At 42.4% G+C, this 1,153,433-nt stretch overlaps 2 protein-coding genes, 2 non-coding genes and 2 pseudogenes across 4 annotated transcripts; 4 read left to right on the forward strand and 2 right to left on the reverse strand.

The window, feature by feature from the left end:
- The first annotated feature begins 79,378 nt into the window (after positions 1-79,378).
- On the forward strand, positions 79,379-951,045 carry LOC126203813 (CB1 cannabinoid receptor-interacting protein 1-like). Its single transcript, XM_049938181.1, has 5 exons — positions 79,379-79,859; positions 107,399-107,672; positions 666,964-667,108; positions 869,977-870,170; positions 948,586-951,045. Exons 1-5 carry the CDS (start codon positions 79,784-79,786, stop codon positions 948,605-948,607), a joined length of 711 nt encoding a protein of 236 aa, XP_049794138.1. The 5' UTR covers positions 79,379-79,783; the 3' UTR covers positions 948,608-951,045.
- Trnap-cgg (transfer RNA proline (anticodon CGG)) lies at positions 293,589-293,662 on the forward strand. Its single transcript has one exon. It is a non-coding gene; the product is annotated as a tRNA-Pro (tRNA).
- On the reverse strand, positions 403,426-403,543 carry LOC126204807 (5S ribosomal RNA; annotated as a pseudogene).
- On the forward strand, positions 412,089-412,163 carry Trnat-ugu (transfer RNA threonine (anticodon UGU)). Its single transcript has one exon. It is a non-coding gene; the product is annotated as a tRNA-Thr (tRNA).
- On the forward strand, positions 595,406-595,523 carry LOC126204749 (5S ribosomal RNA; annotated as a pseudogene).
- A 21,069-nt stretch (positions 951,046-972,114) lies between the features above and the next one.
- LOC126203461 (protein suppressor of forked) lies at positions 972,115-1,122,087 on the reverse strand. The gene is made up of 15 exons (XM_049937778.1): positions 1,121,918-1,122,087; positions 1,121,485-1,121,676; positions 1,071,752-1,071,784; positions 1,038,259-1,038,356; positions 1,027,106-1,027,259; positions 1,013,486-1,013,719; positions 1,012,833-1,013,024; positions 1,011,779-1,011,970; positions 999,113-999,359; positions 998,946-999,015; positions 997,875-997,971; positions 997,699-997,787; positions 997,365-997,537; positions 990,557-990,691; positions 972,115-973,234 (listed from the first exon to the last, which is right to left on the reverse strand). The coding sequence occupies exons 1-15, from the start codon at positions 1,121,951-1,121,953 to the stop codon at positions 972,996-972,998; spliced, it is 2,181 nt and encodes a 726-aa protein (XP_049793735.1). The 5' UTR covers positions 1,121,954-1,122,087; the 3' UTR covers positions 972,115-972,995.
- Positions 1,122,088-1,153,433: the final 31,346 nt, after the last annotated feature.

Raw genomic sequence — 1,153,433 nt, forward strand, 5'->3', positions numbered from 1 at the left:
AACAAACCAGACCTTCCTTTCACTATGCTAGCAGACAACCTAGGCAAACAGCCCTCTATTATTACCCCAGACATGAACAAACAGGCAATTTCGAAATGAAAATCTGCAGTTTCTGTTGCATAGAGCTTTCTGGACTCAAAAACATGAATTTTCTTCCTTTATGTCACCGCTTATGTGACAATCATTCGGGATGTTTATCGAAATAACAAATTACTGTTATTAGAGAGTAAATTTTGTAGGATAATTCTGCACCACCCCAGGAAATAAACGGCTACATAGCTGCCAAACGTATTCTGCATTGTTTCGAATTCTCCACTAGACTCGCCACAGCCAGAAAACGTTCATTAGCAGAAGTGTTTCTTAAGCTAGCTAGCAATGAGAATGTTCGTACTTCTAAAACGCGGTGGCATTAATACTGGGATGTGAATTACCACGTGTATAGGCAAATACATTCTATTTGCATTCCTGTAAACGTGATTTGGATCGAAAACGTAGCTACGACTAATATGCTTATGTATCGACAGCAACTAGAACATTTCGAATAAAGAGTAGCGGGTGTTATTTATGCGGCCCTCATCTTCAGTGTTTTCGTTGTTAGGATTTCGTCACCTAAACCGGTAAAAACGGAACCCTACTAGTCTCACTTTCTTGACCGTCTATCGGTCTACCCAACCCTTAAAACCCGTTTACCTCCAGAACGGGTGGACATAATAAGCGGAAATGTATCGCACTTCTTGCTGTAACCGGTCCCATGCTGGTGTAAAAAAGTGAGCTTCTATGTCAACGCAATCAAAAGATACGACGGTTTATGTAAAGAAAATTTACGCGAAAGGTCAAAAAATGGCTTCAAGAACTATGCGACCTAACTGCTTAGGTCATCAGCCCCTAGACCTAGAACTACTTAAACCTAGCTAGCCTAAGGGCATCACAGACATCTATGCCCGAGGTAGAATTCCAACCTGCGACTGAAGCAGCCGTGCGGTTCGTCACTGAAGCGCCTGGAACCGCTCGGCCACCGCAACGCGGCGAAACCCTACTCACCTCATGTATAATGATAATATATACTGTCTAGTGAGGATAAACTGTATTCGCCAGCAACTCAGATCGTTTGCTCACGGAACTTTTACGAAGCTACATTCAAACTTTGTCGAAGTCGTCTGCAATATCCATTACAAATACCCTAGGAACTTCGTATGCGATATCCACTTCTGAAGACGCTGGCAGATACTGCAGTACTATAACAAGTAGGTGGGAATTTATTGTTATTGGTCCACGCATGACACTTTATTTCAATATCAATTTAACGCGCCTAGGTGTTTGTATATGCCTGAAACTATTGAACAAAAAGTAAATAAACAACAAACGAGCCGGCCGCGGTGGTCTCGCGGTTCTAGGCGCGCAGTCCGGAACCGTGCGACTGCTACGGTCGCTGGTTCGAATCCTGCCTGGGGCATGGATGTGTGTGATGTCCTTAGGTTAGTTAGGTTTAAGTAGTTCTAAGTTCTAGGGGACTTATGACCACAGCAGTTGAGTCCCATAGTGCTCAGAGGCATTTGAACCATTTTGAAACAGCAAACAACTTCGATGTTTAAATCAAATGAAAGTCACATGTCGTAATTAAAACATAATTTCGTCGTTACATCTACATGACTACATCAACAGGATTTCTTGGCAATCCGGACTTACGTGCCTGGCAGAAGGTTAGGGTTATTTCTCTACCGTCCCACTCATTAACAGTGTGCGGGAAAAAGGACCACTTAAATCTTTTCTTGCGAGCCTTGAATTACATTATTACTATGGTTTCTTCCTGTGTTCCCGAGGAAATACCCCGATCTTGCTGAAACTTCGCTCAGTGAAAGCGGGGACAAAATAAGCGAACACGTGTCTCGGCTTATCTGCTTACACTCTACCGCTTCTGAGAAAACGACGGTCAAAGTTTTCAATGCGCTGTTACTATAGTGTAGACACCTCTTAGCGGGTAAGCATTCAACTGGAGCGGTGGCTCTGCGGCTACCATAGCGATTTCTGAACTTTGCGCTGCGAGTTCGAAACCCGGTTTTTCCTTTTTTTTCCCCTCACTCTCTGAATTATCTACGAATGTTTATTCGAATTTATGTTGAAACACTGTTGTCGTTATTCGTCAGTTAATTTACTGTGTAAAGAAATAAGTTAAAAAGGGAACACACAGTGCGTAGTGGGGCGATCACTCTGTTGTAGAAATAATTCAGAAGCCAAGATCGCTTAAATATTGTTTACTGGATAACCGGTTTCAACACACTAAAGGTGCCATCATCGGATCTGAATGTAGATTAACATTTATAAAATATTTGGTTATAACGATACATGAGGCAGCCCAGATGATGTTAGATCAGCTTGTCTCATTCGTTTATTACTTTTTAATTCATTAATTACACATAAAGTTAATTGTCGAATAATGACAACATTATTTCAACATAACTTAGAAAAAAACATTCGTAGATAATTCTGATAGAGAGGCAGGAAAATAAAATAATTAAAAAACCCAATATGGTATCGAACACGGGAATCAGTGTTAAGAAGGAACGACGGTAGCCACCGCTTCAATTGCGTTCTCGGCTGCAGAAGGTATCTACACTAGAGCAACAGCGCGTTGATAACTTTGACCGTCGTTTTCTCGGAAACGGTCGAGTGTCTGCAGATAAGCCGAAACACATGTTCGCTTATTTTGTCCTCTCCTTCACTGAGCAAAGTTTCGGGACAATCAGCCTATGACATTTGGCGAGTTCCCCTCGCTCGTCGAGTCGCTTCTTACGCCCGGCGAGAATTATGTATGCCTCCGAGTAAACTGCGCCACCTGGAAACACGGCGAGCGGGGATAAACACGTTTTCCTTCTTATAAGGCAACCTTCTACAGATAATATTCACGAAGTGTTCTTCAGGTTGCCTCAGATATTTCAGAAATGTTTCTTGCCTCAGGCCTGCCGCATATGCAAAACGTAAACATTTCATTTCATGTAATATTTATCAGGATAAGACATGACAAGAGTGGACCAGTCACTTCTGAGAAAAATTAGAGATTCTAAGTTGCTCCACTATGTAATGACACGGGCACGGGCTTGCGATCTGTCTTTTATGCCATCGATTTCCGTGTTACACATACTTGGCCACTGCGTTGCGGCTGCCATCTTGGAGGAGGCAGTCTGTTTCCTGCCAGCGCTGTTTCCGCAGCCAATATTAACCGCGACGAATCATTCAGTCAACGCTAAATGGCCCCTCTGGCTGAGGCAGACAAGGGCGCTATAATACTCCATGCAGAGGGATCTTCAAATGCTGACATAGCAAGAACTATGGGTCTTCACAAGTCGACGGTAGCCAGGTGGATCAGACGAAAGGAAGAGAGTGGTAACTTGAATGGGAGGCCTCATGGCCGTCGCCGCAAAACAACAGCAGCTCAGGATCAACAGATACGCCGTTTCAGTGAGAACCACCCATTTGTCAACGCACGACAAATCAGCAAATTCATGAAGCTTGGAATGAGTTACTTGAATCTCCTAGTTCTGTGGCTCGAGTTGTGGGCTCAATGCCCAACAGACTTCCAGCTGTTGTGGAAGCCAAAGGAGGCTATACGCGATTTTTTTTTACAGACTTATGTTTTATATAATTTCAAGGAAACGCAATAAGTGGAATGGGGACAAACAAATTAATTCACAGCAAGATATGTAATATTTAATTTGATAAGAGAAGAAATACTCACCTTATATATTCATTCAGTCTCTATAAAATACGTGACACGCGTGTGTATGCAAGAAGGGTACAAAACAGTTCAGCACAAAATAAAAATGTTGAGGAGAAGCTCCCCGATGAAGACGTAATTGCAGAACAAAGGTTGGGCTAGAAGGAGAGGTAAGGAGGCCCGAAAAAGCAGAACAAAATCAAATACCCAATAGACTTTGAGTAGTTGTCGCAGCAAAGGGCGGTTGGTATATGCGATTCGGAGCAACTGTACAAGAATAGTTTTATTTACTGATTTTTGAGGCTTTATTTTGTGACGGCTAAACAGTGCTGCATCATGAGACCCGCTATTTTTCCACATGTGGCTAAACATCAGAGCTGAAAAAATTTTGAGAGGTACCGAAGTTCTCTGGAAGAGTAAAGTGTTTTAGACAAGAAGATGATTTTTAGTTCATTTCATTTTAACCATTCACACTATGCTTCGACATTCTAATCTTTGATTTCATTTTATTATTACGTATCTTTCCTTCAGTGAAAGTCAACGGTAGTAAGTTTCAAGATATGAAGAATAACTGGAAGTTTTTAATTTGTGGAATAGCGTATTTAACAGTTCATATTTTCAACAAATCTGTAGTTATAGGACATATTAAGAAGCAAGTAAAAATGGCACTGTGGAAAGATCAGGTTGGCCTCTAAAGGGTAACGACGGTAAAATAGCAAATACTAAACAATGGGTAACAAAAAAATGGCTCTGAGCACTATGGGACTCAACTGCTGAGGTTATTAGTCCCCTAGAACTTAGAACTAGTTAAACCTAACTAACCTAAGGACATCACAAACATCCATGCCCGAGGCAGGATTCGAACCTGCGACCGTAGCGGTCTTGCGGTTCCAGACTGCAGCGCCTTTAACCGCACGGCCACTTCGGCCGGCTAATGGGTAACAACTATTGTTGATGGTGAGTAGCCGTAATCGATATGTCACTTTTCCGTAATTGTATTTCTGAAGTTTATCGTCAATCCTAGGACTGACATCGATACTCTGTTTTACGTAAAGAATACAACCTTCAAAATTTATTTAGCAGCGCAGAATATTAAATCACAGTTTATAGATCAGGAACCTAATCCAACTGCCTTTAATTTTATTCTCACGGATGACTTTGGGACAGTAAATAACAAGAGAAATAACAAAACTCTCAGAATCAATATATAGAATTCAAGTGTCCAGTGGATTCAAAAGTTTGCTATAATAGCGATTAATTGCTTTTACAGACTCCTTCATGCCTACATTTTCTATCAGACAATGTTTGAAACTAGGACTAAGAAGGTAAACAATTTTTCCACAAATTGTCAAATTGGAAGTCGGAGAGACAGTTACACAAATTACGATGACAACAAACGTTTTTCAAGTAAACTGATCACAGGAGGAATCCAACGCATTTATTATGAGTTACATGCACAGTATGTAAACTGGCAACGCCACCAACACACAATACCACTAACAAGGGAACATCCCCATCGCACCGCCCTCAGATTTAGTTATAAGTTGATACAGGGGATAGGCCTTGAAAAACTGAACACAGATCAATCGAGAAAACAGGAAGAAGTTGTGTGGAAGTATGAAAAAAATAAGCAAAATATACAAACTGAGTAGTCCATGCGCAAGATAGGCAACATCAAGGATAGGGTGAGCTCAGGAGCGCCGTGATCCCGTGGTTAGCGCACGCAGCTGCGGAACGAGAGGTCCTTCCGTCAAATTTTCCCAGGAGTGAAAAGTTTAATTTTTATTTTCAGACAATTATTATCTGTCCGTCCGTCTGTCCGATGCGAGGTAACCGCGCCGTAGTATGATGACGCTACACCTAAAAAACATCGAAAGACATGACGTCAGTCGACTATAGCGCACGGAAGAGAGAGTATTCCTGCTAATGAGGCTCCCTGGCTGGCAGTTAACTGTTCGCTACTTTGGACGAGAGTGCATTAAATACGTGCGATGCATTGCGTGGGCAATATGAATCCAGCAAATATAGCTCGTGACTCCAATAACAATGTCAATGAATATTTTCCGAACTGTAAGGCATCGGAAAGTTCCTTAAGGGATCGAACGATTGTCGAACATTTGTATGATTATTTCCTACATTTGTTGAATAACAGTACGTGTGGTGATGATTGTCTGAAAATAAAAAAAAATCAAACAAGTAACCCGAGGGAAGACTTAAACCAACGACCTCTCGTTCTGCAGCTCCTCACGCTAACCACGCGACCACTGCGCTCCCGTGCTCAAGCTATCCTTGATGTTGCTTATCATGCACACGGACTACTCAGTTTGTTTGGTTTGAATATTTTTTTCATAGGTCCACACAACTTCTTCCTGTTTTTCGAATGATCTGTGTTCAGTTTTCAAGGCCTATCCACTGTGTCAACTTATAACTAAATCTGAGGAGGGTGCGATGGGAAGGTTACCTTGTTAGCTATGAAACAACTGTAGCAAAACGGAGCATCCTCGTTATCCATGTGATGGATAAGACGACTAATTCGCAACATAAATGTCAATGTAAGCATCAGTTTCTGTTGGAACGTGCTTCCCGAACCAAATAACATACATTTCCTACGTCTTCAATGCGAATCATGTAGCAAATGTAATTTAAAGGACATAAAAATATCGAGTGAATTTACTGAAATAATTATGAACCACTTGAATTTGCATTCAACAGGCAATGTTCAGAAGTCTGGTGTAGGAGTACTGCATGCTCTAATTCGAAACAACAAAAATCAACAGAGTAACTATTATTGAACGTCATCAGGTCACTCATCGAGCATTCCTATGCAGTACTGTTACTGGTGACGTGTTATGATGCCTTTATCGTTAACTTCCTAAGAAGAAATGAAAGGCTGAGCCCCACCAAAAGACGTAAACTCGAGGAAAGAGTTGCGTGAACATATTATTTTACATCTGATAAATCCAAAAGTGTGTTTTGGGCTACGAATTCTGCCCCCAGGGTGTGTGCAACACAGCTGGAATTTGTTGCCAACAACTGAGTCACCTTTCGGTCACAGTGTAAGAAAATCGAGCATCAAAACTACGTCACCTGTGCTACTGCATGATAACGCACTATGTTGATTTGAGAAACAAAACTATCCAGGAGATTGATAGGAAAGTCGTCTCTCAGGCACATTTGTATTGATAGGGAAGTCCTCTCTCAAGCACTTGTCCCTCTCGTCATATATTTGTAAAATTTTACCTTTCCCACTCTAGATCGATCAACCGTCAAGGCAATTCATTTCTAGACGAAAATACTTTTAAAACTACTCTGGTTTATTGACATCGTTAGAACAAGTAGGTTTCTACAGGCGTAGAATTTGTAAACAACTTTACCATTGTCATATCGTTTTAGATATCGTGAAAGAAAATTCTGCTGCTAATTAATTTCTCTTTGATAATTACTGTTGCGTTTAGTAAACTAATGGAAAATGCAATTAAAATATTCACTGTACTAATACAAACTAAAGTCAGCTTAATACAGAAACATCACGACGGCAGTCTATCTTAATAAAGCATTAAGTTTCTGTGAGACAATTGGGCTTATTTTAACACGAATTAGTAGGATATTACAGACTTTACACTTAGAAAAGATCTGTATTTATTTCATTTCCTGTACTATTCGTAAGTGTTATGAAAATGGGGCTTTTCATAGATAAAATTATGTATTCACAACAACAACAAAATGTCGGCAGAAAACAAAAGTGGCATTATGAATCTGGCAGTACCGTAAGGTTTTCACTCTGACACTAAGAGTTACTGAAAGTAGCAAGAAGAATTTTGCTCGAGCGTTGTCTTACGATTCCCTTATTAAGTTTTTATCTGCCTGCTTGTAGCTGTGCTACAAAAGAATTAAAAATCTGGCTTTCAGCAAGTCTCTAAAGGCGAACAAAAGCAGCTTGCACCTGGTTACTAAGCATGTTACCTGGGGACTGGTTTTTTCTTAAAGCGGGAAGACATCCTTTTGTGGTTCAATTGGCAAATGTCAGTCAGACGTGTGACGTTAGTCTAAGCGTTTCGGTGTGTTGAATTTGTACCAATGATTTTTCTACACGTTTTTTCTGTCCCAAATAGAGTTGAAGTCTCCCATTAGTATTTTCACGTCATCTTGGTGAATTTTGCTCATGGTATTTTCGAGTGTGTTCCAGAATTTTTCAACATTGTCGGTGTTTTTCCTATTTTCGATGTTGGTGGGTTCAAATGGTTCAAATGGCTCTGAGCACTATGGGACTTAACTGCTGTGGTCATCAGTCCCCTAGAACTTAGAACTAGTTAAACCTAACTAACCTAAGGACATCGCACACATCCATGCCCGAGGCAGGATGCGAACCTGCGACCGTAGCGGTCGCGCGGTTCCAGACTGTAGCGCCTAGAACCTCTCCAACACTCCGGCCGTCGATGTTGGTGGGGACACGTGCATTGATGAGTGTATATGTTTTACTGGGGCTCTGAATGACCATAGTCATAAGTCGCTTGTTGACGGGCCAGCCGCGGTGGCCGAGCGGTTCTTGGCTCTTCAGTCTGGAACCGCGCGACTGGTCGCAGGTTCGAATCCAGCCTTGGGCATGAATTTGTGTGATGTCCTTAGATTAGCTAGGTATAAGTAGTTCTAAGTTCTAGGAGACTGATGACCTCCACTGTTAAGTTCCATAGTGCTCAGAGCCATTGGAACCTTTTGATTGTCGATCGGTGTGAATTCTTTGGCAGAGTTGATAGATCGGTGTTCGAGAAATGCAATGCCGAAGATTGGTACGCCTTTCGTTACCTTTTGTTGTATTCTGCTCTTGAAGATGCAATGGTTTCCCTAATACACGGTTTCATTGTCAGTTAGTCGTGGTTCTTGAAGTGCAAGGATGAGAAATTTTTGTCGGTCCATTTCTTTTGTGAAATTATTTAGTTTTCGTGTTTGGATCAAGGTATCGATGTTTAATTTTAAATGCATGTTTTTTGCTTGTAGGGAAATTTACCAGAGATCTTCGATATTCTCTGTCGTGCTAACCTGGACTCCCCAGAATCCGAAAATCCAACTGCCGCCTGTCGACAGCCGGGTTGTGTACCACCTGGGATAAAGTTGACTTTGCTTGCATAGTTTACGTTTGCTTGTGTTTCATTGGTTGTGCTTGGGTGATACCAGGACCGGACAGGACCAGAGGGTGTTGAAGCCTTTGAAAGCAAATATTTTCAGCCAAGCTCATTGAGCTAACACGGTGACCAGAGTAACGGTGATTTTCACTCAGACGTGTCTGGATTTTGCGTTCAACGGATTGAGTAGCCGTTCAGGATTGTGTTAGTATTTGGTTCACCCCTAGTATTTGATTTCCTCGGTACCACCCATATGGGGGAGGGTTTCCACTATCCGCCACACGCGATTATTATTATTATTATTGTTATTATTATTGTCATTATGTCTCAGCAAATCCCATATGGTGTATCTTCCCACCACTGAAATAGATGTGTATTGTTCGATTCAGTATTTCCATCACATAAATGTGGTTTATAATTACGTTACATTGCTACTAGTAGACATATTTCTCACTTTTTCTTAGACAGTTGCTACCTGTTACTCCATCATAGGAATTTATGTGCGAAGCATTGTTGAAATACAGACGTTCAAATTATCCGATTTCTGTAATTTCATTTCGATACCAGATCGTTCTAATCGGATTCAGCCAGGTAGTCTTAATGTGGATATCCGACCACGACTGTCATCATATGATAGACTGTGTAAACCACATTCTTTATCGGACTGTTGAATATAGATCACTTACCTATGACAGGACCTGAATTCTTAAACAAAAAATGGTTCAAATGGCTCTGAGCACTATGGGACTCAACATCTTAGGTCATAAGTCCCCTAGAACTTAGAACTACTTAAACCTAACTAACCTAAGGACATCACACACACCCATGCCCGAGGCAGGATTCGAACCTGCGACCGTAGCAGTCCTGCGGTTCCGGACTGCAGCGCCAGAACCGCTAGACCACCGCGGCCGGCAATTCTTAAACACTGTGGAAAATAATAATCCGATGTGCTTATTACAAATACGTTATTCCAATATAAATATGTGAACTAACGAGATAACAGTTTATTTACAGGAGCAGAACTAATGTTCAAATGTGTGTGAAATCGTATGGGACTTAACTGCTAAGGTCATCAGTACCTAAGCTTACACACTACTTAACCTAAATCATCCTAAGGACAAACACACACACCCATGCCCGATGGAGGACTCGAACCTCCGCCGGGATCAGCCACGCAGCTCATGACTGCAGCGCCCCTGACCGCTCGGCTAATCCCACGCGGCTACTAAAAGTATACTCGTCCACAAAACCCATGTGGACAATTATCTGATAATCGGTCAAGCTTTGCTTTGTCGCAGCTCTTTAGGATGCAAGTCCATTTACTTTCAGGCTCTTACATACAATTCTTGCAATGCAAGGTAATTGAAAAAACTCATCCACTCGACGCCAGCTGAGGAACTGACTGGTGCATGTGTTGTTCAACACACAGTAGTTGTCACCCTCACTGGAATCAATGAGTGTGTGCGTGTGTGTGTGTGTGTGTGTGTGTGTGTGTGTGTGTGTGTGTGTGTGTGTTTGTGTGTGTGTGTGTGTGTGTGTGTGAGTGAGTGAGTTTTCGTGTTAATGCACAATCTGAATCAATACTATTAACATCAGACAGACAACCGGGCATCAAATATGACTGGAAAGTATGTTAATGCGATGGGAAGTTACAAACTGAATTTTCACCTAACCCACGTCCTGCATATTACGTTAAGTAAGATGTATTAACTCCATAGTATCGTTAGCAGAGAGTGCGCTCTTGTTGTCGAGGCCTGCGACAAGCGCAGCGATCAGCACTGCCCAATGCCGCCGCGATTTGTTTATGTTGGCTGAGCGTGGACACTGCAGCAGACGCTTCGCCATAAACAGAAAGAAATCACCTTGGCTCTGACTGCAGTGAGCGGATATCACTGCCTGCGTGTTCTTATAGTAACCAACGTGAGACTCTACCCACAGGTGCCATGGAGCAATTGCAACGGGTATCATGTCATTAGTCATGAGAATATTAACCAGTGATGAAATGTCCACTCTATTTGAATCCTAAGAAAATAGGAACCTTCTCACAAAGGAATGTGAGGTGATATCAAAATTTATCCAACATACAAAAATTAACTGCAGGGCTTTCATGTATGCAGTAGTAGCACACAAGGAAATAATATGTCTTGGAAGCGTATATTTCATTTCCTCTTCTCATATTAACGTCCTTGTTTTAGAATGAAGTGAGAAAATTAACGCGAAAAACTTAAGTTCCTGAGAAGCATATAAGTCATTTCCTCGTCTCATATCATAGCTTTTGTTTTAGTATGAGGTGAAAAAATAAACAGTTTACGGCTCTGAAACATAATATGACACCAGATTCTTATCGTAGGCGCTATCGGAAACGCAAAAAGCAGGGAGCTGTCCATTCTTTTGTCCTAAAGAGCTGCGACAAAGCAAAGCTTGACCGATTATCAGATAATTGTCCACATGGGTTTTGTGGACGAGTATACTTTTAGTAGCCGCGCGGGATTAGCCGAGCGGTCAGGGGCGCTGCAGTCATGAGCTGCGTGGCTGATCCCGGCGGAGGTTCGAGTCCTCCCTCGGGCATGGGTGTGTGTGTTTGTCCTTAGGATGATTTAGGTTAAGTAGTGTGTAAGCTTAGGTACTGATGACCTTAGCAGTTAAGTCCCATACGATTTCACACACATTTGAACATTTGAACATTAGTTCTGCTCCTGTAAATAAACTGTTATCTCGTTAGTTCACATATTTATATTGGAATAACGTATTTGTAATAAGCACATCGGATTATTATTTTCCACAGTGTTTAAGAATTCAGGTCCTGTCATAGGTAAGTGATCTATATTCAACAGTCCGATAAAGAATGTGGTTTACACAGTCTATCATATGATGACAGTCGTGGTCGGATATCCACATTAAGACTACCTGGCTGAATCCGATTAGAACGATCTGGTATCGAAATGAAATTACAGAAATCGGATAATTTGAACGTCTGTATTTCAACAATGCTTCGCACATAAATTCCTATGATGGAGTAACAGGTAGCAACTGTCTAAGAAAAAGTGAGAAATATGTCTACTAGTAGCAATGTAACGTAATTATAAACCACATTTATGTGATGGAAATACTGAATCGAACAATACACATCTATTTCAGTGGTGGGAAGATACACCATATGGGATTTGCTGAGACATAATGACAATAATAATAACAATAATAATAATAATAATCGCGTGTGGCGGATAGTGGAAACCCTCCCCCATATGGGTGGTACCGAGGAAATCAAATACTAGGGGTGAACCAAATACTAACACAATCCTGAACGGCTACTCAATCCGTTGAACGCAAAATCCAGACACGTCTGAGTGAAAATCACCGTTACTCTGGTCACCGTGTTAGCTCAATGAGCTTGGCTGAAAATATTTGCTTTCAAAGGCTTCAACACCCTCTGGTCCTGTCCGGTCCTGGTATCACCCAAGCACAACCAATGAAACACAAGCAAACGTAAACTATGCAAGCAAAGTCAACTTTATCCCAGGTGGTACACAACCCGGCTGTCGACAGGCGGCAGTTGGATTTTCGGATTCTGGGGAGTCCAGGTTAGCACGACAGAGAATATCGAAGATCTCTGGTAAATTTCCCTACAAGCAAAAAACATGCATTTAAAAGTAAACATCGATACCTTGATCCAAACACGAAAACTAAATAATCTCACAAAAGAAATGGACCGACAAAAAATTCTCATCCTTGCACTTCAAGAACCACGACTAACTGACAATGAAACCGTGCATTACGGAAACCATTGCATCTTCAAGAGCAGAATACAACAAAAGGTAACGAAAGGCGTACCAATCTTCGGCATTGCATTTCTCGAACACCGATCTATCAACTCTGTCAAAGAAATCACACCGATCGACAATCAAAAGGTTCCAATGGCTCTGAGCACTATGGAACTTAACAGTGGAGGTCATCAGTCTCCTAGAACTTAGAACTACTTATACCTAGCTAATCTAAGGACATCACACAAATTCATGCCCAAGGCTGGATTCGAACCTGCGACCAGTCGCGCGGTTCCAGACTGAAGAGCCAAGAACCGCTCGGCCACCGCGGCTGGCCCGTCAACAAGCGACTTATGACTATGGTCATTCAGAGCCCCAGTAAAACATATACACTCATCAATGCACGTGTCCCCACCAACATCGACGGCCGGAGTGTTGGAGAGGTTCTAGGCGCTACAGTCTGGAACCGCGCGACCGCTACGGTCGCAGGTTCGCATCCTGCCTCGGGCATGGATGTGTGCGATGTCCTTAGGTTAGTTAGGTTTAACTAGTTCTAAGTTCTAGGGGACTGATGACCACAGCAGTTAAGTCCCATAGTGCTCAGAGCCATTTGAACCATTTGAACCCACCAACATCGAAAATAGGAAAAACACCGACAATGTTGAAAAATTCTGGAACACACTCGAAAATACCATGAGCAAAATTCACCAAGATGACGTGAAAATACTAATGGGAGACTTCAACTCTATTTGGGACAGAAAAAACGTGTAGAAAAATCATTGGGACAAATTCAACACACCGAAACGCTTAGACTAACGTCACACGTCTGACTGACATTTGCCAATTGAACCACAAAAGGATGTCTTCCCGCTTTAAGAAAAAACCAGTCCCCAGGTAACATGCTTAGTAACCAGGTGCAAGCTGCTTTTGTTCGCCTTTAGAGACTTGCTGAAAGCCAGATTTTTAATTCTTTTGTAGCACAGCTACAAGCAGGCAGATAAAAACTTAATAAGGGAATCGTAAGACAACGCTCGAGCAAAATTCTTCTTGCTACTTTCAGTAACTCTTAGTGTCAGAGTGAAAACCTTACGGTACTGCCAGATTCATAATGCCACTTTTGTTTTCTGCCGACATTTTTTTGTTGTTGTGAATACATAATTTTATCTATGAAAAGCCCCATTTTCATAACACTTACGAATAGTACAGGAAATGAAATAAATACAGATCTTTTCTAAGTGTAAAGTCTGTAATATCCTACTAATTCGTGTTAAAATAAGCCCAATTGTCTCACAGAAACTTAATGCTTTATTAAGATAGACTGCCGTCGTGATGTTTCTGTATTAAGCTGACTTTAGTTTGTATTATTACAGTGAATATTTTAATTGCATTTTCCATTAGTTTACTAAACGCAACAGTAATTATCAAAGAGAAATTAATTAGCAGCAGAATTTTCTTTCACGATATCTAAAACGATATGACAATGGTAAAGTTGTTTACAAATTCTACGCCTGTAGAAACCTACTTGTTCTAACGATGTCAATAAACCAGAGTAGTTTTAAAAGTATTTTCGTCTAGAAATGAATTGCCTTGACGGTTGATCGATCTAGAGTGGGAAAGGTAAAATTTTACAAATATATGACGAGAGGGACAAGTGCTTGAGAGAGGACTTCCCTATCAATACAAATGTGCCTGAGAGACGACTTTCCTATCAATCTCCTGGATAGTTTTGTTTCTCAAATCAACATAGTGCGTTATCATGCAGTAGCACAGGTGATGTAGTTTTGTTGCTCGATTTTCTTACACTGTGACCGAAAGGTGTCTCAGTTGTTGGCAACAAATTCCAGCTGTGTTGCACACACCCTGGGGGCAGAATTCGTAGCCCAAAACACACTTTTGGATTTATCAGATGTAAAATAATATGTTCACGCAACTCTTTCCTCGAGTTTACGTCTTTTGGTGGGGCTCAGCCTTTCATTTCTTCTTAGGAAGTTAACGATAAAGGCATCATAACACGTCACCAGTAACAGTACTGCATAGGAATGCTCGATGAGTGACCTGATGACGTTCAATAATAGTTACTCTGTTGATTTTTGTTGTTTCGAATTAGAGCATGCAGTACTCCTACACCAGACTTCTGAACATTGCCTGTTGAATGCAAATTCAAGTGGTTCATAATTATTTTAGTAAATTCACTCGATATTTTTATGTCCTTTAAATTACATTTGCTACATGATTCGCATTGAAGACGTAGGAAATGTATGTTATTTGGTCCGGGAAGCACGTTCCAACAGAAACTGATGCTTACATTGACATTTATGTTGCGAATTAGTCGTCTTATCCATCACATGGATAACGAGGATGCTCCGTTTTGCTACAGTTGTTTCATAGCTAACAAGGGAACCTCCCCATCGCACCCTCCTCAGATTTAGTTATAAGTTGACACAGTGGATAGGCCTTGAAAACTGAACACAGATCATTCGAAAAACAGGAAGAAGTTGTGTGGACCTATGAAAAAAATATTCAAACCAAACAAACTGAGTAGTCCGTGTGCATGATAAGCAACATCAAGGATAGCTTGAGCACGGGAGCGCAGTGGTCGCGTGGTTAGCGTGAGGAGCTGCAGAACGAGAGGTCGTTGGTTTAAGGCTTCCCTCGGGTTAGTTGTTTGATTTTTTTTATTTTCAGACAATCATCACCACACGTACTGTTATTCAACAAATGTAGGAAATAATCATACAAATGTTCGACAATCGTTCGATCCCTTAAGGAACTTTCCGATGCCTTACAGTTCGGAAAATATTCATTGACATTGTTATTGGAGTCACGAGCTATATTTGCTGGATTCATATTGCCCACGCAATGCATCGCACGTATTTAATGCACTCTCGTCCAAAGTAGCGAACAGTTAACTGCCAGCCAGGGAGCCTCATTAGCAGGAATACTCTCTCTTCCGTGCGCTATAGTCGACTGACGTCATGTCTTTCGATGTTTTTTAGGTGTAGCGTCATCATACTACGGCGCGGTTACCTCGCATCGGACGGACGGACGGACAGATAATAATTGTCTGAAAATAAAAATTAAACTTTTCACTCCTGGGAAAATTTGACGGAAGGACCTCTCGTTCCGCAGCTGCGTGCGCTAACCACGGGATCACGGCGCTCCTGAGCTCACCCTATCCTTGATGTTGCCTATCTTGCGCATGGACTACTCAGTTTGTATATTTTGCTTATTTTTTTCATACTTCCACACAACTTCTTCCTGTTTTCACGATTGATCTGTGTTCAGTTTTTCAAGGCCTGTCCCCTGTATCAACTTATAACTAAATCTGAGGGCGGTGCGATGGGGATGTTCCCTTGTTAGTGGTATTGTGTGTTGGTGGCGTTGCCAGTTTACATACTGTGCATGTAACTCACAATAAATGCGTTGGATGCCTCCTGTGATCAGTTTACTTGAAAAACGTTTGTTGTCATCGTAATTTATGTAACTGGCTCTCCGACTTCCAATTTGACAATTTGTGGAAAAATTGTTTACCTCGTTAGTCCTAGTTTCAAACATTGTCTGTCTGACGGAAAACGTAGGCATGAAGGGGTCTGTAAAAAGCAATTAATCGCTATTATAGCAAACTTTTGAATTCACATGATACTTGAATTCTCTATATTGATTCTGAGAGTTTTCTTATTTCTCTTGTTATTTACTGTCTCAATGTCATCCGTGAAAATAAAATTAAAGGCAGTTGGATTAGGTTCCTGATCTATAAACTGTGATTTAATATTCTGCGCTGCTAAATAAATTTTGAAGGTTGTATTCTTTACGTAAAACATAGTATCGGTGTCAGTCCTAGGATTGACGATAAACTTCAGAAATACAATTACGGAAAAGTGACATATCGATTATGGCTCCTCACCATCAACAATAGTTGTTACCCATAGTTTCATATTTGCTATTTTATCGTCGTTACCCTTTAGAGACCAACCTGATCATTCCACAATGCCATTTTTGACTCGCTTCTTAATATGTCCTATAACTACAGATTTGTCGAAAATATTAACTGTTAAATACGCTTTCCACAAATTAGAAACTCCCAGTTATTCTTCATATCTTGAAACTTACTACCGTTGACTTTCACTGGAGAAAAGATACATAATAATAAAATGAAATCAAAGATTAGAATGTCAAATCATAGTGTGAATGGTTAAAATGAAATGAACTAAAAATCATCTCCTTGTCTAAAAGACGTTATTCTTCCAGAGAACTTCGGCACCTCAAAATTTTTTACACCTCTGATGTTCAGCCACATGTGGACAAATAGCGGGTCCCATGATGCAGCACTGTTTAGCCGTCACAAAATGAAGCCTCAAAAATCAGTCCACATTCCATTTACTGCGTTTCCTTGAAATTATATAAAATATAAGTCTGTAAGTAAAAAAAAAAAAAAAAAGACGAAGAAGAAAGAAACAAAGCTTGAAACAGCTGATTGGTGAAGCCTCCTTTGGCTTCCACAACAGCTCGAAGTCTGTTGGGCATTGAGCCCACAACTCGAGCCACATAACTAGGAGATTCAAGTAACTCATTCCAAGCGTCATGAATCACATCAGAAAGCTGTCGGCGAGTCGACGGTGACTGCCCTTTTCTCGTATTACTCTGACCATTTCTGCCCAGATATTCTCAATGGGATTCGTGTCAGCTCCTTTAGGTGGCCATTCCGTTACAGTAATATTACTATGGTCGTCGACCCGCCTCTTAACCACACGTGCCATATGAATAGACGAGCGATCTTGTTGGAACATGATCTGATCATCGCCAAATCTTGCTGCCACAGCAGGCAACATCACGTTCTCCAGAATTGATATGTAATTGCGCGCATCGAATCTTCCTTCCACTTCCCACAGGAGCCCACACCCTTCGGCCGATATCCACGCCCATGCCGTTACCGACTACAAATGGCTCTGAGCACTGTGGGACTTAACATCTGTGGTCATCAGTCCCCTAGAACGTAGAACTACTTAAACCTAACTAACCTAAGGACATCACACACATCCATGCGCGAGGCAGGATTCGAACCTGCGACCGTAGCGGTCACGCCGTTCCAGACTGAAGCGCCTCGAACCACACGGCCACACCGGCCGGCACCGACAACCTGCCACTCCTTCGGCAACTGTAAATATATTTTCGATTATACCTAGCACATTTAGGCCGGTAAACTAGTACTTTTCCGGATGATGCCGTAGAGAAAACTTTTTGGTGCGTGAAAATCACTCGCCTCCAAAACTGGCGAGGTTTGTCGCCATTTTCAGTAGCAAAAGCAAGGCAAGCTTCTCTTTGGGAAACAGTCAATGTCTCTTTCACAGCAGCGCTTCTTGCTCTCAGTCCACCTTCCCTTACACGAGGAGTGACGGTCTTACTGCTAACATTGAGACCCAAAGTTTGCTGAATTTGTCGTGCGTTGACAAATGGGTGGTTCTCACTGAAACGGCGTATCTGCTGATCCTGAGCTGCTGATGTTTTGCGGCGACGGCCATGAGGCCTCCCATTCAAGTTACCACTCTCTTCCTTTCGTCTGATCCACCTGGCTACCGTCGACTTGTGAAGACCCATAGTTCTTGCTATGTCGGCATTTGAAGATCCCTCTGCATGGAGTTCTATTATAGCGCCCTTGTCTGCCTCAGCCAGATGGGCCATTTAGCGTTGACTGAATGATTCGTCGCGGTTAATATTGGCTGCGGAAACAGCGCTGGCAGGAAACAGACTGCCTCCTCCACGATGGCAGCCACAACGCAGTGGCCAAGTATGTGTAACACGGAAATCGATGGCATAAAAGAGAGATCGCAAGCCCATACCCGTGTCATTACATAGTGGAGCAACTTAAAATCTCTAATTTTTCTCAGAAGGGACTGGTCCACTCTTGTCATGTCTTATCCTGATAAATATTACATGAAATGAAATGTTTACGTTTTGCATATGCGGCAGGCCTGACGCAAGAAACATTTCTGAAATATCTGAGGCAACCTGAAGAACACTTCATGAATTTTATCTGTAGAGGGTTGCCTTATAAGAAGGAAAACGTGTTTATCCCCGCTCGCCGTGTTTCCAGGTGGCGCAGTTTACTCGGAGGCATACATAATTCTCGCCGGGCGTAAGAAGCGACTCGACGAGCGAGGGGAACTCGCCAAGTGTCATAGGCTGATTGTCCCGAAACTTTGCTCACAAGGGGAGGCCGCCAAATGTGAAATTCAGATTCGATTCATACTGCGCATAATAAAAGCTCATGGCCAGAGGTGTAATGTGGCAAAGCACCAAGATGCACTTCTCAGTTGTTGTCGAGAAAATCGACAGTTAGAAGAAACCGTTGCGGTGAAATACTCTCTACGATTAATAATTTTCTACAGCGTCGTGGCGCAGCGGTAAGCGCTCGAGTTCGTAATCCGAAGGTCGTCGGATCGAATCTCACGCCATGCAACATTTTTTTATTATTATTATTTTTTTGTAATTCAAATATATATATATATATATATATATATATATATATATATATATATATATAAACTATTAATGAATTGCTTATGCATGTTGGTGAAGGCGGATCGCTCTCCAATTGTACCGCCTCCATTTTACCGTTTGTTTAACAGGGTGTACCAAAGCTCTCACGTCCGCACTGATTTTCGACGGTGTTATAAGTTGTGCTAGGGACCGCATCTACCTTCTTTCGAAGTTAGCAGGCAACTACGCTGTTATGCGGCGGCTCGTTTCGGCCCATTCAACATCTGTCCTTCAAGTGTAACGAGCGATTAACGGAGTTTATATTTCATACCTGCCACAGCAAATTTGTGTTCGTGGGGTTTCTATTCTAATTCGAACGTTTGACTTACGCTATACGTATTCGTTTCGGAATATCGTTTCTACGTCTTCCGCTAACTATACGTGGTTAACATTATGAAGACAATTAATAACATTTGTGAAATACAAATTTGTTTGCGGAAAACATAATGATGTTCGAAGTCGCCAGTTTTTCCACGACAAACGACTTTCAACAACTTATTATATGCATAATTGTTGCAACCTGTTGCCGGGAATTATATATATATATATATATATATATATATATATATATATATATATATATATATATATATATATATATATGTGTGTGTGTGTGTTTATACACACATTTGAATTACAAAAAACAAATACTAAAAAAAAAAAGTTGCATGGAGCGAGATTCGATCCGCCGACCTTCGGATTACGAACTCGAGCGCTTACCGCTGCGCCACGACGCTCTAGAAAATTATGAATCGTAGAGAGTATTTCACCGCAGCGGTTTCTTCTAACTGTCGATTTTCTCGACAACGGCTGAGAAGTGCATCTTGGTGCTTTGCCACATTACACCTCTGGCCATGAGCTTTTATTATGCGCAGTATGAATCGAATCTGAATTTCACAATTGGCGGCCTCCCCTTGTCAATGAAGGAGAGGACAAAATAAGGGAACTTGTGTTTCGGCTTATCTGCAGACACTCGACCGTTTCCGAGAAAACGACGGCCAAAGTTATCAACGCGCTGTTGCTCTAGTGTAGATACATTCTGCAGCCGAGAACGCAATTGAAGCGGTGGCTCAGTGGCTACCGTCGTTCCTTCTTAGCATTGATTCCCGTGTTCGAGAGCATATTGGGTTTTTTAATTATTTTATTTTCCTGCCTCTCTATCAGAATTATCTTCGAATGTTTTTTTTTCTAATTTATGTTGAAATAATGTTGTCATTACTCGACAATTAACTTTATGTGTAATTAATGAATTAAAAAAATAATAAACGAATGAGACAAGCTGATATAAAATCATCTCGTCTGCCTCATGTATCGTTATATCCAAATGGTTTATCAATGTTAATCTACATTTAGATCCGATAATGGCACCTTTAGTGTGTTGAAACCGGTTATCCAGTAGACAGTATTTAAGCGATCTTGGCTTCTGAATTATTTCTACAACAGAGTGATCGCCCCACTACGCACTGTGTGTTCCCTTTTTAACTTATTTCTTTACACAGTAAATTAACTGACGAATAACGACAACAGTGTTTCATCATAAATTGGAATAAACATTCGTAGATAATTCAGAGAGTGAGGGGGGAAAAAAGGAAAAACCGGGTTTCGAACTCGCAGCGCAAAGTTCCGAAGTCGCTATGGTAGCCGCAGAGCCACCGCTTCAGTTGAATCCTTAACCGCTAAGCGGTATCTACACTATAGCAACAACGCATTGAACACTTTGACCGTCGTTTTCTCAGAAGCGGTAGAGTTTAAGCTTATTTTGTCCCCTCTTTCAATGAGCGTAGTTAAAAGCAAGATCGGGGTCTGACACTTGGCGTGCCCCCTCGTAAATTGCGTGCGTTGGGATTCAGTAGACAGAATGCGTCCACTTTCCTCGACTACTCATTGACATGTTTGGAAACTTTCTTTGTTGTAGTTGCACTTTGCATTATGAGGGCTGGTTTTCCTGATGAGGATCTACTTATGGACTTTGCTCCTAATTTACGTTACTGTGTAGTAGACCTACTGCAACTACTTAAACCGGAAACGTTTGTTTGTTTGGATACTCCGCTTCTTAGTTGCTACATTTCGCTAAAATATTTTCCTTTTTTTCAAAACGGCAAGTTAAGATGACCACTGCAACATGGTAAGATCAGTAACAATTTAATACTTTGAAACAGTTATGTGTGGTGTACGAGGAGTCTACTGTTGTTGACTGAGGAATACATTAAACACGAAAGCTGCGTCCAATAACAATAATTAACTTTCGGTTACATGACAAAACACAAGTCGAAGCACTGTCAGTTCATCTCAGTACCCAGTAAAACTTAAACTGGAAAGATCGAAAACATACTTTTGTGGGGAAGGCAAACGAATGACTGCGTTTTATTGGCCGCACACTAAGAATACGCAACAGGCCAACTGAAAACACTGCCTACACTACGTTTGTCCGTCCACTGCTATAATATCCTTGACAGACGTGATTGACTGTGCACGCAAAAACGTCCAAGGAACGGTAGCACGCTTTGTAATGTCACGAAATAGGGGAGAGAGGATCCCAGATTTGATAATCAAGTTGGGGTAACATTCATGAAAACATATGCGTTTTTCGTTGCCACGAGATCTTTTCACGAAATTTCAATGACCACCATATGTTCTGAATGCCAAAACATTATTTCCTAGGGTACTTACACAAGAAGAAACCATAGTAATAATGTAATTCAAGGCTCGCAAGAAAAGATTTAAGTAGTCCCTTTTCCCGCACACTGTTAATGAGTGGGACGGTAGAGAAATAATCCGAACCTTCTGCCAGGCACGTAAGTCCGGATTGCAAAGAAATCCTGTTGATGTAGTCATGTAGATGTAACAACGAAATTATGTTGTAATTACGACATGTGACTTTCACTTGATCTGAACATCGAAGTTGTTTACTGTTTATTTACTTTTTGTTCATTAATTTTAGCCATATACGACCACCTAGGCGCGTTAAAGTGATATTGAAATAAAGTGTCATGCATGGACCAATAACAATAAATTCCCACCTACTTGTTATAGTACTGCAGTATCTGCCAGCGTATTCAGAAGTGGATATCGCATACGAAGTTCCTAGGGTGTTTGTAATGGATATTGCAGACGACTTCGACAAAGTTTGAATGTAGCTTCGTAAAAGTTCCGTGAGCAAACGATCTGAGTTGCTGGAGAATACAGTTTATCCTCACTAGACAGTATATATTATCATTATACATGAGGTGAGTAGGGTTTCGCCGCGTTGCGGTGGCCGAGCGGTTCCAGGCGCTTCAGTGACGAACCGCACGGCTGCTTCAGTCGCAGGTTGGAATTCTACCTCGGGCATAGATGTCTGTGATGCCCTTAGGCTAGCTAGGTTTAAGTAGTTCTAGGTCTAGGGGCTGATGACCTAAGCAGTTAGGTCGCATAGTTCTTGAAGCCATTTTTTGACCTTTCGCGTAAATTTTCTTTACATAAACCGTCGTATCTTTTGATTGCGTTGACATAGAAGCTCACTTTTTTACACCAGCAAGGGACCGGTTACAGCAAGAAGTGCGATACATTTCCGCTTATTATGTCCACCCGTTCTGGAGGTAAACGGGTTTTAAGGGTTGGGTAGACCGATAGACGGTCAAGAAAGTGAGACTAGTAGGGTTCCGTTTTTACCGGTTTAGGTGACGAAATCCTAACAACGAAAACACTGAAGATGAGGGCCGCATAAATAACACCCGCTACTCTTTATTCGAAATGTTCTAGTTGCTGTCGATACATAAGCATATTAGTCGTAGCTACGTTTTCGATCCAAATCACGTTTACAGGAATGCAAATAGAATGTATTTGCCTATACACGTGGTAATTCACATCCCAGTATTAATGCCACCGCGTTTTAGAAGTACGAACATTCTCATTGCTAGCTAGCTTAAGAAACACTTCTGCTAATGAACGTTTTCTGGCTGTGGCGAGTCTAGTGGAGAATTCGAAACAATGCAGAATACGTTTGGCAGCTATGTAGCCGTTTATTTCCTGGGGTGGTGCAGAATTATCCTACAAAATTTACTCTCTAATAACAGTAATTTGTTATTTCGATAATCATCCCGAATGATTGTCGCATAAGTGGTGACATAAAGGAAGAAAATTCATGTTTTTGAGTCCAGAAAGCTCTATGCAACAGAAACTGCAGATTTTTATTGCGAAATTGCCGGCTTGTTCATGTCTGGGGTAATAATAGAGGGCTGTTTGCCTAGGTTGTCTGCTAGCATAGTGAAAGGAAGGTCTGGTTTGTTTTCGGTTCTAATCTCTATGGAGGCAGGTAGAATATCAGTAAAGCAATTTTAAGAAATTCTCGCGCACCCAATACGATTTATCGCTACCTTTATTCTGTACTGGCGCTCTGTGGATGTCAATATGACACTCTTGTAGAATTTCATACATGATACTGCCTCCTTTTTCCGCTTCTGTCAATAATGGAATTGACTTAAGTGTGGCACTGAATGATGTTTAAGTGAATTTCGTTATGAATCTTCACGCATTGCTAAATTTGCACACTTTCATGGTAGGTCAGCAATGGTAATCCAGTATGACTGGTCTGAACGATGACACAGACCGTTTCGCGGGCGAATGCGGATAATATTTTGCTAATTCGTAATGGTCTGGGGTTCTTTGTCTGTTATCTGGATAAGCTGAAATTCATTTTTATTCGTCCGTTTCATACAAATTAGCGTTTCTTCTTTCAGTTCTGTCTTATGTTTACGTGTTGTATTTAACACACTAATCAGCATTAATATAGTCTTAGAAATTATGGAATACAGTCTAAAAAAGTTCAGATAGTTTGTCAATTTCACGCCTGCGCATAGTATGTTGGTAGCACTTCGTCGCCTTGCCTGTTATGCTGTGTAGCAGACTTTAAAGCCGTGCGGATCAGCATAACGAAAAGGCGAGGGGTCTCGCTCGTTTTGTCCACGACTGTACTGTTTTGCAGCGTTACTCCCAGATATTTAATCGACGTGACTGTAGCAAGCAACACACTACTGATGCTGTATTCGAATATTGTGGCTTTCGTTTTCCTAGTCATCTGTTTTAACTTATTTCTAAATTTACGTCTAGATTTCATTCATCACAGAAACTATAAATATTGTCTAATTCTTCTTGTATCCTACTACAGTCTCTCTCAGCATCATCAACAAACAATTTCATATTTTGTTCACCCTGTCGGCAAATTTATTTATCTATACAGAAAATAGTAACGGTCCTATCGCACTTCCCTGGGGCATTTTGAACGACACCCTTGGCTCTGATGAACACTCGCCACCGAGGACAACATACTGTTCTTTGTTTGTCTATACAGACTGTAACAGCCAGTGAAAAGTTTTAGCAAGGCTGGGAATTGAACCCGGGTCTTCTGTTTACTAGGCAGGTGCGTTAGCCACTAAGCCAGTCACAGTGGTTCACAAAACTGCACGAATTAACCTGGCACGCCTCCATCCTCGATCAAATTCTCACTGCCGCCCCGTCTACTTTAAATTCTCCCTTCCACACGAACAGGATTGGCTAGGCTCTCCATATTCTGGAATAGCTCCTCGGCATGTAATATAAATGGGTGATCTATCCTGAAACGCGATCTATCCTGAAACCCACGTGCAGGTACTTATGCCAGTGAAATGACACAATTTAAGAGACTTTATTGGTCTCATACAAATATGATTATATGTATGAGACAATGTCTTGAAAATAGTCGTTTGATTTGTACTGTGTCCTGTTACTAAGACGTTTGCGAGCGACTCGTATCTATTCAGTATGCTTCTATGTAGGATAGGCAGAGTGGCACCGTGTCATATGTTTTACGGAAATCTAGGACTATGGAATCCGCCAGTTGCCTTTTATCCATAGCTCGCAGGATATCATGCGAGGAAAGGGCAAACTGAGTTTCGCAAGAGCGATCCTTTCTAAAATCGTGCTGATTTGTGGCCAGAAACTTTTCCCTCGCAAGGAAATTTATTACATTCGAAATGAGAATTTGTTCAAGAATTCTGCAGATAAACGATGTTCAGGATACTGACCTGTAATTTTGTGATCCGTTCTTCTACTCTTCTTATACACTCCTGGAAATGGAAAAAAGAACACATTGACACCGGTGTGTCAGACCCACCATACTTCCTCCGGACACTGTGAGAGGGCTGTACAAGCAATGATCACACGCACGGCACAGCGGACACACCAGGAACCGCGGTGTTGGCCGTCGAATGGCGCTAGCTGCGCAGCATTTGTGCACCGCCGCCGTCAGTGTCAGCCAGTTTGCCGTGGCATACGGAGCTCCATCGCAGTCTTTAACACTGGTAGCATGCCGCGACAGCGTGGACGTGAACCGTATGTGCAGTTGACGGACTTTGAGCGAGGGCGTATAGTGGGCATGCGGGAGGCCGGGTGGACGTACCGCCGAATTGCTCAACACGTGGGGCGTGATGTCTCCACAGTACATCGATGTTGTCGCCAGTGGTCGGCGGAAGGTGCACGTGCCCGTCGACCTGGGACCGGACCGCAGCGACGTACGGATGCACGCCAAGACCGTAGGATCCTACGCAGTGCCGTAGGGGACCGCACCGCCACTTCCCAGCAAATTAGGGACACTGTTGCTCCTGGGGTATCGGCGAGGACCATTCGCAACCGTCTCCATGAAGCTGGGCTACGGTCCCGCACACCGTTAGGCCGTCTTCCGCTCACGCCCCAACATCGTGCAGCCCACCTCCAGTGGTGTCGCGACAGGCGTGAATGGAGGGACGAATGGAGACGTGTCGTCTTCAGCGATGAGAGTCGCTTCTGCCTTGGTGCCAATGATGGTCGTATGCGTGTTTGGCGCCGTGCAGTTGAGCGCCACAATCAGGACTGCATACGACCGAGGCACACAGGGCCAACACCCGGCATCATGGTGTGGGGAGCGATCTCCTACACTGGCCGTACACCACTGGTGATCGTCGAGAGGACACTGAATAGCGCACGGTACATCCAATCCGTCATCGAACCCATCGTTCTACCATTCCTAGACCGGCAAGGGAACTTGCTGTTCCAACAGGACAATGCACGTCCGCATGTATCCCGTGCCACCCAACGTGCTCTAGAAGGTGTAAGTCAACTAACCTGGCCAGCAAGATCTCCGGATCTGTCCCCCATTGAGCATGTTTGGGACTGGATGAAGCGTCGTCTCACGCGGTCTGCACGTCCAGCACTAACGCTGGTCCAACTGAGGCGCCAGGTGGAAATGGCATGGCAAGCCGTTCCACAGGACTACATCCAGCATCTCTACGATCGTCTCCATGGGAGAATAGCAGCCTGCATTGCTGCGAAAGGTGGATATACACTGTACTAGTGCCGACATTGTGCATGCTCTGTTGCCTGTGTCTATGTGCCTGTGGTTCTGTCAGTGTGATCATGTGATGTATCTGACCCCAGGAATGTGTCAATAAAGTTTCCCCTTCCTGGGACAATGAATTCACGGTGTTCTTATTTCAATTTCCAGGAGTGTATACAGGGTGTTACAAAAAGGTACGGCCAAACTTTCAGGAAACATTCCTCACACACAAATAAAGAAAAGATGTTATGTGGACATGTGTCCGGAAACGCTTAATTTCCATCTTAGAGCTCATTTTAGTTTCGTCAGTATGTAATGTACTTCCTCGATTCATCGCCATGATTTCATACGGGATACTCTACCTGTGCTGCTAGAACATGTGCCTTGACAAGTACGACACAACATGTGGTTCATGCACGATGGAGCTCCTGCACATTTTAGTCGAAGTGTTCGTACGCTTCTCAACAACAGATTCGGTGACCGATCGATTGGTAGAGGCGGACCAATTCCATGGCCTCCACGCTCTCCTGACCTCAACCCTCTTGACTTCCATTTATAGGGGCGTTTGAAAGCTCTTGTCTACGCAACCCCGGTACCAAATGTAGAGACTCTTCGTGCTCGTATTGTGGACGGCTGTGATACAATACGCCATTCTCCAGGGCTACATCAGCGCATCAGGGATTCCATGTGACGGAGGGTGGATGCATGTATCCTCTCAACGGAGGACATTTTGAACATTTCCTGTAACAAAGAGTTTGAAGTTACGCTGGTACGTTCTGTTGCTGTGTGTTTCCATTCCATGATTAATGTGATTTTAAGAGAAGTAATAAAATGAGCTCTAACATGGAACGTAAGCGTTTCCGGACACATGTACACACAACATATTTTCTTTCTTTGTGTGTGAGGAATGTTTCCTGAAAGTTTGGCCGTACTTTTTTGTAACACCCTGTATAAGAATCATCTGCGCTTATTTCATGTCGCTTGGTAATTTCCGTGGAGTTAGAGATTCGCGTGAACCGCCAGCGAAGTAAGAGGCCATTGTTGTAGAGTACTCCCCGTTAAACTGAATTTGGACTCCATCAGGACTTGATGGCTGACTCGCTTTCAGCTCTTTCAGTTGTTTTCTGCACCAGGGATGATTATTACTATATCCCCCATATGGAACTCTGTGAGGTGTTCAAACGACGGTATGTTTGTACTATTCTCATGCGTGAATGGTTTCTTAAATACTAAATTTAAAACTTCTACTTTATTATTGTTATCTTCTACTGTCACACCAGACTGTCAACGCATGAATGGATAGAAACCTTAGACCAACTTAACCATTTTAAGTGGGATCAGAATTTTCTTGGGTTCTCTGACAGGTATTTTGCTAATGTATGACAGTGGTGGTTGTAAGCTTCGCGCATCGATCTTTTTATTGAAGCACGAATTACTATTAATTTTTGCCTGTCGTCATCTGCGCGTTCTCTTTCCAACCGAAGGTGTAACAACTTTTGCTTCCTCAGCGTTTTTCGAATTTCGTTGTTGAACCACGGTGGATTTTTTCTATCCTTACTTCACTAACTCGGCACATCCTTCTCCAGGGTGTGATTTACAACCCGTTTAAACTTTTCCCATAATTCCTCTACGTCCATCGTACTGGTACTAAATGATGTCAATTTATCGTACAAGTGGGGTGCTAACAACTGCCTGCCTGCTCCTTCTAGCAGAAATACTCTCCTAGCCTTCTTGAGTGCTTTATTAACTTTACTAACCGGAGTTGTTATGAAGACATCATGGTCACTAATCCCTGTCTCCCTACTACGCCGTCGATTAGCTCTGGCCTGTTTGTACCTACAATGTTTAAAATATTTCCATTGCATGTGGGCCGTCGGACTAGCTGCTCAGGACAGTTTTCAGAACCATGTTCAGAAGAAAGTCTCGGATTGTTTGCCTGCACCCACTGCGATAAACCCACAGACGTCCCAGTCCACAAGACGCCTCCGACTAACATTGGGTGCTCTGTGTATTTCCATGCTGTTGAACGTAGACTTTCTTTGAATGACTTTAAAACCACCACGCCGGAATTGGATAGTCGGTAAAAAATCCAACAGTTAACCTGATTTCACCTAGATCTGTTATACGTGACCAGATATTTTCACTGTCACACTCAAATTCGACGTCAATAGAGACAATATGTTTGTCAAATGCAATAAACACACCACCTCTTATGGGGTCTAATCTGTCTTTTCTTTATATACGACCATTAATCTGTATATTTTAAAGTTTTTTTGTTCTGTAATAATTTTGAAAAATTAAGCAAATACTATAACGAGAGTAAGCTTTTATTAAGTGTAGTTTATCTGTTTAAAATAACCTCTTTGACGTAGGTGGAATAAATGTATTAAAACATATTTTGTAAATAATTATGTAATATTTCAAGTACAACTGTAATTAATTATGTCAATTTTGTATGTATATGCTGTCATGCAATTGTAGATGGTTCATGCTTAGGGTTTTTGTAAGTAGAAGTGTAAATTGAAAAGGTGTAGGGATCATAGGAAGAACGGAACTCCGTTCTGTGGTGGAATGGAAAAGGTGGTGGGGCGCGCGAATGTGAATTGGCGAGCAAGTGGCTCAAACAGTCGGTAGCTGCCCTGCAAGTGGTGAACACGCATTACGTTGGTCAAGCACTAGAGGCCCGGAATTTACCTGCAAGACTGGGTTTTGGCCTCGGACGTGTTCTACATGATTGGCGCAGTACGGCAATAAATTAATAGCTCAGAAAATTGCAATTTTATCGTCGCCACCAATAGGAAGACAGAGCTGTACCTGCGCAATGTTACTACGCAGCACCGCCTCACGCCACCTTCGACATCAGTAACAGGCAAAGTATTTTATTTAGAAGTGTACCACAGTATTAACCATCCATCTTCAATCAGTGGAATATGAGTGTTAAATGTACCTTTGTGTTAAACCGTAATTTTCCTATTTCATTTACCTCAGTTGGGTCCTTACCTAAACGAATTTATTCCGAGTATCCTGATGTTTATTGAAGCTTGAATAATAGTAAATTACTGGCAAGAGTACTGTGTTGGTAGTAAATTCTGAAAATAATTATTAAATACTAAAGTTTGCGCGTATCAGTTTAAGGGCCACCGCTTTGCGTGACCATGAGGATAAGTTTTCAATAGCATTTCTGAAAGTAAAGTAACATAATTGTTTAACTGCAACAATCTTAACAGTAATTGTTCGTGTTGCTTCTCCATGTCAAAGAAAGCCAGACAAATATTGGTGTTCGTAAAACGTTGACAAATAACAGTCCTAAAGAAATGAAATTTAGTCATGTTAAATAATAGTTTTGGTCATATGAATCATAGCTATAAGTTTAATATTTTTTTGTATCCTTGTTGAAACATGTGTGTCTTCTTTAAATAATTACTGAAGTATAGTGATAAATTCCACAAGTAATAGAAAATGGGATTAATAGTACTTACTGCCAATTGACCGTAGTAAATGGAAATTAAGTGGTTGTGTTTAAATTACGTAGTAAGCGAAAGTAGTTATTTATTCAGTGTCGAAAATTGACTTCATCTTTTTGTGTAGACACTGTTCCCGATTTGGGCTGACGACCGTTTTATTAAGCGAAACAGTTCATTGTTATAAACAGGCTTTGTCTGATAAAATGTTTCCAAAAGTAATTATTCTCACTGCTTTTCCCACAAACTTTATGATTCGGAGAAAAATAGTCCGATACTTTACCATTGGGTTGAACACGGTTAAAATCTCTCTCCGAGATTCGATGGTTTGGAGTGTTAGTGCAACGTAATTTTGTGGTGGTGATCCTGCCGCGACTTACAACACAGTTCTGACATTCCGAATCGCGGATCTTCCGTCTTTACATTGGTAGAAGTTAAACGTTCTGGTACCGTATTGACGATAACGCGAAAGTACCGTTGCACGTCCCATGAATCGCTAAACATCTCAGAGCTTTCCCTTTCGGATTTCAGCCAGCAGTCAAGAAAAATGCAGCCAAGACCATTACAGAGTTGACGGCCCTCCACTCCGATCCAAACCAAAGGACACCGATCGAGTGTGGAAACCATGCTGCAAATTGTGAGCTCTCTTTGCATCCTGCGTGCGAGGCCAGCGGCTATAAACGTCCCCGGCAACCGCCTGTATGAACTGAGGATGGCCTCAGAACCAAAGCGATAAGCGTCGGTGGTGCCAACGTTAGCCATAACTTGCAGACGACGGCTGCCAGCACGCTTGATAGCCACAGGCAAGGCCACCTCCACATCTCCGATGACGCCCCATGGGAGACATACCGAGTGCAGCTGGCATTGTTTCTGGCCTTGAATGCTATCTCGTTAAGGGGTCCACGCCTAGCGCTGGAGCCCACAGTAACTAGTAAGCCCTTCCACCTGTGTGCCTGCTCGTCGTATAGTTGTGGATTTGTGTCTTTCTCACGAGTCACTTAACAGAAGAAATTTATTCTCCTGCTCGTAGGGCTTCATCATATCAGTCAAGAAAAATCTGTTTTAAGCTGTGGTATGCTTCACAGATTTTGACGAAGTAATGACTACATTCCAATATTTTCCTGCACACTCATCAACCGTTTTTTTGAATCTATGGTCCTAAACAGCCATTACTCTGTTGTAGGCATTTTTCGATTGTTGGAAATAATTTTGCAGAAAGAATTATAACATTTTGCACTGTACACAAGTAGCCTTTTTCGTATTTCGGTTCATTTACAGTGCAAGTAAAGAAATAATTTACTAGTGAAATGTATGCACAGAATGTTTCCATTTTTCTCACAGACTCATAATCGGTTCAGCTAGGAGGCTGAAAATTGCACACACAATTATATAGATCGCTATTCCTTTTTAGGTTAGGATCAAGCCTTGAAAGAAGTCGCTATAACAGAAGAGCCCCACAAGAATGCACAGAAAAGTAAGGTTAGCTTATTCCACCAAAATATTAGAGTATTGAGTAATAAAGTAGAATAACTTCTTGTCTGCTTACAAAATTTAGAGGAAAAGATAGACATCCTGTGCCTGTCTGAGCACCACATAACAGGGTTAGATAAGTTACATACAAAAGGTTACAGTCTAGCAGCTTACTCATGCATACCTAATATGGGAAAAGGAGTTGGTTCATATATTAAGATAGAACACAAGCTCAAAAGCATTGACGCAAATAGATTTGTAGTGAACAGCACATAGAAGTGTGTGCTTGTGAAATAATGCTGAAACACAGTTCACTTTTAATTGTAACGATATATTGATCCTCACAGGGAAATTTTTAATTATTTATGAGGAACGTGGATTCCCTAGTGTGCTGTCTGTCAGACATGAGCAAACAGTTAATATTCTGTGATGACTTTAATGTAGATTTCCTAAAGGATTCTGCTAGCAAAAGTGATCTGGAAACCTTATTTGGATCCTACAATTTGCTCTCAGTAGTTAACTTTCATACACAGGTGGATAAAGACAGTGGGCTCCTAATTGATAATGTTTTCTTTGATGAGACACAAAGCAAGAAAATAACTGTTTACCCAGTAACAAATGCTCTCTCTGATCATGATGCACAGTTAGTCAGGATAAATGACATTGTGCCTTACAGTGTGGATACACCTCAGTGGAAGTCAAATCAAATGGCTCTGAGCACTATGGAACTTAACTTCTGAGGTTATCAGTCCCCTAGAACTTAGAACTACTTAAACCTAACTAACCTAAGGACTTCACACACATCCATGCCCGAGGCAGGATTCGAACCTGCGACCGTAGCGGTCGCGCGGTTCCAGACTGTAGCGCCTAGAACCGCTCGGCCACCCCAGCCGGCAGCGGAAGTCAGTTAGAATCATTAATGACTACAGGGCAAATGTTTTAAGAGTAGTTTACAAGAAACAATCTGGGATGAAATTTGTAAAGAACGAAATGCCAGGATAAAATTTAATCTATTCCATGATAAATTCATATCAGTTATTGGAAAATAGCTTTCCAAATAATCTGATCAGAAGGGATATTAAACAGGCACGAAAAAAACCTCGGATCACTAAGGGGATTAAAGTATCTCGTGAAAGGATAAAGGAAATGTATCTTTTGGCAAGAACAAGTACAGACCCAACAGTAGCTGCACACTACAAAAATTACTCAAAATTACTAATAAAGGTTATTAAAAAACAAGAAACATGCACATAATGTCAGAAATCAGTTCGTCTAACAACAGGGTTAAGGCAATATGGAATATAATCAAGCAAGAGACAACTACAGAAGGGGATAACGTTACTATTAAATTGAGTGGAAGGTTTATAAATGACAAGTTACAGGTAGCAAATGTATTTAATAATCATTTCTTAAAGATAGCCGAAAGCATAGAGACCAACAGTTCAAGAGAAAGATCACAGCAATATGTTGAAGAAGTAACTTTCATAAAATTACATGATACGAATGTACCACCAACTTCTACTTCTGAAATTGAGGGCCATACATTCTCTCGAGAATAAAGGGTCTTCTGGTTTTGATGGTGTTTCCAGTAGAGTACTAAAGATTCGTTCCCATGTAATAAGTCCGGTATTGTCCGAAACGAGTAATGCACCACTAACTCAAGGCATTTTTCCAGAGAGACTAAAATATGCTGTTGTTAAACCCCTCTTTAAGAAATGTGATAAGAGAGACATCAGTAACTTCCGACCTATTTCACTGCTCACATCATTTTCCAAAATTTTTGAGAAGGTGTTGTATTCTAGAATAGTATCTCACCTTGGCAACAATAATATCCTCAGCAAATCAGTTTGGGCTTCAGAAGGGTTGCTCTACTGAGAATGCCATTTACATGCTCACACACCAGATCTTACAAGCATTAAATAACAAAACAGCACTGGTAGGTATTTTCTGTGACCTATCCAAGGCATTTGACTGTGTGAATTATAGTATACGGTACTTCAGGGGATTTATGGTAAAGCCAACCAATGAATCGTGTCATATCCAGCCAAAAGAATGCAGAAAGTTGTACTTAGTCACAATTCAACCAACAGAATCCAGGGACATAATTCTGACTGGGGAGAAATCATGTATGGGGTTCCGCAAGGCTCAATCTTAGGTCCACTACTGTTTCTCATGATCTACCGTCTACCAGCACTGTAGTCACTCAAAGTATACATACAGAAACGAAATAAATGGTGAACAGAGTTCTCAAAAGTATCACTGACTGGTTTTCTGTGAATGGTCTCACCTTGAATTTCATGTATTCAGTTCGCATCTCTAGGGGTACTGCACCAGTGATAAGTGTAGCATATGGATATGAAATAATACATAGAGTGAAAACTTCAACATTATTTAGTGTCCATATTTATGAGAATTTAAATTGGAAGAGAAAGGGGTGCACAACGCTGTAACAAAAATTTTTGACCACTTGACCAATGACATAAAATGTCTGACAAACAGCAAGGTAAAGTTTGAAAATAAATTGGGAAGGTTTCTCCTTGACAACTCCTTAGTTTGCAATATGAATGTAAAATGACTCGTTCCATATCATGACGATTTATCGTGCAAAATGATCCATGGAATGTGAGAGTAACTAACTAACTAATTGACTGAATAATCTGATGTAAATGCTCCTTCTCTGGAGCGCAATTTCTGATTGCCTATCAGGCTCATACTTGATCCTGTGACTGTCATAGTGTCTGCTACATGTATGGAGGTGTGAGTAATCTGTAATATCGGACATACCAGACTTTTTACGAGGTCAAATCACCAGTATACAGCAGTCAATCATTGCAAGTATATTAGAGGCTTCTAGAGATACTGTCTCTAGTGTACTATTATATATGAAGAAACTCACCTGCTATTGGAAGAATAACTCAGTTTAGTTCTAGGCATAGTACGCCGTCAAAGACAATTGTGACGGATCTATCCAATGAAGGTAACGGCTTAATATGCGTCTAGAGCAGGCATGGGCAACATTTGATGACATGCAGGCCTGCTTGATCTATATACTACATCTCGTGGGCCACCTCGTCATGTGATGCTGCAGCAGGGTTCGTAGCGCACGAAGTCAACACTGTAGCGTCAGTGACGTTAATTTTTACTGCGTAACGCACCGGTATCAGTGGCACGACTTTCCCGATAGGTCGCAGCAACGATTTATGCCTCAAAACATGCGTTTTTTTTCAAGTACATTCCTTTTATGTCCTCCCCATCTTCAAAGGTTTACATTTATTTACGCATCGTGAACGTTGTCTCTTTACGTTCGATGTTTTACAAAAACCGTCTTAAAGATTTTCGTTGCAAAATACTGCAGCACGTTGCTCTCTCTCCCACGAATTTCTTCCACGGGCCTGTTCCGGCCTGCGGGCCATCGGTTGCCCACTCGCGGTGGAGAGAGAGATGTCAATGAAAATAGCGCGACGGAAACTGTAGGAAGCATACTTTCATGGTAGTGCTGATAGTGTTAGATCTTTTATAAATCAGATGAACGCAAAGAGAATGTTTCAGCTGCGGTAGAAGATTGAATCTTATCGTACCGACACATGAAAACAGTTACTGTTCTCCATCAACTGTTGCCTAGCACGGGCTAGCCGGCCGAAGTGGCCGTGCGGTTAAAGGCGCTGCAGCCTGGAACCGCGAGACCGCTACGGTCGCAGGTTCGAATCCTGCCTCGGGCATGGATGTTTGTGATGTCATTAGGTTAGTTAGGTTTAACTAGTTCTAAGTTCTAGGGGACTAATGACCTCAGCAGTTGAGTCCCATAGTGCTCAGAACCATTTGAACTAGCACGGGCTAGTATTACACTGGTATCCAAAATTAAAGCAACAAACCGCTATTTCCCCGTCCTGTGTCTAAATGACGATATAATCATACCAACTGCCAACAGATGTCCGTACGATTGTTTTCTGCGCGGAAGATGGCATTCCGGTCAACGGACAACCACGCCAGCGATGACGTCAGGGCACCCATCCGACGAGGTAGTACACTCCTGGAAATGGAAAAAAGAACACATTGACACCGGTGTGTCAGACCCACCATACTTGCTCCGGACACTGCGAGAGGGCTGTACAACCAATGATCACACGCACAGCACAGCGGACACACCAGGACCCGCGGTGTTGGCTGTCGAATGGCGCTAGCTGCGCAGCATTTGTGCACCGCCGCCGTCAGTGTCAGCCAGTTTGCCGTGGCATACGGAGCTCCATCGCAGTCTTTAACACTGGTAGCATGCCGCGACAGCGTGGACGTGAACCGTATGTGCAGTTGACGGACTTTGAGCGAGGGCGTATAGTGGGCATGCGGGAGGCCGGGTGGACGTACCGCCGAATTGCTCAACACGTGGGGCGTGAGGTCTCCACAGTACATCGATGTTGTCGCCAGTGGTCGGCGGAAGGTCCACGTGCCCGTCGACCTGGGACCGGACCGCAGCGACGCACGGATGCACGCCAAGACCGTAGGATCCTACGCAGTGCCGTAGGGGACCGCACCGCCACTTCCCAGCAAATTAGGGACACTGTTGCTCCTGGGGTATCGGCGAGGACCATTCGCAACCGTCTCCATGAAGCTGGGCTACGGTCCCGCACACCGTTAGGCCGTCTTCCGCTCATGCCCCAACATCGTGCAGCCCGCCTCCAGTGGTGTCGCGACAGGCGTGAATGGAGGGACGAATGGAGACGTGTCGTCTTCAGCCAATGATGGTCGTATGCGTGTTTGGCGCCGTGCAGGTGAGCGCCACAATCAGGACTGCATACGACCGAGGCACACAGGGCCAACACCCGGCATCATGGTGTGGGGAGCGATCTCCTACACTGGCCGTACACCACTGGTGATCGTCGAGGGGACACTGAATAGTGCACGGTACATCCAAACCGTCATCGAACCCATCGTTCTACCATTCCTAGACCGGCAAGGGAACTTGCTGTTCCAACAGGACAATGCACGTCCGCATGTATCCCGTGCCACCCAACGCGCTCTAGAAGGTGTAAGTCAACTACCCTGGCCAGCAAGATCTCCGGATCTGTCCCCCAGTGAGCATGTTTGGGACTGGATGAAGCGTCGTCTCACGCGGTCTGCACGTCCAGCACGAACGCTGGTCCAACTGAGGCGCCAGGTGGAAATGGCATGGCAAGCCGATTTGGGGAAGAGGATCGCGATAAATGCAAGCTAAGTATGGAGCCAGTGCAGTAGAGTACTCTCTGTAAAACCGAATTGGAATCCCATCAGGATGGTCCACTGCCAGCACTCGTCACCTTTTATCCTTGTGAGAAAGTGGAGAGCGAAGTCAACATGTCGTTGTGCGTCCTGTGGTGCAACCTGCCGTACGATATGGGTCTTGTACGGACACCATTTGAGAATGGTTCTAAGCACCTTCTGTACGGTGGCCCCCTGGCTTTTCATCTGTTGTGACACAGCACACGCACAGCCTGACGATAGGGAATTGCGGGCAGCGTTGTCTGCCATAGCAACAGCGATTTCATCAGTCACCTGTGGTGCAACCGGTCGTCGGTCTCTTACCGCAGCGACGCCCAGTTCTCCAGTTTGTTCGAACTTCTTTATCATGCTCCGCACAGTAGGTTAAGAAAGAGTACCCTTCCGTAATCCTTTCAGCCGACGATATTCTCGAAGTACAGCTGCAGCATTACTGTTGCTTTGATAATAGAGTTTCGCCAATAATGACCTGCTCCTTTTGTTCAAGCTCATGTTGACACGTCAACAAGTGCACTGCGACTGGTCAGGTGTGTGTGACTACGAATGATGAAGACTGAGCACGGCACCTGGTGGCCATAGTCTGAACTGGACGGTAGCGCTGTGGCTCTGTGGAGCATGGAAATCATTCACCCCCCAGTCTGGTACCAAGTTTGTTAATCGTGCAGTAATTAGTAAGTTTAATTTTAACTACCCGGTAGTAAATCACAAAAAATGTGTTGAAACTAAACTTTCAGAAGGGGATTGCTCGCCATTTTGACATAGTACAGGCGGCAGTTTTGAATTTACCGCTATCAGAAGAGAAATTTTGAATCTACCACAATTTTAAACTCGAAACTACAGGGTTGGTTCCGTTATCGTGGTTTTTTCTTTCTTTTTTTAAATTACCTACCTCAGCGCCAGTGGCGTATTTACGGCATTCTGTATTGCGACAATGTGACATCAATGGAGCAGGGGAGGGGAGGGGAGGGAGAAAAATCTTTCAACACTGCACGATGCCATAGGGGAAAGTATGTCATCAGAAATTTGGCAGCAATGCAGACTGTACCCGGAACTCCAGTTACATGCTGTTCAGGTACAAAGAATGTTAAGTCTGTGCCATGAGTTTAATGTCAAGATACACACTTACATTGGAATATTACATCACCGACAAACAGGAAATCCCGAAATAATGTGGTCATAAACACTTCCTTAGAATTCAAATTAAGTCATCAAGTGTCTTAAACGCCCACCGTCCACTGAAATTCGGGTTTGAATTGCTGGTGTAGTGACCTATGGACAGATAAAAGATTACGTTGACATAATTGCACATGCTCCATAATGACGTTTTAAATCATTTCTGGATGTCAGAACTTGTTCATAGACTTCGTCAGTCAGTTTACCCTAGAGGGAAAAGACTAGTGGCGTGAAATTAATTGAACGGACCGGTTCGATACCGCCTTTACGTCCTATCCAGCGATCAGAGAAGAGCCGGATAAACGTTTTTCTATCCACAAGCTAACAGTGAGCCAGAAACACGTCCTGCTCGTACCACATAGATGTCCGTATTTCGTTACTTCCTCTATGAGAGGTGGTCACACTGTGGTAGGAAATTGTGCTGATCTTTTACCTGTCACAGTTTCTTCAGTGAAGTAAGGAACCCCCACATAATCTCCAATAATCTCTTAACAAATGTTCATAAGACACTTCCACCTCCGATGTTCATCCTGCCTGAACCAGTACAGAGTCTCAGAAGCTCAATAATGGACAAACCTGACTTTCAGTTTCCCATGATTTGTCAAGTTAGCTTCATCGGTGAAGAAAATCTTATGAAGACAGAACTTAATATCATGATGCTGCATCAGAACTAATTGAAAGATTGCCCTGCGTCTTTTGCAGTCCCGCTGATTTATGTGGTGAAGTGACACTTTTTTCAGATGCCTTATTTCAGGGGCACTTGCAGTTTCTCTGGAGATAAACCGTGGATTTTGAGCAGCGGTTGCCAGAACATTTTTGCGGTCGCTCTAATAGTCAGAGGCTTGCTTTCTACCGTCTGTGTAGTATTCCAGTGCCTTTCGACTAATATTTTTTTGTACATTTGCTGAATTATGCTTGTTGGATATTACTATAGGGATACATTTGTCAGCACAACTCATCGTCGAGGGGACACTGAATAGTGCACTGTACATCCAAACCGTCATCGAACCCATCGTTCTACCATTCCTAGACCGGCAAGGGAACTTGCTGTTCCAACAGGACAATGCACGTCCGCATGTATCCCGTGCCACCCAACGTGCTCTAGAAGGTGTAAGTCAACTACCCTGGCCAGCAAGATCTCCGGATCTGTCCCCCATTGAGCATGTTTGGGACTGGATGAAGCGTCGTCTCACGCGGTCTGCACGTCCAGCACGAACGCTGGTCCAACTGAGGCGCCAGGTGGAAATGGCATGGCAAGCCGTTCCACAGGACTACATCCAGCATCTCTACGATCGTCTCCATGGGAGAATAGCAGCCTGCATTGCTGCGAAAGGTGGATATACACTGTACTAGTGCCGACATTGTGCATGCTCTGTTGCCTGTGTCTATGTGCCTGTGGTTCTGTCAGTGTGATCATGTGATGTATCTGACCCCAGGAATGTGTCAATAAAGTTTCCCCTTCCTGGGACAATGAATTCACGGTGTTCTTATTTCAATTTCCAGGAGTGTATTTGTCGGGTAGTCCCACATCCACCATCGCTGTGTACACCGTCACGGACGGTGCAGTACGGCACAAAGAAGACGCCTGCCAGACACTCTGCAGTGGAGAGGTGTGCGAAGAGTGGAAGCAGGACAGTCACAAACTGATGTGGTCCGATGGCTTAAAGTGAATCGTTGTTTCTTTTCTCAGATGTGGCGACAGTTTGAGACCGAAACTGTATCCCAATGAGCAGCGCAGGGCTAACCACATGTAACACCAGAAAGAGAAGTCCGTTATTTGGCTGTAAGGGCACAACGGTACCGCCTTAGTACTGCACGACATCTGGCATTTGACCTTGCAGCATCCACTTGTGTTGTATCGAGACAACCGGTGTATTGGAGGCCTCGGCAGCGTGGCCTTCGTTGTCTTCTGTCGAACACAGGGCCAATATTCTTCCCACAGATGAGTCCCGATGTGGCCTGGAGAGTGAGTCTAGGCAGATTCGCATCTTCAGGGTACGTGGAATACCATTTCGGGACCCAAACTTTGTGGAAAGAGACAGATATCGAGGAGGATCCCTAATGGTGTGCGCAGGGTTCGTGACCAATCTAACAGCTCTTCATGGATCGTGACGAGATCTTTGGTCCTCAAGTGCTGTGGCTTCCGACTTCGTATTGATGCCCAATAATGCTCGAGCTCATGGTGCATGCATGGTTGCTGTTTCCTTGGAAACGGAAGATACTGCACACATGGCGTGGCCTGCTCGCTCTTCCGATTTGAATCCCACATAGCATGTCTGGGATGCACTAGGGAGACGGGTTTCATCACTTCAGCGTCCACCAACTACTCCCCGAGACTTGGGAGCAGCTCTGCAGGAAGAATTGACGTTATTGCCTCAACATGAGATTGATTAAATCACTCACAGCATGCTTCGTCGTTGTTAGTCCTGTATTGCTCCAAAAGGTTGTCACACCCCATACTGAACACATTATTAGTTGTCGGAATGTGTGTGTGTAAATCCGTTGGAAAACAAAAAAAGTGAAGAACACTTTTGTCTATCGTTACGCATGTGCAACTGCTTACTTTATGTATTCTTTACATTGGTCTACCTTACTATCACCTGTTTCTGCTGTTTTGTGGCAAAATAAAGGCAACTTTGTAAAATTTCCGTTTGTTGCTTTAATTTTGGACACCAGTGTAGATGCCATTTTGAATGGCTGTTCATTTAGTGCCGCAAGATTTGCACTCCCTAGGCCATCAAATATTCCAAAATAATTCCCCACACACATGACCGAAAATATCTAGGATTGGTTTGACGATCGTGAGGTCGAAATAATACTCTTGAAGAATGATCACATTTAAATATTAACGAGTCGTTGTTGTGTAGTGTAATAGTAATGACTGGCCTAATAATTTTCCCATCCATCTCTAAGCAGCAATGGAAAAAAACGACATTGACATGCATCTAACATGTGCATGAAACGACCTCAGAACAATGCCTGCCAAAAAGGATTCTACAGAACATTTTGAGGCCGTTAATATTATGTTCCCCAAGACGAGGAAGATGAAGGACGGCGAAAGGACAGAAGGTGTCAATCAGCGAACAGCTGCGGTACATTGTGGAGGTGTCCTTCATTACAATAATGGTCCAGAGACATGTGGATGATTTTCACTTCGAGAAACTGGAAGAAGGATGAAGTGGCACGACACAGGTGCCAGAAAGAGAGGTGGCGGTCGACCGCGGTCAAATACACCAGCAAATAATCACTACGTTGTGCACACGTGAGACGGAACCCACGCCAAACAGAGATTACAGTTGCAACCACATTTAGAAGAAGTACAGGGCGCGCAGTACCTCATTCCATAGTGGCATGGCGACTGCGTGGAGGTGATCTCTTTGCCCGATGACTAGTACGTTGTGTTTCTTTCCTATCATCAGCATCGTTTACGGTGGTGTTCTGAGCGCAGTGACTGAACCAACGAGCACTGAGGTCGAGTGCTCTTCTCAAATGAGAGTAGAATTTTTACTCTGCACACATTCTGATAGGGTGAGAGGTGGGAACACAAAATGCACCAAATAGCAATGTCGAAAACGAACGATTTGGCTGTCCAGCTGTTATGGTGTGGGGAGGCATAATGTTGCATGGGTTTACAGGCCTCCAAATCTTTAAACACGGTGTACTCTTCCCCCATGTGCGTCTTCCCATGGGTGCATTAGGCTCTGTCATCATTTTTAGGACGACAATACGCGACCGCATCGAAGAAAGGAGGTGGAGCAGCTCTTGGAAGGAGAAGATATTTGGCGAATAGATTGACCTGCCCGTCCCCCTCAATGAAATACCATCGAACTCTTGTGGGATAGGCTGGGGATGAGTATTGCAGCGCGTCCACGCGCAACAATTCCGTCCAACACCGCCAGCTTTGCTGGAGGAGGAATCGACCGCCCTATCCACATTGTGCCCAGTACGGGAGCACGTTGCAAGACCTACATTGCTGTCCGTGATCACACACCCTGTTTAGAGCCATGTCCCTCCTTTTTTAATGTCCAGGGGAGCATCCTAAATCTCGGTGACTTCAGTGTAACTATTGTCTTTGAATAAGATAGTAATTTCTGTTCGTCTCATTGCCTCTTGCTCTCAACTGTATTCTGTACTATTGTGCTGCAATTATTTCTATATGTAGTAGAAGTTTCAGCGAGCTATGATACTTGGCAGTGACACCTAATGTGGAAGTTACTTTCTTCCTTAAGTTTTTCACGCCAGTGTAGTTAAAACTATAGGAAGATAGAACAACATTTACGAATTTTTTGCGGCCGGTGACGTTTACTTGTCATCTTTCGGACATTCTTATTTATCTACTAGCCAAATCATAAAAACGCTGTTAAATACAACGTAACAGCTGTGCTGAAAGTTTTCCTATGCTTTGTATCACATACGAGCGAATGGCACATTGTAAATACTGTCTTCCAGCATTTAATACAGTTACATAGTCTTCCAGAGCCAAACAGGCCATCCATTCTGTAGATGAATGTCATAGACTCAGTTCCGATGGTTCCATGTTATTTAGCGTAGGAAAGCATAATAATGTTCATCTGTACATATTATGCAGTCGATGAGGTGCTTACGAATACATTCGTTAACTCCTACGCTTGTAATATTTCGTTATTCTACGGTTTGGATGTTTACAATCACGTACTATTTTCATAATACCACGACACTGTCCGATTCTCAATATTTGTTTAGTCAGCTACGATTTCGGTCATTATGATCTATCTCTGTATCTACGGCTACATGATTGCACTGCAATTCACAATTAAGTGCGTGGCGGAGGGTTCACCCTCAAGCTATTTCTCTACCAGCCCACTTTCTAACAGGAGGTTGAAAAATGAACACTTTAATCTTTACAAGCGAGCTCTGATTTCTCTTGTTTTATTATGATAATCATTTTACCTTGTGTACGTTGGCGAAAAAAATTAACACTCCGAGGATGATGTCGATGATTGAAATTTCGTGAAAAGATCCTGCCGTAACGAAAAATGTCTGTTTTAATAACTATATCGCATATCCTAAACCTGGCACTCCCTCTCCTGTTCAGCGATAATACAAAGAGAGCTGCCCTTGCTCGAACTTTGCCGGTGTCCTCAGTCAATCCTACCTGATCCTGAACCCACATTGCATAGCGATACTCCATAAGAGGGCGGACAAGCGTAGAGTAACCAGTCCCTTTTGTAGAACTTTTGCATTTTATAAGTACTATACCAGTAAATCGCAGTCTTTGGCTTGCTTATCCCCAGCATTATCTAATTGATATTTCCAATTTAAGTTATTTTTAATCGTAATTCCTAAGTATTAGTTGAGTTTACATCCTTCAGATTTGCGTAGTATATCGCGTAACCGAAATTTAGCGGATTCCTTTTAGTATACATGTGGATGACGTCACATTTATCATCATTTAGAGTCAATGACCACTTTTCGCATTACACAGTTTTTTTTGTTTTTTTTTTTTTTTTTTTGGTCATCAGTCTACTGACTGGTTTGATGCGGCCCGCCACGAATTCCTTTCCTGTGCTAACCTCTTCATCTCAGAGTAGCACTTGCAACCTACGTCCTCAATTATTTGCTTGACGTATTCCAATCTCTGTCTTCCTCTACAGTTTTTGCCCTCTACAGCTCCCTCTAGTACCATGGAAGTCATTCCCTCATGTCTAAGCAGATGTCCTATCATCCTGTCCCTTCTCCTTATCAGTGTTTCCCACATATTCCTTTCCTCTCAGATTCTGCGTAGAACCTCCTCATTCCTTACCTTATCAGTCCACCTAATTTTCAACATTCGTCTATAGCACCACATCTCAAATGCTTCGATTCTCTTCTGTTCCGGTTTTCCCACAGTCCATGTTTCATTACCATACAATGCTGTACTCCAGACGTACATCCTCAGAAATTTCTTCCTCAAATTAAGGCCGGTATTTGATATTAGTAGACTTCTCTTGGCCAGAAATGCCTTTTTTACCATAGCGAGTCTGCTTTTGATGATGTCCTCCTTGCTCCGTCCGTCATTGGTTATTTTACTGCCTAGGTAGCAGAATTCCTTAACTTCATTGACTTCGTGACCATCAATCCTGATGTTAAGTTTCTTGCTGTTCTCATTTCTACTACTTCTCATTACCTTCGTCTTTCTCCGATTTACTCTCAAACCATACTGTGTACTCATTAGACTGTTCATTCCGTTAAGCAGATCATTTAATTCTTCTTCACTTTCACTCAGGATAGCAATGTCATCAGCGAATCGTATCATTGATATCCTTTCACCTTGTATTTTAATTCCACTCCTGAATCTTCCTTTTATTTCCATCATTGCTTCCTCGATGTACAGATTGAAGAGTAGGGGCGAAAGGCTACAGCTTTGTCTTACACCCTTCTTAATACGAGCACTTCGTTCTTGATCGTCCACTCTTATTATTCCCTCTTGGTTGTTGTACATATTGTATATGACCCGTCTCTCCCTATAGCTTACCCCTACTTTTTTCAGAATCTCGAACAGCTTGCACCATTTTATATTGTCGAACGCTTTTTCCAGGTCAACAAATCCTATGAAAGTGTCTTGATTTTTCTTTAGCCTTGCTTCCATTATTAGCCGTAACGTCAGAATTGCCTGTCTCGTCCCTTTACTTTTCCTAAATCCAAACTGATCGTCACCTAGCGCATTCTCAATTTCCTTTTCCATTCTTCTGTATATTATTCTTGTAAGCAGCTTCGATGCATGAGCTGTTAAGCTGATTGTGCGATAATTCTCGCACTTGTCAGCTCTTGCCGTCTTCGGAATTGTGTGGATGATGCTTTTCCGAAAGTCAGATGCTATGTCGCCAGACTCATATATTACACAGGTATCTCGTCTAAATCATTTTGCAATTGGTTTTGATCATCTGATGACTTTCGAGACGGTAAGTGACTGCATCATCTGCTAACAATCTAAGAGGACTGCTCAAGTTGTCTCCTTCATCGTTCATGCAGATCAGCAACAGCAGAGGGCCTGTAGCACTTATTTGAAGAACGCCAGATATTACTTTTGTTTTTTTCGACGCCTTTCCGCCAGTTACTACGAAGAAAATTGGGACTCTAGCAGCACAACTAGACGATACTCCACAGGGACTCAATTTCAATAGAAGTTGCTTGTGAGAAACGATATCTAAAGCTATGCGGGAAACTAGAAGCCACGCGGGATTAGCCGAGCGGTATGGGCGCTGCAGTCATGGACTGTGCGGCTGGTCCCGGCGGAGGTTCGCGTCCTCCCTCGGGCATGGGTGTGTGTAGCTTAAGGACTGATGACCTTAGCAGTTAAGTTCCATAAGATTTCACACACATTTGAACATTTTTGAAACTAGAAACATGGAATCCATTTGAGATTCCCTATCTACACTCATGCTCATAAATTAAGGATAATGCTGATACACGGTGAAACAATCTTCTGGTGGGCGGTTTGCGCGTTTAAATCACCTCGGGGTATGACCGTGCGGTGCATTTGACCTGCGGTCGTCGCACGGTGACGCTGTCAGCAGTCAACATACGCAGAGGTGAGTTGGTGCATGTCAGAGTACGGTGCAGCGAGTAAGTGTGCAGACGTTTTCAGACGTGCTAATGGTGACTGTGTGTTGAAAACGGCTCAAGGAGGACATATTGATGACGTTATGAGGGGTAGAATAAAAGGGCGACTGAAGGCTGGTCAAACACAGCAGGTCGTAGCACGGACGCTCCGTGTGCACAAAGTGTGATGTCAAGATTATGGCAACGATTCCAGCAGGCAGGAAACGTGCCAGGCGCTACAGTACGGGACGTCCACGGCGTTCAACACCACAATAAGACCGATATCTCACCATCAGTGCCCGCAGACGGCCACGGAGTTCTGCAGGTAGCCTTGCTTTGGACCTTACCGCAGCAACTGGAACAGTTGTCTCCAGACACACAGTCTACAGACGACTGAACAGACATGGTTTTTCGCCCGGAGATATGCAAGGGGCATTCCACTGAACCCTGGTCACAGGAGAGCCCGTGAAGCCTGGTGTCAAGAACACAGTACATGGTCATTGGAACGGTGGTCCCAGGTTATTTTCACGGACGAGTCCAGGTATAGTCTGAACTGTGATTCTCGCCGGGTTTTCATCTGGCGTGAACCAGGAACCAGATACCAACACCCTAATACCCTTGAAAGGGACCTGTATGGAGGTCGTGGTTTGATGGTGTGGGGTTGGGATAATGATTGGTGCACGTGCACCCCAGCATGTCTTTGACAGAGTAAATGTAATAGGTCAGGTGTATTGGGACGTCATTCTGCACCAGTATGTCTGCCTCTTCAGGGGTGCAGGGGGTCCCACCTTCCTCCTGATGGATGATAATCCACGGCCCCACCGAGCTGCCATCGTGGAGGAATACCTTGAAACAGAAGATATCAGGTGTATGGAGTGGCCTGCCTGTTCTACAGACCGAAACCCCATCGAGCACGTCTGGGATGCTCTCGGTCGACTTATCGCTGCACGCCTTCAAACCCCTACGACACTTCAGGGGCTCCGGCAGGCACTGGTGCAAGAATGGGAGGCTATACCCCAGCAGCTGCTCGACCACTTGATCCAGAGTATGCCAACCCTTTGTGCGGCCTGTGTATGTGTGCATGGTGATCATATCCCATATTGATGTTGGTTTACATGCGCAGGAAAAAGTGGCGTTTTGTAGCACGTGTGTTTCGGGACGGTTTTCTCAACTGATCACCAACACCGTGGACTTACAGATCTGTGCTCTGTGTGTTCCCGATGTGCCTATGCTATTAGCGCCAGTTTCGTGTATTGCCAAGTTGTGTGGCACCGCATTCTACAATTATCCTTAATTTATGAGCATGAGTGTATCTGAGATTCCCTTCATCCGAATAAAGAGCTAGTTGTTTGACAAGTGCGATGTTTCCTGACTCTGTGCTGACTGTGTGTTACCAGACCGTTATCCTGTAGGTCATTTATAATGTTCGAACACAATATATGTTCCAAAATTTTACAGCAAATCGACGTTAGAGATATGGGCCTGTAATTCAGCGGACTACTTCACTTTCTTTTCTTGGGTTATTGGTGTAACTTGTGAAACTTTTCAGTCTTTAGATACGGATCTTCAGACTACGGAGCAGTTTCATATGATTGCTAACTATGGAGCAACTGTGTCAGGGTACTGTAAATGCTACTGACTGGTATAGATTGTGGACCGGAGGTCCTGCCTTTAGAAAAGCCGTGAATGGTATCGTCAAATAGAGTAAAATCGTGATAAAATGGTAAAGAATCATGGCCCGTTATATCGGGTCGTCGCTAACGTATCTAGCCTACTACTACAGAGCAAACAGCTGAGGAGAAGTTAACGCTAGATGTAGCTGGCTGAAGGCAGTTTTCAGCTGCGTGACACAAAGAACTTTATTCTGCACAAAACAAATTCGGTTACATTAAAATGTACTTAAAGAAAGAGACAGAGTTTTAACACAGGTACAGAGAGAAACATTACTTAAATTATTAAAAGTAGCTGCAAATTAGTGTCTGTGGCATGTTGAAGGATAAAAAAAGTCGCAGGCACAGCTTTTTATTTGCTCATTAACTTCACTATTTTCATCTAGAAGGTTTAATAAGCGTTCAGTCCTGGAACTGATGTGCCCCACTATACTTAAAGTTCTGCGATTTTGTGGAGGAGAAGAGTTGAAATAGCGAATATATCATGAAGAGACGAGGTCGCGCTAAGACATTAAAATATGTGTAACTGAGACATACGATGTCTGTAGAAGGCTGTCCAATCTAGTGTCAAAGCTGTGTACAGGATATTACGACGTGGTTCAATGGGTAATGCGACCAGATACCCCGGATTGGTTCCAATGGCTCTGAGCACTATGGGACTTAACTGTTCAGGTCATCAGTCCCCTAGAACTTAGAATTACTTAAAGCTAACTAACATAAGGACATCACACACATCCATGCCCGAGGCAGGATTCGAACCTGCGACCGTAGCGGTTGCGCGGTTCCACACTGTAGCGCCTAGAACCGCTCGGCCACTCCAGTCGGCTACCCCGGATTACATGACCTAATCTATATCTATAAATAAAAGGCTTCTGTCTGTACGTACTGACAGACTTTCCTCCATGTCCACCCACTGCCACCTATACATGGTTGGGGTGGTAGATACCCTTACTCTCATGACGGTACTGACGGAGTCTGCTTCCGATGGCTAGCAGTCGACGAGTGTGGAGTGCAGAAATCCGCGAAATAGGAAGAACTGTATACTCTGTGACTTCACCGTACATGTGAACATACGTTTATTGTTTCATTCGTCCGACATAATACGGTGCTTGCGCGGTTTCGTCATTCGTACATTAATAACGACGTGTAATAGCAAATAGATCAGTTTTTGATCTCTCAGCGCGTTTTCGTACATCACATGTCACCGACGATCGACACAGACACTAAGGAAAAAATCGAGATGAACTCAAAGATAAAGATACTCCTAACTGACAATGTATAATCGAAAAGTATACTATAGTGATTTCGGACAAACATTTCACTTATTCTTCGTGAGTGTAATCCTTTCCAGCTTTATTTGAATACTATTATTAAACCAATATTACTAAACTAGCATTGGCCCCGTGGTTTTACCAACAGTCAAATATGTCTGGGTAATGCAATATCGAAACGTCATGCAGAATATGGGTTTCGAGTCTATTAACTTAATACTGTAACGTCATATAGAATGTGGCATATTTAAAGACAACTAAGTCTTCCACATCCCGCATTATATTGAGACATTCTGCGAACCAGTCACCCACTTCCACCCACGACAATATGGATGAAACACGTTCAGGGCTCTATCATCATTACATATCATCGTGAATGAAACAATAAAAACTTATTTACATATATGATATAGTTCGTACGTCATATATTATTTAGCTTTAGCTAGGAACATTTATTGCTCGATATTTCACAGGGCTTTGCTCACCCCACTCACCCACTGCCACGCAACGCTCCCACCTCCCTTACTCACTGGATAACTGCATTCATTATGTCCTCAATGAACTACACTTCTGCACTCATATCTAGAATGGTACTCATGCTTTCTCCCATGCTACGTATAAGTTCTGACCTGCGCAACGCTGGGTTTTCTTTTTCCTGTACAGTCAGAACCACACTAAAAGCAGCATTAAGTCATATATTTTACTTCCGAAAACTTGCGTGGGTGAACGGATCGCCTATCTCCATTGAAAAATGTGTGAGCTGTCACTGACGCCGGGATGTTGTACGTAATAAACTGCGTTCACCACCAAACACCTTTGTTGCCGTAACGATAGCAAAAACAGTTTCCTCGTTAGCTTTCCCTGTAGCGGAGTGGTGATAGTAAATAAACAGTTGAGTGTCGAGTTTTAACGCTGAATACCGTAAATTTCGGAGCGGAGTGTGACAACTCCCGTGGCAGATAATGCCAATCCTCTGCTACGCATTTTCGATAGCACAGAGCCGTCGTATCGCGATAGATTTATCTGCTGCAGCCTGTTGTTCAATCGCTCACCCTCCTCTTTTTTTCGGTTGCTAGGGATGCTCAGCGATGCAGTGTTCTGGGATGCGATGGAACGAACAGCGTAGCTCGTGGCGTGACGCCGCAGCTGTACCAGTAGTAATTTGTGTTCGTTGATCCGTCAGGAAGATATCCGTTCCACGAGGTCGTCCTGTCTAGTTAGCAGTACACCGTAGATTGTCCCTGCAGATATTTTAAACATTACATAAGTGGTTGCGGTGTTTAGTGTACTAAACTGTGTTCTTAGCGCGCATTGTTTCAATCTTAACCCACGTGAATGAGCAGGGTGATTGGATGAGAGTATAAATACACTACTGGCCATTAAAATTGCTACACCACGAAGATGACGTTCTACAGGCGCGAAATTTAACCGACAGGAAGAAGATGCTGTGATATGCAAATGATCAGCTTTTCAGAGCATTCACACAGGGTTGGCGCTGGTGGCGACACCTACAACGTGCTAACATGAGGAAAGTTTCCAACCGATTTCTCATGCACACACAGCAGTTGACCGGCGTTGCCTGGTGAAACGTTGTTGTGATGCCTCGTGTAACGGAGAGAAATGCGTACCATCACGTTTCCGACATTGATAAAGGTCGGATTGTAGCCTATCGCGATTGCGGTTTATCGTATCGCACGTTGCTGCTCGCGTTGGTCGAGATCCAATGACTGTTACCAGAATACGGCATCGGTGGGCTCAGGAAGAGAATACGGAACGCCGTGCTGGATCCCAACGGTCCCGTATCACTAGCAGTCGAAATGACAGGCATCTTGTCCGTACGGCTGCAACGGATCGTGCAGCCACGTGTCGATCCCTGAGTAAACAGATGGGGACGTTTGCAAGACAACAGCCATCTGCACGAACAGTTCGACGTCGTTTGCAGCGGCATGGACTATCAGCTCGGAGACCACGGCTGCGGTTACCCTTGACGATGCATCACAGACAGGAGCGCCTGCGATGGTGTACTCAACGACGAACCTGGGTGCACGAATGGCAAAACGTCATTCTTTCGGATGAATCCAAGTTCTGTTTACAGCATCACGATGGTCGCATCCGTGTTTGGCGACATCGCGGTGTACGCACATTGGAAGCTTGTATTCGTCATCGCCATACTGGCGTATCACCCGTCGGGACGGTATGGGGTGCCATTGGTTACACGTCTCAGTCAGCTCTTGTTCGCACTGACGGCACTTTGAACAGTGGACGTTACATTACAGATGTGTTATGACCCGTGGTCTACCCTTCATTCGATCCCTGCGAAACCCTACATTTCAGCAGTATAAGGCACGACCGCATGTTGCAGGTCCTGTACGGGCCTTTCTGGATACCGAAAATGTTCGACAGCTGCTCTGGCCAGCACATTCTCCAGATCTCTCACCATGTGAAAACATCTGGTCAATGGTGGCCGATCAGCTGGCTCGTCACAATACGCCAGTCACCCCTTTTGATGAACTGTGGAAGCGTGTTGAAGCTGCATGGGCAGCTGTACCTGTACACGCCATCAAAGCTCTGTTTGAATCAATGACCAGGCGTATCAAGGCCGTTATTACGGCCAGAGGTGGTTGTTCTGGGTACTGATTTCTCAGGATCTATGCACCGAAATTGCGTGAAAATGCAATCACATGTCAGTTCTAGTATAGTATCTTTGTTCAATTAATACCCGTTTATCATCTCCATTTCTTCTTGGTGTAGCAGTTTTAATGGCCAGTAGTGTACGTTAACGCTGCATAGTCAGAGACTACAAAATGAACTAAAACTCCTCTACTATGGACCAAAACGGGAAAAAGTCCAGAAAACATGTTCTCTAAGATGCGTACCTTAAGAGCTATGAGCAATTGTTTAGTAGAAGAGATGCATTTCACAGTAGCGAAGATGAACAGGTGCTCGATGTTCTTAAAGTACGCAGTTTATAGCCTATGTTTAACAGCCTTTTTTTTATTTTGGTCCATACTACCACCTCTGAAAATTTTTGTGTGGAGTTCTGTTTCACCCTGTACATGAAGCATGTTACGTGATGGGAAGTCACACTAGACATTACTATAGACACACCATTATTGTAGGTGCGCTAAACATGTGACTCACGCGGACACAAAAAATAAAATAAAAAATAATCATGACAATTATATGTAAGAAACTTTGCATTGGGACGCATCAGCACGAGTTACAGCTCTTAACAAACTTGTGGACTCTTCTAACCTCAGCACGAGATCCGGAATTAGGCCAAGCGTTCTTTCGCCCTGAAAATCAAATACCAACAAAAAGAGAACAGAAATGGAATGAATTGGAAGTATTACTTCGACACGAATCATACAACCAAAGTGTGAGCCCTGAAATCGTCGATGCGAATGGATTTCTCTCACTTTCACTCTGCGCGGGCCTCATCGTTCCCATTTATGTAACGCCTTACTGTTCGACCTGACAAACCTTATAAAAAAATTCCTTCTGAAGCAACATCAGTAGCTCTTACGACCAGTTAGAAATAAACAAAAAAGGGAACAAAGTAAATCTGGCTTCAGCGTGATAATTGCACCATCATAGCATTCTACAGCTCTAGATGTCGTGCGTTGTGAACTCAACCAGTACCCAAAACCCACAAGATTAATATCGATCACCACACGTACCTACTCAGCTGCAGCCGAAAACCCGCCGCCATAGGTAACTAGTGCAGCCCACAAGTCAAAGAAGTTAATATGACCAAGCGACCAACGATTTATCTGCCACATTACTTACGCACCAGTACATACATGATGTAAAGATGAGGAAGACGACGGAAGGAATGAAAATTCGGCAAACCACCTTTCACAGCTGCCTATTTGTATCTTATGCAAATGTATTGTATGGCCCATACAGTTAAATGCTTTCGTTAAATCGAAGAAAATACATACTGTCATCAACCTGTTGTTTAGTAAAGTTAGGTCTCACACCCAAAAGAATAAGAAGCATTGTCTATTCATACTCCTTTCCTGAAGACAATCTGAGAGTCTGGCATTAAATTATCTGTATTGAGATGCGCCGCTATTCTCCTACACATTACTTTGTCAAAAACGTTTGAAAACATTGGTAAAAATTGGTTGGTAATTTCCCAAGTTATCTCTTTCAGCCTTCTTATAAAGTGGTTTCACTAACCAGTATTTCAGTCTATCAGGTGATTGGCCACGCATGAAATACACATTGCACATTTGACCTGATGCTGAACAAATGTATTGTGCATGATTTTCACATTCCTACTTGAAATTTCATCATATCCATGAGAGTCTTTACTCTGTAAAGATATAATAATGAATTGAGTTATTTCATGTTTTCGGTAACTGCATGCGATGTAGTTGCCTGCGGACATCAGCTTACAAAACTTCTACAGATTTACCTGTTCCAATAAAATTTTGATTTAACTTGCCGCCTATTGACAAGAAGTGATTATTAAATATTTTGCATAACACTGATAGATCACTAACAGTTCCACCCGTATTCAAGAAAGGTGTAATGTGTTAAACACCTGCATTCTCTCCTGACGTCTGCTTAAAGATTGACCACATAGTTTTAATTTTATTCTGAGAGCTTTCTATTCTCTTTCCTGTACTGCGTTGTATTGACCTATCTAATGACACTGCTTATCATTTTGCAGTACTGCCCATACTAAACTGCTACTACCGAGCTCAGGCTGTCTATCACATTAGTATACAGCTCTCGTTTCCTACTACATCATATTCTAATGGCGTTATTTATCCAAATCTATTGCTTATTGCTACTGCATATCTAAAGTTTGGAAGGTAGGAGACGAGGTACTAGCAGAAGTAAAGCTGTGAGGACGGGGCGTGAGTCGTGCTTGGGTAGCTCAGTTGGTAGAGCACTTACCCGCGAAAGGCAAAGGTCCCGATTTCGAACACAGTTTCATATCAGCGCACACTCCGCTGCAGAGTGAAAATTTCATTCTACTGCATATCTGTCTGCAAGTGATAAGAGTTTGCCAAGTTAGCTCTTCAAAATCAACTTCAAGTCTTTCTTAAGAAACGATCCTAGTACAGCGTCAAGTCTGAAGAGGAAAGCCATGTACTTTGAACAGAAGGATCTGTAAAGCCTCCCCCCCCCCCCGTCCCTGAAGTAAAAAGAGCCGGCCGCGGTGGTCTAGCGGTTCTAGGCGCTCAGTCCGGGACTGCGTGACTGCTACGGTCGCAGGTTCGAATTCTGCCTCGGGCATGGATGTGTGTGATGTCCTTAGGTTAGTTAGGTTTAAGTAGTTCTAAGTTCTAGGGGAAAGATGACCACAGATGTTAAGTCCCATAGTGCTCAGAGCCATTTGAACCATTTTTGAAGTAAAAAAATTTTTCCTTTAAAATCAGGCTCTTCTCGACAACGTCCAAATAGATGGTCTTCACAATGTTTTCAATGTCAACTCTTTTGAATGAAACATTTCACTTAGAATAAGGGGCCACTCCTTCCCAATGCAACGAACTCCTCGAATAGAAACTGTGTAAGATAAACCACTCCAAAGAAAATGTTAGTGTTTCTTCACTAGGTAACTGATGCCCTGAAATACAAATAATGTGATAAGATCAATTAGCAATTCAACTGCTACAGCTTCATTCCCCTAATATTTTCATGAAATAAGTTTACTGCCTATTCAGATCTATATTCCCCATTTATTGGCCTAACATCCATCGTCGAAGGAACCTCCCTCAAGCAGGGGTACCCCATTCTTGAGTTCATCTTAAAAAAAGGTCTAGCCCTTCTACACGTCAGCCTCGAGTGAATCCAAATATATATACTAAAATCTCGCTTACAAGCTTCATCAACTATCCCTTCCCAGTCATATTTAGGTGTAGGCATTGCCTAATAAAGTCGAACCTACGGATACTCTCAACTGACACGCTGATGGCAACGCTGGTCTTCACAAACAGGCGCTGCAATTTGGCGAAAGTCGTCACCGGCGAAGGTATCACACATCCCATCTATTGCATTTCGCGATTCGGTGGAATCCTTTCAGCCATTTCGTCGAGCCCTGACTAGCGTCTCCGGAAAACATTCAGTGGTACCTGATGTGCAGCGAACTTACTCCTGTTTTGGAATCAACCAGTCTCCTGAACATATGGATCTTAGGAACAGAGAACTGCTTATATTTCGGTTACTGTCCATGTAGGCGGCGGCTTTTACGTTGCCTAAGAGGAGGCACGTTGATGTAGTGTCTTTTTTTAAGCACCCTTTGTCTCCACGAGACAGTGTTGGGTCGTAAGCACACTGAAGCTGAAATTCGAAAGCAGGGTTGTCAGTCAAATACATCACTTAGAACTGAAAGCACGCTTGCTACGAAAGTCAACATACAGCCAGAACTGAACCCTTGCATGAAGAGTGCAGCTCTTTATATCAACAACGAATATTCAATAATTGTAATATTAGTACAAACAGCGAATACTCCAGAATATACAAACATAACAAAAGTAAAATATTTGAACAATATGCCGTAAATGATAAGTACTACATAACAAATAACAACTGGCGGACAGATTTGAACTGGCGATCCACAGAACGCCATAGAGTGATGCTGACCATGAAGCAAAGTTGCATACACTACCGCTTGCATCAAAACAGCGTGCAATAAAACTAAGTGTAGAAAATATAGCTATTTAGAGGAGATAAAAAGAAGCCCGTTGTTATATGAGAAAAATGTCATAGGTTCACCGTTTCGCCGCTAAGAATCAAATGTGTGTGAAATATTATGGAACTTAACTGCTAAGGTCAACAGTCCCTAAGCTTACACACTACTTAACCTAAATTATCCTAAGGACAAACACACAGACCCATGCCCGAGGGAGGACTCGAACCTCCGCCGGGACCAGCCTCACAGTCCATGACTGCAGCGCCCTAGACCGCTCGGCTAATCACGCGCGGCAGCTAAGAATCAATGAAAGTTTTGATATTAGTGATGTTCAGAGAGACGGTATTTCAACCGCCGTGTAATGAATTTTGTTTTCAAGATGTTGCTGAAAATGCCAGTTGCGCATTAATGTAAACAGACATCTGCGTACTAATGGCTGTATTGGTCACCAGTATCTAATTGCGCCGTATCTTCTGCGTAACAAGCTCGATGGAGGGAATTACCGTATCTTTCTCCTTTACGTATTACTGGATGTGGAACACCGCCATCTAGCAGCCACACAACGACTATGTTTCCAGCATTACGGAACTGCTGTATAGTTTGCACAGTGTTCCGTCTTCTGCAGGTATTACATTTTTCTGTAAAATTGCAATAACATTTTAGGTCGTTCGAACATGCATGCTTTAGACAGGAACAAATTTATGTGGGTTGTTGTGTTGTTTACGCCTAAAAGCTATAGCATGGCCTTGTTTGGTACATTACATGGATTCGTAGCATGTTACCGCAAAATAGCGATGTTAAATCCTTGTGTTTCCAGGAAAATATAAACCTGTAGATTTGTAGGTATAGTAATAGCTATCATGATGTACTAATGTTTCACTGAAACTTCCTGGCAGATTAAAACTGTGTGCCAGACCGAGACTCGAACTCGAGACCTTTGCCTTTCGCGGGCAAGTGCTCTACCAACTGAGCTACCCAAGCACAACTCACACCCCGTCCTCACCGCTTTTCTTCGCAGGAGAGCTTCTGTAAAGTTTGGAAGGTAGGAGACGAGGTACTGGCAGAAGTAAAGCTGTGAGGACACGGCGTGAGTCGTGCTTGGGTATCTCAGTTGGTAGAGCACTTGCCCGCGAAAGGCAAAGGTCCCGAGTTCGAGCACACAGTTTTAATCTGCCAGGAAGTTTCATATCAGTGCACACTCCGCTGCAGAGTGAAAATCTCATTCTGGCAATGTTTCACTGTTCTTTGTAATGCATGCGGGCCGCATTGTTTTCGCATTTCTTCTGTTTGTCGTACCTTCATTTTACACTAAAAGACCAATAACGAAATACAGAGAACACAATGGAAGACAACTGTCAATGCTACTCTCTTTTTGTGGCATCTCCCTCCCCCTCTTATACGCACGGGTTCGCTAGTAAATGGTTCAAATGGCTCTGAGCACTATGGGACTTAACTTCTGAGGTCATCAGTCCCCTAGAACGTAGAACTACTTAAACCTAACTAACGTAAGGACATCACATGCATCCATGCCCGAGGCAGGATTCGAACCTGTGACCGTAGCGGTCGTGTGGTTTCAGACTGTAGCGCCTAGAACCGCTCGGCCACTCCGGCCGGCGGTTCGCTAGTACTCATTATTTCAGATCCCTAAAGTTTGTGCACACGAAAGTTCGGCCACGGCATGTATGTAATATTTGACGGTTATCTAAAAGTAATATCAAGTTCGGAACCCAAGGTTGTCATTGACTAAAGCTTCCTTTTGTAAACTGAACAGCGCCGTGGCAGCTCATTCGTTTAACTGGCATGGCCAGTCGTTTCAATTCACAAGTCCCGTGTCAGATTATTCCATAAATAATTCTGTAACGCCTCTCAGAGATACGTCGATCACAGTGAGTTCAGTTTGAATTTTTATGACTCTGCGTAATGTGAGCTGCGGCGCACGACTGCTGCTGTTGCAGTTTTAATGAACGCTCTGACGCTAGTGACACTCAATTCTCCGGCTCACAGCTTGCACAGAATGTAAGCCAGTCCAGCGTCAGCCGACACTCCATCAAACAAAGTCCTTCCAGACAGATGAGTTTATTTTGGATTCCATAATGCCCTGTATCCTTCGTTGACATCCCAGCATACAGGGTGTATCTCGTGACATGAACGCTCACAATGTGTCATTATAGAAGTATATAGAACAAAGGATAGCGTAGCCAGACTGTCGTCTGCCAACAAAATCTGAACGAAGCCAGCTTTAGCTTTAGAAGAGCCTTTCGTATAGTCTTCAACTAATTCGTAATTAAAATGCCAGCTGCCGTTCCAATGGAAGATCCTGGAACATTTGTTCTTATGTAACTCAATAAATGGATTAAAACCATTCATTCAGACCCTTATGGCATCGAAAGAGAGCATGATAGATGCCGAATTATTAAATTTCTTGATACAAACCGGAAATTTGTGGTAAGTTCCTATGGGTCCAAACTGCTGAGGTCATCGGTCCCTAGGCTTGCACACTACTTAATCTAACTTAAACTAACCTATGCTAACGAAAACACACACGCGTACCGTACAAGGCGCCCTCGACCGCGCGGCCACCCCGCGGCCTTAATCCATAACTGTATCACTGTGGAGGACAGTACTGTGGTTCCTCCTAACATCAAAACGACCGATACGAAGCAAAGGACCACGAGATACGGTATCAGCTGAAATCGCTTAATACAGAAAAGGCATCTGGGCTTGATGGAATACCAATGCAATTCTATCTCTTCTAGCAACCATATGCCGTAAGTCAAAAGAGGAACGAAGCGTTCCAAGTTATTGTAAAAGTACGCAGGTTGTAAGTAGGCTGTTTAGGTTTTTTTTATTGGTAACGCCACCTCTGTATGAAAATCACTGGCTGTGCTGTGTGCAGTCTGTGGCTGCTTTGCATTGTTGTAATACTCGCCATTGTAGTGCTAGGCAGCTGGCTGTGAACAGCGCGTAGCGTTGCGCAGTTGGAGGTGAGCCGCCAGCACTGGTGGATGTGGGGAGAAGATGGCGGAGTTTTGAAATTTGTCATGAACTGCTATATATATATATATATATATATATATATATATATATATATATATATGATGACTATTAAGGTAAATACAACGTTTGTTCTCTATTAATATCTTTCATTTGCTAACTATCCCTATTAGTAGTTAGTGCCTTCCATAGTTTGAATCTTTTATTTAGCTGGCAGTAGTGGCCCTAGCTGTATTGCAGTAGTGGGAGTAACCAAGATTTTTGTGAGGTAAGTGATTTGTGAAAAGTACAGGTTAATGTTAGTCAGGGCCATTCTCTTGTAGAGATTATTTAAAGTCAGATTGCGTTGCGCTAAAAAAAATATTGTGTGTCAGTTTAAGGACAGTCGTGTAAAATTGTTCAAAGGGGAAGTTTCAAGGTCATTCCCAGCTACCATGTGAAATGCAACACTTAGTCTAGGAGAGCCAGAAGGCAGCAGATAATGACATTCAGGATGTTTCCATGTTCCACGACTTCCGGAAGATGTTCAAAATATACGATCCAGCCACACCTGTCGGAATCCTGAATAACCACCTTTAGAACCGCAGACTATTGTGAAACTTGCAGAAAGAGTATCAGCGAGGTTCTGGAAGGTACCGACAGAGATGTGGAGACACGCCGATTCCACTGCCTTGGCTAACGGCGATAGGTTTCTCCGCTGAGGAACAGTGACACGTGCAGCCTGATCGAGGTGGTCCCACAGACTGTAGATTGAATTTAGATTCGGGGGGGGTGGGGGGGGGGTTGTTAGCCAGGGCAGTGCCCGTCCGCGTCCGATGGAGCATAAAACGTGATTCATCTGGAAAGGTCACCTGCCGTGCAAATTCCAGCCTTCATCGCTGATGAATAGCAGTCAACATGGGTGCATAATCAAGCGACTGCTACGGAGGCTCATACACGGCAAAATTCGCTGAATGGTGGTTGAGGAGACATTGTTCGTAATCCCTCGGTTCAACTAAGCGGTCAGTTGCTAAACAGTCGCACGTCTATTCGCTCGTACACATCTCCGCAGCCATCTATAGCCCGAGAGGCACCACAGTTGCTCGGTGCCGGTTTTGGGTACTGACGTTTTGCAATCCACTATATACTTTAACGACGGCGGTGCGCAAACTGTTCACAAACTTAGCCGTTTCGGAAATGCTTCCACCCTTGGCCCGAAAGAGAATGATAATGCCCTTATGGACATAAAATAAATCGCTCTGTTTCCGCATTATGACAAATATTGCAACGTTTTCCGCGTCCTCCAGTCACACTTTACACACTAAAGAGCCAAGAAAACTGCTAATACTGCCTAATATCGTGTAGGACCCCGTCGAGCACGCAGAAGTACCGCCACGCGATGTCGTACGGACTCGACTAATGTCTGAAGTAGTGCTGGAGGGAATTGCCACCACGAATCCTTCAGTTCTATCCACAAATCCGCCAGCGTGCGACGGGATGGAGATCTCTTCTGAACAGCACGTTGCAAGGCATCCCAGATGTGATCGATAATATTCATGTCTGGAGAGTTTGGTGGCCAGCGGAAGTGTTTAAACTCGAAACAGTGTTCCTGGAACCACTCTGTAGCTGTTCTGGACCTGTGGAGTGTCGCATCGCCCTGCTGGTATTGTTCAACTCTGTCGGAATGCACAATAGTCATGAATGGATGCAGATTATCAGACAGCAAGCTTACTTACGTATCACCTGTCAGAGTCTTATTTAGACGTATCAGAGGTCCCGTGTCACTCCAACTACACTCGCCCCACACCATTACAGAGCTTCCACCAGCTTGAACAGTCCCCTGCTGACATGCAGGGTCCATGGATTCATGATATCTCCACAACCGCACTCGTCCATCCACTCGAAACAATCTGAAACGAGACTCCTCAGACCAGACAACATGTTTCCAGTCGTCAACAGTCCAGTTTCGGTGTTGACGGGCCCAGGCGAGGCGTAAGGCTTTGTGTCGTGCAGTCACGAAGGGTACACGAGTGGGCTTTCGGCTCTGAAAGCCCATATCGATGATGATTCGTTGAATGGTTCGCACGCTGACCAGAGATTTGAAGGGTTGCACTTCTGTTACGGTGAACTATTCTCTTCAGTCGTGGTTGGTCCCGTTCTTGCAGGATCTTTTTCCGGTCGCTTGGATGTTGGAGATTTGATGTTTTACCGGATCCTTATATTCACGGTACACTCGTGAATTGGTCGCACAGGGAAATCCCCACTTCATCGCTACCTCGGAGATGCTGTGTCTCATCGCTCGTGCGCCGACTGTAACACCACATTCAAACTCACTTAAATCTCAATAACCGATTTAACAACTGCGCCAAACACCGGTTGTCTTACACAGGCACTACCTACCGCAGCGCCGTATTGTGCCTGTTTGCATACCTCTGTATTTGAATAAGCATGCCCATACCAGTTTCTTGGGTACTTTAGTGTATATCCTCCATTGCTAGTCCTGCCACCTGCCATCTGCGAGTGGTATTGGACTTTGACGTCGAACATATGCGGTGGTCACATTAATGTGACTGGACCGTGTAATTCCTCCCCGTCGCATTTTCTCTGCCCGGAACTTGGTGTTTGCGTTGTCCTCATCATTTCATCATCATTTGTGGCAGTGACTAGATTGGACTGTGGAAAAAAAAAGACGGACTGTGTAAAAATTTGGACACTGTACGGGCGCTGATGACCGCGCAGTTGAACGCCCCACAAACCAATCATCATCATCGTCCCGTAAATTTCAAAATACGTTCGAATGGAATATCAGCCCAGCATTTTGAATGCATTCAGAAGTTCCTTACAAATACAATACAGCATGTCACTGTCAATAAGGAGAAATCTTTAGATGTAAAAGTAGCTATGGGCGTACTCCTAGCAAGTCTTACACCACCATTAACGTTCACAACACATATAAAAATGACGCAGCAGATAACATTTGAAGCCCTATGAGACTGTTCACAAATGACTTTATTATACGTAGAGAAGTCGCAACTATAGAAAATGGTAGCGAAATGCAGGAAAACCTGCAGAGTATGGACACTACGTGCAGATACCCCGTTGAACCCCCACATAAACAAATGTAACGTATTCTGCATAAATAGGCGAAAAGACATGATACTGTATGATACATGATTGTCAAAGAATCACTGCAGGCAGTCACTAAATATCTGGGAAAATGCCTACAGACCGATTTCATGTCGAATGACAACGGATAACTAATCTTGGTAAAGGCAGATACCAGACTGAGTGTCATTTTAATCATTCCCAGGAAGCGTTACCCACTCACAGAGGTGGAGTTTTTTAAAACGCCACGTTCGATCAATAACTGAATACTGCTCCGTACCAGATAGGACTGAAAGAGAAAATAGAGAAAATTCCAAGAAGAGCAGCGTGTTTCGTCACAGGTACGCTTAGCAAGCACGCAATCGTCACGGAGATGATCGCCCCACTCCCGCGGCTACAAGAGAGCGGCGTTGTGCATCGCTGTGTGGTTTCACTGTTAAAATTCCGAGACCGAACATTCCTGAAAGAGTCAAACAAACATATCTTCCTTCTACGTATATTTCTCGAGAACTCTACGAAATCAGAGAGATTAGAATTCGCACGGAAGATCGTCAACAGTTCTCGAAAGGAACACGGAAGAGGGAGAGTTACAGTAATACAAAGCATAAGCTGGCTTGTAGAGTATGGGTATATCTTTTCCATGTCGAAAGAGGCTAGTTTCATGAAGAGCAATTACTCAGCTCAGATTTAAATCCAGAGATATAATTTACGCGCTTAAGTTGCCGTGCGTGGGACCGCTGTAGTCGTTCTTTTCCTCAGATCCCCGCATAGCATGGTACTCGGGAATGCTTCCACTGCACGTGGTGCTCAGTGCGTTTCCCATCGCGGGAACGTCGCTGCTCGTAAGTACTGGACTGAGATTGATACTTAACAGTCGTTTGCATTAAAATACTAATTCCAGATCTTCCATTAAATTCTACGTCCATCTCTCACTTCAGATTTTTACGTCTTTCTTTCCTAAGTACCTGGCTAAGTTTTCATATAGAGTTTTGGCTTGATCTCCTAGAATTGGATGTTGGAGATTATTGCACCGCGACAAAGATTCAACGGCTGCTTTAAAAACATCGGTCAACTTCTCTCTTAGTCTTTGCACTGACAAAAAGACGTGATTGACGTTACTTTTGATTGGTCATTACATCGGTGAAAAAATAGAAAAAAACGGAAAGACTCATAAAGCATTTTTGCCTGGGGAAACCCTGCAGGGTAGGTTCAACCGCCTAAATGGAACTTCCTTCTCTTTACTGTAGGTCACTGTAATAGATGTGTCATGCATCTGTTGTATACTGGTGAGAGGAATAGTAGCTGGTGCCAACACCGACTAGTTCCTCTCCAATACTACCAAGGTACCACACGGATCTCCATCAGTAGCGTCAAATGCCCTTGCTTCAAGAGAAACTGATAAGAGGTTTGAAATTTAATTCAGGACATCAGTGCAGTGTGTGTGTGTTCAAGAACTACACTCTTGCTAGACAAGTATTAGGAGCGAAAATTTCTTGCGCAACCATGATTCGAACCGGCTCTCTCCAAGTGGAGCGCTGCCGTACTGAACTGCATTAATGACATCGACTACGGAAGCGGGAACATAGTTGGAAATGTGTGTCAAATACTTAGATTTTATGCAACTACCCGTGAACGACCCGTCATGTAGGGTATTCGTACAGTGGGCGCAATTAGCTTCCTCTCATGCTTGAACTTCTGCAGTCCATGCAAAACTTCAGTTTCATTCCACACTCCATTTCATGACAGTTGGTCGTCGCTTGCTTTTAAGAACGTTGCTGCCCATTGGTTTGTAATTGTATACTTTTCCCGATCGTAATTCGGAGGGTTAATACAGTGTAACAAACTACAATTTTACTACCTATATTTCCACACAATTATTTTGATATGCAAGTGGAAAGTTTGATGCAGCTGGAGAACTTTGATTACAGGACATGTTACTAGGGAATGGTCCAGTCCGACATGTCGAAACGTCCCCTGAAATTTTTTATACAGGAATATACACCAAAAGAAAGACACTATCAAACTTTTAAGTGGTAAGACGCATTCAAGCTGTTTTTAATTGAAAACTGACAAATTCGCAGCTCGCCAAGCAGCTGGAGAAACAGACACCCTACCGGAGCCGTAGCAGACACTGTATGCGCAATATGGCAGGCATGTATCCTTCGTCGACGGCGCATCGATAAACATTATTATGACTAAATAAAACTGGTAATTACTGTGACGTGCCTGAGTGTATTAATTTTTCTTTCGTCAGGCGTGCCTGATGTAAGGAAAACGTCTGTTTTTGTTGTTCAAATGACACATCATTTATTGTGACGGCTATGGAGGAAAAAAAGGAAATACATCTTCTTAACACTTTTACAAAATTACCTAAAAATATGTTAATTCTTGCTATTTTTACGTAGATACACGACAAGCTTGTTTCGGCGTTTGTGCCATTTCTAAATGTTTCTGTTGACATTACATTTATAAAGCATTACTAGCAGTACTATGAGATCTAATATTGTACTTACGTCTATATAGAGTGAAGTCTATAAAACAACTTGGAACGTAAATTCTTTTATTTATTGGGTTGTTAATATTGGTCACATATTTACCTTCTATCGAAATTTCGTGTTAATTTTTGACAACTATCAAATGACAGATCACCGAGCGAGGTGGCGCAGTGCTAAAAAAAGTAAAATAATATTGTCATTTATGGCCGGGAGGACCCATCTGGGGAAGTTCGGCCGCGGAGTTGCAAGTCTTATTTCAGGTGACGTCACACTGGGCGACTTACATGTCGGTGATGGTGAAAAGTTGATGAGGACACCACGAGACCCAGCCCACGAGTGGAGAAAATCTCGAACACGGACGGGAATCGAACCCGGGGCCGCTGCATGGTAGGCAAATATGTTACGACTCAGCGCAGTGGTTAGCACACTGGACTCCCACTCGGAAGGACGAAGGTTGAAACCCGCGTCTGGCCATCCTGATTTAGATTTTCTGCTATTTGCCTAAATCGCTTCTGTCAAATGCTGGGATGGTTCCTTTGTAAGGGCACGGCCGACTTCCTTCCCTAATCCGTTGGGACCGATGACCTCGCTGTTTGATCTCTTCCCCCAACCAATCCAATCCAATCCGTGCTACGGTTGTGAAATAACTTCTAGGTTGTGTCATTAAAGAATCTATCGAGATTTTATTCACGAACTTAATGATACGTGATATTTTGGTGTATGGTTCAGGTGAGGAAAATTCGCGAGTGTCACCATGAGTGCCATGAGTGTTTGCGATAAGCGGCGCTACGCTTCCTTCTCATGGCCGATCGCGCCCTAAGCAGGGGAGGCCGAATAAACTGCAAACTTCTACAATTTCATAAAAATACTTGCAGTACATCTTAGCAGCTAAAATTGCGGCAGTGCAATCGTATCGTTGTATTCTTCCTGCCCAAAAAATTTCAGATTGCGTTACGACAAGCTTCATTGGACTATATCCTTGTTTGTTTTCCTACTTTTTATCTGCTTTTTATTCTCATCAAATGGTTCAAATGGCTCTGAGCACTATGGCACTCAACATCTTAGGTCATAAGTCCCCTAGAACTTAGAACTACTTAAACCTAACTAACCTAAGGAGATTACACACACCTATGCCCGAGGCAGGATTCGAACCTGCGACCGTAGCAGTCCCGCGGTTCCGGACCGCAGCGCCAGAACCGCACGGCCACCGCGGCCGGCTATTCTCATCAGTACATCGGAAAGTTGGATAGCTAATCATAATCCATTGTATACAGAACAAAGCATGTCGGATGTGGAGGAAGGTGTTGCTGGCATTGGTCCAAGAGTACTGTGACACAAATGATTCATGTAGCCTTGAAATGCGAAATCATAACCTCTTAAGCACCAAGTTGCATTTACTTGATTCTTTATTTCATCTTTCTGAGAAGCATGGCTATTGAAATAATCAACTGGGCTCAAATTGATGAAGACTTGCAGGATTTGTATATTAGAATTGTATAAAATGGATGGTTTATGATAAAAACTAATATGTTTTGCCTAACGAAAGTGGTGAAATGCAGACGAAGTTGCTGCTTGTAAAATTATGCGTTCGAGCAGACTCAGTTTGATTCCAAGTGTTTTGTGGACAACGTCTTTGGATAAGCAAATTCAGATATACGCATCAGCTAAAAAGTTATGACCACCTGCCTAATAGTGATTTCATCCATTTTCGGAACGTGAAACACCGGCGGTTCTGCACAGCATGAATTCTACGAGTTCTTTATAGTTTTCCAGAGTTTTGTAGCACTAGATGTCTACGCATAGTTGGCGCAATTCTCATAAAGTATGGGCCCGCTACTTGTCGCCTGAGAGCGTCCCATGTGCGTTCCACCTGGCTAGAGCCGCGCGAATATGATGACCGAGACTTCAACGCCAGTTTCCCATCACGCTCCTCAATCCATCGTTGCGCGATTCTGCTCTTGCTATAAGGACCTTTGTCCTGCTTTAAGATGTCACAGAAGACATCGAGCATGAAGGCATCTGAGAGGAATGCTCATGTCGGAGCTCAAAAAAGGTGATACCCACCTGTATCACAGACTCTGACGGAAACGTTGGCTACCAGCTGCCTCATTCTACCTTCTTCAGCAGCTTCAAAAATTTTCCTAAATATTTTGGCATGCGAACATATTTGCTCTCTGTGTAATATACAGTTCGCCTCATACCCATAAGCTCCCCTAAGTATAACTTGCTCCCACTCACTACTAGTCGATCGTCTCTCATACCCATACACTCCCACTTGACCAGTCTCCCTCACTCATTCCGCTCAACTCATTGTCATTATCTCTCTGTGTCTGTCCGTCGCTTTCTACTGTCTCACGCCACAGTCTCCTTTGTTCTGTCCTATTGTCGCTGTCTCCCACTTGCTCTCTCTCTTACTGCTACTACCTCATTCAGTCCTTCCTAGCGCTGCTGTCTCTTCTCACTGCCACTACCTTTATCTTTCTCGTTATCATTCTCTGTCAGTCATTATCACTGGCTCTCAAAAACTTCGACTTTCTTTTTCTCTTTATTCCTTTCCCACTGGCACTGTCTACTTCGCTCTTTGCCCAGCGCAGTTCTGACACTGTCAACTACACTCCTGGAAATGGAAAAAAGAACACATTGACACCGGTGTGTCAGACCCACCACACTTGCTCCGGACACTGCGAGAGGGCTGTACAAGCAATGATCACACGCACGGCACAGCGGACACACCAGGAACCGCTGTGTTGGCCGTCGAATGGCGCTAGCTGCGCAGCATTTGTGCACCGCCGCCGTCAGTGTCAGCCAGTTTGCCGTGGCATACGGAGCTCCATCGCAGTCTTCAACACAGGTAGCATGCCGCGACAGCGTGGACGTGAACCGTATGTGCAGTTGACGGACTTTGAGCGAGGGCGTATAGTGGGCATGCGGGAGGCCGGGTGGACGTACCGCCGAATTGCTCAACACGTGGGGCGTGAGGTCTCCACAGTACATCGATGTTGTCGCCAGTGGTCGGCGGAAGGTGCACGTGCCCGTCGACTTGGGACCGGACCGCAGCGACGCACGGATGCACGCCAAGACCGTAGGATCCTACGCAGTGCCGTAGGGGACCGCACCGCCACTTCCCAGCAAATTAGGGACACTGTTGCTCCTGGGGTATCGGCGAGGACCATTCGCAACCGTCTCCATGAAGCTGGGCTACGGTCCCGCACACCGTTAGGCCGTCTTCCGCTCACGCCCCAACATCGTGCAGCCCGCCTCCAGTGGTGTCGCGACAGGCGTGAATGGAGGGACGAATGGAGACGTGTCGTCTTCAGCGATGAGAGTCGCTTCTGCCTTGGTGCCAATGATGGTCGTATGCGTGTTTGGCGCCGTGCAGGTGAGCGCCACAATCAGGACTGCATACGACCGAGGCACACAGGGCCAACACCCGGCATCATGGTGTGGGGAGCGATCTCCTACACTGGCCGTACACCACTGGTGATCGTCGAGGGGACACTGAATAGTGCACGGTACATCCAAACCGTCATCGAACCCATCGTTCTACCATTCCTAGACCGGCAAGGGAACTTGCTGTTCCAACAGGACAATGCACGTCCGCATGTATCCCGTGCCACCCAACGTGCTCTAGAAGGTGTAAGTCAACTACCCTGGCCAGAAAGATCTCCGGATCTGTCCCCCATTGAGCATGTTTGGGACTGGATGAAGCATCGTCTCACGCGGTCTGCACGTCCAGCACGAACGCTGGTCCAACTGAGGCGCCAGGTGGAAATGGCATGGCAAGCCGTTCCACAGGACTACATCCAGCATCTCTACGATCGTCTCCATGGGAGAATAGCAGCCTGCATTGCTGCGAAAGGTGGATATACACTGTACTAGTGCCGACATTGTGCATGCTCTGTTGCCTGTGTCTATGTGCCTGTGGTTCTGTCAGTGTGATCATGTGATGTATCTGACCCCAGGAATGTGTCAATAAAGTTTCCCCTTCCTGGGACAATGAATTCACGGTGTTCTTATTTCAATTTCCAGGAGTGTATATTCCACTGCCACTGAGCCTCTCTCATTTTCTCGCACTGCTATCGTCTGCTTTGCTCTTTCTTTATCACAACCGCTGTCTTCTACCTTCCAGTATTTATTAGTTTACCAACTGTTTCCCAATGCCATTGCCCCATTCTCTCTCAGCATAAAAGCGCGAATATATTTTTGGAACTATTTTTAAAAGTGTTAAGAAAGGTAATTGAGGCAATAGGTATCCCACTTTTAAGGGTCTTTTAAACAGGAGTGTATCCGCCTTTTTGTGCTCCCAGAGCAGAATTTTTTCGCTGGTTCCTTTCTCTTCCCTGCCATACCAGAGCCTGTCGCTTGTATGAAAAGAACTTCGAGTCAGTAAAAATTGGATAGTTTGGTTAAGTGAAATTGAAATACAGCTAAATTAATTTTACACCTAAAACCTAATTTTACGTGCACAAAAATTTAGCATATTCTTCAGTACGTCAGCATGGGGTCCTCCGAATCCTTCTGATGATAATGGAGACACTTACAGTAACATTTCTCGGTGGTACGTCACTTTATAAACTGACTTTTCGCCTCACACCGGATAATACGTTACTATTTTACGTGTACATGTAGGGTAAATTTGAACCGCTGGATGTCGGATTTGGATAAAGATATCGAGAAAATTTTGAAGGTCGTTTGAGTTCAGTGTTTTAGAAAGAAACTGTAAATGTTACATCCATTTGCTGTGCATAGCCTTCTTGGAATCCGATGCTCTATTTCGGTCCGAAAAAATGGTAAAAAAGTGTTACGGATTTTCTAAAGAACCGTCAATGAACAAAGGTGCCTCCATAAGCCCCATAAAGACCACCGTACATCACACCAAATGCAGAAAGAACCAACCGACTTGTTACATTTTCCTAAGCAAGAGAACGTGAGTTGACGCTGTGTTGTAGGATAGTGACACTATCCTTCTGTTAGTTATACAAAAGGTCCCTATCCCAAGGGTTATTCAAAACCCGTGACCTTATCTTTCTATCTCCAGCAAAAGCCGATGTAAGAGTCCCGGTAGAATCTCGTTTTTAGGGGTGGCGTTTTGGAACATATGAGTTAGCACATGCGGATGCAATTTTCACTTAGGTAACAGCTGCCATGGTGCCTTCGATTACTACCAAATGTGTCATAGAGGCCTAAGTGAATGTCTCAATTGATCTGTGTCTGTGTCGCAATGAATGTTTCGAGTAGCCATTCACCTCAATGAATAAACGTGACTCATCTGATCAAGCGGCACTTTTCCTTTCAACCACCGTACTGTCTCCATGATCCCGTGTCCTCTGCAATTACAATTGACCACGTCGTTGCCTCAACATGGGAACACTGCTGCCGACTCCTTTGTTAGAGAATGAGCGCAGAACGGTGTTCTCTGAAGCACCTGTTCCTGCACCGTTCCTGTGCACGGTCGTCACATCTGTCACAGACCGCCGCCTATCGTGCCGTACTGAGTGCGCAGGTCCCCGACAATCACTTTCTGCGGTGAGGCGTGGACGTCCAACGTCTTGTTGCCCACTCGTGGTTACACAGTCAATCGACCCGTTTGTATAGATGCTTATGTCAGGAATGTGCCAGCGGCCGACAAGCTTAGCCGGTTTGCTTGTTCTCAGGTGCCGGTCCATAACAATCTGTCTCTTTCAAAGTAGTTTAAGTCAGTGTATTTCGCAGTTTCCGCCCATATCATTGCTAGAACGATTCACCGTTTGTCTCTGCTTATTAGTTTCAGTACAGCACCACAAACCTGCAGTACCACAAGGGACATGAAGACCACAGTTGGCAGCAGTCAGGGTTTCGGTCCATCAGTATGTATGTCAAGTCATAATTATCTGGTTTGAATACTTCGGAAACTACGTGTGTGGTATCGCATATCGATACCACCTCAAGGGCGCCGCGAACCAATAGTGAGACCGCAAAGAGCCACGCCTCCAGTTGCAAACCAGACTAAGAGCGCCCCCTGTCGCCGCATTGTAGGAAGGCCGGCGGCAGCTGCTCATCCCACTTGCATTTTAAGCTTCGTCACTATACCACCACCTTTCATCCTTAGTACGGCGAGCCCCATCGTAGTTGACATTGTGATACCTGCACTCTGATTCTTGCTGCTTCATTTGTGATCAATCTTCGTACGCTTGGAGAAATAAAAGTTAAGCAAATCTTCTGTTTGTTGCGTTAAGGGGCTCCGGAAAGGCTCAAAATCATGAAAAGTTCAATTTTTACTTTTTTGCGTTTTCTGAATCTGCAGGCTATTACCTTTTAATAGATATATAATTTATTCAATTCCGAAGACTACAACTATTCTTAAATTTCTTTTGAAATGTGTTCTACATGGGCGTGACCCACTGTGGCGCTGTTAAACTGCTGTAAAATAGTGTTATTATTAACGTCCGTCTTCATCAGGTACATTTTAGTGATGTGAGATAAAGTATGTGTTGTGGCTAACCTGTGATGGTTCAATATATATCGCTGGTGTGATTGTCGATTGCTTCATGTTTATTTACTCTGTCGTTATCTCGAAAATATTCGTAATTAATTCTGTTTCTAGAGTCTCTGTTTTGTTGAAGTATAATAATGAGTAAAATTAAAGTTATTAGAAATCCTCTGAAGGCTTTTAAGAAAAGGAGAAATGTTGGAAAGCCAAAGGTATGTGTTACTACTGTAAACAATAAAGACGATAACCAAGTGAGTGAACCTAACCTCTCAAGTACACCTGCCCATAGCAGTCAAAGTGGGAAAGAAAATACTTCACAGAAGAAGCTTGGTTCAATGAGTGAAAACTATGAATGTTTTATGGGCGAATCGGATGTGAATGAAATATTTGATATGTCGGTTCTCAAAGGAATTTTTTCAAACTGTGTAAGATGTATTCATTGTAGTGAATTTGGTCTGGAACTCTCCATAATAAAGCACGTAGGACTTGCTAGTGAAATACAACTGAAATGTGATAAGTGTTCATACATGACCACCTTTTGGAACAGTGTTGCAGTAACTGCAACTGAAGAAAATGGTAGCAAAATCTACGAACACAACAACGAGCGATGCTTGCTTTAGACAAGGAACGCCTTCGGGCTGCAGACAGGGCTGTAAAGAGTCTAGAAATACAAGCAAGAGTAAACAGGAGGAGGAACAAGAGGAAGCTGGAGGAGGAGTTTGCAGAGGATGAAGATAATCCATCCTATGGACCTGGAATGCACTAAAAAGTTAATCCAATCTTTGTCGCTCGATTCCCAAAACTTTTATTTTCTCATACTAATTACATGTTTTCTAAGGATCTTCCAAACATATTTGTTTCAAACTTTCAGTAAATGTTACACACTACCTTCTGCATAATTGAACACAGCCTTTTTCCAAAAAACTGTATATTTTTGAATATATAAATAAAAAATTGCAAAAAATGTTGTGAATTTTCATTACAATTGAAAAAAAAATCGTCTTTAATAACTGAACTAAAATTTTGTAAAATCCCTGTGTTAAGTTGTAGCCCATATTCCAATAAATAATCTGTAAAAAGTTCAACTTCCTACCTCAAATACTTTGTGAGGAAAGATGTAATTTATAAGCGGTATTTTAACATTGCAAGTATAGGGCGTTCCGGAGCCCCTTAACTGCCGGCCGGTGTGGCCGAGCGGTTCTAGGCGCTACAGTCTGTAACCGCGCGACCGCTACGGTCGCAGGTTCGAATCAAGCCTCGGGCATGGATGTGTGTGAGGTCCTTAGGTTAGTTAGGTTTAAGTACTTCTAAGTTATAGGGGACTGATGACCTCAGCAGTGAAATCCCATAGTGCTCAGAGCCATTTGAACCATTTGAACCATTTGTTGCGTTAACTAGTTCGCTAATCATTTCTACTCCTGTCCAGCTTTCCTACGACGTCAGTTGCCCCACCACTCCGTAACCCACCTTATCTTACCTCGTACACAGTCATACACAGCAAAGTGGTTCCTGACTTACTTGAAGAATGCACACATTGTCCATTTCCTGTTAAATAATATATTCCTATGGGATATTTAAACGTGTCCTAGGGCAATTGCTGACGAAATATTTCGCGGTTGAACGGCCGAATGTCAGTTTGCAATAGACACATTATCATCAGTTGCGCTGACAAACTGTCTAGGAGCTGATGCACACCTTACAATTCCTCCCCTTTCCTCTCAGCCGGTGCTCTGTATGCGGCCCGCGCCCAAGAGCGGCCGTGCGAACACTACCTCCTCCCCATCCTCCCTCCCTCTGCCTCCTCGCTCCCCCCCCCCCCCCCCCCCCAAGTTGCTCCATAGGAAGCCTGCGCACAGGGACGAGTGCTGGAGGCGTCTCTGCTATTCCTCTGCCGTCCCCGAAGTCAGTTCATTGTCGAATACCTCCCTCCTCTTTTTAATCAAATTCATTGCGGGTTCCCAGGCGTTATTAAGGATATAGCCATTATCACGATTGATCAGCACTTCCTCTAATTGAATCTCGATAGATTCTTTAATGACACAACTCTAGAAGTTAGATGTCTGCGCCAGAACCGTAACACGGCTATAATGCATACCGTGTTGTTCCGACAGGCGATGTCGATTGGTTGGTGATGTGGGACAGGAGACCAAACAGCGAGGTCATCAGTCCCAATAGATTAGGGACGGATTGGGAAGCAGGTCGACCGCGACCTTTCAAGGAACCATCCCAGCATTTGCCAGAAGCGATTTAGGGAAATGGCGCAAAAACGTAAATCAGGATGTCCGGACGCGAGTTTGAACCGTCGTCCTCCCGAATGAGAGTCCAGTGTGCTAACCACTACGCCTCGTTGCTTGGTCATGCGATGTTCCGCGACTGCAGCCTTGGTAGGCTTCTCCAGTCTAGTGCGCTATTAGTGTTCTCAGCAACGACACTACACACCGTTGCACCTATGTCAGTCATGACAAATTGGCAGGGGAGCTGATAGTCTCCGGATTTTCAAAACGTAAGGTCGTCCTTGACACTACCAGTGCCTGTGTTTTAGAAGGTAGGCAGAAGGCAGCTTTCGGTTGATGTTTACGAAGAATTCGTCCAGTCTTCCCGGATAATGCGTCACAAAATGGAATAAATGCAATAGCCGCATCTTTTGTATGTTCCTCTTCTGTTTCCGCCGGTTGTACAGTCGGTGTAGGGCGTAGAGATCTGCGAATCTGTCCCCCTGTATAGCCTTTTTTACGGAACCCGGCTTCAGATGTTGAAGTTCTTGGTTGAGGCTCCCATTGTCGGAGAAGGTGCGAACCGTATATGCCAAAGTTTCGAGTACGCCGTTACTCTCTGTCTGGTGGTAGTAGCTGTCCAGTTGCACGAGGGACATTCTGAAAGTAAGTTTGTTTTTCACACAAAAACTTCATTGTGCAAAAGAAATAAAACATGGCATTATGAACTACACAGCTGCACTATTTTCAACTTAGTCGCCACCGACATCGAGACATCTGTATTAGAATGCAGTTAGTTTGAAGAAACCACTCTGTTAAAACTCTGGGCCCTGCGATCCAAGGAATTGTCGCACATCCACTATCAATATTGTCCTCATTCGTGGATGTGGAGGGACACCCACTTCAGCCTTCGACCTCCACTCTGACTTCCTTCTCTGAACTTGCAACACCAGCGGCCAACCATTTTGGCGAGACGTGACCTCTTTACCATACACGGTCTATGGACGCTCGTGGATGACGGACACATTAGTCTCCTGTACTAATCCACACCTGATAATGGCACGAACTTTCACTGTCGATCATGTTGTCATTACCGGTTCGTCTGCTATTGTGATATGTACTCGAATAACCTCGGGAACGTCGGTGTGCTGTTATTCTCTCTTCTTCAGCACTCTGCACATCCGTCATTCCTCCTTCGCGTGCGCCCTTCCGCCGTTGAACCAGCAGCGTGTGCAGATTCATATTGCGTTCGTCTGTGTCACGTGGTGGGCTACCTTGTGTTTCAAAAACAATGACGAAACTTAATTTCGGAACGTTCTAAACGTCCATGTGCGTCATATTACAGTACACTCTGCGGCCTGATCATCTTCTTACCAGAACATGCAGAAAGGGGGGGATAACACTTTATTAATAATTGTAATACAAAGTAATATCACCAGTAACAGTTACATTTTCAGCAAGTACAACAAGTCCTTTCATCCATACATGTATTTTTTCATCATTAGAAACTTTCCTACATGCGCGTGTATACAAAGTAAAAGGCATATTACTATAAACAAAACTAGGTTTACTTTGCGTCTTCGGGTCAATTCCACAGTGCCGCGTCTTGTAGGCGATGACATCTCGATCGACAAACGATTCTAGTCCAGGTAGCGAAGCGTTCTGACAGCGCACAATTGCGAGTGTAAACCACCCATCAATTTAGACTTCCATGGTATTGAAATTGATGTTCTGCTTTATGGAATTCAGGTGTATGAGGACATCATTTAGCTTCTCTCTTCCATTGAGTTTAAACAGAACGTCAGGCCGGAGGAGGGGTTAGGAGATACGAGCCCTGCGCCAGTTTATACGCAGTCAGATCCTCGAAGCCCCTGATGATGGCAATGTGGACGCTTGCAGAGATATTATACCTGCTGGCCGATTACATACAGATGTTCATCCATGAAATTTTATTACAAATTTTTCCTAGTAAGCGACACGATTTGGTGCCGTTACAGGCCACTAAACCTTCGTCGTCTTCGAAGATGAACTAGCATACTTGCTAGGACTCACTTGCAGGTAACTAATACAAAAATGTATTGATATTTTGGGCTCAAAACCACAATTCAGTACCCTTTTCAGCATAACTGACTTACTCTGTGTCTCTGAATGTCTGCAAGGAGAATCCCAGCGTTTCAAAACGCATAGAATATCATTGAAAAAATATGTAATACTGTATTTTTCAGACTGTAACAAGGATCTAGTTATCATTTTACGTCATCGTTCAGGAGTTGCGTTAGTATGCTGCCTTAGTCAGTGAACCTACTATACCTGAAAACAATGCTGGATCCACATTGGAGCCAAGTGTCGTCTCATATCCATTAATATGGGAACTCGACCCTGTCTGTCACAAATATTGTCGATCTTTGACATGATTTTCGGAAGGCTACATAAAAAAAGAGGGAACGGATTACAACGCTGTGTCTAGCTGGAGCCGATATTCCTATTTATCGAACTCTTCTACAGTAGAGTTTTCTACCTAGAATTGTAAAACTACCGTAGGCTACCGTAAACTACCGTAGGTAAGCATAGACTACGGTAGTTTTCCTAGTAGCATTGGTCAGTTAAGATCGTAACGGCGTTACCTTACGTTAGGTGTGTTGCATACCTGTCGGGCGTTAACTCATTTCTATCGCTTTGGTTACGTGTGCGATCAATGTCTTACTAGAGTCCCTTAAAAACCGGAAGCGGTGTACCGTCTACAAATACATAGTTACCCTCCTGTCTATTACTTAAAAATAAAATGTATTTATAGCAAAATTGAAACTGTTAGTGTCTGATTGAGGTTTTATTCGACAATGGTTGATTTATAACGTAGTAAAAATAATAAAAAAGAATAATGATATAACGCTAGAAAACGCTGTCTTCTTAAAGAAATGGCAAAATTAAAAAATCACAGAACAAAAACATATCAAACGTCTCTTCAATACTTCCTCGAGCTTATATAAGATGTTTCTGTTAGAATAACTCACTCCCGCACCTACAAGTAATATCAGAAAACTATTTGCTTTGATCATGATGAAGAACGTTGTGTTCGATACGAAATAAAAAGAATAAATATATAGATTCTTTTATGTTTGTGGATGTAAACTTTACTTGTATCAGAAGTAATTATTTTGGTAACAGAAAAGCGCAGCAGTTACGTGATCATCTAATTATTATTACGCATAAATGCAATTTATATTTCGTAAGGATGTAAGACACACAATAGACTACCACTGAACGATGTGCGGCTTTAGTTACATGCAAAACAAACAAACCAAAACAGGAGAGAAGTCGTCGTTCTCAGTTTCTCCCACGCATTATTTCGGTTTCTTTCAATACCAATGCTACCAGCACTAACGAAAATCCTACAACTTGCTACGTTACTTACGTCCTGTGCCAAATCTAGTGAACCGTAGCTTTGATAGAGCGCAACTCTAATTTTAGTGAAAGTTTCAAAGTAGTTCGCAAAACAAACAAACCAAAACAGGAGAGAAGTCGTCGTTCTCAGTTTCTCCCACGCATTATTTCGGTTTCTTTCAATACCAATGCTACCAGCACTAACGAAAATCCTACAACGTGCTACGTTACTTACGTCCTGTGCCAAATCTAGTGAACCGTAGCTTTGATAGAGCGCAACTCTAATTTTAGTGAAAGTTTCAAAGTAGTTCGTATTTTCTCACTATAGTTCTATCTCCAGTTTGATTTACATAATTGCGACGGGTCTACTTAAACAGTTGTTATTGCTACTAGTATTATGATCTATAATTACGGAATTGTCTATCTCTACCATGATAAGGGAAACAATTCCAGTGGAGTCTACGTAAAACAATCATCACCATAAATATGAAGTCCAAAATCTAATAGCCTAATAAAAGGAAAAGAAAAATGTGTTCTTCCGATCTGCGGTATATAACATGTGCTACACTGCGTTCATAGGGGCAATGTATGAGTGTTCAACGCACGTCCCAAAAGATTTTAAAGACAGGGGCTAGATTATTATCAGAGGAGGCAGTGTGGTTTTTCGATTTCTTCCCCTTTCCGAAATATGTTATTTTTTGACTGATCTTTCTGAAGGAAATTCACACAAAATTGTCAGAATGTACAATCATGACCACAAAATATTCCGAGACTGAATTTATTCCCAGAATACAAGTACGTCTGATCAGTAACTACAGCCTAGCGGCAGCTTCAACTAAAAACTGTAAACTTCAGATGTGTTTGCGACAAAGCAGGCGGTATTAAGTAATGGACTTGAGACTGTAGTGTGTCAAAGTAGTCATGTCAATATCGCGAACAAAGACAACAAAGCATAGACCCCTGCCGCAACGTGATTGAAATGCAAAACGCGGATAAGTCTCTCCTGGAAAAAATGATCATGGGTGACGAGACTTGGTGTTATTAGTACGAACGTACTGCAAAAAGACGAAACCCAGAAAACCCAAAGGAAGGCTCAACGCTTCGACACCATAACCGGCAGTCAAGCCAGCCAGTGTGACGCTCGCGCTGAACAACATTTTAACACATACAATGAAGGCATTCACGACCGGATGTCTCAGCTGCCGAGAACTCTTCCGGCAAGACTCATCACAACCAGGAGCTCCTCCATGGATGTCCAACGTAGCTTTGGACGAAACGTCAGGGACAGAAGAGGTCCATGGACCACGGCCATACAACCTGGGAGAATTCTCGGCAGCATTCCCACACATCGTTCTACATGGTTGTATGTCATTCTGTGCTTTGTCCTCGAGAGAGAGAGAGAGAGAGAGAGAGAGAGAGAGAGAGAGAGAGAGAGGAGGGAGGGAGAGGAGAGAGAGGTGGAGGGGTGAGGGAAGAGATATCAGAAATATTTGCACAACACTTTTCGTCATTTTCAAGTTAACATAATGGGTAAAATAAATTGCAAGGAAAAGTACAGAAGAATTTGAACTAAAATAATTTTGTAACATGCCACGTTTTTGAATCAGACTAAAAAGTATAAAATACTTTCTACTAACTCGCGCTGATTCCTAACACCATACAAATACTCTGAAAATTTGCGATTGTGCACGTTTTATAGCTGTGCAAATAGTTGTAACATTTAAAACAGAAAAACATGGAGAACATGTAGTTGATAACATTAGGGAGATGGACTGTTCATACATCAATTATGTATTGCCTGAGTGCCATGTTTTTTGTTTTAAATCCTACGAGTATCTTCACAGCTATTAAAAACCAACAATCAGAAATTTTTAGACTGTCCCCGTGGAGTTAGGAAACTGCAGGGCTCACAGAAACTATTTTATACTTTTTACTCCTAGTTAGAATCATAGTATATTAAAAATTCTTTTTATTTTAATAATTATTTACTGATTTTCACTCCCGTTTATGGGACATTTTGCTATCGATTTCAAACATTTGGTAAAATTACAGCAGAGATACGTGCTAAATTTCAGGTTTATTTCATTTTCTCTTCACCTGACTCAACCAGTGTCTTGCTTTCTACGTATATCCCGCGAAAACATCTTGAAGATAAAAATTAGAGCGATTCCGGTTCACATGCACCCATACCAGGCAGTTGTTCCCACGAGTCATTCGCGACTGTAACAGGAAAAGGGAGAAATGGCAGTGGTACACAACCTACTTCTGCCACACACTGGGTAAGAGAGAGAGAGAGAGAGAGAGAGAGAGAGAGAGAGAGAGAGAGGTAGTTGATATAGCATTGTCATCTGGTTTTGAGCAATGTGAAAAACTTCAAATCTCTAGCTCATCAGGAAACTGGTCTAAAATCAATTGCAACATTGTAACGAAAAAACAGACACAGTTTTGGCTCCTATCTATGCTCAGCTGCGCCCATACGCTCGCGTACCACCTGGGATGTATTCTGATGCCGGCCGCTGTGGCCGAGCGGCTGTAGGCGCTTCAATCCGGAACCACGCTACTGCTACGGTTGCAGGTTCGAATCCTGCCTCGGGCATGGATGTGGGTGATGTTCTTAGTTTAATTAGGTTTACGTACTTCTAAGTTCTAGGGGACTGATGAACTAAGATGTTAAGTCCCATAGTGCTCAGAGCAATTTGAATCATTTTGCATTCTGATACTACCTGTACAACACGTCAGTACTGCAGGTCAGCCGAGATGTCAGGTGTTACCAACTCTTTTTCACTCCAACCCTCACTCCTACAGGAGCTAGGAGGAAAAAAGTGAATTAAAATTGCATGGTCATCCAATTCCGAGCTACGTCTAAGGTTTCAAACGTCTACCTCGACAGAAAGTTAGTTAAAAATCAATTGCAAGTATCTGTGCCGTACAGAGACGCAAACTAAAAAGCGAGCTAATGCAGCCATGGTTAAAAGGCATAGAATCTAAGTCGATAAACATGCATGTAGGTCAGTCAAACACAGCTCCAACTAGCAACGGCATGGAGCCTCAAGTGTGTGTTTGTCTTCCAACACATTGACTACTTTAATTCTTGGAATATCGGAAACAAGTCGTGATCGTTATATAAACTTTAACGTTTGTTTAGTTCCGGGTGGTCAGTTACAGGTATCCCGAAATCGTTCCTGCACTTGGCGTTCCGTTGCCGGTGTGGTCCGCGCGAGGTAGCTGAGAGGACGGCGATTAGCGACGATGGCGTGCTCGGCTATTATTGTCGTAAAACAGGAGAGCGTGCGCGCGTCGGGAAGGCGTCGGGGCGCAGCGTCCCTTGTTGCGCGCGGGCCGCGTTTAAAAATACGTCCTGCGCGCAGATAGCCCGCCTCGGCCAGGTGGCGGCTCCTCCCGTGGTCTCTAGTCTCTACTAGCCTCTGGTCTGTGCGGCTGCAATAAACCAGCGTCCTCGGGGCGGGTACTCGGGGTGTACCCCACGACGCGACTGTCGTAACCTGGCGTCCGCATCCACTCTAATATTATACCGCCTGTCGATGCATCGCTGTCCTGCTCCTCGTTCCTTACCTACTTTTTCAGCGTAATAATCGAATTCTTAGTGTGTGGACAGTGTCGGCATAGTAATCTGTTCTGCGCTTTGTTCCTGGACGCAGAGTGCGAGATGCAGAACTTTACCTTCAGTACTCAGGTGCCAGTTTTATAGGAAACAACTCGGCTGTCGTTCGATTACCTGTAAACAGCTGACGTGTGATTGGACTAGTTTCGTGAACAGATCTCCTGGCTGCACCGTGTGTTTCGTTGAGTGTGCTGTGACATAAGATATTGTGCACGATCTGTCTCCCAGCAACAGTGAAGTTCTGAGCTGCGTATTTAGTAGGTTTTGCTAGCATAAGTTAGCATAGGAAGATTTATGAGAGTGAGACACAGCAGGACTGTAGTGTTTCCAGAGGTTTATCAGCGTAGCATCTCGCACATTGGACATAGGTCGTTTCTTTAGGGGCTTTTAGTCACAATATGGAACTTATTTTAAGACAACTGCGTTTAGTTGGTCCTGTAACGTGCTGAGTGCAGTATTTCAACAGAAATGGCACGAGAGTGGATAGGTGTGAAACGTCACCTGTGGTAGTTTGTGGTTACGGAGAGCAAATAACATAGCAGCCAGTGGACCGGACATACTGAAATGGCGCCAGGCGATATCATCAGCATCGACTGCTGTCGCTTCTGGAGCAGCAAGCGCCACAGGAGAGACTTAGCCGGTAAGTCTACAAATAGATCTACAGCTGGGTTGAACCTACCGATACCGAAAATCGTGACGTAATAATGTCGTGGAGTGTGACCTCACACGAGAGAAAATGTTCAAAAATATTCAAATGTGTGTGAATTCCTAAGGGGCCAAACTGCTGACGTCATCGGTCCCTAGACTTACACACTCGTTAAACTATCTTCAACTTGAGAGGCACCCACATGCCTTGCTCATACTGTGGCATCAAGCAGTCAGGCCTGCAAGATGAGTGGTCTGCCAAGCGAGTGGATTCATTCTTATTTATCGAGTAACATGAACTCTAGTACTCACACTTAAGTTACAAGTTATCCTCCTATATGATTAATACGCAACGGAAACACGCATCTGACTATCAGTAATTTACAGAACTCTGACTGTACACTACGCACTGGCAATACCACATTTTCTTTCTTTTTTATTTAACGGCTTTTGTCAACACGTGGCCACCGCACTGAATATGAATGGCGCACAAATTATAAATTCGGGACATCATGACAACATACAATTCGAAGGAAAAGTCCACCAATCTCTTTCTTTTCACTATCTTACTTATTCCGATAAGTTCAATAACCTAAACACACAAATTCTATAACCTACAACAATAACACATGAGAAATTCCGCCCAGTGGGCATGGCTTTACATTGGTGAATCTCTATATTATGGTCTCGTAATTATTTAACGCTACAGTGCACTTTCTGGATAGGATGGTGGATCTTTTATTATTTCTCACACTTCGACTCTCACAATCATCATCACGAAACTTTCCTCCGGACCGAGCGGTACAGAAGGAACAGGCATAACCCACTAATCTTTTGAAACTACCTTGCTACTCTCCCATGCAAACCACACATACCCAAATTACATGACATACACCACACTACGACATGAAATACTACACAGAGAATAGTCACAACATTATCACTTTCAGCTTCCCCACTTCAATTAGTATTTATCCCAGTTTCACACGACACTGCCCCACTTTGTAATTCTACTTTCCTACTATGAACTCTGGAGATATTTGCACGTCTTCCTGTGCAATGCAAGCCAAGTGGCGTTGCTGGATAGACGGCCGACTCACCTTGCTTCTCTCTCAGAGTTTGAATCTAGCGTCACACGGAATCTTGTCACGCAAAGTAATATTAAGAACATATTCATCACACACGCGAGTACTCAACTGTTACCATGGACGAGTACTTCTCTTTATCCTTTGTCTCATACACAGATTGAGACTCACACAGTACTCACCACGTGGAAGTACTCGTCTCTAATTTCAAGTCCTGCACACGCCATTTCTTAAATATTTCAACTTATGGTACACACGCTATTTCTTAAATATTTCAACTTATTGTACACACACTAGTAATTCAGCTTAACTTAAGCACACGGAAGTATTTCAACTTATTGCTACACGTGGTTTCATTGTGACCGTTGGTCACTTCCGAAGATTACTACAATCCCATTAATATTACCTGCCTGACACTTAATTCTCCCCACAAAAGTTCCTGAAATAGAGAAATTATTATTTCAAACTACTCTTAAATATTCCACATGCATACCATGTCTTCACTCTTTTGTCATTACGGAGCACAACTAAAACAGGTCTTAACAGCACAAGATCCAGCGGCAGAATGCTGAAACATGGCCGTTCTTTAGGTCATCTCGCACCTCTGTCGAGGTGGGAGAAGACCATGCTACCGTATTGGTCAGCCACATTTCAGGCGCTCAAAGCTCAGGTAAATTTCAACTCTTTGGTCCCACCAAAGGTGGCCAAAGGATCGTCTCAAAGATGATCATATATTCACATTCACTATCTGCGGTTAGCAGACGACCATACATTCATTCATTTCACAGATCTCACCAAACTGGATGTAGGGATTTACTTTGTGGGAGTGCACATGTGATCAATTAAATAAATAAATTGTCATTCTTTCCCACACTGGTATCCAGCTTCGCTGTATTAATTGAAATTGAGTTATTTTACAAAAAAATGTGTTGTTCTGACAAAAATAATGAAGTATGTTGTACCTATTTTCAATGTCGGGCGGTACTGTACCCTTTCAAACTAACTTACCCTAAGGACAGTACACACACCCATGCCCGAGGGAGGACTCTAACCTCCGGCGGGAGGGGCCGTCATACGAGAGAAACATAGACAGAACGGAACACTAACAACATTTAGTTTCCTTCCAAATTATTTTTTTATGTGAGGAGAGACTGATCTGTAGCGTAGCCAGAAATCTACCTCAGTCTGGACGGTAGCAGTTCTGTTGTGAGTTGACGAGAACAATAAAATTCTCATTATGCTTATTACAGATTTATGTTTGTATCCACCATTTTGATGGTTTCATGGGTCGAAGCAGACAGCTGGTACCGGCTGCTTCGCCGCGCGTGGTAGCCGCGCGTTCTAGGGCTGCTTGCCACGGTTCGCGCGGCTCCCTCTGTCGGAGGTTCGAGCCTTCCCTCGGGCATGGATGTGTGTGTTGTCCTTAGCGTAAGTTACATTAAGTAGTGTGTAAGCCTAGGGACCGATGACCTCAGCAGTTTGGTCCCACAGGAACTTATCACAAATTTTTTCGGCTGCTTCAGCGTTTCCCAAAACTATTCCCAGCAACGCCAATGGTCCCTCTAGACCAGTTGTCAAACTTTTTTGCTCAAGATTATTCCCGACATTATTGGTCGATACCTCGAGCAGTACATGTGCCAATCTTGCTATTATTTGATAGTCTACATAAATTAGTACGTTATGAGCCCCCGATTGGCTACATGTAGTATCGACGCGATAAGCTGACAATCGACCGCTAAGGAGTGGTCGTTAAAAGTCGACTCCATTAGCATCGCTTCGTGCAGAGTGTTGTCTGTTTCAGATACCTGCCACCTTCAACGACCCCAAAGTTGTGACGTTATAATTGCCTGTCATCACTTAAATTGCTGACTCTGGTCAAAAGTTCAAAAACCTTTAATATCTGGGCCATATCGGATTATTTTCCCGGACAATGGCAGTCTGTCGACGAGAAGTCCGGCCATTGCCACTACTTACTTGCAATGGAAATGGTTTTAGAACAAATTCTACACAGGCCTTGCCAGTGATGGTGTTCAATATTTGACTCTATTTGTTTTACAAATCACTATTAAATATTTGGCATTCTGCATCTGGAAACAAGAATAGACTGTTATTGTTGAGGATTTAGGGGGGCTTAACAGCGTGGTTATTAGCATGAGGTCAGTTCAAAGAATAGGCACGGCATGCAAATGAAACCATGACTTTTATATGTGAGTGCAGGCTTTCTCGGAGAATTTCGTATATGAAGTCTTCACGGGTTGCCAGCCGAGTAGCGTCGTCGTCTCGCAGCAACGTTTCGATTAAATGCGTCTCCATCATCTTCAGCTGGATCTTCCACTTCGCCTGATGACGATGGAGACGCATTCCATCGAAACGTTGCTGCGAGACGACGACGCTACTCGACTGACAACCCGTGAAGACGTCATATAAAAAACTATGACTTGTTAAATATCGACGAATATTAATGGTACAAACTTACCTAAAGCAGCGTGCTTTTAGTATCGAGATAAAATACGATTGACGAAAAATATCGCAACACCAAGGAGGAGTTGTGCTACCTAAAGGAGAGTTGGGAGGCGTGTTTCTACTTCTGAGGGATTACGTCTACTCGCATTTCGCGCCAGTCTCGCAAGAGTGGCGCCAGTAGCACCCAATGAGGATGGAAATCAGGTTTGCTTTAAATTCACACTGTAACGGTCATGAGCTTTGAGACTGGACCTGCTGAGTCGATTTTAGTCAGGAGGGCCTTTAAAGCGACAAGTCACTGAGTTAGAACGAGGTCGTTTAATAGGGCTACGGGAAGCTGATCTTCCTTCTGCGATACTGCAGAGAGACTTGGTAGGGATGTAGTCACCGTACATGACTGCTGGTTGTAGTCGTCACGATAATGTACAGTCGCAAGAAGACCGGGGTCCGGACAGCCACGTGCATTAATGGGAGGGAAGAGCATCGCGTTCGGCGTTTGACTCCGGCACGTCGTACGGCACCTGAAGTGGCAATATGAGCAGTAGTTGGCACCACAGCGACACAAAGGACTGTTACTTCACGTACAGATCCCAGGCAGACGCCCTATAGCGTGCATTTCACTGACCCCAAAGCACTGGCATTTGCTACTTCACTATTGTCAAGCGAGAGCTCATTGGAGGGTAGGGTGGAGGTCTGTCGTGTTCCCTGATGAAAGTTGGTTCTGTCCTTGTGCCAGTGATGGCCGTGTGTTGGTTAGGAGGAGGCTAGTTGATGGTCTGCAACCAACCTGTGTGTGTTCTAGACACACTGGACCTCGAATTGTTGTCTGGAATGCGATTTCGTATGACAGTAGGAGCACTTTCGTGGTTACTCCATTCACCCTGGCTACAATTTGTGCGTCAATCTGATGATTCGACCTTAAGTGCTTTCATTCATGAACAGCATTCCAGTGGACATTTCCCAACGGTATAACGCTCGCCCACATACCACTATTGTAAGCCAACATAATCTACAGAGTCTTGACATGCTGCCTTGGCCTGCTCGATCACCAGATCTGTCTCAAACTGAACACATACTAGATATCATCGGACAACTCCAGCGTCACCAACAAACAGTATTAACCGACCCGTACTGACCGACCAAGTGCAACAGGCATGCTGCTCTATCACACGAACTGATATCCGGGAATTTCGCACGCTTTCATTCAACATTCTGGTGGTTACACCAGTCATTAACCTACCAGCATTTCACTTTTGCAGTGGCTTATCTCGTCCTTGCAGTGTTAATTGCTTAAATACGTTACATAGACAAATTTATTTCCGAAATTTCATTACTCTGCATTAATTATTATTTGATGTTGGATTTGTTCCGTCAGTGTATTTGCAGCACGGACGTGTGGAGTGATATGGAAAGTCCCACAGTTGGCTCGTTTGTGCAGAATTGGCTGGCGGGAGAGACAGCAGTGCGGTGCATGCGATCGCCGATTGTCGGCGCCTTCAAAGATGTATGGAAAATACTTGTACAGAAGAGCGTCTATGCGTGTTTGCTGCTTTTTTTAAATGTAAAACCAACGAAAGTACTTACGCGCTAGTCTTCGTTTAGTGCCGCGCGGGATTAGCCGAGCGGTCTAGGGCGCTGCAGTCATGGACTGTGCGGCTGGTCCCGGCGGAGGTTCGAGTCCTCCCTCGGGCATGGGTGTGTGTGTGTGTTTGTCCTTAGAGTAATTTAGGTTAAGTAGTGTGTAAGCTTAGAGACTGATGACCTTAGCAGTTAAGTCCATAAGATTTCACACACATTTGAACATTTGAACATTCTTCGTTTACTGAATTTTAACTAAGACTTATTAAAATTTATTTATTTCCAAACAATCGAAGTTCCCAACTCACAAGAATGGTCCAGGTCTGTCTCAGACCATTTGATAAAAATGCCAGAGGACGCACCCAGACAGCCCCAAAACTAGCATAAGTTCAGGGAATCCTGGACGTAGGGCAGCCATAGAATTTCCTCACTACGTGCTGTGTTGTCTGCGTGAATGGATAATTAACTGATTAATAACAGTAATTATATTTATATTTAAATGTATTCTGCAATATGGAAAGAAATACTAAATATTGTGGTGGTGGCGTGTTGGGGCTTATGGGCGCTCAACATCGAGGTCATCAGCGCCCTGACACACATTAAAAGGAACGAATGTGGACAGACCTAAGAAAACTAAAGCACACACTCAAAGAAAGCAGGAAAAGAAGGAAAAAGCTACATAAGAAAGTAAAACCTAAGGAAAGGGGAAACATAGCAACAAGAATGTCACAGGAAATTGTTATTGGCTGGCCACTTACATAAAATATGGGCGAGCTTGTCACACAGTGAGCAAATTAAAATCCTCTCCCTAAAATCTTTGTAAAAACATTTGACAGGGCACAGAACTTTAAAACTTTAGCCACATTCGTCCGAGTGTTGCCTAAAAGAGATGGCAGGTCCGCTGGCAAGTCAGCCGCGACCCGCTGGTCAGAAAATAAAACGCAATCCAATAAAACGTGGCGCACAGTGACCTGGACGCCGCAAGCACCACACATTGGAGGGTCCTCTCGCCGGAGAAGGAAGCCATGCGTCATAGGGCTGTGGCCTATTCGAAGCCGAGTGAGGAGAACCTCGTCCCGTCGATGGGGCTGAAAGGAAGTACACCACACACGCGTTGTGGGCTTGACTATACGGAGCTTATTGTCAGTCACTTCCAGCCACTCATATTGTGAACGTCATTTTGCCTTCTGCTCATTGCATTGTTTCACAACAGCCTTAATAATTTAATGTTCTTTGGTACAAATAAATACCGCGTTTGAGATGACTGTCTCTGTAATAATGCGCAATCACGAATTTATGTTACTTCCGTGTCAAAATTTAGAAACAATCTCCTCCCCCCCCCCCCACACCACACACACACACACACACACACACACACACACACACACACACATTCTCTAACCCTACAGTGATCACTCTGCTTACCCCGCCTGAACCTGTCGCAAGTGGCTAATTTTATGCGCGACATTTTAATCTATAGATGTGAGTAATCGGACAGGTTTCGACGGCCCAGAGTTGCGAAAGGCTAATAATCAAGATAAGTCCACAACAACTGTCTTCATCGATATGTGAGTGGTATGAGATATATATTCTTGATGTAACGGGTATAACTGCAGATATTTCTGTTGGTGACTGAGGTTGGTGTACTGAACACCATTAAATTAGTATTTACGTTGAAACTTCCTGGCAGATTAAAACTGTGTGCCGGACCGGGACTCGGACTCGGGACCTTGCCTTTCGCGGGCAACTGCTCTACCAACTGAGCTACCCAAGCATGACTCACGCCCCGTCCTCACAGCTTTATTTCTGCCAGTAAAGCTGTGAGGATGGGGCGTGAGTCGTGCTTGGGTAGCTCAGTTGGTAGATCAGTTCCCCGCGAAAGGCAAAGGTCCCGAGTTCGAGTCTCGGTCCGGCACACAGTTTTAATCTGCCAGCAAGTTTCATATCAGCGCACACTCCGCTGCAGAGTGAAAATGTCATTCTAGTATTTACGTTGTTGGGCAGCAGGTCAGGTGGTGAAGTGTGACACGTGGACGCAAGATGGTTAGTCTAGTCTATATAGAGAGGCGTAGTCCACTTAGAGGTGCAGTTACGATTGTGCCGAAAATATAGAAACAGGTAGTGAATTGTAGGCCACGTTTGTGAGAAGATGCAGAGAAGAAACAATTAACACACTGATATGTGTACATATTGAGGTACTGCATATATAAAAATATGTGTGTGTGTGTGTGTGTGTGTGTGTGTGTGTGTGTGTGTGTGTGTGTGTGTGTGTGTGTGTGTGGTAGTAGTAGTAGTATTTGGGTATAGATAGAAGATATTTTGAGCACTGGCACCTTAGAATATACCTACTTCTGTGTGTTGGGTGTCTCTTCTGTGTCTAATAGTCTTCCCCCCCCCCCCCCCCCCAACACGTCACGTAAATTAGTAGCTTATATTTTCTGCATGGTCGCAGCTGCAGTAAGAAGGGGACTAAACCTTTCAGCATAAACTTAACGTTTTGTGTCCACGCACCCACATTCAGTACCTGACCTGCTGCAAAGGGGAAAATAAACATTAATGGCTTGCTTATGCCTTGTGTACTTGGAGGCACTAACCAACCTAAAAATACACTACACCTAATGGCTGTGATTATTAGTCTTAAAATGATGTAATGTTTTTAGTACTCAGTCTTCAGTCATCAAAAAAATATTTGCACCTTCACACCTAAAACCGTGTATGTAGGTATGTATGTATGTATGTATGCACATATGAAACTGTTAGAGACCAAGGGGTAAAAGTGACGGATTTTCAATTTTGAAGGCAAGTGTAGATATCAGTAATTAAAGCAAATACCAACCTGTGTGGCCAGTGGGTACAAGTAACAAGCAGTCTGGTGCTGACATGTACTGGCTGAAAAGAAAATAACTAAGACAAACTCACATTTTTTTTGGAAGTCAAAGGGTATAAGAGCACTTGGATCTCTTGGCTACCAAGCGATTGCAAACAGCTGTTTGTTTTCCTAGCTGAGTCTTTAACAGAAGCTATTTAATTCAAAATTGTTATCTTGCTTCTTCGTCATTTATTTCTATTATTTATTTTCCTACACAGTTAGTTAATGTTACAGATATTTTTAAACTATAAAAAATAAGTGCACATTTGTGAAAAATGTCTGAACTCTTAAGAGTTTTCTGCAGAAAATAATTAACCACATGTTAAGGAAAATTGCTACAGATTAGTGTTCAATATGGCCGTCAGCCTGGGTTGCCTAACAGCTTGTATTGATCCTTGGGTGACTTGTGGCAGGTTGCAAAATTTGATAGTGCATGGACACCAAAAAATGTTCAGATACTGACTCATGAAAAGGAATTAAGTCTGCGTACGGCACAATCAGTTAGATAAGCAAAAGGCAGGCGAAAAGAATGTTCAAAATATGACAGTTCGCAAACAGAAATATGTTTTGACCTACAGAGGACACTCTCTAGACCTGTGCTTTATTGCAGCAAAGCGTACAATGTAAGACAGCTGTGGACCTACATTTTTGCATACACGATTTATCCTCTGCAGTAGCAAACTGACATTTGGCATGAAAGTAAAGCTGCCCTTGGATACCAAGAAATTACTTCTTGCCTTTTGCCTTACGGAAGTAGATTGTTCACACCATTTACACACCTCACAGCCTTTAGCGACGACGCTGAGTGTCAAAATAAATGTAAATACTTTGTAAAGTTCTGACATTATATTACCCAGAAATAAAACATTGAAGCTGCAGATTACAAATTCATGATTTCTGGTCATTCCTATAGGGAATGCGACCAATATATTGGAATTATTGAGAAGGTTTCCAGGAAGACTGTCAATGATTTCTTCACACTAAGTGCAATCTCACACTAAGTGCAATCGTTAGATTATCTCAAGGACTCCGTGAAAGGGTTGAGAAAAATAAAATGGTTGCATCTTCAAAAGAAATCTCTCTTCATCCTGTATTACAAAAAATCTCTCAATGAATAGATGGAATATTTTCAAGATGTTAATAACAAGAAAACGCATCGTTCCGGCAGGAATATCACTATTTTCCCTATTCTGCAAAATAGTGAAAAACGTAAAGTTCAAATACCTGAAGTACAGAAACCTATAGATCCTATTTTGCTTTGTTACACCAGTACATGATAAATTTTATCAGTAATGTCCTCGCCATAAAGCTGCAAAACAATGAAACCGATTATTCTAAATCGTGAAGAAGTTGATTGTTGCTCAGAGAATGAACATGAAAGGAGTTAGAAACAGACACTGAGTAGAATCAGTCATGTTCAACTCAAGTAACAAGTTCACACGTGCCATTACAGTGTTCAACTTAATGTCACTATGATCCATGGTCTTTAATTAGTAATAAAAATTACTGACAAATTTCAGTATTCATTGTTCTGAGTAAGGTAGGCAATAAAGACTCAAAACTGGGTAAATAATCATTGGCACCTTAAGTTATTCTTGGAATTTTCTGGAGTGTCTCAACTTTGAACATTATTTATACAATTAAATGTCCCTCTCAATACATCCTTCTGCACAACAGCGAACCAATATTTCCGTCGCCTTGTCAATATTAGCTATCTGTTTCTGTTTTCTTCCTTACATCTGATCTGCAAACAGCATCCACGTCTGCTCAACCACAAGAACTAATCAGATTTTTTCTTCAAATTTTGTCCCACCTGTTGTACTGGCATGAAGTTCTGTAGGTATCATTATGAACGTACGATAAGGCTATAATGAGCGATTAATTAACAGAATATCAATAAGTCTGACCTTCGTAACTATGTCTCGTGTGATATGAGAGAGCCTGAAGGCCCTAACTATGCCAGGTGATGTAAATGTGCATGTAAATTAGTACATACCCGCCTAGTTGGCCGTGCGGTCTAACGCACGGCTTTCCGGGCGGGAAGGAGCGCCGGTCCCCGGCACGAATCCGTCCGGCGGATTTGTGTCGAGGTCCGGTGAGCCGGCCAATCTGTGGATGGTTTTTAGGCGGTTTTCCATCTGCCTCGGCAAATGCGGGCTGTTTCCCCTTATTCCGCCTCAGCTACACTATGTCGGCAATTGCTGCGCGAACAAGTTCTCCACGTACGCGTACACCACCATTACTCTACCACGCATACATAGGGGTTACACTAGTCTGGTGTGAGACGTTCCCTGGGGGGGGGGGGGGGGGGGGCGGGTCCACTGGGGGCCGATCCGCACAATAGCTCGGGGTTCGGTGTGGGGCGGCGGAGGGGAGAAGTGGACTGCGGTAGTCGTCGTTGGGCTGCGGACCACTGCGGCTGCGGCGGGGACGGAGCCTCTCCGTCGTTTCTAGGTCCCTGGTTAACATAACGTAACATAACTTAGTACATAGCAGAAGCCGTTCATAACACAGGACGGCGAACACTGAACAGAAATAAGACTTTTTAAATAACACTGCCGCCAATTGTGTGTTGTTTGGTACATATTTCCACTACCGCGATTTCGGCTTCTGAAACATTATCAAGTACAGCTGGGAAACTCTATAGCTCATTTCGTTGCTTCTGGCGTCGCCTTGCTTTTCACACAAATTTTGTTTTCCGTACGTGTTTTTTTTAATACAATACTCACTCGTTTTTACCAGCTTCACCTTCACACGTTGGTATTGGAGAACATCCATATATGGGCGGCTCGACAAACAGTTGATTATCTTGTACTCAGATTTCCGATCTTTCCTTTGCAGGAAACCACAGCCGGATAACACTCACTTCAAAAGACTTCATACAGTATCGAATACAGCAGGAACTGTCGACTTTCCCTAGCGTTCGATGTGGGGCGCCTGCGACTCGACATATTAGATTTCGTACGAACACTATAGTGTTTCCGTGTCATTGAAGTATACTGTTTCAAGGCAATGTCACAGGAAAGATTTATAAAATCACGTCGTTCTTGGTACGATTTGTATAATTAAAATTGTTCAAATGGCTCTGAGCACTATGGGACTTAACAGCTGTGGTCATCAGTCCCCTAGAACTTAGAACTACTTAAACCTAACTAACCTAAGGACATCACACACATCCATGCCCGAGGCAGGATTCGAACCGGCGACCGTAGCGGTCACGAGGTTCCAGACTGAAGCGCCTAGAACCACACAGCCACACCGGCCGGCTATAATTAAAGTAAGTCCGATGTTCTCTTAGGCCATCGTGGTGTGATGGTTATATGCGTTGAGATGTGAAAGTAATATCGTATAAAGCAGCGATTTCGCATCCAGCAGTTTCCAATTTTTTTTTTTTTTCGTCTTCGCATTTCTGAAAGATTTTGTGACTTTCTTATTAATTTAATAGAAGTGTGTTCACCGTACTATTTGGTGTTATACACAAATGAGTGCTGTCTCAGGGGAGCTGTAATTGTCAATAATTTACAAATTAAGCATGAACACACAAATGTGAGTAAACATTCAAAACACGTTGCTCACCTGATAAAACAAACTACCACTCAGAATAACGAGCAGAGAAGACCGGCACATTTTCAGTAATTAAAAGGTAACTTAACCTAATCGAAAGCCCGACCGGCTAGCCGCGCGGTCTAACGCGCTGCTTCCCGAGCGGGAAGGTGTGCCGGTCCCCGGCACGAATCCGCCCGACGGATTAGTGTCGAGGTCCGCTGTGCCGGCCAGCCTGTGGATGGTTTTTAGGCTGTTTTCCATCTGCTTCGGTGAATGAGGGCTGGTTACCCTTATTCCGCCTCAGTTACACTATGTCCGTGATTGCTGCGCAAACACTTTCTCCACGTAAGTGTACACCATAATTACTTTACCACGCAAACATTGGAGGGGGGGGAGAGGGGGGAGAAGGGGCGGCGTTCCACTGGGGGCCGAAGACCGAACCGCACAATAACCCTGGGTTCGGTGTGGGCCGGCGTTGGGGTGGGTGGACTGCTGTGGCCTCTTGTGGGTTTGTGAATCACTGAGGGCTACGGCGGGAAGAAGAAGCCTCTCCGTCGTTTCTAGGTCCCCATTTCAATACTCAATACGCACACAATAGTTTCATCCATCTATAACCTACAAAAGAAAACGTACGAGCTAGTTCTTTTAGGACGCTTCTTTGCCAGACAAGAATGTCTTCAATTAGATAACATCTGTAGCCATCAATATTACATTTTCCGTCATTTTATTACAACAAATTGTACCGATACCGGTCACTTGTTATCGAGAGATCCTCAATGTGTTGATGTTCTGAAACAGCATTTATTCATAGAACTTAAGTTGCATCAGCTGCCGCTGTAATTCGTGTGCTAGAATAGCTGTCCACACTTTCCAGTTTCAGACCAACTCCTCAAATAAGTTTCCAGAGTTTCTAAAAGTAAACTTACGTTGTGTAGACACCTTAATCAACAGTGTTCAGTATGGATTCAGTTTCTTTTTGCTTGTAAATCAGCAAGTCGTCTCTCATTCATTGTTGGTTAAGATGTTTTAGGAAAAATTCTTAGCACAAGTTTTTTAGTAAATTGCAGAATTAATTCTTACAAACACTCCAATCTCTCCCATATCCAGAGCCCAGTCCACATGAGTGCAAAGCTTTGCACATTTATAAACATCAATTCGAGGTTAACGTACCCTGCAAGAAACAAAAATCGTAAACTCCACGTCCCTCAAACTGAGGCAAATGTTATTCTTTCGAACGTCATGTTCTCCTCACGTATTGTACGATCATGAATACCGATAGACAGCTCTTTGCTTTTTCGATACAGTTTGTGACGTCAAAATTACGTCACATTCTCACGAAGACTTGAAAGATGAGTGTTACGCCCTCCAAAGCTGCTGTCTCAAAATGTTCACTGCAGAAAGTAGTTCACATCAAAATTACAATAAACTGCAAATTACACGAATTCTGACATTCAAAGATATTCTTAAATGTAGAATTTAGCTGTTTTTAATTAACTACAATTATCGTATTCTACAAATAAGTGAAAATTCTCCAAATGTTGGCCCAAGGGTACATACACGTTCAATATGTCTAAGAGGTTGGAACTTCCGCCAGACACGACTGGTAGCCGCAGATAATATCTCCTACCTTAAAGTATTTAGGCGTGCCGTCTGCTACAACCGAAAAATAGTACTGTAACGTTTTAATATGCTTCTTAATGTCGGAAATTGAAATATTATATTAAGAATATTATTTCCGGTTTAAGATGTTTACACAAGTCCTAGCATCTATGATTCCAGGGTGCGTCTGTTTATTTCTCCGTTTTTCTTATTTCTCCATAAGTCTTCAGGAATATTCTTCCCGCTCATGAATGACTGAACCCTCTGAATCAAAGTATTACGTGCCCGCCCCTTTTTTCTCCTCCTTCTTCTTTTGGCATCTAGACCATCATATGCTTTCACTTTGTATTTTGCAAATCTTGCATGAGCCGTACAGCAATTACTATTTCTGCATCATTTTCGTTTCCTAAAACATCCGCCAATAGGCTTTTTGTCAGATGATTTATATTCGATGAACAGAAGCTGGCCAGTTACATCAGTAATCAACCTGTAAAATGATTTTTTCCATTCACCTTTGCTAGTTAAATATCGAAAGTAAGAGATGACGTGTGATACTTTTGGTCTCCTCTAGATAATTTATTTCCACAGTACTCTCCGTACCTGTTGGGTATTCCCCTATCTGCTACCTGAGAAGACACCCGATGGGAAACCAGCAACTATATTAGCTATAACAAATATGCTCGGTCCACTTCATGCACACGCCCGAAATCTTCGTTGTAATGAATTGTTTATCTAATGTAAGGAACCTCCAAATTACATTGTACAACGAAGCATACAAGAAACGCTGTAAACGCATCTGAAGACGAATCGAAACAATCGCTGCTAATTAATTCACATACCTGACAAAACTAGACGAAAAGGGTCTGAAACTGCTGCAAATTCAGCAACTAACACAACGCAAGCAAGAACACAAACATTCATTGAGCTACTGCACCTCCAGGAAAACACAGAGCGCACTTTGACCTGGAACCGTACAGTTTCGTTTAACGAACCGAACGGTAACGTCAACATGCGGGCGTGACCAGGTCTGCAGGTCAGGCGCGGAATCCCGCCACCCTCCACCCCCTCTGTGTTTGGAATTGCTGCCAGCTGTGTGCTGTGCGCAGCGAATAAAAAGCCTAATCGCATTTAAGCCGACGCGCCACGTAAAATCAGCTTATAACAGCGCGCATTTGTAATGTCCGCTAACGCAACAGCGTGGCGTTCCAGTGATTACTGATTGCCGTAATGGGGTCGTGGGATGCACTGGCTTTCACTGCGGGATTAAAATCATAATCTTTCATTCGCTGTTTTAGACAGAAACACTGTCTACCTGTCATTCATCCTGTTTTTCAGCCTCCACGAAATTCGAAACACAGGCGACTATATATGTGAGACGATAGAAAAGTTTCAATTATCATCCTGAAAAGAATTACGCAATTAACTTTCTGTTTCTTCGTAGGTACATGTCTGCAGTTGTGGTACACACGGTAGTCCCCTGGCCACGATACCGTGGCAAGCCGCAGCCCAACTTCGTCAATGGACTGCGGCATATTTTTTTTGGCTCCTCTAGTGACAGGCTCGGGTTATTCTAAGCTGACGTCAAAATGACGTGTGTGTGTCCAGCGGCAAATTCTGAGTATGTTGGGGATGACACCGACATCAGATTCTCCCCTGGGTGAGTGATCCCTCGGAAGTTGCAGAAACAACTCCTAAATACACGGTCAAGTCACATTAATGTGGCCACTTGTCAAAAGCATAGCCGGCCGGAATGGCCGTGCGGTTCTAGGCGCTACAGTCTGGAGCTGAGCGACCGCTACGGTCGCATGTTCGAATCCTGCCTCGGGCATGGATGTGTGTGATGTCCTTAGGTTAGTTAGGTTTAATTAGTTCTACGTTCTAGGCGTCTGATGACCACAGAAGTTAAGTCGCGTAGTGCTCAGAGCCATTTGAACCATTTTGTGAAAAGCATAAATAAGCACAGTTTGCTGTGATGCCGTCGATGAAGAGTGTCTACATCTACATTTTTACTCCGCAAGCCACCCAACGGTGTGTGGCGGAGGGCACATTACGTGCCACTGTTGCAGTTGCGTATCCTTCGCGGGAACAATGACTGCCGGAAAGCCTCCGTGTGCGCTCGAATCTCTCTAATTTTACATTAGTGATCTCCTCGAGAGGTCTAAGTAGGAGGAAACAATATATTCGATACCTCATCCAGAAACGCACCCTCTCTAAACCTGGCGAGCAAGCTACACCGCGATGCAGAGCGCCTCTCTTGCAGAGTCTGGCACTTGAGTTTGCTAAACATCTCCGTAACGCTATCACGCTTACCAAATAACCCTGTGACGAAACGCGCCGCTCTTCTTTGAATCTTCTCTATCTCCTCTGTCAACCCGACCTGGTACGGACCCCACACTGATGAGCAATACTCAAGTATAGGTCGAACGAGTGTTTTGTAAACCACCTCCTTTGTTGATGGACTACATTTTCTAAGGACTCTCCCAATGAATCTCAACCTTGCACCCGCCTTACCAACAATTAATTTTATATGATCAATTCACTTCAAATCATTCCGTACGCATACTCCCAGATATTTTACAGAAGTAACTGCTACCAGTGTTTGTTCCGCTATCATATAATCATACAATAAAGGATGCTTCTTTCTATGTATTCGCAATACGTTACATTTGTCTATGTTAAGGGTCAGTTGCCACTCCCTGCACCAAGTGCCTATCCGCTGCTGATCTTCCTGCATTCCGCTGCAATTTTCTAATGCTGCAACTTCTCTGTATACTACAGCATCATCCGCGAAAAGCCGCATGAAACTTCCGGCACTATCTACTAGGTCATTTATATATATTGTGAACAGTGAGGTTCTGGAAGGTACCCGCCGGTATGTGGAGACATGCCGACTCCAGCACCGTAGCCAGCTCGAGGACCCAGGATGCCAACAGATCGACGTGGTTCCAAAGAATGTCGACTGGCTTGTAATCCGGGAAGTTTGGTGGCCAGTAGAGTACGGTAAACTCTCCTGGTGCTCTTCGAAACACGCACGTACACTGCGAGCTGTTTAACACATTGCAGTGCCTTGCTGGTAGATGCCGTTCTGTCCAGGAAAACTGCACTGCGTGTGGAGGTGGGCATGGCCTCCAAGGATATATCCATACTTCGGTTGATGCAATGTGCCTTCCAGAATAAGGAGATCACACATGGAATGCCATGAAAACATTGCTCAGTCTATAACGTCCGCTCCTTCCGCCTGAACCCTTCCGGCGGTTGTTGCAGGGCTTACATGCCAACGGCCATCTGACCGATGGAACATAAAGTGTGATTCATCTGGCAAGACCACGTAGTGGAGATCCAGTTGCGGTGCTGACGTGCAAATTCCAGCCTTCACAGCCGGTGAACAGCACTCGGCATAAGTTCATGAACCAGGCACCTGTTGCAGAGCCGGCTCGTGTGGCCACGTGGTTCTAGGCGCTACAGTCTGGAACCGCGAGACCGCTACGGTCGCAGGTTCGAATCCTGCCTCGGGCGTGAGTGCGTGTGCTGTCCTTAGGTTAGTTAGGTTTAAGTAGTTCTAAGTTCTAGCGGACTGATGACCTCAGAAGTTAAGTCCCATAGTGCTGAGAGCCATTTTTGAACCTGTTGCAGAGGCCCATGCGCACCAGCGTTGGCTGAACGGTCGTTGAGCAAACGTCGTTGGCAGCCGCCTGGTTCACCTGGGCAGTCCGTTGCTAGACAGCGTACACGCCGTTATAGATCTGTGCAACCGTCGTTGATCCCTGTCATCTGTGCCCGCAGTACACCACAGTGTGCTTTGCGCTGCTTTCGGATAGCGGTATTTTAACCAAGGCAGCACGACAACAGTTTGGAAACTTAGCCATTACGGAACTGCTTCCAACCTTGGCCCTAAAGGCAATGATCCTGCCCTTTTAGACGTCAGATACATCGCTCCGTCTCCGTGTTACAACCACTGCACTGCCTTCCGCGTCCCCCGAAACTCTTTGTATATCCTCATTGCTAGTGCTGCCGCCGGTCACATGCCCTGTGAAAGGTTATATAAAAGAGCTATATGACACAAATAGCAAACCGGAAACTCTGGAACTTGAATCACACAACAGTGTAAGTGATGAAGAGAAAGGACCGACCATCATAATGGAAGAAGTAAAGTCTGCCATTGCTGCAATGAAAAATGGCAAAGCAGTAGGTACAGATACAATACCGGGAGAAATACTAAAATGCTTGAACCACGATGGAATAAGAGAAATATTGAGGTTATGTAATAAAATATATGACAGTGGTGAATGGCCTGAGGACTTTTTGACAACAGTAATGATTCCATTACCGAAAAACAAGGAACCAAGAAATGCAGCGAGCACAGGACAATCAGCCTCATTTCACATGCAGCCAAAGTGATGTTAAGAATAATTAATAAAAGACTTGAAAAAGTAATAGAGGAGAATCTCGGAGAGGAGCAGTTTGGCTTTAGACGGAATACGGGCACCAGAGATGCAATAGGGCTCCTACGAATATTGGGAGAAAGGTTTATTGAAAAAGGAAGAGACCTATATATGTGCTTCATTGATTTAGAAAAGGCATTTGACATTGTGGTTTGGGACAAGCTGGCGACTATTATGAGGGAAAAGAGAGTGGACTGGAAAACCAGAAGACTTATAAACTCATTGTACCTTAATCAAAAAGTTTCAGTTAAAGTGAGAGGAGAAAGCACAAACTGGATCAGACTAGGGAAAGGAGTAAGACAAGGATGCTGTTTATCACCTACTCTTTTCAACCTGTACTTGGAAAATATGATTGACCAATGCTCATTAGATGACAAAGGAGTAGAAATTGGAGGAAGAAGAGTAGGGTGCTTGAGATTTGCTGATGACATGGTCCTTCTAGCCACAGGGGAAAAAGAATTACAGAATTTGGTGGACACCATTGCAACTAACGGAAAAAAATATGGAATGAAAATTAACACAAACAAAACAAAAGTATTGGCAATAGGAGGAAATAAGGAAATAAAAATTGTGCTGAATGGAGAAACACTAGAACAGGTGCAAAATTTTAAGTATCTTGGAAGCAGGATAGACACCGACTGGAAGTGCACCACAGAAATTAAAACAAGGATAGCAATGGCAAAAGAGGCGTTTTATAAGAAAAGGAGAATCTTCTGCAGCGGTCTGGACAGAGAACTCAGAAAGAGACTCATAAAATGTATTGTATGGAGTGTTCTTCTATATGGCGCTGAAACATGGACTATGAGGAAAAAAGACAGAGAAAGGCTGGAGGCTTTTGAGATCTGGACATGGCGGAAGATGGAAAGAATAAGTTGGATGGACAGAGTAAAAAATGAAGACGTACTGAGAAGAGTGGGAGAGAAAAGGCAGTTACTAGAGGTAATAAAGAGAAGAAAAAGAAATTGGATTGGGCATATATTAAGAAAGAATGATGGACTGATAAAAACAGTTTTAGAAGGTTATGTAGAAGGGAAAAGGAAGCGAGGAAGGAAGAGATTCCAGATACTGGATGACATGATGGACGGTAAAACATACAGCAGCCTTAAGAAGGAAGCAATGGATCGCAGAAAATGGAGAGGCAAAGGACCTGCTAATATAGCAGATAACTGATGATGATGACTCCGACGTCGAACATAAGCGTTGGTCCCATTAATGTGACTGGACCAAGCATTTCACTCACCGCAATTTAGCTGTCCTAGGTTTGTCTCTAACCACACCCTCCGAAACTGCCACATATTCGGCAAGAAACAGCCAAATATTTGTGACAGGGAAAGAGAAGGGATATTACTGTTGTTGTTTTTCGTTTCACTCGCAGAAATTCAAGCTATCCTGTTAGTTTCCTGCCTAACCACACATTCGAAAATCGTGACATATTCCATAAAACAGTCAAATATTTTGTGACAAAGAAAGTAATATAAATTTCATTGTTGCTGATTTCAGTCGCAGCAGTTTCATCCTTGTTTTCTGATCAGCCATATGCCACTAAATCGTAGAAACTTATTCCTTAGAGAGCACGCTCTTACATATAAATAACATGGAACATTGCAGAAGATAATTGTATTTTATTCATAAGAAAGTCTCAGAATACGATAAAAACTCTAAGATGAAAAAAATTAGCGTTTAGCAAGATGCAAGCTTAATTTATTCGACTCCGTAATACGAATCCTCAGTCATCACGTTATGCCGATGACACGCAACTTTGTTCATATTAGTATTTCCTGAAGGCTTTTACCACCGGTGCGTAATAAGTGGCATTTAATTATAAGAAATCGTACTAACGATGAAGCTTTTGTGAAAATCTTCTATGCGCTGTCGGATTTACACTCCATACTGACACTAGGAGAGCGAAATAAGACGAAATCAACATGGTATCTGTCGCATCAAGTGACACGTCATTTTGACGTCTCTTCCTAGTACGCCGATTACGCGCCTAACTTCACCCCTCTAGTGACGTGCTACCATACTGCGGCGCAATAAATTCAGCGTGTCGCAGGACTGAAGACACACACCTACCAACAAATAAAACATTAAGTAAGTTTATTTCTTCAGGTGACAATCAGAAGTTAATGACTATCCCCGTAAACACGAATACAGTTCGAAACGCCACAGATAAACAACTTACTTCCATCGTTCACTGATGGAAGGCAGTAAGATAGAGATTCAAATTGCCGAGTATCGTTCTGTAAACACTGTAGTCAGGAGCACTGTATTGTGGACATGCGCGTAGCAGTATGATTATTTCGTAGACTTTTGCAAACCCGATGTCAGTTATATACGGACGTTGTTGCCGGCCTTTCAAGGAAGGTAGACGTGTTTGTCATTCACTGCTGGGACGCCGCGCCAGGCGATCAACCGTTGCCGATTTCACTGTGACAGTTGTGTCCATTAGGACCAAAGTCAATGTCGGCTGCAACAAAGAACCATTTACTTGAAGCTTGGTTATAAGCAATCGTGGTGATTGCCAGTCTTCCTCTCAGGTCTTATCACCGTGTCGCCCGCCTCTCATGGTGTACTGAGTGTATGGTCAAAAGGATGAATGCTGCAAAGCTTTGTTTAGTGATGGGAGCAGCTTCAGTCCTGGTTTCAGTAATGATCGCTGGATAATTTGGTGTCAGTAAGAATTGTACCACGCAGTGACACAAGACCAACTCTGAACTTCCTGGTGGGGGCAGCTACAGCGTACACTAACAGTACACCTCTTGTGTTGGTGACAGAGAAACTATTGACAGCGCAGTTGGCGTCCCGCACTTCATTCAGCCAGAGTTGCAGTTCCTGCAACGTGGTGAAGATTTGATCTTCCAGCATGATGTTCCCCGTGGCACTGAAAGAGTGCATCCCAATGAGATTAAATATTAAACCCCCCTGGTCGGCACGTTCAGCACATCACTTCCTAGGAATGGGGTGAACTATTAATTACAAGAATTAGATCACAGCTATTCACTTCCAAACAGGTAATAAGTCTTCTGTGCATTGCTTCCCAGACCACTCGTCATCACTTTGTTGAACCTGTTACATCCTCTCACTGTGGTGAGCCTACGATAGCTCGCCTCTTCACGGAGCTGCAGCAGTAACCACCTTCCCAGACCGATGGTATGCACTATGCTGAACCTGTGACATTCGCTGTTGTGTTGCTGCACTGAACCTGCGATACCTCTCCTCCTCACCAGTCCTCCTCGCAACGGTGATGGACTGACATGCTCCATGCTTGAATTCTCGTTGTTCACTATATTGAGCATGAGACTTCTCCCTTTGTCTAGCAGTCACTATGTGCTAAGTGCACCTATAACCTTCAACCTAGACTGCTCGCCATCCACACCACTGAGCCTGTGACATTTCCCAGTTGTGGTGAATTTTCAGTACGCCACTCTCCCTACTCTCCAATCTCCAGCAGCAGTGACCTGTTCCATGCTGCAACTCGCATTATCACTTAGCTCAATGTGAGACATCTCCTCTTACTATGGGCCATAATGTTCAGCCCTTACACCACATGCATAATCCATATGAGTATCGAATAGACATTCCGCTGAGTTTGTCACCTGCTTCCCAGACCCCTCATCATCTACTGTACTGAGCCTGTGTCCAGACTACCCATAAATCAACGTCCTATGGCGATGACTTCTTCTGTACTTTGACGCTCCACATTCCCCCATTCTGAGCCTAAGATCCTCCTCACCTACCAAACAACATTTCGGGAATTTGACCTCTTTTGCATTTTTATACTCTACTGCACACCGTGCTGACGCTGAGGCAAATGTCATCCACCGACAGATGTGTTGTAACCATGAGCTCTTCTATCCTTTAACCACTCACTGCACACTGTGCAGAACCTGAGACAACTTTCATCCACTATCTGAGATTACGAGGACGTATTCGCTTGACCTCCCCGTGACACTACCCACTGTGCAGAAACAGGCATTCCTCATCTACCAACCTGTCTGTGATTATGAACACCTATATCTTTCACCCTCCACTGCCCACTATGCTGAATCTGTGATTATCTGACCTACACCTTTCAGCTTCCACTGCACATTGAGCACTGTGCTGAACCTGAGACACTTCTCATCCACCATCCACTGCCTGTAAATACAAACACCTACACATTTAGCCTTCGTCACGAAACCTCCCTCTGTTCCCAATACAAATAATCGTTTGATTACGTGCACTTATTTTAGAAGTTATATCTCTAAGTGTGTGCACCCACTCTAAACGAGAAAGTAGTCTGAAACAAAAATTAAATGCAAAATGTGTCCATCTTCATTGAAAATACGGCTCGTTGAAAAATGTGGCTTGCTGAAATAATCATTGTCATGTGTAGGAATATCATTCTGTTCTTTTCGACAATTTGTACACTGCGTCATTAAGTGTCTTAATTTCTTTCATTTTCTTCATGTCAGCTTACAGTATAATTTCACAAATTGGATTCCATTCTTTAACATAAGAAGTCCATATCAACGTGACAAATGTCAATGCCCAAAACTCACGCCATTAACCACCCAGCAACCACTGTCTACTTACACAGATAAACAAGTACAGAGATACAAGAAGTCACAATTCGGTGATATTAAAAAATATCGATTTTACAGCTAAAGTGTATACTCACATTAAAAAAAGTTTTGCATCATCTCGGTTCCAAGAGTTCGGGAAGCTGTACAGAAAATTGAAATACATATTAACATAAACATCATTTCCGCCTTTTTTATTGCTCATGAAAATCACACATTACATGTTGTACCACCATACAGACTGCTGTACACACAGGTACCTCTAATACCAAGTAGCATGTCCTCTTACATTGATGCATGCCTGTATTCGTCGTGGCGTACTATCCACAGGTTCATCAAGACACTGTTGGTCCAGATTGACCCCCACTCCTCAACGGTGATTCGGTGTAGATCCCACAGAGTAGTTGGTGGTTCACGTCGTCCATAAACAGCCCTTTTCAATCTATGCCAGGCATTTTCGATGAAGTTCATGTCTGGAGAACATGCTGGCCACTCTAGTCGAGCGATGTCGTGATCCTGAAGGAAGTCATTCGCAAGATATGCACGATGGGGGCGTGAATTGTCGTCCATGAAGACGAATGCCCCGCCAGTACGCTGCCGATATGGTTGCACTATCGGTCGGAGGATGGCATTCACATATCGAACAGCCGTTAAGGCGCCTTCCATGACCACCAGCGGTGTACGTCGGCCCCACAGCAACAGTAGCGAACCTCCACCTTCCTGCACTCGCTGGACAGTGTGTCTGAGGCGTTCATTCTGAGCGGATTGCCTCCAAACACGTCTCCGACGATTATCTGGTTGAAGGCATTTGCGACACTCATCGGTGAAGAGAACGTGATTCCAAGTGTGATCGGTCCATTCGGCATGTTGTTGGACCCATCTGCACCGCGCTGCATGGTGTCGTGATTGTAAAGATGGACCTCGCCACGAACGTGGGAGAGAAGTTGCGCATCATGCAGCCTGTGGCTGCACGAAAATCATTATTTAACATGGTGACGTTGTACCTCCTTCCTGGTGGAATGACTGGAACTGATCGTCTGTCACATCCCCTCCGTGTAATAGGCGCTGCTCATGCATGGTTGTTTACATCTTTGGGCAGGTTTATTGACATCTCTGAACAGTCAACTGGAATGTGTCTGTGATACAATACCCACAGTCGACTTCTATCTTCAGGAGTTCTGGGAACTGGGGTGATGCAAAACTTTTTTCGATTTGTGTGTATATACAGGGTGATTACAATTAAAGTTAAATTTCCGAACCGCTGTAGAAATAACACAACTGGTCCGAATGACGTCAAATTGCTCCGGAATATTATCGGAGAAGGGGGAAAACGTATGGCAGAAGAGAAATAAATAGTTCGAAAATGTAGCAATAGATGGCCCTGCAAGCATCATAATTTAATAGTAGTCTACTACAAATGACAAATGAATCATTTAACAATGACTAAGGTGTACGACTGACGTTAAACAAACTGTACTACTCAGTGCGCTTGGGTGTACAGCTGTGATACTGTTAGTTACGTAAGCCCATCAATCACGGCAAGGTCTTATCGCATTGGATGGGAAAAATCGGTTTTTAATTGTCCTGAGGCCAAAAAGCGCATAAAAAGCATGAATCAAAATCAAATCGGATTATTAATTTCCGTGTCTGGAGCAAAACATGTTCAATATGCTGTCCACCGTTTTCTGCAACAAGTTGAAATCCAGAAATAACATGTTCCACAACTGATCGAAGTGTTTCCGGGGTTACGTTCAGAATGTGTTGCGCAATGCGTACCGTCAATGCAGCTACGAGTTAGCAATCGGAACACTGAAAAAAATATCTTTCAGATAGCCCCACAGCCAGAAGTCACACGGATTATGGTCAAGTGATCAGACCGGTCAGGCTGTAGGGAAATTGTAGCTGATAATTCTAGCATTTCCGAAATGTCGATTCAGAAGGTGCTTGACTGGATTTGCAATGTGCGGAGGTGCGCCGTCTTGCATAAAAATGATCTCATCCAGACATCCACGCTGTTAGAGAACTGGAATGACGTGGTTGCGCAAAAGACATTCACAACTCTTACCAGTGGTGGTACAGGTAACAGGGCCGGAAGTACCTGTCTCTTCGAAAAAGAAAAGAAAAAAAGAAAAATGGCCCTATGATAAATGACGCCGTAAACCCGCGCCGCACAGTGACCTTTTCAGGATGAAGTGGTACTGGTTGATTTTCGTGCAAATTTTCCGTTGCCCATATTCGACAATTCTGTGTATTGACATATCCTGGCAGATGGGAAGTGAGCTTCGTCTGTCCACAAAATCTTCCACGGCCAATCATTGTCCACTTCAATTCGAGCAAGAAATTCTAAAGCGAAGGTCTCTCTTGCTGGCAGGTAAACAGGAAGCAACTCTTGCACATGGGTAATTTTGAATGGATAGCAAAGAATGATGTTTCGTAGGATTTTACTCACCGTGCTCACAGGTGTATCCAATGTTCAGGCAATTCTCCGTGCACTACACGTTTGCAAACCACCGCTCGTCTCCTCCTGAATCGCTGTGGCCACTGCTTCCACTGACGCCGAATTAATTCCTTTCCTCCGTCTACTAGGTTGCATACCAAAAGAACCCGTCTTTTCTATTTACGAATCATTTTCTCCAGACCCACGGCAGTCATTGAACGAACGCCTTTTTTCACGCCTTTCAGTGTCCGGAACTTCTGCACAGCGACGTGTGCACAGTCATCATTCTTGTCATACAGCAGAGCGCGATCCTGCATTGAGCGAGTCATGGTGAACGTCGCAGACGCGAAAGGAGGAAAAGCCGTGTGCCTGGCGTGTTTATACCAACTTAAATGGGTCGTGCGCATGCAGGTGTTTTCATTTACTCATTCTGACACATACAGAGCCATCTATTGATTAATTTTCACACTATTTTCCTTATGCCATACCTTTTGCTCCTTCTCCGATAATATTCCGTTGCAATGTGACGGCATTCTGACCAATGGTGTTATTTCTACAGCGTTTTAATTATAATCATTCTGTGTGTATGAGTTTTATATATATATATATATATATATATATATATATATATATATATATAGTGTGTATTAATTCTATATATATTTTATTATTTTGTAACTTTTATATAAATTATATACATGAAAATATAAAATATATATGTAAAAAATATAAAATTAAATGTTATTCAAATATTTCCAGAGTAAATTCTACAACAGGAATAACGACAAAATTTCAAACTATAATTACAATTTCAAATTCAAATGCAATTTCAAATTGGAAATAAATTTTGCGTGAATTTTGTAAATAAGTTCTGTTTATGAAAAAGGTGTAAGAATGACTTAGAGTGTTAGATTTGAAATTTTGATTCCATTGAATTGTCAGGAATTTAATGTATGGTATTTGACGAGGTACGTTCAATAAGTAACGCAATTACTTTTTTCTGGGCCAGTTTCTGTTTAGAAAAATGCACAATTTTTGTGGGATATCATGGAATGTTCCCGCTTTAGTCCTTAGTTTTTTCAAGTTGTTATAGGTGGTGGCGCTATATGTAACCCTCAAAATAGACTCCTTAACTAAGGTGCGTTCCAAGCAGAGAGCTGTCAGAGTATCTCAGATATTCATAGGCGATTGAAAAATATCTACAGAGACCTCCTGGCAGTGGACAAAAGCACGATAAGCCGTTTGGCGAGGCGTCTGTCATCATCTCAACAAGACCGCGCAAACCTGTCTTATCTCTCTCGTGAGTCCTGCAATGTTGAAACGTGCGGAGACTCTCATCCTAGGTGATGCAATTGAACGTCTATTTTTCTATGATTACGCAAGGGCTCACACAAGTGTGCGTCCCCGAGAGGAGCTGACAGAACTTCATTGGACTACTGTTCTTCCTCATCAGCCGGCTGCTGTGGCCGAGCGGTTCTGGGCGCTTCAGTCTGGAACCGCGCTGCTGCTACGGTCGCAGGTTAGAATCCTGCCTCGGGCATGTATGTGTGTGTTGTCCTTAGGTTAGTTAGGTTTAAGTAATTCTAAGTCTAGGGGACTGATGACCTCACATGTAAGTCCCATAGTGCTTAGAGCCATTTGAACCATTTCTTCCTCATCCATGCTACAAAAAAATGGCTCTGAGCATTATGGGACGTAACATCTGTGGTCATCAGTCCCCTAGAACTTAGAACTACTTAAACCTAACTAACCTAAGGACATCACACACCTCCATGCCCGAGGCAGGATTCGAACTTGCGACCGTAGCGGTCACGCAGTTCCAAACTGAAGCGCCCAGAACCGCACAGCCACACCGGACGGTTTCCATGCTACAGCCCAGATCCCGCGCCTTTCGACGTCAAACTGTCTGGTCCAATGAAGAATGCACTCCACAGGAAGCCGTACTTGGATGACGGGGAGGTTACTGATGGGCAAGACGTTGGCTCCAATGTCGACCAGTAGAGTGGTACCATTCAGGCATACAGACAATTCCAGTAAGGTGGTGAAAGGCCGGAGCAGTGAATGAAGTTTATGTTGAAAATAGACTTTTGTAACCACAAAGATGAAGAATAATATGGTGAATTGTAATCTTGAAGGAAAACAGTCGGCTTTCAGGAAATGTGTGTCATAACTTACTGAACGCCCCTATTACTACATGGGATGGAGATGGGAGCACTCGCCAGTTCCACTACACCTTCCCTTGTACCCTGTGCTGAACCTGAGACGCTGCTCTTCAGTCATCCAGTTCCTGTGATCGTGAACACCTATGCTTCTGAACTTCCACTGGTCACTGCCCACTGAGCTGGACTTGAGACACTCCTTATTCATCATGCACTGCCTTCAATCATGAGCACCTGTGCCTCTGACCTTCCACGGCCCACTGTCCAGTGTTCTGAGCCTCTGAAACTCATCAATCACACGCTACCTCTGATCACGAACACCTACACCTCTGACCTTCCACTGCCCACTGTCCAGTGTGCTGAGCCTCTGAAGCTCATCAATCACACACTACCTCTGATCACAAACACCTACACCTCTGATCTTCCACTGCCCACTGTGCTGAGCCTCTTAAGCTCATCAATCACACACTACCTCTGATCACAAACACCTACACCTATGACCTTCCACTGCCCACTGTGCTGAGCCTCTTAAGCTCATCAATCACACACTACCTCTGATCACAAACACCTACACCTTTGACCTTCAGTCACACACTACCTCTGGCCACGAACACCTACACCTCTGACCTTCCACTGCCCACTGTCCCATGTGCTGAACCTCAGAAACTCCTCGTCAATCATGCACTACCTGTGATCACCTACACCTCTGACCATCCACCGCCCACTGCGCTGCGCCTGCGACGCACCCCGCCGTGCAGCCGCTGTGCTGAGCCCCGGACTCGCTCTGCCCGCAGGGCGTCAGCATGCGAGGGGCGGCGGCAGTGGCGCCCCCGCACAGCACATGCAGAGCCCGCCCACGCCCACGGCCGCGCAGGCCGCGCGGCAGCAGTCTCCCGGCGCCGGCGGCACCTTCCGCGTCACGCTCTCCATGAAGAAGGAGCCCGACGGCGGGCCCGTCTTCTGCAAGATGGAGCAGACGCAGCGCTTCAAGCAGCTCAAGACCGTCAAGCTGCACACCGACACCGTCTACCGCATCGACGTCAGCTTCAAGCCGCCGCGCGCCCTCCAGTGAGTACCCCTAGTACTGCGCTCTCATTCCAGCACACACGCCGCGAACAAAGCCTTGTGCTGTCTGACGGGTATTTTAATCTCTCTTCTCACTCCACAGCTATCACCAAAGGTGTTACTCGTGTACAATATATTTTTTTAATATTTTAAAGATGTTTTAGTAGCGCCCTTAGATCAATTTCATTGTCTTACTTTCGTAAAAGCAGATACATTTACACTCTGTGATTGCGCATCATGGACAACTGCAGTCAAACAATTTTGGCCACTTCTCGGTCACGATGATAGTAATTGTAGAAGTCTCAGTTATTGATTCAGACTCTTTTAAACACTGATGAGCCAAAGAAATTGTTCCACGTGCCTAATATTGTGTAAGGCCCCCGAGAGCACGCAGGAGTGCCGCAACGCGACGTGGCGAGAACTCGACTAGTGTCTGAAGTAGTTGACACCATCAATCCTGCAGGACTGTCCATAAATCCGTAAGAGTACGAGGGGTGGAGATCTGTTCTGAACAGCACGTTGCAAGGCATCCCAGATATGCTCAATAATGTTCATGTCTGGAGAGTTTGGTAGCCAGAGGAAGTGTTTAAACTCAGAGCAGTGTTTCTCGAACCACTCTATAGCAATTCTTGACATGTGGCGCGTCGCCCTACTGGATTTGCCCAAGTCCGCCGGAACCTACAATGGACACGAATGGATACGACTGATCAGACAGGATGATTACGTACGTGTCACCTGTCAGAGTCGTATCTGCAAGTATCAGGGATCCCATGTCACTCCAGCTGCACGCGCCCCACACATTACAGATCCTCCACCAGCCTGAACAGTCCCCTGCTGACATGAAGGGTCCATGGATTCACGAGGTTGTCTCCATGCCCCTACAAGTCCATCCACTCGATACAATTTGAAACGAGACTCATCCGACTAGGCAACATGTTTCGAGTCATCAACAGTCCAGTGTCTGTGCTGACAGGCTCAGGCGAGGCGTAAAGCTTTGTCTCGTGCAGTCATCAAGAGTATATGAGTGGGCCTTCGGCTCCGAACGCCCACATGGATGATGTTTCGTAGAATGGTTCGCACGCTGACACTCATTGATTACGCAGAACTGAAATCTGCAGCAATTTGCACAATTTGCAGAAGTCGTCATTAGTACCGTTCTTGCAGGATTTTTTTCCGGCCGCAGCGACGTCGGAGATTTGATGTTTTACTTGATTCCTGATATTCACGGTACATTCGTGAAGTGGTCGTACGGGAAAATCCCCAATTCATGGCAACCTCGGAGACGCTGTGTCCCATCCCTCGTGCACCGACTGTAACACCACGTTCAAACTCTCTTAAATCTTTGTAACATGGCATTGTAGCAACAGTAACTGATCTAAAAGCTGTGCCAGACCCTTGTCTTATGTAGGCGTTGCCGATCGCAGCGCCGTATTCTGAATGTTCATGTATCGCTGTATTTGCGTACGCGTGCCTATACCAGTTTCTTTGGCGCTCCAGTAAGTATTCTCTCGCAATTGCCAGTTACATGTACCACCGTAGGTATTAATATCACACACGTGTTGAGCTATCCTCTATTCCGACATTTTGTCCCTTGACAAAATACATATTTATACTTGAACTTGTAGGCTAATTAATGGGTTTAGTTTATGCTTAAGTGATTCAACAATGTGCTTTGTTGATAACCTAAAACAGTTAAAAAATCGCCTCAGTGAGCAGAAACTCCTGAAACAGATGTTGTTAGGAAAGTGACACGAAAGAACGGCCTGTGATAGTGAAATTTCACTGAAACGTGAATGGGCGAAAAAAAATAAGAAAGCAGTGTTTTTCCATCATCTTTAGGGAGCGCATCCGGCACAGTATTGTTTATTCTTCGGATATTTCGGCTAATAGTTTTACAGCCATTTTCAAGGTAAATCTCTGGCAGAATTGAATCCGCTTGACACCATGCTGCCGGCCGGGGTGGCCGAGCGGTTCTAGGCGCTACAGTCTGGAACCGCGCGACCGCTGCGGTCGCAGTGTAACGTCCCCTTTGAACATTTATACAGGACTGTGCTTATACTGACACACAATATTTTGTTAGCGCAACGCAATCTGACTTTCAAAATTCCCTACAAAAGAATGGCCCTGACTAACATTAAACTATACCTTTCACAAATCACTTACCTCACAAAAATCTTCGCTGCTCAAGCTACTGCAATACAGCGAGCGCCACTACTGCCAGCTAAATAAAAGATTCAAACTATGGAAGGCACTAACTACTGATAGGGATAGTTAGCAAATGAAAGATATTAATAGAGAACAAAGAATGTATTTACCTTGATATCATCATATATATAGCAGTTCATGACAAATTACAAAACTCCGCCATCTCTCTCCCCACATCCACCACTGCTGGCGGCTCACCTCCAACTGCCCAACGCTACGCGCTGTTCACAGCCAGCTGCCTAACACTACAATGGCGAGTATTACAACAATGCAAAGCAGCCACAGGCTGCACACAGCACAGCCAGTGATTTTCATACAGAGGTGGCGTTACCAATAAAAAAACCTAAACAGCCTACTTACAGCAGGTTCGAATCCTGCCTCGGGCATAGATGTGTGTGATATCCTTAGGTTAGTTAGGCTTAAGTAGGTCTAAGTTCTAGGGGACTGATGACCTCAGAAGTTAAGCCCCATAGTGCTTAGAGCCATTGTTTTGACACCATGCTGAGGAGTAAACGTGAGTGCGTCATAGATAAAATACCTGGCAGCAAGAGCGTAAGTCATAGATAAAACATTACGCATCTACGGGTAAATCAAAGCAAGCGGAGAGTCAGCAAATCCATAATCTTACGAATGAAGTCGTTAATTATTAAAATGGATGGCATTTTTTGGAATACTAGACAATGGAGACTCAGAACAATAATTCCTCTTGGAATGCAGAGGTGAATGACTCGTTTCCATGATTTATTGAGGTGGATAATCTCGTTTCGGTTGTGTACGTTGTCTGCTAATTGTATTTCAACTGCTTCCTTGGCGACTGAATGTGAGTGGGGAGAGTCAGAGGTCAGAATCTTTACTTTCTCATAATCCATGGAGTGGCCTGTGGAAATAAGATGATCAGCCACCGCTGATCCCTTGGCCTGTAGAAATAGGATGTGTCGGTGGTGTTGTACGCATCATCCTTGTGCGGAGTGTATTGTTTGTCCTGTGCACCTTTTACCACACTGACAAGTAACTTAATGTACACCCGCCTTTCGCAAAAGCAACTTATCTTCCAAACATACCATGAGAGGTGCCGTCATGGCTGGTGGGAGGAAGATCACATACACTTTATGCTTATTCATTATTATGCCAATTTTCCCTTAGTTTGGTTGATCTGCCATTTTTGCTGAACGCTACTTCAAAGCGTACCAGTTCTCCCTGTAGGCTGTAGTGTCATGGGCCCTATGTACTAAAGTTTTAAGAAGGCTAATAGTTTGTGTAGGGTGTTGGCAGCTAGACGTCTGCCAATATAAATAACTATGAGTGGGCTTACGGTACACGCAATGCCTACCGGGAAAATTTCAAGCAAGAGAATAGTGATTGCTGAAGCCGAAAAATCCCCTTCCAAAACATATTTAGCTATTCTGCTAACGAATTCGTAAAATTCGTCCACTTCTCGACGACTGTCTTGTTCAAGTTAAACATTTAGCTGTCCGTTATGTCCAACCAATGCGCATGCCATTAGCTTAGTTTCATTCGTATGAGCATGTTACAGTTGCAAGCTAGCACTCTCCCCACTTCATTAAATGCCTGATTCAGTTTCGGTTCACTTTCTTCTGTTACTGCATGTCCCTAGAGAATCGTATCATGATGATTTTCTTTCCGTGACAAACAACTCCGAGTCCCCGAAGAACACCTAAGACGTTTCTGGGGATACCCCGGACAGCAATGGGATTCCCACCTGTCACCCGCCATACAGCCTGACAACCATAAATGACGGTCTGGGGTTCCATTTTGTTTTACAGCAAAACCCCTTTGGTTGTCACTCACGGCACCCATAAACGCACAGCGGTACTTCGAGGACATTCTACGCCCTGTTTTATTGCCCTTTGTGGCAAACCATCGTGGGCTTACATTTTAGCAAGATACTGCCCGCAAGCACACGGCGAGAGTTCCTACTTCTTGTCTTCGCCCTTGCCAAACCATACCTTGGTCAGCAAGGTGGCTGGAACTCTCCCCAATTGAGAACGTTTAGAACATCATGAGCACGGCCTTCCAACCAGGTCGAGATTTTGACGATATAAGGCATTAGTTGGACAGAATTTCTCACGATATCCGTCAGGATCACACCCAACAACTCTGCCAACTGCCAGGCCGAATAGCTACTTGTAATAGGGTCACAGATGGACCAACGTGTTATTCCTTGCTCAATTTGTTAAAATCTTTCTCTGGAATCAGTCATCAATTTTTCTGAAATTGTAATCATTTGCTTGTCTGTACATGAACGCCACATTTAACTATTTTCATCCAATTTGGATAATTTCATCGTGGCAGGTCGTTTTTTCTTTTTTAGTTCAGACTTACAAAAAATTTTAATAATTCTGGGGATAATTTCTAAAAGGGAAACCAAATCTGAAAACTTGAGCTAAAACTAGAAAAGTGGCAAGTATGCATAAAACTATTGACATGCAAAAGTACCGAGCGAGGTGGCGCACTGGATTCGCATTCGGGAGGACGACGGTTCAATCCCGCATCCGACCATCCTGATTTAGGTATTCAGTGATTTCCCTAAATCACTTCAGGCAAATGGCGGGACGGTTCCTTTGAAACGGCACGGCCGACGTCCTTCCCCGTCCTCCTCTAATCCAATGACACCGATGACCTCGCTGTTTGGTCTCTCCCACCAAATCAGCCCCCAACATGTGAAAGTCGATAATTTTATGCGATTTTTAGTTGTAGCCAAAAAATTCTGTTGTTTTACATCAGGACACCAATATTTACGCTACGATGAACAAAGAGCCTTCCGTCTGAACCAATCAGTTAGATGTAGATAGAGTCCTTGCTATCTGTATTTTATGCATAAACGCAGCAAACAATTTGATATAATCCATCTTAACATGTAAAGTCAGGTGTAGAGAAATCATTTACGACGATTACAGTGCTTGCAAAAAGTGAAGTATCCAGGTGGGGAGGATGAAACGCAATGAACCTTCACGGGTCGAGAGGGCATGTGACGTCATTTCAGTCATTGCAATGTCGAGCCAAATTAACAAAGAATTTGTGCAGAATGTGCCCTCCTACCAGTGCGACGTTGCATCCTGTCGGTCTGGATGCATGAACAGATTTCGATTTAGAAGGGTTAACAACTGCCAACGATTTTATTATACTTCTTAATGTTGGTAATTGAATTTGTTTCTCTTAATGTAGGACGAGCCTTTGCCACATAACATGGATATGGTGGAGCCCATGTACTCCGTATATCGAGCAGGCAGTGACTCCCGTTGTCTGGTTCCTCTGACTGCCAAGTCGTCTAAAGACATACTAAGTTTTCATTTGAATGTAGCTCAGTATTTAATTGTGAAAATGCGCAACGGATAAATGACAAAACTTCAGAACGATCGATCAGGGAATAAAGTTCACTTAAACATTTATCTTAGAGGGTAGGCATGGTTATGAATACAGTACACTGAGTGGAGCGCTGGAATGCACATCGAGATGAAGAGTGACATTTATATACAAAAGTGGAGTGCACACCTCGACTTCAGCACACATTTAACATGAAATCATCTAAACACCTCGGTTTCTTAAGGGGGTGGCGATCTCTACAAAATCTTTACATATTACTTGATCAACAAGGAATAATGTCGTCAGAGGAGCGGAACGTGAATACCATTGTGCCTAACTAAAAGACTGAAACATTCAGTACAGATAGTACTGCGGATACTAGAAGGCAAGTTCACCATGTATAATTATATTGGAATCAGTTCTATAAACCCCCAAAAACCGTCGTCAGTCCTGGCTTGTGGTACATCTGTATGTTCACGAAATTTTCTTGGAACACGTTACATTACGTGAATCGTGTGTAGATCTAAAGACAAAGTCGGCTGTAACAGAAACTAAATAAACGATGGCAACATCGGCACATGCTAAAACCACATAATTCGGTTACGGTGGCAAATGAAGTTCATAACCACGGAGAGTTCCTACCCACGACACGAAAACTAAATGAACGCCCATCCACAATATTCTTTTCAAGTGGGCGTGGAGGCTGCATGTCTTAACCACGTCTGCCGAATCGACCAGAATCTCCAATTGCCCTTACTCCTTAGACCGATTGTAGAAAAAAGAAACTTCGTGGGGCGGGACGCCAATCGAGAAAACGCGCCACAGTGATTCAGGACTATTCTTCAGTCAGATGAAACTCAAAAACGCCTGTGCCCGCTTATCCAAATTTTCCACCGGTTTAAAGCCGAAAATATGAACGTGCGCTCACCTTATGCGTTGGTCTAAGGGACCAATCGCAGAGCGGGATAGACATAACTTACTGCCTCAAGCCAAGGTTCTAAAGCTTAAATTCAAGTACCATTCCCACGCCTTACTGCAAGAGCAAACCTTGAGAGCTATATCCATCTACTAACGTACATGCATTTCCAGCCATTCACACATTCGTAAATTATAGTGTTTATCGACGATTAGCAGTATGGATGTGTAACGTAGAATGAAGATGTCGAATATAACGAGAAATTGAATGAAACTAATCAACCTTTTTCCCAACGCGAGATTCCCCCTTCTTGATGAAAATGAGCGTTTGGAGTCATTGGCCAGGAGACCCCTTGCGGGGCAGGTCCGGTCGCCTTGGCGCAGGTCTTATTACATCCGACGCCGCATTGGACGACCCAGCCGGGAACCGAACCAGGGCCCGTAGGAGGCAATCCGTCACGCGGTCCACTCAGCTATCGGGGCGAACCCCCTTCTTGATTACATGAGCCGAATACCCGGAGAAAAGGCGCTCTGCTGAGCGCACTGAAATTGATGATCGTAATCGCATGAAATGTGAATGAACTGTCACCTTTCAAGGTGTCTTAAAGCTGTTCAAGTCTCTCTCTTGAGGCTTGCTGGCCCACAACTGTTCTAAGTGTTAGGTGGCCCATTCGTATCCTGGATAGTGGCGGAGCTGACGTCCGAGCTGACCCCACACGTTTCTCGGGGAAAGATGTGGGGATCTTGCTGACCACAGCAGTACCTCAACATCATACGCACGTTTCATAAAGACACGTCCCATGGGTGGACGAGCACTGACCAGTTGAGAAAAGGCCCCACGATATTGTCGTATGAGAGGCAGCACATGAGGGTGCAGGGTATCCGTGACGCATCGCTGTGATGCCATTAATCACTATAAGCCATCACTCGAAATTATACGGTCCGCAGCTCGTAGTCGCGTTCTCGCTTCCCGAGCACGAGGTCCGGGTTCGATTCCCAGCGGGGTCAAGGATTTTCACCTGCCTAGAGATGACTGGGTGTTTGTGTTGTCCTCATCATTTCATCATAATTCATGAAAGTGGCGAGACTGGACCGAGCAAAAGTTGGGAATTTGTATGGGCGCTGATAACCGCGCAGTTGAGCGCCCCACAAAGCAATCATCATCATCATCATCATTGACCGAGCGAGGTGGCGCAGTGGTTACTGGACTCGCATTCGGGAGGACGACGGTTCAATCCCGCGTCCGGCCATCCTGATTTAGGTTTTCCGTGATTTCCCTAAATCGCTCCAGGCAAATGCCGGGATGGTTCCTCAGAAAGGGCACGGCCGACTTCCTTCCCCATCCTTCCCTAATCTGATGAGACCGATGACCTCGCTGTCTGGTCTCCTTCCCCAAACAGCCCAGCCCATCATCATTGTCGAAGTTATACCCGTTGGCTCCCCACACCATGACGCCGAGAGTAACCTCTCCGTACACATTGGAAGACTGTGTGACCTCTCCCACGTCGACCCTCCTCGTCGACAATGGGCATACGGTGTAGTGCAGAGCCGCGATTCATCGCTGAACACAATGTGACAAACTTCTTCAGCATTCGATGCTTCCAGGACACGCCACCACTCCATTGGTCGTGGTGTTAACGGCAACCTACGCACAAGACGGTAATTCCCTAGTCCGGCTGTTGCTGTGCGAGATGACACAGAATGTCACATAGTCCATTACTTGTTCTCGGGTAGCAGGCATCGATGTGAAACGGTTATGATGTGGCTGATGCACAATGCGGCGATACTCCCTTGTGGTGGTCAAGCGTGGTCGATCGGAACTTGATTACAAGATACCAGCCCTCACGGTCCCCCGCAGTCCAACGTTGGGCGACTGCCACATCCGAATACCGCATAAATCTGATATTGCACGACTCGACCATCCGGCCAAATGGAGGCCCACAATGATGTCCCAGGCACTGTGGAGTAAGAGCATCTCCGTGTTCTTTACTGATCACCCTACATCTGACGCTGTTAACGTCCCTTATACTCTACCTGCCCTGGCAATAACACTATAGTAACGCGGTAGTCTTTGAAGTCATTTTGACTATTTTTCGTCCGTGATTGTCTCAAGAAATATGTAAAGGTTTTTTTTTAAATTACCGCTACCAGTCACAAACTTTAACTATTGTATTATTTATTTATTTTGCTACATATTTCGAGGGAATACCTCATCTTCACGCTAAATGGCATTACAAATACAACTTCACGATAAGATTATACTGATTTTACATTGTTTTTTCATAAATACTGTGGTTATCCTGCGGAAGAAGAGGAAAATTAGTAAGAGACGATATCACTTTGGAAGTTGGACTGATTTTTGCACTAAAATGTTTTGTAACAGTCACTCACTTGTTTTTCTGGCGTGGCAGTCTCGTTGTGATGAGCTGAGGTGCTTCCATTTCCGTGGCTCTCTTGGCTTTCTTGATCACTGTTCACAAATTTTCAGTAACGTAACAGTAACTTGGAAACACGATCACAAGAACAAATCTGTAGTGCAGAAATTCCCATTTAATACTGCCGATTATGAAACAGGAATGAACAATATCAAATACATTGCACATAATAATGGCTATCACGAACATCAAATAGACACTGCCACAACGCATAACTCAAAATAAAAACAGACAATGTGACACAGCTTCTCCACACAACATCCAAAAGCCCAAGTATGTAACACTACATTTAGGTGTCATATCAGACAAAATAGCCAAGCTGTTGAAAAAAAAAAAGACATCAGGATCACCTTTGCCACTACCAACAACTTAAAGAAGAAACTGTTACATGACATCTCACAGCCCACAGAGAAACTTAACAAATCAGAAATTTATAAAATTACATGCAGTCATTGCAACAAATATTACATTTTCCAAACGAGAAGAAATTTTAAAACCCGCTTTAAAGAACGCATTGACTGTTTCAGACTTGGCGAACCGAATAAATCAGCTATAGCGAAACATATAAATGAAACAGGACACAGTGTTAGAATAGACAACGATCTCAAAGTACTACATAATTTAGAAAAGAGCTGGCAAATGGACGTCTTGGAAGAAATGGAAATATTCATCCACGGGCACATTGGTATAACGAGATCCTGAATGAAACGACAGACTTCAAAAATTCACATTTCTTTTCAAAATTCACTACAGTACTCTTAGAATAAAAGATACATAACATGACAGTCGTTTGACTCTAGCCCCAGCAATAGCTTAGAAACATGTAAAATATTAGTTCATATCATAATTTGTACAATAATATTGTAACAGGTGCTCAATTTGTGATGAATTTTGTCAACTTACATCTGTAATACGATAACAAAACGTGCAGAAGACACACAAACGTCTGACATCACATAGATCGATAGTCAAATCGAAACCAGCTGTATTTTGGCCTCCATCTTGTGCACTGCACTACAGATTTGTTCTTGTGATCGTGTTTCCAAGTTACTGTTGTTGTTGTTGTTGTTGTTGTGGTCTTCAGTCCAGAGACTGGTTTGATGCAGCTCTCCATGCTACTCTATCCTGTGCAAGCTTCTTCATCTCCCAGTACCTACTGCAACCTACATCCTTCTGAATCTGCTTAGTGTATTCATCTCTTGGTCTCCCTCTACGATTTTTACCCTCCACGCTGCCCTACAATGCTAAATTTGTGATCCCTTGATGCCTCAAAACATGTCCTACCAACCGATCCCTCCTTCTGGTCAAGTTGTGCCACAAATTTCTCTTCTCCCCAATCTTACTCAATACCTCCTCATTAGTTACGTGATCTACCCACCTTACCTTCAGCATTCTTCTGTAACACCACATTTCGAAAGCTTCTATTCTCTTCTTGTCCAAACTAGTTATCGTCCATGTTTCACTTCCATACATGGATACACTCCATACAAATACTTTCAGAAACGACTTCCTGACACTTAAATCTATACTCGATGTTAACAAATTTCTCTTCTTCAGAAACGATTTCCTTGCCATTGCCAGTCTACATTTTATATCCTCTCTACTTCGACCATCATCAGTTATTTTACTCCCCAAATAGCAAAACTCCTTTACTACTTTAAGTGTCTCATTTCCTAATCTAATTCCCTCAGCATCACCCGATTTAATTTGACTACATTCCATTATCCTCGTTTTGCTTTTGTTGATGTTCATCTTATATCCTCCTTTCAAGACACTGTCCATTCCGTTCAACTGCTCTTCCAAGTCCTTTGCTGTCTCTGACAGAATTACAATGTCATCGGCGAACCTCAAAGTTTTTATTTCTTCTCCATGAATTTTAATACCTACTCCGAATTTTTCTTTTGTTTCCTTTACCGCTTGCTCAATATACAGATTGAATAACATTGGGGAGAGGCTACAAGAGTCGATGACTTGCGGGACACTGCCCATGGGTTACGCCACGTTGGGACCACACCCCCACGCCGCCGGCATCGACATCCGGTTCCCCCAACCATTCTAGAGGAATCGGATTCCGACCATGGCTAACGATAGGCCTGGCACGCCCACCACGGACGCATCCCTTGGCGTCACCAGCCCCCATTCTACTGTGACTGGTAGCGGTAATTTAAAAAAAAAATTGCATGTCCACCAATGATGTGAGAGTTGTCGGAGTTACATTGGCATTGACAGGTCTTCTGACATGTTCCACACCCAAGAGAATCATCTCATTTTTTGTACATTGAACGAAAACTGAATCTAATCTCTTCACGTTTCGGCAGGCAGCACAATTTTATTAATTAATCTGGATGGATTAATTAATCTTAATGCGCCAACCGTCGACAGTGACAATCAAAATATATAAACTCAGCCACCAGACCTACAAGAATCCTTGCACGGTGTCAGTTAACAAGCAGATAATTTAAAAATTAATGATAATTCACTTTGTATCCCACATCTGTTGCGAGTGTAAAATAATACGAAGGAGAATGAACTTAGCAGTGTACAAAGATAACAAGTTACATTTGTGAGTCCACTAACAGTGTGTGCACACTGGTAACATGTCGACCCGACGGAGATCGATGAAGCATTTCAAATATTGGAGGATGCACCGATATAGGTTTTAATGACGTAAATGACAGTATGGTTTCTAACGATTACATTATCGCTGTTTATTTGTCTGGAGACAATCACGATAGTGATGATGTATTAGAGAAAGAAGTTGGTGATCAATCTGAAGACATTACGATCGATGCAGAGTAAGCAAGATAATGCATTATTTCGAGCACCAGGTGAAAACTACTTTGGTTGCGTGATCAGGTTGCACATAAACGAAATACGAATCTGGCTCCAAAGGAACTTCTTAATTATTTTTCTGTATAAAACTGTATAATTCTTCCCACTCCATGGCATGTCTGTTACAGCGACTGTAGATGATATTTCGGAAGTAAAACAGACTTAATTGTAGGGGAAACAATACTTTTACTGACGCGTTTCACTCTTCTGAGGCACCATCAAAAAAATCTAAAAGAGAAAGGAAATAATGTTCATCAGGGTAGGGTCTTATCCTTAGAGCTATATTGGAAATTAAGATTTATCAGAGAATTTACTTTAATATACTGCAAAATTCGCATTCATCACCTCTTTGTGGGCCGTTGTGTATATATGTACAGGGCAAATAACGGTGCAGTTCAGCTACTGAGAGCTACGGTGCAACGAAAAAAAAATTACATGCGCTGTCAAACTTTAGCTTAAACACGCCGATTGAAACGAACTCGTAATTATTTAAAACACGTACCGAGATACGTGAAGCTGCATCTGTGACAATAAAGGAATTCTGATTGAGAACAAAAAAAATTAATTACTCTTCCTACGAATTCTAAAGAAATAATTCACAAGTGTCTGACTGCGAGTTTTAAAACATTCTCTAACAACTCCTAACAACTGTTCTGCAATGCTGCTGTCCGCAATCGACAACTTACCTCGTCTTGCCGTTGCAACTAAGTGATCAGCAACATGCTAAAGGTAATAGAAAAACAATACTGCGATCCATACAGAGCGCAACATATGGTCACGATATTTGCACTAACTGCTGCCATACTTGTTTAATATACACACTGAATGATAAAGAGTGGTTTTGTCAACAGCCTTAAGCGGTGTAAAAAAAAGAAAGAAAGACACCAATAAAGGCTTTAATTTACTATAATCGCAAAACAGATTATACTAACAAACTTTACACAGACCTTAATTATTCCACAAAGTCTGTACTCAATAAACACGTCGCTGGCCACGACAAAGATACGAATATTACTCTCAATGTATGCATACACAAGTCTGACAAAATCCCTTCAGTGAGCAAGCAAGCAGCAACTAAGTGCAACAAAAAGTCAAATTACCAAAAATCCTCAACTGATACGCAAGTCTCCACCGGCGCTACTAGCAGAAACAATGCAAGCTGCGACTTCTCGTGTCGCCCCGCTTCTCTCTGCCGCAGGCTGCGTCCGACCTCCTCAGAATCCTCTCGATTGTTCGCTCGCTACTACTAGCAATAATAATATCTCAGACACAGGGTTTGTGTATGCACTCAAGCAGAATCATTGGTCAACGTTGCAAAGAAGTATAACGTCCAACTTTCACGATATACTTCAGCACGGAATCCACACTGGTGCACTCGGCAGCCGCTTGACCAGCAAAGAACGGGAGCACTGCTTATCCCTAAATAGCAGATACTTACATAAAGTGCTATACACATATTAATTTTATTACTTAAATCTAGATCTAGGTTTCGTTTTTAAATGCAAAGCTTTTTGACGAGGTATCTGTAATCGTATTAATTTCTTACACTATATTTATAGCACTGTTAACTAAGCGCGCATCTGCTTCACCTAGGGGATGGCTATCTAGTAAACTGACAACGTGAACAGTACGTGTTTTACATGAGACCTTGTAAAGTGTGTACGTAACGAGATGTTGTATAGTGTAGAGATTACGCTACGTGCTCTGTAAACCTGTAAACATGATCCAGTGCCAGCTCTGACTTCGAGGAGTTTTAGCGCGCGTTAACCTTCTACTTGTGGTTTACCCCACGCCACGGCTCTGAATAGTCGAAATGGGCCGTTCTTTGCTCTGTAGGTACACACAACAGTAGTCAGAGATGTGAGGAATGCAAATTTTGCAGTATATTAAAGGACGTTCTGTAGTAAATATTTTAATTTCCAGTATAGTTGTGCAGGACAGGACCATACCCTTATAGATTTTCTGATGATACCCCAGAAGAGTGAAACGCGTCGCTGCAAGTACTGTGTCCCCTGCAACGACAACTGTTTTTGTTTCGAAGGGTATAAAACTGTGTTTCTACTTAAATATCCTGCCATAATATGTTAAAATAATGTACAGTTCGTGTGTTTATATGAAAATATGGCTTTCTATATAAATTTATCTACAAATGAAAACAGTGAATATCCTTTTTCAAAAACTTTCTCTTCGTCTAACGAGTCCTTTAGACTGCTGAGCAATATTGACTGTTGATTGGCCCTGTGTTGCGCATGTGAACAGTGTCGTGAAACAAAACCGTTAACTTAGTGAAATACTAAATTTGACATAATGAAAACTAATCTAGTTAAAATATATAAGTATTTGTGTACTCAGTTAAAATTATTGAACTGAAACTCAATATTGAAGTACGTTGTGGAAGCTACGTGACATGAACTGCAACTTCTGACACGAATTTAAAAAAATAAAATACTGCTCTATTCAGAAGAAAAATAAATTTTAAGACTTTCTATAGTGTTCACCGTAAATTAATCTGCTTGTAACACCTGCTGATCCTGACTACGAACTCTTTGCTGATAAGATTGCGCATTGGAACCTGCTTTGAAATAAAAGTAACTTCTCTCATGCTCAGCACGTTGTTTTGTGCGTGGTCTACTGACGTTCTCTAAAGCAAATAAAAATCAGCATTTGTAGCAGCCCGAAAAATTTCTCTCAAAAATGTTTCCCCATCAATAGAACTTTTCATCTCCTTAATAAAGTATTTCAGATTCACAAATAGCAAAGCTCCTCCTCTGAAAACTCAACTGCTTTCTGCTATGTCTCAGATAAACTTAAACACTGAATCGAATATCTTATCCACTACTCGTGCAGCGTGCACATTTTTATCCCAGTACAGTAAAGGTGAATTATTTTCAATGGCAGAAAACATGTGAAAAGCCTGCAACCAATGTAATTCCAACTTTTTTTCTTAATTTCCGAAATATCCGGATTCTCGTTAAACCGGATAATCTATACACGGTTCCATCAATACCAGATAAGCCAGGTTCCACTGTAGTACAAACAGCGCGATACGAGATTGCGGTCAGTGCATTGTAGGGAACCTGGGACTATCTAACGTTGTTCGACAGTAAACGGATAGGAGGACCCTGACAGGACGGCGGACTTTCCCCTGTGGAGGCGGGTTGCGCCTAGGAGCCGCGGGGCACCATCGGGCCAGCCGCGTGCGGTGCAGCCCGCGGCTGTGAATTATTCATTTCCAAGTAAGGCGGCCGGCTTCAGACATAAAGAAAATAACTGGAACCGCACTCCTCGCAGAACCCAAATGCGTGCGTATCGACGCTGAGGGGTGGGACGCCACTGTCCTAGTGGTCTCTCTGGCTGGCTTTAGATTTACAGTTTGCAACCACTGCAAGAACTTCTACGAGCTATGTTGTTAGTGGTCTCCAACATAAATGAACAACAGTAAAATCGAAATTAAAAAGGGAAAACAATGTCGAGAAAAGAAAATAGCATTAACGTTCCACAGGCTAGTTACGTATGAATTTCTTGTTAGTTTAAGAGCGAAAGTAAAGTAATGCATCATTAATTAAAACTTCCGGGCTGAATTGCCGTGGTCCATATATAAAACTTCTTCTCCCGCTTATATAGAGCGCTTAGATGGCGCCACCACTCCAGCGCCTAGTAGCCAGTCGCCGACTCACCTCGGAAGATGTTGACCGCAGTAAGCAACGAAACGTCAGGAAGGAGAAGAAGTTATATATATGGAACACGGCACTTCAGCCCGGAAGTTGTAATTAATGAAGACGCCGGCCATGAAAACTTACATGTTATGATTAATCTAATGCATGTCTCGTGGGAGTTACGGTGCAGTTCATAGTCCCAATATAAATTCTTATGAATACGTCCTTATTCAAGTATACGAGTTGATACAAAATTCCTATTACAGGCTTCTAGGAGATGTAGAGGGGACTTGGAAGATGAAGTTTTGGTAAGGAACCTATGTCTGGAAACGTACCGTTTGGATGTAAAATCAGTTTAAGTTTCAGAACACTTTCAAGTCTCCCGTTTCATAGTGCGCAAATTGGAAATTTGTGGTAAGTTCTATGGGACCAAACTACTGAAGTCATCGCTCCCTAAGCGTTCACACTACTTAATCTAACTTTAACTTACGCTAAGTTAACTTACGCTAAGGACAAAACACACACACACACACACACACACACACACACACACACACACGCACCACCACCACCACCATACCCATGCCCGAGGGGGGGCGGGCGGGACTCGAACTTCCGAGCTGGGGGGGGGGGGGGCGGCGGCGGAGCCCTACTAGACCGCACGGTCACGGTGCACACACAGCGGAGAAAATGAGCTCAGGCTTGTGTGCTGTAGAAGCACGTGGTGAAGGCAATGTTTCGTGTACTAGTCCTCTGGTTCTCTTCTAGCTGACGAAGGACGTTCTCCTCAAAGTCGAGAGTGCAGCGCGTCCGTCGAGCATCACAGGCAACCCTCTGGGTTTCGAACGTTACAAGTTTTTCGCAGCCGTTGTCGTAATCGAATTTAGGTGTTCTGTGATGTCATGATCACAACAGGGACCGACAATTCGCCCTCTTCTCAGCTTTTGTGCTTACCGAGAAGGGGGAGGTTTGAAAGTGATTGAATCTTATCCAAACCAAACATATCTGGACATGCGTTCCTTACCAGAACTACATCTACTAAGTTCCCCTCTATAACCACTAGAAGAATGTAACAGATTTTGAATCGCCGTGGCCTGCGCTGGCTCCTGGAACCCTGCAGCAACGTTGCTCAGTCGTTGATGAAGTACCGATTGTTCTTCATGTTTTACTGTCGCTGTTACTACATATCTGTAAAACGTGTATCGCACTAGATCAATTTTGACAGCTCTGTAGAATGAGCACGTAAATTTTCGCTTTAAAAATAAGTATGTTTGTAACGGGAAAGAAACCGGCGCTTTCCATCCACAATGGGCGTCGCACGGCAGACGTGACATCACTTTTTTGGGCTGATTCCAGCTACATATTGCAAAAACAAAATTGCTTATATCTGCCGAAACAACAGAGAAAATACGCCTGATGGCTCTTAGCAGAGACAGCCGATATATAAGGTGATCAGAAACGGCCTGAAAAGTTTGTAAGGATGTTGCACGGTAGGTTGTGCTGAGAAATAACTGTTACGAATAAGAAAAAAAGTGTTACGCCGTTTCCGAGTTCATTAGCATTGAAGTCAGCCAATCAGGCCGTTGCGCGTGCGTATTCAAGCGTTCCGCCAGATACAGTTAGCGTCAATTGTTATAGCGTAGATCATACGGCACGCAACTGCTTAGCTTATGGCTCGGCTTCAGCCTTGCTACCGTCCCATGTCCACTTTCTTATGTTGCTCTCTATTGTTCGATTTTATAAAACCAAACAAACAATACGTTTGGCGACACTTCCTCTGGCGGACCGATTGAACTTGCGCGCGCAACGTCCTGATTGACTAACTTCAATGCTAATTAACTCGAAAACGGCGCAAGGCATCGAAATGATTTCTTAATAATTTCTCGGCACGCCCTACCCTGCAGCTCCTTAATATGCTTTCCTGGCTGTTTCTGACCTCCCTAAATAAATAGGGTGAACCAGAAATCCCCGATAAACTTTAAATAGGTGACAATATGGACCAAAAGAAGAAGATTCAAATGGTTCAAATGGCTCTGAGCACTATGGGACTTAACATCTATGGTCATCAGCCCCTAGAACTTAGAACCACTTAAACCTAACTAACCTAAGGACATCACACACATCCATGCCCGAGGCAGGATTCGAACCTGCGACCGTAGCAGTCGCGCGGCTCCGGACTGAGCGCCTAGAACCGCTAGACCACCGCGGCCGGCAAAAGAAGAAGAAAGGTGTAGTAAACATTTGCTCTAAAACGTATACCTTAAGAGCTCTGAGCACTTTTTCAGTACAAGAAATGTGCTTCAGAGTATTGAAGATGAACATGTGTTCACATTTCTTAAGGTGTCTATTTTGGAGCCAATGTTGACTGGAAATTTTTTCTTGTTTTGGCGACCCTAGCACCCCTCAAAGTTTGTCGGAGCATCTTTAGTTGGCACAGTATATTTATGTGATGTCTTTCACAGTAACAGTGCAAGTATATCTACTAAAATTTTGTCCTATGCACATTTTCGGCAGGAAATGGACATCAAAGTAAGACAATTTGGCAATATTGTAAACACATGCATGACAAGTACCTTGTTCAATACTACATGCCTACGCTAGAAAGAAAACTGGCGTTCTACGGATCGGAGCGTGGAATGTCAGATCCCTTAATCGGGCAGGTTGGTTAGAAAATTTAAAAAAGGAAATGGATAGGTTAAAGTTAGATATAGTGGGAATTAGTGAAGTTCGGTGGCAGGAGGAACAAGACTTTTGGTCAGGTGATTACAGGGTTATAAATACAAAATCAAATAGGAGTAATGCAGGAGTAAGTTTAATAATGAATAAAAAAAATAGGAGTGCGGGTTAGCTACTACAAACAGCATAGTGAACGCATTATTGTGGCCAAGATAGACACAAAGCCCATGCCTACTATAGTAGTACAAGTTTATATGCCAACTAGCTCTGCAGATGATGAAGAAATAGATGAAATGTATGACGAGATAAAAGAAATTATTCAGGTAGTGAAGGGAGACGAAAATTTAATAGTCATGGGTGACTGGAATTCGTCAGTAGGAAAAGGGAGTGAAGGAAACATAGTACGTGAATATGGATTGGGGAGAAGAAATGAAAGAGGGAGCCGCCTTGTAGAATTTTGCACAGAGCATGACTTAATCATAGCTAACACTTGGTTCAAGAATCATAAAAGAAGATTATATACCTGGAAGAATCCTGGAGATACTAAAAGGTATCAGATAGATTATATAATGGTAAGACAGAGATTTAGGAACCAGGTTTTAAATTGTAAGTCATTTCCAGGGGCAGATGTGGATTCTGACCACAATCTATTGGTTATGAACTGCAGATTGAAACTGAAGAAATTGCAAAAAGGTGGGAATTTAAGGATATGGGACCTGGATAAACTGAAAGAACCAGAGGTTGTAGAGAGTTTCAGGGAGAGCATAAGGGAACAATTGATAGGAATGGGGGAAAGAAATACAGTAGAAGAAGAATGGGTAGCTCTGAGGGATGAAGTAGTGAAGGCAGCAGAGGATCAAGTAGGTAAAAAGACGAAGGCTAATAGAAATCCTTGGGTAACAGAAGAAATATTGAATTTAATTGATGAAAGGAGAAAATATAAAAATGCAGTAAATGAAGCAGGCAAAAAGGAATACAAACGTCTCAAAAATGAGATCGACAGGAAGTGTAAAATGGCTAAGCAGGGATGGCTAGAGGACAAATGTAAGGATGTAGAGGTTTGTCTCACTAGGGGTAAGATAGATACTGCCTACAGGAAAATTAAAGAGACCTTTGGAGAGAAGAAAACCACTTGTATGAATATCAAGGGATACCCAGTTCTAAGCAAAGAAGGGAAGGCAGAAAGGTGGAAGGAGTATATAGAGGGTTTATACAAGGGCGATGTGCTTGAGGACAATATTATGGAAATGAAAGAGGATGTAGATGAAGACGAAATGGGAGTTAAGATACTGCGTGAAGAGTTTGACAGAGCACTGAAAGACCTGAGTCGAAACAAGGCCCCCGGAGTAGACAACATTCCATTAACTCTTCAGGCTTTCCCGGCGATCTAATGACATCTTGGGTTGTCGGGTGTTCTGCCGGATATCAGCGTCGTACTTGCACGATATTTCGGTCACGTAGCTCGTAACCTTCATCAGGTGCGACCTGAGACTGCTCCTCGAGTGGACCTGGTCCAGTACTTATGCCTATGGCCTTCCCCCTCCACCAACGGCTGCAGGCGCTTCCTCTGTGGTCCGCGCCCATTCCCTGCGACCTGCTGGAGCGCGGCTGCTCCGTTTTCGGTCCGCTGCGGTTCTACGTGTTCCCTCTGCGGTCCGCGCCCACCGAACCCGCTCCTGGGGGTTTCATCTACGGTCTGGGGTACCAAGCGTTCCCCCTGCGGTCCGCGCCCGCTCACCACGACCTGTTGGAGCGTTGCCGCTCACTCGACTCCCGCCGTCGCGGGTCGACAACAGCCCACCGTCAGCGGAGAGGACGAGACAAATCCGAGGAATGTACCTCCAATAGTGGTGTACCAGTTAGAGGGGTACACCAAACTAAACAAAGATATAAAGAGCAAGATATCAGGCCCCTTAAAGGCCATCTTCCGGGGTGACTCGGTCAAGTACTACTTCGAGTCCCTAAGCGATTACTATGCCGCGGCAGCCTTTCTAAGAGAAAGGGAGGTACCGCACTTTAATCACCAACCGCCCGAGAAAAAGGATTTGCACGTGGTCTTCCACGGCCTACCAGCCCAAGTCCTAGAGGAGGAATTACGAGAGGCCCTTGTAGAGATAGGGTTCAGCCCTACATACGTGCACCAGTTCAAAAAACGAGCACGCAATTCACGAAGGCTCATCCGTGAGCCAACGTACAAAGTCTCCCTCCCCAGGGGCTCGGGCGGTGAGAGGATATACGAAGTGCGGTATATCCTCCACACAAAGGTGACGGTAGAAACCTACCGTCCCAAGGAAGGTCGCGCGCAGTGTCACCGCTGCCAGCGCCTAACGCACACGGCAAACTATTGCAACATGCCGGCGAGGTGCGTAAAGTGCGCGGGCCTCCACGCCACAAAGGACTGCCGGAAACCTGAGAGCGAGCCGCCAAAATGTGTATTGTGCTCCGGAGACCATCCAGCATCTTGGAAAGGCTGCCCGGAACACCAAAAGTACATACACCGTCCCAGACAGCCGACAGAGGGACAACACAAACAGCGTGCGCCCTCGAAAAACAAACAACCCCGACAAAACAAAAATAACGGCGAAAGACAGACGAGAACTGACCCCAACCAGGAGTTAGGAAACACACCACACACAAGACAAGGCCAAACAAACAGAAACGACCTCCCAGCAAGAGTCCCCACTCCAGGGGAAACAATGCACCAGGTGACAAATGACGAAACCGAAAGAACGACACGCAGAGCAGACAGACCAGATACAAACCCAACAGAGGGCGCACGCCCCCCACGCTCACGACAAACAAGACCACAGTTTCCACCTCTCCCTGCGCGACGACAGGTCCATCCGGACATTGCCGCACACGCGGAGGCGGCAGGCACAGACAAGAACACGCCAACACCTCGCCGCCGCTCCTTCAGAGAGGTACTGACACCACCAACGACCGACACAACACCAAAGCACAACCAAACAAACACGACAAAACAAACGCAGACACAAAATGAGACAACACGAAACAAACAGGAAACCACGGCCACACCACACACAAGTGAGAAAGGACTGCTCGTGGACGCCCTATGGGTGATCATAAACACGATCCGTTCCCTCGAGCAGGACTCAAACATAGTCACAACAATATTACACACGGCAAACGCGCTCCGTCAAGCATCGGACAAGACGGAAAAGACACAAATAATACTACAGGGTCTGCTTAGTGCGTTCATGTAAAGATGGCGCAACGAGGCAGACAAAACACTGACACAACACTTTGCATCTGGAATGCAAACGGCATTAAAAACAAAAAGACGGAGCTACAGACGTTCATATCGGACCATAATGTGGACGTCCTGTTAGTCTCCGAAACACACCTCCGGCCCTGCGATACCTTTAAACTGCGGAACATGACGGGTTACCGCACCGACAGACAAAATCAAAGAGGAGGCGGTACGGCCGTGTTCCTGAAACGGAAAATTCCGCACGATGTGGTGGACGCGCCTCCGGTGCAGGACATCGAGGTCACTCTGGTCACAATATACACGGACAGAGGGAAATTGACGGTGGGGGCAGCATACCTAGCCCCAAACCGCCAGTTACTGGAAGAGGACCTCAGAGTGATCTTCGACAGGCACCAAAGGGTGGCGTTGGGCGGGGACCTAAACGCTAAAAATCCAGCGTGGAATTCCCGCACAACGAACCCGAAAGGAACAAAACTCCTGCAATTGGAGGACGCGTACCACTACATCGTCCGCGGCCCAGACGACGCGACACACATCCCAGTCATAGCCGGTCACAGACCGGACGTCCTGGACGTACTGCTGACGAAAAATATTGGAGACGACGTCACGCTAGATGCGATCCAGGACCTAACGTCTGACCATAATCCGGTTCTAGTGAAGCTCCGCAGGATGAATTCAATCCCGGACATCCCAAGAAAAGTAATAAACATAAACTGGGAACAGTATCGCAGGGTCCTCACAGACACAATAGACCCAACACTGGACCTGTCGTCAGAGGAAAAGCTGGACGGTGCTGTCGACTACCTTACATCGGCAATACAAAAAGCCATCAAACAGACCAGAACAACCACAGTACTACCGGATAGACACGAGACAGAACTCCCTCCGCTACTGCGGGAGCTCCGATGCCAGAAAAACAGACACAGAAAACTGTGGCAAAGAAGCAGGGACCCGCGGGAGCGGAGAGAAATGAACAGGCTGTCTCGTGAACTCGAAAAGCGGCTAAAAGAATGGCGCGCGGAAACCTGGGAAGACAGGATGGAGACATTCTGCCTCCAAACCCAGGACGAGTGGCAACTGGTCAAAAACATCCGACAGCAGCGACCAGCAAAAAGGGCTATGCTAGGACCCCAGGGTACCGTGTTTGATGCCTTGTCGAAAGCCGAACTGTTTGCGGACACATACGAGGAGCAAAACACAACACCACAGATCGACCTCACAGCCGCAGAACAGCTTGAGGAAGACAATGTCACACAAACAGTTCAAAATCTCCGAGACACACCGACACAAACAGCACCAGAACTCACAACACCGACACAAATAAGGAAAATAATAGCCTGCAGAAAGGGCAGATCCGCACCAGGACTAGATAAAATTTCAAACATACATCTAAAGAACCTATCTAGGAAACCACTAGTCCTGCTAACACGCATAATAAATAGCTGCATGCTGCTACAAAAATTCCCTGCGGCCTGGAAGGCAGCAAAAGTTATTACAATCCCAAAGGCAGGGAAAGACCCAAAACTACCGGCGAACCACCGTCCTATCAGTTTACTCTCCACAATGGGGAAAACACTTGAAAGAGTAGTTTTGGACAGGATCAACAAATGTCTCATAGACGATGAAACCATAAGACCGGAACAATTTGGGTTCCAGAAAAAGGTCTCTGCAGAGCTACAAGTCCTTCGACTAACAGAGCACATCACACACAATTTCAACTACACAAACTCTACAGCAGCAGTATTCCTTGATTGGGAAAAGGCATACGACAAGGTATGGCATGATAACTTGATCTTTAAGATACACCACAATACGACGATCCCCGATGTGTACACACGATTAGTAGACAGCTTTCTGACAGACCGGACGTTTCTTGTTGAGGTAGACGGAAAACGCTCCTCAAGAAAGACCCTGAGGGCCGGCATCCCCCAGGGGTCGGTTCTATCACCCACACTTTTCAACATATACGCAAACGACATCCCCCTGTCACCGCATGCCAGGATAGCCCAATTCGCGGATGACACAGCCTTCTACACGAGTGGCAGGCAGCACCATTCAAACATAGCACGCCTCCAAAGGCAGCTAGACATGGTAGAAGACTGGAGTAGGGGAAACAAAATGACATTAAACGCAGACAAAACTACAGCTGTCTATTTCACAAGAAAGCGGCCGGTACTCAGAAACCAGCTGTCCCTAAACGCCCAGGAATTACCGTGGAGAGACTCCGTGAAATACCTGGGCGTAACACTAGACAAAAAAATGTTGTTCCACCTTCACATCGGGGAAAAGCGGAAGAGAGGTATAAACCTCGCAAAAGCCCTCCTGCCCTTCTTCCTCAGCAGGGAGATGTGGATAGAAACAAAACGAACATTATACAAAACAACAGTCCTCCCAGCATTAACGTACGGGTGTTCTGCGTGGGGAATCACGTGCCAGACCAACCACAACAAGTTGCAAAGGGTGCAAAATAAGGTACTAAGGTGGATTCTGGACGCCCCACCGTGGACACCCGTACGAGAGCTCCACGAAACGGTGGAAATCGAGAGGATACAGGACACAGTGAAAAGACTAGTGACAACAATATTTGACAAACTAGAAGTAATAAGAGACAACTGCAGACAACTCAGGGGCACAGGTACTGTGATACCCCGAACGTGGCACAGGCAGAGAGTGCCACGCCAAATCACACAAGACCCCATAGACTAGACTAGTAAGAAATTAGTAGACAATAGTAAATAAGCATAATAGTTAATAAAATTTCGATTTAGCTTAGTACACTTTGTAATTGTCCTTAAAAACCCATGCTCCCTTGTTGGGAACCACCAGGGAATACAAATATGTCTATTTATATTGTGCATTGATTGTTAGTTAAAAATTTTCTAGCTGATTAGTAGCGTAGGACCAGAACTAAGTCTAAGATGTAGTCACTAAGCCCCTCCCCCACTCTCTGTCGGCTGCACGACCACCCTTAGCCACATAGATTTAACCACACTTGACAAATGTTGTAAAAATAAATGTTAAAGTAAGACGCAGGTCTGCTGCAGACCATAAATGGTACGTCGCCCGTACCCAGCGGACAAGCGGCGGAAAACAACGGGCACAGCAGCCGCCACGGAACGACGACCTCATCTCGCCGAGCGGCCGACTGGCACAACTCCACAAAGGAAAGCAGTGGGAAGCAGCACCAGCTGCACCCACTGCACAGAACCCACGCCTCAAAAATCGAGGATGGTCGGGGGCCGCAAGGCCTTATTGTTACCGACCATGCCCTCCAAAGCCCACGATTTTGTTTTTGTAAATAAAAATTTAATCACAGAGAAAAACAAACGAAACCACACACAAATACACGTAGATTCGGCAAAGCCGAAGGCACTGTAAAACACCACGTTACACAAAAAAAAAAAAAAAAAAAAAAAAAAAAAATGCCGCTCCGTTTTTCGTCCGCTGCGGCTCTAGATGTCCCCTCTGCGGTCCGCGCCCACCAGTCCCACTTCTGGGCGTTCCATCTTAGGTCTGGTGCGCCTGGCAGTCCGTCAGGGGCTCGTTTTCCATCTCCATGTCTCTGGTTCTTCTGTTTGTGTAGTGTTGCAGCTGGCCCCGTTGCTCCTTTAACAATTCCAGAGCCGGATCCCATGCTCTGCTTAGTTGGTACCCTGTGACACGGTTCATAAGATCGTCAGCCATTTTAATTTCTATCGATTCTCTTACAATACTGTCCCAAAATCTGGGTGTTTGTGCTAGAATCTTGGTATCCTCATACTTCATGGCATGATCTAGTTCTAGACAGTGTTCAGCAATGGCTGACTTAGTCACCTGTCTTAATCTAGTGTGCCTCTGATGTTCTTTGCACCTGATCTCCACAGTTCTGGTCGTCTGGCCAATGTAGGACATGCCACATTGACAAGGTATATTGTAAATCCCTGGTTTTCGTAATCCCAGGTCGTCTTTGACACTCCCCAGCAGTCCCCCGATCTTGTTGGATGGACAGAAAACACACTTGATATTGTGTTTACGGAGGATCCTACTGATTCTGGCAGAAATAGAGCCAGCATAGGGCAGATATGCCACCTTCTTTGCTTCATCTTGGTCTTCTTCAGGAACCTGTGGTGTAGTGGCTGGTTGGAGTGCCCTCTCAATTTGTCTGTCCGTGTATCCAGAATATACAAAATACAATATACAATATACCTTGTCAATGTGGCATGTCCTACATTGGCCAGACGACCAGAACTGTGGAGATCAGGTGCAAAGAACATCAGAGGCACACTAGATTAAGACAGGTGACTAAGTCAGCCATTGCTGAACACTGTCTAGAACTAGATCATGCCATGAAGTATGAGGATACCAAGATTCTAGCACAAACACCCAGATTTTGGGACAGTATTATAAGAGAATCGATAGAAATTAAAATGGCTGACGATCTTATGAACCGTGACACAGGGTACCAACTAAGCAGAGCATGGGATCCGGCTCTGGAATTGTTAAAGGAGCAACGGGGCCAGCTGCAACACTACACAAACAGAAGAACCAGAGACATGGAGATGGAAAACGAGCCCCTGACGGACTGCCAGGCGCACCAGACCGAAGATGGAACGCCCAGAAGTGGGACTGGTGGGCGCGGACCGCATAGGGGACATCTAGAGCCGCAGCGGACGAAAAACGGAGCGGCAACGCTCCAACAGGTCGTGGTGAGCGGGCGCGGACCGCAGGGGGAACGCTTGGTACCCCAGACCGTAGATGAAACCCCCGGGAGCGGGTTTGGTGGGCGCGGACCGCAGAGGGAACACGTAGAACCGCAGCGGACCGAAAACGGAGCAGCCGCGCTCCAGCAGGTCGCAGGGAATGGGCGCGGACCACAGAGGAAGCGCCTGCAGCCGTTGGTGGAGGGGGAAGGCCATAGGCATAAATACTGGACCAGGTCCACTCGAGGAGCAGTCTCAGGTCGCACCTGATGAAGGTTACGAGCTACGTGACCGAAATATCGTGCAAGTACGACGCTGATATCCGGCAGAACACCCGACAACCCAAGATGTCAACATTCCATTAGAACTACTGATGGCCTTGGGAGAGTCAGTCATGGCAAAACTCTACCATCTGGTGAGCAAGATGTATGAGACAGGCGAAATACCCTCAGACTTCAAGAAGAATATAATAATTCCAATCCCAAAGAAAGCAGGTGTTGACAGATGTGACAATTACCGAACTATCAGTTTAATAAGTCACAGCTGCAAAATACTAACGCGAATTCTTTACAGACGAATGGAAAAACTGGTAGAAGGGGACCTCGGGGAAGATCAGTTTGGATTCCGTAGAAATGTTGGAACACGTGAGGCAATACTAACCTTACGACTTATCTTAGAAGAAAGATTAAGAAAAGGCAAAACTACGTTTCTAGCATTTGTAGACTTAGAGAAAGCTTTTGACAATGTTAACTGGAATACTCTCTTTCAAATTCTGATGGTGACGGGGGTAAAATACAGGGAGCGAAAGGCTATTTACAATTTGTACAGAAACCAGATGGCAGTTATAAGAGTCGAGGGACATGAAAGGGAAGCGGTGGTTGGGAAGGGAGTGAGACAGGTTTGTAGCCTCTCCCCGATGTTATTCAATCTGTATATTGAGCAAGCAGTGGGGGAAACAGAAGAAAAATTCGGAGATGTTAACAGAATCATGTTTTAAATGAACACGTTAATTTATTTAATTAAAACATAATCATGGAACAAATCTATAAGAGAACTTCAGTTAATGTTACAGAGCTGCACAGCATGGATTATACCACGCGAACCTGCTGGCCCGCCTATGTGACCGAGCAGTTGTAGGCGTCTCAGTCTGGAACCACGCGGATGCTACGGTCGCAGGTTCGAATTCTGCCTCTGGCATGGATGTGTGTGACGTCCTTAGGTTAGTTAGGTTTAAGTAGTTCTAAGTCTAGGGGACTGATGAAATGGTTCAAATGGCTCTGAGCACTATGGGACTCAGGCCATCAGTCCCCTAGACGTAGAACTACTTAAACCTAACTAACCTAAGGACATCACACACATCCATGCCCGAGGCAGGATTCGAACCTGCGACCGTAGCGGTCGCTCGGTTCCAGACTGTAGCGCCTAGAACCGCACGGCCACTCCGGCCGGCGGGGACTGATGACGACAGATGTTAAGTCCCATAGTGCTTAGAGCCATTTGAACCATTTTGAACCTGCTGGTTCTCAGAGTTACTTGAAAGGCTTGAGAACGCGACCTTTAGAGGCAACAAATGTTTTAAAAATGATCCACATGCTTCTAACTTATCGAACATAGCGACTGTTGGGCTGAGATCTGTACTGAGAAACGCATGCCTCTACCAAAGCCCTACTGGATTTGAGAGAGATGACTGAAGTAATGTGACTAAATTTTGACCAAGGGTGCTCTTAAGTGCTGCTAATGATACTCACCATAAATGACCTACATGAGGTGAACAGAGCAATGCCACCATGATTGTCTCTCTGAAGTAAAGGCGAGGCTCGCGCTTCCACCAATACAAACTCTGGACCCCCCTACCTGCAGATCAAGTGGAGACGGAAGCACACAGAGTTCTGTTCCGTGACAAGACCCATATCGAACTCAAAGATGCGCTCTCTACCGTGTGCCCATATGAACTCCAAATTTTCTAGCTAAATCGTACAGCCTGCTCTTCTCTTCCCGAGAGAAAAGACGCCGTATAAGAACTCTTAGCCTGCCAATGGCGTGACTGGTTCTTCCGCAAAATCTCGCCCAGAGAAACGTCACATTAAAACTCCAAATACTTTTTGATCAAACCCTCTTCCCCAAAAAATTTCTCCCTTATGTTCCATCTTCTTGACGTCACAAGCATTGTTATCAATCACGCGCCTTCGCACCCAGCAGCTAGCCTTGTGTCAGAGGTATTCAGGAAGCAAAACTCTGTGCTCGTGGCTGGGCACTTGTTTTGCAGCATGCCGTGTTCATTCAGAAGAGCGCTAGACTGCTATCTGCAGAAGGCACTCTTCTGAACAGCGAAGAGCGCCGGTCTCCCACTGATAAAAAGTTGCTCCCCTCCACACTGCTCAGACGCTAGGCTGGAGACGAGTCATAAACGAACAGTAACTCTGGTTGCTCTCCACCCCACCACGCCCCCGCCTTCGCCCTCCTCCCCCCCTCCCCCCCCCCCCCCCCCCCGGTGTTCACCCAGAGATGCAGAGGGCGACAACACCTAGCGCTACCTGCCCTATATGAGTACCAGAGTTCCTGCTAGCTGCTCAGTTCCGTCTTTTCGTTGCAACGGACACTGCCTTTTCTGTCAAAGATCCCGTGTGTGCCCTGTTCCCAAGCACACACAGAAAGCAGAAAAAAAGACGACCTGCACTTTATTATATCTACTTAAGATACGACGTTTGCTGTCAGCACATACAGTCACTGCAGTCCAGATCGCGTTTATGAGCAATTATTGACATATTCTGCCCCCTCATTATCCTCCTAGTAGAGTGTAATTCTTACATTAAATGGAAAGGGAAAAGCTTAATGACTTTCTGTTTTTCAATATTTCTGCGATGTCTGACAATAAATAATTCTTAAGTTCAATGTTAAATGTGTATCATTTAGGAAATAGTGTATGCTTCAGAACTTTTGAACAGGTGAAATCAGAAAATAATAAAAAAAAAAAATCCAGTCACAGTATCTAACTCTATTATTCTAAGGCAAACCTCTGTCCGCTCTAATTCGGCATCACAGCTATCCAGCACTGAATGATGGTACTTTTACAGCATGTGGTCACACTGCTGCCAGATTTTCCCATTCTGACTTCCAGTTCCTACCGAAAATGTGCACGGAACGAAATTACTTCAGGCATTTTCGTACTGTTAGTACGCTAGTACGCAAACAGTCGCACTGCGGAGTCCAAGTCGCGTATTTTGGTTCACCTCTTATATGTATATATTCACGCACCGAGTAGCTACTTCAGAGTCGTCAGGCACATTGTCTCTGGTGTTTCGGGCGATACTTCTAATTTCGTTTTTGCTATGAGTGGGTGGAGTATTTGTACACGACGCCCAGTATTGACGTGAAGCATTGGTTTGTTACAAACAAAATGATTTTCAGAGTATTACTTTACGTACCCATTCCGCAGACGAGAAGCAAGTTAGTCTAGTACAATGTAATAATAGTGGCAATGGGAATAAAACGAGCGTTTGGCGTCATTGGCCGGGAGGCCCCTTGCGGGGCAGGTCCGGCCGCCTTGGTGCAGGTGTTACTACATTCGACCCCACATTGGACGACCTGTGCGCCGGATGGGGATGAAGACAACACAACACTCAGTCCCTGAGCGGAGAAAATCCCCGACCCAGCCGGGAATCGAACCCGGACCCGTAGGACGGCAACCCGTCACGCTGGCCACTCAGCTATCGGGACGGACTCAGTGACAATCAAACACGAGAAGTACTCAGGGCTGTAGCAGCGACAACAGCGCCCTGGGCCCCATTCAACAGCGGTGATCAGTGGCTGCTGGAGAACTGGATGTTTATCATGTTTTACAGTCCCTGTCACAATATACTAATAAAGCGAATATCTCACTAGACTAATCTTGGAGCAGTCTGTCGAACTGACACGTAAAATTCCAATTTAAAAATCATTTTGTTTGTAACTTCTAGCAAAACGACGCTTCCTGTTGACGCTGGGTGTAGCTAGAAAGATGTGATGAGGCGCATTTGTTTGGACTGACTCCACCTACATATTGCAGAAACGAAATTGAAAGTATCTGACGAAACACAAGAGAAAATACACATGGCGACTTAGAGGAGAAATACGTGATAGCCTATATATATACGACGAATAGAAACAATGTCTGTGTCACTATTTTCGTAATGGTGACTGGTGGCGATCTGATTAATAGATTATCTTCCAGTTAGTGTTGTAAAAAGCAAAAAATAAGGTGTGATAATATAAAATATTAAAATATATAACCGGATTATAATACCGACAAAGGTATTCGAAATAACAGTACAACAAATGGTTCAAATGGCTCTAAGCACTATGGGACTTAACATCTGAGGTCATCAGTCCCCTAGACTTAGAACTACTTAAACCTAAGTAACCCAAGGACATTACACACATCCATTCCCGAGGCAGGATTCGAACCTGCGTCCGTAGCAGCAGCGCGGTTCCAGACTGAAGCGCCTAGAACCGCTCGGCCACAGTGGCCGGCAACAATACAACATCAAAACTTACTCCTACGCAGTTTGTCAGCAGTAGGACGAATATAACATAAAACTACGTAAAAAACAGAGGATGCGATGGGTAAGGTCGTATAGTCATTCAAACGACACTTGTACTTGTCAGTGTCCAATACAATGTTACAATGTAAAGACGATTATTACATCATTAAATAAAAATAATTATTAAAGCAAAATAACATGCAAAATACATTAACACAATATTTCTCATACGAGATTAACGAGTAGTTGCCTATATTTGACCATAAACTTTTCCCGCCTCTTGTTAAACTGCCATTTGTGTCGCTTATTTATCGTTAGATAATAAAGTGAAGCAGAAGCAAGACATTGACGTATTACGAGTAAAAATTTCAGTAACACAGAAACTCCATCACACACAACTCCTGACGAAACGTCAGTCAATAACGCCAGATGATGTATGTCGAAACCTTTAAGTCCCTTAAATGTAAGATGTCTTATTGTAACACGCGTGCGAGTTTTCACATCCGTAGTCCACTCCAATAAAACACCTCTTGAAGTGTTACTACCCCATGATATGTAATTTGATATGTCGGCTAGTGGTAAAGGTAAACAGGATGAGCACTATTTTAATTTCAATAGCATTAAGACTCCAGCCATTAACGTCATTACAGGAATAAAACAATCGTGAAACGTTTAACAAGGATTGCCTATAAATTGCTCAAGATGGCTCCAAGCAACCAATGAATTTTCTAAAATTCTGCAGTCCGTAACAAGACAAACTAAAGGGGGCAAATGGGCGAAACAAAACGGCAAATTGAATTTCGTTGTGTCATAAAGGGAAATGAGACGTCTCCGGTTCACCTTGCGAAATATTCATGACTCGCTCCGTCGGAAATGAATTGGACTCGCTTCGGCGGCGGTAAGGCGTGCTGCAGTTGCCAGATTGCTGTTTAAACATTGACAGCGAGGTCGAGCCCGGATTCCGGGAGCGGAGAACAATTTTTCGGGGAGAGACGGCTTTGTTCCCGCGGCGACTGTCACAGATGAAAGCTGGCGCGAAAAGTCGTTTGGAGACCGCTGGCTCCCGTCAGTTGGGGAGTGCGATACAACCCGAAAGGGATGAAAGTTCAAAGGGCGGTGTAGAGCCGCCCACGATGTCGGCAGCTGTCCGACGTCCCCACCTCTGCTGGCAGTCCGTGCGCAGCGTCACATGGCTCCACGTGTTTACTCCGCCAGCAAGGTGGCACCAAGGTTTCCCCGAAATTTCCTAGAACTGAGAGGTCCAGTATCTACATCTACATGGATACTCTGCAAATCACATTTAAGTGCCTGGCAGAGGGTTCATCGAACCACCTTCACAATTCTCTATTATTTCAATCTCGTATAGCGCGCGGAAAGAATGAACACCTATATCTTTCCGTACGAGCTCTGATTTCTCTTATTTTATCGTGGTGATCGTTCCGCCGTATGTAGGTCGGTGTCAGCAAAATATTTTCGCATTCGGAGGAGAAAGTTGGCGATTGGAATTTCGTGAGAAGATTCCGTCACAACGAAAAACGCCTTTCTTTTAATGATTTCCAGCCCAAATCCTGTATCATATCTGTGACACTCTCTCCCATATTTCGCGATAATACAAAACGTGCTGCCTTTCTTTGAACTTTTTCGATGTACTTCGTCAGTCCTACCTGGTAAGGATCCCACACCGCGCAGCAGTATTCTAAAAGAGGACGGATAAGCGTAGTGTAGGCAGTCACCTTAGTAGGTCTGTTACATTTTCTAAGTGTCCTGCCTATAAAACGCAGTATTTGGTTCACCTTCCCCACAACATTTTTTGTGTGTTCTTTCCAATTTAAGTTGTTCGTAGCTGTAATACCTAGGTATTTAGTTGAATTTACGACTTTTAGATTAGACTGATTTATCGTGTAACCGAAGTTTAACGAATCTCTTTTCGCACTCATGTGGATGACCTCACACTTTTCGTTATTTAGGGTCAACTGCCACTTTTCGCACCATTCAGATATTTTTTCTAAATCGTTTTGCAGTTCGTTTTGATCTTCTGGAGATAAACGACAGCGTCATCTGCAAACAACTGAAGACGGCTGCTCAGATTGTCTCCCAAATTGTTTATTTAGAAAAGGAACAGCAAAGGGCTATAACACTACCTTGGGGAACGCCTGAAATCACTTCTGTTTTACTCGATGACTTCCGTCCATTACTAAGAACTGTGACCTCTCTGACAGGAAATCGCAAATCCAGTCACATAACTGAGACGATATTCCATAAGCTCGCAATTTTGCTACGAGCCGCTGTTGTGGTACAGTGTCAAAAGCCTTCCTGAAATCCAGAAATACGGAATCGATCTGAAATCCCTTGTCAATAGCACTCAGCACTTCATGTGTATAAAGAGCTAGTTGTGTTTCACAGGAACGATGTTTTCTAAACCCATGTTGACTGTGTGTCAATAGACCGTTTCCTTCGAGGTAATTCATAATATTCGAACACAGTATATGTTCTAAAATCCTGCTGCATACCGTATGTTGGTCAGTCCGTTTCTCCGCTCTTAACCATTTAGATTTTTGGTTCTGGGAGCACTTGAAATCTTTAATGTATCATCATCATCATCACTAGGCTATCTGGTTTGCTGCACGTTTATACTTCATAGCCCTCTATGCTTCCGTCATCTGCTTTCGTCTTCGTTCTTTGGTCCTTGTAGGCTACTGGCGTCATCCAGCATCTCATATTATCTTCTTCTGCCTTTTCCTCTCTTTCTTTGGAATAAAACCCTCAAATACCTCTTCTAAAAGGAAACCTCGCCTCAAATTATACCTTACAGGGTTTAGCTTCACATTCTTCATTGTTAGCAACATTCTCCAATCTTATCCAATTCTTCTCAGTGGCTTAGCATTCCTGACTTCATCAATGTAGCTGAAGTCCTACATTCTGTACCACATCCACGTTTCTCGAGCTTCAATATTATTCCCCTTAGTGTCCATGTTTCTGCGCCTTACAACACCATACTCCTTATCAGACAATTCACCAGGTGTTTCCTTAATTCTGTGTTCAGATCTCTAAGAGTATTTTCTGCTTTTGAAATGCCTCTTTCACCAGCGCCGTTCTGACCGTTCGCAATTCAAATCTTTCCAAATCCAACCTCTCAAATACTTGAGTGATTTCTGGCTGTAACATACTTCAAGTGACGTGTCCGGATGCATGAAACAGGATTTTGGTAAGATTCATAATCCAGCGTGCTGTCCGCGTGTTGAGTGGGGAAGGCACGCGATCTATCTGGCAAGGGGAGGCTACGCCGTTATGGTCACAGATTTTCTTCAGACTTTGTACGCCTTCAGCAGGTCATTAAAACTACATAATGTGCAGATAGTATGGTGCACTGCTCTGTCAATTCGGAGAAAATCGCAAGAAAAGTATTACGCGCCTATTATGTAACTAATGTGTCTGTGCGAATGTACAGTCGCAAGAAGTCATTGGGGTCAAAGTCAAACGGTTGGCGTACGTTCTCAGCAAGCGAGTTTCAGACGAGACGACTATTCGAATCTTGGTACTACTTACTTTTAAATCTTTATTTTTATTTTTTCATCACTGGTCACATTGTTCAATTTATGACATTTGAGAGATAATATAATAAAAAAACCACGTGTATTTGCATGAAGTTTCAATTTATGTTTTCCTTGTCTGTATGAAAAATTCCACCCTACAACGTGTGATGTCGAGAGCACATCCGACGAGTAATGGTACATTACTCTTGCGATCTGGCACACTGTGGCCCTCGTCCTTAAAAATTTAGTTACAAATAGTAAATGGTCAAATAACGTATGAAATTCACTACAACTTCAAGAAAATTCACGTGTTTTTTCATTATATTACCTCTGAAATGTCATATGAATTAAATAAAAAAATGGCTCTTAGCACTATGCGACTTAACTTCTGAGGTCATCAGTCGCCTAGAACTTAGAACTAATTAAACCTAACTAACCTAAGGACATCACACACATCCATGCCCGAGGCAGGATTCGAACCTGCGACCGTAGCTGCCGCTCGGTTCCAGACTGTAGTGCCTAGAACCGCACGGCCACTCCGGCCGTCTTATGAATTAAATAATGTGACCACTGATGAAAATGTAAAGATTTGAAAGTAAGTAGTACGAGGATTCGAACCGTCGCCTCGTCTGCAACTCGCTTGCCAAATGCGTACGCCAATTGCTTTTTTTAATCTCATTTTGTTCGTTATGGCTCGTTGCATTTGTACGGGGTGGACATCCCATGACATCCATTTAAGTTCATCGTTGATCCGTTCACTAAGTTTACAGAGGGCAGCTAACCCTCTGACCAAACACGCTGAACTGCCCTGCCGACAAGTGAACTGCAGAACATTTTCCAGTGTAACGTGGTAGCATATGGCTTAAAATACCGATCATTAAGTGTTTCATAACACTCTTTAATAGCTCTCTCGCAGAGAAAGCACAAGGTACAGAGGTAGAAATACAAGCAGCTCCTATATCATTCTTCTCCCTTAAGGCCCATGTGCCTCTTTCTCAGTATTCCTTTCCTCCTCCCCCTCCTCGTATCGCTCCCCCCCCCCTCCCCCCCCCTCTCATCTCTAACCATCAACTGTTACACACACACAAACACACACATACATACATACACGGACAGGGTATTTCCCTTAATAGTCGTCGTCATATGCCTTTTCTCTAGTACTTTTGCAGATATATCCATTTTAAGGAACAGGAGAATTAGCAGCACACCATTCCCGAGCTGCACCTGGGTCCTCGGTTCCAGTGGTTGTCTGTCCACCGGATCAGGTATCCAGCAAAAGGTGTTCAAATTATTCAACAGCTAACCTGCTGCTACTGCACGCCTGTCACGGCGCAGACTGGGCTGCGGCGACTGGTCCGTCTTGAAGCTGAAACTGATTGAGCCCTAATGTGGCGTCGGCCAGACATTTTATGGGCTCAGAAGCGCCACACTCTGGTAGTCTCCCGACTTCAAAAGATACCTGGGTGAGCTAAAGGCTACAAACTGCCTCCAGAGACACTAACGCATCAAAAAAAGTTCAGCATCACCTCGATTCCGAGAGTTCCTGAACCTATACAGAATAGAGATCAACACAAACATCATTTCCGCCCCTTTTAATGCTCATGAAAACCACACATTGAATGTTTTACCACCATACACCGAGACCTTCAGACGTGGTGGTCCAGATTTCTGTACATACCGGTACCTCTAATACCCAGTAGCACGTGCTCTTGAATTGATGCATGCCTGTATTCGTTGTGGCATACTATCCACAGGTTCATGAAGACACTGTTGGCACAGATTGTCCCACTACTCAACGGCGATTTGGCGTAGATCCCTCAGAGTGGTTGGTGGGTCACGCCGTCCATAAATAGCCATTTCCAATCAATCGCAGACATGTTCGATAGGGTTCGTAGCTGGAGAACATGGTGGCCACTCTACTCGAGCGATGTCGTTATCCTGTAGGAAGTCATTCACAAGACGTGCACGATGGAGGCGCGAACTGTCGTCCATGAAGACGATTTCCTTTCCAATATGCTGCCGATATGGTTGCACTATCGGTCGGAGGATGGCATTCACGTATCGTACAGCCGTTACGGCGCCTTCCATGACCACCAGCGGCGTACGTCGGCCCCCACATAATGCTACCCCAAAACAGCAGGGAACCTCTACCTTGCTGCACTCCGTGGACAGTGTCAGCCTGACCCGCTTGCCTCCAAGCCCGTCTCCGACGAGTGTCTGGTTGAAGGCGTATGCGACACTCATCGGTGAAGAGAACGTGATGCCAATACTGAGCGGTCCATTCTTCATGTTGATGGGCCCACCTGTACCGCGCTGCATGACATCGTGGTTTCAAAGATGGACCTCACCATGGACGTCGAGAGTGAAGTTGCGCACCATGCAGCCTATTGCGCATAGTTTGTCGTAACGTCATGTGGCTGCATTATTCAACATGGTGGCGTTGCTGTCAGGGTTTCTCCGAGCCATAATCCGTAGGTAGCGGTCATCCACTGCAGTCGTAGCCCTTGGGCGACCTGAGCGAGGCATGTCATCGACAGTTCAAGTCTCTCTGTATCTCCTCAATGTCCGAACAACATCACTTTGGTTCACTCCGAGATGCCTGGACCTTCCCTTGTTGAGAGCCCTTCCTGGCATCAAGTAACAATGCGGACGCTATCGAACCGCGGTATTGACCGTCTAGGCATGGTTGAACTACAGAAGACACTAGCCGTGTACCTCCTTGCTGGTTTAATGACTGGAACTGGTCGGCTGTCTGACCCCCTCCGTCTAATAGGCGCTGCTCATGCGTGGTAGTTTATATCTTTGGCCGGGTTTAGTGACATCTCTGGACAGTTAAGGTGACTGTGTTTGTGATGCAATATCCACAGTCAACGTCTATCTTTAAGAGTTCTTGGAACCAGGGTGATGCAAAACTGTTTTTGATGTGTGTATTTACTGGCCAGGTCTTTTTTCCTCCACAGAGGTTTGCTATACTGATGCGGTTCCAATCATCGGAACCGCGGTTTTCACTGATTATCCACGCCTCACATGAGTAGTGACACGTCCGTTTAATACTTGAGAGGTTTTTAATTATTATTGCCATGTTGAGTAAATTATCAATTCCTCTCAAACTGACAGTAGCCGAAATCTGTTTCTAGATTTCGATTCCTCAGGAATTATTTCCTTTAATGGTGTAAATAGCGACTGACTTGTCAAGTACCTCGAAATAAAAGTGATAGTGAATTATGCACACATTGGAGAGTTGTTTGTTAATTACAAAATTTTCCTGAATTTTTCGGCTGATTGACTACTGATTAATTCCTACTTCACTCTTTGATTTCGGCCTTGTGTGGTCACCTACACCTTTGTCTACGTACGTGGCGGTTTTTTGATGGTTCGTAAGAAGTGTTGTTAGATAGGGAGATCCCTAGCCGCAAACACGTAAACCGTTAGCTTATCGCTAGCATCAATGTAAACTTTTAGTTTCCGTGTGTAAGTTAGAAACCACCCCAATCTTTCATTTTCATTCGTGTGGAAGATATAGGTTTATGAAATCGACCGACTCTCTTTGAATCATTCGGTATATTAGTGACATTGATAAGACTTGGAAACCGACAGGCAACTGCAATCGCCACGTCACAAGTGATCAATACGTAGAATACCAGTGGACTGCAAAGCTTCGATTTTTGCAGTTAGTAAGGATGCAATGTAGTCTCCAAAAAAAATAGGGACAAATTACACTGCATATTGTGAAATACGTCATGTAACAGTTTTGTGATATTTGAGGAAAAATGAGAAGTAAAAACGCACTGGTGATGACCAACCCTCTCATTCAGAGATTTCGAGTAATACAATAAAACGTTTTCAAAGAAAACTGAATAATAAACTCTGCAATATTTAATGCCGAAAATTAGTCGTAAAGAGAACAGAAGTATTCGGTGAACATCACAATGTCGTCTTGCATGCACCCTATCCGTGATGAATCGCGGTTGTATAACAGAAAATATCTTCGTACCCGAATTATGTCGGTGCTTCAGACGTTTCCATTATCCTTTACAGCCTTTGTAGTTTAGCTGTTAGCTTTCCTGAGTAGCATCCCAAAAAAGAGCTCTCGCCGCTATGCCCGAGTACCCCCAGGCTCTCACCATCCGCTACCCAGAGAACTTCAGCCACGCCACCTCTGACAGCGCAAGACATTAATCCCATCCGTATTTTCTGCATGGGCTTTTCCTAGATGCTGCACTTGGCTTTTACAGCTAGGGCTTAGCCCTTCTGTGCCTGCTTTTCCCAACAAGTCTGTGATTCTCACTTAAGTCGTTCACTTAATTTTCGAAATGACTGACGAATGATCGACAAGTCCGAATATTATTACCTGTCACTTTTTAAGATTTCTAGTCTGGCTAGAGACAGAAACAGGTTTCTAATTCGAAACATGGTAACACAGGTATATTGACGCACTCATTCACTATACAGTGGCTTGTAGAGAATGTATGTAGGGGTTGTTGTAGATAAGCACACTTTCTTTGTTCTTCTCTTCATGTTAGTTGGTTATAATGTTCTTTCTTTCACTTTTCGTTTGAGCCCATATTACAGTTTCACAACAAAATTCAGGGATAGTCATAATTTTACAAAATATAAGCACTACCCTTATTCTTCCTATGTTTTTGAAACTTTTACCGAGTATGTCATTATTGTAATTGGCTCTTCCAGTTTTATTGTCTATGTGCAATTATTCACACAAATAACGTTAAATAGGAAACACTAAACACTGCCCAAAAGATCTGTGAAATATTATTTATTTGGTAACGAACCAGATTTCGGCTTATTAGGCTACAGTCAGCTGAAAACTTACAAGGGATAAAACGTGGTTTAGTCTAAAACCGCAATGTTTTATTATTTTGCCTGCTGGCCACCGGTTTCGGTACACACTGTCATCCTCAGGCCATCCCCTAATACGGAAATTTTCCGCGCCCACTTGGGAAGCGAGTATGACGACTGCATGCTAGGGTGGATGGTACTGAGTACCGAAACCGCTAGCCAGTAGGCTAAATAATAAAACATTACGATTGTAGACTGGGATACAAAGTATTTCTAAAGTGCATTGGTCGCTGTTGCAAACGACAGTATGTCGATAATATGTGACTGCTAATTGTCACAAACACAGATATTACGTGGACTTAACACAGTTATTATTTATGCAGAATATACAAGAGATGCAATAATGACATATTGGGTGTTTACAAAGGAAGTGTTACATTTTATGTCAAGTAGAAATAGTTACAATTAACTAAAATTTAAAGTTTTTGTGAGTTCGTCGTTCCATTTATCAACAGACGAAAATTATATTGAATTTACAATATTTGTAATCTAATGTTTGTGTAACTGAAACATGATTTAGCCGAAAGGAAAAAGGAAATGGAGTTTGGTCATTTAAAATTAGGTAGGAATTGTGCCTTACGTTAAATGATTTCACGTATTCCCGATAGTCATCTTCCTACTTTTCGTAACAGTATGTTAAACCTTACAATCTACAGGACAACCCAAAAGTCGGTTAACATTTGAAAATTCGATACTTCACGAATAATGTAGGTACAGAGGTAAAATTTGACACACGTGCTGAAAATGACATGCGGTTTTACTGAAACCAAAACAAGGGCAAACAATAACCAATTGAAGGTGGTTTATATGAGACAAAAGCAATAATTAGCATGAAAATTGATTTCTAACAAAGACAATGTTCTTCATTACGGCCAGCCGAGGTGGCCAAGCGGTTCTAGCCGCTACAGTCTGGGACCGCGCGACCGCTACGGTCGCAGGTTCGAATCCTGCCTCGGGCATGAATGTGTGTGATGTCCTAAGGTTAGTTAGGTTTAATTAGTTCTAAGTTCTAGGGGACTGATGACCTCAGAAGTGAAGTCCCATAGTGCTCAGAGCCATTTGAACCATTTTTCTTCATTACGAACGCTCACAACATTGGCAGTCATTAACCAACAATATCTGTAGTCGAGGGATAATGTTGTAAAATGGTTCAAATGGCTCTGAGCACTAGGGGACTTAACATCTGAGGTCATCAGTCCTCTAGAACGTAGAACTACTTCAACCTAACTAACCTAAGGACATAACACACGTCCATGCCCGTGGCAGGATTCGAACCTGCGACCGTAGCGGTCGCGCGGATCCAGACTGAAGCGCCCAGAACCGCTCGGCCACTCCGGCCGGCGATAATGTTGTAAACAGAACTGTACAGCAGCACTGTAGGTATGACGAGAAATTGCCGTCGGTTGTTGTCCTGTAGCAAACCTACTGCGGTTCGACGACCATGGCAGACTTGCGACTTCAGGCAACCCCACAACCAATAATCACACAATTGAGGTGTGGGGACCTGGGACGTTAAGCATGACAGGCGTGGCGGCTCAGCACGCGGTCCTCACCAAACGATGTGCTCAAGAGATCTTTCACACGTGTAATAATATACGATGGAGTGCCAGCCTGCATAGAGGTTGGATCTTCGAGCAGGTGTTTATCATTCAGGCTAAGGATGACGCGATTCTGTAACATACACTATGTGATCAAAAGTATCCGGACACCTGGCTGAAGATGACTTACAATTTCGTGGCGCCCTCCATCGGTAATGCTGGAATTCAATATGGTGTTGGCCCACCCTTAGCCCTGCTGACAGTTTCCACTCTCCCATGCACACGTTCCATCAGGTTCTAGAAGGTTTCTTGGGGAATGGCAGCCCATTCTTCACAGAGTGCTGCACTGAAGAGAGGTATCTATGCCGGTCGGTGAGGCCTGGCACGAGGTCGGCATTCGAAAACATCCCAAAGATGTCATATGGGATTCAGGTCAGGACTCTGTGCAGGCCAGTCCATTACAGGGATTTTATTGTCGTGTAACCATTCCGCCACAGGCCGTGCATTATGAACAGGTGCTCGATCGTGTTAAAAGATACAGTCGCCATCCTCGAATTGCTCTTCAACAGTGGTAAGCAAGAAGGTGCTTAAAACATCACTGTAGGCCCGTGCTGTGATACTGCCAAGCAAGACAACAAGGGGAGCAAGCTCCCTCCATGAAAAACACGACCACACCATAACACCACCGCCTCCGAATTTTACTATTGGCACTACAAACGCTGGCAGATGACGTTTACCGGGCATTCGCCATACCCATACCTTGCCATTGGATCGCTACATTGTGTACCGTGATTCGTCACTCCTCACAACGTTTTTACACTGTTCAGACGTCGATTGTTTACGCTCCTTACACCAAGCGAGGCGTCGTTTTGCATTTACCGGCGTGATGTGTGGCTTATGAGCAGCCGCTCGACCATGAAACCAAAATTTTCTCACTTCCCGACTAACTGTCATAGTGCATGTAGTGGATCCTAATGCAGTTTGGAACTCCTGTGTGACAGTCTGGATAGATGTCTGCCTATTACACACTACGACCCTCTTCAACTGTCGGCGGTCTCTGTTATTCATCAGACGAGGTCGGCCTGTATGCTTTTGTCCTGTACGTGTCCCTTCACGTTTGCACTTCAGTATCATATCGGAAACAGTGGACCTAGGGATGTTTACGAGTGTGGAAATCTCGCGTACAGACGTGTGACACAAGTGACACCGAATCACCTGACCACGTTCGAAGTCCGTGAGATCCGCTGAGCGCCCCATTCTGCTCTCTCACGATGTCTAATGACTACTGAGGTCTCTGATAAGGAGTATCTGGCGGTAGGTGACAGCACAAAGCACCTAAACGTTGAAAAATGTAAGTTTTTGGTAGTGTCCGGATAATTGTGATCGCACAGTGTACTAGCGTACCTCGCCCACATCACGCTGACAGTCTGAGAAACGGCACTCTGCATTTCCTACGAAAAAAAAAATCCGATCACGACTGATGTGGTAAATCGACACCACACAGTGATTCCTCGGCATGCAATGATGTTTCTACGATGGTTTTAGGATTATGGGTAGTCGAAATTCTGCAGTTGTGGGTACTGTCAGACTCGAAGTGTGAAATGGGCTTCGTAGGTCTAGCGCCATCCGTTGGCCGGTTTTTGTGCTCGTTTTAGGTGTCAAAAAAATATCATGTCATTTCACGCACATGTGCCAAGTTTTGCCTTTCTGCCCACTTTATTCCGTGCGTTAGTGGATTTAAAAATGTTAAGAGTTATTGGTCACCCCGTATCATATATATGGTTTTCTATTAAAAGATGTTCCTCAGACGTTGAATCTGCCTTTCCTAGGCAACGGTTTCTCTCATGTTTCGATAACTTTATTACTTGGGGCTTATATCAGCTCTTCGTACAGATTCCGAAACTACTTTGAGTGTAGTTATAATTATCTTTAAAATCTGAATAAGGGAGCATACTAATGCCTTTCTGTACATCTAAATGTTCTTCATTTCTAGCAACAGCTAATACTAAATCTTGAAAATTCTTTTTATTAACACATGGGTCAGTAGTAACAGTGGGAGTCTGTAGTCCTATAGTTCCACTTTTTTTTATCCGATCAGTCAGAAATTCGTGACTGTACGTTCTTTTCTGCTGATAAATCTTAAACGTAAACTGATTGCTTTTGTTGCTCTTAAGTAATAAATGTAAATGGTGTATTATTTTTATACATAAATTGCTAGGATGTAAATGCGTAGGCTTCCACAGCTGTTGTCCACTGGATTACAATCCATGTGGGTGTGCTACCGCAACATCATAAAAATACTTGAAGGCTAAAATAGCATAGCATAACGAAATCTGTCTGAAGCACCACAGCAGCTGGGCACTAGTGGAACAGCATCGCGAATGTGGACAGCCTGGATGTTCAGCTGCTTGCGAGACAGATGTGGACGCAGGCACGTGAAGTGAGAGGGGCCACTGAATTTTTGAAGCAGCTTGACATCATAAGCACAGGTGACTGCTACTGGTCTCACAAGTGCTGGTTGCCAGCAGTTCCAGAATGACGGGCAGCATCTGGCCATAAGAATGCACACAGAAAGAGAGCAAGTTACCTGCGCAGGGGAACCAGCAGGAGGTGAGATGAAAAGTGCGGAAAATATTTCCTAGTTACGTAATCAGGCAGCAAACAATGGCGGCGTGGTGGCGGCGCCGACTGGCGCGGTCTCGCGCCTGCCAGAAAGCCAGAATGAACTAAACATTCTATGCCCTCTTTCAGCGCACAAGTTGGCGACGCGCTATGCTGACAGAATCGAGGAGCGCGCCTTGCAGTCTTTCCCAAACGGTTTCGCAGAAACAAATATGTAAAAATTGATTCTTACATTACTTATATCTTTGTGTTAGCTTCATGGTGGCGTGTCCGTCATCTCCCTAATGGTCATATTTATTGCGAAGGCAGCTGCCTGACAGGGTGTTGAACACTGCCCCAGCTCCCTAAACGAGCGACAAATGCAGAAGTGTCGAGGACGTTTACCAGCGCACCAGCTAGCCCAAGAATAATATCTCACATATTTCCTCACACTGTTCTTCAATCAACCAGTAGTATTCTGAGGCCAATGAAGCACAGTAATCTGATGTTGGTGGTTTGGGCCACTGGTAGAAATGCAATAATTTAAAACACCCATCTCCAGCAAAAACAGGCTACACCCTGAGGAGAGCTACAGCAATGCAGACGAAATGTCAGTTCAGTATTTTAAGTATATCAGTCAAAATAATTGTCTCCCTTGATCGCTACTTTTATTTATTTTTTTAAAATTATACATTTTAAGCATTTCAGCTACAGCCACCCTCAAAACATATTGGATAACAAATATAGCCAATGAGAAAAAGCATTTCTACGGGAGTTACAATTCTATACACACATGTTGTTGCTGTGGTCTTCAGTCCTGAGACTGGTTTGATGCAGCTCTCCATGCTACTCTATCCTGTGCACGCTTCTTCATCTCCCAGTACCTACTGCAACCTACGTCCTTCTGAATCTGTTTAGTGTAGTCATATCTTGGTCTCCCTCTACGATTTTTACCCCCACGCTGCCCTCCAATACTAAACTGGTCATCCCTTGATGCCTCAGAAAATGTCATCCCAACCGATCCAACCGATTCCTTCTTCTAGTCAAGTTGTGCCACAAATTTCTCTTCTCTCCAATTCTATTCAATACCTCCTCATTAGTTATGTGATCTACCCATCTAATTTTCAGCATTCTTCTGTAGCACCACATTCCGAAAGCTTCTATTCTCTTCTTGTCTAAACTATTTATCGTCTACGTTTCACTTCCATACATGGCTACACTCCATACAAATACTTTCAGAAACGACTTCCTGATACTAAAATCTATACTCGATGTTAACAAATTTCTCTTCTTCAGAAACGCTTTCCTTGACATTGCCAGTCTACATTCTATATCCTCTCTACTTCGACCATCATCAGTTATTTTGCTCCCAAATAGCAAAACTCATTTACTACTTTAAGTTTCTCATTTCCTAATCTAATTCCCTCAGCATCACCCGATTTAATTCGACTACATTCCATTATCCTCGTCTTGCTTTTGTTGATGTTCATCTTATATCCTCCTTTCACGACACTGTCCATTCCGTTCAGAAGCTCTTCCAGGTCCTTTGCTTTCTCTGACAGAATTACAATGTCATCGGCCAACCTCAACGTTTTTATCTCTTCTCCATGGATTTTAATACCTACTCCGAATTTTTCTTTCGTTTCCTCAATACACAGATTGAATAACATCGGGGAGAAGCCACAGCCCTGTCTCACTCCCTTCCCAAACACTGCTTCCCTTTCATGTCCCTCGACTTAATTGCTATCTGGTTTCTGTACAAATTGTAAATAGCCTTCCGCTCCCTGCATTTTACCCCTGCCACCCTCAGAATTTGAAAGAGAGTATTCCAGTCAACCTTGTCAAAATGTTTCTCTAAGTCTACACATCCTAGAAACGTAGGTCTGCCTTTCCTTAATCTATTTTCTAAGGTAAGTCGTAGGGTCAGTATTGCCTCACGTGTTCCAACATTTCTACGGAATCCAAACTGATCTGCCCCGAGGTCGGCTTCTACCAATTTTTCCATTCGTCTGTAAAGAATTCGTGTTAGTATTTTGCAGCCGTGGCTTATTAAAGTGATAGTTTGGCAATTTTCGCGTCTGTCAACACCTGCTTTCTTTGGGATTGGAATTATTACATTCTTTTGAAATCAGAGTGTATTTCACCTGTCTAATACATGTTGCTCAGTAGATGGTAGAGTTTTGTTAGGCCTGGCTCTCCCAAGGCTGTCAGTAGTTCTAATGGAATGTTGTCTACTCCCGGGGCCTTGTTTTGACTTAGGCCTTTCAGTGCTCTGTCAAACTCTTCACGCAGTATCATATCTCCTATTTTATCTTCATCTACATTCTCTTCCATTTCTATAATATTGTCCTCAAGAACATCGCCCTTGTATAGACCCTCTATATACACCTTCCACCTTTCTGTTTTCCCTTCTTTGCTTAGAACTGGGTTTCCATGTGAGCTCTTGATATTCATGCAGGTGGTTCTCTTTTCTCCAAAGGTATCTTTAATTTTCCAGTAGGCTGTATCTATCTTATCCCTAGTGATATGCGCCTCTACATTCTTAAATTTGTCCTCTTGTCATTCTTGCTTAGCCATTTTGCACTTCTTGTCCATCTCATTTTTGAGACGTTTGTATTCCTTTTTGCCTGCTTCATTTACTGCATTTTTATATATTCTCCTTTCATCAATTAAATTCAATATATCTTCTGTTACCCAAGGATTTCTACTAGCCCTCGTCTTTTTACCTACTTGATCTTCTTCTACCTTCACTATTTCATCTCTCAAAGCTACTCATTCTTCTTCTACTGTATTTCTTTCCCCCATTCTTGTCAGTCGTTCCTTAATCCTCTCCCTGAAGCTCTCTACAACTTCTGGTTCTTTCAGTTTATCCAGGTCCCATCTCCTCAAATTCCCACCTTTTTGCAGTTTCTTCAGTTTTAATCTACAGTTCATAACCAATAGATTGTGGTCAGAGTCCACATCTGCCCCTAGAAATGTTACAGTTTAAAACCTGGTTCCTGACTCTCTGCCTCACCATTATATAATCTACCTGATACCTTCCAGTATCGATATAGACATATCAAAAAGTTTTGCATCACCCCAATTACCAGAACTTATGTAGATAGACGTTGACTGTGGATATTTTATCAAAGACACAGTCCCTTTGATTGTTCTGAGTTGACACTAAATCCGCACAAAGATTTAAACAACCATGCATGAGCAGCACAGGTACACGGCTCTTGTTGTCTGTAGTTCAACCATGCCTAGACGGTCAATACCGCGGTGCGATCGCGTCCGCGTTGTTACTTTGTGCCAAGAAGGGCTCTCAGCAAGGAAAGTATCCGGGCGTCTCGGAGTGAACCAAACGTTGTTTTTCGAACATGGAGGAGATACAGAGAGACAGGAACTGTCGAGGACATGCCTCGCTCAAGCCGCCCAAGGTCTACTACTGCAGAGGATGACCGCTACTTACGGTTTATAGCTCGGAGGACCCTGACAGCAACGCCACCCTGTTGAGTAATGCTTTTCCTGCAGCCACGGGACGTCCTGTTAAGACTCAAACTGTGCGCAATACGCTGCATGATGCGCAACTTCACTCCCGACGTCTATGACGAGGTTCATCTTCGCAACCACGACACCATGCCGAATGGACCGCTCAGTATTGGCATTACGTTCTCTTCACCGATGAGTGTCGCATATGCCTTCAACCAGACAATCGTCGGAGACGTGTTTGGAGGCAGCCCGGTCAGGCTGAACGCCTTAGACGCACTGTCCAGAGAGTGCAGCAAAGTGGAGGTACTCAGCTGTTTTCGGGTGGCATTATGTGGCGCCGACGTACGCCGCTGGTGGTCATGGGAGGCGCCGTAACGGCTGTGCGATACGTGAATGCCATCCTCCGACTGATAGCGCAACCATATCGGCAGCATACTGGTGAGGTATTCGTCTTCATGCACCCATTGTGCACCGCTTGTGAATGGCTTCCTTCAGGATAACGACATCGCTCGACTAGAGTGGCCAATATTTTTCTGTCGAATATGCCTGGGATGGATTGAAAAGGGCTGTTTATGGACGACGTGACCCATCAACCACTCTGAGCGATCTACGCCGAATCGCCGTTGAGGAGCGGGACAATCTGGACCAACAGTGCCTTGATGAACCTGTGGATACTATGCCACAACGAATAGAGGCATGCATCGATGCAAGATGATGTGCTACTGTATATTAGATGTACCGGTGTGTAGAACAATCTGGACCACCACCTCTGAATGTGGTACAACATGCAATGTGTGGTTTTCATGAGCAATACGGTACATTCAAGTTCTAAGGCCTCCAATTTTTTTTTATCCGGACTGGAAAGAGATAGAAACATGCGCATTGTTTTAAAATGAGGCCGCGTTCATTGTCAATACGTCCCAGAGACGGCAACACCGTACGGCAGATGGAATTTTACCGCCAGCGGCGAGAATGAGAACTGTTTTAAATACTTAAAATGGCGACGTTTTCCTCACTTGAACAGCGTGCAATCATTCGTTTTCTGAATTTGCGTGGTGTGAAACCAATTAAAATTCATCGACAGTTGAAGGAGACATGTGGTGATGGAGTAATGGATGTGTCGAAAGTGCGTTCGTGGGTGCTACAGTTTAATGAAGGCAGAACATCGTGTGACAACAAACCGAAACAACCTCAGGCTCGCACAAGCCGGTCTGACGACATGATCGAGAAAGTGGAGAGAATTGTTTTGGGGGATCGCCGAATGACTGTTGAACAGGTCGCTTCCAGAGTTGGCATTTCTGTGGGTTCTGTGCACACAATCCTGCATGACGACCCGTAAATACGAAAAGTGTCATCCAGGTGGGTGCCACGAATGCAGACGGACGACCACATGGCTGCCCGTGTGCCATGTTGCCAAGCAATGTTGACGCGCAACAACAGCATGAATGGGACTTTCTTTTCGTCGGTTGTGACAATGGATGAGACGTGGATGCCATTTTTAAATCCAGAAACAAAGCGCGAGTCAGCTCAATGGAAGAACACAGATTCACCGTCACCAAAAAAATTTCGGGTAACCGCAAGTGCTGAAAAAATGATGGTGTCCATGTTCTGGGACAGCGAGGGCGTAATCCTTACCCATTGCGTTCCAAAGGGCACTACGGTAATAGGTGCATCCTACGAAAATGTTTTGAAGAACAAATTCCTTCCTGCACTGCAACAAAAACGTCCGGTAAGGGCTGCGCGTGTGCTGTTTCACTGAGACAACGCACCCGCACATCGAGCTAACGTTACGCAACAGTTTCTTCGTGATAACAACTTTGAAGTGATTCCTCATGCTCCATACTCACCTGACCTGGCTCCTAGTGACTTTTGGCTTTTTCCAACAATGAAAGACACTCTCCGTGGCCGCACATTCACCAGCCGTGCTGCTATTGCCTCAGCGATTTTCCAGTGGTCAAAACAGACTCCTAAAGAAGCCTTCGCCGCTGCCATGGAATCATGGCGTCAGCGTTGTGAAAAATGTGTACGTCTGCAGGGCGATTACGTCGAGGAGTAACGCCGGTTTCATCGATTTCGGGTGAGTAGTTAATTAGAAAAAAAATTGGAGGCCTTAGAACTTGAATGCACGAATGATGTTTATGTTGATCTCTGTTTCGGTTTTCTGTACAGGTTCCGGAACTCTCGGGACCGAGGTGATGCATAACATTTTTTGATGTGTGTTTATAAACAAAACGAAAACGTTACCACATTTAAAATTTCGTTACGCTTTATCATGTCGTTTCTTATGCATACTTGTACGTGATGTTTAGTGACGCAGCTTACCTTAAATAACAGTGTGTGGCCTTTAGGTGGCATTAAATGCAAGTGGAAAAGTCATGTTAAATTTCAAATGAAGGACTATAAGTTTTCTAATATTGAGCGTGTTGTCATTAGATAAAATTAATAATAATTACTATAATAATAAGAAAATTGACGATTGTGGCGATGAAAAAAATTTAACAGAGGGCTTAAAATTCTAAATAACTTCCCCTTTACTGTAAAGTATGAGAAAACTATATTGCAAACAGTTTCTTTTTATCTCGTGAGAAAATAAAACTTCATGACTTTATAAATAAAATACATAGTAAGGACACTGAAATATTAATATAAAAGATGGAACTGTAGGCTTTTGTATCGGCGCCATCTTGCGGATGTTGTGTTTACTTTTGGTGTTACACTAGTGGTAAGCATTTTATATAACATAGCAATATATCCAGAAGAAGTGTAATGATAAAAAATTTAAGGTCTATTACCCAGTGCTTAAAAATCGTCTTAAGTTTATAAATAGCGCTGATAAGAGTAATCTACTGAGGAACCAGAAATTTCAAGGTTCTTAGCTGTGTGAGTAAAATGGCGGAGAAACACGAAAGATGTTCTCATGATAAGGTGCTTGGATTGTAGCTGTCGGATATTAAGCGCAGGATTCAGATTTAAATGAAGATTTTCTCTGCCTCAGGCAGCGCTGTTGGTTCATTGTCTGCAGTGGTAAGCGACGCTTCTTGCGCCACCGTCCATTTCCCCTTTCTCCTCCTCCTCCTTCACATCCTCCTCTTCCAACCGCCCCGCTCTCCAAGAAAAAGGTGTCTTGATGAGTTTCAGCAGCTAGTGGACCAGCAGGGACGAGAGAGCGTGGAGGCCCCACCGACTAGCCAACGAATTCGTCTCCGCTGCCATACTGAGGCAGCACAGTGTAGACATTGGCATCTCCAGGCTGCATCCTCCTCTTGCTGCTGCTCCACAACACTGCTAATACATTCTCTGAAAGTTATTCGATTTGGAACAAATTACACAGCGTCGTGGGCATCTGTCGAACCCTCGGGCATAGGCCATTAAGGCCTATCTGCATTCAGTTGAGTAGTGGCTCTACCTTTGCGGAGTCCATAGGTTTTGTCTATTTTAAACAATTCCTTCTGGAAGTTTCCTTCTTCATAACTGCGTCTTTATAGAATCTTTTGGGAACCAAGGCGTTATCACTATTTTATCAATTTCAACACGTCGTCTTTCGGTAATAAGCAAAGTAAAAGATGATGGAGAGCTCTTTCCCACGTTACAAAAATTTACTTCTAAAGAACTATGCTAGATACAGCTACGCGATTTGTTGCAAACGATAGCGCAGTTCAAAGTTTTTGTGGACACAGTTTCGCATGAAAATCAGGTTTTCTGTATTTGATGAGGATACGCTGTGAGACAAAGCTGTATCCTGTCTCCACGATTGTTCAGTGGGCGTAGCAAGCACATTATGAGGGAGGGTCTTGAAGTTTGGTGTGGTTACATCGTTGTAGTTGGCAGGAAAATTAAGTCTCAGTTACGCAGATGACACTCCGCTAATGAAAACAAACGAACATCAACTGGAAACCTCCATGCGAAGGTATCCCGAACGAAACAGAGAGTCTGGTGTTGAAATCAACACCACGTAGACCAAAGTGATAATTCTAAGTCACCCTAATAACAGCAGACTTGACATGACAGGAATTGCAGCCTATGAGGTCGTCAGTAACTTTGAACACTAAGAGTCTAGTGGCACTGACAATGGAGATTCCGAGCCTGAGATCATTTCGATTACGAAAAAAACATGCATGCATCTGGAAGGACAGCTCCATTACTGCCAAGACGAAGCTCAGCCTTGTCCGAACTCTAATATTCGCTATCATACCATCTTCTGCTCTCATACACGGGCCATATCTACGTTCACTGTAGGGAGGCGAGTACAAATTCATTTATTTTCCATGAAGATTTCGTTTTGCCGATCTAAGTTTCACAGCCAGCTAACTGCACCCATTATGGACATAGGTGAGAGTACCGGCATTTCTTCATACTTTCCTAGGATTTTTTCTTTCACTCTTCAATGTATTCCGCAATCAATGGACACGTCCACGAACGCAGTTAGACGGTTCTTGTATTCTTGACTCAATGAATCAAATATTTTTATGTCACGTATTAATAAAACAGACTGTTACAGTAATCCCTAATTTCTTTTCTTAGTTTGGTGGATCCCGTTATCGATTTATCCTTGTGAAATTCAGTACTCTTATTTTTATGCTTCATTGGCCTGCCCTTGCTAATTCAGGTGGATAAACCATTATCCATTGTGCGACCTTGTTTTCATTTTATTTGTATTATCTTATGTGAGGTTATTCTTAACTGTAGGTCACCAGGGACATATTCTATAGCATCTCAGTTGTATGCTGAACTGCTCAACCAACACGTCACAGTTAGAATTGACTTTGCCAGTCTGGTACAAGAGGACTTCTTGTTTCAACGTGAACTCCGAACCTTATAGTATTTTTACGTTTTTCATGTATACAAAGTATCGCGATAGGCGAAGGAGAACCAAGGAACAGAACAAAAACCTAGGTCAAACTCAGGATTGAATTTCGAACCTTACGATTTTTAGTATGGCACTTAAACACTCAGCAGTAGAACTGCATAAGCTGGGAGCAATATTCGAATTATTAAGTTTTCAAGTTTCTGCTAATTAGGATCATTCTGTAGTCCAAGCTCCAGATTGGCTCCCAATCTACCTGTTCATCCCCAAACACAGCGTGAAACCAAACTCCACAGACAAATATTTGCTTGCATACCCATATTCTGCAGCAACCGTTATAAATCAGTCATTATTATTTTTTTTTTCGTCTTAATCTTACTGCGATTAAAGTGTGTATTTCGCCCGGCGCATTTCGCTTTATTTACAACACACCTTCAGTGGATGCTCTACAAATGTGGCATACGTAAAATTGTATTTACAAGGCTGGCAAAACTCATGACCAGCACGAGAAAAAGGAACAAGCAACAACCCTGCGCTGTGAGCGAAACATGTGAAAATACAGTGCTATTTTTTGTGAAATATACAAAAAATGGATTCAAATGGCTCTGAGCACTATGGGACTTAACATCTGAGGTCATCGGTCCCCTATAACTTAGAACTACTTAAACCTAACTAACCTAAGGACATCACACACATCCATACCCGAGGCAGGAAGCGTCTCGAGCCGCTCGGCCACACCGGCCAGCAAAATATACAAAAGTGATGCGAAAAAACCGGAAGTGCAGCAAACAAAATATGACTCACAAAAGCTGAAAAACTGCGACAAGTGAATGTGCGCCCAGGAATTTTACAACTCCAGGTTCCGCTAATAACTAGAAAAAAATAAATGGACTTCAGGACAAGTAAACAAGTGGAAAAGGCCCCTTCATTAAATTGTAGGCCAATTTTATAAAGAAAATCTGTTTTTTAATCTATAAATACCGAACTGTAGAAACATTTTGTATATCGTAGTTCCAGAACGACCATTGAAGCTGCTTTGCAAATACGAGTACTACAATCCACAGACGAAACTTCAGAGATGTACACTCCTGGAAATTGAAATTAGAACACCGTGAATTCATTGTCCCAGGAAGGGGAAACTTTATTGACACATTCCTGGGGTCAGATACATCACATGATCACACCGACAGAACCACAGGCACATAGACACAGGCAACAGAGCATGCACAATGTCGGCACTAGTACAGTGTATATCCACCTTTCGCAGCAATGCAGGCTGCTATTCTCCCATGAAGACGATCGTAGAGATGCTGGATGTAGTCCTGTGGAACGGCTTGCCATGCCATTTCCACCTGGCGCCTCAGTTGGACCAGCGTTCGTGCTGGACGTGCAGACCGCGTGAGACGACGCTTCATCCAGTCCCAAACATGCTCAATGGGGGACAGATCCGGAGATCTTGCTGGCCAGGGTAGTTGACTTACACCTTCTAGAGCACGTTGGGTGGCACGGGATACATGCGGACGTGCATTGACCTGTTGGAACAGCAAGTTCCCTTGCCGGTCTAGGAATGGTAGAACGATGGGTTCGATGACGGTTTGGATGTACCGTGCACTATTCAGTGTCCCCTCGACGATCACCAGTGGTGTACGGCCAGTGTAGGAGATCGCTCCCCACACCATGATGCCGGGTGTTGGCCCTGTGTGCCTCGGTCGTATGCAGTCCTGATTGTGGCGCTCACCTGCACGGCGCCAAACACGCATACGACCATCATTGGCACCAAGGCAGAAGCGACTCTCATCGCTGAAGACGACACGTCTCCATTCGTCCCTCCATTCACGCCTGTCGCGACACCACTGGAGGCGGGCTGCACGATGTTGGGGCGTGAGCGGAAGACGGCCTAACGGTGTGCGGGACCGTAGCCCAGCTTCATGGAGACGGTTGCGAATGGTCCTCGCCGATACCCCAGGAGCAACAGTGTCCCTAATTTGCTGGGAAGTGGCGGTGCGGTCCCCTACGGCACTGCGTAGGAACCTACGGTCTTGGCGTGCATCCGTGCGTCGCTGCGGTCCGGTCCCAGGTCGACGGGCACGTGCACCTTCCGCCGACCACTGGCGACAACATCGATGTACTGTGGAGACCTCACGCCCCACGTGTTGAGCAATTCGGCGGTACGTCCACCCGGCCTCCCGCATGCCCACTATACGCCCTCGCTCAAAGTCCGTCAACTGCACATACGGTTCACGTCCACGCTGTCGCGGCATGCTACCAGTGTTAAAGACTGCGATGGAGCTCCGTATGCCACGGCAAACTGGCTGACACTGACGGCGGCGGTGCACAAATGCTGCGCAGCTAGCGCCATTCGACGGCCAACACCGCGGTTCCTGGTGTGTCCGCTGTGCCGTGCGTGTGATCATTGCTTGTACAGCCCTCTCGCAGTGTCCGGAGCAAGTATGGTGGGTCTGACACACCGGTGTCAATGTGTTCTTTTTTCCATTTCCAGGAGTGTATAACCCATATTTTCTGAGTATTTTGGTAAAGGGGACGTATGGTCTTCGAAGGCTGTTTAGCAATGTAATTATAGTTTGTTTGGTATTTCACCTCAGTTATCCTTGTTTCTGTGGACATACCTTCACAACAGCTTAGAATATTCAGTCACGAAAAGGAACGACACTACACACATTGTGACGTATAGAGGCAACCGTGGGGCAGCCGTCGCTGAGTGAACACCTTAGCATAGCTTCAATGTACTGCTCTCCCGTTGCATTGAGTGAATCCATACACGAGATGCATACGGGCCATCTATTTATCGGTAATTCTATTGATGCTGCTGTGTATCACTGTTGCAGTTCAGCATGCCTATTCAGACTGCCGGACAAAGAATTCCGGCCTGTGTTTTCAGGATCGTTGGGAGTGTATGGGAAACAAGGACGGTGCTTGCTCTAATTCGATGACTTTGGCTTCCGCATTTCGGCGCTCATTTCTGTACTGTAACATAATGGAATTTAGGAAAACACCATTACTTGCAAATGCGCATTGGTATAATACTTCATTTTGCTGCGTCGGAAAGGTAGAGTTTTCAGCTTTGTAAATGTAATCTTCCTTGTGAACGAAGCTAAATCCACTTTTCAGAGCGAGAGGGTTTGCTCCATGTACTAGGGTTAATATTGGTATTTCATGTATTCATTTGTGAATGTAGGTCATGGCATCTATATTAGTAAACGCTAACCCGGAACACGGTACAAGTAGGTGCAACAAAAATTAGACGTTCACTATTCGCGTTATTATCGACCGAATTTAAAATTTCAAATGATGTGCTAATCTATTTATTAAGAGGTATGTTCTTACATTAAAAGATTCATACAATAAGCCAAGTATTACAGTCATAAACTGCGTTTTTCGCTTGAGGCAGCGTAATCGACAACGCACAAATACCAGGAATTTATTCAGCCACTGGTTGAGAATGAGAGCAGTTAGACTTCCAACACTTTACACATAATTTCAAACCTATACGAAACTTTTTCTCGCTGGCACCTCCAAAAAATTAATGGAAGGAAAAAACTTTATCGCCTACAGCACTTCTGCCGTTCACACAGTCAAACTTCGGGAACGAGCATGACGTTTTAATTTATTAGTACCTTACTACCTGTTCTATTCGAAACAAAGTTTGCAGACAGAGTCCATGTAAGCTACTGAATGGACATGCAAAATTACATCATTGTACGACATATAGTTCAGGATAAATGACGTCGTAAACATTTAGAATGTGAAAAACTAGCTTTTTCTTAAAACAAAACGTATATTACCCGGTTTACTCTCGTCCAGTATATCATAATGAGAGCACTTAGCGACGTTCAACAAATTTCAGTAATTTTAAACCTTTCCTAAAGTGTTTCTGGCTCACATGCTCAAAAGTGTATATATAACGTATTAACTCATTTATAATCAAGCGTTTAAGATTGTTTCTTGCTTGGTAGTTCGATTCTTTAGAGAATCGGGGGCTTACTGACATGTTAATATCTCGCTTATTAATATTACAATGGGAATTTATGATTGTGTGTGGTTTCTTTTTGTTCTGATTCAAGCGCTTTGTGAAACTGTTTTTTTTTAATTTTTTTTTTTAATTTTAAAAAGTGTTTGAATTAGTAAGGGATCAAACTGCTTCGGTCATCGGTCGCTAGACTTACTCACTACTTAATCTAACTTACGCTAAGAACAACACACACACCCATGCCCGAGGGAGGACTCGAACTTCTGGCAGGAGGGGCCGCACAACCCGTGACGGCACCTCAAACCGCGCGGCCACTATGGCCGGCCATATCCTCTCGATAAGAAAGGATGCAAATATACTTTCCATTGATATCAGAAAGTTAGAAAGTGTTGATCGTAATGTTGTATTCACTTAAAAACAGACTGCTACGGTCGCAGGTTCGAATCCTGCCTCGGGCATGGATGTGTGTGATGTCCTTAGGTTAGTTAGGTTTAAGTAGTTCTAAGTTCTAGGGGACTGATGACCTCAGAAGTTAAGTCCCATAGTGCTCAGAGCCATTTCAACTTAAAAACACGTTCAAACTCCCTTTACATTTATTGTTGCTCTATGAAGGTCCTTCCTACTTTTGAGTATATCAATCAAGTAACACTCAGAGTGCGTTAATTTTCATTCACGGTCAAAATTTTATATAAAAATGAAACTGATTACAGGGCATTTTCACCAGTTATATACTCAGTTTAAATTCAGAAAGAAGTAATATCTTGTCACCTTATAACACAAGAATGGAGCAAGTTTGTCGCCAAACAAGACACATAGTCCGTAGAGCCACTAGTTGCACTACTGTGTAGATATTTATCGTGTAATACGTATTCGAAGATACGTGTAGGTATAAAACCAAACGAAGTGGAATCACTCTGAGGCGAAGCATCTTAGATTACAGATTTTTCATATCAAAATACTCTGAAAATATCCCTGAACGGCCTCCGAAATGATTCAATAGTCGACAGGTGTACTGATAGCGCTGGTTGTACCGTTGGGCACCGCTACCGGCATCTGTGGACCGTTCTGTCATCAAATACGCCGGGAGAGTCTGAAGAATCAGACCTGAGAAATCTCGTCGGCAGAGTTCGAGGTCACGCTGAACATTCCACAACCCTCTGTGAAGTGTGTCGTGGAGGGTTTTTGGACCAGTATCGTAGATTTTCTGTCCTGCTCCATCTGAGCATGAAATGAAGGAAACATGTCTGTCTGTACCCCTCTCTACTCGCCCTAAACTCTCTTACCTGATTCCCATGATTCCTAAGCGAGATGTACGCTGGTGGCAGCATAATGATCGCCCAGCTCTCTTCGAATACACCATCTCTACATTCTGAGTCACGCTTATTCCAGTGACTCCCATTTAAGTGTGCTAAGCGTCTCTGTTACACTGTCACGTGGGCTTTACCGCCTCGTTAAGGTCATATCAGTGCGTTTCAGAATTCATTCGATGTCTGCTGTCGTGATGTGAAGTTAGGGGATCGCTAAGGCCACTGAGCTGAACCATCTCACCCAGTCCACTTATCCGGAAACTTATCATCTATAAATTGACAGACATTCAGGAACTAGTGGAGTGGTGCTCTATCCTATGACGTCAGGTTGCAGGTGTTCCAGTTGTAGCACATCAAACTCTTGTTACACGTCCGTTGACGGCAGACTCGATGAAGAAGAGTGGACCGATGCATCATTTGTGCATCAGTCCGCACCATAAACTGACGTTGCACGGTCTCTTTCCATTTCAAGTGTAACATTAGGATGCTGTGAACCCCGTAGTTCCAAACGAACTAATTTTTTACTCTCCGGCAGCCTCTGGTCGGACCAGTCTACCTTCTCCATCCCCAAGGGGCGTCCGCCTGTGGATACTGCGCCGTATTCGTAAGCTGCCCCTGGCTTTTCTGTGTCTTTCCGCCTCCACGCTCTTGCGAGTCGCCGTGCCGCCCTACCGCGCCCAACTCGGCTCTTACTGTAACCCTTCGGCACGCTACCTCCGCTCTGGCCGTCCGCCTGTCTGCTGTCCCGCTGCATTATAATCGGCGCTCGCTTAATTAGAAACGCTATAGCTTTAATTTCATTGCCTGTACAACAACGGGGTTTCTTTCTGAAGGCACCTCATATTCTTAACTATCGAATGAAGTTCTGAATACTATTGCTTATCTGAAGTGTGTTCATTCGTGCACAGCACATAGCCACGTTTCAGTGTGATAAGAACACTTTGCCGTCGCAAGTAAATGTGATTAATAATGAGAGCCGGCGAGGTATCACACTACGAACTGTGACCTCTCTGAGAGGAAATCACGAATCCAGTCACACAACTGAGACGATACTCCATATGGACGCAATTTGATTAATAGTCGCTTGCGAGGAAAGGTATCAAAAGCCTTCTGGAAATCTAGGAATATGGAATCGATCTGAGATCCCTTGTCGACAGCACTCATTACTTGATGGGAATAAAGGGCTTGCTGTGTTGCACAAGAACAATATTTTCTGAATCCGTGATGGTTATGTATTAATAAGTCATTTCCTTCAAGGTGATTCATAATGTTCGAGTACAGTATATGCTCCAAAATCCCACTGCAAATTGAGGTCAGTGATATGAGTCTGTAATTCAATGGGTTACTCCTATTTCCTTTTTTGAATATTGGTATGACCTGTGCTACTTTCCAGTCTTTAGGAACAGGCCTATCGTCAAGTGAGTGGTTGTGTATGATTGCTAAGAAAGGCAGTGTGCGATTGCTCTGTGTGGGGAGCCCTCATGTCTAAGGTACAATGTCGCAACGACCTTCGTAGTCTTCAAGCACTGAAGCAGAACGTTTCAAAGGAGACTGCAGCAATTCCAATAGTCCGGCTTCGATCCGCCTTCAGCAACTCGCTGACCACGGCCCAGAATTGCCAAAAGATGAATGGTCGTCACTTTCAACATCTTCTGTAGTCGGGTTAGTACTTTATTTCCCTTCCTCCGCTGTGTTTCTTTGTACCCTGGAAGTCTGTTCTCCGGGACGCTGTCGTCCTTACACATATAAAAAAGTTATTACACATTACAAGAAGACTTATACGAAGTGTCAAATGCAAAATACCCTTTTTTAACACATTCGACTCTAAGCATCATCACGGCTGTTGTACAGTTCACAATACATTTTCGAATATCCCACCGTAAACTTCATTGCATTTGCGCGCTTTCGGGAGAACATATTCTGTTTGCTTGTCTGAATGCCTCTGCTCGCTTCTAATGCGGGCAGAAACCTCATGATACGACCAAGGCGTTCGTCTAGCATATTCATCTTTCGTTTGTAACACCTCAGACTTCATCCAACCACTCAGCAAAATTATAATGGCGTAAGATCTGACGATCTTGGTGACAATTTAATGGTACTACTACAACCAATCAAGCGATTAGGGTAAGAGCGTTTGAGATGTTCCCACACACGTCTGGTAAAATGTGAAGGGGCTCCCTCACGCTGGGAGTACACTGAAGTCCGTGTGGACAAAGGAGCGTCCTCAAGGTGTACAACAAATAAATTTTTCAAAAAATGCAAATAATACCGCACCGTCATTCGCTCTTCTAAAATGACTGGACCTGTCGACACGTTACCGATCATGCTGCTCCAAACATTGTTCGAAAAACGAAATTGGAAATGTGTAGCACGTCGATTTTCCTGTGACCATCTAGTATCATTATGTGTGTGAGTAGCATGGAGAGCTGCATCAAACCAGTCTCTGGACTGAAGACCACAACAACAACAACAACATGATTTCATTTCATGTAAGAGTGGCTTAATCATTGAACAGTATTAACGGAAGCCGGTGTCGTCATTTAACCAGTGGCAAAATGAAAGTCGTGCGTCATTATCGCCAGTGTGAAGATTGTGAACACAGTTCATGTGAAATGGGCACTAGTTTTCCGCATGTAATGTTCGCCATACTCGTGTTCGTGAGACTCTGATACGTTCAGAGATTCGCAGTGTGGTGGTAGTAGAACTACGCCGCACGATTTCAACAATGTGTTGTTGTTCAGCCGGCCGCGGTGACCGAGGGGTTCTAGGTGCTTCAGTCCGGAACTGCGCGACTGCTACGGTCGCAGGTTCGAATCCTGCCTCGGGAATGGATATGTGCGATGTCCTTAGGTTAGTTAGGAGTACTGCCATCGTAGCAGCTGGAAACATACATCATGACTGCTCAGTCCTGACTGACGTAAATGTGTACCAGCACAGTTAACCGGTGCTTCTTTCAGTCACTCGCACTCGTTCTATTTCAATCGTAACACACCATAGGCTACTGCGTGTTCAACCGGCTACTTTAGTGGCAGAAAGACTTTGTAACACTATTATAGATATACTATGAAAATTCGACGCTAAGAAAGAGTTTCTTCAGAAGTTCTTACACAGGAAGAGCTACGGATACTTTTTCCGCCTTTTTTGAACTGCAAAGGAGATCGACGCTGCAAAACACCATCTCAAAAATGGTTCAAATGTCTCTGAGCACTATGGGACTTAACTGCTGAGGTCATCACACACCTAAGGACATCACACACGTCCATGACCGAGGCAGGATTCGAACCTGCGACCGTAGCGGTCGCGCGGTTCCAGACTGTAGCGCCTAGAACCGCTCGGCCACTCGGCCACTCAGGCCGGCCCTTTATCTCAAATTATCTACGTAGTTTTCATAAACGGACGGTTAAAATTTCATTGAAGTCCCGTTACTAACAGAAGATTTAAAGTATTCAGTTCCAAGATGATTCTTATTGAATTGATAGTGATTACAATTTCATGTATTATGTAGTTAACAGTGTTTCCCACATTGCGTGTCATATTGTAATGAAGCGATCAAGAATAAGCAACTGGCTACAAAAATTTAGACTATACGAGATCCAGGTATCACATGTCCCAATTGAGCTAAATAATATAGGGAAGTGAATGCTTCTTGTGGATGTTAATAATAATGCAAAAGATGCAATTACTTCATAATTATTTCAATAGTAGGATTTTCCTGTGATTAAAGTGACAAAAGGACATCTTGCTCAACTCAGTAGTGCTCCACCATTAATAATCATTTACCTATAATTATCATTATCTTCCTACTGTAATGTACAGATAGTGTTATTGAGAGTCAGTTGCTGCCTAAACGCATTAATACTCCTCCTGTCTCCTCAAGTCAAATCACTGGTACATTACTCGCTAGATTGTGCTACTGCCTTGTATGTTATCTGCAGCCGGCCGGTGTGGCCGTCCGGTTCTAGGAGCTTCAGTCTGGAACCGCGTGACCGCTACGGCCGCAGGTTCGAATCCTGCCTCGGGCATGGATGTGTGTGATGTCCTTAGGTTAGTTAGGTTTAAGTAGTTTTAAGTTCTAGGGGACTGATGGCCACAGATGTTAAGTCCCATAGTGCTCAGAGCCATTTGAACCATCTTTTGTTATCTGCAAACCAGAAGTTCATTATCAAGTAAAGCCAACACCAAGAGTTACTTTCTTTATGAACCATGCTAGTATTGGGTATAAGATAGCCTAATCAAGCTAGCGACCATTTCTTTTTACGTACTTACAGTTTACTTGATTACTAACAGAACCTTGGTTCGAGTCCCGTGTATGTTGCTACTGCCTCCTTACAATAGAAATATCTAGGAAAACAAAATTAGTCCGATATCTTTCTATTACGCACGATAGCGGTCAAAGAAACATCCGTTCACAGAACGAACATTATCAGAAAATCACTAATTTAATACTAGCCGGTTATGTTGTACGTGGCGGCCGTGACAGCACCAAGTTCAACTATCCAACTGTGTGTGTATTCCTAAGGGACCAAATTGCTGAGCTCATCGGTCCCTACACTAACACACTACTTCAACTGACTTACGCTAAGAACAACACACCCGTCCATGCCTGAGGGAGGACTCGAACCTCTGGCCGCTCAAACCTCACGGCCACTCCGCGCGGCCAGGACTAAGTGGTTCTGTTAGGGAAGAGTGTTATAACATCTCGAGAAAAAGAGGCTACAGTATGATGCGAAAGGTGTTGTGTGGGTAAGACTCGTAGGAGCACACCACTAGCTCAAGAACAAATGTACATCACATTTCGGAAACCATTCAAAATAGGGGATACGATATGTTCATATGAAGTTTTTTTGCTTCCAGCTAGCGTTCCTGCCATATCCCTGAATATTGACCATTCCTTCTGGTATACCCTATATAATGCAGATTTTCACAGCTTCCGTTTAGCTACTACGACATTCACTACTCGGAATTTAGGTCGTGCTTCGGCCATTCTCTTTATCCGCGCCAGTAAAATGATCGAAGTATTCAGATTGTTGAAGCGGTAAAGTCTGTTTATTTAAATGTCTGCATAACTTCTGGAGAGGACTCGCCAGCGCGTGACAAACGTTAGGCAGAATGATATGCTTTAGATGTTATCAAGCATCTATAAAATACATTCAGTCAAGATGGTGTATTCAGTAATGAAACAAAGCAGTAGGCTCTGCCAGAAATCACGACTCTTAGACAGTGTGTATAATAGTGTATTTTAATACGACAGTATGCCATCTTAGGCAGTTTATAGCTCTTAAAACATTTGATAATCGCACTTTGAAGCCGAAATCATGATTGTGTAAGTGTAAATATAACACTGTAAATAAACAAGTCTAATGGCGGTACTCACTTTAAAGAACTATATTATGACCGTGGCCCCAGTTATGAAAAAAATTATTAACCTATAAAAGCGTTTTTATCTGACAGATCTTGACCAGAACTGCACTGTATTCTCGTCAGAGAGTGGAAACAGTGAAGAGATACTAGCATACTTCTGCGCTCATTATTGCTTTCCATAATCGATGTGTTTTCTGGAACACCGACTGAACTGATATCCGAATCAGTCAATAATTCTTACATATTACACTCTCAAGTCATATAGCCTGAAACCTCAATATTCCGTTTACGTTTGACTGAAATTTTATTCATGTAGAGGAGTCTGAAATGAATAAAGAAGCTATTTAAAACGTCTGATGCTCTGTGCTCGATCTCAATATATTTCATTTAAGTCGTCGTTCCAGCGAACGCCTCAATGCGCATGGAGTTGTCTACATACAGAGGTATCGTCGTTGGACGGCAATAAGAAAATAAAGAAAGGCCTGGATATAATTTTCGCTTCGGTAATGAATGGCAGCTCTTTGTCAATGTAGATGTATGCAAGATAATGCCTCTAACAACAAGAAAGAAGCCACACTATTCAGTTAGATTAGTGGTGAAAATCTTGGTCGTGTCATATCGCACCAGTATTTAGGCTTATTACTAAGAAGCTATATAAAATGGGACGATCACGTCAAAATCAGTATAAAGGACGACTAACGGAAGACTTGGACTTCTCGGAAAGTGCTTTGCATCTCTAAAGTACAGGTTGTCCATACTATCTTTACAACTCAAGACTTTCATAACTTTAAAACTATACTAGTTATTAACGAATTGTTTTCAACAAGTGATAAGACAAGTCAAAGTTTTTTATCTTCCTGGTGGCGCAATTTTGATACAAATTGAACTTGAGAAGCTGATAAAATATGGACACGGAAGGAGGAAGTTCAGTTTGTGGCCTTGCACATACAGACGACATCCGATACACAAGTGCAACGAAGCTTTCGAACGCGACATGTAAGGCAATCACTGTCTCGACCAGCTATTAGGGCTTGGCATACGTCATCTATAAAAACAAGTAGTGTTATCCTTGAACAAGGGGACGGATCGGCCATCTGTTTCAGACGCCAAGTGGGCGAGCTACGGCATGCACTTGCAAGCAGCCTGACAAAATCGGTGCTTACGGCGGCCAGAGTTGAAAATGAGACGATCAACCGCGCACAGTGCCTTGCATAAGAGGTTACGGCAAGGTGCAGCTGCTTGAGGCATTAAAGCTTACAGACAAACCTCAGCGTGAATAGTCTGCAGTGGATTTGCTAAGTAAGACTGACTCGAACAATGACTTTTTGGAAAAGATTTGTTTCTCCTACGAGGTAACGTGTTAAGTATCCTGCAAACTGACTCAGAGCAGAGGGCCAGAGTAAAATTTGCAGAAGAGTGTAAATCAAAAGTGTATATGCGCATAAAGCAACAGGGAAAGTATAAGGTAAAATGCGTCTGTTCTAAGGGAAAATACACTGCTGGCCACCGTAAATGCAACACCGAGAAAGACAAGAGGTAGCACAACAAGATTTATTTTGTAGTTAACATATTGACCAAGTATCAAATGATTACGTTTACAGACGTCTGTGACATGTGGTTCCTGCCAGAATCAGTAGCCAGAGTAGCCGCCACTGTTGGAGATCACCGCTGCCACTCGTCTCGGCATTGAGTCAAAGAGACGTTGGATGTGTTCCTGGGGTACAGCAGCCCAAGCAGCTTCCACACGTTGCCAAAGATCATCTGGTGTGGCAGCTGGGGATGTAATCTGGGTCACTCGTTGAGCAACCATGGACCACATGTTTTCTATCGGCGAAAGATCCGGAGAGCGAGCCGGCCAGGGAAGCAATTCAATCTGGTTATTGACGAAGAACCTTTGGACAATGCGTGCCACGTGTGGTCGCGCATTATCCTGTTGAAATATGGCTGTGGCCGAGCCCTGAAGGTAAGGAAGGACAACTGGCTCCAGCACCTCGGATATGTAGCGCCGGCTATTTAAAGTACCGGCAATGCGTACTAGAGGCGTGCGAGAGTAATATCCAATGCCGCCCCATACCATAATAGCCGGTGCAAGACCAGTGTGGCGGTGCATAATGCAGCTGTCCAGCATCATCTCTCCACGGTGTCTCCACACTCGAATCCGACCATCGTGGTGCTGCAGACAGAAGCGTGCCTCGTCACTAAAGACAACGTCATTCCATTCTGCCGTCCACATCCGTCTGTCATCACACCATTGGCGACGGAGCGTTTGTGGTTCTGCGTCAATGGTAGACGAAGCAATGTACGTCTTGCGGACAGACCACTCTGCTGTAAACGGCGTCGAATGGTACGCGCAGACACTGGATGATGCGTTACAGACGCAATGTGCTGTGCTATGGTTCGGGATGTCACTGAGCGATCCGTCACTGCCATGCGCACAATTTACCTATCAGCACGTGCAGTGGTGCACCGAGGTGAATGCGATCGACCACGTCGGTCCGTCGTACCCTCCTGCATCCAACGGTCTCACATCCGCATTACAGTTGTTTGGTTTCGTCCAACACGACTAGCGATTTCTCTGTATAATAATCCACAATCTCGGTAAGCCACTATCCTTCCTCTGTCGAACTCGGATACTTGATCAAACGATGTTCGCTGTTGTCTACGAGGCATAACTGATCGTCTTGTGAAACAACCACAAGGTAAACACACGTGCCGAACGTACACTCGTCGAAATCGCCAAGCCTTAAATGGCGCTATGAGGTGGCGCCACAGGCGCGCGTGGTGTACGTCTGCGCTGAAATTCTAATCAGTTGCATATCTCATCGCTGCAAACCCATGGTGTAAATTTCACTTGATTCGGATGCTTCCTTCAGGGTGTTGCATTTACGGTGGCCAGCAGTGTATGTTGGCTATAAATAGAGATGGGGCCCCTCCACGCCCGCACCAACGTGCTGACCAAACCAAAAGTTCTACTGTCCCCTCCGTCAACATGTTAGTTATCTAATAGGTGGATCACAGGATGCTGGGCTCTGATGTTATCCGTGCGTCTGGGTAAGACTACGCATTAACACGGTCCATCAAGTGATAGTGGACGAAACGCGAATGAGGGCAGCAATTTGAAGAGCAGAGGGAAAAAAGTGCCAAGGCAGGCTCGTACCGTGGGAAAAAACCTCTGCGACAGTGGGTTGGGTAGTAAGAGCAGTAGTGGCTTTCTAGCTGCGATAGTTCATGCAAGGATGGGTTTTGTTAGTATGGGTATCATGCATCATTACCGTGGCAGGCGATGGCGATGTATCTGAGTTTGCTGCAGCCGCTGCATTCCTGGAACAATCAGGATCGTTATACATTAGTGGGAGATCGGCCATAGATCATCTCACTGTGTGTGTGGGGGGGGGGGGGGGGGGGGAGCTTGTCTGCATGTAGTGTACGGTACGGCTTCCCTGTGTGGTGCCAGTTATTCGACAGTGTATTTCAGCTGGATATCCAGTAATGGTGGCTGTTGTATTTGCGTGTACTTGGCCATAGATGGTAGTTCCTTACAAGTATATCTATTGTTGTGATCGTAGTTCCCCAGATTCAGAATAAACGGGTTCTGCGAATGTCTGGAGTTTCTGTAAAGTCTTGTGGTGAGTTTCTGGATTACCTCCGTGAGAGTCCAAAGTCTGTATTCCCGGTGAAGGTCCGCGATGCGTGTGTATCGTGGAGCATTGCTTACGATTTTCAGAACTTTCTTTTGTATGATCTGCAGACGGCGCAGGCGTGTGGGCGCAGCGTATCCCCAGACAGGGGCTGCGTACATCAGGGGTCGAATAAGTGTCAGGTACATGGACCTCGACACCCTTCTGTTCAGTGTGCTACGCCTGTTGAGCATAGGGTAGAGCTGTTTGAGCCTCGCGCTTGCTCGGCTGGTGGCTGATGTCACAAGCGGTTTAGTTGGGGAGAAGGGCACACGGCACACCATTGTTGAGGACTAGCTGTTCGACCGGGAAGCAGTACGAAAGGCCGGCGGTTGCGCTCCCGCAAGATTAGAAACTAAGCTTTGCTTTTTGGCTGGATCTGAATAAGACCCTGACAAAACAACGTTCACGTACGTGGTGAAATTATTTTGACTGTGAATGAATTTTTATCTTTATATGTGACTGTTACTGAGGCGTAGACGCAAATAGGCGGGTGAGTGGAGCTTATTGCGTCCAACAACACGACAGTTATTGTTGCTATTATGTTTTTTTTCTGCCAAGGCTCATTATGACCAAGTGGTTATGATCACGTTTATTTGTATGTGGGGTATCAAGCGTAAGTAAAGACTGATTCCGTGGAGTCCGGTAATACAAGATCCTGGCCTTGTGCATTAAAAGACCCGCGTGGCAGCGGAGTGAATTATATTAATACGATGACAATTGGGATTAGCCTAATTGACACAACAACTACATGCCATCAATATCCGACAGTGGTCTTGAACCCACTGAGAGGGGCATATCCGTCTAACCACTATCTGCCTGGATTCTGGCGTGTAAACTAAGATTTCGCAATTTTTTTTGTAATAAATTGTATCAAGGGATTTTGAGGGCAGCGTGTCTTAAGAATGTAATTGCTTTTATCAGAGCTGCATTGCATTATTTAGTATCATCGAAATTACTCTCCAAACCTTAGTTCTATGTACCGGGTGATCAAAAAGTCAGTATAAATTTGAAAACTCAATAAATCACGGAATAATGTAGATAGAGAGGTACAAATTGACACACACGCTTGGAATGATATGGGGTTTTATTAGAACCACAAAAATACAAACGTTCAAAAACTGTCCGACAGATGGCGCTTTGTCTGATCAGAATAGCAATAATTAGTATAACAAAGTAAGACAAAGCAAAGATGATGTTCTTTACAGTAAATGCTCAATATGTCCACCATCATTCCTTAACAATACCTGTAGTCGAGGAATAATGTTGTGAACAGCACTGTAAAGCATGTCCGGAGTTATGGTGAGGCATTGGCGTCGGATGTTGTGTTTCAGCATCCCTAGAGATGTCAGTCGATCACGATACACTTGCGACTTTCGGTAACCGCAAAGCCAATAATCGCACGGACTGAGGTCTGGGGACCTGGGAGGCCAAGCACGACGAAAGTGACGGCTGAGCACACAATCATCACCAAACGACGCGCGCAAGAGATTTTTCACGCGTCTAGCAATATGGGGTGGAGCGCCATCCCGCATAAACATCGTACGTTCCAACAGGTGTTTATCAGCCAGGCTGGGGATGATGCGATTCTGTAACATGTCGGCGTACCTCTCACCCGTCACGGTAGCAGCCACTGACGGTTTGCTGTCCAGCGCCATCTGTCGGACATTTTGTGAACTTGGTTTTTTTTGGGTTCTAATAAAACCCCATGTCATTCTAAGCATGTGTGTCACTTTTTACCTCTCTATCTACATTATTCCTTGGTTCATTAAGTTTTCAAATTTATAATGACTTTTTGATCACCCGGTATTTCCTAAGTCCAGAATCCACAGGCTGCCGAATAACGTACGAATGGCTGAGCTGGAGATACGGGCAATCGGGAAAGTGCGGAGGCTGACTACACTGCCACTGCGCAGGTGAGTCACAAAGAAGACCTGCCACGTACCCTTGTAAACCTACCACTTACCATAGCCGACAGTCCAAGGGGTCCAGTACGTTATAAGTTAGGGTTTGTCATTCTGCAGTGGGGATGTTACAAAGTGGTACATCGAACGAGGGAATGTTACAACATGACTCATATTCTGTAAGCAATGTGTAGTATGAGAACTGCCAAGACTAAATAAATAGAACAGACATTTCAGTGACCAGACAGAAAGTTCATAATGTTGTAAAAAAAATCAATGATAAAAGTGAGTTTTGAACACGGCCCGTCCGTTTGGCAGTCCAACAACGTGTCTACTTATCCGCACTGTTCTTTGCTACACTTCTGTTCTTGGACCCTTCACTGTTTCTATTCTAGTTCTTTTTTCACTGTTCAGTACACCTTTCTTCCTGTTTCGTGCTTGATCTATGTTCAGTTTTTGACGAGCTATCCACCGGGGTCTTGAACCGCGCGACCGCTACGGTTGTAGGTTCGAATCCTGCCTTGGGCATGGATGTGTGTGATGTCCATAGGTTAGTTAGGTTTAAGTAGTTCTATGTTCTAGGGGACTGATGAACTCAGATGTTAAGTCCCATAGTGCTCAGAGCCATTTGAACCACATCCACTGGGCCACGTTACCACTAAATCTGAGGGGGGGTGCAGGGAAATTTCCCTTGTGAGTATCATTTAAAAATTACAAATTTCTTCTTGCACCTCCTGTGCACTAAACTGATTATGCACACATACATCGTGTAGTGCAGATGTCCCGACATGTTTCCAATGAGCAAGCCTATCGTTGTTTACGGCCAGTGCGCTTCACTCGGAAGGCGTTCTGCCTTTTGCCTGTCAAGAACTCAGAGCTCTCTCCATTGTCAATTCTCTAGAGCGGTGCTTCCCAAACTTTTCCTCTGACGTAGCACTTCTACGGAACACTGTTTATTTTGAACATTAATAAAATTTAAAAAAATAAGAAACTTGTTTTATCCAGCGATTACTTCTATTTTAAATCATAACTAATAACACGGGAATCATAGTAAAATTTAAAAAGTAATTAGCATTGTCAGAATTTGTAACAAGATGACGCCATGTTATTAACAGTTCTTCGAGGCGCACTTATTTTCTTTTCCCCGCGGAACACAGTGTGGGAAACCCTGCTCTAGAGTCTGTGGTGTTTCCTTGGGAGTGGCACTCTGTCTGAAATAGAAATTGGCCGCTCGCTGTCGGACGGTGACGAGTTAATTAAGGCGGGCGAGCGGCGGTCGCGCCCGCAGCCGCTTCACGAGCACTGCGCGAACACAAAGCGGCCAGCGGGGCCTGGTACTTGTACTGCTCCTTGTACTTGTACTTACAGCCGCTCATTGGCGTCACCGGGGCAGCCGCGGCCTAACTGATTACCAACCGCCGGGCTCCCCAGGCACGCGAGCTAATTACGCCTTTTTGTCTCGTCAACTTCAGCGGCAGCCTGCAGCGGAAAGGTGTTCGGAATAACAGCCGAGTGAGCCAGTGGCTCGTTTGTCATACAGGCCAGCCAAGAAACGGCAGACGAAAAGTTCTATCCTGACCGACTAAAGCCGTGAAGTCTTTTGCTATTGTTCTTATTGTCTACTTTTTGACACCTAAACCTCCAGAGGTGGCCGGTGTGGCCGAGCGGTTCTAGGCACTTCGGTCGGGAACCGCACTGCTGCTACGGTCGCAGGTTCGAATCCTGCCTCGGGCATGACTGTGTGTCATGTCCTTAGGTTAGTTAGGTTTAAGTAGTTCTAAGTCTAGGGGACTGATGACCTCAGATGTTACGTCCCATAGTGCTTAGTGCCATTTGAACCATACACCTTCAGATTTCAGACAGCAGACGTTGTATAACGATAGAGTATCAGTATTTAGTTCGTACTGTGTTTGCTGTCGTCCAGCAGAACAGACGTAAACTTTAATTAAAAGTATTACCAGAACCACGGAACACAGGAAACAGTTACTGTGAGTAACCAATGTGTATAGCTTCCGTGGGGAAATTGGTAGAAGGTTAGATCGTCGTATTTAGAGCGAAAATGTTGTATGGGACTATTAAACGCGTCCCTGTGTAAAGCTTGATCTTTTGATCCACTATTGCGACTCCTCAACGTAACGGAGTCAGTGAACAAATTATGATATAAAGGGATCCTTAAAGAAAGCAGTTTATCGTTATCACCGGGTTTATTATGTCTTTAGTTCATAAAAGGTCCCTAAATCGATCTAAAGTCCACTCAGAATACATTAAGGCACATAGTATCAACATTTTCGCGGAATTTATACGTTGCCCTTTTTGGTTCTCCTTGAAGAAAATTACGCTGTTCCACACTACACAATAATAATTACAGATAAATCGCGCCATCGTTTCCACGCCTCGCGTCGTACTTGTTCATTAATTACCTACGCGCCTTCTGTCCAGACATGAGAACCTCAGCACACTTCCTAACTGTCGAGGCACCCCGTGCAGCTTCTGATCCTGGGGTGCAACTGAGATGGGTTAGGGTAAGATTCGACTGCATCGTAACGGTTTCGATACCTATGCATTTACAATCTGCAGAAAATCAGTATTTAGTAAAAAGACCCTGACTTAAAGAAAAGTAAGAAGTTCCTTTTAAAAAGCCGAAAGGACCCCTTATTGTTTGATTACGCAGCTGATGATCAGTCGCTGAATAACAGACTCGAACGTAAAAATATTTGGATTTTTGGAACGAATGATTCTAGGTAGAAGCCGGCCAGGGTGGAAGAGCGGTTCTAGGCGCTACAGTCAGGAACCGCGCGACCGCTACGGTCGCAGGTTAGAATCCTGCCTCGGGCATGGATGTGTGTGATGTCCTTAGGTTTAAGTAGTTCTAATTTCTAGGGGACTGATGACCTCAGAAGTTAAGTCCCATAGTGCTCAGAGCCATTTGAACCATTCTAGGTAGAATCATCACATAAAATAAGTTCCAGGACTGACAGATTCCGTACTGTGTTTCATTGAAACAATCATAAAGGAACGTGTCGTCGCTTATAAGGATCCTGTTAGAACAGCTCTTGAATATTGCTTGTCAGACTGGAACCGTAACGGCAGGCCTGGTCTCTGCTCTCGGAGCGTAGCTCTGGTTCCCCCCACCACTGCGCTAGTCTTGAGTAGGCATGTGAACGAGCGAGGCGGCTATATATGCCAAAGGCTATACACGAGGGAAGCTTCTGAAGACGTGTTTGGAAAACAGTGTGACTACTTCTAAGAGGCGAATATTTCACCACACTTCCGTAAACAGGATTTTACCATTAGCGCCATTAGCGTTTATTTTCAAATTTTTGTCTTTGTTCCAAAACAACATCTTCATTGTGTAATGAAATAAAGTACACTAGACACTGCTAGTACGGTGAACAGAACTACTAAAAGCTTTACATATGGGCAAATAACATTAAGTTGCCACATTTATAATTTATACACATTTCGATTTTGGAATATGAAATATACCTGGAACTGTGACTCGTAATAAAGTCAAGCTCACGGAGTTACGCAGATTAAAATCTGTTAAGCCCGAACGATGGCGGGGCTTCGTCAGTTTCATAACAGAAGAAACATTTGCACACACGTTGAACCAGACACAGAAATTACTTTAGCGGCTTGTCAGTACACACAAGGATTTTGCTCTTGGGATGACGTTTTATAAAGGCCTTGTAAATTCTTGGACTTGATAAACATGTCATTGAGCCGTGTGCTACACAGTACGTCCGTCAGCTCAAGTTGGAGTAATGAGCCACACAAGCAGCCAAAGCCGAGAATGGTCTGACAAATAAGTCGAAACCAGTTTTCGGTCGTGCAAAATCGTTGAATTGTTTCATTAGTGAAACATTGTCAGTCCTGTCTGTTCCTCCAATGACTACCTTGTGTCCCCTGTAATGGGCCTGACTCCCATTTTTCCACAGTATTAATTTTTGCTTGGAATCACCAGTCTTGTTCATTTCCCTTACAAAATGATTCTCTCGTTGTATCAACAGACTTACTGATTTCAAATAATTGGTGATGTCGGCCGTATGACTTTCTTACTATTCTACTTACGCTCACCTCAGCTTTTCGCTAAGGCCGCCTTCAATCCAGCCAGCATTCACTCTCGTTCGTCAGAAGACGAGTACATCATATGGCCTTTGAGACTTCTGTAGTAATGACGATCAAATTAGTGTTTCTTTCAGTTCATTACAGTGCGGTGGCATATTAAATACATTGTATGGCTTTCAAATAACACGAATATTTAAGCAATTCTCACTGCGCAGTGAATGACGTGGCTTCCCCACTTTCTTGGTCAGTTGCATAGATGCCAAATTATTCCAAATGTGGAACGTAAATCTAACGTAAAAGAAGTTTAGAGGGCCGATGCGGTCAATGTTAAACAAGCGAAGTTTATATGTTTCTCTCTGGAACCAATTAAGATAACAAAGCAAATGTTGTACAGAGAGCTCATCCATGTTACTTAACTGTACTTAACCAAAATCAAGAAATAAGATATAGAAGAAGTAGAGAAATTAAGCCCTACAAACACATTTTTGGGCATTCTTGTCCAGATAATATTATTGGTTCAAATGGCTCTGAGCACTATGGGACTTAACTTCTGAGGTCATCAGTCCCCTAGAACTCAGAAATACTTAAACGTAACTATCCTAAGGACATCACACACATCCATGCCCGAGGCAGGATTCGAACCTGCGATCGTAGCGGTCGCACGGTTCCAAACTGTAGCGCCTAGAACCGCTCGGCCACTCCAGCCGGCTCTATATTATTGAAAGACTCATTGGTATTATAAATCCATACATGTAGACACATTTAGAGGAGTTTAGATGAGCTAGGTGCCTCTAAATTGGCTTGAAGGCTTGCATAAGAGCTTCAGGGACAGAGTTCTCGTGTTCACAATACGCTCATGAAACTTCAGCCTTCCAGAATTCACACTGTGATTCAGGTCCACATGGGCAAAACGAATGTATCAGTTTTCTGTCAGTTGAAGCTTTGTGGTACACCGAGGCCCAGACTACTTTATTCATACTTTATAAATTATTTCCGTTATTCCTAATGATCATTCCTCAATACTGCTGAAGACGATCGATTGTCTTAGCAGTCTGTCAATCTCCTAGTAGTTTGCCTTCCGATAATGATGTGGCGTGAAGAGTTCGTTTTAATTTTCTGAGGCATGTGCCAATCCTCTTTGGTACATGCTGAAAATACGAGAACGAAGTCTTTCGCGACGGCACTGATACGTAAAACATTCTCGCTTTTCTTGCAGCGTCAGTTCTGGATTAAATCTCAAACTTTCGACGATAGCCTCCATCGTCATCGTCAGGAGCAACTGTCTGTCTTCAATGCTAGTGTAGTGGCCTCATAGAGCCAGGTGACGGCTTCTGATTGGTGGCGATTACGTATTGCTGACACATACGGTGACGTCGTTTGCGCTGGTGGCGTCACCGCTTCCGTGGGAACGGAACGCTGCAAGGAATGTGTCTGCTGTTTCCATGCACCGCTCGATAGTATCCGCTATCACAGTTAAAGTTCTCTTCGCTCATCCTTATTTCAACAGCCTCCTTATTGTTGTTGATGATGATGATGAGGGTGCTCAACTGCGCGGTTATCAGCGCCCGTACAACTTCCCAACCTTTGCTCAGTCCAATCTCGCCACTTTCATGAATGACGATGAAATGATGAGGGCAACACAAACACCCAGTCATCTCAGGGCAGGTGAAAATACCTGAGCCTGCCGGGAATCGAATCCGGGACCCTGTGCTCGGGAAGCGAGAACGCTACCGCGAGACTACGAGCTGTGGACAACAGCCTCCTTAGTAACAGAATCCCAGTATGTGGAGACATTTTTCTTTCATCGAACAGTATTTTATGTTTATTCGTGAGGCTGTGCTCCGCAATTGCCCATTTCTCCAGTTCTCTATTTTTAATATGCCAGTGGTGTTCTGCACAGCGGTCGGAAACGGTACGAATGGTCTGACTTATATAATTGCTTCCACACTCACAGGGGATGACATAAATTCCAGGGATCCAGAGGCCGAGACTGTCCTTAACAGGGCGCACCATCTTCTTAATTTTCTTAGGAGGAAGAAAAATCTGTCTCATACCTCGTCTAACAAGGACTCTTCCTATTTTGCTGGACATAGCGCCACAAAAAGGAAGAACCGCAATCGGTCCACGGGCGATATAAGGCTACCACAGCACCAGGCTATCGTCAAAAGCTTGAGATTTTATCCCGAACTAACGCGGCAAGAATACAGAGAATCTTTTACATACATGTTGGAAATGTTTAGTTTATTTGCAAATTTTCTGGTGGATTTTATTCAACTATATGCTTATGGGCTTTAGAATCGCCATTGCCAAGGCATCCACATGTAAAGAGGGGCACATCTGAAATTACATCGTTTCAAGAGATATGCAGGTAACTTTATAAAGCCTGTTCGGTTAGCCGTTCGGTCTATCGCACGGCTTTACGGGCGGGAAGGAGCGCCTGGTCCCCGGCACGAATCCGCCCGGCGGACTTGTGTCGACATCCGGTGAGCCAGCCAGTGTGTGGATGGTTGTTAGGCGGTTTTCCATCTGCCTCGGCGAATTCGGGCTGGTTCCCCTTATTCCGCCTCAGATACACTATGTCGGCGATTGCTGCGCAAACAAGTTCTCCACGTACGCGTACACCACCATTACTCTACCACGCAAACATAGGGGTTACAGCCGGCTGATGTGGCCGAACGGTTCTACGGGTTTCAGTCCGGAACCGCGCGACCGCTACAGTCGCAGGTTCGAATCCTGCCTCGGTCATGGATGTGTGTAATATCCTTAGGTTAGTTAGGTTTAAGTAGTTCTAAGTTCTAGGGAACTGATGACCTCAGAAGTTAAGTCCCATAGTACTCAGAGCCATTTTGAACCATAGGGGTTACACTTGTCTGGTGTGAGACGTTCCCTAGGGCGGATCCACCGGGGGTCGAACCGCACCAATAACCCTGAAAGAGCGGTTCGGTGTGGGGTGGCGGAGGGGAGAAGTGGACTGCGGTAGTCGTCGTGGGGTTGTGGACCACTGCGGCTACGGGGGGGACGGAGCGTCTCTGTCGTTTCTAGGCCCCGGCTAACATGCAATACAATACAATACAACATTATAAAATTAAAAATAAAATAATCCTAAACGTCACACAAATATAATTTATATACCACTTTGTGCAAGACAGAGTGAAGAAAATTGTAGAAATTGTATCAAAAATTGTCAAAAATGTATATTTTTGCCTATAAACTCTCCTTAACGCAAGCAGTGTTGTCAGCAAACTGCTTGGCGTGTGACAAGGCGACGGCGTAGCTGTGGCGGCGTCCGGCTGCAGCCTTCGCTTCCCTTCACCCCTGAGCACGCTCGCTGCGGAGCTCGGACCGCTAGGCTGGAGCGCGGCCAGAGCGCTGTAATGCCAGGCCTGCGTTACCGTACAAGCCTGATAGAGTACGCAGGGAGATCTCAAAGGAGCACTGCGCCTTACGTGATAGGTTTGTTTGATCAGTGCAAGGATTCCAGTGCGCCATCCACCTGTAAGTGAGGATAATAATCCACAATGGACGAGCCCGAGAAAAGGTGTATGATCCAACAAAACACTATGTTAGCTGACTCTGACACATAATTATTACCCACAAAAAATAAATTTGTGTAACATTCTTTTGTTTGTTTGCAACTACATGTGTATGGTCTTGATACACACTGAAGCCTCCAGGCCACAGTACTGTAGTTTACCGCTAGACCAGCCAAAACGAAATAGTGCGGCCCATTGAGAAAGTGACATAGCATGGGGTAATTCGTTTTCGGTAGCAGCGAAAAATCTTACATCTGTGTCTAGGTTAGCCTGACACATTCCACTGGCAGAGCCATTTTCTTTTGGCTCATCTAGCGGCGAACTACGGTACTGTGGTCCAGATATGTACCAAGACTATTATAGCCAGGTGTCCTAAAATTCGCGGATGTCCCGATCTTTAGGGGTGTCATGATCCATCCTGCATTAGCCTTTTCCGAGATACCAGATGTCCCGCCTTTTGGAAACTACAAAGAATTCGGAATATAGCGCGTATTCACTTCAAAAATGGTCAATCGCATGAAAGTTCAAAAACGAGTTTCTGAATGAGTCAATGACGGTAACGAAGAGTAACGTTAGCTAGGAGGTCCGATTCAGACATTGAACTAAAGGGACGCCTTAGCGCATATCCGAGCTGCACGTTTCGAAAACACTCAGCAGCATAGTTTCCATTGTTGCATTATTACGACTCTGGGACTGCTTTCTTAGGCCTTCTAACTACTCCCGCTTCTCGCCCAGTGACTGGCCACGTGTTCTCTTGTCGCACCAATTCGTTTTTTGTTAACTTGTGTTGCAGCACAGCGGAAATTCTTTTATTAAATGTCTATAGGTGGTACTTACGAAGAAAAGAACAGCGCTTTCGACTACCGCTGTATAATGTAGCAACTTTGTATTACAAGGAACTGCTAACATATTGACTGTAAATTTCGTCTCGTCTTTTAGGTCCTCGTGCCACCGATTTTTTAACACGAGACCCTGAGTCCCGATTTTCTGCAACACTAATCAGGACTTCAGACATGTACCTGGGAAAAAACAAATAAATTACGCAACCTTGTTTGTAGATGTGGTAATTAAAACTGTATGACCGTCTCTCACGAATAAATAAGTTGTTCGTTTGATTAAATTTTGGTCAATTGCACTCATTCTTCTTGTAGTTATGGTTCTAAACAGCAGCACCGCACTCAGGCTGTTTTTAATTAATTTTTTTTCTCGAAATATAAGGTTGCTAAATTCTTCGGGATCCAATGCAAGACAAATTCCACTACATGACAAAAGCATACACAAAATGATTTCCAAAGTTTCATTTCTTAGGCTCATGTGCTCTGAAAAAACGCTTCCTTGGCAACAATGTACGTGACTTATGGTATGTAAAACATTGCATTCTTGACAACATTAGAAGTATCAGCAATGTTCACTTCCCATCGATCGTTGGATGTCTTTGAACGTCAAATTAATGCATTTCAGTCCTGTCATTTGCAGCAACGACCATTTCGTGACACCGATGATCTTACAAACTGTGGCCCACTCACTTGACTTCCCACTGAATCATATAATAAGTCGAAATGTGTGAATTAAAATCCTAAGTGAAGATCATAAATATTCTTTATTGAAAACTGGTTTCACCTCATTGACGAACTATCTTCAGATCAAGAAAAATTATTACTTAATTCAGCCACCACACATTGCACATCGTCATAATCTGTTGAGCTTAATCGCTCTTGTTGCCATGTACATACTAAAGTAAAATGTCTTCATGGCTACATAATTTACATCGTTATTCATGTAATCATGACGACATTTTAATTTAGTATGCCCATAACAGTAACAGCGATTCAGCTCAAAAGATTATGACGATGTGTGCTACTTGGTGGCTGACACAGTTAATTACACTACACATACTTTTTATTTATTTGAAGATGACTCGTCATCGAGCTGACACTACTTGGCAATAAAGAATTTTTGCTATCTTGACTTAGGATTATCGTCCGCAAATATTAACATAACAGATCGCCTGTCTCCCTATTTGACAATGTCAAATAACAACATGTAGTAAGTCGGTCGCGTGCTTTTACCGTAGAAACACACTACATCGTAATCACATAAAAAATTCACAACATTCTGTCGGACATCCCTTTCTTCGTGAATTAGACATTTTCATTTTGTAGTTGATTAATGATTTTAATTTTCACGAAAGTATTAAAGTAACTGTAGTGCACAGAATTTACCACCTGTTCATACTGCCCTGGAATAGCTTTTGTCTTACTTTCTGCGTGGAAACGGGAAAGGTTAATAACTGCACTAATGCGGAGGTGAACATACGTTTTCTACCTTTGGTACAGCATCGTATTGCAAAACATCAAGAAGACTACGGCAAGAAAATAAAATTCAATGAAATCTGCATACTTCCCAATAGGCCGCATAGACAACTTCAGGCGCGAGTAACTGCCACCGTGCGACCCATGTGCCACATGAGGAGAACAAGAGTCCTGCCAGTCAGAACACATCCTGTAAGGGACAATAGACAACTGCAGATCTCCATTTTCTTCAGCACAGGAAACTAATTACAATAATTGTTCCGTTACAGGAGACCAATAATATCGAGGGTTCAAAATTGTGAAGTAATGTCATGCTTATGGAGGAGTCACGACGGGACACACTGCCACTGACAAGGAAAGTGAAGCAACCATGAAGGAAGTGGGAAACGAAATGTGACTTCGCAGGTTGTGTGGTATATTTCACTGATTTCAAATTCGTGTCAAATTTATAAAGAATTTGGCAGTACGAGCCCCTCTGGCATGGATTCATGCACTGAATTCTTTGCTGTTGTACCACCTCCTCGACAAGCTGTCCCACAGCTGTTGTAATTGGTCCTTGATATCTTAAATAATGGCACTGAGACAGAATTGATGTCGTAGATGTCCACACATATTCTGTAGGGTACAAATCTGGGGATCTTGCTTCTCCTGAGGCAATGTAGTCCATAACTGTTGTAATTGGTCCTTGCTGTGTTGAATTCTGGCACTGAGATGGAATGGACTTCCTAGATGTCCAGACATATTCCATAGGGGACAGATATGAGGAAACCGTTTCGCCTGAGGCAATCTGGCTCACAGCTGTTGTAATTGGTCCTTGATAATTTGAATACTGGCACTGAGACGGAATTCCTAGATGATCCACGTATATTCAGTCGGGGGAGATATGCGGATCTTGCTGACCACTGGAGTACATCAACATCACACAGAAAGTTCAGAGAGGCACATTCCATGTGTATACGAGCATTTTTATGTTGAAAAATGGCACTGCGGTACTGTCACACGAGAGGTAACACATGAGGCCACAAGACGTCCGTGACGTACCCTTGCTCGTCAGAGTTCATCCAGTCACTAGCAGACGTGACATGAAGTCATATCCCATGTCTCCCCGTGCAATGACGCCATGAGTAACCCTGCAGTCTTCTGCAAAACATTGGAAGTTTGACTGCTGTCCATGTCGCTGTCATACACGCCGTAGATGGTCACCCGAGGTAGTGCAGAACCGCTGTTCATCGCTCAGCATTCTTCAGCAGTCCGTGTTTCCCGGTCACGGCAGCACTCCAGACGCAGCAACTCTTGTAGTGGTGTTTCCAGCAGCCTACGCTCGGGACGGTAATATCCTAGACCGGCTCCTGCCACTTTCCCGACCAATGGCGTGGGAAGACTCAGAATGTTGAAAGGAGACCATCGATGATTCTCTGATTGCAGACACAGATATGAAGGGGTTACGATGTGCTTGATGCACAGTACGGTGATCCTCCCTTGTGGTGGTCAGACTGGTCGACCGGAACCATACTGACGAGTATGCCTGCCGCCCCATTCAGTTCAACATCGGGCCACTGTCAAATCCTAATGTCTGAGAAATCTGGGTATAGCACGCTTCCACCAGCCGGAAAAATGGAGACCCACAATTTGGCCATTTTGAAATTTTCAGTGCCTCACACGATTACGTGGCATATCCGTTTCCTTCACAGCGATCATCCAACACCTGACTCTCTTCACGCCTCTTATATATGCTACCATTTCTAGCAACAACATTAAATACAGGGTGACTATTATTGAACTATATGAAATAAAATCGTCATAAATTCTGAACGGTTTGCACTAGGACTTTCAAACTGCAGGGTTGCCCGCCGGTATGACGGGATTTAGTGTGCATTATGGGTTTGGTTTAGCAACGAAGCCCACTTTTATTTGGATGGGTTGGTCAATAAGCAAAATCGGCGCATTTGGGGGACTGAGAATCCGCATTTTGCTATCGAGAAGTCTCTTCACCCTCAGCTAGAGACTGTGTGGTGTGCAATGCCCAATCATGGAATAATCGTTGCGAGATCCCTTGATGACACGGTGACTACCGAACGGTGCGAGAAGGTTTTGCAAGATGATTTCATCCCCATTTTCCAAAGTAACCCTGACTTCGACAAGATGTGGTTAACCCAAGACGGAGATCGACCCCATCGAAGTAGAAGAGTGTTTGAAGTTCTGGAGCAGCACTTTAGGGACCGCATCCTGGCTCTGTGGTACCCAGAGGCCACTGACATGGACCTCGATTGGCCGCCATCCTCTCCGGATCTGAATACATGCGACTCCTTTTTGAGAGGCTATATTAAAGACAAGATGTTCAGCAATAACCACAAAAGCCGGCTGGAGTGGCCGAGCGGTTCTAGGCGCTTCAGTCTGGAACTGCGCGACCGATACGGTCGCAGGTTCGAATCCTGCCTCGGGCATGGATGTGTGTGATGTCCTTAGGTTAGTTAAGTTTAAGTAGTTCTAAGTTCTAGGGGACTGACAACCTCAGATGGCTCAGAGCCATTTGAACCATTTAACCCCAAAACCATTTGTGAGCTGAAAACAGACATTCAGGGGGTCACGACACCATCCATGTTCCGACACTTCAGCGGGTCATGCAGAATTTCGCTATTCGTCTGCACCACATCATCGCCAATGGCGGCAGACACATCGAACATGTCAGAACGTAAATCTGAATATCTGTAGTGACATTTACATGTTGACAAAATTGTGTGCATGCCGTAATTTGTAACTAATTCACGTTTGTTTTTTTCCATATAGTTCAATAACTATCACCGTGTACGAAGAGCACTAATGCTGTCTGATAGCCATTCTACTCGTCACAGAGAATTTCAGCAGTAACCGCTTACATAATCGCTGATGTAGTGTACGTACAGGAAGTGACATGAAGGATCAACCATGCCTTCTGGAAGCTCTGTCAGACATTGTACAAGGGACCTTAAACTTCAGCATACATCAGTAAATCCAGAAGGAGGTCATTGAAACCGTGATCGAAACGACGGTTTCACTGATAGTTACATTATAACATGACATGGCACATACGCTGGAATGTTTTATGTTAACTGACTCGCAGTGCAAGTCTACCGAATTATACCGTAGAGATTCTTCGTAATCTGAAATATTAAAAAGGGTCTGGAAATATGTTAGTAATTCTCACCGCATAACCCAACAAGTTGCGATTGTGTTACATCAATAACAGGTTTGTTTTTCTCATTAGCTTATCCGATGCCACGCTGTCAGGGTGGTTGTAGAGGTGGAGGTGCGCGTGGGGAATACGATCGTCCATCTCTGTTGATGAAATGTGACGGTCATTCACCTCGTCAATATAAAACAGATAAGACCTGGATGCGCAAATAGACTAACAGAAGTTTTACCTAAGAAAAGGCATTTTAATTCTTAATGACTGCCAGATGAAATATCAAGTTACTTCTCAAAAGGTATGTCACTTCATAGTCTAAACTCGTGTAGCAGTCCCAGTAAATGAAAATTCTAAACGTTGGTGCAGTAAGCTACTGTTTCTGCGCTGGCTCACTTCGTCGCTGTGTTTAAGAGTATCGCACAGAGCCAATTTGATACCAGGGTACAGGTGTGACTAAGCGTTAAGTGGGATTTGCACAACCGCCGCTCTATGAAACGCATTCGAGTAGCTCTGTGGCCTCCATTTACAGATTCCGCTGCATCATACACGGATTACGCCGCATATGCTCGCATACATCTGTACCATCGCAGTCAATGGAAATACGTAGTATATTATATACAGAGGAGTATGTAACCTGTAGGAGAATCCGACTAGCAAGCTGCACAATATGTATGCGGCGTTCCTCCGTTCCAGTATAATGTGAACTCGCAAAAAAAAAAAAAAGAAAAAAAGAAAAAAAAGATGGGAAAACAAACCAGTTTTAAAATTGCTGAAACATGGTACGCACTCTGTCAGGCAAGAGCAGCGCAATTTTTTTAGTCTGTAAAGCATTTCGTTTCTAAAATTGTAGTGAAATGCGGGAATACCTCAGAGGATTCATATTTGTTTGCAGAGTCTAGCAGTACTATGCAAACTTCTATATCAATTAAATATCTAGAAGTTTGCGTACAGAAGTATTTAAAGTAGAACGATCGTGTGAAACTAATCACATGCAAGGGAAATACCTATGTTATTCATCGGAAGAATCCTCAATAACTGCAGTCCATCCACGAAGAACATAATTTGACTCATACTTGAATGGTACTTGTCAGTCTGCGATCCGTGCCAGATAGGACTGGTAGAGAATATGAGAGCATCCAAATAGGAGCAGCACATGTCGTTAAAGGCTCGTTTACTAAACGCCAAAGCGTCACGAAGAGGCTCCTCCAACTCCATGGGCAGACGCTACAAGAGGAGGTATTGTGCGTCAGGCTGTGTTTTATTGTTAAAATTCAGAGCCTGTGTGTTTCTATAAGAGCAATCAGTATATTGCTTCTTTTGTGTTAGCAGAAGAGCCAACACCGTGTTACGAGTGGAGGCCGAAACGCACGCGTTTTAGCTCACGCAGGCTGGCGTGAGGAGGGAAGAACTATACTGACGTGAGGTCTGGAACATGACAAGGGATGAGAATTCAGAAGGCGGAAGTAATTAGTTTGATACTTAACTTTACTCCATTAATGATGAACGTCGCTCTTGACCGTACATGATTCACAATATTATCTTTTCAGAATACATTCTTGAAGATAGTACTTACAGTAACTGAATATGGCGCCTTGCTAGGTCGTAGCAAATGACGTAGCTGAAGGCTATGCTAAACTGTCGTCTCAGCAAATCAGAGCGTATGTAGTCAGGGAACCATCGCTAGCAAAGTCGGCTGTACAACTGGGGCGAGTGCCAGGGAGCCTCTCTAGACTAGGCCTGCCGTGTGGCGGCGCTCGGTCTGCAATCACTGATAGTGGCGACACGCGTGTCCGACGTATACTAACGGACCGCGGCCGATTTAAAGGCTACCACCTAGCAAGTGTGGTGTCTGGCGGTGACACCATAGCTTCCCCCTACGTATATCTGGCGAAAAGACCCAAAAATAATATTAGAGGAATTCGAGCACACACGGAGCCTTACCAACAATCGTTCTTCACATGGACCTTTCGTCGGTGGATTTTGGGGGAGGAGGGGGGGGGGGGAGTGAGAGTGGCAACCATAGTACCCACCACCACACGCCATAAGAGTGTAAATCTAGATGTATTACAGGGAAAAACTATACACTCAGGCAGTAAATGAAGTAAAATCGTCTTTTGTTAATCTTTATAACAGTTCCGTTATGGATTTCTATTGCTTGCTACGAGTATTACACTTCTATGCACGCTTTACCACACAGAGATGTATTCCTGAATCAGTCTCACATTTTTTTCTCTACCTCATGCGTCTATACGGCCAAGATGCCCTCGATCCTGGTCTTGAACTTTGGGAATTGTATTAAAATTTCTGCACATATTCATTGTCAACGATGTATGGCTTGCTGGAAACTTCAGTTGTAGACGTCTGCGTTCAGGACACATTGTACCTCGAACAACATCTCGTTGTCATTCTTGAAAATCCTGCTATGCAGTGGTGTCTTCATCCGAGGAAAGAGTAAACTGTCATTGAGTGACATGTCAAGAGATACGCGTGGTGGATTGGGGACGAGGTGGAGGTCCCGCACATACTCTATAGGGGATCTGGGGATCTTGCTGACACTGGAGTACCTCAACATCGTTTAGACATCTCACAGAGACACAAGCCTTGTCTGGAGGAGCAGTGTCCGGTTGGAAAATGGCACTACGGTACTGTCGTTTGAGAGATAAGACATGAGAACCTTCGATGTCCATGACGCGCGTTCCCTCAGTCAGTACCAGTTGTTCTCTTAAGTCGTACCCCCAGGGCAGGTTTAAGGCCCATGCGACACAAGATGAGAGAGGCGATAGATCCGCCGTAGTTGTGAGATTACTATGAAAACGGAGTATCACAATTAGTAATTGCCTCTTGAGGCACCAATCAAATGGTTCAAATGGCTCTGAGCACTATGGGACTCAACTGCTGAGGTCATAAGTCCCCTAGAACTTAGAACTACTTAAACCTAACTAACCTAAGGACAACACACACATCCATGCCCGAGGCAGGATTCGAACCTGCGACCGTAGCGGTCGCGCGGTTTCAGACTGGAGCGCCAGAACCGCTCGGCCACCAGCGGCCGGCGAGGCACCAATCGCAGAGGGCCCCTTTGGCCCCGAAATGAAACGTTTTTATACTGTGTGTATCACTGTTAGTAGCGACAACTGACACGGATGAAAGTGTCTGAATGAAAAGGAGGGTAGAATGGCCCCCAATGATAAATCGATTGTATCGAAGTATGACCTCGCGCCTGGTCGTACTCGATGACTCCACACACCATGACACCAGGTTTAACACCGCTATGCCTCGCTGAAACATTGGAAAAAAGGGACCTCTCACCATTACGCCTTCGTACTCGCCAATGATGCTCATCCTGAATACTGCAGGAAGGCGACTCGTCGCTGAGCACAATGCAGCAGCGGCAGCATATGTTTCCCGGTCACGGCATCAGTCCAAACACAAACCTATGCATTGGACGATAATACCCTAGTTCTGGCGCTCCTAGTCTCTGGTGCTCAGTCTCTCGAGGTGCGATTACGATGTTCTTCGTGCAAAATACAACGATCCTTTCTCGTTATGGTGAGACATGGTCGACCAGAACTTTGACGAGAATACTGCCTGGCCTCAAGTTTCCATGCAATCCAACATCGGGACACTCACATCCGAATGCCCCACAAGTCTGGATATCACACAATTCTACCAAGCCGGCCAAATGGTGTCGTACAAAAAGGTTCTTTCAAACTCTGTCAGATACTGATAACGCAGTCACAGACGAATACGCGGCATCTTCGTATCGTTCAGTGATCGCCCAACATCTGACGCCGTTGACTGCTCTAATGTATCCTACCAGCCCAGCCAGAAACGCTAAACAGGAACACCACTAACGCCCTCTGGTGTCAGTTCTACCTGCCACAGAAGACTGCAACTCTTAATAGTTTACATGCCCGCCGATGGTGTGTACTTCAACTAAGCTAAATTGACGTCCAGCCAGTTATTCTTCGTGCTTCACATTTTTTGGCAGGCGGTGTGTGTTAGAGGTTGTAACCTCCCCCCTCACTTATCGACCTTAATGACAGTGAAAAATTAAACCGCGTGTACCTAATGGAAATTTGGGAAAAGCAATCGTCACCGAAGTTAATCTGTCTGTAAAGAGGGAGGAAAAGGTTACATCTAAATGAAAGGAAAAATGCAAATAAAACTGGTGGAAATTAATTTTGAAAAAGGGTAAAGTTAATAAAGTAAATGTGCGGTCGTTACGTTAACAATTAACTAGCGGTAATTAGATATTTGAGATTTTTGGAAAATTACGGTCGCCAGTCCTATGCACAATTACTATAGTAACTGAAAAAGAAAGGTTATTGCACATATAATTAGCACTAAAAGCGTGGCAACTGAAGGTTGACACGTGTTGTGTGAAAACTGAATGTTTGTCAGAAGTAATAAATTTCGCTACACTCTGACTTAATTTAGCAAAAGAATTAATAAAACCGGAAAATTGAAAGTTCATTTAGTGACTGAAATTAATAGTGAGCTTTGTTTCTGAAGCACTACGAAATTCAGTAAAATAAGGTTAGTCTTGGGCTACCTCAGCAATCATTTCAAAAGCTACTTGAAACTACGCAATTTAGAAATAAGAGATTTAACTTTGAACTTGAATTAAATGATTCTGAACAAATAACAATAGTAAAATTTAGTACGTACCAAGCTGAGCTGCAGTCACAGGTAAGCTAAAATATGGTAACAAAACTCGCACTCTTAATTTATGCTTGTGTAATCTAAATATTGTAGCCAGCTATGAATACCTTAACTGAACTTTGAAATTAAAGCAGTGAAATGGAATGATATTACTTTAATGCTGGCGTTTGAATTTCAACGACACTCGCGTTCATTCCCGAAAAGGAAGTGACCCTGCTTGGTAATGCAATTGGGACAATGAGCAACAAATGTTCATGCTAAGTTGCTGTAATTATAGTTACGAAAATGGAACAGTTTGAAAAGCTGAGGTCTGCCATACAGTTCTAAAACTTTACGTGCATCCAGTCTTCCTTGTTGGTTGATTGAAGGTTTGAAGCCGTCGATCGAGGAGGTGCCGACAGTCACTCATTGTCGGCCGTCGCTGTTGCAGAAGCTGGATGTTGGCGCGCCTTCTTCTCGACACGGTCACCAGGCGAAACGGGCTCTTGATGTGCGCCAGCTAATACTTCCCGTCCGCGACACCGTGTCAGAAACTATTATAGCAAGTCGAGCGCAATTACATGCTGCTCAACCCCGAAAGCGCGGCAACTCGCGGGAGCGTCACACAACACACCTGCTCCACCGCCCTACCCCAGCCAGATTCTCTCTCTGTCCGCGCTCCACGCGACAGAGTTAACACTACCATAGATCCTAAACACTTTGGTTCTCCACACGACCTATCGATGTATTCGTTCGATAGCATAGTTTTCCCTAGGCCAGACCCAGCGTATAAATACAAATAATATTCACAAAACAAACCAATTATACATCGACATAAATGCATATATATACAAATAGTAAAACAATTACAATATACAAAGACACAGAAATGTTATATCTTCAGGTAACAAAATAAGGAAAAAAATTTGCAGTGCAATAGATGGAAATAGGAGGATATGCATTTCCGGCGTTACAAGGTAATACAACGAAACGTATCCTGCAGACATATGGCCCCACCAAAGTTAAAGAATCAAGGAAAAGGAATGTCCGTATCGGAGCACTAAATGAAGAGAGACGTGTTCGTCTTATTCATTACCTTCCGAATAGTAGAGCAAGAAGTAGCGAATTCTGTGCATCCACAGCGGAATCAGTGGATGAAAAATTAATCACGGAGGGACCTGAAATGCAAAAGAATCATTTTCCTGACAATATGGCTACATAGGGAATGTAACAGTGGAATAACAGAGGGTCTTAGGCTGTGAATTTATGGAAAATCCGCTCTTTTCACCAATTTCGGCACGTTGTGATTGCCATCTTGCCCTGCATCTAAAGTTGGAGCCTCATGATATTTTCTAATTTATTCATGGAAACAGATGTTATTCATTCACTGTACAACAAGACCACAATCTGACTTGTTACACGAGTGCATTCCTGCGAAATGCATTCTAGAAGTTGTTAAGAACTGCAACTAATATTTTAGTATTACAAAGCCTGTAATGCAGAATTCTTTTATTCATTTTACAGGAATGAAGGAAGGGGAAGAGGAGGGTATACCCAAATCGTCTAGGATATTAGAGACATAGCGAAAATCTGTTTTGCTAAGGTTATCAAAGCAAGTATTTCTCAAAAGACTTGGCGTGAAGTCTGCGTCAAGTAATTTAGGGAAACCGCAGTAAGAACAGTGTTGCATTAGAAACCTTGTATCGAGGCCTTGCACTCACACACATCTATTCTTCAAGCGAGGGTCAGCTACGCAGCAGTAACACCAACCCGTAGTTGTATGCGGTTTGTAAGTCTCAATCAAACTTTCAGCAAATCGGAATACATACAGTAAGAAAAACATTAGAAGACGATCGTAAGAAATTCGGAAATAAATAGATAAATACCTACAGTTAGCGCGTTCTCATGTAGTACTACTTTCGTCTCTTACACTAACGTTTTCTCTCAAGATTTATGCAGTAGGTTTTCCTTCCTTATTGCAATATGGCGCTACTACAAGCCGAAACCATCATTCTTAACTTCACAGTACGCATATCACTCTCGTAAAGTAAAAGAAATATTTTTATCTCCTCTTTCTCAGCTGATTAATGGTTTCTAATTTTGTCCTATAAGAATTATGAGTAAAAATTGACTAGAAGATTTTTCGTGTTTTAAAAGAGTTTATTTAGTTACGGCAGTTCCTTTAAAACGGTTCAGTTTTAATCAGATACTTTATCACAGTTTTCTTTTTCTTTTTTCTTTTGAAGTAATGTAAAAGGAAAAAAGAAAGCTATAGCCAACGCCTAATTTCAATTAAACTTTCACTTTAATAGAAATTGGGAAAAATCGATAAAGTATGTCTGTGGGTTCAAATGGCTCTGCGCACTATGGGACTTAACTACTGAGGTCATCAGTCCCCTAGAACTTAGAACTACTTAAACCTAACTAACCTAAGGACATCACACACATCCATGCCCGAGGCAGGATTCGAACCTGCGACCGTAGCGTATGTCTGTGGGGTACAGTAAGCTGAGATTACACATATCAATATTTAAAACTAAATTCTCCACATTTAAACACGTAAAACAATTCTCACTCTTCCAAATCAAGATTATTAATCAATGTACTACATAAAGGATTTTTTATTCCTACTTAACATTCAGTCTGGAACCGCGCAACCGCTACGGTCACAGGTTCGAATCCTGCCTCAGGCAAGGATGTGTGTGATGTCCTTAGGTTAGTTAGGTTTAAGTAGTTCTAAGTTCTAGGGGACTGATGACCTCAGATGTTAAGTACTATAGTCCTCAGATCCATTTGAACCTATTTAACAGCTCTTTGCTACTCAAAACCCTCTATACTTTCTTGCAGAGATAATTTTTAATGTAACCTCTGGCCAGTCTTCGAAGAATAAGTAAAAAGCGAGCTACATTTCATTGCGAAAACTTAAAAAAACAGTTATGATAGATACATTTCTGCTTATAGTTACAATATGTGATCAGGTCAATGTGACCACCTGACAAAAAGCAGGCGCGGACCACTGCGAACCGCGCAGGCAGTGTGTCAGTGAGTTTCTGTAAGGTAGCGACACGGATGAAGAGCTGTGACAACTCCAATGCCGTGGCCAGCTGCTAAGGCCGGATAGTCTGGAACCCAGAGGAGTACGGTAAACTGGTGTTCTGCGAACAACGCACGTACACTGTGAGTTGTTCTTGCTGATTGATGCCATCGTCCCGAGAAAAAAAAACTGCGTGTGGGGTTCGACATAGTCCCCGAGGATAGATTTACGCTTGTGTTGATCCCGTGTGCCTTCCAGAATCACGAGAGCATCCAGGGAATGCCACGAAAACATTCCCCAGACCATAACACTCACTCCTCCGGCCCGGAACCTCGAGTCATTGTTGCAGGGCTGTGCACGTCAACGGCTATTTGTCCGATGGAGCATAAGACGTGATCCATCTGGAAAGACCACGTGTCACCACTCAGCGGACGTTAAGCTCCGGTACTGGCGTGCAAAGTCCAGCCTTCGCCGCCGATGGGCAGCCGTCAGCATGGGTGCATATCAGGCGCTTGCTGCGGTGACCAATACGCAACAACATTCCGTTCGCTGGATGGTCGCGGAGGAGACTGTTGGTAGCTCTTTGGTTCATCTTGGCTGTCAGGTGCTCAACAGTTCCACGCCTATTCGCTCGTACACACATCCGCAGCTGTCGTTCACCACTGGCATCTATGGCCTGTGTTGCACCACGTTTTCCTCAGAGCCGGTTTTGTGTAGCGCCACTTTGCCATGCATGGTATACTTTAACCGCAGCGGCCCGTGAACAGTTTACAGAAATTAGCCGTTTGGGAAATGGTTCAAAAAATGGTTCAAATGGCTCTGAGCACAATGGGACTTAACATCTGAGGTCATCAATCCCCTAGAACATTGAACTACTTAAACCTAACTAACCTAAGGACATCACACACATCCATGCCCGAAGCAGGATTCAAAACTGCGACCGTAGCGGTCGCGCGGTTCCAGACTGTAGCGCCTAGAACCGCTCGGCCACACCGGCCGGCGTTTGGGAAATGCTTTCACCTTTGGTCCGGGAGTCAACCAATGATCATACCCTTTTAGACGTGAGATAAATCGCTCCGTTTCCGCATTAGACAGTAGCTGCATTGTTCTCCACATCCCCCCGCCGCGCTTTGTATACTCTCCACTGCTAGTGCTGCCACGCTCCGTCAATGAGTGGTTATTGGACGTCGACGTCGAACACAGGTGGCGGTCACATTAATGTGACTGCAACATGTAGTTTACACTCACTCTTTGTTTCGCAGTAAAACGGTTACATAGATTCTAATAAATTATGTACACGTTTATCGCCGTTTGAACGAGCGCGACTCCGTTAAAATTTTGGACAGGATTGAAGTATTGGCACCATCCACTGAATATACGCACGATTAACGTGGCTTCGCGGAGCGACCTGCAGTTTAGAGAGACAGCATCCCTCCCGTGTAGTGCTCCGCGTCACATGGAAAAACGAAAGAAACAGGATTTCAGTGCAGTGTCGTCTTAATACTGTTCTGTAATTAACAGAGATTGTAAATAAATTAAAAATATCGTAGAATAACTATCTCTAGTTGCACTGTTCGTCCTGTTATTCATCAGTTTACATCACTTCCTTCCACAACTTGTTCTCAAGCTGATAAAAAAGACGTGACTGACTCGCCTTTTTTTTCTTATAATTCTCACGTAAGGAAATGGGATTAAGTTCAGAAGCTCGAAAGAGTATTTTAAATCCGGTCCTACCAAATAATAAACCAGTTCTTAAACACCGCCACAAATTGTCCGGTATCTTCACATAAACCATTTCATTAAAATAGTTGAAAGCTACTTTAATTGTAACGCACCTTGAATCTCCCCTCCAATCAACATGAAATATTTAGAGAAAAATATTGCTGAAAATTAGTAAACACAGTTATATTACTGAGTAAAGCCGATACATACGTACTAAATAAGTATATAGCACACTAAAATAAAAATTTCGTAAAACTGTCTGATATTCTCGTCGTGGATCACATATGAACCTATAAAAGCAGTGTCACTGGTGTTCTCTTTCCTTACGTTGAGGAAAAAAAAATACTTCCCCCACGTATTAGAAACCCAAAAATCTGAAAAACAGCATGTACGTCGTCAATATATAAACGAGAAAAACTACGATTAATGAAAAATCGGAATAATAAATAAACATAGTGAAATAGACTTCGGTAGATCAGCATCTCCCATTCTTCATGTTTGTCGCAGTACCGAATGAAATAAAGGTTTTGCAGGTGCTCGTATATCGAATATAACATTGCTGAACTTTCCAAGGTACCCACACCAGTTATTTACGACATGTCAGTGTTTTGACATATTACGAGCACTCATTTGGAAAGAGAGCAAAATTTATTGAAGTACAGCTTTTTCGCCTTCGAATCCTAGTGTTGTTTGAACCAATAGTGTGTTATAAACTATACCTCTTCACCAGCATGGAATATATGCCGAAGTATTACGTATTGTTAAATATGGAGCAAGACACTGGCATTCCGTACCTACACATATGTAAAGACTCTAACGTAACGTTTCACGTAATGGTCATCTGTGATGTATGGGAGAGTGGAGAAATTTGGCACTGTGAATAAAATGGCGCACGTCAGTATTTAATTAACTGTGAGAGCTAGTCTTATGTGATCGATACTGCCATCTGGTGCTCAGTTATACAAATAATCACATAGATCGCGGGAACCGTTACTTGCCAGTTGTCTGCCCAAGAAGCTAGAGTGTGTTTTGTCTTTGTTTCTTCTAATATTTGATCTTTAGTTTATAAGAGGTAAACCATTTGCTGTTATGTTAAAACACAAGATTTTGTTGTTATGCCTATATCTGCACATCAACACCTATCATTATGTAAGTACTATTTGTCTTATGCAAAGCGCGAGTGTTGAACTATAGTTTTATATAAGACATGCATGTTGGGATAATTTGACGCATAGAGACCGAGTGTGTCATCTTAGTTTACTTCAGTTTGTCACTAATGAAAGTAAGTAGCTGAATAAGATACTTCCTGCATATGTAATAAAACTGAAAATAACATAATGCATCATTTTTATATGAATAGCTTCCTCTGTTCAGATCCGAAGACGTACATCCGAAAAGCAGAGATCTTTTGGACGGGGGTTGAATTAAGAAATGCCGTCAATGATTTTCATAATCTTCTATTAGACGTAGCGCCATTCTATATAACATACCAGAGACAAAGTTCTGTACATAGTATGTGGCGAATTCACAAGGGTGTCGAGAAATGGTATTGGTGTATTTCCTGTGCTTTTTGGTGTCACTGTGATTGCAGTGGGTGAGACAGTCCTCAAAACTGTAACTGTGACTCCTGTCTGAAGAACCGTTAGTTGTTTCACAGACATGCAAGAAACCAATTACTGAATGCGCTAATATTCGAGTCTCTTCTTCATTTCTGTCACTATTTTATAAGAAAACTGTTGTTATCGTTTTGTATCTATTCCACATTTAATTAAGCTGCTATTTTCCATATTTTCCTTTTTTAAACTGTGTTTTTCGATGTTTTGTTTAATAAATATAATATTCAATGCATATATTTTGTAATTCTTCATACTTTCCCGGAGAGGAGTTTTCATGTTGAGTAGTCAGGTTATTGCTGGTTATTCGCGTCTTTGCTCCACTATGTGGTTTTGGATTATAAGACGTGCGGAATTAAATATCTTATACCATTAACTACCTTATGCCATTAAACCATCATACCATTAAATACCTTAAACCATTACTTTCGCCAGTTTATTCCACTTACTTCATTTTACCCCGTGTGTCGGGTAAAATGATCCCGTTCAGTGATGTCGTGATTATCAGTTTTTTTCCTAGAACGTGCAGTTGTATATTTATGGTTTTAAGATATGTTACAGTAAACACATGCAGTTAATGCTACGCGAAAAGTGGAGCCTCTAGGTATTATAGAAAAAAGCTTATAGTCAAAATGCCTTAAGTGCGCTAAATTCCCCCATATTCTCCTATGTTTCGTCTTGAAAATTACGGTCGATATTGCATTCACGCTGACTGAAAGAAAACTGATAGCCAACGATGAAAAAGATCGCCCTGCAAAAGTATCCGCCCAGCTGCGATGCTCGCTCAAGAAAACTTAGTAGAATAAATAGTTCACTAACAGGTAAATAACGAAAGTAAAACGTGTTGTTACTTCATTAACAGGATATATAACGTCGTCATAAAAACATGAGCACCAAATACTTGAAAATCTCGAAAGTGACTTAATGTTTTTATTTATATTTTTGAACAAAATTCTCAACCTGAACAAGTTTAAAAGCATGATGTGCAAGGAATGTATCCTGCTAAGGAATTATGTTCTTCACGTTACTAAGAAAATTCTGTGTACTGACATCGTAATATCTATGATTTGTTGACTATTCGTAACTTCACATTTTTGTCTTTTTTTTACATTTCATTTCTTTAGCATATAAAAATCATCTGTCATAGTGATGTATTTTCTAGGTAAAGGAAACTCCAACGTCTGGAAGAACAATATAGGACAATAAACATCTGTAATGATAAATTTTTATGTGTTTACATTACAGCCAAGTTACCCATGGAATTGAAGTCCTGTTGCGCTTAAAAAGGCGCCTTTGACAGCAAAAGTTGTTCTTCGAAATGCGTCACGTACGAAATTAAGGTAACGGGAACAGGCATTGCAGTAGTAAATTCTTGCGGTATCAAAAATTAAATTTTCTTTGGAACCCAGGCTCTGAAGTGGAATTTTCACCCCAAGCAAAAAGGGTATGGAACATTGTTATTCCACTAATAGTAAATGACACTGCGACGAACCAACAGCTGGTTTGTAATTCTACAGCGAAGTGGCAAATGAATAAATAATTCGCGTGCTTCTCCTGTTGGCTTTGCATTGGTTTCTCTTTGGACATCTTCTGGCAGTCTGGGTGCACCGTTTTCCAGAAGCGCATATTTCTTGTCTGTGCTGAGAAGCCTGGAATGCAAACAAGCCGACGGCCCCTACCCCTCCGCTACCCTAGCCCCTCCCCCTCTGTTTCCTTCACCCACGGGCCTATTCTTGCCTCCATCCTTTGCTAACCTGCCACCTCCCCCCCCCCCCCACACCCACCCCCCACCAACTGTTTCCGACCATCCGCCGTTGGGCGATGCCAGTCCAGCAAAGACTCGCTTAGTCCGGGAGTTCCTCAAGGCGTACTAATTGGTCCTGAATTACCCATGGCCTTCTGGCTTCTTTGCACACGGCAAGCGCCGCTCAGGGCGAATTGCTGGAGACATTTAGAATCAAATAGTCTCGAAGCTCCTTCGTTTGCCATTCTAGTCGTTTCCCTGTGCAGAACTTGTAGCTCTGGCAACCTATTCGGAGAAAAAGCACACGCTTTAATGGAAAGAAACAGGCGTCTTTGATTGGAAACTATTCCATAAGCTGAAATATTGCTTTAGGCGCCGCAAGGCTTCCATTTTACGTAGTATAATTCAGTTTAATAAAAACTGTGAAGTAGATGTAAATTTCAGAAAGCGAATGTTGCTTTCATGGGACACAAAACACAGTGTTTGCAAAGTTTATCACTTCTGCCTTGATCAGATAAAATAAATAAAACATTCAGCTTGTCTTGCAGTTCCTTTATGTATAAATGATTAATTTCTTAAACATTTTAGGAAGAGCTAGAAATTTGTTCATACAAAACTTTATACCAGTAAAAGACAATGGTTTAATCTGTAAGGAATGATTTTTGGAAACAGTAACGAAATTAAATTAACTGGCTTTCTACATACCTCTACGGCTTCATCTATATTCGTCCACCACAAACCATCTTATGGTACGTGGTGGAAGGCATTTTCGCTACCACAACCATTTTCCCTCCCCCATTCCAATCGTGAATGGTGTGTGTAATAGGTGGCGTAGAATTAGCCTTTGAATAAGCTTTAATTAGTATATTACTAGCGCTTCCTGTAACGTGCGCGTTTGGAATTTAATGGCAAACCTCCCGATTGTGCATCACGCGTATCGTGTAGCGTTTGCCTTTGCAGTAGGAGCTTCTGTTTGATTATATCTGCCATTCTCACAACTAGTAATATGTAGTGGTTCTTCCTAAATCACTTGTGATGGAGAGCTCTACTTATTTTACTCTTTTGAATTATCTTCACATGATTTGTATGCTGTCCCGCAAATAAAATGTTTTGTGTATATGGACGATTTGAAAATGAGTTTAGGTACCCTAAACAAGCCATCAGTTAATTGAAAATAGAATTTTGCAACTTTGGCTATTTCTGTATAGAACTGAATGACACAAGTTGCTGTCCTGCAATTAATCCAGCATGCTGAAAATGCATAAAAAAGGTGCTTTGATGGGTTCCTCATGTACGAAGAATTTTACTCTGTTTCGACATATCTCCCTCCTGCATCGATGATTTCAGCCGTAAATAGAAATATTAAAAAAGGTAGGAAGATTTTTCTGTTTAGCAAAAGTGACAAAAGGTAGATTACAGAGTACCTGACGGCTCAACACAAAAGTTTTGTCTCAAGTACAGTTAGTGTTGAGCATCAGTGGACAAAGTTCAAAACCATCGTACAATATGCGTTAGATGAGTATGTGCCAAGCAAGATCGTAAGAGATGGAAAAGAGCCACCGTGGTACAACAACCGAGTTAGGAAACTGCTGCGGAACCAAAGGGAACTTCACAGCAAACATGAACATAGCCAAAGCCTTGCAGACAAACAAAAATTACGCGAAGCGAAATGTAGTGTGAGGAGGGCTATGCGAGAGGCGTTCAATGAATTCGAAAGTAAAGTTCTATGTACTGACTTGGCAGAAAATCCTAAGAAATTTTGGTCTTATGTCTAAGCGGTAGGTGGCTCAAAACAAAATGTCCAGACACTCTGTGACCAAAATGATACTGAAACAGAGGATGACAGACTAAAGGCCGAAATACTAAATGTCTTTTTCCAAAGCTGTTTCACAGAGGAAGACTGCACTGTAGTTCCTTCTCTAGATTGTCGCACAGATGACAAAATGGTAGATATCGAAATAGACGACAGAGGGATAGAGAAACAATTAAAATCGCTCAAAAGAGGAAAGACCGCTGGACCTGATGGGATACCAGTTCTATTTTACATAGAGTACGCGAAGGAACTTGCCCCTCTTCTTGCAGCGGTGTACCATAGGTCTCTAGAAGAGCGTAGCGTTCCAAAGGATTGGAAAAGGGCACAGGTCATCCCCGTTTTCAAGAAGGGACGTCGAACAGATGTGCAGAACTATAGACCTATATCTCTAACGTCCATCAGTTGTAGAATTTTGGAACACGTATTATGTTAGAGTATAATGACTTTTCTGGTGACTAGAAATCTACTCTCTAGGAATCAGCATGGGTTTCGAAAAAGACGGTCGTGTGAAACCCAGCTCGCGCTATTCGTCCACGAGACTCAGAGAGCCATAGACACGGGTTCACAAGTAGATGCCGTGTTTCTTGACTTCCGCAAGGCGTTCGATACAGTTCCCCACAGTCGTTTAATGAACAAAGTAAGAGCATATGGACTATCAGACCAATTGTGTGATTGGATTGAAGAGTTCCTAGAATGCAGCATGTCATTCTCAATGGAGAGAAGTCTTCCGAAGTAAGAGTGATTTCAGGTGTGCCGCAGGGGAGTGTCATAGGACCGTTGCTATTCACAATATACATAAATGACCTTGTGGATGACATCGGAAGTTCACTGAGGCTTTTTGCAGATGATGCTGTGGTGTATCGAGAGGTTGTAACAATGGAAGATTGTACTGAAATGCAGGAGGATCTACAGCGAATAGACGCATGGTGCAGGGAATGGCAATTGAATCTCAATGTAGACAAGTGTAATGTGCTGCGAATACATAGAAAGATAGTTCCCTTATCATTTAACTACAAAATAGCAGGTCAGCATCTGGAAGCAATTAAATAAATTATCTGGGAGTACGCATTAGGAGTGGTTTAAAATGGAATGATCATATAAAGTTGATCGTCGGTAAAGCAGATGCCAGACTGAGATTCATTGGAAGAATCCTAAGGAAATGCAATCCGAAAACAAAGCAAGTAGGTTACAGTACGCTTGTTCGCCCACTGGTTGAATACTGCTCAACAGTGTGGGATCCGTACCAGATAGGATTGATAGAAGAGATAGAGAAGATCCAACGGAGAGCAGCGCGCTTCGTTACAGGATCATTTAATAATCGCGAAAGCGTTACGGAGATGATAGATAAACTGCAGTGGAAGACTCTGCAGGAGAGACGCTCAGTAGCTCGGTACGGGCTTTTGTTAAAGTTTCGAGAACATACCTTCACCGAAGAGTCAAGTAGTATATTGCTCTCTCCTACGTATATCTCGCGAAGAGACCATGAGGACAAAATCAGAGAGATGAGAGCCCACACAGAAGCATACCGACAATCCTTCTTTCCACGAACGATACGAGACTGGAATAGAAGGGAGAACCGATAGAGGTACTCAGGGTACCCTTCGCCACACACCGTCAGGTGGCTTGCGGAGTATGGATGTAGATGTAGATATCCACAAACAATCATCAGAATTTGTATTTTCAGTGTATATTTCTTAATTAGAATATTGAACTTAGACATTTACACACTATGCATATTTCTGTGTAACAATCTTTCATAATTTCAAAGGTGTTTCTACGAATACATGTAAATTAATTTTTTTTATATTACACTACAAACACAGTTCTTTTGTTTTCGATTGTAGTAGAAAATTGGTAAATTAATGGAGACCCGGGAAATACCGGGTTTGTCAGCTAGTATTTCAATATTTCCTGGAGATAAGCAGGAAACTGTTTACATAGCTGACGACTTCTCCCCGTTTTTTGCGACGTAGTGACCAAAACTTAGCCACTAAGCTGATCCTGAGCAATGCCCATAATTAGTGTGCAAGCGTGTATCACCTCAACGCAAAATAAAGGCGACTACTTACTTTCCTAGTGGATTAATCGTTAAAAGCTTCACTTTACAAAACTTTTTCCAACTGTTTGCTAAAGCCACATCTACATCCACATAACCCTGAGGGTACTTCCCACCGTATCGTATATTAAGTTTTCCTCCAGCTCCATTAGTGTATGAAGTTTAGGAAGAATGACAGCTTAAATTTTTATCTGCACTACATAATTACTCAGATATTGTCTTCGCAGTCGCTACGCGGGAGATGCGTAATGAGTCTTTGTACATTCGTCGATTCTTCATTTAGTTCTTTTTCCTGCAACCTAGGAAATGCTTTATCTGCTTCGCAACTTCATTATAAGTACATAACTGCATCATTTGCAAATAAGTCTGGTGTTATTTTTGTTTGCCGTTTCAGTAAGATACAATATGAACAGAAAAGGTCCCAACACACACGTAGTAGCATGGGGCACACCGGAACTTCCATTTGTGGCTAAATCTTCATACAATAAAAAATGCTATATCTTTCCTATAAGTAAATTCTCAACCCAGTAATAAATTTCGTTTGGTACTCCACATGATTAGCCGGCCGCGGTGGTCTAACGGTTCTAGGCGCTCAGTCCTGAACCGCGCGACTGCTACGGTCGCAGGTTCGAATCCTGCCTCGGGCATGGATGTGTGTGATGTCCTTAGGTTAGTTAGGTTTAAGTAGTTCTAAGTTCTAGGTGACTGATGACCACAGATGTTAAGTCCCATAGTGCTCAGAGCCATCCACATGATTATACTTTGGTTACTAAACCTTTGTTTGTGAAAAGTTTAATAAATAATGACGATGGATGAGAATTCTATTACAGATAAGGTTGGAACAATTCTCGGTAGCCAGTTGGATATTTCGTACGATTTTAGTAAGGGTCTTTGTACTACACTGGAGTGAATTATGTACTTGGTTATAGTTTCCGGGACAGCCCACGTCGAAATGACGAAAAGTTCGTAAAACAGGTAAATATGCGTGTAATGGATAGTCAAATGACACGAAGCGAAAAATACGTTATTAAAAATTCCTACTGACACAATTTTCACTATGGAGCCAAACTAAGTAATTATTTCGGGCACTTTTGAGGTTGAGCAGAGTATAGATAAAAAACTTAAAGAAACAATAATAAAAAGAAATCGGTCCCCCTGAATGTTGGATACGAAAATGTATTTCTTGTACAAATGATTTGTGGCCTTCAAACTTGTTGACAGAAGAATTTCAAATGTTCAAATGTGGGTGAAATCTTATGGGACTTAACTGCTAACGTCATCAGTCCCTAAGCTTACACACTACTTATCCTAAATTATCCTGACAAACAGACACACACACACACACACACACACACACACACACACACACACACACATGCCCGAGGGAGGACTCGAACCTCCGCCGGGATCAGCCGCACAGCCCATGACTGCAGCGCCTTAAACCGCGAAGTATCATTAAGAAATCGTTTTCGAAAGAGTGAAACTAATTTCGAATTCATTTCGAACTGTATATTTTCCAGTTATAAAATTAATGTACACTTATGCGTGATGTCTTGCCAGGTCACATTACGTCACCTGGAGACGTTCTTACTATTACTGCAGCGTGCTTACATCATTCCCAAAAGCACAATTTCTAAGTGCTTGAGTGAATTTCTGCTACTGTTTACAACAGCCTGAATGTACATCTAACGACAATGGTATTACTTCAACTTTCCCTCTTAGGGTAAGCTGGAGTTGTGAGTGTTAAATTTTCTGATGGTTAAATTTGATGCCAAACTTTGTACCATTATGTGCGATTGAGCCAATAAGAAGACAATTATGTTTATACAATTTTATTTCAAATGAGCACTAGGTACAAATATCTGAAGGCACAAACAGATTTACCATTTCCATTTAATTGTGGTATTTACACTTAATGACGAAAGCAGAAGTTCATTATCATTATTCTGAAGTTAAAATACCTTTAAAATATCTACATTTATGCAGTAATGTGAGTCATAGCAATCTTATTTACTGCACTTTTCAAATATATTGCACTTCTGGAGACGATTCTGTGTTAATTAACTTGTAAAGAATGATTAAAAAGATTTGATGAATCATAGGGTGACACTCATATGACAAAGTATAAGAATATTTTCCCACGTTACTAGGTATTTGCGTAGCTGAAGAGACAGTTACTTTCTTCCATGGCGCTAACAGTGGTGGACGTGTATGTCTGCACCTATGGAAACAGCTTTACATTGTGGCCACAAACCTACACATCACGAATTAACGTTTTAAGTGGAAGGTATGTGTTTTGTAATTTACTAAGGTATTGATGGACGAAAACCATTTCTATTTTACTGTGGATCTTGTTAAGTATAAGAAATCAAGTCATTGTTGAGTCTGCACCCGTGAAAGGGATGGAAATAAATATCGATGGTCATGTTGTTGTTGTTGATGATGATGATGATGATGATGATGATGATGATGATTATGATGATGATGAGGATATCATCATCATCATCAAGACTGGTATATGAAGCTCTCCAAGCTAGTCTATGCTGTGCACGCCTGTACATAGCTACCGTAACGTACAGTACACCCATTTGAACTTGCTTACTTTCCTCAAGCCTTGGTATTCTGCTAAGAATTTTATCCCCCACGCTTTGCTCTGTTATCAAATTGGCGATCACTTTATGCCTTACAATGTCTCCGATCAACCTAATCATCCCTTTAGTTCAGTGAGACTCTTTTTTCCCCATTAGATTGAATGCCTTTTCATTAGTTACCCGATCTATCCATTAAATCTACAACATTCTGTTGCAGCAACTCTGTGTAAGAGCTTCTGATCTTTCCTTGTCTGCTTTGTGTACTGTCCAAGTTTCACTTCCACACAGGATTACACTACAGACAAATGCCTTCAGAAACAATCCATAATACTTTGATTTATTTTATATTCTCTTTATTTTGGCTTCGTTAGTTATTTTGCACCTTTAATAACAACATTTTTCCACTACTTTCAGTGTTTAATTACCTTATCTAATTCTCTCAGCTGATTTAATACGACAGCATTCCACTATACTTGTTTAAATTCTGTTGATGGTCATTTTGTATTATCTTTCGAAGACACTTTCCTCTCCATTCAAATGTATTTCCAAGTGCTTTGCTGTTTCTGACACAATTATAATATTTTTTGTTTTTCTCTGAATTTTAATTCCCTTCCCAAATTTCGATTTGGTGCTCCAAGTTCAGACTGAAGAACATCGGGGATCCTTTACAATCCTGGCTTAGTCTTTTCTCTGCTAATGCTTGCTTTTGATGTATTTAGACTCATCAAAGTAAAATCTTTCCATTCCATTGGCTAGCTGGTATAGTAACCTTTACCAAGTACTTCAAAAAGAAAACCCTCTTAGTTGTAAAAAAAAAACGCTTATTTAACAACGCTTTTCGCTCTTCTGGGGCATCTTCGGATTATCGATAAACAAAGGAAAAAGAGAAAAATATTAATACCAAAAGGGGTACGATCCCTTTGTACACCTCTACACTGAGAAAATAAGTAACTTAAAAATCGTCCTAAGGGAAAACGACATAGTATTCCTCATTAATTTTAATCCTCCTTACAATTCTTTTCCTATCAGACAAGTGTGCCTTAGCTCATCTGGAGATAAATGTTAGGGCAAACGCTTTACGCTGCTAATTTTACGGCAGCACTCTTTCCATACATCCAAACTGCACATAAGTATGTGCTGCATTTAATCGTCTTTTGTACTTTTACACTGGATTCACATTCGGGACGACTGTTCAAACTCGTGTCCGACCATCCTGACTTAGGTTTTCCATGATTTCCCTAAATCGCTTCAGGCAAATTCCAGGATGGTTCCTTTGAAAGGACACTGTCAACTGCCTTTCCCATCATTCCCTAATCCAATGGAACCAATGACCACGGTGTTTGGTCTCCTTCGCCCAGAATCAACCAAGCAAACAATTTTGAACTTTTATTTGTAATTTCTTTAAACATTTGTAGTTCTCATTGTTCCCGTGTAACTGTTCATTACATCTTAAATGCAGTAATTTCTACGTTACATCTTCCCGAGCCACGTAGGTGAACTTTTTCCATCCTAAACTTCGCGCGGCGTACTGTTTCCTTGCAGATATGGTTACATGTATGTTTTCAAGAAACTACTGCAGCACACACAGAAGATGCCACATTTCTAAGCGTGGCCCTGTTTCTGCGCTTCTGTGTCTACGGATGGTGGTATGTGTAACGTTAAGTTTGCGTTTTTGCTCTGGCTTCGTTGGGTTTGTTGTCCTTTTGCCAGTTTCTTGAAAACTTCTTACTGCGATATTTGCCTTATAGACCCACGTCCTATCTCGCACGTTTTCTGAGGAATGCCTATTTACAGAATACTACCTAAGTTTTCCCTTAAGATGATATTTAAATTACTCATTTACTCATTGCAGAGGTGCATGACAGAATCATTGATATTTTTATTTTTCCCCTTCTTTGTAGATAATCTGGTAATGCCCCAAAAGGATGAAACGCGTTGTGTAATAATCAGCATCAAACACTTTTCTTTTTGAAACCCTGTAACAGTAGTCTCGTTTCTATACAAATTATGAATAACATTTGCTACGTGTATTTTGTTCCTTCTACCTACAGAATTTGAAGGAGTGTATTCCGATCAAATTTTTCAAAATCTTTCTGTAAATTTGTAACTGGTATAAACGTATGTTTGCGTTTCTGTAGTCTATTTTGTAAGATAAGTCGTAGCGTCAGTGGTGCCTCAAGTGTTCCTTCATTTCTCCAGAACCGAAACTGATTGGCCCTGACGTCGTATTCTACGGGTCCCTCCTGTCTTCTCTAAATAATTCGTGTCAATATTTGTCAATCATGACTTACTAGTCTCAGTTTGGTTGTACTGATGCCTGCAGGCATTTGAAATCTTTGGAAGTGGGATTATTACATTGATCTTGAAGTCTGGGGTTGTTTCGCCACTCTCCTATACGTAGCATACCAGTAGGAGTAGCTTTGTCATTGTTGGTTGTCCCAAGGATCTCCATGATTTTGAGGGAATGTCATCCACTCCAGGTGGACTGCTTCTACTGGGTCTTCCAGCGATCTAGCTTGTTTAAGATTTGTAATCTCCATGTATTGTAATGTCAGTCACGTATTTTTTAGGTACATGCGGACACTTTCTACAGCACTGAAGCTGGACTCCGCTGAGACGATTTCGGAGATTGTGTAGTGATATTTTTGGGTATTTTGACACAGAGTCCCATGTTCTCCGATGGCTCATTAATAACGTAACCTGCAGCGGAAAAATCTTCGTGTAGAATAAAAAAAAACTAACAGAAACAGAGGCTCCAATTACCTGTGCTTTTCATTCACACTGTCTCCTCTCTCTTTTGCTCCCTGTGCTTCTGTCTCCACCCATCTCATTTTCTCTTTCACTGCCACTGTCTCTTCTCTCTTCCGCCATCACTGTCTCTCTGTTATTCTCTTTCAACACAACGAAGCGCGAATACGTTCGCATCCCAAATTTTTCGCTGAGAAAGTCGGAATGAGGATTGAGGTACTTCCCTCACTTTACTGTCAGGCTGTCAGTCTTTTTTTTTAAAAAAAAAAAAAGCTTGTTGCCTTTTTTGTGCTTCGACAGGACATTTCTCAGCTGGTTCCCTTCTTTTTCCTGTTACATCAAGGTGTGCTGCTTAAAAGAAGCGAATTCTGTAGGTCAGTAAAGTTCTGGCGGTCTATTTCCGTACTTCGACACATTTATGTACTTGGACCCATAAGAACATCAAATAAATACGCAAAATACAAGGTTCAGACAAAATCGTTTGCTTTACATGTTCACTGGACATTTTGCACATCGATCACAGGTGATCGAAAGTGTCCTGCTCGTTATTTGTGACTTAGAGGAGTAAAATTTTTTTTAGAAATATTTTACTGAATCTGCAGTCTTTCCAGTTTTATAAAATGTTTGGCAGTTCAGCCATGTTAAGAATCCTTTTAGCCCTTATTTGCCACTGAAGTAGCAGTCTGGGCATTTTGTATAGACAAGTGCCCATTATATAGAGACAGTGCGCCATAAAGATTTTTGGTGAAAAAATGCTGACTAAAACTAGATTTTTTTTTTTACCTCAGAACCCTTGCGATGACCGTAGGACTCTTGTTTTCACTGTGTTAGTTAAAGCTGCATTTACGATTCATACCAGAAATTACGAGCATATTTTGCTTGCATAAGTTTGCGAACTTCGAACTTCTCGATGTCGGTAAAGGATAACTATATCGAAAAATGTTTCGAAGTTTCCCGAAAATATCATACAGGGTAAAGGTTTGTCATGAACAGAAATAAGTGGCAATCCCCCATACATAATCCGGTTCAACCGATTTGCTCTTTTTGCCTGGGATAGAGGAGGTGTGTAGTGTTTAAATTTTGACTCTGTGCAGTAGGATAATACAGTATTCCCGTCATGCCGATAGGTGTACAAATAGTTGCTATGCCAAGAGCTATCCAAAACATTTGACTCCTTGTGTCTGTGATCAATACGACCCGAGATATGAGGCACTGAAAAATAGCATTCTCCCACGCGGCTCTTTGGAACATACTGGTACCGTGCACTACTGATTCAGTTTGCTACTTTTCTTAGGAGAAAATACCTTCACAGCCTATAATGTGCAGTCATCAGAAAGTACAACACGAGACACAGGATCCGGTTTCTCTATGTACAGACGGAAAAGTACTTTTATGTGGTTGCCGTGTCCGCAGGAACAGCTTAACATAGCGTCGTTTTGTCGCTGTTGCATTACATCCACTGATCCACACGGTAGGTGCGTATCGGCAAGCTCTTCATCAGTAAGCCTATCCAAATTACTGCGTACCACTGTTAACGTACGGATAGTACTTCCGGAAAAGCAAACGCTAGACATAACTGAGCGGTATTGAATGCATACTACAGACGAGAACCAAACGCGTTTCTTTCGAAAGAAGAGTCATAGAGCTTTTTATCGGTAGAGTTCCGGTTCGTGAGATATTAACGTTCTTAGTAGTTTTGTGACACTGGCTGGTAACACGATACAAACATTGTGAAAAAACAGCTCTAAGCACTATGGGACTTAACCTCTGAGGTCATCAGTCCCATAGACTTTGAACTACTTAAACCTAACTAACCTAAGGACATCACACACATCGATGCCCGAGGCAGGATTCGAACCTGCGACCGTAGCAGCAGCGCGGTTCCGGACTGAAGCGCCTAGAACCGCTCGGCCACAGCGGCCGGCCAACATTGTGAACTGAAGGTACAATGCTGCTGGAAGCTTTTAGTAGACACAGCGTGTTACGAGAACGAGAAAGCTCAGTGAGCTGACGTGGATATTGCGCTCACGCCCAAATACACTCTCCCGAGAGATAGAGAGAGAGAGAGAGAGAGAGAGAGAGAGGAGAGAGAGGAGAGAGAGGGGGGGGGGCGGTGTCAGTGCGAGTACAGGGGCGGGGGGTGGGGGGCTATGTTTGCCCGTCCGGAAGGAAGCGTCGCTCGGCAGCAGGGCTAACAAGTCTGGCTGCTCCAGAAAAGCCAGGCGCTCCCAACGCGCCGTGGGCGGCAGGCCTGGTGGTGGTCCGCCGTCAGCAGCGGCTGGAGTGCCGTCCGGGTGGCCGGCAGAGAGGCCGCTACCGTTGTGTCAGATCTTCTCATACAACGTGTCGAATGAAACTCGAAAAAAATTTCAACTTTCGACCATTTCTTTCGTTGTCCGTATCGGGATGGCCGCCGACTGTCCAAGAGACTACGGCTTTCCGCCGTTATGTCAAGCTCTACGTGGAGAGCGTCGGACAAGAGTGCCACTTACGGAGCCGGCATATTGCGATTAAAGAATAAAGAACGGTATAAAAATGCTAAAAGAAAAATTAATCGATTTCAGCGATAACAATAGCTTTGAACAATAACATGCATCTTCACATCTACTCCGAGCGAGGTGGCGCAGTGGCTAGCACACTGGACTCGCATTCGAGAGGACGACGGTACAATCCCGCGTCCGGCCATCCTGATTTAGGTTTTCCGTGATTTCCCTAAATCGCTCCAGGCAAATGCGAGGATGGTACCTCTGAAAGGGCACGGCCGACTTCCTTCCCCGTCCTTCCCTAATACGATGAGTTTGATGACCTCGCTGTCTGGTCTCCTCCCCCAAACAATCAACCAACCACCCAACCTTCATATCTACAAATAACTCGAACATCAAACATGAGGCTGTTGCAAAGACTGGTATAGGCGGACCAGCAGGAACTTCAGTTCGGGTTACAAAGAAACGTAATTGTTTTATTTATTCATTTATTTGATTTGATCTGATAAGGGCCATCAGTCCCTCTCTTACATTTGATCTGGATTTCAGACATACAGTACCGTTTCTTACACCGTAGTTCCATAAGCAATAACAATTTTAAATGACAATATTATTAAAATGATTTGAGTCTCTATGCAGAAAATGTGAGTAAATAATATTGATTATGAACTAATAAAGTTGATCCAACGTAGTGCTCGTACTACTCCTACTGCTGCTGCTGCTGCAACAAATAATAATAATAATAATAATAGTGGCAGACATATTAAGAATTCACAGGTGTAAAAAATACGTTTTCCGATAGCGAGTCTTGGGGAGGACGATCTGGTGTAAGAAAGATGTACGGGGATAACGAGTACATACAGAGACAATAGTAGAAATTATTGTTGTTTCAGTAGGTATCTTGTTAAGTGTCATCTGCAGCCAGAGATGTTATTCAGTTACCCCCCTGCGGGTTCGGGGGTTAGAATAGGCCCGCGGTATTCCTGCCTGTCGTAAGAGGCGACTAAAAGGAGTCTCAAATGTTTCGGCCTTATGTGATGGTCCCCTCTCGGGTTTGACCTCCATCTTTCTAAATTATTCCGAAGAGCGAGCCAATTGGGGAAGGGCGCCTTACATGGTGCACTGTATCCGTCGTGCATTGAGACCTTTAGCCGGCTTTTTCGTCGTTGCAATGGTGTCCCGCTCGTTTTTCATCTCTTGGGCGAGGATACGTCCCTGGGTGCGATTACCACGCTGCACTCTGCAGTGTTGCTTTTAACTGCGACGACGACCTAGGACATTTTTGCACCTAAGATCCAGCACGGTAGCCAGTCCGTTGTGGTGGGGCCGCCATGTACCCTGTTGGTTGTAGCCCCCTGACAACACAGGGATCGCTCTACTGATGCCTGCGCCGTTAACTCCCCACGTATGCCAAGGAGTAGATGCCCATCTCTCTGGGGCATCAGGACTCCCGGCAATGGCCATCCTGCCAGGTGGCTATTGCTGCGGCTGGGTGGCGCCCGTGGGGAGGGCCCTTGGTCGGAGTAGGTGGCATCAGGGCGGATGACCCGCAATGAAGCGTGGTACATCATCTCTCGCTGGCGGCCAGCCACCAGCAGTCTCTAAGCGTTCGAGGGCTCATTTTAAAGCTGACGTTTATGACCCCAAATCGTTCCCATCCCTGGCCACACCATGGGAGGAACGAAAGGCAATGAATGACAGTGACGTGTATTCGCCCAGGTATCTCGTCTGTACCAGAGCTGATGGTGACTCGTTTCTATCCGTGAAGCCTCAGTTCTTTGTAGAGCATTTAGAGGACAAGTTTGGGGAGGTGGAGGGCTTGTCCAAAATGCGCTCTGGGTCAGTTTTGATAAAAACGGCATCCTCTGCCCAGTCACGCAGGTTACTTGCTTGTGACAAGTTGGGGGATGTTCACGTTACCATCACCCCACATAAGAGTTTAAATATGGTCCAGGGTGTTATTTTACATAGGGACCTCCTTTTGCAGTCTGATGACGAGCTGCGCGCCAATTTAGAGCGCCGAGGTGTACATTTCGTCCGACGTGTTCATCGGGGTCCGAGGGACAATCAGGTAGCTACCGGTGCCTTCATCTTGGCCTTCGAAGGTGATACCTTACCAGAGAAGGTGAAGGTGATGGTCTACCGGTGTGACGTCAAACCCTATATCCCTCCCCTGATGCGGTGCTTTAAGTGCTGGAAGGTCGGTCACATGTCCTCTCGCTGTACTTCTAGCCTCACATGTCGAGATTGTGGACGCCCATCTCATCCCGATACTCCATGTGCTCCGCCTCCCGTCTGTGTCAACTGTGGAGAGCCTCATTCCCCTTGCTCGCCGGACTGCAGTATCTTACAGAAAGAACGCAAAATCATGGAATATAAGACCCTAGACCAACTGACTTACACTGAGGCTAAGCGGAAATTTGAACGGCTACATCCCGTGCGCATGATGTCATCTTATGCCTCCACTGTCACTCCTGCTCCTGCTCCTTCAGCTGCAAGATATACAGTCAGCTCTCAGAGTCAGAGGACCTCCACTGCCCCCTTGACGATGGGGGCCCCTTCTCTCGCTGTTGCTCCCACACCATCTACCTCGGGAGCAGCACCCACTAAACCATCGGGGACACCAGTAAGTCTTCTTCGGCTTCTCTCGCTCGGAAGGGATCCCTTGGGTCACTCCCTTCCCCGGTTCCTACCAGCGGCACAGCAGACACCACCCGTGGCTGAAGAAGCCACAGGTCGCTGGTCGACGGGCTTCGCGATCCTCTTCGGTCCCAGAGACTGACTCCAATAAGCCCTCTCAACAATGGCAACCTAAGGAACAGCGAGAGAAAACGACTTTGAAGACCCGTAAGTCCAAGACACCTGCGGTGGCACCTATTCCACCGCTACCTAAAAGCTCTGCGTCTGAGGATGAGGTGGAGATCCTTGCGTCCGCTGAGGACCTCGATCTCGCCGATCCCTCAGACGCAATGGATAGCACTTGCACGGGTGCTCCATCGGAGGCGGCAGGTGACCCAGCGGCGTAATCTGCCTTCCCAGTCCCGTCACGCCTTTCTCCGCAATGGACAATACCATCCTCCAGTGGAACTGCAGCGGTTTCTTCCACCATCTAGCTGAGCTCCGCCAACTTATCAGCCTTCACCCTTTCTTCTGCATTGCTCTTCAGGAAACTTGGTTTCCAGCAATGCGAACCCCCGCCCTCCGTGGCTATCGGGGTTATTATAAGAACCGGGCAGCATATGAAAAGAGGGTGTCTGGTGGCGTCTGCCTCTATGTCCTTCACACTCTGCACAGCGAGTCTGTCTCTCTCCAAACACCTTCTTTAGAGGCTGTCGCTGTTCGGGTGTGGACGCCACAGGCTGTTACCGTCTGCAGTCTTTACCTTCCGCCGGATGGTGATGTCTCGCAGCATGTCCTGGCTGCGCTGATAGCCCCATTGGCGCTACCTTTCTTGCTATTGGGCGACTTCAACGCCCATAACCCTCTGTGGGGTGGGTCAGTGACAACAGGTCGAGGCGCCACCGTTGAGCATTTATTGTCGCAGCTCGATCTCTCGATTTTAAATGATGGTGCCTTCACACACTTCAGTCAGGCGCATGGCACATACTCCGCCATTGACCTTTCAATCTGTAGCCCTAGCCTCTTACCGTCTGTCCAATGGTGTGCATGACGACCTTTGTGGTAGTGACCACTTTCCGATCTTTCTGTCACTACCACAGCGTCACTCTTCTGGGCGCCCTAGCAGATGGGCTATGAATAAGGCTGACTGGGACTTGTTCTCCTCCACTGCCGCTATTGAGCCTCTCTCTAATGATGACATTGATGCGGTGGTTCAATTGGTCACCACCAGCATCGTTACTGCCGCCGAGTCTGCCATTCCCCGTTCCTCTGGGTCCCCTCGGCGGCGGACTGTGCCTTGGTGGTCGCCTGAGATCGCTGCAGCGATTAAAGATCGCCGGCGGGCGCTACAGCGTCACCAGCGACATCCGTGCATTGAACACCTAATCACCTTCAAACGGCTGCGTGCGCGGGCCCGCCGCCTTATCCGCCAAAGCAAGCAGGAGTGCTGGGAGCGGTATGTGTCCACCATTGGCCTCCATGTCTCTCCATCGCAGGTCTGGGCCAAGATCCGACGCCTCTATGGCTATCGGACCCCTGTCAGCGTCCCTGCGCTCTCACTGAATGGAGCAGTTTGTACAGACTCTGGCGAAACTGCCAACAGCTTGGCATTTTGCTCTTAGTTCCGCTTCTTCCAATTACCCATTGGAATTCCGCTCCATTAAAGAGCGGATGGAACGTCGGAGCCTTTCGTTTCGCACCCACCATCCAGAATCTTACAATGCTCCATTCAGTGAGTGGGAATTTCGCAGTGCCCTAGCCGCTTGCCCTGATACCGCTCCTGGGCCACATGGCATCCACTGTCAGATGCTGAAACACCTTTCAGTGGACTGCCAGCGGCACCTCCTCGATCTTTACAACCGTCTTTGGGTCGAGGGGGAAGGCATTGTCATCCCCGTTTTGAAACCTGGAAAGAACCCTCTGGAGGTGGACAGCTACCGTCCCATTAGCCTCACCAACGTTCTTTGCAAGTTGCTTGAACGGATGGTGAGCCGGCGCTTGAATTGGGTACTGGAGTCTCGGGGCCTTCTGGCTCAATCTCAGGGTGGGTTCCGTAAAGGTCGCTCCGCCACCGACAATCTGGTGAGCCTGGAGTCGGCCATCCGTACTGCCTTTGCCCACCGTCAGCACCTGGTCGCTGTCTTTTTCGACATGCGGAAGGCGTACGATACGACATGGCGTCATCACATCCTTTCTACGCTTCATGGATGGGGTCTTCGGGGTCCTCTGCCGATTTTTATCCGCAATTTTCTGTCGTATCGTACCTTCCGCGTGCAAGTCGCGGCCTCGTATAGTTCCTCCTACGTCCAGGAGAACGGTGTGCCACAGGGTTCTGTTTTAAGTGTCTGCCTGTTTTTAATAGCCATTAACGGGCTCGCTGCGGCCGTGGGAAATTCTGTCTCCGCTTCCCTGTATGCTGACGACTTCTGCCTTTACTACAGCTCTACTGGCATTGCAGCTGTTGAACGTCAGCTACAGGGCGCTATCCGCAAGGCGCAGTCTTGGGCTGTAGCGCATGGTTTTCAGTTTTCGGCTGCCAAGACCCGCGTTATGCATTTCTGCCGGCGACGTACTGTCCACCCGGAACCGCGGCTTTATCTTGCCGGCGAACTTCTTTCAGTGGTGGAATCACACAGGTTTTTTGGGGGTGGTTTTCGATGCCCGGTTGACTTGGCTGCCTCATATCCGGCAGCTTAAACAGGTGTGTTGGCGGCATCTCAACGCTCTGAGATGCTTGAGCCACACCCGCTGGGGCGCCGACCGATCTACCCCGTTGCGGCTCTACCAGGCGTTAATCCAGTCCCGTCTGGATTATGGGAGCCTGGCTTATGGCTCAGCATCCCCATCTGCGTTGCGGGTGCTGGACCCAATTCTCCACAGTGGGATACGCCTCGCCACTGGTGCTTTCCGCACCAGCCCTGTGGACAGCATACTAGTGGAGGCAGGTGTCCCTCCACTGCGGTTAAGACGCCAACAATTACTGGCTGCTTATGCTGCCCATGTTTTTAGCTTGCCCGGGCATCCAAATTACTGTGTCCTGTTCCCGCAGTCAGTCGTCCATCTGCCAGAACGTCGGCCCCGGTCGGGTTGTCCGATCGCCGTGCGTGTCAAAGAGTTCCTCTCTGGGCTTGGGTTTTTCCCTGTTCCACCTCCTTTCCGGGCACCTCTGCACACGCCCCCATGGTGTGTGCCTCGCCCTTGCCTTCGGCTCGACTTGGCACAGGGCCCGAAGGACTCAGTCCCTCCAGAGGCCTTCCGCCGCCGCTTTTATTCCATCCTGGCCATGTATCAGGGCTCCGGCATTGTTTACACTGACGGTTCGATGGTTGCCGGTCGTGTCGGGTATGCGCTCACTCTAGGGGACCATTCTGAACAACGTTCCTTGCAGGATGGCTGCAGCGTTTACACTGCTGAGCTGGTCGCCATTTTTCATGCCCTAGTGTATATCCGCTCCTGCTCAGGTGAGTCCTTCGTTATCTGTAGCGATTCCCTGAGCGGTTTACGAGCTCTCGACCAGTGTTTCCCTCGTTCTCGTCTGGTGGTGGCTATCCAAGAGTCCCTGCATACTCTTGCCCGTTACGGCCGCTCTGTGGTCTTTGTGTGGACCCCCGGTCATGTCGGTATCCCAGGCAATGAACATGTTGACCACCTGGCGAAAGAGGCCACGAGTAAACCATCTCTGGATGTTGGCCTCCCAGAGACTGATTTGCGGGCAGTCCTCCGCCGAAAAGTTTTTGCGTTTTGGGACGCTGAATGGCGCGATCGGATCACGCCCAATAAACTCCGTGCCATTAAGGAGACGACGACTGTGTGGTGGTCATCCATGCGAGCCAACCGCAGGGACTCAGTCGTCCTTTGTCGGCTCCGCATTGGCCACTCCCGGCTGACACACGGCTATTTACTGCGCCGGGAGGACCCTCCTCTATGTCGCTGTGGGGCGGCTTTGACAGTGGCCCACATTTTGGTGGCCGGCCCCCTTTTAGCTGTGGTCAGGCAGACATTTGCGCTGCCTGATACGCTCCCTGCCCTTTTATCTGATGACCCTGTTATGGCTGGCTTAGTTTTACGTTTTATTCGGGCAGGGGGTTTTTATCGTTTACTATGAGTGTTTGTTCTGTTCTTTTGTGTTGATTCTGGCCATTGGCCTACGATTTTACGCTGAGTTTTTAATGTGTTCTCGGTGGTTGGCTTTTTCCTTTTTATCTCTATGGTCGGCCAACCACCGTCACTCTCTGTGTGTTTTAATTTGTTTTGTCTGATCTCTGTCGGAGTCTTTCTTGTCCCGTGTCGTCTGACGTCTTTCCTGCTGTTCGTTTATTTCTCTTTGGGCGGTTTTAATTTTTCTTGGAAAAAGGGACCGATATCCGTCGCAGTCTGGTCCCTTTAATCCCACAAACCAAGTGTTATTCAGTTATCTAATATAATAAGGGAGGTTATTTCAGAGTCGGGTTCCTGCTACTGACAAGTACAAGGTTGAACGATTGAGTGGGACAGAAGGGATATTGCTTTGATGGCAACGGGTGTTTCTTCCATGTTGTTCAGACAAGAGCGTTAAGGTTGAAGAGAGATATGAGAGACAGTGTGCGTTTTTGTTTGAGAGGTCTATGCGGCATGTTACCTGCTCTCACTATTCGTCACATCTACTTGCCACTGTAATACATGTTTACCGCATGATTCATATTCTATAACGAATGTACAATAGGACAACTGCGGTGGCTACAGCAGGAGAAAAGACACGTCAATGACCGGGAAGTTAATGATTTTGTGCAAAAGAAAAAAAGTTTCGAGGTAAATTTGAACACGGATCTCCCCCTTCATAGTCCAACACCGTGACCATATAACCACGAAAGCGTGGCTATTCAATTCCGCTCGATGTTGCTCATATTGAGCTTGGACCTGTCACATTTTCTATTTTGCTTCTTTTTTCACTGGTCAGTACATCTTCTTCCTGTTTTCATGCTTTACATGTGTTTGGTTGTTGACGGCCTATCCACTGGACGATCTTGCTAATAAGCCTGATAGTGGTGCAATGGGGAATCTCCCTTGTAAATTTTACAGTTTCAAAATTGTTTCTGGAAGGTGCCCAAGATAGGGCCATGCCGACTCCAATGCCGCGGCCAGATGCGCTAGGTTTCTCGGTTCTGGATACAAGGCGCGAAGAGCCCGATCGAGGTAGTTCCACACATTCTTCATTGCTTTTAAGTGCGGTGAGTGTGTTTGCCAGAGAAGTATGGTCAACTCGTCCTAGCATTCTTCTAACCACGCTCGCACATTGTGACCTTTGTGACACGTTGCGTTGTCCTACTGGTAGAAACCATCATGCTGGGGAAGAACCAATTGCATTAGGGGCGGACAGTGTTCTCAAAGATAGGTGCTTACTTGAGTTGATCGATTGTGCCTTCCAGAATGACGAGATCATCCAGCAAATGCTGTCCGGCCTGGACCCTTCTGACGATTGTTTGAGGGTGATTGCTTTCAGACGTTTCGCGACGTACACGCCAGCGACCATCTGTACCATAGAGATCAAAATGTGATCAGTCTGAAAAAGGACAATCGTCGCTACTCAATGCACGTCCAGTTGCGGTATTGGCATGCAAATTCCAGCATTCGTTAGCTATGAACAACATCCAGCATGGGTGCATGAACCAGGCGCCTGAGGAGACGTTGACGATAATCCCTTGCTTCATCGGGACGGTCAGATGCTCAACAGTTACACACCTGTCCGCCCGTACACATTTCTGCAGCCGTCGTTCACTGCTGTCATCTACGGACCGTGGTATACCACAGTTGTCTGAGCACCAGTTGTGGATAATGCCATATTGCCATCCAAGGTATAGTTTAACCACGGCTGCGCACGAAACGTTTAAAAACTTAACTGTTTCGGGATCTGCTTCCACCCTTATCCCGAAAGCCAGTGATAATACGCTTTTGGACATCACATAAATCGCTACGTTTCCGCATCACGACGACGACTATACTGTTTTCAGCGTCCCCCCGCCCCCCGCACGCTTTATACACCCTCCACTGCTAGTGCTGCCACCTGGTGTCTGTGAGTGGTTATTGCACGCCGACGACGAACGTAGACAGTGGTCCCATTAATGTGACTTAACCTTGTACGAGGGTCGTTCAGTGAGTAACGCCCCAAGTTTTTTTTTTAAAAAAAAGCCGTTAATATACACTGACAAACGTCCTTGTTGGTGCTTCACATTTGATGTTTGTTCTGTGCGCCGGTGAATTTTCGAACCGTCCTGGCAGATGGCAGAGCCGTAGTACAGCGTTACAATGGCGTCTACATGCGAATCACGATACAAGCGGCTTGCTGTTGTTCAATTCTTGTGTGCAGAAGAAGAAAGCGTGGTGAATATCCATACACGTTTGTGTGCAGTGTAGGGCGATGCTGCGGTTGATAGAAGTACAGTTAGTAGATGAGTAAAGAAAGCTACAGCCCCAGGAAATGAAGAAACAGAGCTCAATGATGAGGCACGCTCGGGACGTCCTGTCACAGCCACTGCTCCAGACATGCTGAATCGTCCGGATGCCATTATTCGTGCATCACAACTCGACAATTGGCTCTACAGTTGTCGGTCAGCATTGCAAGTGCTTCTGCATTGATCGAGACTCTCGGATATTCAAAGAGATGCTCACGATGGGTTCCACGGATGCTCTACGCCGTGACAGCGGATCACAAAATTTAAAGAAAGGCCATTTCATCTGAATTGTTGGAGCTTTTTGAGACCGGCGGAGAGGCCTCTCTATCACGGATCGTTACGGGGGCGAAGGCTGGGTGCATCACTTTGAGCCGGAAACAAAAAGGCAGTCCATGCAGTGGTATCATCCTCATTCACCACAAAAGAAGAAATTCAAGACAACTCCCCTCCCCCCTCCTCTGTCGGAAAAGTCATGGCGACAGTCTTCTGGGATTGTGATGGCGTCATTCTCGTGGATCTGATGCCAGGACGGTCAACCATCAATTCAGAGGCATACCTGAAGACTCTGAATAAACTCAAGAACTGTTTCCGACGTGTTCGATCGGACAAGAATCCAGCACGATAATACACGCCCACACACAATCCTGAGGATCCGGGAACACATCGCCAAATTGCGTTGGACATCGTTCTCTCTTCCACACTACAGTCCAGACTTGGCACGCTTAGGCATCAAATGTGTGTGTGAAATCTTATGGGACTTAACTGCTAAGGTCATCAGTCCCTAAGCTTACACACTACTTAACCTAAATTATCCTAAGGACAGACACACACACCCATGCCCGAGGGAGGACTAAGCTTGAAACTTCTCTACGGGGGACACACTTTGAAGATGCCGAGGGTGTCAGTCATGCAGGGAATACACGCTCTTCCACAACATTGGCGTACGGCCATAGACCGTGATGGAGACTACGTAGAAAAGTAGGACATGGACAAGACATGTTGATGTATATTGTCACCAACTTCTGACTCTTAACGCTAAATATGTTCTGAGAAAAAAAAAGTGGGGCGTTACATATTGGACGATCCTCGTATATTCACAGCAAGTTAATTATTCAGCTATCTCTTCATAAGCCTATAACCGTGCCCCAACAGAAACAGTAAAAACAAACTTGACACGTCTTTTTCTATTCTAGCTACGTGCCATAATAATAATAATAATTTTAAAAAGTCTGTTTCTCCGCGTTACTTATTGCCTAATCAATGTCTCTACGAAAACTGTTAGAGCACCTATTAGTGCCACGACTTGTCTGGTGTTTGGTTTCCAGTAATTTGAGATGTGTAATGTGGAACCAGTTACTTTAAAACTGTCTCGTTCATAGATCCTCCGTGCTGTACTGAATCGCATGACTTTTGTACGCAGACAGCTAGTCGGCGAGCGGCTGTGACGTGACACTGGCTTCCGTGACGTCACGCGACGCTAGAGCTAGTGCTGACAGCAGCGGCCTCTGCAGTGGCCGCCGACTATCTGCTGCACCAAAGTTTCCCGCGCTCAACTTAATTGCGTCGACTTTGCGCAGTCCTTCTGGCGAGTTTCCTCCCAGCTAATTCTCTGTGTACAGAAAGAAAAACAAGAGAACTCTCCAATCGCTCTTCTTCCGTTCTTAATACCACCCAAGTTTCGCAACAAAAATTTTCACTCTCTATCTTTTGGCATTTTTTTTGGGATAGCTACTTCTTTCTATGTGGGTAGTTTGCTAGTAAACTGCAAAGGCAAAGACTTCGAGCGAAATTACACTTATGGAATGTAAGATAAAGGTAAAGCAGTTGTCCACCGAAATGTTGATTTAATCACCACAGTTTTAATATACGTGGTCCTATTGAAGGTCGTAGTTCCTTGCTTTTTTTTTTCAAAAAATAAACTAATTTATCAACTACTTACAGAGGGGATGTACCACTGAACAACTAGGCACCTTCCAAACATTCAAATCGCTACTAGAAGTGGAAGAAGCGATAACAATTGTATTTCTAGTGTGTCACCTGACAAGCTGCCAACGTATTTGAAGATGAAACAGAAACCAGAGTTCCCTTTAGAGTGTTACTGAAAGCGACATTTACACATTTTGCTTGGCATTTATAATGTTATTAATGAAAATGTGCACTTTAGTGTAGCAAGTACAACTAAACAAACAAAAGGTGATTAAAAGCACCAATTTGAAGGCATAATCTCCTCTGCATTGTGATTACGTGAAAGCTTATGAATTAATGTTTGTTTAAACTGGCCGTATAATTACATCTTCTCTCTAGTTTTGAGAAGCATCTTCATTATCTACGCTTGTCTGTTGACCTGATTAACAAAGGTCGATGGGCTGCAGCTTGAAGCATTTCGCTCTTGAATTTACTACAAGCAAAAGCCTGAGTTATTTTAAATAAAAACTTTCCCAGTAAGTTACGGCGAGAATACAGTGTGATTATTAAAATACTGACAAATGTAATATCGTGACGAGAAAGGGAAACGTCGAAAGATGACAAAACTCAACTAATATTCTAGGTAAATGGAATTAATGATTGCTTTTAAAAGATGATTGTTACCCATTCACGTAATAATTCAGGTTGCTGCCCGTTGATTTTGGCGAGGCACGATATATCAAGCCAGTGAAGCGATTGCCAACGTTATTTTTCAAAAGCAATTGCCCGATCAACCTAACAAGATACTTACGTAAAAAATATACGCATGTAACCAAAAGAAATGATCGGAAAATCAGTCTCAAGGAAATTCTGCTTAGTGATACGATATAAATAACGAGAGAACACGTAATGTGTTCGGCCGGTATGCCCTCGAACAATTCGTCACTAATCCTTTCTTTACGGTCTCTTAAAAAATTCCCAAAACTCCAACAAAATTATGGTTACTAATGTTATCAGTTGTAACACATGAAACGATTTCTACGTACACAGATAAATCAAAATTAAGGCACACAGAAACATGAATATCTACATCCACATGGATACTCTGGAAATCACATTTAAGTGCCTGGCAGAGGCACGTTACAATTTCCAGGCGAGAAAAGCGCCTCTTACCTTTTTTTTACCTCCATGCTCTTAACATGGTGAGAATAATTGAAGTAAGCTTTTTCTCATGTGTTTACAAAAGGTTACAAAGATTTTAGTCATTTCACTAATCTTGACTCGATTTCAGTAATCTTGACTCGTTTATAAAGTCTATGACGAAATATATATATCTTCTTGTGATAAAGACATTAAATATTTCACACACAGGATGAAATTCACAATCATTATAGAATTAAAATATTCTTATAGGTATATAATTATTTTATGACTTAAAATTTCACTGGACTTAATGGAGAACGCATATATCTCATGTTTAACGTATATAATGTTATAAGCTGTCTCGTGATTGTTAGTTCGTTGCAGCAATCTATTTTCCTTTTTATGTCTGTGATGGTAGTTCAAAACAGTGTGTCTCCATCAGCAGAGCACGGAAAAGAATAACAGATAGCCTATAACAGATGCCTTCAAGCCCATCGTGCAGTAAGTCTTAACTGATATCATTTTCCCTTATTGTCAACAAAGTCCATTACATATCTTTCTGGTGTCTATTTCATTCTGACTGTCCAACTAGCATTTTAGTCGCGGCAGTCAAAATATCTGCTATAAAATGTTGTTGTCCCAAGACGTTTTGTGTTTCCAATAGCAAGGATGTATTTTATTGCACTTTCTATCTTACATCGGCATCCAATTTAAATGACCACTTTTTCCCACGTTCGATGTATACGTTCTCCTATTAAGTCCCATGTGGTCATAAACATCTACAGCCTCCAATTGCAGGAAGTTTGCCTGTCTGCTCTGCTAAATGTCAAAAACTCTTAATCAATATAGGTCTTGCTTCTTAAATAAGAAAGTGTTTCACAAAGCGTCTCAAATATTTCAGTGGTAAGTTTTTCTTCCTTCGTGAATCTCCTTGACGTATCCCACTCTGGAGTTGTCTGTTAAAAACAAGTTCGCACCGGGCATTAAATACCACTACAGTTGCCTACTGCAAATTCCCAATATGGTGCAATTCGAGTTGTTGTACTTTCGGGAGTCATATGGTAGAAGACAACTAAAACAGGACTAGTGATCAGAAAATAGTAATCTCCGACTGTGGGGATGCAGCAAGACAGTTGTGAAACTTCTGTTTGAAACTGTCTTTGTAATATACTAACTAACTAAACTCCACCCGAACAGGCCATGAAGGGCCAACGGTACCGACCGTCCGCCGTGTCATCCTCAGCCCACAGGCGCATATGAAGGGGCATGTGGTCAGCACACCACTCTCCCGACCGTATGTCAGTTTCCGAGACTGGAGTCACTACTTCTCAATCAAGTAGATCCTCAGTTTGCCACCCAAGGGCTGAGTGCACCCCGCTTGCCAACAGCGCTCGGCAGACCTGACGGTAAACAAAAAATGGTTCAAATGGCTCTGAGCACTATGGGACTTAACATATGTGGTCATCAGTCCTCTAGAACTTAGAACTACTTAAACCTAACTGATCTAAGGACACTGGGGTCCGAACCGCACAATAACCCTGGGTTCGGTGTGGGCGGCGGAGGGGTGAAGTGGACTGCAGTAGTCGTCGTGGGGTTGCGGACCACTGCGGCTGTGGCGGGGACGAAGCCTCTCCGTCGTTTCTAGGTCCCCGGTTAACATACAATACAGTACAATCACTCGATATGTGACGTTGTTCACAGCCCTTATGTCCCCTGACAGACCTGGTAACAACACTGAAAATGAACAAAACTAATGCACAATAGTTTGCATTATACCTGTAACGGCGAATTTTATCTGTCCCAATTTACATATCTGCTGCTCGTGTGTATGTGTATGAAGTGAGTCACATCCGACCATGTCTTCTGGGTGCTTCTAGTATATTTTTATTTTTATTTTTGTCAGACAGTTTATTTTATTGTAACTGAACTGGACAATAAGAGGCATGCAGTTACTAACACAGCCGCCGTTAGAGACTAGGTTCAACAAGGAATACCTTTGGAAGGAGGCAGTTTGGAGACATTAAATGACAGTAAACTTACCTTCTTCTTTGAACATTCTACAATTAGCTTGCTTGGTAGAAAATAATATAAAAATATCTTCAGTTTGGAGTGCAACGCTAGAGATCACTGTTAATTCAGACGACGAAGAGTTAGGTTTCCCAAATATTGTTTGTGGTTTCACTTTTGCGCAATCCGGTATGCAAGCACATATGTTCCAACTATTCAGTAAACTCTCCCCATGCACTGAATTACTGACACCGCTAACTAAGACGAGAATTTTGTTTTCTTTCCTTGAGTAATCATGTATGGTATTTCTCAAGTCTACATCCCTTTTTCTCTACACATACTAATCGTACAGGAATAAATGTGACATGGGTAGAAAGGATTTTTTACCGGCTTCTGACACCGCATAACTATTTTGGGGTAAAACTTATTATTTATGGAAAATTTTAACATAAAATAGACTTTTAACTATCATAGGCGAAAGGGCATTATAGATGCACAGCCTCATACTTGTATTATACGATGCTAACTTCCTAATCACAAATAAGAGACCTCCTTTTCATATTATCCTAATACAATTTTATTTGTGCGTATTAAGGAGGTAATCTGTATACGGCATAGTTGTAGATACCAACAGTGACCACGGTGGAAGTCCATTTTTTGTGCCCCTTCTAGAAACTGACTTTCCTAAACGAATATAATTACCGAAACGACAAACACATTTATCATTGTCGCATTTGTGGTGTCGTAGATAGATACTACCCCATCATCTCACAGTTGAAAATGGAAACGCATGTTTCTGACAGACGTCGGTAGCGGTCACACGGTACCCGGTGTATCCAACAATGTGCACCCGCTGAGCCACGCTGCCAGAGACTCCGACTGCGACCGCCCCTCTGCAGCCGCAACATAGGATGGCCGGCAGCAGCTACACGTCAGTCGCAGTCTTCGACAGTCTCCAGTCTTAATCAGGCTTCGTCAGTTCGCTCTGGCATTAGTAGCACATGCCTCACACTGCACGATGCTCTTCAGTTTGCTTCTAGCAATAGCTGGACTTTATTGCAATTGGCTGTTTTGTAATGCTTCTTCGCAAGGCTGGGAGAAAGCTATAAGTTAGTAAAACTTCTGTTTACTGTATTTACGTGTTAGCTAGTAATTTCCGCTCCGGTACAGCTGCCCTACGACGACAGCTGCTACACCACTCTGTAACCTATCGCTCCTTACCATTCTGTACGAAGGGGTACGCAACTGCCGGCCGGAGTGGTCGAGCGGTTGTAGGCGCTTCAGTCTGGAACCGCGCGACTGCTACGGTCGCAGGTTCGAATCCTGCCTCGGGCATGGATGTGTGTGATGTCCTTAGGTTAGTTAGGTTTAAGTAGTTCTAAGTCTAGGGGACTGATGACATCAGATGTTAAGTCCCATAGTGCTCACAGCCATTTGAATCATTTGAAGAACACAACACCCTTGAATTGTGATTTACCTGTTGCTGCTACAGCCAAAGCTGCTTACTGTGACTGAAGATGTCTGTAGAGTTAAAGGTTGCTTGGCCCTACTAGCTGTCCCCGGTCTCCGTCCATCTGCAAGACAGCACAAACATTGCGAATGAGAAACTTTTTTGGACACATGGAAATGTATATACATGGACGTATCATAAATTCATGATTATTATTTCACGTCGTTTTATTCATTCTTAAAAATGTTTTCTCTTCATTTCCACAACTATCCTTATCCCAACGACTTCACTTCCAAATACTCTCATTATTTAAAACTACACACATAAAAAAAAGTTTGCATCACCAGAACTCCTGAAGACTGACGTAGACTGTGGATATTGTATCACAGAAACATCTCCCTTTGACTGTTCAGAGACGTCACTAAAACCCGCCCAAAGGTGTAAACAACCATGCATGAGCAGCGCCTATTAGACGGAGGGGTCCGGCACCCTATCAGTTCCAGTCATTCCACCAGGAAGCAGGTACACGACTCGTGTTGTCTGTAGTTCAACCATGCCCAGACGGTCAACACCGCAGTTCAATCGCGTCCGCATTGTTACTTTGTGCTTGGAAGGGCTCTCAACAAGGGAAAAAAAATGGTTCAAATGGCTCTGAGCACTATGGGTCTTAACATCTGAGGTCATCAGCCGCCTAGAACTTACTACTTAAACCTAACTAACCTAAGGACATCACACACATCCATGCCCGAGGCAGGATTCGAACCTGCGACCGAAGCGCCTAGAACAGCTTGGTCACTCCGCCCGGCTCAACAAGGGAAGTGTCCAGGCCTCTCGGAGTGAAACAAAGCGATGTTGTTCGGACAGGGAGGGGATACAGAGAGACAGGAACTGTCGATGAAATGCCTCGTTCAGGCCGCCCAAGGGCTACAACTGCAGTGGATGACCGCTGCGTACGGATTATGGCTCGGAGGAACCCTGACAGCAACGCCACCATGTTGAATAATGCTTTTTGTGCCGCCACAAGACGTCGTGTTACGACTCAAACTGTGCGCAATAGGCTGCATGATGTGCACCTTTCCAACCACGACACCATGGAGCGCGGTACAGATGGGCCCAACAAGTGTTGAATGAACCGCTCATGAACTCCATCACGTTCTCTTCACTGATGAGTGTCGCACATGTCTTCCACCAGACAATCTTCGGAGACGTGTCTGGACGTATCCCGGTCAGGTTGATAGCCTTAGACACACTGCCCAGCGAATGCAGCAAGGTTCAGGTTCCCTGATGTTTTGGGATGGCATTCTGTGGGGCTGACGTACGCCAATGGTGGTCGTGGAAAGGGCCGTAACGGCTGTAAGATACGTGAGTGCCATCATGATGATGATGATGATGATGATGATGATGATGATGTCCCATACTCCTTGACAGAGTGTAGGGAACGATGCGGGAGACCCGCACTGCTGTACTAGGCAAGGCCCTAGCGGGGATGGTTTCCCATTGCTTTCGTTTGGGGATGAATGATGATGATGAAGTCGACAGAACAACACCCAGTCATCTCAAGGCAGGTGAAAATCCCTGACCCCGCCGGGAATCGAACCCGGGACCCCGTGCTCGCGAAGCCGCTGCCGAGAGACCACGAGCTGCAACCATATCGGTAGAATATTGGCGAGGTATTCGTCTTAATGGACGACAATTCGGACACCAATTGTGCACATCTTCTGAATGACTTCCTTCAGTACAACGACATCGCTCGACTAGAGTGACCAGCACGTTCTCCAGACATGAACCCTATCGAACATGCCTGGAATTGATTGAAAAGGGCTGTTTATGGACGACGTGACCCACCAACGACTCCGAGGGATCTACGCCTAATCGCCGTTCACGAGTGTGACAATATGGACCAACAGTGCCTTGATGAAGCTGTAGATACTATGACACAACGAACACAGGCATGCATCAATGCAAGAGGACGTACTACTGCGTATTAGAGGTACCTGTATGTACAGAAATCTGAAGGTCTCACTGTATGATGATACAACATGAAATGTGTGATTTTCATGAGCTATAAAAATGGCGGAAATGACGTTTATATTGATCTCTATTCCAATTTTCTGTACAGGTTCGGGAACACTCTGGACCGAGGTGATGCAAAAACTTTGATGTGTGTATATAAAAGTGCGAATGTTTCCCCACGAGTCCCCTGGCAAAAGAGCGATTCTTGTAGTGGTCCCTTCTGTTTTTCTAGGCGCACTTCAGTAGCTCGCTTTCCTCGAGGTTAAATATGCAGTGGAGACTGGCGTCTTAAACCTGTGTGGGATGGTAATAGCCTTACGACAAGCAGATTTACGACACGGGACCGGGAACCCATTACTCCGGCGAGAGTGACGAGTGTTCGTCGCTGAGTGGCGCGCTGCTCGGAGAGCGCCGGAACGCCGCGTCGCCAGTGGAGTGGTTGACGAGGCGTGGGAGGACGGCCCGCCAGCCGCCACCCGCCACCCGCCACCCGCCAGCAGCCAGGTCCCGCATAAATCGAGCATTTACGGGCGCGCCGCGCTCGTTACTCGCTCATCCCCCGTGCCATCAGCTCACGGGGGCGTAGTGCGCCAGACAGCTCCATCTGCACCGTCCAGAAATAGCACGCGGCCGATTCCTGCCGAGGCGAGCTGTGATCGAAAAGCTCTGCCCCTGTTGCCCCTGTTTTTTCAGCGGGTCCTCTTTATTGCCTACCAGCGGACAAACAGAATACCAGTACGGCAACATAACGAACTATACAGCGTCCGTATCTCTTAAGATTTCAAGCTGCACCATATTGCAGTTGCTGTGTTATTCAGAATCTCAATGTATACAAGTGTAATGTGCTGCGAACACATAGAAAGAAAGATCCCTTATCATTTAGCTACAATATAGCAGGTCAGCAACTGGAAGCAGTTAATTCCATAAATTATCTGGGAGTAGGCATTAGGAGTGATTTAAAATGGAATGATCATATAAAGTTGATCGTCGTAAAGCAGATGCCAGACTGAGATTCATTGGAAGAATCCTAAGGAAATGCAATCCGAAAACAAAGGAAGTAGGTTACAGTACACTTGTTCGCCCACTGCTTGAATACTGCTCAGCGGTGTGGGATCCGTATCAGATAGGGTTGATAGAAGAGATAGAGAAGATCCAACGGAGAGCAGCGCGCTTCGTTACAGGATCATTTAGTAATCGCGAAAGCGTTACGGAAATGATAGATAAACTCCAGTGGAAGACTCTGCAGGAGAGAAGCTCAGTAGCTCGGTACGGGCTTTTGTTGAAGCTTCGAGAACATATCTTTACCGAGGAGTCAAGCAGAATATTGCTCCCTCCTACGTATATCTCGAGAAGAGACCATGAGGATAAAATCAGAGAGATTAGAGCCCACACAGAGGCATACCGACAATCCTTCTTTCCACGAACAATACGAGACTGGAATAGAAGGGAGAACCGATAGAGGTACTCAAGGTACCCTCCGTCACACACCGTCAGGTGGCTTGCGGAGTATAGATGTAGATGTAGAAGTATGATGCAGTGTTCATTGCTTCTGGCATGCATGTATGTCCGAAGGAAAAGGCACTGCGGCGACTAGAGATATTATGAAATACGTGAAATATATTCAAAACTGCGAATACAGCAATTGTCAGCTGTATAATGGAATGGGCACAATGAAAATGTACGGATTGGGACTCTAACTCGGATTTCCCGCTTATCGCGAGCGTTCGCCTTACTGTTAGGCTATCCGATCACGCTTCACAGCCAGACCACCCCCCCCCCCCCCAACCACGTCTGCCGGCGAAGCGTGCTCCGATAGCCTAACAAAATGGTTCAAATGGCTCTGAGCACTATGGGACTTAACATCTGAGGTCATCAGTCCCCTAGAACTTAGAACTACTTAAACCCAACTAACCTAAGGACATCACACACACCCATGCCCGAGGCAGGATTCGAACCTGCGACCGTAGCAGCAGCGCGGTTCCGGAATGAAGCGCCTAGAACCGCTCGGCCACAGCGGCCGGCTTATTCCATTACACAGTTGATGGCTGGCTGTATCACCAAATGCGAATACATTTGATGTATTTCCAGTTGTATACAGAACAAATACCCTGATTTGAAGTTGAGCTCTTCTTTATGTACCACTATCCTTTATACCGGGTGCAAAGGATAACCATTTACAACGTACCACAATGGTGTAGAGAATGTCGAGATCAACGATTTGGTACAGGACACATGTGGTGTATCAAGTCGGGAAATGACCTCAAACTGGTCTACAAAAAACACCCAAGCTACACCACGTGCGTGACATGAGACTTTCGATATCCTGTCTCCTCTTCGTGTAAACTATTAGCGCTAGAGAAAAAATGAATAGAACCTTTTTATAGGAAATGTAATGTAGTTTAATTTTGTACGGATATAAGTTTCCACTAAAGTCCACCGTTTTAGGGTTACTCAAGAGTCTACGAATTTTTTCCCATATTCGACCAGTTTCGGGCTTCATTGACCACTGGAAAAGTGTAAAAGTGAGGTTTGTGTAAATTTCGACTCACAGTTTGGTAAATTTTAACACACAAAATTAACAGTTGAATCGTTTTCTTTGTATGGCCTTCTTACTATTCAGTTTGTAAGTGTAATTAGTTTTTGCATAACTTTTATAAAAGTCTTTCTTCTTTCATTTGCGTGGCTGGATAGTTTAAATTAATGATGTTAATGAAAAAGCCGATTAAGCAGGTGGCGTAACAGCCGAATCAATTAAGAACACAATGTCGAAAATCGGAAATAATTCAGTAGTGGAAAATCTTTTTACACTGCTAGCCGGCAGTGCTCTGAACAACACTCTAAAAATCCTGATTGGTGGGGGATGGCGGGGGGGAGATGTCAGTGTCGGAGTGGGGTACGTTTGAAAGTCACTTTTTCCGTTCTTCTTAAATAGCGCGAAAACTCCGACCTCCAAAGGAAACGTATTCCAGTACAAAAGATGTCGTATTCAGCTTTTCTCTAGGACTAAGAGTTTACGTGAAGAGGACATGAGGATACTGAAAACCTCACACAGCAAACATGCACTGCAGCGTAGGCGGCTTTTGTAGAGCAATCTGAAGTATTTTACCTACTTTATGACCACAGATCCCTTGTATCAAATTATTCGTCACGACTTCCTCTACATCCCTGTGGTACGTTGTCAGCAGTCACCACTTAAACCGTGTATTGAGCTGCTGGCCATTAAAATTGCAGCACCAAATGGTGGCATGCAGCAAGTGTCAAACTGGTATTAAGTGTACTACATGTTTGGATACGTAAATGGTTCATCTCGAAGTTGGAGGGACGTCAACTGTATTCTGAATAGTTATGAATACAAGAAACGATTACAGAGGTGGTTTCTCACTTTGAAATCGCATTTGAATGTAGGTTATTTGTGACAATACCGTGTTATACATGACCGAGTCACCTTTCTAAGAGTTGAAAACCACCTTTTGCAGCGTGGATCTGTTGAAAGCGTGTCACTGATGTTATGGATGGTACTGACAGGGATTTGGAGCCATGCTGACTCGAGTGCCTTACCAAGGTGCGCTAGGGTTCTCGGTTGAGGATCCATGACACGAACAACACGATCGAGGTGTTCCCACAGACTTTTTGGGTTTAAATCGAGGGTGTTCAATGGTCAGGGCAGTACGGTAAACTCATGCTGGTGCTCTTCAAACCACGCACATACTCTGTAAGTTGTGTGACACGCTGCCCTGTCCGGCTGGTAACTGCCGTTGTTCTGAGGATAAACAAATTGCATGCATGGGAGGACATGGTCCCCAAGGATAGATGCACATTCCAAAATGATGTGATCACCCACGGAATGCAATGATAACATTCCCCAGACCATAGCGCCCCCTCCTCTGACATGGACCCTTCCTACTATTGTTGCAGGGTGCTTGGTTTCAGACGTACCACGCTGATGGAGCACAAAACGTGATTCCTCTGAAAACGCCATCTGTTGCCACTCATTGAGCGTCCAGCTGCGGTGTTGGCGTGCAAATTCCAGCCTTCGTCACCGACGAACAGCAGTCAAATGGGTTCAAATGGCTCTGAGCACTATGAGACTCAACTTCTGAGGTCATTAGTCCCCTAGAACTTAGAACTAGTTAAACCTAACTAACCTACGGACATCACAAACATCCATGCCCGAGGCAGGATTCGAACCTGCGACCGTAGCGGTCTTGCGGTTCCAGACTGCAGCGCCTTTAACCGCACGGCCACTTCGGCCGGCAACAGCAGTCAGCATGGGTGCATGAACGAGGCGCCAGCTATAGAGGTCCATATACAACAATGTTCGCTGAACAGTAATTCAGGAGACACTGTTGGTAGCACCTTGGTCCATCTGAGCAATCATTTGCTCAACAGTTGTACATCTATTCCCCATACACGTCTCCGCACTCGTCATTCACCCCTGTCACCTATGGCCCATGGTTCACCACAGTTCCCTCTGTGCCGGTTTTGGATAACGATATGTTGCCATGCACAGTACATTTTAACCAGGGGGACATGTGAACTGCTTACAAACTTTGCCGTTTTGAGAATGATCCACCCTTGTCTCTAAAGTCAATGACCATTGTAACAACTTACTGTTTTCATGTCCCGCCGACATGCTTCGTATACCCTCTACTGCTAATGCTGCAACCCGACGCACTTTGTGTGGTTGTTGCACGTTGATGTCGAACGCACGCGATAGTCGTCAGGACTGTGTAGCTCCTGTAAGCAAGGAAACGTCCGTCAGCACATGTCACTACTGGATAGCGACAGGACAGTGGGATATTGAGACTGTGGTTTACTGTTCAGTATATTAATTACCCGCTTTGGTCGGAATCCAACGACTGTCTTGTCGATACTGAGTCGATTGGTTCACTATACTCTGTTCATCATAACAATAAACCCGATGTAAACAAACACGAACGTGATGATTGGTCGGGAGCCGTAGCACATGTACACTGGTGGTGTTACACTCTTGGAAGTAGATCCTACTTATGTATTAGATATATTATCACTAAGTTACGTCAAATGGATCTTTAATGTATTTTAATGTATTAACAGCCATCAACGTTTTTCTTAAACACGCGTTAGCTATGAAGTTTCTGTTTCAAAAATCGTGTACAGTCACAGTCCCTGTACTGTTGTGCTGTGGCCGGCGGCGGTGGTCTAGCGGTTCTAGGCGCTCAGTCCGGAACCGCGCGACTGCTACGGTCGCAGGTTCGAATCCTGCCTCGGGCATGGATGTGTGTGATGTCCTTAGGTTAGTTAGGTTTAATTAGTTCTAAGTTCTAGGGGACTAATGACCACAGATGTTAAGTCCCATAGTGCTCAGAGCCATTTGAACCATTTCATTTGTTGTGCTGTGATCGTCGCCCTTTCAGTACACAGCGTGAAAATGCCTGAGGCTGCTTCTTACCTTGTAATGAAAAACCCCTGTGAAGACAGTTAAAATGTGCCGAGAAAGAGATTGTTCTTAAGGTTTTTCATAAATTTTAGAAAGTTTTCTGATGGACTATATTTGATACAGTTGAGGTACAAATGCACGCTGGATGTATAACGGGATCGGCAGTATAGAAGAATTATTTTCTGGTGCTAATTTATGGAACGCTGGTTCAAGTCTCGCCTTAGTCATCCTTGTCTTTCGTTCAATTTGAAATACCTACATCTTGTAATTGTAAAATTCATCATTATTTTGTATGAATAATGCACGTCTTCATGTTTTTAATAACATATTGCATGTGAAATTTCTGTTTTCTTTACAAATATAAATTCTTAATTATGGATATTTTGTGAAAGATTGTTTATAAAGGTTGCTTAAGTTAAGGAAACGTAACAGTTTATTTTTTGGGACAAAAACCAAAATTCAGATACTAGTTTTTTGTACTATGTCCGTTGCTTTATACCACAGATGTAGTCTCGCATGAACCGGACTGATAAGTGTCGTAGAAACATGAAAAACAATTTTCACAGCAACGAGCATACCATACAAATGCTGCATTTTTACATTTGTCACTGTACCATTACAATATGAACCCAACAGAAGCGATCTGGAGCCAGAAATAATAAGACTGCTATGATTATTCAGTTTCTCCCGGCGTATTAGTTGCTCGAACAGTCCACGGGTATACTGGCGGTTCATAGTGTCCAACGGGCACAATATTTCGGCGATCAGACATGTCGCCATCGTCAGGTGCGCTGACGAACCGTGGACTGTTCGAGCAATAAGACTGCTAAGCTGCCAGACATACTGCAACTAACACATGCAGCTTTTTACATATCGCTGCCGAACGCTGGCGGTATATGGAACGGCACGCCATAAAAGAAGAGGAGAAGATGCTGCACCTGGGTGGCTTGTGGATTCTGTTGTTGATCGACACTTTATCAACATAGCAGATGGCAGCTCTGGAACTGCAACGTATTTCTCGAATTCGGGTAAGGAAGGAGCTAAGAGATTACCAGATGACGTAAATGGCTTCAATATTCAACAATATGGTGAAATCCCTGCAGCATGCTTTTCCTTCACACATAGCTCGCTCAGAAAAATTACCTTTGTTAAGTTAGGAATTTTCATCACTCTTGTTTGCAAACAGAATACTGTGTTACATGAGAACGAAAAATTTAATGCTTACTGTCTGGGCACCTAAGAAGCATGCGGTAGTGCTGAAGTTTTGCCGAATATTATTTCATTCTCTTTAAAAATTAATTAACATTCAGAGCTATATTGTTTCTCTGCTAGTCTCTTTTTATGTCTGAACTGCAACCGCTCGCATCATTGAAGGTTAGTTGCACCAGCCGGCTGGCCAGTGCTGTCAAAGTTAAATGTACCAGCAAAGCTGTTGTTCCACATTAACGCTCAGTCTGTGTACGTGTAATGGCGCATAAAATGTATCCTTATGATTGTACTTGGCTGTACTGGACCCAGCATGGCTTTCGCTCCACATGAAGTGAAATCTAATGAGATTCAAGCAAGTTTGGAAGAATACATGGTGTATTGTTTACATCAGGATTATTCGGATGATGAACAGAGTATAGAGGTTCAAATGGTTCAAATGGCTCTGAGCACTATGGGACTCAACATCTTAGGTCATAAGTCCCCTAGAACTTAGAACTACTTAAACCTAACTAACCTAAGGACATCACACACACCCATGCCCGAGGCAGGATTCGAACCTGCGACCGTAGCAGTCCCGCGGTTCCGGACTGCAGCGCCAGAACCGCTAGAGTATAGAGGCAGAGTGACTGACTGGCGACAACAATGGACACAGGAGCGGCTGTCTGGCGACAACAATGGACACAGGAGCGGCTGTCTGGCGACAACAGTGGACATGGGAGTGGCCATCTGGCGACAACAATGGACATGGGAGTGGCCGTCTGGCGACAACAATGGACACAGGAATGGCACCACATATTTAGACCACTCATTTGAACAGCATAATGATAGACATATGTGTCTGTAGGTTTTGGCAGCTGGGCTGCATTTATTATTGATGTATAGATCTAACATAAGGTGTGGTGATATAGGATGCTATTGGATATATAATACTATGACCTCTGGTTTGTATAGCTCATAATCTGGAAAGGAGGTATTACATTTATGACATGTTGATTGCAGTGGCTGTGCCATGTCTTCAAGGTCTGTGTGATGTTATCTTTAATGAGATGTCATAAGACTGCATATTGCACGTGCTGTGCTGAATATCTCAACACAGAGATTGTTCAGCAGTTGTTGTAACCAGCACTTTTTCCAGATCTCTTTTCTATTGAAAACAACTGATCATGTGTTGCCGATAAACTGCCACGCAGCCACTAGCTAGCAACTACGACTGATGGACTCTGATGTAGAGCTGAATCAGTATCGAATGACATACGTGTATCTGTTATCCCAGCTCAGCTTGGCATGATGCTTAGTGGGTCTGAGCCACTGTTACTGCCAGAGGAGGCATGTCTGTGTACTAAATTTTATACTCTGCATAATCATCTGCATATTAAATCATGTATTTCATGAACAGCACTGTATACATACAAAGTACAATTTTGTTATTTTCTGTGTATTAGACTATTGTAATATTTGTGGCTAACAGTGAATGTGCTATTTTGTCAGAAGATGAGAGTAAGCACTGCATGGTCTTATGGTAAAATACCTTTTATAACAGCTACTAGCTACTAAATTGACTACGTATTTTAAAACATTTTAATGACTTTTTTCAAAAGTAGTTTCGAATATGTTTTCACCAGGTGGCTTCATTGCATTTAAAGCGCCAGTTATTAATCAATTTTTAACATTGTCATTACCATGGTATCAGAAAAAAATGTTCGATTTATATCTGAAAACTTTCATTCTCCATTTAGTGCCAAATCTGACTTTGATACAGTTACCATAGCCAAGGGTGGCAGCACAGTCACCATACTAAGCTATTTAGTGTTCAAGTTGAAAGATCGAGAGCGTTGTGATTGTGCTGACAAAGGCACCCACGACTATAATAAGTGCATCGCCACCATGTTTGTTACACGAAAAAAAAGTTTTCGAAAATGCAAGGAACTTTTTTATTGGCACTATGTCACTTGAAAGAATCAACAGTTGGATAGTAATTCATCCTTTGAATGCAATGGAGGTATATTAATGAAATATTTTTAAAATATCTAATTAGTTCAGTAGTTGATAGCTGTTGTTAAACGTCCAAATTGGAAGGAACTCAGCAGTCAGTCACGTTTCAATGTACTTTACTGCAGATCTAGGTTTTAGGTACAGTGTAGCTACCATCAGTGTTAGAAAATTTAAGAAATAAAAAGTACTCAGACACTGAACGACATAATACGAGGTTCATATCACAAATATACGGGAACTGGGAATCCATAGTAAGCAACACACGTTACAAAGTCAGTCACGTAGAGGCATCAGGCATGAAAATGCACATGTTGTAACATGACCTTAGAATGTACATAGATTAATTGAAATTGAGACAAATAACAATTATATTAAAATAATAATAGTTTTACGTTGGTAGTCTGCCTTACACGTTCTTCTCGATCTAGCAACGCTTCATAGTTTATCAAATGAGGACAAAAACTGTGTTTGCAAATTTATGTAATTTTTCATGTAACTATAGGCATTATTTTCGATAATAGTGTTATCAATGTCTACATCTACATCTACATCCACATCCATACTCCGCAAGCCACTTGACGGTGAGTGGCGGAGGGTACCCTGAGTACCTCTATCGGTTCTCCCTTCTATTCCTGTCTCGTATTGTTCGTGGAAAGAAGGATTGTCGGTATGCTTCTGTGTGGGCTCTAATCTCTCTGATTTTATCCTCATGGTCTCTTCGCGAGATACACGTAGGAGGGAGCAATATACTGCTTGACTCTTCGGTGAAGGTATGTTCTCGAAACTTTAACAAAAGCCCGTACCGAGCTACTGAGCGTCGCTCCTGCAGTGTCTTCCACTGGAGTTTATCTATCATCTCCATAACGCTTTCATGATTACTAAATGATCCTGTAACGAAGCGCGCTGCTCTCCGTAGGATCTTCTCTATCTCTTCTATCAACCCTATCTGATACGGATCCCACACCGCTGAGCAGTGTTCAAGCAGTGGGCAAACAAGCGTACTGTAACCTACTTCCTTTGTTTTCGGATTGCATTTCCTTAGGATTCTTCCAATGAATCTCAGTCTGGCATCTGCTTTACCGACGATCAACTTTATATGATCATTCCATTTTAAACCACTCCTAATGCGTACTCCCAGATAATTTATGGAATTAACTGCTTCCAGTTGCTGACCTGCTATTTTGTAGCTAAATGATAAGGGAACTATCTTTCTATGTATTCGCAGCACATTACACTTGTCTACATTGTGATTCAATTGCCATTCCCTGCACCATGCGTCAATTCGCTGCAGATCCTCCTGCATTTCAGTACAATTTTCCATTGTTACAACCTCTCGATACACCACAGCATCATCTGCAAAAAGCCTCAGTGAACTTCCGATGTCATCCACAAGGTCTTTTATGTATATTGTGAATAGCAACGGTCCTATGACACTCCCCTGCGGCACACCTGAAATCACTCTTACTTCGGAAGACTTCTCTCCATTGAGAATGACATGCTGCGTTCTGTTATCTAGGAACTCTTCAATCCAATCACACAATTGGTCTGATAGTCCATATTCTCTTACTTTGTTCATTAAACGACTGTGGGGAACTGTATCGAACGCCTTGCGGAAGTCAAGAAACACGGCATCTACCTGTGAACCCGTGTCAATGGCCCTCTGAGTCTCGTGGACGAATAGCGCGAGCTGGGTTTCACACGACCGTCTTTTTCGAAACCCATGCTGATTCCTACAGAGTAGATTTCTAGTCTCCAGGAAAGTCATTATACTCGAACATAATACGTGTTCCAAAATTCTACAACTGATCGACGTTAGAGATATAGGTCTATAGTTCTGCACATCTGTTCGACGTCCCTTCTTGAAAACGGGGATGACCTGTGCCCTTTTCCAATCCTTTGGAACGCTACGCTCTTCTAGAGACCAACGGTACACCGCTGCAAGAAGGGGGGCAAGTTCCTTCGCGTACTCTGTGTAAAATAGAACTGGTATCCCATCAGGTCCAGCGGCCTTTCCTCTTTTGAGCGATTTTAATTGTTTCTCTATCCCTCTGTCGTCTATTTCGATATCTGCCATTTTGTCATCTGTGCGACAATCTAGAGAAGGAACTACAGTGCAGTCTTCCTCTGTGACACAGCTTTGGAAAAAGACATTTAGTATTTTGATCCACCTACCGCTTCGACATAAGACCAGAATTTCTTAGGATTTTCTGCCAAGTCAGTACATAGAACTTTACTTTCGAATTCATTGAACGCCTCTCGCATAGCCCTCCTCACACTACATTTCGCGTAATTTTTGTTTGTCTGCAAGGCTTTGGCTATGTTTATGTTTGCTGTGAAGTTCCCTTTGCTTCCGCAGCAGTTTTCTAACTCGGGTCATTGTGTATTTAACTGAATTTTCAATAAATCTTTCATTGGGAGCTTTGTTGTACATCACTTTCCTCAGCAGCCACGACACTGTAGTTCATATGACTGTATTACATAGGATGTTAGCTTGTCGCTTTTGATATTTTATACAAGACAAAATAAAACGGAAATAATAAATGTGATTTGCTTACACCAGGCTTTTACTAATGGATATAAGTTTTTTTTTTTTTAAAGTTTTAACATTAGTTTTAAGTCGCATGTTTTACATCAGCATCAGCGGGTTGTTCCGATAAGTCATTATATTGGTCTCACTTTGCCCAGCTGTCATCTGTTCAATGCAAAACTGTAACTCTTATGAGTCCACTTTTTTTTAATACAAAAGTTAGTTTGAACTGCTAGTCATTCACGTATGTCGTTGGTGGGCTACAGAGGGCATTGTTCATCCTCTTTGACGTGTAGTTTGAATGGATGTACAGGTCTATAAACATCTTACAATTAAGCTGTGTATGTGATAAGGTAGTGTAATAACATGTGCACTTACAAGACTGTTAAGTCTACATAACTCACCACATACGTTATGTTATGTACAAAGGACTGTCACTTAAGTATACATCTACATCTACGTGATTACTCTGCCATTCACAATAAAGTGCCTCGCAGAGGGTTCAATGAACCACCTTCAAGCTGTCTCTCTACCGTTCCACTCTCGAACGGCACGCGGGAAAAACGAGCACTTAATTTTTTCTGTGAGAGCCCTGATTTCTCTTATTTTATGGTGATGATCATTTCTCCCTACGTAGGTGGGTGGCAACAGAATGTTTTCGCAATCAAAGGAGAAAAACGCCTTTGTTTTGATGATTGCCACTCCCGTTCACGTATCATGTCTGCAACACTATCTCCCCTATTTCGCGATAATACAAAACGAGCTGCCCTTCTTTTTACTTGTTCGATGTCATCCGTCAGTCTCACCTGATGCGGATCCCACACCGCACAGCAATACTCCAGAATAGGGCGGACAAGCGTGGTGTAAGCAGTCTCTTTAGTAGACCTGTTGTGTACCTCCTAAGTGTTCTGCCAATGAATCGCAGTCTTTGGTTTGCTCTACCCACAACATTATCTATGTGATCGTTCCAATTTAGGTTATTTGTAATTGTAAGCCCTAAGTATTTAGCTGAATTTACAGCCTTCAGATTTGTGTGACTTACCGCTTAATCAAAATTTAGCTGATTTCTTTTAGTACTCATGTGAATAACTTCACACTTTTCCTCATTCAGGGTCAATTGCCACTTTTCGCACCATACAGATATCATAGAAATCATTTTGCAAGACTTTTGATCATCTGATGACTTTACAAGACGGTAAATGGCAGAATCATCTCCAAACAATCTAAGACGGCTACTCAGATTGTCTCCTATGTCGTTAATATACACTCCTGGAAATGGAAAAAAGAACACATTGACACCGGTGTGTCAGACCCACCATACTTGCTCCGGACACTGCGAGAGGGCTGTACAACCAATGATCACACGCACGGCACAGCGGACACACCAGGAACCGCGGTGTTGGCCGTCGAATGGCGCTAGCTGCGCAGCATTTGTGCACCGCCGCCGTCAGTGTCAGCCAGTTTGCCGTGGCATACGGAGCTCCATCGCAGTCTTTAACACTGGTAGCATGCCGCGACAGCGTGGACGTGAACCGTATGTGCAGTTGACGGACTTTGAGCGAGGGCGTATAGTGGGCATGCGGGAGGCCGGGTGGACGTACCGCCGAATTGCTCAACACGTGGGGCGTGAGGTCTCCACAGTACATCGATGTTGTCGCCAGTGGTCGGCGGAAGGTGCACGTGCCCGTCGACCTGGGACCGGACCGCAGCGACGCACGGATGCACGCCAAGACCGTAGGATCCTACGCAGTGCCGTAGGGGACCGCACCGCCACTTCCCAGCAAATTAGGGACACTTTTGCTCCTGGGGTATCGGCGAGGACCATTCGCAACCGTCTCCATGAAGCTGGGCTACGGTGCCGCACACCGTTAGGCCGTCTTCCGCTCACGCCCCAACATCGTGCAGCCCGCCTCCAGTGGTGTCGCGACAGGCGTGAATGGAGGGACGAATGGAGACGTGTCGTCTTCAGCGATGAGAGTCGCTTCTGCCTTGGTGCCAATGATGGTCGTATGCGTGTTTGGCGCCGTGCAGGTGAGCGCCACAATCAGGACTGCATACGACCGAGGCACACAGGGCCAACACCCGGCATCATGGTGTGGGGAGCGATCTCCTACACTGGCCGTACACCACTGGTGATCGTCGAGGGGACACTGAATAGTGCACGGTACATCCAAACCGTCATCGAACCCATCGTTCTACCATTCCTAGACCGGCAAGGGAACTTGCTGTTCCAACAGGACAATGCACGTCCGCATGTATCCCGTGCCACCCAACGTGCTCTAGAAGGTGTAAGTCAACTACCCTGGCCAGCAAGATCTCCGGATCTGTCCCCCATTGAGCATGTTTGGGACTGGATGAAGCGTCGTCTCACGCGGTCTGCACGTCCAGCACGAACGCTGGTCCAACTGAGGCGCCAGGTGGAAATGGCATGGCAAGCCGTTCCACAGGACTACATCCAGCATCTCTACGATCGTCTCCATGGGAGAATAGCAGCCTGCATTGCTGCGAAAAGTGGGTATACACTGTACTAGTGCCGACATTGTGCATGCTCTGTTGCCTGTGTCTATCTGCCTGTGGTTCTGTCAGTGTGATCATGTGATGTATCTGACCCCAGGAATGTGTCAATAAAGTTTCCCCTTCCTGGGACAATGAATTCACGGTGTTCTTATTTCAATTTCCAGGAGTGTAGATCAGGATAACTGTGATATAGATATTGTTTTATGCAATTCAGTGTCTAATTCCTTCGTTTTTCTTATATTTTCTAGCACTGATGATACCTAAACTGTAGTTGAAATTTGAGTTCTGCAACAACGTAGAGACTGAATCTTGAGTGATTGTTGACTTCTGACTTTCCTCCTGTTTGAATTACATCACAGTCGCTGTGCAAAACAATTCCAATAGCATTAAACTTGCTATTATTAAATGTGCAGCGAATATTTTTAAACACTCTCCTTCTTTCGACATCACTCTTCTTATGGATACAGTGTGAGTTCTAAATCGACTGACAAAATTTCAGAGGTTGTTTAGGGATTTCTTTTTTCGTGTTTTGATCTACAGTTCTAGTTCTAGACTAATGGCATTCGTATGATTTGCTACCCCTTATGACTTAGCTTGTTGGTACGCTCTCTACGTCTTGGTAGGAAATAAAACTTATTCATTTGACTCGCGGTACTTGCTGTTGACAATAGTTAAGCAAACTTCGCTCGTAGCCCTCAATCTTACATTCAGTACTGGTCGGTCCTGCCTCGGATTAGTTATTCCGGCAGTGTTAATTGTACTTCAACAGTGATGCAGAGCGATATTAATAGATTTCCTGATGACGAATTGGCCGATATACAGTTCGCGTATGGCTTCACATAACACAGTGGTAGAGCAACACAGTGACGCAATGTTGCGCTGTTCCCGCAGCGGCCGCCACCACATCACAGCACTGAGGGTTGTGGCGTTCCTCTGTGTTCTGCGTCGTACGTATTGGTGATTGCATACTACAGACATATTCACTCTTGTGAAAAAATACTTTCTATGAAGCAGAGGTAATTGGAGTAACAGATGTAATAAATCGTAATTAAATTGGAGATTGAGTCCACTATGCCAAAATACTCAGAAAATATCTCCGAATAAATTTTACTGTTGTAAATCTGTTTCATCCTGTATGTAGAGAGCCCTTCTTAGAATTAGCTATGTGCAATTTCTGTGTATGATCTGAGTTTCTCCCGGCGTACAGAAATCTTGAAAATTTCTCAGGTATTCAGCCGGGTAGCGTCGTCCAAAAGGCGCGACATTTCGGCAACCCGACTTCTTACCATCTTCAGGTGTTCTTAGTGTCTGATTGATCTCTGATGTATGCCGACTTTATATAATCTCCACCCCTCTCCCGCAGTCTCCGTCTGGGTGCTTCCAAGCGGTCCGCGGCCGGTAGTGGGGGAAGTGCAGCGCTGGGTGATGGAGGAAGCGCGGCGCCCCGCGACAGATCATGGGCCGCAGACCTTCCGCGGCTACGGCCTCTTGCGGAACTCTGCCGTCGTCGTGACAATGCTTCTCACCATCGAAAACATAACACGAATGCCTATCAATACCTTCACCTTCATAGGCCACAACGGCAGCTCCCTCCCCAATCATATCCTATACAGCCCCTCCCTCTCCGACACCATCACCCAGTACTCAGTAGGTGAGACCCTAACCAGCCCCCACCTACCCATCCTCTTCAGCACTACTGCCATCAGTCACCCTCTCTAGCTCCCACTTCCCGGACGATAAAGCTCTATGGCAAACCCGACTGGACAAAGTACAAGGAGACCATCAATAACAACCTGCTAGCCCCACTAACCATCACCGACATTGACGACCTCAATCACATCAATGACAAAATAATAGACACCATCAAGACAGCCATCGACTTAGCCATCCCCACCGAAACCATCCCCTTCTTAAAACCACACCTACCACCCGAAACCCGCCGGCCGCTGGTGGCCGAGCGGTTCTGGCGCTACAGTCTGGAACCGCGCGACCGCTACGGTTCGAATCCTGCAGGTTCGCAGGTTCGAATCCTGCCTCGGGCATGGATGTGTGTGTTGTCCTTAGGTTAGTTAGGTTTAAGTAGTTCTAAGTTCTAGGGGACTTATGACCTCAGCAGTTGAGTCCCATAGTGCTCAGAGCCATTTGAACCATTTGAACCCGAAACCCTCAGACTAATACGAGAAAAAAGAAAGCTCTGCCGCAAGATCAACAGAGACAGAAACCCCGATCTTAAAACAATTTGGAACAGACTGAACAACGAAATTAAACGCCTCACCTCGTAAGACAGACAAAAACAATGGGATCAAACCTACGCCAAACGTGATAACAAACAAGGACTAAAATTCTGGAACAAGTTCAAGACACTCACAGGACGAAATATCGACAGGACCTTCAAACTAAACATAGACAACTCCCCTACAACCGACCCAACCCAAATAGCAGAAGCTTTCAAAACAGAAGACACCCACAGATTTCCACAGGACCCCCTCTTCAACGAACCCTCCCACTACACAGTCGCTACAGAACTCCCCCTTCTACTCGTCTCCCCCACGGCCCCCTCGGAAGAAGATACGAAACTTCAGACTGTAACCACTGAGAAAGGAGTAAAAAATGCCATCTTCTCATGTACGAATTCAGCCCCTGGCGAGAATGGAATACAGCGTATTCACCCCCGCAACTGTCTCCTCAACACAATCATCCCCCTCCTCACTCTCCTCTTCAACTTCTGCCTCTCTCATAACACCATCCCCACAGCATGATCCCCAAACCAGGTGAACACTAATCAGATCCCAAATCCTACCGCCCCATATCACTCCTTGATGTCCTCCGCAAGACCTTTGAGAGAATAATTACAGGCAGACTTACACACTATACTGACAAACTCCAACTCATCCGTCACCTTCAGTCTGGCTTCCGCAAACTCCACTCCACCCGTGATCCCTTCTCTGACTTACTTCAGACATCACGAGACACAAAAACCTTGGACAGTGCACGCTCGCTGTCTTCTTGGACATCGAGCGGGCATTCGACAAAATTTGGCACGACGACTTTTATACAAACTGCTAAAGACAGGCTTTCCACCCCAGACAGTACGACTAATCAAAACCCTCCTACAAGACAGACGTTGCCAAATCCACATCAACAACACCACCTCGTCTTCCTTCTCCCCTGAAGCAGGTGTAGCTCAGGGTGGGATCATCTCACCTCTGCTCTACTCCCTTTACACCATCGACATCCCCACCCCGACAAGACCAACTGAACAACTTCAACTATACGTAGACAACACAGCCTACTGGAACTCTGGACCCTCGACAAACACTATCAACAACCAGGCAGCGATTTCCCTTACCAAACTAGAAGACTGGATGCGACAGTGGCGCATTAAACCCAACCCCTCCAAAACCCAGCTTATCCTCTTCAAGCACCGTAACATCCCCAACAAAACCAATCAAAACCCTGACCACACCTCCCTCACGCTGTGAGCATCCAACTCATCCCTTCCTCCCATGCCAAATACCAAGGCGTCCATCTGGATAAGTACCTAAACATTAGTAGCCATGTAAAGGAGACCCTGAACACAGTTCTACAACGCCAATCCCTCATAAGGCTAATACAAGGCAAATTTACAGGCTGTAATGACAAGACTGCCATGAACACACACAAAATGTTAGTCCACCGACTCTTCGAATATGCGGCAGTGCCCCTTGCCTGTATCTCCAAAAGACAAGCCGAAAGACTCTACTGTACCGAGAGACGAATCATGTGCAGCATCCTCCGACTCCACCCTTCCACCCCCAGACATGAGGTATTTGAGGAAGCCAGCCTAACACCTATACAATCCAGACTAGCTAATCTTAGAGCCCAATACAGAAAAACCACACTCACCTCCCGACCTGACACAGAATATATACCCACAGAACCCGACACAAAACAAACCCAAACACAAATACACCTGCCCACCCAGAACAATTATAAACAACACCCTCCACACATTCCCTGACACAATACATCAACACGAACATTCAAGACAACAGCACATACTGAACAATGACATTCTCACTCCTCCTCACCTCCAGGCACTGAACCCCGACCGCCCCCCCCCCCCACCATAAAACCGCGTCAATCAAATGCAAATAAGACAACAAGACAACTCCACTACCACTGTCACCCTAGCAACAATAAAACCTAACCAACTATACATCATGTCCAGTGGCATGAGCTCAACACTAAATTAAATTATTGTAAAGCCATAACAGACCATCCTGCACCCATGCAAAATTGTTAACCGTACTCCATCCCTATTCCCACTCATGCTACTGATACCAAATAATTTAATCATGTACCATCGAAACACCAAAAAAAGGTTACTACTTTATAAGTTAGCATTAAGTGCAGCAAAAACAAAACCATCCATCACTGGTTGGCTCTGAGCACTATGGGACTTAACATCTGAGGTCATCAGTCCCCTAGACCTTAGAACTAGTTAAACCTAACTAACCTAAGGACATCACACACATCCATGCCCGAGGCAGGATTCGAACCTGCGACCGTAGCAGTCGTGCGGTTCCGGACTGCGCGCCTAGAACCGCGAGACCACCGCGGCCGGCATCCATCACTGATAGTGTACAAGGAAACAATAATGTATTATTAAAAGTTAATTAAGAAAAATTGTAATTAGTTTATAAGTTAACAATAAGTTCAGCCTAAACAAAAAAATACCCTCATCTGTGGCCACATTAGAGCAATAAGCTCTCCAGTAGCCAATCCGCATCCCTTCAGGAGCGAAAATAAATAGGATTAAAAAAATCAATCAGACACCAAGAACGTCTGAAGATGATAAGAAGTCGACTTGCCGAAATATCGCGCCTTTTGGACGACGCTACCCAGCTGAATACCCTAGAAATTTTCAAAATTTTTGTGTAGTCTATAAGACCATTATGTCATCTGGCATTCAAGGCTGGATCAAATCTTCCTCTAGAATTTTCCGTGAATGGCGGTCTTCAGCTCCACACAGGAAATGTTCTCGCAACTGTGATTATGAACCACCATCGGCCGTATACTGGAATGATAATGAAAATTTGTGCTGCATCGGAACTCGAACCGCGATTTCCCACTTAACGCTAACGGTCGCCCAAACCACTTCGGTTATCGGTGCACGAATCAAGGCCAGACCCCCAAACTTCCTTACGTCGTCGTCTGTGTATCAACCTGCACTAGTCGAGAAAGAGCATATTTATTGAGAGTAGAATGCCTGGTATTGTCGAGTAAATACGAAATAGTACTGCCTGTGTTAGTAAGAAGTACGATGCGATGATCCTTTGGATATACATGTATGTCTGAGGGACACTGCATCCTACTTTTTTAGTAACACAGGCACCGCTGTCACATTGCTCAGTATGTTTTCTAAAGTCATCTACCTACATCGCATTACATCTTTGTCTCCTGGAATGCAGCAACGAACCTTCTGCCTCAGTCTATCATAGGAGAGAACTTCAGAGAGTAATATGCATATTATTCTGGCAGGCCATGTAACTTCTGTTAATTGCTACACTACACCACACTTCTAACTAGGGGAGGCCACGACGTTGGGATCACGGATTTACTTCAAACTTTGTATACCTTCAGTAGGCAATTAAAACAACATAATGTGCAAGTAGTAAGGTGCACTACTCTGGCAATTCAGAGAAAATCGTACGCAGCTCGTGGTCTCGCGGTCACGTTATCGCTTCCCCAGCACGGGGTCCCGGGTTCGATTCCCGGCGGGGTCAGGGATTTTTACCTACCTCGAGATGACTGGGTGTTTGTATGGTCCTCATCATTTCATCATCATTCATGTAAGTGGCAAGTTTGCACTGAACAAAGGTAGGGAATTTGTACGGGTGCTGATAACCGGGCAGTTGAGCGCCCCACAAACCAAACATCATCCAAGAAAATCGCTGGGGAAGTTTTACACGTCAGTTATGTAACGGAAGCGTCTGTGCGTAGGTGCCGGACGTTACACTTCATGGTGGTCAAGTGGAGCCGGTATGGTGGCTCAGCGTGTTCACTCAGAGGGTTAGCTGCTCTCTGTAATAAAAAATACAATTTTTAACGTTTTTATGCAGCGACAGAAACTGATATTGTTTATATGTACTAACAGAAGTGACAAAACCTTATGGTTATGCATCAAGTTTTATAAAGTTGACTTAGGACATGGCTTGTTTTAGGCAAACTTTTAAATAATATTTTATGTAAGTACTACACGTTGCATCCTGTAGGATGACCATATCTAATATAATTTACTAGCACATTATAATAGTAACTTTTTGCAGGTTCTGAAGAAGACGTTATTACTAACGTTGAAACCTAGGTAAACGATAAAGTTAACCTGCAACTGTAGGCTGTATATTCTTATATAATAAAAAATAAACAAAAAACTGAGTGAATCGATCAACGATGAACTTGGGCTGGTGTGATGGACGTCCGCGCCGAACAAATGCAACGAACAATAGCGAACAAAATGAGAAAAAGAAAGTCGTTAGAGTTCGAGCTACGTAAGACGAAAATATATGAGGTGACGTTTCAACTCCCACTTAAATTTAATTTTTAATGTACATTTTTTCGTCACTGGTCATATTTAATTTTAATGACATCTGAGAGGTAACATAATTTTGTTAATAAACACGTATATTTGCATGACGTTTTAGTGAATTTCATCTTATATCACTACTTACTACTTTTAATTAAATTTTATTATTAGAGCAAACATTTATAACGATCGACAAGTAAATGAAGTAACTTATTGAGTTTTCTTGAAAATGTACGCCTGTCGTGATTTGCGACATCCCTTATAAATGCAATCAGGTAAGGTACCCGGAACTACTTTGCACCTCGACGCAGACACAGAGGTAGGTGTCATGTGGCAGTTAACCTGCGTAGCAGTGAGACGTTACTAATATAGCAAGAACGAATAGCGTAGGTGCGAACTTTTTGAATATCACAGAATTTACACGTATACTACAAAAATGAAGTTTTGAGCGGGAGTCGAACCATCGCCTCATACGCGTACGCCATATGACGCTCGAACGCTAACCACTTGATCACCTCGAATTCTAACATACGGCACCTACGAACAGATACATTAGTTACATAACAGACGCGTAAAACTTCTCTTATGATTTTCCCGGAATTTGCAGAGTTGTTGCACCTTACTCCTTGCGTCTCGCGGTTCTAGGCGCTCAGTCCGGAGCCGCGTGACTGCTACGGTCGCAGGTTCGAATCCTGCCTCGGGCATGGATGTGTGTGATGCCCTTAGGTTAGTTAGGTTTAAGTAGTTCTAAGTTCTAGAGGACTGATGACCACAGATGTTAAGTCTCATAGTGCTCAGAGCCTTACTCCTTGCACATCGTGGTGTTTTAATGGTATACTAGAAGTATATGAAGTTTGAAGTAAATCCGTGATTCTATCATCGCGGTCTCTCCTTGTAAGTGACACAGATATAAAAAACTGTTGTTTAAACTAGTCACTGAGTGTTTGTAAACAACGAACAGAACGTTTATTATTTCCTTTGCAATGTTTTTGCTATATTTTATTCTAAGTATAGTTGATTTCCCGGCTTACCTTTAATTTGCTCTATAAAGTTTTTCCACATCCTGTTGAGTTTTGTCTGCTTTCATCTTGTGAATGTTGCAGTTCCTCTTAAGGCCGTGCTTGCTAAGAAAATTGGAGAAGAAATCCGGCTTTTCCATGACACCATTGTAGTTTTGTTTTCATCGAGACATGTTTTAGCACTTTTTGAGCTACCTTCAGTGGGCTTATTTGCTAGCTAAACGGTTTTTACGTATTAACATTTAAAGAAACTTTTGGTACAAAATACTTACATTTGTAAAATGAACGATTATTGCCAAATATTTTACATTTGTTTGCATAAAGCACAGAGATGATACGTTTATCATTAAACTGAGACATTCTATGTTGTTTACTTTCGATATGTCTAAAGGTTCTATCTTGTAGTAATTTGGAAATACAGTGGATATATGCATTTGTTTACATACTTCATGTGAAGTTATTGGATGTTTATGCTGGTAGCCTTAAGACTACTACACAATCTACAGCTTGTCATCTGCAAACAGCAATACGTTACTTTGTTGTTCCGTTTATTACACGTTTCTGACGGAGAATCACTATGTATTGTGTTATTTAGCGTGGTACTTAAAGCTTTTGATGTTGCAGTGTTTTTACTCTGTGTCAAGAGAGCGTAAGAGAGAGAGGGAGCGTGAGAGAGAGCGAGAGAGAGAGAGAGAGAGAGAGAGAGAGAGAGAGAGAGATCGGCATATAGAGGGAATGGTGTGCGGCATGGGGAGAATTTAATTGTAGAGGCTGATCATTTGCAGGTTTGGAGTGAGCTGTTCTATTGTGACAAAGAGGGTTTATTGCACAGCGATCTGTATTGTTTAGTACTTACTTCCCCTGGGCTATTGATTTTTGGATGTGATAGTTCTCTTCTGTTGTTATTTTTGATACAGGCTCTCACTAGTTTTAAAGATTTTTAAGTCGATTTCTATGTTTGTTGGGTGCTGTTTATGAGCTGTTAGGTGAACAACAACTGTTGAATGTAAGCTATTGTTTTAGGTGACCTTCCACACAATGCTGTGCATCAGACATACGTTCTGTATCAGTCACAAAGTGATTGACAGTTGAGCATGTAAAGTGAAGAGGAGGGAAGGGGAGGGAGTTTGTTCGCCATTATGCACAAGCGCAGTATGACTCTGGTACCAACAGGAGGTGAGCAGATCCAAAAAATGGTTCAAATGGCTCTGAGCACTATGGGACTTAACTTCTGAAGTCATCAGTCCCCTAGAACTTAGAACCACTTAAACCTAACTAACCTAAGGACACCACACACATCCATACCCGGGGCAGGATTCGAACCTGCGATCGTAGCGGTTGCGCGGTTCCAGACTGTAGCGCCTAGAACCGCTCGGCTACTACGGCCGGCGAGCAGATCCATACGGAGGACGTTCATGTGTTCCTCTTAACGTTCAATAGTGCGTTCACGTTGCACGTTCTCACCATTTTCCTAAGCAATATCACATTTAGGTTCAGAGATTCCGCAAAAGAAATGTACCACACCGAGAAACGAACCATGTAATAGCAAATCACAACAGCTGTGTTGCAACTGCATTTGCCCGCATTGTGTAGGTGACCAAACTCCTGCTCTGGTTGGTTGTTGCAGTGATATTAGTGCTAGAAACAACTAGCTGTCAGTCACTTTGTTGTTCTGATACAGTTATAGCACAATTCTTTGGGTGATGAGTGCTTTCTTTGTCTGTGTTAAATGCGTCTTACATCCTACCTGCTTCGTCCGGCATGCACTAGGTATATTGTGAATGTAAGGTAGCAGAATTCCTTCACTTTCATATACAATCACATAAAAATTTCTCAAATGCAAGTAACTCGTGTGGAATGTGCTGCTGCTGGGGTGTCTAAGGGACTTTTTTTTTTTCCTGTCTGGCTGTGTGTCTGTTTCGTGAACTAAGGTCTCTTCCATTATTTCGATACTGAAAGGCTGACTGTACACTTGTCCCGGAATAGTTTCAGAAACGTGAATCCACAAATTTCTGCCATCCTTTCTTATCCGCCTCACACGTGTTGAGCTTAAATATGTGATATCGCTGCCATGTGGTACAGCTTACGTTTTGTTTACAACTGTTGTTACAGCTCAACTTATGACCTATGCTGTGCTCTGCTCATTAGCTTAATGTTGTAGATGTTTTCTTTAAAAAAAAAGTAAGAAAGAAACACTCTCCTCTTCCTAGCAATTCCCAGTAAGCACAGAGTGATAAATCTTTTTTATGCTGTAGTGGACCATTCGCTGCAACAGGAACAGTAACTTCTTCAACCACGTAAATTAGTAGTTTCAAAAATGCGTAGTGCAGTGAATTCTAAAGGCTGTAAATTGATTAAATTCGATGTTGTTGATGAAGTTCACTGTTCGTTCGATGGTGATGTGGTGAAAAGTTGTTGTACGTTGTTACCACCACCACGTCTCCTCATTTTAACGAGTAGTAATGATAGAAAAAGAAAAAAATAACATCATTTACCTGGTAACGATTGGCAAGCTTAACACCAATAGAGAGAAAGGATGTAATGCATATAAATGGAACTGAAAGGAGGTTCTCACGCAGAATGCAAAGCCTTCGTAACGACTTTCCGGAGAATTAACGTGCTACCAATGCAGTGATTACTTCTGCATCTACAGCTACATGGATACTTTGCAAAACACATTTAAGTGCCTGGCAGAGGGTTCATCGAACGACCTTCACAATAGCATTCTATTATCCCAATCTCGTACAGCGCTCGAAAAGAACGAACACCTATATCTTTCGGTGCGAGCTCTGATTTCCCTTATTTAATTATTGTGATCGTTTCTCCCTAAGTAGGTCGGCGTCAACAAAATATTTTCGTATTCGGAGGAGAAAGTTGATGACTGAAATTTCTTGAGAAGATTCCGCTGCAACAAAAGACGCCTTTATTTTAATGATGTCCACCCCAAATCCTCTATCGTTTCAGTAACACCCTCTCTCCTATTTCGCGATAATACGAAGCGTGCTGCTATTCTTTTAACTTTCTTGATGTACTCCGTCAATCATGTCTGGTAAGGATCCCACATCGCGCAGGAGTATTCTACAAGAGAGTAGAGAAGCGTAGTGGAGGCAGTCTCTTCAGTAGATCTGTTGCATTTTCTAAGTGTCCTGCCAATAAGAGACAGTCTTTGGTTAGCCTTCCCCACGACACTTTCTACGTGTTCCTTCGAATTCAAGTTGTTCGTAATTGTAATTCCTAGGTATTTAGTTGAATTTACGGCCCTTAGGTTTAACTGCTATATCGTGTAACCGAAGTTTAACGGATTCCTTTTAGCACTCATCTGGATGACGTCACAATTTTCGTTATTCAGGTTCAATTACCAATTTTCACACCACACAGATATCTTTTCTAAATCGTTTTGCAATTCCTTTTGATCTTCTGATAATTTTGCTAGTCGATAAACGACACCGTTATCAGCAAACAACCTAAGACGGCTGCTCAGTTTGTCTCCCAAATCGTTTATATAGACAAGGAACAGCAAAGGGCCGTAACATTACCTTGGGGAACGCCAGGAAACACTTAGGAAGGGTATGCACTTTACCTGCTGTACACCACACATTAAACTAAGCACAAAGGCAGTTCGGAATTCCCCTTAAACTGTAGATGATATATTATGCAAACTACAATTTAAAAGTTTTGCATTGTACAGCACTAAAAGAAAAAAAAAACACTCCTCAAAGCGTTTTTACACGACCACGCGTCTGCAGCCGTAACTAATTCACGTTTCTGCGATCGCCTTCTACCACTTCACGGTTGTCCGCAATGTTTTCTGACATCAGGATCAAACATCTCGTCACTCCTAAAATATGGAAAGGGACTCGGAGAGTGCTGATATATTCTTTGTACGGCTCATAATTCTGGACCCAGCATTCGGAAGCCTAGAGGTCACAGGAAACGTATCGTGTATAAAGCGCTGTATTTGTTTCCCCACCACTTGCCACCGTCAGAAGTTTGTCATTGGCTTGCAGCAAGTCACGTGATATTTTCCGCCAATCTGAGCCTCTACGGTTCTTGAGCAACATAGGAAGTGTTGTGTAGTTCCGTAAGTTTCGTGCTGAGCAATGCCATTGTTTCCTTCGCTCTTTCTACAACACAGTTACTGTATACTATCTTGAGTATTAATCAGTTTTCGGTCTCTTTCCCACTGCCACTGTCTTCTTCTAGTTCAGCATAAAAAGCGCCGTGGGCTTCCACAGTAAAAAATGAGATGAGATGAGGTGCGGTGGCACTCACCTACGTACCCTCAGACTCAGATTTGAAATATTAAAATTTTCGGCTGGTTTCGAGGTCTAGGGGCTGGGGTACGTAGTTGCCGCATTACAAACCAAATACTGCTGAGTCTACCATACACTATATGAATATACACATGAATCGAATGGTCGTAGGCTCCTATCACTCGACAAATGCGAATTTTGAATGTTATATAGAAATTTATAAATGCAAGGTTGCAATTAAATAAATTCAGCAGGAACTATTTTAAAGATTTGAATGATGGGTACGATAGCTGAAGTACTTTTAAGAATGCCCTTTATTACTGTAAAAAACATACTGGTGCCGATGGACTAGCAATTAAATAAAATATAAGTTGAATAACAGGGAAACAATAGATTCCTACTTCGCATCATTAGTTATGAACAACAACATAGCTCACGAGATATTCACTTCTAAACGCATACTACGTCTTCACTGCAGAAGTCACGGAAATCACACAAGAGCACAAGTCGGCACTCCGAAATATTTCTATCTCTCATGACCACACGCAAACTGCTCCACTGTCCAAGTCTTTCCTCGCGACCGTGCATCCCTCGCGCCGTCGCGTTCAGCACCTCCCGTGTCCTGTTCCGTACTGTCTCTCACGCCGTACTCTTCAGAACTCCCCATCCATTCACTTTGGTTCAAAAATTGTTCAAGTGGCTCTGAGCAATATGGGACTTAACTTCTGAGGTCATCAGTCCCCTACAACTTAGAACTACTTAAACCTAACTAACCTAAGGACATCACACACATCCACGCCCGAGGCAGGATTCGAACCTGCGACCGTAGCGGTCGCGCGTCACTTTGGTAGTCGCCTCCCTTAGTAACGAGCGCTGTGATTGGCGATAGCGCTTCCGTCATGTCTCCAAGCCAAGGCACACTCACCAACATTTTGAAACACAATCGAAATACTGGATTTACATTTAAATAACTTGAAATTAAATAAATATTCCTACGGCTGGACCATATACACACTCTAACACACATTATTAAATTCATAAATAAATCAAATAAACATATATCAAAGGAATAGCAAGCAAAAGTGGGCCAGTAGCCTAATGTCCCTGCACTTTCTAAAACACAGTAAATATTTAACCTATTTCTTCATGAGTAGGATACATTGGATATAAACAAAGGCATAGATAAATAAATATACACTCCTGGAAATTGAAATAAGAACACCGTGAATTCATTGTCCCAGGAAGGGGAAACTTTATTGAAACATTCCTGGGGTCAGATACATCACATGATCACACTGACAGAACCACAGGCACTTAGACACAGGCAACAGAGCATGCACAATGTCGGCACTAGTACAGTGTATATCCACCTTTCGCAGCAATGCAGGCTGCTATTCTCCCATGGAGACGATCGTAGAGATGCTGGATGTAGTCCTGTGGAACGGCTTGCCATGCCATTTCCACCTGGCGCCTCAGTTGGACCAGCGTTCGTGCTGGACGTGCAGACCGCGTGAGACGACGCTTCATCCAGTCCCAAACATGCTCAATGGGGGACAGATCCGGAGATCTTGCTGGCCAGGGTAGTTGACTTACACCTTCTAGAGCACGTTGGGTGGCACGGGATACATGCGGACGTGCATTGTCCTGTTGGAACAGCAAGTTCCCTTGCCGGTCTAGGAATGGTAGAACGATGGGTTCGATGACGGTTTGGATGTACCGTGCACTATTCAGTGTCCCCTCGACGATCACCAGTGGTGTACGGCCAGTGTAGGAGATCGCTCCCCACACCATGATGCCGGGTGTTGGCCCTGTGTGCCTCGGTCGTATGCAGTCCTGATTGTGGCGCTCACCTGCACGGCGCCAAACACGCATACGACCATCATTGGCACCAAGGCAGAAGTGACTCTCATCGCTGAAGACGACACGTCTCCATTCGTCCCTCCATTCACGCCTGTTGCGACACCACTGGAGGCGGGCTGCACGATGTTGGGGCGTGAGCGGAAGACGGCCTAACGGTGTGCGGGACCGTAGCCCAGCTTCGTGGAGACGGTTGCGAATGGTCCTCGCCGATACCCCAGGAGCAAAAGTGTCCCTAATTTGCTGGTAAGTGGCGGTGCGGTCCCCTACGGTACTGCGTAGGATCCTACGGTCTTGGCGTGCATCCGTGCGTCGCTGCGGTCCGGTCCCAGGTCGACGGGCACGTGCACCTTCCGCCGACCACTGGCGACAACATCGATGTACTGTGGAGACCTCACGCCCCACGTGTTGAGCAATTCGGCGGTACGTCCACCCGGCCTCCCGCATGCCCACTATACGCCCTCGCTCAAAGTCCGTCAACTGCACATACGGTTCACGTCCACGCTGTCGCGGCATGCTACCAGTGTTAAAGACTGCGATGGAGCTCCGTATGCCACGGCAAACTGGCTGACACTGACGGCGGCGGTGCACAAATGCTGCGCAGCTAGCGCCATTCGACGGCCAACACCGCGGTTCCTGGTGTGTCCGTTGTGCCGTGCGTGTGATCATTGCTTGTACAGCCCTCTCGCAGTGTCCGGAGCAAGTATGGTGGGTCTGACACACCGGTGTCAATGTGTTCTTTTTCCCATTTCCAGGAGTGTATTTATAAGCATGCTGCTACCGTTTTTTCGTGTAACTGTGGGGAACTTATGGCCTGATGCAATTGATAGTAATTGGCCACTTTGACTTCCAATAACTCATGTACTGTTCAAGTTACATGCCTGTAATTTATACCAGTGCAGGTTTACACTAATAGCTTTCTAAAGACATGTCTATCGATGGAATCCTTTACATTTTGGAAATTCGTTGCTAGGTGTTACTTGTATAATTTACCGTCAGATACTAAAATTTAAACTAATAAAGATATTGAAAATCTGATTGCACTATCTGAATTGTCGTGCAAATAATGGTAATGTACATGTTTCTTTCTGAGGTATCATGATTCATCTGGTTACTATTAATTTCCATACAAACTGTGAAATGTCTGCTATTATGGTCCCACAAAGTCCGCCATCTTTGGCACTCCCAGCATAGACATCTCCTTGACCGACACAACATGGAATTCACAGCCACGCGCTTGGGCTGGACCCCACTTGCTTCGGCCAACGTCCGGCACCACGTGGTCGGCCTGCCGAGCGGCCCGTGCGCCACAATTCGCCCGTTACCTCACGGCATGAATATGTTTGAATACCATATTTTTTGCAAAAATTTGTAAAGGTGCTGAGGAATGTAAAATAATGCAGTTAGTACCCCAGTTTTCAGTCAATCCTGTAGATAAACCGGAACATATTCTCATTTTTATGCTAAGACAGGAGCATTTTTCTGCTGGTTCCCTTCTTTTCCTTGCTGGAGCAGGAATGTCACTAATATGAAAAAATGTATTGGTCAGAAAAATTTAGATAGTTTACTTACGTGAAATTGAAATAACGCAAAACTGTATAATTTTACAACTCAGACCGGATTTTTAGCTCAAAAATATTCTCATACCCTTCAGTACACGCACGAGGTTCTCAGATGATAACGGAAACACTTCACTGCACATTTGCCACTGCTACGTCAGTCTTTAAAGTATGTTTTCATCCCTGACCAGATTTTACGTGCGTATTTTACTTGTGAAAGTAGGGTACTTTGAACCTAGGTATCTCGGAAACGGGTAAAGAAAGCAAGAAAATTTTCAGTGTTGTTAGAGATCGAGATCTTAGGACTATACCGTAAAAATTACAGCCATTTGATGTTCATAGTTGTCTTGGAATCCGCGGCTGAGTATTGATATGCAAAAAATTAATTTTTGGTTGTTTCTCGATAACGGATAAAGATTTTATGAAAACGGAGAGATCGCTCTTCTAGATAAATGCCTAGAGAATGTACCGTTAAAATTTGAGCAATTTGCTGCGGTTATTTACCATTAAAATTCCGACATAGCTCGGATTTCACGTGTAGAAGTAGATTAATTTTGAACCTCTGTATCTAAGAAAACTATAAATATTTCAAGAAAACGTTTAAGATTGTTCAAGATCAGGATCTTAGAAACATATCGTAAAAAAAATTTCAGCCATTTGCTGTGAATAGCCTTCTTCGGCTGGATTTTGTCCGCTGATGACTGAAGATACAGTAAAAAAAACCCGTTTTCTGGGGTTTTCCGAGGAACTCATGGTGCCTCCATAAGTCCCATCGAGCCTACCGTAGACCACATCAAATGCAAAAAGAACCAACCGATTCGCTCCATTTTCCCAAGCTGGACGAAGTGTGGAATATTCGTACTTTGACCCCTTACTGTAGGGTAGTGACAGTAAGACGATCCTTCCGTTGTTATACAAATGGTTCCTAGCCCAAGGGCTATCCAAAACAGTTGGTGCTATCCTTTTATCACCAACAGAACCGAGGTATGAGCACCGGAAACTCCTGCGTTTTGGAACATACCGATTATACGATGTTAAGATTCACCGACAACTCTATCACGTAGGAAACGCCTACAGTGTTTCAACTTAAACAAATTTGAGATGAAAATTGCTCCATAACCTTACAGGAAAAATCGAGAATTACTGCAGTTGCTTCAGAATTCTGGGGTGCGTTCTGTAGCTTCAGTGTTTTGCAATCTAATGTTGGTTTATCTTCTTCTACATTTGCCGCCAGCAAGTGGGTGATACCTTCTCTATGCAGAGCCTTCAAATGGCTCTGAGCACTATGGGACTTTACTTCTGAGGTCATCAGTCCCCTAGAACTTAGAACTACTTAAACCTAACTAACCTAAGGACATCTCGCACATCCATGCCCGAGGAAGGATTTGAACCTGCGACTGTAGGAGTCGAGCGCTTCCAGACTGAAGCGCCTAGAACCGCTCGGCCACATCGGCCGGCTACAGAGCCTCAATCACGTGTTTCTATTCTTTAGCCTTCTATCGGAAATAAATACTCGGCACAGCTAAAGAACCAACCGATTCGCTCCATTTGCCCAAGCAGGAGGAAGTATGGAATATTCGTACTTTGACCCCGTACTTTCGTGGTTATTCCACGCAGAATGACTGGCGATTCGACCTGTTGTGTTGCCATTCATTAACAGCATTCCCGGGGGAGTTTTGCAAAAGGATAACGCTCTCTCACATACCGCTGTTGTAACCCAACATGCTCTACAGAGTGTCGACTTCTTGTCTTGTGCTGTTCGTATTTCTAATTATATTAAATTTCAGCCTCCAGTTGCATAATCAAAGAAACTTCATCTAGGTTTCGGCTGTAATAATGTAGCCTTCTTCAGAAATGTTACAATATAAAATTAAATTAAAACATGCCAAATATTGGCCTAGTCAAACTTAAAATGTTAGTACTACAGTACATAGTCATAAGACTGCGTCACTTCTGCTGATGTTTTGTCGTTAGGTCACATCAACAGTCCAGACAGGTGGGCCGCAGGCGCTGAGTCGTAACTGAGTTATGGGTTTTCTGCAATGAGTAAAACATACATTGAAGTTTCATTGGTATTTTTACTGAAAAATATTAATATTTTCACTGTCTGATTCGCTTTTCCCGAGGCAGCTCTCAAAGGAGGTAGATCGACGGTTGTCGCTGTAACACCGGTTGTGCACATCTGAAATATGAAATTAACACATCGCCCTGCTCCTTTCAGATGTAATTTTAGTCCATCGTAGGGATTTGCAAAAAAAAAAAAAAAAAAAAAAAAAAAGTGAAATTATAGATTTTCGAAAAAGTGTCCATTTTTGGACCCCTCTTTTTTGGCCGAAAAGACTATATATCAACATAAAAAATAGGTTTCGTTGAACTGAAGAGAATTCAGTTTGCTTCAAGGGAGACCGAAAATCATTAAAATCGGATGAAAATTGTATGGGTGGGCGACGACGACAACGACGCCTAAAACATGGTTTTGAGAAAAACGCGTTTAAAGTTTGACAGATATTCATCATATAAAAAAACTGGACAAAGCTTATAACATACGGCATATCATCGATGCCTGGTCCGTAACAACTATCTCCGCGGCTTGCGGATAGCCGCTTCCTGCTACTTTGACCTGATAGACCCTCATTTACGTCCTCAAAGCCCTTTTCGTCGCTAAGTACATCCGCACTGGCGCCTCTATCTTCACAGAATCGGGGAATTTCATTGTTAATTTTGATTTGAAGGGCATTTGCCACGTGCATGATGCAGTGTGGCCCACTTTGAACCGATATACGGCCAGATTTGAAGCAATGCTGACAGTTTCACTTCGACTACATGTTATTTTTGGAGCTTACCTCCAAATTCGACTATTGAAACTTTCGCTCACCTTTTCAGTAAAACCGCTGAAACAACGCTCCAGCAAATCAGCACAAACAGAGAGGGTGAGCGCGGAACCGGTTCTCTAATGCCGAGGCGTGCCGTCCACGCTCGGCTTCAAACGCTCACAGAATCGTTGCTTTTCGGAGTTCGCGCACAATAATTTGGGGAGTAATTCTTCAATCTATATACATTCGAATACCGTAATGCAAAAAAAAATTTCGAGTTTTTTGGACCGTCATCCTGTCGTTTCCATTTAATCGCAGTCTATTTAGGCTGCAGACTAAGGATTGCACCACAACAATTTGAAATAGAAAACGTATTTGTTTTAATGCTGTGATGCGGATCCCTTTCTCATCGTAAAAGACGTAGACATGAATATGTAATATAAACTAAATCGCCTGAATTTTTCACTGGACATCTCATACGAATTAAGTCAGGAGTCATCTTCAAAATCCTGCGCTCCCTTGCGTTAAATCTTCAGAGGCTGCCAATCAGACGCGCTGTACTGCAGTTGGCGAAACCGTTAAGGCTTTTAAAATAAGGGGAAACGGAATTCCGGTAGTTTGAAATCAGGAAGATTTCTTGGAAAGTTGTCCGCAGCTCGTGGTCTCGCGGTCACGTTCTCGCTTCCCGAGCACGGGGTCCCGGGTTCAGTTTCCGGCGGGGTCAGGGATTTTCACCCGCCTCGAGATGACTGGGTGTTTGTGTTGTCATCATCATTCATGAAAGTGGCGAGTTTGGACTGAACAAAGATTGGGAATTTGCACGGGCGCTGATAATCTCGGAGTTGAGCGCCCCACAAACCTATCATCATCATCATGGAAAGTTGATTTTATGCATAACAATGTTCATCAAAACTAGGATTTCTTTCGTACTGTCGAGGTTCCTCTAAGTATTTACCTGTCACTGTTGTCACAAAAAGACTACGCTTGCGCAAAGAACATAAACAACTAAAACATTTTCAAAGGATGGAACTTTCTATATTGATTTTATGAAAATCTTTTCAAAATAAATTTTTCTAACGAAAACAATAACTTTAAATTGTTTGTGTATTTCAGAACCATATATAATGAACACCTCAGAGCACTGAAAAGCAATAGCACACACTCAACATTTGCAGACCACCTGGTAGCAGACAACCACCACCCAACAAACATTGAAACTGACCTTCACATCCTAAAACCTAGCAGCAGCCTATACCAAAAATTAACTATAGAAGAAAACTACCACATCCAAAAATCAATAGCCCAAGGAAAGAAAGTACTCAATGAATACACATCACTGTGCAACAAAACTCTCTTCGCCACAATAGAAGAACTATACAAGTAACACACACACACACACACAAACACAAACAAATCCTCTCTCTCTCTCTCTCTCTCTCTCTCTCTCTCTCTCTCTCTCTTTTCTTTCTTTCTTTTAGTCTCTCTCTCTCTCTCTCTCTCTCTCTCTCTCTCTCTCTCCCCAGTACTCATCACACACACGCAAACACACATAAACCACACACCACTAACACCAAATACAATTCAAACTCGCGCGCCTCACCCAACAGAACACGCTACGAAACAAATGAACGCCACACAGCCACAACAACACGTAATGGCAGCGAAAAACCCCGCCTATGTTTTGAGTAATCGAAAAACTGCATTGCCACGCGAACACAGACAAAGAAGTAAGCCTATTTACTTCGCCAACAACACAGGAAAACGTACTACAACTTCAAAACTGTAAGTTACAGAAAGAAAACGTGATACAGTCTTATTTCCGTTCGTAAATGCATAACAAACAGAAAATAAATTACGTTTTGATGTTTGCAGATGACAAGTTGTATATTGTGTAGCATAACAGCTACCAAAACAAGAGGACAATAACATAATGTAAGGTATGTTACTTTTCGCCAATTAAGTTATAAATGCAACTTTTACATAATGTTGCAAATGACGCAAATGTTAATATGTTAACAACAAATTTACAGTTAAAAATAAAAATAGAACCCACTGACGATAGCACAAAAGTGCTGAAACATGTATGGGTGATACAAAAGAAAAAAGGTGTCTCGCATAAGGCGGAACTTCTCATCCCATTATCTTAGCAAGCACGGAGACAACAAGAAGAACTGCACCACAAGATGATTATCTGTATTTTTCGTTATTAGTGGTCAACGAAATCTTGAAAATAATGCCTCAGTCATTTATTTTTATTAAGTGGTATGGGGGATACGGAATAGCGACAGAAATACCGTTGAGAAATAATGTACATTATGTTAATAAATCATGTTGAATACCATAACGAACTCAGTTCTTTTCATTTTTTAACCTCTTAGATTAATTGAATCTGGACCGTCATGACCTATGCTTCGGTGACGCAAGTCAAACGCGTACAATGCCCGTTGCTTTGATAACATAAGAAGTCAGTTATCCCTGATGTAGGTCACTGTGCACAGGGGCAATGCCGACGTAGTGAAATGAACCAATTCGAAATACAATCGATTATATTTGTTTTTAATAGATCACCTAGACAAGCCAAGTTGTAGGGTAAGTTAAAGGATTTCGAAGTCTAAGTCAAGACTGAGATTCACAGTTATTTATGTACTCTAATGAGTGACATAATCGCAGTGATATTGACAGGCAGCTAAGTTCTGTGTACTTCAAATTAATTTACAAAATGACGCTAACACAGTGAGGGATACCAAAAATCTATGGAAGACTGTTTGGAACAAGAGCAACAAGATTCACTTATCTGGGCGGGCAGTTGGGGTAATGGAAGTCAGCAGTACTACAAGAAGCCACAAATAGGATGAAAGTAAGGAACACAAATTGCGTGGTAAAGTAAACAAATAACGGGCTGTACAGAATATGGATCGCGCCACCACTGTTGCGTTGCGTACATTCCCTTAAACGTATCGCGTGCTCCGACCAACACCAATCGGCGACCGGAGATGACGCTATCTCTATCGGTCCAGAGCAGAAAGCTCTCCCCAAGACGGCTCGGAACAGAATTCCTTCAACTCTCAGTACACAAAAAAACTACATGAAGGGGATATGACGACCAAGAATTTGGACTAATTTCATGAAGAAGCAGGGGAAGTGCGCGTAACTTCCCTCCTTTTCGCTCAAGATGCACGTTTTTGAACGCGAAGTTGGCATTCAGCAAAGCAGTGTCTTCATAACTAGTCAACTTTATTGACCAAGAATTCTGTGTAGACCGGTGCGATACTCCTGGCAGAACAAAAATTTTAGTGCGAACGCAACAGATTCTCCCACGCTAGCCAGACTGTGCTGTAGCAGCTAAACCTCTGAAGTCGCACAGAAAAGAAACAATGTCGCGCTCAGTTATTTTCTGGGAGCCGTTGATTGGCCGTGGCGTTCACCGGCCCCACGGTTGTATGTACCAGCCCGGCTTCGTTAGCTGCAGGCCGGGTCGTTACCGGAGTGCCTCGAACAGCCCAGTACGGTAGGTCCGCTCGACCTAACGAGATTTCGCGATCGTCTTTCCGCCCACACAGAAGGCTACAGAGTCGCTTCCAGCAGCGCACCACCTACCGTGGCGAGTGCGGGCAGGGCTATCTTCTCTCACACACTGCTCCACTGCATTCGTCACATGACTGCGAAATAATGTTGCATACTGCTATTTGACAGTAACGTCACATTGTGACAGTAACGCCACAAATATTGAGTTAAATAATAAGCCTGAAATAATGTGTTAGACGCTTCAAATTGGAAACCTGCTATAAAATGCTACTTTCTGGGATTATCTATCACAAAATTTCCTCTGCAGGACCCATCCCACAGGTCACAGCGTAACAGTGCACAGACCTAAATATGGCCCCGACCATAGTCACCGTAGTACAGTGCGCTGTGAATGCCGTGCCGCTAGATGGACAGACGGCAGGGCACACGTGAGCAGAGCGTTAGTGGTGAGGGTTACAGGCAGGCGCTGTAGGGGAAACGCCGAGCGCTGGAGGGGAAGTGCCGTTCTAAACTCTGAAGCCTACATTCACATTTTCTGTAAATATTAAGTTGTGGCCCTGCACGCCCACACTCGCATGGTGGCCGATCAAAAAGACCTACTGTCGCCGCTGATATGCCTAGTAGCTACAAAGAACTTAGCCGAAAAGGCGGCAGTTTATTTTAGCCTGGCTTTTTAACCATTTGTAACTTTCAGAGATGCATCGAGACTGGCGAATTTTGAGTGACACCTACACATTTCCCTGATTGTCATGGTAAAGTTATCGCCGGCCGTGGTGGCCGAGCGGTTCTGGGCGCTTCAGTCTGGAACCACGCGACCGCTTTGGTCGCAGGTTCGAATCCTGCCTCGGGCATGGATGTGTGTGATGTCCTTAGGTCAGTTAGGTTTAAGTAGTTCTAACTTCTAGGGGACTTATGACCCCTGATGTTTTAAGTTCCATAGTGCTCAGAGCCATTTGAACCATTTTTTCAAGTTATTTTTTTCCAAAACATAGCAGTTTACACAGTCTCACTTCATTTACTTGTTCTGCAGATGCAGTTGCAAAGGGATTCTGAAAAAGCGGTTTATTAAATTAATGAAATGAGGAACTGATGAAAAGTAAGGTCAGGAGCTTATGAGAAAACACAGTCTCGGTACAAAATAAACGTCTTCACTTATGTTGATCCAAAACCCATAGTATTTCTCGATTCACCAGCTATCGATGGCCCTTAAAAATTGCATTCTTTTATCTAAAAAGGCAGTAATTAGTGGAATTACGAGGTACATAACGAAGTTTTGCATAATAACCATATCGAAAAATACTCTCCTCTTTGCCAAAATGTCATTTCCATACCTCGGGAAACCGTTTACGAAATGTGAGAGATGTTGTGGAAATTTCACTATGGCTTTATCGCTGACGCAACGCGATCGCAAGTGAGTGTGTTACGTCAGATAAATTTTCTCGAGATTGATGATAGCCAAGTCTAAAAAAAAGTGAAATATGTTACCCAAATTTCATACACTGCAACATATCATGTAATACACACAATACACACCAAAGGCAAACTCATAGCGACCTGTATTTTTCATTACAAAGTTTTTCGAATTTCGCGCAGTGTCTTACTTCCATGTAAATATCACAATATCTATGACCATTAACAAAATAATGGACACGCCATCAGAAACCTAACATATAAAGCTAGAAGTAAGGCAAAAATTATTTTTTTACCGAATAGTTTCTGTAAAATCGTTCGAGAAAGATTGCAGGGCGAGCGCCTCGATTCTGTCACCATCGACCGGCCGAAAGGTTTCAAACACTGACAGCCTCCCCTTTCGAACAAACGAATGAACTCGCCCAGTGCACTGGACGAAAACTGCGCATCGGCCACCCCACCTTGTGCGGGCTGTACCTGTCTTGCACTCAGAACACCTATACGCTGGTGCAAATGCGTCTCATACGGACTGCCTCTCGTGTTCGTGTAACATAGGTACAGGATATTGTCCACACAGTTGAATCGTTTTTCGCCTTTTGATTCGGTTATACAAACAGAGCGAAATAAATTAAAAACTGGCCAGGCGAGAGGACGACCCGTGCTCTGAGGGTTGCATACAAACTTAATTACGTTGATCGATACCGGGAATCGAGAAGCTCGACGAATTTTGCCTGTTGTCGATATTGATCCTGGCGAAATATCGGTCCTGTGATTTCCAAACCTTTCGAGGATGTTTTACTCGTAAGTTTGAAATCGGATAACAAATGATAAAAGAAATATTTTTGGTGTGATATAATTACAAATTAAAAGTTTTCCAATTTTTCCTCTAGTTCTACTGTGAAACCTCGGTTCTTGCCAAATTTCTTGATTCCCATTCCCTTAAGTTTTTATCAGTCAATTTGCGAGTTACAAAATATTTGACATAAAGGGCCGTATCTTTTGATTGCATTACCTCAGAGGCTTCAATTTTCTACAGCTCCAAGGAACCGCAGATCTTAATAACTGGCATAAACTTTCATTTCGTACGTCCACCCATTTGTGAAAGAATCGGGTTTTAATCTACTGAAGACAGACAAACGAAGGCACAAAAAATTAATCCTGTAAATGTTCTGTTTTCACCGACTGAGGTATAGAAACCTAAACATGGAAAGAGGAGTTAAGCACTACGACGTCATTCTTTCAAAAACTTTTTATGCTACCTTGTAATATGTTTTCAAATAACAACAATGAAATAAAGGGATAAACTTAAGTGGATTGACGCTGAACGCCCTTCAATATGCTGATTACATTACTTTGTTTGTTAGAACTGGAGAACGAATCCGTCAGAGAACTCATAACCTGAACTGAGTAGATACAGTAATAGGACTGAAAATTTATTAGATAAACGTCAGTGTGTAAAATCATTAGTATGCTAAACCTAGGTAATAAAGTCTAATAATGGCGCTATTGGAGCAGTGAAGAATTGGTGTACTTAAATCACTTACAGGTGACGAGCCTGCCGAGAATATGCCACAGCGGTGAAGGTCCCTGATGGATTTTTACGAGGAGCGTGGTTAAAATTCTTGCGCGATTACCCAGATATAGGTCTTTGGTAGTTACGGTAATCCAGTGTAGGCGAATGACAGGACGTTTCATTTTGGGTAAACCACAGCTCACGTCCTGCACCGTCTTTGTCCAGCTGACCTAGTATAAATACAAAGAGGTGATAAAACTCGAAGGTGCGAGCTAACATCCCAAAGATGTTCGGGCTCACATGCGGTTCCTCTTCGTCGAAATGTCTTGGCTCAAACTCGCCTGGTTGTTGAACTGCACGTGTCGCATTACACGCCCTAAATCAGACACTTGTGACCCTTTCGTTAAATTGTCTGGCTGGTGGCAAGTTTGCGAAATACAAAGTTAACATAACATATAATAATAGTAATAATATCGGGAACTAAATTAACGACCCGTAAATGATGTAGGCCACACAGTTGCGATTTCATTAAATTTATGTTTATTCAGAAAGCAAACTAATAGTGATGGTGGTCGTATTTATAGTTACTGTTACACTCGAGCGCATATCCATTTGACACAGTTCGATCACTCTATCTCATCGCGAAATACAAGTTCGATACTCCACCTCGTTAAATACGCGGAAAGTTAAGAGTTCACACCACGAACGTCAGTGCTCACAACTCGGGACTAAGTCCCGCCATACCACGCACGTGAAATTTTCTAAGTCGTTTCACTTCCTAGCTGTCTAAAGACCCACTGGCCGCTTTCGCGTCTCCACCAGCACTATCCGTCTGCCCATCCCGGGCCTCGTTTCCCGCGCGCCAGATATCCTCGCTCAACTGACCAGGACAGTTCCTTGTCCTGAAGTCGTCCATCTGAATGGCTACAGCTTATTCTACATTATTTTATATTTTAACAAATTTAAATAATCAAAGCTTGACCACTTTCACGTGCTAAATAAAGTAACAATAATATCTATTACATAATAAACGTTAAATTCTTTGACATAAAACCAGTACAATTTCCTTCTTAGCTTTGAATGTCACAGCCAGTAGCATTTCACCAATGTGCTTTCTGATAAATAAATAAAGAACAAAAGTAACTATTTGCACTAAACGTTACAACAAATATTCTATTACCTAATGATTCAATAAGGTGTCATGCTGTCATCGTTCAATGTGTTTTGTGTGGAGGAAATCATGATCTGATGCTTAACTGAAAATACTACTAACTACTAACTAACTCCGTCTACAGGCCGCAAGCGACCCATCGGGACCATCCGACCGCCGTATCATCCTCAGGTGAGGATGCGGATAGGAGGGGCATGGGGTCAGCACACCGCTCTCCCGGTCGTTATGACGGTTTTCTTTGACCGGAGCCGCTACTAGTCGGTCGAGTAGCTCCTCAATTGGCATCACGAGGCTGAGTGCACCCCGAAAAATGGCAACAGCACGTGGCGGCGGGATGGTGACCCATCCAAGCGCCGGCCACGCCCGACAGCGCTTAACTTCGGTGATCTCACGGGAACCGGTGTATCCACTGTGGCAAGGCCGTTGCCTTAACTGAAAATACTGCTAATTTAAATTTACTATATTATTTAAACAAATGAAGTTAGAGTTGATATTTACAACGTTTGTCATTTTAATGATGCGCTTCTATATGAAATGTCGATCGTTAAGGTCGACTAAGGCGTTCAGATTTTACCATTCAGGTCTTTGTTACAAAACTTGTAAATTTCACTTTAACAGTAGATCCTAAACTATTATAGATATCATCGATATTCAAGTTTTATTGGGATCACCATGAAAATTTATGGAGCATGGCAGATTAAAATTACTGTGGCTTCATTTCCTGCATTACCACAGAATTAAATAGTTTCCATAAATGTTTCCCTTTATGGCCGATCTTAGGTCCGCCATATTTAACACTGCTACTATAGTGGACTGACAAGGCAGCCAGTCCACAGTGACGGGTAACCGAAAGGCACGCGTACACACACGCCGACTGGCGTTAAGTCTGAAACAGGATACGTGATGAAAGCTATAAAGAAAAGAACGGAGCTTCTCGTATACTTAACTTTAATTCATTGTGGTACATTTCTCTTGATAATACAAGTGAGACTCTCTCCAGATATGGTTAATGGCGCCTTGCTAGGTCGTAGCCATGGACTTAGCTGAAGGCTATTCTAACTGTCTCTCGGCAAATGAGAGAAAGGCTTCGTACGTGTAGTCGCTAGCAATGTCGTCCGTACAACTGGGCCGAGTGCTGGTCCGTCTCTCGAGACCTGCCGTGTGGTGGCGCTCGGTCTACGATCACACAGTGGCGACACGCGGGTCCGACATGTATTAATGGACCGCGGCCGATTTAAAGCTACCACCTAGCATGTGTGGTGTCTAGCGGTGACACCACAGCTACGTCTCATGGGCACAAAAGGCTTCTACTAGATTTCCCTATGACGTAGGTTCTCGTCTGTCTCACTCGCACACTGCAGCATGTAGACCTCAACAGACAATAGACGCCTGTGAGTTTCCCCATCTCAGGGTGAATCTGATCCCTTTGTGGCACGCGGACCTGGACGACAGGGTTCGTTTCACTATTCCCGTAGGGTGACTCTTTGGTTCATACATTTAAATGAGAGAGCAATGCTCGTTAACTCACAAAAGATAGCGATGTGCACATATACAGATGGTGGTAGTGTCACGTATACACGATATAAAAGGTCAGTGCATCGATGGGGTTGTCATTTGTACTGAAGTGTTTACTTGAAGAAAAGGTTTCCAACGTGATTATGGCCGTACGACGGGAGTTAACGGACTTTCAGCGTGGAATGGTAGTTCGAGCTAAACGCCTGGTACATTTAATTTCAGAAATCGTGAGGGAATTCAATATTCTCAGTTCCACAGTGTCAAGAGTGTGCCGAGAATACCACATTTCAGGAATTATCTCTCTCCACCGACAATACAGAGGCCGACGGCCTTCACTTAACTACCTAGAGCAGCGGCATTTACGTAAATTTGTCAGTGCTCAGGGAGAAGCAACACTGTGTGAAAGAACTGCAGAAATCAATGTGGGACGTACGACGAACGTATTCCGTTAGGACACTGCGGCGAAATTTCGCGTTAATGGGCCATGGCAGCAGACGACCGACGCGGGTGCCTTTGCTAACAGCACGACATCACCTGCAGAGCCTCTCCTGGGCTCGTGGCCGTATCGGTTCGGCTCTAGACGACTGGAAAATCGTGGTATATTCAGATGAGTCCGAAAAGTTTGTAAGAGCTGGTGATAGGCGTGGTGTGGCGGGGACCACAAGTTGTCAACAAGGCACTGTCGAAGCTGTTGGTGGCTCAATAATGGTGTGCGCTGTCTTTACACGGAATAGACTGGGCTCTCTTGTCCGACGGGATCGATTATTGACTGGAAATTGCTATGCTCGGCTACTTGGAGACCATTTGCAGCCAAATAACGATGGAATTTTTTCTGGATGACAGTACGTCATGTCACCGCTGACAACTGTTCGTATTTAGTTTGACGGTCATTCTGTATAATTCGAGCGAATGATTTGGCTCTGCAGATCGCCCTATATGTATCCCATCGAGCATTTACGGGATATAATCCGGAGATTAGTTCGTGCACAAAATACTCCAACGGCAACACTTTCACAATTATGGGTGTCTATAGGGGCAGCATGGCCCAATATTTCTTCAGGTGATTTCCAACGACTTGTTTAGCCATGCCACATCAAGATGCTACATTACGCCGCGAAAACGGAAGTCCCACACTATATTAGAATGCATCCCATGGCCGGCCGGTGTGGCCGTGCGGTTCTAGGCGCTTCAGTCTGGAACCGCGTGACCGCTACGGTCGCAGGTTCGAACCCTGCGTCGGGCATGGATGTGTGTGATGTCCTTAGGTTAGTTAGATTTAAGTAGTTCTAAGTTCTAGGAGACTGATGGCCACAGATGTTAAGTCCCATAGTGCTCAGAGCCATTTGAACAATTTGTATCCCATGACTTTTGTCACCTCAGTATAATGAACTGTGTGGTCGGAAATTTTGAAAGACACCAACTGAATTAACAAGACTTTTGGCTACTGTAATGATCTGCACCGACCGATACACAGATTTCTCTCCACGAATTCAGGTAAGTAAATGATTATGTGGAGCAAGGGATTTAGGGGTATGAATAGAATGGTCTTCGTAAATGAGTCCCACGTGTTAGCTCTCACAAACTTATTAACGGTTGAAAACTGGGTTTCTTCTAACTGCTGAATTATGACTCCTCACCTTATTTAACCCCAATTAATTAGAATCATTGTTTGCAAGCACATATGTAATCAAGAAACCAATAATTACATATTAACGAGAGCGATAAACTACAAAGTGACAGGAACTACCAATTACGAACATTGAAACGCACTTAAATAAGAGGTAGATTGGCTTGTCAGATTCGGCATGGAACTACACTCATGCTCATAAATTAAGGGTAATGCTGATACTTGGTGAAACAACGCTCTGGTGGGCGGTTTGCGGGTTTAAATCACCTCGAGGTATGACCATGCGGTGCATTTGACCTGCGGTCGTCGCAAGGTGGCGCTGGCGGCAGTCCAGATACGCAGAGGTGTGTTGGTGAATGTCAGAGTACGGTGTAGCGAGTAAGTGTGCAGACGTTTTCAGACTTGCTTATGGTGACTGTGTGTTGAAAATGGCTCAAAGAACACATATTGATAACGTTATGAGGGGTAGAATACTAGGGCTACTGGAGGCTGGTCAAACACAGCAGGTCGTAGCACGGGCCCTCTGTGTGCCACAAAGTGTGATCTCAAAATTATGGCAACGATTCCAGCAGACAGGAAACATGTCCAGACGCTACAGTACGGGACGTCCACAGTGTACAACACCACAATAAGACTGATATCTCATCATCAGTGCCCGCAAATGGCCACGGAGTACTGCAGGTAGCCTTGCTCGGGACCTTACTGCAGCCACTGGAACAGTTGTCTCCAGACACACAGTCTACAGACGACTGAACAGACATGGTTTATTCACCCAGAGACCTGCAAGGTGCATTCCAATGACCCCTGGTCACAGGAGAGCCCGTAAAGCCTGGTGTCAAGTATATAGTACATGGTCATTGAAACAGTGGTCCCAGGTTATGTTCAAGGACGAGTCCAGGTAAAGTCTGAACAGTGATTCTCGCCGGGTTTTCATCCATCGTGAACCAGGAACCAGATACCAACCCCTTAATGTCATTTAAAGGGACCTGTATGAAGGTCGTAGTTTGATGGTGTGGGGTGGGATTATGATTGGTGCACGTACACCCCTGCATGTGTGCACGGCCCCACCGAAACAGAAGGTATAAGGCGAATGGAGTGGCCTGCCTGTTCTCCAGACCTAAACCCCATCGAGTACGTCTGGGATGCTCTCGGTCGACGTATTTCTGCACGTCTTCAAACCCCTAGGACACTTCAGGAGCTCCGACAGGCACTGGTGCAAGAATGGGAGGCTATACCCCAGCAGCTGCTCGACCACCTGATCTAGAGTATGCCATCCCGTTGTGCGGCCTGTGTACGTGTGCATGGTGATCATATCCCATATTGATGTCGGGGTACATGCGCAGGAAACAGTGGCGTTTTGTAGCACATGTGTTTCGGGATGTTTTTCTCAACTTATCAGCAATACTGTGAACTTGGGGATCTGTGTCGTGTATGTTCCCTGTGTGCCTATGCTATTAGCGCCAGTTTTGTGTAGTGCCACGTTGTGTGGCACCACAATCTGCAGTTATTCTTAATTTAAGAGCATGAGTGCAGTACGACGACTGTAACTATCCTCTCAATGTCATTTTCTAAAATACATATTGACAGACGGATGTGCAATGATTAGCCCGATCGTACCAGAAAGACGCATGAGACCTGCATTCTAGTTACAAAGTCTGTTCGGTCATGGATAAGCCCACAAATCCCTCCCCAAGCGTTGAACCACATCCAATAAACTACACAGATAGAGAGAAATTACTTGTGTTAGCGACTCGACCTTTGCACTCACAGATCTCTCCCACATTATCAGCACCAGACATTCGTCGACTGGTAGAAACATGATACGGATTTCGATAAAATGGATCAAAAGCAAAGATATGTGAGACATGTTAGTCCACCACATGACTGACATGTTTCAATGTCTCATAAAGAAAGATACTATGTAGAAGTGATGCATGACTTTATGCCAGAGACTGGAGAGAAAAAAAAGAAGCAAATGACAACCAGAGAAACTATATGTGACAGGGAAGCATAAAAATGCTTTAAATTCATTTAGGAACTGGAATTTACTATTCTAAACTAAATTCGCTGTCTTTTACAGCCAGCTCCAAATTTAATGCGAAGAACGAGAACAGGCAGGAAAAAAACAACTGGTAAAAGACAAGAGGGGCATTTCCAACATCATAGTGACTTATGAAATAAAGCTGGTATCAGTGCTCTTTAAATGCAGGTGTTAGACGGAAGATGAAATGATGGTAGCTGTTTGCAGTATTTCTTGTGATTGAGAACGACCTAACGGAGGATGGATAAATCACTTCAGGAAGTACTGCATTCTTTAATGTATAAAGCTAATAATAGTAATGTGTTAGAAGTCTGGAAGAGCCCTTCATGCAAGAGTTGACAAATAATTATTGCTTGTGGTGCTGATTATCCGGAAACGGCTGCTGCTTATGGTGGTTGTGGTGGTGATAATAATAATTATTATTAATATTAATCGCTAAATGACATAGTTATTACGAATAGCGTACCATGAGGAATCCATCTATGAGAGTCCGCTTGCTTTTACTAGATTAATTTTCTTCTCAGGCACGACTAGAAGATGAGAGAGAAATCGCAAGGTAAATCCCAACAGATATTAAAACTTCCAATACAGAATTCGTAATCTACAGGCTTACTGACTTCTCTTCGATGGCAGCAACTAGAACTACAATGATGAAAAAGGGACAGTTTTTCTGTTACCCCTCTCCTGGTGTCTGAACCCGGAGACATAGCGTCTACCATGGTTTGTAGCAGTACGTCGCTTATTTCATCGAACATTTTCATTTGGCGTCACCCTACTGAACGGGTCCCACTACAGTCCTTCCTACTCTATGACTACACGCTGCAAGCCAACTTACACGCCATTATCTTTTTTCCCGCTTTTCCTTTTACACTCCTGAATGAAGGAGGATTGTCGCTAAAGCTGCGTAAGACATGTAATTTTCACGTCAGAATCATTTTGCAAGGAAGGAACAGTTGCCCCACTCCTCTTGGAACGCACACTCTAGAAATTTCAACTGTAAACTGCTCCTCTCCGTTGCACAACGCCTCTTATAGCGTCTGTCAGTGCGGTTTATTGCATCTCTGTAACCCTCTTGTGCCAACTAAACGATTCCATAACGGATCGCTCTGCTATTCGTTGCGTTTGCTTTCCCTCTTCTATTAATCCTACTGACAAGGGAACCTCCCCATCGCACCCCCCTCAGATTTAGTTATAAGTTGGCACAGTGGGAAAAACTGAAAGATCAATTGAGAAAACAGGAAGAAGTTGTGTGGAACTGTGAAAAAATAAGCAAAATATACAAACTGAGTAGTTCATGGCAACATAGGCAACATCAAGGACACTGGGAACGCAGGAGCGCCGTGGTCTCGTGGTAACGTGAGCAGCTGCGGAACGAAAGGTTCCTGGTTCAAATCTTCCATCGAGTGAAGAGTTTAATTTTTTATTTTCAGTTTATGTGACAAACTCTTATGTTTTCATCACTTTTTTGGGAGTGATTATCACATCCACAAGAAAACCTAAATCGGACATGGTAGAAGAATCTTTTTACCCATTCGCCAAGTGTACAAGTTAGGTGGGTCGACAACATATTCCTGTCATGTGACGCACATGCCGTCACCAGTGTTGTATAGAATATATCAGATGTGTTTTCCTGTGGAGGAATCGGTTGACCTATGACCTTGCGATCAAATGTTTTCGGTTCCGATTGGAGAGGCACGTCCTTTCGTCTACTAATCGCACGGTTTTGCGATGCGGTCGCAAAACACAGACACTAAACTTATTACAGTGAACAGAGACGTCAATGAACGAACGGACAGATAATAACTATGCAAAAATAAAGAAAGTAAAATTTTCACTCGAGGGAAGACTTGAACCAAGGACCTCTCCTTCTGCAGCTGCTCACGCTACCACGGGACCACGGCGCTCCTGAGCTCACATTCTCCTTGATGTTACCTATGTGGCCAATGGACTACTCAGTTTGTATATTTTGCTTATTTTTTCACAGTTCCATACAACTTCTTCCTGTTTCCTCAGTTGATCTGTGTTCAGTTTATCAAGGCCTATCCACTGTGCCAAGTTATAACTAAATCTGAGGGGGGTGCGATGGGGAGGTTCCCTTGTGAGTAAGGTTCCGAGACTCAAGAATAGCACCCAAGATTTCTTGCCGGCCGCGGTGGTCTAGCGGTTCTAGGCGCTCAGTCCGGAGCCGCGCGACCGCTACGGTCGCAGGTTCGAATCCTGCCTCGGGCATGGATGTGTGTGATGTCCTTAGGTTAGTTAGGTTTAAGTAGTTCTAAGTTCTAGGGGACTGATGACCTCAGATGTTAAGTCCCATAGTGCCCAGAGCCATTTGAACCATTTGAACCAAGATTTCTTCGAACTAGAGTTTTGTAACCCCAGTCTTTCGCGGATGATTTACATTTTCTTAAGATTCTCCCAATGATTCTCATTCGCCATCTGCTGTTCCCACCACGCGGTCCGGTCACAAGACGTCAGACTGCAGCAACTCTGTAAACTCTTCTCGTGCCGCCAGGTTTAAAATATACGGTGCATGGCAAAATGGCGCTATCCAAAACTGGTGCCGTGGCAGCCCATAGATGACAGGTATGAACACCGGCTGTGGGAATGTGAACAGGAGAATGACGTGCAACTGTTGAGCAACTGTCCGCCCAGATGAATCAAGGGGCTACCAACACTGCCTCCTCAACGATCGTTGAGCGATCGCTGTTGCGCATGTGCATCTACAGCAGGCGCCTCGTCCATGCAGCCGTCTGCTAACTGCTGTTCATCAGCGACGAAGGCTGGAATTTACACGACAAAGTGGCGGCCGGGGGCCTTTTCAGACGAACCACATATTATGCTCCATCGGACTGATGGCCTTTGATTTGTACGGCGTGAAACGTCTGGAAGGAAACAACCTGCATGCGTTTTGGTCTGGGGAATGTTTTCGTGGCATTCCTTACGTGATTTCGTAACTCTAGAAGGGACAACGGCTCAACACAAATATGCCTCTAACCTTGGGGATCATTTTAACCCCTAGATGAAGTTCTCCTCTGCACGATGGCGTCGACCAGCAGGACAATCCGACGTATCACACTGTAACCTCCCAACAGAAAAAAATATGTATAACATTCCGTAACCTCGCAATAATTCATTATTCCGTAACCTCGCAATAATAACGTGACTGACCTCTCATAAAATTGTGGCTCACTTATAACCTTTTAATAATTGACTGTGAATTTAAATTGGTAAATTTTGGACGTCAGCAGTGCTGCGTCATGGCCCTGAAAGATCATTCTGAATACATTCAAAATTCTTACCTCAATGAAGTCGCCGGATAACGCGTATATATTATCTGCTCCTATAAGAAATTTTTCTGGCACATTCCAGTGCAATACTGGCCACTAGATTTGTCATGTATAGAAAGAAACAACTGATTTTTCTTTCCGATAATCGGGATGACCTTGGATTGGATAAATTAGTAAATTCTTTAAATTCAGATGATTGTCAAAAAGTTAATTATATAAAAAAAGATTACTATTAAAAGATTACTATTAAAAGATTTTTTGAAACATTTGCATGGGACTTGATATAACAATAGTACAAATTTAGTTCAACAAACTACATATGCGCGCGGCTGTTTTTACCTTTATACTGCATCACTCATGCACCGCCATCGCTCCCCACAACCGGCCCAGCCAACTCCATACACACGACTGCTAGCTACTACTTACTCCTACTGACACTGCTCTTACTGCAGCGAACACTGCTCTCTGGTCTGAGATTCTCTTACAGCTTACATATCGCAGGCAGCGCGTGAGCAATTCATCGAAATGACATCTGCTCGAGTGCGCTAGCAACAAATGCCTTAGTCATGGACCTCTTACAACACATCTCACAGGGTACATGCGTGTTTAGAAGGGCACAAGGAAGAGTTTATTGTACTCCCCTGGCCACCAAATTCCCAAGATTAAAACCGAATCGAGAATCTGTGGGACATCCTTGATCGGGCTGTTAGCGCCATGGATCCTCAAACCGAGAAACCTAGCACAGCTGGCCACAGCTCTGGAGTCGATGTGGCTCTCAGTACCATCTGTTCCTACACATCTTGTAGCGGTCCGTGCTACAAAAGGTGGTAACTCAAGCTTTTGAAAGGTGCTCACATTAATATGACCCGACAAGATATTTGTTTCATGTGGCCATTTCAGTTTGTTTCTCCAGATAGTTACTTCGAGCCATTTATCAGTGGCTATTGTGTCCAGTGATTGTTCGACAATAAAGCAGTCTAACAGTAGTTGATCATTTCTCCTGTTTCTGCCTAATATTATGTTTGGGTTCAACTGCCAGTCTCTCCAACAACAGTCGGCCCTTTTCAGATCTCTCTGAATTCCGCTAGCTAATGGAATAGTCCGCCAATATCCTCACAGAGCAGCCAACATTGTCCACTAGATTATTAATATCAGTTGTAACGACCCTATAACGCGTGGTTACCAGACAGTCGGAGACGAGTTCCTCGTGTCAGTAGAGGACAATGCTCACTGCTGTAGATAACTCACCAGGCTTTTGGTAGTCACACACAAGAGAAAGAGAAGAAAGAGGCAACGCAGAGGGTATCCGCGTGGGGCTTTTAAACTGGCGACGTCAAAATCACATTAGGTTATCAGGGCGCGACTGACGCTGAGTCGTTACCACCCACTGTGGCGACAACACAATGGGAGTTGGGAGTGGTTTAGGGGATGGGGGTGTGAGAGGGTCTCCGCTCTGCCACTAATGCGACACGCCACGGGGGGGGCAGCGATGGTGCTGAAGCAGGAACCTCAGCCCTGTAACTGGGTTAGGTTATTGGTGTTTAACGTCCCATCAACAACGAGGTCATTAGAGTCGGAGCGCAAACTCGTGTTAGGGAAAGATGGGGAAGGAAATCGGCCGTGCCCTTTCAAAGGAAACATCCCAGCATTTGCCTGAAACGATTTAGGGAAATCACGGAAAACCTAAATCAGGATGGCTGGAGACGGGATTAAACCGTCGTCCTCCCGAACGCGAGTCCAGTATGCTAACCATTGCGCCACCTCGCTCGGTCAGCCATATAACTCTGCGGTACAATAATTACGTATCAATTTTGCAGGGATGCGACTAAGGCTTTACCGGGACAACGCCGCAGATTCCCGTTGATTGAGCTCGTATGGTCCACGACACAGCGCGATAGTTCAGCAAATGACGCCACTTGAGCTGCTCCCTTGCCACGAGTCAGAACTGATTCGTTCTGATGCCTGTAATTCATTTGTGTGCAGTGTAGCCCGAATCCACATTTCACGAGGTAGATGCTGACAGGCGTGCATACTACAAAATTATAAGTGCAATAAGTGAGGGTTGCAAAATACCGACACGAATTATTAAAATCAAATGGCTCTAAGCACTATGCAACTTAACATCTGAGGTCATCAGTCCACTAGACTTAGAACTACTTAAACGTAACTGAACTAAGGACATCACACACATCCATGCCCAAGGCAGGATTCGAACCTGAGACCGTAGCAGCAGCGCGGAACCGCTCGGCCACAGCGGCAAGCCACGAAGTATTAGTATAAGAATGGAAAAATAGGTAGAAACCGAGCACTCTGAAGATCACTTTGGCTACTACGTAAATGTTGGAACATGCGAGGCAATACTGATCCCAAAACCGTTTTAGAGGACAAGTTAAAGGACTAACCTAGCATTACAGCATTTGCGTATTTAGAGGAAGTTTTTGACAATGTGACTGGAATGAACTCTTAGAAATTTTGAATGTAGCAGGGATAAAATACAAGAAGTGTAAGGTTATTTGCAACTTGTACATAAACTAGATCGCATTTACAACAGCCTAAGGACATGAAAGTGAAGCAGCAGTTGAGAAGGCAGTGAAATGAGGTCGTAACATGTGCCATATGTTATTTAGTCTGCACACTAGGCAAGCATTAAAGGGAACCAAGGAGAAATTTGAAATGAGGAATTAAATTTCAGGGAAAAAAAATAAAAAGCTTGAGGTTTGCTGACGACGACGTAATACTGTCAGAGACAGTAACCAGCTTAGAAGAGCTGCTGAACAGAATGGATGGATTTTGAGATCAAACATACAGGGTGTACCGGGTATGAAATCAGATATTTTTATATATGGTGTCTTAATACTCACACGTGTCAGTGTGCTGCTTAGTGTTTTCTTTGTACCAAATAGTCTTCCCACAAACATATCACAAACTTTATGACATGATGTCTTCTGCATGGCCGTAACGGCGCCATTAAGTAGATACGCCTGTCAGTATACACTAACCATTTTGCATCCACAGGTCCACACTTCAACACCTGACCTGCTGCCCAAGTATGTATAAGCAGTAATTGCTTGCTCCTGTCACATGTACTTCTAGGTACTAATCAACCTAAAAACATACTACTTCTAATAGCTATAACACTAGGCTACTAATAGAGTAAACACTAATGTAATGTTGGTCAGTACACCGTCCACAGCCACCAATAGAGATATCTGAAGTTCCGCCTGTCTGTATAATCACACATGAGGCATGTGACAATTTTACAGATTTCGATATTTTTTACACACTGATGTTATGGTCGCTGCAGAAAAATTTTAGTCACCTAATGTTCAGCAACTCAACTTAATGGACGGATATAGAGTATAGTCATCTTCAGACTATGAAAGGAGATAGGGAGCTTCATACACAGTTCAGTATCATGTTATGAAATGAACATTATTGAAAGTAAAATAAGGCTACCACTAACTGAATGTAGACGAGTCAAATCACATGATGCTGAACGAATTAGATTGGAAAATGAGATACCAGAAATGATGGATGATTTTTGCTATTTGCGCAGTGAAAAAAAATGATTCAAATGGCTCTGAGCACGATGGGACTTAACTTCTGAGTCATCAGTCACCTAGTATCTAACTAACCTAAGGACATAACACACACCCATGCCCGAGGCAGGATTCGAACCTGCGACTGTAGCGGTCGCTCGGTTCCAGACTGTACCGCCTATAACAGCTTAGTCACACTGGCCGGCGCGCAGTAAAAAACTGATTATGGCCAAAGTAGGGAGGATATATTGTGCTTTTATAATTAAAGTGCACCTACTCGTGTAAGTTCAGTGTGTGCTTCAAGTACTGTATGGCAGCGAAATTTGGTAGATACGCTAATGTGTTAATGCGAAAAATATTAGTTCCTATTTTGGTCATCAGGTGCATTTCTGGCGTAGTAGTGCATCTCGTCTACGTCTCCAGTGCGCAGATAGAAAAAATTATGTACGTGGCAGTTAATAATAAAATTAACGTTTATGCCTTTCTCATTTGTTTAATCTTTCTACCCACGTACCGTTCCTAATCTACTACATATGGAAAGATTTCTATACGTCTTCCCCGCAATCCCAGCGCCAGGTATGCAACTGGTGGCCAATACTGGAACAAATTTTTTTCCAGTTTAAGTATGTTCCACATTAACACATCAAAATATCTACCATATTTCACTGCCATACGATAATTACAGCTCGACATTGGACTTCTGAGAGTGACTGACCTTTAATTGTAATCACCTGGTGTAATGGAGACTAGCTAAAGCAGAAGAAATATTTTTTCTGAAAAAGAGGAAGTTGTTAACATCGAGTGTAAATTTAAATGTTAGGAAGTTTTTCTGAAGGTAATTTGTCAGGTGTGTAACTTTGTATGGACGTGAAACGTGGACGATAAGTAATTCAAAAAAAGAACATAGTAGTAGATTTAGGTATGTGATTCTACAGAGAAATGGAGATTAGACCCATCTAATAAAGATCGAGTAACTAAAGTTGAAGTAGTGAAACGAACTGGGAGAAAAAAGGAATTTAAGGCACAGCTTGACTAAAGGAAAGGATCAGTTGATAGAACACATCCTAAAGCATAAAGAAATCATCAGTTCGTTTATTTAGAGAAGTTTGAGAGGAAAAATCGTAAAGGAAGACCGAGGTTTGAACACCGTACGAAGGCGCAAACGAATGTTTGTTGCAGTAGTTATTCCGAGAAGATGAGTCTTGCACAGGATAAGCTAGCTTGGAGAGCTGCATGAAAGCAGTGTTTGTCATGACCAAAATGTCGTGCAAGTCTTTGAAAACTCATCCACGAGAGGTTTTACTTTTTCTACTATCGCCTCGGTTGTGATACGCCGGTCCAGTACCAGGGTCACTACATGCTTTTCCCGATTCTTCTCAGATTCTTTTCCCAATTCTCATTCACACGTGTTTCACAACACTGGATGTGTCGTACGACCAGTCAAAGGCGTCACATGGAGGTGCGCCGGCCGGTGTGGCCGAGCGGTTCTAGGCGCTTCAGTCTGGAACCGCGCGACCGCTACGGTAGCAGGTTCGAATCCTGCCTCGGGCATGGATGTGTGTGATGTTCTTAGGTTAGTTAGGTTTAAGTAGTTCCAAGTCTAGGGGACTGATGACCTCAGATGTTAAGTCCCATAGTGCTCAGAGCCATTTTTGAACAGGGAGGTGCGTTGTTATTGTACACTTAACACCAAATCAACACTGACTGTTGGGAAGTTGTTCTTCAAATACAGGTCAGCAACGATACTCCACTTTGTAAATGAACTGCACCCTGTTGTTCGAGGGGGGTGATGCAACACATTCTTTTATCGACCTATTTCAATTGAAAACATGTTGAATTTGTTGTTTTTGGACATGGTGGAATATTCACATTTCAGCCCCTGTAGTTTCACGAAGTTCCGACAGGTGGTGCCGTTAAATGTAACATTCAAAATGGCGTCTGTGACGGAGGTACGTTCCAAGCGGAGAACTGTCATCGAGTTTCTTTTGGCGGTAAACCAGAGCATCGCAGACATTCACTGGCGCTTGTAGAATGTCCACGGAGACCTGACAATAAACAAAAGCAAGGTGAGTCGTTGGGTGAGGTGTCTGTCACCATCGCAACAATGTCGCGCAAACCTGTCCGCTCTCCGCGTGCCGGCCGGCCGGCAGTAAACAACTTCCTCTCCTGCAGTGCTGGAACATAAGGGCAATCTCGTTCGAGGTGATCGAGGGATCACCGTCAAACTCCTCGCTGCGCATCTGGACGTCTCTGCCGGTAGTGCTGACACACTCGTTCACCAGTTGGGGTACTCGAAGGACCAGAGGACTTCACAAAACTTCATTGGGCTGTTCTTCCTCATCCACCCTACACCCTGCATCTCGCACCTACCGCCTTCTGTGTATTTGGCCCAATGAAGTATCCATGGGAAGCAGTACGTGGATGGTGGGGAGGAACTTGATGCATTAAGAACTCGTCTCCGACGTCGACAAGTGAATTGGCACAGAACATACAGGCCCTCCCTGTAAGGTGGCGTAAGGCTGTCGCATTGAGCAGAGATGATGATGAAGAATAGGGTTCTGCGGCCAAAGGAGTGGGGCAATAATAGGGTGTATTACAGTCTTGGATAAATCCAACCTCCTTTCAGAAAAAAAGTGCTGCATTACTCATAGAACGCCCCTTGTAGCTACATTCCGCCTTTGCAAGTACATGAAAGGTAGATTGTTTTTTGCCACACACGTTTTGCTTCTTTTATTTATTAACCATCTTCAGTGGCCTTTTGTGAATATAATAAATCATTTGTATGGTATTCAGAAATATGTTACTAAATTGTCTCTTATTATTCTCTTATTTTTTAGTTCAAAATAACTATTACAGTGCAGGTTTCGCGAGGTTGAATTATCGTTGGGTGTTCCTTACGAATTCCGATGTTTGTAGTCCATGTGTGTCGTCTCGGAGATGCGTACTCGGTCTTCCATCCTCCAGATGGCCGATCTTCAGCGTTGTTTCCACCACACTTATGTCAGCACTTCACTTCCACTTTTCAGTATGTCTGAATGCGTTTACAGTATCTAGTGTTACCAACTGCTGGTGTGTGTGTTTATCGTTTGTTGTATATATGAGTGTGTATGTGTGTGTGTGTGTGTGTGTGTGTGTGTGTGTGTGTGTGTACGTTTTACATCTCTATTTGTGGTTCTTTTAGTGGGGCTGACATGATCAGTGACTTAGTGCTTGTCTTCAGTTGGTCAGCAACTACTTTCTTTTTTACTGCCAGGGCTATTTGAATATGAAAGCTTTCCTGTAGTGTTACGAGTTTTCACTCTAATAATTTACGTGTCCTGTTCCATGTCGTATGGTCCACGTCCATGTTTTATCAGATGTTAGGTCAAGGTAGAATGGCCATTTTCGTATTTACAGCTTATAAGGTTCTTTATATATAGTTTTGAAATCCCTGCCCATCATTCCCAGACACAGTCAAATGTTCGACATTCTAATTACGGTAATAAATGCCTGCTCCTCTATTGCTGTTTGTAAATGTTACTGGAGAGTGTTTGTTGTTCTTAAGCAAAACACACAGACACACTCTCATATATATACAGGGTGTTACAAAAAGGTACGGCCAAACTTTCAGGAAACATTCCTCACACACAAATAAAGAAAAGATGTTATGTGGACATGTGTCCGGAAACGCTTGATTTCCATGTTAGAGCTCATTTTAGTATCGTTCTTCCACCTACGCTCAATGGAGCACGTTATCACGATTTCATACGGGATACTCTACCTGTGCCGCTAGAACATGTGCCTTTGCAAGTACGACACAACATGTGGTTCATGCACGATGGAGCTCCTGCACATTTCAGTCGAAGTGTTCGTACGCTTCTCAACAACAGATTCGGTGACCGATGGATTGGTAGAGGCGGACCAATTCCATGGCCTCCACGCTCTCCTGACCTCAACCCTCTTGACTTTCATTTATGGGGGCATTTAAAAGCTCTTGTCTACGCAACCCCGGTACCAAATGTAGAGACTCTTTGTGCTCGTATTGTGGACGGCTATGATACAATACGCCATTCTCCAGGGCTGCATCAGCGCATCAGGGATTCCATGCGACGGAGGGTGGATGCATGTATCCTCGCTAACGGAGGACATTTTGAACATTTCCTGTAACTATGTGTTTGAAGTCACTCTGGTACGTTCTGTTGCTGTGTGTTTCCATTCCATGGTTAATGTGATTTGAAGAGAAGTAATAAAATGAGCTCTAACATGGAAAGTAAGCGTTTCCGGACACATGTCCACATAACATATTTTCTTTCTTTGTGTGTGAGGAATGTTTCCTGAAAGTTTGGCCGTACCTTTTTGTAACACCATCGCTTAAGCCTTGTCCCTCAGTTACGCAGGGTCAGCCATTGTTAGTCGGATTTGGCATGTTAATGTTTAAGGGGTGGCCGGATGCCCTTCCTGCCGCCACCCCGTACCCCCTGGGACGGAATCAGTGTACCCCAACTGTCTGCGCCGAGTATAATCCATGGAATAGTACGAAAGTGTTCAGATGACTGCGAGCCGTGTAACTGAGGCGGAACATGGGGACCAGCCCAGTATTCACCTAGCAGGATGTGGAAAACCGCCTAAAAACCACATCCAGGCTGGCTAGCACATCGGCCCTCGTTGTTAATCCGCCTGGCGGATTCGATCCAGGGCCCGCGCGCCTACCCGAGTCCAAGTAGCAGCGCGTTAGCGCTCTCGGCTATCCTAGCGGGTGTGTATATAATTAACAAATATCAAACCACACATACTCAGCACAACACAAACAGAAGACGAAGGGTAAACGAACAGCGATGTTTGGTAACACTAAACACTCAGTACACTGTAAAAAGTGAAATTGTATTTTGACATAAATGTTTTCGAAAGAAAGCCGAAAATCGGCCATCGGGAGGATACAGACCGAGTAAACACGTCTCCACGACAACAGACGTGGACTAAAATCACCGCAAATCGTTAAGTAGCACCAAACAACAAGTTAACCACACGAAACTTGTGCTGCAAAAGCTGATTCTAGCCTGAAAAACAAGAGAATATCAAGAGAAAACGTAAAAAGTAACAGATTTGTAAATACATGTAATTTATTTATTATATTCATAAAACAAACTTGTTACAGGCCACTGAAGATGTTTAACAAATAAATGAAGCAAAACGCGTAAGCTAAACAACACGCCGGCCGCGGTGGTCTCGCCGTTCTAGGCGCACAGTCCGGAACCGTGGGACTGCTACGGTCGCAGGTTCGAATCCTGCCTCGGGCATGGATGTGTGTGACGTCCTTAGCTTAGTTAGGTTTAAGTAGTTTTAAGTTCTAGGGGACTGATAACCACAGCAGTTGAGTCCCATAGTGCTCAGAGCCATTTGAATCAATTTTTTTTTTTAACAACAAACTGCCTCTCATTTAGTTTCAAAGGCGGAATATGTCTCCATGAATTTTAAAGCGACTAAAGAAGGACACAAAACGACAAAACTGACTAGAAAACAAAAATATTAATTACTTAACTTCATTTTTAGGAGATAGTTAAAACTTCTAGACTGCCCCTCACATACCGTATTATTGTGTCATCTCCAGGGGTACAAAACTTTTTGATCGGTCATCTTAGTTGCCTCTAGCTATCACAGGTAAATGCTATAATGTGGGAAGCTGACCCAGCAAACGAGAAAAGCTTGGGACAGAGACGATAAGGAAGACGTAACGAGATGTGCTCGATTGTTGCAGTTCCTGAATCTGCGAACCGACAAAAAGACTATGAGTGTGTCGTTTCCTCCATCGGCTCCGACTCTGTCAACAGAGCTAGGAAGGAGTTGCAAGCAAATCTATATCCACTGTCCCAGCTCAAGAAATTCCTGCGATCCTATTAAGAGAATCCAATCTCTGAATGCTGGCACACTGCCTTGAGACCCCGCCAGTTCACACAACAGCTTCCTATCACACGCCTTCGTTATGTAACAAGGCCTCTGCAGAACACTGAAATCTCTGTGTATCAAAATATGAACTCGTTCTAATCTTCTTAATGCGTCATCTACAAGACTTCCTTATTAACGCCATCTGAACATATCATCTCACATCACGATTAATCATTTTGGCACACGCCACAAATATTAGTGACAATTTTAACAGAGATTAGGATCTTCTGACGTAACCATGCGATTATACGTCGAAAAATAAAATTGTAAAATGGTTCAAATGACTCTGAGCACTATGGAACTTAACATCTGAGGTCATCAGTTCCCTAGAACTTTGAACTACTTAAACGTAACTAACCTAAGGACATCACACCCATCCATGCCCGAGGCAGGATTCGAACTTGCGACCGTAGCACTGGCCCGGATTCGGACTGAAGCGCCTAGAACCGCTCGGCCACAGAGGCCGGCAATGAAATTGTCCAAACAGCTAAAAGTTGTTGTGACAGATGGTTTGATCGGAACAAGCCGATGTACATCACCTTGAGTTAACAGCACCGGATGGTAACTTAGAATGGAAACATATTTTATGATAATTTTACTTATCTTTAGGGGTGGAGATAACTGTTGCTGGGACGATCGTTGACGATCAATGATCCAAAACCTGATTTCATTCCACTTTTTGTTTATCAGTCCAAATAAAATAAAATTTCTCATGAGAATTTTCAGTTACCTATTTCTCTGAGTTGCGTAATTAATTTTTACTTTCCTAGTTTAATACGTATTAGCACAAAATGTATGCTGAATTTGTATTAAGTTAATAGCACTATAAAATATTTCATACACAGCGTAGTATTAAAAAATTTAAACAATACTTCTGACCTAATTGCAAGACAGGGTACGCTATATTTTTGATATGAAATCTAATGAGATTTTTGTTTAAACGATTTCTTTACTTAATATTTTAATTAGATATTAATTAATATATAGCTTTTATTGCTAATATATTTTCGGTGTCTGTGTGTGTTATAGATTCTAGTACATACAAACTTTTTGAAATAAATGACAATACCGGAGTCTTGGAAGTCTTTCTAATATAATATATAAGGAACTATCAGCCTCGATTGCGATAACGAAACCGACGTTTACCTAGCTTTCAGCCCAAATAATTGAGCCTTCTTCAGAAGTTATACCTAAATCTATAATTTGTCTAAGAGGGCATGGTCTAGAAATAAAACTAAAACAGCATGAATAGACCCTCTTAGACAAATTATAGATTCAGGTATAACTTCTGAAGAAGGCTCAATTATTTGGGCTGAAAGCTAGGTAAACGTTGGTTTCATTACCGCAATCGAGGCTGATAGTTTCTTATATATTAGATTATCACGATTGCTGACTGTGCTGCAATGTTGGAAGTACACAAATCTTTCTAGTATATTGTAAAGAAAGTAAATCTGGATAAGAAAGAATGCATGAAAGGTAAGCAGACACGTCTGCATGACTCTAAAGCAGATATAAATCTCATTTTCACATGGAAATAGAAATGGGCAAATCAGTAGTCACTTAAAGCGTACGTGAGAAATTTACGATAGTAGGAGTTAGTCACTAGGTTTTAAACGGTAAGTTCGTTCGGTGTGGTGTTTCCCTTCAACCAAAGATGAAATTGTGAAGCTCCTTAGGCACGTCTAACATGTCTACCCGTAACAAGAAGAGACCACAATGTAACTGGCTTCTTTCAAAAAAATTTATGTGATTCTATTGAATATCACTTGACAGTTGTCTGCTGTTGAAAACTTGCATGCCATGTAATTCATATGCTTATTGATAAGTAATTTTATGTCTCAAAGACCCTTAGTGACATATCCGTCTACTATATTAACTTATTTTTGGACGAAATTGCAAGGCACATCTTAACAAAAGTCTGAGGTAAGCCAGCCAATGATATTACTTGGCCGAGAGACTAAGCAAGTTCCACTTGCCCAGTGAACAAAGGCACACACTCTGCCCTCCCGCCTGCTGTTGTGTGGACGTGCCGACCCGTTTGGTACAGATGCTTTGTTTCGCGATAAAAAAGACTGGGCCATTGAGGCGACATCGTTCTGGATTAGGATGATTTCGTTCCCTATCCTGATTATGAGTTACGTGGTTTTTCAGAGATTTTTATTAGAGATATTTTGTAGTTTTATTTCACCTGAGCAATGACAGGTTTTTTTAGATTTCACTTTTTCATTACAAGATACGGAAATCAATATTCAGTTTATATTCGGTCATCAGAGGCAAAAATTGCTTATCTCACTGCTACCCCATTCATTAAATAATATTTCGGTCGTTAATGTGAATACATTTATTTTTTGGTGTCTTTTATAAATTTATGTACAGTCACGTGGTCCGTTGAAAGTGACTTGTATGAATGAAGGGGACATGACACTTTTTAATTATTTTCTGCACAACATTGTAAGATGGCGTTATTTTACAACTTAAAAACCGCGTTTACATCCAATGCGACATAAGTAAGCCCCTTCAACGATAGAAAAGACAGGTTTGTGCTCGTTCAGTAACAACATGTATGTGACTAACATCGTCTAGTACACTTAATTTATTGTATAATGTCTGCGTGTTGGGTAACTGGGGAACAAGCAGATCTGTGAAACTCGTGGTAGAACGGAAGGACACAGGAAGCTCACACACTCCTTCGGACAATAGGACGGCACAGCCGCTTCCGGCGCTAATCCCGGGACCCGCCAGCGAGCTGGACCACCTGCAAAACGGGAACGCGTGTCCGGCGGGCAGGAGTGAGAATACGGCCTGGTCGGCCAAAAACACGTGGCAGCAGGTATTCGCGTACTTTCCTACGGACATACACAACTGGCCATTAAAATTGCTACACCAAGAAGAAATGCAGATCATAAACGGGTATTCATTGGACAAATATATTATACTGGAAATGACATGTGATTACATTTTCACGCAATTTCGGTGCAAAGATCCTGAGAAATCGGTACCCAGAACAACCACCTCTGACCGTAATAACGGCCTTGATACGCCTGGGCATTGAGTCAAACAGAGCTTGGATGGCGTGTACAGGTACAGCTGCCCATGCAGCTTCAACGTGATACTACTCTTTATGACCTGTGGTGACTGGCGTATTGTGACGAGCCAGTTGCTCGGCCACCATTGACCAGACGTTTTCCATTGGTGAGAGATCTGGAGAATGTGCTGGCCAGGGCAGCAGTCGAACATTTTCTGTATCCAGAAAGGCCCGTACAGGACATGCAAAATGCGGTCGTGCATTATCTTGCTGGAATGTAGGGTTTCGCAGAGATCGACTGAAGGGTAGAGCCACGGGTCGTAACACATCTGAAATGTAACGTCCACTGTTCAAAGTGCTGTCAGTGCGAACAAGAGGTGACCGAGACGTGTAACCAATGGGCACCCCATACCATCACGCCGGGTGATACCAGTATGACGATGACGAATACACGCTTCCGATGTGCGTTCGCCGCGATGTCGCCAGACACGGACGCGACCATCGTGATGCTGTAAACAGAACCTGGATTCATCCGAAAAAATGACGTTTTGCCATTCGTGCACCCAGATTCGTCGTTGAGTATACCATCGCAGGCGCTCCTGTCTGTGATGCAGCGTCAAGACTAACTGCAGCCATGGTCTCCGAGCTGATAGTCCATGCTGCTGCAAACGTCGTCGAACTGTTCGTGCAGGTGATTATTGTCTAGCAAACGTCCCCATCTGTTGACTCAGCGATCGAGACGTGGCTGCACGATCCGTTACAGCCATGCGGATAAGATGCCTGTCACCTCGACTGCTAGTGATACAAGGCCGTTGGGATCCAGCACGGCGTTCCGTATTACCCTCCTGAACCCACCGATTCCATATTCTGCTAGCACTCATCGGATCTCGACCAACGCGAGCAGCATACTCGCGATATGATAAACCGCAATCGCGATAGGTTACAATCCGACCTTTATCAAAGTCGGAAACCTGATGGTACGCATTTTTCCTACATACAAGAGGCATCACAACAACGTTTCACCAGGCAACGCCGGTCAAGTGCTATTTGTGTATGAGAAATCGGTTGGAAACTTTCCTCGTGTCAGCACGTTGTAGGTGTCACCAACGGCGCCAACTTTGTGTGAATGCTCTGAAAAGCTAATCATTTGCATATCACAGCATCATTTTCCTGTCGGTTAAATATCGCGTCTGTAGCACGTCATCTTCGTGGTGTAGCAATTTTAATGGCCAGTAGTGTAAAAGAACTTCCAGAAACTTCGATCTCGATTCTACACAGCGTTCAGAAACGAGCGCCTTCCGGAAAGATAATTCGCCACCCAAATTTAAGGGAGAGAAAATAGTTTGAGCAGGAAAATAGGAGAGAAAAATGAAGCGGAGTCATTGCAGGGTCGTGGAGCAGCAGAGTCGTCTTGGAGGTCCGCGGCAAACGACGGACGTCTTCAACTGTAATTTTGGTGAAGTACGGTTTTGCTATTATATCGCCGAGGCGAGAAGTCCTGCGGTTGTAGCTTCTGATCATTATGGTGATCTTGCTTACGCACCGGCGTGTGGGATGGTGAATTTACATTGGTGAATGACGTGTTCTACTCAGTTCTGCACTGAGGTTTCACACTGTTCATTGAGATAGTAGTTCCTTCTTGCTATTTAGTACACGGGAGATGTTAGTTACTCCGCGCCTAATCACAGATCGCGAGTTCATTATAGGGCAGAGCCACACAGTTTAAGGGCCAATATTAATACAGGGAGAACTTCAGATTTGTAATCCTTAGTTAATTTCTTTAATTTTTTTTATGATGAATAAATGTATTAACACTTTGCCGACCGGCGACACCACAGTGGTGTCGTGTGCATAGTATCGCTCAGTGGCCGGCGACACCAGAGTGGTGTCCTGACCATAGTATTGCGCAGTAGCCGGCGACAGCACTTTAGTATCTGTTTCATTCTGTTGGTGTTTTGTTTAGGTAACAATAAGTTACACACGTCATCAAGTTTTTTTTGTTTATATAAGTACTTGTGCACTTTCATCATGGCAGACGAAAGAGTCGATACGATTATTTACGATAAATCCGCGGACGTCTTGTCTGATGTTCCAGACCACTTGACTGATTGAGAAGAAGACATTGGATATCAAAAAAGTGAAAGTGAAGCAGAATCGTCGATACTGAAATACGTCCAAGAAGAATTCGGCGAACGCTACGGTTGCCAATTGATTCGGATGAATCAGACGAAGAAGACAGACTATGATTTACTGAGGACCAGTAATAAATTTGAAGGGTCTTCGGGTCCACACATATTTCCCAAAGATACACAGAACGTCGTGGATATTGTAAAATTATATATTGGGAACGATCTATTTGAATATATTAGCGCCGGCAGCGTGGCCGAGCGGTTCTAGGCGCTTCAGTCTGGAACCACGCGACCGCTACGATCGCAGGTTTGAATCCTGCCTCGGGCATGGACGTGTGTGATGTCCCTATGTTAGTTAGGTTTAAGTAGTTCTAAGTTCTAGGGGACTGACGACCTAAGATGTTAAAAGTCTCATTGTGCTCAGAGCCATTTGAATACATTAGCAACGAAACCAGCAAGTATTACAGTCAAAATTGCAATAGAAGGAAACCGGTTAAAAAAAAAGGCAAATTTGTCAACGTTACTGGACCCGAACTTAGAAAATGGTTTGGGCTTGCTATCCTTATGGGAACTGTAAAAAAAGCAAGGATCCATGATTACTGGTCACCGAATCCGTTGATAGACACATCGATATTTCGCAAAACGATCTGCCGCAACCTATTCAGACAAGTATTATCATTTTTTACATTTTTTCGACAACAACAGTAAACCGGAATGAGATTTTCACTCTGCAGCGGAGTGTGCGCTGATATGAAACTTCCTGGCAGATTAAAACTGTGTGCCCGACCGAGACTCGAACTCGGGACCTTTGCCTGGAAGGTAGGAGACGAGGTACTGGCAGAAGTAAAGCTGTGAGTACCGGTCGTGAGTCGTGCTTCGGTAGCTCAGTGGTAGAGCACTTGCCCGCGGAAGGCAAAGGTCCCGAGTTCGAGTCTCGGTCGGGCACACAGTTTTAATCTGCCAGGAAGTTTCAACAGTAAACCGGTTAATGCCGACGGGTTTTTCAAAGTGCAATTCGTAATTGATTATTTTTCCAAAAAGTTTAAAGAAACGTTTAATCTAAGTCAAAACATTTCAATTGATGAAGCAATGAGACCGTGCCGTGGACAGTTAAATTTTAAAGTTTACAATCCGTCGAAAATTACGAAATTCGGCGTACTCATTCGGATGCTGTGTGATTCGAGTACGGGATACATTTCCTCATTTAAGATATATTTCGGCGCTGGACAGCCTTTGGCAAAAACAGTGATGGAACTATTGACACCTCCTGATGGAAAGTGGCGTCACCTCTGCATGGAACCGAGCGAGGTGGCGCAGTGGTTAGACACTGGACTCGCATTCGGGAGGACGACGGTTCAATCCCGCGTCCGGCCATCCTGATTTAGGTTTTCCGTGATTTCCCTAAATCACTCCAGGCAAATGCCGGGATGGTTCCTCTGAAAGGGCACGGCCGACTTCCTTCCCCATCCTTTCCTAATCCGATGAGACCGATGACCACGTTGTCTGGTCTCCTTCCCCAAAACCAACCAACCAACTCTGCATGGATAATTATTATAACAGTGTAGAACTTGCACAGAAGTTACTTGAAAAGAAAATTCGAGTTTGCGGAACGATACAGCAAAATAGAGGATTTCCGGAAAATTAAAGCGCGCAAAAATCAAGTTGTTTGAAGTATATCATCAACGGAAAGGTGACAAGCGGCCGGCGACAAGCCAAGTAATCCGAATTAGCGCTGCCGGCGCCAAGCGGATAAATTTGTACGAGACGTGCGGACGGAAAAGTGTTAAAATCACGGCATTTATCCATTAGTACAAATTATTTTCCTGTACGACTTCATCTTGTCTCTTGTGTACATTTTATAACTTATTCGTTAAAAGGGGGACTGGATTTTGTCGGTTTATCCTGACATTCTATCGTTTCCACAGGATAAGATTAGGAACGGATAGGTTATCACATGTCAATTTACATAATTAATGAGAATAACGTTCTCCTACTGGGGGACGTCTAAGTGTCAATGCGACTTCAGTAGCGTTAAAATATCCACTGCGCAAGTTATCACTTGTACGCACTCATGGCAATGAAGTGTTGTAGAATTGGCTCTGAGCACTATGGGACTTAACATCTATGGTCATCAGTCCCCTAGAACTTACAACTACTTAAACCTAACTAACCTAAGGACATCACACACATCCATGCCCGAGGCAGGATTCGAACCTGCGACCGTAGCGGTCACGCGGTTCCAGACTGAAGCGCCTAGAACCGCACGGCCACACCGGCCGGCTCAGACTCATACAACTTGTTCTTAATACCTTAAGAAATGAAGGCATGTGACACGTTTGATGGTGATCCGCACGTCGGATGCGAACTTCAAGCTACAGGGTCCCCCTAAATGTATTCCTCAGGAGTAAACTACTGACTATAAATCTGCCGGCGTAATAACTCCGGTCGCGGCTTCTGCCAATAACGCACCTGTCGTAAAATTAATCCACCTTCAATTCTCTGAGTACCAATATGAAACTTGTTCGTATCGATTCAACTTCGTTTCTTAATCCCGAATTAGTATTTATCTTCGTCAGGTGGTCATTGGCGTAAATTAAAAGACTGAGATATGAATCTCTAGGTCTTTTAATACATTTAATTCCAATTACAGTATTTTATTTGATATTACAGTCGCTTATTATAGATCATAGCGAGACCCCTTTTCTGCGAAACATGTGAATTTTAACAAGGCGGGAAGAAAACTAAAGGGACGTCCATTAATTACGTGAGGGCCTTGTTTTTTTTTTTACCTCCGTCCAACCTTGGTGACATTGGTGGTTAGTAGTGGGACCCCTGCTCTCTCCATCTCACGTGAGTTTTATCCCACAGCCGAGTAAAAATACGTAAAAAAATACTTGTTTTAAACAACGATTGAAAGGCCTTAATGAAGACGTGTTTTACTTAGAAAGTCTACTAAATTGTGTTCTAAATAAGTGATTGAAGACTCTTTATTTTAAATACGCCGACCTGAGTAATTTTCTAACGGACGGACAGGCAGAAACAGAGAGGCAAACAAAAATCTGCATGAAAACAGTATCAATGGTTTTGACGGATCTCTAAAAAAATTGATATGTACATAAAATATCACTGAACCTTTACTTACTATGCCAACAGACGAGAACATTATGTCTTCCTGTGACCATATCATTACCTAGATTTTCAATCTCTTGATTTATATAGTCATTAACAGAATTTTTCTCGATGAACTAAAGCTTAGCTTCGTTCCACAAACAATTAACTTCTTGCTCGTTCGTGTGTTTCAGCTTGTAATGGCGCTTGGTACCGCATTGTAAAAGTTTTTATACAGATTCATGTTGAACACGATAACATCCCCTTTATATGCGTTACCGAATATCACGCTTGATTCACTGACTGGCAGGCAGTGATTTGAACCGGCGTGGTAGGGAACTCCCAGAATGAAATCTTTTGTACGACATCTGTTTCAAGCCGTGGAATGCAGTGCATGCACACATACAAAGCATTCCGGTTTGTTCGGAGAGGCCATAAAGCCTGGTGGGCCTTGTAATATTATATAAGTTCAGGATTAACTTCACAAAAGAAAATGTTGCCCGTTGTCGTGTTCCCTGAGTCAAGTAGTTGACGTGAGATTTTCATTGCCCTTTCCCTCTTTAAATGAGACTTGGTGATATTTTTCCGGAATTCACACCCCCCCCCCCCCCCCCGCCCCACACTAACACCACCACCACCACCACCACCACCATCACCTTTTGAGCTCACGAAATTAATTACCTTCCAAAGAATATTTTATACCACATTCCGTTCACATCTCATAAAAATTTCCTAATTGTTTTATTATCATTCATAGAAGTATATAAACAATAGCAAATATATTAACAGTTCTTCTCTTCATGGCTTAGCCACACGTTATTCTTACTATGTTATCAATGCGAGGAGTTGTGCAAACGTATGTTTGTCCTGCCTGTGTTCGTTATAAAGAAACTTGACTGTGATATACAATCGTAACATGGTTTGCATGTTATTACGTAATATACCATTTTGTCCGGTTGGATTATTTGAAATTGGGTTCATGTAACACGCAACTAGTCATCAGTTAAATAAAAAAATGAATCTTGCGCCTTCGCTGTTTGATACATCAAAACTGGTTAACATAAGTTCCTGTCCAGCTACTAACACAACATCCATAATTACTTTGTATGGGATCCTCGGTACTCCAGTCCTAATAGTACAGCCCGCATCTCGTGGTCGTGTGGTAGCGTTCTCGCTTCCCACGCCCGGGTTCCCGGGTTCGATTCCCGGCGGGGTCAGGGATTTTCTCTGCCCCGTGATGGCTGGGTGTTGTGTGCTGTCCTTAGGTTAGTTAGGTTTAAGTAGTTCTAAGTTCTAGGGGACTTATGACCACAGCAGTTGAGTCCCATAGTGCTCAGAGCCATTTTGAACCTAACAGTACACACATCAAAAAAAGTTTTGCATCACCCCGGTTCATGGCCTTCTAAAGATAGACGTTGACTGTGGATATTGTATCACAGACACAGTCCCTTTGACTGCTCAGAGATGTCACTGAACCCACCCAGAGATGTAAACAACCTTGCTTGAGCAACGCCTATTAGACGGAGGGGGTCCAACAGCCGATCAGTTCCAGTCATTCCACCAGGAAGGAGGTACACGGCTCGTGTTGTCTGTAGTTCAACCATGCCTAGACGGTCAATACCGCGGTTCGATCACGTCCGCATTGTTTTTTGTGCCAGGAAGGGCTGTCAACAAGGGAAGTGTCCAGGCGTCTCGGAGTGAACCAAAACGATGTTGTTCGGACATGGAGGAGATACAGAGAGACAGGAACTGTCTATGACTTGCCTCGCTCAGGCCACCCAAGGGCTACTACTGCAGTGGATGACTGCTACCTACGGATTATGGCTCGGAGGAACCCTGACAGCAACGCCACCTTCTTGAATAATGCTTTTCGTGCAGCCACACGACATCGTGTTACGACTCAAACGGTGCGCAATAGGCTGCATGATGAACAACTACACTCCATGGCGAGGTCCATCTTTGCAACCGCGACACCATGCAGCTCGGTACAGATGGACCCAATAACATGCCGTATGGACCACTCAGGATTGACATCACGTTCTCTTCACCGATGAGTGTCGCATATGCCTTCAACCAAAAAATCGTCGAGACGTGTTTCGAGATAAACCGGTCTTACTGAAAGCCTTAGACGCACTGTGAAATGGTTCAAATGGCTCTGAGCACTATGGGACTTAACATCTGAGGTCATCAGTCCCTTAGAACTTAGAAGTACTTAAACCTAACTAACCTAAGGACATTACACACATCTATGCCCGAGGCAGGATTCGAACCTGCGACCGTAGCGGTCACGCGGTTCCGGACTGAAGCGCCTAGAACCGCTCGGCCACACCGGCCGGCGGGCACACTGTCCAGTGAGTGCTGCAACGTGGAGGTTCCTTGCTGTTTGCGGGTGGCATTTATCAGCAACTGATAAAAAAAAAGGGGCCCCCCGGGTCCCAAGGTCGCGATGGCGGCGTCACTGTCCCGCCGAGATAATTTGTCCTTTTAGGACAATTATCTGAGCAAGCACCCACGCCAGCAAAAGGTTGGCGCGTGTAAAAGTTGTCTTTTTGGAGTGACAGACATGTAAGTATTGATAACTTAAATTGCTTAGCAACCAATCTAGTATATAAGGCGCATAAAATTGTTGTCTTCACAGTATGTCCTCTGACTACACGTCGAAAACGTCTATTGTCTGTGACGAGCTGCCAGAAACAGTAAGTACATTTCTGTATAATGGACAGTTTGTACAAACTTGCACGAATTGCTGTTTGTGGAAGACTTACAAATGCTTTAGATGTGTATGAATTAGAAGTACCAGAAACCATACGAGAAGATATTTTGCTGCAATTCAGATATTCAAAATTCAATTTCATGCTAAATTCATATAGACTGCCAGAATGCTATATTTTTGATAGAAGTGAAAATGTCCCGATGATTAACGAAATTGTAAATGATGCAATAGAAGCAGCTTCCAAAATAAGAGCTGGAATTCCAGTTCCATGGGACACACTCGCTTTAACCACAATGTCTTTCTTCGATACTACTACATTCTGGCAAAGTCGATTTAAAATTAAAATGTTTTTTTATGAAATTACTTATAAGCAATTCGTATTTACCATTTGTGAAAATTGCTTATATAAATTATCAGATTCCTGGCAAAATCCGTTACTACAACCACTTCTCATTGGTATGAAAATCAATATGGTTACCAAGCCACCATATTTTTCAAATGGTGTAATTTGTCCTCCACAAATTAAGCAATATAGCCATTGGTGCATGTTCTGTGCCAATAGTCCTTTATTCAGAAGTGTACGTTGTGGTGGCTCATTAAGCCAAGTATTTGATTCCGAAGACGACGATGATGATTTACCTGGTTTATTACTTGGAGAGTTCTAATGGAGACGCTGACGGAGATCTTTCAGTCCATCTTCACGCTGGTTCAAGCTCACCTGACGAACCCAACCCTGAAAATCTTCATTTGGATTGCTACGAGATTGCACTGCCAGTTGGGAGCAACCGGTGGACCCTTAGGGACATACATATTAACAATTTTGAATTGTTTGACGAAATTCGAAAATTCCTGTTCACAATTATCGTTTGGTTGCCAGAACTTTTGCGAATATCTGAAATCTCAGAACGATGGTATTACACTGATGTCATTGTCATCAGAGGACCGAACGATATTGACGAAATCAGTAGACGAATTGCTTCTATCGCATCAGTCTACCCTGGAGAAATTATCATATGGAAACATGATGACGACCACATCCACCTCGTCCACGATTGCACGTACTCCTCTAGACGATGTAGATGCCGATTTAGGATTGACCCATTTATTGCCACCAGAATTAAGAAATGTCCACGACGAAGGAGAGCAATCACAGCCATGTCCGACCTCGACTGGTTCAATATACTCATATATTTCTTCTTGCAAAAAAGGCCAAGTCGGGGACAAGTAAGGATTAGAGGAACCCATAAGAGAGTGCCTGGTGAATTTGAAATTGTACAATGGGTCAGTTTCATCGAGGGATCCCTCTCAATTTTGGAAAGGGAAAACCCTCGAATTAATGATCAGTTGCAACAAGAACTCACCAGAGATGGCTCACGTAAATGGCCTCACACAAAGCGCAAGCCAATCTCTGACTACCAAAGGTGCAACCCTGAAACGTACGCCGCTGGTGGTCATGGAAAGCGCCGTAACGGCTGTACAATACCATGCCATCCTGCTACCGTTAGCGCAACCATATCGGCAGCATATTGGCGAGGCATTCGTCCTCATGGACGACAATTCGGGCACCCATTGTGCACATCTTGTGAATGACTTCCTTCAGGATAACGACATCGCTCGACTAGAGTGGCCAGCACGTTCTCCAGTCATGAATCCTATCGAACATGCCGTGGATAGATTGCAAAGGGCTGTTTACAGATGACGTGACCCACCAACCACTCTGAGGGATCCACGCTGAAGAGAGTGGGACAATTAGGACCAACAGTGCCTTGATGAACTTGTGGATAGTATGCCACGACGAATACAGGCATGAATCAATCCGAGACGACGTGCTACTGGGTATTAGAAGTACCGGTGTGTACAGCAATCTGGACCACCACCTCTGAAGGTCTCGCTGTAAGGTGGTACAACATGCAATGTGTGATTTTCACGAGCAATAAAAATGGCGGAAATGTTTATGTTGACCTCTCTTTCAGTTTTCTGTACAGGTTCCAGAACTCCCGGGTCACAGGTGATGCAAAACGTTTTTCTTTTTTTTTTTTTTTTTTTTTTTTTTGTGTGTGTGTGTGTGTATTAATATGGATTTTTTCTGTAAATATCTCTCCCATGGCTACACTATGTCTATATTCGTTTGCTCAGGATCGCTTGATATATTACTTCGGCTTCGAAACTTGTCAAATAAATACACCGGTAGTTAAAATACGAAATAGTTAGTTCCAAACGTATTTTTGCTCTAAACCTAGAAACTGCGTAGATTATTGTATGATAGAAATCAATGCTGGAAATTGCTGGAACTGACACGCCTGTGCCGTAATCACGGTGATAAAGTGCGAGAATCTGCGATACCAGTCGTCATGGACGTAGTTGTGATGATGCTCCACAGAAGTGAGTTCCGCGTGTGGTCGAGACTTACGTAACAAGTTACGGCCCCTGTGTGGACCCCTGCGACAACGACAGCGTTGCTTATTTGTCCCGCGGTCTCTCGTGAGGGAGGAAAAGGAAGACGGACCTGTTACGATGAAGCCACTAACGCCGGCCGTTTGTAACTGTGAACAGTCGGAAGCCGGCAGAGGAAAAACTCTGTCCAGTGGCAGCAGCTGCCCTAGCAGAAGTGGGCACATCAAGGCTCCAGCCAGCATCCAGCGGGCTGGGCGACACGACAGTTTTTTCTCGTCCCTCCAGCACACGCCACCGCTGACTTACTCAGGAGGAAGAGAAAGTGGGTCCATTTTCTGAGAAAGTTGTAAGTTCCAGCTCGAAAATATGGGATAACATTTTGGACAAGGATGTACTCTAACACACATTTAATTTATATATTCTTGACGTAGTTACGAAGTGGAAAGATGAAATACAGTTAGGAATTAAAATAGGCTCTACCATAACATTAAATGACCTATTATATGCTAATGATCAGCTAATTACACAGAAAACAAGATAATTTACAAAGAGTGGTATATAGATTGAGCTAAAACGCAATGCACTAGAGTTTAATTATGTTTGCGAATAAGACAAAGATAATGGATTTCAAAGGGAAGAATCGAGTCAGATCAAAAATAGTAATAAATGAGAAAATCTTAGAACAATTTTCCCACGTCAATTATTTGGAATGTGATATCAGTTTTAAGTATGACAAAGACGTCGAGAAGAAAGTTACTAAATCTCGAGCTAATGCGCAGCAACGGAAGAACTTCGGAAAGAAAAACAAAGCGATAAACACAAATTCAGTTACATAAGCTTGGCTCACTCTTGGACTCCGCAAATGGTTCTGAATCATGAACAACGAAAAAAAAAAATTACGCATACAGTCAGCAGAGGTGAAGTTCGTAAGATATGTAGAGGGGTTATAATAAAATATATGAAATAACGAGTACAACAATAAGAGCAAATTTTAAAAATCTTTTCAGTTAATGACAAGGTAGAAGATGATAGGATAAAATGAAAAGATCATCTTGATAGAATGATGAAAAATAGATGACAGATGAACTATCGGCCGACCGGAAAGGTAGAACAAGAAAGACCTCATGAGAGATGAGTACGATACAGATCGGAACGTGTGACTTCAGCACCTAATCCTTGGAAAGAAGATGACACTTATGACGATGATAGTGATGACGATGATAGTGATGACGATGATAGTGATGACGATGATAGTGATGACGATGATAGTGATGACGATGATAGTGATGACGATGATAGTGATGACGATGATAGTGATGACGATGATAGTGATGACGACGTAGATGATGATCATAATGACGACATAGATGATGATGATGATGATCATGACGATGACGACAACATAGATGGTTATATTTTCTAACATACCCCATATAACACTTCTGGGTGATATGTGTCAGTCAAGACGCAGTCGATCAATCTAGTAAGCCTATTCTTTTCTTTTTATCACACTTTTCCGATAATCCAAAGTCAGTATGTAAGGCTGCAATAGTAACAGTTGTGATTAAAGATGTAGTTGCAATTGCAATTGTCATTGTCTGCTGTCCGAAGACAGGGTTGATGCAGCTGTCCCGCTACGCTATCCTGTACAAGCCTCTTCAACTCTGCATAACGACTGAAACCTATATCCTTTTGAACCTTCTTAGAGTTGTAAAACCTTAATCCTCAATTACAGGTTTCATACCCAGTAATGCCATCCATTGTCGTGTTAACAACTCCTTGTTGCCTCAGAATTTATTGTATCAACTGATGCCTTTTTTTCGGTGATGACACGAAGCATCTGATCTTCAGCATTCTTCTATAGCACCACATTTCTCTTCTTGTCTGAATTCCTTCTCGTCCACGTTTCATTTACATACAAGGCTACACTGCAGACAAATACCTTAGGAAACGGCTTCCTGATACTAAATACTCTGTGTCAACAAAATTATGTTTTTTTTTTTTTTTCTCTCCAGAAATACTTTTCTTGCTCTCGCCGGTCTGCATTTTATTTGCTCTCTTTTTCGATTGTAGCCAGTTATTTTGTTACTCAAAAATGTATCTAACATTTATTTATCTTATCCCCTGATACAATATCTTCAGCGGCGCCTGATCTGATTCGATCACAGTCCATAACGCATGTTTCATTGACAGTCCACCTACAAACTACTACTATTATTCAGTCCGTTGAACTGATCTTCCAAGTTCTTTGCTAACTTTGACAGAATTAGTGTGACCACCCATCCTCAATATTTTTATTTCTTCTACTTAATTATTAATGCCCTTTCGAAATTACACCTTGATTGCTTTTACTGTTTATTCAGTGTTCAGACTGAATAACATAGGGAGAGGCTACAACCCTGTCTCACCCCCTTGGCACGTATGACTTGGCTTTCATGTCCTCGTACTCTTATAGCGGCAGTCTGATTTCTGTACAGTTTGTACTAGATAGTCTTTTCTCTTCGTGTTTTTATCCCTGACAAATTCAGAACTTCAAAGAGTGTGTTCCAGTCAATATAACAATATCCCAGCTGCCAGTGGGTAAGGATTCTTCGGAGTAAAATAAACAAACGCAGTCGCAGTTAAACCATCTGGCAAAAGATGTACAGTTGACTGCAACTAAAGCAGACTTAAGAGTTCTAGGTTTCAGAAGTGGGATTGTTCCGACCAGACTGAAATTCGATACGATATTGCAGCGCATGTGTTATTCTGATTACGATGCAAAATTCCTTTGGACATGCATGCATGCAAAGGAACAGACAATGCGGCGACTACAGCTGTTATGAAATACATTAAATGAATTTGCAATTGCGAATAAGGACAACCATCGGCTGTGGAATGGAAAGACAACAATGAAAATCTGTGCCGGGCTGCTACTCGAACCCTGATTTCCTGCTTACCGCGAGGGCTCGCCTTAACATTTGGCTACCCGTGCACGACTCATGGGCAGACCAAAATTTATATAGGTCGTCAACCTCGCCTCTACAACGTACGTAAGTTCCGGGCTAGCCGTTAGTCGCACATGGATAGCCAAATGTTGGCGAGCCCTCGCGGTAAGCGGGAAATCCAGGTTCGAGTACCAGCCCGGCACAGATTTTCAGTGTCGTCTTTCCATTCCACAGCCAATGGTTGTACTTATTCGCAATTGTGTAAGATGGCAAGAACTATGTCCCTTACATGAAGTCATTAAAGATCACCTGACTCATGTTGAGCGAACAGTAGGGCTGAACAAAAATGACTGACAAGGCACAATGCATCTTGTAGAGGGTATAGTATGGACATATTGGAACAATTAATGTCACGTGATGATTTTAAAGTAATTCACACGACATGAAAACTTTGTGGAAAAGCGTCTATTTACTGGAGGCTAGTTTACCCCAGGGAATTGGCCGTGGCTGCCGGGGGAGTGGCTAAGGGAAGCGACAATAGGCAGCTTAGAGTTGCTCAAGCTCTGAGAAAGCGGTAACGGGGCGCGGCCCCCAGCTGCCTTAAGATGAGTGACAGTGAGTGGGTGGTTGACCCCGACTCCATGCTGGTGTACCGGGAAACAGACGGAGAACTTGTACACCTGTTGATAAATGTCCGTCGTCCCATTTTCAGGGAAACATGCGAGAAAGTCGCGCAAAGCTACGGTGGAGGGGTCAACAGAGGTCAAAATATGTGTGTTCAGGAGTATAGCAACTTCACGCTGAATTCACGGTCTGCAGAGTCTGAAGCAAATCAGGTGAAGCGCAACAGAATGAAATACGCTGGCCTCCGATGGGAACGTAGGACCAAGGAATTTGAAGTACTCTCCTGGGAGTCAGAATTCCGGAAAACTTGGTGTTGTGCAGACGCTAATCTTGATGGGTGGCCTGGGAGGAGCTAAATAACAGAAGTTGAGAGGAAGGGAAATTTTGTGAGAATTTGTTCACTTCACAGAGCAGGCATTGGTCGGCGCTGGGAAGCGACACATAATTAACGCGACTTGTGCTGCAATTGGCGTAAGTGATTTTGCTGGAGGGGAAACAGAGGCGAAGAGTGGACTGTGAGAAGTCTCCGTAGAGGTCTTCCGTTCCCAGCTTGCCTAGAGTGTGGAAGTTGCATTCGTTACTCAGCTTGCCTCCGAAAGAGTGAGCATCTCTGCAGTTTAGGACCTAGCAAATGGAATGATTGAGCTTGGAGATAGGAAGTTTTGGTTCAGCTATATACTGAGCAAGATAACTAGAAGTGAATAGAGGAGCGCAGCCATGCAGCACCACGTGGTCGGCCGACGTCTGCAGAACAACGCTGTATTCGGTGATATTGCGCCCTCTCCGGCCACTGATTAATTTGTTGGATCACGTTGGCAAAGTTTCCATGAGGGTTTCATGGGCTGTGTATTGTAGAATTCTTCTTGCACTTCGCATTACGCCTGGATCAGTCCATAGGAATTACTTTTGAGTTATCGCGCTTTACTCCATGTAAACGCAATTTGTTACCACTGCCTGATAGGAGAGTTTTGTAATGTGATGAATGAAGGTCGGGAGTTAAAATAAATTTGTGCTAATCGACTGCATCTGTTTTCAATCAAGTAGTTGAAATTCCAAGTCACTTTCTTCATTAATTTAATGTTCAACATTTGCATCTGGTGTTCAATAGCTGAATATAACATCAATGTGCACTCCTTTTTAATTAAAAGTGATCAATTCTGAATAAATTAATGTCAACACTGCCACCGCAGTTCAATCAGGAGTCACAGGGCCATATTACTATTTTGCGTTATCCGATATTCGGCAGTTTTGCACTCTCTGTTGATCTGTTAGTCAACTAGTTGGGGTGAACACACGCCAAAACCAGCTAAGTGGCGGGTGGGGTGTTACAATTGCGAATTCATTTAATGTATAGACCGAAATTCTGTGACGTCTGGTGGCAACCATAAGCAATTTCTTCCATTTTTGTCAGTTAAAAATTGATATCTTCTAGTAAAATGGGTGGGCTCAGTTCTGAACATTTACAAAATGGGCGAAACTATGAACAGGCTCAAAGATTAAATGTAAAAGGTGTAGTTCAGAATGATACTAAATGTTTTAACAGTTCCAACCGGATAAGCAGTCAATAAGGAGGAAATTTATGAAAATGTGTAGCAAGTATTAGTCACACATTTACGGTGGTCACAGTCGACACCACAGTTTGTGACTCACAGTTGGTTCATACGGAATTCAGTTTCTTCTTGTGTTTGTAGGGCAACCATACCGAGGCATGCCACTTCAATGGTTCAAATGGCTCTGAGCACTATGGGACTTAACATCTGAGGTCATCAGTCCCCTAGAACTTAGAACTACTTAAACCTAACTAACCTAAGGACATCACACACATCCATGCCCGAGGCAGGATTCGAACCTGCGATCGTAGTGGTCTGTCACTTCAATCAAAACCAGCAATCTGTCAGTTACATTCACGTGAAGCATACAAGTAATGAATCACTTGAACATTCTGAAGTGGCTCTCTCTGAGTTAGACGCAGAGAATGAGTAGCAGTTCTACTAGAACGAACATAAGACTTCAGACGGAGCGTAATTACACAACGTAAGGTATGGTTCACAATTAAGTCTCTGCCTCTGAAGTAAGTTAGGTGCACAAGTCTGGGGACTCTCAACCACGAAAAACAGTATCACAATTAGTAGAGTCAAAATGCTGGTCCACGAGTAACTGACTGTCTTTACTTGCACAGACATGGCGTCGGACCAAACTACGGAACTCCCAGAGGTCCGCGTAGCTCGAGAACAACTGCTGGCGACGCAACGTAGTATCAGAGCGAAGATCGCTGGCTGGTAGACAGGATGCGGGATGAGTCTAGGTGAGCTTCTGACTCGGGACGCTTGGAAGCTATCAGCGGAAAGCCCATACACCCTGCCTGTGGAGAACTTGACTAGATATAGCCACGTGCTGGCCTTAATATCGTTGATGTGCCAGGGCACGGTGAGGGCTATTTTCGAGCGCATGATCCTGTGGAAGTGAGAAGGTCAGCACTGACTCCACCCTCTTGTAGCGACCCAACTGCTGCCTGTCAGTGAGCCATCTACTCCTAACTGCTATGGGGGTATTTGTCATCGTAGCCTCTTCGACTTTTGGCATAGGCTAAACATGCAGTGCAGCGTTGTAATGCTGGATGGCTATGAGCCCTAACATAGCATATTCTAACGAAATTTTTTAGTTTAATAGATTGCCCATTAGCTTGCATTATATGGCCAGAGCACTCGACTTATGATATACGGGGGGGGGGGGGGGGGGTCCAGAAATATTGCGACAAACTTCGAAGGATGTACAGGGTGTCTTAAGGAACAAATCGATGATAGGAACCCCTGCCTGAAAACGTCATCCAATAACGCTGCAAAGTGTTGAAGTTATAGGCGCCAGCGCCTGGCACCAGCCCACCCCTTCAGCAGCAAACGTGACTATGTATGCTGATGGGCGTACGCGGAATGTCTCGAAATGTTGTTTGTTTTTCAGCGGTGACTGGTTGGCACGATCGTCAGTGAAGGAGATGGCGGTAGCTGCTGCGTACAAACGCCTCGTCTCCGAAGAAAGCGAAGCTCTGTTGTCTCAGTGGATGACAGATACTGACACAGGTTTCCATCTGCATTTTATTTTCCTCAAGTACACCGAAAGATATTGGAGATGTTACAGTGTCCTAAGAGAAAAATAAACTGTGGACGGAAACACTTGCCTGAAACCATCATCCACAAATGTAACAGGACTTTGCATTCATTGGAGACAACGCCTCTCTACCCAGCTGCTTTCTCCATCTTCTCCACCGCCAATCTTCGCAATCAGTCGCTATCACTGAATACCAAATAATGTTGCGAGACATTCCATCTGCGGTCCGTCTGTTTGCTGCCAAAGGTGTGGTCTAGTGGCAGGCGCTGGAGCCTACAAACTTGACACTTTGCAGCGTCGTTGGATAACGTTTCCTATCCTCCACTTGTTCCTCAAGAGCGATACATGTTTGTCGCAGCATTTCTGGGACACCCTGGTTATAAATCTGATTAATTTTCTGCAGATCATTACTGTTATAGTGTGCCCTTTATACACGTAGACTGCTTAATGTTGCTGTTACGTATGTATGTCTGCAGCGAAAACAGTCATAAGACTGCACTGCAAGATTTGTGATCTTGCATTGCTAACGGAGGCGTCATACAGATGAGGGCCCCCAATCAGAAAAGTGTACAGGTTAATAGCAGATGCCTGTCAAAAGTTGGTCTGATGTGCAAATGTGCAGATGTATGAAAAACCTTCCATGCTTAAATCTGAGTCGAGCCATTCAAAAAGGCTGTGGCTCCTGATGAAGGATCTGTTGGCTAAACTAACACGCGATTCTTGCCTTTACATGTGGTTCGCAGCTCCCAGACTCGTTGCTTAAATTCTGTCACGTCTCTATATAGTTGTTGTTGTTGTTGTTGTCTTCAGTCCTGAGACTGGTTTGATGCAGCTCTCCACGCTACTCTATCCTGTGCAAGCTTCTTCATCTCACAGTACCTACTGCAGCCTACATCCTTCTGAATCTGCTTAGTGTATTCATCTCTTTGTCTCCCTCTACGATTTTTACCCTCCACGCTGCCCTCCAGTGCTAAATTTGTGATCCCTTGATGCCTCAGAACATGTCCTACCAACCGGTCCCTTCTACTTGTCAAGTTGTGCCACAAACTCCTCTTCTCCCCAATTCTATTCAATACCTCCTCATTACTTATGTGATCTACCCATCTAATCTTCAGCACTCTTCTGTAGCACCACATTTCGAAAGCTTCTATTCTCTTCTTATCCAAACTATTTATCGTCCATGTTTCACTTCCATACATGGCTACACTCCATACAAATACTTTCAGAAACGACTTCCTGACACTTAAATCTATACTCGATGTTAACAAATTTCTCCTCTTCAGAAACGCTTTCCTCGCCATTGCCAGTATACATTTTATATCCTCTCTACTTCGACCATCATCGATTATTTTGCTCCCCAAATAGCAAAACTCCTTTACTACTTTAAGTGTCTCATTTCCTAATCTAATTCCCTCAGCATCACCCGACTTAATTCGACTACATTCCACTATCTTCGTTTCGCTTTTGTTGATGTTCATCTTATATCCTCCTTTCAAGACACTGTCCATTCCGTTCAACTGCTCTTCCAAGTCCTTTGCTGTCTCTGACAGAATTAAAATGTCATCGGCGTTTTTAGTTTCTTCTCCATGGACTTTAATACCTACTCCGAAATTTTCTTTTGTTTCCTTTACTGCTTGCTCAATATACAGATTGAATAACATCGGGGACAGGCTACAACCCTGTCTCACTCCCTTCCCAACCGCTGCTTCCCTTTCATGCCCCTCGACTCTTATAACTGCCATCTGCTTTCTGTGCAAATTGTAAATAGCCTTTCGCTCCCTGTCTTTTACCCCCGCCACCTTTAGAATTTGAAAGAGAGTATTCCAGTCAACATTGTCAAAAGCTTTCTCTAAGTCTACAAATGCTAGAAATGTAGGTTTGCCTTCCCTTAATCTATTTTCCAAGATAAGTCGTAGGGTCAGTATTGCCTCACGTGTTCCAACATTTCTGCGGAATCCAAACTGATCTTCGCCGAGGTCGGCTTCTACCAGTTTTTCCATACGTCTGTAAAGAATTCACGTTAGTATTTTGCAGCTGTGACTTATTAAACTGATAGTTCGGTAATTTTCACATCTGTCAACACCTGGTTTCTTTGGGATTGGAATATAGTACATGTTTGTAACCAATACCTGTGATTGCAGTCCAGATTGTCCTCTACCACAACAGATTATTTTGCTTGATGCTCAACAACTTCATTACCGGTAATTTCATTATTTTCTCGTTAATCAAAAAATTCTTATCCAAAGCTGTTCTGAAAACTTAGAGAGTGTCACTTTTCCCAAAGCTGCGGTGTCGTCTCACTAACTTCACGCAGTGCTTTGTCGTTTGTCTGCATGTCTTGTCTTCTTCACTTACATAGTCATCCAAAAGCTGTAATATTAACAAAGCATAAGGGACTTACCCATGACATATGAAGACCAAGAATCGGGATAAATTCAAAATATGTGACCCAAAACCATCAGAGTGTTACAAAACAAGTTAATTTATAAGGGGGCAGTCAAAAAGTTTCCGTTTGAGAGCGTTCTTGGGGCGTATGAGCAACACAGCGCGACTCTTGTGCGGCTATATAAGCACCGCCGTATAGAAAGGGGTGAGTGTGGCCTTCGAACGGAAACATTTTGATCGCCCTTATATATTAGAAATGCAAAATACTGTCATCTTAAGAATGCATGCCCTATAATGGCTCTTTGTAGCTCGTAAGCCAATACAACACCAGTAGTGTGAACTTCAGACGGTTGTAACTGACGATGAAACACAACATGCGTTAGGTCTACAACATCCGTCTATTTGACTAAGTCAGTGCTTTATAGACTTAATAAATTTGGTTGCGTCGAGGCAAGTTAGACGGCTACCATACGCTCTCTCTCCATCACCGGCTACTTAGCGCACAAGCATCGCAATACTTCGCTACAGATTTTGAGAATTTATTACCCCAACATAACTGACAGAAAAGATCTGACTTACATAGCTGTAACTGCCTGTGGAACAAGCTCGCGTGCACTCTACAGTTCATTGAAGTACTTGTTGTTTTTAACACTTTGCCGTCTGCACGTCTCGTACAAATTTATTCGCATGGCGCCGGCAGCGCTAAGTCGGATTACTTGGCTTGTCGCGGGCCGCTTGTCACCTTTCCGTTGATGACAAGCTTCAAACAACTTGATTTTTGCGCGCTTTAATTTTCCGGAAATCCTCCATTTTGCTGTATCGTTCCGCAAACTCGAATTTTCTTTTCAAGCAACTTCTGTGCAAGTTCTACTCTGTTATAATAATTATCCATGTAGAGGTGATGCCACTTCCCATAAGAAGGTGTCAATACTTCCATCACTGTTTTTCGTAAAGGCTGTCCAGCGCCGAAATATATCTTAAATGAGGAAATGTATCCCGTACTCGAATCACACAGCATCCGAATGAGTACGCCGAATTTCGTAATTTTCGACGGATTGTAAACTTTAAAATTTAACTGTCCACGGCACAGTATCATTCCTTCATCAATTGAGATGTTTTGACTTAAACGATTCTTTAAACTTTTTGGAAAAATAATCAATTACTAATTGGACTTTGACAAGCAGGTTGGCATTATCTGGTTTATTGTTGCAGTCGGAAAAATGTAAAAATGATAATACTTGTCTGAATCTGTTGTGGGACATCGTTTTGCGAAATATCGGTGTGTTTATCAACGGATTCGTTGACCAGTAATCATCGATCCTTGCTTTTTTTTACAGTTCCCATAAGGATAGCAAGCCCAAACCATTTTCTAAGTTCGGGTTCCGTAACGTCGACAAATTTGGCATTTTTTAAATCCAGTTTCCTTCTGTTGCAATTTTGACTGTAGTACTTGTTTGTTTCGTTGCTAATATATTCAAATAGATCGCTACCAATATATAATTCTACGATATCCTTAACGCTCTGTGTGTCTTTGGGAAACATGTTTGGACCCTGGGATCCTTCAAATTTATTATTGGTCCTCGGTAAATCGAAGTCTCACAACTGTGCACTGTCTTCTTCGTCTGGTTCAGCCGAATCAGTTGGCAACCGTAGCGTTCGCCAAATTATTCTTAGACGTGTTTCACTATCTTCCTACGATTCTGCTTCACTTTCATTTTTTTGATATCCAGTGTCTTCTTCTCAATCGTCCAAGTCGTCCGGAACGTCAGACAAGACGTCCGCGCCTTCATCGTAAATAATCCTATTGTCTCTTTCGTTCACCAAGATGAAAGTGCACAAGTACTTATATAAACAAAAAAAAACTTGATGACGTGTGTAACTTAGTATTACCTAAACAAAACACCAACAGAATGCAGAAGATACTTAAGTGCTGTCGCCGGCCACTGCGCAATACTATGGTCAGGACACCACTGTGGTGTCGGCGGCCACTGAGCGATACTATGCAGACGACACCACTGTGGTGTCGCCGGCCGTTGACCGCTATTTCGCGCACGACACTACTGTGGTGTCGCCGGGCGGCATAGTGTTAAGAAGCTGCTGACGCACTTCCTTATGCCAGCCTCATAAGGTATCCCCCAAAATTAATGTGTATATATACGAAATAGGATATATGTAATAGCCAGCATCTCTTCCTAAACCACTGATTCGACTTCAACCAAATTTGGTACACACCTGCTTGCAGTATGAGAATCAGATCTGTTGTGGATAGAACCTCCTAGCTCCCATAGGAACGGAGATTTGAGAAAAAAAAGGTTCAAACCTTGCAAGACAGTCGTGTTATGTGGGTGGCAACCTCATGCCATGTCGAGAAGGGGCTGCACATGTGGATGGGCACAGCTGAGCGGTGAAAGAGGGAGGACGAGATGGATACCGGGGGAAGAATGAGGATGATATGGATGGAAAAAGGGGGAAAGAAATTGACAGAGAGAGCAATGAGAGTGAGTGAGGTATACAGAGAGAGGTGGTTGGAGGAGATGGATAGAGAGAGGGAAAGGAGGAGATGTTGAGAGAGAGGGGATGAGGGGAAGATGCAGGAGGAAGTTGGAAGGTTTAGAGGGTAGTGGGCAGGTGGGAAAGGAAGAGGGGGAGCAGGAGATGGACAGAGGGGGACAGGAAGATATGGTTGGATAGAGGGAGCAGAGGAAAAGAAGACGCAGAGATAATGAGAAGCAGGAGGTGAACAGAGGAGGTTGAAGGATGTTGTGGACATAATAGGGGTAGGAGGAGATGTATGCAGTATATATGTCGAACACGTATGCAAGCGAAGCTGCAGAGAAAAGGATATAAGAGCAGCCTATCGGTAGATGATGTGACAGTTGATATCTTTTAAAACTAGTTCCATCTTTTTCACGATTATGGCTGCAAGTAGTTGTTCAATAACTGACAGTCGGCGATGCTCCATCACCACATGCCTAATGTCATCAGGTCATCACGTAGCGTTAATAACTGTGCCGCTGCTTAATTCAGCTCTCTCCAACATCAGAGTTGTTCTGGTAGTCCTGGGTCGCAGGACGCGCTTGCATGCAGAAATTTAGCCTCTGAAGCAGACACTGTCAGCGACAGAGGAGCCACATAAAGCCCCCGCTACCAGCTTCGTCTTTTGCTCTTGACCTGGGATGCGCTTAGCGGCTGACGGTACCAGGAAACGGGAAGCGACGAGTGCGGATTCGACGCCGGCAAAGAGGAAAGAGGATTTGTTTACTCGCGACACGGACGGATTATCTGGAGAGGCTTACAACGCTACGCGTAAGGGCGGTGGGGAGAGAAGGCTGGTCGCGCAGCCCGGCCTGCAGCCGCTTTTGAGGGTGGCGGTGCGCCTGCCGTACTTTCAGTGCCCACATAGCGACCAAGTAAGCCGGTGCACTCAGTTAGCGCACGCCAAAAAGGAGTGTGCAGACATTGCAGACAGTCAAGAAGGTTCAGCTTACTGGCGGTAAGAGAAGCGAAAACTAAGCAGCGCTTTTGATGCTTCAGGAACGCACGTGAAAACCTTCGTGGAGAATCATACACTACTGGCCATTAAAATTGCTACACCAAGAAGAAATGCAGATGATAAACGGGTATTCATTGAACAAATATATTAAACTAGAACTGGCATGTGATTACATTTTCACGCAATTTGCGTGCATAGATCCAGAGAAATCAGTACCCAGAACAACCACCTCTGGCCGTAATAACGGCCTTGATACGCCTGGGCATTGAGTCAAACAGAGCTTGGATGGCGTGTACATGTACAGCTGCCCATGCAGCTTGAACGTGATACTACTCTTGATGAACTGTGGTGACTGGCGTATTGTGACGAGCCAGTTGCTCGGCCACCATTGACCAGACGTTTTCCATTGGTGAGAGATCTGTAGAATGTGCTGGCCAGGGCAGCAGTCGAACATTTTCTGTATCCAGAAAGGCCCGTACAGGACATGCAACATGCGGTCGTGCATTATCCTGCTGGAATGTAGGATTTCGCAGAGATCGACTGAAGGGTAGAGCCACGGGTCGTAACACATCTGAAATGTAACGTCCACTGTTCAAAGTGCCGTCAATGCGAACAAGAGGTGACCGAGACGTGTAAACCAATGGCACCCCATACCATCACGCTGGGTGATACACCATTATGGCGATGACGAATACACGCTTCCAATGTGCGTTCACCGCGATGTCGCCAAAGACGGATGCGACCATCATGATGCTGCAAACAGAACCTGGATTCATCCGAAAAAATGACGTTTTGCCATTCGTGCACCCAGGTTCGTCGTTGAGTACACCATCGCAGGCGCTCCTGTCTGTGATGCAGCGTCAAGAGTAACCGCAGCCATGGTCTCCGAGCTGATAGTCTATGGTACTGCAAACGTCGTCGAACTGTTCGTGTAGATGGTCGTTGTCTTGCAAACGTCCCCATCTGTTGACTCAGGGATCGAGACGTGGCTGCACGATCCGTTACAGCCATGCGGATAAGATGCCTGTCATCTCTACTGCTAGTGATACGAGGCCGTTGGGATCCAGCACGGCGTTCCGTATTACCCTCCTGAACCCACCGATTCCATATTCTGGTAACAGTCATTGGATCTCGACCAACGCGAACAGCAATGTCGCTATACGATAAACCGCAATCGCGATAGGATAAAATCCGACCTTTATCAAAGTCGGAAACGTGATGGTACGCATTTCTCCTTCTTACACGAGGCATCACAACAACGTTTCACCAGGCAACGCCGGCCATCTGCACTTTGTGTATGAGAAATCGGTTGGAAACATTCCTCATCTCAGTACGTTGTAGGTGTCGCCACCGGCGCCAACCTTGTGTGAATGCTCTGAAAAGCTAATCATTTGCATATCACAGCATCTTCTTCCTGTCGGTTAAATTTCGCGTCTGTAGCACATCATCATCGTGGTGTAGCAATTTTAATGGCCAGTAGTGTAAATCAACGCTTTTAAAGATGAGGCGTAGAAACACTGTATCTACTGTATTTTCACGAATTCCCAAGTTGAACACTAAATAGGAATCACGTGCTAAGCATGAGAACTCCGGAGGCATGACTGCGGTATCTTACTTCCCGTATTTCAGTTGCAACAGGCCCAACAGGCAGCCACGAATTGTCTGAATTACAACATTTCTGCCATACTGCCAACCACTACATAAATTAAAATATTTTTTGTTTGTGTAGTATTACGGCGTAAAGACAATGCCGGTACGCCAGTCGAGAACGTCATGTTAGAGAAGGCTATGAGAAGAAGTCAGCCAATCGCACGTTGACCTACCTCCCTCCAGGACGACAACGCGACAGCAGAGGACATAAGCGCTGCGCCCGACTGGTAGCAGCCCACTTCGATACCAGCGTCAACTTTAGTCACTTCGTTAGGAATCTCTACGTAGCGCTGACTTGGGGTTGTCTATTCAGAGGAAGGCTGATTATTTTGTATGTCGCCCTTTGTTTGGGACACATTTATCCAAGGTAAGTAATTGTATCTTGTCTTATTGTAATTTATCTAGCGAACCGAATATGCAGGATTCCTAGACACAACATATAGATTAGCTTGGCGTAGAAAAACTCTCGTGTCTCCAGCGAGGTGGCATGTTGAGGAGAGCTCCGTTACGACCAATATCATCTTACGACGACATCAGATGATAATGACAATGACACATGTTCAAATATCGCGGTGCGTCAGCATTGCCGCACTGTTGGAGACTTGGGAGGTGCTCAGCATCTCTTTATTCGGTTTTCATTGTTGTACATTTTTGCTGTGAGGCCATTTTCAAATGAATGTCTGAAATCCATATCAAGGATAAAATAGTGCAAATACAAAAAAGAATGCTGTTGGTTTTGTCGAAAAGATTAAGTGAAGGCTTACACAGTATGTAGCCAAAGGCCTTGACGCAGTGGTAACACCGGTCCCCGTCAGATCAACGAAGTTAAGCGCTGTCGGGCTGGGCTATCACCTGGATGGGTGACTATCAGGTCTGCCGAGCGCTGTTGGCAAGTGGGGTGCACCCAGCTCATGTGAGGCCGACTGAGGAGCTACTTGACTCAAGAAGTAGCGTATACGGTCACGAAAACTGACAACGGCTGGGAGAGCGACGTGCTGGCCTCACGCCCCTCCATATCCGCATCAAGTGACGCCTATCGGCTGAGGATGAGACGGCGATCGGTCGGTACCGTTTCTCATTTCGGAACCAGTTCGTACGGGGGAGTTACACATTATTTCCGCCTCCGTAGCTCAGTGCCCAGTACGCCTGAGTGAATGCGTGAATGAAACACTACAGTCGCATGATTTCATGACCCATCTGTATAACTACAGAGTGATCGAAATGAAACGGGCGCAGAAAATGTTCCATGCGCCTTAAAATAGACAATCTATCACACATCACCTCCAAGGGGTATGATGCAATACCGATTGCCAGTCAGAAGGTGCATGAAATAATTTCTATGCTCCTTTCAGTTCGCCATCCTCTGGTGCACACACGAGTATCGTAATAAACAACACTCAATAAGTCAATATGCAGAAACACACACAATATACCATAGAACCCGTTTTACTTCCAAGTTAGAAGAGTAAACATGTCAACAAAAAAAAATGGTACAAATGGCTTTGAGCACTATGGGACTTAACTGCTGAGGTCATCAGTCCCCTATAACTTTGAACTACTTAAACCTAACTAACCTAAGGATGTCACACACATCCATGCCCGAGGCAGGATTCGAACCTGCGACCGTAGCAGTCGCGCGGTTCCGGACTGAAGCGCCTAGAACCACTCGCCCACCGCGACCGGCAAACATGTCAGAATTTGGCAATAAACTCTGGAAAAACTTAAAACCCGTCCTACCCAATGTGAACACAGTTTAGTAGTTGGCAGCTGTCAAAATCAAATTCCCCTCTATTAGTGTACCTTGCACCAATAGCAAATAGACTCTAATGGCGAACGCACAACTTAAGCGGGACGCCACATGCAACAAAATACGTAAATTCAACAGATAAAACGTTGCACAAATTCGTAAAATATATCCCTCCAACAAATATGTTAAAACACGTGCAATAACAACTACAATAAAATAAAGAAAAAGTCGGAGGTTGCAAACGGTAAAGACTGCTGTTAATGATAGAACCAGCAACGTCAATACATTTAACTGAAATTGCATTTCTCGTTAAGGAAAGAAAATATTGAGCTAAGCTTGTCATCAAAGACAAATAAAATGAAATGTTTTAAGTCTTTACCAGGAGAGAGCGCTTGGCGCTGCAGTTTATCTTTCTTGTAGACGACGCGTTGTGACTTCAGCGGTGGCTCGTTGATGTCGGCGGTGTAATTGTTATACCTCCATCAGTCACGAAATTGCCACAGATATATCGCCTTGCTTAGTATATGATTCGCCAGACGATAATATTAGCCTCCGTTCCATTCCTTTTGTCGTAACTCGATCTGATGTAATCGTTGTTGTGTAGATCCAGTTTTGTATGTGCGCGACAATAACGCCTCTTACACACGTGATTCCGTTATCAGTGATCCGTACACAGTTCTGAAACAATATAAAATTCACTTTGATTCGCCGATCTCGAAAGTACAGTCCATCCGCTTTTAGCAATCACGATCGCGAATTCACAGTTCTGCCGAAAACATTACCATAAACAGTTTGAAAGTTCCAACGAGCGCGGCAGTTCATTGAGTTCCAAACAAGACAATAACTTTAAAGAAGGTTTAATCTATTCAGTTGCAAACTGTTCGGTTCTAGCAGCGAAAATCACTGTTCCATTCGTGCGTACATTGTCGCAGCTGTTGATAATAGCTGACGGCTGTGGCCGAACGGTTCTATGCGCCTCGGTCCAGAACCGCGCTGCTGCTATGGTCGCAGGTTCGAATCCTGCCACGGGCATGGATGTGTGTGGTGTCCATAGGTTAGTTAGGTTTAAGTAGTTCTATGTTCTAGGGGACTAATGACCTCAGATGTTAAGTCTCTTAGTGCTTAGAGCCATTTGAACCATTTTTTGTTGATAGTAATCCACGAAGGTCGCAGTACTCACTCAGTCTAAAATTCCGTTTAATAACGTCCAAGCTGAAATTTAGTTTAAACCTTGGCCGAAAAATCAAAACGCGCCAATGAATTTTTATGTGTTTTTGTCTAGCACTATTACGCAATATAAACGGGCGTACACCACGCCAATGTACGCCGACCGACTGTCACAGATCGACTTGCAGTTATCGATATCGCTCTCACATCACAGTTTACACAACAATGCTGCTAATTACATTTAATATCACATGATACACTTCACAAAAGAATTACAAACGAGGTCAAATACACATTGAAAATTTGCATACTCAATTAACAGGAGATCCATGGAGCAATATGTAAAAAAGAGTTACATATCGTATTACAGAACAAAGCAAAAAAAGGTAAACCACAAAGATAAACGTACATAGCAGATGAAAGCGAAGGAAAGAAAGGACAAAACTTCTCTCTCGTAATTAGAAATATCTTCACAATCTCTCTCTGCCGGCCGCTGTTGCCGAGCGGTTCTAGGCGCTTCAGTCCGGAACCGCGCTTCTGCTACGGTCGGTGTTTCGAATCCTGCCGCGGGCATGGATGTGTGTGATATCCTTAGGTTAGTTAGGTTTAAGTTGTTCTAAGTTCTAGGGGACTGGTGACCTCAGATGTTAAGTCCAATAGTGCTCAGAGCCATTTGAATCATTTCTCTCCCTCCCTCCCTCCCTCCCATCCCTGTTCCATCCGCAAGTCGTGAAGGAACTATGGGTGAGGCTCCTTATGGTCTCCGATTTTCTCGTCGTGGTCATTTCGCGAGACTCGGATGGGTAATATGTTGCCCGACTCTTCTTGGGACCTACACTCTAGGACTAAATTGCAACGGTAAACCTCTCTGTAATTTACCACACCTCTCCGCTAGCGTCTGCTCTTGTGATTTGATGAGCATCGCCGTAACACTGTCGCGAATACTAAACGATTCCATGACGAAATGGATTTGCTGTCTTTCTTCTGTTAATGTAACTTGGTGAGGACCCCAGACTGGTGAGAAATACTCAAAATTGGTCGTGAATAAACGACCGTTCACTAAGATTCTTCCAATAAATCTTAGCATGTCATCTGATATTGCGTCAAATAGTCTTACGTCATCATTGCACTTCTAGGTCGCTCCGTATGGGAAGTCCCAGGTAATTTACTTTGCGTACTGAGTGAGCATAAGCAAACACTAAAGACGTTTCGCCTGTTCATGCGCAATACGTCACATTTATTTACGTCCAGTGTCAAATGTCTGTACCTGCACCAAATATTGTCCACCCTTTTCACGAGTTTCTTCTTTCCACTGAAGTATTTCTCTGTCGTCCTAGCTAATCGACAGTATTTTCGTACCTTTCCTAACATTGGTTGTAATGTGTGTAGCCCTTGATGTTATAAAATTGCTATCGGAAGTTATTTCAAATGTTCGGATCTATAACTGGCAAACTGAAGTCCCCCTTTATTACAAGACCATATTACATATTCCTAGAATTCTGGAAAGTGTCTGACACGGCGTCCTACTGCAGACTGTTAACGAAGGTACGAGCACGCGGTTGAGGTTCACAGGTGTGTGACTGGTTCGAAGATTTCTGAACCAATACGTTGTCCTGGGCAGCGGGAGTTCATCGGAGTCAAGAGTATCGTCAGAAGTACCCCAGGGAACTGTGAGAGGACAACTCTTACTCTTTGTATGCATGAATGACCTGACAGACAGGGTGTGCAGCAGTCTGCGGCTGTTTGCTGTTGACGCTGTGATCTAAGGGACGGTGACGTCATTGAGTGACCGTAGGAGGGCACAAGGCGACTCTGATAAAATTTGTAGTTGGTATGATGAATGACAGCTTGCTCTAAATATACAAAAATGTAAGGTGATGCGGATGAGTAGGGAAAACAAACGTATAACGTTCGAATGCAGCATTAGTAGAGTGCAGCTTGATGCAGTTACATCGGTTAAATAATGTAGGCATAACGTTGCAAAGCGATATGAATGGAATGAGCACATCTGGCTGGTAGTAGGACATTCGAATGTTCGACTCCTTTTTATTGAGAGAAGTTTGGTAAAGTGTAGCTCATCCACAAAGGAAACCGCGTTTAGAACGCTAGTGCGACCCACTGATGAGTGCAGTTGGAGTGTTTGGGATCCTCACCAGATAGGTTTAAGGAAAGACATCGAAGCAATTAACAGGCGCGCTGCTAGATTTGTTACCGGTAGGTTTGATCAGCACGTGAGTATTACGGAGACGCATCGTAAACTCAAATGGGAATCCCTAAAGGGAAGACGATGTTCTTTCATCAAGACACTACTGTGGAAATTTAGAGAATCGGCATTTGAGATGACTGCAGAACGATTATATTGGCGCAAAAGTACATTTCGCATAAGGACCATGAAGGTAAGAGGCGAGAAATTAGGGCTCGTACTTAGGCATTTAGACATTCTTTATTTTCCTCCATCTAGTTGCGAGTCGAACAGGAAGGGAAGTGACTAGTAGCAGTACAAGATATCGTCTGCCATGAATCGCTCGTTATTTGCGCAGTACGCATCTGGCCTGAGGCATAAATGCATTTTCAACTTACTTCTGCATTTTGCTGTGACCCTAGAATCTCCGATTCCTCAGGACATTTATTCAACATAATTAGGAGTGCTTCTGAATCTCTTCTCCCACTTTAAGCACCTCGCTTATTATCTGATCTGATCTGCTGTCACCCTAATATTCTTGAGTCGTTTCCATTTCACTTTTATTGTCAGGTTCTACGAGGTGTGATTGGAAAGTTTTAAGTATGGATCCGCTACTGCTTACTGGTTTGGCGGGCAGGTACATGGAGGGGGTGGAGGGAAGGAGTGAGTCATTGCCTTGTCCTTGTACGTCCTCTGGCAGGAAACTGCTTATCCTTTATTCAGTTCGTTGTGGCAGCTGGTTGAGTGCAGGTCTGTTAGAGCTTGTTGCCAGATTCTGTCTGCTGAAAATGGACGTAAAAACGGAGCAACGAGTTGGCGTGAAATTTGTTTTAAAACTGGGAAATCAGTTTCTGAGACTTACAAACTATCAAAAACAGCTTTTGGAGATAACTGTATGAGGCACTCAGATGTTTTTGTCTGGTTCAACAGATTTAAAAATGGCCGTGAATCATTTGAAGACGAACCTCGCTCCGGTCATCCGTCCACCTCAAAAACGAAAGAAAATGTTGTGATAATTCACGGCTTAATGCGCTTTGATCGTAGACTTACAATTAGGGATATGGCTGATGAACTTGATTCAAGTTTCTATGCAGTTCAGTCAGTTTTAACTGAAGATATGAACATGCGTCGAGTGTCTGCAAAATTCATTCCAAAATTGTTGTCAAGTGACCACAGACAACACGTATTTGAAGTGTGCCAAGAACTGATTAATGGGACTAAAAATGACATAGATTTGTAAAATAGGGTAATTACGGGTAACGAATCGTGGGTATATGGATATGATCCTGAAACCAAAGTGCCGTCTTCGCAGTGGAACATTCCAGGTTCACCACGACCGAAAAAAATACGGCAAAGTCGGTCGGAGGTGAAGAGAAAGTCGGTGACTTTTTTCGATTGTACCGGTATTGTGCATGATGAATTTACCCCTGGAGGACAGAAAATTAACCAGGAATACTACAAATGTGTCCTTGAGCGTTTCCGCGAAAAGGTGAAGAAGAAAAGGCCTTCATTGTGGAAAGACAGGGGTGTTACACCATGACAATGCTCCAGCTCATTGTGCCTTCTCCATCGTTGAATTTTTGAACAAATTCAAAATTCATGTGCTTACAAAACCGCCATATTCCCCTGATTTGGCCCCTGCGGACTTCTACCTGTTTCCTAAACTGAAATTTTCACGTAAAGGGAAGAGATTTGACTCGACTGAAAATATCCAGGCAAATACGGAGAATGTCCTTAACACACTTCAGGAAAAAAAATTTCCAGGAATGTTCCCAAATGTGGAAACACCGATGGAGTCTGTGTGTTCAGTCAGAATGGGACTATTTTTTAGGAGATGCATGACGGTAGCATGTAAGTACGACCATTGTACAATTATAAGCTCAGTCATAAAACTTTACAATCACACCTCATAGTTCTTCCGGTCTCACATTCGTAACACTTGTTCATGATGCATTACGCAGGATTTAGCTTGTGAGAGACTGATTGTAAAGCTTCCGATGAAAGTCCTCAACAGTTTTTGTAATCGACCGTTACGAAAGTTGTGGACTGTTAGCTTGCCTTTCGATCAATTGAAACGAAGGACACTCATGTTCACACACATTTCAATGATCTCCTCAGGTATCCTTGTGTTTTCCGTTCACTGATGTCTTTTGATCGACTAATTTACTTTTTCGTTGAGGTCTCTCTATTTGAGTGCGACTCTGTCAGTGTTTGGCCTTTCGTCTGTAAGCTGTTCTGTATCGACATGAATCTCAGTTTTTGAGTGCACCGACTTTCTTTACTGTTATTCCAATTAACTGTTCGCTTGGTAGTTTCTTGTTTATGCATTAGTTGAACTCACTTATTTTCCCTTTCAAGTCATTTACTGTTGGTTGACCATCCTTTTCATCATATGTTTTCTTTTCAGCTGTGTGTTAATGTAATACCGGGCTCCAAATAGCCTGTGGTCGCTACCTGCGTAAACCAGATACATGACTGAAACATCTGAACAAATTTGGTTGTTCTAAGTGAGGATGTAATCTACTCCATGTTTAATCGTGCCGTCAGGGCTTCTCCAGGTTCACTTCCTTCACGGATTTTTATTGTAAAATACGTTAAACTAGTATAAACGTTCTTCATTGCTGTCCTAATGCTTGTGGTAATTTCTGTAGAGAGTTCGTTCAGTTCCAGTCCTCTTCTCTTTTCTGCTGTTTTTTAAGAAAATTCATCATTTGTCCTCTCTGGTACCGCGTTGAAAGTCCCAAATTTCCAATGAAGGAATGGTCTTCTACGGACCTCATTCCTATTTTGGTATTAAAATCGCCAAGTGTTGGTTCTGGAATTTTTTCTGTTGTCGGGTCTTCATAGAACTGTTCTAGTTGCGTTCTGGGTGTCTTTACCTCAAGCGTCACGTAGTTCACTCTGAAATGCATATGGTCTTGGTAATACGGTATTCCCCCTGTTATGAATTAGCAGAATTATGCTTCCAGTATGTGATTTATGTATGAATTAATTTGGAATAGATTCCCGGATCTGAGGACTGTAGTCGCTTCGCTTTTGAGCTTCGTTTCACTGACTCCGAACATATCGCACTTGATGTTCTGCAATTCATGTTCCAGGCAGCCGAGATGTCCTGCAAGTTTCATCGTGAGAATATATATGTGGCAGCACAGGTTTTGTTAACGTTAATGTTTTCTTTGTCTTTATTTTGTGGTATAACTTGATTTGTGGACTTTTTGCCCCTTCCCTCTTTTCCCCCAGAATCCATGTGGCAGAGTGACACTTCAGTGCGAGATTCCGAGCCTCCAGCTCTATTTGCCTTCGGTTCGCTTCTCAAGGAATTCATCGGCTGGTATCTTCCTGCTAGCAGTATAACTGAATCTTGGCAACGATGCAGAATATATGTGACCAACGAATTACTTCCTGATTCGCAAAGAATTATCCTTCTCAAATCACTTGACTTTTCATTATACTGCCCTTGTCAAAGAGGGAGGAGGAGCGGATAGAGGTTCAGGGCACCCTCTAGTCCTAGGGGTGGGAAACTGCCCCTAAAGGCGGAAGAATCAACAATGATCAATGGCATGAGGACGCAGAAGGCAATGGAAACTACTGTATTCGACACGTAACGTGTAGCCACAGGCCGTGTAGACAGTAATCCAAGAAGTGTCATGATGATCTTTCCAGTGGCAAAAGATTCCAGAATATTCTCCCTTTCCGATCTCCGGGAGGGGACAGCCAAGGGGGAGATTAGCATGAGAGAAAGAGTGAGTAATCAACGAAAGGATAACGTTCTACGACTCGGAGCGTGAAATGTCAGAAGCTTGAACGTGGTAAGGAAACTAGAAAATCCGAAAAGGGAAATACAAAGACTCAATCTAGATATAGTAGGGGTCAGTGAAGTGAAAAGAAGACAAGGATTTCTGGTCAGATGAGTATAGGGTACTATCAACAGCAGCAGAAAATGGTATAACAGGAGTAGGATTCGTTATGAATAGGAAGGTAGGGCAGAGGGTGTGTTACTGTGAACAGTTCAGTGACCGGGTTGTTCTAATCAGAATCGACAGCAGACCAACACCGACAACGATAGTTCAGGTATACATGCCGACGTCGCAAGCTGAAGATCAACAGATAGAGAAAGTGTATGAGGATATTGAAAGGGTAATGCAGTATGTAAAGGGGGACGAAAATCTAATAGTCATGGTCGACTGGAATGCAGTTGTAGGGGAAGGAGTGGAAGAAAAGGTTACAGGAGAATATGGGCTTGGGACAAGGAATGAAAGAGGAGAAAGACTGATTGAGTTCTGTAACAAGTTTCAGCTAGTAATAGCGAATACCCTGTTCAAGAATCACAAGAGGAGGAGGTATACTTGGAAAAGGCTGGGAGATACGGGAAGATTTCAATTAGATTACATCATGGTCAGACAGAGATTCCGAAATCAGATACTGGGCTGTAAGGCGTACCCAGGAGCAGATATAGACTCAGATCACAATATAATAGTGATGAAGAGTAGGCTGAAGTTCAAGACATTAGTCAGGAAGAATCAATACGCAAAGAAGTGGGATACGGAAGTACTAAGGAATGACGAGATACGTTTGAAGTTCTCTAACGCTATAGATACAGCAATAAGGAATAGCGCAGTACGCAGTACAGTTGAAGAGGAATGGACATCTCTAAAAACGGCCATCACAGAAGTTGGGAAGGAAAACATAGGTACAAAGAAGGTAGCTGCGAAGAAACCATGGGTAACAGAAGAAATACTTCAGTTGATTGATGAAAGGAGGAAGTACAAACATGTTCCGGGAAAATCAGGAATACAGAAATACAAGTCACTGAGGAATGAAATAAATAGGGGTGCAGGGAAGCTAAGACGAAATGGCTGCAGGAAAAATGTGAAGACATCGAAAAAGAAATGATTGTCGGAAGGACAGACTCAGCATACAGGAAAGTCAAAACAACCTTCTGTGACATTAAAAGCAAGGGTGGTAACATTAACAGTGCATCGGAAATTCCACTTTTAAATGCAGAGGAGAGAGCAGATAGGTGGAATACATAGATAGCTTCTATGAGGAGGAGGATTTGTCTGATGTGATAGAAGAAGGAACAGGAGTCGATTTAGAAGAGATATGGGATCCAGTATTATAATTTAAGAGCTTTGGAGGACTTAAGATCAAATAAGGCAGGAGGGATAGATAACATTCCATCAGAATTTCTAAAATCATTGGGGGAAGTGGCAACAAAATGACTATTCACGTTGGTTTGCAGAATGTATGAGTCTGGCGACATACCATCTGACTTTCGGAAAAGCATCATCCACACAATTCCGAAGACGGCAAGGGCTGACAAGTGCGAGAATTACCGCACAATCAGCTTAACAGTTCATGGGGGAGGCGGCATCGGCTGATCACCTGTCTCCACCATCCATCACTTTGTTCAGTTCCACTTCATTAGCCTAGTATTCCAATGAGTATCGTGGGACGGATTCCGTGACGTGCACTAGTCCCCACAATCAGGAATTATCCTGCTGCATAGTAGGTTCCATCTCGTCGCCATGCATGTGTTGTTCCAGGTTGATCTTTGACAGCAGCTTGACGAGAGTGGCTGCAAAAAATGGTTCAAATGGCTCTGAGCACTATGGGACTTAACATCTGAGTTCATCAGTCCTCTAGAACTTAGAACTACTTAAACCTAACTAACCTAAGGACAACACACACATCCATGCCCGACGCAGGATTCGAACCTGCGACCGTAGCGGTCGAGCGGTGTCAGACTGAAGCGCCTAGAACCACATCGGACATGGGTGAGGGGTCAGTATGATCCTATTCAACTCCTGCATCCACTTCGGAAAAGGGGTCGACTGTGGCGTCAGTTGTTCCTGATCCTGATGTACTTTTAGAGTGACGGAGTGGAGACGCTGCTGGATCAAATGTGACTGCTGCAGTATACGATCGGGGGCAGAACTGACGCTCACCTGAGATGAGAGCCAGTCGCGGTCGACACCCACATCATTCCTCAATGCCTCCACATATCGGAGAGGGAGGGACGTCATCTGCGGTGTCAGTGGCTGTTCTGCAGGAGATACCTGCTCGAGACATCTCTGAACGTAGCCAGAGATAACATGTCCTTGTCCGCAACCGGAACAGGTCCTCGTTTTTCCGTCATAAATGACGATTGTAGCGACATCTACCCGATGCACAAATACTAAGCTACGAGTTTTCGGACCTCAATACGAACTTGACGCACTCCGCTGAATACGGGACACGTCTCAAAAGTTTTCCATTTTTCCTCCACATGTCTAAGAACTGCCTCGTATGGACGTAAAGCATCTATGACCAGATCTGCGGAGACTTCAAAGGGGAGTTCGAAAGCGGGCACCGTTCGAACTCCTGGAACATCGTGATCAATCGCTACCACGCTCATGTTCCCACCAAAATGACAAAAGCCGAAGCAGTTTGTCGATCTACGTAGCAGCGTATCACAAGCCGTTTTGTACACTAGTCTGAGCTAAACCGTGCTTGAGATAATTGACAGATGAATTCTTAGTAGATGTTGTGGTTCTAAGCGCACCAATACACGCAAAAAACGTTCGATTTGATGAGCTAAGAGTCAGGTGTATTGTCCGTTGAGCGTAAGCCTGATCGTTGTCATTCGGTACGAAAGAGCAATCGTTCTTCGAGTCGATCTAAATAACTCTTCCATACTATGCCGCGAGGAAGTACGCAAACACTCGCTAGCGGAACGCGGCTCTGAGCGCTGAGCACGCCCACGTCGCTACACAGTGCAAGGCCGATACCGCTAGGCCACGAGCCCATACAGCGCTAACACAGATCTGTAACGAGACAATAAATCCTCCACACATTACCGGAAAGTACAATGCTGCCAAATAATATCAGTGGCCATACTTAGAATTCTGAGGAGCGGTCGGTTTTATTGCTCGCCTTAAGTGAAAGACTCGGACTTGTTCACTGCGGTGTCCGTCCAGCGGCCAGGATTTATGTCTAAGACTGTACAAAAGTTTTCAGTATTGCCCTCGTCTTGTTTAAATTAGAGCGTTTAAGCAGTATGGTATCTTAAGTGAAGTGACTGGTGACATAATGTCGAAAGTAAAGTCAAATGTTCTTTCTGGTTTGCAACAATATGTTGCCGAATTTGGTGGCATCTTTGCCGTCAGAAATGTGGGAAATCAGTAAATGCAGACCAGCGGTCTCAAGTATCGCTGCATTTAACGGGTAATAAACTCGAATTGACCTTTCACATACAACTTCCGGACAAGTTCTTTAGTTGAACCAGCTTCCTCTCCACAAACCCAACTTTTAAAAAGTTCCGAATATTTTGTAGATATATGCAACACTTTCCTTTCTTGAGACATTCCGTTATATAAAAAGAGAAGTCCCGTTCTTAAAAAGTTCTTACGAAATATGCAAATTTTGAAACACCAGAACAATCAACATTAAGAAAATGATACGTGCGTTCATATTACGAAGAAATGCTAAGAAAGATCAAAACAGAAAGAGAAAATTTAAAAAAAATAAGACTAAGCATTGACAGATACCACGTCTCTAACGATAGAAAAGTGGGAAATGTTGATAGGTTTTAGAAAATAATGAAATAGTTTCCAAGCGGTGTTTTCTGTTAGCATCCAAAGAAATTTCAGCAACGAAACATGTAACAATTATTCAATGAATTTTTGCTGTTGTTGCGGACGAATGGGATGAAATTCGATGGTGTTTCATACTTACTTACGGATACTGCTCCATAAGTGATGACGGTAGCCGAATACATTTCTGTAAGCTTGCCACACGTGATACACATAACGTTACACAGAGAACGTCATCAGATAGTTTATTACGTGTATTGTATCTTAAAGGGGAGAAATTGATCTTAGATGGCGAACAGGTGTTTGTGAAAGCGCCAACAAGAGCTGATTTGTTCAAAGTCAAGAATCTAGATATTGTATTTCCACAGTGTATTATGCCAATAATTTTGAAAATTTTAAATCCGTATTGATGAACTGATCTACGGATCACGCTTCTTCAGTTGAAATTCTCCAGAGCTTACTGAAAAGACACTACATTGAAAACTGTATTGTGTTACATACTAGCAAAATTTGAGTTTTGTTTCACTCTACCAAAAAATTAAAAACGCAAACCAGCTTGTTAACTTAGACGGTTAATGAAGTGCATGGCATTGAGAAAAAAATAGTTCACTCAAAGATTCAAAAGTGGAAGCAATTACATAAAAATTTACAAGTGTGCTCCAGAAAAATGGGCGTTTTATGCTCTACGTAAAATTCCAAGGTTTGGCAGGGGACGAAGACATCGATGAAAATAATAATAAAAAAAAAACAGTTTGGCCAGTGATATTTCTTTAAAGAAACAGGCAATTGATCATCATGTGATGTTGGAAGGTCCTTCTCCCGCTATCGTGCATTGTTTCAAGACAGCCGGCATTGGTATTGAGAGGTACAGTTGGAGGAAGTTTTCGTGGTTCACTGCAACAGCGAGTTGTTTCAGTTCACCACTGGGCTAGCGTCACTGGTGAAACACCTTTTTTTTAACATACGTGCTTACACATTTGCATTGGTAAAACATAAATCTTTTGCCGTTTTATCCATTTTTTATATTTTTCCTACATAAAAATAAAATATTTGAAGTTTTTTAGCACGTAAAAATCCGTTCCAAATCATATCACCTGCCAGCCTGAAACTCATCATTCCCATCAGTGAAAAGCTACAGAATATTAGGTGTCTGTTCTTTCGGATATGCACGTAAGAGCAGATTCCATTTTGATCCAACAGCCACCATGAATTAAGATACAAAGGAATTACAGACACTGGCTGCGAGCGGGCATTGATCCAAATCAATTGGGAAAGTTTAAAATTTGTGCCGAAATGGCACCCGGTTTGCTGTTTAGTAAGCCATCCGGACGTAGAGGTGATCGCAACTGCACAGAATACCCTAGCACGACTCCTGTCAGACCCAAATTCTGAACGTATCCATACTGTACTTATGTAGTGCTCCCATTTCGCCGATTTACGTAAGAATTAGACTGGTGTTCATCTGCACTGAAGAGTTCACTGGCCATCTTCGCCTTAATTTTTATGCAGGGTGTCTCATACAACTCTGCCACCTCAAATACCTCTGGAACAACAATAGATATTCAAAAACGGTTTTCAGCAGCATGAACGTACGGCAGCGACTTAGCAAACCAAATACTATGCGAAATTTTAAAACGTAAACAAATACTGTTTTCAACACAAACTTGTGTATTTTTAAATGGGCACCCACTACTATTTCGTTGGCAATCAATACCATGAAAAATCACAAAAATAATGGCGTTGGTTGCATCGCAATACGTCAGTTACATCCCGAGAAATTGCGAAGCGAAGTTGACGCTTGAAGTAAATGAAGTGCACAGCTAGCGCACGTACTGAGACTCACGCGTGTACCTCCATTTAAAAATACACAAGTTTGTGTTGAAAATAGTATTTGTTTACATTTTAAAATTTCCCATAGTATTTGGTGTCCCAAGCCCCTGCCGTACGTCCATGCTGGTGAAAACCGTTTTTGAATATCTATTGCTGTTCCAGAGATATTTGAGGTGGCAGAGTTAGGTGAGACACCCCGTATGTAAGAACAGACACTAGACATGTGCACTCAGTACAGCTGCACAATACGCTCGAACTCTTGCGGGAATTGGCGAAATGCAGCGAATAATGAGTATAACGGGCAAGGGGCACTACATTGGAAATGTGTGGGTAAGTTGAGAATTTCGGTCTGACAGGAGGCGTGCTAGGGTAGTCGGTACAGTTGCAATGACCACTGTGTGTCGGGTTGGCGTAGTGGTCACAGCATCTGCCTAGAAAACAGGAGACCCGGGTTCGAATGCCAGTCCGGCATAAATTTTCAACTTTCCCCATTCAAGGAATACAAACGTCTCAAAAATGAGATAGACTGGAAACGCAAAATGGCTAAGCAGGGATGGCTAGAGGACAAATGTAAGGATGTAGAGGCTTATCTCACTAGGGGTAAGATAGATACTGCCTACAGGAAAATTAAAGAGGCCTTTGGAGAAAATATCAAGAGTTCAGATGGAAACCCAGTTCTAAGCGAAGAAGGGAAAGCAGAAAGGTGGAAGGAGTATATACAGGGTCTATACAAGGGCGACACACTTGAAGACAATATTCTGGAAATGGAAGAGACTGTAGATGAAGATGAAATAGGAGATATGATACTGCGTGAAGAGTTTGACAGAGCGCTGAAAGACCTGAGTCGAAACAAGGCCCCGGGAGTACACAACATTTCATTAGAACTACTGACGGCCTTAGGAGAGCCAGTCTTGACAAAACTCTACCATCTGGTGAGGAAGATGTATGAGACAGGCGAAATACCCTCAGACTTCAAGAAGAATATAATAATTCCAATCCCAAAGAAAGCAGGTGTTGACAGATGTGAATATTACCGAACAATCAGTTTAATAAGCCACAGCTGCAAAATACTAACGCGAATTCTTTACAGACGAATGGAAAAACAAGTAGAAGCCGACCTCGGGGAAGATCAGTTCGGATTCCGTAGAAATATTGGAACACGTGAGGCATTACTGACCATACGACTTATCTTAGAAGAAATGTTAAGGAAAGACAAACCTACGTTTCTAGCATTTGTAGACTTAGAGAAAGCTTTTGACAATGTTGACTGGAATGCTCTCTTTCAAATTCTAAAGGGGCAGGGGTAAAATACAGGGAGCGAAAGGCTATTTACAATTTGTACAGAAAGCAGATGGCAGTTATAAGAGTCGAGGGGTATGAAAGGGAAGCAGTGGTTGGGAAAGGAGTGAGACAGGGTTGTAGCCTCTCCCCGATGTTATTCAATCTGTATATTGAGCAAGCAGTAAAGGAAACAAAAGAAAAATTCGGAGTAGGTATTAAAATCCATGGACAAGAAATAAAAACTTTGAGGTTCGCCGATGACATTGTAATTCTGTCAGAGGCAGCAAAGGACTTGGAAGAGCAGTTGAACGGAATGGACAGTGTCTTGAAAGGAGGATATAAGATGAACATCAACAAAAGCAAAACGAGGATAATGAAATGTAGTCGAATTAAGTCGGGTGATGCTGAGGAAATTAGATTAGGAAATGAGACACTTAGAGTGGTAAAGGAGTTTTTCTATTTGGGGAGCAAAATAACTGATGATGGTCGGAGTAGAGAGGATATAAAATGTGGACTGGCAATGGCAAGAAAAGCGTTTCTGAAGAAGAGAAATTTGCTAACATCGGGTATAGATATAAGTGTCAGGAAGTCGTTTCTGAAAGAATTTGTATGGAGTATAGCCATGTATGGAAGTGAAACATGGACGATAAATAGTCTGGACAAGAAGAGAATAGAAGCTATCGAAATGTGGTGCTACAGAAGAATACTGAAGATTAGATGGGTAGATCACATAAGTAATGAGGAGGTTTTGAATAGAATTGGGGAGAAGAGGAGTTTGTGGCACAACCTGACAAGGAGGGACCGGTTGGGAGGACATGTTCTGAGGCATCAAGGGATCACAAAGTTTGCATTGGAGGGCAGTGTGGAGGGTAAAAATCGTAGAGGGAGACCGAGAGATGAATACACTAAGCAGATTCAGAAGGACGCAGGTTGCAGTAAGTACTGGGAGATGAAGAAGCTTGCACAGGATAGAGTAGCATGGAGAGCTGCATCAAACCAGTCTCAGGACCGAAGACCACAACAACCATTCATTTAAAACAATACCCATTGGCAGCCGATGTCTGAAGTTCCTTTTTATCTTAAGCTACAGATTTCTGCGGACGGATACATCCATCGAACCCTCTGAGGACGTTGCAGGACATGGACGGATAATCCGTGATGCCCACTTAAAGGGTTAACAGCACCTGGGAAGTAATCTCCCCTAGTGAACCGTTTTGGTGTGAGCGCGCACACGTATACGCAGCTGACAGCGCCGCTAGCGTGACAGCAGAGGCAGCAGGTGTTTGCCAGCCCTTTCCTCCCCCGCCCCGCCCCTTTCCTTCCCTACTCCCCCCCCCCCCCCGCCCTCCCACTACCACGCCACGGCAGCGGCCGCGCAGCACAGCAGTCGCACTGCGGAGGACCGCTCGCTGCACTTGGTCGCAGTGCGGATGCCTCGCCGCCATCCGTGTCAATAGGCGAAAGCCACCCACCTCCTGTCGCGCGTCCCTGTCATCACAAAGCACAGTTACAAAAAGGTACGGCCAAACTTTCAGGAAACATTCCTCACACACAAAGAAAGAAAAGATGTTATGTGGACATGTGTCCGGAAACGCTTACTTTCCAGGTTAGAGCTCATTTTAGTTTCGTCAGTATGTACTGTACTTCCTCGATTCACCGCCAGTTGGCCCAATTGAAGGAAGGTAATGTTGACTTCGGTGCTTGTGTTGACATGCGACTCATTGCTCTACAGTACTAGCATCAAGCACATCAGTACGTAGCATCAACAGGTTAGTGTTCATCACGAACGTGGTTTTGCAGTCAGTGCAATGTATACAAATGCGGAGTTGGCAGATGCCCATTTGAGGTAGGGATTAGCACGGTGCATTAGCCGTGGCGTGGTACGTTTGTATGGAGACAGATTTCCAGAACGAAGGTGTCCCGACAGAAAGACGTTCGAAGCAATTGATGGGCGTCTTAGGAGCACGGAACATTCCAGCCTATGACTCGCGACTGGGGAAGACCTAGAACGACGAGGACACCTGCAATGGACGAGGCAATTCTTCGTGCAGTTGACGATAACCCTAATGTCAGCGTCAGAGAAGTTGCTGCTTACAAGGTAACGCTGACCACGTCACTGTATGGAGAGTGCTATGGGAGAACGAGTTGTTTCCGTACCATGTACAGCGTGTGCAGGCACTATCAGCAGCTGATTGGCCTCCACGGGTACACTTCTGCGAATGGTTCATCCAACAATGTGTCAATCCTCATTTCAGTGCAAATGTTCTCTTTACGGATGAGGCTTCATTGCATCGTGATCAAATTGTAAATTTTCACAATCAACATGTGTGGGCTGACGAGAATCCGCACGCAATTGTGCAATCACGTCATCAACACAGATTTTCTATGAACGTTTGTGCAGGCATTGTTGGTGATGTCTTGATTGGGCCCCATGTTCTTCCGCCTACGCTCAATGGAGCACGTTATCATGATTTCATACGGGATACTCTACCTGTGCTGCTAGAACATGTGCCTTTACAAGCACGACACAACATGTGGTTCATGCACGATGGAGCTCCTGCACCTTTCAGTCGAAGTGTTCGTATGCTTCTCAACAACAGATTCGGTGACCGATGGATTGATAGAGGCTGACTAATTCCATGGCCTCCACGCTCTCCTCACCTCAACCCTCTTGACTTTCATTAATGGGGGCATTTGAAAGCTCTTGTCTACGCAACAATACGCCATTCTCCAGAGCTGCATCAGCGCATCAGGGATTCCATGCGACGGAGGGTGGATGCATGTATCCTCGCTAACGGAGGACATTTTGAACATTTCCTGTAACAAAGTGTTTGAAGTCACGCTGGTACGTTCTGTTGCTGTGTGTTTCCATTCCATGATTAAAGTGATTTGAAGAGAAGTAATAAAATGAGCTCTAACATGGAAAGTAAGCGTTTCCGGACACATGTACACATAACATATTTTCTTTCTTTGTGTGTGAGGAATGTTTCCTGAAAGTTTGGCCATACCCTTTTGTAACAACCTGTATATATACAAAACTTATGCCTATGAAATATAACGATAATGTTATCTGAGTTTATGAGGAAACAACAATCGTGCAAGAACATGAAGCTTATTTACCACAACTTACTAATAATGGACATAAAATCGGTCCATGTGTCACGTCCCAAACATTAATGTTGCTTGGGGCGAAACATTATTATTCAATGTGTAACGAAATCGCCGTAATGTCGAATTCGTTAAAGAATGATGAATAATAAATTTTATCTTTTTGCTTTTGAGTTAATTTTCTTTCGTGCGAACTTTGTTGTAGAACCGTTCTCTTATTTTCGTGTGGTAATAAAAAATTTTACTTTCTTAAGAATTACGTACATTTAAAGAAAAATATTACGTGCACTCATATTAACTGGATAATAATATTTAGTTGAGAATTGAGTCCTTTTAAATCATTCGGCCTTGGCATACACTTTCCTGATGCAGTGGGTTTTTTTTTTTGTTAAATATTCTTACTGAATTTTTATCCCGGCACTAGCCATAGAACACAAGATTATCTCTATCAGCAGAAAATGTTTTAATTATTGCCAAGCCGACATTTATCACTGATCAAACCTACTTCACTATGCATTTGAGTTATTTTAAAGAACCAAACTGTTTAAATTTCAGTGTTAACTAACATTAACTATCCGCCTACGAATGCACAAACGTATAATTAATTCAAATTTTATCAGCCACAGGATCACTGAAAAAAAAGAACAATTTCTTAATTCACGATTGATTTGTATGCATCTGTTCCCGATTTACGGGTTTGATAATTTTTTAAATGTGCCGCCTCTTCAGATCTGCGATTGTTGATCGCGGCACAGCCCAGCAACACCGCTAAAAAATGCTGAAAAATTCTTAAAGAAATTTTATAGATGACGTGGGCAAGCTAATTTACATAAATAATTCACACTTCTGATAAATACTGATATATTTAGCTCAAACAACAATTCAACTCACATTAATTCGTAGCGCGTCGTCTAATGGCGGCTACGTCCAGACAGAGACAAAAGAATTCTACACATTCACGAAATACATCTACACAGCTTCCTACCGCTTACAGCTCTAAGCAAGGAAGACCAAAGAATACATAGTGCATTGTCCTTTTATAGTATTGCTGACTATTAACATTTCTTTGTAATTTCACTACATTATTTCCCTCTGGCTGAATTTCACATCTCTGTTATCGCAGATATTGACACATTTTGCATTCACAAAATAAATACAGAAAAATTCCTATCCTAAATACAGAGAAATATTACAATAAAAATATAAGGAGAATAATTAATACCACATTAAGTAATATTTTTGTTCAATAATTACGATATATACAACTTGCCCAGAGCGGCGTATATGGTACAAATAAACTGTGAAAATGCCAGGGAACGTTACATTGCCCCCTGGCAGCATTTGGCAAAGAGTTTTTACACTTTGACACAATGGTGCCAGTAACGTTCTTTACACTTCTGTATGTTTTACGGAATGGCTCTTTTATTTAGTCCCAGGGTTATATAAGTTCATGGCTCCCCCATTTGGGCGTAGGCAAACAGGAAACCTGGGCAAAACTGTGCCGGAGCCCAGCCATCCCAGTTGGTTCATAGTCAATGTAGTCTTATTAACAGTTATTCATTTGAATTAAATTAGCAGTTTGTCATAAACGGGTTACACAATTACACAATATCACAGTCACATATAGTTCAATGGAAGGTTTTTTGTGTGTGATACTATTATTCTTGTGATACACTACAAGGTCACTTGTCCTAGGATATATCACTCACGGACATACATAGTAAATGTTCAATGTTTATCGAAATGAAGTCATTAACATGTTATTCAGTTTATGTGAACATTTCAAAAAGTCAATAATGTTGTATTTGGTGAGCGGTGCGGAGTGATTGTTGGGCGGCGCTCGGCGCGGCGCGCTGACTCCGTGTAGGTCACCGCCCCCGGCGTTGACACCTACGGCGCGGAGGGGCGTGGCTGTCTGGTCTGCTACGGGCTGCTGTGGTCGCTGCATAGCTGATGTAGCCGGATGCGCGTTGGATATCAGCTCGCCCGTGCGACGTCTTCTCGCGGTGCTCCAGGAAACATGCAACAAGTTCACAAACAGTGTACTATCCTTATAGGCATTTTTCCTGCTGTGGGAAAGAACGCACACAGTTAGTGGTAGTTATTACTCAGTAGGCCTTCACTAGTCTGGTTTGCACAATATATCGTTGTCTCAGTAACACTTTTATGGGCACACAATATTCTTCACCATGTCATGACTTGTCATTAGTCACACGCAAGTTTTCACCTTAGGACAAAATCAAAATGTATTTCTGTAGTCAATGCGCTTTCCTAGCGTCCCTTGACACACAAAGAGTTAAAGTTTGACACTAAGTTGATCCACCGTCCGTTATCGGTTCACTGTTCGTGTCGTGCTAGTTTCTTGTCCACTTGCACACACGGTGATGATACAGTTTTTTATTACTTATACACAACTACTCCGTGACGTATTGCTGCAGGTTTAACAGTCACTGTCTGTCTCTGCCGCACAATACTGCACTTTTGTTAAAGTTCCTTTATTTTTATTTACAATGTCCGCTGCTCAATTTTGTTTGTAACAGCACATTCGTAACTCTTTACCAAGGTGTGAGATTTGCGTACATGGTAACAATTACTCAAAATTCGTATTAGTTTGCCCATAGTCATCTATATTCGTGTTCGATTAGATTTTATTTGTGCATTCCAGCCGGATTCAGGCATATTGTTCAATAACTCCTTTGTACTCATGTCACACTTTACTATTAACGTCCTACGTAACTACAGTGTAGTCTCTGTAGGCAAAAATTTACTTGGACTGTATCTGGCTAGCTCCTTTTAACTGATTGAATATGCACATGCTTCAATTGAAGCTTCTTTGTGCGTAACTTTGCGTTACATAAATTTGCAACAAGTTTGCCTCCCGTGGTGCCCTCGGGTCACTACTGGGTGCATTATTTTCTCTGATAACATTGGTGAGATAATAAAGTTCTCAGGGCATCATATTACTGATATTATTCTGGGTTCGAGTCTGTCAATCTGACAGCTACACATATATACATACATACACATAATAGAAAAGATTGTGCCACGACATATTTCAAATTTGACACACATATTAGAAATTATGTAGTACACTAACTAATCCTTACTAAAGTGTTCTTCTTGACTGAACTTTGTCACAGCTTAACACTACAAATAATTGCACTAATCAGATTATCTGTGCAAACATTTAGAGCATGTTTTAGATAACACAAATTAAAAGAGTACATAACACAAATATCCATACACATGAGAAAGTCAATCATATTCTTATAACTAAACACTTCTACACTAGTACATACACTATTAATGTTCATTTTACAAAAGAGTGGTGTCCACATAGGACTATTAGTCTTTTACTGTAGGAATGCTTTTACATCCTTACGCGGATACAGTCCCCGTACTCTCCCTGAGTGGGGATCTGCTAAGAGATAGCTACACTCATGTGGCACACTTACTACTCTAAAAGGTCCATTGTACACCAATTGCCACTTGCTATTCTGTTTCAAGGATGCCGAGGACTTAGGATGATTGCGTAAGAGTACCAAGTCCCCAACACTAAATTTTTTGTTATTCGTCACATGTCGGTTATATTTTTCTTTCCTTTTCTGAGCGCACCTGGTAAGGTTGCACCCTGCTTTTCTTATCTTCCATCTCGTGTGTTTATATGCAATGTATAACCTGAAAAATTTATTTAACTCTCCAAATGTTCTCTCTACTATTTCCTATTCGGGCCAAGGAATGGAGTATGAGGCTCGACAGTAAGTTTTGTGAGGCTTTACCTCGATATTGTACTGATATCCCTTAACAAATCTGTATAATTAAATAATAATTGTACCAACTCCCGCTGTTGCATAGAATTCAAATTTTCGGACTGTGATACTTTGTTCATTAATGCGTCCATATTCGCTTTTGATTGATCAACTTGTACGTCAGGATAATAGAGATTCTCTCCTAGACAATGATTGTCTAAATGTAGTATCGACTGATTCCTACATTTTATATTAATAGCATTACATTCAGGTACAGGTACCTCTCCGGATCTGAGCATGGACAATTCTATTCTCCTACCAGCATTCATCAAACTTAATTTTCCCCGAGAAAGGTCGATTATTGCGTCCCTTTCTCTTAAAAAATCTACCCCCAAAATGCAGGCTACTTTTAAACCCTTTATTACCAGGAATGAGCTCGCTATGGCTTCTTCCCCTATATACATCTCTACCTGCACTTGGAGTTTAATTATTTGTCGCTGTGCACTTATGGCTCCAGTGACTTTACAATTATTCACGGGAAAAGTCAGCATACGCCTTTCCTTCCCCAGTACTTTGAATAAGTCCATACTCATAACACTGACAGTAGCACCTGTATCTATGACTGCTTGCACATCAATATTGTTAATTTTGATCTCTATTATCGCTTGTACTTTGTCTTTGTGTTCCTTTATGCACGTGGATGGTTCAGTTATTAGTTCGTCTCCCATCTGTACCCCGTCATTGTACCTAAGGATACAGATGTTGTTGGGTGTTTTGTTCTGTGTCGGGCTGCTCTCACTCCAAACCTCAGCCGACGATGGAGAGCGTATCTCGGCTGCATCTAGTTTGTTGAATTATTGCTAGTGGATGGGCGTGGCTGCTCTGTGTCACTGACCTCCACTATGTGTACGTTGTGTTGCGTCGGCCGCCACGGTTGCGCAATTGGCGCATTTTGTGGTGGCGGTCGGTTATTGTCATATCTATCACTGTTTTGCCGGTCCGGACTGGGCCTCTGGTTCTGTGGCCAAGTTCGGTTTGCATCATTATAAGTATTAGTGTTGTACGGCCCCCTGGCATTTTTCCATCTATGATTGCTTGGTGGGCCTGTTTCATACCGGTCATCAAACCTCCTCTTTCGGTCATTATTCACCGGCGGACTATTGCCATTCCGGTCTCTACCTCTATTTCCGTTTTGTGCATACTCTTGTCTCCTATTATTACCTCCGCCGTTTCCATTACTTGGTGGAGGCGTGTTATTTCTACCATTTCTATAACCGTTTCCGTTATTTCTAGCCTGTTCAGAGGCTGCCTTAACGTCCTCCTGAATCAGGTCAATTGAGTCCAGAACAGACAAGAAATGTTCCATATCATTATCAGGCACGTGTATAAGCTTTTCCTTTACATGTATCGGCAAGTGTGATTTCAAAAGTCTGATCAAATCCCGGGATGAAATCTGTTCGTCCCAGTAACGGGTCTTGTTAATGTACTTCTCAAAATATTTTCGCAAATTTCCTAGTCGTGGAGAATACGGCTCTGGATTATATACCTCCTTCCGTAATCTCTCTTGAATACATGTTGACCAATATTTGGCCAAGAATGCCCTTTCGAATTGCTCATATGTATCACAACTGTCAGCTGCTTCGGTTGCCCATAATGCAGCATCTCCTTGTATGTATGACATAACAAACTGTATTTTCTGGGTATGACTCCAAACGCTAGGCAAAATGTTTCTAAATCCCTTGATAAACACTACAGGGTGAACAGATTTCTTCTCCGTTGTAAAGATCTGAAACTGTCGGTTCCTAATCAGACTTTCTTCAATCACTACTTTGGAATGACATTTATTTGTTCCGCTTACATTGGTTGCCTGTTCTGTCTCGCAGTCGCAATTTTTTACTGCAGTATTTATATGTCTATCATTGTTGGACCTGGCTGGCGTGACATACGCCTGTGCCTCGTCCTGCCGCAAGCTAAGTTCCATTTCGGCAAGACGCCGGTCCACACTCCGCTGCCACAGCGGAATGTCTTTTTGCACAATCTTTTTAAGATTTTGCACATCCGCTTTTGAGTCCACTTCTCTGGCCTCAATTGCGGCGTGCACTTTCTGATCTATTTCTTTTATGACTTCACGTTCTACTTTGTGCACTTGTTCGGTCACTTTGTCCTCAATTACTTGAGTTGTGTCAAGTTCTAGTTGTTCGACCCTATTAGTCAAGACACGGATCTCCTCTACGATATTGGCATTAGCCACTTGAATACTGTCTACTCTTTCGCTTAATTCTTGCACCGTTTTGGGTATGGTTTCATATTTTTGTTTCAAACTAACAATCTCACTTTGCATAACTTCTAAAGTTTGCATCAACTGTAAGTCCCTCTCATGCAGGCGTCGGTCACGCTCTGCTTGTTTAGCTTCACGTTCTCTATCGCGCTCTGCTTCTTTGGCATCACGTTCTTTCTCGCGCTCTGCTTCTTTGGCATCACGTTCTTTATCGCGCTCTGCTTGTTTACTTGCAAATTCAACTTGGAAATTGAGCATACGCTCGAACATAACTCTTAATGATTGCACTTCTGACATCACACCACTCTCTGGTCCGTGTCCAGTGCTTGCTGATTGCACAGAATTTCCGCTCTCAACTGAATCACTGGGTGGCAGTGGCAACATTTCTTGCCCTTCTGCCCCCAGATTTTCACATAGTACTTCCTGAACTACGTCACTAACATTACTTTGTGTCCCACTTTCCAACTCGGTATCACTACTTACTAACTGTTGCTCATTATCCATATTGATATCTTTCTGACTACGCAGTCTAACCATAGTAAACACAAGAAATAAAATCTGAACTAAATATCCTAACACTCAGGTTTCACTGACATAACCACACAAGAAATGGACATTAACTAATACACACTTACTATATACTACAATGACTAACTACCTAAATGTCCTGTTATTTTAAAACAAAGTACTAACAACAAGCACACCACTAATGATCCGAGAACACTGCACTGAGGCTACTTTACTACCCACAGGACAACTACACTGTAGCTTTACCTTTTGGTGATCTATCTTGGGTGCAGCTGCCCCCTGATATTGTGGTAGGTAATTAATTTTTCGAAATAATGAGCTCTCTTCTTCAGCTTGCCTCTGGATACATAGTGTTCTCATGCAAAAAAATCATACACAGGTATTACCACACAATATTGGTTATGAAATACATACAATACATAGAAAAATTATTAAATGTTCTCCAACAAAGTTCGACTATATTAATTCCCTAGTTATCTCACGGGTATTTAGTGGCCACTGCATATTCGAGCCCCGCGTTGGGCGCCAATTGTAACGAAATCGCCGTAATGTCGAATTCGTTAAAGAATGATGAATAATAAATTTTATCTTTTTGCTTTTGAGTTAATTTTCTTTCGTGCGAACTTTGTTGTAGAACCGTTCTCTTATTTTCGTGTGGTAATAAAAAATTTTACTTTCTTAAGAATTACGTACATTTAAAGAAAAATATTACGTGCACTCATATTAACTGGATAATAATATTTAGTTGAGAATTGAGTCCTTTTAAATCATTCGGCCTTGGCATACACTTTCCTGATGCAGTGGGTTTTTTTTTTGTTAAATATTCTTACTGAATTTTTATCCCGGCACTAGCCATAGAACACAAGATTATCTCTATCAGCAGAAAATGTTTTAATTATTGCCAAGCCGACATTTATCACTGATCAAACCTACTTCACTATGCATTTGAGTTATTTTAAAGAACCAAACTGTTTAAATTTCAGTGTTAACTAACATTAACTATCCGCCTACGAATGCACAAACGTATAATTAATTCAAATTTTATCAGCCACAGGATCACTGAAAAAAAAGAACAATTTCTTAATTCACGATTGATTTGTATGCATCTGTTCCCGATTTACGGGTTTGATAATTTTTTAAATGTGCCGCCTCTTCAGATCTGCGATTGTTGATCGCGGCACAGCCCAGCAACACCGCTAAAAAATGCTGAAAAATTCTTAAAGAAATTTTATAGATGACGTGGGCAAGCTAATTTACATAAATAATTCACACTTCTGATAAATACTGATATATTTAGCTCAAACAACAATTCAACTCACATTAATTCGTAGCGCGTCGTCTAATGGCGGCTACGTCCAGACAGAGACAAAAGAATTCTACACATTCACGAAATACATCTACACAGCTTCCTACCGCTTACAGCTCTAAGCAAGGAAGACCAAAGAATACATAGTGCATTGTCCTTTTATAGTATTGCTGACTATTAACATTTCTTTGTAATTTCACTACATTATTTCCCTCTGGCTGAATTTCACATCTCTGTTATCGCAGATATTGACACATTTTGCATTCACAAAATAAATACAGAAAAATTCCTATCCTAAATACAGAGAAATATTACAATAAAAATATAAGGAGAATAATTAATACCACATTAAGTAATATTTTTGTTCAATAATTACGATATATACAACTTGCCCAGAGCGGCGTATATGGTACAAATAAACTGTGAAAATGCCAGGGAACGTTACAAATGTTACACTTGCACTAAAGGAAATACACCCACGAAGAGACCAAGTCTTTACACAGAGACGGTGTCTAACACTGTTCCGTCTGCTTATAATGTAGCTGTCAGTACTAACTGAGCTCGCAACACGACACGCAGAGTTCAACAACTAAGCGACCAGGATTCCAACAGATGCGTTGCGGCTACTGCAGATAACTCTCCTTAGACCTGCCGCGCCACTCTCTTCGGCTGCCTCTGCTGATACAACTACAAACTTCCTAAACTGACTGATATTCCTCTCGGAGCGTTCTGCTTCCGAGTTTTATTCAGTTTCCCCCTTCGCCCCCACCAGCCCTTGATACGGCGTGTTGTCAAAGGGCCCTTCACCATCTCATTGTGCCTAATTGTGCACTATTCTTCGGCGGCCGGGTGGAGGGAGGGAAGCGTCTGTCGTTAAATCAAGTCTTACGTCTGCTATAGGCTCTTCGTGGTGTATAGGTACCCCCTACAAAGAATCGCTCTCTTTATCCACCTCTCACCGTAGTTTTAACTGACGTATTAAACTCGTCGCAAGGATTTTGGGATGTTCACAAGAGTTCTGAAGTCAATGAACTATGCACTTAGAAGCCATTTTTATTCACCTAATAAAACTTTAGGACGCTCTCTGTCTGTATTGTGCGCGTTAAATCTTATACAGGCTGTCTTAACCGGAAATTACTTGATTGTGCCACCTGGCGGCGTAAGCAGCTTACAACAAATGATGTTGTGATAAAGAGTTGTTTGTACTTGCAAATCAGACACCGCATATATATATATATATACGCAGTGTAAAGTCAAACTGCGTTGGAGGGTAGACAATTCTAACTTTGTTATGGGTACTTATTTGTTGTATTTAAGTGTGTCGAAGCACGTGAATAAACTAACAAAACTTTACTGAACTACAGAATCCGTTTCATGAAAGCCACACAACCTGCTGTAACATGGAAAAGAAGGGAACCAGTTAAAAATGGTCCCTTTCGAGCACAAAAAATGTGAAGACAGAAAATTGGGCTACCAGTTGTCTCAACCCTCATGCCTCCTTCCTCACCAAACATTTTTGTGCTGAAATACAGTAGCAGAGAGACAGTGATGGTGGAAGACAGGGGAGACTGTGAAAGTAGGAGAGAAAGAGAGACGAGAGAATGATAGTGGGTAGAGAATGTGCCCGTGAAAGAGAAAGCTGGGTGAAGACAATAGCAGTGGAAGCCAAACAGAATGTCGATCAGTGAGAGGTGGTGACAGTAAAAGAGAAAGAGAGATGGATGGAGATCGTAGGAGTGGGAGCAAAAGAGAGAGTAGACAGTAAAAATTAAAAATAGAGACGAGTGGAGACTGCACAGGCTTGGGGGAGTCAGGATCCCTCCCCCTTCCCCCAGCCCTGCAGACTGGTGGAACTTTAACAAATGAGAATAGGGGATTGGAGAAAGTGGTCAAAGTTTTTCGTGTTAGAGATTCTCGGTCAAGGAGTCAAAACCAGAGCAAACCATCTCCACGAGAAGACATTGTTGGTTGAAGAGAAAGACAGCAAATTGTAAGCTAAAAAGAGAGAGACAAAGACGGGGACATTGGGCGAGAAAAAGAATGGGACAAACACAATGGCTTTGGGACAAAAAGATAGTGAAAGCGCTAGAGGAGGAGACAGTAATAAGGAAGAGCGAGAGAAAGGGATGAAAACAGTGACAATGACAGACAGGAGAAAGTGTCAATGGAAGAAAAAGGAGGCAGTGGGACAGAGACGTACAGAGAGTGGCAGTGAGAGGGAGATGCTGAGTATGACGGCTTCAGTAGAAAGAGAGACTGGGTAAAAGGATTTAGGATGTGCTGAAAGAGTGCGAATGTGGTTCAAAAAATGCTTCAAATGGCTCTGAGCACTATGGGACTCAACTTCTGAGGTCATCAGTCCCCTAGAACATAGAACTACTTAAACCTAACTAACCTAAGGACATCACACACATCCATGCCCGAGGCAGGATTCGAACCTGCGACCGTAGCGGTCGCGCGGCTCCAGACTGTAGCGCCTAGAACCGCTCGGCCACCCCGGCCGGCAGTGTGGTATCCTGCCCACTTGTATATTATACAGTACCTAGGATGCTGCTTTCTCGGATAACAAAACAACAATTCAAGCAAATCACATTAATGGTTTTTATTACAATAAAGTAGATTGACAATATTCAACTTGGCGTCTTTGCAAAGATTGGTCGCAAGCAATTGGCTACTTGCAAATAATCTAAAACGCCTGGTTAAATCCGCAGAACAGAACAGAGTTGGAATTGTGTAAAATGGCCAAAAATGAGGGGCTGTCAGTTACACTCGAACACGTATAACTTTATTTAGTTGCCCAAACATTACAGCGCAAATTTCCGACCTTAACTATCGACTGAATATGTCACACAGTCTTATGGGTTAAGGGCATAATCTAATTTTTAAAACGGCGGAAGGCCCATGATTTGAAAACACAACTTCAATAATTTTTTTTTAAATGAGGCTGAAGGCCCAAACAATGTAAGATTTAACAAGTAAGGAATTTTAATTTTAAGACGGCTGAACGCCCATGATTGAAAAACACAACTACAATGAATTTTCAAAAGTCAGTAGGCCCAAAACTTTACAAAAAAAATTTTCAAATGAGGCTGAAGGCCGAAACAACGCAGAACTTGACAAGTAAGGAACTTCGTATTTTAAAACAGCTGAAGGCCCATTATTTAAAATCCAACTAAAAGTATACAAATTCAAACTATCGGCTATGAGCCATTAAAATACACAATCAAACACCAACAAGAAAAGGCAGTTCAGCCAGCGGCGCTCAGAAGTTACCGGAGGTCAGTCTGCACTTGAAAAATAACGTTCGCTTACGAGAGACAGGTAGTCGGCCTAACAATATCCGATCTGCCGGTAACCCAACCAAGAGACATTTAACGGACCCACCGACAGGACAACTTGCTTTCCACACGACCAGCTGGCGCTATTCGTCCATGAGACTCAGAGGGCCATAGACACCGGTTCACAGGTAAATGCCGTGTTTCTTGACTTCCGCAAGGCGTTCGATACAGTTCCCCACAGTCGTTTAATGAACAAAGTAAGAGCATATGGACTATCAGACCAATTGTGTGATTGCATTGAGGAGTTCCTAGATAACAGAACGCAGCATGTCATTCTCAATGGAGAGAAGTCTTCCGAAGTAAGAGTGATTTCAGGTCTGCCGCATGGGAGTGTCGTAGTACCGTTGCTATTCACAATATACATAAATGACCTTGTGGATGACATCGGAAGATCACTGAGGCCTATTGCGGATGATGCTGTGGTATATCGAGAGATTGTAACCATGGAAAATTGTACTGAAATGCAGGAGGATCTGCAGCGAATTGACGCATGGTGCAGGGAATGGCAATTGAATCTCAATGTAGACAAGTGTAATGTGCTGCGGATACATAGAAAGAAAGATCCCTTATCATTTAGCTACAAAATAGCAGGTCAGCAACTGGAAGCAGTTAATTCCATAAATTATCTGGGAGTACGCATTACGAGTGGTTTAAAATGGAATGATCACATAAAGTTGATCGTCGCTAAAGCAGATGCCAGACTGAGATTCATTGGAAGAATCCTAAGGAAATGCAATCCGAAAACAAAGGAAGTAGGTTACAGTACGCTTGTTTGCCCACTGCTTGAATACTGCTCAGCAGTGTGTGATCCGTACCAGATAGGGTTCATAGAAGAGATAGAGAAGATCCAACGGAGAGCAGCGCGCTTCGTTACAGGATCATTTAGTAATCGCGAAAGCGTTACGGAGATGATTGATAAACTCCAGTGGAAGACTCTACAGGAGAGACGCTCAGTAGCTCGGTACGAGCTTTTGCTGAAGTTTCGAGAACATACCTTCACCGAAGAGTCAAGCAGTATATTGCTCCCTCCTATGTATATCTCGCGAAGAGACCATGAGGATAACATCAGAGAGATTAGAGCCCACACGGAAGCATACCGACAATCCTTCTTTCCACGAACAATACGAGACTGGAATAGAAGGGAGAACCGATAGAGATACTCAAGGTACCCTCCGCCACACACCGTCGGGCATCTTGCGGAGTATGGATGTAGATGTAGATGTAGATGTAGACGTCATCTTACAGCCCTCTCTGCTGTGTTGTTCTTGATCTTCGTGCCGGCACTTGTTACGCCAGAACAGCGAGTATGTTCGCAAGCCAAAATTTTTTATACGGTAGGCAGAATGAAGATTGAGGCTGCTGATCCTCCAAATCTCTCTTTTTTAAACATGGGCTTATTCGCCTTTTTTGTGCATTTTCCGCTGGGAGAAATTTGACTGAAATTCTTGAACGTACACTCCTGGAAATGGAAAAAAGAACACATTGACACCGGTGTGTCAGACCCACCATACTTGCTCCGGACACTGCGAGAGGGCTGTACAAGCAATGATCACACGCACGGCACAGCGGACACACAAGGAATCGCGGTGTTGGCCGTCGAATGGCGCTAGCTGCGCAGCATTTGTGCAACGCCGCCGTCATTGTCAGCCAGTTTGCCGTGGCATACGGAGCTCCATCGCAGTCTTTAACACTGGTAGCATTCCGCGACAGCGTGGACGTGAACCGTATGTGCAGTTGACGGACTTTGAGCGAGGGCGTATAGTGGGCATACGGGAGGCCGGGTGGACGTACCGCCGAATTGCTCAACACGTGGGGCGTGAGGTCTCCACAGTACATCGATGTTGTCGCCAGTGGTCGGCGGAAGGTGCACGTGCCCGTCGACCTGGGACCGGACCGCAGCGACGCACGGATGCACGCCAAGACCGTAGGATCCTACGCAGTGCCGTAGGGGACCGCACCGCCACTTCCCAGCAAATTAGGGACACTGTTGCTCCTGGGGTATCGGCGAGGACCATCCGCAACCGTCTCCATGAAGCTGGGCTACGGTCCCGCACACCGTTAGGCCGTCTTCCGCTCACGCCCCAAAATCGTGCAGCCCGCCTCCAGTGGTGTCGCGACAGGCGTGAATGGAGGGACGAATGGAGACGTGTCGTCTTCAGCGATGAGAGTCGCTTCTGCCTTGGTGCCAATGATGGTCGTATGCGTGTTTGGCGCCCTGCAGGTGAGCGCCACAATCAGGACTGCATACGACCGAGGCACGCAGGGCCAACACCCGGCATCATGGTGTGGGGAGCGATCTCCTACACTGGCCGTACACCACTGGTGATCGTCGAGGGGACACTGAATAGTGCACGGTACATCCAAACCGTCATCGAACCCATCGTTCTACCATTCCTAGACCGGCAAGGGAACTTGCTGTTCCAACAGGACAATGCACGTCCGCATGTATCCCGTGCCACCCAACGTGCTCTACAAGGTGTAAGTCAACTACCCTGGCCAGCAAGATCTCCGGATCTGTCCCCCATTGAGCATGTTTGGGACTGGATGAAGCGTCGTCTCACGCGGTCTGCACGTCCAGCACGAACGCTGGTCCAACTGAGGCGCCAGGTGGAAATGGCATGGCAAGCCGTTCCACAGGACTACATCCAGCATCTCTACGATCGTCTCCATGGGAGAATAGCAGCCTGCATTGCTGCGAAAGGTGGATATACACTGTACTAGTGCCGACATTGTGCATGCTCTGTTGCCTGTGTCTATGTGCCTGTGGTTCTGTCAGTGTGATCATGTGATGTATCTGACCCCAGGAATGTGTCAATAAAGTTTCCCCTTCCTGGGACAATGAATTCACGGTGTTCTTATTTCAATTTCCAGGAGTGTATTAAATACTGATCAGCACATGGCCTTATATTAACGTATGTAACTAACTCAGCTTACAGCCGTGTCACGTGCCATGGGCATGCTTGTCGCAGTTTGTTAGCATAGCCTGCCTCTATCAAAAGCTGAATATTCAGAACCGCAAGAGATTTATATTAAACATAAAGCGATCTATTGTCAAAAGCTGCTTGAACTCCAGCCGTGGACACACTATTGTGTAAAGTCACATGGAGAAGATATACTTAACATGTTGTTCAATGGTGTTTTTGAAACACATGTATAGTGATGCATACTGCAATGATAATACAGGAAAATTCTATCTCTGCTGATGGCGGACTCAACATTACACTGAAATACCCGAATACACGTTGCAAATTGCAGTTAGAGTGTAAAACTATCAAAATTATGAGTTAATTGTAAGAGATGATGAATGACTTTAAAGCTTTCAGTAATAAAATATTTAACTGTATTTAAAGCTTGGAGCTAACATAACCCGCACAATATAAGTGTATGAACCATGAGGAGCAAAGAATCACAGCAGATGCAATAGTTAAGCACAAATAAATCAATATGCTTCAGAAAGTACTGAGAAATATTCTACGAACTTAATGCAATGCATTCAAATGCCCTAATATTTGCATGAATTAATATAAACGCGATTCTGTACCGTGCTTCGAAATTTACACATCTCACAAAGCCAAAAACTTATTGCCTCAACACAGAAAGTGCTCAGCACTGTTCTGAAGTAGATGCCACGCTAAGCCTTGCAATACGAATCAGAAAACACACACACACACATTTATCCGACTATGTCAATAAATGTACGACAGACTATGACTTGAGTTCTACAAAAATTTTGCTTAACTATAAAAGCACCTTGCCACACCTGCGTCACCTGAGCATCGACAGCCAAGCATGCTGTGTCCATTCAAATCAAAACGTTCCCTACTAGGCCATGTGCCACGTCGATTCTGATTGGCTCCCCGGAACTCGGTTTCTTAAAGAGCTTCTTACTAGAATATTATTGAGCGTGGTCAAAGACAGTAAAGATTTAATAGATCGATATCTTAGCATAGAACATATCTTTGCAAACTATCTCCGATTTAATCGCATGCGAAAGAAAATCTGTTCTGAAAGTTGTGAATGTGACAAACAATTTTCGCTATAAATTATCGTAAAGGTGTAGGCAAACAACAGAACTTTATGGTCTGACTGCAGCGTGCCTGTAATTCATAGATAATGAAAAGGAGTCCTTCAGACTCTCAGCGACATAGCCGCTGCAGCACTTATATTATCCTGAACTCTGTGGCTGGATTCGTGATTCCAGGTCATAATGGTCACAGTTCCTAGTAAATAACGGTAAGTAGTGAAACCGTAGTTATATCTGGGGTTCCCCAAGGTGGAGTTTTAGGCCCTCTGTTATTCTTAATGTACATAAACGATTTAGGAGTCAATTTAAGCAGCCCACTTGGATTGTTTCCAGATGACGCTGCCGTCTCTGTGCTTTACAATAGTCTTCAAACTGAAGGCCATAACAATCACATGGGATCCTCACCAGCTAGAACTGACCGAGCGCACGGACAATTAGTGCGGCTTGTTTTGTATGGTCACAAAATAGGGAAGAGAGTGTCTAGGAAATTATAACAGAGTTGGGAAGGCAATTAAAACAATGGCATGTTCGTTGCGACGCTAACTTTTCACGAATAAGTCACCAAGTATCTTCTCCTAGTGAAAATATAGCTTGTTGACTCCTACATACATAGGAAGAAATGACAGTCGTGGTAAAATAAGATAATCAAAGCTCACGCCGAAGAAGTAGGTGTTCATTGTTCCCACGTGCGGTTGGCGAGATATTTACAGCCGTCCGAAATTGATTTGTGCACTCTCTTCCATAAACGCAAGTGTAGATTGCAGATTAATCATATAGATATACAACCAGAAATTTTCTCTGTGTATGGATAGGAGCCCTGTCTATTTTGATGCGGCACGTAATACAGAAATAATTACATGAATGCTCTAGAATAACGACGCTGACACTGTAGTAGCACTTCCGGTTTTCTCTTAAGGACCTACTACAGTCATACAGTGAATTGAAGCAAACAACATTTAATTAATGTTAAATATGGGTGAGTTTCATTGCTGTCGATTGAATTTCTTACAGAAATACAGCAACCAGCCACTTTTTTTGTAACTACATTTACGCCAAGATGCGCTTCACGCATTCCATTTGTGTCTTCATCATGATAACTCTTTTTCTTTTTTTCCAATGCATTTAGAACAATGGAGATGCGTTTTTTCTGTAACCTGTATATTCTCTTTCGACTTTATTTGCACGAACATTTGTAGGTGCACCGAAGAAATAACGCAACACAGCATGCGCCATGTACAAGAAAAATTCTTCAGGATAAATATTAGGAACTTCGTAAAAGGTACTGGTTCGGCGGAGTGTGAAGAGCAGCCTTAAATAGAGTAACATCTTCGTTGGTCTACATCTGCATCTGTAATCTGCAAGACATTGCTACAGCATGCGAGATTTATCTGACCCTTTTCTGTTCTAATCGTGGATGGTATTGCAGAAAACAGACTGTCGGCAGCTCTCTGTGTAAACGCTAGTTTCTCTAATTTTGCCGACATATATGTTCTAGGAAGTACTAGGTTCCTTGACTCTTTTTGTAACTTGGGCTCTCGGAACGTTGTGAACAAGGCTATGCCTTCCTAGTACCGCATCTTACTCCTGTCCGTTGAGCATTTCTGTGACTTTCTCACTCTGACAAAGTAACCAGCAAGGAGATGCCCAGGTCTTTTTTGAATCGTCTCTGCTCTTCCCCTCCGCTCTCCCCCTCCGCAGACTATCTAACAGTACTCAGGAGTTGGTTGAACACAGGCTTTCTAGGGTGTGTGAGCGCGCGCACGCGCACACACACATTACAGGGTAGACACTGAACCATAGCTATAGCAGAAGTACAGGCGAAGATTTCATGTATGACTCAGAAAATACTCAAACTTACATGCGAGAGAAGTAAATACAAGAATCTTAAGATTGAAGTAGGAAGCAGCGATATAAGTTGTTTAGGGAATAAATTAACAGGAAAAACAAACAGGTTGAATCAGAGTTGTTGAGAGAAACATTCAAAAATATTGTGAAGGATACGATCATAGGGAAAATCCACATGTTGAACCAAAAGAACCTCAGAGATTAAAATGTAAAGGTGTTAACCAATGAATCACAAATGGGAAACCTCTATTAAACTTAAAAGAAAGGTCAGAGAGACGCAAAGGGTACAGTGAGGAACTGTACGCCGGACAGAAAATGTCCAAAGTGTGATACATAGGTATGAAGAAGTTTATGTGGAAGGAGTAGATCACTAGTCATGCAACTAGAATTTTCCAAAGCACTGACTGATCTGAGATCAAACAAATCAGCTAGAGTCGGTGATATATCTTCAGAGAGAAGTAAATCTATGTGGAATGTAAGAATGTAAAGTTATTTGACACAGTGTCAAAAAACTATGATGTGATTCACAACCAGATATGCAGAAAAACTTCTATCGTCACATTACCAAAGAAGGCGCATACCGATAAATGTGAAAAATATGCGCGATTAGTCTGATAGGGTATGCTTAAAAAGTATTGACCAGAATAACTGGAAGAAAGGCTGAAGACGTACTGGAGGAGGATCAGTTTGGTACCTACCATTTGTGGGATAAAGAAAGCCTTCCAGAGTTGAAGTGAAATAAGACGTTAACGGCCTTTAGAAGTTTTGGATATGGATGCAGAGACAGGCGAATAACCTTAAACATCTGAAACTTTAATCTGAATGATAAGCTAGTTCTTGACTTTAACGGTGAGTGATTCTACCTTGTAACTAACGAAGATCTGATTATATGTTCTGGCGCCTTAACACATACAGACAAAGGAAGCCGCGCTGAGTGGCCGCTCGGTTAGAGGCGCCATGTCACGGATTGCACGGCCCCTCCCGCCGGAGATTCGTGTCCTCCCTCGGACATGGGCTTGTGTGTTGTTCTTAGCATAATTTAGCTTAAGTAGTTTGTATGTCTATGGACCTATTACCTCAGCAGTTTGGTCCCTTAGGAATTCACACACACCCACACACACCCACACACGCACACACAAGAAAATGTTGCTTGTGGTCCTCAAATTAAAAATATTTTCGGTGTAACGGAAACTCTGCTCTGCTCTGTTCTGTTCTTCTCTTCACCAGTACTTAAAATATAATCATCTGTATCTGCACCTGAAATAAATCACGCCGGCCGTTGTGTCCGAGCGGTTCTAGGCGCTTCGGTCTGGAACCGCGCGACCGCTACGGTCGCAGGTTCGAATCCTACCTCGGGCATGGATGTGTGTGATGTCCTTAGGTTAGGTTTAAGTAGTTCTAAGGGGACTGATGACCTCAGATGTGAAGTCCCATAGTGCTCAGAGCCATTTGAAATAAATCACGCTGCTGTGCAATGCGAGTGTACTTATTTATACGAGTGGTTTTTCCAGCAGTTAATGGGACGTGTGGAGTCGTAAGGTAAAGCGAATCACTAATGTGCTTCAGTATCACTTACATACGGGAGCTAGAAAAACAAGTATATGGTTAAATCACTCTATTTACATTTTAAATTTTCAAATGTAGGGCTATTTAGAGTAGCATGTCAGTCAGGTCCACATGGAGGTAAGAAAGGAATACAGAAAGCATACTAATACAACACATATTCGTCGGAAGAGATCTACATGAAACAGGTTTACATACCGAAAATGAATGAAATGCGACAATTACTTCATGGACACTTGTGTAGCGAGAAGTTCTGGCCGGCTGTTAACTTACAGCGTGCAATAGATTAGAGGATCGCTTTTTCAAAACCCCGTAAATGTCCCCCATTGTGATGCGTAAGTTTGAAATTTGGCTCAAAAGCGCCTACAACGTCCCTACGTAATGGCGCAAAAGCCTAGCGCCCTAAGACGTCGCCCTCGGGGTGCACAGCGCTTCAAATAGCAAGCTGTCGAGAAGGTCCAGAGCTCAGAAGTTCATGTGATGTGTAAAGTGTGTTAGTGATGTCACTGGAAGTCACTCAGTTTACAAAGCTACAAGCGTAAAATCACAACTCAGAAGCTTGTCTTAAAGTTCTGAAAATCCCGTGAAAATTACTACTCCAAGCCTTGCAATGTGGACCAGAAAGTAGGCACACATTAACCGCACATCTTTGAGTGATGGACAAGTCTGGGAGAACCGACACCACGTATATATAATTAAGGTGATGACGGCCAATCATACCTTCAGTGCAGATGCACACCAACATCAAACTCTTCTGGGAATTGGCGAGTTGTTGCGAGTAATGTGGCTAATGAACAGGGGCACTGCATCAGTAGTGTGTGGTATAAGTTGAAAATTTGGGTCTGACTGGAGGCGTGCTAGGGTTGACCTTGCGGTTGTGGCCACTGTGTCGTCCAGATGGTCCAATGGTCAGAGAATCTGCCTAGTAAGCACAATACCTGAGTTCGAATCACAGTCTGGCACAAATTTTCTACTTTCCGTATTGATATAAATCAATGACCACTGGCAGCTAATGTCTGCAATTCCTTTGTGTCTTAACTTTCATTGTTCTTAAATATTACACAACCATACAGCATCCGACGTATGGTTATCACAAATGCAAAGCATTTCCTGCTTGCAGTACTACTGAACGTGTCAAAGATGCTTACACTTGTAAAAGACTGATAGCTCGGTACAGAATACACCTTTGCAGTTTGCCTGCGATCTAAGAATAGGCAAAATAATTCAGCACCGTATCGAAACTTACAGGACAGACAACTTTCAAGTTCTCGTCAGTGAACGAATTCCATTGATGTCATATTTTGATATGGAACGGAGGGAGGGGTTCTTGAAAGTGTATGTACATCTCAAATGGTTCAAATGGTTCTGAGCACTATGGGACTTAACATCTGAGGTCATCAGTCCCCTAGAACTTAGAACTACTTAAAGCTAACTAACCTAAGGACATCAAACACATCCATGCCCTAGGCAGGATTCGAACCTGTGACTGTAGCAGTCGCGCAGTTCCGGACTGAAGCGCCTAGAACCGCTCGACCACAGCGGCCGGCACATCTCAAACATAGTACTGCATAGCAATAAATTTGCATCATTGGAAATCTGTAGAAGAACAAACTTGAAATATCTGAAATATGGCGACAGGGGTCTATGGAAACACCAAAAAAGGACAGGTTAATGGCAAATGTGGTACGATATCCATGAATGGTCAACATGACGCTAGGAGGACCAGTACGGAGGGGAATAGAATAAGAGGCAGACCACCAATAAGTTGTACATAATAGACTGTAAAGTAAATTGGATGTAACAATTACAGAGAAGTGAAAAGCGTAGCCCGAGGTACGACAAGATGTATGGAGGCATAAAATTAATCGTAAGACTGATGACTTTCTAATAAAAATAATAAAAAAAGGGTTCTAGTGTATTCTCACTGCAGTACAGTGACGTTGCAAATATAAGTCACGCAGACGTAATACATTTTGCCGTTTAGACGCATACACTGCGTCAAAAAGCACACACTTCCCTTGTTCGTGTTGCTATATTCACCTGAACTCAATTTTATCTATAACTTAGGCTGTAGCGAAAACTTCTATGATTATGCAGCGATGTTTCAGGGCTTAATTCTGCTTCAAGAACATTACGCAAGTCGAGATTATCAGTCTAGATTTTATTTACACACAGTCTGAAATCACGCGGTGGATATCCCGAAAATTTCGGGTGTGAATCCAGGTGAAGTTTATGGTCCTTATGAAAACTTCTGGGCTAGACGGAAACAGTGACACTACTGTGCTGCCTGCCGGTGTGGCCGTGCGGTTCTAGGCGCTACAGTCTGGAACCGCGTGACCGCTACGGTCGCAGGTTCGAATCCTGCCTTGGGCATGGATGTGTGTGATGTCCTTAGGTTAGTTAGGTTTAAGTAGTTCTACGTTCTAGGGGACTGATGCCCACAGATATTAAGTCCCATAGTGCTCAGAACCATTTGAACCATTTTGAACTACTGTGCTGACAAGAGGCGAAGAATTCAGACAAGTAGAGAAGAAAAAAGGAAACATCATTATTTATTTTCTATTTTTATTAATTTTTGAAAGTACACATTTTTGTTGTATCACAGCTTACCAGTGTTCTCAACGAAAATGTCCTACGAGGGTGGTATGAAAAGTTCTCGGAACGGAAGAGAAAAAAAGTACTTGCATCACTGAAACGTTTCTGTTTTTCAATGCAGTCTCCTAGTACATTAATGCACTTGGTCCAACGATGTTCCAGTGCCTTGCTTTCATCTCGAAAATGAATTTCCTCCAGTCCTGCAAATTAGTTGTCGACACCGGCTATCAATTCTTCGTTTAAAGTGAATCTTCGTCCACCAAGAAGAGATGGAAGTTTGATGGAGCCATATCAGGTGAATAAGGCGGGTGTGGCAACAAGTCATACCTTAGTTCGTGTAATTTTGCCACGACGACGGCACATGTGTGTGGGCGCGCGTCAAGAGTCGCGGCACCTATCTTTCAGATAATTTTTTCGTTTCTAATTCGCCAGTTAAAATGCGATATACCGTTTCAGATGACATCTGACAAGCATGGGCAATTTCACGCACTTTCAATCGGCGATCCTCCATGACCATTTTGTGCACTTTTGTAATGATTTCTCGAGTAGTAACACATCTTGACCGACCACTGCGCAGATCATCTAAGCTCTTTAAATTAATTTGTCTAATTGACAACAGTTAAATATGAAGGAGCAGAGTCCCCCAGTGTATTCTGGAAATCAGCATGAATGTCCTTTACTTTCATACCTTTGTCTACGAAGTACTTAATCATTGCTCGAATCTCGATTTTTTCCATCTTCACAAATCACTACGCTGGAACAACAACACAGCCACGTCACCGCCACAGCTCTCTTCCAAGAGCGCTGACTTGGCAAGTGTTTACAGGCAACAGTTCAATGAATATCACGTGACCAACGCGTTGCGCTAGCGCTGACCTCTCGTGGTGATACCGAGAACTTTTCAAACCACTTCCGTATAACAAAAGCGTATTCGCAACATTCGCAAAGACACAGTTCTGCTTATTTTCACTGGAAAAACCAGGGTGTCATATGTTTCAAAGACGCTGTGGGCGCTCATTTAGATTAATGGTTTTCACATTTGCTCAGCTATAATTTTCGATGGTTTCCGACTAAGTAGGTGCTGTGACATGCCACTTTTAATAAGGTAAACCCCCATCGACGCGACGAATTACTGCTTATGAAAATTTATGTAATTTTAAAAGCAGTCATGCCCGCATTCAGTAATTTTGAATCTGGTTTTATGTGCACTTCATTGTCTTCTTCGGGATATGATTGTTACCACAAGTGGTCTTTTTTCTTTTAACAAAGAAAACTGGAAACTTCCAAGAAAGAGTATTAGATAAATGGTGTCAGGAGTAGGTTTATTTTAAGTACCTGTGTATCTGCAATTTATGAAGTATGCATTCTGTGTTGTTCGAACTCCTTAATGTATGGCAAGAAAATTAGAGTTTTGTGATGTATATATAAAAAAAGCAAAAGGATATGTTGAAATTTTGAATTATTATAATACGGATATGTTTACGAAAGAAGTATGTTTGTTAAAAGCTGTTTCATGCTTAGAGCACTTGTATTTGTAACATGTAAATGTTGTAGGGAAGTCCCTCAGCAACAAAAGTGGCATGGCACAATGTAAACGGTGGGTTTGGCGGTCGATCCGACCGGCTCCTTTGTGTGAACGGCGCGCAGTATTTGGCTAGCCTTAGAAGTGTACTCCTCGACGGTGTTAAGAGAGGCAATTGGACGCTGCATTAGAAGGGATTTGCTTCGGATGTGGATCTGGCTATTATTTAGTATTCACAGAATAATGGAATGACTCTACTATGTTGAAAATCCGACTCCAAGAAGAGATTTTATAGAGCATTCGCACATCAAGAACCGTGAATGCAGTTAGCCGCCATTTTGCCTAGCCCTAATCTTTGCCACTGCTTCACAGACTTCATACATTCATTCACGTAATGTATATTGGCATGGACCAATCCAGTTAATCTGTATGTTGTTTCAATAATAATCATATAGAATAGTGTTCATCTTAGTTTCTGTATTCTTAACCCTCGAACTACTGGCTCACAATAATCATTAAATTTCCAAAGTAATATAATTTCAGCTGGTCACTTGAACTACAAAATACCAATTACTCACTACCACTGCGCAGACATATGTCTGTCTGTCTACATCGTCTCTTATCATCACATGTTACGGAAGTATTTTTGTCGACTTTACAAGGTTTTTACTTCAGTGAAAATGTAATGTTTCTTATTAATGTTTCTTGTTAATTAACTTCAAAATCTATTCCAGTCACTTCGAATGAAAACACCAGTTAACAAGGATATTAAATATAAAAAGCCTAACTATTTTTTTACAAATGAAAAGATCGATACCCACCAGTATCGAAGGGTTCCTATATGAATTAAGCTTGATTACATCACAGTTGGTGGCGTGACAGGCGTATCTGATGCTAAACAGCGTGTTGCTGATTTCTGGCTGTATCGCTAGCCCGGTAAGGCCGGAAACTATAATAGCATGGGTATTTAAACTCACCGTCCTGTAGCATTGCTCTGCCTTCATGTCGCAGCGTAACATGAAATGTAGGGAACTGAAATTCGATAGAATTAAATCTTGTGTTCCAGTGAACGTCCCGCTGCGCTTAATTTTAAATCAAGTAAATTCCTGAGGGACGACTGACTGACGTATGTTTCGAGCGTATTATGTAAGGGAACGCCAAGGAAACAAACTGCCCAAGACGAGATGGCATTTTTATGTAAGCCTCTCTTCGAACGGAAGGTAATATAGTGCAAGTAGACACTCATATAAATGTAGCCGTAACTCAGAGTGGAGCGGATATTACATGTTATAAAAGAAAAATATGTAAGTGTTGCGTTCTTAGGCAACCTCTTACATAACAAGAGCTGACTGTGGCCATACTGTGACAAAATATTTCTCTCTTCTGCGCTATTTCGAATAAACAGAAGCAGGTGTTGTAATTATTAAAGTTTCTCAGACTATTATGACGTGATCGAATGGAAGGGGGTGGAGGGAGAGGCAGGGCATTTTGCGAGCAGTATGTCGTAACTGCCTACAGTGAGTGACTATCAGTTAAGCTAAGGGTTTTAATAACTGTAATATTTCCGGCTGAAAAAGCTTACGTATTAGATTTCATGAGAATCTGCTGTGTTCAAAATTGCTACATTTATATATCAGTAGAGCGATATGACACTAATGACTGGTATCGTTGCCAATTGAAGAGAAGGTTCAGAGTTCGGCTGAGGGTGACTACCTCAAATTTTTCAGCGATGAGAACCTCTCCTACGATTTAGTCCCCTAACAATGCTCATCGACAAACCACATTGAAAATCATTACAATGCAGACGTTTCCATACTAAAAATTGTGTGTAATTTATGTCATGTTTGCATTTTAAAGAGAAAAAATACGTAAAATAAAGGAAGTATGATGTTAAAGAATAACAAAAATGAAAGAGGGCGGATTACATTGATAGGAAAAGAATGTACAATGTGAAGAATTTTATGTTACCAGGGCAACTATTTGTGCTGAAAAAGATTTTTTTTTTTTCGGATGAGAAGGTTTCACGATCCTAGAAATGATTTTGATTCTCCATTGGAAGGAAACGCCATTTTAGGCCATGTGGTACAACAATAAGTTTCATGTCCATCAAACTAAAGTATCCAATTTCGATAGTACAGAACACAGTGAGTTCCAATTGAAAATTCAGCTGTAAGTGACTTACTGTTTTTCGTCGGCATTTGTCATCCGTATGAGTTGGCCTACATTCAAATACGTGAATTACACTTTTTTTCATATGTAAAATTTGTATATGTTTAGCAATATCACCTCATTAATAGTCGTTTAATATAAGTGTATTTCAAAAAGATTCAGTGCGACAGAGGCAGTTACTCCAGTGAACCGAAACCGTTTGTTACAATTTATGGACAGTAGTTTTAGAGGTCTCAACCTTTCACAATCCTTTGTTAAGGTGCTTCAAATTATTTTAATACTGCAATATCTTTAGAGAGATGAACACGTAATCAGGCGAAATGGAACTACAAAACCATGTAATGTTGTTGTATTGCCATTTTTACCTCTATAGATGATCCAGTATTAAAATAATTTCAGCAAATTACCCAAGAATTGACTGGCACCAGTCTGTAAGTAACTGTTTTTATTTCGAAAATATATGCTGATGGAAATGGCAAGTGTTAACACCAAGCTGCGCCAGCCCCATATTTATTAAACATTGTTGCAGATGTTCATCTTATAACTAGTATTAGATACGAGTAATTCCATTTTCATTTGATTGGGAATTCATTCTAACAACAACAGCAGTGCGAGGTGTGATCCCCATGAGCATGAATACACGCCTGTATTGTTATAGCATGGGAGCTACAGCCTACGAATGTCATCTTGAGGGATTTCTTGCTATGACTGAAGCATATTCTATATCAGCTCATTAAGGTAACTGGAAGGACATTAGAATGCAAGTATACACTTTCGATCACATCGCAGACACATTGTATAGATGAAAACTCACTGGGCAACGCTGGTCGGGGATGGATACTTTTGTTCCTCAAGGCATTTGTGTTGTGAGCTGCAATGAGAGGTCTTGTGATATGTTGCTAGAATCTGCCACTTGGTACCCCGGTCTTGGGCTATCTTGCTGCCATCTCCCACATGGTACCCTGGCCATGGAGGATATGACAACAGTTGTTCAACCGTGGGAAGGGGACGTACAGTTTAACGTGGAATCCGAAACATGTTTCGTTCCTGACGACTCTACATATTGTTAAGAGGTGAAGACTAGCTTAGAGACAATTCCGTCGTCCGACCAGGATTCGATCCTGTGACTTCTCTTTTTCCAAGCATGCACTTTACCGCTCGACCACCAAACCAAGTATATACATCAATGGCAGAATTTATTGTGAAAGAAGAACTACATTTAACTGCTAAGATGAGCGTGCTGTGTATAACTATTGTTAGGAAGTGTTCAAATGGTTCAAATGGCTCTGAACACTATGGGACTCAACTGCTGAGGTTATTAGTCCCCTAGAACTTATAACTAGTTAAACCCAACTAACCTAAGGACATCACAAACATCCATGCCCGAGGCAGGATTCGAACCTGCGACCGTAGCGGTCTTGCGGTTCCAGACTGCAGCGCCTTTAACCGCACGGCCACTTCGGCCGGCTGTTAGGAAGTGTGTTAGTGTTGTCCCTTTAAAGCACCCTTCTCAGAACTGTAACAAAAAAGTTACGGTTGTAATATATTCGCAATAGTTTCTCTCGTACGTATGAACAGCGTTTTTAAGTTTCTAATTTGTTAGGTTTAAGTTAGCAGCGAACAACTGAGTACTGGTGTATATTTACCGATGGCATTTGAAGCACTCGCCTTCAGTGCTCGTTTTGTATTTAGCTGCAATTTTTCACTTATGGATGCATTCTTCTAACATGAACGACGGTAACTTTAATTCACAGCAACTTTTCTTATAGTATCTACATCTCGTCTGCTCGGCTTAGTAGTTCGCATGTTTAGTAATCTTAGCGCGGTGCACCAAAGAACCAACACATGGCACTGTTGGTTTCATGGTAAACCAAAGAAAAAGTGGAATGACGCTGTTAGTTATTTAGCTCAGCGACAGATGTATTTTCGGAAATTTAAGTCAGTAAAAGAATTAAGTGCCACTATCTTACCTCTACAAACACAAACTAACACTGAATTTTCTTGGCTAGGATATATGCATTTACTGATTTCGTTTGGAGTATTAAAATCTTAACGACGTTCCTTTGCTTCTTTCGATAGACTTTATTTACGTTCTTTACTAGGAAAAGCGAATTTATTTTGAATTTGTTTTGTTATGAATAACTATGCATGGAAATTGGTAGAGTTTGTGTGAATAAACCAGAACGGCTTAAAGACTGAGGACCACACGGCCTCAAATACCCGATAAAGATCGTGAGGCGAGACTTTCTGTGGCTCGAGTACATCAGCCTTTAACTCACTTTTTGGAAACTCATTCCAAAAATTAGGCACGATGTAACTCTGATGGAAAGCGTCATGCATTATCTCGCTCCTCAGAACCATTCACTCACAGAGGACTGAAGTTACTCCTCTCCAACGTAACATCACAGAACAGTAAATTTTGACGAGAAGTGGCACAGGTGAGCGAGGTTTTATACCCGAAACCTGTTTTTCCCTAACAGTTTATCAATTCGCTTTAAACTGTGTACAATTCGCGGTGAGTTTATATTGTGCCATAAACTTAAACAAAGCACGTGGCCAGACAGACGCTTCGTGTTGCCCCTGTGGACATTAGTGTCTTTGTTGTTCGCACCGCCAACTCTACATGACTGTCTCTTGTGTTAGTGAAGCCAACATGCTCTTCGATCGTGTTCCTAATCACACTACTTCAAACGTTGTATACAGAGAATCTCTACAAGTCAAAAGTAAATTCCACGTGACCAAGTCGAGGGCACAGCTATAAATAATACCTGGGCAAAGCCTGGTCAAAACTGGAGTCGTTTGTAAGCATATTTACAATTAGTTTTCTTTAGCACCATGCATGGAAACAAGTAGATTGTGGAGAATTCAGTTCCTAGTTGTATCCAACATTAATGACTATTTTTTGTGAAATGCTTCTTCTCATGAAGAATATCGTTTCACAAGTTATCTCGCAAACGTTAACCATTGAAATAATAAATATTATTTTCTCTGACACTGTTCTTGTAGGATACGCCAAGCGACGAAAATACTTTATGCACGTACTTCACCGTAATAGGCATGGTAGTTACACATATTTGTTTCTTATAATAAGAGGCATCATACGGACATTTGTCAATATTCGTTTGGATCCATTACAGTGACTTCATGGAGGTGTCATAGTTCCTTGGCAGATGTGTAATGATCTTTTGGTATGAGGTTGCAGAAGAGCACGCAGACAATTTAGAATTAGGAAGAGTGTCTCATGCAGATGATGTAGCTACTATTTCTGCAATTACACTACTTCAGTAACAGAATCTGACATTGTTAGTTTCCTACAGATTTTTTAAACATTCTCATCACAGATTTTGTGCTTCTTGATTCATTGGTATGAATATTTACTACCCCACAACTCATGGTGGGCTTAGAAATAGGTAGTAAATTGAGAAATTTACCTCCCCATAATCCACAGTGGGCTTAGAAATAAATTGAGAAATTTTATTGGCTACTACTACCAAAGATTACATACTGACATGTATTTAGTTATTTTGCTGCATAAAACATTTAATAACTTAAAGAGTTAATCATCTCTGCTCATGTCCAGTCGCCGCAAAGGGCCACCAAAATATCTCCGTTCGAACAGGCCCTGGAAGGCCCAACGGTACCGATCGGCCGCCGTGTCAACCTCAGCCCACAGGCGTCACTGGATGCGGATATGGAGGGGCATGTGGTCAGCACACCGCTCTCCCGACCGTACGTCAGTTTACGAGACCGGTGCCGCTATTTATCAATCAAGTACTTCCTCATTTTGCCTCACAAGGGCTGAGAGCACCCCGCTTGCCAACACTGCTCGGCCGACTGGATGGTCACCCATCCAAGTGCTAGCCCAGCCCGACAGCGCTTAACTTCGGTGATCTGGCGGGAACCGGTGTTACCACTATTGCTAGGCCGTTGGCTTACCAAAATATAGTGGAACTGAATTTCCTATGTTTATTATGTTGATCACATAATGGTTCTAAAATCAAAGTGCACAGGTACGTTAGTGCTTAAATCCACACAAATCATAAAATGTATGTATGTGTATGTATGTATGTATGTATGTTCCACATATCTTTCTAAACCAATGGACCAAATTGGACCAAAGTTGGTACACAAACCGCTTACTAAATGGTTCAAATGGCTCTGAGCACTATGGGACTCAACTGCTGTGGTCATAAGTCCCCTAGAACTTAGAACTACTTAAACCTAACTAACCTAAGGACAGCACACAACACCCAGCCATCACGAGGCAGAGAAAATCCCTGACCCCGCCGGGAATCGAACCCGGGAACCCGGGCGTGGGAAGCGAGAACGCTACCGCACGACCACGAGATGCGGGCAAAAACCGCTTACTATCTGGAAAGAACCACTGTGAGAGAAGAACAACCCACCTATCGAAAAGATGCGGTGAGAGCTGGTGGTCTCGCAGTAGCGTTCCCGCTTATCGAGCACGGGGTCCCGGGTTCGATTCCCGGCGGGGTCAGGGATTTTCACCTGCGTCGAGATGACTGGGTGTTGTTGTGTCGTCGTCATTATCATTCATCCCCAGTACGGTCGGAGGAAGGCAATGGCAAACCACATCTTCTAGGACCTTGCCTAGTACAGCGATGCCGGTCTCCCGCTTCGTCCCCTACGCTCTGTCAAGGAGTATGGGACATCATCATAGGTGAAAAAGCAGCGTAGCCCACGACGTGCGTATATGCCTACTTTAGTCATCCAGTTTTTGAGAATGAGAGCACTTAGAGACTTGCAACAACTTTGACACAAGATTTCAGACACTTTCGAAACTATTTCTCGATGACAAACTCCACAAAATGATGAAAGGAAAAATTTGTTGCTTACTACCATTTCGCTGCTCATGCAGTAAAACATGAAGCATGACGTTTGAATTTATTACTTGTTTACTAGTAACCATGGTTCAAAATGGTTCAAATGGCTCTGAGCACTATGGGACTCAACTTCTGAGGTCATTAGTCCCCTAGAACTCAGAACTACTTAAACCTAACCAACATAAGTACATCACACACATCCATGCCCGAGGCAAGATTCGAACCTGCGACCGTAGCGGTCTCGCGGTTCCAGACTGCAGCGCCTAGAACCGCACGGCCACTTCGGCCGGCACTAGTAACCATATACTTCGGCCGGCACTAGTAACCATATTCGTGATACATTTTGCGGACAATAATCACATATACCACTGAACGTACCAGAAAAATTACATCATTATACGACACTTAGTTCAGGAGAGATGGCACCAGAAATACTGAATGCGTGAAAAACTACCGCAACATTCAAGACATTTAAATTTGTTACTTAGTTGCTGCTAGCTCCATTTGCAACAAATTTCGCAGACAGTATCCACGAACGACGCTAAATTTACCTGAAAAAATATATCAATGTACAAGAAATAGTTTAGGAGATATGACGTCATAATCACTGTGTGACAAACTGCCGCATCATGCATGAAGTTTTAATTTATTACTTCTTCACACCTAACTCTTCTCAGAACTCACTTCGCAGACAATATGCACGCATACTGCTGGATGCATCTGCATAATTACACCATTGTACAGCACAAAGATCTGGAGATAAGCCGTCATAAGCCTTGAGCTGCGTGAAATCGAAACTTCAGGACGAAATTGGTTAGACATACAGGTGGAATATGTGTAGAATCACGTGTAAAATGTGTTAAATTTGCGTAAAATATAAATGAAATATGCGTATGTAAGCAAAGCCATGGGTAAAAAGCTCATCCTAAACCCCTGGAATGGTTTCAATCAAATTTGGTATACATATTAGTTACAATCTATAAAGAAATATCCTATTGCGGTGAGTGTGATACTGTGGAGAGAGGAGGTAGGACGAGGAGATTGACAGACAGAAAGGGGGAAGGAAGAGATAGGCAGAGATAGGAGAAGGTGGTGATGGACAGAGATAGGGATAGGAGAGAATGGTCACAGAGAGGAAAGATGGGGAGATGAACAGGGAGATGGATAGAGAGATGAGGAAGGAGAAAACTGACAAAGAGAGGGAGAGAAGCAGATTGACATACAGAGAGTGGGGAAGGGTTGGAGGAGGTGAATAGAGAGGGTGTGGTGCAGATGGGCAGAGTGAGGGTGGTGTGGAGGTGATGGAAAAGGGACAGGGAAGTATGGATAGAGAAAAGAGAGACGAAAGGTGGGTGGAGAGAGGAGAAGGATAGAGAGAGAGGGGGGGGGGGTTGGTGGATGGAGAGAGGAGGAAGGAGATAATGGAGTGGGCGAGGGAGGGGGTCATAGAGGAGATGGACAGACAGAAGTAAGAAGGGGATGGACTGAATACAGGGAAGGAAGGAGGAGATGAACAAAATAGAGAGAAGGGAGGAAGATACGGACGAATAGAAGATAGGAATACATAAATCCCAGAGCAACGCCCGTTTCTCACCTAGTTAGTGAAATAAAAATTCACTTAGACATTACTTTCGAGTATTATATGTAATGAACATAAAACGTGTAAAACTATATGAGCACATTGCTCGGTAGATGTCCGGCAGTCCCCTACACCCTTCAAACGAGAGGCGTTACAGAGAAGTCAGGAAACAATTTCGGGAACCTCGTAGCTTTCGTCAAGACTCTTTTTGTTACTTTACGCAACGCTCTATTACTGGCGCAGTGTGTAGCTATGCGGACAGCACTCGCTGATTAATGTAAAAGTTGCTGGCGCGGCCGGAACGAGTTGGGCAGGTCTTATTCCGCGCCGCTTGCCGGCCGGGCATTATGCGTAAATAATCAGCGGAGCAGTTTAGCCCAGCGAGGCGGGTAATTGGGAGCGGATAGCGCTGGAAGGCGGGTAATGCCACGACGCGCCGCCGTTACCCGCCCGCGGCCGTTACCCCCTGCGGGCGATTAGCTCTGATGCAGCCCACTGCCTCGGCGTAGACTGTGTGGAAACGCGAGCCATAAGAGATAATACGGGCGTATGTTTTCGAAACGTGCTCAAACCGTGCCAGCGGGTTTTATTAACGAACAACTGATAGTGTGTTTATAGATAATTGGCCTGTAACCACAGTGCTAGCGTTTGTGGAAACTGCTGTACTCAGAAACATTGGCCCAAAATAATCCGAACTCGATAATATGTAGAAAAATGCCCCAACAATAAGCTATTAAAATTGCAGAGGATTTTCGCTCTAATACTGCTAACAGTCTATATACAGGACCAGCTTAGTGCCCGCTGCTTCGCTCACATAGACACAATGGTCTGCACAGATTTTTTTACTTTAATTGAATTTTTATGTTGTTCTCAGACTGCAACATCTTCTGAACTTTTCTCGCTATCTGAAGCCATAGAAGCAACGTCTTTTACGAATGTACTTCTGAATAAAAAGCTATTCTAGCAGCTGGAGTTCAAAGTGTTTATTAACCATGCTTTTAGAGTTCTTGTGGTAGTATTTCCACAGAAACTTCCAACCCCTTACAGATATTTCTTTATATCCAAAGGAGAAGTGAAATAACAGTTTTTGTAGATTCAGCTTTAAAATTTTTTTTAATATAACGAAACATTTTCTTAAAAATTCTCTGCCCTATTTTACCCTCCTTTGGAGGTTGAATTTCAAAACCAATTAACATGTAATTTTTTTAATTCCAGCAGAAAATCAAAATCAAATTTTCGTAGATTTAACTTTGAAAATACTTTCATAATGAAATAATTTCATAAAACTTTACATTCCATGTTTCACTTCCTTATGAAACTGAATGTCTAAAAACGCTAAAACAAGTATTTTTTAATTTGAAAACGAGATATGAAACAGCAGTTTTTATAGACGAAGTCTAAAAGTGGTATAGTAGGTCGTTAATAAATATTTATTTTCTGATAAAGTACCGTCCATTACTTTACCCCTTTAGTTATTGAATTTACAAAAATGCTGAAATACGTGGTTTTTAATTTCTGACTGAGAAACTAAATACCAATTCTCGCAGTGCTAGCGTCAAAATTATGTTAATAGCGACATATTTTCAAAAGGCCTTGCAGTGCCTATTTCACCCCCTTAGGAGTGAAATTTTGAACAATCCCTTCTTAATCGATGCTGACAGTATAAGATCCAAACCCCTCCAAATTTCAAGTGCCTACTCTCAGCAGTCTGGACTGGACGATGATGCGTCAGTGATTCAGCCTGGTACTTTTTCACCTACTTAGGAGATGAATTTCTACATGTGACAAAGAAACCACAGACCAATTTCCAAAGATTTAGTTTCATAAATGCTTTCACAATGGAATATTTTCATAAAACATTTCAGCCTCTATCTAAATTTGATGTGCGACATTTTTTTCTGTATGACTGAGATACAAAGTACTAATTTTCATAGATTAAGCTTCGAAAATGCTTGTATAATGAAATATCTACATAAAAACCCTCATCTCCTATTTCAGCCCTATAGAGGTTGAATTTCCAGAAACAGTGAGGCACGAATGTTTTTGTTTCCAACCGAGAGGGCAAATTCAAATTTTTATAGTTTTGGGTTCAAACATACTTTAATAATAAAACATCTTCATAAAACATTTCATCCCCTATTTCACCCTCTTAGAGGTGGAATTTTCAAAACTCCCTCCTCCTACGATCAACATCCTCTCCATATTTCAAGTCGGTATCCTCAGCAGTTTGAGCAGGGCGATGATGAGTCAATGAACAGTTGGGATGTTGCCTTTCATATACGAGGTGTGATTGGAAGGTTTTAAGAATGGGCTTGTAATTGTACAATGGTGGTACTTACATGCTACTGTGATGCATCTTCTTCAAAATAGTCCCCCTTCTGACTGAACACACCTACTCCAACGGTGTTTCCACTTTTGGAAACATTCCTGGAAATTTTTTTTGCCTGGATGTCTTCAATCGAGTCGAATCGCTTCCCTTTCACTGATAATTTCAATTTAGGAAACAGGTAGAAGTCCACAGGGGCCAAATCAGGGGAATATAGCGCTGTTATGGAAGCACAGGAATTTAGAATTTGGCCAAACATTCAGCGATGGAGAAGGCACAATGAACTTCAGCATTGTCATAGTGTAGCACAGAACTCCTGTCTTTCCACAATGGACCAGCCCGGGTGGCCGATCGGTTCTAGGCGCTACAGTCTGGAACCGCGCGACCGCTACGGTCGCAAGTTCGAATCCTGCCTCGTGCATGGGTGTGTGTGATGTCCTTAGGTTAGTTAGGTTTTAGTAGTTCTTATTTCTAGGGGACTGATGACCTCAGAAGTTAAGTTCCATAGTGCTCAGAGCCATTTGAACCATTTTTTTCACAATGCAGGCCTTTTCTTCCACACTTTTCCGTGCAAACGCTCAAGGACACATTTGTAGCATTCCAGGTTAATTGTCTGTCCTCCAGGGGTAAATTCATGATGCACAATACCGGTAGAATCGAAAAAAATCACCAACATTGTCTTCACCTCCGACCGACTTTGCCGTGTTCTTTTCGGTCGTGGTGAACCTGGAGTCTTTCACTGCGAAGACTGCACTTTGGTTTCAGGATCATATCCATATACCCACGATTCGCCAGCTGTAATTACCTTATTTAACAAATTTGGGTCATTTTTAGTCCGATTAATCAGTTCTTGGCACAATTCAGGACGATATTGTCTCTGGTCAATTGACAACACTTTTGGAATTAATTTTGCAGACACTCGACGCATGTTCAGATCTTCAGTTAAAATTGACTTAACTGCATAGAAACGTAAATTAAGTTCATCAAACATCTCCCTAATTGTAAGTCCACGATCAGAGCGCACTAAGTCGCGAACTATCACAACATTCTCATTCGTGTTTGAGGTGAGGTGGAAGGACAGCCAGACCATGGTTCATCTTCAAATGATTCGCGGCCACTTTTAAAACTGTTGAACCAGACAAAAACATTTGACTGCCTCATACAGTTATTTCCAAAAGCTGTTTTTAATAGTTCGTAAGTTTCAGAAGCTGATTTCCCGGTTTTAAAACAAAATTTCACACAAACTCGTTGCTCCGTTTTTACGTCCATTTTCACGCAGACAGAATCCAGCAACAAGCCCTAACAGACCGGCACTCAACCAGCTGCCACAACGAACTGAATAAAGGAAACACGGTTTCCTGTCACAGGGCGTTCAAGCACAAGGCATGACTCACTCCCCACCCTCCGTGTACGTGTCCGCCAAACTAGTAAGCAATAATGGATCCAATCTTAAAACTTTCCCATCACACATCATACACTGTTCCTCCCGAACATTACAACCCCCTCCTAAGAGCGTGTATGTCCACTTTTGGCATGGATAACAGTGGCGACACGTCGTGGATAGAAGCAATGAGGCCTTGGTGGGTCGCTGGAGGGTGTTGGCAGCACATCCGCACACCTAATTTCAGTAAATTCCAAGGAGGAGAGCGATGAGCTTTGACACCACCTTCAATCACATTCAGAAATGTTCGATTGGGTTCAGTTCTGGCGATCTGGGGAGGGGGGGGGGCAGCACATCAATTGAATCTCGCCACTGTGTTCCTCGAACCATTCCCTCACACTCATTGCGCATTAACTTGCTGAAAAATGCCACCGCCAATGGGAAATATGATCATCATGAAGCGGTGTACGTGGTCTTCAACCAGTGTACAATGCTCTTCGGTTGTCATGGTGCCTTGCACGAGCTCTGCTGGACAAATGGATACCCACGTGAATGTTCCCCAGAGTATAATGGAGCTGCCGCCAGTCTATCTCCGTTCTCTCAGTACAGGGGGGCAAGGATCTGTTCCACTGGAAGAAACAAGATTCGCTCGCTCCCATCGGTATGATGAAGAAGGTCATGGGAGGGATTCATCAAACCATGCAACTCCGTCACTGCGCCAAAGTGCAGTGCCGATGGTCGTGTGTCCATTTCAGTAGTAGTTGCCGATGTCGTGATGTTAACATTGGCACATGCATGGGTAGTCGTCTGCGGAGGCCCATCGTTAGATGCACTTGTACTCCGCCCAGCATTAAAGTCTGATGTTAATTCCGCCAAATTTCGCCGTCTGTTCTGTTTCAGCTGTCTGCCCAGCCTATGATGTCCAACATCTGTAATGAGGCGTGGCTGCCCAACCCCACGATGTCCAGGTGTGGTTGCACCTTTGTTTCGCCACGTGTTGAAGACACCCACCGCAGTACCACTCGAACACCCGATAAGTCGTGCAGTTTCAGAAATGCTCGTGCCGAGCCTCCGGGCCATCACTATCTCTCCTCGGTCAAACTCAGATAGATCTTGCACCTACTCCATTCTACACACACGGACAGCCCGCTCAGTGATACTACATGCACCGTTCATGTATCTGACGAGCAGTCGTTCCTCGCTAGGTGACGCTGCTATCGCCTGGACGGGTTTATATTCATAGTAGGTCGGTGGTCATAATGTTCTGGCTGATCAGAGTATAAAGATACCATAGCCTAAATACTTAACGAACAGCAATCCTGAAATTTTATCTTTGACAGAATAAAAGGCAAAATATATCGTAGCACTTACATCAGCCTGGAGGTAATGAAATTTTGTGAGAGGTAAAAATGAAAATTGTATGATTATGTTGCTGTCACGAAACTAAATTACTTTTAAAACATCACAGTTTGGTAAGACTCTAAGACTGATAAGTCATCAATAATCCCTTTTCTCTCAATTACTAACATTAATGCGTGACACTATGGCGTAGCGGTTACAGATTTCTCACATAGTCCAACCATTGAAGACATACTCTGTGCTTTGTACCATATACCGCTGACAGTAAAAGCAAAACATACGAGTAACAAACACTAAATATATCATGAAAACCATTGAATTGCAGAAATGAAAGCTATTGGAATTCTGTTAGTAGTTGTGACGGTATAGTCAGAAAAGATAGTATGCTGGAATCAGCTTCTGTCTTTATGCATTTGGTCTGTTTTCATTAAACCAACGAAAAGAAACTACTCTGTAACACAAAAAACTATTAGTAGTAATGTCACATAACGATACAATGAGAGAGAAGTTTTGTGTACTGCTTACCAGAATAAAAGATCTTTTAATACTCTTAATCTCCGTACGCAAAAAATGGTTCAAATGGCTCTGAACACTATGGGACTTAACTTCTGAGGTCATCAGTCCCCTAGAACTTAGAACTACTTAAACCTAACTAACCTAAGGACATCACACACAACCATGCCCGAGGCAGGATTCGAACCTGCGACAGTAGCAGTCGCGCGGTTCCAGACTGTAGCGCCTAGAACCGCTCGGCCACTTCGGCCGGCCTCCGTACGCAAAATGGAGTCTTAATCATAGGTAATAACCATATGTATCTTACCAATACAATGAACTTAACTTCAGCCTTCCCCTATAGTTTCAGCAGCGATCGGAAAATCATTGCATATATGCGTGATGAGTGTCAAAGGATGCAATATCAGCACGTGGCGACTTCAAATGAGGCAGGACAATTTTTGTTGTACTGTAACACATTGACATGTAGGAGTATCTTGTTCTGGTAGTAAGACGAGTATGGAACCCTGGATAGAAAATGTTCCCACACAGTGTGGAGTGGATATGAATAAAGCACGAACTCCCTGCCGGCAGCTTCGCCATGTGGCATAACGGACTGCACAGCTGAATCTAGTTCAAATGGTTCTGAGCACTATGGGACTTAACTTCTGAATCTAGTATTGTGTTGAAATAAGATTTTCGTTCTGCGGAGCTCAGCCACCTATATCTACAGCAATATGATTACTGAGCAATTTACAATTAAGCGCCTAGCAGAGATTTCATCAGACCACCTTCAAACTATTCTCTACCGTTCCACTCACGAACAGTGCGTGGGAAAAACGAACACTTAAACCTTTCCGTGCAAGCTCCTACCTATTTTATTATGATGATCATTTCTCCCTATATAAGTGGGTGCCAACAAAATGTTTTCGCATTCGGAGGAGAAACTTGGTGATCGAAATTTCATGACGAGATCCTGTCGCAACGATAAACGCCTTCGTTTTAATGATTGGCACCCCAATTCGCGTGTCATATCTGTGGCTTCAAATGGCTGGTTCAAATGGCTCTGAGAACTGTGCGACTTAACTTCTGAGGTCATCAGTCGCCTAGAACATAGAACTACTTAAACCTAACTAACCTAAGGACATCACACACATCCATGCCCGAGGCAGGATTCGAACCTGCGACCGTAGCAGTCACGCGGTTCCAGACTGAAGCGCCTAGAACCGCGCGGCCACATCGGCCGGCATATCTGTGGTACTCTCTCCCCTATTTCGCGGTAATACAAAACGAGCTGCCCTTCTTTGCACTTTTTCGATGTCTTCCGTCAATCCTATCTGCGCTGCTATACTCCAAAAGAGAGCGGACAGACGTAGTGTAAGCAGTGTCTTTAGTAGACTTGTTGTATTTTCTAGGTATTCCGCCAATAAATCGCAAAATTTGGTCGGCTTTTCCCCTCAAATTATCTATGTGATCGTTCCACTTTGACCTATTCGTAATTGTAATCCCTAAGTGTTGAGTGAATTCGCAGCCTTTGGATTTGTGTGATCTGTACCTGAGTCGAAACAAGGCCCCGGGAGTAGACAACATACCATTAGAACTACTGACGGCCTTGGGAGAGCCAGTCCTGACAAAACTCTACCAACTGGTGAGCAAGATGTATGAGACAGGCGAAATACCCTCAGACTTCAAGAAGAATATAGTAATTCCAATCCCAAAGAAAGCAGGTGTTGACAGATGTGAAAATTACCGAACTTTTTGTTTAATAAGTCACAGCTGCAAAATGCTAACGCGAATTCTTTACAGACGAATGGAAAAACTGGTAGAAGCCGACCTCGGCGAAGAGCAGTTTGGATTCCGTAGAAATGTTGGAACACGTGAGGCAATACTGACCTTACGACTTATCATAGAAGAAAGATTAAGGAAAGGCAAACCTACATTTCTAGCATTTGTAGACTCAGAGAAAGCTTTTGACAATATCGACTGGAATATTCTCTTTCAAATTCTAAAGGTGGCAAGGGTGAGATACAGGGAGCGAAAGGCTATTTACAATTTGTACAGAAACCAGATGGCAGTTATAAGAGTCGACGGGACATGAAAGGGAAGCAGCGGTTGGGAAGGGAGTGAGACAGGGTTGTAGCCGATGACATTGTAATTCTGTCTGATACAGCAAAGGACTTGGAAGAGCAGTTGAACGGAATGGACAATGTCTTGAAAGGAGGATATAAGATGAACATCAACGAAAGCAAAACGAGGATAATGGAATGTAATCGAATTAAGTCGGGTGATGCTGAGGGAATTAGATTAGGAAATGAAACACTTAAAGAATTAAAGAAGTAAAGGAGTTTGCTATTTGGGGAGCAAAATAACTGATGATGGTCGAAGTAGAGAGGATATAAAATGTAGACTGACAATGGAAAGGAAAGCGTTTCTGAAGAAGAGAAATTTGTTAACATCGAGTATAGATTTTGGTGTCAGGAAGTCGTTTCTGAACGTATTTGTATGGAGTGTAGCCATGTATGGAAGTGAAACATGGACAATAAGTAGTCTGGACAAGAAGAGAATAGAAGCTTTCGAAATGTGGTGCTACAGAAGAATGCTGAAGATTAGAGGGTAGATCACATAGCTAATGAGGAGGTATTGAATAGGATTGGGGAGAAGAGGAGTTTGTGGCACAGCTTGACTAGAAGAAGGGACCGGTTGGTAGGACATGTTCTGAGGCATCAGGGGATCACAAATTTAGCATTGGAGGGCAGCGTGGAGGGTAAAAATCGTAGAGGGAGACCAAGAGATGAATAAAGTAAGCAGGTTCAGAAGGATGTAGATTGCAGTAAGTACTGGGAGATAATAAGCTAGCACAGGATAGAGTAGCATGGAGGTCTGCATCAAACCAGTCTCAGGACTGAAGACCACAACAACAACAACAACATAGTGTAACCGAAATATAGCGTATTCGTTTTAGTACTCGTGGATGATTTCACGCTTCTCATTAGTCAGTCAACTACCACTTTTCGTTCCATACGGATATATTGCCTAAACCATTTTGGCATTGGTTTTGATCTTCCAATGACTTTGCTACGCGGCAAATGAGTGCACCATCTGAAAAAAAAGAAAAAAAAACACTAAGAGCGCTGCTCAGATTGCCTCCTAATATATCAGGAACAGCAATGGGCCTGCTGTAACACTTCCCTGGGGAACGCGACACGTTACGTCTGTTATACTCCATGACTTTCCGTACATTACTTCGAAATCTGTTGTTTCGGACAGGAAATCACGAATCCAATAGCAAAATTGACACTGTACTCTGTATCCAATCAATTTTATGAGAAGTCACGTGTGAGGAACGGTGTCAAAATCGTTCTGGAAACCTAAGAATCAATTTAACATCTGTCGATATCACTCATTACTTCTTGACAATAAAGAGCTTGTTGTGTTGCACATGAACGATAACTTCTGAATCCGTGTTGTCTTTTTGTTAATATATCGTTGTCTTCTAAGTAATTCACAATGTTCGAGCACAGTATGTGTTCCAAAATCCTACTGCACATCGACGTTATTGATATTCGTCTATGATTCAGCGGATTACTCCTACTTCCTTTGTTGAGTATTGATGCAAGTCTTTCTATTTGACGCCACTTCGGCAACTTGCGTATTGGTAATGATGAATAAAAAACACACGCAGTCTCAAGCTGAGATAATTCCCGATCCGGGCGCGAATCGAACCCGCGACCCCGTGACAGAAAGTTAGGAAAGCTAAGACGACGAGATGCTGATAGTGTTGTGCTGACGTTGGAGCACTACACGGTACGTGGTGCTGCCGGCACCGGCGGTTGAACGCAGTCTTCTTCTGCCTAGACTAATGGCAGGCACTCCACTTTCCCTGCACTGTCTGTCCAGAAACAAGAAAAATATTGTGATAAGTTCGTATGGGACCAAACAGCTGAGGTCATCGGTCGCTAGGTTTACACACTACTTAATCTAAGTTTAACTTACGCTAAGGGCAACACACACACACACACACACACACACACACACACACACACACACACACACACACACACACACACACGCCCGAGGGAGGACTCGAACCTCCGACGGGGGGATCCGGGCTAACCGTGGCAAGGCGTCCTAGACCGTCCGGCTACCCTGCGCGGCCAGAAACCAGATACGCTTCAGCCCAGCGAGGACATGTAGGCGCCTATAGTGGCAAGATGAGTGGAAAAATGTAGCGTTTTCAAGTAAGTGCCGCTCCTGTCCACTTCATAGTGATCAACGAGTACGGGCAGTGTGAATTGTTAAGGTGGTGGTGGTGATATTTGGTTTGTGGGGCGTTCAAATGCGCGGTCCTCAGCACCCGTATAAAGTCCCAATTTGTTCACAATCCAATTTTTTTCACAGTCCAATCGAGCCACTGCCACGAATGATGAGAATGATGATGAAATGAGGACAACACAAACATCCAGTCGGCGGGCAGAGAAATTGTTAAGGGGGGAAACCACCAGGCTGTTTGACACTGATTTTATGGGATTTTTTTGGGGGGGTGGGGTGGGAAGAATTAATTAGAATTCAATAAAATTTTGACATTTCATACACATTTCGAACAGTTTTTGTGAATTTTTTGAATAATTTCAGCCAAAAATAAAAGTTACGCTGTGATGTCCGCTGAAGGTTGTAAGTATAGTTCCCCAATTGCGTGCAGTGTAACCATTCCAGTTTTTCATCTGAAATCAAAAAGGTTTTGATTTTACATTAATAACTTATTTTCTAAGAATATGAACCTCAATGCAGTTGAAAATAATGAACATTTTTTGCAGGCTTTGGAACAATTTACTTCGATTTTCACTATTTTTTCTTTAATTAACCAAAGAAAAATACCCTTAAAATCATGATTATCACCTCACAAGTAGGTTCATATAATTCATAATTTTATAAAGAATCATACTATCAATTTTCATAATGATTGGTTGAATACCTTTCGAATTAGACTGCACGCAAATGTGAAAAGTGTCACTTCGAGATAAACGCGTTTGAAAAATAAATTCTCGGAAACTAGAAATTCAAGAAAGTTCACAATAATGTAAAATTCTTACGATTAATCTGCGATTCCAGCACCTTTTTCCTCCTCATAGGCTTCGTTTTGCGCTTGCAACAGTGCTTCACGAGCTTTCCAACCTTTCTTCGGTTTCAATGAACTACGTCGATTCTGCCGGCTCACTCGCTGGTTATCTATTTATTCGTCATAATTGAAGCTTTGCGAGCCTGCTGCAATTCCTGTCTCGTTCGTGACCATCAGAAGGGATGAATTTCCGTCCTTCCTTGAATAGGCCCGCTGCTAAATACGATGCAAATTCAACGACTTTTAGTCCGGCGTCAGGCGTGTTTAGGAGCTAATCGCCAAATAGTGGAATTAAAACTTTCATTCGCATTTTGCGTGTGGCCACCTAAACATCTCTAAAGTAATTCGTCCCTTGATAAATCTTCATAGATTGGAAGAATTTCCTTCTGTACGTTGGAATGCAATGGAGTACTGTGCGGTTCATGTTCCATTCCAAGGGCTGTTCGTTTCTGCCACTCGCAGCAACTGTCTTCTCCCTCTGGGCAATACTCGTGTCGCGGATTGTCCTCCATGGAAATCAGATGATAGCATTCGCCATAATTGCTTTTTCCATGTCTTGCACACTATATTGTAAGGTGTATGCTTCGCCGGCGATGGGCGAGGCATGACAGAATCTCTGACCAGAGAGTAGTTTATTGTTAGTTGTTGCTTGTCGCGAGTCTGCGCTAGTCTGCGCGAGTCTGCAGTAGTAGTCAGTCGGATACAGTAGTAGTCTGCGGGAGTCGGCATGCGTCGGCTGTGTGCTCTGGTCGCGACTCTGGTCAGGACTCTGGAGGATGAGTATTGTTGTAGAAGGTAAATAAGCAGCCTTGCGCATATTTAATAATGTATGTTAATTGTAATTTAATTTGTTCAGAAAAAATGCCCCAATAATAATTTTTCTATAAAGTAACTCATTTAAAGAAAAGTATTAATTTCAATTTAAAGACTATTTCCTATGCATTCCTTCCAATAATTATATATATATATATATATATATATATATATATATATATATATATATATATATACGCCAGCATTGCACGAAGCTGTGTCGATAAATAAGAGCAGATATAGTTGCAGTTTTTATTGAGGTAAGAATTTTGCTTTTGTTATTCAGAATACAGGGCCGAAGGTCAGCGCTGCTGTCCTTCTGCCGGCCGAAGTGGCCGTGCGGTTAAAGGCGTTGCAGTCTGGAACCGCAAGACCACTCCGGTCGCAGGTTCGAATCCTGCCTCGGGCATGGATGTTTGTGATGTCCTTAGGTTAGTTAGATTTAACTAGTTTTAAGTTCTAGGGGACTAATGACCTCAGCAGTTGAGTCCCATAGTGCTCAGAGCCATTTTTTTTCTGTCCTTATAAAATTTACCAGATATTATTATTTCTGTTGAGAGGTTCCATTTGGTTCATGGTTCATTATTTAATTAATATTATTGTGGCTCCATTTCCACTGACATTTAACCAATATTCCTGCGGAAAGGTTACAATCTATATGTGTTCGAATTGCTAGTCCATAATGAGTGCTGAGCTTTTTCACTAATGTCTCTGTGAGTTTGCCTTTTCCACCAAGCTTTTTAGTTTTTAGAATGTTTCGGAGTCGAGTCCCTACTCTCTTCTGGACGTGATCTGTCCATTCGCTTTTTAAAACTTGATGATCTTAAAGCATAAAATCTAAACGAATGCGAATTATGCTTTGAAATTTTTGACAGCGTATTCTTGGATAATTAGGCTAACGATTGGTACAATAAAAAAATCAGATTTTTTGAACCTCCTAATGTGATTTCCCACTTAAGCGACACGGTATGAGTAAAATATGCGTTATGATACGGGGCGGCATTGAGTACAATTTTCAGTTTCAGATCCTATGTGTTTTCACCTACAGTAGTCGAAATCATCAGAAAGGTATGGATATTTCTAAGAAAATTAACACTCTCGGTTGGAATAGCTGTTAGCAAAAAAAATGGTTCTGAGCACTATGGGACTCAACTGCTGAGGTCATTAGTCCCCTAGAACATAGAACTAGTTAAACCTACCTAACCTAAGGACATCACAAACATCCATGCCCGAGGCAGGATTCGAACCTGCGACCGTAGCGGTCTTGCGGTTCCAGACTAGCTGTTAGCAGTCTATATTCCCTGTATACTGACAAAGGTAGTCAAATGGTATAGCATTTGATGTCAGTTGTACAGTATATAACAAGACGGTGATTCAGGTGGTAGAGAGTGGAACTCGATGTAAAGGCAGTCGGCTCTGTGCGGTGCTGGTTTGTGCGTATGTGTCTTTCCTGCATATAGGAAACAGACACTATCAGAGACATTGCATATCCCGTACATAAACCACGATTGTGACATAGCCACGCGGAAAACAGTTACCATGTGAGGAAAATCTGCAAAAATCTGTGGGTAGAAAAAATTGGATACTAACTGTCAAATCGCCAAGAAATTGAAACGCTAAAGTACAGCGAATTATAATTTCGGTAGATTCGCGCACGTTGTGGGCTGAACGGAAAAAAGATGGACAAGGGGTGCAAACCGTTAATCTCCTAACTTGTTGCTGATTTAAGGTTGCCTGTAACCGTCAAATACGTAAGACAAATTTTGGTTCAAAAAATGGTTCAAATGGCTCTGAGCACTGTGGGACTCAACTGCTGAAGTCATAAGTCCCCTAGAACTTAGAACTACTTAAACCTAACTAACCTAAGGACAACACACACATCCATGCCCGAGGCAGGATTCGAACCTGCGACCATAGCGGTCGCGCGGTTCCAGACAGTAACGCCAGACCCGCTTGGCCACCAGCGGCCGGCACAAATTTTGGCAAACGAAATCATTTTGCATTCAAGAAACGACTGTAGAAGCCTCCGACACCCAAAAATAAACAAGCTACATTGTAGTTTGCTGAAAAACTTATCTATCGGACTTGAGAATGGTATAAAGTGATCTCCAGTGATAATAAAGTTTAATTTAGAAGGTCTCGATGGATTTCAGTGTGATTGGCATGATCTGAAAACAGAGCAACAGGTAAGAATGAGCAGAAATTTTGGTGGTGGAAGTGTTAAGAGTTGCTCAACAATCTACACTAAAGGTAAATCACGCACTGTTCGGGTGAACACTAGAATGAAGTCTAATATGTACACTGAGGCGTTAAAGACAAAACAGATTATAATTTATGAGGACCTAAGGAACAAAAGTCTAATATTTCAACAAAGTAATGCATCTGTCCAGGTTTCAGCACAATAAAATAGTGGTTTTAAGACAAGTACATCGATGGCATGCCCTGGCCTGCTCGTCGAATGATTTGAACCCCGTGTTTTTTCACTGCTGAGCTGGTCGCCATCTCTCGCGCCCTAGAGTATATCCGTTCCTGCTCAAGTGAGTCCTTCGTGATCTGTAGTGACTCCCTGAGCGGTTTAAAAGCTATCGACCAGTGTTTCCCTCTCTCTCGTCTGGTGATGGCTATCCAGGAGTCCCTCCATACTCTTGCCCGTTGCGGCCGCTCTACGGTCTTTGTGTGGACCCTGGGTCATGTAGGCATCCCGGGAAATGAAGGTGTTGACACACTGGCTAAACATGCTGTCGGTGCGCCAGCCTTGGAGATTGGCCTTTCGGCGAGTGACCTCAGGTCAGTTTTTCGGCAGAAGGTACTTCGCACCTGGGGTGAAGAATGGCGCACCCTTCCTTCACCCAACAAACTTTGGGCCATCAAGGAGGCTACCGGTGCGTGGTGCTCCTCCTTGCGGTTCTCTCGTAAGGACTCTGTTGTCCTCTGCCGGCTGCGCATTGGCCGCACCTGGATAACACACAGCTATTTATTGCGCCGCGAGGACCCACCTTTATGTCACTGCGGGTCAGCTTTAACTGTGGTCCACATCTTGTGGGACTGCACGCATGTTGTGGGACTGCACGCATCTTGTGGGACTGCACACTTTTAACTCCGCTCAGGCAGAAGTTTGTGCAGCCTGATGCGCTTCCTGCACTTTTATCAGATGACGTTGCGATGGCAGATGTAGTTTTGAGTTTTATTCGTGCAGGGGGTTTTTTTCGCTTGATCTAAGTGTTTCTCCTTTTTTTGTGTTGAGTCTGGCCTTTGGCCTACGATTTTAGACTGTTTTTTTTAGCGCGTTTCTTGTTGGTTGCCTTTTCCTTTTTTTGTTTCTATGGTCGGCCAACCACTGTCACACTCGGTGTGATTTTAATTCCTTTTGTCTGGTCTCTGTCTGTGTCTTTCTTGTCATGTGTCGTCTCTTGTCACCTCCATTGTTTGTTTTTATTCCTTCTGAGTGTTTCAAGTTCATGGAAAGATGGGCCGATGGCCCTAGTAGTCTGGTCCCTTCAATCCCACAGACCAACCAACCAACTAACAACGCAATAACACAACAGGGTAGTTAGCGCTTTTATACTAATTTCCATCCAGGAAATGCAAACGCCTTATTTTTTTTACTCGTTTTATCAAAGAAACTATGTAATTCCGTCGTGACCGCGTCTTACACGTATCTGCGACTTTCATAATAAATTCGATACATGTATGCTTCAGACGTTGTGTATTAATGTCGTAGGAACCCTGCCTTTATACTCATTTCCACTGCAAACTACAGCTGCTGAGGGTTAGAGCCCGAGGCGGTGACACTGCTTCAGACAAGGCCACATTAGTGTATTGTAGACGCATGGTCAATTGTATGGTCTTCACTCGATTACGTTGCGCAACACAGGGCGAATAAACTTTAGTAGTTCACATCCAAGTGCAGAAAATAAATACTTACATAAATGGGTCGCGCGCCCCAGGAGATAAGTTTGTCATCGCACCTGACTACAGCGAAATGTCTGATCGTCAGAAAATTCTGCCCGTTCGACACTGTGAACGGTTTTTTTAAAAAAAGTCTGGGGATCTAACGCAAATAAAAAGAATTATTAAGTTGTAAGATAGTAATTACAATATTTGTGGAATATTTCGTCGGATACTGGAGGAACGTACACACATTAAAAACTTGAATACGCAGTATTAATGTTCCACAATAATATTTATTTAAGTCTGTTATGAACGGGCTCTCGTCTTTCTAGGCCATCGTCAGATAACTTATTAACAAACAGATAATGCATACAGTTTCAGCGACACTTCATAGCTGTACAAAGATTGTTTACCAAAAAACGTGATATCCGACTCTATGGATACAAAACACAAGTATAGTGTAATATCCAAAGCGACTTTGAATAAATAAATCTTCTATTACAATATATTCAAATTTTAAAACTATATGTCTCTCCTTTCTCCTGAATATGCTGTCAGTTAGGGTACCCTAGTTGACAGTATACTCAGGAGAAGAAGAGAGGCAGGATAACAGGACTCCTTTACCCTCTCAGACAGAACAAAAGCACACTGATAACAAATGGACTCCCGTACTATGAACACTGTTCCCTACCTTCTGTTCAACACTAAAAATAAGATTCCGCCTTCAGAACGGAGCGGAATTTGTAGGATTTCCTGCAATCTGTGTGGCAAATTACATGTAGGTCAATCAGGTAGGGCTATAACTACTAGACTGACTGAACATGAAAGGAGTTGGAGACTGAAAAACAAAGATTCCAGCTTCGCTGAAAATACTCTGAATGAATGTCGTTCATTTGATATGAAATGTGATGCTCTCCATAGAGGAAGTGAAGGCAGGCAACTAACATTACCGCCGGCCGGGGTGGCCGAACGGTTCTAGGCGCTACCGTCTGGAACCGCGCGACCGCTACGGTCGCAGGTTCGAATCCTGCCTCGGGCGTGGATGTGTGTGATGTCCTTAGGTTAGTTAGGTTTCAGTAGTTCTAAGTTCTAGAGGACTGATGACCCCAGAAGTTAAGTCCCATTGTGCTCAGAGCCATTTGAACCATTTGAACTATCATTACCCTAAATTATGGTCATTAATAAACACCAATCAAAGGGTCCTAACCTGGTCCTTAATGACCATATACAAGTCCATTACTCAACCTTACTAAAGTAAGAGCATCAGTTTATTATTTCTTTCACCATCAGATAATAAGCTTGTTGTAACTGCTCCACACTCACATTCCATAGACTTCTCGTTCCCGCAACCCTTTGTCTCGGCCCGTTCATCACATTCAGCAGTATGTCCATATAGCATAGTAGTCTGCGCCGTTACTCACTTGTACCACAAATTTGGCTTACACATACATACAGTTTTAATATTTGGAAACTTGCAAATTTTTCATAAGGTCTTACGGGACCAAACTGCTGAGGTCATCGGTCCCTAAGCTAACGCACTACTTAATCTAACTTAAACTAACTTACGCCAAGGACAACACACACACACACACACACACACACACACACACACACACACACACACACAGTACCCCATGCCCGGAGGACTCAAACCTCCGACGGGGGGAGGGGGGGGGGGCCTAGACCGCTCAGATACCCCGTGCGGCTTTTTAATATTTGAATATTCTGTAATATAAGACTTATCTGTTCAAAGTCTCTCCAGATATCTCATTACACATGTATTTTGTATCCGTATAGTCATAAAATGACACGTAACTTTGTACAGTGATCTTTGTACAGCTATGGACTCTCGCTGAAGTTGCGTAGACTACCTGTCTAGTAATAAGTTACCTGACTATGGCCTAAGAAGCTGAAAGACAGTTCATGACGAACTATTAAATAATTTTTGTGGGAAATTAATAATGTGTATTCACGTTTTTAACAACTATTATAAGTTAAATTTCGAGGAAGAATATTGATTGTAACGAATAATAGAATTTATTTAGGATACGGACGCTAGTAAATGTGGAGAAATAAAGAGTGTCATGTAAGAGAGAGAAATGACTCATTAAAGTAGATCGGAACCTAATAGTACTGAAGGAAAATTATTTAATACTTTACGAGTATCTGTAGCATTGTGTGTCTGTAAGATGTATGAGAAACAAGTGAAATATTGCTACGGTTTTTATACAGACACTTAAATGCGCTGATGAAGCTGTGTCGTGGTGTGTGTGTGTGTGTGTGTGTGTGTGTGTGTGTGTGTGTGTGTGTGTGTCGAAGAGAAATCAGGGCGTGTTGACATTCCACGCAGAGACATCCAGCGTAATCTGCATTGCAAATCTGTCTCTACAGAAACAGTGGGTCGACGCTGGGACCTTTGCTCTTCTCTGCCCAGCGAATTCACAAACACAGCCAGCCAGCCAGCCAGCAGCTAGGTACGTAGGTAGACAGGTCGAGGCGTCCATCCATCAACGTCCGGCTCTCCGCTGTCACGAAGGGCTGTCCTGAAAGACAAGGAAAGACTCTCTCTGTGAGAGAACAGCCGCAGTGAACAGTGTCTCTCTCGCTATCGTCGAGGAGGCGAGTTAAACATCTGGGACTAGATTATAGTGTCTCCTGGCACACATGGCTGGCCAGTTTGTATTAGCGAAGCAGCTAACCCATCAAAACTTTGATCCAGGTTTTGAGACATACTTGTCCATATCCCGGGGCCATTATGCATGTACTCATCTGAATTCGCAGAAAGTTTTACTTCGTCCTCCGTCTAGGGCGCACGTTAATATGCCCCACTATTGACATCACGGACTTTTAAGTCTGGTAGTTCGTACCTAGTTGACGTGTATCAGGCGAAGGTGGGAGAGAGTGATTATTTCTTATAACGATAGGTGTAGTAGTTGATAGTATGAAGGGAGAAGCAAAAGTGTTTAAACTTTTTAGAGGGGGGCAATTTCGTATGTATGTACGAGATGCGATAATAAAATAATGAGACTGATTTTCTTTGCAAGATGTGGCAACCCTGCAGGCTTGTGTAGACACAATATCTTTGACCTTGGTCTATAAGCTGCTTCTAGTCCAAGCGGCATATCGATGCAACTGCTCAGTTGTGAGTTGTGCTGTAATAAGTTAACATGTGTTTGTGTCTCCCGTCAGAGAAATGGAACCGCATAATATTCCTTTAACGGTATGCCATTTCTTTTTGCGTTCAGATGGGTGAAAACGCGGCGACAACTTACAGTAAGCTTCAGAAGGCTTTCGGAGAGGAGAGCTCAAGTTTTTCGTTGGCATAAAATGTTTAGTGAAGGCAGAACGAATGTTGAAGATGAAGACTGCAGTGGACGACCATCAACCTCACGGACGGATGTCAACTTGGCCAGGGTGCGTGAACTCGTACGATCTGATCGAAGATTATCCGTGAAATTGATTGCAGAAGAACTGAACATCAGTCGAGAAACGGTTCGTCTAATAACTTAAGATCTTGGTATGATAAAGATTGGTGCATAAATGGCCCCCGTAAATCTCACACCACAACAGTGAGAAACACGGAAAAATGTGGCAGCCGATCTGTTAGAGCAAACGGAAATCAATCCAGAATTGTTGAGCTGTGTAATCACTAGTGATGGAAGTTGGTTTTTTCAGTACGATCCAGAGACAAAATGCCAAAGTTCGTAATAGTGCTCAAAGGGATCACCCAGACCAAAAAGAGTTCGCATGTCAAAGTCAAAAGTGAAATGCATGCTTGTGTGCTTCTTTGATTCCAAGGGAATTGTTCACACAGAGTGGGTGCCTCCTGGACAAACAGTTAACCGATATTACTACAAAGAAATTTTAGAAAGACTTCGTGAAAGAGTTATTCGTGTCAGTGCCAACATTGCTGATAATTTGACTCTGCATCACGATAATGTGCCGTCCCATACTGCTCTGTCAGTACAGCAATTTTTAACCTCAAAACAAATTTCAGTACAAGCACAGCCACCTTATTCACCAGATATCGCTCCGTGCGACTTTTTTCTATTTCCAAGAGTCAAAACGGCGGTCAAAGGACACCATTTTTAAGCAACACAAGATGTCCAAAATGCTGTGACGAGGGTCTTGGAGGATATTACAGAGGATAAATTCCAAAAATGTTACCATCTATGGCAGAAGCGCTGGAAAAAGTGTGTGCAATCAGAAGGGAACTACTTTGAAGGAGACAACACTAAACTTGACTAAAACGGTAAGCAACATTTTTTTCCACATCAGTCTCATTACTTTATTGTCGCACCTCGTATGTATGTATGTATGTATATATGTATAATACAAAACATTTGTTAAATAGGAAATCACTCTGAATTCGGAGGCCACCAGCATTTATATCCATTCTAATCATAGGAGATAAATCACTTGAGTTTCCGAGCTAAAATCCCATAGATGTTCGGGCTCACATGCGGTTCCCCTTCATCGAAATGTCTAGGATCAAACTCGTCTAGGTCTTGAACCGCATTTGTCGTATTACACGCCCTAAATTAGACACTGGTGACCCTTTGGTTAAATTGTCTGGCTGAGGGCAAGTTTTCGAAATACAAAGTTAATATAAGGTAATAACAGTAATAATAATATTGGGAACTATATTAACGACCCATAAATGATATAGGCTACACAGTTGCGCTTTGGTTAGAATTATGTGCGAGGTGCCGGGGTGGAGAAGAGTTTGTACCTCTTTAATTCAGACGAATTTTGCATGAGAACGAGATATGCACTCGATCTCCTCCTTATCTACCACCTAATTCACTATGCACACAACGGTGGTTGTTGTTGTTGTTGTTGTTGTTGTTGTTGTTGTTGTCTTCAGTCCTGAGACTGGTTTGATGCAGCTCTCCATGCTACTCTATCCTGTGCAAGCTTCTTCACCCCCCAGTACCTACTGCAACCTACAACCTTCTGAATCTGCTTAGTGTATTCATCTCTTGGTCTCCCTCTACGATTTTTACCCTCCACGCTGTCCTCAAATGCTAAATTGTTGATACCTTGATGCCTCAGAACATGTCCTACCAACCGATCCCTTCTTCTTGTCAAATTGTGCCACAAACTCCTCTTCTCCCCAATTCTATTCAATACCTCCTCATTAGTTACGTGATCTACCCATCTAATCTTCAGCATTCTTCTGTAGCACCACATTTCAAAAGCTTATATTCTCTTCTTGTCCAAACTGTTTATCGTCCATGTTTCACTTAAATACATGGCTACACTCCATACAAATACTTTCAGAAACGACTTCCTGACACTTAAATCTATACTCGATGTTAACAAATTTCTCTTCTTCAGAAACGCTTTCCTTGCCATTGCCAGTCTACGTTTTATATCCTCTCTACTTCGACCATCATCAGTTATTTTGCTCCCCAAATAGCAAAACTCCTTTACTACTTTAAGCGTCTCATTTCCTAATCTAATTCCCTCAGCATCACCCGATTTAATTTGACTACATTCCATTATCCTCGTTTTGCTTTTGTTGATGTTCATCTTATATCCTCCTTTCAAGACACTGTCCATTCCGTTCAACTGCTCTTCCAAGTCCTTTGCTGTCTCTGACAGAATTACAATGTCATCGGCGAACCTCAACGTTTTTATTTCTTCTCCATGGACTTTAATACTTGCACCGAACTTTTCTTTTGTTTCCTTTACTGCTTGCTCAATATACAGATTGAATAACATCAGGGACAGGCTACAACCCTGTCTCACTCCCTTCCCAACCGCTGCTTCCCTTTCATGTCCCTCGACTCTTATAACTGCCATCTGGTTTCTGTACAAATTTTAAATAGCCTTTCGCTCCCTGTATTTTACCCCTGCCATCTTTAGAATTTGAAAGAGAGTATTCCAGTCAACATCGTCGAAAGCTTTCTCTAAGTCTACAAATGCTAGAAACGTAGGTTTGCCTTTCCTTAATCTATTTTCTATGATAAGTCGTAGGGTCAGTAATGCCTCACGTGTTCCAACATTTCTGCGGAATCCAAACTCATCTTCCCCGAGGTCGGCTTCTACCAGTTTTTCCATTTGTCTGTAAAGAATTCGCGTTAGTATTTTGCAGCCGTGACTTATTAAACTGATAGTTCGGTAATTTTCACATCTGTCAACACCTGCTTTCTTTGGGATTGGAATTATTATATTCTTCTTGAAGTCTGAGGGTATTTCGCCTGTCTCATACATCTTGCTCACCAGATGGTAGAGTTTTGTCAGGACTGGCTCTCCCAAGGCCGTCAGTAGTTCCAATGGAATGTTGTCTACTCCCGGGGCCTTGTTTCGATTCAGGTCTTTCAGTGCTCTGTCAAACTCTTCACGCAGTATCGTGTCTCCCATTTCATCTTCATCTACATCCTCTTCAATTTCCATAATATTGTCCTCAAGTACATCACCCTTATATAGACCCTCTATATACTCCTTCCACCTTTCTACTTTCCGTTCTTTGCTTACTACTGGGTTTCCATCTGAGCTCTTGATATTCATACAAGTGGTTCTCTTTTCCCCAAAGGTCTCTTTAATTTTCCTGTAGGCAGTATCTATCTTACCCCCCTAGTGAGATAAGCTTCTACATCCTTACATTTGTCCTCTAGCCATCCCTGCTTAGCCATTTTGCACTTCCTGTCAATCTCATTTTTGAGACGTTTGCATTCCTTTTTGCCTGCTTCATTTACTGCATTTTTATATTTTCTCCTTTCATCAATTAAATTCAATATTTCTTCTGTTACCCAAGGATTTCTACTAGTCCTTGTCTTTTTACCAACTTGATCCTCTGCCGCCTTCACTACTTCATCCCTCAGAGCTACCCATTCTTCTTCTACTGTATTTCCCCCATTCCTGTCAATTGTTCCCTTATCCTCTCGCTGAAAGTCTGTACAACCTCTGGTTCTTTCAGTTTATCCAGGTCCCATCTCCTTAAATTCCCACCTTTTTACAGTTTCTTCAGTTTTAATCTACAGTTCATAACCAATAGATTGTGGTCAGAGTCCACATCTGCCCCTGGTACAACGGTAATGGAAGTAAATGGTGGACCCTGCTAGTTAGTAAAATAAGGAATGCACACGCACAATAATTTAATAAGACTCGTAATCTACTCAGAAAAAAGAGAACTTTACCATAATAAACAACAGGAAATGGGATTTTGCGTATATTTAACGAAATGATATGCGGATTAAATATTACAATGAGATTTATTATACATCAGAACATAAATGCACATGATTGTCGACAGAAACTGTCGGTTAAAGGATTTGGTATACTGAACTATTATGAGAACAAGAATTGGTTCGAAAACAAGGGGCTCCTACTCTCTGTGATGCAATAGATTGACGATAATGATTGGAGGTCTTAATGAATTAAATATTAATCTTCCGACTATATAGCACTATTGCAATTAGTAGTGAGAGCTCAAATGGGATCACATGGAGAAACAAGCAAGGTGGACTTGTAGAAAAGCGAGCACGTTTGCTGCTGAGGGATTCAGTATAAAACTGATAAGGTCCTACAATGCCGGAGCCGCAAAATACTGTACCAGTACTGAAATCTGCAGCACGTCGTCGGTAGGCATCGTCCTGATGATGTAGGCGCCGACTTCTGCCGTGCAGCAACTTTGTGTCAACCCCTGGCCGCGAAGGCTGTCCGAGAATTTTAAGTTCTTCCGAAAGAGAGCGACCAAGTTGCAAGACCGTCTGACTCTGACGGAGATCAGATCCCGAATCCCCCTGCCCGTGCAACGCAACTCCCTACTCTCCTCGAAAACCGCGAATCAGCATTCAGTTCTGATTCCAAAATTCCCCCACACTGTCTCAGAACATCATTCGCGCCAATAGCGACCATTCCCTCCAATTTCGAGCAGGGCTTTATGACGTCAACTAGCATCAGTTTAAGTTGATCAGTCACGCCTCTGCTATTCAGCTGAGGGCTCTGAACCTGCCGTTTGACCGGCTACGAAAACAACCTGCCTAGACCACCGGCCATCTGGCGCCAGACAGTCGCACCCAGCAGGGCACGGTCCACAAATATTCTCAGAATTAAGAGGACAATGCAGTCAGTCGGTGCCAGGAGTCTTCGTTCTAGACGCGCCGGAACTGTAAACACATTAACTGCAGCTGCACTCAGACGTCTCGCAGGTCGTTTCGCCCTGCATACAATAGGCGAAACTCGACCGACGTCAGTCGTTCCGCCAGGCACTTAAGCCTATTGTACGAACCCCTCAGAATTAAGGGAAGTGCAGCCCCCAACGGGAAATGCAGTGTTCCGCATCCTCCAATGATTGCCTCGCATAGGCCACCCATGGAGGTAACCCAACATGACTAGGAATCAAGTGAAAAGTATTTTTTGAGCTCTCAGTACAAATAATCTCATTACAATAACCTTATTCGGTCTGTTACTACCGTGCAATGACATAGAACATTAATAAAATTGATGAGAATGAGAGGCGACATGCAAAAGAGGGCATGGAACCTCTCAAATGTTTATTTAGAAAGCAAACTAACAGCGAAAGTGGTCGTATTTAGAGTTACTGTTACACTCGAGCGCATATACATTTGACATAGTTTGATCATTCACAAGCTTATCACCAAATACAAGTTACCTATGCGAAAAGTAAGATTTCACACCAGGCACGCAACTGCCCACCACTCAGAGACTTAAGTCCGGCGATACCACACAACGCGAAATTTTCTAAGTCGTTTCACTTCCTAAAGACCGATCGTCCAGTTTTGCGTCTCCACCAGCACTATCCCTCTGCCCATCCCCCGGCCGCGTTTCCCGCGCTCCAAATATCGTCGCTCAACAGACTAGGGCTGTTCTCTTTCCTGAAGCCGTCCTTCTGATTGGCAACAGCTTATTCTTCATTACATTTTAACATATTTCAATAATCTAAGCCTGACCACTTTCATGTGCTAAATAATGTAACAATAATATCCATTACATAATAAACGTTAAATTCTTTTACATAAAACCAATATAATTTCCTTCCTAGCTTTGAATACCACAGCCAGTAGCCTTGCACCAATATGCTTTCTGATAAATAACGAACAAAAGTAACTCTTATGCAATAAACTTCGCAACAAATGGTCTATTACATAATCATTCAATAAGGTGTCATGCAGGCAATGTTCAATGTGTTTTGTGGGGAGGAAATGATGATCTGATGCTTAATTGCAAATACTGATAGTTTAAATTTACTATATCTTTTAAACAAATAAAGTTACACAGTTGATATTTACAACGTTTGTCATTTTAATGATGCACTTCAATCTGAAATGTCGATCGTTAAGATCGACTAAAGAGTCCAGATTTTAGTATTCAGGTCTTCGATACAAAACTTGTTAATTTCACTTTGACAGTAAATCCTAAACCATTACAGATATGATCAATTTTAAGGTTTCATTGGGATCACCATGAAAATTTATGGAGGATGGCAGATTAAAGTTACTGTGGCTTGATTCCCTGCATTATTATAGAATTATATAGTTTTCATAAATGTTTCCCTTTATAGCCGACCTTAGGTCCGCCATATTTAACACTGCTACGTCTCCTCGGCCACAAAAGCCTTCTACTGGGTTTCCCTATGATGTTGGTTCTCATTCGACTCACTCGCACACTACAGCGCTTAGGCCTCAATAGACAATAGATGTCTGTGAGTTTCCCCATCTCGTGTTGAATCTGCGCCCTTTGTGGCATCCGGTCCTGGACGAAAGGGTTTGTTTCTCAATTCTTGAAGGTTGACTCTTCCGGCCATATACTTGAATGAGAGCGAAATGCTTGTCAACTCACAAGTTGCATGCAGTTCGTTCTGGCTAACATACGAAATAATACTGGTTTCACAACTTGCAGCGTAAAACCCTACAGCATAGAAAGTGAGTCAGTATCGAGTCAGTACACATCAAAGTCTCGCCGCATCTACTGATGCTCATCGGTAGACGAGTTTCTCGCATCTGGCATATCCGTTTACTGAACAGGCTGTCTGTACATTCTCTGTAGCTTGCCTCAGATCATAAGCTACATAGAATCTCCTGCCGGCTGTAGCTCAGCTCGACAATCCACGGTTATACTACCGACAACCAATAATGCCATTGTCCATAATCAATTCTGACCCCACTCTCTCTCTCTTTTTTTATAACACTGTGTAGGCCCATTTTACCCCTCGGATGACGTGGGAACTGTGGAGTCTGTTGCTAAGCCACATCTCCACACTGTTCTTTCTTCCAGGACCAGTAATCTCGCATAATACATAGGAAAACGTCCTTAACGTTTGGAAGACATGAGAGAGGTTGTGGGTAACGTGAAGCTGTGAGGAGGAGGGGAGAGGGCAGGTCGTGAGTTGTGAATGGATAGATCTGTCATTATGAGCATTATCCGTGAAAAGCAAGGTTCTGGGTTAGAATCCCCGTCCGTCACACAGTTTTCATCCGCTAGCAAGTTTCATATCAGCGTACAATCGACTGCAAAGTGGAATATTCATTCAACAGTCCACTAAGATTATGTTAAATAAATTACTTTCCAAATTACAACTTTCTGAAAGAATGTTTCAAAGGAATCCAAACATGGAGAACATGTTAATCAGAGTAACAACAGTGAATGACAGACCGAAGAGAGGTGGCACGCCTATGAGTACAGGAACACCCTCCCTTCGGCGAACAGTTAGGTGAAAGTTATATCAAACTCAGTCAGAGCACATTCAGCTACCAAAGTGGGAAAGTGAAACGTTAAGTGCCTGTAAGCCTTGACAACAAGTATGAAATCAGCGGGCCAGTTCGAACGGGGCAGAATTATCAGTCTCTAGGAAATAATTTTTAAGCAGGTACCGCAAAGGGCCTGCAACTACTACTGTGATTCTTACATTGCATCAATAGACAGGAGATATGGAACGAGCAAAGCCATTTCCACGTACTTTCGAGTACTGAAAGTAGCGGCTCCGATCTCTTCTTCTTCACATTCTGCAAAAGACTCGGCTCTTTGTCAGGACTAAATAATGAAAACTAACTTCACAAATCAACCATTATTCTCCAGCTGACAGTAAAATATCAGTATAAATTAGCTATCCAAAACAAGCTCAAATTTTTCCTCACAAGGCTCTTGAGAACATTCGAGCACCTACGCACGGAATGACACGTTCTAAATACATACAAGGTAAGCCGACTTTCCTCATCTTTCATGCGACTGTAGTACATACTTATATGTGACGAAAGCTTAAGGCGGCGGGCTAGAAGGCTGCTCATACAACATTCAAGTCACTTCATTTCTTTTCTGATGTAATACCAAACTCTGGTATCTCTCTCATGAATCATGTTTCTTCTGAAAGGAGCAATAACAATAACAATAACGGTAACTGTTATTAGTATTATTCCCCCCCATGAACCATGGATCTTGCCGCTGGTGGGGAGGTTTGCGTGCCTTGGCGATACAGATAGCCGTACCGTAGGTGCAACCAAAAATGGTTCAAATGGCTCTGAGCACTATGGGACTCAACTTCTGTGGTCATTAGTCCCCTAGAACTTAGAACTAGTTAAACCTAACTAACCTAAGGACATCACACACATCCACGCCCGAGGCAGGATTCGAACCTGCGACCGTAGCAGTCGCACGGTTCCGGACTGAGCGCCTAGAACCGCTAGACCACCGCGGCCGGCATAGGTGCAACCACAACGGAGGGGTATCTGTTGAGAGACCAGACAAACGTGTGGTTCCTGAAGAGGGGCAGCAGCCTTTTCAGCAGTTGCAGGGGGCAAAAGTCTGGATTATTAACTGATCTGGCCTTGTAACAATAACCAAAACGGCCTTGCTGTGCTGGTACTGCGATCGGCAGAAACCAAGGGGAAACTACAGCCGTAATTTTTCCCGAGGGCATCCAGCTTTACTGTATGGTTAAATGATGATGGCGTCCTCTTGGGTAAAATATTTCGGAGGTAAAATAGTCCCCCATTCGGATCTCCGGGCGGGGACTACTCAGGAGGACGTTGTTATCAGAGGAAAGAAAACTGGTGTTCTACAGATGGGAGCGTGGAATGTCAGATCCCTTAATCGGGTAGATAAGTTAGAAAATTTAAAAAGGGAAATGGGTAGGTTAAAGCTAAATATAGTGGGAATTAGCGAAGTTCGGTGGCAGGAGGAACAAGATTCTGGTCAGGTGAATGCAGGATTATAAACACAAAATCAAATCGGGGTAATACAGGAGTAGGTTGAGTAATGAATAAAAAAATAGGAGCGCGGGTAAACTACTTCGAACAGTATACCAAACGCATTATTGCAGACAAGATAGACAGGAAACCCACACTACCACAGTAGTACAAAGTTCGCAGACGACGAAGACGAAGAAATGTATGATGGGATTAAAGAAATTATTGGGATAGAGAAGGGAGACGAAAACTTAATAGCCATCTGGGACTGGAATTCGATAGTAGGAAAACGAAGAAAAGGAAAAGTTGCGGGTGAATACGGAATTGGGGTAAGGAATGAAAGAGGAAGACACGTAGTAGAATTTTGCACACTTGCTTCCAGAATCATGAAAGAAGGTTGTATACATGGAAGAAACCTGGAGATACAGGGAGATATCGGATAAATTATATAATGGTAAGACAGAGATTTGGGAACCAGGTTTTAAATTGTAAGACATTTCCAGGGGCAGACGTGGACTCTGACCATAATCTATTGGTTATGAACTGTAGACTAAAAATGAAGAAAATTCGAAAAGGTAGGAATTTGAGGAGATGGGACCTGGATAAACTGAAAGAACCAGAGGTTGTATGGAGTTTGAGGGAGTTTGAGAGAGAGCATTATGGAACGATTGACAAGAACGGAGGAAAGAAATACAGTAGAAGAAGAATGGGCAGCTTTGAAAGATTAAATTGTAAAGGCAGCAGAAGATCAAGTAGGTAAAAAGACGAAGGCTAGTAGAAATCCTTGGGTAACAGAAGAGGTATTGAACTTAATTTATGAAAGGAGAAAATATAAAAATGCAGTAAATGAAGCAGGCAAAAAGGAATACAAACTTCTAAAAAATGAGATCGACAGGAAGTGCAAAGTGGCTAAGCAGGGGTGTCTAGAGCACAAATGTAAGGATGTAGAGGCATGTATCACTAGGGGTAAGATATATGCTGCCTATAGGTAAATTAATGAGACCTTTGGAGAAAAGAGAACCATAATCATCTTGTGGTGCAGTTCTTCTTGTTGTCTCCGTGCTTGCTAAGAAAATGGGATGAGAAGTTCCGCCTCATGCAAGACACCTTTTTTCTTTTGTTTCACCCATACATGTTTCAGCACTTTTGTGCCATCATCAGTGGGTTTTATTTTTATTTTTAACTGTAAATTTGTTGTTAACACATTAACATTTTCGTCGTTTACAACATTATGTAAAGGTTGCATTTATAACTTAATTGGCGAAAAGTAACATACCTTACATTATATTATTGCCCTCTTGTTTTGGTAGCTGTTATGCTACACAATATACAACATGTCATCTGCAAACAGCAAAACGTAATTTATTTTCTATTTGTTATGTATTTACGAACGGAAATAAGACTGTATCACGTTTTCTTTCAGTAACTTACAGTTTTAAAGTTGTGGTACGTTTTCCTGTTTTGTTGGAGAAGTAAATGGGCTTACTTCTTTGCCTGTGTTCGTGTGGTAATGCAGTTTTTCGATTACTCAAAACATAGGCGGAGTTTTCGCTGCCATTACGTGTTGTTGTGGCTGTGTGGCGTTCATTTGTTTCATAGCGTGTTCTGCTGGCTGAGGCGCGCGAGTTTGAATTGTATTTGGTGTTAGTTGTGTGTGGTTTATGTGGGTTTGCCTGTGTGTGATGAGTACTGGGGCAGAGAGAGAGAGAGAGAGAGAGAGAGAGAGAGAGAGAGAGAGAGAGACTGAAAGAAAGACTGTATGCCGGCCGCTGTGGCCGTGCGGTCTAGGCGCTTCAGTCTGGAACCGCGTGACCGCTCCGGTCGCAGGTTCGAATCCTGCCTCGGGCATGGATGTGTGTGATGTCCTTAGGTTAGTTAGGTTTAAGTAGTTCTAAGTTCTAGGGGACTGATAACCACAGCAGTTGAGTCCCATAGTGCTCAGAGCCATTTGAACCAAAGACTGTATCTTTCTTTCAGTCTCTCTCTCTCTCTTTCTCTCTCTCTCTCTCACACACACACACACACACACACACACACTCTGCCCCAGTACTCATCACACACAGGCAAACGCACATAAACCACACACAACTAACACCAAATACAATTCAAACTCGCGCGCCTCAGCCAGCAGAACACGCTACGAAACAAATGAACGCCACACAGCCACAACTACACGTAATGGCAGCGAAAACTCCGCCTATGTTTTGAGTAATCGAAAAACTGCATTACCACATGAACACAGGCAAAGAAGTAAGCCCATTTACTTCTCCAACAAAACAGGAAAACGTACCACAACTTTAAAACTGTAAGTTACTGAAAGAAAACGTGATACAGTCTTATTTCCGTTCGTAAATACATAACAAATAGAAAATAAATTACGTTTTGCTGTTTGCAGATGACATGTTGTATATTGTGTAGCATAACAGCTACCAAAACAAGAGGGCAATAATATAATGTAAGGTATGTTACTTTTCGCCAATGAAGTTATAAATGCAACCTTTACATAATGTTGTAAACGACGAAAATGTTAATGTGTTAACAACAAATTTACAGTTAAAAATAAAAATAAAACCCACTGATGATGGCACAAAAGTGCTGAAACATGTATGGGTGAAATAAAAGAAAAAAAGGTGTCTTACATGAGGCGGAACTTCTCATCCCAAAAGAGAACCACTTGTACGAATATCAAGAGCTCAGATGGAAAATCGGTTGTAAGCAAAGAAGGGAAAGCTGAAAGGTGGAAGGAATATATAGATGTTCTATATAAGGGAGATGTACTTGAGGGGAATATTATGTAAATGGAAGAGGACGTGGAGGGAGATGAAATGGGAGATATGATCCTGCGTGAAGAATGTGACAGAGCGTTAAACGACCTAAGTCGAAACAAGACTCCAGGAGTAGACAACATTCCATTAGAACAACTGATAACGTTGGGCGATTCAGCTCTGACAGAAGTCTACCGTCTGGTAAGTAAGATGTATGAGACAGGCGAAATACCCTTAGACTTCAAGAAGAATATAATAATTCCAATCCCAAAGAAAGCTCGTGTTGACAGATGTGAAAATTACAGAACTATCAGTTTAATAAGTCACGGCTGCAAAATACTAACACGAATTCTTTACAGACAAATGGAAAAACTGGTAGAAGCCGATATCGGGAAGGATCAGTTTGGATTCCGTAGAAATATTGGAACACGTGAGGCAATACTGACCCTACGACGTATCTTAGAAAATAGATTAAGGAAAGGCAAACCTAAGTTTCTAGGATTTGTAAACTTAGGGAAAGCTTTTGACAATGTTGACTGGAGTACTCGATTTCAAATTGTGAAGGTGGCAGTGTTCAAATACAGAAAACGAAAGGCTATTTACAATTTGTACAGAAATCAGATGGCAGTTATAAGAGTCGAGGGGCATGAAAGGGAAGCAGTGGTTGGGAAAGGAGTGAGACAGGGTTGTAGCCTCTCCCCGATGTTATTCAGTCTGTGTAGTGAGCAAGCAGTAAAGGAAACAAAAGAAAAATTCGGAGTAGGAATTAAAATCCATGGAGAAGAAATAAAAATTTTGAGGTTTGCCGATGATACTGTAATTTTGTTAGAGACAGCAAAGGACCTGGAAGAGCAGTTGAACGGAACGGACAGTGTCTTGAAACGAGAATTTAAGATGAACATTAACAAAAGCAAAACGAGGATTAAATCAGGTGATACTGAGGGAATTAGATTAGGAAATGAGAAAGTAGTAGACGAGTTTTCTATTCAGGGAGTAAAATACCTGATGATGGTCGAAGTAGAGAGGATATAAAATGTAGACTGGCAATGGCAAGGAAAGCGTTTCTGAAGAAGAGAAACTTATTAACATCGAGTATAGATTTAAGTGTCGGAAAGTCTTTTCTGCAAGCATTTGTATGGAGTGTAGCCATGTATGGAAGTTAAACAAGGACGATAACTAGTTTAGACAAGAAGAGAATAGAAGCTTTCGAAATGTGGTGTTACAGAAGAATGCTGAAGATTAGATGGGTAGATCACATAACTAATGAGGAGGTATTGAATAGAATTGGGGAGAAGAGGAGCTTGTGGCACAATTTGACTAGAGGAAGGGATCAACTGGTAGAACATGTTCTGAGACATCGAGGGATCACCAGTTTAGTATTGGAGGCAGTGTGGAGGGTAAAAATCGTAGAGGGAGACCAAGGGATGAATACACGAAGCAGATTCAGAAGGATGTAGGTTGCAGTAGTTACTTGGAGATAAAGAAGCTTGCACAGGATTGAGTAGCATGCAGAGCTGCATCAAACCAGTCTCTGGACTGAAGACCACAACAACAACGGTATTATTATTATTATTATTATTATTATTTTTATTATTATCATTGTGATCCATTTGTATAGTAAGGTAGTAATCAGTTAGAAGTAAGATAACTGACTAATTACGCTTTTTATTTTTGTTAATTTTATCACGAATCAACCCAGCGTGACTAATGCCGCTTACACAATGTATCTTTCGTTTGGAGGTGACTGACTGGCCGAAACGATTAATAGCGTTGTCAAATCCTCATGTGATTTTGTCATAATAGAAGACGCCTGAGAGCTCTGTGAATACTTTTAATGCAATGATGAAAGACATGCTAGAAGCTGGAATAATTCAATAAATAAAAATAATAACGAAACACAAAGAATTAAAATCAACTTCCTGGCCTTTTCAGATGACCAGGCAGTCTTTGGCAAAGACACAGAATCAGCTGTCTCCCAAAGAAGCCGCCTCAATAGAATATCAAAGAAGGTAGACCTACAAATCTCGACATCCAAAACATAATACATGACAGATACCGTTGGTGTCCAAGTATCGTTGAAAATAGATTTTCGAAAAATTAACAAAGTTCATAAATATGAATATCTTGGTGAAATCATTCAAAGCACTGAATGGACCAAAGATACAAACAGTGTGAGATCGCAGAAGACGGGGATAGCGTATCAACTCTCCAAGGACACTTAACAATGCAAAATCAACGTCCTTTAATGCGAAAATTCCTTACTATGAAACAGCTTGAAACTATAAGCGTTTTATACAGCAGGGTTCATTGCCACAGTAAAACAGGAGAAACAGAAAAAATGGAGGAAAAAGAGAGGACAATCGTTCGAAAAATTCTGGGACCATCGTAGATGAAACTGGTAGCAACAAATAAAGGGACAACAATGAAAGCTATTACAAATTGCCGAAGTCTCATTTGCAATTCGAAGAAGGTGGGTCAGTTTCTTTTGACATCAGAAAAGAGTGAAGGACAATATATTAACTAACATATTTCATTAACAGCAAGAAGAAAAATCAATGGATCAAAGGTACTAAAAAATTCTACGCTTCAATCTACATATATACATCACAGATGTTTCAGACTTGAAAAGGTTGCTGGAACCATACAGTTTCATTTGATTGCTCGAAAAGACTTAGAGATGAACAAAAATTAACAAGACATTTAAAAAAGAGATTCAGAATGAAAGTAAAAATTTCAAGGGTTTCTGAGAAAAAAAGAAGAAACGTGGTGAGTGTTGAGCCTGGAATAAAAACAACAGCAGAGCAAGAGAATGAAAATATAATGCGAAGACGGGAAGAATAATCTCATTCAAAGGAACAGCTTTTCTCAGGAATTGTTTTAGGTGGTCAACAATTGCCCGGATTCGATGCAATAATGAGAAGAAGAAGGAGGAGGAGGAGGAGGAGGAGGAGAAGAATAAGAAGAGGAAGAAGGAAGACAAACACGCCTCAAGTTCACTTGTTACATTGATTCAGTTTCGATTTCGAGTAGGTGTAGCTGATTCTCAGATCCATAACAAAATATTTCGAATCGCAATTCGTTAGCAGGAAGACTGTAGCTTTGCAGGAAAGCGTACTTCAGATAAGCGGATGGCAGCTGCACTGGAAAGAGTATTTGACGATGGTCCTCCACGATCGGTATACTGTACGTCCAGCGCGACAACCATCTGGCGGTAGAAAAGGGGGAACTCACAGATTAGCATTAACCGTTCGCGGAAATAGATACTAATTCCAAATTACCGTGAATCATCGTCTACGCACTAGACGGTTGATAGCGCGCACATGCGCAGAAAGGAATACTGAGAGTAAACTTTCTGATTGTCATTTGTTTACAGTGTGCTGTTAAAGTTGACATCTGTGGCCAGCAGCTACCTTCGGTTTTCATATTGGAGACTTTTGCGTATTTTTCGGTGATCAAATTTTCATAAATACAGTAACTAAATAAAATCGATATTTTTACCAGCAGACTTTCTTTTATACAAGCTAGTTGCGAAAAGTGTTATTTGCACTGACTACTTCGTGATTAGAAATGGAATGGACCAAAGAAGCATTAAGCTTGCTAATCCAAGCGTAGAGCGAGTAAAAGGTGCCCGTGTGATCCTCACGGTTCGTTGTCTCATAATAAGGCTCGTTAGAAACCGTTTATTTGTGAGTAAATATGCTTATAAATTTATACGTGATTTTCGTTTAGTATACATAACACTTCAATTGACGAAATTTCACGTTTGATTTCATTAAGTCTTTTGCTTTATTTCGGCATGGCTATAGCCGGCAATAGTGTCCACTCACAAAACGTATAAATGCTACCAGGACAATAGCTTCAAAAAGAACTGTGTCCTTCATGTGTAAAACGTAAATCTAGACCAAATAGGTTGAGAACCGTGGCTATAATACTGTAAGGTTGAAATGGAAACAACAAGTAGCCACAATTATGGTTTAACAAGCTTTATTTGGATAAAACCATGACCGGTTTCGGATTTTTTACAAATCCTTGAGATATTTGTTATACGTTTCTTTTTGTATATGTTATTGGCTTCCTGTACTAGGATAGACACACAATTTTTTGTTCAGTATTTGGTAATGTTGACGATAGATTTATTTCTTACGACATCTGTCAAAGCATTCATGAAAAGGTTTTCAAGTCAATAAAACGTGAAATGTGGAGAGAACTCACGTTTTAATAACATCAAAAACTTTTCATAAATTCTTAGATTGAGGAAATAAATGTGCCTTAAACTATACCAAACAGTGAACAAAATCATTCTTTCTATCCTAGTGCAGCAAACCAAGAACGGATACAAAACGAGGCCCCAGCAACAAAAACAAAACGTGTAATAAGCATCCCAAGATGGATTTGTAAAAAATCCTAAAACCGGTCATGGTTTGATCCAAATAAACATTGTTAAACCATATTTGTGGCTGGTTGCTGTTTCAGTTATAAATTTGAAGAGTCGTAACACAAAACGAACAGTTGAGCCCATTATTCAGAACAGTAATAACTTAATCCTGTGATAGCTTCGTAAGACAACGACAATTACTTAATAAATAGGAGCCTTGAGCTGCCACAGCTTTTTAACTGGAATGAAAGACTTTACTAGAAACCAGACATTCTCGTTGCTGTTTCGTGTGGTATTCCCTTCTAGTACGTAGGTGCCGATTCGGGCGGTGAATGTCCCGCGTGTATCATGTATTATAATCGGTAGACGTGAACCAGTCTGCTGTTGCGAACATGTACGCTTGGGGCGCCGCTGCAGGAGTGCACATCTTACCGGGTGTCAGTTACTGAAGTATATGAAAAAACCTAAATTAAACTACGCCACACACTTTATTCAACATGTAAACGTCACTACAGATATTCAGATTTAGGTCATGACTGCCATCATTGGCGATGATGTGCTGCAGACGAATAGCGAAATTCTGCATGACCCGCTGAAGTGTCAGAACTTCGACGATGTCGACGATCCCCTCAGTAGCTGTTGTCAGCTCACCAATGGTTTTGGAGTTATTGCTGCACACCTTGTCTTTTGTACAGCTCCACAAAAAGGAGTCGGGTGTGTTCAGATCCGGAGAATATGGCAGCCAATCGAGGCCCATTCCTTTGGCCTCTGGGTACCCCAGAGCCAGAATGCGGTCCGCAAAGTGCTCCTCCAGTACATCAAACACTCTCCTGCTTCTGTGGGATCAAGTTCCGTCTGCATGAACCACACCTTGTCGAAGTCAGGGTCATTTGGATAATGGGCATGAAATCATCTTCCAAAACCTTCACCTTCCGTAGTCACCGTGCCATCAAGGAATATCGCTCCGATTACTCCGTGACTGGACATTGCACACCACAAAGTCAGCCGTTGAGGGAGAATAGACTTCTAGAATCGCGAAATGCGGATTCTCAGTCCCCTCAATGCGCCAATTTGCTTGTTGACGAACCCATCCAAATGAAAGTGGGCTTCGTCGCTAAACCAAACCAAACTAATTCCCATCAAGCCCTGCGGCCAACATTGTACTTTGGACGTCATAACTCAAATCGTTCAGAAGTTATGACGACTTTATTTCATATAGTTCAATAATTGCCACCCTGTATGTACTTGTGTAACCCGTTTCACCGTTTCACACTATCCACTATCTATTCAAAGTCGACTATTCAAAGTACATGCACCTTTTGTACCTGCGTGAAAATAGGCAGCCAACCACGAAGCGAATATGTATATGACGTCAAAGATCTATATTGCCGAGTGTGACGTTCTAAATTTCCGAGTGTGCGGCACATTGCGCATGCGCATAAAAAAGAGATTTTGGCGGCGTCTGCTAAAATGGAAAGCTAATCTTTTCTGGTCGAGCTCACGCCTATTAGAAATGGATTTAGTGCTTTCATGTCTCTTCAACCTTTGTGTTGTTTGCTTTATTTTCGAAAAATGCTGAAAAGTTCCACAAAATCTTGATATTTTTTCCTACTAGCGTTCTCTTACAAGATCAGGGGTTCCCAACAAAATTTTCTCGAGAACCCCACATCGAGCATGATTGGCAGCTCGTCATATCACTGAATCAAGTACCTAAAAAGCCAAATTAAGAGTCTTTTTATACGTTTTCTATTTTGTTTCTTAGAAAAAACATTGAGATATTCATTATTGAAAAAATATTGAGCTTAGAACTTTTACAATTTAGCCATCATTGTTATTGTTAAATGTTTGTTTATTGCTCAAAAGCTTTGCCTCCAAATCCGGATGTTTAGTATTTATTTTACAAACACTACTGTTTTAATACAGAATATTGAATATGTAAACAACATGGTCTGTGACAGCACTGGCAATAAATTAACAATGGCCGATTGTCGTCTGAAATGCGAGTTTCTGTGTAAAGTGACTGTCAGTTGTCAGTTGCAAAGAGGCAGCGTGCGCAGTCTAACGGAATACAGCAGAACTATTTGCCTCTATCTAATTCTAGTTTTGCGCTAGAGTGTGCTGGTGTCAGTTGGCTCTAGGAAGACGCTAGGCACAGACGTTAGCGTTCGCTAAAGCTCTGCTCATGCAGGAAGCGCCCAAAACAAAAATACGAAATATATTTAATATATTTTTTATTCTAATAGCATCTTGCGGACCCCTCTGGCATAGCTCGCGGACTCCTGGGGGTTCGCAGACCACCTGTTGGAACCACTGTACAAGATAGACGAAATAGCTGAAACCAAAAAGAGTATTGAAGTACTTTACGCCGTGCAGAAATAAGCACGTAAATAGATAAAGTGTTTTAGTGAAAATTATTTCAACCGTGAAAGGGTGAGAGTTAATGGACGAGAAAAATAATTTTCGATGCTGACTGGCATTTATGCAAGAAAACTAGATATAAATGATGCAACAAAAAGACGCTATTTTCTGCGTCCTGGATAATGTTTGATGTGTTTTCACATTGCAAGCATATATTTTCTCGAACAAATAACTATACAGTTATTTTCTGAAATGTTTGGGTGACATATTTCCTATTCTCTCACCTACCAGAAGTGTAAGGAATTGATCACACGCCTGTTGACAAGAACAACCACTATTAATTCTGATGTGGAGAGTGACGAATTGCACTATCATTTCTTGCTTCAATATGTTGCTACTATATTTTTTTTAATTTTTCGTCACATTCACCGTTAAGATGCCAAACTGCACAGGAGGTATCTCTCTCAACTCGAAATAGATGAGACTCAGTACAGAAGTGAAACGGCAGAAGCGCTATAGAGACTCACTTGTCTTGAATAGTCAACGGAGACAAGAAAGTCTCGTGTAAAAGAGGCTTAACTGCGCGGGATTAGCCGCTGCAGGCGCTGCAGTCATGGACTGTGCGGCGGGTCCCGGCGGAGGTTCGACTCCTTCCTCGGGCATGGGTGTGTGTGTGTTTGTCCTTAGGATAATTTATGTTAAGTAGTGTGTAAGCTTAGGGACTGATGACCTTGGCAGTTAAGTCCCATAAGATTTCACACACATTTGAACAAAAGAGGCTTAAGGTTAATCGTCGTGTTACCTGTGTTCAGTCCTCAGCCTGATCACTGGCACCTGCAGGAAAGATGCACTCACTCCGTCTTCAGGCCACGAGTGGCTTACCGGGACCATCCGACCGCCGTGTCATCCTCAGTGGAGGATGCGGATAGGAGGAGCGTGGGGTCAGCACACATCTCTCCCGGTCGTTATGATGGTTTTCTTTGACCGAAGTCGCTACTATTCGGTCGAGTAGCTCCTGAATTGGCATCACGAGGCTTAGTGCACCCAGAAAAATGGCAACAGCGCATGGCGGCCTAGATGGTCACCCATCCAAGTGCCGACCACGCCCGACAGCGCTTAACTACGGTGATCTCATGGGAACCGGTGTATCCACTGCGACAATGCCGTTGTCCCGCAGAAAGGATGGGCAAGAATAATTTTAGAGTGGCGTGGATCGTACAGGGACGTCCGCGCTGTACGAACGCATTTGTTTAAGGCCGCCACTGAGAGGACTCGAGCTGTGACCTGGAGGCAGAGGGGCAGTCAGACGGGCGGCTGCTCCAGCTATCCCCTAGCAGTGGCCGCCTCGGAGCCAGAGCACTGCACAAAGGGCAGGCGGCGGGCGCACGGCCGTGCACTTTTAATGGCGGGCTCCAGCTGCTGCGGTATTCCGCCAGAGGCGCTGCTGCTCATCAGTATTCCGCGATCGTCGCCCAGCGCTGCCTGGCTTTGCGAGGGACAAAGGGTTGTGCGGGGATCTCAAGATCTGGGGGCCCTCGGCGAGACTGCTCTCTGCCCGGCTTCACCTGCCTTTCACCCTCCCAGCCATTCCACCACCACCATCATCATAACTTCCGTCACATAGTAGTCGTATCAGTGCTTTATCAACAGGTCGCTGCGGACTGAATGCAGATCGATCCACCAGCGGACTCATATTGTTTTGAACACTTTAAGTGCCGCTTAACGCCTCTGAGTCCATGCATAGCTTTATTTACAGGGAGTTCAATGGAGGAGTTCCGGTATCTGTTCCCTATGTCGACCTACATTTTATTACATTTCATCATGCCGTGCAGAAAGGCTTTCGCCGCTGTACGCCAGCAAGCAGTTAGCATCGGCAGCAATCCTCGTCCCATTAAACTACAGGTGGTCACGGAGCGTGAGAACAGGGACGCGTCTGGGAGCAATGTCGTCCTGGAGCACCCATCTCTGTGTGGTCCAGTACGACACTGCTTCCAGTGATTCACACAGAGAGGCTTAGTCGCAAACGCATAGCTTTGTTTATTAACTGTTCAAATGTACGAGGGTGAGTCAAATGAAAACCTTAAATTTGTAAAAACAAATCGGAATTTCGCGCCGTTATCCTGTGAGTTGGTAAGCGTGCTACAAACAGCGTGCAGAATGGCCTGTAGGTGGCAGCATAGTGCAGATGCACACATACCGTCGCAGTATCAGTATAAAGATGGCCGCCCCACTTGCGACTTGCACCAGGGAAGAACAGCGTTCTGCTATTCGGTTTTTGCGTAGTGAAGGTGTGAAACCTATTGAAATTCATCGACGCATGGAGGTGCAGTACGGGGATGCATGTTTGTCACAGCAGCAAGTCTACGAATGGAGTAGGAAGTTCGCAAATGGTGTGACTTCAGAGGAAGATGCTCTTCGTCCAGGTCAGGCACAACGAGTTGTAACTCCACAGAACATTGCAGCAGTTGAAGCCATAGTGAAGGAAAACCGCCGAGTGACATTGAATGACATTGTAGCATGCTTACAGATTAGTCATGAGTCAGCACACCACATTGTGCATGATGTGCTCCAGTTTCACAAAGTGTCTGCAAGATGGGTGCCACGGCAGCTGACTCCGGAAATGAGAGAACGACGTGTTGATGCTTGTGAAGAACTACTTCTGCGCTTTGAATGATAAGGTGATGGCTTCCTTGCAAGAATCGTTACTGGGGACGAAATCTGGGTTCACTTCTACCAACCACTTCCTCATCCACCATACTCACCAGACCTTGCCCCAAGTGATTTCCATACGTTTGGACCACCCAAAGACACAGTGGGAGGAAAGAAATTCCGTTCTGATGAAGAGGTACGCCACGCGGTGCATGAGTGGTTGGAATTTTTTTCTGAAGTAATTTATGCACTTTGTAAGCGCTGAAGGACTTGCATTGACCGTGGGGGAGATTATGTTGAAAAGTGATACAGCTTTGTACCACTTCTGCACAATAAATAATATTTAAAAAATATTTAACGGTTTCATTTGACTCACCCTCGTATGTACAGGGTGTTTATTTTATCTTGAGACAACTATACATCACGAAAACGACGCACTGTACCATAAAAATTTTCGAGGTGAAAAATTAATATTAGCAAAAAGTTAATATTTGCAAAGTGAAAATCTGTCTGTGCTACAAATGGCTACCTCCTAGAGCTCCTTCCCCCCCTCCCCCTCCCTCCCCCTCCTTCCCCCTCCTTCCCCCTCCTTCCCCACCCCCCCCCCTCCCTCCTGCGTGGGCTGGGTCAACTTTGTATTTTCAAGTCTGAACCCTACATTTTGATTGCGTATTCGGTTTCTGCTCAAAGACTTGCGTACGATTTACTGAAGCCATTGTTTTCCATCAGTGGTAGATGCCGCTGTAATCGACAGATATCGAGCATGCCTATTGTTGTAATTAATAACCGACGCATTTGATTCAACATTTAATTTACTATGTAAATCTTTGTGTTCTAGCGGTTGAGATTTGTGTTCGAAATTTGATTGTACAATACAGTATGGTTAGCCGTTTCAGTATACGCATACAAACTACGTTCAAGTGATCCAGGAATGACGACGTGGATGTAATGGTCTTGTGTTCCTATCGGGATGCTTGATTTCCGTGTTTCCCCTCGCCTCTTACCATCCGGGTGCTTGGATTTCATTGAGTATCCATGGCAGGTGCGCCTGTCACCATCACTTTGTGGAAATTTCACCTTTGTGGTTTGTATTCAGCGCAGCGGCTAGCGTGAGAGTTAAGGTAGTTGGACGGAAACACATATCGAAATCAGTCACCCTCAGGGCGGGGTTCGAGGGCGGACTCACCACAATCAACCTCCTAGGGTACAGAGAACTACGTTACCGTACAAGTAGCTTATTCGCCACAAATGTCCGTGTCTAGCCATCAGATCTGAAATACTCAAGTAACGTCTGAACATCAATATCAACGGTTAGAATGCAAAAGTGTACATTTACATCGAAAATGAAATGTAGAATCAAATGCGTCGCTTCTTAATTACAAAAAGAGGCACACTTGATATTCGTCGATTACAATGACATCTACCACGGATGGAAAACAATGGCCAGATTAAACTGCACGTATTTTTGGGCGTAGAATCCGAATATGCAACAAAACTGGGGCAGTGAAAGGGCGGTTCCCATTCGAAAATACGAAGTTCATCTCGTCCATGCAGGAGAGGTGATCATGAGGTGGCCAGCTGTAGCAAAGACATATGCCTCCTTTACTGGTATTAACTTTTCACCTAGAACAGTTGTTTCGTATGATGCGTCATTTTCGAGACATTTAGTTGTTTCAGCTTGAAACACCCCATCTATATAACCAGTCGCATCTATTAACTATCTCGCCGATGGCGTAGAAGGACTCGGCCAACAATGAATCCTTTAGGGTTCTACTGAAATGAACTTTATTAGTATTTTATTTTTTTATGACAGCTGGAAAGTTATTGAAAATCTGCGTTCTTGAATGATGAACACCTATCTCCACCAAAGTAAGTTACTTTAAACCTTTGTGAAGATTATTCTTGTATCTAGTAATGATTTTGTGAACCGAGCTGTTGGTTTAAAAAAAAAGCTGTATTATTTGTGTCAAATTTTATTAGGGAATAAATATATTGGGAAGAAGTAGTTAGTATCTTCAGATCCTCAAGCCGCTTCAGGGCGGTCTTGAATTCACGCCGCAGGTAATTCGTATCACACGCTTTTGGACACGTAAAACTTTAGCTTGGCTTGATAAGCTACCCTAAAAAATGATCCCGTATGATACCATGGAATAAACGTAGGCGAATTATGCTATCCTTTTCATTTGTATTTTATCTGTGTCTGACAACACCCAAATTGGAAACAGCGATTTATTTAGACGCATCAGCTGTTCCGTGGTACTCACCAACCACATGGATGTATTATCAAACTGTAATCCCAAGAATTCAACGCTGTCAACATCTTATATCTGCTTGTCTTTATGTTTTAGAGTCCTCGTCTGCTCTGATCTTTGTACTGGCCCATCGCATATACTCGAATTTTACTTCCCCTCAAATTATTTCTTAGTTCTGGCAGTAATATTGCTTTCAGTGCATCCATTTTACCACTCCTACATACTTTCATAATTCGATCAAATTGCTGGTGGACGTCACCAATTCTGACGACCTGTCTAATGACCGGTGACCTCACTGTTTAGCCCTTTAACCTCCAACTAAATAAAAAGAAAAAAATTAGAATTTGTCTGATGCGCGACGATCCTCGTAGAAGTATGAAGCTGGTATCTGTACAGATATCATTGGTGAAGTTGCAGCTCTCGAAGAATGAAGTTATAGTGAAGTCTAGACCTTTCGCTGCTTACAGACATTTATCAACGTCTGTAAGCAGCGAAAGGTCTAGATTTCATTATAACTTCATTCTCGTAGAAGTAAGTGAAGCCTACCAGGCAATCACACATGCTCGTCAGGGAGGTAAATCAATCGCATTTTGGTGTGTGAAATCTTATGGGACTTAACTCAAAATTGGTTCAAATGGCTCTGAGCACTATGGGACTCAACTGCTGTGGTCATAAGTCCCCTAGAACTTAGAACTACTTAAACCTAACTAACCTAAGGACATCACACATACCCATGCCCGAGGCAGTGGGACTTAACTGCTAAGGTCATCAGTCCCTAAGCTTACACACTACTTAACCTAAATTATCCTAAGGACAAACACACACACACCCATGCCCGAGGGAGGACTCGAACCTCCGCCAGGACCAGCCGCACAGTGTATGACTGCAGCGCCTCAGACCGCTTGGCTAATCCCGCGCGGCTCGCATTTTGGGTCCGATATCATGTACAGATGTACTTATGTACATGCGATACATGTCGACAACATTGCTCAAGCTCTATGCAGCATGGTAACTGCATTCACTGCTAACAGTAGGCTTATGTGGTTCAGAAAAGCCCGTCTTACTGTGTAAACACACCACCGACACGGACGCTACAAGAATAGTCCAGAACAAAAAGGAGAGGAAAATGCTGTGTTTCCAGTCTTCTCCTTCAACTTAACCCAGGTTCTGTCTCTCTGATTCTGCACATTAACGTACCCCTAGATTCAACGGCTCCCTGAAGCCATAGAAATGTCCCCCTCTCCATTTAAAACAAGCCATACTTGCATCAGTATCTTGCTAGGTAAGAACAACCTCGCAGATATTAATCACTAAGATAAAAAATTGCTCAGTTTCTTACGTAACGTTCGAAAAAACTTGTTTCGCTATCTTGGATCGTTTATGGAATATTTTCAGTGACTAAGTTAATCAATGCACAGAGGGTTGGAAAGGTAGAGGGCGCATGTAGAAAAGCACACGCATCTTAATCAGGTGAAATTTTCTGCAGATGTTCGGCAATTTAAATAAATTGTGACCTACATCGACTTTTAATGCGCATTCCAGAGATTTATATAAAATACACACAGAAGTTTTCTGTGTCGTTCAAGACCGGCCCATGTGGGCAAACGGTTCTAGGCGCTTCAGTCCGGAACCGCACTGCTGCTACGGTCGCAGGTTCGAATCCTGCCTTGGGCATGGATGTGTGTGATGTCCTTAGGTTAGTTAGGTTTGAGTAGTTCTAAGTGTAGGGGACTGAAGGCCTCAGATGTTAAGTCCCATAGTGCTTAGTGCCATTTGAACCATTTTTGTCATCTTCCAGCAGGATCGTGCCACACTGCACTATCTGGGGATGTTATAACATTTCTCCATGAGACGCTTCCCGGATTCCATTGTGTTTCCCCCCGTCCTGCCCCTCCCCCGGTCTCCTAGTCTCACTCCGCTGAATTTCAGTACATGGGGTTTTATCAAGGACATTGTTTAACCGACCCAGGAATCGAGATCTGGTAGATATGAGACAAAGGATCTACGCCGCAATAAATGTCATAATACCTGTTATGCGTATGGACATGTGGCTAGAAGTGGAGTATCATTTCGATATCTGTCGAGCTACAAACGGTACCCACACTGAACTGTACGAAAATGCATGAAATGTCTGAGTTCATGTGCACCTTGTTGCACAAATAAAGCTGTAAACCTTAATATGTTCTGAAACAAAAACAAATATTTCTCTATGCCTGCAGCCCAGACACCTTGTACATTGTCTCAATAAATAATCACACTTTAAGTAGCACAATTTCATTCACTTAATGTGAAAGAAATTAGGTAAATGTTCTCATAATAAACTAAACGACCAATCTTGTTTATGGTCATTAAAGTTCTTCTGGGTATTGACCGCAATGTCAATGTGTAAAAGTCTCAGAGATTTCGGCCAATGTTGCAAATGGTTTTCCTCAGGGTGTTTAAAAAAACTATGTGTAACAGTGGCCGAAACGTCGGAGAATCTTAGACATTGAAAATGTGGTCGCATACTCAGAAGAATTTTATTGATTGTGACAACTGCCGCGGAAGTCTATGGTTACAATTTTGACTCGAAATACGCAGTAAACTTCCACATAAACGTAAAACAATACTGAAAAACGTTGACATCACAAGCCGCCCTAGCAGCTCGAAGCTCGCTGAAGAGTCATTTCTCATCTTGCCGACATAGTTCGTTCGTAGAGTTACGTTTCAGTTTAATTCATTCTGCATTTCACAAAACCAATGTATGAATGCTTTACCTGAAATCTTACAACTTTAGAAAACTTCTGGTTCAATGCGCTATCCATCCAGACATCTAGTACACGAATATCTTAAATATCTTAAATGTGTTTTCTGCGGCAGTAAACTATCCGTATGATTTTGAAACCTTGTTGTGAAAAGGCTATATTAATTTGTATGTATTGCAAAGATTGCTGTAGCATCTGAACTATCTCAATATGTTTTACTGACTATTAAAGAGGTTCCGTGGCCCAGTATTTCTGTACCTTGATATAAATTCAAGAGAAGCACTACTGTTAGCTTTACAAAGCTGGCGCTCTTAAGAAAACTGTACAGCTGAGAGTATATGAAGCACAGATTAAGAGGGCGTCGTTAATAAAGCCCAGAACAATAACTTCTGCTCCGCTCAAGAAATGAACGATTTAGAATTCTTTCCGAAATAAACTGAAGACAAGGCGGCGATTATGTTCTACGTGCTTCCTCCTTCTGTCTCTGGAACTATTTATGAAACTCATTTTAGCTTTGACGATTGCCAGCTGACGTAAGATATGGCTGCTGGCGGAACACAATGAAATACAAAGAATTATATCGATGAAAATTGAAACGACTGCTTGGAACCCTACAGATTCTTCAGCCAGAATAACTAGTTTAGAAAATAGCACTTGCAGCAACTGTTTCACCTTTTAGTCCATTTTATTCTTCGCTGTCCCGTATAAATTATTCGATTTTATGAGCACGACGGATTTATCTCTTCGGTAGCTCTGAAGCCGACTTAACTTTACTGGTTTGTGCTCTAGGAGATGACATGTGAATCACGTGTTGTCTTTCTTGATGAAATCAAAGACCTTTCCTTACACGTGTTGTAACATAGTACCTCCACTGTTTTGAGGAAAACTAAAAGTTGCTATGTATCGCAATTCAAACAAAGTACGTATGTAAAATATTATCAGTGGTTTTAAGGTTGAGGAAATGACGGAATCATTTGCTATTAACAAATAAAATACAAAAATCTTTTAGTACGCCACGTCTTGCAGCTCTCAAATATTGGAGAAAAGAACTTTAAATGTTTAGTACCGAAGCTGCTAGTTACTGTTATTATTTATTGGCTGACTGGTTTTTCATAAGTCACGCCCGCATCTCGTGGTCGTGCGGTAGCGTTCTCGCTTCCCACGCCCGGGTTCCCGGGTTCGATTCCCGGCGGGGTCAGGGATTTTCTCTGCCTCGTGATGGCTGGGTGTTGTGTGCTGTCCTTAGGTTAGTTAGGTTTACGTAGTTCTAAGTTCTAGGGGACTGATGACCATAGATGTTAAGTCCCATAGTGCTCAGAGCCATTTGAACCATAAGTCACGTATTTTTTTTTTCTATATACTTGGTGTGGACAATTCTATTTATGGCATCTCACTTTAAATTTAGCTTAGGTTTTCAGTATCAAATATGACCTGCGGATAATAATATTTCATATATGATAGAGATTTTGTTCTGGTACGAGTTTCCTGTGTGCCAAGCTGACATTTTTATGACAACACTACGAACATTATCAGCATGACACACAGTGAACTCCAGCGAGAATTAAAGCTCTATTATATATGAAATATCATTGTCAAGTGGATGAGGCCATGCTGGATAATGACGACCTGAGCTACATCTAAAGTGTAATGATGTAACTAGAACTGTCCACAACAAGTATATAGCAAATACGTGGCTTGTGAAAATGGGCCAAGTCCGAAACTATACAGAAAATACATATGAATTGATAATTAAATGGACACCCTAGCTGCAAACAGGCGTTGATGTACTTCATTGGGGACATGTTGAAAATGTGTGCCCCGACCGGGACTCGAATCCGGGACCTTCTGCTTACATGGCAGACGCTCTATCCATCTGAGCCACCGCGGGCACAGAGGATAGTGCGTCTGCAGGGACTTATCCCTTGCACGCTCCCCGTGAGATTCACATTCCGAACATGTCCGCACCACTACATTCGTAGTGCGCCTAATGTAGTGGTGTGGACATGTTCGGAATGTGGATCTCACGAGGAGCGTGCAAGGGATAAGTGCCTGCAGACGCACTATCCTCTGTGCCCGCGGTGGCTCAGATGGATAGAGCGTCTGCCATGTAAGCAGGAGGTCCCGGGTTCGAGTCCCGGTCGGGGCACACATTTTCAACATGTCCCCAATGAAGTACATCAACGCCTGTTTGCAGCTAGGGTGTCCATTTAATTATCAATACATTTCTAGCAAAGCTGCATGGTCATCCACGGTAACTGTTCTTTCTGGAACAGATACTACCGTCATATATAGAAAATATATAATTAGCAGCTTTGGTGCAATCAATTCAAAAGTCTTCTCTTCAATTAAAATATAAAATTATGTTAGCCCTTTATTTGTAAGAACGTCTCTAAGACTGAATGGAAATCACGAATTTGTACCCAGACGCATTTCATCCCATATGAGACTGATGGAGACTCAGCATTTGTCTAGTTTAGGACGACCAGAGAAATAAATGAAATGAAAAGTCTGAATATGCTTTAGATATCGTTTATAAGTCGCAGATACTGGTAAAAGGAAATAAAAATTTAATTTTGAGGCTGAGGAAGCTATCGAGAAATACACTCCTTCCACCATGCCTATTGACGTACGTAACCCTGCCTGAACAACAAAAATCACATAAGCACATACACACACATCCTCTTCCACCCTTAGTGCAATGATGCCATGAATTTGACCAAGGCCGCACTGGCGTGGCTGGTTTCCGAGATCACAGTCACCTGCGTATCAAGGTGCAAGGTTTGTGGCGTCTCTGGATTTCCTTCGGCATTATGCCTTGGAAAGCAACGACTCCCTAAGCTGCATCATTACAGGCGATGAGACATGGGCCCATCATTTCACATCTGCAACAAAGAGAACGCTTATGGAGTGCAGACACACCACCTCGCCTCAACAGAAGAAATTTAAAGTTGCGCCATCGCCTAGGAAGGTCACGGCCACCGTTCTATTTAAACGTCAAGGATTTGCGTATGCAGTGTTCATGGCAAAGGAGACAACCATTAATGCCGATCTGCACTGTGTAACACTGACATCGGTGCGCAACGCCATAAAGAAGAGCTGTGAAAAATTAGGCAAAGCAATCTTTCTCCCGCACAATGCAACACCTCACATGACGCAAAACAAAAGTTTTATCTCAACGTTTTCGGTGGGAGGCCTTGAGAGGATCCCCCATAGATTATGGGTCTTTCACAGCATAATTGCCATCCTTTTGGCAATCTGAGAATACATCGGGAACGAAGAGATATACCAACAGTGAGTACGTTAACACAGTGGTACTCAAGTAACTCTAGTCACGGAGGGGATTCATTTTGTGGAAATTAACTATTCCTGGAACGTCTCTGTTGATCTATTATGGACTTGGGACAGCGGCTGGTCAAATATTTAACAATTGAATTTGCCAAACAGCCACGTAATTGAGATGTTATTTTATTTTCGCAACCAGTTTCTGCAATTCACTATGCCGACTTCAGGCCCAGTATGCACCTCTCAAAAGTAATCCATATTGGCATATTAGGGTAATATGTTTCCGGATGTCGTGAATTCGTAGTTTAAGTTGCAGTCAAGTCTTCGAAGGAAGTACCTGAGCTACGAATTCCCGACATCCCGAAACATATGGCCCTACTATGCCAATATCCATAATTTTTCAGAGATGCATACGCGGCCTGAATACGGCATAATGAATTGCCGAAACTGGTAGCGAAAATAAAATAACATCTAAATTGCACGGCTGTTTGGTTAATTTCATTGTTAAGTATTTGTAGAACATTGCGACAGTTGTTTACATAAAATTTGACTCTTCTTCTTCTTAGCGATTATCCCGCGCTGGCAGGGTCTGCTTGTTGCCACACCAGCTCCATTTTGGTCTGTCAAGGACATCTTCATAAATAGCACTGATGAATTCCATATCCTACTTGATACGGTCCATCTATTGCGTCTTTGGCGTGCCACGAGATCGTCAGCCATTTATGTCTATATGCATAGCTGTTTTTGGCCACCGAGTCTGCTTTACTGCGTATGACGTGTCCGTACCATCTTAATTTGCTTTCCAGTAGTTTGTCTGAGACGGGTTCAACTCCAAGTCGCCGTCGAACGTGAGCGTTTGTTGCATGGTCAAGGGGGTAAGCCCAAGGAACCAACGGAGCACAAGCCTTAATATCACGTGGAGAGCATGATCATGGTTCGTTGTCGTTGGGTGAGCAGGCTCATTATTTCACTATGTCGAAAAATTGTGTTAAAGTATCTGTCTCACTGTGAAGTATAGTGCAGCATGCAATAAAATTTATTTGACCTGCCATAATAATGTGTAACTTACTTTTTCAACTCGCCTCATAGACACGCAAATATGCAGCATTCTCGTTTCGTTTTACATGAAACCTTGTACATTCTACAGCAGAGCTCAAGAATGGTACTGTAGTGAACGACTCGCCCGCTCTCACTGCAGTGCTGGGCAAGCCTAGACTTGTCACGGTGAATGCGCCCCCACTAGGACTGCAATGTGCTCGGCTGTTCCGAATTGGTCCTAGTTTTGAGGGCTTCCAGAGGCATACTGGAGAGATTTTTATACAACTGTCCGGGGTAAACCCAGACCTTTCTTCGTGTCTGTAGAAATTCGATTGATTGGAAATAAATATGTCCAATAAAACTTGGTCAAAATTCATTCAATGAGGACCAGCTCGTAGGCATTTTATTCGTTTCAATCTGTTAAAAATCCAGCGGCAAGCACGCTTCGACGCTCATTTATACAGGATATTTCAAAGTGATCTTTAGACATTTGATCACACATATTTCAGAAACGGGAATAGGTATAGAGGTCCGGTTTGTGGCATAATGGTTCACACTCGCCAAAAGCTGTTTAGTTTCTTTTCCCTGACAGTTATTGACTGCCGCTCCGCCAATCAGCTGTCACAGCGTGTTGAATGGTTGAAGCAGACGAATTCTGACACCCAGTCCTGCGGAATCCCATTAAATAGCTTTTTGAAACTTCCTGGAAGATTAAAACTGTGTGCCCGACCTTTGCCTTTCGCGGGCAAGTGCTCTACCATCTGAGATACCGAAGCACGACTCACGCCCGGTCTCACAGCTTCACTTCTGCCAGTATCTCGTCTCCTACCTTCCAAACTTTACAGAGTTCGAGTCTCGGTCGGGCACACAGTTTTAATCTGCCATTCTGGAAACATCCCCCAGGCTGTGGCTAAGCCATGTCTCCGCAATATCCTTTCTTTCAGGAGTGCTAGTTCTGCAAGGTTCGCAGGAGAGCTTCTGTAAAGTTTGGAAGGTAGGAGACGAGATACTGGCAGAAGTGAAGCTGTGAGGCCGGGCGTGAGTCGTGCTTCGGTAGCTCAGATGGTAGAGCACTTGCCCGCGAAAGGCAAAGGTCCCGAGTTCGAGTCTCGGTCGGGCGCACAGTTTTAATCTGCCAGGAAGTTTCATATCAGCGCACACTCCGCTGCAGAGTGAAAATCTCATTCTGGAAATAGCTTTTTCTTTGGACGGGAACTGCAGGAATTGTGAGCTCGCATCAGATCAGCAGTAGCACACGTTAATGAGGACATGATAGGCCGGAATTGGATTATCGCTTAAATAACCTGCGCGCCACAGATGGCGCACACACATGACCATGCGTCGTATCTTACCACCTACCCCCTTTTTTATTTCTTAGTTATTTAATTTTTATAGCCACGATTTTTATAGCTCTGTCCCTAATTTCCCAACAGTCATTCGGGACACCTATTTGTACCGAATTTAACAATTATCAAAGGATTTCTCCCGAATTAAATGTTATTTCAACTGTATCAGCATGCTGGTGCTGAAGGGGTATTTTCCCAAATGAGAAATGTATAGACCTGTGATAAAACACAGTTTATTGTGGAAACTACGAGAGCAATGTTACTGATTAGAGTGAATTATGATGAGACTTGAGTTGAAAGTTTTCATATGCAATTGAAGAGTACAGACACGCTGAAGAAAAGTTACAGCCTTGATAAATACTATATGTCTTCTCGCACTCCATCTTAGAAGGTACTAATAAAATATAAACTAATTCAGTTTTTGTAACAAATTTAAAGTGATAGATTGCATTTATTACGTTTAATAAGGACACTTTTTTACAGTATCAAAATTTTCTAATACATCCCGAATTTTGGTCTAGAAAACATTATCCCCTTAGCACAGTGAACTCTGTTAAGGCCAGACAACGGAATATTTCAAATATCATTTGCCTTCCACTCACTGAGCTGTATTAAAACTGACTTTATTTAAGTTCATATTCTTTATTGCAAACGAGTATTACGTTTGAACATAAACATCTCAACAATGCGCTTTCACAATTCCTGGTTACTGGCGTGTCTATTTATACCTGCTGATCGGTAGGAGGCGCGCGCCGCTGGCATTGTCAGCAGTGAAATGCTAGAGAAGAATGATTCACCCGCTCGTGTCTCCTGTCCCCGCGGAACATCACGGTCATCGGTTAACTTATGATTACAGACTGTGTATATCCGGAAAAATAATCCGATTTTACCCAGGTGTCCTGCGTTTTCGAAGTTTTTGTCTGTAGTCGGCAATTTCAGTGATGGTAGGCCTACCCTACCGATACGTCAGCTGAATTAGTTATCCGCTGATGCCATCTGGGACAACTTGATATACAACAATGTGTGTATCAGTTTCAAATTACATAAAGAAAAATTACTGAAATCGGTACATAATTAAATGAACATGTATACTGGTTATTTTAACTTTGTCATACCCTCTGAGATACGTCTTCACTTATCCCTGGAAGTAGGCCTACGCTCTGAGGGCATAGTGTGTTACTGAAACACTAGTGTAGTTTCATCTGAAAGAATGAACACATGGTTCAACACACAGAAAAACTACTAACTGATTTCACTTGAAAACAAAGAATGAATTATTCAATCAACATGGAAAGCTACAACGGTGCCGAATGCTTTCATTCGATTGCTCCCACAGAATGTTTTCACTCGAAAAAAATTAGTAACAGTAATCAAATGGTTCAAATGGCTCTGAGCACTATGGGACTTACCAAATGGTTCAAATTGCTCTGAGCACTATGCGACTTAACTTCTGAGGTCATCAGTCCCCTAGAACTTAGAACTACTTAAACCTAACTAACGCAAGGACATCACACACATCCATGCCCGAGGCAGGATTCGAACCTGCGACCATTAGCGGTCGCGCGGTTCCTGACTGAAACGCCTAGAACCGCTCGACCACTCTGGCCGGCTAGCAGTAATCTGATTGGCACGTTAACCTCCAACCGACTGTCTTCATTCGGTTGCTCCCACAGATTGGTTTCGCTCAGAATAGTGAATGAATTCTTCAATCTCTTCGTAAAACTGCAATCTAATCAGTCGATTGTTTTCCAACAACCGAGTGAATCGATGTTTACTTTCGATTGTTGCTGTCACTAGCGGATGCGTGTAGTACTGAGTAGTCGAGGGAAAGCGAAGTTCTGCGCACTGTGATCTGTGCTCTAACACACCGACCTGCTTGATCGCGTTAAGAAATTTCAACGTATCTAAGAGGAGAAGAGGAATTCGAGAGGCTAGAGAAGGTTTTGGATGTATACTACGTACAAATTAAGAATGGAGCGTTCTTCACACTGTATTCCGATTTGAGTAACGGTGAACATAATTTTTATACATATTTTCGACGTCTGCTCGTCTCTTTGCCAAGTTTATCGCTAGAATACAAGACAGTCTGACACAATTAGCCCACATTGGTGCACTGTCGTATGACAGTGCCAGTGGAATGCTTCAGCTGAAATGAAGGAATTCCGCTTCATCTGGGCGCAGTACCCGCAGGACCGTGCACGCACCAATTTGTTTCTAAGTACTCGAGCTCCACGAGAAAACCATGATGCGGCGCTTACGTCACACCGCATGACACTAGAGGTCTTACGAGCGTCAGCAACCGTCTCCGGCTGGCAGCGAGTAGCTATTTCAGACGAGTTTAATAATCCTCAACCACGAGTTTAAATGCATACAAGTTCTCGACAGCACAGGGTGAAAAAATGGTTCAAATGGCTCTGAGCACCATGGGACTCAACTGCTGTGGTCATTAGTCCCCTAGAACTTAGAACTACTTAAACCTAACTAACCTAAGGACATCACAAACATCCATGCCCGAGGCAGGATTCGAACCTGCGACCGTAGCAGTCGCACGGTTCCGGACTGCTCGCCTAGAACCGCGGGACCACCGCGGCCGGCCACAGGGTGAATATAAGACCTTTAGTAGGTACCTTTTCATTGACATTTTGATTTCCAGTTGGCGTGAACGGTACCGAGCGCTCGCGAATTATGGCGGACAAGGCAACGAAAGTGACGTTAAAAGTTCGTTGCGTATTTCTCGTAGGCGCCGCCATGAACCTAACTAGCCGTCCTAAAACGACTTTACTGTTCTTGGTGTATTTAAATTTCCTGGCACACAATATTTATAATGACACCAAACATTCTGCAGTTGATGGAGTTGTCTGTAAAAAAGTACTGCCTGAAATATTACAAATATTTGACAGCATATTGATGCAGATATTTCCTGTCCCTATTTATCACTCTCGTCCGTGGTCCAGGACGCCTTGCCTCGGTTCGCGAAGCCCCCCACCCCCCGTCGGTGGTTTTCGAGTCCTCCCTCGGGCATGGGTGTGTGTTTTGTCCTTAGCGTAAGTTAGATTCAGTAGTGTGTAAGCCTAGGGGCCGATGACCTCAGCAGTCTGGTCCCATAGGAACTTACCACAAATTTCCAATTCACTCTCGTAGGCAGCACTTGGCCAAAGTTACACTAGTAACAGCGCTCAGCGACTCATTTAGCTACAACTTCCCCTGCACCCCAAACGCGAATGGTGCAGGAGGAAACCCTAATATATGGTACAATGGGAAGCTCTTTTGCCGTCCACTTCGCAACGGTTTGCAGAGAACACGCGGAGATGAAAGGAACGACATCAGCTATGATTTTACTTACATAATGTCTCAAACGAAATTTTACGTATAAGTAATGGATTTGCAGTGATTGCCTCCGTTCGGCCACAGAATATATGTCGTGTATATCGATGAACAACCACATCACTTGCACTTTCACTTCACTAAATGTGACATTTTTACTAATGCTGATATTACGCTGTTAAATTTATTGGACAGTGTTGATTTGTCCAATATATTGGACGTAATGCAAAAGGAAAATTTTATCAAATGTCGCCTTTCCACCAATTTATTTCATCAGATCTATTGCCTCGGCATAGATATGATGAAGGAAATGGTTCGTCTTCTGTTTACCACAACGAAAAATGTAACCGCTTGGAGCGCTAGCACCGCTGCAACTGTCTGACAGATAATATTATTCGAAATGGCTTCGAAAATTACGCGGTGCGTTGCACCCACAACGAAATTGATAGAAATGTCCGAGGCAGATGAAGCATCCCGAATACTAAAATAGAATAAGAAGAAAGGGGGAGTTATTAAAAAAATTGCTAGACTATCAGCCCTGAAGCACGGCCAGGATGTACCCCCGATGATTAAAGGAGAAAATTTACAATTTTTGTAGACGTAAAAGTATTTCTTAATGGCTGTTGTATGCACTAAGCCATTTTTTGGATTCTGATATTCCCCTTTCAGTGCTTTATAAACAGCTTCACACGTTTACTGGTATTATTTTCGTCAGTATGGCCTGCGGTACGAGGTGCATTCAAGTTCTAAGGCCTCCGATTTTTTTTCTAAGTAACTACTCACCCGAAATCGATGAAACTGGCGTTACTTCTCGACGTAATCGTCCTGCAGACGTATACATTGTTCACAACGCTGACGCCATGATTCCATGGCAGCGGCGAAGGCTTCTTTAGGAGTCTGTTTTGACCACTGGAAAATCGCTGAAGCAATAGCAGTACGGCTGGTGAATGTGCGGCCACGGAGAGTGTCTTTCATTGTTGGAAAAAGCCAAAAGTCACTACGAGCCAGGTCAGGTGAGTAGGGAGCATGAGGAATCACTTCAAAGTTGTTATCACGAAAAAACTGTTGCGTAACGTTAGCTCGATGTGCGGTTGCGTTGTCTTGGTGAAACAGCACACGCGCAGCCCTTCCCGGACGTTTTTGTTGCAGTGCAGGAAGGAATTTGTTCTTCAAAACATTTTGGTAGGATGCACCTGTTACCGTAGTGCCCTTTGGAACGCAATGGGTAAGGATTACGCCCTCGCTGTCCCAGAACATGGACACCATCATTTTTTCAGCACTGGCAGTTACCCGAAATTTTTTTGGTGGCTGTGAATCTGTGTGCTTCCATTGAGCTGACTGGCGCTTTGTTTCTGGATTGAAAAATGGCATCCACGTCTCATCCATTGTCACAACCGACGAAAAGAAAGTCCCATTCATGCTGTCGTTGCGCGTCAACATTGCTTGGCAACATGCCACATGGGCAGCCATGTGGTCGTCCGTCAGCATTTGTGGCACCCACGTCATGCAGGATTGTGTGCACAGAACCCACAGAAATGCCAACTCTGGAGGCGATCTGTTCAACAGTGATTCGGCGATCCCCCAAAACAATTCTCTCCACCTTCTCGATCATGTCGTCAGACCGGCTTGTGCAAGCCCGAGGTTGTTTCGGTTTGTTGTCACACAATGTTCTGCCTTCATTAAACTGTCGCACCCACGAACGCACTTTCGACACATCCATAACTCCATCACCACATGTCTCCTTCAACTGTCGATGAATTTCAATTGGTTTCACACCACGCAAATTCATAAAACGAATGATTGCACGCTGTTCAAGTAAGGAAAACGTCGCCATTTTAAATATTTAAAACAGTTCTCATTCTCGCCGCTGGCGGTAAAATTCCATCTGCCGTACGGTGCTGCCATCTCTGGGACGTATTGACAATGAACGCGGCCTCATTTTAAAACAATGCGCATGTTTCTATCTCTTTCCAGTCCGGAGAAAAAAAATCGGAGGCCTTAGAACTTGAATGCACCTCGTATTTGAGTGCTATACTGTAGACTAGAATAGCTTTCTCCTGCTGCAACAAATCTGTCCTACCGTAAGTCTGTCTTTTGCTGATATACCATTTCTGCGGTGAGTGTCCTGCTTCGTAATATGAGTGTCACTTTCCCGAGCACTTTCTGAGATGTACTCTCGTCCATTCACAAGTAATTTCCATACGACTTACAGGTTCAAATGGCTCTGTGCACTGTAGGACTTAGCATCTGAGGTCATCAGTCCCCTAGAACTTAGAACTACTTAAATCTAACTAACCTAAGGACATCATACACATCCATGCCTGAGGCAGGATTCGAACCTGTGATCGTAGCGGTCGCGCGGTTCCAGACTGTAGCGCCTAGAACCGCTTGGCCACGACTTACAGCTCCGGTAACAAATTTTGTTGTATGATTTTGTCATCTCGCCGCGAAACCCCACTGCTTCACCCAAGTGCGTATCATTTTCTTTCTTTCTGCTGCTCTTCCAAATGCGAACACAGTGCAATTGCAATACATCAAGCTACAGAGCATAGTAACAAGTTAATGTCCGCCATTCTGAAACTTCGACGAAATATTGCATGAGAGTGTAGCAGCATAGTAGGATCTATGTCAAAGATTATCTATGTCAAAGATTATCTATGTCAAAGATTATCTATGTCAAAGATTATCTATGTCAACGATTATCTATGTCAAAGATTATCTATGTCAAAGATTATCTATGTCAAAGATTATCTATGTCAAAGATTATCTGTGTCAAAGATTATCTGTGTCAAAGATTATCTATGTCAAAGATCATCATTGTAGATTATTTGATCAAATTTCTTTGCCCAATAAATCTCATAGTGTAATAGCCTCTCAACCTTCCTTTATGACTTAAATTCACACGTAGACTCACGGTTGTTAACTGCGAATACAGTGTGCAACACTGTTAAAGGATCACTTTTTCGAAATCCTGTAATTGTATCCCATTGCGTCACACAAGTTTATAACTTCACTAAAAATATGCCCACAATCTTCCTCTCTAATGGTACAAAAGCGTGACGCCCAGCGACATCGCCCACAGATTTAATGATGCTTCAAACAGCAAGGTGTCGTCACAAGGTAAAAATAAGGACAGAGCTTAGAAATTGTTGCAACGTAGAATATGGGTTAATTATGTCACATTGTCACTAAATTTCACCACAATTTTGGTGTTTTAGAGTCCAACAATCTGATTAAAACCTCAGAAAAGAAATTTCTCACGACTGTAAAATGTTTGTAAGACAATTATGAGGGCGTGATAAGATATAACACAGGGAGCCAAAGAAGCTACTGCACCACGCTCTCCGTCGTATTTCATCGCAGTCACAGAACACCTACATACTGGAGAAGTGGATCATTAAAGTCAAGCCGATACGTCAGCCTTAATGAGGACACTTCATTTCGTACTTTCTGCAAAGGCCGAACGTCAGGGTTCGATTCCCGGCTTGGTACCCTTTCAGTAAATTAATAGGATTCGAATTAGTGTATATTGCCCTTACGAGTGGAGCAATGCATATGCATGAAGTGATTAGCACGCAAATACGGTGGCGCCGTTTAGACGTGATTCCCGAGTAATCACCTCCCGTAGTCGGTTTTTGAGAAGGATTTTACGCCAAAGGTTAATTAACGGATTTGATTGTGTGTGTAACTATAAAGAACTAGAAGAATCATAAAACTTTTTTAGCTGTTTGCATCACGTCAGTTATCTTCTGCTAGCGTTCCGAGCTCTATATAAGTCATGAACAGAAGGCTATCACGTGTGAGAGGTGTCACACAAATGCATTAATTTTTTTGCTTTGTTTAATAACGCATCACTAATATTTTCCCCTTGCCGATTCAGAGGAGTTCTAAAATAAGTGCAGCTACAAGAACTGCCGTTATAATACCTATCATCCGTTACATGAGCTGCACTTTAAATAGCGTTGCTGGAATCGAGCGTCTGTGTTCATCGTATCCTGGCGCGTAGTTCTCGCTACACAAATCAAGATAAGTTTTGGCTACTGTGGGCGCCAAAGCCATAAATTTATTGAATAAAGGTGACATTATTCCACTTAGAATTTTTATTTAGACCTCTTCTTCGTTAGACTACCCTTTTTGGATTTTTTAGCCATTTATGAGAGTTTAATCCGTACGCATGAACAGGCAACTTTTCACCTTATTTTTTACTGTTCATGTTGGTTTGCAAATTGTATGGTTCTTCTAGGTTTGCCAGCCTAAACGGAACAGTAGCACCTTCGTGGATTGGTTACGTTTGCCGCAACTCATTACTCAAAAAGTTCCTGCATGTTACGTGATTCATTTACTAAAGAGATGTGATGGATATTTTTTTCTGGCGTTGCCCAGTACAAATTACATATGAATTACTCACAGCACATTTTCATTAAGAAAGTTCGTTGCGGCCTTGTAATTCATTAGCATGAATAAATGCTTTATTTACTGACAAATCACGATATCTATTCACTAACCCAGTGCTGTAACTTAAAGTTAAGGTAAAGTTAGATTATAAATTGCCGGTAGCTGATACTCGAGCTTCACATGATTTGATTTTTCTAAGACACTGTTGTATTACAGAATCTTAAAAAGTTGCAGTAGAACAAATAGAAGATATGTTTTTCTGATTTTTATAACAGTTATGTAACATTATTTGACGCAGCACAGTTCCTCGCCAAGTCTGTTAATTGTTACGTAAGCAATCACAAGTGGAAAAGAAAATTTAAATATCTCTGAGGCGCATAGGAAGTGGTAATCACGTGATTTGTTATTTTGATAGTGGCTCCACGGTCGTCGGGAAAGAAACGCGGCACAGTTACCTTCATTTAAATAATCGATGGTCGAAAATACTCTGTCTGCTCTTCCTGGCCAGTAATTACCTTATAAATAAATCATGGCGCCGACATACACGACAAAGTTTTCATTCTGCTAAATAACAATTTTGGGTTATAAACCGCCGGCCGCAGTGGCCGTGCGGTTAAAGGCACTGCAGTCTGGAACCGCAAGACCGCTACGGTCGCAGGTTCGAATCCTGCCTCGGGCATGGATGTTTGTGATGTCCTTAGGTTAGTTAGGTTTAACTAGTTCTAAGTTCTAGGGGACTAATGACCTCAGCAGTTGAGTCCCATAGTGCTCAGAGCCATTTGGGTTATAAACCCTTTGATATTTTTGAGTCTGTAGGCCTCTTCAGCGGCCAAGTGCCGAAGTTTACTTCTTACATAGTTGATATGTACATGACGGGATACAGGATTGATGACATTCTCAGAAAAGCACTAAAACTATGTGGCCTAGTATAACGTATTACTATCTTGCCGACGTTTCTCATCGAGCCATATACGGTATCTCGCATTTCTAGCTGCTTCTCTCACACAAATAATGATAAAAATTCAGAAATTCAGGGTCGCCACCAGCCCAAGCCCTTCCTAACCATCTAGGAAAAAACGGAGATGGAAAATGATTAGTTTAATTACAAGTATGCAAATTTCTTTAAGTAGCCAGATAAATAGCACTCCATGTCGTGCACGAAGCAACTTGATTAATTCAGGACTGGAAATTGGAGTAAGTGGGTTAACATCAACACCACAGAATTTATCTTTCCCCTAGATTATTTATTGTATTTAAGTATTTGGTTGCACATCCTAACTACACATAACTGGTGCCTGACTAGAAACATGTGAGTAAGAATTACGTGAGAATGTAACAGAGCACAATTTAACTACAGCAAGAAGAAACAGAAAACGGGGGTGGGAGACAATGATACTATCATATCCTTTGCATTCACACCATAAAAATATCTCAGTGAGATTCGCATTACGATTCTACGCATGCACTATTCTGGACAGAGGTTTAACCAATGCACGAGGTTGTGCGAAAATTATTCAACATACTAACTGCGTCTGCTGCTTGCAAACGGCCGAACTAGAGCACGTGGTGCATTCTGACTCAAACTGCTGTGCTGCCTCGTAGAAAGCGCGGGAAACAACAAATATTCTCGCAGAAATTATAGCTCATTAAACAAGTAAGCTGTTAAAATGAAGCCTATTGCGGTGCCGTGGTGAGCCAGAAAAGTCCTTGATTACCAAACACGTGGCACAAAATCGACACACAAAGACAAAAGCAATTTCCACAAAATATAAGATTAAAATCATTAAAAATCATACTCGCTTTGCCACAGTATTACATTCACGTACGGTTGAAGTGATCCTAACCAGTTTTTCCTAATCAGCTTCACAGTTTGAAATTCTACTTCATCGTTGTTCAAAATGAACAAAGTAACTTCCACACTTTTAACTCAAACACCCAAAAATCGCCTATTTAAAGCAATATAATTATGGCACATTCAGAAAAATACCTCGCTTCACACGCTTCTGTTAAGCTGAAATTCTTAAGTGTTTCAACAGTTAAACATAACGAAGTCCTGACTCAATCTGCTTCCTGTCACCTGAAATCCCCCTTAAGAGTACGATCCGTACTCACCAAACGTTCACCGAAGAGTGCCGCTTTCTCTCTCGAGATTACCTAGCTCCCCGTGCAGCGGAAGTTACCAGAGGGGTAGCCCTCCGTCACCAATCTCACGCACAAAAACAGCCTCCGACACAGCCTTCGACTAAGATGGGTAAACCTCTCTGTTCAGGTATTGGAAACCTAAGTTGGTCATCCTGTGCTCTCCTTTGAACGAGAAGCAACATCGTCTGCTTCCAGCAGACGATGACCAACTCAGCGTTTCCACAAAACAAAACGTAAACCCCACATTAAAACACACATATAATATTCAATAGGCCTTATTTGAGTGCTCAGTCTTTCTAGAAGAGTTCATGAATTGAGCTAAAATTAGGTAGTAAAGTGAATAAGTTGTACCGAATTCGACAAGCGTTTTATGAAACGACTTCACAGAGACGTATCACTAGTAACATTTTTGAATATTTTTTGTTCAACATGTATTCTATTAGACCTCTGCGTCAGTGGCAGGCAATCATAAAAGTAGTCATGAAGTATTCATACCTTCTTAAAACTACTACTGCCGCTGCTACTGTTACAAAGCGAATGTGTGTGCTCCAACGTTGAACCCATCTGTCCCATTCACAAACTGTCAGGGACGCATTATCGTATCACTCATCGGCAGCCACTGTCGTCTCTTCCTTGTCCTCAAGTCGTTTTCCATGGCGATTTCCTTTCATTGGACCAACTGGGACGAATGTGAGGCCAGCCCAATATGCCGATGACCTGATTTCTAACCATACAAGCGTGCAGGCCGTCACGGTTAACTTAAATACACTCTAAAACAAAAGGAAACGACGCATCACGAAGGAATTATTCGAATGGGATTAAAATCGGCAAATGCGATATACATGCACAGGAAACGAAATCATTACAGTTTCAGTAAAACTGGATGATTTATTGAAGAGGAATTGTGGTATCGACAGTTTCGATGCCACAGCGTAGGTTGGCAGTACGAGAGCGGAAGATCTCCGCCGACGACAGCGCCCTCTAGCCGGCGCTGTGCAGCTCTACGAGCGCCGCCTCACTTTCGCCCAGTTCATGAAGAGCAGACGGGTGAGAACCATCGCTTTAGCTTAACTTACTATTCAAACTTTCTTATCTGGACTTTGGCTGCACACCTACGTGCTCATCTGTCCAAAGATACGTATTCAGTTGTATATGGTCATACATCAGTAAAAAAACCTCTTTTACTTTACTTGCAGTAGCGACGTGCTTTACCTCACCTGCTCCTACTCGCTTCCTTTCATTCGGCCTCTTTGTCAGATTACGGGAGCAGACTCACGCGCCACCTTTCAGGTGGGATACAAAACAGGAAAAGCTTCACAAGTAGAGTAAGTCAATACAATTTGGCCCACATGTTGCCCTTATGCAAGCAGTATTCTACATCTACATTTAAACTCCGCAAGCCACCCAACGATGTGTGGCGGAGGGCACTTTACGTGCCACTGTCATTACCTCCCTTTCCTGTTCCAGTCGCGTATGGTTCGCGGGAAGAACGACTGCCGGAAAGCCTCCGTGTGCGCTCGAATCTCTCTAATTTTACATTAGTGATCTCCTTGAGAGGTATAAGTAGAGGGAAACAATATATTCGATACCTCATCCAGAAACGTACCCTCTCGAAACCTGGAAAGCAAGCTACACCGCGATGCAGAGCGCCTCTCTTGCAGAGTCTGCCACTTGAGTTTGCTAAACATCTCCGTAACGCTATCACGCTTACCAAATAACCCTGTGACGAAAGGCGCCGCTCTTCTTTGGATCTTCTCTATCTCCTCTGTCAACCTGACCTGGTACGGATCCCACATTGCAAGTATAGGTCGAAAGAGCCCGCCCGGTTGGAAGTGGGGACTAACGCACGGCTTTCCGGGCGGGAAGGAGCGCCTCGGCCCCGGCACGAATCCGCCCGGCGGATTTGTGTCCAGGTCCGGTGAACCGGCCAGTCTGTGGATGGTTTTTAGGCGGTTTTCCATCTGCCTCGGCAAATGCGGGCTGGTTCCCCTTATTCCGCCTCAGTTACACTATGTCGGCGATTGCTACGTAAACAAGTTCTCCACGTACGCGTACACCACCATTACTCTACCACGCAAACATAGGGGTTACACTCGTCTGGTGTGAGGGTGTGAGACGTTCCCTGGGGGGGGGGGGGGCGTCCACCGGGGGCCGGGGGGGGGGGGGAGGGTGCGGGATCCACAGGGGGCCGAACCGCACAATAACCCTGGGTTCGGTGTGGGTGAAGTGGATTGCTGTAGTTGTCGTGGGGTTGTGAACCACTGCGGTTGCGGTGGGGACAGAGCCTCTCCGTCGTTTCTAGGTCCCCGGTTAACATACAATACAATACAATAGGTGGAACGAGCGGTTTGTAAGCTACCTCCTTTGTTGATGGACTACATTTTCTAAGGACTCCCAATGAATCTCAACCTGGCACCCGCCTTACCAACAATTAATTTTATATGCTCATTCCACTTCAAATCGCTCCGTACGCTTACTCCCAGATACTTTACAGAAATAACTGCTACCAGTGTTTGTTCCGCTATCATACAGGGTGTTTCAAAAATGACCGGTATATTTGAAACGGCAATAAAAACTAAACGAGCATTGATAGAAATACACCGTTTGTTGCAATATGCTTGGGACAACAGTACATTTTCAGGCAGACAAACTTTCGAAATTACAGTAGTTACAATTTTCAACAACAGATGGCGCTGCGGTCTGGGAAACTCTATAGTACGATATTTTCCACATATCCACCATGCGTAGCAATAATATGGCGTAGTCTCTGAATGAAATTACCCGAAACCTTTGACAACGTGTCTGGCGGAATGGCTTCACAAGCAAATGAGATGTACTGCTTCAGCTGTTCAATTGTTTCTGGATTCTGGCGGTACACCTGGTCTTTCAAGTGTCCCCACAGAAAGAAGTCACAGGGGTTCATGTCTGACGAATAGGGAGGCCAATCCACGCCGCCTCCTGTATGTTTCGGATAGCCCAAAGCAATCACACGATCATCAAAATATTCATTCAGGAAATTAAAGACGTCGGCCGTGCGATGTGGCCGGGCACCATCTTGCATAAAGCACGAGGTGTTCGCAGTGTCGTCTAAGGCAGTTTGTACCGCCACAAATTCACGAAGAATGTCCAGATAGCGTGATGCAGTAATCGTTTCGGATCTGAAAAATGGGACAATGATTCCTTTGGAAGACATGGCGGCCCAGACCAGTACTTTTTGAGGATGCAGGGACGATGGGACTGCAACATGGGGCTTTTCGGTTCCCCATATGCGCCAGTTCTGTTTATTGACGAAGCCGTCCAGGTAAAAATAAGCTTCGTCAGTAAACCAAATGCTGCCCACACGCATATCGCCGTCATCAATACTGTGCACTATATCGTTAGTGAATGTCTCTCGTGCAGCAATGGTAGCGGCGCTGAGGGGTTGCCGCGTTCGAATTTTGTATGGATAGAGGTGTAAACTCTGGCGCATGAGACGATACGTGGACGTTGGCGTCATTTGGGCCGCAGCTGCAACACGGCGAATGGAAACCCGAGGCCGCTGTTGGATCACCTGCTGCACTAGCTGCGCGTTGCCCTCTGTGGTTGCCGTACGCGGTCGCCCTACCTTTCCAGCACGTTCATCCGTCACGTTCCCAGTCCGTTGAAATTTTTCAAACAGATGCTTTATTGTATCGCTTTTCGGTCCTTTGGTTACATTAAACCTCCGTTGGAAACTTCGTCTTGTTGCAACAACACTGTGTTCTAGACGGTGGAATTCCAACACCAGAAAAATCCTCTGTTCTAAGGAATAAACCATGTTGTCTACAGCACACGTGCACGTTGTGAACAGCACACGCTTACAGCAGAAAGACGACGTACAGAATGGCGCACCCACAGACTGCGTTGTCTTCTATATCTTTCACATCACTTGCAGCGCCATCTGTTGTTGAAAATTGTAACTACTGTAATTTCGAAAGTTTGTCCGCCTGAAAATGTACTGTTGTCCCAAGCATATTGCAACAAACGGTGTATTTCTATCGCTGCTCGTTTAGTTTTTATTGCCGTTTCAAATATACCGGTCATTTTTGAAACACCCTGTACAATCATACAATAAAGGATCCTTCTTTCTATGTATTCGCAGTACATTACATTTGTCTATGTTAAGGGTCAGTTGCCACTCCCTGCACCAAGTGCCTATCCGCTGCAGATCTTCCTGCATTTCGTTGCAGTTTTCTAATGCAGCAACTTCTCTGTATGCTACAGCAAATGGCTGGTTCAAATGGCTCTGAGCACTATGCGACTTAACTTCTGAGGGCATCAGTCGCCTAGAATTTAGAACTAATTAAACCTAACTAACCTAAGGACATCACACACATCCATGCCCGAGGCAGGATTCGAACCTGCGACCGTAGCGGTCGCTCGGCTCCAGACTGTAGCGCCTAGAACCGCACGGCTACTCCGGCCGGCATGCTACAGCATCATCCGCGAAAAGCCGCATAGAATTTCCGACACTATCTACTAGATCATTTATATATATAAAGTGATAGAGTGGCTTGGTATTCTCCTGAGAGATCTCGTGCCAAATTCTGTCCAATTGACGAGTTAGATCGTCAAAATCCCGAGATGGTTGTAGAGTCCTACACATAATGTTCGAAACGTTCTCTATTGGGGAGAGATCCGGCGACTTTGCTGGACAAGGTAGTGTTTGTCAAGCACGAAGACACGCAGCAGAAACTCTCGCCATGTGCGGGCGGGCATTATCTTGCTGAAATGAAAACCAGAGGGTTCCTACTTTGAAATGAAATGCCACCCCAGACTATCGCTCTTGGTTGTCAGGCTGTATGGCGGGCTGTAACCTACTGGCGTCTGAGGGATCTCCAGACACGTCTTCGGCCCGGCATCTCATTGACTGGAGTAGAACTGTCTTCAGGGATGGGCCCCAGTGACCAACGAAATCTTATATGGAGACACCCCAGACAGCGGTGGGATACTAGTCTTACTGTCGCCCTGCCACACGGCCCGACAACCAGGAGTCATGGTCTGGGCTGCCACTTATTTTCTTAACAGGATCCCATTGGTTACCTTCCGTCGCACCCTTCCAGTTCAGCGGCACGTCGGCGATATTCTACGCCGTGTTACTATGGCGATAGCACAGTTTTAGAGTAAGGGTGCAGGCTGCGACGCATCTGTGAGCGTAGATCGTCTCGCCCACTCGCTGCCTATTCGTGTCAGTGGCCACCGTTTAGGGGCTTCCACTTTGCTGTGACAGAATCGTCAGAAAAAAGTGAAAAAGTGCTCGTACATGGGACGTTTTTACTTAACACCTCCTTTGTTTAACCTTTAAAGGGAGTAGAAGGGCTGCCCCAATAGAGTGAACATTTCAATTCCAATGTGTTCATTAACTGCCAAAAACATTCTCACAGGCCAGCCAGGGTGGCCGAGCGGGTCTAAGCGCTGCAGTTTGGAAGCGCGCGACCGCTACGGTCGCAGGTTCGAATCCTGCCTCGGGCATGGATGTGTGTGCTGGCCTTATGTTAGTTAGGTTTAAGTAGTTCTAAGTTCTAGGGGACCGACGACCACAGAAGTTAAGTCCCATACTGCTCAGAGCCATTTGGACCATTTGAACAATCTCACATGAAAATTGGCAGACGTCACTCAGGCAAGATTATTTACGAAACACTCATTACATAATATCATAAGCAAGTTAATAAATCATTAGCCAACGATCTCCCATAAACACTGAGAAATGCGACTAAGGATGGATTTAACCATAACTTTAGCGAAACAATTCTGGTTAAGACACGTTATTTAAGACCCTTTCAATTCCAATACTTTAACATTACATGTAAAATAACAGTGGACACACTGCCTCAATTTTAATTCGAATACTTAGAACATATTTATTAAAATGGTTCAAATGGCTCTGAGCACTATGGGACTCAACTTCTGAGGTCATTAGTCCCCTAGAACTTAGAACTAGTTAAACCTAACTAACCTAAGGACATCACAAACATCCATGCCCGAGGCAGGATTCGAACCTGCGACCGTAGCGGTCTTGCGGTTCCAGACTACAGCGCCTTTAACCGCACGGCCACTTCGGCCGGCTGAACATATTTATTAAAACGTAAATTGGGCAATCTTGCAAATTACTAGACTAGAGAACCTTGCAGAGCGAACCATGAAATTATTCAAATGCCCTTTGGCTTGTAAGATGGGCTTTTAGGACATAGAAAGTTACAACTTTGTACAATCATAAATGTGTAACAACAGAAGTAAGGCCCAAGTTTGTAAGGCCGAAGTTTAACCACGAACGGTGGAGCTGACTGAGGGAAGTAATACTTAACTTAGAACCAAGACGTGGCTCCGTTTGTAACCCCACATCGAGTAGGACACCGAAATGTGAGCCCAGCAAACGCTACACACGAGCTCAGGCGAAGTCCTTCGCCCGTAATCGAAACTGCGCTTTCCCGCTGTGGTTGCCCGCTGCTTCAGCCCACTGAAACACAGACCACCCCGACAACAGGAGGCCAAAAAACTTCTCTTAACTTTAAGATTCAAGATTGACCAGTAAATTAACACTATAAAATCAAGGCTAAACAACAGCTAATTTCACTCGCAGGTCCTTTCTTTAAGTGAAACAGTACCTGATAAACAAACGCTAAAAGTGAGAAATGAACTGGCTCACGAGAATTGACACTCACTAGAACTTCATGACACACATATTGGCCACCTTAAGTGGGCCTGCAAAGCTCAACACAGTAATCCTTAGAAATAAAAACTCAGATTGCCCGCAGAGGACATACTGACATGGAGTAACCGATATCGTAAGCAAATTAAACACTTGCTAATAATAGCTAATGAACTAACATTCTGCAAATACGTCAACATTATGCGAAAGCAGAGCACACGCTTAGTAAGAGGTATCAAATGCAATCGAACACACACAACATCACGCGTCCGGCAACGTCTTGCTATACCAAGAGCGATCACAATCACAGTTAGCTAAGCGCTCTTAGTAATTAGAGTACCTAACTGGGCGTCTTGATGCTGGGTCGATTTTGCGAAGTTGTCAGACCATCACTTCGGAAGACCTTAACAGCGTGTCCTTCCAAGGAAGCGGGCACATCCACAGCTCACGAGGTTGCAGGAGAATGCACAGCGCCGGCCAACTCCCGCCGCCACCAGTACAACCACGTGATAGCCGCCGGCCGGCCTCAGGCACGCCGTCTTCGCTTCTGCCCGCCAGCCAATCGCCGACTCGCGCACCGCCACCGCCTTCCGTTCTCAAAGTGTTGTTCCCCTTACTTGCGGTCGGCACTCGTTTATATCTCGAGCCAGCCCAAGCCCCAAGACAAAGGAAGTCGATCGTACTCATGACAGAGATACTATTGGCGCCGGTCCCAACACGGCTCACAGGGGAACCTCCCCATCGCACCCCCCTCAGATTTAGTTATAATTTGGCACAGTGGATAGGCCTCGAAAAACTGAACACAGATCAATTGAGAAAACAGGAAGAAGTTTTGTGGAACTGTGAAAAAATAAGCACAATATACAAACTGAGTAGTTCATGGGAAGATATGCAATATCAAGGACATTTGGAACGCAGGAGCGTTGTCTCGTGGTAACGTGAGCAGCTGCGGAACGAAAGGTCCTTGGTTCAAATCTTCCATCGAGTGAAAATTTTAATTTTTTATTTTCAGTTTATGTGACAAACTCTTATGTTTCCATCACCTTTTTGGGAGTGATTATCACATCCACAAGAAAACCTAAATCGGGCAAGGTAGAAGAATCTTTTTACCCATTCGCCAAGTGTACAAGTTAGGTGGGTCGACAACATATTCCTGTCATGTGACGCACATGTCGTCACCAGTGTCGTATAGAATATATCAGACATGTTTTCCTGTGGAGGAATCGGTTGACCTATGACCTTGCGATCAAATGTTTTCGGTTCCCATTGGAGAGGCACGTCCTGTCGTCTACTAATCGCACGGTTTTGCGATGCGGTCGCAAAACAGACACTAAACTTATTGCAGTGAACAGAGACGTCAGTGAACGGACGGACAGATAATAACTATGCAAAAATAAAGAAAGTAAAATTTTCACTTGAGGGAAGACTTGAACCAAGGACCTCTCGTTCTGCAGCAGCTCTCGCTAACCACTGGACTACGCCGCTCCTAAGCTCACACTGTCATGATGTTGCCTATGTGGTCCATGGACTACTCAGTTTGTATATTTTGCTTATTTTTTCACAGTTCCACACAACTTCTTCCTGTTTTCTCAATTGATCTGTGTTCAGTTTATCAAGGCCTATCCACTGTGCCAACTTATAACTAAATCTGAGGGGGGTGCGATGGGGAGGTTCCCTTGTCAGTACAACTTTCGTTATTTCATTGTTTCGTGATCTGAAAATTTTCACTAACGTCAGAACCTCATAAATATTCTGCACTGGAGCTAGCGACAGCTATCAAAAGGAAATCGGAAAATAGGTAATAATAGGAAATGTATGCAGCAGAATCCCTAATAGAAAACATCTAACCAAGAAGCTGGAAGCCAATGAAAGAAAGATCGGAAGGAAGTTGTTACATGCAAGAAGAGAGAATGACAACAATGAATTGCAATCGCATGTGAAAAAGTTGAAAACCCACATCATTCCAAACAGATTGGAATGCTTTCTTTGTACACACAACAGCAATGAGCCTGAGACTACACTCAGCAAGATGATTTTTTTTCCTATTTTTTGGACAAGGACCGTTGGGCTGCGGCGTACTGCGGTTGAGTTGGTCTTCGAAAAGAGAGATCATAACTGAAGAGACCCGGGAATGACATCCTATTCAAAAAGTCATTTGGAACACATCAATATTTTCAAGAAAATGCAAATTGACAGGCATGGACTGGAGAAAGACAGGAGGCGTACAGAAAACTAATGGGAGAATACTCATAGCCGCCAGTACTAGGATTACACTCGACAATTCAGTTTATGGTGTGTGGTGAAGGCCTCTTCATGTCCCACTGTCAATTCCCCCATATATCAGTCGCGAATAATGCACGGGAACAGCTATTCTTATTAGGTCTCTATGTAAGCTTGAATTTCTCTAATTTTTACCTTCACGATCTTTTCGCGAAGTATACGTCGGAGGAAACAATATATCGGTTAAATCCTCTAGAACCGTACGCCCTTGGGTTTTAACATTCAGCCACGAAGTTTTTATGATTCTAGCTGCCTATAAGAAACCATTAGCCGCGACTATGCGAAACTTTCGTATTTTGACTTCCAATGCGTATAGTTGTGTAAGCTTCGTGCAGTGTCTGCTAAGTTTACAGTTCTGAACTTTTAGATGTGATTGCAGTATAACTGTATAAACTTTATGCGTTCTTGTTATATTCTAACTTCTAATTCAGAACATTTATACAGGGTGTTACAAAAAGGTACGGCCAAACTTTCAGGAAACATTCCTCACACACAAGTAAAGAAAAGATGTTATGTGGACATGTGTCCGGAAACGCTTAATTTCCATGTTAGAGCTCATTTTAGTTTCGGCAGTACGTACTGTACTTTCTCGATTCACCGCCACTTGGACCTGTATAAATGCTAACTGCCTTGCTGCAATAGTAACATCGGTTCCCGTTAGATCACCAAAGTTATGCGCTGTCGGTCTTGGCTACCACTTGGATGGGTCACCGTTCTGGTCTGCCTACGGCTGTTGGCAAGGGAGGTGAACTCAGCCCTTGTGAGGTCAACTGAGGAGCTACGTGACTGAGAAGTAGCGGCACCGGTTGCGACAATGGCCGGGACAGCGGTGTGCTGACAATATGTCTCTCCGAATCCACATCCGCTGACGCCTAAGGGCTGAGGATGACACGGCGAACGGTCGGTGCCGTTGGGCCTTCAATGCTTGTTCGGACGGTGTTCGTTTTTTTGTGTGTACATAAATGACCTGGGTTTGACAAGCCGAAGACAACAGTAAAAACTAACGCCGTTTGTGAGCTGGTATTATCTTACTGAAATGCGAGCCGACGATGGCTTTCCACGGAGGCAACAAAACGCGACGTAGAGTATCTTCGACGTACCGTTGTGCTGTAAGGGTGCCCCGGATGACACCAAATGGGTCCTGCTACGAAAAGAAATGGCACCCCAGTCCACCGGTCCAAGTTGTCGGGCTGTACAGCGGGCGTCAGTCGGGTTTGTATCCAATCGCTGTCTGGGGCGTCTCCAGACACGTCTTCGAGATAGAATCTCACTGACTGGAGTAGAACTGTCATCACTGGTGAGTCTCACGCCGAACTGAGCCGCTATGACCAGCGAGGACGTGTCATCATTAGGATGAAGAGAAGAACCGAAAGCAATATAGAACTGCATCAAACAAGTTTGAGTACCGAATTCTGAACGAAAAAGAGTAGGAGGTCAAGCAGTATAATCCACTGAAAAATAGGACAAATTCTAGTGTCCGCTCGTCGGCTTTGAGCAATGACGCCGTAACTAAGGCAAAGACGCTACGTATAGGCAATCCATAAAAGCAAACGGATCATACTCGTAAACAAACGAATGTACCATACGATAAAATTACAGTCACATTCACGCAGTTATTTACTTGGTCGTGAATTCTATTGAAACGAGCTGAAAATAACGAAAATTAAGAACAACAATTAAAAACTAATCATGTCTGGTAAGAAATATTCTCGTAATTTATGGGAATAGAAAAGCACAAAGTACTTTTAAATTTCATTACAGTAAAGCGCATGTGAAGTCATACTGTTAAAAAGTAGCTTTAAATTTACATTAAATATTGAATGTAACGGGAGGAGCGCAGAAAAGTTCGGGTTTTGGGATGGGAGAAACTAAAATGTATCAGAAAAACGGGAAAATTAAATGAATGACAAAAAATACGAAAAAGTAGCATAAAATGTGGAGAAATCAACACACTAAATTCTAAAAGAAAAGCCAATACATGACAAACGAATATCAACAAAAAATAAGTAATATTGGAATCGCTAACTAGAATTAACCTATGTTAATTCCAGTTATAGTTTCCAACCGCTCCATGATTCATATGTAAATTATTTTTGCATTTATATACGCTGAAACGTAATATCATTTCTACATTTGTAATTGCTCTCTAAAACTACTACGATGTATAAACAAAATTGGAATCTGTAAGTGGAACTGACCTTCCGTATAGATCAGTTCTAGTTATCGATTCCGATATTAGTAACTTTTTTGCCGTATTTCAGAGAGCAAATACAAAGGTAGAAACCATAGTAGCCTACATTTTAGTGCACACACGTGCTGAAAAAACGATCTAATTAATGAATCACCAAATAGCTGGAGTCGGTAACTAGAATTACGTATATAGGAGGTCAATTTTAGTTACCGATTTCAACTTTTCGATGGTAAAAATTTACTAGGATTTCTACATTTCTTATTGATCTCAGAACTACTACGAAAAACAAATGTTGTAGGTACAGCTTCCAAATTTTTTCTTTTTTATTGTAATGAAGATAGTAATACCACATGTATAAATCCTGTAACACTTTAGTGCACACACTTGTTTAAACGATCTAAATAAAGAATCGTGGAATGGTCGGAATCTATAAGCAGAATTAATCCATATACGTCAGTTTCAGTTATCGATTCCAGTATTTGTTAGACACTACTTTTCGACAATTTTCGTTACTTGTGTGCTCGTCTCGTTATATTTAACAATTAGTATTAAAAGTTAACGCTGGTTCATAATATTACGACTTCACCATGCGCTATACTGTACTGGATTTAAAGGTTTTCTGTGCTTTTCTTACTCGCATAAATTACTATAATAATTTATTTGTCATGTATACTTCTCTTTTTCTGTTCTTGTTTATTTTCGGTACCTTTAAATCTCGTCGGTACAATTTGCGGCTAAGTAATTAAGCACGTGAACTGTGTTTGTAATTTTATGGTATGCTACATTCGTTTGTTTACAAATATGATCAGTTGCTTTCAAAGATTGCCCCTATGTAGCGTCTCTGTCTTAGGAATGACGTCATTGCTCAAAGCCGACGAGTGGAATCGGACACTCGAATTGACCCGAAAAACGCATATGCTCTAGATCTAAAGCACATGGGGAGAGATTTCGTTTCCGGTGACTGAGCCATGGTACACATATCGACGTCCCATTAAGGGGCTTGTGACGTCATTCGGATAATTCCTTCGTGACGCTTCGTGTCTTTTTGTATTGGGCTGTATGTCTAGTGAGACGTTCCACGAGACAGGTCGCGCATTGTTGTGTTGTATACAGAGGACCGACCTAAGGTCTAAGAATTTGGACCTGAACATCAGCATAAAAAGTTGATGGAAATACCCGTGATTGTAGAAGTATGTGACTGTCGAAGTCATAGGAAGCAGTCGTATATATAAAATATCTGGTGGTATGCGTACAGAGAGATTTAAAGTGGAACGACCACTTAAAATTAATTGTAGGAAAGGCAGATGCAAGATCCTGATTCATTGAAAGAATTCTCATGGAGTGTTGTCTAACCACGCAGTTTACGTAACCCTAGTCAGAGATACACTTGAATATGGCTCCTCATGTGAGAATCTGCACAGATGGAGTGGATGGATGAAACAGAGAAGATCCAAAGAAGGTTCGTCCCAAGTTCGTTTGGTCTGCGCGAAAGCGTCACGAACATGTTCATCCAGTTCCAGAGTCAGTGCTGCTTGAAGAGAGGCCTTGTGGATCATGGTGTCTTTGGGAGATGGCAGTTTTGTTTCTAATATTTGCCACAGAGAGCTTGTTTCCTGCGTACATGTATAGAGGAGTCACTTTGGATATTAAAAAAAAAATGGCTCTGAGCACTATGGGACTCTGCTGTGGTCATCAGTCCCCTAGAACTTAGAACTACTTAAACCTAACTAACCTAAGGACATCACACACATCCATGCCCGAGGCAGGATTCGAACCTGCGACCGTAGCAGTCGCACGGTTCCGGACTGCGCGCCTAGAACCGCGAGACCACCGCGGCCGGCTTGGATATTAAAGCTTATACTTTTGTCGTTCGCTAGCTTTTTTGTCTACTTGCCTCGATAGACCCGAATGTGTTGTCTTGGTCGCTCTGGACTGGAGATTTGAATTCGGAATCCAGTTGTTGCAGCTTGGAACATATCATAACTGTTCATGTATTCGCGCTCGATAATATTACAGGAAACGGAATGTCGTGTTTTGGAAGCGTTATCAGCTTGAACTTATTGAATATTATAACTTGCGCTTTGATTAATAGACCATTGTCGGTTTAAGCACTTCATAATATGCATGAACTCGTGAAATCAGCACATGACTCCCTATCCTATTCTTTTTAGAGAACTGAATATACTCAACTCTCACTTTTATAACATGACACATTGAAATTTTGGCTCAAGGCAGTCAGGTAGATTTCCGAAAAGCGTTTGATTCAGTACAGTGTCTACGCTTATTATCAAATGTGCGATCATAGAAGATATCATGCGAAGTTTGTGACTGGATTGAGGATTTGTAGTAGAGATGATGCAGCATGTTATCTTGGACGGAAAGTCATCGATAGATGTAAAAGTAACTTCGGGGGTACCCCCGGGAAGTGTGTTGGGACCCTTGCTGTTCATGTTGTACATTAATGATGATGTTGCTGTTAATGTTAACGGCAACCACAGACTTCTTGAAGATGATGCAGTTATCTATGACGAAGTACCCTCTGAAAGAAATTGCATAAATATTTAGTCAGACCTCGAAAAGTTTTCAAAGTGTTGCGGAAATTGGCGGCTTGCCTTAAAAGTTCAGAAATGGGAAATTCTGCACTTCAAAAACGAAAAATCGTAGTATACTATGATTAAAGTATCAGTGAGTGACAGATGAAATCGACCAACTTATACAAATACCTGGGTAGGGATATGAAATGGAATGGTCACATAGATTCAGTCGTGGGCAAAGCAGGTTGTAGTCTTCGGTTTATTGGTAGAATATTGGAGAAATGCAATCAGCATACAAAAAGAGATTGCTTGCAAATCACTCATGAGACCCATACAAGAATACTGTTCAGCTGTGTGGGACACGCATCAAATAGGGCTAACAGGGTATACTGACGTATACAGACAGGGGAAGCAAGAACGGTCACAGGTTTGTTTGACACGTGGGACAGAGTGACAGAAATGCCGAAGTGACTGAACTGGCAGACTCTCGAAGACAGACGTAAACCAGCCAGATGAAGCCTTCTTGCAAAGTTTCAAGAACCACGCTCTGAATGCTGACTCTAGGAATATACTACAACCGCCTCCATACCGGTCACATAGCGATCGTGAGGACAAGATTAATTTAATGACAGCACGCACAGAACCATTTAAGCAATCATTCTTCCCGCGCTCCATACTTTGACGGAGCAGCAAGAAACCCTAATAAACGGTACAGTGGGACGTAAATGTGCCGTGCACTTCAGAATTGTTTGCAGAGTATGGATGGAGATGTAAGAGGAAGTTTTTTCAAAAACGTTCATTTCGTGAGCTTTCTGCTTTATATTCAAATTACAGTAATTAGAAATAACTACGACCGTCAATGCAGGAAATTCATATTTTCTAATTCTATTCGTGTTAGTCGTTCACGGTTAATACATACTAAATGACGATAGTTTTCAAGTTAATCCTTACTGAGCCTTCACATCCCACCTGCCTATTCAAAAATTTTAGGTACCTGTACTTGGACACGTATTGCAGCTCGCGTGATGCGATTACTAGTTAATGTTTTTATGGCTCTTATGCAACGTGAAAAGCAGCGTGTTTCCTTCCAATTCATCTTCTTTCTGATGCTTATAATGAAGGTAGGCATGTCCAGCACAGAAGAGCTACGTTACCGCTGTTGCTCATATATTAACATACGTAGCGATGTTGTGCAGTTAAAAGATTGTACAGGGTGTTACAAAAAGGTACGGCCAAACTTTCAGGAAACATTCCTCACACACAAAGAAAGAAAATATGTTATGTGACATGTGTCCGGAAACGCTTACTTTCCATGTTAGAGCTCATTTTATTACTTCTCTTCAAATCATATTAATTAATGAAGGGAAACACACAGCAACAGTACATACCAGCGTGACTTCAAACACTTTGTTACAGGAAATGTTCAAAATGTCCTCCGTTAGCGAGGATACATGCATCCACCCTCCGTCGCATGGAATCCCTGATACGCTGATGCAGCTCTGGAGAATGGCGTATTGCATCACAGCCGTCCACAATACGAGCACGAAGAGTCTCTACAGTTGGTACCGGGGTTGCGTAGACAGGAGGTTTCAAATGCCCCCATAAATGAAAGTCAAGAGGGTTGAGGTCAGGAGAGCGTGGAGGCCATGGAATTGGTCCGCCTCTACCAATCCATCGGTCACCGAATCTGTTGTTGAGAAGCGTACGAACACTTCGACTGAAATGTGCAGGAGCTCCATTGGGCTTGAACCACATGTTGTGTCGTACTTGTAAAGGCACATGTTCTAGCAGCACAGGTAGAGTATCCCGTATGAAATCATGATAACGTGCTCCATTGAGCGTAGGTGGAAGAACATGGGGCCCAATCAAGACATCACCAACAATGCCTGCCCAAACGTATACAGAAAATGTGTGTTGATGACGTGATTGCACAATTGCGTGCGGATTCTCGTCAGCCCACACATATTGATTGTGAAAATTTACAATTTGATCACGTTGGAATGAAGCCTCATCCGTAAAGAGAACATTTGCTCTGAAATGAGGATTGACACATTGTTGGATGAACCATTCGCAGAAGTGTACCCGTGGAGGCCAATCAGCTGCTGATAGTGCCTGCACACGCTGTACATGTACGGAAACAACTGGTTCTCCCGTAGCACTTTCCATACAGCGACATGGTCAACGTTACCTTGTACAGCAGCAACTTCTCTGACGCTGACATTGGGGTTATCGTCAACTGTATGAAGAATTGCCTCGTCCATTGCAGGTGTCCTCGTCGTTCTAGGTCTTCCCCAGTCGCGAGTCATAGGCTGGAATGTTCCGTGTTCCCTAAGACGCCGATAAATTGCTTCGAACGTCTTCCTGTCGGGACACCTTCGTTCTGGAAATCTGTCTCGGTACAAACGTACCGCGCCACGGCTATTGCCACGTGCTAATCCATACATCAAATGGGCATCTGCCAACTCCGCGTTTGTAAGCATTGTACTGACTGCAAAACCACGTTCGTGATGAACACTATCCTGCTGATGCTACGTACTGATGTGCTTGATACTAGTACTGTAGAGCAATGAGTCGCATGTCAACACAAGCACCGAAGTCAACATTACTTTCCTTCAATTGGGCCAACTGGCGGTGAATCGAGGAAGTACAGCACATACTGACGAAACTAAAATGAGCTCAAACATGGAAAGTAAGCGTTTCCGGACACATGTCCACATAACATCTTTTCTTTATTTGTGTGTGAGGAATGTTTCCTGAAAGTTTTGCCGTACCTTTTTGTAACACCCTGTATGTACATGGCCTGACAGAATGAGTAAGTACCCAGAAGACACGCGCAGGCGTCGATATAATTTCGTACTTGTGCACGCCCTTGGTAGGTATGTGAGCTGTGCGCGGCTCGCGGTCGTGCCGTTTATTGTTTGTCATCTTGTTTTTGTGGTTCTGTCTCCTCGTTTTTCTTTTCATTCGATGTACTGGCGTCACTAGGTTGCTAGTTTGCTTGCCCTTGATTGGCAGCAGCAGCGCTTACCGATAAGCTCACTGTCGTACCATCACTGCAGCGACCGCTAGTATTTCCGGGACGTCGTCTGTCGAGAGTTGAGTCCGGACGCAGCAGCAATGAAGTCGGGGACGGAGCGCCAGTGAGGTGCGGACAGCCAGTGCTCGCCGACCGCTGGCGATACACATGAACTGTCCGACTGAAGGAGATTGGAGCGGGATGACCGTTGGGCGGTCGTTCGGTTGGTCGTCTCATCGGGCGACGGGTATTTTTTCTTTTGACCGTTGCTGGGCCTCGCCACTTGGCTATCTTGCCGGACGTGGGTCGGTTCCTTCCTTGTGCAGAGACATCGTGGCCAATGGGCAAGTGTTACCTCTGCGTGGATGGGTCCGAGCCAGGGTGCCCGGGTCGCCGTGTCTGGGAATTCCGAACGTACATAGAGTTGAGTCAGGTTGGAGCTGCAATCCGCTTCGGACAGCCAAGACTCGCCCGACCGTCGCCGGCACACGTAACTTGACTGGGAACGACTTGGGTTGGTCGTTCGATTGGTCGTCTCATCGGACGATGTGTATTTGGTCGCCGACAGCTTGTGGAAACGCTCTGTATGTCGAATTTATTCGTCCTTGTTGTTCCACAGCGATTGATTTTACGATTGTTCAAGTTCTTGTGCAAGTGTGTTTACGCGGAACTGTGTGCAGCTTCTGTGGTTTCCACTGAGCAGGTGAATGCCGTCTGAGTACTGGAACAGGCAGTTGGCCGGTTGCGACAGAGTGAATTGATTAGGTTCGCCGGCCGAGGTGGCCGAGCGGTTCTAGGCGCTACAGTCTGGAACAGCGCGACCGCTACGGTCGCAGGTTCGAATCCTGCCTCGGGCATGGATGTGTGTGATCTCGTTAGGTTAGTTAGGTTTAAGTAGTTCTAAGTTCTAGGGGACTGATGACCTCAGATGTTAAGTCCCACAGTGCTCAGAGCCATTTGAACCATTAGGTTGTTGGCTGGTTCTTCAGCCGTCCCTAGGTCGTGCTGCCACCCGCTTATTTAGTGTTACGCTTGGCTGCCTGTCTCACCTAAACTGTTGTGAGAGTTTCCTCCCCCGGCCGACCCTTGGAACACTTCTGAGCACCACTGTTTGTTGTTCGTGATAGTCATTTTATTTGGTCGCAGGGACTGTGCCAGGCCTTCAGCCGTGTATTAATATTGTCTGTTTTATGTTTGATATATAGCTTTCAGCCGAACTTCATAACAACTTTAAGATTAGGCCTTCAGCCGTGTTTCATTTAAAATTCTTGTTGCTCTGTATGTAGGCCTTCAGCCGAGTTTGTTTCAGAATCTGTGGCTTTAATATGTAAATCCTTCTCTGTAAGGTTTCTCTTTAATCATTTTTAATTCTCGAAACGGCTGTTCTGTAAAAGTTCATCTTAAGATTGTCTTTAATTATTCTTGAGTAATTGTTTGGTGCTTCAGCCGACAAGATACTTCAAGTTCTCTTAAGATGTCTTTTCTGTTGTACTGTGTAAAAGCTTATCTTTAAAGACCCTCTTTTATTATGTAAAGAAAATTTTTTTAATTGGGCTTTCAGCCAAAGAATTAACCTGAATTTTCCTTAATATTGTCTTTAGACGGAATTGGTAAATGCTTGGCGTTTAAAGACATTCCTTAGCTGATCTGAAATATTATTTCGGCGTTTAGCCGAGAAGATACTGCAATTTTACTTAAATAAGGCCTTCAGCCGTTACTCTAAATCCTGCTGTTTTAAAAGCAATCATTTAAGCTTATTCTGGAGAAGTTACTTGGGCCCACGGCCGTGAATTGATCTTTGTTGTTCTAAAGAGAAAACTGTGCATTGGTTTGAGGAATAAAGTTGTGTTTGTTCTTGTATAACTAACAGTAATTGACCCTGGCCTGATCCGCTCTGTCCTGCGAAACCATATTTCATATTGCAATTCTCCAGTCAGGTAGAACGGCCACTACAGTCCATTGCTGTTGTTCGTGTTTAGTGCTGTTAGCAGCCCTGGTGCGGTGTATAAGGGGTGTGAACAGCGTCTGATCACTGTGAAGGATCATACTCGTGTTAAGACAGCGTTATCAGCACATGACAGAGTTTGGAAAAGGCCTCCATTTGGCAGGCTGGTCGAATCGTGCAACATCCAGATTTATAGGGCATTCGACTGTAGCAGTGGTCCAGTGTTGGACTCCATGGGAACTTGAGGACAGCCATACTCTTAGTGGTCGACCAACTCTGTTGACTACAATGGACGATCGTCGCAGTGTTCAGCAAGCACGCCCTAGCCCCTTCCGGTATGTGGCTGCCATCCAAGAACAAGTAATGCACTACCTACAGATACTGTGTCACGCCGCAGCATTAGTCGGAGACGAACAGCAGCGAGACTAGGAGATCACTGCCGTATGAAAAGGCTGACTTTGACACCCCAACACAGGTGGTTGCATTTGGAGTCGTCCCACGACCGGGCAGCGTGCACTGCAAACGCACGCCGTAGCACTGTGTTCAGTTGTGAATCGCGGTTCTCCACTACAGTATAGCGCTAACTTGGAGAGAAGTGCTATTCTTCCAGCATTTTGATGAGGCATAGCGGTGTTACTTCTTGCGTCGTTCGTGGGGAGCCATCGGGTATGATTCCAGGTCACGTCTAATAGGCACAACACTACGTCACGGACATCCTGCGTCCTCATGACTTACCTTTCTTTCGACAGTATCGTGGTGCGAGTTTGAAACAGGACATTGCTCGCACAGACGTGGCACGCATCTCTATGAACTGTCTGCGTGAAGTCGAGGTCCTCCTGCAGTCGGCAAGATCCGTCGGCCATAGAACATGTGTGGAACCAGCTCGGACGCTAACTCTGTCCAAGCACCCGTATCCGGGATATCGCGGACCGATTCAAACATTTGCGTGCCATCTTGGCTGCGGAGATGATACAACAGCGTTGTATTACAGTTCCCGACCAAACCACTGCATGCCTACAGGCCAACATACCTGTAAGTGAGCTCATTCCACCAAGTTCTTTGTAAATTTGGTTCGATATCGTAATGAGTAAAATAATAAAACATACCTTATCAACACCTGAACTTTTACTACGTTTCGTCTTCTCCTCCAGGGTGCATCACTTTCTGTCAGGTAGTGTATTTTGAACATTAATGGTCGTCTAACTCTCCCTACAACACTCGCCTTTATGCCTACAGATAGCTTTCCATTAAGAATAAAATGCTGTGTTCTGTTTGCAAGGAAATCTTTGATCGAGCCACAAAACTGATCTGCATATTCCGTATGCACTTATTTTGTTCGTTAGGCGACAGTGAGGAACTGTGTCGAACGCCTTCCGGAAGTCAAGGAATATGGCATCCGTCTGATACTATTCATCCATGGTTCGCAAGACATCATGTGAAAAAATTGCGAGTTGAGTTTCGCAGGAGCGATGCTTTCTAAAGCATAATGTGTATCAACGCCTGTCGATTTAATTATAATTTCATAAAAAACAGATGTGGTGTGACTAGAAATCGCAACATAGCGCCACTTCAGGATTATATTATTATCAGTATTGATATAATTGACATTGCTGTAGCGAAATATAGTTGGATACATCTGTAAGTACTTTGAAAGTCCATTTAAGAAAGGGAAACGACGATTTGTGAGAGGCATTGCACCTTTTAGTATTTTGTCTGCCTCAGAGTGCCGAGGCGTACATGGAAAGTATAGCGGGAAAAAAAGTCTGTGTCCGGTTGGCGGTGTGCGCCTGTACGAGGTGAAGAGACTAGATCGACTAATTATTTTCACAAACCTTTCAATGACATCCTGTAGATTCCTGTTATCAGCATGGCCTGTAACGTCTATTGCAGTCTGGGTCACAAGACCAGACAGAGATAGATGGGTTGAAGCCGAAAGAAATACACGTTTTAAATAATTCTCTTCACAGCTGGCCGAAGCGAAATAGGAAGATGAAATTAGGGTGAATAGAAGTACGGAAAGTAATGCAGAACTGAGTCAAACAAGTTTGAAGACAGATTTTTGAGCGAAAAAGAGCAGAAGGTTAAGCAGCCGGATCGACCGAAAAAAGCGTACGTTCTTCCTGCAAAGCGGTGTGAGACAGATTTCGTTTCCGGAGACTGAGCCGTCTCGGAGAGATGGACGTTCCCCTAGGGGGCGGGAGCTAACGACGTCAGTCGATGTCAGAGTCAGACCGTCCGCGGCCCGGTATCGGCGGCTCGCAGATGAGATTTTTTCCCGTCGTCACACAGCTGGAGGGAAAGAAGCGCGAAGAAATACGAGTGGAATGTTTGGGAGTAATCCACAGCCGTGGCAAAATTTGTACGGGAGAGATCGAAGGACGAGAAACGTCTCTGCTGGGGAGAATAAAGGGATGGTCGTGAGAGGTCTCTGGCCGCGATCCATCCGCCATCCAACCCCCACCCCACTCCCCCTTTCCCTCTGCCATCCTCACCCCCTCCGGCCCCCTCCACTGCTAAGCCGCCCACCGTGCCAGAAAGTGTCCAAGAGCCGAGAGCTGCGGAGGGAGGAGTGGAGGTGGTGGTGGTGGTGGTGGTGGTTAGTGTTTAACGTCCCGTCGACAACGAGGTCATTAGAGACGGAGCGCAAGCTCGGGTTAGGGAAGGATTGGGAAGGAAATCGGCCGTGCCCTTTCAAAGGAACCATCCCGGCATTTGCCTGAAACGATTTTAGGGAAATCACGGAAAACCTAAATCAGGATGGCCGGAGACGGGATTGAACCGTCGGCCTCCCGAATGCGAGTCCAGTGTGCTAACCACTGCGCCACCTCGCTCGGTGGAGGAGTGGAAAGAGGGGTGTAGCCATTAGCCAAAATGTTTATTTGCAGCCTGGGGCTGTTACAGACAACTGTTGTAAAGCAATTACCACATTTCGGCTCTTCCGGCCATTATACAGCATCTAAAGAACTTCGCAGGAGGCGCTTTGGAGTAACGCGGAAGCTGTTAAACGTTTTTCTGAAGGAAATTTCGTTAGGCGTTTTCTGCCCTCCCCCTCCCCCATTTTTTGCTCCCGTCTATACTGTTTACTGCAAGGCAACCACCAGTTTAGTATGCAACGGCTGCAATATACTGACACGAATAATTCACAGACGAATGGAAAACACTGGCAGAAGTCAACCTTGCGGAAGATCGGTTCGATTTCTGTAGAATAGTAAGAATACACAACACAGTACTGAGAAGACGGGTCGAAGAAAGGCAAACTTACATTTACAGCATATTCATTGGAATATCTCTCTGCAATTCTCAACATAGCAGAAATGAAATATAGGGAAAGAAAAGTTATTCCCAACTCCTACAGAAACCAGACTGTAGTTATGAGTCGAAGGCCACAGAAGGGAAACAGAAGTTGAAAAGGGAGTGTGGCTGAGTCGAACGCTCTCCCCAGTCTTCCTCAACCTGTACATTGACCAACCAATAAAGGCGACATTCGGGAAGGAAATTAAAGTTCAGGGAGAAAACTAAACATTTTGTGATGAAAATGGCTTTAAAACAGCTGGTTGGTCGGGAAGAATATTATACATATTGTAATTATGTATCGGTCATTTAAGGTAGCGCCACAGCACTTACGCTACCTAGTGTCAACAAGCTCTCTTATGTTGGACTATCTCCCCACCACATCACACGGCTCATAAAGTAATTTGCTGAGTGTACTCGTAAACGTTGTTTCTTTCGACCCAATTTAACATTCTTATCAAAGTTGTATTTTCATTCTGTGATAAACAGTATGTATTTTGTTTTAAATGTGTATGTTGTTAAATCATATTTTAGCGTAGGTCCTCTTTTAAGACACTTGTGTAAAATTGATTTTAAATCAAGAAATTTTCTATTACCAATTTGTCAGCAGGTCATCTAAACATGGGCAGAGCCCGAAACGTGTAATGAGTAATAAATGTGTTCAGGTTTGAAGCACAGGATTAATTTCGTATCGGGGGAGTTGCTATATAATTAAAAGGCCACCGTACTATACGGTATCGGGAACAGTAAATAAAGCTCGTGATAAATGAGTGACTGTCATTGTAGAGTGAGAGCGATCAGAACAAGTAGGGACTTGATACATGAAATTAAAGTGAACTAAATTAACTGTCTAGTAAAAAAGTGTTCACCGAATGCAAACTCTTGGTCTATATTAGAATATTTTGGAAGGGACTGAATTATACAATAGTGATGGAGAATAGAAGGGCATGCATCGTAGGACCACTGTCAGAGCTTCACTTATCGGGTCATGTGCCTTGGGAGTTACCCTCCAGAATCGATTACTCGTGAATGTCTGATGCATAATTTTCAAACCAACCAGAATATAGTAAGTAAGAATCAACTATAGATCAACAAATAATACGGAATGGCGCCTTACAGAGTGAATAGAAGATTTTGAAATGTGCAGCTACAGAAAAGTTAGATGGGCAGAACGAATAACAAATGATGGGGTGCACCCAGCCTCGTGATGCCAATTGAGGAGCTACTCGACCGAATAGTAGCGGCTTCGGTGAAGAATACCATCATAACGACCGGGAGAGCGGTGTGCTGACACCACGCCCCTCCTATCCGCATCCTCCACTGAGGATGACACGGCGGTCGGATGGTCCCGGTAGGCCACTCGTGGCCTGAAGACGGAGTGCTTTTTTGATGGGACATACCCTGATGCATGACGTAATCAGTAATTTAGTGTCTGAAGGAAGTATGAGGGGTAAAAACTGTAGAGAGAGATCAAGGCGTGAAACAGTAAGCAAGTTCGAACGGACGCTGGTTGCAGTAGTTATGTAGAGATAAGAGCCTCTCAGAGGGTAGACGAGTATGTCGAGCTGTATGATACCGATCCTGGGACTGAAGGTCACAACAGAAGCCACACTTGCAACAAAACGTTGCATACACTTGCACCACGATTTCTAAAATTTGCAACTCGCAGAAGAAATGGCCCAAAGATCGGAGACCTCGTGGAACAGCGTCTCACCAACAAATGATTTCAGTTTTGCAGTTAAGTTAGTAAAGAGACTCCAAAGGAAGAGGAAATATGGAAGCAAGTGCGAGTAAATCTCTTAGAGGTTGGAGGACGCAATATCGATGTATCATTTCGGACGTGGGAGGAAGGTCGCTTTCTGGAAAACCTCTTTACGTTTCAGTGAGATCATAACGGAAGCTCTGCCGCTACAGTGATACGATTTTGGAGTCACTAGCTAGAAGAGGGTAAGGGACCATGCAATTTCTTCATAGCACAGGACGGCCGTCACATTGACGGCTTGGCTGCAACAGACCATACAGCCTCGCCCACTACTGGCTCAAGATGGAGCACTGCAACGATTACGGATTTACCTACGTCGATCGTTCGACGCCGCTGACGTGCATACCATTGTGTTAGTTTCCGTTGCCGAGAAACTACTGACGCCTCATACTGCAAGTGACAAGTGACTTCTGTCGCTAGAATACTGAATGTCAAAACACTGTGTTTGCGAGTAAATGATCTCTCAGACTGTCAATCATAGATGGTTGCGTATGACATCAGCTATTCAGAATAATGATCTTAAAATGCAGGGTTATTCATAAGTACTTTCGAGGTTTCCTAAGACAACCGTGCGGAAACTGCAAGATATACAGAAAAAGACACGTATCTCTAGACAGAGCGTCGGAGACAGTTTCGATTTGTAATACGCGCGGTGGCGTAATTGCGAAGCGCACCACTATGGGTTAGGTGTGTCAGAACGTAATGGACTGTAATGTGCATTTTGCGTCCTTTAATTCTCTAAAGGTAGCTATAATGGTGGCTATAATTTCGCACCTTACAAGCACTCATCCACATACTTTGCCGTGAACTACAACCACAATTAGATATCATCTGGTAGTTTGTACATCGTATATATGAATATCTAAAGGAGACTGATACTGTCACGTTGTTGTTGTTGTGGTCTTCAGTCCTGAGACTGGTTTGATGCAGCTCTCCATGCTACTCTATCCTGTGTAAGCTTCTTCATCTCCCAGTACCTACTGCAACCTACATCCTTCTGAATCTGCTTAGTGTATTCATCTCTTGGTCTCCCTCTACGATTTTTACCCTCCACGCTGCCCTCCAATACTAAATTGGTGATCTCTCGATGTCTTAGAACATGTCCTACCAACTGATCCTTTCTTCTAGACAAGCTGTGCCACAAACTCCTCTTCTCCCCAGTTCTATTCAATACCTCCTCATTAGTTACGTGATCTACCCATCTAATCTTCAGCATTCTTCTGTAGCACCACATTTCAACGGCTTCTATTCTCTTCTTGTCCAAACTATTTATCGTCCATGTTTCACTTCCATACATGGCTACACTCCATACAAATACTTTGAGAAACGACTTCCTGACATTTAAATCTATACTCGATGTTAACAAATTTTTCTTCTTCAGAAACGCTTTCCTTGCCATTGCCAGTCTACATTTTATATACTCTCTACTTTGACCATCATCAGTTATTTTGCTCCCCAAATAGCAAAACTCCTTTACTACTTAATGTGTCTCATTTCCTAATCTAATTCCCTCAGCATCACCCGACTTAATTCGACTTCATTCCATTATCCTCGTTTTGCTTTTGGTGATGTTCATCTTATACCCTCCTTTCAAGACACGCTATTCCAAGTCCCTTGCTGTCTCTCACAGAATTACAATGTCATCAGCGAACCTCAAAGTTTATATTTCTTCTCCATGGATGTTAATACCTACTCCGAATTTTTCTTTTGTTTCCTTTACTGCTTGCTCAATATACAGATTGAATAACATCGGGGATAGGCTACAACCATGTCTCACTCCCTTCCGAACCACTGCTTCCCTTTCGTACCCCTCGACTCTTATAACCGCCATCTGCTTTCTGTACAAATTGTAAATAGCCTTTCGCTCCCTGTATTTTACCCCTGCCACCTTCAGAATTTGAAAGAGGGTATTCCAGTCAACATTGTCAAAAGCTTTCTCTAGGTATACAAATGCTAGAAATATAGGTTTGCCTTTGCTTAATTGTCACGTACGCCTTGTAAATAATTGTTAACGCTTAGTGCATGAAAGGTGACGGAGTGTCTTTATTATCATATTAGTAGAGGTTGGAATGACAGTGAAAATGAAATGGCAGGCGGAACTCAAACCCTGGGTGGAAGGCCGACACAGCTGTGTTGGTCCTGCTTAAGCACAGGAAGTGCCAAGACGGACACTCTGGACACTTGAGCGCGAAGACACAATACAGGGGCGACCGGCCGCTATCGGCCGCTATTGCAGTAGGTGCGGAAGGATAACCGGATAATACTTCCGTAACTTTGCAAGTTTTGGACGCAGGTGAGAGGAACGAAGAAGCGCACCTCGGAAACCATACAGACTGGGTTATTTCCAAGTATTTTTACTCAGAAGCTTACCGTTGTATGAGTATAGGTGTTTCCTCGCAAACTTGCCGCGTTGAACGACAAAAAACTAAAATGTGGTTGATCGGCGTTCGGAATAATCTGTAGAGAGGGAGAATATTCCATGGTTTCGGGGATATGATTCGTTTTCGTAATTACGATGGTGGGGAGCTGAGCCTTGCTGGGAGGCCAGCGGTGAAGAGACGTGGTCTTCCGTTGTGAGCGCCCGTCTGTGACGGTCGCTCGATATCAGCTTTATTGGTACAGACGGAATTGCTGTCTTTGCTCTCAGGAGAGTTTATAGTTAGAACAGTTAGGCACTGTACTGTTGCGAACCTACACGATTCTGGTCTTCACCTCTGGGTTGTAAGTCGTCGTTGATTACGCAGCGTTCAGTAATTGAGAGCACTTCCTCTTCCTATACTCAAGTTGAGACGTCATCTGAACTCCGTCCTTGTGGCTGGGAGTTCACGTTTCTCGTCTGCAGAACACAGGGAGGAGAAGACAGTATTAGAAGATATTAGTCAGAGGACCGCCTTCTGCCGTCCTAGTGTTTGAAAGAGTTTATTTGTGGGTGGAGTTCTTCCATCGTCGCAGACGAGTACGAGAACCATCACTTCGACGCAGCCTACGCAGTACATACGGTGATATCGCAAATTCCTTCGGCTTATTAGGGCTATAAAGCTAAACAGCTGTGATCACGTTAGTTTATTTCCGCTGAGGTTCCACACCACCGTAGCTCATCTTTGAAAGTAGTGTCTTCTAGTGTTTGGTACGTAGATGATTCCAGTTATTGATATTAGACCGCGCAGTCATAATAAGGGGCAGAGTTGGGCAATTGATTAGTAATTTTACTTAGTAAATGTGAACTTTGTAATATAAAGGTGTTTTTAATCTACGATAAATATATAAGCAGGAACAACGTTTGTCATTTAGTAGGATTAGTTGCCTTCATCATTCATTTATGTTTACATTGTAATTTATAGAATTAGGAGATCCTAAGATCTGCTTCAGGGTGTTGTCAGACAGGGCCAAATCTTCATTTTAGCGTTTATTACTCTCCGTTGCGCACACTCATTTCACACCCGCCTGGAGTAGCATCTTGGAAGGTGAACCGGTTGTGACAGTTCAGCGACGATTTCGTACCAAACATCAGTCAAAAGCTGCAACAGACGAAATAACCTGTGGGTGGTACAACACATTTAGACTGTCGGCTTATGTGGTGCGATGAAAACAGGCCGGCTGGGACTGACATTAGAAAAGATGGAGCGCGTGAATTCTCAGCAGCTCAAAGAAACCGACGACGCGTGGGATCAGAGAACTGCAGTTACCGCAGTCAGTTGTCTCAAAATGGTTCAAATGGCTCTGAGCACTATGGGACTTAACATCTGAGGTCATCAGTCCCCTAGACTTAGAAAAAAAAATGGCTCTGAGCACTATGGGACTCAACTGCTGTGGTCATCAGTCCCCTAGAACTTAGAACTACTTATACCTAACTAACCTAAGGACATCACACACATCCATGCCCGAGGCAGGATTCGAACCTGCGACCGTAGCAGTCGCGCGGTTCCGGACTGCGCGCCTAGAACCGCGAGACCACCGCGGCCGGCTCCTAGACTTAGAACTACTTAAACATAACTAACCTAAGGACATCACACACAACTATGCCCCAGGCAGGATTCGAACCTGCGACCGTAGCAGTCGCGCGGTTCCGGACTGAAGCGCCTAGAACCTCTCGGCCACCACGGCCGGCAGTCAGTTGTCTAGTTCATTCCGTGCAAACGTCTGCGTGTAAAATCAAAGCAGTTGCATTTGTTACATACGCTTACTGCTCGTGACAGAGACCTTCGTCCTTACTTTAGCAATGACTTCCAGGGGCTACAGGACGAAGTTTTTCACAGAAGTTTGTTTTCAGTGACGAAGCCACATTTCACACGCTGGAAAGGTGAAGAGTCATAATGCGCTTGTTCGGAGCCCTCGGAACGAACTTTTGACATCACACTAATCGGCTTGTCCACCACGCTTTGCTAACGATCGGCTCTGCGCAGGGCGCACGACACATCAGGGTGTAATTGAAAAGTCTTATCTTTTTCGTGTGCTATCGAGAGCTTGCATACATTTACACGCGCAGTCAAGAATTATTAAACTGATCTGAAACAGTCACTCGCTCCCCGCCGCAGGCAGATGCTGACACTCGGAGGATCTGCGGTGTCACGTGCCGTGACATACGCACCACTTCCTGTCTTTCTCGTGGACCTCGGTGCGTGTTTGGGGCATAGAACATCCATACAAAATTGTGTAACACATATGTGCTTGAGCTAAAGTTAAAATCTTAAGGACCATGGGCCATTTTTCTTTGCGGAGAAAACTGTGGCTGGTTTCGTGTTACAGGGTGACAATTATTGAGTTATATGAAAGAAACGTAAATTAGTTACAAACTTAGTTACTACATACCGGTTAAACACTAATGTGAAGCTACTTGCTGAGCACAGATATAATGAATGTTAGAACGGTCCTGTTATTACGCTCCATGCCATATTTATTCTTTGCTTTTAGTCTATGGGTATCACATTGATATTGTTTTGGTTGGAGATAAGTTCGAGCTGAGTTTTGTCAGGAGAGATACTGATTCCTGTTCATTAAAGTGTGGAAAGAAGTTGTAAGAAGGCGAATGTTGTCTATGGAATTATTTTGCTGCAAGAATTGAAAGACGAATAAATATCTTCATCGCTCCTGTGCTGGTGAGACTAATTTTCAATTATACCCCTACTCATTTCGCACATGTCACACCAATACTCAAGAAAGGAACTAGGAGTAATACGCGGAATAACAGATCCATATTATTAAAGTCGATTTGCAGTAGGACTCTGGAACATGTTGTGTGTTTCACCATTATGAAATACTCCCCTCTCGAAGAAAACGATCTTCTGATGCATAGTCAGCACGGATTCAGAAAATACAGCTCCTGTGAAACACAAACGGCTGTTTATTTATACGAAGTAATGCGTGCTAATCGATAAGGGATCTCAAATTGATTCCATATTTCTAAATTTTTTGAACTTTTTTTTTACCCATTGATCATGACAAACTTCTAATCAAAATGTGTGTAAATGCAGTATCGCTTCTACTGGATTCGAAATTTCCTCTCAGAGACGTCCCTGTACGCAGTAATCGATGGAAAATCATCGAGTAAAACGGAAGTGATATCCGGTGTTCCCCAAAAAGTTTTACAGGTTCGCAGCTGCTTGTAATCTATGTAAACGATTTTGGAGACAATCTGAGCAGCCTTCATAGATCATTTTCAGGTGTTGCTGTCATTTACTGTATAGTAAAGTCATCAGAAGATCAAAACCAATTGCAAAATGATTTAGACAAAATATGTGTATGGTGCGAAAAGTGTCAGTTGTGTCTGAATAAGGAAAAGTGTGAGTTCATCCACATCAGAACGAAACGAAATCTGGTAAGTTACGGTTACACGATATATATCACACAAATGTAAAGGCTGTAAGTTCAACACATGGGGATAAAAATGACGAACAACTTAAACTGGAATGATCACATAGATAATGTTGTGAGGAGGCGAACCTAAGACTGCGTATTATAGTAGAACATTTAGAAGATGCAACAGATCTACTAATGTGACTCTTAGAGTATTGAGTATTGCTGTGTAGTAGCGGATCCTTACCAGATTAGATTGCCGGAGGACATCGAAAAAGCCCACAGAAGGGGAGCGCATATTGTATTATCTCAAACCAGAGTTTCACGATTATAAGTGGACTGGGTGGCAATCATTAAAACAAAAGCGTTTTTTCGTTGCGGCGAGATCTATTACCGAGATTTCTGACACCACCTTTGTCTTCTGAATATGAAAATATTTTATTGTTGGCAGCCTACATAGAGAGAAAGAATCATCATAATAAAATAAGAGAAATCAGAGGTCCTATAGAAAGATTTAAGAGAGTGGAGCGGTAGAGAAATAGTCTGAAGGTGTTTCGAAGAACCGCCTGCGAAGTACCTAAGTGTGAATTGCAGAGTAATTATGAAGTTTTGGATTTAGATAAAGATGGCTGTCGCTGACCTTGGCGTCGTAGTGACACACATATAGTGCACACATCGAAAAAGTCATGAATTTTACTCTGTGCATTCGTTAACAAATACACTGTCACATGCACCAAGGCTTGACTTTTTGTCTCTTTGTCACAGAATTAAATTAGAAATAGGACCCACCCCCTCGTTGTGATGCTAAATGCCGAAACTGGAAACCACCTACCGGATACCCGCAACTGGGACTTCCCTGCCGCGCTGCCAGCTCGCCCGTTATTGGCTGGAAATTCCGGACAGCCTGCTTCTTGCCGCCAAATGTTATACACCGGCCTCCAGGGAGACACTCACACCAGTACAGCTGTGAAATTGTCTAGTGTTGGCCATTAATTGTGGTTGGACGCAGTGGCGTGCGTCTGTTGAGGGAACCAGGCCAATGAGATGGGGGCCCTCGGCGGCAAGGAACACAAGAACACGAAGGAAAGTAACGAAAAAGACGAGGAAAAATAAAAATGGGAGGGAAAAATTAGTAAAATCAATCAGACATGCACGTCTTCCACTATACTGAAACAATCATCGCTGGTTCCAAAAAGATATACGGGTTGTTAACCTCCTTTACCAGCGTCGAAGATCATTCTTCACATGAACATGAATTAATTGAATCTATAGAACGAAAGGGCCTACACGTGAACACATTTTGCGGCCAATGCTATGCCAGACGATCTATCGCTAGTGTGGCATCTGCAGCAGTCTGAAATAGAAATTAAGTCTCAATTTAAATTTAGTCCTTCAAAGCGCTATAGAAACTGATGAAGGAACACCTCATTGTTTCGAACAGTTGACAAATTTTGTATCCATCGTATGCTATGGTGGAAGGATTGAAAGACTTGTTCAGTGAGAACTTCCTAGGTAACACTAAAGACACTAAAGCCAACCATCTCTACTGATTGAGTACTAGGGAGACGAGAAGCCAAGTAAAAGTGGTAGCACTGTACTGGGATTGAGGATGCGAACTGCACGAGTACAAAGACGATAAAGCTGATTCTTCTTATATAATATAAGTCAGTAGAAACAATACTTTCCAATCAAATTTAATTCCGTTCATGTTCAAATTTCTTAAGACTTCTACTATTTAAACGACAAATTAGCTCCTTGACCAAACAAAAGCTTAATGCATGAAATCCTTGTATAATAAGTTAGAAATTCTCATAAAAATGTGTTATTACTTATTAGTATACATAGAACACTTGTATTTTAAGACGCCAAGCTAATACACTCAACTTTTCGAACATTATCGGCATGAGAGACTGCTGAAGTGTACTTAGGAATGAGGGCTAGCAGAAGAATGAGTAATTTGCAGTTTTCTAATTTTTCCTGTAATCGGAAGAATTATAAATTTCAGACGTCTCTAGCATATACTGCTTCTGCCTGGATGACTGGTTTTGCTAAACCAAATTAGTTCGTCTTCGATATTAACAATCGCTTCGGCTCTATTTAGTTCAAAAATGGTTCAAATGGCTCTGAGCACTATGGGACTTAACATCTGTGGTCATCAGTCCCCTAGAACTTAGAACTACTTAAACCTAACTAACGTAAGGACATCACACACATCCATGCCCGAGGCAGGATTCGAACCTGCGACCGTAGCGGTCACGCGGTTCCAAACTGAAGCGCTTAGAACAGCACGGCGACACCGGCCGGCCTCTATTTAGTCCTTTATTATTGGACCACTACCGGTTTCGTGGAACTTCTTCAGGTGAACATATGACTAAAACATTAGAAGGGAAAAGCTCCGAATCTTTTTACCCAACATTCATTGTCCGTCAGAAGAAAACACCGCTAAAAGGCGGTATGTCACAGAATAAAACAGCCGGATTCTAATATAGTGGATGGGTCCGCTTCTCCGATCTGTACGGAACTGCGTAGAGGGGAATCTGGCTGTTTTATGTTATAACATACCGCCTTTCAGCGGTGTCTTGTCCTAACAGACAACGAATGTTGGGTAAAAATATTCCGAGCTTTCCCGCTCTAATGTTTTGGTCATATGTTCACCTGAATAAGTGGCTTTTAGTGCCATGAAACCGGTAGTGATCCAATAATAAAGGACTAAATAAGCTGAAAAGTTGTTAATACACAAGATGACTTCTCATAGCTGTGGTTGCCCCACCTATAAGGTTGTCTACAAATTAATTAGAATACAACAACCGCCGTAACGAAGATCTCCATGGCTAGTCTAACTAAAAAAGCGAGGCACTCAGAAAAGGAGGACGAAACAAAATAAAGCTTTGCGAGTTGAGAAGGTGTGTGATGTTAATTCAGTGATTACAAAATCGAGTCAAAGAAGTTGTCAGTGTGCACCCACTTATCAGTATGGCATTGCATCGCCGTTTGGCATGAATGCATGCACTAATTCGGTTCTGAATAGTGGCATAAAAACGTTTATTCTTTCCCAAGGGAAGCTGGCAGCCAACTGTTCCTTTATATCCCGGATACTGTCGCTAGGACGGAGTTTACACCCGAAATGGTCCCAAACACGATCTTTCGGGGCAGGTCGAGGGATCTTACTGGCCACAGGCGACCTTCACATCAGGCAGACAGTTGATGGAGAGACGTGCCATGTGTGCGACTGAAAAATGGGACCACGATACCGTCACGTGAGAGGTAATACACGAGGACGCTGGATGTTGGTTAGTTGGTTGATTCGGGAGGAAGACCAAACAGCGAGGTCATCGTTCCCATCGGATTAGGGAAGGAAATAGGCCGTGGCCTTCCAAAGGCAACATCTCGGCATCCGTCTGAAGCGATTTAGGAAAATTACAGAAAACATAAATCAGGATGACCAGAAGCGGGTTTGAACCATCGTCCTCCCGAATGCGAGTCCAGTGCGGTAACCACTGCGCAACCTCGCTCGGTACGTTGGATGTCTCTGACGTACCGTTGTACCGTCAGAGTTCCCCCGGTCACCACCAGTAGTGAACTGAAATAGTTTCCAGTGGTTCCCCATACCACGACGCCAGCTGGAATCCTCCAAAACATTGAAAACATGGGACCTCTGCCCAGATCACGACCATACTCATCGCCGATGGTAGTTCGGAGTAGTGGAGAACCGCCACTCATCGCTAAAAATTGTGCGTCGTCATTCGTAAGCCATCGATGCTTCCCAGTGACGGCTTCGCTCCAAACGCAGTCGATTGTGCCATGGTGTAACTGAACTTTAGCGTGGGACGGTAATTTCCTAGTGCGGCTGCTCCTAAGTGACCGACTAATGATGCGGGATGACGCACAATGTTACTTGCTCTGGGATGGCAGGCCAGGCGAAGACGTGAAGAGGTTGCCTTGTGCTTGCAGAATATGTTGATTCTCCCTTGTGGCGGTAGGGAGCGATCGACTAGAATCCTGACGAGGAGTGAGCCTGCCATCGCAATCCCGTGCATTCCAACATCGGGTCATTATCATATACGAACTCCTCACAAATCAGGACACTGCACGATCCAACCATCCGGTCTAATGGAGACCCACAATGAGGCACGTTTCGAACTCTGCCAGGTGGTGACAAAATTTCTTTACACGAGTATGTGGCATCTTCGTGTCCTTCACACTGATCACTCAACATCTGGAGTTATTCAAGCCACTTGTATAGAGGAAAATTTTGCACCTTGGAACACTTTTCAGACTTTCGCTTCTAGGCGGTTCCATAATAGACGTTTAACAAATTTTCTTGTTGCTTTTTTAAATGACGACATTCATTCTGTGTGCTGCACTCTTTTTCTGAACTTAAGAGAAATTACTCCGGAAATAACGTTTTATTTCATGTGAAAACACTTCCAGCGTAGTTGTGTACCTCGGAACAAATATTCTATTGAAATTTCAAAGAAATTGTGGTCAATATTTAGTGGTCTATTTGCCGCATTATTACTCAAGTACACACCAATAATAAGTAATCGAAATCAAATTAAGCAGAAGCATTATCAAATATCAATTACACATTAAATACATTTTCAAACTGAAGCTTTTGGGAGACGGAACAAATTTCCATTTTCAGGAAAGGTAAAATTTATAAGACGTTAACGAAGCTCAGTTTGTAAGTACTGGCCGGCCGCGGTGGTCTCGCGGTTCTAGGCGCGCAGTCCGGAACCGTGCGACTGCTACGGTCGCAGGTTCGAATCCTGCCTCGGGCGTGGATGTGTGTGATGTCCTTAGGTTAGTTAGGTTTAAGTAGTTCTAAGTTCTAGGGGACTGATGACCACAGCAGTTGAGTCCCATAGTGCTCAGAGCCATTTGAACCATTTTGTAAGTACTGCATGTTCAGTGGTAAAAGAACTTCTTCTGTTTAAATGTGCGAGATGGTTCCAGAATCCTACTTGTCATAGAAACCTATAATCGGAGAGGTAATATTCCAAATAGCTTTAATATATTATTCACCACCTAAATACGTAGGACTCAAAATGTTTACAAATGCGGCACAAAGCTCAGCTTCGTGTCTAACACGAAACTTCCGTCACTACTTCTGGTGGTCTCTACTGCGCATTCCTATACGTGATTTTACACTGAAGTACCGATCAAAAACAGCATGTGCTCCTAAATACATTATCCTGTAGGTACAACACTCTTCACTACCTTATCAGGCCTGGCAACAACGCTAAACACGAAAACAGTCAAAAGGGTGCGTTCGATTTGAAGCCTAATGTTTGGGTGCCATCTACTGGCGCAAGTCAGATGTTCTTTGATGACTTACCTTCTGGCTGCTACTGACGCTCCGCGTTTCTTCGTACGTCTCACGGTTTTCGTATAATATTACTAATTGAAGACGGACACATTCATGTTGCTCGTTATTTGTCTCATCTGAAACTGATGCTAAGCAACCGCGTTACTCGCTACAGGGACACATGTATTGTTGAGAATTTCGTCTCTTGGCGACTTGTCTGCTCTTAGAGGAGATGAGGAATATAATCTCTGCGCAACTAAGGAAGCTATCTAGCCATAACAGCAAGGCGTAACTTGACCGTGGCCCCGTGACAATGCCTCAGGGAGTCGGAAAACGAAGGGCCCATGGCACACGAAGAATAGAAAGGAAAAAGAAAACAACGAAACAGGAAAAATAGTAAACTCGATCAGTCATGTCAATATTTCGCTATATTAAAATAACCAAAGATGGTTTAGGAAATCTTTCGGAGGTAAAGACCTGCGAACCATTTGCCTCCGTAACACAGGTCCAGTTGTGTAACTAGAGTACGGCAGGCAGGGTACATGCTGCGGATGCCATTTCCGCGAGGGCGTAGTTTTGTCGCGGGTGAAATGAATGAAGAAGGGTAAAATAAAACTGGAAGCGGGAAGGTGAAGTAGGAGAGCGAAGATGAAGGAAAAGAAGAAGAAGAAAAGAAACGACTGGAAGGCACTAAAGGGAAATGAGGAAGGGATATGTGAAGGTAGTGACCAGGAGATTCGGATTGTACTTTGCTGAGCCACAGTTCCATTTTTCACTGGTACGGACACGCATATTTCTCGTTTTCAGTTAGAAGACGGAGCCGTTCTCGTAATGCCTGGTGACCTATCGCAACGAAAGTTTATAGAGTGATTGCAGGCAAGGCGAATTTAATATAATCAAAGCATGGAATAACATGCAGACCACACGAAAAGTTTAGCACGTGAACGTTTTTACTTCACTGTAAAGCTGCCTTGACCTTAATAGAGGGATAAACGACCATGAGAATGACCGTATTGCTGTGCTGCCCTTAGGAATAAAACAGAAGGCTTACTCGTACCTATGATTGAGTCCTGCTAGTGGTTTCGAGATGTGAGCAAGCAGAGGTGGGATTGTGTAGCAGAAGCTTAATGGACAGCAGCTAAAGCTAGAAATTTGAGCTGATAAGGTCCCGGCTGGAATCTCTACGAGATTCTGAAGTTTATTCTAGAGGACTCAGTTTGATACACCAAATTTTAATATGGCAAGCGATGATTACATGGTGTTTCTCTCAGTCGGCCCATGACGGACTATCTCAACAACCTAAAACCAAATATGGGTACAGTTACACATATGACACATTCAATTCACCAACGACTGAGGCTATGTTCAGAAGAGAACTAGTTGCTATTAACATTCATATCGAGTTCCGAAGGACACACGCAAGACTCAGATCTCTTTACACAATCTTCGTGTTGATTCTTTAGCCACTCCTTGTTTCTCAGGCTCTCAGTCCATGAATTAAATACCGTACTTTATGGACTATAAGACGCACTTTTTTCTTCGAGAAATTTGTTCCAGAATTCAGGTGCGTCTTGTACTCGAAATTAATAGCTATAAAAATGTCCAGTGTTCCATTTAAATTCCCGACAGTCTTAAAAATGGCCATATATTCGACGCTACGGGAAATTTGTCTCTATATGGCAACATTGGATTCAACTGGCGGCAGCACTGTAACAATGCGAACAGCGTGAGTTGCGGGGATTCACTAGCTTTCTAACACTGTCTCCGCTATCACAAACCCAGAACAGTGTTTAGCGTATTATGTGTCGTGGCAGTCTACGGTGCCAATGAATTTCAATTGAAAGTGATTTGTGTTATCGGTAACAGTACAGTAGTTTTATTAGTAGCTAGCTTCGTTATGGAAAAAATAAAAGGTATTTATTAGATGCGGGTAATAAACTGAAAGTAATAGCTTATGCAGAAGGACATGGGAATAGAACAGCTGAGCAGTGTTTCGACCCTCCAGCAACAGGAAAAGCCATTCGCGATTGATGAACTGGAAATGAAGAACTGGAAAGAGATAGTAAAGGTAAACTGAACATCCAAATAGAAGACTGAATGCAAAATGGCCAAAACTAGAAGGTGACTTACTGAAATGGATTCAAGGACACCGTCAAAATGACGTTGGAATTAATAAAAAGAAGATTCAGATACACGATCGTAAGCCAGCGCTTAAGTGAAATTTAAGACTTTAAGGGTGGATTTGGTTGGTGCTTCAGGTTTATGAAGCGTCATGAACTTAGCATGCGAACCAAAACCAAACATCTCAGATAATGCCACAAGAGTATCAGTATTATCGTTCCATTGTCTTATTATTCAACATCGAAAGAAAGTCAGTGTGTAAGTAAGTCAAATAGCGAATACGGACGAAACTCCTCTAACATCTGATGTGCCGAGTAACAGAAATAATACCATGAAAGGCGTTAAATCTGTAACTATGAAAACAAGCGGACATGAAAAAAACCTTTCATGTTGTGCTGGCGGTACTAACCTCAATCCACTGGTCATTTTCATCGCAAATCAATGCCAAAACTTTCTGAAATACCGCCCGGTGTTGTTGTTCACATACATGACAACGGTTGGATGGAAGAGGCTGGTATTAAATTACGGATTAACAGAGTATGGGAGAGAAGGAAAGATGGTTTATTCAAAAAGAGGGTCGCTTCCTGTGCTAGATGAGTTTAGCATTCATTTGAAAACTTCTGTGAACGAGAAACTGTGACAGGAAAATACAGAGCTTGCTGTTATTCCGGGACAAATTAATGCACAGTTGCAACCTCTTGATGTCTAGATAAATAAACCATTTAAAGTGTATGTGAGAGACGAGTGGAACAAACGGATGGTGGATGAAACCCAACATGAATTCTGGTCTAAAGTGAGAGAAGACATTATTGTTAAATCTTTTAAGAAGTGCGTCGAAAGTACCGCTCTCAAATGGTTCAGATGGCTCTAAGCACTATGGGACTTAACATCTGAGGTCATCAGTCCCCTTGAATTAGAACTACTTAAACCTAAGGACATCACACACATCGATCCCCGAAGCAGGATTCGAACCTGCGACCGTAGCAGCCGCGCGGTTCCGAACTGAAGCGCCTAGAACCACTCGGCCACAGCGGCCGACTGCACCGCTCTCGGTGGCAGTGAAGAATATCTCATATACGAATAGGAGAACGATTAGGACGATCAAGAAGAAGAAGAAGAAGAAGAAAGTTCAGACGAGAAGTTTCAGGGATTTTAAAGGTCAGTTCGATTTTATAAACTAAGAATTTTGTTAGTCTGGAGTTGCAGTCTCAGAATAAAAATGGTAAAAATGTTACTTTTTTAAAAAATTTCTTAAAAATTAAGGTGCGTCTTATAGTCCGTAGCGTCTTATCTTGACAAAGGACAGTCCCTGTACATCGAATACTTGCCTTATTAGCTGCTTCTGACTTTGATAACATTATTTGAAGTACTACTTAAGCGGAAGTTATTACGGGGCACACAGCAAACGAGCCACATCCTGCATCATCTAACTAGCGTCGAAATATTCCTTAAGTTATTCTGGAGTACACAGTGCATGGGCTACAGCCATCGGCGCTAAGTGAAACACAGCTTCGACTTCTATACTAATGCTTGCCATTATGAGCAACAGATGTCAATATGTTGCTCGTACACGACAGGATTTATTGAGTGCAGCAAAGCCAAAGTTTGCCCTGGGTCCCAGTTATGCCACTGCCTGGACTTCGTGCCTTCTGTCAGCGACTTGGTTATTCACTAGATATCAGTATCAGTGGTCCGCTCCCAGTTGCTAAGTAGTCAGCGCGACAGACTGACAATCCTAAGGGCCCGGGTTAGTGATCCACAGTGATTTCTACCCACAGAAGTGCTAATCTCAAATCTGTGCCACTCTCTGCAATGAGACTTGATTCGACGAAAATCAAAATCGTGCCAAACCCATCTACCCCTGTAGTCCTTCATATCTACTTTTATTACCTCATGTGTGAAATAGTGCTCTCGTATTTAAATTCCTTCCTTTTCTCCCTTTTTTTTTGTTACATTAATATGTGTTGTCTCTCTTCGCTCCAAGCCCCATGTAACCCTTGTCAAACATAATAACCTTCATTGTAAGAATTTGTACTGTATATTTGCCACTATTGTTACTGTATTTACTGCCACACAGCAAAATTAACAAAATTGACATTGATTGTGGCGAACTATGTACCTAAAACTGAATACAAGCAAATAACACGGAGGAACTATGCGATGAACTCTTGACATGAAGACAAACAACAAAAGGAATATAAAAGGAAACTTCACTACTTGGAAAAATTGAAACAGACGAAATTCATAAATTTTATACCTCACTGTTATCTTTGTACATCGTTACAAGAAATAAAGTTTTATGACATTGTTTAAAAAAAAAAAGGTTCGATTCCCCGCTGGGTCGGAGATTTTCTCCGCTCAAGTACTGGGTGTTGTCCTAATCATCATCATTTCATACCCATCGACGCGCAAGCCGCCGAAGTGGCGTCAAATCGAAAGACTTGCACCCGGCGAACGGTCTACCCAACGGGAGGACCTCATCACACGACATTTACATTTTTAGTATCGGTAAACTTTTATCGTTGCTCAAGTGTATTTTTTCAACATTCAGTTAAGCGTTTCATGCAGATACCTTTACAGCATTTTCTTCTATAGTTCGCGGGCGACAGCCGGGTTGGTATCCCACCGCTGTTCACAAGGTCTCGAGACACATGTCTGGCCTGAAATCTCATTGAGAAGAGTAGAGTTGTCTCCAGTGATGAGTCCCGCTTCGAAATGAGTCCCGCTTCGAAATGAGTCCCGCTTCGAGATGAGTCCCGCTTCGAGATGAGTCCCGCTTCGAGATGAGTCCCGCTTCGAGATGAGTCCCGCTTCGAGATGAGTCCCGCTTCGAGATGAGTCCCGCTTCGAGATGAGTCCCGCTTGCTTCGGAATGAGTCCCGCTTGCTTCGGAATGAGTCCCGCTTGCTTCGGAATGAGTCCCGCTTGCTTCGGAATGAGTCCCGCTTGCTTCGGAATGAGTCCCGCTTGCTTCGGAATGAGTCCCGCTTGCTTCGGAATGACTCCCGCTTGCTTCGGAATGAGTCCCGCTTGCTTCGGAATGAGTCCCGATTGCGTCGGAATGAGTCCCGCTTGCTTCGGAATGAGTCCCGCTTGCTTCGGAATGAGTCCCGCTTGCTTCGAAATGAGTCCCGCTTGCTTCGAAATGAGTCCCGATGAGATGCGAAGACGTGTCTGGTAACACCCCGGACATCGTCCCCTAAAAACCACGACTGATGGTCTTTGTTTGCCATCTGTCGCACCTCTACAGTGCATCGGTATGTCGAGGATATTATGTCACCCGTTTTATTGCCTTTCATGGCAAGCCATCTTGGGCTTACGTTTCAGCAAAATAATGCCCGACCGCACACGGCGAGAGATTTTGCTGCTTCTCTTCGTGATTGCCAAGGCCTGCCTTGGCCAAGAAGGTAGCCGGACCTCTCCCCTACTGAGAACGCTTAAGGCATCGTGGGCAGAGTTCTTCAGCCACCTTGGGATTTTGACGATCTAACACGCCAGTTGGACAGAACTGGGCACGATATCCGTCAGGAGGATATCGAACAAACTATCAACCAATGTTGCGCGGAATTTATTTTATTTATCGGATTTATTTTATTTATGGATTCTTCAGTTACTGCTTGGTAGAAAATTTCTATATTTAAGACTGAATAACAAGTACACTGTTTTTGTTTTGCTGATCTTTATTTCAAACTCGTTCTCGGTTTATTGGGCCTTCTTCAGGAAACAACTGACAGGTGTCTCCAGAGGATACTAGATGTTAGGTAACTAAAGACTATAAGCAAAGATACAATCCACTTGCATAGAATGTTGTGCATCAAACTTGTTTCTTAACGTTGAAATTACACTGTACCCAATGGACAATATTAAGCACAGTAAATTGTTAAATTATACAATATTACAGGTTAAATGGTTAACTTTGGTTAAAACAACATTCGAGATCGGAATAACATTTGCTTATTATGACTGGTCTCGGCTTATGTTAAAGCCATCTTCACAATTTTTGAGCCCCCCACGGCTTGTGCTGGCGGCTCCTCCGTTTTTCCCTTGTACGATCGTGGAATCAAGTGAAGAACCGAGGAACCGCAACCACCAACCAAAACCAGTCATAATAAACAAATGTTATTGCGATCTCGAATGCTGTTTTAACCAAAGTACAGGGTGATTATAATTAAAGTTAAACTTTCAAACCGCTATAGAAATAACACCACTGGTCAGAATGACGTCAGTATTATCTCAGAATGGTGAAAACGTATGGCAGAAGAAAAATAAATAGTTACAAAATGTACCAATAGATAGCGCTGTAAGCGTCATAATTTAATAGCAGTCGACTACAAATGACAAATAAATCATAGCACGATGCCTAAGGTGTACGTTAGATGGTAAACAAACTGTACTACTCAGTTTGCATGGGTGTACAGGTGTGATACTGTTAGTTACGTAAGCCCATCAACCAGGGCAAGGTCATATCACATCGGATGGGAAAAATCGCTTTTTGATTGTCCTGAGGCCAAGAACCGCATAAAAAGCATCAATCAAAAGCAAATCGGGTTATTAATTTCCATGTGACTGGCGCAAATTTGTGCAGTATGCTGTCCACTGTTTTCTGCAACAAGTTGAAATCGAGAAACAGCATGTTCCACAACTGATCTAAGTGTTTCCGGGGTTACGTTTAGAATGTGTTGCGCAATGCGTGCCTTCAGTGCAGCTACGTTTGCAATCGGAACACTGAACACAACATCTTTCCGATAGCTCCACAGCCAGAAGTCACACGGAGTGAGATCAGGTGATCGGGACGGCCAGGCTGTAGGGAAATGGAGGCTGATAATTATAGTATTACCGAAATTGCGCTTCAGCAGCTGCTAACTGGGTTTTCAATGCGCGGAGGTACGCCATCTTGCATAAAAAAATGATACCATCCTCACATCCACGCTGTTGGAAAGCTGGAATGACGTGATTACACAAAAGACACTCATAGCGCTTACCAGTGATGGTACAGGTAACATAATCGGAAGCACCTGTCTCATCGAAAAAATATGGACCTATGAAAAAGGACGCCGTAAACCCACATCCCACAGTGACCTTTTCAGGATGAAGCAGTACTGGTTGATATGCGTGTGGATTTTCCGTTGCCCACATTCGACAATTCTGTGTATTGACATATCCTGTCAGATGGAAGTGGGTTTCGTCTGTCCACAAAATCTTCCAAGGCCAATAATCATTGTCCACTTCCATGCGAGCAAGAAAGTCTAAAGCAAAGGTCTCTCTTGCTGGCAGGTGCACATGGGTAATTTTGAATATATGGAAAGAAGGATGTTTTGAAGGATTTTACGCACCGTGCTCATGGGTATGTCCAATGTTCGGGCAATTCTCCGTGCACTACACGTTTGCACATCATCGCTCGTCTCCTCCTGCAGTGCTGTGGCCATTGCTTCCAGTGATGTCGAATCAATTCGTTTCCTTCTTCTACCAGGTTGCACACCAAAAGAACCCGTGTTTTCGAATTTCCGAATCATTTTCTCTAGACCCTCGGCAGTTATAGGACCCACGTCTTTTTTCAAACCGTTAAGTGTCCGGAACTTATGCAGAGCGACGTGTACACAGTCATCATTCTTGTAAAACAGATTTACAAGCAGAGCGCGATCTTGCATTGAGACAGTCATGGCGAACGACGCAGACGCGAAAGGAGGAAAAGCCATGTACTCGGCGTCTTTATACCACATTCAATGGGTCGTGCGCATGGCATGTGTTTTTATTTACGTATTCTGAAACATAAAGCGCCAGCTATTGCCCAATTTTCACACTATTTTTTTTCCTTCTGCCATACGTTTTCCCATTCGCCGGTAATACTGTATCCCGTTGCAATTTCACGTCATTCTCAACAGTGGTGTTATTTCTACAGCGTTTTGAAAGTTTAATTATAATAACGCTGTATAGCACCTGATCGCTGGGCTCCATGAACAGTGTTATCTATATTCATTAAATAGTTAAAATTCTAAGTATTGACAGCTGAGAAACTATTAAACTGAGTACGCTTCATTTATGTTGTGCAACAAATATATTTTTTATCTTTGGATATTAAAGTTTAGGAAATTGACAATTTTACACACAATAACTAAAATATACAGTCTTACAGATACAGTACTTCCATGTAAGAAACATCGTATCCCCAAAACTATGTGTTTAATAATGTAATTTTGCAGGAACATTAACCGTGTATGTGGATACTGTCTGCGAAATATGTTGCGTCTAGATTTAGTCCTAAAGAACGAGTAAAATCCACATGAGTAGTAAAAGAAGACCATGTAACGTGCAATACTGTATATATATGAGCGAGGTTTCTACTGCTGCCGCCGCCTCTCGCATCCCAATCTCCATCGTACACGGTCATTCCAGTCTCCTTCATTAAGACCTCTCGCCGCCATTGCTTCGTTGACGTCGTCTTTCCAGCATCTCGCAGGTCTACCGCGCTTTCTTCTTTGATGTGGAGTCCATTGCCATACCCGTTTTGGCCATCTTGTGCCTGGCATACGCTGTAAGTGACCGTACCAGAGTAGGCGCTTCCTATGTAGTCTAGGATTGCGCTTTTCACATTCATAACCTCTCTGATCCTATCATTTCTAATATGGTCAAGTTTGGAGTATCCACAACTCCGTCTCCGGAAATCCATCTCGACAGCCAGCAGGCAATCTTTCTGCCTCTGAGTTAGTTCCCACAACTCTGCACCATATGTCCTGATACTTCCAATAATTGTGTGGTAGATCATACGATCAACTCCGCATGCTCGATGGAATTTCCAGAAAGCCGACTGGATGAAGTTTTCAACGGAACTGGATAAGACCATTCGATGGATACCTCCATCACATAATAACTATCAACGCTTCATTGGTGCAGTAACAGCAACAGCTAAAAAGTGTATGCCAAGAGGATACCGAAAAGAATATGTTCCAGGATGGAATGAGGAAAGTGAAACACTGTACCAATACTTCCAGCAAAGTGGTGACCCAGAGATAGCTACGGAACTATTGTCCAGCTTGGACATGTCTCGGAGGCAGAAATGGGCAGAAACAGTCAAAACTATGGACTTTACCCACTCGAGCAGGAAAGCATGGAGTCTTCTGAGAAAACTGGGAGGAAGTGCACCAGCATGCAGAAAAAATTCCGAAGTAACACCAGACCAAATTGCTTCTCACATCATTACCATCTCAAGAGTACCTCCTGACAAGAAACATACAAGACATATCAGACGACAGCTTCGTGACCTTAAAAAGAAGGCATCTCCCTCATCTGAGTATACCCATCCCTTCACAGTTTCAGACATTGACTCTGGACTGAAGGACCTCAAACCTCTTAAGGCACCTGGATTCGATGGTATCCACCCAGAATTCCTGATCCATATGGGAGGAAAAGCTAAGAAATGGCTGGCAGAATTCTTCACTGACAGCCTGCTGACTGGTCAACTTCCATCTGAGTTTAAAAAGGTGAAGATAATATCTGTTCTGAAACCTGGCAAACCCAGCAACAGGGTAGAAAACTATCGCCCCATTTCCCTACTCAGCTGCTGCTACAAGCTTTTTGAAAGGCTAATATATAACAGAATAAGTAGCGCTATCTTAGAGAACGTTCCAGTTGATCAGGCAGGCTTCAGACCAGGGCGTAGCTGCTGCGACCAAGTATTGTCTCTCACATCCTTCATAGAGTCAGGATACCAAATGAAGCAGAAAACATCTGTGACATTTGTTGATCTAACTGCCGCCTTCGACACTGTGTGGAGGGAAGGCCTTATCTACAAATTTCTCCGCATCATACCCTGCAGAACAATGGCTCGACTGATTAACAGCATGCTAAGTGATCGGAAGTTCCAGGTAATCACTGGAAGCAACATAAGTAAGGAGAGGAAGCTGAACAACGGATTGCCTCAAGGATCAGTTCTCTCACCCTTACTGTTCAACCTATATCTATCTGATCTACCTGACACTTCGTCCAGAAAATACTGCTATGCCGATGACCTGGCTCTAGCCGTCAAACACCAGGAAATGAAGACAACAGAAGAGATTTTAGCCAATGACCTGTCTGCATTAGACAATTACTTCAAAATCTGGAGACTCCAACCCAGTGTGAGTAAAACAGAAGGGTGTTGCTTCCATCTAAATAACCAGTTGGCGAACGTAAAACTGGAGGTAAGTTTCAGAGGCAGAATTCTTCGTCACAACTGGAACCCAAAATATCTTGGTGTCATCCTGGATCGTACACTATGCTTCAAACAACACCTTCTTAACTTAGCTCAAAAGCTGAGGACTCGAAACAACATCCTCCATAAGCTATGCGGAACTACCTGGGGATCTTCAGCAACCACCCTGCGAACTTCAGCTCTGGGCTTGGTATACTCAAGTGCTGAGTATTGTGCACCTGTTTGGATGAATAGTCATGATACAAGGCTTGTTGATACCCAGCTGAATACGACAATGCGCATAATATCTGGCACAATCAGATCTACTCCAGTTTATTGGCTTCCACTGTTAACCGGTATAATGCCTCCTGATCTACGCAGATGCACTGCCCTTATGAGAGAATTCCACAAGATCTCCAGGAATTCTAACCTACCCGTGCATAGCGACCTGCCACTTTTAAATCGCAAGAGACTGAAATCACGTCATCCAACTCTGTGCGATGCTGCTGACATGGTTGCTAAGAATTTCAAACCTCTTGAAGAATGGAAAGGTCGGTGGGAAGCAGTGACAGATGTGCACCTGCATAACATCTTCTCAGGTGCTAAACTTCCAAGTGGATTCGACTTACCACGCAAGACGTGGTCTACTCTCAACAGAATCCGTACCAGCCATGGGCGATGCAGGGATGCTCCCTTTAAGTGGAAGAAGCTGCCTGATCCAGCTTGTGACTGCGGGGCTCCATACCAGACTGTTCACCACATTGTCAGTGAATGCAGGATTCGAGCCTATCACGGCGCCAAAGAGGACTTCCTGCTAGCAACTCCAGATGCAGTGCGCTGGATTGAAGGACTGGATATTCAGTTGTAAAGACAAACTTAAGTTTCTTGTGTGTCAATATGTACATATGTATATGTAATTTCATGATATGTCTGTATTAGCCATACGCTAAATAAATAAATAATGTGTGGTAGATGGTATGTTTTGTTCTGCGCGTTATGTTTTTGTTCCAGAGAATACCATTTAGTTGTTTTATGGCTCGATTGCCCTGGCCTATTTTATTGTTTACATAATCCATACTTCTACCATTGGACGACAGTCTCACTGCCAAGTATTTAAAATTATGACACACTTTAACAGAGGGTGTCATAATTTTAAATGGATTTCTGGAGACGGAGTTGTGGATACTCAAGACTTGACCATATTAGAAATGATAGGACCAGAGAGCCGGCCGAAGTGGCCGTGCGGTTAAAGGCGCTGCAGTCTGGAACCGCAAGACCGCTACGGTCGCAGGTTCGAATCCTGCCTCGGGCATGGATGTTTGTGATGTCCATAGGTTAGTTAGGTTTAACTAGTTCTAAGTTCTAGGGGACTAATGACCTCAGCAGTTGAGTCCCATAGTGCTCAGAGCCATTTGAACCATTTTTGATAGGACCAGAGAGGTTATGAATGACAAAAGCACAATCCAAGACTACATAGAAACGAAGCGTCTACTCTGGTATGCTCACTTACAGCGTATGCCAGACACAAGATGGCCAAAACGGGTATGGCAATGGACTCCACATCAAAGAAGAAAGCGCGGTAGACCTGCGAGATGCTGGAAAGACGACGTCAACGAAGCAATGGCGGCGAGAGGTCTTAATGAAGGAGACTGGAGTGACCGTGAACGATGGAGAGGCGGCGGCAGTCGTAGAAACCTCGCTCATATATATACAGTATTGCACGTTACATGGTCTTCTTTTACTACTCATGTGGATTTTACTCGTTGTTTGGTACTAAGTCTAGTCGCAACTTATTTCGCAGACGGTATCCATATATACAGTTGATGTACCTGCAAAATTACATTATTAAACACACAGTTTTGGAGATACGATGCTTCTTACATGGAAGTTCGAGTGTCTAAAGAATCAGGGATGGGTGTTACTGCTGCCCACAGAAACGAGCAACGATACGTTGCATCCCACCCTGCATTTTGCTGTGCCGTGGACAGCACGGCAGGATCACCGCACTGCCGCGCTGCTCCTTTTCACTGCAGATAGCAGCGCTCCGTGGCACGCCGTGGCCCCAGGCGATGTGTAAAGCTCCGCCACGCTTCCCTTCGCTCCCCTTGTGCCGGCGTATCAACGGCCGCGGAGGGAACTTTTAAAGCCTGCATCGCCTCAGCCCGCCTCGGCTCACCTGCCTCTATAGGCGGACTCTCCCAGCTTCCCCTGTTCTGCCTTCCGTCGGAACTACGCCGATAGCAGCCGATACCCTCCAAGTGTCGGCGTGAATAACTTAGCCGCGGTGTAGAGCCGCACCAACCTGCACCACACCGTCGCCTCCTGCCACACACGAGGCCATCGGATGCAGCAGGACCTCCATACCGGTACCTTAATGTCCTATGTGAATGTCTCCTAGTTCCAGATATACACAGGGCATTCAATAAGTAATGCAACACATTTTTTTTTCTCGATGTAGGTTGGTGCCTTTAAAGGAGGATATAAGATGAACATCACCAAAAGCAAAACGAGGATAATGGAATGTAGTCGAATTAAATCGGGTGATGCTGCGGGAATTAGATTAGGAAATGAGACGCTTAAAATAGTAAATGAGTTTTCCTATTTGGGGAGCAAAATAAATGATGATGGTCGAAGTAGAGACGATATAAAATGTAGACTGGCAGTAGCAAGGAAAGCGTTTCTGAAGAAGAGAAATTTGTTAACATCGAGTACAGATTTAAGTGTCAGGAAGTCGTTTCTGAAAGTATTTGTATGAAGTGTGGCCATGTATGGAAGTGAAACGTGGACGATAAATAGTTTAGACAAGAAGAGAATAGAAGCTTTCGCAATGTGGTGCTACAGAAGAATGCTGAAGATTAGATGGGTATATCACATAACTAATGCGGAGGTATTGAATAGAATTAGGGAGAAGAGGAATTTGTGGCCCAACTTGACTAGAAGAACGGATCGGTCGGTAGGACGTGTTCTGAGACCTGAAGGGGTCACCAGTTTACTATTGGAGGGCAGCGTGGAGGGTAAAAATCGTAGAGGGAGACCAAGAGATGAATACACTAAGCAGATTCAGAAGGATGTAGGTTGCAGTAAGTACTGGAAGATGAAGAAGCTTGCACAGGATAGAGTAGCATGGAGAGCTGCATCAAACCAGTCTCTGGACTGAACACCACAACAACAACAGGTTGGTTTTACTCAGGGTTCCAATACACTATATTATTCTCCACTGTTTTGGCTACAAAACCCTGTTTCTCAACATAATCTCCGTTCAATACTACGACTTCTTCTCTTTTTTCATCAGTCTTCTCACTGGTTTGAGGCGGCCCGCCACGAATACCTCTCCTGTGCCAACCTCTTCATCTCAGAGTGGCACTTGCAACGTACGTCCTCAATTATTTGCTGGATGTTTTCGTCTCTGTCTTACTCAACAGTTTTTGCACTCTACAATTCCCTCTAGTACCATGGAAGTCATTCCCTCATGTTATAAGAGACGTCCTACCATTCTGTCCTTTCTCCTTATCAGTGTTTTCCACATATTCCTTTCCTCTCCGATTCTGCACAGAACCTCCTCATTCCTCATATTTGTCTTTAGCACCATATCTCAAATGCTTCGATTCTCTTCATTTCCGGTTTTCCCACAGCCCATGTTTCACTACCATGCAATGCTGTACTCGAGACGTACATTCTCAGAAATTTCTTCCTCAAATTAAAGCCGATATTTCATATTAGTAGACTTCTCTTGGCAAGGAATGCCCTTTTTGCCACTGCTAGTGTGCTTTTGATGTCCTCCTTGCTCCGTCCGTCATTGGTTATTTTACTGCCTAGCTAGCAGAATTCCTTAACTTCATCTACTTCGTGACCATCAATCCTGATGTTAAGTTTCTCGCTGTTCTCATTTCTACTACTTCTCATTACCTTCGTCTTTCTTCGATGTACTCTCAGTCCATACTATGTACTCATTAGACAGTTCATTCCATTCTTCTTCACTTTCACGCAGGATAGCAATGTCATCAGCGAATCGTATCATTGATATTCTTTCACCTTGGATTGTTATTCCACCCCTGAACCTTACTCTTATTTCCATCATTGCTTCCTCGATGTACAGTTTAACCAATAGGAGCTAAAGGCTACATTCTTGTCTTACACCCTTTTTAATAGGAGCACTTTGTTGTTGGCCGTCCACTCTGATTATTCCCTCTTGGCCGTTGTACATATTGTGTATGACCCGTCTCTCCTTACAGCTTACCCCTACTTTTTTCAGAATTTCGAACATCTTGCACTATTTTACATTGTCGAACGCTTTTCCCAGGTCTACAGATCCAATGAACGTGCCTTGATTTTTCTTTAGTCTTGCTTCCGTTATCAACCGCAATGTCAGAATTGTCTCTCTCGTGCATTTACCTCAATTTTATTTTCTATTCTTTTGTATATTATTCTCGTAAGCGACTTGGATGAATGAGCTGTTAAGCTGATTGTGCGATAATTCTCGCTCTTGTCAGCTTTTGCCGTCTTCGGAATTGTGTGGATGATGCTTTTCCGAAAGTCGGATGGTATGTCGCCAGACTCATACATTCTACACACCAACGTGAATAGTCGTTTTGTTGCCACTTCTCCCAATGATTTTAGAAATTATGATTCAATGTTATCTATCCCTTCTGCCTTATTTGTTCTTGTGTCCTGCAAAGCTCTTTCAAATTCTAATTCTAATACTGGATCCCCTATCTCTTCTAAATCGACTCATGTTTCTTCTTCTACCACATCAGACAAATTTTCCCCCTCACAGAGGCTTTCAGTGTATTCTTAACACCTATCCGCTCTCTTCTCTGCATTTAACAGTGGAATTCCCGGTGCACTCTTAATGTTATCACACTTGCTTTTAATGTCACCGAAGGTTGTTTCGACTTTCCGTATGCTGAGTCTGTCTTTCCGACAATCATTTCTTTTTCGATGTCTTCACATTTTTCCTCCAGTCATTTCGTCTTAGCTTTCCTGCATTTCCTATCTATTTCATTCCTCAGCCACTTGTATTTCTGTATTCCTGAGTTTCCCGGAACATTTTAGTACTTGCTCCTTTCATCGATCGACCTTACACCACCTAACTGGGAGGATCTGTATGCCCGCATAGTACCACTCTACTGGTCGACGTCTGAGCCAACGTAACCTCCATATCATCTACGCACTGTTTCCCCTGTAGTGCATCCGTCATTTGGCTGAACACATTGAAGTCGGAAGGTGAGAGATTCGGTCTGTAGGGTAGGTGAGGAAGAACAGTCCCGTGAAGTGCTGCGAGCTCCTCTCGGGTGCGTACAGACGTTCAGTTTTGGAGATAGGTGTTTGTGATCCCTCGATCATCTCGAATGAGATTACCAGCACATTCTAACATTGAAGGAGTCACAGCTATGTACGTCCGGCCGACTAGAGGGAGATGGGTTTTGCGCGATCTTATTGCTATTATGACAGACGCCCCACACAACGACTAACAGTGCTATTGTTCACTGATAGGTCTCCTTAGACATTCTGCAAGCGCATATGAATGTTTGTGATATTCTGGTTTTCTACGAAAAGAAACTGAATGACAGCTCTCTGCTTGGAACGCACCTCCGTAACAGATTCCACTTTGAAGGCTACATATAGCACTTGCACCTGTCGGAAATTCATCACCAGGGTCTATTGGAGGCGAGTCTCGCTCGCTTGTCACTCGGCTACTCACTCACTTGCCACAATCGTAAAACTTTTCTGTATATAAAGAGCTGCCCAAACTTTAACAGGTAATATTTCAAAAACGAGGCCGCATTGGCACCTACAATTTTAGGGTGTGACAGGTGCCTACCCACACTATAAGCAGGTGAAGTGGGAGCTCATAACTCGATGAACCTCCCAGAAGGTCCCCTCGTCAGTCAAGCACCGAATTGTTAACAAAGACTGCATGTCGGAAATTCTTAACTCAACTCTTATTTTGATTTTACCCCTTATTTTAGCCGGCTGGAGTGGCGGTGCGGTTTTATGCGCTACAGTCTGGAACCGCGTGACCGCTACGGTCGAAGGTTCGAATCCTGCCTCGGGCATGGATGTGTGTGATGTCATTAGGTTAGCTAGGTTTAATTAGTTCTAAGTTCTAGGCGACTGATGACCTCAGAAGTTAAGTCGCATAGTGCTCAGAGCCATTTGAACCTAATAAAATCACCTAACTTCAAAGTAAGAAAACTATATGCAGGTTCTCATAAACGATAGACGCAAGAAGTTACTATTAAAAATGAAAATCAGTCAACTTTATTATGCAAATCCACATTAGCTTCCACTTGTACAATCACAGTGGCCACATTTAATTCCTAAGGATAATAAAAAAGGTGGAAATTACATAAATAAAGTTAAATAACTCTTAAGTTGTTATTTATTCCAATAAAAACAACAAATTTACATTCATTAGTACAGAAGTGGCTTCAGATGCGAACTCAATCAGAACAAATGCAGCGATGAACGAGGCATCGTAGTACATGCTCTGACTCTTAGACAAAAATGGAATTGTACGTACATGATATCACTGTAACACTTTCATTTTCATTATATGCACGTAAAATTAATTTAAAAAACAGGAACATTCTCTTAAAATAGTAAGTGGATCATAAAGAGGCACCTCAATAGTAATCCCTTGATGTCCACTATTGAAAGGCATGTCCTGCTCAGAGGATACTTGAAGGATAAAAGATTGCGTTGAAGGCAATGTACGTAAATCTTTTATTGTAATTTGTAAAAGCATTGAGCAACAGCAGATAGAGTTCTGATTATTGTAATCTTTTAACAGAGGCTCCTGGGAAGCCATTTTACGTCAGTCTGCGGAAGGTTATGGAATGTGTAAGATCAATGTCCGCCGAAAAAGGGAAATGTACCGCAGACGAGTTAGCACAAATTACAAATCGTAATATGTACCGCGTTTTATTCAAATTTTGTATGTGGGTGTTTATTCCATGATTTATTTGCTGTTTAAATGATTAACTGTAAGGTGTAATTATTATGACGGACTGTGTCGAACTTCAATAATGCTCACTGTGACAATGGTATTGGCATGTAAACTGTGTTATTTCCAAATTATACTTACTGTGCACATCATGTTTGTACTGATTTGATTATTAGATCTGAAAGACAGTATGTTAACAACTTTAATAAGTAACTGTTTTAATTGTATGTTTGCCACACACAGATTATTGTGTCACTTCGTTTTTAGGTTACTGCACTCGAACAATCACTTCATAGGACACATACTGAGTGGAGCATCTAGCTAACTGTTTACAAGTGCATAAGTTATAAAAGATGAGACATTCGATCTGGCCATAAACAGTAGTCCAGTCAACATGTAAGGGAATTTTACGCGTGTGACTGCGAATCTAGTATGGACCACTTTATTAGTAGTAAATTGTCCCCAGAACCAAATATTCAGCCAAATTCGACAGAGGCGCTGCTACCGAGGACATGTTGGCACAGGTAAATACGGTTGCACTATAACACGATAGTTCCTTTCTCTAATTCTTGTAAGTTCTCGCATCGATCAATTTCACTGCGCTAATTCCATGCAACCCTGCATATGCACCACCTTCTTGAGATAAATTACGTCAACGGTTGGAGTCGCCATACAGCATCAAAGCTCCTGCGTGGTCGTTCAACGGGATGAGCAATATTCTGTCCGGTGTGCTTACGCATTGGGAAGCATGTTGAGCGTGCGCTCGCGATCTCTTGCAGGTGCCCACTAGGTATCACGCAGCAAGCGACACTACGGTCCCTGGGCCACACCGGAAGCGTGGACTCACGCAACGTCACGGGCAAATATGCGGCCAGCACGCAAGTGTGTGAGCGGACATGCACGTCCGCAAACTGATCTCGCGCCACACCCTTCATTCCTGTCTGCTGCGGCGAGACATCACGCGCACGCGCACACACACACACACACACACACACATATATATATATATATATGTGTGTGTGTGTGTGTGTGTGTGTGTGTGTGTGTGTGTGTGTGTGTGTGTGTGTGTGTGTGTGCGCGCGCGCGCGCGTGATGTCTCGCCGCAGCAGACAGGAATGAAGGGTGTGGCGTTTTCTTCACTTGTGGGTCAGATATATATATATATATATATCCATTGATAGTGACCGGGCCGAATATCTCACGAAATAAGCGTCAAACGAAAAAACTACGAAGAACGAAACTTGTCTAACTTTGAGGGGGAAACCAGATGGCGCTATGGTTGGCCCGCTAGATAGCGCTGCCATAGGTCAAACGGATATCAACTGCGTATTTTAAAATAGGAACCCCCATTTGTTGTTACATACTCGTGTAGAACGTAAAGAAATATGAATGTTTTAGGTGGACCACTTTTTTCGCTTTGTGATAGATGGCGTTGTAATAGTCACAAACGTATAAGTACGTGGTATCACGTAACATTCCGCCAGTGCGGACGGTATTTGCTTCGTGATACATTACCTGTGTTAAAATGGACCGTTTACCAATTGCGGGAAAGGTCGATATTGTGTTGATGTATGGCTATTGTGATCAAAATGCCCAACGGGCGTGTGCTATGTATGCTGCTCGGTATCCTGGACGACATCATCCAAGTGTCCGGACCGTTCGCCGTATAGTTACGTTATTTAAGGAAACAGGAAGTGTTCAGCCACATGTGAAACGTCAACCACGACCTGCAACAAATGATGATGCCCCAGTAGGTGTTTTAGCTGCTATCGTGGCTAATCCGCACATCAGTAGCAGACAAACTGCGCGAGAATCGGGAATCTCAAAAACGTCGATGTTGAGAATGCTACATCAACATCGATTGCACTCGTACCATATTTATATGCACCAGAAATAGCATAGCGACGAGTTTGAACGTCGTGTACAGTTCAGCCACTGAGCTTAAGAGAAATTACGGGACGATAACAGATTTTTTGCACGCGTTCTATTTAGCGACGAAGCGTCATTCACCAACAGCGGTAACGCCAACCGGCATAATATGCACTATTGGGCAACGGAAAATCCACGATCGTTGCGGCAAGTGGAACATCAGCGACCTTGGCGGGCTAATGTATGGTGCGACATTATGGGAGGAAGGCTAATTGGCCCCCATTTTATAGATGGCAATCTAAATGGTGCAGTGTATGCTGATTTCCTACGTAATGTGATAAAAATGGGGGTTCCTATTTAAAAAAAACGCAGTTGATATCCGATTGATCTATGGCAGTGCCATCTAGCGGGCCAGCCATAACGCCATCTGGTTTCCCCCTTCAAGCTAGACAAGTTTCGTTCTTCGTAGTTTTTTCGTTTGACGCTTATTTCTTGAGATATTCGGCCCGGTCACTATCAATGGACTACTCTCTCTCTCTCTCTCTCTCTCTCTCTCTCTCTCTCTCTCTCTCTCTCCACTACCCACAGTGATGTTGGTTATCGCCTGGTGGCGTTTCCAGCACGTTAAAGTTCAGATTGATTTTTTATATTTAAAGCTACAGATAATATTAAAAAATTATGTAATACCATATTGTATTTTATACCTTATTTGGCTGTAACATCAGTTTCTTTAAGTTTTGTGAATTTTAATTGTAACATCAGAATTGTACAAAATTAATAATTCGTTATTTTGAAATTTATTGTTTAAATTCTATATAAAGCGATGCAGCGAGGCTACAAGTTAGTTGTTGCGTTGTTGTTTTGTCAGTCAGTCAAAGATACCTGTGAAGTATGTCAGTTAGTGTTTTGCTAACGTGACGAGTAAGCAGTTCAGTTGTCAATAAATTTTGTGAAGTTGGAAACTGTTATATTCTTTCATCAAACGAACTCCAGACCAAATTAAGTTAATTTAAGTAACGTTCAAGAATAAAGCATCGTTAAAATGTGACCTAAGAAACTGTGTATATTACAGTATGAAATGTCAGAATGAAATCAGCAAATCAATAAAATCCGCCCAAACCCAGGATCGAACCCGTTACCTCCAGCATGCTAAACCAAACCTCAATGCACTGCACCAACTGTACAGCACGTATGTTGTGTTCCAACAGATGTAATTACCATTCATGTAGTTACAATGTTGCCGGACTGCCACTCTTCAACGTCATTTTTCTGCCGGATGTACAAGCTGAACGAAATTTTGTGAGAAACCTTTTTTTTTTTTTTTTTATCGCTGACATGTGACGAGCCGCGCTTAGAAGCCCGAGTGCGCGAATTTCGCTTCATCCTGTATACGTGAATTACATGACCTGTGCTTAGAGAGCTAATGTCACGTACCTCCACAACCCTACCAACAAGCTATCGGACCCCTGATACGCAGAGTCAGTGATGTATTTCGTTCCAAAGATGGACCAACAAGCTATTAAGAGGTGGTCATAATGTTTTGGCTCATCAGTGTAAAAATCATGTAAATACATAATGCTTTGTATTACATAACTGTTCATAAGGTTTACTAATAACAGCCACTGTTAACTTTTGTTGAAGAAACAAAACAAAACGTTTAAGATACAAAGGGTCTGACTATTATAGGTACAAACGAAATGGGCGAGGAAGAACAACGAAAAGAGCAAATAATCCTTTCTCACAGACCATGTATGCGAAAGGGCAGTCATATCAGTATTAAAGCACTTACGATGCCTGCGTTTATTTCGAAACACAGCAAGTTAGGCGTAGATTACAAAGTGGTAAACAGCTACGTACGCAGATAAAAGGTGAGTTAAAGTTTCCCTCGAAGGTGCCCAAATAAAGTTAGAAGGCGGGGAATCCATTTCCATTGTACATTTACATTAACGACACAACATGGCGCTCGTAACGTGCAGTTTGTGGGAGCAGTACGGGATAAGAATCACGTCGTTCTGTTGCGTCGGTTGGCAGAGCGCAGTATAGGTATTTTCATTATTGGGGAAAGCGACCGTGTCGTTTGTGCGATATGCTATGGTTTGGTACGGCAGAGAGCGAAATGCTGCACGCTAGACGCTGCGGGCTCCGATAATCCGGATGAAAGCGCGGTGGGCGCTTCCGCCTGCTGGCCAACTTACTTTTACGGCCCACCTCGTCTGGCTAATAGCGAGAATACGCCGGCAGCGTTCCCGCCTGGCGGTAGAGAGCTTCATTGCAATACTGGACCCACCTTGCTGCCATCTGTGGCGCGCCCTACCGATGCGGAACAACGAGCCGGCATTAAGCGGGTTTAGGGAATAAGGGAGTTACCCGACGGAAGCGAGGTCACTGCATCACAACTAGTGAAAACTGCCATTAAAATTGCTACACCAAGAAGAAATGCAGATGATAAACGGGTATTCATTGGACAGATAAATTATACTAGAACTGACATGTGATTACATTTTCACGCAATTTGGGTGCATAGATCCTGAGAAATCAGTACCTAGAACAACCACCTCTGGCCCTAATAACGGCCTTCATACGACTGGGCATTGAGTCAAACAGAGCTTGGATGGCCTGTACAGGTACAGTTGCCCAAGCAGCTGCAACACGATACCACAGTTCATCAAGAGGAGTGATTGGTGTATTGTGACGAGCCAGTTGCTCCGCCACCATTGACCAGACGTTTTCAGTTGGTGAGAGATCTGGAGAATGTGCTGGCTAGGGCAGCAGTCGAACATTTTCTATATCCAGAAAGGCCCGTACAGGACCTGCAACATGCGGTCGTGCATTATCCTGCTGAAATGTAGGGTTTCGTAGGGATCGAATGAAGAGTACAGCCACAGATCGTAACACACCTGAAATGTAACGTCCACTGTTCAAAGTACCCAGTGCGAACAAGAGGTGACCGAGACGTGTAACCAATGGCACCCCATACCATCACGACGGGTGATACGCCAGTATGGCGACGACGAATACACGCTTCCAATGTGCGTTCACCGCGATGTCGCCAAACACGGATGCGACCATCATGATACTGTAAACAGAACCTGGATTCATCCGAAAAAATTGACGTTTTGCCATTCGTGCACCCAGGTTCGTCGCTGAGTACACCATCGTAGGCGCTCCTGCCTCTGATGCAGCGTCAAGGGTAAACGCAGCGACGGTCTCCGAGCTGATAATCCATGCTGCTGCAAACGTCGACGAACTGTTCGTGCAGATGGTTGTTGACTAGCTAACGTCCCCATCTGTTGACTCAGGGATCGAGACGTGGCTGCACGTTCCGTTACAGCCATGCGGATAAGGTACCTGTCATCTCGACTGCTAGTGATACGAGGCCGTTGAGATTCTGCACGGCGTTCCGTATTACCCTCCTGAACCCACAGATTCCATATTCCGCTAACAGTCATAGGATCTCGACCAACGCGAGTAACAATGTCACGATACGATAAACTGCAATGGCGATAGGCAACAATCCGACCTTTATCAAAGTCGGAAACATGATGGTACGCATTTCTGCTCCTTACACGAGGCATCACAACAACGTTTCACCAGGCAACTGCTGTTTGTGTATGAGAAATCGGTTGGAAACTTTCCTCATGTCAGCACGCCAACCTTGGGTGAATGCTCTGAAAAGCTAATCATTTGCATATCACAGCATCTTCCTGCTGTCGGTTAAATTTCGCGTCTGTAGCACGTCATCTTCGTGTTGTAGCAATTTTAATGGCCAGTAGTGTACTTCTGTCAGGTATAATACAGTCAGAATGAGACTTATCATTCAGCACCACCACGACCACAGTCATAATAAGCAGCAACATTAGCGTCTACGCCACTACCACCACCTTCACCATCACGACTACTACTGCTTTAAGGGGCGATTAAAAAGTTCCGTTTGAGGGTGTTGCTGCAGCGTATATGCAACCAATGTGATCCAATGCTGATATATAAGCACCGACATATGGACAAGGGACTAGTGTGGCGATCGTGTCTTCCCGACTTGCTTGTGGTAAATGCGGAAACGTTAACTGTGGCTATGTTATTATCAAAAGAACCGACGTGCTGTTATTCTTTTCTAGGCTGCCGAAGGACGAACACCAGTAGACAGCAATCGGAGAATAAATAATGTGTATGGGGCAGCATGGCTGTCGATAACCATCGTTGCAGAATGGTGCTCAAAGTTCCGTGATGACAACGCACAACCCCGTATCGCAAATGTCGTAACGTAGAAACGCCAACGCAAGTGGAAGACACTCCAGCACCCACACTAAAGTCCTAATCTCTCCACATTCGATTATCACACCTTCGGTTCCTCGAAGAAATGCTTCAATGCTTGCGGCGATTTTGCGTCATCGGCATACCGATTGTTGAGTGTGTGGCGCCGGCCGAAGTGGCCGTGCGGTTAAAGGCGCTGCAGTCTGGAACCGCAAGACCGCTACGGTCGCAGGTTCGAATCCTGCCTCGGGCATGGATGTTTGTGATGTCCTTAGGTTAGTTAGGTTTAACTAGTTCTAAGTTCTAGGGGACTAATGACCTCAGCAGTTGAGTCCCATAGTGCTCAGAGCCATTTTTTTTGAGTGTGTGGCCTTCGACTTACAACTTTTTGATCGCCCTTCATACTACGGCTGGTGTTGCTTCCTTTACTGCAACTATTTCTGCTATCACCACCACAATCATCACCACTTCTGCTGTCACCAGTTCACCAGTAATTTTCTTACTACTACTACACATACGAGACAGAAAATAGTGCTTTTTATACCTAGGATTCAGTCATGCAGAACTTTATAAAGGACATATTTACGCCAGTGACTGTAACACTTTCTTTATTTCGCGATTGCAGTTTCGGCCTTAGGCCATTATCAAGTGCATTGCTTGCCTAGCCGAGCACACGGGGTGTTGCTGCACTTGATAATGGCCTAAGGCCGAAATTGCAATCGTATAATAAAGAAAGTGCTGCAGTCACTGTCGTAAATATGTCTTTTTAAAAAATAGTGCCTCCTGGAGACATCACGCTGATACCGTGTGACACCTGAAAGCGCACCACTATACTGAATTTTGAACCGTGAGTAGTTAGTATATTATGACTAGTTTTAACGCCCAGAAAACATTCCCGTTTATATAAAATCTGACCCACAAGTGAAGAAAACGCGATCTGACTAACTTAACTGCCGGCCGGTGTGGCCGAGCGATTCTAGACGCTTCAGTCTGGAACCGCGCGACCGCTACGGTCGCAGGTTCGAATCCCGCCTCGGGCCTGGAGTGTGTGATGTCCTTAGGTTAGTTAGGTTTAAGTAGTTCTAAGTTCTAGGGGACTGATGACCTCAGATGTTAAGTCCCATAGTGCTCAGAGCCATTTGAACCATTTTGAACTAACTTAACTTTATATGCTGCAGTGACCTGGAACTTCCTCATTGTGCAACGGAACAATGAAATGGAGATTTAATATAAGCTAACCCAATATAAATTGATACTATAACTTTTACAAAGGATCTCATGTAGCTATCCCCAGTCTGTGTTAACGAATCACTACTAGAAGGGGGAATTGAAATATCTGCGTGTGGTAGGTAAATGCCTACAAACACGTGTCTTGAAGCTGTACTGCAACACACACTACTCTTGTTGGCTGAAAGCTTCATTTAAAAAATAGTAAAGTATCGCCTCTGCTGAGGGTAGTTCATTGTCTCTCGTCTTTGGATATAATGAAACCGAGCGTAATTATCACACGAACAAAGTTCTTAACTGAGCACGTGTGATAATTTGCTTAAATATCAGAGGAAAAATAATAATTTTGCAAGAATAGCAAACCATATAAATACTGAATGTGCATGTGTATATTGTGCAGCAAATGAGTACAGAATCTCATATCTTATATCCCAGTGCCCTTCGACGGGCCACGTGACTTTTTGTGAGCAAATATTTACAGAAGGCAGAAAAATAATTCCATAATTATCTTAACGCCCGTAATATTATTTAATGAGTAGAAAAGCAATGAGATAACCTCCTTGCAGACCCCAGTGTAACTGAATCGAAAATGGATGTTGATTCGCAAGTGTTCCAACAAAATCGTGAAATCGAACAAAACACTAACACTGCTTACATGAAATCAAGTTGCACAGTATCTTGCACAAATAAATCTGGAAAAACACACAACGTGTAATTAAGCAGACACCGCAAGCCAACAACACGTCATCCCAGCCCTGGAGGAATTCGCTTCAGTGTGCCCATTTCAACATCACATGACAAAGCGCATGTACTAAACAGTTAGACACGTCCATGCGGCAGCAAGCAGGAAAGCTGAGCATATTCACGGCACAAGCAGAAGCGACGAGTGTTCGTCTGTTCACAGTCCATGTGGGCCTTACTAACTGGTTTTCTGCACCAAGCAATATCTTACTCCCTGGCAAATCTCAAAGATGAGCTGACTTGCTTAAGACACGTCTTTCGGGTTCCCAATCATAGCTAAAGCTACTCTAACGAGACGAAATATTGACTATATGTGCTTCGAGGCGTACAAGTGCTTAGAAAACATCGCTTGAAAGGTGTCAGTAGCACACAGCTTCCGCATTATCGGTAGCCTTGATAATATCACCATTTCGGCGAGGAAGTGTGTCACAAGTTTCGTCAGTCCCTCTTTGATTAGATCCCATGAAGCTACTAAATTGCAAGTATTCTGATTGCTGCGCTTCATACCGCCCTTCCAAATAGAGCAAGACAATTATTACGGGCATTCTTGTTAAACCACAATTGTTCGGCAATACTTTGTTAGTAGAATCAGTTACGCAACACTAAAATGCATCATTAGGTAGAACTGAATACCAAAAACAGACACACGAGGAAAATGTAAATTATATTTTGAAAAGGGGTCCAGTTAAATCAATATGTAACTTCAATGATGTTTAGATACTAAATACACGAAATGGGCAATAATCAAGAGACAGGGGTACGCAATAAGTAGGATACTCACAATCAAATAATTGGCAGCGAAACGTAGATCATGCTGGACGTCCACACCACCTTCACTCACTTTGTTTTAAAGCGTCCTTAAAAGGTACGGTAGTCAAAGTAAGAGTGGCAGAGAGAGGAGGCGGCCATGGTTCATGACTAATATTCCAAAAAGAAACATGTAGGATAATACAGGGGGGGGGGGAGTCAAAAAGGACTTCACAAATTTCCAATGACCAGGCGCCCCCATCAGCGTCTTAGCGGGAAATTCTGGTTCAAAATGGCTCTGAGCACTATGGGACTTAACAGCTGTGGTCATCAGTCCCCTAGAACTTAGAACTACTTAAACCTAACTAACCTAAGGACATCACACACATCCATGCCCGAGGCAGGATTCGAACCTGCGACAGTAGCAGTCGCGCGGTTCCGGACTGCGCGCCTAGAACCGCGAGACCACCGCGGCCGGCGGAAATTCTGGCTTCGCTCAGTATTGAAAGTGATATTTTGAGACAACACAACTAAATTATGAAGATTTCCCCTCCCTCCCCCTCTCTCCCCTCCGCCACCCTCAATACAGAACCAGCGTAGTGCATCTCATGTTCAAGTGTGAGAATGTTTTTTACGTGTTTGCATAACATGTATCAGACGCGGGACATGAGTACTAACCCGGCATTCACGTAGTTGGATGTGGGAAACCGCCAAAAACGCACATCCAGGCTGGCCGGCTCAACCAGCCCTCGGCGATAATCCACGAGTCGGATTCTATATGAGGCAGACTCGCCGCCCTGAAATTCGGAGTCGGCGCGTTAGCACGCTCGGATATCTTGGTGATTTTTAATAAATCGAGTTTAATGCCTTAGTTATTTCAGGTCTTATCACTTTATAAAAATCTCGTCAGTTTATTAATTTACAAATTGTACAGCAATCTTTTACACAATCGTGCAGATTGAAGCGACGAATGAAATTTTGAACCAAGGGTGAGATTCAAACACAGATCTCCTGCTCGCTGAGCTTGAATGGGAGTTTGGATCGAGAAGGTACATGTGTTAGGGTAGTTCATACATCTGTACAAACCCAATGTTCAAGGGTGGCGTGGTAGTTAGCCCATCTGCCTACAGAGCAGGAGACCTGAGTTTGAATCCCAGATTTGGTACAAATTTTCATTCTTCGTTTCAGTCTGTATATATGCATCACAGATTTTTAAGACACGAAAAGATCTCTGAAACCATTTTTTCATTTAATTAAATAATGATCCTCAAATGATAAGTTATAGGCTTTTAATTCGAAAATCCCCCTGTAGCTGAATGGTGTCCGCCCCCGGTAGCTGAGTGGTCAGCGCAACAGAATGTCAACCCTAAGGGCCCGGGTTCGATGCCCGGCTGGGTCGGAGATTTTCTCCGCTTAGGGTGGATGTTGTGTTGTTCTAATCATCATCATTTCAACCCCATCGACTCTCAAGTCGCCGAAGTGGCGTGAACTCGAAAGACTTGCACCTGGCGAACGGTCTACCCTACGGGAGGCCCTAGTCACACGACGTTTACACTTTTTTAAAATACGGCCGCTGTGGCCGAGCGGTTCTAGTCGCTTCAGTCCAGAACCGCGCTGCTGCTACGGTCGCAGGCTCTAATCCTGCCTCGGGCATGGATGTGTGTGATAAGATGCCGGCACGGTAGCTCAGCGTGTTCGACAAAGAGCTGGTTGGCCTCTGTAATAAAAAATAAATAAAAATAAAAAAAACTAAGTGGAAAGATCAACAAACGAACTTTAACGGATGTCATGTAACGTCCGCAACGACCAAACACAACGATCAAGAACGAACAAAATTAAAAAAAAAAAGGTCAGCGTGCCAGATTGTCAGCCCTCTGGGCCTGGGTTCGATTCCCGGCTGGGTCGCGGAATTTTCTCCGCCCAGGGACTGGGTGTTGTGCTGCCCTCCTCATCATACTATCGTCCTCATCGACTGCAGGTCGCCGAAGTGGCGTCAAATTTAAATACCGGCACTCGGCGAACGGTCTGCCCGACGGGAGGCCCTAGCCAAACGATTAAATAAAAATTCGAAAACTGTTATAAAATTCTAGTTTTGTTTTTTAATACTAACAAATGGCCTTCCAGCAGGATCCGCAAGGTAGGTTCCTCCTAGGTGATTTTAGATCCTGTCCTGAGTACTGGCCTGTCTAGCTACTTAAAGCTATGTACATATCCTAATATTTGTCCATTCAATATTATCTTTACTCTTTTTTCCTCTCCTAGAGCCATTATTTTTGGTTTCTTTATATTGATTTTCGTTCCATAAGTGTTTACTTTAGCTTCAATGAGCTCCAGTATTTTCTGCAACTTTTTTTCCCACCCGTTGCTAGTATGACCATATCGTTGAAACTTTGAGACACATCGTATTTCCTCCTACCGTTTTAAGCCCCTTGTTCGTTATTACGTTGACAAATTCCAGATTTCGTCCGTCTACATGCAACTGAATTAAAATTTTACGATCCATAGTTGCCGCCGCTATATTCATCAGCAGTGTAAACTTCATCTGCTGTGTAGGCTATGGCTTGGTCCTCTCCCCCCCCCCCCCCTCCCCACTTCCAATTGCGATGCGGCATTTGCATTCGCCGGTGCCCGCATCAGCTCCGCGCAATGACACAGGCGGCTGCGGCAGAGTTTCTAAAGGGAGTGCACGGCAGGAGGGGAGGCCGTACTGCGGGCAGCCTATACAGCGGGCGCCGCTGCTCAATGTTTCACGAGGCGGCTGGCAGCTGCTACATGTGGTACTGCGGTTGTGCCCTGCTGCGGCGAATCCCTCGGCCCCAACACGTCTTCCCTCGTGACCACAACCTCGATAACAAGTCTCTCTGCACAACTCCTGGGTCGACATTACGACAAGACCTTCCTGTAAACATACGTGACTGACGTTGTATCAACATACCGAAAGAAACTCTACCCATTTTAGTGTTCCACCTCTTTCCTTTGGAATCGGTAAATTAATTTGCTACAACAAAATATTTCAGAACACCAACTCTGTTGAGCTCATTGCATTTGTGTCAACGAGATTCATACATCTTAGTGACTCAATAACTACATTAATTTCCAATAATATTCAAGTATGGCTCTGAGCATTATGGGACTTAACATCTGTGGTCATCAGTCCCCTAGAACTTAGAACTACTTAAACCTAACTAACCTAAGGACATCACACACATCTATGCCCGAGGCAGGATTCGAACCTGCGACCGTAGCAGTCGCGCGGTTCCGTACTGAGCGCCTAGAACCGCTAGACCACCGCGGCCGGCAATATTCAAGTATTTGGGTCACAAACATGTAATAATGTTTGACTCATATTTCCGCCGTTTGACTGTACAAACTGCTTCATTTTATATTACTGTCAAGATTTCAGTCTTTAAACCATTGTTAAGTAGAACAACGTTGGTATAATTAGCTTTTTTGCCGGCCGGAGTGGCCCAGCGGTTCTAGGCGCTACAGTCTGGAACCGCGAGACCGATACGGTCGCAGGTTAGAATCATACCTCGGGCATGGATGTGTGTGATGTCCTTAGGTAAGTTATATTTAAGTAGTTCTATGTTCTAGGGACTGATGACCTCAGAAGTTAAGTCCCATTGTGCTCAGAGCCATTTGAACCATTTTTGAATTAGCTTTTTCAAGGATAAATGTATACATTTGTATGATTTTGTACCTATCTGTACGCTGAGACACACAGCTGTATAGATCTTGACGATGCCTTCACTTAACAGTATCTAGATATACCCAACATTGTTGTACTTGATAATGGTTCAAGGCCGAAATCATGACAGTAATATAAATAAAGAAGTTTGTACAGACAAAAATGGCGGAAAGACCATTCAAACATTAGTTTGCAACTCGATGTAATAGTACTTTACTTTTCAGTTACATAAAACGTTCTCGGTTTACTTGCCGCATCTCTCTATCACGAGCAGTGTTGTCTACGTCAAGTTAGTAAGTGACGAGGTGTGCAACAGAATCGTGCGCGCACATGTGAACGATCCTAAATTCAAACATTCTGATGGCCATCATGGGGCAGTCTATCTATCACGCGGGGCTTGGCCTCCGTATGCTACGAGTCTTCGAACTACCGTACGAAGTACCACCAGACGTAGTCACCGCGGCTTTCCAACATTACGGCAAAGTGGTCAGCCACATGGCCGAAAAATGGACCACCTTTAAAACGTACGCAGTTCTTAACGGGGTACGAAAGATCAAAACTGAACTGACAAATCGTGTACTATCCTATCATGTCGTCGGTTGATGTAGGGCGATCATTATGTATGACGGACAGCCACGCACTTGCTCCAGTTGTGGCCAAGAAGGACACCTCAGACCGGATTTTCTCCAGCGACGGCTTGCTCAAAACTCGACAGGTGAAGCTATGACTCCTTCTACGGAGACGACCCTTCGTCTCAATTACGCCGGGGTTGCACGGGCGGCCACCCTTTCCGATGCCGACCACATCCGTCCGATAGCCGCCCCCGATAGCGAGGCCACGATGGGTTCTGCAGTACCGGATCCAGCCACGACAACGGCGTCACCTCCTGAGGACAATCACCGACCGACCTTGGAAGAAATCCTGCGGATCAACTTTAACGTTGTCACGTAGAAAACGTTCCACTTCAAAGGCTCGCGGCCGTGCATGATCGAGTTGAAAACTGACCTGTATGAATGTGCAATATTACGTCGGAAGTGATGGACTCTAAACTAGCGGCGACAAAGTAATAAAAAAACTACGTACACTCACGACAGCGAGGACGGGACGTAAACAGGACGTCCTCACAGCAGCGCTGCGGAAAGCAGACTGGCTGAGCTACCCAAGCACGGCTCATGACCCGTCCTCACAGTTTCAGTTCTGCCAGTACCCCGTTTCCTACTTTCCAAACTTCACAGAAGCTCTTCTGCGAACGTGTGTTTATTTCTGAGACTGTGGTCCACATTGTTTATTTCTGAAGTTCTTGATTTTTAATGTGCGCTTTGTGTTCTTTACGGCGATCGGTAACAGTACGGATGAGTTAACTCATGTAGTTGCTTTCTGAGACTGTCCTTAACCGGGCGCAGCTTCTCCTTTATCTTTTTAAGTGGTCGTAAAATACGTCTAATGCCTCTTCCCGAGGTCCCCACCTATTTTTCCAGAAACAGCACCGCAGAGAGGAAGACGTACATTCATAGTGTTGTATTAAAAAAAAAAGTAACAATAACCGACACCCAGAATATAAATTAAACAGCCTAAAGGAGTTAATACACCACTACGTACTTGCTAATTTGGGCAGTATATACCGGAATAAATAACATTTCACTTTTTGTATTTAATTCATCATCATTTTTCTTTTTACATGTTTTCATCCCTTTTTTAATTTAACACCATGAATACAACTCTCTTATTAGGGTTTTAGTATTTGCCGTCTTTCTTTCATCTTGCCGCGCGGCTCGTTTCCGGGTCTACTTGGCGCTTCCCCGTCGACTTGACACTTATCCATATGATCAGTACTCATCTGGTATCGGTCCGTGCTTGATCTCGCCGTGATACGTCCTATGCATACCGTAAGACCATCAATTTTTAGTTTTTTATTAGTTGATTTTCCTTGTCATTCGCTCTCTCTTCCACCTATCTTATTTTCATCGTGGGTGCTCTATTTCACTATAATTTATACGATTTTAGTACTTTTATAGTAGGCCTACTGTTCACTTCATGGATCCATTCCTTGGCCCAGTTAATATACTTTTATTATATAGGGCGAGGAGAAAGGACATTACAATTTTGGAAAGATATGCAAATTTATTGAGATAAATTACAGAATCGGTAGATGCGTCGTTTGGTAGCAAAAAAACTCTGGTTTGATTCACGTAGTGCATCAGTGCCCCATTCCGCCACCAGGAGCGCCGGCACAGTGCGCAATTAAAATGGCTGCTTTCACTGATGCAGAACGCGCTCGCTGTGTGTTTTGGTTTCATGAAACGAACTCTACAGCAACTGGTCGGCGTAAATTTCGTACCGAATACGCTAAACAACCTCCAAGCAGGCCCACAATTTATTCATGGCAATAGAACTATACTGAGACGGGTTGTTCACTGCGGCATGATACATCACGTCAGTTGCGTGTTACTGATACTGTGCATATGTCTATGCTTGAAAAGCACTCAACTGCGTGATTTGTCAGCGCCCATACAATTCGGTTCATCGTCCAGTCTCCTCATTTTCCCGAACAATGAGGGAGCTGCGAGTCAGTACGCTATCTGTCAGATGCCTGTGGATCTTAAAGAAACCTTGTATGATGCCTTCAATACCTTCTTAACTAATTGAATTGTCTTAAAATGGTTTTTCCGAACTGCAATAGCAGATCCGAGTCTGACTACAGGAAGTACAAACACTGGCGGATCCAGGTTTGGATAGAATGAAACTGTTGTGGCGTAACAAGACAGCCACGCCACTCGGAAGTAGCCGAAAGGCACGCGCTTAAACTCACGCAGGCTAGAGAGGTCTGAAACAGGATACGTAATGAATGCTATAAAGAAAAGTACGTAGCTTCTGGAATGCTTTACTTTAATCCATCATTGTTGTACATCGCTCTTGACGATACAAGTGAGACTCTGTAGATACATGCAATGTTACTAATGGCGCCTTGCTAGGTCGTAGCCATTGACTTAACTGAAGGCTATTCTAACTATCTGCTCTGCAAATGAGCGAGGCTTCGTCAGTGTGCATCGCTAGCGAAGTCGTCCGTACAACTGGGGCGAGTGCTAGTCCGTCTCTCGAGACCTGCCATGTGGTGGCGCTCGGTCTGCGATCACTGACAGTGGCGACACGCGGGTCCGACATGTACTAATGGACCGCGGCCGATTTAAAGCTACCACCTAGCAAGTGTGGTGTCTAGCGGTGACACCACAGAAACACTGACAATATCCGAAAAAACAAGCCACGAATTCATGTAATTGATTCGTCTCGATGGGTAATGAATGTGAGTGCACATTTACATTCGACCTCCAGCAGTAATCTAGAATTAGCAGGCATGGAGGGGGCTGGGGATAGGTGGCGCTCGGTCGATATGTGAGTCGGCCGGGAATCGTGCCGAGACAGTCTGCGCATTTGCGATAAACACCGTGTCCGGGTGATGCAGTGGTTAACGCAAGTGTCTAGTGTGCTGGAGATCCTGGGTTCGAGTCACGGTCCAGTATATAATCTTACTCGTCACCACTGATTTCGCACAAAGTCTCGATGCAGCTGATATCTTTAGTTCTTTCCATTCTCTTTCCTTTGCTTTCCTTTCTGCCCCTCCCCTTCAATTTACACAATACCGGATTTGCACGTAATCGAACTCACTTCAGACTACTAATATTAAACTCTTCTCTCAGACGTCTTAGCGATTTTGCCAAGTAAAGTGCTGTGAGTTTGCTCTCCCGTCATTGCGTATTTGATGCGAGGGAGTGTGGAGGTTGTGAGCTGAATGCTTTACTAATTCATATCAGGTATCCACTGAAAAATATCGGTCCACACTAAACTTCATCTTTGTCTTTTACGCTTATAAGAGAGCCCACATCAAAATATTAAATAAAATACATTTCTTTCTGAAATTTCCTGGCAAATTAAAACTGTGTGCCTGACTGGTACTCCAACCTAGAACCCTTGCTTTCAGCGGGCAAGTACTCTATCGACTGAACTATGCAAGTACGATTTACGATCCGTCCTAACAACTTTGCTTCCTCCAGCACCTCATGTCCTTGTTTTCAAACGTCACAAAATTTCTCCTCAATATGTTGTGGGGCAAGCATTCCTGAAAGAAAAAAAGATGTTGTGGACACGTGCCTCAAAAACAAACTAAATGCCAGTTCGGCACGCAGTTTTAATCTGCCCGGGAGTTTCAAATCAGTACACTCTCTGCTGCAGAGTGAAATTCCATTCTGGAACTTTTTTTTCTATTTTAATTTTTTGTGGTGTGGCTCGGTTTGTGGAATGGGGCCCTACGTTGCAGCCTATATACCATGCGCCTAATGCCGCTCTGTACCTAGAAAGTACCACAGAGACTACTGGAAGTACAGCACATGAATTAATAGTACGATAGAAATAGGTACAGAGGTACTATAAAAAGAGGCTTTTCTGCAGTAGTATGAATAAATATTTGAAGGAAAAGTGGTAGTGTTTTGTATGCGTGGTGCTGAAACACAAACAATAGGGAAGAAAGCAAGAACAAGAAGAAGAAGGTTGTATGTTTCTGAGATGTGGACCTGGTGGAGAAATCAAAAAATAAGTTGAATCATGCGTGGCTCGTAGTTAAATACTGTGAGGCAGATAGACTCCAAACGATACAATAAAATGTATGTCTCAATAATGGATTATAGAACTTAGATTGCCAGGAAGCATTTTGAATATTTGCCACACGGATTTAAATAATGTCGGTCGACTTCTTTGAAACTGTTGATAGTGACCGATGTTTTTCACACCGAAACAATATAAACGGAGCAGCTGAAGCTTTACTATCGAATCCTTATTTGTGTATACCTCTATTGCGCTCTGATGTTAACCGACGTTTGATATTCATTTTCTTGTTGGTTTTTGCTATTAGCCCGTGTATCGTGCGCAAATGAAATAACTGGTGCTAAGTGTGCAAATGTCTTAGAAGTGTGCACTAGAATACGATAACATATGTGGCACTACCTAGGGAGGGCCTTACGAATTATTAGAGGAAATAAACGCACAAAACATGTCCCATTACTTTTAGATCCTAAGAATGTTTTTGATCGTTGATTGTATGTTGTTAGCAAGCTTCTCTTCGTGAGTATACTACACCTAAGTTACTGTAAGTTTTATTTTGTTGAGAATAGCTGTAGCATACCGCGAGTCTGAGAACAACACAACATGAGTTCAGTGCAATTTGTTAGGCAGAAATTAGGAACATGAGCTTAGGACCTGATCCAAACAATAACGAACAAAAATTATGTAAATCCAGGCAATGATATATACGTAATTTCATCGAAACAAATACGGTAACATGTTTAGCTGCGGACGTCTTATTTCCCGACAGTCTGTCACAGCGAACCATATTAAAATAACGAGTTTTAGGGATATCTTTAATGTAGTGTATCACTTAAGCTGCAGATTTTCGTACTACCCACATATAAATACGAGACACAACAAATACTGCAGTTTAGCTTCGCGGATACTTAAATTATTGTGGGGGCTCCTCGTCTTCCTTATGTCAGTCAATTATAGCACAGGATTTGTGACGTCACGGAACATCATTGGATCATAGTTCAAACTCATGAACGCCACGGACTGAACACATCCGGAAAATATTAACCTTGTCAGTTCTAGAACTGGAAACACGAAAAACTTTTCGCGTCATTTTTAGTTAATTTTTGTGTCGGGGAATGAGACATCGGCGGCTAAATATGGTACCTATCACTCTTACCCCGGAATTAGGTTTTCGTTTTATTTACTAGCCGATTATGAAAAGAAAAGGAGATACAGTGTATAACTTTAGAGAACCCTGCAGTGTGAAAACCACTAGCGGTGTCTGAGATGGATGGAAAGAGTGACGAATGAGAAAGTAACGAGAAGAGTGGGAGAGCAGAGGAAATTGCTGAGTGTAATAAAGAGAACTGAAAGAAACAGGATAGGACGTACATATATTACGAAAGGAGGAGGTTGTTAAGTTCTCCCAGCCACTTTTGCAACTATTAGTGGCATCTAGTGTTGTGTCCTGCAACTGGACAGGTTAAGCTGTCCAGTATAATCTGCCCGCGATGGGAGATTTGTAACTTCATTTGAATGTGTGCGGCTACCTAGACCATCCGTTCGCTTTGTTCAGGCCGAGCACGTAGGTTGCAGACACCGCAGCGAGCGGACGCATGTTTCAGCCCGGCGACGTCTGCAGTGGGTGAAAGCGTCGTGTATCTCGGAAGCTTTTATGAGAATGAAGGAACGATATATATGAACTTGGAGAAAACACACACACACACACACACACACACACACACACACACACACACACACACACACACACACACACACACACACACACACACTCACTCGTGCGCGCGTGGAACGCAGCACGTATGAGTAGCACAAGTTTCGGTGTCCGTCTTTAAGTGCTACCGTGCGTCCTAAGGCATGTCCGGCAGTTGTTAACAATAGCCTTAACACCAATGTTTGAAGCTGTTACTATGCTGATATGTTATTCACCTTGTTGAGCTGTACCAAAGAGTACTGCAGACTCGTAAGGTGTTAGTTAAGTCGTATTCCCGACAAAGGTTCGCAATGATCTAAAGCATAATCGGATTTGGACCATACCCTCTATATCTGCATAAAACTAGCATTAGACAGACACAGATGTGAGTGTGGAGAAGTCCGTACACCAGATCATGCTGTATTACAGCAACCCCCAAACAGTGTTAGTGGCAATAACGCTCTAGATGTCGGCTTCGCTGTGTATTATGAAAGCCTGATTCCTTCCTGACTAGGAATAGCGTTGCCAACCAAACATCCCACAGCGAACTGCTAATGTTAAAGGAGCAAAAGAGTGCAAATAGCTGAAGCGTAAAGCACGTCTCTGGTTACCTCTGTTACACTTTCAGACATAGTTAATTACAATATTGTGACCTAATAAACAATGATGGCGCATATTTATCAGATTTTTACCACTTTCCTTTTATGCATCTTATTATTGTTTGTGCGATAAGCTTATTATTGTTTGTGTCCGCAGCTCGTGGTCTCGCCGTAGCGTTCTCGCTTCCCAAGCACGGGGGCACGGGTTTGATTCCCAGCGGGGTCAGGGATTTTCATCTGCCTCTAGATGACTAGATGTTGTGTCGTCTTCATCATCATCATTTCATCCCCACTACGGTCGGAGGAAGGCAATGGCAAATCACATCCACTAGGACCTTGCCTAGTACGGCGGTGCGGGTCTCCCGCATTGTTCCCCTACACTCTGTCAAGGAGTATGGGACTTCATCATCATCATTATTGTTTGTAGACAAAGTTAGCATGGAACAACTTGTATGTGCTTCATAATTTTCATTCGCACAGTGCATAACTGACCTGAACACCTGTCAAAAGTCTATCGTGCAGAGAGATCTTGAGAACAACTCTGCGCGCTTTGACGACTGGAGTTACCCTGCGGTCTTGTTGTTCAGTAGCTTATTGAAATAAAACAGAGAAGTTACAATAACGATTTTCTTGAAGTATGCGCGGCTGTCAGTGATGGACTGAAACCTTTTATAAATAAAGTTATTGCTTTTCATTGTCTTTGTATGAGCATATTATTTGCAAGGAACTGTATTTATTTCAAGTCGTTATTATTATAACCTCAGATGTGTAAAACGGAGGAGAGGTTACGGCTAAAAGCATCGTTTAAGGGCAGTTATTAAATAATACCGATGTGTAAACTGGTTATACTACTGGCTATAGATATTTCCACGTAATGTTTGTCTGTAAATGCAGTACGTACTCTTGGAGCAAGCAAGGTAGATGTTACGGCGCCGAACACGCACTGGCCGGCCGAAGTGGCCGTGCGGTTAAAGGCGCTGCAGTCTGGAACCGCAAGACCGCTACGGTCGCAGGTTCGAATCCTGCCTCGGGCATGGATGTTTGTGATGTCCTTAGGTTAGTTAGGTTTAACTAGTTCTAAGTTCTAGGGGACTAATAACCTCAGCAGTTGAGTCCCATAGTGCTCAGAGCCATTTGAACCATTTTTTTTTTCTAGGGGACTAATGACCTCAGCAGTTGAGTCCCATAGTGCTCAAGGCCATTTGAACCATTTTTTGAACACGCACTGGGGAAGACGGCGTTTCAGATGCCCATACGGATGTCCAGGTTTGGATTTTCCGTGGATTCCCCAAATCTCTTAACGAAACTACTGGGATGGTTCCTTCGAAGAGGAGACAGCGCGTGCGGGAGGACGACGCTTCAAATCCTCTTTCGCCCAAACAGATATACGTTTTTCGTGATTTCACTAAATAGCTTGAGGCAAATGGCGGGACGGCTCATTTGAAAAGAGCACGGACGATTGCCTTCCGCATCCTCACCCAACCAGTGTTTCTGAGCTGTCTCTAATAACCACGTTGTCGACGGGCCGTTAAACTCTAATCTTTCTTCCTTCCCAGCTTGTATTCCGTCTGTAACGATCTCGTCATCATCATTTCCTTCCTTCCACTGTAACACCTTTACGAAAGCGATCATTCTACACACGAGGTTATAGAAAACACCGTGCAGTTAGCAAAGGAGAGGCACTAATCATCCATTATTACCGGATGACTTTTATGAGGTACAAACTTAATAACAACAAAATGCCCACGTATGAGGAGTAGTCGTAAAAGTTTATCACTCGCAAAAAAAATCACCCTGCGACCATAAAACTTGATGAATGTGTTCTTCATATTCATCCTAAAATGCGACAAGTTTTACTCAAAGATGGATCACTTCGTAGAGACCATGATTATAAAAGTCTGCATTTTGACTGTTAACCTCCTGCGTACTAGTAGTTTCGACTGAAAATACGGTTTTATTATTATTGTTATTATTATTATTATTATTATTATTGCTATTTTTTTAGTAGCAATACCTTATGCATGAGCCGCGCGGGGTACCCGTGCGGTCTCAGACGCCTTGCCACTGTTCGCTCGGCTACTCCCGTCTGAGGTTCGAGTCCTCCCTCGGGCATGGGTGTGTGTATCTTGTCCTTAGTGTAAGTTAGTTTAAGACAGATTAAGTAGAGTGTAAGCCTAGAGACCGATGATCTCAGCAGATTAGTCCCATAGGAACTTACCACATTTTTCTAAAAATCCTTATGCACGAAACCACCGATTCCGTTGCAAGACAGACACACCTAGTGATACACCGAGGTACTTCTACTGACCTAGTGCATTGTAGCAGTCACTCACAGCGTTCAAAGCAGCAGTCGGCGCGCAGTGAATACTACGTGATTGTAGGAGGTTGTGACATGTGTCTTTTTTTTGTTTCAGTCATATTAAAGAGATCATTAAAAGTGAAAGTAAATATATCTGATGTTATTGGAACATAAAATAGAGTTTGCGCTATTGTTCTATGAGTGATTTCGAAATGAAACCACTGAGGAAGCAGCCGGCCGATGTGGCCGAGCGGTTCTAGGCCCTTCAGTCTGGAACCGAGCGACCACTACGGTCGCAGGTTCGAATCCTGCCTCGGGCATGGATGTGTGTGATGTCCTTAGGTTAGCTAGGTTTAAGTAGTTCTAAGTTCTAGGGGACTGATGACCTCAGCAGTTACGTCCCATAGTGCTCAGAGATATTTGAACCACTGAGGCAGCACGTACGTTTGATATACTAACAAATTTATTAATTTTTGACCCATTTTGCTTATTATTTGGAACTAATATTTGTTCTGGACATTATGAATTCACGTAAGTTTAGTGAAGTGGGGTTCTGTAAGAAAAATACAAAATTACTTTCAAAGGTATTGTGTTGGTAAATAAATTCGTATCGTTTTTCCATAATTTTAACTAACACAACAGATACATATAACAGACACTTTAATCATCAATAACATATTCTCCTTCACTGTTTACAACAGTGCGCCAACGCTGGGGTAACTTTTCGAACCGCGACTGTGTAAATCACATGGTTTTCAGGCGAAGAAGTCGTCGAGCCATGTTCGGAGCGCAGATTCATCCGGAAAAGATTGTTCGATGTTGAAAATCAGAGAGCGCAAGATCAGGTGAATAGGGCGGGTACGAAATGACTTCCAAAACGAACTCCTGCGTAGTGTTTTTCGTCAGCCTAGCAGAATGCAGGCGTTGTCGCGGAGTACCATCACTTCACTCAGTCTTCCTGGTCGTTGTTCTTCAACTACGTCTGCAAGACGTCTCAGTTGGTGACAATAAACGTTAGTAGTGATTGTAACATCTCGGGGAAGCAGTTCGTATTAAGCCACACGGCCGCTGTTCCACCAGATGCACAACATCTTTTGTGGGTACCCGCAGGTCTTTGCAGATGGAATTGCTGCTTCGTTTGGGCGTAACCATTCTTTCCTTTCCCTTATGTTAGTTAAAGACACCATTTCTCGACACCAGTTAAGATTCAGGATAGAAGTGGTCGGTGTTGTTCACGAGTCAAGCAGAGATACACATACGGACATCCGCTGTAATTTTCTGTAATTTTACCTTAGAGCATGCGGTACCCATACACTCCATTTTTGAGCCTTCCCCATTGCATGCAAATGTCACACGATGGTGAAATCACAGTTCTCGAGTACAGTGGTGTGGTTCATTGTGGTTTAATGCCTTTAAATTATGTTCGTAGAACCCCATAGGTCTTACTGAACGTGGAAAGTCACCAATGTCAAAACGATCCTCCTTAAAACGAGAAAATCATTTTCTTGCCCGGCTCTGTCCAGTGACATTATCCACGCCTTACCCGGTGCAAATGTGCCTAGTTGCCTGCGTTGCTGCCACCCGTGTATTGAACTCAAACAGAAGAATGTGTCGCGAATATTCCGATTTCTCCACTTGGCACTCCATTTTCTAGCGCTCACAGCTCCACCCACTGTCTTCAAATGACAAAATGATAATACGTAAACCCAAATTGCGTCAGTGAAGTACAAATAAAAAATACCAACATGCAAAATAAAAGCGCTATGAGCTTGTGTACACCTAATACGTCCTGAAACGGTGGGTCGTTGAAAACAACGTGCCAGTGGTTGCAAAGGGAAACCACATCCTTGAAACATTTGATTCTTTACTTCTTGTCAATTCCCTCTTGTATTCGTTGCTCACTGTGACGAAGAACATCAATTTTGTGAAACATTTTAAGGTGAAATTCTTCCTTATGTTATTGGGACTGAAAGCGTCATGGAAACCTCCACCTCAAAGATAGCCTCGTCGTCTTACAGGAACTGCCTGTCACGCAGTGACATTGATTTCTTCATGCGAGGAAAGAGGAAGAAGTCACTGGATGCCATGGCAGTGAGGTACGGTGATTTTTTTTTTTTTTTTGGCGAGAAGGGGGGGGGGGTGCTGAAGCGAAATTTGACAACCAATAGAAGCAGCATGTGTTGGACACTTCTCGTGACACTTTGCCTTGACAGTAGCCTCCCGCAACCTCGTCATGTGATTTCTGTAGTACACTGACTTGCATCGTCTGTTTCCACCACCCATTGGAAGCCCCAAAAAACTACTCAGCATTACTTGCCTCATATTGGTTAGATCTTCGCTATTTTCGGCGGTGCTGAATCCTCAGGTTCCCGCTGTTTGCTTTGCTATCTTAGTCTGGCGGTCATAGTAATTAGACGGTTAAATAAGCCACATGGATAGGCCTGACACAACTGCAACATTTCCAGTGCTGCCCCGGCTCGGCCGGGTGTGAGCAGGCGCGGAACCCAGCAGCCAGCTGCGCTGTTCCGACCCGTTCCTGAAGTCAGCTGCTGGCTTCCTACAACGAATTATTTAATGGTTAAGGACTTTTATTTATTATATAGCTGATGTTGTCACCGTGTGTCGCCTCGCCACAGGAGCGCAATCGCAGCCTAACCAGGAACAAGATGAATTCACATCAGTCAGCATGCCATGAATCCTCCTCCTATCAAGTCCAATTCTTTAATAGCAGACGCTTTCGCTAACAGGGAGTACCGCGTGGTTACTATTAAAGTGCAGCTACTCAAAGAGATCAAGTGTCGGCTGTAACTATCGTATTGAGCGAAACTTGATTGATATTCTAATGTGTTAATGCGGAATCGATTTGTGTTGAAAACAAAGCTCCAGTTTTGGTCGCCAGGTGCAAATACGGCCCTGTGAATGCAAGAAAGATGTATAGAAATGTATCCATATGTAATGGATTAGGAATGGGACATAGACAGAGAAGGTCGAACAAGTGATAAACGCATAATGTTGATTTATTATTAACCGCTGGTTACGCAGTTTGTTCAATATGAGCACCGGAGGCGCCGATGAGATGTTGTACAACACCAGATTTACACCTGGTACCCAACATCGGAACTTTTTTTTCAGCGTAAATCGGTTCCGCATTAATCATATGTACCAAGTTTCCCTGCTATACGATAATTACATCCCACCCTGGACCTCTGTGAGTAGCTGTACTTTAATTGTAAGCACCTTGGAATGTTTCGGACGTAGAACGTTGAACCTCGTTCGAGGGTAACAGTTTGCAATTTTTTGAAACAAACGAAGTCTCAGTAAATTGATGTTCAAACAGTTCATTAATCTCTGATTGCAGTTTCTTCTTTCATGCACATTTATGATAATTTTTCCGATAAACCTTTCCTGAGTACTGAAGCTGTTAAATAACTACATCCATTTGATATCATCCTCAAAACTTCATTAATACAAGTTAAATATTAATGTTCAAACCAGTTAAGAAACGGCGTCAGAGATAACACGAAGAATGTACTAAAATATCAAGCCAATATTCGTTACAGATGTCTGCTGCTGTGATATAACATTTGCAAATTCAATCGTATAAGTGCTACACCAAACTATAATTGCCGTCAATAAGTCAGTTCAGATCATTCGGCCAAAATTTACGTGAACTAAATTCTTAAACTTTCGTAATGTTATTCGATGGTCTTCTTTCACTATCTAATCATTATTAGGTTCTAATGACGGCTAAACGAGCTCCAAAAATTTACAAAGCTTCATGGAAAGTTCAGTACGTGATCGAACATTGACGTGCCAGTTAATTATCAAAGTCCTTTCACTGTTAACAATCGTAGATATTAATATCACTTCTGATCACACACTATGCTCAATAGCATTTATTACGATTAGTCTTCGACTTAAGCTTCCGCCGGCCGAAGTGGCCGTGCGGTTAAAGGCGCTGCAGTCTGGAACCGCGAGACCGCTACGGTCGCGGGTTCGAATCCTGCCTCGGGCATGGATGTTTGTGATGTCCTTAGGTTAGTTAGGTTTAACTAGTTCTAAGTTCTAGGGGACTAATGACCTCAGCAGTTGAGTCCCATAGTACTCAGAGCCATTTTTGAACTTAAGCTTCCATAGACTTGATATCTGCGCTCAAATAGATTTCCTTAAAGTTGCTTAACAAATCTTCCTTTGAATACAGCCCTCAAAATGACATTTATCTCACCTGAGCTATTTCAGTACTTCAGTCTTGCGTATTAAGAATCAAAGTTAGACACACACCTGACAGAACAAAACTTTTAATTTTCGCAATTTGACATCAGATATTCACTATTGTTATTTAGTACAAGTTCAACATTTCATTTAATTAGCAAGACATATTAATAATCAAAAATAGGTCCTGATAGTGTCTTCCAGGTCGACTGACTCTCGCCGTCAGTCAGATGGACTCAAACGGTATACTCGTTGCCGCCAGTCAGTGTGTTGCAGCACTGGAATACATTGCCTGCCTTGGGATCGCAGAAAATGAAACAAACAACAGACATACCATTTTAATATAACAACTCATTTAAAATTTAGAATATAAATTATAACGCATATTTATACTTGCCTGTCGTCGCTCAGCGCAACATATCATTGTTCACCACCAGTCTCGTAAACATTATACAGCGACATTCCTCATGGTCAAAATGTCGTGAAAATCGTTGAAAATTCATCCACGACTGATTTTCGCTTCTTTCATCATTGCCTCAATGGGGACAGGTCGATATTCGAGCTTCAGACGTCCCACTTCCCTTGCGATTCGCGGTTCTTCACAGAGAAGAGGTCTCTCACTTCGTTCCTCGTCATTCAGATTTGTTTGACAATACCAGGAGCGCCTATACCACGTAGCCGCTGTATCAAATGGTGGTGATTTATCAGCAGAATGCACATCTCGTTTCGTCTCCTCAGCCGAAGTGCTACGGTACGGTACTGTGGCGCTGGCATTGCAGTGTGTACCAGGACTGCAGGCATTTTCCTGCAAATAAACAAGAAATGCTTTACCTAAATCTGTTTTGTTGAGGATATAACTGGAACACTATGACCACCTCTCATTTAAGGCAAGCGAATACAGTCTGTGAAATCATCACCCAGCAGCCCACGACGCTCTTTGAAATACCTTTTTCCAAATTCAATGCTTAGAATCGACCTACTCTCTTTGAAGAGATAGATAGTGAGTCGATCATGTTCACTGGTGCTTAGAGTTGCACAGCTGGTCGCAGCAGACCAACCACAAAGCCGGAGCTACACAGCGCAGAGCGCCGTCAAAACCGTTCAGCCCAACTCTGCACATTTGGAGTGGACGGTTCTTGAATCTCGCGAGGCTGATATTTATGAAACAGATGTACAAGGAGTGTGCTGCTTTTTATTGACTGTAGGTACACACAGCACCTCAGAAGAGTTACATAACAAATTAGTAAGGAAATGCGAGGTGAAATTTTCCAAATTCGAATAGCCAGCGTTACTCAGTCAGTGGAAGTATCAAAAGCCGCCAGCCAAGAAGCGCTAAACATTTCAACACTGTTACTTGTTCAGGAAGACAATAAAGTTGATACATTTTTGTGAGACTGCGAGCGAGTTCAGCAGAAAATGGAAGAGCACGGACTGAACCTCCTTCGTTACTCTCATAATGTTATGTAAGACAAACACACTGCAAGAAATTTGTTAAGTGGAGGTTTACTATCTTTTGATCAAAAAAAATCAATTTTTTTAAACTGCATTTTTGGATCCATAAAAGTGTTTAGAATCCACCCCTGAAACGGTTTTTCCGAATATGGAACGGAAATGTTTGTTATTCGCGTTTGAACAAAAAAATGCACCTGCCTGAAATTGGCCTTTTTCACGCATCAGTTTCTTTCTTTCGGAGGACAAGTTATTGTACCAGTGCTTGGGAGGAAACACACAAAATTCAAATGTAAGTTTGAACCCGTGTGTTTGGAAGTTAGCCCTCAAGCATTTGCATTCTGGTGGGAAGACTGTGGAGATTGCGACTTTCCTGGCAGTGAGCAATTTCAACGAAGGGTAATCAGCAATTCTGAAGACCATGACAACGATGGACGTCACCCTGGGACTCTATTCGACGCAGTTCGTCAAGCAATCGGACGACCACCGGATTCAAGCGGCCGAAAACCGCTTGTCACCCGCCGTACGAGCGGCTCTGGAGCAGCGCAGGATGGCCTAGATCGAGCAGAACGCCTACTATGAGGAATAGGAAGGACTAGTTTATGGACCCGGAATAGTAGATTGAACGTAAGTTGCATAATATTGCATTTATATGTAGCCAAAAGTTCAAACGCGTTTTTCTCGAAATGACTTTTTTTTATCGCGCGGCATGGTAACTTCAAATCTACTGAACCGATTGGCATGATTCTTTGTTTCCGACGAAGCTAAATTGTCTAGGAGTTGTACCGCTTTTATTCCGATCCATCAACTATAAATATTTTTACTTGGCCGACGAAGTCAAAAAATCGATGAGAAAACCCCTTTTTTTCAAATGGCCGCCATTTTGTTTCCTATAACTTAAGCGAGATACAACTCCTAAAAAATCTTATATACTTCGCTAACTTCAACTCAATTTTGGACGACCCGGCTGACCTGTGACATACCGCGCTTGGAGGTCTACATAGAAATTTTCTTTCGTTCCGACGGCACTTCCGCCATTGCTCTTCGACATTTTATGGACCCAGAATAGTAGATTCCAGTTTGTAGAGGAAATATCAATAAACATTTTGACCAAATTTCACATTCATATCTATAACATATCACGACAAAAAAATTCTCAAAGAACATACTTTTTTCGGGCCAAAGATAGTAAACCTTCCCTTAAGCAAATGTCGTGGAACTGAAGACCGCTGACAATTTGAGAACAGCAGAACCGATTCGGCCACTACGAATGAGGTCGTACAGTGGAAGCTCTCCCCAACGATATAAGTGCTCCACCCCCCAGTAGCTCACAGTATTCAATTAAAAGAATCGATAGCGTTCCTGTCATCCACATTCATTCTCTATTTGTTGTGCTCGCGTAAGCTGTCGCCAGCACACCGGTCGGCAATGATGTAGCTCAAAGGTCGATATTAGGCGCTGGATCGAGAGCGCCTATCACGAGAGAGGCCAGAGAGACACCGACAAACAACACGCCGCCAACGCCCTCTAGGCAGTAAGTATTTAGGCCGCCACTGCTGACCTGAGGGGCTCACTCAACTAACACCCCACTTTGGCGAAGCGGGTATAGTTTATCGCAGGCGACAACAGTACATAGCGACCAGATTAGTGACTAACGTTTGTAATAGCAATGCTGCCGATATTGTCTGCAAGAGGATTATTACTGATGAGCTTGTACCACGAATATGGGCTCTGTTGCTGTTAAGTAGCAGCTTCATGTAAATAACCATATTAAACCACGTGTGCATTTGTCGTGCAGAAAGAGGATACCAGTCACCCATAACATCAACCTCTCCCTCGCTTCCTTGCAGTACAAGACTCTACCTTTATGGTGTGGCAATATCGTGTGTGTGTGTGTGTGTTCTAGTGTTGGTCTTACACTTGCTCTCTCACGAGAAGATCAGCGCTCTGTAGCCCCCCAGATAATGGAGTCCATCAACCAGTACTGAAATTAGGTCAGCAGCCAGCACTAATGGTTAGTTGAGAGGTCTACCAACACGGCTCCGATCCAACGCAGAAGTTGTCCTAAAACTCCAGCGAATCTACAGTACCAGCATACCAGGTTCAGAATTCAGCACAACATACTGGTATCTGACATCGTGGTCTAGCTGAGGGGACAACAAGGTCTGTTACCTGGGTGGGATTGAATATTTCCCTAAACGCCGTGTGAATCACACACACACCTCGCAGTCACCGGCATCTCCATGTAGAGCTACTGATGAGGCGTCTGTACTTCGCCGGCGGGTGACAAAACCGCCACACCAGGATGCCATCGACCTCCCCTCGAAGTTTATGCAGCGTCCTCGGCAGTCATGAATCTGCTGTTGGGTTCAGCGGGTTCCTCTCCGGATTTCTTAGACACTAGCCGTCGCTGAAGACACGGTAACTACTTGTGTTCTGAATAATGAATAGTCTTGAATACTGTGTTATTGCGCCCAAGAACGCGTAACAGGTTATCGGTCCATCCTGACAAAACAATAGGGGTTTCCATCCCGGCAGTAGGCGATCCCTACAGAAGAGGAAATCACTGCAGTCATTAGAAGAGCGATTCAGTACAAAGTATTAATTTTTTACATGGAACAATATCCTTGCTGGGGATAGTGCAAATACATCTTGCGATTTCGTCATTGTCGGTGCAGCGAAGCAGCTTAAAGCACTTTATATATAAAACAGTCTTACTGTCCACACACTATACTAATTGGTTTTCTTTCAAGCAAGACTGATACAACAGCAACATACCTAACAGTCATATACAACTGCTGTCTGGAAGAAATATACGTTCCTAAAGACTGGAAAATTCCACAGGTCACACCAATACTCATGAAAGGATGAAAGGAAATGGAAACGCCGTGTGGCTTGGGCCTCCCGGAGGGTACACCGTTCGCCTGGTGCAAGTCTTTCTAGTTGACGCCACTTTGGCGACTTGCATGTCGATGGGGATGAAATGATGATGATAAGGACAACACAACAATCAGTCCCTGAGCGGATAAAATCTCCGACCCAGCCGGGAATCGAACCCGGGCCGTTAGGTATGACATTCCGTCGCGCTGACCACTTTTATTTTTACGGACCTCCTGGACAGAGTGGCAGGTATTTATACAAATATTGAGTATTCCAGAAAATGACAATATTACAAACTTATATATTTCAAGGATCTTCCAGAAATGATAAAAATTAAGAAACAAATAATTTCCAGCGTTTGGATTTGAACTGGCGACTTATAGCACAGTAGCCAGGGTGCTAAGCAATTTTTTTAATGCTCTGACCACTTTTTTTGTTAGGAAAAAGGTGTCTTTCAGTTACGACAAGCAAAATTTGAGTTTACATCCATAGCAAGTACCTTCAAAACTATGAAACAGAATTTGAAACTAATAGTATAATGATAGATAATAGAGAAAGAAAAATGTAAGCAAGTCCTGCACGCCATTCCATGTGCATGGCCCATCTGCGTACAGATTCCAAGTTGATAAACATTTCGCAGCATGTGGAGTTCCATGACGGCGGTCATCCTCTGCCCGGTACTCCCCAACTGTGAGGCGGGTTATCGAAGACTCCGCTCAGCTACCAGGGGCGGACAAGAAAGGAAACAGAAGTAATCCACTGAATTACAGACCGACCCATATCACTGACCTAGATTTCCAGTACGGCTTTTGGATATGCAATGTGTTCGAACGTTATGAATTACCTCGAGGCAAACGGTCTATTATCACACACTCGTCGAGTATTCAGATAATATCGGACTTGTGAAAGACAATTAGCTCTTAATTCACATGAAATAAGAAGTGCTATCGATAAGGGAGCTCAAATTGATTCGATATTTCTATATTTCCAGAAGGGTTTTGACGCCGTGATTTCTATTCAAACTGCGCGCCTATGGAGCTGTTTCACGTATGCGACTGGTTTCGAGATATCCTATCGAAAAGGTCACAGTACGTTGTAATCAACGAAAAGCCATCCAGTAAACCGTAAGTTATATCTGGCGTTCCCCAAGGGCGCTCTCTGCTGTTCCTAGTCTCTATAAACGATTTAGCTGACAATCTGAGCAGCCCTGTTAGATTGTTTCCAGACTGTGCTGTCATTACCGTCTAGTAAAAGTCATCAGGCGTTCAAAGCCAATTGCAAAATGATTTAGACACGATATCTGCATCATGCGAAAAGTGGCAATCGAATTAAATAATGAAAGCAATGTGGTCATCCACATAAGAACCAAAATAAATACATTAAATGTCGCTTACACGACAAATCTCGCAAATTGAAGGCTTTCAATTCAACTAAATACTTAGGAAATACACTTGCGAACAGCTAAAATTCAAACGATCACATGGGTTATGTTATGGGAAAGGCAAACCAACCCTATATTGTATTGGCAGAACACCTATAAGATGCGACAGGTCAACTAAAGAGACTGCCTACACTGCGATTGTCCGTCCTCTGTTACAGTATTTGTGTGCGATATGGGATCCTTGCTACATAGGATTGACGTAGGACATCGGTAGAGTCCGAAGAAGGGCAACTCGTTTAGTACAATCGCGAAACAGGGGAGAGAGTATCATGAATATGATAAGTGAATTGGGTTGGCAGTCATTAAAACAATGGCATTTCTCGCTGCGGCGAGATCTTTTCGGGAAATTTCAATCAGTATCTTTCTCCTCTGAATGCGAAAATATTTTACTGGCGCCAGCTTACATAGGGAAAAAAGTTAATCGTAATAAAAAGAGAAATAACAGCTCGTACGGAGAGATTTAAGTCTTCATTTTTCCACGCACTGTTAAAGAATGGAAAAAAATGGCAAATGGCTCTGAGCACTATGGGACATAACATCTCAGGTCATCAGTCCCCTAGAACTTAGAACTACTTAAACCTAACTAACCTAAGGGCATCACACACATCCATGCCCGAGGCGGGATTCGAACCTGCGACCGTAGCGGTCGCGCGGTTCCAGACCGAAGCGCCTAGAACCGCTCGGCCACCAGCGGCCGGCAAAGAATGGAACGATAGAGAAATAGTCCGAAGTTGGTTCTAAGAACCCTCTGCACCGCGCTTAGCTGTGAACTGCAGAATAACCATACAGATGTGGGTGCAGGAGTAGGTTTAGATTACACCTGACGAGCATCGTGTGCCTCATTAAAAGGATCGACTGCTCGATATTTGCACCGGACAGTAAAAAGGTTCCATTAGTTTCCCGAAGTAGGACGTCTTATAAGGCACCCGCTATTTTTCCTAACGAGGAATGTCAATTAACCGTGTGCCCATCGGAGTTTGCGAGTAGTTTATGACGCTGCTACGCGACGCGGAATCACCGTCACGCCTTCATTAGTATCTACATCTACAAAGATACGCTGTAAACCACAGTGCGTAATGCAGGGTATTTCGCTTGGTACCACACGTATAGGGTTTCTTCGCGTTCCAGTCGCGAATGGAACACGCCAAGAATAACTGCATACATGCTTCTGTGCGTGCTATAAACAGTCTAACTTTGTCTTCGCGATCCTTACGGCAGGGCTACATATGGGGCTGCTGTAAATTCATAGATTCCTCACTTAAAGCTGGTTCTTCAAAATTTGTAGCTATACTTTCACGAAGTAGTTTGTGTCTGTCCTCAAGCTTCTATCCGTTGTTTTTTTTATCATCCCCGTGATATTTTTCCATGAGTTAAACAAATATGTCACCATTCGTTACAGCCTTCTTTTATACGACCAATATTCCTCTTAGTCCTACTTGGCAAGATCGCCATTCACATGATCAATATTCTAAGATCGGAAGCACAAGTGATTTGTTAACACACTCCTTCGTACATTACTGCCTTTTATTATTGCCTCGCTAATGAACCGACATCTGCCACTTGCCTTACCTACAACCTAGCCTACGTGATCATTACATTTCATATTCCTGCCAGTTATCATTCTCAGATAATTATGCGAGTTTTCTGATGGCAATTGCGACGCACTGATGTTATAGTCACAGGATACAGCATTTTTTACGTTTTTTGAACATATAAAATAAGTTCCCAATATTTGCTCCACTTTGAAAAAAGACGCACCCCGAAGGAATTATCCGAATGAGATGAAAATGGGTGGATGTGATACAATTTCGGAAAAATTGTATGATTTGTTGAAGGGAAAGAGCTTTGCTAATTGAGTAAGTCAATAACGCGTTGGTCCACCTTTGCTCCTTATGCAAACAATTATTCGGTTACGTCTCCACTCGTCATTAGGACTCATCACTGAAGACAATTCTGCTCTAGTCAATCAGATTTCAGGCTGAAGACAATTCTGCTCCAATCAATGAGATTTCAGGCCGGAGACGTCTCTGCAGACTCAGCGGACAGTGGTGGGATACCATCCTCTGACTTCCCCCCACCCCCCCACCCACCCACCCACCCACCCACCCACCCACCCACCCACCCACCCACCCACCCACCCACCCACCCACCCTCCCTCCTCCCAACCGTCCTCCGTCCCCGTACAGCCCAATAGCCAGGAGTGACGGGTGCTATTTCTTTTCATAGCAGGACCCCTTTGGTTGTCATCCACAGCACCCGTACAGCAGAGCGCTACGCCGACGATATTCTACGCCCCGTTTTCTAGCCCTTCATAGCAAGCCATCCTGAGCTTAACAATTCAGCAAGATAATTCCCACCTGCACACGACGAAATTTTCTACTGTTTGCCTTCGTTCTTCCCAGACCCTACCTCGGCCAGCAAGACCGCCGGTTCTCTCCACAAGTGGAGACGTTTGGAGCATACGGGGCAGGGTCCTCCAACGATCTCGGGACTTTGACGATATAACGCTCCACCTGGACACAATTTGGCACGATATCTCTCAGGAAAATATCCAACAACCCTGGCTATCAATACTAAGCCGAATAAGTGTTTGCATAAGAGCCAGAAGTGGACCAACGCGTTATTGACTTGCTCAGTTTGTGAAACTCTTTCTCTTGAATACACCACGCAACATTTCGGAAACTGTAATCAATTATTTGTCCGTAACTCACGTCTACTGATTTCTGTCCCATTTGGATAATTCCTTCGTGGTGCGTTTTCTTTCTTTTTTTCCCTATTATGATCTGAATCGATATTTGTGTAACTTTTTTTTCAAGTAGCACTTCTTTACATATATTTGCATTCTCTGCAAGAAGAGTGAGGTTCCTATTGATATTATTTTCCAGGTCACTGATATGTGACGTGAATAAGAGTCCCAACATACCCACCTGGGGCACGCCTCATGTCCTTCCTAGCAACAGATCCACAATCACGTAAGAAATTTTGTTTGATACCTGGTGCAGTCGTACTTTTCTTCATAGATGTAGCTTTGGTGCCGAGTCAAATGCTTTACAAAATGTCAAAAATGCTGCGCTCATCTGATTCCATTGATCCGTGACTTCTACGCTTTCACGTGAGAGGTGCGTAAGTTGTGCTTCGTACTACGGTTGTTTCAGGAATGCGTGTTGATTGGCAAAGAGGAGATTAATCTGTTCCAAATACCACATTTTATTTGAACTCAAAATATGTTCTACGATTCTACGAAATATTGACGTCAAAGAAATTAGACGCTAGTTTTGTAGATCAACACTGCTACACTTCTCGTATGCAGTTGTGCCTCACTTTACTAACAGTTACCTACATGGATATTCAGAATGGGTACCAAATGTTATCCTTTGGTATTTTTTCAAAGAAAATTCCGCATTGGCTGTATGAATGACTTTTATTAAATCTGCGGCCGGTTTCGCACCACTTATCGGTGCATCCTCAGGTAATCTGTAGAAAAAATAATATAATAACAGCACATATAAACCATTCGTTCCCAGAACCGATCGCGGTCCTCTAGTTTGGAGCCGAGTAGAAGGCTTAAACCAGAGGCTCAGACGATTCTGCGGAGATCTGGGGTGCAAATTTCTCGACCTCCGCTATCGGGTGGAGAAATGTAGGGTCCCCCTGAATAGGTCAGGCGTGCACTACACGCCGGAAGCGGCTACAAGGGTAGCGGAGTATATGTGGAGTGCACATGTGGGTTTTTTAAGTTAGAGAATTCCCTCCCTAGGCCCGACAAGACGCCTCCTGAGACGCGGCAAGGTAGGAGTAGGGAATAACAATATTAATGTACTAATTGTAAACTGCTGGAGCGTCTATAGAAAGGTCCCAGAACTACTCTCATTAATAAACGGTCACAATGCCCATATAGTACTAGGGACAGAAAGATGGCTGAAACCAGACGTAAACAGTAATGAAATCCTGAACTCAGATTGGAATGTATACCGCAGAGACAGGCTGGACAGTGAAGGGGGAGGCGTGTTTATAGCGATAAGAAGTGCTATAGTATCGAAGGAAATTGACGGAGATCCGAAACGTGAAATAATTTGGGTGAAGGTCACGGTTAAAGCAGGCTCAGACATGATAATTGGATGTCTTTATAGGCCCCCTGGCTCAGCAGCTGTTGTGGCTGAGCACCTGAAGGATAATTTGGAAAATATTTCGAGTAGATTTCCCCACCATGTTATAGCTCTGGGTGGAGATTTTAATTTGCTGTATATAGACTGGGAGACTCAAACGTTCATAACGTGTGGCAGGGACAAAGAATCCAGTAAATTTTTGTAAGTGCTTTATCTGAAAACTACCTTGAGCAGTTAAACAGAGAACAGACTCGTGGCGATAACATATTAGACCTTCTGGTGACAAACAGACCCGAACTATTTGAAACAGTTAACGCAGAACAGGGAATCAGCGATCATAAAGCTGTTACTGCATCGACGATTTCAGCCGTAAATAGAAATATTAAAAAAGGTAGGAAGATTTTTCTGTTTAGCAAAAGTGACAAAAAGCAGATTACAGAGTACCTGACGGCTCAACACCAAAGTTTTGTCTCAAGTACAGATAGTGTTGAGGATCAGTGGACAAAGCTCAAAACCATCGTACAATATGCGTTAGATGAGTATGTGCCAAGCAAGATCGTAAGAGATGGAAAAGAGCCACCGTGGTACAAGAACCGAGTTAGAAAACTGCTGCGGAAGCAAAGGGAACTTCACTGCAAACATAAACATAGCCAAAGCCTTGCAGACAAACAAAAATTACGCGAAGCGAAATGTAGTGTGAGGAGGGCTATGCGAGAGGCGTTCAATGAATTCGAAGGTAAAGTTCTATGTACTGACTTGGCAGAAAATCCTAAGAAATTTTGGTCTTATGTCAGAGCGGTAGGTGGATCAAAACAAAATGTCCAGACACTCTGTGACCAAAATTGTACTGAAACAGAGGATGACAGACTAAAGGCCGAAATATTAAATGTCTTTTTCCAAAGATGTTTCACAGAGGAAGACTGCACTGTAGTTCCTTCTCTAGGTTGTCGCACAGATGACAAAATGGTAGACATCGAAATAGACGACAGAGGGATAGAGAAACAATTAAAATCGCTCAAAAGAGGAAAGGCTGCTGGACCTGATGGGATACCAGTTCTATTTTACACAGAGTACGAGAACGAACTTGCCCCCCTTCTTGCAGCGGTGTACCGTAGGTCTCTAGAAGAGCGTAGCGTTCCAAAGGATTGGAAAAGGGCACAGGTCATCCCCGTTTTCAAGAATAGACGTCGAACAGATGTGCAGAACTATAGACCTGTATCTCTAACGTCGATCAGTTGTAGAATTTTGGAACACGTATTATGTTCGAGTATAATGACTTTTCTGGAGACTAGAAATCTACTCTGTAAGAATCAGCATGGGTTTCGAAAAAGACGGTCGTATGAAACCCAGCTCGCGCTATTCGTCCACGAGACTCAGAGGGCCATAGACACGGGTTCACAGGTAGATGCCGTGTTTCTTGACTTCCACAAGGCGTTCGATACAGTTTAATGAACAAAGTAAGAGCATATGGACTATCAGACCAATTGTGTGATTGGATTGAAGAGTTCCTAGATAACAGAACGCAGCATGTCATTCTCAATGGAGAGAAGTCTTCCGAAGTAAGAGTGATTTCAGGTGTGCCGCAGGGGAGTGTCATAGTACCGTTGCTATTCACAATATACATAAATGACCTTGTGGATGACATCGGAAGTTCACTGAGGCTTTTTGCAGATGATGCTGTGGTGTATCGAGAGGTTGTAACAATGGAAAATTGTACTGAAATGCAGGAGGATCTGCAGCGAATAGACGCATGGTGCAGGGAATGGCAATTGAATCTCAATGTAGAAAAGTGTAATGTGCTGTGAATACATAGAAAGAAAGATCCCTTATCATTTAGCTACAATATAGCAGGTCAGCAACTGGAAGCAGTTAACTCCATAAATTTTCTGGGATTACGCATTAGGAGTGATTTAAAATGGAATGATCATATAAAGTTGATCGTCGGTAAAGCAGATGCCAGATTGAGATTCATTGGAAGAATCCTAAGGAAATGCAATCCGAAAACAAAGGAAGTAGGTTACAGTACGTTTGTTCGCCTACTGCTTGAATACTGCTCAGCAGTGTGGGATCCGTACCAGATAGGGTTGATAGAAGAGATAGAGAAGATTCAACGGAAAGCAGCGCGCTTCGTTACAGGATCATTTAGTAATCGCGAAAGCGTTACGGAGATGATAGATGAACTCCAGTGGAAGATTCTGCAGGAGAGTCGCTCAGTAGCTCGGTACGGGCTTTTGTTGAAGTTTCGAGAACATACCTTCACCGAAGAGTCAAGCAGTATATTGCTCCCTCCTACGTATATCTCGCAAAAAGACCATGAGGATAAAATCAGAGAGATTAGAGCCCACACAGAAGCATACCGACAATCCTTCTTTTCACGAACAATACGAGACTGGAATAGAAGGGAGAACCGATAGAGGTACTCAAGGTACCCTCCGCCACACACCGTCAGGTGGCTTGCGGAGTATGGATGTAGATGTATTCGACCCCCTAATTCTGAGTTGTAAATTAAACTTTTAAATAGCCAGTTTTTTGAATGAAACAAGAAAGTACTCACATGCGCTATTTATAACATAATAACGTTGAAGATTGCCCTGTAGCCACTCCCACCATTTACGTCTAATATACCGTCATCTGGTGAAAGCGGTAGTTAAAATTTTAAAAATCTTTTTTTAAAAATTTTCCAATGATGGGAGCGGCAATGACCTAGAAAATAAACATAAAATACGATGCTGATAAACTCCCCTAAACACAAACGACGAAGAGCGGAACATTAGCTTGAACAAACAGCGGAATTAGGGCCATGTAAACATACCAGAAGATACCGTGCAAGTTGAGAGGAGCCGCGCGGCAGCGGACACGGCCTGACTGACTGACGCCGAAACCCGGAAAGCGCTCACGCAGTGGCGCGAGGATCGCCAGAGGCCGGATGACGTCTACAGGGTGTGAAGAATGGGGGGTGCTGAACATTTGATAAACAATTCCTTATGTCTATTTTTTTAAAAAGTCTAATACCATACTAGGTGGCCAATATAAAAAATGGGCAGTTAGTTTAAACCGTAAGAATAATAAATGTGGTGGTTCTGAATGAGTAAGGCCCAGGTTATAAATAAGCTATAGGGGTAAGGCTACCTGTTTAAGTAATCAAAATTTTCTAAGAGACCTTTGTGTCTCAGATCGGTCTGGGCATTAAGGGAGGAGTGAAGGGATTTCTTCTGAACTCTGAAGATTTTAACCTATTCCAAAACATTAAAGGTGTTGCCCTTACTTTCCAAGTGTAACACCCGCATGTTGTTCTGGATACCGGTGATACGGTGACCGGTTTCCCGCAAATGCGCACCTGCGGCCGATTTTGAGCCCGGGTCGCTGATGTGCTCCTTAAAGTGGGTCTCAAAACTTCTTCCTGTCGGGCCTGTGTACTCCGCGTCACAATCATCATAGGCGATACTATACACCCCCGACGACTTGAAACTATTCCATGTTGCAGCCTCCTTGTGCCTGAACCTCTGTACATTGTTTTTAGGAATATAAAAAGCCGGATTTACTTCCTTAGAACTTAAGCATTTGCCGATTCTGCTTGAAATGTTACCATAGAAAGGTATCCTGTGGAATTTACGCCCAATAGCTAATCCGCTATTTGCTGGCTGTAGGGAAGCGAATGTTCCGGGTGTGAACGGGGTGCGAGCACTGTTATGCTTCATGTTTATTTTCCGTAATACACCCCTGTTAACGTTTCCATCAAAATCTGCGTCGTATCCATTCGAAAAGGCGATAAACTGTATTACTTTAAATTCCCGATCCCTGGCTTCTTGAGATAATGGGACCGTATGCATCCTGTGTAGTAAAGGTCTGAATGTGGCCTTTTTGAATTGCAAAGGATCATTAGACGATCTATTTATCCTCAGGATCCGATTCTGTGCAGTGAATACTTTGTTTCTATATATGGAATAGCCCTAGAAAATTATTCCATATCATGTATCGATACCACTCCATGGCGTATCTAGGTTGGCAACGAAATTGCAAGTTTTTGTCCAACGCCGCCAGTGGGCATGTGGGATCCGGTGGACCCATTGGAGCAATGATACAAATCCGAATAGATACTTGGTTTGATGCAGCTCACCACGGCAGTCTATTCCGTGCAAGCCGCTTCATCTCTGCATAAACCGCTACAACCCACATCCTTTGAATCTGCCTGCTTAGACAAGTCTTGGATTTCCTCTATGATTTTTATCTCCTCACACTCAGTTTCCAATTCATCTATTTCATGATGCCTTAGGTCGGATTAAAGGAAGGCAACGAAGAAATTCAGAGGCCCGTTATTAGATTTGTTACAGGTACGTTCGATTAGCATGCGAGTATTACGGAGATGCTTCAAATGGGCCCGGCCGGGTCGGAGTTATTCTCCGCCCTGGGACTGGTGTGCCATTTCGTTCGTATCGTCGTCATTGATATTCCGCTATTGAGATGGCTGAATGGGTCCGTCGAAAAAGCAAATAAATTAAAAGAAAAGAAACCTCAAATGGTAATTTCTGGGGGAAACCGATGTCCTTTTCGTGAGGCACTGTTGCGGAAATCTAGAGAACCGGTATATTTGTCACCCACAGCAGAAGGTTTCTGCTGCCGCCGACGTACATTTCGCCTAATGACGACGAAGATAAGATGAGAGGAATTAGGTCTCGGCTCGAAGGCTTTTAGACAGTCCTCCTTCCCCCGCTCTGTTTGCCTGTGGAACAGGAAATAAAATGACTGGTACTGCTACGTGGCACACTCCGTCATGCCTCGTACGGTGGCTTGTATAATACGCATGTAGATATATCGTACCAACCCACCTATTTTTTTTAGTTAAATTGTCCCATAAATTTCTTTTTTCTCCCTAGTTCGATTTAGTACATCCACTGCAGCACCATATTTCAAGTATTCATATTCCTTTCTTCTCTATACTGCTTATCATCAAGGTATCGCTTCCGTACAATGCTACACTTCAGACAAATACCTTCTGAAAAGACGTCCTAACACGTAAATTTATGTTAGATGTTATTAAATATGTGATGTTAACAAATACATTATTTTTTTGCTATAATCAGTCTGCATTTCATATTCTCTCTACTTCGGCCATCGTCAGTTATTTTGCTGTCAAAATAGCAAAACTCATCTATGGTTTTTAGTGTATCATTTCCTAAACTAATGCCTTCAGCATCACCTGACTTGATTCCACAACATTATCCTTAATGTCCTGTTTTTGATTTTCATCTTTTTAAGACACTGTCCATTTCACTCAACTACTCTTCCAAGTCCTTTGCCCCCTCTGACAGAATTACAATGTCAAGGTTTTTATTTATTCTCAATGAACTTTAACATTCTTTTCAAATTTCTCCTTTGTATGCTCAATTGCTTGCTCATTATACAGATAGAATAACATCTGCAACAGGCTACAACTCTGCCTAAGTCAAATTATGGCTCTGGCTCTGAACACTATGGGACTTAACTTCTGCGCTTATCAGTCCCCAAGAACTTAGAACTACTTACAACTACTTAAACCTAAATAACCTAAGGACATCACACACATCCATGCCCGAGGCAGGATTCGAACCTGCGACCGTAGCAGCAGCGCGGTTCCGGACTGCAGCGCCTAGAACCGCACGGCCACAACGGCCGGCAGTCAAATTATGTATCTACACAATTTGCACAAGATGCTTCATCACAACCGACGATGACAGGGTGCACTCCATAACGTACGCAATCACAAAGTCGTCACAAAAAGGTCTGTCGTGGAGATTCCTGCCCCCACACCCCTCGCCCCTTTCATGATGTACGGTTACGTTGTCACCAGCTACGTTCATAACATATCAGTTCGTTACGTCGTACAAGCTGCGATTCGTAGGCCACAATATTTCGCTGGAAGTGCTATCTCACAACATATCTGGCTTCGTACCTTCTCCGATCAAGGATCACTATCACAAATTTTCCCTTCCTCATTATTCCTTTAACTCTGAATCATCGTTACGGAAATACCCTTTAAAAAAGGCTGAGTTAAAATATCGTGTGAACTTTTGAGGGGGGCGGGGGGGGGGGGAGAAATTCAGTTAACTCGAAACAAAATACAGCTTCTGTTCTCCGTCGCGCTATGCAGAGAAGCTGGTTAGCATGGTTACATTTTAAAGCGGTACAGGAAACAGAAACGACAATCAAATTAAAACTGCACAACGGCGAACAGTTCCGTGTAGAATTATTAACTGAACTGGGATGAGCACTAGAGAATCCAGCGTCTGGGGAATGAGCCACAAGTGTGTTGCCGTAGCAGGTGGCGGTAACTAGAGAGCGTATTGTCCGTCGAAATTAACATGGCTGCTCTGGTATGTTTACGGGCAGGTGGAGAGCTGTTCCTCGTGCCAAGGCGCGCCGTTCCCTGGGACACGGGTCGCTTTACAGCCCTGCCTGGAGAATATCCTGTCTTGCGAGCAGTCCCAACCGCACCTAGGAGCAAAGAGCACAGCATCTCACAGAACAGAAACTGGTCGGTCGTATCAAAGCGGGCCAGATGACGAGCTGCGCTTCAGTATGCTAAGAGCGTCTTTTTTTTTTAACAAAAAAATACTGTGCGGTAAATACTGATACTAAAACACAAACAAAGGCAGGCAGAAGAGCACATCGTGATAGTTATTAACACCACTAGTCTGTATAACCTAGGAACAACTGAAGATAAAAACAGTGGAATGTATCAAATGGGCGAGGGGAAGTTCGTACGGTTCCCTTGTAAATCCGGCAGACGACGTTACAGTTCTAAGTTAAGATCCACGAAGCTGTGTTGGAAAATTCAAAAATCGTCAACCTCTCTGCTGTTCAAAGTTAAAGTCCACGAAACCAACTATAGGTAACCTTTTTTTAAGTTCCTGAACTTTTATATAAATTTTGCCAAGTCGCTAAACACGTCTCCTGGAAAACCGCACACCTCCTAAAGCGTACTCTCTCGGGGCGACATAAAATCCAGCCATATATAGATGCGATGTATCGTCGCAAAAATCACAAAATTGACTCGTTCCGAAACAGATTCACAGAGTATGTATTAGCGTCAGCTACTCGCAAAAAATTAAAATTTGCGCCGGGACACGGACCCGGTGTTACCACTTGCCGTGAGCGACCACCTTAACCACTTCGGCTATCCGAGCACACCGCCAGTGCCTGTCCAAACCCCCATAGGCCTATGTCACACAGTCGCCATTCAAAAGCTCGTACATTCGTGAAACTAAGCACACGAAGACAAGTGTTATGCTTTATCGTCATTTTAGTCCCGCCAGGAGTGATTATATCATTAGTGGCGACACTGTCTATGTTTATGCAGTCACGGCATTTATTACAATATAATGTCCTTCAGACATGAATGCAAGGCGACGGTGTCTGTGTTTATGCAGTAACGGGACGTATTACAAATATTACAATACATGCATAAAAACAGTCGCCATTTCTGATATTATATTTTATGCACGCATTGTTCAATGGTTCAAATGGCTCTGAGCACTATGGGACTCAACTGCTGTGGTTATCAGTCCCCTAGAACTTAGAACTACTTAAACCTAACTAACCTAAGGACATCACACTCATCCACGCCCGAGGCAGGATTCGAACCTGCGACCGTAGCAGTCGCACGGTTCCGGACTGCGCGCCTAGAACCGCAAGACCACCGCGGCCGGCTGCACGCATTGTAATAATGTCTATAAATATAAATACTCTTCATGATTAGTGCTCGTACGCTGATTCCTTGGAAAGATGAAAGAAATTAGCGTCATTGTCTATCCGTGTAAAGTCCATTGCTAATTACACCTGATCCTCGTACCGAACAAAAATTACATTGAACTTCTTGCTAGTACAAGTACTGCACGTGAATAAGAGCTGGAATTTCACTGGCTTTGGGGTGGCCGAGCGGTTCTAGGCGCTATAGTCTGGAACCGCGCGACCGCCACGGTCGCAGGTTCGAATCCTGCCTCGGGCATGGATGTGTGTGATGTCCTTAGATAGTTAGGTTTAAGTAGTTCTAAGTTCTAGGGGACTGATGACCTCAGAAGTTACGTCCCATAGTGCTTAGAGCCATTTTTTTTCACCGGCTTTTCAATGGTGACAGGTTTTTGGCTGGGTCCTTCGGTTTTGCTTCATTTGCATTTTTATCAATGAGATAAAGCATTGCCATTATTAGCTATTATCATGTCTATATACAGAGCCAGGTGACGCAGTGGCTAGCACACTGGATTGTCATTCGGGAGGACGACGGCTCAGACCCGTCTTCGGCCGTCCTGATTTAGGTTTTCCGTGACTTCCCTAAATCGTTTCAGGCAAATGCCGGGATGGTTCCTTTGAAAGGGCACGGCCGATTTCCTTCCCCATCCTTCCCTAATCCCACTCTGTGCTCCGTCTCTAATGATCTCGTTGTCCACTGGAAGTTAAACACTAATCTCCTCCTCCTCTCCTAACTGTCTATAGCCGCGTCTCTCTGTCATGTCTCGAGCTTCCTATTTCTGTCTGGGAGAGTCCTGGAAGGACGAAAGCACCGCAGCTGGAGGACAATTCCTTCGTGTAGGTGACGAGAATTCAAATGTCAGCGTAAGACAAGTAGCTACATCAAGAAGTGCTGCGCACGTGATTGGCCAGCTACTGTTAAGCCTTATCACACCGGTACTCAATGTTGCACGTCTTTGTTGCAAGCTGAATCGAATATTAATCGGCACTCCTGCTATTCAGAATCGCAACATTTTTCTGTGTCCCCGGGGTGTGCTGCGTGTCTAAAGTGATACAGGATCTGAATCCCATCGAAAGGGGATTCTCTGATATAATGTTTCGCAACATTACAAGTGTGGGCGTGTTGGGGGTAGCTTGGCTCAATGTGGCACTTAGTCGTCGGTGTTATCGACGTCGTCTCACGTGATTCTATTTTATATTAAGTTCATGCATAAGTACGGAGCATTTTTGTTTCGCTTTTTGGTATTCCGGTTGTTAGGGGTTTATTTATCGAATGTCGTTTTTTATTTGTTGTTCACTATTGCTATCTGAGTTTGTCATTTGGAATTAGTGGGTGGAGCTGTGGACGCTAGAAAATGAAGTGCAAAGTGGAGAAATTGGAACATTTCCGATGTATTCTTCTGTTTGAGTTCATTGGAATGTTGACCATAGCGGAGGCAGCCATAAACATTTGCGCCTTGTGTGGAGTGGATAATGCCATTGTATGGACCACGGCTAGAAAATTGTTTTCTTGTGTTAACGAGGATCGTTTTGAAATTAGTGGTTCTCTACTTTCAGGAAGAGCTTCAGGGCATGATAAAGATCATTTAAATGCATTAATCCACCGTGATCCACGACAGTGTACTCGAGAACTCGCAGATGTGATGAACTGTGATAATTCCACCAACGTGCAACACTGAAATACAGTACAAGAATTACGGATAGGTAGCTTGTTCTTAAAAAAATATCCAGTCGAGGTACTGACGGTTCATATGTTACAAAGCAGGACCAGCCATCGCATGCCGAACATCACACAGGCCAGCTGTGTCGGCCACGGGCGGCTCAAGGCTCCACCTGTACCGCAATTTGCTCGTTCCTTGTCGGAAATACGTGGTACAGCGCGACATTTTATTCAGTATTGCGGTGTGGCATTTTTCTCTCGCACAAATCTTTTCATTTAGGAAGAATCGTGGTGTCAGCGCTGTTTATCTTTCTCTATTTGTTCATATTATGAAGGACGCTCACAAGTCCGGTGGATGTTGGCGTAAAAACAGGCAGTCGGGTGATTAATAATCACAAGCCTTTAAAAGTGAATGAGAATGAGAGAAGAGAGGGATCTCAATTCTCAGTATATATTACGCAGTCACATAACCGACGGGTATCGCAAATTTCCAGGAAACGATGTAGCAATACAATGCAGAAAGAATTTATACGTTTAGCTGAGAGTGAAAGAGCAAAGAATTACAACGATCGACAGATGGGATTCATTGTTCAGTACATCAAGAAGCACTTTGTGCTAAATTTGTAAGTATGCGGCACTTGAAGACAACGGTGATACAAATAGCGAAATTTCTGATGTCGCACGCATTATTCCACTGGAAGTAGCAACGATTTTCGATGAAACTAAACAATGATATGAAGACTTTATATATGGCTACAAAGTACGTTGATTAAGTCAAGGGGTAATCCCGGAACGATTTTAGATTTAAAACTCGTTATTGTTGAATTTATGAACGAGACCGGAGGGCGGGAACGAAAATTAGAACTTCCGGAGTGGATTGCAGACCTTGCATTTTAAGTGGACTTGGCTGTACAGTGTAAGACACTGTAAGGTGAGGAACAACTACTTTCTGATTTTATGGATATGCATTTAAAAAGAAATTCGCGCTATAGAAAGGCAACATTTTGACAAACACAGTCCAGTTCCCTAAGCTCACTGCCGTTAATGAAAACTCAACCTTTGAATAATTCATTGTTGCCTTGAAATAATTGCAAAGATACTTTCCTGAACGTTTTTTGGACAATGCCAATCTTACATCTACTATTTGCCGCTTGTTGAAAGCACCCCTGTGTACATGCAGATGTAATTGATTCATCTGCAAGGTAATTCCCGATTTAATGACAAATCTTTTTACGTTAAAACTGTCCAGGACGTCCACATTGCTTTCTTCAAGTAGAGTTCTCATGTGTCCATAATGAGGTTGCAAAAGTACTGCAATACTCGATCGCTATACATGTGTGAAAGACCTTTTTTCGGTTATGAAATTAAATGACATGATTACGTGGCAGCTTCAGTGAGAAAATCTATGAAATAGTCTGTGTCCGTCCGCATGCCGACAGGTCTTCAGCAGGCCAACAATAATTAAACAATACTAAATATTTGTTTTTTTGTGATCCATGATGTTGAGAAATGTGAAATTAGAACTAAGTCGTATATAGTGCTATTGCACTGCCATTTAAATGCGGGCATTCGCAGTTTCACCCTCTCCCCACCCCTCCACACACTCGGCGTGGTGTGATGAAATCTTGGCCGCCATCGGTATAAACTGATCTCTAAAGTCGTTTCTGATTACCTCCACTCCATTTAGAGATCTTCTCGACACAGTTTTTAGCGCTAAAAGCTGCAATTTTTATAGTTCTAATCTCCACACTCCAAGTACAGGGTGTTTCAAAAATGATCGGTATATTTGAAACGGCAATAAAAACTAAACGAGCAGCGATAGAAATACACCGTTTGTTGCAATATGCTTGGGACAACAGTACATTTTCAGGCAGACAAACTTTCGAAATTACAGTAGTTACAATTTTCAACAACAGATGGCGCTGCGGTCTGGGAAACTCTATAGTACGATATTTTCCACATATCCACCATGCGTAGCAATAATATGGCGTAGTCTCTGAATGAAATTACCCGAAACCTTTGACAACGTGTCTGGCGGAATGGCTTCACATGCAGATGAGATGTACTGCTTCAGCTGTTCAATTGTTTCTGGATTCTGGCGGTACACCTGGTCTTTCAAGTGTCCCCACAGAAAGAAGTCACAGGGGTTCATGTCTGGCGAATAGGGAGGCCAATCCACGCCGCCTCCTGTATGTTTCGGATAGCCCAAAGCAATCACACGATCATCGAAATATTCATTCAGGAAATTAAAGACGTCAGCCGTGCGATGTGGCCGGGCACCATCTTGCATAAACCACGAGGTGTTCACAGTGTCGTCTAAGGCAGTTTGTACCGCCACAAATTCACGAAGAATGTCCAGATAGCGTGATGCAGTAATCGTTTCGGATCTGAAAAATGGGCCAATGATTCCTTTGGAAGAAATGGCGGCCCAGACCAGTACTTTTTGAGGATGCAGGGACGATGGGACTGCAACATGGGGCTTTTTGGTTCCCCATATGCGCCAGTTCTGTTTATTGACGAAGCCGTCCAGGTAAAAATAAGCTTCGTCAGTAAACCAAATGCTGCCCACATGCATATCGCCGTCATCAATCCTGTGCACTATATCGTTAGCGAATGTCTCTCGTGCAGCAATGGTAGCGACGCTGAGGGGTTGCCGCGTTTGAATTTTGTATGGATAGAGGTGTAAACTCTGGCGCATGTGACGATACGTGGACGTTGGCGTCATTTGGACCGCAGCTGCAACACGGCGAACGGAAACCCGAGGCCGCTGTTGGATCACCTGCTGCACTAGCTGCGCGTTGCCCTCTGTAGTTGCCGTACGCGGTCGCCCTACCTTTCCAGCACGTTCATCCGTCACGTTCCCAGTCCGTTGAAAATTTTCAAACAGATCCTTTATTGTATCGCTTTTCGGTCCTTTGGCTACATTAAACCTCCGTTGAAAACTTCGTCTTGTTGCAACAACACTGTGTTCTAGGCGGTGGAATTCCAACACCAGAAAAATCCTCTGTTCTAAGGAATAAACCATGTTGTCTACAGCACACTTGCACGTTGTGAACAGCACACGCTTACAGCAGAAAGACGACGTACAGAATGGCGCACCCACAGACTGCGTTGTCTTCTATATCTTTCACATCACTTGCAGCGCCATCTGTTGTTGAAAATTGTAACTACTGTAATTTCGAAAGTTTGTCCGCCTGAAAATGTACTGTTGTCCCAAGCATATTGCAACAAACGGTGTATTTCTATCGCTGCTCGTTTAGTTTTTATTGCCGTTTCAAATATACCGGTCATTTTTGAAACACCCTGTATAAAGTTCCCATCAGAATCTCCCCTGTAAAAAGTGCTAGGTGGAGCGATTTTTTTAATGGCATCGTAAAAAATTATTCGAACAGGCACTTGCAAGATCCATTATTTCCACTTTACTAGAATTTAATGCTATCGGTTTCAATAAATGTCGAAATTTCGTAGACCAAATCCCAAAAACATTTTCAAAAATGCTGCAAGTACAACTTAGTAACTGAATAATCCATCATCAATTGATAATGATCGGTTGCTGTAGCCAGGCTATGGCTTCATCAAATTTCGTGACAGAGGAAACGCGTCATCTGCTACAAACACTAATGGGAAAGGATTTTCTCTTCCTGCCAGTGATGTGGGCTGAGGCAAATTGACGGCAGGTTCATTTACAGCTACATCTACATGCATGCTCTGCAAATCACATTTAATTGCCTGGCAAAGGGTTCATCGAATCACCTTCACAATTCTCTATTATTCTAATCTCGTATAGCGCGGGGAAAGAACGAACACCTATATCTTCCCGTATGAGCTCTGATTTCCCTTGCTTTATCACCGTGATCGTTTCTCCCTATGTAGGTCAGTGTCTACAAAATATTTTCACATTCGGAGGAGAAAGTTGGTGATTAGAATTTCGTGAGAAGTTTGCGCCTTAACGAAAAACACCTTTGTTTTAATGATGTACAGCCCAAATCCTGTACCATTTCAGTGACACTCTCTCCCTTTTTTCGTGATAGTACAGAAGGTGCTGCCCTTCTTTGAACTTTTTCGATGTACTCTGTCAATCCTATCTAATAAGGATCCCACACCGCGCAGCGGTATTCTAAAAGAGGACGTTAATGATATGGGCCTGTAATTTAGTGGATTACTCCTACTACCTTTCTTGAATATTGGTGTGACCTGTGCAATTTTCCAGTTTTTGGATACGGATCTTTCGTCGAGCGAACGGTTGTATATGATCGTTCAGTATGGAGCTATTGCATCAGCATACCCTGAAAGGAACCTTATTTTGTATACAGTCTGGACCAGAACACTTGCTTTTATCAAGTGAATTAAGTTGCTTCACAACTCCGAGGATCTTTACTTCTACGTTACTCATGTTGGCAGCTGTTCTCGATTCGAATTCTGGAATATTTACTCCGTATTTTTTTGTGAAGACATTTCGGAAGACTGTATTTAGTAACTCTGCTTTGGCAGCATTGTCTTCGATAGTATCTCCATTCCTATCGCTTAAAGAAGGCACTGATTGTTTCTTGTCGCTAACATGCTTCACATACGACCAGAGTCTCTTTGTTTTCTGTCAGATTTCGAGACAAAATTTCGTTGTGTAAACTATTATAAGCATCTCGCATTGAAGTCCGCCCTAAATTTCGAGGTTCTATAAAGGATCGCCAATCTTGGGGATTTTGCGTCTGTTGGCATGTTTGTTTCGTTGTTTCTGCAACTGTTCTAACCCGTTTCGTGTACCAAGGAGGATCAGCTCCGTCGTTTGTTAATTTATTTGGTATAAATATCTCAATTGCTACCATTTCTTTGAATTCAAGCCACTTTAATTTGGAATGAGTGGAGATTGGCTCTCAGGAAGGCGCCAAGTGAATTTTTATCTGCTTTTTTGAATAGTTATATTTTTTGTTTATTTTTGGAGGATTTGGGGGTTACAATATTCAATCTCGCTACGACAACCCTGTGTTCACTAATCCCTGTATCCGTTTTGACGCTCGTTATTAACCGTTTACTATTCGCTTAGGCTCATGAACTAACTGCTCGAATTAATTTTCAGAGAATGAGTTTAGCACAATTTCGGAATATGTTTTTTGCGTACCTCCGGAATTAAACATGTATTTTCGCCAAGGTACTGGATCACCTTATTCATAGCAAGAAGTCTAACCAAAAACAACGGTTATTCTTTTTAAAATGTTCCTGATATATTTTAGAAATTTATTTTTGCATTTTCATTTAGTTCGCATTGAACAAAAACAACACCCAAATTTCAACTAAACCTTTTTACATAAAATTCTTTTAAAATATGTGTAGCTTTCTTCTCACTCGCTCATCTGTTTCATATACTTTTATTCGCCTATCGACTAATATCGTTCTAGACTCTTTCTCGGTATTTTCATGTTTGGTAGCAGTTTAGTGTAGCCCATCATGTGGATGATCTTCAAGAAGTGTATGGGTCAAATGGCTCAAAGCACTATGGGACTTGACATCTGAGGTCATCAGTCCCCTGGACTGAGAACTACTTAAACCTAACTAACCTAAGGATATCACACACATCCATGCCCGAGGCAGGATTCGATCCTGCGACCGTAGCAGCAGCACGGTTCCGGACTGAAGAGCCTAGAACCGCTCGGTCACAGCGGCCGGCGAAGTGTTCAGCCTCCTACGTCTTAACTATTTCAAATGAAAGATTACTATCAACATAAAACGACTTTCCGTTGGCAATAAACCAACCCAAACAAATGATTTTGGGAACGGTGTTTCACTCCACGTACTTGAATGAAACTCGCACGGTCGACAACTTTTAAAGGTGTACATACAATGTTATTTACTATATCAAGCTGTAACACAACATTTACAGACGTAATTTATTTTTTTTCTTTTATTGTATTTGGTATAGTGTTCTAAATTTCTGATACCTGGTCTGTGTGTGATATTCCTCATCATTCTGTTTTCTTTTATGAACAAATTCTTTTGTTTGGTAGCGTTGTTGCAACAAAAAGTACCATTGTAAACCTGTGAGCAGCAGAAAACCATATTTAAAATTAAAAATCTGTAAAAATAGCTAAGTAGTATTGCCGAATTAAAAAAAAAAAAAAGACACTGTTAATGTGTTCTGTCAAAGTAGATTCGTACGCGCCAAACATAAAGCCACAGAAGGTTTATGTTGTGAAATGCGGTTTTGTAATTCCCGCTCTTAACCGTCCTGGTTACTGGCACGAGCAGAATTCTGCCATGAGCACTAAGAGTTCTCCTTGGTCTGAGGATGATAACACGCTGGATTGAGATGCCGATATACACTGTGTGATAAAAAGATGAAAGGAGGAAACCAAATGAAAGTTCACGACTATAAAGGGTATCTGAGTTTATTTGAGTGATTACAAAATCAGTCAAATTTACAAAGAACTTGGCAGCTTGAGGCCACTTATCAGTAGGAAGTTGCAGTCCCGCTGACATGGATGCATGCATTGATTCAGTTGGGAAGGGTGTCATAAAGCTGTTGCATACAAGCTGTAGTAACACATGTTCTGTCGGATACAGATCTGGGGATCTTGCTGACCCTGGTAGTTTCTCAACATCACACTCGCAGTTCGAAGAGACAAGTTCAAATGGTTCAAATGGCTCTGAGCACTATGGGACTCAACTGCTGAGGTCATTAGTCCCCTAGAACTTAGAACTAGTTAAACCTAACTAACCTAAGGACATCACAAACATCCATGCCCGAGGCAGGATTCGAACCTGCGACCGTAGCGGTCTTGCGGTTCCAGACTGCAGCGCCTTTAACCGCACGGCCACTTCGGCCGGCCGAAGAGACAAGTGCCATGTTGGGAAGGGCATTGTTCTGTTGAAAAGTGACGCCACGATTCTGTCGCATTCCATACCAGAAGCATAGATAATTTGTATTTATGTAATAAAATACATCCATTTTGAAAATTCGTCATTTTTAGAAAGATATTTTTCTTCAGCTCTCCCCGAAATAAGATACGTCATTTTCTCTAAAAAAGGTGGAAACTCTAGTCATGGTTCATGTATAACTGGCTGAAAAAGTATGTATACGATATCACTCAAATCGGGAGATTGAGTGGAAATGTTCAGTAGCTGACTGGTTGTTTCATTCGACTGAAAGAATCAACTGAACGAATAAACAATCGACTGGCCAATGCGTTCTTAAAAGTAGCTGCTGTCCCATCCCTTGTTAGTTTGTCAGTCTGCATATTGTAGGCCTATTAAGCAGTACAATTAACGTCGTCCCTTTGCAGCAAGAAACTTTATTACATCACCCAATCTGTGACGATGGCTTCCATTAGTCCAACTTTAGCACAGCGTCGCGCTATAATTTCAAAAGTGATATCTTCGCTGTCCACTCCGATTTCTGTGACTACCTGTCAAACGCCTGCATAGCTACCTGTTTCAGTGCGTACCGCTGCAAGAAGTGCAGGAAGAGTGTCCATGACATTCTAGAAGGTATTGACAGGGACGTGCAGCCATGCTGACTCCAGTGTCGTCACCAGCTCCTCTAGGTTTCTTGGTTAGTGGAGCGAACAGCCCGATCAAGGTGGACCCACAGGTAGTCGAGTGGGTTTAAATTCGGGGTTTGGTGGCCAGGGAAGTACGGTAAACTCATCCTGGTGCTCTTCGAACCAAGTACGTACGGTACTGTGAGCTGTGTGACACGTTACATTGCTGGTTGATTCCATCATGCTGACGAAAACTAACTGCATGTAGGGTGGACATGGTGCTCAACGATAGATCCACACACATGTGTGGCTCCAATGTGCCATCTAATATGACGAGATCACCCAAGGAATGCCACGAAAACATTTCCCAGACGATTCCTCGTCTGCCCTAGACCATTCGGACAATTGTTCGAGGGGTTTGTTTTCTGATGTTTCATGCTGTTTACACCAAAGGAGCACAAAACGTGATTCATCTGAGAAGTCACCTGTCGCCACTCAGTTGTAACTGTCACTGCCAAATGTAGACGTTGATGTGCGGTAGAAGAACGTTGGATGTGGATGGAAACTGTCAGGATGTGCCGTGTTAAAACTCAGCTATGATCTTCAAGCGTTTCATTATTCCCAGCTACAGTGCCGCATTCCTCTCTGTCTGTGTCATACGGTCCCATGATGCCGAGGACGCCACTTTTCTATCTGCAAAACAGCTTGGCGCGGAAGGGCTACCTCAGTGGCCCGTGCAATGTACTGCGGCATGCCAGCCGTGTACAGCCGCAGTGTTTTGACGACGTCAGGAAACGCTGGCAGCCGACTCAGTGGCCTTCATCCCTGTTACCTCAGCGCCACTCGTTGGGAGCCGCAGGGCGGCCCACTAAATGCTTCTTTGCCATAGTGGTTTAGACCGCAGCGACAACAAGCGCCTGCGATCCGACAGCCAAATCTGCGGTCCTCGCCCAGGGATGCCTCCGGCGTGTTTTGGGAGCCAACAAGACTGCCTGCGGTAGCGAGCCGTCGAGTGGCCCGCCGCTGGCTGGCTATGGCCCCAGAGGGTCGAACCAGCGACCCGCCGTCGACTGGAACGATGGCGGCCCATCTGCTGCTGCGTGTAGCAGGTGGTGTGACACGCCCTGCCGTCCAAGAGAGCTGTCAGACTTGAATCCCCTCGTTAGAAAACCGGCACCTATTTATGTGCGGCTGTGCGCCTCCGTTTTGCTAACGCGCCGCTCCAAGTCATGTAGTCATAACATCTAGGTTGTGCCAGTGGGCCCCATCTGCATGTAACATGCGCCATGCAAACCACTGCGTTTAGTCTTTTCAGCGGTTCGACGGCCCTGTAGCCTCCATTCTATTTAGCAACCGCTGGTCAGTGTAACTTACAGTCAAAAGGCCTGCACCTGGTTGTAACTCGTGTGCTCAGAAATATTGCACCAAATCTAGCTTTCCTATCTTAACGGTGGTACGACTACACAGTGGATGTCCAGTTGCGGTATTTCCTTGCTAATTCCAGCCATTGTCACCAATGAACAATGGAACAGCATGGGTCTGTGAACCAGACATACGCTGCGTAGGCTCATTCGCAGCAACGTTCACTGAACGGTCATTAGGAGACATTGATGGTAGCCCGTTGGTTCATCTGGGTGGTCATTTGCTCAACAGTTGCACGTCTCTGCACGTCTCTACACATCTCTGCAGCCGTCGTTCACCCCTGGTGGCCCATTGTGCACTACAGTTGCCTCGGCGCCGTTTTTTTACAGCACCATTTGGCCACACACAGTATCCCTCAAACACAGCGGCACAGGAACAGTTTACAAACTGAGCCGCTTCCGAAATACTTTGAGCTTAGTCCGAAAGCAAGTGACACACCCAACTGGTTGTCAGATAAATCGCTCCATTTCCGCATTATGACAAGGACTGGACTGTTAAGCGCGTCCCCAAGACACGCTTTGTGTACCCTCCACTGTTAGTGGACTCGCATTCGGGAGGACGACAGTTCAATCCCGCGTCCAGCCATCCTGATTTAGGTTTGCCGTGATTTCCCTAAATCGCTCCAGGCAAATGCCGGGAGTTTACGTTTGAAAGGGCACGGCCGACTTCCTTCCCCGTCCTTCCCTTATCCGATGAGACGGATGACCTCGCAGTTCGGTCTCTTCCCCCAAACAACCCAACCCTCCACTACTAGTGCTCCCATCTGCCGTCTGCGAGTAGTTTTTGCACCCTGACGTCGAGCGTTTGGCGTGGTCACGGTGACTGGACGTTGTAGTTGCGTGCACGCTGCATAAATGCCATACTTGGATGCATTCTTCAATGTTGCAGATTCGGCAACACTCGAGACAGAAAGAACCGTTCCCAAGCTGACATTCGATTTACATATTAGCGCGGCATATACCAGCGTAAAAAACAGTTTCATTTACATCAGAGCCACCTGGTTGCTAGGTGGAGAAGTCCCCTCTTGCTTCCGCATTCCGCAGCAGGTCACGTGTTATTTTTTATCGAAACGTTCCGTCCCCTCCCGCCCTGGGCCTTTCTCTCCCCCTCTAGCCACTGCGTGTGGAATTCGTGCATAGGTTTACTCGGCCGAAATTGGATTCCAGCTGGCGGAATATAAATGAGGACAGAGGATGCAACTTATTAAAAAAATTTCCTCCGTCGAAAATATCTAAACATGTAGCAGCCGGGAGCGTTATTAAAATCCAAAAGCGCAACGGCATAAAAAGATCACCCACAGAAACAAAAACTGGTGCCACTTACGAACTGTCGCTGTGACAAAGTTACCGAAAACGTGCGCTGTGTGTGCCACAACGTCAAAGGAAACGTTCTCAACAGACACATTACATCTTTCATAAGACTGAAAATGCCTTAGTGCCTTGTTTCCATTCTTCATATGCTATACAAGCGACTATCAGAATAAAAGATATGTGTTTCAGCCTAACCCTTCTTTCATAATCATACGACGCAAACATGACACTATCCTCACACATCCATTAAAATCACCAACTTGCGACAGATATACACAACTGGCCATTAAAATTGCTACACCACGAAGGTGACCTGCTACAGACGCGAAATTTAACCGACAGCAAGAAGATGCTGTGATATGCAAATGATTAGCTTTTCAGAGCATTCACACAAGGTTGGCACCGCTGGCGACACCTACAACGTGCTGACATGACGAAAGTTTCCAACCGATTTCTCATACACAAACAGCAGCTGACCGGCGTTGCCTGGTGAAACGTTGTAGTGATGCCTCGTGTAAGGAGGAGAAATGCGTACCATCACGTTTCCGACTTTAATAAAGGTCGGATTGTAGCCTATCGCGATTGCGGTTTATCGTACCGCGACATTGCTGCTCGCGTTGGTCGCGATCCAATGACTGTTAGCAGAATATGGAACCGGTGGGTTCAGGAGGTTAATACGGAACGCCGTGCTGGATCCCAACGGCCTCGTATCACTAGCAGTCGAAATGTCAGGCATCTTAACCGCATGGCTGTAACGGATCGTGCAGCCACGTCTCGATCCCTGATCAACAGATGGGGACGTTTGCAAGACAACAACCATCTGCACGAACAGTTCGACGACGTTTGCAGCGGCATGGACTATCAGCTCGGAGACAATTGCTGCGATTACCCTTGACGGTGTATCACAGACAGGAGCGCCTGCGATGGTGTACTGAACGACGAACCTGGGTGCACGAATGGCAAAACGTCATTTTTTGGTTACACGTCTCGGTCACCTCTTGTTCGCATTGACGGCACTTTGAACAGTGGACGTTACATTTCAGATGTGTTACGACCCGTGGCTCTACCCTTCTTTCGATTCCTGCGAAACCCTAAATTTCAGCGGGATAATGCACGACCGCATGTTGCAGGTCCTGTACGGGCCTTTCTGGATACAGAAAATGTTCGACTGCTGCCCCGGCCAGCACATTCTCCAGATCTCTCACCAATTGAAAACGTCTGGTCAATGGTGGCCGAGCAACTGGCTCGTGACAATACGCCAGTCACTACTCTTGATGAACTGTGGTATCGTGTTGAAGCTTGATGGGCAGCTGTACCTGTACACGCCATGCAAGCTGTGTTTGACTCAATGCCCAGGCGTATCAAGGCCGTTAAAAATGGTTCAAATGGCTCTGAGCACTATGGGACTCAACTGCTGTGGTCATAAGTCCCCTAGAACTTAGAACTACTTAAACCTAACTAACCTAAGGACAGCACACAACACCCAGCCATCACGAGGCAGAGAAAATCCCTGACCCCGCCGGGAATCGAACCCGGGAACCCGGGCGTGGGAAGCGAGAACGCCACCGCACGACCACGAGATGCGGGCTCAAGACCGTTATTACGCGGCCAGAGGTGGTTGTTCTGGGTATTGATTTCTCAGGATCTATGCACCCAAACTGCGTGAAAATGTAATCACATGTCAGTTCTAGTATATTTGTCCAATGAATACCCGTTTATCATCTGCATTTCTTCTTGGTGTAACAATTTTAATGGCCACTAGTGTACGTAACTAACACACGTCTCTCAAACTTCGCGAAGGTATATTTCCAGTGTACATGAAGGAAAGAAACTTTCCAATCAGGCGGCTGAACCTACCCCTCGTGATCTGCCAACTAATTGTGAGAATCTGTTTAAACTCTGGAAAACATTATAATAGGGAGATGGTAAACCTCAGAATTGCACCCTGCGACTGTCTTTCTTTTAATTACTCGTAATTTATGAGAAGTTACAGTGTTCTTTTACTTCTCAGAGAAGTTACGGCGTTCTTCGTTATTAAGGCGTTGTGCAGCGACTAACTTATTCTCAGCTCCGTTGCACTGGAATTTGTTCCCGCGGTAGATAGGAGGCACTCCGAGCCGTTCGGCGTTAGGAGCCAACCATGGGTTCGGCGTATTTCTCAGATATGTCTTACTCTATCAGTACATTTGCCTGCTTTTATCGGACGTCCGTGTATCTACAGGAAGATCAAAATGAAACAGGCCCAGAAAATATGTCATGCACCTTAAGATATGGAGCCTAATATCATCCATACCCAAAACGTATACTGTAATTGGAATTGCCTATTTTAAGGGGCATCACATTTTCTGGGTCAGTTTTAATTTGGCCACCTCGTGTTAATCATACGAGTATCATAATAAAGAACACTAAATAAGGGAACGTGCAGAAGCACAAACAAAATAGCACGTTACATTGACTGGGTCCGCCTAAGCAGACGAGTGGTCAGTTTAGAAATTCTGTGTTTTGACAGGAAAGGCATCCACGTAACCAGAAGAAATACATGCGAACCTAAGAGATCGGTGCTATGACCATTGTAGTTCATGTTACCCATTTAATAATTTGTTTGTAGTATTAGCTTCAATTTCCAATTTTTGCAAATTTTGCGTGTTCCTCAGAGGCATTCTTACGCGACAAAACGGTACTGACATGCATTCGTAACTGGACAAAATATACACATAGTATAAAAACCGACTACTAATCTGTAATGTAGACCAATGTTAAGTGCTGTCCTTTATATGCAAAGAAAATATGTCACTTTTTGACGGAAAGCAACAATTGGAACAGGTTATGCACTAAAACAAAAGCGCCGTCATTTGATGTTAGTTTGCACATTGAAGGGGTCACCGCAAGTAAGGGGTGCCTCACTAATTTAAAAAAAGACATTACTTTCCGGCGAAGAATATACTTTCGTTAATGTTTGTAAAGAGCCAGTCTTCTGTGCATATATTTTTTCTTTAGTACGGTACTTTCTGTATAAGGAAGAAAAAAAACTCCACAAAATGTCTAGTTGTTCAACGAAATGTAGTAATAACCACAATAATATTATAATAACCTTGCTCAGCGATATTGAAATGGTCTGTTACTGGAACAAAACAGAGTAGGGAAACACTTGTTTTTGTATGAGTCAAAGAGCTCAGTCACTCTTATTTTGTCTTTCTGTGGTAATCTGTCGTAGCAAGCAGGCATGCTGTGTAAGCTGTGTTTAAATTATAATGTTTACTGGTGTGTGTTTAGAACTTCAGTAATTATTTTAAATCTGCATTCTATCAGTGTGGATAAGTACAGGAATTCTAGGTACTGTTTAGTTTGTTACAGAGCAGATTCAGCGGAATCTGCAGATCATTGTGAAGAGACTTAATGACCGAACCCGTATTGCATTCAGTCATTAATGTGCCTTTGCTCATAGCAATCAGCCACCCCGAGATTAAAGATAGATCATTTTAATGTATCTTGTATTCACTTGATGCAATAAACGTGCGAATGATTCTGTCTTTCATCTGCGAACAACGTTGCTGTCGGCCTTTCCCAATGTGAGACACCTGCCCCCGTTTAATTATTAGTTGGTCCACCGTCCTACAATGATCAGTTGTTCTAATGTGACATAGTAAAGGTAAAGTAGAAGTGTAAGTAGAGTAAAGCGAGAGGTGCAACGCGTCACTTTGAAACCTGCCACTCCAACTAACTGGTTCAACTGGCTCCGAGCACTATGGGACTTAACATCTATGGTCATCAGTCCCCTAGAACTTAGAACTACTTAAACCTAACTAACCTAAGGACATCACACAACACCCTGCCACTCCTCTTGAACCAACAACAAGTGTGCACGTATGAGTATGAGCACTGTTCATGCTCCGATCCATATCCACAAACAGAAAATGTGATTTAAGGATAAAGCGATCCGACTTTTGGCTATTAATAAGGAGACAGTACAGCTTCCGCAACACACAAGAACGAGGGAAAGTTACTCGTTACCATTTGAACATTGCACACGTACCGGTAACTGTAAACTCTACGCTACACTAACTCAAAGTGGGATAAGGAACGCCTTAAAAGTCAAACTAGATCCAGTAATTTGCCTTACTAGGAGTCACCCTTCATCAATGAATAAACTGAGAGTATAATTCCTATTGGCTAAAGTTATTATTGCAAATTCGCGGATGATCTCAGAGTGCGGCATCAGCATCCGATGTAAGGTTTGGAAATCACTAACAAACATAAATGTTAAGATGGGACCAAGTTTTGAAATCCCGATATGGATTCCGTTACATTTGATAGAACTTCTAAATTAGGAAAACTTGTGTGAGATAATAAATTTCGATAGCCAAAATGAACTCCAATATGATTTGCAAAGGAATTAAATTTACAGCTCAGCCTTGGTGGCGTTGAATATAGTCTTTAACTCTCTTCAGTGTCTTTGAACAAAGCAACAAAATTAACGCTCCATAGTACGTAAAACACAAAGTTCACAAAGCTGCCTCTAAGTCACTCGAGGCTATAGATCTGTATCATTGACACCAGGCTAAAATGCTGCTATCGTAGCATAAAAAGCGCCATTAAAATTGCTACACCAAGAAGAAATGCAGATGATAAACGGGTATTCATTGGACAAATATATTATACTAGAACTGACATGTGATTACATTTTCACGCAATGTTGGTGCATAGGTAGGTCCTGAGAAATCAGTACCCAGAACAACCACATCTGGCCGTAATAACGGCCTTGACTCGCCTGGGCATTGAGTCAAACAGAGCTTGGATGGCGTGCACAGGTACAGCTGCCATTGCAGCTTCAACACGATACCACAGTTCATCAAGAGTAGTGACTGGCGTATTGACACGAGCCACTTGCTCGGCCACCATTGACCAGACGTTTTCAATTGGTGAGAGATCTGGAGAATGTGCTGGCCGGGGCAGCAGTCGAACATTTCCTGTATCCACAAACGCCCGTACAGGACCTGTAACATGCGGGCGTGCATTATCCTTCTGAAATGTAGGGTTCCGCAGGGATCGAATGAAGGGTAGAGCCACGGGTCGTAACACATCTGAAATGTAACGTCCACTCTTCAAAGTGCCGTAAATGCGAACAAGAGGTGACCGAGACGTGTAACCAATGGCACCCCATACCATCACGCCGCGTGATATGCCGAATGGCGATGAGGAATACACGCTTCCAATGTGCGTTCACCACGCAGTCGCCAAACACGGATGCGACCATCATGATGCTGTAAACAGAACCTGGATTCATCCGAAAAAATGACGTTTTGCCATTCGTGCACCCAGGTTCGTCGTTGAGTACACCATCGCAGGCGCTCCCGTCTGTGATGCAGCGTCAAGGGTAACCGCAACCATGGTCTCCGAGCTGATAGTCCATGCTGCTGCAAACGTCATCGAACTGTTCGTGCAGATGGTTGTTGTCTTACAAACGTCCCCATCTGTCGATCAGGGATCGAGACGTGGCTGCACGATCCGTTACAGCCATGAGGATAAGGTGCCTGTCATCTCGACTGCTAGCGATACGAGGCCGTTGGGATCCAGCACGGCGTTCCGTATTACGCTCCTGAATCCACCGGTTCCATATTCTGCTAACGGTCAATGGAACTCGACCAGCGCGAGCAGCAATGTCGCGATACGATAAACCGCAATGGCGATAGGCTACAATCCGACCTTTATCAAAGTCGGAAACGTGATGGTACGCATTTCTCCTCCTTACACGAGGCATCACAACAACGTTTCACCAGGCAACGCCGGTCAACTGCTGTTTGTGTATGAGCAATCGGTTGGAAACTTACCTCATGTCAGCACGTTGTAGGTGTCGTCACCGGCGCCACCCTTGTGTGAATGCTCTGAAAAGCTAATCATTTGCATATCACAGCATCTTCTTCCTCTCGGTTAAATTTCGCGTCTGTAGCACGTCATCTTCGTGGTGTAGCAATTTTAATGGCCAGTAGTGTACAAAATTGTTTTGTTTTCTATGATGTTCTGTTATGTAAAGTTATAATGTTAAAGAGTTAAGTAATAATTTAAAAAGAAGGTCATATAGTTACGTGAAATCGGTTGAATTATTATTTTTAACAGGTTTTATGTAGTACAATAAAAATGACTCTTTGACATTCACTTTCCCCTACCCTATGGAGGTTCAAAATGGTTCAAATGGCTCTGAGCACTATGGGACTTAACTTCTGAGGTCATCAGTCCCCAAGAACTTAGAACTACTTAAACCTAACTAATCTAAGGACAACACACACAACCATGCCCGAAGCAGGATTCGAACCTGCGACCGTAGCGGTCTCGCGGTTCCAGACTGCAGAGCCTAGAACCGCTCGGCCACTCCGGCCGGCTACCCGATGGAGGAACGAAGGTCTCAACGGCAGGATGGCACATGACTTGGGGAAATAAGCAGTGTGTGTGTGTGAGAGAGAGAGAGAAAGAGAGAGAGAGAGTCAACGATCGTATCGGTTCAGAACATTGGCGACTGAAGAACTTGTGAGCGAGGAAATGCTGACGAGATGCTGCGCTCCCTTAAGTTGATAATCCCATAGCTCCGTTAAGTCCGAGTTACTGGGTCAGCCAGACCTGGCCGGAGTCTCCAACGTCGCAATTAGCGCGCGGTAGGAATTTATTAGACTAATTTTGTACTCCGCAAGTCATTGTGCGTTAGCACCTGCTCGAGGAAAATCGCCGCGGCCAGGAGTTTCTTAAGGAGGGAACTTCCTGTGGTTTCGACGGAATATCTGCCGAAGCAAATCCTGCGCCCGTGTTTATGCGACGTTAACAATTCGTGGTTCGCATACGGAGAAACTGCAGTAGTGCAGACTTACTAACAGTCTCATTACAATTGCAAATCGGAAACACTCAGCGCCAGTGCCGACATTGCGAATCTTCTTACCAGTTTCAGAGTCGCAATTGTACGGCAGAGTGGTCATCATTAATTTAGATGGACGCACGCACGATAACATAACACAATGCCTTAAAGTTGGGTTACCAAGTATTCTTAATATTAGAGTTAACACCATCATTGATAAATGGCGGAAGAAATTATCTACGTATTTTAATACGATGCTTTTTACAGATAATTGGATGAATATAATTCCATCAGATGAGGGTCTTGAATGGAGGCTTTGCAAACCGATAAAAGTAGGATGGAAATCTGATCTATCGAAATATCAAAGACTAAAATTATTTCATTTAAAGAGCAAAATACAATATGTAATGAGTAATTAACGGCAAATAAAGTCTTATAACTATGTTCAGACACTTCATATAGACGCAATGACATCACTAGAAGTATCAAAATCTTCAGTATGTGCAGGAGCCATCAAGGAACCTGTATTGGACATATTATCTATGATGTAAGTAAGGCTGTATTGTGACTGGTGTACCTAATGTTCCGTTGTTAGTGGAAACAAGGCGTCGAATCCGAAGACCACTACTCACCGATATAGATGGTTACAACGTGATCGTTATGGCACTAGTGTTTATTACTATGTACGACGACTAATGAAATGTAAAATATGCCAATAATTAAAATCTCACTGCAATCAGTTTATTTTTGAATACCGGAATTCAGTTTAAATTAATTTCGATTGAAAGATACGACGGTCGCCAGCACCAAAACGAGCACAAATTTCAACTTAGCAAGTGATGGTAATGACTTGGAAATCACCTAAATATCGTGTGAGAAAGACAAAGCAGCAACTGCACATAAAGGCACACGCGTCCGCTGAATGCAATGATGTGATGCAACAAGCAAAACTTCATGGAAATTGTACTGTGTTACGTAACGCACGATACTGCAGTCTAATTGAAAATATCGTTAATCGTGACAAGAACTGACCATTATTCTTTACCTGCTACTCTGCAACTAATTGCTTTTCATTCATTGTAACTACTGTTTTTCAATACTAATGTTACTTAGACATACGCACATTATGTCATTTACGAAATACAACGTAAAACTCTAAAACCACTTTGACTAAAAGAGAGCCAGAGTACTTTTGTCGTAGAATACAATTGTCTAAATTAGTTCTAATTTGAATTGACTGTCTGCAGTAGTAGTGCAGTATTATTCTAAACCCTATAGTTACTAAGCTTTTGAACACAATAATTACTTTATTGAAAAGCAACTGTAAATTAACTAGATTTGGCTTCTTTCGACGATTTCTTTCACGTGTGACTTTATTGGGATTTATGGTTAAGGGTAGGACTTTGCTGATGGTAAGCGAAGTTTCTCTAGACAAGTTTGCTCTTTGACTAAAAGTTCACCGAGCGAGGTGGGGCAGTGGTTAAACACTGGACTCGCATTCGGGAGGACGACGGTTCAATCCCGCGTCCGGCCATCCTGATTTAGGTCTTCCGTGATTTCCCTAAATCGCCCCAGGCAAATGTCGGGATGGTTCCTTTCAAAGGGCACGGCCGACTTCCTTCCCTGTCCTTCCCGAGACCGATGGCCTCGCTGTATGGTCTCCTTCCCCAAAACAACCCAACCAAACTAAAAGTTCCAAAAAGTTACAAAGACGCTGGCGTGCTCATTACGCTGCTACAAAATATTGGCTGGCCCTTATTTTCCTATCCATTGCTTGTGGTGCTAAGTAGTGCTTATGATGAGTTCCATCATTGGCAACAGTCGCTGCTTGTTCAACGAGCAGCTTGAATAAATTCCGGTCCCACCGTATTCTCCATTACTTCCAAAATCTTCTTGTGACCGTATGCTGTGCCCACATACTCTTTCGCCCGTTTATAATTTAGCTGACACATGTTACAACAACATTTTCGATGCAAACACTGGCATTTGCGCGCCAACACATATGACTGTTGCACACCATCGATGCTCCCCAGCCGGCCGCGGTGGTCTAGCGGTTCTAGGCGCTCAGTCCGGAACCGCGCGACTGCTACGGTCGCAGGTTCGAAGCCTGCCTCGGGCATGGATGTGTGTGATGTCCTTAGGTTAGTTAGGTTTACGTAGTTCTAAGTTCTAGGGGACTGATGACCACAGATGTTAAGTCCCATAGTGCTCAGAGCCATTTGAACCATTTTTTTGATGCTCCCCAACTTCTTCTCTGCCTTCACCTCTATGACTGCGGACGCACTAATTACTGACAAAATTCATCAGTAGATATATTTACAAAAAATTGTTCTAAACTCGAGAAATAAAATAGCTGAAAAATACATGGGGTACTGGGTTATAGTGTTAAAAGCTTCGGAACCAGCAGACGACAGGCATATAGTACTCAAATTCTGTACAGTAATTACAATGCAACAGCTGGGTGCTAACAAAATGACAGACCATAAGAACTCTACTTCATAGGAAAAGATACGAAGTCATCAGACAAAGAATCAAAGATATTTAACCTGGATGAAGAAATACTAAGATTTTGTAGAAAATTGAACTGACACATGGCGAGAATGGATGTAAATGCCAAAGACAATTCTAATCAATAAGCAAGTATCCAGATTATGGGGACTAGATTTCTGAGTAAAACACGATTGTATCCAAACATTTTAGGTAACAGTATTCCCTTCATGTCGGCGACGTTCACAAGACACATCTTACAAAAATGCTTATCCTATCGATATCGCCGGCCGAAGTGGCCGTGCGGTTAAAGGCGCTGCAGCCTGGAACCGTGGGACCGCTACGGTCGCAGGTTCGAATCCTGCCTCGGGCATGGATGTTTGTGATGTCCTTAGGTTAGTTAGGTTTAACTAGTTCTAAGTTCTAGGGGACTAATGACCTCAGCAGTTGAGTCCCATAGTGCTCAGAGCCATTTGAACCATTTTTTTGTCGATATCTCGCCCGTTACTGTTGTTATGTCATTAAATACCGACAATCACACTCCGATGTCTCGTATTCCACAACCACCGCTATTACTTAAATCACATATTCACAAAATTACGCACAAATTACAGATCATCATGATGCACTTCTTATGTGTAGGTCATCATTACGATACAGCTAGGCGCGATTTTCACGGCATGTTGTCCATATGGGCAAATAAATTATTATCTATGTGAGTCCCGCAGCTTATATAAATTGAAAAACCCCAATGATAACAGGAGGTTTTCTCACTGGGGAAGACGATATTTGGGCGTCTTCAGGAGACATGAGTGCTGTCTTAGAAGAATACGAATCAAAAAATCTTCCAGGAGGGTTTGAAACTTGAGATTAGTGAGTGTATGGTTGCAATAATGTGTCTAATTATGTGTTTATATCAGCCACCCATGTCCATTTTCTCTACATAGCCACTGACGCAATACACACAAGACTTCATATAGATACTCCAGGCCAAAGACATAACTGCCAACTTCAAAATCCTCCACCACTCTACCTAATAACAGTAGCAAGGGTGCTAGAAAATAATCGTGGGAAACGTACACTTTTCATTACCTACTCCTGAGAGTATTGAAAATACAGAGATCATAAGCAGGTTCTTTTTTTTTTTCAACGTTACACCCAAAAGAAAGGCTTAAGTCCATTTTCATTCTTCTTGGCGACGTTAAGAAAGGTTTTCCTTGGGCTACCAGTGCAAAGTCAGACATTTTAAATTAACGCATCTAAAATATAAACTCCATCCTAAAGGGGTCATGAAGGCCAAATGTTACCGACCAACCGCCGTGTCATCCTCAGCCCCAGGAGTCACTGGATGCGAATATATGGATGTGATCAGTACATAGCTCTCCCGGGAGTTTTGTCAGTTTTCGTGACTGGAACAGCTGCTTCCCAGTCAAGTAGCTCCTGAATTGGTCTCACGATGACTGAGTGCACCCCGCTTGCCAACAGCGGTTGGAAGACTAGCCGGTCACCCATCCAAGTGCTACCCCAGCCCGAAGCGCTTAAATTAGGTGATCCGACGGGAAACTGCGTTACCACTGCAGTAAGGATATTAACGCAACATAGGGAGAAAATAACTCGACGACCAAGTGAGCTGCAGCATTAAAGATTTTTTTTTTGGTGTGTCGCCTACTATACGAGGCGTGTTTTTTAAGTAAGTACCATTTTGAAATTAAAAAAAGACATGCTAAGATATCTCAATAATTTTATTTTTACATGAAAGCCTGTACCTTAATCTACGCACTGACGCCATTACAGTCTGATTCTTCCTTGTTTACGTTGTGTACTGAGTGTTTAAGATGCCTCCGATAATCGTGAGTCCCGCCGACTGTGAAGTACGGGCTGTTATAAGATTTCTTAGTGCTAAAGGCCTAAAAGCGATCGATATTCATCGTGAGATCTGTGCAGTTTACGGAGAAAACATGAGTGACGGAATGCTAAGAAAGTGGGTGAGAGCATTTAAAGAAGGCCGCACAAATGTGCATGATAAACAACTGAGTGGGCGTCCTTCGGTCGTTAATGAAAGTTTGGTGCAGGAAGTGGACAATAAGGTGAGAGAAAACAAACGCTTTACGATTTCCTTATTGCGGGCTGACTTTCCTAATGTTTCTCGCAGTGTTTTGTGTGGCATTGTGACCGAGCACTTGAATTGCCGAAAATTGTGAGCACGTTGGGTATCGAAAATGATGACGGATGAGCACAAAACCAAACGTTTAGAAAGTGCATTGACTTTCCTTGAGCGGCACCACAACGACGGTGATGATTTCTTAAGCCAAATTGTTACGGGCGATGAAACATGGGTGGCCTACGTCATACCAGAATCAAAGCAACAGTCCATGGAAGTTGAGCAAGGGCATCGTTTTGCTGCAAGACAATGCCCGTCCGCATGTGGAGAATCAGACTAAAGATCTCATCACATATTTTCGATGGGAAACTCTAGATCATCCTCCGTACAGCCCCGATCTGTTCCTGCACTTGAAGAAACACCTGGGCGGTCAGCGTCTTCAAGACGATGACGAAGCCAAAACGATGGTGATGCCGTGGTTAACAAGTCAGGCGGCAGACTTGTATGAGGAGGGTATTCAAAAACTGGTACAACGTTTTGACAAGTGCCTCAATATTGACGGAAATTACGAAGAAAAGTAGATTAAGGTACAGGCTTTCGTGTAAAAGTAAAATTATTGAGATATCTTAGCACGTCATTTTTTAATTAGAAAACGACGCTTACTTTAAAAAAAGCACCTCGTACTTCTCCTTTCCTTTTGTTGTTGCAAACTGACGAAACAATGTAAGTCGGCAAAGGTGTCATGAAAACAGTGTCTTAGAAAATGTTAAGCAACGCACACAGGAGGCGCAATGCAGCAAGGAATCTCATTTCAGCACATCCACTACCGTTACTAGTGGAAATAATCTATGCAAAATTAATTGTTGTACGACATATATGCCGACTATTTCACGTTACATAGTAAATTTTGTTGCGAAATAAAATGTAGACAATGGCACGTTGTTTAACCAAAGGCTGACATCAGCATAAAAGGTAGACACACATATTACAGTTTCCAGGCACAAGATACCTATCTCCACAACGTTTCTTTCCAGATTCGTTGAAATCAGTCCAATGGTTTAGGAGATGTGTTACACACATACGTACATACAGAGATACATTTTTATGATATACTAGCGTTTTATCTGCGTTTTACCTGTGCGCACACATATAGTGCACACCTTACGACCTTGAAAACTGTGGATTCGATACTATTATCGGTCGTTACTAAGAATTTTTACATGTCACATCATCACCCCCTTCTTTCAACCGATCCCCTCCTCCTCCCTCTCTCTGTCCAACTCCTCTTCCCTCCTCTCTTGGCTCAGCCTTGCCCATCCGCAAGTATACCACCTGGAATGCATTCCAATACCACCCACATGAGTCATCACCCCACTCCCCATAGGAGGTAGCTGTTTCTTCCCCTAACAGTGCTTCTTTCGAGAGAATAAGTAGTATGTGTACCAAGTTCGGTCGAAATTGATCAAGTGGTTTAGGTGCAGATGCAGAACATGCAAACACACCCACAGAGCCGGTTTCATGACATTTTTCCACAAGCAACTTTTCAATCCCCCCTTCCCAACCCCCTATTTCCTCGTACACCTTCACCTACGTCAGTTCTCGTGATTGTTTGTGATACACACTGTTTACAAATATTGCACCGTGGCTCATCTCTCAACCTGCCTCCTTGTCTGGCTTGGGCCTTAAACTGGCTTTACACACACGTACATCCATTTTACACGTGTACTAGCTTTTCACCCGCAGTTTCGCCTACATACACGTATCTCACATCTATTGCCATATATTTGTCTGAATCTCTGCTATTTTCCACTGAACGATTCCATGCAGGATGTTGACTTTATGAAATTCAGCCTTGTGTGGCGTGATATCTGGCAGCGAAACACGTTCACAAAAATATTGGCTCACTGTAGGCCTAATGCTCATCCTCGCGATCTGTTAGACGCAATGAGCAGCACAAATATGAGACAAATTGCGCTTCATACTTTCAAAATATTCCAAGACAACTAAATACGGGAAAGGAATACCAAAATACCTGTTTTGAAACATTTTTACATTTCTCTCCCTTTTTCATCCCCATCCCCATCCCCATCTCTATGCCCAACCCCAGAGGTAGTAATTTTGTATATGTAAATTGTATTTAAATGGTTTCATCAACATAATGGGGAAAAATTTTAATTTCTCACCTAACCTAATTTCCTTCTTTTTTAGATACTACCCACACGACTTGCCAGTAGCGTAGGTCAGTCTAGATCTCAGGTGTTACCAAGTCCTTTCACTCCCAATTCACCTTTATGGGAGCTAGGTGGTTCTTGTCTCCAAAAAACTTCCTTTCAGACAATATATGTTATGAACTCTATCCCAGTGTTTAAGAGAAGATGTGGAACACACACACACACACACACACACACACACACACATCTCTAGGGTGGTCCATTGATAGTGATCGGGCCAAATATCTCACGAAATAAGCATCAAACGAAAAAACTACAAAGAACGAAACTCGTCTAGCTTGAAGGAGGAAACCAGATGGCGCTATGGTTGGCCCGCTATATGGCGCTGCCATAGGTCAAACGGATATCAACTGCGTTTTTTTAAATAGGAACCCACATTTTTATTACATATTCGTGTAGTACGTAAAGAAATATGAATGTTTTAGTTGGACCACTTTTATCGCTTTGTGATAGATGGCGCTGTAATAGTCACAAACGTGTAAGTACGTGGTATCACGTAACATTCCGCCAATGCGGACGGTATTTGCTTCGTGATACATTACCCGTGTTAAAGTGGACCGTTTACCGAGTAATGAGTATGATGGGCATACATCTATTAGGCGCACTACGAATGTAGTGGTGTGGACATGTTGGGAATGTGGATCTCACGGGGAGCGTGGAAGGGATAAGTCCCTGCAGACGCACTATCCTCTGTGCCCGCGGTGGCTCAGATGGATAGAGCGTCTGCCATGTAAGCAGGAGATCCCGGGTTCGAGTCCTGGTCGGGGCACATATTTTCAACATGTCCCCAATGAAGTACATGAACGCCTGTTTGCAGCTAGGGTGTCCATTTAATTATCATTTCAGTCCTTAGGTTAGTTACGTGTAAGTAGTTCTAAGTTCTATGGGACTGATGACCTCAGAAGTTAAGTCTCATAGTGCTCAGAGCCATTTGAACCATTTTTGGACAGAACAAAGTTTTCTCGGTTCACAGGCAAATGCCGTACACAACGTCCGTCCCTCCCTTTAACTGACGTCTGTGGTGACGGGCCACAGACATAAAATAAATTAGTCACAACATGAAAAACAGGGAGCCCATGCGGCGATATAAACACTAGGGAGAGGGGAGAGAGAGAGAGAGAGAGAGAGAGAGAGAGAGAGAGAGGGGGGGGGGGGAGAAGAGAGAGGGAGCGGAGAGAAGTACTTTTGCGTCTTCTTCATTATTCAGAACCAGTGGCTTTGCCGCAGTGGTGGTAATACTGGTTCGCGTCACATTAAGCGCTGTTGGGCTTGGCTAGCGCTTGGATTGGTGACCTTCCGGGTCTGCCGATCGCTGATGGCAAGCGTGGCGCACTTAGCCCTGATGAGGCAAATTGAAGAGGAAGTTGACTGAGAATTAGCGGCTGCGGCCACGAGGCCTGACAACGGCTGGACGGGCGGTGTACTGACCAGATGCTCCTCCATATCCGCATCCAATGATGCCTATCGGCTGAGGATAACAATACTGTCGATCGCTACCTTTCCTACTTCAGAGGCCTCTTCAGACGAATTGGTTTTTATTATTCAGTTCATAAATAATGTTAATCCTCCTCATTGGTAACCGTTATTTCCACCACAAATTAATATTGCTATAAATTTTGTCAGAGCCTATGAAATATTCGAAGTCCTTGCAAACAGTTAAGCCAAAAACACTCTTCTCTCCTCTAAAGTGACTCTTACAAACGTCTAACACAACCCTGCTAAATATTTCATTACCACTACTTATATTTCGTTACCACCACTTTGCAATGCTAAGCACGCCAATATATGCTTTGCTTCACGCCTTCCCTGACCCAACTCATTAGGGTAAGGCGGAATGATGATGCAAATTTCCTTCTTTTTAGCTGTATACTGTAGCGGGCTGGTAGTGGGGCAGGGCTATTCCCTAATGTTAGTGTGAACAACTGTTCTTGTCTAACCAGTGTATGATATACTGTCAGTAATTACTATTCGGTTTCTTCGATCATACGCAGAATCGAATTTTACCAATACAACTTAAACCAAATTGACTTTTACTCTTAATAACGTGAGGTATCGACATCGCCCGTATCAACATTGCAAGGATATTTGTGTTCAAATACACAGAATTCACCCACGAGAGCATTGAGCATTCGTTGCGACTACTCTTTTCTTGTATGGATGGACGCGAGCAAGATGTGTGGGAATGCAAAAGTGTCTACTTCTAGATACATACTTTACAATTCACTGTGAATGAATGCCAGAGGATGATAGCGTTCCTTCCCGATCCAATCTTGCATAGGACGCTGAAAGAACGAATGGTCAGTGCCTCAGTGTCTTCTGTCATTAGCAGGAATTTGTCATCGCGGTTCCTACGGCGCGATGCATATGGGGCTGAAAATTATCTCTGGATTCACTCCGAAATACTGGTTCTTGAGCCGGCCTATGTGACCGAGCGGTTCTAGGCCCTACAGTCTGGAACCGGGCGCCCGCTACGGTCGCAGGTTCGAATCCTGCCTCGGGCATAGATGTGTGTGATGTCCTTAGGTTAGTTAGGTTTAAGTAGTTCTAAGTTCGAGGGGACTGACGACCTCAGAAGTTAAGTCCCATAGTACTCAGAGCCATTTGAACCACTGAACTGTTTCTTGAAACTTCTATAAGCACACTTTCCTTTGTGAGACTATGTGATCAGTGCACTTTATACCCACACAAATCTTCGTTCCCAAAATATTTGTACGAGTTCACTAATTCCAATCCGTGACCCACTGACGTTGTAGTATTTTTAATTTTTTAAATTTTTGAACATTTCAACAAATTGCCGATGTTTGCACCACTGAAGAGTTATCAGAATCTGATCGGATATTTGCACAGATTTTTTTCTTGAAGACCGTGCTTCATTATACGAGAATCGTTTAGTAAATAACGCCCCAAATATTTTATACAACCGTAAAAAGCTAAAGGAAAACGTTCTCGTATGTGCATCAGTTTTGAAGTTTCTTCTGCACCTGTGCGAAGATTCGAAAAATTCCAACGATAGCGGAGCCATAATCCACACAAGATAGTCGTTACAAGAGTAAACGTTGTGGCCTGATGCATTCCTCTCACAAAGAGGAGTACAATTCCGCTAATGGTCTGGCTGTATTCGTATCTTCGACAACTTTCGAAACGGCATATTGACTGCGTGTTTAGCTACATACTGTTTCAAAGAACCCAACGTTTACTAGTATATTGTTTCGAGGAAACAGCATATTGAGTATTATCACAAACAAGTCAGCTTTATAATTAAACGTCAGTTAATGACACATCAGTGACATAAGCCTTCCAGAGAGACTACGACAGTCAATACAAATGACGAAACACACATTTCTTCGCTTTAGTGTAGTGGATCAAGACGTGGATTACGGAACTGTAAGAAGAAGATTCGTGTTCCGCTATATGCTAATTTCTTTCGTCTTGGCATTTTTAACACATTCTAGGACTTCCTTGTGAACGTAATACAAGTATTTTATGCAATATTCGATGTTATTTACGTTTCTGTCTGATTATAAAACGAAGGGTGAAATAAATACTCAGCTTTTACTTGCAAATATGTGGCGATTTCTGAGTACGCGATTACCCAGGAACCTAAGAGAACAGCTTAAATTGCTGCTAGTGAAACGAGCTGCAATCAGATTCACCATCTTCTCTGTGCTGGCATTTCCAAAATTTTCTTTGTGAGAAGAAGACATCAGGTCCCAACGCCTCATCGTTACAAGCAACGTGCTGTAATTGAATTCTTGGTTACAGAAAAAGAAACGGCGATGAACATCCATAAAAACTTATGTGCAGAGTGTGATAATGATACAGTTGATAGGAGTACTGTTGGACGATGGTTAAAGTGAGTTAAAGCGTCAGGAAGAGCAGGAACTGAGCTCCACGATCGGCCACGTCCGGAACGTCCTGTTGCCATTATCTGTGCAGGCTCTTAGAACAGTGGTCCTCAAACTGCGGCATTCGTGCGGCCCGGGGCTACTATCAAACGAATCCATAAACGTCTGCTAACATTAAGAGGTTCTTAAGAGTGGATTTTTCTTGGTCAGTAACAAACAAAGACGTCTACAGAGACAGCGGTATTTTAAGATGCACTCAATTTTAATAGACGTTAGTGAATTCGAACGAGACATAAGTAAAGTTGGCCACTTACGTCAGCGGTGGAGTAGTATGTAGCGTGGCCACTAAGGGGTTAATTGAAGTGAGAGGGGATATGTTTTATTGTCTACTGACAACTGACGAGCGTGCGCAACAAGTACCAATCGCCTACTATCGTATAACTATCAAACGGAAGTAAAACAGATTCGTGAATACACGTTTTGGAGATGGTCATCTTCAATTGCGGTACATGTTTGTAGCACGTAATATGAAATCAAATTAAGGCTGTTGTAATACAATGCAATGAGTAAAAGGAAAATTACATTCAAAACTGTGATCGTGTTATTAATTAATATAAAATCATTTATGTGGGCTATCAGTTAGTAGTCAGATCGGTAGGGGAAGGTATGGCAAAGTGCCCAGGATGCAAAAAGTGACTATTGAATATTTTTCGACGTGAAGAGTGCTGCTGGGTGTCGAGAAGTGGTCACACTAATTCTGTCATTCCTACAGCGCCATTGTTGTCAGTGAGATTGACAGAGGAAGCTTGTACCCTTATTTTTTACTAGAAACTTTATTATTTGTGAGTTATCTGGTGTAAGACAAATTATTTATATTATTCTTGTTACTTCACTTGCACGGAGAGTAATAATTTTTTACAACATCAATGTTTTAACAATGTCTTTTGGCCTATAAACGTACTTCTTTGTTATTTATTTCAGTTGTGTAATGTCTTCTTTGGATCACTAACGCCGACATGGCGACCGAGCGAGGTGGCGCAATGGTTAGACACTGGACTCGCATTCTGGAGGACGACGGTTCAATCCCGCGTCCGCCCATCCTGATTTAGGTTTTCCGTGATTTCCCTAAACCACTCTAGGCAAATGCCGGGATGGTTCCTCTGAAAGGGCACGGCCGACTTCCTTCCCCATCCTTCCCTAATCCGACGAGACCGATGACCACGCTGTCTGGTCTCCTTAACCAACCAACCAACCAGCCGACATGGCATCTGATCGGGAAAAGTAGCCAAGGTGTTAGTTCCGGTGAGAGTTACTCACTTCCAAGAAACACCCACAATACAACAAATAAAGCTGACTTCTAAATCATTTTATGTACAAAGCTGTCACCCTCCATTCCACCCCTTTGTTACATGTTTGAATTAAGTTATATTATTTAGAGCCATCTCTGTTCCATCAATCTGGGATCACTACCAGGTAGGGCTGATAGAATATCCCAAGAAGAGCGGCGTGTTTCGCCACAACGTCGTTTACTCCGCGCGAGAGCGTTATAGAGATACTCAGGAAACTCCAGTGCAGAGGTTACAAAAGAGGTGTTGTGCATCATAGCGTGGTTCATTATTGAAAGTTCGAGAGAGCACTTTCCGTTAAGAGTCGGACAACGTATTACTTTCTGCCTCATACATCTCGCGAAGTTACCACGACGAGAAAATTCAAGAAATTAGAGCTAATACAGGGGCTTACCGACAATCATTCTTCCCACGCGCCAGCGAGTGGAACAAGGAAGGGGGAAACCAGTTAGTGGTACCACAAATACTCGTTAAGCGGCTTGCGGAATGTGATGTAGAAGTATTTAACCTAACATGAAAGTACGTTTTAAAATGGCCTGCTAAAGCCATCACTATGTAAAACTTCAGAAAAATACATGTACCCAAGACATTATTTTATTTTTCACTTAAAATATTTAACACGATACCACATAATGTGTAGATACAAAATGTGCAGGTTGTAAGCTGTCAATAATCATAGTTTGGTGCAAATTGAATTTCTCTTTGAGTAGCCCACTCCTAACCCCCTCCCCCGTTCCTTTGTGACCCGACGTGTCGCCCTCCAATGTCAGTATTGGCTCTTAACCAAAAAAAGTTTGACGACCACTGCTCTAGAGTTACAGTGAGGGTACTGCGTGTGTGTACGTGCATTGAGTGAGAGTCTTTGGATATACAATTGTGAGTTTAAGGTGGGTTCCACGAAAGCTCACAAGATTAAAAGAAAATCAATTTCATCTGAATGTTGAGTAGTCTGAGGCCAATGGAGAGGCTTACCTGTCACGAATCGTTACAGGTGACGAAACCTGGGTGCCTCACGTTGAGCTGGGGAAAAAGGCAGTCACTGGGGTGGCAGTACCCACAGTCAGCAAAAAAAGAAGAAATTCAAGGCAGTTCCATCTGTTGGCAAACTCATGATGGCTGTCCTTTCACATAGAGATCGTGTCACTCTCATGGGTATGTTGCCAGAAGGATCAATCATCAATTCAGGGGCATATGTGAAGATACTGAAAAACCGAAGAACCGTTTCCGACGGGTTCCGTCTGTCAAGAACCCAAAAATAAATAAATCAATCTATCTTGCTCCAACACGACAATGCGCGCCTACACACAAGTCTCAGAACGTGGAACTCATCTCCAAATTGAGTTCGACATAATCGCCTTAGCCTTACAAGGGATACACATTGAAAATGATGGTAGCGTAATTCATGCAGTGAAAACATGGCGATGAGCACAGAGCAACAGCTTTTACCAAATGGGAATATATACTCTTAAACAGCGCTGACGGCTGACCATAGAACGTGATGGGAATTGTGTAGAAAAATAACACGTGTAAAAGAAATGTTGGTTGATATTGTCACCAGATTCTAACTGTCAAGAATAAATATATTTAGAGATAAAAGTTGTGGGAGATTATTTATTCTACGAAATGGATAGCTCCATCGTCTGCAAAAACGCCTGAGGTCATTGATAGTTCATTACTAAACATCCCATCACTCTTTTCTGGGGCACACCTGAAATTACTTCTACTTCTGTCAATGACTCTCCATCCAAGATGACGTGATGCCTTCTTGAATCCAGTCATACATTTCGTTTCGTACCCCACATAATTATACGTTTGTTTTGGTGTCATACTAAGACAAATGATTTTCAGAGGTCAATAAGTACTACTTCCACCTAATTGCTTTAATCCATGGCTTTCACAATTTAATGTGAGAAAAGTGCAAGTGTATTTTCATATACTAGATCAATTTAAGAAATCAGCTAATCCCTGAAAAGGTTGAGCAAGTAAACTTGCGATAAAAAGGCCACAGTCAACACGGTTCTATCACCATGATACCCATCTTCGCCAATTGTCGAGTATTATGCGAAAAGTCACATAACTATCTTCTATCAATCACCCTATCTCTCCAGATCTTTCTCCGTATAGTACTTCCTTTTGCAAAATTAAAACCAGTTGTGAAACGCTGTTTCTGTTCTGTTGATGAAATCGATGAGATTTGTCGTGCTCTGCGATAGACACAGCAAAAGAATGTTGTCTGACTTAAATGACTTCTCAGCCTGCACTGTCTAGATTTTCATATTTTACTAGCTTCTTCCATGTACGTGTCCCACAAATGTACTGCATACATCTCCTCCTCCATCCTCCTGTCTCTGTCCACATCTTCCGCCACTGTCTCTCTGTCCACCCCATCTTCCCATTTCCTATCTGCTTATCTGCACCTCCCCTCTCTTTGTCCCTATCCTCCACCCTCCTCTCCAGCCATATCCTCCTTCTTCTCTCTCCTTGTCACCTCCTACATCTCCTCTGTCTTTTTCACCTGCACAGTACCTGTCTACACCTTCCACCTGCCTCCTGCATCTCCCTTTCCTTCCCCCTCGCCCTCTCCATCTCCTCCTCAGCCTGTCTCTCTGATCATGTCTTCTTCCCCTCTCTCTGTCCATCTCCACTCCTACTATGTGCCCATCCCCTCCTCGTCCTCTTGCCTCTCTCTGTCCATCCTCTCCTCCCGACTTTCTGACACCTCCCGACCCCCCACTCAATCCACCTGCTTCTCCATTTTACTTTTGTCCACCTCATCCTCCCCCTCTATCTATCTCCTCCCACCATCTCTCTGCTCAGCTACGCCCACCGGCATGTGTAGCCCCTAAAAGGCATGCCAATATTACCTGTACAACACACCTGTCAGACCACACATCCTATTTACATGACAGGTATGGAAAATCCTTTTTGTCCGTATCTCCGCCCCTACAGCACACAAGTCGTCCTCCTCCTCTCCCTCTGTCTGTGCCTCTCTGCCTCCCCCATCTCTCTGTCCATTTCTTCCTATCCCTCTCGCTATCCATCTCCCTCTGCCACACCTGCACCCCCCCCCCCCCTTATCTTTGCCCTCTCTTTGTTCATCTCCTATGCCACAACGTTTTCATTCCCATTGCCATTGCAATGGAATGTGACTCTTACCACCATAGCACTTATTCCCAGACGACAGGTACTATGTATACCACGTTTGGTTGTGATAAATCCAATTTAGCAGGTGTGGAACACAGACGCAATATCCATTCTTATACTAGTTGAAAAGCTTGTTGTTTGTTGGATATTATTTTTATCTTCTAGTAGTCCAGCTTCTCCTCCAACCTCTCTCTGTTCATCTCCTCTGTCCATCTCTGTCTGTCCATCTTCTCTTCCCCCTGTCTATATCTACATTCTCCGCCACCATTCTCTATCAGTCACACCGTTATCACCCAATTGGGTGGTTGGTGGTTTCTACGTCACTGTATTCTTTTTCAGATAGTATGTTATATGTGTACAAAGTTAGGTTGAAATCGATCCAGGAGCTTAGGACTCGATGGTGAACATAATCGTATGTGTTATACATAGTGAGTCACTAACTATTGCCACCTGGAATAATTCCGAAAGTATGATAGTAGCTGGTAAAGTTTGCGGCATAGATCTTGCATGGGACAACGGGGGCCATAATATGACACTGGTCTTTTGTTGTTAGGTGGGGTCGCGCCAGAGATATGAAGGCCCACTTTGTTTTTTTTTAATGGGATACTATAATTCGGTACTTATTTTCTGATAACTGCTATGGAGACGAATCCAATGATGTGTACCAGTAAGGACTTTGAAGGTCAACGAACGTCAAAAAGGTGGCATGAACGACCATTTACTAAAGGTGTTCGACGTTATGACCATTAGTATCAATGGAGTGCTGCAACTTTTTCATCATGGATTGAGTGGTGTTCCTTATAATTTCGGCACTTATCGAAGTACACGGTCTGACGATTCTCTCCCGTATATTGCGAAAATAGTAAATATTCGTCGAATACGGTGTATCCAACTAACGTGCTATTGACATGTCAACACCATTCGACGGTTTCCCAACCCAACACTAATAGGAACGGTAAGACTAGTATCGTCGAATCAAGCGAATGTGAATGATGTATTCCTTCGAAGAACAAGTCGATATGCTACTCATTTAGGGAGAATGCCAACGAAATTGAGTGAGAGCTAGAGACCTATACGCTGAAAGATACCCTCAACGCACTCACGCTATACGTCGTGCATTTCAATATGTGTATGATAAATTGAGAAATGGATCTTTAACGCATCGGAAACATATACGGAAAGGGAAGTTACTAACGAGGAAACGGAAATTGGTACTCTTGCCACTGTGGTTCAAGATCCTTATGTCAGTTCGCATCAAATGGCAAAGGAATCTGGCATGAGCCAGAGTAGTGTTGTTCGTGTTCTGGATCGCCATAAATATCATCCTTACGATATCAGTCTCCACCAAGAATTAACTGGTACGGACTGTGTGCGTCGCATTGAATTCTGCCGATGGGCTCGATTGAGAAGGATGACACATTTATTAATTTGATTTTATTTACTGTCGAGGCTACATTCACGAACGATGGAGATGTTAATTTGCAGAATATGTATTGTTAGGCAACTGAAAAATCCATGTTGGCTGCGGCAAGTTGCACATCAAAATCGTGGTTGGTGAATGTATGGTGTGGGATTCTGGAGGACATTTCATCGAAGGAAATCTTAATGGTGGAGAGTACACCACATTCCTGCAAGAAACATTAGGTCTGTTGTTGGAAGAAATGTCTTTAGGAACAAGGAACAGAATGTGGTGTCAACACTATGGACGTCCAGCACATTTTTCGTTGATGGTTGGAAATGAGTTACAGAGACAATTCCCAAATCGTTGGATTGGACGTGGAGGAGATGTGTCGTGGCCTGCTCGTTCGCCAGACTTTTTTTTTTGCGGGGATTCGTAAAAGACATCGTTTATAAAGACGTTCCAACTACACCTAGCCGGCCGCGGTGGTCTCGCGGTTCTAGGCGCTCAGTCCGGAACCGCGCGACTGCTACGGTCGCAGGTTCGAATCCTGCCTCGGGCATGGATGTGTGTGATGTCCTTAGGTTAGTTAGGTTTAAGTAGTTCTAAGTTCTAGGGGACTGATGACCACAGATGTTAAGTCCCATAGTGCTCAGAGCCATTTGAACCATTTGAACTACACCTAAAGATATACGAGAGAGAATTTTCAGAGCATGTGCTTCGATAAATGCCGATGTGATAAGGAATACCACTCAATCCATAAGAAGAAGATTGCAGTACTCCATTGATACCTATGACCATCACTGCGAACACCTTCTGTAAATGGACGTTCATACAACCTTTATGACCTTCGTTGACGTTCAAAGACGTTACTGTTATACATCATTGGATTCCTCTCGATAGCCGCTATCAGAAAATAAGTACCAACCTATAGCATCCGATTAAAGAAAAAAAAGAAAAAAAAGTTGAACTTCATATTTCTGAAGCAATCCCATCCAGCAACAAAAAAACCAACGTCATATTATGGCCCCAGTTGTCTCATGGAACTTTAGTCCCACAAACGTTTCAACTTCTATCACACTTTCGGAGTTATTCTTGGTGACAATAGTTAGTGACTCACCCTGTATGTTGCACACACAAATGTCTAATTCTCTGCCGTTTTACACTATACGACTCCAGATAGGCTGTTGAATTTATCTGTGCGGCTTAATCTTAGGTTTCGAAACACGTTGGAAAAATTATTGGCTTGTTGCAGCGTTTATTCTAGCAACCTGGTTGACACACTAAACTGCACAAATTCGAGACAAATTGCCCTTCATATTTAATGGTATTTCAAGTCACAAAGTACAAGAAAGAAGTACCAAGACGTCGTTCTCGAACTCATGGTAGTGGGGAGTCAGCATTTTTGTACAGACAATAAGAGGTGCACATAACAGATTTGGTTGAAATTGCTCCAGCAGTTCCTCAGTTATGTTTGTCACCCGCTTTTCACTGCCACTCCTATGGGATGTAGGTGAGTCTTAACTGCACAATGCTCTTTCCACGTATTAAGTAACCAATAAAACCGAGACTTTGAAGAATGAGCTGCCTTGTATAAAGAGATTCAAACTGATGATCCCTTTAAAAATGACTTAATGTGTTAAATATTTTACGTTAAGCATGTTAGCGAGAAAGAGTTTAGAACAGGTTTGAAATTATGTTTAAAGTTTGTCGCTAAGTGCTTCTGTTATCAACCAATGGACGAGTACATTCTGCGTAATTTGCACTGTTTTAAGAAAATCTGATTTTTCACACAATGATATAATTCACTGGTATATGTGGATACCGTGTGCAGAATTTGTCGCGAATAGAATTAGTAGTAAAGAAGTAATAAATTGAAACGTCATGGTTCAATGAACAGCGAAAATCTAGAAAGCGATAAACTTCCTTTCTTTCATCTTGGGGGCTGTCAGCGAAGAAAAAATTTCATGAATGCTTGAAAACATATGTGAAATTAGTTGGAAGTTACTAAGTGGTCTCATTATCAAACACCGGATGAAACTATTATGGGTATTGGCGCGCAGCTAGTTACGCTTCTGTTTCACCCCAGCCCCCACCCCTTTGAGATGTAGGTGGTTCTTACCGCACAGTGCTGCTTTATACTCGTAAATAGTTGATTACGTGTACGAAGTTTGGTTGAAACTGATAAAGTGGTTTAGGAGGAGGTGTGAAACATACATACGTATATTTTTGTAATGAAAATGCGATATAGATACAAGCAGACATCCGAATTTTGCTTTTTGAGACACCACTCGTGCCAGTTAGGTCCAGTTTGAAATTATAATTCTAATACTTTTATGTTAGTGTCATTTTTCCATTGTCCAAGACTTAGTATCAAGACTTGTGTGTAACGTAATATAAGAATATTATGTATTTTGCGAGTACAGAATTCATACTGTGTCATCAGTTGTAAACTAAATTTGTCTTTCCTAGAAATTTCGGCATCAGATCCTCGACCTAAAACAATCAATCCCCATTTTTATAGACTGTTCGCATAATAACAGATTTATTTTTGAGAATTTTCGGAAGCTTGATAGTGTTGTGCGTAACTACACTCATGTTCAGGAAAACATAACACCTTGAACGACTAGAGATAGGATGGTCATATTCACCAGACATCTAAATTAATACGTTCTGCAGAAATTATTAGCATTTCAGTCACCTCAGTTCAGCATGTGTTCTATTGCTTAGTAGGGGCAGGATTCGCCTTCAGCTCTGATAACTTGTTCCAAGCGTGATGCGATCGATGCGTATGAGACACGAATGGCCCTCCTGTGGTATAGCCATTCACGCTACATTAACCTGGTTCCAAAGTTCGTCTGTAGTGGTTGGCATTGGGTCACTGCCTTTTACCACATGCTACACATTTTCGATTGGCGATGAGTCTGGTGACCTAGCGGGCCAGGGTAAAAGGCCGACATCCTGTGACACCAAGAAGGCACGTGTTTGTGCAGCAACATGTGGTCGTGCATCATCTTGCTGAAAAATGGCTTCTGAAGTGTTGTGCAGAAAGGGTGTGGCTACAGATCGCACGATGTCGTTCAGGTAGGTCACACTGGTCACAATACCCTAGCCACGCACCAACTGTGATTTGTGGTTGCACCCACAGCACCCCACACCGTAAGGCCTCGGGATGGCTTTGTGTGTCTTGTGCGTATGCACTCATTGTGGTGCCGCTCCCCCAGTCAGCGGCGAACCAAAATGCGGCCATCACTTTCAATCAAACAGAACCTGGATTTCCAGAATGAGATTATCACTGTGCAGCGGAGTGTGCGCTGATATGAAACTTCCTGGCAGATTAAAACTGTGTGCCCGACCGAGACTCGAACTCGGGACCTTTGCCTTTCGCGGGCAAGTGCTCTACCACAGTTTTAATCTGCCAGGAAGTTTCATATCAGCGCACACTCCGCTGCAGAGTGATAATCTCATTCTGGAAACATCCCCCAGGCTGTGGCTAAGCCATGTCTCCGCAATATCCTTTCTTTCAGGAGTGCTAATTCTGCAAGTTTCGCAGGAGAGCTTCTGTAAAGTTTGGAAGGTAGGAGACGAGGTACTGGCAGAAGTAAAGCTGTGAGTACCGGGCGTGAGTCGTGCTTCGGTAGCTCAGTTGGTAGAGCACTTGCCCGCGAAAGGCAAAGGTCCCGAGTTCGAGTCTCGGTCGGGCACAGAGTTTTAATCTGCCAGGAAGTTTCAGAACCTGGATTTGTTCGAAAACACTATCCGATGCCATTCCTGTCCCCAGTGACGTAGTTCCATACATCACTGCCGTCTAATATGTTTCTGCACATTCGTCAAAGTAAGCGGAGAAGTGGACGACGCGCACGTAACCCACGCCGTAGTAAACGGTGACGGACTGACACCCCTGATAGTGTGCGATGTGTTACGCTGTTCCACTGCTGCGGCACAGCGTAGGAGGACCCAGATCTGTCTTGCAATGCCATTCGGATGAGGCGTTGACGGTGTGGTCTGTGAGATGCAACCTGCCCCATATTCTCGTGTTCTACGGCCTTCCGTGAACCATTCGGTACACATCCGTTGCACTGCCGAAACACTTCGTCCAACACGAGCAGCGATTTCCTGGATAGATGTATCACCTGCTCTCATGCCAATAATGCGACCACTTGCAAAACCACTGATCTGACGCTAAGGTTCGAGCATATGCCAAAGAGGCATCTGTTCTAGTCATACTGATCCATTACCTTCGGCTAAAAGCGACAACGACAGCCGCAGGCAGATTTTACTGATAGGTAGTGTTGCGCCACGATACCTATGTTGACCTTGAACCCGCTGCTCGACATGGTTCAAATGCTATTCTACAGAACACGCTAATGTACATGTCTTGTGAATATGAACGCCCTATCTCTAGTCGTTCAAGGTGTTCTGTTTCTTTGTGGACCTGAGTGTAACTTCGTAGTAAATTATGAGCTACAGCTGTGTATTTTGTAAACGTTGTAATTTTCATAATCATGCTTCAGAGATGGAATCTTCTCACCGCTAAAAGTGTTGGACGAAGTGCGTGGAAATAAAACAGGACCAAATCAAAAAATAAATGGTTTTTAACCCAAAAAGAACAGTGCATCAATGCCTGGCTGGAGGAATTATTGCTTTCTTAGGAGGATTTTGCTTCTTTTTATCACGTCCTGGCAACAGCCTTTCGTGGTGTGCACTGGAATCCAGCCTCAGCATTCGACGTCTTTGCTAGTTTTCCAAGCAGATAGAAATAATCGACGGTAGCAGAAGTCTCCACTAGGTTGTTAACCCTTTGTATTGACAGCTGAGAGAGATGGTTCTCTGCTCTTATATTTCCTGTGTCTTTGGTATGGTTTAATTACTCCACTTAAGGTAACTTGCCTGTGAATCCACTGCAAAAAGCGTTTATTTCTTCATCTTAAACCGATGTTTTCAGATTTTTTAAGAAAACGGTGGTCAAAAGAACTGAACTGTAAATCGAGAAGTTATTTAAAAATTGAAGATCTCTCGATGGACTTCCACAGCCATGTTTCCGCCGCCTTCACATACAGGGTGTTTCAAAAATGACCGGTATATTTGAAACGGCAATAAAAACTAAACGAGCAGCGATAGAAATACACCGTTTGTTGCAATATGCTTGGGACAACAGTACATTTTCAGGCGGACAAACTTTCGAAATTACAGTAGTTACAATTTTCAACAACAGATGGCGCTGTAAGTGATGTGAAAGATATAGAAGACAACGCAGTCTGTGGGTGCGCCATTCTGTACGTCGTCTTTCTGCTGTAAGCGTGTGCTGTTCACAACGTGCAAGTGTGCTGTAGACAACATGGTTTATTCCTTAGAACAGAGGATTTTTCTGGTGTTGGAATTCCACCGCCTAGAACACAGTGTTGTTGCAACAAGACGAAGTTTTCAACGGAGGTTTAATGTAACCAAAGGACCGAAAAGCGATACAATAAAAGATCTGTTTGAAAAATTTCAACGGACTGGGAACGTGACGGATGAACGTGCTGGAAAGGTAGGGCGACCGCGTACGGCAACCACAGAGGGCAACGCGCAGCTAGTGCAGCAGGTGATCCAACAGCGGCCTCGGGTTTCCGTTCGCCGTGTTACAGCTGCGGTCCAAATGACGCCAACGTCCACGTATCGTCTCATGCGCCAGAGTTTACACCTCTATCCATACAAAATTCAAACGCGGCAACCCCTCAGCGCCGCTACCATTGCTGCACGAGAGACATTCGCTAACGATATAGTGCACAGGAGTGATGACGGCGATATGCGTGTGGGCAGCATTTGGTTTACTGACGAAGCTTATTTTTACCTGGACGGCTTCGTCAATAAACAGAACTGGCGCATATGGGGAACCGAAAAGCCCCATGTTGCAGTCCCATCGTCCCTGCATCCTCAAAAAGTACTGGTCTGGGCCGCCATTTCTTCCAAAGGAATCATTGGCCCATTTTTCAGATCCGAAACGATTACTGCATCACGCTGTCTGGACATTCTTCGTGAATTTGTGGCGGTACAGACTGCCTTAGACGACACTGCGAACACCTCGTGGTTTATGCAAGATGGTGCCCGGCCACATCGCACGGCCGACGTCTTTAATTTCCTGAATGAATATTTCGATGATCGTGTGATTGCTTTGGGCTATCCGAAACATACAGGAGGCGGCGTGGATTGGCCTCCCTATTCGCCAGACATGAACCCCTGTGACTTCTTTCTGTGGGGACACTTGAAAGACCAGGTGTACCGCCAGAATCCAGAAACAATTGAACAGCTGAAGCAGTACATCTCATCTGCATGTGAAGCCATTCCGCCAGACACGTTGTCAAAGGTTTCGGGTAATTTCATTCAGAGACTACGCCATATTATTGCTACGCATGGTGGATATGTGGAAAATATCGTACTATAGAGTTTCCCAGACCGCAGCGCCATCTGTTGTTGAAAATTGTAACTACTGTAATTTCGAAGGTTTGTCTGCCTGAAAATGTACTGTTGTCCCAAGCATATTGCAACAAACGGTGTATTTCTATCGCTGCTCGTTTAGTTTTTATTACCGTTTCAAATATACCGGTCATTTTTGAAACACCCTGTAGCAATGTTTCATTACGCGGCTGTTCGAGAAGCAGGTACTGTAGAACTGTTTTTCAGGTTGACAGCCCTGCCATAAGATACGCTTAGCGATCCTCTTATGTTCCCTTGTTTACTTTTGGTTTTCGTGTGTTGTTTTCCTTATAAACTTTCCTGTAGCTCGAGTTGCTGCTATTCGTCATTCTTGAAAGTTATTAAGCCGGCAATTGGTTTCAATGTGGGGCAATTAACCGGTGTAAAGGTCTGGAGTTGCTGGAAATACATTCTGGGTTTAATGTGAGGCAATCACTGTTGGCAACTGATTCCATGAGAGTGGCAGAAGCTGGAAAGTGGGTGCTTGAGACAGCTGAACATGCCACAATAACAAGGAGAAATAACAAAACGAAGGCGGAAGATGAGGAACATGTAAACTAAGAATATCATGCAACTGGAGTGTATTAGAAACAGCAGAGGTCAGTCACAGTTCAAATATAACTTTGAATTGAATTTCCCTAGATTTAAATTTTCTGACATCTTTACTGTGCACAAAAAATCTGTTTGAGCTAGAGGTCTGAAATATTTTCGTACTGTAGAGACCAAAATAGACCACAGACGCTAACGTAGTATGAACAGGAAGGAACATACTTACTGATAAATTATAAAAAGTAACGTTAATTTTAATCACCGAGTGGCAATATTTCTAGACTAAAAACTTGGGTGCCGCGGGGAGTGGCCGCGTAGTTTGAGGCGCCATGTCACGGATTGCGCGGCCAGTCCCGCCGGAGATTCGAGTCCTCCCTCGGGCATGGGTGCGTGTGTTGTTCTTAGCATAAGTTAGTTTAGGTAGTATGTAAGTCTAGGGACCGATGACCTCAGCAGTTTTGTCCGTTAGGAATTCACACACAAACACATAAAAACTTGTGGCTGAAATAACGGGATTGTAGTCTACTTTTTGACAGACATGTTGTTGCTGTGTACTTACTGTTTCAAGCATCTAAGTGAGATAGATAGTCAGTGCATAGACTCCAAGTATGGATCGGCATATAAAAACAAAAAGCTACAATAAAGTGAACGTGTGAGCTAATGTGATTAATTGTATATAAAAATGTCTAGCAAGAATCACTCCTATTATCCTAAATTTTCATGCTACGAAGAGCTCAAAATTTGTAGATAGAATCCGTGTAAACATTACGAAATGGTTCAAATGGCTCTGAGCACTATGGGACTCAACTGCTGTGGTCATAAGTCCCCTAGAACTTAGAACTACTTAAACCTAACTAACCTAAGGACAGCACACAACACCCAGCCATCACGAGGCAGAGAAAATCCCTGACCCCGCCGGGAATCGAACCCGGGAACCCGGGCGTGGGAAGCGAGAACGCTACCGCACGACCACGAGATGCGGGCAAACATTACGAAAGCTGTTAGTGTGGTTCCAGGCGTTCACCAGCAAGTTACCTTAATACATTGTTATTTTTCTTGTGCTAACGCTTTTGTACGCAGGTGTAGTTACATGTAACTTTTTTTAAAAGTCTTTCGAGTTGGTGCATCGGTTAAATCATTTTTCATCCACGTATGTTATAGAGAGCTTCTTGCACGTTAGTTTATGTATCTTTAGGGTACCCTGTAGATCTAGATATCGAATATACATTATGTGCAAGGTGAAGCCAAACTTCGATAGACGGAACGTTAAACCGAGTTCGTTTGGCAGCCATTGCGCTGTTCTGTCTCTCTCCACATAATGTATACGGCCTCGTTAGCTCGTCGTAATTACAACAACGGCCACCTGGGGGCTGATGCGAGTTTATTAGCCAATCGGGGCTGCCGGCTCGCCTTTGTTGGATTTACGGCAGCGGTCGGAATGGTAGAAGACACGGCGGAGGTAATCGATACTGCCTTTAGTGCGTGACATCAGTCACGAAAACATCCACCACGACTTTCGTAATTCCCAAGAGGGTTGCACCACTGAATAGGTCAGGTAGGAGAGGCTCTGCAGTTTAATGCAGACAGTTCGGTCACACTCTAACTCTTTATGCCCCTAAAGCACCCCTGCGCAAAAGAACTTCAGTGCCCAAGCCGTATTTATAAAGACACGAAAGAATCCAAATTTAATGCAGACATGAAGCAAAGGTATGGCGTAATTTATATGACGTGAGATTACGAATATTGGTTGTGTACATACTATTTATTATATTGGAGGGTACTGACAATTCGTAACTTTTTTTTCTAAGAAACTTTCAGCAACGTCACCAGAAGACTTTAGGAGTAATGTCTAAATTTGTTCCATGGCTGATTTCGGAACACAAGCTGTTTTCATGTGGTTCTTAAATACTATGTCACAACAACCTGAAAAAGTCTTAATCGTGCAATAAACATGAACATTATATGCTTATAGTCATCTGACGGAAATATTGTCGCTTCATAAATACGCTACTGACCATTAAAATTGCTACACCACGAAGATGACATGCTACAGAGGCGAAATTTAACCGAGAGGAAGAAGATGCTGTGTTATGCAAAAGATTAGCTTTTCAGAGCATTCACACAAGGTTGGCGCCGGTGGCGACACCTACAACGTGCTGACATGACGAAAGTTTCCAACCGATTTTTCATACACAAACAGCAGTTGACCGGCGTTGCCTGGTGAAACGTTGTTGTGATGCCTCGTGTAAGGAGGAGAAATGCGTACCATCACGTTTCCGACTTTGATAAAGGTCGGTTTGTAGCCTACCGCGATTGCGGTTTATCGTATCGCGACATTGCTACTCGCGTTGGTCGACATCCAATGACTGTTAGAATATGGAGTCGGTGGGTTCAGGAGGGTAATACGGAACGCCGTGCTGGATCCCAATGGCCTCGTATAATACGGAACGCCGTGCTGGATCCCAATGGCCTCGTATCACTAGCAGTCGAGGTGACAGGCATCTTATCCGCATGGATGTAACGGATGGTGCAGCCACGTCTTGATCCCTGAGTCAGCAGATGGGGACGTTTGCAAGACGACTACTATCTGCATAGTTCGACGACGTTTGCAGCAGCATGGACTATCAGCTCGGAGACCATGGCTGCGGTTACCCTTGACGCTGCATCACAGACGGGAGCGCCTGCGATGGTGTACTCAACGACGAACCTGGGTGCACGAATGGCAAAACGTCATTTTTTCAGATGAATCCAGGATCTGTTTACAACATCATGATGGTCGCATCCGTGTTTGGTGACATCGCGGTGAACGCACGTTGGAAGCGTGTATTCGTCATTGCCATACTGGCGTATCACCCGGCGTGATGGTATGGGGTGCCATTGGTTACACGTCTCGGTCACCTCTTGTTCGCAGTGACGGCACTTTGAACAGCGGACGTTACATTTCAGATGTGTTACGACCCGTGGCTCCACCCTTCATTCGATCACTGCGAAACTCTACATTTCAGCACGATATTGTACGACCGCATATTGCAGGTCCTGTACGGGCCTTTCTGGATACAGAAAATGTTCGACTGCTGCCGTGGCCAGCACATTCTCCAGATCTTTCACCAATTGAAAACGTCTGTGTCAATGGTGGCCGAGGAACTGGCTCGTCACAATACGCCAGTCACTACTCTTGATGAACTGTGGTATCGCGTTGAAGCTGCAAGGGCAGCTGCACCTGTACACGGCATCCAAGCTCTGTTTGACTCAATGCCCAGGCGTATCAAGGCCGTTATTACGGCCAGAGGTGGTTGTTCTGGGTACTGATTTCTCAGGATCGATGCACCCAAATTGCGTGAAAATGTAATCACATGTTAGTTCTAGTATAATATATTTGTCTAATGAATACCCGTTTATCATCTGCATTTCTTCTTGGTGTTTTAATGGCCAGTAGTGTATAATGTGATAGTCACGCAAAACAAAGTGAAAATTTTAAAAAAAGACGGAATTATAGTTTTATTCTATATAGGTGAGAGTGTTGCACCTTGAGGATAGTGTCCCTCGGAACGCCTGGTATTTTCTGGATGGTGACCGATTTCATAACCATGTGGAAAAGAGCACACTACAGAACAGAGTAAGCAGTTTCTGGCATTTGATACTATTTCTATTGTTGTGAGAGTTAAGTTTCGTTTCGTTCAGTGGTTTTAAAAATTTATAATTCTATGCATTTAAGAGCTGTATACCGTATTATAGGTATTTGGAAGATATTATTAATTCTTCAGTTAAGAACTTTTATGGTCAGTAGTATATTTTTATAATTAAACTGCCGGAAAAAAATCGCAACAGCAAGAAGGAGTTGTGCAACGTAAACAAAAGTTAGTTTGTGTGTTTCTACATTTGAAAGATGATATCTATTCAAATTTTGCGCCAGTCCCGGTGCGTAGTTATCCATAAAAATCCTGTCGTTATTTGGCTGCAAATAGTCTCCTACTAGCCGAACATAACCTTTTTCCGTTCAATAATCGGTTCAGTTTGACGGAAGGACACAGTCAGTTGCATATAAAGTCAGACCATACCAATATGGAGCCACCAACTGCTTGTACAGTGGCTTGCTGACAAGTTGGGTCCACGGCTTCGTGGGGTCAGCGCCACAATCGAGCCCTACCATCAGCTCTTACCAACTAAAATCAGGACTCATCCGACCCACCACGGTTTTCCAGTTGTCTAGGAAGCAACCAATACGGACACGAGCACAGGAGGGGCGCTGCAAGTGATGTTGCACTGTTTAGCAAAGGCACTCGTTTCCGTCGTCTGCTGCCGTAGCCCATTAACGTCAAATTTCGTCACACTGTGATATCTGATACGTATGTCGCACGTCCCTCATTGCTTTCTGCGATTACTTCACATAGCGCTGCTTGTCTGTCGGCACTGACAACGCTACGCAGACGCTGCTGCTCTCGGTCGTTAAGCGAAGGCTGTTGGCCACTGCGTTCTGTGGTGAGAGGTCATGCCTGAAATTTGCTATTCTGGGCACACTCTTGACATTGTGGGTCTCGGAATACTGAATTCCCTAACGACGCCCGAAATGGTATGTCCCATACGTCTAGGTTCAATTTTAAAAAAATGACTCTGAGCACTATGGGACTTAACTTCTGAGGTCATCAGTCGCCTAGAATTTAGAACTACTTAAACCTAACTAACCTAAGGAAATCACACACATCCATGCCCGAGGCAGGATTCGAACCTGCGACAGTAGCGGTCGCGCAGTTCTAGACTGTAGCGCCTAGAACCGCTCGGCCACCCCGGCCGGCGTCGGATCAATTACCTTTCCATGTTCATAGTTTGTTAATTCGCATGATGCTGCCATAATCACGTCGGAACATAAATCACCAGAGTACAAGTGATAGCTCCACCAGCGCACTGCTATTTTATACCTTGTATATCCGATACGACCGCCGTTGTACGTGTGAAAATCGCTATCCCATGACTTTTGTCATCTCAGAGTATAATAGTTATTGGATATCACCTTATTTTTCTAGGAGACTTCTTGTCCAGTTTCACCCCTCTCTTATTTCACAAACCTGTCAGTCAGTTTACGTTGCGTGAGAGAAAGAGAGAGAGAGAGAGAGAGAGAGAGAGAGAGAGCAGGCAGGCAGGCAGATAGATTGATCCAAGTGAAACGTCGCCTTAGAAAAATTAATGAATTACTGTGCTGATAAACGCATTACGTTATTTGATTTTCAAACAGCTGAGCAAAACTGAACATACTCAGACATTTTTCTCTTTACTTATTCTGATCATCACTAAACTGACACACAATATTTTTAGCGCAACGCAATCTGACTTTCAATACTCCCTACAAAAGAATGGCCCTGACTAACAATAACCTATACCTTTCATCAATCACTTACCTCACAAAAATCTTCGTTACTCGAACTACAGCAATACATCGAGCGCCAATACTGCCAGCTAAATAAAAGATTCTAACTACTAAAGGCACTAACTACTGATAGGCATAGTTAGCAAATGAATGATTTTGATAGAGAACAAACAATGTATTTACCTTAATACTGTTCAGAAGTGATAATATATACGCTCCTGAATTCATTGTCCCAGGAAGGGGAAACTTTATTGACACATTCCTGGGGTCAGATACATCACATGATCACACTGACAGAACCACAGGCACATAGACACAGGCAACAGAGCATGCACAATGTCGGCACTAGTACAGTGTATATCCACCTTTCGCAGCAATGCAGGCTGCTATTCTCCCATGGAGACGATCGTAGAGATGCTGGATGTAGTCCTGTGGAACGGCTTGCCATGCCATTTCCACCTGGCGCCTCAGTTGGACCAGCGTTCGTGCTGGACGTGCAGACCGCGTGAGACGACGCTTCATCCAGTCCCAAACATGCTCAATGGGGGACAGATCCGGAGATCTTGCTGGCCAGGGTAGTTGACTTACACCTTCTAGAGCACGATGGGTGGCACGGGATACATGCGGACGTGCATTGTCCTGTTGGAACAGCAAGTTCCCTTGCCGGTCTAGGAATGGTAGAACGATGGGTTCGATGACGGTTTGGATGTACCGTGCACTATTCAGTGTCCCCTCGACGATCACCAGTGGTGTACGGCCAGTGTAGGAGATCGCTGCCCACACCATGATGCCGGGTGTTGGCCCTGTGTGCCTCGGTCGTATGCAGTCCTGATTGTGGCGCTCACCTGCACGGCGCCAAACACGCATACGACCATCATTGGCACCAAGGCAGAAGCGACTCTCATCGCTGAAGACGACACGTCTCCATTCGTCCCTCCATTCACGCCTGTCGCGACACCACTGGAGGCGGGCTGCACGATGTTGGGGCGTGAGCGGAAGACGGCCTAACGGTGTGCGGGACCGTAGCCCAGCTTCATGGAGACGGTTGCGAATGGTCCTCGCCGATACCCCAGGAGCAACAGTGTCCCTAATTTGCTGGGAAGTGGCGGTGCGGTCCCCTACGGCACTGCGTAGGATCCTACGGTCTTGGCGTGCATCCGTGCGTCGCTGCGGTCCGGTCCCAGGTCGACGGGCACGTGCACCTTCCGCCGACCACTGGCGACAACATCGATGTACTGTGGAGACCTCACGCCCCACGTGTTGAGCAATTCGGCGGTACGTCCACCCGGCCTCCCGCATGCCCACTATACGCCCTCGCTCAAAGTCCGTCAACTGCACATACGGTTCACGTCCACGCTGTCGCGGCATGCTACCAGTGTTAAAGACTGCGATGGAGCTCCGTATGCCACGGCAAACTGGCTGACACTGACGGCGGCGGTGCACAAATGCTGCGCAGCTAGCGCCATTCGACGGCCAACACCGCGGTTCCTGGTGTGTCCGCTGTGCCGTGCGTGTGATCATTGCTTGTACAGCCCTCTCGCAGTGTCCGGAGCAAGTATGGTGGGTCTGACACACCGGTGTCAATGTGTTCTTTTTTCCATTTCCAGGAGTGTATATCAGTTCATGACATCCAGTCTTACAAATCTACTCTCTCTGATGGCCACACGTCCAGATCCTCCTCTTTCAAAACTCTGCCATCCCTCTCCCCACAGCCGGCCGAAGTGGCCGTGCGGTTAAAGGCGCTGCAGTCTGGAACCGCAAGACCGCTACGGTCGCAGGTTCGAATCCTGCCTCGGGCATGGATGTTTGTGATGTCCTTAGGTTAGTTAGGTTTAACTAGTTCTAAGTTCTAGGGGACTAATGACCTCAGCAGTTGAGTCCCATAGTGCTCAGAGCCATTTGAACCCACATCCACCACTGCTGGCGGCTCACCTCCAACTGCCCAACGCTACGCGCTATTCACATCCAACTGCCCAACACTACAATAACGAATATTCCAACAATGCCAACCAGCCACAGACTGCACACAGCACAGCCAGTGATTTTCATACAGAGCGCTACGCGACGTCGCCAACATAAAAAACTAAACAGCCTACTTACACAAGATACTGGCACAAACATACGAATGCAACCACGGGTCAGCTCAGTGTCTGCAAAAGTACGTAATGTATTTTGTTGTAGTTGCGTGACAGTGAGTGTTCCGTAAGCAATACATGGATCATTACTGTACGCAATTTGCCAAATGTCTTACGCTTCATTCCATTTCTTTTGCAGTGGCACGCCTGTTTCCTGTCGAATACAAAATATTTAGAATCAGTTGCCAGATTAAGTGACAATTATTGATGAATGTGTTACTAAGACAGCTCATGAAGATTAGAGTTTAACGTACCGTCGACAGCACGGTCGTTAGAGACAGAGCACAAGATCGGATTACGAAAGGATCTGGAAGGAATTCGGCTGTGTCCTCTTCAGTGGAACTACCTCGGAATGTGACTGCAGTGATTTATGGAAGTCACGAGAAACCTAAATCTGGATGGCTGAGCGGGGATTCGAACCGTCGTCCTATCGAATGTGAGTCGGGTGCGCTAAACACTGCGCCACCTCACTCGGTAGGTAGCGAAGTGGTTAAGGAACTAGACCCTTATACCGAAGGGGCGGTTTTGTAATCCCATTCCGCGCGTCCACATTTCAGTTTTCTGTGACTTACTTGCACTGCTTTAGATGAATTGCCCTTCCCCGTTCTTGTCTAATCTTAGCCTGAGGACCATCTCTAAGAGTAGTCACGTAGCGATACGTCATGATCTCCGTTCCTACGTTATTTACGGATAGTAGTAGTTGTAGTAGTAGTAGTAGTAGTAGTATGGTATTCTGCCTTACGGCAGGTCTTGTTGTGGGTTAAGCTTCTTCCACTTTCGTCTGTCTACAGACTGTCTTTTCATTTCTGAATATTTATCTCCTTTGATATTGTCCAGCATTTGATATCTTCTTTTTCCTCTTCCCCTTTTTCCCTCCACCATTCCTTCTATACCTTCCTTCAATAAACAGTCCCTCCTCAAACAATGTCCAATCCAGTTTCGTTTTCTCTTTCTGGTGACTTTCAGTATGTCTCTTTCTTCTCCAACTCTCCTTAATACTTCTTCATTCCTTACTCGGTCTCCCCATTTCACTTTTTCCATTATTCTCCATATCCTCATCTCTAGTGCCTCGAATCTTCTTTCATCTTCCTTCCTCAATGTCCAGGTCTCCACACCTTACAGTGCAACGCTCAAGATGTAACATTTGGCAAGTCTTTTCGTCAGTTCTGTGTGTAGTGGTCCGCAAAGTAATTTGTTTCCTCTTGAATGCTTCTATTGCTACTGCAATTCTTTTACTAATTTCTGTTGAGCAACACATATCATCCATTATTACACTTCCCAAGAATTGAAGTTATTCACTTGCTCTATTTCCTCTCCCCCTATTTTCATACGGCATTTTCTCCCCTTTCCTCCAATTACCATGCTTTTCGTTTTCTTCTTGTTAATATTCATTCTATATTCTTCTAATTTTGTGTTTAAATCATCTAACAACTGTCCTATCTCTCTTGCACTCTCTGCCACCACAACCACGTCGTCTGCAAATCTTATACACTCCACTCTCCAACCGCTATACAATCTCCTCTACTTCCATCAAAACTTTGATTAATAATTTCCTCCAGATAGGTATTGAACAGTGTTGGTAATAAACAACCACCTTGTCTTACACCACTTCCCAGTTCAATTTCTTCACTTATCGCACCCCCTATTCGTACTCTCGCTCTCTGGTACAAATATAAATTTCTAATTAGCTGTCTATGCCTCCAGTCAAATTCATGTATCCTTAGGATTTCCACCAGTTTGTCCCATCTGACACAGTTAAAAGCCTTCTCAAGATCAATTAAGACAACATACACCTTCCTATTCTTCTCCATGTACTTCTCCCCCATCACTCTCAGTAGCCCAATGGCATCTCTAGTTCCCACTCTCCGCCTGAAACCAAATAGTTCATCTCGTATTACGGAATTCAGATTTCCATATAGCCTTCTGTTGAGCTTCCTCAGTAAGACTTTGGCTCCATGCGATATCAGGTTCACTGTTCTATGTTCCTCACACTTTCTGCTGCTCTTTTTCTTTTCCATAGGTATTACGATACTTTCAGTAAAGTCCTTTTACGGATAGCAAGGAAAAAAATGGACGTTGAACAGAACCTATTCTTTAAAAGACCTGTGTGTTTCTTGGTGTTCTGCCAAGTTGACTTCCCGTTTTATGCACAATACAGGACGCTTAAAAAAGAATGATCTGATTTCAGATCTCCACAATTATTAATAAAATCATACTACAAATATATAATGAATTACAAAATACAAAATCTTAAAGCTTTAGCTGTGCTATTACAAATACTGTGTTTCCACCAGGAAAAGTATAAACAACATCTAGACGATAACTAAATTCGTCATAACCTCTACACAATGTATCTTCTTTTACAGAAGTTATGACTGCTGTTATTCTATTCCTCGTTTCATGTCTCGAGGTAAAGGGAAGAACACACTTACCTTCACATACTGGCCATCTTGGAGGCAGACTGTCATTGAGAAACTAACGTATTTTGTTGTGTCAGTGTGGTGGAAATTCTAGGCGCTTCAGTCCGGAACCGCACGACCGCTACGGTCGCAGTTTCGAATCCTGCCATGGGCATGGATGTGTGTGATGTCCTTAGGTTAGTTAGGTTTAAGTAGTTCTAAGTTCTAGGGGACTGATGACCTCAGAAGTTAAGTCCCATAGTGCTCAGAGCCATTTGAACCTTTTTTTTTTTGTGGTGGAAAATGTAAACATCGGAGTTCTTCTGAAGTTGTGGAAAGAGCCATTTCTGAACTTGAAGATAGCTCATTCCAGTCAATGTGTTTTCCTTATAAAAGAAGAAATCGTACACTTTTCACGATATGTAGCACAAAAAAAGTTCACTTTAGGTGAATCTCTTTCGTGCTCAGTGACATCACAAGGACTGTGGAGTCCCCATATGCGGAAGTTGTGTCGATTTACTCTACCGCTAACATGAAATATTTCATCACTGAAAATTAATCGTGGTAAAAATGTACCGTCTTCCCGTTTCCTTTAATCACCAACCTCGAAAGCCTGCACTAATTGCAGCCTGTACGGCTTACAGAACAAACGAGGCTTTAACACTTGCCAGAGCGTCGTTTGAGGCATTGCCGGTTCTGCGCTTGCGCGGCTGTGGTCTCCGCTCTAACGTTTGCCCAATTCTTTCCGCCACATCATAAGAACTGCGAGGTCGACCTGGACTGTTACCTTTGCATCCTGTTTCTTCATATTGACGATACAAACGACGAATGTTTTTGGGTGCAAGCGGATCAATGGGAAAACGCCGAAACCACTAACTCATTCTCCGAAAACTGCAGCCCACAAAACGGCTTCTACTGAGCGGGCACCATGTTACTTCTGACTGCAAACAGAAGATGCGTTGACTAACATCTAATGGCGATTTTCTGAAACTCCAGGCTACGCCCATTCAAACAACACACATTTCCTTGCCGGCACATCCCATGTCTTTTTTTTTTTTTTTTTTTTACCCTTCAAAATCAAGTCATTCCCTTTTGAAACACTCTATATTTAGATGACCAATCTAGACGTCTTCTTCCTGCACTGCCGGTTTTGCTGTCACTGAGCTCGTTATCTGGACTCCAATGAGGCAGAAAGTGCACATAACAGCAAGACTTACAACACCGGAAAAAGACGTCTGGGTCGGTAATCGAAACATTGCGCATAAAATGGAAACACACACCGTTATCACGCCGAGAAAACATGAGAGATCACATAACATCACCTCTATCACTCAGTTGTTCCATCACTTTCAGTGTCTCTCGGTGTTTTCTCTGTGTCGCTGCACCCTGTTGGTGCCCTGATAGCCGTAAACTATTCACTCCAATAGTGCTAGAGATATTGTTGGGTGATCGTGCCGTTCTCCACTATAGCGTCGCGTATAAACAAAAAGCTTATGCTACGGCGAACGAGAGCCATTATTTAGCTTCTGCTATTAAAGCGAGCTCGCGTTTTATGGGAGCTGGCTATATCTATCAACAAGTGCCCCCAATCTGGGGTCTTGCGAATTCACTAACACCACACGTGCTAAAATTATTCCTGCGGTCATTTTACCCGTCAGCACATATTGCTCGCTCCTGCATAACGCTCTTTTCTCCCATCCATTCAGTCCTCTTTTGTTAGGCGGCCGACTTGTTGCCTGATAGCAGTCGCGCGAGTCGTCGCCATCCGCAATTCCAATTAGGCAGCTAATTGGCCGTTGGTACACGTGCCTCATGCATAAACAATATAAGCACGCTAGCCGCCCCGCCTTCCTGCACGTATCTCTCGCAAACATATCTCACGTAAGCGCCCGGTTCTGGGATTAGCCACACGCGGGAGGACGGATCTGCGTTGGCGGAATATCGCGTTTCTGCCCGTTCCAGTATCGACAGCCTCTGCAGCCTACAGTTCGGATATATCGTGCAGCCGCTGGAAACAGTGTGTATCTACAATTTATAATACATTTACCAATGTTATCTCTCACCAAGGTCTCTCTCTCTCTTTCTCTTTCTCTTTCTCTTCTTCTGCCTCACCTCCCTCCTTCCCTCGCCCTGTCTCTTTCTTTTCTCTCCCGCTCGCAGAGGTGACAAAGTCATGGGATTACGATATACACACACAGAGATCGCCTCCGCAAGTTATACAAGGGCAGTGTTTTGGCGGACGTGATTACGGCCGCACGAAGGGACTTAACAGACACTGAACGCGGAATGGTAGTTGGAGCTAGATCCACGGGACATTCCATTCTGGAACTCCTCAAGGCAGTACCACATTTCAGGCATAATCTCTCACCATGGACAACACAATGACTGACGGCCTTAACTTCACGACCGAGAGCAGCGGCGTTTGCGTCGAGTTGTCAATGCTAACAGACAATCAATAGTGCATAACATGACCGCAGAAATCAATGTAGGACATACCAAGAACGTATCCGTTACGCCAGTCTGACGAAACTTGGCGTTATTCGGCAATGGCAGCAGACGACCGGCAGCAGCGCCTATGCTAACACCACAAAATCGCGTGCCGAGCCTCTCCTGAACTCGTGACCATATTGGTTGGATCATAAACGACTGGAAAATCGGCGCCTGGTCAGATAACTCCCGTTTACAGTTGGTAATAGCCGATGGTAGGGTTCGAGTGAGGTGCAGACACCACGAATCCATGATTCCAAGTTGTCAACAAGATACTGTGCAAGTTGGTGGAGGCTCCATGATGGTGTAGGCTGTATTTAGACAAAATGGACTGGGTCCTCTGCCCCAACTGAGTCGATCATTGACTGGAAATGATTATGTTCGGCTACTTGGAGACCATTTGCACTCATTCATGAATTTCATGATCTCAGACAACGACGAAATTTTTAGGGCTGACGATGTGCCATGTTGCCAGGCTACAATTATTCGCGGTTGGATTATCAGCATACTCTGAGTATGCTGATAAAATAGCTCCATATTAAGCAATTATATACAACCACTCGCTCACAGAAAGATCTGTACCTAAAGACTACCGAGCGAGGTGGCGCAGTGGTTAGCACACTGGACTCGCATTCGGGAGGACGACGGTTCAATCCCGTCTCCGGCCATCCTGATTTAGGTTTTCCGTGATTTCCCTAAATCGTTTCAGGCAAATGCCGGGATGGTTCCTTTGAAAGGGCACGGCCGATTTCCTTCCCAATCCTTCCCTAACCCGAGCTTGCGCTCCGTCTCTAATGACCTCGTTGTCGACGGGACGTTAAACACTAACCACCACCACCACCACCACCTAAAGACTGGAAAATTGCTCAATTCACACCAATACCCAGAAAGGGAAGTAGGAGTAATCCGCTGAATTACAGGCCTACATCACTAACGTCGATTTGCAGCAGGGTTTTGGAACATATACTGTATTGGAACGCCGGCCGATGTGACCGAGCGGTTCTAGGCGCTACAGTCTGGAACCACGTGACCGCTACGGTCACAGGTTCGAATCCAGCCCCGAGCATGGATTTGTGTGATGTCCTTAGGTTAGTTAGGTTTAAGTAGTTCTAAGTTCTAAGTGACTGATGACCACAGCAGTTAAGTGCCATAGTGCACAGAGCCGTTTTTTTTTTATTGGAACATTATGAAGTATCTCGAAGAAAATGATTTATTGACACATAGTCAACACGGATTCAGAAAATATCGTTCTTGTGAATCACAACTAGCTCTTTATATTCATGAAGTAATAAGTGCTATCGACAGGGGATGTCAAATTGATTCCATATTTTTAGATTTCCAGAAGCCTTTCGACACCGTTACTCACAAACGTCTTCTAACCAAACTACGTGCCTATGGAGTATTGCCTCAGTTTTGCGACTGGATTCGTGATTTCCTGTCAGAAAGGTCACAGTTCGTAGTAATAGACGGAAATCATCGAGTAAAACGGAAGTGTTATAGGCCCTCTATTGTTCCTGATCTATATTAACGATACAGGAGACAATCTGAGTAGCCGTCTTAGATTGTTTGCAGATGATTCTGTCATTTACCTTCTTCTAAAGTCATCAGATGATCCAAAAGACTTGCAAAATGATTTAGATAAGATATCTGTATGGTGCGAAAAGCGGCAATTGACCCTGAATAAGGAATAGTGTTATTCACATGAGTACTAAAAGAAATCAGCTAAATTTCCATTGCGCGATAAGTCATACAAATCTGAAGGCTGTAAATTGAACTCAGTACTTGGGGATTACAATTACAAATACCCTAAATTGGAACGATCACATAGATAATATTATGGATAGAGCAAACCAAAGACTGCGATTCATTGGTAGAACACTTAGAAGGTGCAACAGGTCTACTAAAGAGACTGCTTACACCACGCTTGTCCGCCCTATTCTGGAGTATTGATGTGCGGTGTGGCATCCGCATCAGATGGGACTGATGGATGATATTGAAAAAGTTCAAAGAAGGGCCACTCTTTTTGTATTATCGTTAAATGTAGGAGATAGTGTCACAGACATGATACGTGAATTGCAGTGGCAATCATTAAAACAAAGGCGTTTTTCGTTGCGACGGGATCTTCTCATGCAATTTCAATCACCAGTTTTCTCCTCCGATTGCGAAAACATTCTGTTGGCACCCACCTACATAGGGAGAAATGATCATCACGATAAAGTAAGAGAAATTAGGGCTCGCACAGAAAAATTTAAGTGCTCGTGTTTCCCGCGTGCCGTTCGAGAGTGGAACGGTAGAGAGCGAGCTTGAAGGTGGTTCATTGAACCCTCTGCCAGGCACTTTATTGTGAATAGTAGAGTAATCACGTAGATGTAGATGGTTTGAAGAACATACTGAACAATTCGAGAGATGATCTGGCCACCCATCGGACATTTAGACCTTCGCTCATTACACTACGAATATCTGCTATGAGCCGTTACAGATTAGGTGAGCACTGTCGATTTGTTTCTCGCAAGAATGAAACACGGTGGCTATAATACGAGCGTGTGTAGCTGCGATCAAACAGTAGCGGCGATTGAAAAGACGCCACCGACCTTATTTCACGTGCGACGTGATGGTAGCACTGGCAAGGGACCGCGCGCTATAGCGACCCTGCTTCTCAGTCGATCTTGCATTATGTTGTGGACAGACATTTTCTGTGAGCTAAAAGCATGTCTGACAACGAGAGTTGCGTTAGACATGACATTTTACGTTGTGTTGTCGATTCAGAAAGACTAATTTCATAATTAAAAAGGAGGACATCTCTCTACATAAGGAAATTAAAAGAATACCGTGATCGCAAACTGAAGGAAAAACTGTGGGGAAAAATGTGCTGTAGCGTCATTCGATACCTGACTGAATTGTCTGTACCAGAAAAGGATGACAAAGGTTTTCCATACTTCAATAATTTTATTCGTTCATGTAGACATCGCCAATACAACAATTTAATTTTTTTATATTTCCAAGCTACTCATCCTTGTGGAGTCTCAACGTAGTTTGTAAAATGCTTACTTACCTGCATACCAAGCACAGGCTCTCTTATTCCCAAAGACTCACAGCGCAGCAGAAGCCATTCTTATAACTCATCCCCGATTCGTACATCGCTATTTATTCTTACAAAATTTTGTAGAATACAACACGCTGTTATGATTATGTCTCAAAAACCAACATCCACATCGGCAGGTCGTTGAAATAATCTCCAATTGTTAGCCAAAATCCCAAAAGCGCGTCGCACTATTCTCCGAGCAGCTGCAAAGTATCTGGAAGAAATTATATTTAGTAATAGCATTAATATTTATTCATAGGAATATAGGGTACATATTCACAATAAAGTATACGCGGTGTTAATTTCATTCATGACAGGTAAAGAAATTCGAAAGAAGTGGAAAAATATAAAGGAATGTTCCGCAAGAGAACTGGCATCACAGAGAAATTTTCCGTCTGGCGGTGCAGCAAGAAAACGGATAAAATATCAGCACTTCGATGCAATGTTATTTCTGCTCCCTCAAATGGAAGAGAGACTGGCCACCAAAGACATCGAAATTCTGACAAATAGCAGAAGAAACAAGGAAGGATGTCGTCGTCGTCGTCGGTCGCCGTCATCTCCCCCCCCCCCCCCCCTCCGTTCCGCTCTAACATTGTGTTCACAAAACAACTACTACTATGCAGCACAGAGCACAAAAGTAAGACATCCTACTAACAGATAAGCCAAGAAGGGTTCTCCATACAGAAATCTCTCTTAAATATTTTACAAGAGAAATCAAATAAAGAAATTAACGAGGACAAAAGGCTTGCTTCAATGCCTGTCGCCATGTTGGCAAAGTTAAAAGAAGAACAAAAACATTTCGCGAAAGTAGAAATACTGAACGTGATGAGGAAAGATAGATGTTATCAGCTTCCACAAATTTTCCACAGCATCCGACCATGCAGGTCATAAAAGCACCACCAAGGCAGCTTGTCCTCCAGCAACTTCATCCGTTCAGCCTTGTTCGAAATGATGTCCTAAATGAAACGAAACCTCCACAAAGGCTGAGTATCGGTGCCCCTCTGCTGACAACTGTACCAAGAAATCTGAAACTTGTACGTGCAACATCGTCTCTCAGTTTTCACAGGAAACCAGTTCGCCGATTTCGAATTTTAATAGTGATTTTCTTGATGTATCTAATTTGAACGTAAAAGGCAATAAAAACTGTTGGATGAAGTGATACGTGCTTACCTCAAGGTCACTGATAAGCAATCCTCAGGGTAACTAACTTCCCACAAAAACATCATATAATTTACTATCTGATGTTCTCTGAATGTTCGTAACTGAACCAGTAGACGGACTATGTCTGTCAGTATAGACTAATCGTTTTGCGTCAGTGCGTCCACCCTGCATATAAAGGATGCCCCAGAAATGTTGCGACAAACTTGGGGGGATTGAAGAGGGTGGCTTCAGGAACACATCGAGGACAGGGACCCAGTTCCAGATACGTCATCCAACGACTGTTCGAAACATCGAAGTTATAGGTGCCAGCGCCGCCATTGGACCACTCCTTTGGCAGCAAATGCGATTGTGTTCACTGACAGAGCGTAGAGGGAACGCCTTGCTATGTTGTGTGCTTTTCAGCGATCGTGACTGATAGCCACGATCGCCTGTGGAAATGATGGAGGCTGCTGCTGCATAGATAAGCCTTGTCTCCTATGAACACGATGCTTGTTGCCTTGGAGGACGACTGTTTCGGCTAAGGGTATCCATATACCTTTCATTTTTCCCCTGCATACCGAAAAACATTGGAGATTTCAGAGGGCTCCTGTGGAAAAATAAGCTGTGGTTGAAACCTATGTCTGAAACCGTCATCCACCGAGATAACAGAGCATTGTATTCATAGGAGACAAAACAATCAGTCGTAATCACTGAATTGCAAAAACATTGCTAGACGTTCCGCCTACGGTATGTCAGCGTAAGTCATGTTTGCTGTGGAAGGGGTAAGCTAGTGGCAGGCGCAGGCGCCTATAACTTCGACGCTTTGTAGCATCGTTCGATGACGTTTCTGGACACTGATTCGTAGCCTTGATTTGTTCCTCAGGCGCCCTCTACAATCCCTCAAACTTTGTCGCAATATTTCTGTGACACCATATACATATACATAACCCAGTAAAACAAACTTAGCTAACTTAGAACAGAGTAGAGGTAGCTGTGAACAGTGGTCATTACTAACCTTATTCACAAGGCCTCTTGTAGCAGGGGGCGAATAGGAATATGTATGTATGGGCTAAAGGTACAAAGGCCACATCGTAAAATCACAGCTTCATTTCCTTTTCTACTTTCCTTTTGTTCCCAAAACCTCTTCATTAATTCAGAGTTTTTTTCTTCCTTTCATCTGCCTATTTTTTCCCCTGTTGGTTCTTTCGTTGAGACTAACTTAACTTTCTTGTTTCTGAATTTACTTCTGAACCGTTTTCTATCCTCAATTTCTTCTTCTGAACTTTTCAGTTATTGTGTATCTTGTTCTGTTTGTTTCATGCAACTGGCCTTTAAAATTTGGTTGCATTAACGACGTGAAAAATTTTCTTAGTGGTACTGTTTTCATCCACGCTACATAGATGTACGTAGAACTATAGGTGCCTTTACCTAAATTAATCTGTGATGATGTCTGTGTGTACGTAGAGTTCGTTTATAGTTCGTCTGACCCAAGTTCTGCTTTGGAGAACAGCGTCATAGATTTATCTAAGAATTTTCGTTCTTGCTTTTTTTTTGTTACGAATTTTTGTCATCTCTCTTATTACTGTGGTTTCCTCCTCATAAAAAGCGTATGGTAAAACAACTGTGTTGTAGTGTCGTAGTTTTCCACTATGAGTTATTGTTTTTTTGTTTATGGCACTACCGAAAGGGAAGACCATCGTGTTCGGCGTATGGCTGTGGAGCATCGTACTGCATCTGAATCAGCAATTAGAGTAGCAGTTGGCACCACAGTGACACAACGAGCTGTTAAAAAAGGACAGTTCCAAGCCGGACGTCCTATAGCGTGCGTCCCACTTATCTGAAACCAACGCAGTTTGCGACTTCAGTGGTATCAACCGAGAGCTGGTAAGGAGGAGGCCAGGTGTGCGCAGCCAACATGTCTGCTGTTTAGACACACCGGACCCACACCTACAGTTATGGTCTAGGGTGCGATTTCGTATAAAACCAGTAGCCTTCTCGTTGCTTATCCCACGCACGCTGAGTGCAAATTTCTACGTCAATCTGATGATTCGACCTGTTGTGCTGCCATTCATGAACAACATTCCAGGCGGTGTTTTCCAACAGGATAACGCTCGTCCACATACCGCTCTTGTCACCTTAAATCATCTACAGAGTGTCGACAAGTTGCCTTGGCCCGCTCTGTCACTGGGCCTGACTCCAGTCGAGCACGAATGGGACATCATCGGACGAAAACTCTACTGTCATCCACCATCAGCGCTAACCGTCCCTGTATTGACCGACCGAGTGCAACAGGCAGGGAAACTGGCATCCGACGCCCGCACTAGACGATACATTTACGTTTGCATGCTTGCATTTAACATTCTGGCGATTAGGTCTGTTGTTAATGTATCAGCATTTCATATTTGCAATGCCTTTTCTCGCGCTCACAGTAACCTGTCATCTTGCAACGTTAATCACTTCAGTATGTTACCTATACAAACGTATTCCCGAAATTTCGTTACTCTACATTAATTATTTCTTAGTGTTGGGAATTTGTTTCCATCAGTGTATACATGCAATGAGAGGGGGGTGCTGAGTATGAGGGCGTAACTAAAAAGAGAGAGGGGTAAAAGGATTTAGAATGATCTACGTTAAAAGACCGCAAATATATTCGCATGCCAAAATTTTTCGTGAGGAGGTGGGAACGAAGACAGAGGCAGCGGGTTCCCCACTTTTCTCTCACAGTCGTTTAAACAGGGCGTATTCACCTTCTTTGTGCTTCAACAGGAACATTTTTCCGCTGTCGCAATTTAATCGGCATTCCTGCCGGTTTATACGCTATACGCTACATTTGTTTATGTCGATGGTCATTTGCCGACCAAAATCAAGCTCGATCCTCTGCAGGTCTTCATGCATTTCGCTATAATTTCCTAGCGTTGCGACTTCTTTGTATGCAACAGTGCCATCCGCAAAAAAAATCTCATGGAACTCCCGACGTTACCGATTGTATCAATTATACAGGGTGTTACAAAAAGGTACGGCCAAACTTTCAGGAAACATTCCTCACACACAAATAAAGAAAAGATGTTATGTGGACATGTGTCCGGAAACGCATAATTTCCATGTTACAGCTCATGTTATTTTCGTCAGTATGTACTGTACTTCCTCGATTCAACGCCAGTTGGCCCAATTGAAGGAAGGTAATGTTGACTTCGGTGCTTGTGTTGACATGCGACGCATTGCTCTACAGTACTAGCATCAAGCACATCAGTACGTAGCATCAACAGGTTAGTGTTCATCACGAACGTGGTTTTGCAGTCAGTGCTATGTTTACAAATGCGGAGTTAGCAGATGCCCATTTGAAGTATGGATTAGCACGGGGCAATATCCGTGGCGTGGTACGTTTGTATCGAGACAGATTTCCAGAACGAAGGTGTCCCGACAGGAAGACGTTCGAAGCAATTGATCGGCGTCTTAGGGAGCACGGAACATTCCAGCTTATGACTCGCGACTGGGGAAGACCTAGAACGACGAGGACACCTGCAATGGACGAGGCAATTCTTCGTGCAGTTGACGATAACCCTAATGTCAGCGTCAGAGAAGTTGCTGCTGTACAAGGTAACGTTGACCACGTCACTGTATGGAGTGCTACGGGAGAACCAGTTATTTCCGTACCATGTACAGCGTGTGCAGGCACTATCAGCAGCTGATTGGCCTCCACGGGTACACTTCTGCGAATGGTCCATCCAACAATGTGTCAATCCTCATTTCAGTGCAAATGTTCTCTTTACGGATGAGGCTTCATTACAACGTGATCAAATTGTAAATTTTCACAATCAACATGTGTGGGCTGACGAGAATCCGCACGCAATAGTGCAATCACGTCATCAACACAGATTTTCTGTGAACGTTTGGGCAGGCATTGTTGGTGATGTCTTGATTGGGCCCCATGTTCTTCCACCTACGCTCAATGGAGCACGTTATCATGATTTCATACGGGATACTCTACCTATGTTACTAGAATATGTGCCTTTACACGTACGACACAACATGTGGATCATGCACGATGGAGCTCCTGCACATTTCCGTCGAAGTGTTCGTACGCTTCTCAACAACAGATTCGGTGACCGATGGATTGGTAGAGGCGGACCAATTCCATGGCCTCCACGCTCTCCGGACCTCAACCCTCTTGACTTTCATTTATGGGGGCATTTGAAAGCTCTTTCCTACGCAACCCCGGCACCAAATGTAGAGACTCTTCGTGCTCGTATTGTGGACGGCTGTGATACAATACGCCATTCTCCAGGGCCGCATCAGTGCATCAGGGATTCCATGCCACGGAGGATGGATGCATGTATCCTCGCTAACGGAGGACATTTTGAACATTTCCTATAACAAAGAGTTTGAAGTCACGCTGGTACGTTCTGTTGCTGTGTGTTTCCATTCCATGATTAAAGTGATTTGAAGAGAAGTAATAAAATGAGTTTTAACAAGGATAGTAAGCGTTTCCGGACACATGTCCACATAACATATTTTCTTTTTTTGTGTGTGTGAGGAATGTTTCCTGAAAGTTTGACCGTACCTTTTTGTAACACCCTGTACATATTGTGAAAAGTAATGGTGCTATAATACTCCCTTTGGGGTTCGCACAAATTAATTTTACGTTAGAAGATTGGTCTCCCTCACGAATGGCATACTTCACTACTGGCCATTAAAATTGCTACACCACGAAATTGACGTGCTACAGACGCGACATTTAACCGACAGGAAGAAGATGCTGTTATATGCAAATGTTAGCTTTTCAGAGCATTCACACAAGGTTGGCGCCGGTGGCGACACCTACAACGTGCTGACATGAGGACAGTTTCCAACCGATTTCCCATACACAAACAGCAGTTGACCGGCGTTGCCTGGTGAAACGTTGTGATGCCTCGTGTAAGGAGGAGAAATGCGTACCATCACGTTTCCGACTTTGATAAAGGTCGGGTTGTAGCCTATCGCGATTGCGGTTTATCGTATCGCGACATTGCTGCTCGAGTTGGTCGAGATCCAAAGACTCTTAGCAGAATATGGAATCGGTGCGTTCAGCAGGGTAATACGGAACGCCGTGCTGGATCCCAACTGCCTCGTATCACCAGCAGTCGAGATGACAGGCATCTTATCCGCATGGCTGTAACGGATTGTGCAGCCACGTCTCGATCCCTGATGATCGATGGGGACGTTTGCAAGACAACAATAATCTGCACGAACAGTTCGACGACGTTTGCAGCAGCATGGACTATCAGCTCGGAGACCATGGCTGCGGTTACCCTTCACGCTGCATCACAGACAGGAGCGCCTGCGATGGTGTACTCAACGACGAACCTGGGTGCACGAATGGCAAAACTTCATGTTTTCGGATGAATCCAGGTTCTGTTTACAGCATCATGATGGTCGCATCCGTGTTTGGCGACATCGCGGTGAACGCACATTGGAAGCGTGTATTCGTCATCGCCATACTGGCGTATCACCGGGCGTATGGTGTGGGGTGTCATTGGTTACACGTCTCGCTCACCTCTCGTTCGCATTGACGGCACTTTGAACAGTGGCCGTTACATTTCAGATGTGTTACGACCCGTGGGTCTACCCTTCATTCGATCCCTGCGAAACCCTACATTTCAGCGGGATAATGCACGGCCGCATGTTGCAAGTCCTGTACGGCCCTTTCTGGATACAGAAAGTGTTCGAATGCTGCCCTGTCCAGCACATTGTCCAGATCTCTCACCAATTGAAAACGTCTGGTCAATGGTGGCCTAGCAACTGGCTCGTCGCAAAACGCCAGTCACTACTCTTGATGAACTGTGGTATCGTGTTGAAGCTGCATGGGCAGCTGTACCTGTACACGGCATCCAAGCTCTGTTTGACTCAATGCCCAGGCGTATCAAGACCGTTGTTACGGCCAGAGGTGGTTGTTCTGGGTACTGATTTCTCAGGATCTATGAATCCAAATTGCGTGAAAATGTAATCACATGTCAGCTCTAGTATAATATATTTGTCCAATGAATACCCGTTTATCATCTGCATTTCTTCTTGGTGTAGTAATTTTAATGGCCAGTAGCGTATGTTCTGTTTGGTTGGAACACGCTGTTTGTTTGATGTTCCGGACGCTCTATTTTGTTCTTTAGACAGCAGTACGGAACTGCACCGAAAGTATGGCATGGTTCACTTTCTGTCCGGACACAACTCTTATCCCACGCTCCTACATCGCATGACGCTGAGCAACGATTCAAACCGTACAAGCGAGAAAACTGGAACTCCGGAACACACCGTCCTGACTTATAGGCTGTTCAAAAACATACTGCAATCAGGACAACACAGAAATACATTAGCATGTGACACCATACACAACACAGTGCGTAACGAAGACTCACGGAACACACTTAAAACACAAGCCGAGACGAGTAAACTACAGACATCATAATACGCAGCATCAAGAATAACCCCACAGGACAGACGAATACGGACGACAGCCGAAAAAAAAGCAAGAGTCAATATGCACATGGTGCAAAACCCACACAAGCAAATACGTAAATATAGCCCAATCATAAAGTAAGCGTAGACACGTAAGAGAACCAGAAAATAAATCTATAAGTATCCTGTAAAACATATGTATAGTAGAATCAGACAGTGACCTGTCATTGTACCGCAAAGAGTAACTCTAAACTTGAACTTAGATACATAGTTACAATAGTTAAAGAAACACACATTGTAACAACATTACCAGAGTCCCCATACGTAACTCAGTATAAGATCAAAAATGAGGATTGTAATTATTCAGCACGATTAAAAGCGTCTGTAAGTCAACGGCTCGACGAACGTACCAAGATTTTCACCGCCGAAAGCCTAAGGTAGCGAGACGAACCTCTCCCCTCCATTCTGTGCTGTCATCCATTAAGTTTGAATTCTTTCCTATCCTCTTTATGTTTTCTTTTTGTTACATAAATGTTAGGTTGAAGTATTTCCATTCCATAATTCGTTTTAAGTTTATAATCATTTAAAACTGCAATATCGTTACACTTAATTAGAATCAGAAGAATTCATCATGTTCCGTGTATGTAAAAGATGGTATTCTAAACGCACGACTTGTTCTAGCATCTAGGTAGTAGGTCTCAGTAAATGGCAGTGAATGAAATAAAACTGAAAGAAAATGTGCCGAAAGCCTTCCGGAAGCCAAGGAACACGGTATTTACCTCGGCACCCGTATCTACTGCCTCTTTGCGTCTCGTGGACGAACAGACGGCGCTGGATTTTCCACAATTGCTGTTTTCGGAACCCATGTTCATTCCTACAGAGGAGATATCCAGGCTCAGAAATGTCGTAACGCGAGTATAAAGCATCTTCCACAATCCTTCGACAGACTGACTCGGTGAGCATGTGAGCATGCGAATGGAATAAACAGGAAATTGCTAATATCGATATGTTACAAGCGACCACTCCATCACATACTCTGCACACGCCAAGAAAGGTCACGCGAACTGACTACTGATCGAACGTTGAGCCCTTTTTCATCGGCAGCGGCTGCAATTTTCCTAACAAAAGGAGCCTAACTGGTCAGTCCCCTCCTAAACCACCTTTCCCCCCCCACCCCACCCCCGCCCCACTTCCATGCTATGCCATCAGATAAAGGCAGCCGCTGAGAACTTGGCTGCTCTCTGCAACCCAGCGCTTCAGTTAGGCAAGCTCTCGAAAGTCCGCTGAGCCGAATAAAAAACCTGTAAAGTAAGAAAGTAAGGAATGAACCCGTTAAAGAACTGAATGAATAGGTCAAAGGTTTTGCATTCGGCGGCTTTGCTTAGAGATCGAGTTTCTGAGAACTTCCGGAATTCGGCGAAAGCACCCTCTCCGTCTCCGGGCACGAGAATGAGCGCTCAGAAAAATCCTTTCACCTTTCTCAGCAAGTAACCGTTCTCCGCAGTACTCAGAATCTTACATATTTAAACTTAAGAGGCAATATAATATTTACAGTACCACAGCTCGAAGAGCGTGGACAGAAAGCTTTTGGACCAGATCCGTTTACATTTACATACATACCTCGTATGCCATGGTAACAGTGTGAGGAGAGTATAATAATATTATCCAAACCACGTCGCATTCCATTTCCTCGTGGCGTGGTAAAACTAATTTCACTAACTGCGACATAGTCGCGTATACAAACAGTGATCCAATACTGTCAAATGTTTTTTATTCCAGTCTTTGATCACAATCTCAATTCTTTAGACGATGACCGGTTTCAGTCCGCAGTGACCATCCTCAGATCAGGACATGGTGTAAAAAAGATCTGAGGATGGTCATAACATTTGTAAAACTGGTTGTTTGCCTCCGTATGGGGGTGGAGTCTTCCTTGACGTACACTCACGAACTGCACGCTAGTTATACTATGGAATAAGCAAATTATGGCACAATGTACTTCAAACACTTCTCTAAATTCATCTCCATTGTTTTGTGTGAACAACATCACATTTCGCTCAAGATTTCGATTCAACTTCGCTGAACACATCTGCTGCTCTTGAAGTATACCGACCTATCTTAGTCTCATCAGGACGTCTGCATTCCTTCGATGTCAGCTGTTGAACCGACTTGATCTGATGTCAGTTAGTAGGACTAAAAATTGTTGTAAAGAAAAAAATGTTATAATTCTAAAAATGTGTAAAAGAAAGTTCGTATTTATTGGAGAAAGCTACAGGGTGTTTCAAAAATGACCGGTATATTTGAAACGGTAATAAAAACTAAACGAGCAGCGATAGAAATACACCGTTTGTTGCAATATGCTTGGGACAACAGTACATTTTCAGGCGGACAAACTTTCGAAATTACAGTAGCTACAAGTTTCAACAACAGATGGCGCTGCAAGTGATGTGAAAGATATAGCCGACAACGCAGTCTGTGGGTGCGCCATTCTGTACGTCGTCTTTCTGCTGTAAGCGTGTGCTGTTCACAACGTGCAAGTGTGCTGTAGACAATTCCTTAGAACAGAGGATTTTTCTGGTGTTGGAATTCCACCGCCTAGAACACAGTGTTGTTGCAACAAGACGAAGTTTTCAACGGAGGTTTAATGTAACCAAAGGACCGAAAAGTGATACAATAAAGGAACTGTTTGCAAAATTTCAACGGACTGGGAACGTGACGGATGAACGTGCTGGAAAGGTAGGGCGACCGCGTACGGCAACCACAGAGGGCAACATGCAGCTAGTGCAGCAGGTGATCCAACAGCGGCCTCGGGTTTCCGTTCGCCGTGTTGCCGCTGCGGTCCAAATGACGCCAACGTCCACGTATCGTCTCATGCGGCAACCCCTCAGCGCCGCTACCATTGCTGCACGAGAGACATTCGCTAACGATATAGTACACAGGATTGATGACGGCGATATGCATGTGGGCAGCATTTGGTTTACTGACGAAGCTTATTTTTACCTGGACGGCTTCGTCAATAAACAGAACTGGCGCATATGGGGAACCGAAAAGCCCCATGTTGCAGTCCCATCGTCCCTGCATCCTCAAAAAGTACTGGTCTGGGCCGCCATTTCTTCCAAAGGAATCATTGGCCCATTTTGCAGATCCGAAACGATTACTGCATCACGCTATCTGGACATTCTTCGTGAATTTGTGGCGGTACAAACTGCCTTAGACGACACTGCGAACACCTCGTGGTTTATGCAAGATGGTGCCCGGCCACATCGCACGGCCGACGTCTTTAATTTTCTGAATGAATATTTCGATGATCGTGTGATTACTTTGAGCTATCCGAAACATACAGGAGGTGGCGTGGATTGGCCTCCCTATTCGCCAGACATGAACCCCTGTGACTTCTTTCTGTGGGGACACTTGAAAGACCAGGTGTACCGCCAGAATCCAGAAACAATTGAACAGCTGAAGCAGTACATCTCATCTGCATGTGAAGCCATTCCGCCAGACACGTTGTCAAAGGTTTCGGGTAATTTCATTCAGAGACTACGCCATATTATTGCTACGCATGGTGGATATGTGGAAAATATCGTACTATAGAGTTTCCCAGACCGCAGCGCCATCTGTTGTTGAAAATTGTAACTACTGTAATTTCGAAAGTTTGTCTGCCTGAAAATGTACTGTTGTCCCAAGCATATTGCGACAAACGGTGTATTTCTATCGCTGCTCGTTTAGTTTTTATTGCCGTTTCAAATATACCGGTCATTTTTGAAACACCCTGTATATACGACAGTATAATCTCTTAACTTGCCAGAGAATGGTTGATATAAAAGAGAAAGTGAAGTTTTATGATCCTCTTTGATTACTCTCTTCTTGGAGATGGCCTCCTGCTTTGTTCTGAGAAGCATGAGCCGTACAGTCCTCTTTATTTATGGGAGAAAACGAAGCAGCGTTTTATGTAATTCACACGCAAATATACAGAATAAAATATTTAAGTGTTAGTGGATTTATGTATCACCTAATACTACATGAAATCAGTTCCAACCCAAGAAGACTTAACGTACTGATGTCCGAGTCACCTCCATTACGGCTAACACGGGAATAATTGTCAAAAGAAATGGGGACATAGCAAACCACACAAGGAGACACAAGAAGCCAAAAGGAAAAGCTCGAAGTTTATAAAACTTACGAACACTGGACTATGTGAGTGCACCAACGAATCGATGTGCAGAGCTTCTCAAGATAGGCGACTCATCATTGTCATTTACATAAACAATAGGAACATTTCTATTATTAGCAATAACATAATTTTCTCATATGCGTTTGAAAAGTCCGTGCAAAAATAAAAACTACTTACGTGTTTGGGGTAAACCTGTTTTATTTTTCGACATAGCCTCCTTTTAGACTTAATCACTTCGTCCAACGCTGTTCTAATTTGTTGATCCCTTCCGAATAATACGAACTGTCCAAGTCTGTAAAATAGCTATTAGTTGCTGCAATCTCCTCCTCGTTTGAATGAAATATTTGTCTCGCCAGCCATTTCTTCAAGTTGGGCAACAAATAGTAGTCAGAGGGAGAATAGGGGGCATGTCAAACGAGTTGGAATCCTATTTCCATTAAATTTGCGACCACAACTGCTGAGGTGTGTGCTGGTGCATTTTCATGAAGGAAAAGGACTCTTTTGCGGTCCAATCGCCGGCGTTTTTCTTGCAGCTCTGTTTTCAAACGGTCCAATAGCAATGAATAATATGCAGCTGTAGTAGCTTTACCCTTTTCCAGATAGTCGATGAAGTTTATCCCTTGCGAATCCCAAAACACAGTCACCATAACTTTTCCGGCCGAAGGAATGGTCTTCGCCTTTTTTGGTACAGATTCTCCCTTGGTATCCCATTTCTAGGTACTGGTTGTGATGGACCAATGACAGAGGAGCAGAATGCATTGTCAGTTGGGAACGTTATTTCTGAACTGTCATGATGGATGGACAGATGTTCTGATATAGTAAGATGCCACATTGTTGAGTGTGATTTGACTAGAATTTCAGTCAGTCAGTTGATCATTTGTAGATGTATTAATGCGTCCTCATTGCTTGGTATGTATTTGAAGATTTAGAGAAGTTTTAATGTGCAGTAGTTTCAGGACTTTAGCGTATTCATATCCACATGGAGTTGTTTCGTCCGATTATTAATGAGATGGTTAATTTTCGCGGCACGGTACAGAATTAGGTTTAAGTTGTACTAACCCATTCAAATACTAGGACGTTTGAAATCGTCGCATTCTCACTGACAAACAGTGAACTTATTTCTGTATATTTTGATGCACATGACGTTGCTTTTCTTTAAATATTTTTCACACAGTTATTCAATGTACCACGTTATTTACACATGGATGTTGTTTGGGACATGATGGCCTTAACCATACATTAAATGCAATTATCTGTTTTCTTTCTTACAAATTCTAAACTCTGTTCATCATCTCTTCCCATTAATCTAAAATCCTAATCTATTTTCGACCGAACTGTACTCTGCAGTCGGCTTTGAACCAAGTGTAATGTTCTTTTCTGCCATCGGTAGAAAAACATTGTCTTTGGAACAATTACTACAAACAACGTTCCCGTTTTAAAAACCACACTGAGTAGAACATTTCATATATTTTCCTGTGTCTTCTTTCACAGAACTGAGATAAGTCAGCCCTGGTAGTTGTGAAGACGGATGGCAGTTCATTTCCTGATGTAAACCGTGGTCGTATTACGTCTTCAGATTTGTAAATAGAAAAGTTAGGCTAACAGATTGCGCCAAGCATGACCCATGCACGTAACTTGGCTACAAATTGAGTTACACACGCGTTATTCAGGTGAAATCATACAGGGTGTGGTAGATAAGTAATGAGACTGGCCGCCGCGCGGCGCCCCAGTCGCTCGCAGGGCGGTCTCCACCTTTACGTCACGGGGTGGGGGATCTGAGCTAACAATAGAACCGGTTCGCAGTCGCGTCGGAGCTCTGGTGCAGTGAGGGTCGAGCTTCGCGTATTACGTTGTTTGTGTGCCCGTGACACTTGTGAAAACGCTGAAGATGGATCGCTCGATAGAACAGCGGTATGCAATCAAATTTTGCTTTCGCTTGGGCAAAACTGCTTCGGAAACTTTTGCTATGATTACGGAGGCCTACAAAGAAGACTCCCTATCAAGAGCTCAAGTGTTCCGGTGGTTTAATGAATTTAAAAACGGGAGGGAATCCGTTGAAGACATGGAACGATCTGGACGCCCTTCAACGAGTCGTGTGGATGAAACGGTGGCCAAAGTGAAAGAACTCCTGGACTCCGACCGTCGTTTAAGTCTCAAAATGATCGCCGATGAGGTCTCCGCGAATAAATTTACGGTTCACCAAATTGTTACGCAAGATTTGATGATGAGGAAAGTTTGCGCAAAATTGGTTCCCCGAGTGCTCACCGCCGAACAAAAGCAACAACGAGTGGACGTTTGCCGTGAGATGTTGAATGATTTGGAAAATAATCCACACTTTTTAGACAACGTAGTAACAGGCGACGAATCGTGGACATTCCAGTACGACCCGGAGACGAAAGCCCAGAGCTCAGAGTGGCACACACCGGCATCCCCGCGGCCGAAGAAAGCAAGAATGTCAAAGTCCCGCATCAAGACAATGCTGATTGTGTTTTTCGACAAGCGGGGGTTAATTCACAAAGAGTTTGTCCCTCAGGGGAAGACTGTCAATGCCGAATTCTACAAAGAAGTCCTTCAGCGATTGCACAGAGCCGTCAAACGGAAGCGACAGGACCTTCCTCAACGCTGGCGTCTCCACCACGACAACGCTCCGGCGCACACAGTGTTCCTCGTGACCTCCTACTTGACCCGAATTGGAGTTGAAGTTTTGCCACAGCCACCATACAGCCTTGACTTAAGTCCTCCTGATTTCTTCCTATTTCCGAAGGTCAAAAGATGCCTGAAGGGTCATCGTTTCGACGATATTCCGAACATCCAACGTGCTGTCACGAAGGCACTAACTGGGATAACTCAAACGGACTACAGTGGGGCCTATGAAGCTTGGAAAACGCGCTGGCAACGTTGTGTCGACGCCCAAGGCGAGTACTTTGAGGAATATTAACGTTTTGTACAAATTGTATCAATAAATTTGTTTTTCTAGACTGAGTCTCATTACTTATCTACCACACCCTGTATGCTCGTCACCATCTAGTGCAAAAAAACTGTGTACTTTTGCCCATTATTAGTACGTCGTACAAAGTAAGCTACTCCTGATCTTCTTTTGTCATGTTTCTTTAAGAGTGCAATCAAATATCGTTGTCATATGATTTCATAGGTCTAAATTTCTTGTGGGAGAGAGTACTTTATTCAAGTCATATTTCAGGATACTCATTTGTTTTTAATCAGAATTAGTACAGGCAGATAACAACCTTTCCCCTAGACATCAAACTTGTCTGCAACTAAGTTGCAGATGTCACTGACTATACATGGTGAGTCTCTAAGAGTTCAAAATGGTTCAAATGGCTCTGAGCACTATGGGACTTAACTTCTGAGGTCATCAGTTCCCTAGAACTTACAGCTAATTAAACCTAACTAACCCAAGGACATCACAAACATCCATGCCCGAGGCACGATTCGAACCTGCGATCGTAGCGGTCGCGCGGTTCCAGACTGTAGCGCCTAGAACCGCTCGTCCTTTCCGGCCGGCAGTGTCTTAGATTCATCAGGCGCATTTTCTCTGGTGTTTCGGTAGGTATCTATGACTTCATTTATGCAATGTGTAGCTGGAGACAGCACAAGCAAGTACTGCTCCTCACATGTTTCATGCAGTGCCCAACGCCGACAGAAAGCCTCGGTTTGTTTCCCATTACAAACAAAATTATTTTTAACATGGAGTTACATGTATCCATTCGATATAGTGGTCCCAAGTTATTCTAGTGCGATATTCGTTTTAACGGTATGATTTACCAGGGACACGAAGAATAGCCAGTACTCCAGCAGCTATAGCACTGCCCTGGTCCACTCTGATGTCTCCCACCATGCAGCAGCGGTGGCGGGGCGGGTGGCAATGCGGGCTCCCCGCCCCCCCCCCCCTCCCCATATGTAATCACCACTGTCTGACGAAGACTGATATAGCCCGTTGTAACGCAAACATCCATTTTCAATCAAATAAATTTGGGTACTAGGCTGTGTCATCGTAAAGCACTGAATCAGCTAAATTGGCGACGTTTTGGTCGACGTGTTGCGGTCCTTTTCAAGGCTGTCAGCCGTAGCGAGTCGGTCAAAATGTTTGCAATTTAGCTGATTTAGTGGGTTTAGTGTTTTGCACTGACACACCCTAATACCCAAAATTATCTTATCGAAAACGACACTGGCCGTTGGAGCATAAGAACATATCCATTTGTTTCACCGTAAACTTAACTTAATTTTAAGATTTTGTACGAACCTCTTATAAAATGCTGGTATTAGCAGATTTGTAACTGAAAATTTTTGCCACATTAAAATTGCGTGTCTCACTAGAACTCGAACCAGGAGCCTTGCCCTTTGTAGGCAATGCCCTTACCAACTGCGTCACCCTGGCATTGCTCACGACCCGCCATCATAGTTTTGCTTCCGCCCTTACCTCTGCCAGAGAAGTTTCAATACGCCACACACTCAGCCGCAGAGTGAAATATTCTCTCTGGAACAAACTTTTAGGCTCATATTTATGCACATGGGCACCGAGAGGGAGTGTTTAGTTTTGTATCCTGACCTGCTGTCTGTCGTGCGACATTGTCGAGGGTGATGCGTACACCCGCTAAGGACGTGGCGATTGTTGTCAATCTTGGAGCCATTAGGAAGATTTAGATAGTGTTGGATACTAGATTTCCTTAATTTAATTTAATTAATTAGGTTCTGCGGAGCTATGAAAGTCAAGGCTAATTAGTCATGGAACGCGTCACTAGATGATTCACAGACAGGTCACGAGAAATTAAAAATCCTAAAATGGCCGTAAAAGTTTAAGAAAAGATATACAATAATAGAATATACACACAATAATGGCAACGGCCTTGCCCCAGTGGATACACCAGTTCCCGTCAGATGACCGAAGTTAAGCGCTGTCGGGCGTGGCCGGCACTTGGATGGGTGACCGTCCGGGCCGCCATGCGCTGTTGCCATTTTTCGGGGTGCACTCAGCCTCGTGATGCCAATTGAGGAGCCACTCGACCAAAGAGTAGCGGCTCCGGACAAAGAAAACCATCACAACGACCGGGAGAGCGGTGTGCTACCCACACGCCCCTCCTATCCGCATCCTCATCTGAGGATGACACGGCGGTCGGATGGTCCCGATGGGCCACTTGTGGCCTGAAGACGGAGTGCTTATATGTACAATATCTAATAGCTCTTAACGATTTCGAGAAACTGCTGAGCAGAATAAAAGGAATGTTCCACAAGAAATGCTTTCAATTTACAAGAGGTCCGCGTCCACTCATCATCATCCATTTCTTCCAAATTTATGGTACACGCAGAGGTTGGCCAGAGATGAACGTGATTGAAGTGGAAGCTCCAGAAAATGACGCGTTCGAGAAAAAATAACAACTAAAGGGAGAAGCAAGGAAGATATAAGAAGCAAACTAGCAGCTTAAGATGGGACATTCGCTGAAACAAGAATACTGATACATAGCCTTTAATATGAGGCAGAAATTTCTACATCTGTAGCACAGTACAGCACGGCACTCTTATTGTATTCCTTTCGTTTCTCGTTTTCATCGTCCTAACCTCGCCAGTATTTAATTCAACGTAAAAAAAATTTTTGGCGCAGGTCGTGCGAGACATCAGTTATTTATCTTTGCATAGTTCCCAGGCAGCAATTGGTTCAGCGGAAACAGTACAGAACGGTAATACGGTAATTCGAGGATCGTGTGCCAATGGGGAAACTTTCTTTTATTTTCAACTTTTACATTACTTATACTACAAATAAAACGAAAAAATGCTCGTTGTATCTTACTTATTAATATCTTCAAACTGGCATGAAAAGGGAAGTGAAAAGAAAATTTGAGATTGAGAATGACTTCCAAGAAATGACTGTACTTACAGCGGTGACAAGGACGCAGAAAACAAGATCCCCTGTTTTTACGATGAATATTTTCCCAGTACGGTAAATCATCAATTGTAAAATAACTAAAGAACTTAATTTTGTATACGAAATTCTCGTATACGCCTTACAATCCCTTTCTGCAAATTCATTTACAGTCCCAAATTTTTCTTTGCGTTTCCTTTTCATGCCTTTTATGAAAATAATAATAAATGCGATATATTGCTCATTATTTCGGTTCATTTTAAGCATAAGTAAGTTAGAAACTGAAAATTGGAAAAAGTTTCCGCTTAGGGTCTCGATCCCACTGTGGGGCGTAGGGTAAGTAATCAAAATTGTTGTTACTTCGTTACGTTGTCATGAAATGACACTTAAATTGTCTGTGCGTGCTTCACACCTACCTTCGCCGTTTACAGTACTACTTTTGCGGTCAGCCAGAAAACGATGGAGAACGTACTGTTCATAATTTGCAGTCTGGAACTCCACATTACTTTTCGTGCTCACGGACAGAAATCGTTCCTACATGTTATTACTGAGTGGGATCATGAATTATGACTATAAATAGAAGTTTAGTGTTTTAAGTGACTGATACCCATGGTGGAATTCTGACTGTGATCAAGCCATCATCAACAGCCGACTCGCCTTCCAAAAATACAACAGCCGCAAATCACCTGAAACCCAATAGCCCTTCCTCAACGTCCGCAAGCAGACCGACAGAACCATCAGGAAATCAAAACGCCTCTGCATCACTGAACAACTCAAATCAATAGAGGGTAACTTCAGGAACTTCAACAGCAATAATTTCTACAAGACTTTCGCTAGCAAAATTAAAGGTTACTCTGACTTTCAGGAAACGAAATGGAAAACTTGCTCTCACCCACCAAGAAAACTGCGAAGACCTGGAACCGTATTTTTCCGACCTGCTCGTCTGCCCCCAACCACCTGAACATTTCCAACACCTAGTCCCAGAGTGCACAAAGCCAGATGCAGAGCCGCCAACACAAGAAGAAATCCGTCACCATATCAAGAAACTCAAGAATGGAAAGGTATCAGGAGAAGATGCAATAGTCGCAGAATTACTGAAAAATTTGGGGCCACTATCACTTGAGGAAATCACACAGATCACCAAGAAATCTGACAAAGTGAAAAACTCTGAGACGACTGGAAATGTGTACTCATCAACGCACTCCACAAAAAAGAGAACAACTCCGATGTAACTAACTACAGAGGAATCTCCCTCCTACCCGTCCCTTACAAAATACTCTCCACCTGCCTCCTACAGCTCGAGACCCTAATTGGTGAATACCACACAAGGTTTAGACAACACAGATCATGCACTGAACAAATTTTCAACCTGAAATCCACATTAAAACTTTGAGACACACGAAATATCCCAACCATCTGTACATTCATCGAGTTAAAGAAAGCCTACGACTCCATCGATCGACAGTCCCTCTTTAATATTCTCGAAGTAAGCAATCTTGACTCGAAAACACGACGACTCATCCAACAAACCCTAACTGACACAACTTCCAAAGTCGAGTTCAGCGGAGAAATCTCCCAACCTTTCCTCATCAAAACGGCGTCCGACAGGGTGACGGACTCTCCCCACTATATCGTTCTCGATAACGTTATCAATTTGAAAAGGAACTGAAAAAACAAAACAGCTGGAGACCCGTCATGTTAGGAAAAAATGGGATAACATCAATGTCACATGTTTAGCGTTCGCTGACGATCTCGCGATCCTCTCGAAAGATTAACAAACATCGGTTCGTCAGATCGAAGTACGCAAAGAATGTGCCGAAAAAGTCGCGCTCCAAATCTCATTCATAAAAACTGAATTTATAGCCAAAAAACACGTCAAAACAGAAAATTTGATCACAGAATACGGCACAACAAACAGAGTCAATCTCTTTAAATACCTGGGTAAAATCAACGAAGCCACAGGAACAGAAAGATTAGTCCAAAAAGTACGTGAAGTCAAAATGCGAAAAGTGTACGGGAAAATTGCGAACATCTACAACAAAAGGTGCATGAATATCAAAACAAAAATTCGACAGTATGCGACTGTCGTCAAACCCGAAACAATGTATGCAAGCGAGACCCTAAACCTCAGTTACAAAGGGCATCTCGACAACATCAAAAAAAGTTGAAAGGTAAATCATTCGCAAAATACTAAGTACAAAGTTCATAAACGAAGGATATCGGCTACATTCAAACAGGAGAACAGAAAAATATTCCAACATTGAAACAGACTTCCGCAAACGACGACTGAAGTTCTATGGGCGCATCATGACAACCGATCAAGAAAGAAAATTCTAATGTACTCACAGAAACTAAAAACGATAACAATCTGGATCAACCAAGTTCAAATTGATCTCAAAAATGCTATGATCAAATGGCTCTGAGCACTATGGGACTCAACATCTTAGGTCATAAGTCCCCTACAACTCAGAACTACTTAAACCTAACTAACCTAAGGACATCACACACACCCATGCCCGAGGCAGGATTCGAACCTGCGACCGTAGCAGTCCCGCGGTTCCGGACTGCAGCGCCAGAACCGCTAGACCACCGCGGCCGGCTGCTATGATCACATTCGCAGACATCGCAGATCGAAAAATCGTCAGACAGAAAATCCACTGCTGGGAAGTTGCACCAGAAGAAAAACCCAATAGATCTACGGGAAAATGGACGGAAGAACATCGAGCTAAATATACCGAGAGGTTGAAGCAATTCTGGAAGGACAAGAAAAATAGCAACCACAGATCGTAGTTCCTTTTCTGTGATCCTCTACGGGTCTAAACAATTTTTAATATCCCTATCAGAAACAGCACTATCAACAGTTCACATGCTACCTCTACAGGAACTTCCAAGTAAAATGGTCTATTGCCTTGTCGTCTAATCTCCGAAAGTTAATTGCTCACTTTAAAAATGGAAAATAATCTCACCACACAATCTTGTCAACATTACAGGCGGCACACAAACAGTTACTTCCGCGAAATTTAAGCAATTCGGGGTGGTGTACAGTCCTTGCGATTTACCTTCCTACTGTTACCGTGAACACATTAAGGTCCGGCCAGCTCTGACGCCATCCGAGGCACAATGGAAGTAGGCCTTTGACTGAAACGAACAGATTGATATCTGGGTGCGAAGTGTCTCTCTCCACTTGCCTCTCTGGCTACATTTATTTATGGGTGCACCGGAGTGCCAAACGGAACATCTGTTATGAACCGCCCTAGGCAATGTTGGCAGCATCTAAATGGCCCCTTTCTCAGACACGTATAATTAATACCTCTGTCATTTAACAATTTTATATAAATAGAGATAAGTTTGCTTTAGTTATTGGAAATGTTTAGTTAGACTGCATTTAAAAGCTTTCGGCTGGAATTTTTAGAACGGAACCGACGGCAGAACATGGCCTCTGAACTGCCTCTTTAAGATACCTTCTAACAGTATTCTCTGCTGAATAGTCCTGAAACGTGGTACAGCTGTATTATTGCATGAATGTAATCGGGTGCTGTAATTAGAACTTTTTATTACAAATACAAATGATACTTAATCTATCATGAACAAAGTAATAACTTGAAAACTAATAGAGAAAACATACTGATGTCACATATTTCATGTTTTTATAAGAATCCGAAGCTAAATACCAATTTTAAGCTTTTTTTCGTAAAAATCTGATTTTAACCAAACTATTGCTCTGATCAAGTAGAGACTTGTAACTTGTAATTGTGAGAGATATTTGCACTTTCTGAACAGTATTTAGCTTTGTGGTCTTATTATTCAGCATCTCTTGTATTTTTCATAAGATCGTATATTTTGCCTAACATATTCACTTGATTATTCTAAGACCTTACAGTGCTAACATTAACATACTGAAGCTTACACTGACGAAGTTTCGAAAAGTTATTTTCATTTTTAATTTCACTCTTAGATTATGGCCGCGCGGGGTAGCCGCGCGGTCGGGGCCTCTTGTCACGGTTCGCGCGGCTCCCTCCGTCGGATGTTCGAGTCCTCCCTCGGGCATGGGTGTGTGTTGTCCTTAACGTAAGTTAGTTTAAATTAGACCAAGTAGTGCGCAAGCTTAGGGACCGATGACCTCAACAGTTTGGTCCCATAAGACCTTACCACAAATTCCCAATTATTATATTATGGGAAGTCCTTCGTATATTAAGCATACGCCCGTTGTGATGATGTGGTTTCTGGTAGCAGTGACCTGAGGTCAGCCCGCTCACACTTTGGAAATTGGAAGTTTGTGGTAAGGTCCTATGGGACCAAACTGCTGAGGTCATCGGTCCCTAAGCTTACACGCTACTTAATCTAACTTAAACTAATTTACGCTACGGACAAAACACACACACACACACACACACACACACACACACACACACACACACACACATTACCGAGGGAGGACTCGAACCTCCCTCACACTTGCTCACCTCTGTTTCTCTTTCAATGATACAGCTCTTGTCCTGCCTCTGCACGACCCTCGGATTACCGTTCTGTACTCTTCCCGCTGCAATGACGGCCGCTTGGAAACTACTCTAACAGATGTCACAAATGCTAGTGATTCTAGACGCTTGGCCGTCTGAGAACCCACTTCCCTCACTTTTATTTCTGACCAAGTCTTGGATATACCAAAAATTTAGACAAAATCGGTGACAACGCGTAATCGCAGTCCGCTAGTTAGATCTAAGAATCGGGTTTATCAAAAAAAAAAAAAAAAAAAAAAATGGCTCTGAGCACTATGGGACTCAACTGCTGTGGTCATAAGTCCCCTAGAACTTAGAACTACTTAACCTAACTAACCTAAGTACAGCACACAACACCCAGCAATCGGGTTTATCATTCATGATTTTCGGTACTGCTGTAACTCTGCTGAAAATGAAACCTTCAAATATAGTGCAGATCTTTATGTACAGTGGTTAAGAAAGTGTATGCGTATATCGTTTTATCGTTTAGTGTTCACCAAGTCAGTGTGGCAGTTCCCAATGAATCATTTTGCATTACTAACTGCATACCCCATAAATCTCGTGTGGGAGAATGCGTAGAGGAATGGCGGAATGGGAATTACTAGACGCTTAAAGCACGGCTTCCAGGAAGTTCGTGAACTCACTCCGCAGATCGTTCTTGCTGTTTCTGGGTTAAGAATGTACATTTCCAATAGACAGAGTTCTTCACAACATAATATCATAGGATGTAATACAGCGAAAATACGCAAAGTAAGAAAGCTTTCGTGTTTTTGTATTGGAGGCTACAACAATACACACCTTATTGACATCAACATACGTCTCAATCTTAGTTTTGAGTCGGTCAGAAAGTGAGAAATTCAGTGGAAAAAACCGTGTGTAACATTACCGATATTCAAAAACTGCTCTAAATATAGGTATGCTTAATCCATTTTTTATATTGTAATTTAGGTAAATTATGCAAAATATTACTCTTCTAAACAATCTTCACAGATGTCATATCACTGTCAGTACTTTCGTCATTATCTTTCCAAAGTACGTCATTCTTGATACCGTCCAGGACCCTGGGCACCAAGCACTTCGTAAACAGCACTTTTTGAAAGCTTCGATTTTAGATGAGCTTTTCGCATATTGAATAACTGGTAATTTGAAATTTGCATTGTAACTGTGCCGAATTTCGACGTTCGTTGATGAGTTTCATTCGATTTTACCTTTCATTAGTGAGAGTGATAAGTCACAACCTATGTCAAATGAAAACAATCAAACATCGTTATATTGGCTCTAAATGGCTCTGAGCACTATGGGACTTAACAGCTATGGTCATCAGTCCCCTAGAACTTCGAACTACTTAAACCTAACTAACCTAAGGACATCACACAACACCCAGCCATCACGAGGTAGAGAAAATCCCTGACCCCGCCGGGAATCGAACCCGGGAACCCGGGCGTGGGAAGCGAGAACGCTACCGCACGACCACGAGATGCGGGCATCGTTACATTGCTACCCCATTTTCAACAAAAATTCTTCAGATTCGCACTATATTGTTTCTTTATTTACAATTAAGAAACGAGCACTTAAGTTTAAGTATTTTATTTACAAATACACCTTTATTTAAAGTGCGTCTCATTCGGGACACAAAGGTTTACGCTACAATAAGGAGAGAACAGTGATTTTCTATAAATAATAGTATCCAATATACGGTGCCACGGTGCTGGCTCACCCCTACGAATGCAGCAGTTGGGAAAACAGTCTCTAAATATTCTCTGACCTCAATGGAATGGCAAAGTATGTTGGGGTCTCATCATCCTGGAGAAACAATCCACGCCTCACTGCCAGAGGAATATTCTCCGACACTTCAGGTAGTACTTCATGGAGAGAGACACGCTAATGTCCTCCACCGAGTGCGATAGACAGAAGATATCCAAATCAGATGGTCTTGAACAATACCAGCCTATACATTTACATTAAATCTCTGTTGGCGATGGAACAAATAAGTTGCTTTATGATTTTTCAGCTCTCAGGCACGGCTATAGTGACTGGAGACTTCCTTCCCATGTGAAGGCAGTTTCGTCAGCACACAAAACACCTTTCGGAAGTCGGTATGTTTACTGTTTTGATGTAGATAGCATTCCCAGAATTCCACATCAGCTCTTCTACCTTTTGTTACTTGAACAGATCGTGCTGAACGTTCCTCACATTTATGCTGGTGGCATTTAACTCCTTAGCAGTGGACTCTGCGGTGGTGCCGGGGCGTCCTGAGTTCGCTGTACACAGCTTCCTCAGACTCAACAAAAAAAAAAAACAAATGGCTCTGAGCATTATGGGACTTAACTTCTGAGGTCATCAGTCCCCTAGAACTTAGAACTACTTAAACCTAACTAACCTAAGGACATCACACACATCCATGCCTGAGGCAGGATTCTAACCTGCGACCGTAACGGTCGCGCGATTCCAGACTTTAGCGGCTAGAACCGCTCGGCCATCCCGGGCCGGCTCAGACTCAACAGTTCTCACATTGTGGGCCACCATGTCCCGCCATTCTTGTCTAAGGATTCCAGTTTCACAAAAACGGCCATCAAGTCTTTCAGATGTGAAACAATTTGTAACTTGTTCCCTGCCAGTTGTTGTGCATAAAGATACCTCACTGCTCGACTGCAGGTTCGTGCCTCTCATAAACGGGCTGCATGTAACCTAATGTCCGCCCCAAGAAGCTGAGAGGTCAGCGCGACGGAATGTCATACCTAACGGCCCGGGTTCGATTCCCTGCTGGGTTGGAGATTTTCTCTGCTCAGGGACTGGTTGTTGTGTTGTCCTTATCATCATCATCATCATCATCATCATCATCATCATCATCATCTCATTCCCATCGACACTCAAGTCACCGAAGTGGCGTCAACTCGAAAGACTTTCACCTTGCAAACAGTCTACCTGCCAGGAGGCCCTAGCCACAAGGCATTTCCATTTCCATGTAACCTAATTGGATTAGAGTCATCGAGAACCTGAAATTCGTCATGTAAACACAACATAACACGAACAATATTAACGTAAGTGTTGATCCAGCACACTGCTAGCAGTAATGGAAACTTACCCTTTCTAGCAGTAAGATACAATTGTGAAGCAAATCATATTCCAATGCAAACGCGTTGCACACGAAGCATTCAAATTAACTGTGAACATTGGCCTAAGGGAAGTCCAGTATCAGACCCTTCTTAAACCCCTAGCGTGGAAACGGAGGCGTTTGTGTCACATGACAAAAATGGTTCTTTATGAACACGTGATTAATACCGTATAGGTCCACATGTAGAACGTTATACAGGTGTTATTCTGGGTGCCTTGAATTCGAAAAGCGCTCTGTACACTTCCAGAGGTATGTTCTACCAGATGTCTACGCACAGGTCATGCTGTTCCCATTTGTTACTGCCCTGCGGTTCGTAGACTCAGAGTTGTCTCCCGATAATTTTACAGATGTGTTCGTTTGATTTCAGATTAGAAGACATCGACTCGATTTCAGTATCACGCTGCTTAAACCACTACAGAGTGATTCTGGCCTTGAAACATGGATAGTTATCAAATGGTTCAAATGGCTCTGAGCACTATGGGACTTAACTTCTGAGGTCATCAGTCCCCTACAACTTAGAACTACTTAAACCTAACTAACCTAAGGACATCACACACATCCATGCCCAAGGCACGATTCGAACATGCGACCGTAGCGGTCGCGCGGTTCCAGACTGTAGGATAGTTACCCTGTTGGAAGATGATACCGTTGTTGGGGACGACATCAGGCGTGATGGAATGCAGGTGGTCTTCAGTGATTTTCACATAGACCACAGCTGTCATGATGTCTTCGATTACTGTCACAGATCTCATGGGAGTCCAGGTGACAATACCCCACAGCACAATACTGCCCCCTTCGGCTTGCATCAGTGGTGTGGTGCATGCTTCGAACAGACATATTTTCTGTGTGGCAGCATCTCCGGACACGACCATCAATATGATATAACAGGAAACGTGATTCATCTGACTATGAAACACGTTTTCATTGATCCATAGTTAAATCTCAGTGACATTTTCCCATTGAAATCGTAATTTCCGATCTCGTTCGGTCAACAAGAACTATATGCGGGTATTGGTGTGCTCCCATATACTTGTAGCTGCATTGGTGTTGTACACTGTCGTCATATCTGCCACAGATTGCTGCCTGTCCTTTACAGAATGGGCAAACCTCCTATCTCTCCTTTCTTTGATAAGGCAAGGTCATCCCACGCCTTTTCGCCAAGTCGTAATTTCACCGTCCTTCAAGTGTTGTCCATTGATGTTCACAACACAATACCTGACCAGCTCAGTCGTTTCCCGGGACGCTTATTTCCTGGCATCAGGCCATAACAGTCTGCACTTCGTCAAAGTCGTTTATCTCACTGGGTTCCCCGATTTGCTGACTGCTGTGTACCAGGCTTAAGGGTCACAACAAATATCGCGAGAGGTCGCCACCACAGGCATAGCCACTCACTAGCCTGGCACCTCTCTGTTTCATGCAGCAGCCTCCAGATGGCACAATGTGGACCTCTTTCTGCCTTTGCCTCAGGTCCTTCAGCTCGTCGTATAGGTCCACCAATAGTGAGGACAGCCGCCAAAGAAAGCACTGTCAACCGTGGGCTATATTGCTTACGTCTTATACTGGCAGACGAAATACTTCCACTGACAGCCGCAAAACACAACACGCCACAGACCCTGGCCCAGCACCGGACAGTTTAGTTCAGTGCTTGTAGCCACCTCAGTATAGTTCCTGCAAGAGTACATTCCGAACGAGCAGTCGCTATTCACCGAGTAATAGGACAATCGAGAGTGTCTGTAATATTATTTTCAGTCGTAGTGGCGATATCATAAACTACCAAGAGACAGCAGATATCATTGTGTTAGGTATACGACATCAAGTGTCATGCATCAAATTCTACCAAAGTTAAGTACTACGAGGGTAATCCCAAAAGTAAGGTCCCCTATTTTTTTATAAGTACATAAACCTGTTTATTTCTACAATGGTTTGCATCAGTTTACAGCTTGAACATTTAGCTATTTTTCGACGTAATCACTATTTCTGTCGATGCATTTTTGTAAACGCTGTGTCAGTTTTTGTATGCCCATGCCATACCAGTTCGCAGCCATGCTTTTCAGAAAGTTATGAACCTCTTCTTTCACCTCGTCGTCGGAGCTGAGTCCCTTTCCGGCCAAATGTTCTTTTAACCTAGGGAACAGGTGATAGTCACTGGGCGCCAAGTCAGGACTATAGGGTGGGTGGGTGATAATGTTACACTGAAACTGTTGCAGGAGAGCAACGGTTTGCCGAGCGATGTGTGGGCGAGCGTTGTCATGGAGAATGTGTGCGCCATTGCTCAACATTACTCTTCTCCAGTTCTGAATTACCTGTTTCAGGTTTTTCAGAGTCTCGCAGTACCGGTCAGCGTTAGTTGTGGTCCCAGCGATTCAGCTCCGAAGACGAGGTGAAAGAAGAGGTTCATAACTTTCTGAACAGCATGGCGGCGAGCTGATATGACATGGGCATACAAAAAGTGCCACAGCGTCTGCAAAACTGCATCGACAGAAATGGTGATTATGTCTAAAAATAGCTAAATGTTCAAGCTGTTAACTGATGTAAACCATTGAAGAAATAAACAGGTCTATGTACTTATAAAAAAATAGGAGACCTTACTTTTGGGATTACCCGCGTATATGGTATCAGACTCTAAGTAAATGTTTCTGGTACATTCCTACTGAGTCACCACATTTCTGTTCTAAACGAAGATGGAATCTGTTCTTACGGAGAACACTTTCGGACATGTCCGAAAGAACATATACCATTGGCCATCTTGCCGCTTTCGAAGAATGAAATTAAACGAAATCCAGATCTTCAGCTTCTTACAGGCGTTAACAAATATCAACGAGGACAGTTGCAAACAGGATCTCCTGTTGAATGGCAGAAGCTCTATCCGACTGAGCCATCGAGGACACAGAGGAATGGTTCAGATGGATCTAAGCACTATGGGACTCAACATCTGAGGTCATCAGTCCCCTAGACTTGGAACTACTTAAACCTAACTAACCTAACCTGAGACCGTAGCAGCAGCGCGGTTCCGGACGGAAGCGCCTAGAACCGCTCGGTCACAGCGGCCGGCTGACACAGAGGATAGTGCGACTGCAGGGACTTATCTCTGGCACGCTCACCGTGAGACCCACATTTCCAACTTACTGTCCACACACTACATTTGTAGTGCCCCTGCCGACTATACTCATTACTCGCGGCAGTCCATCTACCGATTCCCTTAAGAGCTTGAGCAACGTGAATGCATCCGCACTGATCATTGGCCGGTAAGCCTTATCTATCTGAATATGTTATCTGTTCTTTCGGACATGTTCCCCAAGACAGGATGAAAGCAGTGAAGCAGGTCAGAAGAAAGTTTTACGTAGTGGAAAGGAAAACAGGAAACTTTTTTAATTAAAGCCTTGGATGCCGCAGCAAAGGATAAACTTGCTAAAGACATAGAAAGGAACAAAACACGACGGAGGAATACCTGGTGGATTCGAATCACTAAAGGAAATTCTCTAACAATGTAATTCAAGTATTCACCGATGCGTGTTATTGAATAGAAGCGGATTTTAGGTGACCGAATTTTGGTCTCCCGTCAGAACTTCTACTGCAGCCCTCGCATCAAGTAGAGCTCGAAATAAAATTTGAGAAGTGGAAAAATCTCAAGCATGAGCTCTTTAAAATCAATGCATCCAATTCCCAGACACCAGTTACAACAGGTGTAAGAAGAGGGAGTGGAGAAAGAAGACGACGTGGTCAAAGAAGGGGGCGAGGAAGACTGAAAATTGCACACCACAATGGTACCGCATCAAGTGTGTTCTCCAGCAAGGGCATTCTTCAATGATTACCACAGAAGGAAATCATTAAGAATCAACTGACACTGACTGTGAGAGGATTATAGAAAGTGACTATGAATAATCTTTCTTGTGTGTTGGAACCACATCAATACGCTTTCGTTATGGTATTTTCATTTCATTTGCTAATTACCTCCTTTTACCTACTTATATTAATTTCACTTTACTTACATCTCTTTGTTTTATAATGAACATGTATCGTAGTATGTACATCATGTGTGTTGTATTAAGCAATCTCCAGGATATACCACAGTAAATAAAATGATTTTGCACTTGCACCTGTTTAACTTCAAAAAAATTGAAGATAGAATCAGTATAAGTATTTTAATATATTATACACTATTGGCCATTAAAATTGCTACACCAAGAAGAAATGCAGATTATAACGGGTATTCATTGGACAGATATATTATACTAGACCTGACAAGTTATTACATTTTCAGGCAATTTGGGTGCGTAGATCCTGAGAAATCAGTACCCAGAATAATCACCTCTGGCCGTAATAACGGCCTTGATACGCCTGGGCGTTGAGTCAAACAGAGTTTGGATGGCGTGTACATGCACAGCTGCCCATGCTGCTTCAACACGATACCACAGTTAATCAAGAGCAGTAACTGGCGTATTGTGACGAGCCAGTTGCTCGGCCACCATTGACCAGACGTTTTCAGTTGGTGAGAGATCTGTAGAATGTGCTGGCCAGGACAGCACTCGAACATTTTCTGTATCCAGAAAGGCCCGTACAGAACTTGCAACATGCGGTCGTGCATTATCCTGCTGAAATGTAGGGTTTCGCAGGCATCGAATGAAGGGTACAGCCACGGGTCGTAACACATCTGAAATGTAACGTCCACTGTTCAAAGTGCAGTCAATTCGAACAAGAGGTGACCGAGACGTGTAACCAATGGCACCACATACCATCACGCCGGGTGATACGCCAGTATAGCGATGACGAATACACGCTTCCAATGTGCGTTCACCGCGATGTCGCCAAACACGGATGCGACCATCATGATGCTGTAAACAGAACCTGGATTCATCGGAAAAAATTTCGTTTTGCCATTCGTGCACCCAGGTTCGTCGTTGAGTACATCATCGCAGGCGCTCCTGTCTGTGATGCAGCGTCAAGGGTAACCGCTGCCATGGTCTCCAAGCTGATTGTCCATGCTGCTGCTAACGTCGTCGAACTGTTCGTGCAGATGGTTGTTGTCTTGCCCCTATCTGTTGACTCAGGGATCGAGACGTGGCTGCACGATCCGTTAGAGCCATGCGGATTAGATGCCTGTCATCCCGACTGCTAGTGATACGAAGCCGTTGGGATCCAGCACGGCGTTCCGTATTACCCTCCTGATCTCACCGATTCCATATTCTGCTAAGAGTCCATATTCTGCTAAGAGCAGCAATGTCGCGATACGATAAACCGCAATCGCGATAGGCTACAATCCGACCTTTATCAAAGTCGGAAACGTGATGGTACGCATTTCTCCTCCTTACACGAGGCATCACAACAACGTTTCACCAGGCAACGCCGGTCAACTGCTGTTTGTGTATGAGAAATCGGTTGGAAACTTTCGTCATGTCAGCACGTTGTAGGTGTCGCCACCGGCGCCAACCTTGTGTGAATGCTCTGAAAAGCTAATCATTTGCATATCACAGCATCTTCTTCCTGTCGGTTAAGTTTCGCGTCTGTAGCACGTCATCGTCGTGGTGTAGCAATTTTAATGGCCAGTAGCGTAAAAAGTAATGTAGGAGCACTATAATCTTTAACTGTGCCTACAACTATACACAGACTAATTAACCATTAGGAAAAAATACATTCCGATAGTGGCTGATGTAATTTATAAAGAGCCATTTAACTTCGGCAGTCGGTTACTTGGTTTGCTTCAACAAGGACTTGTACCACTTGTACTATCCGCCCCTCAATTATGCCTCAGTCGTCACGGCCCTGCTTACATGCATACCTTGCCGCGTCACTTCCGCAATGCCTTCCGGAAGGATTCATCTCACGGTGGCAGTGGTCGTAATGTTGGAGTCTCTCAGTGTATATTGGTTTTTCTGCTTACAATCTGCACGTTGCCAACAGTAGAGGTAATCCTGTTATAAGAGACGAATTAATGAGAAGGGCGTGCCAAATGAGTACCGACTACGGCTCTATGCCGAATTCAAAGCTGTTGAATTTGTAGTCCGCGCACGGAGAGAACTGGCGCAGTCACACCAGTTTATGTATATTGAGTTAGGCTGTGCACTGCTCTTTCCAATAGGGAAGACTGCTGAAGCGACGGGAGACACGTCTTGACTGTGTAGCACGGCCAGTGGAGCTGTGCGTCTGGATCTGCGTAAGGCACTGCCTCTTTGCTCCTTATTACTTTGTACCACATCGTCGAGAGAGGGAATGAAAGCACACTGCATGACTTTATACTAGGCATGTATGTTTCATTGTTGCAACAGCGTCTTATCAGTAGCTTGTGAACACCGCAACGATGCACTGGCTCTGGTGCGTGCATCGCACTCTCGAGACGAGGAAGTGTGGGAACACAAAGACGGCCGGTAGTCCGCCTGCTGACTCTTCCCGCCGTGCGCGCTCTGGCTGCCCTCTTATCTTCCTCGTACGATTTCAACGAAACTGTTCGGTAAAAAGATGGTTCTTTCGCATCTTATGGCTTTGTTCGGCCGCTTCACTATGAACTGCTCATTATTTTGATACTGGTCATAGTTACTGCGTTATTTCACAAATAAGTAACAAACTGCATGAAATTCGAATAGACTCCAATGAAAAATAGGAATCGCTAGGAGTTTACGTTTCGTGTTTGTTAAGTCATAGATTACTGTGCATGAAATATAGCTAACAAATTGAATTTTCCTTTCAGGTTGGGAGGAGATCTATGTTCACCTTCATTCTCAAAAAAATGGATTATACGAAGGCGTGACGAAAAATAATGCCTCAGAATATTTCATGTGAGAACTCTTAAAGCTTTTTAAATAAAACAAGCGTGGTAAACATTCTACATATTTGTTCTTCATGTCTATGTATTTATTTCTCAATAGAGTCGCCCTGGCTGCGAACACGTTTCTGCTAACGAGAGATCAGTTTATTGATATCTCATTGTACAGGGAGGTTTTTTCCACCGTGTACAAACTCTAAGGACTGATCGATGAGCCGGCCGGTGTGGCCGAGCGGTTCTAGGCGCTTCAGTCTGGAACCGCGCGATCGCTACGGTCGCAGGTTCGAATCCTGCATCGGGCATGGATGTGTGTGATGTCCTTAGGGTAGTTAGGTTTAAGTAGTTCTAATTTCTAGGGGACTGATGACCTCAGATGTTAAGTCCCATAGTGCTCAGAGCCATTTGAACCATTTTTGACTGATCGATGAGAGGATGCGGAACAAAAAAGGTCTAATGAATTTATGTCCGGAAGTGCATGGTTTCCATGCTAGAGACCATTCGTTCAGTCATACGATGTTACAGAAACTGCGGTCTAATACGGGCTGTACCACGCAAACACGGTTACAGTGTGTGCTGAAAATGGTTTCCACACGTTACGTACCGCGGCAATTTCTCTCTCAGAAGTTCACGTCGGCCAGGCTGCATACGTATAGTGTCAAAGACAGCGTGAAAACGGTACTTCAGTGTCTCCACAGCTGGAATGGGCTATGCATACCCGATACTTCTGAGATGGCCCCATAGCCAGAAATTGCAGGGGTGAACGAGCGGGCTATGCAACTGGGAGCCATCGTCCGATTCATCGACCAGGGAAGACACGATTGAGAGATGTCCGGACGTTAACAGCGAAGTGGGTTGCAGCCTCCACAGAAACGTTCAAATCATCAATGGCACTTTTTCCAACAGGGGAGGCCAACTTATTCGCAAGGAACGCCGGTAGTTCCGGTCTTTTACGAGACGTGGAAGGAAGACTGGTTCCAAAATTTGGTCGCCAATTACCGCGGCCCACACATTCCGGCTGCACCGATGCTGATGATTCGCTGTCACCATACCATGGTGGTTTTGCCTACTATCAAACAGAAGACTGTTGCCAAAGTTGAAGATACCAATCGGTGTAAAGGTGGCCTCATCTGTGAACAGCACGGATGACACAAATACCGGAATTGTGCTTGCGTGGTGAAGAAACCTGTGACAAAACCTCTCCCGGTGTCGAAATTCTGTCGCTAGTAAGCTCTGCACACGCTGTAAGTTATAAGGGTAGCAACAATTGTCGTGGAGAGTGTTCCACACGGTCGTATGGCTTATCAAATGGCTCTGAGCACTATGCGACTTATCTGCTGAGGTCATCAGTCGGCTAGAACTTAGAACTAATTAAACCTAACTAACCTAAGGACATCACACACATCCATGCCCGATTCAGGATTCGAACCTGCGACCGTAGCGGTCGCTCGGCTACAGAGTGTAGCGTCTAAAACCGCACGGCCACTCCGGCCGGCCACTTATCCTGTATTGATGGGCCAAATGCCTGTTACTGACACGGCGGTTGCCTTTCACAGTGTTAATCACATTTTACTCCAAGTCTGGTGTCCGAACATTTCTGGTACGTCCTTCACGATTTCCTGCTTCCTGAAACGACCCTGCCTCGGACAAACGGCAAAACACAGTTGCAAACATTAAATGCTGTGGTCTCGATTCGAATATGGAAACATTGCATACAACACTGCATCACATCCACTACAAGGTGAGTCAGCAAGAGAAGTGACTCGGACACATCATTACCAACTACTATAATTGAGAGGGCGCTATGGCATGACGTGTGAGCAACAGTATCAGCCTCAAGGAGGAAACCATGCATGTGGCTGCATGGTAGATCGCATATTAGACCGCAGTCTCTGTAACAAAGTATGATTGAATAAATGGTCTCTAGCATGGAAACCATGCATTTCCGGACATAAGTTCATTAGCTCTTTTTTGTTCCGTAGCCTCTCATCGATCAAACCTTAGAGTTTGTACACGGTGGAAAAAGTCGCCCTATAGAATGTTTGATTTTATTGACAGAGCCACAACCTCACTTCTACGTGCACCGCTTCGTCGCTATCAAGTTCTCGGAGGTGTTCTTTAAGTTTCGAAACAGATGAAAGTCGGATAGGACTGTATGGAGGGTGATCGGTGACAGGGAACCCAAGGCGTCAGACTGTTGCGTATGTCGCAGCGCTCGTATGGGATCTGACAACGTCATGCTGAAGAAGGGTGTGCTCCGTGCGTGAACAAACTCAATTATAGCATGCTGTTTCTCACGCACCGACACTATTATGTTACACACCGCCACGTTATACATTGCAATCTGGAGCCCTCTAGCGGCAGAGGACTGGAGATACGTAGACTTCAGGAATCTCGTCTTAAGTTGCCAATCCTAAGATTGATTTGCAGCAGCTCTCCATTTATGGTTGCTGATACTTGAGAAATCTAATTAGATCTTTAATGAAGTGGTTTCTCCTTGCCTTCTTCATTCTACGCCGTTGGCTATCATGTGGCTCTTCCGCCTTTAGGGACAGTTTCCCATCCCAAGGACAAGAGAGTGCCCTGCCTCTACCTGCTCATCCGCCCTCCTAGGAGGCCGTTTCGCTTGGTAGAGGGTGTCTCCTTATTCCGGGAGATACTCGGTCGCCATATCCTCGCTAGTGGTAACAGGGTGTACCGTGCAGCAATCCTTGGCTGCAACTCGTGAAGGTGAGGTTGGCATTTGTATGGAGAGGCTGTTTGAGACGCATCACATACCTTACACCCCACTTCAGGAATGAAGATGTAGAATGTTAATCACGTTTGTTTTATTTAAAAACGCTTAAGAGTTTTCATATTAAAAACTCATAGTCATTATTTCTCAGCACGTCCTCGTTTGTAGTGTGTTAGCTTTCTGTGACGCGCGCTTACTATACAGCAAGAAAGAAATATTCACAGCATACGATGTACCTTCTAAATGATTCGACATGTTGACAAGAGTTTTTGACAAATGGTAACACGCAAAGAACAGAGTGTTTTGCCATATTGTTAATATGTGCAATCTCCTTGTCCGCTGCCATATACAAGTAACTACAGACTTTTTTAATGAAATAAAGTAATTTTTGAGGGTCATTGATAGCAGGTGAAATAAGAATTACTATGGTGTTGCAACAACATAGGTGAAGAAGCTACAAATTTATTTTCATAACGAGAATGTGGTTTGGAAATTTCTGGTAAGGTCTTATGGGAGCAAATTGCTTCGGTCATCGGTCCCTAAACTGACACACTTCTTAATCTAACTTAAACTATCTTACGCTAAGGACAACACACACACCCATTCCCGAGGCAGGACTCGAACCTCCGACGGAGGGAGCCTCGCGAACTGTGACAGGCCGCCCCAGACCTCCAGGCAACCGCGCGCGTCTAATGTTCTTTCTCATAAGCTGTTGATCTGACTTCTCCTCATTCTCTTACTTAATAAAATATTGCTTCAGGTATTCTGTGGCAATGACAATTGCATTAGCATGTTAATGAGGTGTGTGGGGGCCTAGAAACGACGAAGAGGCTTCGTCCCGCCGTAGCCCTCAGTGGTCCACAGCCCCACAACAGGCCACAGCAGCCCACCCATCCCATCGCCGCCCCACACAGAACCCAGGGTTATTTTGTGGTTCGTCCCCCAGCCTGTCTCCACTTTGAATACGAATGCAATATTTCGACTTCTCAAAGAGACTAAAGCTACAATATAGAACAGTTTTATGCAATAATCGATTTTTAGCATTCTTCTGTTAGCATTTCAGTTTATTTCACCTGCGAAATTTTGCGGTCTGCAATATGTCTTTCTCAATAGAAGAAAGAATTGAAATTGTGGAAGCATATGTGAAAATAGGTTAGATTAAATAAACTCACGAAATTTTCTGGACCAGGTATTCCGATAGAGGGTTGCCAGCAAAGAGAGCAACACAGAGTTTATAAAAATTGGCTCTCCTACGGTCTGTGCAAAATGTAAAACGATTAAGAATTCCTTCAGTTCTGACACCAGATGTTATTGCGGAATTATTCAGAGCCCAAATAAGTCTACACGGAAACCAGCCCGACAGACGCACGTAAGTAGGAACAGCTGCAAGCGGATATAGAAAAGTTTTAAATTTGAAACCATATCGCGTGACGGTTGTGCAACAATTATGGGAGGATGGGCGCCAGAAACTTGTAGGTTACCGTACGTGGCTTTTGAATAACGTCAACGATGGTTTGTTAGACCCTTTCCAGTACATTATCAGTGATGAATCATGGTCTCATATTTGCGGTCATGTGAATTAGCAGACCACGAGGCACTGGGCAACGGAGAACCTAGATATTGTGCGTCAGCAAGCTCTCCACGATGAAAACATCGGCGTTTGGTGCGATGTAACAGGAACGCGCATCATTTGACCGATATTTTTAGACACTACCCTAAACAGGGTTGCATATTCGAAATTTTTTATACATTTTGTGCTCAACTCACTGAATATGAAAGACAGTACTGCTTCTTCCAGCAAGATAGGACAACATGCCTCACGTCTAAGGTGTCCCTGGGACGAGTCCATGACGTGCGCTGAGGAATTAACTATCAGCAAACATTTATGGCCACCACGTTCGTCGGATCTAACAATATGAGATTTTTCTGTGGGGACACTTGAAGAAGAAGATCAATGAAACAAATCCACACACAATACAGGAACTGAAAGACAACGTCAACCGTGAAGTTGCCTCCATCAGTATCCGAACTTCACGCCAGGTGTACCTGAACATGCTTAGAATGCTTAGACATGCACAGTTGTGTATTGTAGCGGGTACTTTTCACTGCATTTTTTATTGTAAACAGATGGCAAGTCCATTTCATCTCGTCTTTTCTATATTTTCATTGCAGTTTGTACTTACACGGGCTATTTACATCCACATCCACAAAGATACCCGGTTAGCCACCGTATAGTGCATGGCGGAGGGTACCCTGTACCACTACTTGTCATCTCCATTCCCGTTCCACTAGCAAATAGAGCGAGGAAAAAACGAATGTCTATATGCCTCCGTATGAGCCCTAAATTCTCGTCTCTCATCTTTGCAGTCTTTACGCTCAATGTACATTAGCGGCAGTAGAATCGTTCGCCAGTCAGCTTTAAATGACGGTTCTCTAAATTTTCTTGATGTGTGTGTAAAAAAGAACATCGTCTTCCCTCTAGGGACTCCCATTTGAATCCCTGAAGCATTTCCGTGTTGTTCGAACCTACCGGTAACAAATCTAGCAGCCCGCCTCTACTTTGATGCGTTCCTTTAATCCGACCTTGTACGGATCCCTGCTGATGGTTCTATTCGAAACTTCTTTGGTTCTGGTGATGAGGAATGGCGCCATTCTTGCTCGCTCTCTTCGTTTCCGGTTGGTGAACCCAGGTTTCGTCCCCAGTAACGATTCTTGCAAGGAAGCCATCACCTTCTCGTTCAAAGCGCCGAAGAAGTTCTTCACAAGCATCAACACGTCGTTATCTCATTTCAGGAGTCAGCTGCCGTGGCATCCATCTTGCAGACACTTTGTGAAACTGGAGCACATCATGCGCAATGTGGTGTGCTGACCCATGACTAATCTGTAAACATGCTGCAATGTCATTCAGTGTCACTCGGCGGCTTTCCTTCACTATGGCTTCAACTGCTGCAATGTTCTGTGGATTCACAACTCGTTGTGCCGGACCTGGACGAGGATCATCTTCCACTGAAGTCACACCACTTGCGAACTTCCTACTCCATTCGTAGACTTGCTGCCTGACAAACATGTAACATCGTACTGCACCTTCATTCGTCGATGAATTTCAATAGGTTTCACACGTTCACTACGCAAAAACCGAATAATAGAACGCTGTTCTTCCCTGGTGCAAGTCGCAAGTGGGGCGGCCATTTTCATACTGATACTGCGACGGTATGTGTGCATCTGCACTTCGCTGCCACCTACAGGCCATTCTGCACGCTGTTTGTAGCACGCTTACCAACTTACAGGATAACGGCGCGAAATTTTGATTTGTTATTACAAATTTAAGGTTTTCATTTGACTCACCCTCGTATTATTTAAGAAGTCTTCGAGACACTCATATATCTGTGAACTTATTCCATATGCTCGTACCTCCTCCAATAGGGCACCGTGTCAAATGCTTTTCGGAAATCTAGAAATATGGAATCATCCATAGTTCTCAATACACCATGTGAGAAAAAGGCAAGCTGAGTTTCGCACGAGCGGTGCTTTCTAACATTATGCTGATTCTTGAACATAAGCTTCTGACTCTCAAAAAAGTTTATTTTTAGAAATGAGAATATGTTCAATGATTCTGCGCCATCCTAAAACATCGGCAGGCGTGCAGTGTCATAACACGGGCCAGTTTAAAATCGTTTTGGGCAGTGAAGCCCGACTGGAAAACTGCGGTGTTCCGCCCCGGGCATCCATCACGGAGCGCGCGTCGCCGAATCGCCGGACAAATTACCTGGGAGCGGCGCCAGGGTGTCGGGAGCTCTGCTTCTTCCTGCCACTCTGTGATTGGACGGCAGCAGCAGCCGGCCGTCAATTGAAACGCCGGGTAACGCGCTGAGCTGATAGCGACGACTGCCGAGCGGGGACAACGCACGCCGGCCGAAAAAAAAAAAAAAAAATTATTCTGCCCTGAGGCAGCGGTGCTTCGCTTTTATACTGCCATCAAAGCCGTTCTGTTACGAGCGGCCGTATGTACGAGGAACGGTTGAAACGCTCGGTGACCGGATAGATATCTGCACAGTAATGAGAATTAACAGTACTGGTACTTGCATAAGTTGGAGAGGCGGAGAAGAAGAGTGTAACTATTCACGATGGGTGTTACTTAAGTTTCTTCTGGCTGGTCCATTGATGAATGAATGCGACATTTTCATGCTTCACAAAATTTATTCACATTAAATGACATCGGAACTGCACACTCGTCATCTAAACAAAACACGGACAGACTTCACTGATCTCTTTGACTTCAAAAAATAACTTCAAAACTGACTTGTCGCAGGATAGCTGCATCGCTTTACATAGAATTTTAACAATAGCTTCCAAAGTAATGCATTATTAATTTTGTACAATTTTGATGTTACAATTAAAATTTACAAAACGTCTCTATCTGTTCTGTCAACCTGACCTGGTATGGGTCCCACACCGATGAACAATACTCAAGAATATGTCGAACGAGTGTTTTGTAAGTGTCTCTCGTATTATTTTAGTTACGTAATTAATTACAATTTGGATTTGGTTACTAACATTCAGTGGTAGTACAGAACTCGTGGCTTATCCGATTACATACATAAAATGCACAAATAAGGCCGTAAATTCTGGAAATTGGAAAACTGTGAGATGTAAACAATTGGAGAGTTAATTACAAATGTAATTACAAATAATATTAGTTGCAGAGGAAGACATAAAAATAAATAACAAATGAAAATACATCGCTTGGTAATAACTTTTAAGCTGTTTCTCAAGATAGTGAGATCTTCTCTTGCTGGATTTTTAGATTACCGTTTTGTTAATTAGAAGCATTGACTTTTCATGCCGACGTCTCTGCAGTCTCTAGCTATTTCTTGCTAAGGACTTATTACTTCAATTTATTGATTAATTACTTAATTTAGTATATGTACATAATTTTATCAATGACAACAGTCCACCGATAATTACGACAACGCACGTCCTTCCAGAACATTCCACATGCCTTCACAACGAATATCAAGTTTTTTATCAAATAGGACAGAATGATACAAATAAAGACACACATACAAGGCCTTAGGAAGCGCTGAATTGTCCGATAACGATCCGGATGCATATAAAAAAAATGTGGTATCGGACGTTTCATATGAGTCCTTGGGAGGCTGTACCGTTATAAACTGTCGTCAGTCGAACGTATTGGGAAGTGTGCTTTGTGCCACATTGCAGAATGTAGGGTTCACAAATGTTCCCTACAACCGTCAATATTTCACCTTCACCTTTACTGTACTGGGACAAAGATGCACGAGTGCGCTGCACGAGTAGTGGATAAGATCCTTGACTCTGTGTTAAAATGTAATCTGTGGTGCGCTTGATTGTCAGTCAGTTATGCAGCTTTAGGCCGTTTTTATTAGAGGCACAGTAGCGAGCAGTTAAGGTTTATAGAAGGAGATCTGATATTTGAGAATCTGGGAGAAATTATCTGGAATATTGTATTATGGAGATGAAAATTTGTTTGTACAGACATTTCTATGACTATATGGATAGAGAAGATTTTTAGATGAATATTTCAAGGTAACCATCACTATCACTAGAAGGAGATCTTTGTCCCGTAGCTAACTAGTAGTATTCATGATTAGTGTTAATTTGATCTCTTTGTTTTCATTATGTCACAAATAACGCAATTGGTTTAAATTGTAATTTCTGTAAAGAGTGAATTTCGTAATTGTTAGTGTCTTCTTACTTTGTATAGCCATTTTTGATAATAACCAGATTTTAATTGTTCATGAACGATTTTCTTTAAAGTAAAACCCTCCTCCATCATTCTGAGTAAGGTTTAAATATTGTGTCACATGTCCATTGCACCTTATTCCACACGCAGCCACAGTTTATTTCTGACAAGCAAAGAAAAGTTTAATAGAGAGTAGATTATTATTTTTTTAGCTGTTGCAGTTGCTGATTTCAGTTTGTTTTCGAGAACGTCAGTACACCAGACACAAAACGGCATGCTCAGCAAGAAGTAAGTTATTTTTATTTAAGGGTAGATCAGACTTTGCCTTCTTGTTAGCGGACAGTACCTAGTCAGAATTTTAAGGTGTTGTGCTAAGTAAGCAGATTAATTTACAGCGAAAGTTGAAGGTAATCCTAAAAAGTTATATTTTTCCGAGTCGAGCAATATTTTATTTTGTGGATATTTCAAGTCACACATTCAAGTTATGTAAGTTTCGGAACGTACTTCACTATTAAGTTTCAGTCAATTAGTTTTCACTGAGGACACAATTAGATTCTTTTGGGGTTTGATTATATTCGTTTTCATTATTTCAGATTCAGTATTTCACTAAGATTAAAGTTTTGTTTGCCAACATAGCTCACGAGCGCAATACGGGTCCAACCAGCAGTTGAATACGCTAACTTAAAGATACATTACACGAGGAGAAAGTTTCCGAAAAAGAATATTCAGTATTTCATATACACACAATTACATAGAAAGTTTACAGGTAGAGCAACGCCTCGAGTATTTTGGAGATCAACGTGGTGCGCCAGGGTACAAGACCATGGTCGGGAGCGGATCAAAATAGTCTGCTGTTAATATATAGGAGTCTAACAAGATGTAAAAGCGAGCATGGTACACAGTGTTCTGCAGAGTCAACAGAACATCAATTTCCAAATTAGAAATACCCCGTTCAGGTGCAAGGGCTTGCGTAGGAGCTACGCATTCCACAACAACAGATGCATGTCAGCGGAATCTGCAGAAATGCTCAACACCGGACTATGAAACATAGCATATCTATCTTCAAAAATTTTTTTGCAGTTAACCATCCACTTACAAAGAAACTCAGTTGACTGGCTAATTGGGAAATGACTACAAACGAAAAGGACTAAGAAGGCCACACGACGCCGACCGACCGCCGGCTCACCCTCAGCGAATAGGCGTCACTGGCTGCGTATACGGAGGGGCATATGGTCAGCACACTGCTCTCCCGGCCATTGTCAGTATTCGTGACCGGAGCCGCTATTTCTCAGTCAAGTATCTGCTCAGTTTGCTTGACAAGGGTTAAGTGCTCCCCGCTTGCCGACAGCGGTCGGCAGATCCACACGGTCACCCACGTAACTGCTGGCCAAGCCCGACAGCGCTTAACTTCGATGATCTGACAGGAACCGGTCTTATCACTGCAGCCGGGCCGTTGGCCTTATTGAGAAAATAAACACCGATAAACAACCAGAATTATGTACAAGCTTTATAGATTTAAAGGAAAATTTACTTAGTCACCGAAGAACGCAAGCTTATGGGAATTCCGGTTACCAGCATAATGAAATTACTTCAACAGCCGAGATTTTCTGCTCTCAAAAAAAGGTAAACAAAAATAAAAAAACGTCTCCCAGAGCAGAGCAGTTAAAAAAAGCTGCATTGCTGACAATTTCCTAAAGCATTCCGAGATACTCCCTGACAGCTCGAAAACTAAAGGTAACGGCAGAATGATTTGGACGTTCCTGTATCCAAGCACAGGTTACAAGGAGCTGTTTTCACTTAGCCAGTGAGACGCGCAGTTTTTCTGCTAAGCCACAGCTATATTTGCAACATCGCATTACTTTCAAAACCTCACAGAAAGAAAAGTACCTGGTGATTTTAATTAAAATTTCCTTATTTAACACGTTATAACATGGAAACTAATTGCCGTATGAGTACCAAACGTGGTAGCATTAATTTCCAGAGTATGATGTGCATGATTTCCATATGTCACAGCGCCACCAGGTGCCGTTATCAGTCATCGTGATTCATAGTCTCACACACTTGACCAGTCGCAGTGCACTTGTTGACGTATCAACATGAGCTTGGACAAAAGGAGCAGAGCATTATTGGCGAAGCTCTTTTATCAAAACAACAGTAATGCTGCAGCTGCAAATCGAGAATGCCGCCGGCTGAAAGGATCACGGAAGCGTCCTCTCTCTCCACCTGCTGTGCGGAGCATGATGAAGTAGTTAGAATCAACTGGAGAACTGGGCGTCGCTCCAGCAAGAGGTGACGACCGGTTGTACCAATGGTGGTTGATGAGATCGCAGTTGCTACGGCAGATAACGCTGCGCGCAAGTCCCGATCCGTACAAGATCCATATCGCACAGCAGCTTGCATCACAGGACGCACAACGACGTGTTGACTTCGCTCTCCACTTTCTCGCAAGGACTGAAGTTTACTACGGCTGGGCCTCGACCTATGACCTATGAACAAAGAAAGATAATTTTTCTCTAACAGGTGAACAATCAGAATTGTGGAGATCTTCACGTCCGGTCACTGTGCATGAAGTTGCTTTGTATGGTGAACGTGACACTGTTTGGCGCGTTCATCATTGGCCCACTCTTTTTTGAACAGGTTGGAGCTCAAGGACCAAAAACGCGCAGTGTGACTGCCCAGCGTTACTGCGATATGTTTCGCCAGCATGACATACCCACCCTACAGGAGAAAGACGCATTGAACTCGATAGTTTTCATGCAAGATGGGGGCCCCACCATTCATCGCTCGTGAAGTTCGCCTGCTTCTCCGAACACATTTGAAAACGATCGAATTATCAGTCGAACGTTTCCACATGAAATTTTTTGCCTCAAATGCAATTTCCATATATAGTGACAATTCCTCCTTCAAATGGTTCAAATGGCTCTAAGCACTATGGGACTTAAGAGCTGAGGTCATCAGCCCCCTAAACCTACAACTACTTAAACCTAACTAACCGAAGAACATCACACACATCCATGACCGAGGCAGGATTCGAACCTGCGACCGTAGCAGCCGCGTGGTTCCGGACTGAAGCGCCTAGAACTGCTCGGCCACCGCGGCCGGCCCATTCCTCCTGGGATACCGTGTATAATGAAGTACTGTCGGAAAAATGCACAAGATATGAAAGTGGTTCAATTACTGGCAACTTTCTTTAAACGTAGCTACATGTAAAACTATGCTCTCTAGAAAACGTAAAAAAACGTAATATGTTATCGCTGTAAAAGGTGTACAACTTTGCTTCCGCCGTTTTCCCCAACATTTGAGGCGTTAATGAAGCAAATTGGTTACACATGTATCATTCAAAGTATTTTCCATCGCTGGCCACTACTTTCTTCCATCTTTCCGGCAGTGTACGAATCCCGCGTCGAAAAAATTGTTCATCATTTGAAGCGATCCACGAATCGATCCAAATTGTGACTTCTTCATGAGATCGGAAATGTTGGTCAGCCATGCCATGCGCCATTGATCTAAACGGATGATAGAGGGAGCAATGTCTGGAGAATACAGCGGGTGGGGTAGGACTTCCCATTTTAACGTTTCCAACTACGTTTTGACCTCTTTTGCAACGTGTGGTTTGCCGGCCGGAGTGGCCGAACGGCTCTAGGCGCTACAGTCCGGAACCGCGCGACCGCTACGGTCGCAGGTTCGAATCCTGCCTCGGGCATGGATGTGTGTGATGTTCTTAGGTTAGTTAGGTTTAAGTAGTTCTACGTTCTAGGGGACTGATGACCTGAGAAGTTAAGTCCCATAGTGTTCAGAGCCATTTTTTGCAACGTGTGGTCGAGCGTTGTCGTGCAGAAAAATCACTTTATCGTGCCTCTCGCTGGATTGCGGGCGTCTGTCTTTTAATTTTCTGCTCAAACGCATTAACTGCGTTCGATAACCAGCACCTGTGATTGTTTCCCTTGTTTTTAACACCCAATAGTACACGACGTCGAGCTGGTCCCACCAAATGCAGAGCATGATCTTGGAGCCGTGAATATTCGGTTTGGCCGTCGACATGGAAGCACGGCCGGGATATCCCCATGATCTTTTGCCTTTAGGGTTATCGTAATGAGCCCATTTTTTGTCCCCGGTCACAATGTTATGCAGAAATCCTTTCCGTTTTTGCCTCTGAAGCAACTGTTCACAAACACACAAACGCCGTTCAACGTTTCTTGGTTTCAGCTCACACGCGACCCAAGTTCCTTCTTTCTGAACCATGCCCATAGCTTTGAGACGTTTTGAAATGACTTGCTGTGTCACTCCCTCTAATCGTACCAATTCTTCTTGAGTTTGACACAAGTCTTCACCCAGCAATGTCTCCAGTTCTGCACCTTCGAAAACATTCTCTCTTCCACCTCTATGCTGGACTACGACGTTAATATCAGCGTTCCTGAAGCGTTGAAAACACTCACTACACGTTCTTTCACTAATAGCGTCCTTACCATACGTACTTGAGAGCATTCTATGAGACTCAGCCGCTGTTTTCTTCATACTGAAACAAAACAGTAACATCTCCCGTAAATAACGAGAATTAGGCTCGTAAAATGACATTTTCAATAAAGAACAACATTATGATACAGACACAAATCGACTAATGTTTGAATGAGGTTATGTTGACAGAGGTCCAAGCTAATTGACTGACATCTGCGATCTGCTACTTTCGACCGCTACTTACCGTTGTCGCCACGTATCGGCGATCGGCGGAAGCAAAGTTGTACGCCTTGTATGATTCACGATATTAAAACCAGTCAACTCGTACAAATATGAACATATGAAACGGAACGACCACACATGCTCAGTTGTGAGAAGCGGAGGTGACAGACCTCGGTTCATTGGTAGGGTACCGGGAGAATGCAGTCAATCTACGAAGGGGACTGCTTACAGATGTTGTCTGGGACCTATACGAAATTCTACTAGCGAGGGTACTGAACGTATACAAAGAAGGGGGACACAAGTAGTCACAGGTTCGTTTGACTTCCTGGAGAGCGTCATCGAAATGTTTTTGTTGTTGTCGTCGTTGTGTCTCCTTTGTTCGATACAGCTGTGGTGCTACTGTTAGCACAGCCATGACAAATTTCGCCCACGAAACAATCGCGTCGCAGTGGAGAACACGTTATGGCCGTGGAAACATGACAGCGCCGCTGCTGCTGAACGACTACAGTTGGATTTTTGTAGTATAGAGACTCGAGTCTAAGCTTTAATCACAAGCGAACCAAAAGGCCTATCGCAAAATGAGCTACAACAATATTTTGCTTGTTTCATTCTGCGTTAGGCTATATGGAAGAATTTAGTTTTTAAGTTCAATACATATTTTTTATTTTAGATTGTAGTAAGGATTGTCCCGTTTACGGCGTCTTTGCTACGAATTGCTCACTTCAAAATTATATGGCTTGAAATATACACTCCTGGAAATTGAAATAAGAACACCGTGAATTCATTGTCCCAGGAAGGGGAAACTTTATTGACACATTCCTGGGGTCAGATACATCACATGATCACACTGACAGAACCACAGGCACATAGACACAGGCAACAGAGCATGCACAATGTCGGCACTAGTACAGTGTATATCCACCTTTCGCAGCAATGCAGGCTGCTATTCTCCCATGGAGACGATCGTAGAGATGCTGGATGTAGTCCTGTGGAACGGCTTGCCATGCCATTTCCACCTGGCGCCTCAGTTGGACCAGCGTTCGTGCTGGACGTGCAGACCGCGTGAGACGACGCTTCATCCAGTCCCAAACATGCTCAATGGGGGACAGATCCGGAGATCTTGCTGGCCAGGGTAGTTGACTTACACCTTCTAGAGCACGTTGGGTGGCACGGGATACATGCGGACGTGCATTGTCCTGTTGGAACAGCAAGTTCCCTTGCCGGTCTAGGAATGGTAGAACGATGGGTTCGATGACGGTTTGGATGTACCGTGCACTATTCAGTGTCCCCTCGACGATCACCAGTGGTGTACGGCCAGTGTAGGAGATCGCTCCCCACACCATGATGCCGGGTGTTGGCCCTGTGTGCCTCGGTCGTATGCAGTCCTGATTGTGGCGCTCACCTGCACGGCGCCAAACACGCATACGACCATCATTGGCACCAAGGCAGAAGCGACTCTCATCGCTGAAGACGACACGTCTCCATTCGTCCCTCCATTCACGCCTGTCGCGACACCACAGGAGGCGGGCTGCACGATGTTGGGGCGTGAGCGGAAGACGGCCTAACGGTGTGCGGGACCGTAGCCCAGCTTCATGGAGACGGTTGCGAATGGTCCTCGCCGATACCCCAGGAGCAACAGTGTCCCTAATTTGCTGGGAAGTGGCGGTGCGGTCCCCTACGGCACTGCGTAGGATCCTGCGGTCTTAGCGTGCTTCCGTGCGTCGCTGCGGTCCGGTCCCAGGTTGACGGGCACGTGCACCTTCCGCCGACCACTGGCGACAACATCGATGTACTGTGGAGACCTCATGCCCCACGTGTTGAGCAATTCGGCGGTACGTCCACCCGGCCTCCCGCATGCCCACTATACGCCCTCGCTCAAAGTCCGTCAACTGCACATACGGTTCACGTCCACGCTGTCGCGGCGTGCTACCAGTGTTAAAGACTGCGATGGAGCTCCGTATGCCAGGGCAAACTGGCTGACACTGACGGCGGCGGTGCACAAATGCTGCGCAGCTAGTGCCATTCGACGGCCAACACCGCGGTTCCTGGTGTGTCCGCTGTGCCGTGCGTGTGATCATTGCTTGTACAGCCCTCTCGCAGTGTCCGGAGCAAGTATGGTGGGTCTGACACACCGGTGTCAATGTGTTCTTTTTTCCATTTCCAGGAGTGTATGTGCCTATAACTTGCTAAAATTTCATTAGCGTCTGACAAATACATTTCAAGCTATAGTTTTGAAATGAGCAGTTCGCAGCGAAGACGCTGAAAACGGGACAATCCTTACTACAATCTAAAATTATATATTGAGTCGCCGTAATAAAAAATATCCGATAGTAGGTGGCCCGCACTGCAGCGATATTTGCTGCAGGGCCATCACAGCTACAGAATTTGTCTGACTTCTCATACTGTGACAAAAAATTCCCTGCAGTCAGTTGTTATCATTACAACACCCTACAACGAAAAGATTCTGATAATATTAACTGTGATAGAAGAGGAAGAAAATAAGACGCAGGAGCTCAATTATACGCTAGATGCAAGTTTAGAAACAGTAGTAACAAATGTACACTCATCTAACTTTTCAAACTGAGAACGTAAGCCATGTGACAACATTGATGAGAGATACCACTACCGAAAACAATACGTTTAGGGCGCTTTCATATTTGATTCAAAATTAGTTAGACTTAGAACCTCGTTAAACACTGTAAAAAATGTAATACCACAGTGAATTGATAGTTCTAGAATCAGCTCAGCCTATTGCCTTACAGTGTCCAACACAACAAAAAATTCATCAGTGAGTACACTAATCCTCCCCATAGTATCAAATACGCTGCGGATGAAGTTAGTCGCACTCAGTCGCTTATCGCCTGTGCGCCTGCAGCATCGTTAGAAGTTGACGGTGTTGCTTTATTATCATTAAACATTGTCAACGTCTCAACTTCTTCGAAGTAACTGTTGTTCAGCTATGAGTCGTGAGTTGTGATGCTATTATTTTGAAATATCCCTGTCTCTGTTGAACAAATTTCTTCATAGTCACGGCATAAGACAAAATAAAAATAAATCTGTCAGGAGTATTTTTATTCTTACGTATTAACTCTCGTAGTATCAATTTGGGCGGAGGGGGGGGGGGGGGGCGGTGTATTGTGTATTGAACAGGGGACCTAGAAACGACGGAGAGGCTTCGTCCCGCCGTAGCCCTCAGTGGTACACAACCCCACAACCGTCCACAGCAGTCCACCTTCCTCATCGCCGCCACACACCGAACTCAGGGTTATTGCGCGTTTCGGCCCCCAGTGGACGCCACCGGTAACGTCTCATACCAGACGAGTGTAGAGTACTGATGGTGTACGCGTACTTGGAGACAGTGTTTGCGCAGCAATCGCCGACTTAGTGTAACTGAGGTGAAATAAGGGGAACCAGCCCGCATTCGCCGAGGCAGATGGAAAACCGCCTTGAAAACCATCCACAGACTGGCCGGCACACTGGACGTCGACATTAATCTGCTGGACGGATTCGTGCCGGGGACCGGCACGCCTTCCCGCTCGGGAAGCAGCTCGTTAGACAGCGCGGCTAGACAGGGGAGGAGAGGGGAAGGACGAGGAAGGTACTTTATGCCCACCGTTTGAAAATACCGTAATCTAGTCCGATATTTTAAATTTTCAAAAGAATTTTGTTTTCAACGAGTTCTTATATTAGATTCCGTAAGTGTTTTACATTGTTCAGTACAACATAATCCAAAAATTTAAGTCTTAGTAGTGAATGTGACTCCTCGCAACAAATGTCATATTCACTTTTCATATTCAGGACCAAACCATCTATTTAACTTCAAAAGCTATGTTCTGAATGAAAATTAACGACAGTTAACGAAATTTGCAATTTTTTGTGGTGGCTATAAAGTACCCTTCCACTTTGTGTAAACTTGCAGAAAATGCATTGGTGTCTCTAAGATACTTTCAGGTTCTGTACCCAACTTGTAGCCGGCCGAAGTGGCTGAGGGGTTCTAGGCGCTACAATCTGGAGCCGCGCGACCGCTACGGTCGCAGGTTCGAATCCTGCCTCGGGCATGGATGTGTGTGATGTCCTTAGGTTAGTCAGGTTTAAGTAGTTCTAAGTTCTAGGGGACTGATGACCTGAGAAGTTAAGTCCCATAGTGCTCAGAGCCATTTGAACCATTTTTTTCAACCCAACTTGTACATCAGTGCCTACTGAAAAAGTATGTTGATAATAAAAGTTAAGCCCATCTAGCAAAATTTGTTTTTTTTTTAGGATTTTTTGGTGGTGGGTACAAAGTACCATGCTCCCATCCCCATCCCCCCCACCCCACCCCACCCCACCCCACCCCTTGATATTACGCATTATTCAAAATGCGTTGGCATTGCTAGCTTTAAACTCGCTTATAGAAGAAGGCAAGTGCATGCCGGCCTTTATACAGCAGTGGTTGTCAAATAGATGATAACGATAACGATGATGATGATGATGATGATGATGATGATGACACAAGGGGGCGATTCCATGGAAATCCCAAATTTTTCTTTAAATTATTTTCTGTAATTTGTCGCAAGATGATTTGGTGCCATTTAAATTTTATCAATAAAACAACGCCCCTGTCTATTAAACTTGTTAAAAATAGGATGCCATGTGTTTCTTTTGGCTTAAACAGTGGGCCGGCCGAAGTGGCCGTGCGGTTAAAGGCGCTGCAGTCTGGAACCGCAAGACCGCTACGGTCGCAGGTTCGAATCCTGCCTCGGGCATGGATGTTTGTGATGTCCTTAGGTTAGTTAGGTTTAACTAGTTCTAAGTTCTAGGGGACTAATGACCTCAGCAGTTGAGTCCCATAGTGCTCAGAGCCATTTTTTGCTTAAACAGTGGATGTATTTCAATTTATTAGACTCGTCTGTTGTTACCTATTCTTTAACTTGTTAACAGTAAATCTCTTCAAGCGATACCGGCATGTTTCCCTCGTCCAGATCGATAATTTCCTTTGTCTTTCTTGTCAATTCCAAGTCAATACACCGTTTTCAGCGACCCACTGTCGCTGGTTCGTGAAACTGTACAGTCTTTCTTCGCTTCTTTCCCCCTTCATAACCTTTAACCACTGTAAGGTCATTCCAAAGTGAACATATGTAGAGTTTTTATATGCCAGACACATATTTCACTGCTATCACCAGTTATCTGTACGCACTATTTCACTGATGATTCAAGCGTTGAAACAACAGGGGGAAAATACGTTACGCAGCGCAGTTCATTAACGCACTACAAAGCTTATCACCGAGATAAGAAGCAGGTGTTCACTTCCACGCTTGTGTTGTACCCATACAAACACTTCACCGCTCGTTATTGGAAACAAGGGGTAAAATCTGTTAGACATGAGACAAGTACACCAACGAAGGAAGGAAGGAACAAAGATTAGGTTAAACGTCTCGTCGACAACGAGATCATTTGCGACGGAGTACAATCTCTAATTATTTTTTAAGGATGGGTTAGGAAATCAGCGGTGCTCTTTCACAGAGAACATCCCGACATTTGCCTTAAGTGATTTAGACAGATCACGGGAAACCTGAATCTGGATGTTGGGACACGAATTTAAAGCGTCGCCCTCCCGAATGCGAGTCCATAGGGCAACGAACAGGTGTGTGTGTGTGTGTGTGTGTGTGTGTGTGTGTGTGTGTGTGTGTGTGGCTTTTAGTTCAATCCGCTTGTCTCTTGTTGATCCGTGAGTTTTCGTTTCATGAAGTGCAAAACTGGACTTCCACATTGAAGTACCTTTGGCTGATCGTGTAAAGAAATAAAGCTATACAAAATCCTTACTATCCTTAATACGAGAACACATAACTTCATAATGCATATCGTATGATAATTGACATTAGTTATTTTTGTAATTGGCTGAGGGGAACACATCGTAGAGGCGACAAAATACTGCAAAAACTGCAAATGGAAATTGTAGTCCTTTCCTGATTTCCTCGTGCTTCTTCTTGTTCTAATTTTTATCGTAGTAAGTTTGAGGTTCGCCGATGACATTGTAATTCTATCAGAGACAGCAAAGGACTTGGAAGAGCAGTTGAACGGAATGGACAGTGTCTTGAAAGGAGGGTATAAGATGTACATCAACAAAAGCAAAACGAGGGTAATGGAATGTAGTCGAATTAAGTCGGGTGATGCTGAGGGAATTAGATTAGGAAATGAGACACTTAAAGTGGTAAAGGAGTTTTGCTATTTGGGGAGCAAAGTAACTGATGATGGTAGAAGTAGAGAGGATATAAAATGTAGACATGCAATAGCAAGGAAAGCGTTTCTGAAGAAGAGAAATTTGTTAACATTGAGTATAGATTTAAGTGTCAGGAAGTCGTTTCTGAAAGTATTTCTATGGAGTGTATCCATGTATGGAAGTGAAACATAGACGATAAATAGTTTGGACAAGAAGAGAATAGAAGCTTTCGAAATGTGGTATAGAATTGGGGAGAAGAGGAGTTTGTCGCACAACTTGACCAGAAGAAGGGATCGGTTGGTAGGACATGTTCTGAGGCATCAAGGGATCACCAATTTAGTACTGGAGGGCTGCGTGGAGGGTAAAAATCGTAGAGGAAGACCAAGAGATGAATACACTAAGCAGATTCAGAAGGATGTAGGTTGCAGTAGGTACTGGCAGCGTGGAGGGTAAAAATCGTAGAGGAAGACCAAGAGATGAATACACTAAGCAGATTCAGAAGGATGTAGGTTGCAGTAGGAACTGGCAGCGTGGAGGGTAAAAATCGTAGAGGGAGACCAAGAGATGAATACACTAAGCAGATTCAGAAGGATGTAGGTTGCAGTAGGTACTGGGAGATGAAGAAGCTTGCACAGGATAGAGTAGCATGGAGAGCTGCATCAAACCAGTCTCAGGACTGAAGACCACAACAACAACAACAACAATGATTAAAGAAAAGAGATATACACTGAGATGATAGAAGTCATGGGATACCTCCTAATGTCGGTCGGACTTCCTTTTGTCCGGCGTAGTACAGCAATACGACGTGGCATGGACTCACCAAGGCGCTGGAAGACCCCTGCAGAAATACTGAGTTATGCTGCGTCTATAGCCGTTCATAATTGCAAGAGTGTTGCTGGTGGAGGATGTTGTCCACGAATTGATCTCTGGATTACATCTCACAAATATACGGGCTATCTGGATGGCAAAATCATTCGCTCGAATTGTCCAGAATATTCTTCACACCAATCGCGAACAGTTGTGGCCCGGTGACATGTTTGGGAACATGACGTCCCTAAATGACGGCAAATGTTTTCCAAGCAGCCGAACGTAGCCATTTCCAGTCAACTATCGGTTCTGTTGGACCAGGCACGGGGTCCCGGGTTCGATTCCCGGCGGGGTCATGGATTTTCTCTGCCTCGTGATGACTGGGTGTTGTGTGTTGTCCTTAGGTTAGTTAGGTTTAAGTAGTTCTAAGTTCTATGGGACTGATGACCATCGCTGTTAAGTCCCATAGTGCTCAGAGCCATTTGAACCATTTTGTTGGACCAGAGGACCCAGTACATTCCATGTAAACACAGCCCACACTATTTTTGAGCCACCACCATCTTGCACAGTGCCTTGTTGACAACTAGGGTCCATGGCTTCCATGGTCAGCACCACACTCGAACCCTGCCATCAGCTCTTACCAATTGAAATCGAGACCCATCTGACCAGGCCACGGTTTTGCAGTCGTCTAGGGTCAAACCGACATGGTCACGAGCCGAGGAGAGTCGCTGCAGGCGATGTCTTTCTGTTACTAAAGACACTAGCGTCAATCGTCTGCTGCTATATCCATTAACGCCGAATTTCGCCGCACTGTCCTCATGAATAAGTTCGTCATCCGTGCCACAACTTGCATCTTGACATCACGAGAAGTTCTACGGTCTCGTCTTCGAAACTTTGTTAGATACTTGGGAAGTTCTTGCATTCGTGTCTACGATGATAGCCTTATGTGAGGGCTGTGGATTCTCATGACTTCAGTGTGGGCTTGCCTTATTATGATGGTGCAGGATTTCTTTTAGATTCTTGTCAAACCAAACACGTCTGACACTATTCTTGACTTTGTTCAAAGTCTTCACATATACCTCGGATTTCGTATTTGAGTTGTTTGGCAACACATACACAAGACTTACGGCACCACCATCTTAAAAAACTATCATCGTGACCTAACCAGGAAAAGGAAGCTGGATAGAATTTCTTTTTTTGGTGACAGCGAGTGGCATCACTACAGTGACTCCATTTTTTTTTTTGGCTCAAAGTGATTCCCCCAGGTTCTTTTGTCAACTGTAACGATCTGTGACAGATTCTTTGCCCTCAGATCGCTCCAACAGTTCAGATGAAATTTATGCTCTCTGAATCTTGTGGTCTGTTGTGAGCACTTGTGGACCTCATCTTGAACACACCTTTGAATATCCATGTCTGAGTCATTACACATGCACTTCAGATACTCACCGAACTATTTATCTGAAAATAGAAAGACAAATTTTTTAAAGAGAGGCGTTTAGGGCAAGGAGAAAGTGTGCCAAGAAAAATTGTGGGAGAAGAAATCTCCGCTTTGTCTGTCCGAATATTAAGGGAGTTTGTAGACTGCATTTGCCAGGTTTGGTAGACCTTGCAAGTATGCACTGAGTTGTTGGTACAGTAAGCTTCCGGTTTTCCGAATTAAAACAGACCCGTGGTTGCACAGATAACCAAAAACAAGGAAATCTAAAAAACACCATAAACTGCTATTTCTTATATACTCTAAAACACGACAAACGACGCAATATGAAGGAATTACCCGAGTGGAACGAAAATCTTTAGATGCGATGTGTATGTGCAGACAAATAAATGATTACAGTTTTAGTAAAAGAGGATGATTTATTCAGAGAAAGAGCTTCACAAACAAATGGCTCAGGTCATCAGTCCCCTAGAACTTAGAACTACTTAAACCTAACTAACCTAAGGACAACACACACATCCATGCCCGAGGCACGATTCTAACATGCGACCGTAGCGGTCGCGCGGTTCCAGACTGAAGCGCCTAGAACCGCTCGGCCACACCGGCCGGCAGAGCTTCACAAACTGAACATATCAATTACGAGTATGGCCACTTCATCCCCTTATGCAAGCAATTATTCGGCTTGGCATTGACTGATAGAGTTGTTGGGTGTCATCCTGAGCGATACCGTGGTAAATTCTGTCAAACTGGCACGTTAGGTCGTCAAAATCTCGAAAAATGGTTCAAATGGCTCTAAGCACTATGGGACGTAACATCTGAGGTCATCCGTCCCCTAAACTTAGAACTACTTAAACCTAACTAACCTAAGGACGTCACACACATCCATGCCCGATACAGGATTCGAACCTGCGACCGCAGCAGCACGCGTTTCCGGACTGAAGAGCATAGAACCGCTCGGCCACAGCGACAGTCTCAAAATCACGAGCTGGTTGGAGGGCCCTGCGCATAATTCTCCAAATGTTCTAAATTGGGGATATATCTGGGGACGATGCTGACCAAAGCAATTTCTGGCAAGCCCAGAAATTCTCGCCTTGCGTGGGGGCATTATAGTGCTGAAATGTAAGCCAGGTATGGCTTGACGTATAGCGGGTGACAGTCAGGTCGGTACCCCACTTCTACCCGGGGCGTCTCTAGACACGGCTTCGGCCTCGAATCTCACTGGCTGGAGTAGAATTATCTTCAGGGATGGGTCAAACTTCTAATTGAGCCCCGATGAGCAGCAAAGACGTGTCGGGCAACGATGGCGCACCAACCTGACTGTCGCTCGCCATACGGCCCGACAACCAAGAGTGATGGTCTGGGTTGCCATTTCCTTTCATAGCAGGACCACTTTGGTTGTCATCGGTGGCACCCTTACAGTACAGTGGTACGTCGACGATGTTGTACGCCCAGTTTTGTTGCCTTTCATGGCAAGCCATCGTGGGCTTATATTTCATCAAAATAACACCTGGCCGAACATGGTGATAGTTCCTACTGATCTTCGTGCTTGCCAAACGCTATCTTGGCCAGCAGAGTCGACGGATCACTCCCAATTGCGAACGTTTTGAGCATTACGGGCAGGACCTTACAACCAGCTCGCGATTTTGGAGATCTGAAGTGCGAGCTGGCAAAATTTGGCACGGTATCCGTAAGGAAGACATCCAACAACTGTGTCAATCAATGCCAAGGTGGACCAACGCAATACTATTTTGCTCAATTTGTGAAGCTCTTTGTCTTCAAGAAATCTTCCAATTTTTTTGAATTGGTGGTCATTTGTTTGTCTGTACACATACATCACATCTACCGATTTCCATCCCATTCGGATAATTTCTTCATAGTGCGCCTTTTTTTGTCTTAGAGTGCATTTACAAAATGAGTTAATCTCACATTTGAAAGCTACTCAAGAGGTACTAGGCGAAAACTACTTATTTATAAATGATAATTTCGTATCAAATGCTTTCAGTAACTTTGAGTAAATAATCGTCAAATTTTTAGTTTCTGTTTTTCATCCACTTTCTTCCTAATGAGGGTCTTCATTTTCCAGAGAGAGTAAACATCGGTTTAGTCGAACGAATTTTGTCCTTCATCCTCTCATAACAAATCAACACATTTCAGTGGCTCAGTATACGTGGTAATAGTTTCCCCATCCGCATGTTCTCCGCTCTCTTCCTCTGCCGAACACGCTTTGTTCATTATATCCGCGTCATTTAGCTGTTCGCATCTCAGTTCATAGCCATCGATATTTAACTCCTCACGAATGTTTTAATCATCTGCGTCTTCACAGCCTGAAATTTGTATTCTAAGCGAAAGTATTTGTTCAAATTACAACAGAATTCCTTAGGTTTCTTTTATTTTTTAACCTGTCTAAAATCGTCTAACTCTGCACAGATTATCCAGAACCCCTGCTTGGGTTGTTGACTAGGCTGCTGGTAGCCGAGGGTGTTTCGCGGGTCAACTGCTGCGGTTTCGTTTCAGTAACTTGCGGACGTCGTTACCGAATGAATTACCCGCCTCTCAATGTCGTTTTGTGTAAGGGACATGTCTGTGTCTTCGAGGTGTCATCTTTCCTGTTGAAGTCCACGGTGGGCACGAGACTGCAGTTCCCCCAGTCAGTCAGATCATTTAATGGACAATGTTTACCCGACACTTTGTCTTAAGCGTTGTAACAGCCCAAATATAGAACCCATAATAACCACCCCTTTTGTTTGCAAAAGAAATAACAAAATTAATCATCCTGACAGTGACGGCAGCTACTGAAAACAAAATTTACTCTCTTCTCAGTTTGATTAACAGTACTGTTATATAAATACTAACGCTTGTCATAATGAAAGGACTGAATGAAAGAATACCATACGATTCAAAACAGAAACTTTAAAGAAAGAATTCAAAAATTATTATTTACGAAGGTTAAAGCCCAGACCATAAATCGACCGAAGATAACATTTATCCTAGAAGAGAGTTGTATCTGCATCGAGCTGTAAGTTCGCCGTGACTACAATGTAACTCAGGAATGGAGATGTTAACTTCACTTCTCTCTTGTATTCTGCAACAGTAGTACGCATGTTAAGCGCTACTAGATTGTTTTGAAACCGATCTGAAGTATAAAGTTTTACGATATAGACTGGAAGTATCAGTCAAAAGTCGGACTAAAGAAGGATCGTCTTTACCGTTAGACAAATAATGGGATTCTTATGTATGTGACAGGTGAATCGTGTGATTACCAATTTGTGATGGGATTTAGCCTTCGTGATACTTGATTGTCACGAACACCAGGGGACACAGAGAGAGACTGATCGCCGACATTAACTCGATTATTAGACTTGAGTAGGCTACAGTTAACCGCAATCACGAAGAAATTACAATTTCGCTGTGTTGTCAGACGTTAACGTCAGGGTCAGAATTACTGATGTTAACATATGCAATTCCGTGAATGACATATTGGTGTGTGTGCTCAGCATAGAAACAGACAGTACTTACGAAGAACAATAAACCTTAATTCAACTTTAATTCTCCGTGTCGCCTACATCATTTCATGGACATTTAAAGAGTATTCGTGAAATTAACTGATTATTCTGATAACATAAAAGTGCTAAGTGATTTAGTGGCAATTCAACTGTGGACAGTAATAACTTCACACCAAAATTACGACGCATTCTGAACATTGCTCAAGGGTATGTTATCTCTGGAGTTACGTCGTGCAGTTGTTGAATACGAGACGTAGCTACGCCTTGACGACGGAATAATAATTAACGACTTAATACCCTCACAAAATTCATAATGTGGCCTCGGCTTGGGTGATGGAATGATGATTCAAGACACTGTTTGTTAACGTATGAATAACCATTCTCAAACCGGGCATAAGAGCTATAGTCAGCAAGTGCGCGTAAACTGAAGGGTCTGTCGCGAACACGCAAGGGACTTTTGGTTATTTCAGGTCACTGGAGGCATCGCGTTATCGAGTGGTGCAGTCGCTACATTTATAAGTGAAGAAGATCGACAGACAACGAACACGATTGCTTTCATTACAAGCAATGGCGGCGCGCACACTCCGGCATGCTGCTCCATCGAGACAGTGATATTTTCGAGATACAGTATCTGAAAGTAACCAAACAAGGCGAGGAGGTTTTCTTTCTAATAGTTACAGATTGACGTTGTTGTGATCGACGGACGCCGTTCCACGTCATCTCGACTGGGGCACCCGTCACCATCAAGCCGAGAGAGAAAAGCGCCACACCGTTAAGCTAATACCGTAATAGGTGGCTAGGTTAATCTGTTGTCGACCAACTGTCTTCATCTACAATGAGTGTCGTTTCCCAGATTCACGATGATTCTATCGTTAGTGTCTCGAGTTTCCTCTGCCATACGTCGAGGTTTAATTAAAGGTAAATGTCCGCATTGCGTGTTAGGGGAGTTGCGTGAATCTAGCGGTTGATTATGTACAGATAACTGTAAACACCATGAAACGTTTTTAAAAAATCATTATAGGTAAATGGCTAAATATAACGTGAAAAAACGATACAGTATGTGAAGGACAAATTAGCAATGTTTTTTTACAGGAAGTTAGTATGGAAAACCACCGACATGGGCGCCACGGACCGTAGTTGCTGAAAATGACGGCGAACCAGACGGAGAAAACATTTCGCGTGCTATAATTTGCCTGCTACAAATCGGCAGTGACTGAAAAGAACTCTCCGTGACAAGTTTCACAGGACACCACCAGTTTACAATAACGTACTCAAGAGCTACCAGCTTATCGCTCCTCTCCCCCCCCCCCTCCCCTCCTTTGCTGAGAGAAATGTAAATAGTACGACGCTACAACTGTAGATCATGCCACAACTTGAACTAATAACGGGGATTCCATCTTTCAGCAAGATGGCGCCCGTCCATATTTCCACAACTGCACATGAGTGCCACGTCGCTGTATATTCACGTTGAGGTGGCGCTAAATCCAATGATCAACGCGATCGACTGACTCGACGCTTTATGATTTTTTCTTGTGAAGTTGCACCATGGATAGTGTTTACGTTCCACTTCTATCACAGAACCTCGTAGACTTGCGACACCCTATCGCAGCAGCTGCTCTTACCGTCACTTCTGATTTGTTGGCTCGAGTATGTGCAGAACTGTACTACCAGTTAAATGTGGACACACGGAACATTTATAAACATTATAAAAAAGCTTCAAAGGTTAATGTTTGTGTGACAGGAGAAGAAGCGTATGCAACTGATAATGGGCTGATGAACGTAGAAAAGTGTATCTAAACACTATTCTGAGGTTCCAGTTCACGAATGTTTTAACATGCCGAAGCTTCAAGTTGTGCTCACCATTATCGGCAGTAGGATATGCACAGGAGGGTGAAGACGCCCCGGCCTCTATCAAGTACCGCTAGAACCGCTCTGCCGAGGACTCGAACACTGCACCCACTTTGCTAATGCAGTCTGTTGTTCCACTCGAGAGTGGAGTAGCGACGCGTTCAGCGCTAAGTTCGGAGACAAAGTGTCAATTTCTAGTCCGTAGAGAACTAAGTTCACACTTATCCTCACCAAGAATATCGGCACCCAATAGTTATATGGATCCACCAACGGCGCGATTGTTTCCTAGAAACAAAATCCGCCTCCAGAAGAGGCGAAACGTTAAAAGCTAATAATATGGATTTCCTCCACACTTTTCTAAACAACTTCGCACTACCGTGGCACGTCTTGCTGACGTCACATCATGTTCGCCAGTCAGTGCCCTCCCAAGCAGGATCCAGCCGTGCATCACAGGCAACGGAAAAAACTAAAAGCAGGTTATCCACTAACTCTCCGGTTTCTTCTGAACCTGTAACAAGTCAGAGCTGTTTTTGCCATGTTTTTTTGAACATCTGGCACATGCTTATCAGCTGAATGTACTTTACTGTGCATGGCCCAGACGCCTATCCCCTGCTGGTAGATCCGTCGCCCGGAACGAATGCCGTCAGCTCGGCCGTCTTAAATGGATACACGCAATGAACTGCACAATAAACCAGTATGACGCTAGCCGTGCCGACTTTCTCCAACAAAACACGAGGATGGCCTCTACCTGTCCATCACCCCTAGCAGTTCTACAAAGACAGTGTTCCCTCGCCTAACATGGGGTTGGTGTCGGCGCGCTACACTTGCGACTCTTCTGTCTCTTCAGCGCTTCTCAACTCTGAAGCTCAGCCAGAAAAGCAATTCAAATAGCCAGCATTAAATTGAATTACAGAACATTAAAAAAAGAAATTAAATCAATGCATACAACTGTTGTAATCTTACTAATCGATCCAGACCTTTACATCATCAGATTCTGTCTAGCTTAACACATGTACGGTCCAATCATTTTATCAAATGTGAATGAAAAGAAAGAGGCAAATCGCTTGTTGCTTCTCAGTTGGCCCAAAGAAATGAAAGACTGTGGGCACCAGATCTAGACTGTAGGGTAGATGAGGTTGGGATGTCCAAGCCAATTTGGTTTGCGAGTTTGTTCAGAATCTTCACATATGTCTTTGATTTGGTGGTTGACCCTTTTGGCTCCACACCCACAAGAATGACGTTATCATTACCAAAACAGACGGCCATCATGACTTTGCCAGCAGAGAGAACTGCATAGAATATCTTCTTGTTTGGTGATGGCTGGTGGTGCCACTTCAGTTTCTTTCCAGCTTAAAGTGATCCACCCAGGTTTCGTCAGCTGTAACGATCTGTGACGGAAAGGCCTCTTCTTTGGCCTCAAATTACGCCAACAGTTCAGTCCGCAGCTTGTGGTCTAGTAGCTAGCATTGCTGCCTGTGGATCACTGAGTCCCAGGTTCGATTCCCGGCAGGGTTGGGGATTTTCTCTGCCTTGGAACTGGGTGTTTATGTTGTCCTCATCATTTCATCATCATCATTCTTGACAGTGGCTAGATTGGACGGTGTACAAAAAATTGGACTGTGTAGAAATTGGGACTTTGTGTGGGCGCTGATGACCGCGCAGTTGAGCGCCCCACAAACCAAACATCATCGTCCAACCGTTCAGATGAAGTGGCTTTTCTTTGAATCTGCGGTCTGTTGTGAGCGTTATTGGAAATCATCCTGAGAACACCTTTGAATACCCAAGAGTCTCACTCGCTGCACATGCAGTTTCAGTGCTCGCCAAAAGATGCAGTGTCAGTTATCGAGTGGCCGAGCGGTTCTAGGCGCTTCAGTTTGGAATCGCGTGACCGCTTCGGTCGCAGGTTCGAATCCTGCCTCGGGCATGGATGTGTGTGAGGTCCTTAGGTTAGTTAGGTTTAAGTAGTTCTATGCTCTAGGGGACTGATGACCTCAGATGTTAAGTCCCATAGTGCTCAGAGCCATTTTGTCAGTTATCGAGTTATGATGCGACAGTCTAGTCGAATAATGGCATTTGTACAAGTCACTAAGTTCAGAAACAGTAGCTGTGACAGGACGTCCCGAACGTGGAGGATCATGGAGCTCAGTTTCTACACTTTTTGATGCTTTAACTCTCTTTACCCATTACAATGTCGAACAGTGCTCATATCAACCACATCATTTGAAACGTCCCCTTAGAAAAATTTATGAATTACTGTCCTGGTAAACCTCTTACGTTATTTGATTTTCAAACAGATGAGCAGAACTGAACGTACTCAGAAATTTCTCTCTTTACTTATTCTGATCAACACTAAACTGACACACAATATTTTTAGCGCAACGCAATCTGACTGTCAATAATCCCCACAAGAGAATGGCCATGACTAACAATAACCTATACCTTTTATGAATCACTTACCTCACAAAAATCTTCGTTACTCGAACTATTGTAATACAGCGAGCGCCAATACTGCCAGCTAAATAAACGATTCTAACTACTGAAGGCACTAACTACTGATAGGCATAGTTAGCAAATGAAAGATTTTGATGGAGAGCAAACAATGTATTTACCTTAAGTTCAAAAGTCATAATATATATGTCAGTTCATGACATCCAAACTTACAATTTTCGTTTTTCTGACGGACACACGTCCAGATCGTCCGCTCTCAAAGCTCTGCCATCTGTCTTCCCACATCCACCACTGCTGGCGGCTCACCTCCAACTGCACAACGCTACGCGCTGTTCACATCCAACTGCCCAACACTACAATAACGAATATTACAACAATGCCAACCAGCCACAGACTGCACACAGCATAGCCAGTGATTTTCATACAGAGCGATACGTGACGTCACCAACATAAAAACCTAAACAACCTACTTACACCTTGCCATACACTACACACATATGTTTACCGTTGTTCATAATGGTTTATGTGAGGTAACCAAGAATTCATTTACAGCGCTCTGCTTGTAACAAGTGTCTTGCGTAGCCTCCATTTCGATGGTTCACTGCTGCTATGCTATCTGTCGGAATTGTTCGAAACTTCGTACATATGCAAAAGAAACATCAAATTTTAAGCACGTTTCTCTATGCATACGTTAATGGCTATAAAAATGGCGCATTAGTTATTGAAGAATCCCCATAATTTAGTTCCTGGGTTCACTTCCGTTCTGAGAAAACAGCGCACGAATTGCACATACCGTTTCGAAAACGTTGACGTGTGGAGTTTTTGGTGAATCGTCCGTTATATGGACCAACACATTCGGTGCTACATCATCTCCTATTATCGGTTTCTCGTACCCGACAGGAACACTTGCTTTCGGGAACGAGAGGGAAGAAGTCGTAAAGTTCGTCGTTCAACACATATGTGGGCACGTCATTCGCTGTAGATGGCTTTCCTTCCCCTTAACCTTCTGCCCTTCCTCCCACACAGGATTCCTCATTGAGCTCAGCTATTGTGCGGTAGGATCCCTGGAGCACAACCCACTCGGCCGTTCCTATTACGCTCCGGAAACATAGGCCACAGGACGATGAAGCCGATACATGACCCGTAGGACGGTAATTCACGGCTCTCACCTACACGTCGTTATGACCTCTGGTGCATCTGCCGACCGATATTTACGACACAGTATTACAGCAGTTTGTACGCTGACTAGGCACATTTCGAGGATATTTCCTAGAAAATCAATTTTAGTGATTATTTTGACGTGATTAAAACCATTATTAGTTTATAGTCCGTCTGTATTACTACTGCACATTTCTTATTCCAGTGCCATATTCGTATCTAAAAAAAAGGACGCTCCGTCTGAACAGGTATCGATCGACCGCCGAGTCATCCTCAGCCGATACGCGTCACTGTATGTGTATATAGAGAGGCATATGGTCATCTCACCTTTCTCCCTAGTGGCTAGAGTTGCTGCCTCTGGATCACGGGGTCCCGGGTTCGATTCCCGCCCGGGTTGAGGATTTTCTCTGCCCGGGGACTGGGTGTTTGTGTTATCATCATCATCATTCGGGATAGTGGTTACATTGGAACGCGAAAAATGGTTCAAATGGCTCTGAGCACTAAGGGACTTAACACCTGAGGTCATCAGTCCCCTAGAACTTAGAACTACTTAAACCTAGCTAACCTAAGCACATCACACACATGCATGCCCAAGGCAGGATTCGAACCTGCGACCGTAGCGGTCGCGCGGTTCCAGACTGAAGCGCCTAGAACGTGAAATAATTGGACTGTGTGAAAATTGGGACTTTGTACGGGCACTGATTACCGCGCAGTTGAGCGCCCCACAAACCAAACATCATCATCATCACATCTTTCTCCCGTCCGTTGTCAGCTTTCGTGACCGGAATATTCAGATCTGAATTAACTTAATGATTATGAATTATTTGCTCAAATTTGATGCAGAGGCAAGTGGACTGTCCAGTTCTTTTTAATCAAATTGCATGTATTATAAAATTAGAAGCTGGACTTTTTTGTTCTCTTTGTTTTTCTACAAGTATTTTTATTGCCTCAAGAGTTCTTTTATTCAAGGTTTTTGAGTAGCTCTTGTGTGCCGGGTTAAGCAGACTGATGCTTCTGTAGTGTCTCCATTCGCTTCTATTGCCCATTTTGAACTGAGAGATAGCCGCGCGGAGTGGCCGCGCAGTTTGAGGCGCCATGTCACGGACTGCGCGGCCCCGCACGCTGGAGGTTCGTGAATTTATTCGAAATGAGTTTAGGATTACGAATAACAATGTACAGGGTGATCAAAAAGTCAGTATAAATTAGAAAACTGAATAAATCATTGAATAATGTAGATAGAGAGGTACAAATTGACACACATGCTTGGAATGACATGGAGTTTTTATTAGAACCAAAAAAATACAAAAGTTCAAAAAATGTACGACAGATGGCGCTCCATCTGATCAGAATGGCAATAATTAGCATAACAAAGTAAGACAAAGCAAAGATGATGTTCTTTACAGGAAATGCTCAATATGTCCACCATCATTCCTCAACAATGTTGTGAACAGCACTGCAAAGCATGTCCGGAGTTATGGTGAGGCATTGGCGTCGGATGTTGTGTTTCGGCATCCCTAGAGATGTCAGTCGATCACGATACACTTGCGACTTCAGGTAACCCGAAAGCCAATAATCGCACGGACTTAGGTCTGGGGACCTGGGAGGCCAAGCAAGACGAAAGTGGCGGCTGAGCACACGATCATCACCAAAAGACGCACCCAAGAGATCTTTCATGCGTCCAGCAATATGGGGTGGAGCGCCCTCGTGCATAAACATCGTACGTTCCAGCAGGTCTTCATCAGCCAGGCTGGGGATGATGCGATTCTGTAACATATCGGCGTACCTCTCACCCGTCACGGTAGCGGGTTTGCTGTCCAGCGCCATCTGTCGGACATTTTGTGAACTTTGTTTTTTTTTCTAATAAAACCCAATGTTATTCCAAGCATGTGTGTCAATTTTTACCTCTCTATCTACATTATTCCGTAGTTTATTAAGTTTTCAGATTTATACTGACTTTTTGATCACCCGGTACTTTTACTGAATAAGTGAGAGTGAACACAAAATACACATTGGTATTGTTTTACAGAACGAACACTAAGTTATGTAAGCAAAACGTACTGTAGCGCCGATCATGAGGACACGCCAGGTGTGGCGTCGGCCAGCTGCCGTTCCCCGAGCTACCACGCCTGGCGGGGCGTGGGCACCGAACTTGTTAACCGACCAATCACGAAAGTGCCCTGATCGGACACGCGCGAAAGTGTTAGGACGGCCCAGTAGAAGGGTATGACTAGCTTTCATGCTAACAGCATGTATGCTGTACAAGTTACTTTCTCGTTTAATTAAAACTGAGCTGGAGTTCATCTTTGCCTAGGAAAGCGTTTAAATCGGTCTGCGACCAGATTGCATGCAGGCAACATGTGCTTGCCTCATTCAAAGGGGGCTAAAGTTTAACTTTGCTTCGGGAAACATTAGGGTCCTGTCTACGGCTAGTTTTTAGCCCGCCGACACGTGTGTTCTGTGAGTAGTTATTTCGTTTAATTAAGACTCAGTTAATGTTTAACTTTGTCTCGGTAAATGTTTACATGCGGTCTCATATTGCTATCAAAATTGTGTGAAAACAGATATTGTATACTGGACTGTGAATATCATGGCGTTCAATACGTTGTAATTAGACTCCTCGGACGCTACCGCAATTAATATTTTGACTGCCTCTCAGATAGGATCGATTGTGAAAGCTAGTTTCCTCATTTTGGTTTGAACTAATAAATGAGTGGGTATCCCATGTTTTGAAACTTCATTGTAGCATCATAGCAGCCTGCCGTTGTGGCCGAGCGGTTCTAGGCGCTTCAATCTGGAACCGCGTGACCGCTACGGTCGTAGGTTCGAATCCTGCCTTGGGCTTGGATGTGTGTGATGTCTTTAGGTTTAAGTAGTTCTTAGTTCTAGGGGACTGATGACCTCAGATGTTAAGTCCCATAGTGCTCAGAGCCATTTGAATTTTTGAGCATCATAGCAGTATTCCCAAAAGCCATTATTGTCCGCATGTTAGATGCCGCACACAGCGAAGAAAAAATATAATGGGGCATCGAGACAGCTTTAGAAGAAACGAGGAAAGCAATCCTCCTACTGATGATCCAGAGAATATTAACATTCAGATTGCTGAAACTCTCCCATGCGGATCGTTCAACGTAGCCCTACACATGCAACATTCCGAAAGATACAACTTGGGCGGTCAGCACGTCCGACGCAGTAATTTATCACGTCAGGAACATGTCTTCTCTCTTCATAGCAGTTAGAAGCGATGCAGCTATAATACTACACCGCTCTGTAAAACTTGAGAAATATCTAGATAACGTAACTTAACGAATTAACTGCTCCGTGGAAATGAATGGAAGTATGGAAGCATGTTGTCAGAGGTCCCCAGTCATGCAGAGAAAGCTGGACCTTACATAGCGTGAGGTCAGAGTGACTTTAGAGTCAAATCGGACTGGCCTCGTAACGCGAGACAGTTGAAGGACCGGCAAAAGACTGTATACAGGGTGCTTGGGGAAGAAAGGTCAATATTTTAAACAGTGATAGCATAAGTAATTCTGAACAAAAAAATGTTATATGAACATAGGTCCGCAAATGCTTCGTTAGGGAAGTATGGGTATTGGGAGGAACTTTTAATTCTTCAAAACAGATGTCCCAAACGTAAACGTATACGCAATACACCTGGACCGTAACGTGATTTTCTTGCAAACAGTGCACAAAGTGAACGTAAATACACGAGATGAACTACTTTGTCACATCATCGACGCTGCTGAATTGATTAGGAACCAACCACAGGCAACTGAACAAGGAACACAACATGTTATCGCTAGAGCGCAAAAACGCATTGACGTTCATGGTGGAATATTCAGAACTGTACAGCATCTGTACGATAAGTGTTAAAGCCGTTTGTAAAAGACGTGGTATGTCTTTTTCAACTGAATACATGAAACATGCATCTTGTAATGCATTATGTACTAAAGGCAAAGTAAATAAACCTTATGCAAAAATGTGTAACGTAACTGTACTTCTCTGTAACACTGTTTTCAAGAAAATTGAAGTGTCGGCAGAAGTGCCAACACCGTGTTGTTTGAGGAACATTGGTCTTGTTACTGTACATGCTTCATTAGATACATAGCAAAGGAGAAATGGCGCCTTGCTAGGTCGTAGCAATTGACTTAGCTGAAGGCTATGCTAACTATCGTCTCGGCAAATGAGAGCGTAATTCTCAGTTAACCTTTCCTAGCAACGTCGGCTGTACAACTGGGGCGAGTGCTAGTAAGTCTCTCTAGACCTGCCGTGTGGCGGCGCTCGGTCTGCAATTACTGACAGTGGCGACACGCGGGTCCGACGTATACTAGTGGACCGCGGCCGATTTAAAAGCTACCACCTAGCAAGTGTGGTGTCTGGCAGTGACACCACAAAAATCACGTTACAGTCCAGTTTTACTGTGTACGTTCTCGTGTGCACCTCAGTTTTGCAGAATTAAAGTTCCTTTCAATACCCACACCTCCCTAACGAAGCATTTGCGGTCCTATGTTCATATAACATTTTTTGTTCTGAATTACGTATACTATCACTGTATAAAATGGTTCAAATGGCTCTGAGCACTATGGGACTCAACTGCTGTGGTCATTAGTCCCCCTAGAACTACTTAAACCTAACTAACCTAAGGACATCACACACATCCATGCCCGAGGCAGGATTCGAACCTGCGACCGTAGCAGTCGCACGGTTCCGGACTGCGCGCCTAGAACCGCGAGACCACCGCGGCCGGCCTCACTGTATAAAATATTGACCTTTCCTCCCCAAACAAGCTGTATGTCAGCCAGCGAGCAGTTACAATGTACAGGCTGGTCTTCTTCATTACTACACAACCCTGAGGCAACGTTTGGATGATTTCACACTGCGAAGCATCATCTGGAAAAATTATCGGGAAACAGAAAGAAGGACGATATCTGCCCAGGAATTTAATATTGCTCACAGCCTTGATTCCCGAGCGTGGTGAGCGTTCAGAAACACAGGCACTGCCGTTGGAAGGAGAGGAGGCGGTTGACCTCGGTCAACTGAAGCAGCAGATGACGCTTGCTTTTGTGCAGCAGGCAAGAAGGTACCCACGTCAAACAGCGGCTGCGGTTTCAACCGCATTTAACACAACTCGAAGGGACGAAGCCTCGCGCTCTATAGTGGCACGGTTACTGCTTGGTGGTTTTCTCTTTGTCCGACAACCAGTACGTTGTGTTCCGTTGACACTCGCGCATCGACGTCACCGTCTGCGACGGCACCAAGAGCATAGGTACTGGACCATCGAGGAACAGTCGACGAGTGCAGTCGCACGCTCTTCTCGAGTGAGGGCAGATACAGTGTGAGTAGTGATTCTGGACACACCCTCGTATGGTCAGATGTGGGAAAACTGAATGCATCCAGGAACATTGTCGAACGTGATCGCTTTAGTGGTCCAGGTTTTACGATGGGGAGGCGTAATTCTGCATGCGCTACTGACCTCCAAATCTTTGAACAAGGTACGTTCACTGGTCAACGTTACTGTGTCACTGCACCCCTTCATCATGCGCTTTTTTCCAGGCGTGCATTTGACACTGACTTTATTTTCATGGATGACAGTGCGTCTCTTGGAATGAGGGGATATTCGGCGAATGGACTGGCCTGTCGTTCCCCAACTTAAATCTCATTGGGCTCTGGGTGGGGGGGGGGGGATACGTACTTAGCACGTACACTGAAGAGCCATCCAGCAGTAGTCAACCGCGCTGGTGGAGGAATGAACGCCCTCCCACAAGAACTCCAGTGAACCTTGCGGGCCCGCATCTCGTGGTCGTGCGGTAGCGTTGTCGCTTCCCGCGCCCGGGTTCCCGGGTTCGATTCCCGGCGGGGTCAGGGATTTTCTCTGCCTCGTGATGGCTGGGTGTTGTGTGCTGTCCTTAGGTTAGTTAGGTTTAAGTAGTTCTAAGTTCTAGGGGACTGATGACCATAGATGTTAAGTCCCATAGTGCTCAGAGCCATTTGAACCATTTGAACCTTGCGGCCGGCGTAAGAGCTCTTTGCAGAGCATGCATTGCCATGATCACATAGCCTATTAAGGAGCGTGTCCCTTACTCTTTAATGTGCAGAAACCATCACAAAACGCGATGATTTCAGTGTAATTACTGCCTTTGAATGAAGGTGTCATTTACGTTCGTGACTTTGTGTATTTATGTCAGCTGTGTCCTAAGCTATTCTGTAGAAGTTTTCTTGAAATAAGACGGTCTTGCTTATACATTATTTTATCTTTTTATTGGCAATGACGAGTTTCGCCCGTGTGGGGCATCTTCACGTCAACCTAAAAAACTAAACTCCGCCCGAACGGTCCATGAAGGCCCAACAGTACGGACGGCCGCCGAGTCATCCTCAACCCACAGGCGTCACTGGATGCGGATATGGAGGGGCAAGTGGTCAGCACACCGCTCTCCCGGCCGTATGTCAGTTTACCAGACCGAAGGCGCTGCACCCCGTTTACCAACTGACATATAATCTTCAAAAATGGTTCATATGGCTCTTAACATCTGAGGTCATCAGTCCCCTTGACTTAGAACTACTTAAACCAAACTAACCTAAGGACATCACACACATCCATGCCCGAGGCAGCATTCGAACCAGCGACAGTACCGGCCGCTTGGTTCCGGACTGAAGCGCCTAAAATCACTCGGTCACCGCGGCCGGCGACATATAAAGACAAGATTATACACCAGTAGTAACAGACATTAACGGTAGATAGCGTTGGTTAACGGACGTACTTAAGAAAAGCGGTTCCACAGCTAAATTACGTAAGCGGGAAGCAGTGTTAGGTAAGCAGTAAAATTATTAAATTAGTGCAGGCATAGCGATAAAACAGGTGCAAATACACAAGCTGTGCTGCATAAAATACGTAATTTTTAAAACCTGCCTGACAGTAAAACTTAAAATGGGAATAAAACATAACATGTCAGAATATAAAACACCACTTAGAAGACAAAGAAATGAATAAGGTAGCGTCACATTCATGATAAAAAACTGTTGATGGGTTAGTATAGTGGGTATTACAATATCATAATAAAACTGGTTCTGATCACCAATTAATCATTCAATAATCTACCTCTCTCTGCATCAGAGCGCCTAAGAAATTCCATTTCCTCTAAAAGTCTCAGCTTTTTCCCTTTGCAGTTAGTTGCGGAACTGCGGAAACGACCAAGTGTTACATATCCAGTACGGCGTCGTTCACTTGCGCTCTTCTATATATGATCCAAGTTCCAAGGAGCTATTTTACTTGGCAGTGACACATCGTGCAAAGTTGCTTTCGCCCCTAAGTTTTGCACACCAGTGTATGTGAGGCCGATTAAAATAAAATGTCGTGTGACTAGGGCCTTCCGACGGGTAGACCGTTCGCCGGGTGCCACTTCGGCGACTTGCTCGTCGATGGGGATGAAATGGTTCAAATGGTTCAAATGGCTCTGAGCACTATGGGACTCAACTGCTGTGGTCATCAGTCCCCTAGAACTTAGAACTAGTTAAACCTAACTAACCTAAAGACATCACACACATCCATGCCCGAGGCAGGATTCGAACCTGCGACCGTAGCGGTCGCACGGTTCCGGACTGCGCGCCTAGAACCGCGAGACCACCGCGGCCGGCTGGGGATGAAATGACGATGATTAGGACACTTCTTTATTTTTTTCAATTTTTTTTTTCACTAGCTGCTCATTTTTAATGACCCACCGTCTAATTTCTTATGGTGGGTCGTACGTTGCCACTTAGCCGCTGTGGGTCCGGGGTCCGGTGTGACTGAAAGTAACACCACCCCGGCTCCCGTCCCCACTCACACCGTTGCCCGTGTCCCGTCACGTGGAGGCGGGCTCTATTTGTTTACATCCATTTGATATCTTTTTTTGTGTAGCATTAGAAAAACTTATAACTAATGCAAAATCAAGTGACATATTAATAAACAAAACGGAATTAAATATTTAGAAAGAAGGAAGGCCGGCCGAGGTGGCCAGCGGTTCTAGGCGCTACAGTCTGGAACGGCGCGACCGCTACGTTCGCAGGTTCGAATCCTGCCTCGGGCATGGATGTGTGTGATGTCCTTAGGTTGGTTAGGTTTAATTAGTTGTAAGTTCTCGGGGACTGATGACCTCAGAAGTTAAGTCCCATAGTGCTCAGAGCCAAAGAAGGAAGGAAGAGAATTGAATAGAGAAGAGATAGGTATAATATTGCCCGTCACCTGATTGTGGGCGGCGGCCCGGGTCTTGGAATGACCCTCAAGACGCTGGCCATCGCTCACCATGCCTTTACCATCTACCATCCTAAAAACTAACTTAACTAGAAGAGATTAGGGTACGTTAAAGCTAGAAACTAAGACTAAGACCTCCATGTCCAGCCTGCTAAACTATTTACGATATACAATAGAGAGGTAACTGATTTTGCGCTTGGCTCAAAGTTGCTAATGAAAGGGTTCTTGTGGTAATAGTAATAAAGGAAATGACGCTAACGATTTGTGTTGAGCCTACAAGGCTCCTAGTAGAGTACATCAGGCGCAATCACCTCCCGGCCCCGCCGACAACACGACCTGAACGGTGGTTTTCCCCGATCTACCATAGGTATCCGTCGGGTTGGGCTCAAAAGAGAGGGACCACAATTAAAATTCTTCCATCCAGGCCGTGCGCCGCCTCTGACCAGGAGGCGTAGGTCCCTTGAAGAGGTGCCTAACTTTAAGCTTCAGATCAGAAGTTATTAGTGTAGTGGAGGTTGAGGTACAGGCTGTGTAGGTTGGTTGTACAAACAATTCATGCTGAGCCAATGAGACTTATAATGATACGTGGTGTGGCAGTCAGCACCTTCCGGCCCCGCCACCAACACGACCTGAACGGTGGTTTTCCCCGATCTACCATAGGTATCCGTCGGGTTGGGCTCAAAAGAGAGGGACCACAATTAAGATCCTTCCATCCAGACTGTGCGCTGCCTCTTAACGATAGGCGTAGTTCCCTTGAAGAGGTACCTAGTTTTAAGCTCTTATTAGACATGGAGGTACTGTTAACTATTTACATATAAGGTGCAATCGGTTTTTAGGATTGTGTGTGACTTGTGCACCTCTTTTCGGTTGTTCCAGACTGTTCTTTGAAGTGGACTTCGTTGACACTATGGATCATCCGCGCTGGACGCTTCAATATCTTTGTTGGTGCCCTGGTCTGCATCTGTTTCTTCTTCATCACTCGTGGTGCTAATCATATCTGTGTCCCCCTGGGCATCGTGATGTCTGTTTGGACCGACTTGCTTTCGGTAGGGTCTGTTGCGCAAGTATTCTATTTGTTGGATCTTAGAGATTTCGTCAGTTAGTTTGTTGAGTTCAGTCCACCTTTCCGAAAAAAATGGTTCAAATGCCTCTGAGCACTATGGGACTTAACTGCTGAGGTCGTAAGTCCCCTAGAACTTAGAACTACTTAAACCTAACTAACCTAAGGACATCACACACATCCATGCTGGAGGCAGGATTCGAACCTGCGACCGCAGCGGTCGCGCGGTTCCAGACTGTAGCGCCTAGAACCGCTCGGCCACACGGCCGGCCCACCTTTCCGAGTCACGTATTATGGCATGTAGTTCGTTCTGCGTGTTCAAAAAATGGTTCAAATGGCTCTGAGCACTATGGGACTCAACTGCTGTGGTCATTAGTCCCCTAGAACGTAGAACTACTTAAACCTAACTAACCTAAGGACATCACACACATCCATGCCCGAGGCATCTGTGTGTTCAGGCGATTTATGTGTACTGCGATTAGGACAACACAACACCCAGTCCCTGAGCGGAGAAAATCTCCGACCCAGCCGGGAATCGAAACCGGCCCCTTAGGATTCACATTCTGCCGCGCTGACCACTCAGCTACCGGCGGCGGACGTGAGGCCGATTGGATGCTGAAGATGAGACGAGCACATCTACGTGTTAGCAATGTGATCAATCGAAAATGTACCGTTTCCCGTGGGCCACGCTACGTAGGTATGAACAGAATCGGAGGTGACCAGCAAATGAGGCCCTGATGGATATGCTGCGGTCGGGCCTTCCCCGCAGTTCCGCTACGAACTTTACGCACAGCCCAATCGCTGTTTTGTGTGAGCGGCAGTGGTCGGACACGCCCACACGTGCGACACGGGGGGCGCCCGGAGGCGAGGCGGACAGGTAAGACGCCAGCGTGCTCGGCCACAGAGCCCGTGCCCCGCGGGGTTCGCGGAAACATCAATACGGGGCGTTGAGTCACCGAGCCAGGGCCGGCTGCCGGCAACCGGCCACGCGCTGTTGCGCCGAGCCGAGCCGAGCCGCGTTACCGCCCACGCGCGGGTACGGTGGCAGCTCGCGCGGGACTTCCCGCCTGCATGCCTTTGGAAATTAGGCGTAGCGCCACGCTTCTTGCTGCCTGTTATAACTGCTGTCCTCCTGGCATACACCACATAACTTTTCGCTTGGCATTGCCGTATAGTCTATTGAGACAATTCCGCGCTCTGAATGGTTGGCGCTTCAGACTATATCAGTCCGTGGGATCATGCGAGTCAAAAGCACAATGCTCCAGGAACGAGCCAGTAGAAACATTATCCGACTGTAAGCATCCAGGTGTCCCTACTTAATAAGTCAACAGCGGCGGACCCGCTAGTATAAGTATAGGCGGGGAGCATTGTGAAACTGATGGTTCTAAAGACCTTTATAGTCTCAAAATGGTTCAAATGGCTCTGAGCACTATGGGACTTAACATCTATGGTCATCAGTCCCCTAGAACTTAGAACTACTTAAACCTAACTAACCCAAGGACAGCACACAACACCCAGTCATCACGAGGCAGAGAAAATCCCTCACCCCGCCGGGAATCGAACCCGGGAACCCGGGCGTGGGAAGCGAGAACGCTGCCGCACGACCACGAGCTGCGGACTTTATAGTCTCAAACATACATCATGTATATAAGCAAGCGTCGCATTTACTCGCCTGACATTAGAAATATTCTTCCAGACAGAGGCGTTCATTTATTTATTATTTATACACTGAAGAGCCAAAGAAACTGGTACACATGCCTAATATCGTGTAGGGCCCTGCGAGCACGCAGAAGTGCCCCAATACTACACGACATGGACTCGACTAATGTCTGAAGTAATGCTGGAGGGAACTGACACCATGAATGCTGCAGGGATATACATAAATCCGTAGGAGTACGAGGGGGGTGGAGATCCCTTCTGAACAGCACGTTGCAAGGCATCAATCATATGTCTGGGGAGTTTGCTGGCCAGCGTATCTGTTTAAACTCAGAAAAGTGTTCCTGGAGCCACCATACAGCAATTCTAGACGAGGGGGATGCCGCATTGTCCTGCTGAAATTGCCCAAGTCCGTCGGAATGCACAATGGACATGAATGGTTCAAATGGTTCAAATGCCTGTGAGCACTATGGGACTTAACATCTGAGGTCATCAGTCCCCTAGAACTTAGAAATACTTGAACCTAACTAACCTAAGGACATCACACACATCCATGCCCGAAGCAGGATTCGAACCTGCGACCGTAGCGGTCGTGCGGTTTCAGACTGAAGCGCCTAGAACCGCTCGGCCACACCGGCCAGCTGGACATGAATGGATGAAGTTGAACAGACACGACGCTAACTAACTTTTCACCTGTCAGAGTCGTGTCTAGACGTATCATGGGTCACTTAACTCTCCAACTGCACACGCCCCACACCATTGCAGAGCCTCCACCGGCTCTAACAGTCCACTGCTGACATGCGGGGTCCATGGATTCATGAGGTTGTCCATACCCGTACGTGACCATCCACTCGACACAATTTGAAATGAGACTCGTCCAGCCAGGCAACATGTTTCCAGCCATCAACAGTCCAGTGTTGGTGTTGACGGGCCCAGGCGAGGCGTAAAAATGGCTCTGAGCACTATGGAACTTAACATCTAAGGTCATCAGTTCACCAGAACTTAGAACTACTTAAACCTAACTAACGTAAGGACATCACACACATCCATGCCCGAGGCAGGATTCTAACCTGCTACCGTAGTGGTCGCGCGGTTCCGGACTGAAGCGCCTAGAACCGCTCGGCCACAGTGGCCGGCTGAGGCGTAAAGCTTTGTGTCGTGTAGTCATGAGTACACGAGTGGGCCTTTGGCTCCGATAGCTCATATCGAAGATGTTTCGTTGAATGGTTCGCACGCTGACACTCTTGATGGCGTAGCACTGAAATCTGCAGCAGTTTGCGGAAGAGCTGCACTTCTGTCACGTTGAACGATTCTCTTCAACCGTCGTTGGTTTCGTTCTGGCAGGACCTTTTTCGGGCGGCAGCGATGTCAGAGACTTGATGTTTTACCGGATTTCTGATATTCACTCGCGAAATCGTCGTACGGGAAAATCCCCACTTCTTCGCTACCTCGGAGATGCTATGTCCCATCGCTCGTGCGCCGACTATAATACCAAGTTCAAACTCACCAAGGGCACGGCCGACTTCCTTCCCTATCCATCCCTAATCCGATGAGACCGATGACCACGCAGTCTGGTCTCCTTCCCCAAACCAACCAACCAACCAACCATCAAACTCACTAGAATATTGATAACTTACTATGGTAGCAGCAGTTACCGATGTACAACTGCGCCAGGCACTTGTCGTTTTATATAGGCGTTGCGGACCGCAGCGCCGTATTCCACCTGTTTACATATCTCCTTACTTGAATACACATGCCTATATCAGTTTCTCTGGCGCTTCCAACTATCTCAGAGTCCGTGGGATCATGCGAGCCAAATCACAGTGCTCGAGGAACGAACCAGTATGAACACTATCCGACTGTAAGCATCCAGGCCTCCCTACTTAATGAGGAATTGACCACTAGAAAACAGCGGCGAACCCGCTGGTATAAAATTAGGCGGGGAGCATTGTGAAACTGTGTGGTTCTAGAGACCTTTATAGTCTCAAACACACATGATATATATATATAAGCAAGCTGAATCGACGAATGAAAATTTGGCAAGATTTTCAGCTCAAGTAATTGCCTGCTGCTAATGCAGACCATGTCCTTGGAAGATGAATGAATACTCTATCTGGATTTGCAGAAGTCTTCACCTCCAAATCAGCAGACGAAAGGGACAGTATTGGTTGGCATCACATATGCACCTCGACATAGTCATGTACAGTTAACATCGGTGAGCGTCTGTGAGCATCTGAGTACATGTGAGAATCAGTATCAGATTGGGGGTCTGCTGGCCAGTACTTTTCCAACAGCAATACCCCCATCCCTGAAGAGAGAACAGGCTGTAGCAGCCTAACGTCGACGTTGGGAACAACGAAAAGCCAGCCAAAGTTGCAAATTTCACTTTTTTTGCTTACTCGATACAGTTATCTGTATGCACTGTAGCTGTTCGTTTGCACTTCCTAATACATATGTATTTTTACATGGTGTTTGTGTTTTCGGAAATACGATTTTGATTATCTATTACGACGATTTGATAAAGGATCCTGGGTTGAAACTAGCCATCGAGCAAATAAAAGAATTGAAATTTGCAACTTCGAATGGTTTTTTTGTTGTACTGATTAACAGAAGTAGCTGGCCTGCAATTATTCCAGCAAGCTGGAAGTTCGTCGTCATTGGATGCCAAATATTTCCCTCGGTCATTTCCTCCTGTATATTCAGTTTGTAGAGGAGTCCTACAGAGGCCCTGGCTAGCTTCTTCCGCTTCGTCTGCTTCCTGAATAAGCGCCACTTTGAATACGTTTCTTACTTCATAGTGCATGGTCATCACAATTACGGCTCCTCTCTCTCTATGACATTTTTTTTTTTTTTTTTTTTTTTTTTTTTTGCATTGGTGCCAGGCATTTCTGTGCTCCAGACTGGTTCCTGGCACAATAGTGGGAACTACCATATACAAATGAGGAGGAAAATCGTAACACTTCATAATAAGAGAATCATGATTCCGACTGAACGTGAATGTTTTTCTTTTATATTTTGTAAATATCTCTACAACTGATAACAAAATTTAAATCACTCACAGCTCCATGAATATCTGTTATGGATACATTTAAACCAGTGGATTTATTGTTAAAAGTTAATTATGGCGTTACAGACAAGATGATATCCTCAAGATGAACACGTAATCTCCGCCACAATACCAACAAGAAAAGGAAGGCAACGTCTTTTCGAAACAAACAGAAGAAAGTAGTCACGAGCAAAAATTTGGCGCTCCAAGATCCAGTAAAATAGTGTTTTTAATGCAGTGCTTCAAATGGATTGAAATGGAGGAAATAGTGTCGTTAACATTTATAGGATAAGACGTAGTACTGTAAAAGGACCGGTCGGTAGAGAAAGAGCATGCTAATCTCCATTCCTTCTTTAACTTCGGAAACATGGGTCCGTGTGCACGATGGTACCATCTCTTCTATTGCGTATGTGCTTCTGGGTTTTTATAATTCCCAACAACTCCAGCACCATTTTACTTTAATGAAGAGTGCTTTAAGCTCCCTCCTTACTGCGAACGCTGCTTCACGGAAAAAGCTATTCAGACCTTTTGAATGAAGTCTCGATCTAAGCCCCGCTTGGAAGCTGCCCTTACCCTATGCAGAAAATCACTTCTACGCGGCCGGCCGGAGTGGTCGAGCGGTTCTAGGCGCTACAGTCCGGAACCGCGCGACCGCTACGGTCGCAGGTTCGAATCCTGCCTCGGACATGGATGAGTGTGATGTCCTTTGGTTGGTTAGGTTTAAGTAGTTCTAAATTCTGGGGGACTGATGACCTCAGATGTTAAGTCCTATAGTGCTCAGAGCCATTTGAACCAACTTCTAAGCGCTGCAGAAAAGCTTTATTAATGGGAACTGACGAACGCAAGGGAGGATTGACGGTGGCCTCCATATTGAGAGTCATCATCAACGGTTTTCTGTTCTGTCAAAGGATTCTTGCTGTTTCTGCATTTTGTACTCGATCGCTTCCTTCTCCAGGTACTTGAATTGCACCCATTAAGCACGTAGTTCAAGATCTCGGTCCTCTCTCGTCCTTGCCATCTCTTGCCCTGGGTTCCTGGGTTCGATTCCCGGCGGGGTCAGGGATTTTCTCTGCCTCGTGATGGCTGGGTGTTGTGTGCTGTCCTTAGGTTAGTTAGGTTTAAGTAGTTCTAAGTTCTAGGGGACTTATGACCACAGCAGTTGAGTCCCATAGTGCTCAGAGCCATTTGAACCATTCTCTTGCCCTGCACAGATGCTTCTAAAACGCTATTGACGTCATATTTAATTTCTTTTTCGGTCTTCAATAACCTGCCAATGGTCTTTCTTCTCCTGCTCTACTCAGCATGTCCTCAGTTGTCGCCATGTGTATTGATTATCTTTTCATTCTCCATCACGTCCATCTGCAATGGTTTCCTCTCTTTTATTCTCATGATCCATCTTTCAACGTAGCACAGGAACAAACACCGGACAAAAGTTTTTATCAACTTTTTCTGTTATCATATTTCCATGCCTATCCAGAAAATTCTGGTATAAAGTATGCCCATTTCACAATTGTTTTTCTCGATTTAATGTTTCAGCTGCACTTCCACTTGCTTTCTGTAATACGTCATACATATTTAACATCATGGACATATACCAACGTATCTCGATTCATCAATATTTTTACAATTTCATTTCCTCTTATTATCATTTATTTTCGTTTTATTTACATTTATTTTCATTCCACAAACTCTGCCAGTAGTTTCGAACTCCTCTGTCATATCCTCTGCAAATCCAGTCCTCATTGTGTGTGTAGCACTCCGTCGTCAGGTCACAAGTGGCCCATCGGGACCATCCGACCGCCGTGTCATCCTGAGTTAAGGATGCGGATAGGCGGGGCGTGTGGTCAGCACACCGCTCTCCCAGTCGTTAAGATGGTTTTCTTTGACCGGAGCCGCTACTATTCGATCGAGTAGCTCCTCAATTGGCATCACGAGGCTGAGTGCACCCCGAAAAATGGCAACAGCGCATGGCGGCTGGATGGTCACCCATCCAAGTGCCGGCCACACCTGACAGCGCTTAACTTCGCTGATCTCATGGGAACCGGTGTATCCACTGCGGCAAGGCCGTTGCCCATTGTGTGTGTACTGTATGATAAAAACTATCCGACACTCCTGTGTAATGCGGAATTGACACTAGATGTCATGACTGCACAACTCACGAGTATAAGATGAGGTGGGGTGTCATTGGAGAATCAGTAACTTCAAAATCTGTCAGTCATGAGGCTTCTATGACTTCGAACGTAGACTAGTCCTCGGATGTCACCTGAGTAATAAATCCAACAGGGATATTTCGCCCCTTGTAAAGCTACCCAAGTCGACTGTTTGACAGTTGATTGTGAGGTAGAAATACGGAGGAACCATCACAGCTAAACCAAGACCACGCAAACTTCACTCCCTGACGGAAAGGAACCATTGAGACGTGGGGAGGGTGATTGTAAAAATAGCATGAAATCAACGGAGAGACTCACTCGTGAATTACAAAGTGCCATTAGCATTCCTGCTGGCACAATGACTGTGCTTAGGGTGTTAAAAAGAGTAGGGTACAATAGTAGAGCAGCATCTCGTTAGCCACACATTTCTTTAGTGAATGCTAAGCGATGCTTGAGGCAGTGTAAAGCAGGACGACACCACGGAGCAGGAGCTGCCTGGAAACGAGTGACTTTGAATAATGAAGCACCTTATTCCTTGTGGCAACCGGAAGGAAGGGTTTGAGTTTAGCGAATGCCTGGAGATCGTTACCAGCCATCACGTGTAGAGCCAACACTGACGTCGCGAGGAGACGGTGTTACGGTATGGGGGTCTCTTTTGTGGTTATTGGACTTAAGACAAAGCTAAATGCGAAAGGATATGAACACATTTTACAGCATCGTGTACCAGAGAGTTTCCCAGACCGTGTTCCGAGGAACATTGGTGTTCTGTGGGAAGTGAATACGGGTTCAACGAAAAACTGATAATAATATGGCAATTTTTCGATATTTTGACGATATTAATTATTTTCTATTTAATTTTACGATTCCTGTGTCATTAATTAAATTGAAGTAATCACTGAATGAAATAAGTTTGTCTCATTTTTTTTAAATTTTTATTGACCTTCAAAACAAATAAGGTGTTCTTTAAAAGTACCAGGATTCTCAAAGTGTTCTACCAGAATGATAGTTTGGGAACCCCTGCATTGGAGGAACAATTAGGAGACGACGATTGTTTGTATCAGTATGATAATGCACCCAGTCATAAGGTATCATGTGCGAGGTAATGGTTTATGGATAACAACATTTCTTGAACGGACTGACTTGCTCAGATGCCCAACTTGAACCCAATGGGACACCTTTCGGTTCAGTTTGAACGTCGAATTCGATCCAGACTCCAGCGCCCTACATCACTACCTTTCCTGGTTTCGGGTCCTGAGGATTATTCTTTCACAGATGGACCCCTCATCGAAAGTGTCCCCGGCAGAGTTCGAGCAATTATATATGCGAAGGATGGACACACTGCATGTTGATATCCATTAACAGATGTCCGGATGGTGCAGGTTACCCCATAATTTCCTGGACAGGTGAGTTCGCTTTCGGAGGAAACTAAGGGTGTGCCAGTTGCATTAGGACCAGCGAAGCACTCTTGTGTTCAGACTAGTCTTCAGGTTTATACACTACTGGCCATTAAAATTGCTACACCAAGAAGAAATGCAGATGATAAACGGGTATTCATTGGACAAATATACTAGAACTGACATGCGATTACAACGTCTGGGCTTTGAGTCAAACAGAGCTTGGATGGCCTGTACAGGTACAGCTGCCCATGAAACTTCAACACAATACCACAGTTCATCAAGAGTAGTGACTGGCGTATTGTGACGAGCCAGTTGCTCGGCCACCATTGGCCAGACGTTTTCAGTTGGTGAGAGATCTGGAGAATGTGCTGGCCAGAGCAACAGTCGAACATTTTCTGTATCCAGAAAGACATGCGGTCGTGCATTAACCTGCTGAAATGTAGGGTTCCGCTGGGATCGAATGAAGAGTAGAACCACGGGTCGTAACACATCTGAAATGTAACGTCCACTGTTCAATGTGCCGTCAATGCGAACAAGAGGAGACCGAGACATGTAACCAATGGCACCCCATACCATCATGCCGGGTGATACGCCAGTGTGGCGATAACGAATACACGCTTCCAATGTGTGTTCACCGCGATGTCGCCAAACACGGATGCGTCCAGCATGATGCTGTAAACAGAACATGGATTCAACCGAAAAAATTACGTTTTGCCATTCGTGCACCCAAGTTCGTCGTTGAGTACACCATCGCAGGCGCTCCTGTCTGTGATGCAGCGTCAGGGGTAACCGCAGCCATGGTCTCCGAGCTGACAGTCCATGCTGCTGCAAACGTCGTCGAACTGTTCGTACAGATGGTTGTTGTCATGCAAACGTCCCCATCTGTTGACTCAGGGATCGAGACGTGGCTGCACGATCCGTGGCTGCACGATCCGTTACAGCCATGCGGATAAAATGCCTGTCATCTCGACTGCTAGTGATACGAGGCCGTTGTGATCCAGCACAGCGTTCCGTATTACACTCCTGAACCCACCGATTCCATATTCTGCTAACAGGAATTGGATCTCGACCAACGCGAGCAGCAATGTCGCGAGACGATAAACCGCAATCGCGATAAGCTACAACCCGACCTTTATCAAAGTCGGAAACGTGATGGTACGCATTTCTCCTCCTTACACGAGACATCACAACAACGTTTCACCAGGCAACGCCTGTCAACTGCTGTTTGTGTATGAGAAATCGGTTGGAAACTTTCGTCATGTCAGCACGTTGAAAGTGTCGCCAACGGCGCCAACCTTGAGTGAATGCTCTGAAAAGCTAATCATTTGCATATCACAGCATCTTCTTCCTGTCGGTTAAATTTCGTGTATGTAGCACGTCATCTTCGTGGTGTAGCAATTTTAGGGGCCAGTAGTGTGTATTTATATTGTAAGTTTAGATGTGTTTTATTTAAATCAGCAAGAAATAATTCAATTGTATCGCTACGCTGCATTTTCCGTCTTGTTCACTATGTACTGCTCGCCAGACTGAAATAATCCATTTACGACAAACGATGTATGGCAGTAGGAGTCCTTTTCCGTCGCTCGCTCGGATGAAGTGAACAAAAGCTGCGAACCTGTCGCGCCCCTCAGCCACTTTAAATGGCACTCCCGCGCTGCAGCCGTGCAGTACTCTACCCATTTTTAGCACCAGAGCAGGCGCAGGAAATTTCAGAACAATTTTCTAATCTCGTCTACCTGTCCCGAGAAAATCATTTGGCGCTCTTTTCTTCACTGCGTACCCCATGAACTGACTTGCCTGCGTAGCCAAGCGTAAGTCACAATGGTAGCTGATTTAAATCCTGATAATAAAATTTCGATGACAGTATTTGGACGGCAAGCAGACGAGACTAGACGAGACAATTTCTAATCATTATTTTTGCCATTGCTCGATGTTAAAGCCAAAAGCAGACCGCAAGGTATGTCACTCATTGTTACAGTGTGACGTCAAACGGAGCGCGTGAAATAAAAACGTAACAAAAGCCTGGACACTCGCCTATCACAGCCACACATCCAATACAACTCATTCCTCACAATACGGCCAGTACCCAAGCTGAAATTCAGCTTTGTTCCCAACAGAGCGAAATTTTCACTCTGCAGCAAAGTGTGCGCTGATATGAGACTTCATGCCAGATTAAAACTGGGTACCGGACCGAGACTCGAACTCGGGAATTCCGGTCCGGTACAAAGTTTTAATCTGCCACGTAGTTTCTCATCAGTGCACGCCTCGCTGCAGAGTGAAAATTTCATTCTGGAAACAGGCTGTGGCTAAGCCAGGTCTCAGCAATATCCTTGCCGGCCGGTGTGGCCGAGCGGTTCTAGGCGCTTAAGTGCGGAACCGTGCGACTGCTCCAGTCGCAGGTTCGAATCCTGCCTCGGGCATGCATGTGTGTGATTTCCTTAGGTTAGTTAGGTTTAAGTAGTTCTATGCTCTAGGGGACTGATGACCTCAGATGTTAAGTCCCATAGTGCTCAGAGCCATTTTTTGAGCAATATCCTTTCTCCCAGCAGTACTAGATCTGCAAGGTCTGTAGGAGAGCTTTTGCGAAGTTTGGCAGGTAGGAGACGAGATACTGGCCGAATTAAAGCTGTGAGGAAGGTTCGTGGGTCGTGCTTGGGTAGCTCAGATGGTAGAGCACTTGTCTGCCAAAGGGAAGGGTCCCGACTTCGAGTCTCGGCCCAGCACACAGTTTTAATCTGCCAGGAAGTTTCATTGTTCCCAATACTCACTGATAAATTTTGAATTGCCTTTGACCTCTGGTCTTGCTCTTGCTAGCGGTTCACGAAAATGTGGAAACACCGACAGGAATGCATAAATAAATATGTTAGGCAAGCCTGCAGGTTGGGCTGCTATATTTCTCCACGAATGACTCCTGTGCACTGTCCTCAAAGCGTCGTAAGTGTCACTCGTGGTCATATCAGTGTTCTGTGTAGTAGGCAGAGCATCATGCCAGAGCTAAGTGAATGTAAATGTGGAAAACTGCTCGTGCGCGAGTGGTGGGTGCTTCCGTAACCAAGGCAACGGAAGTGTTTGGTGTTTCAGGAGCCACACTATAGAAGATTTAACTGCATGCAGCGGGAAAACACCACCCGCTACCTCACAGCGCACATAAAATTGTGTGTGAAGAGATCGTAACGGACGGTTAGTGAAGAGGTTCAGATGGCTCTGAGCACTATGGGACTTAACTTCTAAGGTCATCAGTCCCCTAGAACTTAGAACTACTTAAACCTAACTAACCTAAGGACATCACACACATCCATGTCCGAGGTACGATTCGAACCTGCGACCGTAGAGGTCGCGCGTTTCCAGACTGTAGCGCCTAGAACCGCTCGGCCTACCCCGGCCGGAAATTTATTAGCCACCCATATCTCTCCGTATATGACAGTGGGTAATCTGAATCTAACTTTATTACGATCGTTCGTGAAAGGCACTGTATAACTTATTAAGTTGCAGAACTGTCAGAAAACATTACGGCGACAGTTCCTTTGACTAAATCACCTAGTACGTACATCGTGACGAGTTATTGCATCCAAAGCCACGTAAAATCTGTAAAGTTGAGACAGTAGTATCATCACCAACGAGTGGTGGGCGCATTATTAGATATGTTTTGGAGATATTCTCATTCATTCGCCCTCCGCTGGAACCTCGGTGGACAACGAGTTGATGCTTCCCGCGCATTTCTTCACCGCCTGTAACACCATAGCTCTAATGCTGTACGGATTTATTTTGCTTTTGTTTCATTTAATGTTACATCATTGAGCTTCTGTAAGTGTGTTTGATAGAATAGAGAACAGAAAATTGTATACTCCTTTCTTTGTTAAAACTTTGATGTCATGATTTGATTGTATGCTGTGTAGCATATCTGTCATTTATATTCTTTGTCCCTTTTGGAGGGAACAAAACTTACTATATATAATTGTAATTTCTGTGTGAATAATTTTTTGTAGAAATGTCTATATGTGCAAATGTTCTGTTTTGTTTAAAATGATTGTTTGCTGATCCTCACTTGGGGTTCTTAGTTAGTTTGTATGTAAAAGGTGTAGTGGTTCCCCTTGGAAACGGAACTGTGTAGCGCGCGCAAATTGTGGTTGGCCTAGGACGAAAAGGTGGAACTGATAGTCAGTCGGGGACAAGCTACGAGTCGGGGACGAGCTACGAAACTGTGAACTGCCATGCAAAAGTTGCATAGTTCTGGTTCCGAGAGAGGTGTTTTCTGCTACTTTCCAATGCCTCGGATGGATGGATAAATAGCTGGAACTATTCTGGAATTTGTATCTATCATCGCCACCAAGAAATGACAGAGTCCAGCAATTCTGCCTGCAATTCCACCTACCAACATGCAGTTGCCACCACATTGCGCAATCATTACATCGGAATGCTATAATGATGTACAGTGAAGGATCAGCTTAATGGATGTGCTAATGTGCTCAAATATAAGGTAATTTATATCTGAATTTATGTACCTACCTTGATTTTTCTCCTCATCATAACACCTCTCAGGTTCCTCTCCCTTTGAACTAAAGTGATTACCGAGTGTCCTTACTGAAAGTACATTAAAACCCAGTTTTCTAATTGATGCCTCTTGAACATAGTAAAAAGAAAGTTAAAGTTAATGTGGCAAGAGAGTGGATTAAAGTTAATGATGCTTGCTGACTATTTTTCCCAGTAAAACTGCTTATTAATGTGTTGTTTCCAACTTCAAATTAAAAGTTCTCAACACCGAGGCTTATAAAGGTTTGCTTAGTAAATGATTACATTACTGCCTGTTGTAAATCGCAGAAGGTGAGTCAGTATCTTACATATATGTTAATTTTGTGTCTCACAGTAGTGAAAGTGGAAAACTGCAGTTGTGAAAAGTTATACTCATGTTTGCTAAGTATTTGTCTCTCTTGTGTATTGGAAGTGCATATTAATAATATAACAGCATCCACAGTTTGTCTAATGTGCTAATGCTAGGTAACAAGTAACGGAAAGATCTCTATTTATGAAAACCATAATCTATTTATTAGAAAGACAGTGATAAGTAACCTGTCAGTGAATTTCAACTAACTTTCATTTTAAATAGTAAAGTATTTAACTGAGAGAGACTTAACCTATGTCCAATTTATGATCCTGGAGGGAATGTTAATGGTAATGTTATAAAGACCACTCAGTTTGTGTAAGCCCTGAAAGTAATAGTATGTTTCGGTACCTCTTATAATTTTGCAAATAGTTTGTGCTGCTCCAGTTGTTAGCTTCAATCTTAACGTAAACATATGTATGTGTCAGAGTTCATTGCACTCGCGTGTGGCCAAGTATAGGTTGTGTTTATCCATTAAAGTTACTAATAACTATTTTCTTGAAAGAGAATGTTAATCATTCTCCTGCCTAGTTAGGCTGGCGACCGTTTTCTTTATCAGTTGAACAGTACAGATAGACAAAATTTTGTTCGTACTGTTCAAATATTTACGTAATTCTGACTTTCATTTTCGATAAGCCATTCCCGTTAGGTACAGCACGGTCAACCTAGCAAAATTCCTCTCAGAGGGTAACACTCCTCTGTTGCATTATACCATAATTGTTTTTACTAGATAATTATATTTCACGACCTGCCTCCTACTTTAAGGTTATGGTATAGCAGTACCAGACGGGAGTGTTATACGCCTTGCAGCCGAACAGGACAACTTTCTGGACTCAATTGTCACGGGTGACGAAACCAGGGGATACCACTTCACATCTGAGACCAAGCAACAATCACGCCAGTGGCGGCATCCTCCTTCGCCAAAGCCGCGGAAATTCAAACAAACACAGTCTGCCGGTAAAGTCATGACAAACGTTTGAGGATCGAAAAAGGGTATTGTTGGTCGGCTTTATGCCCACTGGTACCACAATTAACGCTGATAGGTACTGTGAGACTCTGAAATAACTCAAACGGGGCAGTTCAGAATCGGAGAAGAGGAATGTTGAGCAAGGGGTACACATTCTCCATGACAACGATCGCCCACACATCGCTCGGCAAACCGTTGCTCTCCTGCAACAGTTTCAGTGGAACATAATCACCCACCCACCCTATAGTCCTGACTTGGCGCCCAGTGACTATCACCTGTTCCCTAAGTTAAGGAACATTTGGCCGGAAAGCGATGCAGCTCCGACTACGAGGTGAAAGAAGAGGTTCATAACTTTCTGAATAGCATGGCGGCGAGATGGTATGACATGGGCATACAAAAACTACCTCAGCGTCTACAAAAATGTATCGACAGATATGGTATTATGTCGAAAAGTAGCGAAATGTTCAAGCTGTAAACTGATGTAAACCATTGTAGAAATAAACAGGTCTGTATACACTAGTAGCCATTAAAATTGCTACACCACGAAGATGACGTGCTACAAACGCGAAATTTAACCGACAGGAAGGAGATGCTGTGATATGCAAATGATTAGCTTTTCAGAGCATTCACACAAGGTTGGCGCCGGCGGCAACACCTACAACGTGCTGACATGACGAAAGTTTCCAACCGATTTCTCATACACAAACATCAGTTGACCTGCGTTGCCTGGTGAAACGTTGTTCTGATGCCTCGTGTAAGGAGGAGAAATGCGTACCATCACGTTTCCGACTTTGATAAAGGTCGGGTTGTAGCCTATCGCGATTGCGGTTTATCGTCTCGCGACATTGCTGCTCGCGTTGGTCGAGATCCAATTCCTGTTAGCAGAATATGGAATCTGTGGGTTCAGGAGGGTAATACGGAACGCCGTGCTGGATCACAACGGCCTCGTATCACTAGCAGTCGAGATGACAGGCATCTTATCCGCATTGCTGTAACGGATCGTGCAGCCACGTCTCGATCCCTGAGTCAACAGATAGGGACGTTTGCAAGACAACAACCATCTGCACGAACAGTTCGACGACGTTAGCAGCAGCATGGACAATCAGCTTGGAGACCATGGCAGCGGTTACCCTTGACGCTGCATCACAGACAGGAGCGCCTGCGATGTGTATTCAGCTACGAACCTGGGTGCACGAATGGCAAAACGTCATTTTTTCGGATGAGTCCAGGTTCTGTTTACAGCATCATGATGGTCGCCCCCGTGTTTGGCGGCATCGCGGTGAACGCATATTGGAAGCGTATATTCGTCATCGCCATACTGGCGTATCACCCGGCGTGATGGTATGGGGTGCCATTGCTTACACGTCTCAGCCACCTCTTGTTCGCATTGATGGCACTTTTAACAATGGACGTTACATTTCAGATGTGTTACGACCCGTGGCTCTACCCTTCATTCGATCCCTGCGAAACCCTACATTCCAGCAGGATAATGCACGACCGCATGTTGCAGGCCCTGTACGGGCCTTTCTGGATACAGAAAATGTTCGACTGCTGCCCTGGCCAGCACCTTCTCCAGATCTCTCATCAATTGAAAACGTCTGGTCAATGGTGGCCGAGCAACTGGCTTGTCACAATACGCCAGTCACTACTCTTGATGAACTGTGGTATCATGTTGAAGTTTCATGGGCAGGTGTACCTGTACACGCCATTCAAGCTGTGTTTGACTCAATGCCCAGGCGTATCAACGCTGTTATTAGGGCCAGAGGTGGTTGTTCTGGGTACTGATTTCTCAAGATCTATGCACCCAAATTGCATGAAAATGTAATCACATGTCAGTTCTAGTATAATATATTTGTCCAATGAATACCCGTTTATCGTCTGCATTTCTTCTTGATGTAGCTATTTTAATGGCCAGTAGTGATAAAAAAATAGACCTTACTTTTGGGATTACCCTCGTATAAGTTCTTTTTTCGGTTAGACGTCATTAGAAAAGTTTTGACTACTTACAATCCAAGTGTAGCGTGGTGTGGATTGCTCCACGGCGCAGCGTGCTAATCACTGTATTGCTGGATAGTACAGAGTAGTGATCACTGTTCAGCTGTCGAAGTGGGCCCCTATCCCCCTCTAATACGTGGTGTCCCTTCACAACGGAGCCCCCTCCAGCACCGATGTCCCGTCCCCTAACGCGCTGTCTCCGCAGCTGCGGGCCGGGTTATTTTGCACAGAGTTGCTGACGCGCTGCCTGTTGTTTTGTGTGCAGGAGCCTGGTGATCCAGGGCCAGGAGATGGAGCCTTGCGAGCGAGCGCGGGACAGCACGGCGTGCGCCTACTCTTCGTACTACAACACGGAGGGCCTCAGCCCCAGCAAGAAGGGCACCCGCGAGGATCTCACCATCATCATGAAGGTAGGTGGCCCCCGTACTGAACTCCACCCTGCCAAACCGTGTGGTTCTGCAGGCACAGGGAACGTCCGGGACAGAAGTGGAGGTGTCTCACCGGACGAAGGAGCGGAACCCGCACTGACAGAGTTCAGCAACGAGCATGCTGCTCATATAAGAGGAGAAGGTTATCGCACAGCAATGCTTCCAACAGTATAACTGAAATACGTTAGCAACCGAGGACTTGAGAGCGGTTAAGTGCCAGGCCACAAAAATCCTAGCACTTCACCCAGGAAATACACTGTGTATAAAAAAAGATTCTCTTAACTGTTGTTATGAATTTCTTTTAACACACGAGATCTAACAGACACAAATGAAGACAAGAGATTCATCACTGATGAATTAAATGTATTTGCAGTTACGAATTCGATTAGACTTCAGTTGCACAAAGCGTTAGTGACAATGAAAATTCGTGCTTATCGCTAACAGTCACCAACCCGAGCACGCCACCAGGATGGATCCAAACTCCCATATGTCACCATGTGTCCCCTGCCTGTGCTTGCTCAGAAGCTGTGATTTCTGCACAGAGAGGGACTTTCATTACTGGTGTCGCGGCTTTGTTTCGGCATGAAATAGTATTTGTAGTTGGTGCGTGCATTTCTGAAGGATAGTGCATAGTACGTCGTACAATACACACACTGCAACTAGACAAGGCCGCGACAATAACAATCGAGGCCTCTCCCTGTGCAGAAATGGCCGGCCGGAGTGGTCGAGCGGTTCTAGGCGCTACAGTCTAGAACCGCGCGACTGCTACGGTCGCAGGTTCGAATCCTGCCTCGGGCATGGATGTGTGTGATGTCCTTAGGTTGGTTAGGTTTAAGTAGTTCTAAGTTCTAGGGGACTGATGACCTCAGATGTTGAGTCCCATAGTGCTCAGAGCCATTTGAACCACTTGTGCAGAAATCACAGCAACTACAGGTCGGGGACACATAGTGACCCATGGGAGTTCGGGTCGGCTCCGAAGGCGTCCCCCGGTAGATTCAGTGGTTAAGGGGCCTCTCGCGACAAGTGGGTATCCACGTTCGAGCCCAGGTGTGGCACAAATTTCCATTGTCACTGATCTTCAAGTCGCAAATAATCTACGGGAAGAACGGTTGTTGATAAGCCTCCACGTGAGCTCGAATCTAATTTTACCTTGGTGACCCTTCCACGAGACATACGCAGGAGGAAATGATATATCGACTGACTCTTCAGGGAAGTCTAATCGTTCTGGCAATGGCAAAAACATTGAACTAATTTCATACGGCTGTCATTCGCTGCATTGTCTATTCCTTCAGACATACATCCTTGTCAAAAGGACATTGCATAGTACGTCGTATAACGCAGATATTGCATATACTACTAATCATCAATAAACCTGTAGCATTTGAAATTTGAGCAATTTTCTGTTGCTTTGAAATCGTGACGTTGCTTAGATCTTCTGTCTCAAAATAAATTCAACAAAGTCTAGTATGAACTGAAACACTACTTGATCAGACAGAAAAAGATTTCAACTAACATCTACTCAAAAAAATTACATCAAGCATCACTAAGCAATTCGATAACACGTCAATTAATACCTATAAACACAGCATAACAAAACAATCGATGAGTAGCTATAAAACAATTCAAACCTTTACGCAAATCAGAGGAATATTATTTGATCTGTATGAGTGGAATGCAAATGACTCAAGCTAGTAAGATAACAATTTTTAAATAAGATTTAAAAGACACCCACATGGCTTCAACTAAAACAGCAGCTAGTAAAATTGAATTTACATTAACTCTGAGTAAAAGATAAATTACCCAGAAACAGCACAAAGAAATGAGATTTTCACCCGTCAGTGGAGTGAGAATCTCATTCTGGAAACATCCCCCAGGCTGTGGCTAAGCCATGTCTCCGCAATATCCCTTCTTTCAGGTGTGCTAGTTCTGCAAGGTTCGCAGGAGAGCTTCTGTAAAGTTTGGAAGGTAGGAGACGAGATACTGGCAGAACTAAAGCTGTGAGAACAGGGCGTGAGTTGTGCTTGGGTAGCTCAGTTGGTAGAGCACTTGCCCGGGAAGGGCAAAGGTCTCAAGATCGAGTCTCGGTCCAGCACACAGTTTTAATCTGCCAGGAATTTTCAGCACAAAGAAAACTTAAAAATTACCAACAGACAGTTTTGGAGATGTAAGTTACTCAAATTTGAACCTTTAATCTTCTTAAATAAAATCTGGGTTAACTCAAACCTAAACACACAGTATAAATCACCCTGCTGGGCAGTGGATGGCTCCAAATAACCGTTCGTATAGTCTACACTCTATAATGCTCACCAAAAAAGTGTAACAAGCGCCGATGACTACGGCTAAGTAAACCCACTTTGCCCGTGAATTCTGTAGTCGCCAAATAGCAGATCAAGTTCCCAGGTGGTCTTTTACGAAATCCAAGTGACATACGTCTTGGGCTTAAGTTAGAAGAATAGAGAATTATACAATCGCTCAAAGTAATGCTTAAGTGATAGCGTCCATGTCCCACATGGCTGACAGATCATGTCATTGGACGGGCATCCAGCAGTTATCGGTGGTAAACGATTAAGGATCAGCCGCCCTCGTTAAGTTGGCTAGGTAGAAAGTGGGCATGTCCCATGGCGGGACGCAAAGAAAGCGTGATCTTACAAGGGAAACTCCCCATCGCAACCCCCTCAGATTTAGTGGTAAGATGGCCCAGTGAATAGCCCGACAAAAACTGAACATAGGTCAAGCATGAAAACAGGAAGAAGGTGTACTGAAAAGCCTCTAGTGCTGTTTATTTTATTTTTCATTACATTAGGAACTATCCATCCGGTCATCGAAATGTTTGTTTTCTTTCTGTAGTCTTGGCAGTTCTCATACTGTTGTTGTTGTTGTGGTCTTCAGTCCAGAGACTGGTTTGATACAGCTCTCCATGCTACTCTATCCTGTGCAAGCTACTTCATCTCCAACTAACTACTGCAACCTACATCCTTCTAAATCTCCTTAGTGTATTCATCTCTTGGTCTCCCTCTACGAATTTTACCCTCCAAGCTGCCCCCCAATACTAAATTGGTGATACCTTTATGCCTCAGAACATGTCCTACCAACCGATCCCTTCTTCTAGTCGAGTTGTGCCACAAATTTCCCTTCACCCCTACTATATTCAATTCCTCCTCAGTAGTTACGTGACCTACCCATCTAATCTTCGGCATTCGTCTGTAGCACCACATTTCGAAGGCTTCTATTCTCTTCTTGTCCAAACTATTTATCGTCCACGTTTCGCTTCCATACATGGCCACACTCCACACAAATACTTTCAGAAAAAAGCTTCCTCACACTTAAATCTATACTCGATGTTAATAAATTTCTCTTCTTCAGAAACGCTTTCCTTGCCATTGCCAGTCTACACTTTATATCCTCTCTACTCCGACCATCATCAGTTATTTTGCTCCCCAAATAGCAAAACTCATTTACTACTTTAAGTGTCTCATTTCCTTATCTAATTCCTTCAGCATCACCCAACGTAGTTCGACTACATTCCGTTATCCTCGTTTTGCTTTTGTTGATGTTCATCTTATATCCTCCTTTAAAGGCACTGTCCATTCCGTTCCAGGTCGTTTTCTGTCTCTGATAGAATTACAATGTCATAGGCGAACCTCAGAGTTTCTAATTCTTATCCATGGATTTTAATACCTACTCCGAATTTGTCTTTCGCTTCTTTTACTGCTTGCTCAATATGTAGATGGAATAACATCTCAGGAGGACGTCGTTATCAGGAGAAAGAAAACTGGCGTTCTGCGGATCGGAGCGTGGAATGTCAGATCCCTTAATCGGACAGGTGGGTTAGAAAACTTTAAAAGGGAAATTGATAGGTTAAAGTTAAATATAGTGAGAATTAGTGAAGTTCGGTGGCAGGAGGAACAAGACTTTTGGTCAAGTGAATACAGGGTTATAAATACAAAATCAAATAGGGGTAATGCAGGAGTAGGTTTAGTAATGAATAAAAAAAATAGGAGTGCGGGTAAACTACTACAAACACCGTAGTGAACGCATTATTGTGGCCAAGATTGACACGAAGCCCACACCTACTACAGTAGTACAAGTTTATATGCCAACTAGCTCTGCAGATGATGAAGAAATTGATGAAATGTATGATGAGATAAAAGAAATTATTCAGGTAGTGAAGGGAGACGAAAATTTAATAGTCATGGGTGACTGGAATTCGAGAGTAGGAAAAGGGAGAGAAGGAAACATAGTAGGTGAATATGGATTGGGGGAAAGAAATGAAAGAGGAAGCCGTCTGGTAGAATTTTGCACAGAGCATAACTTAATCATAGCTAACACTTGGTTCAAGAATCATAAAAGAATGTTGTACACATGGAAGAGTCCTGGAAATACTAGAAGGTATCAGATAGACTATATAATGGTAAGACAGAGATTTAGGAACCAGGTTTTAAATTGTAAGACATTTCCAGTGTAGATGTGGACTCTGACTACTATCTATTGGTAATGAACTGTAGATTAAAACTGATGAAACTGCAAAAACGTGGGAATTTAAGGAGATGGGACCTGGACAAACTGATTAAACCAGAGGTTGTACAGAGTTTCAGGGAGAGCATAAGGGAACAATTGTCACAAATGGGGGAAAGAAATACAGTAGAAGAATAATGGGTAGCTCTGAGGGATGAAGTAATGAAGGCAGCTGAGGATCAAGTAGGTAAAAAGACGAGGGCTAGTAGAAATCGCTAGGTAACAGAAGAAATATTGAATTTAATTGATGAAAGGAGAAAATACAATAATGCAGTAAATGAAGCAGGCAAAAAGGAATACAAATGTCTCAAAAATGAGATCGACAGGAAGTGCAAAATGGCTAAGCAGGGATGGCTAGAGGATAAATGTAAGGGTGTAGGGACTTATCTCACTAGGGGTAAGATAGATACTGCCTACAGGAAAATTAAAGAGACCTTTGGAGAAAAGAGAACCACTTGGATGAATATCAAGAGCTCAGATGGAAACCCAGTTCTAAGCAAAGAAGGGAAGGCACAAAGGTGGAAGGAGTATATAGAGGGTCTATACAGGGGCGATGTTCTTGAGGACAATATTATGGAAATGGAAGACGAGGTAGATGAAGATGAAATGGGAGATAAGATACTGCGTGAAGAGTTTGACAGAGCACTGAAAGACTTGGGTCGGAACAAGGCCCCGGGAGTAGACAACATTCCATTACAACTACTGACAGCCTTGGGAGAGCCAGTCCTGACAAAACTCTACCATCTGGTGAGCAAGATGTATGAGACAGGCTAAATACCCCGAGACTTCAAGAAGAATATAATAATTCCAATCCCAAAGAAAGCAGGTGTTGACAGATGTGAAAATTACCGAACTATCAGTTTAATAAATCACGGCTGCAAAATACTAACGCGAATTCGTTGCAGACGAATGGAAAAACTGGTTGAAGCCGATCAGTTTGGATTCCGTAGAAATATTGGAACATGTGAGGCAATACTGACCCTACGACTTATCTTAGAAGAAAGATTAAGGAAAGGCAAACCTACGTTTCTAGCGTTTGTAGACTTAGAGAAATCTTTTGACAATGTTGACTGGAATACCCTCTTTCAAATTCTACAGGTGGCAGGTGTAAAATACAGGGAGAGAAAGGCTATTTACAATTTGTGTAGAAACCAGATGGCAGTTATAACAGTCGAGGGACATGAAAGGGAAGCTGTGGTTGGGAAGGGAGTGAGACAGGGTTGTAGCCTCTCCCCGATGCTATTCAATCTGTATATTGAGCAAGCAGTAAAGAAAACAAAAGAAAAGTTCGGAGTAGGCATTAAAATCCATGGAGAAGAAATAAAAAGTTTGAGGTTCGCCGATGACATTGTAATTCTGTCAGAGACAGCAAAGGACTTGGAAGAGCAGTTGAACGGAATGGACAGTGTCTTGAAAGGAGGATATAAGATGAACATCAACAAAAGCAAAACGAGGAAAATGGAATGTAGTCAAATTAAATCGGGTGATGCTGAGGGAATTAGATTAGGAAATGAGACACTTAAAGTAGTAAAGGAGTTTTGCTATTTGGGGAGCTAAATAACTGATGATGGTCGGAGTAGAGAGGATATAAAATGTAGACTGTCAATGGCAAGGAAAGCGTTTCTGAAGAAGAGAAATTTGTTAACATCGAGTATAGATTTAAGTGTCAGGAAGTCGTTTCTGAAAGTATTTGTATAGATTAGAAGGGTAGATCACATAACTAATGAGGAGGTATTGAACAGAATTGGGGAGAAGAGGAGTTTGTGGCACAACTTGACAAGAAGAAGGGACCGGTTGGTAGGACATGATCTGAGCCATCAAGAGATCACAAATTTAGCATTGGACGGCAGCGTGGAGGGTAAAAATCGTAGAGGGACACCAAGAGATGAATACACTAAGCAGATTCAGAAGGATGTAGGTTGCAGTAGGTACTGGGAGATGAAGAAGCTTGCACAGAACAGAGTAGCATGGAGAGCTGCATCAGACAAGTCTCAGGACTGAAGACCACAACAACAACATTCACATAGACCACTGAATATACCAGTAAAATTGTATCACTGTACGGGATATAGTTCAGGAAATATGACGTCATATCCACTGAGCTGATGGACACTGATGTGCCGGAGGAGGAGTTGGACAGAGAGGGGTGGAGGAGGCGATGAACTGAGGAAGATGGGAAAAGGAGAGGCATGGAGAGGTGATGGCGAGGAAATGGACAGAGAATGGAAGAGGGGATTGAAATTGAAAGGATATAGGAGGGAGAGATGACGAAAGAGGAGCAGACAGACTAAGAGAGGGGGAAGAATATATGCTCGGAGATTTGGGGGGGGGGGGGGGGGGGGGAGGAGATGGACAGAGAGGAAAGGAGCACGTAGAAAGAGGGGGAGGAGCAGATGGATAGTGAGAGAGGGGAGCAACAGATGGACAGAGAGTGAGGAGGTTGAAGGAAGTGGACAAAGAAGGGGCGAAGCAGATGGGTAGATGTGGGGGAGGGGGGTGGGATTGGACTGATAGTTTGGAATATACACATACCCAGCCAACGCCGAATACTCAGCTAGTACAAATTAAATCAACCAATTCGGCAGTCAATAAAACATAAAGCGCTATTACGTCTGTATAGCTGCAGAAACGATAGGTACTGCTAACAGCCGCATCAAACGAATATGTCTCTGCGACCGATTAAACGATGCAGATGCTACAACACGAATAAAAGTAAGCAGTATGCAAATTCAGCCAGAACGCCGTAATTCAATTGTGTAGACGTAGTAAGAATATCACAAGGTAGAAAAAGACATTACCTTTCTTCTTATGTAAAAGCATTGTGGATACAACTTTGATTTCTCAGTACAGTTAACATGTAATTGAAACTCCGTTCAATAAAAATATCAGTAAATGTAAAGTGGCGTGAAACATCTAAAGTTTGCGAGCACTATTGAGAAACATAAAAAGCCGGTTCGGACTGACATTCCCGTGTAAATCAGTAGAGTAATATATATATATGGCCATGTAGTTTAGTCCAAATGCGCTCTTTAAGGGCAAAACACCAATAATATATATATATATATATATATATATATATATATATACTCCTGGAAATTGAAATAAGAACACCGTGAATTCATTGTCCCAGGAAGGGGAAACTTTATTGACACATTCCTGGGGTCAGATACATCACATGATCACACTGACAGAACCACAGGCACATAGACACAGGCAACAGAGCATGCACAATGTCGGCACTAGTACAGTGTATATCCACCTTTCGCAGCAATGCAGGCTGCTATTCTCCCATGGAGACGATCGTAGAGATGCTGGATGTAGTCCTGTGGAACGGCTTGCCATGCCATTTCCACCTGGCGCCTCAGTTGGACCAGCGTTCGTGCTGGACGTGCAGACCGCGTGAGACGACGCTTCATCCAGTCCCAAACATGCTCAATGGGGGACAGATCCTGAGATCTTGCTGGCCAGGGTAGTTGACTTACACCTTCTAGAGCACGTTGGGTGGCACGGGATACATGCGGACGTGCATTGTCCTGTTGGAACAGCAAATTCCCTTGCCGGTCTAGGAATGGTAGAACGATGGGTTCGATGACGGTTTGGATGTACCGTGCACTATTCAGTGTCCCCTCGACGATCACCAGTGGTGTACGGCCAGTGTAGGAGATCGCTCCCCACACCATGATGCCGGGTGTTGGCCCTGTGTGCCTCGGTCGTATGCAGTCCTGATTGTGGCGCTCACCTGCACGGCGCCAAACACGCATACGACCATCATTGGCACCAAGGCAGCAGCGACTCTCATCGCTGAAGACGACACGTCTCCATTCGTCCCTCCATTCACGCCTGTCGCGACACCACTGGAGGCGGGCTGCACGATGTTGGGGCGTGAGCGGAAGACGGCCTAACGGTGTGCGGGACCGTAGCCCAGCTTCATGGAGACGGTTGCGAATGGCCCTCGCCGATACCTCAGGAGCAACAGTGTCCCTAATTTGCTGGGAAGTGGCGTGCGGTCCCCTATGGCACTGCGTAGGATCCTACGGTCTTGGCGTGCATCCGTGCGTCGCTGCGGTCCGGTCCCAGGTCGACGGCCACGTGCACCTTCCGCCGACCACTGGCGACAACATCGATGTACTGTGGAGACCTCACGCCCCACGTGTTGAGCAATTCGGCGGTACGTCCACCCGGCCTCCCGCATGCCCACTATACGCCCTCGCTCAAAGTCCGTCAACAGCACATACGGTTCACGTCCACGCTGTCGCGGCGTGCTACCAGTGTTAAAGACTGCGATGGAGCTCCGTATGCCACGGCAAACTGGCTGACACTGACGGCGGCGGTGCACAAATGCTGCGTAGCTAGCGCCATTCGACGGCCAACACCGCGGGTCCTGGTGTTTCCGCTGTGCTGTGCGTGTGATCATTGCTTGTACAGCCCTCTCGCAGTGTCCGGAGCAAGTATGGTGGGTCTGACACACCGGTGTCAATGTGTTCTTTTTTCCATTTCCAGGAGTATATATATATATATATATATATATATATATATATATATATATATATATGCTTTTTGTCGGCTTTGTGTCTTCGGCTTCATCTTGATTGCCTTTTTGGTTGCCCATGTTTCTTTCATCTTCTGGCTGTGATCTTGCTTGCGTTCTTCGGTCCATTTTACGCCTCTTCGTTTGTCACATTGTATCTCACGTAGTTTACTTTTCTTAATGATGTTTCTGAATTTTATTCTGTCGTTTATTGTGTCTGCTGTTATGTTGAGTTGGTTCAGGTCGTTTTTTACCTCTGCCACCCATTTGTTGTTTCTAGTGGTTACCCAGTCAAAGATCTGTTTGGTCAGCCTGTGTGATGGCATTCTGTATATGTGTCCATAGCATTGTAGTCTGCGTTTTCTAATCTTTTCTGTGATTGTCTCCGTATGTTTGTATAGTTACTCTGTAGGTTTCTTGATCCATATTCCATTGCAGCAAATATTTTCCTAAGTATTTTCCGTTCTACTTTTTCTAGTTGTCTGATACGTGTATGCCCTAGGATTAGTGTGATCTCTGCTGCATACAGTGCCTCGGGGAGCACCACCGTGTCGTAGTGGCGTAATTTGGCTTTTTGTGAGATAGACTTCTTGTTGTAATGATTCCACACTACTCTGTATATCTTGTCCAGTTTAGTCTTTCTTTCTTCGTTTGAGTCTCTGTTATGTCCACTCATTTGTAGTGTTTCACCGAGGTATTTGAAGTTCGCCGTTTTGTAAATCGTGTCATACTTTGTGTTCAGAGATGAGAGTTTCTTTGTGCTCATAAACTGTGTCTTTTCGTAAGAGATCTGTAGTCCAGTTTTGGAAGCGATTTCGTGCAGTTTTTCAATAGCGTCTTTTGTTTCCTTCATAGCTTTCGTGACAATCGCCAAATCGTCTGCAAAAGCCAGGCATTTACTCTGTAGGTTTCCTAAGGTTATCCCCTGTTGTGATGTTTCCCATTCTTTTATTACCTTATCTAACACCAGATTGAAAAGGAGAGGTGAGAGGCCATCGCCTTGTCGGACCCCTGTGCGAATTTCAAAGGGTTCTGATAGTTCCCCACAGAACTTTATTTTGGAGGTCGTGTTGGTTAAAGTTTGCTCTATGATAGCCCGTGTTTTGTTGTCTACTTTGTATTCTGCTAGAGTTTTGAAGAGAGTTTTCCGGTCGATAGAGTCGTACGCCTTTTTGAAGTCGACAAAGGTAATGATCATGTTCTGTTTGTGTTGTAAAATCATTTTCAGGTTCCAAATTTGTTCCGCACAAGTCCGCCCTTTACGGAAGCCTGCTTGGTATTCCCCAATCAAGTGGTCGGTCTGGCATCCTAGTCTGTTCAGTACAGCTTTAGAGAGGATCTTGTATGTGACCGGTAGTAGGGCTATTCCTCTGTAGTTGTTCGGTTCAGTCTTGTCACCTTTTTTGTGTAGTGGGTGTATCAGGGCAGTTTTCCAGTCGTCAGGAATTTTCATGATCTTCCAGATATCTTCCAAGATCTTGTGGATGTCGTTGGTGAGTTCTGGGTCTTGTAACTTCCAGATTTCTGCGATGATGCCGTCTTCTACGATTCTTGAGTGACTTGATTATTTCTTTAACTTCTTCTAGAACTGGAGGTTCACTATCTGGATTGTACGTGCTCATTTCTGTCATCATTTCTTCCATAGGAGGGTCCGTGTTGAGCAGTTTTTCAAAGTACTTTGCCAGAATGTCACAATTGTTTCTGGTATTGGTTTCTAGGGTTCCATCCGGTCTTCTGAAGCTCAAGTTGGGTGGTTGATATCCAGTCATATTTTCTCTGAACGTTCTGTAGAAGTTTCTTGTATTGTTGTGTGTGTGTGTGTGTGTGTGTTTTCTCTGGGAGATTTACTTTTATGAACTGACAGATTTACCGTTTTTGTGGTATAAAGAGAACCAGTAATTGTAGAGCCGATTGTAAAGCCTCAAGCTGAGTGGCATAGAAAGAGGGGAAAAATTACAACAATATTAATATAATTACTGTCGAAATTCAAACAAATGTCTGTTTTCTAAATTTTACACTAATCGGCTGAAGCAAGTCAGTTCAAGTTAGTACTGGGGGGGCGGGGGGGGGGGGGGATGCGAGCTTGTGCAAACTGCGCGTCTCGCCCCCCGTCGTATAAGAGTTTTTGCGCTCGGAGCAACACACACCTACCTGTCGGAAGCTGCAGAGTTTGGCCTTAGCACTTCTTGAATCATCTGTGTGGGGCAACCAATGGAACTCTGTTTCTGAATGAGTCGATGAGGAGCCGAACTTAGAAATTTTCACTTCTTCATCTTTCTGCGAGTTTTCTACACCATGCGGCGTCTCTCGCATCCAAGTTTCCGTCTCTGTCTATTTTGCCAGTCCTCTTCTCGCATGGTCCTGTCTTTCATCGCAAGTCTCACTCCGTCGTTCCAATGTATCCAGGGTCTTCCTTTTTTGTCGCGCATGTCTCCAGCGCCATCTACTAAAATTGTGTCTACAGTATTCTTGGTAACTACGATCTGTTCCCGTAGTACTTCATTTCTTGTTTTGTCTTTTCTTGTTGCTTCACAACTTCGTCTCCAAAATTCCATATCCATTGCCTTTAATATCTCGTGATTGACCATGGAGAAACCCCACAGCTCAGCACCATACCGAGCAATGCTCTCAACTATGTAGTTTTGCATATTGTTCTTTTCAAATTTTTTAAGTATTTTTACTCCAAATAATGGAGTGTAGCTGCTTAATATCCACCATTCCATTCACTTTCCTGTCCTGTGCTTTACTTCCTCGTTGCTTTCACCTTTATCCGAAATGCCTGTCCCTAATTATTTCTATCATTGACAACACTTTACTGTAGATTCATCACCCTTAACAAGATCATTTTCTATACCTCCGACAACCAAGTATTTTATCTTTGTGTAGTTTATTTTCATACCACACTGTTCTCATTCTTCTTTAAGGTTTCTTAACATATAACACACATCCTCATCTTCCTTGGCGAAAATGACCTGATCGTCGACGAAATTTATGATGAACAAGATGCCATCACCTATTCTAATTCCCACGTTTTTGCACCTCCTTTTCTTGCTTTTCAATGCTTCCTTCAAAAATATTTTAAGCCGTACCCTTGTTTGAATCCTTTGCTAGCCTTAAGTTTCTTTTACAGTAACTTCCGCAGGCCGCTGTGGCCGAGCTGTTCTAGGCGCTTCAGTCCGTAACCGCGCTGCTGCTGCGGTCGCAGGTTCGAATACTGCCTCGGGCATGGATGTGTGTGATGTCCTTAGGTTTAAGTAGTTCTGCGTCTATGGGAATGATGACCTCAGATGTTAAAGTCCCATGCTTAGAGCCATTTGAACCATTTTGAACAGTAACTTCCCAACTTTAACTCAATATGTATCGTCTGGATACAGATTTCTAACGGCTTGTACATAACATTTATGAATAACCGGGTTATTCATTACTTCTCACATCCTAGAAACTAGTTCACTGTCATAGTCCTTTTGCAAATCTATAAAAACCAATGTGTTGTCCCACATTTTCACGTTGGACTAAAATCAATTTTCGCGAGAGTAGGACTTCATTCTGGCAACAGGTTGTAATGTTGAGTAGTATTTTCTTTAAAGGAGTGATTTGTACTTAGTCGCATTGGCTTTTTCATGTATTATATACGGGATGTACCAGAAAGTAAGGCTTTCAGGAAACATTCCTTACACTTAGACAAATAAAATGTGTTGTACGAGTCAGAAAACGCTTTATTTCCATTGTAGAGTTGTTTTTCTACTTCTCTTCATGATCACATTAATGATGGGAAACACAAAGAAACAGAACAACATTACAGCAAACGTTTTCTTACATGGTTCAAATGGTTCTGAGCACTATAGGACTTAACATCTGAGGTCATCCGTCCCCTAGAACTTAGAACTACTTAAACCTGACTAACCTAAGGACAACAAACACATCCATGCCCGTGACAGGATTCGAACCTGCGACCGTAGCAGTCACGCGGTTCCCGACTGAAGCGCCTAGAACCGCTCGGCCACAGCGGCCGGCTTTCTTACCTGAACTGTTCAAAATAGCCTCTCGGTTATGCTTGGCTAGAATTTACAGTGAGCTGTAATTTTTAAGTTCACCACCAGTGTTCGTTGTTCCAATGGAACGAAGGTAATGTTGACATGTGACTCATTTCATTGCTTGTGTTGACATGTGACTAACTTCATTGCTCTATTAGCACCGAGCGGGGTAGCGCAGTGGTTAACACACTGGACTCGCACTCTGGAGGACGACGATTCAAACACGCATCAGTCCATCCTGAATTAGGTTTTCCGTGAGTTCCCTAAATCGCTTAAGACAAATGGTGGTGTGGTTCCTCCGAAAGGGAACGGCGGCTTTCCTTCCCCATCCTTCCGTAATTCGAGCTTATGCTCCGTCTACAATGACCTCGTTGTCGTCGAGACGTTAAACAATAATCTCCTCCGCTGTATTAGCATCAAGCGCGTAGCACCAACAGGTTCAGGGTTCATCACGGACTTTGTTTCTGTCGCAGTGCAATGGAAGAGTTCTCAAAAGCGGATTCGGCAGATGTCCGTTTGTTGTGTGGATTAGCAGTTTGTAATGGCCGTGGCGCTCAACGTTTTTATAGGGAAAGATTTTCAGGACGACGGTGTCCCAAAAGGAGGACTTTGAAACGACTGATGGTTGTCTTAGGGAGCATAGGATATTCAAGCCTACTACTCGCGACTGGGGTAGGCCTAGAAGGACGAGGACACATCGGCTGGAGGAGGAACTACTAAGTGCCGTTCATGAAAACCTTAGTGTCAGCATAAGACAATTAGCTTCAACAAGTAAGGTTGACCGCATGACTGCCTCAAGGGTTCTACACGAGAACCCGCTGTAACCGTACCATGCACAACGCTATAGCCACGGTCAGCACCGAGTTGTCCCGCACAGGTACTCTTCTGCGAATGGCTCATCCAGCTTTGTGGCAACCCTCATTTTAGTGCATATGTGCTGTTCACGGATGAGGCTTCGTTGCAATAGGTGATTAATGAGTTGAAGAGTTACAGAAACTGATCTCTAACATAAGAATAAAGCATTTGTGAACCCATACATACTCTCTAGATATTTTACAACCTGCGAGGATAGTCGAGAGCGCTAACGCACTGCTTCCTGGACTCGGGTAGGCGCGCCGGCCCCGGATCGAATCCGCCCGGCGGATAAACGACGGCGGCCGGTGTGCCGGCCAGCCTGGATGTGGTTTTTAGGCGGTTTCCCACATTCTACTAGGTGAATACCGGGCTGGTCCCCACGTCCCGCCTCGGTTACACGACTCGCAGACATTTGAAACACATTCACACTATTTCACGATTTCCAATAGACTCAGACAGCTGGGGTACACTAATTCCGTCCTGGGGGGGGGGAGGGGGGGGGGTATGGGATGGCGGCAGGAAGGGCATCCAGCCACCCCTTAACTTAACCATGCCAAATCCGTACTTAACCCTGCCGACCATGCGCACAATACGGGATACAGGCAGTAGCGAAAGAAGAAGAAGCGAAAGAAGACTCTCTAGATATTTTACAACCAGTTTGCTCAGTTTTAAGCTGCAGAATCCGAACAAACCACTACCTGAGGACATGCAACCATGTGGAATTACAACTTTTATTTAGCTAGAATTTGCAAGGTATGGGCGTCATTTTGAAAAGGATTAATCAATTAATAAAGTGCGTTATTCATTCAAGCTACATACGCTGTGCCACCTGCACTTATAAGTTGTGTGCTATTATTTGTAGGGTGGATCCCATGAGGAAATTTGCAGGCTACACAGATCTACTGATAATAAAAGGATTAAATGTATGTGTACACCATACGAACCTACAGTATCAGCAAAGAGCCATCGCTGTTCAGTTAAGGATCACGCATGTTAGCTCAGCAGCATAAAGCGTGAGAACTGACAGGCAGCACCTATTTTCGCCCGCCTACTCCTGTTCTGGTAGTCGATTTTGTGCCATTGTGTCTTATTTTATTGACACATTAGTTTTCGTTACCCAAAGCGAAGGCTGCATGAGGATTCGAATATTTTTCCTCTGAGTGTTCCTCCACAAAAAAGAGGTCAGATATATGAAAGTGAAATATTTATAACGTCCCCTTTGGAAAAATTAAAAAATGACTATGCTGGTAAACTTCTACGTTATTTGATACTGAAATAGCTAAGTAAATCTGAATGTACTCAGCCAGTTTTCTCTTTATTTATTTGAATATTTCTAAACTGACACGCAATATTTTATCGCAACGCAATATGACTTTTAATAATCCCTACAAAAAAAAATAGCCCTGACTAACAATAACCTATACCCTTCATGAATCACTTACCTCACAAAAATCTTCGTTACTCGAACTACTGCAAAACAGCGAGCGCCAATACTGCCAGCTAAATAAAAGATTCTAATTACTGAAGGCACTAACTACTGATAGGCATAGTTAGGAAATGAAAGATTTTGATAGAGAACAAACAATGTATTTACCTTAATAATGTTCAAAAGTCATTATATATCAATTCATGACATCCATCTTTACAAATTTCCTTTTCCTGGTGGACACACGTCCAGATCGTGCTCACACAGTAATCTCTCAAAACTCTGGCATCTCTCTCTCCACATCCACCACTGCTGGCGGCTCACTAACTGCGCAACGCTACGCGCTGTTCACATCCAACTGCCAAACACTACAATAGCAAATATTCCAACAATATCAACCAGCCACAGACTGCACACAGCACAGTCAGTGATTTCCATACAGAGCGCTAAGTGGCGATACCAACATAAAAACCTAAAGAGCCTACTTACATATTATTTAGGATTTTCTGTACTTGGGTAATTAAATAAATAAGAACATAAACAGATGAAACAATCTGCGTTAAAAAAGAACTGTTTGCAACAGTGAAACAGTTATCTCCGTTGAAGGGGAAAACACTACTTCTTTGCGTTATTTGGTCCTGAGAACGAAAAACAAAACTCACTGAATAAAGAAACGAACCGTTTTTTGTTGTCTTCTAAATATTGCTTGGTTTTGCACAGAAAATAAATATCATTTTGAATTGTTTAGACATTACTTTTTCTATTCTTTCACCTCTCATCTGTGTTGAAAGTTTACGATAGAGCTTTTGTTAACAAACGTTATGAATTTTGATATGTTAATAAATTCTATTCTCTAAGCTAATTTCTTAATTCTGATGCTATATTCCGACTTTTTATCTCACGGCAGTCTCTCATAACCTCTCTTTCACCGTTCAGTATTGCTTTAAGCAAAGTGATGTTGTGTTGGCGTTCCGCCTAGAGTGAATATACCTCCATTTGAAGGTAGCCTTCCCTTCCCTGCCCATCCCTTCCCTTCCCTTCCCTTCCCTTCCCTTCCCTTCCATTGAGGACTGGCGTGAATCGACTTTTATGATCCCGGGGTCCACTGCCCGAAAGAGGAAACTACTGAGTCCAAGCAATAAAACATGTTAAAATTGGAATATTACTGAAAGCCGAAAAATATTTCGTTGCTTTTGATATTGGATGTAATGTGACAAAACATTTTTCGCCAAACATTTGGACTGTGAGAACTGTAGGAAAAGGCTGGCCGACCTGAATGAGATGGGCCCATTCGTTGAGATGGAAGTTCGCCTTGATTCCAGCAGAACTACCGTAGTGGAATTCCAAGCATCTGCTGCAGCTGTAAGCTAAGCATCCTGTTCTGGCCGCTACTCCTGGAGAACGTTTAGGTGAGGTTTCTGTTACGGACTCCAGACATTCCAAGCCGCTGCATACCTGAACTGCCACAGCCGTACACTATTAGAGACAGACACCACTGCTTGTGTTCGAAGTATGGTAATTAGCGCCAGTAGACAAGAATAAATTACCGTATCGTTATCCGAAAGTACAGCTCAAAGCCAGATAGAATTGATGTAGCTCAGGAAATCGACACGGAGGAGTTCAAGTAACGCGGACAGTTTAATCGAACAGTAATTCATTTTAAATGCAATATCCTTTTACATACATTTTCTCAAATGTTATGTACAACTAGTAACCACGAAGAAGACTTTCATTTAGTCGTTGCCTCAAATAAACGTAACGAGTGAGACAATTCCGATTTACGTGCTTTGCCACAGATTCATTTGCTTGCTGCAGGCACACCTAATCAAATTATTCCATATAACTGCTGTTTCTAAACTCAGTCGCATATCTTGCTTAAAATAAGCTTAAAAACAGTACTCAAAATACAGGCTCTTTCAAGAGGTGGAAGAATAGACTAACTCGATAAAACATTCCATATAACATGTATTCAGTTTTTCTTCGCTACAGAGATAAAGTTGTTAGAATATAACCCAAATAAATATTCAGACGAGCTAAGAAAAGATAAATGATTTTCATAAATTTCACCTCTGACTTCAGTGCACTTTCGAAGTCCCTTGGCAACCTCTTCCGAGGTCGTATTGGCCTTCTTTTGTTGAGGGAAGCGCTATTCATAATCTGATCAGTTTATCTCATGTGTTTCCTTTTCCTTTGTAAACTTTTCCTTTCAACATTTCGCATAGGTATAAGTATAAAGTGGTAAAGTCCGGGGACCTTGATGGCCAAGAAAAGTTACTCTTTCTGTCGATCCATCTTCCGTGGGATGTTTGTTTTAGATGATGTATCATTTTATGCGTAGAATGTTCAAGGGCCCCTTCATATTGCATGACCGAGCGAGGTGGCGCGGTGGTTAGCTCACTGGACTCGCATTCGAGAGGACGACTGTTCAAATCCGCGTCCGGCCATCCTGATTTAGCTTTTCCGTGATTTCCGTAAATCGCTTCAGGCAAATTACGGGATGGTTTCTTTGAAAGGGCACGGGCGAGTTCCTTCCCCATCCTTCCCTAATCTGATGGAACCGATGACCTTGCTGTTTTTTTCCGTCCCTCAACTCAACCGCCCAACCATGCTGCATGAACATAACCATCCTTGTAGCCAAATGAACGTTTTCCTATAATGCTGGAGGCTCGTTCTCAAGAAAAATCAGGAGAACGTGGCCTTCCAAGACAATGGGATAACGCAGGAGGCCCAATGAACTGAGTTCTACTACACCACATCGCACATTTACAGTGAAGAGTTCTTGAAATTATGTCTCCACGAAGATACGTTTCTTTTCGTCGGATCACCGATGTGAGTTGCGGGTGCTATTGATACCTTCACCAGTAAAGTGTGTTCAACACTAAACACTACTAATGAGATTAGGCTCGGGGATTTTCAACTAGCCAATGACAGAATTTTAATTCCCTACCGTCATTTTCTCTTCGAGGAGTTGAACAGGTGTAAATGAGGACAGACGCCGTACGTGCGTGTTTTCCGCCGTATTTGTCAACTTCCAACATTTGAGAATCACCGTTACCGTTGATATGTTCAGTTATGTAAACTAAAACACGACTTCACACTTATAGTTCGAAACAAAATCGACAATCGTTAAATATATCATAGCAACTGGAATACCAAAAAGCGAAATAAGGATTTACCACTATCACAAAGAAAAATTGGACGATTTATTGAATGCAATATTTTATTCACACTAGACTATTAATTACTTTATAAAACAGTTACTATTCCTGCAGGTACACCTTGTGTATTAACGCCGCCAAAAGTCAGAATACATGACGAAAACAAAAGTTAACATGAGATTATGTTGAAACTTAGGTACTCAGATACTGCTGGTTCGTGTCTACCCCCTATGGGCGCGTATTCTACCTCGCATAACCTGTTGTAGCTCTCGGATTAGCAAACACATTTACCTTATAGGAACACACGGTTTTCTCGCAAATAGTTTTCTCCACAACATAACAAAAGTAACTATAGGCGGCGAACGTAAAGCTTAAGACATAAACGTTGTTGATATTTTCTTTGCAGTCATTCTGTCCTTGTGCACGACAAACGTCAACTCCTAGTGCTCTTTGAGAGTAGAACCCAAATCTCTGAGAGGCATCAGTCTTCACTAGAAGTACAAAAGCCAGTGTCTGAAGCTCAACGGAATTTATAGATATTTTTAACGCGAAAAGTTATTATTCACTTCGAATATTCGTGAGTGACTCATGGTTTACACATAGACGTAGTTTCCAGTTTACGGCAATATTGAGACACGCTCACATTTTATAACGCCCCGCTCAAGTTTTCAGCATCTTCAGGGGGCTTTTATTTTATGGCTGTTAAAGAATGTTCTTTATTGTTTGTATACATGTAATTATTAGTTTTTAAATCGTAATTACAAACAGTAAAGAACATTCTTTATCTTTAACAGTCATAAAATAAAAGCCCACTGAAGATGCTGCAACTGCGGTGAAACATGTTTGGGTTAAAAAACAGAATTGTGTTTTGCTAAAGGAGGACACTATCCGAAAACATATGCATGGTTTTTTTTATCTGACGTCAGTGATTTTATTTTCATCTAATGTGATGTTATAAATGCTTTGCACAAACTGATGACAATCTATCGACCGAAACTAGTTGTTAAATAAACAATTTTATTAGCGATTTGAGGCGATAACGATAATTTTTTTTTTAATTTTTGAGGAGTTAAAGAGCTACACTACGTGATCAAAAGTATCCGGACACTCCCAAAAGCATACATTTTTCATATTAGGTGCATTGTGCTGCCACCTACTGCCAGGTACTCTATATCAGCAACTTCAGTAGTCATTAGACATCGTGAGAGAGCAGAATGGGGCGCACCGTGGAACTCACGGGCTTCGAACGTGGTCAGGTGATTGGGTGTCACTTGTGTCACACGTCTGTACGCGAGATTTCCACACTCCTAAACATCCCTAGATCCACTGTTTCCGATGTCATACTGAGGTGGAAACGTGAAGGGACACGTGCAGCACAAAAGCGTACAGGCCGATCCCGTCTGTTGACTGACAGAGACCGCCGACAGTTGAAGAGGGTCGTAATGTGTAATAGGCAGTCATCTATCCAGACCATCAAACAGGAATTCCAAACTGCAATAGGATCCACTGCAAGTACTATGACAGTTAGGTGAGAGGTGAAATAACTTGACATTCATGGTTGAGCGGCTGCTCATATGCCACACATCACACCGGTAAATGCTAAACGACGCCTCGCTTGGTGTAAGTAGCGTAAACATTGGACTATTGAACAGTGGAAAAACGTTGTGTGCAGTGACGAATTATGGTATACAATGTGGTGATCCGATGGCAGGGTGTTGGTATGGCGAATGCCCAGTGAACATCATCTGCCAGCGTGTGTAGTGGCAACAGTAAAATTCGGAGGTCGTGATGTTATGGTGTGGTCGTGTTTTTCATGGAGGGGTCTTTCACCCTTTGTTGTTTTGCGTGGCACTATCTCAGCACAGGCCTACATTGATGTTTTAAGCACCTTCTTGCTTCCCAATGTTGAGGAGCAATTCGGGGACGGCTATTGCATCTTTCAACACGATCGAGCTCCTGTTCATAATGCACGGCCTGTGGTGGAGTGGTTACATGACAATAATACCCCTGTAATGGACTGACATGCTCAGAGTCCTGACCTGAATCCTATAGAGCACCTTTGGGATGTTTTGGAACGCTGACTTCGTGCCAGGCCTCACCGACCGACATCGATACCTCTCCTCAGTGCAGCACTCCGTGAAGAATGGGATACGATTCCCCAAGAAACCTTCCAACACCTGATTGAATGTATGCCTGCGATATTGGAAGCTGTAATCAAGGCTAAGGGTGGGACAACACCATATTGAGTTCCAGCATTACCGATGGAGGGCGCCACGACTTGTAAGTCATTTTCAGCCAGGTGTACGGATACTTTTGATCGCGTAGTGTATCTCTACACAGAAAGATCTTCTTTCATGTATAATCCGATGGCTCAGTCTTTTCCAGGCATTATTTTTGGGTAACAAGCTCGATTTAAAAAAATCTGTTACTTTCTCTCACATTTGAAATTAATTTGATTTGCCTTTTCGGTTCCAATCGAAACAAAACACGTCGGTTTCCAATGAGAGAATTTAACTGATGTCCAAACACCAACAAGCATCGTGGCATGAACGAACTTCCTTTATCAGGAAGTGAAAGCATAAAAGGATGTCTGGTTCAAGTGAATCGCAGACGTATCTATTGGTCTTGCGTCTTTGATGTTAAACTTTCTCAGTGCAGCTGACAGACCGTTACACTCCCTACATATGAATTTTGATGAAAAATCATTCTAAGACAACAAAACACTAGGAGAGGTTGACACACCTGTAAATGATTAGCAGATAAAGCTCATAAAATCCTAATATCGTGTTGAGGGCCAGTAGCCTGCCAATTAGTTGTTGTACAGTCGTGACATCAATTGCACAATGCTATAAGTGTTTTTGTCAGAATGATGGATCTCACATGACTGTAACTCCCTACTCATGACCCGACACTACCGATACTAAAGAAAATGTTACTCGTGTATGAGTTTACTATTCTAAGCAGCCAGAACTCTGCTTTGACTGCAAATCACAACACCAGGGTAGTTTAGGATTTGCTGGCAATTAGTAACACGATACTCTCCAAGACAGAAAAATAATCTAAACCCCCTCCCATTCGCACTTAAATGGTCACCATAAAACGAGCAAATCACAATACTGATGCAGTGAACACTGGAATGATGACAGCATACGGTGAAGTGAGGTATACACTGAGGCGACAAAGTCATGGAATAGCGATACGCACATATACAAAAGCGGCAGTATCACGTACACAAGGTATGAGAGAGCAGTGCATTGGCAGAGCTGTCATTTGTATTCAGGTGATTCACGTGAAAATATTTTCCGATGTGATTATAGTCGCACGTCGGCAATTAACATACTTCGAACGCGGAATGGTAGTTAGATCTAGACGCATCTCGAAAATCGTTGGGTAATTCAGTATTCCGAGATCAGTGTCAAGAGCTCGCCGGGAATACCAAATTTCAGGAATAACATCTCACAACGGACAACGCAGTGGCCTACGGTCTTTACTTAACTCCCAAGATCTGCAGCATTTGTGTTGCAGAAGTCAACGTGTGACGTACACCTACCGTATCCGTTAGGACAGTGCGGCGAAATTTGGCGTTAATGGACTATGGCAGCAGACGACGGACGCGATTGCCTTTGCTAAAAGCACGACATCGCCTGCAGCGCCTCTCCTGGTTTCCTGACCATATCGGTTGGATCCTAAACGACTGGAAAAACGTGGTCTGGTCAGATGAGCCACGATTTCAGATGGTAAAAGTTGATGGTAGGGTTCCAGTGTGGCGCAGACCCTGTGGACCCAAGTTGACAACAAGGCACTGTGGAAGCTGGTGGTGGCTCCATAATATGTGGGCTGTGTTTACGTGGAATTAGTCCTCTGGATCAACCGAACCGATAACTGTCTGAAAATGGTTGTGTTCGGCTATCTGGAGACCATTTGCAGGCATTCATCGACTTTATGTTCCCAAATAACGATGGAGTTTTTGTGGATGGCAATGCGCCATTTTACCATGCCGCGAAAATTGTCTGAGCATGTGCTTCGATAAGTGCCGATGTGATAAGGAATACCACTCAATCCATGATAAGGAGATTGCAGCGCTGCATTTATATCAATGGTTATCACTTCGAACACCTTCTCTAAATGGACGTTCATGTTACCTTCGTTGACCTTCAAAGACCTTACTGTTACGCATCATTGGATTCGTCTCGATAGCCGCTATCAGAAAATAAGTACCAAACTAGAGCATCCCATCTAAAAAAAGCGAAGTTAACCTTCATATCTTTGAAGCGACACCATCTAGCAACATTATGGCCCCAGTTGTCCCATGCAAAATTTGTCCCACAAGCTTTTCAGCTCCTATCATACTTTTGCAGTTTCTCTTGATGGCAATAGTTAGTAACACACTCTGTATATTCTCTTCAAAATATCATAATTATATTGCATATTCAAGTTATACACTCTTTAGCTTTTTCAATGTTTCTTTCAGTTCAGTTATCTCACGGCCTTTTGAAGTTAATATGTAGACCACAATGTATATTTACTTCGTTACTTCCCTCGTAAACAACTCCAGTTGTTTATAAAATTTCGTTTCTTTCACAGTATGGATATTCCTTGACATTCCATTACACTCTTATAATTTTAGTATATAGAAGTCATGTAATTAATTTTGATGATGTTACAACTCCTCAGTTGACTCTTCATCAGGAGACTTTTTCCAAATATTTCTTTTTTCAATTAATTTGGGCTGTGCTATTGTGAACATACTTAATACAAAGTGATATAACTTCCGAATACATTTTATTCAGTATTATTTTATGGAGCAGTTCCTTGAAGGTTATTGTATAGTCAATGAAGATTATATATTATTGTACTCAAGGGTGTTGATGGCCAGTTCTGGAAAGCCCTTCCTTGATATAACTTGTTCTGGTATCTGGTTTCATCTACAATAACAGAGATTCCCTTATTCAATATTTTGATTAATAATGTACAGCTTTTTGAAAGTACATGTGTTATATGAAACACGCTGTACAGCACAATTCAATTAAGAAGTGATACTGAATGGCACACTTGTAAAATATGTTGTTATTAAACCTACTCCACATTTTTCTATTCTTTGAGTCGTTAATTTCATATTCAATTTTTCCTGATGCTATAGGTGGAACATTGGCAGGGATATTTCCTCGACCACCAGTATTGGCCTTCTTTTCCACCTAAATATGATCTTGAAGACTATATAATCTTTTAAAAAATTGTTGGAGTTGGTCCTGTGATCTTTGTCTGAAGACTGGTTTGACGCAGCTCCCCAGACTGGTTCATTCTGTATAACTGTTGCAACCTACAGTCAAGCCGGCCGGAGTGGCCGAGCGGTTCTAGGCGCTACAGTCTGGAACCGCGCGACCGCTCCGGTCGCAGGTTCGAATCCTGCCTCGGGCATGGATGTGTGTGACGTCCTTAGGTTAGTTAGGTTTAAGTAGTTCTAAGTTCTAGGGAACTGATGACCTCAGAACGTAAGTCCCATAGTGCTCAGAGCCATTTGAACCAATTAGAACCTACAGTCAACTGAACCTGCTCACTGCATTCGAGCCTTGGTTTCCCTCTACTATTTTTACCCTCTTCCTCCCCTCCCCCCTCTTCCACACAACACACTTGTCTCCATCATGAAATGAACCATTTCTTGAGGCCTTAGAATGTGTTGTGTCGATCTAGTCTTTCGTCTAGTCAAGTTGTACCATAAAGATCTTTTTTCCTCAGATAGATTTAGTGCCTCCTCGTTGGTTAACCGAACTATCCGAACTAATCTTCAGTATTCCTCTGTAATACCTCATCTCAAAAGCTTCTGTTTGTTTCCAGACTATATTGTTTGTAGTACATGTTTTGTTTTCGTGTAAGGGTGAACTCCACACAGACGGCGTCAGAGAACACTTCTTAACCACTTAAATTTATGTTCAGTTAACTTATTTTCTTTTCCAGGGAAAGAGAGGGAGGAGGGTATGCTTAAACCTGATTTCCGACAGGTTCATGGATATTGAGAGTTTTCTCCTCATAGGTGAAATCCCTGACGTTATCGAACAGTCTATTGAGCCGGAAAAAGACATTATATTTGTAGATTTAAGATCTTATACACGTGAGGATTTTGCTGGGGTTGTGCTCAAGAACAGGATAGTAAGTAATGTCTGCCGGAAGAGCTGGCCGTTCGTAGAGCACAGTACTGGCGTCATTCTGCATTCACAAGGTATCAAAAGAAGAAAGTCGTTTCAGCATTTACAATAGCGAGCAGTGACACGCGTCACGTCTGCAGCTTACACAAGTGAGGTCAAACGGATATCAACTGCGTTTTTTAAAATAGGAAACCACATTTTATTACATATTCGTGTAGTACGTAAGGAAATATGAATGTTTTAGTTAGACCACTTTTTTCGCTTTGTGATAGATGGCGCTGTAATAGTCACAAACGTATAAGTACGTGGTATCACGTAACATTCCGCCAGTGCGAACGGTATTTGCTTCGTGATACGTTACCCGTGTTAAAATGGACAGTTTATCAATTGCGGAAAAGATAGATATCGTGTTGATTTATGGCTATTGTGTATGCTGCTCGGTATCCTGGAAGACATCATCCAAGTGTCCGCACCGTTCGCCGGATAGTTACGTTATTTAAGGAAACAGGAAGTGTTCAGCCACATGTGAAATGTCAACCACGACCTGCAACAAATGATGATGCCCAAGTAGGTGTTTTAGCTGCTAGCGCGGCTAATCCGCACATCAGTAGCAGACAAACTGCGCGAGAATGGGAATCTCAAAAACGTCGGTGTTGAGAATGCGACGATCTGATTGGCTAACTTCAATGCTAAATAACTCTGAAACGGCGCAACGTATCCAATTTCTTTCTTAAAATTTATGTCTCAGTACTACCTGCCCTGTAACATCCCTACAAGCATTTCACGCATTTTCTGACCACCATATATATATATATATATATATATATATATATATATATATATATATATATATATGTGTGTGTGTGTGTGTGTGTGTGTGTGTGTGTGGCAAATCCGGAAATGTGAACTATGGTGACATTGTTGCCAGATGCATCCGAAGAGAACCAGCGCACTGCTATTTATTTTCTTGGTTGCTGAGGAACGAACACCAGTAGACATTCATCGGAGAACGAATAATGTGCGTGGCGAAGCATGTTTTTCGAAACCACCGTTGTGGAATGGTGCACCAAGTTCCGTGCCTTTCGATCTGCGAGGCAAGTAGAAGTTACGTCTGCCCAAGTGGAGACATTCGAGCATCCGCTCTATAGTCCTGATCTCTCCCCAAACGATTATCATACCTTTCGTCCCTTAAAAAAGGCCTTGAACGGTCGACGATTCCTTCAAAGCCTACAGGATGTGTAGCTTACAATTACGGACTTGTTCGTGCAGCAAGATACGGTGTTTAACCAAACTGATATCTTCAACCTGGTGTGCCTGTGGGATGATTGCCTCATTGTTTACGGCGATTTTGCCTGATTGGCACAACCGATTCTGGACCGCAAGGCCATCGAACGGAAACTTTTTGATCACCACTTAGATAGTCACGTTTAACATTTCACTTAGCTATCGTATTCATATACCTGCTACACTTAGTCATAATGCCTCTATTCTGGAGCTATTCCCATTTCACTGTGTCCACAAAATAAATGAAACTTATCGTCAAGCTTCCTCTCCCGACCCGTACATTTGCAGGAGGCGGCCCCGCTACACATTCCGGTCTCGCAGCGCGTCCCCCTAATTGCTGCTCGGCTCTTTCTTTCAGACATAATTAAGCGCTCCGCTGGCGACGAAAGAGTCCGCAGCGTTCCTTTTCTTTGTGCCTGCTCCACCGTCGTTAAATGTCACGAAACTAAAAGCACGATAGCTTTTAGTCTGGTGCTCTCCTTCCTTTTCCCGGACATTTCTCGCCTTTCCAGGCCTTTACCTTCAGTTTTATTGTCCTGTTGTACTCAGGCAATTAGGGATCCCTTTTACTGTCGGCAAAATAAGAGATGAGTTAGCAGTTTCAGTTTTCGATTGCCTGTAAGCACCATAGGCAAAAATTTAGTTTCTGAGAGGACAATAGCCATATCACAACAAAAATGCAAAAATAGATTTCCAAAAATACAGAACACGAGAGCGGCGTGAAAAGTTTCGTACAATTATAGTTAACATCGTATTTTGCAAAAAATATAAAAATAATCTCAACATTTTCTCCATTGAAAACACCTCAGGTAGTCCAGTCATACTACACCTCACTTTTTTGAAGTTAGGGAGCAGATAAACTCCATATGGAAATCTGGAGAGAGGAATGTTAAATATTTTATAAGAGACAATCTCATAGTATGTATGCTTTCTCATCGCCACGATGAATGTATAAGGATATATGCTGTCGTGGTGCAAGGGCTCGTGTGCTAATATTGATGGATTCTATTATAACTCTCTAGCAATTGGTCAAAATCGTTGCAAAATAAGAGACAACAGCCTTTTTGAAAAATTCTCATTTATATTTGTCTCAGTTGCACAGTTTCAATTACATGAAATGTTTCTATCACTCCGTATCATCTTCAGATCTAAGTAGTTGCGTCAGTAGCCTGTATTGTTGTGTCAGAACCTCATATTAGAATACTCTGAAGAGCACTTTGAAGTAAATAGATCAATAACTTCTCGAGAATTCTGCTAATAAGGTTTCTCCATATACATATACAGATACATATATAAAATATTTGTGTGTGTGTGTGTGTGTGTGTGTGTGTGTGTGTAATAGAGAGAGAGAAAGAGAGAAAGTACCATGTAAAATTTGAAGTAAATCGGTCAAGAGGTTTTCTAGATTTCGCACTAGGAAATATAGCTTGCGAGATACATTTAAGTGCATTCAGTGAAATCAAAATAGAAGCGGAAAATAAGTATAAGGCCATTGATAATTTTCAACACTAATCATTTGTAAATACATAGTTATACTTTTAATGTTCATTTAACAAGTTGATGAATCACATAATTTATCGAGTTCATGAATAAAACGAATGTTGTCGGCATACTTCATTTGATCTAGTTCGTGTGTCGTAATCTGCAGTATATCAAGAACTAATGTTGAATCCATCTGCGAGTTTTCAAATACACAACATGATCATAAAGGAAAAGAAAAATTATAAATTCTAAAAGTCTGTAAATATTTCCAAAAACATAACATACTTTTCACAGATGTGAACACTTACATGTGCGATTTCTTGCAATAATGAAAATATTTACTTCGACAACAAACAATCTTGTCACTGATGTGGTGGCACTGGATGGAGTTTAATGAATAGTTTTGATTGTGCCACTGCGTGGGTCAAGTTGTCAAAGAATTCGTGATTTCACTACTCACATGCCAACAGGTCATTATGCATAAACAGATACTCTATATTTTGCCTCTGGTAATGCAGTAAACGTTATGCTACTCCTGCTGTATCTGTCACCACGCTAGGGATCAAAATGTAGTGAAAATGATGATTTATGCAAATCTATTGTGTCTCCACTTTGGGCTCCAAGATGCAGTACGAAATTAAAATGGTTCAAGTGGCTCTGAGCACTATTGGACTTAACAGCTGAGGTCATCAGTCCCCTAGAACTACTTAAACCTAACTAACCTTAGGACATCACACACATCCATGCCTGTAGCAGGATTCGAATGTGCGACCGTGGCCGTCGGGCGGTTCCAGACCGAAGCGCCTGGAATCGCTCGACCATCCCTGCCGGCTACGAAATAACACACGTGTCTGCAAATTAAATGGCCCATTCCGGGTCCCAGAAATGTAATAACAATTAAAAATAGGGATAGGGTGTAACAATAACTATGCTTATTCTTTGGTAGGCAACACACAAACGTGGCTTGAAAAAGGGAGGGGGTAGTAAATCAAAGTACTATCTCTGTCTCTCTGTCTGCCCACCACCACTCAAAAACAGTAAATTACTACCACCCTCATTTTTAAGGTACCGCATTTGTGTATGATTCTAATAATAATAGCATTATAATCAAAATTTTAATTTAATAATAATGTTTATTACTATAAAATACATAAAATATTTAATATAATAATAATAATTTGTTTACATCAGTGAGTAGTAAGAGAAACTACAACAGGTAGTGACACATGTTGTTTGTCACAAGTCTCAGTTCTCAGTCGCTGCTGCTTCCTAGCGATCTAAACTCAAACTGTAGTGTAATAGCAGTATCCAGAGTAGTGTGTATGCAGTTTCCAGTCCAGGTGACAGTTTTCTGGACTTTATTCTAATTTTGTTTTTGCTGTTTTATTGGTATAGTTGACTATTATTATTTATTCTACTTTTAATTAAGTCTATACTTTAACTATTTTCCATTGTTTTGCACAATGTTACTGTGTATCAACATCGAGGTTAGGTTTAAGGTCAGTTTTTCAAGTTCGATTTTTGTCTGAAATGTCTGTTTGCGGATAGCTATCACAAAAATTTCGGGGATGTCTGTCACATGTGAGAACCTATCTTGGCAGGGTTTTTAGTAGCTTCCTCGTCTGTTTCAGTAAAGATATTGGTAAATCATAAAAAAGAAAAACTGAGGAGAAGTTGTTCCAGATACCATGCTCGCATCAGTGAGGAAACTAATAAGGGGAGGATTATCAATTCATAAAGCTATAGCTGATTACAAATCAGTTATCGAATGTTAACAAAACATTGAAACAAACTCCGAAAGTGAAACTGACAGTACATCTCCCACCGGCCTTCGTTATTTTCCAAATAAAAAGGTTTTTTCCTGGTGATGACGAGAAGAAATTAAAGCTATATGTTCTGCAAGCTACCAGCGTTTATTGAAATTTAACATCAAAATAAATCAAAACTTTGGCTTATGATATTTGCTTTCCAGATTCCATTAAATGCCCTCTGTATTGGCAGGATAATGAGTGTGCCAGAGATTAATGATTTGCTGGTTTTTAAAAGAGACACACAATTCTGTCAATACGGAAATCATAGGATAACAGTGTAGCACTAGCTTCTATATTGAACGGAACAAATTTTTTTTTTAGTTCTCTGGACAAACAATTGTTAACCTCATAAATTTGTAGCAAGGGCGACACGCCGGTTATTTCAGTACAGAGACCTGAAAGAAATGTAACTGACCGTAAAGCTAAGTAAAAATTGATCCAGTGTATAAAATGTAAAAAGTTGGCGCACGAATTATGCACCCCGAAGCCAAATAGCATTCATAAATGTGAAAGCTGTGAGAGTGCATTCGAAGATGACTAGGCTAATGTAGGAAATTATCTTAAATATCCAGTTAAATTACTGTTTTAGTGTCTAAATCGGTGTTCAATACATTTTAGTGCTTTATCAGTATCACAGTTCGATTTTTCTATTCTTAATGCAATTTTGATTGAATGAGCAATTTATTTTTCCCCATCTAAATTAACTGTGACATCCTACCCGAAAGTCTGGGTAACCATCCCGGAGTCAGAGCAAGTCTTAACTAGTGATGAAACATGGATATACGGATACTACATCAAAACTAAGGCTCATTCGCCCCAGTGGAGCTATTAGAGATCGCAAAGACCAAATTAAAAGAAAAAAACTCTACAACTGCGGCCAAATGTGAATATTATGTTAATTGTGTTCAACGATTTAAGCAGCATAGTGCACCATAAGCTCCTGCCACAAGGTCGAACGGTCATTAAGAGGTACTGCTTAAAAGTTGAAGCTGTTTGATGAAGTAGTCCTATAATACAACACATGAATTGGTGGTGAAACAAACGATGGCTTTTGCGCCATGATAATATACGTGGCCAACTTCGCTACTTTCTCGTGAATATTTGGTCGAAAACCATTCTGTACCAGCCTCAACATTCGCCAGACAAGGCTTCCTGTGACTTTCTTCTCTTCTCAGAAATAAGGAAAACCTTAAAAGACGTCGTTTTACAAGCGTAGGTGAAATAAAAAACACATTACTGGGAAAGCTGTCCCAAAAACTGATCTCCAGTCTCGTCGACTGGAAAAAGCGCTGGTATAAGTGTTAATATCTAATGGGGACTATTTTGAAAGGTATAACATTGATTTGGACGAATAAATAAAATTCTTTTCAAAAACCAAAAATTTCCTTTGCTTTTTGTACATATCTGATATCTAAAAATATAAACACCTCTGAAAAAAATTGGGGATTGATGACCCTGATTAAGCTCCGTTTAATGTGTGGTGTTTCTCGTTGCCAGTTTGATTGGGCATAGCAGTTACTCAATAATTGTGTATCGAGGGCGGTGGGGGTACTAACAATTTTATCTCACTATATGGTGGTATCGGCAGTGTCTGACGACTTCGGTGGCTGGTGCGAAGCCGACACGGCGTTTTCATCTTACAGCAGGCTGTTATAGAGTCGCATGGCTGTTGATCGACAGTAGCAGCTTTAATTTCCAAGTACCCACAGCCTTACAAGTGTTGCTCAGAACAGTTCAACCCATGTCCTGTCCACGGCTTCCTTCCAGTTGTCCTTCAGGTAATCTACCACCAGAGTGTCAGCAGTAGGCGGGGTCCAAGTTATATTTACGGTGAAGGCCAGGTAGTGGAAACATAGTTCATGGACCAGAAAAACAATCATCCTAAACAGAATGTAAGTTGAGGATGTCACAAAATGACAGTATAAATCAGAAAGAATCCAGTAATCAGACTCAGTCTGAAAGCAGAGTTAGAAACAGCGTGACATGCATCCAGAACGCAAAGTCAGTGCCCTTGAGAATGAGAATAGCAAAACTTCCACATGGTTCAAATGGCTCAGAGCACTATGGGACTAAACTTCTAAGGTCATCAGTCCCCGGCCGGCAAACTTCCAGAATTAGTGCCAGACAGAATGACAGTGGATGGCATGGAACGGCATAACCTACCCAAAACAGGATGACTTAATACTCCATACGAAAACCAGAAAAAGCCCCTGAATATTCCTGTTCGGGAGTTTTGCTCTCCTTCCCCCAGTCTTATATGCCAGCGCGCTGAGTTTCTCATAATATCATCTCCACAATGGTGGGCTAAATTTGCAGTGCCCCCTCCCTCTCCCCACTCAATAAAGCATCTATGCTAAGTAACTTCACCCTGCCAGTCGTGCTGGCAGTGGGCAAATCTCTTTAAAAATCGATGAGTTGCCGCTACGGCATTACAGCGCCACCTGGCGATTAAAAATGTTGTAAAATGAGATTATTCTAGTAATATAGTTGCTATTTATGAAAAAAATTACAAATGTCTTTATTGGCATCTGTGTGATAACTGAGTTCATTATTAGCAGGATTTATGAAATTACCGAACTTAAACATTTTCTGATACTTGACGCCCACCATTGTACAATGGCCTCCTCCTGATTTTTTCACGCGTTATAGCGTTCAGATACATGCATCCCTATTGATCCTTCTTGGTTTCTAATGCCTCTTGACCACTTCCATTAGGTCGTCACCTTTTGGGAGCCAACAAAGTAGTTCCTTCGTTCATCGATCAGTCATTCGACGGGCTGCATGTCCTGCCTATCTCCACTTCATTTTTATACATCCCTAATAATGTATTCAACTCTAGTGTATGTTGACCGACCCATTTGCTTCTTTTCTTCTGTTGAAACGTCCCCTTTTGAACAATTTTACGGGACTGTGCTTAACCTGACACACAATATTTTTGTTAGCGCAACGCAATCTGACTTTAAATAATCTCTACAAGAGAATGGCCCTGACTAACATTAACCTGTACTTTTCACAAATCACTTACCTCACAAAAATCTTGGTTACACCCACTACTGCAATACAGCTAGCGCCACTACTGCCAGCTAAATAAAAGATTCAAACTATGGAAGGCACTAACTACTGATAGGGATAGTTAGCAAATGAAAGATATTAATAGAGAACAAACAATGTATTTACCTTGATATCATATATATATATATATACTTACTTACTTATCGCGAATGGACCCAGAAGGATCACGCAAAGCTTTCTGACGTCGTTTCTTCCATACTTCTTTCATTCGTTCTCCATGTTTTCTTTTTCTTTCTTCTGTCCATTTTGTTCCTGGTCTCTTTAGTGCTTCCTTCTCCGACAATACATTCCACTTTTCCACCTTATTTCTAAAAGTTTTTCTATCTTTGACATCTTTAAGTTCAATATTTGCTTTTTGTAAATCTAATTTTACTTGGCTAATCCATGGTGTTGTTGATTTGACTTTTTCTATGTAAGTGAGAATTCTGTTGGTGAGTCGTGTGGGGGGAAGTCTAGTGACATGTCCATAAAATTTTAATCTTCGCCTTCTTATGTCTGCTGCCAGGTTTGATATAGTTTCTGTGGTTCTTCTTGATTGTATCCGGTATCCTTCTTCTGTTAATTTTGGACCTAAAATCTTTCTCATAATTTTTCGTTCTTCTTTTAGTATTTTTTCTAAATCACATTTTGTGTGGAGTGTGAGCGTTTCACTAGCATATAGTGCTGCTGGCTAAATTACTGCGCAGTAGTGTCTGATTTTTGTGTTCGAGGAGATGCATTTTTTATTGTATATTTCATGTGTCATACCATATGCTCTCTTCATTTTCTGTTGTCTGATCTTCTGTGCAACTTTCTCTCCTCCGGTTGGCTCCAAAATTTCACCTAGGTATTTAAAATGTTTTACTCTATTTATTTTTCCAAATTTTGTGTTCAAACTGTGTATATGGAATTTCGTACAGAAAAATTCTGTCTTTTGAAACGAAATTTGTCAACCTACTTTATCCGCGCATTCCTTAAGGATCTCTATTTGTTTGGTGGCGATTTCTTCATCATCTGCAAGTATGGCCAAGTCGTCCGCGAATGCAAACAAGATATCTCCACGTTGTCTTTGGTTCTACCAAGATGGATTGGTTTCCAGCAGGATTGATTTTTTAATTCTTTTTCCCATTCCTTAATGACTTTATCCAGGACTATATTAAACAAAAGTGGAGATAGCCCGTCACCTTGACGTACTCCAGTTTTTATTAGAAAAGGTTCAGAGATTTCTCCCCTGAATTTAACTTTAGATACAGTGTCTGTCAGTGATTCTTTGATAAGCCTTAGTGTTTTGGAGTCAAGTCCAAGTTCCTCTAAAATGTTAAACAAAGATTGCCGGTCAATTGAGTCATAGGCTTTCTTAAAATCTACAAATGTACAAATTATGGGGGCATTTCTAATTGCTTTGTGTTTTAATATTGTCTTTAAATTAAATATTTGTTCTATGCATGAGCGACCGGGGCGGAAGCCTGCTTGATAATCACCAATTTGGCATTCCAGCTGCTCTTGTGTTCTTTTCAGCAGGCATGTTGAGAGAATTTTGTAGGTGACTTGTAAAAGTGAGATTCCCCTGTAGTTATTGACATTTGTTCTGTCTCCTTTTTTATGTAACGGGTGAATAAGGGCACATTTCCACTCCTCTGGTAATTTTTCTGTTTCCCATATTTTTGTTATTATTTTTGTGAGCTCTTGCAACGTCTTTGGTCCTAGGTTTTTTAATAGCTCTGCAACAATGCCATCTTCGCCAGATGTTCTATTATTTTTTAAGTTTTTAATGTGACATTTGATTTCTTCCTGTGTTGGTGGTAATGAATCCGGTTGAGCGTTGGCACAGATTTCTTTGGGAAACCTTAAACTAGGTTCTGGGCAATTTAGTAGGTTAGAAAAATATTGAGCCAATACTTGACAGTTTTCCTGGTTTGTTAGGGCTAATTTACCATCTGGTTTTCTGAAACATAAATTTTGAGGGATATATCCTCGTATTTTATCTGCGAAAGTTCTGTAGAAGTCTCTTGTATTATAGTTTTGGAAATTTTCTTCTATGGCATCCAGTTGTGCCTTTGTGTACTTCCTTTTTGCTTGCCTAATAGATTTTGAAACCTGTTTTCTAACCTCGTTAAATAAATGTAGGCTTTCTTGTGATTTTTTACTGTTATATTCTTGAAATGCCTTTTTTCTCCTTTCCAATGCATTTTCACAGTCTGAATATATATATATATATATATATATATATATATATATATATATATATATATATATATATATATATATATATATAACTGCGCAACGCTACGCGCTGTTCACAGCCAGCTGCCTAACACTACAATGGTTGAGTATTACAACAATGCAAAGCAACCACAGACTGCACACAGCACAGCCAGTGATTTTTTATACAGAGGTGGCGTTACCAATAAAAAAACCTAAACGGCCTACTTACACTGTCTCCTATCAGTTCATAACATCTCTGTACAAAGCTAAGTTTTTGAATGTTTTCCGCGCTGAAAATCCTTTTCTCACTACCATAAATCAGAGGTAACAATATGCACTGATTGTAAATTACCTGTTTCACACAGCCGGAAGTTTTTTTCGGAAACGTGTCTTTAGTTTTCCAAACGAACACTTGGCCCGTTTTACTCTTCAGTTTTTCTTTTACCTCCCATCCAGTAGTTGTCTACAGTAGATTCCAATACGAAACTCGTGAACTAATTAATGGCTTTAGACATGACCAAAAGATTTTTCCGAGTCGATGTACAAAGAGGCAACGCTGGTGGAGCTACTCGCGTGTGGGGTGAACTGCCGATTTTCTGATAACACTGCAGCAACAGGCAGAGTCCCGCTGTCCAGCAAAGTTATACACGAAGAGGTCGATATCTGTCCACAGCCTGACCAGCGAGGAACTCCCTTGGCTGGCTTCGATATTAGTTCCACGCCCTACAGAAGTTGAAGAGTAAATAGCGAAAGCGGGATCAAGTTAGCGTTTGATCTCGTCATATACCCCATCGCAGTCCATACACAAAGTGTCCCTTAGTTGTATGGTGATATCTGTATGCAAAGCGGTAAATACGATATCATTAAACGTAAGCACATCTGCTCACACAATATAGCGTTTCATCTGGGGTGTTTGCTTTAGTTGAAGCTTCCGGGCTGTGGTCGACTGCGAGGGACATCTTCGTAGGTAAAACACAACTTCAGGGAGTCACCATTCGTTACGTGATGCCGATTACGTGATTATCTCTAGCTGGCGCCTTCGTTCTCGACTACAACTAATCGATCGTCTATCTGTTGGTACAAAGTCGATGTCATTTTGAGTAACTTAACATCTTATTCTTTTGTGTTAAAATGATCATAGTGTTCGGAAATCTTTGTTGTCTGCTCACAGTGTCTCAAAACTACAATTCTCCGTACACATTAATAGCATCATTAAAAAAATCGATTTATGATGCAGAAAGAGAGCAATGTGCAACTTAATTTTCTGGATGTATCTCTTATCAAACGGCTGGAAGAGGCCGTAAGCCACAAAAAGCTGTACACATTGGCCGATACCACCATAAGGATTCCAACCATCGCTGAAGAAAGAAAAGAGGTGCCATAAAACCGTGATGGACAGAGCTAACATCATTTGCGAGCCGGTTTATTTACAAGACAAGTTGAATCATGTACGGTCGGCTTTCAGGAAAAATGTTTATTCCATTAAGGAAGTAGCTCGATGACTCCGTCCAATAAGATAGGAATCCGCGGCTGATGAGGAACAACTTCCGTCATCCGGGAAAGTTTCCCCCATTTATTAATAAAAATCAACAAAATCTAACGTTCTCAAAGAGTCTTGTATTTCTAGGTCATGTGTGCTCGAATACTTGCCAGTATATTAGATACACGTTAATGAAAAATTTGGTGCGCTGATAAGATAAGGGATGAGAAGGTTCTTCGCAGAATCGGCGAAGAAACGAACAGAGGTAAAGCACTGACAAGGAATGGGGACAGGATGATATGTGTTAATGCATCATGGAGTAACCTCCATGGTACCAGAGCAAGTGGTGGAGAGTAAAAGCTGTAAAGAAAGACAGAGATTGGAACACATCCAACAAATACGATGATTGAGGCCATAGGACGGAAATGATACTCTGAGATGAAAAGGTTATCGCAGAAGAAGAATTCGTGCCGGGCCGCATTAAACTTGTCAGAACACTGATGACACAAAAAAACTGCAATTAACCACCGAGTCTAACTCTCTTTTATTGGGTCTTCTGTAGTCACTGTCTCCATTCAAAAAGAGTTCCCAGATAACATGAAGTTGGTCTCGGTTTTCGGTAAAAGAATTCGGTATTGTTGACCATTATAAAACTGTCCCATGGTAGTGTCTGTCAGTTTTGTAACGTTCGTAAATGTTCGTTGCACCTCAGGAAGAATGTGCACGACTTCCAGCATGAGTGTATGAGAATCCAGTCGGAAACCTGAATGTTATAAGCTGTGTAGCCCTACATTATACCAACACCGAATACCGAACCTAACGGGTCATTCAGTACCGACCGGCCGTCGTGTCATCCTTAGCCAATGGCATCATGTGCATTCGATATGTAGGTATATGGCGCCAGCACACCGCTCTTTCGGCCGTTGTCACTTTTACGCACCTTATGAGTCCCTGGTTAAATCCGCGGGACAGAACAGGTAGTTGTAATTGTGGAAATGGGCCAAAAATGAGTGGCTGTCAGTTACATTCGAACACATATAACTTTATTTAGTTTCCCAGACATTACAGCGCAAATTTCCGACCTTAACTATCGACTGAATATGTCACACAATCTTATGGCTTAAGGGCACAATCTCTTTAATTTTTAAAACGGCTGAAGGCCCATGATTAAAATACAACTACAATAAATTTTCAAAAGGCAGAAAGCGCAAGGTTTTATCCTAAAATGGTATTTCAAATGAGGCTGAAGGCACAAACAATCTAAGACTTGACAAATAAGGAATTTTCATTTTAAAACGGCTGAAGGCCCTTGATTTAAGAACATAACTACAATAATTTTTTAAAGGGAGAAGGCCCAAAGTTTTATCCTTAAATAATTTTAAAAAAGGAGGCTGAAGGCCCAAACAATATAAGACTTAACAAGTAAGGAACTTTCAATTTTAAAATGGCTGAAGGCCCATTATTTAAAATCCAACTAAAAGCATACAAATTCAAACCATCGGCTATGAGCCATTAAAATACACAATCAAACACCAATAAGAAAAGGCAGTAGAGCCAGTGGCGCTCAGAAGTTGCCGGAGGTCGGTCTGCACTTGAAATATTAACGTTCGCTTAGGGGAGACAGGTAGTTGGCCCAACTATATCCAATCCGCTGGCAACCCAACTAAGAGACAGTCAGCCGACCCACCGACAAGACGACTTGCTTTCCACCCGACCAGTTCACAGTGAACTCCAATGCCAAAGCGTAAAAGGAGTAGCCGCCCACAACCAAGTATGCATAAGCTGTCAAAACTACACACACGTGTTGGACAGCGACAACACGGTGAGGAAAGGAAACTGCCTGAATTTTATGTCAGTGGCCAGGGCAGGTAACCGGAACACTAACGGCCACAAGGCAGAAAATTCCGCTGGTGCACTTTGACTTCAAATAACCAAAATACAGTTAAACTCCACTGGATGGTGGCCAAACTTTCGCCAACTCGAACACTCGCTGTTGCTCACGGGAATAGCCAACTATGAAAACCAACGGCACAATGTGAACAAACTGGCTTCAGTAGTTAAGTCATCACTCAACTTTGATGTTCTGGGTCAGTGAGCCACGAAGCTCGTAGCAATCGGAACAGCTCCCACACACTCTGACACTGCGTAGAGACCGCCAGCGGGCCTGGCCCACTGCGCCGTGCCGATATTTCCTGGCCGATCCACACCAACCGACCGACTGCCGCACACCGGCTAGCCGGAAACTACAAGCACCAAACCAAAGATAGTACAAGGTGCGAATATCAATACACACCGCTGCTACCGCACGTAGAAAGAGGAAGAACCACGGCATAACTGTAACAACCGCGGGAAACCAAACGCAGAGTAAGAGTCAAGGTTTAAACCAACGCATAGCATAAGGCGGGATCAGTATGGCTCACCTCCCACCACGGAAAACTTTATAGAGAAAACACTGGTAATTCAATATGGGTCCTTCACATAGCTGTCAGTAGCGCAGACCACTTACGTATGGAGGCGAACGCTGTCTACATCGCTGTCCACTAAGAATGCAACACCGAGAAGACAGTACACATAGTGGAAATCAGTATAAAGGCAGGGTTTCTACGAAAGTAGTATACAATGTTTGTAGCATACATGTATCGACTTTATTATAAAAGTGGTAGATACATGTAACATATGAACAACTATGACTGAATTATATAGTGTCTTTTATAACACAAGTAACAAAATAAGGTTTTGCATTTCCTGGATGGAAATCGGCATAAAGCGACTCACCGCCCAGTACGTTGTCTAACCTCAGCTCCTCCTCAGCTACCTCAAAAATTCTCTTCAGTGTTTATTTTGTTAGGGTTTGTAGTTCTTGCACTGAAACTGTCGCCAACTCCCCTCTTTTCAGCCCACATGGGACCTCAAATTGTCCGCAGCTCGTGGTCGTGCGGTAGCGTTCTCGCTTCCCGCGCCCGGGTTCCCGGGTTCGATTCCCGGCGGGGTCAGGGATTTTCTCTGCCTCGTGATGACTGGGTGTTGTGTGCTGTCCTTAGGTTAGTTAGGTTTAAGTAGTTCTAAGTTCTAGGGGACTGATGACCATAGCTGTTAAGTCCCATAGTGCTCAGAGCCATTTGAACCATTTGAAGACCTCAAATTGCCTCCCATTGCGATAAACACTGGGGTAAACGTCCCTTGCAAGCATTCTCCAAAGGTTTTCGACGGATTTCAAATCCAAGATACCTGGAGGCCAGGACAAGACGTCGACATCTTTATCTTCAAAACAAGTTTTGTTATAGCAGAAACATGCATAGATGCATTATCTTATTGAAACATGAGTCTTTCGTTCCCTAGGTCCTCATATGTTCTAATCCATTTTCTCCCTAGCATCTTCGTGTACATAATACAGTTCATTCTAATGTTGACCGAAGCAGTGAATGATTTACCTTTAGTGGAGAATGCTGCATAAATCGTAAAACTTCCACCGCCAAAATATCTACTCATTCTTGCCTGCTGCTCTGTCCTCAGACCATGCCAATCATACTGAAATTCACCCGGACCACCTAAATTAAACTACTTATTATCGCTGAAGACCACGATATCCCAGTCTCAAGTCAATCTAATGCTTTTCAGCAAACTCCAATCTAACCTGTTTATGTTCGTGTTTTATAGCAGGCTTCTGAAGTCGTTTCTTGAGTGTAAGATGTTTGTCCTTTGACAAAATTTGTCATAAACCTCTGTCAGTTACTATCAACCGTAAATCGGCAACACGTTGAAAAGAATAACGGTTTGCGGCCCTTGCTTTGCACAAAACTAACGGTTTTAATTTTCCAAATAATATTTTACTTTCCTCATATTTTCCGTTCATTGTATCCATATCGTTGGCCCAATCTGAAGAAATTATAAATTATTGTTCTTGAACGGTGAGCTTCTTGGGCATTTGACGATTAGAGTGTCCCATGTCCTTCTGCGCAACGATTTTTTTGCTTTTTCGTTACATGATACCTGTTTACCGCGTGTCAGTGTCATATTCGTGGTTTATGTACACGAAAAGCACTGTCACTAATGGTGTCTGCTCCCTGTCTGCAGTAAAGTCACATATGCACACACCAGCACTGCACGAGTTCCACCCTCCGCCACCTGAATCATTGATATCTTCTTACATACTGTACTACTAACATCAAATGCGATACCATTTGATTGCATTTGTCTGTGCTCTGGATCTCACATTGTTTCATGTACACTGTGCACAACTATTCCAGCGGACAATGTTAATTTTCCCACAGATATTCATCTCTTTATACAGATTTCCACTACTGTAAAACAAACATCAAATTGACTTGGACATCCTTTGTTACGCAAGTGATTAGCGTTTGAGGACTGCTGCACAAACTATGTACAAGTAACACCATATACATTCTCTATGTAGAGACAGATTGTGTAACAGATGCACATTCAAAAATCGCATTTTACTGTTATTTGTAATAAGATCGCGTTTGCCTCGTGTCAGAAAGCGAAAATTCCACCATCACGAATAGGAATTTGACAGCGGCAAGATCCCGGCCTGTCTAGATTGTAGTTCATAGTTCCGCGAAGTCGGCGCTCTGGTTGGTCGAGATCCCACGACTGCTAGGTGAATATGGAATCGAAGGGTTCAGTAGAAATATTTTGAGCGCCTTAGAGGCTCTCAGTACCCCGTGTGTCTAGGGCCAAACAAGGTAGACGTGAAGCAGAATCGTACAGTCTTCTTTCATGTACGTTGTGCCTGGAAATGGTTTCGTTTGTAGCTACACTGATTTGACAAACACCACGGTCTGTCATCATGACAACCAAAGTTGTGCTTTCCTTGATGTGACTGCACAGAGAAGCGCGCAGACATTGGTGTGGTGCGTCCGACAACAAAAGTGGATATTATAGGAATGACACTTACTCGTCTTTTCAGACGTCTACAGGTTCTGCGTACATGATCGCGCTGGACGTAATTCCGTGTAAAAGCTCTAAGGAGAACGGACATTGTTAGATTACATTCGTCATTGTCATACTGGCACATCACCTAGAGTGACGATATGAGGTGCTACTGTGTAAATAACACGACCACATCTGCCAATTTTTACTGTGGCCATTACATTTATAACGAGTTAAGTTTGGTGACTGTGCCCTATTTTCAAGGTATCCGTGAAGTTATATTTCAACAAAATATCGCAATTATATATGCACAGAGGTACTGGGTGGTTTAAATAAGTGCAGCTACTCACAGAGGTACAGTGTAGGCTGTAATTATCGTATTGTTGGGAAATTTGGCAGATATGCTAAGGCGTTAATGCGGAACCAATTTACGCCGGAAAAGATTAGTTCCAATTTTGGCCACTTGGTGCAACTCTGACGCTGTACAGCATTTCCGGTCCTCATACTGACAAATTGTGTAAGTGGCGGTTAATAATAAAATCAACATTATACCTTTCTCACTCGTTTGACCTTTTCTACACAAGTTCCGTTCCTAATCCATTACATATGGAAACATTACTGTATGTCTTTCTTGCATACACAGTGCCTGATTCGCACTTGGTGGCCAAAGTTGGAACTAACATTAACGCAGAGGAACATATACAAAGTTTCGCTGCCATATGATAATTAAAGCCTACACTGGACCTCTGTAAGAAGTTCCACTTTAATTGTAACAACCTGGTATCTCTACCCGCGCTTCATACGTGAGCTGGACAGGAAAAAGCGCTAATAACTAATAGAATGCCATACAATTCACATCGGACTGCGGAGTGTGGACGTAGATGAAGAATACCGAAGCACTTTCTACCATGGTCTGAGATATTTAAATCGTGAGGAATATCTACCAAGTCGATCGTGACCCGCAGCCTTAAACCAACCTCTAGCCTGCTGTAGCCGAGGCCCACTCTGCAGAAGGAATATTGAGAGGCAGAGGGCTCTGGCCGCCCTTATAGGCATTCGGCACTCCAAACTACAGATGGGAAGACGCGCCTCTGAAGAGCTGCACAACTATCGAGCAGAGCACCGGAGCTTTCTTGAGAGGCGGCCACTTGAAAGCACTTCGCGATCGCTCCGGCCCGCGAGTTGCATTCCCGCCCCCCCCCACCCACCCCTCACCTCTTATCCACCCCCCCCCCCCCAACCCCTCTGGCAACATCGTAGAAACATTGAGCTGCGCGCGGACTGCAAAGATCCACCGGAGGCATCGTCTAGCGGGATCGCCGACGAAATGCCCAAGTATCGGGGTGATTTTAAATTCCTACACGAATAGTTCTTTCAGGTAGTACATAAAAAACTGAAAAACTTCCGCCCGAACAGGCCATGAAGGCCGAACGGTACCGACCGGCCGCCGTGTCATCCTCAGGCAATAAGTGTCGTTGGATGCGGATATGGAGAGAATGTGGCCACCACAGCCGTATTCCAGTTTACGAGATCGGAGTAGCTACCTCTCAAACAAATCGCTTCACAAGGGCTGAGTGCACCGCGTTTGCCAGCCATCCAAGTGCTAGTCCACCTCGACAGCGCTTAACTTCAGTGATCCGACGGGAACCGGCGTTAACGCTGCGGCAAGGCCGTTGACCTTCACTTAGTTCATAGAAAGCTTTAAATACACTACTGGCCATTAAAATTGCTACACCACGAAGATGACGTGCTACAGATGCGAAATTTAACCGACAGGAAGAAGATGCTGTCACATGCAAATGATTAGCTTTTCAGAGCATTCACACAAGGTTGGCGCCGGTGGCGACACCTACAACGTGCTGACATGAGGAAAGTTTCCAACCGATTTCTCAAACACAAACAGCAGTTGACCGGCGTTGCCTGGTGAACCGTTGTTGTGATGCCTAGTGTAAGGAGGAGAAATGCGTACCATCACGTTTCCGACTTTGATAAAGGTCGGATTGTAGCCAATCGCTATTGCGGTTTATCGTATCGCGACATTGCTGCTCGCGTTGGTCGAGATCCAATGACTGTTGGCAGAATGTGGAATCGGTGGGTTCAGGAGGGTAATACGGAACGCCGTGCTGGATCCCAACGACCTCGTATCACTAGCAGTCGAGATGACAGGCATCTTATCCGTATGGCTGTAATGGATCGTGCAGCCACGTCTCGAACCTTGAGTCAACAGATGGGGACGTTTGCAAGACAACAACCATCTACACGAACAGTTCGACGACGTTTGCAGCAGCATGGACTATCAGCTCGGAGGCCATGGCTGCGGCTACCCTTGATGCTGCGCCGGCCGAAGTGGCCGTGCGGTTAAAGGCGCTGCAGTCTGGAACCGCAAGACCGCTACGGTCGCAGGTTCGAATCCTGCCTCGGGCATGGATGTTTGTGATGTCCTTAGGTTAGTTAGGTTTAACTAGTTCTAAGTTCTAGGGGACTAATGACCTCAGCAGTTGAGTCCCATAGTGCTCAGAGCCATTTGAACCATTTGAACCTTGATGCTGCATCACAGACAGGAGCGCCTGCGATGGTGTACTCAACGACGAACCTGGCTGCACGAATGGCAAAACGTCATTTTTTTCGATGAATCCAGGTTCTGTTTACAGCATCGTGATGGTCGCATCCGTGTTTGGCGACATCGCGGTGAACGCACATTGTAAGCGCGTACTCGTCATCGCCATACTGGCGTATCACCGGGCGTGATGGTATGGGGTGTCATTGGTTACCCGTCTCGATTGCATTGACGGCACTTTGAACAGTGGACGTTACATTTCAGATGTGTTACGACCCGTGGCTCTACTCTTCATTCGATCCCTGCGAACCCTACATTTCAGCAGGATAATGCACGTCCGCATCTTGCGGGTCCTGTACGGACCTTTCTGGGTACAGAAAACGTTCGACTGCTGCCCTGGTCAGCATATTCTCCAGATCTCTCACCAACTGAAAACGTCTGCTCAATGTTTGCCGAGCAACTGGCTCTTCACAATACGCCAGTCACTACTCTTGATGAACTGTGGTATCGTGTTGAAGCTGTATAGGCAGCTGTACCTGCACACGCCATCCAAGCTCTGTTTGACTCAATGCCCAGGCGCATCAAGGCCGTTATTACGGCAAGAGGTGGTTGTTCTGGGTACTGATTTCTCAGGATCTATGCATCCAAATTGCGTGAAAATGTAATACTCGTTTGTCATCTGCATTTCTTTTTGGTGTATCAATTTTAATGGCCAGTACTGAAGTACTGAAGATTATCAGTTCAGTTATAGTTTACATTACTGTTATTATTATTATTATTATTATTTCATATTTCCGTACTGACCTTCTACGATCATGTTTTTTTTTCTTGTTGTTTCCTGTTCTTCCAGTATTCCTTCATATTCTACACACGTTCTCTTTTCTTTTCTTCTGTTCATATTGTTCCTAATTTCGTATTTCTCTGTCTTGAAAGATTGTAAATTTATTATTTTAATCGTAAAAAAGATTAATTTTGTTATTCCCGATTCTTTAATGTTGTTTCTTTCCAGTTTATTTCTTATTTCTTTTTCCAGAAGTACAGGAATATTTTACAATTACCTAACATTGTCAGATCTGAAGGAGGCGATGATATGTAACCCTATCGCTATGCAATCTATTTTCTTACATATATACCGCTGAATGTGGACCAGTAACCTGTTCCTTAAATATTTTCTGATCTTAAGATGACAACTTAATTTTCTGAAATTATAGGTACAAATATCTGCGATCAAGGCTAATAAAGCGTTCCCATAAGAAGGCTACACCATTGACAGGAATATTTCCTTCATTAGCCTGCTCTCATTCATTCATTAGACACGTCCAAGGTCGAATATACTTCTCTTTGCCATTACTCCCACTATTTTCTGTATAGTTTGTTAAATTTCTTAATTAGTGTTCATTTTCCATGCATCTGTAGTTTGTGTTGAACTCGTCCATCTTTCAAGCGTCTCTATTCCGTCCAGCTTGTAGTTCATCGTCAAGCACTCACATTCACATAAACATTCTGGTCTTACTACTGTGGTACGGATTTTTAGTTTTGTATTTCTAGATACGCATTTACTGCTGTGGATATCCTTTGTCAAACCAACCCATATCTATTATAAATTTTTATAATCCATTTTTCTTTGTGGGTTCGCCAAGATATTTAAATCTGCTAACTCGTTCTCTGTTACCAGTTTGTGTTCCTTTGTAGTATGGTGCATTTCTATATTTGTCATAATTTTGTTTTTCAGCTGAAATTCTGAGATATATTCCTTATTCTTTCCAGCAAAATTATCTGAGTAATTGCCTCTATCAGATTTTCTAAAAGTATTGCAAAACCGTGAGCAAAGCCAGGATGTTTATCTAAATTCCATCTGATTTTCTTCCCAGAATTATTGGTTCAATTTTTAGATTATTTTAGCTATAGAGTCCAGGTGCTTACAATTTTTTCTAAAACTCAAACATTAACGGTGATAAGCCGTTCCCTTGTGTAGCACCAGCTTATTTCGAAGGCTTAGAAATATTCACTCATAAATTTCGCTTTAAGTATCGTATTGTCTCGAGCTTGTCGAATTACGGTTACTAGTATTGCACTAACACCGAATGCCGCGCGACGTAGCCACGCGGTTTGGGGCGCCTTCCAAAGGTTCACGCGGCTCCCCCCGTCGGAGGTTCGAGTCCTTCCTCGGGCATGGGTATGTGTGTTGTCCTTAGCGTAAGTTAGTTTAATTAGTGTGTAAGCCTAGGGACCAATGACCTCAGCAGTTTGGCCCCGTAGGAACGTACCACAAATTTCCAAAACTTTCCAAATTCTCCAATGATTTTATCTGTTGTTTCTCCGTCTACAGAATCAAATGATTTCTTAAAATCAATAAATGATGGTGTTACAAATTCTCGGGTTAATAATAATATTATTTTGCACAACAGAGATTACATTGCTCGATGTGGTCAAACGTACTCCAGGTTACTTTCATCTTCGTCACGAGTGCATGTGATGAATTAATTGATTTTACAATGATTTACTCAAGAAACACCGTGTCTTGTATTTCGATATTTTCACTACATCCTGGGATTCTGGACAAGGCATTCTTCAGGCCATTTGGGTATTTAGCCCAGGGTACCACAGCTAACGGGAATGATCTCACTTTTGAGATTTCGCATTGCACTTACCTCGGTGCTCAGACCATTATATTTCAGCTTATGCAGCACCGCCTTACCATTAACATGCCCAACGCGCAAGACTAAGTCATCGATTAAGAGGCACTGGCGTACAAAAATGTCGGTACTGTTAGGCACTAGATACTGTTCAGTCGCTGTGTATATGTTCGTCGTATAGGACAGTGTTGTACTCAGATGCCGTAACCGCCTTAGATGGTCGTACAATTTTTTGAAAAGGTCTGGTACCCCTAGAGCTCAACACATTTGCCAATGGAGGTATGACCACATCTTCTTATACCTCCTGGGATATTCATCCTTCATCAAGATAGGATAGTCTGATGTATGTGGTTGAGGCCTCACAATTTACTCTACAAAACAGAAAATCGACGTCTGTCGCTTTGAAACGTTTTCGTTGTAACTTTTGAGCAGTTCTATGGCCCTCAAAGCGTGCTCTTGTTCAGCACATGTTAATTACGATTTTAAGGTCTCTGATCGTATATCACACACAAAATAAGTAAAAATTGTCCTGCTTTACACCACATACTAACAATACCAAACTGGCGGGAACCGCGAACTGGTACCAGCTGCAAACGTAAATTTTAGAAGGGTTTAGTAATCTAGGGTTGAGGCTTGGCCAGATAGAACGCGACGTGTTGGTGCGGCCTGCAGCCCCGAGCCGCAAACGCCGGTCCGCATTCGCTGAAATGCTTGTTATTGTATCGTGCCGGTCACACGGAGTGCGGCTTTCACGCAGAGGCAACCGACCTGCCGCACCGGCAGCGCCCAGTTGTCCCAGAATACAGATTCGTCGCTGGCCTGAACGGCTCTGTGCACTCGTCGGTGCATTTCACTGACGTGCGACAGCAGCGGCGGGACGCAGCTCTGTCTTGCTGCGTTACACATGCAAGCTGCTAATGAGGTTTCGGCCGCTTCCACAGTGTTGACAGCTGACGCAGCAACAGCAGTCGCTGAGGACAGCCGCTCTACCTGCCGTTGAACGCCCGGGCCATCCGCTGCAGCGTGAGCCGCACCGTTAGGCCGCGTTCTTCTCCATGGTTTTTAATACTTACTACTGTTAGGCACTAGATACTGTTCAGTCGCTGTGTATATGTTCGTCGTATAGGACAGTGTTGTACTCAGCTGCCGTAACCGCCTTAGATGGTCGTACAATTTTTTGAAATGGTCTGGTACCCCTAGAGCTCAACACATTTGCCAATGGAGGTATGACCACATCTTCTTATACCTCCTAGGATATTCATCCTTCATCAAGATAGGATAGTCTGATGTATGTGGTTGAGGCCTCACAATTTACTCTACAAAACAGAAAATCGACGTCTGTCGCTTTGAAACGTTTTCGTTGTAACTTTTGAGCAGTTCTATGGCCCTCAAAGCATGCTCTTGTTCAGCCACTACTGAAACGTCTGAGAGCGCCCTCAGTCTTCCCCTTTCAAACCACAGATGCGTCTGATCTCTGTCAGTATTTTATCCATGCGCTTTGGGTGCTGATCATGCAGAGACTTCTGCCTCCATGTTTATTTTCGCTTATTCTTAGTGTGCACTTTGATGTTACTTTGTGGACGTTTCAGTATCTTTTGCATTCTGTGAGAATGGCTTTGTAACTTTCTTATCCTGTGCAATAATTTCCCGGTTTTAATTTGCCATCTCAGTGTTTTTCGATACGTTAGAACATCATTCATGAACTGAACCACATAGCCGTCAAACCCAGCTTGAATATGGCTTTTTAATATGCTGCCTGTATTCGTCTCAGACCTCGAATTCCTTCCTTGCGCGTCGCCTACGGTCTAATATTTTTTTATTGATTTGGCCTGCTAAGGACCACATTAAATAACTTATGTCTTCTTTCCTTTCTCATTTCTTTCTTTCCGGTGCATTTTCTTCCTTTACATATGTAAGGTTATACTTAGGTGGTTTGTTATTCTATGACTGAACACAACTGTGTAAGCTGTAATGACATTGTTTAATATTGCAAGTTTTTCACGGAAATACATGATTTTACACAGTGTACAATGTGACAGTGTTAAGACAGTTGTCAAAATGACGCATCTCGGCCTCTGAAAGTGTAATAATCCTAAACACAATAGTATTAAATTTTAATTCTCATAAAGTTAAATAATCCTAAGCACAACATTATTAAATTTTAACTAGAAGTATCTTCACAAAATTATTCTTACTATTATGTTACGATGTTGGCCAGTCTCAGGCGCTGCAGTCATGGATTGTGTGGTTGGTCCCGGTCGAGGTTCGCGTCCTCCCTCGGGCATGGGTGTGTGTGTTTGTCCTTAGGATAATTTATGTTAAGTAGTGTGTAAGCTTAAGGACCGATGACCATAGCAGTTAAGTACCATAAGATTTGACACACATCTGACCATCATACCACTGAACTGCGTCGAAATCTCGGCACTTTACTCCTTCCCAGTGCGTTTCCGCCAATCGGACGTTTTGTGCCTGCTCCACACACCTAAAAAACCACTTGCAGTTCACGTGTTCGAATGCGTCACTAGTTTTGTTTGTATCCCATTGGGATTCCGAAACGCAGTTTTCTAAAGCTTCTTTCTGTCCTACTTCTGGTGGCCCGTTACTCTCCTGAGGTATGCGTCACCTGTCTGGTCGCTGACCCGCTGCGAGATGCGCCCCCTTAAGAGATTTCTGTAGTGCCTCCCAGGGTGCAGCCTCTGCATCTGCCCACCCTGGATTCCACACAAAACGTTTCCTCTCCCTGCTTGGTTCACCTTCTGCGCATTGTTATGCATTATATACAGGGTGTTTCAAAAATGACCGGTATATTTGAAACGGCAATAAAAACTAAACGAGCAACGATAGAAATACACCGTTTGTTGCAATATGCTTGGGACAACAGTACATTTTCAGGCGGACAAACTTTCGAAATTACAGTAGTTACAATTTTCAACAACAGATGGCGCTGCAAGTGATGTGAAAGATATAGAAGACAACGCAGTCTGTGGGTGCGCCATTCTTGTACGTCGTCTTTCTGCTGTAAGCGTGTGCTGTTCACAACGTGCAAGTGTGCTGTAGACAACATGGTTTATTCCTTAGAACAGAGGATTTTTCTGGTGTTGGAATTCCACCGCCTAGAACACAGTGTTGTTGCAACAAGACGAAGTTTTCAACGGAGGTTTAATGTAACCAAAGGACCGAAAAGCGATACAATAAAGGATCTGTTTGAAAAATTTCAACGGACTGGGAATGTGACGGATGAACGTGCTGGAAAGGTAGGGCGACCGCGTACGGCAACCACAGAGGGCAACGCGCAGATAGTGCAGCAGGTGATCCAACAGCGGCCTCGGGTTTCCGTTCGCCGTGTTGCAGCTGCGGCGCAAATAACGCCAACGTCCACGTATCGTCTCATGCGCCAGAGTTTACACCTCTATCCATACAAAATTCAAACGCGGCAACCCCTCAGCGCCGCTACCATTGCTGCACGAGAGACATTCGCTAACGATATAGTGCACAGGATTGATGACGGCGATATGCATGTGGGCAGCATTTGGTTTACTGACGAAGCTTATTTTTACCTGGACGGCTTCGTCAACAAACAGAACTGGCGCATATGGGGAACCGAAAAGCCCCATGTTGCAGTCCCATCGTCCCTGCATCCTCAAAAAGTACTGGTCTGGGCCGCCATGTCTTCCAAAGGAATCATTGGCCCATTTTTCAGATCCGAAACGATTACTGCATCACGCTATCTGGACATTCTTCGTGAATTTGTGGCGGTACAAACTACCTTAGACGACACTGCGAACACCTCGTGGTTTATGCAAGATGGTGCCCGGCCACATCGCACGGCCGACGTCTTTGATTTCCTGAATGAATATTTCGATGATCGTGTGATTGCTTTGGGCTATCCGAAACATACAGGAGGCGGCGTGGATTGGCCTCCCTATTCGCCAGACATGAACCCCTGTGACTTCTTTCTGTGGGGACACTTGAAAGACCAGGTGTACCGCCAGAATCCAGAAACAATTGAACAGCTGAAGCAGTACATCTCATCTGCATGTGAAGCCATTCCGCCAGACACGCTGTCAAAAGTTTCGGGTAATTTCATTCAGAGACTACGCCATATTATTGCTACGCATGGTGGATATGTGGAAAATACCGTACTATAGAGTTTCCCAGACCGCAGCGCCATCTGTTGTTGAAAATTGTAACTACTGTAAAGTCGAAAGTTTGTCTGCCTGAAAATGTACTGTTGTCCCAAGCATATTGCAACAAACGGTGTATTTCTATCGCTGCTCGTTTAGTTTTTATTGCCGTTTCAAATATACCGGTCATTTTTGAAACACCCTGTAGGAGTGGTGTGTTAATACCGTCGATTGAGTGTCATCCCTTTTGCATTACATACTTATAGGCAAATCTGCTCATTACCACCAAACTAAGTTAGGTGTCATATTCGCCTTCCCGTTACGAAGTATGAACTCTTATGTAAGGTGTGAAATTGACCTTCATTTATTCTGCCACCTTACACATATGCTGTTCTTTTTTCTGTTCATGCCGCGCCTGTGCTCTACCTTTTTCTCCTGGAATTCAAGTAACGCTTTATGTTTCTCTATTTCTTCCTCACTTATTTTCATTGTCCTTAGGTCTGCTTTAACTTAGATCCTCGTCATTGATGTGCATTGAAGTTAAAAATACTTTTTGTTGTTGTTTCCTCATCTAGCCTTTTTTTTAGGTGTATGAAGAATACAACTATTTCCTTCATCATTGTGTCCAGTATTTGTCCTATTCTTTCATAAACCACCTGCAAGCGAACACCCAATAGCTGACCGAGATGTTGCTCTCAATATGAAGACATCATCCGCTATGTATATTATTTTTTTATGGTCTAAAATTTTCATTGTTTCTTCAGTGTTCACTCTCTTGTTTTCTGTACATTGAACAAGCAGTACTTGCCGAGGTTCAACTAAAGATATATACAATCAATATTGGTTTATATAGGTCGTTGGTTCAACATTAGCCGCTAGACGAGCTGATACTTAAATCGGTGATAGCAAATATCTGTGTTTTTGATATACCTATTGATGGTCTGTACTTCGGCCATCGTCAGTTATTTTGCTGTCCATATAGCGAAACTCGTCTACCAATTTTAGTGTCTAATTTCTTAATCCTATTTCTTCAGCGTATCCTGATTTAATTACACTACATTCCATACCTTTGTTTTGCTTTTGTTGATATTCGTCGAAAAACCTCTTTTCAAGACTTTATCCATATTATCACCCTTTTCAGATTTCCCCGTGATTTACTTTACTGCTTGCTCAATGTACAGATTGAGTAACATCACAGATAATCCATCGAGCATAAGTTCATAGCGTTTTTCCATAAGTTTAATACAGAAGGTACATATGAGAGAGACTTAAGTCATCTAAAATTATTCTCCTTCACTACTGAGAGGCACCCACATGCCTTGCTCATACTGTGGCATCAAGCAGTCAGGCCTGCAAGATGAGTGGTCTGCCAAGCGAGTGGATTCACTCTTATTTATCGAGTAACATGAACTCTCGTACTCACAATTAAGTTACAAATTATCCTCCTGTATGAATAATACGCAACGGAAACACGCATCTGACTATCAGTAATTTACAGAACTGTGACTGTACACTACTCACTGGCAATACCACATTTTCTTTTTGTCTTTTATTTAACGGCTTTTGTCAACACGTGGCCACCGCACTGAATATGAATGGCGCACACATTATAAATTCGGGACATTATGACAACATACAATTCGAAGGAAAAGTCCACCAATCTTTTTCTTTTCACTATCTTATTTATTCCGATAAATTCTCTAACCTAAACACACAAATTCTACAACCTACAACAATAACACATGAGAAATTCCGCCCAGTGGGCATGGCTTTACATTGGTGAATCTCTATATTATGGTCTCGTAATTATTTAACGCTACAGTGCACTTTCTGGATAGGATGGTGGATCTTTTATTAATTCTCACACTTCGACTCTCACAATCATCATCACGAAACTATCCTCCAGACCGAGCGGTACAGAAGGAACAAGCATAACCCACTAATCTTTTGAAACTACCTTGCTACTCTCCCGTGCAAACCACACATACCCAAATTACATAACATACACCACACTATGACATGAAATACAAAACACTAAATAGTCACAACATTATCACTTTCAGCTTTCCCACTTCAATTAGTATTTATCCCAGTTTCACACGACACTGCCCCACTTTGTTAATTCTACTTTCCTACTATGAACTCTGGAGATATATGCACGTCTTCCTGTGCAATGCAAGCCAAGTGGCGTTGCTGGATAGACGGCCGACTCACCTTGCTTCTCTCTCAGAGTTTGAATCTAGCGTCACACGGAATCATATCACGCAAAGTAATATTAAGAACGTATTCATCACACACGCGAGTCCTCAACTGATACCATGGACGAGTACTTCTCTTTATCTTTTGTCTCATACACAGTTTGAGACTCACACAGTACTCACCACGTGGAAGTACTCGTCTCTAATTTCAAGTCCTGCACACGCCTTTTCTTAAATATTTCAACTTATGGTACACACGCTATTTCTTAAATATTTCAACTTATTGTACACACGCTAGTAATTCAGCTTAACTTAAGCACACGGAAGTATTTCAACTTATTGCTACACGTGGTTTCATTGTGACCGTTGGTCACTTCCGAAGATTACTACAATCCCATTAATATTACCTGCCTGACATTTAATTCTCCCCACAAAAGTTCCTGAAATAGAGATATTATTATTTCAAACTACTCTTAAATATTCCACATGCATACCATGTCTCCACTCTTTCGTCATTACGGAGCACAACTAAAACAGGTCTTAACAGCACAAGATCCAGCGGCAGAGTGCTGAAACATGGCCGTTCTTTAGGTCATCTCGCACCTCTGCTGAAGTGGGGGAGCACCTTGCTACCGTATTGGTCAGCCACATTTCAGGCGCTCAAAGCTCAGGTAAATTTCATCTCTTTGGTCCCACCAAAGGTGGCTAAAGGATCGACTCAGAGATGATCATATATTCACATTCACTATCTGCGGTTAGCAGACGACCATACATTCATTCATTTCACAGACCTCACCAAACTGGATGTAGGGATTTACTTTGTGGGAGTGCACATGTGATCAATTAAATAAATAAATTGTCATTCTTTCCCACACTGGTATCCGGCTTCGCTGTATTAATTGAAATTGAGTTATTTTACAAAAAAATGTGTTGTTCTGACAAAAATAATGAAGTATGTTGTACCTATTTTCAATGTCGGGCGGTACTGTACCCTTTCACTACAAACAACAGTCTGCCAACGCTGCAGTAACTTTTAGTTTCTGTACTGTACAAACCACGTGGCTTTGAGATAAAGTACTCGTCGAGCCACGTTCGGAGCGCATTTGCATTCGGAAAGGAATTTGGTTGAAGGCGGGAAAGGTGCAAATCTGAGGGCGCAGGATCAGGTGAATAAGATGGACGCGGAATGACTTCTCAACCCAACTACTGTACAGCATTTTTTGTCAGTCTGGCAGCTTGCGCGTGGCCGTTACCTTGGACTAGCATTACTTAAAACAGTCTTCCTGGTCGTTGTTGTTTGATTGCGTCTGTAAGACGTCTGTTGCCAATAAATGTCAGTAGCGATGGTTAAACTTCAGGGAATGAATTCGTAGTACGTCACACCGTCGCTGTTCCACCAGATGCATAACATTATCTTTTGCGAACGTGCGCAGGTCTTTGTACGGATAGTTGCTGCTTTGTTTGGGCTCAGCCACTCCTCTCTTTTTCCTTAAATTAGCATAAAGACACTATTCTCGTCACCAGTAACAATTTGTTTTGTTCTCGAGGCAATTGATGACGATCGAGCAGAGACGCACATGTGGCTACCCGCTAATTCTTGTGATTTTGACTTAGAGCATGCGATACCCGTACACCCGATTTCTGAACCTTCCCCACTGCATGAAAAAGGCGGACGATGGTGGAATGATCACGCTTTGTCACAACTGTCAGTTCTCGAGTACACTGACGCGGAGCATTGTGGCTTAATACCCAACTGGCCATTAAAACTGCTACACCACGAAGATGACGTGCTACAGACGCGAAATTTAACCGACAGGAAGAAGATGCTGTGATATGCAAATGATTTGCTTTTCAGAGCATTCACACAAGGTTGACGCCGGTGGCGACACCTACAACGTGCTGACATGAGGAAAGTTTTCAACCGATTTCTCACACACAAACAGCAGTTGACCGGCGTTGCCTGGTGAAACGTTGTTGTGATGCCTCGTGTAAGGAGGAGAAATGCGTACCATCACGTTTCCGACTTTGATAAAGGTGGATTGTAGCCAATCGCGATTGCGGTTTATCGTATCGCGACATTGCTGCTCGCGTTGGTCGAGATCCACTGACTGTTAGCAGAATATGGAATCGGTGGGTTCAGGAGGGTAATACGGAACTCCGTGCTGGATCCCAACGGCCTCGTACCACTAGCAGTCGAGATGACAGGCATCTTATCCGCATGGCTGTAACGGATCGTGCAACCACATCTCGATCCCTGAGTCAACAGATGGGGACGTTTGCAAGACGACAACCATTTGCACGCACAGTTGGACGACGTTTGCAGCAACATGGACAATCAGCTTGGAGACCATGGCTGTAGTTACCCTTGACGCTGCACCACAGACAGGAGCGCCTGCGATGGTTTACTTAACGACGAACCTGGGTGCACGAATGGCAAAACGTCATTTTTTGCGGATGAATCCAGGTTCTGTTTACAGCATCATGATGGTCGCATCCGTGTTTGGCGACATCGCGGTGAATGCACATTGGGAGCGTGTATTCGTCATCGCCGTACTGGCGTATCACCCGGCGTGATAGTATGGGGTGCCATTGGTTACACGTCTCGGTCACCTCTTGGACGTTACATTTCACATGAGTTACGACCCGTGGCTCTACCCTTCATTCGATCCCTGCGAAACTCTACATTTCAGCAGGATAATGCACGACCAATGTTGAAGGTCCTGTACGGGCCTTTCTGGATACAGAACAACATGTTCGACTGCTGCCCTGGCCAGCACATTCTCCAGATCTCTCACCAATTGAAAACGTCTGGTCAATGGTGACCGAGCAACTGGCTCGTCACAATACGCCAGTCACTACTCTTGATGAACTGGGGTATCGTGTTGAAGCTGTATGGGCAGCTGTACCTGTACACGCCATGCCCAGGCGTATCAAGGCCGTTATTACGGCCAGAGGCGGTGGTTCTGGGTACTGATTTTTCAGAATCTATGCACCCAAACTGCGTGCAAATGTAATCAAATGTCAGTTCTAGTATAATATATTTGTCCAATGAATACTCGTTTATCATCTGCATTTTTTCTTGGTGTAGCAATTTCAATGGCCAGTAGTGTACATTTAAACGATCATCATAATAATGTCAAAACGTCCCGCGTTAACACGAAAATCCATTTTCTTGCCGTGCTCTGTCCAAAGGCATTAGGCCCACACACGGCGCAGCTTTTTCTGGCTGCCTCTGTCGCTGTCACCCCTCTATTGAACACAGATAGAAGTATACGTCGGAAATGTTCCGATGTCTCCACTTTGCACTTTTCTAATGTCCACAGCTTCACTCACTATCTCCAAATGATAAAATGACAATATGTAAATTCAAATAGCAACCTGAACTAGTAATAAAAAATTTCAATCGATAAACAAACCCTTAGCAATAGGAATACCAAAATGCAAAACAAAAACGCTACCAACTTATGCACCAACCTAATGCAACCTGTTTCACTCCCTTCTTAACTACTGCTTCCCTTTCATGTCCTTCGGCCCTCATAACTACAGTCTTATTTCTATACAAGTTGCAAAGTTTCGCTAACTGTGTGTACTGTTGAGCAATATTTGTCTGTGGAGCAACGTATAACTGTTGCCCACAAGTAAGAACAGGTCTAGAACAATTCAGTAAGGTACGCAACACCATAATGATTTTCTTTTGACCCATTCTCTTTATTATCATACCAAAATGAATTTCAGTGAGAGCGCTGCTGCAGTCAGTAATCTCTAAAAGCAAGTTCAATACTACTACTAGCGCAACAGCGATCACCATGAAATGTTACAGACGATCGTTGCATGCTCCTCCTCTTCCACTCATCGCTCCATGTCAGTCTTGAAGTAGTTCAATCGTAGATACAATTCTCCTTAATTGTTAATGTCACTCCAACTCTTCTTCTCTTCTTCTTCTAGTGGCAATTGCTTAGCAGTGTGAGCTATCGCAGGACGCAACTCGTCGTGTCGCTGCGCTATCCTTAGCAGCACAACAGAACACTTACCTTTGATTGCGTCGTGCTAACGGTTTCAAGATGTCAGTAAACAGAGTCGGGATAATCTAGCAGAAGCTGAAAGGCACCAAAGTGAAAGCTAGAGTTTGGAGCTGATAAGAACTCAGCTGGAAACTTACGAGATTCTGAAGAGCTTCAAGAGAACAATTCGGTTTGACACACAAGTTTTAATAAACCAAGCGATGATTACACCGGTGTGTCTCTAAGTCAACCGACGACTGAATTCGACCCACGACACAGGCTGTGTTAAGAATAGAACTGCTGATAACATTCAGCTTGAGTTCTGAGGTACACGGATAAGACGAAACAGTCCTGCTATAGACTTATCGAGGCTAAAGTCACAAGGTCCACAGTCTTCAACTGATGACTTCTCATCCATTCTCCGACAGGACTCCCAGTGCAGGAGTTAGTATACTACTCTGCTTACCGAAAGAGGCTCCCTGTCCGTAGAATCCTTCCCTGTCAGGTAATGTTTACAGTCCATCGAAACATAGCGAGACGGAATTTCTTTTTTGCTGTCATTCACCTCCTTTAGATAACTATTTCTTTTTCCTTGTCTTTCAACTGATTCCAGTTATAAAGGCAATGAATAATCGTTGTTGTTGTTGTTGTGGTAGTCTTCAGTCCAGAGACTGGTTTGATGCAGCTCTTCATGCTACTCTATCCTGTGCAAGCTTCTTCATCTCCATGTAGCTACTGCACCCTACATCCTTCTGCATCTGCTTAGTGTATTCATCTCTTGGTCTGACTCTACGATTTTTATCTACCACGCTTCTCTCCAACACTAAATTGGTAATCCCTTGATGCCTCAGAATGTGTCCTACCAACTGATCCCTTCTTCTAGACAAGTTGTGCCCCAAATTCCTCTTCTCCCCAGTTCTATTCATTACCTCCTCATTATTCACGTGATCTACCCATCTAATCTTCAGCATTATTCTGTAGCACCACATTTCGAAGGTTTCTATTCTCTTCTTGTCTAAACCATTTATCACCAATGATTCTCATCCATACATAGCTACACTCCGTAGAAATACTTACAGAAAATACTTCCTGACATTTAAATCTATACTCGATGTTAACAAATTTCTCTTCTTCAGAAACTCTTTTCTTGCCATTGCCAGTCTACATTTTATATCCTCTCTACTTCGACCATCATGGGGTATTTTATTCCCCAAATAGCAAAACTCATCTACTATGTCTCTTTTCCTAATCTAATTCCCTCAGCATCACGTGATTTAATATGAGTACATTCCATTATCCTCGTTTTGGTTTTGTTGATGTTCGTCTTATATCCACATCTGAAGACATTGTCCATTCCGTTCAACTGCTCTTCCAGGTCCTTTGCTGTCTGACAGAGTTACAATGCCATCGACAAACCTGAAAGTTTTTATTTCTTCTCTCTGGATTTTAATTCCTACTACAAATTTTTCTTTTGTTCCCTTTACTGCTTGCTCAAAATATAGGTTGAATAACATCGGGGATAAGCTACAACACTGACAACACTGTCTCACTCCCTTCCCAACCACGGCTACCCTTTCATGTCCCTCGACTCATACCACTGCCATCTGGTTTCTGTACAAATTGTAAATAGTGTTTCGCTCCCTGTATTTGAACCCCGCCACCTTCAGAATTTGAAAGAGAGTATTCCAGTCAACATTGTCAAAAGCTTTCTCCAAGCCTAAAAATGCCAGAAACGTAGGTTTGCCTTTCCTTAATCTATCTTCTACGATGAATATCGTATGTACATAAATCTGTCCGGTTATTACTCGAGTAGTATTTGATGTAATATTATAAGGTAAAATCTGCTGATCCAGATCTATTCCATAAAACATTTTCTCTCAAGATAAATTGTTAATTGAAATTATTCCCAGGCCAAGTGATCATTAAAATGCGGTGATCTAATAACTATTCGCTCACAGAAGACCTAGCTGAATCGAAAGCCCTAATTTCGATATTTCCAGTAACTATTTCATTTTATCAAAAAAGTTCATTCACTCGGAACTTATTTGTAATTAAAGTTCGGATACACGCAAAAATGCTTTCGGTGTTCGAACTTTTAAGTTTCATTATTTCCCAGATTTGTTATTATACTATTGTTGTCCTATTTTTTCCCGAATCAGCTAGTGCTCTTGATTATCCAAATAAGTCATCAATTAAGAAATTGCATAAATTAGAGAACCTACGAACCTGAGGACCTGTCATGACGCCTGGTAATTCATTGCACAGGTATGCAGTGTATTAATCAAATATTACATCTGACTTTAATGCCTTTGTAATCATCTAGCGGGCCGGTGTGGCCGAACGGTTCTAGGCATTACAGTCTGGAACCGCAAGACCGCTACGGTCGCAGGTTCGAATCCTGCCTCGGGCATGGACGTGTGTGATGTCCTTAGGTTAGTTAGGTTTAAGAAGTTCTAAGTTCTAGGGGACTGATGACCTCATCTGTTAAGTCCCATAGTTCTCAGAGCCATTTGAACCATTTGTGATCATCTAACATTGATCCCTTTCCTCGAACCAACCAACCAGCCAATCATCTAACACAGTGATAGTCAACCCGGTCCTTAGCTCCCGCTTGTTGCCGTTCGACCTTTCATAGTGCGCCGAAGAGGGTTGAGATTTTAAATACATTTTCATTGGGAGTTGTAATAACATTTTGACATAAAGTGTTTGCTAAGTAATTATTATAATTTGCCCTAACTCTGCTTTATAAATGTTATAAAGTAATGTTACTTCCCCAGTTTATAAATCACCATTACCGTGGAACCGGTGGGCAGATAGAAAACTTTACTACTAACGGAGATACAAAACTTGGGGGAAAGGTAAAAAAGACTGATTACCCGCATCTAATACATAGTAGGATAACATTATTTTTGAGCTAAGTAGATTTACACTACTACTAATTCTGACACATTATTACAAACTAAAATATAATTGCCGATATAAGAAAACATCCATAAGGTCGTCCTTATATCCCACTTGCAGACAATAAATCTTCAATCTCTGTTTGGAAACCGTCACGATAACATCTAAGAGTAAAGAGTACTTGTGAACCAATCAAGCCCATGGGCTTCGACACTGAGGTGTTGAGCAACATCTCCTTGTCACTCACTTAGGAAGTCCAGGCTTGATTATGAACACATGGACTATGTGTAAGAACACTGTGGTGTGTCCATTTTGTGAACCTTTTAGAGGAGAAGACCACGTGACTGGACGATAGATCACTAAGACGTATGAGTAAACATAGTGGAGTGCAAAACTTAAGGACTAAAGTAATTCTCTCCTGATGTATCACTGGCAAGTAACATAGCGCTATGAAACCTGGAAAATACAAACTGCTACATTGTGGTAGGAAAGGTAACTGAACAAAATACACCAAGAGACGAGCAGAAATGACACATGTATACAAAGACAATAATTACACTGAAGTCACCGCGATTTATGATGATACCTAGTGAACTGTGAATTTACATTCAAAACTTTTTCTTAAGAATTTATTTTATTTACTAGCGATTCATCAAGAACATTAACACATTTAATCAGACTATGTGAGTGTGGAAGTAGTTGCCAGTGGGTAACTGATGAAAACAAATCCAATTTCTTTCAACAAATGGAAATTTTATTCCTAAAACACGTTTTTTTAGGAACATTTAAAATTATAATCAGAAAGCACCCACTAAATATCAAGTTACAATTTACTCAGAGGCAGAAAGAACAAATTTTTGACTGTACGAGCTTTCGGGCTGAGAACCTTGCCGCTCCCTTTTGACACGGTTGTAGTCACGACCGCTCACAACAACCTCTGAAAGACTACACTGGTGCAAATCTGCAACACACCAGATTACTTTAAACTAAAAATTTTAACAACTCACACAAGCACATAAACTATGCACCCCGTAGGAGGGATGGAAATAGTACAGAACACTAACATTAAAAGATAACTTGCCACCGAAGGTGCAACTTGATTTTAAAAATAAAAAAAAAAATCTCTTACGGTGGAAGGGTGGCAACTTTATATATTAAAATGACCATTTAAATAAAAACCTATTAAATGCAGTCTTACATAAAGTATACATGGTTGGCCAAACATGCTCTACATTACACATATACCGCCTCTCAAGATGATAGGCAAGATAAAAACATATTTCAGGAATTCGGCCGTTACACTTCAAGCAATAAATTCGTTAATATCGAATCCGACAAACATGACAGAGGCAGCTATTAACGTATGGCAGATTGACAGGGAGATTACCGAACAACCCGAACCGCCGGTTGCTCTAACCCGCCCCTGCTCCACAAGGGAAAAACGGACCACCCAATTCATAAATGACCACCTTCCCGCGGGTGGGCAAACGGAGAAGAATGGTGGGACGACCCCAAAACAAAGCGGCTGGTGACCTCACCAAGAAAACAAGTAGAATTTAGCAAGTAAATGAAACAACATATCTGCAATCACTTAACTTCTAATAAACTGCGATTTATGGCGAAGACCTGGCGCAGCACCCCTAACCCTCTCCCGAATCGTCCGCTGACAGCCGCTTCAACGGACGCAGGAAGGCGCGCCGATCTCCCGTCTTACGGCGTCGCAGCTCGCACCGGCCAGACCGATGTCGTGGGTTGACTCCTATTGCTCTCGTGTCGGCCGCGAAGCCACTACCCCTCGCTATACGGCGCGGCCCACTGGGATCACGTGGCGACCTCGCATGCGCCGACGCTCAAGACGGACAAGGCAGCCAGTCCACAGTGACGGGTAGCCGAAAGGGCACACGTACACACACGCCGACTGGCGTTAAGTCTGGAACAGGATTCGTAATGAATGTGATAAAGAAAAGAACGTAGCTACTAGAACACTTAACTTTTATATTGTCCTTTGGTATACAGCATTCTTGATGATACAAGTGACACTATCTTGAGATACATGCAATGGTACAAATGGCGCCTTGCTAGGTCGTAGCCATTAACTTAGCTGAAGGCTATTCTAACTGTCTCTCGGCAAATGAGAGAAAGGCTTCGTCAGTGTAGTCGCTAGCAACGTCGTCGTACAACTGGGGCGAGTGCTAGTACGTCTCTCGAGACCTGCCTTGTGGTGGCGCTCGGTCTGCGATCCTGACAGTGGCGACACGCGGGTCCGACATGTACTAATGGACCGCGGCCGATTTAAGCTACCACCTAGCAAGTGTGGTGTCTGGCGGTGACACCACACATGTTGTGTCTCAGTGCGAGACCGTCCAACCGATCGATCCAACCGCCAATGACCGTTGCCCGAGCAACTCGAGCAGACTGGCGGCCTAACGCGCAGACTCAGATGCAGGAACTCAGCCCCGACCGGGCGATCACTAGCTGAGTTCTGTTACTGGCGGAGTGGCAAGACTCTCATTTTGCCGGCTTTAAAGGTTGATCCGAACGACTGACATACTAGCACTCCGAACGCCAGACAGACACTAACTGCCGCACAAATGCGAACGAGAGACAGACCAGCAACTGGTGACGAGTGACTGACTGACCCAGACTCACTCCGACTGACCAACTGACCGCCTGGCGAGATTATAGCGCCCCTTAAATGCACGTGAACAGGCAACCTTTGCCCTTTTCCATCAGAGGGAGACACCAAAGCTGCGATTGCCACAGCGGCGCCACCGCCAGAAACGGAGGGCGACTGCTTCACACAACGCCTGAGGCGCGCTCTTCAAAACAGCAATTTTTTCCACGGCTCACCTAGGACATTACACAAGACGGCATATAGTTGGTTCTTAATAGGGTTAGTGTTCACCACGGACCTCAGTGCTTGTTCTGCAGCGTGGTCCGATGCTGGCCACAAGGTTGGCAAGAAGTTCTCTTTGGCAGCGCATTCTAATCCTCCACTAGGGCGGCTGGCACTGCTAGGTGGTCGTTTCAGGCTGTGGACGCCCTGAAATTCGTCTCCCCCACGCATTCCACATGTAATCGATGGTATTCACGAGTAAGTCTGGGGCACGAGCAGGCCAATACATTCGCCAAGTATCCTCTCGGGCCAAGAGCTGCTCCGCCTGTGCAGTTCGATGCGCTCGCATATTGTCATCCATTAAAGTGAAGTCAGGGCTGAATATACCCCTGAAAAGCCGCACACTGGGAAGAAGTATAGTGTCACAATGTCGTTTATCGTTTAGTGTCACGTGTTCAAGGATCTGGGCATGTAACATTATGCATCACCTTGCCATGACACCTGGGCCACGAAAACGATCATTTTCGACAATGATGGACGTGCTTTCGTATGGCGAGATGCGAATACACGCAATGCACCCAGGAATATGTCGAACATGGTCGTTTTAGTGGTGACAACACAACATTCTCCGACTCCTTTTATAATGGTGGGTCCGCCTCTCCTGACATCTATTAATCATTTTCGCATTACTTAGGGGTGTCTGGACATTGTCGGTCAAGTAGTCCATCTCTGTAAACATTAAAAATTGGACACTGTTCCATGGAATGTTTCTTTTTTAATTAATCAATATTACCACATCCTAAAGTATTTACTGTACCTCCTGAAACACCCTTTATATACAGATATCAGCAGAAGTTTTGTAGCACACCTATGTCACAAGTAGGAGTGTTGCTCTGTGACTGTTCTTCTACCAATGGGAGGGTCAGTCCTGACGTTGTTCATAAAGAAACACACAATTACCATGCGCTCAGCCACACTCGAATGGATTGCAGCATTTCAGTTGAAAGCAAAGCACCAGTAAGGACGCATCGGAGACGCCTGTAGGATAGTAGAATCAACATCCATCTTGCCAAGAAAGACATTCGAAACCAATAATCAGTCTGTATCTTCACGTTACTGGCTTGTCACCCAGGGAAGCTGCTCGACGTGTGTGCTGGAGTCAACGTAATGTGGTGTAGACATGGAATTGGTTGCAATTTGCAGGTAGTGTAGAGGACTTAACCGCAGAGACCGTCCACATTCGACACGTGCACAGGTTGCTCGATATCTACGACTTTTGAGTCAAAGGAACAGTGAGATGAGTGCTCCAGAACGAATACGGCGTTTTAAGAGGCTACAGGACGTACCATAGTGTTAAGAGAGGATTACATGATGTGAATCTCCATGGCGAGCACAAAGTCATACAGCACAACACCAAGGACTCCGTCAGAGACGGGCAAGAAATAATGCAAAATGAATGCCCTAGCATTGGTGTTCGGTGTTTACGGACGAAATTCGGATCTGTTTGTACCCTGATAATCTCTGACAATGTGTTTGGAGACAATACGGGAATATCGAACGCCTCCAACATTGGCTCACGTGTCCAACAAGGTGCTGGTGGAGTGATGTTTTCAGGTGGCATTACCTGGCACCATTGTACACATCTGGAGGTTGTTGAGGGCAGTCTCATTGTTCTACGGTAAAGGGACGAGATTCTGCAGTCAGTAGTGAGTCGTATAACCAACATTTTGGTGACAGTTCCATCTTGATGGGCGATAACTCGCATTCTCATCGTGCTGTTGTCGTGAACACGTTCCTTCAACGTATTAGGATCTCCAGACTGGAGTGGCCTGCCTGTTTCCCGGGCATGAACCCTATAGAATATATGTGGGGTGACTGAAACGAGCTCTTTTTGGACGGTGATAACAACCATGTACTCCGCGCGAGTTATGCAGAATTGCCATTGAAAAAAATGGTCCAAATGGCTCTGAGCACTATGGGACTTAACATCTGAGGTCATCAGTACCCTAAACCTAACTAACCTAAGGACATCACACACATCCATGCCCGAAGCAGGATTCGAGCCTGCGACCGTAGCGGTCGCGCGCTTCCAGACTGTAGTGCCTAGAACCGCTCGGCCACACCGGCCGGCTAATCGCCATTGAAGAGTGGGACAATTTGGACTACGGCTGGCTTGATGATCTCACCCACGGCATCTGACGAGGGAAACGTTGTGCTACACATTGATGTTCCTCAGGAGTTTTCATTTTTTTTGGTGATTGGACACATTGAAAATGAATACATACACATGCGTCAGAGCCAGTTTTTGGTTTCTGTGCTCTAAATTTCGAAATGAAGGGGTGATGCTAAACTTTCGTTGTTGTGTAAATGTAGGCGCTCCTGACGAGCTGTTACCGTCGCCATAACAGGTGTTACGCAGCCAGGACGTACGTGGCTGAGTTGTATACCAGTGTACTGCAAGCACCTCAACCAGAAATTGAATTAGTCTTCTGTATATCTGGATTGTGAAGTTGAGTGTAATGAGTGATGGTACAACGTAGCTCGTGTGTTTTGTTAGTACAGATCTGGTGGTCGCTAAACTCAAGCCGTCACTCTTTCAGAATAGTCTGATGTTAAAATTCTTTTCGCCAATAGAATTAAAAGACTGTCCCCGCATAATGTCGTTGCATTGTACTGCTATAACAACCCGATATTAATCAGAAAATTGTCAGACTTTCGCGCGGATGTCGTTTAGGAAGATTACGTCGCGTCTGCATCGTTATCATTACTGACGATTAACGAAGAGACAGATTCATTATCTCGTTCTTTGAGTGCAATTACTTCTCTTCCTTGATATTCTAAGTAATATTTTCATAAAAATTTGGGATGGTTCAAACCTATATTCTATGGAATTATCCGCAGGCCATCAAAGACATTACAGTGAAGTTGCAACAGCTCTTGATCTTATTTCTTTTCCGCTTCTTATTTCAGCAACAGCAAAAATTGTGTTATAGCTCTCCTGAAGCTACGGAAATCTGGTGAGAAGATGCGGGTACTGCTGCTTCGTATATCAAAGTGTGTCAGGTAATAACACGTGAGTTAAATGTATTTGAGATTTGAGAGTTCACTCTTTGCTCCAGTACTGAACCATTAGCTACACTATCCTTTTTCAAAAAAATGGTTCAAATGGCTCTGAGCACTATGGGACTCAACTGCTGTGGTCATAAGTCCCCTAGAACTTAGAACTACTTAAACCTAACTAACCTAAGGACAGCACACAACACCCAGCCATCACGAGGCAGAGAAAATCCCTGACCCCGCCGGGAATCGAACCCGGGAACCCGGGCGTGGGAAGCGAGAACGCTACTGCACGACCACGAGATGCGGGCTATCCTTTTTCAACTTGTGTTATACGTTTGGACTATTACTTCCAAGTATTGGTACGTAAACTTTCGCAATATCAACCTTCATAAAGTAAACGTTCACACTGCGGCGTGTCTCTTCATACCCTCCTCCCCTCCTCCCTCTCTCTCTCTCTCTCTCTCTCTCTCTCTCTCTCACACACACACACACACACACACACACACACACACATACACATACACTCAAACACACAAGTTCGCAGAGGGTACAAATGAGAAACAATAAATCTCCAGTGTTTGTACTTAGTGTCTAAATTGGAAGTTAAACGGCTACATAAATGCTGTCCCTCGTGTAATTATACGAAAAATTGTTTATGCGCTTCACAGAAATAATGATTATCTAACTTATTGTTTCGTACCCTAATGGAACCATCCAAAGAAGACTTCAGCTTGAATTTATGGAAACAGCAGAAGCAAGTTACTGTTGGATGGTGCTAGAGTCGCCTTGGAATTGCAAATGCGGCTTTGCGGTCCGCGAGAAATTTTGTCAGTAAACTCCTGCCTGTGAACTTCGTTAGGAAAACTAAGCTAATCTCCGGCATTTTCGACGAACTGTGGTACTCCACTCTACCCGGTGATACGTTTACGAGTATGTTGGCGTAATGAAAATAGGGGTTCGACCTTTTTCTTCGCATACGCTGATGAAAATGGAAAGTGTTACACAATTAAGTACCATTCCAATATTTATCGAACTTTGTGGAGACGTTCATCACATAACTGATATATCAAATGATCAAACTTTCATTTCATTCGGAACTAATTCGCATTATCATCAACAATATGAATACAATGTCTGATGTCCATGGTCACTCTCTCCTTTATTAGTTGTAACATGGCAGGCGGCATCCTCAAAATGTTATTTTGAGGAACTTCTTGCCACGCCACCAGAAGCAAGTACTGTGTCAATTCATGAGGATTAGTGAACGTTAGCTGTTAGGAAAGTATATGGCTCCCCATCGCATCACAGACATGCTGCATGGGTGACAAATCACTGCCAAGATAGGCCAGTGTAAGTAAATAATTCGTTAGCAAAGCAAACCTAAGATGTGCCAGTACATTCCCATAGTGATCGCTGATGTGAATTACAACATTCTTTTTTAAATAAGAGGAAAATGATTCGCCTTCTGTGACTCCCCATTTGGTCTTGCCTCTTTCAGCAGCTTAGCATGTAAGCATCACTGTAACTATATCTATGGAGTTGAATAATAATAATCATAATCTCTACTTTTGCGCATGTTGTTGAAAGAGCGCTGTTGTTGCCCTTTGTCACTAATTATATAACATGTATCTGTATACCAGTGTAATTGGAGCTGGAAGGAGATCAATTTGGTAACGTATCTTTTTGCGGGTCAATGACGCGCCATTACATGTATATTTACACATCACAGAAAAGTCGAACATTAGCAGTCTAAATGTATTACACGAGGTCTGATCTACGTAATGCAGAATTCTTTGTTCCGTTGTATTTAATGCGCTGCCACCAAATTTATCCGCTAGCCACCAACAATTTGGAGCCTGACATCCAACAAATTAATCATAACAGACCATCCGCGGTATAAATTGTAATACATCATAATTTACTTGGTTCAGTTATGATTTTCCTATTCAATTCCAGCCGTGGTCACTATGACTCGTCCCGACTTCCGAACAATAAAGACTCGGAAGAATTTTACAACAGTTAATTTCTCGATTCTTTATAAAGAAGATGAAAAACATTTTAGCTTCTCTCTCCATCTCCTCTCTCCTCTATGTTATCAGATGAGTTACAGCAATGAAGGATCACTACATTCACCAAAAGCCGTTTCCGATGTGAGCTGCAGATGTGTGTGTGTGTGTGTGTGTGTGTGTGTGTGTGTGTGTGTGTGTCTGTGTCTGCAGCGGAACGAGCTGGCATTATCCTGCTGAAATATATAATTTGGTATTCTGGTCATGGAGGTATGACGACGGGGTTTACCGTTCTTCCCACATACTGGCCAGCATTCAGCCTCCTTTCAACAGTTTCCAAACCAGTCCTGTTGTCATATCCATTACATTTGCAAACCATGGTTCAAATGGCTCTGAGCACTATGGGACTTAACTGCTCAGGTCATCAGTCCCCTAGAACTTAGAACTACTTAAACCTAACTAACCGAAGGACATCACATACATCCATGACCGAGGCAGGATTCGAACCTGCGACCGTAGCAGCAGCGCGGTTCCGGACTGAAGCGCCTAGAACCATTGGGCCATACCGGCCGGCTGCAAACCATGGTTCCAGGATTTGGGAAGGTATGGTTCTCGGGAATCTCTATCTGCTGTGAGCTTACATCAGACAGTCTACGCACACACTGGTGTAGATCTGACCTCCACAAACAGAAGCGAAACTCCTCACCAAAGATTACAGAATGCCACTCAGTGTCCCAGTTGACTCTGGCTCTGCATCACCAAAGTATCTGTTATCTGTGTTATAGCGTTGGTGGTAAAAGAAGTATGTCAACTTGAGATCTCAACGCAGCTTCCAGTAATCTGTTCACTATAGTTCGTGGTGACAGTCAGTAACCTCTGCCCTTTTTCTACCTGTTATCATCCGTCTGTTCGTCAGAACTAATGGAACAATCATGCCTTCTCTTTTTGCCACGCTGTTCTCCCGAGTCTACCACGTCATCACCACAGTCATCGCACTGCAGCCAATTGTCTGTTCGATCTGTCAGTATGTGCCTCCCCTGTCCACCATGCCAATGATTCAAATTTTCTCGAAGTCCAAAAGGGTAGCGATAATCTGCACGTGAAAGTCCACTGGGTATGCTGCGTTCTGAAGAGTTACAGTAGCGTCAGAGACCCAATAGACAAGGTGTGGCACTACCTTTAGGACCGCTTTTGTGAAATTCCAAACTGCAATACAATCTCGTGACGAGCTGCGGCGTTACGATCCTTTAAGTTTCAACAATGGCCGCTTAGAAGGCGAAAGCGACTCGCTGCAAGAGGCATCCTGACACTGGTCGCGAATGTAACAAACAGTACGTGTCTGACACTCGTCGGAAAATGGCGGTGGAGCAGCGGTGCAACATCAGGTTTTGTGTTAAGCTTTGTGTCTGTGGACGATATTTCGTCAAATTTAGCCCAAATACCGAGAGGCAGGGTCCTGGTCGCCCTCCAAGACATCACTTCTACCCACAGAGTGAAGATCGTGTGCTAGTTTTTGGTCAGTAATCGGATCACAGTCCTGCATCACCCACCGTATTCGTCGGATTTGGTCCCAGGCGACTTCTGCTTGTTCCTCAAATTGAAGATGCCAATGAAAGGACACAGTTACGATGCAGTTAAGAACACCCAATAAAATTTTATTGCTGTTCTAAATGCAGTTCCAAAATAAAACTACAGTAACTGTTCCGGAACCCTTTCAAAACGATTTCAGCTGTGTATTTATACAAGGGGAGACTATTTCGAACAAATGCAGTGGTTTTGTGGATATAACTCATGACTTATATTTTTCACAGCCGCAGCCCTAACGGATCTGAGACACACTGTATGTGTACTCACACCATTCTTCATCTGCACGAATAGATTTTTTTCTGTATTGGAAATACTGAAAACAAGTCTGCATCAGAATGAAATTTTAATCAATATATCCCACAGGTATAAACACCCTGGAGTCAGTATGCTTGTGGCGTTCGATAGAACTTCAGTTACTAGTGTTCGCCCGCCAGGTTGGCCGTGCGGTGTAACGCACGGCTTTCCGGGCGGGAAGGAGCGCCGGTCCCCGGCACGAATCCGTCCGGCGGATTTGTGTCGAGGTCCGGTGAGCCGGCCAGTCTGTGGATGGTTTTTAGGCGGTTTCCCATCTGCCTCGGCAAATGCGGGCTGGTTCCCCTTATTCCGCCTCAGTTACACTATGTCGGCGATTGCTCCGCAACCAAGTTCTCCACGTACGCGTACACCACCATTACTCTACCACGCAAACATAGTGGTTACACTCGTCTGGTGTGAGACGTTCCCTAGGGAGCCCACCGGGGGCCGAACCGCACAATAACCCTGGGTTCGGTGTGGGGCGGCGGAGGGGTGAAGTGGAGTGCGGTAGTCGTCGTGGGGGTGCGGACCACTGCGGCTGCGGCGGGGACGGAGCCTCTCCGTCGTTTCTAGGCACCCGGTTAACATAAAATACATACAATACAATACTAGTGTCCGTTTCAAATAGATCTCAAGATCGTCCACAGAACGGTAGAGATATGCTGCCGATCAATGAGAAAGGAAGGACAGTATAATACGAAGCCGCTGATTCCTTGAGTTGGCAGCAAACGCTGAAAACATTTCTTGATTTTCTCCTTTGCGCAACTGTCAAAATAAGCATTGCTTCGAGTTTTCTTTCTGAATATCGGCAAGTCCTTCGACAGACTTGTTGACACGCTGCACAAGTACGCCGTCTCATTTCTGGGACCTGCTTAGCTCAACTACACAGCTGGCGCTACTGCCGGCAGCTACTGTGGTGTCGCTCGACCATGGGTTAACTGCTTCTAATCTGAATCTTGGCTGTCTCTACAAAGTTTCATGTAGCGGGTAATACTACTGTTGAGGGCGCGTCCGACGAGGAGGGACCTTAAGCAGCTCCCAACCCATTCCCATAACGGTATTCGAGAGCGTAGATTAGGTGCTGGACCCGAGTTTCGTTCCCGCAACAACCCACAGCAACGGTATAAATAAGAATAAGTTAATATTACAGTCCTTGAGCAGTATTCGTAGCAATCTTCTGGACTTTTGTACCGATCTGACACACCATCGAACTAAAAGGGATCGCAAATTCCGCGTTCGAACTAATGTCTACAACAGACTTGTACCCATTTGTCATATGATTCTACTGAATTCGATGCTCTTGTCTCAAATCCAGCATCTACACTACTGGCCTTTAAAATTGCTACACAAAGAAGAAATGCAGATATAAACGGGTATTCATTGGACAAATGTATTATACTAGAAGCGAAATGTGACTACATTTTCACGCAATTTGGGTGCATAGATCCTGAGAAATCAGTACCCACAACAACCACCTCTGGCCGTAATAACGGCCCTGATACGTCTGGGCACTGAGTCAAACAGAGCTTGGATGACGTGTACAGGTACAGCTGCCCATGCAGCTACAACACGATACCACAGTTCATCAAGAGTAATGACTGGCGAATTGTGAAGAGCCAGTTGCTCGGCCACCATTGACCAGACAATTTCAATTGGTGGGAGATCTGGAGAATGTGCTGGCCAAGGCAGCAGTCGAACATTTTCTGTATCCAGAAAGGCCTGTACAGGACCTGCAACATGCGGTCGTGCATTATCCTGCTGCAATGAAGGGTTTCGCAGGGATCGAATGAAGGGTAGAGCCACGGGTCCTAACACATCTGAAATGTAGCGTCCACTCTTCAAGGTGTCAAGAGGTGACCGAGGCGTGTAGCCAATGGCACCCCATACCATCACGCCGGGTGATGCGCCAGTATGGCGATGACGAATACACGCTTCCAATGCGCGTTCACCGCGATGGTACCAAACACTGATGCGACCATCATGTTGCTGTAAACAGAACCTGGATTCATCCGAAAAAATGACGTTTTGCCATTCGTGCAGCCAGGTTCGTCCTTGAGTACACCATCGCAGGCGCTCCTGTCTGTGATGCAGCTCAAGGGTACCGCAGTCATGGTCTCCGAGCTGATAGTCCATGCTGCTGCAAACGTCGTCGAACTGTTCGTGTAGATGGTTGTTCTCTTGCAAACGTCCCCATCTGTTGAGTCAGGGATCGAGACGTGGTTGCACGATCCGTTACAGCCATGCGGATAAGATGCCTGTCATCTCGACTTCTAGTGATACGAGGCCGTTGGGATCCAACACGGCGTTCCGTATTACCCTCCTGAACCCACCGTTTCCATATTCTGCTAACAGTCATCGGATCTCGACCAACGCGAGCAGCAATGTCGCGATACGATAAACCGCAATCGCGATTGGCTACAATCCGACCTTTATCAAAGTGGGAAACGTGTTGGTACGCATTTCTCCTCCTTACACTAGGCATCACAGCAACGTTTCACCAGGCAACGCCGGTAAACTGCTGTTTGTGTATGAGAAATCGGTTGGAAACTTTCTTCATGTCAGCACGTTGTAGGTATCGCCACCGGTGCCAACCTTGTGTGAATGCTCTGAAAAGCAAATCATTTGCATATCACAGCATCTTCTTCGTGTCGGTTAAATTTCGCGTCTGTAGCACGTCATCTTCGTGGTGTAGCAATTTTAATGGCCAGTAGTGTATTATAATCACTCGATCTGTTCCAAATCAATTGTTTCAGGTGGAAACTCTTTTGTAAACAATAATGTAAAATTCTGTGTAATACGGGTTGCTTCTAATGTAACGCAACAGACGCTTTCGCCCACTACATAATATTACTTGAAAGTATCTGTCTCTTTCCATACCGATACTTTTACTTGTATTTACTTTGTCATCTTTCTTTGTGTGGTTCTTATTTGGTTTTTCTTTTAGGAATCATTCCTAACTTTAGTAATACGAACTGGAAGTCAGGAACACCACTTCTTCGCAGTGTCGTAATAGACATTCTGGGGGAGACCTTCCGTGAAATAACTCTGGAAAGGAGTGTAGGAGAGCACTGCTCACCTGATTTTTTGGCACTGTTTTTTTTTAGAAAAAGTCTCATGAAGCAATTGAGGTATTTCAATCGAAACTCAGAGTCAAAATACCTCGTTTCTGGTAACTAACTGTACTTAAAAGTCGATATTTAGTTCCTGTTAATTACTTAAAACATCTAAAACAGCTACGTCGATAATAACACTTTGCCTAGACAAACTGCAATTCCAGTTTTGTAATTACCTGATGAAACGAAATTGTTCGACTTAGCTGCGCGGAGTAGCCGAGCAGTCTCTGGCGCCTTATCACGATACGCGCGGCTCCCCCCGTCGGAGGTTCGAGTCCTCCCTCGAGATGGGTGTGTGTGTTGTCCTTAGCGTAAGTTAGTTTAAATTAGATTATGTAGTGTGTGAGCTTATGGACCGATGACCTCAGCAGTTCGGTCCCATAATACCTTACCACAAATTTCCAAATTTGTTCGACTTACATCACAACAACACACAGTTTGATTTTTATTTTCGTATTTTTCTAGTGATTTTTGTTTTTCCATTCACTTTCAGCCCGGTTCAATCAATGTATAGTAATCGCAGTGTTCAAGCGAACAGAACGGGCAGGATTTCAGGGACTACCAATGTTATTTGGATATACTGAATTCTGTACATGTACATCAGCAAGACTTAATATTATATAGAACGTAATTTTATACATAAGACACTTCGTAATTCTGGCGCAGGGCTTTTCGGACTCCATGGGAACAGTGTCGCAAGCCAACAGAATAAAAGAAGCATCTTCAAATGGTTCAAATGGCTCTGAGCACTATGGGCCATCAGTCCCCTAGAACTTAGAACTACTTAAACCAAACTAACCTAAGGACATCACACACATCCATGCCCGAGGCAGGATTCGAACCTGCGACCGTAGCGCTCGCGCGGTTGCAGACTGAAGCGCCTAGAATCGCTCGGCCACAACGGCCGGCCGAAGCATCTTCAGCGGAACGTAGATGGTAGTTGTGGACAGTTTTGGAGAGTGTTGAGTTGATTAGGCCAGTGATTCTGATTTTTCTATCTTATTAAATAATAGCATTACTCAAGATTTTTTATTTGTTACCTCAAACAGAAACTGGATCAGTGTACCTGTAATCCTGGACAGCCAACGACAACAAATATACCCACGGGAGCTGTTTGTTTGTTAATCTGATGATGTGCACTGGCTTTTTGTAACCTAAACAAATTCTTATTGATGCATACGGTCTTACCAACTTCCGCAGCGACTATAGCCCTTGACAGTGGATAGGGGAATAATGTATGTCGAGTTGTAACTAGCACTGAAGTTAGCCAGTCAGGCTGTTGTGCCCGCAAATTCAAGCAGCCCGCCTGATACAATTACTGTCAGTTGTTGTCACAGCGCAGATGGTGGCGCACAAGACCGCTCAGACTTTGCCTCGGGTCCGATCCTTATTACAGTTCCATGTCCAATTTTGTATAGCTCTCTTGTTCGGTTTTAGGAATCCAAACAGATAACACGTCGGGCGACCTCGAGCCTGAAGGGTCGCTTGAATTTGCACGTGCAACGGCCTGATTAGCTAACTTCAATGCTACTTGACTCTGAAACGCCGCGACGTATCGGATTTTTCTTAACAGTTGTTTCTCACCACAATCTACCCTGCAGCACCCGTACAAGCTTTCCGGACTATTTCTGAACGTCCTGTATTTTCAAGCAATAAAAGCTTTTGCCATCCACCTTACATGACGAATAGCCTCTGGATCGTGGAAAGATACGCCAGGAGATAGTGTTTCGCCAAGAGAGATCGCAGTTAATTCTAAAATTCAGCATATTTTTGTAGTTGCCTCGAGTGTTTAGTTAAAGCTTCTAAGTTTGACACGCTGTTTCTCAACTACGCTAGCGGAATTACTGCATTTTTCCCAACTCGTCTCACGCAATGTTAGTCTCCCACTTTGAAGCACAGTTAATTTCCATACCTAAAAATTGCAGAAGAAAACTATCAATTTAATATTATCCATTTTTCGACTGTAAGGTTGCGATTATTATACAACGAAGAGAAGAAGAAACTGGCACACCTGCCTAATATCGTGTAGGGCCCCTACGAGCACGCAGAAGTGCCGCAAAATGACATGGCATGGACTCTACTAATGTCTGAAGTAGTGCTGCAGGGAATTCACACCATGAATCTTGCAGAGCTGTCCATTAATCCGTAAGAGTACCAAGGGGTGGAGATCTCTCCAGAACATCACGTTGCAAGGCATCCCAGATATTCTCAATAATGTTCATGTCTGGGGCTTTTGGTGGCCAGCGGAAGTGTTTAAACTCAGAGCATTGTTCCTGGAGCCACTCTGTAGCAATTTCGGACGTGTGGGGTGTCGCATTATCCTGCTCGAATTGCCCAAGTTCATCGGAACGCACAAAGGACATGAATGGATTCAGGTGATCAGACAGGATGCTTACGTACGTGTCACCTGTCAGAGTCGTATCTAGACGTATTAGGGGTCCCACATCACTCCAGCTGCACACATCCCACACCATTACAGGGCCTCCACCAACTTGAAAAGTCCCCTGCTAACATTCAGGGTCCATGTATGCATGGTCTCCATAGCCGTACACGTCCATTCGCTCTATACAATTTGAAACGAGACTCGTCCGACCAGGCAACATGTTTCCAGTCATGAACAGTCCAATGTCGATGTTGAAGTGCCCAGTCGAGGCGTAAAGCTTCGTGTCGTGCGGTCATCAGGAGTACAAGAATGGCCCTCCGGCTCCGAAAGCCCATATCGATGATGTTTCGTTAAATGGTTCGCAAGCTGACACGTCTTGTTGATAGCCCAGCATTAAAATCTGTATCAATTTAAGGAAGGGTTACACTTCTGTCGCGTTGAATGGTTCTCTTCAGTCGTCGTTGGTCCTGTTCGTGCAGGATCTTTATCCGGTCGCAGCGATGTCGGAGATTTGATGTTTTACCGGACTCCTGATATTCCCGGTGCACTCGTGAAATAGTCGCACGGGAAAATCCCTATTCATCGCTACCTCGGAGATGCTGCGTCCCATCGCTCGTGAGCCGACTATAACACCACGTTCAAACTCATTTAAATCTTGATAACATGCCATTGTAGCAGCAGTAACCAATCTAACAACTGCGCCAGACACTTATTGTCTCATGTAGGCGTTGCCGACCGCATCGCCTTTTTCTGCCTATTTACATATCTCTGTATTTGAATTCGCATGCCTATACCAGTTTCTCTGGCCCTTCAGTGTACTTTTTCAGCAATAATTATTTGTAATCAACCAATTAACGCGACTCTGAAAATTAAGTGAAATCTGTTCTATATAATCAGAATCCAAATTTAAATACTTACACCCTGCAACAAATCTAGTTCATTTTATTTTTTCATGAGTTTTATTTTCTCATCTTCAGAGTTTGATCTGGCATGTTAACTTGCGCGGAAGTGGTAGTTTTGGGTAGTAGTAGTGGGCTTCTGATGAAAAGTTTGACACTACATGAATCATAACAACAAATTCTGCCGCCTGCTGTTTTATTCTTAATCTTATCGACAACCATCCAGCCTTTCATACAGTACGACGAGTCTGTCGTTTCACCCTATATTCTGTAGGCTGTGTCGTTTTCGAGTTATAAACGTTAAACTGAAAAAAGATCAAAAATTTCGTGATTCTGCAGTCCTCAAAATTTGAGCACAGGCCAGAAACCGTCGCAAATTCCTTTAACTCTTATCTGGGATGTCTAACGTCGATTAGGATTACGACAGTCATTTCAAAAGCTTTGCACTCTGTAGGATAGAACTGAATATTATGATGTATTTTACAAAATACCTTAACGGATATTCAATATAATCTCCATCCTTCTTATGACAGCGCCCCAATATTATGGCGACTTCTGTATTCCGGACAGTGCATCTTCATTGTTGAGCTGTCTGACTATTCGGGTCACCTCACTGGAAGCTTCATCAGTTGTATCAAAACATCTTCTTTCAATTTGGCAAACACATCAAAGACAAGTGGATTCATATCAAGACTATATGGTTGGCGGGGAAGTACTTCCCACCCATATTTGCCGAGCGTTTCTCTCACTGATGGAGTAATATGCAGTCTTGCATTATCATAAGAAATGAGGACACAAGCAACAAGAATTTGAGGCCTTCTTTCACGAATTTCCGGGCGCAGAAGATTTTGTAGAAACAGCTAATAGTACGTGTCTGTTACAGACATCCCATATGGCATTCTATTTTATAGCTATGACTTCAATCATTTCAAACGGAAAGATCGTTATCAGTTTCACCTTTTATTGTTGGCCGCGGAACTTTCCCATTGTGACGACTGAGACTTCAGTTCTGGCTCAGAATCACGTATTCAGCTTTCATCAAGTGCAAAAATCCTTTTCAGAAACTGTTCTTCCTGTATTAGATAACGTTGAAGAAATTCTTCTGTGATTCTTTTGCGACGTGCTTTCTGCTCTTCTGCTTAGGTCATCGGAACTCATCTGGCGGCAACTTTCCTCACCATTAACTTTACAGTTATGATTCTGTAAAGTCAAGTGACAGACATTTCTGGCGTCATATACAATTTCCTCACATGTTTTTCGTCGATTCACAAATTATCATTAATAATGATCTGAGAGCCGTAGTATGTTGCAGTTTATGGCCTTCCACTTTCTTGGGTTGTACTCGGTGCTTACCCGACCCCTGCGGAAACTAGCAGACCACCGTGACACTGCGCTTCAATACGCTATACTATTACCACACACTTCTCTCAAAGCGTTGTATATTTCCGTTGGCTTCTTTCCACGTAAGGATTCGATTTTGATGTAGAAACTCTTGTCACTACATGTAATACGACGTGACTCGTTTTCAGCTTCCATTTTAAAACTGAATTACTCACGCACAGCAAACATATATACAACCGTCACGCTCACAGCTGACACGAATTTCAACATGATAACGCCACCGTAACTGTCGAGCATGCGCAATGTGCAGGACCTTAGTAATGACTTTTGTATTTCCAGCTTGTGCATATTTACTGGCCAGCGCGTCTTTCTTCCAGCTAATTTTCTTGGGCTATTTGATTCCAGTATGATTCTTTAATATCACATATATTTATGAACATAAAAGTTATAGGTCATTGCAATGAATTTTTCCCTTCGTGTCTCTTTTTTCTATTTGTTTTGTTTTATTATTATTATTATTATTATTCGCGTAACAACTCATATATTAAATGAAATATGTTGCTACGAAAAGAGGCCCGAAATACCTTTTAGTGATGCTGTGCTATGCCTTTCTTTGGATCATTAATTTTCAACAAAACAAAATGTATTATGTTCCTATGGTTCTGTATCTGGCTTTCTATTAAAGGAACATTTTTTCGTCACTGTAACTCGCCATAAAGTTCAACATATCTTCCTTACTTTATAGTTATTGAAAAGGTTAATGAAAATTTCGTCGTTATCAATACTGATGTTACAGTACGCAATGATTGTTCGACATCATAATTCTGCAGTGGATTTTTGTTAACAGTAAAACAACAATAAGTACCACGGCTAACACGAGAACATGAGACTATTATCGGAGAAAAAAGATGTTTTTACTGTAAGGTTGCCAGACCAGAACTACGCACAACAAGATTTCTTTTATGTGATAAAAATAAATTATCTTTTTGCACTATTAGTAATATATTATCAGCAGCCCGCGTCAATCTGTAAAACACATCATAAAATCTGCTGCTCTGCTCTGCAATTCCGAAGGCTGAAAGAAATAATTTTACTTCACTATTACCTGACCGCTTCTTTGCGGTATGATAGATTTCATTTACTGCAATTTAAATGAGCCGCGGCAGCGGCTGGTTCGTTCGTAGCGCCGCTCTGCACCACGAATAATATTTAAACAACTGAAAATGTCTTAAAGGGATGGGATAAAATACCAGGCAAGCTTGACATAAATCATAATGCAAGGTTTCACTAAGTAACTCTATTCAAAACATTTAAACAATTTGATTAATTACACACAAAAGAATGCTACGCTAGCATACAATATCACGTCACAGGCTATCCTACTCACGTAACTCCAAGAAGACGACAGAGAAATTAATGTTCGTTCTGTATTATTTATACTAGTCACACATTCTCATCTTTGTTTGATATTTATCGTCTGTGGCGGTTTCAGTACTCGCCGACACAGATATTATCTAAAATAAATAATAATAAAAAATACATAATTTTATACAATAACAAAACATGATACACAATGTTTTCTCTTTATCACATAATATGTCTTTTGCTAAGAGACGTTACAAATTGTAAGCCAAAACATGGAGAAGCTGTGGACTGATGAGACTTCGACCATAAGAAGACCACGTTAGGATCAACGGTTACTGAACCGTCGCACCTCGAACTTTCCACAAGTGCTAATATTTTGTTCAAATGGTTCAATGACTCTGAGCACTATAGGAGTTAACTTCTGAGGTCATCAGTCCCCTAGAACTTAGAACTACTTAAACCTAACTAACCTAAGGACGTCACACACATCCATGCCCGAGGCAGGATTCGAACCTGCGACCGTAGCGGTCGGTCGGTTCCAGACTGTAGCGCCTAGAACCGCTCGCCCGCTCCGGCCGGCTGATATTTTGTAGATAGTATGATAGCCGTAGTATTGAATTTGATAAATTTCGTAAAATAATCCAGTAATACGATTGGGACATTTTTCTCATATAATTGAGATTCATAAACCAGTTTCGGCTGTGGTGACACTATCTTTCTCGTTTCTATGCTCGCAGACAACGATGAGGACGACATTGTATTATTTTTTCGATATTTAACTTTTGTGCAACAAATAAATACATCTGTGTTTAATGCTGCACCAACGGGTTCCTCTATCTTCGTGACAGCATTTTCGTTGCCCTGAAACTCATTGATATGAAACAGCAAAGTGCTGCGTTTAAATGTGGCTTGACTTACATTTATAGTTCGTTAGAAGAAATTGGTTTACAACTGTAACGATTTGTGTTCTTGGGTTGGGCGTAGCTAAATTTTATTTCCCTCGTTACTTCTATTGTCCTTCAACCTGTAGGTAACACTTGGATTCAGTTTTAATTCGTTCTGCTGCCATTACAAGTGATATTACCACATCATATGGTGTATTATTAGGTTATGGACGAGGGCCGTTGCTCTCTTTTACATCTGCGATCTTGCCAACTGCCAGGTGCTATGGCGCGGGAAGCAGTCGATACTTGAGACTCACTGTCGGTTGGAAAAGAGAGCAGACTTTATCTCAAGTGCACCACGGCCTGGTCAACAGCAACAAAACTCCGAATACCAATAAAAACCGTCGGCAGTTGTCTTGTCAGAGCATGCTCTGAATATGGAGATGTATGATGTCGGAGTAATTAATATCACGGCACTGAACTGCCCAGCACCACGGGACGGGACAAACAGTATCACCGAATTCTGCTCCAACTAGTCATGATTCATCGGCGTTCCAGAGAAACGACGCGCTAACATCTAGTGACAGTGCATAAATTGCAATCAATAGATGACGTAGGTGTGAAACAATGCAGTATCTCTGTGACTGGTTGGTACTGTGAGCAGGAACATCGTAGGCGGATCTATGGATTTCTACGTCATTGATCATTGTTGCACTGATCGAAATTACAGTCGTCGACACAGTGGTGAGTTCATAACTTTACTCATGGAGGGACCGAGATGATACTACAACATATAAAATACCGAGTCACTTTATTACAACTTGAACAAGGTGAAACATTAAACTTTGCTTCATTTATCTCATGAGTATTCATTACTGCCACGGAACGTTAATGTATCACCCGATTCATAAGAAAATGCTAGTCTCTTCTCATGAAGCGCAATTGACTATGTACTGATACCCCCTAATATCGTGCCTAATCTGCTTTTGGCCGGTGTAGTGCAGCAACTAGACGTGGCATGGACTCTACCATTCGTTGGAAATCCTTTGCAGAAATATTGAGCCATGCTGCCTATATAACCGCCCATAATTGCGAAAGTGTTGCCGGTGTAGGGGTTTGTGCACGAACTGACCTCTCAGTTAAGTCCTATAAGTGTTCGAAGGGATTCAAGTCGGGCGACTTCAAACCTAACACGAATAGTTGTAGTCCAGTGACATGGCACATTTTTTTTCCATAAAAACACGATCTTGTTTGGGAGAATGAAGCCCATGAATGGCTTCAAATGGTCTTTTCAAGTAGCCAAAAACAACCATTTGCAGTCAATGGTCCATGTAAACAAAGTCGACACCATTATGAAGCCACCAATAGCTTGCACAGTACCTTGTTGACAACTATGATCCATGGCTTCGTGGGATCTGCGATACGCTCGAAACCTACCATCACCTCTTACCAACTGAAATCTGGACTCATCTGACCATGCCACGGTTTTTCAATTGCCAATTGTCTGACCGATATGGTCACGAGCCCAGAAGAGGCGCTGCAGATGATGTTGTGCTGTTTTTAGCAAAGGCACTGGTGTTGGTCCTCTGCTGTCATAACCAACGCCAAATTTCGCCGCACCATCCTAACAGGTACGTTCGTCCATTTCCCACACTGATTTCTGCGTTTATTTGACGCGGGCTTGCTTGTCTGTTAGCACCGACAACTCTACACTAACGCCGCTGCTCTCGATCGTTAAGTGAAGGCCGTCAGCCACCGCGTTGTCCGTGGTGAGAGGCCTGAAATTTGATATTCTCGGCACACTCCGAAATGGAATGTCTCGTGCATCTAGCTCCAACTACTATTCCGCGTTTAAAGTCTGTTAATTCCCGTCATACGGCAATAATCGCTCCGAAAATCTTTTCACGTGAATCGCCTGAGTAAAAATGAAAGCTTCACCATTGCACTTTCCTTTTATACCTTGTGTACGCGATACACCCGTCATCTGTATGTGTTCATATCGCTGTCTCATGACATCACCTGAGTGTTGGAGAATTACCAGGCGCTCTACGGCCTCTCTCCCTTTGTCAGTAAATAAACGTCAGGTTCTGATAGGGGAGATAAGCCTAGGTGACATCACTGAAAGCATCTTCAGGCTACGAAAGCAATAGTATAGTCCGCAACTGTGACGAAATGTGCGGTCGGTGCATTTTTTCCCGAGAGTGAGACTACGAATTCTGGGTCACACGCTGAAATGATTTATAACCTTCTCACAACACAACTTGCCTTCTCTGTAATGAATGGTACACACACTTTTCCAGTAATACACAGCAAAGGAAGCTTTCTGAAAACGGAGATACCGGTACCCCTTGGCCTCTAGCCGCCTCATTGTGAGTTTTTTTATGCGGTACATAGAAACAAGTATTTCGGGCCGAGGTACACACAACAGGCTAAGCCCTGAAACAACGTACTGGCGACGAGATTGCAACAATATCTTTCAATGCTCGCTAAAAGAGATCACGCTAAAGCTCGCGGCCAGACACTCATCCCCGAAAAACTAGCCTTGTACTTTCAATTATATTAAAGCTTGGTGTAGCCGGTAGCGTGCTGAGATACTCCGCGCATTTGCGATAAACACAATGTCCTGGTTGAGCAGTGGTTAATGCAACTGCTTATTAAGAAGGATGTCCCGGGTTCGAGTGTCGGTTCGGCACACACTTTCATTTGTGACCGCTGATCTCGCATAAAGTCCCGATGCATCTGATATCATTAGTTCCCCTTCTTTCGTTTCTTCAACCTCCCCCTTCCCCCTTTCAATTTACATTACTTACACTTTCATTTTACGATTACGAGTACATGTAATATAGTTTTTAAGTAATTAATTTTTTAAAAAAGCAGTCACTTCTTTAAAATCTTCTCGCTTTGTTAGTAGACCCTATAGTTTCATCTGATCTTGCTTCTGAAGGCAATAGTTAATTGAAAGACCATAATCAGAGTTGAAGACTTTATTAAGGTATATGAAAATGTGTACAATAAACAACGGAGTGACAAGCCAACAGTGCTCATTCTAAACTGCTACAAAAATTATAAAAATTCATATGATGGTATTTCAGTGCTAAGGACCAAAACACTTCGTTTACCTAAACTTTAAGGCCTCACTAGTAGCCGGCCTGATTCGCCGAGCGGTTCTAGGCGCTACAGTTTGGAACCGCGAGACCGCTACGGTTGCAGGTTCGAATCCTGCCTCGGGCATGGATGTGTGTGATGTCCTTAGGTTAGTTAGGTTTAAGTAGTTCTAAGTTCTAGGAGACTGATGACCTCAGCGGTTAAGTCTTATAGTGCTCAGAGCCTCACTAGTGCACGGACACAGAATATGGAGCCATTTATTCTGTCGTCACGCACGTGACAGGGGCTTTTCAGAAGAAGAGCGTTTGCAGAGCTGGTAGTATGGGCCGTTTTGCATAAGAATTGTCATAGGCATGTATCCCGATTTTCCGCACAGATTAATGGCCTTGCTAGCTCGTGAGGCGGGGAATTTTCTAGACGCACATCGCATCCGCCTGCCGGATAAACGGCCTTTGCCCGGATGAATCTCATAGCAGCGATGGTCAGCGACCGGCAGCGGTCTGGCATCGAGTCACGCATTTTTAATCTGCCAGCAAGTTTCATAACAGCGCGCACTCCGCAGCAGAGTAGAAATTCCTCTCCATAGCTGTGGTAATCCATCCTCCGCAATATGCTTTCTCCATAGAGTACGGCGTACAGGCGAGCGTATGAAGAGTTTAGGAAGTAAGAAGGACCCACTGACAGAAGCTGTGAGCTGGCCCGCCGGTCAGAAGTACCGTGGGTTCGAATTCCGACATGGCATGCATATTTAACCAGCTGAGATTTTTCATAACGACCGTTTGTGTGTGCACTAGCAAGCCCGAATGTGAGTTTAAACATCATTTCTTGTTTGTTAAGGCGGAGGTTGTGTTGAATCCATGTTTCCACTTTGACACAGTTAAAACACGAACACATACAGAATTAAGTTCATTCTGTTTGCACAGGAAGTGCGCACATCATGTTCCTGCATTATGATACACTTTTGGTAACTTTCCTTATGTGACACTACACACGCTGGCAGATCACGTTCACTGGGCATTCGCCATATCCTCACCCTGCCATCGGATCGCCACATTGTGTACCGTGATTCGGCCTTGATGTGTGGCTTATGAGCATGGAATCCAAGTTTTCTCATCTCCAGCCTAACTGTCATAGTACTTGCAGTGGATCCTGATGCAGTTCGGAATTCCTGTGTGATGATCTGGATAGATGTCTGCCTGTTACACTTTACGACTCTCTTCAACTGTCGGCGGTCTCTGTCAGTCAACAGACGAGGTCGGCCTGTACGCTTTTGTGCTGTACGTGTCCACGTTTCCACTTCACTATCACATCGGAAACAGTGGATCTATGGATGTTTAGAATTGTATAAATCTCGCGTACAGACGTATGACACAAGTGACACCCAATCACCTGACCACGTTCGAAGTCCGTGAGTTCCGCGGAGCGCCCCATTCTGCTCTCTCAATATGTCGAATGACTACTGAGGTCGCTGATATGGAGTACGTGGCAATATGTGGCAGCACAATGCACCTAATATGAAAAACCTTTTTTTTTTTTTGGCGTTGTCCGGATACTTTTGATCACATAGTGTATATGGGCATACGTTGCACCGCGTTCGATGTGCGCACTTCAGCACTCGCTGAGCTATACACCTCTGTCTCTATTAAATGTTTTTAAGTAATTTTTATTTCAATGCCTTCTTTAATTACACTTTCCCCGAAGTCGTTGGCGAAAGCCTCAACAGATTTCGTCAAATTTGATCCAGTGACCGTTTTTTACAGCTAATTTTAGCGAAAGCGGATATTCCTGGAAACGTAGGCGATGAAACCTTTAATGCTCCTTCCTGCGTTGTCTTTTAGTATGCAACAATTCATCTAACGTAAGACTGGCAGCAGAATAGGTGTTTGTAACGTCAATATCGATATTACCTACACTTATCTCACACAACTTCTTTGTCTGCTAATTTTTAGCGTGGCTTCTGCGTCACAGTGATCTTTGCTGTAACATGTAGGTAAATGTTATATTCATTATTTATGTATATTTATGTAATTCTAATTAATCTAGGGATGTAATTTTAAAAGTAATGTTCTGTGAAAGAGCGGAAATGTTAAAACTTTACTTGCAAAACTGGTTCACACATAGCGTACTTAGGTTTGTAATTATGTAAAAGCTGTAAGGAAATCTTTCCGAAACAATAAAAAGGTGGATTGGGCGGTCGAACTACAAGGCTCCTTTGAGGCAAGAGTTAGTCGGTGGCTAGCATGCGAAGTTGCAAAGTCTTCGCATCTTGTGTGTTGGACGAACAAGAAGAACAGCAAGTGTTTTAACTTTGCCTCAGATGTGTAAGAAATTGGGCTCGTTATTCATGGAATAAATAGGTTACCTCTGTTTTACGGAAATCCCACACTAGTAAGAGAATTTTCTGGACTTTTTATGCAACACAGATCCCAGCCACAAGAAATCGCTACAGCCACCAGCTTCATCACAAGGAATAAGTTCGCTACTGCATAATTTAGTGGAACAAACATGTTTTACTATCCAATAATAAGTTTGTGCTCTCTAAATTTTGTGTTGAGTGCCCATATTTTATCCTTAGTCCTACCCCAAGTGCTGCGATGTTTCCTAGTATCCTGTTTTATTGAACTTAAAGTAACAACATTTAATAACATTTGCGCAGTAGTGAATCTTGTTCCTGAAGTTACCCAAGTGGTTTTCATTGAAGGATAGTTGAATCATCAGTAAAGTGTAATTGGCCAGAAAAGATTTAAGGTATTCAGTTCTTACTGAAATCTCAGAACAATATTACAGTTATCTGCAAAAACTGTGATGATTCATAACAGCTACTGGCTGGTAGACTTGAAGGGCCAGTATAAGGATTAATTATTGTGCTGTTTTGGACGTAACTGTATTTATGATTTCCTGCGTATATAGTTGACAGTGTTTCTCATTGTGTATTGTGATTCAAAACGTTCAGCCTAAATCTGAATCTGCTGGTAGATTAGTTTCTCGGTCCACATCCTAATTGTTGAGCCAGATTTAAATTTAAAATTACAACTACAGCATTAATGAAGTGCACTTGCCAGTTTTGTAATATTTGTGTGCGATAATAACGAACTCGCTACAGCTATTCAAAATATACAAGGTCCAGGTACTAAATGTCCCATTTGAGCTAAATAGTTTAAGGAAGTGAATGTTCCTTGAGAGTACAAATAATACACACACACAAAAATTTTCATCACCTCATCCAGAATCTGTACAGAAAATTGGATTAGAGATCACCATAAATATTATTTCTGCCCTTTTTATTGCTCATGAAAACCACACATTGCATGTTGTCCACAATACAGCGAGACCTTCAGAGGTGGTAGTCTAGTTTGCTGAACATACCGGTACCTCTAATACCCAGTAGCACGTCCTCTTGTATTGTTGCATGCCTGTATTCTTCGTGGCATACTATCCACGAGTTCATCAAGGCACTGTTGGTCCAGATTGTTCCACTCCTCACGGCGATTCGGCGTAGATCCCTCAGAGTGGTTGGTGGGTCACATCGTCCATAAACAGCCATTTTCAATCTATCCCAGGCATGTTCGACAGTGTTCATGTCTGGAGAACATGCTGGCCACTCTAGTCGATCGATGTCGTTACCCTGATGGAAGTCATTCACAAGACGTGCACGATAGGAGCGCGAATTTCGTCCATGAAGACGAATGCCTCGCCAATATGCTGCCGATATGGTTTCACTATCGGTCTGAGGATGGCATTCAAGTATCGTACAGCCGTTACGGCGCCTTCTATGACCAGCAGCGCACGTCGGCCGCACATAATGCCACCCCAAAACAGCAGGGAACCCTCCACCTTACTGTACTCGCTGGGTAGTGTGTCTAAGGCGTTCAGCCTGACTGGGTTGCTTCCAAACACGCCTCTGACGGTTATCTGGTTGAAGGCATATGCAACACTCGTCGGTGAAAAGAATGTGATGCCAATCCTGAGCGGGCCGTTCGACACGTTGTTGGGCCCATCTGTATCGCGCTGCAGAGTGTCGTGGTTGCAAAAATGGACCTCGCCATGGACGTCAGGAGTGGAGTTGCGCATCATGCAGCCTATGCGCACAGTTTGAGTCGAAACGCGACGTCCTTTGGCTTCACGAAAAGCATTATTCAACATGGTGGCGTTTCTGCCAGGGTTCCTCCGAGCCATAGTCCGTAGGTAGCTGTCATCCACTGCCCTTGGGCGGCCTGAGCGAGGCATGTCATCGACAGTTCCAGTCTCTCTGTATCTCCTCCATCTCCAACATCGCTTTGGTTCACTAGAGACGCCTGGACACTTACCTTGCTGAGAGCCCTTCCAAGCATAAATTAACAATGGGGCATGATCGAACCGCGGTATTAACCCCTTAGACATGGTTGAACTACATACAGCACGAGCCATGTACCTCCTTCCTGGTAGAGTGACTGGAACTGATCGGCTGTTGAACCCTCTCCGTCTAATAGGCGCTGCTCAAGCAGGGATGTTTATTTATTTATTTATGCATTTATTTTACCTGGCAAGATTAGGGCCTTCAGGCCCTTTCTTACACCTAACCAGGCATACTCAGATTGAACGAATTTCAGTTTGTACAGAACATTAAGGACATAGAACGTGTTACACAGTATTAATGTTAAAGAAAAAAAGTAGAGATTATAACAGTAGTACAATGATAATTATAACAATAAAAAAATGATTATAACAATCAAGAATAATAATAATAGTGACTATGCATTGAAAGTAAACATATTTTTTCTTTTATAAATGTGAGTCGTATTGCTAGTTGGGAATTTTCTCATTATGTTCTTGCAGCTTGTGAGTTATTCTCATCGAGCAGAGACATAAGACGATAGAATGGGGTGAAAGAGATATAGAAGAGGTAGCCAGGTTAGAGGAAAGGAAATAGAATGGTAAAATTCGAAGCTATGATGGAGAGGAGAATGAAAGAGATGAGAGCGGCACAACAATGGTGGCTATATCGTCCCTAATATGTAAGTTTACATCTTTGGGCGGGTTTAGTGACATCTCTGAACAGTCAAAGGGACTGTAACACCTATCTTCAGGAGTTCTGGGAACTTTTTTGATTTGTGTAATGAGAACGAATAATATACGAGGTGTGGCTAGAAAAAAACCGGACTAGTACTGGTGAAACAATAAAACGAATGCAATAAGGCTGAAAGTCGCGTGGCCTGTCACGTGACTCTCGCTCCGCCTACTGCTCGAGTTTCATCTGCCTCCTGCACTCAGTCTGCCCGTGGCGTCTGTTTTAAGTAGTTGACGTTTTGTCTGTGCGTCGGAAAATGTTGAGTGTACAGAAAGAACAGCGTGTTAACATCAAATTTTGTTTCAAACTAGGAAAATCTGCAAGTGAAACGTTTGTAATGTTACAACAAGTGTACGGCGATGATTGTTCATCGCGAACACAAATGTTTGAGTGGTTTAAACTATTTAAATATGGCCGCGAAGACACCAGTGATGACACTCGCACTGGCAGACCATTGTCAGCAAAAACTGATGCAAACATTGAAAAAATCGGTAAACTTGTTCGACAAGATCGCCGTTTAACAATCAGAGCAGTGTCTGAGTTAACAGGAGTTGACAAGGAAAGTGTTAGGCAGATTCTTCATGAAAGTTTCAACATGAACAAAGTGTGTTCAAAAATGGTTCCAAAGTGTCTCACAATTGAACAGAAGGAACGCCGAAGAATGATTTGTTCTGACATCCTGGAAAACATTGAAAGTGGTCCCACCTTCTTACAAAATGTTATTACTTGCGATGAATCGTGGTTTTTTACTTACGATCCCGAAACTAAACGCCAGTCGATGCATTGGAAAACTCCTGGTTCTCCATGACAAAAAAAGCACGAATGTCAAAATCGAAATTCAAGGCAATGATGATTGTTTTTTTGACATCAAAGGGATTGTGCACATTGATTGGGTACCAGAGGGACAAACAGTGAATCAGCATTACTACATTAGCGTCCTGGCTACCCTACGTGAGCGAGTACGGAGAAAATGGAACGATTTGTGGAGAAAAAAGTCATGGATCCTTCACCAAGACAATGCCCCAGCTCACAGTGCGTTGTCAGTGAAGACGTTTTTGGCAAAAAACAACATTCCCATCTTAGATCATCCACCCTACTCACCTGATTTGGCCCCCTGTGACTTTTTTCTTTTCCCTAAAGTCAAGTCAGCTTTGAAAGAAACTAGATTTGAGACTGTTGAAGCAGTAAAAGAAAAAGCGACGGAAGTAATGTATGGACTTACCGAAAATGATCTGCAGCATTGCTATGAACAGTGGAAAATTCGTATGGAGCGGTGTAGAGACCGAGGAGGAGAGTACATTGAAGGAGATAACATGAAATTGTAAATAATTGTAAATAAATGTTTTTTCCAGCATCAGTCCGGTTTTTTTCTAGCCGCACCTCGTAATCATCTGAAAACTATTTCTGTGACGATATTTTCCAATAATTTAACTGACAGAAGAGCCTCACGTCCAAGTTAGTAGTCCTCCACCATCAGCAAAACGTTTTAACATTTCTTCGTTGGTATTCACACAAACCACTGGTATATTGTTTGCTAAAGTGTATTACTGTCTCGAATCCTGTACACAAAAACAATATTTCATTATCGAATAAAGTGATACCAATGGTCAACTTGGTATGACTTCGTCTAATTAGCCTGACGATTGTTCTCTTTTACGTAACTGCAGCTTACTTTTAACTAATAGAACCTTGGTTCAAATCGTGTTTGTTCTACTATTGGTTCCTATCAGTAGTAATCTTTCGAGAAACGAAAACTTAGTCCGATACCTTATCCATTACACACAGTAGTAACATTATCGCTGTATTGCTAATTTAGTAAGAGCCGGTAGTGTCATACTGGGCTTTTCTCACAAAACTACTAGTAGTGTTAGGGGGAGAGTTATATGTTCTAAAACGATGCCTTGCCCCTACTCGACGCCACAAACGAAACAGGTGCATCGGATGTCTTGGCTACAGCGTTTACAGTAAACTGAGCCCACAGATCTATCAGCAATTTTTACTCAGTGCAAACGATGATACATCGTGCGCGAACGATATCAGACGCCGATAACCTATCCCATGAGCTGCACCACCTACGCAAGGATTTCAAGAACAGCAGCTACAACGCTCACCAAATAAGTGAAATGATGTGAAGTAAGAATCATAATAAGACCACTGACGAGAAAGGTTGATGTTTTGCCATTCTGTCGCTCTGTGTTGGGTAAGATAACCCACCTACTGAAAAGAGACTAAATCAAATCGACTTCAGGCCTTCGTCAAAAATCGGGCAGTTCTTGAGACAAGGCAAAAATGTTATATTTCTCCTGGCACCTGGAATCTACAAAATGTGTTGCATGTGCGTCCAGTCTTACGTCAGACAAACAGTGCTCACTGCAGAACAGCACAAGAAGAAGCATAAAAGGTTTTTATCGCCTGCCGTACCCTGAAAAATCTGCTTTATGCGGAGTGACATGATCATCTTGATGATTTAGTTTCCATCGTTCGCCCTGGAGTGAGTTTCGCTTGCGCTGCTTCCCACCAGCCTACACCCCCACAGGGGCCACTGTGATCAGCTACAGGCCGCTCCTGCTGTCTGCAAGTGGATGCCAGAGATGTCCCCACTGAGACACTGTAACGGAAGAAGCCATCGAAATAAAAAAATTACCGATAACATCCTTAATAGAGATGGCGGTACTCTGTTCATAGTGGGGCGGCTTGGGGTCCAGATATTGAGAGATCGAAGCAAGCGCAGCGAGCGCGGAGTCAGCGTACGTTCATATACAGTATGATAGTATTACGGGCTCCAGTGACGTCATAGCCAGCAGCTAGAATAAATGACGTCATACCAGGGGCCCATCCGCAGACGTTCATTCGGTTCATTCATTCTTTTGTATCCCGCCTGGGAGGTGGCGAGTGGGTAAGGAACAGGAACAGGAAAAGGTACTAATCTCTCACTTCTGCAAATACGGTTTAAGCACCTTTACTAGTGGATAAACGTATGCAAACATATTACATAACTTGCAAGGTGGTGCGATGCTGAAGCGAAGTGTCCTGGCTGGCTGCTCCTGATGAAAATGGGCTGAAGCAGTCGTGGAGCTCGTAGACCTCGACAGCACCGGCTAGAGGGCGCTGTCGTCTGTGTCTCTCGTAGTGCCAACTTGAGAAACTATTCCGTGGAATCGTTGCTATCGATACCACGTATTCCAATTCGTGCTGAGATGTCGCTGCTTATGGATGGTACTGCGAAGGGTGTGGCCCATCCAGCCCCCCCCCCCCCCCCCAACTATTAACCAACCACAATATGGCTCATGACAACCATATGGATATAGGAACGGACAAGTCTGCGGGAATTAACCTACTAGAAGTGCCCCTACCCGATTATGAGGACGGGGCTGCATCACAACCTTCTACATTTGGACCATCGTCACTGCAGTAGAGGAGGGCGACCACAACACATGACAGTGCTCGGAGTTTGACCAGGGGGAAGAAAATGAAAGTGTCTCTACGCCAGATGCTGACAGCTTTGTAACGCCAAGAAAGACGAAAAGGAGTGCTTCTCTTTCCATCAAGCCACTGTAAGAGCTCAGAAATTTTTTCCAAGCCTTGGACCCACACCTAGAGGCCACGACGGATGAAGCACGACCTCTGCCAGTCGTCGTCCACTTCGACAAAGATTACCACGAGCCTTCTCAAATAACTCATAGGAGGGGATACCTTCACTGTCAATTATTCGGGAATTGACGGCTTCCGATGGTCTCTCAAACACGCCACTGTCTTCAGGATGGTTGATGCAGCATTCTCCGTGTGGAGATCTCTTTTCTGCACATACTGTTCCTCAGTGGACAAGGTGCTGAAGATTGTTTTCCGCCGACTGCCACACAAATTCAACCTTGAGCACTTAAGGCAGTGCCTTGAAGAAGACAGCTTCAGTTCTGGTCTACATGCCTCTGTCGCCAAAAACTTTTCAAGAGACCTCAGACCCAAGGTTATCTACAATGCTACAACTGCCAGGTCATCAGCCAAGTCACTCGATATTGCTCCATGCCAGGGAGGTGCAGGAAGTGCACCAGCTCCCACGCCAGTCGCGACTGCAGGCGACTTAAGACCCACTTTGCGCCAGCCACCGTGGATGCATCTGGTTTAAATGTGCAGCGGCCAGAAGCAGAGGACAACACCAGGGAAAGTGCGTTTCCCTCGCACTGCCTCTGACAAGCTACCATCCAGGGGCCACCGAGATCAGCTACAGGCTACCACCTGCCGACGAGAAGAAGGAGCAGTCTCGTCATCAGGCCGCCCTGCAAGTGGATGCCAGAGATGTCCCCACTGAACGAGGCAGCCAGTGTAAGTGACGCCTCTCCTGTCTGTCCACAAACGTCACCACCCACCACGGACCCTGCCGCCACTGAAGAGTGTAGGGCACCTGTTCCTGCTGGGAGGCAGAATCCACAAGCACTCAAGCCCAAACACCACCCCATGATATGCATAAAATACATCCTGTGGTCCCTGCATTTCTACAAGATGACATCACCACCATCCTGGCCATGATTAAGACTCTCTCCTCACTCATGTACTGCATGCTCCAGATCAGTTAATCTTAGCTGTGGTCAAGGATGCCTTCCAGGCAGCTACCACTGCATTCCTATAACTTCACCATGGTCTGTTGTCTGTGGAGGCTGACTATCTGTGAGTGGTACGCCAACTGCCTCTGTACACAAGAAGGCGAATTTCGTCAATACCAACATGAGGAAGCTGTTAATGTCTGCTTGGTGAGTGAAACCCACCGCAAGCTGGGGATACATGTTTGGGCTGGAAATTACTCCTGCTACCAGACTGAAAAGCCTAGGGTCGGTGACAGGATGACAGTTTACATGCGCAAATCTCTAACTTGCCACCGAATGCACCTCCCACCCCTGCAAGATATGGAGTTGGACAGCTGTATCACCATTTTGGTGGCGTACTACCCACTGAGTGCTCCACTGCAGCCGTCTGACACTGAAGTCCTCCTCTTTCCTCAAAGCAAGGTCTTCATCAGAGAAGACTTCAACATGAAGCACAAAGCCTGGAACTCCTGCATCACAAACTTTTACATGAGGCAGCTGCTTTGCACCACTGAGCAACAACAACTGTGTGAAATCTTATGGGACTTAACTGCTGTGCCGGCCGGAGTGGCCGAGCGGTTCTAGGCGCTACAGTCTGGAACCGCGCGACCGCTACGGTCGCAGGTTCGAATCCTGCCTCGGGCATGGATGTGTGTGATGTCCTTAGGTTAGTTATGTTTAAGTAGTTCTAGGGGACTGATGACCTTAGAAGTTAAGTCCCATAGTGCTCAGAGCCATCTGAACCATTTGAGCCAACTTAACTGCTACGGTCGTCATCAGTCCCTAAGCTTACACACTACTTAACCTAAATTATCGTAAGGACAAACACACACACCCATGCCCGAGGGAGGACTCGAACCTCCGCCGGGATCAGCCGCACCGTCCTTGACTGCAGCGCCTTAGACCGCTCGGCTAATCACGCGCGGCACGCCACTGAGCAGCTTGATGCAGTTGTTGTGGGCCATCATGAGTCCACCATCTATCTGACGACCAGCCACCAACCAGACTTTTTTCATGAGGCTCTTGTCAAAATTCATCATTTCCATAAACATGTGAACAATCTTCCATGCTCACTAATGTGTACATCCTATTCAATTTGGATGTCAATAAAGACCCACCGCCAAACTATGTTCTTGACACTCTCCACACTGACTGGGACAAATACATGGAGCTGCTCTCCGAGGTCTTCATCAAAGTGCCTGCTTCCAGTGACATCGGCAGTGACACATCAATACACAATCTCACAAAATAAACACTGAGAGCTGCTGCTGCTGTGATGCTGCCTCACAACCAGACCTTCCCTGACCAGTCCAGACAACTGCCACCACACATCCTCTCAGTGAACATTATGAAGAGCCACGTTTATTGGGAGGGGCAGCGGATGTGGCTGCTGGCCACCTAGTTCCAGCTTAGTCGGATGTGGTGTGAAATAAAGATTGCAGTCGATCAGTGCCAAGACTGGTCTAACTGGCTTGCTAGTCACTGTGTCAGCAATGGAACAGTGTGGACAGCTGTGAGAGCTTCCCCCGCCATCGCCATAGGCTCCCACTTCAAGTTGTTCCTGACATCAGTGAGCCATCTGCAAAATACAACATCCTTGCAGATGTTTTCGAGGCCAACTTTGTGCCAGCTGCTGACCCATTCGTCCTCCATATGTCGCCTTCATTGAGTGGCAGCTCCCTGTCTTCACAGTGGCTGTTGATGGAGAGGAACAGCAGCTGGTGGCAGTCTATGAGGAAGAGGTGGTCCTCCACCTCCATCATCTCGAGGAAAGGAGGACCTGACCTGATAACAAACCAGCTGCTGTGACATGCCCCATGCCATAGGCAAACACCTGGCGTGATCTTCACCATTATGCTCCACACAGGGCATTATCCAGAAGACTGGAAGAATTCTAAGATTGTGGTGACTCCCAAACCTGAGAAAAATTTTCGTCTTTCCTGCAGCTACCACGCCATCAGCTCAGTTCCTACAGTCAGCAACATGCTCTAAAAGATCTATATACATTAGTTCCTGCAGCATGTAACGATCGAGCAGCTACTTCCTGATGAATAACTCGGTTTCTGTCAGGACCATATGACTACCCACCAGCTGTTGTGCCTTAGTGAGGAGGCTATGGAAACTTTATGAGGAGGGAGTACTTCAGGGTATTGTTCCTTGAGATCGAGAGTGAACTCTCTCTGACATGAGAGACTTCTCCACATTTCCCCACAATGGGGATGCCCCTGTCTCACTGGTTTGGTCCTACCTGTAAGGCCGCACTTTCACTGTCTGCACTGATGCCAAGTCAATGAAACACCATATTCTCACTGGCATAATTTAGGGGTCAGTCCTTGACCCACTGTTGTACACCCTCTACGTACCCAAATAACTAAGATCCCCAAGTTCAGCTGGCTCTGTACGATGAAGTGGCTGTTGAAATTTAATGGCCTAAAGGTGCAGGTGTTGGTCATCACTTGTCGACTGGTTCCTGCAGACATAACGCCAGTGACCATCAGGAGGACAGTAATGCCTTGGGGACACACTGACCATTACCTGGGGGTCACCAAAGACAGTTGCCTCACCTGGGTTCAGCACATCCACTACCTCCACAAGGAGTCGTCAGAACGACTGCAGAGCTCAATTCTCACTTCTTCCCCACCTGAGGGTGCCAATCTTCATGGCAGTTCAACGCCCCATCTTCGAATATGCGACTACCATTTGGGGTAATGCTGTGGTCACACACCTCCAGTGCCTCCAAAGCAGAACAGGGCGTTCTGGCTCGCCCTATGCTTTACCAGGAAGAGGAAGAGTTCGTCAGGTGGCCTTTTACCAGAAGACTGCCCATGCACCGAATCAATACAGCCACACACTTGGGACGTACATGCGGTGTATGAACACCAGCCGATGGCCTCACTTCCTTCAGAACCAGCCTTCTCGAAGCGCAGGCGCTGGAGCCAATACCCAATAAGAATCGACATCAGGAAAATCATGAAGAGAGGAGTATAATAGCCAAACCTTGAGTTTGGAGGCATAGCTCACGAACTTGAACTCCACAAAAACATAATAGCCAAACCTTGAGCTTGGAGGCATAGCTCACGAACTTGAACTCCGCAAGAACATGGAAAGTCATGTTGTTCTCCATTAGTTCAAATGGTTCAAATGGCTCTGAGCACTATGGGATTTAACTTCTGAGGTCATCAGTCCCCTAGAACTTAGAACTACTTAAACCTAACTAACCTAAGGACACCACACACCAAACACATCCATGCCTGAGGCAGGATTCGAACCTGCGACCGCAGCGGCCTCGCGGTTCCAGACTGTAGCGCCTAGAACCGCACGGCTACTCCGGCCGGCTCTCCATTAGTATCACGACAACTTCAGCAGTCATTCCACATGACAACAGCCAAGTAGTACTTAGTCGAAAGCTTATGGCATTTCAACCAGGAGACGCAGCTGAAAGCTCGAGAAAATTTTATTCAATCTTACCACCATGAGACTCTACAGCCATCCGCTGTGGCCGAGCGGTTCTAGGTGCTTCAGTCCGGAACCGCCCTGCTGCTACGGTAGCAGGTTCGAATCCTGCCCGAGCATGGATGTGTGCGATGTGTGATGCCCTTAGGTTAGTTAGGTTTAAGTAGTTCTAAGTCTAGGGGACTGATGACCTCGTTTGTTAAGTCCCATAGTGCTTAGAGCCATTTGAACCATTTGAGAAATGGCTCTGAGCACTATGGGACTCAACTGCTGAGGTCATTAGTCCCCTAGAACTTAGAACTAGTGAAACCTAACTAACCTAAGGACATCACAAATATCCATGCCCGAGGCAGGATTCGAACCTGCGACCGTAGCGGTCTTGCGGTTCCAGACTGCAGCGCCTTTAACCGCACGGCCACTTCGGCCGGCTGAACCATTTGAGACTCTACATCCTTACAGTACAGCAATCTTGTACACAATTTATTCAAGGTTACTTACTATAAATGCTTCAAAATAATATTTTTTTGAAATGCACATTATGCTCATACTTCACCCTAAGCGTTGCAGTTTTATTGATTGCCTACCTATTGTGAAAAAACTCGTGTACCTCATTCCCATTTGCGAAAACCCGCGAGCCGTCATTTCCGTCTTGTATCCAGCACCTGAGTTTCAAGCCGTAGCTAGCGCCACAGTGGGAGTGAGTAGCGGCGGCAGACAGCCGACAACCAACGTGTGCCGTCGTCTCGCAGGATTTGCTCGTCTGATTTACGGGTCCGATCCCCGCCTCAGCCAGGCATTCAGTGTAATGAGCTGCAGGGATAACGCCCCGACACGGTGATAAACTAACTGGGATCTCCGCCTAACGTTCATAGCCCTGCCAGCAGAATCCTAAGCGGATGTTCCCGCCCGCGCGTGCATAAAGCAGGTAGTGGGCCCAGTCTTACCACCGAACATGCTGCCTTATAAACACTTCGCGTGGGACCTCTCCAACAAAATGTTTCTATTCATTCTTCTTTCATCGAGCAGTAGACTATATGGTACATTTAGATTTGGCATCTGCTAACATTTCTTTTCCTTCGCTGATGGGAATGGAGAATTCTTTTACGTACATTTTCTTGAAGCAGCATCTGTAAGTGCTTCACCATTTGCTCCTAATTTCTATAATTTTAATCTCAGTGGCGAAACTTTATGTGAAGTCACTACGACACAAGTCAGTCGTCGCTGCTGAAGTCTGTGTAGTGCATTTGTCTCAGCACAGACCTGTAGAAATAGACTGCAGATACCCCACCTGAAACGGGCGACTACATGATTCACTGTAGGCCGTCAAGGGCCCCATGTGGCCTTGCAGGGGCGACTTGACCGTTCGTCCAACACTTGGCGGTCATCCTGCTTTGCTGTTTTCGAGTGTGGAACTACGGTCTCTGCTGTACTGAATATCCACACCACATCTACGTCAAACTCCGCAATACACCTAACGTTGTGTGGCGGAGGGTACTTCTGTTGAAACATGGGACTTAAGGAAGGCAGGATTTGGTGTGGACGGGGCCTTACTCAGTTACCGTTGGTTGCTCGGTTTTTTTTTTAAAATTACGTACACTTTATTTGAAACCAATTATAAATGAGGTTGACAATAAGGAACAATTACCAAATTTGAATATTAAGACACAACGTCTAATAAAAAAAATCTTAAGCAAGTTGCAATCACGGCTGAAGGCCTTATTGACCAGAATTCAAATTATTTGTCGGCTGAACGCCCTAATAGTAATAACTGAAAATTAAAATATTAAAAAAAAAACAATCATCAAATCTGATCAGGCCAAGAGAGAAGTGGACCTCCGACAGTGCTCCAAGGATCGGCCTGGGAAAGTCGCTCAACTTCGCAACCGATGAGACAGGCAGCCAAGAGTTGTATTCACTTGACCGGATGGTAACTCAAGCTAGTGACAGTTTACACGCAGACCAACACACTTACAAAATCTACCTAACGTCTGGTAACCAACACAAGTATGGAATAACCCAGGCAAGGCGGAGCGGTCGAACAGTACTGCGTCTTCAGAATCTGGTGTTCAAAACATCAAGCAGCAGAAGGAACCTCTACGACCGAAGCAGTCCAACAGAAACAGATCTCAGCCACAATCAAGGAGGCTGTCTAACTACACGCATTACCGGACAGTAGCGGCAAGGCGAGGAAAGGTACACTGCCACGAAAATACGCTAACCTCCAGGTCAGGTTACTGGGGCGTTAGTGGCCACTAGGCAGAAAAATACCGCTAGTTGAATTTCATCAATAAACACAAGGAATTCAATGATTAATAATAAACAGTGGAGGATGGCTAATTACACTCCTGGAAATTGAAATAAGAACACCGTGAATTCATTGTCCCAGGAAGGGGAAACTTTATTGACACATTCCTGGGGTCAGATACATCACATGATCACACTGACAGAACCACAGGCACATAGACACAGGCAACAGAGCATGCACAATGTCGGCACTAGTACAGTGTATATCCACCTTTCGCAGCAATGCAGGCTGCTATTCTCCCATGGAGACGATCGTAGAGATGCTGGATGTAGTCCTGTGGAACGGCTTGCCATGCCATTTCCACCTGGCGCCTCAGTTGGACCAGCGTTCGTGCTGGACGTGCAGACCGCGTGAGACGACGCTTCATCCAGTCCCAAACATGCTCAATGGGGGACAGATCCGGAGACCTTGCTGGCCAGGGTAGATGACTTACACCTTCTAGAGCACGTTGGGTGGCACGGGATACATGCGGACGTGCATTGTCCTGTTGGAACAGCAAGTTCCCTTGCCGGTCTAGGAATGGTAGAACGATGGGTTCGATGACGGTTTGGATGTACCGTGCACTATTCAGTGTCCCCTCGACGATCACCAGTGGTGTACGGCCAGTGTAGAAGATCGCTCCCCACACCATGATGCCGGGTGTTGGCCCTGTGTGCCTCGGTCGTATGCAGTCCTGATTGTGGCGCTCACCTTCACGGCGCCAAACACGCATACGACCATCATTGGCACCAAGGCAGAAGCGACTCTCATCGCTGAAGACGACACGTCTCCATTCGTCCCTCCATTCACGCCTGTCCCGACACCACTGGAGGCGGGCTGCACGATGTTGGGGCGTGAGCGGAAGACGGCCTAACTGTGTGCGGGACCGTAGCCCAGCTTCATGGAGACGGTTGCGAATGGTCCTCGCCGATACCCCAGGAGCAACAGTGTCCCTAATTTGCTGGGAAGTGGCGGTGCGGTCCCCTACGGCACTGCGTAGGATCCTACGGTCTTGGCGTGCATCCGTGCGTCGCTGCGGTCCGGTCCCAGGTCGACGGGCACGTGCACCTTCCGCCGACCACTGGCGACAACATCGATGTACTGTGGAGACCTCACGCCCCACGTGTTGAGCAATTCGGCGGTACGTCCACCCGGCCTCCCGCATGCCCACTATACGCCCTCGCTCAAAGTCCGTCAACTGCACATACGGTTCACGTCCACGCTGTCGCGGCATGCTACCAGTGTTAAAGACTGCGATGGAGCTCCGTATGCCACGGCAAACTGGCTGACACTGACGGCGGCGGTGCACAAATGCTGCGCAGCTAGCGCCATTCGACGGCCAACACCGCGGTTCCTGGTGTGTCCGCTGTGCCGTGCGTGTGATCATTGCTTGTACAGCCCTCTCGCAGTGTCCGGAGCAAGTATGGTGGGTCTGACACACCGGTGTCAATGTGTTCTTTTTTCCATTTCCAGGAGTGTATTTTCGCCAACTCCAAACACTTCACTCGTTGCTCTTCGTATCGACGACCCTGCGAGCAGCAACACTCGAACAAATGGCGTGATCTCAAAATAGTGGAGGTTTCACTACTGGGTTACTACAGCCCCTCGACCCGGCAGTGGCTGCGTGCCGCCAGTGGTCCCGGCATGTCACCGCGCTGCCGGCCTCACTGCTGCTGCTGACACACCTGATCCGGAAAACACTTGATGTCCTTCTAAAGATAGTACCACGGTACTAGATATCGATAAACGCTGCTGCTGCCACTCGTGGACAGACAACGCCAGCAACGTAGTGGTGCCAGTAAACACAAGAAGAAAACGACACGCCACTATCCCTATTACATGATGCCAACCTAGCAATGGCACCAACGCGAGCCGCACACGACTCACCTATACCACTAACTGATCCCCCCTTCCCTGTTCCACTCCTGAAGGCCGCTTGGGAAGAATGATAGTTGTTAAACCTCCATATTAGGTCTAATTTATCGAATTTTCTCGTCGTGGTCATTTCGCGAGATCTATGTGGGAGTTGTCCAACTCATACGGAAAGGTCTCTCTCGAAATTTTGATAGTAAACTTCTCTGTGATGCAGAACGCTTCTCTTGTAGCGTTTGCCATTGGAGTTTGTTGAGCATCTCTGTATCGCTCTCTTCACGACTCCGTGAAGAAACACGCCGCTCTTTCTTGGATCTTCACTTCCTTTTATACGTGGTAAGGATCCCAGATAGATAAACAATATTCAATAATCGCTCGAACAAGTACCTTTTGTGCCTTCCTTCATAGATGAGTTACATTTCCTTAATATTGTTCAAATTCAATCTGGCATCTTCTTTCCCTGTTTATATTGTCAAACTTAGGGGCGCCCTGGATGAGTACTCCTAGATAGTTTACGATAGATACTGTTTCTAGCATTTGTCATTAGTAGTGCAGTTGTGCGGTAGTGGATTTCTTTTCCTATGTATGCGCAATATGTTCAATTTATTTACGTTCAGGGTCAACTCCCAGAGTCTGCATCATTCATCAACCCTCTGCAGGTCATTCCGCAAATCGATACTATCTTCTGTCATTGCTGTTTTGTTATAGACAACCGCATCATTTGCAAACAGACTTAAAGAGCTTTCGACGGTGTTGACGTGAGAAATTTGAATTCTTGTGTGGTTTCCAATATGCTGTACGGGTCGCCCACTGCCGGCCTGGAAACCACTACTGTTTTGTCAGGACACAGATCGAAGACCTGAGTGGCATCTTTAGATGCAATCAACAGTATTCAAGATCATTCAATTTATTACTCAGAATACAAGTCGTTGCCGTTTCTTATGCGAAAGCTGGTTCTACGTAATACGGAGAGGAATTCCCTGAATCCAACAGCGGACTCACAGCTGAAAAGGAAGCTGCATCAGCTCGGACCGGAAGTCTGATACCCTGATGCGGCTGTTTGGCGTTCGCTGTGAGGTAGGCGTGTTCCATCACTAACACTGCATGGAAATTGCCGTGACAGCAAGGTGTTTGATTCACACGCCCTTTCGAGGAACTTCCCACGTTGTTTCCTTAAGTGGACCACGATATAGGTTGCCGAGATGTTGTGCTCAATGCTGAACCTGGCCCGCGGTACTGAAGACCGTCAGACTCGTGCGGTGTTGGAGTCTTAGGGCAGCTTCTAAATTGGACAGAAGCCTTATTGATACACCCCTGCGGGCTGCTGTGCTGACTGCAGTACTGGATGTTGGGCTTCGTTATACACGGCTAGGGATCGCTGATCTTCTCGTGAGGCAGCAAGTATAAGACCAACACTGGAGCAACCTCACGCATAAGATGTTACCATACTGTTGTTGTCTTCAGTCCTGAGACTGGTCTGATGCAGCTCTCCATGCTACTCTATGCTGTGCAAGCTTCTTCATCTCCCAGTACCTACTGCAACCTACATCCTTCTGAATCTGCTTAGTGTATTCATCTCTTGGTCTCCCTCTACGATTTTTACCCTCCACACTGCCCTCCAATACTAAATTGGTGATCCCTTGATGCCTCCGAACATGTCCTACCGCCCGATCCCTTCTTCTAGTCAAGTTGTGTCACAAACTCCTCTTCTCCCCAATCCTATTCAATACCTCCTCATTAGTTATGTGATCTACCCATCTAATCTTCATATACGATACTATAAATAGAGAATTGAGTGCGAACGACATGAACGCCATCGAGTCCTCTAAGCTTGTGGGAGTAGAGTGTTTATGTCGTTGAGGTGACGCTCCTCTCTACGAAGTCATTCGCACTGACTGAATCAGTTCTGCTCTTCCCGAGTTGTCAGCGGTCTTTAGTTCCACTACATTTGCTTAACGAATTTGTCAATTTTTATTTTTTATTTTTTTTTATTGCTTGCCAGCGGCTTTCCCGCAATGGTTCCGCCAGATCACCGAAGTTAAGCGCTGTCGGGCTTGGTTAGCACCTGGATGGGTCAGCGTGCGAGTCTGATGTGCGCTGCTGTCAAGCGCAGCGCACTCAACCCTTCTGTGGCCAATTGAGGAGCTGCCTGACTGAGAGGTAGCGGCACCGGTCGCGAAGACACAACGGCCGGGAAAGGAGTGTGCTGACCACATGGCCCTCTGTATGCGCAGCCGGCCGTTGTGGCCGAGCGGTTCTAGGCGCTTCAGTGCGGAACCGCGCTGCTGCTACAGTCGCAAGTTCGAAACCTTCCTCGGGCATGGATGTGTGCGATGTCCTTAGGTTAGTTAAGGTTAAGTAGTTCTAAGTCTAGGGGACTGGTGACCTCAGCTGTTAAGTCTCATAGTGCTCAGAGTCATTTGAACCATTTTGAACCGAATGCGCATACAGTGACGCCTAATGACTGAGGATGACACGGCAGCCGGTAGGTGCCGTTGGGCCTTAAAGGCCTGTTCGGGCGGTGTTTTTTTGTTTTGTCTTTATTGTTTGGTCAAACTCCTGCTAGGCGACGTTGTGCCCTGCTTAGTGTCTCGTACAGAACGTTACGAAAATAACGAAGGCGGTTCCGTCTGTGCGCTTCTAACGATTTTCTGTTGAGCTTGCTTTCAGCCGCACACAAGAATGTCGAGGTTGCTGGTTTACTGATCGAGTAATGGTGTTGAAATATTGACGCTACCTGGCTAGCGTGTGTTCATACTTCCACGTGACTGATAACTCTGGCAGTTCGAACTTAGAGATTTTTACTCGCCAATTTCCTTTCACTTCGTCGCCTAACAATGCTGTGACTGTGGTGTCATCCCCAGACACCACACTTGCTAGGTGGTAGCCTTTAAATCGGCCGCGGTCCGTTAGTATACGTCGGACCCGCGTGTCGCCACTGTCAGTGATTGCAGACCGAGCGCCGCCACACGGCAGGTCTAGAGAGACTTCCTAGCACTCGCCCCAGTTGTACAGCCGACTTTGCTAGAGATGGTTCACTGACAAATTACGCTCTCATTTGCCGAGACAATAGTTAGCATAGCCTTCAGCTACGTCATTTGCTACGACCTAGCAAGGCGCCATTATCAATTGCTATTTATCTTGTGATGCATGTACCGTCAGACCGATGTTCACCAATTATGGATTAAAGTTAAGTATTCCAGCACCTACGTACTTTTCTTGATAGTATAATTACTTTACCTGTTCCAGACCTCACGCCAGCCTGCGTGAGCTTAAATGCGTGCCTTTCGGCTACCTCCTAGTGGCTTGGCGGTCTTGCCAAGTCACAACAGTGACCTCTGTGTCTTGCACTGATTATCGCCCATATTGGAAGTCGGTCAACTCGTGACATGTTGCCACGTTCAGTGTACACCTGCCTGTAAGAGACTGCTCAGGTATCATGTCTACACACGCGCCATTTGCAACATCTAGCTGCTGCAATATTCGGACGTCGTAAAACTGAATGGTTTGATGCAGCTCTCCATGCTACTCTATCCTGTGCAAGCTTCTTCATCTCTCAGTGCTTAGTGCAACCTACATCCTTCTGAATCTGCTTAGTGTATTCATCTCTTGGTCTCCCTCTACGATTTTTACCCTACACGCTGCCCTCCAATGCTAAATTTGTGATCCTTTGATGCCTCAGAACATTTCCTACCAACCGGTCCCTTCTTCTTGTCAAGTTGTGTCACAAACTCTTCTTCTCACCAATTCTATTCGATACCTCCTCATTAGTTATGTGATCTACCCATCTAATCTTCATCATTCTTCTGTAGCACCACATTTCGAAAGCTTCTATTCCCTTCTTGCCCAAACTACTTATCGTCCATGTTTCACTTCCGTACATGGCTACATTCCATACAAATACTTTCTACTTTTTAAGAAAGATTGCAGAATTTTGGAACATGTTTTACTCTCGCGTATTATGACATTTCTGACATGAATTCCGAAATCAACGATCGCGTGAAATCCAGCTGCCTTAGTTCGTCAACAAGAGCAGAAAACAGCAGATACCGTCGCCCAGGAGGATGCCGCGTTCCTTGACTTCCGGAAGACATTTGATGCAGCTCCACACGGTCATCTAATGTGCAAAGCAGGGGCGCATGAAGTGTCACGCCAACTGTGTTACTGGACTGAAGATTTCTAGCAAACAGAGCATAGTATGTCATTCTGTCATTCTGAACCGAGCGCAATCTTGAGACGTAACAGTAACTTCGGGCGTATCCATGTGGAGTGTAACAGGATTTCATTTTCACACCATGTATAAACTACCTAGTAGATAACTTCGGAAGTTGACGACACTTTCCGCAGATGATGCTGTTGTATACAGAAAAGTCGCGAAGCTAGAAAATTGTAGCGAAGTGCACGAAGACCTGCAGAGGGACGACGCTTGGTGCGTGGTGTGGTAACTGAGCCTCAACATAAACGAATGTAACGTATTGCGTATACATAGACAGAAAGGCCATTTATTGTACGATTATACGATTGCGGAACAACCACTGGAAGCAGTTACTTGCATAAAATATCTAGGAGTATGCGTACGAAGCGATTTGAAGTGGAACGACCACGTAAAATCAATCGCTAGTAAGGCAAATTTCGCCCGCCCGGCTAGCCGCGCAGTCAAACGCGCTGCTTCCCGAGCAAGAAGGCGTGCTGGTCCCCGGCACGAATTCACCCGGCGGATTAGTGTCGAGGTCCGGTGAGCCGGCAGCCTGTGAATGGTTATGGGAGGGGGGAGAGGGGGAGGGTTCCACTGGGGGCTGAGCCGCACAATAACCCTGTGTTTGGTGTGGGACAGGTCGCAGTGGTGTGGGTGGACTGCTGTGTGCTGTTGTGAGGTTGTGAACCACTGAGGGCTACGGCGGGATGAAGCCTCTCTGTCCTTTCTAGGTCCCCAGTTTAATACATACATGGCAAATGTCAGACTGGCATTCTTTGTGAGAATCTCCAGGAAATGTAGTCCGTCAACAAAGCAAGTAACTTACAAAACACTCATTCGACTAATACTTGAATATTACTCGTCAGTGGGAGCAGTACCAGACAGAACTGATATAGGAAATAGAGAAGATCCAAAGAAGAACACGTTTCTTCACAGATTCATTTAGTGAGAGCGAAAGCGTCACAGAGATGATCAACTAATTCCAGTGGCTATAATTATAATAGAGACGTTCTGCATCATGGTACGGTTAAAGTTCCGAGAGCGTAAATTCCTAGAAAACCCCTTCTTCCTTTCTTCCTCCTACGTATATCCTGCAAAAAGACTATAAAGTTAAAAATTACAGGGATTCGAGCCTACACAGATGCTTACCAACAATCGCTCTTCCCATGAACCATACGCGATCACTCACGCTGGAACTGCTTCCAAGAATTACGTTGCAATAGACTGGCGAAGATTCTATCTATGGCTCTACTTTAGTTTCGTGGGTAGAGATTTAGAGAGTATTTAATTATAAAATCATATACAGTTCTTATAATCTCAGTACAATATTGATTTCTGGCCTGATGTGATAAAGTACGCACCAGTAAATCCGATGGTGAACATAAACGTTTTTGAAAGACTTTCTGCATTGCTCGTCGTCTTTCTCTTTCCTGTTTTCGCCCATCACAAGTTACCATGCTGACATCCTACCTTCCAATACTCTCAATATAGCCTCAAATGTCTAAGTTTAGTCTGCCATTCTCTAATGACATTGTATTTGTAACCAAGGTTTCACACATCATGTACAACTTTGAGTTTACGACTACCATTTTCAGAACCTTACTCAAACCAAAGTGATTCGTTAGAACAGATCGTCACTTTACAGCAAGTAATGTTGTCAGAACGGGAAGTTGCCCATGTAAAAAAATGTTCAAATGTGTGTGAAATCTTATGGGACTTAACTGCTAAGGTCATCAGTCCCTAAGCTTACACACTAATTAACCTAAATTATCCTAAGGACAAACACACACATCCATGCCCGAGGGACGACTCGAACCTCCGCCGGGACCAGCCGCACAGCCCATGTAACTGGGGTGCACAACAACGACAGTGTTCAGATATTCAACTGCTGCCGCGAGGCACAAAAAATGGAGGTATCACTCGTAGCTGGTTCGTAGGTACCGAGACGATAATGCAACAGAACTGCGCGCTACCTCTTTGCAGTGTTTTGCGTCGTTGAGTCGTCACAGACAGTAAGCTATCGTCTCCAAACTATCATTTTGGAGTCCAGGTGTCCATTACAAACAAAAAATGGTTCAAATGGCTCTGAGCACTATGGGACTCAACTGCTGAGGTCATAAGTCCCCTAGAACTTAGAACTACTTAAACCTAACTAACCTAAGGACAACACACACATCCATGCCCGAGGCAGGATTCGAACCTGCGACCGTAGCGGTCGCGCGTTTCAAGACTGTAGCGCCTAGAAACGCTCGGCCACCAGCGGCCGGCCATTACAAACAACCGTACAAAATTCCCAGCACTGTGCTGCGCTAGGAAGAGAGAAAGACACACCTGCACTGGAACTTCACTCAATGGCGTCGGGTTCTCTTCAATGACGAGTGGAGAAGTGTGACCCCTGCGTGATCGCTGTCGAGGAGTGGGGTCGGCCAGGCAACAATGCGCGTCTTAGTCATACAGTAGAACGGTTTCAGTAGGGAGATGAGTCTGTCATGTTTTGGGCCAGAGTATTTTCATCGTCAGGTCTTATGGGCCCAAACTGCTGAGGTCATCGGTCCCTCGGTCCCTAAGCTTACACATTACTTAATCTAACTTAACTTACGCTAAGGACAACACACACACACACACACACACACACACACACACACACACACACACTCATGCCCGAGATACGACTCGAACCTCCGACGCGGGGAGTCAAGCGAACCGTGACAAGACGCCCGAGACCACGTTACTACCCCGGGTGTCCCTCCTAAAAGTCGTCAAGAGCATTTTCCCTGGTATTTCTGCAGATATATGCAGTTCGTATTTGCAACGTATAGATGGAGTCGGCCCTAACACATACAGATCATCACGTGTCGTATGGCGCCTGGTGTCAACAGAGTACGCCGATTTGTTTCCCATTACAAAAAAAAATCGTCTTTAGAGTGGCCTCAAATTAGTCTAATACCATATTCACTTTAGCAATATTTATTAAAAGTGATGGAAACACACGGAGAATAACGAGTGCTCCAGTAACGACTGAGTAGCGCTGCTGCATGGCCGTAGCAGTCAGCGCGGGCCAAGGCGCTACTCAGTCGGTGCTGTAATGCTGGTTATTTGTTCGTGTTTTGCCGTCCCTGTTAATACATATCGATAAACCAGATACCTCACTTGACTAGAGCGCACTATAAAACGATCACATAAAATTCCCCTTTAAAAATAATTTTGTTTGTAATGGGAAACAAACCGACGTTTAGTGTTGGCACAGTAGATGTGATAAGCTGTATCTGTTTTGGCTGATACCAGCTAACATTGCAAAACAAAATTGCAAATGTCAAAACACCAGAGAAAATGCGCCTCACAACTCTTAGGAGGGACACATGGTATTTATACGAATGTCAGATGCCTCGCATCACTCCCGAGGGTGATTTGAGGACTGTACAGTATTGGGACAAGATCCTCCAACCTATCGCCCAGTCCTATAGTCACCAATTTCACGATGAATTCGTTTTTCAAACTGAGCGATTTCGGGAGGAGACAGTTCAAATTTCTGTTCGTCCATCCATATTTAGTTCAGTAACTTTCCTAAATCGCTCCAGGCAAATGCCAGGATGGTTCCTTTGAAGGGGCATGACCAATTGCCTTCCCTGTCCTTGAAACAATCCGATCTCGTACCCCATCTCTAATGACCCCATGGTCGACGGGATGTTAAACCCTAGTCTTCCTTCCTTCCTTCACTTTTCCAGGCGATAATGCACGAGCACACAGTGACCACCTAGTGAACGCCTTCTTCCAGGAGGCAGGAGCTTACCGAATGGAACAGTGTACTATATCTGCCGATTGAGAATGCTTTGGGCCAGTGAATCTTTGAGTAATTTCGTGAGGTCAGCCGTCGAAAAGTGGGGCAGGCCCGCGCAGCAACGTCTCGACCACTTTGTGAACAAAATACTACGGAGGATCCAAGCACGTTACTATGGCTGCCATGTAGCAACGTGGTACTGAACGTTACACAGCAGGGAGATTTTGATTGCACTTATGGGCAAGAACCCAGAAGACATAGTGGAATGTCATTGTAACTTACACACGTACACACCACCAGAAAGTATGTAAATGATTAATGTTGCAATTCTCTGTGACAGAGTACATCTGTGTAGTTCGTGTTTAGTATTGCTACCATGCGTGACAGGTTATATAAGGATCGTGAACAGCGTCAGATGTTGAGTGATCACTGTGGAGGACACGGAGATGCTGCAGACTCGTGTGAGGCAATGCAATCAGCGCCATACAGTTCGAAAGGGGACTCGTCATGGGTTTCCATTTAACTGGCTGGCCGAATCGCGCAATATCCGGATTTGTGGGTCATATGGATTTGACAATGGCCGACGATGGGAGCATGGTAACGTGAAGACAGGCAGACTCATCGTGAAGGTTCAGGTTGACCATATCTTACCAGGAGCTCCGTACTGTGCACCAAGCACATCCTACCCCTTCACACCCGACGGCAAATAATAGTGTCTCTGCAACTTCTATGTCATCTCGCACAATTGGTCGGGCACTGTATTCCGATAAAAGAACGATGGCGATTCGTGCAGGCTGAGAAACTGACTGGAACTGTATTTTTGCCAGTTCCAGGCCACAGTTGCTGTTCGCTTGTACAAGTGCTTTGAGCTCGAAGAAAGCACGTTTCCTGTAAATTATGTCTCTCGCGTGCTTATGTAGAAATTGTCGCTGACTACCACCACGAGCGACGAAAATTTGCCACCAAATGGAATAAAACATTACTAAATAACTCGCAACGACCACGTTTAACGCTCGCACTGGTTACAATATTCACAGCAAAGCGCTCTGAACACTACTGAACGCTCAATGGCTGTCGGAGAATGCGTGACACAGGTGCGCGGAACCAGCCTAAATTGGAACGCCATCATTTGTGACTCAAAGTATAGCAGTAGCTGGTTCCACGCATAGTCTGGCGTTAACACCACAACAGTCTTTAAGGTGGTCATCTCATTTTGGTTTTTGTATGTTATCGATGTGCACGGTAGAGAGAGAGAGAGCAAGTTACATTACTGTTGAACAATCTTTGGTACTATTGTGGCATGATCTTTTGCCTCTGCACAGTCTTATACATTCTTCGCTAAAGTGTGGTAGGTGATGGCCGTATTTAAGAGGGCTGTGATTGTATCTATTAGATGAAGAAAGATTGACTGCAAAGGACAGCAAGAATGAATAAGACGTATATATTAGAAAACGAAGAGAATATGAATTTTGAATAATGTTAGTATTTTTTTGAAGGGAAGACGTTTGAGGTAAGACTGCAGTACTGCTGATCTGGTTTGAAGAAATGATTGTTGAGAGCTAGTTAACTTGTCCATACATTCAGAGCTCAGAGAAAGACCATCCCGCTTCCGTGAGTCATGCATTAACCTATTAACTGATTAAGCTGTTTGGTTTTCATAGAAATTCTCTGTTAACATCATACCCTATTTAAGTCATTGTTCACTTTCTTAGGCCTAGTATTGTTCAAACCAATGTTATGTGTGAAGTTCACGCTAAGTTATGCTCTGTTTTTTGACTACATACTTCATTCTATAATCTTTGTCTTTTAATACCATTTCATAGAAATATTTACTCTCCCCATCCCACTGTTTATCATTATTCATTACCAAATGTAATATGCAACAGTTGGAAATTTTATTTAGAAATAGAAATCTAGTCTGCAACAATCTTGTCAAGACACGAAGTAAGTGGAAATTTAATTGTTTCACTTTAGTTGCGCATTTAACATAAATACAAGTTGTTTTCAGACTAGTTACAGTTCAAATTAAATTAGGTTAGCATACAAGTTTAAGCTGGATAACAGTTTGGGGTACACAGTTTTGGTTATACGCACCTTTATTGTGTGGGAGGTAGAGTTGGGCTAAATTTCATACAAAAACAAATACACTGAAGCACCAAAGAAACTGGTACAGGCATGTGTATTCAAATACAGAGACATGTAAACAGGCAGGAGACGGCGCTGCGGTCAGCAACGCCTATATAAGGCAGCAAGCGTCTGGCGCAGTTGTTAGAACGGTTACTGCCACAATAAAAAAAAATGGCTCTGAGCACTATGGGACTTAACATCTATGGTCATCAGTCCCCTAGAACTTAGAACTACTTAAACCTAACTAACCTAAGGACATCACACAACACCCAGTCATCACGAGGCAGAGAAAATCCCTGACCCCGCCGGGAATCGAACGCGGGAATCCGGACGTGGGAAGCGAGAACGCTACCGCACGACCACGAGCAGCGGACACTGCCACAATCGCAGGGTATCAAGGTTTAAGTGAGTGTTAATAGTCGGCGCACGGGGGAGAGGACACAGCACTGCCGAGGTAGCAATGAAGTGCAGTTTTGCTGTACGACCATTTCACGAGTGTACTGTATCAGTAATCCGGTAACACATCAAATCTCCGACATCACTGCGGCCGGAAAAAGATTCTGCAAGAACTGGACCAACGACGACTGAAGAGAATCGTTCAAAGTGACAGAAGTGCAACCCTTCCGCAGGTTGCTGCAGATTTCAATGCTGGGCCATCAACAAGTGTCAGCGTGCGAACCATTCAACTGAACATCTCGATATGGGCTTTCGGAGCCGAAGGCCCACTCGTGTACCCTCGATGGCTGCACAACACAAAGCTTTACGCCTCTCCTGGGCCTGTCAGCACCGACATTGGTCTGTTGATGACTGGAAACATGTCGCCTGGTCGGACGAGTCTCGTTTCAGATTGTATCGAGCGGATGCACTCGACTCTGACAGGTGACACGTACGTAAGCATCCTTTCTGATCACCCGCATCGATTCATATCCACTGTGCATTCCGACGGACTTGGGCAATTCCAACAGGACAGTGCGATACCTCATACGTCCAGATTGCTACGGAGTGGCTTCAGGAACACACTTCTGAGTTTAAATACTTCCGCTGGCTACCAAACTCCCTAGACATGAACATTATTGAGCATATCTGGCATGCCTTGCAACGTGGTGTCCAGAAGAGGTCTCCACTCCCTTGCACTCTTATGGATTTATCGATAGGCCTTCAGGGTTCGTGGTGTCAGTTCCCTTCAGCACTACTTCAGACATTAGTCGAGTCCATGCCGAGTCGTGTTGCGGCACTTCTGCGTACTCGCGGTGTCACTACACGACATTAGACAGGTGTACCAGTTTCTTTGGCTCTTCAGTGATAGTGGGGAGCTTACAACACAAGAGCCTGCGTTTGGAGTGGAAACATGACAGGGAAGCTTGGACTGCTGATGAATGTCGCCATGTTGTGTTCAGCAAAGAGTCACTGTACTGCGCAACCCAGGATGACAATCGCTGGAGAGAATGGCGGCGACCGGGAGGAAGATCCCATTCTTCCAACGTTTTGGAGAGGCAGAGCGGTGTTAGTCCTGGCCTATTGCCATCAGATATGACTTCAGGTCACGATTGGCAGTGATAGGGGACCTCTGGTAAAACGACGTTACGTCACAGATGTACTGCACCCTCATTAGCTACCTCCCACGCGACAGTGTTGCGTTGCCGTTTTTCAAGCAGACGGTGTTCATCCACCCATGTCTCGTGTCTCTGTGAACTGTCTGCGTGATGTTGAGGTATTTTCGTGGCTAGCAAGATCTTCAGATCTGTCCCCTTGGGACCAACTCGGATATCAACTACGTCCCATTGGTAGCATCCAGGATATCAAGGACCAGTAGTATCAGCTGTGGGTCTCCTCGCCTCAGGAGAGGATACAACGGCTGTTTCCAACCTTTCCAACCGATACAGTGCATTCATGCAGGCCAGAAACAGTTTAACGTCTTACTTGTAGTGGGCTCTTACTATCACGTTCTTTATAGATATCACTCGATTTTATAATCACTAACATAACAGCACATGCCCTTGCAACCCGTGAAATCTAATTTCGTCCCTCATCACTTCTTAACCTATTGTGAACGATATACCGTTTCTTAAGTAGCTTTCTGCTTTTGTCCACAGATCAATAAGTTTCGTAACAAATAGTGAACACTGCACGACAGTTACAAAGCAAGAATGAGATTTTCACTCTGCAGCGGAGTGTGCGCTGATACGAAACTTCCTGGCAGATTAAAACTGTGTGTCGGACCGAGACTCGAACTCGGGACCACTGCCTTTCTCGGGAACACTCCGCTGTAGAGTGAAAATCTCATCCTGGTAACATCCCCTAGGCTGTGGCTAAGCCATGTCTCCGCAATATCCTTTCTTTCAGGAGTGCTAGTTCTGCAAGGTTCGCAGGAGAGCTTCTGTAAAGTTTGGAAGGTAGGAGACGAGGTACTGGCAGAAGTGAATCTGTGAGGACTGGGCGTGAGTCGTGCTTGGGTAGCTCAGATGGTAGAGCGCTTGCCCGCGAAAGGAAGTGATCCCGAGTACAAGTCTCGGTCCGGCACACAGTTTTAATCTGCCAGGAAGTTTCAGTTACAAAGCAAGTTATAAATCGGTAGACAAACCTGTCAAATAAAACGCTCTTAGTGTGTTCTATGTTTCATGATTCTCCTCGAAATTTCTCTCCATGCGCATAAAGAAGCAGGCATTTAATTTAAAAAATTGCATTTAGCTGACGCTTGGTCCCGTGAACCTTGCGGATGCACTTGGTAGATTATTTGTGTCACAATGCTAGAGGGTTTAGACATGAAAAGAAATGTCTTCGTGAAAATATATTGAGGTGCGTCAAGAAAGTTAAGATCTGATTCGTAATAAAAACTAAACGAGATAAATTATTTAAGCAAAAAATGACAAATTTTAAACCATCTGTCTGCATTTTGTAGGCATTTGTCGTAGCTCACGTTTTTGTACGTCATCTTCACATAAAATTGCCGTTTCTGTTATCAGTCGCGTGGTAACATGTTCTTTCAGTTACTGAATTTTCAACCATTAAGGACCATTATCAGGTGCAGAGATGGAGTTCGCCAGGGGCGACGTCTGAGCTGTACGGAGGTTGGTCAAACTGGCTCCAGCAGAAGTCCTGGGAGAGCTGTCGTGTGTCTTGCTAGCAGTATGCGCTAATATTCTGTATAGCGCGACACTGTTGATTAAGCACGGTAGATATTTGCTTTGATTGTTTCTCCCCAAGGTAAAGAAATGGCTAGTAAACTGACGTGGCCATCCCAAAAGACATGACTTTTCGAGATGTCAAGATTTACTTGGCTTAAGTACTTACTGGTGATGCATTGTGGTCCCCTCACACTGATGTCTTCAATTGAGGGGTTTCATGTGAGAGCCACGTCTCGTGCATTGTTATTATCTTGCTCAGAGAATCATCACCGTCTATGTTGTAACATGTCGAAACATTGAGTGCGTTGCCTAGACGCTAGTTTTTGTGTTGTTCTATAAGGCTTTTTGACACCCAACGAGCACACAGTTTTCTAAAATCCAGTTTTTCCAAATTAGAGAAATAATGATCTTGAAATTTATGGGAAGTTGCTAGGACAGTCTGATGCTGTATTCTTACGGTTTTGACTTAACGAGTTCTTCAACTGGACGAATCAATTTTTCATTAACCGAACATGGACGCCCATTTGCTTCGTTATCCTGCACATGATCACGTCCTTCATCACACTGTCGGACCCATCGCCTTACTGAAGCATTGGTCGCATTTTCTGCGTAAATCGAGTGGCTAAGTGCTCTCCGCGTTCATAAAACGAATTATAGCTCTTACACTATGTGATCAAAAGTATCCGGACGCCTGGCTGAAAACGTCGTCCTCCATCGATAATGCTGAAATTCAGTATGATGTTGGCCCACCCTTAACCGGGATGACAGCTTCCACTCTTGCAGGCGTACGTTCAGTCAGGTGCTGGAAGGTTTCTTGGCGGATGGTAGACCATTCTTCACGGAGTGCTGCAATGAGGAGAAGTATCGATGTTGGTCTGTGAGGCCTGGCACGAAGTCGGCATTCCAAAACATCCCAAAGGTGTTCTATAGGATTCAGGTCAAGACTCTGCGCACGCCAGTCCATTACAGGGATGTTATTTTCGTGTAACTACTCCGCCACAGGCCGTGCATTATGATCGAGTTGAAAGATGCAATCGCCATCCCCGAATTGCTCTTCAACAGTGGGAAGCAAGAAGGTGCTTAAAACATCAATGTAGGCCTGTGCTGTGACAGTGCCAGACAAAACAGCAAGGCAAGCCCCCTCCATGGACAACACGACCACACCATAACACCACCGCTCCGAATTTTACTGTTGGCACTACACACGCTGGCAGATGTTCACCGGGAATTCGCCATACTCACACCCTGGCATGAGATCGCCGTATTGTGTGCCGTGATTCGTCACTCCACACAACGTTTTTCCACTGTTCAATGGTCCAATGTTTACGCTCCTTACACCAAGTGAGGTGTCGTTTGGTATTTAATGGCGTGATGTGTGGCTTATGAGCAGCTGCTCGACCACGAAATCCAAGTTCTCTCACCTCCCGCCTAACTGTCATAGTACTTGCCTTGGGTCCTGATGCAGTTTGGGATTCTTGTGTGATGGTCTGGATAGATGTCTGCCTATTACATATTACGGCTCTCTTCAACTGTCGGCGGTCTCTTCCAGTCAACAGATGAGGTCGATCTGTACGCTTTTGTGCTGTACGTGTCCCTTCACGTTTCCACTTCACTATCACATCGGGAACAGTGGACCTAGGGATGTTTAGGAGTGTGGAAATTTCGCGTACAGGCGTATGACCCAAGTGACACCCAGTCACCTGACTACGTTCGAAATCCGTGAGTTCCTCGGAGCGCCCCATTCTGCTCTCCCACGATGTCTAATGACTACTGAGGTCGCTGATGTGGAGTACCTGGCAGTATGTGGCAGCACAATACACCTAATACGAAAAACGTATGTTTTTGTGGTGTCCGGATACTTTTGATCACACGATGTATCTCATAAGCACGGTATTTTCAGTCAAATTCATCATTTACATAATGGTGGCATACTCTTCTAATCAAAAATATAAATGTCACATGACATTATTGACTGGGAAATCCCGCGTGTGGGTTCAGCTGACCAGCGGGATGGGTGTTCATTCTCCACGTACAGTCTTAGACAATAAAACTGACCGCCGGCCGGCCGCCACCGAGACTAAGTCCGAGTCATTCACTTAAGGTGGCCAATAAAACTGACCGCCCCTGACAACTCTAAGTCCGGCCATATGCACAATCTGGCAACACTGTACGATGCGGAAGTGTTAGGAGGAAGTATTGTCTACTTCCGAGACGTTGTCGGACTATGTGAGCCCGTGGTCTAGTGGCAAGCGTCGTGTGTTCTAAGCTTATAGTCGCCTGTTCGCGTCCAACTGTTTTTTTTTTTTTTTTTTTTCCACAGTCGGTCTAAAGTTATGAGTCTGACTGAACATCAAAGATAATTCGCTTAACATTCTACCCACCAGCAATAACAAGTATTCCAGAAACAATTCCGCAGGACAGCTCGTGGCTGCGTCGCGATCATAACAGCTTACGCTCGAGCGTTTCCTCGCGCTGCAGCGGCTACCGGCCACCGGCCAGGCGCCACCCGCCGCCTGAAATCCGGCACCGCTCAGGTGAACGCGGCGCGACGCTGTCAGTGTATGTATCAACTGTCATTTTCGAATTTGAAGTTCTAGTTATCATCTTGCAGTTAAGCATTGGATTTTGCATACTTGAGAATCATGAACTACAGTTAAGCATTGTAAAATTGAGTCGCAAGTGGAAATAGGTGTAACATCTGCAACACAACGTTTACTTTTGGTATAACGGAGGGGTGAATGCAGAGGAGGCAGCTAGAAAGATTTGAATTGTGTGTGGAGCGAGTGCTTTTGGGAAAAATACGCCAGAAAAAGATATTCTTGTTTCAACAAAGATCGTTCTGGCATCAATGATTTTCCACATTAAGCAAGTCTCGACTACTGATATATGTGATAGATTACCATTTTACCATCATGCGACATTTGCATTCAACAGGCAAAGTTCAGAAGTCTGGTGTACGAGTACTACATGCTCTAATTCGAAACAACAAAAATCAACGGAGTGACTATTATTGAACGTCATCAGGTCGCTCATTGAGCATTCGTATGCAGTACTGTAACTGGTGACGTGTTATGATGCCTTTATCATTAACTTCCTAAGAAGAAATGAAAGGCTGAGCCCCTCCAAAAGACATAAACTCGAGCAAAGAGTAGTGTGAACATAATATTTTACATCTGATAGCTCCAAAAGTGACTTTTGGGCTACGAATTCTACCAAAACACAGCTGGAATTTGTTGCCAACAACTGAGACACCTTTCGGTCTCAGCGTAAGAAAATCGAGCAACACAACTACATCACATGTTCTACTGCATGACAACGCACTTCTTGATTTGAGAAACAAAACTATCCAGGAGATTGAAATTAAAGTCGTCTCTCAGGCACTTGTCCCTCTCGTCATATATTCGTTAAGTTTTTTTTACCTTTCCCGCTCTTGATCGATCAACCGTCGACGCAATTCATTTCTAGACGAAAATACTCTTAAAACTACTCTGGTATAATTATATCGTTGAAACCAGTAGGTTTCTACTGGCGTAGAATTTGTAAACAACTTTAGCATTGTCAGATCGTTTTAGATATCGTGAAAGAAAATTCTTTTGCTGATTAATTTCTCATTGATGATTACTGTTGCGTTTAGTAAACTATCGGAAAATCCAATTAAAATATTCACTGTACTAATACAAAATAAATTCAGCTTACTACAGAAACATCACGACGGCAGACTATCTTAATAAAGCATTAAGTATCTGTGAGACGATTGAGCGTATTTTAACACGAATTAGTAGGACATTACCGACTTTTGACTTCGAAAAGATCCGTATTTACTTCATTTCCTGTATCATCCGCTATTATTATGAAAAGTGTCATTTCATAGATATAATTATGTATTCACAACTACAAAAAATATGCCGTCATTATGAATTTGGCAGTACCGTAAGGTTTTCGCTCTGACCCTAAGGGTTACTGAAAGTAGCAAGGCGCGTTGTCTTACGATTCCCTTATTGCGTTTGTATCTGCCTGCTTGTAGCTCTGCTACAAACGAATTAAAAATCTGGCTTTCAGCGAGTCTCGAAAGGCGAACGAAAGCAGCTTGCACCTGGTAGCCAAACATGTTTCTTGGGAACAGGCTGCTTCCTAAGTGGGAAGACATTCTTTTGTGGTTGAATTGTTGGCAAATGTCAGTCAGACGTGTGCTGTTGGTCTAAGCGTTTCGGTGTGTTGAATTTGTACCAATGATTTTTCTACAGGTTTTTTCTGTCCCAAATAGAGAGTTGAAGCCTCCCATTAGTATTTTCACGTCATCTTGGTAAATTTTGCTCATAGTATTTTCGAGTGTGTTCCACAATTTTTCGACATTTTCGGTGTTTTCCTTATTTTCGATGTTGGTGGGGGCATGTGCATTTATGAGTGTATATTTTTTATAGGGGCTCTGAATGAGCATAGTCATAACTCGATTGTTGATGGGTGTGATTTCTTCGACAGAGTTGTTGATAGATCTGTGTTCGAGAAATGCAATGCCGAGGATTGGTGCGAGTTTCGCTACCTTTTGTTGTATTTTGAAGATGCCATGGTTTCCGTAATGCAAGTTTTAATTGTCAATTAATCGTGGTTCTTGAAGAGCAAGGATGAGAATTTTTTGGCGGACGATTTCTTTTGTGAGATTATTTAGGTTTCTTGTTTGGATCAATGTACCGATGTTTAGTTTTCAAATGAATGTTTTCTGCTTGTAGGGAAATTTACCAGAGATCTTCGATATTCTCTGCCGTGCTAACCTGGACTCCCCAGAGTGCGAAAATCCAACTGCCGCCTATCGGTGGCCAGGTTGTGTACCACCTGGGATAAAGTTACCTTTGCTTGCATAGTTCATGTTTTCTTGTGTTTCATTGGTTTGGCCTGGGTGATACCAGGACCGGACAGGACCAGAGGGTGTTGAAGCCTTTGGAAGCAAATATTTTCAACCAAGCTCATTGAGCTAACAGACGGTGACCCAGAGTAGCGGTGATTTTCACTCAGATGTGTCTGGATTTTGGGTTCAACGGATTGAGTAGCCGTTCAGGATTGTGTTAGTATTTGGTTCACCACAAGTATTTGATTTCCACGGTACCATCCATATGGGGGAGGGTTTCCCCTATCGGCCACACGGGATTTTTATTATTATTGTCATTATGTCATCAGCAAATCCGATATGGTGTATCTTCCCACCACTGAAATAGATGTGTGTTGTTCGATGCAGTATTTCCATCACATAAACATGGTTTATAATTACGTTACATTGCTGCTAGTAGACATATTTCTCACTTTTTCTTAGACAGTTGCTAGCTGTTACCCCATCATAGGAATTTATGTGCGCAGCATTGTTGCAATACAGACGTTCAAATTATCCGATTTCTGTAATTTCATTTCGATACAAGATCGTCCTAATCGGATTCAGCCAGTCAGTCTTAATGTGGCTATCCGACTACGACGCTCATCATATGATAGACTGGGTGAACCACATTCTTAATCGGACTGTTGAATCCAGATCACTTATCTATGACAGGGAATGAATTCTTAAACACTGTGCTTATTACAAATACGTTATTTAAATATAAATATATGAACTAACGACATAACAATGTATTTACAGGAGCAGAGACCCATCCATCATAGTAGAGCAGTGCGAGATTGGTTTCAGGGCCAAGAGAGGATGAAGCTGTAGCCGTTTGATCCACGATCACCGAACATCAACCAGATAGAGAATATGTGGGCAGAGGTAACAAGGTCATTGCCATGTGTCCCTACAAATGCAAGCGACCTTTGGACGAATATAGAAAACGTATGGTGGGAAGTAAACCATCACGCTACACTGTCGACGACTTTATGAAATCAATTTCCCTACGCCCTCGAGAAATCTTACGTAATGATCGTGGGTGGGTTGGTTACTAAAAGTATACTCGTCCACAAAGCCCATGTGGACAGTTATCTAATAATCGGTCAAGCTTTGCTTTGTCGCAGCCCTTTAGCATACATCAAGTCCATTTACTTTCAGTCCCCTCCTTACAATTCTTGCAGTGCAAGGTAATTGAAAAATCTCATCCACTCGACGCCAACTGAGGAACTGACTGGTGCATGTGTTGTTCAACACACAGTAGTTGTCACCCTCACAGGAATCAATGACTGTTTGTGTGTGTGTGTGTGTGTGTGTGTGTGTGTGTGTGTGTGTGTGTGCCGGCCGCGGTGGCCGTGCAGTTCTGGCGCTGCAGTCCGGAACCGCGGGACTGCTACGGTCGCAGGTTCGCATCCTGCCTCGGGCATGGGTGTGTGTGATGTCCTTAGGTTAGTTAGGTTTAAGTAGTTCTAAGTTCTAGGGGACTTATGACCTAAGATGTTGAGTCCCATAGTGCTCAGAGCCATTTGAACCATTTTTGTGTGTGTGTGTGTGTGTGTGTGTGTTTTCGTGGTAACGTACGATGTGAATCAATACTATTAACATTAGAGAGACAACCAACAATAAATATTGCATCAAATATGACTGTAAAGTATTTTAATGCGATGGGAAGCTACAAACTGAATTTTTACCCATCCCACGTCCTGCGTATTCCGTTAAGTAAGATCTATTAACTCCATAGTATCGTTAGCAGAGACAGTGCGCTCTTGTTGTCGAGGCTCGCGACAAGTGCAGCGATTAGCAGTGCCCAATGCCGCCGCGATTTGTTTATGTTTGCTGAGCGTGGACACTGCAGCAGACGCTTCGCCCTAAACAGAAAGAAATCACCTTGGCTCTGACTCCAGTGAGCGGATATCACTGCCTGCGTGTTCTTATAGTAACCAACGTGAGACTCTACTCACAGGTGCCATGGAGCAATTGCAACGGGTATCATGTCATTAGTCATCAGAATATTAACCAGTGATGAAACGTCCACTCTATTTGAATCCCAAGACAATAGGAACCTTGTCACAAAGGAATGTGAGGTGATATCAAAACTTATCCAACATACAAAAATTAACTGCAGGGCTTTCATGTTTGCAGTAATAGCACACAAGGAAATATTATGTCTTGGAAGCGTATATTTCATTTCCTCTTCTCATATTAACGCCCTTGTTTTAATATGAAGTGAGAAAATAAACACGAAAAACTAAAGTTCCTGAGAAGCATATAAGCCATTTCCTCGTCTCATATCACAACTTTTGTTTTAGTATGAAGTAAAAAAATAAACAGTTTAGAGTTCTGAAGCATAATATGACACCAGATTCTTATCGTAGGCGCTATCGGGAACGCCAAAAGCAGGGAGCTGTCCATTCTTTCGTCCAACAGTCTGTTTCCTTTCATGTATTTATTCCTCCCGCTAGGAGATTATTATTTAAGGACTTGTGGGCATCAAGTTCTTCAGCAGAACAAGCCTTATGTTATTGTGCTAATTACCGTATGGAAAAAATGCAACAAAGACGAGTTCCGCTAGAGCAGTGAGGTTATTTGCACATGTGTGTATTCAGCAATGACTGCCAGCTGCCACAACACTTCACAGAATCCTTGCGGCAGGCAACACAACTGTGCGTGCACTTCAGACTTCATTCAGTGAGACATCAGGAGATGGATGAAAACGTCAAATTAACGTCGCTTTCCGAGTCGTATTCAATCCAGAATGAGGTGTTATTAAGGTAGTTGGGTGATCTAGCAATTCCACTTTTATGATTCCCATATGAGTATTTCGATAGCCAAAAGAACCCGTTAGTGTGAAACTATCGGGAACTGCATTATATCAAACTGCAAGAACTTCAGACAATACGTGGACTCTACTCTTCGCTGGGTGACCTATTACTGTTATTTAGCATTCTCTCCGTCCTAGTCAAATGGTTCAAATGGTTCTGAGCACTATTGGACTTAACATCTGTGGTCATCAGTCCCCTAGAACTTAGAACTACTTAAACCTAAGTAACCTAAGGACATCACACACATCCATGCCCGAGTCAGGATTCGAACCTGCGACCGTAGCAGTCGCGCGGTTCCGGACTGAGCGCCTAGAACCGCTAGACCACCGCGGCCGGCCACGTGCTAGTCGTAATGCAAATGGAACTTCAGAGGCGCTTTCCGCTATTCTTGACAAACATCAGTAACCTGTAATCACTGAGAGTCACAACTGCGTTCTAGGCGCTCAGTCAGGAACCGCGCGACTGCTACGGTCGCAGGTTCGAATCCTGCCTCGGGCATGGATGTGTGTGATGTCCTTAGGTTAGTTAGGTTTAAGTAGTTCTAAGTTATAGGGGACTTATGACCACAGATGTTGAGTCCCATAGTGCTCAGAGCCATTTGAACCATTTGTCACAACTGCGTGATGATAATGGTTCAGGTTGTCAGTAGTTGTGGTGGTGTTACGTTGTCAAACTGCTTACAGTAACGTTAATGGTGGCGCACATACTTTAGCGCTGACTACCTACTTAAGTAAAGATAGTGTTGTGGCGTCGTCGCTTGTCTTTATTTGGCCTCAGCTTGAGTAATCCGATTTAACGAACCTGGTAGTCCAATCGCGGGCTCCTAATAAAGTATGACTGCAGAGATTATCGTGCGGATATTACATTAATTCTGCAATGAAATGCTTAACAAATGTTACCCTCAGATATGCAGCTGGAATGACTAATTACACAGGTACTCCATGTTGCACTAAGTGATCAGTTCGCTGCAATCCTGCTTGTACTGTTCGTAAATACTCTTATACTTCAGAAATGGTTCTAATGGCTCTGAGCACTATGGGACTTAACTTCTGAGGTTATCAGTCCGCTAGAACTTAGAACTACTTAAACCTAACTAGCCTAAGGACCTCAGACACACCATGTCCGAGACAGGACTCGAACCTGCGACCGTAGCGGTCGCGCGGTTCCAGACTGTAGCGCCCAGAACCGCACGGCCACTCCGGCCGGCTTGCCATATGAACCACTTGAACTATTTAACACAAAATGACATTAAAAATTTAAGTTATTCACGAGCAGCTAGTTGAGAATATGTATGAACATTAAATGACACGACGAACCGTCTTGTTCGGCATATGGATTCAAACCCAGCTCATGCAGACTAAGCAAAGATTTCGTGACTGACGGAAACTAACAGTCATTCCTGATTAGGCATACAGAGAGTGATATACCTCGATTTTAGACAGTATCAGTTAGCAAATATCAACTTTAAATTGCATAACGCAAACATTTTTAACAGACGCGAATTCCTACCCAGCATCTATTGTCCCTGTTAACGAACTACGAGAGATGTTAAATATTGCTTCTTCACAAGTAACTTACTTGAAATGCCGTGAGGTAAAGCTGTGTGTTGGACACGGATTCGAACCCGGAACCTAATCGGATTGCTATCGAAGCACAGTCAAATGTGACATATCGGAATTTCGCGGCAGTAGCTAGATGTTTTAACTGAAATGACGAGACGAAACATTAATTTTTTCCTTCCCAGGACTCCAACCCGGCACCTATCGCTGTTATATTCTAGAGAAAACGAACGTTAAATATGGGTTTGTTGCACCAGCAGTGACATGTGAGCATGTTTGAACTGAAATAGTATGACGAAGAGTTCAGCGCTCACTGGGAATAGAGCCCCACACATATCGTTGTTGACTACACACAAAGAGACGTCAGCTACCGAATTTTTCTCCACCAGCTGCTCAGAATAGCATCTTGAACTTACAGTCATCTCGCAAATAGTTCTGTGTCTCACTGGGAGTTAAAAACGTCAGATATCGTTAGTGTTGACAGCGAATGAAAATACATTAAAAATCGAAATTATTATCCACCAACAGATAGGTGTTCTCATGCTAGAGCTTGATAATACATAATTAAATCTTTAGTGCCGGGCCAGGATTCGATCCCATTCACGCGTAATATGTGAAGGTGTTGAGGAATCTGCAGTTTTGAACAAACAACAAATTGTAGCCGAGCTGTATTGCCACGAAGGGACCAAATTCCGCGTTAAGGGCGGTCTGAGTTGCATTCCCAGTTCAGAACCAATTTTATCGACATACAGAAGCTCAAATAAAAGATGGAATAAGTGTCGTCACTTGAAATAAATAACTAGTATAAGAAAGGTTACTGGTGATAGAGTTTCTACATGTTGCCACTCCAGAATTTATTGTGGTTCAACCTACCGTCTACTTGGTAAAGAAGGAATATCATCTTTAATGTGAATTTCCAGAACACGCAGCCATTATATCTCCTTCACTTGGTGTAGCCAGGAGAGAATGGAATCTGTCTCTCCCTATCTAAAATCATTGACAGAAGTGGGAATCGAACCCAGACCATAGGTATAACAACCTACCATCCGTCCAACTTTATTTTTTTTCTTTTTTTTTTTTTTTTTTTTTTTTTATTTTTTGTCGGGCCTCCTTCCTCCCCTACAGCCCGTCCTTCCGCTCGCCATTTGTGCCTTCTTCGGCTAGCTTCTGTGCTATGTTTGTTCCATAAGAGATAGTTGACCAACGAAGTAAATGTGTACAAGTGAACAAAATCCCTTCTTTTGGAGTTGTGGAAAGAAAATAGGTCCGCTACATTCTTCCATCATTGTGCGGTAGCGATTTTTATAGGAGAGCCAGGCGTACTTCAGCCCGCTGGCGTCTCAGGGTTGCGTCAGCAACCTATTAGTGCTGCTACACGAGGGCAAAGGGTAAACGAAATAGCCACCTTCTTGGCGCAAAAGGAATGAGAAACTTAATAGAGAATTTCATAAAAAAAAAAAAAATAAATAAATAAATAAATAAAAATAAAATAAAAAAAAAAAAAATATCGTTTAATCGTTCTTCAGCTCTGTCGGTAGGACAAAGTTCGGTTCAAGAAATTTGCGTAATTTTCTTTGTATTTCTTGTGTCGTTCGAGCTTTTGAAGTTCTGTCATCAGGTACATCCAGTAGTCTTCTGCACTCTTCGTCATAGCCGTTGAGATGTAATGGACTGTTAGTCCTTTGAGCCAGTTGGCTGACCTTCTTTTGGTGTTAGGATATGGCACGTCATCTGGCAGAAGGACGTGTGTCGGTGTAATGGTGTTAGGTGACGTGCGGAGCACACGTGCTAGTTTTTGCCTGAAGAGATTCCACACGTCTTTCACATCGTCACAGACGAAACGATGTTCTTCGGTGTCGACGACATCGCAGCTGGGACAGTTTGGTGTGTGTGCCAGACGTATCGCGTGCAGTTTAGAGTTGGTGGGGATTTTTCTATTGACTGCGAGGTACCACGTCGATCGCACATTGGATGGTAGATGGGGGTCAGATATGTTTTCCCATATGTTTTTCCAGTTATAATGTCGAAACTTGTTTTCTATTCGATTGCGCAATTTTCCTCCCAGCAAGGTGTTGTAAACCTCCTTAACCTGATATATGTCCTTCTCCGGTATTCTATGGCGTACATAGCTGTATTCCACAAGAAAGTGTTTATAGTGGTACAGCTCGTGGGAGATGTGATGCACATCGATTGGTGGATCTCTGCTGACTGGGGTGATTTCACGTAAGAGATGAGCCACTAAGGTCCGCGGTGATCGTTGCCACTGTTTATAAGTTTTGCTAACGTATAGCGCTTGCGCTTTAAGGTAGATGTCTGTTAGATGTAGCCCTCCATTGCGTGTCGATAGCGTCAAGGTATCATAGGAAACCTTAAATATCTGACCTCTGTTGACAAAATAACCAAGCGCTGCTTGCATTTGGCGTGCTATGGTGCGTGGCAGAGGAAGCACTTGAGCAACATAGTTTACTTTGGAGGTTATATAGGTATTGGCTAGTTGCACTTTTTGTATTGCATTTAAATTACGCAAGCTGTATTGTTTTATGCTTGCTCGTAATGTGGCAAGTAATTTTCTGTAATTAAGAGCGGCTGTGCGGCGGATATTATTCGTATATTCTATTCCAAGGCATTTTAGTTTTTCCACAGTGTTGATACGTCCAGCGGCTCTGATCTCTATGCCCCTACCAAGATTCATAATACCAGATTTATTGCGGTTGAGTTTAGCTCCTGACGCCAGTTCGTAGGTCGCCACAACTTCAAGTACTGTAGCCACCTCGCTTTCGTCAGTCACAAGTACCCCTACATCGTCCGCGTAAGCTTGACATATGATCTTCTGTCCGTGTATATGTAGTCCACGGAGCTGCTGAGTCAGGGATACTAAGAGAGGTTCAAGCGCAATCGCGAAAAGCGTCATGGACATGGGGCAACCTTGTCTTACCGAACTGTGAATATTGATCGGGTGACTGAGTTGTCCGTTGACACTGATTCTTGACGTGCTATTCGTCAGTATGTTTTTCACGGAGGCTATAATTTTCCGTGGGAAGTGCATGGATGTCATACACCGGAACAGGTACGAATGATTAACTTTATCAAAAGCTTTTTCAAAGTCAAGCGACATCAGGGCACAGCGAATGTTGCAGGCTTCCGATATCGCTATAATGTCTCTGTAGTCGCATAAGGTCTGAAATATCGTTCTATCCTTTCCCACACTTGTCTGGTAAGCTCCTGTCACTGTACGAATAACTGAATTAAACCTTTGCATCATGATACGGGCGAAGATTTTATAATCACTATTGAGAAGTGTTATGGGTCGAAGATTCTCCACGGTTTTGCCTCTTGGTGTTTTGGGGACTAAGACCACTGTACCTTCACAGAATTCCTTCGGAAGGTCAGTGTCGGCATTTAGTAGTTCATTGCAGACGAGTGTCAATTTAGCAATTATCTTTTCGCGAAAAGTTTGATAAAATTCAGCGGGTAGCCCATCTGGTCCAGGTGATTTATTCTTTGGACTCCTCGAGATGGCATCTTCGACGTCTTCGTCCGTTATTCTTGCTGCGAGCACATCAGCTTCTTCTGGAGTGAGTCGCTCTGTCGTCCTAGCAGTGAGAGCTTGCTGCTCTGTTTCATCTGTCTGTGTATTGGCCAGCAACTCACTAAAGTGTCGATGGATCTCGTCTCGTATTGCAGCTTGATCTGTCAAGAGTCTCCCGTCTGAAGTTTTGAGTTCCGTCAGAATTTTCCGTTTTTGTCTTTTGTTCTCTTGGAGGATGTGGTACATCGATGTTGTTTCTTCTCGTGTACCGTTCTGCAAACGCGTTCGTATTTTACAGCCTTCGAGATGGTGCCTCTGCAGGGTGAGTAATTTTGCTTTTATTCTGTTGATTTGCCCATAGTTTGTTATGATTGTAGCATCCCGAACGCACAAGTCACTCAGACAGCTGAAGTAAAAGTCTAATGTCCGCTTCCGCCAGGCGACTTTTTCACGGGAGTAAGTTTTCATTGTCTTTATGATTGCGGGCTTCGCGCAGTTGAGCCACCAATTCAGCGCCGTACCATACAAGTGGAACTTCCTTTCACATTCTGCCCAAGTGGTGTGGAAGGCGGCGTGACATCCAGGATCCGAAAGATGAGCAACGTTTAGCTTCCACTGACCTCTCGCCCTGTAAGTGCCTTGTTTCTCTAAATTTATCGTACATATATACGCGATATGATCAGAGAAAATAGTGGGCCATAGCTCGGACTGTAAAACGTGTCTCCTTAAATTGGACGTTGCGTAAATCCTGTCGATACGACTGGCAGAATGGCTGGTGATATAGGTGAAACCGAGCTGATCACCATGTTTTAGTTCCCAAGTATCTAACAGATGGAATTCTCTGACGATGTTCTCCAGCTCCAGAGATTTGTTAAAATTTGGCGTCTGATCTTTGGGATTCAGCACGCAATTAAAGTCACCCGCAAATATTACTTGTTCAAATCGCACCGCGAAAAGGGGGGCGATGTCCTCCTTGAAAAATTCGGCCCTGCGGCGCTTGTTTCCGGTTCCTGACGGGGCATAGATGTTGATAAACCTGATGTTGTTTATCGTGACAGCGAGACCTCTACTGTTCGGCAGTTTCGTCACGTCTGTAAGTAGGATCCCCTCTTTAGTCATAATCGCTGTGCCGAGGCTATTGTCATTGCCAGGATTGATGACGGCGTTGTAGCCAGTGATGTCGTCCAAACGGATAGCCGTTACTTCTTGCAGCATTAAGATGTCAACATCAGCGGCGTACAGAAAATCTTGGAGATTTCTCAGATTGAGGGTGCTGCTAATTTTATTTATATTCAAGGTCGCAATTCTGTACGCCTGCAAGGACGTCATGTGGACTATACCGCGTCAGGTGGGATACTATTTGCCAGGTGAAGTGGATGTGTGCTCTACTTAGAAGAAGTCGGCATCATCATCTTCTGCACGAGCGTCTTTGATGGTGGTTTGTTGCCGGGTGGACACATCTTGTCGACGGTCGGGTGCCGTCCGTCCTGAACGTTGTGGTATGTCAGCCATCTCTGCATCATGGTTTTGCTCCTCGATGTCATCCGCCCAATCTCGCGTGCACGTAACTTCCCGCGTGTCCGTTTTTGGCACAGGTGGAGGGTCCTTCGGACTAGCTGGACCGTCTGGAATGTGGATTCCACGGTCGGGTTCAGTGTCCTCATTTCGGGTCTTCTTCTTTGTTGTTCGATCTTCCAGAGGAGTTGCCTGTGTCGTCTCCGCCAGTTCTTGGCCTATCTGTTTCGCCTTTTCACGCAGGATTGGCGCGATTTCTGCTGCTCCCTGTCGGGCTATTCGACGTTTCTTCCGTTTCTTCGGTGAAACAGTTGTAGGCTGCTGGTCATTATCCTCCGACGTGGCAACCGTGTCCTCTTTTTGTTGCCCGACTTCTTCGAGTGGTTTGCACGCGCCTTCTTCTGCCGTCTTAGCCTGGTCTTGTTCTGCACGTCTGTCAGTTTCCTCGTCTTGGAAGTGTGCTGGACCTGTAGCTTCTGTGTTGCTAGTATCCATGGCTACGTTACCATCGGGAACGTCGGCATAAGCAACTACCGCCCTGTCGAAACACATGTCTGGGGCGACGTCACTGCGAATTGCGGCGGCGTACGTCACGGGTAGCGTGGCCATCTGACTAGGCGGGTCTCGCTCCCCAGTCGGCAGTTGCGTCACACGCCGTTGAACACACTGCGCGCGGACGTGTTGGGTCGAACCACAACCCGAGCAGGTTCTCGGCTGCCCATCGTAAATGATGATCGCTCGATATCCACCAATCCAGAGATACGATGGGATATGTTTCAGCATGTCAATCTTAACTTGCCTGACTCCATTTAATACTGGATACTTGTGCAAGCTAGACCATTTTTCGGCGACATTGCTGATAATGGTGCCATAGTCTCTCAGTTTGTTGTTAATCTCCTCGGACGTTATTTCAAAGGGGAGCTCAAAGATTCGAACCGTTCTTATTCCCATTCCGGCACGCGAAACCGTGACCTGCCCTATGTGTCCGTCTGAATGTTTGAATTTTGCCACCCCACCACATGCTTCTACAATTTGGTCGCACTTGTCAGAACTGGATAACTTAAGGAACACAGTCGGACTGACAATCGACAGGTGAATTCCAATCAATTCATCCACTTTGACCTTAAAAGTTTCTTCGATAAATGCCTCAACTTCGTAAGATTTCGGTCGGGAGTAGTTCGGATCGAAAATCAACTTCAAAGTATCGCGTCGCGTTGTCTGCTCCATTATGTCATTCTAGAAATGTGATCGTGGACTATAACTAACGCCGAATGCGCGCACTCACCACACAGCGCCGGCCGCTCGCAGCGACGATGTAAACACCGCAACAGCCGCTCCGCACGTCCGCACAGCACGGCCGCCGGCGGCGGAATCCCAACAGACCACGAAATCCTCTTCTCTGCGAGTCATTTTTCTATCGTAACGCAGTTGCGCCACACTTGATGAAAATTCTGACACACAGGCTCCCTGTAGTAATTTGCAGCATGTTCAGTAAATTCATTTACTTGGTTGACCGAATCACCATGAACTAGCTGCCTCGCCTACCCAGTGCATACATTCGACTATTTTGTAATCACAGAAATAAAATCACGTAACTGCCACCTACACACAACTGCCAACAGTGTAGGATGCAGAAGTTTAGCTCAAGTGGAAAGGAACACTTCCTATTTATTCTATTGCGCTATCTGTTACTAGAAAACGTCGTTCAGTCCAAAAGAAAAGCTGTAACTGTTTGTCTCTCAGAAGTCAAGACCTGGCCATATGCATAATCTCACAGTTCTGTGGAATCCAAAAGTTCTGGAGGAATAGTTGCCGAGCTCTGGAGCTGTTGTAGCTACGTGTCAGCTTGTAGCATAGATAAGATGTCGCGAGTTCGAATACATTCAGTGCTACATTTTTTAAAACACAATTCTGCTCTCTGCTGAAGTTATCAATCTAATGGAACTTTGAACATAATTCCCTTCACTTCTCAACCCAAAGTAGTCGCATGTGGAAAAAGGACTATTAAACCTGAATAGAGCAAAATGTCACAGTAGTTAGACAGCAGGCAGCAGATGCATCTCGAAGATGTGCAGGGAGAGCGCATCGTGCCATAATATGTCAGAAAAGTATTTTCTACGTTAGCCGTCGTGTGGTAGTGATATTTTAGTCTTCTTCAAACTTTGTTTGACAGCTTTAACTCAGTCTGACAATGCACATGCAGTTTATTGATTACATGCATGTAGAAAACTTGTTCCGTCATAGGTAACATCAGAGAATTCGCATATATCGTTGATGATTAATGTCTCTCTCATGTTTACTATTGTTTTAACAACACTAAAGGAAACCTTACGAAAATTGTGCACTGTATTATAAGAAATGAAATAAAACTAACCATGATAACCTTACGACGAAAGTATCTGTACACAAGCATGCCTCTATCGACACGAATTAGTAAAATACTACTCACTTAGATTTTGATTGGGTCTGTGTTTAATTGGTATGCTGTGTCATACTCAAGAGGGATGCAAATGTGGCATTTCATAAATATAGTTACGTATTCCTAGAAACCCAAAATTCGCTTGTCAGCAGTGGAAAGAGGCGTTACCTGTTGTGCAGCATTGTAAGTTTTTCAACATTGCACTATGAGCTGAAAGCATTTTCTTGCGATTTCCTTATTGATGTTTGATCTGACTGCTTGTAGCTCTTTCACAGAAGGGATAAAAACGTTACCAGTCAGTGAGACTGGAACTGCGAACCGTAAAAGACGCTGTTTCACAGGTCAGCACGTTACCACAGAGCTGGCGAGGAGGTATGGGTCTCAGCTTCCTATTACGAGGGCAATAGTAACTAGAACTCGTAAACCGCTATTTAAAGGTCGAGATTAGTTGCGATTTCCACTTGCAACGACTTTCCTGGGCTGAAAACCGTAAATTTTCAATCTTTTGTTACCCTTCAAGCGATAATAACTCAGATTATTCAATGGAAATGACAGGTAAAAATCAAGTGAACTTTAAGGCTTAATTCCGTGCACACCAGGAAGTAACTCGTCGATCACAGAGTTGCCAAACATACGTTGCCTTGTTGCCAAATCTCAGTTACAGTACCAGCAGGAAGAAGACGAACCGATGTGATCCTACAGCGGTCTGGGAAGTGACCATAGCTGGTGTCTCCAAGTCGCGGCTGCTACGGCCTGGAATACGTAATGCGTCTGATTCGCTTTCTGTAACTAGGTTTAGGGAATGGAGCGTAGTTACTAATAATACTCAGAACTGACTGCAAACTGAGCATCATAAATCAGCAACTCTCATTGTTGTTTTTATATTTCTTTCGTAAGTGTACTCAAAACTAAGAAAGTCATTCACAGGCGTTTTCGTGCCTCGCCGTAGTCGAGCACAACATACAAATAAAAATAAAAAAGAATGTGTGTGTGTGTGTGTGTGTGTGTGTGTGAGAGAGAGAGAGAGAGAGAGAGAGAGAGAGAGGGGGAGAGAGAGAGAGAGAGAAAGAGAGAGAGAGAAATAAAAAGCAATGAGAGAGTGTAAAAAATTGTTGTAAAGAAATTGAATCATGGTATTTAAAGAAATCTTTCATTAAAATGACACGTTCCACATCATTACGAAATGTCGTATTCATGATCTATGGAACAAGAGTTAATCTAATGTAATCTAATGTAATCTTCTCACATCATATTGATGATTAGCCATGAAGAGTCATGAATTACCGAAATTTTTGCCAATACCAGTAACCAGATCTAAACTTGACAATAAAAGACGACAATTTTTGTAATAAACCGTGACTCCTATCAAGACCCTTTCGTTCCTGTTATCTAACCACGAGAGATGTCTGATATACCTCCATTCTGAAGTAACAAAGTGTGCATGCATTTAAAGATGAAGTGCATGATGTGAAGTTCTGTGACGGAGATACGAACCCAACACGTAATCCGATTGTTAACTAAGAAAAATCAAATGTTACGTATCGGTTTTTCTTACGAGCCGCTAGGTGTCTGAATCTAAAATAAGGATACAAACTTTTGTGCCTAAGCGACAATCGAACTGCACACCTACCGTGCATCCACGAATATAGCTTAAGTATCAGTTGCCTACCCATGAACAGTAAGATGTGTGCGTGTTTGACCAGAAATAACGACACCTGTTGCGATTGTTGGCAACACATGAACAGACATTGAAATTGCGCGTTAATTTTCACTAGCAGGTGGGTGTGCACTTGATAAAGCTAGAAATGAAATTATGAATATTTTTGTACTGGATCAGGTTTCAGACCCACATACTTACCTTTGGAGGAGACCTAGAGAAGATTGCAGTCTTGGGAAAAGGAACGAAATGACTGAACTACTGTTCCGAGAGAGTCAGATCCTCGAAAGAGGAGATACGAATTCGAATCACAGTCCAGCACCAAATGTTTAAACGTCTCTAGTTCAATCAAGTACAAGTAAAATAACAGCCCTGTCCCTTTAAATGGCTATCGGTTCATCAAATAAAATAAAATTTTCTAATGTAACTAAGCTTACTGGCGACTGTATTTCTGGTTACCATGACTTCCGCTGTGTCATTTCCCAACGTAAACCGGCTCTGCCTAGTTGGTAATGAAGGAACGTGATGTTTAATGCGGATTCTGGATTATAACGTCATTCTCTTGAGGTTACCAGAGGTAAAATAAATCTGTTTGTGCCTCTTAAAAGTAAATGCCTGAACCCACGCATTGCACCTGTGATAGTTCGTTCCACCAGACCATTGTGACCACATTACCCAGCCCCAGGAGTGTGCTGTAACGGATGATGTGCTTAGCTTACAAAATTAGTCACCGGTGGAAAAAATGCGAGTCTATTAAATGGTCAAGTAGAAGCAAGCTTCTGACGCAGAGATTATGCTATTCTCATGTCAGCAGGATGTAAAGACTCTTCTAGGCATCATAGGCTGGATGTGAAGCCATTTTGATTTTTCACAAATTCAACAAATTTCTTAGTTCGAGAAAATCCACTGTGAAGCGTGAAGTTGCCGGATAATTCGATTATTACTGTTATTATTAATATCATTTTATTCATACCGCTTCTGTAACACAAGTGCTTGAACATCATTTAGTGCCTTTTGGTCACTATAGAAGTAGTTTCCCAAGAACAGGTTCTTTCCCTGTCTACGGTGTCCTTTTCATGTTAATATCAAACACCAGCAATTACTCGTAGATTACAATAAAACTAAAGTAATTGACGAAGACGTTACTTGGTAACACAAACGCACTGCCTTTCTTCATTTACTTTCGCCTAGAAATGGCTATCGAGTACTGACAAACCAAAAGGCAAGAGATCTTACTGCCTTCCGATATACGTTGCTGTCAGTTCTGCCACATGATTTGGTCGACATGACCTGTTTCAAGTTGTGTATGACAGACAGTGTTTTAGAAAATCTATTGTTTCCCTTTGCAATAAACAGAAGTATTTTCATTCTAAGCTGTCCAAGTACAAAATTTTCGCAATATTAGTTCAAATTTAATATTCGCTTCTATAATGTAGGAAAGTATTTCACAGTCGCAAAACTCGCATCCGAAACGTTGACCTTACACTTAGTCGCTGACCATAAATTCTAGCTCAGAGTGACGCCAGTTTAAATAACCTAATGTAGCGAAGACTGTTTGCCAGTGCTCTTTCTCCCCGGAAAATACGCAATTCACTCATTTGGCTCCATAAGTACACTGTAACAGTAATTTCTGTGTGACATTTTTCAGTATGCTTTCGCCTTCCAACCGGCAAAATACGGAAGAGTACGGCCGGTAAACAATTCACAAACCACGATTTAGTGCCGGTAAGACGATTTCTTTAAACATTGTCGAAGCTGAGGGAATTTAGTTTCTGCTTAAATCGTCTTAAGCAGCAGCGTTCACAGATATCTCAAATAGGAAAAAGCTGAATATCCAGGTACGAAGGTTGTAAAACAAACGTCCCACAGTTTGTGTCAGGTTGATCTTTTTGTCTGATAAAATTGCTTAAGTATTTTGTCTAAGAGGTATCACAAATAGTATCCCTGTAGCTATGGGAATCATTGGTTGAAAACGAGTTTAACACCAATGGGTACAGTGCTGCTAAATTTTCAAAATTATTATCAACCTAAGTCTTAGTTCATCCACAAACTGAGGCGTATTTGTAATATTGAAGCTAGACTGTGTATCCTTGTCTTCCTTGAGTGGTCATTGGAAGGCGTTTACACACACGTATACAATACTATGGATACTTCGAACGCTATGGTTAACGTTGCTCTCATAAACTACTTTTTTTTTAAATTCTTCTGGGTCTTCAGTGTGCAATATGTGTTGTAGATACAGTCTCAGACCAAAAAATTGACCGCCGAGTCGTTCACGTAAGGTGGACAATACAGTCGTGCTCCTCTCAGAAATCTATGTCCGGCAATATGCTCGATCTGGCAACATATAGACTGCGGCACTTCCCAGAGGAGGTCTTGACTCCGGTCTTAGTACATTACTCTTGACTACGACCGTAGTCTTGAGGTAAAACGCGAGACCAGCTAATATGATATTGTAGATTCGCTTGAATTACACTCATAGCTTCAGCACAGAGAGGAAAGAGCCGATAAAAATTTTGTCGATATGTGCTTTCGGTCGCCAGACGTCATATTAGCTGGTCTCGCGTTTTACCTCAAGACTACGGTCGTGTTCCAGCGGCGGTATGAATAAAATGATATTAATAATAACAGTAATAATCGAATTATCCGGCAACTTCACGCTTCACAGTGGATTTTCTCGAACTAAGAAATTTGTTGAATTTGTGAAAAATCAAAATGGCTTCACATCCAGCCTATGATGCCTAGAAGAGTCTTTACATCCTGCTGACATGAGAATAGCATAATCTCTGCGTCAGAAGCTTGCTTCTACTTGACCATTTAATAGACTCGCATTTTTTCCACCGGTGACTAATTTTGTAAGCTAAGCACATCATCCGTTACAGCACACTCCTGGGGCTGGGTAATGTGGTCACAATGGTCTGGTGGAACGGACTATCACAGGTGCAATGCGTGGGTTCAGGTATTTACTTTTAAGAGGCACAAACAGATTTATTTTACCTCTGGTAACCTCAAGAGAATGACGTTATAATCCAGAATCCGCATTAAACATCACGTTCCTTCATTACCAACTAGGCAGAGCCGGTTTACGTTGGGAAATGACACAGCGGAAGTCATGGTAACCAGAAATACAGTCGCCAGTAAGCTTAGTTACATTAGAAAATTTTATTTTATTTGATGAACCGATAGCCATTTAAAGGGACAGGGCTGTTATTTTACTTGTACTTGATTGAACTAGAGACGTTTAAACATTTGGTGCTGGACTGTGATTCGAATTCGTATCTCCTCTTTCGAGGATCTGACTCTCTCGGAACAGTAGTTCAGTCATTTCGTTCCTTTTCCCAAGACTGCAATCTTCTCTAGGTCTCCTCCAAAGGTAAGTATGTGGGTCTGAAACCTGATCCAGTACAAAAATATTCATAATTTCATTTCTAGCTTTATCAAGTGCACACCCACCTGCTAGTGAAAATTAACGCGCAATTTCAATGTCTGTTCATGTGTTGCCAACAATCGCAACAGGTGTCGTTATTTCTGGTCAAACACGCACACATCTTACTGTTCATGGGTAGGCAACTGATACTTAAGCTATATTCGTGGATGCACGGTAGGTGTGCAGTTCGATTGTCGCTTAGGCACAAAAGTTTGTATCCTTATTTTAGATTCAGACACCTAGCGGCTCGTAAGAAAAACCGATACGTAACATTTGATTTTTCTTAGTTAACAATCGGATTACGTGTTGGGTTCGTATCTCCGTCACAGAACTTCACATCATGCACTTCATCTTTAAATGCATGCACACTTTGTTACTTCAGAATGGAGGTATATCAGACATCTCTCGTGGTTAGATAACAGGAACGAAAGGGTCTTGATAGGAGTCACGGTTTATTACAAAAATTGTCGTCTTTTATTGTCAAGTTTAGATCTGGTTACTGGTATTGGCAAAAATTTCGGTAATTCATGACTCTTCATGGCTAATCATCAATATGATGTGAGAAGATTACATTAGATTACATTAGATTAACTCTTGTTCCATAGATCATGAATACGACATTTCGTAATGATGTGGAACGTGTCATTTTAATGAAAGATTTCTTTAAATACCATGATTCAATTTCTTTACAACAATTTTTTACACTCTCTCATTGCTTTTCATTTCTCTCTCTCTCTTTCTCTCTCTCTCTCTCTCTCTCTCCCCCCCTCTCTCTCTCTCTCTCTCTCTCTCTCTCACACACACACACACACACACACACACATTCTTTTTTATTTTTATTTGTATGTTGTGCTCGACTACGGCGAGGCACGAAAACGCCTGTGAATGACTTTCTTAGTTTTGAGTACACTTACGAAAGAAATATAAAAACAACAATGAGAGTTGCTGATTTATGATGCTCAGTTTGCAGTCAGTTCTGAGTATTATTAGTAACTACGCTCCATTCCCTAAACCTAGTTACAGAAAGCGAATCAGACGCATTACGTATTCCAGGCCGTAGCAGCCGCGACTTGGAGACACCAGCTATGGTCACTTCCCAGACCGCTGTAGGATCACATCGGTTCGTCTTCTTCCTGCTGGTACTGTAACTGAGATTTGGCAACAAGGCAACGTATGTTTGGCAACTCTGTGATCGACGAGTTACTTCCTGGTGTGCACGGAATTAAGCCTCAAAGTTCACTTGATTTTTACCTGTCATTTCCATTGAATAATCTGAGTTATTATCGCTTGAAGGGTAACAAAAGATTGAAAATTTACGGTTTTCAGCCCAGGAAAGTCGTTGCAAGTGGAAATCGCAACTAATCTCGACCTTTAAATAGCGGTTTACGAGTTCTAGTTACTATTGCCCTCGTAATAGGAAGCTGAGACCCATACCTCCTCGCCAGCTCTGTGGTAACGTGCTGACCTGTGAAACAGCGTCTTTTACGGTTCGCAGTTCCAGTCTCACTGACTGGTAACGTTTTTATCCCTTCTGTGAAAGAGCTACAAGCAGTCAGATCAAACATCAATAAGGAAATCGCAAGAAAATGCTTTCAGCTCATAGTGCAATGTTGAAAAACTTACAATGCTGCACAACAGGTAACGCCTCTTTCCACTGCTGACAAGCGAATTTTGGGTTTCTAGGAATACGTAACTATATTTATGAAATGCCACATTTGCATCCCTCTTGAGTATGACACAGCATACCAATTAAACACAGACCCAATCAAAATCTAAGTGAGTAGTATTTTACTAATTCGTGTCGATAGAGGCATGCTTGTGTACAGATACTTTCGTCGTAAGGTTATCATGGTTAGTTTTATTTCATTTCTTATAATACAGTGCACAATTTTCGTAAGGTTTCCTTTAGTGTTGTTAAAACAATAGTAAACATGAGAGAGACATTAATCATCAACGATATATGCGAATTCTCTGATGTTACCTATGACGGAACAAGTTTTCTACATGCATGTAATCAATAAACTGCATGTGCATTGTCAGACTGAGTTAAAGCTGTCAAACAAAGTTTGAAGAAGACTAAAATATCACTACCACACGACGGCTAACGTAGAAAATACTTTTCTGACATATTATGGCACGATGCGCTCTCCCTGCACATCTTCGAGATGCATCTGCTGCCTGCTGTCTAACTACTGTGACATTTTGCTCTATTCAGGTTTAATAGTCCTTTTTCCACATGCGACTACTTTGGGTTGAGAAGTGAAGGGAATTATGTTCAAAGTTCCATTAGATTGATAACTTCAGCAGAGAGCAGAATTGTGTTTTAAAAAATGTAGCACTGAATGTATTCGAACTCGCGACATCTTATCTATGCTACAAGCTGACACGTAGCTACAACAGCTCCAGAGCTCGGCAACTATTCCTCCAGAACTTTTGGATTCCACAGAACTGTGAGATTATGCATATGGCCAGGTCTTGACTTCTGAGAGACAAACAGTTACAGCTTTTCTTTTGGACTGAACGACGTTTTCTAGTAACAGATAGCGCAATAGAATAAATAGGAAGTGTTCCTTTCCACTTGAGCTAAACTTCTGCATCCTACACTGTTGGCAGTTGTGTGTAGGTGGCAGTTACGTGATTTTATTTCTGTGATTACAAAATAGTCGAATGTATGCACTGGGTAGGCGAGGCAGCTAGTTCATGGTGATTCGGTCAACCAAGTAAATGAATTTACTGAACATGTTGCAAATTACTACAGGGAGCCTGTGTGTCAGAATTTTCATCAAGTGTGGCGCAACTGCGTTACGATAGAAAAATGACTCGCAGAGAAGAGGATTTCGTGGTCTGTTGGACGGATGGTAGGTTGTTATACCTATGGTCTGGGTTCGATTCCCACTTCTGTCAATGATTTTAGATAGGGAGAGACAGATTCCATTCTCTCCTGGCTACACCAAGTGAAGGAGATATAATGGCTGCGTGTTCTGGAAATTCACATTAAAGATGATATTCCTTCTTTACCAAGTAGACGGTAGGTTGAACCACAATAAAGTCTGGAGTGGCGACATGTAGAAACTCTATCACCAGTAACCTTTCTTATACTAGTTATTTATTTCAAGTGACGACACTTATTCCATCTTTTATTTGAGCTTCTGTATGTCGATAAAATTGGTTCTGAACTGGGAATGCAACTCAGACCGCCCTTAACGCGGAATTTGGTCCCTTCGTGGCAATACAGCTCGGCTACAATTTGTTGTTTGTTCAAAACTGCAGATTCCTCAACACCTTCACATATTACGCGTGAATGGGATCGAATCCTGGCCCGGCACTAAAGATTTAATTATGTATTATCAAGCTCTAGCATGAGAACACCTATCTGTTGGTGGATAATAATTTCGATTTTTAATGTATTTTCATTCGCTGTCAACACTAACGATATCTGACGTTTTTAACTCCCAGTGAGACACAGAACTATTTGCGAGATGACTGTAAGTTCAAGATGCTATTCTGAGCAGCTGGTGGAGAAAAATTCGGTAGCTGACGTCTCTTTGTGTGTAGTCAACAACGATATGTGTGGGGCTCTATTCCCAGTGAGCGCTGAACTCTTCGTCATACTATTTCAGTTCAAACATGCTCACATGTCACTGCTGGTGCAACAAACCCATATTTAACGTTCGTTTTCTCTAGAATATAACAGCGATAGGTGCCGGGTTGGAGTCCTGGGAAGGAAAAAATTAATGTTTCGTCTCGTCATTTCAGTTAAAACATCTAGCTACTGCCGCGAAATTCCGATATGTCACATTTGACTGTGCTTCGATAGCAATCCGATTAGGTTCCGGGTTCGAATCCGTGTCCAACACACAGCTTTACCTCACGGCATTTCAAGTAAGTTACTTGTGAAGAAGCAATATTTAACATCTCTCGTAGTTCGTTAACAGGGACAATAGATGCTGGGTAGGAATTCGCGTCTGTTAAAAATGTTTGCGTTATGCAATTTAAAGTTGATATTTGCTAACTGATACTGTCTAAAATCGAGGTATATCACTCTCTGTATGCCTAATCAGGAATGACTGTTAGTTTCCGTCAGTCACGAAATCTTTGCTTAGTCTGCATGAGCTGGGTTTGAATCCATATGCCGAACAAGACGGTTCGTCGTGTCATTTAATGTTCATACATATTCTCAACTAGCTGCTCGTGAATAACTTAAATTTTTAATGTCATTTTGTGTTAAATAGTTCAAGTGGTTCATATGGCAAGCCGGCCGGAGTGGCCGTGCGGTTCTGGGCGCTACAGTCTGGAACCGCGCGACCGCTACGGTCGCAGGTTCGAGTCCTGTCTCGGACATGGTGTGTCTGAGGTCCTTAGGCTAGTTAGGTTTAAGTAGTTCTAAGTTCTAGCGGACTGATAACCTCAGAAGTTAAGTCCCATAGTGCTCAGAGCCATTAGAACCATTTCTGAAGTATAAGAGTATTTACGAACAGTACAAGCAGGATTGCAGCGAACTGATCACTTAGTGCAACATGGAGTACCTGTGTAATTAGTCATTCCAGCTGCATATCTGAGGGTAACATTTGTTAAGCATTTCATTGCAGAATTAATGTAATATCCGCACGATAATCTCTGCAGTCATACTTTATTAGGAGCCCGCGATTGGACTACCAGGTTCGTTAAATCGGATTACTCAAGCTGAGGCCAAATAAAGACAAGCGACGACGCCACAACACTATCTTTACTTAAGTAGGTAGTCAGCGCTAAAGTATGTGCGCCACCATTAACGTTACTGTAAGCAGTTTGACAACGTAACACCACCACAACTACTGACAACCTGAACCATTATCATCACGCAGTTGTGACAAATGGTTCAAATGGCTCTGAGCACTATGGGACTCAACATCTGTGGTCATAAGTCCCCTATAACTTAGAACTACTTAAACCTAACTAACCTAAGGACATCACACACATCCATGCCCGAGGCAGGATTCGAACCTGCGACCGTAGCAGTCGCGCGGTTCCTGACTGAGCGCCTAGAACGCAGTTGTGACTCTCAGTGATTACAGGTTACTGATGTTTGTCAAGAATAGCGGAAAGCGCCTCTGAAGTTCCATTTGCATTACGACTAGCACGTGGCCGGCCGCGGTGGTCTAGCGGTTCTAGGCGCTCAGTCCGGAACCGCGCGACTGCTACGGTCGCAGGTTCGAATCCTGACTCGGGCATGGATGTGTGTGATGTCCTTAGGTTACTTAGGTTTAAGTAGTTCTAAGTTCTAGGGGACTGATGACCACAGATGTTAAGTCCAATAGTGCTCAGAACCATTTGAACCATTTGACTAGGACGGAGAGAATGCTAAATAACAGTAATAGGTCACCCAGCGAAGAGTAGAGTCCACGTATTGTCTGAAGTTCTTGCAGTTTGATATAATGCAGTTCCCGATAGTTTCACACTAACGGGTTCTTTTGGCTATCGAAATACTCATATGGGAATCATAAAAGTGGAATTGCTAGATCACCCAACTACCTTAATAACACCTCATTCTGGATTGAATACGACTCGGAAAGCGACGTTAATTTGACGTTTTCATCCATCTCCTGATGTCTCACTGAATGAAGTCTGAAGTGCACGCACAGTTGTGTTGCCTGCCGCAAGGATTCTGTGAAGTGTTGTGGCAGCTGGCAGTCATTGCTGAATACACACATGTGCAAATAACCTCACTGCTCTAGCGGAACTCGTCTTTGTTGCATTTTTTCCATACGGTAATTAGCACAATAACATAAGGCTTGTTCTGCTGAAGAACTTGATGCCCACAAGTCCTTAAATAATAATCTCCTAGCGGGAGGAATAAATACATGAAAGGAAACAGACTGTTGGACGAAAGAATGGACAGCTCCCTGCTTTTGGCGTTCCCGATAGCGCCTACGATAAGAATCTGGTGTCATATTATGCTTCAGAACTCTAAACTGTTTATTTTTTTACTTCATACTAAAACAAAAGTTGTGATATGAGACGAGGAAATGGCTTATATGCTTCTCAGGAACTTTAGTTTTTCGTGTTTATTTTCTCACTTCATATTAAAACAAGGGCGTTAATATGAGAAGAGGAAATGAAATATACGCTTCCAAGACATAATATTTCCTTGTGTGCTATTACTGCAAACATGAAAGCCCTGCAGTTAATTTTTGTATGTTGGATAAGTTTTGATATCACCTCACATTCCTTTGTGACAAGGTTCCTATTGTCTTGGGATTCAAATAGAGTGGACGTTTCATCACTGGTTAATATTCTGATGACTAATGACATGATACCCGTTGCAATTGCTCCATGGCACCTGTGAGTAGAGTCTCACGTTGGTTACTATAAGAACACGCAGGCAGTGATATCCGCTCACTGGAGTCAGAGCCAAGGTGATTTCTTTCTGTTTAGGGCGAAGCGTCTGCTGCAGTGTCCACGCTCAGCAAACATAAACAAATCGCGGCGGCATTGGGCACTGCTAATCGCTGCACTTGTCGCGAGCCTCGACAACAAGAGCGCACTGTCTCTGCTAACGATACTATGGAGTTAATAGATCTTACTTAACGGAATACGCAGGACGTGGGATGGGTAAAAATTCAGTTTGTAGCTTCCCATCGCATTAAAATACTTTACAGTCATATTTGATGCAATATTTATTGTTGGTTGTCTCTCTAATGTTAATAGTATTGATTCACATCGTACGTTACCACGAAAACACACACACACACACACACAAAAATGGTTCAAATGGCTCTGAGCACTATGGGACTCAACATCTTAGGTCATAAGTCCCCTAGAACTTAGAACTACTTAAACCTAACTAACCTAAGGACATCACACACACCCATGCCCGAGGCAGGATGCGAACCTGCGACCGTAGCAGTCCCGCGGTTCCGGACTGCAGCGCCAGAACCGCACGGCCACCGCGGCCGGCACACACACACACACACACACACACACACACACACACACAAACAGTCATTGATTCCTGTGAGGGTGACAACTACTGTGTGTTGAACAACACATGCACCAGTCAGTTCCTCAGTTGGCGTCGAGTGGATGAGATTTTTCAATTACCTTGCACTGCAAGAATTGTAAGGAGGGGACTGAAAGTAAATGGACTTGATGTATGCTAAAGGGCTGCGACAAAGCAAAGCTTGACCGATTATTAGATAACTGTCCACATGGGCTTTGTGGACGAGTATACTTTTAGTAACCAACCCACCCACGATCATTACGTAAGATTTCTCGAGGGCGTAGGGAAATTGATTTCATAAAGTCGTCGACAGTGTAGCGTGATGGTTTACTTCCCACCATACGTTTTCTATATTCGTCCAAAGGTCGCTTGCATTTGTAGGGACACATGGCAATGACCTTGTTACCTCTGCCCACATATTCTCTATCTGGTTGATGTTCGGTGATCGTGGATCAAACGGCTACAGCTTCATCCTCTCTTGGCCCTGAAACCAATCTCGCACTGCTCTACTATGATGGATGGGTCTCTGCTCCTGTAAATACATTGTTATGTCGTTAGTTCATATATTTATATTTAAATAACGTATTTGTAATAAGCACAGTGTTTAAGAATTCATTCCCTGTCATAGATAAGTGATCTGGATTCAACAGTCCGATTAAGAATGTGGTTCACCCAGTCTATCATATGATGAGCGTCGTAGTCGGATAGCCACATTAAGACTGACTGGCTGAATCCGATTAGGACGATCTTGTATCGAAATGAAATTACAGAAATCGGATAATTTGAACGTCTGTATTGCAACAATGCTGCGCACATAAATTCCTATGATGGGGTAACAGCTAGCAACTGTCTAAGAAAAAGTGAGAAATATGTCTACTAGCAGCAATGTAACGTAATTATAAACCATGTTTATGTGATGGAAATACTGCATCGAACAACACACATCTATTTCAGTGGTGGGAAGATACACCATATCGGATTTGCTGATGACATAATGACAATAATAATAAAAATCCCGTGTGGCCGATAGGGGAAACCCTCCCCCATATGGATGGTACCGTGGAAATCAAATACTTGTGGTGAACCAAATACTAACACAATCCTGAACGGCTACTCAATCCGTTGAACCCAAAATCCAGACACATCTGAGTGAAAATCACCGCTACTCTGGGTCACCGTCTGTTAGCTCAATGAGCTTGGTTGAAAATATTTGCTTCCAAAGGCTTCAACACCCTCTGGTCCTGTCCGGTCCTGGTATCACCCAGGCCAAACCAATGAAACACAAGAAAACATGAACTATGCAAGCAAAGGTAACTTTATCCCAGGTGGTACACAACCTGGCCACCGATAGGCGGCAGTTGGATTTTCGCACTCTGGGGAGTCCAGGTTAGCACGGCAGAGAATATCGAAGATCTCTGGTAAATTTCCCTACAAGCAGAAAACATTCATTTGAAAACTAAACATCGGTACATTGATCCAAACAAGAAACCTAAATAATCTCACAAAAGAAATCGTCCGCCAAAAAATTCTCATCCTTGCTCTTCAAGAACCACGATTAATTGACAATTAAAACTTGCATTACGGAAACCATGGCATCTTCAAAATACAACAAAAGGTAGCGAAACTCGCACCAATCCTCGGCATTGCATTTCTCGAACACAGATCTATCAACAACTCTGTCGAAGAAATCACACCCATCAACAATCGAGTTATGACTATGCTCATTCAGAGCCCCTATAAAAAATATACACTCATAAATGCACATGCCCCCACCAACATCGAAAATAAGGAAAACACCGAAAATGTCGAAAAATTGTGGAACACACTCGAAAATACTATGAGCAAAATTTACCAAGATGACGTGAAAATACTAATGGGAGGCTTCAACTCTCTATTTGGGACAGAAAAAACCTGTAGAAAAATCATTGGTACAAATTCAACACACCGAAACGCTTAGACCAACAGCACACGTCTGACTGACATTTGCCAACAATTCAACCACAAAAGAATGTCTTCCCACTTAGGAAGCAGCCTGTTCCCAAGAAACATGTTTGGCTACCAGGTGCAAGCTGCTTTCGTTCGCCTTTCGAGACTCGCTGAAAGCCAGATTTTTAATTCGTTTGTAGCAGAGCTACAAGCAGGCAGATACAAACGCAATAAGGGAATCGTAAGACAACGCGCCTTGCTACTTTCAGTAACCCTTAGGGTCAGAGCGAAAACCTTACGGTACTGCCAAATTCATAATGACGGCATATTTTTTGTAGTTGTGAATACATAATTATATCTATGAAATGACACTTTTCATAATAATAGCGGATGATACAGGAAATGAAGTAAATACGGATCTTTTCGAAGTCAAAAGTCGGTAATGTCCTACTAATTCGTGTTAAAATACGCTCAATCGTCTCACAGATACTTAATGCTTTATTAAGATAGTCTGCCGTCGTGATGTTTCTGTAGTAAGCTGAATTTATTTTGTATTAGTACAGTGAATATTTTAATTGGATTTTCCGATAGTTTACTAAACGCAACAGTAATCATCAATGAGAAATTAATCAGCAAAAGAATTTTCTTTCACGTTATATAAAACGATCTGACAATGCTAAAGTTGTTTACAAATTCTACGCCAGTAGAAACCTACTGGTTTCAACGATATAATTATACCAGAGTAGTTTTAAGAGTATTTTCGTCTAGAAATGAATTGCGTCGACGGTTGATCGATCAAGAGCGGGAAAGGTAAAAAAAACTTAACGAATATATGACGAGAGGGACAAGTGCCTGAGAGACGACTTTAATTTCAATCTCCTGGATAGTTTTGTTTCTCAAATCAAGAAGTGCGTTGTCATGCAGTAGAACATGTGATGTAGTTGTGTTGCTCGATTTTCTTACGCTGAGACCGAAAGGTGTCTCAGTTGTTGGCAACAAATTCCAGCTGTGTTTTGGTAGAATTCGTAGCCCAAAAGTCACTTTTGGAGCTATCAGATGTAAAATATTATGTTCACACTACTCTTTGCTCGAGTTTATGTCTTTTGGAGGGGCTCAGCCTTTCATTTCTTCTTAGGAAGTTAATGATAAAGGCATCATAACACGTCACCAGTTACAGTACTGCATACGAATGCTCAATGAGCGACCTGATGACGTTCAATAATAGTCACTCCGTTGATTTTTGTTGTTTCGAATTAGAGCATGTAGTACTCGTACACCAGACTTCTGAACTTTGCCTGTTGAATGCAAATGTCGCATGATGGTAAAATGGTAATCTATCACATATATCAGTAGTCGAGACTTGCTTAATGTGGAAAATCATTGATGCCAGAACGATCTTTGTTGAAACAAGAATATCTTTTTCTGGCGTATTTTTCCCAAAAGCACTCGCTCCACACACAATTCAAATCTTTCTAGCTGCCTCCTCTGCATTCACCCCTCCGTTATACCAAAAGTAAACGTTGTGTTGCAGATGTTACACCTATTTCCACTTGCGACTCAATTTTACAATGCTTAACTGTAGTTCATGATTCTCAAGTATGCAAAATCCAATGCTTAACTGCAAGATGATAACTAGAACTTCAAATTCGAAAATGACAGTTGATACATACACTGACAGCGTCGCGCCGCGTTCACCTGAGCGGTGCCGGATTTCAGGCGGCGGGTGGCGCCTGGCCGGTGGCCGGTAGCCGCTGCAGCGCGAGGAAACGCTCGAGCGTAAGCTGTTATGATCGCGACGCAGCCACGAGCTGTCCTGCGGAATTGTTTCTGGAATACTTGTTATTGCTGGTGGGTAGAATGTTAAGCGAATTATCTTTGATGTTCAGTCAGACTCATAACTTTAGACCGACTGTGGAAAAAAAAAAAAAAAAAAAAAACAGTTGGACGCGAACAGGCGACTATAAGCTTAGAACACACGACGCTTGCCACTAGACCACGGGCTCACATAGTCCGACAACGTCTCGGAAGTAGACAATACTTCCTCCTAACACTTCCGCATCGTACAGTGTTGCCAGATTGTGCATATGGCCGGACTTAGAGTTGTCAGGGGCGGTCAGTTTTATTGGCCACCTTAAGTGAATGACTCGGACTTAGTCTCGGTGGCGGCCGGCCGGCGGTCAGTTTTATTGTCTAAGACTGTACGTTGGTTCCTTTCGTTGAGGATATGTGAGAAGCGTGTCGTATGTTGTTTGTTGAGTGTAGCTGAGTCTAATTGAACCTAGTGAAACCTTCCCGTCTCCTCTATATCTCTTTTGTTACGCAACCTTCCCTTCTACAATAAACTATAAAACTCCTTAGGATTTCTATCTCTTGCTGAATAATAACAAATGAAATCTTCCCTTTGAAATTAATTCTCTTTCTCAATAATAATAAGTGCAATCTTCGCATACAAATTTAAATGCTGCTTATTAAAAGTGATTTGCTGATTACTTCGACGAAACATAGAATGTGTCGTCGTCGTGGCCCTCAGTCGTTACCTGCAATAATCCAAAACTGTTCCTTACCTTTTTTACTGTTACTGGATCGCCATCTGACTGCTACATCGAACTGCGACATGAATATCCTTACTCTGGTTTACTATACTCTATTAGCTGCTGGTGGGCTGTCATAATAAGTGGCTGTATTTATTACCAAAGCTGACGTTATACTTTAATAGTAAAGCTGACGTTATTCTTTAATAGCAAAGCTGACGTTATTCTCTAATTAATTTGACTGAAGTTACGTAATTCATAGTTAAGCTTTTTCTTGACAACAGTAAAATTTTGCAAAGTTTCACGTTGATGGTTTTTGAGATGGATTATAATCAGTAATGCAATTTTGCTGGCAAAAATTAATAATATTCTGAAAACGATTCTTGAAATATGTACTGTTGGTAATGAAATGATTTTACAAACGTTCAAATGGGACTTACTTTTCACAGTAATCTTACAACTAGCATTGCGCAAACATACGTTCAGTAGCCTTGAGTTTCTCAAAAAAAAAAAAAATTCGATAATATTAGTTCCTCTTATGATAATAGCTGATGTCTCTGTACATCCGTTTCTAATCTCTTGTAAATCATAGCTGGTGGCTGGCAGGCACACCGCTCCTCTCAACCCCTCGCTTCAGACCTGCTACCGACTCGCTTCACATCTCGCTTACTACTGACTTCCTACGAACGCTAAAGTGCGGTCTCTCCCGCCAACAATGCTTTTTGGTGCAGACAATCCCTGCTACCACAATTATTTCCAAAATGACAAATATTAATATTCCTACTTAATCCTATTAATAAAATATAAACATCTTTCATAAATTGTGGTTTGACAATGGAAATATACACGTCTTACATAATGGATGCGTATTCAGTAGAGTGTCACTTTTCTGTTGTATTAGGATGAAGATGCTGATTATTGTGGTGCTGCTGCTGCTGCTTATGATGATGATAGAAGGGATAGGGTGAAAGCCGGTGCCGGCGCATAGCATACTCCTTTCGAATGGCACCAAGGGAGTGGTCAAGCTTTACGTCCACATCCAACGGACAGATCACCAACAATAGTGTCACATGCCATCGAAGAGATTTGAAATTTAATGCTGGACATTGGCGCCAAGAATTTTACGTCACACCCTCTCCACCCCTTGCCGACCGAGTATTGGCAGTGAAAGTTTCATCCACCATCAGATATTGTAACCTCCCCCTCACTTATCGACCTTAATGACAGTGAAAAATTAAACCGCGTGTACCTAATGGAAATTTGGGAAAAGCAATCGTCACCAAAGTTATTCTGTCGGTGAAGAGGGAGGAAAGGTTACATCTAAATGAAAGGAAAAATGCAAATGAAATTGGTGGAAATTAATTTTGAAAAGGGTAAATTTAATAAAGAAAGTAAATGTGCTGTCGTTACGTTAACAATTAACGGGCGTTAATTAGATATTTGAGATTTGGGGAAAATTATGGTCGCCAGTCCTATGGACAACTACTATAATAACATAAAAAGTAAGGTTAATGCAAATATAATTAGCACTAAAAGCGTCGCAACTGAAGGTTGTCACGTGTTGTGTGAAAACTGAATGTTTGTCAGAAGTCATAAATTTCGCTACACTCTGCCTTAATTTAGCAATAGAATGAATAAAACCGGAAAATTGAAAGTTAATTTAGTGACTGAAATTAATAGTGAACTTTGATTCTGAAGCACTACGAAATAAAATAAGATAAGGTTAGTCTTGGGCTACCTCAACAATCATCTCAAAAGCAACTTGAATCTACGCAATTTAGAAATGAGAGATTTAACTTTGAAGTTGAATTAAATGATTCTGAAGAATTAACAATAGTAAAAGTTAGTACGTACCAAGGTACAATATACATAAATGACTTAGTTGACAACATCGGTAGCTCCGTGAGGCTATTTGCAGATGACACGGTTGTCTACAAGAAAGTAGCAACATCAGAAGACTCGTACGTACTCCAGGAAGACCTGCAGAGGATTAATGAATGGTGCGACAGTTGGCAGCTTTCCCTAAACGTAGATAAATGTAATATAATGCGCATACATAGGGGCAGAAATCCATTCCAGTACGATTATGCCATAGGTGGTAAATCATTGGAAGCGGTAACGACCGTAAAATACTTAGGAGTTACTATCCGGAGCGATCTGAAGTGGAATGATCACATAAAACAAATAGTGGGAAAAGCAGGCGCCAGGTTGAGATTCATAGGAAGAATTCTAAGAAAATGTGACTCATCGACGAAAGAAGTAGCTTACAAAACGCTTGTTCGTCCGATTCTTGAGTATTGCTCATCAGTATGGGACCCTTACCAGGTTGGATTAATAGAAGAGATAGACATGATCCAGCGAAAAGCAGCGCGATTCGTCATGGGGACATTTAGTCAGCGCGAGAGCGTTACGGAGATGCTGAACAAGCTCCAGTGGCGGACACTTCAAGAAAGGCGTTACGCAATACGGAGAGGTTTATTATCGAAATTACGAGAGAGCACATTCCGGGAAGAGATGGGCAACATATTACTACCGCCCACATATATCTCGCGTAATGATCACAACGAAAAGATCCGAGAAATTAGAGCAAATACGGAGACTTACAAGCAGTCGTTCTTCCCACGCACAATTCGTGAATGGAACAGGGAAGGGGGGATCAGATAGTGGTACAATAAGTACCCTCCGCCACACACCGTAAGGTGGCTCGCGGAGTATAGATGTAGATGTAGATGTAGCAGTCACAGGTAAGCTAAAATATGGTAACAAAACATGCACTCTTACTTTGTGCATGTGTAATTTAAATATAGTTTTGTTTGGTTATTGTAGCCGGCTAGGAATACTTTAACTGAACCTTGAAATTAAAGCAGTGAAATGGAATGATATTACTTAATGCTGGCGTTTGAATTTCAACGACACATCGGGTTCATTTCGGAAAAGGAAGGGACCCTACTAGGTAACGCAATTGGGACAGTGAGCAACAAAGGTTCATGCTAAGTTGCTGTATTTTAGTGATGCAAATGGAACAGTTTGTAAAGCTGACGTCTGCCATACAGTTCTAAAACTTTACGTGTTTTCAGTCTGCCTTGTTGGCTGATTGATGGTTGGAAGTCGCCGATCGAGGAGGTGGCGACAATCACTTATTGTCGCCGTTGCTGTTGCAGAAGTTGGATGTTGACTCGCCTTCTTCTCGACACGGTCACCAGGCGAAGCGGGCTCTTGATGTGTGCCACATAATGTTTCCCATTCGCGACACCGTGCCAGAAACTATCATAGCAAGTCGAGCGCAATTACATGCTGCCAAACCCCGAAAGCGCGGCAACTCGCGGGAGCGCCACTCAACACACCTGCTCCACCCCCCTACTCCAGCCAGGCTCTCTCTGCCCGCGCTCCACGCGGCAGAGTTAACACTACCCAAGATCCTAAACACTTTGGTTCTCCACACGACCTATCGATGTAATCGTCCGATAGCATAGTTTTCCCTAGGCAAGACCCAGCCTAAAAATGCAAATAATATTTACAAAACAAACCAATTATACATCGACATAAATGCATATATGTATTGAAAACAATTACAATATATAAAGACACAGAAATGTCATATCTTCAGGTAACAAAATACGGAAAAATTTATAGTACAATAGATGGAAATAGGGTTACAATATCTCCAAGCCGAGCGCATCACACAGGCGTGCGTCACCGACGTCGGCTACGGAGGCAGATGCCTTCCCTTGAGTCAAAGCAACTACCGAAATGTCATAGTAGCGTTGCCACGGAGAGACGTCCAGAGGGAACTTATTTTCCGGACGTGCCTTGTATTTCGTGGTGGGCGCTACGGAGCTCCTGCAACACCCTGCGGGAAAAGCGGCAGCTGCACTGCAGGGGGCGCAGGCCCACGGTATGGCGGAACTTGGCGTGTGCTCGCATTGCAGCGCAGCGCAAAGTGACGGCGATTGCTCGCAACATGCAACGGCCGTCATCGCAGAAGAATTCCGGCTGTATGGACAGACGCCAAGTGCGAAGCGGCACGCGATGGCCGGGTCACCTCAGCCGCTGTCTCGCTGTCACCGAACGCGCCCTCTGCACAGTCTGTGAACACTGGTTGCCTCCGTGAGCAGCTGAAATGTTACACAAAAGCATACAATTCGTGTTGAAGGGAAAAACGCAAAGGCAAGAATGATCAGAAGTAGCAGAGGGAAAGAGGAGGTAGCCGATCCTCTGTCAGTGAACGCACTCTGGTTCAAATGGCTCTAAGCACTATAGGACTTAACTTTTGAGGTCATGAGTCCCCTAGTACTTAGAACTACTTGAACCTAACTAACCTAAGGACAACACACACATCCATGCCCGAGGCAGGATTCGAACCTGCGACCGTAGCGGTCGCGCGGTTCCAGACTAGCGCCTAGAACCGCTCGGCAACCCAGGCCGTCGAACGCCCTCTCCGTATGGTCTCTAAACCATGGCTCCCACGCGAAAAGATAAAATGTTAGACCGAAACCACACAAAATTGTGTTAAACCTCTGAGCACCAGTGGTTTCTGCCTCAGACCACCATTTTATTAATTTTGTTTGGAAGTACCAGTGCCTTTCGTATGAAACCACCGAGGCTACTGCAAGAGACACACATCTAGTGGTACAGTGAGGTACTTCTACTAACTTAGTGCATTGTAGCAATAAATCATTTACAACGTTGAAAGCAACAGAGATTGTGCTACATGATTGTAGGCGATTATGGCATTTAATAGAGGTCACATTAAGAAGATCATTGACAGAGAAAGTAAACATATCTACAGTTGTTGTAACGTAAATTTGAGTTTGTACCACTGCTTCTATGAGTGGTTTCGAAATGAAACCCTGGGGCATTATGTGATTTTGATTTAAATTCATTAAATTTTAGGACCATTTTTACTTGTTATATAGCTCTATAATGCTTTAGGAGTTACGAGTACCTGGAAGGTTCGAAAATTGGGATTGTGTCTTGGCAAAATCAAAATTGCTTTTAAACATATCATATGAAATGATGGGTGGTCGTAAACAGTACACTATGTAATCAAAAGTATCCGGACACCACCGAAAACTTACGTTTTTCGTATTAGGTGCATTGTGTTGCAACCTACTGCCATGTACTCCGTATAGTGACCTCAGTAGTCATTAGACATATTGAGAGAGCAGAATGGGACGCTGCGCGGAACTCACGGACTTCGAACGTAGTCAGGTGATCGGGTGTCACTTATACGTCTGTACGCAAGATATCCACACCCTTCAACATCCCTAGGTCCATTGTTTCCGATGTGACGGTGAAGTGGAAACGTGAAGGGACACGTTCAGCACTAAAGCGTACATGCCGATCTGTTCTATTGACTGACAGAGATCGCCGACAGTTGAAAAGAGTCGTAATGTGTAATGGGCAGACGTCTATCCAGATCATCACACAGGAATTCCGAACTGCATCAGGATCCACAGCAAGTACTATGACAATATGGCGGGAGCTGAGGAAACTTCGATTTCATGGTCGAGCGGCTGCTCATAAGCCACACATCACGCCGGTAAATGCCAAACGACGCCTCGCTTGGTGTAAGGAGCGTAACCATTGGACGATTGAACAGTGGAAAAACGTTATGTGGAGTGACGAATCACGGCACACAATGTGGCGATCCCGTGCCAGGGTGTGGGTATGGCAAATGCCCGGTTAACATCTGCCAGCGTGTGTAGTAAAATTCGGAGGCGTTGGTGTTATGGTGTGGTCGTGTTTTATATAGAGGGGGCCTGCACCCCATGTTGTTTTGCGTGACACTATGACAGCACTGGCCTATATTGATGTTTTAAACACCTTCTTGCTTCCCACTGTTGAAGAGCAATTCGGGGATGGCGATCACATATTTCGGCATGATCGAGCACCTGTTCATAATGCACGACAATAACATCCATGTAATGGACTGGCCTGCACAGAGTCCTGACATGAATCCTATAGAACACCTTTGGAATGTTTTGTAACGCCGACTTCGTGCCAGGCCTCACCGACCGACATCGATGCCTCCCCTCAGTGCAGTACTCCGTGAAGAATCGATTGCCATTCCCCAAGAAACCTTTCAAGACCTGATTGAACGTAGGCCTGCGAGAGTGGAAGCTGTCATCAAGGCTAAGGGTAGGCCAACATCATGTTGAATTCCGGCGTTACCGATGGAGGGCGCCACGAACTTGTAAGTAATTTTCAACCAGGTGCCCGGATACTTTTGATCACATAGTGTATGTGCCAGGGGTTACAAAGTGAAACCATCTCATTAAAACAATTTATTCTTTACTTTTTGCCTATTTCTTCTTGTATTTGCTTCTTGCTGCAATAACAAAGGTTAATTTTGTGAAAAATTTTAAAATATATTTTTTCATGGAAGGAAGAAGGGAAGATTGGATATAACCTCGCTGCGACGTCAAGGTCATTAGAGTCGGAGCATAAGCTAGGATTGTGTCAGGGAGGGGAAGGAAATTGGTGGTGCCCTTTGAAAGGAACAATCCTGGCATTTGCCTGGAGCGAGTTAGGAAAGTCACGGGAAATCTAAATCTGGATGGTCGGACACGAGTTTGAACCGTCGTCCTCCCTAATGCGAGTCCACTGTATTTTTCTTCGTGTAGTTGTGACCCGAAAAGTTAAAGTGAAATAGCCAAAGACAACAATGATCATAAGTAGTAGACGAGTGAAGAACGTAGCTGATTCGCTGTCTCTAAAGGCGCTCTCCCCACAGTCTCTGAATAATGTTTGCCTCGTTAAGAAGCGGAAACGCCTGGTTGGAAGAACAGAATTCGAGTTAAAGTGAAAATGTGGACTCGTACGGCATTGTTGACTGGGAGACACCGAAGGAGAGACTGAGCAACCTAGCTGAAAAGGTTTACCTGCCTTTGGCGCGCAGTGGCATCTTTCCTCTCCGGATTAAGAGAGCTACATTTTTAAAGTGTGTCAGCTGAGGTAATGGGTGTGATATGTCTTGTGCCGCTGAACGCGCAGTGAGAAGCCTGTTCAGGTAAACAATGTATAATAGCTTTATTTTAATACTAAAGAACGTCCTTCATGGAGTTCGAAGTTAATTACAAATGAAAGTTCGCTTTGTATTTTGATTCCAATCAGAAAGACATACGAGAGGGTAACAAAAAAGACCTGAGTATTTTTTTAAAAGCTATATATTTTCAAATTGTTTACAGAACAACCTTATCCCCTTCAAAATACTCTTCATTAAAACTAACATATTTGTTCCACCGGTGTTTCCATTGTTCCAAACATTTTTGCAGTCATCAGAAATGGCTGGCAGGTCCTCCCTCGTTTTTTCTTGACTTTTGCAGTTTTATAAAATCGGTGTCCTTTCGTGCCCCTTTTCATTTGTGGAAATAAGAAAAAGTTTCAGGGAGGCAGGTCAGGCGAGTAAGGTGCGTATAGCAGCGGAACCATGCCGTTTTTACTCAAAAACTAATACAGACGGCTGTCTGCGCAGGTGCGTTGTCGTGGTGGAAGAATCAGTCTCCCGTCTGCCACATATCGGGTCTTTTTTGACGAACACCGAGCTCCAACGTAACGCACTAATCTCTGACAATTTATCAATTAATTATCTGCCGACGGTATATGAGCATAAGCTCTCGAATTATTTCAACATTTTCGTCGATTCGGACATTTTATGGATGTCCAAAACGAGGTTTGTCATCAATCAAATGGTTTAAATGGCTCTGAGTACTATGGGACTTAACATCTGAGGTCATTAGTCCCCTAGAACTTAGAACTACTTAAACCTAATTGTTGTGTTGTTGTTGTGGTCTTCAGCCTGAGACTGGCTTGATGCAGCTCTCCATGCTACTCTATCCTGTGCAAGCTTCTTCATCTCCCAGTACCTACTGCAGCCTACATCCTTCTGAATCTGCTTAGTGTATTCATATCTTGATCTCCCTCTACGATTTTTACCCTCCACGCTGCCCTCCAATACTAAATTGGTGATCCCTCGATGTCTCAGAACATGTCCTACCAACCAATCCCTTCTTCTAGTCAAGTTGTGCCACAAGCTCCTCTTCTCCCCAATTCTATTCAATACCTCCTCATTAGTTATGTGATCTACCCATTGAAAGGTCTCTGTTGGATTCCTTTCATATTTAATTTCTCAAATTTGTTGTCTTTTATGGAATAAATTCCTCTTCTAAATTTACTGTGGCGTTTCTGACTATCTGGGAGGAGACTGAGTAGTGGAACGTGTTACTTTTACACGTAAACAAGAACGATCTGTCACACTACTACACTTTAAAACACAGTTTATATGTAATTCATGTCACACAGTCTCATACGGAACCTACATCCGCTTTCTTTTATATACTGTATATGATAAGATACTGTCATCCCCCTTCCCTTCTGTGTGAGAGGATGAATGATCAAATGTGTTTGTAGTTGCATGCTTGAGGGTAGCAGACAAGGCTGTCTGCTAGAGAACAGTAGGACCAACGTCGGAACAGGTAGCTACGGTTCCTAAAAGCAGAGAGGTTTCTATTCTTAGTATGGTCCGGTCCGTCCGTTGTCAGGTTGGTATAGGAAGCTGCCCCTCTGGCCCCTTCCGTTTGTCTTTGTGAGCGACTCTCAGGAAGCACGCTGGGTGGTAGGCAGTTGCAGTCCAGTAGTAGGCAGTTGCAGTCTGGCGGTAGGCAGTTGCAGTCTGGCGGTGGCGAGCGTCTAAAGTGGTAAGATCTCCGGCTAAGCGCGTGTCTGCTAAGTCCATAGGACAATGGATTTCTTAACTTCAGCCTAACTGAAAATTTAATCACCTTTATTTCGGGTTAGCTCTAAAATATCTAAGGTTATCTTAAATTGCAGCGTAGTGTAATTCTCGTGTCAAGTTCAGATTATTTTGCGGTAGTTGCTTTGTCATTACTTTGTGAGTAAAGTGGAACCACGTGTTGGTCAGTAACTCTAACTAAGATCAATCTTAAATGCGAATGCTTGTGTGATTATAACGTCTCGTCTTAACAATATTTTCAATATAGCAACTTTTCTTTATGTTCAACCCACGTGGGGTGTACTTTGCGAGACCAGTACCACGTGCTTATATAACTGTTTGACCCATCAGGTTAATAGTAAGACGTTAGTAACCAGTTCAAGGTTTTTCTTTTGTCAATTGCTTTTCGATCGAATTTATTTTATTATCAAAATTACTGTGGAGTTATACGCTTTCTGTAAACCAAGTTGACCACGTGAAGCATGTGGTGGAATCATCAAAGTAGCCCTCAGCTATTCTTCTTGGGAAGATTTCACAAAGAGTTAATATGAATTTAGTATACCAGTGTGTGGTAATTACATGACGGACAGGATTGTGCTACGAACGTAATTTCTTTGACTGAAAATTTGAATCTGTTGGTTGTGGTTAACTTTCTCTTGCATGTGTTTCAAAGTTATTTGTGTGTTGTTTTATGAATGCAGTGTTGTATCCAGTCTCCCAATCTTGGCTCCATATTTTATGTGGTCCGTAAGATTCCAATCTCACATTTTCACAATCGTAAATAAGGCACCAGCTCAGTATAACTCACGTATAATATGCTGAAATTTCGATGATAAATCTTAAAATAAATTTCCAAATATAAACTGATTTCTTTCTTTTTATTTAAATTCTACTTTTTATATATATATATATATATATATATATATATATATATATATATATATATATATATATATATATATTACCGGTTGTTGTATGACTGTAAAAGATTATAATCAATGTTAGTCTGATTGGTAATGTGGTAAACCTAGATTAGTTACCAGCAGAAACAGTTGCTTAGTAATGCAAGATTAACTTCCCCAGACAGCTCACGGCTTGTAACCGGGTTTCATTGTACGAGGGCCGTTCAGAAAGTAACCTCCGGTTGATTTAAAAAAATACACCAAGTTAAATAAAAATATTTTCATATATACATCTTACAACTACATCTTTGCACTATTTTTCTACATAGTCTCCATAGCGATTGAGGCACTTATCGTATCTCTTCACAAGCTTTGAAATTCCTTCTGCATAAAAATCACCCGCTTGTGCCTGGAGCCAGCCTGTGACCGCATCTTTGAGCTCTTCGTCGTCATCAAACCGCTGTGACCCGAGCCATTTCTTCAAATGCATGAAGAGGTGATAATCAGTTGGCGCCAGGTCTGGGCTGTAAGGTGGATGGTTGATAACGTCCCACTTGAAGGGCTCAAGAAGGGCCGTTGTTCTGCAAGCAGAGTGAGGACGGGCGTTATCGTGCAAAAAAACGATACCGGAAGTCAGCATACCACGGCGTTTGTTCTGTATAGCCCGTCGTAACTTTTTTATTGTTTCACAGTACACGTCTTGATTAATGGTCGTACCACGTTCCATGAATTCAACCAACAACACCCCTTTGGCATCCCAAAACACCGTTGCCATCAGTTTTCTGGCAGAAAAATCTTGCGAGGCTTTTCTTGGTTTGGTAGGCGAATTTGAATGTGCCCACATCTTTGATTGTTCTTTTGTCTCAGGGTTCACGTACTTAATCCAGGTTTCGTCACCGGTCACGATTCTGTTTAACAATGGTTCTCCTTCGTCCTCATAACGTGACAGAAAGTCTAATGCAGAGGCCATTCTTTGAGTTTTGTGGTGGTCGGTAAGAATTTTGGGCACCCATCGTGCACAGAACTTACGCTAACCCAATCTTGCTGTCACTATCTCGTACAAGAGAGTCTTAGAAATCTGTGGAAAACCAGTAGACAACTCCGACATTGAGAAACGTCGATTTTCACGAACTTTTGCATCAACTGTCTGAACGAGTTCGTCAGTCACCAATGATGGTCTACCACTCCTCTCTTCATCATGAACGTTTTCTCATCCACTTTTAAATAAACGTACCCATTCACGGACAACTCCTTCACTCATAACTCTTGGTCCGTACACGGCACAAAGCTCACGATGAATAGCTGCTGCAGAATATCCTTTGGCTGTAAAAAACCTTATGACAGCACGCACTTCACATTTGGCGGGGTTTTCTATTGCAGCACACATTTCAAACTGCCACAAAAACTAAACTAGCGCAGGTACGACGTTCACTCGACCACGGCTTGATGCCGACTGACCTGTTGAGTGCGTGAGCGCACAGATGGCGTCGCTACTCACCCCACAACCCGCACTGTGACCAATCGGAGGTTACTTTCTGAACCGCCCTCGTATATTAGCACCGATTTCAGCATAGCAAATTCCTGTAGCAACATTACACCATCTAATCTTCAGCATTCTTCTGTAGCACCACATTTCGAAAGCTTCTATTCTCTTCTTGTCTAAATTATTTATCGTCCACGTTTCACTTCCATACATGGCTACGCTCCATACAAATACTTTCAGAAACGACTTCCTGACACTTAAATCTATACTCGATGTTAACAAATTTTTCTTCATCAGAAACGCTTTCCTTGCCATTGCCAGTCTACATTTTATATCCTCTCTACCTCGACCATCATCAGTTATTTTGCTCCCCAAATAGCAAAACTCCTTTACTACTTTAAGTGTCTCATTTCCTAATCTAATTCCCTCAACATCACCCGACTTAATTAGACTACATTCCATTATCCTAGTTTTGCTTTTGTTGATGTTCATCTTATACCCTCCTTTCAAGACACTGTCCATTCCGTTCAACTGCTCTTCCAAGTCCTTTGCTGTCTCTGACAGAATTACAGTGTCATCGGCGAACCTCAAAGTTTTTATTTCTTCTCCATGGATTTTGATTCCTACTCCATACTTTTCTTTTGTTTCCTTTATTGCTTGCTCAATATACAGATTGAATAACTTCGGGGATAGGCTACAACCCTGTCTCACTCCCTTCCCAACCACTGCTTCCCTTTCATACCCCTCGACTCTTATAACTGCCATCTGCTTTCTGTACAAATTGTAAATAGCCTTTCGCTCCCTGTGTTTTACCCCTGCCACCTTCAGAATTAGAAAGAGAGTATTCCAATCAACATTGTCAAAAGCTTTCTCTAAGTCTACAAATGCTAGAAACGTAGGTTTGCCTTTCCTTAATCTTTCTTCTAAGATAAGTCGTAGGGTCAGTATTGCCTCACGTGTTCCAAACTGATCTTCCCCGAGGTCGGCTTCTATCAGTTTTTCCATTCGTCTGTAAAGAATTCGCGTTAGTATTTTGCAGCTGTGACTTACTAAACTGATAGTTCGGTAATTTTCACATCTGTCAACACCTGCTTTCTTTGGGATTGGAATTATTATATTATTCTTGAAGTCTGAGGGTATTTCGCCTGTCTCATACATCTTGCTCACCAGATGGTAGAGTTTAGTCAGGACTGGCTCTCCCAAGGCTGTCAGTAGTTCTAATGGAATGTTGTCTACTCCGGGGGCCTTGTTTCGACTCAGGTCTTTCAGTGCTCTGTCAAACTCTTCACGCAGTATCGTATCTCCCATTTCATCTTCATCTACATCCTCTTCCATTTCCATAATATTGTCCTCAAGTACCTCGCCCTTGTATAGACCCTCTATATACTCCTTCCACCATTCTGCTTTCCCTTCTTTGCTTAGAACTGGGTTTCCATCTGAGCTCTTGATATTCATACAAGTGGTTCTCTTTTCTCCAAAGGTCTCTTTAATTTTCCTATACGCAGTATCTATCTTACCCCTAGTGAGATAAGCCTCCACATCCTTACATTTGTCCTCTAGCCATCCCTGCTTAGCCATTTTGCACTTCCCGTCAGTCTCACTTTTGAGACGTTTGTATTCCTTTTTTCCTGCTTCATTTACTGCATTTTTATATTTTCTCCTCTCATCAATTAAATTCAGTATATCTTCTGTTACCCAGGGATTTGTACTAGCCCTCGTCTTTTTACCTACTTGTTCTTCTGCTGCCTTCACTACCTCATCCCTCAAAGCTACCCATTCTTCTTCTACTGTATTTCTTTCCCCCATTCCTGTCAACTGTTCCGTTATGCTGTCCCTGAAACTCTGTACAACCTCTGGTTTAGTCAGTTTATCCAGGTCCCATCTCCTTAAATTCCCACCTTTTTGCAGTTTCTTTAGTTTTAATCTACTGTTCATAACCAATAGATTGTGGTCAGAGTCCACATCTGCCCCTGGAAATGTCTTACAATTTAAAACCTGGTTCCTGAATCTCTGTCTTACCATTCATTATATAATCTATCTGATACCTTTTAGTATCTCCAGGGTTCTTCCATGTATACAACTTTCTTTCATGATTCTTAAACCAAGTGTTAGCTATGATTAAGTTATGCTCTGCGCAAAATTCTACCAGACGGCTTCCTCTTTCATTTCTTAGCCCCAATCCATATTCACCTACTATGTTTCCTTCTCTCCCTTTTCCTACGCTTGAATTCCAGTCACCCATGACTATTAAATTTTCGTCCCCCTTCACTATTTGAATAATTTCTTTTATCTCCTCATACATTTCATTAATTTCTTCGTTATCTGCAGAGCTAGTTGGCATATAAACTTGTACTACTGTAGTAGGCGTGGGCTTCGTGTCTATCTTGGCCACAATAATGCGTTCACTATGCTGTTTGTAGTAGCTTACCCGTACTCCTATTTTTTTATTCATTATTAAACCTACTCCTGCATTACCCCTATTTGATTTTGTATTTATAACCCTGTAATCACCTGACCAAAAGTCTTGTTCCTCCTGCCATTGAACTTCACTAATTCCCACTATATCTAACTTTAACCTACCCATTTCCCTTTTTAAATTTTCTAGCCTACCTGCCCGATTAAGGGATCTGACATTCCACGCTCCGATCCGTAGAACGCCAGTTTTCTTTCTCCTCATAACAACGTCCTCCTGAGTAGTCCCCGCCAGGAGATCCGAATGGGGGACTATTTTACCTCCGGAATATTTTACCCAAGAGGACGCCATCATCATTTAATCATACAGTAAAGCTGCATGCCCTCGGGAAAAATTACGGCTGTAGTTTCCCCTTGCTTTAAGCCGTTCGCAGTACCAGAACAGCAAGGCTATTTTGGTTAGTGTTACAAGGCCAGGTCAGTCAATCATCCAGACCGTTGCCCCTGCAACTACTGAAAAGGCTGCTGCCCCTCTTCAGGAACCACACGTTTGTCTGGCCTCTCAACAGATACCCCTCCGTTGTGGTTGCACCTACGGTACGGCCATCTGTATCGCTGAGGCACTCAAGCCTCCCCACCAACGCCAAGGTCCGTGGTTCATGGGGGGAAACCTAACTAACCTAAGGAAATCACACACATCCTTGCCCGAGGCAGGATTCGAACCTGCGACCGTAGCAGTCACGCGGTTCCGGACTGAAGCGCCTAGAACCGCTCGGCCACCGCGGCCAGCTGTCATCAATCAATATGTCACCATTTTTAAATCTAGCAAACCTCTCGTACACGTGAGTTTTCCCCATAGCGTCATCTTGGTAAGACGTTTTCAACATTAAAAGTTTCAGCAACATTTTTTACCGAGTAGAAAACAAACTTTCACAGCTGCATGTTGTTCACTTACTCTTGTCATTATAAAAAATGAAATTAGAACAAAACAGCGCAGACGAACAGAACAAGCGACATAGACAACACAGGCGCCAGTGAACTGGCAATGAGTTGCGCTGAACACGTCTAGAGCATAAATACGTACTACACAAACTCCGCCCAAGGCAATGTTATTCCGTCTTTCCTTCTTTTTTCTTTTTAAACCATTCGTGTAACGATTAAGTGTCTAAAGATCAAAATGGGTAACAGAGGTTCAATACTAGATTAACCCATGGCGAATGATGTAAATTCAGTACAGAATACCACTTGGATATCCGAAAGTTAATCGCATGACCAGTACGGTGCTTATTTAGTATAAATCTTAAGTCTGAAAAAACAATGTCACCGTCCTAAAATCGGTAGGGTGTAGAAGACAAACGCTGAACGGCTCGGTAAAGATTCGAAGATAAACACTGCAGGGCAGCTGTCCGGCAGCGATTCCTTAGCGAGAATCTGATTGATGGGCTGCGGATGCAGCCGGCACCTGGGGCAGAGAGCTCGAACGAATAACCGGTTAGACAGCTGGGACCGAACATCCGAGCCATGGCTGAGCGCCGCGCCGTCGAAGTACTGTCCGGCGCAGGGATACGGCACGAGTTGCTGGCGTGGAAGCAACATGTCGGAGGAAAACAGTGTCCGGAATCGCAGTCCCGTGCTCATGGAAATGCGCTCTGCTGACAGCGAAGATGGCACCTCTCGTGGCGGAAGCCAGAGACTCCGTGGACAACAAATCGGCATGTTGCTGTTGTTACTGACGTTGTTGTCCGGAACATTTACCAACATATGGGACGAGCGAGTCGGAGTTTGAATTGCAGGAGGTTGTGCCTGTTGCGGCAAATGGTGCCTGAAGTATGGCTACTCGCAGGACGCGAGTGTATTGGATGTTTTCAGGATGCTGTCTTGGAGCGACACAGCAGGGTATCACAAACTGCGACATTGTCGTGAAAAAAACATTGACCAGAATATCGAATAAATTTCTTTTACTTTACGTCTCTGGTCACAAACTTTATGTCAATAGATTACCGGTTTCGGCCTTTAACGACTATCTTCAGACCTGCAGCAAAATATGGGGAAACGAATACACTAGTAGATTGTCTACAGCTTAAAACAATAAAATAGACCATAATGAAAAGTACTACTGACATACATATACATTTGTGTGCTTTAAGTATGAAGAGGCATACATGTTTTATAAAGAAACGTATAACAAACAGCAGGAACACACACACACACACACACACACACACACACACACAATAGAACCAGTAAAGAAAGAACGAAAACCATTCCTATGAAATTTAACGGAAAAATGTCCCTGCAAATACAAAAATGTTTTTAAAAATCTGATGTCAGATGTGGCTTTCAGGTTAACAACACCATAAAATTGTGAATAAAACAAACTGAAAAGGAAGTATGACGATTTTGATGGCTCAGGAGTATACAGTATTGACAGCAGTAACTGTGAAAAATACTATATCGGTCAGACGGGCCGCTCTTTTAACCTAAGGGTAAACAACATTTACAGCCACGGAACAAAACTGCTTTGGGACAGCATTTATCCGAAACTGGTCATTCTACTGGGAGCATTGAGAATTGTGTGCGTATTCTCTGCAGAGTGAAAAAAGGCCGTGCTCTTAACTTGGTAGAGGAGCTTGATATTTATGAGGCAAAATGGAAAGAACCAACTAGACTGCTTAACTGGCAGAGCGATTTCATGCCTACGCCTACTTTGCTTTGTCTGACATTGTTTAACATTAATCACTGAACGCCTCTGTTATATATAGTTTGTTGATAGTTTCACCTAGTATAGAATGCCTTACATATTTATTTCGCTTTCGTAGGCTTGTTCCTGTACTGTATTAACTAGATAATCTTGTTCATGCTCTGTTACGGAGTTTTATCGTTCTTTTCATGCAACGGCATGCAGCAGAGAGCCCCTCTGTGGGTCACGTTCGCCTAACCACTTCTATCCTATGCGTAATTCTGGCGTTAGCGCTAACAGAGGGCACTGATTATGTGCGCCAATAAGTTTTCTTTCATTGTGGATTCTTTACCTATTTGTTTTATAGTTTGTATATTATTCTGTGCACTATGAAATCTGTTTATTATTTATGTCATTATCCATAACATTGGCACTTGACCATATGTCAATTACTGTCTAAGATCTCTTCCTGTTTTTAACTGTCTAACTTTTGTCGTGTTTTATTTAATCGCTTTTTATTACTGCAATGCCTCTTATACCTTATAAGCCCATTACAGACTTAACGGTTTGTATCCCCCCCCTTTATTTTACGTTATTCAATTAATCATTGAAGACATATGTATGCCTACACTAGCGACGTCTGGTGAACTTACAACACAAACATCTTGTGGCTACTGTACGGCAATTTGTTTTGAACACTAGTGCTGCTGACAAAATGTATTTGACGATGTTGGTGCTGATTTGCGTTTAACATTTGACGATGCCACTATGGGTGGAATACTTTAGGACACTGTTTTTATAAAACAGGTATGCCTCTTCATACTTAAAGCGCACAAATGTATATGTATGTCAATAATACTTTTCATTATGGTCTGTTTTATTGTTTTATGCTGTAGATAATGTACTAGCGTATTTATGTTTTCCTATGTTTTGCTACAGATCTGAAGATGGTCATTATAGACCGAAACCGGTAATCTGTGGACAAAAAATTTCTGACCATGGAAGTAAAGTAAAGGAAATTTGCAATGTGGTGAGATGTTTGTGTTGGATGAAGACGAGAGGAGGGAGAGAGTGAAACCCGGTGGTGGCACATACCCTACTCCTCTTAAATAACACCAATGGAGCCGCTAAGTTTAACATCCCCATCCGACAGACGTCACCATCATCAATATCACACACACACACACACAAACTCTGCAAGACACTGAGGAGAGGTTAGGTATATAATGCAGGGCTTTAGCAGAAAGTCTGGTGATCATGAATTTTACGCCACCAACCCTCCTCAGCTAACAGCACATGGTATACATAGGCAGTAACACATTCATATACTACTGGCCTCGGTGATCCGACGAGAACCAGTGTATTCAACGAGACAAGATAGTTGGCAGTGTTAAATTGAAAAACGCAAAGACAGAAATGATCAGAACTGTTGGAAGAAAGAAGAACGTGGCATTGTCCACGAAAATTCGAAAGACATGATAGGATTTTGCTCTTTTCGTGATGAATTTCTTATTCCCACATTGAGAAACTGCAGTGCTATACCTAACGCGGCTTTGCTAAACTCATTTAGGTGGTGGTTAATTTCTTCTCTTAGTAGATATTTTACACCGCTGGCTATGAAACTGCAAGACCAGGAAGGATAGTAGACAATCAAATTATATTTATTGTGAGAATACGTTATAGCGGGAAGAATACATCATTAAATTTGGAGGCGTACAGGTTGCTGAATTTAGTACATTTGCCATTTCTGGCAAGAAAGGTTCCAACTTTTATGCTTTCGCTACTAACATCGATATAATCTGTATACAAATTTTGCACTGCTGCACTTTTGCTGCCCCTCGCAGCTTGGCGCCCCAAGCGACCAATCGAGTCGCTTAAGACTTAAAACGGCCCTGAACTATAGATACGTTCTTGCCATATCATTTGGTAACACTAACCAACGTTTCGATCGTCTGTACATCGGTTCTCCTCAGCGCTACGTGACTATTTCGTCACCATGAAGAGAACTGGAACGTAGACTGTCGAAATGTCAGTTTTGTAGTTGTTTAAGTGTTACAAAATGGCATGACTTATTCAGGACATTATTCAGCTAAATGAATACATTTGGTATTTCCAAAAATTTTACAACATTAATCTCATCTGATCTCTCTGCGCGATTGATTAATAGTGTGCTTCCGGATTTTCTGCGGAGTTGTTTTTTCCATTTTATGGTTCAAATGGTTCAAATGGCTCTGAGCACTATGGGACTCAACTGCTGTGGTTATCAGTCCCCTAGAACTTAGAACTACTTAAACCTAACTAACCTAAGGACATCACACACATCCATGCCCGAGGCAGGATTCGAACCTGCGACCGTGGCAGTCCCACGGTTCCGGACTGCGCGCCTAGAACCGCGAGACCACCGCGGCCGGCTCCATTTTATGCATAACAACAAAACTCGCGGCACATGAAGACTACAACTCGGAAGAACACCGGAAGCACACTATTAATTAGTCTCATTTCATTTGTGTCATACAACGTAACACGACATTATCCGGCAAGGCCCAAGAGCACGTCTGTAGTAAATTGAGCGTCCACTACCACGAAGTTTATCCACTTCCTTGATATTTGTTACATCGTAAGTACACAATTCAAAGTCGAAATACAGTCTCCCCTCTAGTACGCAGCGAAATAAGAGCATGCTTATTCTTATTTGTGAAGATAGGAGACTTGCGCCAGGATTTGTTTGAGCAAAAGACACACAGTACGTTGTAGCCAAAAATAAGGAAATTACTTGATACAGTGCTATGTGTGTGTCAAGCTGAGAAATTTTATCCTTGTACTCCTCCATAGACAGTTTTTGTAGTGTCATATTTGTCTGAACAAACTAATCTCCAAAACTACTTGACGAATTTTCACAGACAGATTTAGCATAGCTTAGCGGAACCATTCCACGACTAAATCGCTGAACCGATTTCGATTAAATTTGCTATAGAGATAGCTTGAACGCCGAAAAAGAACATAAACTACTTAAGAAAATGTCTAGTACACGATATTTATTGTTTGTACAATATTACGCGAATTAAGGAAATATATTTACTCTCTTTATTCTTTTACTTCTGGAATTTATCATAATTGTGAAAATGCTGTTATTGAGTGTCCTGCCTAAATGCATAATAGAATTCAGCTAGCGAATACAATGCTTACACAACCATCAACCTGATTAATCAAAAAAAAATGGTTCAAATGGCTGCTGAGGTCATTAGACCCCTAGAACTTAGAACTAGTTAAACCTAACTAACCTAAGGACATCACAAACATCCATGCCCGAGGCAGGATTCGAACCTGCGACCGTAGCGGTCTTCAATCTGATTAATCCATACAGCCACACTGTAACATAATACGTGCGAAAGTAGCTCGGTTACTTCACGACTAAACCACTAAAACAATTACTATGCAATCTAATATGGAGATAACCTGAACCCTGAGGAAGAACACAGGCTACGTTAGAAAGTAAAAAAATAAAAAAAAAATAAAAAATAAACTAGAAGTGTATTGTGGCGAGCCAGTTGTTCGGCCACCTTTGACCAGACGTTTTCAGTTGGTGAGAGATCTGAAGAATGTGCTGGCCAGGGCCGTCTGATCATCATGATGCTGTAAACAGAACCTCGATTCATCCGAAAAAATGACGTTTTGCCATTCGTGCGCCCAGGGTCTTCCTTGAGTACACCATCGCAGGCGCTCCTGTCTGTGATGCAGCGTCAACGGTAACCGCAGCCATGGTCTCCGAGCTGATAGTCCATGCTGCTGCAAACGTCGTCAAGCTGTTCGTGCAGATGGTTGTTGTCTTGCAAACGTCCCCATCTGTTGACTCAGCTATCGAGACGTGGCTGCACGATCCGTTACAGCCATGCGGATAAGATGCCTGTCATCTCGACTGCTAGTGATATGAGGCCGTTGGGATCCAGCACGACGTTCCGTTTTACCCTCCTGAACCCATCGATTCCATATTCTGCTAACAGTCATTGGATCTCGACCAACGTGAGCAGCAATGTCGCGATACGATAAACCGCAATCGCGATAGGCTACAATCCGACCTTTATGAAAGTCGGAAACGTGATGGTACGCATTTCTCCTCCTTACATGAGGCATCACAACGACGTTTCACCAGGCAACGCCGGTCAATTGCTGTTTGTGTATGAGAAATCGGTTGGAAACTTTCCTCATGTCAGCACGTTGTAGGTGTCGCCACCGGCGCCAACCTTGTGTGAATGCTCTGAAAAGCTAATCATTTGCATATCACAGCATCTTCTTCCCGTCGGTTAAATTTCGCGTCTGTAGCACGTCATCTTCGTGGTGTAGCAATTTTAATGGCCAGTAGTGTAGTTACTGGTGGTCGGTTATTTATTTTAACAGACACATATTTCGAGATGAACTTAATCTTAGATACTCGTCATTAAATTTGTTGACTGAAGCTCTATGTATCAAGTTCACTTTGTTAGATAGGTACTGTAGGCCCACCTACGTGGCGGTCACAACGCACGGTGTGACACATTTATGTGAATTAAATACCACCAATAAATCAGCTGAATGGATTATCCAGCAACAGAGTATTAATGAAATACAGTTGAACGTCCTAAGGTTCTATCCATGAAGATGAATCTCACAGAAAAAAGTTGTATTTCAAAAACCCAATTTAATAGTTACTTCTCTGTTGTTAATGGGGTTATGGTAAAACGTTGTTAGCTATTTTATGGGGCTGTAGTGGCTGTTTGTCAGAAGTAAAAAGAGACTGTCAATATCTTTATCGTAGGAAAAAGTGTATAAAGTGCCTCGGTCTATGCGAGAAACTCGAGGAAGCGACGTTAGACCGGGATCACTGAGGTCAGCTGTTTCAAATACCTTCGCTCCTTCTTCAAGCGCAACGCTTTGAGGCCCCGACTGAAATGAAGCTTAAGTTCCGCCTCCGGGACAACAGCTCCATGTGCTGCACTACTTCTGGCCCTAGAGGCAAACAGCGATAAACTGACACGCCGACCTCTTGCCTCACGTCGTCCTTTTGAGCGCCCACCTACTCCCCGCGCTTCGATTCGGACATTTACAGCAAAAGTCACGGTCTCCCATACGCACATAAAAGCCTGGCACCACGCCACAAACGGCGAGTCTCGACCTTGTGATGCACTAGGAAGCGAAATCTTTACGTTATACCAGACGTCTCTGACCTATCGTGCCATACAACAGGTCATTTCACAGTAAATTTCAAATGGTGACATTGACACAGGCATTTAATGGAACGTTGTGGAACGAAACGTCAAAATACTATACTCGCGAACTAAGTTGACAGTCGGCGCGGTTGCTTATGGGAGTAATAGCAAATGGGAAATACCGTAACGGTCGCTTCCATCAGGTATCAGCCACTGCGCCGAGTGCCAGTTTAGTTTCCGAGTATAGTAAATGTTTGTAGGGAAGAAAATTTTCACGTTGCCATTCGGGGGGAGGAGGAGGGGGGGAAGGGGGCAGTGTGTCGTCGCCTGCTAACGAGGGTGTTTAACATATTTTCACCGCTTTCACTCACGTTTTAAGAATGTATTTCGTGCTTTTCCTTTTTCTTCGTGTTTATTTTATTACTTTGCTTTTGTTCTTCCAAGACAGAAGTCAGAAAGAGAAGAATTATTTACATTTGATAACACCTGGACCGTGTGTACATCTGCACTGTGTATAAATAAGAATATATAATGATATACTAATTTCCTTTAAATTCAGTAGCTCAGTGTTGCCGGCGTGGCAGCTCAACATGTTCGGTCAGAAGACTGGCACGCTCCGTAGTAAAAATACTGAGTAAGGTTTACATTGTTGACATTTCAGAGGCCTCATGTGGCAACCACACAGAATTGCATAAGAAAAAAGACGAAAAAATAGGTAGGAAGAAAAGAGGTGAAGTGGCAGACTACAAATCAAACGGTCTCTGTTTCAGTCCTTGAGCTACCCTAAGATTTTTATCTGTCACTTACAAAGTATTTCCCTTCTGGCAATGTTTACACCAGCGCTAAAAACATTAACCTAGCAAAAAAATGCGTGCCCCTATACACTCTTAACGTTTGCCGAAAACCGCATTTCGATGTGTGTAACCGTTCATATATAGTAATACTTCTACATCACTACTACCCTCGTCTCTATTCATTTTGTTAGCAATCACACGAGTCCACCAAAAAAAATTAATTTCACAACTAGTTTGTACCTATCTTTCCTTTTTGGCGTCCCTCGTCGTAGTTGTAAAGTCCTCTTAAATTGATCCGGTCCGTCATTGTAGGTAGTGTCATGTCACTGTTGATATGACTTTGTTGGGCAGCTCTCAGTTTTCTTTTTCGCATGGTCGGAAATGTGTGTGTGTATATAAACTGCCAATGGCACAAATCACTGTCACTTCTTCTACTGCAACAGTCAAAATTACTTTATCAGTCAGTTGATCCCGAATGACGCCCACAATTTTAATCTTACCCTACCAGACATCACAAGTAGATTTTCAGTCTCTTCTTATTAATTAACTTCTTTTAATAAGCTTTGAGAGGAGTGGGGTTTACAAATAAACTTTTTTACTTATCTTCATTTTCTCATTGTTGGCTGCAATTAGTCACGTCTAGAGGTAGATTCTTGAGGCTCAAATTTTTGACTTTGCGAGTTCCAGATGACTTGATAACAGTTAAGTAAGTCTGCTGCATAAATTCTTTTTCTATGACTTTTTTATTTTATCCCATTTTTCTATGTCACACTGTCTTTACAATCTCCACTTTAAAACAGAAATTTACATTGTTATTGCCAAACATAAAAACACGCCGGCCGGTGTGGCCGTGCGGTTCTAGGCGCTTCAGTCTGGAACCGCGTGACCGCTACGGTCGCAGGTTCGAATCCTGCCTCTGGCATGGATGTGTGTGATGTCCTTAGGTTAGTTAGGTTTAAGTAGTTCTAAGTTCTAGGGGGCTGATGACCACAGCAGTTGAGTCCCATAGTGCTCAGAGCCATTTGAACCATTTTTGAACCACAGATGTTAAGTCCCGTAGTGCACAGAGCCTTTTGAACCATAAAAACACTTCCGACTCTATCAGAGGCATGCCCACTGCTACTAACTCATTCTGCACTACTAACAATATTCCTAAGAGTTTACAAAACAAAAAGAGTTAACAACTTTCTTGACGAAAGAAGAACCTTCACCAAGTTATATCATTATTTTATAAATGAAGCCAGAAATAGATAAAATAAAGATCGTCAGATTGTGACATTAATAATAGGAATTTTAAGTATGCCAGATATTTCGTAATTTCAAATGTTTCCAAAAGAAGAGTAATTTTAACTGTACATTCAGAGTTAATATATATCGATGGTAGTAAAGTAATTTGTTATTATGCATTTTAGCCTGAAATATAATACATCGTAAACAAAATCATATGAAATTCATTTAGTTAAACAGCTGAGATAATGTTCACCTATACAAGAGTCGAAAATATTTTTGGTATCGATTACTTCTGTTAAAGAAAGGTAATGTTATAGGAGGGTGTCCCATTACAGGGGGAATCGACTTGGTATTTAAAAAAAAAAAAAAGCTCCGTCTTTAGGCCACAAGTGGCCCTTCCGGGACCGTCCGGCCGCCGTGTCATCTTCCGAGGAGGATGCGGATAAGGAGGGGCGTGTGGTCAGCACACCGCACTCCCGACCGTTAGGACGGTATTCTTTGACCGAAGCCGCTACTAATCGGTCGAGTAGCTCCTCAATTGGCATCACGAGGCTGAGTGCACCCCGAAAAATGGCAACAGCACGTGGCGGCGGGATGGTGACCCATCCAAGCGCCGGCCACGCCCGACAGCGCTTAACTTCGGTGATCTCACGGGAACCGGTGTAGCCACTGCGGCAAGGCAGTATTTACAAAATGATAATAATAATAATAATAATAATAATAATGTGAGTGTAGGGCTGTAGGCTTTAGTTTAGGATGGTTCAAATGGTTCAAATGGCTCTGAGCACTATGGGACTCAACTGCTGTGGTCATCAGTCCCCTAGAACTTAGAACTACTTAAACCTAACTAACCTAAGGACATCAAACACATCCATGCCCGAGGCAGGATTCGAACCTGCGACCGTAGCAGTCGCACGGTTCCGGACTGCGCGCCTAGAACCGCGAGACCACCGCGGCCGGCTGTTTAGGATGACGCTTCCCCTCCAGCACTTGACATTTCCCCTACAGGGCCTGCCAACGACCCTACCCACTACCTCTCTCCCCATTCTTGTCGTGCCGTCTGCCCATCTACTGGCCACATTATTTTTCGCTCATTGTGCAAGATGTATAGAAGGAGAATGTATGTATACAAGTATCGAGTTTGGTAATAATTTCTTGTGGCTCAATGTCGTGATGCAAGTCTTTCAACTGGATGTCACAGTGTCTTGCGTCCCCTACCTAGATATTCAACTGGGGAAAGCCGACATACAACTGGATGTGGCATCCGAAATACGTTTTGTTTCTGTCGAAACTGCACCATCATTGTGAGGTGTTTCCTATGTTAAAAAATAGAGATAGAAATCCTTGGTCCAAGTAGCGTCCGATCCCGCGACATTTCAGTTGTTAGACACGCGCTAGACCACCAGGTCCGACTCAAATTCTGCTCAAATTTTCGCTGCTATCTGGAACTGCGGCGGCTGCGGCTGCGGCTGTACCGCTATGTCGCTAAGCCATAGTTCTCACTGCAGGGGCGGAGTTTAAATCGTCATAGTTCAGCCAACTTCCACAAAATATTTGTAAGTTATACACATGAACCCTTCTCATGAATCAATCTGTTATCAGTCAAAACTGGATCAAAATCCCTACAGTACTTTCTTAGTCAGTACATACAGACAGAATCCAAAAACGACCATCAACGTTAAGAACTTACTGCTCAGTAATAAACAAAAATACTTGCAGAGACAGTAGTATCTTATGATGTGCTTAATTTTAACCGACATTGCTGAATTTGGTCGGGAGGTGAGTAAAGTTGGTCGCTTATCTGAGGTGCAGAGGGGTGGCCACAGTGGGGTTATAGGATATGAGGGAATGTTTTATTTTTGTATTCTAGTGCGGACAACTGACCTGCATGCTTAGTTTGTACCGATCACCAGTTGTGGCATAAATTTTGACATGGATGTAACATGGATTCGTAATTACGCATTACAGAGATGGTCTTTTAGAAAAGCAGTAATTATTTGTAGCAAGTGACCGAGTCTCTTGTAATATAATGGAGTGAATAGCAAAAAACTGCCATTTAAATCATTTATCACACTTTTGTGAAGGTGCCTCACATTCAAAAGTGCATTTAAGTACTGGGCGGGGCACATAAAAGGGGCATGGAGAATAGAGTCCAGGGTACTAACAAGGGGACCTCCCCATCGCACCCCCCTCAGATTTAGTTATAAGTTGGCAAGGTAGATAGGCTTTGAAAAACTGAACACAGATCAATCGAGAAAACAGGAAGAAGTTGTGTGGAACTATGAAAAAAATAAGCAGAATATACAAACTGAGTAGTCCATGCGCGAGATAGACAATATCAAGGAGCTTACGAGCTCAGTAGCGCCGTGGTCCCGTGGTTAGCGTGAGCAACTACTTTTTTTATTTTCGCAAAGTTATGATCTGTCCGTTCGTTCATTGACGTCTCTGTTCACTATAATAATTTAGTGTCTGTGTTTTGCGACCGCACCGCAAAATCGTGCGATTAGTGGACGAAAGGACGTGCCTCTCCAATGGGAACCGAAAACATTTGATCGTAAGGTCGTAGGTCAACCGATTCCTCCACAGGAAAACACGTCTGATATATTCTATACGACACTGGTGACGGCATGTGCGTCACATGACAGGAATATGTTGTCGGCCCACCTAACTTGTACACTTGGCGAATGGGTAAAAAGATTCTTCTAGCTTGCCTGATTTAGGTTTTCTTGTGGATGTGATAATCACTCCTATAAAGTGATGAAAACATGAGTGTTTGTCAGTTCTAGGGGACTGATGACCACAGATGTTAAGTCCCATAGTGCTCAGAGCCATTTGAACCCATTTGATTCCATATTTAGAAGACGCAGTGGGGATTGCACGCAAGTGAATAAGTGCAGTTATGGACGAGGTAGCCATTAAAGTACATCCCAAGACACATCAATTAAAAGATTCAAGACCAGATATTTTCTGTTTTTACGTAGCAATTAAGAATTGTAGGATACAGATGAGGAATGTGCTCCTCGCCTTTTTAGCATTTCCACTTGTAACTGGTTGTGTCGTATTATCGAGGGAAATGAAAGGACGTCACTTTTTTGGTGAGATCCGTTACTAAACGTTGCCGCATTGCCAAATTCAAATTCAGCCTTTCTCCTTATACCGTTTTCTTTCATTTGTTTCTGCTTTTATTTAAAATAAAATTCATTCACCCATAGCGAAACTTACTTTAGAAATTTTTAATTGTTTCTAAAACAATGCTAAAATATATGTGGATCGTTACGTTCCTTCATTCTCGCTGGTTTCGTTTATTTCGTTAACTGTTCGTCTGAAAGATCTACGAGGGCAGTTCAATAAGTAATGCAACACATTTTTTTTCTCGGCCAATTTTGGTTGAAAAAACCGGAAATTTCTTGTGGAATATTTTCAAACATTCCCGCTTCGTCTCGTATAGTTTCATTGACTTCCGACAGGTGGCAGCGCTGTACGGAGCTGTTACAATGGCGTCTGTAACGGATGTGCGTTGCAAACAACGGGCAGTGATCGAGTTTCTTTTGGCGGAAAACCAGGCATCTCAGATATTCATAGGCGCTTGCAGAATATCTACGGTGATCTGGCAGTGGACAAAAGCACGGTGAGTCGTTGGGCAAAGCGTGTGTCATCATCGCCGCAAGGTCAAGCAAGACTGTCTGATCTCCCGCGTGCGGGCCGGCCGTGCACAGCTGTGACTCCTGCAATGGCGGAGCGTGCGAACACACTCGTTCGAGATGATCGACGGATCACCATCAAACAACTCAGTGCTCAACTTGAAATTTCTGTTGGTAGTGCTGTCACAATTGTTCACCAGTTGGGATATTCAAAGGTTTGTTCCCGCTGGGTCCCTCGTTGTCTAACCGAACACCATAAAGAGCAAAGGAGAACCATCTGTGCGGAATTGCTTGCTCGTCATGTGGCTGAGGGTGACAATTTCTTGTCAAAGATTGTTACAGGCGATGAAACATTGGTTCATCACTTCGAACCTGAAACAAAACGGCAATCAATGGAGTGGCGCCACACCCACTCCCCTACCAAGAAAAAGTTTAAAGCCATACCCTCAGCCGGTAAAGTCATGGTTACAGTCTTCTGGGACGCTGAAGGGGTTATTCTGTTCGATGTCCTTCCCCATGGTCAAACGATCAACTCTGAAGTGTATTGTGCTACTCTTCAGAAATTGAAGAAACGACTTCAGCGTGTTCGTAGGCACAAAAATCAGAACGAACTTCTCCTTCTTCATGACAACGCAAGACCTCACACAAGTCTTCGCACCCGAGAGGAGCTCACAAAACTTCAGTGGACTGTTCTTCCTCATGCACCCTACAGCCCCGATCTCGCACCGTCGGATTTCCATATGTTTGGCCCAATGAAGGACGCAATCCGTGGGACGCACTACGCGGATGATGAAGAAGTTATTGATGCAGTACGACGTTGGCTCCGACATCGACCAGTGGAATGGTACCGTGCAGGCATACAGGCCCTCATTTCAAGGTGGCGTAAGGCCGTAGCATTGAATGGAGATTACGTTGAAAAATAGTGTTGTGTAGCTAAAAGATTGGGGAATAACCTGGTGTATTTCAATGCTGAATAAAACAACCCCTGTTTCAGAAAAAAAAAATGTGTTGCATTACTTTTGAACTGCCCTCGTATTTCGAATCTTGAAGTCTGAATGCTAGCTTTATTCATTATGTAACGCGCCGGCCGAAGTGGCCGTGCGGTTAAAGGCGCTGCAGTCTGGAACGGCAAGACCGCTACGGTCGCAGGTTCGAATCCTGCCTCGGGCATGGATGTTTGTGATGTCCGTAGGTTAGTTAGGTTTAACTAGTTCTAAGTTCTAGGGGACTAATGACCTCAGAAGTTGAGTCCCATAGTGCTCAGAGCCATTTGAACCATTATGTAACTATTACTCAGAACCTATTATCATTTCTACGAAGAACTAAATATCTTGGGACCTGAGTTCGAACCCCATCACAAAAACTTGTTAACATTACTGGTGTACCTAGTGAGAAATGCGCGAAGGGAACGCCAAGGGTGGAGAGCACCATCCGTGTATCCTCTCAGCCGTTCCTCATCTTCACCTTCGTCATGTCAATCAGTGTCAGTCATCCACCATGATTCGGTGATCCTGAGCGTTCGTCACGTTGTAAATCTGTGCCAATTCGTGGTGTGATTATCTTGATAATAATGTCTTATGTACAGTCAAAAATAGTGACAAGAAGAGGAAGATAAGAGAAGAGAGCAAGAGTTTTCAAGAAACATGGGTTCGTTCAAATGGTTCACATGGCTCTGAGCACTATGGGACTCAACTGCTGAGGTCATAAGTCCCCTAGAACTTAGAACTACTTAAACCAAACTAACCTAAGGACAACATACACATCCATGCCCGAGGCAGGATTCGAACCTGCGACCATAGCGGTCGCGAGGTTCCAGACTGTAGCGCCAGAACCGCTCGGCCACCAGCGGCCGGCAGGAAACATGGGAACAAGAATTTTGTTTTGTAAGCGGACACAAAGAAGGTGCTGCTGTTTGCTTAATATGCCGGGAAACGGGTATGGGAATGAAAAGATACAATTTATGCCGCCATTACACGTTGTTCAGAAACTAAATGCTGCTTTATTTACCATTAGAACAGTATCTGAAACAAGTGACAGTTCTACACAAAAAGTAGTCTACTTCGCATATTTTCATACGCTTATGTCATATGGTATTATTTTTTGGGGTAATTCTTCTGATTCAAAAAGGGTATTTTTGGCTCAAATACGGGCTGTTCGAGCTATATGTGGTGTAAGTTCGAGAACTTCTTGTTGACCCCTATTCAACAGTCTGAGAATTCTGACATTGCCCTCACAGTACATATTTTCTTTAATGTCGTTTGTTGTTAGCAATATTAGCTTATTCCCAAGAGTTAGCAGCTTTCACTCAGTTAATACTAGGCAGAAATGAAATCTGCATGTGGAATGCACTTCGTTGACTCTTGTGCAGAAAGGAGTGCACTATTCTGCTGCATCCATTTTAAATAAGCTACAACAATAGACTTGGCCACTGTTTCTATGTTTCGATACAGTGTATCGATACGTGGAACTGTTTCAGTGTTTCGAAACAGCTATGGTTCACTGTTTCGAAACAGTGGTGTTTCATTCCGCCCCTTTCCCGGATAACCGAACCAGATGCGATCTCGCCGGCCGCGGTGGTCTCGCGGTTCTAGGCGCGCAGTCCGGAACCGTGCGACTGCTACGGTCGCAGGTTCGAATCCTGCTTCGGGCATGGATGTGTGTGATGTCCTTAGGTTAGTTTGGTTTAAGTAGTTCTAAGTTCTAGGGGACTGATGACCTCAGATGTTAAGTCCCATAGTGCTCAGAGCCATTTGAACCATTTTTTAGATGCGATCTCGAGCCAGACACAGAAACTGTATCGTTGTTTCAAAATAACGCTGTTTCAGTCCGTCTGTGCTTGGAACGGACTAACTGTATCGAAACAGTGATGTTTCATTCCGCTCTGTGTCGGACGAGATTCGGGCTCGGCTCAGGTACTGAAACACATTTAACATACCACTTCATGAAACACTTTCAAGACTGTCGAAATCTTTTTGGCAAGCAGTAGCATGAAGCTTAAGGTTTTCGAAAATATAGTTTCGTTTCTAGCTGACTGCCCTATTCCGAAATGGCGTAACATCTGCTTTATAAACATTAACCAAACAATAAAATAACGCACACTATTCACATTCAAAATAATAAATGTGTGAAAATCATTCAGTTAAATTAGACATTTTTTAAAACATACGCTTCTCTGTTCATGTACAGTAATCATATTAAGAAACGCAAATAAGCCTACAACATTTTGAAAAAAAAAAGGCAGAGAGTGACAGTTATTAGACACATACATAAAATTGATGTAGGTATGATTGCACGCAATCTTTTTGACGTGTCACTGATAGTATAATGGTGAACGGGAAGGTCTAGGAAGCATGGTGAATTTATAGTAATGGTTCGAAACATCTTGAAAGACAAAAATTTTTTCTGTTATATTTTGTTATTTATTCGAATTACTTGGTGTTATTTGTGAGTCTATTATCCACAAAGATTCCTTTTGTGTGCATGGAAATTAGCAGGATGGGTATCTTACCCATACTAATGGAATGTGGAAATCCCAGTGGCGTATCCGTTGTTTCTGCAGTTTGCTCCCACCTCCAGATCCACTCGTGGTGGTTCTTCTGTCTTCAGCTATGGCGTTAAGAAGCACGGTGTGGGATTATTTTATGAAGCATGGTGTGGGATTATTTTATGAAGACGAATCCTGAGGAAATTAAGTGTAACTTCTTAAACAGACATTTGCGACATAAGCGTCCAACAGTTAATTTAAGTGAAACTCGTTCGAAACCAGTTTTTTATGAATCTGGGCAGTGACGAAGTCAGTTCAACGACTACAGCAACTGTTTAGGAATCTGCTGGTTCAGTTCTGGGTAGATGTGGTAGACAAACAAAGATTACTGGATTTGCACCAAGATCAGTGCCTTCATCCAAGTGAACCATAATAGGCAAACAGATTTTATGACTTGTTGTTAAAGAATATCTTCCGTTTAATGTAATTGAGAGTGTAGAGATTAGAAAAATGACTTATTTATTAAATGAAAACTGTGTACATCCCTGTAGAAAAACCGTCACCAAAAGCTTAATCTCTCAAGTGTTCGACAACACACTAATATGAGAAAGATCTGCAGTGTAAGCTGCACCCTCCATCTGCATTACGACTGCTTGATAGACATCTGTGAAAAATGAGAATTACATTGCAATGACTGCTCACTTCATTGATGAAAACTTCAATCTGAAGTCATATTTGTTATCTAGTTTTAAATTCCATAACAAGCATACAGCTGAAAACATTTCCATTGAATTACAAAATGTGACTTCCACTTGGAGTGTTACCAATCAAAATTATAGCTTGCACTACAGATAATACACCTAATATGGTGAAGGCAGTGATGATGCTAATGGTGGCACATACCTTGCTTTGCACATACACTGAATTTAATTGTGAAAGTAAGCCTTGAACCAATTACACAGACAAGGACAAAAGTGAAGTCAATAGTGAAATTTTTCAAAAGAAGTCCTCAAGTATTCGATAAATTACACAATATTCAGAAGCAAATGGGCTACCGTATTTTAACGCCAAAACAAGATTTCCCTACAAGATGGAATTCCATGTATCATATAGCCTTTGCACCCTCACCATCCTCAGTTTGGATTCACAGACAAATCTGTCCAATGAAGACTGATCAGTTATTGAAAAATCTTGTGAAATACAATCTCCCTTTAAGCAAGTCACAACAGAAATTAGCAACAAAAGAAATGCAACATTGTCAAAAGTTGTCTTATTAAGCATAGGTTTACAAAGTCAATGTCTGAGACTGAAAAACTCAGATTACAGCAATGAAGCCATTAATATAGTAACTGCTAAACTTGATGATGGAATCTGTACCCTCCTCGTTCAGAAGTTTGCAGATAAAGCAATTGCTTGCGGAGCAACGTTACTGGATCCTCGCTTCACGGAGCATGGGTTCATAAAAACTGGGCATCGATTAAAAGAAACAAAAGATGCCATAATTAACAAGTGCTGTTTAATACGACAGAAACCCACAAGGTCTTCTACAGACAATCCACCACCGGCAAAACCATTTAAGGTGAGGTCATTCAACTCTAGCACTGGCAACATTTGGCAAGATTTTGACCAGGCGCGGCTCGTAATTAAAGGCTCTGAGGCGGAGCCGCCCCAAAATATATGTTAAAGTAAATTTCGCAAGAACATATTACAAAATTTAAATTATGAGGACGAATTTCGCACATTTCCCATTCCGATTAAAATAACGACGGTCAACGTTTTTGGAACTGTTTGTATCGATAGATGTTTTCCGAACGGTTAGTAGTGTTTAGGCTGTGCCTTGGAACGTCCGTAAGCTGCATGTAGTAGCGGTATGGGGGCGTGGCTTCTACATAGTACTGCTCTTTATGGGCGACCCGAAGGCTCAGAGCTTGCAGCCTAAGGGTGTCATACCAACCACCACACGTTTTTCACGTTCCACTATCTATGTAATAAAGGAATGCAGAGTGGCCGAAACTTCGCTATCCAATCTCTGTCTCTGCACATCTCTACTACGCTTCGATGTGTCATTAATCGACGTTTAGTATTATTGTTTTGATAATGTTTTACATAGTTGTTTTGTTTCTACCATTGGCTATTTTATCCACATTTACAATAAGTTTGCAAAAATCCCGCCAGAGTGCACTACACGACCGTAACTACAGGCTCTCTAACCGTAACAACATTACTGCCATCTAGCGAGAGTTTCATAAGTGATTAGAGGACAAAGCGCGCGAAATTTGTCCCGTGACTTTACTTTCCTTGCTTGCTGATGCTGACTGCTTTTGTTGATATCGTGTGATATTAGCAAGTTTCTTTTTCGGAGTGTATTTTGCAAGATTTTAGTGAGTTTTACTTGCTTGTGAATATCTGCTACATACCGCGAGTGTGAAACCAGCGTAATATGAATTCAGTGTGCAATTTAATAGGTAAAAACTTGGAACACGGCCATAGGATGCAAGTGAAAGAACTTGGTGCACCCAGACCCGATCTAACGATCAATCAAGAACAGAAACAGTGCAAATCTAGGCAAGGATACAAACGCAGTTTTAATAGAGCAATGTACGATGCAGCTGAGTGGTTGTGTGGTTGTGAAGTGAAATATGCATTTTTCTGTTTCACCTGTCTTCGTACAAATAGTACTGATAGTGCCTGGACTGAAACTGGTATCACTGACCTAAAGAATTTTCACGCAAAGGTGAAAAAACATAATTCCAGCGAAAAACATTTAACTACGAGCTTTGGAGGTAAACTACAATAAACGCCTTAAATTTAGAACTGGAAACACCAAAAATATTAAGCAACCGCAAAGTTAACATTCATCGCATTAAAGATCTCTCCGAAACGCGTCTTTTCATATGATTTGCTGCAAAGTGTCTGAAAATGTAATGATGACGTATAAAAACACTAACCATAGATTTTAACTCGAAGTTAGCTTCTAATGATATTTAATACCTGATTATAGAAGACACAGTACGTAAAATTATGGGTAGAGAGTGATCTGCCTACCCCCCTCCCCCTGAATTCTTAGTTGTTTATGTCAGACTAGTCTGTAACGTAACCAGAGGTCTATATTGGCTCCGATTGATAAACGCCGCAGCCTTCCCCAGTATAGAAACCACGAGCCGCGCCTGATTTTGACCAAGCTGTAGGAGAGTTGATCCAAAGTGTAGACAATCCACGTGCTGCAAGTATAGCTTGAAAAATATATGAAGATGTCAGATCACATTATCCATTGCTGTCGTGGAAAGAACACCATGTGTTGTTTCCTCCGCTGTTTGAAATAATGAAACGATGTCTTTGTATTATGGCCACCTCTGTTCTATGTGAGCGCATATTTTAAAAGCAAGAGCAAACAATAAAAGACAGACGATCCCGTCCTTCAAGTGGAAAAGTATCAAAAATGATATTTCTAAACTAAAACTGAGAATAGGTACAGTAGATCTACTCAGAAATTAAACAGTAAAATTTCAATTGATATTGTATTTATCTGGAGAATGTGCACTGAATTTGTATCCGACTGTATTTTGTTTAGTCCACTAAATCCTGCATGTAGCTACCTTACAGGAACATACTTCTGAAATTTGTTGCACACAGGAGACACGTTTTTGTTCACCAGTACGTTTATTTGTGTGTTTGAGAACAATCATCTGATTTATGTATGTTCATGTTTGTGTGTTTATTTTTATAAATACACTATGTTTGGTTATTACGCAATATAGGCGTCTTAATACTTGTGTATCATAAATAATTCTCAGGCAGTTCAACAATGGTACTTTGATACTTTTGTTTTTGTCCTTCGGATACTGTGATAAAAATTGCATTCCAACAGCAACTTAACTTCATCTCTGATTTCCTGACGACGTTTAGAATAAAATGAATTATATCTGCTTGCTGTGAGTACTTGAGTGATCTCCATATGACTGTACATCAGACAAACTTCTTTAGCAAGAATTGTAAGTGGTGTAGCGCCAGATCTGCCATGATGTAGGTATCACAAGGGCATTGCACTGTATGAATTGTTTTAAATTTTAATCTGGATTTTATACCACAAGGCAACATACCGATCTCTGCATTTCAGTTACCTTGAAATATTTTAACATGTTTTCCAGTTCTATCAAGTGTACATATTAAGAGCTGTATTCAGCTGACTTGTGAATGTTTGATGAAAAACTGCCATACTTTACCATTGCGTTATATGCTCCAGTCTGTTATGATAATTTTTTTTATCTGCGTGCATCAGTCACTTTGCAGGCCTGCTCTATGAGACAAAAAACGGAAAATTTGACTAAGAAAAGTGTGAGTGGCACACTCATGAATGTTAATTCAGTGCCTCCCTTCCCAGAACGCTATCTCAATAAATTACATCTCATGATATGCCTTTTCAAGAGCACATACGGATTTTCACTCATGCAACCTATCAAAATTAAGAGCTAGAATACAGGGAAACGATTTTGGCAAAATCTATTATGTCAAACATACAAACTCTGTCCTCAGCCAATTGAAAAGTATGGAAGTCACACGACACGAAAGCAGTGCACTTGCTGCAGGAAATACGAAACTGCCAAGACACCTAAGTGAAAGTTTCATACTTTCTGCGATATGATTAGCGCTCTCGCACCTCATTTGTGTTTATATGGACATACTTATACAGTAGCCATTCAAGATGATAAAATGTGTAGGTCTATTCGATTACAAAACACAAACTGTTTCACTGTTTCGAAACAGCGTATCGAAACATTACATTGTACTGTTTCAATTGATTCGAAACAGTTACGTGTTTCAGTTTGCCCATCTCTATACCACAAGAACTCAAAAATCTTAGCAGTAGCCCAAACGCTTTTAAGTCTAAACTGAAGAGTTTCCTCATGGCTCACTCCTTCTATTCTGTCGAGGAGCTCCTGGAAGAGCTGAAAAATTAAGCAAATTACAGTGCTACATTGTTGATTTTCTTTATTTATACTTACGAATTGTCGCATGAAACGTTTCTTGTATTTCATTTTATCTGTTTCTACTATCGTGTTGTAATTTTATGTATTGACTCGTTCCATGACCATGGAGACTTCTCCTTAATTTGGTCCCACGGAACAATGAATAAATAAATAAATAAATAAAAAATAAGCACGGTCCATGTACACCAGCTATTCCTTTACATTCAAATGAAAGAAAGGAAAAAAATTGATCATCTAAAATCAACAATTCGTGGCCAAGGAAACACGATGTTAGCAACAGTTTGGCAAAATGAAGCTGTCGCTAAAAGATATATGAAGTATGTAACACGCTTGCAGAAAACATAAAACATTTCACTAATGCTATACGATAATTGTTCCTCAAACTTTGTTTCAACGTTTTGTAACACAGAAAATGCACATAAAGTACTTTTTGCACCATCCAAAAATTTTCAGCGTTTGATATCCGACGGTATATTGTACTGTACTTCTGATTCTGAATGGGGAAACTGTATTATATAGAATTAAGTTAGCAGTCTGCACTTCATGGTCTTGCGGTAGCGTTCTCGCTTACCGCGCACGAAGTTCTGGGTTCGATTCCCGGCGGTGTTAACGATTTTTACTGCCTCGGATTATGGGACCTCATCATCATAATATTTAATAAGCAATCGATGTAATAGTTCAACTGGCTCTGAACGCTATGGGACTTAACTGCTGTGGTCATCAGTCCCCTAGAACTTACAAGGGAACCTCCCCATCGCACCCCCCCCCCCCCCCCTCAGATTTAGTTATAAGTTGGCACAGTGGATAGGCCTTGAAAAACTGAACACAGATCAATCGAGAAAACAGGAAGAAGTTGTGTGGAACTATGAAAAAAATAAGCAAAATATACAAACTAAGTAGTCCATGCGGAACATAGGCAACATCACAGAAGTTTGGGAAGTTTAGTGTCTGTGTTTTGCGACCGCACCGCAAAACCGTGCGATTACTAGACGAAAGGACGTGCCTCTCCAATGGGAACCCAAAACATTTGATCGCAAGGTCATAGGTCAACCGATTCCTCCACAGGAAAACACGTATGATATATTCTATACGACACTGGTGACGGCATGTGCGTCACATGACAGGAATATGTTGTCGACCCACCTAATTGTACACTTGGCGAATGGGTAAAAAGATTCTTCTACCTTGCCCATTTTAGGTTTTCTTGTGGATGTGATAATCACTCCCAAAAAAGTGATGAGAACATAAGAGATTGTCACATAAACTGCAACAAATGAATGCAACAGTTTCTCAGTCGCACAGTTTTCCCTGTGTTCTGTCAAAACATATGTTTTAACGTTTTCAAATTTTTCCGTGCGTAGACCGTCACATCCTGCATATGTCCAAGCAAATCTGAACATGTCCTGGAATTTTGGAGAGCGAAGTTGATTATGTGTGAGTGCCTGAACTTTGATAATTGTCTGAAAATAAAAAATTAAACTTTTCACTCGAGGGAAGACTTGAACCAAGGACCTTTCGTACCGCAGCTGCTCACGATAACCACGTGACCACGGCACTCCTGGGCTCAAAAAACTCCAGTGATGTTGCCTATCTTCCACATGGACTATTCAGTTTGTATATTTTGCTTATTTTTTTCATAGTTCCACACAACTTCTTCCTGTTTTCTCGATTGATCTGTGTTCAGTTTTTCAAGGCCTATCCACTGTGCCAACTTATAACTAAATCTGAGGGGGGTGCGTTGGGGAGGTTCCCTTGTTAGAACTACTTAAACCTAAGTAACCTAAGGACATCACACACATCCATGCCCGAGGCAGGATTCGAACCTGCGACCGTAGCGGTCTCCGGTTCCAGACGGTAGCGCCTAGAACCGCTCGGCCACTGCGGCGGGCTTAATCGATCTAATAATGTATTTATTTCTGACGTATGTAATTGGTTGTAATGGTAATGAAAATATAGTAAATTGCTGGGTAAAAGCCAAGGGAACTTTATTTAATGTATCGATAGCAACGGCGAAATGGCAGTAGCGTTCCGTTGTTTACCTTTGCGTATGGAGACACTGTCGCGTTGCGAGCAGGGAGGAAGCAGAGCAGTTTGAATCGTGAGAGAGTGCGGAAGTGTTTGTTGGGCGCTTCCGCCGACGCGGTGTGCAGCTATGCTCGCGCCAGTGTAAACGCGCCTGATTCGTTAAACCCGCGGGTATTGAGAGCACGGTAGGAATTGACAGACCTGTCCCGTCACTATCCGTGGCTCTGGAGACGACTCGAGGTTCGAGATCAGCTGCAACAACAGCAGCTCAGTACTGTCGTCGGCTACAATCTTGGTCGTCCGCACAGCTACAACATCGTAAGATTGTTAACTGACAGATACGGGAATGTAGAGGTTTTACCAGTTACATTTCTTTCACGAAGTATGACTAACTCGAGTAATAACTTGCAATAGTTAAAAATTGTAGGGAACCTGCGTTGTCATTGCCCTCAGATATTATTACCAGGTAGAGTCCCAGTCCCTTTCGATGCAATTACAGAGTATCGTAAGAATATGAAAATTGATTAACTACACTACTGGCCATTAAAATTGCTACACCAAGAAGAAATGCACATGATAAACGGGTATTCACTGGACAAATATATTATACTAGAACTGGCATGTGATTACAGTTTCACGCAATTTGGGTAAATAGATCCTGAGAAATCAGTACCCAGAACAACCACCTCTGGCAGTAATAGCGGCCTTGATACACCTGGCCATTGAGTCAGAGCTTCGATGGCGTGTGCAAGTACAGCTGCCCATGCAGCTTCAACACGATATCACAGTTCATCAAGAGTAGTGACTGGCGCATTGTGACGAGCCAGTTGCTCGGCCACCATTGACCAGACTTTTCAATTGGTGAGAGATCTGCAGACTGTGCTGGCCACGGCAGCAGTCGAACATTTTGTGTATCCAGAAAGGACCGTACAGGACCTGAAGCATTCGGTCGTGCATTATCCTGCTGAAATGTAGGGTTTCGCAGGGATCGAATGAAGTGTAGAGCCACAGGTCGTAACACATCTGAAATGTAACGACCGCTGTTCAAAGCGCCGTCAATGCGAACAAGAGCTGACCGAGACGTGTAACCAATGTCACCTCCTTACACGAGGCATCACAACGACGTTTCACCAGGCAGCGCCGGTCAACTGCTGTTTGTGTATGAGAAATCGGTTGGAAACTTTCCTGATGTCAGCACGTTATAGGTGTAGCCACAGGCGCCAACCTTGTGTGATCCATGGCTAGGCATAACAGAGGCTAAACTTATTTGCAAATTTTAGTATTAACTTCATTTACTTAAAATAACGTAAAATTTCACTGACAAAACTATTAACTAAAGATACAGCACAAGTTAAGAGTACGCAGTTTCATTTATTCTGTATTTAGCTTAGCGAGTGACTTCTGTTGGCTTGATATGTATCTTATTGTTGTTATTTTAAAAGTAGAATCAGTTGTTCATTTGCTTAAAGTATATTTATTACCATCTTTCAATAATAAAAAGTAAATTGCTTGTCTTTTTATAAATTTTGCATTACGTTACACTGAGGTTACTGAAAGTCATTTTTTCTGCATAAAGAAGTTTACGTTAGGCCAGTCATATATTTAACCAGTAACTACATTTAATTTTACTTTAAAAATTTAGAATTTTATAATAAGTAACTACAAACTCAGTGCTTTCTATTTCATTTATTTTCTCGTGAACTCTTGTGCTGTGGAAAAGCGCGACAACATTCTGTTGCCACGCCAGTAATTATTGCTTAAATTTCTTTGCTATTACCTTTCTTAAGATTCTAGAGATTCATTGCCCTACCGGGCCAGCGACCATGTAATTGTTCCCTTTGTAGCTAAGCAGCATTCCTTTGTATTATCAGTAATTTTTGTAGTATATATTACCCCTGTGCGGTTCGTGAGCGATTGCACTACAATCCACCCATTTCAAAAGTATCATCAGTATTTAGCTTAAGTTATGAATAGATTCTTTCTTCAGAAGAGTATGTTGTACACTTTCCTCCAACTAACCGGTGTTATTTTCCTTCGGTAACGACAGCCTTACTCGCAGTAAAATTTCATGAGGCACATGCGATAGCGGTCAGTTATATCGCTATCCGGAAGGCCGATTAGGAACGAGGAGGTTATAGTTTCTCAAACAATAAATAAATATTGGCTGAAATAAATAAACTCACCCTTTAAAACTATACCTGTCGTCCCTGCACAGTACATATTTCAAAAATATATGTATATGTATGAGGTACCATACTCCGAGGAGCCTAGGGGACGATGCTGGAGGAGGGGTAATTAATAAAAGTACTTTGAAATCAACTTCAAGAACAAAATACATTGTTCTCAGACTGTTTTTTGAAACTGACTCAAAATGATCAAATTCCCGATGTGTTCTTTCCTGCACCCTTCGTGTGCACCTGTTACGAGACATGAACTTTGTTTTCACAGAAGTAAGGCGGACAGGACTCAATTAGACAGGAGCACAGTATTCTTTCTTTTAGTTTGCTGAAAACAGACCACCAGCACTTCGCTATTTTCTGCACTCTTGAACATGATGGCAGTCATTCTGTGAAATTCTGTCGACGGTGAATCCTCTCACTGCCTCGCGCTACCACAGCGGTTATTCCAGTCAACGCCAACACTCGACACCCATGAATACTCTGTCAAATTGTAACTGTTATTAAAATGCCAGCTATCGTCTCCCAAGAATACATCCCTCAAAACCTAATTGTCCTCAAACCGGCGCATGGCGATTTAAAATTCTTATTCCCTGTACTGCAGCATTGTAATATCATTAACACGGCTGATCACTGTCAACAACCGCACAGTAATTTTTTTCGACGAAGGAGTCAGGCACGGCCAACAGCTGCGAATCGTAAGTTTACCTGTTTCGAAAATACAGGGTGGTCGGAAATTCCCGTTACAGACTTCTAGGACTTGTAGAGGTGAGTGAGTACATCGTATTTTGAATAGGAACCCATGTCCGGAAACGTCGTCCAACGAGACTACAGACCGTCAAAGTTATAGGCGCGGGCGTCTGTAAATGTACGTATACATGGGGTGATTCCGCGATGATGTTACAGACTTTCTAGGATGATGGAGAACGATAAATGTATTAATTTGAAGTAAGGATCCCTTTACCGGAAACGAACGAGTCGAAAGTTATAAACGAAAACCGTTCTGATACCTCTGACAGTTGAATACATGTACCGATTCTTGTGCTGCGAGGAGTGTAGGGCTCGTAACTTACAGTGGTGGTAGTGTGGACAAAAACGAGAAAAAATGTCCAATAAACGTGGCTTCTAAATTGCATACCTGAGGAGCTATGACCATTCGTTAGTCTTTGGTAATGTGAAACACATCTCCTCTACTGAGCAAGTGTTCATAACTGTTAAGGTACGCACTTGAGAGCCCACGTTTATTGCACATTTTTTCTCGTTTTTGTCCACACTACCATCACTGAAAGTTCCCAACCCTAAACTCTTCGCAACACAAGAACCGGTACATTTATTCAACTGTCAGAGGTATCAGAACGGTTCTCGTTTATAGCTTTCGACTCTTTCGTTTCCGGTACAGGGATCCTTACTTCAAATTAATACACTCCTGGAAATTGAAATAAGAACACCGTGAATTCATTGTCCCAGGAAGGGGAAACTTTATTGACACATTCCTGGGGTCAGATACATCACATGATCACACTGACAGAACCACAGGCACATAGACACAGGCAACAGAGCATGCACAATGTCGGCACTAGTACAGTGTATATCCACCTTTCGCAGCAATGCAGGCTGCTATTCTCCCATGGAGACGATCGTAGAGATGCTGGATGTAGTCCTGTGGAACGGCTTGCCATGCCATTTCCACCTGGCGCCTCAGTTGGACCAGCGTTCGTGCTGGACGTGCAGACCGCGTGAGACGACGCTTCATCCAGTCCCAAACATGCTCAATGGGGGACAGATCCGGATATCTTGCTGGCCAGGGTAGTTGACTTACACCTTCTAGAGCACGTTGGGTGGCACGGGATACATGCGGACGTGCATTGTCCTGTTGGAACAGCAAGTTCCCTTGCCGGTCTAGGAATGGTAGAACGATGGGTTCGATGACGGTTTGGATGTACCGTGCACTATTCAGTGTCCCCTCGACGATCACCATTGGTGTACGGCCAGTGTAGGAGATCGCTCCCCACACCATGATGCCGGGTGTTGGCCCTGTGTGCCTCGGTCGTATGCAGTCCTGATTGTGGCGCTCACCTGCACGGCGCCAAACACGCATACGACCATCATTGGCACCAAGGCAGAAGCGACTCTCATCGCTGAAGACGACACGTCTCCATTCGTCCCTCCATTCACGCCTGTCGCGACACCACTGGAGGCGGGCTGCACGATGTTGGGGCGTGAGCGGAAGACGGCCTAACGGTGTGCGGGACCGTAGCCCAGCTTCATGGAGACGGTTGCGAATGGTCCTCGCCGATACCCCAGGAGCAACAGTGTCCCTAATTTGCTGGGAAGTGGCGGTGCGGTCCCCTACGGCACTGCGTAGGATCCTACGGCCTTGGCGTGCATCCGTGCGTCGCTGCGGTCCGGTCCCAGGTCGACGGGCACGTGCACCTTCCGCCGACCACTGGCGACAACATCGATGTACTGTGGAGACCTCACGCCCCACGTGTTGAGCAATTCGGCGGTACGTCCACCCGGCCTCCCGCATGCCCACTATACGCCCTCGCTCAAAGTCCGTCAACTGCACATACGGTTCACGTCCACGCTGTCGCGGCATGCTACCAGTGTTAAAGACTGCGATGGAGCTCCGTATGCCACGGCAAACTGGCTGACACTGACGGCGGCGGTGCACAAATGCTGCGCAGCTAGCGCCATTCGACGGCCAACACCGCGGTTCCTGGTGTGTCCGCTGTGCCGTGCGTGTGATCATTGCTTGTACAGCCCTCTCGCAGTGTCCGGAGCAAGTATGGTGGGTCTGACACACCGGTGTCAATGTGCTCTTTTTTCCATTTCCAGGAGTGTACATTTATCGTTCTCCATCATCCTAGAAAGTCTGTAACATCATCGCGGAATCACCCCATGTATACGTACATTTACAGACGCCCGCGCCTATAACTTTGACGGTCTGTAGTCTCGTTGGACGACGTTTCCGGACATGGGTTCCTATTCAAAATACGATGTACTCACTCACCTCTACAAGTCCTAGAAGTCTGTAACGGGAATTTCCGACCACCCTGTATATTTCGGTTTGTACAGGCGTTAACAGTGCACAATGTTAACTGATTTATATGCTATATGCTATTTATATGCTATATCTTAGAAGAAAGATTAAGGAAAGGCAAACCTACGTTTCTAGCATTTGTAGACTTAGAGAAAGCTTTTGACAATGTTGACTGGAATACTCTCTTTCAAATTCTGAAGGCGGCAGGGGTAAAATACAGGGAGCGAAAGGCTATTAACAATTTGTACAGAAGCCAGACGGCAGTTATAAGAGTCGAGGGACATGAAAGGGAAGCAGTGGTTGGGAAGGGAGTGAGACAGGGTTGTAGCCTCTCCCCGATGCTATTCAATCTGTATACTGAGCGAGCAGTAAAGGAAACGAAAGAAAAGTATGGAGTAGGTATTAAAATCCATGGAGAAGAAATAAAAACTTTGAGGTTCGCCGATGACATTGTAATTCTGTCAGAGACAGCAAAGGACTTGGAAGAGCGGTTGAAGGGAATGGACAGTGCCTTGAAAGGACGGTATAAGATGAACATCAACAAAAGAAAAACGAGGATAATGGAATGTAGTCGAATGAAGTCGGGTGATGCTGAGGGAATTAGATTAGGAAATGAGACACTTAAAGTAGTAAAGGAGTTTTGCTATTTGGGGAGCAAAATATCTTATGATGGTCGAAGTAGAGAGGATATAAAATGTAGACTGGCAATGGCAAGGAAAGCGTTTATGAAGAAGAGAAATTTGTTAACATCGAGTATTGATTTAAGTGTCAGGAAGTCATTTCTGAAAGTATTTGTATGGAGTGTAGCCATGTATGGAAGTGAAACATGGACGATAAATAGTTTAGACAAGAAGAGAATAGAAGCTTTAGAAATGTAGTGCTATAGAAGAATCCTGAAGATTAGATGGGTAGATCACATAACTAATGAGGAGGTATTGAATAGAATTGGAGAGAAGACGAGTTTGTGGCACAACTTGACTAGAAGAAGGGATCAGTTGGTAGGACATGTTTTGAGGCATCAAGGGATCACCAGTTTAGTACTGGAGGGCAGCATGGAGGGTAAAAATCGGAGAGGGAGACCAAGAGCTGAATACACTAAGCAGATTCAGTAGGATGTAGGCTGCAGTAGGTACTGGGAGATGAAGAGGCATGCACAGGACAGAGTAGCATGGAGAGCTGCATCAAACCAGTCTCAGGACTGAAGACCACAACAACAACAACATGCTTACCTGGTAAAGAATAATTAATACTTACCATCTGTAGCTGTTGACTGCATCTGACTCCTTCGTCGAATCAGCAATACAGAGTCCGCTAGAAAAATGTACACACACTTTAAGGAACGAGAAGTATTACTTATGTGTTTATTTTACAGTTAATAACTGATCACACATTTTGTAAAACCTTCAGTTTAGCACATCGTTACTTTAAATCTTCCAAATGTTCACCACTGGCGGCTATACACACAACAAAACGACAAACAGTTGCCGCAACTACGTCAGTCAATGTTACAGTGGAGATCGCTGCACATGTCGCTGTAATCTGTTGGCGAAGTTCCTCCAGCGTGCTTGGCTTACGTCGATAGATGTTATCTCTCACAGTTCCCTACAAGTAAAAGTCCATAGGTGTTAGGTCTGGCGACCGTGGAGGGAACTCAATGGGCCCTCTTCGTCCAATCCAATGCCCCGGAAAATTGTCATCCAGGAAAGCTCGTAGTATGGTGGCTCCCCATCCTGTCGGTAGAAGGCCTCTTCATCAGCTCCATAAAGAACACGTATACCTGGCAAAATTGAAGTGCATAACATGTCCAGGTACACCCCTGGTAGATTGACCACTTTATCCACATAAAAATGCGGATTTACGGTTCCATTAAGTTTAAATTGTGCCTCGTTACTGCACACTACCTTCGTCACAAATTGTTCATCAGTTACCATTTGATGATACCATCCGCAAAATTGCTTTCGGCGATCAGGATCTTCATCATTAATCGCGTGCAGTAATCGTGGAATGTAAACTTTCCACTTTGCAGCTTTCAGTATTCGTACACTTGTACTGTTAACACCCACTTCACATGCACGTTGCGTAGCAGACTTCTGTGGAGAATTAACAAGCGTTTCCAACACAAGAGCCGACGAAGCAGGATTTGTAGCTGTACGCTGTCTTCCTGATCTTCCTTTATGAAAATCACAAATCGTTCCATGCAATTCAAACTCATCAATGATGTGTTTAGTTGAAACTTCCTGGTAGATTAAAACTGTGTGCCGGACCGAGACTCGAACTCGGGACCATTGCTTTTTGCGGGCAAGTGCTCTACCATCTGAGCTACTCAAGCACGACTGACAGCCTGTGCTCACAGCTCTACTTCCACCAGTACCTTGTCTCCTACAACCAAACTTCACAGAAGCTCTCCTGCGAACTTTGCAGAACTAGCACTCCTGGAAGAAAGGATATGGCTTAGCCACACCCTGAGGGATGTTTGCAGAATCAGATTTTCACTCTGCAGCGGGTGTGTTGCTGATATGAAACTTCCTGGCAGATTAAAACTGTGTGCTGGACCGAGACTCAAACTCGGGACCTTTGCCTTGGTCCCAAGTTCGAGTCTCGGTCCGGCACATAGTTTTAATCTGCCAGGAAGTTTCATATCAGCACACACTCCGCTGCAGAGTGAAAGTCTCGTTATGTGTTTAATTGTTAGGCGGGTTTGTCATCTCTGTTAGGTGATAATAGCGAAAAAGTTAAAAAGATATATGACAAGATCAGTAGGAGAAGTATATCTCCTGAGGCATCAAGGGATTGCCAGTTTAGTACTGGAAGGAAGCGTAGGGAGTAAAAACCATATAGGGAGACCAAGAGATGAATGCAATAAGCAGATTCAGAAGGATGTAGGTTGCAGTAGTTACTCGGAGATGAAGAGGCTTGCACAGCATAGAGTAGCATGGAGAGCTGCATAAAACCAGTCTTTGGACTGAAGCCCACAACAACAACATCTCCTAATGCTAAAGGAGAGCCCAAATTTAAAAATTGGCCTCACACAATTCTACTCCTTGGGACAAAAATGGGTAAAATGCCAATGAGTGAAAGAAGTAAGCTCATGTATTTACTGCAGTAGTTTGAAACATGTTTGTTTCATTATAAGATGTGTCACAATAAAGAAGTTCACCGAGATGGACGTGTTGCTTTTGTGTATATGTCAAGAGCCGCAAGACAAATGTTGGTTGCAGGAATGTGCGGTGTGTTCTGGTGCTGTAATGATGACTGTTGAAGCATTCTATCTTCAGCATACTGGCAATGATGTAGCCTATACATTGTGGGAGTGAGAAGAGTTGGTGAAGAAGACAGTAGAGCCAGAGAAGTTTGTTACATGGGTTGGCATTGGGTCATGAAAGGAATAGCTCATCATCATATCTGGAGGATTCAGGGACAGGCCAAAGCAGAAGTAAAATCAGTCACATCCCAGAATACTGACACATGAGTTCTTCATTTTGACTTTACTGAGAACCAGTCTGTTGCTTTGCAGAATGAAATTCAAAGTTACCACTAGCACACATCACAGGTATCAATATTTACATGTGTTGCTCACTTTGTTGGATCATCACACTGTTTTTCTATTGTCGATGATGATCTCATTCATAACAGTGCACATGCATGCTACACTGTCAGCATGATAACTGGTGACATAGCATCTAGAGTCCAAGCATTTCCTAAACATGTGTATGTGACCTGAGGGTGCAGCATCTCATTTTAAAAACTGCTTTCAGCTTTATTACCTTGGTCAACACTGTAGTACAGAAAATAAGACAAAAAATGGATATTTTCAGCAACAGGTCATGAAAAAAGTGCATGTGATGGGGTATAAGTTCTCTGTAAACATCTTGCAACTAGATTTAATCTCTAGCACAAAGCTGTTGATGCTGTAAGAGATGCTACTGGATTTGTACACACCATATCAACATTAGTAACAAACATGTAATGCTTAATTCTAAATGAAAATACATTAAGGGAATTCCATAAAGAGAGAGAGAGAAGAGCAGTCTGCTATAAAGCATGTGGTAGGAATTCAATCAAGTCACTACTGGGTTGCATCCCGAAGTGGCATATACACTGCAAGAACCTCTCCATGAACTGCAGCCTGTTACTACGTGTGAAATGCAGAGACCACAGTATACATTAGAAGACTTTGTATTGAGTCACTTCATTTCTTGTGTGTATGATCATCAGTGATGGGTGGGACGGATAATAAGTGTCTCTCACGAGCTGCAAGATATAACCATCTCCTTCATGATACCCCATTGTCCTGCTAATGCTTTCAAATGGCTATCATCAAAAGATCAGTGTGCAGTTCCCATTTCCCAAGTACTGCTCTTGTAGGATCATCCCCGTCTGTGTGCAAATTCAGTTCGGCTACCTATACAAGTTTAGTGCGAAGCAGAGGAAGAAAACAAATTAACTGTTTTCAACAGTGTAGTGCTGACTGTTACATTGTAGGCAATTTTTATTCATGGAAAACCATAAATAAGTAAAATAATGACGGAAGACATTACTAATTTGTGAATAATATCATAAAAAGAAAAGTGGGTATAAATATTCTATATCTTATTTTTGTTATAAAATGCTTTCAAACAAAATTATGAATTGGTTTCCCACTCACTTATAATGTTGTAAAGTAATTATTTTTATTCAGAAATACCAGTTTTGCATGACATTTACTTAAAATCAGAACTTAAATATTTAAGTGTCCATGATTTTTTGACCTTGAGAGTCGAGCTAGGTGTACTTACAAAATTCCTCACATTTTGTGCGGACAAGTATTGTCCACTCTGATTGTACGTTCCCTAAGTACAATGACCAACAAACATACCATGAAATTTCTAGAACATTTCGGACGGGAGTTTTGGAGAAAATAATTTCTAAATAATCAAAAAAATTCAGTTTCTTTCATCTTCATGGGCAAATATTTTGACAGTTTAAGAATTTCATGTATTAATACCGTAGCTGACAGCAGTCCTTCCACTTTATCATTTCTCAAGACAGTGGACATCCCGTGACTATTCACATATTCAAAACGTAATTTTGAAATTTGCTAAAAGGTACAAATTTTCATACTTTATTTAAAAAATGAAAGAAAGCTCAGAAGTGAGATATCAACTTTGAATGTGTTCAAAAACCAACAGGGATGCATTTCAATACATTAGTGTTGGGAGCAATGTATTTATTGAAAATAATTTCAGCTCTCTATCACTTTTGGTGTCTTTATTACAATTTTTCAGTTTTCCCTTTCGTTATGACATTTTTGCAAATAGTCTCATTTAGAGGGGTCTATTTCAACAAATCATCAGAAAATCAAAATATTGTAGTTTTGGAGAGGTATCATGCGGAACTTCAACATATATCCTTGTCAGCAAACTTTGAAATAGTGATGTGACGCATTCGATCTTGACCTGTATGATTAGAGATGAAATCGCCAAATATGAAACATAAAACTAGTAAAGACAAGAGACACACCAGACAGTACACATTTCTTCAATCCTTAGGTCCCAGAATTTTTTTCTCTCTAATCTTGCTACTGATTTACACAGTGTTTTTCCCTTCCTGCAAGAGAATCTATTGCATCAAAGTCAGTCAAACGTGTTGCTAAATGAAAAATCAGATTGTTGTCTAATACTAGAAAAGCTTTTAATAAAGATAGTACGCAAGACTGGTGTGGTTTCTCGATTTGATTATGTCTATTTTGTCACTGTCTGCTAGGTACAACGTAATAGGACTTTGTAATATCACAGCAATTATATAACACACGCCAAATAAACAAGACTGTTTTAGCACAAATGGTCATTTTTATCTACTTCATTTACATAAAAAACATGACAGAATATAATTCACGAAGCAAAACACGACAGAATATAATTCACGAAGCACCAATGGCAAATTGCTCTTAGGCCTACTACAGGGAAAAAGTTTTATGTCAGGAAATAGTTTCTTGTGAAAAAGTTTTATGTCAGGAAATAGTTTCTTGTTTCATTCATATGCTCCAGTTTCTCAAGCATGAGGTGTAAAAGTAGTAATAGTACGACTTTTTTGTATAAATTTAGAATCGTCATATTCTTCCACATAATTTGTGTGGTGTCCCAATTTCTTCTCCTTCCTCATTCTAACAAACAATCTTGTCATCAGTAATTCTGTAACTATTCCTGCCACTGTGAAAACTTACAGTCCAGTTAACTTCGTTAACCCTGCCACAACCTTTGGTTCAGTTATCCCGCATTTATTCTCCAGTTACGTGTCCGTACAATGCATTTTCCATGGCATTTCGACAGTAGAATTTAAGCAGCTGCTAAGCAGGGGACTGTTCATCTGGTCCTTAGTTGTGTAGCGATCTGGAAAAAATTTTCTGTCAAAATTTCATTTTCTTGCATACACCGAGAAGATACCTGTTAGTCATTTATTTCCACTCTGATAGTTTGAATCTATGGATTTCACTAGTAGTTATAACAAAGCTTATCATCCACATGCTAATCAACGACACATGCTGGCCAATGTGGCCAAGCGCTTCTAGGCACCTCAGTCTGCAACCGCGCGACCGCTACGGTCGTAGGTTCGAATCATGCCTCAGGCATGGATGTGTGTGATGTCCTTAGGTTATTTGGGTTTAAGTAGTTCTAAGTTCTAGGGGACTGATGACCTCAGACGCTAAGTCCGATAGTGCTCAGAGCCATTTGAACCAACCACACAAACAAACAGTTCTCTGAGACTGCAGACGTGTGTGCAAGTTCATTTGTATGTGTGTGTGTGTGTGTGTGTGTGTGTGTGTGTGTGTGTGTGTGTACTGCCTACAAAGGCCTAATGGCCAAAAGCTATAATTGTGTGAATCTTTGTGTTGTGCCTATCGCGACTCAGCATCTCCGCTATATGGTGAGTAGCAACTTTCCTTCTCTGGTATTGTTACATTCCTTCCTGGATTTTCCATTGTTTCATTCTCAGTATAGGTCGCTGCTGAGATAGCAGTATTTAGGTTTTGAAACCACACATCATATTTTGTGCACATATCTCTATCTTCAGGTTCTGCACCAAGTGCTTGTGTAAAACTTTTTTCATTTCTTCCATTTTTCTTTTTATATACTGTTTTCTTCTTGTGCTTCTTATCTTTCCTGGACGTTTAAGGGGGGATGTAGTAGCTGCTACACCAGTCCAATGCATCAACAACTTCACACTCAGGAGTATAAACATCTGCAATATCTTCTTTAGTTTCACATTCAGGTGATAGTGAGCATTCAGGTCGGTTGTCACTAAATTTCTTCTTGTAGTGAGTGTAACAATTCCTGCACCATCGATGTGATACTAATACCATTACTTGAGGACCAAGATATTTCTGCAACACCTCTGACAGATTTCCAATGACTGTGAAGTGTTTTTCACATTTCTGAAACGCCGCCTTCTTGTGTCTTTTTCATAGTCCACACACATTACTCTTTCACTACCGTATTTCTTCACTGACATTGTATCTAACAAAAAGTTCAAACCAAACACAAAACTCAATGCAAAATGGTTTATGTACAAGTTCTCACTCGTTTGTTATAAACGTCAGAGTGCTGGGAAAAGTGTTGCCAACATGCAAATTTTACACTAAAAATTCAGCGATATGAAATATCCTGAATGCTGAAAAATTTTTAACACTCTACACAGATCAGAAAAAAAATTAAGTGGAAAAATTAACTTAAATTTCAGTATTTTTGACTTAAATTTGTAAGTTAAAGGAAGCTCATAAGAGTGGGGGTGTCACCTAAATTTCAACACACTAAGAGGGAGCATTAACGTAAAACATCAGCCAGGTTTCCAGTAATTACTTTTGGTTTATTAGTTTTTTTTCTCTACTGTTTTAAGAGTTATTTACAAAATATACATGTTTCAAAGGGCCGCACCATTTACAAAAATTAAGATAAAATGAAAATACTTTATGTCTTAACACTTATGATACAGAGGTCTAATATATATTTTTTCCAGAGAAATTCATGACTACAAGTTGACAGGACCTGAACAATTTTATATGAAATCATCCTATATTTAATTTTAAACAATGGAATATCCAGGATGGAATGTAACAATATTATGAGAAGGAACGTTGCTACTCACCATATAGCGGAGATGCTGAGTCACAGATAGGCACAACAAAAAGATTTTTACACTTAAAACTTTCGGCCAATGGCCTTTGTCAACAATAGACATACATATGCACACACACACTCATGCAAATGCAACTCACACACACAGCTGCAGTCTCAGTGTGGTTTCATTGCCTGAGACTGCAGTCATGTGTGTGAGATTCGTTTGCATGAGTGTGTGTGTATGTGTGCGTTTGTGTGCCTATTGTTGACAAAGGCCATTGGCCAAAAACTTTAAGTATGAAAATCTTTTTGTTGTGCCTGTCTGCGGCTCAGCAGCTCCACTATATGGTGAGTAGCAACTTTCCTTCTCATAATATATTTAATTTTGTGTCATACAAAAGAGAGAGTTGTTAGGTACTAGGCAATCAAGAGTGCAGGTTTTCTGAAGAGTTCTTATTCTCCCAGTCACAAATAAACCCACCCAGTATTAATTGTGAGGTTTTTTTTCCTTCCTTCCTTCCTTCCTTTTTTTGTCAGGGGTAGGATGTCAAACCGGTCAACCACAAGTCATTTTAGTTTCCACTGTCCTGGTTATAGGTTTGACGGCTTCCCTTACAAAACATACATATTTGAATTCCATACACTGTACTTCGGCACACTTAAGATCAAATACCATGTCTTACATTTCCTCGAACATATATGTTTTATATATCAAACTCTTCAGAAAGATGTGCACTACAAAAAAAAATTTGATGTCCTATGTCAAATGCTCAAGGGAGAGGGGGTTGCCACTATAAAGGTTTTGCCCAGTTCAGAAATATCATAGAATCAGTACTGTGGTAGAGCCTATAAAATTTTAATGAAACTTAACATGAATTTGTGAATGTGCCTTATAGAGAAGAGCACCTTCAAATGTGGTACATATTAGCAAGAATTGTGAAATAAAATCAAGGCTGTTGTAGTACAACGCAATGAGGGAGAGAAGAATGGCATTGAAAACATTTAGTAAATATTTGTGAATGTGTCTCATGTTACATAGGCCTAAAGCATTTAAATATTAATACAATTACAGTTATTAGGCAGTTAATCATGCACTCAGAAAGACAACAAAACAATACTTTATTGGGCGATTACTATGTCACAGTTTTGCATCCAATGAAGGAGGTGGCAATCTAAGATGAAGAACAGTCAACACGAGGTGTTGCAAATGGTGTCAGCTTTTAACAATTTGTACTTGAAGGTCAGTGGTAAACTTACTGCTCCCTTACTATGGATAGTCTGTTGGCAGTTCCTGTGATGCTACTACTACTAATAATAATAATAATAATATGATGATGATGATGATAATGATAATATATCGATATTTATGTGGCTGGGAGTTCCGCCCCACAATAGCAGTATTGGCTCTTGAGCAAAGAGTTTGAAGACCACTGACATAGTTGCTCTGTCAGCTGAAACATTACAGTGTGACAAACCCACTCTCCATATAACTGAGATTGCATCTGTTGACACTGGCAGGATATACTGATATTTGTTTCTTTACTCCCACTTTGAATGACAGCTCTTCATTTACCTTCCCAAACACAAGAGAAATGCTGTTTCCAAGTCTGTGCCACATCAGTGCAACGTCATCACTCATTACTGGTACACTTTTGAACACATGCTCCAAGTTTAGACTCGTTTGGTACGTTAGTTTTTGGTGTTGCAATTTTCAATAACATTAAGGTGGTAAAACTAAGTAATTTTCTTAAAAAAATTATTTGATGGTTTAATAACAACACTTATAACATCCAGCTAGAGATTTTCAGTTAAGTATATGTGACTGAACTCTGCCCTCCATATACTATTTCATAAGAACAAAAATAATCAATTATTGATAATATAATGTAAATGGATAAATAAAAAAATTACTCACCTACCAGCAGCTGGAGAAAAAACACACACACACACAAAAGGATTTGGCATTTCCAAGCTTTCGGAGCCAATGGCACCTTCTTCTGGCAGAAGAGTTGAAGGAGAAGGAAGAGAGGTGAAGGAAAAGGACTGGAGAGGGTAAGGGAAAGGGGTACAGCTCAGAGAAGTCACACAGAACCCCGGGTCAGGGGAGACTTACCGAACAGGATGAGCACGAAAGACTGATTGTTGGAGTCTGCACTGGATGAGCTGTTGACTCCATTATACTCCCTGCAGACAAAGTATCTACCACTGTGGTACTTGACCAACAAGTGTATGTTAGTGAAGGTCTACACCAGCTGTCTGACACTTCTACATACAGCACCTGCCATCAAGATCCCGTCCCTGTAATTCAAACTGACCTGCGGTCCCTCCTAAAAACCTCAGGCCCCTCACAAGGTCTTACACTGCAATCCATAGTACTTCTTACTCCAACCAAACCACACACACCCATCTTTCACCTTTTCCTAAGATCCACAAACCCAATCGTTCTTGCCATCCTATAGTTGCTGGCTTCAAAGCACCCACAAAATGTATCTCTGTCCTAGTTGATCAACACCTGCAACCCATAGTGCAAAGACTTCCCTCCTATATTAAAGATATGAACCATTTCCTAGATTGTCTGAAATCTGTGCTATTCCACTCCAACCACACAGCTTGCTTATTGCCATTGATGCCATCTTCAACACCCACCTGATTCCAAGCCTATGACATCCTTCTTGCTCACCTTAATCAACTTTATACTTACCAACAATTACTTCACCTTTGAGGGGTAGACATACAAAGAGATCAGGGATATGGGCATGGGAACCATGATGGCTCCTTTTTATGTCAACTTTTTCATAGGTCACATGGAGGGATTCATAAGCCTTCAGCGGCTGGTTTGGTTCAGATACATTGATGATATCTTTGCTGTATGGACTCATGGTGAGGCTGTCCTGTTAAAATTCCTGGAATCTCTAAATACGTCCTCCTAATTAAATTGCACATGGTGCTATTCCGAATCCGATGCCACTTTCCTCGATGTCAATCTCATCCTCAACAAGGGCCAGCTACACACTTCTGTCCACATTAAACCTACCAACAAACAACAGTACTTACATTTTGACAGTTGCCATCCTTTCCGTGCCAAACATTCCCTCCCATACAGCCTTGGCATTTGAGGCAACTGTCTTTGTTCAGATGCAGACTCTTTACAGCAATACACCACCACCCTTGCTTCAGCCTTCACTGGATGTAATTATCCCAATAGGCTAGTTCAAAAGCAGGTTTCTCGAGCCATCACATCCAATCCTGGTCCTCTTGATCCCTCCAAAAAACAACTTTGGCGCACACCACTTGCCACCCAGTATCATCCTGGCCTGGAATGTATCTACCAGCTACTTTGACAAGGCCATGACATCCTAAAATCATGCCCTGAAATGAGATCCAGTCTGTCTGTGGTTTTGCCCACAACACCTAGAATAGCTTTTTTGTCACACTCTCAATCTCCGCAATATCCTCATCAGACCCTATGCTCCTTCTGCACCTATTTCCCTACCCTATGGCTCCTACCCCTGTGACCACCCCCACTGCAAGACTTGCCATATTCACCCTCCTACCACCACCTATTCCAGCCCTGTAACTGACAAAACATGTGCTATCAAAGGAAGAACCACCTGTGAAATATCACATGTCATTTACAGTCTGTTATGTAAACACTGTATGGCCTTTTCAATTGGCATGACTACCACCCAGTTATTGGTCTAGATGAAAGGGCATAGGCAGAGGGTGTATATAGGCAACACACAATATCCCTTTGCTGAGCATGCTGTACAACATGGCAGTCATGACCTCAGTGCCTGTTTCACCACACCCACCGATTCTTCCCCCAGACTCCAGTTTCTCAGAACTTCGCAGGTGGGAACGAGCACTACAACATGTCCTCAGTTCTCGCTACACACTTGGCCTTAATTTACATTAATTCCTTCCATCTCAGCATTTATTCAGAGTAACTACTCCTTTCTTTACTCCATTTTAGTTTTCTACATCTTTCATTTTCTGACTTGTCTATTTTTAGCTGAGCCCCCTCCCACCTCTGTTACATACAATTCACTTAGCGTTTTACTCTTCTTAACTTGTGTGCGATGTTTTAGTAGTAATATATGCCTTGCATATTACCCTCTTTTCCATCTGTAAGCTCTCTGGTTTTCACATCTCATCTGGTACAGTCCCCAACAATCAGTCTTTCCTTATCATCCCATCCTGCGGTAAGTCTCCCCTGACCTGGGGTTATGGGTGACTTTTCTGAGCTATACCTTTTTCCTAAACCTCTCAAGTTCTTTTCCTTCACACCTCTTCCCTCCTTTCAAGATACTGACATCTGAACAATACATAGTACTCTGCATGGCAATTACACAAATGCACTGAGCCTAAAACAATAAAGAACTATGCTAACAATATGCTAGGGCATGCGACCATGGCCAAGATAATATTAACAATCTTTCAACAATTAATATGTGCGTCATTTTGTTAAAAATTGTTATTACAATTGAAAGACTTCTTGTCACAAATTATTTAATACTTTTTGTCTAAATTTTGTTAACATTAGATTCATTCACAAACTGATCTCTCTTACAAAAAATGCAATATTCCTAATACAATGTACATATTGGTTTTCATTTACAAAATTTCTTATTCATGTTGAGAACTGTTACAAGTCCTCATACATTAAGTAATTGTTCATTAATTATAATCATACACCCCTTGTTTGGTATCATTTGCATTTTTTTAATCATGGATTTACATCACTTAGAACAGTTACGCTGATAATCCAAAACTTTATGACCACCTGTGACTTGGTAAACAAAAGTATGTAAGCAGAGCAGACATGGAAGGCAGATCACCCTAGTGAAGATATGGGCTGCAAATTGGGAAATCCATTGAGATAAGCTACTTTGACAAAGGGGTATATCAAAAATGGTGAAGCTGGTTGAATGTGCACATGCTACTGTTGTGAGCATCTACGGAAAGAGGTAGAACGGAAGTGAAACTACCATCAGGCACTAAATGGTTGGACATCCACTACTTTTCACAGAATGTGGGTTTAGTGGCTTGTCTGCTCTGTAATGGAGGACAGATGGTGATCTGTGGTATCTCTGCTGCAAGAGCATAATGCACACCAACTGTTTCAGAATACACTGTTCATCACACATTGTTGAATATGGAGCTCCAAAGCAGACCACACCTATGTATTCACATGTTGACCAAACAACATTGTCAGTTACGAGCACAGTGGGCACGGGATCACTGTGATTCGACCATCAATCGATGGAAACGAGTCAGCTCTTTAGGTGAATCACATTTTTGCTGCACTAGGTTGATGGTCGTCTTCACAAACACCATCATTGAGGTGAATGGCGTATCATGTATACACCACACAATGGATGCAGATTGGTGGGAACATTCTCCTGCATTGGCATGGGACCTGTACTAGTAATCAGAGATATATTGACAGCTGCGAACCACCTGCATCCCTTCCTGCTTGATGTCTTCCCCAATAGCGATCTCATTTTTCAGTATATTAGTGTCCACATCTTGGAGCCAAAACAAGATTACAGTGGTTTGAGGAGTATTATAGTGAACTCCTATTGATGCCTCAGCAAACAAATTTGACTGATGTATATCCTATGGAACCCGTTTGAGTCACTATTGAGTGCCATCACCACGTAAACAAATCAGCGGCACATTGTTTACGCAAATTACATGACCTGTGTATAGATATTCTAATATCACATACCTCAGCAGACCTACCAGCAAATTGTCAGCTCACTGACATTCAGAATCAGTATTGTATTTCATTCCAAAGGTGGACAAACAAGCTATTACATAGGTGCTCATAACGTTTTGGCTCATGAGTTTAACTATCTATCAGTTGTGTGTTGTTACAAGACATTAGTTTTGGAAATTGCAGTTTTTAATTCCAGAATCAAATAAATCTTTTGGTTAATAATTTGAGTATTTTGTCTGTTCAAATCATGTTATTGCCGAAACCCTAGAATGACAAGTTGCAGGATGAAAATATGTCGATGTATCAGGTTCTTCATAAAACATTTGTGTCATGTAGCATATTATAAATCATCTAAGGCAATTACATTTCAATGCATCCCTGTTGCACTGTTCTAACTGTCACTTTGCCTTCATTACCACAGGTGGATGGCTCTGGTGAACTCTCAACATGCCTGCAGATAAAACTGTACAAAGCCCATGACATACAGCACTGTGAATGGGGCAGCCGCCTACACTGTATAGAACTGGACTGCACATCAACTGAAGGTCCTGAAGGAGTGCGTGTCAACCGTGAGACGTACAGGCAAGTGTCCACAGATTCAAGCACCTGCCTGAGGTTAGCACAAGACTGTTCACCTACCTGACGCTTGGGTATCTCACATTCACCACATTTCTTCCACTCCTGCAGGCATTCCATTCTTGTGATTGTTCAGTTTTTAGAAGAATGTAAGATAATGTTCACTTCATTATGCATTATTTTGCATGACCTTCAACAAATCAAAACTTTATATTCTTATCATTAACTTTGTGAATATTTTAGCCAGGTTAACATCTGGCAGTGATAATGGTTTGTATAAATAAAACTTTTAACGATAAATGTAAATAAAATTGGCATATTCAATTACTTAAATGGTTATAGAGCAGACAACATGAAAAATTTGACAGAATGTCAATGTGTGCACATTTTGCACCTAAGATTTGTCAAGGGGTTTCCTGTGTTTCCAACAAACTGATATTCTGTCAATTTTCGCCTGTTGCTGTCATCTCTTTTTCCATTTGTTGTTTTGATCATTTATCTTTCTATCTTCTATTGTATCTGAACACTTACTCCTTTGCTTTTTTTTCCCCCCCCCCCTCGTGCACTTTGCATAAAGTAACACTACATCGGAGGAAGGAAGTGAAAGCAAGTTATCATTGCACTCTCCTCTTTTATTTGTCCTCTACTACAGCACTACATTTTGTTGCTTAAGACAGAAAGTCACTTCATTAGTAACCACTGTGAGCAAGAATGCAATTCCTTTGTTTTTTAGCATTAAACATTGAGATATCATTTTTATAAACTGTCAGTCTCTGATTCTTCATTGACAGTTTCTGAGTTACTTACCTTTGGAAAATTTTCTGTAATACTGTATAATGGACACACCTTAATTTTTTCAAGTTATTTTGCACCATATAATGCAAAATACAGGGCAAACCATATCACTTGCTTTTTAAAATAAGAGAATTTTCTTCTAAATTTTCACATTGAAAAGTTGGCGAAGAAATGCCTTGCAGTGTGAGCCATTTTCAGAAATGCTGGATGTGTGAGATCACCACCTGCATGTTAGTAAGTAATTAACTAACATATCTAAAGCTTATGTAAAATGTAACAAATAACTGTCCAGTTCTTATATGTACTAATATATATGGGACAACATCATAATAGTCTCACCCCCTGTCAATAAAATTGAGTTACAAATAATCTGTATCCTATACAAATGAGAAAGACAGGAAATAGAGCCCACAGAGTACCATAAAATGACATCAATATAAGACGCTCATCTATTATGAATTTGTGATATTATTTAGCCAGTAGAAACACCTTGAGAATAATGGTGAACAGTAAGTTTTCGTCATGGATAGTTTATTCATAATGAGTCCAAACAGTATTCACCTATCTCTACATTTTTAAAAAAAAAGTAAATCTGTGCCACATAAAAGAAATGAATAAAAATCTGAAGAACCAATCCAGAAGAATGTACATCAGTAAAACGTCTTTATTGAAAAACAAGGAAAAAATGCATTAATAGTGATGATCAGGTTAATAAAATAGAAAATTTTGTATAAAAGATACTTAATAAAATATTTGTCCACCCAAGCTCTTTGACGTTTAGATCCCGAAAACTTGGTTAAATTACAAAAATTAATATTTAGTGGGGTTTCCCTTTCCAGTTACTATTTCTTGCAATTTTTTGGGAATAAAGCTGACCAAGCTGCTGTCACAGAAGTTGGAATTTTGTTCCATTCTTCTTGAAGAGCTTGTTTTAAGGCTTTCTTATTAGAAATTTGTCTTTTTCTGAAGTACTCTTGCAGTGCTTGTCAAAGCTGTTCCATGGGATTCATATCTGGGTATTGAGGAGGGGTAGTGAGTTGTTTCTGAGTGCTGGAGCCATATACTCGTATTTCTAGGCACATGCTTCAGGTTGTTGTCCTGTTGAGGGGTGTAACTTCCTTGGAGACCTAATTTTGTCCATTGTACCCTTTATAAAATGTAGCCTTCCATCACCTGCAGCACTTGTACACCCCTGCAGCATCAGGGAACCCCCACAGTGTGTCACCACAGCAAAAAGTTCTATGGCATCATCTACCTGTTTATCTTATGCTACACCATTCACCTGCCAGCTGACCTGAGTATATTATATTTGCTTTCATCAGGCAATATAATTATATTGCAGAAGTCTTCCTTCCCTCACGATAAACCTTGTGTCTTCATCAGTCAATGACCTAGGGCATTCGATACATGGCTGGTTCCTCAATGTTTTTGTTATGCAACAGTGATCTGTTATTGACTTAACTACCAATCTAGGTCTACTGAGTACTTTAGCAGTCTCATTGTATATACAAGTGTAGAGTAAGTTTTCTTTCAGTTAGTGCCATCTGACTACCCATACAGACTATGTTGCAAATTGCACTGTCCTGGCACCATTCAAAACAACAACAGATAGCACACTGTGGCTGTGAATTGTAGATGCTCGAGTGTCATGGGTCAGCATTAAAGTTTCATCCTTCAGTATGAATTTTAGGTATATTCAGATGGTGGACAAATACTTTATAAAATGTCTTTTGTATGAAATTCTGTTTTGTTACCCTTATATCACTATGAATTTATTTTGTTTCTTGTTTCTCAATGAACATTACTTTCTTTTCAGTACCACATGCCTACTTTTCTAAAAATGTACAGCTAGACGAATACTTCTGGACTCACTGTATGTTCATGCACGTGCACCGCCCCTTACAGTAAAATATCCAGTAAATAATACATCCTAATATTAGGTCCCCCTTTTTCCCTCCTTTTCTTTCTGATGCTCCATTTGAAAATTATATATAGTCCTGAAGAGCAGTATGTATGTTCCACCAATAAAATTACTTTGAGCTTATTCACAACTGGAGGCAAAGTACAACAATGAGTAAGTGTTCAAATTGCTGATTTTCACCAGAGACAATGAAAGATGAATGAATGATCTCATCATTCAACTTCCACATCACTGTTAAGTTAAATGGTATGGATTTCAGTGCTGATTGTGGTGAAAAGCATCTGAGAACACTAATACCCAACAAGGCTCCGTAGCCCAGTAGAGTAAATTTTCAACAAAATCAACTAATTTCTTATCTGCCATTTACCAAGGAGCCCTTCAGTAGAGAACTGTTCCCAGCAACAGGGAGACAGCAAGCACAGCAGCAACCATCCTATGTCGTTGGCCTCTCTTTGCAGCAGAATTCTGTAATTACTGTGAGTTTAAAACAAAATGATCCACACAGGATGAAATGACCTTCTCTATTATAATATTATGGCACAATTCTGAGAACATTGATCACATGAATCTCAAATTGAGCTTCTCCCACTTCATATTCCATGAGCCATACACAGTCGTAAGCAGACTCTGAACGTCCAAAAAGGCTTTCAGCTTTGTATTGCATGAATTTCTACTAAAGAAAACAAGTTGGAATGATATATCTATGTAGATCTGTGACTGGACTAATGACTTACTGACAGGGAGAATGTGGCACATTACTTTTTTACAGAGACCCATCCACAGGTGCAAAAGTAATTTTGGATGAATGACAGTGAAGTGTGCTATTGTCGTTACTATTTGTGTAGTAATGGACCATTAGATAGATTGCTGGTGGATGATGCACAACATGTGAGAAAGTATTATCTAATATCCATATTGATCTTGACAAAATAGCTGTTAGGTACAAAGTTTGCCAACTAATTCTTATTTTAGAGATATTTAAAGTTGTGAACTTAAGGAAACACAAAAAATATAGTATCCCGTCCCTCCTCAGTTAATGTGAGACTATCAGGTTCATTAATTATATAACACCATGGATTTGGACTAGTCTTCATCATGTTTCATGATAAATTTTAGTTGTAATGAGAATGAGTGTTTTTCTAGGACAGATGTTTCTGAATTACATAATGGTGTATAGATTTGCTTGTAGTTGATGTTCTATCTATAGCCATGAATTACTAGTATGCCTGTATGTCCTATGTACTTAAGATGCTCCCTGCTTCTGACAAGGGAACCTCCCCATCGCACCCCCCTCAGATTTAGTTATAAGTTGGCACAGTGGATAGGCCTTGAAAAACTGAAAACAGATCAATTGAGAAAACAGGAAGAAGTTGTGTGGAACTGTGAAAAAATAAGCAAAATATACAAACTGAGTTCTTCATGGGCAGATATGCAACATCAAGGACAATCGGAACGCGGGAGCGCCGTGGTCTCATGGTAACGTGAGCAGCTGCGGAACGAAAGGTCCTTGGTTCAAATCTTCCATCGAGTTAAAAGTTTAATTTTTTATTTTCAGTTTATGTGACAAACTCTTATGTTTTCATCACTTTTTTGGGAGTGATTATCACATCCACAAGAAAACCTAAATCGGGCAAGGTAGAAGAATCTTTTTACCCATTCGCCAAGTGTACAAGTTAGGTGGGTCGACAACATATTCCTGTCATGTGACGCACATGCCATCACAAGTGTCATATAGAATATATCAGATGTGTTTTCCTGTGGAGGAATCGGTTGACCTATGACCTTGTGATCAAATGTTTTCGGTTCCCATTGGAGAGGCACGTCCTTTCTTCTACTAACTGCACGGTTTTGCGATGCGGTCGCAAAACACAGACACTAAACTTATTACAGTGAACAGAGACAGCAATGAACGAACGGACAGATAATAACTATGCAAAAATAAAGAAAGTAAAATTTTCACTCCAGGGAAGACTCGAACCAAGGACCTCTCGGTCTACAGTTGCTCACACTACCACGGGACCACGGCGCTCCAGAGTTCATATGGTCCATGATGTTGCCTATGTGGCCCATGGACTACTCAGTTTGTATATTTTGCTTATTTTTTCACAGTTCCACACAACTTCTTCGTGTTTTCTCAATTGATCTGTGTTCAGTTTATCAAGGCCTATCCACTGTGCCAACTTATAACTAAATCTGAGGTGGGTGCGATGGGGAGGTTCCCTTGTGAATAATTATTAACTGAAGTGCCTCATTGAAATATCTATGGGCATTAATCAGTTTGAAATGTAATGATATCTGTATCTGACTAGAACAGATAATTGCTCTGCTGGAAATCATTCATAAATAAAGGAGTCACTCAGCTACTTACATTTAAAGTCTAGGCAAACCTTTTAATAAGTTAAATATCTCAGTGAAAATGAGCTCAGATAAAAACTGTTACCTAGTTTGAATAGAAAATGTCATTGGCAATAAAAATTCTCAATCCAAATAATGAATACAAGTTTCTCTAGTAATTCATAGAGTGTGGAATATTTGTTCCAGACAGAATGATGCTCAGTAGCAGTTGTTTTCTTAATATGCCCATACAACATGTTACTGAAGTTCTCATAGAGCTTCAAATAAATAATTAGTTAGACTTAATCCCCTGAGGCTCCATGAAACTCTAGATGTGGTCTCCTTACACAATCTGAAACTTAAAATAGATTCAGCAGAAAGGTGATGGCCAGCTACAGGCTACGGGTGTGCTATACAGCTCATTCTTTTTTGGCTAATTACTGAGATCAGAGAGAATGAAAGTAGTCTCAAAATAATGACTGTGGTGGTGGAAGATTTCCCAGTTTGCAAAGCCAGACTATGTGCAGGCTCTCATCGGTAGTCGGTCCATGTGGAATCTAGCTGCCCAAGCAGTATTCTATTGTCTTAAATACCAAAGAATGGTGTGTTCGGTGGAAAAGTCTCACCTTAAATCACTTTGTATTTATTGTACAATGCTTAACAAATAAGCAGTTTACACTTTCTACACTTGATAGCACTGTAGTATTTAACGAAACCTTTGACAAATCCTAAATCTTCATATAAGTTGAACTGGAAACAAACACAGATTACTTACCAAGTAAATTAAATAGTGTAGTATCTACAGCATTCATTTCCTTTTGGTGCCACTCATATGGAAAATAGGTGTTGTGGTATTAACGACTTATAATTTCACCTCTGAAGTCTCATGGAATTTCTTCGATTGTCCTCCTGCTATTAATGGACTCGATGAACATTTGTTCAATAAAGTACACAACAAACACTATAGCAATTGATTTTTGATCTCTTCATATTTATTACTACACAATATTCCCACTCTGATGGTCAGCTTTGTAACATGCAGGTGCCTCAATATTTGGTACAAATCAATAAACTACACAAACTAACCAAATTTCACGAAGTTCAATGGTGGCAGAGAAATATACATTACTTTACATGATTCAAACTAATGGACATTGTATATGTATGCTTTAGCTGTCCAACAAATCCACCTGAACAGCCAAGCATGTTAAAGCACCACTTCCAGGATATGAAGAAGTGTGCCGGCCCCGGATTAAATCCAGCTTATGAATTGATGGGCAGCCTAGATGTAGTTTTTTCTCGGTTTTCCACACCTGCTTAGGTAAATATTGGGCTCGTTTCCATGTCCCACCTCAGATGCACAGTGCACAAACACTCTGAAAAAACACAGTTTCCTCCCTGGGAAGAGCTGGCAATAACTTTAAAATGCCTATGGTAGAGGTGACATCATCGCTCCATCATAGTAATAGCCTATATATGGGTACCGTTGGTTCTCTGCAGTACCATACTAATCGTGACCCAAAATTGGTCAGATCAAGGGCATTAGAAAGGAAAGGAGCTTTCCAATCATGACAGTGATGTGTTACTTTCTGCTACGATTATCAAATGCTGACTGACTGATGAAAACTTGTTGTGCACTTTGTAACTATTAACCACCAACTGACACACACTGATAGTTACGTTTTGAATAACAAATACAAAATGAAAACTGCATGTTGTTTACTTTTGAACTACATTGCTCTGATTGACTAAAGCTTTGTGTGCAGCAACTATTTAAAGATGTGTGTTTTACAGAAAATTACAAATTGGTAAAATGTTAAGTAAGTGCGTTTTGATTATTTGCTTAAAAACCCAAAAATTAAAAGGTATAGAGACATTATGCAATTAAGGCAGTTTGCTTAAGTAGTAGCTGCATAATTAGAAAATGCCAAAATTATCAGTACCATTTTATGGGAGAGCATTTTGTTGTGAAAGGGAATTATCAAAATTTATTAATGAATCTCAAGAAAGTGAAATTTTCTAATTGGAATAATTAACAAACTACCAAATTATGAGGTCATAAAACAAAAGAAAATAATATTGACATAAGAAGGAGTATAGGAACAAGTAGATGGTCCTGCTTTACAGTGTTACAGGGTCTAACAGCTGCTCTAAGCCACTTGCTAAATATGGTATAATATCTTGTGTGAATTCAGTAAGCATCACAGTAATACTAATATCTCAGGAAAAAATTATCAGAAATGTATGTTTCCCAACAATGACTCATGTCTCCCATTATTTAAAAATACTAATCATTCCTTCTTTGTAGAGTTTTTAAATTTTGGTATTCTTGTGCAAGAATCATCATATATTTCAAAATTTTCTTGTTTCAATCACAATTCAAGCCTGAATCACAGCCAAAATTTCAATTATTCTACATCATTTACAACCTTTTTCCAAGACACTATTGTGTGTGGGACTTAATATTCATGATAAAATGATAGGTAGGAATATATTCAATGAATATTTATGATAAATTGTGAAGTAAGAATATATTTAATTTGGCTTTAACCACTGAAAACATATCTCCACAGTATTTTAGAGGAGTTGAAGCCTTGGATGGCAATTTTATAACCTGAACAAAATAACTAAGTTTTTATATACATCAAGGAAATATAACATGTTTTGTAGTGCCTACATTGTAATTATACTGTGCAGTTATGTAAAATCATTTGATCTTTTAAAGTATTTATGTTTCTCTATAGATCTGATGTTCTCAAATATAAAAAAAAAAAAACACAAGAAATTGGGAAATTGTATGTTATGAGAAAAATTTAATAAGATTTCATATCTTAGGTATAGGCAGTACTTCAGTGAAACAGAGGTTTGTTCATACCATGTACCCTTGTAATGATATAAATCATCTCTCACCATTCAGGAGATGAAGCCAGGGCTGATTTGAGAACATTTTTCCATGCAAGTGAGTTATTATTTGGTGTTCCCAACCCCCCTGACCCTTTCTTTCCTCACACACTTTCACCTATGTCAGCATTCGCTACTAATTGTGATACGCACTGTACACAAATCTTGCACTTGGGCATCCCAGGTGCCTCTCTCAGCTTGGCAGCCCAAGCAGCCACTGATAATTGCAGTACACCCTGTACAGTAATCCTACAAGTAAGGCATCTTTTTGTGCCCTTCTCAGCCTGTGCTACTTGGACCTTAAATTGGTCTGGGTTACAGCATAGAAAAGGCTGCAGTATTGACAACAATCTAAAACTAGTAGTGGTTTTACAGAGCAACTTGGAGTGACTGCTGGAATACCCTAATCTTTTTACACCTTAATGCAGCCTTTCTACTGGTTTGGTATTTTCCTCCAACTTTCTAGCCTTTGCTAGCTTTTTATCTTAGCTTTCATACTATGCACAACATTCTCATTAATCTCTTCTATACATTTTAATATGGTCTTGTTTTGAAGTATTTCCCTCTCAACTGTTACCTTCTTTATTAAATTAATATTCCTTCATTCCTTAACACAGGTGTTCTCCTCAAGATAGAGTTTTTGATATACTTATTTTAAGCTACTCTTCATTTATATGCTTAGCACTCCACTTAAATAGTATCTTTGTATATGGCTACAGTTCAGATGTATCCAGTTTCATCTTTTTTTCCCTGTTTAATCACTATGAATGTGTCTCATGCATAGAGTGCTGTGCTCCAAGCACATAATTTCAGAAACTCGTCTCTCATTTTGAAATAACAATTGACATCAGAAGTCTTCTTACGTTTCAAAATAACTTTTCCCACATGAGCCACCATAATCTTTACGTCTATCTTACTTTATTTAACTGGCATTATTTGCTTCCTGGATACAGTGGGAACAACTTTTTTAGTAGAAAAACAGGGGATGCAATATAATTGGTGTAAATGAAGTTTTGCTCAAATACAGTGAAGAAGCAACATGGAAACAAAATCAAGACTTTTTCAGGCCATAGAAGTATTCTTTTATCTCAAACTAAAATAACACTTATTATAAAAATATGGATGTCATGAGCGAATCCTGGCACACATTGGCACCGTATATTCCTTATGGAACGGAGCAAGTTTTTTAAGTCACATGTAAAGTAACATCTGATGTCTTGGTTTATTAATCATATTGACTGAGAGACTAGAGTACAAATTGCTACCAGTTAATTACTGCTTACAGGGAACATACAGAGAGTATATGAAGTAGAGATTTCCAAAGCAGACACTGCTAATGAAATATTTTACTCTATATTGAACATATTCCTTCAATAGTCATATTTCCCCCTGAAACAAATTAAGCTGAAATTAAACAATAGTGGAGGCAATGGAGGAAATGGGTCAAAAGCATCTTTTGCCAAAAAGAGAGCTCTCTATATAATTCAGAGAACAGTATGTAATAAGGATTTGAAACTTAGTTATCACAAGTATTGTAAAATCCTTCAGATCATGAATGAATGAGTGAAACATATGTTCTGCACACAAAAAAGTAGAACACATACAGTATAAAGCAAAAACAATTTCAAGTATTACTAAGCAACAGACATATAAATGTAATGAAACAAAGGAAACTGGCTTTTCATATGGCAGCTGTAGCATAAATGATGGTACACTGATATCACTGTATACAAACTCAATGATTATTTTGTCACAAATGTGCACCTACAACAAATGAACAGAAATACACATGGTGGATAGTTTCAGTTGCTTGTTACCTCTGAAATGGCCTCCAGAGGCAACAAAAATTTTGCTATCAGTAGTTTATATAATAACTGACTGAATTTAAAAATTCAAATTCTACTCAATAAGAGGTACAATCTTATGTTGAAGGTTTAATGCAGTGAATACAATCTTATTTTAAATGTTTAACACTATAATACAAGTATTACAGTTATAAACTGTGTTTATGTCTTGAGGTAGCATAAATCACAGTGTGAAAATTACTCAGATGATACTTATCCAGTATTGAGAATGAGAGCACTTAGCAACTTTCACAAACTTTACACACAGTTTCATACATTTTATAATTTTTTTGTCTCTTGCATGTCTAATGTTAAAAATTTACACATTATCTCATTTGTAACGTAATCAGAAGTTTGAAGTTGTTTTATACATTGAAGTTTCATTCTTTAAAGAATAGAGGGCAGGAGGAGGGGGGAGGGGGGGTAGATGACTGGACTGTTTGTAAATCACAACCACTAATAAGATTACAAGAATCAGTATGTTATGAAAAAGTGTTTATTCTTCTTTGTATAATGGTATTTATAGCAAGTATTAAAATCTTGTACTGATCTGATAGACCCATCATTCAGTTATGCTTTCAAACACTAGATAATTAGAAAGATGTTTCCCAAGAAACTTAAATGTGCTGTGTGACACCAACAGATAAAAAATAAGTAAGAATATCATCTCCATCACAGCACAGTTTCACTCCCTCCATTTGTTTAAAAAATATGAGGAAGTAACATACAGGAGACTACTGCCTCTCTTTTAATAGCATAACTTGTAAATTTGTGAAGATTATTTTACAATATCGACAAAGAAAACTGTAATTCTTGCTGGTAACACAAGTGTACTAATCAAAGGCCCAAAACAACCCAATCAAATTTTACCTGGATGATAATTGTACTGGTCTATAACTGGACCACAGTAAACAATAACTGTTACTCTACACAAACCGTCTGCTCAGATATATATAACATACTGTAATTTAAAATCTAGAAGTGGCAGGCAGGCACTTTGAAAAGAATGCTAGATATTGTTAGCTATTGGACTAAGTCTTTTATCAGACCTGGACAGAATACATACACAGTCAAACGATCATAACTCTCACACATTGCTATATTGTCATCTCCAGTGCATGGAGATGACAGTGGCTGTGTGTGTGTGTGTGTGTGTGTGGTTTTTTTTTTTTTTTTTTTTTTTTTTTTTTTTTTTTTTTTTTTTTTCCATGTTCGTGGAGAGAGAAAGAGAGAGAGAGAGATTATATGTAGTTTGTCTAGGTCTAATGGTGGGCTTAGTCCATAAGCTAACAAAATCTAGAAACTGTCTGTCTGTCATTGATTGCCTTCTTCATGTGGTAGCAATCTATGCTTTTCATATTGTTGTTATTCAGCACAGATTCCCATTGTCTGATAACTTAAAATTTCATTCCATACATTGCATTGTACCCTAAATTATTAATGAGCTTATGGCAACCGATAGGAAAAACAGTTTTTGAGCAAGGAATGGCACATTAATATTTTAATACTTAACTTGACAGATCAAGAGTGTCCATCTTTGCAGATTAAGCTAGCAATTCATTTCTGTTTGCTACAGATCTCATAGACTTGCATCTTTTTGGAGTGCACTTCCTTCATTTGTAAATCTCATATTTTTACTTTTTGCAATTAAAGTTCAACAGACATGGTTCCTTAATTTTCTTTGTTTGTTCATAAAAACTGTGCCAAGCAAATACTAACTGCTTTACAATAACACTGTTGTACATCACTAACTGTAAATAATTACTTTGGCCTAACACCAGCCCTAATACAGAATTCTGACAACTTACACCTTTCTCAATATTGTTGTAATAATAATACCTCCTAATTTACAATGGATAGAAATTCGTGGGATTGGATTCACTTGTGACAACATTCTCACCAGAAGGTAAAAATATAATTTAAACAAGTTGTTTTATAAAACTCATAGGTTTTCAATGTTGTATTTTGTAAACTGAATATTTTTTTAACGATTACTATGGAAATATAAAATATTTTAAAAATAAATGGGTATTTTAGTTACCTACAATAACGACAAGTGTAATTTTTAAGCTTTAACATTTTATACAAAAATGCTGTTTCGCTACATAATGAAGATTAGTAAACTGAAAATTGTTTGCATTAGGAACAATCAGTTTTGTCATTAAATATAATTCTATTAAGTTACTTTTGTTTTTGCTCTGATCATTACTCCTCATGTTGTTATACGATGATTAGTATATGTTGAAAACTGAGACATGACCAATACATATATATTTATGTAATGAAATTATTGTGTACCATGTCATTTAATAATCAGCTGCTTCATGTAGTTTATTGGAGGAATCCTGATCTGTTGCATTGTGTCTCACAAAGCATCATACTACAATAGTATTATGAAAAGGATGGATTACCACTCGCCATGTAGCGGAGGTGCTGAGTTGCTGATAGACACAACCAAAAAGATTTTCCAACAAGTATGCTTTCTGCCAAAAAGGCCTTCGTTGGAAACACACACACACACACACACACACACACACACACACACACACACACACACACACACACACACACAGTCTCTGGCTGCCGAGGCCAGATTGCATCTGATGAAGACCTTTCTGGCCAGAAGCGTACTCGTTTGGCAGCCTTTTTGTTGTACCTATCTGCAACTCAGCTTCTCCACTATATTATTAGTAGTAGTCTGCCCTTTTCATAATATTGTCATTATTCCATCCTGGATTTTTCATTGTCTGAAAATTCCATATTATATCATTTCAAAAAATTAAAAATACACATTTACTGTATTACGTACATGAAATACAAATCAGGCACTAGTCTCAGCATGTTTTGAACTTAGAAGTATCTAACAACAAAAAATGAAGTATTAATGCAAGAAAACTGTCCAGTGTTGAGTAGATAAGCACACAATTTGGAGAAGCCTGTTCAAAGAGCTTCAAAATCTTACACTTACTTCCCAATACATTTATTTCTTCTTAATAATACAAACTGGTGTCAGTTGACCTATACTTACATAACCACAATACAAGACAGAAAAATATTTTCCATACAGACTTTGCTTCCCTAACTGGGTTTCAACAGAAAGTTCTGTATTCTAGTGTGAAGGTCTTCAACAAACATTAATTCAAAACAAAATTAAAATTGTATCTTATTAGGCACTCAAATATGTTGTCAAATTATACAAATTCAAACAAGGGATGTTTCTGTTATCTGGGATCAATGTTGATCATAAACAAGCCTATATCTATACAGAACACAGATAACTGTTTTTCTATGATAAATACGAATATGATCAAATAGATATTAAGCACATAATAGGGTATTAACAATATCTGTTTAATATAACTGAGGGAGCAGCAGCTCCATTGTTAATATAATGATGTTAAATTGAGTAGGTACAACTAGTTTGCTACAGATTAACAATAGTTAGTTATTAACACAGTGTTTAGAAGCTGTTTCTCTTATTCCGCATCTGTGAAGCTTTTAACTCATGGTGTTATCTAAGAACATGAAGAATGAATGAATGAATAAAAGAGTAGCAGTTTGGCATAACATTTTCAAAAATATCAGTAACAGCCACAAATTTTTGGACATGTCAGAAACTTCATCAGTACTTTAATTTGTAGGTTTTTACCTTAAAAGCACACCGTTTGTTAAAAGTGGGTTCATTTAATAAAATGTTGTTAACACCACATATAGGTCATTTAGTTACAGCCTCACTAACATTAATTAAAAGTGAGTTCATTAATATAAGGTTTTGTTGCAGCATTTCTCTCTCCTTTTTCTACTGAGCCTGGTTCAGTTTTAATATTTATTCATTTCTGCTGTTCTATTTATCTTTTAACTTTCATTCTGAGATTATCCGCACTTTTCAAAGGCAGACTTACTTACAGCATGAAGGACAATTTCATCTGCAGATTTTAAAATTAATATTTGAATTGCTTGCACCATACCTTCTATCATGGAGTTTTCTCCCACTTGGGTATTGCCTCTTTTACATAATAGCTAAACAGTAATGGTAATAAACTGAAAATCTATAATGCATACTTTCTCATGTGAGCTTGTCTCACTTTGTTTCTTTTATTTCATCTTTGTTTTATCAGATTCAGTCACTGCATTGCAACATTCTTCACCTCAGGATTTCAAAGGTCATATTTCACGTCATGTTTTGGGGGTTCTATCATTGTCTACAAATTGCATGAAGGTACATTAATTAATCTTTTAATTTTCTTCATTTAGCAAGTGTAAATTCAAAATTACTTAACTAGTACATTTAAATTTTTTTGAATTTTTTATATTTTCTATTACACTATTTTAGCCAGCAGTGTAAATGTCAGGCAGTGTAACAGCCATCACATTACTTTCTTCTGCACTGTGTAGTTAGTACTTTCTAAAAACCTGTTATTCATATCATCTGTATAAAATTCTAATTTCTGAATCATATAGTGGTTTTAGAAACATTTATGGACAACTCATAAGGACCCAACAACAGAGACATCCTCTGATATTAGTTATTTGTTTCCTTTTAAGAATGTAAAATGTTATGTGTCCAATAACTGCTAAAGTCATCTCACACAAATAAAGAGGAAGTAAAAGAAAATGGCAGATGCATGCTTCATTTACAATCAAAGCACAATGTTTAAGTGGCCCTTGGGATGAATGCCAGATATAATTGAAACAATTACACAATATTTCAGTGGTGCAGCTGCCTGTCATCATCAGGTGTTGCAGAAAACTGAGTGCTTGCTGCTAGCAAGGCCCAGAGGAAATTCCTTTTTCCAGCACCGGAGGAAGCATACTACAGCCTCTGTCCAGCTAGTGGACAGCAGGGTTACCGAGATCTCTCATACCTGTCCAACTGCAGACAGCTCTGATGAATAGCAATTTGCCAACAGTGAGTACTCCATTTTGTAGTGCTGATGGCATGCTTGTGTTCTGTTGGAATGTCTAGTTGTTTCAATTAGATGAGACATTCATCCCAGGAACCTCGTAAACAAGCAATACATAGCATGAGGCATCAGAATACAAACTTAGTTGAGAGTAGTACTGGAAAATTGAGGAGCTTTATGATGTATGGTGATGATGGCATAATGAATTTAAAATAAAACTACTGAGGGAACCCACTTCTTCAGGTATTCAATACATTAGACTGATAACAAAAGTTCATCTAATAGAGTATACAGAAGATAGATGTTAGATGACGGAGCCTCGAAACAACAGTTTTTAAAGCTTACATTCCAAGATTGTTTCACCCATCACTATAGATCACCCGTTACAAAGAATGGTGTATTATAACTTCTTTTAGGAAGTGGTAGATTGGATGGGAAGTTTGAGGAGACAATGAGTTATACTGATTAATCTGTGAGATATCTCGAATAGTGTTTGTTTGACTGAGTGAGATGCTGCAGTAGTACAGCATTGTACTCAAATTTGGAAGGACAATTGTTCAAATACTCACTTAAGTTTTCCATAGTTTCTCTAAAATGCTTCAAGCAAAAGCTGGGATTACTGAAAAGGACACAGCTGAATTTCTTTCCCACACCATCTCAGTTTGAGCTTTAGCTATGTCTCTACTGACCTTGTCAGCAACAGGAATTTAAAACTAACTTCCTTCCTTTCCTAGGCAGGTAAGATTACCAGTGAACACAGAAATAATTGAAAGAAGAGCTCCACAGAACAGAACAGTCAAAAGTTCATTTAGTAAATGAGGGAGAGTCATAGTGACACACCAACAACTCAGTGGCAGATACCACAAGACAGACAGTTCACAAGCCCAGAGGAACATAATGTTTAAAGCCTAAAAGCACATGCTCTAAGAAGAGTCAGGCACTAAGTTGCCCTTAGTCACTGTTATATGATTAGTGCCCACAACACAGTATTGAATTCAACCCAGAAAATGAACTGTTGATAAAAGATAATAATAACAAGAATCAAACAAAAGTGTATATAGCATTCACTTAATTACAGTGGACCATGCTGGAGCTCAGTTATGAATGTACAAAATGTAAAAAACAGTTTGTGAGAAGATGCAATATTAATGATGTAAAACTTTTTGAAGCAGCTGTGAGAGGACGTCTTGTTGGTTGGAAGTGAGAAATACAAGGGTAAGCAAAAATAGAGTAATATGAATGAAACAATGTTATGGACTTGAGACATGGGTACATGATGGACAAATAGTCTAAAGCCCTTATTACATATAAAAAAAATATGTCAAGGATTATTTAGATTACATGTGGGTATTACATCTGGCGTAGAAGTGATAACGCATGTCACTGAGCTTCCTAAGGGTCAGTCCACCTATTGACTTTTATAGTTAATGTTCACCCAGTCAGATGTTATGCTATAGAATAACTTAAGATATTTATGGAGAGGCAACATACTCTGTAAAAAGGGCTCTTTTGCTGTTGCAAATTCATGTCAAGTTATTATATTAAAAAAGATATATATTTATTGGAAACTGCATTAATTATTAACTACCAATAAAATTCTTTAAACTATTTGTACTCATTCATAAACAAGAACTAAAACATGCTTGACTTACCTCCTTAATATCTCCCTCCCAAACAAATCATTCCATCTCCTCCTCCAGTGAATCTCTTTCAACTTTTCAGTTCATTAGTTATGGGTAGGTTTCTCATTCATTTCATCTCTTGCCTAATACCATGTCTGTCAAGTATATCCTTGCTTCAGGATTTTAACAGGCAATGGCCTATCCATTATACAAATGATCCTGTTGTGCTATTTGCACCTATAATGTTGATATTCAGTAATGTAATACTCCACTGAATAATATTCTTCAGTTACTTACATGTGCTCTTCCTAGTAAGAGTGTAATGGCTAGTTCCAAAACTCATGCTTTTGATCCTTTCTAATGATGTGTGAGTTTGTGTTCTTATTTCTGACACTTGGTACTGAGTCAGATCAGTTTATGATAACTTGACTGAAAGAATGGATAGGTTGATAGGACATATCCTGGGCATCAAGGCACATTTAATTTAGTAATGGAGAAAAAGGGAGGGGGAGGAGGACAAGGGAGGTGAGAGAGAGAGAGGGGGGGGGGGGGGGCGGTCCTAATGCACCTAGAATAGAGAGGTGCATCATACCAGTCTTCAGACTGATGACCACAATAGCACCAGCTTGGTGGTCTTCATACTTAAAAGGTAAGAATTTTGATACAAATGAACCGACTCCCATCACATCTGCATATCTTATTTTTAATATCAGAAAAGCAAGGGACAGTTAACCATCATCATCTGTCATAGATATAAAATTTACTCCTTGAAAGAAGACAACATATTTTAGTGAAGGCACTTCAAATATCAAATTTCTTTTAAAGCAAACTTTATTGTAGGTGTCTTGATGTCTGAGCTCCAGATGATCATAAATACTTTCTTTTGCTCACTTGATAGTGCATGCAACAGTAGTTAGAGCTTATGATCATATCATTCATTCAAAGTGAAAACTTTAAACCTTTTTACAAATTATAAAATATTAGTTGTTACCCATGGCTGTGTTCACATATCAATAGTTTTGTTATGGCATGTGATGGTGAATAAGTAAGCTATTGTACATGTAATAATGTCAGCTGCCCTCAAATGTCTGCTAGTTCATGATGTGATGTGCACCCAACCCACCCCAACTTCTACAATGCATGATGCGGCAGCTTGTGTGGCACCACTGCTGAGCAGTGCATGCAGAGGACCATGGGCAGGAGTGCACATCTATACATTGTGCTATTGAAATAGCTATAGAACATGTGAATAATGCAACAAATTTAATAATTTTTTTAACATGGCTTATGTTCACTGATATTAAAAAAAGTCCCATTCTCTACTTCACCCACTTAGATGTTGATATTTTTCTCCTTACTGTAGCTTATGTGCTTCCTTAAGTTTCAAGCAGTCTCCATTTAAGATTTCATCAAAAGTAGTACAGTGGTTTAGTCATGAAAACAGAACATAAAGAGTTACTTCCACATTTATAATATTAGTCTGGATTTAGGATTTTTCTTCTTCATACTATACATTTCACATATTAAGTATCATTGAGCAGCTAGATGATATGAAATTGAGTCACTCATGTGCCACTAGGTCTCTGCAAGGAATCTAGAGCAATGTTGTCAGCAGAATTTCCCACAGCACCTAAAGAGTGTGTGGTGGAGGACTCACATAGCAAAAGCAATTATCAAGACTGTTTAATTGTCAAATAAGTTAAGGTTCAGGAAATATGGAGGACAAGTAACTATTCTGAAGCATAACAATGTTCTTCAAGATATTCAGAGACATTTCTGTCTATGTGGTATGTCATCAACCTAAAATACCACTTCCAGTCCAGAAAAAATGATTATCACACATGGTTGAACATGATCACTGAGACTGGATTAGTGTTTATATTGCTAGATAGTGCTAGCTATACAGATTCATAGTCTTAGATAATTCCAGAAGCTGTACCAAGACCAAAAAGTCTGTCACTATTGTTTTTTACTCTTCCAGAACTCATTCTCCAATTTGTCTTACCATACACACTGACATCTGTCCATTCTATGATACAAGAATGTTAGTCATTAGAGAAAGCTACCCAGTGGTATTCCACAACCATGCTGTAATGGTGCTGTTGAGCAATTACACTTCTTTTCTGCCAATATACTGTCATTAGAATGGATGCATATACTACACATCTGTTTAGAGCCCATAAAAGCAGGATTTGGTTACTGCTTCTTCATATGATTACTGATTACTGAGCTATTTAATTTAGTATGCTGGTCAAATTTCGCAAGCCATTGTAGTCAACAACAAACTCATTCATCTCAGATATCCGCATCATGTAAGACCTTGTTGGTTTCCATGGTGGTCACTCATATTGGTGTCATTAGTTGATCTGTCTCTCCACAGAAGGCAAGTATTCAGGAATACTGTCCTCCTCCTTTGAAAGCCAATAATGAGATTATTTCAGTTTGCAACTCAGGTGCATTGTTTTCTTCACTTGTTACAGTCTTCTTATTTAACTGACTTGTTAAGCCTTCTTATTTAACTGCTTGAACAGCGCAAATCATGTGAAGGCTTTCAAATGATACATGCTGCAGCTGTCATTCCTTTCAGGTCATCGTAATGATATGGGTCAACAGCATGGATTGTAATTCTTCTTTGCTCATCATTTCAAAACAGCTACTTTAACATAAGGAATAACTGCCTTCTTGAACCATTTGCACTAAAATGATGAAGCATAATAAGCTCTAATCTGTCTTTAATTGGTGCTCTTAGACAGGAGTTCCCAAAGTTTCTCTCTAATGGAATACTTTGAGAACCCCAGTACTGTGACAAAGCACCTTGTTTGTCCAGAAAGTTAATAAAATTTGGAAAAAAATGAGAAAACCTTGTTTTATTCAGTGATCATTTCAATTTTAAATTATAACTAACAATACAGAAATCATAGTACAATTTTTAAAAAGCAACTACTATCTTCAAAATGTTGAACAATGCCATGTTATTAATTCTTTTGTGGATTACTTATGCACTTCCTGTGGAACATAAGTGTTCCAGAGAACACAGTTAGGGAAACCCTGCTCTAATTTTACAATTGAAATTAATTTTACAGTTAAAATTATATGTTAGTTGATTGAATTTACAGCAGCCTACCACAGAAGAATGTTTCCACATGAGCATGTGTACTTGAATGTCATGATTGGGAAGCAACATTATAAACAGTTTTCAAATTAAGTACCATTTATTAAAATTTGATAACATTTGAAGATAATTCTGCATGCCAGCAAGTAAGAAGTTTGAAATAAACACAGTGCTAATTTAAATTGTGCATGGTATGCATTATCTGTGGCTTTTACAAGAAAATAGTTTACATATTTCTTTGGCTTCATTCTGTTGTCGACAGTTAACCAGTATTATTTTGAATTTTGTTTCATAAATACTCTATGTGTTTTAATAACAAGTTAATAACAAAGTAATAGTCCATGGCCACACCCTAAATGGAAGTACAACAGCATTTGAGGTGATAGTTGAAGATTAACTGCTATGTGCAATCAACAGCCTCAGGATATTTTGAGAATCATTTTTTATTGCAATTCACTGGTAACTTCATTTATTTGTTCTGAAGTAGGTGGATTAGTTACTCCTAAAACATTTCCTTGCAAAATGCAGTGTGTTCTGAAACCTCATCAAAATTCAGATTTTTGTGAGATGAAATGCTGCTCACACAGTAGGTAAAATTTTTGCATTAAAGTTTAATCAGGAAATGTGGCAAAGAAAATTTTGTGTTTGATATTAAACATTCTTTATTTTACTTTAGTGTACAAGTTATACTGCCAATTTTTTATAAACTATTCTTAAGCAACAGGTTTGTATGTACATATAAGATTTTGTAGGTATCACAGAATGTTTTATTCAGGTATTTCATCTGGAGATAAATGCCCCTTTGAGGATAGATCCCTTGATTAATAGCTAAGACCCTCCAACCAATTTCCTTTTGATGTGTCTGTGTTTGAAGGCAACATCAGCAAAGTAGTGTCCAAAAGCTCATTTCAGATGTTGAAAATGCTAACCATTTAACATATTAAGTGACATATGTGAATATCTCACTCCAGCCATAGACATCACTAATTACCATTACTGCCTCCTTTCTTTACATCAACATTCCACATATTCACTGCTCATTATTTCCTCATCCAGCACTCAACTGGAAGCAAATCTTTCCTATTCATTAATGATAATTTCACATGTGAAAAGCAGATACATAAGCAAGTTACACGTATGTGAAAAACGTATGTGACAAACCCTTCATTGGCTCCAAGCAGAAGCCACTACTATAGTCCAATTGTCAGTACAAAATTAGCATCTGTGTGGGTCTTTATTTTAATAATCTTTTTTCCCTTTAACCATTTCCTCTCTTGATGAAAACTTCTCAGTTTCCAGCCAGGTGGCAGTATTATGAAACCATGGCTTTTCAATGAGTGACATACTACTCATCTTCTGGCAAAGTGCTGAGATTTTGTGGATGTTGTCCTATTTATATCAGCAGTGTTACATCTCCCCCCCCCCCCCCCCCCCAAGCTCCAGGAAGCTGGGTAGAGAGGCCAATAAGAGGGGTGGAGGATGAAGTTGAAGTGGTGGGGGTAACAGTAGTCTTCCTTGATGTTGTGTTCTGCTATCATCAATTTCTCTGTCTGTCCCAGCTGTACATGCCCAATATGTTCCTCTCAACATTTAGAAATACGTCATTGCATTTTTCCAATGAACTGTTGACCCAGTTCACAGGTGATGCTGTAAGTTCATGTACATTAAGTTGAAATGGATCTTTCACATAGCCAAGCCACTCTTTCATCTTCAGTGTTGGTTAGAATATGGCTTTTATGTTAATTTTTCCAGAAGCCTCCCAATTTTGGCTGATAGCTGTCCAAAACAGGAAAGAAAATTGTGTTAGTTGTTTTTTGCTCCCTCTTCCTGATTTTCCAGGCCTGTCTCATCTGGAATGCCCTCCTAATCTGCACTTCACTATACCCATTTCAGGTGCTGCAGTTGTGTACACAGGTGGACAGTACTGTTTGCCACCATGCTGGTTGGTGGCAGCTTGTTGCACACAGTTAGAGGTCTGTATGTGTGTTCTTCCTATATACAGAAAAACCTTGTGTGCCATCTGCCTTGTTCCTTATTAGTATATACAGAAATGGGAGACAGCCATTCTCCTCTATTTCCATAGTGAAGACAATGTTTTCATGGATGCAGTTAAGATGCCTGCCTGGTATCATCACTATAATGGTAGAAATGTTTGGGTTTTTAGCAAGCTGTTTGGAGAGCCACCTCCTCAAAGTATTCCAGGTATAGATTTGTGATCACTGGAGCAAAAGGGGATCCCATGGGCACTCCATCTGTCTGATCATAAAACTCTCTAATGCCTTTGAAGTAAGGGATTGTTAGTGCATGTTCAAAGAGTTTCACTGTTTGAGGCTAGAGCCAAGGAGTCTTACAGAGATACTTTCATGGAGAATGAAGTAATATTGAAGCTCACTAGAAGACTACATCAACATTTCAAGCCTCAAGTAGTGGCACTCTTTGAACATACATTAATGACCACCTATTTTTAGTGCCTTGGAGAGTTTTGTGAGCAGATGGATTGGGCAGCCATGGAATCCCCTGTTGCTCCAGGGATCACAAATCTATAAGTGAAACACTTTGAGGAGACGGCCTTCTGAATTGCTTCCCAAACACCCAAACACTGTTATCGCTATGCTGATGATACTTTTGAGGTTTGGGAGCATGGCAGGGGGGCAGTGGATAAGTTTCAGGACCACGTTAACAACATCCATGAAAGCATCGCCTTCACTATGGAAATTGAGGAGAATGGCTGCCTCCCATTTCTGAATGTACTAATACGGAAGAAGGCAGATGGCACACTAGGCCATTCAGTATATAAGAAGAAGACACGCACAGACCTGTATATGTATGCAACAAGCTGCCACCATCCAGTGCAGTAGCAAATAGTACTGTCCACCTGGTACACATGGTGCATGTGATCTGTGATGAAGAAAGCCTCTCTGATGAACTGCAGCACCTGAAGAAGGTATTTCAAATAATGGGTACAGTGAAGCACAGATTAAGAGGGCATTCAATACAAGATAGGTTATGGAAAATCGGGAATAAGGAGAAGATGACAAGAAACTCACTTTTCTTCCATATTTGTGACTGCTGTAATCCAGAATTGGGAAGCTTCTGAAAAATCAAACGTAAAAATTGTCTTCTGAGCACTGCTGAAGACAAAACAGTGGCTTGGGCCTGTGAAAGACCCACTTATACTCAACATACCAGGAGTTTACAGCATTATCTGGAATGTGATTAACAGTACATGACAAATTAAGTGATGTATTTCTAAACAATGCAAGGAACATATGAGGCATGTACGGCTGTGAAATACAGAGGAATCTGTGACAGCAGAACACAGCATCAAGGAAGACCTCACGTTTGACTTTGAGAACACCAAGGTGCTCTGCCGAGCCACCAGCTATTGTAACGGCATCACAAAATTCAGATTCATGAGGATCGTTTAAGCAGAGGCAAAGGATACCGACTGAGTGTGGCATGGAATCCAGCAATAGCAGCAGTTTGTCAAGAGCATGCTCACCATTGTCATCCTTGCAAGAGAGAGATGCAATCAGCAGGCTTGCTATCCCCCCCACTGTGACTTCAACCCCCACCCCTGCTGCTGACCTCTCTGTACACAGCCCCCCCCCCCCCCCCCAGAGCCAGATTGAGGAAGGCACATTGCAGATATAAATAGGACAGCATCCACAAAATCTCGACACTTTGGCAGAAGGTGATAAGTGTGTCACTCATCAAAATATTGTGGTTTTGTAATACTGCAACCCGGCTGGAAGCCCAAGAGCTTTTCATCAACTGCATGTGAGGGAAAGTCTATATTCTCATTTTCACTCTTTCCCCAGATCTAGAAATCTCTAGTTCCAAAAATTAAAATGAAGGTGGAAATTAAAACAAGGGAGGATGAAAATTTTGACATTGGCAAATGAAAAAGATTTACTTTTTATCTTTGTTTTGTTGAATAAATGGTTGGAAGCTACATCTATGTGAAAAATATAAATAAAATACAGACTGAATATGGTGAAAGCAATTAGCTAGTGCCAGCTATCTGGGATCTGAACTTATTCCTCATTTTCTATGTGCATTTCATTTTCTCAAATGTGACCAATATAGATTGCAAGTATCATTTAAAACATAAATCTCCTTGTAGTGAGAAATATCTTCCCTTGAAAAATTTTTGGTTGCCAAAAGTTGCATTTTCAGTTAAATTTATATTTACCACCTGACATTCATTTGCATCAAAACATGGAAATGTACACTTAACAGCACAAAAATTGACCAGAATTAATCACAACCAGAACTAAATCCTATACAGTACAGACACTGATGATATGTGATATGCCAGTTTTCCAGCCTGTAGTGAGACATTGTGAAGAGAAAATATTACTTGACACATTATACAAAAATGTTTCTGACATTAATGAAGACCTATACCAAGAAGCTACTAAAAAATTCCTGCAATTACAGAGGTTGGACAGAAATACAAAAATACTGCAAGAAATGCATGCTTGAACATAAATGCTGATGCTAGCCATGCCTACATGTGATGCTGCTCTATTTGACCATCAATGTAGGCAAGCTGATGGTGCTTGTATGGTGGGTGCTTCTGCAACAAAGATAACTGAAGCATTTAGTGTTTCAAGAGGCACTGCATCAAATATTTATCTCGCATACAGGAAACGTAAAACATCATCTGCTGAGTCACAGATGAAAGTGTGTCTTGAATGGTCATGGCAGCCAGTCATTGAAGATAATTGTGATGCGAAATGAAGAAGATGACAGATACAAAACTCACTAGAGAATTGAATCTCACACTCACAAACCCTGTCAACACCAAAACAACATGAGCTGAGCCCCATAAACAGAAAATTGCAGGGCATGCTGGAAACCTCCCCTGGCCACAACAGTTACCAGATCTCACTATTATTGAGCCTTTGTGCTCTACTTTGGAGAGAAGAGTGCATGATCACTATCCACCTCCATCATCATTACCTGAACTTGCTGCTAATTTTGCAGGAAGAATGATATAAGAGTCGAGTGTCTTAATCCATTCCAAAATAACTGGAAACTGTTTTGAATGCCAACAGTTTTCCTGTATTGTGTTATGCAAGGTAATGGCTGTATTTTGGTGTTTCCATATTTTGACCACCCTCTGAATAATATTCTGTCATTATTGAAAGACACACTACATTGCAAGTGAATAGGATAATGTCTGCTAGTGGTCTCTATAATGCAATGGACAACATCAAAACTGTTTGTGGAAAGGGTCACAAATTCAACTTCAGATTTGGTTGCTTCTCCTTTTCCCTCTCTCCTCGTCACCCCTTTCGCTAACCAAATAAGAGACATATGCATCTAGCTTGATAGCTGAGTATATGGTACCAACTTTGTACTATATGAAATGTAATCCTAAAACATAATACAATAATATGCAATTATTCTCAGGAGACATTAAGTAAGCTATCAGGGGACGGATGACCTCAGATGTTAAGTCCCATAGTGCTCAGAGCCAAGTAGGCTATCAATAGAAGGACAGTAAAGCTGACAACAAGTTAGAAATTATCAGGTGGCAACTTTTGATGTTAGGCTACTGATGTAAACTAGTTCTGACATTTGAATGACAACTTCATTACAGTCAAATAGGTGGACAGCTGGCGTATAGTCTAAACAAGAAAATCAAGAGGGTTGCAAACATTTTCCTGTGATTTTACTACCGAATTTCATTTTAGTCATTGCAGCTTCATTAAATACAAAATAGAAGTCTGGCAAAGGATGCTGCTTCTCCAGAGAGATATGAATGCAACACTGTGGTAGCCTTTACACCAACAGATGAGTGCTGTATTATATGGCTAATGAGAAACTGTTGTCATGGTACTGCCCATTATTCTACTGAAGGTTAAGATGTACAGCTTGTAATGTGAAATATGAGGACAGTTGTAATGTACACATAGAAAACTCTCCCTAGAGCTGAAAAACTAAATTTATGAACTCACTGTCACATGATACAACAGAATTTATACTATTTCATTAAGTTGACGAAACATTTTCATGTGAATTCGGCATCACACTAGTAAATCTGTGGATTATAAGAGAGTTGCCAAATATTTCTCATAATTTTGCCATGTCTCAACTACTCAACACAAGGAAGAACTTGTTTCCATACACAATCTTTTTCTTACCTAGATCCAAATGTCTCGCACTGCTAAGCAAAGTTTGTGATTTCAAGCAAGATTCAGTGGCGAGCTGAATGAGATATTCTTATAGTTTCACACTAACAGTGCCTGTTAGGTGTGATCTTAAGCTTTCCTGGTGGATCAACAGTTTGTATTGCTCTTGGGTGTCCAGGTGGGTGGAGTTGTTTCATAGACAACTGCACCTGACTAGACTGCTACCTTAAGTAATGGTCAGTAAAGTAATTAGTAATTACTCTTCATCGAAATTCACACACTTCCATAAATCCTTTCATGAATAAGAAATTTCAGAGATGTCAAATAAGTTATACATTAATTAGCAGAAGTACCACTGCAAGCCACTTCTTAAACATGCTAACAATGTTATCACTAGTGCTAATCTTCTCACATTGATAACTATAATGACATACAAAACCCCTTCTTGACCCAAAGGTTGATCGGAACACCCCATTGTGTTACAAGGTTGCCGGCCAGGGTGGCCGAGCAGTTCTAGGCGCTACAGTCTGGAACTGCGCGACTGCTACGGTCGCAGGTTCGAATCCTACCTCGGGCATGGATGTGTGTTATGTCCTTATGTTAGTTAGGTTTAAGTAGGTCTAAGTTCTAGGGGACTGATGACATCAGAAGTTAAGTCCTATAGTACTCAGAGCCATTTGCACCATTTGAATTTTGTTACTAGGTTGGTTCTATTGGAGAGAGCATGCCACCTCTGGCTTTGATATTGAGTAAGTACAGGGGAATCTACATTTCAAATTGAGTTCCAAACCCTGGGATAATTTGGTGTTTTACAAGCTAACAAATCCTTGCCCAAGGTGAAGAAAAAAGTGAAAGAAAAAAATATGGATTTGATTGAGAATGGAAGTTCAGACCTTTTGAATTTTTAGTCTGACATACATTGGGACAAGAATGTCTAAATGACCTAACATCAGTGGGCATAGAATGTAATTTGCTTAGTGGCATTCATCTGACTCATGTTATCTGTAAATCTGCCCAAATTCAACTGAGAAGTCTTTTTGTTTAAGTGCTGTTTTATTTTGTATCCAAAACTTTGAGCCCCAAAGCAAACCAAGGGCCTCTTATTAGCAAAGTGGCTTAATCTGGTACTATCCTTAGCAAACAGATGAAAACTGATATGAAAATATTAGGGAGTGAGTAGCCACGAACATTTGGAATTTAATATGACATGCTACTTACCACTATATCAAACAATGGAAAATTCTGGATGGTCTATACCACTAGATCACTCACACAGATCTTTTCCACAAGAGTTGTGATCTGATATCCTCCTGAAGTAATATAGCTTTTCCAGTTCTTGGTTTTCTTCTTGAGTGATATCTTTTAACCTTGTAGTAGCTTCTTAGCAGCAGGAGGTGTTCATTTTTCTGGCTACACCAATTGTCCTAATTAACCTTTGGTTTCTGTTAGAACTCCTTGACAATATCCTTTCCAGTTTCTGATTGTGGCCTACTTGGAATAGTGCTACCATAGTGCTACCATTTACAACATGGGCTGACATCAGTACCATGTCACTGTCCCATTGAATGAAGTGTCTTGAACTAACTGCAGCTTCTGTTTCTGCAAAAATGGTGTTTAGGCTCTATTCATTCTCCTGAGAGTGACCAAGCATCCTCCTCAAACAGCACTTGATGAAGTGTACCGTACCTTCCCACCAGCGTCCCCTCCAAGTCACCTGTGATGGTAAATACTTCCAGATGATTCCATGTAGGGCACAGTAGTACTGTATTTCAAAGAGCTGTATTGTTTTGAAGTGCTCTGATGGTCCTGTGCCTACACCATGGAATGCTGTAACATTTTCTGAATAAACTGTGAGTGATAGACTTCTACATCCTGCAAAACATTGCATGACCATTAGAAATCTGTAAGGTGTCAAGCTCTATATGAACCACATGTGTTGTGGTGCATTTCATTAGGAGCATGTATGACTTATTGGTTTTGTGTCAAATTTTAACAAGTAACACTCCAGCTAAATTATTGTCTGTTACTGCGAATGGTGTTGTGATTTGAACTCTGTCCAGTGGTAGTGCAGCCTCCATTTCTTCATATTGACAACTTGCAGGGCAGACAAGAGTGAAGAACTCATCTAACAGCTTGTTATACTCACAAAATCCTAAACTCCTCTCTTAGCACAACACATATGCCGTGATGATGAAGTCTTACATGTGTGTGTATGTGTGATCAGATGCCCTGTGAAACAATGATATCCATCCAAGATAATTGAATTTGTCTGATGCCATTCATTGTAGCCTTCCACAGAGCTGAATCATGCCATCTTACAGGAAAGGATTTTATGAAGCAGTTTTTGATGCTTTTGGGTAACTGCTCTCCCTTAAGTAATACAGACAGTTCAGCTATAAACAGTCCCTCTTGGTCTATTCTGACCCAATCTGTAATTCCAGAGCACTCAGTCTGCCAGTACCTTTAATCTTCCCCTTCATGATATCAGTAAACTGAAATATGAGGGCAGTTATATAAGGTATGAACTGAATTTTTGCAAGTTGAGTAAGATGATGATCAGAGTGACATTTGTTTGGTTTTTGGCTTCTGGCATTGATTTTGGTGGATCTAAGATGTCCGGTGACCACAACTGCTTGTCTTCTGAAAGCCATTGTGGACTGTATCACCAGATTTTGAAGCATTACTATCAGATCTGCTGCTTCTAGTGCCCATTTAAGGTGATCTGCAGGATTTAGACTTCCAGGTCAGTGCCTCCATTGATTGGGTGTAGTTCGATAGGTACCTCTGTGATCTGACTACAAATGAAGATTTTCCTTTCATTTGGATCTTTTGCACCTCCTCCAAGGTGACTGTTGAGTTCCTCCACAAAGTAGCACTTTTGGCATCAAATACTGTTTCCTGGTAATAGTAATGAAGGAATCATGAGCCAACCAATGTGGTAAGTAATTCCACCATAGGTAAGGTTACCTTCTTGATTGGTGGCTGTATGTTCTTGCTGCAAACAATATGCACTGTGCAAATAGGTCATCACTTGTCTATACATACAAAACAGCACCATAGGCTCTTTCAGATGCATCACAGAACACATGCACCTCTGCAGAGTCACTTGTGCCTGCTGTACCTATCCATCTGGGAATGTGCAACAATGACATGTGATAAAGGTTTCAAACCCAAGAGTGCCAGTTGGGTGCAAGATCTGTGGGCAAGACATCCTTCCATTAAGGATCCCTCAGCCATTTGTCTTGAAAGATTAGTTAAGCAACAAAATAAATGGGTGTGAATAGACTAAGATGTTTAATTTGTGGCTGAAAGAATGTTTCTCTTAGTTGCCAGTTTGTCATTCAGATCTTCAGCTATCTTCTGGTAGTCAGTGGAAATGGACATCTTCAGTATTCCAGTTGATTTCCAAGTTTGCATGATAAACAGTTGCAGCCTCATCATAGTCTCTAACACTAGCTACAAAATCTTCCATGAATATATTAATGTATATGAGTACAGACACTAGTCAATATTTATTTCTATTTATCTAGCTCCCTTATGGCTGCTGACAAAAGTAATGGGCTTGGTGCAAGACCAAATCATTAGCATTTGAAGTGATTTGTTATCACATCAATCACTGATGGTGCAGACACAATTCTCAGTTTGTTCAGTGCAGTACCACAAGAACCTAGTGATATCTCAGTCCGGTTAATTAAAGGTCAGCTATGAGAAGTTCCTTCCCCCATGAACCATGGACCTTGCCGTTGGTGGAGAGGCTTGCGTGCCTCAGCGATACAGATGGCCGTACCGTAAGTGCAACCACAACGGGGGTATCTGTTGAGAGGCCAGACTAACGTGTGGTTCCTGAAGAGGGGCAGCAGCCTTTTTAGTAGTTGCAGAGGCAACAGTCTGGATGATTGACTGATCTGGCCTTGTAACATTAACCAAAACGGCCTTGCTGTGCTTGTACTGCGAACGGTTGAAAGCAAGGGGAAACTACAGCCGTAATTTTTCCCGAGGACATGCAGCTTTAAGCCCATGCCTACTACAGTAGTACAAGTTTATATGCCAACTAGCTCTGCAGATGATGAAGAAATTGATGAAATGTATGATGAGATAAAAGAAATTATTCAGGTAGTGAAGGGAGACGAAAATTTAATAGTCATGGGTGACTGGAATTCGTCAGTAGGAAAAGGGAGAGAAGGAAACATAGTAGGTGAATATGGATTGGTGGGAAGAAATGAAAGAGGAAGCCGCCTTGTAGAATTTTGCATAGAGCATAACTTAATCATAGCTAACACTTGGTTCAAGAATCATAAAAGAAGGTTGTATACCTGGAAGAACCCTGGAGATACTAAAAGGTATCAGATAGATTATATAATGGTAAGACAGAGATTTAGGAACCAGGTTTTAAATTGTAAGACATTTCCAGGGGCAGATGTGGATTCTGACCACAATCTATTGGTTATGAACTGCAGATTGAAACTGAAGAAACTGCAAAAAGGTGGGAATTTAAGGAGATGGGACCTGGATAAACTGAAAGAACCAGAGGTTGTAGAGAGTTTCAGGGAGAGCATAAGGGAACAATTGACAGGAATGGGGGAAAGAAATACAGTAGAAGAAGAATGGGTAGCTCTGAGGGATGAAGTAGTGATGGCAGCAGAGGATCAAGTAGGTAAAAAGACAAGGGCTAATAGAAATCCTTGGGTAACAGAAGAAATATTGAATTTAATTGATGAAAGGAGAAAATATGAAAATGCAGTAAATGAAGCAGGCAAAAAGGAATACAAACGTCTCAAAAATGAGATCAACAGGAAGTGCAAAATGGCTAAGCAGGGATGGCTAGAGGACAAATGTAAGGATGTAGAGGCTTGTCTCACTAGGGGTAAGATAGATACTGCCTACAGGAAAATTAAAGAGACCTTTGGAGAGAAGAGAACCACTTGTATGAATATCAAGAGCTCAGATGGCAACCCAGTTCTAAGCAAAGAAGGGAAGGCAGAAAGGAGGAAGGAGTATATAGAGGGTTTATACAAGGGCGATGTACTTGAGGACAATATTATGGAAATGGAAGAGGATGTAGATGAAGATGAAATGGGAGATACGATACTGCGTGAAGAGTTTGACAGAGCACTGAAAGACCTGAGTCGAAACAAGGCCCCGGGAGTAGACAACATTCCATTAGAACTACTGATGGCCTTGGGAGAGCCAGTCCTGACAAAACTCTACCATCTGGTGAGCAAGATGTATGAGACAGGTGAAATACCCACAGACTTCAAGAATAATATAATAATTCCAATCCCAAAGAAAGCAGGTGTTGACAGATGTGAAAATTACGGAACTATCAGTTTAATAAGTCACAGCTGCAAAATACTAACACGAATTCTTTAGAGACGAATGGAAAAACTGGTAGAAGCGGACCTCGGGGAAGATCAGTTTGGATTCCGTAGAAATGTTGGAACACATGAGGCAATACTAACCTTATGACTTATCTTAGAAGAAAGATTAAGAAAAGGTAAACCTACACTTCTAGCATTTGTAGACTTAGAGAAAGCTTTTGACAACATTAACTGGAATACTCTCTTTCAAATTCTGAAGGTGGCAGGGGTAAAATACAAGGAGCGAAAGGCTATTTACAATTTGTACAGAAACCAGATGGCAGTTATAAGAGTCGAGGGGCATGAAAGGGAAGCAGTGGTTGGGAAAGGAGTGAGACAGGGTTGTAGCCTCTCCCCAATGTTATTCAATCTGTATATTGAGCAAGCAGTAAAGGAAACAAAAGAAAAATTCGGAGTAGGTATTAAAATTCATGGAGAAGCAGTAAAAACTTTGAGGTTCGCCGATGACATTGTAATTCTGTCAGAGACAGCAAAGGACTTGGAAGAGCAGTTGAACGGAATGGATAGTGTCTTGAAAGGAGGATATAAGATGAACATCAACAAACGCAAAACGAGGATAATGGAATGTAGTCAAATTAAATCGGGTGATGCTGAGGGGATTAGATTAGGAAATTAGACACTTAAAGTAGTAAAGGAGTTTTGCTATTTAGGGAGTAAAATAACTGATGATGGTCGAAGTAGAGAGGATATAAAATGTAGACTGGCAATGGCAAGGAAATTGTTTCTGAAGAAGAGAAATTTGTTAACATCGAGTATAGATTTAAGTGTCAGGAAGTCGTTTCTGAAAGTATTTGTATGGAGTGTAGCCATGTATGGAAGTGAAACATGGACGATAACCAGTTTGGACAAGAAGAGAATAGAAGCTTTCGAAATGTGGTGCTACAGAAGAATGCTGAAGATAAGGTGGGTAGATCACGTAACTAATGAGGAGGTATTGAATAGGATTGGGGAGAAGAGAAGTTTGTGGCACAACTTGACTAGAAGAAGGGATCGGTTGGTAGGACATGTTCGCAGGCATCAAGGGATCATAAATTTAGCATTGGAGGGCAGCGTGGAGGGTAAAAATCGTAGAGGGAGACCAAGAGATGAATACACTAAGCAGATTTAGAAGGATGTAGGTTGCAGTAGGTACTGGGAGATGAAGAAGCTTGCACAGGATAGAGTAGCATGGAGAGCTGCATCAAACCAGTCTCAGGACTGAAGACCACATCAACAACAACATGAGAAGTCCAGCTGGAAGCTTGAAGAATAGTATCAAAGTTGTGAGAATGTCTGGCAGTAAATTAGGCTCTATTTCTAGGACATCATTCAAAGATGGAGAGTCTGGTTCGTGTGATGAGACACTGAACATAATCCTGTATCTGATACATTTACATACTATTGAATTTCCTCACTATGTGGTGTGTCTGGTAAAATATGTTTCAACTGTTAGTTCTTAGTTCTATCTTATCCCTCTTAATGTAATGTGACATGTTTTCATCATAAATGAGCTTCAGTTTTTCATTCGCTTGCAACTTTTTTTTTTTTTTTAAGTATAGAAGATGTGCTTTAGCAGCAGTGTAATTGCTAGACAAAGACCATACTTCTTCCTGATGCAGGCTTACAAATCTGCAGCCATTCTTCGTGTGCTATGACTCTTGGGACCCCAGCGAAATAGGGTTTTTGCATGTGTGTCAGTGCTCACTCTCGATTCTCTGTTATGCCAGCACACAGACCCATCAGACATCTCAAGCTACCCTGAATTAATTTAACAGTTGCCCACTTAACTACAGTACCAGTGTTGTTTCCACTAAGAACATATCTGAAGATTGTGGGAAGAAGACACAATAAAGGTGACAGTTCAATTGGTTGTTGCAAAGACACAATTTTCCAGTTTTACAGCACCGGACTTCAGTAGGAATATCATCAGTCTCCTCTTGTATCTACCATGTGTGTACCCTCCTTCAAGGCCATATCTCCCACATCTTGCAGTATTGTCAGTTGATGTGAGACATCAATGCTGCTTTTGAAGTCTGTAACTGGTATGTGGGTGTTGGTGGAGTATTACATCATATCAAAATGAACATTTGCCCTTGAGCTGGATGAAGTACAGGACTCAGATGTCATAACCTTCAGAGTTGTGGTTTTAGTGACATTGAGTTGGAGCAGTTCAATCATTGAATAATGGATAAAACTTGACTGACCCCCCGTGTCTTGAATTGTATGTCAGTTTACTCCTACCAGTTGATCCTCTGATACTCATATGAACAGTTTGCAAGTATGTGAAGTTGGCAATGACTGAGCCGCAAGAAGTAATGGTTCATTTTCTTCTATTCTCGCTTATAAGCTTGCAACCTTTCAGGACACTTGGCTCCAATGCTCCCTTTATTTGCAGTGCACACAAAAATGGTCTGAATTTTGTCACCCATCATTTTAACTCTCATATGAAAAACAGATGCTGTGGGAACATAATCCTCTTGTGAATTGGTACCTCCATGTATTGTGCATGTGATGATGACTCCCTCCACCTCTTTATTTAGAAATTCTACATGGCATAAGATATTCCCTTGTTGAATCTTTTGTGTTCATGTGTGGGTAAGCCAGTGTCTACAAACTTCTTCTGGGAATGCATGTAACAGTTTGAGGGCGAGCACTCTCCCATAAGAATCCACATTCTCTCCCAGTGTGGTCAGATCTGCTTATGGCACTCAATGTAGGTGGTGTTGAGGGTCTCTGAACTGCCTGAAATAGAAGCATTAAGTTTCTCCAAGAAGTCAAGATGACTTTGGATAGCCAAGTTCTATTCTTATCCCGCATATCTGGATTTTAAAATTAGCTTCATCTTCTCACATGTGTTGGCTGTAATAACAAACCCATTGACTTAAGGGGAGTTTGCAGGGCCTATGCGGGTAATGTTAAATTAGCTTGATTTATGTACCTTTATATCTGGAACCTATAAAGACAACACTCTAAAATTTTTACAAGTATCTTATCCACGTTATTTATGTCTACTGAAGCAGAATTAAGAGATAAGTACAAAAGAAGGAGAGATATATATGTATTTTCAATTACGCTATTTTTTTATTACAAATAATTGTACATATAAAGCCCTAGATGTCTATTTATTCAAATTATCACTATGGTTGTGCTTCAGTAGGTGCAGTATGTTATAATGAAATAGGCTCCAAAGTTTCATATAGCTGTCACCAGTAGTTTTTGATGAAAGAATCATAAAGCATAAAAAATTTTATTTCGAGAAAATCACATTTAAAGTTTGAAATGATAAAAATTGACTTGTAATTTTAAATTAAGTCTCAAAAACACCCAGCAGCATAGTCAGCATTGTCATCTTTCCCAGCTTCCTTCTCTAAAAGCTTCTTTCTTCTGATTGACCTTGCTTCTTTGGTGGTGAACTCAGCTGTATGCCGTGCCTTGGCGAATCTCAACTTGTCCCATAACTTCAAATCATTTACAGTATGGAGTGATGTTAAGATGTTTCAGAACTCTTATTGTTCCCATGTTTCCATTATTAAATGTTAATCCATCCTCACTAAGTCCCCATTTTAGTGTACTGAGCCCTATAAAAACATTTTTGGGAACTCATGTCCGGAGAATGTTTTTGAATGACTTGTTAGGATTCTGTGTTCGCCCATGTAGACACCATACAGATTATTCTTGCATTCATTTGACGTTACAGATGACTTTCTGTTGTCACAGTCAGCACAAAGAACTGTTATTGTTGTAGCAAGTCCAACTCTTGCAGAAAAATCTTCTTCAATACTTACTTTTCCACCACGAATATTACAGCACAATGAAGCATACAACACCTGAATTAAAATGTCCAATACAGGGAACAAAAGGTTATTTATAATTTGTACAGAAACCAGATGGCAGTTATAAGATTTGAGGGGCATGAAAGGGAAGCAGCAGTTGGGAAGGGAGTGAGACAGGTTTGTAGCCTGTCCCTGATGTTATTCATTCTGTACATTGAGCAAGCTGTAAAAGAAACAAAAGAAAAGTTTGGAGTAGAAATTAAAATTCATGGAGAAGAAATAAAAATTTTGAGGCTTGCTGACATTGTAATCCTGTCAAAGATAGCAAAGGACCTGGAAGAGCAGTTGAACAGAATGGACAGTGCTTGAAAGGAGGATGTAAGATGAACATCAACAAAAGCAAAATGAGGATAATGGAATGTAATCTAATTAAATCAGGTGATGCTGAGGGAATTAGATTAGGAAATGAAACACTTAAAGTAGTAGATAAGTTCGGCTATTTGGGGAGTAAAATAACTGATGATTGTCAAATTAGAGAGGATATAAAAATGCAGACTAGCAATGGCAAGAAAAGCATTTCTGAAGAAGAGAAATTTGTTAACATAGAGTATAGATTTGTCAGGAAGTATTTTCTGAAAGTATTGGTATGGAGTGTAGCCATGTATGGATGTGAAACATGGACTATAAATAGTTTGGACAAGAAGAGAATAAAAGCTTTCAAAATGTGGTGCTACAGAAGAATGCTGAAGATTAGATGGGTAGATTACGTAACTAATGAGGAAGTACTGAATAGAATTGGCGAGAAGAGGAATTTTTGGCACAACTTGACCAGAAGAAGAGATCAGTTGGTAGGACACATTATGAGGCATCAAGGGATCACCAATTTAGTGTTGGAGGGAAGCATGGGAGATAAAAATTGTAGAGTGAGACAAAGAGATGAATACACTAAGCAGATTCAGAAGGATGTAGGGTGCAGTAGTTACATGGAGATGAAGCAGCTTGCACAGCATAGAGTAGCACGGAGAGCTGCATCGAACCAGTCTCTGGACAGAAGACCACAACACACACACACTTCATGCCAAACATAACCTAGACCAGAAGTGCTATTTTCTGATTTGAGGGGCAGTAATGGAAGTCTGATGGAGTTGTATCAGATGAATAAGGTGGGTGTGGCAACAATTTATACCTTAGTGCATGTAATTTTACCATGACAATGGCACTTGTCTTGTCATGGCATCCACTTTGCAGATAATTTTTTCATTCGTAAATCTTCAGTTAAAATGTTATATACCCTTTCAGATGACATCTGGCAAATGTGAGCAATTTCATGCACTTTCAATTGGTGGTCCTCCATGACCATTTTGTGCACTTTTGCAATTATTTCTGGAGTAGTGACACATCTTGGCCAACCACTGCATGGATCATCATTAATACTCTCCCAACCAAATTGAAATTCATTTGTCCACTTGGCAACAGTTGAATATGAAGGAGCAGAATCCCCCAGTGTATTCTGGAAATTGGCATGGATGTCCTTTGCTTTCATACCTTTCTTTACAAAGTACTTAATCTCTGCCTGAATCTCGATTTTTTCAATCTCTGCAAATCACTATGCAGAAACAACAATAGAGCCACGTCACTGCCACTCTTCCAAGAGCACTGACATGGCATATGTTTACAGGCAACAGTCCAATGAATATCACGTGGCAACTCATTGTGGCAGCACTGGCCTCACATGGTGATTCCGAGAACTTATCGAACCACCCTCATATGTCGGACATAAATTGATAACTGTCATTCCTTTGGGCTCACACAGACATGATTTATGTGATGAGAATGACAATGAGAAGTAACTTATTTGGGAAGAATTTCAATAACAATTACCAACCACAACAGAGCATTATGTAGCAGTCAATGACAGTGAATACTATTGTGCTGGCCAGCCGGAGTGGCCGAGCGGTTAAAGGCGCTACAGTCTGGAACCGCACGACCGCTACGGTCGCAGGTTCGAATCCTGCCTCGGGCATGGATGTGTGTGATGTCCTTAGGTTGGTTAGGTTTAAGTAGTTCTAAGTTCTAGGGGACTTATGACCACAGCAGTTGAGTCCCATAGTGCTCAGAGCCATTACTATTGTGCTCAAATAAGACACCCATAGTTATTACAAGGGGGCAGTCATAAAGTTTTAATTTAACCTCAAAATAATTAAGTTTCAACTATCAACCTTGGTGCTGACATTGATTCTTCTTATTTACCCTTCAATGTAGCACATTTTTCACAATGATGGATGACTTGGCAGAGATGTTGGTTGCTGAAAGCTGCAGTTCTGCTGTTCAGCTACTGTTTCATCACAAAAATTACCACGTTGTCACTCAGGAAACGCCTACCACTGAATGGTTTCTTAATCCACAGAAAGAGTAGAAAGTCACTAAGTGCCATGCCAGGAGAATATGAATTGTGACACAAAATTTGATAGCCCAAAGAGGCAGCAATTGTGACTGTGTCTTGCACAAACTGAGCTGGGTTGTTGTGAAGCAAAAACACCCCATTGGGCAGCTTCTTGCAATGCTTCATCTCAAAAGCCTCTCATAACTTCATCAGGGGGTTTTGGTAGTATGTTCCAGTGATAGTTTTTTCCCTTATGAGCATACTCTGCTAGCACCGTACCATGGGAGACCCAAAAAACAGTCAGCCTCACCTTGCCGAATGCTAGTTGGGTCTCCACCTTTTTACGTACTGGTGAATCTACACATTTCCACTGTTGGCTTTACGCCTCTGTCTCAGGATCTTGGTGATACACCCAGCACTTGTCCATGGTAAGTAGGTGCCTAAAGAAGTCACCTGTACTGGCCTGATACAGCTGCAATGTTTCCACTGCTGCCTCAGTTCAATGGATTTTTTGAATGGGTGTGAGCAGTCACAGAACACAGCAGGTGGCAACATTTTCAAGCCAGCCACTGTGGCCGAGCGGTTCTAGGCACTTCAGTCTGGAACCACACGGCTGCTATGGTCGCAGGTTCAAATCCTGCCTTGAGCATGGATGTGTGTGATGTCCTTAGGTTAGTTAGGTTTTCATAGTTCTAAGTCTAGGGGACTGATGACCTCAGATGTTAAGTCCCGTAGTGCTTAGAGTCATTTGAACCATTTTTTGCAACCTTTGATGTGTTCAAAATGTTGTGAAAGATGTTGGAAACTGGTCCACTTTTTCCACTGTCAACTCAATAGTTGCCTTGTTCCTATACACTTCCGCCAACTCAGGGTGGATTGTTGCATTGTTGTTGCCCTTGAAATGCTGAACACAAATTACTGTATGACACTCTGCTTTATCAATGGGCTGTGCCATATTCTTTTGGTTCTTCTAGTGGTGTGAGAGAGTACTGTGGCATGGGGATTTCAGTGTGCGAAGTACACAGTATAAAGTCTGCAGACATATAACTGCAAACAAACAGAAAATTAATTCTTTTTTTGATGTGATGATAAAAGTCTATGACTACCCCTCATATTCACAAAACAATATGAATATTTCCTTCTTAACATAATGTATTATGGGCATTCAGTAGTAATCCAACACATTTTATTTTCTGAAAGGAGGTTGGTTTCATTCAGGATTCCAATACACCATATTATTCCCCTCTCTTTTTACAAAACCCTATCTTTCAACATAATCTCATTCAGAGCATCCGCCTTATGCCACCTTAGAGAGAGAGCCTTTATGCTCCCATGATACCACTCCATTGGTCAACGTCTTGTTCCATCAATAACCTCTATATTGTTCACATACTGCTTCCCATGGAGTGCATCCTTCATTGGGCCAAACAGATGGAAGTCAGAAGGTGTGAGATCTGGGCTGTAGGCTGGATAAGGAAGAAAAGTGCAGGGACTTTTTGTGAGCTCCTCTCTGGTGTGTAGACTTGTGTGAGACCTTGTGTTGTCATGGACAAGGAGAAGTTGGTTTGCATTCTTGTGGCAACAAACACACTGAAGTTGTTTCTTCAGTTCCTATTGGTAGCACAATACACTTCAGAGTTATCATTAGTCCCTGAGGAAGGACATCAAATAGAATAACCCCTTCAGAGTCCCAGAAGACTATCACCATGACTTCACCAGCTGATGGTGTGGCTTTGAACTTTTTCTTTGAAGGAGAGGTAGTGTGGCACCACTCAGTGGATTACCTTTTTGTTTCTGGTTCGGAGTGATGAGTACATATTTCTTTGCCTGTAATGATGTGAACCCAGTGGGCTGTGCAACCTCGTTGCGATGATGACACATGCCTCGTTCAACAACTCACCATGCTTTTGTTCACTTCCAGGTCTGGATAGACATTCTACAAGTCATATGAATATCTGTGATGCTCTGGTTTTCTGCCAAAAGAAACTCAATGACAGCTCTCTGCTGTGAATGCAATCCATTACAGATGCCATTTTGAAGGCTACAGTGCTGCTACCTGTCAGAATTGTAGGGGCAGAAGAGGGGATATTCCACAATGTCCCACAATAAATTCCACATTTTTTCAACCAAAACTGGCCAAGAAAATAATGGTGGCAACACTTATTTAATCCCCCTTGTAAAATGTAATACAAAAATTAAGAATCAACAAACCAGGCTGCTAATATTGTAGGGCACTCCTGCTGTAGTATATGCTCAGCTACAAAGCTCCCTTGCTGTACAGCTTGAGATGCAGATGTCAGCATACTACCTTCAGAACTTACATTTTTAAACAATAGGTGTATGTGGATAAATATGGAGGTATTAAATGCTTATCTCCCTTACAAAATCATCTCGTCCAAACTGGAATGTCATTCTAGGTGTGTGTGTGTGTGTGTGTGTGTGTGTGTGTGTGTGTGTGAGAGAGAGAGAGAGAGAGAGAGAGAGAGAGAGAGAGAGAGAGAGAGCAGCTCAAGATGGTGAAGTGATAAACATATCATGGTAAAATCTATTTTGCATCTAAAAATAGATGCAATACTCTTTCTACAAACTACTGTGTTTTCCAATGGAGGCTGTGCTACAGAACAAAAATAGGACTGTCAAGCAGAAGCTTGTAATGAATATAGATCCCACTAGCTAACATTTGCTGAAAACAGTGTCAATCATAACCAATCTCCAGTGCACTCATTAGCAAAAGAACAGGAATGATTCGCTGAACAAAGCAGGATACTCTTCTCAGTTGGTCTCTTCAGAACTATTTATGATGGATCAAATCAGGTCTTCTTTTGCAACAAATCTCAACTGATCTGAGTGCACACCAAGATGATGTCACTTGTGACATCACCCTATCTTCTTGCAAGGACATGGCATAAAATTAAAGATTTATCCCATTTCATCAATAACCTTCCTTAAAGAATGCCTATGGTCACTGTAGTTAAAGGCCTTTGAGAAGCATACTCCATAGTGTTATCTGAAATACGCCTAGCTGCATACTGCTGCATTTCAGCCTTTCAACCCAATGAACTACTTACACATTAAATTGGTTTGTCAGCATTGAGGCATGTCTTACAATTTGGCATCTTGGAATTTGCCTTACCACAGTAATATCATTTTCCAGCTATGTAACATCATGTACTTGATGGTGCAGGTTCAGGTATGTGTTTTTAGATAGTGTTCTTATACTGGTCTTCAACAAGATATAACAGACATTGATGTGACATAGTTTTCTATAGAATAAAAGTAATTTCTTCAGTAACTGGTAGTATCTGTGGAAGTGTGATATAAGTTCTTGGCCCTTTGTTTTAAATAAGTCCATAATTTATGGTGATCAATGAACTCTCTCATCCAGCCGTGAAATTCTGTCTTGTTTTAGAAGAGTTATGACTAAGTGTAATGCAAATGTTTTGCACTTTCATCACTTATTTAAAAAAAATACTTCCTCACAAAGAGAAATTGTGCTGCTCACAGGCAGAGGGTTTCCATACTCTTAGCTGCACCTAATATTTCATATGGGGGATCCAGATAACAAGCTGCTCATGTTATACACTACTGTATTTGCAAATAATGTTCAGTTAACATCAGTGTAACATCACAAAAATTCAAAGCATAGTGTTAAATGAATTAAGCAAAAAGATTACAGCAGTATCTCATATTATCCTGGTCCTGAACATGTTTCACAGTGCTGACCTTATTACTTGATCCCTTAAGAATTATGATGTGGTTTTCTTATGATTCTTCAATGTACTTGTAAAAAGCAAGAGACAACAAATATTTGGATCCTAACCATATATCCACACACATGTACTAGATCCCTGTCCAATTTGTCTTGAAGTCCTAATGTTTTATCTTTCATAGCATGTTTTACTTGCCCTGGGATCGCCAACATTTGCCCCACATATATATGTTCTTTTAAAATTAAGTCCATTGTTACCTGTCTCTCTTCTCACATGCTGTATTTATCCTCTTGTTTTATATTTTCATTTATTTTTGTGCGCTTTTAGCTTTTGTTTGTTACTTTATTTCTTCTCTCAATATTTTGTAGCATAGAGCAGAGTGAAACGGTTTTATGCTTTTCAGTTGGTTAAATCTGGTATTTCATTAAATTTTCTCTTTATTCTTTACTTTTTCGCATTTCTTCTCTTTCTTCCACTTTTCCTTCTCTCTGTTTCCCCTGTTATGTCACATTAACCCCTTTCCTAACTCCTGTCACTTGTGCTCTGCAGCTGTTATACCTTGTTAGCCATCTTTCCCATACTACATTCACTCCATCTTTCTGTATTCCATTTTATGAGGAAATTTTAATTTTAATACCTGCACTTAGTCTTCAAAACTTTATTTTCCTTAGACTTCACTTTCATCCATCATTGAGCAGTCCCTTTCACTTTCCTGGTCTTGGATCATAACTTTCCATGCACCCTGTCCTTGCTCCCATCTTTCTTATGTAATACCCTGCCAACAGCAACGTGACGACTGGATACAGATCAACTGCCCACTTTTAACAAGGATCAAGACAGGAATTTGGATGGTTCTCTAACCAAGGTCATGACCATCATTTGCCCGCAGAAATAAATCAGCACAGGAAACATGACTGAGGATATTTTTACCTGGATTTAAAGGTGAGTCTTCTGAAATGCATAATCATTGTTCCAATCTTGTATTTTCTCAGATTTCTGCAGTTGCAGGTATAATAAGTCACTAACTGATGACAGTGAAGATTTAAATTAGTGTCTTCCTGCCACTTCTCATACAAAGCAGCTTACATTTTTTAGAAATTTACCTTGACTCTCACTTCCTTGCATACGCTGCTAAGCACAAAATAATTTTTTTCATGTTTTATGTGTCCAATGTTATTTTATAATATTTCATGAAGTACAGTTCTTCATCACTGAACATAATGCTCTGTATCATAACATGGATGACACATTGCTTTATCAAAACAAATTGTTATCAGTATATGAGTAACACACATCCATCTGCTTCATTTTGCCCACTCCATTGTTTTGCATACCAGCAGTGGGAAGCACTATGTCTTGCATGCTGTGGCACTACAAAAATAGCAATGCACTGAATGACTGTTCAAAATAAAAGTAAAAAACTATTGTAAGAGGAAATATCTGCATACTTGGTAGTGCAGAAACAAAAACACTGGAGTAGGACTGACAGGCACAACTAAATAACAACTAGTTTTCAAATTGCTGAATACACCCAATAATCAGCTGTTGATAATTATAAGCCAATCATGAGTCATCATCATTTCCTTGGGCCTTTGTCCCACTTCAATGCGTGTCAGCCTTGTTATTATGGATTTGGCAGTGTTAGTTTCAGAGGGTGGCTGGATGCCCACCCTTCCTGCCTCCCCACCCCACCCCGCCCCAGGACAGAATTAGTGTACCCCAGCTGTCTGCATATAGTGAAAGCCATGAAATAGTGCGAATGAATGTTTGCAAATGTCTGCGAGTTATGTAACTGAGGTGGGACATGGGCACCAGCCCAGTAGTCATCTAGTGGGACATGGAAAACCGCCAAAAAACCACATCCAGACTGGCCGGAATACCAGCCCTCTTTGTTAGTCTGCTGGGTGGATTCGATCCGGGGCTAGTGCACCTACCTGAGTCCAGGATGCAGCACATTAGCGTTCTCGGCTAACCTGGTGGGTCAATAAGCCAATCATGAGTTTTTACAAAAAATATATAACGGAAGTCCAAATGGAATGAATGGCAAATTAATTTAGAGAATGTGATGAAAAAATGGAGGGAGGAGTGTGAAATGTTATTGGAAAAAAACAAATACAGAAACAGGAAGAAAGAGATGAAAGAGAAAAAAATCACTAGTGCATTAATGGTGGAATTCTAAAAAACATACATTTTCTTTTAGGCTACTGTTACTTCCCTGCCTTTTTTAACACCTTGATTTTATTCTGATCAAGGGCTTGGGACATTTCTGTTTCCCTTCAGCATTTGTAGAGCCTATGCTTTAACTTTTATTTTCCAGTTTCTTATCTTTCACCTGATGAATTTTTTGAAAAATCTGGAAGCTACAGATATCACAGTGTTGTCTAAATTTGTATTTCTCAATCTTCCTCAAAATACTCCATTTTCTGAGGCTCATAAGCAGAAACACCCGACCTGTTGCAGTTGTCATTAATTCTCTGAATTTCATGTCTCTGAGAATGCATGAAGGAGGCAAGGCACAGAAATGATTTAAATTCATTATCTACTTGTTCTTAATGCTTTTTGCTCATTCTGTGACACAGTATCTAAGGTAGAAAGAACTGGGGATATGAATCCTCACAGATTAGCATGACAATTTGCACTGCTGCTATATTTTTTAGTCATTTTTACTGATCACAATCTACTTATTGTTGCATTTATCAAGTAACTATTTTTACACAAGCTAGTATGGAACTTCATCGTAAAATTTATGTGGAGGAGAAGCAGACTGCACATTGTATCTGTAGACAACTAACTTAAAGAAAAACCCAAAATACTGAATACTGCGGTGTAAGTATGGGTTAAAAATAAATTAGCCTTTTTAGTTGCTTGCTCACTGTAGATGGGATGATTTCAAACTTCTGCAGTTACATGAGGAGGTATGCCTGGAAGGCTGCACTGACCCTGGAAGGCCTCACATTTTTCCTGTCAACACAGCATAAAAAATTTTGTCATTAATGAGAAGGTTAATGCTGTTGAAATTTGTCGCCATTTACTACTAAAATTTGGGAAAAGATCCTTCCATGGCCCTATATGAATTATTGGTGTAAGGAGGTCAAGAAATGATGAAAGAGTGTTGAAAACTCTGCCTGTCTGTACCATCCCCATGCCAGCTCAAGACAGAATATTAAGCCTATATGTGGACTTGTTGAAGGTAATGAGCAGTGTGTTTGAAAGTCTTTTGGAACCTTGACATCAGTTGTGCAAATTTTCAGTCAATCATTTGGAATGAGTTACATTATCCGAATGTGTCAACTTGTTGGCTTCTGGAGCTGAAACAAGAACAGAAAACTGTGCGCATTGTAGTTTCTCACACTCTTTTCACAAAGTAAAAGGAAAAAAAAAGATGCTGTTTCTTTGGAAAAAACTGTCACATGGTATGTGACTTTACTCAATAATTAGACCGATAAATTTAAAAAAAGCCAGTACGGAATGACAAGGGAGCCCTTGTGAAAGTTAAAATGAAGTTTTCTACTGGTAAGATCATGGCCATGACATTCTGGAACAGCAAAGGCATTCTGCTGGTTGTTTTTGTGCAGGAACATAGGATCATTAATGCTGCTCACTACTGCCATCTTTTCTGTGCAGTTCAAGCTGCCTACTGCTCAAAAAAGTGCTACACCCAGATCAAAAGTGTGTTCCTCTTCCATGACAATGGCAGATCTCACAGCACATGGCAAACCAGCAACCAATGGTCAACATGGCTTGGACTGCTCTTGAAGATCAAGCCTGCAGCCCAGCCTTGTTGCTCTCAGATTGCCGTATGTCTGGGCCACTCATAGAAGCTATTACTGGAGAAGGATTACAATCAATAGTCTTAAGTCATGTTCTCATAGTTAATTTGAACATATAGTTAAAAATCCATTGACCAATAGCAAAAGTGTGTCAATAAGATCAGTTTTATGATATGAATATAATAAAGGGAAACATTCCACGTGGGAAAAATATATCTAAAAACAAAGATGATGTAACTTACCAAACAAAAGCGTTGGCATGTTGATAGACACACAAAAAAACACAAACATACACACAAAATTCAAGCTTTCGCAACCAATGGTTGCTTCATCAGGAAAGAGGGAAGGAGAGGGAAAGACGAAAGGATGTGGGTTTTAAGGGAGAGGGTAAGGAGTCATTCCAATCCCGGGAGCAGAAAGACTTACCTTAGGGGGAAAAAAGGACAGGTATACACTCGCACACACTCACATGCCTATCAACATGCCAGCACTTTTGTTTGGTAAGTTACATCATCTTTGTTTTAAGATCAGTTTTATGTAGAAATACAAAACAGAACATTTGAATTAATTCTGCATCATAGATCTTTTTTGGTAATAACACAACCCCTTCCTTTGCTTGCGTTTATCACTAATCTCTTGCCCAGTGCAAAGTCTCAAGTGACTGGAAAAAGGTGAATCTGGGACTTCAGCAGTTTTCTGAGTGGAAACCTGTGAACCAAAGACAAAGACCAACAGGCAGATTCCATATTCCTAGACTTCTTGAAAGCATTTGACATGGTGTCCAACTGCTCACAATTAATGAATGAATGAGCATAAGGAATAAGTTCCCAGATATGTGAGTGGCTCAAACACTCCTTATGTAATAGAACCCAGTATGTTGTCCTTGACAGCAAGTGTTCATCAGAGACAAGGATATCATCAGGAGTGCCCCAGGGAAGTTTGAGAGGACCACTCTTATTGTCTACATACATAAATGATGTGATAGAAGGTTGAGTAGCCATTTGAGATTGTTTGCTGATGACATTGTGGTGTACTGCAAGGTATTGTCATAGAGTGACTGCAAGAAGATACAAGATGACTTCACAAAATTCCTAGTTGGTGTGATGAATGGCAGCTTGCTCTAAATGTAGAAAAATAATAGTTAATACAGAAAAGTAGGTAAAACAATCCCATAAGGTTTGAATATAGCATTAGTAGTGCTGCCTGACAAAATTATGCCGATTAAATATCTGGGCATAATGTTTCAGTGTGATATGAAATGGAATGAGCATGTAAGGATGATAGTAGGGAAGGCGAATAGTCAACTTCAGTTTATTGGGAGAATTTTAGAAAAGTGTGCTTCATCTGTAAAGGAGATCATGTATGGAACATTAGTGCAACCCATCCTTGAGTACTGCTTGAGTGTTTGGGATCCCTGCCAAGTCAGATTAAAGGAAGACATTGAAGCAGTTCAGAGGAGTCTACTACATTGGTTACCAGTAGATTCTCAACAGGAGAGTATTACAGAGATTCTTCATAAACTCAAATGCGAATCCTTGGAGGGAAACACTATTGAGAAAATTTAGATAACCATAATTTAAAGATGATTGCAAAATGCTTCTACTGCCACCAGTGTACATTTTGCATAAAGTCTGTGAAGATAAGAGAAATTAGGGCTCATATGGAGGGAAATGGACAATCATTTTTTCCCTCCCTCTATTTGTGAGTGGAACATGAAAGGAAATGACTAACAGTGGTACAACGCACCTTCCACAAAACACCATATCGTAGCTTGCAGAGTATATAAGTAGATGTAGATGTAGAAACTGTGTGGTAGCATTTAGTAGGAGATTCAATGGAATCTGAACAGTGAAATTTTAAATAATATCAGGGAAAAGGAGCAAATATGATTTTTTAAGTAGGGGGTTGCCTGTTATGTGTAGGGATAGAGCGGAATGCGATGAAAATAAGTGATGAAATTAAGTTTTTATTTAATGTAGCAATTAGGAATATCTGTTAACTCTTATTAAATCAGTTTCTTTTGGTGAACATCTCATATGAATTAACAACATTAATGACAGTGTCAAAGATTAAATACCTGATCTCCAGTTTTTTTTATTATAGGATAGTAAGTTACATCCTGGTAATATAAATTTTACAAGTGGATTCTTGCAAAGAGGAAAACAGCAGCCAGCCACTTCTTTGCAAGAATCTGTATTTTGTACATAGCCACAGTTTAAAAATGTTAGTTTTTGATGGAATACACTAACTAACTTCATATGAACAGGCCTCAGGAGGGGCTGCATTACTGACTGACCACATGTCATCCTCAGCTGATAGGTGTCACTGAATATGTATATGGAATGGCATGTGGTTAGCAGACTGCTCTCCCAGCTGTTGTCAGTTTTTGTGACCAGAGCTACTACTTCTCAATAAAGCAGCTCCTCAACTGACCTCAAAAGGGTGGAGGGCACCCCACTTGGCAACAGCACTCGGCAGACTTCGACAGTGACCCATCTGTGTCCAAGCCAAGCCCAACAGTGCTTAACTTTGGTGATCTGATGGGAACCAGTGTTAACACTGTAGAAAGGCCATTGGTTTTTGATGAACTAGCAATAATATAAATTTTGTTATAATCTGATGGACTCAGTGAAATAAGAAAAACCTAATGCAACATTAAATTAATTCAGTGACCAGTCATAGATACACCACCATAAATATTAAATGAAATCTATTTTGAAGCATTAAAAAAATGCATGGGGGCAGTATCATAAATATTCACAATTCAGGAAGGAATTGAGTCCTGCAAAAACATAACAAACAGGATGACCACTTGTAAATGTCTCGTGACAATAATTTTAATAAATCTACTTTTTCTCCAAGGCTATTGTGTACACACATACAGATATTATTACCACAATAAAAAAAAGTTAAAAATATAATTTGGCTGTAAATATAGAAATATTGACCAAAAAGTATAGCCCTACACACAACAGCAGACAAATCGCACCTGGAAACAAACAGGAATATTATATTTGTTATGTATAATTAGTTTCTACAAGGAAGAAGATATAATGAGAAAGGAAACAAGAGGCAAACATATTTTGAATAAAAATTCTTTCTTCTTCTTTGTTCTTTGTTTATTATACTAACATAGCACATTTCAAGCAATGATTATCACAGTCAAATGTTATAGTTTTGATGTAAAGGATGCTGTGCATATTTGTACCATATTCGCTGTAATTCAAAGGAAGATTTAAGATCAAATAAATATGTTATTTTAAAATATTGTTACTTTCAGAACTAAACTTACAGCTCATTGAAATCTTATTCATGTTGGAAGCACTCAGGACACATATTTTGTGCAAATAAGTGAAAGTGCACAGTTCAGTTAAATCAGTCACCAGTCATAAATACACTAACATAAATATTAAATGAGATCTATTTTGAAGCATTAAAGAAAATGCATGGGGGCAGTATCATAAATATTCATACTTCAGGAAGGAATTGAGTCCCACACAAACATAACATATGAGCTTAAATGTTAATACATGCTTATATAATGCGAGCATAATCTAGAATTGATCATAAGGAAATATACACGATGTCTCTCCTGTGGATTGTTACACACATATCCTCTGGTGTTTCAGCAGATATTTGCAGTTTAGTTTTTGCAGTTTGTACCTGGTGTCAGCCCAAACAAATACTGCTCATCATATCTTTCACGTGACACTCAGTGTCAATGGAAACCGTCTGCTTGTTTCCCGTTATGAGAAAAATGATTTTGATAGCAGAATTTTACGTACCAATTTGATTGAGCGGTCTCAAATTAGTCCAGTGCAATTTTTTCCCATTGATCTGTATTAACAGGGACAGTATAACATGAAAAATAACCAGTACTCCAGCAATTACAGTACCACTCATGCCCATATCCAACTATTATTGCCAAGCACAGCATTGTTCAGTTGCTGTTGGAGTACCAATTATTCTTCACATTTTACTGTTTCTGGTAATATATATTGATAAAACAAATAACCCTAGACTAATTTGGGACTGGTCAATTAAATGGGCACATATAATTCCACTTTAAAAATTATTTTGTTTATAATGGGAAACAAACTGATGTATCCTGTCAGCACTGGGTGTCATATGCAAGACTTGATGAGCAGCATCTGTTTAGCTGACACATTGCAAAAACAAAATTGCAAATATCTACCAAACCACCAGATAAAATCCATCTGTTGCCTCTTACATAGAGAACTGTGTGTGCACAAAATGAGCTAAAGTAATTTCTTGGGAAGGCAGGTGCCTTATATGCCATAACTGGAAATATATTATGCAACAGTAAATAGTATATTTTAAGACCCAACCATTAAAAGACCCCCCAATGGCAAACACAATCAGATGAGCCTACTGCAGCACATGAAAATCTTGAAAACTGGGATGTAGACAAACTCATAAAACACAGCATAACTCATAAAATGAAGAGTGAAGCAATGAATGAAAATTTGCAACCAGGCTGGAATTTGAAACTGCGTCCTCTGCTCACTAGGCAGCTGCCCTAACCACTACATTGCCTTAGCACCCACCTTAGCATGCATACCTCCTGAATCCAAATTCACATTTACTCCTCAGCCCACTTCTGGGCCTTAAACTAAAACAGCATTGCAGAGAGTCTCCAAATGTATTGGAATAGCACCTCAGCATCGAATGAAATGGGTGATCCTGCCTGAAATCCAGGTTTAGGTACTTTAATCATACAAAACTATAGGGCTCCAGAGACATTTTCATGTCTCAAACATCTACAATATCAATCTGCATATAGAGGATGGTCCATTGATCGGGACCGGGCCAAATATCTCACGAAATAAATGTCAAACGAAAAAACTACAAAGAACGAAACTTGTCTAGCTTGAAGGGGAAAACCAGATGGCGCTAGGGTTGGCCCGCTAGATGGCACTGCCATAGGTCAAACGGATATCAACTGCATTTTTTAAAATAGGAACCCCTATTTTTTATTACATATTCGTGTAGTACGTAAAGAAATATGAATGTTTTAGTTGGACCACTTTTTTCACTTTGTGATAGATGCCACTGTAATAGTCACAAACATATGGCTCACAATTTTAGGTGAACAGTTGGTAACAGGTAGGTTTTTTAAATTAAAATACAGAATGTAGGTACGTTTGTACATTTTATTTCAGTTGTTCCACTGTGATACATGTACCTTTGTAAACGTATCATTTCTGAGAATGCATGCTGTTACAGTGTGATTACCTGTAAATAACACATTAATGCAATAAATGCACAAAATGATGTCCGTCAACCTCAATGCATTTGGCAATATGTGTAATGGCATTCCTCTCAACAGCAAGTAGTTTGCCTTGCGTAATGTTCGCATATGCATTGACAATCCACTGACGCATGTTGTCAGGCATTGTCGGTGGATCAGGATAGCAAATATCCTTCAACTTTCCCCACAGAAAGAAGTCTGGGGACGTCAGATCCGGTGAATGTGCAGGCCATGGTATGGTGCTTCGACGACCAATCCACCTGTCATAAAATATGCTATTCAATACCGCTTCAACTATATGCGAGCTATGTGCTGGACATCCATCATGTTGGAAGTACATCGCCATTCTGTCATGCAGTGAAACATCAGTAGGACATTATGTAGGAAATCAGCATACATTGCACCATTTAGATTGCCATCGATAAAATGGGGACAAATTATCCTTCCTCCCATAATGCCGCAACATACATTAACCCACCAAGGTCGCTGATGTACCACTTGTCACAGCCATCATAGATTTTCCATTGCCCAATAGTGCATATTATGCTGGTTTACGTTACCACTGTTGGTGAATGACACTTCATCGCTAAATAGAATGCGTGCAAAAAACCTGTCATCATCCCGTAATTTCTCGTGCTCAGTGGCAGAACTATACACGACATTCAAAGTCTTCACAATGCAATTCCTGGTGCATAGAAATATGGTACGGGTGCAATCGATGTTGATGTTGCATTCTCAACTCCGACGTTTTTGAGAGTCCTGATTCTCGCACAATTTGTCTGCTACTGATATGCAGATTACCCACAACAGCAGCTAAAACACCTACTTGGGCATCATAATTTGTTGCAGGTTGTGGTTGAAGTTTCGCATGTGGCTGAACACTTCCTGTTTCCTTAAGTAACATAACTATCCAGCGAACGGTCCGGACCCTTGGATGATGTCGTCCAGGATACTGAACGGCATACATAGTACATGCCCATTGGGCATTTTGATCACAATAGCCATACATCAACATGATATTGACCTTTTCCACAATTAGTAAACTGTCCATTTTAACATGGGTAAAGTATCACGAAGCAAATACCGTCCGCACTGGTGGAGTGTTACGTGATACCACGTGCTTATACGTTTGTGACTATTACAGCACCATCTATCAAAACAAAAAAAGTGGTCTAACTAAAACGTTCATATTTCTTTACATACTACATGAATATGTAATAAAAAATGGGGGTTCCTATTTAAAAAAACGCAGTTAATATCCATTTGTCCTATGGCAGTGACATCTAGCGGGCCAACCATAGTGCCATCTGGTTTCCCCCTTCAAGCTAGATGAGTTTCGTTCTTTGTAGTTTTTTAATTTTATGCTTATTTTGTGAGATATTTGTCCTGGTCACTATGAATGGATCACCCTGTATACATCATAGATGTTTGAGACTTGAAATGTCTCTGGAACCATACAGTTTCATTTGATAAAGGCACCTGTGCCTGGGTTGCAGGCAGGATCCCCTGTTTCAATTGATGCTGAAGCGCTACTCCAATACAGTTGGAGAGCCTCTGCAATGCTGTTCAAGTTTAGGGGGAATGTGATATGGTAGTCTGTACAGTTGAGCAAATCTGCTGTTTCAGGTTACGTAGTGGTTAGCACATCTACCTAGTATGCAGGAGACCCAGGTTTGAATTCTAGCATTGGTACAAATTTTCAGTCATTGCTTCAGTTGGCATATGTACATCATAGATGTTTGAGATTTGAAAAGGTCTCTGATACATTTTAGTTTCATTTAAATAGAGTGTTGCTGTGTCTGTCTTCAGGATGCATTGCACACAAAAGTTATTCTCTCAGTTATCAAGGTGGCTTCACAGCTACCAATTGACAGAACTGAATTAAAGTTACCATATTTATTACAAGTAATGAAATTCTTATGAATATTATCAACATAAAACACTTAAGTCCACTAACGATTCTTTACATACAAAGTGCTAAACAAAGTATTTTACTCATGCCGAAATCTAAGTTGTTTCAAGATATGCTGGCTTGCATGGCATCACCCAGGAAGGTGCTTGTACATAGTTTACCTTTAACTCAAAGACAACTCGCTTTTGCCTTGCAGCCCCCTCAATACCCAATTAGTGGAAGTATATCGTCACACACTATTTCACTGCATGTGACTGGTGTAGAGCAATGCAGCGACATTGGCTCCTTCTGTGAGCCTGACTGGAACTACATTGTGGCTGTACTGTTTATTTCTGCTGAGCAGGCAACCCTGCAGACGTGACTATACTGCAAGAGGTCACAGTCACCTTCCCCCTCCTAGGGGAGAAGTGGTGGAGTCATCTCAGTGTGCTAGAGATAACCCCTGGAAGTTATGTCGAGGAGGATGAGTCACCTTGGAGTCAACAACATTGACCTTCATTGAGATGGTTTTGAAATCTTCAGCAAAGAACCTGTCCCTGGAGATGCGGTCCTGAGATATGGGAGTCTGGCTGTGGGCCAGTTGGAGGTATTGTAAAAAAAAAAAAGAACATGACAGCATTTACATTGTTTGAGACAAGATTTCAAGGCTGATTTTAGTGCTTCTTGGCTTGGGCCACCTGTTCTGTTTAAGTGCCAGATGTGTTGTTTGAATTTCAAACATGGAGCAACACAACAGCTTGGTAATATGTGTCAGTATCCACAGTCACCCTGATGAGGTATCAAGGCAAATGCCAGGTCATGCAGCTTGAATTTGTGCATACGCAAGACACTTGGTAAGTTGCTATGGGGTCAAACAGTTTGACAATAGACAGGAGGGACCTTTGTGGCTGGCCATGTAGCTTCTCCACTGGACATTTATCATTTTGAGGTGTGTCACAGTTAAAGTATCATCTCTGTTATACTCATTAAACGACTTGACCATTTATGTCACAAAAGTCCTCATGAATCTCTCTGCCAGACCGTTGTATGCTGGGTGAAATGGTGCTGACAAAATGTGTGTAATACAATTTCCTTCACAATATGTCTCAAACTCCAGAGAGGTGAATTGGGTACTGTTTTCAGTAACCAGTGTGGAAGGTAAGCCTTCTATAGCAAACTCTTCATAGTGCCTAAAATATCTTTGAAGACAGACAGACTACATCTTGGAGATGTACTGAAATCTGCTGAAAGAATCCACTACAAGGAGCAACTGAGCTCCCAAAAACAGTCCAGCAAAACCAAAGTGAAGCACTGTCCAAGGGTGAATGGGCTGTGGCCATGGGAAATAATTCTCATTGTCAGATAGAACTGCTTGATGGTGTTGACAGTTTGTGCAGATTGTGAGAATGAGCTCAATATTATTGCCAATTCCCTTCCAAGAAAAGTCTTCACTGGCTATCCATTTTATGAAGACAACACCCCAATGACCTCAGTATACTAAATTCAACCCTTTTTATTGCAGAGTCCTAGGAAAGGTGACTAGTTTTTCCATTCTCATCATCCTAGAGGAGAACCCCCTTACAAACAGTGATTCCATGCTTTCTATTCAATATGCCATGTTCTCAAGGTTACAGAGTATTATCTTATTGACTGGTCACTGTATTTTGATGTATAAGGCCCCTGGGCATAAGAGTGGCAAGGGAATTGGCACTAATAATGAAATGTTGCAAGCAGATTTAGGGTACTACATCAAACAGTCTGTCCTATACAGCTGGCTGGTGTGAAAGTACAATTGGGTTTTTTATGCTAAGTGGTGTTATGCTATCTCATCTCATATTAAATTTGAAGAGGAACACAGCCCAACATTGAAGATGCCACACAGTTCCTTGTGTAATGCTACTACCAGCATTAAAGATGGAGGCAAAGGCTTGTGGTCCATAAACATAAGAAGTCTTTGCCCGTACATATAATCAAGTAACTTTTCGAGAGTGGAAACAATGGTCAGTGCCTCTTTTTTTTATTTGGCTATAGTTTTTCTTTGCAGTGCCTGAAGTGTTTTAGAAGCAAAAGCTGTCAGTCGTTCTGGTGCACTGACTTTGTGTGAAGGATCAGCAGCCATGATGACTAAGTTCTCTGAATTGTAATGAATTAAACAGTGGGTTTGGTGAGTGCCAACCTAAGCCTGTGAAATGTGTATTGACATTCAGTAGACCAGTTTCCAAACTGGTGACAGAGTGGTTTTAAACAGCTGCAGCATGCGAAATCAATTTCCTATAATATTTGAGTTGACCCATAACAGACTTCAGCTGCTTCATATCGGTGGGAAGCAGTAACCTTTGTACAGCCTCAGTATGTTTAAGTATGTGTAGTGTCGGCAGACTTGCCAACACTATGCACACTAATTGAAAAAGGCGGCCAAGATGCACGCGCTAACTCACGAAGGATGGAGTGAGGTCTGAAACAGGATACGTAATGAATGCTATAAAGAAAAGTACGTAGCTCCTGGAATACTTAACTTTTAATCCATCCTTTGTATACATCGTTCTTGATGAGACATCTGGAGATTGTGGCATTACAAGTGAGACTCTTTAGATACAAGCTATCTAAGGCTAATGGCGCCTTGCTAGGTGGCGCTCGGTCTGCGATCACTGCCAGTGGCGACACGCGGGTCCGACATGTACTAATGGACCGCGGCCGATTTAAAGCTACCACCTAGCAAGTGTGGTGTCTGGCGGTGACACCACAGTATGGGTGCTCCCTACTCAGTGCTGAATGTGTGTCCCAGGTACTTTATGTGCCTAATGAAGAAAACACACTTTTCTCTGGTGCACTTTAAATTAGCATGTACTAGAGCTTGAAAGATTATGCAAAAAAACTTGCTCCCTTTCTAGCTTCCCTTTTGAGCAACGAAAGGTACATAACTACTGGAAAAAACTACAGGTCATTCCCATTTTTAAGAAAGTTTGTAGGACAGATCCACACAATCGCAGACCTATATCGTTGATGTCAATCTGTTGCAGAATTACGGAACATGTTTTATGCTCAAGAATTATGACGTTTTTGGAAAATGAACAGCTCCTCTATAAAAATCGATATGGATTCCACAAAGAGAGATCCTGCAAAACTCAGCTTGCTCTGTTCCTCCATGAAATCCACAGTGCAGTGGACAATGGCACTCAGGCTGATGCCATTTTCCTTGACTTTGGTAAGGCATTTGACACCATCCCACATTGCTGTTTAATGAAAAAATACAAACTTAGAGAGTATCAGAGCAGACGTGCGACTGGATTCAAGACTTTCTTGAAGATAGAACTCAACACATCGCTCTTAACAGCAGTGTGGGATCCTTACCAGGTAGGATTGACAGAAGACATCGAAAAAGTGCGAAGAAGGGCAACTCATTTCATGTTATTGTACAATAGGGGTGAGAGTGTCAGTAATGTGATACACAAGTTGTGGTGGCAGTCACTGAAACAAAGGTGGTTTTCTTTGTGGTGAGATCTATTTATGAAATTTGAATCACCAACTTTCTCTTCTGAATGCGAAAATATTTTGTTGACCCCCACCTACATACGGAGAAATGATCATCAGAATAAAATAAGAGAAATCAGAGATTGATCAGGACGATTAGGTGTTCCTTTTTCCCATGTGCCATTTGAGAGTGGAATGGTAGAGTAGTAGTATGAAAATGGTTCGATGAACCCTCTGCCAGGCACTTAAGTGTGAATTGCAGAGTAACCATGTAACCATGTAGATGTAGAACTAAATCGACAGAGGTAAAGGTAATGTCTGCAGTACCACAAGGAATTGTGATAGGACCATTGCTGTTCACAATATATATAAATGATCTAGTAGAAAGCGTCAGATGCTCTTTAAGGCTAATCGCAGATGATGCAGTTGTTTATACCAAAGTAGCAATGCGAGTAGGTAGTAAGAATTTGCAGAACAACCTGCAGAGAAGTGATGAATGTTGCAGACTCTGGCAGTTGAACCTGAACGTAAATAAATGTAACATATTGAGCATACATAGGACAAAAATCCACTACTGTACAGATACACTATTGATGACAAACTGCTAGAGTCAGCGTCTGCCGTAAAATATCTAGGCGTAACTATCCAGAGCAACCTTAAGTGGAATGACCGTATAAAACAGATAGTGGGAAAAGCAGACACAAGACTCAGATTCATTGGAAGATTCTTAAGGAAATGTAACTCATCCATGAAGGAAGTGGCTTATAAGGCACTTGTTCACCCGATTCTTGAGTATTGTTCATCTATCTGGGACTCCTATCAGGTAGGACTGATAGAGGAGATAGAGAAGATCCAACAAAGAGTGGCGCATTTCATCACAGGATCGTTTAGCTGATGAGAGAGCATTACAGAGATGCTAAACAAATTCCACTGGCAGACGTTACAAGAGAGGCATTGTGCATCATGGAGAGATTTACTATTGAAATTTTGGGACAGCACTTTTCAGGAGGAGTCAGACAACATATTACTTACCTCCACATACATCTTGCATATTGACCATGAGGCGAAAATTTGAGAAATTAGAGCCAATACAGATGCTTACCGACAATCATTCTTCCCACGCACTATTCACGAGTGGAACAGGATTAGAGGGATCAGAAAGTGGCACTGAAAGTACCCTCCACCACACACCATTAGATGGCTTTCAGAGTATGATCTAGATGTAGAAACAATGATTTCAAATTTCTTGAAAGCTCAATAGCGTTTGTCCTCCATGACAAAGATATCATCAAGATAGTTGTTGGTGTCCAGAATGGCACTAGTTAATTGTTCAAGATATCATTGGAAAGTGGCCAGAGTGCTAAAGATTCCAAATGACAACATCCTACATTGAAAAACATTTTGTTGTTCGTTGATGGATAATTGAAAATAAGCTTTGGTTAGATCAGTTTTGGCAAAAATTGTATCTCCACCCAACCTAGCCCTAATATTTTCCACTTGGTGGCCAGATATGTATCCATAATCATTTGTGTATTAATTGTGGCTTTAAAGTCACTGCAGATTCACAGAGATTCATATGCTTTTTTTATAAAGCACTATTGGTGCAGCCCATGGGCTACTAGTGATTGGTTTCATTACATATTCTTCCTTTAATCATTGCAGTTCCAAATTAAGTTTATCTTCCAAAGCAAAAGGCACGTTACACACTTTGCAAAGCTTGGTTACCTGTTTAAGCTTTTGGAGGATATGTGCTTCATAATCCTTGACACTTAAAATTTTGCCATCAAATATTGTTGTATATTTGCTTAATTAATCCATAACGTGAGTGTGGAGTACCATAGCCTATACCTAACAGGCACAGTCGTATAACGCAAGGCCCAATTTAGAGAACAGATCCAGACTTAGAAAATTATTATCTTCATGCAATTTGACCACAGTGAATCTTGCTGAGACTGTAATAGCTTACACTGTTGTTACTGTAAATGGCCATAACTGCAGCAAGCCTAACTGCCAGCACATTTGCAAATTTAAAAGTGTGGAAGATGAACCCAAATCACTTTGGATTAGAATGGGAGTTCTATTGATTGCCACTTACAGAATTAAAGATTTAATGGTACATGGCAAGACTGCAGTGCAGTTTTGTGAAATAAGCAAGCCAAGTCCTGTGCACTGTCTAGACCTGCACCATTAAGGGTACATTTACACGCAACCTCACAGCTGGCAGCTCACTGCTTGCTGCTGGCACTTCACATCTCACTTCTCAGCAAGAGCCTTGTTGCACTTACGCTGTAGCCTAGCTGCTGGCACATCAAAGCTTGCACAGGCCTATTACTTCTTGCTGGGAACCTTTACCTTGCAGCTGTTCACAGCGGTAGTTGAGTGGATTATTTGCAGTGTATAAAGCAAAAATTATGTTCTACATGTTGTCTAATAACAACAATAATGGTTATTGACAAGGAGAAAGAAGAGGAGGTACATATGCACACTTTGAATGTAAAGTGTCCACACTGCAGATATTTTCACCAGTTCAAATAAAAGCTCAAACACCATAAGAGCACTTTCTCAGACAATTATGAATGTCATAATAACTTCTCCAGTTTATTTCAGATATTACCAATCCAGAGTAGTATAAGATATGAAGAACTGACACAAAACTGTTAATGTAATTTCAGTTGGAGAGTGATTCGTAGACCTGCTCACTTTGAGGTAATATTTCTTCAGTTGTTATCCATGTCTACGTACATTGGATTTGCCACTTGTAGAATTTAATGGTGATATTCTAACCAAAAAATAAAATAAAATAAAATGATAAATTAGGCGAAATAGGATGCAGTTATGATGATCTAAATGCCCCTGGTACCAGGTAGCTTTGTGTCCAAAAATGGCTTAAATAAGTACCTGTTCAAAATCATCACTTGTAGCTCTCACATCGTTACTGACTGAGTATGGTGGTGTCTTGGTAGGATACAGTCCAAAAGAAGATTGTTTACAAAACACTCACAGCCTATCCTAGAATATAGCACAAATTTGTGGGCTCCTTACCAAATAAGACTATCACAGACATTGAAAGTATACGAAGGACAGTACCAGTGGTCACATGTTGGTTTGATTGTGAGAGAGCATCATGGGAATGAAGAAAAGCTTGAGCTGAAAGATGCTTGAAGTTAAATGCAAACTATTTATGGAAAGTTTATGTACAATATTTCAAGTACCACTGTTAAGTAAGGAATCTAGGAAGATACTACACCTCCCTGTGTATCAATCTTGCGATTGTCCCAAGGATAAAATTACTCTAATTAAAATGTGCACAATTATATTTAAGAAGACACTTTTCCCTTGCTCTGTACCTTAATGTGGGTCTGGTCACGTTAATGTGACCACTGCCTATGTTTGACATCAGTCTGCAATACAGATGGCAGGTGGCAGCACTAGCAGTGGAGGGTATATACAGTGTGCTGGTGCAGCATGGAAAACACTAGAGTCATTGTCATAATGCATAAATGGAGCAATTTATCTGACATCCAAAAGGGCATCATTATTGGCTTTCAGGTCAAGGGTGGGAACATTGCCAAAACAGCTAAGTTTGGAAACAGCTTGTGTGCTGTCATGGTTAAAGTGTACTGTACATGGTATAATGGTGCTATCCAAACCTGACACTGAGGCAACTATGTTGCACCAGGGGCCATAGATAACAGGGCTGAATGATGGCTGTGGAGATCTGTATGGATGAATAGATGTGCAACTGTTGAGCAACCTACTGTCCAGAGGAAATACGGGGCTACCAACAGTGTCTCCTCAACAGCTGTTCAGCGAACATTGCAGCTTATGGGTGTCCACACCAGGTGCCTGGTCCATGCACCCATTCTGACTACTGTTCATTGGTGATGAAGACAAGAATTTACATAACAACAGCACAACTGGTTGTCCACTAAGTGGTGATGGATAAACTTTTCACATGAATTACGTTTTATGGTCCATCGGACAGACAGTGTGTGCAGCTCTGCAACAATTGTCAGAAGGGTCCATGCTGGAGGAGTGTGTGTTTTGTTCTGGGGAATATTTTGTGGCATTCCTTGAGTATCTCATCATTCTGGAAGGCACAATAGATTAACAAAAATATGCATCTATCGTTGGGAACTATGTCCAGCCCTACATGCGGATTTTTTTTCCCTCGTCTGCCAGCAGGACAATACAATGTGAAACACAGCTCACATTGTACATGTGTGATCCAAAGAGCACTAGGATGAGCTTACTGTACTCCACTGGCCAACAAATTCCCTGAGTTAAACGGTTGTTATGCAGGCTTTTGACAGGTGGGCACATTAATGTGTCTGGACTGTGTATATGGTACAACGGAAAGTACCTTTTGCCATGCACTTCCCAGTAATTTGCAGGGCAACGATATAGGTGAAAATGTAGAAGAGCAGACATATGCTGTGTGAGAAACTGAGCAACAAAGAACATTCAACATGGAATGTCTTGAAGTAGCCATCACAGCTCAAGTTTCGGAACATGTAGCAAAGATCTACATGTAGAATTACATGTAGCCTTCTTATAAAAGGTATTACACTTGACCTTGCAGTAATAGTAATTCTGAAGCTTGTAACTAATGAAATACTTGGGAAACGAGCATATCTTAGTGTCAACTTGCTTTCCTGGTATGCCCTGCGAATGAATGATAGTCCGACCTACTTTATTTACTGGGCCAGCATGAGCAATCTCACATTTGATGTTATTCATTAGCCTGACAGATGGCTGGGGTATACTGTAATGCTGTGGATATGATCATTTGCTCAAAAGCATGTATGAGGTAAACATTTGTCTAACCAGGAGTTGTTCAACTTCAACAAACATCATTACAGGAATGCACTAAAATCATGTCCCATATTGTCCAATTAGCATGTGTTTCCTTACATTTATACTTGAGATACTGAAATTTGCAGTCGTGTTGATTCTGCAACTGAACACTACATTGCAGTGGCTTTTATGGCTTTTCATAACAGAACTGAAAAATTTATGGCTTGCAATAGCCATATGAATCTGCTAGTTATAATAATCTGGTAACTTCTCTTTTAGCTGAATGTGTGTCAGTTAGTTAGGTTCATGTTCCATGGATCATTTTACATGAAACATTGTAATAATGTGCAGTGAGTCATTTTACATTCACATCACAAATTAATTTGTAAATATGGCTACAAACTGACATTCCTAAGTTCTATTTTTTTTTTTTTTTTTTAAAATGTAGATTTGAGTTAGGAATTTCTATCCATCACCTTTCACACCTTACAATAATAGAAATTCTTCTATGGAGTAGAAGGAATTGTTAAGAAGAATTGTTTTAGTTCATTTCCAAATTTTGCTTTGCTGTCTGTCAGACATTTATCACCAGGTATGCGACCAAAAATTTTAGTTGTAGCATTGTGCACCTACTTTTGTGCTGAAGACAACTTTAATGTGGATTAATAATGCTATTTTTCTTTCTGGTATTGTAATTATGTACATCAGTGTTCCTTTTGATCTATAGTGGATTATTTACAACAAACTTCATGAGGGAATAAAAGTATTGTGAAGCAACAGTCAGAATGCCCAACTTCTTAAACAGAGGTTTATAAGATGGTTGTGGGTGAGGACTATATGTTATTCTTACTGCACATTTTTGAGTAATGAAGGCTTAATGATGAGTTACCACAGAACATTATTCCATATGGCGTTATTGAATGAAAATATGCAAAATATCTCTTCCAAAGATTTGCAATGATTCTAAATGTAAAAGTGGCTGAACTAAATTGTTCCAAAATGTGTTTTTTCTAGTTCAAATTCTCATTGATATTGACACCTAAGAATTTTCAAGTTTCACCCTATTTATTACTTCCTTGCCCTGTGTCACACTTATCTTTAGTGTAGTATCCCTAGATGTACAGAAATAAATATGTTGTGTGTGTGTGTGTGTGTGTTTTTTTTTTTTTTTTTTAAAATTGAGAGTGAAACCATCCATAGAAATCAGTCAATGATACATTTAATAATATGTTGACCATTTCTTCTGTTTCTATATGTATTTTACAATTCTTGTGTCCTCTGAAAAAAGAACTAATTCTGCTTGTTATGTATTAGACTGCGAATCATTTACATGTGTGAGAAACAATAGTGGATCTAAGCTAGAACCTTGGGAAAGCCCATATGTGATTTCTCCCAAGTCAGAATCACACCCCTAGGCCATATTGATTCAATTATGAAGTACAACTTTCTGCATCCTATTGGTTAGATATGATATTATTTATTTAGGCCATATTGGTTCAATTATGAAGTACAACTTTCTGCATCCTATTGGTTAGATATGACATTATTTATTGGTTGGCTAGACCATCAGTCCCATAAAACTGCAATTTATCTAGGAGAATACTGTGATTCACATGGTCAAATGCATCAGATGGGTTGCAGAAAATACCAGCTGGTGCTATTATATTATTTAATGCTTGTAAACTTTTGTGAGTGAACATGTAGTTGGCATTCTCAGCAGAGCATCTCTTTTGAAACCCAAACTGTGATTTGCTGAGAATATTATTATTGCTAAGATGAGATAATATTCTAGAATACAGGAGGTCTGTTCAAAAAATTCAAGAACTTCGTCTACAAAATTTTTCTGTGCTTGCCTTTTACTTATAAGTGCATAGTCTCCTTCAAAATACTCTCCTTCACAATTGATACACCACTCCCAATGCTGTTTACACTTCTGGAAGTAGTCTTGGTACAGATCTTGCTAGATTGCATGATGCACCATCTGCAGATTTTCTTTTATCACGTCTGTCATTGCAAATCTTCGTCCTTTCACTGGGGTTTACAACTTTGGAAGTAAAAAAATGTCCGCAGGGGCCATCTCATTCATTTGTACAATCCAAAAGCTCTTCACAGATTGTGAGGCGAAAGTCTTTCTGGTCTTAACTCATGAGTTGTGGGACAAACTGGGCACTAACACAACTCATTCCAACATGCCGTGTCAGGATTTCATGACATGATCCAACTAAAATGTTACATTCATCTGCAATCTCTCAGACAGTCAGTCTTTGATTGGCATGCAGAATTTCATTGAAGTTCCTGACATGCACATCATCGGTAGATGCCAAAGGGTGTCCTGAACAAGGGTCATCTTTAACCTTCCTTCCAGCCTTTTTAAACTGTGTGACCCATTTGTAACACCAAATAAAGCTTAAGCACTCATCACTGTAAGCTTCCTGCATCATTTAGTATATCTCTGTCAAGGTTTTCTTGAGTTTCACACAAACTTTAATGCAGATGCATTGCTCCTGTAACTCTGCCATCTTGAAATTCGCAAACTGTGCAACACAATGGCTACTCAACACTGGACTGAACAACAACAAACACACAATTAAACTTCTGGCAGTTACACATTAAACACAAGTGTGTGCAGGGATGCCAACCACATTTCACTCCAACACACCATTGACGCAAAATTATGAATGTTCCACAATTTTTTGAACAGACCTCGTACACCACCATCTCAAAAATTTTAGAAAATGATGTCTGCAGTGAAACAGCTCAGTAGTTATTAAAATCTCTTCTATCACCTTTCTTAAATAGGGGTCTGCCAATGGCAATTTTTCAGTCTCTCTGGAAAAATGGCTTGAGTTAGTGAAGTGTTACATATTTCAGATTAGTCTGGGTTCATTATATGAACAAATCTTAAGTACTCTATTGGAAACACCTTCAATATCAGATGAGTTTTTATTTTTGACAGAATGTATAATTTTCTTAATATCAGAGGGAGAAGTTGATGATGTTTCATATGATCACATTTTATGAGAGTTACTTTTTGAACATACTGCTGTGATTTTTCTCTTGAACTATTTGTCTCTATACTTTCTACTATATTTAAGAAATGATTATTAAATATATTTACTATCTGTGACTCATCATTCAGTTCAATGGAGAGGTTATCCCATTCTGTGGATGGTTGTCCTGTCTCACGTTTAACTACATTCCATATAACCTAAGGCTGTTGTTGGAATTATTGATTTATGACATTATGTGCTTGTTCCTTGATTTTTAATAGCCCTTCTTAGTAATTTTGAGTAGTTTTGCAGTGGGAAACTACTGCAAGATCTCTGCTTGTTCTTGCCAACAGAGACATTTCCCTTTTCCTTTCACAAGATACTTTAAACCCTCTAGTGTCCATGATATTTTTACAGGTCTGTTTACTGTCCTTTCTGATTAATGCCGAAAACTATTTCCAAATACTGATATGAAATTATCAAGGAATATATTAACTTTTATGATAGCATTTGGCTCCTTATAAATTTTATCCCAGGTCATCTCTTGTAAAGTGTTGTTAAAACATTAGTTCTGGAGTTGTTGGTAATTCTAATTAATTTACTCTGAAGCATATTGATACTGTAAGGCACAATGTTAATTATGCTAAATAATGTGCATGATGATCAGAGAGAGCATTTGTTATTGGGTGAAGAGTTAAATTCTTGCTTTGAGCTTCACCAAAGAAAACATTACCGATTAGGGTCCTAGAGTCTTCATCCATCCATGTCAGAAAGTTAATGTGATCAAATTGTAGGATTCAAATAAAGTTTCCAGATAATTTTTCCTGACAGATTCCTTTAGAAAATCTGCACTGAAGTCACAACTGCTTGTTGCTGTCTGAGAGATAACATAGTAACAATATTAGAGAAGGAATGTTGCTACCCTCCATATAGCAGAGATGCTGAGTTGTGATAGGCACAACAAAAATATTCACACAATTATAGCTTTCAGCCATTAAGTCCTTTGTCAGCAACAGACAGACACAGACACACACACACACACACACACACACACACACACACACACACACACACACACACACCCCTTGCACACATGTCTGCAGTCTCAGACAACTGAAACCACACTGCTAGCACCAGCACCAGTGCATGATGGGAGTGGCGACTAGGTGGGGGTAAGGAGGAGACTTGGGCAGGGAGGGGGAGGGATAGTATGGTGGGGGTGGCAGACACTGAAGTGCTGCAGTTTAGACAGAGGGAAGGGGAGAAGGTGGGGGTAAGAAATGAAAGGAGAGAAATAAAAAGAAATTAAAAAACTGGATGTGGTGGTGAAATGACAGCTCTGTAGTGCTGGAACGGGAACAGGGAGGGGGCTGGATGGGTGAGGACAGTAACTAATGAAGGTTGAGGCCAGAAGGGTTATGGGAACATAGGATGTATTACAGGGAAAGTTCCCACTTGCGTAATCCAGAAAAGCTGGTGTTCGTGGGAAGGATCCATATGGCACAGACTGTGAACCAGTCACTGAGATGAGGGATATCATGTTTGGCAGTGTGTTCAGCAACATGGTGGTCCACATGTTTTTTGGCCACAGTTTGTCGGTGGCCATTCATGTGGACAGACAGCTTGTTGGTTGCCATGCCTACACAGAGTACAGAACAGTGGTTGCAGCTTAGCTTGTAAATTACATGACTGGTTTCACAGATAGCCCTGCCTTTGATGGGATAGGTGATGTTAGTGACCAGACTGTAGTAGGTGGTGGTAGGAGGATGTATGGGACAGGTCATGTGTCTAGGTCTATTACGGGAGTATGAGCCATGAGGTAAGGGATTGGGAGCAGGGCTTGTGTAAGGAAAGTAGAAGTGTGTTCCCATGGTGGAAAAATGATTACATATTTAAATCATTAGCTACCAGATTTAGTGATTACTTAATTCCACTTGCAGCAAACACTGCATCTATTAACAAATAAAATAAACAATTTGGGAGTAAGGGTAACAACTACCTGAATAGCTGAAGCATCAAGTCTTTCACAGGTATATAAATAAGACAAAGAACTTTGCTAATGGGCTGAATACACTTTGCTAGAACTGCAGTTCTGAGGTGATGGGAATGTTGAGTATCATGGATGAAAGGAGAAAGGAGGTGGGGAATAGTGGAGAGGGCTGGGGAGGAATGACTGATGGCTCAGATGGAGGCAGCAGCTTCACAGGATATGAATGTGTGTGTGAGAGAGGCAACAGGTGCATGGGATAAGAATGCTACGCAGGCACTAGCACCTGTAAGTTTGTGCAGCGCACAATGAGAATGATGTGAAGAAGTAGACTAGGAGGGGTTGATAACTCAAAGGGAAAGGAGGCTGCCAGGATGAAGATGTGGGTGCTGAATGAGTGACTTTTGGATCCTGAGGCAGGGAGGCGGTGGGTCACAAGGTTAACAGATTGTGGAAGAAGAAGGATGTGTTGAAAGGACAAAGCCCATCTGCTTATATCAGAGAAGCTGGTGTTGAGGTAAAGGATTAAGATGGCATGGGCTGCGACACAGCCACTGAAAGAAAACATGTGCTAAGAACCATTTTTTCCTCTGGATTCTCAACTCTGATCTTGGCCACATTTCAATGGTGAGCATTCATTCAGATGGACAGTTGGTTGGCAGTCATGCCATAGCCACATCTACATCTACATGAATACTCTGCAAATCACACTTCCCTCATAATAATTCTCTGTTATTCTACTATCAGGCATTGCAGAAAAAAATGGACACCTATATGTTTCTGTGTGAGCTCTGATTTTCCTTATTTATGATGATGATTGCTTCTCCCTATGTAGGATGGCATCAACAAAAACTTTTTGCATTCAGAGTAGAAAGTTGGCGACAGAAATTTCATGAAAAGATTTCACCACAACAAGAAATGCCTTTTTTTTAAATGATGTCCATCCCAAATCCTGTATACAATCCATGACACTCTCTTTCTTCCCAATTTATCACTAGTGCAAAACATTCTGTCAGAGTAGAAAGTTGGCGACAGAAATTTCATGAAAAGATTTCACTACAACAAGAAATGCCTTTTTTTTAAATGATGTCCATCCCAAATCCTGTATACAATCCATGACACTCTCTTTCTTCCCAATTTATCACTAGTGCAAAACATTCTGCTCTTCTTTGAACTTTCTCGAAGTACTCTGTTAACCCAACCTGGCAAGGATTCCACACCTCACAGCAGTACTCCAAAAGAGGATGGGCTAGCACAGTGTAGGCATTCTCTTCATTAGATCTTTTGCTTCTTTTACGTGTTCTGCCAATAAAACACAACCTTTGGGTCACCTGCCCCACAACATTTTCTGTGTCTACTTTCCAATTTAAGTTGTTCGTAATTGTAATTACTGTGTATGTAGTGAATTTATGGCATTTAGATTTGATTGATTTATCATGTTTCCTTTAGCACTCATGTGGATGAGCTCACACGTTTCATTATTTAGGCTCAGTTGCCAGTTTTCACACTGTACAGATGTCTTTTCTAAATCATTTTGCAATTTGTTTTGATCTTCTGATGACTTTAATTGGCAGTAAATGACATCATCATCTGCAAACAAGCTAAGACTGCTGCCCAGATTGTCTACTAAATCGTTTATGTAGATAAGGAAAAGCAGAGGACCTATAAAACTAGCTCATGGAATGCTAGAAATCACTTCCGTTTTACTCAATAACTTCCTGTCAATTACTATGAACTGTGACCTCTCTGACTGGAAATCACAAATTCAATCACATAACTGAGATGGTATTCCATAAGCACGCAATTTTATTACAAGCCACTCGTGATGTAGTGAAATCTAGAAACATGGAATGAATTCAGAATCTTGTGTTGATAGCACTCAACACTTTGCTGGTTGTGTTTCACAAGAACAATGCTTGCCAAATCTGGGTTGACTGCATGTCAAGAGACCATTCTCTTAGAACACACTATATGTTCCACAATCCTGCTGCATTTTGATGTTAATGACATGAGCCTGTAATTTAGTGAATTACTCCTATTGCCTTTCATGAATATTAGTGTGACCCGTGCAATTTCCCACTCTTTGGATATGGATCTTTGATCAAGCGAGCAGTTGTATTTTATTGATAAGCATGAAGCTATTGTGTCAACATACTCTGAAAGGAACCTAATTGGAAAACAATCTGGACCAGAAGACTTGCTTTTATTACATGATTTAAGTTGCTTCACTACTCTGAGGATATCACTTCTAAGTTACTCATGTTGGCAGCTGTTCTTGATTCAGATTCTGGAATATTTACTCTTCTTCGGTGATGAAATTTGGGAAGGCTGTGTTTAGTAACTCTGATTTAGAAGCACTGTCAATTGATAGTGTTTCAGTTGCTGTCACACAGAGAAGGCATTGATTGTGTCTTGTCCCTAGCATATTTTACATACAGCCAGGATCTCTTTGGATTTTCTGCCAGATTTTGAGACAAAGTTTCATTGTGGAAACTGTTATAAGCGTCTTGCCTGCACTAAATTTTGAGCTTCTGTAAAAGACCACCAGCCTTTGGGATTTTGTGTTCATTTATGTTTGGTGTGCTTTTTTTCTGCAACAGTTTTCTGACCTGATTTGTGTATCAGCTCCATCATTTGTTAATATTTTTGATTTAAAACTCTCAATTGCTGTCGATACCATGTCTTTAAATTCAACGCACATCTGGTCTACACTTATATTGTTAATTTGGAAGGAGTTTAGATTGTCTTTAAGAAAGGCATCAAGAGAATTTTATCTACTTTTTTGAATAGGTATTTTCATTTATTTTTGGAGGATTTGGGAGTTATGGTGTTCAGTTTCACTACAACCACCCTGTGTTCACTAATCCCTGTATCCACTTTGATGCTCATTATTAGATCAGGATTATTTGTTGCCAAGAGGTCAAGTGTGTTTTCACAACAGTCTACTATTTGAGTGAGCTCATGAACTAACTGCTCAAAATAATTTTTGGAGAATGCATTTCAGATGATGTTTTATGTGTACCTTGTAACGGAACATAATAAAGGCTTTACTTTACCGAAGTATGTGATGCCCTCCGAATTCAACCAGTTTAACGAGTATTTATGATTATAGAAAAGTTATTGTGTATGTTAACAATGATTGCACAACATGTCTCCATAAACAGTCAACCCATTAAATTATACTAAATAACTGACCCACACAAAAGTTAATATCACTTGATCACTGATACAGCAGATGTCATCATGTAAAAATACTAAGTTTATCTTAAATAGTTAATATGAAGTACAAAAAATAGTGGCCAACTTAGGTATTTTGGATCTCCTTAAATAAAAATCACCCAGTGAAACCTATTTGTTCACTAGGAGTGTTTTCACTCAGTATTCACGTAATCAATCCTATTTTAGACGAAAACCAATGTAATTCTTAATAATTCATGTTACTTACTTATTTATGCAAATTAGAGAAGTCAATTGACAAACTTCTAAAACACGGCCTTTTTGTAACAAAGAATTATTCTGTCAAGTCAACAAATCTGTCTGTCATTTTAATAACATGTTAAATTATGTCACTCGATGCAAATTAATAACTTTTCTGCACAAATTATGATAACAGATGTACATGTGACTTATAAACTATATCTCTTTTTAGTAGTTCTTTGAGAATGTTATAAATACAAGCAGCAAGAAGGGTCGGGGGGGCAGTCGGAATATCACTTTGGTGAAGTGTGTTTCTGTGTTATTGTTTGGGATGGAAAAACAATGCAAAGAACATGTAAAGCAAGTACTACTTTGTGTTGTGTTATGGTCTTTGGTGGACAGTGGAATTAAGATGGCCACCAAAGTAATAAATATTTGATGTTTACATATGTGTTGGTTTCGTTTGTTCTTTATCATCAAAAGCACATAAAAAACATGGTACCTCATATTTTTAACCCTAGACAACCAGATTTAGAGCCAGCATCAGCATCGAGACACAGCAGCGATCCAGCAAGCAGCAGCGATTACTACAATGCATTTTAATGGCACCAACCTAACATCAAGTGCTAACAAGCTCCGTAAATGGGAGTGAAATAGTGTGATTACAGCAATTAGCAATATCAACGACTTAGGCGGCCCATTTACAACCTCCAGATTTAAACATGTATTTTTGCCAACATCTCAGGTTAAATTGAAGTCACTACCAGCTATAATTGTACGAGTTAGGTACTTGTTTGAAATTAGACTGAAGTTTTCTTTGAATCTTTCAGTAATTGTATCATCTGAGTTGGGAGACTGGTAAAAGGATCCAATTATTATTTTATTCTGGTTGCCAAGAATGACCCCTACCCACACTAGCTCGCAGGAACTGTCTACTTCAATTTCACTATAAGATAAAGTACTTCTAATAGCACCAAACACGTCAAAGCCAGCTGTATTTAGCCTATTCTTTCTGAAAACCATGAGGCGCTTAGCAAAAGTTTCAGCTGGCCTTATCTCCAACTTTAGCCAGCTTTCAGTGTCTATAATTATTTGACTGAGCCTCTGATTCATTCCCTCCAATTGGCTCTGTACCAGAGGTGTGCAATCAGTCCTGTCGACTATGCTGCAAATGGTGGGCTTTGCTTTCATTTCGCAAGAAAGACTGGCAATCTTTACCACTCCTGAAAGCTCCTCAAAACAAGAGAGAATCTCTTCCGGTTCAAAGTGACACACATCATTGGTACAAAAGTGAGCCACCAACTGCAGTTAGCTGCACCATGTGCTCTTCGTGGTAACCAGAAGGCCCCTTCCATGTCTGGAATGACTCCACCTGGTATGCATATGGATTGCACACTGGCTTTCTTCCCCTGCTTGGCAGCCATGTCCCTAAGGAGCCCCATAACATACCTAACACAAAAAATGCTAAGCTGGTGTATGACATGACTTCTTTCACAGTCCTCCTGGCCACAGTCTCCACTAGCCCCTGGCCCACGACCACTTCCACTCTGCCTCAGGATCCTAACTTCAATTATCGTCTATTATCCTCCACCCACAATGTCTTCCCCCACCCCCTCCCCCCCTCTCCCCTTCCTTTTTTTCTGTTACTGCCTCCAAATCCACTCCTCCATGTCATCATCGCCATGCACTGCACAAACTCACTGGTACCAGTGTCCCTGCTGCATTTTTATCCCAAGCACTTGCTGCCTCACTGCTTAATACGATACAACCCCTAATGAGGGTAAAAATTGTTACATTATTAAAAAGTTATAATTTTTTGGCTGTGACTGTGTTTCTAGCAAAATACTAACATTTTGTGCTAATATGTTAGGACCACATTATCTCTGTCTTTTTGAACAAACAACAAAGCACAGCAAAGTTGCTAGGGAGTAGACTATGCCGTAGAAGTTTGATGACAGAAAAAAACACTTTCCATGTATAAAAATGGAAGTAAGAAAATCACATCCATTTACAGAGCAGTTTCACTTCTGGCATTCATTTAAAAAATATCTGAGGAAGAAATGTATAGTAGAATACTGGCCCACATTTTTATAGCATAGTTTATGGACTGCCCCTAAGTTTGGCTTCTGTGAAGTATTATTTACAGATAAAGCAACTTATTATCTCAGAAATTAAGTACTGGCAGCGATAAGCAGCCAACACTACCCTCTTGGTACCTTCTTGGACAATGTCAAGGCAGCCTATTTGATGGTGTGAATCACAAAATTGCACTGGATAAACTTATGTTTGTTATGACAAAGCCATGCTAGTGATGTGCAAACAAGTGCCTTGATCATAACGAACATGACTAAACTGGACCACAGCAAATAATTTGTCTTAATCTCACAAAGACTCACATCACATCACACCCTGGTGGCTACAAACAGAAATTGATGGTATTACATGAACAGAAATGCAACTGGAAAAATTCCCTGTGATCCAGCTTGGTAAATGAGTCAATATTTTGAACAACTAAACAACAAAACCAGTTTGTCTTGTTTTGTGCTGCTTCTGTTACTGTACGATATTCTCTTTGGAGAAAATTTAGTTGTATATATATATATGTGTGAAGTGAGTCTTAAGCATATTCTGCAAAGCATACACTTTGTGGCAAAGATCTTATCAACTATCTTGCAATTCTAAGAGTTAATTTCAATGTAGGCACTGCCTCCTTCTCTAGTAATCAGTTTGCTGTTCTGTAATCTAGCTTCAAGGACTTCAAATGCTTCCAAAACTGGTTAAGCCTACTCATTGAAAAGAAAATTAAAAGCCCACAAATTAAGCAATCCCTTTACCAAATTATCTAGATTTAAGGATTAATGATTTCTCTTAGCTGCAAGACAGGTAAGAATAGTGACAGTAAAGAGGACTGTGTCATAATGAATGTAGGCAGTTGGTGTGCTGTTATAAATAGCAGGGCAGTACCATAGATATTAAGCTACCAGTAGGAGATATATATATACAGAGTGTACATAAAGTCCGGAAACACTTTCAATTATTTATTGCATAAGAACTAAGTATTGTACAGATGTCACACATATTGCATTTTGAGGAGAAACTCTGAAAGTTTTTTTTACAACCATTCGATATGAGTGACCCGGCAGACATCAATACGGTAATTGAATTCTTGCCATACCTGTTCCAGCAAGGCATCATTGACTGTGGCAGTCGCTTCCCGTATTCTCTTCCAGACCTCTGTTACATCACATGGTAGAGGCGGTACATACACCATATCTTTAATGTGTCCCCACAGAAACAGCTGCCCCTTCTGTAGCATGGCCAATCCATTGATGTGGCAGCTCTGTGTTCAGCTACCCATGAACTTCACGATGAAAATGAGTTGGAACCCCATCCTGCTGAAAGATGAACAGAGAATCTGACTGCATTTGAGGCATCAGCCATTGCTGCAACATGTCCAAGTAGGAATATCCAGTGACAGTGCTCTCGGTGAAGTGCTCTCGCACCTGAACTCACCATGTATGCGACTAGCGCTGACTATTGACAAATTACCAAACTGCGCTGTGGCAGCATACATGAAAAAATAACTTTCAGGGTTTCTCTTCAAAAAGATATCAATGCTAGCTGTACAATGTTTGGTTCTTGTGCAATAAATAATTGAAAGTGTTCCTGGACTTTATGTACACCCTGTATGTATATATTTTTTTCTATATCTGAGCAATAAGCCAAGGCTAGGTAGCAAAAATTTGTCAGTATAAAAATTGTTGCTAGTTAATCAGAAGTGTCTTCCAAATTATTTTTCTTAATACTTTTGTAGTCTTTTTTTCAGACATTCACCATTGTCCAAAATAACTTTAGGCACTACGTCATATTTTTTCTTATTTATTTGTCCTAATAATTCGGTTCATACTAGATTAGTTTGTTACTGACACACAAAAGTTATTTTTACATGTATCACATAGGTTCTTGTGAGCATCTGAGTGTGTGATCTTTTACATTATGTGAAATTCAGTTTGCCTTTTCTGCTCTGTATGGTAGATAAGAAAAACCTGTAAGAAACATTGACTACTGAGATGTTTTGATTCTTCATATTTGTTTAAATGCTACACTTGTGTGTGTGTGTGTGTGTGTGTGTGTGTGTGTGTGTGTGTGTCAAGGACCAAAAATGGCGTAATCACAGGGAGAGAGGTCCGGATTGTATGAAGGGTGGCCAAGAACCCCCCCATTTGAATTTCTGTAGGAGTGCTGCAACTGTGTTGGCCATTTGAGGCTTTGCATTGTCATGGAGCAGAATGACCCCACGGGTGAGATTGCCTGGTCGCTTGGAGAAGGGTGGTAAAGGTTTGTGAGTAATGCTGGGCATTCAGTGTTGTCCTGTGCTGCAGGAATTGAATCAGAAGGGGGTCATCTTGGTCAAAGAAGAACATCAGCATAACCTTTCCTCCACTCATGTGGATGGCATTGGCTTTTTTTGGTGGTGGTGACCCTGGATGCTTCCACTGGAGACTGTCATTTTGATTCTGGTTCGAAGTGATGACACCATGACTCATCTCCAGCCACCACTTATGCCGGGAATGCATTCCCTTCCCAAGCGTAGTGCTGCAGATGAGCAAGACAGTGGGCCATTTGACATGCTTCAGGTGTGGTTAAAGACTGTGGGGCACCCACTGGGCACACACAGTCATTCCTTCATGATGGTGTGAACACTTCTGATGCTCATTCTGACCATGGCAGCTATGGCTTTCACTGTCACTCGGCAGTCCTGGGTAATGAGTGCATCCACCAGCTGGACAATGTCATTGATAATGCAGTGTGGTGCTCCAGACCATGCATAATCGGCTAACGACACCCATCTTTCCCTGAAACGCTTGTGCCACACCTTGACCCTTACAAGGGACATGCAGTGTTCACTGTACGTTTGTGACATTTGTAGGGGAATGTCCATTCCTCCTACTCCTTCTGCTGTCAGAAAACAAACAACACCTCTTTGCTTTCCTATTGATGCCTCCATGTCACTATTTGCAATGCGACTGGCAGGGTTTCACAATTGATGCATGCTGCTGCTAGCTCTGTATTAGTCATGTGTCATGCACACATGCCCTCTAGCAACATACTGTGAACTTCCACACTCCGGTCGGAACCACACCTCGTTACACACGCCACGGTATTATCCTCCTGTCACCAGTTTGGGCATTCCAGACTCTGGCTCATTTCTTTTTGAACGCCCTTTATACATAGCAAAAGTGCACTAGACAGCCACACAGAGTGGCCACACAGTTTGAGGCGCCATGTCACGGATAGAGCGGACCCTCCCGCCAGAGGTTCGAGTACTCCCTTGGGCATGGGTATTTGTGTTGTTCTTAGCATAAGTTAGTTTAAGTAGTGTGTAAGTCTAGGGACCGATGACCTCAGCAGTTTGATCCCTTAGGAATTCACACACATTTGAACAGGCTTTTGTTTCACTAAACAGGTATAAATTTGTCATTTTATCACTGTATTTGTAAATCACAGAGCTAGAGATACCACATGATTTTTACACTTTGTCTCGCTGAATTTACTCCTTATTTGAAACTGTTGTTGCTTTGAAGCTATTTATTTTCCCCATGGACATATCAAGCTATGCAATGTGCTAGTTACTGTTGATTGTTTTGTAGTGTTGGTCGTTGTTTTTGCTCTGCAGACTTCGAGGCTGTAACTCCAGTTCCAATTTGAAAGATGCAGGTCAAAGAAGCTGACATTTTTTTCCACTAGACTGTCTATTGTGAACATTATTTCTCACAAACCTTTACCACCCTTCTCCAAGCGACCAGGCAATCTCACCCGTGGGGTCATTCTGCTCCATGACAATGCAAAGCCTCAAATGGCCAACACAGTTGCAGCACTCCTACAGAAATTCAAATGGGGGGGGGGGGGGGGGTTCTTGGCCACCCTTCATACAATCCGGACCTCTCTCCCTGTGATTACGCCATTCTCCATGTATTACTCTATTAACATTGATAGTTATGGGAACTACTTCCAGGTACTTTTATTCGTACATACCAGCATTGTGGTACCTGTGAACCTCTAACAATAAATTACTACTAATATGTTACGTATGCCATCTGTGATACACAAGGAGCCCATTACCATTCTGTGAGGCTGTGTTGTTACCATTGTTAAATAATGATAATGTAGAGTTAAATCAGGTGACTGTATTGATATCACAGTAATTACAGATGGTAATTATTGTGTTTTATTAAACTATTTTGAATAACAGTGATTCCTTGTACACTTAAAAATATAAACTAGGCATTGACAACAATGAGCAAATTAGATTTTCTAATTTTTTGTGGTTCCTTCATGGATTTTGCGTGTTCACATGTAAAGATGTTAAATATAATTTCATTATTCACTGAAAACTGGAATGAAGCAGAGTTTATGATCTACACTGATGAGAAAATGAAGTGTAAAAAAATTTTGTGAGTCACTTATCAGAGAATACAGCTTAGTACTTTGAAATAAACTTGTAAAACTGTCTGACTTGGCAGTGAAATTCAATTCTGAAAATGTGTTAGTCTTAGAATAACAGACAGAATAAAGAGGCTATTAACACAGTTTGCTCTCAATCAAGTAATCTTGAAATCTAGTTACAGGATTTTGAACATTTTCTTCATAATGAACAGAATTAAGAAAGGTACAATGCATACAAGATGAACAAATTGATTATTAGATACGGACGAACAGAAAGCAGAAGGAGAATGAAAAATTAAATTACTAGAGGAAAAGGATATGACATAAGAGCATGAGGCATGAATATGAAGAACAAAATGACAGAATTTTTGGGAGTAAACAAATTGGATCATAAGTGAGGAACAAAATCCAAGAGCATTATTACTACTTTCAAAATTATTTTAACTAAAACTAAGAGTGAAGTTTTCAGCTCAACTGATTAATAGTGTGTTTTTGAGTGTTCTGTCAAGTTGTTTCCATTTTATGCACAATATTTCATGGTCCCAGCCATCTCTTTCAGGTGCTGTGAGTTTTGCTCTTATAAATCCTATCAGTGTTTTAAGACTCTGGTGAATATGATCGCTGGTGAGATTTTAATAAATTGAGTGCTGGACCCCAAGCATTATTTAAATTGAAACAGTCATCCCTGTACAGTAGATTTTCTTACATCTTCGTTTCCATAGAAATGGTTGAAATGGCCCTGAGCACTATGGGACTTAACATCTGAGATCATCAGTCCTCTAGAACTTGGAACTACTTAAACCTAACTAACCTAAGGGCATCATACACATCCATGCCTGAGGCAGGATTCGAACCTGTAATCGTAGCAATCACGCAGTTCCGGACTGAAGCGCCCAGAACCGCTCGGCCACAGCGGCTGGCTCATTTCCATAGACTCCTTCATTACACTGCCATGGAAACATGGCATTTGCACTATTATACTTGTGTCGTCATATCTCATTTTGTGTTTATATTCAAGGCAGTGCTGATTTGCTTGGTTGTTTTCATCAGGTATGTCACTAGCATCTTTCATTGGTTGTTCTGATAGTCTTCTCCATGTATTACTCTATTAACATTGATAGTTATGGGAACTACTTCCAGGTACTTTTATTTGTACATACCAAGTAGCTATTCAGATAAAGCCACTGGTCTTTCCCTTACTCTATTCAGCTACTGTTTTTGTAAATTATTCAGCTACTGTTTTTGTTAATTCCTTTACACTGACCATTTGTCTAATTTTACATACAACACTGTAGCTCTGTATAGATCTCATGTTAAAACCTGTTGACAGCTTACATCCCAGAGTCAAAAATTCTGATACATTATAAGAGTGTTTAGTAAGGTACTCCTTTACTTTACTTTATTCCAGAATATTGAGAGATATCTAATTTTGTGCCTGATGTTTGCTGGGCATTAAATTTTGCACCAGAAACTAAAACTGAATTATAAACATAGATCTAGTTTATATGAAAGCTAATTTTACTTCTATTATGATGTTTGAATTTTACAATTCTTCCTAAATTCACTTTTGTTACTATCCATAAATAACATTAAGGAATAAATATATCAAAAGAAGAATAAAAAGATCCTTGAAGAGATTTCTGCAAGATGTTCATTTAACAGCCTTTGCAACATGTGACTTCCTGGGTGTTATTGTTGTAAGATGAAGTCTACAGTAAGAGCTGATTCTCATTCCAGAGTTATGCCCGGCCCTTTCATGCAATTTGATAAATTACATCACACACATTTTAAGTACGTATTGAATGCCATTCACAATGTGCCCATACATAAACAATCACTTCTACTATAATTCTCTGTAACATTCTGATTGTGAGTTTGTCAGTAAATACATAAGTTCCTTGATAGCCATGTATGATTTCATCTTTACCAATACATATTGTTTCTGGCTATTGAGTGTTTTGTGTTGGTTACTATGGGAGTTGGCACTGACACAAACAAGGAAGGAGAGAAGTTGCGAAGGTCAGTGGAAGGAATCCAAAATGGTCTGTACAAAACACTTTCAAATTAATGTGACACTTTATTTCTAAACAGAAAAGAACCATAACTTAACTCCTGTTATGAGGTGGATTGATATCCTTCCTGTGCTTCCTAATGCAAGTACTTTTATACACTATTACTACTCACAGAACGCAGGCTTAGTATCGTCTTCTTATTACACAGTACTGATGCTCTCGAAGTCTGTGACTGATATGCGCCAACCAGCGATGGGCGGTTGGTACATCTGCATTGACAGGCAGGCTGAACTCTGTCTTCCTGGAGGTGTGGTGCTGCCCGCTCTTTCCACTGGTGTGTGGGTCAGCATCTTCTTGATGCCATTCTGCACACTGTGCTGGTCAGTGTGCAGTCAATGCACAAAGTGGGTCCACACTCCAAATGGATAACTTGAAATTGAAAACCACATGTTTTTTGCTGGTACAGTATGTATTGCAGTTGTTATTCCTCCTCTCCCTTTACAGGTTGTAGAGATGACATACTAAGGTGCAATTTGGAAGTTTCATTACTGTAGAGGCCTCCTGACTCCCATAGCAAGTATAAGATATCCCTCCATTGTGACATCCTGTAGCTATCACGCCATTCCTCATACCCATACTCATACCAAAGAGTCCACCACTAAAAATTTGTGAGAACAAATGTCACATGAAGAAAAATCAAGCCTTGTTGAGTATTTTCATTCATCTCTGTCATAAGTTAATTGTTACTTGGGATCAGATAAGGCATTATATGCAGAAGAAATTGTATGAATTAGTCCCCTGCTTCTGTGTTACTGTTAGAAAAAAATCCCGTTTCCAATGGTATCTTCAAAACGAAGACTGAAGTCTCCATTAGTTGATGGAACTCAGTAAGGAGAAAGCTGTTGATGTAAAAACTTGCTCCAAATTGTGTTGTTACAAAATGAATATCAATGCCATATAAATATCTAGTCATTGTCTCCCAAAACTGACAACGTAGGTTTTAGAGTGATTTTAGAGTCCTGTCAGATGAGAAACCTCTACATAAACAACTAGGTGATTAGTTATATATATTATTAGCCAGCATTAAAGACAGGTCACTGAACACATGTGAGCTGTTATTTAAATTATATCATTTTTTAAGATGATTTTCTCTCCTTGCCATAAGTTTTCCAGTTTCATCCAGACTACTACTTCCCATTAAATTGGACAACAGTATTCAGGATTACCACTGATTTTCAGTAAAGCTTTATGCTGTACTCCTGTCATTAGTGCTCTGAAATTCTTGTTGGAATTATTAATCAGTTATGTTCCTCATTACTGCATCTTAAAACACACACATCTCTTAGTAAATAAATACAGGAAAACCTTTCTACAAAACAGAGTAACAGATGGTAAGAACACTAGATTTCAGCAGCAGAGGTTCCTTCTAATGGCAAGAGAGAGAGAGAGAGAGAGAGAGAGAGAGAGAGTTTTCTACCATTAGTTTTATCAGTCAAATCTAAATATTAAATGATACTAAGTAAATAAAACTTGTGCATGTAAACATCTCATACTCAATTGTTACAGCCTATGATAAATTTTATGTTCTTTTTCTGTTGCAGGAAACTGGGTCTTGACAGTTAACTCCATTGCCCACAAGAAGTTATCAATGTGGCTATACAAAACATTATCAAAAACAAACCCCACAATCTTGAACTCATTGGTAAATGACTCTGCTTTACAAAAATAAAGAGGCAAATTAATATGATAACATCTATGCAAAAAATATGGTATTTTATTTGAAATACTTATTCAAATAGCATCCACTGACAAAGCATGCCATCCATATGGACAGTGAAATGTGATGAGTAATGAATCTGAGCTGTATATGTGGCAAAAATGATACCGAACAGAAATGTCTCTACTAGGGAGACAAATATATAAAAGCACAAGTTCTTAAAATGAAGTTTCAGTCATTAAACAGTCTGAATTACCTCATATTGAGGTAATTTTCAGCAGCCATGTCAATTTTACCTGCATTTTTATAAATGCTTTCAGTCTGCTTAAGGTGCCTAATTTGCAAATGGAAATTAATAACTATACCACATTCTTAATTTGTATCTGTTAACGTATCTTATTGTAAACTATTTACCTGCCCACGCAAAGATAAATGCTCTTGTCATTCTGAAGATTCAGCATTTCACAAGGAAGTAAAAGTTCTTTTTTACTATTGAGTAATAAACTGAATTTCTATTATTCGGTCTCTATATAAAAGAATAATATAGCTATCTCCCTTTTTCCTTGTTTAGTTCAATTGATTGCAGTGCTCTAGAATTTCTTGTATTTATATCTCTATCCTGTAATCTCAGTAAACTACATTGGATTGTCAATAAACTGCATTATATCTTCCACTTTCCCTTATTTTCATTATCTGTGGTTCTTTCTATTATCAGTCTAGATCAGCATAATTTGAGACCTAAAATGAAATGGATTTTGGCCTAATGTTTCTCTCGTGCATGTATCATCAGCATATGAATGCTTTTGGTTTGAACTCCTGTATGTCACATCATCACTGAATGCTAAATAAAGATGTTATCTCATAAGAGAAAACAATCAGCTCTATTAGTGCCTACTCTTGAAAACAAATGCAGGATCTCGCAGTTCATCAAATCACCCAGAGCAATGATTTGTTTGTCAACTCCTTGCAGTGTTAACAAATCATATCAACCAAACCCAATTCAGTAAGACTGATTTGTGGATTAGGCAGCCTGAGACCAATAGTCCATCTCTCTTTATATCTATTTCTGCATTATTATCAAGAAAACATTACTCATTAAAATGTGACAGGAGCTGAAATTTCATCAGATGAACATAAACTTTGCCCATGAAACATATCAATGTAATTAATGTATCAGGAAAGATCAGGTAATTTTTTTGTAGGGTCATCATCATCATCATCATCGCTTTGCTTTGCATTTTACTTACATCACATAAACAATCTGCCTTATTCTGCTTACAAATGGGAACAACTTTCTGCCTTTCAATCTGAAATGAGTAATTCAAATGGCAATATAAAGTAGGTATTTAGTGGACCGTTTTAACCAGCTGATAAATGTAGCTTGCATTGCAATGTTACATCTTAAACTAAACCATTTATACAAGGCAGTTAATAACATTTATAATACAATGCTATGTGGTTATTTTTGTCTAAGATTGCAGGAGAGTAGTGCTGTTGTAGAAATGTACTAAAAATATTACTTAGACACTGAATATTAAAATATTAGGTATATTTTTAAATAAAATTATTTTCAAAGTTATACTAATTCAAAGCTAAAATAATACATTTAGAAGTATATACATTTAGTGGTTTTGCAAATTGTATGAATGACTTTGACACCAAAAGTCAATAGCTCATTGTAAAAAATTATATTATATATTAATTTTATGAGATGCTCAACTTAATATGTAGTCTTTAAAGAATATACTTAGTGTTACTACTAGTGGTAATGTGACTCTTTCTCAAGTAAGAGGAAGAAAATGGCTTCTTTGTCTGCTCTGGATATGAAGCAGCAATGATATCACGACATGTTTGGACTTCTTCACTTATGAGAAAATGTACTGAACTAAAAAAGACAACAATGTCTGAATCAGAGCATACATGGCACAGTTGTTCGCTATTTGCTGAAAGTCCTTTTGAAATTTATTTTTGTCCATTTGGATATAAACGCAATAAACAATTTGTGCCTCATCACCATGTGTACTGTGGCACCATGGTATCCAGTCTAGAAGCTGTATTTTATGTAATATATCCAGAAATTCTGTTTTTATTGTTACTATTATTATTTTATTATTAACAAGATTTCAATTCTTGCTGTACACATGGAGACAACTGGTTTATGTGAAGAACTGTCTTTTTGAGTACTCATGAGAGCACTAGTTGACCGTAAGGTTTTTTGTGAATCAATTAATAATACAATAAATTTTAAAAAATCTGTTTAACATTAATGGTTCTGTTATAATTGTTAAATGAACAAGCAATGAGCAGAACTTTCCAGATGCATTACCTATGGCTAGTATTTTTCCTGCTGCATGTACTGTATAACCTTGTTGAATACAATTGCATAAATAAAATACAGACTTTCTTTTGTCAAACATAAAAGTGCCAGAACACAATGTTCTTTTCAATATCTTATCCTTTTATTCCTTCCCTTAATTTGTTAGAATATTTTGTGTTTGAAAACGTCACCTATCTAGACAGGTGTTAGCACTGCAAACTCAAAAGCAACATTGGCACAAAAATGATTCCAGAAGTAAAAAGAAAAACTATTACAGACACACAAGCAACTCTTAAAATTTTAGTTTTGTAAAATAGAAATATGATGTACATATTTCAGGGAAGTCATGAATTTAAAAAAAAGGCCAGATTCTTGCATTTTACCTTAAACTGCTCATGGCTGTAGACAAAGTCAACAATGATATCTATTGCAGTGGTCCTTGACATGAATGCAAGGTGCACACAGAATAACTTGCCCACTCCCATGCAGGTATCACAGCAGGGGAACAGAAAATGGTAGAGGTGGCAATGGTTCCTTTGCAAACATCCACTGCCTTGTGGATTAGGTGCAGTTCAACAGCTGAAATCTATGGACAAATGCATATCTCACAGAACTTCTAAGCTACCATCTCTGACTCCTTTACTTGATCCATTTGATCAGTTGAGGTGCCTAGAAGCAAAGCCAGTAATCTCCACTTTGTAAAATTTTACAGTAGAAGCAAAAAACTGTATAGGTGTTCATAGACTAAAAGTTCATCCAGTTACTATGTGGGTATGTGGACTGACATTAGAAAAACACTTTCACATAACTTTTTTTTTTTTTCTTGAAGCAGCTGTGGTAATTGATAACAACACTTTTAATTTGGAGATTACAGTTTTTGCTTCTCTCACATGAATTTTGGACCTGAGCTGGGTTGGTAATAGAGCTCTGAAAGTGTATTTGAAGGCCTGAAATTAAAAATGGGTAACAAAGATTATTATTAAATTAACAATAAAGCCTATTCTCAAAGATTTATATTCCACTTTTCATTAGTTGAAGTTACAAAAGATCACAAGTTTTTCTACACATACAATTCTGAAGACTCCTCCATTAGTTCACATTCACATTACAATCTAGTAATAGCTACTACTGTAAATCTCTCAATAGAACCATAATTAACACAGTGCATGACAATGTAAGGTTTCACAACGTAAATGTAACAACATGGTTACAGTCTTACACTGCTGGCACAGGTCTGCAAATTGGTGACTTCACCATGTATCAGCCACGTGGGATTATCAGTTAGTCTCCTGACAACCTGTTCATCAACGTTATATAAATAAAATCCTCCTCCTGTCTGCCTCATTAGGGATGTTGGATGGATGGATGGATGTTGTCATCAATTAGCGGCTTGTAGAAATCCAGTTTTTTATTCTGATGCCAATTCTTAATTGAAGTGGTTGAATGAGTTTCTGAAGTGTCTTTGAGCAACATGGATGTCTCTTTTTGTTATATATTTAAAGCAGCCTATGCCAACCATGTAGAAACTCTCACCTCTTATGAGTAAATTGTGCTTGTGATTAATAGATATCTCGAGTATGAATCTCTTGCAGGAAGGAAACTGGAAATGCCAAGCTTACACAGTCTTCAAAAATTATCTTTTCTGCTTCAATTTTTTCTGTGCGAGGTACTGGCAGAAGTAAAGCTGTGAGTACCGGGCGTGAGTCGTGCTTCGGTGCTTCGGTAGCTCAGTTGGTAGAGCACTTGCCCGCGAAAGGCAAAGGTCCCGAGTTCGAGTCTCGGTCGGGCACACAGTTTTAATCTGCCAGGAAGTTTCATATCAGCGCACACTCCGCTGCAGAGTGAAAATCTCATTCTGGAAGTTTCAGTCTAGTAATAGCTACTACTGTAAATCTCTTAATAGAACCATAATTAACACAGTGCATGACAATGTAAGGTTTCACAACATAAATGTAACAACATGGTTACAGTCTTACACTGCTGGTACAGGTCTGCAAATTGGTGACTTCACTCCCTCAAATTCGTTCTAACCAGGCATGGCGTGATCGAGTATTAATGTCTGCAGTGGGCAGTATGTAGCAATATATGCTTTCCATATTACTGTGAGTATATGTTTCACCATCATGATGGATCTGTCCTCTTCATGGCAATTTATTATTTTACACTAAAATTTAATAAATTTATTTCATTTATGAAAACATTCAGCTACCACTTTTCTGTTATCTGATACTTGTCTCTGCCTGGTAAATGTAGTACAGCACAAATAATTTAGAAGTCTGCAAAATGTGCCTGCCAACAACCCAACAATTCACTGAGTTGTTATCTTTACTCTTAAATTATTTATATTCTGCCAGAACATCCACACCATATTTGTACAGCTTAAACTAGACTGTGTGTGTGTGTGTGTGTGTTGCTGACAAAGGCCTTAATGGGCGAAAGCTTTAATCATGTGAATCTTTTTATTGTGCCTATCACGACTCAGCATCTCCGCTATATGGTGAGTAGCAACTTTCCTTCTCTGGTATTGCTAGACAAACATTTAAATGAATACTCGACCTAAAGTACCTAATTTTTTTTCTCTTTTTATGAGGTATTTTGACTTTAACTTGTATAATGTGGATCATAATGATGCAATGCCTTTTTTAAATGACTGTGAAGTTGTGCACTGTGTATCAGCCACGTGGGATTATCAGTTAGTCTCCTGACAATCTGTTCATCAACGTTATATAAATAAAATCCTCCTCCTGCCTCCTCTTTCTTGGAATTTAGATGCCTTTGGCCATATTGAAGCTATCATTTCCACCTCCTTGTCTGCCTTCTCATCCTCTTTATTCTGTAACTCGAAATGCCAGTGGCTGCTGCATCCCCTCTAACACATTTTTAATAGTACTTTTACTTTTTCATTTGCCTCATCCAACATAAATGTAACGATATGGATTACAATCTTATGCTGCTGACAGAGGTCTGCAGATTGGGGATTTCACTGACTCATACTCACTCGAGTGCACTCTAATCAGGCATGACATGATCGAGTATGAATGTCTGGAGTGGACAGGCTACAGTCTCAGGCTAACTGGCCTGGTGCACTCACCACTCTACTGTTGGGACTACTGTAGTAGTTCTGTGTGTCCATGGCTCTGTGTGCCTGCAGGCTGGCATTGCTTCCAATATACTACCATCAAGTTAAGGGCCTACGCTCAGATCAATTTAGGTATACAGTAGACACACATTCCTGCATGGCAGCATCTAATTGCAGTGTCATTATGATCCATAAGAGGAAAAAGCTTGCTTTAAACACAATGAAAATTTGTGAAGTCAAGTTTGACAGAAAATGTAAGTAGCGACCAAGTTTTGTATGGTCAGTCTCATAATGAAAAATTACATTGCTGTCTTTTGTAATGAAATAAAACTTACACAAATAATTTTCTGCTAGCACTGCAATTACAGTGCATAATCAGGATCTCTAAAGATGATACATTGGCAAGTCTGCTTTGTCTGTCCAAAGTAAGGTTACCTGCCTCTTTAATATTTATTTCGCTAGCTTTGCTTGAGGCTGTAACAGAAAATACTCTTTTCACTAAAACAGCTAGCTTCGGAAAGAGACTATTGTTATCCTTCCACCATTCAAGGGGACCATCATTGTCATCCCCATCCATTTGTTAAACACAGATGAATCTAATCAGTGGATTGAGTATCATATAGCCCACAGTAATTATAGTGTGGGCAGGCTGGATGTGTAATCATACAACTTTGTCATCCGAAGTCACATGGCACCTTGTGAACAATCTCAGCACAAGCATAACAATGGAAGCACTTATGTTGCAAGCAAATCTGTAGTATGACTGTTTGTATACATACATGCGGCCAGTGACTGTATTTCATCTTTCTGGGATTTTAGAGGTGAAGTTGTTGACCTGTTGCGTGCAATGGATACTGAAAAATTTATTGGTTTAGTTTATGGATAAAGATGGTCATGGATCCAAAGTGACTGAAACTATCACTGTTAAGGGACTGTATGGTTGGAGGTTTCCACAGAAATTGACCTAATCAGTAAGTGTTTAATCGCAGTACTCCTTACATGGTGAATTATTAGGAGGAGGATTTTGAAATCGATTTTTATTTCACAGCAGCGCGTTGCAGAATCTGTATACAGCATAGAGGGATTAAAAATTATTTGCAGTATCTGGAACATGTCAACAAACAAAGCATTTATCATAACACTTAAAACTATTCCTCATTTTATATCATGTCACTTCCGCAGTTTTCATTTTTGAATATATTGCTGCAGTTCATCTTCAATTAGATGCTGAATGTTTGAATTTCCCTCACTTTTCAGGCATTCATGTGGAGATTTAATTTCCAAAAGCTGCGAATTTTGCTGAGGCGACATTTTACACTTGTCAAAAGTATGCAGATTTTTCTAGAGTCATTCTAAAGCAATTGCATCTAGTTTATTAATTCATTCTTCTCTTTCTTTATACATAACATTTACCCATTTCTTCCTCCTTTTCTGCTGTTTCTGCCTTCACCATAGCACAACAGGATGTCATCAACTACTAAAAATGTGTCAGTCTGAAGAATATTCCTGCAATGTGGTTGTTCAAGTCACAAGCTTATAATGTGCACATAGCACAGAGTGGATGGTTGGGCTACTCAAACATGGAATGCTTGAACAAGCACGTAGGAAATCAGACACAGTTGTTTTCCACATCCAAAGTGACTATATTTATTTCTGATGGACTTTCATGGAACTACTTTCATCAAGCAATTCAAGCAAGCACAAATGTCAGATACAGGCCTCTGGTGGCCAAATATTAGAACTTTCCATGGACCTACTGTTCACGGACACTGCGATGCCATGCTGTAATAGCAAAGATATAGCAATGACAATGCTTGAAGTATACAGGTTAGCAGGTTACAGATAACTGAGGTGGCCACCCCTTCAGATCAAAGAAATGGTCTCACCAATACAGTCAGGACAAGAATGTGTATCGGACACCACATAGTTGCTGGTCATTAAACTGTGCACCAGTGCTCAGTCTTCTCCATGCTGTCCCATATGGTGATGGCATGTGACACTGTTAATGGTAAAATGTTAGTAAGGCACACATATTATGACCAGGGACACCATGGTATATTTGAGGGGCAGAGATCAACAAGATGGGGCTAACTTTTACTCTTTCCCATTGTAATCAAGACACACATGACATTCTACACTATAAGCACTCTCCATCACCCATGCTAAAAGGAATTAAACTCAAAACATAATTAATGATGGGGTGTCAAATGGCTTGTACCTATACATTATCATTATTATTAAATATGCCTTGCACCCTCCCCCTCCCCCCCCCACTCCCCCCCCCTCCCCCCCCCCCTCCCCACCCACACGTGAACCATATACAGGTATTACTGGTGATTCATTACTCGTAGTGTTTCAATGATTCCTGTAAGAGTTCAAGTGTTGTGTGCATCTGCGCTGAAGGTACCATTGGCTAGTCTTGCCTTAATTACATGTGTGTTCTCTGTTCTTTCAGACTTTTCTGAAAGAACCGATATCAATTTGATCCCACAGCCATTATCAATCAATCAATCAATCAATCATCAGTAGTGTGGCCAATGGTCCCTTTAGTGGAGATGCACACCACAATTAGACTCCTATGGGAATCACCAAAACAACGGGAGTAGTGAGGAAAATGTGCAGAGACACTAGGTCAGTAGTGTGCAGATAAGTTGAGAATTTGGGTCTGACAGGAGACATTCTAGGGTGGTCCATGCAGTTGAGATGACCACTGTGTCCGGATGGCTCAAGTGATCAGAGTTTCCATCTAGCAAGCAGGAGACCCGGGTTCGAATCCCAGTACGGCACAAATTTTCAGCTTTCCCCATTGATATAAATCAATGCCCACTAGCAGCTACATGTAATTCCTGTGTGTCTTGACTGATAATGGTTGCAGGATTAAAATGGTGCCTGTTCTTTCAGGATGTGTCCAAAAAACAGACATCGTGGTTCTTGAAGAGGGGCAGAAGTCTCTCTGGATGATTAACTAATCTGGTCCTGTAACACTGGCCAACACGGCCTCACTTCGTTGGTATTGCAAATTAGTCAAAGCAAGGTACACTACAGCTGCTGTTTTACCCGAAGACATATGGATTAATGGTGATGTAAAATATTGCCTTGCTCTGGAGAACAGGTTAGAGAACCTGATAACAGAGGTGAGTAGTCTGAAGGTAGATACATCGGGAATTAGTTAAGTATAACGGAAGGACGAGTAAGGCTTCTGATCAGGTGAGCACAGGGTTATCAGCATAAAACTGGGTAGCTTTTTGAGATGAAATAGTGAAAGCAGTGGGGACAACTATGAAAAAGTACAAGACCCAATAGAGATCCTTGAATAACATGAGATATTGAATTTAATTAACAAAAGGTGAGTATATATAATGTAGCAAATAATGCAGCCAAGGATAAATATAAATGTCCAAAAAATAATATTGATTATGTGAATATCCAGAGCTCAAATGGCAAGCCAGTACTAAGCAAAGGAGGAAGGCTCAAAAGTGGAAAGATGAAAAGTGAAAGGAATGTATAGAGGGGCTAAACAAAGTAAAACTCAGAGACAATATTGTGGAATTAAATGAAGATGAAATGGGAGATAGGTCTTTCAGTGCCTCATCAAATTACTTTTGCACTATCCTAAATCAAAACAAGACACCGTGAATAGATGATATTCTCTCAGAATTTTTATGATCCTTGGGAGAACCACCATGATAAAACTATCCTGGTTTGTGAGCTATTTAAGAAGCATGTAGTAAGTCCAACTCCGAGGAAAGGCCATCTCCCATGGCTGCACTGTCAAATGGACATTAAATCCTAATCTTCCTTCTTCCAAGGAATTCACATGTGAATATCACCGAATCACTAGTTTTTAGTTCATGTTTGTAAAATTGTAACAAAAATTATTAATAGAAAAATTAAAAAATGACAGAAACCAATCCCAATGAAGATAAGTTTCTATTCTGAAGTAATGTAGGAACAAGTGAGATAATATTCACTCCACAGAGTATCTTGGAAACTAAAATGAAAAAATGGAAACCTTTGTTTATGGAAGTATATAATACATTTAGAGAAAACATTTGACAATGTTGAAGAAACTCTGAAAACCTGGAAGGATAAAATACAGTGAGCAAAAAAAGCTAATCACAAATTGTGCAAAACCAGGCTGTAGAGTTAAGAGTCAAAGGACATGAATAAGAAAGCAGGGACTAAGAATAGAGTGAGACAGGGTTGTAGCCTGTCCTACATATTGTTTAATCTGTACATTAGGCAAGCTGAGGAAATAAAGAAGTAATTTGAATAGGGTGTTAATGTTCTGGGAGAAGAAATACACACTTCAGGTTAGCGTGTGACATTGTAATTCTGTCAGAAATTGCGGAGGGCTTGTAAAAACAGCTGAATCAAATGGATAGTGTTTCAGAATGCGGTTACAAGATGAATATCAACAGAAGTAAAACAGAGAATAGAGTGCAGACAAATTAAATCACATGATGCTGAGGGAATTAGACTGGAAATGAGACACTAAAAGTAGAAGACACATTTTCCTACCTAGGCAGCAAAACAACTGACAATGACCAAAGTAGACAGAATATAAAATGCAAATAGTAATAACACAAAGAATGTTTCTGACGAAGAACAATATTTTAACATGTAAACAAATGTAAGTCTGTTCTGAAAGTATTTCCTTGGTGTGTAGCATTATACAGAAATAAAATGTGGACAATAAACAGTGTAGACACAAGAAAAGAAAAACTTCTGAAATGTGGCACTACAGGCGAACGCTGAAGATGAGATGAAGGTATCAGATAACTAATGAAGAAGTACTGAATTAAATTAGGAAGAAAATAAATTTATGGGGCCACTTGACTAAAAGAATGATAGAATGCATCTTGTGGCATGAAGGAATCATTAATTTGATAATTGTAGGAAGTGTGGAGTATAAAAATTATAGGGGGGAGACCAAAGCTTGACAACTGTACGCAAGTTAAAGTGGATTTAGGTTGCAACAGTAACTCAAAGATAAAGAAACTTGTGCAGGATAGACCGACCTGGTGAGCTGCCTCAAACCTATTTTCAGAGTGAAGATGACAACAACAACAGTAACTAACTCCACTCATCCAACTTTGTAACAAGAAATCTCGAAGGTAAGCAGTACTCAGGGTTTCTCAGTTCTCTGCAAAAATATCCAGTCAGTAAGAAATAAAGTGCTACACCTAAAAGTGAACTGTGTTTTTTTCATCTCATGATGTACATTTGCAATCCATTTGGTTTGTGTACAGGAGACATGTCAAAAATTTACAACACTATAAGGATAACACATTGTACTCAGCTCAAATTTCCAGTTTGTCCCGCATGAATTCATCCACTGAGTAATAACACTTCAGTGTCAGTACCTCATATAGCTTTCTTTTAAGTGAACCTAAATTCATCTGCATCAACTTGTTCCCTTTTAATTTATTACAAATTTTCATTCCGATGTATGGACAAAATGGTTTCCCTCAAATAATTAATGTCTGGTGTACAACAATATAATAATCTCATATATGTATAAGGATGGCAGAGTTCATGTTTTCAGTTTTCTAAATAATTGTCAACATGGTTCTTTGTGATTAGCAGTGCACATATTTCATATGATTTTTTTCTGTATTTTTAGTATCCGTACTATGTTTGTTGAGTTACCACAAAACAAAAAATACTATACCTAACAATGGATTCGAAGTAGCTTGTATATGCTACTTTTTGTGTGTCCATGTCAGTTGCAGTTGACACTATTTGCATTGCAAATGCAAAGCTGCTCAGTTTGTTTGCCAGGTATTCAATGTGTGCCTGCCAGCTCATATTTTTATCTACATTGACTGAGTCAACTTTTTCTATAGCTTGGTTGTTGCGTACAATCTTAATCTGCTTACATTTTGACTGTTGGTTCTGAACTGCATCACGTGAGTCTTAGATATGTTTAGATTCAACCAATTTAGCTGAAACCGAGTTTCTGAGGTACTGATCACAGATTTGGGAATATTTTTCGAGTCCTGATCTTCAACTAAGACAGAAGTATCATCTGCGAACAGAACTGATGGGGAGCTGATATGTAATGGTAAGCCATTAACATAAATGAGAAATAGGACTGGGCCTAATATGGAGCCTTGTGGAACACCCTGAGATTTTTTTTCCTGTCAGAAAAATAATATGTGCCATTTGAAGAAGCTACAGACTACGGACAGCTCACTTGTTTGCGTAACAAAACAATATTGTAGGGGATCTGTAATAACACATGGAGCTGTAAAATAATATAATCTGGCATGCAGTTATAGAGGAATCATAATGAGAGATTGTGCATCAGGTACATATGTAAATGAATGGATCTTGTATACAGCTATAAGTGGTTTGCAGAGTATAGATATTGATGTAGACATTAATGAATCAAGAGAAAGAAAACTTGTAGAGATATCAGTTACAGAGATAAGAAAGCCATATATTGCAATGGTGTGTAAGTTTGAAGCATTTTTCCATAAGTCTAATAAACACAACAGATACACATAACAGAGACTTTAGTCATCAATAATATATTCTCCTTTACTATTTACAACAGTCTGCCAATGCTGCAGTAACTTTCCAATTCTGCAACTGTAGAAGTTATGTGGTTTTTGAAGTGAAGAACTCATCGAGCCATGTTTGGAGCCATTCTCATCCAGAAAGGAAGTTCCTTGATGACTGTTTAATAGAAAGTGGACAAGGTGGAAATCTGAGGGAGCAAGCTCAGGTGAATAAAGTGGGTGTGGAATGACTTCCTACCCCATCTGCTGTATAGCTTTTTTTGTCAGTCTAACAGAATGTGGACAGGTGTTGTCGCAGAGTAGCATCACCTTACATAGTCTTCCTGGTCATTGTTCCTGTCGGTTGTTGACAATAAATGTCACCAATGATAGTCACACCTCAGTGAAACAATCTGTAATACACCACACAGTCACTCTTCCACCAGATACATAACATTGTATTTTGTGGATGCGCACAGGTCTCTGTATGGATCTTTGTTGGGCTCAACCATTCCTTTTTTTCCTTACGTTAGCATAGACACACTATATCTCATCACCAGTAACATTATAGGATAGGAAAGGTCAGTACTGTTCACGAGCCAATTGATATGAGCAAGTAGAGATACACACACAACCACCTGCTGATTTTTATGATTTTAGCTTAGAGCATGCGGTACCCATACACTTGAGTTTTGAACCTTTCCCATTCCATACAAATGTCGCACGATGGTGGAATGATCACAGTTCATCTCATTTGCCAGTTCTTGAGTTCACTGATGGGAATCATTGTGGATTACTGTGTTTAAATGATCTTCATCAAACCCTAAAGGTCTTTCTGAATATGGAGAGTCACTTATATCAAAACGATCCTCCTTAAAGTGAAAAAACCATTTTATTGCTGTCCTCTATCCTATGCCATTATCCCCATACACAGCACAAATGTTTCTAGCTGCCTCCACTGCTCAAAACGAAAAATATGTCTGAGATTTTCCAATTTCTCCACTTGGCACTCCACTTACTAGCAACCACAGCTCCAGTCGTTATTTCCAGATGACAAAATGACAATATATAAACTCAGATAGCAACAGTGAAAACTATAAATAAAAATGACAATCAATAAATAAACACATAGAAACACAAATAGGTAAAATAGAGCGAGTAAATAAATTTAAATATCTTGGAGAAACTATACAACAGAATGGACTAGAAAAGTTTCCAATTAACAAAATGGAAAGAGCATATGGTTTGACCAAAAATATTTGCAACAATAAATGTATATTTAGAAAAACAAAACTAAAACACTACACCACAGTGGTACAACCAGAATGTTTATATGGATCTGAATGCCTAACGATGAACTATAAGATGGACAAATTAGAGGTACTGGAAAGAAGGATTATTAGAAAAATAATGGGTGCAATGAAAACTGCAGATGGTTGGAAAATAAGAAGTAATGAGGAGATCTACAAAAATATAGAGAAAATATCTGAAGTAATGGCCAAACGAAGATTAACCTTTTTTGGAAATCTCTAACGAATGGATGGAAATAGACTAACAAAACAAATACTCCTATATTTCTGGAAGAAGAAATCGACAATAGCATGGATTACAGAAGTAAGAAAATATCTTGAAAGAAACAACATCAAAGAATCAGAAATAGCAGAAATAAACTGTTTTAAAAACAAATTACTAAATTTGGAAGGCTTTCAAAGCAGAAGAAACAAGAAATCGGGAACAACATGGACAGAAGAAAGGAAGAGACTTCATGGGGAGAAAATGAGGGAATACTGGAAAAATAGGAAACAACAAAGGAAGAAGAGGAACTTAAGTTGTTCACGTGAACCTAGTTGGTCAATACTATTGTAAATAAATAAATAAATAAATAATAAAATAAAATAAAAATAAAAACCAAAGCATCTGGAATACCAACATGCAAAACAAAAATGCTACTAACTTATGAACCAAGTAAAAACTAATTGTACTACGTACACACATAAAAAAAGTTTTGCATCATCCCAGTTCCCTGAACTCCTGAAGATAGATGTCGACTGTGGATATTGTATCACAGACACAGTCCCTTTGACTGTTCAGAGATGTCACTAAACCCACCCAAAGATGTAAACAACCATGCATGAGCAGTGTCTATTAGACGGAAGGGGTCCGACAGCCGACCAGTTCTAGTCATTCCACCAGGAAGGAGGTACACGGCTCATGCTGTCTGTGGTTAAACCATGCCTATACGGTCAATACCGTGGTTCGATCATGTCCGCGTTGTTACTTTGTGACAGGAAGGGCTCTCAACAAGGGAAGTGTCCAGGCATCTCGGAGTGAACCAAAGTGATGATGTTCGGACATGAAGGAGATACAGAGAGACAGGAACTGTCGATGATATGCCTCACTCAGGCTGCCCAAGGGCTACTACTGCAATGGATGACCGCTACCTATGGATTATGGCTTGGAGGAACCCTGACAGCAACGTCACCAGGTTGAATAATGCTTTTTGTGCAGCCACAGGACGTCGTGTTATGACTCAGTCTGTGCGCAATAGGCTGCATGATGCGCAACTTCGCTCCTGACATCCACAGCGAGGGCCATCTATGCAACCACGACACCATGCAGCACGGTACAGATGGGCCCGACAACATGCGGAATGAATGGACCGCTCAGGATTTGCATCACTTCACCAATGAGTGTCGCATATGCCTTCAGCCAGACAATCGTCGGAGATGTGTTTGGAGGCAACTCGGTCAGGCTGAACGCTGTAGACACACTGTCCAGTGAGTGCAGCAAGATGGAGCTTCCCTGCTGCCTTGGTGTGGCATTATTTTGGGGCTGATGTACGCTGCTGGTGGTCATGGAAGGTGCCGTAACAGCTGTACAATACGTGAATGTCATCCTCTGACCGATAGTGCAACAATATCAGCAGCATATTGGCAAGGCATTAATCTTCATGAATGACAATTCGCACCCTCATCGTGCACATCTTGTGAATGACTTCCTTCAGGATAATGAAATCGCTTGACTGGAGTGGCCACAATGTTCTCCAGATGTGAACCATATCGAACATGCCTGGGATGGATTAAAAAGAGCTGCTTATGGACGACGTGACCCACCAACCACTCTGAGGGATCTACGCTGAATCACCATTGAGGAGTGAGACAATTTGGACCAACAGTGCTTTGATGAACTTGTGGATAGCATGTCACGACAAATATAGGCATGCATCAGTGCAAGAGGATGTGCTACTGGGTATTAGAGGTACCGTTATGTACAGCAATCTGGACAACCACCTCTGAAGGTCTCGCTCTATGGTTGTAAAACATGCAATGTGTGGTTTTCATGAGCAATAAAAAGGGCAGAAATGATGTTTATGTTGATCTCTACTCTAATTTTCTGTACAGGTTCCAGAACTCACAGATCTGAGGTGATGCAAAACTTTTTTTGATGTGTGTATTTATCAGTCTATCAGTGATGACATAGATCCTTTCGTTGCAAAATTTATTGAAATATTGGACATGGTTTCTAATCCTAGGGGCAAAATTCTCATCTGTGGAGATTTAAACAATACAATGAACCTAGATGCTTCTGATATACATTTTTGAACATTATGTTTCAGCCACAGAATATCACCATCAACAATGCCACAAGGTTAACCAAGCATTCAGTGTCAATCATTGACAATGCACTAATTGACACAGAGAAAGAAAGTTGTGGTACTGATGTTAACAACCTTGGCCTTAAGAACATTCTAGTCATATCTTAAATTTAAACATAGCTGTAGAAAACAAAAGTAAAATGCTCTCATGCAGCCACAAAATAGTTGAATTTTCATGCAGGTGAACAATGAAACATGGGAAAAACTGTGCACTGATAGTAGCACAAATGGGAAGTTTTTGAAGTTTCAATCAACATCTAATTCAAGTTTGAAGATGTGTTTCCAAAAGCATAATAGACATTGAAGAAGAAAGAAAAAGAAAAAAAGAAAAGAAAAAAAGAGAAAGAAAAAAAAAGAAAAAAAAGAGAAAGAAAAAAAAAGTATGAAAGAAACAGATGACCAACAGGATAAGGAAATCCTCCACAACCCTGAAGCCCCTCAACAGCAATTAAAAAGATAAAATAAACATATGAGCTAAAATGTCTCAAAATGATAAATTTATAGGAAAGGCAGAAAACAAAATCAATGAAATCTAGAATGGCACCAATGAGAAGGGGGAAACAGACACAGACATACATCTTAGAAACACGTGCTTTCTCATTTCTTTCCTTTCCATTCAAGAAGACTGTGCTACAGCAAAACAAGGCTGGGTACAGCTAGTAGAGGAATAAAATGTGTTACGTGGACTTGGGCCCCGTAGCATCACAGTTTCATTTTAATGCCTCCAATGTACAAAGTACATTTTCCTTATGATATATTTTAAGTATTTTCTCAGCTGCATTTTTCAGCAAGATGGTGAATTGCATTTTAATCTCTGGATTTTCATTTGTCCTCTTCTCTGCTGAGATACAGACAACGTCAGAGATTAGTTCTGGTTCATTAGTCAAATAAACTATAATCTTTTCTGAAAAACTCTGAATTAGACATTTAGCCAGCATTTTATGAAAGCATAGTTTAATGAAATATTACTGCACCATATCAATTACTAATCACAATCAGATTAGAATGTACTGAGTGCATGTTGGAAGTTAATATCTGCAGTGCTCAAAAATAATCAAAGAACAAAGTACAAAATTGTATTTTTCGTCATTTAACAATAACTGCTAGTTGTTTACAAATTTATGTCTGCAGTGCCAATTGCCAAACGGTGACAGAAGATCGGAGACAAAATATTCATTTTCATATTTCACGTGTGATGTTCAGAAAGACAAAATATTAATTATATTACAATGATTGGACAATATATAATCTTTTTATCGAGATATGAGAGTGCATGAACACCCTTATTTCCATGTTAGAGCTCACTTTCTAATTCTCTTCATAATCACATTAACCATGGGAAAAACAGAAACAGGAAGTACCAGCATTACATGAAAGATTTTCTTACATGAATTGTTCAAAATATGTTTGATGGGAATATACAGTAAGTCTTAAGCTCATTGTCAGTGTTTGTCGTTCCAACTGAACGAAGGTCATGTTGACATGTGACTCGCCTCATTGCTTTTGTTTAAATGCAACTAACTTCACTGCTCTATTAACACCAAACAAGTAGCATCAACTATCAAGTGTTTATAACAGACGGTGCAAGCACACAGCATCAGCTGTTTAGCATTTGTCACCAACTTGGTTTCCGGTACAGTGGAATGGAAGCATACTCAGATGTGGAGTTGACAGATGCCCATTTGCAGTATGGTTAGCAGATGGTAATGGCTATGGCACTAAACATTTGTATCTAGAGAGATTTCCAGTATGATGATAGCCTGAGAGAACAATGTTTGAGGCAACTGAGCATTGTCTGCAGGAGTCTGGGGCATTTAAACATACTACTATTCACTGAGAGAGACCTACAAAGACGAGGACACCTCAGCTGGAGGAGGAATGTCTCATGCAGTTGAAGACAACCCTAGTGGCAGTGTAAGACAACTAGCAGCAACAAGTAATGTTGACCACATGATTTCTGGAGAGTGCAGAACCTGTTGTATCCGTACCAGGTACAGCATGTGCAGGCACTGTCCATAGCTGAATTCCCTGCATGGGTACACTTCTGTGAATGGTACATTCAACAATGTGCATTTCAGTGCAAATGTGCTGTTCATGAATGAGGCTCCATTTCAACATGATCACATTATAAATTTTCAAAATAAGTACATATGAGCTCTAAGGAATCCTCACAAAGTTGGGCAATCGTGTCAACAACAAAGATTTGGGCCAGCATTGTGGCTGACTTTCAAGGTCTCACATTCTTCCATCCAAGTTGAATGAAAAAATTTACCACACTTTCTTATAGAATAATTTATCTCTTCTGCTAAAACATGTGCCTTTATTAGTGTGATAAAACTTACTTCATGCATGATGGAGTTCCTTCTCACTTCAGTGCTAATGTTCATTAACTTCAAAAATAAAAGATTCTGTGACAGTGGATAGGAGCAAAGAGCCAATTCCTTTACCTCCATGCTCTCCATACCTAAACCAAATAGACTTGAAATCTTCTCGGATTATCAGCCGGGTGGCATTGTTGTCTTTTTGCAAAGCTTCAATGAATTCCGTATCCGTCAGTCTGAAAATGATGGACACGGAAACCACTGAAATGCTGAGACAAGACAATGAAGCCAATTGGCTGCTAACCTGATAAGATTTCATAGCTGAAATGCACCAAGAAAGCCTGCAATCATATATATACCAACTAGACTTATTTGTCGGGAAGTTTGACAGCTCTTGTGCACACAATCTCAAAACAAGATTTGTGGAATCTTAATGCCTATACTTTGGAAGGCCATGAAACAATATGCAGTTCACCACAGATAAATCAGTGCATCACTCAGGGATTCAATGAATGTATCCTTGCCAATGGAGGGCATTTTGAACTTTTCATTTAGGAAAGTGTTCCATATTGTGCTGATACATTCTTTTCCTGTGAGTTTCCCTTGATAAATGTGATGAAAAGTTATAATAACTGAGCTCTAAAATTTAAATAATGTAGTGGGGACCCATGTCCATATAACAATTTTCTTCTTCTGTGTGTCAGAAATGTTACCTAAAAGTCTGGCCGTACCTTTTTGTTGCACCGTGCATAGACACTATCAAAGGCCCTTTGTTGCACGTCATTAATGAATCCTTCACCACAGGTTGTTTCCCAAAGACACTAAAGCATGCAAAAGTCCTCCCTTACAAAACAATTGTGATCCACAAACGATAGAAAATTACAGGCCCATCTCTTTACTGTCATCAGTTTCAAAAGTACTGGAACCCATAATCAAAAACAGAGTTGTGAGGTACTTAATGGTGTACAGTCTTCTTTGTAAATAACAGTTTGGTTTCAAATGTCTACAAACGTTGTTCTGGAAGTACTAGACAAAAGGGATCTCATTAACACGCATCTTCCTTGACTTTTCCAAAGCCTTTGATACAGCTGTAAGATAACTGACATGCTGGCAAGAATTTGGTCACATTTAAGTTAAGAAGTGGAAGGTAAGATTTAGCCTGGTGCAGACAGTGACGGAATGGGGAGGACAGCCTCACACTTGCCAACAGAGGGACAGCGAGTGGCAAGTAAATAACAGTTTTTCCCATGGAAGCCAGGGACCAGAGTGAGCTCTGGCCAGCATCAGTGTAGGAAATGTATAATGGTGGTGTTAGCCACTTGTTGGAATATGGCAACATTCAAACAGTCTAAATTCTGTAATAGTTCGATGTTTCATCTTAGAACAAAAACAAACATACCAGTGTAATCACAGCACTGAGATGCATCTATTGGAATATTAATATTGTGCATACCTAAGAAACTAAAGGAATTAGATGTCAACAGTAAAAATATATATTAACAAATTAATCAGTGAAAATTAATAACTGCTGAACATCACATTATATCTTAATAAGCAAGGTATGGGATGTTAACCTAGCACTACAGCTAGCATTTCAAAATGCATCACATTTACATCTATTATAATTATTGAGCTACTGTCATTTTTATAGCTTTATTAATGAAATGTGTCAGATTATTGACTCCACCACAGATGTACATCAATGAATGCAGCAGAGCAAGACTCATATTGTAATAAAGTCATCTTATACCTCATTAAAAGCAATTTTAACTTACAAATCGCAAATTATCCACAAAATGTGATGCTATCAGCAGATTGAACTTGAAATGATGCTTCAATAGAACAGGGCAAGATCATTAATTAATATACTCAAAACATTTTGTAAAGTTCATTTATCAAATAAGAAGTGCATTCATGCTTATAATAAAGTAATTATGAGTAAACTTTTATAAACAGTGAATAGTTTTTGGTATCAGTAGAACTTTAAGATAATGAGTAGTCATTTAAAACATGTGTCTACTTTGTAAATTTGTTATTAAGCAAATGGTGGCTCATTTACTAGATTCCAAGTAAAACACTGCAGTAACTATGGGGGAATGCACGTTATTTGTGTGAGCAGTTTTGTGCTGAAGCATTACGATTGATTCTGGGAAGCTAGGAAGGATTTGTGGAGCAGTTTTGAAAGGAACTATATATAGGGACTCTGGAGAGGAGACATGTTGTAGATTAGGATGATGAGACTCAGGGTGGCGTAGACTTTGTAAGGGACATCGAGGTCTGGGTAGACAACCTGAATGAGATAAAATGTTGAGTTCTGGGAGGCAAGAGGCCAAAATACTTTAACTTTTGCTGATACTTATAAATTTTCCAAGTGACATGGGACTTAGTCTCAGAGACTCTGTTTTACAGACCAGTGACGTATACTTAGCTTATCGGGACTCTGCTACCACTCTGTTTACGCAAGTTTTACTGCACTTGAAAATCATTAATTTTGTTGAATATTAAGTGAAACTCTGTAGGACCACCATTTCAACAGTGTGTGTGTGTGTGTGTGTGTGTGTGTGTGTGTGTGTGTGTGTGTGTGTGTGTGTGTGTGTGCGCGCGCGCGCGTGTGAATTCATAAGGGACTAAACTGCTGAGGTCATGGGTCCCTAGACTTACCCACTACTTAAACTAACTTATGCTAAGAACAACACACAGACCCATGCTCGAGGGAGGACTCGAACCTCTGGTGGGAGGGGCTGCGCAATCCGTGACATGGCGTGCGGCCACTCCGCGCAGTACCATTTTAACAGTTTCAGTTGTCTTGTCTGAATAAACCAGTACATACAACTTAAACCTTTTTCTGTCACCTACATCAACTATTCACTGGAATCCAATCCTTTTTTGTTTATGATTATTATTGTTATTCTTAACATGTTTCAAATTGTGTAACTTAATAATTCAGTGCTTGGGTAATTCAGCAGCAGGATCACAGGTAAACTACAATATTGTAGTGAAATCTATTGCTGGGCATGAAAGCAGATGTAGTTAGGGCTGAGGTTCTGGGGAACAAATGAACAGACTATACCAGCAATGCTTAAGCTACAAAAAAATGGCTGCACAAATTATAAGCAAGTGGTAAAGGAACTCCTCACTTCACTGAGTGTCTAACTCCTTAACTTAAAACTCTTGAGTTATTTTGTTTTTGCTATTTTGATAGAAATTTAAAATCCTGACTATGTTCAGGCAACTTAAAAAAAGATCTTCAAAAAAATAAAAAGATGATTTCAAAGGTTCAGAAATAATGATTTTGATGTAAGAAATGAAGAACGTGGAAGACCACCAAAAAAGTTCGAAGGCGCCGAATTGCATGCAATATTGGATGAAGATGATACTTTAAGTCAGAAGCAAATGGCAGCAATGCTAAATGTTGCAAAACAAATAATTTCTGACCGTTTGGAAGCTATGGGAAAGCTCCAAAAGTGTGGAAAATGGGTGCCACATGAACTGAATGAAAGACAGATGGAAAATCAAAAAACCATTTGTCAAATTTTGCTTCAAAGACATGAAAGAAAATCAATTTTGCATCGAATTGTTACTGGCGATGAAAAATGGATTTATTTTAAGAAACCTAAACGAGAAAAATCGTGGGTTAATCCGGGACAACCATCAACATTGACTGCAAAACCAGATCGATTTGGCAAGAAGGCAATGCTCTGTGTTTGGTGGGATCAGAAAGGTGTGGTGTATCATGAACTTCTAAAACCCGGTGAAACTGTGAATACTAATCACTACAGACAACAAATGATCAATTTGAACTATGCATTGATCGAAAAAAGACCAGAATGGGCCAGAAGACATGGCAAAGTAATTTTTTTACACGCCAATGCACCTGCACACAAAGCAAAATTGGTTCAGGATACAATCAAAACATTTGGTTGGGAGCTGCTACCCCACCCGCCGTATTCACCAGACTTGGCCCCTTCTGACTACTATTTGTTTTCATCAATGGGACACGCATTGGCTGAGGAACACTTCGATTCCTACAAAGAAGTCGAAAATTGGGCGTCTGATTGGTTTGCTTCAAAAGACGAACATTTCTATTGGCGTGGTGTCCACAAATTGCCAGAAAGGTAGTCAAAATGTATAGAAAGCAATGGTCAGTACTTTGAATAAAATGTTTTTACTTTTCAATTCAAAATTAGTGTTTCATTTTCACAAAAAAATGCTCATTTCATACTGGTACACCTGGTAAATACATCCACTGTACTCCTGTCAGCTCCTCCAAGATTTATGTTCACAAAAAACCATTGTGAAATACATGATTAGACTTCACATTTACATAGAAACTATAAACTGACTTCCAGTTTCGGGATATTTTAGTCGAAGTCCATTTCATGAGTATAATGGGGATTTTATTATTGGTGATCTTCAAATTTCTGTAACACATTATTTTTTAGCTTTAAAAGCTGTCTTTATATGTCTGCACATAATGTCATTCTTTATATTATGTTTTTCATTGATAAAAAAATTATTATTTTTTGGGATATAATTTGAAAAAAAAAAAGTGGAGTTAAGGGAATTCTGACTGTTCCATGTGAATATATTTTGCAAATGTGATCCACATGAAGAAAGACATAGATCAGTACCCAATGAAAAAGTCTCTTTGTGAACATAGGACCAGGTAAAGTCACCATCCTCACTAGGAAAAACAACACAAATATCCAAAATAATGTGTCATTCAATGGAATTAAATTATACAACAAATTTCCACGAGTGGTCAAAGACATACATGCTTTCAGGAATACTCCAAACAATTATGTGCTAGAAAAGTGTTTTTACACTGTCAAGGATTAACTGAAATGAAATGCAACCTTTGTTGACAATGATGCTTTATGCCAATCCTCTATGCTGGTCTACAGCTCGTTTACTGTACCAAAATGTTGTCTTTAAAGCATGTGTGCAGAGATGAATCACAGGACAGCCAGTTACGGGCTGTACTGTCAGTGATCAAACACTTCCCATCGAAAATGCTGCAGGGGTCAGCTTCATAGCCCCTGGAGACTGTGGCTGAGAGTTGTCATGAAGAAGGAACCGCATGACAGTTTTATTACGTGGGTTGCATGACATCAGGCAAAATCTTTCACCAGGCCCTCATACTTGGTGGGAGATCCTATTTCCTAGGCATCTTTATATGCTCACTGTGCACTCAGAACTGAAAGGAGCAATGTGCGACAACTGGCAGGCATAACAGACACACCGCCCAACACATCTGTGCAAAGCTTTTAACAGTGTTTTCCATTTTGCGACCGATCAGAACTTACTTTCTGAATAGCCTTTGTATTAATGCGCCTGTATTATGTACATTTGTGTGTTGACAACATCCAAAGCATTTATATTGCCTTGGATGGATCAATAAATAAATAAATAAGAATGGAATATGTAACAGTGAAAACAAAAATTTATAATTTATGACCAACAGCTTTATTTACAAAAAACTCAATAAGCATGGTAGCCTAAAAGTTTTGTATTTACTACAAATCATACATAGTTTCATTCATTTGATTTATTTTGTGTTTATATGATATTAACTATATACAAGTATCAAAACGAGTCAACAATATTTTAAAATAAAAAGGCTTATTGTACTACAAATTCTTCTTGTACTTTTCAGACGTTCTTATTCATCCAAAATTTACAGAGCAACGCGACTCATGAGAACTGAAATATCTATAGTTTCAAATACTGTCACAACATACTGAAATGCACTTTTCAAGCACCTAGACCTCTGATCACCATCACAAAATGGTGAACTTACTGGAAACACACATTCTATTAACATATAACAGACACGACTTCAAGCCAAAAGGTCATAAAATATTTCTATAAACTATATATTTTACAGTTCTTTTGTAAAATTACAAACGGACTATCACACAGTAGCTAAAATCCATTTCATCTCTTAGCATAACTCTTACACATGTTTTGTGTGAATGATTCATGTCCTATTTATTGAAAGAGATGATACTACTGATTGTTCAGAATGGACGTGAAATTAACGAAAGTATGATATAATTAATGAGCACTGCCTTCTTTATCTTGTTTTAAAAGTAAGTACATGTGACCATAACATTTGTTTTTGTAGACAATACACTTGCATTGCTTCCCGATGTGAAGCAACATGTTTTTACATCAAAATTAGTAACTGAAGGGTGTAAATGTTACACATGGTACAATATTATGGGTAAGAACAGTACCTTGTTCGACTCATAAGTCGGTTTACAGTCATATTACTTGATAAAGTTGTGTTCAGTATGAAATTTTCTGAATGGCACGGTCATTATCAGGTGTGCTGTTGAACCAGAACTGTTTCGCATTGCTCATATCCACATGGATCATTCGTCAATGTCCAATAAATACGAAGGTGCCTGATGTCATTTAACACGTTTCTGTTGGCGGGCACGATATATATCATTCACTGGTGGAGCACCAGTCATATCATCGTCCTCACTATCATCTCCACCTGCAGCTCCTAGCCTTCGGCGTCTCTTGTTGGTATACAGGTTACCTAAGGAGATTGAGCCCTCAGAGTTCTCATCAACAATCCAGTGCACCGATTTTGCTAGATCAAAAAGTTTTGTATCACATCCATTATCTGCTATAGGAGGGGGAGCTGAAACATTAAAACATGCACATTACTGTGGGTTCTACATTATAACATAATACATAATATTCAAACAAATAAACTGTGAATAGTAGAACTGGAGAACACAAATGGAAAAATGCAAAGAAAGAAAAGAAATATAAGGTTTTCAAAGCCAAATTTTTGGGATCAGATTGCGTGCCTGAACACATCTAAAACATGAGTGAATCCAAGAAACCTAGTTGTTCTACTAGCACACACTTTTTGTATCCATGCACACTTCATTTAATAATATCTCTCTTCCTATATTCTCTTTATTCCTAAGCATTCATCATGTACTTACCATATTTTTTCTCTGCATCTTATGTTACTAGCTTTGAGATGGTGAATGCAACATGTGTAATAATGGAATGAGTAAAAGGCTGGCAATGAATCAAATTTATTAGAGACTATTAAAAAAAAAAAAAAAAAAAAAAAAAAAAAAAAAAAAAAAAAAAAAAAAACCTACACCATAAGCGAATGAACATTAAGATAAAAATGAACTGTCTCTGTGTGTTATACTAGATGAAATATGGATTAATTAATTGCTTGTTGTTCGGATTTGGAGCACCAAAAAACTAGATTCTTATACTCTGATTAAAATTACTTTGTGACCAACATATTTTAGTGGCAGGGGAGAGGTGGAGGAGGTGGCATGCAACCAGCCATATTTAACAAGGCACTGCATCCTGAAACACCCCCGTTTTGTCCTTTATTGGGTTTTGTGTGATTACTGAAGCCGCCAAACAATTAATTATTATAATTATATGACCGTGTGCTTAATGGATGGAAGACTATCAGTTTTTCTGCTGTGGTTTCAGGGGTATTTCAACCGAGTGCGGCTGTTCTGAGATGGAATAGTTAATGATTGAAAGTCTGTCTATTATTAAAGACCATAAAGGTTGTGATGTACAAACTGATATGTATTTTCTATAATAATAATACACAAATTCTGAGGCAGTTGCTACATTCGCCTTACTCGTTTATTACGGTTATATCTTTTTATTGGTTGCTGATTTCAAGTACTTCATCACACGTAATGATGATGGTTAACATTCACAACAATCCTCACTGCAATTCATGGTTAATGCTGGCCGACGCGGTTGCCGCAAAACACGTAATTCAGCACTTGTCACTTGTTTTCATATCACTCGCAGATCGGTATCGATAATCAGGGGGACGCGCTCATTTGTCATACTCCGGTGTATTTACCGTTTACAACTCACTCGACCACCATTCTTGCCCATCTCTCCAGTACTACTGCTCACTCGACACTCATCTCACTGCCTCCTGCAGCACTCGACAATCGACTCCTGTCTGCTATCGGCCTGGGTGTCAGATACTAATATCTATGTTCGTGGGATCACAGATCCCTTACAATCCTATATACAAAACAGGTAACACAGCAAGCACGTGGCACTTGAGAAAGAACAATGATTGGATGGCAGCTGGCCCATGCCACTTGTCTCACTGAAATGTCAATCAGAAAGTAATATTAATCAGAATACAGGACTGGTTTGACAGAACACGACATATTTCGGAGATATACTTTCATTCTTTCTGTTTTCACTGCGTCCCTTCCTGAGTCATGGACAGAGTTAATTATTTTTTATTCTTTTTTCAGATAGTATACATCTGGATGCTCAAGCAGAGAGTTTGTTTCATCAAAACATTTCATAGAAACTTTCAGTTATAAATCCAAAATTTCCCTGAACTTGATTTCATGGCAGCAAATGAAATTCTCTGAGTTGTCACATCACTTAGTTGTGATTTCTTCAAGTTTGGCTAGGATAGAAGCCAAACAGATGATCATAATGTTCAATCACAAAAGTTTGTAACACAGCATGCAGCAACAATGGCAAATAAAAACATGTGAGATATATTAGTCAAAATAACTTACTGGGTGATAATTTCAAGTACGCAAGAAATATTCACACAAAAACCATTTGAATCGCCCTAACTATAATGTTATACTAATACATTTTGATAGCAATAACACATTATGTTTCAAACTGGAATTTTCTTCCCTGTAATTGCTGTTAACATTAAGTATGACACTGCAAGCCAGTCGGCAAACTACTGATTTGCATTGAAATTGGTAAGAAGAGGACAGAAACCTGAATATTCAATGCCGTTCTACAAAACATCTAAGTCCTAAAAATGGAGTTTTTTTCCAATTAAAAAACCACCTTTGCCTTTGTGCAAATGATTAATTCATAGCAACATGAAAAATTCTATCACATGCTTGTTACACTCCATTGCACTAACAATCATGCAATGGGAAACAGACCTGTGTCCCTAGATTAGATTAATTTTACTTTTCGTTCGAACTGATGCACAGTGAGGAGACCCTCAGGGATGAGCAACATGTCAGAAAACATGAATACACAATAAATATTTACAAAATAAGAACTGATATGCTAAAGTTCCTTCCACAGATCTCAAACAAAACTGCCATTGTGGTTGTGGATTTAGTGAAAACAAAAAATCTGAAGCATGTTTACTTTTAAAAGGATATAAAACTTATCACCAAATATTAAATATTCAGTACAGTCACGTGCATACGCACATAGTTCAAATACTAAGTTCAAAGGAAAAGACCGGACTGGGAACAATATACTTTTAAGAACCACTTGTAGATGCAATAATTAGGATAACATAAGGTATACTGTGCAAAAAAATTGAAAGGGTCACTTTCTTGCAATCCTGTCATTTTCCCCATTTCTACACAGAAATGTGAAATTTGGCTCAAAGGTATCTACAGCCTACTTCTGTAATGGTGCAAAAGTGTGGTACATTGCAGTGTCACCCTTTGGCTGGGTGAGTCTTCAAAAAGCAAGGTGTCAACTCGTGCAAAGAAAAAAAAAGTCATAGCTCAAAAGTTCATGTGAGGTATAAGATGCATTGGTGATGCCACGTTGGTATCGAGTTTTGTCAAAATTGTGTCCAACAGGATGTTTCATATGGTGGGAAGATCGTCACCCCTTTCCCCCTCAGCCACATCCCACCCCTTCTCTTGACAGCCTTGCAACAGAGGCCCAGTGTTGGAATTGGGTGGTTTTCTTATGGGTGGATGAGGAAAACATTTCACTCCCACTCAGAATTGAATGCAAAAACACCTCAGGAGGAGGCATAAAGGTAAGGATGGGACAACAGACTGTTTTCAACAACCGATGGCCAGTCAGTTGTTTTTTAGTCCAATCAGATTTTGTAGTAGAATGAAACAACTGAATGAAACAGGATTGCAGCCAAGTCACTCTCCAGGTTTTAGTGGTTTCAGTTAATGTGAGACAACTGGCCGACACAAGTATCTGTCAGTTTTGTCCGTTATATGAATGTTTTCACTCTGTCTCTGGGTCTGAGCGAGTCCACTTACATCCTTTTTCACCCTTTTCTATAAGGGGCGATGGTCCTTGGGGTGTGCACATGGTGCCACTGCTATAGCCTCCTCCTGCTGCTGCCAGGGCCAGGGTTGCAGCCGGTGTGAGGAGGTGACATGGTGGCCAGCATGGAACATCACTGGCGGAACCTGCACTACCTGTGAGTCACCACCTCCTCCTGTCACCTGCCATTCTGGCCCTGCCCTTGGCAACAGCAGAAGGACACTGACACTGATGTGGAGTGTGCTGGACGCAGATTCAACCTCAGAGCTAGATTAAAATGGCTTTTAATTAATGGACATCATCACACAAACAAAATGAAAACAATCACAAAAATTTGCCATGTTACTTTTTATTCCCCTTAACCTTCTGTGCTTGCTCGAATTAGTACACCCAACAAAGCACTTTATTAGTTATGTGTTAGTTGCACGTGCAACGGTTTAATGCACAGCTACCTATTCATCAGTTTTAAATGATGAAACAAAGAATTAGTCTTTCAGTACACAATCAAACAAATATACAAGTATGCCGTACCATACATTAACCCACCAGGGTCGCTGATGTTCCACTTGTCACAGCCATCGTGGTTTTTCCGTTGTCCAATAGTGCATATTATGCCGGTTTACATTACCGCTGTTGGTGAATGACGCTTCATCGCTAAATAGAACGCGTGCAAAAAAATCGGTCATTGTCTTGTAATTTCTCTTGTGCCCAGTGGCAGAACTACACACGACGTTCAAAGTCGACGCCATGCAATTCCTGGTGCATAGAAATATGGTACGGGTGCAATCGATGTTGATGTAGCATTCTCAACACCGACGTTTTTGAGATTCCTGATTCTGCTGATTTGTCTGCTACTGGTGTGCGGACAGCAGCTAAAACACCTACTTGGGCATCATCATTTGTTGCAGGTCGTGTTTGACGTTTCACATGTGGCTGAAAACTTCCTGTTTCCTTAAATAACGTGACATGAATGGTCCGGACACTTGGACGATGTCGTCCAGGATACCGAGCAGCATATGTAGCACATGCCCGTTGGGCATTTTGATCACAATAGCCATACATCAACACGATATCGACCTTTTCCGCAGTTGGTGAACGGTCCATTTTAACACGGGTAATGTATCACGAAGCAAATACCGTCCGCAGTGGCGGAATGTTATGTGATACCATGTACTTATACAATTGTGACTATTACAACGCCATCCATCACAAAGCGAAAAAAGTGATCCAACTGAAACATTCCTATTTCTTTACGTACTGCACAACCTTGCCGTTGGTGGGGAGGCTTGCATGCCTCAGTGATACAGATGGCTGTACCGTAGCTGCAACCACAACGGAGGGGTATCTGTTGAGAGGCCAGACAAACATGTGGTTCCTGAAGAGGGGCAGCAGCCTTTTCAGTAGTTGCAGGGGCAACAGTCTGGATGACTGACTGATCTGGCCCTGTAACAATAACCAAAACAGCCTTGCTGTTGTGGTACTGCGAACGGCTGAAAGCAAGGGGAAACTACAGCCGTATTTTTTCCCGAGGACATGCAGCTTTACTGTATGATTAAATGATGATGGCGTCCTCTTGGGTAAAATATTCCGGAGGTAAAATAGTCCCCCATTCGGATCTCCGGGCGGGGACTACTCAGGAGGACGTCGTTATCAGGAGAAAGAAAACTGGCATTCTACGGATCGGAGCGTGGAATGTCAGATCCCTTAATCGGGCAGGCAGGTTAGAAAATTTAAAAAGGGAAATGGATAGGTTAAAGATAGATATAGTGGGAATTAGTGAAGTTTGGTGGCAGGAGGAACAAGACTTTTGGTCAGGTGATTACAGGGTTATAAATACAAAATCAAATAGGGGTAATGCAGGAGTAGGTTTAATAATGAATAAAAAAATAGGAGCCGGGTTAGCTACTACAAACAACATAATGAACGCATTATTGTGGCCAAGATAGACACGAAGCCCACGCCAACTACAGTAGTACAAGTTTATATGCCAACTAGCTCTGCAGATGATGAAGAAATAGATGAAATGTATGACAAGATAAAAGAAATTATTCAGGTAGTGAAGGGAGACGAAAATTTAATAGTCATGGGTGACTGGAATTCGTCAGTAGGAAAAGGGAGAGAAGGAAACATAGTAGGTGAATATGGATTGGGGGGAAGAAATGAAAGAGGAAGCTGCCTTGTAGAATTTTGCACAGAGCATAACTTAATCATAACTAACACTTGGTTCAAGAATCATAAAAGAAGGTTGTATACCTGGAAGAATCCTGGAGATACTAAAAGGTATCAGATAGATTATATAATGGCAAGACAGAGATTTAGGAACCAGGTTTTAAATTGTAAGACATTTCCAGGGGCAGATGTGGATTCTGACCACAATCTATTGGTTATGAACTGCAGATTGAAACTGAAGAAACTGCAAAAAGGTGGGAGTTTAAGGAGATGGGACCTGGATAAACTGAAAGTACCAGAGGTTGTAGAGAGTTTCAGGGAGAGCATAAGGGAACAATTGACAGGAATGGGGGAAAGAAATACCATAGAAGAAGAATGGGTAACTCTGAGGGATGAAGTAGTGGAGGCAGCAGACGATCAAGTAGGTAAAAAGACGAGGGCTAATAGAAATCTTTGGGTAACAGAAGAAATATTGAATTTAATTGATGAAAGGAGAAAATATAAAAATGCAGTAAATGAAGCAGGCAAAAAGGAATACAAACGTCTCAAAAATGAGATCGACAGGAAGTGCAAAATGGCTAAGCAGGGATGGCTAGAGGACAAATGTAAGGATGTAGAGGCTTGTCTCACTAGGGGTAAGATAGATACTGCCTACAGGAAAATTAAAGAGACCTTTGGAGAGAAGAGAACCACTTGTATGAATATCAAGAGCTCAGATGGCAACCCAGTTCTAAGCAAAGAAGGGACGGCAGAAAGGTGGAAGGAGTATATAGAGGGTTTATACAAGGGCAATGTACTTGAGGACAATATTATGGAAATGGAAGAGGATGTAGATGAAGATGAAATGGGAGATAAGATACTGCGTGAAGAGTTTGATAGAGCACTGAAAGACCTGAGTCGAAACAAGGCCCCGGGAGTAGACAACATTCCATTAGAACTACTGATGGCCTCGGGAGAGCCAGTCATGACAAAACTCTACCATCTGGTGAGCAAGATGTATGAGACAGGCAAAATACCCTCAGACTTCAAGAAGAATATAATAATTCCAATCCCAAAGAAAGCAGGTGTTGACAGATGTGAAAATTACCGAACTATCAGTTTAATAAGTCACAGCTGCAAAATACTAACGCGAATTCTTTACAGACGAATGGAAAAACTGGTAGAAGCGGACCTCGGGGAAGATCAGTTTGGATTCCGTAGAAATGTTGGAACACGCGAGGCAATACTAACCTTACGACATATCTTAGAAGAAAGATTAAGAAAAGGCAAACCTACATTTCTAGCATTTGTAGACTTAGAGAAAGCTTTTGACAATGTTAACTGGAATACTCTCTTTCAAATTCTAAAGGTGGCAGGGATAAAATACAGGGAGCGAAAGGCTATTTACAATTTGTACAGAAACCAGATGGCAGTTATAAGAGTCGAGGGGCATGAAAGGGAAGCAGTGGTTGGGAAAGGAGTGAGACAGGGTTGTAGCCTCTCCCCGATGTTATTCAATCTGTATATTGAGCAAGCAGTAAAGGAAACAAAAGAAAAATTCGGAGTAGGTATTAAAATTCATGGAGAAGAAGTAAAAACTTTGAGGTTCGCCGATGACATTGTAATTCTGTCAGAGACAGCAAAGGACTTGGAAGAGCTGTTGAACGGAATGGACAGTGTCTTGAAAGGAGGATATAAGATGAACATCAACAAAAGCAAAACGAGGATAATGGAATGTAGTCAAATTAAATCGGGTGATGCTGAGGGAATTAGATTAGGAAATGAGACACTTAAAGTAGTAAAGGAGTTTTGCTATTTAGGGAGTAAAATAACTGATGATGGTCGAAGTAGAGAGGATATAAAATGTAGACTGGCAATGGCAAGGAAATCGTTTCTGAAGAAGAGAAATTTGTTAACATGGAGTATAGATTTAAGTGTCAGGAAGTCGTTTCTGAAAGTATTTGTATGGAGTGTAGCCATGTATGGAAGTGAAACATGGACGATAACTAGTTTGGACAAGAAGAGAATAGAAGCTTTTGAAATGTGGTGCTACAGAAGAATGCTGAAGATAAGGTGGGTAGATCACGTAACTAATGAGGAGGTACTGAATAGGATTAGGGAGAAGAGAAGTTTGTGGCACAACTTGACTAGAAGAAGGGATCGGTTGGTAGGACATGTTTTGAGGCATCAAGGAATCACAAATTTAGCATTGGAGGGCAGCGTGGAGGGTAAAAATCGTAGAGGGAGACCAAGAGATGAATACACTAAGCAGATTCAGAAGGATGTAGGTTGCAGTAAGTACTGGGAGATGAAGAAGCTTGCACAGGATAGAGTAGCATGGAGAGCTGCATCAAACCAGTCTCAGGACTGAAGACCACAACAACAACAACAACAACATGTGCATATGCTAATTATTAGCCATGCATCATCTAATTAAAAAATTAAATAAGCATTTATTTAAAATGATCACATTACTGCACAAAATTTGTACAGAAGTCAGATTGTACGTAATATTTACATTATCAATCGGGTCTGTTAAGAAATTCATAAATGGAATAGAAGGAGTTGGTCTCAAACTGGACTTTGTTATTAGTTAAACTTTTTATGGCTTCTGGCATGTTTTCGAAAATGTGTATTGCTGAATAGTGGACATTTTTCTCAATCACAGTAAGTGAATTTACAGCTTTGTGAAAGATTTTCTAACTTCTGGTACTGATTCCATGAACTGAGCTATTGGTGTGAAAAAAAGAATAATTTTTTATGACAGATTACATTAAGGAATAAATTTATTGGGTAGCAGTAGTTAGTATCCACAGTTCCTTATACTGTCTGCAAGACATTCTTGAGTTAACACCACAAATAATTCATACTGCATGTTTTTGGGCTTGGAAAGTTTTAGTTTGGCTTGATGAGTTGCACCAGAAAATAATCCCATGTGACATTATGGAATGAAAGTAAGCATATTACTCTAGCTTTTTTATTTTTATGCAAATGGAGGTGCTTCATCTGTTCTGTAGGATGCCCTTCCCAATTAAATTTGTTATCAACTTGTAATCCCAAAAATTTAATACTGTCAACTTCAACTGCTTGTCATCATATTTTAGGCTTTTTTTTTTTTTTTTTTTTTTTGCAAGTTTGAGTGACAGAGAATTGGCTAGGAATGATTTAGTAATGTCCATGAAAATTTCATTAGCTGACCTTCCTAAGGCTGCACTTGACTTACTATTTACTGCAATGTTTGTATCATCTGCAAAAAAGTAAACTTGGCATCTGTTGATGTTACTGATGAATGGTCATTGATATACACAAGTAAGGGACCTGGAATGGAACCTTGGTGGACACCACATATTATTTGTTCCGATGCCTGACAGCTTGATACACATCTCTTTCCTGTTGCCATCCTTTATCTCCTAGCAGAGATATAGGACTTGAACTATTTTGCAGCATTTCCTGTTACAACATAATATTCTAATTGATTTAAAGGGATATTGTGATTTACACATTCAAATGCCTTTGACAGATCACAAAATATGCCAGTAGCCCGTAATTCTCAATGCTGTAACCCTTTCGAAATCCGATTAATGGCCTGGATAGTATTTTACTTGTGGTCAGACAGTTAAGAACATGACTGTATATTATCTTTTCTAAAATTTTTAAGAATGTGGGTATAAGTTAAATTAGAGGGAAAGTTTGATGGTATTTCTTTATCTCCTTCCTTACACAAAGCCAACAGCCTTGCCGCAGTGGTAACACCAGTTCCCATCAGAGCATCAAAGTTGAGCACTGTCAGGCTGGGCTTTCACTTGGAGGGGTGATGATCTGGTTTGTCAAGTGCTGTTGGCAAGTGTAATGCACTCAGTCCTTGAGATGCAAATGGAGGAGTTACTTGATTAAGAAGTAGTGGCTCTGGTCTCGTAAACTGACTGACAGCCGGGAGAGTGGTGTACTGGCCACATGCCCCTCAATATCAGATCCAGCGATGGGCCTTCATGATCTGTTAGGGCAGAGTTTATACATAGACTTAACTTCAGCATATTTCAACCATTCAGGAAATGTTCCATAAATAAAATATTAATCACACAAATACCTTAAAATGTCACTACACTTAGAGGCACACTCTTTACTCAGCTATATTGATACATTATCAAAGTCTCTAGAATTTTTTGATTATACAGATTTTATGGTGAACATTATTTCTACTGGTGCTGTGAAGGCCATATTCATATTATTGTAGATATTTGTAGTGACTGGTCTGAGATATTCCATGGCAGCATCTACTGAACCTGACAATCCCATCTTTTAAGTAACAGTTATGAAGTGCTTATTGAAAAGTTCAGCAACATTGCACACGTCTGTTACCCATGTATCATTTACTCTTAATACCATGTGCTCCTTTTCATCTCTGGTTCTCCCAGTCTCTTCCTTCACTATATCTCATATTGTCTTTATTTCGTTATCTGATGTGACTATCCTTATCTGGTAATTCATTTGCTTTGATGCCCATATTACTACCTTCAGTATTTTGCAGTATGTTTTGTACTGATGTATAGCATTTACATCAGAGCTGTTTCTGACTCATGTGGTTTTCTTTTGGTCTAACATGGTATCTTTATTCCTTGAGCAATCCATAGCTTTTTTGTAAACTTCAGTCTAATCTGGGTTAGATTTGAGGGGAAACAGTTTTCAAATAAGTTAAGGACATTATTAACAAAAGTATTGTACTTCTCATCCATGCTGTCAGCACTGTACACTTCACTCCAATTCATGTCCAAGAAGTTTCCTAAAACAATCAATTTTTGCCTTGCTGACTATCCTCTTGAACCCATATTTAGCAGATTGAATGTCCTAATCAGCTTTAACATTTAGTAAAAGGTTTGTTCATTAGACAATTCTATAAAGGTATTACCAATGGCTGTCTTTGAGTCCTTAGCTACTCTAGTTGGATAATGAAGATTTACAAGGTTGGCAAGAGCACTGCAGGTATCTGCAATCAAGCAATAAACATTACAACAATTTCATGTACTACTTCACCTTCCTTTTCATGATTTCAGAAACAACTACCACTGGAGCAGAATCTCATAGCAGTTTGTAGCAAAATAACTCAATATATTTCTTCCTGCCAATGAATAGTCTTTCAGAACTGCCTTGTTTTTCTAGTAGATACAAGTTCCCTGAGGATTTCACATTTTCCAGACAAATCATCACATTGTTGAGTATTTGGGGTATAGTGAAATGTTGATCCTCTTGCAAATTTATGCGCTGCATCTTAATAAATTCTCTCAAACAATTGTCAGGTTTCCAAGTGGAATTTTTGGACAGCTATTTTAGTTCAAGAGAGCATAGTGTGCAAGTTGACTTGATTCAAAACAGAAAAACTCACTGTGGACAAAAACAGACAAACCCTTGTTGAGACACTACGTCACAAAAACAAAGATGTGGTCCGAACAAAGTAAGTTCAACAAAACTTGTGCTTCTCTATATGACCTACAACTGCATTCTATTTTGGTTTTTGGTATTCGGTAAGCAAAAGAGTCAGTAGCACCCCAACCTACCATAAGAGTGCATGAAAGAGTACAATATCACATGACTGTGGCAATGAACAGAGAATGTCTACATCTCTACTGTGTGTTACAAAGAGTACTTGATGTAACATTATCATATCCCCATTTTTTGTTTCATTCACAAACAGTATGCACCAACTCCATACAAGCTTGAATTTCTTCGATATGCCCATCATGGTCAGTTCCTAAAATACAGCATGTCCCAGGGATACAACAGGAACACTCATTAAAAGCAAAAAAACCTAGTAAATGTGGGCTCTAAAATGCATATGGCAAGCATTGTGAGCACTTGTTTAGGACAAGAGATGTGTTTCACTGTGACGAAGATAAAGATACAGTACAACCCCACTTTTATGTTCCAGGAATTATTGCGTTTCCACCATTTACGACATTTTTTATCACTCCTGTCAAATTTCCTATGTCCACAATGTTAATTCACAACCGATTTTGCAACAACATATTTATAATTTTCCCGCAATTTATGCTTTATGAAAAGATGTTCATGGAGGGGGGGGGGAGGGGGAAATGACGTAAAATGACACTAGCACGATGTTGGCCATCAAGTAGTGTTTACAAACATTATGTGGTTAAGTTCCTTGACACCAGGGTGCTCTACTTAGTGGATTTAAACTGGTAAATGTGTAAAAGTTGGAACAATTCGTGCTGTATCTCCTGCCGCTGTCAAACTCTATCCTGCCTGGTGGCTGATAAGAGTAACTAGGTTTGTACAAATAAAGGTATCATGACCAATCACAACCATTTCCGAACTGTCTCTACAGCGCATGTGCAGTTTTGTGATTGTGATCACACCTCTGTTGAACCATATTTAGTGTGTTTCGGCTTTTGGCTGCTTGTAGCACTAGTTGACACCTTTATTCAGTTTACATTGCTCAGATGCTTTTGGTTTAAACACAGCACAAATTACGTATATTCTCATGCTGAGCAAAATGTGTTTCAGGGGTTCGTTCTCGTTAAGTGTAGTATTTACATATGTCTTTTTTGTGATGTTACACTAAAAAACAATGTGAGTGATAGTTTGCATGTGTGTGATTTTCTACATAACTGAGGAAGCACAGCATAGGATAACCTCGAACAGACGACTACAGTTCAAGAGATGCAGAACAACACATATGCTAACACCACACAAAATACTTATGTAAATATTTGCACTTGATATCAAGAAAAAATTCTCGAAACACATTGTGCTAAGCATGAAAAAATATGTAACTGATGCAGTGATTCATTATTTAAATAATGAATGACAGTGATAGGTGTTCCAAAAACATCGATGACGACGTATGAAATTGAGTCAAACATTTCTGCTTCCCAATTATCAGTTCCCATTATACTGGCAGTTTTTTTAGATAATAAACAAGCCCCTACATGAGTATTTTGATGCCTATTACGTGCACATACATAAAGTGTGAAAATGCCAGAGGGTATCCTATACATAACTTTTACAGCTTAAAACGTTATTTGCCACATTTTACACCTTTTTAAGTCCCTTGAAAAGTGTAAAAGAGGGGTTTCACTGTATATGCATTTTAGAGCTCATGTTTACTAGACTTTTTTGCTTCAAATGATAATTCGTGTCATACCCCTGAATATTGACCATTCTTCCTGGGACACACTGTATACATATGATATTGGAGTTTTAACAACAAAACTCAGCATGATGTGCAATGCCTTTCTTTTAACATCTGCCACTGGATTTCGATGAGTATCTCTCTAATGCTTTCATGTTTCCTCATTCGGTGGTACTGCTCTACATTTGATCTTCTCTGTCTCCTGTATTCACGCTACCTGTTAAGGTGTAAAAATATCAAGATTGACTTCAGAAAGTACCTGGTCTAAATGAGTTAACATATAGAGATAATAAAAGCAATGAGTACAGGCTGCTTAGCTATATTAAGTTTTGCAACAGCAACTTAATAGATTGCCTGTAACACAGGAAAGTCTAGCCAAAAACGCAGTTGATGCAACATCCAAACTATTTAGGGTCTTTTGAGCTTCAAGAACAAATTCAAGAGCTTTGTTGGAGTATTTGTTCATACTGCCTTCTGTGATTAAATATTCCTTTATCATTACAGGGAAATACAGTGAAGATTCAAAGTAAATTTATGAATACTTCATTACAATCTGTCAACAAAACTAATCAATTTTTCAAAAATATAATGTAACTGGATAGATACGAAATCTACTCATGCATACACACACACACACAAAGGTTAATCTTATTACACATGCTCCTGCTGCTTAATGAGTAGATTTTGCACCTATCCAATTTCATTACATTCTGTGGTGTCTCAAGTTAATGTACACACAGCAAAAGCGGAAACTTGTCCGTCTTTGGAAATATCCTGTATATTGATACATTAGTCATTTATTATAACTCTGTAAATAAATGTGCTGATTTTAATTTTCATTATTGTAGCTGCTATCAGAGTGGTGAACATAGCAGAATCTGGGCAGCGAAAATATCCCCAATAAGAAAAGATGTATCACACAATATGTCATCCATTAGCATCATTCTGTCTGTCATGAGCTCTTCCTCATCGGTACTGAACATTTAGCATTGGTTTTAAGGTTCATGCATACATGCGATCATGCACGCATGGCAGCTGTGTTGTTACTGTAATGTTCACATAGCATACAAAAATCACAACAAATATTACACAAAGAAATTAGTGCGGTATTGTTCCAAGTATATTAATTTTACAAGAAAGAAACAGAAACTATGTCCTCACATACTGGATTTGGTTGTGAGTGGATGCAGTATTAAAGTGCTGATTCCAGTTTCCACTTGGAGAAAGGGTAATTGTATGACTCAGAATTGTTGGATCTGAAGACCAATTTCCTTCTCTACAGTTGCACGATAGCTGCAAAACGCTGGATCCTGTCTGGCATTGGCAGTAGTCTTTGCTACATGTTCTGCTATAAAACTTCCTGGCAGATTAAAACTGTGTGCCAGACTGAGACTCGAACTCAGGACCTATGCCTTTCGCGGGCAAGTGCTCTACCACCTGAGCTACCCAAGCACGACTCACGCCCCGTCCTCACAGCTTTACTTCTGCCAGTATCTCGTCTCCTACCTTCCAAACATTATGTTCTGCTATAGTCTGAGCAGTGTCTCCGGATGCTGTTTGGAGACACCCATTTCAGCACTTCTGCTATTGGTTAACAACTGTGTTTACCAGAAATCATCGTGATGGGTTCACATACTTTTGTAGAACAAGCGGAACAGTTTATGAAGTCCAGGAACACTTTCCATGATCTTTGCTTTCTCTCCTTAATTATACGTTGAGCCTTGGCTCTCACAATTCTAAAGGCTGTGAGGTTTTTGGCTGTTGAGGGGCATTTAAACTGTCGAAAAGCCACAGCGGGCCTGTCCTGGATTGCTGAATGACACTCATCATCAGTCCATCGAGGTATTGGTTGCCTTATAATATTACCTGAAGACTTTGGGATAGATAAGTCAGTGGGATGTTGGATGGTCATATAATGTGGTCTGTCCATTGCTGGACATTGTTGCGGTGTTCAAACACAGCGAGCTGGCTGAACAACATCCAGTTACCCACGATGATCATCCATTTTTGTGGCTTCTGTTTAGGTAATGGTGGAAGCGGAGAAGGAAGTGGTCACTGGAATGAAAGTCACCAATAACTTCCCACCGAACAGCATCTGCGAAGGCTGGATAGTAGAAAGAGAGGATGATGGGTAAGAATGACTCAGTTATCAGCACAGAAATGAATGGGAGTACCTGTGTTCAGTATGTACAGCTCGTGAGATGTCATGACAGTCTCCAAAACCTGGTCCTGAAGGCAAGTAGAGGTAGAGCACCACAAGACATGATGGGCACTGAAGTGTGCCAGTAGGAGAAATGGTCGGGGAGTTGTTCCATAAGATCTGTGATAACCTCAGAGTCTACAGCATCTTGCAGAGGTTAATACAGTGAGGAAACAGCGATCCTCCAACACACCTGAACTTCAACTGCAGCTGCTTGCAGGTCAGCAGCCAGGGGGAGACCAGAAGAGTGGTGCACATTATTGACAAACACAGTAATCCCTCAATTGGCCCTTTCCCCAGTCATGCCCTCCAGGCAATAGAGCATATAGCCCAGTAGTAGTGGGGTGTCAGATGTTTTAAAATGAGTTTCCTGCAAAAGCAAGCATTGGAGGCACCACTGTGCTAGGAGTTTCAGTTCCCCCACACCTGTCCTGAATCTATTAAAGTTCCACTGTTGGATGGGAAGCATCTAACATGGGGGTAGAACTTTCATCCTGATTTTCTGCCATGGAGGGGAGCCCGCAAAGAGTGAAGGCTCTGCCTTGAAGGGAGAAGATTGCCCAGCCCGACATCAAGGTCCATTGCCTCTGAGCAAGATTTGAGAAAGACATCAGACAGGATGTCAACATCATTGGACTATGTACTTCCCATCTCAGTCAGTGGGCAATTCTTTGTCTTCGACTTTGATTTTTTGAGCTAAGGTGGTTTCACTGCCACAAATGAGGAAGTGATAATGGCAGCAATAGATAGTGGACCGGACGGAATCTTTGGAGGGGAAAGGAGTCCTGCAACAACAGCAACATGGCCTTTTCTGAAGTTCTGAGGAGAGGTACATGCTTTGACATAACTGCAGCAGCAGCAAAGGTGCATTGTGCCGACACCAGCGACCTGCTTTTGCATAGCAGCATCGGCTTTCTGCATTGGTTGTTTAAGAATCAAAGCGAAGGAGGTAGCAAACATTGGGGACAGTACGACCTTATACATCTTTTTGGCCTCAATATACAGGATGTGCTTCATAGTCTTAAGCTCTTGTATCTTCCGTTCTTCAAGATACATGCTGCAGTCCCTACCAACAGGGTTAGCCCTAGAGCAATTCACACACATCATAGGAGATGAACAAGCGACTCCTTCGTGGACGGCCTTACCGCATTTAAGACAAATGGTTCCTCTGTGACACCCAAGAGCAGTATGACCAAAACACTAGCATTTGAAACAATGCATTGAGCTGGGGACATAAACCCTTGGAAGGAACTCGCGAGTCAAGAGAACTGGCTACACAAGCCCTCTTGTTTGATTGGATGTCAGGCACTAACAGCAGCTCACCCTTTCTGCTGGGAGGAAGAGGAGAGAATTTTGAGGATTCTATCATGGTCCCACGAACAGCTTGGGAAATAAAAGTCCACCTACACAGAGCCCCACATGCCTAGGTAGGCTTTATACAACTGAGGTGTCGTAGGTTCCCCAGAGGTTGACCGCTAACAACTGTTCCACCTCAACAGCCATGCACCTCATCAGCACACCTTGAGACTAAAGTAGTAGTAGTAGTAGTAGTAGTAGTAGTAGTATTTTTCCCAAGGTCAACCCAATATGCCCATTCCCTGTGGCACACAACGTTCCACCTTCACACCACACTGTATTCGCTGAAGCATGCCCACATCTCGCAGTGACAGAGGATTGGTGACATTTACCAGTCCCAGCTCAGGAACCCGGGGTCACCTAGCTCATACCCAGAAAACAAATGCTGACTCCCTTGGGGCATGGCAATACATACTGCTAGAACTAGTAATCCTGTAACTGTGTTAACACAGGAACCTTGGCAAACAAACTGGTTTTCAAAAGAAGACTACAGTACATCCTTTTTTTCAATTTTACACTTCTGTGGTACAATGGTAGTTAACTGATATGCTAAACAGCAACATTCTCAATAACATTATACTGAAAGGTTTTTTATTCATCTATTTCACTATCTTACTACTACACCACAATGTTTACATGGTCACAATATACCAAATTTGGAATGGTCTTTCCTGTTTGTTAATTTTCATGCAGATACAACTACTGATAATGTTCCAGTTCAAAATTTATATAATTACTGGAAAGAGCAAAATACTTCAATTTTGATTAATCAAAAACTGACATGCTGAACAATGAGTTTATTAATATGTCTGGATCATGACAAACCTCATTTATGAGAGGGAGAAACATTCATGTTCATTCTTTCAACTATTTTCATACACCTAAATCCAGGTAGGTGCTAGTAGAGTACCAGCAACAGACACTGAACTTGTTTTTGTTGTTGTTATTGTTGTTGTTATATGAAATATTTGTTACATGTACTCACATGGTGTGTGTACTGTTACAAATGTAAAAGTCAAGTCGTACTATATTAAACAAGTTCAGTCCAACTTCCAAATTTCTCATTTGCAAGTACTTACGATTGTCAGGCAGCTGTATCTTGTTGAAGACCTCCAATAACAAATCAACAGCAACAAATGGTCCCCGAAAGCACCCCGGTGGCGGAAGTAAGGTGCACAGCTGTGCAGCTGCTGGAGGGATCGGGAATACACCACCTACAAGAGAAAGCATGAAACTAAGTATTTAAATCACTAACATTATGGATGTTCTACACTCTACAATTCCACGTCTCAACATTGATTCTGCATCGCCATCAAAGAAAACTCTCTTTTTATCAAACCTGCAGTTCGGTATGTGTGTTTTTTTGCAAGTTGCCATACGCAATTCATAGCTATATCCCCAGTTTAAGCAGTTGTTACAGTTTCTGACCTCAACAGCTCCTTTGACAACAGAATCCCAGTAGTTAAACACATGGGTTACGGCACAAAAGTATTTCCTGGGATTCTATTATCAAAAAAGCCAATGTGATCAGAATACAGAACAATAGCTGTAATTGAAACAGCGGTATAACCTTTGAGGTGCACCAGAATGAGCATTAGATACTGTAAGACTACAGAGAAATAAGTTGAGTTATCCATCACATAATGGGATCAGTATCACTACTTATGACCCTCCATCAGACATCGACATAATCTCTGGTAACATGTGGATGTCTCCATGACATAATTCAGCCAATACAATACAGAGGTATCATTTGGCTATTAGTATGACAGTTAACTGTTGATGGTGATAGAGGAAATCAATGAAAGCCTGATTTTACAAAATATTCCAAAAAGACAAGCAGGCTGAGAAACATTCTAACAAGAAGATAGACCTCAATTAAGAACACCATAAGCTGACAAAAGCCAGAAAATTCCATTACATGGCGGAAATTGGGGATTTTTTTGTGTGAAAATAGGACAGAAAACTAAAGAGTGATTTTTCTGTAAGAACTTTCACAGACGATGCCAGGAAAGACAAAAAGCTAAAAACGAAACTGCCTACAATGAAGAAATTTTACGGGCTGTGATGGTTCCAAACCATTTTTTAATTGCAAGTGGTCGCAGACTTGTAAGATAAAGAGTAAAAACAGACAATGCTAAAAAGGAATATTCTCATTATAGTGAGGTGATACAAATAATCATTTCACCTGCCATCTGGAAAATGCTGAAAGAATGTGTGTTTCACAGAATAATAGGGTGCGCTCCAAAAAACAAATTAACAGCAAATGAGCATCAAAGGGCATAGCGGTGTTGGGAGGGGGATCAAACTCAGCTCTAAATACTGTTTCACAGTTTGATTGCAAACCAGACATTGAGTGCATGTAACAACACAGCTTACAGTACCTGAAGATGACAACTTGTTTAGTTATTGAAATATCATGCCAAAAAATGGAATTAACAACTTGGATGAACACTGAAAGGCACACTATTCATCAATAATGCTAAAAAACAAGAGAGATAATAAAACCACATTATTTTTAAGAACATGTTTATGCATTTTAAGCTACTTTATTGCCTGTGTGAAAACAAAAATTATGTCCCACCATACCAAGACAATTTATTACATCTCTTCTGATGCACACATCCTGTAAACCACACATACTTGCTAGGAGAAATTTTACATCTGGCTTTATGTAAAAACTCATTTTCTTTGAGTTAATTTGTAGTTGGTGACAGCGGCCAGATCGGCAGGTGCAAGACAACTAAAATATGGCAGTCAATGTGTCAAATGAATAAAAATGAAAGTCAGCATGCTGCCCTTACAAAGATCTACCAAATCTTTAGCAATGTGTAGCGTCCTATGGCCTTGCTTTGGAAGTAAGAAATTTACAAGCAAAACTAACACTAAGATATGATACACGTCTCCACTTATAAAATTTGAGATGATGACCAGGCCTGCAGAAGTATAGAAAGTACTAACTATTGAACCAAAAAGGAATATGAAAAGAACAGAAGAGCCTAGGATAAACTGAAGGATGGTTATCCTATCTTCAACAGTGTCATAACAGATTGAGCCCAAGCTCAAAATGGACACAAGTCAGGAAAGAAATTGGCCACATCTTTTTCAAAGCTACCATCATTGTATATAAATGAACCATAGAAAACCTAAATGCCAATAAATGGGTAAAAATTAGAACCCTGCCCCTTTCAATGAGAATGCAGTGCCTCAACCATTTTGTCACTTCACCCAGTTAGGATGAAGTCAAAGATGTATGTAAAAAGAAAATACAAGAAACTGACCTCAACTCTGTGACCTGAGCCCCAGAAATAGTGCTCACGAGGGAAACATTCCACGTAGGAATACATATATATATATATATATATATATATATATATATATATATATATATATATATATATATAAAAAGAAAGATGATGAGACTTACCAATCCCGGGAGCGGAAAGACTTACCTTAGGGGGAAAAAAGGACGGGTATACACTCGCATACACACACATATGGATGGATATGTGTGTGTATGCAAGTGTATACCCGTCCTTTTTTCCCCCTAAGGTAAGTCTTTCCGCTCCCGGGATTGGAATGACTCCTTACCCTCTCCCTTAAAACCCACATCCTTTCGTCTTTCCCTCTCCTTCCCTCTTTCCTGATGAGGCAACAGTTTGTTGCGAAAGCTTGAATTTTCGGGAGCGGAAAGACTTACCTTAGGGGGAAGAAAGGACGGGTATACACTCGCACACACACACATATCCATCCACACACACACACATATAGGGAAACATTCCACGTAGGAAAAATATATCTAAAAACAAAGATGATGTGACTTACCAAACAAAAGCGCTGGCAGGTCGATAGACACACAAACAAACACAAACATACACACAAAATTCAAGCTTTCGCAACCAACGGTTGCTTCATCAGGAAAGAGGGAAGGAGAGGGAAAGACGAAAGGATGTGGGTTTTAAGGGAGAGGGTAAGGAGTCATTCCAATCCCGGGAGCGGAAAGACTTACCTTATGGGGAAAAAAGGACAGGTATACACTCGCGCGCGCGCGCGCACACACACACACACACATATATCCATCCGCACATACACAGACACAAGCAGACAGTCCTTTCGTCTTTCCCTCTCCTTCCCTCTTTCCTGATGAAGCAACCGTTGGTTGCGAAAGTTTGAATTTTGTGTGTATGTTTGTGTGTCTATCGGCCAGCCAGCGCTTTTGTTTGGTAAGTCACATCATCTTTGTTTTTAGATATATTTTTCCCACGTGGAATGTTTCCGATGATGTGACTTACCAAACAAAAGCGCTGGCTGGCCGATAGACACACAAACATACACACAAAATTCAAACTTTCGCAACCAACGGTTGCTTCATCAGGAAAGAGGGCAGGAGAGGGAAAGACGAAAGGACTGTCTGCTTGTGTCTGTGTATGTGTGGATGGATATATATATATATATGTGTGTGTGTGTGTGTGTGTGTGTGTTACCCACCAGGCCTCAATCTCCGCTAATTTCAAGTTGCCGCCACTCATACCTCACCTGTCATTCAACATCATCTTTGCCTCTTCACTTCCGCCTCGACTGACATCTCTGCCCAAACTTTAAATATGTCTGCTTGTGTCTGTATATGTGTGGATGGATATGTGTGTGTGTGTGTGTGTGTGTGTGTGTGTGTGTGTGTGTGCGCGCGAGTGTATACCTGTCCTTTTTTCCCCCTAAGGTACGTCTTTCCGCTCCCGGGATTGGAATGACTCCTTACCCTCTCCCTTAAAACCCACATCCTTTCGTCTTTCCCTCTCCTTCCCTCTTTCCTGATGAGGCAACAGTTTGTTGCGAAAGCTTGAATTTTGTGTGTATGTTTATGTTCGTTTGTGTGTCTGTCGACCTGCCAGCACTTTCATTTGGTAAGTCACATCATCTTTGTTTTTATATATAATATGTGTGTGTGTGTGTGTGTGTGTGTGTGTGTGTGTGTGTGTGTGAAGAAGGCATTGGCTGAAAGCTCATCTTTTCGTTATACCTGTCTGGTACTTAACATGTCATCTTTACAGTGTGTAGATATCTATCCTTTTTGTTGACTTCAACAGAGCTATTTGAAAAAAATAAATAAATAAAATTAGTTTTAGGACATTCTTTTATATTCTGCTCAGTATAGCCTCTGTGTGCAGACAATAGCATTTTTACATCTTTTTAAAACAACACCTTTCATGTTCTACGCTTTCTGCATGCCCTCAAACCATTTAGTACAGACTTCATTAACAGGCCATTAAGATACATGTAATATCTACATCTGTATCCATGTGTATACTATGCAAAATCACTGCATGTATGGTCAAGGATAACTTATACTTCCAAACAATGGAAAATCTAGGATAGAATAATGACAATATTGTTGTCATTGCTGTGGTCTTTAGTCTAGAGAGCTCCATGCTACTCTATCCTGTACAAGCTGCTTCATCTCCAGGTAACTACTATCACCTAAATCCTTCTGCATCTGCTCAGTGTATTCATCTCTTGGTCTCCCTGTACGATTTTTACCCTCCACGGTGCCCTCCAATACTAAATTGGTGATCCCTTGATGCCTCAGAACATGTCTTACCAAACGATCCCCTCTTCTCACCAAGTTGCGCCACAAATTCCTCATCTCCCCAATTCGATTCACTACATCCTCATTAGTTATGTGATGTACCAATCTAATATTCAGCATTCTTGTCTAGCACCACATTTTGAAAGCTTCTATTCTCTTCTTGTCTAAACTATTTATCATCCATGTTTCACATCCATACATGACTACACTCCATACAAATACTTCCAGAAAAAGGCTTCCTGACACTTAATCTATACTCTATGTTAACAAATTTCTCTTCAGAAAGACTTTCCTTGCCATTGCCAGTCTACATTTTATATTCTCTCTACTTTGACCATCATCAGTTATTTTGCTCCCCAAATAGCCGAACTCGTCTACTACTTTTAAGTGTTTCATTTCCTAATGTAATTCCTTCAGCATCACCCAATTTAATTAGGCTACATTCCATTATCTTCATTTTGCTTTTGTTAATGTTCATCTTATATCTTCCTTTCAAGACACTCCATTCTGTTCAACTGCTCATCCAGGTCCTTTGCTGTCTCCGACAGGATTACAATGTCATCGGCAAACCTCAAAGTTTTTATTTCTTCTCCATGGATTTTGATTCCTACTCCAAATTTTTCTTTTGTTTCCTTTACTGTTTGCTCAATATACAGATTGAATAACACTGGGATAGGTTACAAACCTGTCCCATGCCCTTCCCAACTACCACTTTCCTTTCATGCCCCTTGACTCTTATAATTGCCATCTGGTTTCTGTACAAATTGTAAATAGCCTTTCGATACCTGTATTTTACCTCTGCCACCTTCAGACTTTGAAAGAGAGTATTCCAGTCAACATTAACAAAAGCTTTCCCTAAGTTTGCAAATGATAGAAATGTAGATTTGCCTTTCCTTAATCTATCTTCTAAGATAATTCATAGGGTCAGTATTGCTTCACGTTTTCCAACATTTCCACGGAATACAAATTGATCTCCTCCGAGATTGGCTTCTACCAATTTTTTCATTTGTCTGTAAAGGATTCATGCTAGTATTTTGCAGCCGTGACTTATTATACTGATAGTTCAGTAATTTTCACACCTGTCAACATCTGCTTTCTTTGGGATTGGAATTATTATATTCTTTTTGAAGTATGAGGGTATTTCAGCTGACTCATACACCTTGCTCACGAGATGGTAAAGTTTTGTCAGGGCCGGTTCTCCCAAGGCAGTCAGTAGTTCTAATGGAATGTTGTCTACACCCGGGACCTTGTTTCGACTTAGATCTTTCAGTGCTATGTCAAATTCTTCATGCAGTATCATATCTCCCATTTCATCTTTGTCCTCTTCCATTTCCATAATATTGCCCTCAAGTACATCGCCCTTGTATAGAACCTCTATATACTCCTTCCACCTTTCTGCTTTCCCTTCTTTGCTTAAATCTGGTTTTCCATCTGAGCTCTTGATATTCATACAAGTGATTCTCTTTTCTCCAAAGGTCTCTTTAATTTTCCTGCAGGCAGTATCTATCTTACCCATAGTGATATATGCTTCTACATCCTTACATTTCTCCTCTAGCCATCCCTGCTTAGCCATTTTGCACTTCCTGTCAATCTCATTTTTGAGATGTTTGTATTCCTTTTTGCCTGCTTCATTTACTGCATTTTTATACTTTCTCCTTTCATCAATTAAATTCGTATCTCTTCTGTTAGCCAAGGATTTCTACTAGCCCTCATCTTTTTACCTACTTGATTCTCAGTTGCCCTCACTATTTCATCTCTCAAAGCTACCCATTCTTCTTCTACTGCATTTTTTTCACCCGTTCTTGTCAATAGTTTCCTAATGCTCTCTCTGAAACTCTCTATAACCTCTGGTTCTTTTAGTTTATCCAGATCCCATCTCCTTAAATTCCCACCTTTTTGCTGTTTCTTCAGTTTTAATCTACAATGACAATATTATGAAAAGGATACATTGTTGCTCACCATAAAGTGGAGATGTTGAGTCACAGATAGGCACAACAAAAAAAGACTTTCAAACAAGTTAGCTTTTGGTCAAAGAGGCTTCCTCCTTAATCAGACCCCCCCCACACACACACACGTGCAAACCAAACTCACACACACCTGACCACTGTCTGACTGCCGAGGGAAGACTTCCTATCTGACCTTGGCAGGCAGAGATAGTGTGTGTGAGAGTTGTGTTTGTGTTTCTACTTTAAGTTAAACTGCATGTTAACAATGTATCCAAAAATACCAGCTTGTAGGAAGAATTCATTACTTTACTAAAGATACATTTACAAATATCACAAAAATACAGTCTCCTTCATTACCAGGTACAGGATGATCACCAGGTATGGTATTAGCTTTAGGTTTGTAAGGTATCATCTGTGAGACATCTGGCCGAGGAACTTTGGCAGCTTCATCTTCATCTAAAGATGAGCAGGCAGCCAGAGGGTGAAACGCTCTCGATGCTGTGCTCGCAACTTCATTGTATCCTATTGCTCTATAAGAAAAAATAAACAGTTTGAGCACTGGTTAACAGATTAAGGATGTGGATTAACTAAGTATTTTCTAGAGGGAAGCAGACACGTTGTTTTAGAGTTCACCAATGTTCAACACAACACATACTTCTGACATTTTTCTTTAGATGCAATAAATACTTACTTTAGTTCACCTGGAGTACATGGATACAAATCAAGGAATTTGTATCTATCCACCAGCTGAGCTGTTTCCTTTCCTTGAAATTCTTTTATCTGCAAAGAAGAAAAAACAGCAATGTTTAAACACAACATTTCTTATTTGTAAATGTACATTTTATGTTGTTCAATGAAAATACTAACCTGACTGAGAACAGCACTTCGCCTCTTTTCAACTTTAACAATACTTGCGAGGTCTCCAATATTTGATTCAAATTCAAGAAAACGATTCCAGATTTCACTGTAAATTAACATCTCACAGTCAGTATGAAACAACTGTTCAAATTATATGGCTGAGAAAGGAAATTAGATATGGTACATATCACAACTCTGAAATCATCCAACACCTTCAAAATACAAAAATTGGATTTAAAATTTATCAACAAAAAAAAAAAAAAAGAGAGAATAGATAGACATTTATAATGACTGAAGGGCTTAAATGGCTTTTACTTACCTTCTTCAAATTAAATTACACACAAAACATTTGTATACAGTCCCAAATTTATATTTATTATTCTATGGTGCATTTCAGGGCACAGTACCTCATTTTCGTATGGCTAACAATTCTGTTTTTCTTGTATTATTGGTGATTATAAAAATACAGAAGAATGCTGCAAGATGCGTATTTATTCCAGAATGAAAATACAAAAATTTGTTTCTTTTTTCAAGATAGTGCAAGATAGACAATATTAAAGTAGCAAAGAGACATGAGAAGCACATCACTGTACACCGTTGCGAAACTTCATGACAGAGTTAAACTGTAAATCATGTGCCAGAGTAGCTCCTTCAAATTTTATTTCAGCACACAGCTTTAATTTCTATAACAGCATGCAATCCATTGTAAAGTAGAATTTTATTTCAGCACACAGCTTTAATTTCTATAACAGCATGCAATCCATTGTAAAGTAAACTATTAAAACTAAAAACAAGCCCATAGGCTGAGGACAACCCATTATTCCATAACATCCATTATTCCATAATATCCCTTATTCCAGGAGAGGTAGTCTGATAAGCTATGTATGCATGCATGAGAGTTCTGTGAGATGTGGGAAGTGGGAGGAAGGTACTAACAGAATTGAAGCTGCAAGGGTGGGTTTCATGTTATGGCTGGATAATTCACCCATTAAGAGCTCAGTCATGTTTTGTAAAACTCTTAAGACATTTCCAGGATACATAATAACAGGAAAATAATACTAAAATACAATTTATACTTACACAGACTTTTCAGGCTCTAAGCTACCAGACGACAGTACTCTTTCAAACAGAACTCTTGTGTTGTTATCCTCTGAAATAATAATTAAACGAAAGGAAAAAAATTAACTGATGTCATATCCACTGGTGATAGGGGTAAATGGTATGAACAATATTTAAATGGAACTCACCATTTAAGTGGGAAAGATAGTCAATATAGCACAGTATATAATCAGGGTTATCCGAAAACTTCTTTAGGCCTAGTTCAAATATTCTGAAAGCAATATTCTTGTCCTTGCTGCAATAATATTCCATCAATGCAGCAGCTACAAAAACGTGGAACCTAGAGCGTGAATCTTCCCTCGCTCTCTTGAACACTGTGCGAGCAGATTTTATTCCTTCAGCACGTCGAGCAAACTTCATGTACTGTACATAGGCCTAGAAAAGCATAAATTTTAAATGTAAGAGCAATGACACAAGCATGTATACCGGCAGTCATTATCACAGCACTGGCTTTCGTCATTCCTGCAATATTTATGTTTCAAAATTTCATTTACTGGCCCGAAGAAAACAAACTACAAACTTCTTGGTCATAATTTAGTGCCACAATCCATGTTAATTACAAATAGAAATTCCTAAATAAGTAATTACAAGTGAATAATTAAAGGTAGTACAACTGATAAAAGTTTTTACATTTTCAGGCAAATGAGGATAACATCTTCATGAGTAGCTAAAGTAATATACATAGTGAAGTCCATCCTATGAGATAATGTCCAAGTTAACACTTTCAACTTCAATAGCAGAAGATCCTCTTAGAAAAGAGATACATCTGTTGCAGAGTTGTTGAGGACAAGATTGGAAAACGGAAAACAGATGCATATTCAGAAGGTGGTAATATAATGTGATGGCACACACTTTTAAGCACCAATGAATTACAAATATTGTAAAGGAGGAAGGGGAACACACACACACACACAATCACACACACACACACACACACACACACACACACACACACACACACACACACACAAAAGCAAGCAAACAAACACAGAGAGAGAGAGAGAGAGAGAGAGAGAGAGAGAGAGAGAGAGAGAGATATGACAAATGGGGGAGTAAATAGGGGAGTAGCAGATGGAGAAAAAAGGGGAAAAGGGGAGGGGGAGAGGACTGAGGAGAAAAGAACACTGACAGCTACTATTGCTAGAATGTAAGCGTCCTATAGAGTCAGTATATTAAATGTAATCAGCTTGCATGCCAGTCACAACTACTATAATCTAAAGACTCAGCTACATAAAGAATGAAGAAAAGAAATTGCACAACTGGCATCAAAAGTGGTATTTCATTTTTTTTAGTTTGTACTCCAAGAAACAATGTGGCTAAAGGTGTGACCTGTCATCTAACTCCCCACAGATAATATCTGCTGATAGCTTTCTTTTTCTTGAAACTGCAGCATTTACTGGGCAGAGACTGGTCTCACGACAGGGAGAACGGTGTTTTTAAACCACAGTGGCAAGTTGTAGACCCAAATCCAAAACACTATGTTAAATAAAAAGTAGGGGACAAATTGAATGGCTGTTGGCACAAATGTGATACCAGCCAAACCAATAATTACACTCACTTGCATCAACAATTGTGACCATCAAACAACTACACTGTAGACTAACAGGAAATAATGACATTGTGAAATATTTGCTGTATTTAACTTCAAAAATTAATCAGTTATTGCAAATATGTTACAGCTTAATGATAGAATTAATATTATGAAATATCACCTGCATGAAGATGATATACAGAGGGGTTCGGGAAAAGGTAGACACTCTTTGATGGTCAATATTAATAGAACAAAATGACATACTGTAACAATTCTTGCACGAGGGGAAGATTATTTTGTGTGTTCAAAGCACACCTTATTAGCAGCCAAACAACATCAATGGCAGTGAACTGTTAAGAGAACGACAGCTGTCAGTGTTGCTGGTGTGACAGCAGCACAGGACGCCAGCCACACAGGACGCAATGACAGTTTCTCGTAGCTCATTTAGTGTAGCTGGCTTCCGTTGACGAATTTCATTTTTCAAAGTCCACTATAGGTAGCAATAAAGAGGTGTAAAGTCTGGAGGCCCCAATGAATACTCAAGAGCTCCTCTCCAAACTATCTATCTTCCAGGTAGATTTTCATCCAAGCAGGACGCGATAGCTTTCTGGTAGAGAGGTGGAACACCATTTTGTTGTAGGTAAAAATCTTTCATTTACAAACACCACTCGAATGGGAGGTAAAAATCAATGTTTGCAGCATATGAAAATACACCTCACCAGTTACAGTACCTTCAAGTAAGGATGGGCCAATCAAACCATGCGATGACAGACCAGACCACACATTAACACACGGTAGATTGAAATGTTTGTCCACGTGAATGTGAGGATTTTCAGGAGCCCCGTACATGCAGCTGTGGCAGTTTACAGTACCATTCAGTTTGAATTGTGCCTCATCAGATCAGAGAACCATCCTTGCAAACTGTTCATCCTCACGAAGCATACCTTCACCCCACTCGCAGTACTCCAATCCTTTGGTCTGGGCCACCCTCGTTCACACTGTGCAGCAATCCTAGAATCTACACTTTCCACTTTACACCCTCCAGAATTTGTCATCTGCTTGATCAGCTTATCCTACTGTCACATGCACCATGCTTCACAGATTTTTGAGGTGACCTAGTAAAATGTTGCAACACAGCAGCACTGAAAGCTGACTTGCTGACGTTTTTGGTCAGCCAGACCCTTACTAACATCCTGAACAGTACTGCTGCCTTCAAGCTTACACCAAACGTCATACATTGTTGTACACATTATGCCACTGCCATTGTACCTCCATCATGTTTTCATACTTCCAGTATCACTTCAATATGGCCTTGCATTGTCAAACGATAACCTTACTTCATTCATTGGTGTGCTGTCATCTGCTGGAAAATCTATATCACAATCTGTTGAGAAAATAATGGCCTATGCTACCGTGAAAAATTACAGAAATATGTCATTTCGTTCCATAGATATTTACTATGAAGGAGTCTTCAACATGGGGGGCTGTAATCCCCACTCCTTCCTAATTCCCTGTATTGTCCACATTAGTCGTTTATGAAGATTTGAGAGGGGCGAAGATTACAATAAACTTTCTAGCTTACTTAGCTCATCATGTAGAGCTGGTTCCAGTTCTTCTTTTCTATGGATCTGATTCTTGAAGCGGAAAATGTTACATCCTAGGTCCTCACTGTTGGATTGATCTAAATAAATTTGAAGATTGCTGTTGCAGAATTTTTGTTTTTATGTAAATCTATTTTCTCAAATTTTAGTATATCATACAGTCTTTTGATTTTTCCCATTTAGAAGGGCGAAATTACATTGACAATTCCTGACAGATTAAAACTGTGAGGACAGGTCATGAGTCGTGCTTGGGTAGCTCAGTTGGTAAAGCACTTGCCTGCGAAATGCAAAGGTCCCGAGTTCAAGTCTCGGTCCGGTACACAGTTTTAATCTGTCAGGAAGTTTCATACAGCGCACACTCGCTGCAGAGTGAAAATCTCATTCTGAAATTACATTGTTTGCACAAAATACAAAAATACTTCTGATCATATCAGAGACATGCTTACGACTCCGACATTCTGCAGGAATATCCATATTCTAAAGTGTTAACCTTCCCCCATGAACCATGGACCTTGCCGTTGGTGGGGAGGCTTGCGTGCCTCAGCGATACAGATGGCCGTACCGTAGGTGCAACCACAACGGAGGGGTATCTGCTGAGAGGCCAGACACACATGTGGTTCCTGAAGAGGGGCAGCAGCCTTTTCAGTAGTTGCAGGGGCAACAGTCTGGATGATTGACTGATCTGGCCTTGTAACATTAACCAAAACGGCCTTGCTGTGCTGGTACTGCGAACGGCTGAAAGCAAGGGGAAACTACAGCCGTAATTTTTCCCGAGGACATGCAGCTTTACTGTATGATTAAATGATGATGGCGTCCTCTTGGGTAAAATATTCCGGAGGTAAAATAGTCCCCCATTCGGATCTCCGGGCGGGGACTACTCAAGAGGACGTCGTTATCAGGAGAAAGAAAACTGGCATTCTACGGATCGGAGCGTGGAATGTCAGATCCCTTAATCGGGCAGGTAGGTTAGAAAATTTAAAAAGGGAAATGGATAGGTTAAAGTTAGATATAGTGGGAATTAGTGAAGTTCGGTGGCAGGAGGAAGAAGACTTTTGGTCAGGTGATTACAGGGTTATAAATACAAAATCAAATAGGGGTAATGCAGGAGTAGGTTTAATAATGAATAAAAAAAAATAGGAGTGTGGGTTAGCTACTACAAACAGCATAGTGAACGCATTATTGTGGCCAAGATAGACACAAAGCCCATGCCTACTACAGTAGTACAAGTTTATATGCCAACTAGCTCTGCAGATGATGAAGAAATTGATGAAATGTATGACGAGATAAAAGAAATTATTCAGGTAGTGAAGGGAGACGAAAATTTAATAGTCATGGGTGACTGGAATTTGTCAGTAGGAAAAGGGAGAGAAGGAAACATAGTAGGTGAATATGGATTGGGGGGAAGAAATGAAAGAGGAAGCCGCCTTGTAGAATTTTGCACAGAGCATAACTTAATCATAACTAACACTTGGTTCAAGAATCATAAAAGAAGGTTGTATACCTGGAAGAATCCTGGAGATACTAATAGGTATCAAATAGATTATATAATGGTAAGACAGAGATTTAGGAACCAGGTTTTAAATTGTAAGACATTTCCAGGGGCAGATGTGGATTCTGACCACAATCTATTGGTTATGAACTGCAGATTGAAACTGAAGACATTGCAAAAAGGTGGGAATTTAAGGAGATGGGACCTGGATAAACTGAAAGAACCAGAGGTTGTAGAGAGTTTCAGGGAGAGCATAAGGGAACAATTGACAGGAATGGGGGAAAGAAATACAGTAGAAGAAGATTGGGTAGCTCTGAGGGATGCAGTAGTGAAGGCAGCAGAGGATCAAGTAGGTAAAAAGACGAGGGCTAATAGAAATCCTTGGGTAACAGAAGAAATATTGAATTTAATTGATGAAAGGAGAAAATATAAAAATGCAGTAAATGAAGCAGGCAAAAGGGAATACAAACGTCTCAAAAATGAGATCGACAGAAAGTGCAAAATGGCTAAGCAGGGATGGCTAGAGGACAAATGTAAGGATGTAGAGGCTTGTCTCACTAGGGGTAAGATAGATACTGCCTACAGGAAAATTAAAGAGACCTTTGGAGAGAAGAAAACCACTTGTATGAATATCAAGAGCTCAGATGGCAACCCAGTTCTAAGCAAAGAAGGGAAGGCAGAAAGGTGGAAGGAGTATATAGAGGTTCTATACAAGGGCGATGTACTTGAGGGCAATATTATGGAAATGGAAGAGGACAAAGATGAAATGGGAGATATGATACTGCATGAAGAATTTGACATAGCACTGAAAGATCTAAGTCGAAACAAGGTCCCGGGTGTAGACAACATTCCATTAGAACTACTGACTGCCTTGGGAGAACCGGCCCTGACAAAACTTTACCATCTCGTGAGCAAGGTGTATGAGTCAGCTGAAATACCCTCATACTTCAAAAAGAATATAATAATTCCAATCCCAAAGAAAGCAGGTGTTGACAGATGTGAAAATTACCGAACTATCAGTTTAATAAGTCACAGCTGCAAAATACTAACGCGAATTCTTTACAGACGAATGGAAAAACTGGTAGAAGCGGATCTCGGGGAAGATCAGTTTGGATTCCGTAGAAATGTTGGAACACGTGAGGCAATACTAACCTTACGACTTATCTTAGAAGTAAGATTAAGAAAAGGCAAACCTACGTTTCTAGCATTTGTAGACTTAGAGAAAGCTTTTGACAACGTTAACTGGAATACTCTCTATCAAATTCTGAAGGTGGCAGGGGTAAAATACAGGGAGCGAAAGGCTATTTACAATTTGTACAGAAACCAGATGGCAGTTATAAGAGTCGAGGGGCATGAAAGGGAAGCAGTGGTTGGGAAAGGAGTGAGACAGGGTTGTAGCCTCTCCCCAATGTTATTCAATCTGTATATTGAGCAAGCAGTAAAGGAAACAAAAGAAAAATTCGGAGTAGGTATTAAAATTCACGGAGAAGAAGTAAAAACTTTGAGGTTCACCGATGACATCGTAATTCTGTCAGAGACAGCAAAGGACTTGGAAGAGCAGTTGAACGGAATGGACAGTGTCTTGAAAGGAGGATATAAGATGAACATCAACAAAAGCAAAACGAGGATAATGGAATGTAGTCAAATTAAATCGGGTGATGCTGAGGGGATTAGATTAGGAAATGAGACACTTAAAGTAGTAAAGGAGTTTTGCTATTTAGGGAGTAAAATAACTGATGATGGTCGAAGTAGAGAGGATATAAAATGTAGACTGGCAATGGCAAGGAAATCGTTTCTGAAGAAGAGAAATTTGTTAACATCGAGTATAGATTTAGGTGTCTGGAAGTCGTTTCTGAAAGTATTTGTATGGAGTGTAGCCATGTATGGAAGTGAAACATGGACGATAACCAGTTTGGACAAGAAGAGAATAGAAGCTTTCGAAATGTGGTGCTACAGAAGAATGCTGAAGATAAGGTGGGTAGATCACGTAGCTAATGAGGAGGTATTGAATAGGATTGGGGAGAAGAGAAGTTTGTGGCACAACTTGACTAGAAGAAGGGATCGATTGGTAGGACATGTTTTGAGGCATCAAGGGATCACAAATTTAGCATTGGAGGGCAGCGTGGAGGGTAAAAATCGTAGAGGGAGACCAAGAGATCAATACACTAAGCAGATTCAGAAGGATGTAGGTTGCAGTAGGTACTGTGAGATGAAGAAGCTTGCACAGGATAGAGTAGCATGGAGAGCTGCATCAAACCAGTCTCAGGACTGAAGACCACAACAACAACAAAGTGTTAACAATTTTTCTTAACAAATGAATTTCTACTTGTTTGTTACATTATTGCTTTTGATTATTATTTCATAAATGAATCCAGAAATAACCATAGTAACCAATACAGTACTGCGTAAATGATGATATAAATTTTAGTGTGTCAATAGTTTATAATTTCAAATGTTTCTAAAAAAAATTATTTTAACCATACATTCAGAACTAATAGTTATCAATTATGACACTGAGCTTAAAAGACTTTACAAAGTAATTCATTTTCATAAAACTTTAGCTTGAAATATAAGATACTGTGTATAAAACTACATGAAAGTTTTCAGAAAAGCAACTGAAATAATAGTGATCTGTCCAAAATTCAAAAAATAATACTGTTATCGAAAACTGCTGTTGAGGAAAGGTAATGCTAGAGGAGGATGTCCTGCTACATGGTGAATCAGCTACTGTATAAATTTGAAGAGGTTGAAAAAAATCAGACAATCAGTTGCAAACCAATAGTTTATTTAGCCTTTGACCTAGGTTTTGATATTCTTAAAAGTATCTTCTTTAGAAGGAATTGACCCTAAAATGTATATAATGGTTACAAACTATTTTTACATACATATCTAAATATTAATAACAGAAAAATATTTATGAGGTGAACTTGTTACATCACATGGTGGTAAATTACATTACCTGAAGCTGAGTGGCTCTTGTCATATATAAAATTGATATAAAAACCAGAAACATCACATGCCATGGCTTAAGACAGCAGCCAGATTAATTATATTCAGCATATGTCAGAATAAATGCGCAAATGTAATGCTCTTGTCAACATAAAATTAAAACAGGAGTACAAAGGACTGACTTTGCAACCAGGTGTGAGGGGGTTAAAAAAAAAAAGGCGAACAACACTGCCATCGGTGGAGCTTGTGTAGTATACGTTTCTGCCACTAGGTGGGAATAGTGCAACTCATTGCCAATTCAGTGCTGCCTGTGTTGTCGACCTGGCTTGTTCTGTTCATTTACAGTAATTGTTTTCAGTGGCGCTGTTTTCATCTTGTTTCATTTTTATGATGGCAACTTTATGTGAACAACATGCAGTTTTAAAATTTTGTTTTCTACTCTGTAAAAATGCTGCTGAAACTGTTTTAATCTTGAAAATAGCTTACCAAGATGATGCTACAGGGAAAGTGTACAAGTGGTTTGCTCGATTTAAAAATGGCGACATGTTGGTTGATGACAAACCTCATTCTGGACATCCATCAACTGCCCAAATCGAGGAAAATATTGAAAAAATTCGAGAGCTTGTGCTCACAGACTATCAACAGACAACTGATGACCGTCTAAGAAATTTTAAGAAGATGGTGCAACAGTGTTTGTCAAAAAAGACCCAATTTGCAGAGACAAGAGACTGGTTCTTCCACCACGAAAAAACACCTGCACACACAGCCATCTCTGTTACTTAGTTTTTGGCTAAAACTGGCACGGTTCTGCTGCACCTTATTTGCCTGACCTGGCTCCATGCAAATTTTTCTTGTTAGCAGGCATGAAAGGACACTGATTTGACAACATTGAGGAAGTCAATGGAAAAACTCAGAAGGAGCTGTCAGTTGTTTCTAGAGATGACTACAAAAAATGTTTTGAACAGTGGAGGCACCGTGGGACAAATGTATCAGTTGTAACGGAGAGTATTTTGACAAGGATAAGATTGCTTTGGAAACAATTTTAAAACATATAGCTTTTAAAAAATACTTTTTTTATACCCCCCTCATATATTCATTTTTAGGACTCACTCCTGAAGAAGAATATATTTTTAGAAACATCAAAACCTAGATCAAGGGCTAAATGAACTTTTGTTTGCAACTAGTTGGCTAATTTTTTTCGACCTCTTTGATCAAAGAGAGTCTACATTTTCCTGGACCCCTCTGTATAACTGAACAAGATTGTGTAAGGAACAGATTTGTTTGATGTTCTCTGAGAAAACAGTGTGCTACAGATCTAGACAGACATTGGAATTGGTGCTCTATTTCTATAGCACAGCAGACAGCTCACTTTAACAGCAAATAGACTGACTTCACTACACACACCACACTTCACTTCACTTCACTTCACTTCAAAATGGGTTACACTGAAATGCCCATGTAACATGGAGCTGACACGAATTTGTCTTATAAACATAATGATACACTTCGGTAAATATAATTATAAATATCACACATGTATTTAGTACACAATTTTCCATCTTTATGTAATATGGAAAGCATCATATTTGTGTATAAATAACATACATGTAAATATCCTCCCACTGCCCATGTATGTAATAATACCTATTACACGTAGAAAGTTAAATAAAATAAATTGTTCTTACACATGCAATGGGATTTTGAAAGCAAATTTAGTAAAGTACGATTTTGTGTTTGTGTGTGTGTGTGTAAAAACACGTTTATGTGTTTGTGCTTATTGCTCACAAGAGAGATGCCAACAGGACAAATTCCAAGAAAACATATATTTTGAAACAAACACTGATATTTGTTGGTCAGCACAAAACAACTCTCCAAACTTCTCGATGAATGCTAACAATGAACTGGATCAATATAGGTCTGACAAAATACGGAAAGATCATTCGAATTTGTAGTTAACCAAGAACTTGTAGACAGTTCCCTATGTCCAAGCCTCCTGCTTGTCTTTACTGTTCCCATTGTTGTTGTATAGTGTAGCTAGAACAGGTTAGCCATTTGGCTGGAAAGATCAACTTCTCTACCAAAGTTCTGTAGTGCAGTGTCTACAACAGCCATCTAATCGTTTAGAGTGCGTAAAGTCATATCTACAAAACAGACACCAAATAGTTGAAGTTTTGTACAAAGAAGGAAAAAATTTAACTTCCTATCAATCAGAAAAACAGTGTGTTAAATACGGTGGGACCAATCTTGTTCTTGCTTTTTGTAAATGACCTGGAACCATCCAGCCCTAACTATAAGTACATTAAATATGCCGATGATACAAATATACTTATCAAAGGAAAGACCCCAGATGAGCTCCAAAATGAAATAGAAAGAGCATTTCACATGTATCAGAATGGTTCGCAGTGAACAACTTAATAATAAACACACATAAAACAAACACTATGCATCTACACAAAAGCCTTTAACTGCAACCATAGAACTGTTAAGCAAAAGACTTGAAATTGTAAATAGCACCAAATTTTTGGGAGTTTGGATCCAAGATAACCTAAGATGGCAGAAACACACACACAACACCTATGTAGTAAATTAAATACCATTTGTTATAGTATAAAAATTCTTGCTGGATGCACATCAATGCAAGCCATAAAAAAAATGTGTACTATGCCCAAGCAGGATCACTACTAAGATATGGTTTAATTTGCTGGGGAAATTCACCACCTAGCAAAAGCTGTTTTATTGCACAAAAAAGAATTATAAAAGCCATGGAAGGCTCAGCACCTCGACCTTCATGCAAACCCTCATTTAAAAAGCTTCATATTCTTCAATTACCATGCCTATATATCCTAGAAACAATAATGTTTATAAGGAAAATCATAGACGAAAATACCAAGATTGCTCCAAAAAACCAAAATATCCATTCATACAACACAATGAATAATCAAGATTTACATATGCAGTTTTTACATACAACACTAAAACAAAAAGGACCCTTGCAAGTAGGAAAAAAACTGTATAACAAACTACCTAAAAAAATTAAGGCAATAACTGGCATGCATAAATTCAAAACTGTTGTGAGTGACTACTTGCTACAGAATTGCTACTATAGTGTTGATGAATTTTTATCTACAATGTAAATATGTGAAAAATTTAAATAGTTTATACAATTAAGGCCAAAATAAGAAATGTGTACATGTAGATTTATCTGTGTATGGTATGTGGTCTATTACATGTATGTGTGTGTCTGCATAATCAAGGCCGAAAGTATGAAATGTGTGCATGTAAAATTTATTTGTGTATTTGTGAAACGTTATTCCCATATGTTAGAGTTATATTGCTATATACTAAAAAATATACAAGTTTTTATGTTAAACTTTATTGCAAATTATTTGACTTGTCCTATATCATTATGTACCCCTGTACAGTGTATGATTCACAGGACCAATAAATATACAATACAATACAATGTTGTCCAAATTCTCTCTCTGACATGCTACACATGTACAACAAGAACTTTTTCTGCTTAGAAGTGAAGGTGGTACTTTTTAGGTAAAAAATTTAACTTGTGTTCCACTACAATCCCTTTCAGTGTCAATGCACTTTGTCCAATGCTGTCCCAGTATGTAGATCCCATACGTAAAATATGATTTTGAGAGGTCTGTAGAACATTCACATGACTTTTGTAACTCTTCACTGGGATCAAAGCATTTTCCAGCCATACATTTCTTCAGATGTGTTGATAACTGAATGTTAAATGGTGCCAAATCTGATGAATTCAGTTTAAATCCAACAGTTTTGCCAAATGGAAGCACCTTTATGGGCACAATGATTGTCCTAATGGGAGATTATTATTATTATTATAATATTATTATTATTATTTTCAGTTGAGGTTACTTCTTATGTACTTTTCCATATTATTATTTTCAGTTCAGGTGACTTCTCATGTACTTTTCCACATCCTTGCATAGAATTTGTTAGTTCTTGTTTTACCTTTCAGAAGGTAATTAACAAAAAGAATCACCTTTGAACCTCATTTTTCCTTTTAGATAAAGGGTTATTAGTTTGCAACCCATTTGACTGATTTCTGTTTTGTTGCTGGCTTGAAGTTATGGACACAGGTATCATCTACTGTATTAAATATGTCAACAAAATCTGTTGGACTCTTTTTTTAAAATGCCCCAAACATTTTGTCCCGCATTTACTTTTGAGCAGCAAGTAGCTATAGTAATATGCACATAAGAAGTCAGGTGGTGGGGCACTGAGCAGTGGCAAGGAGCAATGTACCATGTGATATGAAACTTCCTGGCAGATTAAAACTGTGTGCCCGACCGAGACTCGAACTACTTCAGATAATAGTGTCATTCTGCCACATCAGTCTGTAGCAAGTGCATTGGGCTGCACGTAGAACATTTAACATTTATTTTCATGTTAGTTAGGTATGGTGAGGTTACTTAGCCATTGTCTTGTTCATTATTGGTGATATTAAATAAACATGGCAAGTATTATGTTAAGAAGCAATAGAAATAGTTTCCCAAGCATATAAATTCTATTAGGGAGAGTCAGAAGCAGAAACAGTGGTCCACCGTCGTGCTCATACGTGTGTTGCCAGATACCATGGTATGCAACAGCTGGAGTGTGAGGCGTGACAGAGAGACACTGAGAAGACTGATGCCTCTCTCTGGGTGGAACGCTTCACATTGACACACTATAATGCAGCAGCTATTTTACATCAAGATTTCACCAGCTATTCCATGCATCTTATTTGACAGTTGCAAAATACTAGATTCTGCACTTTCTAACTGTCCTTCATGTGGAATACATTTAAGCAAAGCAAAAGCAGAGCCAGGTTTAGAATCAGTAACCTCTTCTTTATGATTAAAAGCTATGGAGCAGAGTTTTCAGAAAGTTTCATCTACTACACATAAACTGCTGTACCAAATAAAGTGTCACAACTAAGCATATGCAAATAAGGCCTAATTCTACTACACTATTTTAGTTATCTGCAGGCATCTTCATCCTATTTCATTGCAAGAACTTTCTGGTATCATGTACAATGTAATAATTCACTCAATACAATTCTCAACAACATATATGACGTTAATTAAGAAAATACAATACTGGAAAAATGCATTATAAATGTTCTAAATCTATCTTTAAACCATCAAAATCTCTGGAAAATAGCAAAAAGCAAAGAAACTACACGCAACATTGATTCTCTACCACTTACCAGTGTTGGGTCAATGTCAGGAATCTCAAGAAAACGACCATAGATTTGATGCACCTTCTCATATTTTAGTCTTCCTTCTTCGAAATCGGCATAAGCAAAATAGAGTAACATGTTCTTTTTCAACAAAGAAGCTGTTGCCCTCTCATATACTGCAGCAGCTTCATCACTGAACAGTTTTGCTGCTGTGACATCCTGAACAATAAACAATTACTGTGAAATTAATGTGTCATATTATCTACGCTCAGTGAGACAATTATATAAAATACTTTTCATTTACATACAGTAATTTGTAAAATATTTTTTGCACTGTGCTAATACGTCACAGGCTTTTATTCATGCGCCATCTCCATTTACTAAACCCAGAACTGACTGGATACTGTATCAGAATTAAAACATGAAATTAAGATTTGCCATGCGAAAGAATATATTTCATAAACCATTAAATAACAATCATTATGGCACTTGAATGTAGTAAATTTGTTTTCAAAGTCTTATGACATTGAGCAAATATTTAATACTTAATTCCCAACTGTAGGAAAAAAAACAGAGAGATTTCTGGTAGAATACGTGGTGCCATATTACAAAAGTTAAAATGAGTATGGGTAACAGGGAGCTCTATGGTCAAGCTCTGTGAACTGAGGACAATTACACCATATTAGATACAAAAAGGTGGAGTGACTAAGTAGTTCTATGTAAACAAGTAAGTTGAAATCATTAATAATCAAACTACAAAGCCCCATGGACCATATCCTTGTTATTGCAGCACTTCATATATGCATGCCCTATACTGAATGGTGCTTTTTAAAAAGCTGATAGTAAATTCCAGTACAAATACTACAGTCCTCCAACATGTTGCATTCATTTATAATTAATTAATAAGTAAAATATCATGATAAATCCATCTACAGCAGATGTTTTGCATCTTGAAATTTACATTATGAAACATTTACCATGTAAATATCTCATGCATATTTATTTCTTCTCTCTATTCCTGCTCACAAAAATGGACTCCACTATATATAACTTCAAACTTACCACTTTCTATCAAACTTACCCCTTTCTCTGTTAGAAGCTTCGAGCTCTGCTCAAGAAACTGTGCGGCCTCATACCAGATATCAGGATGATGTCCTAAACACAAAAGACATTGTTCAAAAGCAAACATAACACGCCTTGTAATCAAAGTAGTATCCTCAGTTCGCAAAGGGTTTGATTTTTCCCATGCAATGTACTTCTTCCAGAGGTCAACCTGAAAAATAATTTAGACAGAGACAGAATAAAGCTATATATTCTCAGGTATGCAGAATGGAAAAGATAAATAATAATGCAACAGGCAAATTTTGAAAAATGATCACTGTGTTTCTAACCAAATCTCATACCAGCCAAAGGAAACATCTACAACAATACAGTACGCACTTTTCCAAAAATGAATTTCATCTATATACTAAAAACAACAGTGATGGTCCATAAAATATCATCTTGTTGTTACAAACACCACATAGTCCACACTCAAAATTTGAAGCAGCATGAACTGACTAAGATTCAGACTTCATCAAATTGATAGTGTTACATTGAAATTCAAGATAAACAAAAGTGACATAAAAGTTATAATCAAACATACTACACATACACCTTATTATCACAAATAATTTTAAGTGCCTTCACTTTTTCATGTCTAAAGCTAAATTATGAATCAAGTAAGAGGATCACCTGCTTCAACTCTTCTGGATGGCCCATTGGAGGTATGCTAGGGCTGTTCCTATTTAGACCTCTTGTCACCGCTTCAAATTCTTTCGCTACACGGCGAGCATTCATATAGTCACGACTACGTTCCATAGACATCTTTTCTGCGATGATTGGATTAATGTTTTGTTCAAAGTTAATATAGTCCTTCCACAACTGTTCAATATTCACCATAGGATTTATTACCCCTCTCTGATAAACCTGTAATTATAAGACACTATTATTTGCAGTTATAATGTAAAGGAGGCATGATGCCTGTTTTAGCAGTTAACACCGTTGTCACCTAACCTACCATGCATAAACACAGGGTTACTATAAATGATTCATTTGTTTTCAACATTATATATTTTGCAAAGTATTAAATGTTCAAATATGACGATGCCCTGACAAAGTGGTGACATATCAAGGAAAGAGTTTGTCTGTGTTGGAAATGTGAGACCTTCCATTCATACAGAAAGGTAGATCGCCACAATATGAAAGTGAGGAGCACTGAAAACCTTCATGAAATTGCAGCACAAGAACAAGATTCGCTGAAGGCTAATGTTTTCTGTGCAGTGTCACGGATGAAGCTGTAGGGGCCTTTTCCTTCTGTGAGAAGACTGACAGGTACCTCTTATCTTGGTATGTTGCAGTTGCAGATGTTTTCACAACTGACTGCTGATTTCAAGAATTTCATCTTCCAGAAAGATGAGGCACCCCCTTTTTGGAGCACCAATGTTTGTTGTTACCTAAACAACGAACTTCATTGTTGAATTCGACTTAGTAGTGAAGATGATGTGGCTCTATTCCCTTTGCCCTGCATGCTGACTGGCCTATACCGTGTAACTTTTTCTGTTGGGGGTACATTAAGTATATTGTATAGCACCCTCAGTGTAAGGGTGGGGTGGTTACAAGTCAGGATGGTGTGAATGGGTGGTGGTGAGGTGGAGCCCAGGAGGCTCCACACAAAGGCAGCCCCAAGTGTAACAAGATATTTATTGAAACATCTGCATTGTTTGACACACTGAGTCAGTCACTGGCTGGCCTCTGAAGTCTGCTGGGCTGGGTGCCTGCAATGCTGACACGGATACTCCTCCAAGCCCTCAGTCTCTTTATGCAATCCCCACACCAGCGGTATTACTCTATCTGCTATGGCCCCAAGCAACATCCAGCTGTCGAAACCCATCACAATGAATTGCCCTTTTCTGCATTGACTGTGGACTACTGGTGTGCACGGGGAGCACTCTGCTGCCCACTGAGCAGGAGTGAGCTGTGCTGCTGGTGTTGACCTATGAAGACCAGCTACACCCTGGCACTAAGTCCGAAGAGGGACTCGGTGCTCACTGCTGTTGTCCTGCCATGGCTTCGAACCAGTATAACTTCTACTAGCAGATCTATGTGGCAGGCCAGGTGGATGGCAGGAGCAAAGGACATGTTGTAGCACCAGTTCCCACCTTCAGATTTCTGAGAAAATAGTGTCTGGGGGGAAGAATCCAGAAAGAATGTGTGGTGAAACAGGCACTGAGGTAATGATTGTCATATTTTAGTGCATGTTCTGGAACAGGATATTGTGTGTTGTCAGTATACATCCACTACCTATGTCCCTTTATTCTAACTTATAACTTGTCACCCATTAGGCCTCAGTATACATTAATTTCTTCTGTCTCAGCATTTTTTCACAGTAGCTATTCCTTTTTTCACTCTGTGTTAGTTTTCTACAGCTTTCATTTTCTGACCTGTCTATTTTTCACCCTATTCCTTTCTTCACTCAGTGTTAGTTTTCTACAGCTTTCATTTTCTGACCTGTCTATTTTTCACCATCCCCTCCCACCTTTATCACATACAATGCACTTAAGTCTTCACTCTTGTTAACTCTACATGACGTTTTAGCAGTAATCTCTCTGTTAGATATTACCTTGTCTTCTGCCTTTAAGCTCTCATTTTCAAATCTTGCCCAGTTCAGTCTCCAACAATCAGTCTTTCCTTCCCATCCCATCCACTAAGCCCCCCTTGACCCAGGTTCTGGGTGACTTTCCTGAACCCTACCCCTTTTCCTAAGCCTTTCCAGTCATTTTCCTTCACCCCTTTTCCTTCCACTTCAACCCTTCTGCCAGAAGAAGGAGCCACTGGCTCTGAAAGCTTGCATGTGTAACATCTTTGTGTGTGTGTGTGTGTGTGTGTGTGTGTGTGTGTGTGTGTGTGTGTGTGTGTGTTGAGATGTTTATATTTTCCCACCTCCGCATTGCAAATGTTTTGACTTTTGAGTGAAATACCCCGTCGATGTGCTGTTGTTTTCACGTCAATTCTAGTTTCTACCAACAGTGAGAGTTGTTTAGTTCTCGGGGTGTTGTAAAATTCCTGAATTCATCTTGTTGCTGTGCAGCCTATGAAAAGGATTGCGGAAGACTCCCAAATAAATTAGAAAGTACAGTGCAGTTTTAACACCAATATATTTCCAGGACTCTGGTGTCTGAGCCTGGTGAACTGTACCAGTTACATCACATGCGCCCAAAGTTGACATCAAACGACACAGTGTTCACAACAATCAACAAACGAGTGAGCCTACAATACATTTGCTCGCAACCCTAGCCAAAAAACGAGTGCCCCAAGGTGCCTGCGTGACCTCTATTTATACTTTTGTTAACAATTACCTACAATGAAAATTACAATTTTATGTAAAATCACAATTAAAAGTTAAACCGAATATGAGATACACATTGCTAAAAATTTACAATATCAGTGCTGAATAAGGTGAACCTATTTTCAACTTAGTTTACGAGTTAATATAACATTTTCTGACTAATTATGTTACAGGTAACAATTACATTTCTAAAATTGTTTATAACAAATCAACTAGTGCCTGAATTTTAGTGCTAACATATATCGGAGATTCAATTAACGTGCTTTATTTATATGTTCTATTTAAATTGTTGTAGTAATTTTATAATGATAGGTTTACTGGTACATCCTGACCATGTGCTACATTTCTTTCGATTAGTTACAGTATTAATTTCACATTTATATTATGTTTCTCACATAAGAACAATGTTAATCAGCAAAGCATCGTTTTCGAATTATATGTATACTGAAATAGTGGTTGTTTTTGTATGGAATTTGGAAACCGGTCACTTTACAATTGGGGAGTTAGGACTGGTGTTTATCTTTAATGCTCTCCGAGGGGTTCTGATCGGTAGCAATGAGATACAGTAATATTTCAATGTGTGTGTGTGTTTTGTTTTCTCCTGTCACTGCTTGGTGAGTAGACTTTTTAATCTGTCAAATTACATTATATTGTAAAAAATGGATTATTTTCATTGATACCAAGTGATTAACTTTGTTTTCCCTTTCAGCATGTAAGGACTGGATAACATCACCCATTGTCCAGCTTTATACTGTGATAAACTTGTCATGCATTTCACTGATTCCTCTGCTTCTCCAACACCTTTGTATTTGCCTTCTATACTTATTTCCACATTTATTGCACTGTTTTTGCAAATTCCCATACCAACCCTCCATCTTTACTTTTCTTTGCCTTCATAAAATTGAACGATGATGGCATTTTCTGACCAAATACCACTCATATGGAGACAATCCTCTATTCGTTTGTACTTCTGAATTATAGGCTCACATAATGTAACTTAGATATGTACACCAATCACCATGGTGTGCGTTCATGTAGTATCTTAACATTTTCCCCAATTTTTCTACCTACCCATTACCTTCTACCAATGGTCTGTGGATTAAGAGACTAGTTCTTAACTTATTCTCATGCAAACAACCAACACTTCATACCTGTTTCATATGCATCACATCTGGAACTCCCAACCTCAATATCCAGTTAATTATTCCTTGTGCAACTTCACTACCTGGTGGTTTGGCATAATAACTATTCTCATGTACTGAGAAAATTGATCTATTATTGTTATTACAGAGTGGTTCCTGCTGGTAAACACCTGAATGGTCCAAATTCATCAACCACAGATATTTCAAATGGCTTTGATACTTCCGCTAGCCTCTGCAATAGTTCTCTTTTATGATATAAGTCAACTTGTTGTGCACACTAAATGTAATTCCTCTCATATTGATCCACATTCACTTTCCTTCCTCTTCACCAGTATCTTTCCGCCATTCTCTGGTTTGTTGCTCTGCACCCTCCATGACCAGGAAACATGTCATCGTGTGCTTCCTTCAAAACTACTACTTAAAATTTTCTGGTACTACTACCAGCTACCCTAGTCTCATGTCCTTGCACAACAATCAGTCATATATGCTGATCTGTGATTGCGCTTTTTACTGATTACAGTCACTGTCAGAGCTCTGCGCTGCCTACCACTTCGCAAGACCATGACCCAGAACTTTCACTACTGCCACCTTTCTTCTTAGTGCATCTGCATTCTTATGCTTCTTCCCTGGCTTGTGTACCACTTAACAGTCGAACACATTAAATCTCAGGGCCCATCTTTCAGCCTACTGGATGGGTCCTTCAGTTTCAATCAACACCTTCAAAACAGTGTGGTTGGTCACTACCAAAAATTTTTTCCTGTACTGATAACATCTCAAATACATCGACACCATAAATGGGGGTCAAAATCTCGGTCAAAATCTCATCTCATCCGTTGCTTGAATAGTTGTTCTCCGCTGCATTCAGCTGGCTTGACATGTAGGCTACAGGATTCAGTTCATCATTAATCTCCTGGCTTAAAACACACCCCAAAGTATGATTATATGGGTCACATGAAATGATAATCTCCTTCTGAAGTTTGAAAATACTGGAATTAGGCTGGATGTCAAAACTCACTCTCAGAGTTGACACACTTCTGTCCCTAAGAATTTCACTTGTTTCCATGTGTTAGCATGCTTTGTCAGTAAGCCCTTTCACAGATTTTCTGTAGTAATCCCCAAACAGGCTACAGTTCCTTAATCAACTTAGGCACTGGAAATTCTCTTACAGCTTGTACAAGCCTCAGGTCCCTCCTCATGCCATCGTTACTAATTACATGGCTTAAATACCTTACCCCTTTGGAATGCAAAATGGATCTATTCTGTGATCAACAGCAGATGTGCAACTCTTTGTCTCATAAATGCTTCCTGAGACGAAGTCAGTGCTACTTCAGGTCTTTTTAGAACATGGTGATATAGCCTAAGTAAACAAGACAAGAAAGACTCTCAACACACCATTTAACCTTTGAAATGTTGCAGGTGCATTTTTCAATCAAAACAGCACTCCTCTTTCAATCAAAACTGCGTTCTTTTGAACCCAATGGAACCAAAAATGCTATCTTTGGCTAGTATTTAGGAACAACCTCCAATTGATGATAGCCACTCCTAAAATCCATGACAGAAAAGTACCAACATTGTCCCAAGCTACCAATGGTCTCAGTAAAGTTGAGGACAAGGTATGCATCTGTAACAATCTTTGTGTTCAGGAAGACCCTGTACTATCTATAACCATCTATATACTTTGTCAGTACAATCACAATTCCTGTACCCCATGTACTACTACTATCTCTTATTATCCCATCAGCTAACTGCTGGTTAATAAAGTCTTCCATAACCAGCTGGAAATACCTAGGTATGCAATATGGTTTCTGACACATTGGTGCTTCATACTATGTTAGTTTTTTGTGTTGTGTCATGGGCATGCTGGCAACAGATTGCAAGGAAAGAGTAAATTCTCAGATTTATCTGTTTCTCTCTCCACTCCACTTGGGGCTCCACTTTCCTATATATAATGCAGTTTCATGGCAGCTTGCAGCTGCTTGTGGTTCACACTCCTCATGCAGAATGTCCAAGCTCACTATCAACATCCCATTTCCTAACTTCACTTCCTCAGTGGAAAAATTATCCATATTTATGGGTACCACTCACCAGTCAAACCTCTCCTGCACATGCACAACATTTGTCTTAATGAAACACCTTGTTGGATCGAGTATATTGTTATCTTCCAAAGGCTCTACAATACAAAACATACCCTCAGGTAGATCAGGTCCCACACTCACCCAAAGTGACTTCCTGGTGCCACTTGGCACACAATTATGTGAATCAGGCCTTGGTGCAGTTGTATGTGGGTCAAATGGATTGTCCAATATACTAGACAACCCTCACAGAAGTACTACAATGGCAATAGCTTCCCCTAGCTGTAATGTCATTCTACTAAGTTCTACTCTATGTTGCCGAAAGTAAAATTTAGCACAATGTTGATACAAAAAGTCTAACATTGGGATTATGCGACACACTACTTCCACAGACTGCTTACGCCGGGCAGCCCCTACACGAAAATCCACGTCTGCCGACCCCAATGGTCTCTTTATCACTATCCATGTAACCTATAGCACAGCGGGTTCCATTACCTTCAACCCACTACATTTCTACTGGCAACCCACACATGCGCCCGTATGTCCAACAGAAATTTCTACTCTACACCTCTCACCGCACCTCCAACTCTGCATAAGTATTTGCTGCATCTAATTTTAACATGAACACCTTTAGATGGACTTTGTATTCCCTGGCTGCTTACCACCTTCTCACCAACCCTTGTTGTCCATTACCAAAATTCTGCTGCTGATATCTTCCATTTCCTCTATTTCCCTGTAGCTGGCAACACTGCCTCTGTAAATACCCTTTCTGCTTAATGCTTGCAGAAATTTTCTCACGTCCATCTCATACCCCTGTTGATACATCAATTTCTTCAAAATCCACCACTAATCTAAAAGCAGAATACAGATGCTTTGGTGCTTTGACATATCTGATATCCCCTCAGAAAAGCATCGAGTGCCCTTTGCTTAGCTTCTTGCAGCAAAACATTCTTTGTCGTATCATGCTATCTTAACTTGTTTGTGGTTTCATTACATTTCCTTATCCTGTCTGTGAAATCTTATAGTTTCCCCATGTCTCTCTACAATAGTGTTCAACTGCTGCTGAAAATATCTTGCACTATTCTGTTTTTTTTGTATCTTTGCAAAATCCTCTTCTCCAACTGTTCAAAGCTTGCTGCATTCTTTCGTACATCTCGTGTACATTTTCACTTCTCCCACTAGTCACAATTTTGGTACGCACAATTATTGGCTACCAGTCCAACCACCCATCCCTACTGATGCTCTGAGGTCCTCTAAGAATGATCACACCTCCTCAGACGATTTTCCAGGAAAGGGAGCAATTAATCCTGCAGCAACTGGCTCTGCCTAATGCTGCAGGACGTGAAACAATGCTAACTGTTTTTCCTAGCTGTCAGCTGTCCATGTACCTGAATATTATCTGCTATCAGCTGTGCTACCTTTTATAACAATATCCTCACTGCTACCAGCTCTGGCACACCTTGCATCTCTGACTCTGCCATTATGACACACGTACTCTCCATTACACACAATAATACAAAAATAAATTATTACTCCAAAAGAGCATCACAAATTAGTCTTGTTATATCATGAGCCACCTACAGTCTCTACACTATTTTGCAATATGACAATATCGATGATTGTATAAGGCACTGACTCCGTACATGGCACAGTATGCCTAAGAAAGTTACATTGCGTACAGCTTACAGACACCAAATACTACTCTCAACCATTACCCTTCAACTCAGATAAGTCAACTGGCTCTTCTGACCTAAACCAAGTGACCTCCAAGTTACAATGACTGTCATGTCTTGCTTCCATATCTATTACATTCTCCAAAACACAACACTAAATGGTTCATTGCTCACTGCACTGAGCTCAGCTGACACTGTAGGACATGTTGCAGATGCCTTGACACAAGAAGACAGTGCTGCAAATTCTGATACCAAACTACAGAGCCCCCTTTGCAGAGTGGGGCGACTGTGAGCCACAAAGGTGCAAGCAGGTTGTGGAGGTAAGGTTGGTGCCCAGGAGACTCAAGAGAAAGGGAGCTCCAAATGTCACAAATTTTTTATCGATGCATCTTCACTGCTTGATACACCAGGTCAGCTGCCAACTGGCCACTGAATTCTGCGGTAGTGGCTGCCAGCACACTCCACGGATACTTGGTCAAACTGAAGACCTCATTACATAAACTGGCTGTACAATCCCTGCACCAGCAGTGCGTACTGCATGATAGTGTGTCCATCCTGCAATGGCAGTGGATGGTTGGTGTGAACAGGGAATGACCCCGGGCAGGAGTCGGCCACGCTGCTGGTGTTAATTTGTAAAGGCCAGCTGTACCAGGGCACTAAGTCAAGTGATGGAATGGGTGCGCACTGCTTTTGTCCTGCCATGGGCTCATACTGGTGACTTCTGCTGGCATATCCATGTGGCATTCTCATTCGGCATAGCCCCATCACCCTGGTAGGGGTATGAAACAGAATAATTCCATTACAAAAATGTCTAGTGCCTAGGTCAGCAGATGTGTGTATATGCAACTACCACTCATTTATTCTAACAAACCACAGCCACTGTCAATGTGGAAATCTGTCTAGCCATTTGCTGACCTAGTCTGTGCAGTACTGCTGAGTTGCTGTTCCAACAAGTAACCTGCCTCGTAACAGTGCATTGGCCTTTTTGAATTATTACAGTGACAATACCCCACGGTTGCCTACCGTCAGTGCTGCAGCAATGTACCCCCTCATGCACATGCTAACACTAAAGCACAGATGTGGGCGGTTTTCTGCAATCGTGTGACCAGATGGGCACTCATAGAACATTTATAGAATGCAAAATGCAGACTATGTGAGTTTACAGTTCTACTCATGCATAAATCATATTTGTACATGTAATACTTTGGAAAATGTAGAATTCTGAACTGAATTAAACACTTGTAATAGCCCTGTAACTGACATGTGGCTCCCATCCCAGTGGAAGTCTTTTGATCCGATACCATTCCTGTGAGTTGTGTATATTTAATTAAGTAATTTCTAATTTGACACCAAACTGCTGAGTACACACCATATCAGATTTTCCTAAAAGAGGATAAACTGAAGTTGCCACTGGGTAATAAACTCTGACCTCCATGTCAGAAGTTAGCAATAGCAACTGATAGACCATGGAGAGACAAAGTTACTTAAGTACCAAATTATGGACTCAAATTCCTGTTCAGGAAGTGTGAAACGCCATGTTGTACAGCTATCTTACTAAAAATAATCCTTTTTTATTTTACATTTTCTGGAAAAAAATAAACCATTAGCAGTTCTGCAGAACAAACAAAGAGAAAACTGAGTCTACATGAAATTCTTGCATAAACAAGAAAAGAAGTGCCACAGCTCAGTGGTCTTCAGCTTAAGTATCCAAAGTGGAGAACTCTGGAACATTTACACAGTTATTGGCTACTTATCACAGAACTACAATTAATATCAACAACAAACATTCTGCAAGAGCTAACACACTTCAGTTATATTTTGAGAAACCGTTTCATATTCATGAATCTAATGGCAATAAAAACTCAATCTGTTATTAAAGAGTTATTTTTACTTTCACTGGCTTCCTTCATCACTTATCCTTCTGAACACTGTCTTGACTTACATATAATGAGTTTTAAACAGAAGAAGACACTGAGATTCTGTCTTTTAAGGTCAATAACTCTTCCTTGAAAGCTAAACTGAGATCAGAAGAATGAAGACAACAGGATAATCTATGAGTAAAAAGGTAAGATGCTCTCAGTTGATTGCCAGCAACATACAATAGGTTAATAATAAACAGAAGAAAACAAGCCAATGCTATGCACACATTCAAATTATTTTCCTCCATTTTTAAAGAAGAAACTGATATTATCGTCTTTCACATGCAAAACCTGAACCACATCATTTATAAAGCTGCTTCTTACACAGAACAACATATAAATTTTTATAAGGTAAGTTACATTTGCTGTCTCAGGTGAAGAAACAAAATGTAAAAGAAATGCTACTGAACTAAATGAATAGATCCCATTATCTTCCAGCCTGTAATAAGTCTGTTGTACATAAAGTGACACCAAAGACTACTGGCCTCATCATCAATATTCAATAAATTATAGAGTCTCTGGAAAACTGTGTTACTGAATGCTACAAGCTTTCTGTGATGTTTATAAAAAGTATGAAAACCCAACTTGTCACCCATCCTGTTAGAGAGTACACCAAGACAAATAATTAAAAGTCAACATGAGTTAAAAACACTTATTTTGTGATGTACTGAACTTATACATGGAGGCTCACAAAGCATCTCACCAAACAGTTACTTTTAACACCACAGTGCTTTATTAGACATGGTCCTAGTGGATGTAGTATACCCTTGCCTTCCTCCAAACTTTGAACTCACCTCTACAGTTTAAGATTGGCCCCAAACCATGGTGTAACTTCGCATTTTTCACCTTTACAAATTAGGGAAAAAAAGTGATATGTGACAGAAAAGTCCTTGGACTGAACCATGGAAAATTGGATTTGAAATCTGACAGTTACCCACTGGGAAACCAAACCATATTCATTACAGGTATATTGAATTAATCATCATTCATCAACTTCAGCCTCTGTAACGAAGAATTCCACAAGATGAACTTGGAAATGCATTCAACTTCTTCAGTTTTTCTTCTTAAATTTGGAGAATATATGAAATATTTCACGGATCTTCAATACATTTGAAGGCAACATTATAGAAGTCCATACTAAACAAAGAAGGGAAGGGCAAATGATGGAAGGAATATGTACAGGGACAGTATAAGGGAAACAAGCTTGAAGACTATATTATAGACAGAGAAGAGGAGGTAAGTGAAAATAAGAAGAATCTGACAGACCAGAACGAAACCAAGACCCCAAAATCACACGAAGTTGCCTCAGAATTATTGAGATCCTTTGGAGAGCCACCCATGGCAACCTGTTTTACCTTGGGTGCAAGATACATGAGACAGATGAAATACCATTAGATTTCAAAAGCAATGTAATAATTCCAAATTGAAAACAGGCAGGTGTTGATAACTGTGAATATTACCAAACCATCAGTTTAACAAATCATGGTTACAAAATACTGAGACAAATAATTTACAGAAAAATGAAGACATTGGTAAAAGCCGGGTTCCAGACAAATGAAGGAACATACGAGGCAATAGACTGAAGGAAGGCAAAGCAATGTCAATTGCATTTGCAGATTTAGAGAAAACTTTGACAATGATGACTGGAACACACACACTGAAATTCTGAAGGTGCCATGGATAAAACACAGGGACCAAAAAATTATTTATTTAGAGACAACAATTATAACAATCAAGGATGTGGAAGGAAAGGATTGGTTGAGAGAGAGAGAGAGAGAGAGAGAGAGAGAGAGAGAGAGAGAGAGAGAGAGAGAGAGAGAGAAATGGGTGGAGGGGTAGGGGGATGCAGGCTATCCCAAATGTTATTCAGTCTGTACACTGAGCAAAAAGTAAACAAAACTGAGAAGATATCTGAAAAGGGAGTCAAAGTTCAGCTCTGATATTTGCCAATGATACTGTAATTCTGTTGGAGGCGACAAAGGACTTGGGAAGCAGTTGCTTATGGAATTATCTTAGGATGAGACAAAGTAGTAGACATGTTTTGCTGTTTGGGTAGCACATTAACTGCCATTGGGTGAAGCAGACATGCTATCAAATGCAGACAGGCAATGGGAGACAAAAAGCATTTCTGAAAGAAGAGAATTTATTAACATCAAATATGGAGTATTTTCTGAAGGTATTTTTCTGGAGTGTAGCCTTGAAAAGAAGTGAAACATGGACAATTAGCAGTTCGGACAAGAGGAGAAGCTTTTGAAATATGGTGGGCAAATTGAATTACAAATGAGAAGGTACTGAATCAAGATGAGGAAATAAGGAATTTATGGCACAACAGCAATACAGGAAAGACAGATTGCTACTCACCAACTCAACACATAGAGGTGGTGTCGAGTCACAGGCAGGTTTAACGAAAAAGAACGCTAAAAATATTCAACTTTCTGAGTATGTCCTTTGTCTGAAGCAGCATGCACATGCAAGTGAACACATACACGCAGACGAGCACATGCACGCACAAGCGACTCAGACATGCACAGCCTTAGCACTTAGCACCCAGAGACAATGGTGGCCATGTGCACTAGAATTGTGCTTTTGTGTGTGTCTATATACGGGGCGTTCAAAAATTCTCTCCGCAATGCCGTATGACTGTTAGCCGCACATGATGTATGATTGTTCACCTGCCAGGTTTTTCAACGAAACAATAAATGCACAATGATACTGCAGTGATATTCCATACCCGTTCTTAGGAGAACTTGTGTTAAGTGAAATACTGAATGGTTATTTTCAACAAGATGGTGCAATTGCGCATGCAGCTCACGTTTCAATGTCACTGCTTGCTGATGTTTTTGTTGATCACATAATTTCACAGGGATTTTGGCCTCCATGATCACCTGACCTAACACAAGCAGGCTTTCTCTTCTGGGGTGCAGTGAAAGCAAGTGTCTATAAAAACCGTCCAAAATACATTGATGAATTGGAAACTGCAATATCCAATTTCACTGCTTCTGTTACAGAAGAAATGTTACAGCTTGTGCTTGGAAACATGATTAGACGAATTGAATTATGTATTCAACAACAGGGGGGACACTTTCAACATTTAATGTGAAAATTTGTAAGTAAAAATGAATATTCAATAAATTAATAACTTGTATTTCAATGAGTTTCATTTCAGTACAGTCACTGCAGCATGCGGCATGTGTGGCTAACAATCACACAGCATTGCATCCAGCAATCTGTTTTTGTTGTGCATATCTGTAACTCCACACCACATCTATATGGTGAGTAGATATCTATCCTTTCCATGTAGTTGTTCTTATATCCTGGACTTTCCATTGTTAAATTTGGGGCACAACTTGATTAAAAGAAGCAATTGGTTGGTAAGACATATCTTGAGATACGAGTGTACCATCATTTTGGAAAAGGAGGGAAGCATGGAGGGTAAAAATTGTAGAGGGAGACCTAGACATGAATACAGTAAGCAGGTTCAAGTGAACGTAGGTTGCAGTAGTTATTCAGAGATAATGAGGCTTACACATGATAGACTGGCATGGAGAGATGCATTAAACCAATCTCTGGATTGAAAATCACAATAAAAAACAACCCATTTTTCATCACTTACTCTTAAGTGTCAGATTAGTTCCGATCCAAAAAAAGGCTCCAAATACCAACTCTAATTCCAATACGCACAACAGCAAAGATATATGCCATTCGCTACAGTACAGGACATTATTAAAATTAAAAATTAATGATCTGGAAGGATTCTTGTCCTAAAACATATTTCATAGATTTTATCAATGTCATTAACACATTCTTTTCTCTCCTCTTACGTAATTTTATACTTCAGTTTTTCATTCACACTATGATAATGACAGCGCAGACTACGAGTAACACACTACAAGTACACCGTATGTTTATATCATCTAATGGACAAGGAACTGATTAGATCTTGGATGAATGTATTTGGATAAGCATCTGATTGTAGTACCAAAAGTACAAGTTAAACAGTGCAACTAACATATTTCAAACCATTAAAAGAATATTAAGACAGAAATGTAGTGCCTCATCTCTCTGCAAATAGCTCATTATACTGCATCAATTCTTGCCTATAATGGCATTATGTGATCCACTTTTTCACAAACACTTTATTAAAGAATGTAGGTAACTGACCTTTCTTACAGCACTGATTTTCTGATTTTCGGCATATGACCCCACAGCCTCAACACTCTTCAAGAAATTCACATAATCGTTCCATATTGAATAAGACTGTATATCCATTCCTATTTTCTCCAGTGCAAAATCATATGCTTGTGCCATCTTCTCTCTGAAATAAATAAATTTGGAACTCCAAAACTAAGTCACTGATAAAAAATATTAGAGTGTGTCTCGCATTACACTAAAAGTATAAAGAAACAAACAGGATAACTAGAACTGATCATCCTCAATACCAACTACAATTCAACATTATCAAAAACATCCCTTCTCTAATTTATGTAGTGCGCAACAGGACAAACAGCGTAGAAAGTCCTACCTTCTTGTGTGTGTGTGTGTGTGTGTGTGTGTGTGTAGGAGTGAAGAGTGTCAAATGGAAAAGCTGTGCACAAGACCTTTCAAAATGGTCCATTTCAGTTCCATTAAACATAAAAATAACTATCAACTTTGCAGACATTGAAATCATCATGTTATCCATATATTTTGTGTATTTTCATTTCTTGATTTCCTATGAGAGAATATTTTGGAGTACTTCCTTATTTACAAGGGAAATGTATGACCTTGAATGCTGAGAATTGCACAAAAAATGTAGTTAGAATATAATCAGACAATTGAAAATCCAAGACTGAATGTAACAATATTATGAAAAGGAAAGTTGCTACTCACCATATAGCAGAGATGCTGAGTCGCAGATAGGAACAACGAAAAGACAGTCAGCAATAAATAAAGCTTTCAGCGATTAAGGCCTTCATCAACAAATAGACCACACACACACACACACACACAAATGCAACTCGCACATACAACTGCAGTCTCAGGCAACTGAAACCACACTGTAAGCAGCAGCACCAGTGCATGATGGGAGTGGCGACTGGGTGGAGGTAAGGAGGAGGCTGGGTGCGGGGAGGGAGAGGGACAGTATGGTGGGGGTGGCAGACAGTGAAGTGCTGCAGGTTAGATGGATGGGCAGGGGAGAGGTGGGGGAAGAGAGGGGGGAGGAGAGGGGGGAAGAGAGGGGAAGAGAGGGGGGAAGAGAGGGGGGAAGAGAGAGGGGGGAAGAGAGGGGGGAAGAGAGGGGGGAAGAGAGGGGGGAAGAGAGGGGGGAAGAGAGGGGGGAAGAGAGGGGGGAAGAGAGGGGGGAGGAGAGGGGGGAGGAGAGGGGGGAGGAGAGGGGGAGGAGAGGGGGGAGGAGAGGGGGGAGGAGAGGGGGGAGGAGAGGGGGGAAGAGAGGGGGGAAGAGAGGGGGGAAGAGAGGGGGAAGAGAGGGGGGAAGAGAGGGGGGAAGAGAGGGGGGAAGAGAGGGGGAAGAGAGGGGGGAAGAGAGGGGGGAAGAGAGGGGGGAAGAGAGGGGGGAAGAGAGGGGGGAAGAGAGGGGGGAAGAGAGGGGGGAAGAGAGGGGGGAAGAGAGGGGGGAAGAGAGGGGGGAAGAGAGGGGGGAAGAGAGGGGGGAAGAGAGGGGGGAAGAGAGGGGGGAAGAGAGGGGGGAAGAGAGGGGGGAAGAGAGGGGGGAAGAGAGGGGGGAAGAGAGGGGGGAAGAGAGGGGGGAAGAGAGGGGGGAAGAGAGGGGGGAAGAGAGGGGGGAAGAGAGGGGGGAAGAGAGGGGGGAAGAGAGGGGGGAAGAGAGGGGGGAAGAGAGGGGGGAAGAGAGGGGGGAAGAGAGGGGGGAAGAGAGGGGGGAAGAGAGGGGGGAAGAGAGGGGGGAAGAGAGGGGGGAAGAGAGGGGGGAAGAGAGGGGGGAAGAGAGGGGGGAAGAGAGGGGGGAAGAGAGGGGGGAAGAGAGGGGGGAAGAGAGGGGGGAAGAGAGGGGGGAAGAGAGGGGGGAGGAGAAGCGGAAAAGGAGAGAAGTAAAAAAAGACTGAGTGTGATGGTGATGGTGGAATGACAGCTGTGTAGTGCTGAAATGGGAACAGGGAAGGGGCTGGATGGGTGAGGGTAGTGACTAACAAAGTTTGAGGCCTGGAGGGTAATGGGAACATAGGATGTACTGCAGGGAGAGTTCCCATCTGTGCAATTCAGAAAAGCTGGTGTTGGTGGTAAGGATCCATATGGCACAGGCTGTGAAGCAGTCATTGAAGTGAAGGATATCATGTTTGGCAGTGTGTTCAGCAACAGGGTGGTCCAGGCCACAGTTTGGCGGTGGCCATTCATGCAGACAGCTTGTTGGTTGTCATGCGCATATAGAATGCAGCACAGTGGTTGCAGCTTAGCTTGTAGATCACATTACTGGTTTCACAGATAGCCCTGCCTTTGATGGGATAGGTAATGTTTGTGACAGGACTGGTGTAGGTGGTCTTGCATCTAGGTCTATTACAGGGGTATGAGCCATGAGGTAAGAGGTTGGGAGCAGGGCTTGTGTAAGGATGGACAAGTATATTGTGTAGGTTCGGTGGACGGCGGAATACCACTGTTGGAGGGGTGGGAAGGATAATGGGCAGGACATTTCTCATTTCAGGGCACGACGAGAGGCAGTCGAAACCCTGGCAAAGAATGTAATTCAGATGCTCCAGTCCTGGATGGTACTGAGTTATGAGGGGAATGCTCCTCTGTGGCCGAACTGTGGGATTTTGTGAGATGGTGGGAGACTGGAAAGATAAGGCATGGGAGATTTGTTTTTTCTACAAGGGTTGGGTTGTTTGGGGGAAGAGACCAAACAGCTATGTCATCGGTCTCATCGGATTAGGGAAGGAAGTCGGCCGTGCCCTTTCAGAGGAACGATCCCAGCATTTGCCTGAAGCGATTTAGGGAAATCATGGAAAACCTAAATCAGGATGGCCGGACGCAGGATTGAACCGTCGGCCTCCCAAATGCAAGTCCAGTGTGCTACCACTGCGCCACCTCGCTCGGTTTTGTACAAGGTTGGGAGGATAATTACAGTCTGTGAAGGCTTCAGTGAGACCCTTAGTATATTTCGAACGGGACCGCTCAGCACTGCAGATGCGATGACCATAGGTGGATAGGCTGTATGGAAGGGACTTCTTGGTATGGCACGGTTGGCAGTTGTCGAAGGGTGGTGTTGCTCGTGGTTCGTAGGTTTGATATGTACAGAGGTACTGATGTAGCCATCTTTGAGGTGAAGGTCAACACCTAGGAAGGTAGCTTGTTGGGTTGAGTAGGACCAGGTGAAGCAAATGGGGGAGATGATGATGAGGTTGTGGAGGAATGCAAATAGGGTGTCCTCACCTTCAATCCAGATAGCAAAGATGTCATCAATGAATCTGAACCAGGTTAGAGGTATAGGGTTCTGGATTTTTTAGGAAGGATTCCTCTGGACGGCCCATGAATAGGTTGGCATAGGATGGTGCCATGCAGATGTCCTAGCCATACCCCAGATTTGTTTGTAGGTGATAACTTCAAAGGAGAAGTAATTGTGGGTGAGGACATAGTTGGTCATGGCGATTAGGAAGGAGGTTGTTGGATAGGAATCCATCAGGTGTCGAGAAAGCTAGTGTTCAATAGCGTAAGACCATGGGCACTAGAAATATTAGTGTAAAGGGAGGTGGAATCAGAAGCGATGAGCAGGGCATTGTGTGGTAAAGGGACAGGAACTGTGGAGAGTTGGTGGAAGAAATGGTTTTTTTATTTTTTATATAGGAGGATAGGTTCCGGGTAATAGGTTGAAGGTGTTGTCTACAAGAGCAGAGATTCTCTCAGTGGGGGCACAGTAACCAGGCACAATGGGGTGTCCTTGGTGGTTAGGTTTACGGACTTTAGGAAGCGTGTAGAAGGTACGAGTGCGGGTAGTGGTAGGGGTGACTAGAGAGATGGGATGGGCCAAATGATTTAAGTAGTGACTGGAGATCCTGGTGGATTTCTGGAATGGGGTCACTGTGGCAAGGTTTGTAGGTGGTAGTATCTGACAGCTGGCAGAGTCGTCCTGCCCAGTAATCCCTGCAGTTTGAAATAACAGTGATGGAGCCTTTGTCTGCAGATAGAATTATAAGGTCGAGATCAGTTTTTAGATGGTGGACTACAGTTCTTTCTGTGGATGTAAAGTTAGTTTGCATGATGTGGGATTTGGGGAATGATGGTGAGGCAAGGCTCGAGGTTAAGAAATTCTGGAAACTTAACAGGGGGGATTTGGGGGCAGTGGGGATGGATCACAGTTGGATGGAGGAGTGAAATGAGTTGGTCCTTGGTTGAGTCTGATTGGTAGGGTTCGTGGTGACAAAGTGTTTCCACTGTAGGGACCAGGAGAAGGAGAGAAGGTCTTTAACAAGTCCTGCTTGATTGAATTTGGAAGCTCCTTCCGTACAGCTACCGAGCCACCCACGGGCGTGGTGCCCTCTCAAAATATACCAAGGGTCTCATTGAAGCCTTCACAGACTGTAATTATCTTGCCAACCTTGTACAAAAACAAATCTCCCATGCCTTACCTTTCCAGTCTCCCACCACCTCACAAAGTCCCACCTCCGGCCACAGAGGAGCATCCCCTCATAACTCCGTACCACCCAGGACAGGAGCAACTGCATTACATTCTCTGCCAGGGTTTCTACTAACTCTCATCATGTCCTGAAATGAGGAATGTCCTGCCCAATATCCTTCCCACCCCTCCCACAGTGGTATTCCGCTGTCCACCGAACCTACACAATATACAAACAATCCTGTTGGAAGAACATCCGCAACTGAGAATTATACTAGAGGTTTAAAATACCGCTTCAGCTGTAAATTTCTTTTATTGTTTATTTTGGCTCTCATAAGCCAATCCTCAGATGTCGCAACTGTGTTGTGGCCCCTGAGCACTGCGGTGGACGTGTACTAAGCACAGTGTGCTACCTATGAGCGCAGAACAAGGACAGATAACTCCCTGTTCTGCACTCATAGGTAGCACACAGCGCCTAGTACATGTCCACCGCGACACTCGGGGGGGCCATTATCCTTCCCACCCTCTCACAGTGGTATTCTGCTGTCCACTGAACCTACACAAGGAGGATGGACTCATGAGAGCCCGAAACCGGTTGTGATAATAAAAGAAATTTATAACTGAAGTGGTATTTTCAACCTCTGATACACAATATGCTCATCCATCCTTACACAAGCTCTGCTCCCAACCGCCTTACCTCATGGCTCATACCCCCGCAATAGACCTAGATGCAAGACCTGCCCCATACATCCCACCACCACCATCACCACCACCACCAGTCCTGTCAGTAACATCACCTATCCTATCAAAGGCAGGGCTACCTGTGAAACCAGTCATGTGGTCTACAAGCTAAGTTGCAACCACTGTGTCTATGTAGGCATGACAACCAACAAGCTGTCTGTCCGCATGAATGGCCACCAACAAACTGTGACCAAGAAACAAGTGGACCACCCTGTTGCTGAACATGCTGCCAAACATGATATCCTTCATTTCAGTTACTGCTTCACAGCCTGTGCCATATGGATCCTTACCACCAACACCAGCTTTTCTGAATTGCACTGATGGGAACATTCCCTGCAACACATCCTACGTTCTCCTAACCCTCCTGGCCTCAACCTTCGTTAGCTGTACGCAGTCGTCCACTCCAAGCTCTGTCTCAGACGCAGAGATCAGCACCACCGTTTCCTTCATTACGAGTATGAACAACCCAATTTCACACATTATCGAAGTCAGTACAATCACCATGTAAACAGCTTTCATTCGTTTATGGTTCCAGCTGGAGGCACATTTTCTTTGGTTTAAAAACTCAATTATAGCATGCTCTTTCTAATGCATGATATAGTTATGTTACTCATTGCCATGCTATGCGCTATAATTCGCAGCCCTCTAGTAAGAGAGGGTTGCAATTTGTGTCAGCATAATGCACAAGTCAATCAAGCAATATGCATTACATGTAATACCTCAACCAATATTGAGAACAGAATAAATTAGTTAGAAGCATCACTTTTCAGCATGCCCTTGTATAAAATCAAATGGAGGTAACACAGGAGCAGGTATAATAATAAATATGGAAATAGGAATGCGAGTGCTATGAACAGCATAGAGAAGGCACAGTATCCTAGACAGGCGCAAAAATAACTCCCAACCTTTTCCTTAAAGTTCATTGGATGTTATTTATTTTTCTGAATGTACACCACTTCCCAAGAGGCATATTTTTGATATCCTGTCAGTTTGCGTCATCATAATGACCGGGAGAGCGGTGTGCTGACCACACGCCCCTCCTATCCGCATCCTCAACTGAGGATGACACGGCGGTCAGATGGTCCCGATGGGCCACTTGTGGCCTGAAGATGGAGTACATGTCAGTTTGTGTACAGCAGTCGCAGCATACCGTCCCCTTGCAACACGACTTCAGCTCGGGTGCTATTTACCGCATTGTTTATCTTTTCCCCTTCTTTCCGGTGCTGTTTATAATCTTCTCTCTCATTTCATTTAGTGATTGGTTACAGTGTCATCATCTCGTTTTAACCCCTGACAATCGCTTTTTGCGAAATTTCCCAAATTTAAAAAAAAGTGTTAAGGTCAGGATGTAAAAGCGGTTTGATCACTATAATCCAAGAATTCAGTCTTGCAGACACTTTTTATCGCTCTGATATGGTCTTTGCATAATACTATTTACGATCTGTCTCCTTTTTATTCATACCTCCTCCTGATGATGTTAATTTAAATTATGAAACTGGTCCTGCCTCTAATGAGGGGTTTACAACAGCTGCAGCTGTTTTTATTCAACATGCACAAGTTTATATGCCTACTAGCTGTACAGATGATTAAGAGACTGAAAGAATGTATGAAGAGAACAGAATTTAGCACTATCATTTCTTTCATTGCAAGCATTACTGATGTCAATACAATCACCACAGTACACAGCTTTAATTCTTTTATGGATCTGAACTGGGTGATGAACCATTAATTGTGGTGAATAACTGGAACTCAATGGTACAATACCAAAGAGATGGAAAACTAATATGGAATACAGAATAGGCGAAAGCGATTAAAGAGGAAGACACTCGGTAGAATTTTGCACAGAGCATAATGTAATCATTGCCAACACATTGTTCAAGGAGGAGGAAAGATGGACGTTTAATATCCTATCAACATTTGAGGTAATTACACTTTCACACAATCTCAAATTTTTTAAAGGGTTGGGAAGTAAATCAGCCTCCCTCTTTCAAAGAATCTATTCCAACATTTGCCTGGAATTATTTAAGGAAACCACAGAAAACCTAAATTTGATTGGCCAGATGTGGACTTGAATCATTGTCCTCCAGAATGTGAGCCCAGTGTGTTAATCACTGTATCACCTTGCTAAATACATCATATGAAAATCATGAAAGGAGATTGTATATGAGAAAGAGACCTGGAGATCCAAGAAGATTTCAGATGGGTTATATAACCATACAACAGAGGTATCAAAACCAAATTGAAGGCAGCAGAGGATCAAACAAGCAAAACAACATGAGCTAATAGAAATCTTTGATAATGCTCTCAAGGCATTTAAGTTAAATGATGAAAAGAAAAAAATTTAAAGAGACTACAAATTGAGATCTCTAAAAAATGAGACCGATAGGAATTGTAAAATGGCAAAGCAAGAATGGTCACAGGAGAAATGGAAAGCTGTAGAGGCACACATGACTAAAAGTAGAATTAGATGCTGCTGCAGTAAAGTTAAAGAAACTTTTAGAAAAAAGACAAGCAGCTGTAAGAACATAAAGAGCGAAGATTGCAAGGCTAAACTAAGCAAAGAAAGAAAAGCTGAAAGATGGAAGGAACATACAGAAAGGCTATATAATGTAAATAAACTTGAAGACAACATTATGGGAGGGAAACAGGGAATAGATGAAGATGTGATGAGAGTTGATATACTGTTAGAAGAATTTGACAGAGCATTGGAAAACCTAAATAAAAACAATGCTATGGAGTAAACGACATTCCACAGAGTTACTGAGATCCTTGGGAGAGCCAGCCATAACAAAACTTTTCCACCTGATGCACAAGATGTATGAGACAAATGAAATACTCTCAGATTTCATGAAAAATGTAATATTTCCCATTATAAATAATGTGTGTGTGAATATTACCATATCACCAGTTCAATAGGTCATGGCTGCTCAATACCACCACGAATTATTTACAGAAGAATGAAAACTCAACTTCAGGGAAAATAGTTTGCGTTTTGGAGGAATGTGCAAACAAGCAAGGTAATATTTACTCTTCAACTTGTCTTAGTAGCAAAAATGCAAAACATGCCTTTGTAACATTTGTCAATTTTGAGAAAGCTTTTGACATTTCTGGAATACACTATTTGGAAATACAGGGAGTGAAATATTATTTACAACTTGTATAATAATCAAAGGGGAGTAGTATTATAGTAGAGAGAGATTACTGAGAGAGTTGTAATCAATCCTAAATGTTATTCAATCTTTTCATCGAGGAAGCAATAAAGAAAACCATACATAAATTTGGAAAGAGAACTGAAGTCCAGGGAGAGGAAATAAAAACTTTACATACGCCAATGACACTGTAATTCTGTCAGAGACGGCAAAGGACTTGGGAGAGCAGTTGAACGGAATGGGTAGCATCTTGGAAAGAGGCTATAAGTTGTATATCAACGAAAGTAAAACAAAGGTAGTAGAATGTTGTTGTTTTAAAACAACTGCTGATGCTAAAGGACTTAGCCTAGGAAATAAAGACATTAAAAGTAGTAGATGAGTTTTGCTATTTGGGTAGAAAAGTAGCTGACGATGGCAGAAATAGGGGGGGATATGCAACACAGACTGGAGATAGCAAGAAAAGCATTTTCAGAAAGCGGAATTTGTTAAAATCAAACATATATGTTTAAGTGTCAAGAAGTCTTTTCCAGAGATGTTTGTCTGGAGTGCAGCCTTATATAGAAGTTGGATGATAAACAGTTCAGGCAAGGAGAGAATAGAAGCTTTTGAAATATGGTACTACCAAAGAATGTTGAAAATTAGATAGGTAAATTGAATAACTAATGAACAGAGCTGAGGAAAAAAGACATATTTGGCACAACTTGGCTAAAAAAAGGGATCAGCTGATAAAACATATCTTGAGGTGTCAAGAAATCAGTAATAGAGGTCAGTACAGAGGGGGAAAAAAATATATACAACAGTGGATATTGTACGTATACAGAGAAGGGCAGTTTTACTCTTGGGAGAAGGTCACAGACAAAACACACCTGACGATAATATAAACTTTCTCGAAAAGCCTACTTACAAAATTCCAAGAAGCATGCTTAAATGACGAATATAAGAATTTACTACAGCACCACATATTGCTCCAGTTAGGATCATGAGGACAAGGTTACATTAATTATAGTGTGTACAGAGGCATTTAAACAGTCATTATTCCCACATTCCGTACCCAAATGGAATGGAAAGAAGCTAATATAATCAAAATACCCACCCTGCCCCGCACTTCACAGTGGTTTGCAGAGTATGGATGTAGCTGCAGATGGCAATCAAGATGATCATAGGCTTTCGGGTCAAGTGTGGAAGCATTTCTGAACAGCTAAGTTTGTAAACTGCTCACAAACTGCCTTGATTAAAGTATACCGTGACAGGAAAAAATGGCACCATCCAAAACTGGCAATGAGGCAACTTCGGTCCACCACCGGCCATAATGACAACAGCTTGATTACAACAATCAAGTTCTAATGGATGTAGGCTGCATTAGTTATGCAGAGATGAAGAGGCTTGCACGTGATAAACTAGCATTGAGAGCTGCATCTAACCAGCCTTCTGATTTAAGATCACAATGGCAAAATTATAAATTGTTTGACTTGGAATTTATAAACAACAAAACATGGAGCAAACAATAAAACCATAAAAAACATGCATATCATTGGATGATAAGAAAATTACAAATTCTGAGTTAAATAGTAGCACAGATACAAAATTATGAGCCATATAAAATACACAGCCCACTCACATTAATATGACCACATCCAATGTCCGATGTCAGTGTGCAATAACCATTCATAGATGGCAGGTGGCAGCACTAGCAGTGGAGAGTATACAAAATGTGTCGGGGAGGGGGGGGGGGGGGGGAGAAGAGACACAAAGTGCAGTCAGGATCATAACGCAGAAATGGAGTGATTTTCTGACATACAAAGGGGGCATGATCATATGATCATTGGCTTTCGGGTGAAGAGTGGAAGCATTTCTGAACAACTAAGTTTGTAAACTGCTCACAACCTGCCATGATTAAAGCATACCGTGAGTGGGGAAAAATGGCACCATCCAAAACAAGCACTGTGGCAACTTCGGTCCACCACAGGCCATAATGACGCGGATGAAAGACGCGGATGTGTGTACGGGTGAGTAGACATGCAACTGTTGAGCAACTGACCACCCAGATAAACAAAGGGGCTACCAATTGTGTACTCAACAACAGCTCAGCAAATGTTGCTGCATATGGGCACCTGCCACAGGTGCCTGACTTACACATACATGCTGACTTGTTCATCAGTGACAAAGGCTGAAATTTGCATGTCAGTACTACAATTGGATGTCCTCTGAGTGAAGATAGGTGGTGCATGCTCGTACAGATGGCCGTTGGTGTGTATGGCCTGCAACAATCGTCGGAAGGATTGATGTCAGAGGGGAGAGTGGTATGGCCTGGGAAATGTTTCTGTGGCATCCCCTGGATGATCTTGTCATTCTGGAAGCCACAGTGGATCAAAACAATTATGCATCTATCCTTGGGGAACACGTCTACCCTGCATCTAACAGCATGACAACGCAATGAGACACACAGCTCCCAGCATACATGCATGGTTCGAAGAGCATTAGGATGACTTTACCATACTCCCTTGGTCACTGTACTCCCTGGATTTAAACCCAGTCGAGACTCTGTGGGACCTTCTTGATCAGACCATTCATCCTGCAGATCCTCAACCAAGAAACCTAGCACAGCTGGTCACAGCACTGGAGTTGGCATGGCTCCACACTCCTTCCAGTACCTTCCAGAACCCCACTAACACACTTCCTGTACATCTTGCAGTGGTAAGCACTGTAAAACTTGGTTATTCAGGCTTTTGACAGGTGATCACATTAATGTAACTGGACAGTATCACCATTATGTTCAGGATTTGATCTGAACAAACAACATAATCATTGCACAAAAGGTACAAAACTTATATATAAATATGTGTAGAAAAACATATACTTACTTGTAAGTTGGGAGAGTATTCTTTGTTTCTTTCACATAGGACAGGTACAACTTCCATAATTCTATGTTAAGGACCTTCATAAGACACCTTTGGAATAGCTGAAACAGAAGTAAATCATAAGTTTTGATACAATTCATGATTAAATTCGTGGACATTCTGGATTTCAGTTTCAGAATGGCAGCATTTTTCCTCTCATGTAGCAGCATAAATACCTGAAAATGAAGTCCTCTTGCAGCTGCACAAGGACTGAGGTAAAGTAAGAGTACTAAATTCACAATAACTGTGATATAACAACAATACTAAACTTTTAATTGTGATATGGTATGCTACTACTTACGGTGATTTGGTAACACAGAGTAAAGCAACTAACTAAATATTTTTTGTCACATTTCTTGTTTCAAATATGACTAACAGTATGTAAGAAGGTGACAATATGCACAGTCTTAATTCACAGTAAAAATCAGGACTATCTTTGCTCGTAAAAATTAGATTTGTGCCTGCAAGTTAAGAGACCTTCAAGATGCACTAGAAACCATAACACAATATCTGTTATGCAATACTGAGCAGACTAAACTGTGACCAGACAACACAGAAACACAAACACAACATACATGACATGCCAGTACAATACCCCCCCCCCCCCCCCACACACACACACACACAAAAGGATACAGCACGGATGTTCAAACGAACGCAATGCTTCACCTACTGCAATTGATGGTTTGGTTTAGCGAGTAATTCTGGTCATCTCGTCAACTGGTTGGCTCTTGAGACATTTTACAAACATGTCATTATTTTGGAGTGGGACTGGTAATAGTAGGAGCTTATATGCCAAAGTATGTTTTACAGCAGTTCTGAGAAAATTGTGGTTTACTGGGGGGAGATACCCTGCAGCAGTATGTGGCCCTTTTTGTGGTACATATGGATTTGGGATTCACTTGATGGATGATTATGTCGAAGCACACAGAGCAGCTGCAGTGTGTCGATATTACATGTCTAGTGTGATCAGGTTGTTCTCTGGGCTCTCAAATCTAATTGAAAAGGTATGACCACATATTGCAACCTTAACTCCACCTTCATAAATCAATGATGCCATCTAGAGGCCGATTCTTTAGTAATAAGATGCATTACCACAAGCCGAAATGGGCAAGACTGATCCACAATATGGGGATCTGTTGTTATCCTGTACTGCCAGACAAAGGCCTCACTCACTCTACTGCCTTTCTGTAAACCATTGGTGGAGAGAGAACAAACATTAAGTGCCCCTTACAGCTTATGGCCAGTTTCCTGATATGTCTTGCTTTCATATCACCACATTACAAGTCACAATGTTTTAATGCACATATTACAGCTGTAGCTACTGCCGCCTTTGCTGATTCCAAAGTTCCTTCATACAAGAGCATGTCTTTCAGACTGTTTAACACAACTGGTCAACATTATTTCACTCTGCTTACCATTAGAATTCCAGTTTCCCAGAAAATTGTGATATCACTCTGGAACAATCTTTCAACATCAAAAACACATTTTTCTTGTAGAATATTTGGTTTAGTGTGTTCTCCTGAATCTGAGTATGTTGCCCAGCTCACAAAGCATTCTCTAATTTGTAAAACTCAATGACTGGCTTTTTGTAAAGGTAATTTTACATCACAATTTTATTTGGGGCTACAGCACTGTTGATTTGATTCTGGTAATGGGATGTGGTCAACACCATGCTGTTTTCACTGTCATTATGCCCAGTCATTACCACTGATACTATGCTATGATGTGCTCAGCACAGCTTTATACCAGGGGTGTAGAAGACTTGCTAGTATGCAGGATGCAAATGGCTCGTCCTATGTTGCCAACAGTCTGTATGTCCCTGCTTTATAAAATAAGAGAACTCTTTGTCAACCAAGAACAGTTGTCATTATTCACATACATTTATACTGACTCATAATTATAATAGACATAATAAGCTGAATCACTGTTTTTATTTCTAAAAGGAAAGCAACTACTTTAGCACAGTATAACATTTTCCCCACATTCCATTCTCCATGCTTACATTTCTAGTTGTAATTGCCACTCTATTACTAGGCAAAGACAATTCTTCACACAGATTTTTTTTTCCCCCCTGTGATACATGCCCTTCTTACTACAAAGGACAACCAGATATAAACAACCCCTTTTAAGAAAAAATGGCACTAGCCCCCAAAGTTCATCTTTTGCTGATAATCTTCTGATTACAGGTCATGCACCTAAAGCTATATCCGATATCAACATCTTGCACACCGAGAAGAAAGTGCGCAGAGTAGATATTCTTGAAGAATTAGAGATTTTTAAACATATTTCTTGAAATGATAGCCTCATTCTCAATAAGCAGCTGCAGTTGCGTAACAAATTTTTCTTCAACGGTATAAAGCTGTTACTTGACATTTAATTTCGGGTCTCTTTATGCGGTTCACCGAAATTTTTTTTTTTTTTTTTTCCATCTGAGTCATCTAATAATTTTTCATTTATTAACAAGTTTATTGGCTGTATTTCATGTTATTTCATTTTCTACAGGTTGCGTCATTCAGCCCTTTCTGTATTTTCTATAATGACGTTTTTATGCTTCAAACTGTACTTCTAAGATCTGGTGTAGACGAAATGTAACTTTATCTGTCACTGTTAAACAAATATTGCCTTTTACATTATGCACTGAACAATATTCATTATAATTTTGCCTGTCTACATTTAAATGTTAAGTAGCCAAGTTGTACCTGCAGCTACTAGATGGCCCTCTTGCTGCAATGTCATGTTCACCTGCCACTCTTGTTAACGGGGGCACCTCAGTCCGTTGCAACCTGTGGCTGTACAGATATGAGCAGCCCCTAGAGGCTCAACTTCACACATTCCTTTTAAATATTATGTAACTAAAGCCCTTCTGGCCTGTTATTTATTTTATACGTGACATGTAAGTACTGCCTCTGTCTTGTATCTTAAGTCAGTACTTACACTTTTTTTTAATATAAAAAAATTTTCTTCCCACAAATTTGTAATTATGTTATACACCACTTGAAATGTCTAAATTCTGATGAAGGCACTCTTAGAAGTGTTGAAACCTGGTTAATAAGACTAAAAAACTGGTGACCGAGGGCTCATTTGTTTCAATTTTATTTTCTTCATACTGATCCAGTTTCAAGCACACCCATAAAGCTGTCTATGACTAAACACTTATACTGTGCTAAACAACTTTTAACATACCAAACTCCAAGGTAACAAGAATTTCTACTAAACAAAAGATTATCAACATTACACTGTTCCTGCTTGGTGTGGTGTTGTAAGGATACCAACAGTCTTGAAATGCTCCACATGTATTTATTTCTATGTTTGCAAGAAGCTTGCAATCACCATTTAGTGGCATCTCAAATGCAATACTGTATAATTGGCATACACAATGCAATCAATCATACATGTGAGCTTTTATGCATGTTTTCTGGTTTCCTATGAAAGACCTCTGTGTTTAAAAGAAAAATGTAAAGGAAGGAAGAATAGGATTTAATGTCCAGTCGATGATGAGGTCAACAGAGATAGAGCAGAAGTCTGAATTGGGGAAGGAGAGTGACAGACACTGGCAGTGGTCTTTCAAAGGAACCTTAGATGATTTGGGGGGGAAAAAAAAAATCACAAAAACCTGAATCTGTATGACTCATTGGGCACTTCCGCCATCATGCTGCTGAATGTGTGTCCTGTGTTTTATGACTGCCCCACCCAGATTGGTAGGAAAATGCAAATACTTTTGACTAAAATCACGAGTGACATAGGACCCTGGACTTCGTTGATTCGATTTATGAGAGCACATTGCGGCAAACAACAGAACAAGTTTTGTTATTTCCAATAATTAGCTCTTTGCTTTAGCTGATCAGTCCAAGAACTTCCCTGTAAATCAGATGAATAATCCACAGTTCCTTATATAAACTAGGCACAGAGACTGAGAGAAACACTGTGACTGACTTGTAAACAAGATACTTCTATTGTATATCTCCAGCCTCAGGCCACACAAATGGTACCTTAACGGATTTTCACTTCCTAGAAAGTCATCACATGATTTGACAACATTACATAGCAAACCACTGAAGTTTTGCTTTAACTACCATTTATGATACACCACTTGTGTGATCTGAAGTTGGGAAAATCAATAAAAGAACTTAGTATTTTCTACTGCTTGGTAGGAGGGAAAATACGATTTTTTTTTTTTTTTTTTTTTTTTTTTTTTTTTTTTTTTTTTTTTTTTTTAGCAGGTGAGGGTGTGGTGGATAGGAATGCATTACAAGATCCCTGAGGTAAGTGAAGGTTGGAGAAGTAGAGAATAGAGAAGCTAAAAGCTGAGAGGATCACAAAAGCACAGAACTATAAACCAAGTTGGGGAGGGGGAGAGAGAGAGAGAGAGAGAGAGAGAGAGAGAGAGAGAGAGAGAGGAGGGGGGGGGGGGGGAGCACAGAACTATAAACCAAGTTGGGGAGGGAGAGAGAGAGAGAGAGAGAGAGAGAGAGAGAGAGAGAGAGAGAGAGAGAGAGGAGGGGGGGGTGTAGTCAGGAGGTTACTGACTACAGGTGCTCCCAACCAGGAGAATTTTATAATTATTTGATGTGTGGGATGAAACATTTCCTCCTTGAAGATCATAGGGGCTGGTGATAGGGAGGAGGAGACAGACAGCAATAGCAATGACAGTTAATAATATCAGCTGTTTTACCAATCACCATGTGTTGCAGTTGAGTACTTGAAGTTGTGACAAAGTCACCACATTATGCTTCATCCCAGCACCATCAGCATCCAATTACTGTGCCACTATGGCCACTGCTTCCATGATGCCAGTATACCGCCCATACCCATGAGCGTATCCTCATTGATCAATCTCTCCCAACAACTGGTGGCTACACTGACATCATTAAACAGAATTACTTTATTTTGAAGGCTAAGTCTACAAATAAATTTGTGACAGCCACTGACAAATAGAAGGTGCTAATTTACATGAACCTTTTTAGGTGATCCCTAAAAGATGCTTCCCAGTGCATAGAAAATCAAATACTTCAAACCAATTTTGAGTGCTGATAGCTTTAGTCCACAAACACTTAGTAATAGACATTGCTGCCACTTCTCCAGGACAATAAATCACCTCCCAAATGTGTATCAGATGGTGCTCCTCTAATTTCATCAATGTTGATTTATGTATATTTGTTGGCTCATTAGCAATCTTTCCTGCAGCATATTCACCAACTACCAAGACCACCTCTTCAGCAACAGCCACAAACCAAATTAACCTGAGTGTTTGTGAAAGCTGTATAAGTAATGTGAAGCGGCCCTATTCAAACTGCAACATTTACTAACACAAGGAAGTAATTTCAAATCAGTACATAAATATCCCTTGCATTTATCTGCGACTCCCCACAGACAGCTCACAAAACACCTAACTGGTCATAACAAAGTATCACCTTTTAGTACAAGTGCTTTGTGAATTACAATCAAAAGTAGATACTGAACCTAATTATACAAACAAAATCAACAGTTTATGGTCTCTGTGGACATCAAAGGACACCATTCATAGATGCATAAAGCTTAAAATTATTTTCATAGATGATCACTGGATGAATCCATGAAAAGTCAACTTTGGATCTGTTTCAAATGAATGCTTGGATGGTGCAATTGGAAGAACACTGCCCTGGTCAGGCATAAGAGTTTAAGTTTTCAATTACATTCACTACAGTATGTATACTTGGCCAAAGAATGAAACTATGTCATCCAGCTATACAATTACCCTTGATGACATTTCGCTTTAACCCTATGTCCTTGAAATATATGACACGGACAAAGTAAAAGTTGTTGGAATTCTTGGAAAACCTGCAACACATAACAACTTACCTCACACGATAACAAACAATAAATTATTGGAATTTAATACAATGGTTACAGACTGAGCCTTCCTTCTCTTTCAATTACTATACTACAGTCTTCTTTGTAACTGTTTAATTAAAATGGTTAGTAGAAATTTGAAATACTGAAAAGTCGTAACTGCCTATACTGTTGAAACTACTGGTAAGATAATCTTATTTCATACAGTGAGCCTTTACCATAATGAAAGAATTTCAAAGTTTGGTTTAAAAAAATTGACTCTTAATTGGTTTACAAAATCCATTAAGACAAAATAAATGTTTTATTTGTATTTCTGCAATTTTTTTGTTTACTCAATGTATTTACCACAGAAATGGATGAATTTTGCTTCAGTGAACCTCACTTATTCACAGAGTAAAAATTCATGAGAATCGTGATTTCCATATACTGCCTACACCTTCCTTCAACAAAACACCAAAGTGTATATAATTCAGGTCTACTTTACTTAACTTTTATCTTTTGCAGTGTGTAATATTAATTCTGGCAAGAGAAAATCCTTGCCTACAACACCAGCCACAGAAAGCACTTACTCTGGGTCTCCATGAAGCAAGAAGATAAATGGAGTAGTGGGATGTGAGAGTAAAAGCTCATAAAATAGAATGATAGATATCATACAACAGTCTTTTCATATGTTACACTGTACCCATCTTGATAAAAAGCAATCCACAAAAACGAACTGTATTAGCTCTAGATCAGCATACTGAATACTTTTGTGGGAAACCGAAAGCAGATCTCACCACCACAAAAAGCACATTTCATTAACTAGGAGAATCTTATGCCTTTTGCACATGCCCCCCCCTACACACACACACACACACACACACACACACACACACACTCTCTCTCTCTCTCTCTCTCTCTCTCTCTCTCTCTCTAAGGGTAACCAAACATTCTCATTTTTAACATCTTTCAGTAAGTTAATTTCAAGTTTCACCCTGTTACTTCCCTTGAATTTACATTTACCGATAACCATGACTCGGGGTTATTAAGAGCTCGCTTTACTTTGTGTGGTCAGTGCAGTGTTACTTCCAAACACTTCCCTGTAACGTTTTCTCATCATTTGTAGTATCTGCAGTATTTTTCCAATATCTATATCTCTTGTTTTTCATTATTTGCTGTGATACCAGAACAACCACATTTTTTTTTAATTTTGAGTACTAGAGATTTAAATATTTTCATTTCCTGTATCTGCAGTTCCAGCTCAATCTTTCCTTTCTCAGCAGCTGCTCCTCTTCTATCACTAATACTGTTATGGTTCATTATGTTTTGACATAAAATATGAGCTATAGACAAAAGTCTAATGTAACCTAAGTGATAATCTTAGAAAAGCGAAACAGCATCTGTCACTCAAAATCATCATTCAGATGGTGATTGTAAATCACACACTACAGCAAAACCGAATGCTCAATGTAGAGCAACACATCACTGAAATTCACATACAATAAGTTACATTGAAAATGTGATTTATTAACTACAAGTTTTCTGCCACTGATTATCAATTTTAAGCGAAATAAAGATTTTTCATGTTTATATAACAAGATATACACTCAACAGTGCACATTTGCACTTTTTCTATATTTGTTTTACAATCTAACCAATTTATGGTTCTCTTGAGTTTTACATGAAAAAAAAAAATAATTTATTTATTTTTCTACTTAGTGATCTTTTGATTTATTTACTTCTATCTAATCTCTTAACATTAGAACCAAAGATTTCTAATGATGTTGGAAGCTCACATTCAATTATTTATTGGTAAACAATATAAATACAACAATTGGACTGGCTGCCAATACCTGCCATCTGTCATTTATATGAATATATACTTGACATATTTTAGACATTTCTGAAAATCCAGTCCAAACAAATTGAAACTTTCAGATTACCAGGATACCACAGTAAAAAGTGACTTGTCTCCATGAAACTCTCCAATATGTTTCTGTGTATATTTATCTACATTACAATGTACTTATTTCTAATAACGGTTGAATATGAGTGTAATGTGTGGATTTCATCTTATTACAAATATTGCCAAGTAATCCTAATTGCTCTGACTGCCCTCAATAAGAATTTTCTTCCATATTCATTAAACAGTTAAGAACAGCGTGAACATGCTGTCAAGAGAAAAATGCTATAATTTACTTGGGAACATGTTGTCCAAACACATCTTAACATTGAGATGGAGGTAATCATGGGTTCACTTTTGCAATGTCTTTGCCATATTTACTATCGCTTAATCCCTCAAACATATTTCCTTCTTCACTGAACAGAAGTGTCAAAGATGGAAGATTGGGAAGCACAAGTAGTCCACAAGTGTTAATACAGTCTACGTTTCCCATGAGTTACTTCTCTTAATGTATAGCTTTACTTATTCCACATCCTTGAATGTAGTCCTTTGTAACAGGATGTTTTGTTGAATGGAAGACTAAATGAATAAATTTTTTCACAAGAAACACGATAGACACACATTTTTGTAGCCTTCGTGGGTAGTCTGGAAATACATATTTAAATATGTTGCTCAATACTACATAAACCTAACTTTATATTTCAAATGCGCTCCACATCACTTCTACCTCTTAAAACCTTTACTGTTCAATTTATGTTTCTGTAGTTTATCCAAGCATTTCCTGTTCTCTGTCTTTGAGATTTCTGCATGGAGGAGCAGGAATCAGAAAAGGAAGAAACAATGAACTGAAACATCTGAGATTCAAATCCCACAGCAGGCAAGAAGACTGCTCCCACAAGGGGCCTCACATTTATGATAGTCAATCACATACACAAAAACTATTGTTAAGCAATATTTGCATCTCATATCTAATATCACCTTCCCATTCATTTTGATACAAACAATAAAGGGGTCTGCTGTGATATGACTGGCTTGCAAACCATAACCTTAAAACTCGCCAAAGAACAAAACAAAGGCTATGGCGACTTAATTCCTCGTGTCATTCTGCCAAAGCGCAATTAAAATGATAAATTATTTAATATTTATGGACCCTTCCTTTGTTAACAAGTAGTGCAACTCACCTAAATTGTTTGGCCAATATTGTGGTCTTCTAAGGCCCTACTTAAGACAGGGTATAATGATCACAAGCCTTCTGTTTCTCCCATTAAGACTGCATTGCATTAAACATCACCTTAAAGTCCTTAGGGGGTTCTATATGCTATCCCTAGAGTTTTAGTTGCACTACTATTCACCTGTAACCAATTCCATTGTGTAATGACCATCAAGGGTCCCTACACACAGCTTCCACCAACAAAGGCTCAGTCACACCCATTTGCAAAACTTCAGTTAAAATGTGTGGTATGGGAAGGTACTCTTATTACAAAGCATTTCACAACAATAATTTCCTGCAAACTGATAGCTACTTTTCGAACACATTGGCTAAAAATTTACATAATAGTCAAACTACAGCACTTTTTAAATAATAATAATAAACCCTCGTCAACGTTTGTCGAAAGAGAATTTACCTCGTCTCTCAGATCTGAACGCATGAGAGAGAGAGAGAGAGAGAGAGAGAGAGAGAGAGAGAGAGAGAGACAAACCCATTAGACCTGTCACTTGGTTCAGGCTTTGATTACAGTGATTTCTTTTTGCTGTTTGTCTGTTTCCACATTTCTTATTCTCTGAAACACCAGTTTCCCCTGTCTGCATATGTATTCATTATCAGCTGACTTGATTCCTCCTGTCCCACCTTATGGAATCTTCAATTTACTATTGTTTGTTCTTTTTTTATGCCACAATTCAGATTCAAATTCACTGGTGATTCACATAAGCATATAGGCTATTGCTGATAGTAAAAGTACTTGGGTTTTGGCACTGTGGCTTTCTATTCCAAATCTTTGGATCCAGCATTTTGGCCTCCTCTTGGGAACTGGCTATACATAGTGTTGCATCCAAAGATTTTGGAAAGAATCATGTGGTGCCAAATCAAAGAAACATTAACATCACTGATGATTCTGCTTTTCACAACAGATATGAGCCCATAATATTAAAGTTATAAATCAGTTCAGCTGGCCTTAACTTACAAAACTAAATCTGATACTATCATTATTTCTACTACCTACCTTGTTGAAGTTCTGCCAGCATATTTGAAATAAATCTCAAAGAAATATGTTCATTTACACTTCAATTGTAATTTTCAATTGAAGTATTTCACCTTCTTTCACTTAGAAGTGATGAACTTTTGACACTTTTATTACCTTACATACCTCACAAACCTAAACCAGGTTTGTTTTTTTTCTATTTAAAGTTATTGCAATATCGATGCTTTGTCTTCATCTACTGCCAATTTTCCAGATAACTATGTGACAAGTTTTTTTTAGAACTTAACATTCTCCTTACATTAGGATCTCTAAAACTGGACAAGGATGGAGAAACATACCAAGTGTGATCTTGTCAAAGCAACTGTGTGTGGGGCACTAAACTTTACAATCGAATAGCAAGTGTCTGAAACTTTTTTCATCAGGCAGCTTAACTGAGAACCCCTTGCAGAACTAGTGCCTCAAATATTTTTTAAATGGAAAAGACACTTACAAGCTATCAACTTTAAAAAATAAACAAATTTCTAGTGCTCATTCCACACCGACAACACTCATTTCACACCATTCCAAATGTTACTGCTTCTTCCTAAAATATTCAACTCCTTGTGCTCTGTATGCTTCTCACATTGTTACATAATCTTTATTCATTTCTAATGGTGGATCAGTGGTAAAGTGTCAAGAGCTTTAAGATTGCACCTCTCTCTCCTTTTGATTCAAATACCAAATGAATTAATAATTACTCTGCAAACCATCTAATTTTTTCTTTCTTTTATCTATTTTTTTAATGAAAAAAAAACCAATTTTGTGAGTTCAATAACCTTCAACAATTTTATTTTAAATCTATATCTATCTCAGTCACTTGGCAAGTGGCAACTTCTTTTATTTTAAAGTACTAACAATATGCTTTAGTTAAAATGTTGCCGGCTATATAGCTGCCAGCAGCCACAGCAGAACCGCACATCTAATGTCGTGTACCTGGCCTGGCAATGAAACATCCATTACTAAGAATGCAGCAGTCAACACATTAAGGTACACTCAGTTTATTAGGGGTTCCTCACCACCTGCTCCTGTCACATCAAGAAATCCAGTGCTTGTGGAATGCCATATTCACAGTAATTTATAATATCTATGTGGATTACTGAGTAACCCTCCTATTACTGCAATATTTCTTGATAAATGCAAAGATATTAATTTATTTACATGGATCTTGTTACTAAAATGACAATCGGAAGTGACACTTTTTTGGAAGGTTTATATATGCAAACTACTCTAGATTAAGACACACACAACTGGCAACATGAACAGTAATTTGACACAGCAGCTACATGATGGTTGTGCAGGGAGAGAGGGAGAGGGAAGGGAGAGAGAGAGAGAGAGAGAGAGAGAGAGAGAGAGAGAGCTAGCTAGCTCAATTTTTTCCAGTGAATTTGCTGAATGGTTGGTCTGATACTGTAATAGGTAAAGTAAAGACATATGCTAGTAAGGGGGGGGGGGGGGGGGAGGCAGTTGCACCTTTCACACTAGGATACAGGGAACAAAAGCTTTGGAAAGTTCCAGCATAGAAAATCATGAGGGAAGGACCCTCTGAGACAAGTGTTTGGATGAGTGTTCATAGATGAAGAATGGGATGGAGGGGCCAAAGAAGTAAGAAGTTTTTGGGGAATAAAAAAAGTCAAAATTGAAGTGGGAAATGTGGTGGAGCTTAGTGAAAAGTGTAAAAAAAATGGACATAGTCTGAGAACAGATGAGCAGTGGAAGAGAAGGATGTGTTAAGTCATGATTTTTCCACCTATGCAGTTAAAGGAAGCTGATGTTACACAGGAAGTCAGATGGCACACACAGTTAAACAGCCACTTAGCAGCAGGCTCTGTATACAGAGTGAGTTGATGCTGTTCAGTTTGACATTGGCCATTCAAACACATAATATGGTAAATTTCAACACCTGCTTCACAATGTGTGTGTGTGTGGATCCTGTTCACATAGGTGAAAATTCTCCTTACCAACACATTCTTTGTTTCTCCTATTTTCCTCTATTTCTGCTAGTACTGAGAGAGAGTGTGGTGGTGAGACACTTGTCACACATTCAAGAAGGCAGCAATTCAAATCCCCAAGTTTTCCATGGCTTCGTGAAATTGTTTGGGGCAAATACCAGGATGGTTCTTTCGAAAAGCACCAGACTGAATTCCTTCCTTAACAAAGCTTCTTGGCAACAGGACACTACATCCCATTTTCATTCTTCAGTTTAAAAAAAAAAGAAAAATCCACATTTCAAATTCTGTGGCCCATTTCCTTACTGCTGCTATGTAATTCTGTTGTCTGAAAACTCACTCATCTCCTAAATTCTGGAGATTTTACAGGCACTGTATATCCCGCGATAATACATATATTTGCAAGGAGAATATTTGTTCTGCAATTTCTCAGTTTTTAATTTACTGTTGGACCAATGTAATCAATGTGATGTAACAAAAATGATGACAGTCAGAACTGGTAAAATAGTGTTCTGGATTGTATTTATACAGAACCTTCCAAATCATCAATTGTCTTATCGAACAATGCAGAAGCTTCCGGACAATTCCAGATTGTAACAGAACCTTCTAAAATAAGCTTGAAAAGTACAAGAGAAAAATTAATAATATTTAAATGTATTAAATTGGGTACCAGTGTTCTGCAAAAGGTATTATGTAACCATTACTATTTGTTTGTTACTGTCTTATGCCCCCCCATGAACCATGGACCTTGCCGTTGGTGGGGAGGCTTGCGTGCCTCAGCGATACAGATGGCCGTACCGTAGGTGCGACCACAACGGAGGGGTATCTGTTGAGAGGCCAGACAAACATGTGGTTCCTGAAGAGGGGCAGCAGCCTTTTCAGTAGTTGCAGGGGCAACAGTCTGGATGATTGACTGATCTGGCCTTGTAACATTAACCAAAACGGCCTTGCTGTGCTGGTACTGCGAACGGCTGAAAGCAAGGGGAAACTACAGCCGTAATTTTTCCCGAGGACATGCAGCTCTACTGTATGATTAAATGATGATGGCGTCCTCTTGGGTAAAATATTCCGGAGGTAAAATAGTCCCCCATTCGGATCTCCGGGCGGGGACTACTCAGGAGGACGTCGTTATCAGGAGAAAGAAAACTGGCATTCTACGGATCGGAGCGTGGAATGTCAGATCACTTAATCGGGCAGGTAGGTTAGAAAATTTAAAAAGGGAAATGGATAGGTTAAAGTTAGATATAGTGGGAATTAGTGAAGTTCGGTGGCAGGAGGAACAAGACTTTTGGTCAGGTGATTACAGGGTTATAAATACAAAATCAAATAGGGGTAATGCAGGAGTAGGTTTAATAATGAATAAAAAAATAGGAGTGCGGGTTAGCTACTACAAACAGCATAGTGAACGCATTATTGTGGCCAAGATAGACACAAAGCCCATGCCTACTACAGTAGTACAAGTTTATATGCCAACTAGCTCTGCAGATGATGAAGAAATAGATGAAATGTATGACGAGATAAAAGAAATTATTCAGGTAGTGAAGGGAGACGAAAATTTAATAGTCATGGGTGACTGGAATTCGTCAGTAGGAAAAGGGAGAGAAGGAAACATAGTAGGTGAATATGGATTGGGGGGAAGGAATGAAAGAGGAAGCCGCCTTGTAGAATTTTGCACAGAGCATAACTTAATCATAGCTAACACTTGGTTCAAGAATCATGAAAGGAGGCTGTATACATGGAAGAAGCCAGGAGATACTGACAGGTTTCAGATAGATTATATAATGGTAAGACAGAGATTTAGGAACCAGGTTTTAAATTGTAAGACATTTCCTGGGGCAGATGTGGATTCTGACCACAATCTATTGGTTATGAACTGCAGATTGAAACTGAAGAAACTGCAAAAAGGTGGGAATTTAAGGAGATGGGACCTGGATAAACTGAAAGAACCAGAGGTTGTAGAGAGTTTCAGGGAGAGCATAAGGGAACAATTGACAGGAATGGGGGAAAGAAATACAGTAGAAGAAGAATGGGTAGCTCTGAGGGATGAAGTGGTGAAGGCAGCAGACGATCAAGTAGGTAAAAAGACGAGGGCTGATAGAAGTCCTTGGGTAACAGAAGAAATATTGAATTTAATTGATGAAAGGAGAAAATATAAAAATGCAGTAAATGAAGCAGGCAAAAAGGAATACAAATGTCTAAAAAATGAGATCGACAGGAAGTGCAAAATGGCTAAGCAGGGATGGCTAGAGCACAAATGTAAGGATGTAGAGGCTTGTCTCACTAGGGGTAAGATAGATACTGCCTACAGGAAAATTAAAGAGACCTTTGGAGAGAAGAGAACCACTTCTATGAATATCAAGAGCTCAGATGGAAACCCAGTTCTAAGCAAAGAAGGGAAGGTAGAAAGGTGGAAGGAGTATATAGAGGGTTTATACAAGGGAGATGTACTTGAGGACAATATTATGGAAATGGAAGAGGATGTAGATGAAGACGAAATGGGAGATAAGATACTGCGTGCAGAGTTTGACAGAGCACTGAAAGACCTGAGTCGAAACAAGGCCCCGGGAGTAGACAACATTCCACTAGAACTACTGATGGCCTCGGGAGAGCCAGTCCTGACAAAACTCTACCATCTGGTGAGCACGATGTATGAGACAGGCGAAATACCCTCAGACTTCAAGAAGAATATAATAATTCCAATCCCAAAGAAAGCAGGTGTTGACAGATGTGAAAATTACCGAACTATCAGTTTAATAAGTCACAGCTGCAAAATACTAACGCGAATTCTTTACAGACGAATGGAAAAACTGGTAGAAGCGGACCTCGGGGAAGATCAGTTTGGATTCCGTCGGAATGTTGGAACACGTGAGGCAATACTGACCTTACGACTTATCTTGGAAGAAAGATTAAGAAAAGGCAAACCTACGTTTCTAGCATTTGTAGACTTAGAGAAAGCTTTTGACAATGTTGACTGGAATACTCTCTTTCAAATTCTGAAGGTGGCAGGGGTAAAATACAGGGAGCGAAAGGCTATTTACAATTTGTACAGAAACCAGATGGCAGTTATAAGAGTCGAGGGGCATGAAAGGGAAGCAGTGGTTGGGAAAGGAGTGAGACAGGGTTGTAGCCTCTCCCCGATGTTATTCAATCTGTATATTGAGCAAGCAGTAAAGGAAACAAAAGAAAAATTCGGAGTAGGTATTAAAATTCATGGAGAAGAAGTAAAAACTTTGAGGTTCGCCGATGACATTGTAATTCTGTCAGAGACAGCAAAGGACTTGGAAGAGCAGTTGAACGGAATGGACAGTGTCTTGACAGGAGGATATAAGATGAACATCAACAAAAGCAAAACGAGGATAATGGAATGTAGTCAAATTAAGTCGGGTGATGCTGAGGGAATTAGATTAGGAAATGAGACACTTAAAGTAGTAAAGGAGTTTTGCTATTTAGGGAGTAAAATAACCGATGATGGTCGAAGTAGAGAGGATATAAAATGTAGACTGGCAATGGCAAGGAAAGCGTTTCTCAAGAAGAGAAATTTGTTAACATCGAGTATAGATTTAGGTGTCAGGAAGTCGTTTCTGAAAGTATTTGTATGGAGTGTAGCCATGTATGGAAGTGAGACATGGACGATAACTAGTTTGGACAAGAAGAAAATAGAAGCTTTCGAAATGTGGTGCTACAGAAGAATGCTGAAGATAAGGTGGGTAGATCACGTAACTAATGAGGAGGTATTGAATAGGATTGGAGAGAAGAGAAGTTTGTGGCACAACTTGACTAGAAGAAGGGATCGGTTGGTAGGACATGTTTTGAGGCATCAAGGGATCACAAATTTAGCATTGGAGGGCAGCGTGGAGGGTAAAAATCGTAGAGGGAGACCAAGAGATCAATACACTAAGCAGATTCAGAAGGATGTAGGTTGCAGTAGGTACTGGGAGATGAAGAAGCTTGCACAGGATAGAGTAGCATGGAGAGCTGCATCAAACCAGTCTCAGGACTGAAGACCACAACAACAACTGTCTTATGAGTATTACAATTGAAGGCACTGTTACACCTGATGTTTTTAACTTTTATTAACAATCAGTGTTGTGTCTGAAAATATTGCATACATAATGGTTTCCAAATTTAGTTCCTTATAGATTTATTTATTTATTATGAATGTGGTGGACAATCTTGAATGACCTAGAAAATTCTATGTGTGTGGTCCAGCACACAAAAGGACACGAACTTACACTTCAACTGTTAACAGATAAAGAAAACAAGCAGCTAATCAAATTTGTGATCCAACAGTAATGACATACCTTTATTAGGAGTTTGTTAATTGACTGAACTGTAGGGTACGAAAGATGAATAAGCTGGCCAGGAAGCAGAATCTCCTCCTCTTGCTCACCTTTCAGGGAAACTGATTTAATAATTCATGAGCAAACTGAGCAAAGTTAGAATATCAACACAATTACAACAAAACAATACTGACAAAATTTCAAAAAGAAATTCCATCTTTAGAGGAAATTGAACCAAAAGAAGCTTGTACTACTACTAAGCAATTTTCATGAAACAGCAATCTATTCAAAAAACTGTTTTTCACCACATTGTGTGTGCATCAGAATACACAAACAAAGCAAGAAATGGGAGGACAAACAAAGTGTTTGGAAAACCAACTCCTCATTACAGTTATACTATGAATGAACCACATGTTCATACCATACAGCAATTTTACCTGGAAGATAAATGGGGCTCCTTCCACCACTGGGCTAATGAAAGAGGCACGATCACTAGAGAAAAAGTTGTGAACATCAAATGATAAACAACAAAAAAAAGAAACATTTTCCACATTGGAAGGTAAAAATTATGATGATGAATGTATGTGGTTCCATAACTGCCTAGAGATATCTGTTTTGTAAGTATTGTATTAAGTACGCTGTTTAATACCACCTAGAGATGTCTGTTTTGTATATATTGTATTAAGTATGCTGTTTAATCTCTAAGAACTTGGTAGACATGACATTACACCTTGGTTGAACATGTGAAGTCATTAGTAGACTGTGGCAATGTGCGGAGGGTCCCTCCATCGAGAATGAAGAATGTGTATGATGCAGCACGTCTCTTGAGAACCACAGTTGTGCAGAAAAGTTTCCATATCACAAACGTCGTAATGCACAAGTTACACCAACTCAAATGGGAAACACTGAGCCCTGCAGTCCTGATCTCACCCCATGTGATTATGCCACCTTCGAACCTTTAAAAAAGGCTTTGAAGGATCAACGAACTCTGTCAAACAAGGATATGCAGCACTGTCATGCTTTCGTCCAAAACACCTTCTCCAGAAACACACACACACACACGCACACATGCACGCACGCACGCACGCACGCACACCTACTTTCTCTGGCCTCTGTGGCCTAACTAAGGACTGGAATTATGTCTGAAATGAGCAGCAATACAGAGTGGTTGTGTAGTGGGGGTAAGAAGGCAGTACACCCTTGTTCCCAACCCCTTGCCTCATAGCTCATATCCCTGCAACAGACCTGGATGCAAGACCTGTCCCACACACCCTACTCATACCACCACCACCACCACCACCACCACCACCACCTCCTCCTCCTCCTCCTCCTCCTCCTCCTCCTCCAGTGCTGTCACAGACATCTCCTATACCATCAAAGGCAGGGCTACCTGTGGAAGCAGCCATGTGATCTACAAACTAAGCCACAATCACTATGCTGCTTTCTACATGGGCAAGACAACTGTCAACCTGTCTGTCCACATCACAGCCACTACCAAACTGTGAGCAAGAGAGAGCTGGACTACGCAGTTGCTGAACATGCAGCCTAACACAATGTGCTTCACTTCAATGATCGTGTCACAGCCTGTGCCAACTGGATCCTTCCTGCAAACTCCAGATTTTCTGAATTGCACAGGTGGGAACTCCTGCTGCGAAATATCCTTCATTCCTGCATCCCCCTGGCTTCAACCTCCCCTAGTCCCAGTCCTCCACCTACCTATCTCCCTCCCTGCTTCCAAAGCAGCACTGAGCATGCCTTCATTCCATCAATGCACCCATCACCTATCAGTCTTTTCCCCTTCTCTCCCTGTTCTGCTCTACCTACACCCCCCCCCCCCCCCCACACACACACAAACACCAAAAGATGTCATCGGTCCCATCAAACTACAAAAAAGTTGGACCTGCCCTTTCACAGGAACCATCCTGACATTTACCTGAAGCGATTTAGGTAAATCACGGAAAACCTAAATCAGGATGGCTGTATGTGGGTGCTGCTCAAGTCAGACAGTTGCAGTCCAGTGTCTCGGACCACAGCGGCCGGAGACTAGGCGTGTGTGTGTGTGTGTGTGTGTGTGTGTGTGTGTGTGTGTGTAGGCCTTTTGGCCGAAAGCTTAAATGTTTTCTTTTCACTGTGGCTCAATGCCTCCTCTGTTGAGTAACGATCTATCCTTTTTATAATACCCTTGACAACACATTTTCAGTTCAGTAAAGTGATAGTTATAGTTCAGAGCAGAATACACAACACGTTATACTGTGTAACCTTTGTGTTTCGAAATGAAGTTTTTAGCATGTTTTCAAGCACTGCCAGTTTACTTTCAGATGAAAATGTCATGCTAAACAAAAATGAATTTTGATTTCAGAAGGCCAATATGTGAAACTATGGAAGGAAACAAAATAGGTGTGCTAGTTACAGGGAATATTGTCCTGACCAACAGAAAAAAATTCATCTTAAAAAGTCATAACATTTGATTTAAAAATGCATCCATTAAAGTGAAATATCTTAAATACAGATTTCCAAACAAATGATGATGATATTTTAATCATAATAGTATTATCTTTCTAAAGTCTTTAACCATTCCACAGGTAGAACATTTTCATAATTTGATGAAAATCACATACAGCAAATGTGAAATAAAGTGTAATCTTTTGTGACTTTTATCCAGAAGCAGGATACTAACATGGTCCTTCATAAAAATGTGCACACAGTATGCAGCATACCACATCAGCTCACTATATTTCTGAAAGGCCATCAACAGAGTATTTACGATCAGTGTGCTTGGAAGTAGTCTTTAACATTATATACGGCCATTTAAGTCTTCACTTATAGCTCAGCAAGCTGAAGATGTTCAAAGAAATGAAACCAGTCTTAACAAAAATGTGTAAAACTACAGGTGAGGTAATTTTCATTAATCATTAACAATGTCACCTGTGAGCTTAATATGGTCAAGATTTAATTATATGTTAGCCATTAATTCCAGGAAACAAGAATATTTTTCATAAAACTGGCATAGATGGCAAGAAACATTGTAAAATTCGTACAGACAGAGTGATCATTTTGAATTTAAAGAAACTTTCCACTTCTCTGTTTTGTACCACCTGTCACCAAATTTTTGATCATTAACAGAAAAATGGGACACAATGAACTAAAACATAGTCACATTTGTGCGGACAGTTCATCAAATGATCCAGCATGTAATAAAATGGAAATATTGTGAACAGTGCTGCCTTGCACTTTCAGTAACTTGAGAACACATGCAATGATATGAGCAATGAGACAGCAAGCAAGAATTTTCTTCAAAGAATCTAACTCCAATGTACAAAACAGCTTCAAATTTCTTATTACTTTACAAATGAGTTAATGTGCTAAATATCTGACATCAAGAGAAAACACAAGGAAAGTTTCAGAAAGGTTTGAAAGCATGCTTAAAGTTTGTTGGAAGTCAACAAGTGCTCCTATTCTAAATACTGGATCAATATAGTCCACATATTTGTGTGGCAAAAGTTACACTGCCTCAAGCCATATACTCAGTTTTGAACTGCAATAGTTGTCTTACTGTGTTAAATCTGTAAAATAAGATGAAACATCTGAATGAGTAGATTATGACATTTTAAATTTGGAAAATAATCATACAATATACTGAAAATCAAATTTTTGTTGCCCCCCTCCCCCCTTAAACTTTTAGACAGGCAATCTGAAAATGGGACTGGGTTACTATCGTACAGGTTAATAGCTTAGTAATATAGACCACAAAAAGGTCCAGTTCCTGACAGCAGTTTCCCTTCTACAGACCATAAACACATGCTCAGAATATTTTCTGATGTGTACAGTTTCGGTAGATGTATGCTGAAGAGTACAAATAACATTTCAATCAAGACGCACACCATTTGATACAAAAAACATTTAATCAAGCTTTAAAATGATGGAAAAATTGTGGATTTCACAATTCAATAAAGGAAAAATGGCTGTTTTGTCATATTATGACTCTTCTCAAATATTATTAGATTCTCTATTCTTCTTGGATGAACTGGAATTTGCAATCTCCACTTTGAAACAAAGTTCCTGGCACTGATCGCCTCACGGTAGAAAAGATCAAAAAGTTTAACTGTACTACATTTCAGTGACTGCTTAAGTTGATGAACGAGAGCATTGCTAATCTGTATATAACACTCTGGAAGAAAGCTCGAGCTGTTGCATTGCTGAAGCATGGTAAGGTTACAAATAAATGTAAAAGTTTTTGTCTAGTATCATTGTTGTGCCACAGTTTCCAGATCTTTGAAACTCTTTGTTCTTAACCGAATTAACAGCATAAATGAATCATGCTGCAGTCATATAACCAAGCCTACTCAACACACCGAGGATGGTTTTCAACAGGGTAGGCTAAGTGACGTTTCCTTTGTCTACTTAACAGCAGCCTACTACACTCAACCACAGAAAGTTACTAAAGAAAAATTATGAGCTCACCAGCAATTACCAACCAACATTCCTCATAGGCACTCTGCTGCAGAATAGAAGATTCCACATCTTTCTCTCCGCCGCATACAAAAGAATGATCAATGGCAAGGCAGTGTGCTCCCTTCAGTGTTTTTTAATATGTACAATTATCAGCCTATTACAGAACACTGCAGACATTTCACCTACTTTGATTATAGCAGTGGGGCTGCCCAACGGAAGAAATTTAGAGAGATAAAAGAAAAGTTAATTTCATCTTTGAATACAATTAGGCTGTCCTACAAAGTTAGTCATCTAACGGCAAACCCCAGCAACGATTATGTGTGCACAGTTCACTTGTGGAACTGAGAAGTCTAGTGCAAATTGGTTGTCACATGGAAAGGTAAATGACTACCACTGGCCAACATCTGTTTATGTCTGGGTGTTATTCTTTGCCATAGGCTGTCCTACAAAAAGTGCTGCCTTAACACTGGGCTGAAGGTGAGGCAAGGAACAATATTTCAAGAAAGATCACTGCCACCACATTGGGAGCTAGTCCTCACATTCTGAGGATGTCTGCTCTTGCTTTGCACTCGTGAGCTTCAGAGTACACTTCACCTGTATAGCATGCATCTGCTCACACCAAGCAGGTTGACACTACTCCAAGGTGTACAAAGCCAATTCCAGTTGACAAACTGTCAGAAGAGCGATCACTGCTGATGTAGAGAAGGAAAAGCAGACCAGTCATCCCCATCATCCAATGCTCGATTATCAAGCTAGTCAGTCAACTAAAATCTAGAAACAGCTCCATTGCTAGAAGTCTGCTGCTGGTTGGTTGATTTGAGGAAGGGGATCAAATAGTGAGGTCATCAGTCCCAGCAGATTAGGGAAGGATGGGAAAGGAAGTCAGCCGTGCCATTTTCAAAGGAACCACCCAGCATTTGCCTGAAGCTATTTAGGGAAATCAAAGAAAACCTAAACCAGGATGGACAGGCACGGGTTTGAACCATTGTTCTCACAAATGCAAGTCCAGTGTGCTAACCAGTGCGCCACCTCACTCGGTTCTGCCACTGGAGGGAAAACTGTAGTCTCACTGCATCAACTGAGGGAAGATTAATCTGCCATCATATATCCCTGCAAAGCAAGAGCTACAGTAGTTGAAATATTTATTGAATCACCATGAATTACTTCGTCTTTTGCAGCAGTTTGCTTCAGGTTATACCAGTCCCATTGTTGTTTAACTTTATTAACATATTTTTGCCTTTATAATCTGACTTCTTCACGCATGTTTTCCAACAATACACAACTCTTTGTTGTTGTCGTTTGGTTTTACAATGAAACCAGTGTTTATACTGCCATTTTTGAGTTGAGACTTTGCAGTGAGAAGATGGGCAGGTCAGTCGAATTAACACCAGAATTATTTGTCTGTTGGTCTCAGCACCATAGAGATAGTCTCTAAGACAGGATTTAATCAGTCTACGATTTCAACATTACTGGAAAAAAAAAAAAAACAGGGAAAAAAGGAAATGTTGATAGTGAGAAAGGAAGAGGTTGGAAAACAGGGTCTACTGCCAACAGGACGGGGTATTGAAAAGGCTTTCTTTCACTCAAGTATCATCGCCGGTCATCAACTGAACTACAGCGAGACTGGGAAGAAATGTGCAACACCTCAGTAACCAGTAGAACTGTAAGAAATAGACTACTAGAGGCTGGACTCTCAGCCTGTAGTTCTAGAAGGAAGCCTTTATTGACCAAGATAATGCGACAACAGCGACTAAAATGGGCAAAGGCATATGTGACATCGATACCAGAGATGTGGAGCAAAGTAATCTTTTCAGACGAGTCCAAATTTAATCTGCATGGCTCAGATGGAAAAGCGTTCGTGCGTCAAAAGCTGAAGAATTTTTGCCATTGTGCAAAACACATACAGCCGAACACCCAAACGGACAGATGGTTTGGGGCTGCATTTCCAGTCACGAAGTAAGTCGTCTGGACTTCATCAATGGTACTGTCAATGCAGATGCCTACATAAGCATCCTTGAATGGAAGCATACGCCAACCATTAGAGACAAGTTTGGAGATGTTTCCAATTGCATTTTTCAGGACGACTCCGCTCCTTGCCATAGAACTTTGAAGGTGAGTCCTATGACTAATATTAGTACCAAACATGAAGCAGATTACTTTCTTGGTTAATTATCACATACTTCTACGTTTCAGGTAAAATCTTTCCTTTGACAAAATGGGGCTCAAGTATTAGAATGGCCTGGAAACGGCGCCGATTCAATCCTATTGAGAACTGTTGGAAGGTTATGGGAAATGCTATCACCAAAAAGAAGCCACAGAATAAACGGGAGATGTTTGTGACCCTTGTGTATGTGTTGTTTCATGAACTGAGTGAGGAGTACATTACAAAGTTAGTTCTTTCAATGCCTTCACAATGCCAAGCAGAGATTAACGCGTGTGGTGAAACAACAAAGTATCAGATGCAACCATGTATTTGTATGAGGAAATACAAACACTAAAACCCATCAGTTTTATGTTATAGCATTAATATGCAGTGTTTCTTTCAACATTAGTATTCATATTTCAGAATAGCAAGCAGAACAGCTGACATATCCACTTACACTCATTTTTCAAGAAAGTGTTAAATTATAAAAAACAAACATTTTTATAGAAAGAAAAATGAAGAATTAAAACAAATTGACAAAAGTTATTGTGTATATTCATTTCTGATACAAATCAAGAGAAATCAGGCAAATTTAGCTTAGTTCTTCAATGATTGTAACAAAAATTGTTAATTTAAAAGATGATGCAATGAATATTTGCACTACTGTATCTGCTGAAAATGTTCTGCATTACGCTGTTTGGAGATCAATCGTCTTAAAATGGGCATCCTCCATTGCAAGACCAACACCCAAATATGGGGCATCCCTCCCAGCAGATGGAGACACATCTAGTGAGTGCAGAACCCGAATCACTTGCTCATATGCCCTCTATTGCAACACTCTTGCATAATATAAGATTGGACTGTAGCAAATAACAAGGCCATCAGAGTTCCCACATTCTAGAAATGCTGACCATATGCATGAATGAATAAATTAATTGAGTCAAACCGTACAGAGAAAAATATTTGAAACATTAAGCTTCATACTACATAGTTTCATCAGAGGACAACTGAATGAAGAAAAGTAATAAATTATGAGAATTGTTGGGCAGAGCCTACCTTCAGGAGGCACGAAGAGTGTAGTACTGCAGACAGACATACTTAGAAGTTATACACTTCCTGACTTTCAGAACTAATAGTTCCCTTCCTCAGCAGATTGGGAGGGGATTTGGGGGAGGACTCATTGGCAAAGGTTAAAAAGAAGGGCAAGTCACTCAAATCCTAGGATGGGAGCAACTCACTGCAATAAGAGAGGATGAGGATCAAGTAAGATCTTTGTCAAACCTTGTCCCAACTACAGGTGGGTATCTCTCATCCTGGAATCTGAGTGACCTGCCCTTCCTTTTAAGATTCACCTAGCTGTTCCTTCTTCCCAAGTAAGGAATTATTTGTTCCAAAAGCTAGGAAACTTATCACTTCTACTTTTGTGTGTTCATCAGCAGTCCTACACCTTTTTTTATCCCTCCTGAAGGTAAGCAGTCACCAAAAATACTGTATCATAATATATTACATATTTTCCCTGTATTGATAAGTAAATTATAACAGCAGCTATACCCAGTAACAACAGTGTTTACATAAACTAAAACAACTGCCTATAAATATAATTTCTACACAAATTACACAGTGACGAACAATATGTTAACATCCTTTTAATGCTGTGTGTCATATTTTTAAGAAACTGTTATATAAGAAAGGATACCGTAGGTGTGAAACGGTTGTCCAATGTAAGAGAGGACCTGATGGACTGTATCGCATCAGGTTAAATAAATACACTAGAAAAATAAATTAATATGCCACTGAGGTATTAAAGAAAAAGGAGGGATACAAAGGCTAGAATTTAATGTACTGTCAACACTGTGACGACTAGAACAGATTGAAAAGATGAGGGGAAATAGCAGTGGCCTTTGTAAGGAACCAACATAGATCCTCTAGCGACATATTTTATGGAAATTTTAAATCTGCGAAGGTGAAAATGGATTTAAATCCCATTCTCATCCATACAAACCCAGTGTCTTTAACAACTGTGGTACTTCATATGTACCCTGTTAATCCACTGTTCTGTATTGCACTGCACATTTCAGTAATGCTTGCTTATAGTAAAGCTTTAAGCTTTATACCATCAACCACCACATCAAGAATTTAGCCCTCCACAATGATGATTATTTTCTCCTGCAGTCACCATCAATATCATTACACCCAGTGCACTACCCAAGAACAGACTTTTTCATTTATACCTCCATGTTATGGAAACAGGTCACCTCCTCACTATACTTAGCTTGCTGAAGGCTAATCCTTTCATCGAGTGATTACTTTCTGTTCTTAAATAAGGTTGTCTTCACAGATACGTATCTCATGTCTCATTTCACAGAATCCAAATCGCCTCAACTCACCATATGCAGATGTCATGTTTATCTTTTGGTAGAACTTAAGCGGTGTGATCCAGCACATGTTCATACGTAGTCTCAACTCTAACACATGAACATTTAGCTATTACTATAATCATTTAGATAGAGGGAAAACAATAATCACAACTAAGTCATTATCATCGTCACCATCACCATCACCAAACTATCAGCAACTGTAACATATACACAATATAGTCCCTCAAAACCTGTCTCTGAACTTTATTTTCATTATTTGAGCAATGAGGAAACTGCTTGAAGAATACAAGAAGCCATTTACTTACACTTTTATTTATGACAAGACATGTTTTGGGCTTTAGCCCTTCTGTCGGTGGCTTCGCAATGTTACACATTTATTGCCACTATATTAAATACATTTTTAATGCTTCAGCTGTTCTGGGCAAAATAATTTCTTTAAGCTCTACATACAGGATGTACATGAAGTCCAGGAACACTTAATTATTTCTTGCACAACCACTAAACATTGTACAGATGTCATATTGCATTTTGAAGAGAAACTCTTAAACTTTTTTACAAACATTCAATATGCGAACCATGAGTGACCCGACAGACATTAATGTTAATCGAATTTTTTTGCACACCCATCCCAGCATGGCATCATCGACTGTGGCAGTCGCTTCCTGTATTCTCTCCCAGAGCTCTGCTACATCACGTCGTAGATGTGGTACATACACCATTCTGTGTCCCCACAGAAAAAAGTCACACAGAGTGAGGTCTGGTGATCAGGGAGGCCATTTCATTAAACAGCTCACTCCACAACTGAACTCACCAGGTTTGCGACTAACGCTGACTATCGGCAAATTACCAAACTACGCTGTGACGGTATACAGTGGGGGGGGGGGGGGGGGGGATTTCAGGGTTTTCTTCAAAATGACATATGTATGATATCTGTACAATGTTTGGTTCTGGTGCAATAAATAACTGAAAGTGTTCCCAGACTTTATGTACACCCTGTATTTCCAAGTCACACACAAAAATCTAATCCACAACTAAGGGCTCTTACTTTCATTCTACATATCTCCGTGTATAATATTAGAACATGACTGCTAAAGAAATTGTTATTTTGCACTGACAGCTGCAGCATTCAAAATGTGGAGGGAATATTGATCACAAATATTTAACTGTATTAAGCTCCTTGAAAATGGTCAATCCATCTTGGATGCTGTATTTCTTAAGGTATTTGAATATTTTAACTTCAAGACAAAGACAGCTTACTGAATTCAAAATCATCTGTTGTGATGGCATTTGCATCGCTGTTTCAACTGAGAAAGACCTTTTCTTATAAACATTGCATTCCAGATAACTTTTAGATCTGATTGTAATTCTAAGTAATTAATGGCTGAAGAGTTATTACTGTTCCATGCTAGCCCAACATGAAAATATTAGAAGAGCTAAAGTCGTACAAGCTTGTTGCCAATTTTTGTTTTTCTAAAGACAGAAATTCTGTGTTATGGGTGGAAAAGTGAATGTCCCAACTAAAAAGTTCTGGAAACTTAGTAAATTACTGTAAAGTACATACCTATAACTTTTATTTAGTAACTTTCAATGTTTTAATGGGGCTTTGAAGCTTTAAAATGATCACATAAATTAGGTCTAAGCCTACTGGAAAGTATAAGCATATTAATTTATAACACACAGTCGTTTGATCAATATCCCAACTATTTACACCAAGTACACCTGTTTAAGTAGTATCCAACAGTGAAACACCAATGCAGATTTAAAAATGATACATGCAACTTTTACCTCCTTGAAACACTCCAGTGACATATCAAAAAGAAAAAGAAATGAGAAACTGTTTCCAAAGAAGAGTGAAGTACTTTTGCAGTTTTGAGGAAATACTGAAACAGCATATAAATGAAGAACATTTTTCATAACACAACTGAACTTTATTCTTCATTACAGGCTGCTACATACATCAAGAACTGTATGTTGGAAAAGACGGAATTTGATAATTTACCATTAAAAAAAATCTTGTGTTGATATATGTGTATTACATTTACAATTTTTCTACTATTATTGTCACAAAATGCAGTGAATTACTATTACGGGGAAAAAAAAAAACAGATACAGCTTACTGTTTCCATAATATGGTTTGCACTGTTTCAAATTTCTCAAAATAATACAATTCTGCCTCCATACTCATGTTTCTCTCTTAAGAACTTACTACAGCCACAAAATATGTGTAACATGAGTAAAAGCAAATGATTTGCAATGGATGAACCTCTTCTATAGAGCTGGAATAAATATTCCAAAATTCTGCTGCTGCTCTCTGCCTTTGATCTACTTTCTTTTTTGTTTCAAATGTAATTAATGCATGCTCCCCATGAGCATGGAACAAGCACCAGATTATCACTTAAATCAGGATGTTAGCCGTATATCAGCAACAGTTATGACAGCCACACACAAATATGGAGCTCTATATTACACTTCACAATGATCCAGATCCATACTGCTATTATTTATTAAGAAATTTCTCATAAATGTTGTGCTACAGTCGTTTGCTTTTAAGAGCTATGTTCATGTATGTGTTTTTCAGGTAGTACTGTTCCCTTATTGAAGTGTAGCTTACAAAATGAACTATAACAATGTCATTTTTATAATTAAAGTGAGAAAAAAATTCTAAAAACACTAAAAGACACCAAATGAGAACTGGGACTCAACTGCACAACTTAAGAAGTATGGAAGATGCAGAAAAATTATTCTCTCATTGACCAACATCACTAGTCGTACTGACATATGTGTACTACACAATTACCTCTACTTTTTCTCCTCATACTGAATGTAGAAGTAAAATTATGTAGCAATTTTTAGGTACATGTTTCAGAATCATTTCTCTAGAATTCAAAATGAACACTTTTTTATGGAAGGACAATACGAGATTTATCAATATTTCACCACTACTTTAGCAGAAAATATTCTTTATTTATCTGTTTACAATATTTTTCTGTTCCTTCAAATCAGCTTCTGCTGGCAAATTACTAAAGCTTATAGCTAACACCTAAGCATTTGCATTTTACCTTTTGTAAGAATACATTTTCTTGGAAATTTCCATACAAAGCTTCTGTCTTCAAATATGGTATCTTCACTGTTTTGGGTGCATTCAGTAACTGATAATTTGTTTTATGTGTACAAACTGAATGGGACTGGCTCGCATTCCTTGAACATGAAGTAGAAGTCACCTGGCAAGACTCATTAACAAGTGATCTCTCTTGGGATAAAAAAAACACAAGAGTTTCGAAGTTCATTAGCGAAACCAACTCTCCCCCCATAATAATTTTTTGTTTCAGATTTCTAACAGTTGTCTTATGATTTAAGCTATTCTGTAAACTTTCAGCCAATGGGCAAAATTAAAAAAACCCACTCCTAAACACAACATGAACAGTTACCTTACACTTTCTTGTCTTCTATGCAAATAAGTTCCAAATAAAGCATGTCTCAAGGTTCAGTAACTTGAGATATTAAACAACAATGTGTAAAAGGTTCAAAAAGCACTAATGGTACAAAGTGTTGACAAATTTTGCCCACAATAACACAATTTACTACATACCGAGAACAACATACGAACATTATGGACCCTACACTGAAACTGTTTTAAACTAAACTCTGGTAAATTGAGATGAAATAATTCAATAATAAAAATGTAAGTACAGTGTATTTAAATTTCATTTTTTAATTGCATCTAAACTTTGAAACAACAACACTTATTATTTCAATGTTATCATCCATTAACTGCTTATCAATTAACATTACAGAACATAAAATCTGTCCAAGACTTGTGTCCTCGAGATTCCTTTCCAAAATTCTTAGAAAGATTATTCCTCAAACACACCTTCTATGTGAGCAAGTTTTGGTAATATCATTTACCTGGACTCTTCAGAAATAGAAGCTTGTTTAATTTGTTTATCCCCTTCAAGACAACAATCAGTTTTTTGATCACCTTCAGAGATCCCAGTCTGTAGGGCAGTGGCTTGTACCTTGAGCCAGCATGAACTTCGAGCTGATCTTATATCTCTGGTCTATACTCTCAGTAATTTCCACACCACATATTTCCTACTTTGAAATGCGTGTAGACAGCTATTACAGGACCAAGGAACAATTACTTCAATGTCCTAGACATTGTTTCTTTCCGCAAAAAGAAAGTTTTTGTTCTTAGTTCAATGTTGTTCTAGCTACAAATGCACAAATAGAATTAAAACATAAATGGTTGGTAATTATGGTAGATAACTATCATGTTAATTTTCCTATCTTTACTTATTTTAGTTTATGTAACCATTTATTGAAGTGGGAGGAAAGTATCTTGAGTCAGGAAAATGATCATGGCCCAGTGTACTAAAGTAATTTGTTTCTTTTAAATGTTAATTAACATGAACGTTTTAGGCCTATTTGTTAACCAGAAAAAAATAGTGTGTTTATTTGGATTTCAGTTTGTTAGCCAAGTGTTTATATTCAATAAAGTTTAATATTATATGACTTGTCCACTTATTTTTAAGCTGTGGCTCATGGTACAAGACCACATTGTACTTTAAGCCAAATACAACACTTTGAAAAATTATGGTACAACCTTTTAATAAACTATTATGTATTGCAAACCATTTGATGAGTAAGAAAAGTACTGAAATGGTTAAATAAGCTCATTACAATCCCAATTACTGCGTCTGCTATGATGGTAAAAAAAGTAATTAAAAAACCATGCTACACACACAAGCCCATCTCCTTATACTTCAATTCAGATTAAAAGTCAATACCTGTACATTTTGATACATGTCACACACTATCAAAGAGTCTGCCCTCCTTTCCGCCAAATTACACTCCTCATTATATTAATGATTTTGACAACTATATCCTTCCACTCTCATCCCAAATGTGGATTAGTTTGCCTACAAAAAAATTTCTCAAGCTATTTTTAAGACAAATACTATACATCAAATCACATGTCAGTGTTTTCTGAATCAATCTAATATTATCCTAGAATTTATGAAAGAAAAAGGTCAATGTACTTGTTTTATAGCAACTACCCCCTGCAAAGTGGTTGACTAAGTATCTCCAGAAGAGACTACTCAGGTCAACTTTGTCGAGTTCCATAACCCTTTTAGCATCATTCACAACTGTTGAACCATCATAATACTTTCAGTAACAACTGAAAGAGCACACAAGTTTAGAGCATTTTGAAATCGTAAGAGAGTGCCCCCACACAATCAACATTAACTCCAAAAGCACTGGAGCTGTACAAATAAAAAAAAAAAATAACTTATTGTTGACATGAGATTAGGCTGTTTAATCTATTTACATCTAAACATAATAAAAAGTAGAACATTAGGTTTCAGCAAAACCATAGTTTCCACACACAAAAAGAAAATGATAAATTAATGTGTTAAGTTTATAATTCCTGGTATATATTGTGCTGACATTTATTCATGGAAAAAGCTAACTGACTAATCATAAAGCTTTGTAGTACTTAAATAAGGGAGTATGTCTTGCAGATGCTGCTTTCAACAGTCACAAATAGAAACAAAATTATCAACAGGTATCAATCTATACGAAATTAACTGGACTGGAAAGAAAAATTTACCTAGTGAGCAAGAATGAATTGACAACCCATCACCTGCCGAAACATGTCTGAAATACTGAGAATTTTTGTTTCGTTTGGTATCAATTTATTGCTGGTCACCAGACGGACAATATGCCAGTTTTTCACACTTACTGGTTTTAACAGATAACAAAGGCAAAAGCGTCTGAACCAAATCAAATAAAAAATTACGCATAAATAAACGTACAAAGAGAAATTGCTAGGCATTTATAAAAAGAATTAAAGTAAATAATTAGCAAATTGTTTAAATTCTTTTTCTGTGGGTCTTTGGCAGCCAAGTAAAATTATAGCAGCATTCTGGACAGAAGACTTGGGACCTAGGTGAAGAAAATGGACAAATCTACTGAATCATTTTAACACATGACAGAGAAAATTGTGATGATGAGTTTAAGTTTCAATGCCGTATCTCTACTGTTATAACTAGTCTGTTTCCATATCGTAATTTCTAAATGAACTTACTTTCTTCTCTCTCCTCTTCGGCCCGTAAAGTAAAACAAAGTCTTATCACTTTCTAGTGTTTCCATCAGTCCTTTTATGACTTTCAAGAAACAGGGCTTTTGCTACTGCTTTCACACATAGGTAATTAATGGTTTTTTTTTTTTTTTGTTTTGTTTGAAAAGTCAACAGTCACTGGGTAACAGATACCCTCAATCAAGGTTTGTCCACACAAATCACTTCCATCAACAACAAAATGTTAATGGTAAACTATGAAACAAATCAAATCACAGAAACACTAAAGGCAGATAGTGCATTAAACTAAACAAAAGTAAGAATACACCAACTTTCATCCACAATTAAATTACACACCACTTCTTCTGCAATCCACAAAATAAAAAGTGCTTCCTAAAACCAATACTGTTTTCTGTAACAGAGTTGATGAGACTTATCTAACACTGCTGCTTTTTGGTTCATTAAGTTGATAAAAATAGTGATATAAGGAGTAAAGTAGATGCAGCAATATAATGAAACACACACACAGCAAAAATAGGCTGATTTCGAAAGTGAAATTTCTGATATTTTTAGAACATAACTTAGTACAAATGTTCGTGTTCCGTAAGACATACAAACTAGACAGTTGAAATAATCACGAGACACTGACACAAAGTACAACATAAAATAATCTATAATACAGCTGAAGTGTATATCAAACTTCTGTTAAACCATACTGCTTTGCATTTTATTTTTATGCAGTAGAATGAGAGACGTAAATATGTTACACAATGTATTTTACACAACGAAATTACAAATACTACTTGTTAAACAGAAACCAAGTGCAGTCCCAAGAGTTAAAAAAAAATGTCTTTATTGAATTCTATATATTACATAAGATCCATATGGGGGACTGCATATGAAATGATGGTCATGGGTCGATTAATAAATGACCCTTTAACACAGCCTTGCAATAAAGAGACACATTGAAACAGAATTTGATGAAATGAAAGAGCTCTTACAAAAATATTAGTTCTCGTTTTGTGATGCAATACGAAATACCATCTTTGTACACTTGATTGGACAGCTTCTAATATGTGCACACTATAACGGTACAAAAACACACAAAAAAACATAGACCGTGTGTGAATCAGAAAATAAATTTTATACTGCAGTTGCATTTCTGAAGTAACAAAGGGGAGGGTAGCAGCAGACAGGATTTCTGCCAAAGTTTATCACGAGACAAAAGTTATGTCCAGAAGTTATTATTCTAGAACTAACTCAGTAATACACTGGAGCTCTTCCACTCATCACATTCTATCTCTATTAAGGGGAAAATGTTATATCACACTCTCACTCATTCAGAGAAGTTCTTGAATATACACTGCTTCCTACTGAAGCAATCAACACAGTTTATTAAATGTTCAATCAAAAAAATTTAATACACTCAAGAACTTCATTACCCACTCAACAGAGAGGAGGGAATTAGGCATTGTTAACTCAGAAAGTGGCACTTTCTGGCACTTGGCAAACTATATTAATCAAAGGTACCAAGTCTCCTGTGAAGAATGTTTTGGTGTGTAAGATTTACACTAAATTCTCTCAATTTGCGCACAATATGACCACAGTCATTTGATGAACTGCAATAAATTTATAAAAATCTCTTCATCAATTTCCATTTTCTCCCCATCACATGCTTCATACTACTACGAAAATAAATCATTTTCATGGAAACAGGTACTACATATAGAACTCAAGACACAGTGAACTCCCGTACTATTATGACAACATACTTAGAGAGAACCACAGTTTTTGTTTTGTTTCACAAAGACAACTGTTTAAAGATTTCATTGCTTTCCTCTCTACTCCCAATCTACAATGGAAAATAGAAACAAATACAAGGTTACTTTCGCAGAAGATAAACGTTTCTGTTACCAATTCCTTTTGTTCAAAACCAACAAAGGTAATGCATCAACCCACCAATGTGAAAAGGACTTGCTCAAAGGCAATTGCCAGCAAAAATGCTCCACTGAGTCTTGTTTAGACACACACAAAGAAATTTAAACAAAAATATATGTTTCTAATACAAAAATTTGTGATTTCCATCTAGTCAGCCAAAATTGCCAGAAAACATCACCTCCCAAGTGTTGTACACGAAGTCCAAATGAAAAATAACTTGTCTTAAATGAATCAGCATTTTTATTTACCAATATCAGAAATAAAACATTATCACTAAGATCACATACCTTTTCTACTTTCTCATAATTTCTTGCCTTCATCTGAAAAGGAGAAATACAAACAAATTAATTTACAGGTAGTAATTAAGACATACATAAAATTTGGATGTACAGTCTCAGATATGATTTTTGACATTGATTCAAAATTCTCAACAAGTCCTAAGACTCGGAGATCAATGAACCTTCAATTTTGCGCAGTGTTTGGTCATCATGAAGATTATGGAAAATCTGCTGCACACCATGTTCTCATATGGATTAAATGAATACAAACAGAGGGCACAATAAAAGTACACCATTTTTATTATCTAAACTTTTACAATAACATTTGTCCTCAGAAACACAGAACTGGACCTTACTGCAATTATATTACATATAATGAAGGCCATCTGACTTCTGAATGTGCTCAGCATTACAGGATACCATCAAGCAAGAGGTGCATGCAATGGACTTGACTAATCTCCAAGACTCGAGGAGAACTGTTGATCATGTTCAGAGAGATTTCGGGATTGCAGCTGGTCATTGTAAACTTCTCTCCACAATATTTCAACTGGACATCTGTCAGTCATCTTCAAGTGAGCCGTCAAAGACTTGATGAAGCTGTTCTCCGCTGCACCTTATATAGCGCACTGAGAGTATTACTATACATGTGTTAGAGTCACAGTGACCGAAGGACCACACCACTCGCTGGCAGTGCCCTAGCTGGTGGAACTGCAAAGGTAAGCTGTCTTCGGCATTGTCGCTCACTGCAATCATTGGAGTATTCCCGCATCTTCATCTGGAGCAAATCTCCAACATGACAGTAATATAATCTCTAAAGAAAAGGCTGCACTACAATATCTCAGAGCACCTGGACATAGTGGTACTGAAGGCTGATAAAGGTACTTAGTTTGTATTTGGAGAAGATGTACGACCCGCTTAGTGATAGTATGTACAAGAAGACTGATCACTACCCTCCAGCACAAGTGCAACAGAGGACATATACCCTTCTAAATTCTTCCTCGTTTCCTCCAGAGACGATTAAGTGGTTACGACCACATGACAGCATGCCGCCAAGTCTATATGACCTTCCTTTATGGACTATACTGAGTAATATTGATGCCCCCACATATGATTTAGCCAAACATGTGCTTGCTTGCTGAGACCATTGGTTGGCAAATATCATATACAGAACTCAGCAGATTTTATCAACAGAACTTGGGCTCTCCACCTACGTAGTTAAGATCTTTTAGTGAGTTTTGATACAGGATCTCTTTCTACATAGGTACCTCCTGCTGATTCCTTGGTACTAATTGGTAAACAGTTTCAAGCATGCTCTTTCCTATTGTATGTTTAACCAAAAAAAAAAATAATAATTTAACAGATTGCCAGCATTATCATGGGCAGCCTCTTGTCTCCCCTGGTGTCTAACTTTTTTATGGGGGATTTTGAGGAGGGAGCACTTCAGTCAGCAGTTCTTAAATCAACTGTTTTTTGGAGGTACATATACGATATTTTCGTAGAGTGGCCCTGCAGAGAAGATAAGTTAATGGAGTTTTTACATCATATGAACTCCATCCATGAGAACATTCAATTTACTATGGAATTAGAGAAAGATGGCTCTCTCCAACTCCTGAATGTTTTGGTTAGAGAGAGAGAGAGAGAGAGAGAGAGAGAGAGAGAGAGAGAGAGAGATATCTAGGACATTCCCTTTATAGTGAGCCCACTCACACTGATTTGTACTTTTACTCTTCAAGTTGCCATCACCCACGAGTATGCTTAAAACCCTTGTATATATATATATATATATATATATATATATATATATATATATATATATATATATATATATATATATGAGCCCATACAGTATCGGATGCAGATAGTTTGCCTAAAGAGCTTGCACATTTAAGACCAGTGTTCAGTGACAATGGATACTCTACCTGGCAAATTAGCAGGGCATTATCAGTAAAAAACAAGAATCAGAAAGTGGATAATGAGGAGAATGCATCAATAAGGTCCATAGCTTTTCTTCCATTCGTTATAAATATTTCCTTCAAAATATCAAGAATTATTAGTGATATTCAGGTGAAAGTAATTTTCTGCCCATTTTCTAAGACTTTGGACCTGCTGGGATCAGTGACGGATAATTTGTTATTGCAGAAGGTGGGAATTTACAAAATACACTGACAGTGTGGTATGGCCTATACAGGACAAACAACATACCCTGAGGAAGAACGATGCACAAAACATAAATGTTGCGCTCAACTTCTGCAACCTAGTAAGTATGCAACTGCAGAGCATTGTATTGCCAACAGATGTTCAATGGAGTACAACAAAACATCAGTTTTTGCCACAGTGAAATCTTTTTGGGACTCCACTATAAAAAAAATCCATTGAAATATGCACTGCAGAAAATCCAATGAAACGTGACAGCGGCTACCAACTGGATAACGTGTGGAATCCTGTCATCTCCTAGATTAGCTCCAGACAAACACACCAGAATACTTCTATGATTGCAGCTAGTGCAGTGTCGCAGACATCTAATCTTTGCAGTTCCACCAGGCAAGGGTGCTGCAGCCGGGTGATGTGTTCCTTCTGTCACCGTGACTGATGCAGGCGCGACAATACCCTCAGCACGCTATAGAAAGCGTCAGTCTTCAATGGCTCGCATGAAGATGACTGGCAGGTATCCAGTCAAAATATCATGAAGTTTGCAATGACTGGCTGCAATCTCAAAATCTATTCGAACATTTAATTCACTGGGAAAATTTTAAATTTCACAGCTGCTGACGAATCACAGATCACAGTGGTACCCTAATGCTTTCAGTCTCTCACAAATGTTGCCATCATTTTGGTGAAAGTGGGACCATTACATTGTAAATATAACATGAATAGATGAGAACATCTACCCACCAAGTAAGGAGAAAAAAGTAGAGAGATTTGGAAACACTTATGTTCCTACATCTTGTGTGTTTTTTCTCCTGTTGCCACTTGGCAAGCAGACTTTTTTATCTATCCATTGTTGGATAGAATATAACTTTGTGGATGCAATTTGTCACCCCATGTCTATATTTATTCAACTGATGATGGCCGTGATCTTGGAAAGTGTTTTCTCGTTAGCTACATAGTTAGTTTTGACCCACACACTATGCACAGAATTTGTTTTGTTTGTGCATGTGCCCGAGTTTGGATGGATGCAGTGTATCTGCAAGACAGGGTAACAAGGGCAGTCTTTCTGTGCACTGCAGCACCTGCTAGATGGGCAATTACTTCAGACCACTGCTGTCCCAGCTTGGAAATGCACTATGGGCCACAGAACCTAAAAGATCAAAGTGATGTCTTGATAAATAAAGTCCACACCTGGATTGTGATGGATTTGCAGAGACAAGCACTGTCTGTATAAAAGTCTCTAATTGGTATGTTCCAAATTGTGACTAAGAGACAGTATATACGTTTTACAAGAAATCTACGTCATTTCGTAGAAGCTGCTTTTCTGAAATGACATTTAAGATAGTGGAGAAGAACATGCACAGGTGACTGAGGCTGCAGCTGTGAAATAACTTCATGGTCAATCTGCCAGAGGATTGAAACACATATAAAGGCAAATAAAAATAAACACAAGAAAGTTACTGAAAAAATTCTTAGAATAGCTCTCTGGCATTTAACATGGAACATTTCACCATACTGTATTTTCAAAAATTTATTATTCTCATTGATACACTATTAAGTTGGTCAGTCTAATTCGAAAGACCATGAGTGTAAAGGTTGGGGTAAAAATCAAAATATAAAAATAAGCTACAAAATTATATGAATGTTAACTTCACAATTTAAGAAATTTTTACACTGGGACCGATGGAGTAGGTGGGAGCTACAACTCTAGGCGTACACTATGAATGTGAAGTTCTATACTGACTATGTCAACATCATCACATATCACAAATTTAAGTCCCCCTCCGCATTTTTGTCTATGTGTAGAGGCCAATCTCGGTAACCACCGTAGGGATTTTGACACAGTTTTCACTAACAGGCAGACTGATTTACAAGGAAGGTTTGTGTACATAATTTACTAGTGACCTGCCCCAATTTTACATGAGTAGCATTAAGTATCTATGGCCAGATGATCTTTTAATTATATATACAAAGTTTGTTCATGAATCTGTCTGTTACTGAAAACCATATAAAAAACCATACAGGACTTCCTGAGATCAGCCTTCACATACAGGCAGAAAAAGTTGTATATTAATTTATAATATGTAGTGACAAGTCATCTGGCCATAGGTACTAATATTACCCTTGCAAAGCCAGGAGAGATCACTAGTTACAATCTAATAAGACAAAATTTAATAAACATTTCAGTATATCCAATAACTGCCACAAGGCAGCTAGTAAATACTTAGTTTTTTTTCCATTTATTGTTTTAAAATACATTTTTGAAAGTATTTAACAGCAATGAATTGTATTCTTGGTATGCAGCAATTCACCCAGCACATTTAAACAAATGAGGTCTATTTAATGTTGACAGAAAACTGTTTTAAGAGAATGCAAAATAAAAGACAATGGCCCCTTCAAGGTCTCTAGATGCAGGAGTTTGAGCAGATAAAGAGAAACTTGTCTTGGCACAGGAGGGTGGAAGGTCTACTGGAGAAGCTGTACAGAATATAGAGGAGGCATGAAAACTTAAGACGTAATGAGAATGTATATGAATTGCCTAATACAAAACCCAGCGCTCCATTTCAAAGTTTTCTTTCGGCAAGCAAAACACACAACTGAACTATACTATCTCATATCATGTGGCAAGAATAACCTTATATTAATGACAAATGTCAGTAAAAATATGAATTTTTAACAATGTAAGTTTCATTAATAATTTTCACTAGCACTCTGCCTTAAGCAAAGCAAAATTATTTCTTTCCAGTTTATCATGCTTAAGACTTGCAAGTTAACTTCACAGCAGCGAACTGATAAAAGAGAGAAAAGGATAAAAGCTCAGTATACTCCTTCATATTAGATAGTTTAAACGTTTTAAAACTGCAACTGTAGAGAGATACTGTCTGTTAATATGCCTGACAAGGAGACCTACAGACAACTGAATTTTTGTAATATTTTCTATTTATGGTATGTGAAGTTCAGAACTTAAATATCTATACCCAAAAGCAGTTCAAGGCAACTCTCAAAAATTCTTGATAGAACTGACTCTGAGGTTTTCTGAGGAACTTTAATTCACTAAAATTATGAATATTTATGCAATGATCCGCACCACGTCAGAAAACGGCAATAGGGTAATCAATGGTTTGCTGTTTCTAGTCTCCTCCCCCTCCCCATTTTTTTCATTCAGATCAAATACCTACTTCATTTAAATAGAACAGACACTGAGGTTCTGCCTGTTCTGATGTCACGAGCATCCGTCTGGTGCTCCCCAGAATATCTCTAACATAAATCATCACACCAATTCAAATAGAACGTAATTTCCTTTTACCTATAACTGTATTATTACTTAAACCTACTCCTTTGCAATTCAATTCTCAGCCTTATGCATATTTCTATAAACACACAGAATCTCGAAATCTCAATTCAGCAGTGAGGGTGAATCACAAATGCCTATTTATCACCATACGCATTTGCACCCTTACACTCTGTTTTAAGGGAGTGTGTCACTAATGTATCTTTCCTCAATTGTTCTAACGGTCTGCACCACAGCAGAGTGACCAACACCATCAAATCTCTGTTCACTTTGTGCACAACCACAGTCAACTGCACTTACGGTATACATATATTGCCATCATTCTGGATGTAATCTCCCTCTTTATGAGAGTCGCATTTAGTAAAATTAAAATCTTGAAATTAATTGCAGAGAAGTTCAACAATAGTGTCTCCAAACATTTTAGGCACCTTTTGATGGCACTTTATTTCCTGTTTGGCAGGAAATAATATGAACAAACCAATGGCATTCTAATAGGTGGTCTGTTATCACATGTCATGTCAAACGTATATATGGAACACTGACGTAAAGACACTAGACTCCATCGAGTTCAAACCAATGCATTTCTATCAATACATGCATGACATTTTGTACTGTGGCCACATGGAACAAAAAAGCTTAAAGACTTCCTGGAACATTTAAACTTCATCCTTCCTACATTCACACTCCCGAACATTAAAAAAGAGGGCAAGCTCCCTTTCCTCGACATGTTAAGAGAAAGTCATATATAGGGCGATTGTGCTAAATAGGGGAAATCTGCAGGAAATGATCCCCATGAGGATAAGAATTATTGATCCATCATCATTTCTGTACAGTACAATGGAGTGCATGATATGCTGTGATAAGAGCATTAGACGAGGTGTTCAAGACAGTCCCCACAGACCTCTAAGCATGCTTGAACACGACACAGTAACAACGGACACACATTAAAATGTGCCATCCTGCAACCAAATGCTGTCACAGGCAGCATGAATGCATTGTTCCAGTATCTGGATGTCCAGCATGGTCTCTGCATACAAGACTTCTTTTAGTGACAACCAAGAAGATCAGCTGCTGCGAATGTGCTTCGAATGTAATTGTGAAATGAAATTTGAAGAGACTAGTATTGTGGTGCAAACAGTTTCTGAGATAGAGTAATTATGGATTCTACTGAAATATAGATGTCAGAAAACCTACAAAACAGGAATGGCGGTTTCAATTTACAGGCTCTGAAAAACATAAGAGAATCAAAGGGCATAGTGGGCACCAGGAGCCTAATTCAGCTATAGATAGTGATGCATGAACAAACAATAGTTCATAGTACGACTGGAGTTCAGGCTGCACAACAGAAAAAGCTTAGCTGTTGAGGCCTGCCCAATAGATGATATAACAGCAAAACTCACAGCACCTGATGATAACAAATGGTTCGACAGCCAAAACGTTGTTCATGAAACAGAAACTTGGCCGTATACTTGAAACCACACCATTAACATACACAATCCTTAAAATGTCACTTGTTGGAAGGCAATTATGTAAGGAATGAACTGCATGTTCAAACAAAGTAAAGCATATTTGACATACTGACAACTGACAATTTTGTGTTGACCACAAAGTACAAGAACAGTAAACTAAATGCACATAAGCCACAGCCCAAGTCAGAAATTTACATTGGGGTCATTCCATGTCAAGTGACTTAGAATAAAAAATGGTCCCCACTCTACCATCTCAGTTTTTTTGTATACATACGTATGTGTTAGGTCAATGTGCAAAATTTTGGCTCACCATTGAGGACCATACCAAGTCACAAAGCACAGTGTGAAGAATTCGGTTAACTTTGTGCATCTTCTGTGACACCCATCACACTGAATTTTTGTATCCTAGTACAACTTTTGTTGCCGAATGCAGCTAAAGCATTCAAATTCCTTAGAAATGACTATCCATTATGATACTTAGCCTGAAAGTGCCTTCTAAAATTTATCGTGAAAGATTCAAGCCCTACTTTAACCATCCTTTACTATAAGGGAAAGGAAGCTGGAACCTTTATTTTTGGGCTGCTAGCCAACAACCAGGTGCTCACTATACTACACCAGTATTAGCAGTTATGAGTAAATAGTTCTGATTTTATTGACCATTGTCTCAAGTGTCAAATTGAAAATTTCTAGCACTTTTCAGGATCAGTTTTCTATATTACTATCAACTCTGGCCATCTTTTTATTGACATCACTGAAAAGAGCACATTTTTTGCTACAAGGGACTTGAAAAAGTAGAATGGTAATTTTCCATGTAAGGTGTTTAAAGTAGATTAAAAGAAACCTAAGCTGTTACGCTTACTGCATGTATTAACGTGTTGGCAGCTATTGTGCTGGAGAATGTCAAGTCACTTGTGTTGCGATTTGTTAGCACAAATTATTTGCAGCATGATACTTTCGTTCCTCTGATGTGCAGGTAAAACTGTTTCATATATGGGTTCCAGAAACTTCTGGAAATTAGGTTTTATAACACAGGGCATGGGTTCCAGAAATTTCTGTAAATTGAGATGCAGATATTGCTGCTTTATAACACAGGGCATGGATTACAAAAACTTCTGGAAATTCGACTTGATTGTATGACTTTTATAACAGATTCTAGAAACTTCTGGAAATTTAATATGCAGATTGTTTTATAAAGCAAGGCATGGATTCCAGAAACTTACATGCAGGTACAACAGTTTTATAACAAGTCACCAGAAACTTACAGAAAATTCCGGAATGTTCTCCAGTATTCTCATTTTATATATTCACACTATATAAAATGTAATTTGATTTAGGTGTCATTCATGTTTATATGGAAATTGTAAATCACTGCATCATTTGTGGTTATCACCTGTGAATGTTTACCTTGCAGCTTCGTTGATTCCTTCAATCCATTGTTGAATCATTGCTGAAGTTACAACTTGTTATGGTTTCAAACAATGGAAATATGGACCTAGAGCAGTGCACCATTGGACAAATCAACAAGTCTGTGTGTCATTTAACTAAGTTCACCAAGGACACACACCTTCTGAAGTCAATTAGTGACCTCTCTGAGGAGGACTGGAATTTGCCGATTTGACAAGTTGGATTTCAATTTGATAGTAATGCCAAAATATATTTACATCATGAAGCACAACTATTGACCAGGTTTCAGTATTTGTAGAAATCATGCTGCAATCTATTTCAAAAGAAGAATCATGTGCTCAACAAAGGTCTGTGTCCCATTCATGTTGCGACAGCTGACTTTTATACATTCACACTATATAAGATTATGTTAAGCCTGGACAGAAGCTTTGCCCTGCTTGTAGAGTTGACATCAATGCAAAAAAAAGGACCAAGCAATTGCCATGATCAGAGTTTGATGATGATGATGCTATAGTTGCTTCAGACAGCTTGAACTTTAGCTAGACAGCAATTGTTGTTTCAACACAAATTTCAGCGCATTTCAAACCGGGATTCTAGTGGATATGCAAAAACGAACGATAAGGCAAGTTCAAATGGTCGTGACTACCAAAATTGCTGAAACTGGCGGGCTTAAAGCAGATGTTATAGAACTGCAACCAGGTCAAAAATGCCACGATTTCTCTTCGTACAAAGTGCACATCAATGACTTGAAAGCAAAGCAGGTAGTGTCCTCAGGTTCTGAGAAAATTCAGATTTTAACTTTGGCCCCTAGCAGTTGGAGCATTAAAAAAATGATGGAAGAATTCAACGCATCTGAGCAAATGGTGAAAACTGCCAGAAAGCTGAAGGAAGGGAAAGGCATATTAGTGAAACCAGATCCAAAGTGAGGAAAGACTTTGCAAGAAGATATTAAGGGAAGTGTAGCAAAATTCTATGAAAGTGATGAAGTCGAATCGGCCCTGGAAAAAAGGACTTTTTACCATAAGGACGCCAACTGGCCCAAAAGTTCATATGCAGAAACGTTTGCTGCTTTGTAACTTGAAATAAGCCTATCAAGAATATCACAGACAACATTTACCAAAAGTTGGCTTTTCCAAATTTGGTGAGCTCCAGCCAAAGTGGTGCATCACATTTGGTTAAGCAACACTCAGTTTGTGTTTGTACAGCTCATCAAAATGTCAAGTTGTGCTAGCAGCGACTCCAATTAAGGATGACTACAAGAGTTTGTTAGCCAAAACGACTTGCTATATGGATTCAAAAGATTGCATGTTGCAACAATGTGACCAATGCCCTGTATTAGAAGTTTTGGAAAGATTTGTAGAAACTGCATTTGAAGGGAACGACATTGAGGAAACAACTGAATACAAGGAATGGATACATGCTGACACAAAGCAGTCAACAACTGAAGAATTTATCGAAAACATTGTGACCAAAATTGCATATCTCTCACCCCATCATTACATAGCAAAGCATCAAAGCAACTACCTAAAAGAAAGCAAAGAAAATCTAGAATATGGAAAGCTGGTTGTTCTGATGGATTTTGCAGAAAACTATTCATTTATTGTGCACGACGCTGTACAATGCTTCCATTGTGAAAATAGTCAGGCCACATTACATCCCTTTGACTGGAAAGATCGAATCTCTTAGCTTCTCCATCATCAGCTATTGCTTGCGATATGATAGAGTTGCAATTCACGTTTTCTGCTCCAAGCTGATTGATCACCAGAGAACCAACTTTCCAGTGCTGAATCACATCAGCTATTTCAGCGATGGATCAGCTGCCCAATACAAATATTTCAAGAACTTCATGGATCTATGTCAGCACTACAATGACTTTAGTATCAGTGCAGAATGGAACTTTTTCACCACAAGCCGTGGAAAGTCTCCATGTGATGGTATTGGGGACACAATAAAGCAATTAGCAGCAAGAGCCAAGTCTCCAAGGGCCAAATTTCAGATCAAATTCTAACATCAAGTGATCTATTCAGAATTTGTGATGAACGAGTTCACAGAATTAAATTCCTTTTTATAACACAGGAAGAAACTGATGCTGCAAGACCTTTGCAAGAAAGGAGATTTGAAAATGGTTGGACAGCTGCAGGGACCAGAGAAAACCACTGCTTCAGAACAATCTATGAAAAATGGTTACAAATTAGCAGTTTCCAATGACACAGTGTCATTTATTGCAAGTGTTGATCAATCAGCATACTTCGAGTGTTCCAACTGACAGCACCCAATCTGGGCAATACATAGTCTGCATTTATGACAACAAATGGTGGATTGGAAACATCTGTGACATATCGCTGGAAGAACGAGATGCATGCATCCACATGGTCCAACTCATTCATTCCATTGCCCTCTACAGGAGGGCACCTGCTGGATCCCAGAGGTGCAGATATTCGGCAGTTTGCCAGCTCCAAGTGCCAATTCCAAGGGTCGGAGATACACTTACCTATCAGATGTGCTGAAGAGTTCATTTTGTGAACTTATTGCTTAGTTAATTTCACAACAATGTTGTTTATTTGTTCATTTCTGTATGTCATTCATTAAAATTATTTTGTCAAGCACGCAGTATGCGCAAAAGCTAAGGTATCTTTGCAGATAGTTTAAAAATCTTATATGGAAAATTGCATTCTACTTTTTAATGTTGCCTGTAGCAAAAAATGAGCTCTTTCCAATGGTGTCAGTTAAAAGAAGATCAGAGATGATAGCCATATTAAAAACTGGACCTGGAAAAAGCTGTAGATTTTCAATTTTCAAATTGACACTTGAAACAAGGGTCAATAATATCAGAACTACATACTCATAAATGCTATTACTGGTGAAGTATAGTGAGCACATCATTGTTGGCTAGCAGCTCAAAAACCAAGGTCATAGCTGTTTTTTCCCTTTTAGTAAAAGATACTTTAAGTGTGACAAACCCTTCGCGATAAATTTTACAAGGCACTTTCAGACCAAGTAGCATACAGCGTCATAATTACTGAGCAATTTGAGTGCTATAGGTGCATTCAGCACTAAAAGTTGTACTACTGTACAAAAATTCAAGGTGATAGATGTCACATCAGATGCACAAAGCTATACCAAAGTTGGCCAAATTATTCACCCCGTGCACTTTATGATTTGGTATGGGTCCACTAAGCTGGCCCTAGTTCTGGAACCACTGAAAGAACTGAGCTCAAATTTTTGCACAGTGACCTAACATATACATATGACACACACACACACACACACACACACACACACACACACACACACACACATTTTTAACAGAATCTGAGGTGGTCAAGTGGGGACCCCTAGAACACGATGTGGAATGAGACAACTGTCTCCTTGCTATGTCAATAAGATGCTAGCTGTAAGAGGTGAATTACTTTGAAGAAAGAAACGAAATTATACCTTACTGGAAAAACTTTTAACATATGACTGAATGATTTAAGGACATAAGTAAAGTCAGAAATAGGATAACTAAATAAGGATTTATCATTGCAAGTGTGACAACACTGATACTGAAGTCATATGATACTACATTTCTGCATTTTGTGAAGAGCAGAATTTTACATTACATAATTTTTGCAACTAGTTGTCAATCTTTACACCATTTTGCAAATGGCATATTTGTGAAGCTTATTTTTTTATAGATAATTGTATCATCAACAAAACGTATGAGGTTACTATTCAGAATGAGATTTTCACTCTGCAGTGGAGTGTGCACTGATATGAAAATTCCTGGCAGATCCAAACTGTGTGCCGGACCAAGACTCGAACTCAGGACCTTTGCCTTTCGCGGGCAAGTGCTCCCTACCAACTGAGCTACCCAAGCACGACTCACGCCCCGTCCTCACAGCTTTACTTCTGCCAGTATCTCATCTCCTACCTTCCAAACTTTCGGGAGTGCTAGTTCTGCAAGGTTCGCAGGAGAGTTTCTGTAAAGTTTGGAAGGTAGGAGACAAGATATTGGCAGAAGTGAAGCTTGTGAGGAAGGGGCGTGAGTCGTGCTTGGGTAGCTCAGTTGGTAGAGCACTTGCCCGCGAAAGGCAAAGGTCCCGAGTTCGAGTCTCAGTCTGGCACACAGTTTTGATTTGCCAGGAAGTTTAATATTAATATTGTCTGCCAAATAATATTGGCAGACAATATTAATATTAAAACAAAGATGATGTAACTTACCAAACTAAAGCGCTGGCATGTTGATAGACTTACCTTTTTTCCCCCTAAGGTAAGTCTTTCCGCTCGCGGGATTGGAATGACTCCTTACCCTCTCCCTTAAAACCCACATCCTTTCGTCTTTCCCTCTCCTTCCCTCTTTCCTGATGAAGCAACCGTTGGTTGCGAAAGCTTGAATTTTGTGTGTATGTTTGTGTGTCTATCAACATGCCAGCGCTTTCGTTTGGTAAGTTGCATCATCTTCCTTATACACAAATATTCCGCACATCCAGGGCCTCACTGCAATGGAGCACTTCCTTTCACGCCGATCACCTGCCACCCTACCTAAAACCTCTTTCCTCATCACCTTAGCCAGCTTCATCCTGACCCACAACTACTTCACTTTTGAAGGCCAGACATACCAACAATTAAAGGGAACAGCCATGGGTACCAGGATGGCCCCCTCGTACGACAACCTATTCATGGGTCGCTTAGAGGAAGCCTTCTAAGTTACCCAGGCCTGCCAACCCTAAGTTTAGTACAGATTTATTGATGACATCTTCATGATCTGGACTCACAGTGAAGAAGAACTTCAGAATTTCCTCTCCAACCTCAACTCCTTTGGTTCCATCAGATTCACCTGGTCCTACTCCAAATCCCATGCCACTTTCCTTGACGTTGACCTCCACCTGTCCAATGGCCAGCTTCACACGTCCGTCCACATCAAACCCACCAACAAGCAACAGTACCTCCATTATGACAGCTGCCACCCATTCCACATAAAACAGACCCTTCCCTACAGCCTAGGTCTTCGTGGCAAACGAATCTGCTCCAGTCCGGAATCCCTGAACCATTTCACCAACAACCTGACAACAGCTTTCGCATCCCGCAACTACCCTCCCGACCTGGTACAGAAGCAAATAACCAGAGCCACTTCCTCATCCTCTCAAACCCAGAACCTCCCACAGAAGAACCACAAAAGTGCCCCACTTGTGACAGGACACTTTCCGGGACTGGATCAGACTCTGAATGTGGCTCTCCAGCAGGGATACGACTTCCTCAAATCCTGCCCTGAAATGAGATCCATCCTTCATGAAATCCTCCCCACTCCACCAAGAGTATCTTTCCACCGTCCACCTAGCTTCGTAACCTGTTAGTTCATCCCTATGAAATCCCCAAACCACCTTCCCTACCCTCTGGCTCCTATCCTTGTAACCGCCCCCGGTGTAAAACCTGTCCCACGCACCCTCCCACCACCACCTACTCCAGTCCTGTAACCCGGAAGGTGTACACGATCAAAGGCAGAGCCACATGTGAAAGCACCCACGTGATTTACCAACTGACCTGACTACACTGTGATGCATTCTATGTGGGAATGACCAGCAACAAACTGTCCATTCGCATGAATGGACACAGGCAGACAGTGTTTGTTGGTAATGAGGATCACCCTGTGGCTAAACATGCCTTGGTGCACGGCCAGCACATCTTGGCACAGTGTTGCACCGTCCGGGTTATCTGGATACTTCCCACCAACACCAACCTATCCAAACTCCGGAGATGGGAACTTGCTCTTCAATATATCCTCTCTTCCCGTTACCCACCAGGCCTCAATCTCCGCTAATTTCAAGTTGCCGCCACTCATACCTCACCTGTCATTCAACATCATCTTTGCCTCTTCACTTCCGCCTCGACTGACATCTCTGCCCAAACTCTGTCTTTAAATATGTCTGATTGTGCCTGTATATATGTGTGTGTGTGTGTGTGTGTGTGTGTGTGTGTGGGCGCGCGCGTGTGTATGCCTGAGATATATATATATATATATATATATATATATATATATATATATATATATATATATAGGGAAACATTCCACGTGGGAAAAATATATCTAAAAACAAAGATGATATGACTTACCGAACGAAAGCGCTGGCAGGTCGATAGACACACAAACAAACACAAACACACACACAAAATTCAAGCTTTCGCAACAAACTGTTGCCTCATCAGGAAAGAGGGAAGGAGAGGGAAAGACGAAAGGATGTGGGTTTTAAGGGAGAGGGTAAGGAGTCATTCCAATCCCGGGAGCGGAAAGACTTACCTTAGGGGGAAAAAAGGACAGGTATACACTCACGCGCACACACACACACATATCCATCCACACATATACAGACACAAGCAGACATATTTAGAGACAAAGAGTTTGGAACAGCAACAAACCCAACACCCTTCCTTAGTGACACATTTAAAATTACTTCTACACATTTGAAGGACTCTATATACAAGATAAATTTCTGTGTCATCCTTACCCAGAAATCCGCAATCCCAAAAAATTTGTTTTGGTACTTCATATGATCGCAACTGCATTAATATGCGTTTGCATGGTACCAAATAAAATTATTTTCAGATGACAAGAAATACTGCATCTACCTAGTATTTACACATTCCTTTCAAGACATATTGTGAAAAAAGCACAATTTGGGTTTCAGATCATTGCTTTTAACAGCTCATTATGTAACAAGGTTGTACAACAGATGGATGCCATAGATACTGGAGAATGATTTTGTGGACCTCTTCTGCTACCCTTCTTGTACAGGTGTGTGTGTTCTGCACTTTCTTCAAATTACTGGAAAGGCTTTTGCTTAAAGGATCTACTGTTACAATTAAAACAGGGACTAACTCAGTCACAAATCCAGTGTAGAATCTGTTTGGGATCCCATCGGACCCTGGAGTTTTAGTTCATTATTAGCAATCTCAATTATTTCTCAACACGTCTGACACATATGTACTACTCATCTTTTTAGTACCACAAGAAAAACTGGGGCAGTATTACCATATTTTCTTTCGTAAAACAGCATCTAGAACAGTCCAGTATTTTTGCTTTTGCTTTCCTACTACCAATTTCAGTTCCTGTGTGATCAGTGAGTGTTCTGACACTGCTTTAGATAGCACAGATAGCCTTTATATGTGACCAGAATTTCTTAGGGTTTTACAAGAGGTTCTTCCGATAAGATTCTACGGTACAAGTTGCTGAAAATATCACATACTGGCCTTCTGATGGCCAAACAAGTTTCATTTAACATTTACAATAGAACTTCTATTTTGCGTTCTCTGATTTTATGTTTTTCGTAATTCTACACCATAAATTTGTAGCTACTGTGAAAAACCAATAAGATCAATGCCAAAAACTCCCCGATTTTCCATTTCTTCCTAATAAGGTTTACCTTGATTCTATGTTCTTACTCAACGTCTCGCATGACTTCATCCTTGTTTCCTTCCTATGACTTCTGATATGACTGCACCACAGGTGGTGGCGGAGTTAAGGAAATATTGTAGACCATTGTGGAAAGGTGAGATGTGAAAGAGGAAATGCTGATGTGATCCATGATTGGTGTTGCCAACACAACTTGCAACATTTAGTTGAGCCAATACATGACAAAGGGGCCCAATCACCACTTCCTTGTGCCACTTATAAAACAGTCTCATCTTTTTGCACACAGTTCTGATGTACTTTATTCAGCAAGAACATCAATTGTTAACATTTTAAATTCAAACACTGAGCCTTGAAAAATATGCTTGGTCATTATGCAGTAAACATCGCACACTTTCTGCTACTGAGCTCTCATTGGCTGGAGACTCGTTAAATCACCCAATAGCCAGTGCAGCCACCACACCACACTAACACACATAAAATGAGCTCGGCTGTTAGATGTGTGGAGAGGGGGCGTGTTCCTTCAGCGACTGGAGTGCTGATAGGGAAGAACGCATTTTGTGAAGTGCTGAAAATACACTTTTCGTGTGGATTATGTGCTATGACAGATTTCATACGGAAAAAAACAAGGATTTTGAGATGTGTATTATAAAGACTTTCGTGTTCAAATCAGACATGGTACACTTGCAACAACTGCATGCTCTCCTCACGTATATGCTTTGCACCGCACACACTACACACTGTAGATCTTAAGGACTGGCAGCAGTGCTAGAGGGCATGAAGCAAAACTGTAGCACCTTTCTTCAAAATTTAGATTTTACTCAGAAATTCACTGAGCTGACTTCTAATAAGCTCGTAATGTCAACTGGGGGAGTAAACTCATTTCTTCATGTGTGTGTTTCTCACATCAAGCCTAAAACAACACTTTAATGATGGCAAAAATGTGAAGTGTGGCTTGTAAGAAAAGAATTAAACAATAACAGCAATGGTGACAAATATGTCATTAAGCAGATGTCCATATTTATGCTTATGGTTTGATCACCCAGCTGCTGTGATGTTCTTGGTTTACTTCAAATGTGTTTAACTTTTGCTTCTTTCAGGGTGAGCACGAAGTATGATCTCTCAAAAATGCATATTTTGAACTTATAATTTGTGGTTGCAGTATCTCGGAAAACAGCTCCATTACCTTGTACCCATATACCAATTTCGATTTTTTGAGGCGTTTTACTTGCTGACCTGTGATTTTTTTTAAAGAATTGGCGAAATTTATTAACACAAATTGTTGTATAAACATTGTATAGTGCATTTAAATTTTTTTCATTTAGACAGATTTTATGCAAATTAGTGGAGAGAATTGCGATTTTTAATTACATATGCAAATTATGCGTGTTTCTGTTCATATTTTGGGTGTTCTAACATTTTCCTCAATTCTGTATTTTTAAAGTCTGGACTACACGAAAACATAAAATAGTGGTTTCACTGTTTATACTTCATTTTACACTTATTGTGATACTTCCGACACTTCTTTAGAAATTTCTTTATAGTGGCCGTACGACATGGAGAGTACCTTCCATTACAAGTCATATATTCAGCAATTGCAAAGTCACTTTTTGTTTGATGTTAACTAAGCAGATACATTTTAAATACTTGGAATTTGCAAATTTCATTTTAGAAAACAGTCAAGTGTCAAACTACAATCTAATATGGCCTAGCAAATGAAAAGAAAGACAGATTAGGGTTTAACATCCTGTCAATGGCGAGATCACTAAAGGTGGAGCAGAAGCCCGCCTGAGGGATGGAAACTGGCTATTGTTTCCACGGAAATTACCCTGAATTTTGCCTTAAAGAACTTAATGAAGCCACAGACAATCCTAATCTGAAAGGCTGGCTAAAGATCTGAACTATCACTTTCTCAGATGTCCAGTCTCTCTCTACTTCATCACGTCAGTCAGCAACCAGCAAATGTATTCAAGTACAGAGCATACGGACAAAGTTGATATATTCTTTAATTCAGTAGCTTCTGATGAACAATTTATCAGAATTCTTCTGTACAGCTGCAAAAAAATCGCTTTGCAAGATCAATGAAGCATCTAAAATCAGTTTGCCGATGCTTTCTTGTACAAATAGACTGAATTTTAAAGAAAATTTCATACAATGTAAAATTTCAGAATCAATCATGAGGATAACAACAATCACCAACTACATCTATGTCATATGCCTATGTCAAACATTCACATATGCTAATCAAAAATGCTATGATGTTAGAAAGTAGGCATAAGTTGAAAGTTTCGCTGAATTCATAAAGACTGAACGAAAACTTTGCGTGGATGAGGGTGAAGCAGGATTTGGCACCAGCTGTTTGGAAAGGAATTAGCTTTCACTCAAAATTATTTAGGGAAACTGGAGGAAACCTGAATCAGGACTGTCCTGAATGTAAGTCTGCCAGTCAACTACTGCACTACTTCACTTGGTACCATAGCTTTCGTTTCTTCATTACCTTTTTATTTGAACATAATGCTCAATTTTGCTTTATGGACATCACCAGATCTTAAAAAAGTATCTATAATCTATTTACATATCAAGTTGATCAGTCTCTTCCAAAGGTCAATGTGACTCATTTATTACAATGTCATCGCCCAGGAAGTGTGCTACAGATATACCTTAACATTGTCTACTAGTACCAAGCAAATACTATTCTTGTTATAGTAAGAACACAGAAGAACATTGAAGCAGTTCTGAAAAGCTCAAAATTTTCCACATACTTATGCAACTGGGTGTTGTGCATGTAACAAGGAGTGTTAAAATATACCACACTGATTAAAAACACACCCAGATAAATTTGTGACATTCAACAAGAAAAGTTATGTGATCCAAGAACACAAATGTCAACACATATTTCCACTTTCATAGAACATCAAACACTAATGAATATGCTGATGAACCAACAATCTTTCATGACAACCTTCACTGATAAATTCAATGTACATCCTGGATAGTGCTTTTCACATTTTTGAGTCATCAGTCTTCTGGCTGGTTTAATGCAGCCCTCCAGGAATTCCTCCCTAGTGGCAACTTCCTCTTCTCAGAGTAGCACTTCCACCATAAATCCTCAATTATTGGATATATTCCAGTCTGTCTTTCCACTACATTGTCCACCCTCTACAACCCCCTATAGTGCTATGCAATTGATGTCTCAACATACATCCTTTCTTGAAAGTGTTTCCCCTATGTTCTTATCCTCATCAATTCTGTGGAGAACATTTTCATTCTATATCTTATTGGTCCACATAATTTTCAACATCCTTTTATAGCACGACATCTCTAATTCTTTCATTAAAGCCTTTGATCTGTGATTCACTACCGAACAATGTTTTCTCAATAAACATTCCCAGAAATTTCTTCTCAAAGTTAGACTTATGTTTGATACTAGTGGATACCTTTCATGCAGGAATGTCCTGTTTGCCTGGGCTATCTTTTTATGTAATCCTTGATTTATCAGTGGTGTTTTATTTTGCTTCCAAGGTAGTAGAATTAACTTTATTTACTTAGTGATCACCAATTTTAAAGTTAAAGTTTCTGCCAATTCTCATTACTTTTATTTTTCTTAGGCTTATTCTCAATCCATATTCTGTGCTCAGTAGATTATACATCGCACTCAGTATGTGCTGTAAGTCTAACTCACTTTCACTGAGGATAGCAGTGAATCTTATAACTGATATCCTTTCACCCTGAATTTTAATCCCACTCTTGAACACACTATTTCCATCACTTCTTGAATATACAGATTGAATAGGGGCAAAAGACTGCATCCCTGTCTTACATCCTTTTTAATACAGGCTCTTCAGTTTTCATCTTCCATTCTTATTGTTCCCTCTTGGTTCATGCACACATCCAATGCTATCAGAATTTTCCCTATAACCTGCTCCTATTTTTCCTCAGAATTTCTAAATTTTTGCCACACTTTACATTTTTAACACTTTTCCTATATTGAAACATGCAATGATTGTCAATCAATGTCAGAACTGCTTCTCTGATGCCTTTACCTTTCCAAAAACCAAAATAACACACCTAACATATCAGTTTTCTTTTCCGCTCTTCAACATTTTATTCTTGTCAGCAATAACCATCGAGAGTGCACCTATGTATAAAGTGCACCAACCACAAACAACATTCTCTTTTACCGTTCCACTGTTTTACAATTGGGAGACCATACCTAACGTTCATTATTGCTTCGGCTAATAATAAGTTGTGCTGCCAAACAGCCAAGTGGACATCAGAAGTATAAAATGATTAGTGATTTAGGCGAGAAAAAAAATCACCAACACTACATGCTAGGAGTGCACTCCGGCAATGAGACAGTTGTCTAAGAGGGAATTAGTTATCGAATAAGTGGTTGGCGGGGATCTGATGCAACTGAGCAATTGAATGCTTACATGGGTCATTACTGTGGGGTAACACTTCCATCAGCAACAGAGTAATATAATGGAAGTTTATTTTCATTGTTTAACTAAACAGGTTCCAGCTCTTATAATGTACATTTGTTTTGTCATTGTACAATTAAACTGACAATTTTGCTCATACATGTTTACCTTAGTAACATAAAGACAGATATTCTTTCAATGTATACAAAGTATACAGTACAGCAGGTCATATTATGGAAAACGGTATGGCAACTAAAGGGTTCAAGCTGAATGCTCAATAGTTTTCACACTTATCTGCCCTTGTTTTTGAGACTGTGGGGATGAAGCCCTATTGAACTCTAACATTGAGTTCTCTATGTCTCTCATGGCAACTCCCACTTCTTTTTCTTCCATTAAGTCATAGGAAAATGTGTCCACAATAATTTGACAAGGACATACTTCCAACACAAATTTAGGTAACTTTGCTAGTCACAGAAGCTACTGCATAAAAAGCACCCAGCCAACATCCAAAATCTGCACTAAGATGAGACATTTCTAGACTATACACTTTTAGTGACATCCAGGAGCGATATTAATTATTTAACTTCAGATATTCCATTACGATACCAGTTGGCAACTATTCATAAATGCTACAAGACACACACTACTTGATAATGACGTTAGGGAAATGACCAGGCACTTCTCCAAACTTTTCACATTAAATGAAATGGGGAATGGAGGATCAGAAAAGCAGCTCACCTACATTTGATAACCGGGCAAATTAAAGATTTTGATCCCACCAAGACTGATTGATTACTACAACTGTGTCTAATTTTGTAAAATACTGACAAATTGGAATGAATACTTGCCTTGCTTAAACTTGCCAAAGACTGATGGACAACATTGGCATCCAGCAATATATTAAGATTTACAGCAGGGAACAGCTGTACATGTTGAACAATCAATCTGAACCAAAATATTGAAGACAGGTACAAAAACCAGAGTGCCAGTTTGTTTCTGTTCCTTGAATTCCAGGATGCATTCGATACAGTCCCACAACGTAATTTAGTGAAGAAAATACCAGCTTGCTGAGTTATCAGGCCAGATTCTTCACAGAATTAAGGACTTTCTGGGATATGGAACACAATATGTTATCCAAAATGGGATAAAAATCAACATACATGAACAGTAATAATTCCTAAGGTTACCCAAGAAATTACCTTTACAATATGTATAAATGATCTAGTGGATAATCAGAAGTTCCATGAGGGTTTTTGCAGATGGAGTCTGCAGAATCACTGCAACTCCAGAAGATTGTAGCAAAATACAAGACATGGGGAATATTTACTATTGGAGCAGGAACTAGGCAACTGACCCTAAAGGTAAATAAATGTAACATATGTGTAAGCAGGCATAGAATCTAGTACTATTCCATTATACTATTGATGAATAATCAGTGGAAGAAGTAATTCCCATAAATTACCTACAAGTAACTATCTGGAGTGACCTAAATTAAATGACCACCATAGGATCATTTATTCAGCACAATGGTATTATGGAGATGTTCAACAAACCCTATTGGCAATTGTTACATCGAGATGTTGTGTATCATGCAGTGTGTCACTGCTGAAATTTTAAGAGCTTATGGTTGAAGTGTCAGATACGCATCATGAAATGAGAAAATCAGACAATTTAGAGTTCACATTGAAGTTTTATATTCAATTGTCTTCCCACACACCATTTTATCAGTGAATAGGGAATGGAGAAATGATAGTGGCACCAGAGATGCTAAGGTGCTGTGAATCATTGCCTTATAAGAAAATGTCTTCCTCACAAAATACTTTCATAAACAGCACAATCAAAAACTTCCTTCAGAGCCAAATATTCTTAACCAAATTCTCAGGACATGAAGCACTTTGAGGAAGCAAACTTTCCTTTACACGAGTGATAATGGGGTGTATGTTTTCAGTTTAAGATCATGTTTTTCAGTACCCACTTACTGTATTTCTGGAAGCAAGGCAAGTCTGGTTCCAGCACATTACGAATTTATGAGGCACCAGTTAAAAATGAAGGTTGTAGGTTTTACAATATTTGTTCTGAAATCTGAACATAGAAACTGTATTTACGTTCCTTTCACTCTCAGATACAGAGTTTACCTGAAGAAAGTTAACCTCCCCCCCCCCCCCCCCCCCCAAGCAAGACCTCTACCTGAAGGTAAAGCTTCACACTATGACTACGGCACTATGGCTATCTGTACACAGAGCTAATCAAAAGTAACAGAACTGACAGGTGATCTAAATCGTTAACTGGTTACCAATGGGCAGCCAGCCAAGTTCAACACGTGGAACTACTCTGGAGGGACAGAAAATGCATTGATAAATGTGAGGTTTGAGGACACAGAGTACTGACTCAAGCATCTGTTTGTTACACATACTACATCGAGTACAGATTCAAGCTCTGAAGTAGAATGGTATTATTATTATTATTATTATTATTATTATTATTATTATTATTATTCTTTCCTGCCTCAGACATTATGTCTGGTTAAAAATGGAAAGTGACGCGGACCTTGATCAAGCGTGACTTCCTTTTAACTGCACAGTATATGTTACATTGCATTTAGGATGTAGCTGTATTGCGATGATGTACTGGTGGATATTGTGTGGTATGACTCCTGTAGTTGGTAATATAATTGGTATAATGTTAACTTTATCCTGATGCCACATGTCCTTGACTTCCTCAGCCAGTTGGATGTATTTTTCAATTTTTTATCCTGTTTTCTTCTGTATATTTGTTGTATTGGGTATGGATATTTAATTAGTTGTGTTAATTTCATCTTTTTATTGGTGAGTATGATGACAAGTTTGTTATGTGGTGGTGGTTTATCTGTTATAATGGTTCTGTTCCAGTATAATTTGTATTCATCATTCTCCAGTACATTTTGTGGTGCATACTTGTATGTGGGAACGTGTTGTTTTATTAGTTTATGTTGTATGGCAAGTTGTTGATGTATTATTTTTGCTACATTGTCATGTCTTCTGGGGTATTCTGTATTTGCTAATATTGTACATCCGGTTGTGATGTGATCTACTGTTTCTATTTGTTGTTTGCAAAGTCGGCATTTATCTGTTGTGGTATTGGGATCTTTAATAATATGCTTGCTGTAATATCTGGTGTTTATTGTTTGTTCCTGTATTGCAATCAAGAATCCTTCCGTCTCACTGTATATATTGCCTTTTCTTAGCCACGTGTTGGATGCGTCTTGATCGATGTTTGGCTGTGTTAGATGATACGGGTGCTTGCCATGTAGTGTTTTCTTTTTCCAATTTACTTTCTTCATATCTGAAGCAAACCCACAAGCAGCAGTGCAACGCAATTTCCACCAGCAATTTAGTATAAATCGTGTGGGGTAGTATAATCAACACACACTTCATTGGGCGTGTGGCTTGCTTCCTTCAAGAAGAAATACCCCGCTTGCTCGAAAATGTTCCACTTGCTCCGCAACTGTAAATGTATTTTCAACATGACGGCAGACCTCCACATTTCCACAACATTATTACTACACATTTAAATGAACATTTTCCCAAGAAATGGATTGGTTGTGGTGCTACACGTCTGTGGCCTCCCAGATCACCCGATTTAACACCAATGGAATTTTATGCCTAGGGATGGATGAAAGACAGTTTATCAAGACAAAGTCAATACATGTGAGGCATTACTTGCTCGTGTTATGAATGTGGTAAATGAAATTAAGAACAGCTCTGTGAAACTGAAATGAAGAACAAAATCTGTTCATACACATGCAGCTAAACGCACTGAACTTGGTGAGGACATTTTTGAACGTTTATTGTGAATGTATTGTGAAATTGTATGCACCCTGTACAATTTCCTTAACAATGAGCTTTGTTTCTTCCAGTTTAACATGAATTCACGTGTGCTATGGTATTAATAACAGCAGATAATCTGACATATTCATACAGTTTCAGTTAACGTTACTACCATCATTTTTCCAAAATTAAATTCTCTACAACCTGTGTTGAAAACTTTGTGCAATTTTCTGGAATTTAAAAAACAAATTGGCCCAAGTAGTTAATAAATTAAAAATTTTACGAAATTACATCTTGGCTTATTTGGATGTTCTTGAAAACTACTTCAGATAAACGTCTGGGACATGTTTTATTAGATTCCCCAGATCAATAACAACAAAATAAATGAAAATCGTGCTTTACTTTCTCTTACAGTTTTGCAATGGCTTCATTTTAGCAAAGTTGATAAATTTCAGGCAAAATCTTATCAGCCATAACTATACATTTGCGGACCTATGTTTGTATGAACTTTATTTAGTTTTACTTTTAGAATAACATATTAAAATATTAGCATATCTTCATGAATCATGCTGTATGTACATAATACACATCAAAATACTCTTAAAGACTATTCCATTATCTAACATCTCGTTCTGAAATTGCCATGCAAATTTAGTTCTTAGGACAAAGGGTATTAAAAATGGCACCAACATAAACATTAGACTACATTACAGATCAGTCTGCTACCATAAGCTTTATTTGGCATTCACATTTGTTGGCTTCACCAATTCTCTATCAAATATTCACTTTCCAATCCAACCTAGACTTTGGGCTCACTGTTAGAACAAAGATTTCAGGGGGTTCAATATCACACTCTACTCTTCAATTAAAACAGCATATCATTAACTCAGTGCCTCTGAATCACCCAAATAAATGTAGATCAGCAAAATTAGTCTACAGATACAGGTGAATGAAGTTATTCACAGTAGAACAAACAGAACTTAGAGATATTGCAGCTACGTGTTAAACAAGACTTGTAGCATTGGCTTTTTCTTTTCAGTTTCAATGTGTCAAAGAATTTCATATACATTGTCTTTAACAAGTGTATACGTGGACAAGGAAAAAAATTCCCAGATTTTCCCCGGATGTCCCAGTTCAAAATAAGGTTTTTTCCCTGGGTGAAAATACTTTTTTCATGTTAAGTGACATTTCCCTCTGAACTGGGAAACTTACAAAACTTATCAATCCTTTGAATGGTTAAGGTTTTATACACAGTCTTAGAATTTCCAGCACTTTAGGGAAAAAAAAGGAAACACGTTTTTGAAAGATCTTTGATGTGCAGCAACACATGGGCCACATATTTTCATATTACGATACACTGAATATTTTCATACTATGAAAGTATGCATTTGAATTCCATCGAAAACAGCACGTCTGTATCCAAAACATTGAAATCGAGATTGTGATGTGATTTAGTAAGGCTGCTTTTACAGTGGCACCGACAATGGTCATCAGACACTGTCACCAAAGACTGCTCAATAACATTGGCCAACAACTGGGTCACTGTGCATCCAATCTCATTTGTAAGTTTGTGGCGGGATCAAGGACGTAAAATTGGGTCAGAATGTATTTTATGTATGAGGTAGGTTATATTTTAACTTCCAAGGATGGGACGGATGCCACAATGCCACTGCTTGGAGATGAGTGCTGGAGAGCTGATTTTGCTATTAAAATATGCAAGTAAATGAGCTACAGCCGTCTCAAAAAGAACGTGGTAAGTACTGTACACTCTGTCCTCAGTTACTGGAAATGCCAAACAAGACGAAGGGGAAAACACCATAGCACATAAGTTAAAAACACGAACTCTGTGATGCCACTTTCCTTCTCTCATCATCGATTAGTGTCTGAAGATATCACCACCTTAGAAATTAACGGACCATAACTGATGTTTCTCATATTTACACACATGTATTATGAAAACATGCAGTTTCAGTGACACACTGCACTAACTATCTCTCCGAAACATGTTGTACACAGTGTGGTTTATTATGATAAAGCGGCAGGATGTGCGACTTCGATGTGTTAAGTTTTTGCCAATGAGGTTATGAGCACATAATGGCTAATTTACATGGTGAAAGTACATGCTTCTATTGTATGATGCATGGGTAAAATGTGTGTACGTAAGCAAATATTATTTAATGAAAGACAGACAGATTTGAGGTTTCACAGCAGCTCACTTTATTCTAAAAATTGTTAAAAGTAATCCAGTACTGGCAGTATATTCAGATAATTAGATTCTAGTAGGCTTCAATGCTATCTAAACATTTACACAGTGGATTTGGGAAATGTGGTAAAAATAGCTTTTAATAAAGAAAATCAATATTACATTGTCTTTTAGTGCCCTTGCATAGCTCCAAAATTCGGCATAGAACACATTAAAAATTTCTTAGTACAGGTATCTGAGTTGCAAGAGTGAAAACATTAAATTTTAAATTAGCATTTAGAGCATCGTAAATAACATCCAACACATCACACAAAAACTTTGGAACTGAAGATGTCAAATATAAAAAGTGTCACTTCTAGTTTACTTGAACCACAACTGCATATTTAATGTGAGAATCAGATTTTTTTTAATGGACCTCGAATCACACCTCTACAAGTAAGGGCTTACTCGAAATCTGTTTTGCTGAATGTGTTTAATGTTGTGCAGGCATACGTCAGTTAACCTTCAATGACTGTCATTCAATACACGTGAGAAAGACAAACATGAAATTTAGTTTTGCTGAACATCTAAAGCACTGAAAAACAAATACATACACCACAGTTGCAAATCACCCCATCTAATAGAATCGTACCCTACTGCCATAAAAACAACGCCCGTAATATAATAATTTGTAAACAGCCGATGTCCACCTCACAACTCAAAACAATTCACTACAGTAATTTTAATTAAAAGATAAGCCATCTTTGTCAGTTGAACAAATTTTTCCTGGTTATAATCCACACCTAAAAATTATGATGAATATTTTGCCCACTTGCGGTTTCCAATAAATCTACAATTTCAGTCCACAGATTCTGAACTGTATGAAGGTTAAGAAATTTTTTTATGCTTGGTATGTCACAGACTCCACCTTTGACTAAACTTATCAGTTTCCCATAGTTCACGTTTCGTGTCGTGACGTAGTAACGTCCTCAGCTGATGTTAGTAGTTGGCAGAATCTACAGACATCAGTGCCAGCAGCCTACGCCAATCGTGGCTCATGTGATGTGATTTCCCCAGCCGATGACAGCAGATATTAAGAGAACAGGGCACATGACAGTCAGCCAATAGCAACATCACTTAAATATAGCAACATCACTTAAATAGCGCAACATGCAAATAGGAAAAGTTAATGGTTTAAATTAATGTAAATGGTGTAGCTACAAGAAAAGCTACGCCTTCACTTATAATATTGATCTTTTTGCGTGTATTACACTTTAAGATACATCATGCAAATTTCACAGTAAAACTTTAATAACGACAAATTTCTTGTTTTCTGCAATTGAAATTATTCTAAGTGGCTTATCCTCAAAGTGTTAAGTTTTAAATGAGAGTCAAATGCTCTGTGATTACGAAATTCATCGCACATTCTCAGATGTAACATAATTCATCTTGTGTAAAAGGAAATTTACTTTGAAAGTAACGCTTTTCAAACTAACATTCGCAATATTTTCCTGCTGCCTATTCGAAATAAGTTCGTTTCAGCCATTGCCAGAGAGCGCCAGAAAACGCTTTACTAGACGTGCGCAGCTACGATGACGTACAAAGCCTGTATGCTCGTACATATAAAACATTAAGAGATCTTACATTAACTCACAAAGGAAACATCAGAGGGTACTCTATGAGCACCGGGATTTCATAGACTGTACTAAACTGAGTAAGCTAACTTAAACTACGCATTCGTATGTACAGATTGACAATGAAGTACACCGCCGAACTGATATTACGCTTTTCAGTGTGGATTTCGGGATGTAAATTTTCTTGAGATACAACTGTACTATCTCATATTTTATTCTTTATTATGGCATAATGCCATATGGGCCAACAGATGAAAATGTGCACTTTAAATTCAGTGAACAGTTGAAATCAGCCAATAGTGTGGAATGAAACACTGTTTCAAATTAACTGACTGCTTCAGCGGAAAAGACTAATAAAAGCAAAATTTCTTCAGCAAACTGACAAAATAACTTCACTGTTCTGCAAGAGAATTAATGCCTAACTGCCAAACACGCGGAAATGAGAAAACTGAAACTAACAACATATTTTTGCCTTCCGTAATTATGTGAATGTATTTTAATTAACTTGACAGCTGCCGGCCACACAAAAACGTTTTGTGTTCATTTGACATGGGAGGCATAAACGATGAGGAAACAGCAAAATCACTAGTCCCGTGGATACAACCCCCCCCCCCCTACCTCTACAACTCTTAACTGATCTGCGCATGCGCGAATCTGGCAGCTTAGGAATGACAAAAAAATTTCCTGGTAGTGTATGGCTGCTCGTTGCTATTGCTGATATAGCTAACAGCCACACTTGAAAGTAGCCAGAAGCAGGAGAAGGTACTGTTCATAGGCGACTCAACTGCATCTGACCCCACTGGCAACTGCTCAAACGACCCAAATGTAAACAGTTGCGACGTCACGGTCATCGGAAGCATTTTGTTGCTTTTAAGTATTGTACAGTCTTTGTCCTATAGGCTTTGACACATTTTGCCGTTGGCAGACGCTAGCATGCGCACTGTGTTTTGTCGTAAATGGCGCATTTCCTTTGCAACTTCAGTTTTATTTTGGATTTTTCTCTTGTTTATGTTTTTTGTTGCAGTATTATTCTGCAGTATCGGGATACAGTAATATTCTTTGTTAGAGTGTCAGTTCTTACCAGTCGCAATTACAAAAATTTAACTGAAACAATGAAAAATTCGCAGGTTTTTCCCAGTTTTCTCCCGGATGAAAAAAATTCCTGATTTTTCCCAGTTTTCCCAGGGCGTACACATCCTGCTTTAAAGAATTAAATATGCCTCTGAAAAGTTGTCTTTGATAAACAGTAAAATTAAAGCAGTATGAACAGCTGTCAGCAAGTATAATTTTACAGCATAACTGTGCAAGACTCCTTGCTACCTATCTAGAACCTAAATGAATATTTAATTCTTTAAAGCAGGGTGTATACTTCTCAAAGGCATCTCAACATAGTTCCTTCACATGTAAAGTATCAAAGATTTGAAATTTTTCCACCTAAGGCACTTTGCCAATGTCTTTTAGTTTGGTGAAGTGCCCTGGAGACAATATAACCTGATGGCAACAGAACAAAGATCTGTTTCTAGCAGCATACCCTCCAAAACAACCAGCTGATTGAATGCATAAGAATTCATTAACACTTACAATACCTCAATTTTGGAGTCATCTGGTTTAACATCCATCTATCTGCATGTTATGAAATTAATGCACATTATGCATAATTTTGTTCTTTGCTTTCCTAACGCTATCAAATTAACAAGCTCTTAAGAAGTATTTAAATGTTTATACCAAATGAGAAGTTTGGCATTGGCCTGCGGTTTATACTTTCATGAACGAGGTTTTACTTTCATGAATGAGATTAATATGGCATACAATGAAATTATGGGTAACTTCAGATATAAGTATGTTCAAGTATCCAAGAGATAAAAATAAATGACGTAACTGTATGGACAGTAAGAACATCAGAGAAGAACTTCAGGATTCTGCATTATGACTACGGTGTTCTACATAGTCCAGTCACATTAAAGTGACCACCTTCTATATGCAATGTCAATGTGCAACGACGTACAGGCAGCAGGTGTCAGCACTAGCAGGAGGGTATATAAAGCATGCAGGGAGAGTCACGGAAAACAGTGCAGTCGTTTTTGTAATGAGGAAACGAGGCTATTTACCTTTCCAAAAGGTCATGTCCATGGGCTTTTGGACCAAGGATGAAAGCATTTCTGAAACAGCTGAATTTGGAAACTGTTCACATGCTGTCGTGATTAAAATATACTGTGGATAGCAAAACAGTTATCGGAACTGGTGTGGAGGAAAGTATGGTGCAGAACACACCAGGGATGCCAAGGGCGAACGACAGCTATGAAGATGTGTACAGGCAAACAGACATGCAGCTGCTGATCAACTGACCATCCAGATGAACCAAGGGGCTACCAAGTGTCTCCTACACTACTATTCAGCAAACATTGCTGTATATGAGCCAACTCTGCAGCAAGTGGATGGTTCATGCACCAATGCCGAGTGCTGGTCATCAGTGATGAAGGATGGATTTTTATGCCAATACTGCAACTGGACATCCAATTAGTGGCAACAGGCATCCTCTTCGGATGAACCATGTTTTTATGCTTCAGACGGATACCCGGTGGTGTGAAATGTCTGAATGCAAACACCCTGCAACATTCATCAGAAGGTCCAGGCTGGCGGATGGAGCTTTCTCATTCTTCAAGGAACAAGTGAAATATTTGGAGTGCTGGAATTGAAATTTATGTTCTACAGAGTTTACTCTTCCCTTGAATTTTCAGCACAATAGATTCGACATTCTTTTAATCACTGGTTTTGAATGGAGATTGTGAAATACAGGAGGATGGAGGCTCCAATCTTCATACAGCTATCCCGATACAGGTTTTCCATGGTTTTTCCAATTTACTTAACAATTTCAAGTAGTTCCTACTGTAAGGCCACAGCCAACTACCTGTTGCATCCTTGCCATACTGTACTTTATATATCTTGCTCTGATGTTCGACCGCTCAGTCGGCGAGACTCGGCGGAGGAGCGCCTCTGAGGATGTCCAGCGCAGTCCTGGACAAAATGTCAGGAACAGAAGAGTTTCTTGGACCATGACCTCACATGCCAAAAGGTCTACCAAGCAGATATGTCATCTGACCATGAAAGCCTTCATTCTATGATTACTGACACTTCCTATCTCACAGCAGTCCGCACAGCAAAACATGGCTATTCAAGCTTCTGACAGGTGGCCACATTAATGTGACTGGACAATTTATAATGCTGTAAATGACTGCAATTGGACACAACATAGATAAGGCAGCAGGTGTATGGACTAAGCATGTGATGCACAGTCATCAGATCTGGTGAGGTGCGGTGACAGGGAGACGTGACAGGACAGAGGAAGGGAAACTGTTGAGTGGAGGATGTGGGGACAGTGGGTTACCTTAGACTGAGGCTAGGACAATTTCAGGAGCACAGGATGAGATGCAAAGGTAACTCCCACTAGAGAAGCTGGTGGTGGAGAGGAAGACCCAGATGGCTCAGGTTGTGAAGCAGCTATTGAAACTGTGTATGTTTGTGCTCTATGCTCTGCTACATGTTGTGCCCCCAGGTGGTCAATTTCCTTCAAGGCAACAGTTTGGTGGTGGCCATTCATTCTGATGGACAGCTGGTGGTCATACTGACATAAAAAGCTGTGCAGTGTTTGCAGCACAGTTGATGCCTACTTTCGCACATGGCCTGGCCTCCAATAGGGTGGGATAAAGCCTGTGACAGGACTGGAGTAGGAAATGCCGGATGGGTGGACTGGACACATCTTGTACCTTGGTCTTCCACTGGGGTGTGAGCGGTGTGGCACAAGTTTTGGGGTAGGAGCGACATAGGGGGCTGGAATAGGATGTTACATAGGTTGGGTGGGTGACTGTACTATTTTTGGGGTGATGGGAAGGATCTTGGGTAGGATGTCCCTAATTTCAGAGCATGATAAGAAACAATCGAACCTCTGGCAATGAATATGGTTCAGTTGTTCTAGTCCAGGGTGACGAGGAGGAGATGCTCCTTTGTAGCTGATTCTTGCGGGTGGCGGGAGGATTTGAGTTGTGTGAAAATATGGCGTAGGAAATCATGTTTGCAAAATAGGTCGGGGGTAGTGCTTGTCTGAGGGTGTGCATTTTGACTTTTTGGGCACTCTAAGGTGAGGTTATCAGCACCCTGATACATTTTAAAAGTAACAAATGTGATAAAAATCACAAATTGTTGCACACACAGAATGAAACCTACAAAATGACACGTGCTACCTCACGTTCACTCACACAATCACGTATCTCACACATCTTAAGACAATGGACAAAGTGTGGGAGGTTCTACATCAGTGATTAAAACAAAAGTAAAATGACAGAGGAGCTAAAACAACAGCACAGGGATATGTAACTACCTGACCACTTACAAAAAACATGAGTGAGACAGTAACCTTGTTAACATATTAAGAACATCTCCCTAAAAATGGTTCAAATGGCTCTGAGCACTATGGGACTTAACTTCTGAGGTCATCAGTCCCCTAGAACTTAGAACTACTTAAACCTAACTACCCTAAGGACTTCACACACATCCATGCCCGAGGCAGGATTCGAACCTGCGACCGTAGCAGTCCCACGGTTCCGGACTGCGCGCCTAGAACCGCGAGACCACTGCGGCCGGCCATCTCCCTAAAATTTTTATAAACAAGTTGACATCACAAAACCTTAAAACACTAACCACATTCGTTTCAATGTCACTTTAAAACAGGGCAGATCTGCAAGCAAATCTGCTGCCACCCTCTGATTCAAAAAAACAATCTAGCAAAATGTGGCGTACAGTGATCTGCATGCCACAAGCACCACACATTGGAGGGTCCTCTTACTGGAGAAAGAAACCATGCATCAGAGGGCTGTTGCCTTTGTGAAGACTAAAAAAAACAACAACATCCCGTCTTCATGGCTAAAAGGAGGTACTGAACAGTGCTCCTTAGTCCATCAAGGTAAAGGTTGCCTCCTTAAGATGACCTGAAGACTTTGGGATGAATAAATCAGTGGCATGATGGATCACTTGTGTGGAGTGGTCCACTCATTCCTGGACACTGTTGTTGTGTTCAAACACAGCCAGCTGGCCGAAAAGCTTCCAGTTAAACCCACTGACCATCCATTTTGGTGGCTTCTTTTCAAGCAATCTTCCATTCAGTAGGTGAATCCACTGTGGGAAGTGATCACTGAACTGAAGGTCATCAGTTGCTGTGCTAAGACTAAGATCTGGAGGGCAGGGAGAGAGGTCGATGGCCAAGGATGACCCAGTAGCGGTCAAGAAATGAGTGAGGACTGCCTCTGCTGAGGATCCACAGCTCCTGAGACGTCACGAAGTACTCCAAGACTCGACCCCTGGGACAAGTATAGTTCGAGCCCCATAGTACACTTTGGAACTTGAAATCACCCGGTAGGAGAAATGATTTATGGATTTGTTCCATACTATATGTGAGAGCAATCTGTGAGTCTATCACATCTTGTGGAGGTAAATACAGGAAGCTAATAGTGATCTTCTGACCAACATGAAATGCAACTGCTACTTCCTGTAGGTCAGTCACTAAGGAGAGAGAGGAATGCTGTGTGTGTTGACAAAAACAGCAACCCCTCCCTTGCTCTTAGTCAGGTCATCCTTTCGGTGGAGGGTATAGCTCCATAGGACAAGAAGTAAGTGGCTTTAAAATTTGTTTCTTGTAAACACATACACAGGAGTTGGTCTGTGCTAGGAGTTCCAGTTCCTCAACTTAAGTCCTGAACCCCTTAATGGTCCACTATAATATGGGTGTTATCTGTCACAGAGTTTGCACTTTCAGTCTGCTTTCCTCAGCCGATGGAGGCTCAGTGATGGGTGAGAGGGGGGCGAGATGTGTGCCCCAGGTTGACATCAAGGTAAATCGGCTCTGTCCACGAGTCGTAATAGATGTCCGAGTGATATGGATGTTGTCAGACTGCTTCCCATCTCCATTAGCAACTGATTGTCTTTAACTTTGGTTTTTTTTTTTTTTTTTTTTTTTTTTTTTTGCCTCTGTAGTTTTTGGAGCCACAGCCATGGACATGGTAACAGCAGCATTGGATGGACCCGTCTGAACCTTTGGAGGAGCAGGGAGCTCTGCAGAATTGGCAGCCACAACCTTGTCTGAAATTCTCAGAAAAGGTACAGGCTTTGAAGTTACTGCAGCACTACAAAAGTGCATTGACAGATGCCTGTACAAGTGCTAACACCAGCAACATCCATTTGTGCAGCAGCGTTTGTCTTCTGAACTGGCTGTTTAAGGGCAGATGCAAAGGATGTAGTGAACATCGGACGCCACTTGGCCTTATAGATCTTTTTGGGCTCGCAGTCCCTACTCCAAGCAAGGTGATCCCCAGTGCAGTTTACACACTTCGAATGAGATTAACAACCAACTCCTTCATGGGTGACATTACCACAAGTGACTTCTCTCTTACAACCTAAGGTGGTGTGCACAAAGCACTGGCATCTGAAACAGCACACAGAGCTAGGGACATTAGGCGATACACTGAGGCAAAGGAAATCTGCCTTAATGTGCTCTAGAAGTTTCATGCTGCTGAAAGTGAGGATAAACGAGTCAGATTTGACAAGATTACCATCCACCCATCGCATGAGGTTTTGCACATCAACTATTCTTTCTTGGGCCCATTCCACTTTCAGTATTTCTTTGGAAATGTCCCCTAGATCCCTGCATGTCACAACACTTTAAAAAAAGAAAATTGAGTAGAAGATATGGCAGCCGTTGAAATGCAGGTGGTTAGTGGGTTTAATGTGGACAGAGATATGGATGGAGCCATCAGAATGGTGGAGGTCAACATCGAGGTAAGTGGCACATTGGTTTGAGGAGGACCGGGTAGAAAAGGCATTTACGTTGTGAAGAAATGAGAACAGGGTGTCTTGGCCCTGAGTCCAGAAGATGAAGTTATCACCAACAAATCAGAACCAGACTGGGGCTGAGATAGTTGGGAGGCTAAAAAGGTTTCCTCTAGATGGCCCATAAACTGATTGACAGGAGTGGTTCCAATGCAGATGCCCATGGCTGTGCTGCATATTTCTTTGTATATCTTCCCTTCAAAGGAAAAGTGTGGGTCAGGATAGAGTTGGAAAGGTGTAAGGAATGTGGTAGTGGGTCTGGAGCCTGAATGACATTAGAAGTAGTGTTCTACAGTGGCAAGGACACAGGCAAGAGGAATGCTGATGTATACAGAGTGGCATTTACAGTGATGAGTAAGAATCCAGTAAGTAAAGAGGTGGGTTGGTTGGTTGGTTGTTTGTTTGTTGGGGTCAAAGGGACCAAACTGCAAGTTCATCAGTCCTTTCAACCCATATGTATCAAACCTGGAGTGATGGTCAAAATAAGGATGCAAATGGCAAATCCTGAGAGCCCAGTTGTAAGCAACATACAATAAGACATAGATAAAATCAAGGAGAAGTAGGCGGGGAGTGAGAGGGGGTAAGGTGGACAAGCCATTCTGCCCAGACTGCAGTGAGAGGTCTCCCAGAGCAAAGTATGTGGTGGGAGGTGCATCCTCTGCATCCCGCCAGCACCATCTCACCATGCATTACCCCAGGAAACAAGCAACACAGACAAGATGATGAAAGTTTAGAATAGATAAAACATTAAAAAAAGCAGACAGAAAAGAACAAGGAGAATAAAAGAGTGGGAAGGGTAGGAGCCAGGTCAGATTGCCAAGCATGGGCCACTATGGGACCCCTAGGTCAGAGTAGGTAAAGGGTGCCCTCCAAACCGTCAGGAGGTCACTGAGGTCAAAAGTGCCCCACCTTGCAGACATAAGTTGCAACCATCTTTGTAGGTGAAATGTAAAACCTGGTCAGCTACTTAGGCATCACCCACTATCACCAGAAGTACGTTATTACGAAGTTCAGGATACAGCCAGAAAGCAGCCAAATTTGGACAGTCTAGTAGGGTGTGGCCAATTGCCAGACAAGTGCCACATCAGTAACGTGGGTCCTCAAATCGGAGAAATTAGCTGTGGCTCAGCCAAGGGTGGCCAGTGCATAGCTAAGAAAGGACAGTGTACTACCTGCGAGAAATGAGAAGGGAAGACACTGACATGGTAGTTTCCAAGATCGACATCCTGGTAGCCAATTTTGCCAAGTGGTCAGCATGTTCATTTCTTGATATTCCACCATGTCCAGGGGTCCGAAGATGAGTGGCTGTCCAGCTTTATGGAGGTCCAAAAGAAGATTCTGGATCGTCATGACTAATGGGTGACAAGGGTACCATTGGTTTATAGCCTGAAGGCTACTCATGGAGTCGCTGCAGATTGGAAACATCTTACTGGTCCAAGAACGAGCACAGCTAAAGGCTCGTTTGATGATCACCAATTCAGTAGTGAAGACAATGCATCCATTTGGCAAGGAGCATAGTTAACTGCACCTTGCATGTGTGTATGCAAAACCAGTTCATCCATCGACCATTGAGCTGTCAGTGTGTGCCACTTACGAGCCTGGAAATGCACCGAGGACCGCCAGCAACAGGTGGCGAAATATCGTGGGGTCAGCTGAAAAGATAAAGTGAGACAATGGGGGCATATGCGACTGCTCCCTGACAAGAGGGGACAGCGGAGGAGGTTCGAATCCAGAGCAGAGACACTGTAGTGTCCCCAGTTCTTGGTCTCTGCTGTGGCAAGTGGACCTCCCTACTAGGATAAAGGACATGATAGTTTGAATGCTTAAGGGAACTGCAGAACATGTGTAGCGCAACTGAGTAGTTGCTGTTAGTGCCTGATCTGTAGTGCAGGGACCCCAGTCTACCTCCGTAGGCTGTTCACAGGACTAGTTCGAAAGGCTCCTGCTGCAAGTCGGAACCCACAGAGGTGTATTGGGTGCAATGACCACAATGCTAAGGGTGACACCAAACCATATGCCAGACTTCCATAATCAATACTGGACAGGATCACAGCTTTGTAAAACTGCAGAAGAGTACTGCGGTCAGCACTCCAGCTGGTATTAATGAGACAGCAAAGTGCATTAAGAAGTAGCCAGCACCTCTGATTCAGTTGACAAAGCCGGGGAAGCCACGTCAACCAAGCATCAAAGACCAGTCCCAAAAAAGTGATAAGTCTCCACCATATTGAGTGACTGGTCATTGAGGTAAAGTTCTGGTTGTGGGTGAACAGCACAACTGTGACAGAGGTGCATGATGCAAGTCTCAGTGGGAGGAAACTTAAAGCCGTGGCTGAATGCCCATCACTGTGCCTTTCGAATGGCACTCTGCAACATCCACACTAGAGTAGTAACAGTAAAAGCAAAAACCATCATCTTACAAGGAGGGTGATACTTAATACAGAGCCCTGCAGGGCCCCATTCTCTTGGATATGGGGGGTAATGTGAGAAGCACCAACTCTACTGCAAAAGTACGGTACGACAAAAACTTTAAGTGGGCCTCAGAGACCCCATTCATTTAAGGTAGCAAGGATGTGGTGTCACCATGTGATATTATAAGCCTTTTGTAGATCGAAGAAGACAACAATAGCGTATTGACATCAGTCAAAAGGTGTCTGGAAGACAGACCGTAGAAAAACCAAATTATCAACAGTAGAACACCCTTGGTGAAAACTGCCCTGGGACAGAGCAGAAGGTCCGAAGACTGAAGGAGCCAACACAGTCGCTGGCTCAACTTGCATTCAAGACTAACTGGGCAATAGCTGTCCATCTCTAGGGGTGTTTGACTTATAGGTGATTGAACATTTGATTGTGGATGTCATCTGGTCCTGGGACTGTATCACGGCACAGGGCTAGGGCACTGAATAAATCACACTCACTGAATGGAGCATTATACGGCTCCAGGTGATGTGTTGTGAAAGGAAGTGCAGTCAATCCAATGTTTGTGGACATGAAAGGCAGGCTGATTTTTCTCAGATGCAAAGACTCAAAGACTCGAGCACAATCAGAGTGCATACGTGGAGAAAAAATCCGGGATTTTTCCCGGATAAAAATACGCTTTCTCCTGGATGACAGTATATTTTCCCTTATCAATCCTTTGAATGAATGGTTATGGTTTTATACACAGGCGTACAATTTCCCAGTACTTTAGGAAATGAAACTCACGGAAAAAGACACGCTTTGGAAATATCTTTCATGTGCAGCAACATATACGCTGCGTATTTTCGTATTACGAAAGTATACATTGGAAATCGCATGTTACTTTCCGAATCATTGAAATAGATATTTTGGTGTGCTTTTGTAAGCCGTTTGTAGCTTGTGTCATGTGATCTCGCCAGCCGATATTCAGGGCATAGGATACGTGATGTAGTCAGCCAACAGCAACATCACTTGTTAAGTAGCACGAACACACAAACAGGGAAAGTTAATAATTTAAATTAATATACATAGTGTTGCTACAAGAAAAGCAAAGCTTTCACATATAATATTGGTCTCAAGCTGCAAGAGAAGCTAAGCTTTCGCATATACTGTTGATCTTTTTGTGCATGTTACACTTTAAGATATATCACACAAATGTGTCAGTAAAATTTTAATAATGTCATAAATGTCTGATCTTCAGGGTTCGGAATACTTCTAAATGGCTTGTCATCAAAGAGTTGATTTTTACATGAGAGTCAAACGCTCTGCAATTTAATAAATTCATTGTACATTCTTGCACATAGTCCAACTTATGTAAAAGGATATTTACTTTGAAAGTAACGCTTTTCAAACCACTATTCGCAATATTTTCCTGCGACCTGTTAGAAATAGGTTCATTTCAGCAATTTCCAGAGGGCGCAGATACCAGGTGACAACGCACTTGGGTAGCTATCATGACATAGGAAGCCCATATGTACGTTCGTGTAAAATATTAAAAGATCATTTATTTCATAAAAGAAACAAGACATCAGAGGATACTCCATGAGCATCTAAATTTCGTGAACCATACTAAAATGTGCACATTTCAAGTGCATACTTAAACTGCACATTTGTATGTCCAGATTCCCAATGAAGTAGACCTCGACCTGATATTAAGCTTTTCAGTGTGGTTTTCGGGATGTAAATTTCCTTGGAGCACCAATACTGTATTATATCATGTTTGGTTCTTTATTATGGTATAATGCCATACATGGTAGAAAATGAAAACATGCACTTGACATGCAGCGAAAAGTTGAAACTAGCCAGTATTGTGGAATTAAACATTTCGTTTCAAATACATTGACTGCCTCTGCGGAAAAGGTTAACAAAAGTCAAATTTCTTTAGCAAACAGACAAAAATAACTTCATTGTTCCGCAAGGCGATTAATGCTTGACTGTCAGAAAGGTGGAAATAAAATAAAATCTGAAACTAATGACATCATTCAGCCTTCCGTAATTATGTGAATGTGTTTTAATTCACTTGATAGCTCCAGGCCACAGATATCCATTTTGTTTTCATTTGACATGAGAGTAAATGAAGGGAAACAGCAAAATCACTAATGTAAACACGGGTCACATGGAGACTACCCACTATAACTCAGACTGCTCTGCGCATCAGCCACGGCTCTCCGACATTTGCGAACCGGGTCAATACTGAAAAAAATCGAACTTTCAAAATATGTTCACCTTGTAGCGCACATCTTTCTGGAAAGTATGAAACATGAAACATATGTATTCGAGGAAAGTGCAGTGCAGTGCCACACCGCTTCATAAAGCATTTTTCTACGACACGTCCAAACTACATTCAGGACAGTGGAAGTTGAAATGTCCTCTGGTGCCTCTCCTGCTCCCAGTCTGCCAGTTTTACAGCCTGCCCCTCTTTAAAAAAATCTCGCAATTAATAGCGGATGGGATTATTTGTAATCGAAAGAATACGAACTCTTCAGAAAATCTTAACTCTTTATTGTCTATTAGTTAATAACTTGCTGTTTTGTGTGACAAAATTAAATATAGGATATTTAAAACCAATACTGACAAGAGATAAGCAAGAAATTACACATTTCTTCAAATCTTAGCTCCTAGCATTTTTTTCTCTCTAATCTTGCTACAGCTTTACATGGCGTGCCTTCCTTTCTACGAAAGGATCTATTACCTCATCAAAGTCGAAAAGTCGTCAGTTACTGAAAAAGATGTTAATACAAACAATACCGAAGACTGGTGTGGTTTCTTGGTCTGATTACGTCTATTTTGTCACTGTCTGCTAGATAAAACAAAATAGGCCTTTCTAATATGGCAGCAATTTTGTAACACACCAAATTAACAAGACTGTTTTGGCACAAATGGCCATTTTTATAACACGACAATATAATTCAGGAAGTATCAATATCAAATGCCTGTTAGGCCTACTACAAGCAAAAAGCTTTACTTTAGGAAACAGTTTCACATTTAGTTAGTATGCACCAGCTTCTCAAGCATGAAATGGAAAAGTAGTATTACGAATTTTTTTATAAATTTGGAATCTTCTTATTCTTCCATAATTTTGTGATGTCCCCATTTCTTCTCCTTCCTTGTTCTAACAAACAATCTTGTCATCACCAATTCTGTAGCTCTTGCTGCCGATGTCAAAATTGGTTCGCCGATTAACTTCACTAACCCTGCCAGAATGACAGGTTTAGTTATCCCGCAATTATTTTCCGGTTAGGCGTTATTACGTGTTCGACAAAACATTTTCCATGTTACTTCCATAATAGAACTTACGCGGCTGCTAGCCGGGGACTGTACTACTGGTGCTTACAAGTGTAGCGATCTGGCCAAAAGTTTTCTGTCAAAATTTCATTTTCTTGGATACACTGAGAAGATAATGCATATTCTTTCTCACCTGTTATTCCTGTCACACGTTTATTTCCATTCTGGTAGTCTGAATCTACAGATTTCACTAGTAATTATAACAATGCTCATCATTCGCAAACCCAATCAACTTAAAATGTGTTCAAAAACCAACAGGGAAGCATTTCAAAATCAAATAAATAATCAATAGACAAACGTGCGCTGGATGCTAGGTGCTTTGTGAAACAAGTTTTTTTTCCTCAAGAATATGAATTTGGCGCCCCCTTTTCCCGGTAGCATCTAGCTGCTTGCTGCGACTGCTTGCACAGCCAACAGCCACATTCCTGTAGCCAGAAGCGGGAGAATCTACTACTCAAACGTGACTCAACTGCGCATGCGCCCGCGTGTAACTGCTAAAACAAATCGAATGTAAACAGTTGCGACTTCACGCTCATTGGAGGCAATTTGTTATTATGAAGCACTGCAGTCTTCCTAAAGCCTTTGACACGTTTTCAATTGGCAGACACTTGCATGAGCACTATGTGTCGTCGTAGTATATGGCGCATTTCCTTTGCAATTTAAGTTATTTGGTTTCTTTTTTTCTCTCTCTCGTTCATGTTTTATTGTTGAAGTATTATTCTGCAGCAGCGGGATACAGTAATATCCTTTGTTAGAGTATCGGTTCTTATCATTCAAAATTACAAAAATTTAACTGAAAACTGAAACAATGAAAAATTCCCGGAATTCCAAAAATATCCCAGGTTTTTCCCGGTTTTCTCCCGGATGAAAAAATTCCCAGGTTTTTCCTGGATCTCCCAGGTCGTATACACCCTGACAATGCAGAGCAAAATGTTCAGCTACAGTGTCTGGATCAGTGAAAACAGAACTGTTCAAAGAAATACCAAGGACACCTGCAGAGGACTGGTATCCATAGAAGCTTCTTATCTTTGCCAAAACCTGTGAAGGCAGCGATGTTTAAAATCTTGACCTGTGAAGGATGCGTACGTGGTTCAATGGTTGAAATGTATTGTTCGCAGCATTCTTGCTTCCTTGTTTCATTAAGTGGGGGACCAGGCACAGAGCCAGTTGAAGGCGATGAGATGCTCGATTGATGGATGGTGCCTATGGTGCTGGAAAGCCTGCCTACAATCTCTAATGGCCTCTATGATTTTCGAGGTCCCCGAGGTACTGCCTTCTAACAGGAAGATCCCAAAGAATAGGGGACCTCTAATTTGGCTGCCACCAGAATGGCTGCTGTTGCATTCTGAACAGCCTCATCAATGCCTCCGCTTTGCAGTAGCTCAGACGGTAGAGGTGGAGGTGAAAGCATCCCAGCTGGCAATGTTGAGAGTCCATCTAGGCAAGCACCCAGGGCAATGACGCTGAGGGATAGACAGGAAGATTGGGAAATGGTCACTACCACACAGCTCATTGTGGACCCTCCAGTGGATGGATGTGAGAAGACCAGAGCTGCAAATAGAAAGATCAATGGCCGAGTAAGTGCCACAATGAAGTGTGTGGAGGTACCCAGTATTAAAGACATGGGGGTCAAGATCTGCCAATAAACTTTCGATGTCTTTACTGTGGCCAATTACAAACACGTTCTGAGACACTCCACCATCAGGAGGGATTAAGTATTGTTGTTGTTGTTGTTGTCTTCAGTCCTGAGACTGGTTTGATGCAGCTCACCATGCTAATCTATCCTGTGCAAGCTCCTTCATCTCCCAGTACCTACTGCAACCTACATCCTTCTGAACCTGCTTAGTGTATTCATCTCTTGGTCTCCCTCTACGATTTTTACGCTCCACACTGCCCTCCAATGCTAAATTTGTGATCCCTTGATGCCTCAGGATATGTCCTACCAACCGATCCCTTCTTCTAGTCAAGTTGTGCCACAAACATCTCTTCTCCCCAATACTATTCAATACCTCCTCATTAGTTACATGATCTACCCACCTAATCTTCAACATTCTTCTGTAGCACCACATTTCGAAAGATTCTATTCTCTACTTGTCCAAACTAATTATTGTCCATGTTTCACTTCCGTACATGGCTACACTCCATACAAATACTTTCAGAAACAACTTCCTGACACTTAAACCTATACTCGATGTTAACAAATTTCTCTTCTTCAGAAATGCTTTCCTTGCCATTGCCAGACTACATTTTATATCCTCTCTACTTCGACCATAATCAGTTATTTTGCTCCCCAAATAGCAAAACTCCTTTACTACTTTAAGTGTCTCATTTCCTAATCTAATTCCCTCAGCATCACCCGACTTAATTCGATTACATTCCATTATCCTTGTTTTGCTTTTGTTGATGTTCATCTTATATCTTCCTTTCAAGACACTATCCATTCCATTCAACTGCTCTTCCAAGTCCTTTGCTGTCTCTGACAGAATTACAATGTCATCGGCGAACCTCAAAGTTTTTATTTCTTCTCCATGGATTTTAATACCTACTCCGAACTTTTCTTTTGTTCCCTTTACTGCTTGCTCAATATACAGATTGAATAACATCGGGGAGAGGCTACAACCCTATCTCACTCCCTTCCCAACCGCTGCTTCCCCTTCTTGCCCCTCGACTCTTAAAACTGCCATCTGGTTTCTGTACAAATTGTGAATAGCTTTTCGCTCCCTGTATTTTACCCCTGCCACCTTCAGAATTTGAAAGAGTATTCCAGTCAACATTGTCAAAAGCTTTTTCTAAGCCTACAAATGCTAGAAACGTAGGTTTGCCTTTCCTTAATCTTCCTTCTAAGATAAATCTTAAGGTCAATATTGCCTCATGTGTTCCAACATTTCTACGGAATCCAAACTGATCTTCCCCGAGGTCCGCTTCTACCAGTTTTTCCATTCATCTGTAACGAATTCCCGTTAGTATTTTGCAGCCGTGACTTATTAAACTGATAGTTTGGTAATTTTCACATCTGTCAACACCGGCTTTCTTTGGGATTGTAATTATTATATTCTTCTTGAAGTCCGAGGGTAATTCTCCTGTCTTGTACATCTTGCTCACCAGATGGTAGAGTTTTGTCAGGACTGGCTCTCCCAAGGCTGTCAGTAGTTCTAATGGAATGTTGTCTACTCCCGGAGCCTTGTTTCGACTCAGGTCTTTCAGTGCTCTGACAAACTCTTCACGCAGTATCGTATCTCCCATTTCATCTTCATCTACATCCTCTTCCATTTCCATAATATTATCCTCAAGTACATCGCCCTTGTATAGACCTCTATATACTCCTTCCACCTTTCTGCTTTCCCCTCTTTGCTTAGAACTGGGTTTCCATCCAAGCTCTTGATATTCATACAAATGGTTCTCTTTTCTCCAAAGGTCTCTCTAATTTTCCTGTAGGCAATATCTATCTTACTCCTAGTGAGATTAAGTATCACAGATAATAAAATCCTGAAATGCCCTTCCCTGAACAGCCACAGCCTTCAAAGTTTTATCAAGAGTCACACGTTTCTGTATGTAGAGTTCAGAACATATGTACGAACTCCACTTGACATCATAACTTCCACAATTCCTAAAATATCCCAATAGCCAAGAAGGGCAATGCAGAAAGCAGGGGAGGAGCTTAAGAGAGGTCATAGATCAGACAGGTGGTGGTAAGAAAGCACTTCAATTCCACTTAATTGTGCAGTCTACACATTGTGAGGGAGTGAAGGGACCAAGCAGGCAGATTGTCACATGGTCACCTGCTGCCACAGACAGAGACACATTGTGTGGTGTCATCTGCATCAGTGTGGGGGGTAATCTGGGATCACTGCTGTGACCACAGAAGCAGAGCACGTGGGATTCATTGGTGTGAGAGCCACCTGAATTTCCTTCATCTTCGAAGACATCTTTCTGTCTTTTGTATCTTTAGGGGGTTTGTATGACTGGGAGAGCTTCCCTGAATTAGTTTCAGGAATTGAAGAAGATCATGAAGCCCTACAACCAGCAGCCTGCGGCTCCTTCAGCCACTGGCTGGTATCCAGATGCAGGCTGGCAGAAACATTGGAGGGTAGTGCCACAAGGGACACATTCCTGGCTTGAGATCCCGACAAAGTTCATGTATCTCCAGATGGGGGATGGGAATTAGTGTCCACAATAGTGGGGAGCCATTATTCCCAAAGTTGGTTAGGGGGAACCAGCAGGAAGATATCCCATGTTCCTCCCACGGCTTATCAGGGAAGGTAACATTTTGCAGTTATAGCTATCTGCATTGAAAGAGTTATTCCCTTCTGAAGAGACCACTGGGGCCATGTGACCACCAGTGGGAGAAAGTTTCTTCCATTTCACATGCAAGTCATCTGCCATAGTGTCACCCATTTCAAATGGGGACTCTTCCCTTGGGCTCCACTCAGCTACAGCAAAGGCTACCTGGCCAGTGATCCATTGCTTGAAGTCCCTATGTTCCAGTCATAGTGGGCAGATACTCCCTGGTATGCATGGTGAGGTGTCAGCTCAGGTACCAACAGTGCGATCCCCTTGTGGTCACAGACCTACTACCATGCAGGTACTTGACTACCTTCTCGCAACAGGATGGTTACCATGATAAATTTTGGGCATGCTACCTTATTGTAAAGGAAGGGTGATAAGATGGAAAGCACAAAGGTAGAACAGACACCACACTGGGGTGACCTTCTCTGCACTATTTGCACTTCTGAAAAATTTGGAAAAGTAGTGGCAAGTCAAACCCAATGACGGGGACCATGCACTTACTAATGAAAAAGTATAGAATGCACCAGAAGTGAAACATAAAACATGTACCATGTTCAAGCGGGGCCTACACCAGGAAGACCATCGAACAGAAATGCAGATGGGGAAAGGGAAAGTGGAAGCACAGGATTGCAGCACAGAAACGTGAGTAGTGCTGTGAAGGCTGGCAGCATGTGGTACCAAGACACGTATAGAGGAGGAGATGGAGTCAGTGAAGAAGTGTTTAGAATCCTCGACGTGAGAGGATGGGTTTCAGGCAATTGCTTTAAAGTGTTTGTCAACAGCGGAAATTCGTTTGGTGGGAATAAAATAGCCAACCACGCTGGGACATCAAGGATTGTTGGGTTTGTGGATTTTGGGGAGCATGTAGAGGTGGGTGTGTGGGGTGTCACTGGGGTGATGAGGAAGATGGGCTCGGGCGGAGGTTCTCGGAAAGACCCGTGGGTTTCTGTAGGGATTGGAGGTTACGTTGGACATCTGGGATGGGATCACTGCAGCACAGCTCGTAGGTGAATGAGGAGACAGCTGATAGAGGCTTGTGCCAGGCAGTCACTGCAGCTCCTCACAACAGTGGTGAAGCCTGTCTGCATGGAGGGTGGCAGTAGGGATAAGGAAAGTAAATCTTTGACAAGTCCAACGTGGTTAAGCTTGTGTGTGGGCCTGAACGTGAGGCCTTTGGACAGTTGGTGTAAAGTTTAACAATAGCGATTTCTGTTTGTTTAGTTTCTGGATTTTGTGAAAGGTTGGGGAGCTTTGGAGGATGAGGTAAATTGAAAAGGTCAGCTATGCAGGGTCTAAGTGCTATGAGAAGTTATCAAAGAGTTCACTGTTGGTAGAATAGATGTTGATGGATAAAGTAGTTGAAAGAGTCTTGTAGCATGAGGTCTATGTTAGGTTGGAAGATGACTGAATTCCAAAGCCAACGAATGTGGAATGAGTAATTCTTGTCACAGCACATATTTTACACATACAGGATTTCAACAAGTGGCTTATGTACACCATTTTGATTTTATCATGTGTCAAATTGTACGGCTATTATCAGTGATTTCAATTTCTCCATATCTGGTTGGAATCAGTAAAAAGGAAGGTGGTATAGGTAATCTATGTAGCTCTAATCTGGAACAAGTCTGTGGTCAAAAATATGAACTGGTTTCATTTAGTGGGCAGTCCATTAAATTTCCATACAACAAATTGGCTGATTGGAGGGGAACAAACAGAGAGGTCATCAGTCCAATTAGATAACTGAAGGATGGGGAAGAAGTCTGCCTTGGTCTTTCAAAGGAACCATCCCAGCATTTACCTGAAATGATTTGGGAAATCACAGAAAACCTAAATCAGGATGGCCGGATGCGGGTCTGAACCGCCGTCCTCCCGAATGTGAGTCCAGTGTGGTAAAATAAAACAGGCTCTCAACCAAACGACACCAGTATTTCAAAACATGTGTATTTCTTGCATTGTTTATATGACCTTCAACTCACTTTCTGCATTTACCTCATTAACATTAGTATAAAGTACGAGTTATAATGAAATAGATGGGGCCACTTATTAATTTCAGATGAAACACAAAAGCTTTGTAGCTCCATATGAATGTGTGCAATGGTCTGATGTACATGGTAGTTCGGAAAGTGATGGTCTTGACATGAGTTTGCAAAGGCAACAAATGATAATACTTAAAATTATAACTGAACCCTTGATTGTGGTGACAAACTGATATGTAACAAAGTTTATGTCAAAGCCAGGTAGGTAGGTGACAGTTAAATTTACAATGAGCAGAGGAAGCAGTGTGAGGAAGATGAAAATACAAATTAATAGAATTTTAAGTACTAAGGATTACTACATACTGCCCAGCAATGCAATAAATTTCTCATTTCTCTAACTTCACCTCTCAATTTTCTCCCAACAATACAATATGCTCGCACTTGCACATTTTGAGGCAGTCATGTACTCCATCATACACATGTACAGTCCCATTCAAACTCTTTACTTGGTTGACTGAACCCACCGATACTGGAGGCCACCTTTGATTCTTTACTATTATACGATGTGTGCAAACAGAGACAGAACTAAACACTGACAATTATTTTGCTGCCTTTAAGGAATACAGGTTATGGGGCCTATTGAGACCGATGCATACTTTGGCCCAAAGTCACCGTAGGTTGAAAACTGAGTCTGATCCCTGAGATGGTAAAGACAACAAATATGTCATGCAAATAATTATAAGGTAAAAGTTATGTATTGGACTCCACTTGCATTTTTCAATATGGCACGGATGTAACCATTAGGATTCGCTACTTGGTAATTTGTTACCACTACCAAATTTTCTGCTTTCACATTCATTGGCTTAAAGGAAAACCTAATCTAGACCTTTGGCCATACTACAAATCAGTCTGCCACAAAGATTCCAGGGTGTGTCCAACACCACATTTTAACAAATTTTAATACTGTACTTAATACGGGAAATATTTCACAAATAGTTCATGTGTGCCATTGTCATGATATCAGTCACATCACACAGTGTCAGTAGATTCATTCCCATTACACCCTCTCATATCAGCCACAAATACTCAAGAAAATGACAAATTTCCATAAACAATGGACTTTGAAGTTACCAATGACAGGAGGAAAAAACCTATTGTCCAAAGTCTACCAAAGAAGTTCTAAGGAATCTAGTGCTCAAAAAACATTACCAAGCATTAGACAAGCATAACAAGACAACCAATAAGAGGTAAAATGGATAGAGAAAAAGACATTAAATCACAAATAGGCACTACTTGCTTCTGTGTCATTACAATACTATTCTACAGCAAGTCATAATGATCTCAGTCAAAACACCACATTTACAAATTATAATAGGGGCAGATAAGTACAGGGCTATTACAAATGACTGAGGCGATTTCATAAATTCACTGTAGCTCCATTCATTGACATATAGTCACGACACTACAGATACGTAGAAAAACTCATAAAGTTTTGTTCAGCTGAAGCCGCACTTCAGGTTTCTGCTGCCAGAGCGCTCGAGAGCGCAGTGAGACAAAATGGCGACAGGAGCCGAGAAAGCGTATGTCGTGCTTGAAATGCACTCAAATCAGTCAGTCATAACAGTGCAATGACACTTCAGGACGAAGTTCAACAAAGATCCACCAACTGCTAACTCCATTCGGCGATGGTATGCGCAGTTTAAAGCTTCTGGATGCCTCTGTAAGGGGAAATCAACGGGTCGGCCTACAGTGAGCGAAGAAACAGTTGAACGCGTTCGGGCAAGTTTCACGCGTAGCCCGCGGAAGTCGACGAATAAAGCAAGCAGGGAGCTAAACGTACCACAGCCGACGGTTTGGAAAATCTTATGGAAAAGGCTAAAGCAGAAGCCTTACCGTTTACAACTGCTACATGCCCTGACACCCGATGACAAAGTCAAATGCTTTGAATTTTCGGCGCGGTTGCAACAACTCATGGAAGAGGATGCGTTCAGTGCGAAACTTGTTTTCAGTGATGAAGCAACATTTTTTCTTAATGGTCAAGTGAACAGACACAATGTGCGAATCTGGGTGGTAGAGAATCGTCACGCAGTCGTGTGGCAAATTCGCAATTCACCAAAAGTTAACGTGTTTTGTGCAATCTCACGGTTTAAAGTTTATGGCCCCTTTTTCTTCTGCAAAATAAACGTTACAGGACACGTGTATCTGGACATGCTGGAAAATTGGCTCATGCCACAACTGGAGACCGACAGCGCCGACTTCATCTTTCAACAGGATGGTGCTCCACCGCACTTCCATCATGATGTTCGGCATTTCTTAAACAGGAGATTGGAAAACCGATGGATCGGTCGTGGTGGAGATCATGATCAGCAATTCATGTCATGGCCTCCACGCTCTCCCGACTTAACCCCATGCGATTTCTTTCTGTGGAGTTATGTGAAAGATTCAGTGTTTAAACCTCTTCTACCAAGAAACGTGCCAGAACTGCGAGCTCGCATCAACGATGCTTTCGAACTCATTGATGGGGACATGCTGCGCCGAGTGTGGGAGGAACTTGATTATCGGCTTGATGTCTGCCGAATCACTAAAGGGGCACATATCGAACATTTGTGAATGCCTAAAAAAACTTTTTGAATTTTTGTATGTGTGTGCAAAGCATTGTGAAAATATCTCAAATAATAAAGTTATTGTAGAGCTGTGAAATCGCTTCAATCATTTGTAATAACCATGTATAGTGAAACTCAAATAATTATTTAGTGCATTTCATGGGTGCATTATAACTTATCAGAAAAATAATTGTCCATGCAGCATAGCTTCATTTACAAATATTCTTTTAGTCGAGGCTCAATTTTTACAAATCTATTCAAAACACAAATAGAAGGTGAAAGTTGACTGTAGCAAAAAAATGCTGTACAAAGTAGATCCAGTGTTACCACGTAAAAATTTATAGCCTTTAGGTCACCATGTCACGGGCGCTCATTAATGTCACTTTTAGAGCAAACTATTTTGTGCTAAAAGGCAAAACAAAGCACAAGTCATTTATAATAATGCCATACGACTCTTAAATAAAGTTAAGAACGGGGATGGTCAATATTTCCACTGATTGCCCCATTATTATCCGTACCTCTTGTTCTATATAAATCTTCCAGTATCTTCCAGCACTGGGAAACGTCGTGACTAGTTTCTCAAACAGAGGACGCATTTCTCCAATCCACTTGGTCTGAGCTTCGCGGATAAGTAGACTCCATGCCTCTAGGTCGAACGGATTTTCTTCGATCTGCTTCTGCGCCTTTTGCAGTTTCTCGTTTCCCCATTCCTACAACAGAAAAAACATAGTTAACGTGGCGTGCTGAATACCATAACGCGCGGGAGAAGGACGGAGAAGTCTCCGTGTATTTCCCCAAAACAAACCAAGTTCAAGCACAACACCTGCTACATACTATTCCCTCACCTTAACAGAACCCTAAGATTTCGCAGTTCGTTCCTCTAAATTACAGATGTATAAAACATATACCCTAAAAACATGCTGAATTTTCCAGCGTTGCACAAATACTCACCAACTCTAGTTTTCCTTCCGATGCGATGTGATTCATGGTGAATGCCTACAAAGAAAATAATTATAAACCACTTAATTTCTCACGAAAGAAATATAGCCCCACTCCCTAACAACTACCGTAACCTTATCAACGCAACCAACACACATAGCTTCCCTCCCCCACTTCCACGACCAAGTTCACCAAAGTATGAGAAAGGAAAGATATCACACTTAAAGGCGTGTGTTTGCTAGCAAGTTTCTTCTGAAAGTACTTGGCTACTTGCTGAGGTTTTTCATTTGATGAGGTGCTTACATTACAACAAAAACATGCGCAATTTCTCTTCTGTGAGTCACTTCGTCACGATGATTTCATGAACTTGCTGCAAGAACTCGAGGAAGTGTTTCCACTACAATAATATCGTGGGATAGGCAATCAGAAGTTTACAAATGAGAATGTAGGCGTACAAGTCTAAGTGTTCAAGAAAAACTGCTGGAAAAAAAAGGACTCCACTCAGATTAAAAACTTTCTGAGAACGTCGTATTCAAGTTCTAACTTCTCTTGTCAACTGCATAGTCAAGTATACGTAAACAAAGGACAAATATCCAGCCATCTCTGTCACCAAGGGATGGCCTTTTAGTTGTCCTTCGATTTTTAACTCACAAATAACCAACATGACCATTCTACAATATTTCTCAATAGTGTGGGACCTGTACCAAATAGGACTAACAGGGGATATTAAATGAATACAGAGCGGGATAGCACAACCTCTCAAAGGTTTGCCTGGCGCATGGGAGAGTGTCACATTGGTGCGGAAGAAACTGAACTGGCAGACGTAAACTATCCCAAAAAACCCACTTACAATGTTTCAAGAAAGGCTTAAATGATGACTCTTGTAATATACCAGAACAGCCCACGTTATCGGTCCTGTAGGGATCGCGAGGACAAGATTAGATTCATTAAAGTGTGTACAAATGCATATAAACAGTAGTTCTTCCTGCGCTCCTCACAGAATAGGAATTGGAAAAAAGTCTTAATAACTGTTACAATGGGATGTACCATCAGCCATGCACTTCAGAGTGGCTTGGCGAGTATATATGTAAATAGGGAAATAAAACATTTAAATGTGAAAAAAACGAAGTATTTATTTTCAGTAATTACTCCTGCATTTATTTAATTTATGTATTCTGAAGAGATTCTTTCCACTCGCTCACATATCTCCCTCAAGTCCCTATTTGCACGATTTCGGCTATCGTTCTCGAATGCTGTGAGGCCCTATTTGAATTTTTGAAAAGAGAATATTTGAAGGTTAGTATTTTGATAGTCCATAAGCTCAGTAAACATTTACAAAACAGTTACCTCGTAAATGATCCACTTAGGCAGTATCAAGTAAAATAATTTCATCATCTGACAGTGTACATATTGTTTAAGTGAAATTTCTGTCACCAGAAATCCTAGTATCTTACTCTGCAGGAAGTTGCAAAATTGATTGTTATGTCATATATTTTAATTTATTTTTACTTGATGCTTGTTATAATGATCTAAGCTCAGGAAACACATAGTCTTCAAACTCCTGATATTCAGCAATAGGCTTCTGAACCACTTCTAATGCATTCTGAAAAATGATATCAAAACTTGCCTGACTGAGTTTCTTCCTTGCGAAAGGTGTTCTTGTAGCTTCTGTTTCAGTTAAGTTTTCCTCCAAAAGAATATTTAAGTCACATTCATTTTCCTTATTTTCATTGTCTGATACCTGAAATAAATACGATAATGTTGTATAAATCTTATTGTTCAAAAGGCTAAATTTGAGATATAATTGTTTTCTGTAATTTTAGTTAGCCTCAACAGAAGCAGAACGGTTACAAATGGATAAGGGTTTAGAAAATAGATCTTCAAAAATGTTGATGCTATTGCATGAAAACAGCTCCCAAGAAAGAAGGCTCCAGAGACTGGTTTGATGCAGCTCTCCATGCTACTCTATCCTATGCAAGCTTCTTCATCTCCAGTGTATTTATCTCTTGGTTTCCCTCTACGACTTTTACCCTCCATGCTTCCCTCCAATACCAAATTGGTGATCGCTTGATCCCTTAGAACGTGTCCTACCAACTGATCCCTTCTTTTAGTCAGGTTGTGCCACAAATCCCTCTTCTCCCCAATTCTATTCAGTACCTCCTCATTAGTTACATGATCTATCCATCTAATCTTCAGCATTCTTCTGTAGCACCACATTTCGAAAACCTTCTATTCTCATCTTGTCTAAAACATTTATCGTCTATGTTTCACTTCCATAAATGGCTACACTCCATTGTATTGTATTGTACTGTATGGAACTGGGGACATAGAAACGATGGAGAGGATTTGTCCCTGTTGCAGTCCGCAGTGGTGCACAACCCCACAACAGGCTACAGCAGTCCACTCACCCCTCCACCACTCCACACAGAACCCAGGGTTATTGTGTGGTTCAGCCCCCAATGGACCCCCATGGGAATGTCTCACATCAGACAAATGTAATCTCCATGTTTGCGTGTAGAGTGATAATGGTGTATGTATACTGGAGAGAGTGTTTGCGCAGGAATCTCCGACATAGTGTAACTGAGGCGGAATAAGAGGAACCATTCACCAAAGCAGATGGAAAACCGCCTTAAAAACCATCCACTGACCGACCGCCACACCGGACCTTGCCACTAATCAATCAGGTAGATTCGTAACTGGGACCAGCACGTCTTCCCACCTAGAAAGCAGTGGGTTAGACCACATGGCTAACTGGGCAGGCAGCTACACTCCAGGCAAATTGTATTAGAAAAGACTTCCAGACAGTTAAATCTATACTCGATATTAACAAATTTCTCTTCTCCAGAAGTGCTTTCCTAGACATAGCCAGCCTACATTTTATATGCTCTCTACTTCGACCATCACCAGTTATTTTGCTACCCAAATAGCAAAACTCATCTACTACTTTAAGTGTCTCATTTCCTAATCTAATTTCCTCGGCACCATCTGATTTAATTCGACTATGTTCCACTATCTTCGTTTTGCGTATGTTGATGTTCATTTTATATTCTCCTTTCAAGACATCGTCCATTCTGTTCAGCTGATTTTCCAGGTCCTTTCCTGTCTCCGACAGAATTACAGTGTTATCAGCAAACCTCAAGATTTTTATTTCTTTTCCATGGATTTTAACTCCCACTCCAGGCTTCCTTTACCGCTTGCTCAATATACAGACAGACTGAACAACATCGGGGATAGACTACAACCCTGACTCACCCCTTTCTCAACTACTGCTTTCCTTTAATGCCCCTCAACTCTTATAATTGCCATCTGGTTTCTGTACAAATTGTAAATACTTTCTAAATCCCTGTATTTTACCTTTGCCACCTTCAGGATTTGAAGGAAAGTATTCCAGTCAACATTGTCAAAAGCTTTCTCTAAGTCTACAAATGCTAGAGACGTACAGGGCTATTACAAATGAAGCGATTTCATAAATTCGCTGTAGCTCCATTCATTGACATATGGTCACGACACACTACAGATACGTAGAAAAACTCATAAAGTTTTGTTCAGCTGAAGCCGCACCGCACATCAGGTTTCTGCCGCCAGAGCGCTCGAGAGCGCAGTGAGACAAAATGGCGACAGGAGCCGAGAAAACGTATGTCGTGCTTGAAATGCACTCACATCAGTCATAACAGTGCAACGACACTTCAGGATGGAGTTCAACAAAGATCCACAAACTGCTAACTCCATTCGGCGATGGTATGCGCAGTACAAAGCTTCTGGATGCCTCTGTAAGGGGAAATCAACGGGTCGGCCTGCAATGAGCAAAGAAACGGTTGAACGCGTGCGGGCAAGTTTCACACGTAGCCCGCGGAAATCGACGAATAAAGCAAGCAGGGAGCTACACGTACCACAGCCGACGGTTTGGAAAATCTTACGGAAAAGGCTAAAGCAGAAGCCTTACCGTTTACAATTGCTACAAGCCCTGACACCCGATGACGAAGTCAAACGCTTATTTTCGGCGCGGTTGCAACAGCTCATGGAAGAGGATGCGTTCAGTGCGAAACTTGTTTTCAGTGATAAAGCAACATTTTTTCAAAAAAATGGTTCAAATGGTTCTGAGCACTATGGGACTTAACATCTATGGTCATCAGTCCCCTAGAACTTAGAACTACTTAAACCTAACTAACCTAGGGACAGCACACAACACCCAGCCATCACGAGGCAGAGAAAATCCCTGGCCCCGCCAGGAATCGAACTGGGAACCCGGGCGTGGGAAGCGAGGACGCTACCGCACGACCACGAGATGCGGGCCAACATTTTTTCTTAATGGTCAAGTGAACAGACACAATGTGCGAATCTGGGCGGTAGAGAATCGTCACGCAGTCGTGCGGCAAATTCGCAATTCACCAAAAGTTAACATGTTTTGTGCAATCTCACGGTTTAAATTTTACGGCCCCTTTTTCTTCTGCGAAATAAACGTTACAGGACACGTGTATCTGGACATGCTGGAAAATTGGCTCATGCCACAACTGGAGACCGACAGCGCCGACTTCATCTTTCAACAGGATGGTGCTCCACTGCACTTCCATCATGATGTTCGGCATTTCTTAAACAGGAGATTGGAAAACCGATGGATCAGTCATGGTGGAGATCATGATCAGCAATTCATGTCATGGCCTCCACGCTCTCCCGACTTAACCCCATGCGATTTCGTTCTGTGGGATTATGTGAAAGATTCAGTGTTTAAACCTCTTCTACCAAGAAACATGCCAGAACTGCGAGCTCGCATCAACGATGCTTTCGAACTCATTGATGGGGACATGCTGCGCCGAGTGTGGGAGGAACTTGATTATCGGCTTGATGTCTGCCGAATCACTAAAGGGGCACATATCGAACATTTGTGAATGCCTAAAAAGCTTTGAGTTTTTGTATGTGTGTGCAAAGCACTGTGAAAATATCTCAAATAATAAAGTTATTGTAGAGCTGTGAAATCGCTTCAATCATTTGTAATAACCCTGTAGGTTTGCCTTTCCTTAATTTTTCTTCTAAGGTATGTCATAGGGTCAGTATTGCCTCACAAAAAATGGCTCTGAGCACTATGGGACTTAAGGGTATACGGAATGAGTTTTTCGACGAAAAAATCGATTTTTGGGTAAATGCATTTTCGAAAAATTTAGACTCTCCCGTTTAATACCATGTATAAAATATTTGGATGATGTGAATAGAACTATTTTAAATAATTTTTTAAAATAATTTCGACACACGATGTTCCGCAGCTTGTATATGAGGCGCGAAATATACCTGATACAGACAGCCTTGCCAGAGATATAATTGAGCACAAGAGAGTAAGCTTTTCTGTTGGCTACACTGCTAGACAGTTGACAATAGATTCTGCACAATTTGTATTGTTTCCTTTGTGAGTACATCCATGTCATTGTTGTGAAAGTCGTGTGTGGAGAAATTGAGTTTTCTTTCCTTCAACATGCCAAGACCTAGTCTGAAGGTATTTAGAAAGCGTGTACATTGGCACAAGAAAGTAAGGTGTACTAAAAATTTGTCTGATTCATCTTCATCAGTATCTGATGTCCCAGTAGCGACTAACCTCAACACTGGTAGTGATACATTGAGTGATGCTGCTGCCACTACACCGGAAAGTGCTTCAAGAAGAAGACTAGCTGGAATTGAAGAAGAATACAAGAAAGTAAATGCTGGGACTACAAAATATGAGGTAATTAACGTCTCTTTATTATGAGACGTTTTCTCCAAAATGTCTCATAATAAAGAGACGTTAATTGCTGCAAACAATGTGGAAAATGTGGTGTTTCATTGAAAACAAACTCAGATGTAGGACTTGCTTGTGAATTAGAGTTGATGTGCAGTTATTGCAAACACAGTGTTACTTTCTTCAATTGCTCAAATGTTACTGCAGATACAGGTAAACTATACAATATAAACATTAGACTGGTTTATGGACTACGGTGTATAGGAAAGGGCAGGGCTGCAGGTGACATGTTGTGTGGTGTGATGAACCTCCCTCCTCCACCTTCAAAATTTAACAAACACATAATTGCAATAGGCTCCTAAATCTATGTTTTACCATTACATAATCTATCTGAAACCTTCCAGCGTCTCCAGGCCTCTTCCACATATAAAACCTTCTTTCGTGATTCTTAAACCAAGTGTTAGCAACTTGTACCAGACAGCTTCCTCTTTCATACCTTACCCCAGTACACATTCTCCTACTACATTTCCTTCTCTTCCTTTTCCTACTATTGAATTTCAGTCTCCCATGACTATTAAATTTTCGTCTCCCTTAACTATCTGCATAATTTCTTTTATTGCATTATACATTTCTTCAACCTCCTGATCTGCAGAGCTAGTTGGCATATAAACTTGTACTATGTTGGTAGGCTTAGACTTCATGTCTATCTTGGCTACAATAATGTGTTCACTATGCTGTTTGTAGTTGCATATTCATGCTACTATTTTTTATTGTTTATTGAACCTACTCCTGCATTACCCCTATTTGATTTTGTATTTATACTCCTGTATTCACCTGACCAAAACTCTTGTTCCTATTGCCATCGAACTTCGTTAATTCCCCCTATATCTAACTAACCTATCCACTACCCTTTTTAAATTCTCTATCCTACCTGCCCGATTAATGAATCTGACATTCTACACTCCTTATAACAACATCCTACTGAGTAGGCCCCCCCTAGAGAACCAAAGGGGGGACTATTTTACATCCAGAATATTTTGCCCAAGAGGACGCCATCACCATTTAACCATACAGTAAAGCTGCTTGCCCTCAGGAAAAGTTACATCTGAAGTTTCCTGGACCCAGCTATTGAGCTTATAATTTAATTTGGGCAGTAATGGTGGAATGTCTGATGATTGGAGTTTGTAATAATCATAAACTGTCAGAATGTTTTGGGTGTAATACTTTCCTTGAACTTTACTGTCAAAAAGTCTTCAGAAGTCATATTTTACTGATGTCGAAAATGCATTTGTTCTAAAAAAATATATATTATGAAGCCTTACCATTTCAGAGATCTATCAAAGCAAAATCAGGTGTTTAATTAATGGCTCTCTAGATCGACAAATATGTCTGAAAGTTGCTTTCAAACGTTACAAACTTCAGTTATTCCAAAGAAAGAAAACCTGAGCAAAATTACCAAGGTAATTTGAGCTCTCCACAACTTTTTAATGGCAGAGAAGATCAGCAATTTCCATTATACTGTCGTGGAATTCCTAAACATGTGTAATGGCCATTGTCAGGAAAGGAACTGTGGGATGGATTTACCAATAACTTTATTTTGCTAGACAGGGAAATAGAATGGAAATTCAGGCATCTTTATGCATTAGCTAAATTTTTAATATTAGCAATACATTTATAATCAAAGCAATTAATACTGTTTGTAGAATGTTAAATGTGTTTCAGTTATAAAATTATACCTCTGTTTCTCTTGCTGTGTAGGAGCTAAATGTAAATTTCATTCCGTCACATATTCTAATTTGTTTTACTGTAAGTGCACAACTTATTGATTTCTCTTTGTGTTGTGGTGTCAGTTTTCTTAAAATCTCATGTAATATCTTCTAGAATGTACTGCTTCTTAGTTCTAATTTTTTAGACTATGTGTTTTGTGTCGCACAACAGACAACCACTTCACTTTCTGAATTAACAATTGTGTTTTCTCACAAAGTGTGAGTGTTTAAGGAGACCAAACAGCTATGGTCATCAGTCTCCTATTCACCCCCTCCTTAGGACAAAAGCAACATACCCACTCTGTCTGTGTATAGAGTAAATTCAGTATGCAAGTGTGAGAAAGTGTTATACATAATTGCATACCACATATGTGAGGCGAACATGAAAGCCAACCTGGTATTAACCTAGTGGGATGTGGGAAAACACTAAAAAAACATACCAGGTTGGCCAGCAGACTGACCCCACATCACTAAACTGCCAGGAAGGTTCGATCTGGGGCCAGTATACGTCCCTGTACTGGAAGCGGTCATGTTAACATATACAGCTCACTGGGAGGGTTTGCACTTTGACACTGACACTGACGTTTTAGTATCTATATGAACACCAAAAATTCCTGTAAAGCTGTGTATTGACTAACTAATACACTTTCACAGGTCGCTTTCAGAAGCTACTTCTGCAAGTTCTTTCACTTGGAAACTCAACCAGCAAGTTGATTTCCATGAGTTTTTCCAACTTCCAGAAACAGCTCTTGCATGTTAGTGGGGGCAGTTCCTTCCATCTCGCTGCAAGTATTTGCTGAACTTGCATATTGCTGGAAGTTTTTCTCGAAATTGCCAAAGTTTTGAGTCTTCAGTACCGTTACCTAAATGTCATTGTCAAAAAGGATGATGACGTAAATGTATATAGACCAAAACAATTGTACTATTAGAAATCCGTAAACATATATAATTGGCCACCATAGCCAAGGAAGTGTGAACTTAATTTACAGATTTCTTTGTTTCCCCAGAAGGGGAACTAAAGGGGCAGAAGAGATGTCTTCAAATTTTAGCTGTTTTTTTAATGTTAACACAAACATAAATAAACTACATTTATAATAAAATACAGTATGTAGTAAAACACAGTTTGTAAAAATCGAAGAGTAGTGAAAAGGCCATCACTTGATGATATAGGTTGCTGCATTTTTGTGTCCTGTTTTCGAATATTTGTTTCTACATCAGACAAGGTAAGTTTGAAACTAGTGTACAACATTCTCAGAAAGTTTTAATTTGAGTGAAGTTATCAGATTTTATTTTGTTCAATAGCGTTTCTTGATAAGTCAAATATATAAGAGAAGGGCTTGTACTTTGAGCATATTGTTTTTGGATCATTTGGCTTATCATAGTAGACGCAATAATTGGGTTTTTGATGTGCTTATTCAACCATTTCATTGCTTGTCTTATTTAGTATGAAATGAATTCACAATACATAGTCAAATTATAAAAAGGCTATGTCATAGATAATTTTTCAAAATCTTCTATTTGGCTCATGGTACAATTTGGTCATGCAATATGAGCCACAGCTTAATGTAAGTCCATACGTTATAAAGGGCGACAATTATTGAGCTACATGAAATAAATTTCCATAAATTCTGAGCATTTTGCATTAGAATTGTTCAAACTGCATGGTTGGTTGTGGGGCATGCATATGCATATGCATATGCATATGCGCATGCCTCTTGTTGTTGTCAGTCATTTGTATGGGAAAATGTCACTGTATAGCATGCTTGAATGTATAGCGATTGTAAAGGGCTACTATGCGAGCAATAACAGCCCAACGGCGGCTCAAAGGAAGTTTTTGACAGAGTTCAAGCCAAAGACAACTGGTCCAAGCGTGCTAACAATCAAGAATTTGGTTTGCAAGTTTGAGAGAACAGGTATTGTTCATGATGACAGTGAAAACGCCTGAAAACACTGAGAAGAACACACTGTGTATCAAACAAGCTCCAGGAAATCGATCAGACAAGCTGCACAACAGGTGGGAATCAACCAGGAGACACAGTGACAAATTGTTGTTTGACACCTGCATCTCTTCCCATGCAAAATTCAAACCTATCAGCCATTAAGCAGCAGGATCTTGGAACAGCGGTTGTGTTTCGGCAACACTATTGTCCACAGAATTGAGGAACAGGACTTTGATGTGAAAATGGTTTGGTTTAGTGACGAAGCCCACTTTCATTTGGACGGGTTCGTCAATAAGCAAAACTGGCGTATTTTGAGGGACTGAAAATCCGCATTTCGTGATCGAGAAGTGTTTCCACAGGTGACTTATTGTGTGCAAGGTCCAGTCACGTAATAATCATTGCAATTTTCCTTGATGGCACAGCGACTACCGAACTGTACATGGAGGTTTTGGAAGATCATTTCATCCTCATTATCCAAAGTGACCCTGATTTCAACAAGATGTGGTTCATGCAAGATGGAGCTCAAACTCATCGAAGCAGGAGAGCGTTTGATGGCCTGGAGGAGCATTTTGGGGACCGCATTCTGGCTCTGGGGTACCCAAAAGTGGCCTAGATTGACCACCATATTCATCAGATCTGAACACATGCGACTCTTTTTTGTGGGGCTATATTAATAACAAATCCATTGCTGAGCTGAAAACAGCCATTCAGGAGGTTATCAACAGCATCGATGTTCCAACACTTCAGTGGGTCATGCAGAATTTTGCTACTCGTCTGCACCACATCATCACTAATGACGGTACACATATCAAACATGTCATAACCAAAATCCAAATACTTGCAGTGACGTTTTCATGTTGAATAAAGTGTGTGCACACAATAGCTTGTAACTAATTTTCGATTTTTTTCATATAGTTCATTAGTTGTCACCCTGTATATCATGAATAGTATTTACTGAACATTAATACTGAGCTAATAAATTGAACATCTAAATAAACACACACGAAAGTAATTTTTCTCTTGTAAAAATCAGGCCTGAAATTCATGTTAATAAACTTAAAAAAGCAACAAATTATTGTCATTGTTTTAAGTGTACGTAGAATATCTACATTCTTTTCCGCCACTGCAATATTTTTAATGTCGGTTACAAAATTTTGTTCATTTCTGATTGATTAATTGATGCTGCAGCCACAAAAATGAAGAGGTAAACTCAATTGATTACACCTTCACATTGCTGGTCCTGAAAGTAATCAGAGAACATGTTCTTCACCTACTTCAACTACTAAAGGTGATACAAAAGTTCTACTTATCTTCCATTGCTTAGAAATTTCATAGTTGGGTATCCATAATTTACAGAAATAATATTTTCCGGAGTGTTTTTAGTTTTTGTTTCAAAATTCACCAAAGCCATTGTCCAGAACATCATGTTTCCTCTAAATCTGTCCCCACATCAAATGAAATATCATCAGCTTTAATAAACATAAACATGGTCCACAGTAGGCAATAATGTGATTTTTTAATAGTGTGATTAGCTAATTTCGACCACTTGTCATTGTCAAGCACCTGTAAAACAAACTTGGAAACACTACATTGACTGCATACATCGCCATGTATAAATAATACTTTCATGCCTCATATTAAGATAAAACATTACTGCACAAATTTCTTGCAACCACATGGTACCATATTTTCGCATTCAGAGTAGAAAGTTGGTGACTGAAAGTTCATGAAAAGATTCCTCTGCAACAACAGATGCCTTTGTTACAATGATGTCCACCTCAAATTCTGTATCATGTCAATGATACTCTCTCCCCCATTTCGCGATAATACAAAATGTGCTGCTCTTCTTTGAACTTTCTTGATGTACTCTGTTAATCCTATCATGTAAGGATCCCAGACCATGCAGCAGTACTCCAAAAGATGACGGACGAGTGTAGGACAGGCAGTTTCTTTAGTAGATCCGTTAAATCTTTGAACTTTCTTGATGCACTCTGTTAATCCTATCATGTAAGGATCCCCGACCATGCAGCAGTACTCCAAAAGATGACAGACGAGTGTTGGATAGACAGTCTCTTTAGTAGATCCGTTAGATTTTCTCAGTGCTCTGCCAATAAAACTCAGTCTTCGTTTTGCCTTCTCCATGCATTTTCTAGGTGTTCTTCCCAATTTGAGTTGTTCGTAATTGTAAGTCCTTGGTATTAGTTCAATTTACGGACTTTTTCATTTGGCTGATTTATCATGTAACTGAAGTTTAATGTATTCCTTTTAGCACTTGTGGATGACATCACACATTTCACTGTTTAGTCTCAATTGCCGATTTTCGCACTATACAGATATCTTTTCTAAATCGTTTTTCAATTTGTTTTGATCTTCTGATGACTTGACTAGACAACAAATGACAGTGTCATCTGTAAAGATGGCTGATCAGATTGTCTCCTAAATCGTTTATACAGGTAAGGAACATCAGAGGACCTATAAGGAACAGCAGACGACCTATAACACTACTTTGGGGAACGCCAGAAATCACTTCTGTTTTACTTGATGACGAACTGTGACCTCTCTGACATAAAATCACGAATCCAGTCACATAACTGAGATGATGTTCTATAAGTATGCAGTTTCACTACAACCTGTTAGTGTGGTACAGTATCAAAAGACTTCTGTATATCTAGAAATACAGAATCAATTTGAAATCCCTTGATAATAGCAATCAACACTTCATGTGACTAAAGAACTGGCTGTGTTGCTTTCTAAATTCATGTTGACTGTGTATCAATAGACCACATTGAGGTAAATCATAATGTTCAAACACAATACAGGTTCCAAAATCTTGCTCTATATCGACGTTAATGATATGAATCTGTAATTTTGTAGATTACTCTTACTACCTTTCTTGAATAATGGTGTGACCTATGCAGCTTTCCCGTCTTTGGGTATGGATCTTTCGTCAAGTGAGCAATTTATATAATTGTTAAGTATGGAGCTATTGCATCAGCTTACTCTGACAGGAACCTAACTGACATACAGGCTGGACCAGAAGACTTGCCTTTATTAAGTGATTTAAGTTGCTTCACTGCTCCGAGGATGTCTTCTTCTAAGTTGGCAGCTATTCTTGATTCGAATTCTGGAATACTTACTTCATCTTCTTTGGTAAAGAAATTTCAGAAGGCTGTGTATAGTAACTCTGCTTTGGCAGCACTGTCGTCGATAGTATTTCCAGTGCTATCGTCCAATGCTATCGTGCAGATAAGGCACTGATTGTGTCTTGGTGCTAGCATACTTTACATATGACCAGAATATTTTTGAATTTTCTGCCAGGTTTCGAGTAAAAATTTCGTTGCGGGAACTATTCTAAGCATCTCGCCTTGATGTCCGCACTAAATTTCGAGCTTCTGTAAAAGATTGACAATCCTTAAGATTTTGCATTCGTTTAAATTTGGCGTGCATTTTTCTTTGTTTCTGCAACAGTGTTCTGATCCATTTTGTATACCAGGGGGGAATCGGCACCGTCGTTTGTTAATTTATTTGGTATAAATCTCTCAATTGCTGTCGATAACATTTCTTTGAATTCAAGCCACATCTGGTTAACATTTACATTGTTAATTTGGAAGGAGTCGAGAATGTCTATCAGGAAGGTGTCATGAGAATTTTTATCTACTCTTTTGAATAGGTATATTTTTCATTTAGTTTTGGAAGATTTTGGGGTTACAATATTCAGTCTCACAACGAAAACCCTGTGTTCAGTGCTCCCTGTTGCTGTTTTGAAGCTCGTTATTAGCTCAGGATTATTTGTTGCTAAGGGTCACGTAGGCTTTCACATCCATCTACTATTAATGCAGTTAGCACAACTTTGGATAATGTTTTATGTATATCTCCACATTTAAACATTCGCCAACATGCTGAGTGTAAATTAAAGTCACCACCAACTATAATTGTATGACTTGGGTATGTGTTTGCAAGTTTTCTTTGAACCACTCAGCAATTGTATCATCTGAGATAGGCCACCCATTTGCAATAAACACTGTGTCTTGCTGGTGCAGTGGTTACTGCAACAGCCTTTCAAGCAGGAAAATTCACGTTTGAGTCTTGGTCCGGAACAAATTTTCACTCACAGCTGCTGATTCCACATGAAAAGTCACAATGCAGCTGATATCATTAGTTCATTCTCTTTTCTTTACTTTTCTTTCCTTTCTTCCCTCTTTACCTCGAATTTACATATGATGTATCATGACTGCGGACTGCACTGTTTTGGTCATGTCTCGAAGAACATACACCATGAATTTATATATAATCGATTTGCCTGGATGGGCAATGAATTCACAACCTTTATTGCGGATGCACATTTACATTCATCCTCCAGTGGGAATCCAAAATTAGTGAGCATGGAGGATGTGGATGGGGACTGCTGATAGTTGCCTTTAGATGGGAGTGTGGATCAGCCGGGGAGCGTGCCAAGATAGTCTACACATTTGCAGCAAACATTGTGTCTGGGTGGCAACTGTCTAGTAAGCAGGAGATCCCAGGTTACAGTCACAGTCCAGCAAACGTTTTCCCTCATCGCCGCTATTTCCACAGAACAAGTCCCAATGGAGCTGATATTATTAGTTCCTTCCCTTTCCTTTCCTCCCCTACACTTCAATTTACGTAATATTTTCTTTATCATTATCCAATATATTGGACATTTCGACTCTTCTTCCCCTTTTGTTTCTTGGTACTTACTCTTGTGATTGTTTATTAACATTACTAATTTAAATTTCACTGTGAATATCCTCAAAGATATCAGCTATGTTTGTTGCTTAACAACTCTAATAGATTTTCATCATGGGTAACATGACAAATATTCTGTCGTACACAATTCCCAAGAAAGCTTTTATAACCATATCACAGGAAGTTTCGTTTCATTAATTACATATGAAGTTATTTTCCTAGTCAATAATTAGGTGATTACAATTTCCTCCAGCTATTATAGCATGAATCAAATGAAACTATATGATTCCAGAGATGTTTTCAAGACTCAAACATATAGGACATATAAATGCAGACTGAAGTGATGAATGACTACATTCATACCAAAGCTGGTATTCAAACCTAGGTGTCCTGCGCACTAGACAAGTGAACTAACCGCCACACCACCCAGGCACAGCGGCTTTGCACAACTGCATAAACTACTATAGCATGCCACACTCTCAGTCCAAATTCTCATTCACACTTCAGCCCACCTGGTATTCCCCCTAACCATGAACAGCATTGGAGATGCTGTCCATCTGTATTGGAAAAGCACCTTAGCACCACATGAAATGGAGAATCCTGACTGAAACCCAGGAACAGGTACTTTAATCAAATGAAACTACATGTTTCCAGAGTCCTTTACAAGTCTCAAAATGTTTAGGGGGAATACCAAGTGAGCTGTGCATTTGAGCAAAGCTACTATGCCTGGCATAATTGTTAGTGCATTTGCCTAGTGAGCAGGAGACCTGGGTATGAATACTGGCCTTAGTACAAATTTCCATTCAGCGCTTTAGTCTGCATATACACATTACAGAGGTTTGAGATGTGGAAAGGTCTCTGCCTAGCAACCAAGAGACCTGAGTTCAGGTCTTAGTAAAAATTTTCATTCATCATTTCAGTCTGTATATATACATCACAGATGTGTGAGACTTGTAAAGGTCTCTGGAACCATACAGTTTCATTTAATTCATGCTATAATAGTTGGAGAAAATTTTTATCACGTAATTATTGACTAGGATAATTAAAACTTCATGTATAATGAATGAGATGGAACTTACATGTAGGTTTTCTACAACTTAAATAGTTTGATCACAAAAAATGGTTTTGTCCACATTCATGCCACTTTGTATTGTTATGTTATTAGCAAAATTAAGTATTTAAAACGAATTACACTTATACATTCCCAGTTATATCTAATTAGTAATTCTGCTGCTACTTTCAACTTTCCATATCTTATTTACAAGAAAATTCAGGTCTGAATGCACAGATTGTACATTCTGGCCTGTAATTCAAGATGTGTGGTATTTACTAAAAAATCTAAATGTCAGTTCAATAGTGCTCACTGAGACTTATCCATTAATACTACGTTTGTAAGAATCGCTTAAGGCCTTATTGGGATATTGAAAATCATTGTATACATAAAACATTTAACACTACGTAACTTAAAAACTACATTTTGTATCGAGGGCATGTCTTCACCCAATGCACAAGTCTGAATTTTGTCTTTGTAAGCATTTTACTGATTTCTCACCACCAGTTGGATTCAGTTTGTAACAGATTTTGTCTTATATGATACCTGTTCCGTCCAATCAAGTCGGCGATGGCTGTTACTCTTCTTTGTTTCACACTAAAGACCTGCTCTTTCCGATCACGCGGCCAGAGCTGGCGTCTATCTGACTTGTGGCCTAAAAGACTCAGAACGTCCGCCGATCACTGGCCTCAAAGGATGGCGCCATCTACTGATGACAGTGCGAGATTATAGTCGAGATGGCGTAAGAAGTTCCCTGACAAGTTGCAGGGCTGTTGCCATATTTCAATTGCAAAACATCTATGGCTGTAGTAGATGCGTAAAGTGATGTGGCAACAGTGGGGCGTTGCCATAAACATGTTTACAAAAATGCGTTACGTTACTGGCTGAGGTAAGTCTGCAAAGCTGCTGTACCCAGGCAGTGCAGCTATCAGGGATCAACTTATGTGGCTACTGGGCCTTCCCTGGCTCAAGTAAACCACCACCTCAGCTGTTAAAACACACTCCCAGCTCAGCCGCGCCAGCTCCTAACGTCACAGCAAGAACTACGAGCATGGGAGCATGGCCGCATCTGTTTTTGAAGCTTCTCGTCACCATTTCTGGGATATACCGTCTCAACCTCATCCTCCCCATGGTTCTCTATCGCTCCTTCTGATGTAATGTACATTATAATAAGCTGTGAGGTAGAAGCTGGTGTCACTCAAAGCTTACTGGGAGATAATGTCAAAACGGCATGTCTTTCAGAACACATGATGTGACCGCAAAACTTGATAGCAACTGACAAATGAATAGCTATGGAGACGCCATATTGGATTTCGACGTTTTTCTTTAGTGCTATGGACACATGGTTCTCATAGACACGTCCTCTTGGTATGATCTAAATGTCAGTTAATGACATAATGTTGGTAAAAGCCTGATGAAAATCCCAAGACAAAAGTATAAGATGAAATCCTAAGATGAGAGACAGAAGTTGTGTTAATTCATCACAGTAAAGTGAAAAGGAGTATGTCCAGGTCCTGCTACATTAACTTTTTGTACACCTTCAAGTTTGTCAAACATTCTGAGACTTTCTTATTATTTTAAAAGAAATGTGCACTGTAATATCAGATGATATATATCTATAAGTGTGCTCTCTCTCAGGAGTGTGTTTGTCCGATTTTGTGAACATGCCAGGAAATATGGATGAACAAATTACAGGAATAGTCTCTAAGCCATGTACATATTAATTACGAAAATTGTGGAAATAACATGATAACAAATGTGATAAATGATGAGCTGATAAAAGTAGTTTCATATATTCACTAGCAAATACATATAAAGTAACTTACTAGAGTTATGTGACAACTTTCGTTTTATAATCAGACTGAAATGTATACTTTGCAACAAAATGGTTTGTTTCTTTTTCTGCTAAAGCAGTTATATGCATTTCTGGAGTATAACTACTAATACAGTATTTCATTACTCAGGTATGAAGAGCACATAATATTCTTTAAATATACCTAGAAGACATATATAAAATGTGTTTTGTACCACGAATGACCAGTGGACAAAGTATTATTAATTAGAAGACGACAGAAGACTTTATGATTTATCCATGTATTAAATACATGCTTTTCCTTCTGAACTGACATCAAAATGAAGCCTCTGAGCTCACACAACGCCTGAAAGTTGTCTTTCAGCTTAGGATCTTCTGAAAACTTTTACAGCCAGCATGTCATTAAAAAATTTAATTGTAAAGCTTCAAATGACGCTAGCTTTTCCTTATAACGACAGAAGACTTAATGGTTTATCCACATATTAAATATATGCTTTTCCTTCTCAACTGACGTCAAAATGAAACACGTTAACTCACAGAACTTTTAACAATTGTCTTTCATCTTAGGATCTTCTGAAAGTTTTCACAACCGAAATGTCATTAAATGACATTTAAGTGTAAGCATCAAATGACATCAGTTTTTCTCTTACAAAAACATTTCATACGTGCTGGCGCTGTTGCAACACGACCACATTGCATTTATCATCACAGGGGAGACCTCGTCACTATCAAGTTAGCTTCAAGTGAAACCCTAGCCCTTATCCTACCTAACTTTTTCCCTTCACACACATTATTTCCGTAGAACTAGATGCGACCACGACACTCTATAGCAGTCGAAAACTGTGCTCGAAAAGTACACGTAAAACTCCTGGCAGGGTAAAACTGAGACTCAAACTCAGGACCTTTGCCTTTCGTGGGCACGTGCACGACCGACTGAGCTACCAGAGCACGACTCACGACCCATCATCCCGACCCATCATCCACGCATCTTTACTTCCGCCAGTACCTCCTCTCCTACACTCCATAACTTCACAGAAATCCTCCTACGAAACTTGCAGGACTAGCACTCCTGGAAAAAAGGATATTGCAGAGATATAGTCACAACTGGGAGATGTTACCGGAATGAATTTTTCACTCTGCAGCGGAGTGTGCACTAGTATGAAACTTCCTGCCAGGCACTCGTGTCCCGGATCGAGGCTCGAACTCGGGACCTTTGCATTTTCGCGGGGAAAAGTAGAACTCTTGCACACAGTTTACAATACGCCAGAAAGATTCATATCAGCGCACACTCTTCTGCACAATGAAAAATTCATTCTGAAAGTACACGTCATTTTGAAACGACTTCCCAGTAAAGTTGGTGTGAAACTGGTTCCTCCCTTGGTTATGTAGTTAGCCGAAGTACATTGCTGACTGTGATGGAAGAACATTAAATGTCGCAATTTTCACACATCTACCGTTGCCGAACACAGACTCACTACAAACACGCGATTACGTTTGACAAAGTGAAAGTCTTTCCCCATGAATCTACCTACTGGGATTCTGTCATCGATGAAGCCTTTGAACTGAGAATATGCAACAACTTTAACAATGGCGGTGGCTATGGCCTTTGTGGTACGTGGAAGCGTAGGCTCTACGCTGAAATGCTACAGAGGAATAACGTAATTTATCTATCATCTAAAGCAATAAGTATCGCTGCTAATGTTCCTCCATCGCTGTTATCGACATAATCTCAGGTAGCATACGGAGATCCGAAACTTCCTGACGTCTCCATGATATAATTCAGCCAACTACATACGAAAGTAGAATATGGCCCACATTTGCATGGTGGCCATTCAAAAAGATCTACTGTCACCTCTGCTTTGGTTAGTATTTTCACATGGTTTTGTAAGCATTTTTAACTTTCGGAGAAGTGTTATGAGTGGCGAATTTTGAGTAAAACCTACACATTTCTCTGGTTCCCATATTAAAATTTGCTTCTTTTGCCAAAACACAGTGAAATTTACACAGACTCATCTCACTAATGTGTTGTGCAGACGCTGTTGTAAAAGAATTCTGAAAGAAGCTGTTTGTTAAGTTTATTGAGTGAGAAACTGTGGCAACTTGAGGCCACTGGCTTATGAAAATGCACATTCTCGGTACAAAATAAACGTGTAATGTCTTCACTTATGTTGTTCCAAAATACATAGAATTTCTCATTTCACCAGCTTCTCGATGTCCCTCAAAAATTGCATACTTTCATCAAAAAAAGTCTATAGTTAGTGGAAAAACATGGTAGATAGTGAAGTTTTGCCTAATAACCACATCGCAAAACAATCTCCTCTTTGCATGCTATTATTTGCTAAAATCTCATTTCGATATCACACACCATTTATGAAATATGAGTAGTGTTGTGGATATTTCACTCAGGCTTTATCGCTGGCGCGGCGCAATCGCAGTTGAGTGTGCTACGTCAGATCAGTTTTCTCGAGATTGGTGACAGGGACCTCCAGACAAATCTTAAAAAAAATTCAATATGTTAGGTAAATTTCATACGCTGCAACACATTATGCAATACGCACCAAATGCAAAATCACAGCGATCGCCATTTTTCGTTACATGTTGTTGTTGTTGTGGTCTTCAGTCCTGAGACTGGTTTGATGCAGCTCTCCATGCTACTCTATCCTGTGCAAGCTTCTTCATTTCCCAGTACCTACTGCAACCTACATCCTTCTGAATCTGCTAAGTGTATTCATCTCTTGGTCTCCCTCTACGATTTTTACCCGCCACGCTGCCCTCCAATACTAAATTGGTGATCCCTTGATGCCTCAGAACATGTCCTATCATCCGATCCCTTCTTCTGGTCAAGTTGTGCCACAAACTCCTCTTCTCCCCAATCCTATTCAGTACCTCCTCATTAGTTACGTGATCTACCCATCTAATCTTCAGCATTCTTCTGTAGCACCACATTTCGAAAGCTTCTATTCTCTTCTTGTCCAAACTATTTACCGTCCATGTTTCACTTCCATACATGGCTACACTCCATACAAATACTTTCAGAAATGACTTCCTGACACTTAAATCTATACTCGATGTTAACAAATTTCTCTTCTTCAGAAACGATTTCCTTGCCATTGCCAGTCTACATTTTATATCCTCTCTACTTCGACCATCATCAGTTATTTTGCTCCCCAAATAGCAAAACTCCTTTGCTACTTTAAGTGTCTCATTTCCTAGTCTAATACCCTCAGCATTACCCAACTTAATTCGACTACATTCCATTATCCTCGTTTTGCTTTTGTTGATGTTCATCTTATATCCTCCCTTCAAGACACCATCCATTTCGTTCAACTGCTCTTCCAAGTCCTTTGCTGTCTCTGACAGAATTACAATGTCATCGGCGAACCTCAAAGTTTTTATTTCTTCTCCATGGATTTTAATACCTACTCCGAATTTTTCTTTTGTTTCCTTTACTGCTTGCTCAATATACAGATTGAATAACATCGGGGAGAGGCTACAACCCTGTCTTACTCCCTTCCCAACCACTGCTTCCCTTTCATGTCCCTCGACTCTTATAACTGCCATCTGGTTTCTGTACAAATTGTAAATAGTCTTTCGCTCCCTGTATTTTACCCCTGCCACCTTTAGAATTTGAAAGAGAGTATTCCAGTCAACATTGTCAAAAGCTTTCTCTAAGTCTACAAATGCTAGAAACGTAGGTTTGCCTTTCCTTAATCTTTCTTCTAAGATAAGTCGTAAGGTCAGTATTGCCTCACGTGTTCCAGTATTTCTACGGAATCCAAACTGATCTTCCCCGAGGTCGGCTTCTACTAGTTTTTCCATTCGTCTGTAAAGAATTCGTGTTAGTATTTTGCAGCTGTGGCTTATTAAACTGATTGTTCGGTAATTCTCACATATGTCAACACCTGCTTTCTTTGGGATTGGAATTATTATATTCTTCTTGAAGTCTGAGGGTATTACGCCTGTTTCATACATCTTGCTCACCAGATGGTAGAGTTTTGTCAGGAATGGCTCTCCCAAGGCCGTCAGTAGTTCCAATGGAATGTTGTCTACTCCGGGGGCCTTGTTTCGACTCAGGTCTTTCAGTGCTCTGTCAAACTCTTCACGCAGTATCGTATCTCCCATTTCATCTTCATCTACATCCTCTTCCATTTCCATAATATTGTCCTCAAGTACATCACCCTTGTATAGACCCTCTATATACTCCTTCCACCTTTCTGATTTCCCTTCTTTGCTTAGAATTGGGTTTCCATCTGAGCTCTTGATGTTCATACAAGTGGTTCTCTTCTCTCCAAAGGTCTTTAATTTTCCTGTAGGCAGTATCTATCTTACCCCTAGTGAGACAAGCCTCTACATCCTTACATTTGTCCTCTAGCCATCCCTGCTTAGCCATTTTGCACTTCCTGTCGATCTCATTTTTGAGACGTTTGTATTCCTTTTTGCCTGCTTCATTTACTGCATTTTTATATTTTCTCCTTTCATCAATTAAATTCAATATTTCTTTTGTTACCCAAGGATTTCTACTAGCCCTCGTCTTTTTACCCACTTGATCCACTGCTGCCTTCACTACTTCATCCCTCAAAGCTACCCATTCTTCTTCTACTGTATTTCTTTCCCTCATTCCTGTCAATTGTTCCCTTATGCTCTCCCTGAAACTCTGTACAACCTCTGGTTCTTTCAGTTTATCCAGGTCCCATCTCCTTAAATTCCCACCTTTTTGCAGTTTCTTCAGTTTTAATCTACAGGTCATAACCAATAGATTGTGGTCAGAGTCCACATCTGCCCCTGGAAATGTCTTACAATTTAAAACCTGGTTCCTAAATCTCTGTCTTACCATTATATAATCTATCTGATACCTTTTAGTATCTCCAGGGTTCTTCCATGTATACAACCTTCTATCATGATTCTTAAACCAAGTGTTAGCTATGATTAAGTTGTGCTCTGTGCAAAATTCTACAAGGCGGCTTCCTCTTTCATTTCTTAGCCCCAATCCATATTCTCCTACTACGTTTCCTTCTCTCCCTTTTCCTACACTCGAATTCCAGTCACCCATGACTATTAAATTTTCGTCTCCCTTCACTATCTGAAGAATTTCTTTTATTTCATCATACATTTCTTCAATTTCTTCGTCATCTGCAGAGCTAGTTGGCATATAAACTTGTACTACTGTAGTAGGTGTGGGCTTCGTATCTATCTTGGCCACAATAATGCGTTCACTAAGCTGTTTGTAGTAGCTTACCCGCGTTCCTATTTTCCTATTCATTATTAAACCTACTCCTGCATTACCCCTATTTGACTTTGTGTTTATAACCCTGTAGTCACCTGACCAAAAGTCTTGTTCCTCCTGCCACCGAACTTCACTAATTCCCACTATATCTAACTTTAACCTATCCATTTCCCTTTTCAAATTTTCTAACCTACCTGCCCGATTAAGGGACCTGACATTCCACGCTCCGATCCGTAGAACGCCAGTTTTCTTTCTCCTGATAACGACATCCTCTTGAGTAGTCCCCGCCCGGAGATCCGAATGGGGGACTATTTTACCTCCGTAATATTTTACCCAAGAGGACGCCATCATCATTTAATCATACAGTAAAGCTGCATGCCCTCGGGAAAAATTTCGTTACATACCTTTTCGAAATTCGTGCAGTTTCTTAGTTCCACGTAAATATCACAGTAACTATGACCATAATAACGAAACGATGGGCATGTCGTCAAGAGCCTGACATATAAAGCTGTAAGCAAAAAAAATTACCGAATAGTTTCCGTAAAATCGTTTGAGATAGATTGCAGGGTGTGCGCCTCGAATCTGTTACCGCCGACCGATCCGAATGGATGACACTGTCGGCCTACCCTTCCGAACAAACGAATTAACTTGTCCAGCGCTTTGGGCGAAAACTGGTCACTACGCATCGGCCACAGTATCCAGCGCAGGCTATACAGGGTGGTCCATTGATCGTGACCGGGCCAAATATCTCACGAAATAAGCGTCAAACGAGAAAACTACAAAGAACGAAACTTGTCTAGCTTGAAGGGGGAAACCAGATGGCACTATGGTTGGCCCGCAAGATGGTGCTGCCATGGGTCAAAGGAATATCAACGGCGTTTTTTTAAAATAGGAACCTCCATTTTTTATTACATATTCGTGTTGTACGTAAAGAAATATGAATGTTTTAGTTGGACCCTTTTTCCCTTTGTGATAGATGGCGCTGTAATAGTCACAAACATATGGCTGACAATTTTAGAAGAACAGTTGGTAACAGGTAGATTTTTAAAATTAAAATACAGAATGTAGGTACGTTTGAACATTTCATTTCGGTTGTTCCAATGTGATACATGTACCTTTGTAAACGTATCATTTCTGAGAACGCATGCTATTACAGCGTTATTACCTGTAAATACCACAGTAATGCAATAAATGCTTAAAATGGTGTCCGTCAACCTCAATGCATTTGGCAATACGTGTAACGACATTCCTCTCAACAGCAAGTAGTTCGCCTTCCGTAATGTTCGCACATGCATTGACAATGTGCTGATATATGTTGTCAGGCGTTGTCTGTAAATCACGATAGCAAATATCCTTCAACTTTCCCCACAGAAAGAAATCCGGAGACGTCAGATCCGGTGAACGTGCGGGCCATAGTATGGAGCTTCGACGAGCAATCTACCTGTCATGAAATATGCTATTCAATACCGCTTCAACCGCAAGCGAGTTATGTGCCGGACATCCATCATGTTGGAAGTACATCGCCATTCTGTCATGCAGTGAAACATCTTGTAGTAACATCGGTAGAACATTATGTAGAAAATCAGCATACATTGCATAGATTAGCTTCGATACAATGGTGGACAATTAACCTTCCTCGAATAATGCCGCACCATACATTAACCCGCCAAGGTCGCTGATGTTCCACTTGTAGCAGCCATCGTGGAGTTTCCGTTGCCCAGTAGTGCATATTATGCCGGTTTACGTTACCGCTGTTGGTGAATGACGTTTCGTCGCTTAATAGAACGCGTGCAAAAAATCTGTCATCGTCCCGTAATTTCTCTTTTGCCCAGTGGCAGAACAATACACGACGTCAAAGTCGTCGCCATGCAATTCCTGGTGCATAGAAATATGGTACGGCTGCAATCGATGTTGATGTAGCATTCTCAACACCGACGTTTTTGAGATTCCCGATTCTCGTGCAATTTGTGTGCTACCGATGTGCGGATTAGCCGCGACAGCAGCTAAAACACCTACTTGGGCATCATCGTTTGTTGCAGGTCGTGGCTGACGTTTCATATGTGGCTTAACACTTCCTGTTTCCTTAAATAACGTAACTATCCGGCGAACGGTCCGGACACTTGGATGATGTCGTCCAGGATACCGAGCAGCATACAGAGCACACGCCCGTTCGGCATTTTGATGACAATAGCCATACATCAACACGATATCGACCTTTTCCGCAATTGGTAAACGGTCCATTTTAACACAGGTAATGTATCACGAAGCAAATACCGTCCGCACTGGCGGAATGTTACGTGATACCACGTTCAAAATGGTTCAAATGGCTCTGAGCACTATGGGACTCAACTGCTGAGGTCATTAGTCCCCTAGAACTTAGAACTAGTTAAACCTAACTAACCTAAGGACATCACACACATCCATGCCCGAGGCAGGATTCGAACCTGCGACCGTAGCGGTCTCGCGGTTCCAGACTGCAGCGCCAGAACCGCGCGGCCACTTCGGCCGGCTGATACCACGTACTTATACGTTTGTGACTATTACAGTGCCATCTATCACAAAGCGAAAAAAGTGGTCCAACTAAACCATTTATGTTTCTTTACGTACTACACGAATATGTAATAAAAATGGGGGTTCCTATTTAAAAAAAAACGCAGTTGATATCCGTTTGGCCTATGGCAGCGCCGTCTAGCGGGCCAACCATAGCGCCATCTGGTTTCCTCCTTCAAGCTAGACGAATTTCGTTCTGTGTAGTTTTTTGGTTTGATGCTTATTTCGTGAGATATTTGGCCGGTCACTATCAATGGATTACCCTGTATATAATGGCTAACCCGGGACACAGTCGCCAAAGCCCACCGCAGGTTGCCCATCTAACAGCTTCCATAGCCTTCAGAAATTTGATTTTCAGTATTTCGTACAGTTGTTGACCGAATTTAATAAAATTTAAATGCTGTCATGCTCTAATGAGTATACTCAAGAATGAACACAATAAGTCAAACATTACAGTCAGAAACTGTGTATATGTCTCAATGCAGTCTAGCTCGCTACACGGAAATTCCCCTACTATAAAGGGGGTTCGGAAAATCCGATTACAAACTTCTATGACTTGTAGAGGGAAGTGAGTAGACAATATTCTGAACTGGAACATGTTCGGAAGCGTTCTGTTTCCGTGCTACAACCATTTGAAAAAAAAAAAAATCTTGGAAACACTACCACTTTTACAAGTAATTAATTGTGTGTGTCTCAGCACATCATTTGTTTTACAAATCCACTCATTAATAGCTAAAGAAACTGCTCTTGTACCTATCGACCGGTTCTCTTCAACGTGATGCAGTACCATCTCTTCCAATATGGGTGCGTGGCGTCTCCCTGGAGCACCACAGTCACGTCTGCTGATGGCGAAAGTCTGCTTTCCGTAAGATGTTGTGCAATTGTAGCGAAAAGGTTATGCGATGAAGTCGGACGTTGTGGAGAGCGATCTTAATAAACGGCGACGAGCAGCTCTTCCATTACCGTGAGCTTCGCCATTCAGAAGGATCATGTCGGTATCGTCTGCGAATTTGTAAGGTGCCTCTTACGCGAGGAAGACATTTTTACCAATTTTAATAAATTATTGTCTCTTATTGAGGTATTCGCGATAGTTAGGAAGTGCTGTAGTCCGTAGCCGGCCATGAGTCGGAGAGCATTTCCCACTAGTGATGGGGAGCTCGTGAATGAGTCGTTCAAATGAACGCTTCGCTCCAGTGAAGTGTGAACTAACCACTCAATTTCAATGAACTGGTACTTCAAACTCTTCACAGATAGCACACTCCACACTTTTTTCTAGTTCACTCACTCTCTCCCCCCTCTCCCTCTCCCACTACACCGGCGCTACGTCACTCTTTCTCCCTTCACTTCAGTTCTCCCTCTACTGCCTGTGGAGGAATCGCGCGGTGTTTGTGGGGAACGACAGGTTTACGAGTGGCTGGGGAGGTGAGGGGCGTAGAGAATGTAGCGTCAGCTGCTTCCTACAGTGCTGACATCATTACCCGTGACTATTTGTGCAGTTAAACTTCGCGTCTACGGGTAGCCTACCGTTGGCAGCGCTTGCAGACAAATGAATATTAAAGATACAAACAAAGAGGCTGGCTGTGTGAGCACGCACAGCCAACATGAAAATAAGAGGTTTGTTAATAACACTGAAAGAGGTATTTTACGTGAAATCGTACCAGTGACTACAGGTGACAGTTTACGTTTTGAATCTGGAGGGCTATTACTCTCAACAAAAATAAAATCTACAGGAAAACTTCTGAATAATTACTTAACGTAGATATATAGACTTTGTGACAGTGGTAAACATACTCATTCTATTTTGGATTAAGTTTTAAAAGGAACATAAAATTGGACTGCAATTCGTTGGTAGCCCTAGTTTTCAGTCCATGAATACAACAAATAATGTTTAATTTGGCAGATAAAGACTTTTTTGGGCGCTTCATGAGAAAATGTCGAGCAAGATTAAATGTAATACCTTCTTTATATGTGACAGGCTCCTCTGTTTATCTTTCCTTTGTCCCACTCGACCATGCTCTATTTAAGTTAACTCAGACGCTGTAAGAGCGTAAAACGTTGCGTGCACGTTACTGCATAGTTCGGCCATATGTTGGTAAAATTATGAAGCTTTATTGTACGAGCGAGGCGAAGCGAGCGCAGCCGCGGCTGAGCGGCGAACTGGGCAACTTCGCCAGGCTTCTGTACTTCATGAACGAACTACTTCATTTGAACGCTTCACGGCAAAGAGTGAAATGAATGAAGTAGTTCACGGGAATGAACGAGTTCGACCCATCTCTATTTCCCACGCTGGCTGGCTAGGTCACAAAGCGACCATATGTCGCGCGTAGTGGGGTGGGGCTCGGCGCTGGACCTTAGCAACAAGTGTCAGCCTGGGAAATGTACATGACGGGAAGTACCGCCATCTTGGCGCCAAAGTCACCGATTCTGTTTATTTATATTTAATAATTAAAGTCATTTATGACAACATGAATACTAGGAGTGGCCTCTGGATGTTTAAAACTATTTATCATAATTTTGCCTCGTTAAAATTCACACCCGTTCATTAACAAATGCATATCTTAGTAAGTACGAACTTGATCGGAAATCCACGAACGGTGACGAAACTAGTAAGAGATACGGACTGCGCGCCAAAGTCGGCAGTCGGCGTTAAGAGCTCTTCCTGTCTTGTTCTATGGTAGCCATGCTCTCGCTGACGAGTAGTTTGTGACATGAGTGTTTCTTTATTGATCTAATAGGAATAAAAGTGATATTACGGCATTCTGAATGTTAATTTAGATTAAATAAATACCCCAAAGTTGATCGACAGCAATTTGAGGTAATTAGCTTCCACCGACAGACACATCCAATGCGCCAATGAAGAATCTGCATGGGACGACATTTACGAGAGCTGCACCGCGCTCAGGTAGGAGGAAATCCGACGACACGACCCACCAAGGCGGATCACGGAAAGTCCGACTTACATTCGCAAATTCCGGGTGGAAATGCTGATCAGTTATACTGTACGTCACATACACCACCCTCCACGGACTTGCGGCTAAGCTGAGTAATAACAGTACCAGTTTAGAAGCTAAGGGATCTTGCAACTTGTAATCAAACATGTCGCTCTAACACTCACATACACACGAATGAGACTCAAACCAGGTCAGAAAGGTAGGTTAGAAGTCAAATGATTTCAGCCGACCCGACGTAAAGACCCCCCCCCCCCCCCCTCCATGATGGTTACCTTGTTGCATACCTACCCAGCAAACACGTTTTCAAACTGTTGTAAAACGGAAAAGGTACGTTTCCGGACATGAGTTCCTATTCAAAATATTATGTACTCACCCCCCCCCCCCCCTAAAAGTACTAGCAGTTTGTAATGAAAATTTCCACACACCCTGTATTCATCTGATATTTGAGAACGAGAACACTTAGCGACTTTCAACCAGCTTTAAACATAATTTCAAACCTTTATGAAGTTGTTTCTCGCTGACACTCCCCCACAAAATGATGTAAGGACAAAAGTTAATCGTTTATGGAGTGCAAATTACCCACACTGTACTCTTCCAGTGTCTAATAATCAGAGCACTTAGCGACTTCCAACAAACTTCAAACATAATTTCAAACCTTTTCTCGCTTACAGGTCCAACGTCAAATATTTTACAAGTTAACTCACTTGTAGAATAACCATACGTTTGGAGCTGTTTTACACGTGGGAGTTCGATTCTTTACAGACTCGAGGGTTTATTGGTGAACCACGAATTACTCGCCGGCCGCTGTGACCGAGCGGTTCTAGGCGCTTCAGTCTGGAACCACGCGACCGCTACGGTCGCAGGTTCGAATCCTGCCTCGGGCATGGATGTGTGTGATGTCCTTAGGTTAGTTAGGTTTAAGTAGTTCTAAGTTCTAGGGGACTGATGACCTCAAATGTTAAGTCCCATAGTGCTCAGAGCCATTTGAACCATTTGAACGAATTACTCACGTTAGCGTCTTTTATGCAGTGTCCCCTGATTTGGCGAAACCCTTACAAATCTAAGTTTTCCCATTCGCTTTCCCCGCTACTTATTTAATATTTTTATCGAGTTTCTTGTCGCTTAGCAGTATTACTGCTAAATACTTTAAAGATGTGACAGGCTGCGCGAGTTTACTCCTGATCTTATAATCTAACACTATCGAATACTTTCTCTTTCTACGGTCGTTGTCTTGTATTATGAGAACGTAATTTTTCGTGGTGATATTTATGCACAAACGTTTCTCTGTTTAATCAGCGTCGCAGATAAGTTTGTATGCTCATTCCACGACTTCCTCCGTCGTCACTGTACGAAAACAACTGAGTTGCGAGTTGTTTCGACGGAACGGCCACTACTTCGTGTGACCTCTCCTTCCGTTTTCCCTCTCTGATGAGCCATCCGTATTCTTCCGCATTGATACAGGGTGACAATTATTGAATAGTGTGAAAAAAACGTAAATTAGTTAAAAACCACGGCATGCACACACTTTATTCAACATGTAAACGTCACTACGGATATTCGGATTTAGGTTACCACACGTTCTTTATGCCTGCCGTCATGTGGCGCAGACGAATAGCGATATTCAGCATGACCCTCTGAAGCGTCGGAATATCGATGCTGTCGATGACCTTCTGTTTCCAGCTCAACAGTGGTTTTGGGGTTACTGGTGTACACTTCATCTTTAATACAGCCCCACAAAAACGAGTCGCATTTTTTCAGATCCGTAGAATGTAGCGGGGAATCGAGGCCCATGCCAGTGGCCTCTGGGTACCCCAGAGCCATAATGCGGTTTCCAGAATGCTTCTTCAGGACACCAAACACTCTCCTGCTTCGATGGAATCGAGCTCAAATGGTTCAAATGGCTCTGAGCACTATGCGACTTAACTTCTCAGGTCATCAGTCGCCTAGAACTTAGAACTAATTAAACCCAACTAACCTAAGGACATCACACACATCCATGCCCGAGGCAGGATTCGAACCTGCGACCGTAGCGGTCGCCCGGCTCCAGACTGCAGCGCCCAGAACCGCACGGCCACTCTGGCCGGCCAATCGAGCTCAGTCTTGCATGAACCACACCTTGTGGAAATCAGGGTCACTTGGATAATGGGGATGAAATCATCTCCCAAAACCTTAACTTATCCGTGCCATCAAGGAATATCGTACCGATTATTCCGTGACTGCACATTGCTCACCATACAGTTATCACTTAAGGGTTAAGAGACTTCCCGATAGCAAAATGCGGATTCTCAGTCCCCCAAATGCGCCAGTTTTGCTTATTGACGAATCTATCCAAATGAATGTGAGATACGCCACTAAACCACACCATATTAGTTCCCATAATACCCCACGGCCAACCGTGCAGTTTGAACGTCCTAAAGCAAACCGTTCATAAGTTATGACGATTTTATTTCGTGATGATGATGAAGTCCCATACTCTGAGGAGCGTAGGGGACGATGCGGGAGACCCGCATCGCTGTACTAGGCAAGGTCCTAGTGGAGATGGTTTGCCATTGCCTTCCTCCAACCGTAATGGGGATGAATGATGATGATATAGTTCAATAATTATCATCCCGTGCTTTGCGCGCGATGGCCACGCCGCTCGTCATGCTCCACGCACCGTCCCGTCATTAAGACATGCACACACCGATGCAGTGTGACGTATGGATAAGCCACGCAAAATGCAAGACAGCGTCTATTCGGAACCCACTCCATCAGTGCCGAAGAAAATGTTATTCAAACCAATCGTGTATACATGTGTATGAACGGACACACCACTTACAACTGTTAGCAAGCTTTCTGTCACGAATGGTAACGCTCTCTCGAAGTCGATGCTTTATGTACCATAATTGTTTTCGACAAAGCACGCCAAGCCCAGTTCAGAGTACTGCCCTTCTTGTGCACATAGTAAACACTCTTTCACCTTGTGTTCCTCACCCTGTACCTATAATACCCCATTAAGGGGGTAGGAGGTCAAACTGGTCGACTTGGAGCAGGAGAGACACCACAGGGACATTTTAGTTTCCACAGTCTATACTTTTACAAGTAAATACATAAAACTTTGTCAGCATGACCAGGAAGGATTCAGAATTCACACTCATAGCAGTGGAAGTTCAAAAACATAACAAAATACATTTGTTTTACATGTGAAATTTCATCATGTTTTCACTTATATTGGCTGCATTTTTGCTATAGGTACACTTTTCTTCGTAAGTAAGAGAGATTCTTCGATGAATTTTGCACAGCATACAAACCATGCTTACAGGTGTATGGAACTATAGAATTTCCGAGCTCTATTAAAAACTGTGGTAAAAATTGAGATAGTTAATTAAAAACTTAATTTTTTTTCTAAACATGAAGTTTAAAGTGTAACAGCTCATTCGTTTTTCCATGAACTAAATAAATTGTTGAGTTTCACACAACTGTAAGTATGCTTTGTACGCTGTGCAAAATCCATCGAAGAATCTCTGTTACTTATGAAGAAAAGTGAACGTATAGCAACAAATGCACTCAATAGTAAGTGAAAAAATGATGAAATTTCACATGTAAAAAAAATTATTCTGTTATGTTTTTGAACTTCCAGTAATATGAGTGTGAATCCTGAATCCTTCCTTGCCACGCTGACAAAGTTTTATGAATTTATTTGTAAAAGTATACACAGTGGGAATTAAAATGTCATGTGGTGCATCTTCTGCTCCAAGTTGGCCCGTTTGACGTCCTACCCCCCCTTAAGCCTTTTTATAGGTACATGTTATCTTGCCCCAGATGATAAATCGATATACCCTT

The sequence above is a fragment of the Schistocerca nitens genome, chromosome 9 (assembly GCF_023898315.1).
Source record: "Schistocerca nitens isolate TAMUIC-IGC-003100 chromosome 9, iqSchNite1.1, whole genome shotgun sequence".
Classification (NCBI taxonomy): domain Eukaryota; kingdom Metazoa; phylum Arthropoda; class Insecta; order Orthoptera; family Acrididae; genus Schistocerca; species Schistocerca nitens.

What these genes read in the sequence shown, in the direction of transcription:
- LOC126203461 (XM_049937778.1), bottom strand. Translation starts at nt 1,121,953, where the DNA reads ATGAATCACATCGCATCGGAAGGAAAACTAGAGTTG. An exon ending in AGATTTATATAGAACAAGAG is followed by an intron (nt 1,071,785 to 1,121,484) that starts GTACGGATAATA and finishes TCTCCTTTTCAG; the next exon opens with ATGAAGGCAAGAAATTATGA. An exon ending in TGGTGATCATCCTGTACCTG is followed by an intron (nt 990,692 to 997,364) that starts GTAATGAAGGAG and finishes TTTCTCTTGTAG; the next exon opens with GTGGTGTATTCCCGATCCCT.
- LOC126203813 (XM_049938181.1), top strand. Translation starts at nt 79,784, where the DNA reads ATGGCGCCAGGCGATATCATCAGCATCGACTGCTGTCGCTTCTGGAGC. An exon ending in ATCTCACCATCATCATGAAG is followed by an intron (nt 667,109 to 869,976) that starts GTAGGTGGCCCC and finishes TCATTACCACAG; the next exon opens with GTGGATGGCTCTGGTGAACT. An exon ending in GATTCAAGCACCTGCCTGAG is followed by an intron (nt 870,171 to 948,585) that starts GTTAGCACAAGA and finishes TTTCTGTTGCAG; the next exon opens with GAAACTGGGTCTTGACAGTT.